Source organism: Diabrotica virgifera, chromosome 5 (assembly GCF_917563875.1).
Source record: "Diabrotica virgifera virgifera chromosome 5, PGI_DIABVI_V3a".
Taxonomy (NCBI): Eukaryota; Metazoa; Arthropoda; class Insecta; order Coleoptera; family Chrysomelidae; genus Diabrotica; species Diabrotica virgifera.
This window is the reverse complement of record NC_065447.1, coordinates 109,085,578-110,239,010: the sequence shown is the minus strand read 5'-3', so window position 1 is coordinate 110,239,010 and position 1,153,433 is coordinate 109,085,578. Positions and strand designations below refer to the sequence as shown.

General features: G+C 33.2%; 3 protein-coding genes, 1 long non-coding RNA gene and 4 other non-coding genes across 8 annotated transcripts; 3 read left to right on the top strand and 5 right to left on the bottom strand.

Moving 5' to 3' along the window:
* The first annotated feature begins 69,025 nt into the window (after window positions 1-69,025).
* Window positions 69,026-344,196, top strand: LOC126885093 (uncharacterized). Its single transcript, XM_050651517.1, has 10 exons — window positions 69,026-71,463; window positions 181,208-181,364; window positions 191,120-191,233; window positions 260,966-261,174; window positions 315,527-315,754; window positions 322,628-322,778; window positions 330,629-330,772; window positions 331,569-331,851; window positions 331,996-332,181; window positions 342,834-344,196. The coding sequence occupies exons 1-10, from the start codon at window positions 69,619-69,621 to the stop codon at window positions 344,020-344,022; spliced, it is 4,506 nt and encodes a 1,501-aa protein (XP_050507474.1). The 5' UTR covers window positions 69,026-69,618; the 3' UTR covers window positions 344,023-344,196.
* Window positions 290,608-290,679, bottom strand: Trnaq-uug (transfer RNA glutamine (anticodon UUG)). Its single transcript has one exon. It is a non-coding gene; the product is annotated as a tRNA-Gln (tRNA).
* Window positions 293,611-293,682, bottom strand: Trnaq-uug (transfer RNA glutamine (anticodon UUG)). Its single transcript has one exon. It is a non-coding gene; the product is annotated as a tRNA-Gln (tRNA).
* Window positions 310,837-310,908, top strand: Trnaq-uug (transfer RNA glutamine (anticodon UUG)). Its single transcript has one exon. It is a non-coding gene; the product is annotated as a tRNA-Gln (tRNA).
* Window positions 311,140-311,211, top strand: Trnaq-uug (transfer RNA glutamine (anticodon UUG)). The gene has a single exon. It is a non-coding gene; the product is annotated as a tRNA-Gln (tRNA).
* Window positions 344,197-373,617: 29,421 nt separating the features above from the next.
* Window positions 373,618-1,017,840, bottom strand: LOC126885092 (uncharacterized). The gene is made up of 6 exons (XM_050651515.1): window positions 1,017,407-1,017,840; window positions 540,999-541,106; window positions 506,847-507,011; window positions 452,311-452,411; window positions 396,322-396,475; window positions 373,618-377,762 (listed from the first exon to the last, which is right to left on the bottom strand). The coding sequence occupies exons 1-6, from the start codon at window positions 1,017,522-1,017,524 to the stop codon at window positions 377,482-377,484; spliced, it is 927 nt and encodes a 308-aa protein (XP_050507472.1). The 5' UTR covers window positions 1,017,525-1,017,840; the 3' UTR covers window positions 373,618-377,481.
* A 33,838-nt stretch (window positions 1,017,841-1,051,678) lies between these two features.
* LOC114332346 (uncharacterized) lies at window positions 1,051,679-1,054,374 on the bottom strand. Its single transcript, XR_007698282.1, has 3 exons — window positions 1,053,596-1,054,374; window positions 1,052,806-1,052,963; window positions 1,051,679-1,051,863 (listed from the first exon to the last, which is right to left on the bottom strand). It is a non-coding gene; the product is annotated as an uncharacterized LOC114332346 (long non-coding RNA).
* Window positions 1,054,375-1,094,651: 40,277 nt separating this feature from the next.
* On the bottom strand, window positions 1,094,652-1,095,737 carry LOC126885435 (uncharacterized protein DDB_G0287625-like). The gene has a single exon (XM_050652005.1). The coding sequence runs from the start codon at window positions 1,095,735-1,095,737 to the stop codon at window positions 1,094,652-1,094,654; it is 1,086 nt and encodes a 361-aa protein (XP_050507962.1).
* Window positions 1,095,738-1,153,433: the final 57,696 nt, after the last annotated feature.

The window sequence follows — 1,153,433 nt, the reverse complement described above, 5'->3', positions numbered from 1 at the left end:
GACAATAAACAGTGTTGCACAGCAGCCTTTCTGGACATCAGCCAAGCATTTGATAAGGTATGGCACCCAGGATTACTTTATAAAATCAAAAAATCCCTACCCAACAAATACTTTGACTTATTAAAATTATATCTAAATCACAGAGAATTTGAAACTAAAGTGGAGGATGAACTATCAAACCGTAACCAAATTCAATCAGGAGTCCCACAAGGTAGTATATTGGGTCCACTTCTTTATGTACTGTACACATCCGATTTACCAACCTCTCCAAAAACCACCATTGGAACTTTCGCTGATGACACAGCAATATTTGCAACAGAAGAGGATCCAAGAGCTGCAGTATTAAAACTTCAAGAACACCTAGACCAAATTGGACAGTGGTTAAAGAAATGGAAGATAAAAGCTAATGAAACTAAGTCAACACATATAACTTTCACACTAAGGAAAGACCAATGCCCAAATATTAGCCTTCATCAAGTCAACATACCACAACAAAATATCGTCAAATACCTGGGGCTTCATCTTGATTCTAAATTAAACTGGAAACAACACATTTTAAATAAGAAGAAAAAAATTGAGTTGAGAGTGAAAGAAATTAATTGGCTTATAGGTAGAAAATCTCGACTCTCAATTGAGAACAAACCTCTAATTTATAAAACAGTCACCAAACCTATATGGACGTACGGTATAGAACTATGGAGTTGTGCCAGCAAATCAAACACAAAAATTATCCAAAGAACTCAATCAAAAATTCTACGCACCAGCGCAAATGCCCCGTGGTACATTTCCAACCAAACCCTTCATACAGGCCTAAACATCCCGTTAGTCAGCACAGTAATTCAAGAAAGAGCCAACAGACACCACGAGAAATTGGAAGGCCACCCCAAATAATTATTAAGATTACCATTACTGCATCCAGAGAACAGAGAAAATCCAAAAAACTGAAAGAATCAAACCGAAGGATAGTGGAAACAGACCCGGCTAAGGAAATGGATAATGATAATAATAAAACAATGTACAAGAAAAAGAGGAATAAAATTAACATGAAAAAAAGAGCTAAACCCATTAAAATTGGATCATGGAATATCCAGACAATGCTAAAAGTAGGGAAAATGCAGGAAATTGCTTTAGAAATGGAAAAATACGAACTAGAAATACTAGCACTACAGGAGATACGATGGAAAAATGAAGGAACAGTTAATAAGAAAAACTTTACTATGTATTACTCAGGAGAAGACAAACAGGAGAAAAATGGAACAGCTTTTATGGTGAGCAAAAGAATGAGAGAAAAAGTTATACATTTCAAAGCTATTAATGGAAGAATCTCCTACATCAGAATCGAAAATAAACAAGCCAATATATCTTTAGTTAACTGCTACGCACCTACCGAGGAAGCAGACCAACAAGATAAAATGGAATTCTATGAACTTTTAGAAGAAACCTGCGAAAATATTCCTAGGAACGATATCTTAATAATACTGGGAGATTTTAACGCGCAAGTGGGAAAAGAGAGCTACAACCAAAATGTAGCAGGTAAAGAAACGATCCACAATGTCACAAACGATAACGGGGCAAAAGTTTGCAATCTGGCAGCAGCAACAAATACCTACATCGTCAGTACGAAATTTATTCATAAAAGGGAACACAAGATAACCTGGATGTTACCAGGGAGATCAGATGGCAACCAAATAGATCATGTTTTGATTTCGAGAAAATGGACAAAGATAATACAAGATGTGAGATCCTTTAGAGGAGCAAACGCTGACACTGACCACATACTCTTAATAGCCAAAATGAAGATGAAAATCATCAAAGCTAATAATAAAGTAGGAAAAAGAAGGAAGTGGAACTTAACCAAATTAAAAGTGCAACAAACAAAACAAGAGTATTCAGAGGAATTAGTACAAAAACTAAAGAGGTACAATGGCACGAACGTAGAAGAGGAATGGAAAAATATAAAAATGAGCATCATAGAGGCTGCGGAGCAAACCATAGGACCTCAAGAAAATAAAAAAACTAAAGAATGGTTTGACGAAGAATGTCGATACCAAAGTCAACTGAAAACGCTGGCACGAAACAAATGGCTTGAAAATAGCGGACAAGAGGAAAGAGAACAATACCAGAAAGAAAAGAGAGAAGCGGCCAAACTTTATAAAAGAAAGAAAGAGACATGGATCTCAGATCAGATGCAAGATCATCATCATCATCGGTGACCGCTGACAGCCCATGGAGGGCCATGGTCGCCCGTTGGGGTTTCTAGGCTCTAAAGTTTTACATGGTGTGGAGGCCAGCCACACGCACAACTCCTCAAAAGTTCTAAACAATATTTATCTAAAATATTACTTTCTTTTTTTTTTTTTTGAGGAGGTCTTTTCGGCGTTATGTGTGTTTTGCTTGTTTGACTATAGCTGCCCATGCTTTTCTTTCCTTTGCTTGTTTTTCCCATTCTCGTATTCCTAGGTCTTTCAAATCCTGGTTAATACCATCAATCCATCTCTTTCTAGGCCTACCTCTCGGTCTCTTCCCATTTAATTCTTTTCTAAGTACTTTTTTTGTATTTCTCTTATCATCCATCCTTTCTACGTGTCCTAACCAACTTAGTCGTTTACTTCGTATTTCTTTTGTGATAGTCGGTCTGTTAAACACTCTATTTATTTCGTGGTTCATTCTTATACGCCATTCTCCATTCTCCTGTATAGGTCCATATATTTTCCTTAAGATTTTTCTTTCCCATCTAAGAAGTTGTTCCTCTTGTTCACTAGTCAAGGTCCATGTTTCTGATGCATACATTACTACAGGTCTCATTATTGTTGTGTATATTTTTACTTTTGAATTAATAGATAGTGATTTTGACTTTATGATATTTTGTAGGCTGTAGAAGCATTTGTTTCCAAGAGAAATTCTTGCTGTTACCTCATCACTGTTTTTATTTCCTTCTGTTATTGTTGATCCTAAATATTTGAAACGGTCCACTCTTTCAAATATTTGCCCGCTCAGAGATATGTTGCTTTTCGTTTGTACTTTTTCCCGAGTTGTTATCATGTACTTTGTCTTTGAGACATTAACTTCTAGACCCATAGTCTGTGCCGCTTCTTTAAAATATGTATAAATTTTTTCTAGGTCTTTTAATGTCCAGCTGATTATGTCTATATCATCTGCGTAGGCAACGACCTGATTGAGCTTTGTAAATATTGTACCATCCCTATCTATAGGAGTTTTCCTGATTACTTGTTCCAACGCAAGGTTAAAAAGTGTTATTGACAGTGCATCCCCTTGTGTTAGACCTTCATTAATGTTAAACTCATCGGACAGTTGATTTTGGATCCTTACTTTTGCTTTGGTGTTGGTTAGGCATAGTTTTACTAATCTGATTAGTTTTTTTGGTACATTTAACTTTTGCATTGCGCTATATAATTCCTTTCTAATTATTGAGTCATACGCTTGTTTGAAATCTACAAATAGATGATGTAGTTCCGTATTCCGCTCGTAGAATTTTTCCAGCGTTTACCTTACTGTAAATATTTGGTCTATAGTTGACCTGCCTTTCCTGAATCCTCCTTGATAATCCCCTGTTGTTTGTTCCATTATATTATTTAGTCTTCCTTCCAATATTTTACTAAATATTTTGTATCCAACATTTAGTAGTGATATTCCCCGGTGATTATTGCAATCTAGCTTATCTCCCTTCTTATGTATAGGGCATATCACTGCAATTTTCCATTGTTCCGGCATTATTTCTGTGGTCCATATTTCTAGTATTAAGTTTGATATTTCACTCTGTATTCTATGTCCTCCATATTTTAACATTTCTACAGTTATTGTGTCGCATCCCGGGGCTTTGTTATTTTTCATTTTTTTTATTACCTCTTTTATTTCTGCTTCTGTTGGTGCATATTGGTCTATTTCAGTCTCTCCTACTAATCTTGGCTCTTCTATTTCGTAACGTTGATTTTGTTTATTCAACAGTTCATTAAAATGTTCTCTCCACCGTTTTAGCACTCCTTTTTCGTCTGCTATTAAGACCCCATTTTTGTCTTTGCATAATTTTGTTCTTGGTTGGAAACCTTTTTTTTCAAGATTTATTTCCTTATAAAATAGTTTTATTTCACGTTTTTGTTCATGTTCTTCTAGCCTTTCAATCTTATCTTTATTGTGTTTCCTCTTTTTAAATCTTAGATGTTTTTTTAATTGTCGTCTTCTTGTAGTATATTCCTCTTTGGTTTCTTCCGTACTGTTGTTCAGCATTTTAAGCCTAGCTTGGTTTTTTTGTTCCATTAGTCTCTGGCAGTCTTTGTCATACCATATTTTTTGGCTAGGTTCTTTGCTTTCCCCCACTACTTCTTTTGCAGCTGCTATCACTGCTTCTTTTAAGACATTCCATTTATCTTCGATATTTCTGACCTGATTTTCATTTACTTGATCATATTGTTCAATTATGTTCTCTATTTTCGTTTCATATCTTGCTCTCTTTTCTTCATTAGAGGCCAATATATCTGAAGCGTATTTGATCTTTTTTTCACCTTTCTCTGTTTCTTTGGCGGTAATTTTTTGTTTATATTTAATTAGCACAAGGTGGTGATCGGAGCTGCTGTTTGCCCCTCTATGACTTCTCACATCTGAAATGTCTGAAGCATGTCTTGCGTCTATTAAGACGTGGTCGATCTGGTTTCTTGTTTTCATGTCGGGAGAAACCCATGTTTCTTTGTGGATATTTTTATGTGGAATTTTGTACTGCTAATCACCATTTTTTTGTCTGTTGCAAAATCTATGATTCTTTGCCCGTTGTCATTACTTATTTCGTGCAGGCTATGTGCACCTATTGTTCCCTGATATAATTCCTCTCTTCCTATTTTTGCGTTTAAATCTCCTAAAAGTATTTTAACGCTATAATTGTTTATATTTGACACTTCTTGGTCTAATCTGGCATAAAAATTTTCTTTTTCTTCTGCTTCTTTGTCCTCTGTAGGTGCGTGCACATTAATGAAATTAATATCAAAGAACTTGCCTTTCATTTTCAGAATAGCTATCCTTTCATTTATATTAGTAAAGCTTTTTACCGCATGTTTGTATCTTTCACTTATTATGAAGCCCATCCCACCTTGTCCACCTCTTGAATTACCATGACATATTAGATATTTTCCATATTCCCAGATATCTTCTGTCTTCCATCTCATTTCCTGCAACGCTAAAATATCTATTTTGTAGGTTTTTATTTGTTCAATAAGGTTTTGTAGTTCTCCTATTTCTCCCAATGTTCTTATATTCCAAGTTCCAATTAAAACTTTTCCCTTTTTCTTATTTTTCTTTTTCCTGTTGTACTTATTCACCTTTTTGTTTGTTTTATCCTGTTTTCTAGTCTCTTCCGTACATTCAATCTCTATGTCGCCATCGTGGCCACTTTTTATTTCAGCCTTACTTGTTGAATTTTGATTTTTTGCCTTAATTTGACTAGAGCTGGGAAAATCCCCCGATGTGCCCCCAGCGGTCACCCGATGATGACGCTCCTGTCCAATACTCTTTGCTCTATTATTGCCCTGACTTTCCCTAACATTACAAGTATGAGGAGTTATATCTTGGTTTATTATTGCAGTTTGCTCGTTTTTCTGACCTACCTTTACAATTCTGTTATCTTTACCCCTATTCTTAAAATTAAAGTCTACATCACTATTAAAAACAAAATCAAAATTATCAAATGTTCTCATAAAAAAATCATCATTTTTCTTATTGTACCTATAACTATTACTATTTTCACCCTCAATGCGGACGCCGTCGCCATAATAATGATTAACCACCTTAACATTACTGTTACTACTATTAAGTACGCTGCAGGCGTCCGCACCGACAGTGAGTATTTCTTTCTCTCTTCGGTTTTCGGTAGTGTCTTTTTCCATTGCTGTTTTCGTCCTATTTTCTTTTTTCTTTGACTCCGTCCAACTTGCTTTAGTTACTTGTTTTTTGCAAGATATTGAAACAAATAATAGAGACAACAAAAAATTGCTTGAATATATAAAACAACAATATAATGGTAACAAAGTGACCAGCAAAATAAGCAAAAAAGATTGGGAAAATCACTTTAAAGATATAAATACAAGCAACCAAGCAATCGAGACAGAAGAAGAAGATATAACAGATAACCGAGATGAAGAAGAAGATGCACCTACCTACCAAGAATTTATAGAAGTAGTAAAACAACTAAAATCTGACAAAACTCCAGGACCAGATGAGATTAACAATGAACTTATTGCAAATGGAGGAGATGACCTTCTAAACCGTATATATAAATTAATGGTCAGTATATGGGAAAAGGAATACATGCCTGAAGAATGGAAGAAAGGACTCATTATACCAGTTTTTAAAAAAGGAGACCCAACGCTTTGCAGCAATTATAGAGCAATTACGCTATTAAATACAACATATAAGATCATGACAACAATTATAAGAAATCGGCTAACCAGATACACAGAAAAAAACTTAGGACCTTATCAACAGGGATTTAGAAAAGGGAGATCAACAATTGATGCAATCCACGTTTTAACGCAAACAATCGAAAAAAGTTACGAACATGGCATAGAATTGCACATATTGTTTATTGATTTCCAGCAGGCTTTCGACAGCATCTACAGAAAACAGCTATTAAAAGAAATGAAAAATATGAATATACCTGCAAAATTAATAAGATTGACCAGAATGACAATGATGGACACAACAGCAAAGGTCAAAACAGTGGATGGTGAAACGAAGAATATCAACATAGAACACGGGGTAAGACAAGGTGACAGCCTATCGACAACGCTCTTTAATATAGCCTTGGAGGGAGTAATTAGAAACACAGGACTAACAAAAAAGACAATAATCCAAAGTTCTACACAAATAATAGGGTATGCAGACGACCTAGGGTTGATAGCCCGTGACAAGAGAAGTCTAGAAGATGCACTGCTAACATTGACAAGAGAGGCAAAAATCAGGGGGTTAATAATTAATCAGAAAAAAACAAAATACTTAATAAGTACGAGAAATCAAGACCAAGTAAATAGAATAAAAGAGATAAGAATAAGTGATAATGTATTCCAAAGGGTTGACTGCTTTAAATACTTAGGAGTGATAGTAGATGGTCAAAACAGAAGAAGCATAGAGATAAATGAAAGAGTTAAAGCAGGGAATAGGGCATTCTGGAAATACCACAAGTTACTTAAAGATAAAAACCTAAGCAAGAAAACAAAGACAAAGATATATAGAGCGGCAATTAGACCAGTCATCACTTATGGAGCAGAAGCAATGTGCCTTACAAAAAAAGATGAAGAAAAACTGAGAATAATAGAAAGAAAAATTATTAGAAGAATACATGGCCCAATCAAAACAGATCAAGGAGAAATACGAATTCTGATGAATCACGAAATAAGAAATCTAATGGAAGGAGAAGATATAGTGAGATTCATTAAAGCACAAAGGTTAAAATGGTTTGGCCACATCCAACGAAGAGAAGCAGATGCACTAATTAGGCAGATAACAAATTGGACGCCAGTAATAAACAGACCTAGAGGAAGACCGAAAATAAGATGGGAAGACCAACTGCAAGAGGATATATCCAATATGGAAATTACAGGCTGGAGAGAAAAAATACAGAATAGGAAAGAATAGAAACAGATTACAGAAAAAGCAAAAAAACACGAAAATCTATAAAGGATAATGAAGAGGAATTATGCGGACCAATCCACCGCATGAAATGGATTAAAAGAGCTCATGAACCTGATCGACCTATACTCTATACTAGAGTGACCGGTCTATATATATATATATATATATATATATATATATATATATATATTACTGCATCCACTAAACAACAGAAAATTGCGAAGATTATGGCCCATAGATCTTCGCTGAAACTGAGGTGAAACCGCTTGGTGATGTACCTCATAACGCCATTTTAGTGTACAATACTACATTGATATAAGTTATTGTACTTGTTATCAAATTAACTTATAGACTATGTAATTCTGATTGTTAATAAATGCTTACAAAAAAAATATCTCAAATTTCTACGAACACTAATGCAATCCAACAACATAGTATGTAATGGTTTACTTTGCATCTACCTTACGAGACTCTAACTCGTTATTGTATCTGCGCCTCCATTAGTTCGTCACGCTGTCTCTGCAAGGTCCATATATCATTCGAAGGATTTTACGTTCCCACACCAGCAATTTATTTACATATCTTTTTGTTAGCGTCCATGTTTCGCTTCCATACGCGACTGCTTATCGTATTATGGTCTTATACAGGGTGTCCCGAAAAGATTGGTCAAAAATTATACCACACATTCTGGGGTCAAAGATAGTTCGATTCAACCTAACTTACCTTAGTACAAATGTGCTCATAAAAAAGTTACAGCCCTCTGAAGTTACGAAATGAAAATCGATTTTTTATAGTTAAGTTTGTCTACCCCGTAAAAATTTTATGGGGGTTTTGTTCCCTTAAACCCCCCCAAACTTTTGTATACGTTCCAAGTAATTCATTATTGTGGTACCATTAGTTAAACACAACGTTTTTAAATCTTTTTCCCCCTTACTATTTTTTTTGATAAGCCAGTTTTTATCGAGATGCGGCTTCATTTTTAATATATTTACATACAAATTTTATGGGTATTTTGTTCCTTTAAACCATCCAAATGTTTGTGTACGTTCTAATTAAACTATTATTGTGGTACCATTAGTTAAACACAGTGTTTTTAAAGCTTTTTGCTTCTTAGTCTTTTTTGACAAGTTACTTTTTATCGAGATGTGGCTTCTTTTTCAAAATATACCTAAAAATGTAAATTATAAATAAATTTTCAGATTATTAACAGGTCTCTATAATCGTAACTTAATCATATACAAATATGTGGTGGATTCGACAAATATTCAAAATATGTCGATCAACACTGGCTTATCGACAAAGTCCTAAGAGGCAAAAAAATATTGTGTGTAACTAATGGTGCCACAACAATAATAATTTGCGGGTGGGGGGGGGGGGGTGAAAGGAACAAAACCCCTAAGAATGACACATGTCCATTTTCAATCAAAAATCTCTAAGAGTTTTCGATATACGAAAAAAATCAAATTTCATTTTGTAATTTCAAAGGGCTGTAACTTTTTTTGTGTGCACTATTGTATAGTGAAAATAGGTCGATATATAGGAAAAATTCCGAAATAGGTCGATTTTTATTTTTAAATTACAATTTTTTGGCATATATATCATACCAGTGACGTCATCCATCTGGGCTTAATAACGTAATTGATAATCTTTTTAAATGAGAATAGGGGTCATGTGATAGCTCATTTGAAAGGGTATTTAATTCTCTATTTATTAATACAAACAATAATATAATTATTTGTACAGGGTGTCCAAAAATAATTTTTTAATTAAATTAATTGAGACAAAAAGAAGAATGTTGTTCTGAAGCTATTTTCTTGTGGCATTTTTATAATCAAGTATATTCAAATGGGAAATAAGCCACAATTTTACCTAAAAATGATTTTATTAACGTTTCGACGCCCAAGTCGGGTGTCGTTGTCAAAATACAACGACACCCGACTTGGGCGTCGAAACGTTAATAAAATCATTTTTAGGTAAAATTGTGGCTTATTTCCCATTTGAATATACTTGATTAAAAAGAAGAATGTATGTAACTTATGTAACTCAAAATTCGTTTTACTTTTGTCAGAAAACGGGAATACATGTATATTTGACAAATAATAAATATTGCTTTTCGCTTAAATTCAATGTGTCCAATATCAAATATTCAGTATTCATATCCGAAATTGGACAGTATCATTTTATCACCCAGTAGATCGAATGAATTTATTTGTTATTAAACACACACACGTAATTAATTAAATTACATACACATTTGGTCAATTATCAATAATATAATTTGGACATCAGCCAAAAGTTGCTGACATAAGATAAACAATTTACCTTAATTAGATACACAAAATCACGCGGGGCCCGTGTTTACATTGACCCACTTTAAACTTATATAAAACTAAGATCTCTTGTCTAGAAATTCAATTATTATTAATTCATTAACGCGAGTGATTGTCTTCAACGCTCATCATTTAAGTCTCTACTCAAAGTACCCCGGGTCAGCATCCATAGTGTAAGTCTCATCAATAAACTCTGCTACTATTATTTGGTGTTTCTATCACAATTTAAAGACTAACTACACTGAGCCAACGAAGGAATTTGTTCATGGTCCTATCGAGAAAAAGAATACTTCAAGGAAGTTTGAGAAAGCCTATACAGTCCACACCAGCAACACCCTCAGAGAGAGACCACTAGACCCGGGAGAACGAGAGCCGATTGCAGAGCTAAGAGCAGTAACAAAGCCGAGAGCCGATTGCAGAGCTAAGAGCAGTACCAAAGCCGAGAGCCGATTGCAGAGCTAAGAGCAGTACCAAAGCCGAGAGCCGATTGCAGAGCTAAGAGCAGTACCAAAGCCGAGAGCCGATTGCAGAGCAAAGAGCAGTACCATAGCCGAGAGCCGATTGCAGAGCTAAGAGCAGTACCAAAGCTGAGAGCCGATTGCAGAGCTAAGAGCAGTACCATAGCCGAGAGCCGATTGCAGAGCTAAGAGCAGTACCAAAGCCGAGAGCCGATTGCAGAGCTAAGAGCAGTACCATAGCCGAGAGCCGATTGCAGAGCTAAGAGCAGTACCAAAGCCGAGAGCCGATTGCAGAGCTAAGAGCAGTACCAAAGCCGAGAGCCGATTGCAGAGCTAAGAGCAGTACCATAGCCGAGAGCCGATTGCAGAGCTAAGAGCAGTACCAAAGCCGAGAGCCGATTGCAGAGCTAAGAGCAGTACCATAGCCGAGAGCCGATTGCAGAGCCTACCAGAAGCGAGGGACCCTAGACGTCTAAGAAAACAAAAAAAAAACCGTAAGTTTTTGAATAATTACAAAATCTTCCAACTGTTACAATCGTACAATTTAACAAGTTTGTATTTTTATTATAATTCAACAATCTAGAACAACAATCTCCACTCTATCAATAGTAAAATAATGTACTTTAGAATGTATACCATATAAATAATAAAGAGACAAAAATATATTTGAAAAATAATTTGAGAAAAAAAAAAGAAACGTTCATAAACATATAGCTTGCTTTAATTTCAATTAAATACTTTATTTCGAAAAAATTAAAATACTACGTAATTTATAGAACGATAAAAGTCCACTCTATATAATAATTTCAGTTAAATTTTCACTATTTTAGAAAATGAAAATATTTTACCTACTTCTGTAAAAATTAATCACATAGATATCTAATTGCCAAATTTGAATAAGATTCCAGTATTAATATTAAATATATCATTTACAGATCTTTTATAAATACAAAGGTTTATTACATTATCCAACCAAAGAATTTCAATTTTAGCGTTAGTGAAATCGTAATACTATTCAGTTTATTTACAAACAGAAATCACTTAGTCAGGCAAGCGACCTACGGTAACGTTGAAAAAATTGCAAACTTGACAAGGGCATACAATTACATTTTTATTTATATACATTCTGGCTTACGAGAGAGCGTGATAGTACAGGTATAGAAAATTAATATAATTGTTAATAAGCAGATATTTTTTTTTGTGTGAATTTGATGGCCTTGGACTAGCCAATTAGCCAGACATTATAGGCATATTTAAGTACATTGCTTAATAAATAAAATACAGTTCATATTGTTTAATATATTTACCGCTGAATTTAAAATTTTATAAAAATAACCATGGAAAGTGTATACGTTAAGCAAGCGGAGATAGGAGCAGAATTAGCGAAACTAGTTTCTAATACTAAAAAGGATTCTCAATCTCGGAGGACTCAACAATACATCCGGGATAGGCAGGAAAAATTAGAAGAATATTGGGCAAAATTTCTGAATAACCACGAAAAGCTGCTAGAAGAAGGTATAACGAAAGAAAAATATTTTGAAACAAAATACCATGATCAGGTATTTAAGACATATATTGAGGGGAAAACCCTGTTGGAAGAATATGGAAGGGTGCTGAAAAGAGGAAAAGCACCGAAAGTAAAGGAGATACAGATAAGGAAGCAAAGAATCGAGGAATTATTACGGCCAGAAAATGAACAAGATTTGCAGGAGGATGAAGAGCTGCAGTCAGAGTTAAGAGAATACATGGAAAAGGTGAATACACTAATAATTGAAGCAGCAGTAAATGAGGAACTAGACGCTATAGATAATGGAGAAGTAGAGAGAATAAATCAACTAAAGAGGAGAGTCAGGGAAACCTTGATGAAAATAAGGCCAGGAATGCAACGGCCAGAAAGCACACAGAGGAGGGACGGTGTGACATTACCGCAGGTAAAAATCCCTGTGTATGAAGGCAGGTATGAAACGTGGAGAACTTTCCACGATCTGTTTACTAAAGTAATACATGAAAACGACCAGTTATCAAACGCAGAAAAAATGCAGTACCTAAAAACTCAACTAAGAGGGGAAGCCAACAGAATGATACAACACTTAAACATATCCGAGGCCAACTACGAAGTGGCCTGGAACATGCTAAAAGATAGATATGAGAATCCAAGGATGATATTGTTTAAATTGATAGACAGGATGCTACTAGCACAGGAAGTAAAGGAATCTTCTGCTAGAGCATTGAAATCACTACATGACACCTTCCACGAAAGTCTGGAAGCCATAGGAGGGTTAGGAACAGACACGGAAGCGTGGAGCCCATTGGTAGCCCGAATTATCATAACGAAATGGGACAATGAAACCAGGAGGCTGTACGAAAACCACGTTGGAGACAGTAGAGAGATACCGACGTACAAATCGACACAAACATTCTTACAGCGAAGATTCCAGACACTGGAACTGCTGGAGTCAGAAAAAAGACAAGAGAAGCAAGGAGGATCTGGGAGGAAACCAAGAACACGTTGCGTGATATGCAACGGATATCACGGAGTACCGAACTGCAGAGAATTTCAGGAACTCAATGTAAGAGACCGAAACAGGATGATAAAAGAAAAAGGATTGTGTGCAAACTGCCTAGCACATAAAAAAGAAAAACAATGTTATGTACAATATAGGTGCAGACACTGTGGCGGAGACCATCACCATATGTTGCATTATGAGAAAGGAACCACAGGCAACAAAAGAAACTCCAATGAAACGAAAGGAGAACAAACACAAGAGAGAAATGGAAGAGATTCGAATAATAGAAGAAACGGGTATCAAGCTAATAGGTACAGAGGAGGAAATAATAATCCATACAACGCCAGAGAACAAAATAACGGAAGGCGAGAAAATACACAAGATACCAATGGGCATAGGAATATCAACGACCACCAAAAAGGGCAGAATTCAGTAAACTGTGCAAGCCATAAGGAAGGTGAAGCATTACTAGCGACAGCTGTTGTACGCATAAGAGATGCGAAAGGAGATTCACACATAATGAGAGCATTAATCGACCAAGGGTCACAATGCGCCTTTATAACGGAACAAGCTGCGACGACGCTAGGAACAACAAGGAAGCCTATACAGGCGACCATATCCGGGATAGGCTCGTCAGGAGAAAAAACAGCCAATTGGAGTATGAAACTTTTAATCGAAACTCATTACGAAAGTGACTTCGAGATGGAAATAGAAGCACTAGTATTACCGAAGATAACAAGGAATTTACCGGAACAGGATATAATTCTACCGGACTATAACGAGAAAAATGCAATACTGGCAGATCCAAGATATTACAAGGTAGGGAAAATAGACTTACTACTAGGAGTAAAAGAATACAGTTACATATTGACAGAAGGGATGCACAGAATAAGTAATGGACTCCTGAGTCAAAACACCAAACTAGGATGGATAGTTTCGGGGATAGCACGAGAGAAGGAGACTACAAAAGCAGAAGTATGCTGTATGATATCCAGACAAGAGATGGACATACAAATAAAGAAATTCTGGGAATTAGAAGAAGTAAATCAGGAAACAAGTTTATCAGTAGAAGAACAAGAATGTGAAGAAATGTATCGACAGACAGTAAAAAGAGATGAAGACGGGAGATACGAAGTGAGAATTCCGTTTAAGGAAGACGTAACAAAGCTAGGAGAATCTAAGCAGCAGGCATTCGCCAGATTGATGCAACTAGAAAGGAAGTTTGCAAAAGACAAACAGTTAGAAGCGAATTACAGACAATTCATGGAAGATTATGAAAACCAAGGTCATATGGTAATAGCAGAAAACCAGGGAGATGGGTACTACCTACCTCATCATCCAGTGAGAAAAGAGGACAGTACTACAACGAAAATAAGAGCCGTGTTTGATGCATCAAGTAAAAGCTCATCGGCAGTAAGCCTGAATGATATTATGCACACAGGGCCGAAATTACAACAAGATTTGACAAATATACTATTACGATGGAGATCCAATAAGATAGCATACTCAGCGGATTTGGAAAAAATGTTTAGACAAATCGGAATGGCAGAAGAAGACCAAAAATATCAAAAAATTTTGTGGAGAAAGGACACAAAGGACCCAATACAAGAATATAACTTAACGACGGTGACATACGGCACGGCAGCAGCACCATTTTTAGCGTTGAGAACAATACAGCAATTACAAGAAGACGAAGGAGCGAGGTTACCGTTGGCATCGAAAATTGTAAAAGAAAACATGTATGTAGACGATATACTAGGAGGAGCGGAGACAGTGCAGGAAGCAGAAATAGCCCAAAAGGAATTAATACAACTGTTCAGAAAAGGAGGTTTCATTCTCAGAAAATGGTTGAGCAACGAAGAAAAAATAATGGAGAACGTACCGGAGGAAATGAGGAACGCAGACTCCAAGGCATTCAAACAAGAAGAAGTACGGAAAACGTTAGGAATACACTGGTCCCCTAAAGAAGATATAATCACATTCAAAATAGGGATAACGACAGCAAAGAAAATAACGAAAAGACACGTACTGTCAGAAGTAGCAAAACTATACGACCCACTAGGGTGGATAGCACCTGTAGTAATTCAGGCGAAAATGTTCATACAGGAATTATGGGAGCAAAAAAAAAAAAAAAAAAAAAACCCTCCCCGGGACTGCAATTTTTCCTCGACGTCGGTGGGAGGGCCGAGTAACTGGTCTTGGTCCTTGAAATTGTGAGGGGAGCACGACCAGTGAAACTAAACGCAGTCCCTAAGCGTCCAGCGCCTGTGCACCGGGTGGCCGCCGGACACCGCCACTGGACGCAAAAAGGCGTGGCAATTGAGGCGAACAGTTGCGGCGCCTTCGCCTTCAGCTTTTAGTTTACCCTTCCAACTTCCCTACGGCTACTCCAAATCACCCTAATCTCAGTCGCCAAGCTCCAAAACCAAGCCGCCGGGAGCGGCGGTGGGGTCCCGCGCATTGGCCGCATCTGTCAGTGCGCGGGCCCCCGCCCTCGCCCCCGACACACTTTTTCGAGTCTTTCTCGACGCACTATCTAGGAGTAGCCGACATGCCTCACCCAACCCAACTTCACCCCCACCCCCCACCCCCCATACCCCACAGGAAGCTCGTAGCTCGGAAATTGTCGGCGGGGCACTGGTGGGATCACTGACGCCAAATAAGGGACTCCGACAAATACCAGTAGAAGAGAAGACCAGCCCAACTGCATATCAGCATGCATCACCGACTAGTCCTTACCCTCAGGGGGGATGAATGGCGAATTCTCGGCGCCACAAAACGGGGACCTTTTGGCTATGGAATGGTAACCCAGACAGAAGAGTCCAGATGGAGAAAATCAGCTTTAAAAAAATCCGCAATCTAAGCTGGAAGACATCGCGGCGAAGGATGAATGGCCATGCGTAGTTGGTCGAGAGCGATTCCTGCGAGGAACCAGGCGACACCTCACAGTAATTAGCCTTACTCCGGCATGCGGGGCTCTGGTGGAGTGGACTGCAATTCCCTAGCTACTCGTGGGAACAATATGGACAAAAATATGGAAACCAATATTCACGAACAACCCGTAGTAGAAAGCCCCGAAGGCACTACTACGCAGATAGCGAAACCGACCACAAGGAAGGCAGTCAGAGTCACCTCCTTAGAGGAGGTGGATCTGATGACAGACGAGGAGGTCCTTCATGCCAGGCTGGCTGGGGCCTCCAAGAAGAAGGTAAAAGATCTGGTGGGAAAAGGCCAGGATTACATTGAAGCCAAACGCTCGGTGATCAAGGCCAATTTTACCAAGGTCTTTGGACGACAGGAGGGCAGTGCCGCTAAGTCTAAAGAGAAGGCGGAGCAAAAGCTGGAAATGGAAATGGCTACGCAAAAGCCTACAAAGAAACGGCAAAGGTCGGACCACAGCACGCCGCCAGCGGAAGTCAAAAAGAGGCCGAGAAAGTCAGAAATGACTTTTACACAAGCCCTTTGCTCGGCAAAGGTGGCGGTAGTATGTGATGGCTTCCCCGAAGTCAAGATGGAACCCACAAAGCTTAAGGCAGTGCAAACATCCATCTTGGAGGCTTTGGAGAGAACGCCAGAAGGAGGGCCGCAAATCAGGCTGCTAAAGAGCACGTTCAAACCCGGTTACCTGGTAATGACGTGCGCGGATAGTGCAAGCGCACAATGGCTCATCGACACTGCTCCCGCTCTAAAGCTTTGGGAAGGTGCAAACCTCCAGGCTAAGGACGAGAGTGAAGTCGAGAGGCCGTGTTCTTGCACTGTCTACATCCCAGACGAGGACGGAAAGAGGTTGGAGGCGGAAAGTGTGCTGACTCGATTAAGGGTCAGCAACCGAAAGCTCAACACTCTTTTATGGACCGTTTTGGGCAAAACACCTGCAGGAAAAGGGCAGGTATGGGTCCTCTCAATGGACAAAGAGTCCTTTGAGGAACTCAAAAAACTTCAAATGTGTCCTTACTTTGGCATAGGAAGAATTAAATTTCGTGTCAAGGATGATGGGCACATTGAGAAGGTTGCAGAGGCCGGACCAAGGGGGTTGCAAGGCGTAACTGCCACAACCTCGGCAGTTAAGTCTAAGCAAAAAAGAAAAGAAGTCAAACCTTCAGAGGCGCAAAGCTCTAAAGTAGCGTCAAAGAAGGTTAAGACTTCGAGCAAAAGCAAGGCTCCCCCTAAGGATGATAAGTCAAGGGAAGGAGCAAAAGAAGGAAAAATCCCGGAAGAAGTCCGCACCGACTTGCAGGGGAGTGCTACAGACCCGCCCAGAAGGCTAGAAGCCACTGAGCGTGTGGTCTCTCCCATGGAAGGGGTAGAGGACACGGGAAAACCCGAAAGATAGCCTTCAATTTAGAGGAAGGCAGAATAAAGATCCTGCAGGTCAACCTACATCATGCCAAATCTGCGTCGGCGGTTTTGTGCAGAAGGTTTGATATGGAAGGCCTGGACTTGGCCCTACTGCAGGAACCATGGCTCCACGGAGGGAGAGTTGCAGGCTTAAAGCCGCAACAAGGTAAGTTACTATACGATGCGAAAGGAGAGACACCTCGAGCATGCATTGTATATGGCAACGAAGTAAACTGTACACTGATTCCGGATCTTTGCTGCGGAGACTTTGTTACAGGTATTCTAACCGCTTCCACCGAGGAAGGTAGTAAAAGATGGTTGGTCTGTTCTGCCTACTTCGCTGGAGAGAAGGTCTTCCGCCCAGGCATAGTAGAGGACGTTATAACCTACAGTCGAAGGGAGAACCTTCATCTAATACTGGGATGTGATGCCAAATCCCACCATCTGGCATGGGGGAGTACGAACATCAATAGTCGAGGTGAGTCTTTACTACAGTTCATCTTAAGCATGGGTTTAGAAATAGCCAATATAGGAAATAAACCTACCTTCGTTACGGCCACGCGCAGAGAAGTCTTAGATGTAACACTTTGCAGTGAAAAAACGTATGATACTATAAAGAATTGGCATGTGTCAGAGGAACCTTCATGTTCCGATCATAGGCACATTCGATTCGATTTAGCTACTTCGATTCGAATGGTGGCAAGATTCAGGAACCCGAGAGAGACGGATTGGGAAGGCTATAGAGGCTCACTCGAGAAGTCTCTCGAGGGAGGAATCGGCACCATAAGAGATAGGGAAGATCTCGAGCTGGCAATTGAAACGGTGAGCGGAGCTGTTCTGGCCTCTTACCAGGAGAATTGTCCAGAGAGAGAAAAGAAAGGAAAGAAAAACACACCCTGGTGGAATGAACACTTACAAAAGCTTAGGGCAGATGTAAGAAGGCTATTCAATAAAGCCAAATTCAACCAGGAGTGGTCCATATATAGAGAAAAACTGACGCAATACAATAAGGAGATCCGAAAAGCCAAAAGAGACTCGTGGCGAAAGTTCTGCGAGGAAGTCGAACAGGCTCCCGCATGCTCCAGAATCCACAAGGTCCTGGCTAAGGATGGTATTGTGAATCAGGTCGGCCTCTTGAAGAAAGAGGACGAAACGTATGTGGAAACCCTGGAGGAAAGCTTAATAATGCTCACCAAGGCACCTTTCCCCGGCTCATCTATTGACAATAATCCTCCGGTAGAGCTAGCTTATCCCAGAAGGCCTACTAAGGCGGACTGGAAATTAGCTACCGACATCACGAGACCGGAAAAAGTCAGGTGGGCGATCAATAAATTCCAGCCATATAAATCACCTGGAATGGACGGGATCTATCCAGCCTTCCTACAGAAGGGACAGGATGTGATTATCCCGCATCTAACAAAGATCTTTAAAGCTAGTTTGGCATGGAGATATATTCCAACTGCATGGCGAAGGGTGAAAGTCACATATATCCCCAAGGTTGGTAGGGTAATGGACCAGACCCCCAAGTCATACAGACCAATAAGTCTATCCTCTTTCCTAGCAAAAACGCTGGAAAGATTGATAGACAGGTATATTAGGGACGATGTGCTGATGGAAAAACCACTTAGCGATCGTCAATATGCATACCAGCCAGGAAAGTCAACTGACTTGGCACTGGATGATCTTAACAGACTGCTCTCAAAGTCGCTAGATGACACAGAGATAGCGGTGGCGACGTTTCTGGACGTGGAGGGAGCATTTAATAACGTCTCCTTCGAGTCTGTAACGGAAGCGCTTAAAAGGAGAGGAGTTCCTGCCTTCATATGCGAGTGGACAAAGACGACCTTAGCAAATAGGATCATGGTGTCCTCGTTAGGTGAAGCCACCATTGAAGCGAAGGCAGTAAGCGGCTGCCCACAAGGAGGAGTTCTATCCCCATTACTGTGGGCAACGCTTATGGACGACCTACTTAACACGCTGTCCAGGGAGGGTTTTTACTGTCTGGGATATGCGGACGACTTGGTAATTGTAGTTCGAGGACGCTTTACCAAAGTAATTTCAGAGAGACTTCAAGTCGCTCTGAGGATGGTGGACAGCTGGTGTGAGAAAGAAGGCCTGAAGGTTAACCCTCAAAAAACATCCGTTGTTCCCTTCACCAGGAAAAGAGCACTGCAAGGCTTACAGCCACTAGCGCTCAAGGGAGTAGAAATCCCATTCACAAGTCAGGCCAAGTACTTAGGTGTAACATTCGACCAGAGGCTGACATGGAATGCACACATTCAAAAAGTCACACAGAAGGCCATTATGGCCCTGAACAGATGTAGACGAATGTGTGGCAAGAATTGGGGGTTAAATCCTAAAATGAACCTCTGGCTATACACAAGGGTTATAAGGCCCATGCTAACTTACGGTTCAGTGGCGTGGTGGAACAAAACGCAACAGTCCGGGGCGATTCGATTGCTCAGTAGCACACAAAGACTTGCATGCTTGAGTGTTACGGGAGCCATGAGAACAGTCCCAACGGACGCGCTAGAAGTTATACTAAACCTACCACCTCTACATATATACATACAGAGTGAAGCCAGATCAACAGTACATCGGTTGATCCAGGGCCAAGCTCCAATAAGTATGATGCAGGGAACTGATAACTTAAGGCTATACCAGGACATAAAGGCAGACCCCGTTCTAGGAATGCCTGTAGACCGAATGGTTACGAGGTATAGCTTTAACAAAAATTTTCAAGTCACAATACCAAAAAGAGAGGACTGGGAAGCTGGTCCGCCGATAACGGCAAACTCAATATGGTATACGGACGGCTCCAAAACCGATATAGGTACAGGGGCTGGAATATATGGCTTAAAACCAAGGACGGAAGTCCGGGTATGTCTAGGGACATATGCGACCGTATTTCAAGCCGAAGTAGCTGCTATACAAAGGTGCGCTATGGAACTAATCAGTCGGAATCTAGATAACGACTCCATCGTTATCTATTCGGATAGTCAAGCGGCTCTGAAGGCTCTCAGTTCGGTACAGGTCGATTCATGGCTGGTATGGAACTGTTTGAGTGTCCTCTCTCAGGTGGGAAGTCGAAACAGATTGACACTTGCCTGGGTGCCGGGACATAAGGGTTATCGTGGCAACGAGAAGGCCGATGAATTGGCCCGAGAAGGCGCATCTACGCCACTGGTTGGTCCGGAACCCGTCTTTGGAATCGCAAATACGATAAAAAGAGCAGCTATACAAAAATGGGCGCAACAGAGGTCTCTTGAATGGTGGAACAACTCCCCAGGACAGAGGCAGGCCAAACAGTTCATCAAAGGACATTCGGCTAAATTTACAACAGACTTACTTTCGCGCAGTCGAAGCACTGTCAGAATGATAGTGGGTCTGCTGACTGGACACTGTAGACTCAATAGACACTTGAGTCTCATAGGCCTGACAGAAGAGGACACCTGTCGGTTCTGTCTGGAAGAAGAGGAAACCGCTCTACACGTTCTGTGTCATTGCGAAGGTCTCGCACGAGTGCGGTTTCTAGAACTCGGTGAGGAAAAACCGGAAGCACCAGGCTACATGAAAAGGCCACTATCAAGGCTGTTAAGTCTCATTAAGAGGACTAAGCTAGATGAAGTGCTTTAAAAGAAAGGGGAAACACAATAGATCTACTAAGGTCGCAGTGTATCAGGCTCTATTGGCCGCCCCATTTTCTACATTCTACATTCTACATTCTATGGGAGCAAAAAACCAGTTGGGATAAAGAATTAACTAGCAACCAACAAAGCAGGTGGAATACATACCAGGCGCAATTAGTAAATCTGGAGAAAATAACATTGCCCAGGTGGAACAACTTAAGCAAGACAAACAGAGTAGAACTACATGGATTTGCAGATGCATCTATGAAAGGATATGGAGCGGTAATCTACTCAAGGGTGTTAGGCCCAGAAATCAAAACGAATCTAATGATAGCAAAATCGAAAGTCGCACCATTGAAAGGAAAAACGACATTACCGAGGCTCGAGTTGTGTGCCGCAGTGCTATTAGCAAATTTAATGAAGAAAACCCTACAAGCATTGAATAGGGAAAACATTGAGGTATATGCATGGTCAGACTCAATGATAACCCTGGCTTGGATAAGGGGATCATCAAAAAGGTGGAAAATGTTCGTCGCCAACAGAGTAGAGGAAATAAGAGGCGTTATAGGACCGAAAAATTGGCATAAGGTAGATACGAAGGAAAACCCAGCGGACATCCTCTCACGTGGAAGTACCGCATCAGAATTATTAGAAGCAGAGCTATGGTGGAAGGGACCAACTTGGCTGACTAGTAACAAAACTTTAACGCAGGAATCAGAAGAAATGCCAGAGACAAATGAGGAGGAAGTCAAAACGAAAATAACGGTGCACACGACAACGATAAAGGAGGACATATGCGAGAGATTCTCAAATTTAGAAAGAATGAGAAGAGTACTTGCATACTGTAGGAGATTTGCAGACAAATGCAGAAAAAAGAAGGACAGTGGACAAAGTCAGCTGACAGTCCAAGAATTAGAGGAAACGCTATTAAAGGTGATAAAGCACTCACAGCACGCCTACTTCAAACAAGAAATAAAGAAGCTGGAGAAGAAACAGCAGTTAGACAAGAAAAATAAATTAGCGTCATTGGTACCATTCCTGGATAGACAAGGAATTCTAAGAGTCACCGGAAGACTGAGACACACGAATCTAAAGTACGGAGAAAAACATCCGATAATTTTGCCAAAGGATAGTGCATTAACAAAGTTACTTATAGCAGATAGTCACGCAAAAAATCTACATAGCGGATTACAACAAACACTACAGTATATAAAAAGGAAATACTGGATAATCAACGGCAGAAGAACCGTGAAAGATCATCTAGCAAAATGCTTAAGGTGCAGGAGGTATAAAAGCCAAGCAGCACAACAATTAATGAGAGATCTACCGAAAGACAGAGTGAACCCGAGTCATCCCTTTACTAACACAGGGATAGATTATGCCGGGCCAATAAAAATAAGTACCACGAGAGGCAGAGGACAGAGGAGCTATAAGGGCTACATCTCAGTATTTGTGTGTCTGTCAACGAAGGCAGTACACCTCGAAGTAGTAAGCGATATGTCTACGGATGCATTCATCGCGGCGTTCAAGAGATTTACGGCACGCAGAGGACAGTGCAACAACGTATACAGCGATAACGGAACCACATTCGTAGGAACAGCAAATTTGTTGAAAAAAGAAAATCAAAAAATAGATGACGAGATAAAACAAGGATTACTGGCACTAGGTACCCAATGGCATGTCATACCTGCATATGCACCACATTTCGGAGGACTATGGGAGAGCGCAGTGCGGATAATGAAATATCACTTGAAAAGAATCATCGGGGAAACAGTTCTAACATATGAAGAATTGAGTACGGTGCTGACACAAATAGAAGCATGTATGAACTCGAGACCATTATGTGGGTCATCAGAAGACCCTGAAGGGAAAATAGCCCTGACACCAGCTCACTTCCTTATAGGGAGAGAAATTATATCACCAAATCGGGAAGAAGAGCTTACGACTTATTTGAAGATGCCGACGAGGTGGAGATTATTGGAGAAAATAAAAAGAGACTTCTGGAAAATTTGGAAACAGGAATACCTGCACCAATTACAACAGAGAAATAGATGGCATAAGGCGCACTCTAACATAAAAGAAGAAGAAATAGTTATAATAAAAGAAGAAGATACACCTCCAGGCAGATGGCCATTAGCGAGGGTAACAGAAACACACCCTGGAGCGGAGGGACTAACCAGAGTCGTAACAGTGAGAAAGGCGAACGGGAAACTGACAAAAAGACCCATACATAAACTAATACGACTGGAAGAAGAGAAACAGGAAAAGCCGAAGAAGGCAGCAGCACTAAGATGGAAGAAAATACTAGTAGCTATAATGTTTTTAACGATGTTAAAACCCATAAAGGCAGAACCATATAAAATATATAATCCGGAACCAGGATTTTTCACAGAAGATCTTGGAGAGGTCGTTATAGACCGGGGAACATTTCGAATAAAGGTGTTACTAGAAAAGGGAAGAATTCGAACAGAGCACCAACTAATAGGAAATATGATACAAGGAGTAAGAGAACTATGTCAGGATATAAAAATCGTGAATTGTAAGGATATAATAGGGAAGTTAGAGGAAGGACAAAGAAAGGCGGAATCAGTAAGCGAGGGGTTGACAGTAGAAATAAAAGCAAGGGAAAGAAGAGGAATATTAGGAACAATATTAACCTCAGTATTTGGAGTCAATGACGAAGCCTACAGTAACATTGAAGCATTAGAAAATAACCAAAAGGAGCTAATAAAGGGATCACAGCATCAAGCGAAGATAATGTTAGAAACAATAACATCAATCAATCACACAGAGAACAGGATAAACGCGCAAATGAACAAGTTTAACAAAGCACTAATCACAGGCCTACAAGAAATATCTAAAGGACTTAACGAAGTAGAAGACAAAGCACAGAGACTAGAAACCGAATATAGCACGTTGCGAATACAAACGATAGCGTTGCAAGTTATGGAATTCATAAACGAATATACTCAATTTTACGAGGGAATATTAAACCTTCACTATAACCACGGACACTTCATTGATATAGTGAAACCGGGTGAGATAACCAAATTGATAGAGAAAGCAGGGCAGATACTGCCACAAGGGGTCGAAATACGACGACAGCCCATTATAGAAACAGAAGTCAGTCATGACGACAGATATATAACAGTCATCGGCTATTTCATAGTGACAGGGAAAATTAAGTACAGCATGCTGAAAGTCACGGCCATACCACTTAACGTTGAGGGGTCGGTGTTGCGCACATTTGTCTCCCCAAGGAATCTACTGGTCGTAGATTATAACACACTGCACTACTTCGAATTGACCGCAGAAGATAGGGAAAGATGTTTACTGTTGACAAAGATGCAGATAGCGTGCTCACCAACGGCTATAAGGAACATGGATAACCAACCAAACTGCATACTTGAAGAAATTTATGAGCGATCTAAGAATAGCACATGTCCAGTGGTAGCCAGGACAATACAGACAGCTCAATGGAGTAAGATGGGTACCCCCAACTTCTGGCTCGTTATCACGCCAGTCACGATACACATATCCATTATTTGCGATGGAAATCGGAGCGAAAGAGTACTGGAACGAGTCACATTCCTGAAACTTTCACCCAAATGTATCGCCAAAACGAAAAATATTACATTACTCCCCACTAGCAGTGGGATGGAGAGAGCGGTAACAAGCTACCTGAAGGCGCCAATCACTCCCGTGGCCCAATTGGTGGCGAGGACACCCCGCAGGTTTAACATGCCTCTAAACACCTACCTGGACATACCAGGAGGAGAGCTACGTCACGCGTTACTTGAGGAGGAAAGTCTAGAACAAGAAATGACGCATACGCAGTGGCAATCGATTCCAGAATCTAATTGGCATTATTTTGTAGCCACCGGGACCATCACTATAATGGTAATTATTGGGATACTCACGTTATGGAAATACCGTCCTGTTGTACGACTATGAACACATACTCAGACTAACGAACAGGAAGTACCTGTATTAAGTAGTAATCGGCATAACAATGTACCGTCGACTTCAAAGGCCGACATCCCACTCTCCACATTTTCATCCAATTGCCCTAATTTTAATCTAGAGATAGAGTCGGACATTGATAGCTAGAGTACGGTTGGAAGATTGTTGATTATTCTTAAACTATTTATTTATTAACATGTTTGAATTTGACTATTTTATGTAATACTTATATGTAAACTTTGAGTATTGACACTTGGGCCAGTTTTTGCCCGATTCCGCAGTATGTCCAATATCAAATATTCAGTATTCATATCCGAAATTGGACAGTATCATTTTATCACCCAGTAGATCGAATGCATTTATTTGTTATTAAACACACACACGTAATTAATTAAATTACATACACATTTGGTCAATTATCAATAATATAATTTGGACATCAGCCAAAAGTTGCTGACATAAGATAAACAATTTACCTTAATTAGATACACAAAATCACGCGGGGCCCGTGTTTACATTGACCCAATTTAAACTTATATAAAACTAAGATCTCTTGTCTAGAAATTCAATTATTATTAATTCATTAACGCGAGTGATTGTCTTCAACGCTCATCATTTAAGTCTCTACTCAAAGTACCCCGGATCAACATCCATAGTGTAAGTCTCATCAATAAACTCTGCTACTATTATTTGGTGTTTCCATCACAACTTAAAGACCATCTACACTGAGCCAACGAAGGGAATTGTTCACAATGTTAGAGCTGCCACCCACTTGCCTCTTGGAAGTTTAACATTACGCGTAAGCTAAAATCAATGTTCATTTTTTAAATAAAACATTTTTATGTTTTCTGGCACCAATAAAATATATTTAGAATTTAACAAATTACATGCATTCATCTTTTTGTACCAATTAATTTAATTTAAAAAAACATTTTTTGGACACCCTGTATAAATAATTATATTGATGTTTATATTATTGAATGGAGAATTACATACCCCTTCATATGAGCTATTACATTACCCCTATTCTTATTTAAAAAAATCATCGATTACGTCATCACGCCCAGATGGATGACGTCACTAGTACGATATGTGTGCCAAAAAATCGTAATTTAAAAATAAAAATCGATCTGTTTCGGGATTTTTCCTTAAAGTCTCCGGTTTACGAAATAATGAATTTATGCGTTACTTTATGGACGCACTGTATAGTCCGTCCGCTATAACTTTTCCCATGCGGTACGATTAATTTTCAATCAAATTAAGTCAAAACAGAAAGTGAATCGTACGCCGATGTGTGTAGTATATAGTATACACATACAGTATACAAAATGTATATACACATCGACGTTCGTTTCAATTTATGTTTTAACTTAATTTGATTGAAAATGAATCGTACCGCATGGGAAAAGTTCTAGCGGACGGACAGGTAAGTAAGGTTCAATCAACCTATTTTTGACCCCAGAATCTGTGGTATAATTTATGACAAATCTTTTCGGGACACCCTGTATATCTGGATTTTATCTGGGTTTTTGCACCTCGTGAAAGAAATTTTGACTTCATTAGATGTTGCATTGCAAAGAAGGATCTGTTTTCTGCCACTTGCTGTTGCGTTTAGTAAATTTCAATTTCCGACTTATCGTCGACTTATTTCGTATGCTTTAAACGCACGGGTAAAGATTCAGGGACTCAACTGTATTTATATATATTTTATGTTATTTCCATTCTAACGGAGTTTATCTGTAAGTGTACCGTATTTTATTAATTTTTACCATATTCTCCGGCTAACCCGGATTTTCGATATCCCGGAACATAGTCGAGAAATACTTGGGCTTGCCCATCAGAGTTGAAAAGTCCACGGTGACCTAGCTGGCGCCTAGACTAAGATCTTGAAAATACGAAAATATTTTTCCTTGAAACCGGTGGGTGTTAATTAAAGGTGTAAGGATTATTTTGTTATCGAGTAAAATATACGAGATGCATTTTTTAGCGAGGTACAAAGTAAACAAGATGTGTTTTAATTCATTGGCTCGCTTCTTGATAACTAGAGAAACTCGAGAATTTTTCTAACACTTGATTTGTTCCTATTAAACCGGTCTTGATTTGTAAAACAAAAATAAAGAAATCATAAATCAGGTCGAAAATTGGTTTTTTATACAGATCGAGGAATTCGCTGTCTAAACATTTGGAATCTTTTATTAATTATTATTAAATATACTAAATTAAAAATAGAAGCATATAAACACATAATGAGCTATTTAGCTAGTACACACTTCTGCAAGTGTGTAACATATTTGTAATATTCCGTGATTTTATGTTTGCGCCAAGTTTCAAGTAATAGTTGAACTGTTTTTATGTAGTTACTCATTGGTGGAATATAAATGTGCAACGGTTAAATTGTTTTACTTCTGAATATTATTAGATTATAGATAGTCAACAAGCATTTGTATATGATCAAATTCTTGAATAAAAGTTAACCAGCAAGATTATTTTTAGAATATTGCTGTTGTTCATATCATAGTAATTATTGATTTTAAAACAACCCATGGTGGGTTTTGATCTGTTCTAGAATCAGCTTCCATTCCTTTCTATCCTTCGCCCTGGTTTTCCATTTTCGTACCTTTAATACTCGTAAGTCCTCTTCTACCTGGTCCGTGCTGTGGGCCTGCTTATTCTCCTCATTCACACCGGTCTTTGGTTATAAATAGGTTTCGACGGATCCGTCTCATTCCTTCTCTCTAGTGACCTAGCCACGCAACCTGTTTATTTTGATAGACCTACCAATACTAGCCTCACTATCAATACTAGCGTCTACCGTGACTATTTACCGCAAGTTACTTTAGCGGTCATAATCCCTTTTCCTGCACGCCTTTATAAAAAATATGTCTTTATAAGGATTTTAGGTTCAAAACAGCCTCACCGTTATTTATCACTTTTTGTTATCGTCCACGTTTCTGACACGTAAATGAGGACGAGCTTATTTAGAGTTCTGTGTATCGATATTATCATTATTTTTGTGACTATGTTAGATGTTAAAAGTTTCTTTAAACCTTTAAATTATGGAGTAAATTCATTTTGTCCAGAATGGGAGATTTTGGAGAGAAATCCCGATACAGGTCGATTTTTTTTTAAATTATATCATACTAGTGACATCATCCATCTGGGCGTAATGACGTAATCGATGATTTTTTAAGTGAGAATAATGGTCGTGTGATAATTCATTTGAAAGGTTATTCAATTCCCTTTTCAGTAATATAAACATTACCGTAATTATTCATACAGGGTGGCCAAAAAATAACTTTTGAATTATATTAATTCAAACAAAAAGAAGAATGTACGAATCTTATTTAATTCAAAATATATTTGACTCCTGTCAGAAAATAGCAAAAACTTTTTATTTGTCAAATAAACCTTGTTTTTCGCTTCAATTCCATGTTAAATCTGCTATCCACCTGCTACTTGACTGTTCGAACCATAGAAGTATATATATTAACATAAAGTCAGCCTACCTTCCGCGCTTCGTGACGACCAGGGGCGCTATTCTTGACCACTCGTAAGTACAAAATATCATTCGCAAGATTGAACGATGCGAACGAAATAGAGTTTTCCGTATTCTTGAGCACTCGCAACATTGCGAACGTTCCAAACTCACTACGAGTGCTTGTAACCATTCGCATCGTCTTCGCAAGTGAAGATTGTAATGTTTTATGTTTATTTTTAAATGGAATTTGGAAATTGTATAATATATTTAATTGTTGCTGTGACTTTTATGTAGAATAATAATTGGTGCGATAAGTTATTATATAATTTTATTCATTCATTAATATCTAATATATTTTATAATTTTCCAGGTAAAGTTAGTTATTTTTAAGAAGAAAAATTCTTTTAAGTAAAGGCATTTGAAAATTTTGCACTTAGCAAATTAGTATTTTTTTCATAAATTCCAGCATTATTTGTTTTTTCTCGTCTGGCATTGGTTGTTTGTTTTGCTAATGGAATTTCCATTTTCAACATACAAATATAAACAATATTTAGACTGTGTAACGTCGTGTAACCAAGTGTAACAAAAACGATAAATAAATAATCGAACCCCATGGTACAATAAATGAAACTTTATTGTACCATGATCGAACCCTAATGAACCCTAACGTTCCCTATTCCGAATTCCTACAGCAGACAGCAGTGAATATAGCTGTTTTGTATATTTACAGTGTTGCTAAATGTATTTAGACGTGAACAATGCAAACGGTCGCATGTTTCTGCGAACGGTGGTCAAGGATACCGTTTTTAGGAAATGTTCGCAAATCTATCCGTTCGCAACCTAAGTCCACTTTACATCAACAATAAATTGGACAAGAAATTGACCAAGTTATTCAAGGCCAAATTTGACGTGTAAAAGCACACTTTGACGTCTAAGTTTGTTCGTTATAAACTTCACGTGAAGAAATTGACGAAAAAGAGAATTGTTCTATTTTTTCATTTTATTTGGCGTGAATTCAGTGTCACAAACCTGTGTCCATTGGGCGGGAAGTGGAAGTAGAACTTTTTGTTTATTATTATTTGTTGAGGTTGAGTCTTTCATGTTCATGACAACCTAAAAATTTTGATTGGAAAATGCATATAAGATAAGGGGGTGGAAAAATGGAAATTAGTGGCTTTTTTTTGCAGTTCTGTCTGTTAGTTTTGCGTTTTGCTCTGGCTGGGTCTCTTTTGTTTAGAATCAGCTGAAAGTGGTCTACAAAAAAACCAGGAAGGAAACGTATTATAGCCTTGTTGTGGCTATGAAAGATACCTATAAAAAGTGTATTGACTAGTTGGAAGAAACTCCACATTGTCGATGCATAATAAGATATTACTTTATAAACAAATATCAAGACCTAGGAATGGAACCTGGATAATATAGTCATCAAGAAGATAGCAGGAAGTCATGAGCAACAACAACTTCATAAGTATGAGAATATTGAGGAAATCCAGCTCCTCATATCTACTACTGGACAAACTAGAAGATTGAAGAGGACAAAGCCTTTTGAACTAGTTTGAGTGATAGGTGATAGTGAAAAGCAGAGCGTAGTGCTTGTGTGCCTGTGTATGTTAGAATAGTGCACGATCTTGTTAGATTAGATAAGAGACGCTATGGGGTAAGCTCTTCATTTTAAGGAACAGTAGTAATTTAGGTTAAATTAACATTGCTCATTGGTCAGTTATGACCAGATTGTAATTCTCTGATGTTTGGCAAAAAGGGCTTAAGTCAGAATTGCACATCAATAATGTTTTGATGATTTCTGGACCATAAAAAAAGTGTTGCAGACTTAAACTGTATGTACCAATAAAAAGAGCCGATTTTTCTGGTCCAGAAATCATCAAAACATTATTGATGTGCAATTCTGACTTAAGCCCTTTTTCCCAAACATCAGAGAATTGCAATGTACAATTCAATACAAATGAATCATCATCGTAGTGATGATTATGGAAAAAAATATATGACAAGATTTTGTGCAATAAAAATGTTTATATTTATCAAGGATGTATTATTTGGTATGGCCACATATACTTCTGGTATATCGTCGGTGATGTGACAATACCTCCTATCTGCTTTTTCATGAATTTTGTAGGAGACGAAAAACCATTTTTAGGGTCATCTCTGTTTTCACATGTAAATTTTGACATGTTTTGTAGTAAATAGATAACTGAATTTACTACAAAACATGTCAAAAAATATCATATGAAAACAGGAGGTGACTGTAAAAAAAGTTTTTAGTCTCTCTTACAAAACGGTTAACAGAGGTGACAGTTAATAGAGAGACAGATAATCAAGGTTCCACTGTATAGTGAAATTTGGACACCCGACACCCCATACAAATTTTATGGGGGTTTTGTTCGTTTAAACCCCCCCAAACTTTTGTGTAAGTTACAATTGAATTATTAATGTGGTACTATTAAACACAATGTTTTTAAAACTTTTTGGCCTCTTAGTACTTTTTTGAAGTCAGTTTTTATCGTGATATTTTGAATATTTGTCAAATCCACCACATATTTGTATATGGTTAAGTACGATTGTAGAGACTAATAATATGAAAATTTATTTATGATTTACATTTTTAGGTATATTTTGAACCATTTTAAAAAGAAGCCATATCTTGATAAAAAGAGCTTTATCGAAAAAATAGAAAGAGGTAAAAAAGTTTTAAAAACACAGTGTTTAACTAATGGTACCGCAGAAATAATTTAATTGGAACGTACCCAAAAGTTTGGGGGGGTTAAAGGGAACAAAACCCCCATAAAATTTTTATGGGGTGCACAAATTTCACTATAATTTTTCTTTAAGATGTTACTGCAATAAGATTGCTTCATGTCCATTTTCAATAAAAAATCTTTAATAGTTTTCGATATATTCGAAAAAATCAATTTTTATTTGGTATCTTCAAAGGGCTGTAACTTTTTTTGTGTGCATATTTGTACTAAGGTAAGTTAGGTTCATTCAAATTATTTTTGGTCCCAGAATATGTGATTTAATTTACGACCAATCTTTTCGGGACACCCTGTACAATAAATGGGATTAGCTGGCTTAAAAATTCATAATCTACGTTCTGTAGAAAATATCCAGTTTTTGGTTTCTTTTTAACTAGATCTTAATATATAACCAAGCATTTTAAGACCTTTTTATTAATTTTTCGATGATATATTCGTGTTTTTAGTTTGTTCAAAATATTCTAGATGATTGTACACTATAATAGATAGCCAACTAAATAAACACAAAAATTTTATTTTTGTTACAGCCTGTATATAAGTTTACCTATATATACAGTGCATTACGCACCACCTTAAAAATTGGGCATTTTTGATGTCTCGAATTTCCTAAACCTGTTGTCCCATCTAAGTGATTTTTTTATAATAATATAGCCTGAGGCTATAGGTTACTGCCTTATGCTTGTCATGCACGGGGAGCTATACTGTAATATATATTATATCACATCGCTCTCTATAGTAATGAGTAATGAGTGAGACTGCACATACGGAACCATTAGTTCCCTGTCTGCAGGCTCACTCATTACTATAGAGAGCGATATGATATAATATACATATATTACAGTATAGCTCCCAGTGCATGACAAGCTTAAGGATGTAACCTATAGCCTAGGCTATATTATAAAAAAATCACTCAGATGGGACAACAGGTTTAGAAAATTCGAGACATCAAAAATGCCCTATTTTTAAGGTGGTGCGTTAATTTCTTGGAGAAGTGTATTGTAATTTAATGTAAATAATGTAATATCCAATAATTGTAATTTAATATAAGATGTAATATAAGTTCCTTAAAAATTTATTTTTTATTTCCCACCATACATTCTCCACAGGTCTAAATATCGATGCTAGACGTCCACCGGAGGTCCTCTCAGGACGTTAGATGGACGTTCGGCAGCAAGACATTGGACCAAACTGGGACGTCCTATGAAGGTCCAATTGACATTCACTGAACGTCCCCTCGGACGTTAGGTGGACGTTTGGCAACGTGGCATTTGGACCAAAATAGGACGTCCTGTTAAGGTCCAAAGTACGTCCCTTCGGACCTTAAGTGGACGTCCAACGGACATTCGGTAGCACGACATTTGGACCAAAATAGGACGTTCCTTGGACGAAAACGGACCTCCCTAAAGTCCGTGAAGGACATCCTTGTGCTATTAGGGATGTATATAGTCTCTTTATTCTATTATATTCTACTCTATTTCAAACCTATTCTATATAAGTATCTACACATTACACCTATTATCATCATCATCATTCTCTTTGCCTTATCCCTATGCAGTGTCGGCTTCCCTAATTGCATTTCTCCACACAATTCTATCTTGAGTCATATCAATGTTAATCCCCTTTACCAACATGTCCTGCCTTATCGTCTTCTTTGGTCTTCCTCTCCTACTCCTTCCAGGAATCTGCACTTCAGCTATTCTTCGTATTGGGTGATTAACGTCTCGATGTTGAACATGACCAAACCATCTTAACCCATGCTCTCTCATTTTGGCATCAATTGGTGCCACACCTAGACTTCCCCTAATATACTCATTTCTAATTTTATCCTTCTTTGTCACTCCACTCATCCATCTAAGCATTCTCATTTCCACCACATGCATTCGTTGTTCCGCTTTCTTTTTCACTGCCCAACATTCAGTTCCGTGCATCATAGCCGGTCTTATGGCTGTTTTATAGAATTTTCCCTTCAGCTTCATTGGAATTTTTCTGTCACACAACACACCACTCGCTTCTTTCCACTTCATCCATCCAGCCCTAATTCTACTGCATGCATATCCATCTATTTCTCCATTACTCTGTAATACCGATAGTAGGTACTTAAAACTATTGCTTTTCACAATCATTTCACCTATTATATTATATTTTACTTTATTCTATACTATATATCTATTCTAATCTATCTATATATTTCATTTAATCTGTTACATTCTACTCTATTCTGTTTTAAATCAAATACTTTATTAGTAAGTATCTACATATATATTACATCTATTCTATTATATTCTACTCTATTCTATTTCAAGTTTATTCTATACTATATATCTATTCTAATCTATCTCTCTATTTTATTAATCTGTTCTATTCTATTCTGTTTCAAATCAAACACTTTACTCAAACAAAGAAACTAATGACATTCAAAAGCTTCTAATAAAAAAATCATTGCATTTAGTCCTGTTGCCAGGGGGGGTACAACGGCCTCGTTAATTCAGATGGACTTACTCAAGTTTTTTTTATGTATTTTGACCCGTAGAACACGAATTTTTTGGGTAACAGTTGATCCGGATGTCGATAAGATTGTTATAGACCAAGAACTTGAGGAATCAAATAACAGCGATTTTTGGCAAAACAAAACAATATTTTGTATTTTTTGGGCCATTTTAAGTAAAAAATATTTCTACAAGTTTTTTCGTAGGATGCACAGTTTTCGAGATAAACGCGGTTGAACTTTAAAAAAATCGAAAAATTGCAATTTCTGAACCCGAATAACTTTTGATTAAAAAATAAAATAGCAAGTCTGCTTACCGCATTTGAAAGTTTAAGTCAAATTATATCGGTTTTGATTATTTGCATTGGTAAAAATTTATTTTTTTATTGTTTAACAAAGCTATAAACACGTAGGGTTTCCCGTGCTTTTACATGCGTTTTACCGCATGTAACGTAGAAATAGTCTTGATTGCACTAGTACCTATTCTACCTACTCGTTCGATTTTAAATGAGAAATCATAGAAACATCACTCACGCACTAGTTGTTTGTAGCTTTGTTTAACAATAACACAATAAATTTTTAGCAATGCAAATAATCAAAACCGACATAATTTGACTTGAACTTTCAAAGGCGCTAAGCAGAATTGCTATTTTATTTTTTAATCAAAATTATTCGGGTTTAAAAATTGCAGTTTTCCGATTTTTTGAAAGTTCAACCGCGTTTATCTCGAAAACTGTGCATCCTACTAAAAAACTTGTAGAAATATTTTTTGCTTAAAATGACCCAAAAAATACAAAATATTGTTTTGTTTTGCCAAAAATCGCTGTTATTTGATTCCTCAAGTTCTTGGTCTATAACAATCTTATCGACATCCGGATCAACTGTTACCCAAAAAATTCGTGTTCTACGGGTCAAAATACATAAAAAAAACTTGGGTAAGTCCATCTGAATTAACGAGGCCGTTGTACCCCCCCCTGGCGACAGGACTAATTGGTACTACTGAAAATATTGACATTTTTACAACATTTATTCCAAGTTCCTTCAATTTTTTTGAGGACAAGAAAATTTTGCTTTCAAGAAATTCACGAATTTATTGACGTCAAGTTAATAACGAACAAATATGGATGTCAAATTGTGCTTTGAGAACACGTCAAATTTGGCCTTGAATAACTTGGTCAATTTATTGTTCAATTTATTGTTGATGTAAAGTGCACTTTACGTATACGCGCTAATTGCGAGTGATGTCGAGAATAGCGAGCCAGATCTCATGGACTGGTTTGCGGCATCTCTTTCTAACATATTGTATCGAGAAACTAAGATGACATAAGTGTGAGTATAGGTACGGAAGGGGAGGACTACTGTCGCAGCTTTACTATGCGTAAGAGTGAAACAGCACTAACCCAAATAAAAAAGATGGTGTGGTCACTTCGTTCTGAATGACACTCTCTCTATGCTAATATATAACCCTATGGTTCGAACATCTAATTTAAGCGAAAAGCAACTTTTATTTGACATATAAATATTTTTTTCTGTTTTCTGACAACAGTAGAATGTATTTGGAATTAAGTAAATTACATACAGAAGATCCCAAACATTTTTTCAGTGCGTCATTAATTTTGACGTCATATTGGGACCGTGCAAGTTCGGCAAAGCGACACCTGGTTTCTACGCTCAGCAACATTATTCGCACTTTTAATTATATTGGCCAATTATATTAGTCCTGGTTACTGGATAATTGTCAAGGCCATAGTCCGAAAAAATAATAAGAAAAAATAAGATTCAGGTTATATTATTAAAACGTAAACGTGTGTAGTAAATAAAATTATAGTTTGTTTTTTAACCAGGAGGAGTAAACTAAAAAGACAGATTTACACCCAAGAAAGTCACTAAAAAATCACCAAATTCATCTTATTTTTTGGTTGATCATATCGGCCTTCAATGGCAATCCATACTTATTATATTATAGTAATACGTCGCCAAAGAGTTCTAAAACAAATGGTTTTTTATTTAAAATTAGACTAAAAATCTAAAAATTAAAGGAATAACGCAAAAAACACAAAAAATCACTGATATAACTTAATTAACCTATAAAATTACATAAGTGTCAAAATTTTTTAAATGTCATTAGTGTCAAAATTTCATAACAGTGGAGTAAACTTGCCTGAGGTTGGACCAATTACAAATGAGCATTACGACGCGGTAAATTTTAATTACTACTCTTGGTTTAAAAACAGACTATAGTTATTACAATTCAGTACTGCAAGCAAAATACAATTAATTAAATGTCCCTTTATATAATAATAGGGAACTTGCATAAAATTTTAAATTCGAAAAAATGGTATAAATCGCAACACAACACAATTTAGAACCTGTATCAAAGATAAAAAAATTTGTTTGTCTTTTGTTTGGCCCCTAAAGATGACTAAAAATTCAACTTATACCAGCCACCCCAATTATATTTTTATATAATATATAATTATATAATATAAATAATTTTTATATAATTATAATTTTTATATAATTATAATTTTTATATAATATATAATTATATAATTTTAAATTAGACATTATAAACGTCAGTAAAAAATACAGATACGTGACGGTAAAAGTGTTTTTGATCGTTTGAACTATTCATAGGAAATTTGTACTTTTACAAAATGGTTTTATTTTCAATAGTAAACCTTCTTTCCTTTCCTTCAAAAACTGTATCAAACTTCAATCTCAACAAACTGGTATATATTATTACAACGACATACGATAAATATTATTAGAATATAAATATTTTTCCTTTATTCCCCGACGACGAGCTGGCCAAATACCTAAGAAGGTGGAGGCCAATAAACTAAAGAAGAAGAAGAAGAAGAATATACGTAAATATAACCATAAACGGAACCACATAGTTAAACTCTGTGACGTCACGGGTCGTTTGAACTATTTTAAGATAAAGAAGTCTTTAAATTTGTACTTTTAAGTTATTATGAGTTTTTGAAGCGTGAAATTTTGAAAATCTCATTTTTATACAAAACTGAACATTATTAAGTAATAAAAAAATGTGCAAGTTCCCTATTGCATATCATATCAATATTGTGGAGCAATATATAAGTTTTCTTCTTCAATGACAGTAGGTATGAAAAATACGTCAATTTGACAATTTCAATTGACAATATGAATTATTTAAGAAAGTTGCAATTTTTCTCCGCTATTCTCGCACGATCGTTTCTTGTATCCCCTCCAAGTACTTGCACACCGCGAATAGGATTTTAAGAATATGGCAAATCATTACATGACATGTTAGTTAAATCTGACAGCTGTCAGAATATTTATATTGATATTTATATAAAAATTAACATTTATACAAATATTTGCCAAAATATTAATATTTAATAGTTATTTTTCTACAACCGTGTTAAAAATGCAATTTTTAGTACTCCATACGAGCGTTAAAAATGCTACTTTAAGGCACTAGTGCTTTAAAAAAATTTTAAGGCTCTGCAGTTCGTATTAACCGTATATGAAATTTTGATGTAATGTCAAAAAAATATAAAGTTGGAATGTCAGTCAAGTTCAAGTAAAAGTTTTTGTAGATATTTTGGAGATCCTGTAATACGTTTGTAGAAAAAATATTGTATGATATGCGTGTTAAAAAGTACATTTTTAAGGCACTCATGTGAATTGCAGAAGTCGCTTTCACTCATTCTGCAAACTTTCACATGCATGCTTTAAACGTGTACTTTTAACACTTATATCATAAATAACTATTATGACATAAGTGTTAAAAGTACACGTTTAAGGCACGCATGTGAAAGTTTGCAGAATGAGCGATAGCGAGTTCTGCAATTCACATGAATGCCTTAAAAATGTAGTTTTTAACACGCATATCACATAATATTTTTTCTACAAACGTAATTACAGGACAATATCTACAAAAAATTTTACTTGAACTTGACTGACATTCCATTTTTATATTTTTTATCCATTATCAAAATTGTCTATACGGTCAATACCAATTGCAGTGCCATAAAAATTTTAAAGCACTAGTGCCTTAAAGTAGCATTTTTAACGCTCGTATGGAGTGCTAAAAATTGCATTTTTAACACGGTTGTAGAAAAAATATTTTAATGTAAAAATAAATAAATATAAAATCAAATTTCACTATACAATGTCCGAATATACCAATGACATAAAATATTTTTTCTACGAGCGTGCAAAAATGTCTACTTTCGCGCACGCATTTAGTTTAGAAAGTTTCACTTTTCCGCACGCGTGTCACTTTTCCGCACGCGTGTTACTTTTCCGCACGCGGTTTTTACTTTTCCGCACGCGTGTTAATTTAGATATGTTAATATGGCCTTAAAGTAATTATAATACATGTAATAAACTAATATTTAGATATTATTTACTAATTTATTTCAAATATAACTTATTGTGTTCCTGTTTTAATGAAATTAACGCGACAATTCGATGAAATAAAATTATTTTGACATAATATTCGAAAGTCAAATAGGTAGACAATAACAGTCGTTTTGAATCATCGTCATGGAAACCAAGGTTGTCGTCATGCTAACTAGTTATATTGAAAATTTGGTTTTGACAACCTTGTCAAAGACTTAATTTGTGTATGTATTTTCATATTAATTAAATTAATTGATTAAGATTTGGTAATTTTTTAAGGACTCTTAGAAAAAATATTGTTCCTAACTCTTGCAGAAAGTCTCTTTTCCGCACTCGACTGCTTGCCGAACTCCCGCTTCGCGTCGTTCGGCAAACTGCAGTCGCGTGCGGAAAATAATGACTTTCTGCACTTGTTAGGAAAATATCTCTCAAAAATATTAACCTAGAAATTACAATTGTCATTCTACAATATGGTACTGTAAAATAATTTCACGAGCGATTACTTGTCTGTCAAATTATCTTTATTCGCATTATTGATGGGTTATCTATTTAGAGTATTGTAATCGCCAGCCAATATAAGTATAACCAATCAACTATCTATAAGTACTTATAAGTCATTTTAAAATGCAAATACCCGTCAAGGAATAGACAATTTTCTAAATTCAATGTGTAATAATCGCAGAGGTACGTTTTTTTCTGTCACTTTTAACTGTAATACGTTAGAGAGAATTCGATAATCTGTGGCGCACTAAAAAAAGTTTTTGGATGATCTGTACATTCTCCTTTTGTGTGAATTAGTTCAATCCAAAAATTATTTTTTTGGTTACCCTGTATAAATAATTATGGTATTGTTTATATTACTGAAAATAGAATTGAATAACCTTTCAAATCAACTATCACATGACTCTATTCTCATTTAAAAAATTTAGCGACTACGTCATCACGCTCAGATGGATGATGTCACTAGTATGATATATATCCCAAAAAATCATAAGTACTTTAACAATAAAAACGACCTGTTTTGAGAGTTCTCTCTGAAATCTCCCATTCTCAAAAAAAAATTATTCCATAATATTGCCCCTCACTATATACGTTTGCTAATTTCTACAGTTACTGTATTGCTGTGGTTGATATTGATTTGTGAGCTTAGATATATGAACTTTCTTATTCCTTCGAAAGTAGGTACCTATATGTTCCAACCGTTAGATCTTCGGGTTTTGTTACTTGATTATCGTTTGTGACCTTCATATACCTACTTAATAGTTTTATTAGTATTAACGTGTAGACATATTCTTTTTGCTGCTGCTCCAATGTCGTTAACGATTGCACCAGGTTCGCCTTTCTTCTTGCTATGGTATCAATGTTGTCTGCATACGCTAGTATTTGTACACTCCTATTACTAATGGTCCCTGTTGTTGTTATACCAGATTTTTTAAGAGCTTTCTCTATGACAATGTTAAATAGAAACCACGATAGGGTATCTCCGTGTCAAAGTTCCGTTTGTGTCTGGAAAATTATTGATAATAGTTCTACACTCTAACCTTACAATCGACTGTTGAGAAGGTTTCGTTCACCGTTTCACCAATTTCACTAAGGGTTAATTTCTCATATCGAGTTCAATTCCAGTTTACCCTGAACTTTTAGTGAACGTCAGTTTAAAGTCAAAATCGTCTTTCTCAATTCACTTTCAACCGATGGCAGTTTAAACTTGAACGATGCTTGAACGGTGGAATTCGACCGTTCAAAGATTTCTGAACCCAGTTCAGATGATTTCATGGATTACGCATGCGTTGTATTAACACGAAACGCTGTCATAATATAAATAAGTATATCTTATTTTATTATATTAAGCCTAACGATAAACGATAACATTATTTTTGTTTTTATAACATTTATTTATAATTATTAAAATTACTATTTGACTATAAATACTTAAATTTAACTTTATTCAAAAACAGCATAAAAACGGTAGTTCAAAATGGCGACAGTTTTTTACCTTTTGCCATCTATTGGCATTTCTCGAAAGCTGTACAACGTGCACTGACATGAACGCGCAATGAGAGTTGCATTCCAAACAAAACGGTAGTTCACCAGTGAACCGGGTTCAACTGAACCATAGATTATCGCAGGTATGAGAAATCGACCCTAAGTGTATTGGGATATTAAATTCAACCATGGCTTTGTATAATTTGTGTCTGTCTACACTATTATAGGCCCATCTAAAGTCCACAAACAAATGGAGAGTATCAATTCCATACTCATATATTTTTTCAAAAGGGTTTTCTCTGCCATGAAAGTCATGTTTCATGATAGAGATTTTAGGTTATTCCTTGTTAGCATGTTTGACTTTGGGATATTTTCATCTAGTATAGCTTCGTTCGTAAGTTGATCTACTGCTTCATTTCCCTTGAATTTTAGATACCTTGGCATCCATCAAAAAGTCATTTCTATATTTTTTGTCAATAGCAGATTGAGTTTATTTTTCATTAGCATTATAATTTCATTTGATAGATATAGTTGCCGGAAAGCTATTAATGCGCTTAAGTGATGATATATTCTAATGTAATGAGGTCTAGATCTTCTTTTACAGATTTTAGTGTCTCTAAAATAGCCAGTACTTCTTCAGTTAATATTAAGTTGAAAGAAAGGTATAGTCCGTCCGCTCTAACTTTTCCCATGCGTTACGACTTATTTTCAAACAAATTAAGTCAAAAACAAAAGTTGTAGGTAGATCTTTGAAACACACTCAGTGATCAAAAGATCCAAAGTTACTGGTTTGGACGACCACTCGTACGAAAACAAACAAATGAAATTGAGAATGCGGAAAAATCCCCTTACGAATAATTCACACATCCACTACTTCGGGCTGGGAAAATTTTTTTGAATATAATCAAAGATCCAAACACCAGTTCTTAGAAATGTGTTTCGCCCTCTTCAAACTCTCTGGGCTCATCAGTGAAGAAGAGAGGTTGAATATCTTCAGACACATTCCAATCAAAAAACAACATTCGAGACCTAGACATAGCAGGAGCGTAAATCTATGCCCAATTAAAACATACATTTTACTTTAAGTAATTAGGGAATTAAAACTTGAGACGGTCATTGTCAGATTGGGCGTAGATTTAAGCTCCTGCTATGTCTAGGTCTCGAATGTTGTTTTTTTTATTGGAATGTGTCTGAAGATATTCAACCTCTCATCTTCACTGATGAGCCCAGAGAGGTTGAAGAGGGCGAAACACATTTCTAAGGACTGGTGTTTGGATCTTTGATTCTATTCAAAAAAATTTTCCCATCCCGAAGTAGTGGATGTGTGTTTAAATTAAGTCAAAACCTAAAGTGAAACGTACGCTGATGTATGTAGTATACAGTATACAACTGTATATTTGTTACGGACAATGACGTAAATCCGGCCAATAACGTTATTGGCCAGCGAATATCGACAATGGCCGGTTGAATTGGCCATTGTCGAAAATGGCCGGATATTAACGCTATTGTCCATAGAAACTGGACATTGTCACGTGTGTATATTTTTTATTGTTTTCGTGCTAAAATTACTCGTAAATTTATTTAATAAGTGTTATCATGGATATCAACGATGTGCGCACTCGTTTTAATAATTATGTATATAAACTTAATAGTCAAGTTAAAACGTGATGACAATAAATCATTTTTAAACTGTGACGAATACAATAGCCGAATAAGTAAAATTAAAGAAGCGAAAAATATTTTGAGAACACCGGATGCTAAAAAAACAACAAAGCACTATAGAATGAAATTCGATGATCAAGCCAGCTCCCGCCAGCCATCTGCCTCTTGGAAGTTTAAACATTAATTAAAGCGAAAAATCATTGTTTATTTGTGAAATAAACATCCCTTTCTGATTCATGATAGCAGTAAAATGTATTTTGAATTAAATAAATTACATACCTACATTCTCCTTTTTTTTGTTAAATAATTTATTTAAAAAATTTTTTTGGACACCCTTTATAATTAATTATGTAAGTGCTTATGTTACTGAATAGAGAATTAAATAACCTACCTAACTGAGGTAGTACACAATCCCTACTGTCATTTAAAAAAATCATAGATTACGCCAGATGGATGACGCCACTAGTATGCCATATATTCCAAAATATCATAATTTAAAAATAAAAATCGACGTGTTTCGGGATTTTTCCTTAAAGTCGCCGGTTTACGAAATAACGAATGTATTCCTTTCATTTGCACCATACTTTATATAAAAATAGGTTGCTACAAAATATCATGCAAGGAAAAATAGCAGGCAAACGCAGTCCAGGACGAAGAAGAACCTCATGGTTGAAGAACTTGCGAGATTAGTATATGGTATCGATACAAGCATGCTATTTAGGGTGGCAGTGAATAAAATTAAGATAGCTATGGTGGTAACCAATGTTCTGAAAGGACATGGTACATGAAGAAGAAGAAGTATATAACAATATTATTATTTCCTTGTTTTAATTTATGAATATATTACCCATGTTATGATAAATTAAGACGTTTTATTTGTTTTTAATAACTACTTCTTATATTTCTGCAACTACTTTCAGAAACATCTTAGTATCTCATTTTAAACACTTGAGGCATCGATTTATCAACATTGGCCATTGGCTTTTGGCCACTGTCGATATTGACCAGTTATTGATGAAAAATCTAATTTTACGTTAAGTTTTTACAACATTGGGCCAATATTTAAGGTTATTGCAGTTAATGGCCGGGCATTGTCGTAAATAACCAAGGAAAATGGACATTCACGACAATGCCAGGCCATTAACGTCAATGTCCAATTTACATCATTGACCGTAACATATACACATCGACTTTGGTTCACTTTAGGTTTTGACTTAATTTGTTTGAAAATAAGTCGTAACGCATGGGAAAAGTTATAGCGGATGGACTATATATGTCATATCTTAAATTTGTCTGCTAATAGTTTCTAGTAATTCGTGCACTTTCAATATGGAATGCTTTCCTTTTGAAATATACAATATTTACATTTCAAGCAATTTATCAATTAAAGCAGTCACTGAAGGTTTTCACCTCCGATTTAGTTGAACCTTCATCGATTTTCAGGAAAATTGGTGAGTTAGTTAGAGGATACCTCAAGGAACTAAGGTGACATGATGTGAACTTGCGCTTTTACCCTGGGGGTGGATGCCACCCCTTCTTGGAGGTGAAAATTATTTTATTAAAATAATACCACAAGTCGATAGAGGGACAAAAATTCTAAGCAAAATTTGTTATATAAACATAACATTTGTTAATAATATATAACATGTTATACAGGGTGTCCCGAAAAGATTGAACATAAATTATACCACACATTCTGGGGTCAAAAATAGTTCGATTGAACCTAACTTACCTTAGTACAAATATGCTCATAAAAAAAGTTACAGCCTTTTGAAGTTACAAAATGAAAATCGATTTTTTTCAATATATCGAAAATTATTAGAGATTTTTTATTAAAAATGAACATGTATCATTATTATGGTAGGAACATCTTAAAACAAAATTATAGTGAAATTTGTCCACCCAATAAAAAATTTATGGGGATTTTGTTCCCTTAAACCCCCCCAAACTTTTGTGTACGTTCCAATTAGTTCATTATTGTGGTACCATTAGTTAAACACCACGTTTTTAAAACTTTTTTGCCTCCTAGTATTTTTTCGATAAGACAGTTTTTTCGAGATGCAGCTTCTTTTTCAATATATTTACGTAAAAATTTTATGGGGGGTTGTTCCTTTAAACCCCTCAAATATTTGTGTACGTTCCAATTAAACTATTATTGTGGTACCATTAGTTAAACACAGTGTTTTAAGACTTTTGCCTCTTGGTCTTTTTTTATAAGTCACCTTTGATCGAGATGTAGCTTTTTTTTTTCAAAATATACCGAAAAATGAAAATTATAAATTAATGAATTTTCAGATTATAAACAGGTCTCTATAACCGTACTTAATCATATACAAATATGTGGTGGATTAGACAAATATTCAAAATATCTCGATAAACACTGACTTATCGAAAAAGTACTAAGAGGCAAAAAAGTTTTATAAATATTGTGTTTAACTAATGGTGCCACAATAGTGATTTAATTGGAACGTACACAAAAGTTTGGTGGGGTTTAAGGGAGCAAAACCCCAATAATTTTTTTATGGGGTGCACAAATTTAACTTTAATTGTTTTTGCCATAGTTGCTGCCATAAAAATGCCACATGTCCATTTTCAATAAAAAATCTCTGAGAGTTTTCGATATATGAAAAAAAATCGATTTTCATTTTGTAACTTCAAAGGGATCTAACTTTTTTTGTGTGCACTATTGTGTATAGGTAAGTGAGGTTCAATCAATCTATTTTTGACCCCAGAATCTGTGGTATAATTTATGACCAATCTTTTCGGGACAACCTGTAAATTATTAACATAAATCAATACTTTTTGAGTTATTAAAGATCAAAATTTTTATTTTTTCGTAAAAAATGCATGTTTTAAATCCTTTTTCTCGTATAACTCAATAACTATAACCTTTTAAAAAAAGTTATAATTACCAAAATTGAAGACAATAAAAAATTTAATACAGTACTCACCTAATAAACTAAACTAATGTTAGTTGGAAGTGAGTTATGGGTAATTGAATGTATGTTTTTTTCGACGAGTACTCAAATCTAAGTATTCAAGCTTAAATAACGGGAAAACGATGCATTTTATAAAATGTACCTGTCAAACACTTGTCAAAGTAATTCGGAGTATCTATCAAATGAGCTTCAGAAGAAGTTAATAGAATCAAAATTAAGCAAGTTTTGATGAAAATAAGAGAACCCCTTCGAATTATTTAGGAAAAAGTGAAAAATAAAACATATGCCATTTCCACAAAAATTAAAATTTATAGATATGTTTACAAAAATATCTGTATATTAGCATAAGTAATCATTTTAACAATTATGACCGGTTTATAATGCATATTTTTGCAAAAAGGATATGATTTACCAAAATCAGAATTTTTAAAATCATGGTCATTTTCATTTGCTTTTGATAATAACTCCATAAATACTCAATATACGTAAAAAATGATATCTGGCCAAATTTTAGCCTTTTCTATACCAAATATTTTACCTGTTTTACTATTTTTGTAGGGTAAAAGATAACCGAGATAGAAACGGTTAAAACTTAAAATTTACTGCGAGAACCATTTAACCGGGGCCATTTAACATTTTATTTTTTTAAAAAGTAACTGGTTTAAAAAATTAAATTTAGCGCGTTTTAATAGCTCTTGAAATTATCTTTCAAATGGTTTTAGATGAATCTAGTGTCGTAAAAGTTAACGGAGTTATTTAAAAAAATAATAATAACATTTTTTGAAAAAATTTTAAATATAAATTTTGAACAATTCTTGGAGCATAAATTTTAATGCTATTGACTCGTTCGGAAGCTTATTTGATAGATGTTGTACTTTGACAAATGTTTAATCAGTTTATGTTATAAAATGCATCATTTTCCCGTTATTTAAGCTTGAATACTTGGATTTGGGTACTCACTGAAAAAAATATACATTCAATTACCTATAACTCACTTTTAGTTAATACTAAAAGGTTTTTTTAGTAAGGAGTTAATTTTATTTTTTATTAGCTCCAATTTGGGTAAAAACAAATTTTTTGTAAAAACTTAAGTTTTTGAGTTATTTGTGAAAAATCGGTTAAAAACATGAATTTTTCTCACGAAAAATTAAAATCTTTGATCTTTAATAACTCAAAATGTTTTGATTTATTTTAATAACTTTATATAACAAATTTTGCTTAGAATTTGTCCCTTTATCGAATTATGGGATTATTCTTAATAAAATAATTTTCATCCCCGAGAAGGGGTGACATCCATCCCAGGTAAAAGCGCAAGTTGGCACCATGTCACCTTTGTTCTTTGAGGTATCTTCTAACGGCTCACTAATTTTCATGCAAATCGATGGAGGTTCAACGAAATCGGAGGTAATAGCTCATATCCACCTTCAGTAACTGAACTAAATATCAAAGTAAATAGGATAATATGGCTGTGATTAAATACATCATGAATTTATTGTTCAAACTTTGTTTTAAACAACATCACTCTCCTGGTCTTTTCCTAGAATAATTATTTTTTTGAACTCAACTTGACAAAACACTCTATCTAATAGCAACGCCACTGGGAACTAAAACTTGACCCAGTTTACATATAATATCAAATAATAAACAAACTGCATCATGTAAATTATATAAAAATATAAATTTTCGAAGTGCATTTCAAGGACCGTTTCTCTATGCAACTATTGGTTTTAGAAGTCAAGTTTCTTTAGTGTATCGTTTAACTCATCAGTTTAAGGTCTCTGAGTACGTGATTGATTCTTCCGCCAAAAATTTTTGAATCCGAGGTCTTGTTAAATTAGTTGTTTGTTTTTGTTGAAAAACATAAACTACCAACATTTTAATGGGTTAATATTTTATAGAAAATTGTAGAAATGTTTTTAATAGAAATCGGTGTTGTTTTGAGCAAAGTAAAGTGTAAACTATGGTTAATAGATGGTTATTTTGTTGCCCTACATTAACAAAAGAATTAATTGAACACTGAGTTTATGTTTAACCCAGTTTAACTTTAGAATGGATAAATAAAGCGTAAAAGTAAATCAAAGCCAGGTGCGATATAATGGAGATCCAGAATTTGCAAATTTGTTTACTTTAAATAGCAAAGGCCCAATCAACATAAATGAATAAAATAGTAAATCGAAGGATATAAAATTATATACTTTTTTTTTATTACTGCGATCTGGTCACAAGCGACCAATTATAAGTTCTTTTCTGACGTAATAGGCTATTGATTATCTTCAAAATAAGAGAGCTAAAAGGAACTACAACGTTAATGGGATTTTATTGTCTCATATGGTCAATGGGCATCTAAGTTTGAAAAAACCGCGGAGTACTACCATTTAAATGGGTGCGTTTTTGCGAAAGGGGTGAATTAGTCCCTAGGCACAGGGCGAATTAGGGTGAGTTCTATTCACTCTTGGTACAAACACTTTTACAGGAAAATTGTTCCAGGTTAAATTTACTATGGAAATATCATATCTTAAAGTCCAAAGTATTTTTTTTACAAAAATATATTCCAAAGAAAAGCAAGAAAAAACACGAAAGAAAGCAATTTTATTTTTTGTCCCATAACTTTTTTCCACGGCAATATAGGTATAGGCATTGCTTCAGCGAATAATAACTACCATCCTTTCTCTTTAAAATAACGTTTGGAAGAAGTCCCTGGGATTTACAGTTTCCGAAATAGGATTTTTCAAAATTTGCCGCTCACATAATTTTTGAGCCATTTTCCCCATTATTTCGCAAACATTGTTCTGTAACTTTTTTCTACGCATTTCTAGGTATATGCAACGGTACATTTAGTAGAAAGAGAAGTCAATTACCTTTAAAATGGTCTATTGTATAAGGCTGTACGCCTATTTTTAAACAAGTTATGCTTTTTCAAGGTTTTATAATTTTAATGATTTTTCATATTGTTTATGATTATTTTTTAAACTTCTCATTATGACTTTTTTCTTGTACATTTAGGTATATACATTGTGGAATAAAAAAAGCTTATTTAAAAGAAAAATTTAAAAAAAAATTATTTTTTCAATTAGAAGAATACAATTGCATATGGTAATATAATTTTTAATTCCAAGTAACTTTTCTTAATAACACTTTTCGATATTGTGAAATATAAAGGTACTTTACTCTTGAGCGAAATTCATATTTTTTAACATACCTCGTACACTATTGATAAAATTTTATATCTGATGATTACATCTTTGGTTTTAGACTATGCAGAGCATTTTATAAATATTAATTTTTTTCATAAAGTTAATAATAAAATGTTTTCCATATGGTTCCAACTTAGTGGGACCAATTGCATGTGTATATGCCAAACTTTGAAAAAGCATACCTTGTTCAAAAATAGACCTAGAATTTTTTACATTACACCATTTTAAAGTAAGAAAATAGGCTTTCTTGTTTATTGGACAATGTATATACCTAAATATACAATAAAAAAAGTTATAATGAGAAATTTAAAAATAATCGTAAAATATATCAAAAATCATTAAAAGTATAAAATTTTGAAAAACCATATCTTGCTTAAAAATAATCATACAGTCTACGATCGACCATTTTAAAGGTAATTGACTTTTCTTCCTACTAAATGTAACATTGCATATACTTAAAGCTGCGTAAAAAATAGTTACAGAACAATGTTTGCGAAGTAACAAGGAAAATGGCACAATACCAAACGTCATTTTAAAGAGGAAGGATGGAAGTTTTTTTCTGTGAAGTAATGCCTATACCTATATCGCCGTGGAAAAAGTTATGGGACAAGAAACAAAAATGCTACCTTAGGTGTTTTTTTCTTGCTTTTCTTTTGGATATATTTTTGTAAAAAAAAATATTTTTGACTTTAAAATGTAATATTTCGATAGTAAATTTAACCTAGAAAATTTTTCCTGTAGACGTGTTTGTACCAAACGTGCATAGAACTCACCCTAATTCGCCCTGTGCCTAGGGACTAATTCATCCCTTTCTCAAAAACGCACCCCACTAAATGGTAGCACTCCGCGATTTTTTCATATCTAGAGGTCCATTGACTATATGAAACAATAAAACCCCGTTAACGTTGTAGTTCCTTTCTAAAATACGTAATCAATAACCTATAAATTACAAAATAACAAATACTTAAATCTAAGGGCTTACCCTATAGCTTACTCTTATTTTATCTATCAACTAATGCACTACAACTAACATACAGTAACATTAAAGCACTATGCTCTGCTTTTTACATTAATCTGTTACACATTTACACTAACTTAAATGGTTTTGTCCTTATGAGTCTTCTCTTTAATTCATTGTTGTCAAGGAGCTGGATTGCCTCCATATTCACATGACTAAGCAGCCTCTGCTCATGACTTGCTGCTATTCATTCTCTTGATTACTTCGGTCACAGTTTCCATATCCAGGTCCTGGTGGAGGTTGATGTTACGGATACTTTTACCAACGGTCGTCATCAATGTTCCCCAGTACTTTTTTTTAAATCTCGATAATGTGTAGATTACTAGTTTCGGTACAACCTCAGAGTTGATACTCATATTATACCCATATTGGTCTCAGTACTTGCTTGTAAATGGATAAAGTTTAATTTCTTCCAGGCAGCCAATACAATTTCTTATGTCTAATATCAAGTTTCCCTATTTTCGTCTCTAGGATGCCTGAATATTTTGCTGATGTTGCATAAAGAGCTTTGGTATCATTTATTCTAACTGAGAAATTTTCAATTTGTTTATTTGTAAAATGAATATGTTCAGATTTAGTCTCATTTAATTTTATTTTTGTCATTTTCTGGTCCATGGATGTATCGTATTTACTGATAGTTGCAACTTATCAGTCGCTCCTTCACTGGTGTCTCCTACCACTAGTATGGCGGTATGATCCGCGAAGGTATCAGTAGTGTTTTGTTCTAGCTCTGGAATGTCACACGTATACAATAGGTACAGGACCGGACCTAATACCCTCCCTTGTGTCACGCCAGCTTTGATCTCCCTTAAATCGGTATACACTTCTTCTTGCTATACTTTGAAATATCATTTCACAATTTATGATTCTAGGATTTCCTAATACTGTTTAGGCAGGAACGTTCTTAGTTTATAGTTTAAACCTTCATGCCAGACTTTTACAAACGTCTCTATTATATTAGTTATTCTGTGAACTGGATTTATAATGGAAGGTTTATTTCTGAAACCAAACTATTAATTCAGTATAAGATTTTCTCTTTCTATTATTGGTTTTAAACTTTTTAATATAAGTTTTTCAAATAATTTTGACATCATCAAGAGGAGTGATAGTGGTCTATGAGAGGTCACTTTATTAGGAGGTTTACCTGGTTTGGCGATCATAATTACTTCAGCTACTTTCCAGAGTCTGGGAACATATCTCAACCTAAAAGCAGCACTTATTAAAGGTGCCAGCTTAACTATGGCTTTTTTTGGTAGATTTTTTAATAGTTTAGTAAGGACCGTTTCTCTATGCAAATATTCGTTTTTGATGTCAAGTTTCTTTAGTGTATCGTTTAACTCATCAATTTGAGGCTTCTGATTTAGTGATTGATTCTTCTGCCAAAAACTTTTGAATCCCAGGTCATGTTAAATGAGTTGTTTGATTTTGTTGAAAAACATAAACTACCAACATTTTAATGGGTTAATATTTTATGGAAAATTGTAGAAATGTTTTTAATAGAAATCTGTGTTATTTTGAGCAAAATAAACTGTAAACTATGGATAATTAATGGTTATTTTGTTGCCCTACATTAACAAAAAAAATCATTTGAACACTGATTTTATGTTTAGCCCAGTTTAACTTTAGAATGAATAAATTAATCGCAAATCCCCAATCAATATAAATGAATAAAATAGTAAATCGAAGGAATAAAATTATATATGAATATAACTACTGAACATCGCAGGTGTTTGGATCCATAGGGGAGTAAAGTTTAAAATATATAAAACCATCATACGACCAATAACAACGTATGGCGCAGAAACATGGGTCATGACTACAAAGAAAATAAACCCTATTAACACTTCTGAAAGAAATATATTAAGGAGGATATTGTGACCCATTTGCGACAATAGTACATGGAGAATTGGAGAATAGGCCGGGCCGAAAAAAATTTTTTTTAATTTTTCTACACGGCTAGTTGCCAAAAGTTGGAACTAGTATTTATATATTTCTATACCAAATTTGGGCCGGTTTAAAAAATATTTAACCGGACCCCCTGGCCCTTAAAATTTTTTTTTTGGTCGAAATTTTTTTTTAAAAATCTTGTACAAGGCTAGTTGCTAAAAGTTGGAACTACTATTTATATAATCCTATACCAAATTTGGGCCGGTTTAAAAAGTAATTAACCGGGCCCCCGGCCCTTAAAACAATTTTATTTTGTTAAAAAAATGCTTGGGGCTATAAAAAAGCTTTTGTTGTCATATTTTATTGTTAAGCGAAAGAAAGATAATACAGTCGACAGGAAAAAATACTTAAGCTTTTAGTACCCTTTCAGACTAAGACACTCAGTCACTGGTGTCTGACACCGGTGTCCGCCACCGTGCAGCAAAGCATTGTTTTAATGAACGACTACAGACGACCCACTTAAAGTGTCTGACTGATTTTAGTAGCTCATGCTTTGCTGCAATTGAAAACCGGTTTGGGACGCCGGTGTCAGACACCATTGTCTTAGTCTGAAAGAGTACTTCTATGCCGTTTTAGAAGATCTAAACTAAATTTTCAAAGATAAACAACGCTGGTCATTGACAAAAAAAATTCGGAGAAGAGTTAAGGAAAACAGACAGAAAATCCAGCATGAGAATAAAAATTTAAAACAAGTCAATTGAAGGGCTATACTTTGATGAAAGGAAAGATCAATCCATGGTCTTCGGAAACGCCAGACGAATTATGAAAACTGAATACCATATAGCTTTAATTGAAGGACCCGGTAGTTTATATTTTGGGTACTTAGCTGTTAACCGTCTCGTGTCATAGATATTGTCGAAGGAATATTATACTAGGTACTTACAAAGTCATAATATAGATCTAAGCAAATTAAGTGGGTTGTGATGGTACAAATGTCAATACGGGCTGGAAGGAGGAATCATTCGATTTATAGAAAGGCGAGTACATAAACCATTACAGTGGAGTGTATGCCCGTTGCACGCAACTGAACTTCCCTTGCGATATTTGCTGCAAAAACTAGATGACCACACAAAAGGTCCCTATTCATATTCTGATTCGATTGGATCCCTTCTTTCTAATTGCGCAAAAATGCCTGTTATTAAATTTAAACACATAGAGACCGTCCTGCCTCTTTTAAATGAAAATGATCTAAGTTCAGATCAACATTATTTGTTCAAACTATATAGTTATATAGTTTTTTCCAATTATTGTAATGATAATAATTGGAGATGGAATATGTTCTCAAAGTTTGGCAGAGAGAAGTCCAGGGAAGATGGCGCAAACACGTTGATTCACGACAGCTAAAATCATTCTTAGAGTTTATGTAGCTACAACTGATCCTTGTGAAATCTTAAAGATTTTAGCTGAGTTTGTATTACAAGTACCTATATTCTCGGATGAGGTTTGAGATAAAAACAGCCAAGATTGGAATATGGTGTTCGGCATCTATGGAAATTAATGCAAACCTCGAGAGATTTTCCGAATAATGTCTCAATTATCAATAAAGTTATTCAAGATAATGCTTAAATTGCGCATCCGGAAATCATTCAAATTTGTATGTTAACCGATTCACGTTAACGTATTAGAGCGGTTGCTGCCAGAAGAATTTTAAAATGTAAGAAGGCTGGTATATAAATTGCGTTTTCATAGTATCCCAAATCTCTAAATCAATTTCGATGCAGAAGATTACATACATCTCACAGTGGGCGGGTGGAAGTCGCCGTGCAGCTACCTCATCATGGTGAGTTTTGAGTTAAATGAATATACAAAATAATGTTAAATATGTGCATAATAGTTCAATGTAAAAACCTTTCGCGCCGAATATTGATTCAAGCAAAGAGGAGCACAGATCACAGTGCAAAAGTAGTAAATAAATATGCATTATTTACCCCTCTTTTATATTTTTAGTCCTGGGGGCGGGTTAAATTTTTTTAGATCATGATAAAATTTTTTTAACGAGATAGTAGCATCGATATTAATATTTTGGACACTAGCCCGCCCCAAACATAAAGCAAAAAAAAAATAATTTTTTTAGGCCCCCCGGGGGCCCGGTCAAAAATAATTTAATTCGGCCTATGTTTGGTACACAGTATAAGGACTACTATACACAACTTTTTTTTACTAGCCCGTTTAAAATTTTCCAAAAAATTTTTTTTTGCCCTTTTTCGGCCAGGTCTAATTGAGAATAAGGTTCAACCACGAGCTATAGGAATATTACCCTCTATAGAAAATTATGCAAAAATACAAAGATTGCGCTGGACAGGCCACCTCGTAAGAATGGACAATGACAGAACACCTCGTAGAACGCTTAGCGGAACTATGGTAAGACGTCGACCAGTAGAAAGACTAACAGACTAACGAAGATGTAGATAGACGAGGTGAGAACCGATGCTAAAGAGATATTGAAAGTGAATAACTGGGGAATGCTGGGGGAGGTTAGGGCCGACTTGCGCTGTAACGTCATAGGAGAGAGACAACTACTAAAAATTTCTTACAACAATAAAATGTAATGACGTTCAGAATAGTTTCAAGTTGACAAGGATCTGGGGACCAACCCTATATTTAATATTAATAAGTCTTCAATAATTATCTAAATTTAGTAAATAATTCAGCTCCGAAAGTGTGGTACAAGAGATATGGCAAACACATTAAAAACTGGGGAGGAACACATTAAAACCTTACTATTTGAAGACGACCTAGGTTATCGCCTGGGGGATATTGCCGATACTATTTACGTTAGATCTCTGTCATTGCCTGTCCCAAACTCGAATGATGATAGTATCCATATCCATGCCAAGTGGATGCTGTCAATAAATGCCAAGTAATGACCAAATCTACAGTTGATTAGATGCCTGTAGATGATTTTTTTGAAAACGATTTCCGAAGTTAAAATCGAAACGGCAAAAACATCAGGTCAAAATGTAATTTTCATTACAATCAATTGTGGCTTAATCAACGCCTTTGTTAATGCTGCAGCAAGAATTAGAAGACTGAAGAGAGAGTGACCGTTAGATTGGGTTATATTATGAATCAAGGTGAATCGGCATATGCCAACAACTACCACCAAGCCAACATCATCAACAATTTTATTTAAAAGTTTCAACGTAATGAGTAGATTGTAAATAAATAGTTTAATACAAAAGTATTGACAATATAATAAGAGCAAAATGACAACAAATCGTCCACGTGGTCACTAGTGGTCAGACCATGAGTAAAAACTGCAGACAGATAAAAATCATTTTGTTATCAAATGATCATCTATCAAAATTTTAAGAACTCGAACGTTGGGTTTTTATATACATATTTGAGAAGTTCCATGACTAAATTTTTGGCTGACAAATTATTCGGAAGATCACGGTTCATCTTTTTGTGTTAAAAATATTAACTGTTTGGGTTTTTTGAGGTCATTTGTTCTACTTAACATGTTGAACAGTTTCATTCAGAGAAATTTTTAGAGACATGTTGGTTTGTCTGTTTGCCAAAATTTCTTAAGTGCGATTTTTATTAAACAAGTTTTCTTATAAAACTAAATTCTAAATTCCCTTATTTCTAATAACTAATAAAATTCTTCTACTAGGTAATTTTCAAATAAATTGTGGTTGAAATTGGTGAGAAATTTGGGATTATCCCCACTTCAGACTTCAAATATAATTTCCTGCAGATTATTTTCTTTGTCTAAATATTGTAGAGTACTTTAGTTTTAAGCTATTTGTGTAGGTAAGCAATTTGGATATATTTATATTATCAGTAGTAATTGCACCAGAGCTCTAAAATTATCGATTTGTTTTCCGAATGACACTTTGACAGTTTTAATTTGTCAAAGTGTCACGAGGGCAACAAGTCGATAATAATTTTAGAGATCGAGTGTAATTCGCTGAGATTATTTCATGAATAAAACTGCTTTTTTTAAATCATTTTAACTAATATTTTATTGGTATCTTCACCTGAATATTTGATAAATATGTTTCTTGGTGTTCTCTGTGACAAGTTGTAAAACATTAATTGTCATTAATATCACTGAATGTTTATTTTTGCGTAGTAACGAAGGGCATCTGACGTAATGCTTGACGACGGGATATTATCAGTAGTAATTGCACAAGAGCTCTAAAATTCTATATTAATTTTAGACATCGAGTGCAATTTGTTGCGATTATTTCATGAATAAAACTGTTCAAAACCAAAATTGTATTGCAATTTATTTATGTAAGTACAAATTAGTACAATTGGATCGTCTAGTATCAAAACCCGACAAACCCACTGAGGTCAAATGTTGGGAAATTCAAAAAAACGGTTTTGGTATGAAAGTTAAGCTTATGGGTATTCATATTTTTTATTAGTTAAAAGATATGTTTCTGAATTAAAAACCATTAATAATTATTCTGGAAATACGTAATTTTAAATAAAATTTAAAAAACAAAAATGGACTTGTCGAGTTTTGATTTTTACTTACGGATTTGTTGGGTTTTGAAACAAACGAGTATGGAATTGTCGGAGTTTGAATTATATCTAGTAAAACACAAAAACAAACATTGTTGTTTAATTATAGAATTGGTTTTATTTTGACAAAAAACATTAAATTAAACTATTAAACTCGGAACTTCATCAACTGATTCACACAAATGGTCATTGTTGGTTATCTCTGGAATCTCGTTTTCTTCAACATTATCATATTTTTTGTAAATATCATCAAAGTATTTTAGAGTTTCAAGTTGTTGCCAATTTTCTCCCCAATGTTTTTCCAATAAGCTCTTTACGTCCTCAAGTTTTTCTTTTTTAGGGCGTACACCACCTGTAACTGTAGATTGGAACATACTTTTAACGGATTTTCCTTTTTTAAATACAGACTTATATTCCCCTAGATCACATTTATAAGACTGTTCCCCTCTAATAGTTACAACTTTGCTTTTTCCACGTCTTAATAGAAATCTTTTGCTCATATTAAATCGAAAGTGCCACTGTGCAGGAGATTTAAGTGCAGTTTGGCAATCCTTTTTCCAATCGTATACAGTCACATCTTGACCCAAGATATAGAGAGTTCCATGGTCTTTAAAAATTTCAGCGAACTCTTCTGGAGAAACGATGGTGTCTTTTTTTTAATAACTTTTTCGATCTTTGCAAATACTCCGTCTGGTTATCATGATAGAATTTTTATTTTGTCCTCCGCACCCATCTGCAACAAGTCGTACAGTGCGTATATCGTCATCGAAGTTTGTATGGCAAAGCTTGTGATAAACGGCACTGGCTATTTCATTTGCTCCTTTTAAATGTTGATCTTCTGTCCATGTATACAAAAACACATTTTCCTTAGTCAACGGCCAATGGAATGAACCTGTTACAGCAGCAAAATTGTACGTATATAACTGCCGGCTATAATAAACAGACTGATCAGGAATCTTCGGCATAGCCTGATTTTTTTGGCAATCAAAGGATATGGTTTTAAGGCCTTGCTTTTCTTCTTGGAGTAAACTAAAAAAAGCTTTTGCTCGTACCTTATGTATGCGTTTTTCGGTTAATAATGTATTTTTAAGTTCATTATTTTTTTCAACCTTTATCTTTTCTGTTAACTGAAGGCACGTAGAACAAAGATCAGTTCTTGTGGAACCAAAGCCAATATTGTAGCAGGTATTAAAAATATGCCGAAAGTAATTTTTTTTACCGCAACACATAAATCACGCTCTACTTCATGGCAATATAGTCGAAACATTTTTGAAATATTTAAATCGGATGATAAATAAGTTCGATTAGTTTTGCCTCTGCAGTAGTGACCTTCAATAGCTTTAAATTTTTCAATAAACTTCATTACACAAGATCGTTTTTTAGCAAACTTTAAAAATTTACGGTCACCGCCTCTGTTTTCACGAGCCATTTATTGTCCATCATGATGTCTCCTTAACACACCGAGTACTTTGTCTTTTTTTACATAATATAGAATATTCAGAAAGGCTTGTTGACAAACAGGTATTTTTTTGTTAGACTTAGAAATGTTAACATAGTATTGTATTGAAAAAATTTTTTTGTATTTTGCATTACCTGTTCGTCCTGACCGTCTTATATTTTTTGTATCGCAAAATTTTATTATATAGTTATCTTGTCCTATTTTATCTACATGTGCATAAAAATTTTGATGAAACTGTTGAACATCTCGCATTAGAAGAGTGGAATATCTGTATGATTTGGTAGCATGTTAACAAGATGGATACGATGGCAGATCATGGGCTTTGTATCTAAAAAAATTTAATATATAGCATTTTTTTTGTTAAAAATAAGAGTGGTTTGTTTACCTTTCATTTTTTTTAGCCGTTCTTTTCCAAGTAGCTGGCTGTGAAACACGTTTTCGACTCCTATCCGGAGTTACTGGTTTTGGACTCTGCCCCATGAAATTTTCCATAACTATTTTTATTTTAAAACGTTTTAACAACTAATTTTAGCTATAAAACAATTTTGATTTTATTCAAACAACACAAATTTTGCAAGGCAAACTTCTATTACAACCAAACATTTTAGCGGTTTTAACAACACTAACAAACATTTTCACTAACGTCCAGTGGCGGCTGGTGACTCAAAAATTTGGTAGTTCTGCAGTATTTTTTGGTTTTTTTTAATTCAATATCTTTTAATCGTTGTATTTTACAACGAGGCTTTTAGTTTGATATTTTACACCATATATTTATTCATTATATATCTATTAAAAAATAATAAAGAACTTACCGATTTTCTTCTTTTCAAATTGAAGATAAATCCAATTATATCAAAAATAGCAATGGTACATTATGGCACACTAGTAATTGTTTTATAGTTTATGTTTTTAGTAGAATTTTATCGATAAATACGCGAAACTAAGGAATGCAAACGAAAAAACACTACAAACAAAATCGCCACAACAATAATTGCATTATAGGGTCTTACGAACTAACTACACACAGAGCCAAATATATTATTTTTTTTATAAATAAGCTCGATTCGTCGATTTTTTTAAAGCAAACTTGTCTATAACTTTTTCATTAAAGTTTGGTATTTCTTTTATAAGTGTTTTTTCTACTGACAACATGGTTAATGCTACAAGTCGGTCTTCAGTCATGGAATTTCTCTACAGTCAAAATTGTAACCTAAGAATTTCTAAACACGGCACAGATGCAACGGTCACGAATAACTGTCGTGAATTGCAGCTCGCAAACACATTTCCGAGGCCGTTAATCAGCCGATTGCCGAAGCACATCGGCTAAGATCGCCGTTTGCCTAATAAATGCATTTTACCGCTGCCAGTGTTTCGGTTGTTAATCGACGCGGCTTCACTGGAGCAGCAAATACGTAAAAAGATTGCTTCACTGGAGCACCAAATACGTAAAAAAATTATACGGTTTCACTAGAGGAGTAAATACGTAAAAAAAATAATATTAATCATCGTTGTTGGTGAATTATTATTAACAGTTGATGTTTAATATGATAATATGGCAGATTTGAAATAAAACTATATTAATTATTCTTTAATAATTAAGATTTGCTATGGTTGTTTGGTAGTTCTGCAGCTCAGCAGCACATAAAGAAAAGCCGCCACTGCTAACGTCACTTTCTTACCTGACTGTGATTGGTTGCCTCGGATTTGCTGGCATTTGATTTTAACATGTGCTTGGATTTGCTGGATTTTGAAACCAACCCAATATTTCAAATGCAAATTTAGATTAAATTAGGAGGGTTTTGCATCGGAAATTTACTATAAACTTGTAGAGGGCAAGATTACAAATCTTTTCACTTTCACGTGTCACACTTTCACTTTCACTTTTTGACAAACATTTAATTAACAATGTCGTAAATTTTTTAGAATATTTTTAATAACTAAAGTAAATAAATTGTAAGTAATTAATAAAAAATAAAAAACTCAAATAAGTAATCGATTACTGACATCGACCACTTACATTCAATCTCGATTAATCGATGCAGGTAAAGTAAAATTCTTCTTTCAGTACAATAAAGTGTTACTTTACTGCCGCAAATGAGAGCAAATGAGTACAATACTGAATGACTTTAGTGACGGTTGGCGATAAATTTTATTTTCATTGTTTTACTATCCAGTTTACCACCGGAATTTCAGAGCATATTATTTAAACATTAGCGATATTGTGTGAATTATTTTAAGATTTTTACTTTTGTCTCAGGAAACAACGTTGGATCGGAAACAATTTTTATTAAATAAATTGGAAAATTTTTCTTTTGTGTAAATTATTTGTACTAGTTTATTTTATTATATTTATGTGGGATTAAACCAAAATTATTGTTATAATGAAAATTACATTTTTAAATGACTAAAGTTTGACGTTTCAATTTACATTCCGAAAATCATTCTCAGAAAAGACTATTTTAAAAAATTTTGAGAAGATGTATAACCAAGTTTTATTAGGTTATGTCTTTTCAAAATTTATATACTTGGACTCTATCTTGTAGGCCACAGCATGTGTATGAGGATAGTGTTACTCTGCTAGGAATATCAAATTATGACTGTTTTGTGTGTTATTTGCTTTATAGTAGTTGCGATTGTGTAAACATAAGTTTTGTAACATAGATTTATGTTTGGATATTGTGTGTTGCATAATATGTATTCTATAAGGTTGCTTATGATTTTTCTGTAACTTCCTTTACTCCGCTATTGTTAGTATTTTCTTCTTGCTGACTTTTTCTTATAGTATTGGTAACCAAAGTCTGCTTCATTCTATATATGAGTTTGCTACCAATACTCTGAGACCTATCATGCCCAAAACCAAACCCAATAATACACAAGAAAGATCCAAAAACTGTATCTATAAAATAACCTGCGAATGCAATAATTTCTAAGTCGAAGGAACTGCAAGAAACTGCACCTAAGCAGTTTAACCAAAAAAAAAAATCACAGAAGCAGTTCCTCATTCTACTTAACGAATAAAAGTGTAGCAAACCTATTTGCAGAATTCAGCAGGTTTTGCTTACGAATACCCAAAGAATAAATTAACAACAAGAATATACCAACAATAGCGGAGTAAAGCGAAAACTCATATACAATATCATACACAAATCATAAGCAACGCAAAATACCCAAACACTGTTACAAAACATACGTTTACACAATAGCCACGACGATACAGATTACACAAACAAAAAACACAAAGTAACACACAAAACAGTCAGAATTTGACATATCTAGGGTAATAACACCACCCTAAGATTTTTTTAACTATACACATGCTGTGGCCTAGAAGACCGAGGCCAAGTACGTCAATTTTGGAAAGGCATAACCTAATAAGACGGTAACGACGGCTCAGTTGGAAGGGGCGCAGTCGATCGACAAGTTTAGTTGATTTGCGATCGACGGTCCGAGCCTCAGCCAGGTCATGAAATTAATAAAAGGCCAACGTCGGTAGTATAAAATTCAATAGAATTTACAAGTTGGTCAGGAATAACTGGTGTCTGATCGGCCTATGGAGGAGCGGTACTGCAAAGGATAAAGGCTTGCGGCTTGGTGATACTCCTCCATAGATCCCTACAGAAGGGCGTTGACAACTAATAACGGTGTATATATACAGTGATGAGCGCACTAATAACCGACAAAATAACGCAAAAGATGGAAAACATATTAAGTTGTGAGATAAAAAGAGATGAACCTAGCGGAGGTGTTAATTTTAGCGATAGTAACTTATAAAATGCCATTATATTGATTGTTTCCCACCTTTAGACGTATCGGACGGGTTTGAGAAATGCCACTGTAATCGTGACAGTTTTAGTTGACATACTCTTCTGATACGTCGAAAGGTGGAAAACGATTAATATAATGTCAATTTATATGTTACTATCGCTAAAATTAAGACCTCTACTAGTATTATTTCTTTTTATCTCACAATTTAATATATTTTCCATCTTTTGCGCTATTTTGCCGGTTATTAGCGCGCTCATCACTGCATACACTGTGCGTCAGAGAAAAGAAGCATCCAAAAAATAGGTAATTTTTTAAGTCTCGTATCTCCTAAACCTGTAGTCCGATTTAAGTCTTTTTTTAAATATTTTGTAGCCTTGTTCTTTTAGTAATATAGCTGTAGTAATATTTTTGCTAGACAGGTACATTTTCATTGTATACCGGGTGTACGAATCACACTGTTTTTTTCTCAAAGTTCGCAACACCCTGTGGAATATTCTAGCATTTCTAAAATACTGATATTAAAACCCAACTATAGCCTCATATTTTCTTAACACTCTGTTTTTTATTCATTCACTTGTGTTGAATAATACAAAAGTTAGGTACTTTAACAACTAGTCATGTTCTTCATCAGTACAAGGTCTTTAAAAATAACGACAGTTTGACTTATGCTTCGTTTCCGAAATAGAGGGTGTTGTCATTTTTCTTACAAACTGACGATTTATTTATTGCTCTAAAACTGGTAGAGATATGCAAATGAAATTTGGTGGGTTTTAAGACGTAGTTATTTTACATTTTTTGACATACAAATAAGAATTTAATATTCACCATTGGCGTGCATACGGGCAATAAGATCGGTCATATTACCCGTATGCGCGCCAATGGTGACTATAAAATTCTTAATTGTATGTTAAAAAATGTGCAATAACTACGTCTTAAAACCTATCCAATTTCATTTGAATATCTCAAACGGTTTTAAAATAATAAATAAATAGTCAGTTTGTAAGAAAAAATTTAACATCCCGTATCTCGGAAACGAAGCATTTGAGGACATACGATTATAAAGCAAACTGTCGTTATTATTAAATTTTTTAATGCAGAATTACCTCTTAAAGTTTGTCGCACTTATTTAGAAACACCTTGCACAGATGAAGAACATGGCTAGTTGTTAAAGTACCTAACTTTTGTATTATCCAACATAAGCCAATGAATCAAAAAACAGAATGTTAAGAAAACCTGAGGCTATAATTGGGTTTGAATTTCAGTATTTTATAAATGCTAGAATATTTCACAGGGTGTTGCCAACTTTGAGAAGAAAAACACAGTTTGATTCTTACACCCGGTATACAATAAAAGTTTACCTGTCTAGCAACAACATTATTACATCGATATTGCTAAAGAATAAGGCTATAACATATTACAAAAATTACCTAAATCGGAAAACAGCCTTAGGAGATACGAGACATTAAAAATTACCTATTTTTTTGTGTGCCCGTTTTCTCTGACGCGCAGTGTATATAACCTAATAAAACTTAGTTAGAAATCTTTCCAGAATTTTCTTAAAATAATATTTTCTGAGAACGATTTCTGCAGTGGAAATCGAAATATCACACATTAGTAAATGTAAACGTGATATTTCGATCTTCTTCTTCCTGTGCCACTCCTATAGCAGATTGAAAATCATCAAGGCTACCCTGACCTTGTTTACAGCTGACCTAAAACGTTCATTAGTGGTGCAGCCATCTCAAATTCCGCAACGATGACATTCTTCTACGGCCTGGATACCGTTTTCCTTCTATTTTTCTTTGCATTATATTTTTTTTGAAGTAATACGATATTTTGATAATTTTTATCAAACCAGTAATTGTGTTTTAATCCCATATATACATAATGTTTAAATTATACATGCCACAAGAAGGTAGTTTCAAAACCATATTTGTACTACTTCTCGCTCTATACCTTTTCTGTATTTCATCTCTTCTCTGACCATTACAATCTTTCTGGAATCCATGAAGACTTCATATTTATTGGATAAAATAGTGTCAAGTACATGGCATAGTCTGTGCTGATTTAATTTTCAGTAGTAATAACCCAAGGACATTGATAATTGTTCGAAAAAATTTTATAACAGATTTCGAAAGCTTGTTGCTTGGAAACAGACCGACGCCGTAGGCGGAGGTCTGTTGCCTGTAAGCAACAAGCTTGAGAAAGTTGTTAAAAAATTTTTGAGCATTTATCAATGTTCGAGGGTTATTCGGATAGAAAATTTTTTACTGTAAACACTATTCTTTGGTATATTTGATTCGATAATTTCATTAATATTCTCATCAGTATTACAACCAAATCGTGACATTTTGAAATATTGAATATTTGAAATGTCAAAATCGAAATGAAACGAAATGTAGGTATCCATAGCTACATGATTGAGTGAAAACAGCCCATGGGATCTGTTTTCAGTATAATGTTGGTTTTATTGGTTGTATTCAATCAGATGACCACAAATTAATTGATTTCATTGGATTTCTAATTGACCAAAAATTTTTCAATAATAATACCACTAGTGATTCAATTTTCGCGATAAGTCTGTCGATTTACTTCTAAACGAAACTGAGTTGCTTGAAAACACCATAGTCCTGTCGCCAGGGGGGTACAACGGCCTCCTTAATTCAGATGGACTTACCTAAGTTTTTTTTATATATTTTGACCCGTAGAATACGAATTTTTTGGGTAACAGTTGATCCGGATGTCGATAAGATTGTTATAGACAAAGAACTTGAGGAATTACATAACAGCGGTTTCTCGCAAAACAAAACATATTTTTGTATTTTTTGGGTCATTTTAAGCAAAAAATATTTCAACAAGTTTTTTCGTAGAATGCATAGATTTCGAGATAACCGCGGCTGAACTTTCAAAAAATTAAAAAATTGCAATTTTTGCACCCGAATAACTTTTGATTAAAAAATAAAGTAGCAATTCTGCTTACAGCATTTGAAAGTTTAAGTCAAACTATATCGGTTTTGATTATTTGCATTGCTAAAAATTAATTTTTTTATTGTTAAACTAATCTATAAACACATAGTGTTTCCAGTGCCTAATACATGCGTTTTAACGCATGCTACGTAGAAATTGCCTCGCTTGCACTCGTAGCTTGTTTAACAATAAAATAATAAATTTTTAGCAATGCAAATAATCAAAACCGATATAATTTGACTTAAACTTTCAAATGCGGTAAGCAGAATTGCTACTTTATTTTTTAATCAAAAGTTATTCGGGTTCAAAAATTACAATTTTTCGATTTTTTGAAAGTTCAACCGCGGTTATCTCGAAAACTATGCATTCTACGAAAAAACTTGTAGGAATATTTTTTGCTTAAAATGACCCAAAAAATACAAAAAGATGTTTTGTTTTGCGAGAAATCGCTGTTATGTAATTCCTCAAGTTCTTTGTCTATAACAATCTTATCGACATCCGGATCAATTGTTACCCAAAAAATTCGTATTCTGCGGGTCAAAATATATAAAAAAAACTTGGGTAAGTCCATCTGAATTAAGGAGGCCGTTGTACCCCCCCTGTCGACAGGACTACCACGAGTCCGTAGGACGAGTGGTGTATTCTTTAAGCAACTCGGTTGAGTTTAGAAATAAAAGACAGACTTATAAGATAAATTAAATCACGAGTGGTATTTTATTAGACTATTTCACGAACAAAGTGATAGGTCAAAAATTCAGTAGAATGAGAGGAAGGAATTTAATAATAATACATTTGATCTAGGTAACCCAAATCTACCCATTTTTTGAATAATTCACAATAAGTCATAATCATGAAATATTTATTATAACTATAAATAATTTGTTATAATTATTTTTTACCTATAACAATAAATAGTTGAAGGCCCAGTCTTTTAGAATGAATGCTAGTCTTTCGTTGTTATTTTTTGCATCTAATTTGTAGTTGCGATCCACAAAGAACATCATAAATTGTCTCCATATATAAGATTTAGATTTTCTTGTGTTACTCGGTATATTTTATTCAATGTTTTGGTTTATAACTTCGTTTGAAGTACCACCGAAACGACTCATTTTGACGTATACAGCTACAATAATTTTTTTGGCAAACGTCAAACTTTGCTTTGCGATCGGTATCCATGGTTACGTCGTTGAAAACACGAAGCTGATAGACCAATCAGAATTGAAAGACAGTTGGTGTTTTCGCGATAACACAAGCTGTCTTTGGTTTGTGATTGGTCAGATTATGTGAACATTTTAAGATGAGTGAAATAGTCACTGAAACTGTAACAAAACAGATAATTTTATTGTGTAAATCAAAACTTTTAATATAAGTATTGGTTATTCAACATAGTTTCAAAAGTTATGCATCACCTAAAATTATGCTCATTTTCATATTTGATTTTTTCATGAACAGATTAATGGATTGCCCTAATTTTTTTTATTATTTTAGATTTTTTAGATTTCTCTTTGTTATTTAAACACTTGGGCAAAGGTTTACTCAAACTTATTTTTTGTACTTATACCGGGTAGAAGCACAGAAATGTTTTTTCTTATGTTAAGTTTGAGACACCCTGTAGGGAGGACAAAGTACAAGTATGAGTATATATCGAAATAATATTGTAGTCTTATGTTTTGAGGACATTTTGTTTTTTTAATATCCCTGATATCTCTAGAAAGAAAGAAAATAGACGATTGTATTCTTTAATATGTGTTTTAACTAAAACAAAAGTTTAAGACACCTTGTAGGGAGGAAATGGTACAAAGGTGGGTATACATTGAAATTATATTATTGTGTCCTATTTTGTGAACATTATCTTTTTTGAGTGTCTCTGATGTCTTTAATAACAAAGAAACTAGACGGTTTTACTCTTTAATATGTGTTTTACCTGACGACATGCGATACATGAGGAGGCGATATCTTATCATACACTAAGATGAAGTTATTTCCTATATATAGTGCAAAAGGAACAACGTGTTCAAAGGAAAGGAAATCTGTGAAATGTACCTCTCGCTATTTAAAGAACCCTCACGTAGACACTAAATCCGTACTAACTCTCAAGGAAATTCTACCCCAAAAAATCACGGAACCTCCATTAAACAATCTCGTCTCCACTTACTGGGTCGACAAAAGGTGTCGACCAGAATTGTTACCGTTATGTGCCTTTCTGTTTTTAAAGTTTTGTTAACTGTTTTTTTACTCTTAATTTAGTTTTGTTTCAGTTAAAACACGTCATGTTAAAGAATAACACCTTCAATTTTCTTTGTTTCTAAAGATATCAGGGACATTTAAAAAACAAAATAATCGCAAAACGTAAAACTAAAATACAATTTAGATGTCACCGCTACAGGTTGTCTCAAACTTAAGATAAAAAAACGTTTCTTGTCTTCCAACAATTTTAAGCAACTGTGTAAGTACAAAAAAAAATTTAAAATAATAAAAAAAATAGCGGAATCGGTTAATCTGTTTAAGAAAAAATCAGCTATGAAAATAAACATAATTTTTCTACGGCCGTGCTAAAAGAGCCACTTTCACGCACGTATATCGTTTCCGAAAGTTGCACTTTCCCGCACGGCATGCGTAAAAGTAAATTTTCCCTCACTGCGTGCGGGAAAGTAAAATACCTTGTAATATGGCATTATAATATATTATAATACAAGCAATAAACTAATATTTAGATATTATTTACTAATCATTCATAGGAGATTCTGACCAATAGAAAGCAACAGAAATAAAAATTAAACTGATAATTTTTTAATGATTTTAACTTCCAATCGTATAGTAAGATATTTGATCACGTGTTTAATTCTGTCCAATCAGATTAAAATTTTACTGAGAATTATCTACTGTAGAAAATTACCCATAGAATTTTTTTAAGTAGATTGTTTCTGTTTAATGGCAACCAGTTTCCTAGTTTTGAAAACTGTCACATTTAAGAAAATACCCATAATATACCTATTAAAAAATAATCTCACGAATACCACACGACAGTAAGAATAAATAAGAAAATAATGCTTCATTTTTACTCAAATTTGTTGTCATTGGGCAATAGCCACTCGAGCCCTGCGGGCTCTCGTGTCTATTGCCACACAACAAATTTTCGAAAAACTGTCGCATTATTTTCAATTTATTCTCACTTTCTTGTGATATTATACCCGATTATTTTTGATAATTTGCCGTCGTCACCTATATTACGTCAGATGCCCTTCGTTGCTACGAAAAAATACATTCAGTGACATTAATGACAATTAATGTTTTAAAAATTATAAAAGTGATGACTTTCAACCGTAAAATATTTATAACAACTGTGTTTTTAATTGTACTAATTTGTACCTGCATAAATAAATGACAATAAAATTTTGGTTTTGAACAGTTTTATTCATGAAATAGTCGCAACAAATTACACTCGATCTCTAAAATTAATATAGAATTTTTTTCCCTCGTGACACTTTGACCTAATTTCACTCCCCTTCGGGTCGTGAAATTAAAACTGTCAAAGTGTCACTTGGGAAAAATTCAATAATTTTAGAGCTCTTGTGCAATTACTACTGATTATTTCATTCATAGGAGATTCTGACCAATAGAAAGCTACGGAAATCTAAATTAAACTGATAATTTTTGATAATTTCCGCCGTCAAGTATATTACGTCAGATGCCCTTCGTTGCTATGAAAAAATACATTCAGTGACATTAATGGCAATTAATGTTTTAAAAATTATAAAAGTGATGACTTTCAACCGTAAAATATTTATAACAACTGTGTGTTTAATTGTACTAATTTGTACCTGCATAAATAAATGACAATAAAATTTTGGTTTTGAACAGTTTTATTCATGAAATAATTTTAACAAATTGCACTCGATCTCTAAAATTAATATATAATTTTAGAGCTCTTGTGCAATTACTACTGATTATTTCATTCATAGAAGATTCTGAACAATAGAAAGCTACATAAATCTGAATTAAATCGATAATTTTTGATAATTGCCCGTCGTTAAGTATATTACGTCAGATGCCCTTCGTTGCTACGAAAAAATACATTCAGTGACATTAATGACAATTAATGTTTTAAAAATTATAAAAGTGATGACTTTCAATCGTCAAATATTTATAAAAACTTTGTGTTTAATTGTACTAATTTGTACTTACATAAATAAATTACAATAAAATTTTGGTTTTGAACAGTTTTATTCATGAAATAATCGCAACAAATTGCACTCGAACTCTAAAATTAATATAGAATTTTAGAGCTCTTGTGCAGTTACTACTGATAATTCGATGAAATAAAATTATTTTGCCACAATATTTAAAAGTCAGATCAGTAGACAATTACAATGGTTTTAAACAGTCGTCATGGAAACCAATATCGTCGTCGTGGTAACCCATTATATTGAAAGTTTGGTTTTGCCAACCTTGTCAAAGAATTAATTTGTGTATTTTCAATTCTAAATAACAATTGATATAACTCTATTTTTTGTGGCTTTTTTTAAAACGTACGGCCGTAGAAAAAATAATGTTCCTAACTCATTCGGAAAGTGTATTCCCCGCACTCGACTGCTTGCCCGAACTCCGCTATCTTGTCTCGTGCTTGAAAGTACCACTTTCCGCACTAGTTAGGAAAATGACTATTTAGGTGATGCATAACTTTTCAAACTATATGTATTTATTATCAATATTATCGTACTACTTAAGGTGATACAGTAGCGATCAACAGGTAGCCAAAACGCGTTCCAAGATTGCGGCTGTAATTTTGAATATTTTTTCGAGACATTTGGCACACGTATTCGTAATATAATAAAGAATGGCGGTACAGAGCCCAATTTGAAAAATATATTAATATGTGGAAATTACTCTGTAATTAAATACAATATTAAAAAACGAGCCTGTACCGCCATTAAGAGGAACAAAAAAATACACTTTCTTCAAATAAACTTTTTTATCCGATGCCTAGATTTTGTGTCATTTTGGAACTACTAATGAAATAAAAAAATTTAGTAGTTCCAAAATGACACAAAATCTAGGCATCGGATAAAAAAGTTTATTTGAAGAAAGTGTATTTTTTTGTTCTTCTTAATGGCGGTACAGGCTCGTTATTTTAAATATTGTATTTAATTACAGAGTAATTTCCACATATTAATATATTTTTCAAATTGGGCTCTGTACCGCCATTCTTTGTTATATTACGAATACGTGTGCCAAATATCTCGAAAAAATATTCAAAATTACAGCCGCAATCTTGGAACGCGTTTTCGCTACCTGTTGATCGCTACTGTTTCCTCTTAATATGCGTGCAAGAGATTAAAAAAAATTAATATACTGTTATTATTTGTGTACCTAATTAAAACAACACAAAATATGTAACGAATTATTAAAAATAGTACATATAACACTTTTAACAAACATACATCCAGGATTTAAAACTATATTATCCTTAATTATTATCAAAAGATACAAAATCTCGTCAAGTGATTTTTCATTTATATGTAAAGTTTATTCTATGATCTAATATTTATCTTTATTTTCTCGTCTAGCTCACTACATATCTGTTGCCAAATGTGATATTTTTATTCAAAGTAATCCGCGCTCTTAAGTCTGTCTCCTCAGTTCTCACCAGTCTCAGTCAGAACGTTCGCGCAATTTTTAAAATTTTAGAATATCGGAAAATGACAGCCGACATACTGTTACCGGTGAAATTTAGTTTTTTTTTCTGCCGGGATGATGACGAAATTAATGTGCGCTCAATTGTTATTACGGCCAATTAACAAAAATACTATATAAAATTATGTGACAGTAAACATTAAATAATAATATTAGTGATATTTGTAAAACCAGTGACCATGTAATTGACGTGACTTAATAACCACCAATACCAGTAGTTTAGCAGGACTTTATAACCAATCAAACAGTATTTTATAAACCTCTCTAATATAATTGTAATAATTTTATAAAATCTACGATTCAAATTTTTAAAAACCTACGCTAATAGATAGTGCCAAGTAGTTTCAATTTTAGACTATTTTATTCAGTGGAGTACATATTGTTGAATATATATTTTAATTGAAGAGGAATACAAGAGAGTTTGAAAAACTGCCAAGGAGATTTTAAATCATGGGATACGTGGTCAGGCAACAGTCCTGCAAATGATTTGTGAACGTAATGTCAAGACTGTAATTAAGCTAATAAAAGATGTCTGAGAAAAGAAATTCAAAATTAAAAGCACTAGGTAGAAGTGCCAGTACAGAATCCACAGAGTATTCCATAACAATGGGAAAGTCAGTAAGAAAAAAGAGTAAAAAGGCAAAACCGAAAGAAAGATGGCTGCTTACAAGAAAAACTTGGCGTTATATGGCCGACGCTGGAAGAAAACTAATACCTGATGGTGCTCAAAATAGAGTGGAAGATATTCCGAAAATAGAAGCGTATTTCCAAGAAGTGTGCAAGAAAGAACCAAGATTTCTGTTATGGCGAAAAAATTCCTATCCTGGAGCTATCGGGTTTCGACAGAAGAAAAAAAGAGTTTCTAGGAAAGGTGGTAGTTGCCGAAATGCTGTATCTGCTGATGAGGTGAGTTTAGGTAAACCTGACAAACCAACAAGACCTACTCATCTTGCCATTGAGCATACTTCTACAGGAAAATTCGACGTAAGAAGATTAAAAGAAGAATTCCTAAGTCGTAATGGTAACCCTTCGGGATATTCCAGCTATGATCAAAAGATGAGCCCCACAGGAGCACCAGAGGAAACAGCAGAAGATAAGCAACTTATAAACATGTTGGAACAATATCTCTCTTTGGGAAAAGAAGAAACGGTGCCCGAAAAAGCAAAAGCAGATTTTAACTATCAAGATCTAGTAGACAAACTACAACGACACTTAACACTATACGGTGGAGATTACTACAGCGCTGGACATTCATCACATTTGCCATCTCAACATACTCAACATGCTCAACATGCTCAACATGCTCAACATACTCAACATGTTCATTTTGAAGGTGATCACATGCAAAGATCCTTGCTTGATACTTTAAGTCGTTACTATGGTCAATCCACAAATAGAGACAAAATAATCAGTGATTTATTGACGGATAGAAGGGCCTTAGAAAAACTATACTTCGAGTTACGAAAAACGAAAGGCTTTAGGGGAAGCCGAGGTGGTACTGGCTATACTACGTCTTTTGCCTATGGACCTCAAAGAAGCAATTATGAAAATACGTCTCTTAAGAGGCTTCTAAAAGAAAAAGAAAGCCCTTCGACCCCAACTCATCCTCCACCATTAATAGAGGTGGAAACGGCTACAGCGGAACCTTCCTTTCACAACTGGGGTACACAAACGTTACCGATACCGGAAGCTGTACTGCAAAAAGTTGAAGAAGATTATAGAAAACTTCAGGAAGAAAGAGGAGACGAAGTACCAACGAAAGACGGTAAATCATTTCGTAGAAGAAGTAGTGTAGATAACGACGACATATCGCAATCAGTAAGTGATACCATAAAACGTTACCTTAGGATGGCCCGTAAAAAAAGTGTAGATGTGGACAAAGTGGACAGATTTAAGAGAGTGAATTACGACAGAAATTTACGCAATATTAAAGCAAAAGGTGAAATTACTAAACCCGGTGATGACGATGGTTTAAATAAAGGTTGTCAAACCAACGAGGAATGGATTTTAACGTATCGCGATTTAAAATTTTCTGACTTGTACGATGTTTCGGACGTGGAGAGCAGATTTTCGAGCTCTAGAAGTAGTATAGATATTGGGGTGGTAGATGAGGGTGCAAAATCTCTGCCTTCATCTCCTCCCTCAGCGAAAAGTGGGCATTCATTTTTAAGTCAATTATTGCATGGTAAACACGACAAGCATGATAAAAGTGATAAATCTTCTTCAGCAGTGACCAGCGGTGCCACCATGCAGAAGAGCAAATCCTCTTCTAGTGTGATGCACCATGGCAGTAGGTTGATGGCGAAGAAAATATTTAAGTCAAGGTCCAAAAGCCAAACTAGGTCAACGCATCCTTGTAGTTGGACTCCGCAGGTGAGTATTTTATATATTTTAGTCTTAAGTAGTAGCCCTTTTGATAATATAGATTGCCTTATATTTCTTTTTATCTATTTTTTTGTACAATTGTGAAATTTAGTTTATAATTTCTTTTAAAAAAAGTTTTCTTCTTCTTCTTCTTCTTCTTCTTTCTTGTATGTATTACACACCTTTTCTTGATCTGACAATACTTCTTTGTGCATTTGGTGACTTATCTCGTGCTATTCGCATTGTCATATCCTCTGCAATTCTACTAATGTGTTCGTTCCACTCCTGTTTCCGTTTTGTCACCCATCCATTTGTCTTCTAATTGCATGTTCTTCTTATGTTTTCGCTTCTCTCCCTATCCAGCAGACTTTTCCCTGATATTCGTCGAAGTATTTTCATCTCTGTTTCTAGCACTCGTCTCGTTTTAGATGTGTCAGGTCTTGTGTCTCCGCCGTATATGTCAATATAGGTCTAATTGCTGCATTATAGATTCTTGCTTTTGTGTCCTGTCTTAGGTGTTTGTTCTTCCAGATTGTGTCATTAGGAGATCCCGACGCTTTACTTGCTTTTAAGCTTTGTTGTCGTACTTCTTCTTTAACATCTCCTTAACTAGTTATATCCATTCCCAGATATCTAAACCTTGCTTCCTGCTTTATTATTTTCCCATCAATTTCGATTTTACATCGTAGTGGGTTTTTAGATGTTGTCATACACTTGGCTTTTTATGCTGATATTATTATATTGTATTTTTTGGCTGTTGTATTGAAGATGTGTATTAATCTTCTGACTCGGCGATTAATGTGGCGTCGTCTGCATAACATAATATTTGGATTTATTTGTTCCCCATTCTGTAACCATGACCTTTACGTACTACTTGTATTATTTCGTCCATTATTATAATAAAGACCAGTGGGCTTAACGAGTCACCTTGTCTGACTCCGCTTTGTACTGGTATAAACTGTGTTAGTTTTCCATTTATCTTTGCCTGTATTTTATTATGGAATGACATTATGTTTTCGATGGTTTGTATAATATTGATTATTATGTTTCTTCTATACTGTAGGTGTAAGAGGTCTTCGACTTGGATGCGATCGAAAGCCTTTGTCAGGCCTATAAAACATAGATATGCTGGTTTATTGTACCTACTCGACGGCCTTTTCTGTGATTTGTCTTAGTACAAACACGGCGTCTTCGCAGGATCTTCCGCAGCTGAATCATTGTTGTTCATCTGATAAAGTTGTTAGTTTATTGATTTTGTTGATAAGGACTTTTTTGGTAAGCTGAAGTGCGGTGTTCAGTAGATTTATACCTCTATAATTAATGAGGTCTTCATTATTGAGTTTAAAAATAATATTGAATCTCTTTAATTCTCTAGGAGTATTTGTACATCACCACTTTCTATTATCAACAATTTATTATCAGAATATATTTTTTGTGTTTGTATCCTAGCTGTTTTGTATAAATACATAATGCTATGCAGTATCTCTTTTTGAGCGCTGATATTTTTAGACTTACTTTGTATCATCTACTTCTACACCTCTACATGTGTATCTAAAAAAATTAAATCTACCCAGTTGTCGACTTCTTGTCTATCTATTTCATTTTGCACTATTCATGCACCGATTTTCCTTCCTTGCAAAATTTGTTACTCCTTAATTTATATAACTTTTTATAGGCGAGCGGCACAGTCCTAATTTGAGGTTTAGAAATCGAAAAAGCGACCGTGATAGGCAAATGGCAAATTTTGGTCATTCTTTATGATTTCGAGGTCGCTGAATCCGAATATGAATTTATTTTTATCTAGAATTTGTGGAATACGTTCAAAAATCAAATTTTATGCAAAAATGCGAAAAATCAATTTTGATGATTTTTCATATTCACCTTGCTGTATCTGTGGTCGCTGTAAATATTTCCTTTTAAAAATTTTACTGGACCATCCTTGAAGAATTTAGATAACAACGAGATTTTTCAGAAATGTATAAACAAATTAAAAGAGAAGCTGTTAGTTTTTAAACATTTGGCCGTCAGATATCGTTAGTTTCATGTTTACTTAAAAAATATGTTTGACAAACTTTTTAGTTTATAATTTTAATTAACACAGTATTAAAACATAAGTCATGAAGAAGTTTTTTGGAAAATTTCAAGTTAAAATATGCAATAGGAAAAAAGATATGTGACTTTATAAACGAGTGGCACTCCCCAAAAATAAACGCTTATTTCTCGATATATTGACCACGGTGTGGTGAATAGCTAATTTTCTTCTTACTTTATGTTCTTGATGGTTCTGAAAACGAAAATGAGGTTTATTTTGAATTTTAGATAGGGGAACATTGTCAAAATTGCAATATTTCCATAAAAATAAAAAAAAAAATTAAATCACGTTTTTCTTAAAATCAAAACTTGCACCATTTTTTTTTTCTATAAAATATTTTGTTCTTTGTACCCTATGTTTCAACATAACCTTTGATTAAAAAGCTAAATTTCAAATTTTGTTACTCAAATTTTGCCATTAAACTGTGCAATTCAGGAATCTGCACTTTTTACTTTAAACAATTCATAACTTTTAATATAATAAGACCGAAAGATTCCAACAGATTCCATTGTCTTCAAAAAGGTTAGAAATATATACAATAAAAATTTCAGAAAAAAGTATTAAAATAGAACAGATTTGTAGCGAGTTAAACGCAAAATAAAATCGTGATTTAATTTTTTTTTTATTTTCAGGATAAAATTGCGATTTTGACTATGTTCCCCCACGTAAATTTCAAAATAAACCTAATTTTCGTTTTCATCACTATCAAAAACATAAAATATGACCAAAATTAGCCATTCACCACACCGTGGTCAATAATTCGAGAAATAAGCGTTTTGTTGGGGTGTGCTGCTCGTCTATAAAATAACATAACTTTTTTTCTATTACATATTTTGAGTTAAAATTTTCGAGAAATCTTCTTCATGAACTATGTATGTTTTATTGCTGTGTTCCTTAAAATTATCAACTAAAAAGTTTGTCACACAACTTTTTTAAGTAAACATGAAACTAACGAAATCAGACGACAGAATGTTTAAAAATTAACAACTCCTCTTTTAATCTGTTTAAAGAAACCACAAAAATTTTTTTGAAATTAGATATTTGATAAAATACAATACCTATTATAATGATTGACGATACACTACGTTATCGGTATTGAATAAATAATTACTATTATTTTATCCACATTTAGCCATACGGCTCACACTCTCCCTAAGGGGAAAACTGACTCATCCCAGATACCTACGGTATCAAAAGAATTGAGCTCTGGTGCGACTATTTATGTGTTATCGAGGTGTATCTCCCAAAAGTTTTCGTACACATCTGGCCGTTCCGAGTAGTACAGCTTTTTGCATGGTCACATAAAGATGTTCATTTAGACCCAGCTTTTTTATGCTTTCGAGGAGGTTCTTCGAAATGACTCCAGTAGTAGACATAATAATATGTATCGTTGGGTACTTTGCATTCTCCATTGTCTTCGTATTTGAATTTCCAGGTCTCTGTATTTGGCGATCTTTTCAGTAAATTTAGTACGTAGATTATTGTTGTTAGGTATCGCCACATTTTTCAACGAAAACTTTTCGTTTATAAATTTGCAAAAGTCTGTGTGTTATTGCGTTGCCGCTCCTGCAATACTTAGAGCAGGTGTATCGATGGATTCTTATGTAGTTTTGCCTTCTGAATCCAAATCTGAAAACGGAATTTCGATATATCTAACCGTCTTCGAGATAGTCGACCTCAAAGTCTAAAATGTGACGTCACAATCCGGTTATTTCCTACAGACGCACTAAACGTCAGCTCAAATGGTTGATTAGGAAGTAGGCTACTTTTGTTTTAAATCTCGATTTGCCAAGCATAGGTTATTTACATTTGAGTTTGACACTTCGTGAATGTCAAACTAAATTTTAAATTAAGTATTAATAAAATATCAATGACATTTGATAGTGAATTTAATTATTATATAAAATAAATAAGATGTCCAAAAATACAATTTAAGTATAAATATTTTAAAAGCAATAATTTATTAACAGTTTTAAAAAGGTTTATACCACTATAAATACGGCCTCCCCTTTATGATAAATGGACTGTTCCATTTGCCATAAAATTAAAATATTATGTATACCTAGTCGTTCCCTAAACTCGATACAACTGGCTAGTGATTGTAAAAGGTAATTTTTTTGTGTTTTGAGAATTTTGCCGAAATTGGCAAAACTACACTAATTATTTAGTAATAATTATTAACAATTTAGAAATTATTTTTTTGTCGAATTGGCAAAATTATTGACTAAAATCACTAGCCAGTATTGTGCCTGTGTACATCCTTCTAATGGAAAAAATATTTGAAGATTTTTCTCAAATTATGGATACCAAGAACATTTTCATTTATAACTCTTTTATTTTTAATTTGACAAATTTTCCAAAGATTTTTCTCAAATTATGGATACCAAGAACATTTTCATTTATAACTCTTTTATTTTTAATTTGACAAATAAAAGTTATTCTTCATAAAAAGCTCTTCATGTTCTAAGATTTATGATGCAACCATCATATATAGGGTTTCCCAAAAGTAGGGGAACGGTCGAATATTTCGCGAAATAAACATCGGATGGAAAAACTGAAAAATACGTGTTCAATCATTTTCAAAAATCTATTGAATGACACCAAACACCAACTCCCACTACACCCCCTGGAGGTGGGGTGGGGGGTAACTTTAAAATCTTAAACAGGAACCCCTAGTTTTTCTTGCAGATTTGCATTCGTTACGTAAAAGTAAGTAACTTTTATCCAAGACATTTTTTCGAACTGTGGATAGATGGCGCTATAATTGGGAAAAACGATTTATCGTGATACCATAGGTAAAATATAGAAACGGTCTAATATCTCGAGAAATACACTTCCAAATAAGAAACTAAAAAACAGGTTTTTAATATTTTTCGAAAACCTATCGACACAGACTAAACATGACCCTCCAACCACCCCCTGGAGGTGGGGTATGGGGTAACTTTAAAATCTTAAATAGCAACCCCCACTTTTTATTGCAGATTCGAATTCGTCATGAAAAGTTAAGCAACATTTATTCGAAACATTTTTTAAAAATGCTGATAGATGGCGCTAATAAATCGTATTTTTCCAATTAAAGCGCAATCTATCAACAATTCTAAAAAATGTTTCGAATAAATGTTGCTTAGTTTTTCATGACAAATCCGAATCTGTAATAAAAAGTGGGGTTGCTATTTAATATTTTAAAGTTACCCCCCACCCCACCTCCAGGGGGTGGGTTGGAGGTTTTCGAAAAGTATTAAAAAATTTGTTTGGTTTCTCATTTGGAAGTGTATTTCTCGAGATATTAGACCGTTTCTGTAATTTACCTATGGTATCAGGATAAATCGTTTTTCCCAATTATAGCGCCATCTATCCACAGTTCGAAAAAATGTCTTGAATAAAAGTTGCTTACTTTTACGTAACGAATCCAAATCTGCAAGAAAATCTAGGGGTTTCCATTTGAGATTTTAAAGTTACCCCCCACCTCACCTCCAGGGGTGTAGTGGAGGTTGGTGTTTGGTGTCATTGGATAGATTTTTTAAAATGATTGAACACGTATTTTTCAGTTTTTCGATCAGATGTTCAGTTCGCGAAATATTCGACCGTTCCACTACTTTTGGGATACCTTGTATAAAATTTTATTAATTTTATACGAGGTATATAAAAAATATGAATTTCGATCAAGAGTAAACTACCTTTATAGTTCATAACATTTAAATTAGAATGATATAATTGCACATTAAAACATAATTATTAATTCTAAACTACTTTTCATAATAGCAATTTTCCATATTGTGAATTAAAATACGTAAATATACAAAGTTTTCGTTGTGACAATTCTCGCATTTTCAGCTTGTTTTTTTATGTAATTATGTTTATTTAAAAATCTACATAATTAAAAGAGTATTAAGTAAATTTGTTCCCTGTTTTTGGGCATGAAGAAGAGACTTCCAATGATGTCTCATCTTATTCTATTTATGTTAAAGTGTTAAAATAGGTCCTGAGGCCAGGTTCTATCTATTCTCCTTGTGACAGGGCCATTATGGAATAATTCCTTTACTAACTCATTGTCATGGTGAATGGTACACTCGTTTTGTGATTCCGAGGCTCGATGGATTTCTTCTCTGATGAAAGGTATATTTAAGTCTTTGGATGATATTCAGTGATGTTGACTTTGCACAGCCCCAGAGGTGTAGTCCGTAGTACCAAATAGGTTTGAGTATTGCTTTGTATAGAAGAATTTTTTTTTTGATGTTGAGTTTTGATCTGTGTCCAAGGAGCCAATACATTTGCCGAAATTTTAAGTCTAGTTGTCTTCTTTTAGTCTGTATATGTTTTTCCAAGTAAGACGTTGGTCAAGATGGAGGCCAAGGTATTTAGCGTCTGTTACTGTTGGTATTCGTACATTTTCCATTCTTACAGGTGGGCATGTGTTGTGGCTATTTGTAAACGTTATTTGAGATGATTTTGTTTTATTTACTTTTGTTCGCTATTTTGTGTACCATTCAATGAGTATGTCCAGATGGTGTTGCAGGTCTTGTGAGGCTTGTATGTGATCTTCATTTACCGCTAGTATTGCTACGTCATCAGCAAAGGAAGCGATCCTAGTATTATGAGACTCTGGTATATCGGATGTGTAGCGGCTGTGTAGAGTGAGAAAATCAGCGGCCCGAGAACACTACCTTGCGGAACTATCGTATCTAAACTAAGGTATCGCCACATCAGTTAGTGTTCTTTGTCTTGTTAATTTATTAACTACATAGTACGACATCTAGTCTATTATGAGCCACTGTTTGATCTGTGAGTACAGTGCGGTCCCAGTATAGCATACTCTCATGGACGTATTGATAATATGGGAGATGGTCCGTTTGGAGTAGTCCCAGCTTGATAGCTATCTCCTGATGAAGGATCTTTCCTACTAAGTTATGCCGTTTCTTGTATTCAGTTGCAGCAAATTCCTGGTAGCCCCCTGTAAGATGTTGGATGGTTTCTTGGGCTTGACATTCATATCGGCGTTTGGCGGTTTGGACCTGATGGTCTTTGACGATATATTTCAGGTAATTTTTGGTTGGTATAACCTGATCCTGAATGACCAGTAACGTTCCTTTAGTTTCGGGGAACATTTTTCCTGATGTCACCAACAGTTCGACGCTGTATTGTTGACATAGTCTTGGCTAACCTCATTGGGATGTCGCCCGTGCAGAGGTTACCCATCCAGGTGCGCATTTTTCCGTCTTTTGTAAGGTGATTTATGCGCATTTCTGGTTTCCTCAGTTTGATCGATGTTGTGTCATCTACTGCGCAGATCGCGCGATGAAGAATAGAGGTCTTAGCTTGCATCTGAAAATAAGTTCTTAAATTTGTTTATCTAATGGCTCACATATATCCATAGGTCCTCTTCCTCCTAGATTCCGTGGTAATGTCGTTCTTTCTACTGTAGTTCAAGGATGGTGTTTTTGTGACTTTGTGAGGTGTGTTCTTAGTTTTTGATAAAGATTCTTGATGTCCGTTTTTTTCCACTTAACAATGCCAAACGAATAGCTAAGCTCAGAACATGCGTAGGTAGGTGTTTAGTGCCTTACACAAATTTCTATTGTTAAGGTGTGAACGAAGCAGCTGTTTTACCCTTCGTATAAACTCCGCGGTTGCTTCAATTTTCATTTGCTTATGGTTTGCGAGTTTCGTATAGAGTACTAATTTCATAATTGATAACACGATTCTTTCTATGATCATTCACAACAAAAAATATATTTAAGTTTATTAATTTTATAACGCAAATAAATTAAGTAGTTTGTCAGTTTGTTTACATATTGAGAACTGTCAAAGCGCATATTTATAATTGACTCGCCATTGGTCACTGCGCGTGTGCCACCTTCATCGCGAATGAAATGTCGCGATTCTATTGGTTAAAAATCTGTATCGTAATGAAAATCTGTATCATAATGAAGTTCATTATGATACAGGTAGTGAAATTATAATTGATATACCGGGTGTCCACTTATATTTTCCCCCATTTTAACTTCTAAACGGCTTAAGATAAAAATATGCGGTTTTCACTGAAATGTTTTATTTTAGTAAAAGTTTGGTCGGAATGAATTGAATTTTTTATATCGGTTTCAAAAATGAAATAAAATATGGCGAATTTTTGAAAAAAACGTTGACTTTTTTTTAATAGAACACCCAGTATATTCTTTTGTAAATTGAAAGAAAGGTCATTCACCTATCTAGCGATATAAATTTTTTCAAAATCGGTTGTCAAATCGCTGAGTAATTAATTTTTAAAATGAGAGGTGCAACGTGGATATCACATACCTACCTAAATAACATAACTAACCAAGTTATGTGATTTCATCTCATTTTAAAAATTAATTGCTCAGTCATTTGACAACCGATATAAAAATTTTTTATATCGCTGGATAGATAAATGACCGTTTTTTCAAGTTTTTAGGTAAGTGACCATTTTTTATATCGCTTTTAAATAAAAATGGCGGATTTTTGAAAAAAAATAACGTTGCTGACTTTTTTATTAAAACACCCAGTATATTTTGATGTATCTTGAAAAAACGGTCATTTACCTATCCAGCGATATAAAATTTTTTAAAATCGGTTGCCAAATGACAGCAATTAGTTTTTAAAATGAGAGATGCAATGTGGAAATCACATAACATAATATCATTTTGCTCAGTTATGTTATTTAGGTATGTGATATCAACGTTGCACCCCTCATTTTAAAAATTAATTACTCAGTGATTTGACAACCCATTTTGAAAACCTTTATATCGCTGGATAGGTGAATGACCTTTTTTTCAATTTACAAAAAAATATACTGGGTGTCCCATTAAAAAAAAGTCAACAACGTTTTTTTCAAAAATCCGCCATTTTTCTTTCGCATTTCAAAGCGATATAAAAAATTCAATACATTCAGAAAAATCTTTTACTAAAATGAAACATTTCAGCGAAAACCGCATATTTCTATCTTGAGCCGTTTAGAAGTTATAGGCAGTTAGAATGGGGCTAAATATAAGTGGACACCCGGTATTATAGTATGAGAATAGAAAAGAATGATTTTTAATAAAAAATATTTAAAATATGGGATCAGAATCAAAGTAATTATATTACTATTGGCCTCTTGGTACTTTCCATGGATGTCATCTAGGCTATTAAGATAAAGAGTTTTAATGTTTAACATGTTCAAAAATCAAATTTTATGCCAAAATGAGAAAAATAAAGTTTGATGATTTTTCAACTTTACCTCATTGTATCTTTGGTCGCTGTAAATATTTCCCTTTGAACATTTTACTGCCTCATCTTTAAAGTATTTAGATAACAATGAGATTTGTTCAAAATGTTTAATTTGTTATAAATCTGTAGATGTTACATTAATATAGAGTTATAAGAGGCCCTTTTGTTTTATTCTAAAATATTTCTCAGATATAAGATTGCGAAAGTTCCGCGTTATCTCGACATAAACTTTGTAAAATAAACATGCCCGTTAAAACTTTATCAAAAGCATACGCTACATACAAAAAGACAGTGGTACTTATAATTAAATGTTTTTTGGTAATATTTGTGTTATGCTTTTATCTTGTGAACTTGGCCAATTTCCTATTTATAAAGTCAAATATTTGAATCATATTATTTTTGTCTGAAATTGTTATGTTTACTCTTTGGTAAGAATCTTCTTGGTCCAAGAGCTGTGAGACATTTTTGATTAGGTATTTTAGGCAACCTGAAAATTTTTCAGGTGACTCTTCCATGATAACTTAATACAAAAATGCCGGTCTGGCTGGAGGATAGCGGTTATTTTCCCCAAAAGTCCCCCCAAAGTTAAACAAAAGGGTAAAAATTGTTATTACAAAAAATATCATTGACCTGACTTTAAAGTAAATTTAAATATTCAAATATAAAGAAAATAAACAGGCCAGGCGATTTGAGGGCCATCTTAACTGTGCAAGATACTTGCATGGGCGCTCCAGGAATATTTTCAGGGGATGTATCTGAACTTCAGAAGATTTCATCTGAATCTGTACATACTATTAACGAGTATAAAATATACAACTATACATGCATAGTGTTAAAACTTAATACATAATTTGTTTAATCCTAAATAAGGTGGCAATGACATATTTGCTGATATTTTGTAAGTTGCCGATTGTCAGAATGACAAGATCCAATAATTCAATTTCATTACGTACACCAACGAATGTATTTTAGACGAAGAATAAATTTAATAAATTGAAGATAAATTCCTTTTATTAGAACCACAAAAATAATACAGTCCACCCAAGATATTTATACATATTTTTTGGTCCTTCGAGCCGGATATTTTGAAAGTCAATTGCAACGATCTATTGAAGAAGAAGCCACAAGCGAAGTCTATAGTAGCAGTCAGTGGCCCAGTCAAGTAGTGAACAATTTTAAAGAAATTATTACACAAAGAGGTGATATTCAATAAAATCAATTGCAACAATCTATTGAAGAAGAAGCCACAAGCGAAGTCTATAGTAGCAGTCAGTGGCCCAGTCAAGTAGTGAACTATTTAGAGAAATTATTACACAAAGAGGTGACATTCAGTCTACAAACGAATTGGTCAACTATAAATTACAGTTCAAGAACGCTATTAAAATTATAACACGAAGATATCCTTTTAAACTATTTTCTGATCATATTACTGTAATTAAGGGTTTGCAGTTTTACATTATTTTGATTACCCCCTTTTTTCAACTTTAAAACGATTATTTTGAAGTCATTTAGAATATCTATTTTTGAATATTTGTCAAATTGACATTTCGATAACAGTTCCAGTTACTTAGAACTTGGAACTGATTTCATTTAACGTTGGTGTACATTTCTAGGTCAATATTGCATTTTTTCCTATTATTTCAAAATTGATACAATTTTCAAGTAAAATACAATTATTTTTGATGAAATAATGTGTCCATTTACCATTGCACAATAATTACACTTGGGATACTATTTCCATAAGTTCAAGTTCAAGTTTCAAGTTCAATATAAGTTCAATTTTAACAGGTCTACTTATACCTGTTTTCAATCAATTGCCAATTTACCATTTCTATATTACGAGGTACGATTATACGAGGATTACGAGGTAGATACAATATTACCTCTATAACAATACAAATACAATTATTGTCAAAGGTCTATTTATACCTTTGTCAAACCATTGCTAGATTACAATTTTAACAGGTCTATTTATACCTGTTTTCGATCAATTGCCAATTTACCATTTCTATATAACGAGGTCGAGGTACGAGGATTACGAGGTATTACGATTTTACTTCTATACGAATACAAATACGAATAAAAATACGAATACAAATAATACAAATACAAATACGAAAAATACAATTATTGTCATAGGTCTATTTATACCTTTGTCAAACCATTGCTAGATTACAATTTTAACAGGTCTATTTATACCTGTTTTCAATCAATTGCCAATTTACCATTTCTATATTACGAGGTACGATTATACGAGGATTACGAGGTAGATACGATATTACCTCTGTTACAATACAAATACAATTATTGTCAAAGGTCTATTTATACCTTTGTCAAACCATTGCTAGATTACAATTTCTATTTAGCCTATATTTCCATTTTGATTATTAATATGTCTATTAAACAATTAATAAGAAACAGAAATTCATTGACTCAAGAACTAGCAATGTTAAATGAATTTGCTACAAGTATAGATACCAATTTGCCTACTATTTCAGATGTAGAATACAGGTTAACTGGTTACAATGATTTATTACAAGAATTTAATCAACTGCAGAGAACTATAGAGGAGAAATGTGATGAAACAGATCTAGAGACTCATTATGAAACACGAAAGCAATTTAAAACATCATTTTTTGATGCTATGGCAATATTAATGAACTATGTGAATAAAAATGCAATTAATGTTACTAATGGTACAACTTTCCCCAATTCAAATCAATCTTTTGACTATATAAAAAATAACTTTTTACCAAAAATAAAATCAAATATAAGCCATACCAAAGATCAGTGTAGACTAGATAATTGTAAAAAATTTTCAAAAAAGCATAGTACATTGCTGCACATTGATTCTCAAATTAAATCAACAATAATTTTAGAGCCATCTACTAGTCAAACAAATTTATTAGTTGAAAATAAGATTCCAGTTACACAAGTTTTGCTGCCTACTGTAACATTTCAAGGTAAGGATAAATACAACAATTTTCATAAAGCTAGAGCAATTTTAGACAGTGGTGCACAATCAAATTTATTCACTGAGCCTTTTTGTCAAAAAATTAATATTCCATTGATCAATAGACATATTCCAATTATCGGTATTAACCAATCTGAAAGCATTACTCATAAAAAAAGCAGCATCAATATAATTTCAAGCAATAAACAGTTTTCTACAATTTTGAACTGTCCAGTAGTACCAAGTATTAGCACTGCTACTCCATCATATGTCTTAAACAATTCTCTGTGGCGCATTCCTGAAAATATTAAATTGTCAGATCCGTCTCATTATGAGCCAGTATGCATAGACATACTAATTGGAGCTAGTGAATTTTGGTTTTTGCTATCAAAAGGCCAAATAAAATTAGGGAAAAACTTACCAATTTTACAAAATACAATGCTATGTTGGACAGTAGCAGGCTTAGCACCAATATCAAAACCCATTTCAAGTCAACACATTTTCAATTTTTCTGTTATTGAAAGTTTAGATGAGCAATTAAAAAGGTTTTGGGAATTAGAAAAAATTCCTGAAAGTAACTTTTTATCACAAGATTATATTGAAAGTAAACAATTATTCTTAAATACTACATCTAAAGCTCCCAATGGACAATTCACTGTTAAATTGCCATTTAAATATCCTCCAGAAATATTAGGCAATTTCTTTGATACTGCGGTAAAACGCTTCTATTTTCTCGAAAAAATACTCACAACCAATCCAAAGTTAAAATACTTATACAAGCAATTTATTGATGGATATCAAGAATTTGGTCAATTATTCAATGTTACAAGGACTATTGATACACAATTTCAAACCTATTACTTTCTTCATCATAGTGTATACAAAGAATCAAGTCTCACTACTAAACTAAAAGTAGTTTTCGATGGAAGCTGTAAAACTACTAGTGGTTTGTCTCTTAAGGATATACAATATGTGGGTCCTAAGATCCAAAGTAATATATTTCCTATTTTAATCAAATTCAAACAATACATTTACGCAGTTTCAGCAGATGTCAGCAAAATATATGGACAAATTCAAATGATCCCTGAACATGAATCACTACAAAGAATTATCTGGAGAGATGATCCAGAGAGAGAACTTCAGGTTTTGCAGTTAAGTACAGTCACATATGGCACTTCAGCTGCTCCATATCTAGCCATACGATGTTTAAATCAGTTAGGTATTGATCATTCAAATAAATACCCACTTTCTTCCAAAACTGTTTTAAAGGACTTCTATGTAAACGATCTATTAACTGGTGCCAAGGAGCTTCAAACACTTAAACTTCTGTGTCAACAAATTTGTTCTATTTTAAATTCGGGCCATTTTCAACTTCGAAAGTGGATTTCTAATTCACAGTCTTTGTTAAATGAACTTGCAGACAACAATGTTTTCAACTCAATTCTCATGTTAGGAGAAAATGAATCATCTAAAACTTTAGGCATTCAGTGGCTTAGTCAACCAGATTTGTTTATTACACCTTCAGACCATGTTACAAAAAGAACAATTATTCTATCTTATATTTCCAAAATTTATGATCGATTAGGATTGCTTAGCTCATGTATTATAATAGCAAGAATTATTATTCAAGAGTTATGGTCTAAAGAATTACTATGGGATGAACATATTCCTAAAAACTTGTGGAAAACTTGGCATGAATTTTATGTTCAATTAAAAAACCTTAACAAACTACAAAAGATTTCTATAAATAAAGGAACTCTTAATGCAAGTAAACTCAATAGTGTTACAATGAAACTTAATAAATCAGCCCAAATTGAGTCATTTTATGATATTATTCACATTCTAAATACCAATAAACAATTACCAAAGCATTATAAAATACGTTCATTGCAACTTTTTATTGATGAGGTTGGTGTCTTGCGTGTAGGAGGCAGGTTACGTTTTACTTTGCTTAACTTTGACATAAAACATCCAAAATTATTATGTTCAAAGCATCCATTATCACACCTCATAATTAAACACAAAAAAATACACTCTTACATGCAGGAACTCAATCACTTTTGTCTTCTATTAGACAAAAATATTGGATAAGAGGAGCAAAAAATCTACTAGCTAAAAGGTTTATAAAAGACTATATGATATGCTTTAAGGAAAAGCCTACTCTCTGTACAGCACTCATGTCTAACTTACTTGACAAACGTGTTTTGCAATCATTTCCCTTTCAGCATAGTGGTATAGATTATGCTGGTCCATTTTCAATTGCAGATAGAAAGGGAAGAGGTAAACTAATTACCAAATGCTATATATGTGTTTTTGTATGTTTTTCAACCAAGTCAATACATCTTGAATTAGTTTCAAATTTAACGAGTGAAAATTTTGTGGCATGTTTACGTAGATTTATTTCAAGACGAGGTATGCCTTCAAATATATACTCAGATAATGGTACTACTTTTATAGGTGCCTACAATGAACTTAAGGAGTTGGGTCAATTTTTACAACAGCATCAAGATGTTGTTTTAGATTTTGCAGCAAATCAGGGTTTCATCTGGCATTTTATACCTCCATACTCTCCCAATTTTGGTGGCCTATGGGAGGCTGCTGTCAAAAGTACAAAATTTCATTTTAAAAGAATTTTGAAAGATGCAATATTGACATATGAAGAGTTTAATACACTATTAATTCAAATTGAAGGAATATTAAATTGCAGACCTTTATTTGCATTATCCAATGATCCTCATGACCTAAATCCTCTAACTCCTTCACACTTTCTTATTGGACGGATCATCACAGACCCTCCTGATGCTGATTTTCAAGAAGTTCCATCTAACCGACTATCTAGACTTCAATTTGTACAACAACTGAAGCAACAATTCTGGAATCGGTTTTCTAAAGACTATGTTACTCAACTACACAAGCAGTATAAATGGAACGAACCTGCATTTCCAATATTGGTGGACAGTCTTGTCCTCATCAAGAATAACCAGTTACCATCTTTCCGATGGAACATTGGACGAGTGTTAAAATTTTTTCCTGGAAAAGACAATATCTCTAGGGTAGCGGAAGTTCGGACGTCCAATGGTGTTTTAAAACGATCTATTAGAGACCTCTGTTTACTACCATTACAGGACTCGCATGTGTAATGTAGTTAATTTTGTTGTGTTTTATATTACATTAATATTATTATTATTTGAAGGTTCCCTTCAAGGTGGGGGCTATGTTAAAACTTAATACATAATTTGTTTAATCCTAAATAAGGTGGCAATGACATATTTGCTGATATTTTGTAAGTTGCCGATTGTCAGAATGACAAGATCCAATAATTCAATTTCATTACGTACACCAACGAATGTATTTTAGACGAAGAATAAATTTAATAAATTGAAGATAAATTCCTTTTATTAGAACCACAAAAATAATACAGTCCACCCAAGATATTTATACACATAGCTATATACATTCCTTCCGGACAGGGAGGTGCAATTGTTATTTTAACAGGGTATTTTTTAATATTGAAAATAAATATTTTAAAAAAGACAGGTTTCTTTTTGGTGAAATTTTCCAACTGATAGACGATCAAACAAATTACGCGTGCATATAAATGAAAAGCGCTATAGGTAAGCAGCAGTGTGAGAAAGAGCGTATACCGACAGCTGTTTGCGTCCTCTGTTGTAGCTGAGCGAGTTCGTTCGCTCAAGAAAAATCACGTGACCTGGCGATACCAGTGTATCAGATACAGTGTGAGAAAGAGCGTATACTGATAGCTGTTTGCGTCCTCTGTTGTAGCTGAGCGAGTTCGTTCGCTCGAGAAAAATCACGTGACCTGGCGATACCCATGTTGTTGTCCTCGAAACGTTAGAGTAATTATTATATATTATAGTTTTTTAAGTAACTTCTTCTTAATTAAAAAAAAATAATACGTACTATACAATAGATTTTGCAAATATGATAGAAAAAGACAAATTTATTATTATAAATATATAGGTAGAAAAGTATAAAACTATAAACTAAATGAATTCTGTGTCCGAATCTTGTACTTTTTCTTCAAACTCCTCATCTGAGCTTAAATATTCATTCTCTTCTTCTTCGTCAGACTCCCCTCGAAACTCAGATTCCTCTTTCTACATGTTCTGTAAATAGTTGTAATGTGTATTTAGAATTAATTAAAAATTAATTAGTGATTAATTAGTTGAGTTGCTACGTATTCTCCGTCCTTTTATACGGAGTCGAAGCCTGGACAATCACGGGCGCATCTGAAGAAAGAATTGCCGTTGTTGAGATGTGGAGTTTGAGATGCCAGAAAAATAAGTTTGACACCCTGTATCTCGGTTATTATAAACTTTGTACTAAGGTAAGTTAGCTTAAATCGGCCTATTTTAACCTCAGGAACCTGAGGTTAAGCTATGGCTCATTCTTTATCAAACACCCTGTATATTTATAATAATAAATTTGTCTTTTTCTATCATATTTGCAAAATCTATTGTATAGTACGTATTATTTTCCTATAATTAAGAAAAATTACTTAAAAAACTATAACATATATAATAATTACTCTAACGTTTCGAGGCACAACAACATGGATATCGCCAGTTCACGTGATTTTCTCGAGCGAACGGACTGACTCAGCTACAACAGAGGACGCAAACATCTATCGGTATACGCTCTTTCTCACACTGCTGCTTACCTATAGCGGTTTTCATTTATATGCACGCGTATTTTGTTTGATTACATGGCAATTGGAAAATTTCACCAAAAAACACCTGTCTTTTTTAGAATATTTATTTTTAAAATTAAAAAATACCCTGTCAAAATAACAATTGCACCTCCCTGTCCGGAAGGAATGTACATAGCTATGCATGTATAGTTGTATATGTTATACTCGTTAATAGTATGTACAGATTCAGATAAAATCTTCTGAAGTTCAGATGCACCCCCTGAAAATAATCCTGGGGCGCACATGCAAGTATCTTGCAGAGTTAAAATCGTCCTCAAATCGCCTGGCCTCTTTATTTTCGTTATATTTGAATATTTAAATTTACTTTCAAGTCATATCAGTGATATTTTTTGTAATTACAATTTTTACCTTTTTTTAACTTTGGGGGGATTTTTGGGGAAAATAACCGCTACCCTCCAGCCAGACCGGCATTTTTGTATTAGGCTATTATAGAAGAGTCACCTGAAAAATTTTCAGGTTGCCTAAAATACCTACTCAAAAATGTCTCACAGCTCTTATACAATGTATTTTCTTAACGTGACCTATCAAGTCCCCTTGACGTTGGCATTTAACATGGCGAAACTGTCTCTGTCTCGAGCTCTTCTAAATTTTCGGACCTCACCACGACATTAACACAAACCAGTATAGGATCAGAACCAACATCGAATTAAAAACACTTTACAATGGCAGCGATATTGTCCAAGAAATTAAATCACAGCGACTAAGATGGGCAGGCCACGTGCACAGACTTCATAACGAAAGACTTATAAAACTGGTATGGGAGGAGATTCCTACAGGCAAAAGACCACTTGGACGTCCCAAAATGAGATGGAGCAGATCTCCGGAAAATGAACATTTCATTTGACCCTAGGTTGATGGAAGACCGAAGAAATTGGAAGAAAGTTGTACAGTCAGCCAGGACCCACCCAGGGTTGTAGCGCTACGTGATGATGTAGATGACTCTTTGAATTATATGACCATCAAATAACCGCGAATCTTGATGCTAAAGACCAGCTACTTCTCTAACTCTTTTAAACCTATTAAACGTATCATGTTTTTCATTCAACTTTTCTAATTCCTTGCATTTATCCTCCATCCGTTTTTCTTTAGCTACCTTTATTTTTTGTTTAATTAGTTTAATTAGTTTAATTAGTTTAATTAGTTTAATTAGTTCAATTAGTTTAATTAGTTTAATTAGTTTAATTAGTTTAATTAGTTTAATTAGCTTAATTAGTTTTGGTTAGAATATGTCAATAATTTCTTCCAGTTCTGTCGATCTTGGGCTTTCTGCAACCAATTCCCAGCAACCTTTTTGACGTCGTCTGTCCATCGTGTAGGTGGTCTACCTCTACTTCTTATGTCTGCTTGTGGTCTCCTTAGATTTTATCTTAGATGAATAAAATTAAGCGAGATATGATAAAAACTACTTAGTTAAGCTTTAGCGTTTCATAGTTTTTTTCAAGGCTTTTTTTCAGTGAAAATTTCTGTCATCATTTCTCAAAGACCATCAACATTTTGTTTCATTTAAATACACTCACATATACAAAACCATATAATTCTCAGAGATTTTATTGTTTGGCTCATGCAATCCTGGCAACTGCCAAATGTTTCTCAACTTACGTGCAATAACTTAAGATATGCTTAACACACAAGGATACGTGAAGACTAAGCGGGCCTGAGAACAACCATTCAAAATTTTTCTGCTTATTTTCTGCTTACTCTGAATATCAGATCGGGTTTCAACAAATCAAAAACAACCAAGCAAACAACATAATTTTAAATCACTTTAGTTTTCACGGTTATTAAACAATCTTAGATTCCAGTCTGTCTAAAATTGTGCCTAGTAAATATTGTGTAATATTACAAAAGGACATCTCCATGACACACTTTAGTGTCAAATTAATAAAAATATTTTCTCTATTTTTACAATATATTTGGCATATGTTTGAAAATAATCTTAAGGTCAATATCACTCTGGTCTCCCTAACTTAACGTAAAAGCACCGTATACCGTCCGGTCTCCCAATTCCGTCCGACAAAGAAATTGCGCTCTATACCTCAGAGTTTCGTCGCAATCAGACGGCCGAGTAGAATTTTTGATAGGTTATATCCCCACTCATTCTACTTTTAGCACGCAGACATTTTACGTTTACTGTTGTCAGTGCGATTCAGTTCATTGCAAGTGCATGTCTTGTTTTAAGCTATACTGATTCCAAAAAAACATAAAGGTAAGGAATACTTATTTTCCATATTTTATAGATACTACGTTTAACAGTTATGTTTTTACTTATTTATTAGAATCTTTCATATTTATTTATTGTAAATATACATATATTTTTGTAATTTTTTTCGAACAATAGATTTTATTACCGAAATTAAAGTGGACGGAATAGGGTAATGCAGAATATCAAGGGGTTCTTGATACCGTCCTAGCGGACGGTATTAGGGATTAACTCCTTCAGTTTCAAACGCTTTGTAAATATAAGTCTTAGTTAAATAATATAATCCGACATATTTTAACCATAATATATATTTTGCTCCGTTTAAAAACCTAAATACGACCTATTATAGGTACAACTCATTTTAAGAAAATTAGTGTCAACTATTAAGTGAATTCGAAAATTCAATTTAAAATTTAACCCAAGAATGATGCATTTATTACCTATTCTAGATTTAATGTGTAAGTTTGGTTTAGTTTTTATTTGTAAAAAATGTTTATGGTAGTTCTTCCTCTCAGTTTGTATTATCAAGTATGATAAAAATGACTATCTAATTAGTAAAACTCATTTAAAGGAATTGGACGGACACAGGAACCTTCTGTCCTATATCCGTCCATGGTGGACGGACAGAGCTACCTCAAACTCCTGTTACCGACCCCATAAAATAAAAACTAATAAAATATTTTTTTTTTCAGTTTTTTATTATCTGCAACTATGGTATACAAAAAGCGGATGAAGTATCCCCGAGAGAATATCCAAAAAGCTATAGAAGATATTAATTTGAAACGTTTAAGTATTCGACAAGCCTCCAAAATATACAATGTGCCTAAAAGTACTTTGTTAGATACTATGAAAGAAAAGTACAAAACTCCGGGCAATATTGGAGGGCCAACAGTTTTGTCCAGTTCCGAAGAAGACTTGATTATAAAATGGATAATCGAAATGGGTAACGTGGGATTCCCGGTAACAAGATCTCAACTTGTTGATTCTGTTTCAAAACTAATTCAAAATTTGAAACGAAAAACCCCATTTAAAAATTACATACCTGGTAAAAAATGGTACAATGGTTTTCTCGCTCGTCATCCAGAAATTTCAAAACGTGTTCCACAATCACTATCTTCTTGTAGAGCCGCAGTTACGGAACAAAATATAAGAAATTGGTTTACCCAAGTTCGGGATTATATGACAAAAATGAATTTTTTACACATTCTTGAAAACCCCAAGAGAATATTCAATTGTGATGAAAGTGGTTTCTATTTATCCCCTCAAGAAAAACAAGTGTTGGTTAGAAAAGGTGCAAAAAAGGTATACAGTCGCATAGCTAATGACGAAAAAGAATGTCTTACAGTTTTGCTAACTGTTGGAGCTGATGGTTCTGTACCTCCGCCATTAGTTTTGTATCCCTACAAACGGTATGTGTCAGCTGCAATAATAACGAACATGCCAAACCAGTGGGGAGTTGGGCACTCTGAATCTGGTTGGATGACAAGTGAGACATTTTATGAATACGTTACAAATGTATTTTTTCCCTGGTTGGAAAAGAACAGTGTTCCACTCCCAGTGATATTGTTTCTGGATGGACACTCTTCCCACATCAATCTGCCTATTACTGAATTCTGCAAAGAAAAAGGTATTATTTTAACAGCATTTTACCCCAACGCAACTCACCGATTACAGCCGTTAGATGTTGGTGTTTTTTATCCCATTAAAAATAACTGGCGAAAAGATGTTCGATCTTGGCGTATGGAGAATAACGGAAGAAAACTTCAACGGGCTGAGTTTGCAAAACTCTTAGACAAAACTTTGAAGGCTACAGTCTGTACATCGATAATAAAAAGTGCATTTGAATCATGTGGACTCTTTCCGTTTAACGAAAATCGCATTGATTATTCAAAATTAATAAAACCAATAGAACAAAAAGATTCTGATGATAAAATAACTGAATCAACATCCACTACAACTGTTAATGTTTATGATTCTAAACTACTTCGAGAGGTAGAGATACGTTTAAAGCCAGAGGTTGTTAACCGTTTTAGGATTGCTGAATCAGCGGCCCAACTAGAAGAAAAATATGTAGCATTGTATGATTTCTGGAAGAGTCTTCATCCACAAAATGTCGATCATGATAAAACTTTGGAAAACAATTTGCCAATTAATGCTGCTAACGAGACCATTGTTGACATACACTTCGATGAAAACTTTTGGTTTTGCAATAATGATACAATTGAAGCTACAGTCAAAGCAGATGGAGCATTGGTCTTAATTCCTTCACAGAATAGCAATTCTAGTTCGCCAAAACCTGGTCCATCAGCATCCAAGAACAATGATTGTGAGAATATAGACTATTATTTAGCAGTAAGTTCACCCCAAGAAAAAACACCACCTAAGAACAAAATAGTAAACACAACTCCTTGTAATAGCCCATTAAAAGATGATTCAATAGGTATAGTTTATTCTGATCAAAAAAGACAAGTACAAAATCAAGAAAAAACCCCACTTAAGCAAATTACAACAACATCAGAGAATAATAGTAAATATCCAACACCTTTCAAAAAAGCACTATTTTGGCCGGAAAGTTCTGCAAAGAAAAAAAATAATAGCACAGAAGACACCAAGGAAAGGAAAAAACCAAAGATTTATCCTACAGTAGCTATAAGTGATGAATTTATGGAACATCAACGAAGACTCAAAAAAGAAAAAGAGGAAAAAGAAAATGAGAAATGTGAACGAATCCGAAAGAGGAAAGCAAAAACAGAGATTCAACAAGCAAAAAAGAAAAAGTGTCCTCCAAAACACACACCAGGCATAGATACTGGTAATAATAATACGGAAAACATAAATAAAAAGAATATAGAAATATATTCAAAGGACGATTTTGTGTTGGTTCAGTACGACAGTGAATATTTCCCTGGTGTAGTTCTGGAACGAAGCAATGATACTTTGAGAGTTAAAAGTATGACTATGAATGGAAAGTACTGGAAATGGCCAGATAGAGATGACATTTTAAATTATGACTTTGATGATGTAGTTTGTAAGATTGCGAGACCTTCACTCATAAATAAACGCGGCGCCTATGAAGTTCCAGAAATTGAAAACCTAAAAAAATGAAGTCTTTTTTTTTTATTATTTAATTCATTTGCAGTCATTAAGTTCGTTTCAAAACTTTGTACTTAAATAAAACTTATTTTTAAATTATTTGTTTTGTTTTTTGGCCATTTTTTTGCAAATTTATTTAAAAATTATTCATAATGGGTTTTTTTTGTCATAACTAAATAAATAGGACGGATAACGGTACTCTTGTGGACGGAATTGGGAAAAAATCATTAATGTGGACGGAAAACGGCTATTTGCGAAATTTTTGCATTTGGTTTCTTAAATAAGCAATTTTGTTGAAATGACTGCTGTTATTATTATAAATTTGGCTCTAGTAAGAATTAATAATGCATAATAGCTTATAGACAGAATTACTTTAAATTTCAATGATTCGGAATTGATCTTTCAAACAATTTTATATATACCACTTATAACCGGTCGGAATTCGGTGCTCTTACGTTATGATGTTTACTGTAGTTTTTGTTGTCTGTTTATGACTAAATTAAATATAGTTTATTAAAAATGGTCATATTTATAATTCTCCATATGTATTAGAATATGATATACCTACTTAATAATAAAAAGACATTTTTTTATAATTGTTTCCAACTAAATAGAAATTCATCTATTTACTATATTTTACCGTTTTTTTGCTAAACAAAAATATAAGTGCGTCCATAAAGTAACGCATAAGTTCATTATTTCGTAAACCAGCGACTTTGAGCGAGAATCCCGAAACAGGTCGATTTTTATTTTTAAATTACGATTTTTTTGGCATAAACATTATACTAGTGACGTCATCCATCTGGGCGTGATGACGTAATCGATGATTTTTTTAAATGAGGATAGTGGTCATGTGATAGCTCATTTGAAAGGGTATTCAATTCTCTATTCAAAAATATAAATATTAACATTATTATTAATTTATACAGGGTATTCAAAAAAATGTTTTTAATTAAATTAATTGAGACAAAAAGAAGAATATATTATGTAATTTATTTAATTCAAAATACGTTTTCTTGTTGTCAGAAAACTGAAAAAATGTTTATTTGACAAATAAATATTCTTTTTATATGGATGCTATACATACAATGTGCAACTTCTCTCACTACTTACATTCAAAACAAACAATTCCTCAAATTCAATGTTAAAGCTGCCACCTGTCTCATGGCAGTTTGAACATATTCGTTTAAGCAAAAATTAATGTTTATATTTCAAATAAATATTTTTTCCAGATTTCTGACAACAGCAAAACTTATTTTGAATTAAATAAATTACATAATATATTCCTCTTTTTGTCACAAATAATTTAATTAAAAAAATATTTTTGAACACCCCGTATAAACAATTCTGTTAGTGTTTATATTTTTGAATAGAGAATTCAATACCCTTTCAAATGACCTCTATTCTCATTTAAAAAATCATTGATTACGTCATCAGGCCCAGATTGATGACGTCACTGGTATGATATATATGCCAAAAAATCCTAATTTAAAAATATAAATCGACCTGTTTCGAGATTTTTCCTCAAAGTCGCTGGTTTACGAAATAATGAATTTATGCGTTACTTTATGGACGCACTGTATAAACCATAACATAAATACGATACCAAGTGATCTGATAAAAAACTGTTTTGCAGTTAAAGCGGAGAACACATCTAAGCGACCACGATCGCGATCGCGTCCACGAACGCGATGGCGATCTCGGTTTCTGTAGACAGCGAACACATCGGTGCGATAGCGACCTGCGATTTCATTAGTATAAAATTATTCAATAATACAGTTGGAAATATATTATAGTACATACAATGTGCCATTTACAAGCAGAAGAAGCATTGCTTGTTGCAGTATTGTTGGATGAAGAAAGGCAATTCAAATATTGAATGGGTTGCATATGTGAGTCCATATTAAATGAAGTAAAGAAACACAGACTTACTCACAATCATTTAAGAATACTTTGTCAAAGTATTATTAAATGATTGTGAGTAAGTCTGTGTTTCTTTACTTCATTTAAATGCAATTCAATTAAATTCGAAGGTATGTAACATAATCAATTCCGAAAAAGAAAGAAATTTAATTAAAGGTATAGGGCTTTTCAACGATTCTCTATTTGAAACGTTGCACCACTTCTGAGTTCTGAACGCTAACTAATTATATCGCCGCGATCGCCGTCAGAACGCTGCACAAATTCCTTTGATCGCCAACAGGTCGCGACAAGTATGTGCGGATCCACTTGATTGTTTGAGACGAGTCGTATCGCGATCGCGATCGTGAACGCCATCGCGTCGAGATCGCGTTGGTATGTTCTCCGCTTAAAACGCTGCGATTTCAAAAAAACAATGGTTCAGGCAATATGGCTATACAAACTTTTTTAGATACACATTCCAAATTTTTGCGCTATACAGATATTGTTGTATTTGTAACAGCTGCATAAAATTGACGTGTTTGGAGAAATGACGCAAATGAAAAAATAATTCTAGGTCTGATTAAACAGTATTATCTAAAAAATTAAGTTGCCGAAGAAACAAACAAAAAACTGGATAACTATACTAATCACAAAAAGTGTTGCATAATTTTTAATTCTTAGCAGAATTTTATAATACTCGTCTATCGTCTTCTTTAGTTACCTACAAACCCATAACATTTCAAGTTGAAGCTTGTTTTTGCAGAATAAAAAACAGTAAACACCACGTTGTTAAGAGAGTATTTATTTTGGACATTTTGTCTTCGAGAATTTGATCTGTGCACTATAGACCGATCAAATAAAATTGCAATACATGTAAATCAAAATGAAATTCCGTATAGGTTGTAATAAATTTTTTATCAAAGTTTAGGTCCAAACAAAAGATATTTTCAAGAAAGTATATGATTCATATGAGGGGATCATTGATTAAATAATTAAAAATGGGTAATTTTTGCACAAAATTTGCTTTTTTAACTGCGGCGGCAATTTGTGTTTCTATTAAGGATTTTACAATTTTTTTCTGGAAAGATGAAGAAACAGTCTTTTATATGAAACTCGCTAAATTAAATTTGACCCTTAATTTATTCAAATAATTGTAAATCAAAAGTAAAAAACAAAATTCCAAAAAAATATTATTTGCAATATAAATAAGTTCTATAAAATAGTTTGTTTTGCAGAAAAAGTTGCGCTATAATATCACTATAAATTGACAGAAAAATTGGTTGATAAATATTGAGTAGTTTATGAGATATTTAATTTGTTTATAAAAAATTACCATTTTTCAATTATAAAAACGCGGTTGTTGCCGATCTATTATACAAGTTTTTAAGGTCTCATTTGTTTTGCTTTTATGTATATTTTCGACAAATGTATTGACAAATGAAAATTTCAATTAGACACCCTTCCAAAATGGCGGCGTTTGAAAATTGGTGTAATTTGTTTAAAATATATTTTTTTAATAACATCGCCGGGATTAAAAATCTTGAAATTATTTTTCGATATTCGTATTATTGGTAATTTTTGATATATTCACAAAAGAATAAAAATTTTCTAGAAGCATTTTTGGCCGAGATAGCTTTTCCCAGTATAAAAATTCATAATTTGTTTACTTATCAGTATTTAATTTAAAAGTATGTACGTGACTACATCTATTAACCTTACTACTTTTATATCTTTTTATGTCATTTATATGAAACTTGCTAAATTAAATTTGACAGGCCCATTTATACATATCAGGGCCGTGTCCGTTCCGTGTTAAGACAGGGCCTGGTCCAAAAAAAGCAATATGTACTCTTATGAGGATATTTATACATTGGCGTTTCCCGGACGGGGCCCGTCCGGGCCCGGTCTGAAATTAATCCCAGCCGATATTTTTGCTGTCGGCACTAGCGATGCACGAAAATGACACGGATCGCAGGGACTTGTATAAACACGATTTTATTGTTTTGTGAATGCGACTGTTGGAAAACAGACAAGCAATAGATATTGTGAGGTGAGATCTTCTATCCAAGTCGAAATATTTTCAACTATCTTTTACACAGAGATATGTAATAACGTTTTCCTCTCTAAAGGCCCATTTATACATACCCGGGCCGTGTCCGTTCAGGGTCAGTGCCGAGTCCGGGTATTTTTAAAGCAATATTTACATACAACCGGGTTGTGGCAGTGTGCGTACCGGGCCGAATAAGAGAGGAAAACGTTATTACATATCTCTGTGTAAAAGATAGTTGAAAATATTTCGGCTTGGATAGAAGATCTCACCTCACAATATCTATTGCTTGTCTGTTTTCCGGCAGTGGCGTTCATAAAACAATAAAATCGTGTTTATACAAGTACCTGCGATCCGTGTCATTTTCGTGCATCGCCAGTGCCGACAGCAAAAATATCGGCTGGGATTATTTTCAGACCGGGCCCGGACGGGCACCGTCCGGGAAACGCCAATGTATAAATATACTCATAAGAGTACATATTGTTTTTTTTTGGACCGGGCCCTGTCTTAACACGGAACGGACACGGCCCTGATATGTATAAATGGGCCTTTATTATTCGGCCCGGTACGCACACTGCCACAACCCGGTTGTATGTGAATATCGCAATAAAAATACCCGGACTCGGCACTGACCCGGAACAGACACGGCCCGGGTATGTATAAATGGGCCTTCATTTATTCAAATAATTCTAAATCAAAATTGAAAAACAAAATTCCACAAAAATATTATTTGCAATATAAATAAGCTCCATAAAATAGTTTGTTTTGCAGAAAAAGTTGCGCTATAATATCACTATAAATTGACAGAGAAATTGGTTGATAAATATTGAGTAGTTTATGAGATATTTAATTTGTTTATAAAAAATTACCATTTTTTCAATTATAAAAAACTCGGTTGTTGCCGATAGATTATACAAGTTTTTAAGGTCTCATTTGTTTTGCTTTTATGTATGTTTTCGACAAATGTATTGACAAATGAAAATTTCAATTAGACACCCTTCCAAAATGGCGGCGTTTGAAAATTGGTGTAATTTGTTTAAAATATATTTTTTTAATAACATCGCCGGGATTAAAAAACTTGAAATTATTTTTCGATATTCGTATTATTGGTAATTTTTGATATATTCACAAAAGAATAAAAATTTTCTAGAAGCATCTACATCTATTAACATCTATTAACCTTACTACTTAACAATGTCATTTATACACATAATTAAAATTGTAGAATACTTTGAAAAATGATGATTTTCGCAGCACCTTAAATGAAAATTTTTGTCTGAAAATTGGCGGAGGAGTAGTTTCCAATATCTCTGTTAATAATGGGCCAATTTCAATGTTTTCTTTTATTTTGGGGTAGCATATAAAAATAATAGCATCTGCATGACCCTTTTTGCCATAAATAATTAGTTATAAATTATAAGCATTTTTTTTCTCTAGTATTGTGATAAACAAAAGTTGGCACCAAAGATAATCACAAAAGAGTATTAACAAATTTTTCATGTAAAAATTTAAACAAAATAGTAAATTTTTGTTAAATAATCATAAAATTTTTTTATTTGTACAAATCATTGGCAAAACCTCGCAAAGATAATGTGAATACAAAATATAATATATTATAAAAAAATGGAGAATATATGTATATAAGTGAATAAAAATTAACAAATATTTATATACACAATTTTTCGTGTATTACCTGTTAAAAAGATTATAAAATTAAATGTAAAATACATATACAGTGAGCACGTAAATGGTGGAATTAATTCATTTTCTCGAGAATGGACAATTTTGGAAAAAAATCCCGAAACAGGTCAATTTTTATTGTTAAATTACGACTTTTTGGGGTATATATCATACTAGTGACTTCACCCATCTGGGCGTGATGACGTCATCGATGATTTTTATAAATGAGAATGGGGGTCGTGTGATAGCTCATTTGAAAAGCAATTCATACATAATTATTTATACAGGGTGTCCAAAACAAATTTGTTTGCAATAAATTTATTGACATAAAAAGAAGAATGTATGTAATTTATTTAATTTAAAATAAATTTTACTGCTCTCAGAAAACAGAAAAAAATGTTTATTTGAAAAATAATCATCGATTTTCGCTTAACCCGCCGTTACACGCGTCTTCAATTGTGACGTGGTTGCACGCGTATGAGCGTCGCCCTCACCTACATAAATTCGACTTATTTCGAGGAAGAATGAATGTCAACATGTATAAATATAAAATGGGTTCTACTCACATATTATAGAAAGTCTCGTAAACCAATTTTTTTTTATTAATTTAACAAAACAAAAGTAAAAATAATATAGATCAAAAGCAAGTTTTCTTAATTTTCAATTTCAGCAAGCCACTGAAGAAATTAACGTTCTTTACGCGAATTCATTTTACTAAAAATACAAATTAAAATTAAAAACTGTTCTGAAGCTATTTCTTTGTGGCATTTATGTAATTAACTATTAATATTTTGTATTTTGATAACGACGTCCGAGGTGGAAATTCGAAACGTCAATAAAATCAATTTTTCAAGTTAAATTGTGGCTTATTTCCCAATTAGAATAGTTAATTTAAAAATGGGTTCTTAACCAGTGGCGCACCTAGAATTTTCCTCTGGGTGGAGGGGGGTTTTCTTGGGCACCGAAAGTTTTTTGTATTATTTGTGAAAGACAAGTTACATTTTCCTACTTTCTTTTATATATATTTCTATATGCTCTGGGTGGGATTTTAACCCCCAAACCCCCCCTCGGTGTGCCACTGTTCCTAACCTAATCCCAACAATAATATTTTAATTAAACCTACCTAAATATTAAATAAAAACCTAAAAGTTTCTTTGAGATAGTAGAAAAGTGATTTCACTGTGATTGCACGCGCAGTGAGGAATTCCCTCACTTGAAGAGGGATGTCTCTTCTTTCAACTATCACACAGCACACTGGCCGCCTGAAATATTCTATAACTTTTTCATACCCTCTCATAAACCATGCTAAAGGCATTCCTGGGTGCTTAAGGTTATCGTATTAGTTTACACAATTTCATTGGTTATAAACAAATATGGTGAGGGATTTCCTCATAGCGCGTGTAATGGCGGGTTAAATTAAATGTTCAAACTGTCAAGAGGCAGGTGCGTGGCTGCATTAATATTGAATTTAAGCAAGAAACCGTATTTATGTGTTCAATAAACCTTTTTTTTTCTGTGTTCTGGGAGCAGTAAAATGTATTTTGAAATAAATAAATTACATAAATCCTCTTTTTATGTCAATAAATTTAATAAAAATTTTTTTTTGGGCACCTTGTATAAATAATTATCTTAATGTTTATACTACTGAATAGAGAATTGAATTGCCTTTCAAATGAGCTATCACACGACACCTATTCTCATTTAAAAAAAATCATCGATGACGCCATCTCGCACAGATTGGTGACGTCACTAGTATGTTATATATGCCAAGAGGTCGTAATTTAAAAATAAAATTTGACCTGTTTCGGGATTTTTTTCCAAAATCGTCCATTCTCGAGAAAATTAATGTATTCCAACTTTTACGTGCTCACTGTATATTTTAATATTGTACAAAGCAAAAAGTCTTTAACAAATTTTTAATGCTAATTCAGTATTATTTTGTAAATTTTGTTATAAAAATCTTTTGTGTCAATTTGTATTTATCACATCTAGAGAAAAAAAATTTGAAAAAAATGTTTACAACAAATTGACGAAAATTTATCGTTAAAAGTGTCATTTGGATGTTACTATTTTTATAAGCTACCATAAAATAAAAAAAACATTGAAATTGGTCCATTATTACCGAAGATATTGCAAAATACTACTGCACCACTATTTATGCAAAAAGTTTTCAGTTAAGGTCGCTACGAAAATCATTATTTTTAAAAATATTCTAAAATTTTAACTTTATGTATAAATGGCATTGTTAAGTAGTAGGGTTGATAGATGTACTCACGAACTTTAAAATGTTAATATTGATAAATAAACAAATTACGAATTTTTAAAATTGGAAAAGCTATCCCGGCAAAAAATGGATCTAGAAATTTGTTGTCTTTTGTAAGTATGTCAAAAACTACCAGGAACACGACTATCGAAAAAAAAAATTTAAATTTTTAATCAAGGTGATGTTATTTAAAAAACAAGTTTTAAACAAATTACGCCAATTTTCAAACGTAATTTTAAAGAAATGATAAATTCAAATTTTAATTTGTCAATACATTTATTGAAAATATACATTAAATAAAAAACATGAGACCTTAAAAACTTGTATACTCTATCGGCAACAACTGCGTTTTTGCAATTGAAAAAATGGTAATTTTTTATAAACAAATTAAATCTCTCATAAACTACTTAACATTTATCAACCAATTTTTTTGTCAATTTATAGTAAAATCATAGCGCAACTTTTTCTGCAAAACAAAATATTTTATAGTGCTTATTTATATTGCAAATAATATTTTTTTGGAAAGTTTTTCAATTTTGATTTAAAATTATATAAGTTAATTACGGGTCAAATTTAATTTAGTAAGTCTCATATAAAAGACTGTTTATTCATCTTTGCAGAAAAAAATTGTAAAATCCTTAATAAAAAAAATAATTGCCGCAGAAGTTCAAAAAGTAAATTTTGCGCAAAAATTACCAATTTTTAATTAGTTAAACAATGATCCCCTCATATGAATCATATACTTTTTTGAAAATATCTTTTGTCTTGACCTAAACTTTAATAAAAAATTTATTCCAACCTGTACGGAATTACATTTTGATTTTATTTAATTTTATTGGGCTACTATATTATGTGCTTTCAATGAGGAGGTGCGTTCTTACAAACATGAGTAATATAACATCCGAACAAGTAGCCCAAATTGTAGATTTAATTGGAGATGGACGATCACAGCAATATCTTGCTGATATCTTGCAGCGTCTCAAGGTGTAGCGAAAGTCGAGAATACACACGGAAACCAGTTCCAGGGTCCAGGACTGTCCAGTTGCACGAACCCAGCAGAAGAATGTTATTTACATCTGCAGACTTTGCGTGCACATCATATTACAGCTAATAACTGGGAAATCTTGCCACACCCGTGACCGGTAATGTTCGGTTCGTAAAGTTCCAATTCGGTTAGAAACGTATTAAGGGAATTTGGAATCAGAGCTAGAATGTCTGCTAATGGGTTTGTAGATACCTAAAGGGGATGAGAGACGAGTATATAACATTCTGCTAAAATTTAAAAATCATTTTTAAACTTTTTTTTCTGTTTATTATGCGATATTATGCGATACTTTTTTGATTAGTATATTACGTGACTAATGATCCTTCAGACTAGGCAGTCAAGTTTTGGTTTCATGAATTTCGTAGTCGTCGTATATACATATAGGTACCTACATTGGATGAAAGTATAAAGAACACAAACGAAGTGATAATATTGATAATTGGGAGACCATCACCTATTTTTCAGATCTTTTGCAGTCGTATTAATCGGGCGGCATAAAGAAGTTGGAAAATCACCCAATTTTTAATATTGAGATAAAAAGAGACTATATTGAATAAACTAAGAGAATTTTCTGGAAAATCGTATTTTTCAGTTTAAAGAATGTTACTTATCAGACAACCAAAAAACGAAAATAAGACGAAAGGACATTTATATACAAGGTTTGATTTCTAAAAAGTTACAATATTTACCATTTCTTTCATGTAATATACATATCCCAGCCTTACGTCCAATAATCCTTTTCCTTGTGGAGATATTTTTTTTTCTTTTTTTTTTCTTACATTACGCATCAACCACGTAGGGTTATTGGCGTGTATGGATTGCGTTACAAAATTATAAATTAAAAATAATAGATTATTAAACATAACAATAGGAAATTATAGAAAGCCCTGAATCTATATAAAGTAAAGTAAAATACTATATCTTTGGTAAGAGGTTGCAGTCTTTGAGGAATGTGAAAACGTGTTTTGTATATTTACTGTCTTTTCCGAGTGCACTATTTAATGTTGGTGGTATGTTGTACTTTTTCCATTGCAGTTTATACTTCGGACACTGCAATTAACAATGTTTCACGGTAAGGGCAGTTTTACACAAGTCACACACATGAATATGTGTCCGTACAGGTGTCGCTTTCTGCTTCGGTATGGAAGTCTGGATCAATTTGTCGGAGAATTTAATTTCTTATTCGGGTGCATCTACTTTTAATTTTTCTGTCAATTAGTTTAGAGTATATTTTTGTCAGTAGATCTGTGACTTCAGAAATTTCATTGGTATACATTTTTTCAATGCTTAGAGGTTTGGATAGCCTTTAAAATTTTCGAAGAAATCTATTAGTTCATAGTTTAAGGGACAACTGGAATTTTGGCCTCTAAATAATTCTTCTGCAGGTTTTAGCATTTCCTCTAACTGTGCGTTTTTGTAATATTAGATCTGTTTCTATTTGGTTAGTTTGGAGTTTTGTGCTTAGTATTTCATTTTGCGCAACTTGATCGTTAAGTCCGTTTTAATTTCGTGGGATGTCACTAGGTAGTTACTTCTTCAGTCACCTGATTGATACTATTTTCAATAGAGTTTTCACCTGCTTCTGTATTGTGAGGAATTGAAGTGACGTCGTCTGATACAAATGCCTTTGATGGGCAGTCTTTTGCTGAATGCTTGGTATTTTTGCATATTTGGCCCAAGACTGGTTGTCTAAAGATAACCGTATAATATATGATGTCTCCTTATAGTGACAATGGTAATGAAAAAATCGGTTAAAGGGGATATGTAGGTTTGTCGCATGAAGCTTAAAATATGCTACAATTCAGGACTTGACGTCCCTACACTCAAAAATGATAAGGGTGACACCAAGTGCTTGCAGTTCGGATTCTAAGATTGACTTTGGGATAGATGTAAATACGTTTGAGAGCACTAGTCGTTGGCTGGGTGTGATTAGTCGACGTGCTTGTAAGAGTTGTTGATTAACATTGATTTTTTTGTGGTTGGTAATAAAATCATCCACTAATTTTTCATTTGCTAAGTAAATGCACATTCTATTGTTGGAAATCTTTGAACAGCCGAAATAATATTTCGGCTTAAACTGTGAAGACAATCTTCAATTTTAGTGTTGTCAATTGCGTCGAATACAATTGCTTGATTTCTTGATGGAAAAACATTAGAGGTTGGTTGTCTGGTTACAGAAGAGTAACTTTTAGGTTGTAGATATTGTTGGTCTGGTGTAGAGCTAGGTTGAGTTGACGTAGATGAGGATGACATGTAGGAATTAATTGGGGCCAGTAAATACTGCCCTATTTATTAAGTTGTATATACGTATTTAAATAAAGTCACCTTACCAATGTTTACAGTTAAAATACAACACACTCACAAAACGCATTTTTAACTTTTGTAAAAAAACCGTAAGCGAATAATTATAATTTAACGTGTTTACTCATTGACTGCAGTAATAGGGATAAGACTCCTGTGGAGATATTTAATTATTTTTACTATCGCTTTAAATCTAAGTTTATAATTATTCTTTAAAAAAATTTAATCTCTTTTTAATGACATTTTTTCATGGAAGTCCACTGTCAGAAGCAGAAGATGCCAAACTATTATTACACGTCTACGACTTGGACACTGTAGGTATACTCACGCTTATCTCTTCTCAAATAGTGAACCTCCAAAATGCGAAGCATGCAATACAGTAGACAGTATAAAGCACTTCTTGATAGACTGTCCTAAATATGTAAATCAAAGACAGTTTTACAATTTGCCAAATAACCTGAAAGCACTCCTCAACAAAAATTTAGTTCCGGACAATTTATTGGGTTACTTAAAATGTATAAATATGTTACACACAATTTAACTTAATTAATTGTTACAAATGTTCAATTGTTCTCAAAGTCTAATTAATTGTTAAAATGATTGATTGTTATAAATGTTAAATTTAATATTATTACAAATGTTACAGCAATGTTGCTAATATCCTTTGGGTGGATGCGACTTTATCTCTTTAAATAAATAAAAAAAAACTATTCTTTAAATATCATTCTAATTGAAGTGTAGAAAATAATGGCAGTTATTCCTTTGCGTAGCTTTGAGTTTACTTCATAATGATCATGTTAAACTGATAGTGTTTAGATAATTAGATAAACTGATACAGTTACCACATAAATTAAGGATCTTTTTTTGAACAAAATAATAGAATAAAATAATAACTTACTACCAACCGATCTTGTATTCTATTTAAACGATAAAGATGTACTGAAAATGCAAACAGGAAAATCTTTCTTGTATCTGAATTAAAAAAATATTAAATATTTTTTCTTCTCTTAAACATTTATCACCACAAATGATAGGAAATATTATATATTAAAAAGAAGGTATGAGCAGAGCAAGCATCTAGTGGAGGAGTCCTGATTAGATCCTACAATGGTAGTCCATTGAATAAATTTGTCAAATATATAAATTTTTGTAAATAAAAATTAATTTTATTTACAATGTATTTTCCTCTTTATTTATGCATAAAAACTGTAATATAGCCATACGCTAAATAAAATAAATAAATATCACCACAAAAATATTATTTTGTAGTACATACTTAAAAACTCGTTAGAAATATTTTCCTTGTAATCAATCAGAAGTATACAAAACATGTAAATATTTTTAGATCTATTTTGCAATGGCAAACACCTCAAACTATATTAATTAAATACCCATTGGTCTAGACCTTGTTTTTTTTTCACAAAGTAAACAAGTTAGTCATGCCTTTAATATTTTACAAATATAACAAAAACAGTTAATTTTTTATATCTTTAAATCATTTTGTGTCCCTCTGTGGTTAAGTGGTAAGAGAGCCTACTTTTGGATTCAGGTGTCGTGAGTTCGAATCCCAGCTGGATAGGAAATTTTTTATTTATTAGGAATTCTTCTTCTTGATGTGCCTATCCGTGATGAATTTTGACCATCATGGCAATCTTCACCTTATCTGCAGCAACGCGGAGCAGCTTCACAGATGTTGTGTTGAACCAGGTTCTGAGGTTCTTTAACCAGGATGCTCTTCTTTTTCCTCGACCTCGCTTTCCAAATATTTTTCCTTGCAGAATGGCTTGTAGGAGGGCATATCTGGATTCGTTTCGCATAATGTGACCAAAGTGTTCCAACTTTCGTGATTTGATGGTGGACAGTACCTCTCGGTTCTTCCCATTCTTCTAAGGACCTCCTCATTTGTGACCCGGTCAGTCCATGGAATTTTAAGAATTGTCCGATATAGCCACATCTCAAATGCTTCCAACTTTCGGCACATATCCTCGTTCAAGGTCCATGATTCAACACCATAAAAAGGACAGAGAAGACGTAACATCTGAACATTCTTACTTTTATACCAAGAGAAAGGTTGTGGCTCTTGAAAAACGCGCCCATACGGCTGAAGATTGATCTAGCTTTTCCGATACGTGCTCTTATCTCTTGGTTGTTGGTCCATTCTTAATTTATTATGGTGCCGATGTAGTTGTAGTGCCTCACTATTTCTACCGGGGTTTGGTTGATATAGAGTTGACCTTCTGTTACCTTTTTTTGCTGACGATCATAAGCTTTGTTTCTTTACGTTTATATTGAGTCCATATTGTTGACTATAATACGTGATTTTGTTCATGAGGACTTGTAGGTCTTCTAGGTTGTCTGCTAGTACTATGGTGTCATCTGCATAACTGATGTTATCTAGCCGGTACCCGTTTAGTAGAATACCTCTTCCAGTTTCGTGCAAAGCTTCGATAAATATTCTTTCAGAGTAAATATTGAAAACTAGGTGGGACAAAATGCTGCCCTGCCTCACTCCACGCATGATTTTCACATATTCGGTGTGTTCACCGTTAACTTTGAGGTTTGCAGTCTGATTCCAGTAAAAGTTTCTAATTATTTTCAGATCTTGTTTGTTAATTCCTGCTTCTTTTAGTATTTGCATAATCTTGGCGTGTTGTACTCGATCAAACGCCTTCTCTTAATCAACCGGACTTGCGTATACGTCGCAATTGACGTCTCTGCATCTCTGGAATAAGACTTGTATTGAAAATAAATCCTCTCTCGTACCAACAGCATTTATGAACCCGAACTGGTTGGGCCAAATTTGACTTTCACATAGCTTTTAAATTCCCGTATGGATTACCTTTAGGAACAATTTTAGGAGATGACTTATCAGGCTTATCGTAATTCGCATTTTTTGGCTCCTGTTTTTTTTTGAAAGTGCAATAAACTCAGACTTCAGCCATTCTGTTGGTATTTCTCCAAAGTTGTATATGTTGTTGAATATCTTTGTGATTTTTTCTATTCATTCGTTGTCCATCAGTTTAAGTAGTTCTGCTTATATATTATCGGGACCTGCTGCTTTGCCATCCTTTAGCTCTGTTATAGCAGAATAAACTTCCTGCTGTAATATTCTTGGTCCATCATTTACCTCTTCTTCTAACTCAAAGGTGTTATCTCTTTGGCTTTCAAATAGTTTTTCTAGATATTCTTTCCACGTTTTAATTTTACTCTGTTTGTCTTAGATGATGTTTCCGTATTAAGAATTAATGAATGAAAATAGTTTATTGTCTTATGGGATCGATACTCACCGGACCGTAGATGTTCGGATGCAATTAGCGTCTCTTTGTAAAGACAATAAAGTTGACTTTTCAAAGTAACAAGACTCAACACACACATTACACACTACACTAGGTATCTTATTGCAAAATCAACTGCACCATGCCAAGGCCATTAGATGTTAAGGTATTAAGCTAAATAAAAAAGTGTATATTTTGTACATTTTATAAATTTACAAAAAAATCTATGTCGCATTATTTCCAAAATCCTGTGTCAAAAACAGGTTAATCACTAATGTGCTTTGTTACAAAATAATGTTAGATTTTGTCTGATTTTGGTCTGGTTTTCTACTCTTGGATATCTTCTTCTTCTCGTTTTTCTTTAACCACTTTCTCTCTAGAAGCGATCTAGAAAACGCCGACGATATCTGCATATTAGCACAAAGGTTCCAAGGTGTGGCTGATCAATTGGAAACACTTTTCACTGAAGCCAATAAAATATATTTGAAAGTTAATATTAGTAAAACTAAGTCCATGAGAATAAATGCAAGGAACGAAACGCTATTTACTATCGCCAACATGCAGATTGAAAATGTGGAAAACTTTACGTGTCTTGGAAGTGTCATAACAGAAAACGGAGGTACAGAAGACGATATTCGTATGCGGATACGATAAGCTCATCAAGCATTCAGCATGCTCAACCCTCTTTGGAGGTCTGGCGAGTATTTTACAAGGACAAAGATCCGAATATTCCAATCAAACGTCATGTCTGTTATACTCTATGGATGTGAAACCTGGAAAGTGACAAAAACCCTTACAAACAAACTGCAGGTGTTTGTAAACAAATGTCTATGAAGAATTGTACGTATTTTCTGGCCAAACACCATCAGAGACGAAGATCTACTACGCCTGACCCAACAAAAGCAGGTAGAAATTAAATAAAGTCCAGAAAGTGGAGTTGGATCGGTCACACACTCCGAAAAAATAGTTCTATTATTGCAAAGACTGCCCTAAAAGACTAAAGACTAAAATGCTTTGTTACAAAATCATGTTAGACTTTGTCTGGTTTTTGTCTGGTTTTCTACTCTTGGATATCTTCTTCTTCTCCTTTTCATTTAGCCACTTTCTCTACACTCCTGAACATAATCTTCTTTTATATTATTTCATGTCATGTCCTGTTCTATTTGAAACCCAGTATTTTCTGCATAATTCTTGATATGATCAAGCCATCTCTTCTGGGTCTCCTGGTATTCTCCTGGGCGTTTTAATTTTTCATTTGATTAAGGTCGACTCTTGGATATAAACTGCTTAACTCAATGGCGACTAAAGGAATAATAATTAAAAAAAGGAGCTAAGTTGAGAACTTCACAGAATTACACTATTCAGGGATGGAATAAATAATATACCTCCTCAAAGGCAATAAATAATTTTCCTATAGAATAGCCTTCTTCAGTTCTGGAAGTAATGGATGCAATAATTTATCTAGAACAAGAGTAGCTGTCCACGTAGAAAGATAATATTTTATTGGATCAAATTTAAGAGCGTTGGCGCAAAATTTCGTGCCAGTGCGTTTTAAATGCATTAATTTTTTTAGAATCCTGAGAAAACTACTAATATTTTTGAAAAATTATAACGAAAAATAAAAGATTACATTATTACCGCGGCAGAAAGTCCCTGAAATCTTCTATAACGTTTATTTTAATAAGTCACAGGGGTGAAAAACAAGAGAAAATTCAGTGCGATTGTTAATTTCAAATATCTCATTAAAAAAATAACTTTTTGTTTATTCTAAGAGACTTTGGGCAATCGGAAATAATGTAATCTTTCATTCTGCGTTTAAATTTTTCAAAAATATTTTTTAGTTTTACCACAATTTGAAAAAATAAATGCATTTAAAAAGCAATGACCCGAAATTTTGCGCCTATGGTCTTAAAATATAAGAGTCTAACATTTAAGAATTATAAGGAAAACTAAAGTGAGGTGTAATGTAGTGTGAAAGTTATATTGGTTTAGCTCTCTTGAAAACAAGCTAATCTCCGATCTAATAAGATTATTCTTGATTAGCATCGAAATTGATTTATATTTTATACCAGGATGGTCTAAAATAGACCGGATCTTTGTGCTTCACCAGTATTACCCAAAAACTAACAAATATATTAATATTTTCCATTCATTTGAAACACAGACGTCGCGTCGTTACGAAAAAGGATATCTAGCAGGTCAGGATTTAAATTGAATTTATATTGCTGCAGAATATCGTAAGAGACATAAAGTTGTACAATTGCAAAACATTTTCATTTCATTCTTTTGTTTGCTTTTCTCAGCCACATTTGACGCGCTCAGAGCAACAGTGGCCTAAGCCACGAATTGAGTATTTTTAGATTAATATATCAATAAAAGCAGCAACATTAAATCTTCGCATTAACAAGGTTCTACACAACCTACCTTTATATGTGGCTAAATGGCGCTACATTATTTGTAGCGCTATCCCATAAGCATAATGGAAATACAAATGCAACCATTGCATTTATCTCAGAACTTTGGTGTTAGATGGTTAGAATGCAAAATCAATTGGTCAAGTCTTTATAAACAATTTAAAAGTTATTTCAATACTCTGTGATGGGTAGTTCTTCTAAGACGACAGAGTAAAACACAGGTTAGGCAAAATAAATATATACAGTCTAATTATTTACAAAATAAATAAAAATAATATATCTCATTCTATTCGTCGCAGCGAAGTCCTCCTCCGGATAGACGTCTGGAAAAGAAGAACAAAATTAACAATGTTATTGAAATATATACATTTATCTGGGGCTCGCTCACTAAGCTTGCCTCCGTTTATTTATGAGCCGCAAATTACTTCACTATTCACTACGGTACACCTTGCGGCTCGAATTGGCCTGCCTAAGCTTGCGAATCACGTCAGTACGGTGCACCTCGCTATTCAGGTCGGCCTGCCTTGCTCACCTCGCTTGGCTGGTTGTGAAGCCCAAAACTGTCGTTTCAGGACTGACGGATCTCTGCTTGTGGCCTCCTTAACTATCCCTCTGTCGGTGTTGTTTCGGAGAGGTGGAACTGAGTGGGGCATCTACGCGATTTGAGAGAATCGCACGGTTCCAAGTGTCGATGCGTGTTCGGCGTATCATTACACCCCCTTCTCTTTGAAAAAAAAAAGAAGTAACATACCTTTTTTTTTGTCTACAGTCGTTTGATCCCATCTATTCCTCGCGGTATTTTTATTACTATTGTTCTTCCATTGTTGCAAGAAATTTTGAACCTCTTGGTTCGCCCCTCGATTAGACGCTTTGGGACGACTTCTAACAGCTCGGAGTATTCCCTAGGTTGAGGCTCTCCTGGAGTGGATAGGGCTTGGGCTTCGGGACCCGTTGGCGTATCTGGGGCCGCCGGTGATTCGAGGGCACTCTGCTTCCTTGGGGTGGGGGGGATGGCGGCGTTCCGAATAGTTCGTTTAACTTCTTCAATATCCGTTCCGCGTCTTTCCCTGGTGTCACGGGTAGTCCGGGTCTCTATGGCGTTCCTAGAGAGGTCATCTGTTCATAAATTTCTAGTATATCTTCCATGGTTGATGTGGACGAACTAAATTCTGACTGCTAGTATTGCTGCTTAACCCGGCACCTGCCACGTGGCTTTGCAAGGCGCCAACTGCCACGTGGGGTGCTCACAGCATCCATTAAAAATTTTCTGTGATCTACTTGTTTAAAAAATAAAATAATGTGTTGAGTAACACAAGAATATAAATAAACATGTTTTATTAACTTATTAGCCACTAATATGTTATAAAAGTTAAAAAGTAAAATGAAAAAGGTGTTATAAGCAAATTAGCAAGTACCAACCCATAATAAATGAAGTCAAGTAAAATATCTAAAAAAATTAAGATTTAGTGAGTATAGAGTCCATATTAATAATTTAAATCAGTTATTTCAATAAAAAATGTAAATTTGACCTGTTTATCAAAAGTACAAAAAAAATTTAAAACTTAAAGTGCCAGATGATGACACCCCAATTCGACTTTAGAGCTGTAAGTTCAGAATGACACTAAATAACCACTTCAAACACTAACACATATATGCTATATAATATTATAGAAAGCTACTATGACGCACAGCTCGGTTACCAAACTTGAAATACCAAATATTTGATAAAAATGTGTTATGGGGTGCTGGTAGCACCCCACGTGGCAGGTGCTGGGTTAAATACCGTTTTCTTTTGTTGGGAATGGGATTTCTGTCGAGACGTCTTCCCCCACCCACGGCTTTAAATCTTTTACATGCGCCGTCATCTGCTTGCGGCTACTGCTGTCAGCAAATTTCAGTTTTACGATTACTGACGATATCACGGATGCTACTATGTATGATCCCGAGTACTTTGGCGCTAGCTTGTTGGTGAACGCTGCGCTAGCCGATGATAGATAGTGTTCCTTTTTCATGACCCGATCTCCTGGATGTGGCCGCCAGTCTTTTCGTCTTAAATCTTAATGTTTCTTTTGGTCCTCGAAAGCGTGTTCCATGTGTACTTTCGCCAATTCCCCTAACGCTTCTAACTTGCTTAAGTTTTCTGCGTACTCCTGTATACCCTGGTCGTTTGTCACATCTGTTGTATCTAATTCTCTTCCAAAATTGAGAAGCGCTGATGAAAATCCTGTCGAATCATGTTTTGACGAATTTATGGCATAGCAGAACTCTGGTATGAATTTGTCCCAGTATTTATGGTTATCCTCCACGTAAGTAGCTATAATTGTTTTCAGTACCTTGTTTGTTCGTTCTACTGGATTGCATTGAGGCGAGTATGGTGGTGTCAGAATGTGACTTATGTTGTAGGACTTCATGAATGCCCTAAAGGTACTACTTGTGAACTGCACGCCGTTGTCCGAGATGATTTTCTTTGGGATACCGAATTGCATAATAATTACTTTTGATCGTAGAAAGTCGATGAGGAAGTTCGTAGACGCTGCTTTTATTGGTTGGGCGACGACCCATTTGGTAAACCGGTCTTGCACGACTATCAGGAAAGCGTTTCCCTTTGTAGATCTTGGAAATGGTCCCACTAAATCAATTGAGACAGTATGAATGCCAAGGCTTTTCTACAGCGGACGGATGCATTCTCCCGGCTGGTTGCATTTGAGACGGTTTATATTGGAGGCACTTCTCGTACAGGTTCTAACGTAGTCTGCAATTTGTTTGAAGACCTTAGGCCAATAGTATTTCTGCTCTATCCGGCAAATTGTTTTTGCAATTCCTAAATGGCCTGCTGTGGTTGAGTCGTGATTTTCTTTCAAAATCTCTTTCCTTTAATAACTTGGTACGCATAATATCCATGGGTTGTTAAATTCTGGGTCGGCTAAATTGCGGCTGCTCCAGACGTGTTTATATAGTTTCTCATTTGATATCTGTAAATCCGGGAAATTGTCTGGGTTTTGGCGTACATTCCTATATAAATTATCGTACCAATTGCATGATTCTAGTTCCGATGCTAACAACTCCAGCTTTGCTTCTTCGTTGGAGGTTTCTTATGGTTGCCGTGATAAAGCATCTGCTACCTTGCTCAGAACTCCCTTTCTATATGTGACCTCTAAATCGTACTGTTGCAGTTCTAAACTCCATCTGGCTAATCGACCTGACGGGTTTTTGAGGTTCTTCAGCCATTTGAGGGACTGGTGATCCGATATGACCTTAATGTGTACCCTTCTATGTATGGCTTCATTTGCTTTATCCCGTACACTATGGATAGACATTCTTTTTCCGTTATGGAATATTTTGTCTCGGCTGGTGTGAGGGTTCGACTTGCATATGCGATTAATTTATCTTGGCCGTAGTATTTCTGTGTTAGCGCAACTCCAAGTCCGCAGTTTGACGTATCTGTTTGTAGGTAGAATGTTTTTGAGAAATCGGGGCACGCTAATACTGGAGCCTTCGTAAGTTTTGCTTTGAGTTATTTAAACGCGTTTTCCTGCTTATCCGTCCACTTCCATCTTATCTTTTTCTTTAGAAACATGTTTAGTGGTCCTGCTATTGTCGAATAGTTCTCTATGATTCGCCGATACCATGAGGTTATTCCTATAAAGCGACGGAGCTGACGTACATTTTTAGGTGCTGCAAGTTCGGTTATAGCGTTGGTTTTCTCCGGGTCAGTTTTTATTCCCTCTGTTCCCAAAACGTGTCCTAAGTATTTGAGTTCTGGCTGGCAAAATGTGCATTTTTCGAAGTTAAGTTGTAATCTGGCCTCTTTCAGTCTTCGGAAGATCTCTTGTAGGTGATTTAAATGCTCTTGGAATGCCTTCGATATTACCACGATTTCATCCAAGTATGCGAATGCGAATTCTACATCGGGCGGTATTACTTTGTCTAGTAGTTGTTGGAAAGTTGTTCCGGCGGAGTGAAGTCCAAACGGGGTGGTTCTGAACTGAAAATGACCTTTTCCGGGTACGCTAAATGTTGTCACTGGGCGGCTTGTTTCTTCCAGGGTTATTTGAAAATATGTATCCCTGTTTCAAATCGAGGGTTGAGATAAAATTTGCTTCCTTAAGTCTATCCAAAATTTCTGACATCCGAGGTAATGGATATGCTCCTTTTCTGATAGTTCGTTGACTTTTCTAAAGTCAATGCAAAATCTGTACGAGTTATCCTTTTTTCTAACTAGTACAATAGGTGAACTTTAACCACTTGCGGAGAGTTCGATGGTTCCTTCTTTCAACATCTTGTCCACCTCCTGGTTGATGATCTACAGCATTGCGGGATTGTGCCGCCAATACTGCTGTTTTACGGGATCGCACCTTTTCTTCAATTTTATTTCGTGTTTTATTAAGTTGGTGGGTCCTGTTCTCGAATTCCCTAAGTTCTTTTCTTAGGAACTTTTCTAGCTCTGTATTTTGAGTGGAGTCTTTTAAAGTGTTACCTGTGTCTTCTTGATGTTGTTCGTACTGCTTGGACGTATCCCTATCGAACTTAAGTTCGATCGAATGTTCCCTGAGGAATTTCACTCCTAGTATTGCATCATCCGTTAACCCTGGCATTACTATAAATGTTTGTCTTGGTTGTAAATTATCGATCTCGCAGTCAATTGTCAACTTCTTGTTAAGCTCCATTGAAGATCCGTTTGCTAGTCTAGTTCTTCCGTTATAGCTACGTAGGGAGTGTTTGAATATCTGCGCTATTCTATCTCCGGCGTAATTTTTAATGGTCCCTGTTTCAATTAATGCTCTGTAGGATCTTTGTCCGATTTTCAGTGATGCGAACAGTCGCATGTCGTTGCTTGTTTGTTGTGTAACGGCGAAAACAAACGGAGTCGAATCTTGCTCCTCAGACTGGGATGACTCCTTATTTCTCCAGTCTGTTATTCGTTTCCCTGACGTCTGGAATAGCAGTCACTGCTGTAAACCCCTTCTTTGCCGCATCGCGAACAAAATTTTTCCATGGGTTTTTACAATTCTTACGGAAGTGACCTGGCATCTTGCATCTAAAACATGTCCTTCTGGCATCGTATTCTGTAGGTTTTGTAATTGTACGTACCCAATTTCCGCGAAAATTTTGATTTTCTCGGGTCCTTTCGTCTTCTAAAGTTTCGTATTCTTGGGCTAAATCTTGCAATTCTGATAAATTTTCGAAGTCCCGGCGGCGAGCATAAAGATATTCTGGCAGCATATTTTTATATATCCTTTCGAGTTCTTGCTTTCTTGAAAAAGATCCTTCTCATCTGATTAATGTTTGAATATCCGTGATATATCTATCCACTGGTTCGATTTTTCTTGGCTTCCTTTTTCTGAGTTGCTCCTCTAGTTGTAGCGAATACTCTCTGGGATAGAAAGCTTCCTTAAAATCTTTGCTGAAGTCCGTCCATGAATCCCAGTTCCTGTTGTTGTTTCGGTACCATAACAATGCATGATCTCCTAACAATTCTGGTAATGCTTTTAGCAGATCTTGCTTATCGACCTCGTAGGCTAGGCTTAACTCGTCTATTCTCTCTATGAAGTCTACCGCATCCGAATGTTTCTTGTCGAATTGTGTGTTCCACCTTTGTACTTGATTTAGCAAATCTGATTGCCTCATTTGTTTTGTCGTTCTTAAGTCTTGTAATTGACTTCTGATTATTATTGAAATTTCCTGGGTCAGTGTGTCTGGTTCGACTTCCTTGGAGGTATTAATTTTTGGGATTGTTCCTGTCGCTTCCCCGCGATCTTGTAAAAGTTTCTGAGTCTTAACCTTAACTCGTCGACGATTCCTTCGGAATCTAATCCGCATCTTTCGGCGTCGAGCTGTAATTCCTCTTTGGAAAGACGATTTATCCATGACGTACCTGTCGTGGCGCCTGTTACTGAGTCTGTGTCTTTATCTATCGGCATTTTTGGTATTTTCCGGGTGTCGAGTGACGACGTTCACCTGCGTATGTTCTAATTTTTTTGCTCGGGCGCCAATTTTGTGATGGGTAGTTCTTCTAAGACGACAGACTCAGTAAAACACAGGTTAAAACAAAATAAATAAAAATAATATATCTCATTCTATTCGTCGCAGCGAAGTCCTCCTCCGAATAGACGTTTGGAAAAGAAGAACAAAATTAACAATGTTATTCAAATATATACATTTGTCGGGGGCTCGCCCACTACGCCTCCGTTTTTTATGAGCCGCAAATTACTTCACTACGGCACACCTTGCGGCTCGTGTTGGCCTGCCTAAGCTTGCCAATCACGTCAGTATGGTGCACCTCGCTACTCAGGTCTGCCTGCCTAGCTCACCTCGCTTGGCTGATTGCGGAGCCCAGAACTGTCGTTTCAGGACTGACTAAGCGTTTAGGCTTTTTCGCCTCTTCACGGAACGGGGATATTCTTTTTTGGGTTTGGGTATATCATAGGAATCGTTTCACTCTGACATCCAAAGGGCAGGCCCAGCCGTGCAGAGCTCCGCCCCCACCGACAAGCTCCTCCTTCTTGTCTTACTGCTGTTTGTTCGGTTGTTGTTTCTTTTCGCTCTCCGGAAGGTACCAAGCCCGAAACGAAACCCAAGCTCGGTGTGGACAAACGGCTCTTTTCAGAATTTTTGGCTTTTTGTTATTTTTTTTTGGTAACGCGTGGAGGTTAGCTGTGGCTAGATCCTCTCCTAGGTATAGGTATCATTGTGCAATGAAGGTAGGAAACCACAGAAAACTACCTTCCCCCTATCCTGTATTGTGTGATTCGACTCTGAAGGAGTGTACGTGAACGCTCATTTCTTCTTAGTATGTATGTACTTATGATTTTGTTGTGTGTTGGTAAAATGTTGTTTTTTGGTTTTTATTTTTATTTGGTTATTGTTATGTATTAGTGGTGCGTTCTAGGAGTGAGTATTGTGGTATATGTATGCATGTGTGTGTTCTGTGTGTAAATGAATGCTTTTTTTTTGTTTTTTTGTGAGTTTTTTTTTATTTTTTTTTTGTATTTTTTCTATTTTTTTTTAATTAATAATAATGGTGTTAGGTGTAATGTGTTAGTGTAATTTAGTTTTGTAGTGATGTGAATGATTGGGTTATTGTGTTGTTGTTTGCTGTGGTGATTACTGTATGTCCGTAGATTTGATTTGTTATTGTATTTATTTAATGTGCTGTTTCGTTTCGTTTATCTGGGAATATGTTGAGGAGGATCATAGATGTAAAGTATATTGCTTGTTTTATATCGTTGGTAAGGTTTTGTTTTGCTGTGTTATTGCTTTGTAGTGGTTCTGCGTTGTGTTTGGGCATTTTGGTGAGAAAGCTGGGTGCTTTCCCCCGCAGTTAGGGCATTTGGGGTTATCTGTCGTAGGGCATGCAGTCGATCGGTGCTGTTGACCGCAGAAGGGCCAGATAATGGCTGGTTGGCGGCACTCTGTGCGGAGGTGATCATTTCTGCAGCATCTTGTGCAGTATTTTAGGAAGCTAGGAATAGTGTTGCTTGCCCTTGGACGCTCGCAACGTAGCCGTTCCCCATCCATTCTAATACCACACCGAAGCGCATCTGCGAACTTGGTTTCTGAGTCTATGAAGACCCTGATGAAGGAGGTAGGTATGTTATTGGATCGGGCGGTTACTCGTACGATTTTGCTGAACGGAAAATTTATGGAGGTTAGAGATTCCTCGATATATTTTTGAGTTAGACTTTTGTCTACTCCGGCAATAACCAATTGATATGTTTGGGATGGTGCAGCTGGGCTTGGCTGCGGTGGAGTATGCTTTGTCCTTTTGGAATACGGACTAAATGTGATGTTAATTGACTTATCGTTGGTTATTTTGTGGATCTTTGCCTGGAATTTGATGAGATTTAATTTTTCGGTCGTACGAATTGAGGCTGCCTTATGGGCGGGTAAGACTTTTATTGAGTCAAAATCTTGTGTTAGGAAGTTGTTGTTTATGATAAATTCATGGAATGATCGCTGCTGACAGATGTCTGCTTGTGTGCTGCTGCTGGGTGAATTTTTTGTGGTGTTTGATTGTGTGTTGTTGGTATCATTTGTTGTGTGGTTTTCTGCTTGGTCCATAGGTGTATGTACCAAGTCGGTAGTTGTGTCCTGAACGCTCACCGCCTGCTGCGAGGTAGCGAGCGCACTGGTTTGTGTATCTGTTTGGGTTTGTATAGGTGTATGTGTGAGTGTACGTGTATGTGTGTTTTCTATGGTTTTTTCATGTTCAGTTGGTTTTGTATGTTGTGGAGATTGCATTGGTCTTTGTTGCATTTGTACTTGTCTGTGCAGTTCGGGGTTGGTCTCCCGAAGAGAGGTGTCGAACGCAGACCTGATGCGCTCCCTCCACTCCTCAGGAGTCCTGGCGCCTCGAGAGGGCTCTAGCCCCCCGAACGTGGTGTAGTAGGTGTATTTGGTGTATGTGTGGGTGATTTTAGTGTATGTGTAGGTGTATTTGGTGTTTGTGTAGGTGTATCTGGTTTTCCTGTGTACTTTTCTGCTTTGTCCCTCATTCTTTTGGAGATTTGGAGTATAACGTTCGGTATTCGTCTATGTATTCAAGTGGCTTGAATGAGGTTATCTGTATGCTTTCGAAGTCTGTGTTTGTGTAAAGTTCGGTTTTGCGGTATTTTAGCTGTGGTATGCGTGATTGTGTTTTGAGTGTGGCTTGTTTGTGTGGCGTAGAGACTCTTAGTGTGTACGGTATATCTTTTGTTATGTGTTCTCTTATGGCTTTGGATAGTCTGCTGTGTTTAGTGTATTTACTCGGAATTTGTATTATGTAGTATGTATATGGATGATCTGTTTCTTGTGATGTAGTAGCGTTTGTGTTCTGTGGTGTACTGGGTGATTCTATATGTGACGTGCTTTCGTATAGTGTATTTATGATTGTTTTTTGTTGTTTTTGGGTATTTTGTTATGTTAGTGGATACCACTTCGGTCAGAGCTTGCATCCACTCCTCCTGAGTCTCTATGTTCCTGCCGTCAATTAGTAGAGAAACCTGTGAGGAGTCAGAGGAGCATGATGCGCCATCATCGAAGTGTGTGTGTGTGTGTGTGTGTGTGTGTGTGTGTGTGTGTGTGTGTGTGTGTGTGTGTGTGTGTGTGTGTGTGTGTGTGTGTGTGTGTGTGTGTGTGTGTGTGTGTGTGTGTGTGTGTGTGTGTGTGTTTGTGTGTGTGTGTGTGTGTGTGTGTGTGTGTGTGTGTGTGTGTGTGTGTGTGTGTGTGTGTGTGTGTGTGTGTGTGTGTGTGTGTGTGTGTGTGTGTGTGTGTGTGTGTGTGTGTGTGTGTGTGTGTGTGTGTGTGTGTGTGTGTGTGTGTGTGTGTGTGTGTGTGTGTGTGTGTGTGTGTGTGTGTGTGTGTGTGTGTGTGTGTGTGTGTGTGTGTGTGTGTGTGTGTGTGTGTGTGTGTGTGTGTGTGTGTGTGTGTGTGTGTGTGTGTGTGTGTGTGTGTGTGTGTGTGTGTGTGTGTGTGTGTGTGTGTGTGTGTGTGTGTGTGTGTGTGTGTGTGTGTGTGTGTGTGTGTGTGTGTGTGTGTGTGTGTGTGTGTGTGTGTGTGTGTGTGTGTGTGTGTGTGTGTGTGTGTGTGTGTGTGTGTGTGTGTGTGTGTGTGTGTGTGTGTGTGTGTGTGTGTGTGTGTGTGTGTGTGTGTGTGTGTGTGTGTGTGTGTGTGTGTGTGTGTGTGTGTGTGTGTGTGTGTGTGTGTGTGTGTGTGTGTGTGTGTGTGTGTGTGTGTGTGTGTGTGTGTGTGTGTGTGTGTGTGTGTGTGTGTGTGTGTGTGTGTGTGTGTGTGTGTGTGTGTGTGTGTGTGTGTGTGTGTGTGTGTGTGTGTGTGTGTGTGTGTGTGTGTGTGTGTGTGTGTGTGTGTGTGTGTGTGTGTGTGTGTGTGTGTGTGTGTGTGTGTGTGTGTGTGTGTGTGTGTGTGTGTGTGTGTGTGTGTGTGTGTGTGTGTGTGTGTGTGTGTGTGTGTGTGTGTGTGTGTGTGTGTGTGTGTGTGTGTGTGTGTGTGTGTGTGTGTGTGTGTGTGTGTGTGTGTGTGTGTGTGTGTGTGTGTGTGTGTGTGTGTGTGTGTGTGTTTGTGTGTGTGTGTGTGTGTGTGTGTGTGTGTGTGTGTGTGTGTGTGTGTGTGTGTGTGTGTGTGTTTTTTGGTTTTTATTTTTATTTGGTTATTGTTATGTATTAGTGGTGCGTTCTAGGAGTGAGTATTGTGGTATATGTATGCATGTGTGTGTTCTGTGTGTAAATGAATGCTTTTTTTTTGTTTTTTTGTGAGTTTTTTTTTATTTTTTTTTTGTATTTTTTCTATTTTTTTTTAATTAATAATAATGGTGTTAGGTGTAATGTGTTAGTGTAATTTAGTTTTGTAGTGATGTGAATGATTGGGTTATTGTGTTGTTGTTTGCTGTGGTGATTACTGTATGTCCGTAGATTTGATTTGTTATTGTATTTATTTAATGTGCTGTTTCGTTTCGTTTATCTGGGAATATGTTGAGGAGGATCATAGATGTAAAGTATATTGCTTGTTTTATATCGTTGGTAAGGTTTTGTTTTGCTGTGTTATTGCTTTGTAGTGGTTCTGCGTTGTGTTTGGGCATTTTGGTGAGAAAGCTGGGTGCTTTCCCCCGCAGTTAGGGCATTTGGGGTTATCTGTCGTAGGGCATGCAGTCGATCGGTGCTGTTGACCGCAGAAGGGCCAGATAATGGCTGGTTGGCGGCACTCTGTGCGGAGGTGATCATTTCTGCAGCATCTTGTGCAGTATTTTAGGAAGCTAGGAATAGTGTTGCTTGCCCTTGGACGCTCGCAACGTAGCCGTTCCCCATCCATTCTAATACCACACCGAAGCGCATCTGCGAACTTGGTTTCTGAGTCTATGAAGACCCTGATGAAGGAGGTAGGTATGTTATTGGATCGGGCGGTTACTCGTACGATTTTGCTGAACGGAAAATTTATGGAGGTTAGAGATTCCTCGATATATTTTTGAGTTAGACTTTTGTCTACTCCGGCAATAACCAATTGATATGTTTGGGATGGTGCAGCTGGGCTTGGCTGCGGTGGAGTATGCTTTGTCCTTTTGGAATACGGACTAAATGTGATGTTAATTGACTTATCGTTGGTTATTTTGTGGATCTTTGCCTGGAATTTGATGAGATTTAATTTTTCGGTCGTACGAATTGAGGCTGCCTTATGGGCGGGTAAGACTTTTATTGAGTCAAAATCTTGTGTTAGGAAGTTGTTGTTTATGATAAATTCATGGAATGATCGCTGCTGACAGATGTCTGCTTGTGTGCTGCTGCTGGGTGAATTTTTTGTGGTGTTTGATTGTGTGTTGTTGGTATCATTTGTTGTGTGGTTTTCTGCTTGGTCCATAGGTGTATGTACCAAGTCGGTAGTTGTGTCCTGAACGCTCACCGCCTGCTGCGAGGTAGCGAGCGCACTGGTTTGTGTATCTGTTTGGGTTTGTATAGGTGTATGTGTGAGTGTACGTGTATGTGTGTTTTCTATGGTTTTTTCATGTTCAGTTGGTTTTGTATGTTGTGGAGATTGCATTGGTCTTTGTTGCATTTGTACTTGTCTGTGCAGTTCGGGGTTGGTCTCCCGAAGAGAGGTGTCGAACGCAGACCTGATGCGCTCCCTCCACTCCTCAGGAGTCCTGGCGCCTCGAGAGGGCTCTAGCCCCCCGAACGTGGTGTAGTAGGTGTATTTGGTGTATGTGTGGGTGATTTTAGTGTATGTGTAGGTGTATTTGGTGTTTGTGTAGGTGTATCTGGTTTTCCTGTGTACTTTTCTGCTTTGTCCCTCATTCTTTTGGAGATTTGGAGTATAACGTTCGGTATTCGTCTATGTATTCAAGTGGCTTGAATGAGGTTATCTGTATGCTTTCGAAGTCTGTGTTTGTGTAAAGTTCGGTTTTGCGGTATTTTAGCTGTGGTATGCGTGATTGTGTTTTGAGTGTGGCTTGTTTGTGTGGCGTAGAGACTCTTAGTGTGTACGGTATATCTTTTGTTATGTGTTCTCTTATGGCTTTGGATAGTCTGCTGTGTTTAGTGTATTTACTCGGAATTTGTATTATGTAGTATGTATATGGATGATCTGTTTCTTGTGATGTAGTAGCGTTTGTGTTCTGTGGTGTACTGGGTGATTCTATATGTGACGTGCTTTCGTATAGTGTATTTATGATTGTTTTTTGTTGTTTTTGGGTATTTTGTTATGTTAGTGGATACCACTTCGGTCAGAGCTTGCATCCACTCCTCCTGAGTCTCTATGTTCCTGCCGTCAATTAGTAGAGAAACCTGTGAGGAGTCAGAGGAGCATGATGCGCCATCATCGAAGTGTGTGTGTGTGTGTGTGTGTGTGTGTGTGTGTGTGTGTGTGTGTGTGTGTGTGTGTGTGTGTGTGTGTGTGTGTGTGTGTGTGTGTGTGTGTGTGTGTGTGTGTGTGTGTGTGTGTGTGTGTGTGTGTGTGTGTGTGTGTGTGTGTGTGTGTGTGTGTGTGTGTGTGTGTGTGTGTGTGTGTGTGTGTGTGTGTGTGTGTGTGTGTGTGTGTGTGTGTGTGTGTGTGTGTGTGTGTGTGTGTGTGTGTGTGTGTGTGTGTGTGTGTGTGTGTGTGTGTGTGTGTGTGTGTGTGTGTGTGTGTGTGTGTGTGTGTGTGTGTGTGTGTGTGTGTGTGTGTGTGTGTGTGTGTGTGTGTGTGTGTGTGTGTGTGTGTGTGTGTGTGTGTGTGTGTGTGTGTGTGTGTGTGTGTGTGTGTGTGTGTGTGTGTGTGTGTGTGTGTGTGTGTGTGTGTGTGTGTGTGTGTGTGTGTGTGTGTGTGTGTGTGTGTGTGTGTGTGTGTGTGTGTGTGTGTGTGTGTGTGTGTGTGTGTGTGTGTGTGTGTGTGTGTGTGTGTGTGTGTGTGTGTGTGTGTGTGTGTGTGTGTGTGTGTGTGTGTGTGTGTGTGTGTGTGTGTGTGTGTGTGTGTGTGTGTGTGTGTGTGTGTGTGTGTGTGTGTGTGTGTGTGTGTGTGTGTGTGTGTGTGTGTGTGTGTGTGTGTGTGTGTGTGTGTGTGTGTGTGTGTGTGTGTGTGTGTGTGTGTGTGTGTGTGTGTGTGTGTGTGTGTGTGTGTGTGTGTGTGTGTGTGTGTGTGTGTGTGTGTGTGTGTGTGTGTGTGTGTGTGTGTGTGTGTGTGTGTGTGTGTGTGTGTGTGTGTGTGTGTGTGTGACTTGGCTTCTTTAGTGAAGCAAGTCAGTGTAGAATAGTATTTGTGTTTGGTTTTGCCTAGCTTGTTCGTGTTTTAGAATTCTATATATACAGTGTCTCCCAGGAACACAAGTATATTAACTTTGCTCCGTTTTGGATCCAAAATATATATATTATTTCTGTGTGTAGTTGGTATGTGCAGACTTGACTTCTTTACGAAGCAAGTCCGTATTGTGTGGTTTTTGAAATCTATATATACAGTAAGTCCCCCAGAAGCATAAGTGTATTAACTTTGCCTCACTGTTTGGACCCTATACATATAGTATCTCTGTTGTTGTGTGTAGTGTGTTTGTGTGTGTTTTGGTGAATGTGTGGTGATTATGATATGAAGTACATACATATACCTGAGAACTGAGACGTATCTCTGCGGGTGGCCTCCTTAAATATCCCTCTGCCGGTGTTGTTTCGGAGAGGTGGAATTGAGTGGGGCATCTGCGCGATTTGAGAGAATCGCACGCTTTCAAGTGTCATGCGTGTTCGGCGTATCAGCGTATCATTATTCGTATTAATTGTTAAAATATTTGAATTTGAATTTGTTGATGTAATAAAAAACTATACATTTTGGTGGCATGGTTAACTTCAAATGTTAAAATTTTAAGGAAAGCACCTTCAAAAATGAGACATATAGAAAATTTATTTAGAAAGTTCATTAAATTTAATTACAATAAAAACACAATTTAGGCATATATTTCCAAATTTTATATCAAAAGTACATTTCGTACCCTCAGTGCAAGACTGCAGTAACTCAAAATTTTATGAAAATGAAGTAATCATGGAATTCGATTGTAAACATGCATATCTATCCCCTGTAAAACTTTACTAACTTTCAAATGCTGAATGGGCTAAATATTACAAAAACAACAGTTTAACTTTTTTGCGTTTTTGAACATAAGTTCCGTGCAAAACTGTTATAACTCTAATGTAACAGAGTTACAACAGTTTTGCACGGAACATTGCAACGGATTCGATAACAAGCAATAACAAGCAATGAAAAAAGTAAGATATTTGTTATTTTAATATCTATATCTGTGGTGTTTAATTTTAATATACAGCGCGTCTCCGTAATCCATTAACTGCTGCGAAAATAAACAAAGATTTTCGAGACCAATCTATTCATGTAAATTTTATGTCCTTTGTGTGATATTATATTTATTTTCCATAAGATGTGTGCGATGTCGTTTGACCATTTATTTGTTAGATTGGATTAAACCCACATAAATTAAGACTAATTATTTACGACCAAAAAGTATTTTTTCTCATGAAAGGAAAAACAGTTATCTTAGAACTTGTGTATTGACAATACTGAGAGGTCAAAAATATCTATTCTCAGAAAACTTGCCAAAAATTCAAATGGCCAAAAAGCAATATTTGGTATACTTATGCCATTCGGGTATGATACCAGAAGCCCACCATAGTTTTTATAAAAAATATTTTGGCACAAGATGATGTACAAGAAGAGGAAAACAACTACTGTAAAACCTGTCAGCAACGGCCACTAAAAATGAAAGAACTATTGGCCGATATAGAAAGGTGGCCGGTATTGCAAGTTTTTGTAGTCTAGTTATACATAATTGGTTTGGGGAGTTTACATAACTGGCCGTTAGTACAGGTGGCCGATGTTAGCAGGTGGCCGGTAACACAGGTTTTACTGTAAAAGTAAATGTGGCTACACTTTTTACAATTTTCTCCGTGCAAAACTGTTGTAACTTTGAAATTCTATTACTAAATGTGTAGTGATTAACAATTTTTTGCGTGCAAAAGTGTTGTAACTTTGAAATTCCTAATTTTTTTGCATTAATATTATTTTATTTAAATTTAAATAAGCATAGAACGCGGCGTAAGACAAGGCGACACACTCTCGCCAAAACTATTCATAACTGTTCTGGAATATGCCTTTAAGATGCTCAACTGGGACAATAAAGGGATCAAAATAGATGGAGAAAAGTTAAATCATCTTCGTTTTGCAGATGACATAGTCCTTATAACTGATGACCTAGGAGAAGTAAAGAAAATGCTAAATGAGTTAGACGCTATCTGCTGGAAAATAGGCCTGAAAATGAACTTTTCTAAAACTAAATTTATGACTAATCTGATTCCTAGCGGACAGCTGATTATACGCGAACAAGAAGTAGAACTAGTGGAAAAGTACATTTACTTGGGTCATGAAATTAGAATTGGCAGAGATAACCAAACATGCGAAATAAAAAGAAGATTAACTCTTGCTTGGGCAGCCTACGGAGCTCTGAGAGACATATTTAGGAGCAGTATACCGATCGGTTTAAAAAGACAAGTGTTTGACCAATGTGTGCTACCGGTAATGACATATGGAGCAGAGACACTGACTCTAACCAAGGCAACAGAAATGGAGAGAAGAATGGAGAAGATAAAATAAGAAATGAAGATCTCAGACAAACAACCGGTATCGCAGATGTTGTAGAACGTATCACCAGGCTCAAATGGAACTGGGCAGGACACGTCGCCAGGCTGAAAGATTCAATATGGGCACGAAGCTGATGGAGTGGAGACCAAGAGAAGATAAACGAAGTAGAGGAAGGCCGCCTACACGGTGGACAGATGATATCAGGCGGATTAGTAAAAACTGGCAAAAATCAGCACAAAACCGTGAAGTGTGGAAACAATTGGGGGAGACCTATGTCCAGCAGTGGACGTAAATTGGTTGGATGATGATGATGATGATTTAAATTTCTATTTTTGGTTAATGTAATATAGGTTGAAAAGCATACAAAATCATAATCAAATGTTAATTTTTCTTAAAACTTATGTCTTATTTCACCGATATTAGCACGAAAATAAACAAAATCGTCTTTATCTCGAAACTTACTTATTTTGACTTACTGCAGTCTTGCACTGAGGGTGCGATTATTTATTCTAAATGTCAAAACTTTGTTTTTGGGGTTACGCCACTCTTGCTCTGAGCGTCTCATTTTATCTACTATATTTTTAGGTCATCATATCATATTGTTATGGGTCCATTTCACCTTTCGGCTTTTATTTTTGAAATGTGTACTGCGTAGTCTTATTTTAACTACATGATTGTTTTTGTTTCCTTTTTTCTTCTGTATTTATGAAGTTGCTTTGTGATATCATTTGCATTTTATGATTCCTCCATTTCATCCTTCGGCTGCTATTTTTGAAATGTGTCATTCGTAGTCGCATTTTAGCTGTGTGATTGTTTATTTCTTCTTGTGTATTTGTGAAGTTGGTTTGCGATAATTTTTATAAGTAATTTATAGATTTGGCCTGTGGTTGTTTAGCAAGGTGTACCTAATCTTTTTATATAAGGTAATTATTATTATATCGCTTTGTCTCATGTCTGCGCTATCGTTCTTATTGTAGTAATTTTCTATGATTGTAAGTAACTCTTCGTTATCATTTCTTTATTCTTAAACTGTTTTATCTTTTAAGGCTAACTTTCTTTTCATTCCCTTTTCCCAAAGAGTTTCATATTTTTATTCTATGGCTTCTTCCATTTGCTCTTGGTATAATGTTTGAATATCTCTTAATATCTCTTCTAATTATTTGTTTAGACTTTACTTTACTTCCAAATATTCGTTTGTATTTGTTTTCACTCTCTTTATAGCGATATTCTTTTTGTTAGTTTTCCCCTGTATGTATGTATCCGCAGTCAGCTTTATGCTGTATGGCTTCTATCCTAACTATAGAGGTTCATGGATTCGTTGAAGGGTTGATCGCCATGATGTATTTTATTATTCGTTTTTCTAAGTTTCTGAGTTACTATTATATCTGTGATTCTTGGAAAAAGCTCACGTTTAATTTATTGTTTCACACGTTGATATTTAAGCGAACGCTTTACATTTTCAACCAATTTCTAAGTTTTATTTATTTAAGTACAGCAGACACACATAATGTTGGCGAAATCTGCCTTATCGACTATTTTAAAACTAGCAATGTATATACAAATTTTTGAAACAAATCAACATATTTTTAACTATGCTTTCCGTATTATAATCGAATTACACGTATGGACGATTGTTTATTTGAAAGCGGCCATGTGCTAAAACGTAAATCTGTATAGATAGTCCATTTACTCACGGTTTTTGCTCTATATTTTAAAGAACCGCTTGGATTGACATTCAATTTAGCATACGCATAGCTACCTTATCAAAGAAAACAAGTGATATTGTGGCAATGTGCGCTTTTGCTCTGGGGGTGAGTTTCACCCCTTCTCGTGGGTGAAAATATACGTTAAAATTAAATTCGGAAGTGGATATACTTGCTAATTCTAAGCAACTTTTGTTGTATAGAGTTTGTTACTCAATCAATCAGTCAATACTTTTCGAGTTATTTTTGAGTCAATGTGTTTATTTTTCAACAAAAAAAAAACACATTTTTAGACGGGTTTTCGCAAATAACTCAAAAAGTAAATATTTTATGGAAAAACAGATTTTTGACAAACATATAGCTCATAAAAAAACGAAAAAAAATTGCTGTATATATTAGGTCTCTTAACACAGTAGAAGCAGTGTTGTAAAATAGGTTCAAATTCCAAATCGAATAATTGAACGTGAAATAACCAAAAAATGAAGCACTTTTTATGGAAAACTCATTACAACGTTTTTAAAAACGTGTTTAAAAAAACCTTTATTTTTATTTTTTAAACAAGTTCCTAATTAACTATTTAGATAGGAAATAAGCCACAATTAAATTGAAAAAAAAAATAATTTTTTTATCGTTTCGGCGCCCAAATCGGGTGTCGTTGTCAAAATACAAAATATGTATTACTAGATTAAACAAAAATGTTGTTGCTTAGTAAAAAATTCTTCTTATAATTTATTGAATCTGACTCATTTATATCGGCAATTCAGACATATATTATGCTTGCCAATATTTATGAGTTGCATTCCTGGGACGACTTTACTGAAAGATAGTTCATTCGATTACATGAAATCAACCCCAGCTTAAGAATATCCGCCACAAAAAAATCATAGCATGTGATCTGTCTTTAAAAAGACAACCAAATGCAACGGTGACAGTAAAATTCTCGCGTTAGAGATTCCATAGTAAATCACGAGGGAAAACCAGGAAAAAAACCTCGTGATACTATGCCGACATTGTTAGTATTTGGTCTTACATTTAGTTTACTCTCAAAACATACCAAATTCTGACTTTAATATACAGGGTGTCCAGAAACTCTACCGACAAACGAAGACAGGAGATTCTTCAGATAATTTTAAGATAATTTAACCCAATTCACTTAGTCCGAAAATGCTTCCTAAGGAAGCTAGAGCTCTTTGAAGATGGCGTTTGTAATTAGTTTTTCTTAAATACCTCCAGAACGCTTCTATTTAGAAAAACAAAAATTGGTACGCGTATTTATCTTCAAGATATAAATCTAATCCATCAATTGCAAATTTCTAGTACCGAGCATAGGCGTCCGTTTTGGGTAGGGCAACGGTTACTTTATTGCATAACTTTTTTATCTTTAACTTTTATGCATTTCTGATACTGGATTCTTAAATTAAGAAGTATTTTAGTACTAAAAAGTACTCTTGTTTTAAATCGATAGGACACACCGTTTTCTAGAAAAATCGATTTGAAAACTTTCCGCTTTTTAAATAAAAAAAAAATTAAAAAAAAAACTGTTTAGAAAGGCGAAAACTGGTACATTTATTTATATTCCATAGATAAATCGATTTCATTAATTGCGAATTTCTAGTACTGGTCATAGGCGTCCGTTTTGGGTAGGTCAACAGTTATTTTATAGCATAACTTTTTTGTCTTGAGTTTTTGAGCATTTTTGACACTAGATTATTAAATTATGAGGTATTCGAGTACTAAAAGTTACTCTTACTTTATGTTGGTAAAATACTTCGTTTTTTGTTGAAAAGTTCTTTCAATTTTTTTTCAAATTCCAAAAACGAAAAACTTTCAAATCGATTTTTCTAGAAAACGGTGTGTCCTACCGACTTAAATCAAGAGCACCTTTTAGTACTAGAATTCCTCACAATTTAATAATCCGGTGTCAAAAATGCATAAAGGTTAAGGACAAAAAGTTATGCGATAAAATACCCGTTGCTCTACCCTAAACGCACGCCTATGACCGGTACTAGAAATTTGCAATGGATGAAATCGATTCATCTCTGAAAAGTAAATATGCATACCAATTTTCGTTTTTCTAAATAGAAGCGTTCTGGAGGTATTTAAGAAGAACTAATTTCATGATGCCATCTTCAAAGAGCTCTAGCTCCCTTAAGAAGCATTTTCGGACTAGGTGATTTGGGTTAAATTGTCTTAAAATTATCTGAGGAATCTCCTGACTTCGTTTGTCGGTAGAGTTTCTGGACACCCTGTATAATATAATATGTTGTTTAAATTATAAATAATATTATTAATTCATAGATATATAAGTAATACTAAAATATAAAATATGTACTAACTCGAAATGTTATTGACTTACTAATCGTGGTATTTTGTTTTTATTGACTTCCTCCTATTATCATCCCAAACGAAATTAATCGTTTCACTTCATAGGTTGCTTTACTCATGTACTATTAATAATATGATCTGTATGTTCCATCAGCTCAAAGTGCTTATTTTTGAAAAAATTGGTTTTAAAGTAAATTTTTAATTTTTTTATTTTGAAAAAAAAAATGCTTTTCTTTAAAACAGCTTAAAAATTTATAAGTAATATCAAAAATTTCAAAGAGTAAAAAACATAGGTTTTGATTTTCTGAATGGATTTGATTTTTTGTATTTCTGTTGATTGAAGTCAAAAATTGGTTAAGGTATGGCTGTTCAAAATTTGCTTAAACTCGTGAATAATGAATCTTTCAAGCCTTTTCAATTACAGCCCTATCAAAAATAAGCACTCTGAACCGACAAAACTTACAGATCATATTCTATAAACAATATATACACGAGTAAAGGAACTTGTGAAAGGGCAACGATTAATTTATTGGGATGATAACTAGGAAGTGATTTTCACGGTTTTTCACAAAAAAAGGAAACCATGTTATTTTGAGCGTAACTTACTTACTTTTGATGCTAGAAACTTTTTAAGAAACAAAAATACAGCCTTTCGAAATGCTTTAAAAAAGTTGCAATGCATTTTCCACAGAGCTTATTTTTTAGATATTTCACGTTGAAATATTCGATTTCGAATTTGACGAATATGAACCTGTTTTTCATTAGCTACAAATCTGCATCTACTGGGTTAGAGACCTTTTCACTTTTTTATTAACTATATGTATTTTTACTCCGAAAATTTTTTCTATATATAACTTTTTGAGTTATTTGTGAAAAACCGTCTCAAAACGTGTTTTTTTGTTGAAAAATTAACATAATCACTCGCAAATAACTCGAAAAACGCTAAAACGTAGACTTCGCGAAAAACGCTATAGAACAAAGGTGGCTTTGAATTAGTGAGTTTATCCATTTCCGAACTTATTTTGAACGTATATTTGTTCACCCTCGAAAAGGGGTGAAAGTCGCCGTCACAGCAAAAGCACACATCGGCACAATATCACTTTTTTTTGACATGTTAGCTATGTGTATGCCAAATTTGATGTCAATGTAAGGTTTTTTTTTAAATTAGGAGCTGTTGCAATATTTTACCGTGAGTCAATGAACTAAAAAATCGGACTGATATTTTTGTATGTAAAAAGGTTTCCTCAAATCCATTTACATAAGTTAGAGTGCTATTTACACATCAGATAAATAAAACTTAAAACTAAATGATATTCCCAACGATTTGTTTTAACACTGTTTACTGATTATTTAAATTTATTAAGTTTTAAATCAAGCAAAATCTTTTCAGACTGCAAACTAAATTATAAGAAAATCGGATTGAAAATAAACACGATTCTCAAAATAACTGAAGATTTGAGAATGTGTACAGTGTTGCGGCAAAGATTTGTTAGGGGGCAGTCTATATATTTTTTTAAAAAATATATCGCTGATTATTCAGGTCAAGGAAAATTCCAGAATAAATTTATTCTATGAGAAAATTTGTTCAACACAATTTGAACAAAACTGTTCAACAAAAAATGTTGAACAAAATTTGTTCTCTCAAGGACACGGGACACTAACTGGAAAGTATTGGTTTGTTATTTTGAGTTTTATCTGGCTCTATCTGTTCATTTCACCTTGTGTTCGTCGTTAGCAAAGGAGCATTGTTTTAACAATTGAACTTTTTTGTTTTTACTACTTCAAACCATTGTAATTATTCTAAAGTCAAAATTAACAAAAAATTTGGCACTGTTAATTGTTGGAAAAGTGATCTTCTTGGATCTTCCATTAGCTTTGCGGTGAATACAAGTTTTTTACATCATTTTTTTTCAAGTAGGTACATGTTTGTTAAACACGTTGTCCTCTTTTGCTATTCAAAGTTGTTTAAATTGAAAATTGTACGTAGTTTTATTACTGATCGAAAAGGGTAGTACCTATGTTTTTTTTAATTCTAGCCTTCATTCATCCAAAAACCTTATCGGGAGGATGAAGAATTTTGGCCGACTACTAGGAAGAGCAACATAACTTTTTTCACAGACCGGCGAAGCATCTTGTGCATGAACTTGCTTAGCATTACTTACAATCACGATATTATTCTTGTTTTGGCCGCCGCACCAATCAGCGGCTACTTTTATTGTGTGCACTCCTGTCAGATCTGTGTTTAGCACACGGTGGGTGGTATTTATAGTGTTGAAGAGATTTGGTTGGAACATTTTTTATACTCGTTTTCTAATCAAAGTTGAAAAAATATTTTTCCTTCGTCTGAGGATCTTTGAGGAGCTCTCACAGATAGTGAAGTTGTAAATGTACAGTTGGCATAATACGAGGCTTGGTGAGGAATCTTGGGCATTATCTGGTTTTTCTGATAATCAAAACTAAAAATAATTTCGCCATCTTTTTGCTCCCTAACAACACGGTAAAAGGTATCTGCCATTTTTTTATGGACAGTGAGTTCTGTCTTTAACGTGTCGTTTTTCTTGTTGATCCCTCCAACGCTTAATCCTATCACGAAGAGACAGACATGTTGAACAGACATCTGTAGCAGGAGAGTTGAAGCCTAAATTATATTTGTTGTCAAAAATGTTTCGAAAATAATCATACTTAACTTTAAGACCTTCGTCATGAGAGGCTTGGTACTGCTCTCAAAGTCCTCTGATGGTTAACTAACTTAGGAGATATTGACGGGTTACACTTTTATCCCGACAGTAATGACTTGAAGTAGTAATGACTTAGTACTTGAAGGGACATTATTAAAGCTTTTACAGCACTTGTTTTTTCTACATATTTCGATGATCTTGTGTCCCCACCACGTTGGTCTTTGGGTAAATCTCCTAATTCAAGGAACTTTTTACACAACATCTGAGTTCTATCTCTTGATACACCTAGGGTGTTTACAAAGAGATTTTTGCACACTGGAACTAGTTCTGGCCCACTACTTGCACCAGTCTGCATAAAACTTTTGATTCGTTCGCCTGACATTCTGTATACTCAATTTGCTACATTGAAAAGCCCCTGTTGCCGAATGAGTACGTCAAGGTGGTGGAGGCAGTCCAGGTGAAGAATTTCTGAAGGAAAAACAAATAAAGCCTATGAATAATTTTCATATTATGACCTAGATATTGTATATTAGGTATTTATTTAGTGTTATGGATGAAGAATAAAGTGTAAGAGTTACCTATTTTTATTCAGTAATAATAAGTATTGGATAAGATAATTTAATCACTAGACCTAAACTTCAGATGATTATATTTCTTACCTTTGTTTATTAGCTTTATTTCTTTTCCATTCCTCTTTATTTGGCCATTTCTTTCTTCCTTTACCCAGTGGAGGTTCCAGAACTTGTAGTTGATTCATAATTTTTATTTCAAATTATTATCAAAAGATGGAAAATTTCTTCATAAATACACTTACACACAAGCTTTGTTACGAGCAATGTTTGCTGAATGACAGCTGTCAAGATTAGACAAAATCATTGCTTGCCCACACGATATAACACAAACCCTATAATGTCTCAGAATTTAATAAAAACAGCATATAGCGAAGAATTGTGTAAGCAGAATTTTAAATTTTATAATGGATATAACGAATTTTGCAACACTTTAACTATTGGTAATCCAGTTTGTTATGACTATGAGACATGAGTTTAGAAACAGTTTTATTATGTTAAGCAAGACGAATTTTGCTGTATTATGAAAATGCACGTAACGTGTTTTGCAGCAATTATTGATCTTCTGAGACGTTTTAAACGGGTTTATAACGACTTTTGCAAGACGACATAAAACCTCAACCAAACTTATATGGTAAACCTGATATTTTTTATTATTTTAAGCGAATTAATTCTAAATTAAATTTTCTTTCATCCCATCTCTCAGGAGCCTAACTACAAGTTATAGAACCAAATCAACATACCTGAGAGCTATTAAGAGCAAACAGTAGCGATCAACAGGTAGCAACAAACGCGTTCCAAGATTGCGACTCTAATTTTGAATATGTTGTCGAGATATTTGGCACACCTATTCGTAATATAATAAATAATGGCGGTACAGAGCCCAATTTCAGAAATATGTTAGTATGTGGAACTTACTCTATAACTAAATAAAATATTGAAAAAGGAGCCTGTACCGCCTGTAACCTGTACAGAAAGACAAAAATCCACTTTCTTCAAACAAACTTTTTTATCCCGTGCCTATATTTTGTATCATATTGGAAATACTAAAAATCGATTTTTTTATAACAAGAAATCGAACGTCATTGACTTGGCAACATTTCGCGCCTATGTGTATAAAAATTATTGTTTTTGATAGTATAAACGTCACTGTCAGTGTCGAATTACCGACGCACTGTTGCCTCACTTTTGAAAGTTCGCAGAACTTTCGCAATCTTGGACCGCGTTTGTTGCTACCTGTTGATGGCTACTGTGTGCTCTTAAAGTTGGTTGGATCGAAATTAAAGAATTTTTTTACCAATCATAATTCCTCCCCAGAATATGACCCTTCCTCTTTTATATTTATGAACAAATCTGGCAGTTTACGTTCTTCCTTGTCTTCCTCACCCTCTAAGTACACGAATTCGTTAATCATTTGATTTGACACATTCTACTTTCGTTTGAAAATAGCACATTTTTTCAATTTCCAATGTTCCAGTTTTGGTGTTGAAGACACCAATTTACGTGATCAATCTTGTGCTGCCTGGTTAACTCGTCAACCCGTAGCCTCCTCGTGCTATATAGTCCTTGGTCACGACAATTATTCTTCTTATAGTTTCAGCTAAAATATTTACTCATGTAACTTCCAAAGGCTGTCGGTTTCAAATACATAGTGATTCCATATAAGTTTGGTTGAGTGTATGTTTTTGAACACAGGAGACAAAACTCTACAAAATGGCGGTCTCATCTCAGTTTTGAAAAAATGGACAGAACAAGTTTTTCAACTGAGCGACTCATATGATAAATTTTATTAATTAGGATCAATTGTACGCTTGACCTGTCTGTCAAGAATTCTTGATTATAATATCTTGGTACATCCGTGAAGAAATGAACTGTTTTCTACAAAGTTGTCTCAGGAGTATTTCTAGTTATATTTGTACGTAATTACAATTTCCTAAAATGTTTTATTTAAAAAGAAATACCAATAAAACAAAATTTTAGTACAAAATACGTCTTTTCCTACTACCTGTTATTCAGATGCTGTTTTGATTTGAAAACACCTCCAAGATATTTCATTAACGTGTTTTTCGTTTATAATTAATTGTATCTATCTTGTGAAATTGCTTTCTTAATAATATATACAGATATTGGAAGTTGCATAAAGTTCTAATATTGCGTATTACATATTTATTTTCTGGAAAAACACTGCTTTTAATTTTAACAAAGTAATTTCACTGGAAAATTCAATTTATCATGAATGGAAAACAATTTGAAAAACGAAATGTTTCAGAGCAGTTTTTCAATCAAAACAGCATCTGAATACGTAGTAGGAAAATACTCGCATTCACAATATTTTTCTACCTGTATGTTTTGATTTTGTTTTCACTACTAAACTATTTAATTGAGATGACTTTCCGCCTTTATAAACATCTCGTGCTATACTCTTCTATGCTTCTGTTTCCACTGGAACTCTCTTTTAAAAACATCTATCATCATTTTTCCTTTCATTTTTTGGACACATGCTACCCATATCATTGTTTGTGTCAACAAAACCGGGAATTTCTACTCTCTATGAGTCGTTAGATTAGTGGTTTGTTCTTTTTCTTCTACCATCCAGCTATAACAACCTTTTATTTATTGTTACCCCATTTTGCTTATTTAAAGTATTAAATTATTTTAGTGTTTTGCTTTTAGTGTTTTGCTATCAGAAACACTTTTTAAGAAATCTTCTGTTTCTTATAAGAAGTCTACCACTTGCCGTTTTTATGACGTATTTTCTGTTTTCTCCTATTTCGATTATTTCACCTATCCTGTTCCATAGTTTATTTCTCTTATTTTGAATCCTTACTTTAGTACCTATTTTAATTGGATCTAAATGTTTAGCATATTGGTTATAATTAGGGAGCGGATTTTATGCTAAATGCATATTGCATGCATATTTCGCATATTTGAGAACTTTACTAAATTTTGCATATTTTTAAAGAATCATGCATATTTTGTGCATATTTAAAAACATTTAAGTCCAAAAAAAAATTATTTTTTAATTCGACACAAAATATTTACCCGCACAAGCTGTCGTATCTATTAATTCGAGAACTACCTGAAGAGAGACGGCTCATTGACTGCCTTTCCATTTTTTCTTAGAAAATACCCGCTCTTAACACAAAGTACTTATAGTGCTTATAGTACGCCGTTATATAATGATTGTAGGATGTTAAAATGATGAAGGATGGTTTATCGGGAAATCCGAATTTTATTTACATTTATTATATTTAGTACAATTTGTATCCCAATTTAGTAGGTACCTATAATTCTGGTGATTCTTTTAAATCCCCTATTGTTAAGAGAATTTACACCTTTGACCATAGTTTTACGATTTTCTAACGGAAACTGAAATATTCATGCTTTAGATCAGAGCCCGTCTTTAAACAGCTTTAAAACTTTGGAGGACATATGCGAAATTTTTAATGGAAATTCTGAAATTGATTTTGGTGCAGAATTTTTGGCTTTAACAAGTTATTTTAAATACGCCCCAATTACTTCTGTTGATGTTGAAAGGAGTTTTTCAAGTTATAAAAATATTTTATCTGATCAAAGAAAATGTTTCCTCGTAGAAAATTTGGGAAAAACACATTGTAGTGATTATTTAAATAGGTAACTATTGGTATCAGTTTTTGTAAAAAATGTGAATAAATTGCATGTATAAAAAATAATGATTTTATTTAAAAGATAATAAATAAGATTGCCGCCCCCCTATAAAAGACCCCTAGAATAGAATATTTGTGGTTTCTCGAAATGCGCATTTTTTGAATTTTTGTGCATATCTTGCGCATATTTCGTAATTTTTTACTGCATATATATGCGCATATTTCATCAAAATTGATCGCATATAAATCCGATCCCTAGTTATAATACACAACTGCTTTTTCTTTTTCCATTTCTCGGTGTTCCATGTCTTTGACTTTCGTGTGCCACTTCTTTGAAAAAGCTTTATAATGAATGGGTACTAAGGATCGTATTGGATGTCCATATAAAATCTCGGCTGGTGAGTGGCCATCAGATTTTGGGGTATTACGCCATTCAAGTAAACCAGAACAGAATTTATGTTCGTCAAGGTTGCCATTTACCATGCATTTTAATATCAAATGCTTCATAGCTTTTAATCCAGCTTCTGCATGACCATTACTCTGAGAATAGTGTGGACTAGACGTGCAATGTAGAACATTCCATTTCTTAAGGAAAGAATTAAATTCGAAAGAATTAAATTGTGGCCCATTGTCCGAGCGTAAGCGTAGGGGTATACCGGTGTCTGCAAAGATTTTCCCTTGATGAGAGTCATGTAGCCTGTCTAGGATCATTTTTCTAGCAGATAGGTGAATGAAAATTTGGCAGCCTATTAAAATTAGTCCATCATCACAACTAAGCTCGTTCCTAATGTTCCAGTAAGGTGTCAGTGAAGGATGAACTTCTTTTTTTTTACCTCAGGAAACCCATTTTTGATTGAATCTTTTAGCATTTGGTATATTTCATCATTTTCTGATACCTTAATTAAGTCAGTTAATAACGAATCTTGCAGATGTGAGTTTTGTACCATCAACTAGAGCAATTTGTTGAATAATGAAGGATTTTAGCTGTGTAGCTGCTTCTTCTCCCTCTAACCCGTCTTCGCATGGAACATCTATTGGTGCTCTTGAGAGTGCGTCTGGGATTCGATGGTCTTTGCCTTTCGTCCACTCAGCTACAAAATTATACCCTGTTAATTTTTCTTTTAGACATTGTAGCCTTAGGTTTTCAATCATGTCCAGGGTGTAACTATTTAATATCGGTAAGAGCGGTGTGTGATCTATTACAATTAAATTCATTCAAACCTAGCAAAGTTAGCCTACACTTCTTGGCTGCCCATACTATAGAAAGAAGTTCTATCTCGATCATAGCATATCGGGTTTCTGTATATGACAGAAATCTTGACCCACACTGTATAAGCTTCCAGTTTTCATCGTATTTTTGCAGAAGCACATAACCAAGGCCATTTGATCGAGAAGCATCTGTATGAAGCGCGGTTGGTAATAATGGATTGAAGTGGGCTAAGATTGGAGGTTTAGTCAAAGCCCCACGAATTTTGTCAAAAGCTTCAGCATGTACTGAACACCAAACAAAATGGTTTTTTGTTTTTAATAAGTATCTTAATGGTGATGCCAGCTTAGATATTTCGCTAGAAAAATTTCCCAGCTGATTTGCCATACTCATAAATGAGCGTAATTCAGTTAAACATGTTGGTGTTGGAAAATTTTGGATGGCACACACTTTTTTGTGATCTGCTTCTATTCCATTTCTTCCTACGATGTATCCGACATATTCAACTTCTTTCTGGGCAAAAACAAACTTATCTGGGTTAAGAGTTATCTTTTTTCTCTACATGTATCAAGAAATTTTATAATTCTATTGCAGTGTTCACGAAATGTTTCATCGTATATTAGAATGTCATCTACGACCTTCTCCAAATTCTTAAAGTCTGCTAAGGCCTCATCACCTCTACTTCAGAATTCATCTCCAGAACTTACAAGACCCATTGGAGCTTTTAAAAACCTATATCGTCCCCAAGGAGTAAGAAATGTAGTGAGCTTTTGGCTTTCCTCATCGAGTAACACTTGCCAATAACCACTAGTAGTATCTAGTGTACTGAAGTACTGTGGATTGCCGGATATGTTCGAAACTGCTTCCCAGGGGTACTTGAAAGGATGGACTGGTCGTTTTACGAAAGAATTGAGCTTAGTAAAATCTACACAGAGTCTTATTTTACCATTTTTCTTCTGTACAATTACCAAGGTACTAACGAAATCTGAAGGTACCTCATCAGCTGGTTTAATGATGTTTTTCTTAACTAGGCTATCGAATTCAGCATTTACATAATCTCTCCAAGCGAATGGAATCCTTCTAGGACAGGTTACATTATACGGGACACTATTTTCTTTCAAATAGATATGCATTGGCGTACTATTCATAGGTTGCAACATGTCGTTTGAGTTAAATATATCTGTGTACATGCCTAAAATTGTATTTCTTATGTCTTCGCAAATTGCTAATGAAGGATTTTCAGGAATTTCATTAACATTGAAAGAAGTAACACTGAAGATTGGCTTTGCATGATTGGCATGGACATTCTGTCGATTAACAGCTCTTTAACTCCACTACAAATGTATACTGTGATGTTAACAGAACAATTTTCATAGATTATTTGACACTGTAAACTTCCAATTACTTTAAGTTTCGATTTGTCTGCGGATTCCAGGGACAAAGTAGAGCGTTGTAAATCAGATCTGGTATATTTAAGCAAACGCATAAGCTCTTCACCTGCCGCAGAGATTTCTGCGCCTGTATCAGGGGTGGCTTTATAAGAAAATGTTATGTTCTGTTTGAAATTGAATTTATTTTTACTTTTATTTGTCGGTTTCTACCTTTATTAGCAGCATAATCGATAGAAGCAATTTTTAAACACCCTATATTGACAGGTCCTTCTATGGGTTCAGTTGCAATATCTACGGAACGGATCTCTTTTGATAAATAGAATTATATATAATGCCCCTTTCTGTTACATTTTTCTTGTAATTATTGTGCCTTGAGAAACCGCACTTTAAGCATTTCTTTTTATTTAAATTGCTACTAGGCTGATTAACTTTGATTTTTGCAATGCTTTGGTTGCATATATTTTCTTCAGTTAAGGCTGCTTCTTCTATTTTGTATGTTTTGGAACTGCGCCGTGATATGTTCGTTAAATATATTTTATTAAATGACACTGACAATCAACAAACTAAAATAACCTAAGTACATAGTATAAATCTAAATATGTATTAACTATAACTATAATATTCGTACACACCTCAGCGTGTTTAAATTCAGCTTTCAAAAACGCGCGTGTTTTAAAGTTACCATGGCAACATCAACAGTTTGAAATATTGATCCCACCTGACGAGAGTACATAGCTTACTATGATTATTGTTTACTATTTTTCCTTTTTACTATATTTTATGCTTAAAATATTACTACCAATGTTTCAAAACCTGTATTCAAATATTTGAAATTCTGAATCTCTTAACCCGCGAGCAGTCACGCCGTTAAAAAAATCTAATATTTTATCCTTTTCGTGATAACTTGATGAAAAATTTTTCAACATTACTTTCCACCCAGAATAATAGCCTGTAAAGATAGGGACGCGACGGCTCTATAATTAGTAACAAAGGACAGATACTAAACAGATAGGCGAACCATTTTTAAGAACTGCTTAGCAGCAATCATGAAGATGGCGAGATTGAGGATCCCATGTTTCAAATGAATGAAGATTATCGGCAACCACTCTTCACCGAAAAAGAAATTAGAGAAGCCATCGTAACACTGAAAAATAATAAAGCCCCCGGTTCGGATAATCTCCCTGCTGAACTTTTCAAAAACGGCGGCGACACTCTCCTGAAACACATGCATAAACTGATAACTGCAATCTTGCAACATAAAGAAACACCCACAGACTGGAAGTTAGGTGTGCTGTGTACATGATGGTGTGCGATAATTATAGAGGCATCACTCTACTCAATATGGCATATAGAGTGTTGTCCAACGTATTGTACAAAAGACTCCTCCCATACGCCGAACAAATAGTGGGAGGATATCAGTGCGGTTTCCGTCCTAATTAATCAACAACGGACCAGATATTTACAGTGAGGCAGATCTTCGAAAAAACCCTAGAGTTCGGCGTCGACACCCACCACATATTCGTTGAATTCAAAGCCGCATACGACTCCGTTCTTAGAAATAAACTTCTACTTGCTATGATAGAATTTTGAATACAGTTTCATCTTGTCCAATTAACTGAACTTACACTGACAGGTGCAGAGAGCATGGTAAAAATCCAAAACGGTCTCTCAAGACCCTTTCATTGCAAAAATATACTAAGACAGGGTGATGGACTAGCGTGTCTCTTATTTAACCTGGCATTAGAAAAAATAATTCGAGAGTCCCAGATTACTACGAATGGTACTATCTTTAACAAATCAGTAAATTGTCGGGTACGCAGATGACATATATATTTATATCATAGGTAAGTTCACAGAATCTCTGACTGAAGCATTTCGGTCGTTAAGAGTATCTGCACAGAGAATGGGACTAAATATAAATGTTCAAAAGTCCAATTATAGGTGTTGTAGGTACTAGGTCAAGCAACCCGACACCTACAAGCATAATAATTTATGAACTAGAACTCGAAGGTGTCGACACCTGCATATAGTTAGGCTCGCTGCTAACTAAATATAACAATGTCAGTGAAGAAATTAAAAGAAGAATAGTGCTCGCCAATAAGTGTTATTATGGCTAAAGAAGACAGATGGCCTCAAAAATGCCTAGAAAAATTAAACTGACTGTATACAAAACACTAATAAGACCAGTGCTAACATATGGTTCAGAAACTTGGTCACTTACACAAAATGACCAAGAACTGCTCAAACGTTCCGAGCGAAAAATACTAAGACGAATATACGGAGGCATAAAAGAGCAAGGTTTGTGGCGCAGGCGTTATAACTTTGAGTTGTATAGAAGTTTTGGAGAACCTGACGTTGTAAAATTCATTAAGGTAGCACGCCTTAGATGGATAGGTCATGTAATCAGACGAGAGGAAGATGCCATAGTCAGAAAAGTTTTTGACCGAAGAGGGCCGATAGAACAACGAACAAGAGGAAGACCGAGGCTTAGGTACCAAGACAACCTAGAAAATGATTTGAAATCTATTGGAATTAGAGCATGGAGAAGAGTTGCCAGAGACAGGGGCGAATGGAGGATTGTTCTGAAGAAGGCTTTGGCTCATAAACAGCTGTAACGCCACTGACGATGATGATGATGATGATGATGATGATAAGTGCCTCGAAGAAGGGTCTAGTAATGCGTAGGTTTATGTTTTTTGAATTTATGGCTTTGGTAAGAAAAAATTAACTTTAATAATTGTTAGAAATTGTTAGAAAAAGATGAGTGAAAAATTAGATTGTATGGATAATAGAGGCATAAGAATAGAACAAAAACTAAATGAAGTGCAAAATGATTTACAGCTCATGAAACTGGAAATCGCAGAATTAAAAGCTGAAAATATAGCATTAAAATCAGAAAATAAAGTACACGAAAAAAGAATAGAAGATCTAGAAAGAGAGGTAAGAAAGAAAAATATTATAGTATACGGTATAACAGAGAAAGAAGGTGAACAAGAAAATGATATGATAAAAAGTATACAAAATATGGCAATTAAAATCCAAGTTCCACTAAATGAACACACAGACATAATAGACATAAAACGCGTTGGTATACAAAGAGATCCCCTAAGACAGTTACCGAGACCTATACTACTGGAACTTAAAAGCGGTTCCAATAGAACTGAAATATTGAACCAATCGAAAAGACTAAAAGGAACAGACATTTACCTAAGTGAAGATTATTCCAAGGAGATACAAGACCAGAGAAAAATACTGAAACAACACTTAAAGGAAGCAAGAGAAAGGGGTCAGAAGGCATCGCTAAATTATAATAAGCTAAAAATAAACGACAAAACATATACTGTGGAAAGCTTAGGATACAAGAGGACACAAAGCGAAATGATGAATACTAAAACACCTCAAGGAAAACCCAGAGGAAGAACATATACGGAAAGATCACCAGGAGATGACGAAAATGAATCAGAAAATATGGCGAAAATAACCAAGACTGCACATAATTCCGGCACAAAGCCAAAAAACTGAGATTGTATGTAAAAGTAGCACATAGTAAAGAACAAACGACTAGTATCACTAAAACATACCGGCAAACGAATATGGAAAACGCATTTATGGAATGTAAAGAGACTATAAAGAAAATGAATGAAAACCTGAAAACGAAACTAGCACGGAAAAAGAACAACGAATCAAACATAAGAAAAAGAGATAGAAAAAGAAAAACCAAGAAGAAAAATAGAGCAAAAGTAGGAACCTGGAACGTTCAAACATTATTGAGACCAGGAAAAATGGAAGAGGTAGCAAGAGAAATGCAAAGATACAGAATAGACATACTAGCACTACAAGAAGTACGATGGAAGGGAGAAGGAAATATCAAAAAGAAAAATATATAGCGATAGAAATAAAGCGATAAATGGACGAATGTCGTATATAAAAGTAGAAAAAAAACAAGCCATTATGACAATCATAAACATATATGCACCCACAGAAAATGCACCAGAAAATGATAAAATTGAATTGTATGAACAACTGGAAGAATTATATGAAAGATTACCCAGAAATGGTATAGTACTAATGGTTGGTGACTTCAATGCAAAAGTAGGCAAAGATACCCACTATAAGGAAGTAGCAGGGAAAGAAACTATTCATGACGAGACAAACGATAACGGAAGAAAATTATGCCAACTAGCAGCAATAACAAACAGTTACATTATAAGTACAAACTTCATGCACAGAAGAGAGCATAAAGTAACATGGTTGATACATGGCACAACAGATGGCAATCAGATAGATCACATACTAATATCCAAAAAATGGAAAGCAATAATGCACGATGTCAGATCATATAGAGGAGCAAACGCGGACACAGACCATTTTCTAGTAATAGGAGAAATCAAAATGAAGATAATTAAAGCAGAGAGAACAAGACAAAACAAAAGAAGATGGAATCTGGAGAAGTTAAAAGTACAGGAACTAAGAGAACAATATGAGACAACCCTAAAGGAAAACCTAACACAAGCAAATAACACAGAGGACATATGGAAAAATATAAAAGAATCCATTTTGAATTCAGCTAAAGAGGTGCTAGGACAGAGGGAAATAAAAAGAAGGAAAGAGTGGTTTGATGCAGAATGCGAAAACAAAATCAAACAGAAAAACCAAGCAAGAGATAAATGGATATCAACTAAAGAAGTGCATCATCGAAACTAATATAAAGAAAAAAAGAAAGCAGCCGATAATTGTTGCAAGAACAAAAAAAAAACTATGGATCGAAGAGCTGTTAAAGGAACTAGAAATGAATAGTAAAGACAGCGCCAAACTATTTGGATACCTAAAAGCTCAACAAAGAAAAGGCAGACCAGTAGTTAAAATTGACAATAGATCATGGAAAATACACTTCACAGAACTATATAGATGCAAAGAAAGCCCGGAAGAGGAGGTAGGCGCAATGGAAGACATTAGAGATAATGAAATAGGGATGCCAACACATGATGAATATTTAGCCATCATTCAAAAAATGAAACAGAAAAGAACACCAGGCCCAGATGAAATTCCCAATGAACTAATTAAAAACGAACAGGAAAAGTTATTAACAAGCATCTATAACCTAATAGTTAGAATATGGGAAGCAGAAGAAATGCCCGAGGATTGGAAAGAAGGCAGAATTATACCAATATTTAAGAAAGGAGAAGTAACAAACTGTAACAATTATAGAGCAATATCTCTACTGAGTACAACATATAAAATTCTAACAGCCCTCATCAAACAAAAACATAATCAATTCACAGAGAAAAAAATTGGGGACTATCAGCAAGGATTCAGAGAAGGCAGATCCACTACAGATGCGATCCACATAGTTACACAAACAATCGAAAAATGCCACGAACACAACATAGAACTCCACATCCTCTTCGTAGACTTCAGACAAGCCTTTGACTGTATTGGAAGAAACAAATTATTTATTGAAATGAAAAATCAAGATATACCAGCAAAATTAATCAGATTAACAAAAATGACCATGGATGGAGCTCGAGCAAGTAACAACAGAAGAAGGTAGCACAAAATCAGTTGCAATAGAAACAGGAGTGCGACAAGGCGACTCCCTATCAACCACATTATTCAACATAGCACTAGAAGGAACAGTCAAGGCCAGGAAAATTAAAGGAACTATAGCCCACTCCTCAACACAAATAGTTGCATATGCAGATGATTTAGTTCTTATGGGAAGAGACAAGGAAAGATTAAAAGCAGCAGTAACAATCCTGGCAAAAGAAGCACGGAAAAGAGGTCTAGAAATTAACGAAGGAAAAACAAAATATCCACTCTGCTCTAGAAGAGAAGATAACAGGATGAGAGAAATCAAAATAGAAAACTACACTTTTGAAAGAGTACAACAATTTAAATATTTGAGAGTAATAGTGAATGGCCAAAACAAGAGAAGTGAAGAAGTAACGGAACGAATACTAACAGGCAACAAAACATACTGGAGATATCATAGGCTTATGAAGGACAAGAACTTATCCAGAAATACAAAACTGAAAATATACAGAGTTGCAATCAGACCAGTAGTTACGTACGCAGCTGAGACAATGTGCCTCACGGAAAAAGATGAAGAAAAATTGAGAATATTCGAAAGGAAAATCCTCAGACGCATTATGGGCCCGATAAGAATGGACAACGGAGAAATGAGAAGAAGAATGAACCATGAACTAAGAGACATAATGAAGGGAGAAGATATAGTTAGATTTATTAAATCACAGAGGCTGAGATGGCTGGGACACATAGAAAGAAGGAAAGACGACCGACTGATTAAGAAGATCACCAAATGTATACCGGCAACTGAAAGACCAAGAGGAAGACCCAGAGTGAGATGGGAGGACCAGGTCATGAGAGATATCAAAATTCTGGAAGTGAGAAACTGGAGGGAACTGTGCACATATCGAAATGAGTGGAAGAAAATAGTAACGAAAGCCAAGTCATATAACAAACTTTGACAACATACAAGTGGAATGCGGAGTGATTCACCGCAATAAGCGAATCTGAGAGCTCTAAGTAAGAGCGGCAAACATTCCACCTGGAATGAAAAGCCCTGATGATGAATTGTTAGAAATAATATTTCTAACATTACAAATAAACAAAAATACTATAACATAAAGATTGGTTGTAAATTCGCGTATAAAGTACGTGACAGAATAGAGCACGACTGTTCCCGGGTTAAATGAATATGAAAAGTACAGTTAATATTGTTTGAAATGTTTATACTTCTGTTTTTTAAATCTGAGAAAATACTGTTCAAATTAATATCACCGACATTCTCGAAAGCCAATGAGGTTGTACTTCCATTAATGGCACTCCCAATAATGATTGGAAACATTCTTATTTCTAATACTCTCTTACTCTCTTCTACTCGTCGTTGGATTTGATCTATTGTCATGCCACTGTTCGCCATAATTGTAGCGGACGTTCGTCGAAACGCATGTCCCTTGTATTTCTCAGAATAGTCCAATTTTAGATAACGTTCAATTTTCAAGGGACATGATCCAAATATATTGTTACCAACTACTTGACCAGTGCACTTCCCTTTATCAAACTATAAGAAACATCTGGATCTGTACTTAGGTTTTTGGGGCACAATAATAAAAAATATTTCTTTACCAAACGCACATAATTAATTGCATTGCTATCAGCAACTGTAAAAAGTCGAGCCATCCCAGTCTCAGATGCTCAGATAGTAATATGCAATACTATTCCTTTTTCCTTGATGTCATGTAACCGAAAATACCACAATTCAAAACACCTTCAAAAATAAATACGTAATGTCCGGTGTGTCTGTGAAAAACTTCCACAAATCGTCTTTCTCGAATACATACGCCTTCTTGACCACGTCATTCTTGCTAATTGCCTTCATGAATGCATACAATTTGACAAATGATTTTAAATTGACCGCTTTGTTGATGCTCAACAGACTTTACAATTTCGAATGGATAGCCCACATAGTCGACGGCTGGTACTATTCCGACATTTTTGAAGGTAAGCAAGAACAACTCGTTCATCTGTATCTGTTACCTTTTGCAGTCAATTTCAATGTATCAATTTAATGAACATGTCGTACTTTTTTATAATCGTCTTCCGATTTTTGAGGTATTAACCGCGATTCTGCTTTATTATTTAAGTAAAGAACTCATTTAAAGCAATACACAACCAGTAACAACAATTAGTCTTATGTGACAGATTGCAAATTAATTTGTGTTTTTCTTATTTCCATAACAACGAAAGGTATACTGATGTACATCACAAATTCAACCATTTTTCATTATTAGCTCTCATTTCAATATTTTATAGTATTAATACATGATTTCAAAGTGTACCAATAAAAAAATAGCGTAAGATATTCATGGATGACTGGTGTTTAAAACACTTGCTCTATTTCGAGTACTCCGGCTGCGCCGCGGTGCTCAAAAAACCGTGCGTGTTTTAAAGACCTCAATATCGTATACTTTAACCTTTAACTACACGCGCTGGCGTATTCTGTACGCCAGATATAAGAATTCTACTGCAAATATATTTAAAAATTTAATTTTTGACCTTGTTTATCTCTCTAACCTATCACTGGAATGTGCTTTGCAATTTGGTTTTAGTTTAGTTATACTCGGCGTTCTGGGAAGATCGTAATTTACAGTTTATTATTTGTTGTTTCCGGTGGTGGACAATATACGTCACGATTATATTAATATAAGTCGTAATATAAGTACATATTTCAATTGTTTTTTAGTCACTATGGCACAAAATATATTTTTCTTTATAAACAATACTTTTTCTCATGTAAAAATCACATTTCAAAAAATTTTGTATTAGTAATTTTATTTATCATGGAATCCAGTTATTCCATGATTCCAGTTATAAATCCCAATTGGCTTACTGAGAGGGAACTCCAAGTATTCACTGATGCCGAATAAGGTTTATAACAAACAACTAAGTGTATTTAAAAAAAATAAACAAATTCGCTGTTTTTAAGTGTATATCCTTGTGGCGTATAAATTACGCCACGCGTGTAGTTATGTTATAACTTGATGCGCGGGTAGTTAAAGGTTAAGGGTATGGGCGCAAATTTTTTATGGCTATACCTATTTTTTCTGCCTTTACACGGCAAATTACGTGTAGTAAAATTCTCACTGGTATGAATATGTAAACACAACTTGACAAATGTCATCATTAACTTTAAAGAGATGACTTTTGAATGTTCTTGGATAACTGTTACTTGTAAAATTGCATCATTAATTCAGTTAATTAATATGATAATTTTTTCACCAACTATGTATTAAGTGATTATAATAATTTATATACTGTACAACAAAACCAAATTAAAAGATTATTTTATAGTTTTTCGATAAAATTAAAGAACTTCAATACAAAAGCGGTCAGCTGATTTGTCCTAGGTGTTGTGCATATTGAAGAGTTTGTCTCGAACGAATTTAATGTGAAAATATGTTGTATTAATTATTATAATTCTCATACTTTTTTACGTTATAGTTATCGTATGTCAAAAACAATGTTCCCACATATTTAAGATATATATATTATATAATAATATTATATCTATAAATATAAAACCAGTGCACTCGCTGAGCATTAAGATTTCTGGACCATGAGGCCAACATATCAAATAAGACGAGAAAAACATTTGGTGTTTTCAGTGAACCGAGTCAGAATATCACACCTGCACTTCGGAGAAACTGTTTTCCTTGATAAATAACGACGTAAATAATGAAAGTCTGTTTTTTCTAATGGTGCAGAGTAACATATGGGAATTATGGTGTAAAAATAAAAAGTATAATTGATATTTTTGCCACGAATCAACTACTTGCGAGAATTTTTTAGCGTTATTTCCGGAGCGATTCATGGCATTTTTCTAAAAAATGGGTAGACGATTTGGAGACTTAAAACAGCTGATTGAATTACATATTTATGTTAATTTTATTGCCTGGATTTATTCAGTTTGGTTCATTGTTGCATATTTATTCATTAAGATCTATCTTGGAAAAGAAAGAAAACCATGAAATTGAAGACAATCAGATTGCAATAGGATTACCCACAGAGCAAGAAGTAGCAAACATAATAAACAGCATGAAAAATAATAAAATCACAGGAATAACAGAAATATCGGCCGAAATGATAAAATCAGGAGGAAAAAGACTACAAAAAGCGATATATGACATGAGAAAAAGAATATGGGAAGTAGAAAAAAATGCCAGAAGAGTGGACCAAAGCAAGGATACGCCCGATACATAAAAAAGGTGATAGAATGCTATGCGAAAACTATAGAGCAGCGGCTCTAAATCTTTTTGAGTCATGAACCACCAAATACTTTTAATTATTTTTGGTACCACCTAACTGAAATACCTATCTAGCTAGGTGATCTAATTAACGATAATAGTGGTACTGATTTTGATTGTTTTTATGTTTTGTGTACCACCTCAAATAATGATATGCACCACCAGTGGTACATGTACCACAGATTGAGAACCGCTGCTATAGAGGCAATGCACTACTAGAAATAGTTTACAAAATTTTGGCATAAAGTATAAGAAAAAGGCTAAATCAATATTAGGAAAAGATATCGGGAAATACCAGGTTTTGGGAGCAATAGATCAACGAATAATTAAATATGTGCCTTAAAAGAAATATATGATAGTACCTTGTTATGAACATAAAACAATATAACAATGTATATGCTTTGTTCATCGACTTTAAGCATGCCTACGACACAGTAAATAGACAGCAGACGTACGAACTGATGAAAAAATTGGGACTTGGGAAAAAATTGTACTTGGGATACCAAGTAAAATTATTGTCAGGACGGTAAAGATGACGATAGAAAACATAATAAATGAAATAGCATGGAAAGGGCATACATTCCAAACAGTTTGAGACCAAGGAAGGATTACGACAAGGAGACCCACTATCCAAAACTGCATTCAGTCTGCCATTGGAAGAAATAATCAGGATGAACATGTAAAAAACGATATAACAACGGCCACCAATGCATAGCTTTTGCAGATGATCTGACACTATTAGTAACAACCAAGAAAGAACTACAAAATTAATGAAAAATATAATTGAAAGAAGCCAAAACATCTAGACTTGAAATAAATGAAAAAAGACAAAATATATGATAATGAGAGAGACCCAAAAAGAAAGAGATAATAACATCATATTACAAACAGAAGGAAAAAAAATCGTTCAAAACAGCCAAAGAAATGAATTACCTGGGAGTCAAAATAGATAAAAATGGTCGTGAGGGGAAGGAGATAAAGGCCGAAATAGCTAAAGGAATTAAAAAGGATGGAGCATTACGAACATTAATGAAATCAAAATAAATCTCCAGAAAACAAAAATCAGAATTTATAAGACAGTTATCAGACCGAGAGTAACGTACCTACGCATGCTAAGCATGGGTGCTGAAAAAGTCAGCAACAAAATTTTTAGAAAGATGGGAGAGGAAAATGCAAAGAGGAATAAATGGAGGTGTGAAAATAGAAGGTTAGTGGAGAAGAAGGACCGATAAAAAATTGGAAGAACTGTAAACTGAAACAATCAAAACACAGAGAATACGATATTTGTGACACATCGAAATAATGGGAAATGAAAGGATGCCAAACATGATACTCTCACGAAGACCAACACAAAAGAGAAAGAAAGACAGGCCAAGAAAAAGATAGACGGACAGTGGGTACGAAGACATGAAAACAATTAACATTGAAAGGTGGAAAGAACTAGCTTTGGACAGAAGCAGATGAAGAGAAGTGGTGAAAGAGAGCAAAAAAAAACTGAAGTGAAATAAAATAAAGTTTAAAAAAATGTTGACGTTTTAGCCCTAGGCCTACAAGGTCTGTTGCGCTTAATAAATAAATATATAACGACGTAAATATTGGAAGTCTGTTTTTTTTCTATTGGTACATATGAGAATTGTGGTTTAAAAATAAAAAGTTTAATTGATATTTTTGCCACGAATCAACTTGCGAGAATTTTTTAGCGTTATTTCCGGAGCGATTCATGGCATTTTTCTAAAAAATGGGTAGACGATTTGGAGACTTAAAACAGCTGATTGAGTTACATATTTATGTTAATTTTATTGCCTGGTTTTATTGAGTTCGGCACATTGTTGCATGTCTATTTTTATTCTTTAAGATTGTAGTAGTCATAATAGAGCGACTAGTGAAAAGTTTTATGTTCAAATAAAAGCAACTGATTACCCAAACTATGCGTCTAATAATATTGAAGGAGGACAGAAATAGATTTTTTGACATTTAAAAGGTAAATCTCTGTAGTTGGCTGTAGAACGTAGAACATAGTTAGAAAAACTTACGATTGAAGCAAAAACTTCGAGTGTAAAATGGTATATATTTTTTTTTTAAAATACATACTATAAATAAAATTCCTCAAAACTTTTTCGGTCCTACCAGACCATCATCAGTCGGAACGTCTATGCGTCACTAGATGAAAGATAGGGCCACATAATTGGGCCAAAAAACCTTTAAATTTGGTTGTCACCTCTCACCCGATTGGTATCTGATTTCGAGTAGAGATGTGTATATCCCCCCACACCGACATAGTTAGTATGTTAATAATTGTTTATAACACTGTAATAATTTAATAATTTAAACACTCAACTCTGTGGATAGTTTACTGACGCGTCTACTGGCGCATAGACGTTCTCACTGAGGATGGTCTGACAGGACCGAAAACGTTCTGAAGCATTTTATAAATCAAATTTATTTAATAGAAATCCATATACCTATTGTTTTGCATTCGGAGTTTTTACTTCAACCTTACGTTTTTACAAAAATAAATGTTGTTCATGTTGCTTCTTCAGTCAACCGTTGAAAGAAGTTGATTAATTTTTAAATGGGTTTAATTCCACCCAACGTTAATATGCAAGTTTTACTTCGTAGTGTAATTCCTAAAAATATAAAGTATTTAACCAAATTACCAATAGTATTATAATTTTTCCCGACAGCCTTAGCACACATGAACATAGGCCATTGGTCAGTTTTTCCAGACATAAAAGCATTGATTTTGTACTTACTGCTGTTTGTAGAATAAGTCAGGCAAAGGAAAGTTCTGTTAATAATCAAAAAATATGATAACCTCGACATGCTCTATAGATTTTAAGTTTTACAAACTTTTTTAAGGTCTTTGTAGAACGTGTTACCTCCAGTAAAAAAACTTTATTCTTTCGTTGTAGTCTTCTTTTTAATCCACAATAATTCATTAATGTCCTCCAATTGATTTTAATCAAAAGCTTTCCATCTCAACAAGTAATAGTTATTAAGGTACCAAGGGTATTATAAGGATAATAACGCTGGAGGTCAATGTTGTATAGACAGAGGGCCTTCGGCCCGAGGTATATACGTTGACCGAAAGCGTTATTATTATAATACCCGTGGTGCCTTCAACGTTTAATGTCCGACTAAATTATTCTTTATATGCAAAAAATTTGAATGAATTTTTAATTAATTAGTTTTCAAATAAGTACATTTACCAGAAATAGTCGTAACGTAATTGTAGTAAGCATAGTTTTACTTAGAGTTTTATTTGTCAACTTGATACTATTTAACTCGTTATTTAAATTTAATAGGCCCTAGGGCGTTATTTTTCAATAACACGCGCTTGTGCGCTATATCGTGCCTAATAGACTTCGAAATAATGTCATTATTTGTCAAATAATAAACCAGTCGGACATTATAGTTATTAAGGTACCAAGGGTATTATAAGAATAAAAACGGTTGAGGTCAATGGTGTGTAGACCGAGGGCCTTCGGCCCGAGGTATATATGTTGACCGAAAGCGTTATTATTATAATACCCGTGGTGCCTTCAACGTTTAATGTCCGACTAAATTATTCTTTATATGCAAAAAATTTGAATGAATTTTGAACTAATTAGTTTTCAAATAAGTACATTTACCAGAAATAGTCGTAACGTAATTGTGGTAATCATAGTTTTACCTAGAGTTTTATTTGTCAACTTGACAGTATTTAACTTGTTATTTAAATTTAATAGGCCCTAGGGTATTATTTTTCAATAGCACGCCCTTGGGCGTTATATCGTACTTAATAGACTTCGAAATAATGTCATTATTGGTCAAATAATAGACCAGTCGGACACTAATACATTATGAATGCTGATGTATTAGTTTCTATGGATTTTTTGTTTTGAATATTTGTCGCATTATAAACAAAGCGTTTGTACATAATCTATCAAATGTAAAACCTTTCTCTTCTTCTTCCAATATCGTGAAAGTATTTATTTTTTTAGTTACTACGTTGACGAGCACTTTTAGAACGGTGTTTAGAATATTTTATGCTTCTCTAACTGAAAAGATTTCCTTTTATTACCCAGGGGGGTAAGGAGAAAGAACTTCTTATTTTCTTTATAGGGCAGTCAATGAGGATATGTGGCTCCGAATTCCATCCTACTATATCGATTTACGTGATGTTTTCACAGTAAGTAGGGAATAGCCAAAGAAACAAAGTCTATCCTATGCCGATGTGTGCTTTTGTCTTGGGGCGGTTCCCACCCCTTCTCGGGGTGGAAATTTTTTTGCTTAAATAACTACGGAAGTTGCTAGAGAACCTAATACTAACCAAAAGTGTTCTATAATTTTTTTTCGAAAACTCAATACTTTTTGAGTTATTCCTGGTTGAAAATTGTACATTTTCATTGACACATAACACCTTTTCAAACGTTTTTTTGCGAATAATTTAAAAACTATGCATCTATCTAAAAAAAACTATATAAAACATTTTTGTAGCTGATAAAATAGCAAAGAGATTTTTTCCTTTATGAATCTTCTAGTTATAACACAAAAACAGATATGGTAAGTGAAAAAAACTTGTTTTCTTGGTGCATGGTCAAATCAGTGTATTTAACTTTAAATAACAGAGAAACGGTGTATAATGCCAACAATAACTTTTGTTGTGCTTGAAAAGACCTTTAAAATAAGCAATATTAAATATCGATTACATTCACACTATGCGAGATAAACTGTAAAAAATTTGATAACTAACGTATTTTAAGAAAAAAAAATGAGAAGTATATTTAACCCCTCACCCACAAGAATTTAATTGCATCGTTTTCCTTCTCCAATACATTTTACTATAGTGTTCTTTTTATGTTCAAAAAGTTAAGCGGGTTTTTGGGATGACTGGTTTTTTGAAAAAATAAAGATCAAATTATTGAGCGCGTTTTTAAATTTTCTTAAAAATCTTCCTATTTCTCCATGTAACTCGAAAATGATAAGAGATGTAAAAAAAGACGCCATACAAAAATATAGGTTTCTTCTAGATAAACATTTTGATTTTATTTTTTTATAACAGTATCTCTTATCATTTTCAAGTTACATGGAGAAAAAGGAAGATTTTTAAGAAAATTTAAATATGCGCTCTATAATTTGATCTTATTTTTTTCAAAAACCATTTATTTTAAACCCGCTCAACTTTTTCAACATAAAAATGACACTGTAGTAAAATGTATTGCAGAAGGAAAACCATGCATTTAAATTCTTGTGGATGAGGGGTTAAATATACTTCTCAACTTTTTTCTTAAAATTCGTTAGTCATCAATTTTTTGCAGCATATCTCGCTTAGTTTGAATGTAATCGACATTTAATATTACTTATTTAAAAGGACTTTTCAAGCACAATAAAAGGTACAGGGTAGCATTATACACCTAAAATCGACCGTTTCTCTGTTATTTCAAGTTAAATACACTGATTTGTACATGCACCAAAAAATAAACTTTTTTACCTACCATATGTCTTTTTGTGTTATAACTAGAAGATTGAAGAAGGAACGAATCTCTTTGTTTTTTTATGAGCTACAAAAATGTTTTATATAATTTTTTTAGTTAGATGCATTGTTTTTAAATTATTCGCAAAAAACCGTTTGAAAAGGTGTTAAATTTCAATGAAAATGGCCAATTTTCAACCACGAATAACTAAAAAGTATTGATTTTTCGAAAAAAAAATATAGAACACTTTTTGCTTAGAATTAGGTTCTCCAGCAACGTCCGTAGTTGTTTAACCAAATAATTTTTCACCCCCGAGAAGGGGTGGGAACCGCCCCCAAGACAAAAGCACACATCGGCATAGGGTAGACTTTGAATAAGGAGATATTTTCAGGTTATTCCTAAAATTTCATTAAAATCCATGCAGTAGGATAGAATTCGGAGGTAGTAACATGTTCTTGCTCACATTGACTGCCCTATTAGTAAACATGGGTTCTACTATACTTACACACCAGCTATTTGGAATAGATCAGATTGTTCAACATAACGAAACAGAAAATGAATTTTACAGAATTTTGAAAGAATTTTAACAGAAAAAGCAGTTAAAAACATGACAACGATCAAAGAAACAGTCCTCACTAACTGAAGAAAGATATGTAGCCTAACCTATCTTATTATCAGAATGCAGCAGCGGACAAGAAAATGTGAAACACAGGTCTCAATCATACACAATTGGTCACAATACACTCATAACACATAATACACACTACACACGTACACATTTTACAATTTACATATTAAAAACTGACAATATACGAACACTCCCAAACACAGAATCGCAACATACATAGAAATAATACATCAACACACAGAATAATAAGAATTTGATACTTACTTTTTACTTTATCGTGTCCAGACATGTTATTCATAGAATTTTGGCCCAGTATCGGGCTACGTCGGTTCCATCTTTGTTAGCGAGCCACAAATCTTCGAGGGTACACCGATGAGGATAGTTTATGGATGTAAGAAGATAATATTCCATATTCTGTATTTCTCCACAGTCACAGTTCACATCATCTTTGTCTATTTTCCCCCATTTGACCATGTTTGATTTTACTGGAGCGACCACGTTGTTATCCTCTTCATAGTTTTCCACGTTTCAAAGTCTAGAGATTGGCTGGTCCATTGAATCTGGGAAAAAGGAAAATACTCAGGCAGTTCATCCTGCACTGTTCCAAGGAATATTTTCCTGGATTTTAGTCGCTTTCGTGGTGTTCGAGCTTTATATAGGGCATGCCGCTCGTCCACGATCTGTTTAATTTTCTGTATATGGTCTGCAACGCTTCTGCGTGTTGAGAATTCTGCAAAATCCGCTGCTTAGATTTAAGAGTGGCGTTGGTTTCATCTACCCCGTTACTATCCTGCTGCATGTCTCATTTAGCGCAGTATCAACTTGTATGGTGTGGGCAGATCAAAATTTGATGTATCATATGTAATAAAACTTCCACCCTCACATCTTTTCAGCTACAGCATGGCTAATGCCTTCAACACCATAGCAAGTACGTTTAAACATCAATAGATCATTCCAAATCACGTGATATAATATGGCCGAAGGAGGACAAAATTGTTATAATATCGCCGGTCTGGAATAAGGATGACGTAACCGCAAAAAGTCAAATTTTTCAGGAGAAAAAAAAACGATTTTTAAATATTTAAAATAAGGATTAAATGAGAAGTAATCGTCCAGGTGCATCGTTATGGCGCACATTCTTACAATGGTGGCTCTTATTTTATCCCTATTGGTTCGAATCCCATTATCTAAATTTAATTCCCCCATTTTCAACCCTTTTGCAGTTACGTCATTCCTCATCTAAAAATTTTTAAATATTTAAGATAGTCATAGAATAAAGAGTAACCGTCCGGAGCATCGGTATGGTTTTTATTCTTACAATGATAGCATTTATTTTCATTTCTATTGGTTCGAATTTCATTATCTTAATTTAATACCCCCATTTTCAACGCTATCTACAGTTCCGTTACTCTTGATCTTAAAATTTTTCTGTGCAAGAAACTATTTTTAAATAATTAGTATGCTGTTTATTCTTACAGCGATGGCTTTTATTTTCATCCCTACTGGTCCGAATTTCATTATCTTAAGTTAGTCCCCCCATTTTCAACTCCATTTAACGTTGCGTCATTTTTCATCTGAAACAAGGTCTAAAATGGTGCTTAGTTCAATAACGACGCAATTACCCTGTAGTGGCTGAGCATACAGTTACAGTGCTGTCGATTTTGTATCATCTTTACACAGTATTTTAGAAGTTACTTACGCAATAAACAGGAATTGACAAAATTTGCATTTACGTCATTCTTATTCCGGACCGACGATATAATGTTTACATCAGTTTTTGTAAAGAATATCCTGTTTGGTTTTGTTTTTTATTGTTAATTGTGCAGCGAAATTGTGATAGCAATTAAATATAAAATAGTTTATCGCCTACAGAATTGAATTATCCCATAGTAGTTATTGACAAAAACTGGTAACTACTATGGTATAATTCAGTTCTGTAGGCGATAAAACACTTTATATTTAATTTGCTATCACAATTTCGCAGATTTCGCTACACAATTAACAAAAAAAAAAAAACAACCAAACAGGATTTCCTTTACAAATTAATGTCGATGTAAACATTAGATACGATATGACATTTGCCCTCCGTCGTCCATTCTGACATATAATTGGAATGCATAATTCTTTAATTTTTGATGAAACATAACCTCAACAACCTGGCGGTTATACATTTTTCAACACGATTTCTTTTCTTAATCTGTTTTAAAAACGATTTTCGGAGTAGAAATCGAAACTTCAAATGTTTTTTAAATGACTGAAAAGTAATTTCGACCACGAATCAAGTAATCTGTTAACCGAGGTACACAGTACCAAGTGGCGCCGCTAGGAGAACACTCCAATAATGCGTCGCAGATTACTTATATGAAACGTGGTCATTTTGTACTCTAATACAGAGTAAGGTATGACAAGAAAGAAAATAATCGTTTCGTTTTGATTCAATTCGAGTCTGTCTTTAGCTAAAAAAAATGTTTTTAGCTAAAAATCTAATTGTCATTAGTATTACAGTCAACTGTGGCTAACCTCATAGTCGACCCATACAAACATAATTTTCAGTAGTAATTGCACGAGAGCTCTGAAATTATCGATTTGTTTCCCGAGTGACATTTTGACAGTTTTAATTATCAAAGTGTCACTAGGGCAACAAGTCGATAATAATTTTAGAGATCAACTGTAATTCGCTGAGATTATTTCATGAATAAAACTGTCTTTTTAAATCATTTTAACTAATATTTTATTGATATCTTTACATGAATATTTGCTTAACCTGTTTCTTGGTGTTCTCTATGACAAGGTGTAAAATAGTAATTGTCATTAATGTCACTGAATGTTCATTTTTGCGTAGTAACGAAAGGCATCTGACGTAATGCTTGACGATGGGATATTATCAAAAATTATCGCTGTAATTTTTATTTTTGTAGCTTTCTATTGGTCAGAATTTCCTATGAATGAAATAGTCATATGTATTTTCATATATATCATATGTTTATTTGCCACCCGTCATTATCTCTAAAATTTAGAGATATTTGAGGTATAAGAGGAAATAAGTCTACGTTACATTTTGGAGTATATTTTTTTGCGAACATTAGTTCAAGTTAACAGAGCGTTAAGTTTATCCACAAACTTGAAGACACTGGCCTAGTTATTTTATACACCTATCACAACTACTAGACCATTAAGAAAACCCGTAAAAAATGTCCTGACATACTTTTGCCACATAATTGCTCACACTTTGAAAGATTGGCAAAATAAAATCGTGGACAGGTGCCAAAACTTTTTATTCACTAAACATTTAAAATCTAGGAATGTACTTTGAGCGGTATTTCGGAACGCCGAAATGATAATACACTGTAGACTCCGAAAACGGGAAAAGTCAAATTGCAACAAAAAAATTTTTATTTCTTTTTTAAGTAAGTGCATTTTTTTATTTCTCCTTTAAGTAACACAAACATTAATGAACTACGTTAACTGTTTTTTTATCATATTCTCTCTTATTTTTGCTATTATTATTCCACATCTTTCTACTTCTTTCCTTCCATCTTCAATTCTGTTAATGTGTTCGGTTTAACCCTTTTTTACAGCCTGGTACTTCTTAAGCCTTACAGCTCCGCTATAATATTTCCAGCCTTAGCTCCGCTGTAACATTTTCAGTCTCAGCCCCTTTGCCGGCAGAAATAATTTTGTTTGATTACATGCTTTCGCTTACGCGTCCAGACACTGATCTATAGTCATACTTGGACGCGCATACGCGTCACCCGAGCTGAAAGGGTTAGTATTTTCCCTCTCTGTCCGTTTAGGAGAATATTTGCAGCAGTTATATGATATAGACAAGATGTAGTTATATTAACTCGTGAAAATGTTACAACCTAATATTGAGAGGGACCATTTGTTGTGTAAAAATAATTATTGCAACTGTAACCCTGTGCTAATTGTCCTTTAACCCTGTGTTAATAACACAGCCCAACAAAAAAAATTTTTGTCTTGCTGCCGAAAAAAATCAACTGATTTTAGTTAATTCATCTGTGCTGATTCCAAAAATACAAACCTTTTCTTTGTATCAGCTCTAGTTTTCGAGATATAACATACTCATCATATACTTAAATATTCTTACATTTCTGTATATTCCACCACTATAAATGCAATATGTTTATAAACAAACTTAACAAATTCTAAGACCAATGGACAAATGGACAAAAGGGCATATAAAGCCTATTTTGGTATTCATTTAGGAGATCAAGATATATCCTGGGCTCCACATGTAGTATACAAAGCTTGTCTTGAAAACTTGCGACAGTGGACGAAATGACAACGAAAATGTTTAAATTTTGGTGTCCAATGGTATGGAGGGAACCAAAAAATAATTTTAATGATTCAGCGAAGACCGTCCTAACCTGGATTCAGCAATAAGACCAATTGCCCATCAGCTTAAGCAGATAGGTACCCATTTCAATATTTAGCAGTCTACCTACGTTACCAGAGGATAATGTCGAAATGTTATCTGATGAACTACAGACTAATAGATTTGAGGAAGACGAGAGTAATTTTGAAGGGGATTCAACACGTCCTGAGCGCTTTACTCAGGAAGAGCTTTTTATATTATCAGAGATTCCGAGATGCTTGCCTCCAGACTAAAAGAAAAGAATATTCTTCACCCAGACACCAAAATTACATACTACCGTAATAGAGAAAAAGATCTTTTGCCTTTTTTTCTCAGCAAGATGATATGTTTTTTTACAACAATATTAAAGGACAGTTAGAAGAAATGGGTGTATCGGAGTATACACTAGATCACTCGCGTCTTTTTAAACGAAGTTTAGAGTGTGTCCTTCTACATAATGGCAACAAATATGGAAGTATACCAATTGGGCATTAGAGTGGAAGAAATGCTCAAAAATTTTAACAAATACGGTTGTCATATGAGCATTAAAATACCTCTACGGCCACTTAGACCGTTTCCCAGAAAATCTTGGTCACCTTAGTGAGGAACAAGGGAAACGCTTCCACCAAGATATCAAAACGATGGAAGAGAGGTATCAGGGGAGATGAAGTAATCACATGATGGCGGATTACTGCTGGAGTCTTCAAAGAGACCGTCCTTTTAAAGCCTTTGCAAGAAAATCATATAAAAGGAAGTTTTTAGGTGAAGCCGAATAACACATTTTTGCTGTGACGCTGGTTAGGTTAGATGAGAAGTTAAGTTTTTTTGGCAGATATGTGTGATGGTTTTTGTTGTACAATAAATATTTTACTTTTTATTCGTGTTTTGTTGATTTCATGGGTAGCAGCACTAAATATATTTATGTAGGTAGTGCTGCGTTAAATTACCCTATATGTGAGACATGTGTCTGTTGTCGTATTTTCTCAAAACGATCTGATGGAGCAAATCTGGTGGCACTTTTGGATTCAGCAGACCCAAATTACCTAGAAACAGTAAAATAATTTCCGGCAGCAAACTGTGTGTTTACCAGTGTAATGTGTATTGCAACCAAATACAAGGTTTTAAATGGGAGTAAAGGTCAAACAATCCATAATTTGGAAAGAGTTTACATTAGTTACACAAATGTTTCTATTATATTTTTTTAATCGATTTATTAGTTACCCACAAATCGCATGTTATAGTTTTAAAATACCATCAAGTACCTAAATCAACAATAATACAAAGTAGAAACTGAAAAATATTCGAAGCAAATATTAAAATAAACCTACCCTTACATTAATTATTGGCGAAGAAAAAAAATTAAATAACTAGTTTCCATTTCGTAACAATAATTGTGCGAAAGCTGCGGCAAGAGTTATTAATGAAAATCATAAAAACACAAATGTAAGCTACCAAAACGCACATAACTTACTTTTTCTATGGATGCTATAAAATGTGCAACTGCTCTTACTACTTGCATACATTCAAAACGAACAATTTCTCACGCAGTGAGAAAAGCCTGCCATTGCAGTGAGACATATTTTTTCTCACGGGTTCTCCGTACATATGATCGCCGTGGTCATGGTAACATGCACAATACAAACACAATTTATTGTTGTTAAACAAAATGTGTTGAAGCAAAATTTACCAGGAATTACCTCTCAAAAATGTTCAAATATAACTGTTAATTATAATTTTAAATAAACAAAGTATATAAATATTAAAAATTTTAGATACTTACATATTATGTGTATTTTATGTATTTTGTTTCAATTTAGGTATAATATAATATATACCTCAAAGCACTTAAATTATTTAATTTTGAAATTTGAACTCTTGACAAAAACGTATCCATATAAAAGTACAGTGTACAACACATGAGAAAATGACATATTTCTCCCTCGCTTGATTTGCGGCACTCGCCTCGTGCCTAGGCTCATGCCATCAAAATTCTGAGCTCCTGAGAGATATGTATTTTTTCCACTTGTTGTACAATATACCTACTTGTTGTACCTACAATTAATATATCAATTATTATTTCACTACCTGTATCATAATGAGCTTCATTATGATCACACGCAAAAAAATCATAGCATGTGATCTGTCTTTAAAAAAACAACCAAATGCAACGGTGACAGTACAATTCTCGTGTTAGAGATTCTATAGTCAATCAAGAGGGAAAATGAGAAACCAGGAAAAAACCTCGTGATACTATCCCGACATCGTAAGTATTTGGTCTTACATTTAGTTTACTCTCAAAATTAATACCAAATTCTGACTTTAATATACAGGGTATCCCGAAAAGATTGGTCATAAATTATACCACAGATTCTGGGGCCAAAAAGAGGATGATTGAACTTAACTTACCTTAGTACAAATGTGCACATAAAAAAGTTACAGCTCTTTGAAATTACAAAATGAAAATCAATTTTTTCCAATATGTCGAAAACTATTAGAGATTTTCAATTGAAAATGGACATGTGACATTCTTATGGCAGGAACATCTTAAAAAAATATATAGTGAAATTTGTGCACCCATAAAGTTTTATGGGGGTTTTGTACCCTTAACCCCCCCTAAACTTTTGTGCATGTTCCTATTAAATTATTATTGTAGTACTATTAGTTAAACAGAATGTTTTTAAAACTTTTTTGCCCCTTAATACTTTCTCGAAAAGCCAGTTGTTATCAAGATATTTTGAATATTTTTCAAATCCACTACATATTTGTATGGTTAAGTACGATTATAGAGACCTGGTAATAATATGAAAATTTATTTATAATTTGCAGTTTTAGGTATACATATTATGAACCATATTAAACAAGAAGCAACACCTCGATAAGAGGTGCCGTATCGAAAAGAACCTGAGGCATTTTTTTTTTAAAACACTGTGTTTAACTAATGGTACCGCAATAATAGTTTAATTGGAACGTACACAAATATTTGTGAGGCTTAAGGGAACGAAACCCCCATGAGATTTTTATGTAAACATATTAAAAAAGAAGCCGCATTTCGATAAAAACTGGCTTATCGAAGAAATACTAAGAGGCAAAAAAGTTTTAGAAATATTGTGTTTAACTAATGGTACCACAATAATAATTTAATTAAAATGTACACAAAAGTTAGGGAGGTTTAAGGGAACAAAACCGCATAACATTTTTATGGGGTGTACAAATTTTACTGTTGTTTTTTTAAGATGTTCCTGCCATTACAATACCATATGTCTATTTTTAATAAAAAATCTCTAATAGTTTTCAATACATGAAAAAAAATCGATTTCCGTTTTGTAACTTAAAACGGCTGTAACTTTTTTTGTGTGCACTATTGTATAGAGCTAAGTGAGGTTCAATCAACCTATTTTTAACCCCAGAATCTGTGGTATAATTTATGACCAATCTTTTGGGGACACCGTAATATATATGTTATTTTAAGTTAAAAATAATATTAATAATACATAGATATATAAAAATTCTTAAATTAAAAAAATGTATTATTTTATATTTTAGTATTATTTATATATCTTTTTCTTCTTCTTTTTATGTAGACATGACTCTGTTTTTCAATGTGCCTCCAGTAAGTTATCATTCCATCTTTTTCGTGGTCTTCCCGCTGATCGTCTTCCTAGTGGGGAACCGTCTCTCGCCGTCCTTACTACTCTATTTGTTGTCATTCGGCTTATATGTTCGTTTCATTCTACTCTTCTGTTTTTCACCCAGTTATTAATGTTGTCCATCTTGCATCTCCGTCGCATATCGGCAATTCTAGCTCTATCTCACACTGTCTTACCATCTATTTTTCGCAGTGTTTTTATTTCTGCTGTTTCTAGCATTATTTTTGTCCTTTCTGTATCAGGTCGTGTTTCTGCCGCGTATGTCATTATTGGTCTGATGACTGTTTTGTATTTCTCCATTTTTATTTCTATATATTGTTTAATTCAACCTGCGGCTCTGTTTGCTTTATTCACCTGATCTTCCACTTCTGCTTCGAGCTTTCCGTAGTTAGATAGTGTGATGCCTAGATATTTAAACTCCATGACTTGTTCTATTATTTGACCCTCCAGCTCTAATTTACACCTTATTAGATCTGCTGTTATAACCATAAATTTAGTAATTTTTGGGGAAATTAACACGTTAAATTTTCTAGCGGTTATATTAACCTTCCGATGACCAACCTTTTTTTGTTACACGGATTACCAAGGGGGGGGGGAATGACCCCAGGTCAAAAATGACAAATAACAAAAAAATAAAGTTTTTTTTTTAATTTTTAATTTTTTTTTGGCATGGACTTTATGTCATTCAGCCAGTCACAAAATGAGTATTAGTGTCATGTGTAGTGTGTATGTTGAGTAAGTGTCTTGTTACTTTGCAAAGTCGACGTCATTAGCGTAAAACTACTTGTAATTACACATAATAGACGCTATTTTACTAAACATCAACTTCAGAATATATTTTTTATTCGTAAAATATAGGGAATTTTTTTTATTTCAAAATATGAGGATATCTAGAATGATATCAAAGTCAAATAAAAAAATAATGAGTTAAAAATTAAAAATACTTTTGAATTTATTAAAGAACAACATACGCTGGGGTCACAATTTCCCCCGCTTGGTCATCCGAAGGTTAAATTCGTGTAGCATACGTTGTAAATCATCTTCACTTTGAGAGATTAGTTATTGCGTCGTCTGCATAGCAGAATATTTTAATTTGTTTGTCTCCCATTTAGTATCCTTTTTTTGTTCTTATTTTTTTTTTTCGTCCATGATCAGGTTGAAAATTAGAGGACTCAGGGAATCTCCCTGTCTTATCCCATTGCCAGCTTCGATTGGGTCAGTTAGTTCTTCATCTACTTTTACTTTTATTGTGTTGTTTTGGTAGATATTTTCGATTGTTTTAATTATTCCTAGAGGTACCTCCCTTGCGTAGAATAAATGGATAACGTTCTTTAATTTGACCGTGTCAAATGCCTTCTTAAGGTCCACGAAACATAAGTATGCCGGTTTGTTTTATTCTAACGATTTTTCTTGAACCTGCCTCATTATAAATATAGCGTCGGTGCATGATCTTCCCGACCTAAAACCTTGTTGTTCTTCTGCTAATGTTATAATTTTATTCAGTTGGTTTGTTATCACTTTGGTCGTTAATTTTAATGTTATTTTAAATAAATTAATTCCTCTGTAATTCTCCGGGTCCGATTTTTCTCCTTTTTTGAAGGGAGGTATTAGGATAGTTGATCTCCATTCTTGTGGTATTCTGTTTTGCTCTATTATTTTTTGGATTAGTCTTAATAGTTGTTTGGTCTGATCTTGTCATCCATACTTTAGGAGTTCATTCGATATTCTGTCCTCTCCTGGTGATTTTCTGTTTTTAAATTTCCTTAATGCTTCGGTTACCTCTGCTTCTTCAATATTTATTTTTTCGTTTGTTGTCACTTCAGGTATTGATGGTTCGTTATCGTTATCTTTAGCAAAGAGAGATCGAAAATAGGCTGCCCAAGTTTCCTTCTGAATGTGTTTCGTTTTTATTAGTTCGTTCATCTCTTTTCTTTGTCCTCTGATAATTCTCCATATTTCCTTTTGTGTTTCGTAGAAGTCGTGTTCCATATGTTTTGAGAAGCTCTCCCAGTGTTCCCTATAAATAGTGCAGTCACTGAAGGTTTTCACCTCCGATTTCGTTGAACCTTCATCGATTTTCATGAAAATTGGTGAGTAATTAGAGGATACCTCAAGGAACAAAGGTGACATGATGCCAACTTGCGCGTTTACCCTGGGGGGGAATGCCACCCCTTCTCGGGGGTGAAAATGATTTTATTAAAAATAATACCATAAGTCTATAGAGAGATAAATTATAAGCAAAATTTGTTATATAAAGTTATCAAAATATATCAACACTTTTTGAGTTATTAAAGACCAAAGATTTTATTTTTTCGTAAAAAAATGCATGTTTTAAATCGGTTTTTCACGTATAAATAAAAAACTATAAGCTTGTACAAAAAAATTATAATTTGTGAAATTGAAGATAATAAAAAATTGAATACATTCCTTACATAAAGAACTAAACTAATGTTAGTTCAAAGCGAGTTATTGGCAATTGAATGTGTATTTTTTTCGACGAGTATTCAAATCTAAGTATTCAAACTTAAATAACGGGAAAACGATGCAATGTGTAAAATATTCCTGCTAAACATTTGTCAAAGTACTTCGGAATACCTATCAGATGAGCTTCAGAACAAGGTAATAGCGTCAAAATTAAGCAAGTTATAATGAAAATAAAAGAACCGTTTCGAATTTTTTAGGAAAAAGTGAAAAATAAAACATACGCCATTTCCACAAAAATTAAAATTTATAGTAATACTTAAAAGAACTACTTTATATTAGGATAAGTAATGTTTTCGATGATCATTTTGACCGGTTTAGAATGCATATTTTTGAAAAAAAGATATAATTTAAAAAAATCATAATTTTTAAAATTATTGTAATTCTCATATTCTTTTGATAATAACTCCAAAAATACTCAATATACATAAAAAATTTTAAATAACCAAATTTTAGTTTTTCCGTGCCAAATATTTTACCTCGTTTACTATTTCTATAGGATAAAAAATAACCGAGATAGAACCGTTTAAATCTTAAATTTTGCTGTGGGAGCCGTGCAACCGGGGTCATTTAACCTTTTATTTTTTAAAAAAGTAAAGGGTTTAGAAGATTAGGTTCAACGTACTTAAATAGCACTTAGAATTAGCTTTCAAACAGCTTTTAGATGAACCTGATATCGTAAACATGAACGGAGTTATTAAAAAAAAACAATAAGGTTTTTTGGAAAAATTTTTAAAAGATAAATTTTGAAAAAATTTTTGGGCATAACTTTTAACGCTATCAACATGTTCGGGTGCTCATTTGACAGATATACAGGGTGTAACGAAAATATAGGTCATAAATTAAATCACATATTCTGAGACCAAAAATAGTTTGAATGAACCTAATTTACCTTAGTACAAATATGCACAAAAAAAAAATTAAAGTCCTTTGAAGTTACAAAATGAAAATTGATTTTTTTCGAAAATATCGAAAACTTTTGGAGATTTTTTATTGAAAATGAACATGTGGCATTCTTATGGTACGAGCATCTTAAAAAAGAATTACAGTGAAATTTGTGCTCCCCATAAAAATTTTATGGGGGTTTTGTTCCCTTAAACCCCCCAAACTTTTGTGTACGTTCTAATTAAATTATTATTGTGGTACCATTAGTTAAATTCAATATTTCTAAAACTTTTTTGCCTCTTAATATTTTTTCGTTAAGGCAGTTTTTATCGAGTTGCTGCTTCTTTTTTAAAATGTTTACATAAAAATTTTATGGGGGTTTTGTTCCTTTAAATCCCCAAATGTTTGTGTATGTTCCAATTAAACTTTTACTGCGGTACCATTAATTAAACACAGTGTTTTTAAAACTTTTTTGCCTCTTTGTATTTTTTCGAGAAGACACTTTTTATCGAGATATTACTTCTTTTTTAATATGGTTCAAAATATACCTAAAAATTTAAATCATAAATAAATTTTCATATTATTACCAAGTCTCCAGAATCGTACCCATATACAAATATGTGGTGATTTTAACAAATATTCAAAATATCTCGATAAAAACAGACTTTTCGAAAAAGTACTAGGAGGCAAAAAAGCTTTTAAAATATTGTGTTTAACTAATGTACCACAATAATAATTAAATTGGAACGTACACTAAAGTTTGGGGGGATTAAAGGAACAAAACCCCCTTTGGGTGTCCAAATTTCACTATAATTTTTTCTTGAGATACTACTACAATAAGAATGCCACATGTCTATTTTCAATACAAGATCTCTAATAGTTTTCGATATATTGGAAAAAATCGATTTTCATTTTGCAAATTCAAAGGGCTGTAACTTTTTTTATGTGCACATTTGTACTAATAGTCTGGGCTGATTATCGGAGAATAGGCCATTTTTGGGAAAAGTTGTTTACCAGCAATTTTATTTCGAATTATAAGATCCTATATATTAATAATATAGGTATGCAAAGTCCTCAGATAGTGTGCTAATTTTTTTATAAACAAAAGGGCGCACGAAAATCGTGTTTTTTTCAATTATTGCTCTATAACTCCGAAGATTTTAACTTTACAACAAAAACACTCAAATAAAAATTCACCGTGATCAAATTTTGCATAGAGACGCGTTTTTCCCGATCTGCTCCGACGAAAATTTTCCTCGAAAAATGCGGGTTTTCCCAACAAAATCTTTAATTTTCAAATAAAGTTTTAGATAAGTAATTATCTACCAATAATTAAATAATTTGGTGACTTAAAAGCCTTTTTGGTTTAGATTATAGTTCCAGAAGATGATGAAAATTAAACGAATATTTTAGCAACAATTCAATTGTTAATTAATAATTTACGGTCGCAATAATAACCAAAATAATTATGATACACTGATCAAGCTTTGAAATCTTATAAAGATGAGATGTCTATTTAACATTTTGTCGACAAAATATGAATTTTTATTTTTTTGCATAATCTTTAAATGTTTTTAAAAAAATAGTTAGGTATAAACAAATTAACGTTTCTCAGAAAGTTTTTATTATATTATAATTTTAAAAAATAGTTAAAATGTGCATTTCAAATATATTGAAAATGAATGCTTTAAAACTTTTTTGCAGCCATTTGTAAAAAAGTTATGAAACAGCAAAATTAACATACGATTACTACTGTGTTTATAATTTTTTTAAATTATTTCAAAGCGTAGAAGTGAGTTTAAGGTACAGGCTAATTACTTACAAAAAAATATCGATTATAAGTTTAATGGTTATATTTTAATTAAAGATTATAAATATATTTTTTTGTAATTTACACGCGCGAAAGTAGGGTAACACAGTACTGTAGCTAAAATTTTCACTCGGAGCGACGACCGGCCGCGTGATGTACACTTTTAATAAATAATGTACGCTGCGTGTCAGTCGCTTCGAGTGAACATTTTAGCTCCGACTCTGTATCAGGCCTACGTTTGCGCTAAAAATTACAAAACAAAGTATTTTTAATCTTTGATTAAAATATAACCATTGCACTAATTTTTGACATTGTTTGTGAGTAATTAGGTTGTACCATAGACTCACTTTTAAGCTTTGAAACAATTAAAACAAATTATAAACAACGGAGAATTCTTATATTTACTTTGCTGTTTCATAACTTTTTTGCAAATGGTTGGAAAATTTTTTTAAAGCATTCATTTTCAAGACCGATGAAATACGCATTTTAAGTATTTTTTAAAATTAGAATATAATAAACAATTTCCGAGAAATGTTAATTTGTTTATAACAATTTTTTTAAACATTTAAAGATTATGCCAAAAAATAAAAAATTTATATTTTGTCGACAAAATATTAAACAGGCATCACACCTTTATAATCTTTCTAAGTTTGATCAATGTCTCATGATTATTTTGGTTGTTATTGCGACTGTAAATTGTTAATTAACAATTGAATTGTTGCTAAAATATTCGTTTCATTTTTACCGGGTTCTGAATTTATAATTTATAACAAGAAAGCTTCTATTTCACCAAGCTATATAATTATTAATAAATAATTACTGGCCCAAAAAATTTATTTGAAAATTCGAGATTTTGTTGGGAAAACCCACATTTTCCGAGGAAAATTTTCGTCGGAGCAAATCGAAAAAAACATGCCTCTATGCAGAATCAAATTGGGGTGAATTTTTATTTGAATCTTTTTGGTGTAAAGTTAATATCTTCGGAGTTATAGAGCAATAATTGAAAAAAATACGATTTGTCGGCGCCATTTTGTTTATAAAAAAAGTAGCACACTATATGCGGACTTTGCATACCTATATTAATAATATATAGGACCTTATAATTCGATTCCAGCAATAAAATTGCTGATAAATAACCTTTCTTTGTACTTTACTAATTAGACCAGCGTATTATAACTATTTTTTTTTTCAAAATTTAAAGATTATGCCAAAAAAAGAAAAATTTATATTTGGTCGATAAAATATTAAATAAGCATCTCATCTTTATAATCTTTATAAGTTTGATCAATGTATCATGATTATTTTTGTTATTATTGCTATCGTAATTTGTTGATTAACAATTGAATTGTTGCTAAAATATTCGTTTAATTTTCACCGGCTTCTGAAATTACAATCTATACCAAGAAAGCTTTGATGTCACTAAGTTATTTAATTATTGATTAATACTTACCTACCTAAAACTTTATTTGAAAATTAGAGTTTTTTTAGGAAAACCCGCATTTTCCGAGGAAAATTTTTGTCGGAGCAAATCGTGAAAAACATATCTCTATGCAGAATTTAATTGCGGTGAATTTTTATTCGAGTGTTTTTGTTGTAAAGTTAAAATCTTCGGAGTTATAGAGCAATAGTTGAAAAAAATACGATTTGTCGGCGCCATTTTTTTTATAAAAAAAGTAGCACACTATCTGCGGACTTTGCATACCTATATTATTAATATATAGGATCTTATAATTCGATTCCAGCAATAAAATTGCTGGTAAATAACTTTTCCATGAATTTTGCTAATTAGCCCAGAGTATAAGGTAAGTTAGGTTCAGTCGAACTATTTTTAGTCCCAGAATATGCGATTAAATTTATGACCTGTATTTTTGTTACACCTGTATTTAGGTACTTTGACAAAAATGTTTATGTTATAAAATGCATCCATTTCCCGTTATTTCAGCTTGAATACTTAGAGTTTTTTACTCGCCGAAAAAAATATATATTCAATCACCTTTAACTCATTTTTAGTTAACATTAAAAGGTTTTTCTAGTAAGGGATTTATTTGGTTTTTTATTAGCTTCAATTTTGATAATAATAACTTTTTTGTAAAAACTTAAACTTTTTGAGTTATTGATGAAAAATTGGTTAAAAACATGCATTTTTCTCAAGAAAAATTAAAATTTTTGATGTTTAATAACTCAAAAAGTTTTGATTTATTTTAATAACTTTATATAACAAATTTAGCTTGAAATTTGTCCCTCTATCGAATTATGGGGATATTTTTAATAAAATAATTTTCACCCCCGAGAAGGGGTGGCATCCACCCCCAGGGTAATAGCGCAAGTTGGCACCATGTCACCTTTGTTCCTTGAGATATTCTCTAACCACTTACCGATTTTCATGCAAATCGATGGAGGTTCAACGAAATCGGAGGTAATAGCTCATATCCACCTTCAGTGACTCCACTAAAAGTGTTTGTTTCGTTTCTAATTCGTTTATAGTGGTTGTATGCCTGTTGTGTTTGGTGTGTTCTGTATTGTAAAAAGTCTCTCCTCTTTTCTTCACATTTTATCTTCACTTCCTCTCGAAACCATAGGGTTTTCTTTTTTGATATATTGGTATTCGTCACTTTCCTCTCTCCAAGTGATTCTGTTGCTGCGTTAATTATGTTACTTTAGAGTTACTTTAGAGACGACTCTCGTCGTCTTTAAACTCTTTTAACATATTTACCTAATTAATTGTTACCTAGTAACCCACTTAACACGTGTGGGAGTCATATTATGTTGTCCTAAGGCCATATCCATAGGATTTATATACCCATCCTGTGGATTTTACGATGTTAACACATATATAAGACTTTTAGCCTATTTTTAAAAGGTTTTTACCTTTGTATTTTTGGGTGGCTCACCATGTTCTTGTAACACCGATGATGCTCTGGTTACAGAGCGAAAACGTTTTGTTTCTATGTTTGTAGCTCTATAGGGGCTTTTTAAACTAAGGTACCATTTACCAAGAAATTTTTTTTATTAAATTTTAATGTATATTTGTGTTGGTCTTTGTGGTCAAAAAAGGTGTTGTTCATTCGAAGTTCGTTATTCGTGCAGAAGTTTATCATCAGTTCTCCATTTTCGTTTTTGACACTCATTATGTTTTTGTTTAATTCCGGGTATTACTTGGTTACCTATTCGAGCGTTAAAAAAACCCAGTATTATCAACTTTCCTCTAACTTGATCTACTACTTGTTGCAATTGATCATAGAATATTTCGCTTGTTGTTTGGGACTTACTATTTTCTGGGCCGTATACTCCAATGATGTTCAGGTATTCCTTGTCCAATCTTATTTTTGCTGCGACAATCCTATCTGGTACATATTCACACTCTTTGATGTTATTTTGGTATCTTTGGTGTATTAGTAAGGCTACACCCTCTTTGGCCCTGTTTTCCTTTGCTTCTCCACTGTAGATTAATATACAGAGTGGGCCAAATAAAAGGAGCCACCCCGATATTTGGCAGTATTTATTAGATTTTAAGAAAATAAAAAAACAGGTCAATTTTTGATCTAAGGGGGACACATTTTTACGATACAAACATCTGTCATTTGTCAACTCCCTCCCTTCCACTTCCCCCACCCCTTATTTTTAAATAGGGAATAGGGGTCGTGTGCTAGCTCATTTGAAAGGTTATTCAATTCTCTATTCAGTAATATCAACATCGACTTAAAAATGTATACAGGGTGTCAAAGAAAAATTATTTTGAATTAAATTAATTGGCACAAAAAGAAGAATGTATGTAATTTATTTAACTCAGAACACATTCTACTGCTGACAGAAAGCAGAAAAAAATGATTTTTGATAAATAGACACTGATTTTTGCTTAATTTTAATGTTCAAGCTTCCACCCATCTGCCTCTTGGTAGGTTGAATATTGAATTTAAACAACAAACAGTATTTATTTATCAAATAAACATTGTTTTCTGTTTTTTATCAGCAGTAGAATGTATTCTGAGTTAAATAAATTACATACATTCTTCTTTTTGTGTCAATTAATTTAATTTAAAATAATTTTTTTTGGACACCCTGTATAAATTTTTATGTCAATGTTAATATTACTGAATAGAGAATTGAATAACCTTTCAAATGAGCTAGCACACGCCCTCTATTCCCTATTTAAAAATAAGGGATGGGGGAAGTGGAAGGGAGGGAGTTGACAAATGACAGATATATGTACCGTAAAAATGTGTCCCCCTTAGATCAAAAATTGACCTGTTTTTTTATTTTCTTAAAATCCAATAAATACTGCCAAATATCGGGGTGGCTCCTTTTATTTGGCCCACTCTGTATATTCGCCTAATTTTGACTGGTCTTTTCCTTTCTTTTCTCCTCTAGAGCGCATATATCTACTTATTTTCTCTTTTAGCTCTTGGGTTATTTCTTGATCTTTAGTGCTGAGCGATCTTATGTTCCAAGTAGTTATTCTCATCTGGGTTTTGGAGGTTTTTTTCGTGTCCTTATTTTTTTGCCGTGGTCGTCTTCATATCATCAATCCGGTTTCGAAGCTTCACATTGTTTCTTTGAGCAATATTCGTTTTTACGATTGGTAGGTTGCTAACCTTGCCAGTCACCCTCCAGCTTTTATCCGGGTTTGGGACCGGCTTTGGTAACCACAGACCTACTCGATCTACCCAGCAATTACTCAGGCAGTTGTTATTTATACCTATATCTATGTATTATTATTATTATTTTTAATTTAAAATAACATATATATCTATATTAAAGTCAGAATTTGGTATTATTTTTGACAGTAAACTAAATGTAAGACCAAACACTTACTATGTCGAAATAGTATCACGAGTTTTTTTCCTGGTTTTCCCTCGTGATGACTATGTAATCTCTAACACGAGAATTTTACTGTCACCGTTGCATTTGGTTGTCTTTTTAAAGACAGATCACATGCTATGATTTTTTTGTGACGGATATTCTTGAGTTGGGGTTGATCTCATGTAATCGAATGAACCATCTTTCAGTAAAGTCGTCCCAGGGACGCAACTCATAAATATTGGCAATATCATTCTAAAGTCTTCTACGTTAAAATGTATAGGTAATATATGTCTGAATTGCCGATAAAAATGAGTCAGATTAAATAAATTATTAGAAGAATTTTTTACTAAGCAACAACATTTTTGTTTAATTTAGTAATATTTTATATTTTGACAAATACCGACATCCGATTTGGGCGTTGATAAAAATAAACGTTAATAAAATCATTTTTTTAGTTAAATTGTAGCTTATTTCTCATTTAGAATATTTGATTACAAAAATGCCACAAGGAAATAGTTTCAGAACAGAATAAATCAAAGGTTTTTTTTGTTATATTATAGTTTGAGGTAAGTCCTTTAGGATATCTAAAAAGGGAGAAACACGAGAAACCCCTAAAAAAGACTGCAAGAACCCACCACGATTTTGGGAGGTTTGGACGTATTTCTCCCATTTTTGAATATCCTAAAATTCTCAGTTATTTCAAATTAAACATAATCTATAACTGTGTCGCACATTGCGAAAAACTGTGAAAAAAATTAGAAATGTAGTTTTTGATAAAATGCACAAAATAAAAAATAGACTTGTTGCCATCTCCAAAAAATACGTAGGTTTCAAAAAAATGCATTTTGAGGTTATGTTCACTCAACCTACGGTCTATACCATAGATATATAATACTCTAGATTGCGCCTTACGATCTTAAAATGGGTGACGGTTGCGACAGAGATAAATGAGCCTATTTGGTCGGTAGTCTCTTTCTAATTCAAGGGGAGTATCGACGACGTCACTATCCTACTCTGTCGTCGAGTATTTTAGATGGTTTGACAGTTCGAGCGGATGGCGACGAGAACTGGTCGTTTGTCTTCGGACGTGGATAATCCTGGTTCGAATCCCATACCAATCTTTACTTTTTTTATTTTTTATTTAATCAATATTGCGTTTATTAGATATAGTCCGGTCGGCAGGTTGTGGAAAAGGGGCGTCACGACGAAAAATTCCGAAGTTAATGAAATTTTAGGATGTTGTTTGTACATGTTTACTAATGTCAAATCCAAGTTTTCGACCTCGAGGAGGTTGTGGAAAATTTTTGACGGCCGAAAAACCTCGAAATTTTCAGACTTGTTTCAGTTTGTCGCTCTTAACTCTAAAACGGCCAATCCTACGTGAAAAGCTATCATATAGTAATTTAAAGACGGCACAATTTCTCGTCGATCAAAAAAAAAAGTCCGGAATCGGTCCAATAGATAAAGTTTTACGGGCGATCAAAAAATGACAATTTTTTCTAATTTTGTTAACATCTGGCATAACCTCATTTTCAAAGTGCTGTAGCTTTACAGCATCACTCCCAATTGCCTACCCCCCTCCCTAAAAGTTGTAGAGCATCAACAAGAGAGTTCAAAAACCACAAAAATTTTAAAATTGGCCTAATTTTTGAAATTTTAGAACCTGTTTTTTTAAAATTGGCGTTTCTCGAAAGTAGCTCCCACCTGGTTTTATGCTCTTTCCTGGGGCTTATTCAACCCTATAACCCACAATCGTCTCTGATACCATTCCGTATCGACCTAGGGACGTAATAAGAATTTACCTATGTATGTAGGATTATTGAAGATATATGTATTTAAATCTACCGTATCCATATTATCAGGATATTTCATCGGTCAGGATTTATTATCCTTTAGTAGAAAATATCTGTAGGTATAGGCCAGTGCAAATAGCGTAAAAAAATGGGTCAACTAAGAAATAATCCCGTTGTTCCAATTTTTAATGTTTTTTGAACTGGTTCCCTAATGTAAAATCTTTTATTCTATCAAACTTACGGTAAAAGATAGAAGGTTATGAATATGCAACATATCTTGCTTTGAGCGAAAAATGCGCCTCTAAAGCTGAAAGAAGGCTGAAAATTTCTTAAATACTTTTTCTTCAATTCTTAATGAAACAAAAACGAATGTAATGATATATAAATAAATACTGATAGAACATATTTAAGTTGAATTTGTATTTGATACACAAAGTGATTAAAAAAATACGGTTGCACCTACATTTTGCGGTTTATTGATAGAATTGATAATATATACAAATATAAATAAACGTAAATATTATACCGCAGAGTTAACACATTCAGTGCAGGACCCTAAAACCCGATTCATATTTTCAAGTTAATTTAAAACTTCAAACTCCTTACTTTTATTGCATTTATTTAATAAATTCATGTATATTTTATAACGGTTGTCAATATTATTTAATAAATACTACTAAAATCTGACTGTTATGACGAAAAGCAAAATAAAATTAAAATAAAATAGTTCTAAAAGTTAGTGTTGTTTTGAATAAGAGGAAAAATATCCAAAATGTATATGTGAAAAAAAAACTAATTTGATTGGAAATTTTCATTTTATTTGCCAGAAAATAAAAACACTTGAATCAATGGCTATTGTTTATAAAAATTGAACACATTTTAAAGGAATTCCCTGACTAAAAGTTCACTTATCTTTTACAGGTATAAGTTGAAACTGTTTTCTATGCAACAATAGGTTAATCCTTTCAGTAGGCAAATGACCTTTTACTGAATAGTTTTAAGGTGAAAGCAATAAAAGCTAACGGGAAATACGTCAAAAGTATGATTTGGTTGGGTCAATCCTCCCTTCTTTCTCCCTTCACCCTTCCTTTTCCCTCCTCCCTTTCGACCTCGTCCCTTCAGAAGTAAAAACAAATATAAATATTTAGCCAGTTGTGTAGAAGCCTCCCAAAGTATCGGGTCGTATTTATCGTGCGAAGTTTTCTACTTTTACTTGATATCCTTGCAAAACGTTCGTTACTATATAGTTATTATTATAGTATATTATAGTAGTGTGTGTACAGTAGTATATAGTTGTTAGTAGTGTAGTGAAGAAAACATGGCCTCAACTTCGTCAACACCTACGAGAGAGGAGTGTTTCATATGCAGATCATCGTTGACAGAGGGTGTTGAATCGTCATGAATTGTCATTTTTTGATCGCCCGTAAAAGTTTATCTATTGGACCGATTCCGGACTTTTTTTTTTGATCGATGGGAAATTGTGCCTTCTTTAAATTACTATATAATAGCTTTTCACGTAGGATTGACCGTTTTAGAGTTATGAGCAACAAACTGAAACAAGTCCGAAAATTTCGAGGTTTTTCGGCCGCCAAAAATTTTCCACAACCTCCTCGAGGTCGAAAACTTGGATTTGGCATCACTAAACATGTACAAACAACACCCTAAAATTTCATTAACTTCGGAATTTTTCGTCGCTAAAAGTACTTGCCGACTGGACTAATATTATTACATCTCTAAAGTAAATCTATGTAAAGAAATATATAAAAAATAAGAAAAACTGTGTAGGTACCTATAGATTCTTAAAAATATAAAAGCCAATGTTATTTTTTTAATAAGTTAATTGTAGAATAGTATAAAGTAATTGTTAAAAATATTCGTAAAAAATTACCAATAATTAATATCAACATAATGTACCATCGATTTATTAATTGAATCGGTCATTTCAAAAACAACATGAGTCACATATTCCTAATTTTACAGAAGAGCAAAGAAAACATAACTATATAGTCGAAAGATGGATGAAATGAATGACATCAAAATTCAGAGTTATATTGTAGTTTTGTTCCTAATGTTTTTACTGGACTGGTGTCGTTTTTGCACACAACGTTTATCTTAAAGGAGTCTATTCCTCTCAAAAAGTTAGTTTCTGAAAATTGTGGACTTTGCTGTTTTTGAAATGACCGATTCAATTATAAGTAATTAGACATTATTTTTATTTATGAAATTATTGTTACAATTTTTAAAAAAAGTAGAAGCAAAACAAACATTCACATCATTCGAATAAGGACGAATTTATAACGAATGACTTTTATTTTACTATGCAGTTCACAAATTATGTATTCCAATATTAACTTACTATACATACATTTATTATCTGCTAGATTTACTTAGGTCCATTTTTCAGATGTAAAAATATCTAATAAACGCAATATTGATTAAATAAAAATAAAAAAAGTAAAGTTGGTATGGGATTCGAACCACGATTATCCACGTCCGAAGACCAAAGACCATTTCCCGTCACCATCCGCTATAACTGTCAACACATATTACTCGATAAAGTGGGATATTCACGTCGTCGATATTCCCCTTAAATTAAAAAGAGACTACCGACCAAATAGGCTCATTTATCTCTGTCTCAACCGTCACCCATTTTAAGATCGCACGGCACAATCAAGAGTATTATATATCTATGGTCTATACCAGCGGTTCTCAATCTGTGGTACATGTACCACTGGTGGTACATTTCATTTTTTGAGGTGGTACACAAAACGCAAAAACAGCCAAAATCAGCACCACTATTATAGTTAATTAGATCACCTAGTTAGATATGTATTTCAGTTAGGTGGTACCAAAAATAATAAAAAATATTTGGTGGTACATGACACAAAAAGATTGAGAACCGCTGGTCTATACTATAGGAAATAGACATGTTTTGTAAAAGCTTCAAGTTAAAGTGCCAATGTTATGAAATTTTTAAATTGATTGGAATAGTGCACAGGAAATACGACAAATCACTTATTATTGAATGCCTGAGAATAAATTCCAAGGTCTTGAAAAATGTAAGATATGGGCGTGGGTGTGAATCAAGATTGTGTTTATGAATAAAAGTAATGAAATTATGGGTCATAATTTTTGTACAAAAATTGGTTCCCCTCGAATTAAAAATTCGACCTACTTTTACTTTTTGTCAAAATATTTATTTTGTCTGGTTTTAGATGGATACAAATTTTCATTGGAAGACCCTGTACACTGATTAGTGGCGGATCTACGGGGAGGGCAATTGGGATATTTCCCCCCCTAACAAGGTCCAAAATTGTTCAAAAGTAAAAATATATTAGCCGAGATGAAATTTAAACCACAGAGAGACAAATTCAAACCAATAAAACCGCTATTTAGGAAAATAATGCGTATAAGTTATAATGTATGTTTTTTTATGTAGTTTAGGTTTATCTTTTTCATGTTTTTTGGTTAATGTTTCGATGGAAGTCCCCCCTAACGCACATTTCCCCTTCCATGGTAAATGCGATCTGCCACTGACATTGTTGGTTTTATTAATATTCTGGCTTTTGACGTTTATGCTATATTTTTGCAATACAGGCCACAATAAGTCTAATTGTTTTACAGATTTTTCATTGTAGTGTCCCTACTAATGGTTTTGTTTCACCAAATTGTTATTTTGTTCAGGCATTCCGCAGTTTTGCCTGCACTTGTTGTTTGTTCTCGTACTTCCTCCACATTATCGCCAATACTTGATAATTCTATACTAGACCAGGGCCCATTTGTAAAAATATTAGTACATTTGGACGTTGAGAGGTGACTCAAATTTTTTTGCAGAAATTGCTTGAAAATAAATCAATAATAATATTTGAGTTATCCTCCCTCTCAAGAAGGTCCGGAACATTGCTTAAATAATCAAAATGTCAAAAATTGAAGGAAAAATTCGATTTTTTTCTTCGTTTTTTGATTATAACTTTAAAAGTATTCATTTCCGAGAAAAGTTGTACTAACATAAAAGTTGTGTAATTAAATTTTCTACAATATAAAATTGGTTAAAAATTTAAAAAATAGTCACCCTAGTTGCAAAATAGCAATACTTGCGAAAAAAACATACAAAAACAAGTATTCGCATTTTACGTTTTTCAACCATTCATGCTACACTTAGGACCTTCATATTTCACCCAGAAAAACTTTATGATACAGTAAAACAATGCTGTAAATTTCATTAAGATCAGTTCAATAGATTTTGCAAAATAAATTTTGCAATCCGGCTTTCGTAAAAAAAATTCATTTTTTCAAAATGTTACAGGACCAAAAATGAAGCAGATAGCAAGTTGAAAATTTTTTTACATATAGAAGTGTACTGTACCTTTCATTTGCAATTTTTAAAAATTAAAATCCATTAACACCACGGCGTCAGGAATTTTTTTAAATAAACATTAATTATTGGTGCTACGCGCAGGACAGCGGATAGTTTGCTCTGATTGGGCATTCCAATGACCTTTGATAATGATTGATACATTTTATTTTTTATTACATTTCGAAATAAATAAATAAATTTGTTTATTGCAAAATAAAAACACCTACTCTATCCTTTGAAATAACACTTTTATTAGCAAAAACTTTCTTTGTTAATATATTTTAACTTAAATAATACAAGTTTATTATTTTTAAACATATGCAATTGTTTAAACAATATTTCACAAACAATTATAAAATTAGTTTGATTTTTGTGGAATTAAAATATTAAAATACAACAAAATATAGAGTAAGAAAATAATATATTATATAAAGATTGGAAGAAATTTTGGTGGAAATCAACTTGTGTGAATCGAACACCGCTGTCCTGCGCGTAGCACCAAAAATTATTGTTTATTTCAAAAATTTTCTGACGCCGTGGTAATTAATCGATTTTAATTATGAAAATTGCAAATGAAAGGTACAGTAAACTTCTATAAGCAAAAAAAAATTCAACTTGCTATCTGCTTTATTTTCAGTCCTGTAACATTTTGAAAAAATGAATTTTTTTTGCGAAAGCTGGATTGCAAAATTTATTTTGCAAAATCTATTAAACCGATCTTAAAGAAATTTACAGTATTGTTTTACTGTATCATAAAGTTTTTCTGGGTGAAATATGAAGGTCCTAAGTGTAGCATAAATGGTTGAAAAACGTAAAATGCGAATACTTGTTTTTGTATAGTTTTTTCGCAATTATGGCTATTTTGCAACTAGGGTGACTATTTTTTAAAGTTTTAACTAATTTTATATTATAGGAAATTTAATTACGCAACTTTTATTTTGGTACAACTTTTCTCGGGAATGAATACTTTTAAAGTTATAATCAAAAAACGAAGAAACAAATCGAATTTTTCCTTTAATTTTTGACATTTTGATTATTTAAACAATGTTCCGGACCTTTTTGAGAGGGAGGATAAGTCAAATATTATTATTTGATTTATTTTCAAGCAATTTCTGCAAAAAAATTTGAGTCACCTCTCAACGTCCATCTCAAAACAGATGCGCCCTGGACTATACGTAAATATTGAAATTTTATTTTTTTTTACTTTACATGTTTCTGTTTCTTTTTACTTTATTTTTTATTCATTATCTATTTTTTAAAGGACGACTTTCGATCTGTTAAATTTTTATAATTTTTTAAATGAAAACAAATTTTATATTTTAATTACAATTTATATTTACTAATGTTTCATTACTACATGTAGCCTATCTTTTTTAGGGTAGCTGCGTGTGGTCAAACATAACAGGGAGGCAAGTGATATTAGGTGATACTTCTTTACTAAATTTGACTGACATAGAAAGAAAGGTATTACAGAAAGTAGCTATAGCAAAATTACAAGCGTTAAATTTGGGCGTCAATATCAAAGTACCAACTGGTAAGTAGCATTTTATATTATTCTAACAGACTAGACACTTCAGATTTGTAGTGGAAATACAAAAGTTGATCATTGAGTATTTCGAATATTCATTATTTATATATTTTAGTTCATTAACCAATAAAACTGAGGACTGGTGTCATTTTGTAAAATAATTCGAAATGGATCTCATTCAGTAATTCCCTAGATTTTGGTACTTCTTCTTCTTTGAGTAACGTGCCCAAATTGTAGGCCTGGATAGTTTCCATGATAATTTGCCGATATTGTTTTCGATCTTGCGCGACATATAGCAATTCATCTGCTTATAAACCGTCCATTGGCGAAGGTTTTGGAGCCATGAATATTTCTTTCTACCAATTTCGCTTATTCCTTCGATCTTTTCAGTAACTGTTAACTGCAGTATCCAGTATCCAGTACCTGCTACCTCACATTATAATATGCTCCAGATATTCAAGTTTTCTGTTTTTTATCATCTTCGCCTTGACCTATTCTGTTAAAGACTCCTATGTTTGAAATACAGTGATTTCATGATATTTTGAGCATTGAAAACCACTCACGATGTAACCAAATCTTCTTCTCCTTGATGTTTCTATCCGTGACGAATGTTGGCGATGATCATGGCAATCTTAAGTTTATCTGTAGCAACGCGGAAAAGCTGCACATATGTTGTATTGAACCAGGTTCTGAGGTTCTTTAACCAGGATTTTCTTCTTCTTCCTGGACCTGGCTTTCCAAATATTTTTCCTTGTAGGATGGCTTGTAGGAGGGCATAACTGGATTCATTTCGTATAATGTGTCCAAAGTATTCAACTTTCGAGATTTTATGGTGGTTAGTACTTCTCGGTTCTTCTCCACTCTTCTATGGATCTCCTCATTTGTGACCCGATCGGTCCATGGGATTTTAAGAATTCTCCGATATAGCCACATCTCAAATGCTTCCAATTTTTGGCACATATCTTCGTTCAAGGTCCATGATTCAACACCATAAAAAAGGACAGAGAAGACGTAGCATCTCAACATTCTTACTTTTATACCAAGAGAAAGGTTGTGACTCTTGAAAAAGGCCCTCATACGGTTGAAGATTGATCTAGCTTTTCCGATACGCGCTCTTATCTCTTGGTTGTTGGACCATTCTTCATTTATTATGGTGCCGAGGTAGTTGTAGTGCCTCACTCTTTCTACAGAGGTTTGGTTGATAAAGAGTTGACCTTCTGTTATTACATCTTGATGGCTTCTAATTTGTTTATCATATTAACCATAATGATCCAGGTTTCACATCAATAAAATAGAATACACATAACATTTTCGGAACTTGATTCTTATTTGTAAGTTCAGTTGAGAATTGCAGAGTATAGATCTAAGTTTCATAAAAATGTCCCTCTTGCAATTTTTATACTAGTTTTAATTTTTTTATCAGAGTTTAGTGTCTCGGTTACCTAAAAATGCTAGGTATTTAAAATGGTTAACTTTTGTAATCGCCTCATTGTTAAAAATTAGTTACATAGAGCCAACTTCTTGTTTAGTAACCAGAAGTAACTATGTCATCAATTTATTTATGCCAAGTCTGTTATTGGTGAGTCTGTTATTAGTGTATATCTTCGATATTTTCAGCCAAGACAGCTGTGTCATCTGTATATCTGATATTGTTAATAATTTCTCCCTCAATTGTAACTCCACACTGCCCTTCCAAGGTTTTGTTAAAATATTGTTTTTAAGTAAACATTAAACAAAGTTGGGAATAATACACAACCTTGACTGGCACCTCGCTGAATGAAAATTTTGTCTGTTCTTTTGCCGCCTACCAGGATAGAAGACTCTTGATTCCAATATAAGTAGATGTTGTAAAAGTGTGATTTTGGTACTAATACTCTTTATAATTTGATAGTCAGCATCTTCCTTGGAAAACGCTCGAATAAATCATTTAATTTCCTTACTTTTTTGTCATTATTTATTTATTAAGATCTTTTAAAAATATTACGCGTATAGTATATACCAAAGAGATCCGCTGTTTCATCTAAGAAGTAATTTTCAATTATTAGCCCCACCCAACTTTTTCCAGTTCTATCAGTATTGAACTTCCTGCACACAGTTCCCAGTCATTTTTTGACGCCGCCTATCCATCATTGTGCAGATAGTCAACATATTATACTTCTTCTTTTTGATCTTGGCCTTCACACTGCAGTTTTGTGGGTCCGTCCATCATTCATTTTATCTGTCATCAGAACTAAGTCATTCGCAAATCGAAGGTGGGAGAGCATTTCGTCACTGACATAAATTCCTTTTGCGTCCCACTTAAATTGTTTGTAAATAGTTTCCAGAACTGTATGTAGTAAAGAGTCTGGAAGATAACGTGTCTTCTTGTCAGATTTCTCTTTTGATTTTTATACATTTTGTGTCTTTGGGCCATGATTGCATTATTGTATATTTTCCATCAGTTTGTAGTTAGTAGGACGACTTTAGTCACACGCTTTGATTACGCTGTTAATTTACATCGTATCGAAAACTTTGTGAAAGTCTACGAACACCAGGGCCAATGATCGGTTGTATTCGATGGAATTTTCCCTTGTCTCTTTTTCTCTTTTGTGCAGGGGAGATGATTTTTTCTAAAACGTACCTGTTCGCTAGGTTAGTAAAAACTTAATTTTATTTCCAGCATGTTTGTTACTATTCTTGTGAATAAGTAGTAGAGGTGGTTTAACAGGCGCATGAGTAGGCAATTCTCGAGGTCTGTTGGGTCGTTCTTTTTGTTTAATAAAATGTTAAGTGCACTGTGTCATCTTGTAGGCATATATAAATAAGTTTAACAATGACTTTATATTTACTAACTCTGTCTCCTATCTTTGCGGCGTTTATAACGATATTAAATATCTTATACCGTAGCTTTATTCTGCCCGTTGATTTATCTGGTATCAATTCTGATCCTTGAGTGACGAATCTTTTTCCTGACTGTTTTAACTTTTCTGTTAGCTGCTCGACATTGATTTGTTGACTTCTATATAATTCTGTTAAGAAAACCTTATACTACCCTTATTAATTCATCTCTGTGATGATATTTCAATCTCTATCTTTATTTTTGTCGTTTTTTTGTCCTTTTTTTTTTCTTCCTAGAAATTTGAAGCTCGTATTATATTCGATCGTTTATTGTTTATATATGTTTTCGGTTGTCCGTTTTTAGATTTTTGTATTCTTTCATTTATCTCTCTAAGTTTATGGAGTTCATTTGTTTTGCAGTACAACTTGCGCATCTCATTTTATAGTCCAAGTAATGAAGTTTAAAATAGGACAAAACCTCGCAATTTTTACAGAATAGATCGATTTGATTAAAAATTTGAGAATAAGTAGTGGATAGTCCAAGGACCAGAATTTATAATATGATGCCGAAAGGCGATTTTACCATGGGGATGGTTGCCACCCCATCAAAAGTTGCAAAAAACATTCATTCTAAGCAAAAAACGTTTTATACATTTTTTTTATAAAATTAATAGTTTTCGATTTATTCGCTATCGAAAGTGTTAGTTTTATATCGAAAAAATCAATGTTTTTAATCAGTTTTCTGCTAATAACTCAAAAAGTTTTCGTTTTATCAAAACAACTTTGCCTGACAAAAATGAACCTTTTGAAAAAATAAACAAAACAGTTTTTTATTTTCTTTAATACCAATAGTAATCGAGTTATACTTTATTATATCTTAGCTCTTCTTCGTCAAATGCTAAATATTGTAGTTTCAAACTCAAAAGACGGGAGAACTGTGCATTTTCGAAGATAACTTAATCAAACTAATTTAAAGTATTTAAAAATATCTATCTACAGAAATAAAAAAAGTCTCGAGCTCAAAAATTAAGTGACATTATGAAAATAATGTCAGTCCCTATTTTTTTCAGCGAAAAAGTGATCGGAAACTTTCACCTACTTACCACTCTAATTAAAATTAGTCATTGACCTTATTTGGTCTTCTATATTTATGTATTATTAAGAGGTTCTAGAGGTTTGACCGGCTTAGAGTGATTAGTTTTTTAACAAATGGAGTTAAAAGCGAATAACGAATTTTTGTAGTTTAGTAAAAAACGCATTTTTCTTCGGAATAGAAATATTAACATCAGAGATACGAAAAAATATTTACAACTAAAATTGTAGCTTATTTAATTTCCAAGAACGGGGTTAGCAAAAAATTTTTTATGGCAAAAATTGACTGAAATATTGACAAATAAAACTTATAATAACATGCAAAAACCACCTTTATCAACCCTTTTACAGTCATATCTTTTTGCGGCTGAGGATTTTAAAAGGATTTAATATTAATAGCCTTATAGATCTAGAAACCTACAAAATTCTTTTTTACCAAACTTTCTAGGATAAAAAATAAAAAGTTACTGTTAAAAAATCGATATATTTTTTTGAAAAAAAAAAGGAGAAATCCAATTATAAGCATTATTCATACTTCTTTATTTATGTATTAATAATAGATTCCAGAAGTTTGACTGGCTTAGAATTATTAGTTTTTAAAAAACTGGAGTTAAAAGCAAATAACGATTTTTTTTAATTTGGTAAAAAATGCCATTTTCTTTAGAATAGAAAGATTAGCTCTAGGAAAATATGTTTAAATATGAAATTGTAGGTTATTTAATTCACAAGAACTTTGATTGAAAAAAATTTTTCTACGGCAATATTTAAGTGAATGGTAAATGAGTATAATATCCAACAACATTGATTTTTTCGATATAAAGCTACCACTTTTCATAGCGAATAAATCCAAAAATATTAAGTTTATCAAAAAATGTATAGATAATTTTTTGCTTAAAATGAATATTTTTATTAACTTTTGCGGTCAAAATATAATAAAAAATTTTCACCCCCAAGATAGGGTGGCAACCACCCCCATGGTAAAGGCGCCGTTCGGTATCACATATATTTTGATCCTTGGACTATCCACTACTTATTCTCAAATTTTCAAGCAAATCGATCCATTCTGTAAAAAAGACGAGGTGAAAAGCTTCGGTTCCTGGACTATTAGATATAATATTTATTTTGAATTGGCAGTGGTGTAGGCGTGTCCTCTATATCTACTCTAAGAATATTTGCTGCGAAACGTCGATGTTTCGTGGGTACATTAGGTTGTAAAGTTGAATCACCGTGATCCACTACGTAATTATTTCCAATTTGACAATATCAATAAAACTGTTCACTTTTAGTATGCAGTCTTTATATGAAACACTGACTGACCAGAGAATAGCTGGACAGACAGCTCCCCCACTATCAAACTTAAATAAGCAAGGGGTATATAAACTATTGCTGGGTTACGTGGACGCTGTCGATAGAAGTTACGGGTAAAAAGAAAAACGACTAGGTATAGTAATTCTTGGAACAATGATCAACTCCACAAATGATTATTTCTAGAAAATTAAAATTAGAATAAAAAAGGCTAGAGCGAATTTTAACAAAATGAGAAAAGTGCTCTGCACAAGAGATCTGAAGTTACTGCTAAGAGTAAGGTTGGATAGGTGCTATGATTTCCCGACTTTTCTAAGGAATCGAAGCTTGGACCTTGATTGCGGCATCAATGAAAAAACTGGAAACATTTGAATTGTGGGTGTATGGAAGAGTTCTGAAAATATCATGGACAGAACACGTCACAAAACAAAAAGGTTCTGTGAAAGGTGAATAGAGAAATGGAAATCTTAAATACAATCAAAACCAGAAAATTGAAATATCTCGGATATATTACACGAGAAGCTCGAATATATTATACAACTTGCTTTAACTGATTATGTGGGGAAATATTCAAGGAGAAAAAGCATAGAGAGACGCAGAATATCGTGGCTGCGTAACCTCAGAGAATGGTACGGATGTACATCAAATGAACTTTTCAGAGCAGCCGTCTCCAAAGTCCGAATAGCTATGATAATTGACAACCCCCGTCGCGGAGAAGGCACTTAAAGAAGAAGATATTAATTATAGTTTTTCAAAAATACCTATAAACCATCTAAAACTATTTTCTACAGTTTTTGATAATGTGTTGAATTTAGTTGCTAATTAAAAAAATCACCTTGCAAAATGTAAAATAGCAAGATAATTATGGATGCTTAAAATAACAATTGAAATAAAAATAGTACAAACTCAAACAAACAGTTTTAATTCTGGTCGTTAGTAAATCGTAAATTGTTGAACTCATTTTGGTTAGATATTACGAGCTTTTTATAAGTCAGACAGGTTGTATTATGGGTGTGTAAACTGTGATTTTCTTGTTATTTTTAGAAAATCGGTCACATCTTTCATTATTGGAGATTTTAGTTTTGTTGAATTGAAACTCGAAAAGTGCTTCAGTTATTTAAACTACAAACATATATCTGATTTGTCGACTACTGGAAGGCATTTGAGTTAGTGACATAGTAAAATTGTAAAATTTTTTAAAATAGAGAAAACAGAATCCATTTATTTGATTTAAGGGGGTAGGCGCAAAATATTGGGCTAACGCTTTTTAAATGCATACATTTCGAATCCTGAGAAAACTAATAAGCATTTTTAAAAAATTTAAACGCAGAATGAAACATTACATTATTACTGCGGGCCGAAAATCCCTGAAATATTTCATAATGTTTATTTTAATAAGTTACAGAGTAAAAAAAAAATAAAATTGAGTGTGATATTTAATTTCATTCAAAAGAAACTTTTTGTTTATTCTAAGGGACTTTTGTCTCTAGGTAATAATGTAATCTTTCATTCCGCGTTTAAACTTTTCAAAAATATTTATTATTTTTCTCAGTAGTCGAAAAAAAATAAAAGCATTTAAATAGAATTGGACCCATATTTTGCGCCTGCCGCCTTTTCGAATACTAAAGGTCTTACAATAAGTCAGTCACAGTCAATATACAATTTAATTATACATTATTGCATAATTGATACAATTATGCAATAATTGATGATTGATGATTTAATTATACATTATTGCATAATTGATACAAAGACTAAAATTCGGGCTTCACTAAATATGTAGGTACTACATAACCAATCTCCTTACGTATACAGTACTGGAAGTCATCAATAGCTTATACAATAAGAGGTGAAAAATATTAAAACTGGAAACAACACTTAAGGGGGTAGGCGCAAAATATTGGTCCAATGCTATTTAAATGCATTCATTATTTTTCATTTACTGTGAATACTAATAAAAATTTTTGAAAAATTTTAACTCAGAATGAAAGAGAACATTATTACCTATGGCCGAAAGTCCCCTAGAATAAACAAAATATTTCTTTTGAATGCAATATTCGAAATTAAAAATCACAATAAAGTTTCTCTTTTTTTACTCATGTAAATTATTAAAATAAACATTATAGAAGTTTTCAGGGACTTTCGAACCTGGGTAATAATGTAATCTTTTATTCTGCGATTAAATTTTTCAAAAATACTTAAGTATTGGTTTTCTCAGGATTCAAAAAAATTAATGCATTTATGTAAATAGCATTGGATCAAGATTTTGTGCCGATCCCCTTAAATACTAATATGTAACGGTATGAATAATTTAAGTAACCACTCGTATGAGTTCCCAACGAATAAATTAAATGAAAAAGAAAGAAACAAAAAGAAATCACCAGTATTCCCATATACAAAATAGGTTCTCCGACAGATTGCAGTAATTACCGTACAGTAGCGTTGATATCTCACGCGAGCAAAGTACTTCTAACAATAATCAATGAAAGATTAAAATCCATTCTCTTACCGCAAATTCCACAAGAACAATGCGGATTCGTCCCAGGTAGGGGAACAAGAGAACACATTCTTAATATTCGTCAAATTATCGAAAAATCTCGAGAGTTTAACATAGAAACATATTTGTGCTTTTTGACTACTCCAAGGCGTTCGATAACGTAAAATGGGATAAAATGTGGCATATACTTAGAGAAATGGGTAGTACGCCAGAACATCTAATCTGTCTATTACAAGCACTTTATATAAATAACACCGCTAATGTAAGAGTTATTAATGTGGTTTCGAAAAACGTCAAATTAAAATCTGGAGTGCGACAGGGATGTTTAATATCCCCATTCTATTCAATATATATATATAGTAAACACATTATGCGTCAAGTTTTTGAGGAATGGCAAACAATACAAAAATAGGAAATATAATAGGAAAAATACAAAACCTACGTTATGCTGATGACACTGTTATATTGGCTTCTTCACCAGAAGAACTAGAAGAAATTATGAATAGGCTAGTAATGGCGAGTACAGAATATGGTTTGATAATAATTATACAGAAAACTAAAGTAATGATCATCGATAGAATCAGAAACAACCAACCGGAGATAAGAGACTTGGCAGGTTACGAAGTGGTCAGACAATTTAATTACTTAGGCTCCGTTATAACAGCAGCCAAACTCACAAAAATATGGAAGAATACTGACATTACAAAAAATACAAAATTACGACTTGTTCGAGCGTTAATATTTCCTATTCCTATCGCCACCTACGCTTGAGAGACTTGGACCATCAAAAAGGTAGATTCAAAACGTATAATGTACATATAATATAACTTAACATAAAAACTAGACTCAGCACAACTATTAACCAAAATATACTGAGATATTTTGGACATATAACTCGAAGAAGGGAAGGCATGTAACGAATGATAGTTGAAGGCAACGTAGAGGGCAGAAGATCCAGAGGAAGATCTCCATTACGATGGTCGGACCAAATAAGAGACATGACTGGTTACTCGTTCTCCGAAGCAAAACAACACGCACAGGAGAGAGAGGATTGGATAGAAATAGTCAAACGACTTACATGACGCCACTACATCCTTACGACGGAGAACAGATAGAGGAGGAGGATATAAATAATACCAAAATATAAACTATATAATATCCTCGATATTTTATTGACTTTGGTATTTTTTTCTATTGACTTCCTATTTTAGTATGGGTAACTACATCCTACTGCATTCTACAGAGGAATTTGAGACACAATTAGTTTCAAGAGCCGCTCCTTTGATTTTTTTATTTATACTTTTTCTGTTTCTTTCATGACTATACTTAAATCTTTCCACTAAAATCTGTGCTCATTGTCCCATGTGTGTTGACATATTTGAAATCTATTTAATTTTCTATTTTTAACATAAGATTGACTTTCACTTATTCTAACATCTAATGGCCTGAATGTTATACCTAAATAAAATTGTTCGCATTCACAATGTATTTTTTAAATACAATTCTTTGTTCTTTCTTGTTCATTGATAGGTTTAGATTTAGATAAAAATAGATTTCAATGTGTTTGTTTTTTTAATATTTTTGAAATGTTGAGGTTATTTCCTATTGTTTTAAGTTTCTCAGATGGTCCTTTTATATATTTGGCATTGATATTTTCCTCGTATTATTTCTTGTGATTGTCAAAGGATCCCGTTTTAAGTTGTTGTGTTCTATTCGATCCAATCTTGACAATTCCTTATGTAACCGACAAAGGATGATCATGTTTAATAAAACATATGTTAACAATTGTTTTAGTTCTGTGGCTTAGTTCTCAATTAGAATAGTAAATTACATAAATGTCACATGGAAATAGCTTCAGAACAACCTTTAATATAAGGTACATATTGAAAAATATCGAGAAATCAGATACATATTTCTGTGCAGTAAATACCTTAGCAATTTACTGATAGAACTATGAATGTATAATTAAATCAGGTATAATAAAATCTATTTTTATATAAATGTTAATGTAATGGAGATTATACTATAGGATAACTAATTTTTTATATAGAAGCTGCAGCTGGTGTTTCATCAAAACCAAAAAGAAGGCCATATTTGCTCAAGAGGAAGGCTTTAACAACGGGCATTTTTGATGCCAGTCGAAAAGAGGCAGAAAAAGATAAGGGTAAGTAGCATTAGATTTATTTATTTAGTCCAATCATTTGGTAGTTTTACCTGCAAAGCTTTCCGGATATTTTGAAAATTGGTAATTTTATGGATTTCGGTATTCTCTTTTCGAATTTGAACCTCTTTGCTACCTGGTATTTCCGCCGATCGCGCCACTATATTGAAAAAATGGCGCCTAATAACATTTTTTTTTGGAAGCATCTACTTTCCGACGTATTTTACGGAAAAACATTTATGTATCAAATTATATAATATTATTAATATTAAATATATAAATAAATATAAATATACATAAATTATATTATGACTATTAAAACTAGAAAAAAATTCCTACAATTTATGTATTTATAATATTTTTCATAAATTCAATGGTTTTTCATAAAATCAAAGTATTTTTCAATAGAAGTTTTGAAATAGTTATTTTTCTAGGGCCGTGCTAAAAGAGCCACTTTCACGCACGCATTTCGTTTCCGAAAGTTGCACTTTCCCGCACGGCGTGCGTGAGAGTAAAATACCTTGTAATATGGCATTATAATATCTGTAATACATGCAATAAACTAAATTTAGATATTATTTACTAATTTACTTCAAATTTATCTTACTGTGTTCATGTTTTAATGAAATTAGCGCGATTATTTCATTCATAGGAGATTCTGACCAATAGAAAGCTACAGAAATCTAAATTAAACTGATAATTTTTGATAATTTCCCGTCGTCAAGTATATTACGTCAGATGCCCTTCGTTGCTATGAAAAAATACATTCAGTGACATTAATGACAATTAATGTTTTAAAAATTATAAAAGTGATGACTATCAACCGTAAAATATTTATAACAACTGTCTGTTTACTTGTACTAATTTGTACTTACATAAATAAATTACAATAAAATTTTGGTTTTGAACAGTTTTATTCATGAAATAATCGCAACAAATTGCACTCGATCTCTAAAATGAATATAGAATTTTTGCCCTTCTGACACTTTGGCATAATTTCACTCGCTTTCGGCTCGTGAAATTAAAACTGTCAAAGTGTCACTCGGGAAAAATTCAATAATTTTAGAGCTATTGTGCAATTACTACTGATAATTCGATGAAATAAAATTAATTTGACATAATATTTAAAAGTCAGATCAGTAGACAATTACAATGGTTTTGAATCGTCGTCATGGAAATCAATATCGTCGTCGTGGTAACCCATTATATTGAAAGTTTGGTTTTGACAACCTTGTCAAAGAATTAATTTGTGTATTTTCACTTCTAAATAAAAATTGATATAACTCTATTTTTTGTGGCTTTTGCGGAAAGTGTCTTCGCTATCGCGTCGTTTGGGTCAACGGCAGTCTCGTGCGTGAAAGTATCACGTGCGAAAAGTAGTGCGGAAAGTGATACTTTCACGCACGAGACTGCCGTTGACCCGAACGACGCGATAGTTAGGAACATAACTATTTCCACCTACCTCTACCGAAAGTATACTTTTCCAGACCTGATTGTAGGGAGCAAAGTTGTACTTTTCCTCCCTAGGGAGGAAAAGTAAAAGTGAGGTCATGGTATTTCATTCATGAAATATAACTTATTGACGCCCTGTAAAATATCTCTTTTCTATTACGTAAGTATCTATACATTTTAACGTTTATTTATAAAACACCCTGTATTTTGCAGAATGGTAAAAAACAGTAAATTGTTATTTTGATTTAACAATGATTAAGTTAATAATTTGACTTATATTTGACAGTTGACAGTTATATCGTACCTACTTTTTAGTTTTAGTTCTAATAAATTTTGTTGGTTAGTTACATAAATAAATTAAGTAAAAATGAAAAAATTACTTGTTATTTGAGGAAGGTGGAAAAACCATATGTAGAACATGGGTGTAAAGTGCCTTTTCCTCCCTTGAATGATTACTGCCCTCCGCTACGCGTCGGGCAGTAAACTTCATTCTCGGGAGGAAAAGTAGCACTTTCCTCCTTTGTTATACAAATAGCTATTTCCTAACTAGTGCGGAAAGTGATACTTTCACGCATGAGACTGCCGTTGACCCGAACGACGCGATAGCGGAGTTCGGGCAAGCAGTCGAGTGCGGGAAGACACTTTCCGCATGAGTTAGGAACAATATTTTTTCTAGGACCGTACGTTTGGAAAAAAGTCCCAAAAAATAGACTTTTAAAATAGAATGTCAATTTTTATTTAGAAGTGAAAATACACAAATTAATTCTTTGACAGGGTTGTCAAAACCAAACTTTCACTATAATGGGTTACCACGACAACGATATTGGTTTCCATGACGACGATTCAAAACCATTGTAATTTATAGGTTTGTTAACTCGATACAAAACCGTTCTTGAACGGTTACGAGTATGCGCAGTAACGAAAAATGTGTTACTGCGCATAATTATTAGGTATTGCGCATGCGCGTAACGATTCAAAAACGGTTTTGTATCGAGTTGGAACAAACCTATTGTCTACTGATCTGACTTTTAAATATTATGTCAAAATAATATTATGTCATCTAATTATCAGTAGTAATTGCACCAGAGCTCTAAAATTCTATAATAATTTTAGAGATCGAGTGCAATTTGTTGCGATTATTTCATGAATGAAACTATTCAAAACCAAAATTTTATTGTAAATTATTTATGTAAGTACAAATTAATACTGTTAAACACACAGTTGATATAACATATTTTACGGTTGAAAGTCATCACTTTTATAACTTTTAAAATATTAATTGTCATTAATGTCACTGAATGTATTTTTGCGTAGCAACGAAGGGCATCTGACGTAATATACTTGTCGACGGGATATTATCAAAAATTATCACATTAATTTGCATTTCTGTAGTTTTCTATTGGTCAGAATCTCCTATGAATGAAATAATCGCGCTAATTTCATTAGAAGATGAACACAATAAGATAAATTAGTAAATAATATCTAAATGCGAATAACCCACGTCGCATAGGATTAGCCTGGGCAGCGTTTGGTAAACTGAACTATATAGGGTGAAGCAGATAAAGGGCCCATTAGAAATATCTCGAGAACTCAAGGTAAGAAAATTATGAAAATTGAAATACAGGGGTTTGAGGTGTGAACTATTTAATGAAAATATTTTGGTCTCTTTGCTACTTCCGGTTATACCGGAATTTGGTTGTAACTTCGTTTTTTTTTTAAATGGGACACCCTGTATATTTTTACATTTTTGTATTCTCCTTGATTTTTTTCTTTCTTAAATATAAGTTTTTGTAATATTATACAGGGTAGGTTAAAAGATAATTACGTTTTTTTATTAATTTCGTAGCACAATTCACACCCTGTAGAATTGTAGTAGTTTGACATAATAAACTCTATTTATGTTCAAATGATTTTTAATATAGTCTACTATGTTAAGAATTATTGGTATAGTTAAATTTTTCCTTTTTTGTATACAGGGTTGGTCGAAACTCAGAATGAGCATTTTCTGAGTTTTCTTAAATGAAACACCCTATATTTTAGTATTGTAATGAAATGTTATTTTAGGATACTTTTTAATTTCTTAAGCAATCCCTATACCTAACTGCTTCAATTTGTGAGTTATTGGTGATTCAAGCCAAACATTAATTGCAACACAAAATACCTGAAATTTTATTAGGTTGGCCGTAAGAATATTCAATCACAAATAATTTTTCGGAAATAAATACATACTAATCGAGACTGATTCTTAAAATTGCCAATAATGGTTGAGCTATCAAAATATCTACGTACCTAGTAAAGATTGTTGGTGCGATTAACAATTTTAAGCACAAATTAAAGCAGTTGGGTATAGGGAATGCTTAAGAAATTAAAAAGTACCATAAAATACCATTTCATTACAATACTAATATATAGTGTGTTCTATTTAAGAAAACTCAGAAAATACACATTCCGAGTTTCGACCCACCCTGTATACTAAAATTCAAAATTTAGCTATACTAATAATTGGTAACAATAGTAGACCATATTAAAAATCATTTGAACATATAAAGGGATTTTGATGTAAAACTACTACAATTCTACAGGGTGTGAATTTTGCTACAAAATTAATAAAAAAAACGTAATTATCTTTTAATCTACCCTGTATAATATTACAAAACCTTATATTTTAAGAAATTAGAAATCGAGGAAAATCCAAAAACGTAAAAATATATAGGGTGTCCCATTAAAAAAACGAAGTTACAATCAACTTCCGGTATAACCGGAAGTAACAAAGAGACCAAAATATTTTCGTTAAATAGTTCACACCTCAAAACCCCTATATTCCAATCTTCATAATTTTCTTTATTTTAGTTCTCGAGATATTTCTAATAGGCCCTTTATCTGCCTCACCATATATTTAAACGGACTTGCCCATGTGCCTCAAATGGAAAATCTTTGACCAGTGTGTGTTGCCTGTACTCACTTATGGAGCCGAAACGTTAACACTAACAAAAAAGGTAGTGCACAAAATTCGCGTAACTCAGAGGGCTATGGAGCGCCAGATGTTGCGTGATTCCCTGAGAGCCCGGATCCCAAACGAAGAAATACGCTGTAGAACAAAAACAACAGACGCTGTCGAAAAAATCGCGTCGCTTAAGTGAAATTGGGCAGGACACGTCGCCAGATTGCCAAACAACCGATGGACAAAACCTATTGTCAAGTGGAGGCCGCGAGAAGAAGCAACTTAAAGGTTTAAACTCACTAAGGTACTTTTTAAAAAGACCCTTTATTAACTTTTACAAATATACTTCACTTTTAATTGATCGAAAATAACTGAAATTAATTACAATGATATTACTTTTATATAAAATCAAAATGCTGAATATAAAAGGTAAAACTGCTGATTGCGATCGCTGACCTCTGGGGTTATTGCACCATAATTTCTCCATCCCCTTGAGAAGTTTTTTGAGGGATGAACAAAACTGAAGGCGTTGGTTCCGGATCGGCTGCATCCTCTTCTTCTTCGTCTTCTTCCATTTTCTTCTTTTTCCATAACTCTCGTAATTTGTAAACCAGGAGAATGATAAGGGCAATTACCAAGAAATATATTGGTGGTGTCCACAGATGAGAATGGTCCATTGTTGTTAGGGACACGGGTTGGAGTCTTTCTTCTTCGGTTGAGAGTTTATGCAGTTCATCTAACTGGATTCTGTCTAACTTTAGAGGCTTCACTGTTGGATCTTCGTCTTGGAATTTAATTTTGATCTTTGGCAGGGTTAAAGGTTCTTCTTTTACTGCTGCTTTGGAGTTGATGTAAACTTCGTTGTTGGTTCTGAACTCGCATCCTGGGGGTAGTTCTATCAGGAATGTTCCTTCTAGTACTTCAATTTTGGAAATAGAACAGTGGGTGGAAATTTTAGTAGCTTTTGGAAAAACAGCAATATAGTGGGCTTCAGATAATTTTTGGATAATTGTTGTGCTAATTGTGATCTGCACGTTTTGACATTGAGCGGCGTCGTTGGATAATTTTAGGATTTGATTTATGCAGTCATCGGTTTCTGTATTTTCTTGTGGGAACTTCTCTGGACAGATGAATTTCTTCGGTTCGCTTTTTCTGCATGGTAGGTCCATGTATTGGAAAAGTTCCGAATTAGAAACTAAATATGGCCCAGGTGGGATAATTATTGTATTGTTGATGGTGGGAAGTGAATATAAATGAAAATATGTAAATACTTTGGAATGAAGAATGGGGAAATGTAAGATAAAGACTAGAGAATGGTTGGAATAGTAACCATCTACTTCTACTATCTCGTAGTATTTCATCAGATCTTCTTCTTGGAGGTATGGTAGCTGAGAAGCTGGGTGATGTTCTAGCATCTTCTGGATGGTCCATCTGATTTCGTCTGGTTTTATAAGTCCATTGTGAAGAGTTTTGATTTTTGCAAACGTAATTGCTGTCTGTAAGTCATCTAATATTTGTATGATAGTTTGTAAGGCTAAATTCATCTGGTCTAGAACGTTTCGAACTTGCATGTAGTGGTTGAAATCAAAGACGAATTGGTTTAAATCCGTTCTGATTCTGTTGGTTTCTGCTGCTATTATCTCTTGATTGTGGGTTAGCAACGTTACTGTCTCATTATAGTTGTTCATTATTTTCTTATTAAGGCTTAATTGGTTGTTGATGTTGTTAATAATATTCTGTTGATTAAGTTCAAGTGTCTGAATTGCAGCATCATATCTTACTGCATCTTCTTGATCTAAGTTTCCTGATATGGATTTTATAATACTTCTTAAGCCATTGATAAGACCTCTTTTATTTCTGGTTGCTGGATAGATTGAGTCGAGTTTCTCTTGGGCTGTTTTGAGGAGATATTGCAATGTTTGGTCGAAGTTCTGTAGACTGTCGAAGTACGGTTGGCTGAGTCCATTTTCTATAGCTATGGTTGTAGTTTGATATTGAGATTCTAATGTTTCGATTTCTTGTGCTATTGGTTCTAATTGGAAATAGTGGATAAAATCGTGAGTGCTAGTTTGGATTCTGGCTTCTCCGATCTTAACAGGAAGGATCCCTGGATTGTCTCGAAGGTCCTGGATCTTCACTTCTTGGGCTGTTACTGAGATACATCTGTAAAGTATTTTTGGGGTTAGTTTTCATTGGTGGTTGATGTTTAATGTTCTTCTTGTGCACCGTAGTATCTTGGGTATCAATAGTAACAGGAATTTTTGACTAGTTTAGATGAAAATCTGGGGAGCAATTTGTTTCGTTTTACTGTTTTTCGAGTGTAGATTTTCGTGCTTGGTTTATATGTTATAGGTGAGTGTCGTTTTTCGTTCAATTTTTCAATATTTTTCTGTTTGCTCTCTTGCAATTCCTTATTTATTTCTTTATACATCTCTTTTGTTTTCAATCTGTGCTCCTGTGTGTAATTATTTATAAGTGTTCTGTTAATGTCAATGTCGAATGGATCTTGGGCATCTATGTGACCATTGAGAACGTTGATGGGCTTCTGTTTGGTAGCTGAGTGGATAGAGTTGTTGTATGCCATAATGGCGTAAAGCATCTGGTCTTTTATGTTAAGTGTTTTCTTTTTTTCTTTTAATATTCGAAGATGCTCTATGATTGTGGAGTGAAAGCGCTCGACCATTCCATTGGATTGCGGATTATCAGGTGTTGTGTAGTGGATTAGAATCTTGTGAGTGTCCACGAATTCTTGAACGAGTCCATTTTTAAATTCGGTTCCACTGTCCGAAATTATCATATGTGGTAATCCATGATGTGTGATGAATAACAGGAATGCGTTTAAAATGTTGATAGCGTTTGATCCTTCTATTGGGTATGCTTGTCCGTATTTTGAAAATGCGTCGATGATGGTAAGGAATTTTTGTCCTGCTGCTTGGAATGTGTCTACGTGAACAATTTCCAGTGGTTTCGTTGGTGTTGGGGTTAACATAAACTTCGGTTTTTCGGGATTTCTGTCGTATTTGTTTGTTTGACAAGTATCGCAGAGATTAATATATTCTTCAATGTCCTTTTTCAACGTTGGCCAATAATAGTGTTTTCTGATTTGAATTTCTGTTTCGTTAATTCCTCTATGGTTTGTTTTTCCTTGATGATAGTCTTGTACGCTGGTTTTCTGTCTCTCTGTACTGTTTATATCTTCTAAGAGGTTGTTGCATTTGACAAGATCAAATGCAGAATTCTTGAATGTTTCACGAAGTATGTTGCAGACAGTCTGGTAGAGTTCATCAGTTTCGAATAGGATGGCGTATTTCTTTTTTGTGTCAACGTAATTTTTGAAGAAGTTGAAAATATCATTTTTCAGGTCGCTTTTGTCGAGTTGGACGTGCATTCTTTTCTTTGTTACGAAGCACTGTTCTGTTATGGGTTTTGCAGGATTGTAGTTTACCAATTTGAATATGATTTGATTGTTGTAACAGTTCAATGGTCTTTCGCTGATTGGAATTCCGAGTATTGGGTTTTCTTCTGTAGAATGCTGGGTACCATCTGTATTGTTGCCTTGTTGATATAGAGAACTTGTTGGCTGACTTTCAATTTTTTGATTTTGTTCCTGAAGAATTTCATCTATTACTTTCATTTCTTCTGCAGTTAGGCCGGATGTTTGTTTTTCTTTAATAATTTCTTCTAAGTCATCCATAGGAATTACTTCGTCTGGATCGCATACTGAACTTGGGTGGTTGACCATGGATATGTCGTCATCTTCTTTTCTGGATAATAGGCTGATTATTTCTTCCATGTGCTCATCAACTGTGTTCATTTCTTTAGTGTGGATTTCAATACGGGATAATGCATGCGTTGGTGTTTAATTTTCCTTTTTTGTATATGACTTCGTAGTCAAATTCTTCAAGTTTTAACCTCCATCTAACAAGTTTTGAGTTCGGATCTTTTAGAGAAAATAGCCATTGAAGTGGTCGATGATCGGAGAGGATTTTGAACTTTCTTCCAAATAAATAAGGTCGAAAATATTTAGTAGCCCATACGATTGCAAGCATTTCTTTTTCAATAGTGGAATATTTGAGCTCTGTTTCGTTCAGTGTTCGTGATGCATATGCGATGGGTTTATCTTGTCCTACAGGACCCTGTGACAGGATAGCACCTATAGCAAAGTTGCTTGCATCTGTGGTGAGGTTGAAAGGCTGCGTAAAATCCGGGTATTGTAAAAGTGGTTCGTTGGTTAGAAGGTTCTTGCAGATTTTGATACAGTTGAGGAAGTGTTCAGTGTGTTCTATCTTGGCATCTTTCTTCAAACATGAGGTGAGAGGCTTTGTTATTTTTGCGAAATCCTTGATGAACTTCCTGTAATAGCCAAGTAGTCCGAGAAATCCTCTAATCTCTTTTGCTGTCCGTGGTATGGGATAGTCTATGATGGCTTTAATTTTACTTGGATTTGGCTTTATTCCTTCAGGAGTTACGACATGACCCAAAAATTCGACTTCCTTTTTCAGAAATTCGCATTTATCTATCTGTATCTTGAACTTTGTTTCTCGTAGTCTCTCGAAGATTTTCTTAAGGTTGACCATGTGTTCCTGGAGTGAGGTTGAGTATACGATAATGTCATCCATGTATACTAAGCAGATGTCTCCTACAAATCCTTTAAGCACGTTGTCCATTATCCTCTGGAATGTAGCTGGTGCATTCTTCAATCCAAAAGGCATTCTGAGATATTCGTAGTGGCCATTTTCAACGTTAAATGCTGTTTTCTGTATATCTTCCTCTGCCATTTCTATCTGGTGAAATCCACTGGCTAGATTAAGCGTGGAAAAATATTGACAGCGTCCTAGTTTATCGAGGATGTCCGTGATATTCGGGATTGGGTATCTATCGTCTATAGTTTTCTCATTCAACTTCCTGTAATCGACTACGATTCTCCATTTGATTTTTCCTGAGGCGTCTGGTTTCTTCGCCACGACCCAGACTGGCGACGACCAGGGCGACTGACTTGGTCTGATGATGCCTTGGTCCAGCATTGACGTTATCTGCTTGTTAACTTCTTCTCGATGAACATGTGGATATCGATATGATTTTGTGAAAACTGGGACTTCATCTGTTGTTCTTATATGGTGTTTTATTTGATTTGTAAATGTTAAAGTCTCATCAGGATTATGAAGTATGTCTGCAAATTTTCTGCATAAACGTCTGATATGCATCTCCTCTTCTGGATTTAGATGATCTGTTCTGATGAGGGGATCAATGTCTATTAGTGTTTCTGTTTCCATAGGAATGATGTCCGAAGTGTACAGATGATATTCATGAAGATCTATTGGATTGCTTTTAACAGGATCGGTGAGTGCTACTTGAATAGGTTCATCGGTGTTGTTGATCATTTCGGTCCAGGCTAGTTGATTGCAGGCTTCGCTGAGAGTTTCTCTTAAAATCGCCCCCTGTATTTCTTGTTTCGGTATAAGTATGGTGCCTTTTGTTTGTTTCACTGGAAGTCGTACTTGTGTGATTGTTCTGGGTTCTAATTGAATTGTATAAAACTGTGTCTTATTGGTTTCATAATAAAAGATAGGGAGAACTGAATGTGCCGTAGTTAGTGTGGATGCTGGGAAATTAAGATGTGCTTGTAGAAGTTTTAAGTTATCAAGGCCTATAAGACCATCAAATGTTTTATGAAATTTAAAAAGGTAAAATTTTAGATTAATATTAGAATTAAATTCAGGGAAGATGGGAATTTCGGCACAATATTCTTGTGAATGGTTTTGAAATATTGAACTGACTACAAACGGTTCGTGCTTGATGAAATTTTTATAAAATTTGGAAGCAATTTCGGGGTTAAGAAATGATTTGGTTGCCCCTGTATCAAGAAGAAGTTTGAGTGGGGGATTTTGGATTTTGATATACGGAAGTTCTTTTTTGTCTGAATAAGAATTGAGTTCGACTACGTTTCTTCGTTTTCCTCTTGGGGTTTTGGAAAATTTACATCTTCTTCCTCCTCGTATTGGGTATTCTGGTAGTCTTCTACGTGGTAGTCCTCCGAATATGTGTCCTGATTTGGGTAGTAATATGCCTGTTCTCCATAGTAGGCATTGGTGTCGTTTTCGTCTTGCTGTTCAATATTAAACAGCTCTTCTACGATGATATTTGGAGCGTATTGTTGCTGTGGCTGTGGTCTAAAATTTCTGAAGCTTTGTCCTCTGTTAAATCCTGTTTGGCGTGTGCTTACAGACATCGGTGTTGGCTTGTATTGTTGCGGTGGTTTGCTTGCCCATGGGTTAGGTCTTGGAGGTTGTGTATTTGTTATGGTTTGTTGTTTCTGTGGTTGGAATCGAGAGGGTTGTATTGGCCATCTTGGATTAAATGTAGACTGTTGTGGTCGTGACGGTCCTGGATTATTTCCAAAAAATGGTTGATGTAACTGGGGCCTGGGCATGGGTTGCCATTGTGGTGCTGTTACGAACTGCGGCTGTCTCTGGGGTTGTATGTGAGTAGTTTTATTTGGCAATGAGAAATTGGTTCTTTGTAAGTATCCGATATTGTTCTCTTCTTGGATAAATCGGAGAGCGACAGCGAGGCTTGTAGGCCTCATTGATCGTATGGTTGATCCTATTGGTTCCCTTAATCCTGCTAGGAACGTAGTTAGGGCTTGTTGTTGAAAGAATGTCTTTTTGCTTGCTTTTACAGCTTCATTATCGTTATGGAGTTCGATATGATTTGAAATTGTGTTTAAGAGTGTCATTACTTTTTCATGAAATTGTTGGGGAGACTCATTGGGCCCTTGCTTCAAGTTTACCATATCTCGTGTGAGCGAATTTTCATTGCGTTGGTCGGCAAAATTTTGTATTAGCGTGGTCCTTATTGTGTTCCAGTCTTTACACCCATATACAGAAATGACTTCTCGAGCACGTCCTTTAATTTTATTCATTACGCCTCGAGTCAACATGTGATTTTGAAAGCTTTCGGGATTAGCACGATCCCAGAAATGATCAAGAACCATTGTAGTAACTTCAATGAAGTTATGCAGTTCGTTAGGGTTTCCATCGTAATCAGGTACGACAGATAGATGTTTATTGACATCAAAAATAAGAGCGGGAGCGGGTGCCACGGCCATAATATCTAATTAACTAGCGGGAGCAGGAGTAATAATTATAGACGGTATATCTAAGCTTATTTGAGTATTATTTGAAGAATTATCGTTAGCTTTTAAACTAAATTGAGCAACTGAGTTATTTTGCGAAATAGAAGCAGCACCAGGTTCGACAATCGATTCACTGATAGTTGCAAGAGAATTACTAATTTTAAGCGATGAAATTTGTGAAGCAATTAAATTAGGATTAGAAAAAATATTAAATTTGCTTACAGATAGAAGATTATGCTTTGGTGCATTTCTTCTCGAAGGAACTGGCTTCTTTTCTGCTTTCTTCTTATCGTCTTTCGGCATATAAATGGATTTTTACACTTTGACACTGGTCTTCCGTAGACTTCTGGGGTTGAACGGCTGTGGTTTTCCCTGGAAGTTGGTTCGTAGCGGATAAACGTTTAAAAACGACGAGGATCACTAAAGGACTCTCCCACTTATCTTACTGCACTGTGCCACTTAAAGGTTTAAACTCACTAAGGTACTTTTTAAAAAGACCCTTTATTAACTTTTACAAATATACTTCACTTTTAATTGATCGAAAATAACTGAAATTAATTACAATGATATTACTTTTATATAAAATCAAAATGCTGAATATAAAAGGTAAAACTGCTGATTGCGATCGCTGACCTCTGGGGTTATTGCACCATAATTAGCACTACGGAGCAGAGGACACCCACTAACCAGATGGGCCGAGGATTTGAAGCATGTTATCGGTAACTGGATGCAAGCCGCACAAAATAGAGATAAATGGAAAGAACTGAGGGAGACCTTTGTCTAGCAGTGGACGCGCACGGGTCTTTGATGATGATGATGATGAATATCTAAATATTAGTTTATTGCACGTATTATAATACATTATAATGCCATATTACAAGGTATTTTACTTTCCCAATGGTGCCACTTTCGGAAACGAAATGCGTGCGTGAAAGTGGGTCTTTTAGCACGGCCGTAGAAAAAAAATTTTGCACCCCACCTGGAGGTAGAGTAAGCAGCACGTTTTTTATTGTGTTTTCCGCTGTAGGCCTAATCCACATATGAAACATTTATTAATCTACAAATTTAGCGCAATCTCCTTCGTTTTACTGTTCCTGATGAACCAGGTGATATTACTCCACCCTGAGCATCGATCGGGACATCGCCGACTAAAATTTCGTCTGCATCATCTGCGATGTGACTATCAGACTCATCACACGCCTCTTCGTTTTCGCCGGTCGCCGTTTCTTCCTCTTCATCGTAATTATATGATGAGATTGGCGAATCTGACGTATCTGACTATATTTTCTGTTTTTAATTCTTCGCTAATTTCGGCATTTGTTTTCATTCGTATTTTTCCATTTCTTATTATGGTAGGGGAGCAAAGTATGCTAAATTTGCAATCACTCGAGCGTTATGGGGACCTATTGGGTTGTGATTATTAGGCCCTAAAACCAAAAAAAGTTAAGTAACATTTTCCACTTTAGTGGGGCTTTCCATTTTTTAATTTAGTTTTCTATTTCCAACAATCGTTTTTTGCGATTATAGCGCCATCTATCCCTAATTCGAAAAAATGTCTCGAGTAAAAGTTGCTTATTTTTACGTAAAGAATCCAAATCTGTAATAAAAATTTGGGGGTCCCATTTAAGATTTTAAAGTAACCCCCACACCACCCCCAAGGGGTCGTGTTTGGTACAGTTCGATAGATTTTTCAAAAACAGTTTGAAAGTGTATTTTGCAGTTTTTCGAAATGATGTTCATTTTGCGAAATATCGCGAGGTTTGTATTTAAAATTTTAAATTTACCCCCAACCCCTATCCGTAGGGGTCATGTTTAGTATCATAGATTTTTGAAAAATATCGAAGACGTATTTTTAAGTTTTTCGATCTGACGTTCGTTCCGCGAAATATTCGCTTTTTTTTGTGAAATTTTTGACTTACCCATTTCCTTACGCCCCGCTCAAATCGTCAGATTTTTGAAATATACACTCTTTTGCATGTTCTAAACTTACCTTATCTTAATCTGACAATTTCAAGTATTTTTAAAGATAGATTTTTTTCGGGCCCCCCTTAACGAACTTCCCTGTTTTAAGAGCCAATATATGGTACAGGTACATCTGCAGGGTACCAGGTTTCTCCCCATTATGATAATCTGACGCGCTCGAGTAAATTCAAAAATCCCCGCTTGGCTTCCCCTACCATTACATTTTTGGCCAGTATTGTTCTCATTATTTTTCTTTTAAATTGAAGAAAGGTATCTTCCTCTATCTTCTTAATCGTCGTTGTTTTCATCCCATATGAAACAACAGGTCTTATTAAGGTCTTCATCTTCATATAAATTCATCTTTGTTCTCTTACTTAGAGTCTTGCTTCTCAGCAGATTTCTATTCATTCCATCTATTTTTTTGCCTTTTAGAATATTTTCATCTGTTCTCTCTTTTTTGGTTTTCCTTATTGTTACTCCCAAGCAGTTGAAGGTGGAAACCGTTTCAAATTTAAGGTTCTGTGTGATTAGACATTTATGAGTTGTTGTGTCATCCTTCCCTATCGTCATGTATTTTGTTTTGGGTTGGTTTATCTCTAGCTCTATTCGCTTCGCTTCCTTATCTAATTTTTTAATTTCTTTTATAAGTGTCATCTTTGTTTTCGTTATGATCACTAGATCATCTGCATATGCTAGTAGGTGAAGTTGATCTGTAATAATATTTTTGTTTGCAAAGTTTGTCCTTCTTATTATTACTTCCAACATCAGGTTGAATAGTGTCGGTAAGATAGAGTCACCTTGCTTCGGGCCTTGTTTACATTGATCTCCTTAGAAGTTTTTCCGTTGAAACTGATCTTTGCTGTTGTGATCTTTAGGCTCACTCTTAGTATATCCTAATTTTTCTGTGATTCCAAAATTCTCTAGCTCCTACATCATTTTCGTCCGGTTGATTATGTCAAAAGCGCTTTTGAAATCTATAAATATCAGTGGCGGAACAAGGTCCAAAGTTAAAGAAAAAAATTGTTGAAATATAAAAATATATTAGCTGACATGAAACTTAAACCACAGACAGACAAATTCAACCCAATAAACACACTAGTTAGAAAAATTAAGAAAACTTAATACATACAAGTTATTATTTATGTCTTTTAGTTACTTTGGATATGTCTCTTTTATGCCTTTTGGTTGGTGTTTCATTGAAAGTTCCCCCTTAATACAAATTTCCCCTTCCAAGGCAAATTTTTAGATCCGCCACTGATGAATATTAGTTGCATTTCTCTGTTATATTTGCTCCACTGTATGTATGGAATTAATTGTCATACATCCCGGACTGAACCCGTGCTGGTATTCTCCTAATATTCGTTCAGCGCATAACTAAAGTCTCATGTTTAGTATGTTTGCTAGAATTTTATACTATATGTGTTGTTTAATTAAGTTATTGCTCTGTTATTGTCGCACTCCTCCCGATCTCCTTTTTTATATATAGGTACTTACTACGAGTATTATACCTCAGTTCCAATCGTCTGGTACCTAGTCTGTTTTGAGTCCATAATTTATTGTATTTATGGTTTATTTCTTTATGTAATTCCCTTCCTCCGTATTTTATTCATCTTCTCCTGCTACTTTTCCGTTTCGGAGGTTTATAATTTCTTTTTGTACTTCTTCTTCTTTCGGAATTTCTACTTCGTCGTTATCTTGTACTGTTGGTCTTACTTCTTCATCTCTGTTTGTTTCCTCCGTAGTGAATAGCATTTTTTCATAATATTCTTCTCATATTCTGCTGAAAAACATACTAAAAATAAATTTGGAACAACCATTTATATGAAAAATGTAAACATATAATTGAATTTATTTTTAAGTTATATTATTCCGTTTCATTTGATTTGTGTAAGAGATAATCTTGTTTTCGTTTTGGCCAAGGTATTGTCACAAAATTCAAATTGACACCACAAACAATTTTGGCGAGGTAACTGAAATTATTGGATGCCGTGGATTTCATCGGCTCGGCGCCACATTCGTCTACAGGGTGACTACGTCCATTCCAAAATATTTATTAATTCTATAATTAACTAAAACCTGTTTGTTATTATTAGGGGAGTGCAATTAGAACGAAAAATTGAATTGTTTCGGAAAAATTCAAACAAGCTTATATTTTTCTAAAACAGTTTTTGGTAGTTTATATACATGTTAAAGTAAAAAGTTCTACTCGCAGATTTGGCCGCTAATTGTTTATTAATTGTTTAAACAATAACAATTTTTTGTATAAATAATTTTAAAAATGTCGCTAAATTCATCATTTTACTTTGATCAAATATGTTTCTATTTGGTTTTGATTATGCTGAATCTGAATATGGCGTTGCAATTTGAAAATTCTTATACATAAGCTCTTATACAGTGTGTCTGCGTAGCTAGGAACCACATGGAAAACTTATTTATTATCAATTTTACGAAAAAAGTTATTCTTAATAAAATGCTCTGGATAGTCAAAAATCTAAAACTCAACCATCAGATATCAAATTTTATCAATTTTATACGAGTTATGTCAAAAATATTAATTTCGTTAAAGAGTAAAGTACAGTGGAACCTCGATAACTCGGATTAATCGGGACCGCGGCCGATCCGGGTTATCGAAAATCCGGGTTAGCCGGAGAATATGGTAAAGATTAATAAAATACGGTATACTTACAGATAAACTCCATTATAATTACAAAAACATGAAACACCTATGCACAGTACACATCTAAATTACGTATAGTTGTATAGAGTGTAGATTATTGTTCATTTCTTGGTAAAAAACTCAGTCGTACTGTAGATTTGTAGATGTACCGAGATCATATGATGCTGCAATAAATTGATCTTAAAGATTCGCCTTTATCGATCCTACCTAATGAACGGTTTCTTTTCCATTGTCACTACAACATTTTTACGTTTTGTTGCCATTGCCTAGACAAAAAACACACAAACACTAACTGAAGCACGATTACAGAACGGAAGTGAACAATACGACTGTACTTACTACATACAATAGGGTCACAAGGAACAATGTTATGTTACTTAAGAACAGACTAAGATCATTGTTTTAAAAAAGAATTTTTTAAATAGTCTTTTAGTCTATATTAAACAATGCTAAGACAGTTTGAAATAAATAAAGAAATACAGACAGGTGCCTGTTGCTTCCGATAAGCCGAGACGGTAGCTCTGCCGCCGCCGTGTGCCATGAATCATTTTTACTATCGTATAGTCCAAATTACACAAATACACATTATCTCTCAAATATTATTTTACCTACATACATTTTTATTTGATAAAATTGTTAAATTGTTTATTTGTTAAAATGTTTGTCTGATGAAAATCGGTCCGGGTTAACCGGACTTCCGGGTTATCGGGGGCCGACTTATCGGGGTTCCACTGTACCTTTATATTCCAGATTATCAAAAAATGCTATTATGAAAAGTTATTTGAAATTAGAAACTATGTCTAAATATACAAATTCTAATCGAAAAATTTTTTTTCAATTTTTTCTCAAATTACGGATACTCATCATCATTTTATTTCAATTATGATAACTATTTTATTATCACTTTTACGAAGAAAAGTTATTCTTCATAAAATGTTCTCCCTGGTCTAAAATCTAAGATACAACCATCAGATATCAAAGTTTTTTAATTTTATACCAGATAATATGTAACAATATGAATTTTTCTTAAGAGTTAAGTGCCTTTATTATTCACAATATTTTAATTAGAAGGATGTAATTGAACCCTAAAACAAATGTTTTAATTACAAACAACTTTCCTTAATACAATTCTCGATATTGTGAAATGTAAAGGTATTTTACTCTTGAATGAAATTCATGACATACCTCGTATAACAATAATTAAATTTGATATTTGATGATTGCATCTTAGATTATATACGATGCAGAGTATTTTATAAAGAATAGCTTTTTTTCGTAAAACTGATAATAAAAAAGTTATCAAAAGGTTCCATATTACGCAGACATACTGTATAAGAGCTACAAAAAAATTTTTTGCTGAACATTTATTATTGTTGAAGCTTATTATTATATGTATTTTAGGTAAGTTTTACAGAAAAAAGTTTTGATCACTTTGTATAAACATTTTTTTAGCTGGTAATTTTCGGTTTTTGTATTACATTTTTGTTATCTTTCTTAATTCTCTTAAAAAGAAATAGTTTATTTCATTTCTAAAGTAAAATAGTTTAGTGCGTTTCAAATATTGTATCCTAAGCTTTAAAAATGCACTTATAAAACTGTAATAGATCTGTTCAAACTTGAGTAATACCGTCTTAAACTGGTGGTAATTCTATAAAACTACGAAGATTTCAAAAATTACAGTTTTTGAGACGTCATATCATTGGAATTAAATTTTTGAGATTTTTTTTAATGAAACATCATTTAGTAAAATGCTTGAAAGGTGTTTTGCAAAACCAAGAGTTTTATAAGAAAAATTATATTAGTTACACATTTTTAAATCATTTTTAAACAAAATTCATGTAAGGCTCACTTTCCACCTACACCGTACTTATGCCGATACATTTTATTTCTTTCTATTATAACCATAAAATAGCTTAAGTATTCTTCTTTCACGTTCAATTTGTAATATTTCATTTGATCCATTAGCTAAAGAATTACATCAAAATAACTCAACCGTGCACTTCGCCGTACGTTAGTTTACAGTGCGGCAATGTTTTTGAGAAGGGTGACTTTAGCGTAATAAATAAAAAATTATAGAAGATACAGATCTAATTTTAAAAAATTCTTTATATAAGGTTTTTTTTTGTAGAATTTTCTGAATTTTTCAATGGTCAAGTCCGTTTTTTTCTAAAACTTATATTTTCGGATTTATTGAAAAAAAAACATGTAATTTCGTAGTTCATTTGTTAAATAAAAAATGAAACACCCACTTCTCGAGTAGAACTTTTTGATGTGTTGTTTATTAAAGATTTCTAACGAAATTACAAAAAGTTGTATCTTGTTTGATTTTTTCCGAAGTGAAAATCTATATGCACTCCCCAATATGGAAAATAAGTTAATCGACTTTTAAAATGTTTTGTTTTGTTTTAATAGTTCAAAAGCAGTAGGTCGACGAAAAATACAAGGTAGGTAATGAGTTAATTTAAGACCAACACGTTTTAGGATACAAATACGTCTGTAGATAATATCTCGGCAAAAAGAAAACACTGAAAAAGTAGTATACGCTGTGAGCTCGTACGTAGAGGGGATGTTTACAAATTCGCGAGCGCCAGTAGTGACAAGTCTGTAAACCTTTACCGGAAATTTGACATAAATGTCAAAGTGATTAATTTAAAATTAAAATTAAAAACATTAATTATATAAAATATTAGTTGGTGAAAGCTGTGGTATATATTTTTACCTCAAATTTACGTTTTAAATACCGAATTTAAGTTTTTTTAACTGTTCCGTAATATATAATTATAAATTATTCTAATAATCTTAGCGCCATCTACACGATAATTGTGAAAGTATCCGAAGTAAGAAATTCATATTTTATCAATAGAACGTCAAAATGATTAGCAAAATCTTAAAAAAATCGATTACAATTTAATTACTTTTTTGCGTTGTAAATATTAAGCGATAACAATTAAATAATAAATTTAAAAATTACCGGTGAAAGTTGAATTAGTAATCCGCTAGGAGCGCCACCAGCGAAGCTCAGAGCGTATACTACCGGGAAGAAAGGCAGACGAGACCGAAACATCACTGGCAAAATTTATTTTGGGAAACAGGAACGAGCGCGGTGAAACCTTAACCTTACTTAGTTTCCTGCTGGAAAAAATCTATTTGAAATTAACTTCTACAAGCTTCTACAAAAAAAATACATCAGAGATGGACGTGGCAGAGCTCGAGTGAAAAACTAGGTACTAGATCGATTTTATAACTGACAATAAGCCAATTTTAAAGGTGTTACAGTCCTAAACAGTTTTCAATAGATAATGGCCACAGAATGGTTCAAGCCTCGATGGAAATGGACTATGGGAAATAGAGATACCACATGGATTAAAATAAATATACACTTACCTGAACAAATCCCGATAATATAAATGCATCTGAAGAACACATCATCAGCATTCTCGAAAGCAACAATAGGGATTAACACCTTGAATTGCATTATAGTAGAAGCTATAAAAAAAACGCCAGAACGTACGCTGCCAAAAGAGATCACATAACAAAAGAATAAGTCCCCAAACACAATCATTAATGGAAGAGAGGAAATAAACAACATCCATATAAACTTAGAGAGATAAGTAAAAGATATTATAAATCTGTTAGAACGGACCACCGAAAGTGTAAAACTGAAAAATTCCAACAACCGATTAGAGAAAACAAGATGCCTTAAAATTTTAGAGAGAAAACTTACAAATGACAAAAAAGAAAAAAATGAAATTAAAGGATAAAAGTGGAAATATCGTCACCAACAGAGATAAATTACTAGGGGTAGTAGAAAGCTTCCATAGAGAATTATACAAAAGTAAAAAAAAACATGATGAACAACTAGCACAAAAGTGTAAAAGATTCAGGAAAAATATTAGTCAACCACGGATAGGAATTGTTACCTGATATATCAACAGACGAAATAAGAAATTCAATAAATAATATGAAAAGAACTAAAGCTCCAGGAGAAGACAATATCGTTATAAAAGATGTAAAGATTGGAGAAGACAGACTTTTAGAGAATATAAAGGAACTGTTCAGCATACACCATTATCTGTGACAAAGAGAAAGATGACACCTTCAAGATGGCACAGTGCACTTACCCTTTTATTACACAAAAAGCGCGATCTGACAGACCTCGGGAATTACCGACCCATAAGCCTGTTAAACTACCTCTACAAGCTATTCACAAGAATAATAACAAATATGCGGGAAACAAAATTAGATTTTTACCAACCGAGAGAACAGGCAGATTTTAGGAAAAACTTTGGCACTAACGACAGTAACGACCACCAACGGCATTATAGAAAAATCTATCGAATACAACCAACCAATGGTCCTGGCTTTTATACATTTTGAAGAGCATTCGATACGATAGAAATTAAAAGCGGATTGAGATCGTTGGTGGAAAGTCGTATACATCACCGATACTTCAAACTGATCGGAAATACATATTATACAATACAACGATGACTGTAAGACTGCACAGTACGGTATTACAGTATCTCCCAAACGCTTTACGGTAGTTCTGCAACATGCTTTCAAATAAATGGAGTAGGATGCCAAAGGAATCAATGTCAACGGTGAAAGGTTCTCCCACATACGATTCGCGGAAAACATAGTTCTGATAACTGAATATTCTGACAACTTTAAAGAGATTAAAAATAAGCTTACTGAGTTAAACGCTTTAAGAAAATTGATTTGAACAAAAATGTTGGAAAGGCACAATAAATGGCAAATCTGATACCAGCGAAAATACAAAAGTCAACGGCAACGAAATAGCATTGGTTTATAAACATAAATACTTGTCATAAAATCCAAATTGTCAGACGAACTGCCGGACTGCAAAAAAGAATCACTTTAGCATGGGCCGCACATTGAGCTCTATCAGATATCTTCAAGAGCAATATTCCAAATTATTCGAAAAAGAAAAAGTTCGACCAATGTGTGCTTCCAGTCATGACTTATGGGACCGAAACCGTTTCGTTAACCCAGGCCACAGCAACTACGCTCAGAAAGGCTCAAAGGAGAATGGAACGTTCGTTACTTGAACTGACTATCAGAGATAGGGTTTGAATGGAGAAAATAAGAAGAGGAACAGCCGTCATAGATGTCATAGAGCGCATAGCATGGCTAAAATGGAATTGGACGTGCCACGTGGCCTGAATCAGTGTCAGGCGGTGGACCCAAAAAATTACAGTGTGGAGACCATGAGCAGGCAGAAAGTGCAGAGGTAGACCACCTACCTACACGATGGACAGACGACGTTAGAAGGGTCGCGAAGTAAGCTTATAATTTTCAACTTTCTACGTAGAAGGCTGGATGATGTTGATAATGATGATGCTCTTACTTGAATTTTTTCTCTTGTCCACTTTGTCTTACTGTCGACTAGTTTTACATTTATCATTTGCCTTTCCATAGATTCTCATGTTTTCTTTGTTTTATTAGCATTTTCCTACCCTGTTATTTTACAATGAATAAACATTTGTTTTCAAGTACAGTTTTTGCGTTTAAGGATATAAAATAATTTATTGCCAACCGTCACTAAAGTAATGAATTATTGTACTCATTTTCCCTCATATGCGGCAATAAATAATACCTTATTGTACTGAAAGAATAATTTTACTTTATCTGCCGCGATTATTAATCATATTAACCGAGGTTGAATGTAAGTGGTCGATGGCAGTAACCGATTATATATTTGAGTGAACTTAACATTTATTTACTTTAATTATTAAAAATATTGTACTAAATTTACAACATTGTTCATATCAAATATATGCATGTCAAATAAATCAAAACTTTACCGAAAGCGGCCATCTCGCAAAAGTCATCTTTAACCTTCCGCCGGTAACGTGAATTCTTGTAACATAGTTGGTAACGTCGGTCTACGACACCAACTTTTTTAATACTGAATATCTTAGGTTTTGATGTTCTGTTAATATTTTGATGTGACTAAATGTTTAACATAACTGTATTTAAATAACAATATAGCAAGAGATTATCAATATTTATTTATATTCGGGAAAAAAATGCACATTAAAAAAATTGCCTTCTTTTAGATACTAACATAATTGACAAACAATTTACAAAAACATGTCAAGTTTTTGAATACAAAATATCAACAAACATATCGACAAGGGTTGAAATGTCACAAAAAAAAAATAAAATTATTCAACAAATGTCCAAAACAAACTGAAATTATTGTCCTTTTGTTTCCTCATTTTTTTATACACTCCACTGCACCGCACTGTACGGTTCTGGTTCGGAATCAGCAACAATTTCGTAAAAAAGCTGTTGCAACCTGATTTGTTCTCTTTCATAATCAATATTCACATACAACCCCTAAAATTAATATCTATTATTTAAACTGACTATGGACCAAAAACAACAAAAACTTACCGTTAAGTATAACATAAATGGTAACCTCGGTCTCTCACACCGTCAGGTCAAATACATATGAACTATCCACACTTGGCCACAGATTTTTCAAGACTAAATAGTGTGATGAGAATTTGAAAGCTACCTGGCGGCGCGGACAAAAAAATATGCGCATTTGAGTTTTACCGCGAAAAATCCATTACGTCGGTGTCATGGACCGTACGTTACCACTCGAAGGGTAATCACTATCATGAAATTTTTATTACGTCTAAAATTTAAAAAGTTCTTGAATTGTAAATTGCAAGTAACTGTTAAAAACAATATCAAATTATGTTGGCGATAAAATTTTGTATGCACCACGTCAGTAAAGACTCTTTATCGAACTCGCCTGTTACTCGCCCCGCTCGCTAAGCTCGCTCTGCTCGTAATATCAGACTCGTTCGATAAAAAGTCACTTTACTGACATAAATAACTATTTCCAACCTCCATCCAAGGAAACGTTGTTGGGCTGTGTATTTTTTTAGTCTGATTTTACTTATATACGAAACTTTAGTATTATATAAATACTACCGTGGATAAACTAGAAAGAACTAATAGGAAAAATAAATAATCATTTTGTTGTAAAACGAAACAAGAGACCTTATATTTCAATTCGTTCAGAGAGCGCCATAAGCACCTTAACCAGTTTCGAACCTTGTTAGGTTCTCATCAGAAAGTGCGTATATGACTATCTCTGAACAAACTGAAACAAATCGGACTGCTAGTACCAATAGGGAACTTGCACATTTTTGTTTATTACATAATAATGTTCAGTTTTGTTTAAAAATGAGATTTCCAAAATTTCATGCTTCAAAAACTCGTAATAACTTAGAAATACATATTTAACGTCTTCTGCGGTATAAAATAGTTCAAACGACCCGTGACGTCACATAGTTTTACATTAGTTATTATTATGGTTATATTTCGCTCTGTCTAGGTACACGCTAACGTGTACGCAAAAAAAGTTAGGTAAGTACACGCGAATTAAACTTCATCAAGCCAGTGACGTCATTATTTAGCTTGCGCAGTGACTGTATATTTTGGTACAAGCTATTTTGATATGTTTAGTGTTTGTTTGATAGAAAAATATTTGTTAAGGGAAGGGAAGCAGAACTATTCAGGTTTCAGATGTTTCAAACTTAATTGTAATAATTCAATGTATATATAAAAGTATATGGTTAGGTTAGCAAAATAAATATATGTATTTAGTTGGCATGTCACGTACAAAATATTGTTAAAATAATTTTTATACGTAAGTTAATTATTATAATCAACTATTCTAAATGGGAAATAAGCCACAATTTAACTAAAAAAATGATTTCGGTTGTCATTGTCAAAATACAAAAATAAGTCAGATTAAATAAATTATTAGAAAAAATTTTTTACTAAGCAACAACATTTTTGTTTAATTTAATAATATTTTGTATTTTGACAACGACGTCCGATTTAGACGTAGAAACGTTAATAAAATCATTTGTTTAGTTAAATTGTGGCTTAGTTAACAACAGAACAAGTTAATTATTATTGTGAAAGCTTTAGGTCTTCCTTTTATTTTAATTTTGGGCGGTAATACTATTTCACTTATAACTAAAAAAATATATATTAATTTATATTCTCTTAACTTTTTCATACTGTTTTAAAATGTTGTTAAACTCATTAAAACAACTAAATAATTGTACACACTGCATAGTTAATTTAAAAACAAACAATAAACAAATAAAAAATATGAAATCTCTTTGCTAATCAATATTAAAATTAAAATGTAAACACAACGCGATTAAACAAATCCCAACACTCTAATTTTTTAATTTCCGTACACGTTAGCGTGTACCTAGACACAGCGTTATATTTAGGTATATTCTTCTTCTCCTTCTTTAGTTTATTGGCCTCCACTTACTTGGGTATTTGGCCAGCTCGTAGTCGGAGAATAAAGGAAAAATATTTATATTCTAATGACATTTATCGTATGTCGTTGTAATAATATATACCAGTTTGTTGAGATTGGAGTTTGATACCGTTTTGAAGGAAAGGAAAGAAGGTTTACTATTGAAAATAAAACCATTTTGTAAAAGTACAAATTTCCTATGAATAGTTCAAACGATCAAAAACACATTTAACGTCACATAACTGTATTTTTTACTGACGTTTATAATCTCTAATTTAAAATTATATATAGAATTGATGTAGAATGTAAACATACAACCCTGTGACGGCACGACGCGTTTTGGGGTGGGGTATAAGTTGAATTTTTAGTCGTCTTTAGGGGCCAAACGAAAGAAAAACAAAACTTTTTTATCTTTGATACAGGTTCTAAATTATGTTCTGTTGTGATTTATAACATTTTTTTCGAATTTAAAATTTTATGCAAGTTCCCTATTACAACAAAACAACGTGATATGGGTGTCGTGGCGAAATCTGCTTAAAACAAGCGAAACTTTTACTTTCATGAAATTAAAATACTGTCAAAAATAAAACTTTACTGGGGGCCAAGTTTTCTAATAGCACCTTCGTGGTTTCTAAAATTGGCAAACAAACGAATGTTGGAGAAAAGAAGGCTGATGGAGATCTAAAAGTTGCACCTCACTTCTCGCCTGTCCAACGCGGTAAAATAAATTCTCATGAAAATGAAATTAAAAATAAATAATAATAAGAAACAATTGAAAATAAATATCTCTTTTGTTATAATAGTAATCATATTTTACATTTTTCATGAATAACAAAGCCACCCTGTAGGCAAAAGAAATTTTAGACGAACTGTAAGTTTCGCGAAAAATAGTTGTGTGAGCCAACATTCCTACAATTTTTAAGTATCTGGTAAATCTGGTTAAATTTATTTTACTAAAGGTTTTTTATTGCCACTTTGTAGTCATTCGTACACAACATGCACAAAGTTAATCGAGCGGGATTTTATCTACACCGTTTAAATATTTTGTAGAACGTGTCATTTATAAATTAATTTCCGGATTGGAAAATTAACACTGACACTTATTTTTATTTTTTGTATTTCTGAATTATTCGCTATAAATGTGTAGTTGTGTTATGTCTGAAATATTAAATTAAAAAACACACACAAATAATAGCGACGCACAATTGTTTTAAATGCTGAAAACGTGGTCTTGAGGTAAAATAAGAAGTCCCAATTTAGGGATTTTTATATTTACAGTAGTTTTCTCATACTATCGTAGAGTTGTAATACGCAGGTATATGGATCAGATCGGATCTATTCTTATTCATAACTCCAGGACAAGTGAGCCATGTACGAACTTAATTTGGCAGGCAGTAATTTGAAAGTAAAAAAGAACGCGTATATTGAAAACGCTGTCAAACGTTTTGTTGTTTATCAATTTTATTGCTGTAAATGAGATTCTTCTTTTTTAAGTATGTATTAATGTAGGGTAAAAGTTGACTAAAGATTTGATGACAATAAATGCATAAAATTTGTTAATGCATAAACAGTAAAAAAATACTTGAAATAATCAACATTGTGTGTGTGTTTATGTTTTATTGGCACTGGTTTAAGCAACCAACTGGCCAGTCAATGTGTTTTGAATTCTCTCTTTTACAAAATATATGCTTAGTATCTAAATTTAAAACTATTAGTACCGTAAAGCGGGGTTACTTTGCACCATTTATTATTATTTTTTTTTCTTAGAGTGGATATAAAGTTACTTGAAAGAAGATCTGAAGTTTTTATTATATACATCTATTGAACAGGTCGTAATATAGCTTTTATTTTAGCTATTTTTTAGGTATATTGCATAATTAAAAGAAAAACCTAGTTTCATTAGTGGTGCAAAGTATACCCTAGAAGAGTCATACTTTGCACCATTCGATATTTTAATAATATTTGGCTACAAGATGCTTGCTGGTGCATAGTAATCCTACAGGGTTTTAAACTTTGCACCAATTAAATGCAAAAAAATGTTTATTGGCCAATTTTTTGAATTTAAACCTACCTAAATTTATAAAAGAGACATAAAAGGAAAAACATTGCTACATTTTAAATGAATAACCTTTATTATAACGACAATAGTGAAAATACAAAGTTTGAAACTAATCCCACCACAATTTGTCGCATTCTGGAACAATATGTACAATCCTCGTCTAGAAACTTTTTGGGAGGTTTAATGGCACCAATCACATTGTCCCACGAATACCATATTTCGTCGCGCCTTTCTGGCCATTTCCAAGACTTTAACGATTTTGCCATGGCATTGATCATCGCTCCATCATTTCCTATTGCTGTTATTACGCCGGGGTAAACATGATCTTCATAGAAAAATAAAACGTACTCACCAATATTTTTTTTAACAACATGTAATTCAGAGTTATTAACTTTTTTAGCAATATTCCTTCCAAGAGAACCAGAGGCGAGTTTTTCATTAAATTCGCTTTCTTCTTCCATCTCTTGCATCTCATTTATTTCATCATCTGATAAATCCCTGCCTAGTGGAAAGTGGTCGTCCAAAACATTGTCCTCCTCTGAATAATCTATGATTTCTGGCTCAACAGCTTTATGAGGTGTGGAAGTAGATGCTTCAGTTAGATCTTTTACAGTAATTTCAGAATGGGCAATACTTTGTCCTGCCGGAACAGTTATTTTCTTTTTCTTCCCACGTGTCTTAAACTTTGTGGCTTCCTTTCTTTTATCTTCTAAATACTGAATGAAAGTGTTTTCGATATCCGACGAACTTGATTTATTATTTGTTGAATCACTATCAGTTATCACATTAGATCGCTTAGTTGTTTTTAACCGCTCCAAGAGCGTTGTTACATCACAAGGAACGATACCACATTTCTTAAATCCGGACTTTAATATCTGATCGCCATTCTTTTGTATTTTTTCGATTAATGACCGTAAAAGCGTTGGAAAATGCTGTTTCTCAAGTACATTTGATCTACTGCCTACACGAGTTTCCTTATATTGAGATAAAATTTCCCTCCAGGCCTTTTTCATTGGAGCAAAGAATGCAACATCTAACGGTTGTGTAACGGGGGTGCTATTCGGAGGCAAACATATAAAATGAATGTCGTGTTTTCGACACAAATCCAGGACTTCAACATTAATATGAGAAGACAAATTGTCTCCTAAAACGACCTTCTTTCCCTGAATTTTTTTAAGCCTGGGCAATAGAATAGTGTTAAACCAATTTGCAAATGTCTGTGATTCGAACCAACCAGAGGCAGTATTTGCATAACGTGTACCAGGGGGGCCATTTTCAGTCCAGGTGTCCCACCAATTCTTGGATTTGTACACCACATAAGGAGGTAGTAGCTCACCAGCTGCATTTCCACACATCATAAGAGAAATGCTACTTTTTGAAGAGAGTTACAAATTCGTTCAGGATATTTCTAGGGTGCTCGGTAAAAGAAGTATAAGTCAATTTAGTCAACTTTTCAGGAGAAGCAAAAAACGAAAAATAATTTTGTTCTGAAGCTAATTAATTGTCATATCTCCTAAATCGTAGTATACAGAATTGTTATATTTACCTATTTTACTTTGTAAACATTAATCTTGAAGATGGTCTATCTTTTTTTTTAATAAATGGAAATTACTAAAAAAAATGTGACTTATATTATTTGGACCACACGTACCATATGACTTATACTAATTTTTTCAGCCCAAAAAAGCTGTTGTTTATTAAAAAATAAATAAACAAAAACATATTTATGCAATATTTATTAAAAAAACAATACAAAAACATAGAAATAATGGTAATGGAGAAAAGTATTACTCTGCGTCAGATGAATCTTCATCATCTGGAATCACATCAGCAGCATAAGTTGTCTTTAAATTTTTATAAAGGTCGTGAAATACTGGACTTATCAGAGGAAAAAGATTAAAAATATCCTTTTTCTTCTGCACTGCTATAGCAAGAGTGCTTTTATACAAATTGCTGGGCACCAACCTAGCATTTCTCTTTTTCATCAAGTGATGTTTTATAAACAATAATTCCATTTTCTCTTGTATAACGAAATTATTTCACATCAAACCAGTTGAAAGGATTTCATCTTATATCTTTTTTACGCATGAGACAGCTACTTTTCAGGAGATCTGAAAATTTTAAGAAATCACCATGGTAAAGTTCTACAACATTGAATTTCTTCTTTTTTCCTGTAGTTCTCACAAGCTGATACCAGTCGTGAGGATGGCTTATTGGAACACTTAACCGTTTTTTTGCTTTTCGATCAATCCATGATCAATATCACACTCCATATGACTGTGCCCACTCACCGTGAATTTATGGTCAATAACTTCTAAATTAGTGATATTTTGCATTGCTACTAAAAATATCATAGCAACATGTGAATTTTTGTTCTGACCACCGCATGTATCCGAGTACAGGGTTACTTTGGAAACATGTGGTGTTAGTGATATTAATTCTTTAAATACATGTAGCTATATTGTTACCTCCCCGGCCTCCTTCACCTTCGTGCAACATGTAACATGCCACACTTCCTTCTCCATTCTCATGAATATGTAGGTAGGTTGTATGTCCATAACTGTCTTTTGTAAAAGGTAACAGAGGAATTTACATATGGAGTTGGGAGACAAGTTTGCAAGTCAAAAGTGAGGCATCTAAAAGTAATACCACATTTTGCTTTTTCTGTGTCGTTGCTCTTCATAACATATGCATTGTCTGCAGCAGTGTGATGAATACTTATCTCATCTTTTATTTTAGTTTTATCATCTTCGCTTTCAGTAACTTTGAGTTTATTACTCAGCACATCACATTTATGGCACGTATCTACTTTAGGTTTTTTAAATGAAATGTTCATTTTATGGAACTCTCTTTCATAGATAGGTCTACAGACAGGTGATTCATTTTCTTCACAGTATAATTTGTACATTATCTTAAGATTAAGATGGCATGGCAAATACAATCTACTACTTTCTCGTCGAATATAATGAGATTCATATAGGGGAAAAGAATTTATGTGGGACTTCACTGCATTATTTTTTTCTGCATTGTGCTTGTAGCAGAAGGATCACGACCACGTTGGTCATCAGTTATTTTCCCTGAAATATTTGAATCCCTATTTGCAAGAGCCAGTGTAATAAACATATTTGTCTCGTCAAATGTGTTCATAAAACATTTTTTACAAACTTGAATTCTAGCGCCATTCACCTTTAAATGAAAAACAATAGCCACTTTGCGAACTTTTTCTTTATCCGGATCCAAGGTCCTTTTTCTAGTGATTTTAGGTGGTTCGGAGTCTATAAGGCTAACAATATATGCAACACGTTTGTTACGATCACACATATTGCACAGTGGTCCAGGAAATAAACCACTTACTCATCTATTTTAATCAAATTAAACCTACGTAAGAAGTTAGTATTACTTATTCTCGCTGTACCTATTAAGTGTAATCTTTAATTGGTAAAATTCCCACGGTTTAGTTATCAGCCAAACGCGAATAGTTATCAGCTGTTTCTTGAAAATCTCGTACAAAAAAGAGTAATATTAGCTTAGTAAGCTTGACACACGTATCTGAAAGCGATCGTCTTAGTATAAGTCGACCGCCTTATTTGGATATTATTCAGTATCAATGGTCAAAACATTACATAATATGTTGACATGTACTATTAGAGCCAAGAATAGTTCACAAACTCGAAGTGTATAAACAGTATAAGTTGACATAAACTGTTTTTACCAAATTAAAGTTCATTTAAGTAGTTGTACTAAAAAGACCAATTAATTTTATTTAATTTATATTAGCATATTGACTTGTTCTATTGATACCAAGGTAAAGATATAGTCCTTTATAATCTTATTCTGCAAAAATAATATTTTGACCATTTTTGACTTATACTCTTTTTACCGAGCACCCTAGATTTAACCCCACGTTCAGTTAATACCTTTTTTCCGGGATCATCTGTTAAGTTAGTCTCATCATAATTAAAAATAGCATGTGGCTCCACACCAGTTATGGTTTGTCTTAAATTTTCAATGTATTCAGTCATTTGGTCTGCATTGAGCGCAGCTCTGCGTCGTTTAATGTTTGAGGCTATCCTTGCAGTAAGGCCCTTATGACTTAAAAATGATTTGACCCAATCGATACCTGGAGTATTATCCTTAAAGCGAGTAATATTTTTTCCTTGACGATTTAAATAGCTCTTTATTATTTGCCGCAATTCCATCCCAGTAACAGGAAAACCAGCATCACTAAGGCTCTGAATACATTGTACGAAGCACCTTTCCTCTTCGTACGAGAATATTGTTGGGTATCCTGGTTTTCCAGCGTGTACTCCTTTTAATTTATAAAATATAGGTCTCCTTGTGATTTTAATGGTTTCAGCTGCAACTCTTGTGCTCATGCCATCTTTTATGGCTGACAAACATGCCTTCAGATCTTCTTCTGTGTAGTCTGCATATTTGCGAGATCCCAGTTTCCTTTTATAATGTCTGGGCATTTCCTGAAACAATCTTTATATTTAACTTTTACTCCTGGGAATACTTTGCACCACTTGCAAGTTGGCGGTGCAAAGTATACCCAATTTCACGTCTAAGTGCACATGTCAACAATGTTTTTTTTTGTTAGTGCTATCCTGGTTTAAAACCGTTATTTTAACAACTAAAAATCGCAATCGGTTATGGTATATATCATTAGATGTGTACTTACCAACTTTTGACCGCTGTGACTGTCTGTACTGTATGATTTTGCAAAGCCAGAAAATAATAAATTTTTAAGGTTGATATTCGAATCGTTGCTGATGAATAACTGACGACCGCAGGGACAATCGCGCTCGTCTTACTGATGTACTGCAATGTTGCCTATGTGTTCTAAAGGTAGTACAAATATCTAAAGAAAATTGAGCGTAGATTTACACAAAATATACTTTTACACGTTCGGTGCAAAGTTACCCTGCTCAGTGCAATGTAACCCCGTTTTACGGTACTACTGTTTTTTTTACTCTGTTTTTTTTATTATTTTTTTTATTATATTTTTTAACATTTTTTTTTATTACATTTTTTATTTTATTTTTTTTAGTTTTTTTTTTTTTTTTTTTTTGTATATTTTTTTATCGCGCTAAGACCTAAACCCGATTCAACCTCGCGGAGGTTTAGATCTTAGTATCTTTTTATTTTATTTAATTATTTTTTTTTTTTTTTATTTTTTTTTTCTTTTTTTCTCAGAGCTTTAATTTTAAACAATTAACATGGTTGTACAAAATTTTATAAACATCTAGATTGTTTGATTGTAAAAGGTATATAAGATTAAAAGGAAATTGTACATTAACTTGAACTAGATTGGCAAAAAAGTTTGATATTTCAATAAAATGTAAAGGACATTCTAATAGCATATGTTGTAGATCAGCTAGCTCTCCACATAAACATTCATCATTATCTACAAGTCCTATTTCTCTTTTGTAGACTGGAGTCAGACAGTGATTACTTCTTATTCGACAAATAGTTTTGATAAAGCCTTTGTTGGAAACTTGATTAAACCATGTCTTGATGGGAAGTGTAGGCTGGATTTTTTTGTAATAATTTCCTTTGTCTGAATTATTGTATTGTTCCTGCCATTTCGTCCGTTTGATAGATCTCATAATAGAAATTATGTCTCCCATAGGAAGTTGATAAGTATGCAGAGTGGATTCCTTCGTTGTTGCTTTTTTAGCCAGATCATCTACTATTTCGTTGTTTTTTATACCAATGTGTGCTTTTATCCAACACAATATTATATTTTTGCCCGATTTCAAAGCTTCACTGTTCATTGCTATGATGTCACTGATGATATAATTTTCTGCAAAATTATGTACATTATATTTCAATGTCTTTACAATGCTTTGGCAGTCTGTAAATATAACATAATTGAGTTCTTTTTGATTAATACATATTTTGTATGCTTCTTTGATTGCAATGAGTTCAGCTGTGAAAATTGTCATTTTATCAGGTAATCTGTTGTTTATTTTTATACTTTTTTGTGGGTAATATATAGCATATCCAACTTTTCCTTCCATTTTTGAACCATCCGTATATAATTTCTGATAACTCCCCCAGTTTTTTTGTACACACTGAAGGTGGTCTATTTTAGTAAGGAAGTCTGTCGCACGAATATTACTTAAATGACAGTTAACTGGAGATAAATAATCTTCATAATTTAGCTTTCGAGACGAGCTTTGTTCAATTTGGTGTATGTCGCCAATGGAATTAGAAACGTTGAGGAAGCTTTCCACAACTAAAAGCAGTTTCTTTTTTTCCCAGTAATAATGAGTTAGGTATGAGGTGGTTAAATGAACAATTTTATTTAATAGCAGTTTATCGTTTACCGCTGTTTTAACTATAAATTTCTCACTTAGGTATTCCCTGCGTAAGGAAAGTGGAGGTTCATTAAGCTCACATTCCATATAATCAACATTAATTTGGTAAAAATGCAGTCAGTAAGTACATAATTCTGCATAATTCTGTGATTAATGTTTATTGGTCACAAAATGTACAATTAGAAGATAAATAATCACATTGGTTTAGCTTCTTTTAACTGCCTTGGCATTGCTGGCAGTTGTTTGAATACAAAAGTGTGAAATGACGCATATTACATGATTCTGATGATTTTTGCGTATGTATGGGCGTTTGTACATAAGTAATAACTATTAAGTCTTTAGAAGGAAAGTAGATTTAGTATTAGGTAACTCTCTACGATTTTTTTCAAAAAGTTATAGTCTTCGACATTTGACCTCTCGGGATAAACAATTTATAATATCTAAGCAACGAGTTCACCAATAGGGTTTTACAATTTTTTTTATGTTTGGAATTGAAAGGTCTTTATTTTAGAGCCTTAAAATATAGGAATTTATACAATAAATAATGCAATTGCAAAAACGGCCATTTTGGACTTCAACGTGCCATAGCTTAAATTGTAGGTTTTTTAATATACTACAACCTTCTATTTAAAAGTTTTTTCTCAAATGAATATCCCAAGCTGCAAAATTAAAAATCTTTAAAAATAGCTTATTTAACAAATAAAAAAAGGTCATAAATAAAAAAAGCGCATAAACCTTTTGGTTACATTTTAGTAGAAGTTATTCCTGCCATCGTTCTTTACAACACTTGATAGGTTTCAAAAATTCCTGAATTATATCACGTTTTTTACCCACAGCCTGCGATATTAAAGACAAAAATATAAATAAATAAAAAACAATTAAACAAAGTATTAAGAGCTGTTTTAATTGTATGTCTCAGAGATCCCAAGTTAGTAACAACGCGACGTGACCATTTGTCCACGTCTGTCCTTATGGGTTAAGTAAAACTTTTCCGTTGCTTTTTAGTTAATTGATGTTACCATTCCTTCTTTTTCGCGGACGTCCAATACCTACTTGTTCGTTCTGTCACAGATACCCAAACAGGATTTTCTTAATTAATGTGCTCGGTTGCTAAGGCCACTTGTTACAATAAATAATATGTTACAAAATACAAAATGTACAATGAAATTATATTTTATAATACAACTGTATAATAATCTGTAAAATTATAACATTATCAGAAGAACAACAAGGTTTTAGATGTTGGGATGATCATGAACCGACGCTATATTTATAATGGGGCAGGTTCAAGAGAGATCATTATTCTTTCTTCTATACGTGCCATCTCCGCGACGATAATTGGCAATCATCACTGCTATTCTCACTTTTGATACTACAGCCCGAAAGAGTTCAGTTGAGCTGCATCCAAACCATTCTCTGAGATTTCTCAGCCAGGACATTTTTCTCCTACCTATGCTGCTCATTCCTTGAATATTTCCCTGCATAATTAATTTTAGGAATTCATATCTGTCACCACCTGTTATATGACCCAAGTATTGCAGTTTTCTTATTTTGATGGAATCCAGTATCTTCCTGCTGTTCTGTATTCTCTTTAGTACTTCCTCATTGGTTATTCTGTCTGTCCAGGAGATTCTCAGCATTCTTCGATACGTCCACATCTCAAATGCTTCCAATCTCTTGAGGCATTTTTATTGAGAGTCCATGTCTCCACACCACACAAAAGAACAGAAAATACATAACATTTTAGTACTCGCTTTGTAAGATTTAGGCTGAGGCCTCTACTACATAATATGTGTTTCATATTAGTGAATACACTTCTAGCCTTTTCTATTCTAATTCGGATTTGTTTGAAAGAGAAATCATTAGAATACAACAAACCGGTATATTTCTGTTTTGTGTACCTTAAGAAGGCATTTGACAGGGTCTAATTAAAGGACGGTATCCATTTATTGTACGCAATAGATGTGCTTTTAGGAATAATTAAAACGATCTAAAATAACAACACAATAAAAGTACAAGTAGATGAAGAACTAACTGGCCTAATTAAAGCTAGCAATGAGATAAGACAGGGGACTCCCTGAGTCATCTATTGTTTAATCTGATCATGGATGAAATAATAAAAAAACTAAGAACTAAACAAGGATACCAATATACCAAATGGGAGAAAAACAACTTGAAATAATCTGCCCTGCAGACGACGCACTACTAATCTCTCAAAGTGAAGATGATTTACAACGTATTCGGTACCAATTTAATATAACCGCTAGAAAATTAAACATGTTAATTTCCCCAAAAAAGACCAAATACATTTTTATAACATCAAATCTAATAAGATGTAAATAAGAGTTGGAGGGTAAGATAATAGAACAAGCCATGGAATTTAAATAACTAGGCATCACACCATCTAACTAGGGAACGCTCGAAACAACTGGAAGATCAAGTGCATAAAGCAAACAGAGCCGCAGATTGCCAGAATAAAACAATATGGAGAAATAAAAATATGGCGAAAGAAGAGACAGGCAGAACTACTAAAACCCTCATCAGACCAATAATGACATACGCAGCAGAAACACGACCTGATACATAAAGGACAAAAAGAATGCTAGAAAGAGCAGAGATGAACTGGTGTCGAATGACGGTTAATCCTGGTACGATCGCCATGTCGAGTTTCAAGGTTGTCATGTCGAGTTGTCGTGTTGTATCTTCAATGGAACGGAAGGGTAGGCACCTATCGGAACTTAGAAAAACACTGCCTCTAACTTATAACTTTATTTAAAGTTTACAACATCCATACACGTAAAGTTACGAATATGTTGTTTCGCGGGGTAGTCTTTCAGACACCTATCTTGCACGACTGCTAACTAGCATAGTAACGATCTTAATCTTAATATGAACATTAATGCTTCTATTTTACCCCTCTGCGGGCTTTTTATATCTTCCTATAATTTGTACTTTAAAAGTAAACGGTACGTGAGTATCCAAGCGGTACGCGAGGTTATCCAAACAAGTTCCGTCAATTAACCTTCGCTTTGTTTGTGATTGTAGAAACAACATCTTCTGTAACGACCTAATTATGCTTAAATTATCTACATTTTTAGATATATATTATATTATATTATACAGTAAGGGTTTTTTCCATTACTGTACACTGGTAAGACACTATTGGATAGAGCTAGAATGATATATGACGGAGGTGCAAGGCAGACAACATTAATAACTGGGTAAAAAACTGAAGAGTAAAATAGAACGACCACATAAGCAGAATGACAACATAATATAGAGTAGTCAAGACTGCGATTCCTCAATAGGAAGACGATCAGTGGGAAGTCCAAGAAAACGATGGAATGACAACGTATTGGAGACACATTAAAAAACAGAGAGAGTCATCTTTACACAAAAAGAAGAAGAAGAAGAAGAAGAAAATAACTGCATATCTTTAATGAATTTTAGAGCGGAGTTTATTTTAACCACACTACTTTTAGGATATCTCGTATATTCGGTTTTAGGCGATAAAATACTATTTTGGCAGAATATTGATGCATTTAGTTATAGGCCTGGATCCCGCGTACCAAAAAGAGTTGATTAGTAGCAAGCTGAAAATTTGTGTCTAGTTGGACCAACTTTGATGTATGAGAACACTGGAACAGGGGAAGTTTTAATTGTGGAACGTGATTTTAATTGTGGAACGTGTCATCCTGACAAGTTTATGATTGTGGAAACTATCTGGTTGTTTTTAAGTTTATTCGATAGCAAACTTTATATAATATATTATATAAAAAAATGTTTGTCCGACTGATATGTTGGGCATTTTAATAAGTCCGACACGTAGAACATGTAAAATGACAGGAATTATGTTAATAGTAAATAGCAGTCTGATTTTTGTATGAGAGTTTAATGAAAGGGTAACAAATCAATTGGAAGCTCTGTCCGACAAAATACATGGGATGTTTTCGTAGTCTAATGTTCGAAACCTGTAACCTGTTCCACAATTAAAACTTTCCCTGTTCCAGTGTTCCCGTACATTAAAGTTTGTCCGACTAGATACCGTTAAGCTATTAACAAATTTTCAGCTTGCTATTAATCAGTTTTTTTGGTACGCGGGATCCAGGCATATTAGTATTATATAAATAACTTTCAGTTTTGATTGACAGCTTAGACAAGTTGGTCGGTTGCTGGAGAACCTCAGGTAACCATGTGTTAATATCTGGTCAAACTTGTAGGGCCAAAAATAAGAGGAATGTTGAATTTGATGTTAAGCTGAGCAGTTGGTGTCCCAGTGCTGTTGCCGTAGTGTTCTTGTTCTTATTTTATTAATGTAAGATTTTTTAATCCTTACGAATTTGGACAGTGGGTTCAGGTAGGGTTGAGGCAAGTTTTGCGTGGTGGTCTTCAACTTCATTGCCTATTATAGCAATAGGGCATGGTAACCAAATTAAAGTAACTGATATTTTGCGAAAGATAAGTTAGTGAAAGTCATGGATCTTGGATGATACGATGATCAGTGACTACATTTTGGATAGATTGGATTGAAGCTAGAGAGTCTATGCATACAGCAACGTGCTTGTTTGGAAATGAAATATATTTGATAGATTGAAGTATAATGAATAATTCGATAGTATTAACGTTTCAAAAAGATGGTATAAGTACATATTATCAGAACATAATAATCTGTGGTGTAAAGGATCACGCGATAGGAGTATGTAACCTTGTAACAGAATAGCCTATTCCTTCACAACAGGATTACAGTGAGAATGTTATTTGGCTCATTTGTTTCTCATAAAAGCATATTCTAATGAAGCGAAAGAGTATCTAGGGTGGACTCATAATCTATACAGAACTTCACTGAAGACATACTCAGGGCGACCTATTCAGTCAACCACATTGATGTAGCATAATAACACGTTTACACGTTTCATTAATAACATATATTATGACATTTTAATATGAATTCTTTTAGTTATTAGATTTTGTTCAGAATAAGGTTGCTGAAGTCTTAAAACTGTCCAATCAGCCAGAAAATATTAATTCCTGTGCTTTTTCCTTTCTTTAATATATATGACGTGGACGCACCTTATATGCATAATATAATTGGGCTCTTTTATAATTATGGCAATCAAGGCATATTGCTAAAAATTTACAGGACAAACCTGGTATATAAAACTAATCTTTGTACTTTCTGAAATGCCAATCGATTTTAGTTAAGCTGTTCTGAAATTCCCAATTTGTCATAATTCTAATTTTTGTCTTTAATTCCATAATAAAAATGTAAGACTGTAATTTCCGTCCAATTTTAACTTCTCACAGGTACGTGGATTTTAAAAATTGGCTGATCGATTTTGCAAAATGAAGATATAAGACTTATAAAGAAACAATTTCTATGGCTTTAACGATGTTAAAAGAAACAACGCTTCAAGAAATTATTACTTTCAGAGAATGGAATAAGAATTTTATTCGTTAATCGCATAGTAGCTTGAGAAAGTGTAATTTGCTTTAGTATAAAGCTTATGGGTGTTATATTGTTATTCAACTATAAAATAGAAAAAGTAAAAATTAAAAAGAGGGAAAGAAGGAAAACTGGATATAGACCTGTCGCCAGGGAGGGTACAACGGCCTCCTTTATTCAGATGGACTTACCCAAGTTTTTTTTATGTATTTTGACCCATAGAACATGAATTTTTTGGGTAACAGTTGATTCGGATGTCGATAAGATTGTTATAAACAAAGAACTTGAGGAATTACATAAAAGCGATTTCTCGCAAAACAGAATATTTTTTATATTTTTTGGGTCATTATAAGCAAAAAATGATCTTACAAATTTTTCCGTAGGGTGCATAGTTTTTGAGATAAACGCGGTTGAACTTTCAACAAATCGAAAAATTGCAATTTTTAACCCCCAATAACTTTTGATTAAAAAATAAAATAGCAATTCTGCTTACCGCATTTGAAAGTTCAAGTCAAATGTTATCGGTTTTGATTATTTGCATTGCTAAAAATTTATTTTTTTATTGTTAAACAAAGCTTTAAACACATAGTGCTTGAGTGATGTTTTCAATGATCTCCCATTTAAAATCGAACGAGTATGTAGAGTAGGTACAAGTGCAAGCGAGGCTATTTCTACGTAGAATGCATTAAAACGCATGTATTAGGCACGGGAAACACTATGTGTTTATAGCTCTGTTTAACAATAAAAAAATAAATTTTTAGCAATGCAAATAATCAAAACCGATAAAATTTGACTTGAACTTTCAAATGCGGTAAGCAGACTGGCTATTTTATTTTTTAGGCAAAAGTTATTCGGGTTTAAAAATTGCAATTTTTCGATTTTTTGAAAGTTCAACCGCGTTTATCTCGAATACTATGCATCCTACGAAAAAACTTTTAAAAACATTTTTTGCTTATAATGACCCAAAAAATACAAAAAAATTTTTGTTTTGCGAGAAATTGCTGCTATGTAATTTCTCAAGTTCTTTGTTTATAACAACCTTATCGACATCCAGATCAACTGTTACCCAAAAAATTCGTGTTCTACGGGTCAAAATACATAAAAAAACTTGGGTAAGTCCATCTGAATAAAAGAGGCCGTTGTACCCCCCTGGCGACAGGACTAATACTTTACGCTTCAATAAAATAGCATTAAAATAAGCAAACACATTTTTGTGTGTGATCATTACAATCACATACAATCCGTACAATATAGATACCGTTGTACGTCATCCGCGTCATAGCACTTGACGCCACATGATACCAACACGAAATATTTAAGTCGTAGGTGTGTTCCTTTTTAGAATAGTTTAGCTGAGCACACTGGAATTAGAGCCACTAGACATATTTTATTATATACGCGTAGAAATACTATTGGAAGATTTCTATTAACCCTTATCCGGGCAACACATTTTACATACGTAACCGAGCAACTCGGGCCCGTTGGGCCCACCACTGTTCTTGAATATACTATTCATATTTACCCATATATTTCTAACATTCTTTTCTGATTTTTTATTAAAGTTAAATTTAAATTGTCTAGATTAAAAAAAAATATATCTTCATTATAGATATTGGCACTAAGGTGCCCTGCAGTTAGTAGTAGTCCAATAAAGGCATATAGATCTGTAGAGTCGCAATATTTCCAGTTATCTATCCCCAGGACTTTTTCAGCTTCTTTATTTGTACACTTCACTATTTCTTTCACAATTTTTTCGTTCACAAACAAACAAAAGGAATCAACAGGATCATCTACACTTTTACCAGGGGCTGACATTACTTTGTGCACTTTGCTTTTTATTATGTCACAGGATCGCATACCTCCTGTCGGTTGTGGTTGAGTCTTCCAGTTAATTTCATTCTAAGTTTCAAAAATTACACACTTTGAAATCTGAGAACTTGTAGCTACACATTCTTCTTCATTATTACTCAATACTACTTGCTGATCATCCTCTTCACTTGCTTCTGAAAGATGATCTTCAATTTCAGAGTTCCTTTCAATGCCACCTACTTGAGGAGATTCTTCATCATCGGAATCCCACAAATTATTAGCAATATCTTGCAGTCCTGTAGCTGATAATGGTTTTCGGGACCTTTTATTCGCACTATTTACTTTCATTGTAATTTAATATAATTTTAGGAGCTTAGTTGTCGACACTAACATCGATATCAAACGACTGATAGAAGATGCATTATTTATTTCAAAATATGTAAAGGTACCTACCTTAAAATATTATTGCACACCAACAATGATTATCAGTTTTTAAAATTCATTTAGAATAGGTATAACACCTATTGTAAGCATCTGTTTGATGTTTACATCAAAGAGATGTTTACATTATTTGTTACAACGTTTAGACTTTAGTATTGGATTTCCGGAATCATAAAAGTCGTTTAGGTAATCCACAAAAACTTTACCCGACTGCCAGATTAACTTCTGTAACAAAGATTTAGACTTTAGGTATAAATACAAATAGGGTCCGACGGCCCGAGTTGCCCATTCACGTGACAAAATTCTTTTGACGCAGTAAGTTCAAAAATGATAATAAATATTTTGAATAGCTCATGACTATGTTGCAGGAAACATACTTCTAAACAAATTCAGGGATGCATAAAATTCAATAACATTTTTTTTATCAGTTTATGATAAAACAATTGGCGTCTCGGGCCCGTTGGACCCACCTTGCCGGATAAGGGTTAATGTAAATTTAAAGAAACATACCCTAACTTGTTTCATTTAATTTGTATAAGTGGAACATAAAGTGTTTCTACAAAGCACACTTGTTCGGATTACACTCTTACTGCGATCGAAGAAAGGTGACATTTTGGCATACTTTGGTAACATTTTGAAGAATTCAAGAATTTTTTGTTATTCGGCAACAATGTCAACTTAGATCTCTGACGTAGATAATGACGTGCAACGGTATCTATATTATAGGGACTGTAGGTATGGACTTAATATGTGAGTTTTAGTTCCAAAGTGTATAATCTCCATTCTTACTGTCAACAGATATGTCAGGATACGGTAAATATTTTTGGAGAAGAATTATTGCCAGTTATCCTAGCGACTACTGGAGAATTTTCTTGTCAGAATTGACAACAATAACCATTAAATACGCTGCTTGAACTATTTATTATGTAAACTTCTTCGTCCTCATTCCCCGAGTATCTCTGTTGATCCTGAGCCAGATGTAGGTTTCCCTTCATGTAGGTTCCCTTTCATGTAGGTTTCCCACCGCATTCTTGATTTGGTCTTTGGCCTTTTACGTTTCGTTCTACTACAAATAGTTCCACGATGTACTTTTTTAATAGTCCTTTATATGAAGCTCTTCCAGAATTGACAGGTTGACTATATGTTCTGTTCAGGACACGCGTAAAATTCCTCTGTAGATCAATATTTCGAAGTCTTCAATTTTACTTCTCTCGATTTCTTTGAGAGCGTACATTTATTTCAGCTGCTTATGAATGAGAATGCGTAACCGTGGGAAAAATAAGGGCACTGACCAACCTGAGCTTAGTATTCCTTGTTACTGTTCGATCTTTTCACATTTTAATTAATTTAACTTTTACTGCTCGGGACATTGTTAGTCTCTGCTTGATTTCTGAAGAGCAATCACCATTGTTGCTTATGAGGGACCCCAAGATATAACTGCCTACTACTTCGAAATTCACCATTTGGTATGTGCGATAGATTTTAATATTTGCCCTGTCTAAGATCATTATTTTTCAACCCTTTTTAATCATTATTTTTGTTTTTTCTAAACTTAGACAGAACTAAATATCCTAAACATAATTTTTAAGGTATACCTTTATAGCTAGTAGAGGGGATGATTTTGGAATTATTTACGCCACAAAATTAATCAAGTTTAGGTTATAATTTAGTTTACTATCAATGGTTAATGATAAGCCGAGATAGTACTAGTCTGAAAGAGATAGTACTAGTCTGAAAGATATAGAAATACGACATGGAAAACAAGCCACGAAAACATTTCATTTAGTGACATGGAACAACACTCTTCTTCTTCTTTGGGTGCCGTCTTCTGCAAAGTATTTTTCTATTTAGGGCTTTTCTTATTAGACTTTGAAAGTCTAATCCTGTCCATTCTGTGATGTTGCGCAGCCAGGTCATTTGTCGTCTACCCGGGTCGCGTCTACCTTCTATTTTGACTTCCATAATAAGTTGAAGGAAGTTATACCTAGCGTGTCTAAATATGTGTCCAAGATAAGATGTTTTACGTTTATTGACAATATCTGTGAGTTCACGTTCTCTATTCATACGCCTTAACACTTCTTCATTTCTAACGCGGTCGGTCCATGGAATTTTCAGCATACGACGAATTGATGTTTACAAATCACCAGAGAAGGAAGATTAAGAACAGATGAAGTATGGAAAGCAATGGACGTAGAACACTCAATTACAAAAGACTTGGAAAATAAAGCCCTGCAGTGGTAAAGACATATACAAAAAATGCCAGAGCACAGGCGATCAAAAAGAAAATTGGACTGGGGCCTGCAGGGAAGAAGACGGAGACGCAGACTTGCTATGAGAGGGAAAAGTACATAGGAAATGCTGTAATAGATAAAGATGTCACAAAAACAAGAAGGTTATCATTCTTCCTACATAACTAATATAGAGGCTTTATTATTGAACATAATTTAGCTATCATATTTTATTAGTGCTTTAAAATGTATACGGTACTAAAAATTGTGCAACAATTTTGAACAAAATTATGAATAAAATTAATATATTCCACAACATAATGCCATCTTTAATGCAAAATTATTTTTTATTTTTAGTAATTTCGTAAAATTGTGTCAAAAATATATTTCCGGATAATATCCTAGATTATCGTTAGTTCTTATGAAATGTTTTCGTTTCTGTTTTTACTTCTGACAAGATAAAAAATCTTTAAGATCATAGATTTACACATGAGGTCCACGTGGCGAGAATGGTCTTTTATCAGCAATGTGATCCGTCACTGTTGAGAAGAGATTTCTGAAATTAATCGCACTCTGCCACTTTTGCGTCATTGAATTAATCATCGAAATCTTTCTAATACTTTATTTTTGTCCAGAACAATATTTTTACAGCGGTCACAACAAATTAATGATTTTGCAAAATGATGAATACGGTGCAGTGGCGTATATCACAGACCAGGGTAAATTTAGGAACAAATAAATCGATTTTACCTAGTAGTTCTGGATACCGAATAAAAGAATCCACAAGGAAAAAGTTTTCCTGTAGTTGGCTGTATACCATGTAATACAAAAAATAGTAAATCTTTTATAAAAGGTATATATTTAAATATATTATATAAAATATATTAAATTTAAATATATACCTTTTATAAAGGATTTACTATTTTTTTTTTTTTAAATAAAAGAATATTAATAGCAAGCTGAAAATTTATTCATAGTGTCGACTCGGACAAGCTTTGATGTAAGTGAACACTGAACAGGAGAATTATTGTGGAACATGATAAACGTGTCATCCGTGTCCAAATTTGTGATTGTGAAACCTAGCAGGCTCTTTTTAAGTTTATTCAATAGCCAACGTTATATTATAATAATTATATGAAAAAATGTTTGCCCGACAAAAATGTTGGGCATTTTAACCAATCCGACACGTAGAACATGTCAAATGACAGGAATTATGTTAGTGAAAAGGATAGGTAATTATGAAAAGATGAAAGATCAATTGGAAGTCTCTCTGACAAAATTCATGGGAAGTTTTCGTAGTCCGACGTTCCAGACCTATATTATGATATAGACAGTTTCGAACGTCGGACTACGAAAACTTCTCATCAATTTTGTCGGAGAGGACTTTCAATTGATTTTTTACTCTTTCGTTAAACTCTTATGCAAGAATAAGACTCCTACTTATCTACAACGTAATTCCTGTCATTAGATATGTTCTACCTGTTAGATTACTCTTATGTAGTAGAGACGTCAGCCTAAATCTTAGAAAGCGATTACTAAAATGTTATGTATTTTCTGTTATTTTGTATGGTGTGGAGACATGGACTCAGTAAACAATGCCACAATAGATTGGAAGCATTTGAGATATAGACGTATCGAAGAATGCTGAGAATCTCCTGGAGAGACAGAATAACCAATGAGGAAGTACTAAAGAGAATACAGAACAGCATGGAGATACTGGATTCCATCAAAATAAGAAAACTTCAATACTTAAGTCATATAACACGTGGTGACAGATATGAACCCCTAAAATTAATTATGCAGGAAAAGATTCAAGGAAGGCGCAGCATAGGTAGGAGAAAAATGTCCTGGCTGAGAAATCTCAGAGAATGGTTTGGATGCTCAGCTCAACTGAACTCTTTCGGGCTGTAGTGTCAAAAGTGAGAATAGCAATGATGATTTCCAACCTTCGTCGCGGAGATGGCACGTAAAGGAGAAGACCTATTAGATTGGTTAAAATGCCCAACATTTTTGTCAGACAAACATTTTTTCATATATTATATAACGTTGGCTATTGAATAAACTTAAAAACAGCCTACTAGTTTTCACAATCATAAACTTATCAGGATGACACCTTTATCATGTTCCACAATTAAAAATTCCCCTGTTCCAGTATTCCCATACATAAAAGTTTGTACGACTCGACACCGTTAAGCTAGGAACAAATTTTCAGCTTGCTATTAATCAACTTTTTTTGGTACGCGGGATCCAGGACTATATCGACTTGCAAATTTGTTCATTGTGTTCGTGATGACGTCAAGAAAAATCTAAAATAGAAAAATGGGTGGAAATGCATAATTGCATTTAAAGTGCATAAAATTCATCCAAAAGTGCATGCAATATTTAGAGTAATATCGAATTTTATGAAAACATGTCAAAATGAGTACATAAAGACTCAGGATTTGAATACTGTTTGTGGGGTCAACGACCCGCGGAGCACCCGGTGCTCAGGGTTATTTAAGGCACGTCATCTTCTGGATAATCTAGGGTTTTGGGCACTAAATTCATGCAAACAGATTATTCAGGAGCATTTAGGGTTGCTGAATAAGAAAGTAATATCAGAGATAACCCCCGGAGTAGCTGGTGCTCATGGTACAGCTAAAGCACGTCAGTTTCTGGAGTTTCGAGGGTTTTCAGTATTAAATTCATGTAAACAGTTTACTCGGGAGTTCTTGGGATTGCTACATACGAATATGACATCAAAACCGACCTTCGGAGAACCTAGTACCGAGCGTGACTCTTACGCAAATCATTGAGGCAAATATATCTGGAGTGTCTGTAACACCAGAACGAACAATACCAGAACTTTGGTATTGTTCGACATTACCATCGACTCCAAGAGAAACCTATAAGTGCCAAGACTCTAACGATAGACAGTGAGGCGGAGTCTGAAAAACAAAAAGATTTCAAGAAAGACATATCAGGTCCTTAATAAATGTTACACCTGGCATCTAAAGATGCAGTACTTGTCAACAACTGTACTAGTGTTCAATAAGTTTTGCCGTTCGATAAGAAAAACACAATTTTATGGTTTAAAATACACTTTGTTATTCATTACACACTTTCTTCACATTAATACACTTGTTTCAACGAGATTTCAATTTATAAATATCATCCCTTAAGTGAGGATCTGGAAGGGTCTGGAAGGGCTGTAAAATACGGTTCCATGGCTGTTATGACCTCATCATTTTATAAGAAACGCTTTCCACGTATGAATTTTTTTAAGTATTAAAAAGGATGGAAGTCGCTAGGGACCAAATCTGATAGAATAGAATAATATAATAGAAATATGCTTTATTGTCATGAAAAATTTAACAATTTTATAGACAAAGCTTTTACTAAAATTATACAAATCGTCAATAAGTGAAATAAAAATCAGTAACAGAATAGAATAGAATAGAAATAGAAATATGCTTTATTGTCATGAAAAATTGTACAATTTTATCGACAAAGCTTATAAAAAGTCATGAAAACAAAACAATAACAATCCAATTTAGTAAAATTACATAAATCGTCAATATATTTACAATAATAACAAGAATAATGAAGTTAAACAGAAGTAATCAATTGCAAAATTTAAGTAAATTGCAAATGCATAGTCTACCTAGTAATTAATAATTCTAAAAGTTAAGCTGCTGCATATGACACCCAAATATAGAAAAAAAAATGATAATAAAAATACTGCTTGTGCAAAGGGTACTGTAATTTCTTAGTTATTGATTAAGAAAATCTTCTACTGAATAATATGGTCTTTCAGATAGGTAGGCTTTTGTCAGTTTACGGAATTTGGGGAAAGATGCTGCAGATTTAAGTTGTAGAGGGAGATATTTGTAAAGTTTTTTTGCGGAATATAATATAGATTTCTTTACTAACTCAGAGGACGGGGTCGGCATATAGACGTCAAACGTAGAATTTCTCGTGAAGTAGTCATGATTAAGTCTTGGTGGAAAGACATGTAGATGTTTACGAATTAAGCAAACAGTTTCTAAAATATACAAAGATGGAAGGGTTAAAATTCTGTGATCTTTGAAGTAACTTCTGCAATGTGTTGTTCTTCTGAGGCCAAAGAGATATCTAATTGCTCTTTTTTGTAATTTGAAAATAACATCGAATTGGGCAGCTGTACCAGAACCCCAAAAAGGAAGACCATAACGAAGATGTGACTCGAACAAAGAAAAATATGTTATTTTGAAAGATGCTAAATTAAGCTCATTCGAAACAGATCTTATAGCATAGTTTCTTCCTTAACAAATCGATATGGTGAGACCATTTGAGGTTGCTGTCTAAAAAAATACCAAGAAATTTTACAGAATCAACGGTACTGATCTGGCTGTTATTAAGAGGTAAGGGTTGAAGGACTGCTTTATAAGACAATGCTACTGTTTTATCTACGTTAAACGAGAGTAAATTAGAGTCAGACCAGGTTTTTATTGTAAGTAGATCAGAAGTTATAGTAGCATGAAGAGTTGCAATATTTGAGTTGCTCCAAGTGATACTGGTATCATCAGCAAAAAGAAAGATTTTTCCATCGATTTTTAAACTAGTGATGTCATTAATAAAGATAAGGAAAAGTAGAGGACCCAATACTGAACCTTGAGGTACCCCGCATACAATGTTTTTGAGACTAGAGTCTGTATCATTTGCTCTAACCAGTTGTTTCCTATCATCCAAGTAAGATTGGAACCAGTCTAAAGAAATACCTCGAATTCCGTAGAAATTTAGTTTTCTTATCAAAATGTTATGATTTACACAATCAAAAGCTTTGGCGTAGTCACAAAAAACGGTGGCAGTGTGAAGATTATTGTTCAGTGCTTGATAAACCTCATGTAGTACAGAAAAGATGGCATCAGTGGTGCATTTATTATTTAAAAAGCCGAATTGATTTTGTGATAAAATCTTGTTTTCAACTAGAAAGGACATAAGTCGGGCTTTTATGAGTCTCTCAATAATTTTGGAGAGTACCGGTAGTAGTGCAATAGGTCTATAATTGCAGGTATTAGATATTTCACCACCCTTATGAAGAGAAATAATGATGGCTGTCTTCAGGCACTCTGGAAATTTACCTTTCTCAAAGGAATCATTAATTAGTGAGATGAGGACTTCTAACACATTTTCTGGGAGATTACAAAAAAATTTTATCGATAGATCTACATACGATCGATAGATCGATATTGATAGATCGATAGATCTACGTACTACAAGAGGATTTGCTTTTGATGCTATTTATTGTTTGGATTAGTTCAGATTTATCGACTAGTTTTATAAAGAATGAATTCGAGACCTTTCTTGAATTAGGGAGATAGGCAATGGGACCTTGTTGTGGCAAAATAGTTGATGTAATATTTTTACTCACATTAACAAAGTATTCATTTAGATTTTCAGGGTCTGGAAGGGAATTGTTTGATGAATACGGTAAGTGCTCCAACAAATCTAATTCTAATTCATGGATTTTAGCCGTTTCTAAAATGCTCATATGACACGGTACATTTTTCAAAAGGAATTTTCGTTTGCGAACCGGGTATTTTTGTTATTTTAGAATTTATAGTTTTACCAGTTTGCAAGTAATCCACAAACTAAATTCCTCCCGAATCCCAGAAAACTTATCTTAACACCTTCTTGGCCGATTTCTGGACACGAACTCGATTCGATCCGAAGAAGTTGGTTCACACCACTCCTTAGCCTCTTGTTTTGATCCGGGATCATAATGATAGATCCAAGTATCATACATAGTGATGAATCGATGCACAAAATCTACTACTTCATCTCGAAAACACTTTAGATTGTGCTGAGAAAGTCGCATTCGAATGTGTTTTGTTTCTTTGTTAGAAAATACAACATCCATTTTGAACACAGCTTTCTGAAACCAAATACTTTAGTCAAAATATTGCTTGGACTACTCAATACGATGCCAAGAGTTTGTACTAAATATCTTTCAGTCACGCGACGATTTTTCAATACCAATTCCTGAATTTACTACGATTTCTGGTGTTGCTATTTTTGGATGTTTTTGACATGGATCACCTTCCAGTCTTGGACGATCACGTTCAAATTTAGTAAGCCATCTTTCTACTGCCTTTATTGAAGACGAAGAGTTATTATGCACTTTTAGCATTCGGTCGTGAATTTTCTTTGATTCTAAACATCCCAAAAATAAAAATTTAATCACTGCACGATACTTGATTGTAAAAAAATACTGTGACACATCGATACTAAATGGCTTGTAAAGAAAAAATGTATTGACAGATTAAAATGAAACTTTCAACACGTTCGTATAAAGAGTGTACCAATACAACAAAATAAAATTAGGATAATAGCAATGCCGTCTCTTATCGAACCGCAAACTTTAGTGGAGTGCAATTAGAACGAAAACATGCATTGTTTCGGAATAATTCAAACAAGCTTATATTTTTCTAAAACTTTTTTTGTTAGTTTATATACATGTTAAAGTAAAAAGCTCTACTCACAGATTTGGCCGCTAATTGTTTATTAATTGTTTAAACAATAACAATTGTTTTGTATAAATAATTTTAAAAATATGGCTGAATTCATCATTTTACTCTGATCAAATATGTTTCTAATTTGTTTTTGATTATACTGAATCCGAATATTGTATTACAATTTAAACATTCTTATACAGAAGCTCGTATACAGTATGTTTGCGTAGCTAGGGACCACATGGAAAACTTTTTTATTATCAATTTCTCGAAAAAAAAAAATTTTTCTTCATAAAATGCTCTGGATAGTCAAAAATCTAAAACTCAGCCATCAGATATCCAATTTTATCAATTTTATACGAGTTATGTCAAAAATATGAATTCCGTTAAAGAGTAAAGTAATTTTATATTCCAGAATATCAAAAAATGTTGTTAGTAAAAGTTGTTTGAAATTAAAAACTGTGTTTTAATATACAATTACATCATTCCATCAAAAAAAATTAAATTTTTTCTTAAATTACGGATACCAATCATCATTTTATTACAAGTGTAAAAGTGTAAAAAAAGTTATTCTTCATAAAATGCTCTACCTGGTCTAAAATCTAAGATAGGACCATCAGATATCAAACTTTTTCAATTTTATACGAGGTATGTAAAAAATATGAATTTTTCTTAAGATTCAAGTGCCTTTATTATTCACAATATTTTAATTCGACGGATGTAATTGAACACTGTAACATATTTTTTAATTAGACACAACTTTTCTTAATAACAATTTTTGATATTGTGAAATATAAAGGTACTTTACACTTGAGCGAAATTCATATTTTTTGACATACCTCGTATAAAATTAATAAAATTTGATATTCGATAGTTCCATCTTAGATTATATACGTTGCAGAGTAATTATGGCATTTATCGGACTACTACTTCTTGCAGGAACTAAAAAGCAAAACCATACACATTTTCTTGAATTGTGGACTAAAGACGGAACCGGCTCAGAAATATTTAGAGCGTGCATGAGTGCTGATCGATTTTTATTTTTGCTTGCTGCTCTAAGATTTTATGACAAAAATGGTAGAGGGATACGCAAGGAAACTGATAAGCTTGCTGCTATTCGAGTTACACTGGATTGTTTTGTGGAGAACTGCAACAATAACTACTGTTTAGGATAAGAAGTAACAATTGACGAAATGTTAATACCTTTCAGAGGTAGATGCAGTTTTATTCAATATACCTATCCCGTCCAAGCCTGCAAAGTATGGGTTAAAAGTATTTGTATTGTGTGATGCCCAGACATTTTATGTTACAAATTTAGAGGTGTATTGTGGTAATCAGCCACAAGGACCTTACAACAAATCAAATAAACCTGCTGATGTTGTACATCGTTTTTACTTCAAGACTGGAAAGGGAAAAACCGGAACTTGACATGTGATAATTGGTAAACAAGTTACTCATTGGCCAATGATCTTTTGAAAGATAAAGTTGGCACTTTATCTTTCAAACAAATTTGACAAAATAAGCAATGGTTGGCACACTAAAGAAAAATAAACGGGAGCTGCCGTTGGAGTTCCTACCACATAAAGAAAGAGAAGTTGGATCGTCCCTTTTCGGATTTCAAAAAGAGGTAACTATAGTGTCATAAAATATGTCCCTGCAAAAAAATAAAGCTATACCTTTGATATCAACCATGCATAATGATTCTGCAGTAGATCCGGAGAAAAAAAGCCAAATATAATTTTAGATTATAATTCTCACAAAGGAGGTGTCGACACAGTAGATAAAATGTGCGGTACATACTCGGTATCAAGGAGAACGCAAAGATGGCCGATGGTTATATTTTTCAGCTCCTAAACATCGCAGGAATTAACAGCCAAATCCTGTATAATGCTGCAAATATAAACAATCCTCAAAAATATAGAAGGATATTTTTAAATGAATTATCTTTTTCTTTGTTGAGACCACACCTTTCAGAACGAGCTGAAATACAGAGTTTGCCCTTAGATTTAAAACTATTCCTGAAGAAATATAAAGCTACTGTAGTGGAACAAGAAGAAGAAGAACCACCAGCAAAAATACAAGGAAGGTGCTATTGCTGCGAAAGGCGTAAAAATAGAGTGACAACCATTTCGTGTCAGACATGCAGGAGAATGGTTTGCAAAGAACATTCCACCATTATTTGTCCTGAGTGTATTAACTCAAATAACCAGGAAGAAGACGAAAGTGAATAAAGACTCGTATGTGTTTATTTTTCTACCTAGTTAAAAATTTAAAAATTTTCGCATATATTTTTAGGTTGGTGTTTCAATATGTAATAAACTACTGTTTTCTTTTTTTCTCACTGGTTTACCATTTTGAATTATTTTTTAGTTTTATTTTTTATTATATAATAACTAATTATTCATTAAACACAAGTTGTGCAATTTAATATAGTTCTAATTATTAGAGAAATTTTGTTTCTCTAGCTATTTGTAACTGGTGTATAGTATGGTGTATAATTGTAATAAATCTGTTCAATCTTGAGTAATACCATCTTAAAGTGGTGGTAATTATGTAAAACTACGAAGTTTTCAAAAATTACATTTTTTGAGACGTCATATCATGTGAATTTAATTTTTGAGATTTTTTTTAATGAAACATCGTTTAGTAAGATATTTGAAAGGTAAGTTTTGCAAAATTGAGAGTTTTATAAGAAAAATTGTATTAGTTACACATTTTTAAATCATTTTTAAACAAAATTCACGTAAGTCTCACTTTCCGCCCACACCGTACTTATGCCCATATATTTTATTTCTTTTAATTATAACCATAAGATAGCTTAATTATTTTTCTTTCATGTCCAGTTTGTAAAATATCATTTGAGCCATTAGTTAAAGAATTACATTAAAATAACTCAACCGTGCACTTCACAGAACGCTAGTTTACAGTGCGCCAATGTTTGTGAGAAGGGTGACTTTGGCGTTATAAATAAAAAATTATAGAAGCTACAGATTTAATTTTAGAAAAATCTTTATCTAAGGTTTTTCTTGTAAAATTTTCTGAATTTTTGAATGGTCAAATCAGTTTTTTTCTATAGTTTATATTTTCGGAGTTACTTAAAAAAACATCTAATTTCGCAGTTCCTTTGTTTAATAAAAAATGAAGCACCCACTTCTCGAGTAGAACTTTTTGATATATTGTTTATTAAATATTTCTTAATCAAATTACACAAAGTTCTATCTTGTTTAATTTTTGCCGAAGTGAAAATCTATATGCACTCCCCTATTATTGAATAGCTGTATATTATTTGACTTAAACCCTTATTAGACATTCGGTATTAGCTTTCGTTCCATTCAAGAATTCTGTTGGCTCCTTCGATACCCCTTTGCATGGATATATTTCAATTAAAATTGAATTTGAATATCTATTAATATTAATTATGTTATAATAAATTGGTTCCTTTTGATATTTTATATTAGGATATAAACAATAAAAATGTATAAACATTTTCAATTTCGTTGCAACTCGAAAATGCAGCAGCATTATATTCTAGTTGAATCAGAGAGTGCAGCAAGAGTCTATACCGGTTTCGGGGCTTTTTTGCCCTTTATCAGTAGACTCTTCTCTCTGACTCAACTAGGATACTACGACGCTTGCCGTCCCGGATTGCAACGAATGAAACGGCTGGGGTTTTGTAGCGACATCTGCTAAGAAACAAACTAAGCTTTCAATCTAATAATGCATAAAACGACAATAAATATCATTTTAAATACAATTTAAAACATTGGGAACCTTCTCTGGTAACAACCTCCGAGGCTTTTAAAAATTATAAGCCATGCGGGTGCCAAGACTATCAGAAGATGAGGAAATTTTAAAATTTGTAATTCACGTCCCATCTGCTCAGCATGGTAAAGCTCCAACGAGAAGGTTTTCTACCTACTCCAGAAAGAGTAAATAAATTGAATATTAAAAATGTAGAAATATTTTCAATTCCGCTGCAACCCGAAAATGCAACAGCATTATATTCTAGTTCAATCAGGGAGTGCAGCAAGGGTCTATACGGGTTTCGGGGCTATTTTGCCCTTCATCAGTAGACACATATGCTCATCTCTCTGACTGAACTAGGATACTCCGACGCGTGTTATCCCGGACTGCAACGAACGAAAAGGCTGGTGTGCCGTAGCGACATCTACTAAGAAACAAACTATGTCTTTAATCTTATAATACATAAAACGACAATAAATATCATTCTACACACCACCAGATTAAAAAAAAATGTAATTCACGTCCCATCTGCTCAGCCTGGTAAAGCTCCAACGAGAAGGTTTCCTAAGTACCTACTCCAAAACGAGTAAATAAATTAAACATTAAAAATGTATTAACACTTTCAATTTCATATTAGGATATATTTGTCTTCCTCCACCACTGCCTCAAGTTGTATTTGTTTACATCTTCCGCTTTTATTCGACCGCAGTAGGTGTCGACAGATACTGCTGTTAAAAATAGAAATCGAGTGAAAAGTTTCGAGGTTCTCCAAAATTAATCTGACACCAAGATAATATTCTAGGTTAATCACAGAGGTAATTATGAATTAAAATGAGTCATCCAAGAGACGGCCTAATTGCAGGCGCAGATTGATACGGAGCTCCAATTGCGCGTTTTGGCTTTAACTTGTTAGGACTGTGCTGTCAAATTACATGACGCAATTACATGACACTTGCATAAAATTTTAAATTCGAAAAAAAGATGCTATAAATCACAACAAGACATAATTTAAAATACGTACCTATCAAAGAAACAAAAAGTTGTTTCGTCTTTAGTTTTGCCCCTAATGACGATCAAAATCGAGGGACAATTTTATTGAAGTTATTGTCATCTTAAGTCGACTTTACACTACATGATTTATCATGTGATTTGTCATATGATTTTTCCCATGACGAGCCGCATGACAATGCTTATGACAAAACGAGCCGTATAAACAATGCAAAATCATATGACAAATCACACAGTGTAAACATGTAAATTTCACTCCATGACCAAATCATATGACAAATCACATGATAAATCATGTAATGTAAAGTCGACTTTAGACTTAGGCAAATATGCAGATTGCATATCATGCATATTATGCATAAAAAAGGCAAAAATATCAAATTCTGCATATTTTTATAAAAGTGTGCATAAAATGCATATGTTTGAAATTTTGGTAGTAACTATATCTATATTTTTATACTCAAACTTACAAATAGCTTGTAAACCCAATATTTAATTTTGTTCTATAAGTATAATCCCTTAATATTTAAATTTTTGGTATCGGAGTGTACCTAACTAATAAAAGAGAGCGGTATATTTTTGTCACCTTTTTGCTTGAATAGAAGGGTTCCAAATGCAGTTTCTACAGTAGGTAAAAATTTTTATTTTAAGGGTCAATTTCGCTCTTGTAAAATGAAAGCCTCTAAGACGTTTTTTTGTAATTTGTGAATAATTATTGTACTTTGGAAAGGCCGAAAATAAACTGCGTTTCAACTTGGATAAAATCTTCTGTCAAAGAGCTAACTGTGGATATGGATAAAGAGTTTATTGCTCATTTTGTGACAAAAAATAAATACATGTTATGTATCTACGTATTATTTGTTTTTTTATTTTAAATATTTACACGGTGGTACAAACAAAGATTTTAAAAATTGGAAATATATTTTGATAAAATTTCCACTAGGAAATTAGTATGGTATAGTTAGACCCAAACCCAGACATCCAATGTGAAAGTTATCCTCCTACACCAAATTGTTCTATATGGTCCACATAATGTTCAGAAAAAAGTCACACCATTTTGAGCGTCGGGTTTGGGGGGGAGAGGGGGGAGAAATCTGCAAATTCGTAGTTTTTTACGTTTTTCGTCAGTATTTCTAAAACTAAGCGGTTTAGCATGAACAATCCTCTATACAAAATTGTTCTACATTAAATTTGAAATAAAAAAGGCCCTATGCATAACCCTTCTAAAATGAACGGTTCCAAAGTTACGGAGGTAGTATAGTATAATTGGTCCAAAAAAAGGCCTAACCCAGACATCCAAAGTAAAAGTTTTCCTTCAACACCAAATTGTTCTATATGGTCCACATATTGTTCAGTAAAAAGTTACACCATTTTGACCGTCCGGTGGGGGGGAGGGGAGATGGGGGAGAAGTCGGTAAATTAGTAGTTTTTTTACGTTTTTCGTCAATATTTCTAAAACTATACTTTAGCGCAAGGAATGTTCTATAGAAAAATGTTCTACATAAAATTTAAAACAAAAAAGGTTCTATACATAATTGTTATAAAATCAACGGTTCCAGAGTTACGGAGGGTGAAAAGTTGAGGTTTTCGTTACTTTTTATATTTACCGATTTCTCCCTCCTCTCTCCCCCCCAAACCCGACGCTCAAAATGGTGTGACTTTTTCCTGGACATTGTGTGGACCATATAGAACAATTTGGTGTTGTAGGACAACTTTCACTTTGGATGTCTGGGTTATGCCATCTTTTGGATCAACTATACTATACTAAATGAAATTCTTGTAGCTGGCGGTATACCATGAATCACAAAAAATGGTTAAATTTGTTTGTAAAAGGTATATAGATACTTATAAAATCCCTAAAAAGGGCTACATCAAAATAAACGTTTTCGGAATTACAATTCCATCATCAGGTTTTATTTCAGGTGAGCATGCCTGAGCCACCAAGATATTAGAGATAAACCCCTTTAAATGTTTTAAGTTTATAAAAAAATGTACATAATGTAAATTAATAGGATAGGTATTTAAAACTTTTCTGGATTTAACTTTAGGCAACATATAACTTTGCCCCATGTGGGTTGCAGTGTCTAGAGAATAGAACCTCTATTGACGGACTTTGAGTGGCAACACTTGCCGCTGTTTTATTTTACTATTACACTATTTTATCCAAACTTGATACATGTTACATGTATAGCGTATGGAATAAATAGAGTTGCAGAGGAAACAAGAAAAACTTTTTGACTAGTTAACAATGTGATAACAAGCATCAAAAAGGTATTCCTGAAATCGCCCGTAAGAATACAATACTATAGATATATGCTTCCTGTTGTTCCACTGCCACCGCAACCCATTTTATCACGATGGGAAACATGGTTGGAAGTTGGATGCAGCTAATTTCTATGCTGATCATTTATTTATTTAAAAAAATTAATTAACTTTTTAACGGATGATAGTTGCCAATCTATATTGGAAGCTAAGCAAGCATCCCAAAATAACATTCTTTAACAGCAACTGCCATTCATAAAATCAAACTATAATTTTGTTCAGAAAACGACTAGAATTCTCCACAAATATCATTGTTAGATAGTACATTTTTAATAAAAGAATTAGTGTCAAGAAATAGTGTGTCAAAACGTTAAAAGGTAATATTGGAATGGATATTTTCCAATAGCATTTGAGAATTTATTTTTAACACAATTCGAAATAATATTATTTATTTGTTAAATTACTTAAATATTTAATTACATAAACTTAGTTTGTAACATACATACATCCATGATAATTAATATAACATGTGAAGATATAAATATTTTTGTAAATAAAAAAATATTGTCAGTATTTTTTATGACATGCATATTTTCAAGATAAATATGCATATTTTTACGTAAGTTACTGCATATTTATGCGCATATTTTTTACCTTTTTATTTGCATATTTGCCTAAGTCAAATCATTATCATCATTCAACCTGGATCTATCCACTTCTGGATATAGGTCTCCCTCAGTCTTCTTCATGTAGGTATTTCTGTTTTGTGCTGTTTGCATATCGATCCGCTTTTTTATTTTTGTCGATCCGTTTTATATCATTAGAACATCTATTGTCTTGGTCTTCAGTGTATTATTCGTTGTTTCAATTTCTATGTCATGAAAGAAGTTTGTAATCGATTTTTAACTCATGTAAATCAAAGACAATGTTTTACACACATTTGAAAATATATGGAAAACAAAATATTTCAAAAAATTGCGTGCTCAAGGATGGTGGCTATATTTCTTACCTTACCTGTTTCTGCTCCTGAACACTACACTTTCACTGATCACTTTTATACTGCGCCTTCTCACACAATAACAAATAAGCGAGGCAATTCTAAATATTCATTAGCGGTTACACATGAATCGAAAATTTTACATGACATATTAATAAAACTAGCAGCGCCATATTTTGGGAAAAGTGAGAACTAATTTTACCATATAAAATTTAAAATGGCTTAAAATTACAAATAAAACTCAATGCATCCATGTAAAAGTTGCTGAATATTGCACTGTCAAAGAGTTCTGAGCTATTCTGAAAATTTTAGATTTTTAGCTAGTCGGAAAGTATGTTTAAAATCGATTAGCTACAAGATTTTCCCGGAGAAAGCCATAAAGTGACAAAGATAGAGACGAAGTACAGGCGAAGTATATAAAAGCATGGTAAAATAACACACTTAAAAATAACAAAAAATAATACCTTTTTACTGCAGTGTATTACCGAAAAATATCCAGAACAAGCGTCTACAAAACTACATAATTCGTTAATTTTTATATTTTAAAAGACAAACTTTTTGCATCTGGTAACTCCAGTTTATATTTTTTTATTTTTACCATTTCCATATTACTTAACAAATAGTACCACATCTATGTTAAGGAATTTCTAGCATTAATATTTTATGTTTAGTAAAATAGTTTGAATTTCCTGAACTTTTTTTAATATTATGTATATTTCACAAAAATAAGTTAAAAACCCTTAATAAAATACACCGTACAAATCCTTGGATTTCCTGCATTAGCTAGGCTTAAAAGTTGAGCTTAACTCGACTCGTAACTTTTAATCCAAAGTATATTTATTCACCCCTTCGTATTTGACATCGTAAGCTATAATACCCGTCACTGAAATTATCCAATGAGCACTACAATACCAACCCTTTTCCCAAAATTAGATTTCAGCAAACTAGCAAATTTAATAATACTGTGCCTGATAATATATTAAACAAAGTATAATACCTGGTTGCATTTGTCGACTTTTTATTTTTTTTTTCATAATTTTTACACATGCTTATTATGCATAATATCATATAAAATAGTGAGAAAACACCTTCTAAACATTAAAAATACTGCGGCAGTATTAAGAGCACACAGTAGCGATCAACAGGTAGCAACAAACGCGTTCCAAGATTGCGGCTGTAATTTTGAATATTTTGTCGAGATATTTGGCACACATAGAGAACCCAACTTCAGAAAAATGTTAGTATGTGGAAATTACTCTATAACTAAATAAAATATTACAAAAAGGAGCCTGTACCGCCATTAAGAAAGACAAAAAAATAAACTTTCTTCAAATACACTTTTTTATCCTGTGCCTAGATTTTGTGTGACATTGGAACTACTAAAAATCGATTTTTTTATAACAAGAAATCGAACGTCACTGATGTGGCAACATTTCGCGCCTATATGTATAAAATAGTTATTTATGAAACAGTTTCGTGAAGTATCGTGAGCACGAGCGACAACGGAGTGAGTGCTATAAATCGCGTAAGTTCGCAAAAAGTACTTCACGCACAGTTTCATACAATATTTTATCTACGATAAACAAATAAAAAAAGCTGTAACTCTTCGTCACTGGAATTCATTTCTATTTTACAATTTTTAGAACTTTGACATTTAAAAATTCTAACTACTTTCAAACGACAAAACTGTCAAAACTTTTGTTTTAATTCATTGCTCATATTGTCATCACCATGACAACGCAAAAGTTAAGGATTGTCACCATGACAACTCGAAAGTTACAAACAGTGCGAAAAAGTAAATCCCATTTAAAATACATTGTTACTTCACGCACACTTTAAATCCTTCACGCACTGCTATATAATAGACAGTTTTCACAAACTAAAAACTTATACATAATATGACATAGAGTAGATAAATTATTTGATCTACTCTATGTCATATTATGTATAAATTTTTAGTTTGTGAAAACTGCCATTATAGATAGCAGTGCGTGAAGGGTTTAAAGTGTGCGTGAAGTAACAATGTATTTTAAAAGTAACAATGTATTTTAAATGGGATTTATTTTTCGCACTGTTTTTGACACACTTTCATATAATCAAATATTCTTAACGTTCGCGTTGTCATAGTGATGGCATAATGAGCAATAAATTACAACAAAAATTTTGACAGTTTTGTGGTGTAAAAAAAATTATAATTTTTAAATGTCAAAGTTCTAAAAATTCGTCTAAAAAATCGTCCATTGACGAAGAGTTACAGTTTTTTTATTTGTTTATTATAGATAAAACATTGTATGAAACTGTGCATGAAGTAATTTTTGCGAACTTACGCGATGTATAGCACCCCCTCCGTTGTCGCTCGTGCTCTAAACATCGCGTGCGTTCGCACAAAGCATACTTCACGAACGGTTTCATAAACAACTAGTTTCTTATAGTATAAACGTCACTGTCAGTGTCGAATTACCGACGAACTGTTGCCTCACTTTTGAAAGTTCGCAGAAATTTTGCAATCTTGGACCGCGTTTGTTGCTATTTGTTGATCGCTACTGTTTGCTCCTAAATCGTCACCCTGATCAGTTCCCATTAGGTGCATTTGAGTGTAATTTTAAGTAATGTGACTTAAAAATGACGTTTGTTATTAGCAATCCGTCCAAATAATCAGCGTGTGGCCATAGGGCTTTTCAGCGATTCTCATTTGCTTCGAGCTTCGAGATAATATTATTATACATGGATTATACGACATACGACAGAAGCTAGAAGCAAATGAGAATCGTTGAAAAGCCCTATTCAATTTTAGTGTAATGAAGGTTTGCAATCTTTGCTAATTTATACGCGAATGCAAATATTGTAAGGAATCGCATGTTTTTTTTGTATCCAACTGTCAAGGAATGCTGTCGAAAATTTAAGAATGGAAAACAGACAGGAATGTGGTATGTTTGAAAGACTTGATTAGAGAAACACGTCGAATTTCAATGAGATCATTTTTCAGAAAATATACCGAATTTACACTCAGTCCTGTTGGACAGGGAATTGGGCAGGGAAGTGGGCAGCTCACTCGCGCTTCCGCTGCTCATGCTACTGCCATTGCACGGCGCTCCCCAAAAAGTCGGTTTTGAGACGGAAGTCAAAGGAGAGGCAACGCGAAAGCGAGTGAGTATTAGTCATGAGGACATTACCGATATTTTTGAGGACTGGTGTGAACACTTCACCCGCATCGGTATCGTATTTCGGACAATATTTCCGACAGCGGCATTAGCAGTGGCAAAGGCTGAGTATAAATCCGGCATAGTTTGAGTATCCGCTGAGCTCGTAGGTAGAGGGGATAAGTTCGCTAGCGTCAGTAGTGACAAATCAGTTTACTTAAAGTGAAACATACTTTCGTTTTAAACACTGATATTTGTTTTTTAACATTATTAGTATAATTATTCCAATAATCTCACAGCCATATACACGATTATTGTGAAAGTATCGGACGCAAGAAAGAAGGAAACTAATATTTCATCAATAAGACGTCAAAATGATAAGCAAAATCTTAAAAATATAATCATAATAAATCATAAATTTTGTACTTACTGATATTAACCATCGAAAACAATTTAATTACTTCATCGCGGTGTAAATATTTCACGATAAAAATTAAATAATAAGTTTTAAAATTTCCAGCAGAAGATGCATTAGTAATCCGCTAGTTGGCGATTCCAGCGAAGCTCAGCGAATATAATGTATCTGTTAGATTTCAAGTATGTAGAGGACCAATTTGCGGCAGTGACCACTATCTCCTACGTTCAGATATTTCATTTCCACCGAAAATAGAAAAAGAAACGCAGCAAGGTAATAATTCAAATGAACAGCTCCAAGAAGTACGATACAATTTGAATAGTTTACACCAAGAAAGTGTTAAAAACCTATATAAACGTAGACTGGAAGAAAATCTAATTGAAACGGAAGAGAATACCAGAAATGTGAATCAGTCATACGAAAACATCAAAGAATGTATACACGCCGCTGCCTTAGAAGCACTAGGGCGATATGAAAAAACCGTACATCGAAAACCGTATTGGTGGGATCAAGATATTTCGCAGGAAATAACAAAGAAAAGAGAATCGTATCAAAAATATCTGAACAGAAAAAACGTGGAAGACAGAATACATTATAAAAGAATACAAGCGAGGGTCAGGAGAAAAATATGTCAAAAGAAAAACGAACTCTGGACAAAAAAGTGTACCATGCTAAATACATACATAGGTGGAAGCCAAAGTTCAGAAAGTTGGAAACTATTAAAAAATTTAAGAAACGACAGAAAAAAAGACATTATTCAGTCCATATCACCACAAACTTGGGAAAGATACTTTGAAGATTTACTAACAGAGACAAGAGAGCCCTTCAAACAGATACAATCCAACGATATACAAAGCGTCAGGTTGATAGGATCACCAATCAGAGTAAATGAGAGAGAAGTCGAAACCATATGTAAACAGTTGAAGAATGGGAAATCACCTTGGCACAATAAGCCCATGAGGCTGCAGTGCCATCGGAGACATATGTCAGACGACCTCCAAAAAAAAAAAAAATGGGAAATCACCGGGCCCAGGAAATATAGCTCCGGAACTCATCAAATATGGACCTAAAGTTTTAATTAAGCGGCTAAGACAACTTTTCCGGCAATGCTTGAATAACCATGAAATACCTAAAGAATGGAAAGAGTCACATCTGAGCACTATCCACAAAAAGGGAGATAAATCAAAACCTGAAAACTATAGAGGAATTGCAGTCACTAGTAGTATCAGCAGAATATATGGAAAACTTATTAAAAATCGAATAGAAGAAGAATACCAAAATATGGAAGCCGAAGAACAGGCTGGTTTTCGCGCAGGTCGATCTACAATAGATCATGTTTTCTCCATTACTCAGATAATTGAAAAGAAAGTTGCTCATGGCCAAGAAGTCCATCTGATGTTTGTAGACCTTAGAAAAGCGTATGATAGTGTCCCGCTGGTTAAATTATGGGAGGCACTGGAGAAAACAAATGTAAATATAGAATTGGTTGAAGCCGTAAAAACGTTGTACTACCAACAAACAACAAGAATTAAAACGGGAAATCTCATAACACCTGGATTCACAGTAACTAAAGGACTAAGGCAAGGATGCTGTATCTCACCAACACTATTCAAAATATACCTCGAAGCAGCACTCAACAAATGGAAGAAAAAATGTACGAATATGGGCATACCACTAACGGACTCAACTTTGTACACGCTGTGCTTTGCGGATGACCAGGTGATCATCGCACAGGACTCTGAAGATCTTAGTTACATGATGCGAAAACTATTAGAAGAGTTTACAGAGTGGGGCCTAGAAGTGAATATGGAAAAAACTGAATACATGAGTATCGGAGGAGATCAACATAGCCTCCGAGTAGAGGAAAATCAAGAAATAAAATTATGTGAAGACTAAAAATACCTGGGAGTAAAGATCACTCAAGACGGAAAATTAGATGCAGCTATTAAGGAACGAAATATACAGGGTAGGAAAGGCATATCCTTACTAAACAGCGTACTGTGGGATAAAAATATTTCTAAGAAGAATAAAAAAAGAATATATAACACTATAATAAAAAGCATCACAACATATGGAGGCGAAGTGTGGCCCATAAAAGACAGAACAGAGAAAATGCTTAGAGTAACAGAAATGGACTTCTGGCGCCGTTCAGCGGGAATATCTAGACGTGACAGAATAACAAACGAGAGAGTCCGAGAAATCATGGGGGTGACACATACTATTGTTGACGACATCAGGACGAAACAACTCAGCTGGTACGGACACGTAAGGAGAATGCCGGAGAATAGAATACCAAGACAAATCCTCGAATGGCAACCAAGAGGAAGGCGCAGACCAGGAAGACCTAGAAGAAGTTGGAGAGAAGGAGTTGATAGAGAAATCAGGGACAGAGAACTCGAGGACGATCTATGGAATGACAGAACGAGATGGAGATTGGAAATCGGAAGACGTCGAAGAACGTTGTAAACCGATATTATATATATATAGATTTTAAGTTGATTATCCAGTTGGAGTTGACTATTCCTAGTTCGAGTCAACTCAAACGGCTGGTTTCAGTAAATGTTGATTATAAATATAAAACGAAGATTTTTATTCAACATATACTAGTAAAAGTAGACTCCAACTAGTTAAAGTATACTATTCCCAATGCCATTTAGTAAAATTTGATTCACACAAACAACCGATTCTAGAAATTAAATGTTACTGGATATTAGGCCAGGAAATGAAGCATTTTGGCTCGAAATTTTTCGTCAAACATGGATCCACTTGAAATTTTCACAAAAGGGAGTGAATAGCCCAAGGATCATTTTATAAATCATGCCGCTCTACGCTAAAACCTTAGGGGTGGTTGCCACCCCATCTCTTGGTCGGGAATTTTTCATTACATACATTGAAAATCGATGGAAAATGTAATTCTGACAAAAACATGTTTCTTACGTTTTCTTCGTAAAACTAATATTTTTCGAGTTATTCTCGGTTGAAAGTAACAGTTTTTTGACGAAAAAATCGACTTTTTTAGAGGGTTTTTCGAGAGTAACTCAGAACATATACATTTAATAAAAAAACTGTAGGTTTAAAAGTTGTATCTTTTAGAAACACGAACAAAATCCTTTTTTTATAATTTTTCTACAACCAATAGAAACTGAGATACATCATGTTACAAGTTAGCTTTTTACGTCAAATGCATAATTTGAAATATTCAAAGCCAAATAACAGAAAAACTTTGCATTTTTCGAGGAAAAGAATATTTTTTCAAGTATATAATTAGACCTTTCAAAAAAAAAAGGTTCTAGCATAAAAATTGAGCGACTTACGATCAAAATACGGTCAGCACCTAGTTTTTTCTACGAAAAAATCAGTGAAAACAACCCCCTAACTACCCACCTAATTGATCTTCGGCCTTCCGTAATTATTTTTAAACAGTGCGCTGGAATAAGTGTTACCCCCCTTAATAACTTATTTATTTCTAGAACATAAGCAAAACGCTCGGACAGGTCGATTTTTAAAATAATCAATGTATATTATAACATCAATGATTCGAACTTTACGCGATTCCTCTTCAGGTGACAGGCAAAACTTTGATTTTTTTAAATGGGAAAGTAGATCATGTGATAGCTCATTGAAAAGCGTTTGAAATACTGATTACAAAAATGTATAATACTTTAATCCTTTTTAAGAGCGTAGGCGCAAAATTTCGATCGAATTGTTTTTAAATGCATTTATTTTTTTCTAATCCTGAGAAAACTAATAAGTATTTTTAAAAAATTTAAACGCATAATAAAAGATTACATTATTATCGAGGGCCGAAAGTCCCTTAAAATAAACAAAAATTTCTTTTGAATGATATATTTGAAATTAAAATTCCGATTAAATTTTATTTTTTTTTGCCCCTGTGAGTTATTAAAATAATCATTATAGAAGTTCTAAGGACTTTTGACCCTCGATAATACTGTAATATTTCATTCTTCGTTTAAATTTTTCAAAAATACTTATTAGTTTTCTCAGGATTCGAAAAAAATAAATACATTTCAAAATAATTCGACCGAAATTTTGCGCCTACGGCCATACGGTATCAAAAAGGATTAAAGTATTATACATTTTTGTAATCAGTCTTTCAAAAGCTTTTAAACGAGGTATCAGATGATGACTTTCCTATTTAAAAAAAATTAAAGTTATCACTGTCACCTGAAGAGGGACCGCGTAAAAATCGAAACAATGATGCTGTAATATACTATGAATATTTTAAAAAATAAGTTAGTAAGGGGGGGGGGTAACACTTATTCCAGCGCACTGTATATGTATAATCAATACACCCAAGAAGTTTGACCTATTTAAAATTTAGAAATATTGGAGTTTAAAGATAAAATTATATACATATAGCTCTAACAAGGGTGGTTTTAAGAGTTGAAATATTATGATTTTATATCCTAAAACATAAAACAATAATTATTATTTAACTAATAAAAACCAAATGTTGACCATATTAAAGTTTAAAGTACTATTTTATACTTTTTCTACAATTAGAGGTAGTTATCACCCTTAAAAAATCAAAAGCGTACAACGGATCAATATAAAAAATGAACTAGAGGGTGAAATGAGCCTAATCCCAAAATTTTTCTACAAATCGATGCTGGACGAAAAAATTGCGAGGTTTTGCCATTTTTCAGCTTTATTTACTGGCCTATATTTGCAAATCATGATAAGTAGTTGAAACGGTCAAAACAAAGAGACGTAGTCATCAAAAAAGCACGTGAGATTATACTCGTATAATCAACATTTACTGAATCGATCCAGGAATAGTCAACTCCAACTAGTAAAAGTTGAATTAAATTTTTCAAATCAACTTTTACTGCTCATTATAGTTGGAGTTGACTCGAACTAGGAATAGTCAACTGTAACTGAGAATCAACTTGAACTGTAACATATCCATAGTATTGTAATCAAACTGTGTTACACACAAACTGGGTTAGAGCCAATTTTCTGCGGAATGGGTTTCTCGCATTTTGTCAGAGGATCAGAAAAGTTTGCGTATGGGTTTTTTTTTCGCTTATCTTTGTTTATATTAAATAACATTTCACGAAATATAAGAAAATCAGTAATGAATTTCTTTTGTCAATAATTGCTAGTGAAGAATCTAGGTGTCTATATTATCTTATGTCAGTTTGCCATCAAGCAATAAGACGAGAACGTCTAGATAAGCTTTCACATGGCGTCATTCTGGGAGACAGAGATGAAGGATATTAAAGTATTCATATTATATTCCTGATTTATCGCCTTGTGATTTTTACATCCTCTTAATATGTTATAATCATTACATGTCCAATCCTTTTTAATATTTGCAACCTAGACCAGGGCGCATCTGTAAAAATATTAGTACATTTGGATGTTGAGAGGTGATTCATATTTTTTTGCAGAAATTGCTTGAAAATAACTCATATAATAATATTTGAGTTATCCTCCCACTCAAAAAGGTCCGGAACATTGTTTAAATAATCAAAATGTCAAAAAATGAAGAAAAAATTCGATTTTTTTCTTGGTTTTTTGATTATAACTTTAAAAGTATTTGTTTTCGAGAAAATTTGCACCAACATAAAAGTTGCGTAATTAAATTTCCTACAATATAGGATTAACTGAAAATTTTAAAAATTGTCAACCTTGTTGCAAAATAGCAATAATTTCGAAAAAACCATAAAACAAAAAGTATTCGCATTTTACGTTTTTCAACCATTTAACATTAATTTTTGGTGCTACGCGCAGGACAGCGGATACGTTCGCTCTGATTGGGTATTCCAATGACCTTTGATAATGATTGATAAATTTTAATTTTTAATACATTTCGAAATAAATAAATAAATAAATTTGTTTATTGTAAAATAAAAACAAATACTCTGTCCTTTGAAATAACACTTTTTTTAGCAAAAACTTTCTTTGTTCATATTTAACTTAGAAAATAAAAGTGTATTATTTTTAAATATATGCAATTCTTTAAACAAATTTTCACAAATAATAATCAAATTAGTTTGATTTTTGTAGAATTAAAATATGAACATACAACAAAATATAGAGTAAGAAAATAATATAATAGATAAATATTGGAAGAAATTTTGGTGGAAATCAACTTGCGTGAATCGAACACCGCTGTCCTGCGCGTAGCACCAAAAATTAATGTTTATTTAAAAAAAAAAATCCTGGCGCCGTGGTAGTTAACCGATTTTAATTTTGCAAATTGCAAATGAAAGGTACAGTATCCTTCTATATGCAAAAAAAAATTAACTTGCTATCTGCTTTATTTTCAGTCATGCAACATTTCGAAAAAACGAAAGCTGAATTGCAAAATTTATTTTGCAAAATCTATTGAACCAATCTTAACTTTACAATCTTGTTTTATCATATCATAGTGTTTTTCTGGGTGAAATATGAAGGTCCTAGGGGTAGCAGAAATGGTTGAAAAATGTAAAATGCAAATACTTGTTTTTTTATGTTTTTTTTCGCAATTATTGCTATTTTGCAACAAGGGTAACAATTAAAAAAAAATTATCCAATCTTATATTGTAGGAACTTTATTTACGTATTTACGCAACTTTTATTTTTGTTCAACTTTTCTCGGAAGTGAATACTTTTAAAGTTATAATCAAAAAACGAAGAAAAAAATCGAATTTTTCCTTTATTTTTTGACATTTTGATTATTTAAACAATCTTCCGGATGTTTTTGAGTGGGAGGATAACTCAATTATTATTATATAGGTTAATTTAAAGCAGTTTCTGCAAAAAAATTAGATCACCTCTCAACGTCCATCTCAAAACCTGGACTAACCGTATGAAAGCGGCTGATACTTGATTTATTAGCCTTTTACTTGTTCGTCGTACCGAACCTTGTTTTTGCCTAAAAATTGTCATATAATAGGCTTTCTAATTCCAAACGTGTCAAATGTAATTGCATTACTGATACTCTAAAACTTTTAAAATTAATGAGTTGTCTGTTCATGATATATTTGGAGCAAATCCACTTTGAACTTCCATAACTTTATGAACTATAGCACATTACTCGTGTCGTCAGACTATTACGTGTTCGTTTGAAATAGGAACTTACTGGATACGAACTCACTTGTTAGTGGGCATAATAAGTTAGTGTTTAATTATAAAATTATAAAATTAATCTTACCTATAACATTTGAAACGTTTACTATTATACATATTTGGACATAGGCCTCCCCAATACTTTTTCATTCTTGTCTGTCTGTCGCTACAATTATTCACCCAGAACCCACGTGTTTCTTGATATCATCTGCTTATCCCATTTATAGTCTTCCTCTGCCTCGTTTATATTCCCAGTCCCACGGTCTCCAATTTATAAGAATTTTGTTACATCGGTCTTCTTTTTGTCTTATATTGTGTCCGGAAAATCTAGAAGTTGCAAAATCCCTAGAAGTTGCAAACCTAAATATAGAGATTTGCCGTACACAATGCATACATACATATTATCTAGAACCCACCTCCATCTATATCTGCCCAACTTCTAAAAATTTCAGATGCACATAATTATGGTGATGCCAAATAACATACTCAAATTAAAAAAGAGCATTCTTGGTATCTGCGTTCCGATTTTGAGCAGTGCATTCATCAAAATAAAAGATACAAAATCGTCAACACGCGAGATATGACATTTTGCATGCTCACCGTAGATATATTTTAGATTTAGAGCTAATTGCCCGAAATGAATAATAGTTCACATTGCAGATTGAACTAAACCAGGTACTTTGTACATTTTACTTAAAAACTTCAAAAACTGGATTTTTTTTACTCATTTGTTCGTCAAATACACGTACCTGTGAACGTATCAAAAATCGATGTATGAATATAAAATACTATCGAAATGATACAGGATATAACAAAAAGATAGGTAATAAAAATGAAATCACATTCTGGGACCAAAAATAGTTCGATTGAACCTAATTTATCTTAGTACAAACGTGCAAACAAAAAAAAATAGTTACAGCTCTTTGAAGTTACAAAATGAAAATTGATTTTTTCCAATATATTGAAAACTATTGGAGATTTTTTATTGAAAATGAACATGTGGCATAATTATGGTGCGAATATTTAAAAAAAAATAATAGTGAAATTTAGGGACCGCATAAAAATAATTATTATTTTGGTACCATTAGTTAGACACAGTGGTTTTAAAACTTATTTCCCTCTTAGTATTTTTTTGATAGGTCAGTTTTTATCGATATATTTTAGACATTTGTAAAACCCACCACATATTTGTAAATATTGTTAAATAACAGTATAGTGACCTAGTACTAATATAAAAATTTATTTATAATTTAATAATATCGAAAAAAAGAATAAGAGGACAAAAATTTTCAAAACTTTAAATATTGGAGGTTTAAGGGAACAAAACCGTTTAAAATTTTTTGGTCCACAAATTTTACTACTTAATATTATTTTAAGATGTTCCTGCCCATATGAAAGCCACATGTCCATTTTCAATATAAAATCTCTGGCAGTTTTCGATATAGGTATTGGAAAAAATCAATTTTCATTTTTTAACTTCAAAAGGCTGTAACTTATTTTATGTGCACATTTGTACTAAGGTAAGTTAGGATCAATGGAACTATTTTTGGTCCCAAAATATGTGATTTAATTTATGACTTACCTTTCTGTTACACCCTGTAGGTATATATAGATGCTTTTTTGTATATTAAGGATAAAAATTAAATGTTTTTACCGTTTTATATCACTTTGTACATGGCGAATAAAGTTCAATAAAGTTTTAGCTAATAATTTACATGGTCTCATTGCATCATATCCTCTAATCATGCTACATGTGGGATTATCAATCTTTTCAATCTGCTTATCCTTTTGTCCAATTTAATTAACACGACCATCACTATTTCCAGAAAACAGCGGATCACAGGGCGGCTTAGTATTTGGCATCTCATTGGCGCAATGTGTGGAAAACGACAGATTGACGAGGGCAGCCGCTGGAACAAGTCCCTTCCGTAGTAGAGGAGAACTTTCTGGTTCCGGTGACGAGCCTTCTAAAATTGGAAGACACGGATCTCGATCAAGCTTTAGCTCGTTAATTGATTCACCACGAAATGATGAAGTAAGTTGATTATTAATTAATAATTAAGATAAATGAAGTTGTAAATAAAATACACGAGGAAAATAAACTTCTTGTAGCTGGCTGTATACCATAAATCACAAAAATTTTTTGTGTAAAAGGTATATATTAAAATACCCTAAATAAGAGTCACAATACAAAACGTTTTCGGATTAAGGAATCCATCATCAGTGTTTAAAAGCCCAAAAATTAAGTATAACCTAATTAATTTAGAGAAAAGTTAAAAATTGACAGAGGTTTTAAAAAAACAATAGGCCATACTTACAAAAATTGCATGCCTGAGCCACCAAAATGTATTGGGTAAAAACCCTTTAATTGTAAATAATATGGTTGTTTTACATATTTATATAAAGATGCCTGGATGTTACCCAGGGCAACACAGGAATCTTCCCACGTGGCTGGAATTTTTTTTTGAGAAAACCTCACATATTGGATTTCAATGGCCAACTGACAACTGAATTTAAAAGCAAACCAAAATGACATTAAGAACTGTCAATGTAACCTAGTTGTATTATTACTTCAGCCACAAGGTTTAAAGGTTATTTTGAATGTTTAAGATAAAAAACAGTATCCAATTTACATATATTAGAATTAAAGATGTTCGAAAAAAAATGGAAAAATTTTTTTCCTTAGAAATAATCCATTAATTAAATATTCAAATAGGAAAATAAAAATAAAATGTTTGCGTTACCAGAAGTTATGCAGTCAACAATACCAATAGGTGTTGTATTAGTGGTGTGAAATTATCAATACAATTAGACAAATAATGGGAAAGGCCTTATACGTGTGGACGTCTAGCAACACAAAATAGTATGTAATGTGTACACATGTGTACGATTCTAAGAGTATTAATTAAAGGATCATTGTGTGATGAATGATAACTTGCTTAAAAGTCGACCCAAATAAATTGGATAATGATGGAAAAAGTGATAATTATGATTATTTCATTCACAGGAGATTCTGACCAATAGAAAGCTACAGAAATCTGAATTAAATCGATAATTTTTGATAATTGCCCGTCGTTAAGTATGTTACGTCAGATGCCCTTCGTTGCTACGAAAAATACATTCAGTGACATTAATAACAATTAATGTTTTAAAAATTATAAAAGTGATGACTTTCAATCGTCAAATATTTATGAAAACTTTGTGTTTAATTGTACTAATTTGTGCTTACATAAATAAATTACAGTAAAATTTTGGTTTTGAACAGTTTGATTCATGAAATAATCGCAACAAATTGCACTCGAACTCTAGAATTAATATATAATTTTTGCCCCTCGTGACACTTTGATATAATTTCACTCGCCTTTGGCTCGTGAAATTAAAACTGTCAAAGTGTCACTCGGGAAAAATTCAATAATTTTAGAGCTCTTGTGCAATTACTACTGATAATTATAGAAATACTGTTTTGTTTTTTATCTGACTGAAAATGAGACTAGAGTAACTTGATCAAACTAAGTCCTCCCATCAAATTGGTTGTAAATGAAGTGATCGTAAAATACGGGGGGGGGGGGGGAGTTGGAAGGTATGAAAAGTCTGACAGAGTACGTTGTGATATTGGACTATGGAAGATGTGTAGTGTGTTGTTATGATAGGAGAGCTATCTAATCGATAAGCTATGAGATAAGACTAAGAAGAAGAGGTTGGCTGGAGCTATTTTTTTTTGGAAAAGTAACGCTGGTGTGAAATAATGAGAATGTGGGAGGATGAAGTACAAATGAATATTATTCAATGAACAATATTCATTTGTACTTCATCCTCCCACATTCTCATTATTTCACCCCATCTTTACTTTTCCAAAAAAAATTTTAACTCCTACATCACATATACCACCACATTGATCAGATTGAGTCTCATTCCAGCCAACCTCTTCTTCTTAGTCTTATCTCATAGCTTATTGATTAGATAACTCTCCTATCATAACAACAGACTACACATCTTCCATGGTCCAATATCACAACATACTCTGTTAGATTTTTCATACCTTCCAACTCCCCCATATTTTACGATCACTCCATTTACAACCAATTTGATGTCAGGTCTCTCGAGAACTTAGTTTCATCAAGTTACTCTAGTCTCATTTTCACTCAGATAAAAAACAAAACAGTATTTCTATAATTATCATATCACTTTTTCCATCATTATCCAATTTATGTTGGGTCGACTTCTAAGCAAGTTATCAGTCATCAAACAATTATCCTTTAATTAATACTCTATCGTACACATATGTACACATTACATATTTTTTGTGTTCCTAGACGTCCACACGCATAAGACCTTTCCCATTATTTGTCTAATTGTATTGATAATTTCACACCACTAATACAACACCTATTGGTATTGTTGACTGCATAACTTCTGGTAGCGTAAACATTTTATTTTTATTTTTCTATTTTAGTATAGTATAGTAGTTGATCCAAAAGATGGCATAACCCAGACATCCAAAGTGAAAGTTATCCTTCAACACCAAATTGTTCTATATGTTCCACATAATGTCCAGAAAAAAGTCACACCATTTTGAGCATCAGGTTTGGGGGGGAGAGGGGGGAGAAACCGGTAAATTCGTAGTTTTTTAAGTTTTTCCCCTCTATACAAAATTGTTCTACATTAAATTTGAAATAAAAAAGGCCCTATTTAGTCCTGTCGCCAGGGGGGTACAACGGCCTCCTTAATTCAGATGGACTTACCCAAGTTTTTTTTATATATTTTGACCCGCAGAATACGAATTTTTTGGGTAACAGTTGATCCGGATGTCGATAACATTGTTATAGACAAAGAACTTGAGGAATTACATAACAGCGATTTCTCGCAAAACAAAACATCTTTTTGTATTTTTTGGGTCATTTTAAGCAAAAAATATTCCTACAAGTTTTTTCGTAGGATGCATAGTTTTCGAGATAACCGCGGTTGAACTTTCAAAAAATCGAAAAATTGCACTTTTTGAACCCGAATAACTTTTGATTAAAAAATAAAGTAGCAATTCTGCTTACCGCATTTGAAAGTTTAAGTCAAATTATGTCGGTTTTGATTATTTGCGTTGCTAAAAATTAATTTTTTTATTGTTAAACTAATCTATAAACACATAGTGTTTCCCGTGCCTAATACATGCGTTTTAAATTGCCTCTACGTAGAAATTGCCTCGCTTGCACTTGTAGCTACTCTACCTACTCGTTCGATTTTAAATGAGAAATCATAGAAAACATCACTCACATACTAGGTGTTTATAGCTTTGTTTACCAATAAAATAATAAATTTTTAGCAATGCAAATAATCAAAACCGATATAATTTGACTTAAACTTTCAAATGCGGTAAGCAGAATTGCTACTTTATTTTTTAATCAAAAGTTATTCGAGTTCAAAAATTACAATTTTTCGATTTTTTGAAAGTTCAACCGCGGTTATCTCGAAAACTATGCATTCTACGAAAAAACTTGTAGGAATATTTTTTGCTTAAAATGACCCAAAAAATACAAAAAGATGTTTTGTTTTGCGAGAAATCGCTGTTATGTAGTTCCTCAAGTTCTTTGTCTATAAGAATGTTATCGACATCCGGATCAACTGTTACCCAAAAAATTCGTATTCTGCGGGTCAAAGTATATAAAAAAAACTTGGGTAAGTCCATCTGAATTAAGGAGGCCGTTGTACCCCCCCTGGCGACAGGACTAATTAGTCCATGTGGTGAGACAGCTCCCGTCTGGAAAAATTTCTGATTCGGTTTCTTTGTGGATTCCCATTCAAAAATGTCGCCTTTAAACAAATCTGAAGGGTGCCGGGCGGAATTTTTGGGCAGAAATTGTTTAAACAATTTTTTTAAACAAATACAAAATATCACGTTGTTTTGATTCAGAACATATATTTTTGAGTTTTTTCGGTCATTCTGAACAAGAAAGGTATCTTGTAAATTTTCTCAAAAATTGATAGTTTTCGAGTTATAGGCGATTTAAAATCTGAAAAATGCGAAAATACGCATTTTCGAGGCTTAAAAACTCATATTCAAATTAGTATTTTTGAGGTTGCCAGATACTTAAATTGAAGACTACATATTATTTAGCTTCCAGATTCTGAAGAGTGATCGCGTCTAACTTTAATTTATACTGTTGTTTTTTAATTGTTAAATATGCGTGTTTATCCGATTTTTTTGCCGGTGCGGCGCGCTCCGTGTCAAAAATCTCACATTTTCCTCCGAAAAATATTTTTTTCTAGATTCTTTGGGACATTCTAAATAAAATAAGTTTCTTGACATTTTTCTCCAAAAGTTAATAATTTTAAAGTTGTAAGCGATTTAAAATACGAAAATGCGTTTTTTTGTCATTTTTCGGATTTTAAATCGCTTATAACTTACAAACTATTAACTTTTGAGAAAAATGTTAAGAAACTTATTTCATTTAGAATGTCCCAAAGAATCTAGAAAAAATATTTTTCGAATGAAAATAGGAGATTTTTGAAATGGAGCGCGCCGCACTGGCAAAAAAATCGGATAAACACGCATATTTAACAATTAAAAAACAACGCTATAAATTAAAGTTAGACGAGATCACTCTTCAGAATCTTGAAGCTGAATCTTCAGTCTTCAGTCTAAGTGTCTGTCAACCTCAAAAATACTAATTTAAATATTAGTTTTTAAGTCTTTAAAATGCGTATTTTCGCACTTTTCAGATTTTAAATCGCCTATAACTCCAAAACTATCAATTTCTGAGAAAAATTACAAGATACCTTTCTTGTTTAGATTGAAACATAAAATCTAAAAATATATGTTCCAGAGCAAAGAAACATGATATTTTGTATTTGTTTAAAAAAATTGTTTAAACAATTTCTGCCCAAAAATTCCGCCCGGCACCCTTCAGATTTCTTTAAAGGGGATATTTTTGAATAGGAATTCACAAAGAAACCGAATCAGAAATTTTTTTCAGACGGGAGCGGTCTCACCACATGGACTATATGCATAATCTTTCTAAAATGAATGGTTCCAAAGTTACGGAGGTAGTATAGTATAACTGGTCCAAAAAAAGGCCTAACCCAAACATCCAAAGTAAAAGCTTTCCTGCAACACCAAAATGTTCTATATGGTCCACATATTGTTCAGTAAAAAGTTACACCATATTGAGCGTCCGGTTTGGGAGGGAGATGGGAGAGAAGCCGGTAAATTAGTAGTTTTTTTACGTTTTTCGTCAATATTTCTAAAACTATGCTTTAGCGTAAACAATGTTATATACAAGAATGTTCTACATGAAATTTAAAACAAAAAATGTTCTATACATAATTGTCATAAAATCAAGGGTTCCAGAGTTACGGAGGGTGAAATGTCGAGGTTTTCGATACTTTTTATATTTTTTTGTCAATATTTATGATATAACCATACCAAAATCCCAGACATCCAAAGTGAAAGTTATCCTCCAACACCAAATTGTTCTATATGGTCCACATAATGTTCAGAAAAAAGTCACACCATTTTGAGCGTCGGGTTTGGGGGGGAGAGGGGGAGAAATCGGTAAATATAAAAAGTATCAAAAACCTCCACTTTTCGCCCTCTGTAACTCTGGAACCGTTGATTTTATAACAATTATGTATAAACCTTTTGTGTTTTAAATTTTATGTACAACATTTTTCTATAGAATATTTTTTACGCTATAGCATAGTTTTAGAAATATTGACGAAAAACTTAAAAAAAACTACTAATCTACTGATTTCTCCCCCATCTCCCCCCAAAACCGGATGCTCAAAATGGTATAACTTTTTACTGAACAATATGTGGACCATATAGAACAATTTGGTGTTGAAGGAAAACTTTTACTTTGGATGTCTGGGTTAGGCCTTTTTTTGGACCAATTATACTATACTACCTCCGTAACTTTGGAACCGTTCATTTTAGAAGGGTTATGCGTAGGACCTTTCTTATTTCAAATTTAATGTTGAACAATTTTGTGTAGAAGGTTGTTCATGCTAAACCGCTTAGTTTTAGAAATATTGACGAAAAACGTAAAAAACTACGAATTTGCAGATTTCTCCCCCCCCCCCCCCAAACCCGACGCTCAAAATGGTGTGACTTTTTTCTGAACATTATGTGGACCATATAGAACAGTTTGGTGTTGGAGGATAACTTTCACTTTGGATGTCTGGGTTTAACTATACCATACTATTTGAATACTTAATTAATGGATTATTTCTAAGGAAAAAGAAATTTTCCATCTTTTTTCGAAAATCTTTAATTCTAATATATGTAAATTGGATACTGTTTTTTATCTTAAATATTCAAAATAATCTTTAAACGTTGTGGCTGAAATAATAATACAACTAGGTTACATTGACAGTTCTTAATGTCATTTTTATTTGTTTTTGAATTCAGTTGTTAGTTGGCGATTGAAATCCAATATGTGAGGATTTCTCAAAAAAAAAAAATTCCAACCACGTGGGAAGAGTCCTGTGTTGCCCTGGGTAACATCCAGGCATATCTTAAACATCAGATGATCTTTATATAAATATGTAAAACAACCATATTATTTACATTTAAAGGGTTTTAACCCAATATATTTTGGTGGCTCAGGCATGCAATTTTTGTAAGTATGGCCTATTGTTTTTTTAAAACCTCTGGCAATTTTTAACGTTTCTCCAAATTAATTAGGTTATACTTAACTTTAGGGCTTTTAAACACTGATGATGGATTCCTTAACTCGAAAACGTTTTGTATTGTGACCCTTATTTAGGGTATTTTAATATATACCTTTTACAAAAAACTTGGTATTTTTTAAGTTGTAAATACTTCTTTAAAACCCAAAAAACTATAAATATATTATAACTTGCAAATATATTATAAATTAACAAAAGTGTAATATAACTTGTTTCTATACCAACCACTATAAATACATTTTTTAATTTCTATACAATCTAGTCAACAAGAATAAAACATCAGCTTTCTCAAAAGAATGATGTACAATTTATACTATGTCTGTGTATTAAACTGCGTATACATTAGGGCCGTTAAGACTTTTTAAAACCATTTTTATAAAATTCAACCATAAGATTAAGTAATTACAATCATTAAAAAACTTAATTTTAAATATCTTCAAAATACTTAAGTGCCCTGAAGGACCTGATGAACAATATTATTTTTCCATTCAATTCTGTTTTGTGCTTTTCATTACCAGTCCTTCACCTTCACGTGTTTAAGGTCTTCCTCAACTTTGTTAATCCGCCTCGTTCTGGGTCTACCTCTTATTTTGGACCGATTAGTTTTCTGGTTATAACTGGTTTAGGTAATCTTTTCACTGCCATTCTTTCTTTATGTCCCAACCATCTGATCCTTTTCGGCTTGATGAAGCCGGTGATAGTAGGTTCTTGGTAAAAAGCAATTAATTCGTTGTTGGTTCTTCTATAATACTCGTCTTCTGTCTTCTTTCCTCCGACTACGCGTCTCAATATTTTTCTTTCCCATGTTTCCAGGATTATCTCTTCCTTCATATTTATTGTTTATGCCTCGCAGACATATTTATGTTACTGTGGGTCAAATTACTGTTTTATTTATTCGGGTCATACCTTACCTAGAAACGTATTTTGTATTCGTTAGGGTTCTTAAACTTACTTATTTACTTACTCCGTAAGGGCGGAGTACAACTTGTAAGGGTGGCGTTACAACCCTTCGTGGGTTTTAGCCGACTCGACATTTTTATTTTTTTTATTTATTTATTATTTATACATATGACCTGGCCTCTAGTGACTAATCCAGGTCGTTTTTTCCTGATGGGATTACAGATATTTTTTTTTATATTTTTACATTTTTTACTCAACTATTAAATCTATTTTTACAATAACAATTTGCCATAATCTCTTAATTACGTATAACAAACAAATTTAAATAAACAATTTAAAATATTTTTGGTACTATCAACTCCCTTATAAGTTATAAAGACAGTTCCTTCTAATTTCAGAAGAGAGTTTTTTTTTTTTTTATGAATTATGTATTGAATTATTATTTTTATTTATTTATTTTATATTGAATTATTATTATTATAATTGTAAATATCTATTTTTGAAATTATATTTTATTTTATTTATTTTAACTTTATCTTACTCAACTTCATCAGGGTTGGATTATTGGTTGTCTTCTTCTATTATTATAGATTTCTTGTTGTTTTTTAGATATTATTTGTGTGAGATTGTTTAATATTTCAAAATATTCTTCATTTTGTAATATATCTCTTATTTCAATTCTTTCTAATCTTCTTCTCATTTCTCTGTGTTCTTCATTTTCTATAGTATTTTCACAATGTAACACTATATGTTCTGGTGTACCTAGTTCTCCACATTTACAATATGCACCCTCTTTTAAGTTAAATCTTTCCAAATATGTTGGGTACGGTCCATGTCCTGTTAAAAAGTGTATTAAACCTTGTTTTGGATTAAAATAATTTGGAATGTTTTCTAATATTGGTATAAAATTGTATAAACGTCTAGATTTTGTTGAATTTTCCCATTCATTTTGTCTTTTTCTATTTATTATTTCTTTTAATTCTCTTTTATTTCTTATATCTAATCCTATTATTTGTATTATTTTTTCATATTTTTCTTTTTTTAGCCAATAATTACATGCTCTTTTTTGTGTTTCTAAATGCATTGGCATTACTCCAGTTAAAACTGTGAGTGCCTGTGTTGCAGTTGTTCCAAATGCTCCCGTCATTCTTACAAGAAATCCTCTCTGAGCTCTATTTAATTTTTCTGCGTTTTTTTTATTTATTAATCTATGTGCCCATACACTTGAACCGTACCCTACAATTGATGCAAGTATTGTACTTAGGTATATTCTCATCTGTCGGAACGAAATTCTATATTCCTTCTGTGCTAGACTAGCAATGCTATGCATGATCTTTGTTGCCTTTTCACAGACACAATTCATGTGTTTTGTAAATAATTTTTGTTCGTCTATTATAATACCTAAATATCTTGTTTCCATTTTTCTTTTTATTGTTTTCCCTCTAATTTTTATAATTGGATCTCTTTCTAAATTTCCTTTTATTAAACTATATGTTGTTTTTGAATCTGATATTGTTAATTTTACTTTATTCATCCAATCATTTACTCTTATTAATACTTCATTTGATTTATTTTCTAATTCTCTTCTTGAGTTTGCATCTATGATCAACAACAAATCATCTGCATATGCTATGCATCCAAGCACTTCAGGATCTATAGTCAATTGTTCCAACAGTTCCTCTAGCATTACATCCCAGAACATAGGTCCACAAACTGATCCTTGTGGACATCCTTTTGTGATATGTTTTGTCTTTTTTCCTGTTGGACAGCTTAGGCTTGAATATCGGTCTTGACAGTAGTTTCTGAGACTTCCGTACAGATTCTTTGGACATCTCATTCTTCGAAGTCTTTCAAAGAATGACGGCCACCAAAGATTGTCAAAAGCCCCAGACACGTCTATAAAGATCATTAAAACATACTTTTTTATGCTTTCGTTTACTATTTCAAATACTTTATTTATTGCATCTTCTGTTGATCTACCTTTCCTAAAACCATACTGACCAGGATGTAATCCAATTTCTGTTCTTATTTGATTTAATTTTTTACATAGTAATTTTTCTTGTAATTTTCCCATTGTATTCAATAAACATACCGGTCTATGTGATTTCGGTAAGGCAGGATCTTTATCTTCCCCTTTATGTATTATTATAACTTCTGCTTGTTTAAAATTATTGGGAAACCTTCTTTGTCTAAGCTCGACAACATGCCTCCACTGTTTTCTGTCTTTAGCAACCTCCATCCAATTCTCCACGCCCATAGTGCTTAAATCTCCTGTCATATTATCTCGCCACCGGAGTCGAGGGCGTACGCGTGGTCTCCTTCCAGTTGGGAAGGGGACCCACACCAGTCTTACTGTTCTTTGGTCCGAATGTCTTCTGAGGTTTCCTGCCCATTGGAGTCTTCTGGACTTTATTTCTTTTATGATGTTGGCGTCTGGGTAAAGTTCTTCGAGCTCTTTATTTGTTCTTGTACTATATTGTCCTAATGTTTCATCCAGCACAAGACCAAAGATCTTCCTTAGGATTTTTCTTTCCCAAACAAGTAGTCTCTCTTCGTTTGCCTTTGTTATCGTCGACGTTTTGCTTTCATACATCACAACGGGTCGTATAATTGTTTTATATACTTGTATCTTCGTACTTCTTGTTAGTGGTTTTTAAACTGCCTAATGTTTTATTCCCTTTTTGCTGTTCTGGCATCAAGCTCCCATCTCCGTTTTTCATTCTTATCGAATACTACAACTAAACTAAGTATAAAAATTGTCCAGCGATTTAAAATTGTAGCTTTTACCACTTACAGACCTAACACTAAAATCTCCTTTTTTTTCTTGTGTCGCTCCCATGATCATATATTTGAATTTATCTTCATGTAGCTCCAATCCAAATTTCTCTGCTTGTTCGCCACTCTTCCTAATTCTTTCGCGGTTCTTGCTAAGATCATTAGATTATCAACCAATGTCATGCACTGGTGTCCATTTTTCATGTTTGTTTCTTCCATTTTCATACTGCATTTGCTGATTACAGCTTCTAACACCAAGTATAATGTGGTGGATAAAGGATCTCCTTGTCTCAAGCCTATTGCAACAATAAATTAACCTGGAATGTTACCATGCCAAACATGTTCACAGGTAGAGTGTAAAATTGTAATATAGAAGTTATATTTTATATTATTTATATTACAACAAAATTCTTACTGACTACCTTCCATGACTCAGTTATTTACGTTGTTGGATATTTAACAGAAATGAACTTATATTTATATTTCTTGTCCTTCTACCTAAATAATTCTTTGTAATTCTGAACTTGGGTTTTTAATTATCTCCATCTTAATTTATCCAAATAATTTTTGTTTCTGTTGGTACATAAAGAGATTGTCGTGTATGTCCTTTTATGAGACTTTTCTATGTATATTATGTTATCATTATATATCAAATATCATCATATTTCGAATAAATATGCTACACAGTCGTGAAAATCTAGGATTTGCTCTATCTGAGCTTCATTTTGTTAGTCCATTTTGCAAAAAAGTTATGCATATTAGTGACTATATTTTGTCCATTTTCCGTAAATTGTAGTAATATATAATATGTATCTATCTATGGTAAAGTCAGTTTCATTAAAACTGTTGCTCATAGAATATTTCCAAATAAGTTATTTGAAATGGTGGATGTTAAGAGATGGGGAAGAAAGTTTATTGAGATATTAAATTAATCATGAATAATAAAAAAGAAAACAATGTATATTGTGGCACGCAAATACGATGGACATAGATCTTTAAAACCATAAAGCAGGCCGCGCGCTGAATCGGAATAGATCGATCGGCTCGGCTAAGAACAATCGGCAGATTTTGCTATACATGGAAATAAATGAGCCACCGCGCACCGCCTAAGAACGTTCAATGCCGATTCAGTACGTGGCCTGCTTAAGACACTAAAAAGGAAGCGAAACTAATAGTAGCAGAAGCTAAAGCAAGTTCGTTATGTACGTTCAGTTCCACACCAAGGAGGGCAAAACGAAGATGTATAAATTAATTAGAGCAAAGAAAAAAATTACCCAGGTTGGATGTGTCCGAGACAAAGCAATAAAATACTAGTTTATTAATACGACTAGGATATTACAAAGCGGATAAAAATATATTGACAGTTAACTAAATGAATAATTTACCAGCTGCCCCTTAATCTAACATGGGCAGTAACAGAAATGGTCAAGCAATTACAACTTTCCTAGAAAAGAGTGGAGAGTTTTATAAGAAACAAGAACAAGTTGGCCCAGAGGTTTGTTTAATTGAATTATGGAAGAAAGGCAAATATTGCCAAACAAGTGTAGAACCAATATAGTAAGTTGTTTATATAAACAAAGGAGAAATTTAACAGTATACAAACTACGAGAACATAAAACTACTTCGTCACGCGAAAATAGAAGAGAGTAATATTGACAGACGGATATAAATATAAGATATGTGTTGCGTGTGAGAAAGATTGAAATGTAACTGAAAGGAAAATTCTATAAAACTGATATAACACCAGGTATGATGTACCAAACTTAATGTTGGACAATTAAAAAGAAAAGCAGTAGTGAATGCATGTGGCGATAATGAGAATTCTTATTAGAGAGACGATGTAAAGAAAATGATGATGACAATTTTTTTAGATTATCGTGTTTTAGTTCTTCAGGATTATTGATATATTTAGGTGTAATAAATGATAAGAGTAAATACAAATACTAATAAAAAATACAGTCTTAACCAAGAACTAATAATTTTAAAATTGTTTCACAGATTACTTACGTACCTACTATTTTTGTAAAAAATAATAAATCATTACATCAAATTTTGTGTAGAGGAAATTAAAAATTGTATTCTGGGCAACAACTAAAACACTATTTGCTGTCAATGCAGATTATGGATGTGACTTGCATAATAATTATGCAAGTCACATGCATAATCTGCATGTGACTTAACTGCATGTGACTTAAGGTAGCGGCCAATTAACCTATATTTTTATTGTTACTAAAACATCGTTTATAAAAGTTGTTTTTATTTAAAACACTTTCGGACTAAATCACAGAAAGTTTTCGGAATAAATATGCCGTCTTCAGTGCTGCTACTAGGTATACCTACCTGTTTAACACTCGCAGGACCAACCGTTTAGTAGAAACAGGGAGGAACAAGGAGGGTCAATAAATGTCCACACATAAATTAATCAAAAACGTGCTTCTTTATTTAAACTAATTTAAAAATAACACCTTTATATTATTCCTAGACGTTAATGGAACAGTTAAAAGATAAGAATTTATAATTTACCCGGAGTCTTCGGCTTTAGTGGAATTGGCATCATCTTAGGATACAGAAACATTTTTGGCTTCTTGCTGTGCTTACCACATACATCCTTGCATTTTGAACAAATTATGGTTGCTTTTGCCCACTTATTTTCTTTTTTCTTTTAGATTTTGCTAATTTGACACATGAATGATATCGCCCCTTTCCATTTTGGGATGGTTTTGAAGGTATTCAAGGGGATTATTTATAGTCCACTGTCAAGTTTTTATAAAAGTATGAGGAAATGAATTAAATTATAGAAATGGTAATTATACCATCTAATAGGGCAGTAGTACGCCGACAACTACTAATTATTTGAGATTTTTAGGAACAAAGATATTTAGAAAATCAGATGTAATGCAATGTTGTGGATACTTTTTAAACCTCCTTGGCCCTTCTAGAGTTAAAGCCACTAAAAAATAGATGAAAAACTCTTTAAATGTTATTTAGTTGATTTTAAATTACATGGTTGATGATAGTTGTATAGACTGTTAAAATTTTAAGTAGAATAATTTCATGGTAACGTAACCTCAACTAGGGTTACCGGGCTGGAGGTATAGTCTCAAAACGGACCTTAACAACTAAATTTACTTACTATCTAAGGCCCATTTAGAGACTACGTCTCCAAATCACTAATCCTAGTTGGGAGTTTGCGCTGCCATAAAGTGAACAGCCAGACTTAAAATTTTAAAATCCTATTATCAACAATTAATACATAATCGAATACCAACTTAAAGGGTTTTCACCCATGTATATTATAGTGGCTTTAAACATGTAGGTATATCTATAGTCAAAGTATAGTAATGATGCTTTAAATACGACAAAACCTCACAATTTTTACAGAATGGATCGATTTGCTCGAAAATTTGGGAATAAGTAGTGGATAGTCCAAAGATCAAAATCTATATGATGCCGAAAAGCGCTTTTACCATGGGGGTGGTTGCCACCCTATGTCGGGGGTGGAAATTTTTTATTATATTTTGACCATAAAAGTTGGTAAAACATTCATTCTAAGCAAAAAACATTCCACATATTTTTTTGATAAAACTAATAGTTTTCGATTTATTCGCTAACGAAAATGTTAGTTTTCTATCCAAAAAATCAATGTTTTTAATCAGTTTTCTGCAAATATTTTAAAAAGTTTTCGTTTTATCAAAACAACTTTGCTTAACAAAAACGTACCTCGTGAAAAAATCAACAAATCCGTTTTTTTAAGTTTTCTTTAAGACCAAAATAGTAATCGAGCTATACTTTATTATATGTTAGCTGTTCTTCGTAAAATGCTAAATATTGTAGTCTCAAAGTCAAAAGACGGGAAAACCATGCATTTTTCGAGGATAAAATGTTTAAACTAATTTGAAGTATTTAAAAATATCTATCTCCAGAAATAAAAAACAAGTCTTTAGCTCAAAAATTAAGTGGCTTATAATGAAAAGAATGTCAATACCTATTTTTTCAGCGCAAAAGTGATCGGAAGCAAACCCCTAATCACCACCCTAATTAAAATTAGTTATTGACCTTATTTGTTCTTCTTTATTTATGTATTATTAATAGGTTATTGAAGTCTAACCGGCTTAGAATAATTAGCCTAAAAAAATAAGTCAAAAGCGAATAACGAATTTTTGGAGTTGGAAAAAAAATTCGTTTTTCTTCAAAATAAAAAGATTAGCATCAGAGATACGAAAAATATTTAAATATGAAATCGTAGCTTATTTGATTCCCAAGAACTGTTTTGAAATAATTTTTTCTAAAGTAAAAATTAAGTGAGCTATTGACATTTAAAACTGGTAATAACATGCAAAAACCACCTGTACCAACCCTTTCAAAGTCACCACTTTTTACGACTGAGGACTTTAAAAAAATTTAATATTAATAGCCTTATAGAGCTTGTAAAAACTTACAAAATTATTTTTTAACAAACTTTCTAAGATAAAAATTAAAAGGTTACGGTTAGAAAATCAATATATTTTTGTGAAAAAAAAAGGGAAATCCAATTGGAAGCATAATAATGTAAGTTAGCGGTGTTTTTAGTCAGTGGCCTTATTTATTCTTCTTTATTTATGTATTATTAATGTATTCTAGAAGTTTGACTGGCTTAGAATGATTAGTTTTTGAAAAAAATGGAGTTAAATGCGAATAACGACTTATTGTAGTTTGGTAAGAAATGCCATTTTCTTCAGAATAGAATCATAGATTAGCGTCAGATATACGAAAAAATGTTTTAATATGAAACTGTAGGTTATTTAATTCCCAAGAATTTGGTTTCAAAAAATTTTTTTTAACGGCAAATATTGAGTGAATGGTAAATGAGTATATACAGGGTGTCTGCGTAACTTGGAACCATATGGGAAACTTTTTTAATATCAATTTTACGAAAAAAAGTCATTCTTTATAAAGTGCTCTGCATAGTCTAAAACCTAAGATACAATCGTGAGATATCAAATTTTGTCAACGGTATACGAGGTATATCAAAAAATATGAATTTCGCTCAAGAGCAAACTACCTTTATATTTCAAAATATCAAAAAATTTTATTATGAAAAGTTATTTGTAATTAAAAACCGTATTCAAATATGCAATAACAGCCTTCTACTTGAAAAAAAAATTCTGAAATTTTCCCAAATTACCGATTCCGAACATCATTTTTATTTATTAGACCTGTAATAGCTCTTTTATTAATAATTTTAGGAAAAAAAGTTATTCTCCATAAAAATATGTGCATGGTCTAAGCATCAAGATGCAATCATCAGTTATCCAAGTTTGTTAATTTTATACGAGGTGTGTCAATGTGTGTTGTCAATTCTAGAATTCTTTCTAAATTCATATTATTTGACACACCTCGTATAAAACTAACCAGCTTGGATAACCGATGGTTGCATCTTGAGGTTTAGACCATGCACAGATTTTTATGAAGAATAACTTTTTTTCCTAAAATTATTAATAAAAGAGTTATTACATGTCTAATAAATAAAAATGATGTTCGGAATCGGTAATTTAGGAAAATTTCAGAAATTGTTTTTTCCAATAGAAGGCTGTTATTGCATATTTGAATATGGTTTTTAATTACAAATAACTTTTCATAATAAAATTTTTTGATATTTTAAAATATAAAGGTAGTTTGCTCTTGAGCGAAATTAATATTTTTTGACAAACCTCGTATACTGTTGAAAAAATTTGATATCTGATGATTGCATCTTAGGTTTTAGACTATGCAGAGCACTTTATAAAAAATGACTTTCTTTCGTAAAATTGATATTAAAAAAGTTTCCCATATGGTTCCAAGTTACGCAGACACCCTGTATCGAAAAACATTGATTTTTCGATATAGCGAAAACTAACACTTTCGATAGCGAATAAATCGAAAAGTATTAATTTCATCAAAAAAATGTATAGAACATTGTTTGCTTAGAATGAATGTTTTATCAACTTTTGCAGTCAAAATATAATAAAAAATTTCCACCCCGACGTGGGGTGGCAACCACCCCCCTGTAAAAGCGCCTTTCGGCATCATATAGATTTTGATCCTTGAACTATCCACTACTTATTCTCAAATTTTCAAGCAAGTCGATCTATTCTGTAAAAATTTCGAGGTGAAAAGCTTCGGTTCCTGGAATACTAGTAGCAGCACTAAATATGGAATATTGATCCCAAAAACGTTCTGTGATTTAGCCCAAAAGGGTTGTTTTAAATAAATATACATTTTATGAACGATTCTTTAATAAAAATTTTGTGCTAAATGGTAAACAGTTGACCGCAACAAAATTAATTTTTTACTTACGAAAATTATTTTCTTCTTTCAACTTTTTAAAGTGTGACCATTTGAAATTTGAGTATGAAAAAATATGAAAACTTTTATTGACGTGAACGTACTAATGAGAGTATTTTAATATAAAATAAATATCATTTGATTTTGGTTCCATATAAAACTACACGATCCTTTGATGTTTCCAACTTTTTAAATCAACTTCAATTGTATAATATAAAATCTTATTCGTTTTTCTTAGAACAAAAATAACCCTTATGGCGTCCCTGGCATTACGCCCAACTTCCCACTTAGGGTTAATTTAAAAGAAATAAAACTTTCGACTTTTATTATTTGCAAGTAGATTTATTAAAGCAGCATTCGTTTCTTTATACTTTGAAGTTGGTGGATTTTAACAAATGTTTCTTGGTGTGTTAACTGATCAAACTTAATACGAAGCTTCGGTTGGATTTCACTGAAATAAATAAGTAATCCATGTAGATTAACGAATACAAACAAATATACACTTTTAAATTTTAAGCAAAATAAAATCCCATCAAAAGTTTATAATATATTTTGAGTATTGTGGTATGATTCAGATTATTATTTAAATTCACGTAACTTAAGAAGTTCTAGAACTTCTGAGGTTCGACCGGAGAACTTAAACTTACGGCCTGCAATTATCTAGAGCAGCGTTTCCCAACCGGTGGGTCGCATATATATACTCAATGTGGGTTTTCGTGAAAGATTTTTTATGCTTTATTGAAATGATTACATTGAGTGGTCCCCGTTTAGGATTTTGTACTCTTCAGGGTTTGTGGTGAATGTGACATTAATGGCCGTAAAAAGCAAAAACAGTCCGAAAGAGCACTGGGGCAGTGGTGTCCCTGGTGTTCTTGGGTTGGGCCGGCGGTGGTGGTTTAGTCGACTATCAGAAAACAGAGAAGAAAGTTTGATGGAGTTAGTGTTGGTTCCATTGACGTATGTGTGTACTGTCCGTGCTTTGCCCTCGACCAAGCTCCCTAGAAACCATTATACGCCAACTGGCAAGCCAGCGGCCCTCGTCGGCGGTCAGGAGGTGGTTTTTGGGCGCAGCGTGGACAGTGAGCGTTCGAGTGTAGAAAATAGTTGCGGCTATTTTCTTGGGGGGAACAGGTATAATTGTGCAATGAAGTTGGGAAACCGCAAAAAACCAACTTCTCCCTGTTCGGGGTAGGGAAGAGGAGTAGTTAAAGGTGGGTACGATAGGCTAGCGGGGTAGCCTCAAGGATTTCTTCGTATTCTACTGGGAGTTCGTCAATGCATGTTTGCATTAGAGCGGACGGTGGGTAAATCTTTTTCCGTTTGGGCTGTCGGTAGTAGAATACGTGGCCTGAAGAAGAACAGGAACATTTAAGAAATTGTTGTGTGTCGGAGAGGGGACCGTTGATTACTTTAGATGTGAAGTTCCTGTTCAGAGAGTTGATTCTCTCGATGATTGTGGGGATGTTCGAAAGGTTATGGATTTCATTTGAGAGATATCTCCAGTGCTCGTAGTGACACCTGCGTAAGATTCTTCGTTCCACTCGCAACAACTTCTCTTTTTGTAGTCTACCGAAAAGACAGTAGAGACCTGCTTTATACTCAATGACGGGTCGAATATAGGTCTTGTAAGTGTGTATGAGACTTTTCTTGTGTGTCTTGCCGATTCTCCCTTAGAGAGGATTGAGAAATCTGGCTCTGTTCCTCACCCTATCTAAAGTTGCCTTTAGATCTGCGTCCCAGTTGAGGGTCCTGGTGAACAGAACTCCCAAGTAGGTCGCAGTCGGGCTGAGTACGAGCCTTTCTCCCATCAATCTCAGTGGGTATCGGTCTTCTTCATTTTTAATGATCCTTTGTGACACAGAAGGGGCGCGAAACACAATTGTTGTTGTTTTGATCGCGTTCAGCGTGGTGGGTCGCAACCCACTAATGGATTTTACATTAGCTCAGTAGCGTACAGACCTTTTTTCTCCCATGCGCTAGTCCGACCGGTTTTATCCCACTTCGGACCAAAACACTCGGTTCTTGTTCTCAGTCTGGCTCTGGTATTTGCCCGAGTAACATACGACAGTTACTTGATACCCTTTTTATCATTATTTTGGTGTTAAAAAGGTAGTGAAATTTTCCCTACTTTTTATACTATTTAACGATGGAAAACTGGCTGAAAAGTGGGTATTGTGTTAATAGAAAACTTCAATCTACTGTCGAAGGTGATTTTATTCGTCCATCCTTAAGCAATGACGGTAAAATACCTCCAGTATTTTCAAATGTTAAGACAGGGAAGAAAAGGTTACGAAAATATTGTTCTAAATACCTTAAATGCATATGTAGGTTCCGAAGAAGAACCTATACCAAAATGCACCCCTATGTTTCGAAACCTTTGCTAAACCTTTCGAAAGTATAAAGCCTTCAAAACTTCATTTCAACCACATTTCAACTAAACATCTAGAAACCTTAAATAAACTTTTTATGTTTTTTCAAAGAACTAATTTTGACTCTGTCGAATATGGAGAATGTAGCATAATGACAAGGCAATAAATAAAATTACCATGGCCTCTTACCAGCTCTCTTTACTAATAAAAAAAAATGTGGCAGAAAATTTTGTCACTTCTGTTTGACGAAAAAGCAGATCAACAGATATGTATAATACCCCTATCCAACACTACAGTGAAACGTCAAATCAAAGAAATATCTGTTAACGTAAAGAAGAGTTTGATATCTTCTATGAAAGAAAATGACTTTTATTTTTTACACTTAGACGAAAGTACAGATATTGCTGACAAAGTTAATGTGTTATGCTTAGTAAGGTTTGGTTTAAATGCATCAGTTGAAGAAGAAATGTTATTTTGCCACACACTAAACACCACTACAACTGACCAAGACATTTTCGATTCCTTGGATAGTTTTATTCAAGAAAATGGAACTAATTGGTCCAAATGCGCCGGGCTTACACCGACGGAGGTGAGGGATGGGTCGCAAATATAAAAAACATCAGAACGCGGGTCGCAAGACATAAAAGCTTGGGAACCACTGATCTAGAGCAAAAATTACGCAAAGAAGAATCAAAAATGGATAGCGACGGTGATTACACCTCAGAAGATAGTAAGAAAAGTCTAAACGAAAGTCAGAAGACGAAGACGAAAAAATAAAAAACGAAAGATGAAAACAAAATAGATCAACATAAAATGATGCAAAACTTAAGCTCTAATAATCATAGTCATAATTTACATTTAACCAGCTGCCAATGTATTAAAATAATTTACACATTTTATCTCCTCTCCATGAAGAGAAAGCAGACCTTGATCCTTGATCTATATTAATATTTTTAACTGTCATCCACTTTGTATTTGAAATGTTGAAATCAGGCTCTCCGATAACTTGCTGCACTAACTAGATATACTAATGTTAATGATTTTATTTATTTCCTCCTAATTTAGTGGTTTGTATTATAAAATCCACAGAGAAGTCCTGGCAGGCTCCTAACACAATTTATAGTTTGTTTGAAATATTTTAAATAACATCAGTCGAATCTTCTATAAATACACAGAATTTTTTGTGGCAAGGCAAACACCTTGACTGCTATTTTTCAGTATTATGCGATATCTTAACGCCTCATTTATCCCGCTGATAATGTCACCCACTTGTTCACTGTTTGTAACTTAAAATAAAGGTACGCCAGAATACTAGAGTTAATTTTATTTTCAATTAAACGTGGACAGACTCATTTATTTTTTACCTGCAGAATTAAGAATGCCAGAAATAATTTTAAATGCTTTTTCATAAACATAACCAGTTCACCAGTACTAAAAATATAATATAGGTTATATAAATAAATTTACTAAAATAATAAAGTAACATGTGATTGGCGATGTTTTGATCAGCTATAGTAGATGTGCAGATATTTTCAAGATTATAGAAAAAAACAAAAATAATTATTGAAGTACATATATTTAATTGTTAAAGATGTGACGTTTACGAAACAACGAGGCAAAGTTTGTGCAGGTAAAATTGACAAATCGCAAGAGACACTGTCCTCCGTTATCCGTAAACGGTCAATAACTTTCACAGAAAGACTATATGCTATACTTATGAATGTATTTGGATCGCAGGCTAATATGCAGAAACCTCATCTTTATCAAGCGAAATAAGCTAGGCCTCAAACTCAGCAAACTCTATTGCTTCATATGCCGGAAGTCAAAACTTTCAACTTACATCAAAATTTTGGCATATAAAGTCATTCTAAAACCCATTTGGAATGATGGAATTCAGCTATGGTTAACAGCAGCTAGATCAAGTATCGACATTCTTGAAACATTCGAGTCAACATACGATCGAGTCGTAAGACGTTATAGAATAGAATAGAAATATGCTTTATTGTCACTGAAAATTATACAAATTTTATGGACAAAGCTTAACATAGAGTCAGAAAAAAAAATAATAACAATAACAAATACAATTTTCTCAAATCTGATAAATCGTCAATATAAAAAAATACAAGTTAATAAAGTAAAGGAAAAACAAAATCAATATGTTTAATGCAAAATTAATATAAATTGCAAAGTGAACATACAACAAAATAAAATACAGACATAAGAACTAATAAGTTTAGGCTGCTCCATATGGCACCCAAATATAGATAAATTTAGTTATTTGTATATTACTGTAATTTCTTAGTTAGTCATTAAAAAGCTCTTCTACTGAATAATATGGTCTTTTAGGTAGATGGGCTTTTGTCATTTTACGGAACTTGGGAAAAGATGTTGCAGATTTGAGTTGTAAAGGGAGATGGTTGTATGGTATTTCTGCGGAATATAATATATATTTCTTTACTAATTCCGAGGACGGGATCGGTAAATAGACATCAAAAGTTGAATTTCTGGTGGAGTAGTCATGATGAGGCCTTGCTTGAAGGACATGCATATGTCTACGAATTAAGCAAACAGTTTCTAAAATATATAAAGATGGAAGGGTTAAAATTCCGTGATTTTTGAAGTAACTTCTGCAATGTGTTGTACTACTGAGGCCAAACAGATACCTTTTTGCTCTTTTTTTTAATTTAAAAATAACATCCAATTGGGCAGCTGTACTAGAACCCCAAAGAGGAAAACCATATCAAGATGAGACCCGAACAAGGAAAAATATGTTAGTTTAGAAGATGCTAAATCGAGTTCTTTCGAAACAGATCTTATAGCATAGCAAGCTGAGGCAAGTTTCTTACTTAACAAATCGATGTGAAGGGACCATTTGAGGTTGCTGTCTAAAAAAATACCAAGAAATTTTACAGAATCAACGGTAGAGATCTGGCTGTTATTAACCAGCAGGGGTTGAAGAGTTCTTTTATAGGATAATGCTACTGTCTTATCCACGTTAAAAGAGAGTAAATTAGAGTCAAACCAGGTTTTTATCGTTCGCACAAGACTTCAAAATGACAACTGCCAACGGAGAAGTCACTAAAATCTGCCAACTATATGAACAAAGACTAACAGACTACCCCAATAGTCTAACTTCACACAGCCGATCGGACGAAGGCTCAACCGAAAGATCCCAACTGACCTGCTCTATAAACTAGGCGCAGAATCTCGAATAGAATTTAAAGCAGAAGTTCAACCAAACCCTAAGATATAAACGTAGCACTATTTCAGTGGAGTGCCAAGAATGAATGAATATACAGAATATTGTCAATGGGCAATTGGCAACAAGAAAAGTTTTTAAAAAATATTGTTAAAATATTGTACAGACAATTTATTGATTGTAATTATATTACAGATTGCAAATATATTGGAATGGCAAATAAAAAATATATAAAAGGTAAAGATTTCAACCTAACAGAAACATTAATAATATTGAAAAATATTAAAAATATTACTGAAAGATTTTTAATTGAAAACTTATTGGTCCATTTCCCTGGTAACACCTCCATGGCTTCTAAAAATTGCAAGCCAGATGGATGCTGAAGCGAAGAAGAAAAGAGGGAATTCAAAAAATTACAATTCACGACCCCGTCTGTTCAGCTGGTAAATTCCAACGGAAAATGGGCCTAGTTACTCAAAGGAGTAAAGACCAATATAGAAATAAAATAAAAATTCCATTTTTATTCAGTTGCAATGCGAAGGCAAAACCGTCTTATTTTTCACTTAGAACAGGGAGCGCAAACCAGCACTCTAAATCGACGATTTTCGACTCTATTTGAAGTCATCATCAGAGAGGTGTAGGTTTGCTGCTCTCTGCCCCAAGTGACAAAACTACGAAAGCTTATTCCCGCATTGCAACTGACGTTTATGGAGTAGGTCACTAGCGTCATCTGGCAACTGAAAGGCAAAGTTTTTAACCTAATAAACATTAATAATATTGAAAAATATTAAAAATATTACTAAAAGATTTTTAATTAATTTTAAAAGATTTTTGTCCATAGGTCCATTTCACTGGTAACACCTCCATGGCTCCTAAAACCTCCACTCCAAATAGAGTCAAAAATCGTCGATTTAGAGTGCTGGTTTACGCTCCCTGTTCTAAGTGAAAAATAAGCCGGATTTTCCTTCGCATTGTAACTGAATAAAAATGGAATTTTTATTAAAAAAAATATACACAATACCTCTTTTACATTGTAGATTGTATACCTATTTCAAACGGATCTTTTTGCCTCATAGATCTTTATACACTGATATTAAATATTTTTTGTATACAGTGCTAGTCAAAAGTCGGTACCCCCCTCGTATCTTTTGAACGGTTATACCTATAATAGTGAAATTTGGAGGGAGGAAGTAAACGGACGTAAGTTTCTTAACTAGTCATGACAGGTGAAGTTATAGTGACAGATGACGTTACAGAGCCACTGTGACCGATAATTTTAAATGGGACCTTATGGCAAGTGGTACCTCGTTTGAAAGTTATTCAAAATACCTATTCAGTCATACTAATTTTTTAGGTTTACTTGATTTTGATTTTGGTGAATAAATTAAATAAAATATAGTATTGTAATTTCGCATTTAATTAATAAAAATTCAAATGCCAGCCTATGGTTTTTTTGTCAAAAAAGTTGATGTTTTTCAATTCTCTAGTAGCTTTTACGTCAACGTCAACCTTTTTGACAAGTAATAATATGCGGAATTTTGAATTTTTATTAATTAAATGCGAAACTACAATTTTATATTTATTTCATTTATTCATTAACCCGCCAGTGGTCGCTATATGAGATTTTCTCTCACGGTTTCAGAAAATTGCGCACAACTTTTTTTCTGGGAAATTATACGCGCTGTAGTTCCTTCTAGTCTCCTAACTATCCTCCCTCGGCAATCTAATAGACTCGTCCGCTCAGATAGTGACTCAGTTTACTTAGTATCACCATATTGTTGAGTCAGTGCGCTTCATGTGAGAGATTCTCTCATCAAGCGACCACCCGCGTCACCAACTGTGTATAAAAATTAATTTTATTTTTCCCCTTAAAACCTAAAATAATATCCTTTTATGATGTAATAAAAGGCGCCGTGGATGTGTTCGATGATATGAAAATCCTATATTCTGTTTCACAGGTTAGTTGTAGATGGTCACTTACCATATATTGTTCAATGTTAAATATTGGCGGCATCAATAGTCACGTTTTATATAAAGATAATAATAATAAAACAGAAAAACGTCGTGTCTTTTTAAAGCAAATGGCTTTATCGTTGATGAAACCTCAGCTTTTTTGTAAAATTTTGTAAGGAAAGGCAAAAGTTGGATATGTGAGAGAAAATCTCACGCGCGACCACTCGCGTAACAACCTACTTAGCGACCAATGCCGGGTTAAAATTAGATTAAACTCAAACAAAATTAGTATGACTGAATAGGTATTTTCAATACCTTTCAAACGAAGTATCACTTGCCATAAGGTCCCATTTAAAATTATCTGTCACAGTGAAATCATTTGTCATAATTACGTCACCTGTCATGACTAGTTAAGAAACTGACGTCCGTTTATTTTCTCCCTCCAAATTTCACTATTATAGGTAATACCGTTCAAAAGATACGAGGGGGGTACGGACTTTTAACTAGCACTGTATAATATATTTTATTTGATTCCAAAAGATCGAGCCTTTCGAGTTTATTGCGTATTAGCCTAAGAGCTGTGAGACATTTTTGAGTAGGTATTTTAGGCAACCTGAATTTTTTTTAGGTGACTCTTCCATGATAGCCTAATACAAAAATGCCAGTCTGGCTGGAGGGTAGGGGTTATTTTCCCCAAAAATCCTCCCCAAAGTTAAAAAAAGGGTACACATTGTTATTACAAAAAATATCATTAACGAGACTTTACAGTTAATTTAAATTTTCAAATATAAAGAAAATAAACAGGTCAGGCGATTTGAGGGCGATTTTAACTATGCAAGATACTTGCATGGGCGCCCCAGGATTATTTTGAGGGGTGCATCTGAACTTCAGAAGATTTCATCTGAATCGTTACATACTATTAACGAGTATAAAATATACAACTATAAATGCATAGCTATGTACATTCCTTCCGGACAGGGAGGTGCAATTGTTATTTTGACAGGGTATTTTTTAATATTAAAAATAAATATTCTAAAAAAGACAGGTTTTTTTTGGTGAAATTTCCAACTGCCAGGTGATTAAACAAATTATGCGTGCATGTAAATGAAAAACGCTATAAGTAAGCAGCAGTGTGAGAAAGAGCGTATACCGATAGCTGTTTGCGTCCTCTGTTGTAGCTGAACGAGTCCGTTCGCTCGAGAAAAATCACGTGACCTGGCGATACCCATGTTGTTGTACCTCGAAACGTTAGAGTAATTATTATATATTATAGTTTCTTAAGTAACTTTTTATTAATTAAAGGAAAATAATACGTACTATACAATAGATTTTGCAAATATGATAGAAAAAGACAAATTTATTATTATAAATATATAGGTGGAAAAGTATAAAACTATAAACTAAATTAATTATGTGTCCGAATCTTGTACTTCTTCTTCAAACTGCTCATCTAAACTTAAATATTCATTCTCTTCTTCATCGTCAGACTCCCCTCGAGACATTCTCTTCTACATGATCTGTAAATAGTTGCAATACATATTTAAAATTAATTAAAAATTAATTAGTGATTAATTAATTGAGTTGCTACGTATTCTCGGAGTCGAAACCTGGACAATCACGGGTGCATCTGAAAAAAGACTTGCCATTGTTGAGATGTGGTGTTATCGACTAATGTAAAAAATATCATGGACACAACACGTAACAAACACGGAAACATTAAGAAAGATGAAAAAGGAAAAATAAATACTCAACACTATGAAGGAAAGAAAAATGAGCTACTTTGGTCTTATACTAAGAAATAAAAACCGTGATGTGATTGGTTATATAAGGAAAAGTGCAAGAAAAAAGAGAACCGGGAAGACGATGCATATCCTGGTTCAAAAATTTAAAGTAGTGGAGTGTTAAAAACAACAATAGAAATCTTCAGAATCGCTGCAGACAGAATAAAATGGGCCGTGATGATCGTCATTGTCATGAAAGGATGAGGCACACAAAGAAGCAGAAAATGGAGTTAACTAAAAAAAAATTTCAGTTATAAAAAGAACATGTATGTAAGCTTGCCTTCAGCAATATATGTATCTGAAATTCTTTCTGGTTCGCTGATGAACTATAGCATCATAAACTGATTGAGGCAAGCAATCTCCTTAAACCAATTAAAATCTAATTTATCCATATTTAGTATCCATCCATTTCCGTTAGGTGTTAAAGAACTGGGGACTTGCAAATATGCGATTCGCCAAATTCTCGTGATATACTGAGTTCTTAGCAGGATGTTGCCTCAATTCGGCTTGCACGGAGGCAAAGTAGATGGATCACACTTTTTCAATACTTTCTTAAAAGGCTAATTTTTCTTATTAGACTTATAATTTTGACAGAATGTTTGAAATCGTGCTTTGTTGATATTTGATAAATTTTTTGTACCATAAATTTCGCACAGAAATTCTTTCAAAGTTTTAAAAATTTCATCGTGAGTACCGGTAACGTGGGTAACTCCAAGATCCGTTAATGTTTTCTGATAAATTAATTTTTTTTAATATTTAAAACGGTCTTATCTTGCACTTTTGGAAAAAAGACGAATTATAATCACATCCGGTTAATGCGTGGAAAGCAGTACAAGCAAACTCGTGGCTCTAATTCTGTATGTAGCTTCGTTATATTTATTTACCTTTTAGAATTTCCAGTACCATACTCCATAAAAATCTCCAGATCGTAACTTTTTAGATGATCTATGTTTCCAAGCATAATTATTAAAATATCTGTATCGAAGTTTTAATAAGACCATTGGTCTTTGCTAATGTATTAAGCTTACATACGTGATGAACTATCTTCGTGTCGGCTTCTTCGTGATTTTCGCATGTCATGTTATCGTCGATCGACATTTCTATACCATCGTTATTTACAACATACGAATAACATAAATCATAATTTAAATTTATTAATAAATTACCAATAAAAGGCACCATCTCATCTGTAGACCAATGTTCAACTAAAATTTTTACAAAACTCTGCTTAAATTTAATATTTTTTAATTCCTTGGCACAATCTGTTAGTATCCATCCATTTCCATTAGGTGTTGAAGAATTACCTTTTCATTCACATGCACGCGTAATTTGTTTAATCACCTGGCAGTTGGAAAATTTCACAAAAAAAACCTGCCTTTTTTAGAATATTTATTTTTAATATTAAAAAATACCCTGTCAAAATAACAATTGCACCTCCCTGTCCGGAAGGAATGTACGTAGCTATGCATGTATAGTTGTATATTTTATACTCGTTAATAGTATGTACAGATTCAAATGAAATCTTGTGAAGTTCAGATGCACCCCTTGAAAATAATCCTGGGGCGCTCATGCAAGTATCTTGCAGAGTTAAAATCGCCCTCAAATCGCCTGGCCTGTTTATTTTCTTTATATTTGAATATTTAAATTTAGTTTAAAATCACGCCAATGATATTTTTTGTAATAACAATATTTACCCTATTTTTAACTTTGGGGGGGATTTTTGGGGAAAATAACCGCTACCCTCCAGCCAGACCGGCATTTTTGTATTAGGCTATCACGGAAGAACCACCTGAAAAAATTTCAGGTTGCCTAAAATACCTACTCAAAAATGTCTCACAGCTCTCGGACCATATGTATTCTGTTGTCCTGCTGCTGCGGCCAATTTTATTCAGCTATTTGCTCTGCATTTTCTAAGAATCTTTATACTGATTGGTCCACTTTGGTCCTTTTACAATTACTTACAATATTACAAGGAGAGATTAAATAACTGCATCTATAACATATCTTGTACGTGCAATAGTTTTTATGTGAGAGAGACTTCAATACCAGTAAATGTTTGGATAAACCAACATAAAAAATTCATCAAAAACAGAGACTTTGACAGATCCCAGGTATAGAAAAATACCTGGGACAATGAGCACATAATACAATGGAAACTTGCATCAACGGTCATGACAGAAACAGACTACAAAACAAGAAAAACCAGCTACCCTTATCTTACTTGAATAAAGAAAAATGTACCAACATAAACATATTAATAGAAGAGACGGGCGATACGAATCTGGTCACATCAGTCAGGTAATGAGGATTTTGATGTACGAAACTGGTCACACTGGCCAAAAAAGAGGGCTACGAATCTGGTCACATCATTCAGGTAATAAAAATTGTAAGGAAACTGGAAACATTTTTTTTTAATTTATAGAAATTTATTTATATCGTAGTAGGTACAAGTATAATATTAAAATACAAAAAATATATCTTATTTTATTGTAGCAAAATATATGTGAGAAACACTTTTTACAAAATGCATGTTGTAATTTGATTGTCCTTAAGATCTTGTAAAAGATTCTCCAAAAAGCGCTTTCTTCGTAAAGTATGCGAATTTATACTGTTACATTTGATATACCTCATTTTGAAACTTAGTCAAAACTGTCATGAAATCAAAAATTGATGGCGAACAGTAATGAAATGAATTGTTAAAGTGTGAATGGAAAGATTCACAGGCGTTTGTTGTTTGATTAATTCGGCACTAGCATCCGCCCAAATGTTTGGGGGAAATTTAGATTCTTCGGAAATATAATGATCAGTTAGATAGTCCGCAAACTGTATAACTCGCGTATCATTTGGCATCACTTCCATCATCTCAAATACAAAGAAGTCACTAACAATATTTTTATCTAGGAGAACCATACCAAAACACAAACGCAACCAATTTCCGATATCAGAACTTTTGTCTTTATATTCACAAGCTATATTTATTCGCTAACAAAATTTTTTCACTTGTTTGCACTTCAACCTCTATATTGGAACTGATGGATCGCCCGAAAATATTAAATAAAGTTATTAAATATGTACGAAAGTCATTAAATTTAGATTAAAAGGTACTTAGTGCCTACCTAATTAGGGTCGTAGTACCTGCGCTTGTTGTGACCACTTTCTTACATATTTATTTGTTACCTGCACTTACCGGAGGGTAAAAGTATTTAAATGTGACCAGATTCATTACGCCCGAAGAGACACACCACCTACAATTAACTAAATAAACAAACACAAATCAGAATTTGATATCGATTCGAGAATAAAACATCATCTTCAGATTTTTACCTGCTATCGTCTATTTAGTCAATGGATATCTTATAATGTTCTTACTATATTATCAGAGAAATAAGTCTATTGGTTCAGCTCTATTGTAAAATGCTAAATATTACACGGCAAAAACGGTGATGCTAATTTTTTGAGATTATATTTTTCAAAAGGTTCGTCTAGATTTTCAATAAAAAATACTATCAAGGTCCCACCGAGATTTGAACTCGGATCGCTGGATTCAAAGTCCAGAGTGCTAACCATTACACCATGGAACCGATAGAGTTCCATACCCTTTGGTATCAAACAGGATCAGGAATATGTCAACGTTTGAAACGAAAATATTTCCGATATCTTACCGATATTAAATATGCAATTTCTGGATTCAAAGTAAAGGGTTCAAACTGCAAAAGAAGTCCAGAGTTCAAACCGTTACACAAATTAGTCACCATTATTTTCATTATATTTTTCAATAACTACATCTAGGTTTTCACAAAGTAAATAGTTTTCTTGAATCCTTACCGATATTTGAATTAAAATTTTTGAATAAAGAGCCCAGTACATTAACCAATACACCAGGAACCGGTGATGTTAAGCTTTTAAATGATTTTTTTGTTCAAGAAATGCGTCTAGTTTCAAAAAAAATTTAAGCACTCATGGGAGTGCCAACAGAAGTGAAAACTTCTTATAGTACATATATAAATTACGAGCTCAATGCTTTTCCCCATCCAAAAAGAAGTGCTATACCTATATTATAATATACGCGTTGAGCACGTTCTATGCTATTTATGTATACATAGACATAATATATATACGTATGTACAAAATTTAGTTCGGCAAAGTGATGATGGTCGCAAATTCAATACTTTTTTCCTATCTAAAAGTGCACAACGTCCCTAAATAAGTTTTCACTTTAAAAATTTATTTCGTCAAACAATGACGGTCGCTAATTTAATACAATCTAGAAAGTGCACAACGTCCCTAAAGAAGTTTTCACTTCAAAAATTTATTTCGTCGAAGAAATAACGGTCGCTAATTCAATACTTCTTCCCCATCCAACACGTGCAAAACGTCCCTAAAGAAGTTTTCATTTCAAAAATTTATTTCGCCGAAGTGATGACGGTCGCTAATTCAACACTTTTCCCCATCTAAAAAGTGTATAACGACCCTAAAAAAGTTTTCGCTTCAAAAATTTATTTCGTCGAAGCAATGACGGTCGCTAATTTATTACTTTTTTCCCATCGAAAAAGTTCAAAACGTCCCTAAAGAAGTTTGCAGTTCAAAAATTTATTTCAAATCCACAAGGAAGAACTTCCTGTAGTTGGCTGTATACCATTAATTACAAGTGAAATTTAATAAAAAATTTTCTTCTTGGTAAAAGGTATATTAGTTTAAAAAGCCCTTAAGGGCTACAAACATATGAATAAAACGTTTTCGCTCTGTAACAAAAGCATCATCAGTGTTACAAGAACATGGTGAGCGAACCAAAAAAGAGTTGCCTGCTACCTCTTATAACAGAATGACCTAGTTACCTTTTGACCCACTTACAACGTGTGGGAGTCATATGTTGCGCTAGGTCCGTATCATTAGGAATTTTATCCATCCTTTGAATTTTTCAATGTTTTCATTTATATAAGACTTTTGTGTGTTTTTTAAAAGGCTTTGACCTTTGTATTTTTTGGTTGGCTCACCATGTTCTTGTAACACTGATGATGTTCTTGTTACAGAGCGAAAATGTTTTGTTCATATGTTTGTAGCCCTTTAGGGCTTTTTAAACTAATATACCTTTTACTAAAAAAAAAATTTTTATTAAATTTCACTTAAAAATTTATTTCGTCGAACCAATAACGGTCGCTAATTTAATAATTTTTTCGCATCTAAATAGTGCATAACGTCCCTAAAGAACTTTTCATTTCAAAAATTTATTTCGCCGAAGTGATGACGGTCGCTAATTCAATACTTTTTTCCCATCTAAAAAGTGCACAACGTCGTTAAAGAAGTGTTCACTCCAAAAATGTATTTCGTCGAAGCAATGACGGTCGCTAATTCAATACTTTTTTCCCATTTAAAAAAGGTAAAATGTCCCTAAAGAAGTTTTCACTTCAAAAATTTATTTCGCCGAAGTGATCAAGGTCGCTAATTCAATACTTTTTCCCCATCTAAAAAGTGCACAACGTTTTTAAAGAAGTGTTTACTTCAAAAATTTATTTCGCCGAAGCAATGATGGTCGCGATGACAGTCGCTAATTCAATACTTTTTCCCCATCTAAAAAGTGCACAACGTCCCTAAAGAAGTTTTCATTTCAAAAATTTATTTCACCGAAGCAATGACGGTCTGGATGACGGTCACTAGTTCAATACTTTTTCCCCATCTAAAAAGTGCACAACGTCCCTAAAGAACTATTCAAATTAAAAATTTATTTCGCCGAAGCGATGACGGTCGCTAATTCAATATTTTTCTTCATCTAAAAAGTGCACAACGTCCCTAAAGAAGTTTTCACTTCAATAATATTAGTAGTATTATACGTACATTATAATAATATATGGACAAAATTTACTTCGTCGAAGCGATGACGGTCGCGATGACGGTCGTGAAATCAATCTTTTTTCCCCATCCCAAAATAGATTTTACATTTATTTTAAATTTAAATACTTTTATACAATTTATGTATACATACACATAATATAGATACGTACAAAATTTATTTCGTCGAAGAGATGACGGTCGCGATAACGGTCGCGATAACGGTCGCGAAATAAATCCTTTTTCCCCATCCTAAAATAGGTTTTACATTTATTTTAAATGTAAATACCTCTGCACAATTTATATATACATACACATAATATATAGCATAAGCAATGACGGTCGCCAATTCAATGCTTTTCCCCTATCCAGAAATCGCACAAAGTCCGTAAAGAAGTTTTCACTTCAATTATTTTCGAGGTCAATAGACTCAATGTCTAGAGTACTAAATATTATCCAACAGAACCCATCGGGATAATTATGTTTAAGGGTTATGATTTTTGAACTCGAATTGAGGGATTTACAGTCCAGAACGCGAATATTTAAACTATGAAATTATTGACTAAGGTTGATGATTATTAAGGTTTAGGCATATTTATTTTTAAAGGGCCACCTGAGGTTTTCAAACAAACTTCTTTCGGGGTCAACGTGATCAACGCCCAGGTTTTTAAAAGAAAATATTTTGTAGGTCCCACCGAGATTTGAACTCGGATCGCTGGATTCAAAGTCCAGAGTGCTAACCATTACACCATGGAACCGATATTTATATTTATATAGAATTTGTAATAATTTATAGATAAACAGTTACAGGTATTAATATGCAAATTATCTTAATTTTCAAATAATTTGTTAGATAAATTTTATTTACATATTTAGGAATTCTCTCGTGATATTGAATAATTTGCAAATCTAAAAATATTTTTAATCAACCAGATAATTTCGTTACCTTGTTATCTTGAATAATTTTTCAATTATTTAAATGTAAATCATTACTTATATAAATTCTTCTTGAATAAACTTGATCATACTCATCATGGAATTTTCAGTCATGGAACTACAACGGATTTAATTTAGTTTCTGTTTCTGCATATCATTTCCTGGCATGTATCACCAAGTTAACCAATGACCTCAATGATGTCTCCTCCAATCTCATATTGTGTCTTACTCTTGGTCTACCTATCACGGATCTTCATTCGGCGATTTATTAATTAAGAACTAATTCTGGACTTTCTTTTTCTAGATGCCCCAGCCGTCGTTTCTCTATAAAAACTGGCTTATCGAAAAAATACTCAGAGGCAAAAAGTTTTAGAAACATTATTTGTGTTTAACTAATGGTACCACACTAATAATTTAATTGGAACGTACACAAAAGTTTGGGGGGTTAAAGGAAACAAAACCCCATAAAATTTTTGGGGGGTGCACAAATTTCACTGTTATGATTTTTTAAAATGTCCCTGCTATTAGAATGCCATATTTTCAATGAAAAATCTCGAATAGTTTTCGATATATGTATAGAAAAAATATATTTTCATTTTGTAACTTCAAAGCGCTGTAACTTTTTTTATTTGTACATTTGTACTAAGGTAAGTTAGGATCAATCGATATATTTTTGGTCCCAGAATATTTGATTTAATTTACGACCTGAATTTATGTTACACCCTGTATAAATGGACCATTGTGTAGTCTATCTTCAGCTCGGATGCTTGTTAGATTGGTATTTGTAATCATTGATGCAGTTCTAATCTAATTGTTAATTCGTGCGTTAAATGCAGGCAGCAGCTTATTTATTATTTAATCCCATATCTGGTAGGGGTAAGTCTTTGTTAAAATTACCTTAGTTTAGTGTTTAAACAATTACATGACAAAATGTGCGATGCTGATATTACATTTGATATTACTACACTGATGTTGAAATAAATAAAAACTTATATACTTTTCCCAAAAAATTTACTCACCACCTTAAAAATGGGCCATACTTGATGCCTCGAATTTCCTAAACCTGTTATCCGATTTAAGATGTTTTTTTTTAAATCTCTTATAGCCTTACCCTCGAAATATAAAGCTGATATAATAATGATGGTAGGCAGGTAAATTGTCATTTATACCGGGGTACCAATCAAAGTTTTTTTTTTTAATAAAAATGTATACCTTTTTGGTTTTTTTTCTCTTAACCCGGCATTGGTTGCTATGTAGGTTGTTACGCGAGTGGTCGCGCGTGAGATTTTCTCTCACATATCCAACTTTTGCCTTTCTTTACAAAATTCTACAAAAAAGATGAGGTTTCATCAGCGACAAAGCCATTTGCTTTAAAAAGACACGACGTTTTTTTGTTTTATTATTATTATCTTTATATAAAAAGGGACTATTGATGCCGCCAATATTTAACATTGAAAAATATATGGTAAGTAACCACCTACAACTAACCCGTGAAACAATATAGGATTTTCATATCATCGACCACATCCACGGCGCCTTTTATTACATGATAAAAGGATATTATTTTAGGTTTTAAGGGGAAAAATAAAATTAATTTTTATACACAGTTGGTGACGCCGGTGGTCGCTTGATGAGAGAATATCTCACATAGAGCGCACTGACTCAACAATCTGGTGATACTAAGTAAACTGAGTCATTAATATCTGAGCGGACGAGTCTATTAGATTGTCGAGGGTGGATAGTTAGGAGACTAGAAGGAACTACAGCGCTTATAATTTCCCAGAAAAAAAATGTGTGCGTAATTTTCTGAAACCGTGAGAGAAAATCTCATATAGCGACCACTGGCGGGTTAAAGTTGGTAACATTTTGTGCAATATTCTAGCATTTATAAAATACCGAAATTAAAATCCAGCTATAGTTTCAGGTTTTGGAACATTTTGTAATATTCTGTTTTTTAATTAACAATTTGATAAATAATATTAAATTGTTAAGAGTCAAAAAGTTTTTATGTTGTTGAGAAAGTTAGTAGATATTATTTAAAGTTTCAATTAAGTTTGTAATTTTTGCTTGTTGTTTGGTGGAAATGGAACGCGCTACAAGGAATTTGACCCACGAATAATTGGCCACCGTATAGTCCAGATGTTAACCCAATCGAAAATTGGTGGGACATACATAATTGGCAGAAGACTAGAACAGCGTTTGCCACCTCCAAAAATCTTACAGCAGGTAAAAAGAGGAGCTCTCGAGATCGAGATTTGGAATGATATTGATCAAGACCAAATAGCATACCTCATTTGTAACATAAAAGTACATATTTATTTTTTATCGAACATAAGCGAATGAATCAAAAGCCAAAGAGTTAGGCTAAGGCTAAAATACTGAACTCCTTAATCTAATATAGGTATCAGACTGCCACTGTGCCCAGACAATTGACCATTCCAGGTCACGTGACTTTCGACACCGTTGCTAAGGGGCAACAATTGTGTTTTTGGTGTTATTTTTGCTATTTTCTCGTTTTAATATAAAAAATCTGTGGTTTTAACTACAAAACTTTCAAATATTGGATATAGGACACCCTCGTAGGGGATGCAAAAACCCGGTATAATCAGAAAATCAGTTTTCTTGGCCCATATCGTCGTTCGGTTTACAGTGTATTGTGATTATATTGATTTAAAATATTTTGGTCTTTAAATGCGGCTGGTATTATAAAAAAACTTACTTTATCTCTTTTACCTTTACTGGAACACTTTCAAACTGAACAAAACGCTGGTATTTTAATCATATTCTTAAATTAAACAATGGTTTTCTACACATAACCTAGTTTGTTTATAATATTTTGCCCATCAGTCGCTGTCAAATGACGTCACCCTGGAATGGTCTATGGCTGCAATCGACCTTTGTAGAAATTCCCAAAAAGTCAAGTGCAACCACCTGCTAAGGTAATAGAACAACAGCTTTGATGAGTCACACACTTAAAACATTTTTGAAAATAATACAAAGCAGAATTGTTAAAACTCTTAAATCTGAAATAAGTGACAAACAATTTTTCTTTAGAAATGGTATGAACACAAGAGACGCTTTGTTCGGCTTGAATGTGCTGGCCCGAAGATGCATGGACATGAATCAGGATAAATTATGCACTTATGTTTTGTAGTAGAAAGGCAGGCTTTTTTGTAGAAAGGCATTTGATAAGGTTTAACGTAAAAAGCTTGTAGATATATTAAGAAGCAAAAATATTGATAGACGCTATACAAAAATTATATCTAATCTATATTGGAATCAAACTGCCAAGGTAAGAGTTGACAACCAGAATATCCAAAACATCAAAATACAGAAAGCTCTCTGGATTGCGTGCTGTCCCCACTACTTTTCAATGTCTACAGTGAAGAGGTATTTCAAGAAGCATTCTTAGATTCAATAAAAGGTATATCTATCAATGGATCAGTTTTGAATAACTTGAGTAATAATGGCCGATAGTAACAATGGTATACAGAACGAATAGCAACGCCTTAATGAACGCTGTCATGAGTACGGACTGAAGATGAATTTAAAGAAAAGTAAATGCATTAAGGTGGGTGAGCCAAAGGTGGCCCATGCTCCTAAGGTGGCCACTTTTAATTTTGTCCTAGTAGTTGACCTAATAACCGCCAGGTACCAGCACATACTTGAAGATATATGCCATCTAGCGCTGTTATCAGTACATGATGACACAGAGACCAACGGCGGTCATTTCGTGCCTTATAATATGTCGTTACGTTTGAGGTTAGAGGGACGCTATTATATTCCGGTAAGTAAACTTTTCTTCATTATTACAATTAATTAGGCGTAATCTACAAGTAACATATATGGATGTTACATACATTTCATCACCTTTCATAATATGCATGTAGTTTTTCATCTGACGTTACGTTTCAAGAGTAGTTATGAAAAAAACAAAACAAACACGGTTTTGGTAGTGGTTCCCAACATGGCCATGGTGGGCCACCTAAGGAACACTATATGTTTAAACTCTTTTATTCGCTTATAAGGATGTTATAACTCCCATTATTGTTTGTTTTACTTTTAAAATGTATTATAATACTTTCTACACCTAAGTTTTTTTGTTTATTGGTTTCAGATAAAGATGGCTCGACAACTTGGGAGGTCATGGACGGAAGAAGACCTAGCAAACGCGATGAATTCTGTTCTCAATGACAACATGGCTGTTAGAAAAGCTGCCGAGATGTTTGGTATTCCAAGAAGAACTCTTCGGAACCATCTAACTTCAGGTAGTTTTAAGAAAATAACAGGTCGTCAGTCTATTTTGACCTTTGAACAAGAGCTGGAATTGTGTGGGAGAATTAATCGTTTAGCTGACGTTGGAATGCCCATCACACCAAAATTAGTGAAACGGACTGTTTACACTTTTTGTCAAATCAACAAAATAAAAAATCCATTCAATGATGAATTAGGCTCTGCAGGGAGAAAGTGGTTTAAATTGTTTATGCAGAGACACCCTGACATCAGCAAAAGAAAATCTCAAAATCTCAACCCAGCCAGAGCTCAAAAACTTAACAGATTCATTGTGAGTGACTATTTTGATAAGCTGAGATGTCATGATCGAAATGAACGTCATGCAAAAACCTCAATCGATTTACAACGTTGATGAGAAAGGTAATCGTTTGTGTTTGCATAAAGCTCCGACAGTTTTACCTCGCAAAGGGTCCAAACGTGTGCATAACATTGCTTCTGAACACGGCGAGAATGTTACAATTGTTTCTTGTGGAAATGCTCTTGGCCAAGTTATTCCTCCAGTCATTCTCTTTAAAGCAGAAAGGTTGCGTCTAGAATGGGCTGAAGATTTACCACCTGGTAGCAGTGTTTTTATGACACCCAAGGGTTCCATGAATACCCAGACATTTATCAAGTGTATTGATCACTTTGCCAAATACAAAACACCAAGACCGGTTCTTCTTATCTTTTACGGCGTTTCTTCCCATTTGGATGCTAACATTGTAGAGGCTGCAGATGCTCATGAAATAACGTTGTTTTGATTACCAAGCAATACCACTCATGAGCTGCAGCCAATGGACAAAAGCGTGTTTCGTGCTTATGAAGCTTATTGGGATGATGAAGTGATGCTACTTTGAACTCAGCATGCTCAAAAAGGTGATTCTGTCGTAGAAGTTAGCGCTGGTCGCGTCATGACAAAGAGCAAGTTTGGGAAAGTTTTTTCACGGGCTTGGGTCAAAGCTGCATCTCCTTCCAATGTTATTTCCGGTTTTAGGGCGACTGGAATTTTTCCTTTCGACCCTACTGCAATCAAAGATGAAGCTTTTGCTCCTAGTGACCTTACAAACAGAGTAATTCCAACCGAAGAGAATAATGTACTTTCACCTGAAAAGCCAGCCTGTTCTGACTCAAGGAAACGAAACCCTAAATCAAAGAAGAAAAAAGCTCCTTTGAAAACCAGTAAGAGTACAAAGAAAAGACCAGTGGAAGCAAGCGAATCCTCCTTATCTGACAGTGACTACTCAGTGCACAATTCATCTGCAAGTGATATAAATTGTGAATTTGACTCGGAAATGCTTGAGAACGAACCAAAAGAAAGATCTTTCAATGAAATTTTGAAAACCCCGGAAGCTCCAGCCAAGAAATGTTTAAAGCCCAGGAAGAAAGCACTCAACTATCGTGCTCAAAAGATTGTGGTTAATTTATTTTAAACAAAAGAAGAAGATCAAGCAAAAATACCCATCAAAAACAAAACATTTTAATGAACCAAAATGCACTGGAGATAAAAAAGACAAGAGTAAATTTAAAAGTGAAGAAGATGCTCAAACTGGAACTAGCGGAACAAACAAATTCATTAACAGCAACAGAGTAGAAAGCTGGTATTGTCACCTTTGCAATACTGATCGTGTAACGGACATGAGGCTTTGTAATCATTGTTACCATTATGTACACGAAGAATGTGAAGGGCTCACAAAGCAGGAGAAAATTCCCTTTTTCCAGTGTTCGTCTTGTTTGGACTTGTAAATGTAAAGACGTTGTTCGTGGGTTTCCAAAAGTTAAATACAACTTCATAAAATTATTTCTACCTTTTATAATGTAAGTTTACAATTTTTACAATGTTGGTGACTGTATTAAATTTCATAATTTTGTAAAATATTAATTCTGTGTTTCCTTTTAATGTGTTTATCTATGAGTACCTCACTAGGCCCTCTAAAAAGGCATAACTTATGCGTGGGCCACCTTAGGCTCTACTCATGGGCCAGTTTTGGAACACTCTGTTCCTAAGAAGGCCCACATGCAACTACTTAGTTTTTTAATTATTTTATGATCATACAAATTAAAAAACGAGCTTAAGTACGGATATTATTTTGGCTAACAGTACTGCCAACTTATTACCAAAGCAGCAAAATAAAAAAAAATTGTTTACATATTTTAATAGTTACTTTTCACTTAACTATGGCCACCTTTGGTGCACCTACCTTATCATGACGAAATCAGCACATGCAAACGTCCAATTGACTATTGAAGATACTGTAATAGAGAGTGTGGATAACTAGAAATATTTAGGAACATGGACAACATTAAATGTAGACCAAATCAACAAAATTAAGACACGTATTGAAATACCACGTGCGGCATTCATGAAACTTAAAATGCTTCTTTGTTGTCGGGATATAAGGTTCGAAATACGCTTAAGGTGTTACGTGTTCTCTACTCTTCTCTCTACTGGAACACAAGTCCATCTGAATAAATTGGCCACCTTTGAATTTTGGTGTTAGAGAAAAATCCTACGAATGTCATGGATTCAAAAATTTCAAACGTCGAAGTAACTAGAAGGATAGGAAATGAAGCGGAAATAATATTAACTACCAAAGGACGAAAACTTGAGTACTTAGGACATGTGAGGAGAGGGCAAGAATACTCATTATTATAACTTATTATGCTTGTCAAATTCCGAGGAAAGCGAAATGTGGGAAGACGAACAATATCCTGGCTTAAGAACTTGAGGGACTGGTTTGAATGAAGTAGTGCAGAACTATTTAGAGTGGCAGTCAACAGAGTCCGCATAGCCATGATGATTTCCAACTTTCGATAGAAGATGGAACTTCAAGAAGAAGAAAGGCTACAATATTGAGTTTTAATTTCAATATTTTATAAATGCTAGGATGTTCCACAATTTGTGCCTAACTGTGAGAAGAAAACACAGCATGAGTATTACATCCGGTATACATACCTACAATGACATCTATTTGTCTAGCAACATTACTACAGCGAGATTTTTAAAGAACCAGGCTATATAACATGTTATTAAAACTCACTCAAATCGGACGACAGGTTGAGAAAATTCGAGATATCAAAAATATTCCAATTTTAAGATGATGCGTTGATTTCCTAGAGTCGTGTAGCATGTCTCGTATCTACAAATATATTCTTTTGTTATTTTCATTATATTGCTAATTTCTCTTAATTTTAAAAAATATTAATAAAACCGTTTTGCTCCTGTTGCAGTTTTAATAAAAAAAGTTATTCCGGTTCTGTTTAAACTTAAAAATCTCTATATTCAAAACATTGCGAATGGTGTTTTGATTTTAAACTTTGAGGAATGTTTTGTTATGGCATTTCATTTATTCTTTTGTCACGCAATAACAAGAAAACCATGGACCCAGCGTGCCCGCGCACTCTAAAATAGTTTCTGACGTCAATGAAATGTTGCAATGTAGCCACGCTTATGACGTAGAACACCAAAAACTTTGGCGGTTTACTTTCTTAAAAAAGCAAGCGTACAAAGTTTGGTATATGTTACGGGTAAAGTAAGGTAAACGGGTAATTCTAGGATTACTGGGGTAAAGTCCGAGGTACTCGCCAGGTTTTGGTAAAATAAATGCCACTGTAAATCTGCTGGAAATGCCTTTCACCTCTCTCAGTGTGATGACCTAATTATTACCTAGCAACCCACGTACCACGTGGGAGTCATATGTTGCCCTAAGGCCTTATCCATAGGGATAATATCCATCCTTTGGGTTCCATAATATATTTAATTATAGTGATGTTGTCAACTTTCAAGGGTTTTAACCTTTGTATTTTTGTGTCGCTCAACATGTTAGGCTTGTAACACTGATGATGCTCTTTTTAGAGAGCAAAAACGTTTTTTTGTGATATTTGTGGACCTTTTAAGGGCTTTTAAATAAATATACCTTTTACCAAGAAAAATTTTTCATTAAATTTACGAATAAATGTGATTCCAAAATGTTATTTATCATGTTGTGATTTTTTTATTGAATACAAGAAAAATGAAGATAAGAAACTTGTTTTTTTTGTGTTTTATTTATAAAAACTATATACATGTCACTCGGTGGTCGTACATAAACACATGCCCAAAAGTTTGGAATACGTACAAATAATATATCTACGCCTATGGTGGTTTTAAAACTGTTGTTGATATTCATTTTAGAGCGTTTTTACATGAAAATGATAAAAACTTTGAATCGTTTTTGTATCATTTTGGTCACATTCAACTGATTAGCGTATTTACACATTATTTCAGTCTGTGTTTAAATTTGAATTGAGCCGTTAAAAATGCCTAGAAACGTGATATTTCACTTTGACAGATCTAGAGTAATTGCATTGTTACAACAGGGCTTTAGTCAAAGTGATATCGCTAATATTATTGATGTTACTCAGAGTGCTGTATCTAAAATTAAAAAAAAAATCCAAGATACAAATGACGTCAAGGATCGTCCCAGAAGTGGTAGAAATCGATGTACAACAGCAGCACAAGAGCGGCAGATAACATTGATAGCTCGAAGAAATCGTCTGGAATCCACAAGTGGTATATCCAGAGAAATTTCTAGGCTGCAAGGACTGAATATTTCACGACAAACAATAACACGCCGACTAAATGCGGTAAATTTGTATCGTAGAAGACCCTTACATGTTCCTAAACTAATCTACCAACACAAAATGGTAAGGTTGCAATGGGCTGGAGAAATGGTGCAACATGGTCCTAACTGGAATAACGTGATGTTCTCTGATGAGTCAAAAATTGGCTTGGTATCTGATTGACAAAGAACACTGGTTTGGAGGGCCCCAGAACGACAAGCCCGACTAGAAACAGCCAAACCGCGTGTCCCGTTTGAAGGTGGCAGTATTATGGTTTGGGGTGGTATTATGAGTGGTACACGGACGCCACTGCTGGTTCTGGAGAGAAGTGTCACTGGTGCTGTGTACATTGAGGAAGTTTTAAATCCTGTCGTACGTCTATTCCGAGGGGCAGTAGGTGATGAATTTGTGTTTATGCATGACAACGCACCTCCTCATCGAACAGCAGCAGTACAAACTTTTATGGAAGAAGAAGGAATATCTACATTACAGCTGTGGCCTTCGAATTCCCCCGATATGAACGTTATTGAATATGCTTGGGACATTCTCAAAACACGCATCAAAAAGCGAAACAATCCCCCTATTACACTTCGTGAACTAAAAGGTGCTGCTCGTAAAGAATGGGAAAGAATTCCGCAAGCCCAGCTCGACCAGTTAATCGGCAGCATGCCAAATCGCCTACATGCATGCATACAGTCCAATGAAGAAAATACTAATTATTAGTTTTATTGAAAATTATTTTTTTCTTTACTAATTTATTTTTAAATGTAAGTTCTACTTTTTAAGTTTTACTCCAAGAGAATAAATAATTTTTTTGTATATCGTTTATCTGGTTTTGAAATTTATTTAGTATTGTTAAGAATTGAAACAAAATGATGTTTAAGAAAAGTTTATATGTAAAATCAATAAAAAGACGAAATATTCCAATATTCCAAACTTTTGGACATATGTGTATTCCTACCTTATGCAAGAAACAATTTACATTAAATTAACACTACGATACAATTTTCGATCTTGTGAACTATAAAGGTACAAGAGATAAGGAATGTTAAATTCTACAATTTTTTAATATCCCGCACTTACAAAATAGTTTTAGATGCCGAATAAAAAGCACGCCTGGCCAAAAAGTGCCTTATGAAAAATGCATCTATTATTATCATTAGGTATTTTTCATTTTTGGATGGACACCAAATAGAAAATCACAAGTAACGTTTTTGGCTGGACAAAATAAAATGAATTTCCCTTGTGATAAAAAGTATTCAAATTAGTTATACTCTAAGTTGAAGACGAAATCTATTTTACGAGAAGAATGAAAGACAATAATTATTATTTCAGATGGTATGAATACGTAAATAGTTGAACTTAATAGTAGTATACAACTAACTTAAGGAAAAGTTGTTATTATGGTAATCACTAAAACTCATAAATCGATTATCGATTAGAAAATATCTTAGATATAACTAATTTTAAGCTATCTCTATTCGAAGTATACAGGGTGTCCAGAAACTCTCCTGGCAAACGAAGACCGAAGATTCCTCAGATATAATTTAAGAAAAGTTAATCAAATTCAACTAGTCCGTAAATGCTTCCTAGAGCTCTTGAACCCGGGAGCAGTCGCGTGTTACTGCATTATTAAATAGTGAGTTATTCTAGTACTATAAAGGTACTCTTGCTTTAAGTCGGTAGGATGCACCGTTTTCTAGAAAAATAAATTTGAAAAATTTTGGTTTTTTTAATTTGAAAGAAATTTTCAAAAAAAAAGTGGGGCACTAAAACTTTAAGCAAGAACACCTTTTAGTTTAATAATTCCGGACATAAAAACGGACGCCTAGCGGTACTAAAAATTCGTAATTTCTCTTCAACTCTGGAAGAAAATAGGTGTACCAGTTTTCGTTTTTCGAAATAGACACGTTCTGGAGATATTTAAAAAATATTTACAAAATGCTCTCTTTAAAGAGCTCTAGTTCCCATACGAAGCATTTTCGGACTAGGTGAAGTGGGTTAAATTGTCTTAACATGATCTAAGGAATCTCCTGTCTTGAGTTTAGTTCGAACCTTCGATGTGTAAACATCGCTCCGCTTTGTTGAAGTAAATGTTAATCAATAAGTAATAATACTAATTACATAAATAGTAAAATAAAGTGAATCAGCATTCTTATCAATTTAAACATTTCAAGTAAGTGACTAGAATTAATTAGCAAAATATAAAAAGTAACAAAAAGAAGAAAACAAGAAGTCATATTGAATCAATCTGAATTTCTAATATTAATTATGTCTACTACAAATAATTGCCATGCGTGTCAAAAATTAATACCACCGAAGGAAGCAAACGACTCCAGTACCGTAAATTGTTCAGTATGTCTAGCGCATTGGCACGGTGTCTGTGCTAGTCCCCAACCTACGGATCTCGAACCAAATACGCTACGAGCTTGGATATGTGAAAATTGTCTTAACACAAAATTGACAAGCGCACATGAAGATGTTGAATCCATTAGATTTAACGCTATTATGGCTCAGCTTAACACAATGCAAGCTACCTTTAGAACAAAAATTGAAGATTTATCTGCGCTGGTCACAGCCCAAAATGCAGAAGTTATTGCCTGCAACAAAAATATAACTGCACTACAATCAGAAAACCAACAACTTAATAGACGAGTTGAAGTCTTAGAAAAAAAGTTTCTGGACCATGAAGAAATGCACATAGAGGTAATGGAAAGGATTAAACGACAACAGAATGTCATCGTTATGGGACTCTCTGAAACGCCTAATGATTTTGAAGAAGCCAAGAACCTAATTAATCATATATTACCCTCTAAAAATGTTCCCATTGCTTCAACCTCTCGAGTAGGAAAAATCAGAACAGATGGAAAACCTCGACCCCTTAAAATTGTTGTCGATTCTCGTGAAACTACAATCGATATCATGAAACGGAAAACAAATATTTCAAAAACTGTCCATCCCACCGTATACTTAAAATCAGATTTGACTCCAAATCAATCTAAACACTTGACAGAGCTAAGACAACAACTCCAGCAACGTAGCAATGACGGCGAAAAAAACTTAACAATAAAATACGTCAAAAACATACCCAAGATTGTTGAGTTGCCCTCTTCAAAAAGATATCGAGAAGAAGAGGGTTCACCACGCTCTTCATCTGAAATAAAAATCTCCAAAGCAGACACTAGAAATAATATATAGCAACCATTAATTTTGTTGTTTGGGAACTGTCAAGGGTTCACTAATCTAAAAGACTTTGTCGAAGAAAATAAAGATGTTCTATTTTATGTGTATGTGAAACGTGGTTATCAGATAAAATTCAAATTACTCCTGCTTTTTTAAAAAATTATAATATTCTAAGCTCACCTCCTGTAAAGGAAAAGTCGACCGGCAGAGCCAGTGGCGGTATCTGTATACTCTATAAAAATTCATTTAAACTAAAGCTATTAGATGCCTCCCCTTGGTGGATAATCTGCGAGTTGACTCTTTCTCTCCATGAAAAAATCATACTATGCTCAGTGTATTTTAAACCCTCATTAGATCTTTCACACGTGTTGGATATTTTTCAAACATGTTTATTAGATATTATAGATAATCTTCAAAACACGCCTGTAGTTATAGGGAGCGACTTTAACTGTAGAGTAGCTGAACTTAATTTAGTACCACCTGAGATTTTAGAGGATACAAATGTCTTTGACCAGAGAACATCTAATGATAAAGTACTTAACACCAGACGGCGTAATATTATCGATTTTATGTCAGAAAACTCTTTTTGTTTATTAAACGGTCGTACAATTTCAGACTCACCGGCTCAGTTTACGTATGTTAGTTCTATAGGTAAAAGTGTAATTAACTTTGCTTGGATATCCAACTCATCGCTATCACTTGTTCAGGACTTTTATGTTTTAAATGAATATAGCTCATCTGATCACTTTGCCATAGCTCTCTCTTTAAACTTAAATATATTTGACGGAAATAACTGTACTAATGGTTCCTCCAGTAATACTTCACATACTATATATAAATGGAATGAAGAACTAACATTCACCTACAAGATATTAATGGCAAACTCTCCCCGAATTCAATATAATTCTCAGTTGCACAATTCATACAATAATCTATATACTGCAATAACAGAAACAGCCACAAATTTAAATATGATCAAAAAATAGGATCATTTCATACCAAAATATTCTCATCCCCTTGGTTCGATTATGAATCTCTTTGTTTAAAAAAGCGGGTTAAACATGAATTAAAAATATGTAAAGTAAATAATTTCTCAGAAAGCACCAAACTAAAATATGTACAGATAAAGAAAGAATACAAGACAACACTAAAATTCAAAAAACAAATCTATTTTAATAACATAATAACTGATTTAAGTAACAGCCGAAAACCTAAAACTTTTTGGTCAACCTTAAAAAATTTCGTAGTTATTCGCCTTCATCAAATTTACCCATGAATGTATGGCAAACTTTTTACAGAGATATATACCCTCCTAAAATAATTTCGTTTATTACATATTACGATGTTAGACATCAATTTCTGGACAAATCCATAACACCTGATGAGATTTATTTAGTTTTAAACAATTGCAACAAAAGTCCAGGAAATGATAAAATATCCTATGAGTTTTATAAATATCTACCAAATAATTGGATATTGTAGGTACATGACTTGTTTGTTCAATAACATATTTAATACAGCTACAATACCTAGAACTTGGACTGAAGTAATATTAAAAATGATACACAAAAAGGGGCCTATCGACAATCCTTCTAACTACAGAGGAATTGCTCTAATGTCTAGCTTAGAAAAAATATTCACACAAGTATTACTCAACAGACTTAATGAGTGGACAGATAATAACAACATTATTCCTGAAATTCAATCTGGATTTCGAAAACATCGAAGCTGCATTGACAATGTATTTGTCCTTAACTCGATCATACAGTCACGATTAAGGTTAAAAAAACGCAAAGTATTCGTTGCATTTGTGGACTACAAGAGGGCTTTCGATTCTGTTAGCCACAACTTGCTATGGCAAAAACTGTACAATATAGGGGTTAGTGGTCGCATAATTTTACTTTTAAGAAATATATACAATGAAGCATCAATGCAAGTAGCTGCCTCAGATGGATTCACCTCTCAACTTGATATAAGTGCCGGAGTTCTACAGGGTGAATCATTAAGCCCGATTCTATTCTCATTATTTCTCGCAGACATAGGAACATTTTTCTCGATAGCGGGGTTACTGGCATAAACATCGGAAATAAACGAGACATCGTATTATTACTTTATGCTGACGATTTATTCATCGTAGCAGAGTCTGAAGTGGAATTAGGTAAGAGTCTACGAGCATTGGAAAGATATAGTTACCAAAATTATCTTGAAGTTCACACTAGCAAAACCAAAATAGTTGTTTTTTCTAGAGGAGGCAGTATCCCAAAAGCCTGTACTTTCAGTTATAAGAACAAACCTATCGATATTGTCTCTAAATTTACATATTTGGGCATTACTTTTTCGCCTTCTTCGCTTTTTAGAGAAATGGCATATGATACCGTTCAAAAGGCCAAACATGCCATCGGAGCAACAATACCGCTCATGACAAAAACCAAGATGGATAGTTGGACATCCCGAATACATCTGCTAAATTCCTTAATTCTCAGCATAGTAACTAACTGCATTGCCATTTGGGGGTTACGATACGCCGACATACTAGAACGGGTACAACTAACATTTTTAAAACGTATCCTTTTGGTTCCTATCAATACGCCAGATTTTGCTGTTCGACTTGAAACAAGTACAGCTAAATTTTCACTTGTGATATTTAAACACATGCTAAACTGGCTCATTAAACTTTATGAGATGGAAGAAAATCGACTACATAAAATGTGCTTTCTACGTCAACTGGAAATCACAAGGATAGAGAATAAATATAATTGGGCATCGCAAGTTAAAAATCTGTTAGAATTTGCAAACTGTCAAAGATCATGGAGAGATATCAATGTAGCGTTCCTAAAAGCAAAAAAAAATGACTTAGTAGACACATTTAAACAAAAGGTAAACCAAAATGATTTGCGACAACTGAATGACTCATCATTTCTCACTTTTTATAGGGCTTTAGACCTGAGCGATCAACCACAACAGTATCTTCATATTCGAATGCCTCTACAATTCACCAGAACAATAGCACAACTTAGACTGTCGAATGAGTTTTGTATTCGGTTCACTTTTAAAGGACTAACATATAAGATTGATCCAAAACAGTTAGGTACAATATGCAACAAACGTGAGCTGGAAACTCTGCGTCACCTTCTGTTCGAATGTCCTATTTACACAGCAATGAGACCACAGAATATTACCAATCTGTTAAATCCAGAACATTTAGCAAACACCCTGAATAATATTGCGCCCTCTACCGCGAAAACAATTTCAAATCATATATGGAATATTCTGAAGCTACGAGCTTTAGTAATTAAAGAATAAAAAAAAATTAATAACGCAAGCTCTAATTTCTCAATGTATTATTAGCGTACCTTAAAAGATTATTAGTAGCACTTACAAAAAAAGTATCCGAATAACTCACAAGTTTGTTTCTTTTTTATTTATTTATTTATTTTAAAATTTATAATGTAAGTAATATTGCAGTTACGTGTTCCCTTAATCTCATTATATATTTATCTTGTTCTTCCTAGATATGTAATTATTTATATGTATGTGTATGCGAGTAGGTGGGTAAAGGTGTGTATGTTTATATAATATTTAATATAGGTATGTCTATATATGTATAAGTTTGTATTCTAGAACTTACTTGCATTTTTATACTTTTTTAATGCTATTTATATCTAAGTTATTTATGTACATGTAGCGAACTAAATTTCTTGTTATGAAACTGTAAAGTTTTTATAAACAATAAAATTCTATCTATCTATCTATCTAGGAATCTCCTGTCTTTGTTTGCCAGGAGAGTTTTTGGACATCCTGTATATTTTTTTGTAGCTATAAAAAATAATTGACTCGAAGGAAAATATCCAGTGATATTCTCCTATTCATATACTGATAATGTTGGCAATAATTAGGTATATTGGGCACTTAGGTACTACTTAAGAAACTGTTTGTTTTTGATTATTGTTGATAGATTTTCCTTCTGTGATTATTGCCAGGTATAGTTTTTAGATACACCTATTCTCGTTCTGTAAATTTTATATATTTGGTCTTTTCTTAGTTTATGTATATCCCTTTCTTCATCACTCTCGGCCCTAGTCTTTTGGGTATTTTTTCTTTTAATTCTTATTTATTTCTGGCTATCAATACTATGTCATCAGCGAATGCCAAGTATTGGTGTTTTTATTGATATACAAGTCCTGTCCTGTTAATTTTGGCTTCTCTCATGAAAATTTGCCCTGCGCTTACCTTAAACTTATCTGTTTCTTTTAATTTATTTTAAACCCAATCTCGGTTTCTCTGAGTGTCACTTTTATCATTTTTTTATTAATTTTTTACTAATTCTAATTTTACATAGTATATTTCTTTCGTTTGACTGTGTCAAAATTTTGTTTAAAGTCAATGAATACAGGAAAACTGTAGATTTCCCGTTTGTATATCACGCAGCAGGAAAATTTTATCCACGTTGATATTCTCCTATCTCGTTATCTATTTTTTGTTTTATCTTGTCTTTTATGTATAAATATACCTACTATACTTCAAGTATTGTCTAGTATATTGTATATGCTACGTTTAGTAGCAGCTTTATTACCGATATTATACTTATAAGATGCTACACGAATACGAATATAGGTACTTATATTTTACTGTATAATATATCAATGTCAGGACAGGACACTATTTATTACTAAAAAAATAATTTTATTACGTATTAAAAACAATGTTATCATTAAAATTTGTCTTAATCTGTAAACTGCAATATATTTTGCATAATCTTTTTACAAAAGTTTTGAAGTATCTTACGAATTTTTGCGATCGAGAATTTTGAAACATAATACGTATTAAATAATCTTATAAAGATGTCAAAGGTCAAGCACCTTCATCTAAACTCTCACGTTTATCACGAATACTTAAATGAAGAAGTATTAATTCTTAATATAGGTTCCATGGTGTAATGGTTAGCACTCTGGACTTTGAATCCAGCGATCCGAGTTCAAATCTCGGTGGGACCTCAAAAATTTTACTTTTTCGATGTCCTGCACAATGATTTTGAGTCTACGTATAAGAATAATTAATGAGCATTTTAAGAACATTTTGTAAATAAATGTATCGTAGAATAATATACATATCGTAAGTTCATGAATTGGGATGCGAATATATAAAAAAAATACCGAAAATCAATTTTTTATTGACATCTTGATGACCAAATAAATCGAAAATTCTAGAAATATATTTTTTCCATCGGTTCCATGGTGTAATGGTTAGCACTCTGGACTTTGAATCCAGCGATCCGAGTTCAAATCTCGGTGGGACCTAAAATAATTTTCGTTTTGAATACTTATACTAGGGTATAATAAGATTAATTTCAAAAATTTGAAAACTGGAGCACCTGTATTCTGCTCCTATATTGTGGAGTATGCAAATTTTATTTAGCAGGGTAAGAAAAGAACTGATTAAATAAAATAACAGAAGGTAACTACATTGACCACTAAAAAACTACTAGTGGATTCTAAAAATGGTACATTATACAACGTGTAACAGACAGTTACGTCATAAATTAAATCACGTATACTGGGACCAAAAATAATCTGACTGAACCTAACTTACCTTAATACAAATGGGCACATAAAAATTATAGCCCTTTGAAGTTACAAAATGAAAACCGATTTTTTCCAATACATCGAAAAGTGTTTTAAGATTTTATATTGAAAAAGGACATGTATGTCTTTCTTTTGACAGAAACATCTTTAAATAAAATAAAAGTGAAATTTGTGCACGCCATAAAAATTTTATGGGGGTTTTGTTCGCTTAAACTTTGCCTTAAACTTCCCCAAACATTTGTAAGATGCGGCTTTTTTTAAATATGTTTTAAAATTTCTGAGTACAGTTGATCTCAAACCCTGTTTTCAGTGCGTCATTAATTTTGGCGTCATATAGGGAATGTCGCAAATCATTACATGCCATTTTAGTTAAATCTGACAGTTGTCTTATTTTTATATAAACATCAACATTTATACAATTATTTGCCAGAATATTAGTATTTAAAATATTCAAACTTCATTATACAGTGTCCGCATAATATACCAATAACATTAAAATATTTATATTTACGTCGCTGAAAAATATTAACCTAGAAATTACAATTGTCATTTTACCATGCGATGTTGTGAAAACACTGTCACGATAGATTACTTTTGTGTCAAATTATCTTCATTCTCATCATTGATTGGTTATCCATTTAAAATATTTTAATCGCTTACCAATTGTATATCTATTAAGTACAAGTCGTTTTAGTATGCAAATACCCGTCGAGGAGTACATAATTTTCTAAGTTCAATGTATATTAATCACAGAGGTACGTTTTTTTCTGTCACTTCCAACTGTAATGCGGTAGGTATAATTCGAATTCGATAATCTGTGCCGCACTGAAAATATAGGGATGGTTTGTAGGTACTTAACAAAATGTAAATTTTAATATTAAAATTTACATTTTTTTAAAGTAAAATTTTATCACCAGGTCTCTACACCGAGAGAAAAAATTCTTGACGTAAAGAAACTTTATTAATATTTAAGAAAGATCGACTTGGCATATTGCCTAAGAAATATATCTTTGTATGTAAGATATAATTTTCTAAAATATTTCAAATAAATTTTAATATACCCAAAGAAATATATCTTAAACATGATTGAACTATCACTTTCTTGCAAACTGCAAACCCATTTGTCAGAAAGAAATTATACTTGCCATAAAAATATATTTTCTTGGCATTACAAAACCCTTCTTTCTGAGCAATAGTATTTCTTAGTAAGGAATATTGTTGTTACCATTAATAATTAATATATTTAATGTTACGAAATATATTTCGCAGATATAATTGTATATTTAGAATTAAGTTACATTTCTTAAAAATAAAGTGATATTACATACGGCGAAATAAATCATTATGTTAAGGTAAAATTATTCTTTATTAGATAATAAAAACAGGATATAAAACGTTAGATATTAATACATACAAATAATTTCTCCACTCTTAAACCACTGGCTTTTATACAATAATAAAAGGATGGTGAGGATGAATATATAAACTATAAAGGATGAATCCAACTTCCTTAATATTTCCTTGTTAACATGTTTTCCTGTTGTAACAGTTATGTAGAAAGAGTAAACTTATTTAAAAAAAAATTATAAGGATATAAGTACATACGTATTTTGACAAAAGGAAATACAAAAAAAAACAAATACACGGGCCACACATAAAAACTATTAATTTTTTGGTATAAGAACGGTAGGCATCAATAAAACAGTCTACAATCCAAAAACATTTCTTGGCATTTCAACAAATAATAATCAATCATATTTAGTTCAAACATGGCTTTATTTATTTATCCTACCATCTTTGTCAATTTCTTTCTTTCTTTATATGAAATATTAATTATTTATCTGTATAATATTAATTCACACAATAGACATTGTTTAGCTAAAACAAGAAGAAAAATACAACCAAGGTAAAACATTGAAGCAGATATATATTGTAATTTTATTTATTTATATAATCCAAAACATACAGCAAACCTAATCATTAAGAAATTTTATTACGGGAAAGTATTATTAGTTTACATCTTAACGCATTTAATACATATTAACTAATTCGCGGTTTTCGGTATTAAATTTCTTAACCGTTAAGATGTTTCTTTTAGACTAACTAATATTTCTTTATGACAAATAAAGCACACGCCATGTTTGATATAACGTTGAATTGTAGGATTGTTTATAGAAGACTATACATTCAAGAAACATATAGTTTATACATATGTATACACATTTTTATATATAAAGGAACTTACCTGTATACAGTTCTACCATTTATGGAAGCCTCTAGGTGGTTAATAGCTCCTTTCAATATTGTTGTGAAACTTTATATTATATTGTTCTCTCCGAGGTGGAAGTCGAAACGTCAATAAAATCATTTTTTAAGTTAAATTGTGGCTTATTTCCCAGTTAGAATAAGATCCTTTCTTTCAGAGTTGTCCATCATTATAGATATCTAAAATGCATATAAAGATACTATTATATAGATATCTACGACTGATACATAATATATGTATTATACTTGTGGTGTTTGCAATATAATGCCATATAATAATCCCTTAGGGATTAATAATGCGGGATTAATAGCTATTAATCCCTCTGGCACAACAATCACAAAATTCACCACGGAAACAAAATAATCAACCTCAAAAAGTGTCACTTTCAAACGAATAGTATATTTGACAGTTTTTGTTGAGAGCGTCATGGGGGCTGGAAGTCAACACAGGTAGCTGAAGGATACATTGATCAGTTTATGAGAAACAAGGCAACTACAGCAGATACTATCGCTAAAGAGATAAACAGTAATGTACCATCTTCTTGTTCTACAGCAATCGAGATCCCAAATATTTGTATTAAAAACTCTACTAAAGTTAATGATGATTCTCAACCAATTCAGTTTATTAATTGTACTATTACTAATTTTAATGTTTTTAACAAATAAAGTTGTTCATTAAAAATCTTAAATTAATTAATTTGTCGTAGATAAAGTAGAGTATACTACTCGCAATAATGGCTCTCATTCCCTCGGAATGTTACTCCCTCGCCGCTAACGCGGCTCGGTTCGTAAATATTCCTCGGGAATAATAGCCATCATTATTGACCCGTGGTATAATCTACTATTATGTTTCTTTTAGAACTACATATTCGGATATGTAACAATATTATTATTACATCTTAAATTAATCAATTTACTTTTATATACTTATGTACGTACCTTCAAACTATCCCTTGGATTTAAAAGGAAACCATCAAATCCAAAATCCATCTATGAAAATGAACTAATGCGATGCACGCCGTCTTGCCAAACACTGAGATTAAATCACAAATAGTGAATAATGGTTACTGCGCAATTCTTTTGTGGAAGAAAATCTCTTTGCAAGTAGCATTTCGGCATTAATGATAAAGTTTTTATTTAATAACCACGGTTACTACAGAGGGTATTTCTGAAGAATTATTTCTTGTGGTTTAAAATATTTATTTGATTGATAGAAAATTTCTTGTTCACAAATATAAATATGGATTAACTTAACATATATTTCTTATACTGCAAAATATTTGTAGTTTTCAATTTAAGAAACAAAAACTTTAGGATAAGAAAATTAAAATGTAACCATTAATGCATTTCTTAGTATTGAAGAAATTATCCGTAAGAAATTATTGAGTTGGGTTTAAAAAACTCGTTTCTTTATGTAAAATTAACTATAAGTTAATATGATATGGTAAATTTTAAGAAAGATAGCTCAAAGAAATCAGTGTTTTAGGAGAAAAGAAATTGTTCTCTCGGTGTATAATCTTACTTAACCATTCACAAATAGCTGGTGGATATTAAAAATAATTTTCAAAATATCTCAATATTTTGTTCCCATCAGATGACCAATTGTTCCTATAAGAAAACATAAAGTTAGTAGGAAAACATTAAGATCATAAACTAATTTATTTGCTAATGATATTATGAAATAAAATATTTTAATTCTCATTAAATTAATATTCAGTGGAAACTAATATTATACCAGGATATAATGTATAATATTTAATTTCAGAAAGGCTCGTGTGAAAACCTCGTCCTGCACAAAAGAATGATCGGCAGCGTGCCAGGACTACTTGACTCTATATCCTGCAGCTCGAACGCCGATATTCCTGCCGCCGTCATGGAGGAGGAGGCAGCCGTTCCAAATATCCTAACGGAATGTTTTAGGCATTTGGAGAGGCACGGATTACATACCTTAGGTCTATTCAGGGTTAGCACGTCGAAGAAACGAATTCGGCAGGTAATTAAGCAATTTTCGAGTTATTGGCTATATCCTTAGATAGTTCACATAACTGTGGGTAAAATAAATATTTGCAGAAAATAGTATACATTGTATTTAAAGATTACAATATTTTCATAACTTTGTCTTTTCTGTGTAGTATCTGAAATAATTAAGAAATCCATATGAATATAGTTGAGGAAATGAAGCTGAAAAAATGGCAAAACCTCGAAATTTTTTCGTCCAGCATCGATTTGTACAAAAATTTGGGATTAGGCTTATTTCACCCTCTAGTTCATTTTCTATATTGAGCCGTTGTACGCTTTTGATTTTTTTAAGGGTGAAAACTACCCCTAATTGTAAATAATTATAAAATAACATTTTAAACTTCAATATTGTCAAAATTTGGTTCTTATTAGTTACATAATGATTGTTTTATGCTTTAAGATATAATATCATAATATTTCAATGCTTACAACCACCCTTGTTGGAGCTATATATAAAAAATTGACATCCTAAAAGAATAATTTCGGCTTTCATCGATTTACATAAAAATTTGAGATTAGGATCATCTCACCCTGTACTTTATATTCTATATCATGCTCAAGGGCGTTGATTATTTTTAGGGGTGTAAACTACCCCTTATTGTGAAAAATTATATACAAACATTGTAAATTTTAATATGAGTAAAATTTGGTTTTGATTGGTTAAATAATGATTGTTTTATGCTAAAGGATATAATATTATATTTCAACCCTTAAAAAGCACCCTTAATAACATTGCAATTTTTATAAGTAGATAATTGATTAGATCTATACAGAGAAAAAAGTAGAATTAAAGAATTACAAAAACATTTATTTACACAAAAATACGAATTTACAAATATGTACACATACAAATACAAATAGTTTTTTAGTCACCTTCCAGTATGCGAACTAGTTCTGTGGTATTAAAGTCGGGTCCATAGATATTTCGCCCGTCGGCAAATTCAAACAGATAACATTTGTATTGTTATGAAATTCGAGTAAACCGATGTCCCTTTGTGATAAGGCACACGCCGGTATTTTTACAACCGGGTTACTTATTGTAAATCAATCAGTGTAACACTTGAAAATGTATACTTGGGCATTAGTACAGTTAAAATTGTTAGACGATTATATTTAGATGAAATATTAAGCAATCGAATTGAAACTTTTTTCTACTTTTAAGGACAAAAAAGCAAGTTCATTAGCGGAACGTGATTCAAAATTATTCTGCAGATTATATTTGAAGCAATATTTGATTAAAACATCTCATTTTTGGTGGTAAAAATATATTAAATACATATATTAATTTGTCTGGACTAAAGGTTGTAAAACATGGTCTGGAGTTATATTTTTGTTTGAATTGGCCGACGGGCGATAGATAGATGGTGTCAACTTTACCTATATACATTGAAAATGCTCTATAAGCGGACTATTCGAATTTGTCGAAAAATAAAATTGGTTTTATAGACATAGCTCCTTTATTTTTGGCGATAAAAAGTTTTTTCAAAAATAATTTTGTAGGATTTTTGAAGAGCTATAAGATTATGTAAATTAAATTCCGTAAGATCCCTTAGTTTTTAATTGGGGTGGGTTTAAAGGGTTCGATACGAAGGTGTTTGCTCGTAACAGCTATATCTCGCTAACTATTCACTGTAATGAAAATCTGTGCACAATAAAATGTCAGTTATGAAAAAAGCTACAATTTAGTAGTTTATGATTTTTTTCGTACCTCTAGTATTTTCGGAGGAATTTTGAAGAAAATGGTGAAAAATACGAAATTGCAAAAAATCATTTTTTACTGTAAACTCCGATTTTTCTAACACTAGGCCTTTTAAATGGGTCATACTTCTTGGGTGTATTGATAATACAAATATAAAAGGAATTACAGAAATAACCCGGTCTATATAGACATTTCAAATAACAAAAATTGCCGGAGAGCCAAATTTTGGTGGACAGCTAGGGTATACCATAACAAATAAAGTTTAAAAAGTCCCCATCGATCCCATGTGTGCGTCAAAAGTTATTCGGGTTCAAAGGTCAAAATTTTAGATTTTTTGGATTTTTTTCGAAAACGGTAAGTTTTATCAAAAAAGAACCTTAAACCAAAGTTGTAGATCTTAAAATTCTCTACAAAAATAAACCTTACTATTTTTTTCCTAAGAGTTGCCATTCCTGAGATATCGCGATTCAAAGAGTCACATTATACATGATATGCACACGTTTCCACACCACCTGTGAGGTAGTGTACTCGGCGCGTTTTTTTTACCGTGGTTTCCCCTGTAGGCCTACTCCACTAACTGTTTTGACAATTTTAGGATAATTTAAGGAAACAATACCGGTCAAGTTTTAGATATTACCTTATTATTGATATTGCTATTGATTATTAGGTTAACTATTGTTTTGATTTCTTTAGATATTTTCATCAGATTCATATTCTTGAAAGTCTACTTCAACAGTCAAGTCTTCTTCGATTTCATCTTCTTCCTCTTCCTCTTGCTGGATGTTCAAAAATTGTTCAAATGTGACTGAGTCATTGGTCTCTTCATTAAAATCACAGGAGTCTTCCTCTGTTGTACTAAACTGGACATTTGAGCAAGACTGACCTTGGCAGTTGGTACACACTAGAGAACACAGCAACCCGACTTTTTTACATCCACATTTGGCACTACAACCTTTTTTGCAATTGCAAAAAATAGTGTTAAGGAGTTTTTCTGGAGCAGGTGGGAGTAAGGTTTTAATCGGTTCTAGAGTATTATCTTTTAATTTCCAACCCCAGTCTTCTGGATTCAGTTCATTGCCTAGCCATGTTTGAACTTGATAATATACTCGATACAAATGTTGAAAAGCAGATGCTGATGTTGGAGGAAGACATGATAGTTGTACTTGTTTCTTGTTTCGCGTATTTTTTACAAAAGTTAAGTATCGGTATTTATCAAGACAAATAATTTTGGAGCTCCATAAACCGCAAGAAGAAAGCGAATTCCTTCCGTAATTATTGTTTGCGGTGTAGAATCAAGTTCTGTAAAAAGTTTACAGCAATCAGTCAAATCTTTTTTTTCGAATAATTTAAGTACTGACGTTTTGCCCCTTCTGTACATTGCTGACGTAGTGTCGCAGCCGGTTATCGCATGTAAAAATAAAATGTACTTTTGGCATTTGGGATAAGCCGATAAACTATTCGAAGAATATATCTCTGTTCGCTGTTGAGCCCTTCCAGGTTTCAGAAAATAGATAACTTTATCTACTGGAGTCCTTGCAGTAATCAGTACCAACAAATCAACATCTTCACCAACTACAATTATTGTGTTTGTTGCCTTATAAATTATTGTTTCACTTCAATATTCAATATGTAAAAGTTTATTGCAAATTAAGCAAAACTGAGACATTTTTAAAACTATAAAATTGTACAAATAACGGTAACGGTACTAAATGGTAGACGCTTGTAATAAGTACTTATATTCACTTGAACTGAACCTTTAGCACTAAAAGAAACAGATAATATTATGAACCAGACCTATGGACAATACTGTAGCCATTGCCTATAATAGACAATCTGTTCTTTTTTAAACAATGGTATAGCCAAATGTTTTTCAAGGCCACGTGGACAGAGGAAATTCAGTTTGGGACTGATTACCTTTTGAAGAAATATTTTCAGAATAATATAATATACTATATAAAAGAGACACAAATAGGCATTTATACTTGTCTTAAGGGCCACATATGTATATACGTGGCTTATATGTGCATATAATGTATAAAGTAACTTCTAAAATCGCGATATCTCAGGAATGGTAACTCTTAGGAAAAAAATTGTAAGGACAATTTTTGTAGAGAATGTTAAGATCTACAACTTTAGTTTGAGGTTTTTTTTGATAAAACTTACCGTTTTCGAAAAAAATCCAAAAAATCTCAAATTTTGACCTTTGACCCCAAATAACTTTTGACGCACACATGGGATCGATGGGAACTTTTTAAACTTTATTTGTTATGGTATACCCTAGCTCTCCACCAAAATTTGGCTCTCCGGCAATTTTTGTTATTTGCCAAGCATTTTGATGTCTAAGTTGACCGGATTAAAAGGTGAAGACCAATTTTTAATTACGATGGTAGTTAGAGGGTTGTTTTCACTGATTTTTTCATAAAGAAAAGCAGGTACCGACCTTTTTTTGATCATAAGTCACTCAATTTTAATGCTAGAAACTTTTTTTTTTCTTTTGAAAGGTCTAAGTGTATCCTTTAAAATTAGTATATCGTACAACAAGTGAGAAAAAGACGTATTTCTCACGAGCGCAGAAGTTTGTTGGCACGAGCCGAGGTACGAGGCGAGGGCCGCAAATCAAGCGATTTTTCTGTGGATGCGGTTTTCTCAAGAATTCAAACTTCAAAATTAAATCATTTAGGTGCTTTTATGTATATTATATGCATAAATTTGAAATAAAATACATATTATACATGTATTTAATATTCTTAAAATGTATATACTTTATTGTTTTATGTTCTAATTAACAGTTATTTTTGAACAGTTTTGAAAGGTAATTCCTCGTAAGTTTTGCTTTAACACATTTTTTTTGACAATATTAATTGTGTTTGTATTGTGCATGTTACCATGGAAACGACGATGATATATGGAAAACCGTAGGACACCCGTGAGAAAAAATATTTCTCACTGCAATGGCCGACGTTTCTCACTGCATGAGGAATTTTTCGTTTTGAATGTATGTAAGTAGTGAGAGAAGTTGCACATTGTATAGCATCCATAGAAAATAGTTATTTTCCTAACAAGTGCAGAAAGTCATACTTTTCGGCACGAGACTCCAGTTTGCCGAACAACGCGAAGCGGGAGTCTTTAAACGAGCGGTCTTTCTACGAGTCTTTAAAAAATGACCAAATCTTACTCAATTAATTTAATTAATATGAAAATACATACACAAATTAATTCTTTGACAAGGTTGTCAAAACCAAACTTTCAATGCCGATGATTCAAAACGACTGTTATTGTCTACCGATTTGACTTTCGAAGATTATGTCAAAATAATTTTATTTCATCGAATTGTTGCGTTAATTTCATTAAAACAGGAACACAATAAGATACATTTGAAATAAAATAGTAAATAATATCTAAATATTAGTTTATTGCATGTATTATAATTATTTTCAGGCCATATTAAAATATTTAAACGCGTGCGGAAAAGTAAAACGCGTGCGGAAAAATAAAACTTTCTAAACTAAAACGCGTGCTCGAAAGTATACATTTTTGCACGCTCGTAGAAAAAAGATTTTTCAAGTTTTCCTCGAAAAATGTAAAGTTTTCCCGTTATTTGGCGTATTTCAAATTATACATTTGACGAAAAAAGCTAAAATTTAACATGCCTTATCTCGGTTTGTATTGGTGGTAAAAATATTATAGAAATAGAATTTGGTTTGTGTTATTAAAAGACACAATTTCGGTAGCCACAGTTTCTTTGATTAAATGCATATTTTTCGAGTTATTTTCAAAAAACTCTCTAAAAAAGTGGATTTTTCGTCGAAAAACTGTTACTTTCAACCGCGAATAACTCGAAAAATATTAGTTTTACGAAAAAAATTTTAAAAAACATTTCTTAGAATTACGTTGTGTATCGATTTACTAGTTAAAATTTAATAAAAAAATCCCACCCCCGAGATGGGGTGGCAACTACCCCCAAGGTTTTAGCGTACAGCGGCATGATATAGAAAATGATCCCTGGACTATTCCCTACCTTCTGTGAAAATTTCAAGTAAATCCATGCTGGATGAACAAATTGCGAACCAAAATGCTTCAGTTCCTCGACTAATATTTAATATCTGAAAATCTAGGCTCAGTGGTTTTTCGATGTGCCCAAAAAATACTTTTCCCTGATATTCGTCGAAGTATATTCATCTCTGTTGTTTCTATTAGTCGTCTCGTTTTAGATGTGTCAGGTCTTGTCTCCGCCATGTATGTCAATATAGGTCTAATTGCTGCTTTATAGATTTTTGCTTTTGTGTCTTGTCTTAGGCGTTTGTTCTTCCAGATTGTGTCATTAAGAGATCCCGCCGCTTTACTTGCTTTTAAGCTTTGTTGTCGTACTTCTTCTCCAACATCTCCGTAACTAGTTATATCTATTCCTAGAGAACTATACCTTGCTTCTTTATTTATTACTTTTCCATCAGCTTCGATTTTAATCTTTGGAGATCGTCTTCTTTCTCAACGATTAATGCGGCGTCGTCTGCATAACATAATATTTGGGTTTTTTTTGTTATCCATTCTGTAACCATGACCTTTACGTACTGTTTGTATTATTTCATCCATTTTTATATTAAAGAGCAGTAGGCTTAACGAGTCACCATGTCACCATGTCTGCTTTGTACTGGTATACACTGTGTTCGTTTTCTATCTATCTTTGCCTGTATTCGGTTATGGAAGTAGATGTTTTCGACGGTTTGTATAATATTGATTGGTATGCGATCGAAAGTCTTTGTCAGGTCTATTAAACGTAGATATGCTGGTTTGTTGTACTCGATGGCCATTTCTGTGATTTGTCTTAGTACAAATACGGCGTCTACGCAGGATGTTCCGGATCTAAATCCTTGTTGTTCATCTGATAAAGTTGCTATTTATTGATTTTGTTAGTTAAGATATTTGTGGTAAGCTTAAGTGCGGTGTTCAGTAGATTTATACCTCTATAATTATTGTTGGGGTATTATTTGTCTCCTTTCTTGAATATTGGTATAATTATGCTCTTTCTCCATGCATTGCTTTCAATAGCACAATTCAATATTTATTGAAATATTTAGCTTTAAATGTATAGTTAAATGTTTGTATTACTTACATATATGTTGGTTTTAATTATTTTCTTTTTTTTTATAGCTACGAGAAGACTTTGACTGTGGCAAAGAATCCTCGCTAGAGGATGAACAATGTCCGCATGATGTAGCTACCCTCTTGAAGGAGTATCTTAGGGATCTACCTGATCCTCTACTTTGCAGGGACTTATATCACGCGTTTGTTCAAACACAAAGTAAGCAAATATTAAAATAGAGTTTCCAAATATAAAATATATATGTTACAGTTCAAGTTGATTATCCAGTTGGAGTTGACTCCAACTAGTTGGAGTCAACTCTAACGGCTGGTTTCAGTAAAAGTTGATTATGAATATAAAATAAAGATTTATATTCAACATTTACTAGTAAAAGTAGACTCCAACTAGGAAAAGTATACTCTTCCCAATGCCATTTAGTAAAAGTTGATTCTGATTCACACAAACAGCCGATTCTAGAAATTAATGTTACTGAATATGTTTAAATTAGTCTAGGCTGTATCGTCGCCCCCGTTAGGTAAATTACTCCGATTCGAATTTTTTGCACAAACTTACTCAAAAAGAGGTCCTTATAACAAATCTACTGGGTGCCAGGCAGTACCCTGATCGATAAATTGTTTAAACAATTCTTTTTAGACAAATTCACAAAAATAATTTTTTCACTTCGAACATTTTTTTAGATCGTTTGGGTTATTCTGAGCAAAAAAAGGTATTTTGTGATTTTTCTCTAAAATTGATTGTTGTCGAGTTATACGCGATTTAAAATTTGAAAAATGCGAAAATAGCCATTTTCAAGGCTTAATAACTCGGTTAAAATTCATTATTATCAAAGTCAGAAAGTGACCAAATCAAAGTTTATAGCCCCCTCTACAAGATCCAGCAGAAATTTTTGTCACTATTTTATTACTAAGCTTTATCTTTAATTATTAACAATGAGTGCTAAGTGCGTATTAGGCGGCCGTCAATGGTGAGTGCTAAAGAGATGCACCATTCCAGCCGTCCAATGGCGGATCTCACTCGCACTCACATTGACGGCCGCCCTCAATACACGGTTAGCGCTCATTGTTGATAATTAAAAATAATATCTTATTAATGAAATAATGACAAAAATTTCTTCAGGATCTTATAGAGGTAGCTTTAATCTTTGATTTTTTTTAGTTTCTGACTTTCATAATAATAATATCGTATCGCATTTTTGCCTTTCGGACAGTTCCGGCGCCAATTACATCTTTAACCCTGTTTCAAGTAACTAGTGTCGATGTACACTAGCCCAGGGAGACCGACGGCTTAACGTGCTCTCCGAGGCACGGTGAGACGGCTCGTGTCATTATTGGAAATGAAAATGGTTTGTCTTTAGCAGGGCTCGAACCCACGTGCACTGGCGTATGAGGCCAGCGATTATGCCGTTACTCCACGGCCGCTAGCTCAACTTTCACAATAATTATCTTTAACCGAGTTATTTAACCTCGAAAATGGTTATTTTGGCGTTTTTCAAATTTTAAGTAGCTAATAACTCGACAACAGTTAATTTTAGAGAAAAAAAGGCCCAACGGATCTAAAAAAAATTGTACGAAGTGAAAAAATTACACACACCGGCAAAATTAGCCGAACACCTTAAAAATGGGATATGTTTGATGTCTCGAATTTCCTAAACCTGTTGTCCGATTTAAGTGATTCTTTTAGTAAGTTATAGCCTTATCAGTTAAGAATATCGGTGTAATAATATTGTTGCTAGACAGGCACATGTCATTTTATACCGGCTGTTACAATCATACTGTCTTTTTTTTCTTAAATTTCGGAACACCCTGTGGAATATTCTAGTATATATATAATATTTTAAAATTAGAACTCGATTGTAGGCTTTCTTAACATTTTCTTTTTTGATTCATTTGCTTATGTTGGAAAATAAAAAAGTTATGTGCTTTAACAACTAGCCATGTTTTTTATCAATAAATCCTCATAGTAGGGGAGGAAAGTATGCTAAATTTGCAGTTTGTACAGATGTCTCCTATTTAAGATTTTAAAGTAACCCCCCAGCTCACCTCCGTCGGGATCGTGTTTGGTGCCATTCGGTAGATTTTTGAAAAATATTGAATAGGTGTATTTTGCAGTTTTACGATCTGATGTTCATTTCGCGAAATATCGCAGGGTTCGTATTTAAAATTTTTAATTTACCCCCTCCCCTCTCCGTGGGGTGTAACGAACCCCCACGGAGGTGGGGTGGGGGATTTAATTTAAAATCCCAAATAGGAACCCCAATTTTTATTGCAGATTTGGATTCTTCACGTAAAAATAAGCAACTTTTATTCGACACATTTTTTCTAATTATGGATAGATAGCGCTATAATCGGAGAAAAATAATTGTTTCAAAGGGAAAATTAAATTAAAAAATGAAAACTCCCTCACTTTATGGAAAATTTAACTTAACCTTTTTCTGATTTTAGCACATACCCTTCACAATTCAATAGGTTCCCATAAAGCTCGAGTAACTGCAAATTTAGTATACTTTCCTCCCCTACTATGAGGATTTATTGATGAAAAACATGGATAGTTGTTAACGCACATAAATTTTTTATTATCACACATAAGTAAATGAATCAAAAAGAAAAATGTTAAGAAAGCCTAAATCTACAATTGAGTGTTAATTTTAATATTTTACATGTGCTAGAATATTCCACAGGGTGTTCCAAACTTTAAGAAAAACACAGCATGATTTGTACACCCGGTATAAAATGATATTTACCTGTCTAGCAACAATATTATTACAACGATATTCTTAAATAATAAGGCTATAACATACTAAAAGAATCATCCAAATCGGATCAGTGGTTTAGGAAACCCGAGACATCAAACATGTCCCATTTTTAAGGTGTTCGGCTAATTTTGCCGGTGTGTGTATTTTTGCGAATTTGTTTAAAATCTTTGTTTATCGCCAAACGTCACTAAAATCATTCATTATTGTACTCATTTGCCCTTATTTTCGACAGTAAAGTAACACTTTGTTGTATTGAAAGAAGAATGTTACTTTACCTGCCGCGATAATTAATCAAATTAACCGAGATTGAATGTAAGTGGTCAATGGCAGCAATCGATCTATTTATTTGAGTGAAATTAAAATTTATTTACTTTAATTATTAAAAATATTGTAGAAAATTTATCTAATTATTGATAAAATTTATGTCAAAAAGTAAAATTCTGTAGTGTTTCGCAATTATATTTATACAAAATAAATCAAAACTTTACAGATTTAGTAATTAGGTAGGTATACAATATTGCTAAACCTATCGATTAAACATCAAAACCGGCCATCATGCAAAAGTCATCTGTGATTACTGTCATACGAATTTTTTATTTCGTCTAAAATTAAAAAAATTTCCTCAAAGTTGTAAGTAAGTGTTATTGTTTTTTATGATTGACGATACAATTTTGTACGCACCACCTCAATACTCTTTATCGAACGCGTCTGTTCCTCTGCTCGTAATATCAGACTCGTTCGATAAAGTGTCACTTTACTGACTGACTTTACTGAAATTGGTTAAACAATTTTTCGACCGCGGTACCGCGCGACACCCTGTGTATTTGTTATAAGGATTGTTATACGGATGTATTTCTTTGAGTAAGTTTGTGCAAAAAATCGAATCAGAATAATTTACCTAACGGGGGCGACGTTACAGACTATACTAATAAGTAGTTGAAACGCTCAAAACAAAGAAACGTACACTCATTAAAAATACACTTGAGATTCTCGTATAATCAACATTTACTGAATCGATCCAGGAAGAGTCAACTCCAACTAGTAAAAGTTGATTTAAATTTTTAAAATCAACTTTTACTGTTCGTTTCAGTTGGAGTTGACTCCAACTAGTTGGAGTCAACTCTAACTGAGAATCAACTTGAACTGTAACATATACACTAAAATGCCAAACTTGACTAATCTTCTTTTTTAAAATATATTTAAAAATCTTAGCGTATTAGGTATGTAACAATAAAACATAGTCTAAGAGCTAGTGAACCCTCCGAGTAACGGACGTCCTGTAAGGCTATAAATGTGTCTAGTGATAATTCATAGCACACCAAGGCTAAAAACCATGACCTGCCAGGCATCAGCCGTGCACGTGTATCTACCAGGTGAATCGAAAAGTGCAAATTTAGGGGGTAAAATAAACTTTCTTCTGTAAAGTTTAAATTTAAGTATGTGTTTGAGCAAGTCATTTAGAAGAAATGTGTACAATGACAGGCGATTCTGAAGAGCATAAGACGTTGCCAGGCGAGGGGAAAGATTAGGGGCTTTTCCTAAAATTATCTTTTTTGCATCGAACAAAGTTTTTCTAGGTTTTTTGAATCATTTCAAACAGAAAAGGTCTTTAGTGATTTTTTTCTTATGTTAATAGTTTTTGTTATACAGTATGTCCCTGTAAGTTGTATCCATATGGAAAACTTTTTTATTATTAATTTTACGAAAAAAGTTAGTGTTTATTAAAAGCTCTGCATGGTCCAAAACCTAAGATTTCCCCATAAAATATCAAATTTTTTATATATTATACGAGGTATGTCAAAAAGTTTGAATTTCACTCAAGAGTAAAGTAGCTTTATTTTTTACAATATTGAAAATTGCTATTATAAAAAGTGGTTTGGAATTAAAAACTGTATTCCAGTATGCAAGTACATCTTTCTAATTGAAATTTTTTTTTTTGGAGAATTACGGATAACTAACATTATTTTCAGTTATTTTAATTCAGATAACTTTTATTATTAATTTTACGAAAAGAAGTGATCCTTAATAAAAAATTCCGCATGGTCTAAAATCTAAAATACAACCATCTTTTGTCAAATTTTATCAATTTTATACGAGGTATGTCAAAAAAATATGAATTTCGCTCAAGAGTAAAATACGTTTATTTTTCCAATGTCAAAAATTGTTATTATGAAAAGTTATTTAGAATTAAAAACTATGTTTCAGTATGTAATTACATCCTTCTATTTGAAATATTCTGAACTATAAAGGTACTTTACTTTTGATCTAAATTTATCTTTTTTGACATACCTCGTACAAAATTGACAAAATAAGATGGTTGTATTTTAAGTTGCAGACCATCCAGAACTTGTTATTAAGAATCACTTGTTTTCGTAAAATTAATAATAAAAGAGTTATCAAAATTGAAATAACTGAAAAAATAATGATAGTTATCCATAATTTCCCCAAAAAAATTTTTTTCAATTAGGACGATGTAATTGCATATTAGAATACAGTTTTTAATTCCAAACAACTTTTCATAATAGCAATTTCCGATATTACGAAAAATAAAGCTACTTTACTCTTGAGCGAAATTCAAACTTTTTGACATACCTCGTATAATATTCAAAAATTTGATAATTGATGGTTAAATCTTAGGTTTTGGACCATGCAGAGCTTTTTATAAGGAATAATTTTTTTCGTAAAATTAATAATAAAAAAGTTTTCCATATGGATACAACTTAAAGGGACATACGGTATAAGCGATAAAAAATTTTGAAAATTGCGAAATCCGCCATTTTTAACCCTAAATTTTTAAGTAAAAATTTCAATGTTGCCAAGGTAGGTCGATATTCTTTAAACATTTATTGATGAAATCCCGAAGAGTTTTTTGCAATACAATATTGAAAACTCCTTTGTTTTTTAATTGCTAATCAAGCGGGCGCAACAGTGTAGTATAAATGAGGACGTTTGAGTTTGCATAAATTCATTACCTCGAGAATGGGCAAATTTGAGGAGAAATCCTCCGATTTTTATTTTTAAATTAGGACTATTTGGCATATATATAATACTAGTGACGTCATCCATCTGGGCGTGGTGACTTAATTGATGATTTTTTAAAATAAGAGTAGGGGTTGTGTGATTGCTCATTTGAAAGGTTATTTAATTCTGTATTCAGTAATATAAACCCTAACATAATTATTTATACATATGTGTACACACAATTTGTTTTTTCCTTTTGTCTAAGTTAATTTAATAAAAAAAAATTTTTTGTACACCCTGTATAAATAATTATGTTAATGTCTATATTATTGAATAGAAAATTAAATAACCTTTCAAATGAGCTATCAAACAACCCCTACTCTCAGTTAAAAAAATTATCGTTTACGTGATCACGCCTAGACGGGTAAGCTCACTAGTATTATATATATGCCAAAAAGTCCAAATTTAAGAATAAAAATCGACCTGTCTGTGGATTTCTCTTTAAATTTGCCCTTTCTCGAGATATTAAATTTATGCAAACTCAAACGTGCTCACTTCTACTACAGTGTCGCGCCCGCTTGATTAGCAATTAAAAAACAAAGGGGTTTTCGATATTGTATTGCAAAAAACTCTTTGGGATTTCATCAATCAATGTTTAAAGAATATCTACCTACCTTGGCAACATTGAAATTTTTAGTTAAATGTCTGATTTAGGGTTAAAAATTGCCGATTTCGCCATTTTCAAAATTTTTAATCGCTTTGTATAACAAAAACTACTTACGAGTATATACTCAAACACATCTCTCTCTCTCTCTCTCTCTCTCTCTCTCTCTCTCTCTCTCTCTCTCTCTCTCCTGTCGTTTCCCCATTACTGAGGATCGTGATTTCTTCCAATATTCCTAACAATGTTTCTCCATTGGTCTCTATCTTCAGCTGCTCTAAGAGCTTCACAGAATGAGTTTCCAGCTGAATGCTTTATTTGGTCAGACCATCTAGTTGGTAATCGTCCTCTTGATCTTCTCCCCGGAACGTTTCCAGAAACAATTAATGTCTCCAAACTGTCGTCATCTCTGCGAACCACGTGACCAAAGAATTGCAGAATTCGTTGCAGACATATTGTGGACAGCCTTTTTTTAATATTGAGTTGGTTTAGAATGGAAACGTTTGTCCTATGAGCTGTCCAAGGTATGCGCAGCATTCTTCTCCAGCACCACATCTCAAAGGCATCAATTTTTTGGCGCTCGCATGCGCGAAGAGTCCAAGTCTCTGCTCCGTATAGAAATATTGAGAATACAAGGGCATACAAGGACTCAAACACATACTTAAATTTAATCTTTACAGAAGAAACTTTATTTTACCCCCTAAATTTGGACTTTTCGATTTACCTGGTAGATACACGTGCACGACTGATGCCTGCCAGGTCATGGTTTTTAGCCTTGGTGTGCTATGAGTTATCACTAGACAAATTTCTAGCCTTACAGGACAACCGTTAGTAGGAGGGTTCACTAGCTCTTAAACTAACACTAAAACATTTTACTATTCGAAATAAAACGAAATAAATGTCGACACCAATCAAGTTTTCTGGTAACCCAGATACGAAAATATCGAAAGGCGCCGCTAGGAAAATAGTCCAACATGCGATCTCAGAGAACCCATATGAAACGAGTGTTTTGTACTCTAATAAGGCTATACAAGAAGACAAATCTAGATCAAAACTACCGATCTCTTTATTTATTATACCATACTCTGTATTAGATTACAGAAGACTCGTTTCATATGGGTTCTCTGAGATCGCATGTTGGAATATTTTCCTAGCGGCGCCTTTTGATATTTTCTTATCTGGTTTAACAGAAAACTTGATTCGTGTCGACATTTACTTCGTTGTACTTCACTTATGCCCCGTTAGAGGTCGTTCTAACCTTGCTAAGGTCTAAAAATTTTATTTTATGCCGAAGAGATCGGTAGGTTTAATTTAGACTTGTCTTCTTGCATAGCCTTCTTGACAACGGGTAGAGCTAGAAACAGCTATCGAAGGATGGCAGGAGACAGATTTACATCAAAACGAAACCGTCTATTTCCATTTTACTATGTGCTTGCACATTAAGGTCTTTAACTGACTATGCCGAGGAGTGGGGAGCTGTTTGTCTGAAGTTATTCATTCAGCAGTCATTCATACATCGGTCAAACTGGCAGAACCTTTACCACGCGTATATCAGAACACAAAAACTTTAAAATAAAGACCTTAAGCTATCTTTATTTTCTATTTTCTATTTTATTTACTATTTTCGCAACCTAGGCAAATACGTTTATCTATATTTAGATTTCTTGATTTTAGGGATACGTAATAGAAGACTGCAATTAGAGGCTCTCCAACATCTAGTACAACTCCTACCTAGTGCTAACAGGGATACTCTCTACGCTTTACTTAGTTTTTTAGCTGTTGTTGCCAAGTACGCTGATGATTCCCAAAATGATTCAGGTAAGAATAAAACTAATTTTATTAACAAATATATTTTGCACAAATACATGTTACACTATACCATGCAAAAGATCAACTACTAACCATCGCTTATAAAAAATACTTTATAAAAATCTGTTTAAATGCCAAACCAATTTTTACTTGTATATGGAATGATTGATAATAAATACAGGGACAATACAGGAGGAGATAAATTGTAGATGTTATCTAGAAAAGATTGCTACAGTGAAGATAATCAATACAATACATAGTAAGACACCCAAGACATTAACCCTAAACATGAGATCATGAAACTGTTTAATATTTTCAATAATATATTGGTACGGTCTTGAATAATAAATCAATTGGAAAGTAGAATGCTAAACGCCACTTAAATTTTTTGTTACAAAGAATTTTACGAATTGCGTGGACCATAGAACAAATAATTTAGTTATAAGAGGACTAAAGTTCACTAATAGGCTCTACAACCTATTGTACAGACGAATTAAAATGTATCGAACGTGTTATAAGATCAAGCAGAGAAAATAGGAAGAGACTATAATGATTCAAAGAAAGGTGAAAGGCAGAGGTCCACATGGATGGATCAACAACAAGATTATGGATCAATCAAATCCCAAGACTCTGCAAAAGTCCAATGCATAAAATTAAAGAAATTTCCAGAGACAGTGACTGTCAGAACTACTACAACCACCCGAAAGTCAGGATTGAAGAGGTGATATACAATTATACAAACCATTTTTTATACCTGTGTGCTTATATTATTTTTTTTGTAAAATATAAATAAAATTATTTTTAGGTGAAGCTGTTTCCGGAAATAAAATGGACACCAGTAACCTTGCAACTGTTTTTGCGCCAAATATTTTACATTGTATAAAACCTGGCGCTAAAGACATATCCGATAGACCTGAGGATAGAATAGATATCATTAATGTTGTTAGGACTCTTATAGACCACTATAAGAGCATCTTTACTATTTCCGCAGAGTTATTAGATGAGGTTTATCTTCATATGATGGACACCAATGCAGAGGAATTGGAAGTGCTTTTAAATAAGAAGGATGGAAGTGCTGCAGCTGATGAGTGAGTATTGTTTTTAAACGATTATTTTTATGTTGAAGTATATAATATATAGTTACTTTAGTAGAATATCTTAGAAATAAGAATACTTCATATATATAATACAAACTTTATTTGTATCTAAACTTATGTTTTTTTATTTGGTAGATCTGTAGACGAATTAGATAGCGAAAGCAATTCTGCGCCATGGACTCCCGTAACGCTGGCCCATGATCCTCCACTTGACAGTATCTTTGATAGCAAATTGGCAGAGCAGAAGAAAACATATTCAAGAGAGGAGTTTCTGCATGAAGCTGCAGCTACCGGTGGACCTAATGTGGGAATGAGAATTAGGTAAGTTGCAAAAATATTAGGTTTTTGTAAGGAAAATAATACCGCCTGAGATTGTTCAGACCACAGAACTACAGCATTGATGAGCCACACATTGAGAGTATTTTTAAAAATAATCGCAAAAGAATATTTAATAAATTTAAAGAATCAATTTGAAGAGGACATAAGAGCCACACAGTTTGGATTCAGAAGTGGACTGGGAACACGGGAAGCTTTGTTTGCTCTGAGTGTGTTAATGCAGAGACGTTTGGATGTAAACCAAGATCTCTATGTAGGTTTCATAGATTTTGAGAAGGCCTTCGACAAATTCAGACACAAAAAACTGTATGCAATTATAAGAAACAAAAACATCGACAGTCGCGAAATTAACATCATATCCAGATTCTACTGGGAGCAAAAATCAAGGTTCATAATAAGTCAACCGAAGAAATTGAGATTCGTCGAGGTGTGCGTCAGAGTTGTCTGCTTTCTTCTATACTATTTAATATATATAATAGCGAAACAATATGTCAGGAAGCACTCTTAGAGCAAAACATCGGTGTGAACATTAACAGAGAGTTTATTAACAATATACAATACGCTGATGACACGCTAATAGTAACAGATAACCTAGCTTTACAGTATTTGCTGGAAAACATAAACACTCATACCAACAAGTATGGTCTAAAACTGAAAATAAAAAAGACTAAATTTATGATTGTAATAAAGAAGCTATACACAAATGTGAATTTAACCATAAATAATAAGCAAGTTGAAAGACTTACGTTCTACAAATATTTAGGGGTTTGGTTCACAGATACTAATGATCAGACAAGAGAAATTAAGAAGCGAATAGAAATAGTGAGACAATCATTTATCAAAATGAAAATGTTCCCATACTGCAGGGACATAAATCTAAACTTAACAAGGAGAATGTTAAGGTGCTATGTTTTCTCCGTTCTGCTGTACGGTATGGAAACTTGGACACTGAAAAATATAAACATCAAAAACATTGAGGCATTTGAGATGTGGTGTAACAAATCAAGATATTTTGCTTAATATGGTGAAGAAATGCGAAGTCATAAAAACCATACAAACAAGAAATCTGGAATATCTAGGCCACATAATGAGAAGGGAGAAGTACTCCCTGCTAAGGCTCATAATCCAAGGAAAAATCTCGAGAAAGAGAAATGTGGGACGTAGGAGGATTTCCTGGTTGCGAAATTTAAGAGAGTGGTACGGGTGCAGTTCAATACAATTGTTTATTGCTGAAGACCACAAAGTTAAGATTACTGTGATGGTAGCCAACCTCCGATATGAGACGGTACTACAAGAAGAAGAAGGAAAAGAGAAACGTATTCAACAGATTCAGATGAGTTAACATTATTTACACTAATCTATAAGTGATAACGAGAAAAACGTAGACGATGAAAGTAGTATCGCCCGAACGAAAAATTAGGATGTAAATTTAGAAAGACAGCTACACAACATGTAGATGCTAGCTTTAATGCAGGAACAGAACATCCATTGAAAATAATTTTGGAAGATGTACATTGATTTTATAGATTTTGCGTTTTAAAAACAATATAATAAGAAATAGGAAAAATGGTTTTATGTTAGAAAAACCCCATAAACGTGTATAAATACAAAAAAGGCAAACCGAATTTTAAATTCACGTACAAACGGCCCAATTCCACTTTAGCCATAATATGCACAAATGAAGAAGAGAGAGCATGGAAACAAAGACAGAAAAGATTTTCTCGCCACTGATGAGTCAGTGCATTATAGCACGGGAGGTAACGTTGTGTCTTCGTAGGAATTTTATACCGAATAAAATTTATTTGTAGCAGTTGAATAGTGTTCGATAGTCAGCAAAATAGGAGTCAGTCGGCAACACTGCTGTGGAGTTAGGAGTGACAGCCTCTGAGACTGGTATAAAAATTTTTGTTTAGTCGATATTATTAGAAATATCGTGGAAGGGGATGGGGGAAGCATACATATTGAATTATCTCGTTTATTATTAACTTTCATCATTGCATCTACACTCCTAGTGGAATCATTGCCGCCCACTTTGGGCTTTCCGATTTATTTGTCGCCGGGAATAAGTCCGCATTAACATTCTGATTTTACAATTGATTGTGTTACTTGGCATCTTCTTTAATTTTTCTCCATTGGTTCCTGTTTTTGCTCATGGTTTCCCATTCTCATCTCTCATCTTTTTAACAGGGCCGTAACTACGATGTTGGGGGCCCCGGGGCAAATGTGATCTGGGAGCCCCCTACCGGGAGGTCTGAGGAATTTACTCCCAGCGCAAGGAGGGTCCGGAAAATTGTTTGATATTTAACCCGTTGAAAGTGCATTTTCCCTCCTATGTGAACACCACACTCTATTCTTTCTTTTTTCTGCATGTCCTGCAATAACTATAAAATTAGCAGCTCTAATGATTACAGGTTCATCTATATCTGACATTGCGAACGAATTATCAACGAATGCGTTCGTTCGCTACAATGTAAATGGTTTTACTTTGTACCGAACGAATAAACAAGCCAACAACAACGAATTCGTTCCTTCGTTTGTGTTCACTTTGATTTAAAAGCACCTTAAGGTGCCTTAAGCTACTGCAGTGTGAGCCAAGCACACTCAGTGAAGCTGGTCAGTGTACTGGTGGGACTGATCCTAATGTGCTCATTTTATCTTATGTATACATTTCTTTTCAATATGTGGTTCCTTTCACGTACCAAGATGTGGTCTGGGGTAAATTGATTAAGAAAAAGTAGCTCGGACCTGGGGCCCCTATTCCGGTTGCATTTTAGTTTTTATTTCGCTAAAATAACTAAATTCCTCAGTCATAATTTATATGTTTACGAAAGGTCTCGGGGCCCCAGCTTAGCCGCTTATGCCTCTTCCAATCGCATTTTAGGTTTTATTACGCCGAAGTAACTAATTTCTTAAGCAATAATTTAAATTTTTATGTTAAGGTCTCGGGAGCCCCAGTTTAGCTGAGGCCTCTGGGGCCCTGTTCTGTTCCAATTGCATTTTTATCTAAAAGACTAATTTCCCCAATGAAAAATTAAAACTATGTTGCGGTCTTTTTTAAAATGTGTCATTCGAAAATATTTTGTTGAGATCGGCTTTTAAAATACATATTTTTATTTTTTTCGTTAAAATCTATGCACGGGGCCCCCCTTAGGCAGCACTGCCCCTGTTGCCCCAATGGTAGTTACGGCCCTGCTTTTTAAGTTTCTGGACTATCTGGTTCTCCCATCTGGTTTTGGGTCTTCTCGTGGTCTGCCTGATAGAGGCCTCCATTCGGTAATTTTCTCTATAACTGCTTCTGGACTTCTTCTTTTAATACATATGTTCGATCCATCTGAGTCGTGATGCCTTAATAAATCTGATGATGTCTTCTTCTTTCAAAAGTTGTCTTACTTCGTGGTTTCTTTCTATCAGTTTTCTAAATTCATTATTACCTAAGTTTTCTCTCTAGGATCCTCAATCTTTCTTCATCTTTCTGTGTCAGACACATTACTCAAGTGCCATATGTGATTATTGGTCTAATTTCTGCTCTATAAATTTTAAGTTTAGTATTCAGAGTAAGCTTCTTATCTTTGAGGAAGTTCTTTCACTGATTACTATGCCTCCATTATTAGTTTCGTTAACTTAAACTCCAAGATAGTTGACCATTTCAAACTCATATTGACCAATATTTAAACTTGTCACATTAACTGAAATTTGTCTTGAGCATATTAGGTATTTTGTTTTGTTTTGATTTATTGCTAAACCCCTTTTGAATGCGTCCGTGCACATCTTCGCAAATTTTTGCTTTAAACTGTTTAGGTTTCTGTTAATCAATGCTATATCGTCAGTATAGATACGCCACAAGTAGTGAAGTCGATGTTATAATACCTTTATTTCTGTAGCACTTATTGTTCCTTCTATAGCGATATTAAATAGTAATCTGTCGACCCTTCTATTACCATTTTCGTAAGCTTCATAAGTTTTGTTGGAATATCTAGGTTTTTTATGCCTTCTATTATGTCGGGTCTTGTTAGGCTGTCAAAGACGTGAATAGGGTGAGTGAGTCGATATCATGTCTATAATACTTCGCAATTTACTGTCGCATTCAAAATCAAATTTGCAACAAATTCAATCGTTACTGTTTTTGTCAAAAAGCTGAAAATTGCGGCGATTTTGAGCAAAAACTTTAAATTCTACTCAAGATGGCGGCTAACGCAAGGCCGGTATTCAATCGCGATTTTTAATTTACACTACCATTAACCCTTCTCACGGTTAGAATAACAAAGCCTTGTCAAATGCCATCCCGATTGGACTACTAAGGCAATATTTTTTTTTATATGACAATCAGATGGTGACGTACATTTTTTTGACTATGGGACACTATTCAATATTCAACTGCTAGGAATAAAATTTATTCAGTAGAAAACTCCTACGAAAACACAAAGCTACTACCCGTACTATTAGCAGTGTTACATAGAATCGTAGTCGGTGCAGGAATTTTATGCTTTTTGAAATAAATGAATGAAATACTTAATTGGTAACAAAACACGTTTGTTTTATGAGGGGTATTTGGTTGTGAAATTATAAGGGTATACCATGATAAAAAATAACCATGCAACCGTTAGTAAACATTTTTGTTATCCCCAACATAAAAAATAAATATAAAAAATTTGCACAAAAATTTCCCTTTGTTGCCATTCGTTATTATCCGACAAATGCCAGGCAAAAGGAGAAGTACCTATATTAGTACCTGTTTACAAAACAATATAACCAATAATCAGTTTGGTTTTCTGCTAGACAGGTCAACAAACTAATACGCAATTTTTATTATAATGCCGTTGATAAAAAAAATATATGTCGTTACATACATAGTTACATATAGTTCGTCGAGAGATTTTGCGGTAGGTACTCTATAAGAAAAGAGTCCTCGTTGATTATGTAAATATTGTGAGATACATGTATGAGGGAGTAACATCAGTTACAGTTAGTTTTACGCCAAATAACAACGAAACTACAGGGGCCCTGTATGCTGGTGTCGTATTAGTAAATTAAAGGCGACTTCTGGAACTGGAACTGTGGAGACGCGCTTTTGAGGAAAATGGTTTAAAACTTAAAGCAGTCGAATTAGAGTTAAATAGAAAAAGTTGAAAGAACCGAGTGGTGTTTTGTGTGACAGAAATATTCCAATGAAGCTAAGGGAAAAATTCAATAAAACAGGTATAAAACCAGCTATGATCTAGTAACCGAATGCTGAGCAGTTAAAAAAAAGAGGAACAACGAATGCATGTGGCGGAAAGTATAATCCTTAGATGGATAAGTAGAGTGACAAAAAAGGATAAAATTAAGAATGAGTATATTATGACTCAGTCTAGGTGGGTGACTAGTTGATGCCAAAATGAGAGAGCATAGGCAACGATGGTTTGGTCATGTTCAACGTCGACATAATATTAATCACCCAGTGTGAAGAATTTGCCATCTCCGGGTTCCTGAAATGAGTAGGAGAGAAATACCAACGAAGATATGACGGAGACGCTTATTAGGCAGACATGTTAATAAAGGGAATTGATATTGATATTACCCAAGATTAATATTTCCAGATGCTGATTCCAGCAGCTTTTGTTATCATTTTTTGTACTTTAAATATAGGCATAACTAACACAGGAAAATTTGTTGCTTTATCTATACTTCGGATATACACTGACACACGTTAGAAACAAAACTGAGCATCTAGACTACACAGGATAACTGAAGTAATCGGAGTATATGCAAAAAAACAAACAAAAAAATTGCTACGGTGAAAGCATATTGGACCCAAGAGTCGTAATGAGGCCAGGGCAGTAAATATTCGATATACGGTATAGGTGATGGGTGATAACATAAACCATTACTTGATTTAATATAGAGATAAAAGTATATGTAAAAATATAACAGATGTGCAATCTTGTTGCTGGATAATATGGCCAAAAATTAGAGAAAAGAAGAAAACCATGTTAAGATGCGCATTTAATACTTGAAGTTTTCACGTTTTATGAAAGTAGAAGTGATATGAATGATAACTTTATATTTTATTTAACTTAAGCTTACATTAACCTTCCGCAACTAACATAGGTTTTCTGAACATTAAAGCTATCATCCTTCTCAGAGCCCGAAATAAAAAACATGTTTCCATTGACATACTTTCAAGTGTACGGTTTTGTTTACTTCTTGAAGGAGTGAAATTAAACAAGATTGATACCTATTTTTAATTTATTGAGCTTCTTAAACATTAGCAAAATACCATAGAAAATAAAAACAATTATAAAACATCTCATTTGTCACAAACAAGCTCAATTTTCCACTGCCGTTATTTTGCACCCAGCTTCACCTTTTACTTCTGGCAATTGGTTACTAAATTACCAGCACTTGTTCGCATGATGTTCCGTTAATATAAATATTTTTTTCATCGAATATGTCACGTCCAACATCGGTCTCTAACAACGGCGGATCGAGGACCGATTTTCGGGAGGGGCCATGAACTTTTTTTGGAGGGGAGTACCAGGGGGTCTGGGGATAATTTTTAAAAATTAGGGTTACGATGACGAGTTTTAAGGCACTTTTGAGGGTCATAAAGATATTCAAAACTAAACGATATTAAAGTATTATTAAAGTCAGTACCGATTCCTACACATTTCTTCGGATCCAAGTGCAGTTCTTTCAATAAGTTTAATACTATTTTTTCCAATGCTTCACCTGCCAGGCCTTCTTTTTCCCCCTTTCTTGATTTTCACTAATTATTTTTATGTTCTCATAAGCATCAATGAACTTGACAAAGTCTTCACGAATGTTATTATTGTGTATTTACCTCAAATGTAGAGAATGCTGTTCCATATGTGATAGGTACGTCGGTTGTTTCGTCAAATATGGCAGAGTAATAATTTGCACTTTGAACCTGATTCATTATTTGTTTAATGATTTTTTCACAATTTGTTATCAATTGATTTTGAATGGTGCTACTAATGTATGTTGCTCGGGAAGACGCTGTGGATAGGTGTTGTTTAAGAGTCTTATCTCCTAATGCGATTTTAAACCTTAACAATTTCCCTCATTTCTAGGTCCAGCATCTTCGTCCAGAAGCAGAAGGCCATTATCACTATGGCCTCTTACAGAGAGGAATATTTTGTCACCTAAGAACCCTATAGACTCTACTATTGGTCATAGTCTTTCTCAATTTTCTTGTTTCTCTTTAGACCTCTGAGAGTCTATCTGGTTAATGACTGACTTTTGCGGGTTGCGGTAACTTTGTAGAAAATCCAGCTAAACCTGAACGAACTCCTTGTCGTATGATGTTTTTTCATGAGTTTGTATGCCTCCGTCTTTGCCCATGAGTTTGACGAAAGATGTTAAAGGTTTAGTGACAAGGCTTTAGGCTGCCATCCTTTTATTGTGACCACATTTTTATCATTAGAAAAATAAAAAGCAATACTTGCGAAAGTACCAACCAACTCATTTTTCGCTTCATTTCTTTTTATTCTGTATGTGTACCGAATGTGGAAATTGATACGATTTTAATGGCTGCCAAGTAAATATCGTTCTAACAATCGGTGCTCTGTAACATTATCAACATTTTGATTTACAAAACATCCTACGTCATTCTTCTGAAGCTTCCGTTACTGCTTTTGTTCAATTCTAGTCTAGAAGACATATTTATCCTCTGTTTTATACATATACAGGGTGTTTGGTAAAGAATAGGCCATAGCTTAACCTCAGGTTCCTGAGGTTAAAATAGGCCGATTTAAGGTTACTTACCTTAGTACACAGTTTATAATAACCGAGATACAGGGTGTCAAAGTTAAACTTTATTTTATTTATTATTGAATATTTCCTGACTTGTATGCGATAACAACATGAAATTTGGTAGGTATGGGTCTTTTGGGTCGAGAAAACTAAATTCCCAACCAAAAATTATGTGTGGCCTAGAGGGCGCCACATACGCCTATCAGCACTCATTTATTACCTTCATTTTTTTTATCCCTCGCTATGTATAATTTTAACATTAAAATTTTTATTCTTCTATTAGTTTTACTTAAAAAAGTTATACTTCTTTCATCTCCCTAAACTCAACCGTTTTCGAGATAAATGCATTTTAAATATGCGATACACCATCATTTTTAGCATAATATCATTTTAGTTACACCCGAAAAATAACTTAGAACTATAATAATTGTGCCAGTTCTCAAATTTATGTACTTGCATCGCAAATTCCATTTGAAGAAATTTGCAATACATTTTTGGATAATTTTATGGTTTTATTTTAAGTTTTTTTTCTGGTGTTACTACAATGATATTATGCTAAAAATTATGTTGCACCGCAGATTTAAAATGCGTTTATCTCGAAAACGGTTGAGTTTAGGGAGATGAAAGAAGTATACCTTTTTTAAGTAAAACTAATAGGGGAATAAAAATTTTAATGTCAAAATTATACGGAGTGACGGATAAAAAAAATTGAACTTATTAAATGAGTGCTGAAAGGCGTATGTGGCGCCCTCTGGGAAACACATAATTTTTGGTAGGGAATTTAGTTTTCTCGACCCAAAAAACCCCCACATACCAAATTTCGTGTTGATATCTTATGCCTGTAAGGAAATATTCAATAATAAATAAAAAAAAGTTTAACTTTGAAACCCTGTATCTCGGTTATTATAAACTTTGTACTAAGGTAAGTTAGCTTAAATCGGCCTATTTTAACCTCAGCTACCTGAGGTTAAGCTATGGCCCATTCTTTACCGAATACCCTGTATGTGTGTTTGAAACTAAAAACATTTGAACTGCAAATATTTAAATTTATATTGTTTTAATTTCTCGGAGGGGCCCCCTCCCTGGATCCGCCCTTGGTCTCTGAGAAAAATTTTTATTTAAAATTACCGATAATTGCAAAATCACTTGACACTAAAGACTCAAACTTCAACACTAAAAACAGGCACCTGAATCAGGCAGCTACTGATGGAGGCGAAGATACGTGACGAACAATTTGAATATAATCGTAAAATCTCGAAGTGGTCCGTCTCACAGACCCAATGTCAGTCGCGGAAGGTTAATTACACCTGACAGCTAGAGCTTTAGTGAAGTTAAAGGTACATTCCATGGCAAATCCCTCAGGCAAAAGTTTTGGATCTCCGATTTTTCTGAAACTTGGTGTATACTAGCTTCTGCAGAACGTAAAAATAAGATATTTAAGGTCAAAAAATCTTGTTCTTTTTTTCTCAAAATGTTATTTTATGCGATTTTACAGTGATTTGGTGTTTATTTAAACTTTGCATTTTCTATCGTAAAGTATCAATGGAAACAATAATATTTTAATAGAAGGGACTCAAAAATGTCATTATATTGCATTATAATAAGTTATTTTAATTCAAAACAAGTTTTTGATCAAATTTAATAGTGTAGAAAACGTTAAAATACCGTTTTTTTTACATTTTCCTCCATTCCCAAAATGCATCATACTCGATTTGGCTGAAAATTTGCCCACAGATAGTCAAAACGTAAGACTTTAAGTGGTTAGAAGGATTTGAATTATGTTACAATACCAAAAAAGTTACATGAAATAATATCAGACTCAAAAGTATATTAGTCCAGTCGGGATAGCATTTTTGACCTTGCATGCCGAGCTGTCCAAAATTTTATTTTATAAATCTTTAGGGGAGTCAATAGTAGCTTAAATTTAAAAGCTCGAATGAATTCCTCTGTTACGTTAGTCGCCATCTTGACTTTAAAGGAGAACCTGTTTTGCTCAATATCTCCGCCATTTTTAACGTTTCGACAAAAATGATAGGAACTGAAATTGTTCCAAATAAATCGTATTTACAATTATTACAATTTCTTTTTAACAATTTTTGTCGTGAGGTCGATATTTTCCGAGTTAATTGTACTTACAGTAGACGCCTATTTTTTTGACTATGATATTTCTTGTAACTTTTTTGGTATTGTAATATAATTCAAATCCTTTTAACCACTTAAAGTTATATATTTTGGTTATTTGTGGGCAAATTTTCAGCCAAATCTATTATGATGTATTTTGGGAATGGGGGAAAATGTAAAAAAATTGTATAACGTTTTCTACACCATAAAATTTGATCAATAACTTGTTTCGAATTAAGACAACTTGTTTTAATGTCTTATGATGACATTTTTGAGGCCCTTCTATTAAAATATTATGTTTTCCATTGATAGTTTACGATAAAAAAATGCAAATTTGTTTAAATAAACACCAAATCACTGTAAAATCGCATAAAATAACATTTTGAGAAAAAAAGAAAAAAACATTTTTTGACCTAAAATATGTTATTTTTACGTCCCGCAGAAGCTATATACCAATTTTCAGACAAATCGGAGGTCCAAAATTTTTTTTGATCCAAAATTTAGTGATTTGAGATGGAATCACCCTAAAATTAGAATAGTTATTGAAATGATGGCTTGTTCGAGAGAGATAGCCAATTTTTTAAGGAAAATCACTGTCAAGTTAGCATCGCAAGACATCACACAATGCAGCCCTATGTTTCCTTTTCAAATAAAATCCTTAAAAAACATTACACAAGTATACAATTCATTCATAAACCTGGCGCTAATTTTATTATAAACAAAAATATGAGAATATTAAAAAATAATACTAATTTTTTTTTTAGGCACAAGGACCGCATTCGCGAAAAGAGTTACCGAAGACGACGAGAAAAAACAGAAGATGGTAAAGAAGGCAGTCTCACTTCATCCGCTCTAACTATCATCTCTCGACTACGGGGTCAAAAAGATGACGACGGTTTTAAAAATAGATCTTCCTCCATAGAATCCACCAGCTCCACCCATACAGATGATATGGCCAGAATGATGAAATCCAGTGATAACCTTTACGAGCGACGAAAGTCATCCCCTTACGTATTGGACAATAGTGGAGTAATCACTGCCAGTCTAACAATACCTGTTCACACACAAAACCAGTCCTTATCCTACAATGTTGACGACGACATTCCTTTTATAGAAGACGGAGAGAACGGTCGACAACAAATGACGATAGGTCTTATAAGGACGCCATCTGTGCCTCCTAGAAGACGAAACCACTCCTTAGATAGTGATTCATCAGTGACCTCTAGCGTTCAACCAATAACAGGATCCATATCAGTAGTACCGGGATACGACTCTGCTATTGGATCGACCACAACGTACTCCAGTCCCATTCAAAACACTCCCACATCAGTTTCAAGCAGCATTGCCGATGCTGGAGTATACAGTTCAGCTGCTTCGTGGACATCTAGTCCCCCTACTTCTCCAGATAGTACCAGAACATCAGTGAATTATATCCCCGATGATCCTCAGGCTTCAAAATCTGTAATTAAAATCTTAAAGAGTAATATCGTACGAGAAACTGCACCGACTCTTCAAAAAGTATCATTTTCGTCAACACAAGAAATTCAACAAGTAAAAGATGGTAAAGATCCATCAAAAATATATCAACGAGAAGTTTCTTTTAACAAGCAAAAATATAGTACTCCATCAGCTGATGTACAACGGGAACCAAAATTTACGCCTAGTATAAACAGCATTGGAAACGCAGTGTTAAGGTCTAAAACTGCAGATTTTGAAAGAATTATGAAAGAGACTAAAACAAAAACGGCACAATCCACAACAGTAGACAGAGAAAAGAAAAAATATACCAAGAGGCGATACACCGATTCAAGACATCAAACAAGGCATATACCAGATGCTGAGACGTTAGAATCGACCTCAGCTCAAAGCAAACGTGATGATAAAGCTGGAAACTCTCAAAGTGGACCTGTATATAAAAGAAGGGAACTAATTTCTAGTGTTCCGTCTAAATAGTTTAAGATTAAAAAATAATAAATGTGTTCAAAACTTATGTATATATTGAAAGTGATAAGTGTATTAGCTCTAGTCTTATATAGTGTTTACTGTCCCAGATATTGTTATTTATTTTTTAAGAAATTCTGTCAAAATGTTGAAGATGTAGAAAATTAAATTATTGATCAACATAAAGTGTTTAATTAAGAAATATTTTTAATCTTTATTTAAACAAAAAACTGAGGATTAATGGTTATATTACTTATAGTCTGGGCTGATTATCGGAGAATAGGCCATTTTTGGGAAAAGTTATTTACCAGCAATTTTATTGCTGGAATCGAATCTTATGATGGTATATATTAATAATATAGGTATGCAAAGTCCGCAGATAATGTGCTAATTTTTTTATAACCAAAATGGCGCCCGAAAATCGTGTTTTTTTCAATTTTTGCTCTATAACTCCAAAGATTTTAATTTTACACCAAAAACACAAATAAAAATTCACCGCAATTAAATTCTGCATAGAGACGTGTTTTTCCCGATTCACTTCGACGAAAACTTTCCCCGGAAAAAGCGGGTTTTTCCAACAAAATCTTTAATTTTCAACTAAAATTTTAGATAAGTAATTGTTAATCAATAATTAAATACCTTGGTAATGTAAAAGCCCTTTTTGTATAGATTATAATTCCAGAAGCCGATGGAAATTCAATGAACCGTTTAGCAACAATTGAATTGTTAATTCAAAATTTACGGTCGCTATAATAACGACAATAATTATGGTGCATAAGAATAACTATGATTTTTTCATAAAAAGGCACTATACATATCTAATGTACTTTACATAATTGAAATTGGACTATTTAAGCGGCCTCAGGAATATTTTAAAATTATAAAGAATTTTTTGGCTTAAAAACAAATAGAATATCTCGGGAAATATTAAACTAAATTAAATTGTAAAAACGGTATTCGAAAAACAACGGCAGGACACTTCTTCTAAAAGAAAAAACGTTTAATTATGATGAGTAGTTCCTGAGATACAACCGGTCAAAGTTGACCGGAATTTACGACACAGATATAAACAATAGGACGATAATTTTCGAACCTTCACCTTTTTATTTTTGTCCTCTTTCTCCACACCAATTTTCATATCCTTAAAATACTCATAACATACATTATTATAATAAAAACTATCGATAATACGTGTGAAAATTGCCAAAAATAGCAAAATTTCAATCAAAAATTAGGTTGGAGAAAATGTAACACTTAAAGTTCAAAATCGGTATACGTTAAAAAAATGCATTTTCTCGGCTTCCCATGGAGCAATTTCCTTCATTCTTTTTTTGTTCCCAAGTAACTCGGGTAGAGCTATCGAACTAACGCATTATTAAATGTCAAACTTGCTTTTGTTTTGTTATAATAAATTAATTTATTTATTATAACACAAAATTTTAATTTGTTTAAATAAAAATTGTTTAAATAATTATACAGCTTTCAAATGAGAATATTTATGTTTTTAACTTTAAAAGGTACACTTGTAGTAAGTTTATCTAAAAAAAGCCTACAACTGGAAAAAATATGTAGTTTTCTGTTCTTATAAATAAATTAATCTACTATAACAAAACAAAAGCAAGTTTGACATTTAATAATGCGTTAGTTCGATGGCTCTACTCGAGTTATTAGGGAACAAAAAAAGAATGAAGGAAATTGCTCCATGAAGAGCCGAGAAAATGCATTTTTTTAACGTATACCCCTGATGAGGTGCATGGTGAAATTTTGAAGCTATTAGAGACACACCAAATTACAGCTCTTACGAAGTTATTCAACAACATATATGAGACTGGTTACTTACCAAAAGACTGGCTACTATCAATATTCATTCCACTTCCCAAAAAAACCAGCGCTAGAAAAAATGTGAAGAATATAGAATAATTAGTTTGATGAGCCATGTACTTAAAGTACTTCTTACTATCATTCACTCGCGCATATACACCAAATTAGAAGAACTGCTAAGTGAAGTTCAACTTGGATTCAGAGCAGGACTCGGAACGAGGAAAGCACTTTTCAGCTTGCAAGTTCTAATACAGAGAGCCAGGGATGTCAACTGCGATGTATATGCATGTTTCATAGATTTCGAGAAGGCATTTGATAAAGTCCCACATGGAAAACTAATCGATATCCTAAAAACATCAGGACACCATGGTAAGGATATAAGACTCGTCTCAAACTTATATCTCCAACAAAAAGCAACAGTTCGATTCGAAAATGAACTATCCGAAATCTTCACAGTCGAAAAAGGAGTTAGACAGGGTTACATACTGTCACCAGTATTGTTTAACATATTTATACTCTGAAAACATCTTTAGAGAGGCCTTGGACGAATCAGAATATGGTATTGGAGCAAATGGACAACTTATAAATAATATTAGATATGCAGACGATACAGTATTGCTGGCAGATAGTGCGCAGGGGCTTCAAAGGATCATGCATAATGTTGTAGAAGCATGTAACAAATAAGGCCTAAAACTAAACTGTAAGAAGACAAAAATAATGATCATTAGTAAAAACACCAACATAAACGCCCAAATTACCGTAAACAATACACCCCTAGAGAGAGTACAGAAAATATGCTACCTCGGCTGCAATATTAAGGATACTTGGGATCATAGCTATGAAATAAAAACTCGTATTGAAAAAGCCAGAAGCTTTTTGTGACAGTCTTAGGAAAATTCTGTGCAACTTGTCTTTAAGTATCAATATACGCATAAGAATTCTTAGATGTTACGTCTTTAGTGTCCTCCTCTACGGAGTTGAAAGCTGGAGCCTGACAGAAGTTGCCAAAAGACAGTTAGAGGCGTTCGAAATGTGGTGCTACCGACGTATGTTGAGGGTCTCATACATACACCACACAACTAATATAACTATGCTAAAGAGGCTAAGAAAAGACAAAGAAATAATTAACACCGTAAAGAACAGAAAATTGGCTTACTTCGGCCACATTATGCGCAAAGAAAAATACCGACTGCTACAGTTGATTCTACAAGGCAAGATTGAGGGCAGGAGAGACCCTGGACGTAGACGTATATCCTGGCTGGCCAATCTTAGAAAGTGGACTAGTCTAACGTCAACTGATCTATTTTGAGCTGCCGTAAATAGAATAAGATGGGTCAGTGTGGTCGCCAACATTTCCAGAAGATAGGCACTTTTAGAAGAAGGTACCTTGTGTTTGTGATTAATGATCCCAGATATAAGTATGAGCTCACAACCTCAAACCGGTCAATGGAGGTTATGTGTGGATGATTGTTATGTAGTCTATCCACTATCATGATCTTTGTCTTTGATATGTTTTATATAAGAGGGTATATCTGGGTTAATTTCGCATAATGTGTCCGAAGTATTTTAACTTTCGAGATTTGATGGTGGTCAGTACCTCTCAGTTCTTTTTCATTCTTCTGAAGACGTCCCCATTTGTGACTTGTTCAGTCCACGGGATTTTAAGTATTCTCCGATATAGCCACATCTCAAATGCTTTTAATTTTCTGCACATATCTTCGTTGAAGGTCCACGATTCAACACCATAAAAAAGGACAGAGAAGACTTAGCATCGCATCATTCTTACTTTTATACCAAGCTAGAGGTTGTGGCTCTTAATGGAAGCTCACATCCGGTTGAAGTTGGATCTAGCTTTTTCGATGCGCGCTCTTATCTTTGGGTTGTTGGTCCATTCTTCATTTATTATATTCCCAAGATAGATGTAATGTTTCACTCTTTTTACAGGGGTTTGGTTGACGTCTGTTAACTTTTTCTTGCTAATGATCATAAGCTTTGTCTTCTTTACGTTTATATTGAGAATCCATATATTTAACAGTAATACGTGATTTTGTTCATAAGGACTTGTAAGGTCTTCTAGGTTGTCCGCAAATGCTATGTTGTTATCTGAATATCCGATGTTGTTTAGTCGGCACTCATTTAGGGGTTATATACCCAAAATTAATTATAAATGAGTGTAACAATATATTATACAGGGTGTCCCGAAAAGATTGGTCATAAATTATATCGCAGATTCTGGGGTCAAAAATAGGTTGATGAACCTCACTTACCTATATACAATAGTGCAAAAAAAAGGTTACAGTCCTTTGAAGTTACAAAATGAAAATCGATTTTTTTTCATATATCGAAAACTCTCAGAGATTACTGTGGCACCATTAGTTAAACACATCGTTTCTAAAACTTTTTTGCCTCCTAGTACTTTTTCGATAAGTCAGTGTTTATCGAGATATTTTGAATATTTTTCGAATCCACCACACATTTGTAGGTATATGGTCAAGTATGGTTATAGAGACCTGTTAATAATCTGAAAATTTATTTATAATTTACATTTTTAGGTATATTTTGAAAAAGAAGCTTCATCTCGATAAAAGGTGACTTATAAAAAAAAGACTAAGAGACAAAAGTCTTAAAAACACTGTGTTTAACTAATGGTACCACAATAATAGTTTAATTGGAACGTACACAAACATTAGGGGGGTTTAAAGGAACAAAACCCCCATAAAATTTTAACGTAAATATATTGAAAAAGAAGCCGCATTTCGATAAAAACTGGCTTATCGAAAAAATACTAGGAGGCAAAAAAGTTTTAAAAACGTTGTGTTGAACTAATGGTACCAAAATAATGAATTAATTGGAACGTACACAAAAGTTTGGGGGGGGGGGGGGTTTAAGGGAACAAGTAAGTAAGTAAGTAAGTAAGTAAGGTATGCTTTATTGTCATACAATTTTACCAATTTGTGGACAAAGCTTATACAAAATAAAAAAATATAATGAAATATAATAAAAAACAAAAAATAATAAAAAACTACAGACAAAACAAAAACAGAAACAGACACCAAGTAAATGGCGTGAGTTATACTACTTAATATAATTTTACAGTTATTAAGTACACATTAAAAAATTACAAATTTTGCAAACAATATGTATACAACGTCAGAGCAAAAAGAAGGCGAACAAGGAAAAGGGGAAAAGGAAAGTAAATTAAAAGTTCTATGCCGCTGCAAATATGTACAAAAGTACTCGAAAGTAATAATCTTGCAAGTCAATTTGCTGAATTCAAATCGTTTATAAAAAAGTCATTCACTGTATAAAAAGCTATCTCTAGCAAATAAGCTTTCAAGGCCTTGCGAAAAGCGGGAAATGCTGTAATAGATTTGATGTTAGATGGCAGGTGATTGTGCATTTTTCTCGAATTGTATAGTATAGAGCACTTAACCAGCTCAGACCGTGGGGTTGGCAGATAAAGATTATGCTCCACGTTTCTAAGAGGATAGTTGTGAGTGGGTCTCTCTGGACCTTCTGATGCATGTTTGCGGATTAAACAAACGGATTCAAAAACAAACAAAGAAGGAAGAGTTAATATTTTAAATTTTTTAAAAAATTCTTGGCAATGAACTCTGCTCTTGAGTCTCAGGGAGTAACGAAGAGCTCTCTTAAAATCCCCATAAATTTTTTATGGGGTGGATATATTTCACTATAATTTTGTTTTAAGATGTTCCTGCCATAAGAATAATACGTGTCCATTTTCAATAAAAAATCTCTAATAGTTTTCGATATATTGAAAACAATCGATTTTCATTTTGTAACTTCAAAGGGCTGTAACTTTTTTTATAAGCACATTTGTAATAAGGTAAGTTAGGTTCAATCGAACTATTTTTGAGCCCAGAATGTGTGGTATAATTTATGACCACTCTGTTCGGGACACCCTGTATAATTGATTATCGCAGATTAATTTAATGACTCAGGCTAACAATGAAGTCAACATTTAAGTTTTTATTTTTTTTTACAAATTTAAGCTTTCGCTTAAAACTTAACAACTCCCAAGGCGGTTATTAAAAAACATTAATGAGAATGATACATTTATTACAAATTAGGTATCACAAAATAAACAATAAAATAAAGCCTCATGTCATAGCTTAGCTCTTAAAAACCAAGAAAAAAGATTTGTGTCTGGTATAATAATTAAACTATTTAAAAAAGTATACAATAATTACAACCTCCGTACCTACAATATATCTCATAATGCAAAATATACAATTCAAAAGTATACCCCTTCAATTATAGCTAAATATCTCATCTCAGAAGTCAAATCTATTTGAATGAAGAAGATTGATCTACAAAAGTTTAATTGGCGTATAATAGTTTTCATTTAAAACTCAGTATGTACGGATCAAATATTTTAATTTTACAATGCACTGATAGCTCTGTATTATTCTTGTATGGTCTTTAATCCTTATTAATCTGTAAACGTTTGCATTTTTTGTACAAGAATTCTTCTTCTTGTGTCTTCTAACGAAGGTTGGCGAACATTTTTTTAAACGGGTCTGTATCTTTTGCAACGAGAAATATCTGTTCAACACTGAGGTTAGTCCAATCTCTGATATTCCTCAGCCAAGATTTTTTCTTTCTTCCCAAACCTTTTTCCTCTCTACTCTGCCTTGCGTGATGACGTGTAGCAGAGAGTATTTATCGTTTCGAAGTATGTGGACCAGATGCGATATTTTTCTAATTTTAATTGTGTTCATAAGCTTTCTGCCATGTCCAATTCGTCTTAACATTTCTTTGTTTGAGACTTTTGCAGTCCAAGGAATTTTCAGAATACGCCTATGGAGCCACATTTGAAATGCCTCCAATTTTATTAATAATTGGGCTTTTAGAGTTCAAGCTTTTACCCCATATAGTAGTTGCGACCAAACATAACATTCAACAGTCCTCAATCTGATGTCCATACTCAATTTCTTATTTGTAAACATTGACTCGTATTTTATAAATCCTTTTCGAGCTATTTCTATTCTAATCTTGATCTAATTGTGAGTTTAAAATTGCTTCTAGGTATTTATACTTGTCGACCCTCTCTAGCGGTTTACCTCTATGTAATGTCATATGTATATGCGGTTAACAGGGTTTTTTGACATCACCACGTACCTATTTGGTTTTATTTATATTCATTGTTAGTACCATCTTTTTGCATTCTCTGTTAATGATTTCCAGGAGAGTTTGTAAATCGTCTATATTCTCTGCCATGATTGCGGTAACGTCTGCAAATCTTACGTTATAATGATACTCCCTTAAATCCTTACACCTTCAGTTCTTTCCCATGACCTGAAATATTAGTTGGGGTACACATTAAATAATTATGGCCACAGCACGCATCCCTGTTTGACTCCTCTTTGAATTTCCACTTGGTTTGTCTTATTATCTTCCATCCGTACGACCGCTGTTTGATTGTAGTATAGATTTCTGATTAAATTAATATCCTTGGGATCTAGGTGTATCATCAATGATCAAGAATTCTTAAGTAAGAGGAATAAAAATATATTTTAAACAGCTCGTCTAATTTATTACCTGATTCTGACCTATTTAAAATAAGCCACATGAAAACCCAGATAGCAGTTGATCATAACTGAAAGAAAAACAGCAGGGCAAACACTTAGTTATATTGTAAAATTTTTTGAGTCGAGAAGAAAAAGCATTTACTACTTCCACTCTGGCACAACAGCACAATGTAGGCCAAGGTTACATCTCCTATCCGTCTCCAAGTAGATCGATCCTTAGTTCGTCATCTTATAACTCACAGCTTCCTTAAATTTCCTTCTCTACCGTTGATACAGTGAAGACGGATCTTTGTCGAATTTATTTGTCTCCTAGGGCTGTTTCTGGAGAAGTTACTTTACTGATTATTTTTATTATAAGATTCTGTGTGCCAGTGCCTGGTTGAATTTCTTGATACCAACTCATTGTTACTTCTTATATGCCCATTCCTTTATTAAAATTTCTTTTTCTTATCTACCTAGCTTATCCTCATTGCTCTTTTTGAGCTCCAAGTTGCTTCCAATACATCATTACACGTATTACTAAAACTTTAGAATAAAAAGCATCAGCAATGAAAAGTGAAAAAAAGTGTACATATCTATCAGTCATGCTTAACTGTCACATAAAAGTGTGTAAATTTGTAGACTTTGTGGGCATTATAATGCTATTTAGTGAACTAGACACTATGTTTATATTTATAAATTTCAAACACTTTTAACAAAAAAAAAACCCTTATTTAGGTGTTATCTGTGAGCCAATAAAAATTATATAAGAAAATCCTAACATGGCTGTTAGTATTCAGTTTAAAATAAGAAACAAGACCAGATATTTAGCTAAAAAATTATTTTATTGCCAAATTCCCATTCCCAATCCTCAATATTGTTTTCCCTTGAAATTTTATAAACCATCTTATAATAACGGTAAGAGAACACAGTAAAAATTTTAAAACAAAGATTAAACTATTGCTAACTCTGCCCTTTTTAAAACAGTATTGTAAAAGATGTGAGATTACTCTAAAAAATAACAATTCCACAGGTTACACAATAAAAAATTATTATAGATAAAAATAAAATTGAATAAAAATAATTTTGGGTTTTGCATATCATTAGAGCTGTATAAATTAATAAATTTTTTACATTGGTAACAGTATAATAATAATATAAATAGTTTCCGTACAACAACCATTAAGAATAACCACATAAAATAGGTTTAATATGTTAGAAATAAATATTAAAACTAACGAAAAATTTATTTTTATGAAAAACGAACATAAAATAAAAACAAAAGCTTAAGTTTTTGCATAAGGCCATAAATTCACTTTTTTAACCTAATATTTTTTATGGTTACACGTAAGAGGAACAACTATATCATCTAAGATTAATACAATATTGGAATGTTCATTCGTTTTCCCCTTTCTTCTCAAATATCCTGCTCGATTCTTGAGCCCCTTTCTTGGCGTTGTGACCCTCTATATATTACTGTCTTGGTGTTTCCATTGGACAGCTTCATGGGGAGATTTTCACATCAGAGGATTCAATTGGTCGGTCCATTGTGCTTTGAGATCCTCCTCTTCTTGGTCTTCGTCATGTTTCCTTCTACTACCAACAGTTTCATGGTCCCGTTCTTCTGACTATGTTCTTCTTCTTGATGTGCCTATTCGTGATGAATATTGGCGATCATCATGGCAATATTAATCTTATCTGCAGAAGCGCGGCTGCGTAGATGTGTTGAACCAGGTTCTCAGATACTTCAACCAGGATGTTCTTCTTCTTCCTGGACCGAGCTTTCCAAATACTTTTCCTTGCAGGATGATTTGTAGGAGGGAAGATCTGACTATGTGTCAGAAGTTGAATGAACTAACTGACCTAATTGAAGCCGGCAATGCGAGAAGACAGGGGTTCCTTGAGTCCTTTATTGTTCAACCTGATCATGGACGAAATAATAAAAAATTAGAACTAAAAAAGGTTACCAAATGGGAGACAGACAACTTAAAATAATCTGCTATGCAGACGACGCAATACTAATTTGTTAAAGTGAAGATAATTTACAACGTATGCTGCACCAATTTAACATACCCGCCGGAAAATTGAACATTTTAATTTCCCCAAAAAAGACAAAATGGACGGTTATAACAGCAGATCCAATAAGATGTAAATTGGAGCTGGAAGATCAGATAATAGAACAAGTGATGGAGTTTAAATACCTAGGCATCACACTATCTAGCTACGGAAGGCTCGAAACAGAAGTGGAAGATCAAGTCAATAGAGCAAACAGAGCCGCATGTTGCCTGAATGACACAATATGGAGAAATAAAAATATCGAAAAAGAAATGAAAGGCAGAATTTACAAAACAGTCGTCAGACCAATGATGACATACGCGTCAGAAACACGACCCGATACATAGAGGACAAAAAGACTGCTCGAAACAGCGGAGATGAAAACCCTTCGAAAAATCGATGGTAAGACTCTATGGGACAGAGCTATAAGTGCAGATATAAGACGGAGATGCCAGGTGGATAACATTAATAACTGGGCAAGAAACAGAAGAATAGAATGGAATGACAACATAAACCGAATGACAACACAATAGGAAGACGATCAGTGGGAAGACCACGAAAACGATGGAACGTCAACTTACTAGGGGTACATTGAAAAAACAGACAGAGTCATGTCTATGCAAAAAGAAGAAGAAGAAGAAGGGTCAGAAGAAATATAGTTATGCTCGGTTTCCTTTTTTCAGTACTTTTTTTTATGTGAAGCTCTTCCACAATTAACAGGTTTGGTTCTGAGTTGTGTCCAGGACACGCGTATGTTTCTTCTGTATACCCACATTTCGAAGGCATCGATCTTATTTCGATTTAGTTTTTTGAGAGTCCATGCTTCAGCTGTGTATAAGGCAATGGAAAAAATAAGAGCATTTACTGATCTTAGCCCTTTTTATTGTTCGGTGTTTCCATAATATCTTAATTAATCTAGCTATTCCGGTTCCGGCCAATATAAATCTACACTTGATTTTTATGGATCGTTCAAAAACGTACTTAAAATGATAACACTACATTAAAATTTACCATATATGATATAATAATGTTAATAAGGTTTCAACTTCTTAAATCTAAAGGGAATTATCTGAATTTTTCTCTTTTGTCACAATTAATCCGTTTATTATTTTATACAGCTTGGTAAAATTACATACTTTCGTTATTTTCTATGTACAACGTAAAAATAATTTGTGCAACCCTACTAGAGTATCTGGGCGAAACGGTTAATTTAATATAATAACAATAACATGATCTACATAATAATAAACCCGCCATTCTAGGAATGGTATCAATAAAATATATAGATGTGTTAAACACAAAAAATAGCAACATTTCTTAATATTACATGGACGGACTGACTGTTTTAGAGTCAAACAAATAAATATACAGGCTTCGCCTAAACTAGAGAAATAACCAAAATACATTACAGAGTATGTCTGAAACTTTATGTTTTTAATACACTTTTTGTTCGTAATTTATAATAATATTCAATTGTTTCCTAGCTTTAGATATAAAAAGTACGCATATTTGGTAAGAATATTGATATAACAAAAACTTTCCGTTGTAGCCTTAAAAATGTAATCTAATTTGGTCATAAATTTTCTAGTACGCAAACATTAAACTCTGTGTCACTATAAACATAACAGACTATTCAAAATTTAAAGGGTATCCCCCTTAAGATAGGCAAATTACTCCCCAAATCCTTCCAGAATTCATTTTTTTTTTAATTCTATGTTACTAAAAAATAAGACTTAATGCAATTTTAACCCTCCACCCCTTCCCCTCCCCAACACCAAAAAACGTAAGGTTTTCGTTATTATTTTTTTTTAGGTGGGATCCAATAACTTAAAAATTTCAAAAAATTTACACGCATGGTTACATATATAATAACAACTTATAAAACATATCTATTTTTTATAGACCCGTAGGTTGAATAACGTCAACATGATTTTTTTTTCGAAAAAGGCGTATAACTTGTTTTGGAGATGGCTGTAGGTAAAATTTTTTGCCCTAAAATACCAGTTTTTCAGGTTTTTAAAAGTAGTACCTTACGGAAAAATCTAAAAAAAAAAATAGAAATATAGTTTTTTATAAAATACACACAATTAAAAAAATGGACCTGCAGCAATCTCCAAAAAAGTTATACGCTTTAAAAAAATGCTGGCCCATCCACACCGCGATAGTTAAATTTTTTTTATTTTTATTTTTGTAAAAAAATGTTATAATTTATTTTTCAATGTTATAATCAACTACTATTTACAGATCTACATATAATTATTTATTCGTTTTGGGGGGCAATCAGTATATGTATACGACTCGGCTACTAATTCAGTGAGGTTTAAATTATTCATTTTTATCTTTTCGAATTGACTACCAGGCGGTCATACGACGACTGTATGCCACAGCGGTCGAATACTGCAATAATTCCGCTTCTTTACAGAACCCCTGGCAAAACAGGAACTATATCACAGACGGTATCAAATCGGTCGTATACGACCGCCGTGGCATGAAGTACTTATTGAACTGTTGGTCGTATACGACCGCCTGGTAGTCAATTCGAAACGATAAAAATGAATAATTTAAACCTCACTGAATTAGTAGCCGAGTCGTATACTGATTGCCCCCCATAACGAATAAATAATTATATGTAGATCTGTAAATAGTAGTTGATTATATATAATATTATCAGTTTTCATTTTGGCAGAATAGGGGAGACTGAAATGATATCGAAATTTGACATGTCTTTTTTTTTTGGGTAAAAAATAGAAAAAATATTCATTCCAAACTAAATAACGTACAAAAGTTAAATAGGAACATGAAAGAAATTAAAAATTATCAGCTATTTGGAATGTTTGTCGAAACAATCTAAACAAAGGTGAGGTTGACCTTCACATGTGTCTCAGTAAGGGCGATGCCGCGCGTTGGGCCGATGACACATTATGCGTTTTGATCGGATACGGTGACAGCGCATCCGTTTCCAACGCAACCGGACTGACCAGTCACACTATGCGTTTAGTCTGGTGCAGTTTGTAAGCGCATACCGATGACTCAAAACGCATCCGTATCCAACGCAACCGGACCGATTTGTCACACTATGCGTTTTCACCGGATGCGGCGGAAACGCATCCAGTCAAAACGCATAATGTGGCATCGGCCTATGCGTTTTGATCGGATGCGTTTCCACCGCATCCAGTGAAAACGCATAGTGTGACAGGTCGGTCCGGTTGCGTTGGAAACGGATGCGTTTTGAGACACCATTACGCGCTTATAAGCTGCATAAGGCAATGCATAGGCAGTCCGTATCCATCAGCCTGGCTTTGGTGATCTTCATTTCCCTGTATCCCTAAAAATTAAACGAGCACGTTGTCTTACTAACAACATAACCTTTACTGATGAAATATTAGTCAAAGCAACCACTCGGCGGAATAATACACGACAAATCTCATCATGAACAGAACGACCGCCCGAACGACCGCTTTTCACCACTGGAATAAGTATGTCTCCTACGCCCCGGCGGTCGTATTCGACCGCTGACATATTTTTTAAAAAATTTGGACTAATAAATAAAATTGATGAAACATTAGTATTGCAAGTATTTCAGTTGGTTGTCAGATGCACTTTTTTCAACTTGGCACCATGGACTTTTTTAAACATTTTTTTGTGGCAGTCAACCTGTTAAAGCTCAATGAGTTAGGAGTTTGGTTTACTAACATTTTAAATGCATTTAGAGGTTATGTACACTCAACGTACTCTAAAAAGAGATATGTTTTGTTAAAGAAATAATTGAGGGGACTAGATGCTAAAGGATACAATTAGTGACAAAATAATATGGTAAATTGAGTTAAGTGCAGAAAATAATACTAGATAGTACTAAAAATTTAGTGGCAAAGAGATACAGCTGAATTAAACTACTGGTGGCAACTTATCGCAAGTTCTAGTTTAACTACTAACGAAATATTTAGAAAGAGTTTGCAGCAAACAGGTGTAACTACAGTTGTATCCCTTTGCCTGTAATGTGTTGGATATTATTTTTAGTAAGTCGATCAGCATCTGTGCAAATCAAGCTCTTAAAAATTATTCAAACTAAATGAAATAATAACACTAAATATACCAAGTAATTTTTCATAATTAAAAACGCTTAATTTTAAATTTCTACATAATTTTTCTTTTATCATATTAAGAAATTCGTAAGGTACTTAAGTGGCAAAAGAAACAAGTTCAAAATTTGAAGCAGGGGGGTATAAATGCGAACGTTTTTTCAAAATTTCAAATATTTTGATTGAAAATAAATACTAATTTTACAAAAGTTTTTACAATTAGATAAATACAATGTATATCATTAATTAAAAATAAATCCGTAAGTGATTAATTCTCAGTAGAATTTACTATGTAAATTTAACTTTTGACTTCGTTTTTCTCAACTTAATCATTTTATTACTTGTACTCCTTAGCATCGAATCCCCTCAATAATTATAAGTGTTGATTTTTCGAAATTGTTATATTGATCGCATCCCACCTAAAAAACATTTGTGGTTGTGTGGGAAGGGGAAAGGGGCGGAAGGTTAAAATTGCGTTTATTCTTATTTTTTAATCAAAAAGAATATAAAAAAAATTAAAAAAGTGAATTCTCGGAGTGAGGACATTTTGTTTATCTTAAGGGGGTTTATCTTTTATATTAATACTTACTTCATGTGATAAGTAGTATAACTTTGCTAGTAACTTTATTTTTGTGATGTTTTAAGGATATGACATTGGTTGTTTACTCTATTATTTGATTTATTCGTTATTTTTGCATACGAATTATATAGAATAGAGGTATGTTCCATTGGAGAAAAATTTGGAGAAAAATACATAAAAACAATGATCGAAACACAACAAATAACGAATAAAACAAAAATAAAAAGTTATTCTTACAAGCAAGCTTTTATTTGAATCGGTCTAATGTTTGAGGTGACCTAGTACAGTAAAATAAACATATTTTTAATAAAACCCAAATGTATATAATTGTATCAAAAGCTTAATATAGTATTTTAAGGAAATAAATCTAAAAACACATTACTTAATCTCAATCGTTTGAAGCTGTCCTAAGCATAATATAATAAAAGATTGGTCGGCATAAATAATATTTTAGATTTTATGTGCTAAAATTTTTGACCTATAAAAGTAAGTTTCAATGAAATATGGATCGAGAGTTTAGTCTGTAAGGGTGGATTCATTCATCTTTCATATTGGGTCGTGAACAGTAGATTAATATTCGTAAATGTCACTCGTCAAGGTAATGAGGCAGATATAATTCAGCAATTTATCAGATCATTTAACAGTAAGCTTATCTTAGTTTCGGTTGCTTTTTGTTCTTGGTTATTAGGTACATTTTAAATAGGGTCAGACACATTTAAATTTAAATTTGCTTTGACAAAAATGTGTAAATATACATAGTAGGTACATATATATTATTCAACGAGCATGTAATGATGGCTATTTCTCACTATGATGAATTTTGCGACACAAGCCGAAGGAGAGTGTGGTAATTCATCAAAGTGAGTAATAGCCATTACATGTGAGTAGAATACTATACTTTTTCTAGGACCTATTTTTATTTTTTATTATAAAAAAATATAATTATCAACTACTCGAGATTAAAATTACAATTAAAAAATATATGCTGTTTACCAATAAAACCTGGCTGAATAATTAGTTGCCTACTATTAGCAAATGCTGTCTTATGTATTGTAAACCTACAAAAAGAAATAGTCAATTTAAGTTTTATTCGTTTCCGAAAAATTATAAGCACAAATTTGTACCTGCTTTTCAATTTAATAAATTGGAAATTGCTATTATCGGTGGACGTATTTTATAAAGTTATATTTTATATTTATATTTAAATAACTATATATAATACAATAATATAATTATTTACATATAATATGTTATAATACAGTAATAAACGCGCTAATAACCTTTAGACTAGAGTTTCACGATATTCGATAAAAATATCGATATATTGTATTGTATCGTATTTAAAATCAATACGATACCGATATAATACACACCTTAGTAATATTAATGTCGATACGATACTCATTATCTGAAATCAATACAATAATCTTGTATTGTTGATACGCTTGCCTCGATATTATTGAAAATATCGATATCGAGAAAAAAAATAAAACGCCACAGTTGTTTAATTATATTTCGTGGAATTGGCATTTAGATAAGTGATCTGCAACCCAAGCATCAGCTGTTACAATATTTTACACTTGAGTGCTTGAAATTTAAGCTCTTGGGGGTGACTAAATGACTGTTATGATTACACTGTTTATATCATGTGGCATTTGTGGCAATATTATGGAAGTAAATGATGATGACGCAAAAATAATGAATTGCGATTTATTCCGAATCTCCGGGATTTTGCTATCTTTTCAAAAGTAGTTTTTAAACAATGGATACAGAATTAGTAAATATTGGTCGTTTCAAAGAAGCATTCAGCCATATTCAATTTTTATAAGAATCTGTAATTACATATAAGAAATATTTGTAATATTTTTAGAATAATGCTTATTTTCCAAGCATGCAAAAGTGGGCATAAAGAGCCTACACAGCTCAGATGTATAATTATTCTTTTTATGTCGATATTTTATCGAGTATTGTAGCGATCTCGTATCGAAATCAATATCAATACGATATTTTTATAAGAAAGTATTGCCGATATCGATGCTCGATACGATACTTCATTGGCATAACCAATACAATATTCAATACTTAAAAAGTTTCGATATTGTATCGTATCGTGAAGCTCTACTTTAGACACATCAGAGTGTGCACTTTGGATATGCCCTAAAACTGCTCCACGGGGTGTTGGAGAATATTTTGTATATTGTATTCAAAAGAGTTATAACTCTATATTCTTTACACATGGAATGTAACAAACCGAACCCTAGTCTAATCTCATGTTACAACCTTAAAAGGCGTTCAGATGCTGGACTTCTACCTACCAACCACAAGTAAGTACTATGGAAAGGAATTGAGTAATAAATGGGTATTTCCCAAAACACCAATTAAATTTGGTTTTGTATTTCCCCGGTCAAATCTCTATAAATATTCTAATTAGGATTAAAGGATGATCCACAATGTACTAACGCCATATTTGATCAATTACATAATTATATTGGTTTTGATTAAGAGCACTAGTGTATGCACTACGTGTATGCACTCCTCCATCCAGACGTATTCATTAAATGCGACTATATATAAATGAAAACATACAACACCTTTCTGTGTTCCAATTAGTGCGTTATAATAAGACTAATACCCTTACAGACAAAATCATCATTCCGTATTACTATTAATTAGCTTAACGACCAAGGGACTATAATCTGTTGTTTGAACAAGTTATAAATTATTAATAACCAACAGATGCGTAGGTCCAACAGTATAATTACAATTTGTACTATGTAAATTGCATGAAGGCATATTCTCGATATACATTTAAGTAAAATTTCAGTAAGTACGCATAAAATGATATACACTTTGTGATATCAATACATATAGAAATAATTTTAATATTTTTTTGTTTATTTAACATGCTTTAAAATAGAAATGTTCGTGTAAGTTGATCATTTTCTTAAAATTCGGTAAATGTGTTGGTAAAAAGTCAAATAACTAAAAGTGTACCGTTTTAAAATCATAGGTCATTAAAAATACTTGAAATTTGCAGAACATACTGTCTTACAATAAAGGTGGATTTTGAGATATTTACACATATTATACTAATTTAAAATAGCATTTACGCATTTACTAATTTACAGCACTTACATTTTAAAAATCTTTTAAAAAGAATTTACGTTATAAAAATTTTTTCTTCGCTTTAATTTTTAATGACAGTATTATCAGTAATAAAATTATCGGCATTGGTATAATATTCAAACACACAGATATGCTTAACATATTTGGCTTCTTTAAAGTGAGCTAGCATGAGCAACAAAAATTTCTTTTGAATAAAGTAAGTCGATTATTTTACTAATCCGACGACCAATGCGAGAGAAACAATTCGTGCATTAACAAATATAAATATACAGGGTGTAACAAAAATACAGGTCATAAATTAAATGACATATTCTGGGACCAAAAATAATTTGAATGAACCTAACTTACCTTAGTAAAAATATGCACATAAAAAAAGTTACAGCCTTTTGAAGTTACAAAATGAAGATCGATTTTTTCGAATAGATCGAAAACTATTAGAGATGCTTTATTGAAAATGGACATGTGGCATTCTTATGGCAGGAGCAGCTTAAAGAAAAATCATAGCGAAATTTGTGCACCCCATAAAAATTGTATGGGTGTTTTGTTCCCTTAAACCCCCCCCCCCCCCCCAAATTTTTGTGTAAGCTCCAATTAAATTATTTTTGTGGTGCCATTAGTTGAACCAAAGATTTTTAAAACTTTTTGCTTCCTATTATTTTTTCGATAAGGCAGTTTTTATCGAGTTGCAGCTTCTTTTTTAATATGTTTACATAAAAATTTTATGGGGTTTTTGTTCCTTTAAACCCCCCAAATGTTTGTGTACGTTCCAATTAAACTATTACTGCGATACCATTAGTTAAACACAGTGTTTTTAAAACTTTTTTGTTTCTTTGTATTTTTTCGATAAGGCATCTTTTATCGAGATGTGGCTTCTTTTTTAATATGGTTCAAAACATATCTAAAAATGTAAATCATAAATAAATGTTCATATTATTACCAAATCTCCATAATCGTACTTAACCATATACAAATATGTGGTGGATTTGACAAATATTCAAAATATCTCGATATAAACTGATTTTTCGAAAAAGTACTGAGAGGCAAAAAAGTTTTTAAAACATTGTGTTTAACTAATGGTACTACAATAATAATTAAATTGGAACGTACACAAAAGTTTGGGGGGGTTTAAAGGAACAAAACCCCCACAAAATTTTTATGGGGTGTCCAAATTTCACTATATTTTTTTTTAAGATACTACTGCCATAAGAAAACCACATGTCCATTTTCAATAAAAAATCTCTAATAGTTTTCGATATATTGGAAAAAATCGATTGTCATTTTGTAACTTCAAAGGGCTGTAACTTTTTTTATGTGCACATTTGTACTAAGGTAAGTTAAGTTCAATCGAACTATTTTTGGTCCCAGAATATGTGATTAAATTTATGACCTGTATTTTTGTTACACCCTGTATAATAAGCGAGTCTTCTACAGCTGACGCCGCTTCTCGCATCCTAATTTCCAGCGTTTTCTGTCGAAGCAATCTTCAGTTTTTAGATCTCTGGCGGCCATTGCATCTTCGACATCTTCTCTCCAGGATCGTCTTGGTCTACCTCGTTTTCTTCTTGTGGGTGGAGTCCATTTTTCTATTTTTTTTTGGCCATCTACTTTCAGGCATTCTCTGAAGGTGTCCATACCAGTTGAGTATTTTGGCTTCGATTGTGTCTATTATATCTAGATCGATTTCCATTTCTCTCCTAATATCTTCATTTCTCACCCTATTAAATCTAGTGAACAGGAACATCGTCTCCAATATTTTATTTCCATGGCTTTAATTTTTGATTTATTTCTTTGGTTTATTTTCCAGAGTTCGGCGCCGTACAAACCAATACTTTCTATTATTGTTTTATATATTCTTCTTTTATTTTCTTTTGTTATTTTATTATTCCATAATAACCCGTGTAGCTGTCTGGTGGCTGATCTTGCTTGGCCAATACTGGAATGTGTTTTGTCGTTACTCCCTGCTTTTGAAGTTATTGTTATTTGGATTCCTCAGTATTTATAAGTTTCGGTTGGTTTTATAGTTCCCATTTCAATTTGTAGGCTTTCTGGTGTTTCTCCTACAATTAAGTATTCGGTTTTTTCTATATTCATTGTAAGGCCCCACTTAGTGTATTCCTCTTCCAGTTTTCTGAGCATATAGTCTATATCACTCTCGTCTTCAGCTAGAATAGCTTGGTCGTCAGCGAAGTGTATTGTGTACAATCTATCGTCATCGATTGGGATGCCCATATTGCAGCACTTTCTTCTCCACAGTGAGAGTGCCTCATTTAAATATATTTTAAAGAGTGTAGGTGCTATGCAGCAGCCTTGCTTTAGACCCTTACTAATTGGAATTTCTCTCGTTAATTTGTTTCCAGTTTTAATGTTTACCGTCATATTTTTGTAAGCTGTTGTACTGCTTGTATATATTTTTTTGCTTATCCCTTATTTTTCCATTGCTACCCAGAGCATTGAAAGTGGTACACTATCGTATGCCTTTGTCAGATCTATAAAGACTACATGGGTGGAAAGGTTGTGGGCTAATGTTTTCTCAATAACCTGCTTTAGAGAAAATATGCTGTCCATACAGGATCTGCCTGCACGAAAGCCATTTTGTTCTTCTACATCTGTCATCTCCTTTTCAATTTTATTTTTTATTATTTTTCCATAAAGTCGTGAGAGTGAGTTTATGACACTAAGTCCCCTATAGTTTGAACAATTTTTTCTATCTCCTTTTTTGTATAAGTTGTTAATATGTGCTTTTGTCCACTCCGGTGATAAGTCCTGGCCTTTATAGAATAATGTGAAAACTTACGCCAGTAATTCTCGTAATACTTATGGGCTGTGTTTTAGTAATTCGTTCGGCATTCCTTGTGGTCCGCATGACTTTCGATTTTTTAGGGTTCTTATTGCATTATTGACTTCCTGTACTGTTATTTCATCATCTTCGTCGTATTCTACTTCATATGATGTTATGCTGATGTTCGTGAATTGCGGTCTTGTTTCAGTCAATAGTTGTGATTAATGTTCGATCCAAGATCTTTCTTCGATTAAATCTATTCTGCTAGTTTTTTTTTCTGTTTGATCTCATATTTTTTACCGTTTTCCATGCTTCTCTTGATCTTCTTGACCCTATGTATTTGTTGAGCTCTTCGCATTTATTTAATTGTTGCAATAACAAAATTTGTTTTAATATTTCGATTACTGGCTACTTGAGATTTATAAAAAGTTTAATGTATCTGTATACAATTCCTGATAAAAGTAAGTTGCATTTAGACCGGGCAGTATCGTCGCCCCCGCTAGCGAAATTATTCCGATTCGATTTTTTTGCACAAACTTACTAAAAAAGAGATCCTTATAACATATCCACAGGGTGCCGGGCGGTGCCGTGGTCGAAAAATTGTTTAAATAATTTTTTTTAAACAAATTCACAAAAATAATTTTATGATTTCGAACAAAAATTTTCTAGATAAATTGGCTTATTCTGAGTAGAAAAGGTCTCTTGTCATTTTCTTCTAAAATTGATTGGTGTCGAGTTATATGCGATTAAAAATGTGAAAAATGCGAAAATGGCTATTTTCAAGGCTTAATAACTCAATTAAACATTATTATTATGAAATTCAAAAAGTCACCAAATCAAGGTTCAAATCCCTTCTTCAAGGTTCTGAAGAGATTTTTGTCATTATTTTATTAGAAAGCTGTTACCTTTAATTATTAACAATTAGCGCTATAGTCCAGGATTTATCGTCGCCCCCGTTAGTGAAATTATTCCGATTCAATTTTTTTGCAGAAACTTACTCAAAACGAGGTCCTTATAACATATCCACAGGGTGCCGGGTGGTGACGTGGTCTAAAAATTGTTTAAACAATTTTTTTTAAACAAATTCACAAAAATAATTTTTTCACTTCGAACAATTTTTTTTTAGATAATTTGGGACATTCTGAGCAAAAAATATCTCTTTTGATTTTTTTCTAAAATTGATTTTTGTCGAATTATACGCGACTTATAATTTGAAAAATGCGAAAATGGCCATATAACTCGACAACAATCAATTTTAGAGAAAAATCACAAGAGACCTTTTTTGCTCAGAATAACCCAAATTATCTAAAAAAAATCGTTCGCAATAAAAAAAATATTTTTGTGAATTTGTTTAAAAAAAATTGTTTAAACAATTTTTCGACCACGGCACCACCCGGCACCCTGTGGATATGTTATAAGGACCTCGTTTTGAGTAAGTTTCTGCAAAAAAATGGAATCGGAATAATTTCACTAACAGGGGCGACGGATTAATCCTGGACTATAGCGCTAATTGTTAATAATTAAAAATAACAGCTTTGTAATAAAATATTCACAAAGATCTCTTCAGGACCTTGAAGAAAGGGTTTGAAACTTGATTTGGTCACTTTTTGAATTTCATAATAATAATGTTTACTCGAGTTATTAAGCCTTGAAAATGGCCATTTTCGCATTTTTCAAATTTTTAATCGCATATAACTCGACAACAATGAATTTTAGAAAAAAATGACAAGAGACCTTTTTTGCTTATAATAAGCCAATTTATCTAAAAAAATTTTGTTCGAAATTAAAAAATTGTTTTTGCGAATTTGCTTAAAAAAAATTGTTTAAACAATTTTTCGACCACGGCACCGGCCGGCACCCTGTGGATATGTTATAAGGACCTCTTTTTGAGTAAGTTTGTGCAAAAAAATCGAATCGCAATAATTTCGCTAGCGGGGGGACGATACTACCCGGTCTAATTTTATAGTTGCATTTCACTATTTATCTCATCCCAGAAACTGTTTGTGAGTCTATAAAGGTTTCTGCCTCTGGTTGCTTCTTTGTTTCTCCTACAATTTCTTTAGTTCTGTTTCTGAAATATGTGCGAAAATTTTAACTGTTTTATCGTGAGATATCTCATACTCCAACCCAATAGTCCATTCATCTTTTTCAGCAAGCGATCTTTAACCCTCGTAAGACATTACCTAGATTCTTAAGCAAACAACGGTGCGGGATGCATTTGCACCCCATCCGCATATTAATTTTTTTATCTGTAAACGCCAAGGAAATTGATTTGAAAGATAATTAAAAGTTATTTGTTATGGTGTGAAACATGATTCTAAAAACAAAATACTCATTTCTTAAAAAATAAATTAATTATCGTTGCAAGACAAATAAATGAAATTTCGTTGCAAGACAGACAAATGAAATTTTTCACAGAGTGAGAAATTCAAACAAAGTTTTTACAATACAGTAATGCCGGGACTTCTGGCTTTTTTCCCTTGCATACGTAACACCGACCTAGTCAACCTTGTTACGTAGGTAGCTCTGTTAGCTGCAGGTGCAACATCAGAAACGTCAAAATCAGGATATGCAATTTTCATCTTTTGACATAACTGAGAGTGCATATTTTTTTTGATATCTCTAGATAACAGTTTCTTTCACCAGTTCCCGTCATAGGTCTAGTAAAAAACTTCGTCTTACATCCAAGTGATTCCCATCGTAATTTAGATTTTTTATTTTCCAAATTTTGAAAGAGTTTATGGCGGAAATATCTAATAGGTGTTAAAACATTACCATGGACTACCTGCGGGTTTAGCGCTGTGTTGTGTATTATTGTGCCATTTTGTCTACTACGTCAACAACTCCTTTTATTTTGTTATAATTAAGTATTTTTTCAGGTTTATAGGAGTTCGTCAGATTCATTCTCGTGAAGCAATTCTCTATCACCCTCCTCGTTACTCTTTTCTTGGTTTGACACTTTTTGGTCAAATTTCGGATTATTTTTGTCCATTAGAAGTCTTAGTTATTTTTCGGTACAAAATCGAGAATCCTGAAATTTGGATAAACAAGCCATCTCTTATCAATAAAAAATTCGAAGTGTCACTTGCACAAATTTACTACACTCAACAAGACTTGGGAAGAAACTGAAAAATTAAAGTGAATCCACCCAAACAAATAACTCTTATATGTGTATTGGCGGATTCGATTGTGATAGTTGTTACTGATAAAGGCTTCCGAGTGTGAAAAATCCTCCTACACAAGAAGACGCACCCACGACTCTTGTAAAAGTTTGCCGATTGTATTACTGACTGACCCTACTATTTCAAACAAAAGAAACGTCAAATTGTAACATAATTCTCTGGTATAATATCACAAGAGAGTGAGAACAAATTGACAATAATGCGACATAATGTAACAGTAATAATAATGTAACAGTTGTAACGTAATGTAATGTAATAATAATGTAACAATTTTTCGAAAATTTGTTGTCTAGCAATACACACGAGAGCCCGCAGGGCTCGAGTGGCTATTGCCCAATGACAACAAATTTGAGAAAAAACGAAGCATTATTTTCTTATTTATTCTTACTCTCGTGTGACATTTGTAACATTATTTTTAAATACTTAAATATAAAATTCAAGTCTTTGTATAAAAACAGTCAGTGACTTTTTCCCAATTAATGTGACACACATTTTTCAACTTGTCAAAGTGAAAAGCACAGTTTGGCAAATATTTAGATGAAGATATTAATAAAATATTAGTTAATTTATTTATAAATATAGTTTTATTCATAAAATAATCTTACCGAATTAAATCAAGCGCTTAAATATGCCTATTTATGTTCTCCTCGTGACAATGTGATATTAGATGCAGAACTAAAAGTATATTATGGATATTTTCTTAAATGTGACAGTTATCAAAACTAGGAAACTAGTTGCAATTAAACAAAATTGGTGCCGAAAACTAGTTTTTTTTTCTGTTTTAACCATGTATTAGCACATGTAAGCTTATTAAATGCAAACGATTAGAAAGAGACTGGCTCCCGCGGGACATGGTAGATAGCTCAGTTAGTTAGAGCTTAGGCACGGATCGCTTAGATCGTGGGTTCAAACCCCACCCGGTGTCAGTTGTTTAGACATTTATTAATTTGGTTAGTCTTTACTATTTCTACTATTTCTATTTTAATTCAAGCTTAAAATGTACCTACTCTGTTACGTTGTTTTAACCCGGCACCTGCCACGTGGGGTGCTACCAGCACCCCATAACACATTTTTATCAAATTTTTGGTATTTCAAGTTTGGTAACCGTGCTGTGCGTCATAGTAGCTTTCTATAATATTATATAGCATAGATGTGTTAGCGTTTGAAGTGGTTATTAAAGTGTCATTCTGAACTTGTAGCTCTAAAGTCGAATTGGGGTGTCATCATCTGGCACTTTAAGTTTTAATTTTTTTTTATATATTTGATGAACAGGTCAAATTTACATTTTTATTGAAATAACTGATTTCAGTTATTAATATAGACTCTATACTCACTAAATCTTAATTTTTTTTAGATATTTTACTTGACTTCATTTATTATGGCTTGATACTTGCTAATTTGCTTATAACACCTTTTTCATTTTGTTTTTTAACTTTTATAACATATTATGGGCTAATAAGTTAATAAAACATGTTTTGTTATATTCTTGTGTTACTCAACACATTATTTTGTTTTTTAAACAAGCAGATCGGAGAAAATTTTTAAGGGGTGCTGTGAGCACCCCACGTGGCAGTTGACGCCTTGCAAAGCCACGTGGTGCCGGGTTAAGAACTAAAGTAACGTTTAATGAATAGTAATAGGCTAATGGGTAACTGCGGACTTGCTGCAAGACCAAGACCGGATGCGCAATACCAAGACCAAGACCAGGTGTATTTGCGCAAGGCCAATACTGTCTAAGTCTTGTTCTTGCATTTGGGCAACACTACTCCTATATAACGGAAAATGGGACAGTACATCGAGAAATGGTCTACAGGATACAAACGGGTTTGAATGGAAGCGAATAAGCGAGGTAATACGCTGTGATCGAATAATCGACGAAGCGCTGAAAGAAAAGATAATATGTAATAGTGTGGTGTGGTCTGCGTTGGTGAATGGCGGTGAAATGTGGCCTATAAATAAGGTCCAGAAAAATAAGATGGAGGGAGCCGAAACGAAGATGTTACAGTGATGTTAGGTGAGATCATAGGGGACAAGATGAGGAAGGACCTGATTAGGGAAAGAGACACTACAGTCTTGAAAAAGATTCAAGAACAAAGTCTGTAGTGGTTTGTTTACGGCAGACATAGAAATGAGGGTCATGCGGGACGTAGGACAGAACTGCTAGAAGTTGAGGAAAAGAGAGGTAGAGAACAACTGAGAAGATGCAACGACTGCATCGTAAAAGATTTGGGAGAAAAATGTTTAATTGAAGAAAATACGATGGACAGACATAAGTGGCGGAAAATAGTAAAAACAGTGACCCCTAAATCAGAAAATGCTAAGGAAGAAGAAGAAGAAAAAAAAATCATCTAAGATGTTGTAAGTGTGACTATAGTGTGAGTAAGGTATATGCAACTAATTTATTGAAATAAATTAAAGTTATTTTAAGTAACAGAAAAGTTCTTCGTATGAAGTAGTAACCATCGAAAATAAGCTTACCTATCCCAAATGTTGCCAAATTTGAGCAACATTATTGCCGATTTTAAAATACTTATTTTTACTACTAAAGAAATATGGCTTTGATAATTAGTTTATGATAAAATTAATCAAATAACGTACTCAGAAATGTCAAATTAGGTTAATTTAAAAATAAATATGACTTATTCTTAATCTTCTTCTTCTTCTTCTTGTAATAGGACTATGTCCTGTTTCTTCTGTTACAGTCTTTGCTGCGATCCGGAGCTCCAACTCTCGTACCATCGTTTTTTGGGTCTTCCTATGGGTCGCTTGCTGTTGGGCTTCTGTGTTTTCGCCCAATGCGCCATACGTTCAGGGTCCATCCGATCTACGTGGTCCCTCCACATGCGTCGTCGCGCTCTTGTCCATCTCACTACGTCCTGAACGCCTAGCTCTTTCAATGTGTCTTCGTTTCGTACTCTATCTCTGAGTGTGATACCTCTTATGGATCTTAGGGTTTTCATCTCTGTTGTTCTCATTATCTGTTTGGTCTTTGTTGTCTCGGCCCTTGTCTCAGCTGCGTATGTCAGTACGGGTCTAACACATGTCTTATAAATGCGGACTTTGCTTTCGGTGCTCATATATTTATTCCGCCAGATTATATCCCTCAGGAAACCAGATATTCTCGCTGCTTTCATTGCCTGCTGTTTTGATTCTTGCCACAGATGCCTGTCGCTAGATATTTCCACACCTAAGTATCTGCAATCCATTACCTGTTCGATTATATGGTCGTCGACTACTAACTTACATCTAATTGGGTTCCTGGATATTACCATCGATTGGGTTTTCTCTTTGAATAGTGTCAGGTTATACTTTTCGGCGGTTATTTTGAATTTTTGTAGTAGGCGTTTCAAGTCATTTTCGTTTTCGGCTATTAAGATTGCATCATCTGCGTGGCAAAGTATTCTCATGGTTCGGTTACCCATTTTGTATCCCTGATTCATTATGTTAACACTACCTATAACTTCATCCATTATTAAATTAAATAGGTATGGACTGAGGCTGTCCGCTTGTCCAATGCCGGCATTGATTTTGATTTCTTCCGTGAGCCCGTGTGTGGTTTTAATTCGTGTTTTGTTGGATCTATTAAGCTCTTTGATTATGTTTCTATACCTCTGACCTATGTTTTTCTTTTCAAGGATACTGAGCACGTCCTTTGATCGTACTCTGTCGAATGCTTGTTTCAGATCTACAAAGCATGTGAACATGGGCTTGTCGAATTATATTGATTTCTCAACTAATTGTCGCATTATGAAAATAGCGTCTATTGTAGATCTGTTTGGGCGAAAACCCTGTTGTTCTTCCGATACACCGGCTTTCTTATATATTTTTTGGGATAGAATTTTTGTCAATAGTTTTGATGTAGAATTGAGTAGTGTAATTCCTCGGTAGTTCGTAGGATCTGTCTTTACGCCTTTCTTGTAGATGGGTGTTATTATACTCTCTCTCCATTCCTCTGGTACTGTCATGTTGTTTACAATTTTTTGGAATAATGTTGTTATCTCTTCTATTATTTTTGTACCTCCGTATTTAATTAATTCATTTGGTATATTATCCGGACCTGGTGATTTTCTATTTTTTGATCTTTTGATTGCTGCGTTTACTTCTTCTTGGGTGATGTTGTCATTCTCTGTTTCTTCTTGGTGAATGTTTTGTAGGTCATTTCTTTGTACTTCATTATTACCGTCGTTATCGTCTTTGTATAGATTCTCGAAATGAGTCACCCATTCTTCTGGTTTTATTGCGTTAATTTGTAATTCTTCGGTAACCGGCTTCTTCCTGTTCCTCAACATGTTCCATACCTTCCTTTGACCTCCTCGTAAATCATGTTCCATGTCATTTGAGAATTTTTCCCAATATATTTGTTTTAGATCTTTGATTCTGTTAGTTGTTCTATTTCTTTCTGATTTATACCTTTGATACTCTTCTGGGGTCCTATTGTTAATATATCTTACGTATGCATCTTTCTTCTCTTTTGCTAAATCTTTGACTTCCTGTGTGAACCATGATTTTTGGTTTCTGCCGCCGTTTAAGTCAATTGTTCTTTCTCCAATGGCTTCTTTTGCACTACTAGTTATATGATTTTTTATTTTTTCCCATGCTTCGTTTATATTGTCTGTGATTTCAATAGGGCTAAGATTGATCTTTTCCTCAAGTCTTTTCTGGTACAGATCCTTAGTACTTTCGTCTTGTAGGGATTCTATGTTGAACTTGGTGATGTAGTTAGGTGGTTTCTTTCTCTCTATTATGTACGCGTGACGGTACTTACATATAACCATTCCGTGTTGCGTTCCCACATTCGCAGACGTCATTGTGCGTACGTCAAGTACTTCCCGTGGGTGAACTTTTCTGTCGGTTATCACATAGTCAATCATCGATCTGTGGCCCCTTGTGTTAGTGAATGTATATTTATGTTGTTCTTTGTGGTCAAAGTATGTATTGTTGATACGCAACTCGTTGTGTGCACATATCTCTATTAGTGAATCTCCGTTATCATTTGTTGGTGCTCCGTTGAACTTGTGCATTATTCCTTGGATGGGTGTATTTCCTATTCTTGATTTGAAATCTCCCAACAAGAATATTTTTTCTGTTTGTGGCAATCTATCTAGGGTCTCTTGAAGTTTTTCGAAAAATTCGTCTCTCTCGTTCTTTGGTTTGTTTACATCTGGTGCATGAATGCTAACAATATGGATTTTTTCATTAGCTAACTTCATTGAAATATCCATTATATGCTGGTTGGTGTAATTAACCTCTTCGATGTTATTTTCAAATTTTCTGTTTACTAATATGCCAACACCTGCTTGTGCTCTGATGTTCTTGTCTACTCCGCAGTAGAAGAATATATGATTTCTGTATACTGTGTTACCTTTGCCCTTTTTCTTTGTCTCTGAGACTGTACATATGTCTATTTGTGCTTTTCTACTTCTAATATAATTTCTTGGTCTTTAGCGTTCCACGATATAGTGTTCCAGCATGCGAATCGTAGAATATTTCTCTTCAGGTTTTAGTTTCAGGAACTTATTCTTAATGAGATATTTAATTATTTTTTAGTAGGTAAATCACTTTAACATTAAAAGTACAACGTATATTTTTTCAGTCTAAATTAACAATCGAAATAAAGCAAAATATTATAAAATAAATCCTTCCAAGAATTTGAAATAAAATTCGAAACAAAGAAAAGTTCTTCGTTAAATGGTTGTTTCTGGAATAAACTGAGCTTAATATATTTCAGATGTTTTCTCAAAATCAACTCAACATAAATATATTTAGAATGAAAACTTTTGATTGAAAGATTACATTGTTTTCCTTGCTGAAGTTTCTCTTAGATGCTTGTTACGGCTGTGATTAGCTTTTAGACAACTTTTAGAGTATTTTCAAGGTAAGTCACTAATGTAATTATGTTGATATCCGTATTACTTCCGGAGTAATTTCCGTTTGAAAGAAAATGACACAAATTTAAAACAAAATTCAATATGCGAAAAAAACCGCGTTTTCAAAATAGGTATACGTTACTGTGAAAGGCCGAAATCCGCTGAATGTCGACATTCACCAGTGAATGTCAACATTCACCAAGTCGCTTGGTGTATGTCCGAATTATTGGTTAAATATCATATTTTCTAACATTCACCGGTGAATGTCGACATTCATCATACATTTTTGGTGTTGTTAGAAATATATATTTTTTATCAAATAAAAATAAAAAAATAGTTGGCTGTGTTTTTCATTGTGGAAAATTATTTTAATAAACAAAAGATTAAAACAAACAGCACAAATGTCAATTGTTAAATAAAATATTATCAACAGAGCAAATATTTTTTTTTAATTTTGATATCTCATATGAAAAAAAGCAAAATTATAAATATTATAAAAAAGAATAAATAAAATTAATGAATAAATAAAAAATTATAGATATTATAAAAATGAAAATAGCAAAATTAAATCACACGAAAAATGTATTATAATAAGTATAAACTTATTTATTGTAACAACTTAAGCTACCATGACACTTCGAATTGCACAAAATCCCCTTGCCTTTACAACTATATTTAGCCATGGAACACTTTCTTTTGCAGTTACAACGTGTATAGCCTTGTCCTTCACTTTTCGAATTAGCACAAGCTGCTTCTTTTAGCGACATACCACTAAACTAACCACTAACCACTAACCACACCACCCTAAACAATCAAAAACTAGTACGACCGCTTATTTCCCACATTCGCCGAAACTCTTTTGCGATTGTTGACATACACCGGTGATTGTAACAAACTATAGCAAAATTTATAAATATTCGGTCTTTCACCAAGGCATTTGGTGTATGTCGACATTCACTGGTGAATGTCGACATACACCAATTTCGGACTTTCACCGTAACATAATACATGTTATAGCTGTAGGAATAGGAGATACATACATCATATTTATGTGGTATTTACTTGATATTGCAACATAATAGCACACCTTTGTTACTTCCCGTTGTCAGCTGCATACAGTATCAGTAAATACCTTATACAGTGATGAGTAACGGGCCGAATAAAGCAAAAGAAAAAAAACATAATACGTTGTGGAATAAAAAGAGATAAAACTAGTAGAGGTGAAAATTATCGATATAAACGTATAAATTAACATTCCATTAGATAGTTTCCCACCTTTAGACGTCTGTAACAAGAGTATTTTATAAAATTCTCCACTCACATTGACAGCTGTCATGTTCCTCCGAAACGTCTGAAGGTGGGAAACTGTCTAATGTAATGTTAATTTATACGTTTATATCGATAATTTCCAGTTCTACTAGCTTCATCTCGTTTATTTCACATTGTATTAAATTTTCTATCTTTTGCGTTATTTTGCCGGTTATTAGCGCGCTCATCATTATATTATGCAGTGGTGAGCTCTCTAAAAACCGGCAAAATAACGCAAAACATGCAAAAAATAATACGTTGTGAAATAAAAGAAGATGAATAAAGTAGAGGTGGGAAATTATCGGTATAAACCTATAATTTACATTAAACTACCTACATTACCACTATGAATAGTTTCCACCTTTAGACGTTAACTAGTTGACTTCAGTCATAATTGTGCGTATGACGTTCTTTCTAACCTAGTTTTATTAGGTTATGTAGGTCTTTTTCTTCTTTGGTTTATTGGCCTCCATCTAGTTGGATATTTGGCCAGCTCATCGTCCAGGAATAAAGAAAAAATCCCTTCTCCTACAATTTGAAGTTGATATGGGACAACTACAGCAAAGGTAAATACGATAGGCCTAATAGTCTCCAATAATTACGAGAAAATATATCTTATTCAAGGAGCGGTATTAGTCTGCAAACGTTATCTAATGTTAGATATAATTTTACAATAGGTTGGGTTATTGTTTCGCTGCTTGTGGAGGCTTATTCAAACCTTTTTTGTAAATACATTTATATAAAATCTTATTTTTTATTTTTGTAGAATTTTTACGTCATTTTCGGAAGTATGACATTGCTTTTTCAATAAGATTTTCATGTTTTACTTTAAACCCAATTAAGAAAGACTGATATAAATTGTTGGTGATTCAAAGCGAAAGATATCTGCATAATTTCAAATTTTAATAAGTATTTAATTATTGCAAAAAAAGCCGCATGTGGGAATGGAAACAACCTTCAGTAATTATTTAGCGACAGGAGTGCATGCGACGGCGACGTCTAAAATCATAATAAGAAATTATTCCTGATCAATAATTTAATATTGGAATAAAAAATTACCAACAACTAAACTGTTTCTATTTACATTTGCTGTACTTTATGCGAAATTAAAAAAATGTTCAGATCATGTTAGCGGTTTACGTAGTTATGAGAAAGGCAAAATATTGGAAACTAATGGATAACATAATAAATAATTTGAACATTATATCAAAAATTTCATACTCTTAGATAATTCAAATCTAGTTAAAATAACACTACAATCTTTTGTATAAATATTTTGTAATCACCTGGGCACTACACCTATGAGAGGGAACATAATGAGACTTTGTAATGGTTGGCAGCTGCCCTTGAACAAGAAAAGTTTTTACCATTGTTGTATTTGTCCCATATCAACTTTAAATTGTAAGTGAATCAATGATTTTTCCTTTATGCCCATACAATGAGCTGGCCCCAAATATACAAGTAGGTGGAGGCCAAAAAACCAAAGACGAAGAAGACATACATTACCTAATAAAACTAGGTTATATAGTTCTAAAACCCAAAATCAACAATTTTAACAAAACGCTTTTCTTACATATCCCTTATTTAAATATTTTCAGATGCAGAATGGTTCAAGCAATCAATACTCTACCATTTTTCCTACGACGACTTTTGCTAGATCATATATCTACGCTTTATATATTTCTTCCTGTAGTTACCCTTTGTTTGTAAGCAAAGATTCCAAGTGAACGTATGAGGTCACCACTTCAAACCGGTCAATTGTATTTATATCTGGATGGTTGTTATGGAGTCTATCCATTGCGATGATCTTATTTGTTTTTGATACGCTTAACTGCCGATTAAATGTTTGACTGTCGTTTTCAACTAGTCGTATGAAATCAATTAACTCTTCTTGACTATTTGCAAGATGGGCTGTGCCATAATATAAAACGCAGGTTGTTTGTTGTTTATTTTTCGGCCATATATTAAGATGCCCCTTTCCCATGCTTAAAGCGCTTTTCTCATTCTTGTCGCTGTATAGTGGGATATTGAATTCCCTAGATTTTTTTATTATATGATATATATGTTCAGAAGGTGCTTTTGAGTTCCTCTACCTTTGGTAAATCCAGTTTGATAATGCGGTATTTCTCCTCGTAGGAAACTTTTCAGTCTCTCATTTATCCAAAACCAATACCAATTAGAAGAAGAGGGATCTGAAAATAAGATACCTACTCAGGCAGGCCTTTGTGCATACACCGGTATTGAAACTGACAAATAAAAAACGACCACATTCGCTATGAACTCAAATTATATACAGCCATAAAAACTTTTAATTAGAGTAGAGTGTGAAATAAAGTGGTTTGGTTTTTCGCTACCCTGCCCAATACATACATAATTTTGTTCTTTAGAAATTTCTTTAAGATTCGACAAAAACAGTTTCAGGCTAATATGATATTATGAGCTCCGTATCAAAAACTAAAATTTTGCGAAAAAAAAACTAAATAGACTCTCGAAAGGGTTTTTTTTAAATGGTTTTACGCCACGACTCTGTATTCCCTCTAATTTGATAAAATTCCAAAAATTTTAAAATACGGTCACTTTTAGTTATCAACTTTTTTAAAAACTCGTCTGTTTTTTATAATATAAACATCTCTAAATCTAAATGAACACCCGATAGGTGGAGTGGTACCTATTACCATAAAAACGACTATAATGTCAATGTAATGAAAAAACTTGATATGTATTTGATACATATAATACCTATTTTAATATTAAAGCGTCAGGTTTATATTAAAATCTGCAGAAAATACACAGTTCAACAAGTCGAATACAACAAAGCAACTGTTATTAACTATAAATATTAGAATATTTACATATTTTTGAATTCTCTCATTTTTTTACTTTTTGTAAATGAGTCGAATTGTTTTTTGCTTGTCATATCCGCTACTGTATCCATTGCATGACATACGATTTTACATAAATGTATATCTTTGAAGTTTTCAAAAACTTTCTTGCCTAATAACTCTTTTGGGAGAGTTGCAGCTCCTTGTCTTTTAACGACCCGGAAGATATATCTATCAGACAGTACTTTCAGCAGCTTTCTCTAAAAACCTGCGCCTTAAAAAAATAGAGAGTAATAGCGGTAATATATAATTACCAACCATTTAAACTTCAGTGCTATGCGTCTGTATCCTTACTTTTTTTTGGCTACCGTTCCTTGTCATGGTTGGCGACGTTCCAGAGAAACCTGGATTCTGAATACCAAGCCCTTCTTTAGGCTTTGGTTTCTTAAGACTAGACCGCAAAGGCGATCTGGTGATGGACGACCCTATGGTTGATCCGTTCGTCGAGCCAACAGTTGTGGAAGTCGTGTTCATGGAAGCCATGCTGCCATTCGAGACGTAAGGTCTGCCACTGGCGTCTGTCATAGATATGCCACTATTACCTGCAACATAAATCAAAAAATTAGTTTTAAATGGTTGACAAAGTGTGACTATACCATACTATAAACAACAGTAATTTATCTAACAATAAAACCTTGACAACTTTTGCTTTCAATAAATCCACAAAATTTATTATAAGTTAATGTCGCTACAGCTCTCTCGGCAGCGCCGGATAAAGGGGCGGGCGAGCCGGGCGACCGCCCGCCAATTTTGAGGGGCGCCAAATTTTGAAGGACGCCGGTATAAAAATATATTTTTTTCATTCATTTTTTTTACTTTACATATTAACTTTGAACATTTTTCCTGTGACATTTTTTGAATAATTCCAATATTATTTATAAGAAAAATATTTCTATCTGTAGTAAGAATTCATAACTCAAAAAAAGATTAATAGACTAAAACCAAAGCTTACTAATAAATATAATGCAACTTAAGAAATGTTATGGTTTTTATCACTTATACAAAATTAGTGCAGACAAATTCTTCTTACGATATAAAAAGGTTGTTCATTTTTTTGGGTCATTTGTCACGTAGGAATCACGTATGTGATTCCTACGTGACAAATGACCCAAAAAAATGAACAACCTTTTTATATCGTAAATCTACTTTAAAAATGAACGAAGATCAAATTTTAAATTATCAAAAAAATTATGAATCGGCAGTGATACTATATACTTACTGGTGCTTATGTCGTAAAACTCTTTGGTTAAATAATTTTGTCTTTCTGTAAATTTGAATTAACACAGGCGCGTCTGCTTTAAAGTGGAATAAAAAAAGTTTTGTAAAATATTGGTTGTGGAATTAATAAATTTTTATTATTTTTCCATTGCATAAATTTCGGTAAGTAGCTATCCACATAACAAAAATAAATAAATATTTAAATTGCACAGGGGGTCATGAGGTAAACGACGAGAATTGTGAACATTTGAAGTGATTTTTTAAAATTATTATTCTCATCGATTTTTGTAATTAAATTTACCGATTCTTTATTGTAAAGTAATTTATTTCTTCATTTAAAATTTTTTTCTACCAATTAAATATGTATCAATTAGGAATGACAAGTTCTTCTTCATATGAATGTATAGAAACCTATTTCGAATACTTTGTAAGCGTTAAGATGTTTTATTTTTTGCATCAAAAACGGCGCATCGTATGAAAAAAGGGTAAATTTTTTGTCACAAATTGAACGAGGAATTCCAAAATGATTTTCTATTTGAAACATCATTAAATCGTCAGTTTGTTAGAAAAATTACAACACCTCGTTTCTCGTAAACAAAACATTTGCGGACATACGTTTTTAGAACAAACTGTCATCATTTTTTCATGTAGAATTATCCCTCAAAGTTTGTCGCAATTATTTTGAAACACCCTGTATCCTTTCTAATTTCCGCAGTTTTCAGTGTATTCCTTCACCCAACTGTTCTCTCCAGTTCTTTCTGTTTTACCAGTCCCCTTTCTGCAGATTTCTTCTTTCCATTGCTTCGTCCACTTCACCTCGGAAAGCGCTTCGGGTCTGCCTTTCTTTCTTCTTCCTATCGGGCTCTACTCTGTTATTCTGTTGATCCAACGTCTTTTGTGTGCTTTTCTTCTTGTCCGTACGAGGTTAATTCCTTCTGTTCTATGTAGTCTATTATATCTGAGTTCATTTCCATTCTTTTCTTAACCTCTTTGTTATTTATTCTATCTCTTTTTGTTGCTCTTAGCTTTAGCTGTTACTCACAGCTTTTCCTTAGGAATTCCATCATTGTTGCTCTTATTTTCTTTTTTGGTTTTCTTATTTATTATACAATTTTCACACCCATAAGTCAAGATACTTCTTGCCATGGTGTGCTATATTCTTCTTTTTGTTTTTATACTGATGTTCTTGTCCAACAATACCGGATTAATTTTCAAAACTTTCATATGCAGTCTCTTGTTTGTCCCAGTCTATGTTTTATATTATCTTCTTCAGTTGTTGCTTTGTTTGATATTATGAAACCTAAATACTTGTACTAGTCTGTTCCTTTGATTTCTTTACCTTCGTCTATTTCCAGCCTATTCTTTTGTTACTGGTATACCCATTCCTTCGCATTTTCTTCTCCATGGTTTCAGGGTTTTTTCCAGGAATATTTAAAATAGGATAGGGAATACGGAACAGCCTTCTAGCAGTCCATTTTTCGTCTTAAATTTATTTATTTATTTATAAAAATCCAAACAGGTCCTAAAACCTTTTTACATGGACAGTTATAATCATAAACTTTATATAACAAATATAACTAATATATACAGTCATTAGCACAACTATTGATAGGCAGATATAGAAGACTTTAACACAAAAACAGCTAGACTAATGATATCTATTATCCATCTACTAGTTTAAAGTGCTCTTGCACTATACGTCTATAGCAACCAACTGACATTGTAAAATCAATGTTTTTTACTAAATTTATATTGTTCGCTAGTTTCAACATGGCCTCTAGAGGAGAGCAAACAGATGTTCTTATTTTTCCAAACAACAACTGATATCTCGTTGCTTTTCGAGGAACATTAAATGGTATCCGCATTCGTAAATCAATTGTACCTGAAATATTATTAATTATTTTATACAAAATCATTGCCATTACAAATTTGCGCCTACTAGTCAAAGACAAAACTTCAAATTCTTCCCTTAGCATGGTTGATCTTATGGTTCCATAATCAGGCCATCGATGATGTTTTTTGAAATACAAATAACGAAGAAACTTATTCTGAACTTTTTCTAGTGCCTCTAAATGTACTTGAGGTTGTTGTCCCCAAATAATGGAACCAAATTCTAATATTGGTCTAACTAAAGTATTATATAATATTTTTATACCCTTAATACTAGTAAAATCGCAAGTTTGTCGACATATAAAACCCAGCATACGGTTCGCTCATTTTGCAGCTTTACCAATATGTGTAGCAAATTACAGTTGATTATTATAAATCAAACCCAAATCCTTGACCTCACTGGTCCTTTTTAAAACATTCAGTCCTATTAAATAATCAAATACTATTGGTTCTCTTTTACGGGTAATAGACATAACATAGCACTTATTTATATTGAATTTGATCTTATTTTTGTCACCCCATAATAAAATGTTCTCAATATCCCTTTGAATCATTACGAAATCCCTAACAGTTTGAATTATTTTGAATAACTTAAAATCATCTGCAAGTAATAAGTAATCTGAATACTGGATGACGTTTGCTAAATCATTTATAAACCTTAAGAAAAAAAGTGGTCCAAGATTAGACCCTTGTGGTACTCCCAAGTTAGCCTTAAATTTACCAGAAGTATTTCCATTGTGTTTTACAACAAAACTCCTATTCTGCAAATAACTTTTAAATAACTTTATTAGATTATCAGATAAGCCAAAATTACATAACTTTCTTAAAAGAACATCGTGTTTTATTTTATCAAAGGCTTTTTCGAAATCCGTATACACTACATCCAATTGCAATTGTTTTTCTAACGCATTGTTTGCAGACTCGGTGAATGAAATAAAACTTGTGTTTATCGAGCGACCCGACATAAAACCATGTTGATGATCATTAATACTATTTTTGACGTGATTATATACATGAGCATGCAATATTTGTTCGAAAATTTTTGATGGAGCACACATAATAGCGACACCTCTATAATTTTCAATATCTCTTTTGTTACCCGCCTTAAATATTGGAGTAATTGAAGATAGTTTCCATTTTTCTGGAAATTTTGAATAAGTTATTATTAGATTAAAAATATGTAATAATGGTAACTTTAACCACTCTTGGCATACCTTTAAAATATACGGGGGGATGCCATCTATACCGGCAGCTTTCTTTGGTTTCAGGTTTTTGACTGCATTATCATAATCTACGCTTGTTATTGATGGTAAATTCAAAACATTGTTATTACTAATAATATTTGTAAAATTAGTGTTATAGCTGGAAATGTCGGTAGAATAAACAGATTCAAAATATTTCGCAAACTCATTAGCAGTATCACTCTGATTTATTTCTTTACTCCCAAAATAAAATATTTCTGTTTGATTAGACTTAGAATTCTATTTCTTAATGAAATTCCAGAAATTGTTAAACTCATTTTCTATATTTTCCTCAATTTGCCGTATATATTTCCTGTGCTCTATGTTAATTAATGATTTCAGTTTTTTTCGGGTCTCTATAAATTGATTGTTAAAATAAATTGAAACATGTCTTAACTTTCTAAAATTATTTTTTTGTTTGAGCAACTTTTTGATATCAGGCGTAAACCATTTCGGAAAATTAGAATAATTCTTGTAAATATTATATTGTGGTACAGATCCTTCAAATATATTAAGTACTTTTGAGTAAAAGATATCTAGAGCTTTATCTACCTCTATTTCCTCTGTTACAGCTTCCCACGTCATATTTCTCATCAAATCACACATCAAATCAAAATTTGCTTTTTTAAAATTAAATATATTACCAACTAACTTATCTGTTTGTCTAAAACTTTACTGTAAATGAAAGTTGAATTTCCAGAGATGGATGTAATCTATCTTCCTTTACTAACGGTAACTGCTCTTGACATACCTTACAACTATTTATCTTATCTGCAGATGCTACTACTTGATCTAAAGTTTTGCCCTGCCAGTTTTTTACATTGTTATAAAGCAAAAATGAATTAAAATTTAAAAACTCAATCATACTTTTAAACTTAGCACTTCCATTAGTAAAATCTAGATTTTCGGTTCCTTTAATTTCTGCAATATTGAAGTCGCCAAAAATAAACGTGTTATTAATATCAGTCATATGTGTTTGTAACAATTCGAAGCAATTCGCATAGTCATGTAATTTACAATCTGGTGGAATATACACTCCAATTAATTTTATACTTAATTTGTTATTAATTTTTAAATCCGCAACCAAAATTTCAAAAGATGAACAATGTTGTGTTACTTTTAAAATCTTATGCTCCTTTTTTATTACCATTAATACTCCTCCTCCCTGAGTTTTGCCAGAAATCTCCTGGTTTCTGTCAGATCTCAATAAGTTAAATACATTTATATCAATTAGTTCTCCATCAACCATATCCTCCCGAAGCCATGTTTCTACAGCCACTACTACATCATAATTACCTTCCAAGCAATTTTTATAGAATTCCGCAGTTTTCGTGTTCAGTCCCCTAAAATTCTGAAAGTTTATGTGAATCCCTGTCATGAATTGAGTTGTCCCCTGATATCGAATCCTAATCATATTATATTTATTATTTAATATATATATTTTTTACACCTATTTTATTTCTACTATACCGTAGTAAATTCTTTTCATAAATTTTTGACAAACCAAATAGCTTAAAACAATATTTGAAATAATTTAAAACATCCAGTTTTTCTATAAGTAACTCATTAACAACATCAATATTTTTATCCTCTTATACAATACAAACCAAAATCAACGAATTTAAGTTCCAAATTAATATATCTAAATTACTATCAACAAAAACTTATCAGTCACTAATATACACATTACAGAAACTTTGAGTATAAAGTAGCCCACACACGTTAATTGTCAAGATCCGATTTGCAAGTAATCACTTTAATTTCATCATTCTTCTTTATAAATACTAACCATCGTAACTCCATGCCTCAGTCTTCCCGAACTTACTCCTTGCCTTCTTCAATAATGAATACCTATGTTTCGTTAGATCTTCATTCACAAATATTTTTGTTTCTCTTAATTGTCTTCTAGCACTTAGAATTTCCTTTTTCTTCGAATAAGAACTAAAGTCTACCACCACTGTTCTCGATTTATTAGTTTGCAAGTTTAATTTACCTTGTCTGTATAAATTAGAAATTTCGCTGGAATTGCATTTTATTTTCAATGTGTTGTTTATAATATTTATGACAACGGACATCAAATTTTCATTATTAGTTTCATTAATGCCATCAAAACGCAGGGTCCTTTTCTTTTGAAGTGCCTCTATGTCATCAATTGTTTTTGCTATGTTGCTAATTTCTGTTGTGTGTGTTTCTATGTTTGTTTTCATATTTAATATTTGTTGTGATACATCATTAAGTGTATCCTGAACTGCATCAAATTTTTTCTCCAAATCATCAAATTTTTTCTCCAAATTATCTAAAATCTGGTCCAGTTTTGTCATAAACTTTTGACATACTTTTGATATTATGACTTCTAAACTGTTTTCGTCCAAAGAAGCACCACTTGATAATTGATTAAAGATTAAGATTAAATGGACTGCATATTCTATTGCCCGTTTTTGATAGCTACTTTGTTCTTCTTATATAGTGTTATACTGCTTTTATTAATATTCGTGGAAGTTCGAGGTCTTCCATTGATTCCCATAGTCTTAGTTTTAGGTATCAAGGCATATGCCTACTCATTATATGTATAATAAAACAGTGAATGATTATCAATTGAATTTAGGTGATTGTAGAGGCCAAGGATATGACAACGGCTCTAACATGAAGGGAAGAAATTAAGGTGTACAAGCTCGTGTTTGCAAAGAATGTCCTCCTTAATTTTTATGCTATGTGGATCCCACTCCCTCAATTTAGTCATTGGGGATGCAGATTGTGCGCTTGCAGTGCGCACGATCAACATCTTTTTTTGGTATTGTAAAAGTACAAGGTTATACATTTTTTTTGTTTGTTGGCAATGTGCATTTATCTTTATCTTTTTTCTCGCTCCTTCGTTGCTTGAATTTCAAATGCGCTCGTTATGCTTCGCCATAATATGTTGCATCAGCTATAAATAATATCTGACTATTTTACTATTTTTTGATTAAATAATATTTAATTATTAATATATTATATTGCTACATATAGTTCTTTATAATGATATTTTGATTTTTTGCCTTTTTTACAATTTTTTTAAATTTGCAGTATATAATATTTCGTATGAAAGGGCGCCAAATTTTGTTTTGCCCGGGGCGCTCAAAACCCTAGAACCGGTCCTGTCTTTCGGCAGAGTTCCTTTCTCAAATATGTACTTTACTATGTATCTGAATAAGTTGAAAAGTGGGTAGCTATTCAAGTATGCTATTCAGAATTATATCTGTATTTTACTGATGTCCATAGATTATAATAAAGATGGATTAGTGCTTTTATTTTGAATATAAAGAATGTGAAACTGTACATTAAAAGATTGATTATGATCTAGAAGGTGAAGTGCTTACGTAGAAACTGTTTTTCTGTTATTGAAAGCCCTTTTGTGTTCTGTTATACGTTCCTCAAAGGTTCTGTCAGTTTGACCGATGTAAGTTTTTGGACAGTCAACCATGTCAGTTTATATACACCACTCGGTAATTAGTTCTTCTTTTGGGTTTTATTGATCTTAATACATTTGTTTAATTTGTTGTTTGTTATGAAAGCTGGTGTTATTTTTTCTTCTTTATGTGTTTGTTTATTGTTGTTGATATCTTGATATGTAAAGCAGAAAGACTGGGTTTTTTCTGTGGTGCTGGGAAGACTAATTTCGGGGCTTTCTTATGCAGTTTTTGGCCAAGAAATTACAGACGTAGTGACTATCAAAACTTACATCGGCAAAACTGGCAGAATCTTTGACAAATGTATATGTATATCAGAGCACAAAAGGGCTTTCAATAATAGAAAAACAGATTCTACGTATGCACTTCACCTTAACTATTTTAAAATTATCAAGGAAATTGGAGTAATAGAGGACAATAGCGTAGTAATTAAGCAATCATAGGCAAATGAAAACCAAAAACTTAACAGAGTACAACCAAGCAGCCTACCTATATTCGGTAGACTTAAAAATGGTCTTCGATAGAATGTGACTATCAGGCAAATACCATTATTGTAACAAAACTGATAAATGACATATAATTATGTGAGAAATTAAACTAAATTTAAATTGCAGATATAAAAAACTAAACTTATTGTAACAACAATTATTAAGTGTAGATAGGAGGACTTCTTACGCCCAATAATATTCAATTTAATATTGAACAAGGGGAAAAACAAGAAGAAAAATAAAAAGAAAAAGTTACGCCAAAATGGATCTCGTTATATGGATACTTGGATACCATCTGAAGCAGGAATGTTTTTCTTATTTATATACAGGGTGATTGATTAATGTGAGGAAGCTCAGTAGCTCTGTTATAGTAAAAATTACAAAAAAAAGTTATAAACAAAAATTGTAGGCACCTTCAAACTCCACATTTTAAAATTAGTTACAATCTTACAGGGTGTTCCATAAGATGGTGGCAGACGAAATTGATGTTTTTTTAAATGGAACACCCTGTATCTTATTTGAAATTTGAAATCTGCTTTACTTCCACATCACAACAATGTAAAGTTTTATTATGGTATACTGGGTATTTAAAAAGTTATAACCAATATTACCTGAAAATCGTATCGAGTTTAACGCCCTGTAAAAAAATAATCAATAAGATTTCTTTATTAGTTCTTGGCAAGCAGAAAATAAAGAACATATTTACTTTAGTAAGGATAATAAACATATATTATTTCAGCATTCACCCTAAATTTCTCAGGATAATTCCTCATTTCACTCTTGATTATATTAGAGCACAATAAATGTCAGTATTGACTTGTTTAAAAAGGACTGTCAAAGTTGATATACTTATATCAGAGTTTTTCGTTTCGTTGAGAGAGCGAAAAGTAGTATAGCAATTTTTTGTGTCACGTAGCTGCAAGAACTATATTAGGAAGTTAATTCAGAGAGGACAAAAATAACTGATAATTTGGAATTTAAAATTTGATTGATTTTTTGAAAAGTTGTGGTGTCAGAATTTGAATTGCGGTTAACGGCTTTTGAAAGTCAGGTATATTAATATAATCCTTAATAAATTATAATTTTTAATAGCTTAAATTAAAATACTTTAATAGAATAATTAAAAAATTTAAATAAATAAAACAAAGTAGTTTTAAAAAATGGGGGACACGTCTGGGGGTGATAAGCGTCTGGGGGTGATAAGCCCCCAGATTTAAATCTAGTTGAAAAAAATGATAACTTTGATGTTCCAATGATTTCAAATACAAGTTATATAGGCAATCTAAGTATGATAATTTAATAAATAACAAAAAACAAATAATTTTGAATGATAAAAAAGAAAGTAAAAAGGTAAATAACATCCCATATAGATATGATATTTATAATAAAGGTCCGTTTGAAGTCTATATAGAATCCAAAACTGAAAATTTAAATATCGGGAAATATAACTATTTGGCCATAGCTAGAGAAACCTTTGATCTAAAATTAAATGACATCTTTAAAACTCATAAAAAATGGATAAATAGAATCAGTGTGGAATTTAAAAATAGAAAAGCAGCAAATGATTTTTTGGACTCAAATACATTAAAAGACAAAAGATATGACTTTTTCATCTCTACTAAGAATGTAACCTGTAAACTTATTGTGAAATTCATCAATAGGGACTTCACAGAGGACACCCTGTTGAAATACTCAGAACCCAACACAAAAAATTGTAAAATTATTCATGTCAAACGCTTTAATAGAAGAATTAAGCGAAAATGGGTGAGATATCTCAACAGGGCAGCCAAAGTGAAGAGGTGGTTACACTTCTCCCAACCGGAACTGTTTGTTATACCTTTACAGGGGCTACTTTACCGAGGGGAGTATTGATTTGTGGTATAGAACATAGAGTCTTGCCATATATAATGCTAGTTATACAGTGTTCTCTTCTTCTTGCAGTACCGTCTCCTATCGGAGGTTGGCTACCATCACAGCAATCTTAACTTTGTTGGCTCCAGCTCTGAACAACTGTATTGAACTGCACCCATACCACTCCCTTAAATTTCGCAACCAGGAAATCCTCCTACGTCCCACATTTCTCTTTCCCGAGATTTTTCCTTGGATTATGAGTCTTAACAGAGAGTACTTTTCTTCTCTCATTATGTGGCCTAGATACTCCAGTTTTTTTATTTGTATGGTTTTTATGACTTCGCATTCTTTCCCCATCTTCAGCAAAACATCTTGATTTGTTACTTTTTCTGTCCATGGTATTTTCCACATTCTCCTGTAACACCACATCTCGAATGCCTCAATGTTTTTGATGTTTATCTTTTTCAGTGTCCAAGCTTCCATGCCGTACAGCAGAACGGAGAAAACATAGCATTTGACAAACGACTGTCTCGCTATCTCAATTCGCCTCTTGATTTCTCTTGTCTGGTCATTAGTATCAGTGAAGCAAACCCCTAAATATTTGTAGGACGTAACTCTTTCAACTGGTTGATTATTTATGGTTAAATTCACATTCACATTGGTGTATAGCTTCTTTGTTACGTATACAGTGCCTCTATACAGTGTTGTAACTGCTTAAATTACGGGCACACCAAAAATCTGTACAAAACAAAAAATAATAAACGCATTAACTGTACTAAAATACGTGAACCAAATGAAACGTGTGTTATAAAGCACAGGCTCACATACGTTTGACACAGGCTATTTAGATATTAACTCATCATCCCAATCATTTTATGGATCAAAATAAAAATCAAAAATCCCAAAGGCAAGGCTGTCTCACTCTCATGCAGTGGAACATTAGAAGTATTAAACCAAGTTATAATAATCTAAAAATCTTTATTAAAGAACTTAAACCAGATGTAATCTTATTAAATGAAACATGGACAAATAACACGTATATATTTAACATAAAAAACTATTTTATATACAGGGAAGATAGATATGATGGATATGGTGGAATTATGATCCTAATCAAAGATGGTGTCCGAACACACTAGTATACGAGTGAGCAACTCTGACAGAACATCAAATATGCAAGGGATAGGTATAAACTTACCAAAATTTAACCTAAATATAATTAACATGTACAACCCTTCAGGTCAGCAAATAAAACAATCAACATGGAATAATATTAAAAAAGATTTTCATAAACCTTACATAATCATGGGAGACTTAAATGCGCACGATCAGGTATGGGGATGTGCTGATAACAACCATAATAGGAAAATAATAATGAAATTCGTTGACGAAGAACAATTAGTTATAATAATGAATGATGGTTCCTCCACCCGAACGGTACAATTAGGACAGAATTCATCAGCAGTTGATCTTACCATAGTAACTCAAGATTTAGCATCTAAGTGTCATTGGTGGGTACACCCAGATACTGGACATAGTGACCATTTCCCAACTATTTGTAAAATTAACCAAACACAATCCTCAGATGAAGGCAGAACATTAGGTACCAGACGAAATTTCAAAAAAGAAAATTGGCCAAAATACATGGGCACTATAGAAACTAAGCTGCCTGTTCGACATGACGTGGATTATAATGAATAACATATTGGTTAGATACAAAACTAAGGGGGCACCGTGGTGGGACAATTAATGCGATGAGTTAATAGAAAATAGACGAAAAGCAATCAAGACCTTTATAGATAACCAAACCGTGGAGAATTACATAAACTGTAATTGAATTAAAGCTTTCGTTAAGAAACAGATACAAATTAAAGAAAAATCTAGTTATAGAAGATTTTGTGGATCACTTACGAGGGAAACTCCAATTAAAAAAATTTGGAACACAATTAAAAAATTTAAAACTCATTTTTCTAATAGCCATGTAATTTTCCCCAATAATGAAACCTCAATAAAAATTCTAAATAATTTAACTTCATGCAATGTAGATCCCTAGTTTAACCTTCCGAGCACTAGCAATGAAACTGTTGATCTAATAACGTACACTGACTACGCTAATATAATAAACTCAAAAAAAGATAAGGCCACTGGTATGGATAAGGTATCTTATTCGATGTTAAAAAACATACCCGCAATAGCAGAATTCCATTTGATAAAAATTTTCAATAATATATTAAAAACAAGTAAAATCCCTTGGCAGTGGAAACAAACACTAATATTACCTTTCCTAAACCTACTAAATGTCCGAACAGTCCAGAGAGTTACCGACCAATTGCCTTAACGTCATGTGTAGGTAAAATTCTAGAAAACATAATTAAAAATAGAATAGAATGGTTCGTAGAGCATAATAGTATTTTACCCAGCTACCAACTGGGCTTTCGCAAAAAAAGTGGATGTAATAATGCACATGTAGCGCTTTCCCAAATAATACTCAATGCTTTTACTGAGAGGAAAGCGGTTTTAACGGTCTTCCTTAATCTAAAAACTGCTTAGGATAATATTGATATATACTTTCTATATAGGAAAATGGCAGATTTAAAAATACCATATACATATAGTAACCTAATTTTTGAACTCTTAAACAACAGAAACAATTATATCCGAGATAGGGAACACGAAATAATTGGACCCAACATCACTGATAAAGGGATCGCCCCTGAGCCCACTATTACTCAACATATATAAAAAAGCGCTGCACGACATTATACCATCTAATTTCAAGCTAATTCAATATGCAGATGATCTAGCCCTCATAACAGTTGGTGAAGATATAAATAATCATATCAGCCTAACTAATAAATGTCTTACTCATATAAGTCAATGGTTAACAGAAAATAAACTACCCTTGTCCCATGGTAAATCCTCTGCAGTAATCTTTAACAAAAAGAAAAACATCACCAATAATATTCCGTTAACAATAGAGGGAGAGACAATTTCTATTAGAGACTCAATTAAATATTTAGGGACAATATTCAATAACCGTCTTAACTGGATTGAAAACGTTAAACGTATTGAAACACAAGCTCAAAAAGGTTTGAATATAATGAGAGCAATATGTGGAACCTGGTGGGGAGCAAACCCCCATACACTCTCATTCATTTATAAAGCAATCGTAAGACCTTATTTGGATTATTCATGTGCAATATTAAAACCCTGTAGTAAGTCCACACTCTTAATATTAGATAAAATCCAGTTTAAAGCTTTACGAATCATCACGGGCTGTATGAGATCAACCCCCACTAATGCTTTGTTAGCAGAAAGTGGAGAAATTTCATTAGATGCAAGAAGAAAAATACTTTGCGCAAAATTCTATCTGAAAACCCTAGCTGATCTGAGAAATCCACTGAACGACATCCTGTCAGAGTTGGGAACCAAAGTAAATTATGAAATAGGATTTTGGAAATCACAAGAGCCACCATATCTAATTGAAACCAAAAATAATTTTGACAAATATCTCACTAACCTATATAAAGAGAATATTGAATCCTGCTTTCAGATTGAACTGAAGTATCTCACGGGAACAGTAATTCAGACAACTTTCTCAACATACAAAAAAATTGAAACGTATAGTCATCAGGAATTTCTTAACGAATTTTCAGCTACATATGGAAATTGTACATGGGTATTTACAGATGGTTCTTTAGATCCCGAGTCAAAGTCAGTAGGTTTTGGGGTACACATACCTTCAATCAATTATAAATATGCATCCAGATTACACTAGCACACTCAAATATGCACTGCAGAAATTACTGCAATTAACAAGGCTGTATCTGTTTGTATTGAAAAAAATATAAAAGGAGCAATAATTTTTTCAGATGCTAAATGTGCTATCCAAAAACTACATAACACCACCTGGGGGACAAACAATCATATTGTAAACCTAACTAAAAGACTCATTATTGTGTCAATGGAAGCAGGATTTAATATAACCTTAGCTTGGATTCCAGGCCATACTGGAGTAAAGGGGAATACAGAAGCTGATAAATTGGCAAATATAGGCAAGACTCTAAATGTTCCTGCAGACAGTAAAATAGATAAATTTGACTTTTTACCTTTAATTAAACAAAAAATTGTAAATGAATTTAAAGTTGAATGTACAAAACAGTTTAAAACTAAAGGGAAATGGTATCAATAATGTCAAAGTGATTTTTCTACAAACCCTTGGTTCCACAAATTCACATTTGTGGATCGAAGGCACTTGACATCTCTTATTAGGATGCGAACGGGTCATTGCCTCACACCAGACCATTTGTTTAAAATTAATTGTAGTGATACTCCATTTTGTGAATGCGGACAAATAGGAAGTATAACCCATATATTACTTGAATGCCCAATTAACAAAACAAATCAATTTGACCTGTATCAGGAACTTGTTAATATAGGAAGTCCAACCCACATTTCAATACAAAATCTCCTATTTAATATTAATGTCCAAACCTTAAGAAAGATCCACCAATTTTTAACAATATTTCAAATTAAAATATAAAATAGTTATTTGACGACAATCATATTACAATGTATTTAACGAAGGGAATATGGAAAAATCCAGAATCCAGACCCTTTGAAAAGAGGATTCCTTTCACATTGCAGCCTAAGTACGAGAACTGGCCAAGTACCTAAGAGATGGAGGCCAAGAAACTAAAGGAAGAAGAAGAAGAAGAAGAAGACTTGTTTAAAACTAAATCGTAGTCGCTTTCCATCTCACTTACAATATATAAAATTAGAATACTTCATTTTCCTGTCTGCATTTGTGACATCGCATACATTTGTAATCTAAGTAATATGTTCCTAGAATATTTTCTTAACTCTCAATCCTCTTCAATTTTGTATGAAGAACTAATTCATAATGAGTTTAAATTGCCTTTAAATATTACAGCTCTCCTATTTTTCTTAGAAAAATCGATAAATATTGATTCCTTTATTAATTTTATCAGAAATGAGAAAAGAGTGATATAATTTAAAGAAATAGACAACATGAAAACGTTTCAAATAACTAATAATACACAGGTTTTTTGAAAAATATATTTTGTCTAATGCCACGATCTCACAATAAACATTTGAATATCCTTCTACGGAGAAAATTTCTCTAGAAATTAAATACAAATTAGAGTATCATCGTGCCATGTACAGATAGGTTCAAATTTATTGAATAAATTATTTTTTTCGGGAATAGACTACCTTGGAGCCACGTCGACTTTTATTATAAAATTATAATTTTATGGCTTATTATATCAAACTAGTGACGTTATCCATCTGGGCTTAACGACGTAATCAATTTTTTTTAAATAAGAATAGGGGTCCTGTGCTAGCTCATTTGAAGGGTTATCCAATTATCTATTCAGTAGTATAAATATTAACATAGTTACTTATACAGGGTCCACAATTTTTTTAAATTAAATTATTTGACACAAAAACTGTAGTCTATGTAATTTGTAAACAAAATAAGTTATCAATCGAAGTAGCACAGAAAACGACAAGAAATATCGTTCCCATACCACCAGATTGACAACTATAAATTATATGACAATTATAAATCATACAGGATGCCGAGGAAATTAAGATGAGAGAATTTAAAATAATTCACAACCTATCTGCTCAGCGTGGTAAAAGTTCCAACAAGAAAGATTCCTTAGTACTGAACAAAAGAGTAAATGAATTAAAATGTATAAACATTTTCAATTTCTTTGCAACACGAAAATGCAGCAGCTGCAAAATACTCTGGTTAAATCGGAGAGTACAGAAAGAGTCTATAACGGTTTCGGAGGTTTTTTCCTCCTCACCAGTAGTCCCATATCCTCTTCTGTCCGATTTCCCCAGGTATCATACTTTGGGCCTTTCCGAATTGCAAAGAAAGAAATGCCGCGGATGAACTAGAGCCACCTACCGAAAAACAAAATAAGTAATCAATCGAACCAGCACAGAAAACGACAATAAATATCTTTCCGGTACCACCAGATTGACAACAGGTGAAATAATTTCTGTGGTTACAACCTCCCGAGATGTTAATCTGGTGGTATGGGAAGGATATTTATTGTCGTTTTCTGTGCTACTTCGCTTGATAACTTATTTAGTTTTTCGGTAGATGTCTCTAGTTCATCCGCGGCATTTCGTTCTTTGCAATTCGGAAAGGTCCAAAGTATGATATCTGGGAAAATCCGAGACAAGAGGATATGGGACTACTAATGAGGAGGAAAAAACCTACAAAACCGGTATAGACTCTTCCTGTACTCACCGATTTAACCAGAGTATTATGTAGCTGCTGCATTTTCGTGTTGCAAAGAAATTGAAAATGTTTATACATTTTAATTCAATTACTCTTTTGTTGAGTAATAAGGAATATTTCTTGTTTGAACTTTTACCGCGCTGAGAATATGGGTTGTGAATTATTTAAAATTCTCTCATCTTGATTTCTTAATTTCCTCGGCATCCTGTATGATTTATAATTTTTGAAAATCTCAGGAGGTTGTAACCAAAGAAAGTATTCCACCTGTTGTCAATCTGGTAAGATGGGAACGTTATTTATTATCGTTTTCTGTGCTACTTTGATTGATAACTTATTTTGTTTTTCTGTAGATGGCTCTAGTTCATCCGCTGCATTTCGTTCTTTGCAATTCGGAAAGACTTAAAGTATGATACCTGGGGAAATCGGAGAGAAGAGTATATGGGACTACTGATAAGGAGAAAAAAACCTCCGAAACCGGTATAGACTCTTCCTGCACTCTCCGATTTAACCAGAGTATTATGAAGCTGCTGCATTTTCGTGTTGCAAAGAAATTGAAAATGTTTATACATTTTTATGTAATTTGTATTTAATTCAAAATATATTTTACTGCTGACAGAAAAATTTGACAAATACACATTTTCGCTTAAATTAAATATTTGGACCTTAAGAAGATAGGAATAAGAAAATGGACAATCATCAGAACAAACAGGAACGAATGGAGAAACATTGTAGAATACACTAAGTCTCACAACCAATATTTGTAAAACCAAAATGTTAATGCAGACTGATTCCCCACGACCAATAGATCGAAAGATCTCAAAGAGGCTGGCAATCAGTATGCTACGAGTGTAGATGCCATGACTATGATGTCAAAAATTCATAACTTAAAAATAAAAATCGACCTGCCCGGGAATATTTTCCAAAGTGGCCTATTCTCGAAAAAATGAATTTGTTATAATTTTTAACCTCTCTGTATATTTTATATAGTCAAAAGCATCTGTGAATTTTTGTGATTTTTTATTATCTATGTATTATCTATGTATTATCTACGTATTATCTATGTCGACACCAAAATTTATACTCATTTTCATTTGCATTTCATTGCAAGTACAAAATTTAAAAACTCTGCCTAAATATTCTAGACTAAATATTGCGAAATTTACAGACCAGCAATTAGACCAATAATCACATATGGTGCTGAAGTAATGTGTCTGACACAGAAAGAGGAAGAAAGCAGGACTACTAAACTTAGGTAATAATGAATTTAGAAAACTCATGAACCACGAAGTAAGAGAACTTCTGAAAGGAGAAGACATCGTCAGATTTATCAAGACACAGATACTCAGATGGATAGGACATATAGAAAGGAGGTATCCAGAAGCCGTTATCAAGAAAATTTCCAAATGGAGACCTGTATCAGGCAGACCACGAGGAAGACCCAAAACTAGATGGGAGAACCAGATAGTCGAGGATTTTAAGAAGATGGGAGTCAGAGAATAGGTAACCATAAGCAAAAACAGGAACGAATGGAGGAAAATTGTAAAATATGCCAAGTCACACAACCAATGGTAAAACCAAAATGTTTATGCGGATTGATTCACCGCGACAAACGAATCGGAAGGGCTCAAAGAGGGCGGCAATCACTCCGCTAGGAGTATAGATACCATGATGATAATGAATGTATGCATATGTATAATTAACATCTAATACATCGCATTGTGGAAGAAATTTCGTTCAAGAGATGTCTTTCATGAAAATTGAAAATGGAACTTAAAAACGGAGCTCGCTTAAAAAACTGCAAAATCTCTGCTTCTACGTAACGTAGAACCTTCTTTTTTATTTGTGATAGTCCGTCTACATAATAAGTTAATACATTCTGATATATTTTCACTCCTATAAAATCAGCGCCAACCCCTAAAAATTTAGTGTTTTATTCTTTTTTTTTTATTTTTTTTAATATTTTCGTTTTTTAGCTCAATTCATTTTTATTAAAATTAAATTTTCGTTATAATTTTGAAAGAACACAATATTTGCAACCTCTTTAAAAAACAAATTTTATTTATAAAAAAAATTCTGTATAATATAAAACAATTTTTTGCTCTTATTTTTCTGTTGATTATTTACATTGCTTTAAAAAAATGTACTCCCATAAACATATATTTCAAATATTCATATTCATCAAAGAAGTGTTATAAAATAAGCAAACTACAAATTTTTGCCGCTCTTGTCAAATATATAAATCTTCTCTGTTAAAAATTAATATTATTATAATAAATATGTGGTAATTTCATAGTACCTACCAAATAAAAGAGTGCAATTCATTTGAAAAATATTTTGAGTTTGTATTAATTATAAATATTTGTATATTATATTTTTAAAGCACATTAATTTAATAATAAATCTAAATTATGTATAAGGATTTAAAATTTTAAATTATTACAAAGTTAATAAAAATAATATGAATAATATGTATAGTTTTATCAAAGATTTAAAAGTGATTAAAATTTATTTAAAAATGTTAAAATTTACCATTTGTTTCTTTTTGTATAAGGGATAATTTTTTATAACATAGTATATGATTATTTTTTATTTCATACTACTCTTTTAATTTTCTATTAATAATGTATTTTTACAGTAATAATTACAGTAATACTTTTAATAAAAACAATAATTCAAATAACACATACCATTTGTTCTTGGTTCCCTAAAACCAGGATTCCCGTATGTTGTTGCTTCGGCAGGTACTGAAACTGTAGTAGGATCTCCTCCCTCCCTTCTGGCAAAAAACATGTCATAGAGAGCCATCACAAATAATGTAGCGTTTAAAAAAATTAACAGGATCTGCAACAACAAATTTGTATGTGTACATTCAAAGAGTTTGTTAATTATACTAAAATCGTGGGTCTTTGGAAATGAGAAAAGTACGAGTATAGAACTAACGAATTATTAACGCTATATTGATTTCATGGTAAATTTGGGAGAAGTTCGTGTATCAACAAAACACGCTTTAATTATTCTTAAGTAAAATGTATAAAAATAGACTTACAATTGCCGCCTAAAACTAATATATGTATACTCTCTGATTTGCTAGCAACCAAAATAAAATCTCGTTTTGTGTCAATACCTGAAACTAGTCATATTTTACACGACATAATACAAATTAATCCAGGAACTGAAGCTTTTCACCTCGCAATTTTTACAGAATGGATCAATTTGCTTAAAAATTTGAGAATAAGTAGTGGATAGTCCAAGTATCAAAATATATATGATGCCGAAAGGCGCTTTTACCATGGGGGTGGTTGCCACCCCATCTCGGGGGTGGCAATTTTTTCATTATATTTTGACTGCAAAAGTTTATAAAAACATTCATTCTAAGCAAAAAATGTTGTATATGTTACAGTTCAAGTTGATTATCTAGTTGGAGTTGACTCCAACTAGTTGGAGTCAACTCTAACGGCTGGTTTCAGTAAAAGTTGATTATAAATATAAAACGAAGATTTATATTCAACATTTACTAGTAAAAGTAGACTCCAACTAGGAAAAGTATAGTAATGCCCAATGCCATTTAGTAAAAGTTGATTCTGATTCATACAAACAGCCGATTCTAGAAATTAAATGTTACTGAAAATGTTCAAAATTAGTCTAGGCTGTATCGTCGCCCCCGTTAGGTAAATTACTCCGATTCGAATTTTTTGCACAAACTTACTCAAAAAGAGGTCCTTATAACAAATCTACTGGGTGCCAGGCAGTACCTTGATCGATAAATTGTTTAAACAATTTTTTTTAGACAAATTCAAAAAAATAATTTTTTCACTTCGAACAATATTTTTTTAGATCATTTGGGTTATTCTGAGCAAAAAAAGGTATTTTGTGATTTTTCTCTAAAATTGATTGTTGTCGAGTTATACGCGATCTAAATTTGAAAAATGCGAAAATAGCCATTTTCAAGGCTTAATAACTCGGTTAAAATCCATTATTATGAAAGTCAGAAAGTGACCAAACCAAAGTTTATAGCTCCCTCTACAAGATCCAGCAGAAATTTTTGTCACTATTTTATTACTAAGCTTTATCTTTAATTATTAACAATGAGTGCTAAGTGCGTATTAGGCGGCCGTCAATGGTGAGTGCTAAAGAGATGCACCATTCCGGCCGTCCAATGGTGAATCTCACTCGCACTCACATTGACGGCCGCCCCAATACACGCTTAGCGCTCATTGTTGATAATTAAAAATAATATCTTATTAATGAAATAATGACAAAATTTCTTCAGGATCTTATAGAGGTAGCTTTAATCTTTGATTTCTTTTAGTTTCTGACTTTCATAATATATAATATCGTATGGCATTTTTGCCTTCGGACAGTTCCGGCGCCAATTACATCTTTAACCCTGTTTCAAGTAACTAGTGTCGATGTACACTAGCCCAGGGGGACGGACGGCTTAACGTGCTCTCCGAGGCACGGTGAGACGGCTCGTGTTATTATTGGAAATGAAAATAAATCAAAACTTTACAGATTTAGTAATTAGGTAGGTATACAATATGCAAAAGTCGTCTGTCATTACTGTCATTACTGTCATACGAATTTTAACGACCCCCGTACAAGATACTGAAGAAATTTTTGTTATTATTTTATTACTAAACGGTTATTTTTAAGTATTAACAATGAGTGCTAGGAGCGTATTAACGCAGCTATCAATGTGAGTGCGAGTGAGATGCACCATTGCACCATTTTGGCATTTAAAAATTCAAACTTCTGTCAAACCACAAAACTGTCAAAACTTTTTTGTAATTTATTGCTCACATGTCATCACCATGACAAGGCGAAAGTTCTTCTTCTTGTGGTGCTTTCTCCTTTAGTGTAGGTTAGCGACTACACTGGCAAATCTGTCTCTGTCCAATGCGGCTCTAAACAAAGATGTTGAATCAAGGCCGGTCCAGTCTCTGATATTTGTAAGCCATGAAATCTGGCGCCTACCGGGACCCCGTTTTCCTTCAGTCTTACTCTGGATGATCAGTTGCGTGAGGCGGTATTTTTGTTTTTCATTATGTGTCCCAGGTAGCTAACTTTTCTGAATTTAATGATTTTTAGCAGTTCCCTATCTGTACCTATTCTCCTCAGAACATATTCGTTGGTGGTGTGGCTTGTCCAAGGTAGTTTCAAGTCTCTTCTATAAAGCCAGAGTTCAAAGGCGTCCAACTTGTTCATCAGTGTTGTGTTGTGTCCAGACCTCCGTTCCATACAAAAGTATTGACCACACATAGCAATGCAGAAAACGACATCTAAGGCTGATATTAATGCTACTGTTACAAAATAAGCTTTTCATTTTGATAAACCCCTGTCGGGCTACCTCTATTCTTGCTCTTGACTTCTTGTTTATAATCAGGTTGATTGTTGAACCAGCAACCAAGATATTTGTACTGGCTTACGTATTCAAGCTGTTGGTGTTTCACATATTTATTGGAAGAGGTAAATTTTTGTTCCTTGATATTCTTATAACTTTGGTTTTCGCAGTATTAGTCTTCATCCCAATTTTTTCACAACTCTCAGTAACCCTATCCAACAGTATCTGCAGACTATGGCCCGAATCACTCATTAATACTGTGTCATCTGCATACAGGATGTTATTTACTCTCTGCCCGTTTATCCTGATTCCTTCTGAAGAATGCGATAAAGAGTTCGCAAATATTACCTCAGAGTAGACGTAAAAAGTATGGGTGATAGCGTGTCTAACACCTCGTTGTATTTCAATTGGCCTTGACGTATTACCATTGGTCTTTATGATTGCTGTCTGATTCCAATAAATAGCCTCTATAATTTTAGAATCTCTTTTGTCGACTGCGATGTCGTTCAATCTTTCTATCAAAGTCTTGTGCTTCACCCTATCGAACGCTTTCTCAAAATCTATGAAACAGATAAAAAGGTCTGCTTGCTGATCTTTGTATCTTTGTGCCAGAGTTTGAAGAGAGAATATTGCTTCTCGTGTCCCCATACCTTTCCTGAAGCCAAATTGTTCTTGACCCGTGACCTCATCACATTTTTTATAATATATTCTGTTCTGTATGATACGCAAGAAAAGCTTCAGGATGTTATTTAATAGACTTATAAGGCGGAAGTCCTGGCATAATTTGGCATTCTTCTTTTTAGGCAGTGGTATGAAGACTGATTCAAGCCATATTTTAGGGATAGCCCCTGTATTGTAAACATTATTAAACAGTCCAAGAAGAAAGTCTAAATTTTCCTCGTTGATTAACTTCAATAGCTCAGCTGGTATTTCATCTTTTCCTACAGATTTGTTGTTTTTTAGTTGACGTCCATTAAATCCAATATTTCCTCTGTCATTCATCTTTGCTTCCGTGGTCGCTGTTTTGTGAGCATTTCAGTTGCCGTTGCAAGGGCGTGTCTGATTTCCTCCCGAAGGCAAAAGTTAAGGATGTTTAATTATATGAAAGTGTGCTAAAAAACAGTGCGAAAAAGTAAAACCGATTTAAAATACATTGTTACTTCAGACACACTTTAAACTTTTCATGTACTGCTATCTATATTTACAATTTTCACACAATAAAACCTTTACATTACATAATATGAGATAGAGTAGATAAAAATTATTTTTGTGAATTTGGTTAACAAAAATTGGTTAAACAATTTTTCGACCGCGGTACCGCGTGACACCCTGTGTATTTGTTATAAGGATTGTTATGCAGATGTATTTCTTTGAGTAAGTTTGTGCAAAAAATCGAATCAGATTAATTTACCTAACGGGGGCGACGTTACAGACTATACTAATAAGTAGTTGAAACGGTCAAAACAAAGAAACGCACACTCATCAAAAATGCACTTGAGATTCTCGTATAATCAACATTTACTGAATCGATCCAGGAAGAGTCAACTCCAACTAGTAAAAGTTGATTTAAATTTTTAAAATCAACTTTTACTGCTCGTTTCAGTTGGAGTTGACTCCAACTAGTTGGAGTCAACTCTAACTGAGAATCAACTTGAACTGTAACATATATATTTTTTTGATAAAACTAATAGTTTTCGATTTATTCGCTATCGAAAGTATTTTCAATATACTCATTTATGATTCACTCAATTTTTGCCGTCGAAAAAATTTTTTCAAACCAAGTTCTTGGGAATTAAATAACCTACAATTTTATATTTAAACATTTTTTGGTATCTCTTATGCTAATCTTTTTATTCTGAAGAAAATGGCATTTTTTACCAAACTACAAAAATTCGTTATTCGCTTTTAACTCCGGTTTTTAAAAAACTAATCATTCTAAGCCAGTCAAACTTCTAGAATCTATTAATAATACATAAATAAAGAAGAATGAATAAGTCAAATAACTAAAATCACCGCTAACTTACATTATTATGCTTCCAACTGGATTTCTTCTTTTTTTATATATATTGATTTTTTAACCGTAACTTTCTTATTTTTTATCCTAGAAAGTTTATTTAAAAAGGATTTTGTAGGTTTTTACAAGATCTATAAGCCTATTAATATTAAATCTTTTTAAAATGCTTAATAGAAAAAAGAGGTGACTTTGGTAAAGGTGGTTTTTGCATTTTATTACAAGATTTAATTGTCAATACCTCACTCAATCTTTACCGTAGAACAAATCTTTGCAAACGAGTTTCTTGGGAATTAAATAAGCTACAATTTCATATTTAAACATTTTTTCGTATCTATGATGATAATCGTTCTATTCTGAAGAAAATGCCTTTTTTTCCAAACTACAAAAATTCGTTATTCGCTTTAACTCCATTTTTTTAAAAACTTATCATTCAAAGCCAGTCAGACTTCTAGAACCTATTAGAACCTATTACAGTATACATACGGGCGGAGGTAAATTCCTCACCAACCATTAAAAACATATAATCCGACAGGTATTTTCCTCACCTTTAAGGGTTCCTATTAATCCGGTAGGTATTTTCCTCACCAACTCACTCAGGTAATAAAATAAAAATATAGATTTAATTTAGGAATGTATATTATGAAAGCATCCGAAATCCGAATACAAGACATTAATTTCCTTACATTATAATAATAATTTATAATATAGATAATATTATGCAAGACGTATAAATTATTATTTAATATTTACTATAATAAGACAGACAATTTAAAAAATCCATTCTAGTCATTTGTTTAGACTGATATCTTATTAATAAATTTTCTACATTTTTCAATTTCAGCTTAGTTTGTTTATCTTGTCAAAATTCCAATTGTGACTAATAATATAATATAATTAATTAATTGTTTAAGTATTACTACCTACTGTCATTTAAAAGTAGATAAATAATTCAATTGAATGCCTTTTAGTAAAATCTACCTGAAATAACTGAAATAACCATTTCGGTCTTGGTGAGGAAAATACCTGTCTGATTACGACATACCCTTCTAAACGCAGGCAAAAGATTATTTTGGTGAGGAAATTACACCCGCCGATACATACAGTACCTGGACATATTATTAGACGCACTATAAGATTTTATAAGAAAAAGTAAATTATGAGGTGATACTAAATAGGTTTTTTGTATGTACCAGACACAACGTATATCTATTATTTTGTTGTCCATTTAATTGTCTAGTTTTTATCACAAACTAATCATCATTATTAATTAACAAATGTGTATTTATTGACTCTTGAAAAAAAATAACGACAATTAAATGTTAAATATTTTGTTGAGCCACCTTTAGCCACTATTAGAGCTTTAATTATGCGCGGCATACTATCACTGCAAACCTGTACTACGATACCTGTAGAATTAAAGCTCTAATAGTGGCTAAAGGAGGCTCAACAAAATACATACGCAATATGAGTATAATAGATAAAGTTATAGGATTGTGCAAAAAAATTTTTTTCAGATTTCACTTTTTTTCGACGTTTTGAGTCCCCCTGAGTCTAAAAAGCAAATAGAAAAAACATGTCGGAAGTATGTACTTATGTACGTACGTATGTCGCCACCGCCCAGCAAAAACTACTGGACCGATTTCGATGAAATTCGGTATGAGTAAATTTAAGAGAATTTTGTCGAAAAACTAAGCTTTTAAAAAAAACCTCTCAAAGGGGGGCCGAAATAGGGGGGTTATTTGGGGCCCATTTTTGCAAATTTTGACCGAAACGAATGAAATTTAACTTAAAGTTAGCTCATCGATAGGTAAATAGAAATACGGAATTTGACATTTCCAATTCCAAAATGGCGGTCAGCATGGCCGACCGCCCACCCGATACATTTCCCTACCAATCTAAAAACTTGTTTAAGATAAATTTAATTTGAAAAATCATTTATATAGCCTAAAGATGGGGCTATAACAAGAATATTATCGTTTTTCAGAAAAAGTTATGGGTTGCCTATATTTAAGGGGTCAAAATTTGACATAAATTTGAACTAAATTTTCTCAAAAATGACTCCAAGGAATTTGTTTATTTTCCAATATATTTTTGATATCCTATTTGTAAATTGAATAACATTGGTCAGATTTCTTAACTCCTCATAGGAGGGGAGTTAGGAATTTTTTATAAAAAATATTCGAGTGCCCGTAACTACCTCTGTAATAGAAACTAAAATTTGAAATTTGGCAGACATATATGTATAGTACTTTGTTATCTATTAGCACAATATATTTTACCACAATATGGCTTCCGGTTTAACCGGAAATGAAAAGAAATCTAAAATTTTTACATACGCCCTGTATATTTTTACATATTTTGAAAGAATGTAAAATTATCTTTCCAATGACATAAAACTCGTTGCTGTAACTCAAAAACTCGAAAAGTTACAGAAAATTGAAATTTTGCTAGAATCTTGTGTGTGTCCCCTCTCACGCGATCATAGCAGAGCATTATTATAGGGCAGTCAATGAGGGTGTTTGGCTCCGAATTCCATCCTACTACATCGATGTACTTGATATTTTCACAGTAAGTAGGGAATAGCTCAAGAAACAAAATCTACCCTATATATTATGGCGCTTTTATCTTGGGGCAATTCCCACCCCTTCAAGGGGGTGGAAAATTTATTAGTCAAAATAAGCATGGAAGTGGCTAGAGAACCTATTTTTAAGCAAAAACTGATCTATACTTTTTTTTGAGAACTCAATACTTTTTGAGTTATGCGTAGTTGAAAATTGGCCATTTTCATTTAAAAATGACACGTTTTCGGACGGTTTTTTGTGAATACGTTATAAATTATGCATCAAACTAAAAACACTATATAATTTTTTTTAATTATAAATAACAAAGAGATTCGTTCCTTCGTAAATTTTCTATTTATAATACAAAAAGGGATATGGTAGGTAAAAAGAGTTTGTTTTTTGGTGCATGCTCAAAGTGCTCATGATTTTGTAGTGTTTGAAAAGGCCTTTAAAACGAACACCGTTAAATGTCGGTTACATTCAAACTAAGCGAGATATGGTGCAAAAAAAATATATAACTAATGTTCTTTGCAATGCATTGTTTTTCTTTTGCAATACCTCTTAATATAGTGTTATTTCTACTTTCAAAAAGTTGGACGGGTGAAAAAAATAAGATCAAATTATAGAGCGCATTTTTAAATTTTCTTAAAATTCTTCCTTTTGCTCCATGCAATTGGAAAATAAAAATGTTCTATCCCCGAGAAGTGGTGAGAACAGCCCCCATGATAAAAGCGCCATAGTATATAGAATAGACTTTGAATTAGGAGATTGGGCTTTGGGCTACTCACAAAATTTTATTACAATCCATGCAGTAAAATGCAAATATTGTAAACTATTAATTTCTCATAAAAATGGACTAATTTGAAATGAAAGTATGACTAATATTCTATTGATTTGTGCAATAATCTATAGTGTGTCTCCGAACATTTTCTCAAATGCGGGAATTAATGATGCGTAGAACCATAAAATATTTTCAAGTATACAATGTGTTTCTAAAATATCAAAATAACGAGTAACTTTGTTATTTTTATAGAATGCCAGTATCTAGTACGATAACGATAATAGATCGGTACGATAAAGTTCTCGGGCGGCCCTTCCGTCCAGCGTTTTTTAATATTGTATTTAATTACAGAGTAATTTTCACATATTAATATATTTTTCAAGTTGGGCTCTGTACCGCCATTCTTAATTATATTACGAATACGTGTGCCAAATATCTCGAAAAAATATTTAAAATTACAGCCGCAATCTTGGACGCATTTTTGCTACCTGTTGATCGCTACTGTTTCCTCTTAATAATTACTTGGACTAAATCTGTAGAAAAAATTTATTATTTTAAAAACAGATCAGTCTAAAAAAATAATTTTAATTTTTAAAATACTATCAATCGCTACATATGTGTCTCATGCTACATAATAGGTATATGTAATCGACGATTTTTTTAAATACCGAGGTCACGGTAGATCTCATTTGAAAGGTCCCCTAATCGCTTTTGAAATGCTGTGTCATTCGAATATTTACAGGATGAACCAAAGTTATGTACTTATTTACGTAAAATGGAATTAAAATACCTACATACTCAGCCACTTAACTTAACTACAGTGAGGATCACCACTCTGAATAAAACAAAGTTATTTTGTGAAAAAAAAATATAATGATTGATAACAATGCTATATTCTAGTCTGAAGTTATTTATTGTAGTATCAGTCAAGTATTCAATGTTATTTTTACAAATTATTTAAAGCAGTGTTGTTATTGACTGTGAATCTTCCATTAATCTGTTAGTTAATAGACGCCAAATTTTTACAGTTTAAGTTTTTTAATGAAATTAATAATAAAAGTAAATAAAAAATTTCAGAAACCCGAAAGAAATCGTATAGAAGGAAAAAAATATCTAAATATTACAATCAGACCTATTATAATATATGCGGCAGAAACAAGGCCAGAAACAAATAGAACGTTACAAATGATGAGAACAGTTAAAATGAGAACACTAAGAGGTATAGAGGGAAAAACTCTACGGGATAGAATTAGAAGTGAATAATACATCGGGCAAAACTGTGGAATACAGGACATAGGAAGGTGGGTCAGACAGAGACGAAGATATTGGAACAAACATATAAACAGAATGGATGAATGGAGGAGAGCTGGAGGATAGCAGACTCGTTAAAAGCGCAAAAATGAATAAACCAGTAGGTAAAAGAGAACAGGGTAGACCACCAAAACGATATCGAGTATGCTGGACCTCATCGTCGCTAGAGTTTAAAAAAAAATTCCCATTCCAGTTCGAGGCAAGTCACACTAGATAATAATATCTACCAATCGACTGTTGTTTGATTGCGAAAAAATAACAAGTGGCGACCGTACAAAGTGTCCAGTCCAAGAGCTGTTAGAAGATGATTTGAAAGAAGAATCGAATTCGGCGCAACCATTATGGAATAATGAAACACAGATCAAAGTTTCATAGAAAAAGTACTTTTTTCAGATGATACTCTTATGACATAATATAATCAGTTCATAAATTTTCTGGATTTAAAAATTACCAGACTGCAAAGCAAACATGAGTTTTACATATATCTCTTAAATCTACCCATACTGACACAACTGTGTAAAATGAACAAACAATTAACAAAAACTGCAAATGAAAGCCCTGGAATTATTTCTCCCATCACCTCAAAAGAAGCCAATACTTGCTGCTCTATCTCGTATACAGACAAAAACAAGAAATCAACAAATATAGCCAAACACATAAAAAGACAGGATTAACACCAGCTTTCAGAAAAACGCCAACGTAAGCAAATACATTAAGACCAAAAATAGCCAAAAGAAAAAGCAATTACCGCAGAAATTTTGACAAACGCTTAGCAGAACACAAAAGGGATCTACTACAATTCAATGCTTTGTTTTACAATAAGAATATATTCGTTGTAATTAATAAAATGGAATTTGCAGCTGTTTCCGGTGTAATATCGATACGTTTTTAAACATTCAGCTAAGGAATTTGCACACATCCGGTGATCTAATCTACTACAATTCGATGCATTGTTTTGAGAATATTTGTTATAATTAATAAAATATAAACTGCAAAATTTCCGTTTTAATTATATGAATCTTTGGCTTGAATCGAGAGATACGTCGTAACTACATCCCCTGCGTTCCCCCATCTATCATATTTTGCTACCAAATAACGCCGCCCCCTCGTCTCTTCATCACAGACTTCTACATATTTTGCTACTTTCCGGCCCCCAGAGGCTACTTCTACATCTTTTGCTACCCTCCGTCACTTTTTCACACTTCAGAGGCTACTTCTACGATCGCCACCTCGCCATCCAACTGACCATCTTTGCTACCCTCCGGCCCCCAGGGGCTATCATCTTTTGCTACTCCCACCTCACTTCTTCACACTTCTTGTATATCCAGAGGCTAATTCTTGTACATCCAGAGGCTACTTCTACAGCCCCAACGCCACCTGACCATCCAACTGTCCTCCATCTTGGATCTCAGATTCCCATGTACTCACTACTTCAATAATAGAAAAACAGATTCTACATACGAACTTCACCTTCTAGATCTAGATCATAATCGTTCTTTTAATGAGCAGTTGCATATCCTTCATATTCAAAATAAGCAACACATCTCTTGTGAAAGATACTCTGCCGAAACAGGAGTCCTGACATTAACTTGTAATAAATATTGTGGAAGTATTAGTCCAAGAAATGAAGCTTCAAATAGGACAAAATCTCGCAATTTTTGCAGAATGGATCGATTTGCTTGAAAACTTAAGAATAACTAGCGAATAGTCCAAGGATCAAAATCTATATGATGCCGGAAGGCGCTTTTATCATGGGGGTGGTTGCCACCCCATCTCGTGGGTGGAAATTTTTTATGATATTTTGACTGCAAAAGTTCGTAACAACGTTCAATCTAAGCAAAAAACGCTCTATATATTTTTTTGATAAAATTAATAGTTTTCGAATTATTCGCTATCGAAAGTGTTAGTTTTATATCGAAAAAATCAAAGGTTTTTAAAAGGTTTCCCATAATAACTCCAATAGTTTTCGTTTTATGAAAACAACTTTACTTAACAAAAATGTACCTTTTGAAAAAATAATCCAAACCGTTTTTTAAAATTTTCTTTAAGATTAATAGTAATCGAGCGATACTTTATTATATGTTAGCTCTTTTTCGTCAAATGCTAAATATTGTAGTTTCGAAGTCAAAAGACGGGAAAACTATCTCCAGAAATAAAAAAAGTCTCTGGCTCAAAAATTAAGTGACTTATAATGAAAAGAATGTGCCCCCATTTTTTTCAACGAAAAAGTGATTGGAAGCAACCCCCTAATCACCACCCTAATTAAAATTAGCCATTGGCCTTATTTGGTATTCTTTATTTATGTATTATTAATAGGTTCTAGAAGTTTGACCGGCTTTGAATGATTAGTTTAAAAAAAAATGAGTTAAAACTAATAACGTTTTTTTGTAGTTTGGAAAAAATGTAATTTTCTTCAGAATAGAAAGATTACCGTCAGAGATACGAAAAAATGTTTCAAGACAAAATTATAACTTATATAATTACCAAGACCTTCGTGTGCAAAAATTTTTCCTGCGGCAAAAATTGAGTGAGCTATTGACAATCAAAGCTTGTAATAACATGCAAAACCACCTTTACAAACCCTTTCAAATTCGCCTCTTTTTGCGACTGAGGAATTTAAAAGGATTTAATATTAATAATCTTATAAATCTTGTAAAAGCATATATAAAACTCTCTCTTTAACAAACGTTTTGAGATAAAAAATAAAAAAGGTACGGTAAAAAATGAACATATTAAAAAAAAAGGAGAAATCCAATAACATTGTAAGTTAGAGGTGTTTCTAGTCATTGGCTTTATTCATTCTTCTTTATGTATGTATTATTAATAGATTCTAGAAGTTTTTTTTATTTTTATTTATCCGCATTAACCACTCGGGTTATTAGCGGTACATTGATAATACAAAATAGATAGAGCAAAAGATACATTTTTAAAATATTATGAATGACAAAAATATGGAAATTATTTACAGTTTACATAGAAAAAAAATGAATCATAATTTGTTATATAGTTTACAATGATTTAAAAAAGATATAACTTCATTGAATTTTGTGACCAGTGCTTCTTTCAGGCTGTTGGGTATCTTGAATATCATTTTCGCTGAAGTGTACTCTGGACATTCTATTATTATATGGTTAACTGTGAGAGGTGTTTGGCATCTTTGGCACATTGGTGGCGGTTCCTTGGAGATTACGTAGCAGTGGGTAAGTCGTGTGTGTCCAAGCCGGAGTCTGCTGATAATTACCTGGTCTTTTCTTTTTGGTGGCATAGGAAGATATGTCTGGTTTAATGGTTTTCAGATTTGTGTTTGTTTGATCCCATATTTCTTGCCAGATTTTGTTTATATGAGTCTTGAATAAAGGTTTAGTGTCAGAGATTGGCATGCCTGCTGTAGTCTGCATGTTCACATTGTATATCGCTTCGAACGCTGTTTTGTCTGCTAACTCATTACCAGTTATTCCTACATGGGATGGGACCCACATAAATAAGTTGGTTTTCCCAGAAAATTGGAGCTGATGCAACGCGTCTTTAATTAGAAATAGATTGATGTGGGTAGGATAAACATGTTTGATGACCTGTAAAGAACTTAGTAAATCTGATAATTTTAGTATTTGATTTTAATTTGTATTTTTACAATGATTTATTGAGTTAAGTATTCCTTGAAGTTCTGCGGTAAAAATACTGCAACCATCAGATAATCTAGTGACGGAAATTACATTTTCTGATACAGTAGCAGCAGCTATTCCGTTGCAACTTTTGGAGGCATCGGTAAAGAAAAGTTTGTAAGAAGAACATTTGAGTAAATTTGTATGATATTGCAGCCTGATCTTAGCAGAGATGTGTGAATGTTTGTTAGAATTATGTAAGGAGAGGTCTACTGTTGGTAAAGGAACTGTCCAGGGGGATGTCTGATATTTTTTTATGGATACTAAGGTGTTTTGATTGATGTTATACGGTAATCGTTTAATGCGTTCGTAAAATGGTATTGCCTTGGTGGTGTAATTTCTGTATTGTTCTGGTGGTTCTTCCGATACTAAAATTGCGAGAAAGGTATTTTCTTTTGCGCTTAGAATTTTTGAATTGTAGCATAGTGATAGGTATTGTCTTCTGAGGTATTTCTCCTGCTAGAACTTGAAGGCTTCTTATTGGAGTAGTTCTAAAGGCTCCAAAGATTAGTCGTAGAGATGTGGTTTGAATGATATCCAGTTTTTTTAGTTGATTTTTGTTTGCTGTTTCATAACACATGCATCCGTAGTCGAGCTTGCTTCTTATTAATATTTGATATAGCTTTAGGAGAATTCTAGTATCTGAACCCCATTTATGATTGGATAACACTCTTAGTAAATTTATTCGTTGTTGACAGGATTGAATTAAATTGTTGATATGTGAAGTCCATGTGAGTTGTGAGTCAAATACTTATTATATACCTAAAAATTTGATTTCACGGACTTGTTTCAGAGAATATCCATTTAGACACAGGTTTAAGTTGTATTCCTCTCTTCTTTTCTCAAAGATTATTACTTTAGTCTTCTCAGTTGAAAATGTTATACCAGTCTCTAAAGACCACTATTCCAGGCTGTTTAATGTTCTTTGGAGAATTTGCCTAGCTAAATTTGTATTTTTACTTTTAACATATACTTATTACTAGATCATCAGCATAAATATTAGCTTCTACAGGAAGCTCTATGTCGCTTGTTATATTATTAATTGCAATTAAAAATAATATATATAGGGTTTAAGTCCGATCCTTGAGGAATTCCATTATGGAGTGTTTTTCTGAAGCTATTTTCTTGTGGCATTTTTATAATCAAGTATATTCAAATGGGAAATAAGCCACAATTTTACCTAAAAATGATTTTATTAACGTTTCGACGCCCAAGTCGGGTGTCGTTGTCAAAATACAAAATAATACTAAATAAACAAAAATGTTGTTGCTTAGTAAAAAATTCTTCTAATAATTTATTTAATCTGAATTGCCGATATACATGAGTCAGACTAATAAATTATTAGAAGAATTTTTTACTAAGCAACAACATTTTTGTTTATTTAGTATTATTTTGTATTTTGACAACGACACCCGACTTGGGCGTCGAAACGTTAATAAAATCATTTTTATGTAAAATTGTGGCTTATTTCCCATTTGAATATACTTCATTATGGAGTGATTTCGATGTTGATATTGTGGCCGGTTTGCGGGATGCAAAGTAGTCGGGGCACACTTTAAACTATTTTATTGGTTTATTTACAACAAACTACCTAATAAAATAAGTAAGAAAAATTATGACAGTTGTATTCTAAGTTTCTAAAATCTTCTGACAGACGTCCGTCAATCCGTCTCCTCTTCTTTCCCCAGCCGGTCAACACATATGTGGTCGTAGGCTAACTGTCAATCTGCCACAGGGCTCCCCTCCAGTGAAGAACCTACTGGTTTCGAACGGCAATGTTGACCGTGTTACTCATCAGACGGTTGGCATATACATGTTCTTCCTGCACCTGTTGGGCCGCTGGAATATATGCTGGCTTGAGTCGGTCCATGGAAATTCTCTGAGGAACATTTTTGACATCTACAGTTAGAAACTTGTCACTTCGTTCCAACACTCTGAACGGGCCGGTATAGTGAGGTGTAAGCGGAGGCTTTACTTTATCAGTCCGCACAAACACATGACTCGTAGTCTGCAGATCCGGATGGACAAAGGCAGTGCGGACTGAGTGGTTGCTCGTCGGTATAGGCCGCAATGCTCCCATGGTCTGACGTAGTCGTTGGACAAAACTATGCTCGTCGGGTGTAGCAGCACTAGGGACAAGCAGCTGTCCAGGGAGACATATTGGTTTACCATACACTAACTCGGAGGCTGTACACGCAATGTCCTGTTTGAAAGTGTTTCGAAGGCTTAGCATGACCAGAGGGAGGGCGTCAACCCACGATACTGTGTCCGCGGCGATGAGAGCAGCCTTAAGGGTTCGGTGGAAACGTTCAATACATCCATTTGACTGTGGGTGGTAGGCAGTGGTTTTAATATGTTGTACACCTAGCAATCTATTGAGCTGGCGAAATAAGTGGCTCTCAAATTGCCTACCTCGATCCGTTGTTATGGTTGCTGGCACACCAAACCGAGATATCCATCCCTCAAGGAGCTTCTGCGCAACAACTTCGGCTGTAATTTCCGAGATAGGTATGGCCTCGGGCCATCTTGTGAAACGATCGATGATTGTGAGCAGGTATCGAAAGTTCTGATTTGTTGGAAGTGGGCCCACAATGTCGACATGTATGTGTGCGAATCGATCGTCTGGCATTCCTATAGGTGTCACAGGTGTAACAGTGTGACGTCCAATTTTGGCACGTTGACATTGGATGCACTCTCGTGACCACTGCTTGACTTGGCGATTCATGTTATGCCACACAAAGCGTTCGGCAATCATTCGTAATGTAGCAGCATGTCCTGGGTGGGACTGCGTGTGGAACTTCAGGAAAACGTCTCTCTGGAACACAGCTGGCACATAAACTCGTATACGACCATCTTGGACTGAACAATAAATAGGTCGTTGGCTATCTGGTAGAACTATTCGCTGAAGTTGTAAGGAGCTAGCAGGATCGTTCAGAGTTTGTTGGAGAGTCTCATCTGTAGTCTGAGCTTCGGATAGCCGGTTATAGTCAATCGTAATGGGTGTTGTGACAGCGTCTACTTCGGGTCGTGAGAGACAATCGGCAACGATATTGGCTGCACCCTGAATATGTCGAATGTCGGTCGAGAATTGTCCAATAAATTCTAGTTGGCGTATCTGTCGTGGGGACTGCCGCTCATGTCGCTGTTGGAAGGCAAACGTTAAAGGCTTGTGGTCAGTATAAATGGTAAACGGCATGCCCTCAAGAAAATGGCGGAAGTGATGTATGCCACTGAATATGGCCAGCAGCTCTCGGTCATAAGTGCTATAGTTTCGCTCCGTCTTAGAAAGCTTTCTAGAGAAGAAAGCGATGGGTTGTAGATGTTCACCTATAAGCTGTTGCAAAACACCGCCGATGGCAACATCTGAGGCATCAACTGACATGTTCAATTGGGCATTCGGTGCTGGGAAAACCAATTCAGTCGACGCGGCCAAGAGTTCTTTGACTTTGAAGAAAGCTGCTGCAGCTGCTGGTGTTAATGTCAGTTCTTGCTTCTTTTTCTTTTGCTGAGACAGTAAGTCGGTTAATGGCATTAGTTCATTCGCAGCATTTGGTAACCAACGTCTGTAGAAATTGAGCATACCCATAAACCTTCGTAGCTGTCGATAGGTCGTAGGTTGTGGAAAGTTGCGAATTGCGCCTACTTTAGCCGGCAATGGACGAACGCCAGTTGGGGAGACCGTGGCACCCAGGAAGTTTACTTCACTTTCACGGAATTTTGATTTATCCTTATTGATTTGAAGTCCATTTGCTTCCAGAATCCGAAGTACTGATGCCAGGTGTTTCTCATGCTCGGTATCAGTCTCCGAGGCAACCAAAATATCGTCGATGTATACATACACATATGGGCATTCTCGAAAAAGGTGATCGAGGTACCTCTGGAACGTCTGGGCAGCATTTCGCAAACCGAATGGCATTCGGAGAAACTCGTAAAGTCCAAAGGGGGTTATTACAGCCGTCTTTTGTACATCCTTCGGGTGGACTGGAATTTGGTAAAAAGCACGTACCAAATCAATACAAGAGAAAATTCTCTTTCCATGTAGCTGGTTAGCAAAATCCTGGATGTGCGGTATTGGGTAGCGATCTGGTTTGGTCATGGCATTTAGACGGCGAAAATCTCCACAGGCTCGCCATCGTCCATTGAACACTGCTCGTCAGATGATGACTTGGCACTCTTGACCATTTGAATCTGTTGCCGTTCTTCAGCTACAGCTAATCTGTTGGATAAAGCGCTCACTTGGTCATTCAATGCAGCCACTGCTTTGTCTAAGATAGGGCTTTCGGTAACAGCCATGACTGGAAAATTGGAACATCGGAGGTACTTATCGGCTTTCTTAGCAAGCTCTTCTAGATCTCCATCAAGAACAGATATAACACTTCGAACCGAAGGTGGTAGGCGGTCCAACCAAAAATTTTTTAGAACTTGTGTACTAATGCTATCCGTGGCCAGAGCTTGCATTCTGTGGAGTAGTTGAGTGGGTTTTAAGTCACCCAGAGTGAGCTCCATTAATCTGTGGATCCTGTCATCTGAGCTAATGCCATACCTTTCGAGAAGGCGAGCTTTCAGTTGTGTATAGGCATTGCCAGCAGTTGGATTCTTTACAATATCCGCCACTTCTATTAGTATGTCACTGTTTAAACTAGCAACAGTATGATCGAATTTGCAGTTGTCAGATGTTATTTTGGCTTGTCGGAACTGCGCCTCCAGCCGAAGAAACCATAGTTCTGGTTCATTGCGCCAAAACTCTGGAGCTTTTATGCCTACCCGTGCAATTATTGGGTGATCATTGCCTTCGTATGGTGTAGCATTATCGTTTGGCATTGTTTGGTCGTTATCTGTCATAATGTCGTCTTTAAATCCTTGTACTTACAGTCTTTTTCTCGGGGTCACCAATGTGGCCGGTTTGCGGGATGCAAAGTAGTCGGGGCACACTTTAAACTATTTTATTGGTTTATTTACAACAAACTACCTAATAAAATAAGTAAGAAAAATTATGACAGTTGTATTCTAAGTTTCTAAAATCTTCTGACAGACGTCCGTCAATCCGTCTCCTCTTCTTTCCCCAGCCGGTCAACACATATGTGGTCGTAGGCTAACTGTCAATCTGCCACAATATGAATCCATTGGTTTTTACTTGTATGGACCTGTTTTGAAGAAAATTTTTGGTAAAAGCAAGAAACTTGCCATCTATTTCCAGTTTTTCATCATTTTGAGAATATAATGCGTCCATGTCGTGTCGAAAGCTTTTTTAATGTGAAAAAATATTTCGATTACTTTTTGTTGTTTTGTAAATGCTTTATGAATTTCGGATTCTAGTGCGACAATGTTATCAGTTGTCGATCTGTCTGAACGGTATCCGCTTTATATTGGAGTAAAAAGGTTTTTGTTTTCCAAGTGCCATTTCAGTCTTTTACTTAATATTCTTTCCATTGCTTTGCATATATTACTGGTGAGCGATATTTGACGATATGAGGATGGTAAGATTTTTGGCTTATTCATTTTTAAAAATAGGAATTATAATTGCTTGACGCCATACTGAAGGGAACTTTTTATTTGTGTAAATATTATTAAAGACGTCGACTAAAATTTTCTTTGCCGATTCCGGTAATTTCTCGACAAATATAGTTGGAATATCATCAGGTCCTGGAGAAGTTTTTTAGCATTACTTAGGCTTTCGTTAAGCTCGTCTAGTGAAATAGGCATATTGAGAGGGCATAAAATATCTTCTACTTCGATTTGTGACAATTCGAAATTTTCTTTGTGTTTTAAGAAAATAATAGAGTTATATTGGTCATTGCTCGAATGTAATTGCTAGTGATCCGCTAAGATTTCTACAATTTCTATAGTCCAGAAAGCCACTGCGCATCCGCTAGGAAAAATATTCTAATTCGGATTCTTTGCACAATCTTACTCAAAAAGGATTCCTTTTAAAAAATTTGCATGTTGCCAGGACCAAAAAGTGGTCAAAAATTTTTTAAACGTTTTTTTTTGTTTTTTCCTAAACTTATTTTTTTTGCACGGAAAAAAGTTTTTTTTAGGTTTTTGGATCATTCCAAAGAGAAAAGGTCTTTAGTGACTTTTCTCTAAAAATGATAGTTTTTGACATATAAGCGATTAAAAATTAAAAAATTGCGAAATCGGCCATTTTTAACCCTCAAAAACTATGTGAAAAGCTGAAAATTTGAATGTTGCCAAGGTAGGTAGATATTCTTTAAACATCGATTGATGAAATCCCGAAGAGTTTTTTGCAATACAATATTCAAAATTTCTTTGTTTTTTAATTGCTAATCAAGCGTGCACGACACTATTTTCCACCGACAGTATGGTGCAAATGAAAGGAATAAATTCGTTATTTCGTAAATCGGCGACTTTAAGGAAAAATCCCGAAACAGGTCGATTTTTATTTTTAAGTTATGATATTGTGGCATATATGGTATACTAGTGACGTCATCCATCTGGACGTGATAACGTAATCGATGATTTTTTTTAATGAGAATAGGGGTCGTGTGCTAGCTCATTTGAAAGGTTCTTTAATTCTCTATTCATTAATATAAACATTTACATAATTAAGAGACTAAGTTTTCACTCTAATGGCATATAACATATCCCACCAGAATGAAAACAATGGGAACCTTCTCTGGTTACACCTCCGAGGCTTCTACAATTTGCAAGCCATACGGATGCTGAGACTAAGGAAGATGAGGGAATTCTACAATTTACAATTCACGTCACATCTGCTCAGCGCGGTAAAGTTCCAACGAGACTGGTTCCCTTCATACTCCACACAGAGTAAATGTAAATCAAAAATGAATAACCATTTTCAATTTCGTTGCAAAACGAAAATACAGCCGAACCATATTCCAGTCCAATCAGAGAGTGCTGCAAGCACCTCTACCGGTTTCGAAACTTATTAGTCTCTCATCAGGAGGCACATATGCTGCTCTCCCTGATCCAACCAAAACAAACCCCAGCGTGCAGTCCCGAATTGCAACGAACGAAATGGCATAGATGCCCTAGCGGCAACTGCTAGCAAAAGACTAAGTTTTCACTCTAATGGCATATAACATATCCCACCAGAATGAAAACAATGGGAACCTTACCTCTGGTGGGATATGTTATATGCCATTAGAGTGAAAACTTAGTCTTTTGCTAGCAGTTGCCGCTAGGGCATCTATGCCATTTCGTTCGTTGCAATTCGGGACTGCACGCTGGGGTTTGTTTTGGTTGGATCAGGGAGAGCAGCATATGTGCCTCCTGATGAGAGACTAATAAGTTTCGAAACCGGTAGAGGTGCTTGCAGCACTCTCTGATTGGACTGGAATATGGTTCGGCTGTATTTTCGTTTTGCAACGAAATTGAAAATGGTTATTCATTTTTGATTTACATTTACTCTGTGTGGAGTATGAAGGGAACCAGTCTCGTTGGAACTTTACCGCGCTGAGCAGATGTGACGTGAATTGTAAATTGTAGAATTCCCTCATCTTCCTTAGTCTCAGCATCCGTATGGCTTGCAAATTGTAGAAGCCTCGGAGGTGTAACCAGAGAAGGTTCCCATTGTTTTCATTCTGGTGGGATATGTTATATGCCATTAGAGTGAAAACTTAGTCTTTTGCTAGCAGTTGCCGCTAGGGCATCTATGCCATTTCGTTCGTTGCAATTCGGGACTGCACGCTGGGGTTTGTTTTGGTTGGATCAGGGAGAGCAGCATATGTGCCTCCTGATGAGAGACTAATAAGTTTCGAAACCGGTAGAGGTGCTTGCAGCACTCTCTGATTGGACTGGAATATGGTTCGGCTGTATTTTCGTTTTGCAACGAAATTGAAAATGGTTATTCATTTTTGATTTACATTTACTCTGTGTGGAGTATGAAGGGAACCAGTCTCGTTGGAACTTTACCGCGCTGAGCAGATGTGACGTGAATTGTAAATTGTAGAATTCCCTCATCTTCCTTAGTCTCAGCATCCGTATGGCTTGCAAATTGTAGAAGCCTCGGAGGTGTAACCAGAGAAGGTTCCCATTGTTTTCATTCTGGTGGGATATGTTATATGCCATTAGAGTGAAAACTTAGTCTTTTGCTAGCAGTTGCCGCTAGGGCATCTATGCCATTTCGTTCGTTGCAATTCGGGACTGCACGCTGGGGTTTGTTTTGGTTGGATCAGGGAGAGCAGCATATGTGCCTCCTGATGAGAGACTAATAAGTTTCGAAACCGGTAGAGGTGCTAGCAGCACTCTCTGATTGGACTGGAATATGGTTCGGCTGTATTTTCGTTTTGCAACGAAATTGAAAATGGTTATTCATTTTTGATTTACATTTACTCTGTGTGGAGTATGAAGGGAACCAGTCTCGTTGGAACTTTACCGCGCTGAGCAGATGTGACGTGAATTGTAAATTGTAGAATTCCCTCATCTTCCTTAGTCTCAGCATCCGTATGGCTTGCAAATTGTAGAAGCCTCGGAGGTGTAACCAGAGAAGGTTCCCATTGTTTTCATTCTGGTGGGATATGTTATATGCCATTAGAGTGAAAACTTAGTCTTTTGCTAGCAGTTGCCGCTAGGGCATCTATGCCATTTCGTTCGTTGCAATTCGGGACTGCACGCTGGGGTTTGTTTTGGTTGGATCAGGGAGAGCAGCATATGTGCCTCCTGATGAGAGACTAATAAGTTTCGAAACCGGTAGAGGTGCTTGCAGCACTCTCTGATTGGACTGGAATATGGTTCGGCTGTATTTTCGTTTTGCAACGAAATTGAAAATGGTTATTCATTTTTGATTTACATAATTATTTATACAGGGTGTCCAAAAAATTTTTATTAAATTAAATTATTTGACAAAAAAAGAAGTAGAAGGACACCCTGTATAAAAAATTATGTAAATGTTTACATTACTTGATGGAGAATTGAAGAACCTTTCAAACGAGCTACCACACGACCCCTATTCTCATTTAAAAAAATCATCGATTATGTCATCACGCCCAGACGGATGACGTCACTAGTATACCATATATGCCACAATATCATAACTTAAAAATAAAAATCGACCTGTTTCGGGATTTTTCCTTAAAGTCGCCGATTTTCGAAATAACGAATTTATTCCTTTCATTTGCACCATACTGTCGGTGGAAAATAGTGTTGCGCACGCTTGATTCGCAATTAAAAAACAAAGAAATTTTGAATATTGTATTGCAAAAAACTCTTCGGGATCTCATCAATCGATGTTTAAAGAATATCTACCTACCTTGGCAACATCCAAATTTTCAGTTTTTCACATAGTCTTTGAGCGTTAAAAATGGCCGATTTCGCAATTTGTCAATTTTTAATCGCTTATATGTCAAAAACTATAATTTTTAGAAAAAAGTCACTAAAGACCTTTTCTGTTTGGAATGATCCAAAAAACCTAAGAAAACTTTTTTCCATGCAATAAAAATAATTTTAGGAAAAAAACAAAAAAAAAACGTTTAAAAAATTTTTGACCACCTTTTGGTCCTGGCAACATGGAAATTTGTTAAAAGGAGTCTTTTTGAGTAAGATTGTGCAAAAAATCCGAATTAGAATATTTTCCTAGCGGATGCGCAGTGGCTTTCTGGACTACTAGTTTATTTGAAGTAATTAAGTTATCTGTAGTAATGGTGTCGATATGATTAACTTTGGTTGAGCCTTTTATTTTCCTTATTTTCTGCCATATATCACTTATTGGTGTAGATGAATTTATTGACGAGACATAATTTACCCAGCTTTCTTTCTTAGATTTTTTGATTAGAAATCTGGATCTGGCTCTTAAGGCTCTAAATCTAGCTAAGTTGGCTTCGGAATTGTGTTTTTTCATTATATTAAATTAGTGTTTTGTTTGTTTCAAAGAAGTCTCTATTTCGATATTCCACCAAAGTATGAGTGTTTTAGTGGTAGCTTTAGTTTTTCCAATCGCTTCTCTTGCTGAATCAACTACATTATTAACTACATTACAACATTATTAAAATTTGTTATTGTTGTGTCTACATCTTCTAATATTTTGAAGTCTTCCATTCGTGCAGGTATTAACTAATGTACTTTTCCCAATCTGCTGACTTTAATTTCCATGTTTCATGTGGTTTTGTATTAATGTTTACGTCTTTAATATGAGTGATTAAAATTGGTAGATTGTCGCTGTCATGTAAGTGTGAAAGCGTATTCCACTCAAGTAGTGTTGCTAAAGTTGAATCGCTGAGGGATAAATCAATGGTTGAAAACGTGGCATTGTATGCATTGAAACGGGTAGTCATTCCCGTATTTAATAGTACTAGTTTGAGGTTGTTAATTATTTCCAATAGAGTTTTGCCATTTTTGTCAGGTTATTCAGATCCCCAAGATTCGTTATGACAGTTTGTGTCAGCCAGAATTAATTTAGGAGATGGAATTTTTTCTATCACTTTTTGTAGTTCTAGGAGTATGGATTCGTCTGGATGTGGTAGATATATACTGCAAATGTTGATTTTGAAATGATGAAGTACTGAGACTGCAACCGCTTCTAAATTTTTGTTTATCGGAATTTCTTTGGACTCGACAGTAGATTTCACAAAGATGGTCTAGCTATCTGCTGCACCGGTCTACATTTAGTGTAAGATGTGTGTATAGTTTTTTAAATTTCTTTATTATTAGAAAGTCGCGTTTCTTGTAAACATATTACTAAAGGTGAAAATTCATTGATTAGTATTTTTAAGTTTTCGATATGGCTGTGGAAGCCATTTAAATTCCATTGAACTATGAATTTGTTATTGAATAGGGTTACAGTCGCTTTCTTCCTCAGTAACAGAAGAGTAGTCTGTTCCGTTTATCTTTTTTAAAATCCTTGAAATGTTTTTAAGGCGTCGGCCGTTTGCGTTTGCGTGCACCATTTGCAATTCAGCGCTAAGTCCTTCTAGGGCATTAGTATAATCCTTTGCTATTTTTTCAGGCAGTTTTGAGCCTATAGCATTTGTAAGATAGTCACATAGTTCTTTATATTTTAGTGGGTAAGGAGTAGTGGCTGACGATAAAATGGCTTCTATAGGTTTCATTGAGGTTTCGATGTTAAATGCTTTTTTTATTCTTTTAGGTTAGGTTGATTGTCTGACTCTATTATTTCAAGAGATATTGAATGTTGTCTTTTGATAGAAGTATGTGCTACTGTGTTGGTAGTATTAGTTGATGATTCAGATAGGTTTTGTGAGTTGGAGGGGGTACTTGGTGGTGGGCTGGTTATAGAAGTAGGAGGAGTACTGGATTGATGAGTAGTTGGAGACTCTGATGTAATGGATTTTTGATTTATTGGATAATTTTCTGTTTCAGAAATATTAACATTCATAGGTTGAGATACCTGGTAAAGATTTGGTTCATTAATTGGTTCAGTAGTGCAGTTTTCATCTTTATGCCCTGTGGTATTACATTTAGAGCAATTTAGACCATCTAAGGAAAGATAAATTCTGTAAGGGGTATTGTTGTGAGATAGAAGTGAATTTGGGATAGAATTATTAATTGTTGGAGCAATTAGCCTAAAGCTCAATATATGACTGTATTCAGATTCAGCCATGCCAACTTTTAAAAATGTTATTGTAGACATTGCAGTAAGCTCCAATTTTTTGAGCTCTTCTTCGATTAGAGTATTTGGAATACTGGGACAGACACCTGATATCACTAGTCGGCTTGCAGGAGTAATTAATCTTCTGATCTCTATGTCGTTTCCTTGTATTGAAACGGATTTCTGATTATGTAGTAAATTTTCTACAATTGTGGTGTTACTAAGATACTAGCATACTCGGTTGTTAGAGATTCTGGAGGCGAAAATGATATTTTTTGGTTGTACTAAAGTTCCTATCGCTGTTATGTATTCATGTATTTTTATGTCTGGTACAGATGACAAAACGACTGCTTGTTGCTTGGAGGGGAAGTTAAAGTTCGTTACGGCGTTGGAATAAGTTTTTGTTGAAGATGTTGAAGAGGTAGTTGGTGTTAATAGTGGTTTGGTGCTTGCTGTATGAGTTAAATTATTGCTATCCATTTATAATTTTTGCTTTCTTCATTTGAAGAAAATTTTCTAGAGCCGCTCCTGACTTAATGTAATTAAGCCGGTTATTCGGCGTTTTTATTTTAAATAAAAATGGATTTTCTGTTGGTTAGGTCTCAGCAATATTCTTTAAGGAATGGTTTGATATGGTCGAAATGAAAATTGTACTTACAATTTTTCTTCTCGGTACTTAGAAACCACTTTAAACTTCACTCTTATTACAAACTTGTTTTCTAATTGATTCTGGAAGTTTGACTGGCTAAGAATGATTAATTTAAAAAAAACTGGAGTTAAAATCGAATAACGAATTTTTGTAGTTTAGTAAAAATTTCCATTTCCTTCAGAAAAGAAAGATTAGCATCGGAGATACGAAAAAATGTTTCGATATGAAATCGTAGGTTATTTAATTCCCAAGAACATGGTTTGAAAAAATTTTTCTCTACGGCAAAAATTGAGTGAATCGTAAATGAATATATCGAAAAACATTGATTTTTCGATATAAAATTAACAATTTCGATAGCGAATAAATCGAAAACTATTAACTTTATCAAAAAAATGTATAAAACATTTTTTGCTTAGAATTAATGTTTTTATCAACTTTTTCAGTCAAAATATAATAAGAAATTTCCACCCCCGAGATGGGGTGGCAACCACCCCCATGGTAAATCGTCTTTCGGCATCATATAGATTTTCATCTTTGGACTATCCACTACTTATTCTCAAATTTTCAAGCAAATCGATCCATTATGTAAAAATTGCGAGGTGAAAAGCTTCGGTTCCTGGACTATATTGAAAACAAAAGTTTTCAGTGGTTTACTGTTACATAAATTATTTTAGTAATAAAATATAATATCGTTTTTCTACAACCGTGTTAAAAATGCAATTTTTAGCACTCCACGCGTGCGTTAAAAATGCTACTTTAAGGCACTAGTGCTTTAAAATATTTTTAAGGCACTGCAGTTCGTATTGACCGTATAGACAATTATTTTGATGTAATGTCAGAAAAATATAAAAATGGAATGTCAGTCACGTTCAAGTAAAAGTTTTTGTAGATATTGTCCTGTAATTACGTTTGTAGAAAAAATATTGTGTATTTGCGTGTTAAAAAGTACATTTTTAAGGCACTCATGTGAATTGCAGAACTCGCTATCGCTCATTCTGCAAACTTTCACACGCGTGCCTTAAACGTGTACTCTTAACACTTATATCATCAATAACTATTCTTATACTAAACTAAGGTATAATTAACTGTGTAAACGTGCATTACAAAACTATGAGCTCGAGGTTATTAAAGTGACGTGCATCTGCATCATACGTGCTTATCTCCTCATCTAAGATGAGTGCATTGGACAGGTATAAGTAACGCATATAGTTGGTGACATCGATTGTTCTCTATAATATTAATAGCGGCTTTCCGCTAGAGAGCCATTAGTTACGTCTGAAACTGTATCGATTGTGAATAAAAAGTGTAGATAATGTTTGGTGTATAGCCAGAGGCGTAGAAAGGAAGAAGATAAAAAGTAAATATTTTTACTAGTTAGGTACTTATCGCCAATGAGTACGTATTGCAACGATCTAAAATTCCTACCCTAAATGTTGTCATGAATTGAATAACTTCAATAACATTTGTCTTCATCGCATAAATTGTTTTAGTGTTCATCTTCTTTTTCTTTAAGTGCCATCTCCGCGACGAATGTTGGCAATCATCATGGCTATTTTTGCCTTCGAGGCAGCTGCTCTGAACAGTTGCCTTGGCCTGCAACCAAACCATTCTCTCAGGTTCTTCAACCAGGAACGAGTCTCCTTCCTACGATTCCCCAACCCTATACGTTTCCTTGAATTATGAGTCTCAAGATTTTATATCTTCCGCCACTCATCACATGTCCCAGCTATTGTAATTTCCTTTATTTTATTGTGTTTCCAATTTCCCTGTCTTTGCCTATTCTCCTTAACACTTCTATATTCGTGACTCTCTCTATCCATGAAATCCTTAACAGTCTTCTAAATGTCCACATTTCAACGCGTTTTATTCATTTAACGCGTACATAATATTTAATTTAGTGTTATTCTGAGGGCCACTGTCAAATCTTTGCTGCATAAAATCTTTTTCATTTTCACGAAGTTGGCAATTAGTCCTGTCGCCAGGGGGGTACAACGGCCTCCTTAATTCAGATGGACTCACCCAGGTTTTTCATGTAATTTCACCCGTAGAACACGAATTTTTTGGGTAACAGTTGATCCGGATATCGATAAGATTGTTATAAACAAAGAACTTGCGGAATTACATAGCAGCGATTTTTCGCAAAACGAAATATTTTTTTGTATTTTTTGGATGATTCTCAGCAAAAAATGGTCGTACAAGTTTTTTCGTAGGATGCATAGTTTTCGAGATAAACGCGGTTAAACTTTCAAAAAATCGAAAAAGTGAAATTTTTTAACCCGGATAACTTTTGATTAACCCTGGAAGTTCATACCTATTTTTTTTTTAAATAAACCGCACACATGGGTATCAGATACCTAATGATTTTTTGTGAAGAAATAAAAAAAAAATAAATATTTTATGATTTCCAGAGACTCTCTAATCACTATTGAATACCTACATAATAAGAATAATTAAATCAAACATTTTATTTTCTCTCTCTTAATTTTAGTAACACAAAAGAAAAAATATTAAAAATACCTAAAAATAATTAAAAAACATTTTATAAAAAACCGGAAACATAATTAAAAATATTTTAATTCACTTTAACAACAAAATGGTCTTTCTAACTAAAATATAACACCTTTTGATTACAGAACTCATATTCATTCTTAGCCAGGAATTTCAGTTTCACTGATTTTAGTGAGTACATTCATAAGACAGTGTGGCTCTATGCTCCATGCATTATGCTTTTTAGTTTATAGCAAGCCGAGCATGCACGCTTTGCTTTTCCATCTTTGCCTTTTTTGGCAAATTTTGTGGGATGTTGTGTTGTTAGGTCATTAACTTGAAAGCACACTTGACCGCAAACCTCACACATGGGTGCTACATACCCTAGCCTGTATTCAATAAATTTTCGTGATTGGAAATATTGCTCAAATGAGACCGCAACTACACACCAGTCCTTGGCAGACTACAGACTGAATTTACATAAAGCAGCATTACCATTGAAATGCAGCTGCGCAAGCTACATGCAGTTAAGTGTCGCGATGAGTATCTCACACCCAAGTGTGAGCTTCCAGGGTTAAAAAATAAAATAGCAATTCTGCTTACTGCATTTGAAAGTTAAAGTCAAATTCTATCGCTTTTTATTATTTGCATTGCTAAAAATTAAGTTCTTATTTGTTAAACAAAGCTATAAACACATACCGTTTCTCGTGCTCAATGCATGCGTTTTAATGTAGTAAGTAATCTACGTAGAAATTGTGCGCCTACTCGTTCGATTTCAAATGAGAAATGCATTTAAAACATCATTCAATCACTATGTGTTTATAGCTTTGTTTAACCATAAAAAAATTAATTTTTAGCAGTGAAAATAATCAAAACATATAGAATTTGACTTGAACTTTCAAATGCGGTAATCAGAATTGCTATTTTATTGTTCAATCAAAAGTAATTCGGGTTCAAAAATTGAAATTTTTCGATCTTTTGAAAGTTCAACTGCGTTTATGTCGAAAACTTTGCATCCTACGAAAAAACTTGTAAAAACATTTTTTGCTTAGAATGACCAAAAAATACACAAAAAAATGTTTTGTTTTGCGAAAAATCGCTGTTATGTGATTCCTCAAGTTCTTTGTGCATATCAATCTTATCGACATCCGGATCGACTGTTGCCCAAAACATTCGTGTTCTACGGGTCAAAATACATAAAAAAAACTTGGGTAAGTCCATCTGAATTAAGGAGGCCGTTGTACCCCCACTGGCGACCGGACTAAATTGCTTTTTGAATTTTCACTATTATTTTTGCAGTATAATCATTATTTTCTGTGATTACCGTTCCCAAGTAAGTATATTTTTTACTCTCTTAATCTGGATACATTTTTACATTTTTGTATTTATTCAGTATCAAAGTATTCAGTATCAAAGTATCAGTTAATAACATAAAAGAAAAGAGGAGGACCCATTCCCTAGACCTCTACTTCCAGAATCCTGAAAAGGGTACCATATTTAAGTAAATAAAAGATTAACAATAACCCAATTCATACAGGGGAAATTTTACTAAGAATGCTCACTTTTGAACAAGTGACCGAGACCGTTCGTGCCCCCTTTGGTCGCTTATTTTGTCGTTTGCTTCCAAAATGTATTTATAAAAGTAATAATTTCATAATATTACTTAGAACTAAAAAACACATTTAAAAATGAATTTGGTATATTTTTAATAACTAATAAAATTACCAATGACCAAAATAAAATTAAACTGTACGTAGACTAAAGAAGGGGCGAAATAGTTAAAAATTAATGAATGAAAAACATGCTACTTACAACGAAAAGCACTCAAATAACTCCCCTAATTTAGTATTCTGGGAAAACAGGTATACAGAAACAACTCAATATTGCTTAGTGTGAAAAATAAAACGTCACAATACGAATGTAAAATAAAAAAATACGAATCTTTTCCAAAAATTAATTTCTGTGGTGCTTGAGAATTAGCCGTACGATCTCATCATGAAACTGAAAATTTTAATGATCCAAATGTTCTATGGGAACTTGAGATTGACTTGTTAGGAGGAGGTTAACGGTAGTTAACGCTAGACCTCAACATTAGTCACAAGATCAACCCGAGACTGAAAGAAGGAACAGAGTACAATATGCCAGAAATGCTTTTTTAGAACTTCATAAATTTCTGACTGTACTTCCTGACTATGTATTTTTTACATTATTGTACGCAGTAGAGGCCTGCATATTTTCTGAAGCTTCTTTTATAAGACTCGAAGTCTTCAAAACGTATTATAAACATATTTGAATATCTATTTGAATATGTAATTTAAGAATGTCATGGGTGGATCGTGTGACTAACGTTGAGGAACTACGGAGAATCGGCAAATTGGAATATCTTGGCAATATTATGAGAAATAAACAGAGGTATGACGTGTTTCAACTCATTATTCTTGGCGAGGTATTTGGAAAGAGAGATCCAGGGATAAGAAGAGTATTTTGGCTTCAAAACCTGAGAAAGTTCCTAATAGCTGCAAACAAAGCTACGATACTCATGCTGATGCTGATCGAAAAAATTCGGAATGGATAGGCACCGTCGTAAGAAGTAGCCCATTGTTAATAAAAGGCTCAAATATATTTGTATGTTCACTGATAAGATTTTATCTACAAAGATTGCTAAGATTATTTATTTAGCTTCGTATTAATTTTTTTATGTTTGTACTCCCCACGGGCCGTCTAGAGACTAAATGTGTTACTAATAATATTGTATCAAATGATCACTGCTAGATAACTGGGGGCTTTTTGTATAACTATTGGTGTAGTAACGTTTTAATAAAAAAAAATTCTGTTTATGACTAAATTTACACTACAAAAATTATAATATACCCTGAAAATTGTAACATTATATTTTACATTTTGTTTAGAACAGGATTCTTGTTAACCCTTAAGTACTGACGTGGATGTTTCCTTCTCTACCACTACTCTAATACAAAAACACTGATCAAAGTAACAAAAGTAGTAACAAAAATACTGATCCAAATAAAATAAATTTTATTTTTTCTAGAAAATTATGAGATCATGCTTAATATTAAAAAAATTATGAACGTTCTTCAAAAAATTTTATAAACTGAATTACAAAAAAACGAGTCCTCTAAAAAGGGCGTTGGGCAGTGGGTTAACACCCTCTCACATAAAAAAATTTACGTTACGGAAAACTGCTATCTGACAACACAAAGAAACACCCACAGACTGGAAGTTGGGTGTACTGTGTCCTCTGAACAAAAAGGGAGACAAGATGGTGTGTGATAAGAGGCATCACTCGATTCAATATGGCATATAAGTGTTGTCCAACGTATTGTACAAACGACTCCCACCCTACGCCGAAAAATAGTGGGAGCATATTTGTGCGGTTTTCGTCTTAATAAGTCAAAAACGGACCATATTTTTACAGTGAGGCAAATCCCTGAAAAAACCCTAGAGTTCGTCGCCGACACCCACCACATATTCGTGGACTTCAAAGCCGCATACGACTCAGTTAATAGAGGTTAATTTCTACTTGCTATGGTAAAACTTCAAACAACGCCTCATCTTGTCCAATTAACCAAACTGACACTTTCAGAAGTAGAGAGCATGGTAAAAATCCAAAACGATTTCTCAAGAAACTTCCATTGCAAAAATGGACTAAGACAGTATGACTGACTATCGTGGATATGGATTGTCGGATACTAAATGGCACTAAATTTAAATGGTCAATAGAACAAATATATCTGTTACACTCTAGTAACAGATCACTAAGTCAAGCAACCCGACATCTACAAGAATTATAATTGACGACCTAGAACTGGAAGGTGTCGACACCTTCATATACTTACGCTCGTCAGTGAAAAAATTAAGAGAAGAATAGTGCTCGCCAATAAGTGTTACTATGGCCCAAAAAGACAGATGGCCTTAAAAATACCTAGAAATATTAAATTGACTGTCCACAAAATACTAATAAGACCAGTGCTAACATATGGTTCAGAAACTTGGTCACTTAATGCCCAAGGACTGCTTAAACGATCTTAGCGAAAAATCCTAAGATGAATATATGGAGGCATAAAAGAACAGTGTTGTTCTGAAGCTATTTCCTTGTGGCATTTTTATAATTAAATATTTTCTATGGGAAATAAGCCAGAATTTTACTAAAATATGAATTTATTAACGTTTCGAAGCCCAAATGGGGTTTCGTTGTCAAAATTTAAAATACTGTTAAAATAAACAAAAATGTTGTTGCTAAGTAAAAAAATTCTTAAGATTAAAAAGGGTTCAAGGCAGGTTTTGTTTATATTCGATTCAGAGATGGACTACCATCTCCATATAGCAACTATTTCAGCATCCTTATGCATCATCAGTGAAGATTATGCAGTCACAACTCTGAAGGGAATATAAACATTCTGCCTCTTTTAAGGCAAAACATCGCGAGGCAATGAACCCACCTTTTGAGACGCAAATCAGCGACATCTCTCGTATTACGAGGAAAACAACGAAAAGCCCCAGATACAAAGTTTACTACTTTTTAAACAATTAAAATAATTGAAATAAAAATATAATAAACAATATTTTAAATCTAAGACTTTTCGTTAATAAACTGCTTTCTGGCTGCATCTCATATCTCCGGATTTTACAATATATAATCACGTAGAGACGACGAAAATAGGAGAAAGCAAATAGAGGACACTTAGGCCACGCATTTACCTTCTCTTCGTCTAGGAAAAGGACCGAAAGACAGTTTCTAAATACTCAAAAACTGAGTAAAATGAAAAAGATTAAAAAGGGTTCAAGGCAGGTTTTGTTTATATTCGATTCAGAGTTGGACTACCATCTCCATATAGCAACTATTTCAGCATCCTTATGCATCATCAGTGAAGATTATGCAGTCAAAACTCTGAAGGGAATATAAACATTCTGCCTTTTTTAAGGCAAAACATCGCGAGGCAATGAACCCACCTTTTGAGACGCAAATCAGCGACATCTCTCGTATTACGAGGAAAACAACGAAAAGCCCCAGATACAAAGTTTACTACTTTTTAAACAATTAGAATAATTGAAATAAAAATATAATAAACAATATTTTAAATCTAAGACTTTTCGTTAATAAACTGCTTTCTGGCTGCATCCCATATCTCCGGATTTTACAATATATAATCGCGTAGAGACGACGAAAATAGGAGAAAGCAAATAGAGGACACTTAGGCCACGCATTTACCTTCTCTTCGTCTAGGAAAAGAGGAGCGAAAGACAGTTTCTAAATACTCAAAAACTGAGTAAAATGAAAAAGATTAAAAAGGGTTCAAGGCAGGTTTTGTTTATATTCGATTCAGAGTTGGACTACCATCTCCATATAGCAACTATTTCAGCATCCTTATACATCATCAGTGAAGATTATGCAGTCACAACTCTGAAGGGAATATAAACATTCTGCCTCTTTTAAGGCAAAACATCGCGAGGCAATGAACCCACCTTTTGAGACGCAAATCAGCGACATCTCTCTAAAAAAAATTCTTCTAATAATTTATTTAATCTGACTCATTTATATTGGCAATTCCGACGAATATTATACATTTTTAAGTATAAGACTTTAAAATGATATCGCCAATATTTATGAGTTGCGTGCCTGGGACGACTTTAATAAAAGATAGTTCATTCGATTACATGAAATCAATCCCAACTCAAGAATATCCGTCGCAAAAAAATCATAGCATGTGACCTGTCTTTAAAAAGACAACCAAATGCAACGATGAAAGTAAAATTCTCGCGTTAGAGATTCCATAGTAAATCACGAGGGAAAACCAGGAAAAAACCTCGTGATACTATCCCGACATCGTAAGTATTTGGTCATAAATTTAATTTATCTTTAAAAAACGAATACCAAATTCTGACTTTAATATGTTTAAATTATAAATAATATTAATAATACAACTAAAATATAAAATTTGTACTAACTCGATATGCTATTGACTTACTAATCGTGGTATTTTCTTTCTATTGACTTCCTCTTTCTATTAACTTTTGTGGTTACCCATACTGAGAGAGGAAGTCAATAGAAAGAAAATTCCACGATTAGTAAGTCAATAACATATCGAGTTATTACAAATTTTATATTTTAGTATTACTTATTGTATATCTATGTATTATTAATATTATTTATAATTTAAACATATTAAAGTCAGAATTTGGTATTAGTTTTTTAAAGATAAATTAAATGTATGACCAAATACTTACGATGTCGGGATAGTATCACGAGGTTTTTTCCTGGTTTTCCCTCGTGATTTACTATGGAATCTCTAACGCGAGAATTTTACTGTCATCGTTGCATTTGGTTGTCTTTTTAAAGACAGATCACATGCTATGATTTTTCTGCGACGGATATTCTTGAGTTGGGATTGATTTCATGTAATCGAATGAACTATCTTTTATTAAAGTCGTCCAATTTACGTCTGAATTGCCAATATAAATGAGTCAGATTAAATAAATTATTAGAAGAAGTTTTTTACTTAGCAGCAACATTTTTGTTTATTTTAATAGTATTTTGTATTTTGACAACGAAACCCGATTTGGGCTTCGAAACGTTAATAAATTCATTTTTTAATAAATTTGTGGCTTATTTCCCATAGAAAATACTTAATTATAAAAGAACAAGGTTTGTGGCGCAGGCGTAACAACTTGGAGTTGTATAGAAGTTTTGGAGAACCTGACGTTGTAAAATTTATTAAGGTAGCACACCTTAGATGGATAGGTCATGTAATCAGGCGAGAGGAAGATGCTATAGTCAGAAAAGTTTTTCATCGAAGAGGGCCGATAGGACAACGAGCAAGAGGAAGACCGGGACTTAGGTACCAAGACAACTTAGAAAATGATGTAAAATCTATTGGAATTAGAGCAAGGAGAAAAGTTGCCAGAGACAGGGGTGAATGGACGATTGTTTTGAAGAAGGGATTGGCTCATAAAGAGCTGTAACGCCAGTGATGATGATGATGACAAAAACCGAGTATTGTTAACCAAAAAATAGTAACACAATGTTGAAATTACTTAAAACTAGAGCAACTGGATGAAATTGCTGCCATTCTACTAGTAAAAGAATACTGAATGGACTGCTTTAAACTGTAGAAGCGTAAACGCTGACATGCAGTACGTAATACCGCCAGCTAACTTTACGTCAACGTAGCTGAAAGACTAAACCAGTGGTCGGCAAACTTATTAGCCAAAGAGCCAAATATGAACATTATAACAATTTAAGAAAAATTGGGAGCTAAATCTGCTTGTTCAGTCAACTTTTATTAAACGAAATAAAATAAAACTATAGAGTCTAGCCGGTTAAATATACGACCAAAAAATAAATTAGAGCCCTAGCCGTACACATAACCCCCCAAAAAATTAAAAAGTGTTTTTTCGATTTTTGGCGATATCTTCGTTTCGAATCATCGTAGAAACTTCTATTTTATTTTGTAGGGTTTCTATTTCCTTCGAGAATGTATTTTTTTTACAAAATTTTTATCGCACAACTTAATTTTTTTGAAATTGTGATATGTAAAACCGAAAAGGGAAAGAAGACAAAGGCAAGCTTCAAGAGTGCAAAATGATTATGTCTTCCATTTCTAAGATCACACTTTTTTCTTCTCTAATATTTCCAACTCAACACAAAAATTTTCGAATTAGAGCGCCATAGTTCATTGTTTTTTTTTTAATCCTGCAATTATTGTATTTCAAAGCAACCAATGTCAATAATACTGACATTGGTAGCGTCAGTGGCGTAGCTAGCATGGGTGACACCCGGGGCGGTAATCTATGGTGTCACCCCAAATCCTAAAAATAGAGATTGTTAAAATCAACGAAAATCTGATACACGTATGTTTTGAATAATGAAAAAATAAGAATTAAGTATATAATATAATAAACCGAGGTTATTTAGCCTTGTTTGCGCCATTGTTGCTCGAGAGTATGTAATTCTTGATTAATTTTAGCTTACTAAAACTTCTCTCACACGAAGCAACCGATAAGCAAATGGTTTATAAGTATATAATTCTAATGCGACCATTAAGTTTGGGAGAGATTCGATGAAATTCCATTCCACAATGAATTTTAAAATCTACAACTAACCATATTATATAGGCTGTAATATTGGCCGCTTGTAAATGTCTTCTGAGCCTTGGTATTTCTAGCAAGAAGTCTGCTTCTGATACCTCTTCATGGTAAAGTCACAAAATGTTGAAACAGCTACTTTCAACTCTTCACTGAATGCACCCACATCATGAATGGACCTTGATTTGGTTTCGAGTTCAAAAATGAATAGGTCAAAACAGTCCTTCTTCTTAAAGTGCCCTCTCCTCAATGAAGGTTGGCTACTACAATTATTGAAAACTCTTCTCGGTTTTCAACTGTTCGTATTAGCTGTTCAAAATTTAGCCCTGTCCATTCTTGGATGATTTTGAGTCACGATAGTGTTTTTCTTCCTTTTTCTTCTTCGTCTAGTCATTCACGTCCACATCTGAACATAAGCCTCTTCAAGTCTTCCTTTCTATTGTTTTTTTGTTGTACGCTACTTGTAGCCAATTTTTCCCGGCAGTCCGTTTCAGATCATCTGTCCATCTCATAGGAGGTCTGCCTCTGGGTCTTTTGTGTTGGTATGGTCCCCAGGTTAGAATTGTTTTGTGCCATTTGTTTAGATCGCTCCTAGCTACATGTCCAGCGTATTCCCATTTCAATTTTAATGATTTTTGTACCACTGTTTGTTTTTCTTCCTAGTTCTCTCTATCCCACGATATTTCCTTTTACTGTAAGTTGAGCATATTGGTACATTTTATTTCTCAGTATGTGGCCTAGGTATGATATTTTTCTAAATTTCACTGTGTGGAAAAGTTCTCTTTCCTTGTTTATTGTATGCAGCAAAACAGTCCAATATATCCTTTTGAATTTCGGCTCGAAGCAGTGTGAGTTCTGTGTCGGTAGCTAAGTCACTATCCATTCGTTTTTGACGTCGAATTCGTTTTTTGGTGGGAATGTCGTCGTATTCTTATTTTTTTCATGGCAAAATCTATTAGTTCATATAATATGACCAAGTTCTTCTTCAATATAAAGTGCAGCTATTTTGATCCCTGATTGATCAACGGTTATGCCTTTACTTTCCAATTCAATCTGACAAAAATTTATTTCTCTTAGAATATCATTCCCAAATAAAATATAACAAAGAAATGTCAAATTACACACAGCGCGCATTTGTTATTTGGACACCTCTGGTGTCGGTCGTGACGCTGATAATTTCACTCCAAAACTGTAATTTACTGAGCTATTGGTGTATTCATTCATTGTTCATGACGACTTACATTTGTCATCTTTATTGGTATAGAGTAAAATAGAACGAAAATTACTAAAGGATTACATTAGTACATAGTATTATTCTATGAGATGAACAACTTTCTTCGTGCACTATCTACTATCAGCGAATATATCTACAATTTTATTAATTCGGATAGGCAAGACAAATTCATTTTCAATACTGCACTGATTAAAAAACGTATGTATGCAAATAATATAACAACACATTTTTACATAATATATTAGACTACAAGATGGGACCCTTGACATATTGGGGCCCCCCGTAAGCTTCATGCTGCGGGGGCCTCTGTTACGCCTCTGGATAATCGTATCGAAATACTAAACGCAGGTAAAGATTAAAGAGAAAACCCATTTCTAGATTTAGAAATATTCACTATTCAAATAGTCACCATTAAAAGTTCGTGAGACCGGAAAGGATTAATTTCTAGATATGAGATGATTCACTTGCCGAATACGCCTATTTAGAAATTTACGTTTTTAAATTTAAACACTCAAAGTAAAATCATATACCTATAACAGAATTTTACATAATATCAGACGGCAAGTTGGGGCCCCTGATCGATTGGGGCCCCCGCAATCTTCACGCTGCGGGGGCCTCTGTTACGCCCCTGGGCCACATAAATTAGTTAAATGATCAATACATCTAACGAAAATGGGCTTTTTGTTTTTTTGCTTTAAGTGCGTAGGCGCAAAATTTCACGCCAATGTGTTTTAAATGCATTCATTTTTTTTTGGAATCCTGAGAAAACTAATAGGTAATTTTAATAAAAAACGCAGAATGAAATATTACATTATTACCTACCGAGGGCCGAAAGTCCCTCAGACTAACCAAACAGTTTATTTTGAGTGAGATATTTAAAATTTAAAATCAAACTTCTGCTCTTTTTTTTACCCCTGTAACTTATTCAGATAAATATATAGAAGATTTCAAGGACTTTCGGCCCTCGGTAATAATACAATCTTTCATTCTGCGTGTAAATTTTCCAAAAATACTGTATTCCTCTATGTATGCCGCTTATAAGAGCTGCATTATCGTATCCCTGTGAAAGGCGCTTCATAATAATCTAAATCATCAATTTCAACATTCTTGAGAATTTCGTTACTTAGATCAAGTGCTTTTTTCCTTTTAACGGGTAAAATCCAAGAAATGCCTCTTTAACCTCGACTTTTCTCGGCTTCGTGTGTTCACAAAATAAGTTCGAATTGTATTTTGATTGTAAAGTGGGTAAAGTTACAAATTAACGATTTATTTTTTTGTGATCGGGTCTCTCGGGTGTCAGTCACCCCCGAGCGGGTGACACCCGGGGCGGACCGCCCCCTCCGCCCCACCCTAGCTACGCCACTGGGTAGCGTAGCATCACGAGGATTTTAGCAAAATAAGATGTAATGGTTTTCCTACTAAGTTTTTGGTTAATGAAAATATTATTGTGCTTCCGTGGATATATGTGCCAGATCCGCACTTAAGGAGCCAAAGAGCCACATGAGGCTCCGGAGCCGCACTTTGCCGACCACTGGACTAAACCATACTAAATCTGCAGCAGTTGGGATGAGGTACAATTACACATTACACACCACTTGAAAGTACACAGGTGGTGTTCGAAGGAATCATTTATAAAACAAGTTTTACAACAAAATATAATTTCGCCGAGGTATGACATACGGCATACCCCATGTCAGTCATTAAGAGTTAATTTACTATTTTCTGAGAATAAAATGTAAAGTAGCCATGGCTATTATATCAGTTCATAAATAGAGTATTAATTTGTGAATATTTGCAAAGACCACTCATCAGCGGTAAAAAACTGTAAAACCGTGGAATTCTGAGAATCAACACCGATTTTAATGAAAATTTGGAGTTAAGCTCGGTTGACCCTCTTCTTCAAAATCTACCCTATGCCGAACCGCCCTTTTGTCCTAGGGGTGAAAACAACCCCATCTAAGGGATGAAAATTGTTCAATCAAAATAATTATAGAAATTGATAGAGTGACCAATTCCGAGTAAATTTTGTTCCATAAAATTTGTTTGCAAAATTGATACTTTCCAAGTTGTTAGCGATCGAAACGATGCATTTTTCATTGAAAAACTCACGTTTAAAAACGTTTTTCGTGAATATCTTAAAAGAATTTAGTTTTCAAGAAAAAATTGTTAATAACAAAATTGTGGATAATAAAAAAACAAAGAGAATCGCGTTGGAAAGACCTAGGTAACCCACTAACGACCGAGTTATTGCTCTTTAAAGGATGGTTATTTTCGAAGAACTTCGAAATGGAGAACTTTCAATCTCAAATCACTCGAATTTGGTACAATTTTTTGGGAAAACTGAGGAGATTAAACAACCTTTCAAATAACCTTTGACAAAAGTTATTTTTATAAGATCTGACTGACTTATAACGAAAATAAAGTGGCTCTCTCCTTTCTTCTTTTTGAAATGTAAAAAATTATACCTTAGTCAATACAATGCTAATAGAAATGAATAGCTTTTCACTTGAAATTCAATTTATTTAGATATAATTGATACGATCCATGTGATTTGGCAGGTTTGGAATGCTTAGTTTAGAAAAAATAGTTGATTAAATCGAAAATTACATTTTTTTAATTAAAAAAAAGTGCATTTTTCTTAAATAATTCTAAAAACATTCATGATACAAAAACAAAAAAAATCATAATTTTCAGTAAAAGAGACCCTACAATTAATATTTGAAACATTTTTTTATTCTATGAATATTTTTAGATTTATTTCAGAAAAATATACTTCTTTTTTTAATTATAAAATGTAATTTTCTATTTACTCAACTATTTTTTCTAAACTAAGCATTCTAAACAGATCAGATTGCATGGATCGTATCAAGTATACCTAAATAAAGTTAATTTCAAGTGGGAAGCTATTCACTTCGATTCAGAGCCTATTTTACTTCAAATCAGGCCCGAGGCACTACACAATTTTCGGGCCCCTAACAAAAATTTAATAGTAATAATAATAGTAACTTTTTTAAATGTATTAATTATTTAATAGAAATAAAGTTGCACCAGAAATTTAAATTTTATTAACAAAAAATAAAATTTATATTTAAATAATTAAACAATGTCTAATAGTTTAAAGTGCAAAAACTACCGTGGAATTTCTCTACTATGTACAGCATACTCGTATACAGGGTGTAACCAAAAAAATAGGTCATAAATTAAATCACATATTCTGAGACCAAAAATAGTTCGAATGAACCTAATTTACCTTAGTACAAATATGCACATAAAAAAAGTTACAGCCCTTTGAATTTACAAAATTAAAATCGATTTTTTCGAATATATCGAGAACTCTTAGAAATTTTTTATTGAAAATGGACATGTGGCATTCTTATGGCAGGAAAATCTTAAAAATAGAATTATAGTGAAATTTGTGCACCCCATACAAATTTTATGGGGGTTTTGTTCCCTTAAACCCCCCCAAACTTTTGTGGACGTTCCAATTAAATTATTATTGTAGTACCATTATTTAAATTCAATATTTCTAAAACTTTTTTGCCTCTTAGTATTTTTTCGATAAGGCAGTTTTTATCGAGTTGCGGCTTCATTTTTAATATGTTTACATAAAAATTTTATGGGGGTTTTGTTCTTTAAACCCCCCAAATGTTTGTCTATGTTCCAATTAAACTTTTACTGCGGTACCATTAGTTAAACACAGTGTTTTTAAAATTTTTTGCCTCTTTGTATTTTTTCGAGAAGGCACTTTTTATCGAGATGTGACTTCTTATTTAATATGTTTCAAAATATACCTAAAAATGTAAATTATAAATAAATTTTCATATTATTACCAAGTCTTCATAATCGTACTTAGCCATATACAAGTATGTGGTGGATTTGACAAATATTCAAAATATCTCGATAAAAACTGTCTTTTCAAAAAAGTACTAAGAGGCAAAAAAGTTTTTAAAATAGTGTACATATTTAATTAATGGTACTACAATAATAATTAAATTGGAACGTACACAAAAGTTTTGGGGGGTTTAAAGGAACAAAACCCCCATAAAATTTTTATGGGGTGTCTTAATTTCACTATAATTTTTTCTTAAGACACTACTACCATAAGAATGCCACATGTCTATTTCCAATAAAAGATCTCTGATAGTTTTCGATATATTGGAAAAAATCGATTTTCATTTTGTAACTTCAAAGGGCTGTAACTTTTTTTATGTGCACATTTGTACTAAGGTAAGTTAGGTTCAATCGAACTATTTTTGATCCCAGAATATGTGACTAAATTTATGACCTGTATTTTTGTTACACCCTGTATAATATGTACCTATGTATAAAGTCCTCACGTAAGTATTTTATAAACCAGCGGCTCCAATCACTAGCAGAAAATATTATTGGAGACTATTGGAGAGTATCAGACCGGCTTCAGACGGGGAAGATCGACAATGGACCAACTATTTACAGTCAAGCAGGTCTTGAGCAAATCATGGGAATACGACATTGATGTTCACAACGTGTTTGTAGGCTTCAAACAGGCATACGATTGAGTCAAAAGGAAGAGACTATACTATACATATATTGGCTGAATTTGGTAATACTATACAAGCTAATTAGACTCATTAAACCCACAATGGATGAAACTCAGGCATGTCTACGGGTACAAAACCACCGGAGAGACTTTTTCACAATTTTGCAGTGACTGAAGCAGGGAGATGGACTGGCCCCAACATTGTTTAACCTGGCACTTTAATATCTCTCTCTTCAATCCTGACCCCCCGGAGGGAGTGTAGTGGTCGACGGATGTCGTGTATTGTCCGTCTCCAAAGATCTCTGTCTCTGGTCATTTCTTTTAACTCACGCATAGGTCTTTTACATATTCTTGTAATTTGATCGATCCATCTTGTTGGGGATCTTCCTCGTGATCTTTGGCCTTCCACCTTTCCTTGTATAATGAGTCTTTCCATGTTTTCTGTGTTGGCTCTCATAACATGTCCAAAGTATTTTAATTGTTGGAGATGGACTTTACTGGAGAGCCGTTGGCTAACTTTTAGCTCTCTTAAAATCGAATTATTTGTTCTATGGTCGGTCCAAGGAATTCGTAGCATTCGTCTCCAACAGAACATTTCAGTGGCGTCTATCTTTCTTCTTTCCGAATTTTTTAGGGTCCAAGATTTACATCCGTAAGTCAGTATTGGGAATATTAAGCAGTTGATCAACCTCATCTTTAACGCTCTTGAAATTTGACAGTCCTTCCATATTGTGGTCATTTTTGCTGTGGCGATTTTTGCTAGATCACAACTACGTTTTATTTCTTCCTGTAGTGACCCTGTGTTTGTGATTAATGATCCCAGATATAAGTATGAGCTCACAACCTCAAACCGATCAATTGTGGTTATATGTGGATGATTGTTATGTAGTCTATCCACTATTATGATCTTTGTCTTTGATATGTTTAATTGCAGAACAAATATTTGATTTTCGTTTTCAACCAGTTGTATAAGATCAATCAGCTGGAGTATGCGGTTAGGCAAATGCAAACTGGACGAGTAAACCTACTGATCAACAGAACCGTTCAACTGACCGCCTATGCCGATTATATTAATATTATGAGTAAAACATCAACAGGAGCACAGAATACACACACAGAGTTAAAAGCGCAACCAAAAAGGCTAGGTCTGGAAATTAACACAGAAAAAAACAAAAACAATGATACAAACGAGAAGAAATATAGTCCCACAAAACATTATACATAAAGATGACATTGAAATGGTTGGAAAGTTTACATACCTTGGAGTAGAAATACAGGGTGTCCAGAAACTTTACCGACAAACGAAGACAGGAGATTCCTCAGATAATTTTAAGACAATTTAACCCAATTCACCTAGTCCGAAAATGCTTCTTAAGGGAGCTAGAGCTCTTTGAATATGGCGTCATGAAATTAGTTTTTCTTAAATACCTCCAGAACGCTTAGATTTAGAAAAACGAAAATTGGTATGCGTATTTAGTTTTCAGAGATGAATCGATTTCATTTATCGTAAGATTCTAGTACCGGTCATGGGCGTCAGTTTTGGGTAGAGCAACGGGTATTTTAACGCATAACTTTTTTGTTCTTAACTTTTATGCATTTTTGACACCGTATTATTAAATTGTGAGGTATTCTAGTACTAAAAGGTACTCTTGCTTTAAGTCGGTAGGACACACCGTTTTCTAGAAAAATCGATTTGAAATTTTTCATTTTTGGAATTTGAAAAAAAAATGAAAAGAACTTTTCAACAAAAAACGAAGTATTTTACCAACATAAAGTAAGAGTAACTTTTAGTACTCGAATACCTCATAATTTAATAATCTAGTGTCAAAAATGCTCAAAAATTCAAGATAAAAAAGTTATGCTATAAAATAACTGTTGACCTACCCAAAACGGACGCCTATGACCAGTACTAGAAATTCGCAATTAATGAAATCGATTTATCTCTGAAATATAAATAAATGTACCAGTTTTGGTCTTTCGAAACAGTTTTTTTTTTGAAAAAAATTTTTTTTATTCAAAGAGCGAAAAATTTTCAAATCGATTTTTCTAGAAAACGGTGTGTCCTACGGATTTAAAACAAGAGTACCTTTTAGTACTAGAATACTCCATAATTTAATAATCCAATGTCAGAAATGCATAAAAGATAAAGATAAAAAAGGTATGTGATCAAATAACAGTTGCCCTACCCAAAACGGACGCCTATGATCGGTACTAGAAATTTGTAATGGATGGATTATATTTGTATCTTGAAGATAAATACGCGTACCAACTTTTGTTTTTCTAAATGGAAGCGTTCTGGAGGTATTTAGGAAAAACTAATTACAAGACGCCATCTTCAAAGAGCTCTAGCTCCCTTAGGAAGCATTTTCGGACTAAGTGAATTGGGTTAAATTAACTTAAAATTATCTGAAGGATCTCCTGTCTTCGTTTGTGGGTAGAGTTTCTGGACACCCTGTATATGCCGACGTATCAGAAGATGGAGAAAAAATACGGAAGAAAATAACGTAGGTAAACAGCTTATTTTGCCCTCTCCCATATATTTCCGTCTAAAAGTGTCCACCGAAATACAAAAATGAGAATCTATAAAATATTAATTCGACCAATATGGGTGGATGGCAGTGAAGCATGGGTCCTGAAAGAAACATCAAAAAACAAACTCGACATATTCGAAAGGAAAGTACTGAGAAGAATACTAGGACCTGTGAGGGAAAACGGAATCTTCAGAATATTCGATGCAACAACGAGCTTCATCAACTTTATAAGGAAACACTCCTGTCAGACTTCATTAGAATACAAAGATTGCAATTGTCCGGCCATGTGATAAGAATGGGAAAGGATACGCCACCAAAAATAGCAATGAACGCTACGATGCAGGGAAAGAGACCGGTTGGAAAGCCAAGAAAGTGAGGGAAGACACAGTAAGCAGTGATGCACAAGCATTTCTAATAGTCCATGTATGGAGAAGAGCAGCCACAGATAAACAAGGGTGAAGGCCAAAAATAAAAGAGACCAAGGCTCAATTTGGGCTGTAGTAAATTAGAAGAAGCAGAAGAACAGGATGTGAGGACGAACTTCCTCTTTGTGCATTGTTTTGAGATGTAAAATGTGATAATATGGCATCTTTTGGGGCCTGCTGTTCCTGTTCTTTTAATTTCGCTGCCACTTAAATGTTTCTAACTCATGATAATAATGAAACGATTACTCAGTTAAGAATAATGAGTGTTTAAAGGAATTTAATAAAACGACTAATGATTAATGAATAGATTAGCTGAACTTTCAATTAACTTAAAAAGCACAGGACTGAAAACTAATATGTACAAGCAAGTAATATCTTATCTTTGCAAGAACAAGAAAACGTCATCAATCATCAAACTAAATAATTAATTTAAAAGTGCATTTTGAATAAATATTATGACGATACGTGACGATACCTCTTGTTAATCCTACCTCTTGGTAATCCTTCGGAGTGGTGTCTAAATTTTGCTTATTGTTATGCCGACAAGGCAATCTACCTACTCTTATTGCAGTTTTATGATAAGAATGGTTTATGTTGGTTTATGGTTTTTAAATATCACTCTACCCCAATTTGTTATCATTTATCATTTCCTGTTCGTAAAATGAAATAATTTTGAAAATTTATTTTTGTTTTTTTAATAAAAATTTTCTTTCAGTGTTATTTTCGGGCCCCATTAAAATGCGGGCCCTAGGCAGGAGCCTCATGGGCCTAGTGGTAAAATAGGCCCTGCTTCGATTAGGTTTGTAATGACGAGGGTTTAATTTTTTACATTTCAAAAAGAAAATAGCACAGAGCGACTGTATTTTCGTCATAAAATAAGTCAGTTCTTATGCAAAAAGCTTTTGTTAGAGCTCATTTGAAGCTTGCTAATGGGCTTTAACCCGCGAGCAGTCGCGCCGTTAGAAAAATCTAACATTTGATCCTTTTTCGTGATAATTTGATGAACAATTTTGCAACATCACTTTCCACTCGTAAGTGCCTCGAGGAAGGGTGTAGTAATGCGTAGGTTTATTATTTTTTTCTTTTTTTTTATGGCTTTGGTGAGAATCAATTAGCTTTAATAATTGTTAGAAATAATATTTCTAACATTAAAATTAAATAAAAATACTATAACATAAAGATTTGTTGTAAATTCGCGTTCAAATTCGTATTGTTAGGCAAAATCTAACGCGCGACCAATTCCGTGACAGAATAGAGGACGACTGTTCCCGGGTTAAAATATATTTTCTAAGTTTTTCCAAAAAATTGCACCACATTCGAGTTATTTGAGATTGAAGGTTCTCAATTACGATGTTCTTCGAAAATAACCATCCTTTAAAGAGCAATAACTCAATCTTTATTGGGTTTACAAACGTCTATCCGACGCAGGTCTCTTTATTTTTTTATTAGCTACAATTTTATTCTTAATAACTTCTATAAAATTTAATTTTTTTAAGTTGCTCATGAAAAACGGTTATAAAACGTGAGTTTTCAATGAAAAATGCATAGTTTCAATCGCCAATAGCTTATAAACTATCAACTTTGCAAAAAAAACTTACCTATAGAATCAAATTTACTCAGAATTGGTCAGTCTATCGACTTCCATTGATATTTTGATTGAAAAATTTTTAAACCCCTAGATGGGTTGTTTTCACCCCCAGGGCATAAGCGCGGTTCGGCATAGGGTAGATTTTGACAAACGTTATCATTACAACCTAAATCCAAATTTTCAAGGAAATCGACCCTGGTTCTCAAAGTTCCACGAAAAAATGGCTGTTGATTGGACTATTAGCAAGCATCCAAATTTTAAGTTAACCTATGTATTTCTAACTTTGTAATTCCTATATACAGTCGAACCCGCTTATTAGAATACCGCTTATAGGAATATCCCGGTTTAAGGAATAAAAATTTGTGACCCCGATACCTTTTTACTAGCCACTAACGATCGGTTATTAGAATATCTTGGTTATAGGAATAATTTTGCTTGTCACGAAGGCTATTCCAATAAGCGGGTTCGACTTATACATAATGTTTTTATGACATTGCAGACACAGTTATTTAAAGAAACTCTAAATTCATTACTATTTCTAACTTTGTAATTCCTATATATACATAATGTTTTTATGACATTGCAGACACAGTTATTTAAAGAAACTCTAAATTCATTATCTAAGTAATCTTTTATTCGAAAATGGTTAATACAAATTTTCTATTCTATTCTTATCATTGTATACCTATGCTTTGTCTCAAAGTACAATTTTCAACGAAAACTTTTCGTTTATAAATTTGCAAAAATCTCTGTGCTATTGCGTTGCCGCTCCTGGAATACTTAGAGCAGGTGTATCAATGGATTCTTATGTAGTTTTGCCTTCTGAATCCAAATCTGAAAACGGCATTTCGATATCTCTAACCGTCTTCGAGATAATCGACCTCAAAGTCTAAAATGTGACGTCACAATCCGGTTATTTCCTACCGACGACGCACTAAACGTCAGCTCAAATGGTTGATTAGGAAGTAGGCTACTTTTCAAAAAGCTAAACATAAAACTCAATAAGTTACGAGTAGACTAGTAATAATTATCTAGTAGTTTTACAAATGTTTGACATTTCTCTTCCAGAATTGAACAAGCGCTGTCGTATTTTTGTGTGACTATAAAAAAATTAATTTATTTAATCTCAATATGTTCAGCAAAGCATAGTTTATTTACATTTGAATTTGACACTTCGTGAATGTCAAACTAAATTTTAAATTAAGTATTAATAAAACATCAATGACATTTGATAGTGAATTTAATTATTATATAAAACAAATAAGATGTTCAAAAATACAATTTGAGTATATTTTAAAAGCAATAATTTATTAAGTAGGTATATATTTACGAGTATAAAGTTTATGATAAATGACGAGTTTATGATAAATGGACTGTTCCATTTGTCATGAAATTAAAATACAGGGTGTTCAGAAACTCTACCGACGAAAACGAAGTTCCTCAGAGAATTTTAAGACAATTTAACCCAATTCATCTAGTCCGAAAATGCTTCCTAAAGGAGCCAGAGCTATTTGAAGATGGCGTCTGGTAATTAGTTTATCTTAAATATCTCCAGAACGCTTCCATTTAGAAGAACGAAAATTGGTACACGTATTTATCTTCCAGGGATAAATCGATTTCAATAATTGCAAATTTCTAGTACCGGTCATAGGCGTCCGTTTGGGTAGGGCATCAGTTTTATTATCGCATAACTTTTTTGTTTTCAATTTTTAAGCACTTTTGAGTCTGGATTATTAAAATGAAAGGTATTATAGTACTAAAAGGTACTCTTACTTTAAGTCGATAGGATACACCGTTTTCTAGAAAAATCGATTTGAAAATTTTTCGTTGTTTGAATATCAAAAAAAATTTCAATAAAAAAAAACTATTTAGAAAAACCAACATTGGTACATTTATTTATATTCCAGAGATGAATCGATTTTATTAATTGTGAATTTCTAGTACCGGTCATATGCGTCCGTTTTGGGTAGATCGACGGTTATTTTATAGCATACCTTTTTTGTCTTTAATTTTTAAGGATTTTTGACACTAAATTATTAACCCGGGAGTAGTCGCGCTCACTTCTGTAACGTCGATAGTCGCGTGTGAGATTTTATCTCAAATTACGAATTTAAAACAAATTTTTATTTTGTACTATTTTATCTACTTTTTATATTGAAAATAAATATTTCTAACAATTTTATTAAAAAAACCTGTGTTAACGGCCACCTACCAACATCGGCCACCTGTCCTAACGGCCAGTTTAAAAATTTCCAAACCAATTATATCGCACTCCTAGATGTAAACTGCGTTAACTCACAATTTGACCATTTCGACTTAACAAAATTTTCAAATTCTTGACCTGAAGATCTATACGTAAATAAAACCCACGTAACAATACCTTGAATAGTTTCCGAGAGATGACGCTAAACGTCACTTTAGTTGAAAGATTTTAAACCGGGCGGTTCGAGTATTACTACGCCATTTTCAGTTATCCTCCAGTCACCGTAAGTGGATGTCGATAGTAAACTCGCTGAATTTGAGTTACAACACTTTACGTGAAAAATATGTGGTAAGTAACATTTTCTATTTCAAGTTAATGTAGTTTACATGAACATTTCTTTGGCGATTTAAATAGTGATTTAGAATAGAAATATGCTTTATTGCCATGAAAAATTTTACAATTTTATCGACAAAGCTTATAAATAGTAAAAAAAAACAAAACAGTAACAATCCAATTTACTAAAATTACATAAATCGTCAATAAGTTAAATAAAATAAATAAATAAATCGAAGTTAAAACAGAAATAATCAATTGCAAAAATTTAAATAAATTGCAAATCCATAGTCTACCTAATAATTAATAAAAAAAGGTTTAAAAGTTAAAAAGTTAAGCTGCTGAATATGACACCCAAATATAGATAAAAAAATAATAAAAATACTACTTGTGCAAAGGGTACTGTAATTTCTTAGTTATTGACTAAAATAATCTTCTACTGAATAATATGGTCTTTCAGACAGGTAGGCTTTTGTCAGTTTACGGAATTTGGGAAAAGATGGTGCAGATTTTAGTTGTAGGGGGAGATGGTTGTACATTTTTTTTGCGGAATATAATATCGATTTCTTTACTAACTCCGAGGACGGGGTCGGCAAATAGACGTCAAACGTAGAATTTCTCGTGAAGTAGTGATGATTAGGTCTTGGTGGAAAGACATGTAGATGTTTACGAATTAAGCAAACAGTTTCTAAAATATACAAAGATGGAAGGGTTAAAATTCCGTGATCTTTGAAGTAACTTCTGCAGTGTGTTGTTCTTCTGAGGCCAAACAGATATCTTATAGCTCTTTTTTGTAATTTGAAAATAACATCAAATTGGGCAGCTGTACCAGAACCCCAAAAAGGAAGACCATAACGAAGATGTGACTCGAACAAAGAAAAATATGTTATTTTGGAAGATGCTAAATTGAGTTCATTCGAAACAGATCTTATAGCATAGCAGGCTGAAGAGAGTTTCTTCCGTAACAAATCGATATGGAGGGACCGTTTAAGGTTGCTGTCTAAAAAAATGCCAAGAAATTTTACAGAATCAACGGTACTGATCTGGCTGTTATTAAGAGGTAAGGGTTGAAGAGCTCCTTTATAAGACAATGCTACTGTTTTATCTACGTTAAACGAGAGTAAATTTGAGTCAGACCAGGTTTTTATTGTAAGTAGATCAGAAGTTATTGTAGCATGAAGAGTTGCAATATTTGAGTTGCTCCAAGTGATACTGGTATCATCAGCAAAAAGAAAGATGTTTCCATCGATTTTTAAATTAGTGATGTCATTAGTAAAGATAAGGAAAAGTAGAGGACCCAATACTGAACCTTGAGGTACCCCACATACAATATTTTTGAGACTAGAGTCTTTATCATTTGCTCTAACCAGTTGTTTCCTATCTTCCAAGTAAGATTGGAACCAGTTCAAAGAAATACCTCGAATTCCATAGAAATCTAGTTTTTTTATCAAAATGTTGTGATTTACACAATCAAAAGCTTTGGCATAGTCACAAAAAACGGTGGCAGTGCAAAGATTATTGTTCAGTGCTTGATATACCTCATGTAGTACAGAAAACATGGCCTCAGTGGTGCATTTATTATTTAAAAAGCCGAACTGATTTTGTGATAAAATGTTGTTTTCAACTAGAAAGGACATAAGTCGGGCTTTTATGAGTCTCTCAATAATTTTGGAGAGTACCGGTAGTAGTGCAATAGGTCTATAATTGCAGGTATTAGATATTTCACCACCCTTATGAAGAGGAATAATGATGGCTGTCTTCAGGCACTCTGGAAATTTACCTTTCTCAAAAGAATCATTAATTAGTGAGATGAGGACTTCTAACACATTTTCTGGAAGATTAGAAAAAATTTTGATCGATAGACCATCAGTACTACAGGAAGATTTGCTTTTGATACTATTAATTGTTTGGATTAGTTCAGATTTAACGACTGGTTTTATAAAGAATGAATTCGAGACCTTTCTTGAATTAGGGAGATATGAAATGGGATCTTGTTGTGGCAAAATAGTTGATGTAATATTTTTACTCACATTAACAAAGTATTCATTTAGATTTTCAGGGTCTGGAACGGAAAATGTTTGAGCAGTGTGGGTTTTATTTCGAAGATCGTTTATTATGGACCAAGTTTCTTTTGCAACACTTTTGGGGCTTTCCCAGGCATTTGATATTATTTTAAGTTGTACTGATTTTGGTGAAAATATATGATAAATTTTTTTGAGATATTTCAAATTACTTTACTTATCGTGAAAAAATTATTGCTTTCAGAGTTACAGTAGTTTAGATGAATAAAATTTTTCCTTTATTTATTCAGTTAGTCTTTTGAAGTATGTCAATTTTCGCAATCCAAAGAAATTAATTGTGACATTTTGAACTATAGCTTTGACCCTACGAAAGATGCATAAATAACTTTGTGACAAAATAATGTTTTTTGAGTTGCACTACTTTACATGAATATTTTGGTAATATCAATCAACTTTTCTGTTTTTTAGGAAAATGACAGGCCGTGGAAGCAAAATATTAGAAATTTTGAAAAAAGAAGCAGAACAACAGCGTGCATCTGTTCTGCATATACCAGTAAGCAGCCAAGTCAACAATGAAGAGAATATAAATCCAATGTTAACTGATGCTGACCCTCCGGTCATAACTGAATCTGTATTTTCTGTTCCTGGTATGTATAGAATTGATTTACCTACTCAATGTATTTCAACTGACGTACAGGATGTGACAAACTCTTCAAAAAAAGCTAACGATGTGTCTCCGATTATTAGCGAGTCTTCCCCTGTTCCTGTTTTGGATACAATGGTACTGCCTATTCACAATCCAACTAGCAATATTCATGTGACAAACGCTATAAAAAAATTCCAAAGCATTACTATGTCTCACCGATCCATAGTAACGAAAGTGATGTAGACGACTCAGACGCTGATCCGAACTACAATTATCGTGAAGCTGATTTACCTCAATTACAAACAACGCGATCTCGTAGCTGTTCCTCTTCATCGAGTTTGACTACTTCTTCCAGCTTTAGTAGTAGCTCTTCTTCTGATAGTGATGATAATACTACTAGTCACATACTACAAGATGCAACCAATATCTGCGATGGTCCGACGTTAAGAGCAATTCAAGATTTGGCACATGACCAGGAAGAGAAGAAAGGAAAGAAGAGGTTAAGAAAACCAGAAGGGTGGAAAATTAATTACACAAAGAGCCTTAGAAATTCGGGAAAAGCTTACCAATCTAGATCTAAATCTAAGAAACAAGTTCCTGCACGACAAATTCGCCCGCCTTGTGGAGAAAAATGCAGATGGAATTGCAGTACCAAACTCGAAATCACAGATCGCCAAAAATTGTTTGATGCATTTTGGAGACTTGGGGACCTTCAGCGACAGAGAGAGTTTATAGTGAGACATTCACAAGAAATAAAGCCCAAGTATAGGTACGTAAGTACGATTAAGTACCGGGCTCTAAACTCAGCATTTTGTAGTGAACAACTCGCGAATTCGTGTCTGTAAAACCTTTTTTAAGGCCACACTTGACTTAAGTGATCAAGCAATTAAAACAGCACTTACCAAAAAGACAGAATGTGGGTTTATAGAAGGAGAACAAAGAGGAAAGCACGGAAATCAACCCACCATAGACCCTGTAATTACTGAAAGTGTTGTTCAATTTATCAACACTATTCCAAGGATTGAATCGCATTATCTCCGTGCTCAAACTTCACGGGAATACATTCAGTGCGACAGATCTTTATCAGATATTTACCGCGATTATAAAGAACTTCGCCAAGCAAGTAACATGCCATTCGCTACAAGCTTGACATTTCAGCGCATATTTAATTTTCAATTCAACATTGGCTTCTATCGACCGAAAAAAGATTTGTGCGACTTATGCGAAAACTACAAAAATGCAGATGAAGAAAGTAAACTCAAAATTTCGGAAGCCTATAAAAATCATTTAACAGAAAAGGAACTGGCCCGAATTGAAAAAGAGAATGGCATAAAGCAGACTGATGCTATTGTGGTGGTTTATGATCTCCAAGCAGTAATGCAAATTCCTAAAGGGCAAGTATCCCTATTCTTTTACAAGTCTAGAATTAATTGTTTCAATTTCACTATAAGTGATTTACAGGCAAAGAATGTGGACTGTTATTTTTGGGATGAAACGGAAGGGAAACGTGGAGCGGTTGAAATCGGTAGTTGTGTATTGGCTTTTATTCAATCACAGTTAGATCAGCATTCCGATGAAGATATAGATCTGATATTTTACTCAGATAACTGCTGTGGGCAGCAAAAGAACAAGTATTTATTGACTGCTTATGCCAACGCACAAATTTTTAATACGGGGTCATTCGCAAAATGAAGGGGACAACGTTCACAGTGTGATCGAGAAGCAAGTAAAAAGGCAACTTAAGTCAGGTCCTATTTACATCCCACAGCAGTATACGACTTTGATTAGGGCTGCCAAAAAACTGGCCCTGCATACAAAGTGCATGAATTGACACATGACCAGTTTTATGATTTGAAATCGCTGCAGGAAAGTTGGGGAAATAATTTCAATTTGGATGAAGAAAACAATCAAGTTAGGTGGCATGACATTAAAGTTCTTAAAATGGAACAGGAAAGTCCTAACACTTTCTATTATAAAACATCATTTGCGGAAACAAACTTTAAAAAATGTTTTGTACACAAAAAAAAATCCACTAGACAAATGGCGGAAACTAATGTTGACTTTTCCAGTGGACTGATAAAGGCATATACTGTAAAAAATACTTTGTCAGATGCAAAAAAGAAGGATATCAAAGAACTTGTGGAAAAAAATCTTATACCCAGATCTTACTACGAGTGTTATTATAAAAATATCTTGTAAAACAAAAAAAAATCCATTATAAAAGTAAAATAAATAATAACTATAAAATAATTTTACAGTATGTAGTAGTTAAGATTATTAATAGGCTAATGTATTTGTGTTAACTTTTGTAATAAGACAAAATTATAACTTTTGATTTAAACTAACCACCTATGTTTTCATTCCATCACTAGGGCATAAATAAGTATCAGTGTACTTCAGATTATTCGGTAAGTATAATTACAAGAAAGACCAACTGAAAATACTCAAAATACTAAGAAATTTGAAGATTTTGTTAGAGTAAAAAGTAATGTTACTCTTTTTTGTTCAAGTAAAGTAAACTAACTTGAGATACTGTGCAAAAATAGTGCGTACTTCTAGTATAAAACTGGAGTAACTAAAAATCTCCATATTATTTAAATTTGAACACATTAATTAAAAAATGAGTACCTTAAGTACGGACTAAAAACCATTATCTTTATAATACTATCAATTTTTTTTTATATCTACCTTACATTAGCTAAAATCAGTTTTTGTCAATTTCTGAAAAATAAGGTATTTTGAGTTACAGTAGTTTACATCTAGGTGTGCGATATGTAGACTACAAAAACTGGCAATACCGTCCACCTTTCTATATCGGCCAATAGTTCTTTCATTTTTAGTGGCCGTTACTGACAAATTTTACTGTACAGTAAAACCCGTGTTAAAGGCTACCTGCCAACATCGGCCACCTGTCCTAACGGCCAGTTTAAAAATTTCCCAAACCAATTATATGTAGACTACAAAAACTGGCAATAGCGGCCACCTTTCTATATCGGCCAATAGTTCTTTCATTTTTAGTGGCCGCTACTGACAGGTTTTACTGTATTACGAAAAAAGATGAAATGTGAGATTCTATCTAACGGCGCGACTACTCGCGGGTTAAAGCTAATTGGCTCTCCCCAAAGCCACAAAATTCCACAAAAAGAAGAAGAAAAAAAATTCTACGCATTACTACACCCTTCCTCGAGGCACTTACGAAATTTTTTCAAAATGCAAAATTTTTCATCAAGTTATCGCGAAAAAGGATAAAAATTGAGATTCTATCTCACCGCGCGACTACTCGCGGGTTAAATTATGAAGTATTCTAGTATTAAAAGTTACTCTTGCTTGAAGTTGGTAAAATACACCGTTTTTTTTTTCATTTTCAAAATTTTTTTCAAATTCAGGAAACGAAAAATTTTTAAATCGATTTTTCTAGAAAACTGTGTGTCCTACCGACCTAAAGCAAGAGTACCTTTTAATACTAGAATACCTCACAATTTAATAATCCAGTATCAAAAGGGCTTAAAAGTTAAAGACAAAAAAGTTATGCGATAAAATAACCGTTGCCCCACCCAAAACCACCACTCAAAGTCACCATAGATGGAATCGATTTATCTCTGGAAGATAAATATGTGTACCAATTTTCGTTTTTTCTAACTAAAAGCGTTCTGGAGGTATTGAAGAAAAACTAATTACAAGACGCCATCTTCAAAGATTTCTAGCTCCCTTAGGAAGCATTTTCGGACTAGGTGAATGTGGTTAAATTCTCTTAAAATTATCTGAGGAATGTCCTGTCTTGGTTTGTGTGTCTTGGTTTGTGGGTAGAGTTTCTGGACACCCTGTATAGTCGGTTCGCTAAACTCGACACAACTGGCTAGTGAATTTAGTAGGTAATGTTTTTGTTTTTTTGCGAATTTTGCCAAGATTGGCAAAATTAATAATTATTTAGTAATTATTTTTTTTGCCGAATTGGCAAAATTATTGACTAAAATCACTTGCTAGTTGTGTCTGAGTTTAGCGAACCGACAGTATATGAAATAATATTGTTTGGTATAAAAAATTATGGCCTGATATGTGTAATTCTAATGGAAAAAATATTTGAAGATTTTTCTCAAATTATGGATACAAACATTTTCATTTATAACTCTTTTATTTTTAATTTGACGAAGAAAAGTAATTCTTCATAGAAAGCTATTCATGTTCTAAGATTTATGATGCAACCAACATATTATATGTATAAAGTTTTATTAATTTTATACGAGGTATATAAAAATATAAATTTAGATCAAGAGTAAACTACCTTTATAGTTCATAACATTTAAATTAGAATGATATAATTGCACATTAAAACATAATTATTAATTCTAAACTACTTTCCATAATAGCAATTTTTCCATATTACGAATTAAAATACGTAAATAAACAAAGTTTTCGTTATGATAATGCTCGCATTTTCAGCTTGTTAGTACTCATGTTTACAAAAATATCCCTATCGTAAAATATTCTGTTACATAGGGTTATATCACCAGTATATTTTTATATTAGTAGTATTGTACATTGTACCTAGAGTTTGCTCATTTCCCATTTCCAATGCAAACACATTCCCCTTACTTGAGAAACACGAGATAAAACAGAAATCTAATTCTCTTTAGAGTAAAAGCAAACAGATTTGTCTGGAGTAGTAAGTAAAGATTTTAAGGAGTATTGCTCTCCTCTGAGAGGAAGATCAGAATATTGAGTCAGTATTTGCCAACCAACCTGAATGTAAAAGGCAGGACCTCGGGTGATTTCGAATCCATTGTGTTCCCTGTCGTCGGTTTGTAAGGCAAAGAGGCCCGCAGCGGCTATCGCCAATAACGCTAAAAAATAAAATATTCATGAGTTTGCTAGGAAGTTTATTATGTTTTTATTAAAGTATATGTTAAAAGCGAAGGTACATGCCAGTCAATAGTGAAAAAACCTGAAAAAATGTTATACAGGTAACTTAAGGCTTTATTTGGGTAGTACATGATGACATAATAATATGCGATTTAGCGTGAACAATAATCTATATAAAAATGTTCTACATTAAATTTTAAACAAAAATGGTCGAAGGAATAATCGTTCTAAAATCAATTGTTCCGGAATTACGGATGGTGTAAAGTGGAGGTTTTCCATATTTTTATTGTTAGGGCAAATTATAATAATATGTATTATTACTGAGGAAATTAATTTTTTTAACAGGATTGTATTTTCTACACATCATTTTCTATTTCAGTTGCCGGTGGTATGTTACTAATAAGCCCTTGAAGGAACTTCAACCACAACACCTTCAAGAGGCTTCTACAGGCCTAGGCCATATAAATCTGTGGTACGTAGAAACCCACTCTGAACTTTTTCTATGGACAATGCATCATGAATATCTTGCCAACAGTAAATTCCAACAAAATGATTTTAAATACCCAAAATATTTCTTGTATAATAGTGATGATTATAATGCAATGAGTTTCAAGTAAACTTATTCATCAGTTTCAGTCCTCTTAAAATACAACATTTTTGTCTTGTACATTTTCGTCTATGACGGTTGTGTCCTTAATATTAAATCCTAGGCCTAAGCAATTTCTACATATGCTTGAACAGTTTAGACGACCCTTCTTTCGACGCTCATAGTCACGCATGCATTCGTCTTTGCATGTACAAACTATGAGGGAAAGTTATTCCTCGGGAGCTGCAGCACGTACTGTTGTAATTGGTGTCAGGTGTTCGTTATTCTTCTTCCAATCTCACACGAGCAGATTCTCCTTCTTATTTAGCCACTGCTGTACTTGGTGGTAGGTCCTTAACTAATGCTGGCTGCAAGCTCCTGAAGTGGGGAATAGTGCAGCTAACTTGAGCAGAGAATGTATAGGCTGCTTTGCAATAGCCTTCAAGTAAGACTGGTAGCGAAAATAATCTAGATCTTCCATGTTCCTGGCATCAAACATCTCAAAAAGGAAATGCTTTCCGGCGTAAGCTACTGCACTTGGGTCAGCTTTGGGGTCATTGAAGACTAGAAGTTTTCTATGATGAGAGTCGTTAGCTTGCGCTTTTCTATACGGTGTAATTTTCTCCGTCTTGTAGATAGCTAATACCGCGTCACATCCTGTAAAGGCATTATTGCAAGTATTATATCGTTCACACGCCCAATACCTCGCTAAATGTGAGCGATAGTGTAAACTTTTCCGACTGAATTAATAAGAGGAACACAGGTTTTCTCAGCTTCATCAATAGCTGCTAAGCTATTAATAAGTCAGCGCCACCCGATGCTTGATGAACTATAGCCCAATAAAATGAAATAAAATCAAAATGTAATTCCGTACAGGTTGGAATAATTTTTTTATCAAAGTTTGGGTCCAAACAAAAGATATTTTCAGTAGTAATTGCACAAGAGCTCTAAAATTCTATATTAATTTTAGAGTTCGAGTGCAATTTGTTGCGATTATTTCATGAATAAAACTGTTCAAAACCGAAATTTTATTTTAATTTATTTATGTAAGTACAAGTTAGTACAATTATAAACAAAGTTTTTTTATAAATATTTGACGAATGAAAGTCATCACTTTTATAATTATTTTTAAAACATTAATTGTCATTAATGTCACTGAATGTATTCTTTCGTAGGAACGAAGGGCATCTGACGTAATATACTTAACGACGGGCAATTATCAAAAATTATCGATTTAATTCAGATTTCTGTAGCTTCCTATTGGTCTGACTCTCCTATGAATAAATAATCAAGAAAGTATATGATTCATATGAGGGGATCATTGTTTAAATAATTATAAATGGGTAGTTTTTGCTCAAAATTTACTTTTTTAAGTGCTGCGCTAATTCATGTTCATATTAAGGTTTCTACAATTTTTTCGTGAAAAGTTGAAGAAACAATCTATTATATTAGACTTACCAAATTAAATTTGACCCTTAATTTATTTAAATAATTTTAAATCAAAATTGAAAAACAAGTTTCCAAAAAAATATTATTTCCATTATAAATAAGGACTATCAAACATTTTGTTTTGCATAAAAAGTTGCGCTATCGTATCAGTATAAACTGAAAAAAAAATGGTTGATAAATATTGAGTAGTTTATGAGATATATAATTTGTTTACAAAAAATTACCATTTTTTGATCTGCGAAAACGCGGTTGTTGCCAATAGAGTATACAGTATACAGTCGAACCCGCTTATTGGAATAGCCTTCATGCCAACGAAAAATATTCTTATAACCGGGATATTCTAATAACCGATCTTTGGTGGCTAGCCGAAATAAATGTACCGAATATACCTACGTAATGATAGTATTAAATACTGTGTTAACATGTATGTATATGTATATGGTTTTAGGTCGTTCTATGTCAATAATACAGTAGTGTAACTATTAGTATCTACTTATTTATTAAAAACCAAATTGCATTATATAATATGGATGCATAGAGGAATTAATATGAAATGTAGGTATACAATATATAGATGTGTAAATATTTTCTTATACTATATCTAAAATACATATAAAAGAGTTACTTGTTTTGTCTTGAAAAATAATAGGTAATTGTACTTGTTTTTTTTTGTTACATAAACTACTAATCAGTTGTTGCTCTAAATTATAACAATTAGAAAAATTTGCATTGTATTGACCCTCCAGAAAACTTCTTACCTACGAGCGGTTAGGATAGCCGATTAGCTGTTTCTAAAAATTTTTTATAACAGGCAAATGGGTGGCAATACGTAAATAAATTTGCAGACAAATGAATTATTTTATGGCCTGTGTCGGCGAAAGATTGAATTCGTACTCATAACAAAGTAATAAAGTAATAAAGTGTATTACTTCACAAACCCTAAAAATATATTAAACAGCACTACAGGCCTTCGAGGCCTTTGTCGACAATCCATAATACCAGACATAATTTAAATTTTTAGGAAATTGTAGGTAAAAATTTATTCGTTGATATGAAGAATATTCTATAAAGCGGTACTATCTTACTAAATCATATTCCAATAAACGAATAAATTTATTAAGGAGTCAATGGAAACGTTTCGGGACCTCGAATTTTTATTCCATAAACCGGGATATTCCTATAAGCGTTTTTCCTATAACCGACTGTACAAGTTTTTAAGGTCTCATTTTTTTGCTTTTATGTATATTTTCGACAGAGGTATTGACAAATCAAAATTTCAATTAAATACCCCTCCAAAATGATATTTGAAAATTGGTGTAATTTGTTTAAAATTTGTTTTTTTAATAACATCGCCCTGGTTAAAAATTTTGAAATAATTTTTCAATAATCGTGTTCCTGGTATTTTTCGACACACTTGCAAAAGAAAAAAAATTTCTAGATCCATTTTTTGCCGAGATAGCTTTCCAAGTTTAAAAATTGATATTTTGTTTATTTATCAATATTAACATTTTAAAGTGCGTGAGTACATCTATCAACCCTACTACTCAACAATGTAATTTATACATAGTTTTAAAATTTTAGAGTATTCTAAAAAAAATAATGATTTTCGTAGCGACCTTAAATGAAAACTTTTTACATGAAGAGTGGTGCAGTAGTACTTTGCAATATCTTTGTTAATAATGGACCAATTTCAATGTTTTTTTAGTTTAGGGTAGCATATAAAAATAATAACATCTAAATGACACTTTTTACAACAAATATTCGTCAATTTGTTATAAACAATTTGTTTTCAATTTTTTTTTTCCTACGTGTGATAAATAAAAATTGACACAAAAAATTTTCTATAAAAAAAATTACCAGATAATACTGAATTAGCATTAAAAGTTTGTTAAAGACTTTTTTCTTTGTACAATATTAAAAAATATATTATTATTTATTTTACATTTAATTTTACAATCTTTATAACATGTAGTACACTAAAAATTGTGTATGTATTTGTTAATTTTTATTTTACTATTAATTATATTATACATAATAGATACTATACATAATAGATTTATAATATATCCTCCATTTTTTTTATATATTTTCTTTTGTATTCACATTAACTTTGCGAGATTTAGCCTATGATTTGTACAAAGAAAAAATTTTTTATGTTTCTTTAACAAAATTTTACATTTGGTTAGATATTTAAAATAAAAATTTGTTATAATACTGTTTTGTGGTTATCTTTGGTGCAAATTTAATTTATAACAATATTAGAGAAAAAAAAATTCTTGAAAAAAATATTGTTTATAACAAATTATAAATATTTATTGGAAAAAATATCATCCCGATGCCATTATTTTTATATGCTACCCCAAATTAAAAAAATATATATTGAAATTGTCCCATTATTAACGAAGATATTGCAAACTACTCCTCCGCCAATTTTCAGCCAAAAAGTTTTCATTTAAAGTGCTATGAAAATCATTATTTTTCAAAATAGCCTAGAATTTTTATTATCTGTATAAATGACAATGTTAAGTAGTAGGGTTAATAGATGTAGTGACGCACTTTTAAATGTTAATATTGATAAATAAACAAATTATGAATTTTTAAACTTGGAAAAGCTTTCTCGGCAAAAAATGGTTCTAGAATTTTTTTTCCTTTGTTAATGTATCAAAAACTACCAGAAACACGAATATCAAAAAATAATTTCAAATTTTTTAATTCCGCCGATTTTGTTAAAAAAATAAGTTTTAAACAAATTACACCAATTGCGAATCGCCATTTTTGAGGAGTGTTTAATTGAAATTGTGATTTGTCAATACATTTATCGAAAATATACATAAAAGCAAAAAAATGAGACCTTAAAAACTTGTATACTCTATCGGTATAACAACCGCGTTTTTACAGATGAAAAAATGGTAATTTTTTTTCAATTTATACCGATACGATAGCGCAACTTTCTATGCAAAAGAAAATGTTTGATAGTGCTTATTTATAATGGAAATAATATTTTTTGGATACTTGTTTTTCAATTTTGATTTACAATTATTTAAATATATTAAGGGTCAAATTTAATTTCGTAAGTCTAATAAACAAAAATTGTTTCTTCAGCTTTGCACGACAAAATCGTAAAAACCTTAATATTATGAACATGAATAAGCGCAGCACTTAAAAAAGTAAATTTTGAGCAAAAATTACCCATTTTTAATTATTGAAACAATGATATCTTCATATGAATCGTATACTTTCTTGAAAATATCTTTTGTTTTTACCTAAACTTTGATAAAAAATTTATTCCAACCTGTACGGAATTACATTTTGATTTACATGTATTTTAATTTTATTTAATCCGTCTACTATGCAACCACATATTTCCAAGTGCACTGTAACAAATGAAATAAAGCCCATTTTGTTGTTAGCGTTAGCTAGGCATTCACTTTGGTTAATATTTAAATGGATTGAGGCTTCAGCTTCTACTTCAGCACTAAAACATGCCCTCTTTAGGTGTTTTTCATCTTTTGTATTTCCTTGCTGATATCCATCAAATACAACAGTCGCTTTTCCGTAATGAGTAATTACATAGTCTCTGTTTGAAGATAAGTGGGGGTCGCCAGAAAACACGATATTGGAGGTGACCTCCATAAATGATGTATATATGCTATTTTTGACATGAAGATTTGCTTCTTTTTCTCATCATAGCAGACTCGTCAAACAAAGATGGAGGATACATCACTCCTTACTGTACACACTATCCGATGTATGTAATAGAATGTTTGGGTTTAAACATACCGTGGTGGTTGGTGGTGTTAATGGTGTTAATTGTCATCCACCTAGTTATAGAGGCTAGCTGTGGACGGCGACCACAGCTTGTCTGACAGCAGCGCTGGTCTCAATACTTCAAATACGCTGCTAACAATCTGTTGTACATCTTATCCTCTATTGGACAAAATATTATTGCACAATATGGATGTTTAATAAAATCCATTAGTTATTTCTGTTCCGGTTTATTTTATTGAAAAAGCTAAACATTACAGTAATGTCTACATGCACACCTTCTGTTGAACACCTTCTGTAACTTCTGTAGAGTGTTTTTTAAGTTGACGTACGTACACTGACAAGTATGTGTCAAAGTTGACGTAAAGTGGAAAGTATATCTAAATTAATAATAGACGTGCACTGTATAGCTATCTCTGTCGTTCAAAACCACCTATGGTGACAATAATTTTGGATCACACGTTAGTTATGTTATGTAGATGAAATGTAGAATAAAATAATGTGTTGATATTTTATGTATTTGTATTTAAACAACTAACAACTCAATAAACGTGATTACATAATTCTACATCGAAGAGGAAAATAATGAATTGACATTTTTCATTCTTACAAAAACCGTTGACAATTGACATAACATAAGCAGTGCTGCCAATCATAGAGCACCAAACGGAACCAAGACAGGTTTGTTCGTTATTCTAGAGTAATTATTTAACACCCTCCCTCAAACCTGTCAATATACAAAACTAAAAATTAAACCCTTAAGCCTAACTTATTTACGAAATAATTAAATTTCTCATAGCACAGAGACTTTGTAAATACATCTCCAAGTTGCTCATTAGAACAAATATATTCAACCTTCATAATAGCCTGTGCTATCAGATCCAAAACAAAATGTAATTTCACCTCAATGTGTTTACACCTTTTATTATTTTCAAAGTTTTGTAGTAATTTGATAGTACTTTGATTATCTTCAAATATTGTGATTGGTAATGAAAATTTAATTTCCAAATCTAAAAGTATGTTTTTTATATAAAGTAATTCACATGATGCTGCACAGACTGCTATAAACTCCGATTCTGTACTCGATAGAGTTACCAAACTTTGTTTTTTAGAAGACCATGAAACTAGATTATTAAAAAGTTTAAAACAATATCCACTAATGGATTTTCTATCAGTTATGTCATTAGCCCAATCAGCATCAGTGTAACCAACTAACTCAAAACTAGAAATATCTTCTAAATGATAAAAATACAACTTAAAATTAATACTAGATTTCAAATATTTCAGTACTCATAATAAATGTTTAAAATGTTCATTAGTAGCACTATCTTGAAATCTCCCAAAATAACTAATGCTGAAACAAATATCAGGTCTAGTACCCATCATAATGTACATGAGACTACCTAACAGTTCTTTGTATGGTAAATTAGTATTAAGATTACAATCAGAATTTCTCACTAGGTTCAAATTCTTTTCAATTGGTGTTTTAAACCTTTTACTGTCTTCGACATTATATCGCTTAACAAGATTTCCAATTGCATGTATTTGGTCAAGAGTTATGATCCTATTCCCAAAATCCCTGTTAATTCTTATTCCCAAAAGGTTAAATTGATTGCTTATTTTGTTCATTTTAAAAGACTCACACAATTTTGTTTTCAAATGATTCAAAAATATATTATTATTACAAGCCACCAAAATATCATCTACATAAAGAAGTAAATAACACATTATATCTTTATTAATAAAACTATACAGACAGCAGTCTGTTTTTGAACGTTTAAAATTTAACATTAGCATAAATTCATTAAATTTTTCGTTCCATGCTTTTGGGGATTGCTTGAGATCATAGATTGCCCTATTCAATAAGCACACTTTATTTTGATCCTTATTTGAAACTTTAAGACCTTCAGGTATTTTCATAAAGGTTTTTTCTTTCAAAGAACTATTCAGGAAAGCATTTTTCACATCTAATTGTAACAATAGTAAATTGTAATGATTACAGATAGACAATATTATTCTTAATGTAGATAACTTTGCTACAGGAGCATGTATTTGTGAAAAATCATTAAAATTAATTTGTTCAAAGCCCCGTGCAACTAATCGGGCTTTATACACAGGCTGACCAACACAATTTTCCTTTAATCGAAAAATCCACCTATGACTAATTACCTTTTGATTATATTTCTTCTCAACTAATTCCCAAGTATTATTATGTTGCAGTGCATCCAACTCATCATCAATTGCCTGTTGCCATGAACTCCATTCTCAACTCTCTTTTGCTTCTGAGTAGGACTTCGGTGCATTTGTTAGTTCAGTAAGTAGTGCCAAACAGCTTATATCTAATTCTTCATCACACTTTGCTGCATCTAATTCATAAATGTCATATTTTCCAGGTAATTTTCTTACTCTTTGTGGCCTGGCATTTTGCGTACTTCCAGAAGACAATCCTTCATTATCCTTTTTGTTATCTTCGTCTTTGTCTACTTCACTATCAGACTTCCTTTCTTCATCTCCAATATCATTTCGTATTTCTCTTTCGTCGACTTTATTTTCTTGTATATCATAATTTTCTTCATCTTCTTTTTCTCTGTTTCTTCTCATATCTTCTTCTTTTTTATTCATAAAATTATTTTCATCGAATACTACATTTCTACTGTGAATTAACTTGTTTTCTTCTTCTTGCCATAACTTGTAACCATTCTCAGTATAACCAATAAGTCTGCACATTACTCCTTTATCGTCAAGTTTCTTCCTCAAAGCATCTGGTATTCTGGCATATGCTATGCAACCAAAAATTCGCATATTAGAGACATTTGGCTTTCTACCAAGCCATAATTCAAAGGACTTTTATCCTGTATTGAGCAAGATTGGGTTCTGTTGTTTATATATGCTGCCATGAGAACTGCATCTTCCCAAAAACATTTGTTTATTCCTGCCTCTTTTATCATACATCTTGCTCTATCCATTAATGTTTGATTCATACGTTCTGCAACTCCATTCATTTGAGGAGTGTAGGGTGGAGTGTATGATATTTGAATTCCCTTTTCTGAGCAAAACTTTAAAATTGCATTAGAACAATACTCACCTCCATTGTCACATTTTAACTTTGAAATAGGTTTATTGCAAAATAATGATGTCACTTTTGCTGTATAATCTTTAAAACAATTGTAAACTTCGTCCTTACCTTTTACAGTATATACCATGACAAACCTAGAAAAATCATCAACAAACGTTATAAAATACTTATAACCATTACGTGATGTCGGTGCAATCGGGCGGCATACATCCGTATGAACTAATTCAAGAACTCTAGCACTTCTAGATGTTTTTGAATTATATGGAAAACATTTTTGTTTCGATTGTACACAAACATCACAAATTTTATCAAACTTTGATTTGGTAAACTCTAAACCGTTAACTATATTTAAATTTTTAATTTTTGAAATAGAACCATAATTCAAATGACCATACCGTTTATGCCAAATATCTATATTTAAGGCTAAATTTGCAGATTCAGCATTGATTTTAAATATAATTTTGTATAAGTTACTAAGACGTTTACCTTCTACAAAAACATTATTATCCTTTTTAATAAAGATCTTACCATCATTACATACAACTTCAAATCCTGCCTTTTCAATGGTAGGTATAGACAACAAATTTGCTCTTAGTTTTGGCACACAAAACACATCTTTCAAAGTAATTTTTACATTTTTATTTTGCACCACACTTATCACCTGTAAATCACCTATACATGTTGCCTCCATACTTTTTCCTTTTTCTGCCAGTTGTATTTCTCTTCTCTCTGCAAATCTTTTCTTGTTGATAAGCACCTCTTCATTGTTTATATAATGGTGTGTAGCCCCCGAATCTGCATACCACTCACTTAAATCCTCTACACTTTCAGATGTTGCACAGAAAGCAACAGCATTATCCTCTTCTCTGTTACATTCATTCATAGCATAATTTGCCCTGTTTCCATTTTTTTTTGTTTATCACTCACATTCTTCTTTTTGACGAAACATTGACTCGCTCTGTGTCCCATCTTACCACAAGTGAAACATTTAATGCCACATACGCTCTTAACGTGCCCAATTATTCCACACTTAAAACATTTTACTTGCTTTTCTGTTGCACTAAAAGATAAAGGCAAAACTTTTGCGTTTCTTGAATTTTTATTGGAATGAAACTGTAACAACCTACTTTTCACAAATTCTATTTTTAAAGCGTCTTCTGATAAAGTTCTTATCGCTGTTACTATATTTTCAAATTCTTGTGGCATTGACAATAGCAAGAAACAAGACATGTCAGATTCATCAAAACTACTACCTAGATTTTTTATTTCTCTAAATAGTCGATCACATTTTGCGAAATGGTCATGAATATCCATGTCATTATTGTACTTTAAGGTTGTTAGTTCTTTTAACAAATAAAACTTGGAACACGTACCTTTCTTATCAAATATTCTTTCCAGTTTTTGTATCATGTCATGAGCTACTTCCACTTCTTTTATATATTCCAAATGTGAATCAGCAATACTTTGGATGATTACCATACAAGCCTTATTGTTCCTTTTATGCCATTCCTCCCCTCTATCAATCACGGGTACCGGCTTCAAAGCTTCACTACATTCAAGGGCCTTTAGAACTGAGAACAACCTAAACTTCCAGTTATCGAAACTGTTTCCATTAAAAGGTATTATGCCATATTTGTTTTCAGTTGACTTCTCCATTATTTAAACTTTTGCTTGCTTTTACAAACACGTGCCTTTACTAGCCTTTCTTTTCACGTTTTTACCTCTTCTTTCTCAACACATTCTTTGTTCAGCTGGGCCCATAACCATTGTTATGTAGATGAAATGTAGAATAAAAGAATGTGTTGATATTTTATGTATTTGTATTTAAACAACTAACAACTCAATAAACGTGATTACATAATTCTACATCGAAGAGGAAAATAATGAATTGACATTTTTCATTCTTACAAAAACCGTTGACAATTGACATAACATAAGCAGTGCTGCCAATCATAGAGCACCAAACGGAACCAAGACAGGTTTGTTCGTTATTCTAGAGTAATTATTTAACAAGTTAAACCCGAAAAATAAATTTGAAACCATAATAATTGTGCAAGTTCTCATGTTTATGCCATTGCATCGCAAATTCCATTTGAAGGAATTTGCAATATATTTTTGGAAATTATTAGGGTTCTAGTTTATTTTTCTATAACCGTGTTAAAAATGCAATTTTTAGCACTTCATACGAGCGTTAAAAATGCTACTTTAAGGCACTAGTGCTTTAAAAAAAATTTAAGGCACTGCAGTTCTTATTGACCCTATAGGCAATTTTGATGTCATGTTAAAAAAATATAAAAATGGAATGTCAGTCAAGTTCAAGTAAAAGTTTTTGTAGATATTTTCCTGTAATTACGTTTGTAGAAAAAATATTGTATGATATGCGTGTTAAAAAGTACATTTTTAAGGCACTCATGTAAATTGCAGAACTCGCTTCCGCTCATTCTGCAAACTTTCACATGCGTGCCTTAAACGTGTACTTTTAACACTTATATCATAAATAACTCTTTTCGGGTGTAACTACAATGATATTATGCAAAAAATTATGTTCCATTGCAGATGTAATATGCGTTTATCTAGAAAACGGTTGAGTTTAGCGAGATGAATGCAGTTTAATTAAAAATATTAAGAGAATAATTTGATTCAAAAAGTGTATATATAAAGTGTATTTTGTTAAGGCATTTTTTTAAATAACCAAAGAGGGTTTTTTAAAGGCGAGTACACTTACCTTTTATAAATATCACACTCTCAGTGCAAGACTGCAGTAAGTCAAAATAAGTAAGTTTCGAGATAAAAACGATTTTGTTTATTTTCGTGCTAATATCGGTGAAATAAGACACAAGTTTTAAGAAAAATTAACATTTAATTATGATTTTGCATGATTTTCAGCCTATATTACATTAGCCAAAAATAGAAATTTAAATAAAATAATATTAATGCTAAAAAAATTAGGAATTTCGAAGTTACAACACTTTTGCACGGAGAAAATTGTTAATCAGTACACATATTAGAATTTCAAAGTTACAACACTCTTGCACGGACAAAATTGTAAAAAGTGTAGACACATTTATGGTAGGGAAGTCCAAGCGGGGATTTTTGCAGTAACTCGAGCGCGTCAGATTATTATGTGGGGAGAAACCTGGTAACCTGTAGATGTACCTCTACCATATATTGGCTCTAAAAACAGGGGAGTTCGTTGAGGTGGGGCCGAAAAAAAAATCTATCCTTAGAAAAACTCGAAATCGTCAAATTAACACAAGGTAAGTTAAGTATATGCAAAACAGTTTATATTTCAAAAATCTGACGATTTGGGCGAGGCGAAAGGAAATGGGAGTCACAAACTTTCATAAGAAAAAAGCGAATGTTTCGCGAAATTAACGATAGATGTAAAAACTAAAAAGTAAGTGCTCAATATTTGTCATAAATCTGTGGAATGATACCAAACACGACTCCCCACGGAGACCCACGGAGAAGGGGTGGGGGTAAATTTTAAAATTTAAATACGAATCCCGCGATATTTAGCGAAATGAACATCACATCTAAAAACTGAAAAATACACTTATTCAATATGTTTGAAAAATCTATCGAATGGCACCAAACACGACCCCCATGGAGGTGGGGTGGGGGTTACTTTAAAATTTTAAATAGGAGCCTCCATTTTTTATTACAGATTCGAATTCCTTACGTAAAAATAAGTAAATTTTATTTTGAAACATGTTTTCGAATTATGGATAAATGACACTATAATCGGAAAAACGACTGTTAGAAATGGAAAATTAAATTAAAAATGGAAAGTCCATACTAAAATGGAAAACTTTACTTAACTTTTTTTGGTTTTAGATCCTACTCTTCACAACCCAATCGGTCCCCAAAGAGCTCGAATGACTGCACATTTAGCATACTTTCCTCCCCTACTATTATTACTGTTAGTTGTTGCCCTCGTCTCGTACATCATCTTGTGCCAAAATATTTTTATAAAAACTATGGTGGGCTTCTGGTATCATACCCGAATGGCATAAAAGTATACCAAATCTTTCTTTTTGGCCATTTAAATTTTTGGCTGTCCTTTGGCAAATTTTCTGAGAATAGATATTTTTGACCTGTCAGTATTGTTAATACACAAGTTTTAAGATAACTGTTTGTCCTTTCATGAGAAAAAATATTTTTGGTCGTAAATAATTAGTCTTAATTTATGTTTTTAATCCAATCTAACAAGTCAATGGTCAAACGACATCACACACATCTTATGGAAAATATAATGTCACACAAAGGACATAAAATTTACATGAATAGATTGGTCTCGTAAATCTTTGTTTATTGTCTCTGCCGTTAATGTATTACGTAGACACGCTGTATATTAAAATTAAACGCTACAGATATAGATATTAAAATAACAAATATCTTACTTTTTTCGTGCCTTTCATTGCTTTTTATCGAAGCTATTGCAATGTTCCGTGAAAAACTGTTGTAACTGTTACATTAGAATTACAACAGTTTTGCACGGAACTTATGTTCAAAAACGGAAAATAGTTAAACTGTTGTTGTTGTAATATTTAGTCAGTTAAGCATTTGAAAGTTACTAAAGTTTTACAGGGGATAGATATGCATGTTTAAAATAGAATTCCATGATTACTTCATTTTCAAACAATTTTTGAGTTACTGCAGTCTTGCACTGAGGGTGCGATATGTTTATGGTAACACAGTTTTCAAAACAGTAAAATGTTACGAAAACTTTTTGCTGTTGCTAAAATTTACTTCAGCAAAAATACCACATAATATTGTGAGTTTGGTATGTTAATTAATAGCAAGTATTTAATGTATGGGACCACTGGAACAGGGGAAGTTTTAGTTGTGGAACAAGTTAAAAATTTGGAACGTCAGACTACGAAAACGTCCCATGTATTTTGTCGGACATAACTTCCAATTTATTTGTTAATACCATTTCTCTAAACTCTCATGCAAAAATCAGACTGGTGTTTATCATCAACGTAATTTCTGTTATTTGATATGTTCTACGTGTCAAACTTATTAAAATGCCCAGTTAATGATAAATAGCAGTCTGATTTTTGCGAGAGAGTTTAATGAAAGGGTAACAAATCAATTGGAAGTTGTGTGCGACAAAATACATGGGACGTTCTCGTAGTCTAACGTTCCAAATTTTTAACCTGTTTCACAATTAAAACTTCCCCTGTCACTGTTCCCATACATCAAAGTTTGTCCGACTAGACACCCTGAAGCTATTAGCAAATTTTCAGCTCTCTACTAATCAACTTTTTTGGTACGAGGGATTCAGACCTCATAAAATTTATCACACAGTCCGATAGCAGTTTATAATTTGAGTTACAAAATTGTAGAATAACTGCATCAAAACTTTTAGTCTAGGGCGCATCTGTTTTGAGATGGACGTTGAGAGGTGACTCAAATTTTTTTGCAGAAATTGCTTGAAAATAACTCCAATAATAATATTTGAGTTATCCTCCCACTCAGAATGGTCCGGAACATTGTTTAACTGATCAAAATATCAAAATGTGGAGGAAAAATGCGATTTTATTATTGGTTTTTTGATTATAACTTTAAAACTGTTCACTATTGAGAAAAGTTGTACTAACATAAAAGTTGCGTAATTAAATTTCCTATAAAATAGAATTGGTTACAAATTTAAAAAGTAGTCACCCTTGTTGCAAAATAGCAATAATTGCGAAAAAAACATACAAAAACAAGTATGGGCATTTTACGTTTCTCAACCATTTATCCTAAACTTAGGACCTTCATATTTTACCCAGAAAAACTATATGATATAGTAAAACAACACTTTAAATTTCATTAAGATGTCATTAAGATGATCATTAAGATTTCATTCAATAAATTTTAAAATCCAGCTTTCGCAAAAAAAATTCATTTTTTTTTTAATTTTTCAGGACTGAAAATAGAGCAGATAGCAAGTTGAATTTTTTTTGCCTATAGAAGTGTTTTGTACCTTTCATTTGCAATTTGCAAAATTAAAATCGATTAATCACCACGGCGTCAGGAAATTTTTTAAATAAACAGTAATTTTTGGTGCGACGCGCAGGACAGCGGTGTTCGTTTCACACAAGTTGATTTCCACCAAAATTTCTTCCAATCTTTACCTAATTTATTATTTTCTTACTCTATATTTTGTTGTACTTTAATATTTTAATTCCACAAAAATCAAACTACTTTTATTATTGTTTGTGAAATATTGTTTAAACAGTTGAATATGTTTAAAAATAATAAACTTTTATTTTCTAAGTTAAAATATATGAACCAAGAAATTTTTTTGTTAAAAAAAGTGTTATTTCAAAGGATAGAGTATGTGTTTTTATTTTGCAATAAACAAATTTATTTATTTATATCGAAATGTAATAAAAATTAAAATGTATCAATAATTATCAAAGGTTATTGTAATGCCCAATCAGAGCAAACTATCCGCTGTCCCGCCCGTAGCACCAATAATTAATGTCTATTTAAAAAAATTTCTGACGCCGTGGTAGTTAATCGATTTAAATTTTTCAAATTGAAAATGAAAGGTACAGTACACTTCTATATGCAAAAAAAATTTCAATTTGCTATCTGCTTTATTTTCAATTCTCTAAAATTTTGAAAAAATGATTATTTTTTGCGAAACCTGTATTGCAAAATTTATTTTGCAAAATCTATTAAACCGACCTTAATGAAATTTACAGTATTATTTAACTGTATCATAAAGTTTTTTTAGGTGAAATATAAAGGTCCTAAGTGTAGCATAAATGGTTGCAAAAAGGTAAAATGCGAATACTTGTTTTTGTATGGTTTTTTAGCAATTATTTTTATTTTGCAGCAAGGGTGACAATTTTTTAATTTTTAACCAATTCTATATTGTAGAAAATTTATTTACGCAACTTTTATGTCAGTACAACTTTTCTCGAAAATGAATACTTTTAAAGTTATAATAAAAAAACGAAGAAGGAAATCGAATTTTTCCTTCATTTTTTGACATTTTGATTATTTAAACAATGTTCCGGACCTTTTTGAGAGGGAGGATAACTCAAATATTATTATTTGAGTTATTTTCAAGTAATTTCTGCAAAACAATTTGACTCACTTCTCAACGTTCAAATGTACTAATATTTTTACAGATGCGTCCTGGTCTATTTAGGATGCAACTCACTGTACAAAAATCGATGTGACATTGTTGGAAGAAAGTATGGTGAAATATGTGGAATAATTATTTAAAATAAAATTAAACCGTACTGGCTTATAGTTCAATCCCAAATTTTTAATTTTGGCGCTTCACCTTTTGCCATAAGTGAGAAATACGGCGGATATCAGATGGCGGACACCAGTGTCTTAGTCCGAAATGTATTTAGCTACCGTGCTATCTATCGGAGCTTGGGAGTTCCACATATTTTTCATACATCAATTTTCCGTATTGTTGAACGACTACAGCAGACATCCCGGACAAGGTAGACCTCGAGTTACGATTCACCACATCAAGGAATCTTTAACGGAACTTAGTGTGGTTCATAATGTCCAACCCAGCGTTAATACCCTGAGGACACGTCTTGTAGAACATGACCTAGACGTATTCACGTGACCGTATTCGAAGACCAGCTACAAGTCCAGCATTAACTGCATACCACCGCAGAGCTAGATTGCAATTTGCTAGGCTAGAGCACACGTAAACTGGTATTATGTCGACTGGGAAACCGTTCTGCTTATAGATTAATCCAGATTTTGCCTCTATAATAATTATTAATCTATCATAGCCTACTTTACGCTTATTTATTTAACTTAACATATAATGAGGATTTATTGCATGATGATGAAAAACATGTCTAGTTGTTAACGTACCTAACTTTTTTTATCCTACATAAGCGGATGAATAAAAAACGAAATATTAAGAAAGACTAAGGCTATAATGGAGTTTTAATTTCAATATTTTATATAGGTTAGATATGTATTTTATGTATTACACAGGGTGTTCCGAATTTTGGGGAAAAACACAGTATGGTTTTTACACCCGGTATACAATAACATTTACCTGTCTAGCCACAATATTATTACATCGATATTCTTAAGGAATAAGGCTACAACATACTAAAAGGTTAATAAAATCGGACAACTGGTTTAGGAAATTCGAGACATTAAAATGTTGCCATTTTTATAGTCGGTTCGCTAAACTCAGACGCAATTGGCAGGATATTTTAGTCGATATTTTTTTTGTTTTTTGCCAATTTTGCAAAAATTTGCAAAATTACTAACTATTTAGTGATTATTAACTATTTAGTAATTATTTTTTGCCAATTTTACTAAAATTGGCAAAATTACCGACTAAAATATCTAGAAAGTTGCGTCTGAGTTTAGCGAACAGACTATAAGGTGGTGCGCGTTAATTTTTTTGCTCAGTGTATATTGTAAAATTAAAAATAAAAGCAGACTAAAGATTTCAGCAGATTACATCTGCTGAAAATCTTTTTTGCCCGTTTATTAAAATCTTTAGAAACAGATCACTATGAGATCATTTTTATATTACTATGAGACTTGTCATTACAGAATATAACTTTGTGACGTCACAAGTGTTCGCGCGCTTTTTCGATCATTTGGAATGATTTAACACAGAATATTTTAATGTTGGATTGCTAAGTTACTTTTGACGCGTGAAATTTTAGAAATCTTATTTTAGAACGAACCTGAACATTATTATGTAGTAAAACAAAAACGTGCAAGTTCCCTGCTCTACACGGGCATGAAAATCTCCGTGTAGCAATATTGCTACAAGAAGATTTTCCTTGTTGCTTGTTTTCATTTGTTTAAAACTAAAGAGCTGCTCCCCATTGACACTTGAAAATTAATTTTATTAAGGACTTTAAAACAATAACCCGTAAGCTCTGACGATCCGCTTAACAGGAATACCGCGAAGCAAAAAGGAGATAACACAATAAACAGGAATGATTGAAATATTATGTATCGGTCGTGAATACAAACGTTACCAATAGCAACGTTCAGTAATCAACGTGCGTCAAACACTACTGAAAAGGCCATTTCAATATCAAGGATTTAAAGTATTTATCTTTAGAACAAAGTTGATGTAATTAAAACCAAAAGCGAACTAGCATACACAATTAAAAATAAACTTAAAATCAGCCTAAGGTCAAAGTTGAATAATGAGAATCATAAAAAGTATTACTTGAAATAGGCGAGCGGCACACCCCTAATTTGAGGCTTAGAAATCTAAAAAGCGACCATGATAGGTGAATGGCAAATTTTGGTCATTCTTGATATCTTCAAGGTGGCTGAATCCGAATATGAAGTTTATTTTTATCTAGAGTTGGTGGAACATGTTCAAAAATCAAATTTTATGCAAAAATGTGAAAAATCAATTTTGATGATTTTTCATATTTACCTCGCCGTATCTTTGGTCGCCGTAAATATTTCGTTTTGAAAATTCTACTGCCATCCTTAAAGTATTTAGATAACAACGAGCTTTGTCCAAAATGTTTAGACAAGTTAAAAGAGTTGTTAATTTTTAAACTTTTTGTCGTCACAAAAAGTTCAAAAGTTTAACATTTCGTTAGTTTCATGTTTACTTAAAAAAGTTGAGTGACAAACTTTTTAGTTTATAATTTTTACCAACCCAGGAATGAAATATAATTCATGAAGAAGTTTTGTGGCAAATTTAAAGTCAAAATATGCAATCGGAAAAAAGTTATGTGACTTAATAGACCAGTGGCACTCCCCCAAAAAAAAAACGCTTATTTCTCGCGATACTGACTACGGTATTGTGAATGGCTCATTTTGCTCTTACTTAATGTTTTTGATGGGGCTGAAAACGAAAATGAGCTTTTATTTTAAATGTCAGGTAGGGGTACATTGTCAAAATCGCAAATTTGCCCTAAAAATAAAAAAAAAACAAAATTAGGTTTTTCTTAAAATTAAAAGTTGCGCCATTATTTTTTCTATAAAACATTTTATTTTTGTACCCTATATTTTAACATAAACTTGATTAAAAAGCTAACTTTCAAATTTTGTCGCTCAACTTTTGCGATTACACTTTGCAATTCAGGAATCAACACCTTTTATTTTAAGCAATTCATAACTTTTATTATAATAAGACAGAAAGATTTAAACAGCTAGCATTATCTTCAGAAAGGTAAGAAATATATAATGTACTAATTTCAGAAACAAATATTAGAATGGAACAGAGTTGTAGCGAGTTAAACGCAAAAAATGTGATTTCATGTTTTTTTTTTATTTTTAGTGTAACATTGCGATTTTGCCAATGTTCCCCCACGTAGAATTCAAAATAAACCCAATCTTCGTTTTTAGCACCATCAAAAACATACATTATCACCAGAATTCGCTTTTCACTATATCGTGGTCATCACACCACACATTATCTCGAGAAATAAGCATTTTTTGGGGTGTGCCGGTCGTATATAAAGTCACGTAACCTTTATTGTATTGTATATTTTGACAAATTTTCCAGAAATCTGAAAGATACACAAGAAGAATTTGTGTTGATTAAAATTATGACCTAAAAAATTAGTCACTTAACTTTTTTAAGTAAACATGAATCTAACGAAATATAACTACAAAATGTTTAAAAATTAACAACTCCTCTTTTAATTTGTTTAAACATTTTGGACAAAGCTCGTTGTTACCCAAATACTTTAGAGATGACACAGTAAAATTTTAAAATGGAAATACATATTTACAGCGACCAAAGATAGAGCAAGGTAAAGTTAAAAAATAATCAAAATTGATTTTTCGCATTTTTGCGTAAAAATTTGATTTTTGAACATGTCCCACCAATTTTAGACAAAAGTAAACTTCATATTTAGATTCAGCGACCTCGAAAACATAAACAATCACCAAAATTGGTCATTCACTTTAAAATTGATTTTCGTGGACGGTATAACGTAATTTTGGGGGTTGCTGCCGGTCGCTTATAAGTAGAGTCCGGATTTCTAAGCATACTGCTTATGGTAAATAATACAAGCAGGACTATTTTCTTTTTAAATATGAACGAAATATTCAAAAATAAGTCATTTTGACAGCCCTTTTTTATCCTTTTTTTGCTTTTTTTAAATTATTATGCCTTTTTTGAATTTTTGTGCTTATTTGGTTCTTTTTTATCTAATTTTATCATTTTTTTTCTTCATTTGAGAACAACAGAAATTTAATTTTGATCTATGTAGTGCAATTGTGGACTCTGATCTCCCATTAAATAAATTGCAAAATGAAAGTTTTACATCATTTTTGGAAAAGTACCTACTATCGAAGACATGTGCCGGATGAAAGTACTCTGCGAAAAAATATGTTAATTGCATTTACAATAAAATCAGAAGAAAAGTAAAAACACTAGTGGGAAACAATTACATCTGGTTTGCTGTGGACGAAACTACGTACCTATATTTTTGGAAGATACGTCGCTAATTTAATCATAGGCGTACTTCACGAAGAAATCTTGACGAATGGTTATGTAGTGTGATCAAAAGAACTAGAAGCAACAAATAACAATACAGTTCCAAGATTCGTAAATGACGCTTTAACAAATTTTTATCTTCCCGAGGCTGTGCTCACCAACAAAATAGTATTAATGCTTTTCGACGCTGTACCATATATGATCAAAACAGCATCAAATCTCAAAGTGTTTAATCCAAATCTAATTCACTGTACGTGTCTAGCACACGGCCTAAATCGCGTTGCTGAGTCTATACGGCTGCAATTTCCACTTGTTAATGAGTCGCTAAAAAATGGAAAAACAATTCATTAAAGCTCCTTTAAGGGCGCAACTTTATAGAACATATTCCCTAACACTCCATTGCCACCGGAACCAGTGTTAACTCGGTGGTGTAAGATGGTTAGATGCAGCTTTATACTACGCCGAATATTTCGAAAATTTTAAAAGCTTCGTATTAGAACTATGGAGACTGGCTACACTGGAGACGGCTAGCAAATCGATAAAATATTGTCAGGATTTTTTAGGTGAAACAGAATTACAAAACAATCTTGCTTTTACCAAAAGCAACTTTTGTTCTGTGAGTGAAACAATAAAATATTTGGAGAAACAGCAAATGTCATCAGTTGAGTCGATCCAAGAAATAAACAGCTTTGAAAAAAAGATGGAAGGTATCCCTGGAAAAGTTGGTCAGATAGTATTAACAAAATTCAAAGATGTATTAACAAAAAACGAAGTATTTCAAAAGATGAAGAAACTATTTTCAGTTTTAAATTGAGAACACGTTGAAGATATAAATATGGATTCGGCACTAGTGGCATAAAGTATAAGTATGCACCGATAACCAGTGTGGACGTTAAAAGAAGCTTTTAGATATACAAAAATGTTTTGAGTAATAGGTGCCGTAACTTCACGATGGAACATTTGAATGAGCAGGGGAGAGTTGGAGAAAACGGGATAGTCGGATAAAACGGGATACCTAGCCTAGAGACCCAACCAGTGCTGCTATCAATCGGACAACGTGAAAACTTGTTCTCAGTCGTCATTTTAACATTCTCAGTTCGTTTTACCTCGATGCCAATATTTGATGAAAAGTTGTTGTGTTTCGAATTGTTTAACTCTATTTTTTTGGTAGGTACTTTGTACTTTTAAGTGCGTTGTTTTCTACATTATATTGCCTACATATCTAAACATATAATTCCGGTGATTATTACATTTAATTAAGCACTCATTGGCGAATATTCTCATGTGTAGTCTATCTAATTTTACTTTCAGGTTTAGGTAGGAGCCATTTTTGTTTTGTAAAATGTTTGAGTTGGACAAAACGGGACACTTATAAGTTGGATAAAATGGGATACAGTTTTTTATGTCCCGTTTTATCCACCTATTTATTTGTTGACCTATTAATTTTTTAAATAGCGATAAAGCGTGTTATCATACAGCAGAAAAGAACAACATATTTTTATGTGACTTTTGTTCTGATATACGTACCTAGTCCTAAATAAAAGATCTTATTTCCCATTTTGCAATAAAACATAAAAAGGCCTATGTTTAAGTTTCTGACTACTGAAGATATTGTTTTTTCAAAAGGTAAATTTTGCTTTGCAGTCTTATATCTACTTAAATATACTTTTTAGATAATTTTATCCAAAAAAATTCAATATTGTGAACCTATCCCGTTTTATCCAACCGTGGTATGCTAAAACGGGATGTGCAGGACTTTAATAAATATATTTTTTTACTATTTTCCAGTTATTAAAAATAGCTAAAAATATGTTTTTTGTGTGCTTCAATAAATGTTATACCTATAAAAATAATAATATGTTAATTTCTTTAACATTTTTTCCGTAATAAAATAAACAAAAGTGGTGTCCCGTTTTGTTCAACTCTCCCCTAATTAGTTATTTCATGCTTTAAACAAAAATGATATATTTTCCTTCATCTAAAGCGTGTCGATAAAAATTAGGTTAAAGCATTTTTGTTTCAGTTATCTATTTTTTTTTGTTTATTCTATTTTATTATTAAATTTATAATAGGTCCTTACTATGCTTATTTGTCAAAATTTATATGCTTATTTTCATGCTTTTTTTCGTAAAATTGTTATGATTTTTAAGCGCTTTTTTGCGTTTGTTTATGCTTTTAAATCCGAACTCTACTTATATATAGTATATGGCTTAACACCTAAAGTGAAGTTTCGCCGGTTTCGCTTTCTAGATCCACTTTTACGGGGTGGGATCAGTCCCCATGATCATCGTATTTGTTCACTAATATGTCTCCATTTCTTCCGGTCTATTGCCTTCCATTTTGTAATCACTGCCCCTCTTAGGTTCTCCTCTATTTCAGTTAACCATTTCGATCAGGGTCGACCACGTCACCTTTTTCCTCCTGGTTGCCATAATATCATAGCTTTTGATATTGATTCTGGTCCTTGTCTACATTATATGACCCAGCCATTTGGATCTTTTTACTTTTATTTTCTTTACAATATCTTCTTTATTTAACTCTTCTAAAATTTTTTTATTCGTTCTTTTTCCATACTCTTGTTCTTTGATTTCCCCGGGGGGGGGGGGGCTAGAAAGATTCATACAAAGATCAGTTTTCTCCCAAAAGAAAAAAAAAATAAAGCTGAGTATCGAAAGAAACACGATCTCAGCAAAATATCTGATCACAGCGTGGCATTATTAAAAATAAAAAGAAACAGAAAGAATTCTGTCAATAAAATATTATAATAGTAATATATTATATACCAGAGAAAAAGAAGCCTGTACTGAAGCCTGTATTATCTCATTAGTTTTGTTTTCTTTTCATTCATTCTTAGTCCCATCTTCTTTCCCTCCTATTCAACTTCCAATAATAACTTTTTCATGATTTTTCTTGTTTTTGTTACTATCGCTATATCATCTGCATAGGCGATTAGTTGGTAACCTAATGCTCTTAGGTTTCCCTTGTAGATCTTTCTTAACACAAGATCTACTTCCAGGTTAAATAATAGTGTTGCTGAGAGTGAGTCACCTTGTCTCACTCCTTTATTTATTTCCAATTTTTCTGTTTCCCCTTTTTGTATCAGAATACTGACTTTTGATTTGCTCATTGACATTTTTATTAGATTTCATAGCTTTTTACTTACTCCTTGATGTAGAGCTTTCATTATTTCATTTCTCTTTACTGAGTCAAAGGCTTGTTTAAAGTCTACAAATAATATTTCCATTTCATGTTGATATTCGTGTGCTTTTTCCATGATTTGTCAAATGGTATGTACACTTCGGGTCATATAAAACTGGTACACTTTTTTCCCCAATGTAAACCTGTGTTCAGACTGACAATTATTGTCCGTGAATCACTTCGTTGTTGCCATCACAGATAACGGAATTGCACTAAATCTAAATACAAAAAAATTAAGTTTAGAATGTATATTTCGAATTGTAATACATATATTTAAATTCCACACTTGTTCACTGTAAAAGTTATTAATTTTGTATTAATTTGAAATTAAATTTTTAATTTTTCCAGTGTGTGAAAAATTGATAAAACATTTTCATATACCGCCTTAGTTGGCTGAAGCCCTTTATAATTTTTATTCCTGCAGAAAGATATATCTAAGAACTAATAATAATAAACTGATAGGCCCTAGATATAATAATTTAGGACTACCACAGGGATCAGTATTGAGTCCCCTTTTGTTTAATATGTATACTGCGGATTTGCACAAAGCCCTACTGACATTTTTAAATTTCAAATAATACAATATGCTGATGATTTTCTCCTGTATTCACAGGCCAAAACTTATGATAACTCGGTTCAAACCTTAGGACGAATTCAATGTTGTGTTAATTTATGGTTCAATCAAAACGGATTCGAAATAGCTCAAAATAAATCTACTGTCTCTATTTTCACTCGACATAATATACCAAAAATAGACAATTTAAAACTTAATGGCTACGACTACGCATTTGCTTTTTCCATTAAGTATTTGGGAATGATTTTGGATCGTAAATTGACTTGGAAATTACATATTGACTTTATGATAAATCGATGTTATAAGGGTCTAAATTTTCTTAAATCAGTTTCAAGGATTTGGTGGGGAGCTGATGTTGAAACTTCCTTGCTTTTCTATCGATCATATATTAGATCTATAATTGATTATGGTAGTATTCTATATGGCTCAGCTTCTAAACATATTTTAAACAAAGTAGACGTTGTACAGAACTTAAGACTCCGTATCTGTTTGGGAGCTATGAAATCAACTCCAAATAAAGCTTTACATGTAGAAGCTTTAGAAATTCCACTCAATTATAGAAGGAAATATCTCAGCCAGAAATTTTTAATGAAAATTCGTTACCTAAATATCGGTCTTTACCAAAATATTAACAAGCTGAATGTAGCGGATTTAACTAATAAATACTGGAAGCTAAAGAACTCTCCTCCACTTTGCGAGGCTTTTCTAGATCTGTTAAATTTTGACTGTGATTTTAACATGATTGATAATTTTGGACTTGAAGATTTTCATTCTTTTTTACATACAGTTAAATTAGTAAAACCAAGTTACCATGAAAACAGTAATATTAGCTCTAACATCTTAAGAACTTTCTTAGATAATTGGCCAGATTCTATAAATATATACGTTGGCAACATGGCGGAGATCGAGGAAGTTAAGAAAGAATTGAACAAATTGAATAAAAGTGATCTAATAAGGATAATAATTGAAAAGAAAGTGCCTTTGGACATAAAATCAAGTGATAAAGTGGTTAAGTATGTGGAAAGTGATGAAAATACCAAGTTTCCTGATGTAACTACTGAAATATCTGATAATAGTTCAACTGACCACGCCCATGCGGTAAGTTACTTAACATTAAAATATGACCTCAAAGTCGCAAACATCCAACTAGAAGCTTCAACACGTATTAGCAAAGAACTGGAACGAACGATTAGTAATCAAGATTATATTATAAATTTGCTACAAAACCCAGCAAATTTGCAGGTTAACCATGTGCCAAATACAAACAAACAAAGCGGTGTTGCCGGTCATCCTCCAAATTCCGTCGCTAAAGCTGAAGGAAAGAAAACCAAGGGCATACACGAGACACGTGAGAATATAACAATTACAAACCAGCAATTCTCAAGCGCCCTAACGCAGGCTCAACAAAGTTTGAAAATGAATGATATCCACAGTCTTGGCCAAAACCAAAACAAAACTCGGTCCGATGCAAAAGTTGTGGGCAATAACAGCGAGAGTGAGGAGCTTGCAACAAAAGACAAGGTGTAGATTTATGCAGCAAAGTACAAACAATCTTATAGTACACAAAAATTGGAAACATACCTACAAACAAAGTTTCCCGGGCATGAGTTCTCGTGCACTTTATACGAGAATAAGGTAAATGGATCCAATTCTTTCAGGATTACGGCAGATGCAGAATTGAAGGATATTCTTTTTCAACCACAGACATGGCCAAAGGGAATAGAGGTGAGTGAATATTTTTTTCGCAGAAAATATTCCGTCAATAAACCTCCTAACCAAGGTAGATACTTTAACAGGAAAAGACAACAGTGAAAGTGTTATTTTAAAAAACTCTGTACCATTTTATAATAAACAAAATTCGTTAGCAAACTCTGACCAAGTTAGTCTAGTTAGTATTTTTCATGTAAACACCCAAAGTTTAATAAAAAAAATAGATCAGCTTAATGTTTTTTTGAAAAATAAAAGATACAATATATTATGTTTCTCTGAACATTGGCTCAGAGAAAACGAATTAACAACATTGAAGTTTGATGGGTACTTTTTGTCAACTTTTTTCTGTCGGAAGGTAAGAGAACATGGAGGTGTTGCAATTTTTAGCGATAATAAATTTTCTACACGACCAGTTTGTTTGAATGATATATCATGTGAATATGAGGGTGAATTTTGTGCATTAGAAATTACAGATATTAAAACTATTCTAGTAACAGTGTATAGAACCGGAAATGGGAATTTTAAAATATTTCTAGACCTTTTTGAAAAGTTATTGGTGTTTTGCTCTGCTAATTTTTTGGAAATAATAATAATTGGGGATTTCAACATTGATTTTAAAAAATCTTCTAATGAACTCAGAATTTTCCGTGATCTAATTTCTACTTTTGGCTTAACAATAAATATTAATGAATATACTAGAATAACAACTAGATCAGCAACTTGTTTAGATAACATCTTAACAAACATAAACAGTGGGATAGTTGGTTGTGGAATTGTGGACCCATGTATCTCTGATCATCTTGCTCAATTTATTAACTTAAAAATAAAATCTGAAAAAAATCATAGTGCAAATACATACACAAGACGTATAACGAGTAATGGCATACTGAAGTTGAAACATTCGTTAAATAACGTTGATTGGTCTTTAGCTATTTCCCTCAAAACAGCAACAGAATTAGCTCAATTTATTACTGAAATGTATCAAAAGTTAACTGAAATCAATTTTCCATTAAAAAAATTGCGAAGTCAGAATAAAGCTCCAATTTCTTGGTTTGATGATGAATTAAAACTTATGCGAGAAAATCTTTCCACAGTCAAGGTAATTGCTGACGTTACAAAAAATTATAGTGAATATAATAAGTTTAAGAAGCATTATAGATCAACAATATCATTAAAGAAAAAACTAGCTTATGGGTATTTCTTTTCAAATTCTGAAAATATATCTCGTGACAGTTGGAAAGTTATAAACTATCACAGAAGTAAAGGTCAAAATAAAAAAGTTAGTCCTAGTACGATCTCATCAAACGATTTCAATAATTACTTTACTTCAGTAGCTAAAAATATTAGAGGTCCTTTCAGTTCTACAAATGAAAATGTAGCTATAGATATTTTGAAAGATGTACACTCTCCTTGCCACTCTTTATTTTTACTACCTGTTACTGATATTGAAATCAGAAATGTTTTGCGTGGCTTGAAAAATTCACATTGTACAGATTTTTATTTTTTAAACAAAAAAATAATTGTCGAAACTATTGATATTGTTATTGACAAATTAGTTTTACTTTATAATAATTGCCTTACTGAGGGGATTTTCCCTGATATACTAAAAGTAACAAAAGTGTTGCCACTATTCAAAAAAGGGTCTTTAGATGAAATTGGAAATTACCGTCCCATCTCTATCATTCCCATTTTCGGTAAAATTTTTGAAAGCATTCTTAATACTCATTTGATAGAATATCTAGATAAACACAAAATACTTCACTGTAACCAATATGGCTTTAGAAAAAAGTGCAGCACTACACAAGCTATACAGAAAATTGTGAGAGATATAGTCGACGGCATGGAGAAAGGTCATTTCGTGTCTTTGACATTGTGTGATTTATCCAAAGCTTTTGACTGTGTTTCGCATAAATTAATGTTGGAAAAAATGCATAAATATGGTATAAGGGGAACCACTCTCAATCTATTTAGATCTTATTTAACAAATAGAAAACAGGCAGTTTTTCTTAATAATAGCTATTCTGATTTGAACACGGTCGAATACGGGGTTCCTCAAGGTTCAATACTAGGACCCACTTTGTTTCTTATTTATCTGAACCAACTATTTCACTACACTTTTCCCATAAAATGTGTGTGCTTTGCAGATGATACCACTCTCATAAATACTGATATTAATCATCATAATTTGAAAATTAAAATAGATAGTGATACTCAGAAAGCAAAAAACTGATTTTTGCATAATGATCTGAAGCTAAATGAAGACAAAAATCAAAATTTGATGTTTAGTTCTGACCGGAAGTATGTCTTAGGAAATAGTGTTAAACTCTTAGGAATTTTCCTAGATGATAATTTGGACTGGAGTGCTCATACAAACTACTTAAGTTCTAAACTTGCTACAACTATATTTTTGATACGCAACTTAGTTTTTATGATCCCTAAAAGTACCCTTAAAATGATCTACGTTGCACTGTTCCATAGCCATTTAAAGTACGGAATAACTGTTTGGGGTGGCTCTTGTCACGCAGACAGAATTTTTAAGTTACAAAAGAAAGTAGTGAGGATACTTGCAGGAGCAGAGTATAGGGAACACTGTAAACCTTTGTTTCAGAAGTTAGGTATTATGTCACTACCTTCACTCTATATATATGAGACGCTGATTGAAATTCATTCCAACAAAAGTAGGTTTAACATAAACTCCAACTTCCATGATCACCATACAAGATCGAGCGATGCTATTAGAGCACAACGTTTTAGGTTGACGAAAAGTATAAAAAACTCAACTGATGTTAGTTTGTACAATTTTTTGCCAGAGGAAGTAAAAAATCTTCATTTACAGTCGTTTAAAAATAAAATAAAATCACACTTTTTAAAACATTGTTTTTACACAAAGACAGAGTACTTAGGTACCGCTTATAATACATTATAATAAGTACACTAGTTTGGTCAGGGTTTTTTTGCCGATTATGACGATATTTCATGTTTTTAAGTTTATTTCATGTCTTTACGTTTTTACATAGTGTGTTAAATTGTTTAAATTTGTTAGTACCTGTTTGTATATCTGTTCATTATAATTTATAATATTTATCTTTTAAATTTTGTCAAAATTTTATAATGTAGGTACGTACTCTCTTGACTTGTCAAAAACAAAAGAAATTTTGTATATTTGATGAAATAAATTCTATTCTATTCTATTCTATATACAGATGCATCTAAGACGTTAGTTGGCACTGGATGTGCCTTTTTCATACCTGCTACTAAAACAGAAAAAATATTTAAGTTAGGCCATGATTTTTCTATCTTCAGTGCTGAAGCCATAGCAATTTATGAGGCCCTGCAATATTTTAAAGAATCAGAAGATATATCTGCAACAATTATTTCCGATTCACTCTCTGTTCTTCTTGCTATTCAAACTATAGATTTTCCCAATAACAATTCAAATATTTATATCCTACTAATTAAGAAAATCCTTTTTGAAATTCATAAAAATAAAAGAAGAGTGAACTTTTTATGGGTTAAGGCTCATATAGGACTAACGCATAATGAATATGTTGATAGTTTGGCTAAAAAAGCTATTGAATATGGTACTTCACATAATCGTAAGTTTTGCATATCTGACTTAGTTAACACTATTAAGCATCGAGTTAAAAATCAGTGGAGTCAATCATGGCGAGATCTTTGTAAACAATCCAAATCTCAGTATTCACTGATTCAACCTTCTGTTCCAAATATATATTGGTTTAAAAATTATGTAGTACCTCGAAGATATATAACAACATTAATTAGAATGAAGTTTGGACATGCATGTTTCCCTCTACATCTAACAAGAATTAAAGTTTTTGATTCAAATTTTTGTACAGAATGTCAGAAGGTTGGTGACTTAAATCATACTTTCTTTGAGTGCGCAAAATATATTCCATGCACATATAATTTAATCCAAGATTTAATAAAATGTAATGTTTTTCCACCTTTCAATGTATCCTATCTATTGTCTCTGAACAGCAAGAACATATATGATTGTTTAATGAAATTTATCTGTGAAACTAAAATTAACCTCTAAACTTATTAATCCTGATAATTTGGTATATTATGTACATATGAAAAAAGAAGAAGAAGATACATAATGGAAAATGTAGTGAGCAACTTGGACAGTCCATAGCGGCCAGCTTTTGAACTGAGTAGAGAGCTGTAGAAGAGTTTGCTATGGAACTCTAAGGACCTCATTGCCTTCCTTATGTATGAACAGAAAACAAAAACAGTTGTGACTGGCTAAATGACACCCAAGTCTATGCCATAAAAAAAAAAAAAAGATTTACTATCTATCATTATTTTTGAATTGAAATATTTTCATAAATTATAATAAAACACGAATCAATGTATGGATACTTAATTGAGATGACGCAAAATTACAATTGTTTTAGTTTTTAGTATATTAAAAAATGCAGTCTGTCGCACAGACCCGTTTTTACCTAGTTTGATATAATATTTTCGTTGAACACGCAACGTTGCCCTAGAAACTAGAATGAAACTTGTGACAAGATCAACTTACACAACTTGAAAAACACGATTTTCGGTTATAAGAGTTGTACCAGTTTTTTTTTGACGCGAAGTGTACCTATTGCATCTGTTGTCGATCTGCCTTTTATATAACCGCATTGGTATTGTCATATGATATTTTTTGTTTCATCCGTTAATCTTTTTTGTATTATTGACGAAAATATTTTAGAGGCAATGTTTAACAGTGTAATACCATAAGTGTTCTCTTACACTCATGCTGGTCTCCGTTTGTGTGGATCGCTATAATCTGTCCAATTTCCCACTCGTTCGGCATTGTCTCCTCTTTCTATATTTTTTAATTAACTTATGTATTTTTTCATGCAATATATCCCCTCCGTATTTTATTAGTTCAAGATTTGTTTTGTCATTCCCAAGTGCCTTTCCATTATTCCCCTTTATTATAGTGTCTTTTACTTCTTCTAATGACGGTTCCTGTGTGATCGTTTCTTCTTCGTCCTCTTCTTCTATTTCATCATTTATAACTGGTTTAATTAGTAGTTCTTTAAAGGGATTTGTCCATAATTCTTTATATTCTTTCTCTTCCTCTACAATTTTTCCTTGTTTGTTCAGGCGTAACGTCAAAGTTGAATAAATGAGAATCCTAAAAAGTATGACCTAGAAGTAGACAGAGAAAACAAAGAATAACCAAAAATTATAACATTTGGTATTTCTGCGTGTAGATTAAATAAGAGGAAGAACTTATATTCACATATCGCACCCCGCCTTTAATAGTTCCATAACCCTAAAAAATGGAAAACCTATTTTTTGATCAACTATTATACTGAATTCGCTCTATCGAGATTCACTTCGAGATACAAAATTTTATGAGATTAGTAGACACTCCCACTATTTCTAAAATTCTTCTTTTTTTAATGAAAGATTAAGTTGATTTTAGCATGATTTTAGCAGTTAATAGTGTGAGGTAGGAATTTTTGTGTTGTATGTTTCCTATTCCGAATGTATCAAAGTGAATCTCGGTAGAGCGAATTCAGTATACCTTCAATTTCGGTGAACCTTCATCGATTTTCACGAAAATTGGTGAGTGGTTACAGGATACCTCAAGAAAAAAGGTGCCATGGTGCCACCTTGCGCTTTACCCTGAGGGTGGATACCACCCGTTCTCGGTGGTGAGAATTATTTTATTAAAAATAACTATACAAATCGATATAAGGACAACTTATAAGCAAAAGTTGTTATATCAAGTTATTAAAATAAATCAATACTTTTTGAGTTATTAAAGATAATAAAGTTAGTTAAGAAAAAAATGGATGTTTTAGAGCGGTTTTTGACACTGCCGTTAGTAATTTCTTTTTTGGAAAGTTCAGTTGTCAGAATTGACTGGAAATTACTACACAACCAACGCACCTGCTCATAGCCAATATTATTAATAGTAAACAGACATAAAAATAATCTAAACCTTACGCCAATCAATAATTATTTATTTACTCCATTATAGTGTATTGATAACAAATGACAAAATTATTTATTGTACAAAATAAAAATATTTTGTAGAAATAAGCTCCACAAAATTTTATGAGATTAGTAGACACTCCCACTATTTCTAATATTTCTTCTTTTTTTAATGAAAGATTAAGTTGATTTTAGCATGATTTTAGCAGTTAATAGTGTGAGGTAGGAATTTTTGTGTTGTATGTTTCCTATTCCGAATGTGTCAAAGTGAATCTCGGTAGAGCGAATTCAGTATACCTTTAGTTTCGGTAAACCTTCATCGATTTTCACGAAAATTGGTGAGTGGTTACAGGATACCTCGAGAAAGAAAGGTGCCATGGTGCCACCTTGCGCCTTTACCCTGAGGGTAAAGGCGCAAGGTGCATTGGGATACACTGCATCTCAGTAATCTCATTAAATGTCTTTGGTAAAACAAATACGTTTGTTTATAATAAATACGATTGACCTACATTACCACATCAATGCATGCGGTTTGCATTGGTCAGTTTGAAATAATAATTAGTATACGTTATTTATAATCTAGTGGATTCAGCAGTTTTAGTATCACTCTCACTTTTTGTTTATATAAAAACAATAAACACGGCAATCCACTTTTAGTTATACTTTCACGGAGAAAAGGTTAGTCAATTGGTATTTGAGATCCCAGCGGGCAACATCACATCTATTAAATATTATACCACCAGCTCCTTACCGTTATTACTCCAACGTACAAATAAATGTATTCATAGTGAGTATTGTTACTTCATCAACCCTTATGGTAGGGGGCAACCACCCCTTAATTATCTGAGGTGGCTCAGAAGCTGGCGATCTAAGACCAGGGAAGAACACAGGACTGGTAAACGGGACGAGTATGGAGAAAAACGTCAATGTTCTGGCACCTCGACCACCCTAGATAACAGTGGGGTACCTATATAAAAAGAATGGAGACATCAGGCCGACGCGGAGCTGAGGATGGAATGGTATGGAGAAATGGTATGGGACGTGCAGCGAGGACTCTTGGTGATACGAACACAGACGTGTAAAAGTGGTAAGCCCATATTATCTGTTCTTATGGTATTTCCACGATATTAGTCCTGATTCGTATAATCATATAATAAAGTAATATAATCATAATTTAATATGCACATAATCTTTTAAGTTTTACCTATTTTTATCTACCTATTCTATTTTAATAACCTTATTGGTATTATAGGGAATTTTTTTTCACAAATATTATGGTTATTTATAGGACGCAATGATACATTTTTATATGATTTTTCTATACATATTTACTAGCATATATTTTTACCTTTACCGACTTTTTATCCAATTATTATTTTACCTACTGATTTTTATTACATTTTGATTGGTCTACTGATTTTTATGGTGATTTATGTTGATTGATATAATGATTTTTTATTGCAATTTACTATATTTTTACTATTTTTGACATAATATTTTATATATATTTATTATACCTCGTAAGACTGTCAAATTTATGCGTTCGTTACCTAATTTACGAAGCGGCCAAAAAGAAGTTAGAACTATAGACAAACATTGCTAACCAGATACAGGGCCGGCTTAATAATTAATAATAATAAATTAACAATTAATAAATAAACAAATGTGTTTTTCCATGTTTTAGTATTTTGGCATTTCTTCTCTTCATTTAATTAGGTATTTTACTAGTACATGAAGAGGAGTAGGAACGAGCATAACTCGTCACAAGAAGAGCAGGAATTTCTCAGAGAAAGCAAATTAGTAGCCAGATCACCTCAACATAAAGAAAAGGTAAAACAGCCAGAAACCAGCATGGATGAAATCAAACAAATGCTGCGCGATCTTAAAAAAGACTTACATGAGGATATGGCACAAATAAAGAGAGAAATTCAAAATGACATCAGGGAAATGAGAGAGGACATAAAGGACACCAAAAAAGAGCTGCAGAAGAACCGAGAGGAAATGAAAAGCATGGCGAAGGAAATCGCCCAAATGAAGGAAGAATGGACGAGAGAAAAAGAAGAACTACATAACAAAATAAAGGAAGTGGAGGACAAGATGGAAAGGATGGAAAAACCAAAAATTCGAAACAACTTAACAATAACTGGACTTCCAACGAATACCGATAATGAAGATACACTCGAAGAAGCTTTGGAAAAAATGTTTCAGACAGAACTCCTTTTGAAAACAAAGATACGTAAAGCGCAGAAGATAGGACAAGATAGATGCATAGTCGAAATGGTAGAATGGAATGACAAAATAAAGATACTCCAAGGAAAAGCAAAGCTAAAGGGAAAAGACATTTTCATAGACTCGGAACTTACAAGAAATGAACAAAAAATCCAGAAAAATATAAGAGATATAGCCAGAGAAGAAAAGAAAAAAGGTGCTATCGTAAAAGTGGGTTATCAGAAATTAGAAGCGAACGGGAAGAAAATGAAGTGGGATCATAGGTCCCAGAAATTCACAGAGGCAAACAAGTTAAAAAACTAGAGGCCGAAACGAAACCCAGAACTATGATGACGATTAGGCAAAGAAATTGGAAAAACGAGGAAGAAAATGAATTATCAGATATAATGCAAAAAACATACAAAAATAAAACAGATTATTGGCAAAATGAAGAGGACAATCAGGAAACAGAAGAAGAAACGGACTCTCGGGTGCAGAGAGCTGATTACTCACTCACCTTAAACTCTAAAATCAATGAAACTGAAGCAAAGCAAAACAAACCCAATAATACCTTTTATCTCAAAAAACGTTACAGAATCGGAGCTTGGAAAGTCAGGACCATGTATGAAGCGTCAAGACTAGCGCAAGTAGTAAAAGAAATGGAAGAATTAAGGATACACATTATGGGGCTATCTGAAATAAGATGGCCTGGGCAAGGAGAGACAACAATATCAAACGGAGGAGTGCTGTTACACTCAGGAAACGATATAAAAGAAGACAGGAGGAATGGAGTTGGGATCCTTCTAAGTAGAGAGGCAAAAAGAGGGCTAATAAAATGGCATCCTTTATCAGACAGACTAATAGTAGCAAAATTCAATTCTCAAATAAGAAAGATAACCATTATTCAATGTTACGCACCGACAGAGGTAAGCGCAGAAGATGAGAAAGAAAATTTCTACCAACAATTAACAGATACTATCGGAAAGGTGAACAAAGGAGATATACTAGTAGTCATGGGAGATCTGAACGCGAAAGTTGGCAAAGACAACAAGGGAGTGGAAACATGCATGGGAACACATGGACTAGGGAATAGAAACAACAATGGAGAGAAACTCATAGAACTTAGCCTAGAAAACAAACTTGTCATTGGAGGAACGATTTTTCCACACAAAGACTGCCACAAAATAACCTGGATATCACCAGATAATAAAACGCAAAATCAAATAGACCACATTTGGATTAATAAAAAATGGAGAAGTAGCCTTCTAGATGTACGAAATAAAAGATCAGCAGATGTAGGAAGTGATCACCACCTACTAATAGCAGAAATAAAAGTAAAAATTAAAGCAAAACGCGGGAGTAAACAATATAACAAACGAAGAAGATACAATATACAACGACTGAAAGACAGTGAAACCCAAAAAATGTGGAGTAACAAAATAAAGTTGAACACAGAAACTGTAAACAACACACAGACAAATATAGCAAACAAATGGGAGATGATCAAAGAGGCTGTACACCAAACCGCACAAGAAGTGTTGGGCTACAACGAAGAAAAGAAATCAGACTGGCTAAGTGATAACACATGGCAACTGATAAAAAAGAGGAAAGACTTAAAAGCCGAACTAAATAGAATACAAAAATTAGAAGATAGAATCAGAATAACCCAAGATTAGGCAGATACAAATAAACAAGTAAAAAAGAGCGCTAGAAATGACAAAAGAAAATGGACAGAGAAGATGGCGCGCTTAGCAGAAGAGGCAGCTGAAACAAATAATCAGAGAGAGCTATATAGAACCACTAAACGTCTTGCAAACAAGAACTTCAACAGTGACAAACCACTAAAAGACAAACAAGGACAACTGCTTACAACAACTGAAGAGCAAACACGAAGATGGCATGAGTACTATAGCGAGCTTATGACAGAAGAAGAAAATGAGCCGCCGTTCCAAGAGGGTAACGACGTAGAGCCAAATGAAAATTATCTAAGGATAAACGAGGAAATTCCAACGAAAAAAGAAATAGCTGAAGCAATCCGGCACCTGAGGAACAACAAAGCAGCGGTAATGGACGATATCCCAGCAGAGCTGTGGAAAGCGGACACTGAGAGAACCGTGGATCTAATAGCACCATTACTAGCAGATGTATGGACTGAAGAAATCCTACCTAAGGAATGGAATAATGGAATTATAGTCAAGCTTCTAAAAAAAGGGGACGTACAGCTATGCGAAAACTGGAGAAGAATAACGCTGTTATGTTCCATAAATAAAATATTAGCATTTATTGTTCATCAAAGAATCAACAATATAATAGACAAAACTCTCAGAAAAGAACAAGCGGGTTTCAGAAGGGGAAGATCCTGTATAGACCAAATCTCGACGGCAAGAATCATCATAGACGAAACTATAGAGAAGAACGCAGCCTTGATAATGGCCTTTATAGACTTTGCTAAAGCCTTCGACAGCATAAAACATACAGCCCTGTGGAAAATCTTAAGACTAAATAGATTACCTCCAAAGATCATTGGAATAATCAAAATGATGTATCAGCAAACAACATGTCAGGTATTGCATAAAGGGCAAATGACAGTTAAAATACCAATTGAAGTAGGTTTAAAACAAGGTTGCATACTGTCACCTTTGCTCTTCACTATATGTCTTAATCATATACTGGAAAAAACAATTGAAAGAAAAAATGGGATCCCTTGGAACTACCTTCAGAACAAGAAACTAGCAGATATGGAATACGCAGATGATATCTGTTTCGTAGCGAACACAATAGATGATATGAAGAACATGTTAGGGAAGCTAGAGGTGAAATCGGCAGAAGTGGGTCTTAAAATCAACACGAACAAGACAGTAGAGATGAGAATAGGAGTAACTAACTGTGACAAACTATACATCAACCAACAAGAAATAAAACAGGTTCAAGAATTTTGCTACCTAGGCAGTATAATCAGTGCAAAAGCTGGAGCTCAAGCAGATATTAAACAGAGAATACGAAAAGCACAAAAGCTTTTGGAACCCTCGCAAATATATGGAGATCAACACAGATCAGCCAAAATACTAAAATAAGGCTATTTAATAGTAACGTGAAAACTGTGCTACTTTATGGGAGTGAAACATGGGCAATAACTGACGGAAATGTAAATAAAATCCAAGGTTTTGTAAATAGATATCTACGTAAAATTCTAAAGGTATACTGGCCCAATATCATAACAAATGTAGCACTATGGAAAAAAACCAAACAAAAACCCATCAGAACAACAATAAAGATGAAAAGATGGAACTGGCTGGGACACACACTGAGGAAAGAAAATGCAGACATAACAAAACAGGCACTCAAATGGAATGCAGTAGGACGAAGAAGCAGAGGACGCCCGACTAAAACATGGAGGAGTACCGTTGAAGAAGACCACAAAAGTATGAAGAAAACCTGGGGATAAATAGCAACCATGGCCAGAAATAGAGGAGAATGGAGAAGCTTCGTGGATGCCCTATGCTCCTTCACGGAGTAACAGGATTGGATATATATATATATATATATATATATATATATATATATATATATATATATATATATATATATATATATATGTTTCCTATTCCGAATGTGTCAAAGTGAGTCTCGGTAGAGCGAATTCAGTATACCTTTAATTTCGGTAAACCTTCATCGATTTTCACGAAAATTGGTGAGTGGTTACAGGATACCTCAAGAAAGAAAGGTGCCATGGTGCCACCTTGCGCCTTTACCCTCAGGGGATACACTGCATCTCAGTAATCATCTTATTAAGACAAATTATTTAATAATTAAATGTCTTTGGTAAAACAAATACGTTTGTTTATAATAAATACGATTGACCTACATTACCACATCAATGCATGCGGTTTGCATTGGTCAGTTTGAAATAATAATTAGTATACGTTATTTATAATCTAGTGGATTCAGCAGTTTTAGTATCACTTTCACTTTCTGTTTATATAAAACCAATAAACACGGCAATCCAATTTTAGTTATAATTTCACGGAGAAAAGATTAGTCAATTGGTATTTGAGATCCCAGCGGGCAACATCACATCTATTAAATATTATACCACCAGCTCCTTACCGTTATTACTCCAACGTACAAATAAATGTATTCACAGTGAGTATTGTTACTTCATCAACCCTTATGGTAGGGGGTAACCACCCCTTAATTATCTGAGGTGGCTCAGAAGCTGGCGATCTAAGACCAGGGAAGAGCACAGGACTGGTAAACGGGACGAGTATGGAGAAAAACGTCAATGTTCTGGCACCTCGACCACCCTAGATAACAGTGGGGTACCTATATAAAAAGAATGGAGACATCAGGCAGACGCGGAGCTGAGGATGGAATGGTATGGAGATGGAACTTCGTGTGGGCAATGGAAAATGGACAATGGTATGGGACGTGCAGCGAGGACTCTTGGTGATACGAACACAGACGTGTAAAAGTGGTAAGCCCATATTATCTGTTCTTATGGTATTTCCACGATATTAGTCCTGATTCGTATAATCATATAATAAAGTAATATAATCATAATTTAATATGCACATAATCTTTTAAGTTTTACCTATTTTTATCTACCTATTCTATTTTAATAACCTTATTGGTATTATAGGGAATTTTTTTTTCACAAATATTATGGTTATTTATAGGACGCAATGATACATTTTTATATGATTTTTCTATACATATTTACTAACATATATTTTTATCTTTACCCACTTTTTATCCAATTATTATTTTACCTATTGATTTTTATTACATTTTGATTGGACTACTGATTTTTATGGTGATTTATATTGATTTATATAATGATTTTTTATTGCAATTTACTATATTTTTACTATTTTTGACATAATATTTTATATATATTTATTATACCTCGTAAGACTGTCAAATTTATGCGTTTGTTACGAGTACAGGAATAAGGATATAAAAATTATGAATAAATGAGTAGCAACAAAGTTACTTGGGAAGACTTCGTCAAAATAGTTGAGGAGATTACGCAAGAAATAACAAGACAAAGTAGAAGGGTCTTGAAGAAGAAAGTACCTAAATCTAAGGATATACAAGAACAAGTAACGACACAGTTAATTAAATTGTATAACAAATTCACACACTTAACGAAGAAAAATTGGGAAGCTCTATCGAAAAGACAAAGAGAAGCGTGCAACAAATATTTCGGAAGAATAAGAGACAAAGTTATACGCTCATTTCAAGCTGTAAACTTAAGAACAGTAGTTCCAATTTCAATACATCAGCCAATCGACAAGGAAGTAGAGGAAGAATAAAGTGGCGAAGAAGTAGAAGAGGAAAAAAGTGACGAAGAGATAGAGGAAAAAATTAACGAGGAAATAGAAGAGGGAAAAGGCGACGTAAAACAAGATATAAAAATATTAAACATGGCTCTGACAATTAACGAATTTTTGAATATTGCATGCAAGGTATTGCCGAACGAGTTTGATGGAACCGCAGGTAAACTACAACCATTTTTAGACGCATTAGAACTACTAGGAAAAATAGCAGAAGGACATGAAAAAACAGCGATAACATTAATAAAAACAAGATTGACCAATAAGGCTAGAAACCTGATAACTACAGAGGATACGATCCCACTTATAGCCGCGGCACTGAAGAAAGAATTAAGAGGCGACAATCCGAAAACGATAATAGACAAGTTTGCAAAGAAAAGGCAAGGAAACGAAGATGCAGCAGTGTACGCATCTGAAGTAGAGGAACTAGCGGAACAGTTGAAGGCAACATACATAGCAGAAGGAATGCCATTGAAATTAGCGAAAAAATACACAACGGAAATAGTTGTAGCAACAATGAAACGAAACGTTAATACGGATAGAGCTAAGTTAATGCTGGAGGCAGGTAACTTCACAACACCGCAGGAAGTAGTATCTAAATTTTTATCGATTGATACGACAGAGGAGAACACACAGGGAAGAGTGTTCAATTATAGGACGAATTATGAAAATAGGAGAGGACAACAGCAATACCGAAGAGGATACCATAACAAATACGATAAAGGAAGAAGAAATAAATTCGGACAACGGAATGAGGGAGAAGCAACAGAAAACCAACGGAGTTATTCGAACAGAGGATATAGACAATTTAACAACCAAACGTACAGAGGGAACCAGAGAGGAGGACGTAACAGAAACGTAAGGCTACTTGAGTTAGAGGATAGCCAAGAGGAACCAGAAAACCAGCAGTTGGGGTTTTGAATGAACGAAACAAGGACAGTACACAGTCAGAAGTGGAATATAATATTTACAACTTCGACTTAAACCTAACGAATTTTGTACGAATGAAAACACGAATCCTAGAAAACACAAATAGCTTTATCATAGACACAGGAGCTGATATTTCAATACTGAAATGTTCACAAGATTTTATGAAGGAACATGTGAAACCAAACACAAAGACGAAAATAAAAGGAGTAACTAAAGGAGAATTACAAACAATGGGAGAAGTTGAAACAACACTAGAAGTAAAAGGATCTCGATTTGAGCATATCTTTCAATTAGTTGAACCTAGTAGTCCATTCTTTAACGGTAAAATATTGCAAAACCTCTAAATTTTAAAGAACCGCTTGGATCAACATGAAATTTGGCATACACATAGCTAACAAGTCAAAGAAGAAAAGTGATATTGTGCCGATATGTGCTTTTGCCCTGGGGGTGGTTTTCACCCCCTCTTGGGGGTGAAAAAATATTTTTCCAAAGTAAGTCGAGAAATGGATAAACTGGCTAATTTTAAGTAACTTTTGTTCCATAGAGTTTTTTCACTAAGTCAATACTTTTGGAGTTATTTGGCAGTGAATATGTTCATTTTTTCAACAAAATAACCTCGCTTTTAGACGATTTTTCGCAAATAACTCAAATAGTAAGTATTTTGTCGAAAAAATATTCTTAGCAAAATATAGCCTGTAAAAAATTTAAAAAAATGGTGTATATATCACGTCTCCATACCGAGTAGAAGCAGAGTTATAGCTAATGAAAAATAGGTTCATATTCGTCAAATTCCAAATGGAATATTTTAACGTGAAATAACCAAAAATGAATCACATTTGGGGGAAACTCATTACAACTTATTTAAAGTGTTTAAAAAAAGCTTCATTTTTGTTTTATAAGAAAAATTTTTAGCATCAAAAGTAAACAAGTTACGCTCAAAATAAAGTTAGTCCCTTTCGGTTTTGGTAAAAAAATCGAGAAAATCGCCCCCTAATTAGTATCTTAAATGAACTTAATCGTTACGACTTCACAAGTTTCTTGACACGTGTATGTATTTTTTATATAATCTGTATGTTTCATGGGTTCAAAGTCCTTATTTTTGAAAGGGCTGTAGTTAAAAGGGGTTTAACGAGTCACTGATCACGAATGTATGCAAATTTGGAAACACCAAATCTTAATCAATTTTTGTCTAACAAAAAAACAAAAAAATACATGATATTCAGAAAAGCAATGCTGACTTTTTTTGTTTTTCGAGATTTTTGGTATCTCTAACAATTCATAAGTTATTTTGAAAAAAAGCATATTTTTCAAAATTAAAATTTTTAAAAATTTTATTTTGAAACTAAATTTTTTTAAAAATAAGCACTTTGAATCGATAAAACTTACAGATCATATAAACACAACATAAAAGGAAAATAATTTGTGGAGCGGTAATTATTAATTTGATTTAAGTTGCTAATTAGAGGGTGGTCAAAACAAAAGGGACCAACTTTGTTTTGAGCGTAACTCGCTTAAATTTAATGCTAGAAACTTTTTGTAAAAACATAAATAAATATTTTTTTAAACACTTTAAAAAAGTTACAATGGGTTTTCCCCAAAAAGTGCTTAATTTTTTGGATATTTCACGTCGAAATATTCTATTTGAAATTTGGTGAATATGAATCTATTTTTTATTGACTATAACTCTGGTTCTACGAGTTCCAGAGACCTAACGCGTACACTATTTTTTGTAATTTTATATAGGCTATATTTTTGGTAAAAACGATTTTTTCGGCAAAATACTTACTTTTTGAGTTATTTGCGAAAAACCGTCTAAAAATGTGGTTATTTTGTTGAAAAATGAACATATTCACTAGCAAATAACTCTAAAAGTGTTGGCTTGGCGAAAAGGCTCTGTAGAACAAAAGTTACTTAAAATTAGTCAGTTTACCCATTTCCGGACTTAATTAGGACATATATTTTTTCAAACCGGCAAACAGGTGTATGTTCTCAAAGAAATTGGAAGTGTGTAAAAAAATTTTTAATAATCAGCTAAGTACTTTCAACACATAACGTGCCATCATCAGAGCTTCCTAAAAGGACATTTAAGATAAGAGATTTTTTATAAACAAAAGATTGAAAAAACTTACGTCCTCTTATAAATCCTTCATAGAAGAGTAATTGTTAAAATTCACATGATAAATCATGGATACTGGGCAAAAGCCACAGATATCGGGTATAAAACCCTTAAAATTAAAAGTTTATCACATCTAAATTCTTTTTTAGTTTAAAATTACAACATGGCTGCGTCAAACCATTGTGAGTTCACGTGAACATAGGGATTACGAACACTCGATACGAATCGTATCCGCCATGTTTTCCCATAGCGCCTTACGGGAAAACATAGCGGATACGATTCGTATCGAGTGTTCGTAATCCCACCCCAGCTGAGCGCTGTCATTCGTTCAAATGATAAAGAAGGAACCGCTAATTTATGCGCCCTCTATATTGGTATGTAAATAAAAATTAATTAAATTGAAAATGGCTAAAAAGCCATGTGTTGGTTAAATTAATTCTAAGTGAAGATACTAAATTTTTTAAAGTTAAATTTTCAAAATTACAAAAATTAATATTGAAGTGAAATGTTAACGTGTATGTAAGTTATCAAAATTCTTTTAAAAAACAAACCATTATGGTTTGACCAAGTGTGGAAGAAGTTAGATGAAAACAAACCAAGGAGAAGTCTCATTTGTCAAGTTCAGAGTTCGAAAGCTGTTATTTTATAAAATTATCAAATTTACCAATAGATTAAGTCAAATCTCAAATATTCTACTTATATGTAATCAATGAAAGAAAACTCAAGAATACCGAAAAGTAATGTTCAAAATACCTACAGCAATTGTTGGGTATACTGTATAATAAACCAAAATTATTAAAGAAATTTCTTAAAGATAGGATCAAATTTACAATTTAATTGAATCTGAGTGTTAACACAGTTTTGAGGATTTCTTTTCATTTCTCTACTTATTTCTAGATCTTCTAGTAGATTCATTTTAGTATAGTTATTATTTGGTATGCTATGTAGGATCCTACTATCTCTTTGGGGACTAAAGCTGTGTTTCGATGCATGCAAATGATGACCAAAACTAGATTTATCGATCTTTGAAAGATGTTCTTTAATACGTGTATCCAACGGTCGCATCGTTCTACCCACGTAGGTCACAGGACAGTCACCACATGACAATTTATATATGCCACTTTTAGAAGTTTTTTTAATTCTGTCTTTAGTATGAGAAAAAATAGACCTGATGTTTTCTTTACATTTAAATGAGAGTTTTAAGTTAGGAATGTTATTTAAGATTTTGGCTATATTGTCTGAAGGATAACCTATGTATGATATAGATCTATACATAACTTCTGAATTGGAATTGTCAGGAGTAGCATTATAAGCTAGAGATCTGTTCCTTTTATTCCTTAATTTGTTGAGTATGTTGTCAACCAAAGTAGGGGAGTAACCATTACTATATGCAAGTTGTTTAATAATATCTAATTCAGAAGTAAAATTTGTGTCTGATAATGGTAAGCTAAGTAAACAGTGGATATAGCAATAAAAAGATGCCATCTTCTGTTGAAAAGGATGACTAGAAGATCTAGGGATAGTGTGGTCAGTCTGAGTTGGTTTTCTAAAGACTGAAAAACTTAATTTATTCTCTATTCTAGTCAATGTTAGGTCTAGGAAATTAATAGAATTGTTAGACACTGTTTCTAAAGTGAATGTTATGGCTGGATGTAGATTATTGAGTGAAACTAGAATATTTTCTGCATCAGAGGAATTTCCATCTATAATAGCTAACACATCATCCACATATCTGAACCAATACAAAATTTTTTGTAGAGGATTATGATCTGAATAATGATTGTCAAAGATATTACACTCAAGGTTATTTAGGAACAAATCTGCTAGTAAGGGTGACAAGGGATTTTCCATTGCAAGGCCTTGTGCCTGTCTATAAATAATATTGTTAAAAGAAAAGAAATCTTGTGACAAACATAATTTAAGTAAACCCAATATGTGGGAAATTGTACCTCTACTAGTGTTACTGTTAATAAGTAAATTCTCCACTATAGGAATGGTTCCATCTCTTGGTACGTTCGTAAACAAATTACTTACATCGAAAGAAACTAGAAAGAAGTCTCTAGGTAAATTTAAAACTGACAATTTATTTACTAGATCAGTAGAATTTTTAACAGAATAATTAGGTTGCAAAGATATTGACTGACCACACTATCCCTAGATCTTCTAATCATCCTTTTCAACAGAAGATGGCATCTTTTTATTGCTATATCCACCGTTTACTTAGCTTACCATTATCAGACACAAATTTTACTTCTGAATTAGATATTATTAAACAACTTGCATATAGTAATGGATACTCCCCTACTTTGGTTGACAACATACTCAACAAATTAAGGAATAAAAGGAACAGATCTCTAGCTTATAATGCTACTCCTGACAATTCCAATTCAGAAGTTATGTATAGATCTATATCATACATAGGTTATCCTTCAGACAATATAGCCAAAATCTTAAATAACATTCCTAACTTAAAACCCTCATTTAAATGTAAAGAAAACATCAGGTCTATTTTTTCTCATACTAAAGACAGAATTAAAAAAACTTCTAAAAGTGGCATATATAAATTGTCATGTGGTGACTGCCCTGTGACCTACGTGGGTAGAACGATGCGACAGTTGGATACACGTATTAAAGAACATCTTTCAAAGATCGATAAATCTAGTTTTGGTCATCATTTGCATGCATCGAAACACAGCTTTAGTCCCCAAAGGGATAGTAGGATCCTACATAGCATACCAAATAATAACTATACTAAAATGAATCTACTAGATGATCTAGAAATAAGTAGAGAAATGAAAAGAAATCCTCAAAACTGTGTTAACACTCAGATTCAATTAAATTGTAAATTTGATCCTATCTTTAAGAAATTTCTTTAATAATTTTGGTTTATTATACAGTATACCCAACAATTGCTGTAGGTATTTTGAACATTACTTTTCGGTATTCTTGAGTTTTCGTTCATTGATTACATATAAGTAGAATATTTGAGATTTGACTTAATCTATTGGTAAATTTGTTAATTTTATAAAATAACAGCTTTCGAACTCTGAACTTGACAAATGAGATTTCTCCTTGGTTTGTTTTCATCTAACTTCTTCCACACTTGGTCAAACCATAACGGTTTGTTTTTTAAAAGAATTTTGATAACTTACATATGGTTCATTCCACCAACATACGCCTGTTTTGGATTATCGCGACAACGAATATCTCAGTGTGCAACTTAAGAAGTACGAAAGTAAATGGCTCTAATAATTATTACAATAAACAGCAATGTAATTTGCAATTTATGTTCGTTCTTCATATTTTGCACAATAAAATATTCGTTGTCGAAATGATCCAACACAGGCGTATATTCGTGGAATAGGGTATACACGTTAACATTTCACTTCAATATTAATTTTTGTAATTTTGAAAATTTAACTTTAAAAAATTTAGTATCTTCACTTAGAATTAATTTAACCAACACATGGCCTTTTAGCCATTTTCAATTTAATTAATTTTTAATTTTTATTTACATACCAATATAGAGGGCGCATAAATTAGTGGTTCCTTCTTTATCATTTGAATGAATGACAGCGCTCAGCTGTTCACGTGAACTCACAATGGTTTGACGCAGCCATGTTGTAATTTTAAAATAAAAAAGAATTTAGATGTGATAAACTTTTAATTTTAAGGGTTTTATACCCGATATCTGTGGCTTTTGCCCAGTATCCATGATTTATCATGTGAATTTTAACAATTACTCTTCTATGAAGGATTTATAAGAGGACGTAAGTTTTTTCAATCTTTTGTTAATAAAAAATCTCTTATCTTAAATGTCCTTTTAGGAAGCTCTGATGATGGCACGTTATGTGTTGAAAGTACTTAGCTGATTATTAAAAAATTTTTTACACACTTTCAATTTCTTTGAGAACATACACCTGTTTGCCGGTTTGACCTTTTTTAGAAGTGTGTACAAGTCATACAGTCTGTTTCAATATATTTTTTCACCCCCAAGAGGGGGTCAAAGTCAGCCCCAGGGCAAAAGCACACATCGGCACAATATCACTTTTTTTCTTTGACATGCAAGCTATACGTATGCCAAATTTCATGTCAATCCAAGCGGTTCTTTAAAATTTAGAGCAATTACCGTGAAAGAATGGACTACAGCTTTCCTATTCCAACTGACGGAATCATTGGGAAAGACTTTATTTCAAACTTTCAATGCATACTAGACTACGCTAACCTTAAAATGCACATTAAAGAGGACAACGATTGTTACATTAGTACGAACATTTTGGATAATATAGAGAATGACACGATAATAATACCACCCAGATGTGAAATTTACAGAGTCGTAAAAATTTTTCAAACGCTGAAGAATAACAGGATAGTGGAACAACAGGAAATACAACCAGGAATATTCATAGAGAGAGCAATTATTTCAAGTAATAATCCGTACATCAAAATTTTTAACACAACCTACGAAACAGTAAAAGTAGAGACAAACGCAATCAAAACATTAGACATTAAATTATTCAACATATTATATAGACTAACCAACGACAGCAAGGACAGGAAAAGGAATTACGGGAATCATTGAAGTTAGACATTCCAGAATACATACGCGATAAATTAGTATCTTTATGCGAAGATTATTCAGATATATTCGCCCTAAGGCATGACATGCTAATATGTAACAACTTCTACGAGCAGAAACTGAGAGTTAAAGACCAAACTCCGGTATATATTAAAAACTATAGGACACCTCATGCACAAACAGAGGAATTAAACCGACAAGTACAAAAACTGAGAGACCAAGGAATAATAGAACCGTCCACATCAGAATACCACAGCCCAGTAGTGCTGGTACCGAAAAAAGCGATAGATGGAAATAAAGCATGGAGATTATGCATAGATTTTAGACAACTGAACAAGAAAATAGTCACAGACAAATATCCTTTACCAAGGATATACTCGATATTAGATCAACTAGGAAGAGCAAAATGGTTTTCAGTTATAGACTTAATGTCAGGTTTTCACCAGATACCATTAGAAAAATCATCTAGAAAATACACATCGTTTAGCACGGAAAATGGAGCATTTCAATTTACCAGATAATCTTTTGGATTAAATGTAAGCCCAAATAGCTTTTCAAGGATGATGTCAATAGCATTTTCAGGATTAACACCGGACAAAACATTTCTTTACATGGACGATATAGTAGTAATAGGAATATCTGAAAAACATCACCTAGACAACCTGAAAAAGACATTCTAGACATGTCGAAAATTCAATCTGAAACTTAACCCAGGAAAATGTCAATTTTTTAGAAGAGAAGTAACATATTTAGGTCATGATCTTTCCCAGGAAGGAGTATCACCAGACAAAGCGAAATATGCAACGATTGAACAATACCCGGACACCTAAGACAGCGGAAGAAACAAAAAGATTCGTAGCATTTTGTAACTATTATAGACGTTTTATTCAAAATTTTGCTGAAATATGCAGACCACTCAACAGATTATCAAGAAAAGGAGTAGAATTTTTTTGGTCAGAAGAATGTGAAAAAGCATTCAATAAGCTTAAATCATCTCTGATGAAGTCACCGATCCTAAAATATCCAGATTTCAATAAACAATTCATCCTAACAACAAACGCATCCAACGAGAGTTGTTCAGCAATTTTAAGTCAAGATTATAACGAAATAGGCCTACCAATAGCATATGCATCAAGAAGTTTCAATAAAGGAGAATGTAATAAACCTATAATCGTTAAGGAATTACTAGCGATTCATTGGGGAATTAATCATTTCAAATGTCATTTATATGAAGCACCAACATTTTTAGTCAAAACGGATCATAAACCACTAACACATTTATTCGCAATGAAAGAACCAACTTCGAAACTTACAAGAATCAGATTAGATTTAGAGGAATACGATTTCGAAATAGAGTATATAACGGGGAAAAATAACTATGCAGACAGTCTTTCAAGAATAACATTATATCAACTAAAGAACCTATACAGAGACAATACCCATATATTAGCTATAACACGAGCTCAAGCAAGAGAAAAGAAGGAGGAAGCAAGGCAAACGAAGGCAGAGAGTGAACCCGCACTACAGCCAGAAGCCCCCAAACAGACAGTAAGGAAGGTACTAAATAATTTAGAGGCGCATAGACTACCAATTTTGTCTTTTGGAGCAGAACTAATCTCACCAAGACTGAGCATTAGGGTCAAAAACAAAATAAAGTGCAGCAAGAGCATAGCCACAGGATTCAATCATTTTGATTTAAACCAAATGTTGGCACAGCTTGATAAGCTGGCGGTAGAGAATGCAGTACGTAAAGTAAAAATATACGTAAACGATATTATTTTTAAAGTGTGCACAATTGAGGAATTTATTAAACAAGGAAACGAAATATTGAAGAATGTAGAAATATACATATGTGAAGTACCAGAAACAATAGAAGATGACAAAGAAAAACACAGGTTATTAGAAGAATATCATAATCATCCGATATTTGGAGGACACGTAGGAAATAACAGACTAATAAAGAAGCTAAAAGCAAGATTTAGATGGAAAAATTTTGAAAAAGACGTAAGAAAATACGTTAAACAATGTCATAAATGTCAAATTAACAAACCGAAAAGAACACATGTCGAAGAATTCGTGATATCGGACACTTCTTCTAAACCATGGGACATAGTATACATAGACACGATAGGTCCATTCACTAAAAGTAACGAAGGTAATAGATACTGTATAACAATGTTATGTGAACTTACTAAATACGCGGTCAGTATACCCGTGTGCAATAAAGAAGCAGAGACAATAGCCCGAGGAATTTTTGATCATTTTATACCAACATACGGACTCATGAAGCAAATAAGAACAGACCAAGGCACAGAATATAAAAATGAAGTAATGCAGGAACTAACAAAGCTACTAAAAATAGAGCACAACTTCTCAACGGCATATCATCCACAGTCCATTGGAAGTTGCGAAAAACTGCACAGAACATTAAACGAGTACATAAGAGCATTCATAGACGAAGATAGAGAAAATTGGGATGTGTGTTGCAGGATGTTCACATACTGCTACAATACAACCCCTAACGCGTATCATGGGTACACACCGTTTGAACTGTTATATGGCAGGAAGGTTAACCTACCAGAAGACCTTACACAGGAGATTCAACCATGTTACAATATAGATGCTTACTACAATGAGTTACGCTACAAACTACAAAGCGCACACGAGAGAGCTAGAACCTTCTTACTAAAACACAAAAAAGAGCGACAAGAAAATAACAAGCTCAAAGCAACACCACAACACTTTAAAATAGGAGACCTAGTCCTGGTAAAAAGGGAAGAGAATGGTAAGTTTGATAGTCTTTATATAGGCCCCTTCACAATAACAGAGGTAAATAATGTTAATTGTAAGATCAGATTGGAAAACAATAAAATCAGGGAAATACATAAGAATAGATTATATGCTTACAATCCGAGAACACAGTGAGTGAAAAGTGGAACGGGAACAATGTTGATAACGAACATTTTTATTTTTTTTATTTAATTATTATTTATAGGAAATAAAAAATGTATATATTGTATTTATTAATACGCAGTAAGCAGTTGGTGGTACTATTAGAAAATTTTCTTCCTTTTCCGTAGTCAGAAAATTTTCGGAAGGAAAGGAAGATGTATTGGGATACACTGCATCTCAGTAATCATCTTATTAAGACAAATTCTTTAATAATTAAATGTCTTTGGTAAAACAAATACGTTTGTTTAAAATAAATACGATTGACCTACATTACCACATCAATGCATGCGGTTTGGATACAAGGTCAGTTTGAAATAATAATTAGTATACGTTATTTATAATCTAGTCGATTCAGCAGTTTTAGTATCACTCTCACTTTTTGTTTATATAAAAACAATAAACACGGCAATACACTTTTAGTTATACTTTCACGAAGAAAAGATTAGTCAATTGGTATTTGAGATCCCAGCGGGCAACATCACATCTATTAAATATTATACCACCAGCTCCTTACCGTTATTACTCCAACGTACAAATAAATGTATTCACAGTGAGTATTGTTACTTCATCAATCCTTATGGTAGTTGGTAACCACCCCTTAATTATCTGAGGTGGCTCAGAAGCTAGGAGCCACCATAGTGGATACCACCCGTTCTCGGGGGTGAAAATTATTTTATTAAAAATAACTACACAAATCGATATAAGGACAAATTATAAGCAAAATTTGTTATATCAAGTTATTAAAATAAATCAATACTTTTTGAGTTATTAAAGATAAGATAGTTAGTTAAGAAAAAAATGCATGTTTTAGAGCGGTTCTTCGTCAATCACTCAAAAACTGTTTTTACAAAAAGTAATGGTTACCAAAATTGCAGCTTTGAAAAACTTTTTTTTATTAAGTTTGTTCTAGCATCAGTTTCAAACGGTTTGAAACTATCAGCGAATAGTGGACCAGCGCGAGTAGAGGGGAGAGCACTGGTGACTGTATTATGTTCTCTCACTCACCAACTATTTGCTGACGGTTTCTAACTAGTTTGACTGTTTGCTAGAACAAGCCTATTAATTCAAAGTGAGTTATAGGTAAAGAAATGTATTTTTTTCGGCGAGTACTCATATCTAATTATTCAAGTACCTATACTTAACGGGATAACGATGCATTTTATAAAATATATTTATCTACTCTATGTCATATTATGTATCAGTTTCTAGTTTGTGAAAACTGTCATTATAGATAGCAGTGCATGACGAGTTTAAAGTGTGCGTGAAGTAACAATGTATTTTAAATGGAATTTACTTTTTCGCACACTTTCAATGGGTTTTTTGGCACACTTTCATATAATCAAATATCCTTAACTTTTGCGTTGTCATGGTGATGACAATATGAGCAATGACTTACAACACAATTTTTGACAGTTTTGTGGTTTGAAAGTAGTTACAGTTTTTCTATTTGTTTATCGAAGAGTAGGTAAAATATTGTATGAAACTGTGCGTGAAGTACTTTTTGCGAACTTACGCGATGTATATCACTCGCTCCGTTGTCGCTCGTGCTCTAAATATCGCGTGCGTTCGAAAAAAGCATTCTTCACGAACTGTTTCATAAATAACTATTTTATACGCTTGTCAATGTAGGTACTCGGCAATACTTAATTATCTCACAATAAAACACTGAAAAACGTTTGTTTTTCTATACTTCCACAAAATTTATTACAACTATGTTATTACTACAGCTGTTTCGGCAAAGTGCCTTTCTCAAGTGATATATTTTACAATGTGTTTGCCTTTCTAAGTCTTTAACTGAAGAGGTTGAGGAGTGGGGAGCTGTTTGTCTCGAGTTGGTCATTCAGAATTATATCTGTATTTTTCAATTTATTAATTTCCATTGATTCTAAAAGTGATAGCTTAAGGCCTTTATTTTGAATATGTAGAATTTGAAACTCTTCATTGAACGAATGATTATGATCTAGAAGGTGAAGTGCGTATGTAGAAGTGTCTGTTTTTCTATTGTTGAAAGCCATTTTGTGTTCTGCTATCCGTTTGTCAAAAGTTCTGCCAGTTTGACCGATGTAAGTTTTCGGACAGTCACCACAAGTTAGTTTGTACACACCACTCTGTAGTTGCTTTCTCTTTGGGCTTTTATTGTTTTTAATATGTTTGCTTAAGTTGTTGTTAGTTCTGAAAGCTGGTGTTATTCCTTTCTTTTTTTATGTATCTGGCTATTTTTGTTGTTATTTTGCCAGTATATGTGAGAGAGCAGAAGGTACTGGGTTCTTTCTGTGGTGGTGGATACACTAATTTCAAGGCTTTCTTATGGAGTTTTTGGTTTAAAATGTTGTTAACTGTTTGTTCGTTATAGCCATTGTTTACTGCTATTTGTCTAATGATATTTAGTTCTGTCTCGAAGTTATTTTTTGTCATAGGAATTTCTGTCAGTCTATGTATCATGCTATGGTAGGCTGCTAATTTGTGTTGTGTAGGATGGGACGATGAATTGTGTAATGAAAATAAGACGACACTTTAGAATGTTTTAGGAAAAAATGAAAAATAAAACGTACGACATTTTTACAAAAATTAAAATCTTTAGTAATCCCTATAAGACTTTCTTTACTTTAGCATTAGTAATGACTTTAAACATTTTAGCCGATTTAGAATGCATATTTAAAAAAATATGTATACGATTTAAAAAAATCAACATGTTTAAAATTTTCGTAAATTATTATCTTTTGATAATAACTCCAACAATACTCGAGACACGTAATTTCAGTTTTTTTATTAGGAAAGATTTTACCTGTCTTTTTATTTCCGTATGAATCAAAATAACCAAGATAGAAACGTTTAAGCCTAAATTTTACTGCAAGAACAATATAATTCATTCCCTTTAACCTATTATCCTAAAAAAAAATAAGTATTTGAAAGATTAAAAATGTAATACAGTTTTAAAGCTCTTGGCATTACCTTTCACATAGTTGGATGTGCCTGATATCATAAAAATTAACAGAGTTATTTAAAAAAAAAACAATAACATTTTTTTGCAAAAAAGTTTTGGAGTATAAATTTTGATGTTATCAACTTCTTCTGGAGCTCATTTGATAGATATTGCTAAGTACTTTAACAAGAAGTATTTAGTAAGTATATATTATAAAATACATTTCGATGTCATGCAAATGCATGATCTTTAGATCTGAGTACTCGCAGAAAAAAATATATGCATTCATTTACCTATAACTTACTTTTAATTAAAAGGTTTTTCAAGTAAGGAATTTATTGTATTTTTTATTAGCATAAATTTTGGCAATGAAAACTTTTTTGTAAAAACTTACAGTTTTTGAGCTATTTAAGAAAAATCGCTTTAAAACATGCATTTTTTTCACGAAAATTAAAATATTTGTTCTTTAATAACTCAAAAAGTATTGATTTATTTTAATAACTTTATATACCAAATTTTGCTTAGAACTTGTCCCTCTATCGATTTGTGGGGTTATTTCTAATAAAGTAATTTTCACCCCCGAGAATGGGTGACATCTACCCCAGGCTAAAAGCACAAGTTGACGCCATCTCACTTTTGTTTCTTGAGGTATTACAGGAATTATTGAGCTTGAAAACCGTTTTTCCCATAGATAATATATTTGATCATACTTATGAAGCTTATAACTTAAAAATTCGAGTATTACCGGATATGAGGTACACACTGTTAGATTCATATAGAGTCCTTCTACAAAGGCTCAGTTATTGGCGCAATTCGTAGGTTAAAATTTTGAGTAATTGTCGAAAAACCAAAATTTTCAAAGTTAGATTTTTCAGTTTTTCGGCTATACTGAGCCGTATGCATGTCTGATCCTGACACATTATACACCATTGGAAAGCTTAACTCAACACTATTGATTTGGTGTATTTGAGGTTCTACTGTCTAGTTTTTAACCAAAGATATATACCCCAAAATATATGCCGTTTTGTACCTACCAAGTCCTATAGCTGGCCTATAGGTGGTCAAAAGTCACAAACTACACCGGTTCTGAATCGGCCCCCTCTTCAAACACAGAAAAAAATTCAGATCAGTTTAACTTTTCCACACACATACATACATACATACATATTTTACATATCCACAAATATTTTCCCTTTTTTAATTAGATATTGAGACATATTTTTGAGCTCGGTAAGTTTTGAATGGTGTAACCGATTTTCAAAATTAGACATGCGTTGGAATGGTAGGTAATGATTAGTACTATTAGAAGCCGCAAAGTTCGGAATTAGATTTTCGAAGTTTTTGGGAATTTTGGAGACGAGAACAAAAAACAGATCCTAAATAGGAAGGGCCGTAAAATCCACACCCTCAGACCAAAATGGATGGTTGACATATGAATGAGTGAGTATTTCCCTGAACTTTAAGATGGGAGTTGGCTTAATTTTCAATTCAGTCAGATTTTTAAAATCGAAAATTTCGTGTATATTATAGTGTCGCGTGTAGGGTGGTGTGGGTGTGCGCCACTGGCGAGAACTACCGTTCTCTGGTAATAATTTATATAAATAATTTTGTAGTTTGGTTTCACTTACCGGATAATAATCCCAGTCCAACTTTGGTTATAACAACTATACTATATTTCATAACTACTTGGTCCCTTGAATTTAACATGGCTAACTGAAGGACACTTAAAATGCAGAAGACTCCAAGAATGGCCACTCCTACTGATGCTACTAGACCAGCTATCCATACAACAACTAAAAAAACAATATAAATGCAGTAATTACTATATTTTTACTTTTTCCAGTTTTCTAATATATATATATGTTACAGTTCAAGTTGATTATTCAGTTGGAGTTGACTCCAACTAGTTGGAGTCAACTCTAACGGCTGGTTTCAGTAAAAGTTGATTATAAATATAAAATGAAGATTTATATTCAACATTTACTAGTAAAAGTAGAACTAGGAAAAGCATACTCTTCCCAATGCCATTTAGTAAAAGTTGATTCTGATTCACACAAACAGCCGATTCTAGAAATTAAATGTTACTGAATATGTTCAAATTAGTCTAGGCTGTATCGTCGCCCCCGTTAGGTAAATTACTCCGATTCGAATTACTCCGACACAAACTTACTCAAAAAGAGGTCCTTATAACAAATCTACTGGGTGCCAGGCAGTACCTTGATCGATAAATTGTTTAAACAATTTTTTTTAGACAAATTCACACAAATAATTTTTTCTACGAGCGTGCAAAAATGTCTACTTTCGCGCACGCATTTTAGTTTAGAAAGTTTTACTTTTCCGCACGCGTGTTATTTTCCGCACGCGGTTTACTTTTTGCACGCGGTTTTTACTTTTCCGCACGCGTATCCACCGTCATGGAAACCAAGATCGTCGTCATGCTAACTAATTATATTGAAAGTTTGGTTTTGACAACATTGTCAAAGAATTAAGTCAACTTTTTAACAATTTTATTATTATCAAATACAAAATATGTAATTTTAATTGTATTTATTTATTATTTACAATGTTTATTTGAACGTACAACTGAATCCTACGCTTTTTTCTTCAAATATGCTGTTTACTTAAAATAATCGCCTATATTGACATTTTTTTCAATTTTTAATACTGACTTGAGCATGGAATAGCGGGACCACAAAGTATTTGGTTTGCAGATTTTGGATAGACTAATAAAATAAGCCAAAAACACTTCTTTTTTAAGCTATTTACACTTTTTTCTTTACACCAACTCATAAAAATATTGTATTCTTTCTTGTACCTGTTTGCTGATTTTTCCGGTAACAAATTAAGATAATTGACAACGTCGAGGATAGATGGAGGTAGTTCTTCGTCACTTGATGCCATCTAAATCACTGAATTATTTTTTAATTCGTAAGTAAAGATAAATTTTAAAGTGTGTGACGTGCTTCTTGACAATAATTGCTTTGTTTGACATCGTTGCTATGCCTTTAAAATATTAAAACCTGAACATAACAGGTATTTAGGCACCGCATTGAATATAATTCGGTGTTATTAGATCGTCGTCACGGGCACGAAGGCTGATGGAGTGGAGACCAAGAGAAGATAAACGAAGTAGAGGAAGGCCGCCTACACGATGGACAGATGATATCTGGCGGATTAGTAAAAACTGGCAAAAATCAGCACAAAACCGTGAAGTGTGGAAACAATTGGGGGAGACCTATGTCCAGCAGTGGACGTAAATTGGTTGGATGATGATGATGATGAGATCGTCGTCATGCTAACCAATTATATAGAAAATTTGGTTTTGACAACCTTGTCAAAGATTTAATTTGTGTATGTATTTTTATATTAATTCAATTAATTGATTAAGATTTGGTCATTTTTAAATGCTCGTAGAAAAAATATTGTTCCTAACTCTTGCAGAAAGTCTCTTTTCCGCACTCGACTGCTTGCCGAACTCCGCTTCGCTTCGTTCGGCAAAGTGCGGAATCCAAATCGCGTGCGGAAAAGTATGACTTTCTGCACTTGTTAGGAAAATAACTATTTTCACTTCACAAAATAATTTTCCTAACAAGTGCAGAAAGTCATACTTTTCCGCACGCGACTGCAGTTTGCCGAACGACGCGGGAGTTCGGCAAGCAGTCGAGTGCGGAAAAGAGACTTTCTACAAGCGTTAGGAACAATATTTTTTCTACGAGTCTTTAAAAAATGACCAAATCTTAATCAATTAATTTCATTAATATGAAAATACATACACAAATTAATTCTTTGACAAGGTTGTCAAAACCAGACTTTCAGCATAATTGGTTAGCATGACGACGATCTTGGTTTCCATGACAACGATTCAAAACCACTGTTATTGTCTACTGATTTGACTTTCGAATATTATGTCAAAGTTATTTTATTTCATCGAATTCTCGCGTTAATTTCATTAAAACATGAACACAGTAAGATATATTTGAAATAAATTAGTAAATAATATCTAAATATTAGTTTATTGTATGTATTATAATTACTTTAAAGCCATATTAACATATCTAAATTAACACGCGTGCGGAAAAGTAAAACGCATGCGGAAAAGTAAAACGCGTGCGGAAAAGTAACACGCGTGCGGAAAAGTAAAACTTTCTAAACTAAAACGCGTTCGCGAAAGTAGACATTTTTGCACGCTCGTAGAAAAAAGTTATTTTGTGATTTTTCTCTAAAATTGATTGTTGTCGAGTTATACGCGATTTGAAATTTGAAAAATGCGAAAATAGCCATTTTCAAGGCTTAATAACTCGGTTAAAATCCATTATTATGAAAGTCAGAAAGTGACCAAGTTTATAGCCCCCTCTACAAGATCCAGCAGAAATTTTTGTCATTATTTTATTACTAAGCTTTATCTTTAATTATTAACAATGAGCGCTAAGTGCGTACTAGGCGGCCGTCAATGGTGAGTGCTAAAGAGATGCACCATTCCAGCCGTCCAATGGTGAATCTCACTCGCACTCACATTGACGGCCGCCTCAATACACGGTTAGCGCTCATTGTTGATAATTAAAAATAATATCTTATTAATGAAATAATGACAAAAATTTCTTCAGGATCTTATAGAGGTAGCTTTAATCTTTGATTTTTGTTTAGTTTCTGACTTTCATAATATATAATATATTATCGTATGGCATTTTTGCATTTCGGACAGTTCCGGCGCCAATTACACCTTTAACCCTGTTTCAAGTAACTAGTGTCGATGTACACTAGCCCAGGGGGACCTACGGCTTAACGTGCTCTCCGAGGCACGGTGAGACGGCTCGTGTCATTATTGGAAATGAAAATGGTTTGTCTTTGGCAGGGCTCGAACCCACGTGCACTGGCGTATGAGGCCAGCGATTATGCCGTTACTCCACGGCCGCTCGCTCGACTTTCACAATAATTATCTTTAACATAGTTATTAAATATTGAAAATGGTTATTTTGGCGATTTTCAAATTTTAAGTCCCTAATAACTCGACAACAGTCAATTTTAGAGAAAAAAAGGCCCAAAGGATCTAAAAAAAATTTGTACGAAGTGAAAAAATTATTTTTGCGAATTTGTTTAAAATCATTGTTTATCGCCAAACGTCACTAAAATCATTCATTATTGTACTCATTTGCCCTCATTTTCTGCAGTAAAGTATCACTTTGTTGTATTAAAAGAAGAATGTTACTTTATCTGCCGCGATTATTAATCAAATTAACCGAGATTGAATATGTAAGTGATCAATGGCAGCAATCGATTATTTATTTGAGTGAAATTAAAATTTATTTACTTTAATTATTAAAAATATTGTACAAAATTTATCTTATTATTAATAAAATTTATGTCAAAAAGTAAAATTCTGTAGTGTTTCGCAATTATATTCATACAAAATAAATCAAAACTTTACAGATTTAGTAATTAGGTAGGTATACAATATTGATAACTATCGATTAAACATCAAAACCGGCCATCGTGCAAAAGTCATCTGTCATTACTGTCATTACTGTCATACGAATTTTTTATTTCGTCTAAAATTAAAAAAAATTCCTCAAATTTGTAAGTAAGTGTTAATGTTTTTTATGATTGACGATACAATTTTGTACGCACCACCTCAATACTCTTTATCGAACGCGTCTGTTGCTCGCTTCGCTTCCTCTGCTCGTAATATCAGACTCGTTCGATAAAGAGCCACTTTACTGACTTGGTACATAAAAAACTATTAAACAATTTTTCGACCACGGTACTGCCTAGTACCATCTGTCCGACAGCGAGTATAACTCCTCGTTAATTATAACAGGTAGAATGACAAATGAGGTGTCAAAGGAAAGATTAATATCCAAGGATGGTACTAAAGGTGACAAATTTAACCTAGGCTGTCTATCCGTCCGTCCGCGAATATAACTCCTCCGTCATTATAACAGGTAGAATGACAAATCTTCTTCTTCTTCTTTTTGTATAGACATTACTTTGTCTGTTTTTTCAATGTGCCTCTAGTAAGTTGTCGTTCCATCGTTTTCTTGGTCTTCCCACTGAACGTCCTCCTATTAGGGAACCGTCTCTCGCTGTCCTGACTACATTCTATTCTATTATTCTGTTTCTTACCCAGTTATTAATGTTATCCACCTTGCATCTCCGTCGTATATCTGTACTTCTAGCTCTGTGCCATAGAGTCTTACTATCGATTTTTCGAAGGGTTTTCATCTCGGCTGTTTCGAGCAATCTTTTTGTCCTCCCTGTGTCGGGTTGTGTTTCTGCCGCGTATGTCATTATTGGTCTGATGACTGATTTGTAAATTCTGCCTTTCATTTCTTTTCCGATATGACAAATGATGTGTCAAATGAAAGCTTATAATCCAAGGATGGTAATATTCATTTTCTTCTTTAATCCATTAAATCCAATATTTCCTCTGTCATCCATCTTTGCTTCCGTGGTCGCTGTTTTGTGAGCATTTCAGTTGCCGTTTGCAAGGGCGTGTCTGAGTTCCTCCCGAAGGCGAAAGTTAAGGATGTTTAATTATATGACAGTGTGCTAAAAAACAGTGCGAAAAAGTAAAACCCATTTAACATACATTGTTACTTCAGACACACTTTAAACCCTTCATGTACTGCTATCTATATTTACAATTTTCACACAATAAAACCTTTACATCAGCGGTTCTTAATCTTTATGAGTCATGTACCATCTAAAGTTTATTTTATTGTATTTCTATATTTTTAGATTGTATAAGAGACCGGGCAGTATCGTCGCCCCCGCTAGCGCAATTATTCCGATTCGATTTTTTTGCACAAACTTACTCAAAAAGAGGTCCTTATAACATAGCCACAGGGTGCCGGGCGGTGCCGTGGTCGAAAAATTTTTTAAACAATTTTTTTAAACAAATTCACAAAAATAATTTTTTTATTTCCAACAATTTCTTTTAGATAACTTGGGTCATTCTGAGCAAAAAAGGTCTCCTGTCATTTTTCTCTAAAATTGACTGTTGTCGAGTTATACGCGATTAAAAATTTGAAAAATGCGAAAATGGCCATTTTTAACGCTTCATAACTCGATTAAAAATGACTATTATGAAATTCAAAAAGTGACAAAATCAAGATTCAAATACCTTCTTCAACGTCCTGAAGAGATTTTTGTCACTATTTTATTACAAAGCTGTTATTTTTAGTTATTAACAATTAGCGGTATAGTCCAACTGTATCGTCGCCCCCGTTAGCGGAACTATTTCGATCCGATTTTTTTGCACAAACTTACTCAAAAAGAGGTCTTTATAACATATCCACAGGGTGCCGGGCGGTGCCGTGGTCGAAAAATTTTTTAAACATTTTTTTTTAAACAAATACACAAAAATAATTTTTTCATTTCCCACAATTTTTTTTAGATTACTTGGATCATTGTGAGTAAAAAGGTCTTTGGTCATTTTTTTCTAAACTTGACTGTTGTCGAGTTATACACGATTAAAAATTTCAAAAATGCGAAAATGGCCATTTTCAAGGCTTCATAACTCGAATAAAAATGATTATTATGACATTCAAAAAGTGACAAAATCAAGATTCAAATACCTTCTTCAACGTCCTGAAGAGATTTTTGTCACTATTTTATTACAAAGCTGTTATTTTTAGTTATTAACGATTAGCGCTATAGTCCAACTGTATCGTCACCCCCGTTAGCGGAACTATTTCGATTAGATTTGTTTTGCACACTTACTCAAAAAGAGGTCCTTATAATATATCCACAGGGTGCCGGCCGGTGCCGTGGTCTAAAAATTGTTTAAACAATTTTTCGACCACCGGCCGGCACTGTGGATATGTTATAAGGACCTATTTTTGAGTAAATTTGTGCAAAAAAATCTAATCGAAATAGTTCCGCTAACGGGGGCGACGATAGAGTTGGACTATACCGCTAATTGTTAATAACTAAAAATAACAGCTTTGTAATAAAATAATGACAAAAATCTCTTCAGGACGCTGAAGAAGGTATTTCAATGTTGATTTTATCACTTTTTGAATTTCATAATAATCATTTTTAATCGAGTTATGAAGCCTTGAATTGGCCATTTTCGCATTTTTCAAATTTTTAAACGCATATAACTCGACAACAATCAATTTTAGAGAAAAATTACAAGAGACCTTTTTTGCTAAGAATGACCCAAGTTATCTAAAAAAATTGTTGGAAATGAACAAATTATTTTTGTGAATTTATTTAAAAAAAATTGTTTAAAAAATTTTTCGACCACGACACCGCAAGACACCCTGTGGATATGTTATGAGGACCCCTTTTTGAGTAAGTTTGTGCAAAAAAATCTGATCGAAATTGTTCCGCTAACGGGGGCGACGATACAGTTAGACTATAGCGCTAATTGTTAATAACTAAAAATAACAGCTTTGTAATAAATTAATGACAAAAATCTCTTCAGAACGCCGAAGAAGGTATTTGAATCTTGATTTTGTCACTTTTTGAATTTCATAATAATCATTTTTGATCGAGTTATGAAGCCTTGAAAATGGCCATTTTTGCATTTTTCAAATTTTTAATCGCGTGTAACTCGACAACAGTCAATTTTAGAGAAAAATGACAAGATACCTTTTTTGCTCAGAATGATCCAAATTATCTAAAAAAATTTTTGGAAATAAAAAAATTATTTTTGTGAATTTGTTTAAAAAAAGTTGTTTAAAAATTTTTTCGACCACGGCACCGCCCGGCACCCTGTGGATATGTTATAAGGACCTCTTTTTGAGTAAGTTTGTGCAAAAAAATCTAATCGAAATAGTTCCGTTAACGGGGGCGACGATACAGTTGGACTATAGCGCTAATTGTTAATAACTAAAAATAACAGCTTTGTAACAAATTAATGACAAAAATCTCTTCAGAACGCTGAAGAAGGTATTTGAATCTTGATTTTGTCACTTTTTGAATTTCATAATAATCATTTTTGAATGAGTTATGAAGCCTTGAAAATGGCCATTTTCGCATTTCTCAAATTTTTAATCGCGTATAACTCGACAACAGTCAATTTTAGAGAAAAATGACAAGAGACCTTTTTTGCTCAGAATAACCCAAATTACCTAAAAAAAATTGTTGGAAATAAAAAATTATTTTTGTGAATATGTTTAAAAAAAAATTGTTTAAAAAATTTTTCGACCACGGCACCGCCCGGCACCCTGTGGATATGTTATATGGACCTCTTTTTGAGTAAGTTTGTGCAAAAAATCGAATCGGAATAATTGCGCTAGCGGGGGCGACGATACTGCCCAGTCTATAATCAAGATTTACTATGTACTACTATTTTAAGTTTTTGTGTGTTTTGTGTACCACCGCAAATAATTATATGTACCACCAGTGGTACATGTACCACAGATTGAGAACCGCTGCTTTACATAATATGAGATAGAGTAGATTAAATTATTTTTGTGAATTTGGTTAACAAAAATTGGTTAAACAATTTTTCGACCGCGGTACCGCGTGACATCCTGTGTATTCGTTATAAGGGTTGTTATACGGATGTACATATTTCTTTGAGTAAGTTTGTACAAAAAATCGAATCAGAATAATTTACCTAACGGGGGCGACGTTACAGACTATACTAATAAGTAGTTGAAACGGTCAAAACAAAGAAACGCACACTCGTCAAAAATGCACTTGAGATTCTCGTATAATCAACATTTACTGAATCGATCCAGGAAGAGTCAACTCCAACTAGTAAAAGTTGATTTAAATTTTTAAAATCAACTTTTACTGCTCGTTTCAGTTGGAGTTGACTCCAACTAGTTGGAGTCAACTCTAACTGAGAATCAACTTGAACTGTAACATATATAGACCAGGGCGCATCTGTAAAAATATTAGTACATTTGGACGTTGAGAGGTGACTCAAATTTTTTTGCAGAAATTGCTTGAAAATAAATCAAATAATAATATTTGAGTTATCCTCCCTCTCAAAAAGGTCCGGAACATTGTTTAAATAATCAAAATGTCAAAAAATTAAGGAAAAATTCGATTTTCTTCTTGGATTTTTGATTATAACTTTAAATTCATTTTCGAGAAAAGTTGTACTGACATAAAAGTTGCGTAATTAAATTTCCTACAATACAGAATTGGTTAAAAATTTAAAAAATAGTCACCCTTGTTGCAAAATAACAATAATTGTGAAAAAAACATACAAAAACAAGTATTCGCATTATACGTTGTTCAACCATTTATGCTACACTTAGGACCTTCATATTTCACCCTGAAAAACTATATGATACAGTAAAACAATACTGTATATTAGGGTGGGTCACTTTTGTATGGAAAAAAAATAAAATTGTCCAATAAGTTTTGTAATAGTAAAAAAAACGTGACCCACATCCATTCATGAAAAACAATGAAAAAAGATTTTTTCTAGTTTAACTTCTTCTACCCGCGCATTGAGTTTGAAAAACTGAAATTTTTGTTTTTTTGTGAATTGTTTGAAAATTGATTTATCGTGGCTCATAGGAATAACAACAACGTAAACTAATAAAATAAAGTGCTTTTGGACTAAATTTTATTATAAAGAAAGAAAAATAAACAAATAATATGACAAAATAAAAAATCTTCAAATCACGTTAAAATCTTTCTTACTTTCGAACTTAGGCATAAGTTTTCGTGAAATAATTTTATTCATAATTAAAGCTTCTCTTGCTGTTTTGTGGCAAAGCTGCATAGATGCCTCTGTTACTGTTTTACAGCCCGCTCCACAGCTTGAGTATGACATGGTAGCCTCAGAAAAAGGACTTCATCATCACCACCTGACTCAACTAGGGAATGAAGAGTCTCATCCAGAACATTGATCAATATAGGTGGTTGCGAGTAAGATTGCTGCCAGTCTATCAAATCGATGTAAGACGAAGCGTTTAAATCTATCTTAGGCACTTCAAAGTCTCGAAGCTGAAGGGATTCAGATGGTTTCCTTGCCTTTATAATGCGTCTAGTGGCAAGTTCTCTCACATGTTTTTGTTCGTCAGATAACATAGATAAGAGCAAGTTCTCTGGGTGCGCAAAGTAAGCATTTCGCTTTATTACAGGATCAACGACACTCTTCAATTCTTGCGGAAGATATCAAGAATAAAATACCAACTTCCAAAAGTGCCTTGCTCCATCTTTACATGTCGGATTTAATTTGATTTCGAACCAAATAGGAGCATATACTTTAACTACAAAAGTAGCGAGTTGTTTGAGTTCGTTTGTAGGTATCTCAGTGGAAACATATAAGCGCAAAATCCTGTTGGCCTTTGTTAGCCACCTCGCATGCGACATTTTTCCCGGAGAGCGATTAGACAAATCAGAAGGGCACTTACCACTTATGACGGCAGATGTGATATGATAAAGGTAACGTTGATCAGAACTGAGGTCTTTTATATTTGAAATGTTTGGTAACATACCTTCTATATTTTCAAACACGACAACAGAGCGCTTCTCGCAATCATCTAATAACTTTCCGATAGCACCTGAATAAGTATTAGGTCCTGTTGTGGTGCCATCAAGTTTTGCAAATAAATGTCTTAAGGGCAGTTCATTTAAGTGTAAAAGGCATATGATCCATTGAAGTGGTCGGTGTAAACGCTTTTCTAAGAGCCGTATGACTCCGCCGTATTTGCCCGTATTAGTACCGTCCCATCACAACCTATGGCAAGAGTATCCTCTAGAGACATATTCAGTTGACCTGTTACTGTTTGAAAGATAGCAGACTCCAATCCTTTTGCAGTTCCATGGCTTGGAACGGCATATCCGACAAAAACTGATCCTGGTTCTTTAATTATTGAAATATGTTCTTCCACAGATGTTGAGCGGTATTTTTCCCCCTTTCATAACAATTTTCAGGGTCTTATCTTTTCGTCCATCAAAAAAGTAAGGCAGGAATAGTATCTAGTTGGCTTTGAGATAAGGTTTCTTTTCGTAATTTTTGTCTCGCTCGTCGCAATTTCGATTTATCGATTACTTCGTTGTTGATTTTCACATCTTGCAAAACAGCAGAAGCGATAGCAGCAGCTGCTCTATCGGATATCCCGTATGGGTCACAGATAGTTGATAAATTCTTGAGAGATGTTATTTCACGTTTTTTTGATGCTGGTTTTAATGAACTTGAGGGCAAAGTTTGTTCTTCATCGCTACTTCCAGACGTTATTGAGGTATTAGGATTTTCGTGAGAAAGGCCTGATTCACAAACGCTAGAATCGTAATAGGATTTAAGCTTAATTTTTCTATCACTCAGTTTTCTTTTCCTCTTACTTGTCAATAAATCAACAGTTCCCATAATCATTTTTCTCTCTATTCTCTGATCTATTAAAAAAGCTCGTTCTTCCTTAGGAATCTTTTGGTCTTTGGAACATTTGCATAACTCTACATCTTTACACTTACATGAACTCAAATCAAACAGTTTTTCCGAATTTCTATGAAAATCTTGAATTTTTTCTTCTGATAAACGCTTCAAAGATTTTATTAAATTTTTTCACTTCGCGTGGTAACTTTTTATCAATTGCATCACACGATTATGAGACACAGTAGGAATAGACGCTTTTCTCCATAAATATTCAACTTTAGATGACACTATTTCAGATACTTCATTAATGGATGGCTCTTTTTTTGAATTGTTCTCAAGTTTAAGCTGATGTCTTACTAAATTGTAATATTTTATAACTTATTTGTAAGTGGGTAGTTGATTTTCGTTAATTTCTTCCGGAGCACCAAATATGGGACAACTTGTGGATTTTCGGGTATTATTTGAAATCTCCATGATGCACAAAGTCACAAAACTAACAAAAACTACTTAAAATCGCGAAAACATTAGATAAATGCGCGCGACCTTTCGCCCGGAACTCGTTAGGTGCACTGAGACAAAGACGCGTGATCGACAGTTTACGCCCTCTTTCCCCACTCCTTCCTCCGCAGTATGCGCACGATTATTCTCATATTTTGGATTGATTATTATTTGTATTACGTGTATCTCTGAATATAAGAATGTAATATCATTTTATGCCATGTAATTTATACAATAAACTCTGATAAAATAAATGTAATTTTAACAATTTTTCCGAATTTTCAAACGTCATGCGCGGGTAATTAATGTTAATATAAATAAAAAATAAATATGCACGTTTTTAAGTCTCTACCCAGGTCATGTTTTCCGCACTATTACAAATCTAAATTCGCAAAACAATATTTTCGACCCACCCTACTGTATATTTAATTAAGATCGGCTCAATAGATTTTGCAAAATAAATTTTACAATCCAGCTTTCGTAAAAAAAAATCATTTTTTCAAAATGTTACAGAACTGAAAATAAAGCAGATAGCAAGTTGAAATTTTTTTTTTGCGTATAGAAGTGTACTGTACCTTTCATTTGCAATTTTGCAAAATTAAAATCGATTAACACCACGGCGTCAGGAATTTTTTTAAAATAAACATTAATTATTGGTGCTACGTGCAGGACAGCAGATAGTTTGTTTTGATTGGGCATTCCAATGACCTTTGATAATGATTGATACATTTTAATTTTTATTACATTTCGATATAAATCAATAAATTGTTTATTGCAAAATAATAACACATACTCTATCCTTTGAAATAACACTTTTATTAGCAAGAACTTTCTTTGTTAATATATTTTAACTTAAATAATAAAAGTTTGTTATTTTTAAACATATGCAATTGTTTAAACAATATTTCACAAACAATAATAAAATTAGTATGATTTTTGTAGAATTAAAATATTAAAATACAACAAAATATAAAGTAAGAACATAATATATTAGATAAAGATTGGAAGATATGTTAGTGGGAATCAACTTGTGTGAATCGAACACCGCTGTCCTGCGCGTAGCACCAAAAATTATTGTTTATTTCAAAAATTTTCTGACGCCGTGGTAATTAATCGATTTTAATTTTGAAAATTGCAAATGAAAGGTACAGTAAACTTCCATAAGGAAAAAAAATTCAACTTGCTATCTGCTTTATTTTCAGTCCTGTAACATTTTGAAAAAATTAATTTTTTTTGCGAAAGCTGGATTGCAAAATTTATTTTGCAAAATCTATTGAACCCATGTTAATCAAATTTACAGTATTGTTTTACTGTATCATAAAGTTTTTCTGGGTGAAATGTGAAGGTCCTAAGTGTAGCATAAATGGTTGAAAAACGTAAAATGCGAATACTTGTTTTTGTATGTTTTTTTCGCAATTATTGCTATTTTGCAACTAGAGTGACTAGTTTTTAAATTTTTAATCAATTCTATATTATAGGAAATTTAATTACGCAACTTTTATGTCAGTAGAACTTTTCTCGAAAATGAATACTTTTAAAGTTATAATCAAAAAACCAAGAAAAAAATCGAATTTTTCCTTCAATTTTTGACATTTTGATTATTTAAACAATGTTTCGGACCTTTTTGAGAGGGAGGATAACTCAAATAATATTATTTAATTTATTTTCAAGCAATTTCAGCAAAAAAATTTGAGTCACCTCTCAACGTCCGTCTCAAAACAGATGCGCCCTGGACTAATACATTTACTTATTTGCCACTATGTACTCATATAATATTTGCATAAGGCTAAATTCTCATATAATTAATGGTTGTTTTGTGATGTGCAATATCTTAGTTAATTAATAAATATGTCTAATAAAAGATCATAAAATATATAAGTTTGGGAGTAAAGAGAACCGAACTAACTCTCACAACCTCTCATGCTCAAACGTTATCATCAGTCTTTCGTGGGACTGCGTGTAAGATAAAATAAACGAGGCACTAACGATCTATTAGTGTAATATACGATAATTTATAGAACGATCTATAAATGAAAAAAAAAAATACAGGATCCTTTGTAAAAGGTATATTTAAAAGACCCCAATAAGGGTTACATCACAAAACACAACGTTTTCTGATGAACAAGTAATCCATCATCAGTGTTAACCCATTTATGCCCAACGGGTCGTTAACGAACCAACTAACAAAAATATGTTCCAAGTAAATATGTCGAATTTACCAGTCACCGTTGGTTTACTCTTTCATTCTTGACTATGCAAGTAAACAATTTATTTAGGGCAAACCATTTATTTCGCTCGTAGTGTTCGTAGAGTGTACATCAAAATAGAACTTGAATAAGGTTTACAGCATGGCTTTATTCAAACATGTGTAAGTACATTTAAATAAATCATTTTATTATTTAAATTTATTTTATATAGTTAAACATAAGTTGTATTAACACATTATAATATTACTAGTATCAAAATAATTTGATATTATGTCATAAATATAATATTATATTTTCATGGGTCGTTAACGACCCGTTGGGCACATGACATATCGTAATGAGAAAGTGTTTTTTTAGTAAGACACCATTATCTACTGCAGAAATTCTGGAGGAAATAGAAAAAATTGAAAATAGTGAGACTATACCGGATGACAGGTATATCTCTGATGTTTGGGATAAATGGCTTGAGTCAAAATTTCACAACAATCATGTTTTGATGCCTTCTGGACCTAAAAAATCGAATACTTTTATTGGTACATACGGTTTAAGAGGAAACAGTAGCGATCAACAGGTAGCAAATTTTTTTTAGCAATATTTTTTCGAGATATTTGGCACAAGTATTCGTAATATAATAAAGAATGGCAATACAGAGCCCAATTTGAAAAATATATTAATATGTGGAAATCAATCTGTAATTAAATACAATATAAAAAAAACGAGCCTGTACCGCCATTAAGAAGAACAAAAAAATACACTTTCTTCAAATAAACTTTTTTATCCGATGCCTAGATTTTGTGTCATTTTGGAACTACTAAAATTTTTTATTTCATTAGTAGTTCCAAAATGACACAAAATCTAGGCATCGGATAAAAAAGTTTATTTGAAGAAAGTATATTTTTTTGTTCTTCTTAATGGCGGTACAGGCTCGTTTTTTTAATATTGTATTTAATTACAGAGTCATTTCCATACATTAATATATTTTTAAAATTTTGCTCTGTACCGCCATTCTTTATTATATTACAAATACGTGTGCCAAATATCTCGAAAAAATATTCAAAATTACAGCCGCAATCTTGGAACGCGTTTTCGCTACCTCTTGATCGCTCCTGTTTCACCTTACTACAACTGCAGCATAAACATGTTATCTAATGAGCATGGAAATGAGCCAATCCAAAAAGCAAGCGGATATTCACCAAAAGAAAAACTAAAAATTCAAATAGATCAACCATCCGTAATTTCGCAATACAACAAATTTATGGGCGGAGTCGACTTAATGGACAACATTTCGAACTACAGTATAAAAATGCCTGGAAAAAATGGTACTTTCCAATATGGATATGGGTGCTGGATGTTTGTGTAACTAATGCTTGGACACTAGCACGACAGTTTGGATATAAAAATTACAACTTTAATGACAAAAGAATTTAGAAGACATATTATATAGTTCGTATATTATTATCTAACTATGGAAAGTTGTTCTGTACGTTCTATACTACTGGACTTCAAAATATTGCAATAATTCCTGCTCCGTCCCCATCAACACAGCATCTAATTGCTACTGGTGCTCAAAGAAGATTTCGTGTATGTTCAAATAAAACTACAAAAGCATGCGATAAATGTGAAATTCCACTCCACGATAAATCCGTCAAAGATTAGCATACAAACTATTTTAAGCCTTAAGTAATATAATTAATCTATGCCTGCTTCTTTGTTTTAAAAATACAGTAAAATAAATTGTAATTGCATAAAAGTTATTATTTTTATTTTGTACCCCTATGTGCCCAACGGGTCGTTAACGACCCAGCATTTTTTTCAAAAATCAGTTTTTGAAAAATTTTTTTAGTAATTTTTCAAAGCATTTTAGAGTATTTTATTACACTCTTGAGAAAATCATTGATATATTTGACAAAAATAGTTGTGGGCATAAATGGGTTATAGCATGCATGCGTGAGCCACCAAAAAGTTATGTGTAAAAACCCTTTAAAAGTTATAAGATCTTATATGATACTACATATTATGATTAAAATAGGTGGATGTTGCAAATATTCCTGGATATTACCTAGGGCAACACAGGACTCTAACCCACGTGGATATGATATGAGAGGGATGAACATATTGAAAATTGAGTGTCAACTCATTCTCCATCATTGGAGAAACATTATCTTCCTTTAGTAAAACTCGTTTATTTACTTGCAGGTTAGAATATTCTTCAGCCCATTTAGGCGGGTTTTCAAGGCGATTTAAGTAATCAACCGACCAACGTTTCCAAAAAACTTGTTGAATTTTAGAAATCTGCTGGAAGGTGGAAAGTCTATGTTCGTTTAAATGTGAAAGTTCCTTTTCGGGATAAGCGGTGAGAGGAGACCCTGTCAGGAAATGTCCCGGCGTAAGTCAGGTTAAATCTGTAGTGTCATTAGAAACTGGACCTAAGGGGCGAGAATTAAGTATTGAATCGATTTAACAAAGAATAGTGTTAAACTCTTCTGAAGTGAACAGCATTACCCACCAATCTCTTGATATGAAATTTTACGCTTTTGATGGCCGATTTCCAGATTCCACCCCAGTGCGGAGATTGAGGTGGAATGAATTTCCGCTTAGTCTCATTTTGTGAAAGAAAGTCACAGATATTATTTACATCCAGATTTAGCCATACAGCTCACACTCCCTCTAAGGGGAAAATTGACTCATCCCAGATACCTACGGTATCAAAAGGATTGAGCTCTGGTGGGACTCTTTCCGTGTTATCGAGCCCTAGGTGACTTGGTATGCTGGAGTTTCTCCCAGAAATTTTCGTACACATCTGGCCGTCGCGAGTAGTACAGCTTTCTGCATGGTCTTATATAGGTGTTCATTTAGACCCAGCTTTTTTTTGTTTTGGAGGAGGTTCTTCGGAATGACTCCAGTAGTAGACATAATAATAGGTCTGGGTACTTTGCATTCTCCATTGTCTTCGTATTTGAATTTCCAGATCTCTGTACTTGGCGATTTTTTCAGTAAATTTACTACGTAGATTATTGTTGTTAGGTATCGCCACATCAATCAGTGTTGTTTGTCTTGTTAATTTATTAACTAGTACGAGATTTGGTCTATTATGTGCCACTGTTTGGTCTGTGAGCACAGTACGGTCCCAGTATAGCTTGTAGTTGCCATCCTCAAGCATACTCTCAGGGACGTATTGATAATATGGGAGATGGTTCGTTTGGAGAAGTCCCAGCTTGATAGCTATCTCTTGATGAAGGATTTTTCCCACTGCGTCATGCCGTTCCTTGTATTCAGTTGCAGCAAATGCCTGGCAGCCCCCTGTAAGATGTTGGATGGTTTCTTGGGTTCGGCATCCATATCGGCATTTGTCGTTCTGGATCTGAGGGTCTTTGACGATGTGTTTCAGGTAATTTTTAGTTGGTATAACCTGATCCTGAATGGCTATTATTGAACCTTCTGTTTCAGGGAACATCTTACCCGATGTCAACCAATAGTTCGACGCTGTATTGTCGACATAGTCTTGCCTGACCTCATTGGGATGTCGCCCGTGCAGGTGTTTGCCCATCCAGGTGCGCAGTTTTTCGTCCTTAGTAAGGTGGTTTATGCGCATTTCTGGTTCCCTCAGTTTGATCGGTGTTGTGTCATCTACTGGGCACATAGCGCGGTGTAGAGTAGATGTCTCAGCATGCATCTGAAAATAAGTCCTTAAATTAGCAATCTGTTTATCTAGTTGCTCACCTATATCCATAAGTCCTCTTCCTCCTAAATACCGGGGTAATGTCGTTCGTTCTATTGCACTTTTAGGGTGGTGTTTTTGTGCCTTTGTGAGGTGTATTCGTACTTTTCGCTGAAGATGTTCTATATCCGTTTTTGTCCACTTAACAATACCAAATGAATGGCTAGGCGCGGAACAAGCGTAGGTGTTTAGTGCCTTAAACAAATGTTTACTGTTAAGCTGTGAACGAAGCAGCTGTTTTACCCTTCGTATAAACTCAGTAGTTATCTCAGTTTTCATTTGCTTATGGTCAATTTTCCGCACCTGCTTTACCCCAAGATATTTGTACATATCGTTTTCGCCCATGGCCTCGATGTTCTGGCCATTTTGCATATCGATTCCACCGGGCTGTACCTTTCCTCTGACTATATTCAAAACACAGCACTTGTCTAGTCCGAAGTGCATGCTAATATCATTAGAGAATGTTTCTACAGTTTTTAGCATCTGTTCTAGGTGTTCTCGAGTGGAAGCCATTAATTTCAAATCATCCATATACAACAGATGATTGAGCTTCGCTACCACAGTATTGTTGTTTCTAATGCTAAAACCTGAGTCAGTGGAGTTTAATAGCTGGGAAAGAGGGTTCAAAGCTAAGCAGAACCACAATGGACTCAACGAGTCTCCTTGAAACAGGCCCCGGTTGATTGCGATATTTTCGGTTTCGATATTGTTTTCACCGGGTATTTGGAGGTGAATTTTAGTCTTCCAATCTATCATTAAAAAAAAGGTCACTATGTTATCATCGACTTTGTATATTCTTAATATATCTATAAGCCATTCATGCGGCACTGAATCAAAGGCCTTCTTATAGTCAATAAAAGCAGTAAAAAGGTTCCTTTTTTTTGTGAATGCCTGGTTAGAAATGACTAAGTCGATGATAAGTTTTTCTTTACAACCCATGGAACCCTTAGCGCATCCTTTCTGTTGAGGCTCTATGATATTGTTTAGAGCATAGTGTTGGTAGATACGCCGGGTTACACAGGATGTGACCAATTTATACAAAGTTGGAAGACAAGTAATTGGGCGGTACTTGGATGGATCTTGGGTGTTATTTTGATCCTTTGGCATTAAATAAGTAGTTCTTTGAGTTATAAATGATGGTATTTCCTGCGGATTAGAAATAACATGATTAATTAATGTTGATAAACAATCATGAATACACCAAAACTTTTTAAGCCAGAAGTTCTGAACTCCGTCTGGTCCAGGGGATTTCCAGTTATGAAGCTCTTTGATGACATTTGAGACCTCTTCAGTCGTGAATGGTTCGTAGTTAGCAGTAACGTAGTGGTGATAGTTGTGCGTCGTATCTTCTATCCATCCAGCATTGTTGTTAAAAGCAGTTGGTGTGGAAAGTTGATTTCCCCAAAACTCATGAATTTCTTCTTGGCGTGGGTAAGACTTGTCGGCACTTTCTACGGTGGAATTGAGTTTTCGGTAGAATGCCTTCTCGGAATTTTCAAAAAGTTCATTGTCACTTTTTCGGTTGTTACTAACTTTGTACCTCCTTAGTCGCCCTGAATAAACGGAGAGTTTTTGCTTTAATGCATCCAGACACTGTTGGGCTGTGTTATTGTCTGGATCGTATCTAGAGGGTCTTGCAGTGTTCCGCATTATTTCTTCAGCTCTCCTAATAACTTTTCTACTTGGTACTCCTCGTAAATATTCTGTGACTTGGCCAATATCCCTACGCAGTAATTCAATCTTTCCTTGCAGTTTTTTTTCCCAGGGTGCAATTCTGTTACCAGTTCTTCCGTTATTAGTACCCCGTCGTGTTCTGATCTTAATGCCCATTACATTAGCAATTGCTGTTGCTGCACAGTAGATGAGCATATGCAAATATTATAATGTGTGAGCTTCTACGACGTAATTGGGTAGGACTTCAGTGTTCACAATTTGTAACAGCGCACCTAGTTTCTTACAAGAGTTAATTCTTGGTAGCGGTGGTGTGCTAAGTGGGTTTGTTCCATTAAACTATTGTACGGCGCGAGCCATTTCGTTTACTAGGCTATCACGTAACTCGTTGTTTTCCTGTGGTGTATTATCCGGTTGAGTTTCTGGTATGGGAAGCTCAGGAATCTGCTCATCAGGGATTTCATTAGGGACTTGATCTAAAATTAGCCCTTGATTGTTATTCTCCCGGTCGACTTCGCTTTTGATAATATCGCGTCTAGCCTCTGGGATAAGATTATTTCTAATGATTACCCGGTATTGATCTGATACTCGTTGCTCCGATACTTGAATATCTGGGTACTCTCTGCAAAATTCGGCATACAGCTGTTGTCGGTAGCCGATCGTTTCTTGACCGAGGTTTGTCACCTTGTAGTAGAAGCGCAAAATGTTTTCATTAATGGACGCAGTCCATTTCATGCGCTGCCTCGGTCGTCCCGCTTGAGTGAGCGCCGGCTGAGGTTCCAGCGCAGCACCTTCGTCGGGTGGAGCTCTTGCTGTTGTTTGTTGGTGGACCCTGCCTCCGACGTCCCGCATGCTGTCACGTCCAGCGCCGGCTCCAGACGTGCCCTGGCGATCCCCAGGCAGCGATCCTAAACATAAATTATAATTCTCCATATTAATGGGTTTGCATTTTATACCTACTGCCAGGTGTCAGTTTTTTTCCACGGCAAGTATCCCTGCTACTCTCTGGGTACTGGCGCTACGAATACCCAGAAAGCATCCCCCATTCGCAGGAGGCCGCGCCTGATAGAAGAGCTGACAAAAAACTCCCACAGGTTATTTACATTATTATTATATTTGAAAAATTAATACAACTCATGTAGGACAATTTTGCCCCTAAAAAATTGGTGGCGTTGTCACTATATATCACTGACGGATTTTCTTTTCTCGGGACAAAACGTTTTAAAGCGTTGATAAAGGAGTCAGTAGACAGCCCAAGGACTAGCTCTATGTGAACTGCCTTGGTGACCATGCAAACAAAAACCGCAATTTATGATTTTATGACTGGAGATTTACGAAGCCTTGAGCATTTTATTTGAAAGAATCCTCCGAAATATTGCTCCGAAGTATTGCTCAGAACGATTTGAGCACCAGCATGCCCGTGCCGTTTATGCTCTAACTCTAGTATGAGGGAGGTCGTATCATTATGAGGTGGTAAAAAAGGGATGTTTCTGTTGGTAGGAAATGGAGGCGTTACAAAGCCGTCCGCCAATCCTCAGTATTGAGAATTCATCGAGAAATGGATTTAAAGATAAATTGTTCATTTGATAGTTGCTGTTTTGCAGAAAGTTCTTTAGAAAATTTCTTTAGAAAAATTGGTAAGCTGAACTTGCCGAACTATAAAATATAGAGCTTGGTCCAATTCTTCAACAGTGAGGGGCTCAGATTTTTTGTTACCTTTTAAATGACTGACAAATCTGAGTACATATGCGATGGTACGACGTAATCAAGAAAAAGAAGAAAATTTTTGAAATAATTTTTTCCAAAGAGATTTTGAGTTGACGTTTGTGAGTATATTGAAACGAGTTTTTCTGTGCTCTGTAATTAGATGATCAGCTATTGGGGTTTCGTCAGAAAATTTTATAGAATGATTAAGAAGAAAAGCAGGACCGGATCAATACAATTTGTTGTCCAGAATTTCTTGGGCTGATAACCCACGTGATAAAATATCAGCACTGTTTTAAGCTGACTTAACGTATCGCCACTGACAATTTTTCGTCGGCTCTTGAATTTGAGCAACTCTATGTGATACAAACACCGACCATTTACTAGGGTGTGCCTTGAACCAACATAAAGCAACCTGAGAATCAGTCCACTTTCAACATTTTCCAGAATTACTGCATGTTTTTCTAAGAGTTTTAAGAAACGATTTAAAGTAGGTATTTCATCGTGAGTCCTCTCAGATTCATAAGCTCTAGCCGATTGAAAATCTAACTTATTTTTTATAATGAATATAAGAGTTAAGTCAAATAAATTTTCTTAAGTTAAATTCAAATTTTTTAGTGGTAAAATATTCTTTTGAATTGTAGTGATTAATTCTCTTAATTTGTCTGAGTTACATTTAGAAATATTATTACACTCAAAAATAGCTTGCAAATAAGAATTTATTATGGCGAATTTGTTTTCGTATCTCTTCTTTAAAATATTTAACGCGATTACAAAATTTTCATTAATTATCGGTAACGAATCTATAAGTTGAAAACTTTCTTCAAGAACACAAGTTTTTGGACATCTGTTAATGTCTCATTTTTCACATCGAATAGTTCAATGAACGATTGAGTTTCTAATATGACCGGATAATGGTGAAATTTTTATGTCGGGAAGACGTGCTGCTATTAGAGCACTATAAGAAACCTCACTGGAGGAACTAAATTTTATCTGAGAAGGTATAGCTTTTAATTTATTTACATAAGGCGGTCAAGTCGCTTACAAGTTACAAATATTTATTTTATGTGAGCTGTCTACCTTTTTTTTTGTCTGTATCTGTTACAAGGAATTCGATTTCATTTTGTGCTCTTTCATAATCATGAAATATTTTACTCTACTTAATTGCGTTTCTAACTGGGTAACATCTAACTCTACGTCTTTGTTGGCTATAAACCAGTTATACATACGAGTAAGAGAAGACTTAGCAATTTTTCTGTACTTTTTAAACTGCTCCATTTTTATTAAAGATATTAAAACTCAAAAATGTGTTTGAATCACAGAAGTTAATAATTTTAATGTCTTTGAATAACTGATGGCCAAATAAAATTATGAAATAAAGGGTATATAAATGGAATTATCTCACCCAGTATATCATTTTGCTGTTGTGTCGGCGAATAATCTTGAAGTACTTTCTATAGGCTTTATGCTGGTCAATAATCCGGTTCGATTTAGGCCAAAAGAAGAAATACCGCTTTGGTTTTGATTCCCAAACCGTTTCTCCTTCTCTTGGTTGAAGAAAAAAATGATTTCTTTTATCCTAATTGGCTTTATTAAAAAAAACTCAGTTGATGCTATGTTTAGCTTTTATACCAGTCACAGCGAGAATTAATCTGCACAACAAAAAAGTCCCAAATATTAATTGGGACTTTATATGAACTATTATAATGAACTATTATAATGAAAACTGTTCGTTTTTAAATATCTACCGATGACAAATATTTTTTCGGAATAATATCACTGTCATTTTTTACGATTAATTTTTTTAAAAGGCCTAAAGCGTGTATTTTTTAATGTGATATAATTTTAGGGGCATATGAAAGCAAAGATTAGATTTAGATTATTTAATGAAGTTTTAACAACCATCAGTCAGTTTTAATAATTCGATGGGCACATCATCTGGAACAGCACCTTTACCCTCTTTTCTGTTTTTAATGGCATATATGACTTCTTCTCTTCATATTGGTGGTCCGGTATCCTCTGTGATTTCTAATGACAGTTCTCCTCTTTCATCAATAAATAGTTGTTGGATGTAATTGGTTTAGTGACATAATCTCTCGTTCACATCAGTAATAATATCTCTTTTGTCATTTTTAAGGGTATTCGTTCTTGTGCTTTTTCTGGAACCTGTCATTTCTTTGTAACAGATGACAGATGGCATCAATTAGCAATTACCAGAAATCGGTAATATTAAAAATATAAGCCAACTATTGCCATTTAGGGATAGTTTTTTATTATTAGTACAAAATATGACTAACAAAATATACCCCAAGGTAACTAGAACTCACCTAGGACCTAAAATGTAAATGTTACAAATTTGTTATATTGTCAAAAAAGGGTTAAAACGTAACAAAACCCATGCGGATCTTTTTCACGTGAAGCTAAAAGATTACCGCTTGAGGGTACAAGCCAATTATTTAGGTTTAAAGTAGCTCATTCTCGAGTAAATTAATTTATTCCAACCTAAACGTCCTCAGTGTATGTATATGTACCGCTCACAGTGATGTGCTATAATTTATTGTATTTCAACTTAGAGTTGCATTTAATTTACAGTCTAGCTGAAGTACGAAACTCAGAAATAAAACCTTATAATATATCGCGTACTTACACATTCAATATCTATTATGAAGATAATTTAGATTAGGTTATATTATGAAATTTATGCATATGACCAAAGGTTCATTGTATTATTTAAATTACATTAATTGCAGTATATTGGGATATTCTTTTACTGATCTTTATATAGGTATAAATAAGTTCTACAATTTAGGTTTACCGCATTCCTCACAGAAAACCGGCAAAAAGAATAAGTTGATTTTCAACGTAATAGTCGCCTTTGCGTCAGAATGGAGCAAATATGAATACCCCAGGGAAATTAGTGGTAACGTGATCGCTACGTTGAGAAACATATATCTTCGCGATTTTCAATTATAGTGTATTGGTGGGTAGGAGCTAAAATCTATCATTCGTTTCATTAGGTACTTCGACATGGTTAAAGCAGGCTTAAGATTATGGCAAGAAGGCCAATTCCTAATGAGAAATAAATTGATTCTGATTGTACAGTATTTAGAGAAAAGTTACCTAATGTATATGACACTGCGAGGCATTTAGGGAGATAGAAAATTATGCTCATTTTCATAGTTGATTTTTTCGTGAACAGATTAACGGATTCCGCTGTTTTCTTTTTTATTATTTTAGATATTTCTGTAGTACTTACACAGTTGTGCAAAGGTTTACTTTCTTTTTTGTACTTTTACCGGGTGGAAGAAAAGAAATGTTTTTTTTTGTTGTAAGTTTGAGACACTCTGTAGGTAGGACGAGGTACAACTGTGAGTATACATCGGAATCGTATTATTATCTTATGTTTTGTGAACAGTTTGTTTTTGATTTTCTCTGGTGCCTTTAGAAACAAAGAAAATAAACGGTCATGAATTTTAACATACGATTTAACGGTAACAAAAGATTAAAACATCCTGTAGGGACGAAAAGGAAAATAACTAAGAAAACACAAAAAATGAGAGATATAACTTAAAACGGAAGAATTTTAAATGTCAATAGGGTCAAAATTTTATAAATGTCAATAGCCTCGAAATTTCATAATTTTATTGGCGTAAATTGCCTGCGGTTGGAGCAGGCAAAAGGCATTACAAACAAGCATTATAAAGTGGTAAAAAAATTATATTTATTTATTAAGCGCAACAGGCCTTGTATGCCTACCGCTAAAATGTTTACATTTCTGATTACATAAATAATATTATAAATAACTTAATATAACTTACATAACTTATAAAACTTATAAATTTTATTTAATTACACTTCAATCTTTTTATACACTCCTTCACCACCTCCCTCCATCTCCTTCTGTCCAATGCTAGTTCTTTCCATCTCTCAATGTTACTTTTCTTCCAGTCTTCATACACACTGTTCTTTCATCTTTTCCTTGGCCTACCTTTCCTCCTCTTTTGTATTGGTCTTCGTGAGAGTACCATTTTTGGCATTCGTTTACTTCCCAATCTAACGATGTGCCCCAAGTATTGTATTCTCTGTGCTTTGATCGTCGTCGTGATCGTTGGCTCTTGATATAGTTCTTCCAATTCTTTATTGGTTTTTTTTCTCCACTGACCTTCTATTTTCACACCACCATATATTGCTCTTTGCATTTTTCTCTCCCATCTTTCTAAAAGGTCCGTTTCTGACTTTTTGAGCACCCATGTTTCGCATGCGTATGTTACTGTAGGTCTGATAACAGTCTTATAAATTCTTATTTTTGTTTTTCTTGATACGTATTTGGATTTCAATAATGTGCCTAATGCTCCATATTTTTTATTTCCTTTAGTTATTCTTGCCTTTATCTACCCTTCTTCATGACCACTTTCATCTATTTTGGCTACCGGGTAAATAATTTCTTTGGCTCTTTTGAACGAGTATGTGTTTTCTCCATATATTTGTACTATGATGTTATTCTCTTTTTTTTATTTCTCCCATTATCATATACTTTGTCTTTTCTTCATTTATTTTAAGTCCGAATTTTCTGGCTTCTGTTATTATGTTCTTCATTAACTTTTGTATTTCTTTTTTGCTTGTTGCTAATAGCGTCAGATCATCTACAAATGATATGCATTGGTGGCCGTTTTTAAATATCGTCTCTTGAATATTTATTCTGCTTTTCCTGATTATTCCTTTCAATGTTAGATTGAATGCCGTTGTTGATATTGGGGCTCCTTGTCGTAATCCTTCCTTGGTTTCAAACTTTTTGGATGTATACCCTTTCCAAGCTATTTCGTTTGTTCTGTTTTCCATCGTCATCTTTACCATCCTGACAATTTAACTTATTATCCCCAATTCTTTCATCAGTGCGTACATCTGCTGTCTATTAACTGTGTCATAAGCCTACTTAAAATCAATGAACAAAGCATATAGTACTGTTTTATATTCGTAACAGGTAGTCTGTATTTCTTTTAAGGCAAATATTTGGTCAGTCGTTGATCTGTTGTTTCTAAAACCTGCCTGGTATTCTCCCAGTATTTTTTCCGAATATTTACTTTTTCTTATACGTTGTGCCAAGATTTTGTAAACTATTTCTAATAGTGCGATGCCTCTGTAGTTTTCGCATAGCATTCTATCACTTTTTTTATTTATAGGGCATATCCTTGCTATAGTCCACTCTTGTGGCATTTTTTCAACATCTCATATTCTTTCTATCAGGTCATATATCTCTTTCTGTAGTCCTTTCCCTCCTGATTTTACCATTTTGGCCGATATTTTTGTTATTCCTGGGCTTTGGTTATTTTTCAAGCTCTTAAAAAAATTACCCCTCCAAATTTAAAAACGAGTATATATTTTTCCCTTTCCCTTTTTTTAAACAGACCAATGATGCAAATACCACCCATAAAAAAGAAGACGGCACATGGGCTAGAAGCAGCGAACAAAAAGCAGAATGCATTGCTACACATCTAGAGAAAATTTTTCAACCGCATCTCAACAACAAGAAGAATGAGCATTACAGAGCAACCCTTTGCAAGAAGAAGGGAACATAATGCCAGTAACTGTAGAAGAATTAATAAAAGAAATCAAGTATAATTTAAACCCGAGAAGAGCTCCTGGCTTTGATTTAATAACAGGACAAATCTTAAAACAGCTCCCAAGAAAAGCAATTGTCAAGTTGACCTATTTAATTGTTGCTGCGATTAGACTAAAATATGCTCCTTCATTGTGGAAAGTGGCGGAAATAGCAATGATACCAAAACCAGGCAAACCACCACATATAACCTCCTCCTATTTATAGACCAATATCACTGCTACCCACAATGTCTAAATTATTTGAAAAATTCTCCTCAGAAAATTGCAACTAATTACAGTAAACAAAACATTAATTCCAAATCACCAGTTTGGCTTTAGGCAGAAACCCTCAACTATAAACCAACTCCACAGAGTCACCGATATTATAGAAAATGCACTCGAGGGAAGAAAAGTTTGTTCAGCTTTATTCTTAGATGTTACCCAGGCATTTGACGTTTGTCATGAAGGACTATTTCATAAATTAGAGACTATTCTCCCAAAATCATACACAGACATAATTAAATCGTAATATATTTCAGAATAAAGCAAGATGATGCTTATTATAAACTTAAAGAAATAAAAGCCGTAGTCCCCCAGGGTAGCGTATTGGGCCCGGTCCTAAATCTCCTTTATCGGTGCCGCCCAATATCCCGACAGCCAAAATCCCGACAGCCAATATCCCGACGGCCAAAATACCGACACGACAGAATCTCGACACGCCAGAATCCCGACAGGCCAAAATCCCGACATGCAACAATCCTTGCATAAGCAAAAATCCCGACCACTACATTTTGAATATTTATTGTTTCCTTTTCAAATGCAATACCAAATCATATTAGAGTATTAAAATTGAAAAATTAATTACTTACTATTAAGTACGAGTAGTAATTATTATCTATTTTAAAAGAAAACATCATTAAACACTTCATTTTATAATATAAAAGCTATACTTACTGAAATGGAAGGTTGTAAGTGACATGATAATAATATCTATTATATGAAAGTAAACATGAATTCAGAATTTGATTATAGATATATTATTGGACTATACAGGGTGTCCCAGACTAATTTACCCACGCAATATCTCTTAAACGAATAGAGATAATGTGACAAAAAGTGGTATATTCTACTTGTAATACACGTTAATATGGCGTAGAAAAAAATCATCCCCTAAATATTCATCCCTTAGTTAAAACCCCTAACTTTAATTTTTTTTAATAGCACCCTGTATATTTTTTTATAGTTTTGGATGTGGTCTTCTATCGTCTATTCAACACATTTTTTTTAAATAAAATGGGTTCGTAAATAACCAAGAAAATATCAGTTTAGTTTTGTTAATTATGTGTCCCAGACTAATTTACCCAGGCTATATTTCTTAAACGAATAGAGATTTTCGAATGGGACAAAAACTGATCTATTACATTTGTAATACACTTTAATATGGCATAGAAAAAAATTATCAGCTAAATATTCATCCCTTAGTTACAACCCTAACTTAATTTTTTTTTAATAGCACCTTGTAAGTTAGGTGAATATTTAGGGCATGAAGTTTTTCTAAACCATATGAAAGCGTACTACAAATGCAATAGATCAGTTTTTGTCCCATTCGAAAATCTCTATTCGTTTAAGAAATATAGCCTGGGTAATTTAGTCTGGGACACATAATTAACAAAACTAAACTGATATTTTCTTGGTTATTTACGAACCGATTTTATTTTCAAAAATGTGTTGAATAGACGATAGAAGACCACATTCAAAACTATACAAAAATATACAGGGTGCTAGTAAAAAAATTAAAGTTAGGGGTTGTAACTAAGGGATGAATATTTAGGGAATGATTTCTACGCCATATTAAAGTGTATTACAAGTAGCATATTTACGCCACTTTTTGTCCCATTCGAAAATTTCTATTCGTTTAAGAGATATAGCGTGGGTAAATTAATCTGGGACACCCTTGGCAAAAAAATTATTTAATTCATATACTCATGTTAGACATTTTATTTAGAAAATTAGTTCATATTAAATGGTAAATACTTTTGTTTAGTAACAAAAAATAAAAAACAGATGGCCATAAACCAAAAACCAGAAATAAATGTAATTATATTATTAAACCGGTCAGGATTCTGGCGTGTCGGGACTTTGGCCTGTCGGGATTCTGGCGTGTCGGTATTTTGGGGTAGACCCCTCCTTTACACATGTGATCTACCAGAATTCGATAACTACTGTTTAGCTACCTTTGTCGACGACACCCATATTAGCAGTAGGTAAAGTTAACGTAGAAACAGCCAATAAAATACAAAATGCGATAAGCAAATTCCAAAAGTGGACTAAGACGTGGAAGATTATATTGAATGAAACCAAATAAGTACATGCTGATTTCACTAATAAAAAAATAAAATTCTACGCACCAATAAAAATTAATGGACACGACATTCCTTATGCCAACACAGCCAAATACTTGGGCTTAACCCTAGACACGAAGCTTCGCTGGAAAGCACATGTAAAGAAAAAGAAAGAAGAATTATATATCAAATATAAAAAATTATATTGGCTTCTGGGAAGATACTCATGGTTGTCAACGTATAACAAGATGCTAATCTACAAACAAGTTATAAAACCTGTATGGAAGTAAGGTATCCAACTATTAGACCGGTCTAGTTAGACTCAAAAATAGGAGTGAGGCTACAATAATTACCATTAAGCTGAAAATTGGTAGGATTGTTTAAAATACCATGATAAATTAAATCTAAAAAGTCCTCATAAATCCGACCCGTGCTAAAAAATTTACGCGGGGTCAAAGGTCACCAAATATGGTTTTTAGCGTTTTTCAACGAAACGGTAAGTTTTATCGTAAAATTAGCTCTAACAGAAAATGTAGGTTAGATAAATATCTATAAAAAATATCTTAATAGTTTTTTTCCTAAGAGCCACTGTTTTTGAAATGCAACGATTCAAAGAGGTGAAAGACTTCTAATCGTCATAATATAATATTTGTATTAGTACACCGCGGTGTGCAAGTACTTGGAAGGGAAACGAGAAACGACCGTGCGCGAGTCGCGGAGAAATATTGCGACTATCTTAGATAATTCGTATTGTCAATTGAAATTGTCAAATTGACGTATATTTCATACCTTCTGTCATTGAAGCAGAAAAATGATATATTCCTCCACAATATTGATATGATATGCAATTATTATATAAAGGTAAATTTAATTAATTGTATTTTGAGTGCAGTACTGCATTTTAATAACTAATTTTATTTACTACATACAATTGTTCACATTTTCATAACATAACCTGAATCTTATTTTTTCTTCTTACTATTTTTTTGGAATATGGCCTTGACAATTATCCAGTAACCAGGACTAATATAATTGGCCAATATAATTAAAAGTGCGAATAAAAGTACAGAGCGTAGAAATAGGGGTCGCTTTGCCGAACTTGCAATCTGAACTTGCATCACTGAAGCTGTAATACAAGTAAACATAATATTTTATCGGTCAACTTAACTTATATTACACATAAAATATAAGATTATAGATATGATAATGTTTCTACTATACAGCTTGCGGTCTACCGAGGGATGCAATGTATAAGCTGTATTATATTACAGTGCCAACAAAAAAATCTTTACAAAGTTAATTTAACGCAAAAATAATAAGAATTATTTGAATTTTACGGCTTAATCCCAACAAAAATAGTAAATTGAAATGTACGGCGTCATTTTGGTCCCAGAGTTACTGTAGTATTTGATGGCTATAATGATTTTACGAGAAGTATTAAAGCTGCAGAACAACGTCGTAGAATTTCAGCAATATCTTCCTCTTCTAATATTTTATTTGATCAGTCTATGACAGTATCTACCACTAAACAGAAATTTCTTGCAAATACTCGCAACAAATCTCGGTTCATTTCAATGCTGAAAGATAAGTTTAGTGCTGAAAATATATCGGTAAAAATAAGCTAATAATGATGCTGACGTAATGATAATTGAAACAGCCATAGATCAATTCAATTTAACAAATATAACTATTGTTGTAGGTGAAGATGTAGACTTGCTCGTATTACTCACTGGTAGCACTCCAATCGAAAAAACTACCTTTTTTTTAAAACTTGGAAAAGCTCAACACCAATCGGAAATATATTCATCGAAAAGTTTATCTACTTTTGCAAAATGTCAAAATCATATACTATTTAAACACGCAATAACTGGCTGTGATACGACATCTGCATTTTTCAGGAGGGGTAAAACGACTGTTTTTAAAATGTTTGAAAAACAAGATTTACTTGAATGTGCTGAAGCTTTTAAAAAAACTAATTCAACTCCACAAGAAGTTATTTCTAACGGAAATAGCTTTCTTCTCTCTATGTATGGAGCGCCTAAGAAAACTACGTGCTTAGATAAGTTCGATATGCATGTTTTTTTAAAAGTACTCGAAACAAAAAACAAGTGCAGTTATCTTGTCTTCTTCCAACCTCAGCGGCTGCTCATCAACATCTTTTTCGGGTATATTACCAAGTTCAAGTGTGGCTTGCTTATCAGCTAGATCCAAAAGACTGGGGATGGAAATTAGTCGACAGTTCATTAGAACCAATTCCACATTTACTCTCCCCTGCGCCGGAAAAACTCCTGAACACAATTTTTTGCAACTGTAAAAAGGGATGTAGCGCTAAATGTGGTTGCAAAAAAGTTGGACTGTTTTGTTCGGTAGCATGCACTAATTGTCAAAACCGGTCGTGCTCCAATGTTGAATCACCAACAATTGAGGATTCATTTGAGTCTATCGAGGAGCCATGAGGTATGTCATTATTGGGACAATTTACTTGCACCCAGGATGAATAAGAAGAAGAAGAACTAGAAGATGAAGAAGAGGAGGAAGAACGATGAGAAGAAGAACAAGGGAAGCAGAAGTATTAGAAAATTACGAACCAGTTTGATAAATTTCCCCTTTTTTTTAATTTATACCGCTTTATATAACTTTTATCACTTTTAACCCTTACCAATATCAATTATTAAATAGCTTTAAATTAAACAGAATCATAACAGATCCGTAGAATAGGCCTACTGGGGAAACCACGTTAAAAAACGCGCTAAGTACACTACCTCAAAGGTGGTGTGGAAACGTGTGCGCATATTATGACGATTACCACTTTTTGAATCGTTATATCTCAAAAACGGTGGCTCTCAGGAAAAAAAGTAATAAGGCATTTTTTACAGATAATTATCTAATCTACATTTTTTGGTAGAACTAATTTTACGATAAAACTTACCGTTTCGCTGAAAATCGCTAAAAACCATATTTGGTGATCTTTGACCCCGCGTAAAATTTTTAGCAGGGGTTGGATTTATGAGGACTTTTTAGATTTCATTTATGATGGTATTTTGAACAATCGTGCCAATTTTCAGCTTGATGGTAATTTTTGTAGCCTCGGATGCGTAAGTTGACCGGAGTATATGGGGATGAACAAAAAAACAAACTTGAAAATAATACAAACTTTTCAAAACAAACTATTAACGGGCACAGTTAACGCACCCTTGTATATCCGTAATGACGACCTCCACAAGGATCTACGAATGGAGCCCGTCGACAAAGAAATCCGAAAACACGCAAAAAGTCATGAAAAAAGACTTCTTCTCCAAGAAAATATTGAGGTCATCCAGCTCCTGGACAACTCAAACCAGAAAAGAAGACTGAAGAGGACCAAACCTCACGAGTTGGTGTACTGTGGGACAAAGCTAATAGACGAGCATTGCGCGACTAGTGTGCAAGCAACGTGTTGGTTTAGTGCGTGATAAAGTGAAAAGCAGCGCTTTGTGTGATAGTGCGCAAGCAAAAAGTGCTCCAGTAATAATAAAGACAACTAAGAAGACATCAAAGGGTGACTCTTAGATATTAAGTAGTTAGTAAGATAGGATAGATAAAAAGTTACTATTGGTCAAAGACTAGATTGTAGCACTTAGCACATAAAAAAAAAGATTTTTCCCTTTCAGTTTCCATTGGTGTTGAAAAGATAAATTGTGATGAATTTTTAGAAGCCCAATTCTTAATACTAATTTTTGAATTTGTTTAAAAAAATGTTATTTAATGTTGTTTAATGTAAATTAATTTTCGACCGCGGTACCTCCTGGCAACCTGTGGATTTGTTATATGGACCTCTTTTAGAGTAAGTTTAGTCCAGAAATCCCCTGCGCATCCGCTAGGAAAAATATTCTAATTCGGATTTTTTTGCACAATCTTACTCAAAAAGGACTCCTTTTATCAAATTCGCATGTTGCCAGGACCAAAAGGTGGTCAAAAATTTTTTAAACGTTTTTTTTTGTTTTTTTTTTCCTAAAATTATTTTTTTTGCATGGAAAAAAGTTTTTTTAGGTTTCTTGGATCATTCCAAACAGAAAAGGTCTTTAGTGACTTTTCTCTAAAAATGATAGTTTTTGACATATAAGCGATTAAAAAATTGAAAAATTGCGAAATCGGCCATTTTTAACCCTCAAAAACTATGTGGAAAACTGAAAATTTCAATGTTGCCAAGTTAGGTAGATATTCTTTAAACATCGATTGATGAAATCTTGAAGAGTTTTTTGCAATACAATATTCAAAACTCCTTTGTTTTTTAATTGCTAATCAAGCGTGCGCGACACTATTTTCCACCGACAGTATCGTGCAAATGAAAGGAATAAATTCGTTATTTCATAAACCGGCGACTTTAAGAAAAAATCCCGAAACTGGTCGATTTTTATTTTTAAGTTATGATATTGTGGCATATATGGTATACTAGTGACGTCATCCATCTGGGCGTGATGACGTAATCGATGATTTTTTTAAATGAGAATAGGGGTCGTGTGCTAGCTCATTTGAAAGGCTCTCAATTATCTATTCAGTAAGATATAATATAAACATTTACATAATTATTTATACACGGTGTCCAAAAAATTTTTATTAAATTAAATTATTTGACAAAAAAAGAAGTAGAAGGACACCCTGTAAAAATAATTATGTAAATGTTTACATTACTAAATAAAGAATTGAAGAATCTTTCAAATGAGCTACAACACGACCCCTATTCTCATTTAAAAAAATCATCGATTACGTCATCACGCCCAGACGGATGACGTCACTAGTATACCATATATGCCACAATATCATAACTTAAAAATAAAAATCGACCTGTTTCGGGATTTTTTCTTAAAGTCGCCCGTTTACGAAATAACGAATTTATTCCTTTCATTTGCATCATACTGTCGATGTCGGTGGAAAATAGTGTCGCGCACGCTTGATTAGCAATTAAAAAACAAAGAATTTGAATATTGTATTGCAAAAAACTCTTCGGGATTTCATCAATCGATGTTTAAAAAATATCTACCTACCTTGGCAACATTAAAGTTTTAAGTTTTTCACATAGTTTTTGAGGGTTAAAACTAACCGATTTCGCGATTTTTCAATTTTTAATCGCTTATATGTCAAAAACTATCATTTTTAGAAAAAAGTCACTAAAAACCTTTTCTGTTTGGAATGATCCAAAAAACCTAAAAAACTTTTTTTTCATGCAAAAAAATAATTTTAGGAAAAAAAAACAAAAAAAAAAACGTTTAAAAATTTTTTGACCACCTTTTGGTCCTGGCAACATGCAAATTTGTTAAAAGGAGTCCTTTTTGAGTAAGATTGTGCAAAAAATCCGAATTAGAATATTTTTCCTAGCGGATGCGCAGTGGCTTTCTAGACTAGTTTGTGCAAAATATTTTACTAAATTGAAATATGTGCAATTTACTAAAACTATTTTACTTGCAATATTTTTTTGTGTACAACAATAATATATTTTTAAATATTATCAAAAAGAAAATAATTATTATTCCTACAAGTAAAAAATTTTGTCCTCAATATTTATCCTAGCTAGTATTAGCTGCATTGTTGAATGTTTACGTTCTAGAGTAGTTAAATAGAATAATTTTTATCTTACATTTGTTCATGTTATGTATGTATGTATGTTCTGTCCCAGTTAAATATTTTAGTACATTTTTTCCTGAATATTTTGTTAAATGTCAAAAAAAATTGTTAAAAAAAACACAAGGGTTTTAAGAAAAACAATGGATATTTACCTGAGGGCCTAAACCTTGAGTCATTATTTCCACATCGTTCCCTATTGTATAACAAATATTTACAGGTTTTCCATGGTCCAAAATATCCTTCTTCATCGTTGTATCCCCCTAAAACAAAAAAAGAATAGTTCAGTCTTAAATTAAACAAAACTTTATACAAAATATATGAAATTTTTGCTGTTTATAATCAACTAGCAAATTTCTATTAAAATCTCTACAATATCTTCACGGAAATTTTGCTACAACAGCAGTTTATTAAAAAATCTAATTAAACAGATTTTAAATGGTTCAATATTTTATGCGCTAACGTTATCCAGGTATAGTCATAAAGATAATCCCAAGTTATTATAAAAATGGCATAAAGGTTAATAAAACATAAAATCCACGTCAGAGGTATACATTATTATATCTTCTTTTATAAGTCCTGCAAAATATAAGCTGAGCACATTGGAAAAGGAACATTTATATAGTATATAGACTTTTGCATAATATACCTACTAAAATACATGTGATACGGTTTATCGCTTAGTAAAAATTAAAAACAAGCTGTCCAAAATTTATACAGTGACATGAAATCTGCAGTAAAATTGGGAAACAAAATTACAGATTTGTTTACAGTCAAAAAAAGTCTACGACAAGGGTGTTGCATATCACCGAGTCTGTTTAAGATATATGTCGCCAAAACTCTTACAATATGGAAAAGAAAATGCAGTGGAATGGGCATCCAAATCGACGACAACAAATGCCTGTACCACCTACACCCTTCAGTTTGCAGACGATCAGATAATATGTGCAAACGATAAAGAAGATTTGGAATATATGACTCGCAAATTGAAGGAAGAATACGAAAAATGGGGACTGCAGATGAATGTAGAAAAAACACAATATTTATGCCTAGGTGAGGATTCAACTGATATGGTATTGCACAATAATCAGAAAATAACTAGCTGTGAAAAATATAAGTATTTGGGAATTACTTTCAACAAGGAAAGTACTGACGATGCAGAAATTAAGAGCAGGATAAATAAAGCAAGAACGATAATTAAATCATTGAACGGAGTTTTGTGGAGTACCGAGATAGGGAAACAAAAAAAATGAAAACATACAACACCATGATTAAGAGCACATTGGTATACGGATCCGAAACATGGATAATAAAGGAACACCAAAAAAAGAAAAATATAAGCTACTGAGATGGACGCCCTAAGAAGGGCAAGTAGAACATCGAGATTGGACCGGGTTAGTAATGAGGAAGTAAAGCGAAGAATGAATTTACAGGAAACGGTTGTAGAATACATTGAGAAGAAACAATTAACGTGGTACGGACATGTTCAGAGGATGGGGGAGGAGGGACTGCCAAAGAAAATTTTGAAATGGATACCTACAGAAAACAGGAAAAGAGGAAGGCCAAGAACGACATGGATACAAGGAGTAAGACGATCAATGAGTTTACGAGGATTAGAAGATGAAAACTGCAATGATAGAAGATAATATGGGCAACAAGGCGTCGGACAACGTCGGAGGACATTTTGAACCCGAATTTATATATATTAAAATTAAAAACAACGTCAATATTTTTAATTGAATGAGAATCTCGTAATATGTAGTAGTAATGTATTATAATACTGCAATAACTGTACAATAATCATTTATTGTTATTTTACATTATCGTAGTGGTTTAAAAGCTAGCAACGTTTTCGAGAAACTATTTTAAGACAGCTGATTCTTTCATATATTGTTTCCTATGCTTCCTTGAACACCGTACCGGCCATCTGGCTACTGATACAAGTTGCGTTCATTACTGCGCAGCACACCTGTACAGGTAAATACAAAATCAGGGTGATTGATTAGTGTGATAAAGCTTAGTAGATCCGCTATAGTAAAGATAGCAATAAAAGTTAATAACAAAACTTGTAGCCAAATTTGAGCTTCACATTACAAAATAAGTTAGAATGTTACAGGGTGTTCGATATCATAGTGGCAGACCAAACTTATGTTTTTTTTAATTGAACACACATATAGTTTATTATATATAATAATTATTATATTTTATTTCATATCCGAAATCCCGCTAACTCCTCCATCACAAAAATATAAAGGTTTGTTATGTTATACAGGGTATTTACAAAGTTATTACCAATTTTTTATGAAAAACGTAACAAGTTTAAATCACTGTATAAATAAAAATAAGCACAACAGCAATGGTTTATTGGTGCCATATGTTTTTGTTGATTGTCAAAATTTATAAAAATGGTTGATATTGCTAATTTTCTTTATATCGAATACAGGATGAGTCAAAACGCAAGTACATTATTTTCTCAGTAATTTTAAATAGAACACCTTAATTAATAACTTGCTCTGAAAAATGAAAATATCTCGAAAACTAAAAAATTTAGGCATAGGGAATATTATACAAAAATTAAAGTACCGTAATGATACTTTTCGATGGAGATATAAAATGCAGGGTGTTCCATTTAAAAATTCTGAAAAATTTGTTATACCTAACTTTGTAAAAGCCCTATATAACAAAACAAACCTTTAAACTTTTGTGATGGGAAAGTTAAGAGAATTTCGAGTATAAAATAAAATGTAGGGTGTTCCATTTAAAAAAATAACATAAGTTTGGTTTGCTACTATGTTATCGAACACCCTGTAACATTCTAACTAATTTCGTAATGTAAAGCTGAAAGTTGGCTACAATTTTTGTTATTAACTTTTATCGCTATCTATTACTATAGCGGATCTACTGAGCTTTATCACACTCATCAATCACCCTGTATATTGAATTTAAATTATTTTAGGACGAAACATTTTTTTGTCATTATTTTTTAAACCACAAAAATGTCTGGCAATTATAGATCATATTTCCAATAATGTTTAAAAAGTAATGACAAAATAATTTTTCGTCTTACAATAATTTTAAATTCGGTATGTTTACCTGTACAAATCGAGGGTTTAGTGTCAAACAACGTTATCTACATTTTTTGTGAAATTGAGATATATCTATAATCGAGTTCACCGTTTTCGACTTCATTTAGTAACAAAAACCTGTATCTCTATCTGCAGCAGATTACAAAATACATTAAACGTTAACTACCAATTGTGAAAAAATTGTTCATGTCAAAAACATCTAAGAGGTGATAACGTTATTTCACAGTGAATTTCGTGATACATCAAAAACAGTTATCGACTGTTAACGTTTATTGACACTAATATTTTAAGCTGTATTTAAATACATTAATGTAAATTCATTAATTTGTTTATTTCCAATATTGTTCGATTCTACCATCTGATTACTCATTACATGATTACATGATTACAATAATCTGATTACTCATTATATTTTTTAGTTTTGCCGAAGTTAAAAAACATATATGTTATTTTCTTATTGCTGGTTACGTATATATTTGTCGTAATTATTTAATATTTTGATTTTGTCAGTGTTTAACAGAAAAATGTCCAGTCGTAGCACAAAACTTTGTATGACACGCACGAAGCACTAGCGGGTCGTGGATCTTCTGAGGTAGCCTCTTGCCTTACAAATACAATGAAAAGTGAAGTTACTGGGAAAGACTTCGCTTTTATGTCTGAAAGTTGTTGGGGCCAAAATGTTTCTGTTTGCTGTTGTAACACTAACTATTTCAAAAATCGACCAGTTATTTTTTGAGCCCGGATATTCCCAAATGGAACGTGATATGGTCCATGCCCATATCGAAAACGCAAGTAAAGGCTTGGAAATTTATGATCCATCGGGATGGTATATGTACAGTGATTAAAATGGCTTTAAAGAAATCAAAATACGAAGTAGTTGAAATAGATCAGCAAGACATTTTGAATTTTAAAGAACTTCAGATTCAAATGATTAAAAATAAAAAAACTGACATTGAAGGAAATGTTGTCAAATGGTTGAACATAGTTTGGCTACAATATATATATTATAAAAGAAGACACTGCACAGAGTTATTTCAAATATAATTTTAATTCAGAAAACTATACGAAATTAAAAATACAGAGAAGGCAACTTCGAACATATTCAATTAACAAACTTGTGCCAAGAAGAAAATATGACAAACCGTTAACGATTAATAATAAAAAGTTAAAAGGTTTAGTAGAACTCTGTGAGCAAAAATTAAAGACCAATATCACTTCTTTTACTAGAATCTTCAAGGGAGGGGTGATGATCATAATGAAAATGCTTCAGAAGATGAAGACGTTTAAAGATGGTACCTATAAGTATTTAGACATCTCATAAGTTTAATATTTGTATGTTATTAGAAAAATAAAGTTTTTTATTTAAATACACTTATAACATTTTTTATAATACAGGGTTAGTGTTGCATTGGATATCCTGAAAATTTTGAAAATATCAGCGAATTTAAGTTAAAGGATATCCTGAAAAAAAGGGGAAATATCAATGAAATTTTCTCAACATTATAGGGAAATTACATTTTTACATTTTCACCCAGCAGTGCTAACCCTGTAGTAAAACTATTATTATCAGGTGCGACGTTAACGGTTACAAAAAATATATATCGGTAATATCAAAAAGCGTTAACAGGCCATTATTAGAAAAAAATTCTATTTTTTTCTCTGTAGAATAACAATAACCTGTAATAATTTTTACCATATGTCAAAGAAACCATAATAATACTATATAAATTTACATATTTCTATTGTAATGTATTTTGTCTCCGTAATCACAAATTTGTTGGCCGATATTACGTTTCAAAACAGTTTTTCGCATTTTCTGCCACTTTATGTTTTTGTAGTTAACGTTGTTTGATACTAAACCCTCGAAATGTGCTGCGCAGTAATGAACGCAACCTGTATCAGCAGACAGATGGCCGGTACGGTGTTGGAGGAAGCATAGGGAATAATATATTAAAGAACCAGTTGTCTTCAAATATTTTTTTTCCGACGTTGCTAGCTCTTGGTCCATAAAGACGATTAGATCAAAGTAAATTTATACTCTGGACAAATTATTAGAATAAAATAAGGAAAAGTTATTTACTAGCAATTTTATTGCTGGGATCGAATCCTATGATTTATATATTAATAGTATTGGTATGCAAAGTCTGCAGATAGTTTGCTATTTAATTCTGCATAGAGATATTTTCCTGATTTGCATCGACGAAAATTTTCCTCGGAAAATCCGGGGTTTCCCAACAACATATTTTATGGTACAACTAAAACTTTACGTAGGTAATTTATTATCAATAATTATTGCCTGGTTGCACCAAGAGATTAAGCTCCGTTTATCGAAAACGTACGTCTTGCATCATTGTTAATCTCAATTCCCTATTATTATCAGCTTAAGTTACTGTCTGAATTTAAGACATAGTTCTATACACTCATAATCTATTAGCTGAGCTGGGCTAAGCTGGAACTTAAGATCAGTTGGTGCAACAAGGCATAAAAAACTTAGTGACAGAAAACCTTTTTTTATCGATTTATATTTCCAGAAGCCGGTGGAAATTGATCCAATAGTTTAGCAACAATTAAATTGTTAATTAACAATTTACGATCGCAATAATACCCATAATAATTTTGATTTATCAGAATAACTCATTTTCGCATAAAGATACACTATACCTATTTAACGTACTTAACATAATTTAAACAAGCATACATTTGGGAAATGTACCGAGAGAAAGGGTTGATAAATACAAATACCTAGGAACCTGGATTTCAGAGAAAAATGATCAAACAACAGAAATAAGGACCAGGATAGAAATAGCAAGAAATGCGTTTCTAAAAATGAAAACAGTTCTCTGCAACAAAGACCTTAGCTTAGAACTGAGAGCAAGAGCTTTGAGATGCTACGTGTTCTCGATACTACAATATGGACTTGAAAGCTGGACATTACAGCAAGAACACATAAATAAGCTACAGTCATTTGAAATGTGGTGTTACAGAAGAATGCTTAGAATAGCATGGACACAGAGGAAAACGAACACGGAAGTACTGCGAGAAGTGGGTAAAGAACGCGAAATAATAAACACAATAAAAATAAGAAAGTTACAATATCTGGGACACGTAATGAGGGGACCGCGATATGAAATGCTAAGACTGATAATACAGGGAAAGATAAGAGGCGGAAGGAGTATAGGAAGAAGGAGAGTGTCATGGTTAAAGAATTTAAGGGACTGGTTTAGATGCAGTTCTATCTAGAGCAGCGGTGGATAGAGTAAAGATAGTGATGATGATATCCAACCTCCGATTAGGAGACGGCACTTGAAGAAGAAGAACAAGAACATAATTGAAATTGGGCTATTTAGGCGGCCTCAGAAATAATTTAAAATATTAAAATTTTTTTGGCTTATAAACAAATAGAATATCTCGACAAATATTAGACTAAATTAAGTTAAAATAAACAGTATAGAAAAGGACGCAGTAGGACGCTTCATTTAAAGAGTATCATCATCACTATCGTCCAGCCTTCTGCATCCAAAGTTAAACATAGGCCTCCCCTAATTTCTTCCAGTTTTGTCGATCTTGAGCTTTCTGCAACCAATTCCCAGCAATCCTTTTGACGTCGTCTGTCCATCGTGTAGGTGGTCTACCTCTACTTTTTCTGTCTTCTCTTGGTCCCCACACTGTTATTTTTTGGGTCCATCTCCCGTCCTTCATTCTGGCTACATGGCCCGCCCAATTGCACTTCAGCCATGCTACTCGCTCTACTACATCTGTGACGCTTGTCCTTCTTCTGATTTCTTCGTTTCTGACCCTGTCTCTTGGAGTCAGTCCAAGTAGTGACCGTTTCATTCTTCTTTGGGCCACTATTAGTTTCGTTGCTGTGGCCTGGGTTAACGATAATATTTCGGCGCCGTAAGTCATGATTGGAAGCACACATTGGTTGAACGTCTTCCTTTTTAAATAATTTGGCAAGTTGCTCTTGAAGATGTCTGATAGAGCTCCATATGCGTCCTATGCTAAGGTGATCCTTCTCTGAAATTCGGCAGTTTGATTGTCTCTGGTAATTTGGATTTCATGCTTTAACTATTTATATTTATTATTTATAAAGAGTAAAAGAGTATAACAAAGTTTAATTGCGATAAGTGGTTCCTGAGAGACAACCGGTCAAAGTTGACCGGCATGTGCGACAAAGTTATAAACAATAGGAGGGTAATTTTCGAACCATTACCTTTTTATTTCAGTCCTCTTTTTACATATAAATTTTCATATATTCAGGAGACTCATAACATAAAATAATAAAAGCGATAAATATTACTCGTGAAAAATACCAAAAATACCAAAATCCCAATCAAAAATTAGAAGAAAATATAATCTCAAAGTAAAAAATCGGTACCTACATGTTAAAAAATATATTTTCTCCGTTTCCCATGGAGCAATTTTCATAATTTTTTTTGTTTCCAAATAACTCGAGTAGAGACACCTAACTAACGCACTAGTAAATGCGAAAGATCCTTTGGTCTGTTTATACTAAATTAATTTATAACAAAATTTTTTAATTTGTTTAACAAAGATTATTTAAATAATTAGTATACAGCTTCCAAGTGAGAATATTCGATTTTGAACGTTAAACGGTATAGTATAGTACAGTTGATCCAAAAGATAGCATAACCCAGACATCCAAAGTGAAAGTTATCCTTCAACACCAGTTTTAGAAATATTGACGGAAAACTTAAAAAAAAACTACTAATTTACCGACTTCTCCCCCATCTCCCACCCAAACCGGACGCTCAAAATGTTGTAACTTTTACACCGTTGAAGGAAAACTTTTACTTTGGATGTCTGGGTTAGGCCTTTTTTGGACCAATTATACAATACTACGTCCGTAACTTTGGAACCGTTCATTTTAGAAGGGTTATGCATAGAGCCTTTTTTATTTCAAATTTAATGTAGAACAATTTTGTGTAGAAGGTTGTTCATGCTAAACCGCTTAGTTTTAGAAATATTGACGAAAAACGTAAAAAACTACGAATTTGCAGATTTCTCCCCCTCTCCCCCCCCCCCAAACCCGACTCAAAATGGTGTGACTTTTTTCTGAACATTATGTGGACCATATACAACAATTTGGTGTTGGAGGATAACTTTCACTTTGGATGTCTGGGTTTGGGTCTAACTATACCATACTAGTATACGTGTGGTGAGTTTTTCTAAACAAAAGTCTAAAATTAGGCAAAATATGTAGTTTTATTTTGTCACAAATTATTGAATTAATTTATTATAACAAAACTACAGGACCTTTGGCATTTAATAACGCATTAGTTAGGTGGCTCTACTCGAGTTACTTGGAAATAAAAAAAAAATAAAAAAATTGCTCCATGGGAAACCGAGAATATACATTTTCTTACGTACACCGATTTTGAAATTTAAGATTCTATTTTCTTACCTAATTTTTGAATGGGTTTGTGATATTTTTCACGAGTAATACCAAAATAAAAAGGTAATGGTCTAAAAATTACCATCCTATTGTTTATAACTTCATCTCACATGCCCCCCGTCAACTTTGAGCGGTAGTATCTCACGAGCCAATCATCGCAATTAAACTATTTTTCTTTAAAAAAATCGTCCTGCCACGTCGTTTCCAATAATGTTTTCTTAATATAATTTAATTAATAGTTATCGAGATATTCTTTGTTTATAAGCTAAAAAATGGTTTTATGTATCAAATTTTGAAACATTTCTGAGGTCGATTAAATAGTTCAATTTCGATTATGTAAAGTAAGTTAGATATAGTCAGTTCACTAAACTCAGACACAACTGGCTACACCGAGAGGACAATTTCTTTTCTCCTAAAACACCGATTTCTTTGAGCAATATTTCTTAAAAATTAACATATCCTATTAACTTAAACATACCGGTTCACATATGAAGAAACGAGTTTTTTAAACACAACTCAATAATTTCTTTCAGATAATTTCTTCAATACTAAGAAATGCATTAATGGTTACATTTAATTTTCTTATCCTAAAGTTTTTATTTCTTAAATTGAAAACTACAAATATTTTGTAGTATAAGAAATATAATGTTAAGTTAATCCATATTTATATTTGTGAACAAGAAATTTTCTTGCAGTCAAATAAATATTTTAAACCACAAGAAATAATTCTTCAGAAATACCCTCTGTAGTAACTGTGGTTATAAAATAAAAACTTTGTCATTAATGCCGAAATGTTACTTGCAAAGAGATTTTCTTCCACAAAAAAATTGCGCAGATTAACTATTTATGATTTAGTCGTCAGTGTTTGTCAAGATGGCGTGATATGTTCATGTTCATATAGATGGATTTTTGATTTATTGGTGTTCTTTAAAAATTAACGGATATTTTGAAGGTACGTACATATATAGGTATTAAATAAAAGTAAATTGAGTAATTTAAGATGTAATAATAATATTGTTGCGTATCCGAATGGTTAAAAAAGAAACATAATAGTATCTTTATATGCTTTTTAGGTATAATGATGGACGACTCTGAAATAAAGGAGCTTATTATTCTAACTGGGAAATATGCCACAATTTAAAGCTGGGACAGAATGATATAATATATAGCTTCAGAACAATATTAAGAAAGGAGTTATTAACCAACTGCGGGGCCTTCCAAAAATGGTAGAACTTCATACATGTAAGTACCTTTTTAAAAATGTGTATACTTATGTATCAACTATAATAGGTTTCTTGAATGTATCGTCTATAAAAATATACAATACAACGCTATATTAAACATGGCGGGTGCAACGCTGAGGATGTTTTCTGTTAATTTATTTGAGATAAAGAAATCAGTTAGTCTAAAAGAAATATATGTTTATGGTTAAGAAATGTTATTGCCGAAAACTGTGAATTAGTTAATATGTATTAAATGACTTAGATGTAAACTAATAATACTCTCCCGTAATAAAATTTCTTAATGATTAGGTATGCTGTCTCTTTAAGATTATAAAAATTAAGAAAATTACATAAATATTATTATGTCTGGTTCAATGTTTTACATTGTTTGTATTTTCCCTCTTGTTTTAGCTAAACAATGTTTATTGTGTGACTTAATATTATACAGGTAAATAATTTATACTTCATTAACAAAAAGTAAAAAATAAACAAAGATGTGTAGGTTAAATAATGCCATGTTTGAACTAAATATGATTGATTATTATTAGTATTAATAGTTCTTATATGGGGCCGTGTATTTGTTTTTTTATTTCCTAAATTTGTTAAAATAAATATCTATGTCTTTATAAAAAAAATTTATTAAAGTAAGTTTACTCTTTCTACATAACGATTTTGTTTTAGTGAATTGCTGATATACAAAGTGCTATTAACAAAAGAAGGAAAATTTGAGGAAGTTGGATTTGCCTCTCCATCCTTTTATTGTTGTGTAGAAGCCAGTGGTTTAAGAGTGGAGAAAATATTTGTATGTAATAATAACGTTTTATATCTTGTTTTATTAATAAATAATGATTTTACCTTAACACAATGATTTATTTTGCCGTATGTAATATCACTTTATTTTCAAGAAATATTAACTTAACTCTAAATATACGTTTATCTCTGCGAAATATATTTCTTAACATTAAATACATTAATTATTAATAGTAAAATAATAATATTCCTTACTAAGAAATATTATTGCTCAGAAAGAATAGTTTTGTTATGTGTAGAAAATATATTTTCCGCAAATCGCCAGGAAATTTTGACATTCCTGTCAAAATTTCTTGAAGAAAAATTCAGGACTTCCTTACTGTAAGGAAATGTCATTTCCTTACTGTAAGGAAATGATATTTCCGTACAGTTGTTAGTGTTCTACATAAATGATAATACATATTTTTACTCATGCGATAATCCATAAAACGTCTGTATGCATTTTCGTACTTTTCTCTTGATTTCTTTGGCAATAATTCTAATGAAGCAGTATTCACTGCCTCAACCAGCTCTGGAGGAGTCCCAGGAATGGAAATTTCATCATCACTTATCATTTTACTTTCGAGAACACCAGCAATTAAATTTATAAGCGTCAAGTTTGACAATTCAACCTCAATACGTTTCCATAGTAACCCAAGTAATTTTATTAGGAATTTCAAAGCACCATTTATTTGGGAATAAAATTATCGCGGTTTTTTTTAAATCAATCAATATCTGTCGAATTTTAAACGATTTGCGGAAAAATAGTATGTTTACCTCGTAGGAAAAGCCACATTCCTGGACTCTGTGTTGCTAAGTCTCGGCTTGCGCCTCGACTTAGCAATCTTCACAGTCGTCCAGGAATGTTAAGCTTTTCCTACCCGGTAAACAATGTACTATTTTATGACTAATAAAATTAATTAACATCAAGTCTAATTTCTTTCTGATAAATGGGTTTGAAGTTTGCCAGAAAGTGATAGTTCAATCATGTTTTAAGGTATATTTCTTAGGCTATAGTAGAATTTATTTGAAATATTTTAGAAAATTATATCTTACATACAAATATATATTTCTTAGGCAATATGCCAAGTCGATCTTTCTTAAATATTAATAAACTTTCTTTATGTCAAGAATTTTTTTCTCTCGGTGTAGTGATTTTAGTAGGTAATTTTTTTTGTTTTTTGAATTAACTTTTCATACTTATATTAATATACATTCATAGGATTAGATTCCAGCAATACAATTGCTGGTAAATAACTTGTCCCAAAAATGACCTATTTTCCGGTAATCTGCCCAGACTATTGTAGGTATTGTATTTGCCCAGAATAATTATTATACGCGAACGAATCTTTTTAGGTAGAAATGATCTAGTCTGAATAAAAGCTTGCTTTTTCGGCATGCACATTATTGTATTATATGAATGCACTTATGACAATGGTAATTGGCAATTTGTAAACCAGAGTGTGATTATCGTTTCATACTGTGGCCTTCGAAAGTATCCCGCATAAAGTACGTGCCTCCTAGTGGCGGGATACGGGCAACAATACATTGGCTTATAGGGCACTCCTTACAGTAGGGATCCTGGCCTATACAGAAAAATGCAGGCGGGTGTGGGGTAATATTGCACTTTGGTTGCATTGGTGGTGTATTGGCTAAACGTGCAGGGCAGGGTATGGTGCTGATAGAAAAGGGATTCAGGCATCAAATATCCAAAAAATCTTTTCAGTAGGGTGGGCTGAAAAAAATAAATGTTTTTTTTTTCAAGTGCTATACCGCGAAAAACTTGCATATATACTTCATAAATAAAATGCAACTGAGAAAAAAATTATTTTTTCAATATCACGGTAGCGCAATGCAATTAAAATAGTTCGTTTTTTGAAAAAAACTTGGATTTTTAAAATTTTTTTCTCCGGTGTAAAAACTTTAAATAATCAATCGCTATAGTGAAAAAACTGTATAATTTGACTTAGAAAACAGAAATACACAATGAACCAGTTTAAAAAACAATGTTTACGGTAGCGCAAACAGCTTTAAATAACGGATAATTACGCTAAAAGGCGCAGTTTACAACACTGCCGTCCCGCGCGGAATGATTCGTTTTGTATGTGACTGTACCGTTTCCCCCACCACTCGTACCCAACCCACAATTCCTTGTGTTGTGTACGCTTGCTTCGCCATTTTGTGAGCTCGCGTCAGTGACTCGGCAGTGTTTGTCAGTGTCAAAGCTTTTGTTGTGTTACTTTTACTGTTACGTTGAGTGTGTGTTGAGTGTCATGGCTTTGTCCAAGAAAATTACGCGTAGTGAGTTTGATTGTCCAATATTCGGTTACCCAAAGGAACTACCTGTAAGTAAACTGCCTTCCTATGAAAACGTTTTAAAGTGCTTCTTTCTTGAACATTACAATTTAGCTGTGGAAACCAACAACAAATTGTTGAACAACAACAGTTTTTCACAAATTTCTAATATTGTTGCACCGAAAGTTAAGCAATTATTTGATAAAGCCTCAATACCAACAGTCTCCCTTTACAGAATTGTTCAAATGATCAATGCCTACAATAACAGTTACAGAGGTCTTATGAAGTGCTACAAACGAGATAAGGAAAAAGACTCGTTCAAAAAAAAAGTTGAAGATTTCAAGCAAAAGTCCTTGCGACTGTTTGATATCTCCGCATGCAAATGCACAATAACATTAGATTGCAATTGCCGAAAGGCCGTTGACTTGTGTGAGTGTCCGGTATCGATTGTTTGTACATGTGAGAAGTCAAAAAAAGTACCAGTCATTGAACTTAAGTTTTTGTACCTTCAAAGAAAACATAGTTTAGGCAAAATTGGTAACGTAGATGTGAAGGAGTCAAAAAAAATTATTCAAAGACAAAAAAGAAAAAACACTGAGTCTGAGTACAGCAGATGTCAGTCGAACGTTGACTCATTGTCACAGCCATCGTGCTCAAAAACTATGGAACCTACACAAATAGAAGACTTTGACTCAACTGAAATAAATAGAAATGAGGATAGTAGCGATGAAGAAGAGTTTGAACCTGTTGTAAAGTCACCATGGCAGATGCGAATTAAATTGACTAATACTGCGCTAACAAGTGATCGTTTTGGAGTTTCTGATAGAGCAACAGCTGCTATTGCTTCTAGCCTTTTGCAAGATTTTGGTATTATAACTGAAACTGAACATTCTAATGTTATTGATAAAAATAAAATCCGAAGGGGGAAAAAGGTTATCCGCACAGAACTGCAGGTGCAGAATAAGGCTGAGCTCAACACATTTCAAGGATTGTATTTTGATGGAAGGAAAGATGACACCATTGTGATTGAGAAGGTAAATTCAAAGCATTTTCGGAGAGTGATTAAGGAAGAACATTATTCTATCATTCAAGAACCTGGATCTGTATATGTTGGTCATGTTACACCTTGTTCTGGATCTGCTCAAAACATTGCCGACAGTATAATTACTTATATGAAAAAAACTGGACTTTCCCTTGATGATTTAGACGTCATTGGATGTGACGGCACCGTTACAAATACAGGGTGGAAAGGGGGCGTAATTCGAACAATTGAAGAAAAATTGAAAAGGCCAATGCAGTGGGCAGTTTGTCTCTTGCACTTCAACGAATTACCACTCCGACACCTGTTCCAGTTTTTGGATGGAGACACTACAGGGCCTACAACATTTAAAGGACCTATCGGAACAGAGATCAATAACTGCGAAAAACTCCCCTTGGTGAAATTTGCTAGTGTGGAGTGTGAAATTCCAGATATTGACCGAAGCATATTGAGCAAGGACCAACAGTATTTACTGGACATAAGTTCTGCTGTACAATCAGGAATCTGTCCCATAGATTTATCTCACCGTGAACCTGGCCCACTCTCTCACGCAAGATGGCTAACAATGGCTAACAGGATTCTAAGATTGTATGTGAGTGTTGAATATCCATCAGACGAACATAAAATCGTAGTTCATTTTATTCTGAAGTCATACATGCCTGTTTGGTTCAATATCAAAAAAAGCAAGTACTTAACTGATGGACCAGAACACATATTTCAAACTGTAAAATCCTCAAGATTCCTGCCTGAAAATCTGCTTCAAGTAATAGACCCCGTTATTGAAAGGAACGCTTACTTTGCCCACCCAGAAAACTTGATGTTGAGTATGATAGTAGATAAAAGAACTCACATAAGAGAATTGGGATTGAGACGAATCATAAAGGCCAGGACATCAGCACCCAAAAGAAAGTCAATTAGAGCTTTCCATCCACCCAAATTAAATTTTCAAGCCACAGAGTACAGTGAACTGATTGACTGGACTGCCACCACATTGTCACCACCACCATTACTAAGAAGAATCAGCGACGAAGAAATTCGTGCAAAAATCTTCACTGGGGACACCGCAGCTGAATGGAGATTCGACAAATTTCCTTGTCATACGCAAGCGGTTGAACGATGCATCAAACTTGTAACCAGCGCTTCACAAAAAGTAGTTGGTTTTGAAGCAAGAGATGGGCTCATCCGAACTACACTACAGTCAAGAGCAGCTATGCCATGCTTTGAAAGCAAATCAGCCTTCAAACTTCCTAAACAAGAATGATTATGGACTTAGTGATGAAATATATTCTACTAATCAAAATTCCTTTTTGAATTTTCAATAACAATTTTCATGAAAGATTTGTAATGCTATGATTTAAGTTGATGCTAATAAACTATGTTAAAAGGAATTTGAATTATTAATTTGCAGTCCCCACACTTTAAACAACAAATAAATTAAAAGAAATCTTTTTATTAAAAGGCATTGTGAGTAAACTGTCGCAGGACGGCAGTGTTGTAAACTGCGCCTTTTAGCGTAATTATCCGTTATTTAAAGCTGTTTGCGCTACCGTAAACATTGTTTTTTAAACTGGTTCATTGTGTATTTCTGTTTTCTAAGTCAAATTATACAGTTTTTTCACTATAGCGATTGATTATTTAAAGTTTTTACACCGGAGAAAAAATTTTAAAAATCCAAGTTTTTTTCAAAAAACGAACTATTTTAATTGCATTGCGCTACCGTGATATTGAAAAAATAATTTTTTTCTCAGTTGCATTTTATTTATGAAGTATATATGCAAGTTTTTCGCGGTATAGCACTTGAAAAAAAAAACATTTATTTTTTTCAGCCCACCCTACTTTTCAGGCCATAATAATGAAAAGACCTTCTCCAAACGCAATAAAAACTTATACTGAAATGATGGCATCTTCTGAGGTAAAATGTTCCGGAAGCAAAATGAGCCTCCGTTCGGATCTCTGGGTGAGGACTATCTCAGGGGGAACACCATAACAGGTTAGAAAAATCAGGATAGGGTCTTGGAATCTTGGTAGTCTTACAGGTAAGAGTCTGGAGTTAGTGGATGCGCTCAAACGAAGAAGAGTTCAAATTGCTTGTATTCAAGAAACTAGGTGGAAAGGACAAAGGGCGAAAGAACTAGGCGATGGATATAAATTGTGGTATGTAGGGAGTAGTAACACTAGAAATGGAGTTGGTATAATTGCTGATGGTGAAATGAAAGATAACGTAGTAGAAGTTGTAAGAACGAGTGATAGAATGATGTCAGTGAAATTTGTAATTGATAAAGAGGTACTGAATATTGTGTGTGTGTATGCTCCTCAAACAGGCCTGGGTGAGAATGAAAGAAGAGCTTTCTATGACCAATTAGGAGACGTACTGAGTGATATTCCAGCAGAGGAGAAAGTTATAATAGGAGGTGATTTCAATGCACATGTGGGCCAAGCCAAGACAGGATATGAAACAATACATGGGGGATTAGGCTTTGGAACTAGAAATGAAGCTGGAGATGACATGCTAGAATTAGCAACAGCATTGGATATGGCGATTGTTAACACATTCTTTAAAAAGAGAGAAACTCAACTTATTACCTACAAAAGTAGACAACATCAATCCCAAATAGACTACTTCATGATAAGGAAAGAAGACATACGTGAATGCAAGGACTGCAAGGTAATAGCTAGTGAGACAGTAAGCCAACAACATAAGCTGCTTGTTCTGGATATCGAAGTAAAAAGCGAAACTAAACAAAAATATCGGAGAGGACCACAAAAAATCAAGTGGTGGATGTTAAAAGATGAGAAGGAAGGTCTATTCAGGAAAAGAATAGTAGAAAAAATATGTTGGAACACGAAAGGAAGCCCTAACACAATTTGGAGAAAAATGGCCAATATTATTAGAGAGACGGCTATTGAAATACTTGAGAAAACGCCAGGAAAGAAGTTTGAGGATAAAAAGACTTGGTGGTGGTCAAATGAAGTATAAGGAAAAATAAAAGAGAAGGGAAAAATATATAAAAAGTGGCAAGAAACCAGATCGGATAGAGATCTTCAAAACTATATGGTCGCCAAAAAGGAAGCGAAAGTAGTAGTAGCAAAAGCTAAAGCAGAAGCATACTCAAACCTATACGATCAACTTGATACCAGGGAAGGCGAAGCAAAGATATATAAAATAGCCAAACAGAGAGCAAAGAAAGCAAGAGATTTTAATCAGATTAGATGTATCCGAGATGAAAATAATAAAATACTAATTCACGAAAAGGATGTCAAAAAGAGATGGAGAAAGTATTTTGACAGTTTATTAAATGAAGAATTTGATAGACAGCCTGTCGAGTTAACGAAGACAGTAACAGCAATGGTTACCAGAATAACAAACGAGGAATTGGCTCAAGCGCTTCAAAAAATAAAGAAAGGAAAAGCAGTAGGACCAGATGACATTCCTGGGGAAGTATGGAGAGCATTGGGAGAGACAGGAATAAGTTGGCTAGCAGGTCTATTTAACAGAATTATGGAAGTTGGACAAATGCCAGACGAATGAAGAAGCAGTATATTAGTACCTGTCTACAAAAACAAGGGAGACATACAACAATGCACAAACTACAGGGCTATAAAACTACTTAGCCACACCATGAAAATATGGGAGAGAGTAATTGATAGACGGATACGTGAAGAAACCGAAATATCCGATAATCAATTTGGCTTTATGCAGGGCAGATCAACAACAGATGCAATTTTCATTGTAAGGCAGCTGATGGAAAAATACAGGAATAAAGAGACAAACGCTCATATGGTATTCATTGATCTTGAGAAAGCATACGATAGAGTTCCTCGAGAGATTCTGTGGTGGGCTCTCAATAAGAAAGGAGTTCCTGGCGAATATGTAAAGATTGTGAGAGATATGTATGAGGGAGTAACGACTAGTGTTAGGACAGGTGTGGGAGAGACTGATAAATTTCAGGTGAAAGTGGGATTGCACTAAGGCTCGGTGCTTAGTCCTTATTTATTCTCATTAGTTTTGGACCAGATAATATCGAAACTACAGGGTAGTATTCCATGGTGCCTAATGTATGCTGATGATGTAGTGTTAATAGGAAATAGTGAAAGAGACCTAGAACAAAAACTGGAACAGTGGAGACAAGCTCTGGAGGAAAAAGGTTTAAAACTTAGTAGGACAAAAACAGAGTATTTGGAATGTTCATTTAAAGATGGAGTTACTACAAGTAAAGTGGTATCTTTGGATGGTGAAATGATTGTGAAAAGCAATAGTTTTAAGTACCTAGGATCGGTATTACAGAGTAATGGAGAAATAGATGGAGATGCATGCAGTAGAATTAGGGTTGGATGGATGAAGTGGAAAGAAGCGAGTGGTGTGTTGTGTGACAGAAAAATTCCAATGAAGTTGAAGGGAAAATTCTATAAAACAGCCATAAGACCGGCTATGATGCACGGAACTGAATGTTGGGCAGTGAAAAAGAAAGAGGAACAACGAATGCATCTGGCGGAAATGAGAATGCTTAGATGGATGAGTGGAGTGACAAAGAAGGATAAAATTAGAAATGAGTATATTAGGGGAAGTCTAGGTGTGGCACCAATTGATGCCAAAATGAGAGAGCATAGGTTAAGATGGTTTGGTCATGTTCAACGTCGAGATGTTAATCACCCAATGCGAAGAATAGCTGAAGTGCAGATTCCTGGAAGGAGTAGGAGAGGAAGACCAAAGAAGACCTGGGGGAGACGATAAGGCAGGACATGTTGGTAAAGGGGATTAACATTGATATGACCCAAGATAGAATTGTGTGGAGAAATGCAATTAGGGAAGCCGACCCCGCATAGGGATAAGGCAAAGAGAATGATGACTGTGGCCTTCGAAAATAAAAGATAATAAGTAATGGATTTCGAATTTTGTCAACCAAGCACAAGGATGCAAATTTACCTATGCCGTTTTTTACAAAAAAATACTTAAAATGATAATAGGAGAATACATAACTAATAATTTTATTAATTATACATCGTAGATGGGTTCCTAAATTATTCCAGGAAAGTGCTAGAACAAGTAACTCAATACAAGTACTTGGTTTAACAAACTCTATTCTGAACAAGGGATAAAAGACAGAATTTCTACAGAAGGGGGAAGTGTTACTGACATGAGGAAGTTTCTTTTGGGTTTGCATTTTTAACTGTATCTAAGCCTAAAAATTTTAGCGCGTTCTATATGGTTACTACTTTTTTATGATTATGGTTACTATTTATTATTATCCTGTATTCTAAATTTAATTACGTAGAGTCTAATAAAAGGAATTCTCAGCACTGAAAGAAGAAACCTTCCCCGATTTGGGAAACAATACACAATAAGCCTTGAAGAAATCATACAATCAGCAGAAAATAAAAAAATTCCAGAATAGTCCTTAACATCCAAATGGAGATAGAACTAAGAAAGAAGAGATTTTCCTTTCAAGAGAAATCTTTCTTGGCGTTATTATTTTAATATTATGAAATTACTTTAGTGTGATTTACAGGTTTGTAAAACTATTTCCAATAGTTTTAAATATACGCCAGTCAATGAGGGCAAGAACAGGATATTACCTCCGAATTCTATCCTGCTGCATGGGTTTTAATGAAATTTTGAGAATAGCATCTACTTATCTCCTAATTAAAAGTCTACCCTATGCCGACGTGCGCTTTTACCTTGGGAGCGGTTTCCTCCCCCTTTTTTGGTTTAAATAAGCACGGAAGTCATTGAAGAACTTAATCTAATCTAAAACTGTTCTATATTTTTTTTAAACCCAATACTTTTTGAGTTATTCGTGATTGAAAATTGGTCATTTTCATTGAAACATTCGGAAACACCTTTTCGAACGGTTTTTTGAGAATAACATGAAAATTATGCATCTAACTAAAAAACAATATAAAACATTTTTGTAGCTCAAAAAGAAACAAAGAGATTCGTTCCTTCATAAATTTCCTAGTTTTAATAAAAAAGGAGATATGATAGGTGAAAGAGATTGTTTTTCTGGTGAATGCTCAAATCGGTCTTGAAATAACAGAGAAACGGTCGATTTTAGGTGTATAATGCTCCAGATACCTTTTATAGTGCTTGAAAAGACCTTTAAAATGAGCAATATTAAATGCCCATTACATTCAAACTAAGCAAGATATGCTTCAAGAAAAATGGACGACTAATGAATTTTAAGAAAAAATGAGAATTATATTATTTAACTCCATATCCACCAGAATTTAAATGCATAGATTTCCTTCTACAGTACCATTTATTATAGTGTTATTTCTATGTTCAAAAATTGGACCGGTTTAAGATGAATAGATTTTGAAAAAAAAAATAAGATCAAATTATAGAGCGCATTTTTAAATATTCTTAAAAATCTTCCTTTTGTTACATGTAACTTGAAAATGATAAGAGGTATAGTAATGAAAAAGTGTAAAATTTTTAGATAAAAGAACCTTACATACGTGCGTACGGTACCTTTTCTTCGTACCTCTTATCATTTTCGAGTTACATGGAGAAAAAGGAAGACTTAAGAAAATTTAAAAATGTGCTCTATGATTTGATCTTATTTTTTTCAAAAACCATTCATTAACCCGTCCAACTTTTTGAACATAGAAATAACACTATAGTAAAAGGTATTGTAAAAGAAAAACGATACATTTAAATACTGGTGGATGAGGGGTTAGATATACATCTCATTTTTCTTAAAATACATTAGTCATCAATTTTTTGCAGCATATCTCGCTTAGTTTGAACGTAATCAACATTTTTAATATTGCTTATTTTAAAGGAATTTTAAGCAGTACAAAAGGTAATCGTAGCATTATGCACCTAAAATCGACCATTTCTCTGTTATTTTAATTTGAATAAGTACACCGATTTGAGCATGCACCAAAAAAACAAACTATTTTCACCTAGCATATCTCTTTTTGTATTATAATTAGAAGATTTATTAAGTAACGAATCTCTTTGTCTTTTTATAAGCTACAAAAATGTTTTGTATAGTTTTTTCGTTAGATGCATATTTTTTAAGGCATTCGCAAAAAAACGTCCGAAAGTTGTCATTTTTCAATGAAAATATTCAATTTTCAACCACGAATAACTTCAAAAGTATTGAGTTAAAAAAAATATATATAAAACAGTTTTTGCTTAGAATTACGTTCTCTAGCCATTTCCGGGGTTATTTTGACCAAAAAATTTTCCACCCCGGAGAACGGGTGGGAACCGCCCCCAAGATAAAAGCGCCATAGTGTATAGGATAGATTTTATTTCTTGAGCTATTCACTACTTACTGTGAAAATATCAAGTAATTCGATGTAGTGGGATGGAATTCGGAGCCAAATATCCTCATTGACTGCCCTAATAGATTAGGATATATTTTAAATTATATTTTAGATAATGTTAGAATTAAATTGCAAAATCGGTAAGGTATACATCCCATTGTTTTACCAATTGGTGTATATCCACCTTAAAGAATTCTTGTATGTTGATTGAAGAATTCTGTTACGGCATATTGTAATTCGTGTTCGACTGAAAACGATTAACTTTTAACGCTTTTTTCAGTAACCCAAATAATATGTAAAAACTAAAAGGCGATGAAGCAGGACAATTTGGTGGACAGTATAATATCCTCCATTTCTTCCATTGTAAATTTTCTTTCACCAATTAGGCAGCATGAAGTCGTGCGTCGTTGTGCAGATGAATGACCCCAAACGAGAACTTCATGGGATGTTCAGAATTAGGACCGAAATTAATTTAATTAATGCTGACACTCTTAATATTCTGCAAGAGTTCAACATCGTCTTGCATATTGTCAAGAGGAAAATGGTTTGCAATTTGAGCATTTAATTTTATCTTTGTTTATTTGTTTGTTAATAGGTTTATTTATTCCTGTTTATATTTTTATAAACCATGTTTGGGATAAGAGTAAAATATATTTTATTTCTCGAACATACGCGGTTATGTGACATAAGCAACATACGAAAAATATGAGATTCTCATAAAAAAGGTTTCAAAATAAATAAAAAATGAGTCTTTTCGATAATAGTGTCAAAACAAGGTATTCCTATTAAAAAAATGTAATGACGTCAAAACTCGAAAAGGGATGAGCCCCACAGTGTAACTCACCTACCTCTTGGCAGTTTGAACATTTATTTTAAGCGAAAAGCAATCTTTATTTGTCAAATAAATATTTTTTTCTCTTTTCTGATAGCAGTTAAATGTATTTTTATTCATATAAATTACGTACACATATACTTCTTTTTGCGTCGATTAATTTAATTAAAAATTATCTTTGTGGCCACCCTGTATAAATAACTATGTATAAGTTAATACCATTGAATAAAAAAAAGGCATCCTATATCAGACAGACTAATAGTAGCACAATTCAATTCTCAAATAAGAAAGATAATCATTATTCAATGTTACGCACCGACAGAGGTAAGCGCAGAAGATGAGAAAGAAAATTCCTACCAACAATTATTAACAGATACTATCGGACAGGTGAACAAAGGAGATATACTAGTAGTCATGGGAGATCTGAACGCGAAATTTGGCAAAGACAACAAGGGAGTGGAAACATGCATGGGAACACATGGACTAGGGAATAGAAACAACAATGGAGAGAAACTCATAGAACTTAGCCTAGAAAACAATCTTGTCATTGGAGGAACGATTTTCCCACAAAAAGACTGCCACAAAATAACCTGGATATCACCAGATAATACAACGCAAAATCAAATAGACCACATTTTGATTAATAAAAAATGGAGAAGTAGCCTTCTAGATGTGCGAAATAAAAGATCAGCAGATGTAGGAAGTGATCACCACCAACTAATAGCAGAAATTAAAGTAAAAATTAAGGCAAAACGAGGGAGTAAACAATATAACAAACGAAGAAGATACAATATACAACGACTGAAAGACAGTGAAACCCAAAAATGTGGAGTAACAAAATAAAGTTGAACACAGAAACTGTAAACAACACACAGACAAATATAGCAAACAAATGGGAGATGATCAATGAGGCTGTACACCAAACCGCACAAGAAGTGTTGGGCTACAGCGAAGAAAAGAAATCAGAGTGGCTAAGTGATAACACATGGCAACTGATAAAAAAGAGGAAAGACTTAAAAGCCGAACTAAATAGAATACAAAAATTAGAAGATAGAATCAGAATAACCCAAGAGTATGCAGATACAAATAAACAAGTAAAAAAGAGCGCTAGAAATGACAAAAGAAAATGGACAGAGGAGATGGCGCGCTTAGCAGAAGAGGCAGCCGAAACAAATAATCAGAGAGAGCTATATAGAACCACTAAACGTCTTGCAAATAAGAACTTCAACAGTGACAAACCACTAAAAAACCAACAAGGACAACTGCTTACAACAACTGAAGTGCAAACACGAAAATGGCATGAGTACTATAGCGAACTTATGACAGAAGAAGAAAATGAGCCGCCGTTCCGAGAGGGTAACGACGTAGAGCCAAATGACAATTATCTAAGGATAAACGACGAAATTTCCACGAAAAAAGAAATAGCTGAAGCAATCCGGCACCTGAGGAACAACAAAGCAGCGGGAATGGACGATATCCCAGCAGAACTGTGGAAAGCGGACACTGAGAGAACCGTGGACCTAATAGCACCATTACTAGCAGATGTATGGACTGAAGAAATCCTACCTAAGGAATGGAATAATGGAATTATAGTCAAGCTTCCAAAAAAAAAGGGGACGCACAGCTATGTGAAAACTGGAGAGGAATAACGCTGTTATGTTCAATAAATTAAATATTAGCATTTATTGTTCATCAAAGAATCAACAATATAATAGACAAAACTCTCAGAAAAGAACAAGCGGGTTTCAGAAGGGGAGGATCCTGTATAGACCAAATTTCGACGGCAAAAATCATCATAGACGAAACTATAGAGAAGAACGCAGCCTTGATAATGGCCTTTAACCTTTAACTACACGCGCTGGCGTATTTTGTACGCCAGATATAAGAATTCTACTTTACTTTAGCCCGTTCTGAAATAATATTAAAAATAATTATTCATCAATTATTTGACGGCTATAATATTTATCTTATTTAACATTATTTATCCGACATTATGCCATCCACAAAATAACACCCGCCTATACGAACCAAGCAATCCCGTTTCTTGTTATAGGGGAGTGCAATTAGAACGAAAAGATACAATGTTTCGGAAAAAATCAAACAAGGTTATATTTTTCTAAAACTTTTTTTGTTAGTTTATAAATATGTTAAAGTAAAAAGTTCTACTCACAAATTTCGCCGCTAATTGTTTATTAATTGTTTAAACAATAACAATTATTGTTTTGTATAAATAATTTTAAAAATATCGTTGAATTCATCATTTTACATTGATAAACAATGTTTTTATTTTAGTTTTGATTATACTGAACCCGAATCTGACATTACAATTTGCAAATTCAAAATGGCGTATTCAAAATGGCGGATTTTTTTCTAAAAATCCTTAAAAAGCAGCTGTAAAATCCGAATTTTTTTTATAAAACTTGTTTGTTTACATATATGTGGATATTTTTGAGAGGTTGCTGAACCAGAATCAAATTTTGATAATTTAAATTATAAAATGGCAGATCCAAAATGGCGGATAACTTAAAAAATAGTTGTAAAATCATAATTTATTTACAAAATGTATTTATTTCTACATATATTTATTTTTGAGAGCTTTGATAAAACTAACTTAAATGTTAACATTATAAACTATAAAATGGCGGATCCAAAATGCGGATTTTCTAAAAAGAACATAAAAAATAACATTTTTCTAAAACATTTATTGTCTTTATTTTTAACAGGTTGTTGAATCTGAATTAAAGATTAAAAATTTAAATTTCAAAATGGCGGATCCAAAATGGCGGATGTTTAAATGAAAAACAAGTAGAATCCAATCAAACAAATATGAAATTTCATTCTTAAAAAAAAAAGATAAACAAATAATTTTCACAATAATATTAAAAATTAAAATCTATTAGAAAGAATATTTAAAAAAAAACAAATTTTCGATTAGAAGGGTATGATTACATATTTTAACATAGTTTTTAATTCCAAACAACTTTCCTTTATAAAAATTTTCGATATTATGAAATATAAAGGTACTTTACTCTTGAGTGAAATTCATATTTTTTTACATATCTCGTACAAAATTAACAAAATTTGATATTTGATGGTTGCATCTTATGTTATATATGATGCAGAGTATTTTATAAAGAACAACTTTTTTTCGTAAAACTGATATTAAAAAAGTTATCAATAGGTTCCAAGTTACGCAGACATACTGTATGAGCTAAAAAAAAAATTCCTATTGAGCATTTATTATTGTTGAAGCTTATTATTAAATTTATTTTAGGTAAGTTTTACAGAAAAAAGTTTTGATCACTCTGTATATACATTTTTTCAGCTGGTAATTTTCGGTTTTTGTATTACATTTTTGTTATCTTTCTTAGTTTTCTCAAAAAGAAATTGTTTATTTCATTTTTAAACTAAAATAAATCAGTAATTTTTAAAGATTACATCCCAAGCTTAAAAAAAATAGCAAAAAAATTGTATTAGATTTATTCAAACTTGAGTACTACCGTCTTAAATTGGTGGGAATTCTGTAAAACTACGAAGTTTTCAAAAATTACATTTTTTGAGACCTCGTATTATTTGAATTAAATTTTTGAGATTTTTTTTGAATAAAACATCGTTTAGTAAGATGATTGAGAGGTAAGTTGTGCAAATTTGAGAGTTTTATAAGTAAAATTGTATTAGTTACACATTTTTAAATCATTTTTAAACAAAATTCATGTAAGGCCCACTTTCCGCCCACACCGTACCTACTTATGTCCATAGATTTTATTTCTTTATATTACAACCATAAGATAGCTTATTTCATCTTCTTTCATGTCCAATTTGTAAAATTTCTTTTGTTCCCTTAGTTAAAGATTTACATTAAAAAAACTCAACCGTGCAATTCTTCCAACGCTAGTTTACAGTGCGCCAATGTGTGTGAGGAGGGTAACTTTAGCGTTATAAATAAAAAATTACAGAAGCTAGAGATTTAATTTTAGAAAAATCTTTATATAAGGTTTTTTTTGTAAAATTTTCTGAATTTTTCAATGGTCAAGTCAGTTTTTTTCTAAACATTATATTTTTGTAGTTATTTAAAAAAACATCTAACTTCGCTGTTCATTTGTTTAATAAAAAATGAAGCACCCACTTCTCGAGTAGAACTTTTTGATATGTTGTTTATTAAACATTTCTTAATGAAATTACAAAAAGTTTTATCTTGTTTGATTTTTTCCGAAGTGAAAATCTAAATGCACTCCCCTATTAAAAGTTATTCGGCCAAACGTATACTTGTGGCGATATTCTGGGATAACTTATTTCCTTTTCACGGCTGAATTCACATCAAATATACGTCTTTATGGAGCATTATTTTCTGGTCCTTTATTATAGTTTTTTGTTGTGGAACGATAAGAAATTAAGGTCTGTACAGCTGCAAACTTTGAACAAATGCTTTACAGAGGTTAGGAAATTCGATTTTGATCAAATATTGTGTAGAAAGTATAGGCGACAAAAAATATAAATGTAATAATAATAAAAAAATATTAATAAATCTTGTATATAAGGTATATTTAAAAAACCCTCAAAAGGGCCACATCAAATTCACATAACTAGTTTTCGACTGGTTTACCAGTCATCATCAGTGCTTACCTAAAATGAATATAACCTGATAAAAAAGGCAAAGATGTTGAAATTTTGACTAGGGTTAAAAAAATATGAGGTTATACTCACGTGCAATGTACATGCTTAACCACCAAGTTAGTATTAGACAAACATATGTGGGTCAAAGCCCAGTAAAAGTAGTCCGTTAAGGAAACATTGGTATAAAATGCTACCTTAAGCCTGGATGTTTAAAATATTATCTAATTTGCCCTAGGTAACATCTGAGAGCTCGGTATGACTTGTTCACATGTTGGAAGTGAGACGGCAAGTGAAAATGAAATGGTTGGGAACCTCGGAACGATGACAAGACAAACGACAGGTCCACAGGTAGTTTAAAATAACCTGTCATATTTAAGAGTAAGGTATGCAGATTGTTAAAATTAGAAATGATGTAACAACACACCCAATGTGAAAATTATCATTTAAAATTCATTAAACTAGTTGTTATTGTAAAATGGATTCTCGCTAACTGTAAGTGGAACTAGTTAGGCAAACCACATTACACAGGGGTTTAGTGTTCGACAACTGAATACCGTATAAAATCTTATTATCAAGAGATCAAAGATTTAAAAAAGCAATTTTGTGGTGATTTAGAGTTATCGAATTTATTTAACTTATTAGTAGCTGTTGGAATTTGTGTAAGTGTGTAAGAAATCACAATGGGGGTGTCTAAGGTGTAAAAATGTCTTAAATAATCTAGGAGATGTACCATAATGGAAGCACAAACTCAGACTGAGGCGACTATTTCTTAAAGGCAATGCAGGCTGCCCGGATCTCTAAGGGTCCAAAAACCAAAACCGTAATATGATGATGACAGTAGGGGCTGGGTGGGGGTGGGGGGATATGAGATGTCTGTGAGGAAATTAGTGAAAGGAACAAGAACGAGAACCAGAAAGAAAAAATTAAACTGTTGATTTGGTTTAGCTAGAGATGAGTATTCGTTGTTGGTGATGACAGATGAAGTAGCTACGGTGATAATAGTCATATGTAGAAATATAGTGGTGGGTTGTATGCAGATGAAAATTTGTTTAAAATGGATGTTTGCAGATGATGATATCAGTAATTTATATGTATGTTATAAATAGATAAAATTGGTGAGATGGCTGAAGATGACAAAAGGATTATTGTGACTAGTAATAGATGAAATATTAAAAGTGTGACTGAGAATGAAGCAGATGAAGTGAGGTGAAAAGAAATATTGTAAATGTATTAAGAAAAAAGTTGTCGATGTAGTGGTTGGAAGTCCCGATTGAACGAAAAATGGCGGTTGACACAATTCGGACTTTTTTGTTTTTTTTTATTATTTCTAGGTCCTCGTACAAGTCTAATTTTAAGAAGTCTTTCTGTGGGATGTTGTGAAGTAGAGCAACATCATCTGGGATATTCAACGTATGGTTTTTTTGTTTAAGATGTTGTGAAAAGGTAGAGGTGTTCTCTCTTTTGGTGTGTTCAAGAAAGCGAGAAGCAAGTGATCTACAAGTTCTTCCTATGTACTACGACACTACGATTCATGTAATTGATGCTATCTTTGGAATTAGATAGAGATTGTCCTAAGTTGTTGGATACTTTAAAGGAAATTTGGATGTTGTCTACCGATCTTTTGATAATGTTCGAAATATCCCCAGATAGCCTATCTTGGTGAAAGGGTATGGAAGCAAAAGTAGGTTTGGTTGTCGAATCCCTAGGGAACGCAGCATGTCGTAAGACTTTAAGCTGTCTTTTATGAATGAGTTTGTCTATGATGTGTGGATCATACCCGTTATTAAAAGCTATTTGACGAAGTATGTTTAATTCTTTATTGTAATTAGATTGTGACAGGGGAATGGTTTCAAGGCGGTGTATGTAACTGTGAAAGGAGGCAAGTTTGTGCGACATAGGGTGGTTAGAAGATAGAGGTATGACATGGTCAGTCTGTGTCGGCTTTCTAAAGATACTGAAATCGAAGTGGTCATTTAATCTGGTAATAGTGAGGTCAAGAAAGTTAATTGATTGGGATGACTCTAATTCCATGGTGAATTTAATATTGGGATGGATTTGATTAATTTTAGAAAGTAATAAGTCAGCTGTATTTGAGTTACCTGAGATGATCAATAAACAATCGTCAAAATAACGATACCAATGCAGAATTTCAGGATTTTTCATGATATGTATGGATTCTAAATGTTCCATAAAAATATCAGCTAAAAGAGGAGGTAGGCAACTACCCATGGCTAAACCATCAGGTTTTCTGTAATATTTATTGTTGAATACAAAGAAGTCTTGAGCTAGACAAAATTGTAATAATTGAATAATTGAATCAGTGGTGGAAATGGTAATGGAATTGGCTTTTAGAAGAGAGTGAACCAGATTAATAGTTTCTTGTTTTGGGACTGAAGTAAAAAGATTGCTAACATCAAATGAAAGCATGGTAATGTTAGGGCGAAGTTGGATTTGTTGGAGATTGTTGACAAGATGACTTGTGTTTTTGACAGAGAAACGAGGGGTGAAGTTCGTCAAGTTGTTAATAAGATTAATTATGAATTTTGAAAGAATGGAAACAGGAGTGTTTATGAAGCTAACAAATGGACGAATGGGGATTCCCTCTTTATGTATCTTAGGTAAGCCATAAAGTCTTGGTGTTAAAGGATTACTGGGTATTTTATAGTAAGGTGCAAATTGGTTAAAGAAAAATTTGGTAAATGATTTGAGGTTATCTTTGAGTTTGTTAATGAATTTTTTGGAAGGATCTTCTGGGAGTGACACGAAGTTATTATCAGAGAGAAAAGTGGTGACTTTGTCAATATAGAGATTTTAGATTTAAATAATATAGAGATATAATTTTTATAAATGCAATAATCGTAGAATTTTATTTTAAGTACATTTTTTTTTGTAAACATTAAATCATTTTCGAGGAAGACGAAAAGCCCCAGATGCAAAGGTTACTACTTTTATACAATTAAAATAATTGTACTAAAAATAATAAACAATAAATTAAATCCAAGACTTTTCGTTAAGAAACTGCTTTCTGGCTGCATCCCGTATCTCCGGCTTTTACAATATATAAGCACAAGAGACGACGAATATAAAAGAAGGCAAATAAAACCACACTTAGGCCACATATCTACCTTCTTTTCGTCTAGGAAACGGACCGAAAGACAGTTTCAGGTACTCAAATCCGAGTAAAGATGAAAAAGATAAAGGCAGTTTTTGTTTTCATTTGATTCAGAGTGGGACCACCATCTCCATATAGCTATTTCAGCATCTATGCATCCTCAGTGGAGCTATGCAGTCACAACTCTAAAACAAAATCAACAAACCCTGCCCTGCCCGTTCAAGGGAAAACATCGCGATGCAATGAATCCACCTTTTGAGACGCAAAACAGCGATATCTCTCGTAATACGAGGAAGACGAAAAGCCCCAGATGCAAAGGTTACTTTTATACAATTAAAAAAGTATTGGATTTAAATTATTGTTTATTATTTAGATTTCAATTATTTTAATTGTATAAAAGTAGTAACCTTTGCATCTGGGGCTTTTCGTCTTCTTCGTATTACGAGAGATGTCGCTGTTTTGCGTCTCAAAAGGTGGATTCATTGCATCGCGATGTTTTCCCTTACATAGGCAGGTTTTCTTGATTTTGTTTTAGAGTTGTCAGTGCATAACTGCACTGAGGATGCATAGATGCTGAAATATCTATATGGAGATGGTGGTCCAACTCTGAATCAAATAAAAAGAAAAACTACCTTTATCTAAATCATTTTCATTATCTATGCAACTCCAGTCTTTTTCTTACACCGACTACAATATTTATGATTGACAAAGCAAGTGCTAAATTTACAATAATAAAAAAGCTTGTTTGTGTTGAAATAACTAGCCCTAAAATTATAATTAAATAACTGAGATCTCAGGGATAGATCACTTTGCTAACGTTGTTTTAAGTAATAAAACTGCACTATATCATAGTATATGTGTAATTTTCATAAAAACAAATACTACATTTACGCTTTATGCTCTCTCTTATGACGCTATAGCTTAAGTTAGGTCCTGTCCTCCCCCAATATCCGACTCCAAGTATCTCTTTCCTTGAATGCTCTTCTCCAGTTATCCACCTCAATATCCCTTTACCGTTGGTTTTCACTTTGTCTATCCATCTCTTCCGTAATCTTCTACTGGCCGACGTCTTCCTATAGTTCCACTAAGCATTCTACTAGGTTTTCTTTTATTATCCATTTTTATAAGGGGACCCAGCGGTTGCTGAGTCAACAAAAGTTGCCCAGCATAACCTTTGTATTTTTGCATCATTTGAAGATGACGCGACGGTATGATCAGGCTCAAAACAATTCCTTAGAACAGTTGCTTGTAAATTTAGAATCTCATTATGCTTATTAACTTTCGTAGTGCAGATAGAACTTGAATAATTATAGCAGAATCATCATTTAAACCAATGAATGTAATAGATTATATGTATATAATATGTATACGAAAATGTACGCAGAGTTGCCATACTTATAACAGTAATACCGAACCAGAAAGCAAAGTATTCAAAAACAGAATTTAAACCCGAGTAGTGCCGTAGTCATGAAATAGTAGCAAATAAGATACATAGTTTCCCTAACTGAAGACAAAATTAGACAGGCCTTTATAATTATATCATCGTTGTTCTCTTTGTGTTTATTCCATCTCCAGTTTTTATAAGTTATTATTTTAGACCAAAACAATATCAGTCCCATGCACTGACACGTCGTAGTTCGTCTCCCCAGGTCTTCTTTGGTCTCTTCTAATTCTCCCAGGAACTTAAAAATTTTTTTGTTGAATAAAAGACGTCTCAATCTTAACCTATACTCTCTCACTCTGGAGAGCGTAGGCCATTAAAATGAGAGTGATTCGTTATTTTCTGTTAGAGTTATGAGAGTATTTTTTGTTAGAGTTATTATGTTTTGTCACCCCATCCATGTATCAAAGCATTTTAGAAGTTATACTTCTTTACGATCGAGGGTGAAATTTTATACTTGCCTGGCGCATGCGCAGACAGACAGTATGTAGTTCGTTGCTAATCTTTTAAATTATATATGTAGCAGCGCAAATAAGTCATTAAAAGAAAATATTAGTGTTTTTAATACATGTATTATTTATTATAATTTTTGTGTCTTTGGATTTGTCTTCCTCGGGAATAAAATATTTTATAATAATAGTAAAAGTATATTTACTTTAAATTTTAAAGTATTTTTATACCTATTTGGTCTATTGAATTTGTCAGTATGTATGAGAAATCTTGTAAGTTGTCAAAGCAAAGGGAGTTTGACTCGGTGGTAGCGCCTTCGACCGGAGATCGAGAGGTCCCTGGTTCAATTCCGTGTGTTATCTAACTTTTTTTTATTTTTAGTATCGTTTTAGTAAAAATTTTTGGAAAGTAGTAAGTAAAAATTAGTTTATTCTTTAAATACAAATAACTTGTTGAAGGTATATTTATTCGGTTGAAATGATATAAGAGAAGTATAAATTCTTACGTGCGTGCGAAGTACACACACATTCTTTTTTTTAATGAAAACTAATCGTGCGGAATGGTGAAAATATTTCAATTCTTTTTTCAGTGTAGCAACTGTTTTAACGCTTGTGCTACGTCTATGAAAATTACATTCAATCATTATTACATCACTAAATGATGTAATATGTACTGCCCTTATTATAGTGACCAAAGTAGCTAACCGATCTGGTTATAGCAATATTTATCATCATCATCATCAATGGCGTTACAACTCTTCGTGAGTCTTTGCCGCGTTTACTATTGCCTTCCATGTTTGTCGGTTCTGTGCCACTAATTCCCATTGTCGTACTCCCATTTTCTCTAGATCTTCTTTGACTGCAGCTCTCCACCTTTCTCTACGCCGCCCTACAGACCTTCTTCCCTCTGGTATAACAATATTCAAGAGTTCTCTATCTTAAGCGCACCTAAATTATATACGATAGTATCTAACTTTTACAACAATTTTTAAACCTGTATAACAATTTTTAAATTGTGTCTCAACCAACTAATCAAACCGAAGGCATCATATCTACTAGCTCTGTTGTTTTATAATAAAACAATTGATTTTCAGCTTTGTCAGTTGCAAGGAATTTCTCTGCTTTAGTTCACTTTATTAAAGAGTGTTAAAAGGATTAATGAAAACAAATACCTAGGAACCTGAATTTCAGGGAAAAATGATCAAACAACAGAAGTAAGTACCAGGATAGAAATAGCAAGAAATGCGTTTGTAAAAATGAAAATAATTCTCTGCAACATAGACCTTAGCTTAGAACTGAAAGTAAGAGCTTTGAGATGCTACGTATTCTCGATAATGAAATATGGACTTGAAACCTGGACATTGAAGCAAGAACAAGCTACAGTCATTTGAAATGTTCCAGAAGGATGCTTCGAATAGCATGGACACAAAAGAAAAAGAACACGAAACTATTGCAAGGAATAGGTAAAGAATGCGAAATAATAAACAGAATAAAAATAAGAAAGTTACAATATCTGGGATATGTAATGAGGGGATAGCGATATGAAATGCTAAGACTGATAGTAAAGGGAGTGCTAAGAGGCGGAAGGAGTATAGGAAGAAGCAGAGTGTCATGGTTGAAAAATTAAAGGGACTGGTTTAAATGCAGTTTTATAGAACTCTTCAGAGCAGCGGTAGATAGAGTAAAAATAGTGTTGATGATATCCAACCTCCGATTAGGAGACGGTACTTAAAGAAGAAGAAGATTTAAGAGTGTAATTGAACAGATTGATGTATTACTTCGACCGGGATATCAATTGGTTCGGGAAGTTTTTCTTGCCCTTCTGTATGGCTTTTTGAACTTCTGATTTTAGAATACTTGAACCACGTTCTGCCTTAAAACTCTGATGCCTTACGATTATTGCTGTCGGTCAACTTTTGAATGTAGGTATGGTTGCCACTCATTAGATTGTTCCTCGTTTGTTAAAAATGTTTTTTTTTCGTTATATAATTTCATGAAAGCAATGGACATGACAGGTGAAAGAAAAAGAAAACAAGTGAGAGAACTCAAATAAGCAGCCCTCATCCTACTTCAAAGAAAGATGTATAGCAAACCAACCAGCAAAATTCAAGAGGCTTTGGTTACCAATACTAAAAGAAGAAGTCAATAACATAAAAGAAGTCAAAGAACAAATCATCGAAAATTTTATACTAAATACATATTCAACGCACAATACACGGACACATAACCATGAACAAAAATTTAAAATTAAATTACAACAATCGCATACTACAAAAACAAATTAAAACAAAATAACAAGTGAAAGACTGAAAATTTCAATGTTGCTAAGGTAGGTAGACATTCTTTAAACAACGAATGATGAAATCCCGAAGAGTTTTTTGCAATGCAATATCGAAAACCCCCTTGTTTTTAATTGCTAATCAAGCGGACGCGACCCTATTTTCAACCGTTTCTTGTATATGTAATAAGCGTAAATACACAAAATCACCATGTACTTCAAAGCAATTTATTTCTTTCGAAAAAACTTGTTATTGTTGTGACGAATAAAGGTTTTTATTGAAAACAAACCAATCGACAAGAAAATCAGATAGTGCAGCTCGGTACGGTATAGGTTATTTGCTTGAGTTGCAAATTGAACGAAAATAAATTAACTAACTTTTGCGTCCAAAAACGAAAATATGTCTCATGTGGGGTTATACAACTTACAATGGGGAAATATTGTTGATCTTATGGAGCTGTTATCAGAGGGACACAGCTTCAGAGCTAGGCGTAACACAGGGCGTTCTGTTCAAAACCTATGCTAGGTAACAGGAACTAGGAAACTCAAAAATAAAGCAAGGGAAAGTCGCCAAAAGTAATAATGGCTCGCCACAATCGTTTAATTGTCCAATCGGCTAGAAGACACTGAACCATTTCTAACCTGCAGCTCATTTCTCCGAAAAGCAGCTTTTGGAAGCTACAGGTGTAACGGTTTCAGTTGAAACGATAAGAAAAAGAGTTCATGCTAAGAAGTATACAACAGGAGACAGTTATGGTTTCCCAAATTATCCAGGCAGCAAAAGAATGTTCGCCTAAATTGGTGTCTTCACCACCAAAACTGGAACATTGGGAATGGACAAAATGTGCTATTTTCAGAAATAGTCAGGATTTGTGTAAAATCAGTTGACCCACGAAATCGTGTACTTAGAGGTGGAGGAAGACAAGCAAGAACAAAAACTGTCAGATCTGTTCACAAATATAAAAGGGGAAGTGTAATGTTCTGGAGAGGAATTGTGATCCGTAAACAAACTTCCTTAATTTTCATCCAATCAACTTTAACTGCTCACAGGTATGTTGATAACCTGTATATAAGCTTTGGAGAGGTGCAATAGGAGAAAATTTAATTTTCATGCATGATAATGGACCTCCACATACCATTAGAGTGACTAGATACATCATTGAAGCAGAAGGCGTCCCTTGTTTGGCGTGGTCTGCTTGCTTAGCTCACCCGAGCTTAACCCTATAGAGCAGGGGTGGCCAAACTGTGGCTCGCGAGCCACATGTGGCTCTTTTAAGGATTATTTGTAGCTCTCAATAAATATAGCTGAATTACTTTTAATGTTTGTGTTAAATGTATTAAATTATTGACAAAACATGTAAAAGACTAGGTGTAACATTAGGACTTAAACAAGGAGACCCCGTATTACCGTTCCTATTCAATTTGGTATTAGAATAATATGTAATAGTAATGTATCATCTGAGCTGACAGGAGGATTTCCGAATCAAGGATCAAAACTATTGTTGGCGTTTGCTGATGATTTAGAGCTGCTGCGCATTCTACAAGAGACATGAGAGAGGTATTTTTACAACTCAAGGAAGAAGCAGGTAGTCTGGGCCTTCGAATAATTAAAGAGAAGACGAAATACATACTACAAAATCGAAGACCAAGAGATAGGCAGAACGTAACTATTAATGACCACAACTTCGAAGTAGTAAAAGTCTCAATTTGGATGTGCGTGCCAGTTATTTGCATATTATTACATACAGAAGTGAAACATGGATTCTATCTAGGTACATCAGGAGGAAATAAATATGCTTCTGGTTTTTGAAAGTAAAGGTCTCAGAATGATATTTGGCCAATTATTACATACAGAAGTGAAACATGGAGTCTATCTACATCAGGAGGAAATAAATATGTTGCTGGTTTTTGAAAGTAAAGGTCTCAGAAAAATATTTGGCCCTCAAAGTGATGAATTGACAGGAGATAGAGAAGGTGCCTCACAACTGAATTGGTTACTGAAAACATCGTCAGACATATAAAAGATAACCGGATAAGATAGGCAGGTCATGTGGTAAAGTTAGAGGCAAAAAAAGTGTAAAAAACAGGGTTTTTTGATAGACCAGACGGTAGAAGATCAGTAGGCCGTCTCAGATAAAGATGGAAATATAATGAAGAATCTAGGTATCCTGAAATAGTAAAGGCTGCTTTTAGAAATATTTGCATATTTGAAACAGCGATGTAAACCATTTTATTTCATTTTAAAATTGGTGAAATCCAAACACCGAGAAAAAAAATTTCTCACTGAGGAAATAATACCATTTTTACACTTTTTAAATAATTGTTTGTTCGCGGCTCACGAAAAATTACAAATTTTGAAAAATGGCTCGGCTTCTCAAGTAACTTGGCCACCCCTGCTATAGAGTATTTGTGGAATATGCTTAAAAGAAAAATTACAGCTCGCTGGGATAATCTTCAAAACACCACACGGCTAGTACAAGCTGCTCTTGAAGAATGGAGCAACCTACCATAACAAAATGTTGATAATTTGATTAGGAGTGTGCCCACGCAAACTGAACCTTGCATAAGGACTAGAGGTGATAACACTGACTACCAAAAAAACACAAAAAATAAATCAAAAAAATTTAAATATTATTCATTTTACATTGAAATTTTTTTTGCTATTGTAGCCTAATAAAATAAAAAAAAGTCAAAACGTAAATTCGTACAGGTTAAAACAAACTCTATATCAAAGTTTAGGTGAGTACAAAATATATTTTCAAGAAAGTATCCAAATCATGCAAGGGGATCATTGTTTAAATAATTAAAAAGGGGTCATTTTAGCAAAAAAAATACTTTTTTAACTGCTGAGATAATTCACTTATCGATGAAGGTCTATGGGATTTTTTTCTGCAAAGTTGAAGAGAAAATCTTTCACATAAGACTTACTAAATTAAATTTTACCCCCTATTTATTTAAATAATTGTATATAAAACTTTAAAAACAAATTTGCAAAAAAATATTTTTAGCGTTTTAAATAAGCACTATAAAATATCTTTTTTTACAGACTAAGTTGCACTATTTACCAGTATTAAGCAAAAAAAATTGGTCAAAAAATATTTAATATTTTTTGAGATATTGAATTTGTTTATTAAATGTTACTATATTTTCAATTGCAAAAACGTGGTTGTTGCCAAAGAAATATTCACCTGCTTAAGATCTCATTATTTTTATTTTTATGTATATTTTCGATAAATGTATTGATAAATTCAAATTTCAATTAAACTCCCCACTAAAATGGCATTTGAAAATTATTCAAATTTGTTTATAATTTTTTTTTTAATAACGTCGCGGGGATTAAGTATTTTGAAATGCCGTTTCGATAATTGGGTTCCTGGGAATTTTTTACTAATTAACAATATTTTTTTGTCGTTTTTTCTTCTTCTTTTTTTTTTCTTGGAGTTATATTACTACGGGCCCATTTAGGGTTAAATTTTATTAAGAATATCTAATCTCTGAGTTGTAGATTCTAGACCTAAAAATATTAAGATTTAACTAAAATCTCTTAAATAAAATGTGGCTACTTACTGAGTTACAGGGTGTTTTATTTAAAAATTTAAAAAATATTTTTCCCAAGTACTTTAAAACTACTTGACGTATCCTTATCTTACTTGGCAGAAAGTGTAGCTATTATACACCCTACTAAATTGTGATTAATAAACGTTTCTAGCTAGTGCCAGAGGCGTACGGCAGGGGATAGTGAATGATTGACCCTTCCCAAATTCTACGCCACTGAGTGAATTACTATTTTAGCGAAATTTTTCGATTCTCCAATACTTTGGATGTAAATAACTTTATTGGTATCGATAAAGTCATCAGTTTGAGAGATATTGGGAGTTTAAAATGAATGAATGAATGAATCAAAATAATTATGCCGTTTCATTTTTAACGTCCAATATCTCGAAAACTAATGACTTAATCGTTACCAGTAAAGAGTATATTATTTACATAGAAAGTATTAGAGAATCGAAAAATTTCGCTAAAATAATAATTCCCTCAGTGGCGTAGAATTTGGGAAGGGTCAACCATTAACTATCCCCTGTCGTACGCCTCTGGTAGTAGCTAGAAACTTTTGTTTATCACAATTTCGTAGACTGTATAGTACCCACACCGTCTGCCAAGTATGATAAGCATACGTCAAATAGTTTGAAATTACTTGGTAAAAATAATTTTTAAATTTTTAAGTAAAACACCCTGTAACTCAGTAAGTAGCCACATTTTATTTAAGTGATTTTAGACCAATCTTAATATTTTTAGGTCTAAAATCTACAACTTAGAGATTCGACATCCTTAATGAAACTTAACCCTAAAAGGGCCCGTAGTAATAAAACTCCAAGAAAAAAAAAGAAGTGGAAAAAAAGACAAAAAAAAATTGTTAATTAGTGAAAAATTCCCAGGAATCCAATTATTGAAACAGTATTTCAAAATGTTTAATCCCCGCGACGTTATTAAAAAAATAAATTATAAACAAATTTGAATAATTTTCAAATGCCATTTTAGGCGGAAGTTTAATTGAAATTTGAATTTATCAATACATTTATCGAAAACATACAAAAAAATAAAAATAATAAGATTTAATACAGGTGAATACTTCTTTGGAAACAACCGCGTTTTTGCAATTGAAAATAGAGTAACATTTAATAATCAAATTCAATACCTCAAAAAATATTAAATATTTTTGGACCAATTTTTTTAGTTAATACTAATAACATAGCGCAACTTCTTCTGTAAAATAAGATATTTTATAGTGCTTATTTAAAACGCTAAAAATAATTTTTTACAAATTTGTTTTTAAAGATTTATGTATAATTATTTAAATAAATAGGGGGTCAAATTTAATTTTGTAAGTCTTATTGTGAAAAATTTACCCTTCAACTTTGCAGAAAACAATCCTATACACCTTCATTAGTAATTGAATGACCTCAGCAGTTAAAAAAGTAAGTTTTTTGCAAAAATGACCCCTTTTTAATTATTTAAACAGTGATCCCCTTGTATAATTTGGATACTTTGTTGAAAATATTTTTTGTACCCACCTAAACTTTGATATAAAATTTGTTTCAACCTGTACGAATTTACATTTTGGTTTACATGTAGTGTAATTTTATTTTACTAGACTATTGACTTAAAAAAAACTTTAAAACAAATTTCAATTTGTTTTTTAAATCTTTTATTGTTTTATTTATTTGTTATGTATTTGTTATTAAATTGCTTTAAAATAAATATTGTTTGACTTCGTGTGTTCGATTTTTTAAATTCGCACGAAATAATAAGGAATATCAGATGATTCCATGTAAGTTTGGTTGTGTGTATATGTGCGTAAAAATATTATGATTAAATTTTTTTTGACCATCTTGCTTGAAAACCTTCCCTATCAACAAATTTGCATGTTTCCAAGGTCAAAAATGGGTAAAAAAGGTTTAAACAATTTTTAACTTAAAATGTTTTCCGATTGTATATACCAGGGGTGGCCAAGCTCCTTGATAGTCCGAGCCATTTTTCAAAATTTGAAATTTCTCGCGAGTCGCAATTAAACAATTATCTAAAAAGTGTATAAAAGGTATTAAATTTTTCTCTAACCGTTTAGATTTCACGAATTTTAAAGTGAAATAAAATGGTTCAAATCGTTGTTTCAAATATGCAAATAATTCTACGAACAACCTTTACTAATTCAGGATACTTCGATTCTTCATCATCCTTCCATTTTTTCTGGGATGGCCTATTGAGCTTCTATCGCCTCTCAAAAAACACCGTCTTTAACACTCTGTCTTCCTCTGATCTAACACATGACCTGCCCATCTTATCTTAGCTTTTGTATGTCTGAGGATGTTTTTCAGTATCACTCTCCTGTCTATTTATCTCTTTGAGTACCAAATATCATTCTGAGGACTTTGCTTTCAAATACCAGCAGCTTATTTATTTTTCAGTGGCTTATTTATTTAATTTGTGACAACATAGCCGACCTTCAACAACTTGTCACTATAATCGGAGAATACAGTAAGGGGATGAGATTAGAGATTAATACCAAAAAGGTCTTAAGGTTAATTAATTAAAAATTAATTAATTAGTTTTTAATTTTTAATTATTATTTACGAATATAGAGGTCGCATAAGATTGTGGTTCCTTCTTTATCATTTTAATGAATGACAGTCTTCCTCAGCTGTTCACGTGGGGTCAAAATGGTTTGACTCGCCATGTTGTCTTTTTAAAATAAAAAAGAATTTAGATGTGAATTTATTCATTTTAAGGGGTTGTTATACCCGATATCTGTGGCTTTTGCCCAGTATCCATGTTTTTTATTGTGTCGTTTAGCAATTGCTCTTCTATGAAGGTTTTATAAGAGGACGTAAATTTTTCAATCTTTTTTTTTATAAAAAAATCTTATCTTAAATGTCCTTTTAGGAAGCTATGATGATGGCACGCTATGTGTTGAAACTACTTAGCTGATAATAAAACTTTTTTTACACACTATCAAAATTTTTTGAGAACATACACCTGTTTGCCGTTTTGACCTACTTAGAAGTGTGTACAAGTTTTACAGTCTTTTCCAAATCTTTTCCAATTTAATAGCAAAAAGACCAAATTCATGATCATCTCCAAAAAAATGGATGCACTTTAAAACTCCACCATAACACTGAATACCAAGTCCATTAAAAAAGTGAGCAAATTTAAATACCTGGCAACGTGGCTTTTTGAAGACTGGGCATCGGACAGGGATGTAAAAGGTCGCATTGAGCAAGCTCGACAAGCTTTCGTAAAATTCAGGAAGGTACTGACTTATTCAAAGTTCGATATTCAACTGAGACTAAGGTTTACTAAGTGCTACGTATGGTCGGTGCTGCTATATGGCGTAGAGGGCTGGACACTCAAAACGAGGGATATAAACAGATTAGAAGCTTTCGAAATGTGGCTTTATCGCCATATCCTAAAGATACCATGGATAGCGAAAGTCACAAATGTAGATGTCCTTAAAATAATCAACCAAGAACGCCAACTTTTCGAAACCATCAAGAAAAGGAAAACTGTGTATCAAGGTCGCAATGCGAAATGAAAAATACCATTTCCTCCAACCTATAATCGAAGGTAAAATTTAAGGCAAGAGAGGAATGGGACGCAAGAAAATGTCCTGGCTCCGAAACATAAGGCAATGGACAGGGATTAACGACAATCAATCTCTGATACATTTTTCAAGAAGTAGAGAGTTAATGAAAAATGCGATCGCTAACATCCATTAGTGGATTTGCATCTGAAGAAGATTTATTTCCCACTGATGTAGAGTCCAAGTTTCACTTCCATATTTAACAATTGGGCGAATAATTAGCTGTATAGTCTTAATTTAGATTTTTTTTTAGCAGCTTAGATCTTAGTAATGATGATAGGGAGTATAATGCTCTATTCCACGCAGTTAACCTTGCTAAGACCTCCTTTTATAATGTGATTGTCATCTGTGATTACCGTTCCTAGATATTTAAACTCTTTTACTACTTCGAAGTTGAGGTCATTAATAGTAATGTTCTGCCTAACACTTGATCTTAGATTTTTGGTTACTAGCATGTATTTCGTGTTCTCTTCATTTATTCGAATGCCCAGACTACCTTCTTTTTTCCTCGAAATATGAACACACCTCTGTCACGTCTCTTGTAGAATAATCGACCGCACCTATATTATCAGCAAAGGCCAACAATAGTTTTGATCCTTGATTCGCCAATCCTCCTGTCAGCTCAGATGATATTTTACTTATTAGATATTCTAAGGTCAAACTGAATAGCAACAGTGATAAGGGGTCTCCTTGGCCAAGTCCTGATATTACGCTTAGTCTTTTATATTTGTTGCCACATTTTGAAACAAAAATTAAAAGTAATTCAGGGACATTTATCGAGAGCCACAAATAATCCTTCAAAGAGCCACATGTGGCTCGCGAGCCACAGTTTGGCCACCCCTGATATATACCTACATGCAACGGTTGAAAATAGTGTAACGCCGGCTTTATTAAAATTTAAAAAACTAAGGGCTTTTCGATATTGTATTTCAAAAAGCTCTTCGGGATTTCATCAATCGATGTTCATAGAATATCTACGTATATTGGTAACATTGAAATTTTGGGTTTTTCACATAGTTTTTGAGGGTTAAAAATGGCCGCATTTGCAATTTTTAAATTTTCAATTGCTTATATCTCGAAACTATCAGATTTAGAGAAAAGTCACTTAAATTTGGAATGATCCAAAAAACCTAAAAAAATTGTCTGATGCAAAAAATTAGTTTTATAAAAAACAAAAAAAAAACGTTTAAAAAAATTTTTGATTGCTTTTTTTCTCTCAAAATGCAAATTTGTTAAAAGGAGACCATTTCAAACAAGATGGTAAAAAAATTTAATCAGAATATTTTTCCGCACATACTATTTACGCATATTAAGGTACGTATAGATATGCGCACCGAACACATCGCGTCGTGTGTGCGGTACGCGTTCGTGGTGAATTCGTTAGATTAGTACGCATTAGTACGTGTATTCAAGTGGCACACAAACGGTGCGCACACGATCCAACTTCTGTCGGCGCCAAGAACGTACGGCGTACACACGGCGCGAAGTGCGCAGCATATCTATACATATCTTAACATATGCATGCAACGGTTGAAAATAGTGTCGCGCCCGCTTTGTTAGCAATTAACAAACAAAGCAGTTTTCGATAATCTATTGCAAATACCTCTTTGGGATTTCATCAAACGATGCCGATGTTTAGAGAATATCTATCTACCTTGACAACATGGAAATTTTCAGATTTTCACATAGTTTGTGAGGGCTAAAAATGGCCGATTTCGCAATTTTTAAATGTTTAATCGCTTATATGTAAAAAAACTATCAACTTTGGAGAAAAGTCACTGAAGACCTTTTCTGTGTGGAATGATCCAAAAAACCTAATAAAACTTTGTTCGGTGCATAAAAAATAATTTTAGCAAAAGGAAAACAAAAAAAAAACGTTTAAAAAATTTTTGACCCACTTTTGGACCTGGGAACATGCAAATTTGTTAAAAGGGGTTCTTTTTGAGTAAGATTTTGCAAAAACTCCGAATCAGAATATTTTTCCTAGCGGATGCGCAGTGGCTTTCTGGACTAATAAGATTTAGGCCAAATTATGTCATTGTTTGTAAAGAGATACATAATACAAGAAAAAAATCAGGTAAAAGCTTTTCCAGAATTTTTTAGAATAATTTCTATTTTTTAAGAACGATTTCCGGAGTGTATATTAAGACTTTAAACATTAGTTATTTTCATTACACAAATAATTCTGGCTCAATCATACAATAATACCACAAAAGTGCCACGAGAAAACGTTTTTAGAACTTTGCATTACATAAATCGAATTAAAAACCGGAAGTTACATCGATATATGAAAGACAAAAATTGGAATGTGAGAGTACAAAATTATTAATAGATCTCCAAAAGTAAACCAAAGAAATATCGACTAATTCTAGGCCTTAGAAGAACAAAATACATGAGAAACTTATATTTTATATAAAGACAGCTGTTTATCTGTACCAAAAGTAAACTGTTTGTATTCAAGAACTAAACACAATAATCATAACGAACTAATGATATCTAATTCCTAATAGGAGCGAAACATGAAGAAGGAGACGAAGTTGTAGATGTATTTTTTTGCATACAGATGAGGTAATTTAAATAAACGTTTCCCGAAGTTAGTTTAAATTGGTTTTTACGCCAGTCAATGGGAGCAAGAATAGGTTATTACCTCCGAATTCTATCCTACAGCATGGATTTTAATGAAGTTTTGGGAATAGCCTCTACTTATCTCACAATTCAAAGTCTACCCTATGCCGATGTGTGCTTTTATCTTGGGGGTGGTTCCCACCCCTTCTCAATGGTAGAGAATTTTTGGTTGAAATAACTACGGAATTCGCTAGAGAACCTAATTCTAAGCAAAAACTGTTCTACAATTTTTTTTGAAAACTCAACACTTTTTGAGTTATTCGTGGTTGAAAATTGGCCGTTTCCATTGAAACATAACACCTTTTCGAACGGTTTTTTGCGAAGACCTTAAAAACTGTGCATCTAACTAAGAAAATAAAAGAGAAACGGTCGATTTTATGTGTATAATGCAACCAATACCTTTTATATTGCTTGAAAAGACCTTTAAAATGAGCAGTATAAAAGGTACATTACATTAAAACTAAGCGAGATATGCTGCAAACAAAATTGATAACTAATGTACTTTAAGAAAAAATGAGAAGTAATTTTAACCCTTATCCATCCGAATGTAAATGCATCGTTTTACTTCTACAATACCTTTTATTATAGTGTTATTTCAATGTTCGAAAAGTTGGACGGGATTAAAATAAATGGTTTTTGAAACAAAAATAAGATCAAATTAGAGAACCCATTTTGAAATTTTCTTAAAAATCTTCTTTTTCTGATCTACTCAGAATAAAATCCTGGTCCGATTCTAATTTACTCTCTTAGATAAAACAGTAGCATTATCCTATAAAGGAGGAATTATTCAACCCTTACCCCTTCATAACAGCCAGATCAGTATCGTTGATTCTGTAAAGTTTTTTGGTATTTTTTTAGATAGCAACCTTAAATGGTCCCTTCATATCGATGTGTTAAGCAAGAAACTATCCTCAGCTTGCTTTGCAATAAGATCTGTTTCGATGGAAATGAATTTAGCCTCTTCCAAAATAACATATTTTTCTTTGTTCGAGTCTTAAATCTGCAACACCTTTCCCCAAGTTCCGTAACATGACAAACGCCTATTTATCTGAAAGACCATATTATTCAATAGCTTCTTATCCATATAAACTATATATAGTTTCTTAACCAATAACTAAGAAATTACAGTATTCTTATGTATAAGTAGAATCTTAATATTTATTTAAGTGTCATATGCAGTAGCTTACCTTATTAACTTATTTAATTTCTTAAGGTAGATTACGCAATTTGCATTTTTTTTAAATTTTGCAATAGATTGTTACTGATTTTTATTTCACTTTGTTATGTTTTATTGATATTGACGAATTGTATAATTTTAGTAAATTGTGTTTGTTTTGTTCTTATTTATGTTTCTTGTAAGCTTTGTCTATAAAATTGTTAAGTTTTTCATGACAATAAAGCATATTTCTAATTCTAATTCTCCATGTAACTTGAAAATAATAAGAGATATAGTAGTGAAAAAACGAAAACTAAATTTTTATCTAAAAAGACCCTACATTTTTGTGGGATATCTTTTTTCGTATCTCTTATCTTTTTCGAGTTACATGGAGAAAAAGGAAAATTTTTAAGAAGATTTAAAAATGCACTCTATAATTTGATCTTATTTTTCTTAAAAACCACTCGTTTTAAACCAGTCCAACTTTTTGAACATAAAAATAACACTATAATAAAAGGTATTTTAGAAGGAAAACGATGTATTTAAATTCTGATGGATGAGGGTTTAAATACACTTCTCATTTCTTTTTGAGAATACATTAGTTATAAATTTTGTTGCAGCATATCTCGCTTAGTTTAAATGTAGTCAACATTTAATATTGCTCATTTTAAAGGTCTTCTCAAGCACTACAATAGTTATTAGTGTCAATATACACCTAAAATCCACCGTTCCTATGTTATTTCAAGTTGAATACACCGATTTGAGCATGCACCAAAAAAAAAACAAACTCTTCTCACCAATCATGTCCCCTTTTGTATTATAACTAGAAGATTTGTGAAGGAACGAATCTGTTTTTTTTTGTAAGCTACAAAAATATTTTATGTAGTTTATTTTGTTAGTTGCATAGTTTTTAATGTATGCGCAAAAATCCGTCCGAAGAGGTGCCATTTTTCAATGAAAATGGCCCTATTTCAACTACGAATAACTCAAAAAGTATTGAGTTTTCGAAAAATAATTATATAACAGGTAAGATAAAGGCAGATTTTGTTTATATTCGATTCAGAATTGGACCACCATCTCCATATAGCTATTTCAGCATCCTCATGCCTCCTCAGTGAAGCTATGCAGTCAAAACTCTGAGAGGAATATAAACAATCTGCCTATTTAAGGGAAACCATCGCTATACAATGATTCCACCTTTTGAGACGCAATCTAGCGACATCTCTTTTATTACGAGGAAAAGAACGAAAAGCCCTGGATACAAAGTTTAATACTTTTTAAACAATTAGAATAATTTAAATAAAAATATAATAAACATTATTTTAAATCCAAGACTTTTCGTTAATAAACTGCTTTCTGGCTGCATCCCGTATCTCCGGATTTTACAATATATAATCACAGAGACGACGAAAGTAGGAGAAAGCAAACATACGACTCTTAGGCCACGCATTTACCTAGGCCATGCAAAGGCAGGTTTTGTTTTTATTCGATTCAGAGTTGGACCACCATCTCCATATAGCTATTTCAGCATCCCCATGCCTCCTCAGTGAAGCTATGCAGTCACAACTCTGAGAGGAATATAAACAATCTGCGTATTTAAGGGAAACCATCGCTATATAATGATTCCACCTTTTGAGACGCAATCTAGCGACTCTCTCGTATTACGAGGAAAACAACGAAAAGCCCTAGATACAAAGTTTATAATTATATTAAGTTTATAATTATAGAACAGTTTTTGCCTAGAATTCGGTTCTCTAGCCTCTTCCGTGGCTATTTTAACCAAAAAAATGTTCACCCCCGAGAAGGGGTGGGAAACACTCCCAAGAAAATAGCACATATTGGCATAGGGTAGACTTTGTTTCTTAAGCTATTCCCTACTGACTGTGAAAATATCAAGTAAATCGATGTAGTAGGATGGAATTCGGAGCCAAATACTCTCATTGACTGCCCTATTTTAATAGTTTCTGATACGATGAAGGACAAATCTGACTTAAAAGTACTTAAAAATAAAAAATAGTAACAGAAAGTTTTTCAAAAGAAGTGTATTATGTGCTATTTGTGAAAAATTATTGTACCTATCTTATTAAACTTGTTCATATAATTGTAATATAAAAATTTACAGTTAAGATGTTTAGAAACAAAACCAAAAAATTAATTGTTAATACATTGGTAAGATAAATTTTATCTCATTATAAAAAGTACTGGTCTATTTAAAAATATAAAGAATTCATTTTTCTAAAGTATTTTAAATATAAATTTATTTGCATAATGCCATGTTACTAAGTTTTCATCTTACATCTTCTGTACCTAATTTGGAATTCTGTTGCTGTGCAATCACATATACTTCCCAGATCCATCTATTATATCACAAACATAAATTAACGAGTGACTATTTACGAGATGTCGACAGCACCTTAAAATTTAATTAAAAATAGTGCCTGCACAAGCCTAATTGATTTTCCAATCCTGCATCTTCGCGAAAATATAATTATTACACTTCCTTATTTGTAATTTGATTTAGGAAGCATGTATTTGCAATTTAACCACTGAATTATTGACTGCTTAAGGCAGTAGTAAATTGGCTTTTAATGATACATTTTGCGGACATTATGTGGGATACAAATCAATTGACACGAAAATTAGATATTGAAATTGGCTAGGGTTGAGGAGTTGATAGAGGTTTGCATATGGTAAAAAGCTATTTCTGTTATATTCAGAGTAATTACGAAAGAAAGAATACAAGTCAAAATCTGAAATGCTGACGAAGATCACCTGTAGCCATTCACAAGCATAACAATTTAGTCTAGATGCGCCACTAATAAATAATTTTAAATTTGATTCTTCAAGGAGGAAAAATATCTGCACCGAGAGAACAATTTCTTTTCTCCTAAAACACTGATTTCTTTGAGCTATCTTTCTTAAAAGTTTCCATATCATATTAACCTGAACATTCCGTTTCACATAATATAAAGAAACGAGTTTTTTACACAAAACTCAATAATTTACAGATAATTTCTTCAATACTAAGAAATGCATTAATGGTTACATTTTAATTTTCTTATCCTAAAGTTTTTTGTTTCTTAAATTGAAAACTACAAATATTTTGCAGTATAAGAAATATATGTTAATTTAATCCATATTTATATTTGTGAACAAGAAATTTTCTTGCAATCAAATAAATATTTTAAACCACAAGAAATAATTCTTCAGAAATACCCTCTGTAGTAACTGTGGTTATTAAATAAAAACTTTATCATTAATGCCGAAATGTTACTTGCAAAGAGATTTTCTTCCACAAAACAATTGCGCAGTAACCATTATTCACTATGTGTGATTTAATCTCAGTGTTTGACAAGATGGGATGGCATTAGGTCATATTCATAGATGGGTTTTGGATTTGTTGGTATTCTCTAAAATCTAAGGGATAGTTTTAAGGTACGTACATGTACATAGGTATTAAATAAAAGTAAATTAATCGATTTAAGATGTAATAATAATATTGTTGCATATCCGAATATGTAGTTCTGAAAGAAACATAACAGTATGTTTATATGCATTTTAGATATCTATATTCATGGACAACTCTGAAAGTAAAGATCTTATTCTAACTGGAAAATAAGCCACAATTATCTTAAAAAATGATTTTATTGACGTTTCCACTTCCACCTAGAGAATAATATATCTAATATAAAGCTTCAGAACAATATTGAAAGGAGCTATTAACCAACTAGGGGCTTCCATAAATGGTAGAACTTTATACAGGTAAGTTCCTTTATAAAAATGTGTATACTTATGTATAAACTATAATATGTTTCTTGAATGTATCGTCTTCTACATACAATCCTACAATTCGACGTTATATCAAATATGGCGTGTGCTTTATTTGTCATAAAGAAATATTAGTTAGTCTAAAAGAAACATCTTAACGATTAAAAACTTTTTTCTAAGACCGTGTTAAAAATGCAATTTTTAGCACTCCATACGAGCTTTAAAAATGCTACTTTAAGGCACTAGTGCTTTAAAATATTTTTAAGCCACTGCAGTTCGTATTGACCGTATAGACAATTTTGATTTAATATCAAAAAAATATAAAAATGGAATGTCAGTCAAGTTCAAGTAAAAGTTTTTGTATATATTGTCCTGTAATTACGTTTGTAGAAAAAATATTGTATGATATGCGTGTTAAAAAGTACATTTTTGAGGCACTCATGTGAATTGCAGAACTCGCTATCGCTCATTCTGCAAACTTTCACATGCGTGCCTTAAACGTGTACGTTTAACACTTATATCATAAATAACTATTATTGCCGAAAACTGAATAAGTTAATAGGTATAAAATAACTTAAGATGTAAACTAATAATACTTTCCTGTAATAAAATTTCTTAATGATAAGGTTTGATGTCTCTTTTAGATTATATAAATAAATAAAATTACAATATATGTCTGCTTCACTGTTTTACGTTGGTTGTATTTTTCTTCTTATTTTAGCTAAACAATGTCCATTGTGTGATATTATACAGATAAATAATTAATATTTCATATACAAAAAGAAAAAATTACTTAAAAATAAAGCCATGTTTGAACTAAATATGATTGATTATTATTTGTTGAAATGCCAAGAAATATTTTTTAATTGTAGACTGTTTTACTGATACCTACCGTTCTAATAACAAAAAATTAATAGTTTTTTTCTACAACCGTGTTAAAAATGCAATTTTTAGCACTCCATACGAGCGTTAAAAATGCTACTTTAAGGCACTAGTGCTTTAAAAAAAATTTAAGGCACTGCAGTTTGTATTGACCGTATATGCAATTTTGATGTAATGTCAAAAAAATATAAAATTTGAATGTCAGTCAAGTTCAAGTAAAAGTTTTTGTAGATGTTGTCCTGTAATTACCTTTGTAAAAAAATATTGTATGATATGCGTGTTAAAAAGTACATTTTTAAGGCACCCATGTGAATTGCAGAACTCGGTTTCGCTCATTCTGCAAACTTTCACATGCGTGCCTTAAACGTGTACTTTTAACACTTATATCATAAATAACTAATATGTGGGCCCGTGTATTTGTTTTTTTTTTTGTTGTATTTCCTTTTGTCAAATTAAGTATTATGTACTTATATCCTTATAAATATGTTTTTATTAAGATAAGTTTACTCTTTCTCCATAACGGTTTTATTTTAGGTAATTGCTGATATACAAAGTGCTATTAACAAAAAGAATGAAAAATTAAGGAAATTGGATTTACCTCTCCATAATTTTATTATTGTATAGAAGCCAGTGGTTTAAAAGTGAAGAAATTATTTGTATGTATTAATATCTAACGTTTTATATCCTGTGTTTATTATCTAATAAAGAATGATTTTACCTGAACAGAATGATTTATTTCGCCGTATGTAATATCACTTGATTTTTAAGAGATGTAACTTAATTCTAAATACAGTCGGAAAAATGAAAGAATACCCATGAATAAACATATAAAACACGCTGTATTTTCCTGTCACCGTGTCACAAAGAAAATTGTCCAGTGTAAGTACATGTAACAATAATTATTACATGTACTTGCGCTGGACAATTTTTTGTGTGACACGGTGACAGGAAAATACAGCGTGTTGTATATGTTCGTTCATGGGTATTCTTTCATTTTTCCTACTGTATACAATTATATCTGCGAAATATATTTCTAAACATTAAATGCATTAATTAATAATTGTAAGATAACAATATTCCCTACTAAGAAATATTATTGCTCAGAAAGAAGAGTTTTGTAATGCCAAGAAAATATATTCTTTGACAAATATAATTTCTTTCTGAAAAATTGGTTTGCAGTTTGCAAAAAGTGATAGTTCAATCATGCTTAAGATATATTTCTTTGGGTACATTAAAATTTATTTGAAATATTTTAGAAAATTATATCTTACATACAAAGATATATTTCATAGGCAATATGCCAAGTCGATCTTTCTTAAATATTATTAAAGTTTCTTTATGTCAAGAATTTTTTTCTCTCGGTGTGGGAGTAATCTTGGATCAATGATTTGGAAGAGTAGAATTGAAAAATATTACCAAAATACTTATACTGGTCAGCCTGATATGCTGGCTGATTTTTGAAAATATTAATAATACAAGCCTTACGTGATATTTCAATCTTTGTTATTATCTCCTGATCACACTCAATTTTTACATTTACAAAGATACCAAGATATTTCAAATGGTTTACACGTTCTATATCCTCCCACTTGAGAGAAAGCAGACCTTGATTATATTGTCTGATTATATTATTTGTTTTACTAGTGTCTGGAAATCTTGTAAATTTTTTCCACGAATGGCTATACAGTCAGCGTATCTGATATTAGGTTTGTTCTAGCAAACAGTCAAACTAGTCAAAAACCGTCAGAAAACAATTGGTCAGTGAGAGAACCTAATACAGTCACCAGTGCTATCCCCTCTACTCGCGGTGGTCGACTATGCGCTGATGTATTTTTATACCCGTGTTGAGCTGGCCCCCCCCACTTGCAAAAATTAAAAAACAAATACCCCTGATTTATGAGCTATTTATGAGCTCTCATATTCCGCAAACTAAAAATTTTGAGCTCGTTCCACTGAGCAGGAATTTAATACCCTAGTGGGGGGGGGGGTTGAGTCAGCCCCCCCCACTACTTAAAAATAGGAATATTGAATCGGTTTTTGCGGCAGAATTACGAGCTATTTATGAGCTCTTGAAATTATATAGTTTCGATTTTTGAGCTCATCCCCTTCACCCCCAAACAACCCTTTAATTGATTTAACTTAAGAGAAAGATGCTGAGAAAACTTAAAATTTATCGTATTGCGGATATAATTCCTATAGCTTATATACTCCAAGAATAAACTATTAAATCAAGGGCATTTAGATTATTGAGCTACAACCCCTTCGCAAGAAAACCACCCTATCTTCCCGGCTTAAGAGAAAGTTGTACTTAAAATGCGTTAAACTAATTATTTGGCGACTACATATCATTTAATAATTTATAAGCTTCCAAATTACGCGCATTTAGATCAGTAAATTGCAATTTATTTTGTATAGTGCAGTCACTGAAGGTAAAAATCAACGATTACCTTCAATTTCGGTGAACCTTCATCGATTTTCACGAAAATTGGTCAGTGGTTAGAGGATACGTCAAGAAACAAAGGTGACATGGTACCACCTTGTGCCTTTACCCTGAGGGTGGAACCGCCCCTTCTCGGGGGTGAAAATTATTTTATAAAAAATAACTGCACAAATCAATAAAAGAACAAATTAAAAGCAAAATTTATTATACAAAGTTAATAAAATAAGTCAATACTTTTTAAGTTATTAAAGATCAAAGATTTTAATTATTTGTGAAAAAATGCATGTTTTGAAGAGGTTTTTTGTAAATCACTGAAAAACTGTAAGTTTTTACAAAAAAGTTAATAGTAGTTTAATTCGTATAGCTTATATTCTAAGAATAAACTCTAAAATCACGCGCCTTTCGATTATTGAACTGCAACCCCTTCGCAAGAAAACCATCCCTTATTCCCGGCTTAAGAGAGGGTTGTACTTAAAATAATTTAAATTAATTATTTGTCGACTATATATTGTTTAATAATTTATGAGCTCGCAAAATATACGCATCTCAATTATTGAATTGCCATTTTCTTTCTATAGTTCAGTCACTGAAGGTAAAAATCAACTATGACCTTCGATTTCGGTAAATCTCCATTCATTTTCACGAAAATTGGTGAGCGGATTTTGATACTATCAACTTTTTCTGGATCTTATTTTTGATGGGTATTTCTAAGTACTTTGACAAGTATTTAGTTTCTAAGTGTTATAAAATTTATTTATTTATTTATTTATTTAGTACCCAAATAACAGTACTGGACCAATTACAATCTGGGTTAGTGTATTAAGCGTATTAGTAAATTTACCGTTTACAGATCATAAACATAACAACAAAACAGTATAAAATACATAGACTACATAAACGCCGTTTATATGTAAGTGTGTGAAAAAACTCAAAATGAGAAAAACACACTCACCTACGAACAACGACGAACAAAAACTTATAAAGTAATTAAAGAAAAACAGAAAATACATAGTATGTAAAACAATTAAATACAAAAATACAGAATAAATATATAATATAACAGCAAGATGCTAAAAAGTGACTGGTTGCAACCTAATATCGTTAGCAGTATTCTTAATGATGCGTAAATTAGAATTGAAGATGTCAAAGAGATCAGAGTTCGCATTGTAGTGAGCTTGCATTTGTACTAGAGGTGACTGCACCAAAATATTTGATCTGGCTCTGTTAACATAAAACGTTTGTGAAGTACGAGAAGCAACACGTGGTACGTGGAGATTAAGAAGTTGCAATAACTCAGGAGTATTTACTTGATTGTTAATAATTTTAAATAAAAAGCATAAAGATTGAGTTATTTTACGACGGTGAAGACTTTGCATCTTAAATTTATCGAGAAGAGCTCTTCAGAAAATCCCCTAGCAGGATAAATGCCAGTGGATTTAAAGTGCATACTTTTTAAAAACCGCCTCTGTACTGATTCCAAAACAGTTGTGTGATTTTGATAAATTGGAGACCAAACTATCGATGCAAAATCGAGTTTGGGGAGAACAAGAGATGAATATAAAAATTTGCAAGTGTCAATATCGGTAAGTTCTTTCGCATTTCGTAAAATGAAACCTAGAGTACTAAACGCACCCGCAACGATATTAGTGATGTGTGGAACAAATGATAGTCTGCAGTCAAATATGACCCCCAGGTCCTTAACAGAGCTGGGGCGACAAATGGAAGTATTATGTATATGATAATCGTAGTGTGTTGGAGAAGGGCTTCTAGAAAAAGACATAACATTACATTTAGACGCATTTAGCTGCAAACAATTAGTGTCACACCATATACTGAGTTTATTTAAATTTTCTTGAAGTCTAATGCAATCGGAGGGTGACTTAATTTCAAAAAATAATTTTAAATCGTCCGCATAAATTAGTGAATGAACATCTAGGTCATCAACAATATCATTAACGAATATCACAAACAGTAGCGGCCCTACAATTGAACCTTGAGGTACTCCAGATAACTGAGGAAAAGGGGTTGATTTAAAACCTCTAATTTGTGTATATTGCCATCGATCTGTAAAATAAGAGTTAAATAATTGTAACAGCGTAGGTGTGATTGAAATAGAACTGAGCTTATTCAGTAGAATTTTATGACTTAAGCGGTCAAAAGCTTTGGAAAAGTCAGTGTATATGACGTCGACTTGAGCATTTCTGTCTAATGCTTCACACAGGAATTGAGTGATATTAACAAGATTTGTTAAAGTAGATTTACCACTGATAAATCCGTGATGTTGGGGAACTATGAATGGTGAAATGTGGGTGTAAAGGTGTTTATTTATACATATCTCGAAAATTTTACTAAAGTTGGATATGATAGCAATAGGCCTATAGTTTTGGATAGAAGTTCGATTTTCTTTCTTAAACACAGGGACAATTTTAGAAACTTTCCATTGTGTGGGAAAGACCGAACTGGATAATATGCAGTTAAATAAAGTACACAGAGGAGTTGAAAATACGTGGGCACAATCTTTTATGAGAAATGCAGGAATATTAAATGCAGGCTTAATCTTCCTTATGGCCTGTTCAATTTCAGATTTTGTAAAAGCGGGAATGTGCAATTGTTCGGCAATATATGTATTTAATTTGGGAGTGATATGGTCGGGAGGAGAAATATCGGTGTATGACTTTGAGAAGAAATCGGCAAATGATGAGGCAATATCCTGTGAAGTCTCTAGCTTTATATTATTATACGACATAGTTTCAGGAATAGAACAATTTGTTTTCTTGGAGTTTATGAACGACCAAAAGCTACGAGGATCTTGTTTAAGATTAAGTTCTAGTTGAGACACATAACGCTTGTATATTATTTTAAAGTATTTGAATTCTGAACGAATTCTCTTGAATTCAGTGTAATTTTGAATATTACGAGATTTTTTGTACGCGTTCCAAGCTCTATTTTTAGTATTCAGAAGATTAATCAGATCACCATTGAACCAAAACGGATAACGTTTAGTTTGCTTCTTTTTAAGAGGAATATGTTTAGAGAAGATGCTGTGAATATACTGATAAAAGGCATTTAGGTTGCTGTTGATATCAAGATCAGTGGAAAGAAAAGACCAGTCAGATAAATAGAGTTCATTATAAAGTTCTATAAAGTTGGCTCTCTTAAAGTTAAAATTCTGCTTATTGTCGATTTTGATTTCATTAAATTCTTTTTTAATACTAAAATCAATGATGAGCGGTGGATGATGGTTATCCATGGGAACAACATAGTCAATTGCCTGATATACGTTACAAAATATATTAGAAAATACCAAATCTAGGATTCGTTCATTATGATTAACTACATGATTATATTGCGATAGATTAAAGAAATTTGCAACATTCTGCACGGCCACTGATTTACCGGTAGTAATGCCTTGAGTATATTCCGGTATATTAAAATCACCCAAGACTAATACTGTTTCGTTAAAAAGGCATTCAACTGTTTCTAAACACTCTAGGAATAATTCTAGTTCAGCTAGAGGTGTTTGCGGAGGTATATATACTAACACGAGATAAAAAACTATTTTCTTTGATACAACTTTGCTTATGACTACATCAATTAATTTGACTTCAGCAATAGCAGCACATATAGAGTAGACATCAATAGGAATAACATTTAATGCTTTATTAACTGCTAATAGTACACCTCCACCTCTAGTTGTCCCAGTGGCTAAAAAGTCCCGATCTGAACGAATCACAGTAAACAATTCAGGATCAAAAAGTTCCGAATCATACACACTAGAATTTAACCAAGTTTCAGTGAACGCAAAAAATTTTATGGATACCAGGAACGGAGCCGTGGAAAGGAACTTACCTGTATAAAGTTCTACCATTTATGGAAGCCCCTAGTTGGTTAATAGCTCCTTTCAATATTGTTCTGAAGCTTTATATTAGATATATTATTCTCTAGGTGGAAGTCGAAACGTCAAAAAAATAATTTTTTTAGTTAAATTGTGACTTATTTTCCAGTTAGAATAGGATCTTTACTTTCAGAGTTGTCCATCAATATAGATATCTAAAATGCATATAAACATACTGTTATGTTTCTTTCAGAACTACATATTCGGATATGCAACAATATTATTATTACATCTTAAATTGATTAATTTACTTTTATTTAATACCTTAGTACGTACCTTAAAACTATCCCTTAGATTTTAGAGAATACCAACAAATCCAAAACCCATCTATGAATATGACCTAATGCCATCCCATCTTGTCAAACACTGAGATTAAATCACAAATAGTGAATAATGGTTACTGCGCAATTCTTTTGTGGAAGAAAATCTCTTTGCAAGTAACATTTCGGCATTAATGATAAAGTTTTTATTTAATAACCACAGTTACTACAGAGGGTATTTCTGAAGAATTATTTCTTGTGGCTTAATATATTTATTTGATTGCAAGAAAATTTCTTGTTCACAAATATAAATATGGATTAATAGACCAGGGCGGATCTGTAAAAATATTAGTACATTTGGACGTTGAGAGGTGACTCAAATTTTTTGGCAGAAATTGCTTTAAAATAACTCAAATAATAATATTTAAGTTATCCTCCCTCTCAAAAAAGTCCGGAACATTTTTTAAATAATCAAAATGTCAAAAAATGAAGGAAAAATTCGATTTTTTTCTTCGTTTTTTGATTATAACTTTAAAAGTATTCATTTCCGAGAAAAGTTTTACTGACCTAAAAGTTGCATAATTAAATTTCCTACATTATAGAGCTAGTTAAATATTTAAAAAATAGTCACCCTTGTTGCAAAATAGCAATAATTGCGAAAAAATTATACAAAAACAAGTAATCGCATTTTACGTTTTTTCAACCATTTATGCTGCACTTAGGACCTTAATATTTCATCCAGAAAAACTTTATGATACATTAAAATAATACTGTAAATTTCATTAAGATCGGTTCAATAGATTTTGCAAAATAAATTTTGCAATCCAGCATTCGCAAAAAAATTCGTTTTTTAAATTGTTACAGGACTGAATATAAAGCAGATAGCACGTTGAAATTTTTTTTGCGTATAGAATTGCACTGTACCTTTTATTTGCAATTTGCAAAATTAAAATCGATTAGCTGCCACGGCGTCAGAAATTTTTTTAAATAAACATTAATTATTGGTGCTACGCGCAGGACAGCGGATAGTTTGCTCTGATTGGGCATTTCAATGACCTTTGATAATGATTGATGCATTTTAATTTTTATTACATTTCGATATAAATAAATAAATTTGTTTATTGCAAAATAAAAACACATACTCTATCTTTTGAAATAACAGTTTTTTAGCAAAAACTTTCTTTGTTCATATATTTTAACTTAGAGAATAAAAGTTTATTAATTATAAACATATGCAATTGTTTAAACAATATTTCACAAACAATAATGAAATTAGTTTGATTTTTGTGGAATTAAAATATTAAAATACAACAAAATATAGAGTAAGAAAATAATATATTAAATAAAGATTAGAAGAAATTTTGATGGAAATCAACTTGTGTGAATCGAACACCGCTGTCCTGCACGCAGCACCAAAAATTAATGTTTATTTTAAAAATTTCCTGACGCCGTGGTAATTATTCGATTTTAATTTTGCAAATTGCAAATAAAAGGTACAGTACACTTCTATAAGCAAAAAAAAATTCAACTTACCATCTGCTTTATTTTCAGTCCTGCAACATTTTTAAAAAATGAATTTTTTTTGCGAAAGCTGGATTTCAAAATTTATTTTGCAAAATTTATTAAACCGATCTTAATGAAATGTACAGTGTTGTTTTACTATATCATAAAGTTTTTCTGGGTAAAATATGAAGGTCCTAAGTTTAGCATAAATGGATGAAAAACGTAAAATGCAAATAATTGTTTTGTATGGTTTTTTCGCAAGAATTGCTATTTTGCAACAAGGGTGACTAATTTTTATATTTTTAGCCAATACTGTATTATAGTAAATTTAATTACGCAACTTTTATGTCAGTACAACTTTTCTCAGAAATGAACAGTTTTAAGGTTATATTCAAAAAACCAATAAAAAAATCGAATTTTTCCTTCATATTTTGACATTTTGATTATTTAAACAATGTTCCGGACCATTTTGTGTGGGAGGATAACTCAAATATTATTATTTGAGTTATTTTTAAGCAATATCTGCAAAAAAAATTGAGTCACTTCTCAACGTCCATCTCAAAACAGATTATCCCTGGACTATAAATTAACATATATTTCTTATACTGCAAAATATTTGTAGTTTTCAATTTAAGAAACAAAAAACTTTAGGATAAGAAAATTAAAATTTTACCATTAATGCATTTCTTAGTATTGAAGAAATTATCTGTAAGAGATTATTGAGTTTTGTGTAAAAAACTCGTTTCTTTATATTATGTGAAACGGTATGTTCAGGTTAATATGATATGGAAATTTTAAGAAAGATAGCTCAAAGGAATCAGTGTTTTAGGAGAAAAGAAATTGTTCTCTCGGTGCAGATATTTTTCCTCCTTGAAGAATCAAATTTAAAATTATTTATTAGTGGCGCACAGTGGCGGCTCGTACCCCTTTAAGAAGGTAGTGCCACAACTCGGGCAGCCGCCAAAAGTTTTAGTGACGGATTCACGATATTGTCAAAAAAAAGGTATATTGACAACAAAAACTAAAAAAAATATGCGCGAATACTTTTATCTTATGTACATATCTTAAGTTTATTGATCTGAGGTGCCAAGCAATTGTCCAACATTGATCAAAACAGTTCCGTAAATTAATTAATAATAAAAACCTCTTAACCTACCACCAGCATTTACTGCTGATAGTGCTTGAAAACTGTTATTACGATTTAGTCTCTATTTACCAATATATATAGTTTATAAAAATTATACTACAGTAGAACCCCGCAAATCCGAACCCCGCAAATCCGAACTTTCGGCAAATCCGAACCAACGGAAAGTGAAAAAATTTTAAAAATTCAAAATAAAAATTTAAAAACATGTTTATTATGTGAGAAAATAATTACGTAAGATGCTACAGTAATAAACACTGCAACACTAATGGGTGAATAAAAGTGTCGAGTTAGACTAAACACAATCAATAAAGGAATGTACATAATACACATTTCCTATGGTATACTATGAACGAAAACATTGAAAAAGATAAGAAACATGAGAAACATAGTGTAATCAATATCCAGATTACAAATTAAATGAATCATTTACATGGTCGAATTCCCATGTCCCGTGACGAAACAAAACTACTGGCGTTAGCGATTTAATATTTCAGTAATCTAAATATTTTTCAGCTTTAGAATATTGGAGGCATAAACGTGCGGATAAAGTTTCATAAAGGGATCGGTGGCAGTCCAAATCTTTTAAAAATCATCTTCGTTAGCTTCTTAGGCTAACTTTCGGATAATCCGGACTTTTCGGAATCCGAACAGGCTGTCCCCCCAATTAGTTCGGATTTGCGGGGTTCTACTGTATTTCATTATTCACACACATGCACAAATTTTTGTAATGTCACTTTTAAAATTTACGATATATGAAGTTCATTCTTCTATTTTTTGGTTGCAAAGTTTTCAATGACTTTATAACTAAAATTATCAATACAATTTACAAAATGCTTTTCTGTAGATAGCATACCTAAAGCACTAGGTTTCGATGTAAACATCGAAAAACAGCGTTCTGCTTCAGATGTTGAATAGGAATGGTAACTAAAATACTTAAAAGTTTAATAGTTTCTTCAAATGTGCTTTTTAAACCTTCCCTCTACAATAAAACCGATAGCGAAACAGCCCCAGAGGTAGTACTTAATTCGTCTCGCTAATACAGTACCTACTTCTAATTCAGTTTTAAACCGAGTTTTGCTTAAAAATTAAAATTGTCTCCATGGTTCATTAAGAAATGATTCGGAGAACTGATGCTTATAAGCAGAAAACTTCTCCGACATAAATAAATTAGAAGCAACTAAATGTCCGGAGAAGGTAGACCTTTGAAAGATCTGGTACTTTGAATAATATGAACCTTTAATTCGTTGTCTAATTCGGCGCTAAAATTGACCAGCTCCTTAAATATGCCTCTATTTACTGAATTTTCTTTTTCGTCGTGACCTCTTAAAGCTAACTCGAAAGCTCCACAACACCTTATAACATTTGTAGTTTTTTTTTCTAGCGAAAAACCACCAAAAAAATTTTTAAAATACTAATCTTTATTGTCAATTAATAAATTAAACTTAAGAAATAATCAAAATATTATCAAAATACCCACGATCATGATGCACTAAAAGTTTAATTATAAATACAAAAACTTTTTAACAGAAAATATACATAATAAAAGCGACAAACCAGCACGTAAAGAAACTCAAAATAAATAGACCTGGCTTCATACCCTCGTGCCTGGCACAGAGATTCTAATGTTAAGGTATACTAATAGTCCAATATAGCTCTTTCTCTGTCACTTACATATAATGCTCGTAAAATCTTTCTCTCTTTACTCGTGCCAGTACTGACTTCGGCGCGAAGGAGATTCTCCTGTCGAATACTCTCCGCTGTCGGCAGGGATTGTATTGCGCCCATAGTTGCCATATTTTATATAATTTATGAAGATCAAAAGAAATACACACACAAAAGTTAATAGGAATTAAAAAGTTTTGAAGATAAAAAATATGTTTATGGATAGTTAGCAAGGTAGTGCCATGGCTCTATGGCACTACCTCACGGGCCGCCACTGGTGGCGCATCTAGACTAAATTGTTATGCTTGTGAATGGCTACAGGTGATCTTCGTCAGCATTTCAGATTTTGACTTGTATTCTTTCTTTCGTAATTACTCTGAATATAACAGAAATAGCTTTCTACCATATGCAAACCTCTATCAACTCCTCAACCCTAGCCAATTTCAATATCTAATTTTCGTGTCAATTGATTTGTATCCCACATAATGTCCGCAAAATGTATCATTAAAAGCCAATTTACTACTGCCTTAAGCAGTCAATAATTCAGTGTTTAAATTGCAAATACATGCTTCCATAATCAAATTACAAATAAGGAAGTGTAATAATTATATTTTCGCGAAGATGCAGGATTGGAAAATCAATTAGGCTTGTGCAGGCACTATTTTTAATTAAATTTTAAGGTGCTCTCGACATCTCGTAAATAGTCACTCGTTAATTTATGTTTGTGATATAATAGATGGATCTGGGAAGTATACGTGACTGCACAGCAACAGAATTCCAAATTAGGTACAGAAGATGTAAGATGAAAACTTAGTCACATGGCATTATGCAAATAAATTTATATTTAAAAGACTTTAGAAAAATGAATTCATTATATTTTTAAATAGACCAGTAGTTTTTATAATGAGATAAAATTTATCTTACCAATGTATTACAATTAATTTTTTGGTTTTGTTTCTAAACATCTTAACTTTAAAATTTTTATATTACAATTATATGAACAAGTTTAATAAGATAGGTACAATAATTTTTCACAAATAGCACATAATACACTTCTTTTGAAAAAGTTTCTGTTACTTTTTTTATTTTTAAGTACTTTTAGGTCAGATTTGTCCTTCATCGTATCAGAAACTATTAAAATAGGGCAGTCAATGGGAGTATTTGGCAACATGCTATTATCTTGGGAGTAGTTCCCACCCCTTCTCGGGGGTGAACATTTTTTTGGTTAAAATAGCCACGGAAGAGGCTAGAGAACCGAATTCTAGGCAAAAACTGTTCTATAATTATAAACTTAATATAATTATAAACTTTGTATCTAGGGCTTTTCGTTGTTTTCCTCGTAATACGAGAGATGTCGCTAGATTGCGTCTCAAAAGGTGGAATCATTATATAGCGATGGTTTCCCTTAAATAGGCAGATTGTTTATATTCCTCTCAGAGTTGTGACTGCATAGCTTCACTGAGGAGGCATGGGGATGCTGAAATAGCTATATGGAGATGGCGGTCCAACTCTGAATCGAATATAAACAAAACCAGCCTTTAACTTTTCCATTTTTACTCAGTTTTGAGTATTTAGAAACTGTATTTCGGTCCTTTTCCTAGACGAGGAGAAGGTAAATGTGTGGCCTAAGTGTCCTCTATTTGCTTTCTTCTACTTTCGTCGTCTCTGTGATTATATATTGTAAAATCCGGAGATACGGGATGCAGCCAGAAAGCAGTTTATTAACGAAAAGTCTTGGATTTAAAATAATGTTTATTATATTTTTATTTCAATTATTCTAATTGTTTAAAAAGTATTAAACTTTGTATCTAGGGCTTTTCGTTCTTTTCCTCGTAATACAAGAGATGTCGCTAGATTGCGTCTCAAAAGGTGGAATCATTGTGTAGCGATGGTTTCCCTTAAATAGGCAGATTGTTTATATTCCTCTCAGAGTTTTGACTGCATAGCTTCACTGAGGAGGCATGAGGATGCTGAAATAGCTATATGGAGATGGTGGTCCAACTCTGAATCGAATATAAACAAAACCTGCCTTTATCTTACCTGTTCTATAATTATTTTTCGAAAACTCAATACTTTTTGAGTTATTCGTAGTTGAAATAGGGCCATTTTCATTGAAAAATGGCACCTCTTCGGACGGATTTTTGAGAATACATTAAACACTATGCAACTAACAAAATAAACTACATAAAATATTTTTGTAGCTTACAAAAAAAAAAGATTCGTTCCTTCATAAATCTTCTAGTTATAATACAAAAGGGGACATGATAGGTGAGAAGAGTTTGTTTTTTTTTGGTGCATGCTCAAATCGGTGTATTCAACTTGAAATAACAGAGAAACGGTGGATTTTAGGTGTATATTGACACTAATAACTATTGTAGTGCTTGAGAAGGCCTTTAAAATGAGCAATATTAAATGTCGACTACATTTAAACTAAGCGAGATATGCTGCAACAAAATTTATGACTAATGTATTCTCAAAAAGAAATGGGAAGTTTATTTAAACCCTCATCCATCAGAATTTAAATACATCGTTTTCCTTCTAAAATACCTTTTATTGTAGTGTTATTTTTATGTTCAAAAAGTTGGACTGGTTTAAAACGAGTGGTTTTTGAAAAAAAAATAAGATCAAATTATAGAGTGCATTTTTAAATCTTCTTAAAAATTTTCCTTTTTCTCCATGTAACTCGAAAAAGATAAGAGATACGAAAAAAAGATATCCCACAAAAATTTAGGGTCTTTTTAGATAAAAATTTAGTTTTCGTTTTTTCACTACTATATCTCTTATTATTTTCAAGTTACATGGAGAATTAGAATTAGAAATATGCTTTATTGTCATGAAAAATTTAACAATTTTATAGACAAAGATTACAAGAAACATAAATAAGAACAAATCAAACACAATTTACTAAAATTATACAATTCTTCAATATCAATAAAACATAACAAAGTGAAATAAAAATCAGTAACAATCTATTGCAAAATTAAAAAAAAAAATGCAAATTGCGTAATCTACCTTAAGAAATTAAATAAGTTAATAAGGTAAGCTACTGCATATGACACTCAAATAAATATTAAGATTCTACTTATACATAAGAATACTGTAATTTCTTAGTTATTGGTTAAAAAACTATATATAGTTTATATGGATAAGAAGCTATTGAATAATATGGTCTTTCAGATAAATAGGCGTTTGTCATGTTACGGAACTTGGGGAAAGGTGTTGCAGATTTAAGACTCGAACAAAGAAAAATATGTTATTTTGGAAGAGGCTAAATTCATTTCCATCGAAACAGATCTTATTGCAAAGCAAGCTGAGGATAGTTTCTTGCTTAACACATCGATATGAAGGGACCATTTAAGGTTGCTATCTAAAAAAATACCAAGGAACTTTACAGAATCAACGATACTGATCTGGCTGTTATGAAGGGGTAAGGGTTGAATAATTCCTCCTTTATAGGATAATGCTACTGTTTTATCTACGTTAAAAGAGAGTAAATTAGAATCGTACCAGGATTTTATTGTGAGTAGATCAGAAAAAGAAGATTTTTAAGAAATTTTAAAAATGCGCTCTATAATTTGATCTTATTTTTGTTTCAAAAACCATTTATTTTAATCCCTCCCAACTTTTCGAACATTGAAATAACACTATAATAAAAGGTATTGTAGAAGTAAAACGATGCATTTACATTCGGATGGATAAGGGTTAAAATTACTTCTCCTTTTTTCTTAAAGTACATTAGTTATCAATTTTTTTTGCAGCGTATCTCGCTTAGTTTTAATGTAATGTACCTTTTATACTGCTCATTTTAAAGGTCTTTTCAAGCAATATAAAAGGTATTGGTTGCATTATACACATAAAATCGACCGTTTCTCTTTTTAACCAATGGCCTTTTTAACTTTAAAAAATCGGCATTTTGAAGACTTTTCAATGTTCTAAAAAACTCATTTTTGTAATTTTATGTCAACTATTTAGCTTTTGAATGGAGCGCAAAAAATCGAAAAAATCGTGATTTTTGCACTAAATTGTTAATAATTAAAAAACGGACGCAGAAAACTCTAGGCAGGAAACAGGTAGGTTTTCTTCCTATAGGTCTTCAATAACTAAAAAGGTAGTCAGCTACCTGGATCTTTGAGTGTCCTGAGAAAATCCTTATTACTCTGGACTATTAATACTTGCCAGAACGGTTATTACCTATTAGTGAACCTTATTTAAGGTTTGTTTTAAACTTTTTTTTTCTTACTAGACCTGGATCCCACGTACCAAAAAAGAGTTGGTTAGTAGCAAGCTGAAAATTATTTGTTAATAGTTTAACGGTGTCTAGTCGGACAAACTTTGATGTATGGGAACACTGGAACAGGGGAAGTATTAATTGTTGAACGTGATTTTAATTGTGGAACGTGTTATACTGACAAGTTTATGATTGTGAAAACAAGCAGGTTCTTCTTAAGTTTATTCAATAGCAAACTAGAACATTTAAAATGACAGGAATTATATTGGTGGTAAATAGCAGTCTGATTTTTGCATGAGATTTTAAATGAAAGGGTACCAAATCAATAGGGCTTTTCATTCACAGCCATTTGTTTCGAGCTGCTGTCATATGTCATATAATCCGTGTAGTAATAATCCGTGTACTAATATTATACACAGATTATACAACATATGACAGAAGCTCGAAACAAATAATGACAATCGATGAAAAGCCCTATTGGAAGTTCTGTCCGACAAAATACATGGGACGCAGGCCCGCCGCAAGGGGGGTCAGGGAGGGTCCGCCGACCCCCCCTGGATAATTGCAGCTTAAGATAAAACAAGGTTATTGATACATTTGGTCAAGATCGAAGGAGATTAAAGTTTTTAAATGTTGAATGGGTTGATTGTGAGATTTTAAATGAAGTAAAAGACAGACGTACTCTCAATCATTTATTGTAACTTCCTACGACCGGTTTCGCTCTCTAAAGTATGCAGAGCATCTTCAGTTCAACGGTTATAAGTCACTAATGCCCGGTTGCAACAGATCAACAGATCTTAAGCTTAAGTCGAGCATATCATAAGAATTAATACAATATAATTATAATATAATATTACAATAAGAATACCATAATATAATAATATATATAATATATAGATAATAAGGTAAGAATCTAAAATTATGGTGCAACGTAAGTGATACACAAGAAGGCCCTATCTATAAGTCTAGCTTAGCTAAGCTGGAGCTTAAGATCTGTTGGTGCAACCAGGCATAAATGCTACAAATAAAAAACCAGAGTTAGAACAATGTCTGGATGTAAAAGATGCTAAAGATCCATAAGATCAAGCCAATGTTGAAAAACATACATAAAAGTAGTGAAAATAGCAGACAAATACATATGCAGGTAAAAACGAGGGCGTTAACAAACGTCCCCCAAGTTTACAAACACATGCAGATGTATGCCCTCTATAATCATGCAATTATAACGTGTCGTACTTACATTCGGATACAAGGAGCTACTACCTCAGTATTTATTAACATGATGTTTTTGCTTAAGTTATGCTAACAGGATATGGTGGAATAGACGGAGATTGTTGCAAAGGTAAACAAGTTTATGGGATTTGGGAATTCTTGAGGGTGAAGAGATATTTGTTGAAAGACAACCAACAAATCTGTTCCTGTTATTATGTTTGTGAAGTAAACTACATTTCTATTTCTATTTATTAAAAGACTTCTATTTATTAGTGTATGTGTATCAACAACTATCTCTTTACCCTCAAGAATTCCCAAGTCCCATAAACTTGTTTACCTTTGCAACATTCTCCGTCTACTCCACCATATCCCGTTAGCATAACTTAAGCAAAAATATCATGTTAGTGAATACTGAGGTAGTAGTCTTGAGTAGTGACCTTGTATCCGAATGTAAGTACGACACGTTATAATTGCATTATTATAGACGGCATACATCTGCATGTGTTTGTAAACTTGTTACTTAAGAAACCTTCAGTTTTTCTGAACTGGTCAGATATAATATTTTTACTTATCACACGGTTTTTGGTGTCTCTGTATATTGATTTAGTTACACGTACAAGTTTCTCTGGTATGTTTCTGTTCTTCAGACTTTTCCATACTTTTGATCTAGGTAGTTTATCGAATGCTTTTTCCATATCAAGGAAACTGAGGGAAGTTAGCTTAAATCGACCTATTTTAAGCTCAGGAATCTAAGGTTAAACTATGGTCCATTCGTTACCTAACACCCTGTATATTTTTTATGGCATTGACATTAATCATTGAGACAGTCGAAATCAGATTAAAGTATAATGTAGAGTGTGTTTTGAGAAAATGTATTGTTACTTAGTAAAGTCGACTTCATTGTCTTTACAAAGAGACGTTTATTGTCTCAACGTCAGTGGTCCCTCAGGTGATTACCGATCCCACAAAGATAGAAATTATTTTAATTTATTAAATTTTTATAAATGTAATGATACTGTAATAATTTTAGTTCAAAGCATTAAGAAGCATCAATGTAATTAGAGTTTGGTTTCAACTCGTGACATCCAATATTGCCTATGAAATATTAACCATAGAACAAAAATACTCGTGGGAAATTAACCTGTGTGAAATTAAAGAAGGTCAGAGCACAAGTAAAATAAAAAATATACTTATATTTACTGCGATGACATCCTACCTATTAATTATATCCTTAATTCAAACGCATTCTAAGGATTACTCTGTGTTTCAGAAATAGCTTTTCCTCGTGAGAATATTTTTTAAAATTTTTATGGTTAACTTATACAGGGTGTAACAAAAATTCAGATCATAAATTAAATCACATATTATTCTGAGACCAAAAATAGTTCGACTGAACCTAACTTATCTTAGTACAAATGTGTACATAAAAAAGTGACAGCACTATGAAGTTACAAAATGAAAATCGATTTTTTATTGAAATGAACATGTGGTATTTTTATGTCAGGAACATCTTAAAAAATAGGAGTTAAATTTCTATACACCATAAAAATTGGTTTGGTTCCCTTAACCCCTCCCCAAGAACTTTTGTGTACGTTCCAATTAAATTATTATGGTGGTACCATTAGATAAACATAATGTTTTAAAAGCTGTTAAAAATATGTTTAGGTTCCTGCATAAAAATTTTGTGGGGTTTTCGTTCCTTTAAATCCCCAAAATTTTTGTGTACGTTCCACTTAAACTATTATTGTGGTACCATTAGTTAAACACAGTGTTTTTAAATTTTTTTGCCTCCTAGTATTTTTTCGATAAGTCACCTTTTATCGAGACGTCGCTTCTTTTTTAATATATTTTAAAATATACCTACCTAAAAATGTAAATTATAAATAAATTTTCAGATTGTCTCTATTATAATCGTACTTAACAATATACAAATATGTGGTGGATTCGAAAATTATTCAAAATATCTCGATAAGCACTGGCTTATCGAAAAAGTACTAAGAAGCCAAAACTACACAAAAGTGTGGGGGGCTTTAATGGAACAAACCCCATCAAATTTTTATGGTGTGCACAATTTTCATTATAATTTTTTAAAGATGTTCCTGCCGTAAATATGCCACATGTCCATTTTCAATAAAAAAACTATACTTAATAGTTTTCGATATACTGAAAATAATCGATTTTCATTTAGTAACTTAAAAGGGCTGTAACTTTTTTATGTGCACATTTGTACTAAGGTAAGTTAGGTTCAGTCGAACTATTTTTGGTCCCAGAATATGCGATTTAAATTATGACCGCATTTTTGTTACACCCTGTATTGATAGAAAATGCAAACTTCCGATACAAAATTTGTTATCGTTTTAAATATTGTATACCCCTGCTGCTTTACATAGTTTTTAAATAAGATTGGAGCTAAGTTTGGTTGATTTGAACAAATTTTGAAAATTTATATATTAACGATATAAGTACCTATTTATCGAAAGATGATTGTATCGAAAAGGAAATGAAAAACTTTATTTGGAAATATGTCCTCTCACAAGCGAAGTCTGGCAAAGGGTAGAATTGCCGAAACAGTGATATGGAAGCCATAATCAGAAACAAAGAATTAATTAACAGACTGACGTGTAAGAGACAATAGTAAAAGAGATAAGATGAAAAAGTGTATAATGAAAAATATAATAGTATATGCATGGTCTTGTATTGTCCGTCCACTCTAACTTTTCCCATGTGTCACGATTAATTTTCAAACAAATTAAGCCAAACACAAAGTGAAACGAACGTCGATGTGTATACACGGTGATTGATAAATGGGGCTCAATAGATCCGCTATAGTAATAGATTGGAATAAAAGTTAATAACAAAAATTTTAGCCCCCTTTATGCTTCACATTAAAAAATTAGTTGGAACGTTACAGGGTGTTCTATAACACAGTGGCAGACGAAACTTTTGTTTTTTTTTAAATGGAACACCCTATATTTCATTTTAAATTAGAAATTCTGTTAACTTCTCCATCACAAAAATATAAAGGTTTGTTATGTTATACAGGGTACTTACAAAGTTATAACCAATTTTATATGAAAATCGTAAGTTCAACTCCCTATATAAATAAAAATAAGCAAAACAACTATGGTTTATTAATGCCATATTTTTTACGTATTGTCACAATTTTCAAGTTTGATTGATATTGCTAATTTTCTTTATATCAAATACAAAGTGAGTCAAAACGCAAGTAAATTATTTTCTCAGTAATTTTAAATGGAACACCCTGTATTTTTTATCACTATTGAAAAGTACCATTACCGTACTTTAATTTTTAAAAAAGGTTCCCTATGTCTAAATTTGTTAGTTTTCGAGTATTTTCATTTTTCAATGGACCAGTAGCGTGGCCACCCAAATCACCAGAATTTAATAAACGGGACTGATTTTTTTGGGGTTACGTTAATAATGAAGTTTATAAAATACCTCCAACAGTAAGAGATGAGATAAAAAATAGAATACAAAGTGTATTTCGATGTGTTAATTTACAAATGCTTCGTAGAGTAAGTAGCTCATTCAATGATCGTTTTTAGGTGTGCATAAATGTATTAGGAGGTAATTTTGAACACCTTATGTAATTAAATATTAAAAATATTTTACTAAAACTCGCTTGTAATTTTTTCAAACGCTTTTTTTGCGAAATGTATTACTGATAAATTATTTTTCGTTCTTTATTTGTTACATTGTTACATTTACATACAAAAGTACATAGTATTTAATTGCCTTCATGAAATATTGTATTTTGTGTTTGTATGTTTTTTGTAAAATTTATTACTAATTTTCTTTCTTTATTTGTTACATTTACATAAAAAAGTTGTTTTTAATTGTTTCAAAAATGTTGCATGTTGGAGTTGTGTTTTTTTTGTAAAATGTATTACTAATAAATTATTTTTATTTCTTTATTTGCTACACTGTTACATTGATTACCGGTTTGATAATCAGTAATCGTCAATTGTCAATTCAGTCATGGATTACTTAAAATTTAGATAAATTTAGAAACCTAAAATAATTTGCTCTTAAAAATGAAAATATCTTGAAAACTAATAAATTTGAACATAGGGAATGTTATATAAAAATTAAAGTACGGTAATATTACTTTTCAATAATGATATAAAATACAGGGTGTTACATTTAACATTACTGAGAAAATAATGTACTTGCGTTTTGATTCACCCCGTATTTGATATAAAGAAAATTAGCAATGTCAATAATTCTTGAAAATTTGGCCAATAAAAAAAATATGGCATTAATAGACCATTGCTGTTGTGCTTATTTTTATTTATACAGGGAGTTGAACTTGTTACGATCTTCATACAAAATTGGTTATAACTTTGTAAATACCCTGTATAACATAACAAACCTTTATGTTTTTGTGATGGAGAAGTTAACAGGATTTTGAATATAAAATAAAATATAGGGTGTTCTATTTAAAAAAACATAAGTTTGATCTGCCACTGTGTTATGGAACAACCTGTAACATTCTAACTAATTTTGTAATGTGAAGCTCAAAGTTAGCTACAATTTTCGTTATTGACTTTTACTGGTATCTATTACTATAGCGGATCTATTGAGCTTTACCCCACTAACCAATCACCCTGTAAACATTTTGTATACTGTATACTATATACTATACACATCGGCGTACGTTTCACTTTATGTTTTGATTTAATTTGTTTAAAAATGGATCGTGCCCCATGGGCAAAGATAAAATGGAACTACTATAGGATAGGAATACTACTATAGAAAGGGACCAAGATAAACGCGAAAATATAGAGACCAGAAAAAGGTGACTATAATAATTATGATCTCCGCATTCCTCACTATCACAGGAGATTAAAGAATTGGCAAAATACATGTGAAAGATACGTCGACGTAGAACAAATTGAGTGAAACATATGCCTAGGAAAATTAGAAAATAGCTGGTTAAAGACATTGCAGAAACAGCTGCATAGCACTCATTTAATATCAATGTTTTTTGTGCTGTTTTAACACATTGTCTTTACATCATTTTTAATGTATTTTACTTTTTAATGTATGTTCTATGATATTATCATAAGTAATTGCTGGCAGTGCGAAAAAATCAAATATGTCCAGTTTTTTTTCCGTATACATATTCATTTTACCTGCAACGCAAGGCAATATCATTTTAGGAACGCCTGTGTAAAGCCCAATGGGTTAGCACCCTAGCATGCATTTGTGCCGACAGGTGTGTCCTCGACAATGTAACAGCCGTTTGGTCAATAACCCCTGGTGAATATATGCCAGGCACATCTCTACACCTGACTCATAGGAACACATAACTATGCAGGTCTATATTGATAAAAGCGCTATATAAATAGTTTTCAAGGTCATTGCCTAGCAGACAAGGGCGTGGGGTGGGTGAAATAATAATGAACGGTTCGCGGTGCAGGAATATAAAGGTCAATAAAAGTGATTTTAACGTTAGTTACACCTTTTATGCTTAATCCCACTTTATTGTTGGGTAACGAAATTTTGTTTATTTGTTCTGGTTATAGGTAAATGACAAATTGTAATAATAATGAGACCATATTATAACATAATACTTAATAACTAAACGATATTGACATCAATAGAAAGGGATATTTTCTGATTATATCTTCCTCTTGATGTGACTATCCGTGACTGTATGTTTACTAGCAGGTATTGAACGAAACAAGTAATAAAATCAAAAACAAGCAATAAACACTAATTACAACACCTGCTTCTAAAATTTATCCCTTCTGATAGCTAATATTGAGAGAAAAGTGGAATTTCTCCATAAGGGCAATACATACCTACACAAATTCAAATTGAATTGGTTGGTAAATATTTCAAACGAAAACAAAGGAGATATATAGGTAATAACAAATAAAAGGTAAAAACTTACAATCAGGACATCAACGATGAAGTCAACACTGTTTCGCGTGTGTACACATTCGAGTTCTGAAGGCATCTCATCCTTATCTCGTAGGGGAAGAATTTTTGGATTTCAAGTGGTCCGACCATCTTCTTCGCGACACATGTGAATTTCGATAACATGATCGCCAGGAACAACACCGGCGTCGACAAGGAAAAAAAGAGATATGACTTCGAACTACTTAAACAACCAGATCAATTTTATGGGATTTCCAACAGTGACTAATATCATCATCATGGCAATTTTTTTACAACAGCGGTTTTGTTACAGCAGGTTCTAGGATTCTTTAACCAGGATGTTCTTCTTCTTCCCGGGCCTCGCTTTCCAAATTATTTTCCTTACACGATGGCTTGTAGAAGTTCATATCTGAATTCATTTGGCATAATGTGTTCGAAGTATTGTTACTTTCGTGATTTGATGGTCGGCAGTACATTTGGTTCTTCTTCGTTCTGCTGAGGACTTCCTCATTTGTGACCTAGTCAGTCCACGGGATTTTAAGTATGCTTATATATAAGTATGCTATATTCAACACAAGGGCGGATCCAGGACCGATTTTCGGGAGGGGATATGAACTTTCTTTGGGGTGGCGAACCGGGGGACCAGGGGTAATTTTTAAAAATTACGGTAAAAATGGTGAGTTAGAAGGCACTTTTTACACACTTTTGAGTTCTATAAAGACATTCATAAGTTATCGTTATTAAAGAATTATTAAATTTGTTACCGATTCATCCACATTTCTTCGGATCCAAGTGCAGTTCTTTCAACAAGTTTAATATATACTATTTTTTCCAATGCTTCTCCTGTCACTCTGTGAGGCCTTGTTCTTCTCCTATTTCTTGATTTGCACTAATAATTCTTTTTATATTCTCATACGCGTCAATTAACTTGACAAAGTTTTCACGAATGTTGTTATTGTGTATGTATTTCAAATTTAGATAAAGCTGTTCTACGTGGGATACGTCGGTTATTTTGTCAAATATGACAGAGTAATAATTTGCACTTTGGACCTGATTCATGTTTTGTTCAATGATTTCTTCACCACAACATGTTATTAATAATTGATTTTGACTGGTGTTACTAATGTATGTTGCTGTGGATAGGTGTCGTTAAATAGTCTTATCTTCTGATGGGATTTTAAATCTTAACAATTCCCCTCATTGCTAGGTCCAGCATCTTCGTCCAAAAGCAGAAGGCCATCATTACGACAGCCTCTTAGAAGAATATTTTGTCGACCTAAGAACACTATAGACTCTACTATTGGTCGTAGTCTTTCTTTATTTTCTTGTATCTGTTTAGACCTTTGAGAGTCTTTCTGGTTTGACTGACTTTTGCGGGTTGTGATAACTTTGTAGAAAATCCACCTAAACCCCAACGCACTCCTTGTGATATGATGTTTTTTCATGGATTTGTATGGCGAATGAGTTAGGCCCATGAGTTAGGCGAAAGATGTTAAAGGTTTCATGACAAGCCGTTCGGCTGTCATCCCTTTATTATGACCATATTTTTCATTAGAAAAATAAAATTCAATACTTGTAAAGCAATCCTTTTTGACTGTTCAAAAATATCAACCAACTCCTTTGTTGTAAGTTCTGGTTATCCAAGTAACGCTTCATTTCTTTTTATTCTTTGTGTGCATAGAATATGGAAATTGATAGGATTTTGATGGCTGCCAAGATCGTTCTAACAATTGGCACTTGTCTATATTTTGATTTATAAAACATCCTATGTCATTCTTGAAGCTTCTGTTACTGCTTTTGTTCAATTCTAGTCCAGAAAACATATTTATCCCCTGTTTTATACATATTATATGTGTTTGAAACTAAGAACATTTGAACTGCCAATATTTAAATTTACATTTTTTTTAATTCTCGGAGGGGGCCATGGTCCCCATGGCACCCTCCCTGGATCCGCCCTTGATTCAACACCATAAAAAAGAGCAGAGAAGACGTGCAGCTCCCGGAAAGAACCACGGCAGGTGAAAGAAATTCTGTCTGCGTAAAGTTTAGATGACAGCGTTTGTCATCGGCCATGGTTCGCTCCGGGAGCTGTAGCATTCTTAACTCTCCGTTAGTCGCTAGGATAAACGGATCATCAAGAGTCGCTACGGTGTCAGAGACCGACAATTTAAAAAAAATAGTTATTGCTATAAAATTCGTACAAATATTTTATATTGTGAATAGGAATGACTGAAAAATATTTTTGAAAATGTTTTATTGAAAAACAACTGATATGAAATGAAAAACCGCTTTCACTTTCACTTCCCTCATCGTCAAAATAATTTTCGTCGTCGCTAGGAACCATTTCCCATAATTCCATTCCAACGTTTTTGTTCGGCTTCAAAGCACATCTATAAATAAGACTTGACCAAAACTTACCGATAAAATGCAATAATAAGATGCTAAATCAATACCTGAATTGCAAGTTATGCCAATAAAGTAATAACCACACCGTTAGTCGCTACGGAGTCTTGCACCGAAAATAGCTATAAAACTCGCACAACTGTACCCAAGTAGGTAAGAATGTACACTAACACGAGGTTAGTTGATAGGAAGAGGTACAGAAAGTGGCGATAGAAAAAACAGTAATTTGTAAATCCCGAATGAATAATTCTGTCGTCGGTGTGTGACACTGATAGCGACTAACGGAGGGTTAATGAATTGTAATGTTCTTTATTGAAAATCTACAATTTACCATTAAATATATTATATTTTTATAACCATAACCTAAAACCAGCTAAAACTTTGCAGCCAGCTACTGTCACTAAAACCATGGCGAATTTAGATATAGTTTATTGTGAAAATGGTTGTAGGCTATTGATTAGGTTCAAAATAGGAGAGCTAAAAGGAACTACAACGTTAACGAGATTTTATTGTCTCATATGGTCAATGGATCTCTATATTTGATAAAACCGCGGAGTGCTACCATTTAAAGGGGTGCGTTTTTGAGAAAGAGGTGAATTAGTCCCTAGGCACAGGGTGAATCATGGTGAGTTCTATGCACTTTTGGTGCAAACACGTCTACAGGAGAATTGTTGCTGGTTAAATTTACTGTCGAAATATCACATTTTAAAGTCAAATATATTTTTTTTACAAAAATATATTCAAAAGAAAAGCAAGAAAAAAACACGAAAGAAAGCAGTTTTGTTTTTTGTCCCATAACGTTTTTTCAAAGGGATATAGGTATAGGCATTGCCCCAGCTAAAAATAACTTCCATCCTTTCTCTTTAAAACAATGTTTGGTTGAAGTTCTAGGATTTATAGTTTCTGAAATAGAATATTTCAAAATTCGCCGCTCACGGCATTTTTGGGCCAATTTTCTTATTATTTCGCAAACATTGTTCTGTAACTTTTTACTACGGATTTTTAGGTATAGGCAATGGTACATTTATTAAAAATAGAAGTCAATTACCTTTAAAATGGTCGATTGTATGAGACTGTACGACTATTTTTAAGCAAGTTATGCTTTTTCAAGATTTTATACTTTTAATGATTTTTGATATTTTTTATGATTATTTTTTACCTCTCTCATTATGACTTTTTTTCTTGTACATTTAGGTGTATACATTGTGGAATAAAAGAAGCTTATTTTCATTACTTTAAAATGGTGTATTGCAAAAAATTCTAGGACTATTCTTAAAAAAGATATCCGTAGGATATCCAAAGGTATCCGTAATTTGAGAAAAATTTTAAATTTTTTTATTTTTTTCCATTATTAGAACATAATTGCATATTATAACATTATTTTTAATTCCAAATTACTTTTCTTAATAACACTTTTCGATATTGTGAAATATAAAGGTACTTTACTCTTGAGCGAAATTCATATTTTTTAACATACCTCGTACACTATTGATAAAATTTTATATCTGATGATTGCATCTTAGGTTTTAGACTATGTTTTATAAAAAATGTTTATAAAGTTAATGATAAAAAAGTTCCATGTGGTTCCAACTTAGTGGGACCTATTGCATGTTTATATGTCACACTTTAAAAAAGCATAATATATTGTTTAAAAATAGCCGTAGTATTTTTTACAATACACCTTTTTAAAGTAAAGAAAATAAGCTTCCTTTTTTATTGCACAATGTATATACATAAATATAGGCTATTGATTATGTACTATAGAAAGGAACTACAACGTTAACGGGGTTTTATTATTTCATATGGTCAATGAATCTCTATACATGAAAAAACCGAGGAGTGCTACCATTTAAAGGGGTGCGTTTTTGAGAAATGGGTGAATTAGTCCCTGGGCACAGGTTACATTAGGGTAAGTTCTATGCACCTTTGGTACAAACACGTCTACATAAAAATTGTTCCTGGTTAAATTTCCTATCTAAATATAACTTTTTAAAGTCAAAGATACTTTTTTTTGCAAAAATATATTCAAAAGAAAAAGCACGAAGAAACCCAAAAAAAAGAAATTTTGTTTTTGTCCCATAACTTTTGTCTACGGGGATATAGGTATAGGCATTGCTCCACAGAAAAAAATCTTACATATTTTCTCTTTAAAATGATGTTTAGTAGAGGTCATTAGGATTTACAATTTTCGAAATATGATTTTTCAAAGTTCGCCACTCACAGCAATTTTGGTCAATTTTCCTTGTTATTTCGCAAATAGTGTTCTGTAACTGTTTTATACGCAAATTTAGGCATACGCAATTGTACACGTAAGAGGAATAGAAATCAATTACCTTTAACACGTTCTACTGTATAATGTTGTACGACTTCTTTTAAAGAGGTTATCTTTTTCAAGATTTTATACTTTTAACGAGTTTTTATATTTTTTACGATTATTTTTTAAATTTCCCATTATAACTTTTTTTTTCTACATTTAGGTATATATTGTAATAATAAAGAAGAAAGCTTATTCTGTTTACTTTAAAATGGTGTATTATAAAAAATTCTAGGATTATTTTTGAATAAGATATGCTTTTTCAAAATGTAATAAGTACTTGTAACGGTTTTTGATTTTAGGATTATTTTTTAAATTTCTCATTATAACTTTTTTATGTGATCGTTCGTGTGTTATGATTGAATCTTATTTTTTATAGGTAATACTTTGGATCCACTTGACTCGGCTGGGCAAACTTCAAAATATGGATTAATTCCAATATTTTCTGTCAAAGCTTCTGCACCACAAGCTTTGCTTGAAAAAATAGCATGTAAATGTACCAAGGGATGTACAAAAAGCTACGGTTGTAGAGAGATCGGAATTAGTTGTTCAATATTATGCAAAGGTGCATGTGCATGGGTACTAATTGTGGGAACTCTAAGATAACAGGTGTCAGAGGAAGATATTGAAGCTAATGCTAACGAAGAGATGGACTTTGATTTTGAAAATTTTTTAAATGTCAACGTTTAAATAATTTTAACTAAAGTGATGTTTTCTAAGACTAATGTTTATACAATTTTTGTAAAAGAAATAATTTTAAATAATACAGGTAAAAAAATATCAAAGAATCACTTGGTTTCCATTATTAAATATAGATTATACACCATTTTAAAGAACAGAAAGTAAGCTCTCTTTATTAAGCAATATATAGTATATTCATTTACAAGAAAAAAAAGTTATAATGAGAAATTTAAAAAATAATCCTAAAATCAAAAATCGTTGCAAGTACTTATTACATTTTGAAAAATAATATCTGTAGTTTATTATATTTTTGAATTTTTTGAAATACACCATTAAAGTAAAAAAAAATAAGCTTTATATGGGAGTAGAAGAAAAATTCTAAGGAGTAGAAGAGTTCTAAATGTAGAAGAAAAAAAGTTATATTGAGAAATTTCAAAAATAATCGTCAAAAATGATATTTTTTATATTAGGTATTATATAATATATAATATAATATTATATAATATATAATATATTATATAATAATATTATTTTATTTTTATATTATATTATAAAATAAAAGTATAAAATCTTGAAAAACCATAATCTCTTTAAAAGAAAGTCGTACAACGTTATACAGTAGGTAGACCATTTTAAAGGTAATTTAAAAAGGTACAGAACAATATTTGCAAAATAACAATTTCCCGTGGGAAAAAGTTATGGGGAAAAAACAAAATTGCTATCTTTCGTGTTTTTTTTGCTTTTCTTTTGAATATATTTTTGTAAAAAAAATATATTTTACTTTAAGATGTGATATTTCGATAGTAAATTTAACCTGGAACAATTTTCCTGTAGACGTGTTTGTACCAAAGGTGTATAGAACTCACCCTAATTCGCCCAGTGCCTAGGGACTAATTCACCCCTTTCCCAAAAACGCACCCCTTTAAATGGTAGCACTCCGCGGTTTTTTCATATTTAGAGGTCCATTGACTATATGAAACAATAAAACCCCGTTAACGTTGTAGTACCTTTCTAAAATACATAATCAATAGCCTATTGCAAGGACGAAAAATGTTGTGAAAATGGAAACAGTGTAAATTGTTTGGCAGGTTTCCCAAGACTTTATACAATCAATTAATTATCTTTTCAACATTAAGTAGTTGTGTTATAAAAATTAAACCACATTTGATACAAATAATTAAAAAATACAAAAATAGTGGAATTAGGAACCTATGTGTTTATAAGACGATAACGTGTATGTATATGTACAGTGGAACCTCGATAAGTCGGATTAATCGGGACCGCGGCCGATCTGGGTTATCGAAAATCCGGGTTAGCCGGAGAATATGGTAAAAATTAATAAAATACATATAAATAATAAACAAATACACATTACAATTGCAAAAACATGAAATACATGTGCACAGTAGCACAGTACATCTAAATTACGTACAGTTGTATACAGTATTTTTTATTTCTTAGTAAAAAACTCAGTAAAAGTGAAAAATGTTTGTTTTGTCTAATGAAAATCGGTCCGGGTTATCGGAGGCCGACTTATCGGGGTTCCACTGTATATGAATTATATAAACAAAAACAAAAAAGGAACATCAAAAATAGTAAAAACAAATAATGAATCATTGTTACAATTCTGAATTGGATGTATTATTGTCCTAAATATTTTTGCAAATTTGTTGTATTTCCGAAAAAAAAATCACTTTTTACACTAGATAGATACACAAAACTGTTTTATTTTTTTCATTTTTTAAGTGATTCCACATTCCAAAAACTTATTTGTGTCGGTATAGCATTTATTATAATACAATCATGACTGTAGAGAATATAATAAATCAAGAATTATTGATGAATTTAAGCAAACAATATTTTTTCTCCAAATTCATTATTTTTTCGGAGGTAATTTTTATCCGGTTTTTCACCAGTTATTACCTTAAAAAGAAAAAAGCGGTTATAACCAGGAAAAAAAAACAACCGGTAAAACCGGTTATTGCGAAGTAAAAAAACCGGTTTCAGGTTATAACCGGTAGGTTTTCCTACCGGTTTCACCAACAACAGATAAATCAATAATTTGTTATTCGTTAAATTAAACTTATATTAGGGGAGGAAAGTATACTAAAAAATGTGCAGTTACTCGAGCTTTATGGGGACCTATTGGGTTGTGAATATTAGGTCCTAAAACCAAAAAAAGTTAAATAAAGTTTTCCATTTAAGTAGTTACGTTCTATTTTCTAATTTAATTTTCCATTTCCAACCATAGTTTTTCCGATTATAATGCCATCTATCCATATATTTAAAAATGTTTTAGATAAAAGTTACTTACTTTTACGTAAGGAATCCAAATCTGCAATAAAAAACGGGGGCTCCTATTTAATATTTTAAAGTAACCCCCCTCCTCACCTCCGTTGGGGTCGTGTTAGGTGTCATTCGATAGGTTTTTCAAAAATATTGAATACGAATATTGTGCAGTTTTTCGATCCTATGTTTATTTCGCGAATTATCGCGGGGTTTCTATTTAAAATTTTAAATTTACCCCCACCATTCTCCGTGGGGGGTCGTATTTAGTGCCATTCGATAGATTTTTAAAAAATATATATAATACTTATTTTTTAGTTTTTCGATATGACGCTTATTTCTCGAAATATTTGGTTTTTCCTTGTGAAACTTTGGGACTCACCCATTTCCTTGCCCCGCTCAAACCGTCAAATTTTTGAAATATACACTGTTCTGCATACTTAACTTACCTTATCTTAATCATACGATTTCGAGTTTTTCTAATGATAATTTTTTTTCCGAGCCCCCTTAATGAACAAACCTGTCATCCAATATAAATATGATAGGGGTACATTTACAGGGTTCAAGGTTTCTCCCCATGTCATAATCTGACGCGCTCGAGTATCTGCAAAAATCCCCGCTTGGGCCCCCCTACCATTATTAGTCGATTTTGTTTTTATTGTGTTTCAATACAATTTTGATAATTTAAATTTAAACTGACGAATTTGTTTTATTATAGATATTTAAAGCGAGATTAACCTGTCAATTTTTTCAAAGAGTAAATATTTATATATTTGATAAATAAATAAAATAAGTATTATTGGACGTTAATGAAACGTAGATTTGTTAGTTTTATTGGTTGAATAACTTTATTCATCGAATAAACTACTAGGTATTCGTCGTTGGTGAAACGGGCCAATAGAAATCTAAATATTCATTCCCGTCATACTATAACAGAAATATAAATCAAAAACTTCAAAATTGATCGGGTGTACATTTGTTTCTGTACTTTGTCTCCATTATTTTCAATGTCTAAGATTACAATACTTCTGTCAGGTACGAATTGTGTATATGGATTACAATAAGGTCTCGTTTTATGCGGTGGATACGTTCTTCAGAAAACCGCATATATAAAAATCGCATAAAAAAAGACTTCACTTGCATTGAAAAAGTAGGGACACGTTCCGTGATTTTCTAAAATAACATAAAATAGTGGACGTTTGTCCACCAAATATTGTGTCTTTGATGTTTTTTTTTAATTGGGCCAAATAAAATCTTAAAGAAGAAATTAAAAACGCAGACTAACGATATTGAGATTGCAAAAGCCTCTTCTAATGGAACATAAAACTTTACGACACTTAATTAAATGTTTCACTCCAGAAATCAAAATGTGCTGATTATTATACTGCAACTTGAAATCAGCAACATTTAAATTTAATTTCAAAACAATTACAGGTTATATAGGTCTGGATACCGAGTATGAAAAAAAAGTTGATTAATAGCAAGGTTAAAATTTGTTAACACCTTAAGGGTGTCTAGTCGCACAAACTTTGATATATGGAAACACTGAAACAGGGGAAGTTTTAATTGTGGAACAGCTTAAAAATTTGGAACGGTCAGATCACGAAAACGTCACATGCATTTTGTCCGGCAGAACTTCCAATTGATTTGCTACCCTTTCATTAAACTCTCATGCAAAAATCAGACTGCTATTTATCACCTGTCATAATTCCTGTCATTTGACATGTTCTACGTGTTCCACTTAAAATGCCCATTTGGTGATAAATTTTCGAGAACTGTACGAAACGGATTGGAATTTTCTGGATACTACAAGTGACGTTACCGTAATTTTTATGATAAAATGTTTTCTTTGTTTAATACGTATATTCAAGTTTATAAAAATTTTAGTCATAAATATCCACCCTGGTTTGATGCTGACATCATTCAAAACATCAAATTAAAAGCAAAGTTTCGAAAAAAATTTAAAAGATTCAAAAATCATTGTGATTTGCTTGAGTTTCAACGGTTAAGACACCTTGTCAAATCAAAAATCAGTTTGGCATACAATGTGTATGTCGATAACATTCAAATATCTCTATCCATCAATCCCAAGAAGTTTTGGTCGTATGTTAATGCGAAAAATAATAGTTCAAGGATTCCTGGTGTAATGAAATATAATGGCATTACTACCTCCGAACCACAAAATATTGTGAATGTTTTTGCAGAATTTTTCAATAGTGTTTTTCTGTCATCTGATATTAATTTTAAAGCTAACTCTTCATCAGTTAACGCAGATTACTTAAATTTTTATCCTATTGTAGAATCTGAGATAATTTCTGCTAGTAAGAAATTGAAAGACAAAATGACGTGTGGACCTGATAATATACCATCTTTTCTGGTTAAGGATTGCATAGGTGCCTTAACTGTGCCACTATTAAAAATTTTTAATTTATGTCTTCTGAATAAAGAATATCCAAGTCTCTGGAAGAAGTCAAAAGTGTGCCCAGTATTCAAAACTGGTGAAAGGGATCAGGTAGAAAACTATAGACCAATTTCCATAATTTGCAATCTGTCGAAGGTTTTTGAAATAATTTTGTATAATCTTATTTATTCAAGAACTCGTAATCAGCTGTCTCAATACCAACATGGTTTTGTCTCCAGTCGGTCCACTGTAACAAACTTATTAGTGGTCACACAATATATTTCAGAGACCCTAGATAATAGAAGTCAAGTTGACGTCGTCTATACCGATTTCTCGAAGGCGTTCGATAGAATTCACCACGGAGTATTGCTTTCTAAATTATACCACTTTGGTCTTTCTGAGGATGCTGTTACTTTTATGAGGTCTTAGGCCTTTCGCACACACAGCTACTAAAAAGAAACTAAACTAGTTGGTAATCAGAGTTATCAACGGGTTATCAACTTTGGCTCGCACATTACGCTACCGAAAATTAATAAAACGAGTCACTTCTTGACTGTACTTTGTACTGAGTAGCTTTGTTAGGCGGTGTTTAAGTTTATATATTATGTTGTCCTGAATCTATTTTCTTGTGAAATTTTTGTAATTAACTAGTTTTTGATGGGAAAGAAGCCACAATTTTACTAAAAAATAATTTTATTAATATTTCGACGTCCAAATGGGATGCCGTGGTCAAAGTACAAAAAATGTTAATGAATTAAACAAAAATGTTGTTGCTTAGTAAAAAATTCTTCAAATAATTTATTTAATCTGACTCATTTATATCGGAAATTTAGACATATATTATACATTTTAACGTAGAAGATTTTAAAATCATATTGTTGTTATTATTTATTGTCACCGTTGCATGTAGTTGTATTTTTAAAAACAGATCACATGTCATGATTTTTTGTGACGGATGTTCTTGAGTTGGGGTTGATTTCATGTAATCGAATAAACTATCTTTCAGTAGAGTCGTCCCAGAAACGCAATTCATAAATATTAGCAATATCACTTTAAAGTCTTCTACTTTAAAATGTATAATATATGTCTGAATTGTCGATATAAATGAGTCAGATTAAAAAAAAATACATAGAAGAATTTTTTACTAAGCAACAACATTTTTGTTTAATTCATTAATATTTTTTGTATTTTGACAACGGCATCCGATTTGGACTACGAAACGTTAATAAAATCATTTTTTTTTTAGTAAAATTGTGGATTATTTCCCATCAATAGGTACTAGTTAATTAAGTTTATATAGGCACGGATGTTTTCCACTTCTTGCACTAATTTTATATTAAACGATTCCGCTGATTTTGCGTGTTAAACTTTAACAAAATATGACACTTTTTTCTCTGAGATAGGTAATAAGGTTTACTGCAAATAAGAAATTATATCGTTAAGAGCCTTTATAATTTTACTGTATAAGAGCAATAATTCACACAAAATAATTTGGCTTAGCTTAATTTACTGCAACATACTAGCTTTGAAATATCTACTAATAAAAAAATTTTACACGCATAATCCAAACAAACCATGTTCATATCTTAAGCTTATTTAAGATATCAAAAATAACCATCTTTTATTTTTAATGTAAACAACAATAGAACATGTAAACCAATTCCCACTATTTCTTTACCTATATCCGTAATAAATACCTACCTCTCGCTGAGCACCAAAGTTCGACCCATTCAATCCTTTATTCATTTTCCAAATGTTTACGAACTAGTCCCCCAGCGACCTGCATGTCCAGTCCGCTGTCGACTGATCATTCTCGCATTATAGACCGGCTGCTAACTAGTAGTGCTGTGTGAGGACGCTCATTAAAATACATGGACAGTGACTACTAAGTAACTGATTGGTAACTAAAATTACCAACTGGTTTCTTTTTAGCAGCTGTGTGTGCGAATGGCCTTACTTGTCAAATAGAACGCAGTTTGTTTCTTACAATGGTTACAAATCGGCAAAGTACCTTGCTTCTTCAGAGGTTCCACAAGGTTCTAATCTAGGTCCATTATTGTTCTTGTTATTTATTAACGATCTGTGTGAATCTATTTCTGCACCATGTTTATGTTATGCTGATGACTTAAAGATTTATTCATTGATAAGCGACCTTAACGATTGTAATTTTCTGCAGAGTGAACTGAATCTCGTACATGAATGGTGTAAGGAAAATCATCTGAATCTTAATGCCAATAAGTGCAAGGTGGTTAGTTATTCCAGGAAACAGTCTACTATATACCATCCTTATATTATGGATGGCAATGAACTGGAACGTTTGACTAAAATTAAAGACCTTGGAGTTATATTTGATCACAAACTCACTTTTGTTGAACATGTTAATATAAAGGTTAGAGAAGCACTTAAATCTTATGAATTTATAATTAGAAGTAGTCGAAATCTCACTAATACTAAGGCCATTAAATTACTGTTTTACACTTTTGTACGCTGTAAACTGGAATATACCTCTATCATTTGGTCACCGTTTTATGATGTACACATCCAAATTATAGAACGGGTTCAGCGTAATTTTTTAAAATTTTTGTCTTATAAAATTAATGGTATATATCCTACGAGGGGTATCAGCAATAATGAGTTATGTAGCGGTTTGGACGTAGTTTCATTAGAATCTAGACGAATTAATGCCTCCCTGGTATTCCTGTACAAGCTACTACATAATCGCATTAACAGCCCTGATATCCTTCGACAAATAAATTTTAACGTTCCGCCTTATCCAGTAAGAAATTCGATTACGTTCAGAAATACACAAGCTAGAACTAACCTTATGTTAAATTCTCCTCTATTCGTCATGTGCAGCTATTATAATGCCTTAAGTATTTACTGCGATATATTTAACTGCAGTTTAAAGCAACTGATTTCTATGGCCAAGATCTACCTAGGTGATTAGTAATTTATTTCTTTAGGTTCAAATTTAGTTTTGTAAAATTTTTGTTATATTATCGGTACCTATGAATTACTAATATTTTATTTAATTTTTTATTTGTGTAATATTTTGTCCTGTAAATGGATTCTGTTGGACAATAAACGCTATTATTATTATTATTATTATTATTATTATTGTTATAACTAGCAGTCTAATTTTTGCATTTGAGTTTAATGAAAGAGTAAAAAATCAATTGGAAATTCTTCGAACAAAATACATGTGACGTTTTCGTGGTATGACCGACCCAAATTTTTAACCTGTTCCACAATTAAATCTTCCCCTGTTCCAGTGTTCTCATATATCAAAGTTTGTCCGACTAGACACCCTTAAGCTACTAAATTTTCAGCTTGCTATTAATAAACTTTTTTTATAAGTGTGATCCGGACCTAATACCTTTCAATGCGAAATTCAGATTGATATAATAGCTGCATGGTGCATCATGTAACAAGGGGAATACCCGAATTGCAAACTCTCAGACTACTGAGTTAATAATAATTAATATATAATAGTTAATATTAATTATACGAATTGTTAATAATAGACATTTTTGAATGAAATACAAACCGCATAACTTCAAAATCGCATAAAAATAATCCGTATAAAAAGAGACCTTACTGTATTGCAACATTTTCATGTTTCGTTTTTATTTTTTACGTTTTATAGCCCCAACACTATTCAATTTACAAAATGAAGGTTATTTTAAACAAAGAAAATGAAATTCCTTTGTAATTTCATTTTCAGCGTATGAGATTAAATTACTCCTACCCTAAAGATCTCCTTTTACATAATCAATTTTTACATTTCATCTGCTGTACATTCTCCAAAGATGCTTTAGCTGTCTGATAACTCACAAAGATACTTCCCCATCATTGTAGAAAGCATTAGGACGTCACCCTGACAAGTAAGAGATTTTATGGGATTCTCAAGGAAGAAAAATGGTCCGAAAATAGTCATTTATAAGTAGGGTGGGCAAAAAGAGTACGTGGCATAAGAAGTGAAATTTGCAACAAATAAGACGTAACGCAATATACTCTGGGCTAATTAGCAAAATTCATGGAAAAGTTATTTAACAGCAATTTTATTGCTGGAATCGAATTATAAGATCCTATATATTAATAATATAGGTATGCAAAGTCCGCAGATAGTGTGCTACTTTTTTTATAAACAAAATGGCGCCGACAAATCGTATTTTTTTCAATTATTGCTCTATAACTCCGAAGATTTTAACTTTACAACAAAAATACCCAAATAAAAATTCACCGCAATTAAATTCTGCATAGAGATAGGTTTTTCACGATTTGCTCTGACGAAAATTTTCCTCGGAAAATGCGGGTTTTCCTAACAAAAACTCTAATTTTCAAATAAAGTTTTCGGTAAGTAATTATTAATCAATAATTAAATAAGTTAGTGACATCAAAGCTTTCTTGGTATAGATTGTAATTCCAGAAGCTGGTGAAAATTAAACGAATATTTTAGCAACAATTCAATTGTTAATTAACAATTTACGATCGCAATAATAACCAAAATAATCATGATACGCTGATCAAACTTATAAAGATTATAAAGATGAGATGCCTATTTAATATTTTATCGACAAAATATAAATTTTTCTTTTTTTTGCATAATCTTTAAATTTTGAAAAAAAAATAGTTATAATACGCTGGTCTAATTAGTAAAGTACAAAGAAAGGTTATTTACCCGCAATTTTATTGCTGGAATCGAATTATAAGATCCTATGTATTATTAATATAGGTATGCAAAGTCCGCAGATAGTGTGCTACTTTTTTTATAAACAAAATGGCGCCGACAAATCGTATTTTTTTCAATTATTGCTCTATAACTCCGAAGATTTTAACTTTACACCAAAAACATTCAAATAAAAATCCACCCCAATTTAATTCTACATAGAAGCATGTTTTTTCCGATTTGCTCCGACGAAAATTTTCCTCGGAAAATGTGGGTTTTCCCAACAAAATCTCGAATTGTCAAATACATTTTTTGGGCCAGCAATTATTTATCAATAATTATATAGCTTGGTGAAATAAAAGCTTTCTTGGTGTAGATTATAAATTCAAAAGCCAGTGAACATGAAACGAATATTTTAGCAACAATTCAATTGTTAATTAACAATTTACAGTCGCAATAACAACCAAAATAATCATAAAACATTGATCAAACTTAGAAAGGTTATAAAGGTGTGATGCCTATTTAATATTTTGTTGACAAAATATAAATTTTTCATTTTTTTGCATAATCTTTAAATATTTAAAAAAAAATGTGATAAAAAAATTTACATTTCTCAGAAATTGTTTATTATATTCTAATTTTATAAAATACTTAAAATGCGTATTTCATGGGTCTTGAAAATGAATGCTTTAAAAAAATTTTCCAACCATTTGCAAAAAAGTTATGAAACAGCAAAATAAATATACGATTTCTCCGTTATTTATAATTTGTTTTAATTGTTTCAAAGCTTAAAAGTGAGTCTATGGTACAATCTAATTACTCACAAAGTATGTAAAAAATTAGTGCAATGGTTATATTTTAATCAAAGATTAAAAATACTTTTTTTTGTAATTTTTAGCGCAAAAGTAGGCCTGATACAGAGTCGGAGCTAAAATGTTCACTCGAAGCGACTGAAACGCAGCATATATTATTTATAAAAGTGTACGTCTCGCGCGGCCGGTCGTCGCTCCGAGTGAAAATTTTAGGTACATTACTGTATTATTCTACTTTCGCGCGTGTAAATTGCAAAAAAATATATTTATAATCTTTAATTAAAATAGAACCATGAAACTGATAATCGATATTTTTTTGTAAATAATTAGCTTTTACTTTAAACTCACTTCTACGCTTTGAAAGAATTAAAAAAAATTATAAACACCCTAGTAATCGTATGTTTATTTTGCTGTTTCATAACTTTTTTGTAAATGGTTGCAAAAAAGTTCTAAAGCATTCATTTTCAAGAAATTTGAAATGCGAATTTTAGCTATTTTTTAAAATTACAATATAATAAAAACTTTCTGAGTAACGTTAATTTGTTTATAACTATTTTTTTTAACATTTAAAGATTATGCAAAAAAACAAAAAATTTATATTTTGTCGACAAAATGTTAAATAAGCATCTCATATTTATAAGATTTCAAAGTTTGATCGGTGTATCATAATTATTTTGGTTATTATTGCGACCGTAAATTATTAATTAACAATTGAATTGTTGCTAAAATATTCGTTTAATTTTTATCAGCTTGTGGAACTATGATCTAAACCAAGAAGGCTTTTAAGTCACCAGATTATTTAATTATTGGTAAATAATTACTTATTTAAAACTTTATTTGAAAATTAAAGATTTTGTAAAGAAAACCCGCATTTTCCGAGGAAAATGTTCATCGAAGCAGATTGGGAAAAACACGTCTCTATGCAGAATTTAATCACGGTGAATTTTTATTTGAGTGTTTTTGTTGTAAAATTAAAATCTTCGGAATTATAGAGCAATAATTGGAAAAAACACGATTTTCGGGCGCCATTTTGTTTATAAAAAAAGTAGCACACTATCTGAGGACTTTGCATACCTATATTATTAATATATAGGATCTTATAATTCGATTCCAGCAATAAAATTGCTGGTAAATAACTTTTCCCAAAAATGGCCTATTCTCCGATAATCAGCCCAGACTAATATACCCTTTGAGCTTTATATAGATTTAATATTATATGTATAGATATGGTTAATTTAGTGTTTAACTCAATAACCGAATAATTTCGTATATTTCGTTGCATTATACATACATTATAATACACTCAAGGACACAAAATTCCGCCAATAAAAATATTTGAGTTTGACAATAATTTATAAATTTATTATTTGTACACCGATTTTCAAGATTTTTGCATCAGTTTGTAAGTACATGTATTGAAATCGTTTGGTATTATTCTGGTAACAACAATTGTTTGATTAGATGATGATGATACGGAGGTGGCGTTTTATTTTCTCCTAATTGTAAAAAACTCTGTAAAAAATTGAAGGGCTCATTTTGTTTCATATTCCTTTTATGTCGCAAGCATCCCTACGATTTTGTTGTTTTAATTATCCGAATATCCCTTTTCTTGTAAAAGCTGTAAATAAAAACACTGCTTTGAAGGTTTATTTAAATGAAAATATCAAACAAGCCAAATATAAAATTAACAAACCAAAATAAAATTAACAACAAAACAAAACAACTCATATAGCGGGTATGTACACCTCTCGCAATAATTACTGCTCGCGTCTGTTTGGCATCGAATGAATAAGATTTTTGTTATCCTTGCCTGGGCAATAGCCCGATATTCCTGTGCCAACCTTAACTGTACCAAATTTTGTGGAGGCCATTCCCATCTTATCAATCCATCCTTTTTTTAAGATATTTATGTTTATGTGTCAATAAATAATAATAATAATAATAATATTTATTGAAGTGTCGTATTTTAAATATAGTCAGAGGAAAAGTACAGCCCGGAGGATTCGATATGCAAAATGGCCAGAACATCGAGGCCATGGGTGAAAACGATATGTATAAATATCTTGGAGTAAAGCAAGCGAGGAAAATTGACCATAAACAAATGAAAACAGAGATAACTACTGAGTTTATACGAAGGGTAAAACAGCTGTTTAGCTCACACCTTAACAGTAGAAATTTGTTTAAGGCACTAAACACCTACGCATGTTCCGCGCTTAGCTACTCATTTGGTATTATTAAGTGGACAAAACAGATATAGAGGCTCTTCAACGAAAAGTACTAACACACCTCACAAAGGCACAAAAACACCATCCTAAAAGTGCAGTAGAAAGAACAACATTACCACGGAATCTAGGAGGAAGAGGACTTATGGATATAGGTGAGCAATTAGATAAACAAATTGCTAATTTAAGAACTTATTTTCAGATGCAGGCTGAGACATCTACTCTACATCGCGCTATCTGCGCAGTAGATGACACAACACCGATCAAACTGAGGGAACCAGAAATGCGCATAAACCACCTTACTAAGGACGAAAAAGTGCGCGCCTGGATGGGTAAACCTCTGCACGGGCGACATCCCAATGAGGTCAGCCAAGATTATGTCGACAATATAGCGTCGAACTACTGGTTGACATCAGGAAAGATGTTCCCTGAGACGGAGGGTTCATTACTGGCCATTCAGGATCAGGTTATACCAACCAGAAATTACCTGAAATATATCATCAAAGACCCTCAGATTCAAAACGACAGATGCCGATATGGATGTCAAGCCCAAGAAACCATCCAACATCTTACAGGGGGCTGCCAGGCATTTGCTGCAACTGAATACAAGGAACGGCATGACGCAGTGGGAAAAATCCTTCATCAAGAGATAGCTATCAAGCTGGGACTTCTCCAAACAGACCATCTCCCGTATTATCAATACGTCCCTGAGAGTATGCTTGAGGATGGCAACTACAAGCTATACTGGGACCGCACTGTGCTCACAGACCAAACAGTGGCACATAATAGACCAGATCTCGTACTAGTTAATAAATTAACAAGACAAACAACACTAATTGATGTGGCGATACCTAACAACAATAATCTACGTAGTAAATTTACTGAAAAGATCGCCAAGTACAGAGATCTAGAAATTCAAATACGAAGGCAATGGAGAATGCAAAGTACCCAGACGATACCGATTATTATGTCTACTACTGGAGTCATTCCGAAGACCTTCCTCGAAAGCATAAAAAAGCTGGGTCTGAATGAACATCTTTATAAGACCATGCAGAAAGCTGTACTACTCGCGACGGCCAGATGCGTACGAAAATTTCTGGGAGATACACCTGCATTCCAAGTCACCTAGGGCTCGATAACACGGAAAGAGTCCCACCAGAGCTCAATCCTTTTGATACCGTAGGTATCTGGGATGAGTCAATTTTCCCCTTAGAGGGAGTGTGAGCCGTATGGCTAAATCTGGATATTTATTGCTTCTTGGAATACAATAAGTCCATACCAAGAGGTTTGTTCGACAATACAATAATAAAAATTTTTGAAGAAATACGTATAGTGACATGCAGAGATAGTATAACAAAATAAATAGGTATTAAATGAGTAATACACACATGACAAAATTACATTACAAAGAGACGAATAATAGTGATACAAAAATTACAAACAAAAAAAAAATGTAAACATATATATAAATAAACGGTAAATATAGAATTGCACAATGGAACTTATATGAGAAAAATTATTCATTCAAGATAAACGCTCTGAGTTTTAAAATGTTCCTTATGTACCCCGCAATGATTTTAGCGTTGTTGGGAGTGAGATTATCAAGAGCATTTAATAGTGAATCCATGCTTTGAAAACAAATAACTACTGGTTTCATAGTGCTATAGATAGGACAGTTAAATAGAAGGTGATCAATAGTTTCGAGTTGTCTTATGTTACAGGCAGTGCAAATATTATCTGGATCGATAGAATAGTAACATCCCTTATAGGTGAATGAAATTCGAAATTTATTACACAGTCTCAGTTGGGTTATAGTCCGCGTGACCTGTATTGGCAGTTTAAGTAATAGGTAAGGAAATATTGAATGGGTTGCATATGTGAGTCCATATTAAATATAGTAATGAAACACAGACTTACTCACAATCATTAAATGAGTAATCATAATTTAATGATTGTGAGTAAGTCTGTGTTTCATTACTATATTTAATAGGTAAGGGTTTGGGGTGCTATATACTTTAAATGTAGGGTAGAAAGACAGAAAAGAAGACCTCTGAGATAAAGTTATGTCCATTTCATGCAATTTGTTATAAAATTTTAGCAGTAACATTTTCTTATTTTTGTTAAGTGAAGTAAGACTGAGATTAATCCATATATCTGTACAATCAATGAAATCAAACAGACCTTTAACCTGTGCTGCCCAATTATATGCTTCATCTGCTAAACCTACTAATCGTAGTTGTTGATTGTAACAAATTTTGGGATAGCGTTTATCGTCCATAAGCAGAATTTTTTGTAACCAACTCAAAGTCATTTTAAAAAGATTATACGAATATTTTACACGTCCCGTTTCTAACCGCGTTGCATAGTCAGGGGTGTTTTTTGGGAGTAACAGAATTCGTTTTAAATAAGTAGTTTGTACTTTTTCGAGAGCTTCAGTGTATCTAAGTGCCCAAACGGGAGCGCCGTTTGACATCACACTCAATGCCAGTGACTCAAAGAGTTTGATTCTTTTTTTTTTTTGTATGTGTCAATCAGTGTTCTTAGTTACATAAAATTGTGCAGCTCTTACAAGAAAGGAGATATTCGGATAATTCAAAAAACAAAATCTTAGGAATGCCTCGGGTATAATACGAAAGGAATATGAAATAAAATCAGTTCTTCAATTTTTGCACAGAATTCTTTAAAATTAGGAGAATATATAGTGCTTATGTTCACCCCGTATAATGTCATCTGATCAAAAAAATTTTATCGCCAACCCTCACTAATGTCATTCATTATTGTACTCATTTGCCCTCATTTGCGGCAGTAAAGTAACACTTTCTTGTACTGAAAGAAGAATTTTACTTTACCTGCCGCGATTAATCAAATTAACCGAGATTGAATGTAAGTGGTCGATGACCGTAATCGAATGGCGAATATTTGGGTGGACTTAAAATTTATTTACTTTAATTATTAAAAATATTGTACGCAATTTGCGATATTAACAATTAAATTTATGTCAAAAAGTGAAATTCTGTAGTATTTTTTAATTATATTCATCAAAAATAAACTAAAATTTTACCGATTTAGTAATTATTCAATATTGGGTAAACTACCCATTAGTTGGCACCCTTAAGAATCTGCCATTACAAATTCGTTTGCAAAAACTCTAAAAATATTTTTATCTAATTGTGTCTGGGAGTGAGATACGCACAGTATATCAGGTTTTGAAAAAATTAATTAATTTACTTACGTATCAACTATAAGCTTTGTTAATATTAAAGTAAATTCAAAAAAACTAATTTTCTAATTGTTGGCACCCTAAACCCAATGATGAGCACCCCATTTGTTGGCATGGGTCTAAATGTTGGCACCTCATTTGTTGGCACTTGTCTAGTTTTTGGCATCCATTTATGGAATTCATTTTTCTTGTGTGTACCGTTAAGAATAATAAAAATTAACAAAAAAAAAAGGAACAAAGTCAATATAGTGAAATCAGAAAAAATACAAAAATACTCAAACTAAATACATAGGTACAATTATTCTTGTTTAAACAAACTCTGTTTCTCTAAACATTTTATGTGGTAAACATTCGTAAATTTGTTCATTACATATAAAACATAGTCTATAATACTGAACAATATTCTTTCTTGGGATGTCTGTAAAAAAGTCACCATCGCCTAATGCCTGATTTAAATTTCTAACATGTTTTTCTTTCATTGTTGATGTTTTAGGTTTTTGATTATTTTTTTGTTTTCATTATACCGTTTTTTACTAAGGTTTTATTTTTTATTTTTGATTTTGCGTTGTTTTTCCTTCCTTTCGGCAACTTTCAATAGTCTTTTCTGTCTATTTTCTCTTTCTTTTATTTTTCGTCTTTTTCTTTTTGTTTTCCTTCGGCGTTGGTTTTGTAGTCAGAAAAATTAGTACAAATATGTTTTACAGTACTATTAAATTTAACTGCATTGGTACATATTTATTTGGTGGTTTCTGGTTGGTTAATTTCATGTAATCTTTCGTCCTCTAAAAATATTATATCAATGTTAAAGTTTAAGTTACTTAAATCTATATTTTGACTTTTGTCGATAATAACAGACATATATATTTTCAATGTCATCATTAAATTTGAAATCACCATTGCTTCAATATTTCTGAAATAAGTTAAGGACCATGACACCTTAATTTCCTTATAAACTTTTTTAAGATGTGAAAATATTTACAGTTGTGAGATAAACATCCACTTGTATCAGAATTAATTTCGTCTATTAAGTCGGCATCAAAAAATTTATTATGTTTGATTTATCTGATTTTATACACATTTTTTTGCCTTTCGGAGCCACATAAATACGTTTAGGATACTCAACTATAGAAAAAGTTGTTTCTTTTTTGGATAGGTTTCAATAGATATGTTTGTACCAACTTCTCATATCGTTTTCGTAAACAGCGGATAACGCATTTGTTACTCCTTCTGGTGTTCTTTCTAACAACTCCGGATGGCGTTAAATAAATAATTTGTACCGACGTTCGCCAGGCACGTTGTTTTTAAACAGATCTGATCTATGTTCTACGTCTAAAAATGATTTAACAGCCATTTGTAAATCAATTTTGCGTCTCGGAAACCCTTTTCGATCATTTTCAATAATCTAATTGACCAGTTTTAGTTCCTCATTTTCTGACAGAAACGTATTCCTGCCTTTTTTAACTTTCGTGAACTTATTCCCTCACCTATATTAAATTGTAGCTCTAGGTATTGAATATTTCAGAGCAACTCTTTTCTTAGATACACCTTGTCTAACTTCCTCAAGAGCTTTCTGCAGCAGTTCTTCATTATATATATTTTTTGTATCTAAAAAAATAGACACTGTTATCAGAATGACTTTATGACAATTTTTATATTCTAATAAAAATTTAGTTTTAGTAAGCCGACTTCGTTTAAGCAGTTGATAGTTACAAGTTTATTTGATTTCTCTATTTTTGAAAAAAAAGGTATACGTGATTAAAATGGCATATACCTAGTGAATATTGTGTCCTCAATTTTGGGTACGGCGGGTTAAAAAGTTTCATTTCAATAAAATAATTACATTTTTGTACCATACTGAACATTTAGGAAAAACATCCGAAGTTCTTCTAAATGTTGGCACTCTCATAATTTTTACGGAAAGTGTCTTTTTGACAAATTCTAACTTAAACTTAAGACTAACAGATATACTTTTTTAGCTTATGTGTAATACATATTTTTTCTATTGTTAAATATCTGAAATTTATTGGTTATTGACTGGAACCATACATGTTTACCTAACAAAAGTCGTAAGTTTAATCAACCTTATTTTTCATCTCACCTTTCGTTTATGAACTCCTGATCTTATTTTCTTGTTTTTACTAGAAGCATTTAGATCCAATTTTATGGTGTTTTCTCTTAAATTAAAGAAATTTTGTTAATTATTATCGGTGCCAATAATTAGCTAAAATAATATACTATTAACGTAAAATTGGCATGCAAAATTAGAATCGCCCTAATGATATCCAATCTCCGATAGGAGAGGCACTCAAAGAAGAAGAAGAAGGCATGCATGAGCCAATCATCATCATCAATGGTGCTGCAGCCCTATAAAAGAGCCTCGACCTTCCCAAGTCTATTACGCCAGTCAGTCCTATCCATTGCCAACCGTTGCCAGTTTGCTGCGCCTATTTTTCTCCCATCCTCATCTACACCATCTTTCCATCTAAGATTTGGCCTACCCCTATTTCTACTTCCCACAGGTTGTGACATAAGGATTCTTCTAGGAGGGTTTTTATGCTGTGATCTTGCTAGATGTCCTGCATATCTTAGTCGTCCTATTCTTATAAGAGATACTACGTCTTTTCCACCAAATATATGTTTATATCTGTGGTATACCTCGTAGTTGTACCTCCTCCTCCAAATACCATTTTCACAGATGCCACCGAATATGCCTCTCAGGATCCTTCGTTCAAATATAAGCAGAAGGTTTTCATCTGCCTTGAAGATGGTCCATGTCTCCGATCCATATGTCAACACTGGTTGTATAAGGGTTTTGTATATGGTTATTTTTGTTTTTTGGCTTAAGTTTCTGCTTCTCATATGTCTACTCAGTCCAAAATAGCATTTGTTCGCTAGGATTATCCTTCGCTTGATTTCTTCTGTCATGACGTTTTCCTTGGTGATTAGGGAGCCTAAGTATGTGAATTTGTCCACCACTTCAAAGGTAGAGTTATCAACAGAGAATTGGTGACCGATGTTTCTGGCTCTATTGTTGGGTGTTGATGCCACCATCTTAGTTTTATGCATGAGCCAATATTTGAAAAAAAAAAAAAATTTTTTTTTTTTTTTTCAAATGCATGAGCCAATATTTGAAAAAATTATCATAATGCATTCCAAATATTGGCACCCATGTTTTTCACAATATTTTTTATGTTGTAACGTTTTTTTTATTTTAGAGCATGAATTATACACTTTTATATAATAACTACTATCATCGAAAACAACGTTTTCAATCTAAAAATGAAACTAAATCGATTTTTAAAATTCCTACTCTGTTAAGGATCGAGACAAATTTCTTACCTTGTTAATGGAGACAGACAATCACAGACCTATTTCACAGATCAAACTGAACTCATACTATAAATACGTGCCGTTTTGTATTACCAAAAATGTTGCCAAATTACTAAACATAACAATTTCTCTAAATAACGCTATATTTTTACAAAAACTGAAAAAATTCAACTAAGGTGCCAACTAATGACTCAGTGCCAATATTTAGGAGTTTTACCCTTGATAACTATCGATTAAAAATCGAAAGCGGTCATCTTGCAAGTTATCTGTCATCACTGACATGGAATTATTATGACGTCTAAAATTTAAAAAGTTCTTAAATTGTAAATTTCAAGTAAGTGTTAAAACCAATTTTAAATTATGTTGGCAAATATTATTTTATATCAATAAAACATATCTTAACCGATTGTCAAATATACCAGCAAACGAGAAGTAAACTCAACCTTCCCAGGGACATATCTGAGCTTTTGAGAGACAATACAAATATCAACAATATCATACGGTTTTTAACGGAAATAGGAATAAAAGACATTTAATTGTATCACAAATTTTTCAGGTATACTTTTTGTTAGTACATATGTATCTACTTAATATTATAATCTCTTTTTATTTTTAATATGTATTTTCCATTGTTGTCGTTTATAACCCCAGTGGTTCGGACGACATTAAATTTAAAAAAATTATGTTGGCGATAAAATTTTGTATGCACCACGTCAGTAAAGACACCTTATCGAACTCGTCTGTTATTCGCCTCGCTCGCTACGCTCGCTCTTCTCGTAATATCAGACTCATTCGATAACGAGTCACTTTACTGACTTGGTACATAAATAACTATTACCAGAATAATCACAAAATGATATCAATACATGTACCTACAAACTGATGCATTAATCTTGAAAATCGGAGTACTAGGCTATTGATTATATTCAAAATAAGAGAGCTAAAAGGAACTACAACGTTAACAGGATTTTATTGTCTCATATTGTCAAAGGATGTCTAAATTTGAAAAAACCGCGGAGTGCTACCATTTAAATTGGTGCGTTTTTGAGAAAGGGGTGAATTAGTCCCTAGGCACAGGGTGAATTAGGGAGAGTTCTATGCACTTATGGTACAAACACGTCTACAGTAAAATTGTTCTAGGTTAAATTTCCTATTGAAATATTACATTTTAAAGTCAAAAATATTTTTTTTTACAAAAATATGTTCAAAAGAAAAGCAAGAAAAAAACACGAAAGAAAGCAATTTTGTTTTTGCCCCATAACTTTTTTCCACAGGAATATAGGTATAGGCATTGCTTTAGCAAATAATAACTTCCATCCTTCCTCTTTAAAATAAAGTTCGGTAACAGTCTCTAGGATTTACAGTTTCCGAAATAGAATTTTCCAAAGTTCGTTACTCACAGCATTTTTGAGCCATTTCCCCCATTATTTCGCAAACATTGTTCTGTAACTTTTTTCTACGCATTTCTAGGTATATGCAATGTACATTTAGTAGAAAGAGAAGTCAATTACCTTTAAAATGGTCTATTGTATAAGTTTACACAACTCTTTTTAAGCAAGTTATGCTTTTTCAAGGTTTTATACTTTTAATGATTTTTGATATTTGTAATGATTATTTTTTAAATATCTTATTCTGACTTTTTTTCTTGTACATTTGGATATATACATTGTGAAATAAAAAAAGCTTATTTTCTTTACTTTAAAATGGCGTATTACAAAAAAATTCTAGGACTATTTTTAAACAAGATATCCGTAGGATATCCAAGAGGGTATCCGTAATTTGAAAAAAATTTTAAATTTTTTTATTTTTTTCAAATAGGAGAATATAATTGCATATTATAACATAATCTTTAATTCCAAATAACTTTTCTTAATAACACTTTGCGATATTGTGAAACTAAAAGGTACTTTACTCTTGAGTGAAATTCATATTTTTTAACATACCTCGTACACTATTGATAAAATTTTATATCTGGTGATTGCATCTTAGGTTTTAGACTATGCATAGCATTTTATAAAGAATAATTTTTTTTCATAAAGTTAATAATAAAAAAGTTTTCCATATGGTTCCAACTTAGTGGGACCTATTGCATGTGTATTATATGTCACATTTTAAAAAAGCATATTTTGTTTAAAAATAGTCCGAGAACTTTTTACATTATACCATTTTAAAGTAAAGAAAATAAGCTTTCTTTTTTATTGTACAATGTATATACCTAAATATACAAGAAATAAAGTTATAATGGGAAATTTAAAAATAATCGAAAATATATCAAAAATCATTAAAAGTATAAAAGTTTGAGGAACCATATCTTGCTTAAAAATAGTCATACAGCCTTCTACAATAGACCGTTTTAAAGTTAATTGACTTTTCTTCATATTAAATGTAACATTGCATCTACCTAAATCTACGAAGAAAAAAGTTACAGAGCAATGTTTGAGAAGTAACAAGGAAATGGGCCAAAATCACTGTGAGTGGCGAACTTTGAAAAATCATATTTTGGAAACAGTAAATCATAGAGACTTCTACAAGTCGTCATTTTTAAGAAGAAGGATGGAAGTTTTTTTTCTGTGAAGCAATGTCTATACCTATCATCATCATCATCATTGGCTCGACAGCCCTTTCTGGGTCTTGGCCTGTTCCAGGATTCTTCTCCACTCTGATCTGTTTCGTGCTTTTTTTCTCCAGTTTTTTATTTTTGAGGTTTTTATATCATTTTCTATTTGTTCTAAATATCTCAGCTTCGGTCTTCCTCTTGTTCTTTTTCCTACTGGCATCTGTTTGAATATTTTGTTTGGTATTTCGCCTTCTTCCATTCTTTCTACATGTCCCATCCAACGCAGCCGTCCTATTTTAATGAATGTTATGATATCTGGATCCTGGTATATTTCGTATAGTTCAAAGTTGTACCTTCTTCGCCAAATTCCATTTTCTTTTGTGCCCTTATATATGTGTCGCAAGATTTTTCTTTCAAAGGTGGCTAGCAATGTTTCCTCTCTTTTAGTGAGTGTCCAGGTTTCTGAGCCGTATGTGAGTACCGGTCTTATTAGGGTTTTGTATATTTGGCATTTTGTTTTCCTTGCGACGTTGTCTGATCTTAGTTGCCGAATTAAGCCATGATAACTTTTATTGGCAATAAATATTCGCCTCTTCACTTCCTCTGCTACGTTATTATCAGATGTGACTAGGGATCCCAAGTATGTAAAGTTTTTTACCCCCTCAATGTTGTATTCTCCTATTGTTATATTTTGTGGCTGCCTTATTTCTGTGTTTTTACTTACCTGCATATATTTTGTTTTGTTCTGGTTGATTTTCAGGCCACTATTTTGTGCAGCTCGTTCTATTTGATTGAAAGCCTCTATCATTTCTCTTCTTGATCTTGCGATTATGTCAACATCATCTGCAAATGCTAGTATTTGCACGCTTTTATTAATTATTGTTCCTCGAGTATTGACTGTTGTGTCCCTCATTATTTTCTCGAGTACAATGTTGAACAAGATGCATGATAGTGCGTCTCCCTGGCGTAGTCCCTTTTTCACATCTATTGTTTCCGTTAGTTCGTTTTGTATCCGGATTTTACTTTCTACTTTTAGAGATTCTTTTATCAGTTCTATTAGTTGTGTTGGTATATTAAATTCTTTCATTGCTTTTATTAAGAATTCTCGGTTTATATTGTCATATGCGCTTTCGAAGTCTATGAAGAGATGATGTGTGTCGATGTTATGTTCACTTGTTTTTTCAAGGATCTGTCGCAGAACAAATATCTGGTCTATTGTTGACTTCTGTCTACAGAAGCCACTTTGGTACCTGCCAACTATTTTTTCAGCGTGTGGTCTAAGTCTTTCATAAATGACGTTGGACATTATTTTGTATGCTGCATTCAGCAGCGTGATTCCACGGTAGTTTCCACATTCTAACTGATTCCCTTTTTTATGTAATGGTACAATAATACCACTATTCCACTCCGCTGGTAGCTGTTTATTTGACCATATCTTTGTTATCAATACATGTATTGTTTTCTGTAGTGCGTCTCCTCCTTCCTTCAGTAATTCCGATGCTACTTGATCCGATCCCGGTGATTTATTGTTCTTTAATTTGTCTACTGCTGTTCTAATCTCGTATAATGTCTATACCTATATCCCCGTGAAAAAAAGTTATGGGGCAAACAACAAAATTGTTATTTTTCGTGTTTTTTCTTGCTTTTCTTTTTAACATTATTTTTGTAAAAAAAATATTTTTGACTTTAAAATGTGATGATTCAATAGTAATTTTAACCTGTAATAATTTTCCTGTAGACATGTTTCTACCAAAAGTGCATAGAACTCACCCTAATTCACCCTGTGCCTAGGGACTAATTCGCCCCTTTCTCAAAAACGCACCCATGTAAATGGTAGCACTCCGCGGTTTCTTCAAATTTAGACGTCCATTGACCATATGAGACAATAAAATCCCGTTAACGTTGTAGTTCCTTTCTACAATACATAATCAATAGCCTATACCTATACCTATACAAATAATAAACATTGTTCTGAAGCTATTTCTTTCTGGCATTTAAGTAACTTACTATTCTAACTTTGAAATAAGCAACAATTTAACTTAAAATAATTACACTTTTATAAAAAAGATCTTTTTTATAATAAAACGTTTTTATTATTTATAGGAGGGAATATAAAATAATTTGACGATATAAAATGCTTAAAATTCCAAAAATTACACTATAATAAAAAAGTACTTTTTATAATAACACGGTTTTGTTATATATAGGATACAACATGTTTCGAAAGAATAAAATATGAATTTTTAGTAGGTGTATTAACTGTTAAAATTATTCCAAAAATTACACTAGTATAAAAAAGTACTTTTATAATACCACGGTTGTTTAAAATGGTATATATAATATTTATATATCATAATTAACTTATGAAATACGAATTTTAAGTATATCAACTTTTAATTATTTATTAAAAAAATTAAAGGGAGGTACGCAATAGCCGTGTCCGAACTAAGGAACCCTCGGTCTGCAGTCTAATGCCACTGACTCACCATCAATTTGTAGATATCGATTTATTAACGTACTTTAAAATATCATTGCATTAGCCATATTTTTAAAATAGTTTGAAATAAAAAAATAATCGATTTATCCATTAGGGTGATTGATTAGTGGGGAAAAGCTCCGTAGATCCGTTATAGTAATAGATAGCAATAAAAGTTAATAACAAAAATTGTAGCCAAATTTGATTACAAATTGATAATCAGTAATCGTAAATTGTCAGTTTTAGACAATTCAGTTATGGCTTACCTAAAATTTGGAAAGATTTAGACCCGTAATTAATAATTTGCTCTGAAAAATGAAAATATGTATCTCAAAAACTAATAAATTTAGACATAGGGAATGTTATATATAAATTAAAGTACGGTAATAGTACTTTTCGATAGTGATATAAAATACAGGGTATTTTATTTAAAATTACTGAGAAAATAATGTACTTGCGTTTTGACTCACCCTGTATTCAATATAAAGAAAATCAGGAATATCAGTCATTTATGAAAATTTTGACAATAAGTTAAAAAATATGGCATCAATAAACCATTGCCGTTGTGCTTATTTTTATTTATACGGGTAATTGAACTTGTTACGATTTTCATATAAAATTTGTTATAACTTTGTAAATACCGTGTATAACATACCAAACCTTTATATTTTTGTAATGTAGAAGTTAAGAAGATTTCGAATATAAAATAAAATATACGGTGTTCCATTTAAAAAAACATAAGTTTGATCTGCCACTATGTTATCGAACACCCTGTAAAATCCTAACTAATTTTGTAATGTGAAATTCAAAGTTTGCTACAATTTTTGTTATTAACTTTTATCGCTATCCATTACTATAACGGATCTACGGAGCTTTACCCTACTAATCAATCACCCTGTATAATAGCAGTTAATTATTGCATTGTTAGCTAGTTCAAAGCTATTCTGAAAATTTCAGGTACCTACGTAGCCCAGAACTATTTTTAAAATGGATTACAAAATTTTACGGAGTCGGTGACACCAACCAACCCAAGTATATAAAAACGTTTTAAAAATGATATTATTGACGTTTCGACTTCCACCTCGGACGTCGTTATCAAAATACAAAACATATTCAACATTTCAACAACATTCAAGACCACAAACACATTGAGATCTATTTTATCTAAAACTAAACTAAGCAATGAATAAAAAATAACAAAGAATTGTATTTATAAAATACCTTTTGGATGCGAACAATTTTATTGAAGTGAAACATCAAGAGTTTTAAACGTTAGAATAAGTGAACATAAGTCTTATATTAAAAATAGAGAATTTGATAGATCTCAAATATGTCAACACGCATGGGACAATGAACATAGAGTTCAGTGGAAAGATTGAAGTATAGTCCTGAAAGAAACAGATACAAAAAATAGAAAAATCAAAGAAGTGGCTCTAATTATGATAAATGAAACCAATTGTGTCGCAAATTCCTCGGTAGAATGCAGTAGGATGTAGTTACCCATACTAAAAGAGGAAGTCAATAGAAAAAAATACCACGATTGGTAAGTCAATAACATATCGAGGATAGTACATAATTTATATTTTAGTATTATTTATAAATCTATGTATTATTAATATTATTTATAATTTAAAATAACATACATATAAAATCAGAGTTTGGTGTTAGTTTTGAGAGTAAACTGAATGTAAGACCAAATACTTACAATGTTGGGATAATATCATGATACTATCACGATGTTAATAGATAAGTCAAGATATGGGCCATTCCACGAATAGACCAGGGCAGATCTGTAAAAATATTAGTACATTTGGACGTTGAGAGGTGACTCAAATTTTTTTGCAGAAATTGCTTGAAAATAAATCAAATATTAATATTTGAGTTATCCTCCCTCTCAAAAAGGTCCGGAACATTGTTTAAATAAACAAAATGTCAAAAAATTAAGGAAAAATTCGATTTTTTTCTTGGTTTTTTGATTATAACTTTAAAAGTATTCATTTCCGAGAAAAGTTTTTTTTTTTTTTTTTTTTATTAACTCCCAGTATATTTACAATCTGTCACATATATAATATTGAAGGACAATAAGTAAATGGTCGGATATTTACATTGGACATGTAGGAAATATTTCCAGTGAATTATTTCCTTTACATAATTAACCTATTTATTTAAAACCGTTATTTGTTTGTTATTCTGAGTACACTTAGTTAAACCTGCTTATCAGGTCCGTTGGTTTAAATTTTTTTAAGCGGCGCACCTCACCTACTGTGTTAAATAGATCACTCGCGAGGGGGTTCACATGCGTATTTGCTCTATCCCGATATTTTTCACTATGTCGTTTTATTTCACTTTTGATGGTGGGGATTTCCAAGTCTCTTTCTATTGCTGTATTTGGCACGTACCAAGGGGCATTGACTATTATTCTTAAAACCTTATTTTGGAACCTTTGAAGTATTTCTAAGTTTGAATTTGACGCTGTGCCCCATAGCTGGATTCCATATGTCCAGATTGGTTTTAGAATTGATTTATATACAAGTATTTTGTTTTGAATGGTCAGTTTTGATTTCCTGCCGATAATCCAGTATAGTTGCTGCAGTCTAAGTCCTAGTTGTTTTCGCTTGTTGAATATATGTGTTCGCCATGTGAGGCGTTTGTCTAGGTGCATGCCTAAGTATTTCACACTATCAGCTTGTGCTAATTGGCTGTTATTTAGTTTCACTGGTGGACACTGATCTCTTTTCATCGTGAAAGTAACGTGAATTGATTTGGATCCATTCGCTTTTATTTTCCACTTTTTTAGCCATACTCCTATTTTGTTCAAGTTTGTTTGTAGGTTTCTTGTAGCTCCTGCAGGATTGTGATGGGAGGCTAGTATTGCTGTATCATCAGCAAATGTTGATACTGTTGTTTGTTCTGTAGTGGGAATGTCTGCCGTGTACAATAAATATAATATTGGGCCCAAGGTACTACCCTGTGGTACTCCAGATTCTATGTGGTAGATGTTAGTATATTCAGACTGCTGTTTTACTAAGAAAAATCTGTTAGTTAGGTATGATTTTAATAATGGATAGAAGTTGTGAGGTAAACCTTTTTTTATTTTATACAATAGTCCAGGATGCCACACCTTATCAAAAGCTTGGCTAATATCTATGAATGCGGCTGAACAATACCTTTTCTTTTCTAAGTCATTGCTAATTTGTTTAACGACTCTGTGGACTTGTTCTATTGTGCCATGTTTTGCTCTAAAGCCGAACTGATGATCTGGCATGAGCTTTTTTTCCGTTAATATTGGCTGCATTCGCTTGAGTAGAAGTTTCTCAAATATTTTTGATAAGATTGGCAAGAGACTGATGGGTCTGTACGAGCATATTTCGTTAGGGTTTTTACCTGGTTTGGGAAGCATTATTATTTCTGCTACTTTCCACTGATTTGGAAAGTAGCTCAGCCTTAGCATTGCGTTAAAAATTTGTAGTAATGCTGTGATTCCTTTTCTACTGAGTTTTTGCACTATAATGCCGGTTATTAGGTCATAGCCCGGTGCTTTTTTTGGTTTAATTTGGTGTACAATTACATCTCTTATTTCCTTGTATTTAAAGTTGCTTATGGGCTGTTCCATTTGGAGAGGTGACTCCAGGTAGTTTTGTATGTCGTCCATGTCTTCTTGTGTACTCTCTACTTCATTTGGTTTAAACACATTTGATAGGTGAAGTGCAAATGCATGGGCCTTTTCTTTGTCGTTTCTGGCCCATTTCCCCTGTTGATCTTTTATAGGGGGAATATGTTGTTGTGGCCTGTTCAATTTTCTTGTTGCTCTCCAGAGTGAGTAGTCTGTTGCTTCCGTTGGCGTTAGGTTTTCAAGATATGCCTGAACCGAGTCATTTTTCATCGTTAACAGAAGTTTTTTTAGGTCCTTACTTGCTTTATTGAGGTTTTTCTTATTTGCTGCTGTCCTTGTTTGCTGCCATTTCTTGCGTAGTCTTCTTTTTTCAGCAATTTGGTCTTTTATTATGATTGGGTTTTCGTCGATTTTATCACTGTCTTTTTGTATCGGGGTTGCAACCCAACCCGCAGTTTGAATGGAAGTTGTTAGCTTTTTTAATGCTACTTCTATATCCTCGGTTGTTTTAAGAGGAATTTTAAGATCTATACATGCATCCACCCGTTCCTGAAAGGTGTCCCAATTTGTTTTATGATTGCATACTATAGGTTTTTTTGGTCGCTCTACTATTCCCTCAAACATGGTTAAGAGTATTGGTGAATGATCAGATGACAGATCAAAGCTGGACTGTATTTTGAGTTGTTTAGTATTAATGCCTTTTGTTACGAAAAAATCTATGGCATCTGGTGTTTTCTGTGGATCACTGGGCCAGTATGTAGGTTCTCCTGTGGCGAAGTGCTTTAAGTTACTGTGATTTATAGTTTGAAGTAATTCTCTACCTTTCGTAGTTATTAGTCTGGAGCCCCAGGCTTTGTGTTTGGCATTATAGTCTCCTCCTGCTATGAATCTGTTTCCAAGCGTTTCGAAGAATTTAGAGTATTCTTGTTTTTTATTGTTATGTTTTGGAGGACAATAGACTGCAGAAACTTTTAGAATACCGCTTCCAGTATTTAGAGCAACTGTTGTTGCTTGCAGGTGATCTTTCGCATAGTTTGTTTCTTCGTTGTGGTTTATATTGCCGAGAAAAGTTGTACTGACATAAAAGTTGCGTAATTAAATTTCCTATAATATAGAATTAGTTAAAAATTTAAGAAATACTCACAATTGTTGCAAAATAGCAATAATTTTGAAAAAAACATACAAAAACAAGTATTCGCATTTTACGTTTTTCAACCATTTATGCTACACTTAGGACCTTCATATTTCACCTTGAAAAATTTTATGATACAGTAAAACAATACTGTAAATTTCATTAAGATCGGTTTAATAGATTTTGCAAAATAAATTTTGCAATCCAGCTTTCGTAAAAAAAATTCATTTTTTCAAAATGTTACAGGATTGAAAATAAAGCAGATAGCAAGTTGAAAATTTTTTTGCACATAGAAGTGTACTGTACCATTCATTTGCAATTTTGCAAAATTAAAATCGCTTAACACCACGGCGTCAGGAATTTTTTTAAATAAGCATTAAATATTGGTGCTACGCGCAGGACAGCGGATAGGTTGCTCTGATTGGGCATTTCACTGACCTTTTATAATGATTGATACATTTTAATTTTTATGACATTTTGATATAAATAAATAAATTTGTTTATTGCAAAATAAAAACACATACACATCCTTTGAAATAACACTTTTATTAGCAAAAACTTTCTTTGTTCATATATTTTAACTTAAATAATAAAAGTTTATTATTTTTAAACATATTCAATTGTTTAAACAATATTTCACAAACAATAATAAAATTAGTTTGATTTTTGTGGAATTAAAATATTAAAATACAACAAAATATAGAGTAAGAAAGTAATATATTAGATAAAGATTAGAAGAAATGTTGGTGGAAATCAACCTGTGTGAATCGAACACAGCTGTCCTGCGCGTAGCACCAAAAATTATTGTTTATTTCAAAAATTTTCTGACGCCGTGGTAATTAATCGATTTTAATTTTGAAAATTGCAAATGAAAGGTAGAGACTATTTCTATAAGCAAAAAAAAATTCAACTTGCTATCTGCTTTACTTTCAGTCCTGTAACATTTTGAAAAAATGAATTTTTTTTGCGAAAGCTGTATTTCAAAATTTATTTTGCAAAATCTATTGAACTGATCTTAATGAAATTTACAGTATTATTTTACTGTATCATAAAGTTTTTCAGGGAGAAGTATGAAGCTCCTAAGTGTAGCATAAATGGTTGAAAAACGTAAAATGCGAATACTTGTTTTTGTATGGTTTTTTCGCAATTATTGCTATTTTGCAACTAGGGTTACTATTTTTTAAATTTTTAAACAATTCTATATTGTAGTAAATTGAATTTAACAACTTTTATGTCAGTACAACTTTTCTCGGAAATGAATAATTTTAAAGTTATAATCAAAAAACAAAGAAAAAAATCGAATTTTTCCTTCAATTTTTGACACTTTGATTATTTAAACAATGTTCCGGACCTTTTTGAGAGGGAGGATAACTCAAATATTATTATTTGATTTATTTTCAAGCAATTTCTGCAAAAAAATTTGAGTCACCTCTCAACGTCCATCTCAAAACAGATCCGCCCTGCACTAGAACATACGCCGGTTTTGGATTACTTCGACAACGAATATTTTACTGTGCAACATAAGAAGTACGAAAGTAAATGGCGCTAATAAATATTCCAATAAACAACAATGTAATTTGCAATTTACTTTCGTTCTTCTTATCTTGCACAGTAAAATATTCGTTGTCGAAGTAATCCAAAACAGGCGTATGTTCGTGGAATAAGGTATAGATAGGTTTTTTCCTAGATTTTCCTCGTGATTTACTATAGAATCACTAACACGAGAATTATACTGTCACCATAGCATATGGTTGCAAATGGTTTTTAAAGACAAATCACAGGCTATGATTTTTTTTGTGACTGGCATTTTTGAGCTAAAGTTGATTTTATGTAATCGAATGAACTATCTTTCACTAAAGTAGTACCAGATTAAATTAAATTATTAGAAGAATTTTTTACTAAACCACAACATTTTTGTTTAATTTATTAATATTTTGTACGTTGATAACGACGCCTGAGGTGGGAGTCGAAATATCAATAAAATCATTATTTAAGTTAAATTGTGGCTTATTACCCAGTTAGAAGAGTAAATTACAAATAATAAACTGACAAATAATTGTCAAACTTCATCAAAAATATTTAGTGGTGGAATTTTGTGACAGGGAGTGCATTAAAATAAGCAAAAGAAAAATTTAACATTAAGAGCGCCAGGTATATTGTTTATAACCGTTATTCGGTGTTTACAGTAAAATGAACCTCATAAAATATTTAATAAGTGCGTTCGCAGAGCCCTCACAACTTGTCCCTGACAACTCCACCCCTACTAAATTGCACCCCCACTATCGCGAATAAAGTTCGGACTAGGCAAAAAATGTTGTGCTATTTACGTGCTAATTAGTTGCTCTAATCCGAATTTTGTTGCTCAAACCGTTGACCAGGAAATCGCGTTGAAAATGGGGAGGTCCAGCTTAAAGGCAAGCTAGACCCCCATCCCCCAACGAAAGAAGTTTAAATTTTGTGATTTGTTTGGTGACAAATTGATGTACTTCTATTTATGTGCTAATGAGTTGCTCTAATCCGAATTTTGTTGCTCAAAACGTTGATCAGAAAATCGCGTTGAAAATGGGGGGTCCAGCTTAATGGCAAGCTGGACCCCCCACAACGAAAAAGTTCAAATTTTTTGATTTGTTGGGTTAAAAATTTACTTTATGTGCTAATTAGTTGCTCTATTTCGTATTTTGTTGCTCTAAGCGTTAAGCAGGGAATCCATTTGAAAGTGGGGCGGGGCCAGCTTCTCATTAGACGTACAACGAAAGACTCGTATATTCACTAAAACAATGAGCAATATAATCATATACCGGTATATCTCGATGGTACGTGTTCCCTAAATTAGTTTAGTACCAAATATGTGGAGAAACTAATTTATTTAACATAGAACAGAGACACATATACCGCGGAGCAAGGTCGAGTGGGATAAAGTAATGTATTTGCAAGTTCTACTATTAGCAACAAAATCGGATACCAATATATTTCGATAGTATGTGTTCTTTAGAATATTTTAATACTAAATATAAAGCGCGGTGCAATGTTGGGAGGGATGAAGTAATAAATTTTTTAAGTTCTACGGTTAGCAACAAAATCGGGTACCGGTATATTTCGTTAATGCGTGTCCCCTAGAATATTTTAGTACCAAACATGTGAGATGAACTAATTTATTTTACACGAGACAGAGAAATATAAAGCGCGGTGCAAGGTTGGGCGGGATGAACTAATAAATTTTTAAGTTCTACGGTTAGCAACAAAATCGGATACAGGCATATTTTGATAGTGATAGTACGTTTTCTCTAAAATATTTAGTACCAAATATGCGAGAGCAACTAATTTATTTTACACGAGACAGAAAAATATAAAGCGCGGTGCAAGGATGGGTGGGATGAACTAATAAATTTTAAAGTTCTACAGTTAGCAACAAACAATATCGGCACGCATACGGGTCATATTACCCGTATATGGTGAATATAACATTCTTAATTGTAGGTCAGAAAATGCGCAACTACCTCTTAAAACCCACAAAATTTCGTTTGCATATCCCAACCAGTTTAGAGCAATAAATAAATCGTCAGTTTGTAGGAAAAATTTCAAACGAAACATTTGCGGGCATACGTTTATAAAACAAACTGTCATTTCTTTTTCATGCAGAATTACCCTTTAAATTTTGTCCCACATCCTGTATTCATGAAGAACATGGGTAGTTGTTTAAGTACCTTGCTTTATTATTATCAAACATAAGTGAATGAATTAAAAAGCAGAATGTTAAGAAAACCTGAGCCTATCGTTAGGTTTTATTTCCGTATTTTTTAAATGCTAGAGTATCCCACAGGCTGTGGTGAACTTTGAGAAAAAATACAGTTTGATTGGTGTACTCCATATACAATGACAATTTACCTGGTTAGCAAGAATATTATTCCAGCGATATTGTGAAAGAATAAGATTATAAGATATTAAAAATTTACTTAAATCGGACAACACGTTTAGAAAATTCGACACATGAAAATAGCCCATTTTTAAGGTGGTGCGTTAAGTTCTTGGAGTAGTGTAGGTATAATATTAGAAGATTGCAAAATAGTACAATGATAGTACTGTCAATATTTTTCAGACTAGATAAATCTAATAGGTATCTACCATGAAATAAAAAATATACTTTGGAGTACACGAAAATTAAATAATTGTAATAAATGTGTGATGCATAAATTTAAAAGCATTGTCATGCCAAATCTATATAAATTCCACATTTCCTGTATTAGCGTGATATATGATCAGCTTATGTAATTTAGTTTACACGACTCTAAACAAAATATATGAATTCTGAATATAGATTATAAAGTTCTATTAACTGATTACCAATTACCAATAGTGGAAGTATGAACTTTTCATTCAAGGCTTCATTAATGCTTTAACATATTTTCATAATTTGCGCCAATTATCATGGCAACTACCTAGCGATAGATGTATCTTAATCGACATACGTACAAACACCACAAACTGACAAACTATAAAAATACGAGTGATTTTTCCGTTGCCGTGCGATGGGGATATCCTCCAATTGACTCCTAAAGTCACTGCACACCATTTGTTTTACTTCCTATTTTATCGTATCTTCTTCCAATTTTTTATGACTTCCTCCATTTTTTCTGACCTCTCCTACTTTTTTTCTAGCTTCTTCCTATTTTTCCATCACCCTCCAATTTCTTCTGAGACCCTCCAATTTTTTCTGATTCCCTCAATTTTTTTCTAACTCCCTCGAATTTTTTTGTGACACCTTCTAATTTTTACTGACAACTATAATTAATTTTTATTATACATAATAATATATAGATATAGATTTCAAAAACGAAAGTCAATAAAGAACGGCACTTCCGACAGAGATGACTACTTCTTATAGATCGTTATTTATTACTGAAATTTTATGTCTACTTATCACTAAAGTATCGTCATGCTATCATGCTGTATTCAACAAAACCGGCTTCTTACTTCCTTTCATTAGATATAGCAAATCAGTTTCGCTGATTTTGGTTGCAGACATTACGTTTGAGGAATACCTTTTGTGGGACTGGACATATGACATTTACCAAGCATTAAATCACATTCATGGTAAATAGTTGGTATATAGGGATATTAAACTGTCTAATTTTATGGTAGGTGCCTGGTAAGCATTTCGAGTTAGCCGATTTTGTTACCTTGTTTGATCTAATGTGTTCAATATATAAATTAGATTGTATTCATTATTTACATTTTCATTATTATCTCATATTTATGTTTAATTACTTAATTTTGATTAATATATTTTAAAAATAAAACTACTGGTTTGTGATGAATAAAAAAAAGAATGAAAACCGCTAAACGCCGTAAAAATGAGTGGCGCATACAATATTCCAGATTCCAGCTAAAAAAGAGCAAATATGAATATTACGTGGCGGAAACATGTATTTTCAGTTTCATGGAAAGTAAAATTTTGGTTTTATTTTAAAAGATGTTTTCATAATATTTGCTAAATTTCAAGTAAAACGCGCCACAAAAGAGTAACTTTGATAGAGTTTGTATTTTGAAGCTCTTTTGTGGCGCGTTTTACTATGGAAACATCTTTTAAAATAAAACTAGAATTTTATTTTCCAACAAAATGAAAATACATTTTTGCGCCACGTAATATTAATATCAGCTCTTTTATAGCTAAATATAAAAATATTGTATGCGCCACTCATTTTTACGGCGTTTAGCGGTTTTTTATTCTTGCATCAGGAGTTTTTCAAAGTTATTTATAAATTAAATGTATAAAATTGAATGTAATGTTTTTCGATTCCACGTTAAGCATTATAAATGGTCGCCTTTCTAGCATTATTTCTCAGATAATCTAGTGCCCATCGAATGTACACTAGATTTTTTTCTATTCGAAATAGATTGAAAAAATATTGGGATGGCCGGTAAATGAACTCGGATGTTCCTATCAAATTTAGCGTCATAGCCACTACAACTACATAAACTATTTTGGCGATAATGGTCAAATGGATTATACTTTGGAGCTTTGATAACTTCGAAACGCCTTAACCGATTTTAATCACTAAACATGAGTTTGAAACGTATTGACAAGTAGTATCTGATGCAGTCAAGGTCAGGTATGATAACTGAAGGTATTACAGGAATTATTAAGCTTGAAAAACGGTTTTTCCCATAGGAAATAGATTTGATCACAATTACGAAGCATATAACTTAAAAATTCGAATTTTTCCAGATATGAGGTATACACCGTTAGACGCGTCTAGAGTCCTCCTACAAACGTTCAGTTATTGGCACAATTCGTAGGTTGAAATTTTGAGTTAATGTCGAAAAACCAAAATTTTCAAAGTTTAGTTTTCAGTTTTTTGGCTATACTGAGCCGTGTCTAATCCTAACCGCTTAGGCAACATTTGAAAGCTTAACTCAACGTTATTGATTTGTTGTATTTGCGGTTTTCCTGCCTCTCCTAGAACCGAAGATATATACCCCAAAATAATATGCCGTTTTGTACCTACAAAGTCCTATAGCTGGCTTATGGGTGGTCGAAAGTCACAAACTACACCGGTTCTGAATCGGCCTTAACCCCCTTTTGAAACATTGAAAAAAGTAAGATCGGTGAAACTTTTCCACAAACATACACACATACATACATACAAACATTTCCCCTTTTTAAGTAGAAATTGAAAAAAATTTCTTAGCTCGGTAACTTTTGGATGGTATAATTGATTTTCAAAATTAAACATGCGTTGGAAAGGTAATGATCAGTACTATCAGAAGCCGAAAAGGTTGAACTTAAATTTTGAACAGACCCTAAATAGGAGGGCCGTAAAATCCACACCCTTGGACCAAAATGGATGGTTGTCATATGGATGGACGAGTCTTTTCATATAAATTAGGATGGGATTTGGTCTAATTTTCAATTCAGTCAGATTTAGAAAATCAAAAATTTCGTGTATATATAGTGTCACATGTACGGGGGTTGTGCGCCACTGACGAGAACTGTCGTTCTCTGGGGTATTGCCTATTTTATTTTATTTTATTTCATTTTTCATCATTTTCTGTTTATTCATTATCATTATTATCTTGAGTAGAGATAAGAAATATTCGCTTTAAAAATTACAGGCTATGTTAAATATGAAGTAAATGTAGAAGACATACACTGGTTACTAATTTCATTTTAATTTAATTGATTTTTTAATCATATGTAAGATTTAAATAATAAAAAATAAAAAATTAGGAATTTAAAAAATAAAAAAATGTTCTCACTTGTAGGGATTTGAATTCATTGGCGGTAAACGTAAAAATGAAACAGACGCGAAGCGCGAAGGTAGCTGCAGTTTTTTGTGGTGCCAATCTAAAGGAATTTATTCTAACTGTAAAATATAAAAACAAAATTGTCGGTTTTATTATTATCTTTACAAATTCATCACATTTTCTCACGCTTTAAACCTTCCTTGGATTTCTGCAAACGTTTTAAAATCTAAATTATCTCAACCGGTTCAGTTATAGTCCTGTCGCCAGGGGGGGTACAACGGCCTCGTTAATTCAGATGGACTTACTCAAGTTTTTTTTATGTATTTTGACCCGAAGAACACGAATTTTTTGGGTAACAGTTGATCCGGATGTCGATAAGATTGTTATAGACCAAGAACTTGAGGAATCAAATAACAGCGATTTTTGGCAAAACAAAACAATATTTTGTATTTTTTGGGCCATTTTAAGTAAAAAATATTTCTACAAGTTTTTTCGTAGGATGCACAGTTTTCGAGATAAACGCGGTTGAACTTTAAAAAAATCGAAAAATTGCAATTTTTGAACCCGAATAACTTTTGATTAAAAAATAAAATAGCAAGTCTGCTTACCGCATTTGAAAGTTTAAGTCAAATTATATCGGTTTTGATTATTTGCATTGGTAAAAATTTATTTTTTTATTGTTTAACAAAGCTATAAACACGTAGGGTTTCCCGTGCTTTTACATGCGTTTTAACGCATGTAACATAGAAATAGTCTTGATTGCACTAGTACCTATTCTACCTACTCGTTCGATTTTAAATGAGAAATCATAGAAACATCACTCACGCACTAGTTGTTTGTAGCTTTGTTTAACAATAACACAATAAATTTTTAGCAATGCAAATAATCAAAACCGACATAATTTGACTTGAACTTTCAAAGGCGCTAAGCAGAATTGCTATTTTATTTTTTAATCAAAAGTTATTCGGGTTTAAAAATTGCAGTTTTTCGATTTTTTGAAAGTTCAACCGCGTTTATCTCGAAAACTGTGCATCCTACTAAAAAACTTGTAGAAATATTTTTTGCTTAAAATGACCCAAAAAATACAAAATATTGTTTTGTTTTGCCAAAAATCGCTGTTATTTGATTCCTCAAGTTCTTGGTCTATAACAATCTTATCGACATCCGGATCAACTGTTACCCAAAAAATTCGTGTTCTACGGGTCAAAATACATAAAAAAAACTTGGGTAAGTCCATCTGAATTAACGAGGCCGTTGTACCCCCCCTGGCGACAGGACTATTATTCTGAAGCTGTTATTAAAAATATATCAAAAATAAAGCGACGTTTATCAAACGTCATTTAATGTTTACATATCGACAAATGTCCGTGACAGACAGCGTGACTTGTCGAAGTAGTCTTTTATAAGATTAAATTTTATATTGTAGCTACAGGGGATTTTAGCAACAAGATTTACGTATGTATGTAAACTTACGTTGTATTTTCAACAATATTAAGATTGATATTATTTTTCACCAGTAAGTTCAAGCCTATAGCAAAATAAATTAATATTCTGTGGATTGTGAATTTGTGAATGATATGTGTAAGCACTGTTGGTAATGCATCTGATACTGTTGGTAATGGAACCCTAACCACAGATCTCAGACCACCGGTTCCGCGTCAGAATACTACATAGGCGGTGCATTTTCAAGACGTATTTAAAAATTTTTCATAAGTGTACCTTAACCAGTATTAATAAAAATCACACAGCGCCAAAATTAACGTAATACCTTATATGAAGTCCAGAAAACCATAGTCCAGAAAGCCACTGCGCATCCGCTAGGAAAAATATTCTAATTCGGATTTTTTGCACAATCTTACTCAAAAAGGACCCCTTTTAACAAATTTGCATGTTGCCAGGAACAAAAGTTGGTCAAAAATGTTTTAAACGTTTTTTTTTGTTTTTTTCCTAAAATTATTTTTTTTAGGTTTTTTGGATCATTCCAAACAGAAAATGTCTTCGTTGACTTTTCTCTAAAGTTCATAGTTTTTGACATATAAGCGATTAAAAATTGAAAAATTGCGAAATCGGCCATTTTTAACCCTCAAGAACTATGTGAAAAACTGAAAATTTAAATGTTGCCAAGGTAGGTAGATATTCTTTAAACATCGATTGATAAAATCCCGAAGAGTTTTTTGCAATACAATATTCAAAACTCCTTTGTTTTTTAATTGCTAATCAAGCGTGCGCGACACTTTTTTCCACCGTTGCATGTGTATGCAGTATGGTGCAAATGAAAGGAATAAATTCGTTATGTCGTAAACCGGAGACTGTAAGGAAAAATCCCGAAATAAGTCGATTTTTATTTTTAAGCTATGATATTGTGGCATACATAGTATACTAGTGACGTCATCCATCTGGGCGTGATGACGTAATCGATGATTTTTTTAAATGAGAATACGGGTTGTGTGCTGGCTCATTTGAAAGGTTCTTCAATTCTCTATTCAATAATATAAACATGTACATAATTATTTATACAGGGTGTCCAAAACATTTTTATTAAATTAAATCATTTGGCAATTGGACACCCTGTATAAATAATTATGTAAATGTTTATATTACTGAATAGAGAATTGAAGAACCTTTTAAATGTGCTAGCACACGACCCCTATTCTCATTTAAAAAAATCATCGATTACGTCATCACACCCAGATGGATGACGTCACTAGTATACCATATATGCCACAATATCATAACTTAAAAATAAAAATCGACCTATTTCGGGAGTTTTCCTTAAAGTCGCCGGCTTACGAAATATCGAATTTATTCCTTTCATTTGCACCATACTGTCGGTGGAAAATAGTGTCGCGCACGCTTGATTAGCAATTAAAAAACAAAGGAGTTTTGAATATTGTATTGCAAAAAACTCTTCAAGATTTCATCAATCGATGTTTAAAGAATATCTACCTACCTTGGCAACATTCAAATTTTCAGTTTTTCACATAGTTTTTGAGGGTTAAACATGGCCGATTTCGCAATTTTTCAATTTTTCAATTTAATCGCTTATATGTCAAAAACTATCAACTTTAGAGAAAAGTCATTAAAGACATTTTCTGTTTGGAATGATCCAAAAAACCTAAAAAATTTTGTTCCATGCAAAAAAAATAATTTTAGGAAAAAACAAAAAAAAAACGTTTAAAAAATTTTTGACCAACTTTTGGTCCTGGCAACATGCAAATTTGTTAAAAGTGGTCCTTTTTGAGTAAGATTGTGCAAAAAATCCGAATTAGAATATTTTTCATAGCAGATGCGCAGTCTTTCTGGACTATTAAAAATGGGGCCTTATAATTTAAGAAAATCAATGTAATGATATTGTTGCTAGTCAGGTAAGTGTCAATTTATTTCAGGTGTAACAATCATACTGTCTTTTTTCCTTAGTTCGGAAAACCCTGTGGAATATTCTAGCATATACAAAATATTAAAATTAAAACTCAATTGTAGCCTTACGCTTTCTTAATATTTTGTTTTTTAACTCATTCGCTTATGTTCGATAATAAAAGAGATATTGTACTTTTATGTTACAAATGAGATATGCTATTTGGTATTGATTAATGTCATTTCAAATCTCGAGAGCTACTGCTTCTACCTCTTGTAAGGTTCCAGAAGGTGACAACTCTGTCGTAGTCTTCTGCCAATTATGTCACATAAATGTTCGATCGGGTTAAAATCTGAACTGTACGATGGCCTATTCAAAGTCCGAAGATTTACCCGTTGTAAATATTCGGGTTCGATTACATTTTGTGAACGTGAGGTCTTGCATTATTGGGCATTAGCAAAAAATAGTGTTACCAATATAAGGAGCCGGAGCCGATAGCATGGTAGCTAACTCCTTCGTTATGTAAGATAACTGCTTGAACACACTCATCTATCAACTAATTTTCACAACAAACTAGACACGTTTTGACTGCCATCTAGACAGGTTTGACTGTCATCTAGACTAGACTAGACTAGACACAACAATTTGACATCTATTAAATAATTGATACTATTATATTTATATAAATATTTCTCATAACCTACTTTAGGCTTGTATATCAAACTAAGCAGAAAATGAGGATTTATTGATGAAAAAATGGCTAGATATTAACGTACTAACTTTTTTATTAGCCAGCATAAGCAAATGAATCATAAAGGAAAATGTTAAAAAACCTAGAACTACAATTTAGTTTTAATTTCAATATTTTAAATTTGCTGTAATATTCCACAGGGTGTTCCGAACTTTAAGGAAAAAAAACAGTATGATTGTTACATCCGGTAAAAAATGACATGTGCCTGTTTAGCAAAAATATTATTTATTTCATTGACTTTCCTAACTAATAACTCTATGACATAATAAAAAATCACTAAAATCGGACAACAGGTTTAGGAAATTCAAAATATTTAACATGTCCTATTTTTAAGGTGTTGAATAACCAAACTTAACAATGTCCAAGTATGAACGAAAACATACAGCCTTTTAGGCCTTCCTTTAAAAAATCATTAACAAAAATATATTTCTGGAATTAGAAGTATTTTTAACAACATAATTAAAAAACTATTGATAAACTAGATACTATATGGTATTCTAAGTAAAATCTCCCTCTCGGTGTCCAAATGACAGACTTTTCTTTCAATATCTGCCTAGTCGCGTAGTGGAAAAGGCTCTACAATATTGGAAAAGAAGCTCAAAACATATTTTTCCATAGGTATTCTTAAGGGGGGCATAGGCATTGAAATCAACATTTCAAGCACATTTTTGTGAATTTTTTTGAAAGTCTGGTAGAATTACTTTATATAAGCGTATTAAGTACAATGCATATAATATTCAAAAGAAAATTCAAGGAAAAATATGGAAAAATTAGCCAACGGTTGTAAATTTTTAAAGACAACCCAAAAAGAATGGATTTTGCGGTGGACATAAGAACACATTATTGGATCATAAGAACTCATCACTGGATCATGAGAAACCAAAAATTCAGAAAGATTTTATTAGCTTTTAAATTTCTCGATGTAATGGTGTCGGACTTTTTCAGTTTTACCGATTTTTGCGTTTTGGTATAACTCAAAAGTCAAACCAACGAAAATTTTTGGCAAAAAATGGTGAAAATCAACATATTTATCATTGCTTAACAAAAAATAATCACAAAACATATTATAATATCTCGACAGCGTTACCTCACGAAATGTCTAAAGAAAATAATACAACAGGTAGATCTGTCAAGTAGTTTATGAGTTACAATATACACCGCCATTGAAAAAGCAGTTTTGAGGAAAACTCGTTAAAGTATTTTCAACTTTTATTTTCAAGTGACTAAATGGTTGCAGGTGTGCATATGCGTAACCAGGGGAGGTTAGGGGTTATAACCCCCATATAAGCTACTAAAATCTTTTTGAATTTTTTGTTTTACATGATCCAAGGATCAGTTTTGCTGTCCAACGCAAATCCATTCTTTTGAGGTGTATTAAAAAATTTGTCATTGTTGGCTTATTTTTCAATATTTTTCCTTGATTTTTTTTTAACCCGGGAGTAGTCGCGCTCACTTCTGTAACGTCAATAGTCGCGTGTTAGATTACATCTCACAATACGAATTTACAACAAAATTTTTATTTTATAGTATTTTTATTTACTTGCTATGTTAGAAATATTATTTCTAACAATTATTAATGCTAATTGGCTCTCCCCAAAGCCATAAATTCCACAAAAAGAAGAAGAAGAAAAAAAAATACCTACGCATTACTACACCCTTCCTCGAGGCACTTACGAAATTTTTTCAAAATTGCAAAATTTTTCATCAAGTTTCGCGAAAAAGGATTAAAAGTGTAAGATTCTATCTAACGGCGCGACTACTCGCGGGTTAATACGTTGTGAATTGTACTGGAATAAGCTTATTTTATTTAAAAATAATATAATTGTACTATAGACACTTTAATAAAAAATTACAAAAATGTTCCTGAAATGATTTCATATTCTACGTCCCCTCCTTAAATATGACCATATATGACAAGGATAGATATGACCATATTTTGAAAGGCAACTCATGCAAGTCGTATTTGTCTATGTATGAAATTTAATAAAAAAAGTTATTCATCCGTTAAACAGATGGGTGACTCTCGAGTCTCGACCTAGATTCGGATCCCATATACTATTTTAAATAGTCAACAATCAACAAAAAAACAATATATTAAAATATACGCAATTAAATATGTACATGTACATATAAATATGCATATTTAAGTGCATATTTGTAAGCTTTTTAATGCATATGTCATTGAACATTTTACCATTTTCAAATGAATAATTATCGGAATCCTAGTAATACTATATTTTTACTTTATAAAAATATAAACAAAATATTTTCCACCAGTTACAAATACCTACTTTCATCATAAAAACAAATACGAATCAGATTGTTTAAACCTTGAATTAAAACTTTTTATCGCATAACTCAGAATCCGTAAAATTGGGGTAAATGTATTATTTACTTTTGAGGTTAATATTTTGAGGGCTTTTTTTTTTTTTTTTTTTTTTTTTTTTTTTTTTCGTCTTTAAAGAGGGGGGGTCTGGAATCTTCAAAAGACACCTCAGTCCAGAACGCCGCCTGACTGACCTTAGTGCAGGATTCATTCTTCGTAGTACCAGCGATAGTTCCCGAGGTGCTTTAAAACGCTCTCTCGTCGCCGAGGCTACGCCGAATGCCTACCTGCTAAACCAGACCCTCCTCTGTCATCCAGCGCTCCGAAAACGGAATGGCCGCTGCAAGGTCGACATCGCTTCCGAAGCACTTTACCTTCATTTATCCACAGACTGTAAGCAAGGAGGCCCTTCATTTTCCCCGTTCCCCCTTTTTTTGGTCCCAAGATTGGGTTTTTTTTTTTTTGAGCTTCTTTCCCACAGTCTGTCTCATACAATATATCTCACTTATTCGCCTCTCGTCAAAACTTATTCCCTCTGCCTTCTACTCGCCATATATTTCACCCCTATCGTTGGTACAGCTGTTTTTCCTCCTCTTCTTTCTTCTTGATCACTACACGGATATAGTTGTGTATGCTAGTCCAACCAGTTTTATTTTCAATCATTCTCTCAATCATTTCTCGCACTGTCAAAAAATTCACACCTGTCTCTCTTTCCATTCTATTTCTTTCTACTATCCATCTGTTGCACTCTAGCATGGTATGTGTAACAGTGTCCGGGTGTCTGCAGTATAGACATTCGTCAGTGTCAGCCTTTCCAAACCTAGAGAGGTAGGCTCTAAAACACCCGTGTCCTGTGAGCACCTGCGTCAGGAAATAGTCCAGTCGCCTGTGACCACAGTCCATCCAATCCTTTAAGTTAGGAAGCAGCATCTTTGTCCACTGTGCCACATGCTCCATGTTGTTCCATTCTTGCTGCCATCTTTCAATTGACCTTTCTCTTTCCTGTCTTCTCTCGGCCATAGTAAGCTCAAGGTCTCTTCTCTCATACAGTTCTTTTCTTTCTACTACCAACACATGCAGCGGAACACATCCAGTGATGGCCCACAAGGCTGCGGCAGACACAGTCCTGTAGGCGCATGCCACTCGCAGCAGACTTGTTCTGTCCACTCGTGTAATGAGCCCCCTGTAGGCCCGTATCCCTACCGCCTCACTCCAGACTGGGGCTGCATAGAGGACGATCGACTGAACAACACCGTGCAAGGCCCTCCTCCTTTCGGATTTGGGTCCTCCAATGTTGGGCATCACCCTCCCCAACGCAGCCGCACTGTTTGCAGCCTTCCGGGTCACCACCTGCACGTGCTCCCCCCATTTTCCATTCTGGTGCATCGTCACTCCTAGGTACTTTACGTGTTTCTTGGGTGTTAGACACGCTCCTGCACATTGTAGCTCCACACTTTGCCTGTTCCTTTTCCCCTTCAGAATGATGGCCTCGGTCTTCTCTGCCGCGAGTTTCAGTCCATGCTGTGTCATCCATTTCTTCACGACGCCGCCTGCTTTCCGTACCCGGTATTTAAGATCTGGCTCGTCCCGCGCCACTACCAGCACAGCGAGATCGTCTGCAAATGCGAAGGGAGACGTACCCTCTCCATATTCACAGTTCAGAATCCCGTCATATGCTAGATTCCATAGCGTCGGGCCCAAGACAGATCCCTGGGGAACACCTGCCGTCACATCCACGATCGTGCCTTTCTCCACCATAATTCTTCTCTCAGACAGATATTCCGCTACCACGTTCATCAGGTATCCAGGACACTCTCTCTTCTCCATTGCCTTCATTACCTCGTTCCACTGCAGCGTATTGAATGCATTCCTAACATCGAACAACAACAGGGCCGCCCAACGGTGTTCATCCCCTCTATTGCGCAATGCGTCGAATACACTCACGATTGCATCAATCGTGCTTCTCCCTTTACAGAAACCAAACTGCCTCGGGGACAAGCCTCCCGATCTCTCAATCATGCCATCGATACGTCCCCGCAGCATTCTTTCATACAGCTTACCGACGCACGGAAGAAGGCAGATGGGTCGATACTTTTCCCCAGCTTTGGGAAGCAGTACCAACTTCGATGTCTTCCAAGGCTCAGGAAAGGTCTGTGCTTCCAGCAGTGCATTCATGTGCTCCAGAAGCCACGCGGGCTCCGCCCGTCCTAGACACCTCACCGCCTCAGGTGATATCTGATCCAAACCGGGGGACCTGCGCGTCTTAAGTGCGCCCAATGCCTCGACAAGTTCATCCATGGTAAAGGGTACAGCCCGCTCAGCTTCCTCGTCTCTCCGTACACCATGCCACCTGCCCGCGGGAAAGAGCTCTCGTGTTACCTCGAGCTTCTTATCCATAGGCATTTCATACGAGGGGTACGCATGGAACTTTTTCATGGCGATCCTGTATCCTTGACCCCAGACGTCCTCATCCAGTTTTTCACACAGTTCTCTCCAGTGCCTTCTCTTTTCTGCACGAATTTCCCTGTAGAGTTCCCTCTTCCGTAGGCGGTACTCCTCCTCGATCTCCTCGATGACATCAGGATCGACTCCTGCTCTGCCCCTTGCTCTCGTTAGCCTTCTTCTCATGACTATACATTCATTTCTTTGTGTCTCGATGTCCGCGTTCCACCAGTAGGGCATCTTGTTTATATCTCGGCGACCCCTCCTGCTTCCCTCCATCGCTTCTTTAATTACCCTCTCCAGGTTTTCGACTGTCGGTAATTGACCCTGCATCATGCTAACTCTCCATTTGATCAGCTCCTCGTATACTTTCCAGTCATTTCCATCGCCGCATCCGCCTCCCGACGTACCAGACGCGCGGACTGCGTTAGTAGTTCCCGTCCCGACTATCGAGAATCCGATGTACTGATGCTCCGTTCCGGTGTAGTCTGGTAAAACCTTCCAGCCTCTTGCTTTCGCCGCTATTCCTTGTGTCGCCATAGTCACGTCGATGTACGTACCTGTACCTCTCCTAACAAACGTAGGCGCCAGACCTGTGTTCAGTACTACTAGATCCAGAGTACCCACCCAGTCGGTCAGTATCCTGCCGCGAGTGTCGGTGATAGGAGATCCCCACTCCGCTGCTTTTGCATTAAAGTCTCCCAGCACTACGCATTCTCCTCCTGTGTTCCCCACTTCCTGCATGATCTCGTCCATCTTCCTCTCATACTCACCCACTGTTATGTTCGGAGAAACATAACAGCAGACCAGCTGCATCTTCTCCATCCGGACGATCACGTATCCTTCCTTCGATTTAATTTCATACACTCGCAGCTTTCTGTTGTAGATTCGTACAGCGGCCCTTCCAGTCGTATCCACAAACCATCCTCTTTTCTTAGCCGCTGTTGGGTTTGGCTCCGCCGTCACCAGCACGTCGATATTCTTTTCTACGGCGGCAGCCTCGGCGAGATCATGTGCTAATCTCGCCGTTCCCACGTTCGTTTGTAGTACTCTCAGCTCTCGGATCTTATTTCCTGTGTTCGCCATTTCTTAGACTCGGACTTCTTTCACGCTCTCTTTCATACTGTTTCCACTCGCGCGCTCTTCCTGGGACTAGTCCTTAGTGGTCCCTACTTTCAACCAGTCGGTTGAACTTTGGACATCTTCTTGAATTCGCCACATGCCCGGTCACATCGCAGTTGAGACATCTGATTGTTTCTGTCTTGCATTCCGACGCTATGTGACCCTCTTTGCCGCATCGGAAGCAACATCCTCTTCTGTTCTGCCCTTTACAGTTCCATTGCTTGTGTCCAAAGGCTAGGCATCTCAAGCATCTTGGTATTTCTGTCCTTGCTTCTATGACCCGACAGGAGGTATACTCTACCCTAATTCTTCTCATTCTTAGGATCTTTTCGGCCGCGTCTTCGTCGACATCCATCACTGCACTCATCATCCCTCTTTCTCCACCCCGTGTCTCGGTCCAGGTTTTTACTATGTCACATGCCCGCTCTTTACCTGCTGCTTCCTCTGTGGCCTTTTGGATCACATCCTCCGTTGTGTTGGGTGGGATTTCTTGCATCAAGATTCTTCTCTTTACGACGCCCCCTTTTGCCACTGCTCTCGACACACATGTGCTACCAGAGAGGAGTTTCTTCACTTCCTCCGCCATTTCCCTTCCTCCTCCCAGTTCCAGTGATATTCCTTGGTTTCTGGTCTGTCTGATCCTTTTTATGTCGATGGATTTTCTTCCTGTGAGGTTACTTTTCACTTCTGTCATAAGGTCCGCAAATGATTTTTCCTTGTTTTTGCTGATAAGTACTACTCCACATTGTTCTCTGGGCTTGGTGTTAATGTTTGCCCACCCTCTTCTGGATTTTTTGCCTAGGAGCGTGATCGTCACACCCCTTCCTCTTGCTGCCCACTCCAGGATTCTCCTCGATGTCTCGACTCCTAGTGATGTTGGCGTGTGGATTCCTACTCTTTCTCTTCCTAGCTCCTCCATCTTCTGTACCAGTTTCCTGCATGTCTTGAGGAACTTCACCGACTCGAGTTCTTCCTTCTTGTTTGGGAGAAGTTTGAATCCATATTTCTCCTTGTCAATCCACGTTCCATCTACATGAGCAGACATCGTGACTCTCACAGTTCCCAGGCCTCCATCCTCATCTACCTCCGCTGGAACACCTGGTAGGTCAGGAAACATACCTTTCACCGTTTCCATGGCTTTTTTGTCCTCGTCGTTGTTGGTAACAAATACTGCCACGTCAGCTGCTATATCAGAGATGTCCCCCTCTTTCACTTCAGTTCTTTGGAAAACTTCCTCCGGCCAGTCCTCATTTAAGAACTCTGTTATTTCCTCGTACTCGCATATTGCCATTTTTTCCGTGATGGCGTCCACCCTCCTTTTAATGGCTTCTGGGTTCTCTAGGTCCACTTGAACACCCATTGTTGCCATTTTCTTGACTTTCAAGGGCTCCATGTTCGTCTGCACACCTCTGGATGTCGTGCAAACAGACTTCCTTGGAACCTCTTCTTTCTTCTTGCTTTCCTCTAGTTCCTCGGTATAATCGAACAACCGGTTTCTCAGGATGTCGACCTCCTGCTTTATGGCAACCCTTGTATTTGGCACCTCAACCATGAGTTTTTCAAGGGCCGCTACACTATCCTGGAGGCGTTCCAACTTTGTTCTTGCATTACAGTTGGGTGTTTGCTCCTCTTCCTCCGATTCATCATCGGAACTGCTGTCAGAGCTGCTCGATTCCCCTTCTTCCCTTGCGTTTTCTTTCCTTTGACTCTTCGCTTTATTTTTTTCGTCCTTCTGTCTGTTCTCTTCTCCCTCTTTTTCTCTTCCTATTCTCTTTCTTTCTTCTTCTCTCTTGGTTTGCAGTTCCTCTCTTACTTCCCTTGTTTCCCTCTTACCTTCTCTTTCTTTTCCCTTGCTTCTGTTTGCGCTGGTTCTAGATCCGGGGTCTTCCTTTTCTTCCACTTCTCTTCTCCATCTTTTCTCCCCTTGATTCTCGTCCCTTTCTTTTTCCCCGCCTCTTCTGTTTTCTTTTTCGCCCCCGCTGCTCTCTCTTCCGCCTTTTTTGTTTTTCTTTTTTTGTCCCATCTTCCTTCCCACGAGTTGGGTCGTGTTGATCTGTCCAGTGGGGCAGTGCGCCCTTGCCCCGCCAAGGCTGTTTTCCCCTCGGGTTCGCCATCTCCCTTAGGCATCGCTTGTAGCCCACTACGTTACCCCTGGGCCATGCACCCCTTCGGCACGATGGTGTTACACCTTGAGGTTGGGGTGGCGGTATACTAGGATGGTGCATAGCCGCAATCCCTATGCATATCCGTTTGTTTTCAGTGGTTTCCTCCACTGGTTTTTTGAGGGCTGTTTTAATATATGTCGTGTGACATGTAATTTAATGACGTCACGTAAAGGGATGTATCTATACATATTGTATCTACACATATGGTAATAGCCTTAACGATAGTAATTCGACACAACGAAATTTTGGGATATATTTAACAGTTTAATGGCAAGCATTGAAATATAGATAAACATTTGTAAATGACCTCTCCCAGTATTGGCCGATAAGCTTATTCTAAAGCGCTTTGTTTATTACCATCCAACGCATATCGAATGCAAAATCGGTCCACAGAAATTTGGTGCATTTTATATGGATGCGAAAGGCGCATTAGTTGAGGACATGATTAATGAATTTCAATTAATTGTGCATAATCGATCAGGCAAACCACTGAAATTCCAGAATAGGGCAAGTGGTGCGAGTAACATTGATGTCAGTAAAGTTGTTGTTTTATGTTATTTAAGACATGCTTATGTATGACGTATGTCGCTTATCGGCGACATTCAGTTTCCCCCTCCACTGCGGATGCCGCCAATAAGCGACACGTGTTTACTTACAATAACATTACAAAAAGTAGTTCAGGTTCTGGGAGTACTTAACACGTTGACGGACAGAACGTCTATAGACGTCTAACTTCCATTAATGTAATGTGACACAACGTCTATAGACGTTGAAATTTTCCCCTATTCTACTTTGCAAAATATATATCGTGTCACAACACTTGCTTATACTTTTGACACACTGCCCGTCAACGTGTTAACAAAATGTACGCAGCGAACATGTTAATCATTTTTAAATTAACGAGCAAAATAGTACGTGATTAGTGTTGCCCAAATGCAAGACCAAGACGAGACTTAGACAGTCTTGGTCTTGGTCTTGCGCCAGTACACCTGGTCTTGGTCTTGGTATTGCGCTCCCGGTCTTGGTCTTGGTCTTGGTCTTGCAGCAAGAGTCTTGCAAGTCTCGCAGTTGCCCATTAATAATTGCATATCTTAGAACAACGTAACAAAGAGGTACATTTTAAGCTTGAATATCATAGCCATAGTAAAGACTAGCCAAATTAATATATATATCGAAACAATTGACACCGGGTGGGGTTTGAACTCACGATCTAAGTGATTCCTGCCTATGTTCTAACTAACTAAAGTTAAAACTACCTCTTAAAATCCACAAAATTTCATTTGCATATCTCAACCGGTTTTAGAGCAATAAATAAATCGTCAGTTTGTAAGACAAATTTCAACCCCCCCTATTTGGTAAACAAAGCATTTATAAAGTAAACGTTTATGAAGCAAACTGTCATTACTTTTTCGTGCAGAATTACCCATTAAATTTTGCCATACTTATTTAAAAACATTCTGTATTGATGAAGAACATGGCTAGTTAAAAAAGAAAAAAAGTACCTAACTTTTGTATTATCCAATATAAGTGAATTAATAAAAAACCATAATGTTAAGAAAATATGAGGCTATAGTTGGGCTTTAATTTCAGTATGCTATTGCATGCTAGAATAATAAGTTAGCATGATGCTACAATATTCCACAGAGTGAGAAAAACACAGTTTAATTGGTACACCCGGTATACACTGACAATAATTAATTGACCTGTCTAGCAACAATATCTATTATGTATTACTGCAATATTTATAAAGAATAAAACAAAATATTAAGAGGAAACAGTAGCGTTCAACAGGTAGCGAAAACGCGTTCCAAGATTGCGGCTGTAAGTTTGAATATTTTTTCGAGATATTTGGCACACGTATTCGTAATATAATAAAGAATGGCGGTACAGAGCCCAATTTGAAAAATATATTAATATGTGGAAATTACTCTGTAATTAAATACATTATTAAAAAAACGAGCCTGTACCGCCATTAAGATGAACAAAAAAATACACTTTCTTCAAATAAACTTTTTTATCCGATGCCTAGATTTTGTGTCATTTTGGAACTAATAAAAATTTTTATTTCATTAGTAGTTCCAAAATGACACAAAATTTAGGCATCGGATAAAAAAGTTTATTTGAAGAAAGTGTATTTTTTTGTTCTTCTTAATGGCGGTACAGGCTCGCTTTTTTAATATTGTATTTAATTACAGAGTAATTTCCACATATTAATATATTTTTCAAATTGGGCTCTGTACCGCCATTCTTTATTATATTACGAATACGTGTGCCAAATATCTCGAAAAAATATTCAAAATTATAGCCGCAATCTTGGAACGCGTTTTGGCTACCTGTTGATCGCTACTGTATCACCTTAAAAAAAATCACTTAAATTGGACCACAGGTTTAGAAAATTTGAGCCATTAAAATTGACCTGTTTTTTAAGGTGGTGCGTTATCTATACTTTTGTCTGGTTATGATACTTACAAATAATAGCCGCGCTGTTTCAGCAAAAAATTTGTTTAGCCGAGTGACCTCATAACACGGGACACATCAGTATACATTATTATAGTAAGACCATTATGTATTGTTTCTGCTGACTGTGCAGCAGAAACAATACATAATAGTCTTACTATAATAATGTATACTGATAAAATTTCTGGTTAGATTCCTAGAAAACTAATAATGAAAAAAATTATTTATGTAAATTTATATAAGTGCTAAGGTGACATATTTTTAAAAAATTTGGATACGATATTCGATATTACTAGGTCTGGATCCCGCGTATGAAAAAAAAGTTGATTAATAGCAAGTTGAAAATTTGTTAATAGCTTAAGAGTGTCTAGTCGGACAAACTTTGATATATGGGAACACTGGAACAGGGGAAGTTTTAATTGTGGAACAGGTTAAAAATTTGGAACGGTCAGACCACGAAAACGTCACATGTATTTTGTCCGACAGAACTTCCAATTGATTTGTTACCCTTTCATTAAACTCTCATGCAAAAATGAGACTGCTATTTATCACCTGTCATAATTCCTGTCATTTGACATATTCTACTTGTTCCACTCATTATAATTCCCATTTGGTGATAAATAGCAGCCTGATTTTTGCATGAGAGTTTAATGAAAGGGTAAAAAATCAATTGGAAGTTCTGTCGGACAAAATGCATGTGACGTTTTCGTGGTCTGACCGTTCCAAATTTTTAACCTGTTCCACAATTAAAACTTCCCCTGTTCCAGTGTTCCTATATATCAAAGTTTGTCCAACTAGACACCCTTAAGCTATTAACAAATTTTCAGCTTGCTATTAATCAACTTTTTTTTCATACGCGGGATCCAGACCTAGTAGGCGTCGCAACGCAGGAATGTTGTGTTATATGAATATGATTAGAACACGACTATTCTCAAGACCAGAACATTAATTTCAGAGCAAAGAAGTCGGCTGCTGAGAAAGTGTACTATTTTTTTTTTTAATGACTTCTGAGTACATGTCAAATGTGTCGAGTGTTCTTTTTAATAGATATTTTTATTCGCTATGTTTGTTTATGGTATTGTTTGTAAAGTCCAATTTTCAAAATTGTTGTTACAATTTTTTTTGTTTCTCATAGAGTATCTAAGAATATAGCCGAACTTATATACTCCCTAAAACGACCCTCAGTTCTAACTGCAAGACGCAAGAGTCTCGCAGACTTAGTCTTGTTCTTGCTCAAGTCTTGCACGATCAGTCTTGGTCTTGGTCTTGCTAAAATAAAGCGGTCTTGGTCTTGGTCTTGGTCTTGCGAAAACGCAAGAACAAGACCAAGACTGCAAGACCAAGACCGATTTTGGGCAACACTATACGTGATGCTAATATGTCATCGAGGAACTGCATACTACATTATAGGAAAACGCAGTTCGGAATTTTGAGTTCTGGCGTTGTTAACGTTGTTTAACTTCATAAAACTGTAAAAGCAGTTACAAGAGCAACAATGAGAGCGATAATTATAGCGACACCAAAAATAGCATCGAATAAAATAGTGTAGAACACGAAAAGCATAACGAGATTAATAAACAGAGCTAGATACGCGCAAAAGCGATATCAGCTATATGAAATAAATCTTAAAAGGCAAAGACTTCCCATTCAGAGGAGGTCTTCTGATGATTTAGAAAATGAAACTGAGGAGCCGACCAAAAAAAGGAGGGAAATAATACGTTAACAACATATACCAAACAACATGAAAGGCTTTCACGAAAGCTTAAGATAAGGAAAGTTTTCCAACAACTTTAACCCTACGTTAGGCGCGCAGTTATTGCTGACGAGCTTAGTCGCGCGGTCCACTATTGTAGACCAATAGTTTTTTGTCGTATAATACCGGATTTTGACAAAATTAACAAATTAATGTCATGATTTTTTGGCTCTTTAGGCTCTTCTGGCAAACTCAATTTAGTAAAAATCACAAATATTTTTTATCTTTGAACTTATGGAATGACCAATAGGGATGAATAATAAAGAATAGAATTAAAAATTAAAAAAAAAACAAAACTATTAAATGGTAAAAGTGGCACAATTTTAGTCCGTAAAACATTCAGTGCAAATATCCCTGAGATGATCCTTGCATGCAAATTTGTCACATCTTTGGCATGTTGTTCTTGTTGACATATTGCAAATTCGTGCAGAAAAACAACATCATCCCACGTAATTTGTTGGAATATTAGGGAGGGGTGTACGACTTCTTGAACTCCGAGCAGTACGCGAGCTCGTCGTCCAAGTTCTCGTAGCAGGGAAGGTATAGTTAATCCATATTTAATTTGCGGTTTGATTAGTTCCCATGCTAAGTTTTCAATGAAGTCGCTTCTTGAAACTTTTTCATTTATGTTTTAGCTTTATATAGACAGCAGGCTACATATTAGCTTTATATATACAACTAAAAACTGGAAAGCGCTTAGTCGCGCGGTCTACGGTTGTAGACCAGTGCTCTTTGAATGATAGTAAAAAATAATGCAAACAGATCGGCAGCGTTTAGCAAACTGAAGAGTAAGTTGGAAGTATTAGTGACAGCTACTAAGCAAGAGGGGGCGTAAGTGCAGTTTTCTGCAATTGGCGACCACTTAAAGGAGAGTGGTCTACGATTGTAGACCGCGCGACTAACGGAGGGTTAAAGATACTGATGTAATAATGATATACAAACAAGAAAACAAAGATCAAACGCAACAAAAATCAGAGTCAGAAAATTACAAGAGACATTGTTGTTCTGTAAAAAACTGAACGAAGGGTGATCACTGGTTGGAAAACCACCATAAGAACACTGAACAAACACCATAAGAACACCATTGAACTACTTATCAAAACAGATACATGGATAAACTATGTATGGCATGTAAAAAAAAATATTATTACACTTTACTAGCATTAAAATCGGTGGTTCTAAACACAAATGATGACTCAGTTACTGAATACACCGATAGTGATAATGTTTCGTAATGTAAATATTTTGATGGAGTTGATTTACTAAAATGCCAACTATTTTAATCATATTTATTATGATTATTTGTACATTCCATTTAATGATATAAAGCTTCCGCGGCGTTTCATTTTCAGCATTTATTGATATTGTTTCAGGAGCCTTTTAAGCAGGATCTCAAGAGAGATGACAGATAGCCAGTTTCTTAAGTGAGGTTTTTCTAAAAATTTAATACAAACTTAATAGTCCAGGGCTCATCTGTTTTGAGATGGACGTTGAGAGGTGACTCAAATTTTTTTGCAGAAATTGCTTGAAAATAAATCAAATAATAATATTTGAGTTATCCTCCCTCTCAAAAAGGTCCGAAACATTGTTTAAATAATCAAAATGTCAAAAATTGAAGGAAAAATTCGATTTTTTTCTTGGTTTTTTGATTATAACTTTAAAAGTATTCATTTACGAGAAAAGTTGTATTGACATAAAAGTTGCATAATTAAATTTACTACAATATAGAATTGGTGAGTATTTTAAAAAATAGTCACCCTAGTTATAATTGCGAATAAACCAAATATCATCATCAACCCGTACGCGTCCACTGCTGGACATAGGTCTCCCTCAGCTCTTTCCATTCATCTCTATTTTGTGCGGCTTGCATCCAGTTACCGACAACATGTTTCAAATCATCGGCCCATCTGGTTAGTGGGCGTCCTCTGCTCCGTAGTGCTTCTTCTCGCGGCCTCCACTCGACAATACGTTTTGTCCATCGGTTGTCTGGCAATCTGGCGACGTGTCCTGCCCAATTCCACTTAAGCGACGCGATTTTTTCGACAGCGTCTGTTGTTTTTGTTCTACGGCGTATTTCTTCGTTTGGGATTCGGTCTCTCAGGGAGACACCCAACATCTGGCGCTCCATAGCCCTCTGAGTTACGCGAATCTTGTTCACTACCTTTTTTGTTAGTGTTAATGTTTCGGCTCCATAAGTGAGTACAGGCAACACACATTGGTCAAAGATTTTCCTTTTGAGGCATATGGGCAAGTCCGATTTAAATACATAGTTAAGTTTACCAAACGCTGCACAGGCTAATCCTATGCGACGTGGGAGTTCGCACGTCTGGTTATCTCGTCCCAACCGAATTTCATGTCCTAAGTACTTATAAGATGCAGTCTGCTCAATATCCATTCCATCAACAACAATATTACGATTTAGCACCAGATTAGTCATTATTTGCGTCTTGTTGATATTAATCTTTAGTCCGACCTCTAAGGAAGCGTAATATAATTTGTTCAACATTATTATTGCATCATCCATACGATCGGCTATAAGGACAATGTCATCTGCGAATCTCAAATGACTGAGCTTCTCTCCATTTATATTGATACCATATTCGTTTAGATCTGCCTTCTTAAATGTGTGTTCTAAAAGGGTTGTGAACAGCTTTGGTGAGATGGTGTCTCCCTGCCGTACTCCTCGCTGTATACAGAATGTATTTGTTTGTTGTTCAGACAGTCTTACGCTAGCCGTTGCCGTTTGGTAGATATATTTGATCATGTTAATGTAGCGATGGTCTATTCGGCATTCTGTCAATGCTTTTAACATTTTCTGCTGGCTTATGGTATCAAATGCTTTCTCGTAGTCCACGAATATCAGTGCCAATGGTTTGTTGTATTCCGCAGACTTCTCTATTAGATTTTTTATTACCAGTAAGTGGTCGTTAGTGCTATATCCAGATCTAAATCCAGCTTGTCCTCTAGGTTGATAGAAGTCTAACTTAGCCTCCAGTCTTTTTTTGATAATTTTTGTGAAAAGTTTATATATGTGTGATAGCAAACTGATAGGACGGTAGTTTTTCAGATCTGTTATGTCACCCTTTTTGTGTAATAAAACAATGACTGCATTGTTCCATTGAGAAGGAGTTTTTCCTTGGTAAATGCATTGGGTGAAAAGTTTGGCCAAAGCCTGGATAATTTTATTTCCACCTTGTTTGATTGCTTCGATTACTATTCCGTCATCGCCAGGGGATTTATTATTTTTCAGTTCTGAAAGTGCCTTTTTAACTTCATGTGGTGTTACTTCTGGCATTAATTCTGATCCCTGGTTTGTGATTTTGGGCAGGGGCTGATCTTGCCTTTCATTGGTGCTCTCATACATTTCGCGATAAAACGATTCGACAACCTTGAGGATTTCGGCTTTATCCGTGGCAATGTTGCCATCTTTGTTTCTGATTTTGTACATATTTTTGTTACCAATGTTATTCGTATTACGCCTCAAAACTTTTAAACCTTTGTTTTCTTGAATTATGTGAGTTATTTCTCTTGTGTTGTTTTCTCTTATGTCTTTTCGGATTGATCGGTGGATATCTTTATTTAATTTCTTCAGTGTTGTGTAGTTGGAGTCGTATTTTTCCGTCAATTGTCTTCTTTTACTTATTAACTCTTTGGTATTTTGGCTTAAATTTTCTTTATGGGTCACGACAGTCGGGCAGCACTCCCTTTCTGTTTCTTTTAGTGCTTTCGTTATGACATTATTTGCTTGTTCAATGTCTTCTATGTCGTTTTCAAGGTCTTGTATACGTCTGGTTAGTACATCTTCATAGAGGTTGTTGTTTCCTGGGGGAATCCATTTCGTCTTTCGTGTTTTGAAGATTATCTTGGTTCTTTCGCAATTGACATTTAATCGTATCTTTGCTCGGATTAATCTGTGGTCGCTTCCTACCGAAAATTTGTTAAGTATTTCAATGTCTTTAATGATTTCTTTTCTGTTTGTTATGATAAAATCTATCTCATTTTTGACACTGCCATCTGGGCTTATCCATGTCCATTTACGCTGAGGCTTTTTATCGAAAAAAGAGTTCATCATGGATAAATTTTCCTGGTGTAAGAAATTAAGCAGTCTTTGTCCTCGTTCATTTCTGTCGCCATACCCATACTTGCCCATTGCTACTTCTGCATCATCTTGTTTGAAGCCAATTTTCGCATTAAAGTCGCCCATAATTATTGTATAATATGCTGGTGTAGTATGTAATGCTGTTTCTAGGTCATCATAAAATTTTTCAATTTCTTCATCGGAGTGGCTTGTCGTTGGAGCATATGCCTGGATTATCTTAAGGTTATATCTTGCATTTAGTTTGAAGATGAGGTATACAATCCTGGGACTTATGCTGTTAATTTTAGTTATATTTTGGGTGTGTTTTCTATGTATAATAAATCCTACTCCACCGTGTGAAGTGTCTTCTTCTCCTCTAAAATGAAATAAATGTCCCGATTTAAGAGTAATTTGGGCTAAACCAAATAATTGCGAAAAAACCATACAAAAACAAGTATTCGCATTTTAAGTTTTTCAACCATTTATGCTACATTTAGGACCTTCATATTTCACCCAGAAAAACGTTATGATACAGTAAAACAATTCTGTAAATTTCATTAAGATTGGTTCAATAGATTTTGCAAAATAAATTTTGCAATCCAGCTTTCGCAAAAAAAAATCATTTTTTCAAAATATTACAGGACTGAAAATAAAGCAGATAGCAAGTTGAAATTTTTTTTGCTTGTAGAAGTGTACTGTACTTTTCATTTGCAATTTTCAAAATTAAAATCGATTAATTACCACAGCGTCAGAAAATTTTTGAAATAAACAATAATTTTTGGTGCTACGCGCAAGACAGGGGTGTTCGATTCACACAAGTTGATTTCCACCAAAATTTCTTCCAATCTATATCTAAGATATTATTTTCTTAGTCAATATTTTGTTGTATTTTAACATTTTAATTCCACAAAAATCAAACTAATTTTATTATTGTTTGTGAAATATTGTTTAAACAATTGCATATGTTTAAGAATAATAAACTTTTATTATTTAAGTTAAAATATATGAAACAAAGGAAGTTTTTGCTAATAAAAGTATTATTTCAAAGGATAGAGTATGTGTTTTTATTTTGCATTAAACAAATTTATTTATTTATATCGAAATGTAATAAAAATTAAAATGTATCAATCATTATCAAAGGTCATTGGAATGCCCAATCAGAGCAAACTATCCGCTGTCCTGCGCGTAGCACCAATAATTGATGTTTATTTAAAAAAATTCCTGACGCCGTGGTGTTAATCGATTTTAATTTTGCAAAATTGCAAAACAGTAACAATACAGTAACTTCTATACGCAAAAAAATTTTCAACATGCTATCTGCTTTATTTTCAGTCCTGTAACATTTTGAAAAAATGAATTTTTTTTACGAAAGCTGGATTGCAAAATTTATTTTGGAAAATCTATTGAACCGATCTTAACGAAATTTACAGTAATATTTTACTGTATCATAAATCTTTTCATGGTGAAACATGAAGGTCCTAAGTGTAGCATAAATGGCTGAAAAACGTAAAATGCGAAAACTTGTATTATTTTTTCAAAATTATTGCTATTGTGCAACAATGGTGACTATTTTTTAAATTTTTAAGCAATTGTATATTGTAGAAAATTTAATTACGCAACTTTTATGTTAGTACAACTTTTCTCGGAAATGAATACTTTTAAAGTTATAATCAAAAAACCAAGAAATAATTCGAATTTTTCCTTAATTTTTTGACATTTTGATTATTTAAACAATGTTCCGGATCTTTTTGAGAGGGAGGATAACTCAAATATTATTATTTGATTTATTTTCAAGCAATTTCTGCAAAAAAAATTTGAGTCACCTCTCAACGTCCAAAAGTACTAATATTTTTACAGATGCGTCCTGGTCTATAATTAATTCGCTTCAATAGCCATGTCCAAAAACAGGTAATCGACCGCAAAATTTTTTGCACCACCAAAAATTATGCTAATTTTAAAGTTGATATTCTCGTGAACCAATTAATGATTTAGCTTATACCAGATGGAAGAAAAGAAATGTTTTTCTTATGTTAAATTTGAGACACCCACTAGGGACGGCAAGGTACAAGAATGGATATAATATGTCAAAACCTTATTGTAGTCATATGTTTTGTGAACATTCTGGGTTTTGAATTGTAATGATATCTTTGACAACAAAGAAAATAGACGGTTTTATTCGTTAACATGTGTTTGAATTGAAATAGTATTAAATTGACAACAAAAAATAACAACAGTTGACAAAACTTAAAAAAATATATAATGATAATATAATTATACAGTGTGTCCCGAAAAGATTGGTCATAAATTAAACTACACATTCTGGAGTCAAAAATAATTCGATTGGACCATATTACCTTAGTACAAATGTGCTCATAAGAAAGTTACAGCCCTTTGAAGTTACAAAATGAAAATCGATTTTTTTCAATATATCGAAAACTATTAAAGATTTTTTATTGAAAATGAACTGTATCATTCTTATGGCAGGATCATCTTAAAACAAAATAATAGTGAGATTTGTCCTCCCCAAAATAATTTTATGGGAGTTTTGATCACTTAAACCCCAAACTTTTGTGTACGTTCCAAGTAATTTATTATTGTGGTACCATTCGTTAACATTACGTTTTTAAACCTTTTTTTCATCTTAGCATTTTTTCGATAAGCGAGTTTTTATCGAGATGCGGCTTCTTTTTTAATATATTTACATAAAAATTTTGGGCGGGCATGTTTTCGACGCTAAAGTACCTGAGGGTCTTAAAAGTACCCGTGTTTTGGACGCTGCCAGAAAGTAAAGTTAGGACCGAAGGGTTGGGTCTTCCTCCTTTGGGTCTTTTAAATTTAGCGTCCAAATCATGCACATCCAACGGATTGTATAAATTCCACTGATGTAGAGTAAGAGGTAGAATAGGATTTATTCGGTGAGACATTCTGTATAGTAACATCTGATGCCATATTGATAATTTATTTACGGTACTACCGAAACTAATTACTTTCGTTTCCCGCAAAAAACAAACTGGTAATTTGTTTGTAATCCATAAACCTGTGTCTATTTACAATAACTCATGTACTAGACAGGAATATAAACTAATAGTGAATATGGAAATTTCAACGTTAGTAAGCAATCGTGGTAAAATTTTGCTCAAAGTGAACAGTTTTACTTTTTCTCAAGATAAAGTACTAAAATCGGGAGAAACGTATTGGAGGTGCGCAAAACGGTCTAGGTCTGGATCCAGCGTATGAAAAAAAAGTTGATTAATAGGAAGCTGAAAATTTGTTAATAGCTTAAGGGTGTCTAGTCGTATAAACTTCTATATATGGGAACACTGGAACAGGGGCAGTTTTAATTCTGGAAGAGGTTAAGAATTTGGAACGGTCACACCACGAAAACGGCACATTTATTTTGTCCGACAAAACAGACTTAAACTCTTCGAACAGAGATTAAACTCTCATGCAAAAATCAGACGGCTATTTATCACCTGTCATAATTCCTGACATTTGACATATTCTACATGTTCCACTCACTAAAACGCCCATTTGGTGATAAATAGCAGTCTGATTTTTGCATGAGAGTTTAATGTCTGTTCGAAGAGTTTAATTCTGTTCTGTCGGACAAAATACATGTGCCGTTTTCGTGGTCTGACCGTTCCAAATTTTTAACCTGTTCCACAATTAAAACTTCCCCTGTTCCAGTGTTCCCATATATCAAAGTTTGTCCGACTAGACACCCTTAAGCTATTAAAAAATTTTCAGCTTGCTATTAATCAACTTTTTTTTCATACGCGGGATCCAGACCTAGTCGTGTAAAGCGAAGATATTCACGAAAGAGCCAGAAAAGTTAGTGATCCGAAGTAATCTAGAACATAATCACGAGTGTGATATCAAGACGCAGAATAGACAGATTGTGCGTAGCAGTGCCAAAAGGAAGGCTAAGGATAATTTGACCGAAAGGCCGTCCAAAATCATACATAGTGCGTTGAAAGAAAATGTAGATTGCTTGAGCCACATGACTGTTAAAGACGTTATTTTAATACGAAATCAAATATACAGTGAACGGCGAATGGCTCAACCGAAACTGCCCAAAAGTAAAGAAGAAACTATTGCTGCGGTAAATATTATGAATATCAAAACACTTAAAGACGAGAATTTTATATTTGCGGTTGAACCAAGTTCTAACATTATCATCTTCTCGTGTAACACTAACATGCGTTTTCTGTGCGGCAGTGAAACGATTTATATGGACGGTACATTTAGTTACTGTGCTCAATATTTCAAGCAAGTTTTTACCATACATGTATTTATCAACGGACATTATATACCATTGTGTTATTGTTTACTTCCCGACAAATCGGAACAAACCTATATAAAACTATTTAATGTTTTAAAAAGCAAATGTGAAGTAATTGGTCTGAAATTCAATCCAAAAATCATTTTCTCCGATTTTGAAATTGCTATCCACAATGCTCCGCGTTTTGAATTTCCAAATGTGCACATTAAAGGGTGCCGTTTTCATCTTATGCAAGCTTGGTATCGTAATATCAGCAGTTGTGGCTTAATTCGGGAATATAATTTGGCAGACAGTGAAATATCTAAATGGCTGAAATATATTTTTGGGCTGCCATTTTTACCTCCCTCGGAAGTCGAAGAATCTTTCATTAGTAGTTAGAAGTAGAAAAAAAATTATGTTCGTAAGGCAGGCCGCACATCAAAGAAACATGAAACGTAAATTACGTTTCATGGAAATAAACCACTGCTAAACAAATATATGTCCGGCCATTAATGAAACTCTCCGAAAATAAAAATGTGTCATGAGCATGAATCACACTCGTTTCATTGGTAGGCGGACTTTGAGATTTGTTTAGCAGTGTTTTCTTTTCATGAAACATGTTTTTCGTTTCATGTTTCATGTTTTTCGTTTCATGTTTCTTTGGTGTGCGGCTTGGCTTAGAGATAGGATACATGAGTATCAAACTAACTGTATCGATCGATACTATTTCGTAAAATGTATGTCGTATTTATTTCAAAGTGACAAATAAACCTTATCAAGCTTAATCTCTAGAATTTTATTACCTGACTTTCCATTTACATTTCAATTAGACCCAGCGTCAAAATCATGTATGCAGAAACAGGTAATTTTATTTTTCAGCGTCGAATTTTATATTTAGCGTCCAAATCATGCACGCCCAAAATTTTATGGGAGTTTTGTTCTTTTAAACCCTCCAAATGTTTGTGTACGTTCCAGTTAAACTATTATTGTGGTACCATTAGTCAAACACAGTGTTTTTAAAACTTTTTTGCCTCTTAGTCTTTTTTGATAAGTCACGTTTTGTTGAGATGTGGCTTATTTTTCAAAATATATCTAAAAATGTAAATTATAAATACATTTTAAGATTATTAACTCTATAGTTCTCTATAATCGTACATAACCATATACAAATGTGTGGTGGATTCGATAAATATTCAAAATATCTCGATAAACACTGGCTTATAGAAAAAGTCATGAGAGGCAAAAATGTTTTAAAAACAGTGTGTTTAACTAATGGTGCCACACTATTAATTAAATTGGAACGTACACAAAAGTTTGGGGGAGTTTAAGGGAACAAAACCCCCATAAATTATTTACGGGGTTCACAAATTTCACTTTAATTTTTATTTAAGATTCTGCTGCCATAAGAATGCCACATGTCTATTTTCAAAGAAAAATCTCTAAGAGTTTTCGATATATGAAAAAAAAATTGATTTTCATTTTGTAATTCCAAAGGGCTGCAACTTTTTTATGTGCACTATTGTATATAGGTAAGTGAGATTGAATCAACCTATTTTTGACCGCAGAATCTGTGTAATTTATGACCAATCCTTTCGGGACACCCTGTATAATAATAACATAATTTCTGATTAACAGCAAGAAAGGATCTGGTATCAGTACTCAATAAGTGAGGTAAATATTCAGATATGTAATAAACTCCTTCGCAGTCCCGAAATGAATAGCAGTGATTACTTATGGGATATTGCCGGTAGATAAGACTTCGTCAGGTCATTTCTGCTTCCCTGCAAAATAGAGAAACTATGGTTACTGCTATCTGAAACTCCATAGACCGAAATCAAATAGCCTGCAATATCTAGCATGGCTAGGCGATGTAAAGCTGTCATTAGAATTAGAGGGAGAACACGCGATAATAGTTTACGATATTATATTTCTTGATATTTTTAATGTTTTCTTAATTGTTGTAATTTTTTTTGTTAATTAAGTACTGTTTCAGTCAAAACACATGTTAAAAAATAAAACCTTTTACTTTATTTGATTCTAATGATATCAAGGAAATTAAAAAAAAAACAAGTTCACAACACGATTTTAATGTATACCCACCCTTGTACTTTGTCCTTCCTACAGGGTCTCAAATTTAGCATAAGAAAAATATTTCTTTTCCTCCACCCGGTGTAAGCTTAAAAAGGAATTTGGGTAAACATTTTCCCATCCCTGTAAATAAAAAATAAAAATATACGATAATATCAAAAATTAGGGAAATTGTTAATCCATTCACGAGAAAATAAACTAAGTCCAGAGAAATAAGATTTTTCTCGTGACACATCCCCTCCAGGCCGAAAAAATTTTTTTTGAATAGTATGGACATCTATATTAATAACCTATATATTTCCTGCAGCCGATTTTGATGAAATACATAGTTATAAACAAATGAAGATCAAAAAACGCTAAATTTTAGCTTTTTTCGTCTATTACTAAAAAGGAAAGCATTTTAAACAAATTTGAGAGTTAGAAACTGATAAAATATATAAAAAACTTTAACATGGCGTTCACTGCATATCTCTATCCTTATTTGTTGCTTAGAAAATTGCAAAATAAATCATAAATTTTGGGATTTTATTAATGTTCATAACTTATGTAAAAATTAAGTTAGAACTTTCTTATCACACGGAATGCTGAAACATCTTGTTCTTAAGTTATTTTCTAAATTTCAGAGCAACTGGTCAAATAGTTTAAAAGTTATTTAATTTGTTTATCCCAAATTAATTTTTTGCAACACTATAAGTTAGAAAACGATGAGGTTACAGTAATACTTTGGACAGTTTATGAAAGAAGAGGATTTTTGCTATTAAATTAATTTAAAAAAAAAATGACAAAAAATAATTTTAAATAGTGTAAAATTCTTTTGAAAAACATGTCGATTTTTTGCTTATAAACAATTAGAATAACTTTTTAACCGTTACCCGTAGAAAAATTCTTTTTCCATATTTAGAAAGACTGAATTTTTATACACATTTAGAAAGAAAAACAATTGTCCTAGGACAATTAGGAACAAAGTTAACCCCCTTCAATTTTTAATTCACAGCAGCTTTGTTTATAACAATTAAGAAATAAAATTAGCTGTATTTGAAAGAAAATACTCCAAAGTTTTAATGTACTAAGTATACAAAAAAATTCCTTTCAAAGAAATCGTCTACAAAGCTTAAAAATATGGCACTTAAAATCGGCCGGTGTTGAAAGTTGGGATAGCGATGAGAGTGGGGAAGGAGCTGTTAACTGTATCTCTGGTTCTCGATTATTTATTTCGTTGTTTCTTTTTTTAATTTGTACACACACCGGCAAAATTAGCCGAACACGTTAAAAATGGGACATGTTTGATGTCTCGTATTTCATAAACCAGTGGTCCGATTTGAGTGATTCTTTTAGTATGTTATAGCCTTATTATTTAAGAATATCGGTGTAATAATATTGTTGCTAGACAGGTAAATGTCATTTTATACCGGGTGTAACAAGCATACTGTGTTTTTTTCTTAAAGTTCGGAACACCCTGTGGAATATTCCACCATATATAAAATATTAAAATTAAAAGTCGATTGTAGAATTTGCTTCCTTAACATTTTCTTTTTTAATTCATTTGCTTATGTTGAAAAGTAAAAAAGTTATGTGCTTTAACAACTAGCCATGTTTTTTATCAATAAATCCTCATAGTAGGGGAGAAAAGTATGCTAAATTTGCAATTACTTGAGCGTTCTTGTGACCTGGAGTGGATTGTGAAGAGTGGGTGCTACAACCAAAAAAAGTTAAGTTAAGTTTTCCATAAAGTATGGGACTCTCCATTTTTCAATTTAATTTTCCATTTCCACCAATCGTTTCTTCCGATTATAGCGCTATTTATCCATAATAGGAAAAAAGGTTGCGAATAAAAGTTGCTTATTTTTACGTCAAGGATCCAAATCTGCAATAAAAATTGGGGGCTCCTATTTAATATTTTAATGTAACCCCCCACCACACCTCCGTGGGCGGTCGTGTTTGATGCCATTCGGTAGATTTTTGAAAAATATTGAATAGGTGTATTTTGCAGTTTTACGATCTGATGTTCATTTCGCAAAATATCGCAGGGTTCGTATTTATAATTTTTAATTTACCCCCACCCCTCTCCCTCGGGTGTCACGAACCCCTACGGAGGTAGGGTGGGGGATTTAATTTAAAATCTTAAATAGGAGCCCCCAATTTTTATTGCAGATTTGGATTCTTTACGTAAAAATAAGCAACTTTTATTCGACATATTTTTTCGAATTATGGATAGATAGCGCTGTAATCGGAGAAAAATGATTGTTTCAAATGGAAAATTAAATTAAAAAATGAAAAGTCCCCCACTTTATGGAAAATTTAACTTAACCTTTTTCTGATTTTAGCACATACTCTTTACAATCCAATAGGTTCCCATAACGCTCGATTAGTATACTTTCCTCCCCTACTATGAGAATTTATTGATGAAAAACATGGATAGTTGTTAACGCACATAACTTTTTTATTATCTTACATAAGTAAATTAATCGAAAAGGAAAATGTTAATCAAGCCTAAATCTACAATCGAGTATTAATTCTAATATTTTACATATGCTAGAATATTCCACAGGGTGTTCCAAACTTTAAGAAATAAACACAGTATGATTGATACACCCGGTATAAAATGGAATTTACCTGTCTAGCAACCATATTATTACAACGATATTCCTAAATAATAAGGCTATAACATACTAAAAAGATCACTCAAATCGGACCACTGGTTTATGAAATACGAGACATCAAACATGTCCCATTTTTAACGTGTTCGGCTAATTTTGCCGGTGTGTGTATGTACTTTTTACGTACATTACGAATATGCGTTATTTAAATAAACTAATTGTTATATACGTTACAGTTCAAGTTGATTATCCAGTTGGAGTTGACTCCAACTAGTTGAAGTCGACTCTAACGGCTGGTTTCAGTAAAAGTTGATTATAAATATAAAATGAAGATTTATATTCAACATTTACTAGTAAAAGTAGACTCCAACTAGGAAAAGTATACTCTTCCCAATGCCATTTAGTAAAAGTTGATTCTGATTCACACAAACAGCCGATTCTAGAAATTAAATGTTACTGAATATGTTCAAATTAGTCTAGGCTGTATCGTCGCCCCCGTTAGGTAAATTATTCCAGTTATTTTTTTTTTGCACAAACTTACTAAAAAAGAGGTCTTCTTCGACCAAATAATGAATCCACAGGGTGTCAGATGGTACTGTGGTCGAAAAATTGTTTAAACAATTTTTTTAAACAAACTCACAAAAAAAATGATTTAGGACAATTTTCTTTACATCATTTGGGTCATTTTCAAAATACGGAAATGACCATTTTCAAGGCTTAATAACTCAGTTAAAAATTATTATTATGAAAGTCCAAAAGTCACCAAATAAAATTTTAACGACCCCCCTACAAGATACTGAAGAAATTTTTGTTATTATTTTATTACTAAGCGGCTATTTTTAATTATTAACAATGAGCGCTAGGAGCGTATTGACGCAGCTATCAATGTGAGTGCGAGTGAGATGCACCATTGCACCATTTTGACATTTAAAAATTCAAACTTCTGTCAAACCACAAAACTGTCAAAACTTTTTTTGTAATTTATAGCTCACATGTCTTCACTATGACAAGTCGAAAGTTCTTCTTTTTGTGGTGCTTTCTCCTTTAGTGGAGGTTAGCGACTACACTGGCAAATCTGTCTCTGTCCAATGCGGCTCTAAACAAAGATGTTGAATCAAGGCCGGTCCAGTTCCTGATATTTCTAAACCATGAAATCTGGCGCCTACCGGGACACCGTTTTCCTTCACTCTTACCCTGGATGATCAGTGCGTGAGGCGGTACTTTTCGTTTCTCATTATGTGTCCCAGGTAGCTAACTTTTCTGACTTTAATGATTTTTAGCAGTTCCCTATCTGTACCTATTCTCCTCAGAACATATTCGTTGGTGGTGTGGGTTGTCCAAGGTATTTTCAAGTCTCTTCTATAAAGCCAGAGTTCAAAGGCGTCCAACTTGTTCATCAGTGTTGTGTTGTGTCCAGGCCTCCGTTCCATACAAAAGTATTGACCACACATAGCAATGCAGAAAATGACATCTAAGGCTGATATTAATGCTACTGTTACAAAATAAGCTTTTCATTTTGATAAACCCCTGTCGGGCTACCTCTATTCTCGCTCTTGACTTCTTGTTTTTAATCAAGTTGGTTGTTGAACCAGCAACCAAGATATTTGTACTGGCTTAAGTCTTCAAGCTGTTGGTGTTTCACATATTTATTGGAAGAGGTAAATTTGTGTTCCTTGATATTCTTATAACTTTGGTTTTCGCAGTATTGATCTTCATCCCCATTTTTTCATAACTCTCAGTAACTCTATCCAACAGTATCTGCAGACTATGGTCCGAATCAGTCATTAATACTGTGTCATCTGCATAGCGGATGTTATTTACTCTCTGACCTTTTATCCTGATTCCTTCTGAAGGGTGCGATAAAGAGTTCGCAAATATTACCTCAGAGTAGACGTTAAAAGTATGGGTGATAGCACACAACCCTGTCTAACATCTCGTTGTATTTCAATTGGCCTTGACGTATTACCATTGGTCTTTATGATTGCTGTCTGATTCCAATAAATAGCCTCTATTATTTTAGAATTTCTTTTGTCGACTCCGATGTCATTCAATCTTTCTATCAAGGTCTTGTGCTTCACCCTATCGAACGCTTTCTCAAAATCTATGAAACATAAAAAGGTCTGCTTGCTGATCTTTGTATCTTTGTGCCAGAGTTTGAAGACAGAATATTACTTCTCGTGTTCCCATACCTTTTCTGAAGCCAAATTGTTCTTGACCGGTGACCTCATCACATTTTTTATAATATATTCTGTTCTGTATGATACGCAAGAAAAGCTTCAGAATGTTATTAAATAGACTTATAAGGCGGAAGTCCTGGCATAATTTGGCGTTCTTCTTTTTAGGCAGTGGTATGAAGACTGATTCAAGCCATATTTTAGGGATAATCCCTGTATTGTAAACATTATTAAATAGTCCAAGAAGAAGGTCTAAGTTTTCCTCGTTGATTAACTTCAATAGCTCAGCTGGTATTTCATCTTTTCCTACAGATTTGGTGTTTTTTAGTTGACGTAGAGCATATTCCAGTTCGGACTTTAGTATTGGAAGACCTTCGTCGTTTTCGGTATTTAATGTAGGAGGTTCTCTGATGTCATAGAAGAGTTCCTTTATATAGTCTTCCCATATGTTTATTTGTTCTTCAGGGCTTGAAATCAGTTTGCCTTCTGCGTTGATTAGATTATTTGGTCCTTGTGAGTATGTAGTGCCTGTGAATTCCTTGAGTTTCTTATACAGATGGAAGTCATCATGTTTTTTATATAAGTTTTCGATTTCTTCACATTGTTCTGTTATCTATTTTTGTTTTGCAATTTATATTTTTTGTTTAATGGTTCTATTTAATGGTTTGTACATTGCTTTGTGCTGTTTGCATTTTCTTCTTTCATCCATTAAATCCAATATTTCCTCTGTCATCCATCTTTGCTTCCGTGGTCGCTGTTTTGTGAGCATTTCAGTTGCCGTTGTAAGGGCGTGTCTGATTTCCTCCCGAAGGCGAAAGTTAAGGATGTTTAATTATATGAAAGTGTGCTAAAAAACAGTGCGAAAAAGTAAAACCCATTTAAAATACATTGTTACTTCAGACACACTTTAAACTCTTCATGTACTGCTATCTATATTTACAATTTTCACACAATAAAACCTTTACATTTTTACATAATATGAGATAGAGTAGATAAAAATTATTTTTGTGAATTTGGTTAACAAAAATTGGTTAAACAATTTTTCGACCGCGGTACCGCGTGACACCCTGTGTATTTGTTATAAGGATTGTTATACGGATATATTTCTTTGAGTAAGTTTGTGCAAAAAATCGAATCAGAATAATTTACCTAACGGGGGCGACGTTACAGACTATACTAATAAGTAGTTGAAACGGTCAAAACAAACAAACGCAAACTCATCAAAAATGCACTTGAGATTCTCGTATAATCAACATTTACTGAATCGATCCAGGAAGAGTCAACTCCAACTAGTAAAAGTTGATTTAAATTTTTAAAATCAACTTTTACTGCTCGTTTCAGTTGGAGTTGACTCCAACTAGTTGGAGTCAACTCTAACTGAGAATCAACTTGAACTGTAACATATACACCATCAAATTTGTTTAAACAATTTTTTTTAATTTTATAAATAATATTTGATGTAACTTTTACTGTAAAACGTACATATTAGTTATACAGGGCGTAACAAAAATACAGGTCATTAATTAAATCACATATTCTGGGACCAAAAATAGATCGATTGGACCTAACTTACCTTAATACAAATGTGCACATAAAAAAGTTACAGCCCTTTGAAGTTACAAAATGAAAAACGATTTTTTCCAATACATCGAAAACTATTAGAGATTTTTTATTGAAAATGGACATGTATCATTTTTATGACAGGAACATCTTAAAGAAAAATTATAGTGAAATTTGTGCATCCCATAAAAATTTTATAGGGGTTTTGTTCCCTTAAACCCCCCAAACTTTTGTGTACGTTCCAATTAAATTATTATTGTGGTACCATTAGTTAAACTCACTGTTTTTAAAACTTTTTTGCCTCTTAGTATTTTTTCGATAAGGCAGTTTTTATCAAGTTGCGGCTTCTTTTTTTTTAATATGTTTACATAAAAATTTTATGGGGGTTTTGTTCCTTTACGTCCCCCAAATGTTTGTGTACGTTCCAATTAAACTTTTACTGCGGTGCCATTAGTTAAACACAATGTTTCTAAAACTTTTTTGTCTCTTAGTATTTTTTCGATAAGGCACCTTTTATCAAGATGTGGCTTCTTTTTAATATGGTTCAAAATATACCTAAAAATGTAAATTATAAATAAATTTTCATACGATTACCAAGTCTCCATAATCGTCCTTAACCATATACAAATATGTGATGGATTTGACTAATATTCAAAATATCTCAATAAAAACTGACTTTTCGAAAAAGTACAGCGAGGCAAAAAGTTTAAAAATATTGTGTTTAACTAATGGTACCAGAATAATAATTTAATTGGAACGTACACAAAAGTTTTTGGGGGATTAAAGGAACAAAACCCCCATAAAATTTTTATGAGGTGTCAAAATTTTACTACATTTTTCTTGTAAGTTGCTCCTGCCATAAAAATACCACATGTCTATTTTCAATAAAAAATCTCTAGAAATTTTCGATATATTGGACAAAATCAATTTTCATTTTGTAACTTCAAAGGGCTGTAACTTTTTTTATGTGCATATTTATACTAAGGTAAGTTAGGTTCAATCGAACTATTTTTGGTCCCAGAATATGCGATTAAATTTATGACCTGTATTTTTGTTACACCCTGTATTTATTATATACTATTCCTATTCAATTATTCCTAAATCTAAAATTGGCTTATATGTAATATTGAATTGAAAATAAAAAATCTCAAATAAACTAGGTTTTATTTCTTGATAAACATGCTACTAGATAAACGAAAAATGAAATGTAACAAAATTAGAGAGAGGACAAAAAGAGCAAAATTATTTTCAGAAATTTTCTACAATATTGTAATAATTGTAGCTTACAACATTAAAAGTTATAATTTTAAGATTGCAAAAAAACAAAAATTAAGATATTTCATACATTTTGGTATGATAACAAGACTATTAAAATAAAATTAAAGGAGATTTATCTAGGAATACTTGTATTTTTATGAAAATAGTAACAATTATCAGTTACCTATTTATTATAAGTTATTGTAGAGTCAAGTGCATATGATCCACTCCTATGATTGCCAACAAAGTTATCCTAACAATATCGTAAAAGAATTTCCAAAAATTGTTTACACAATTTACATAGTTAATTAAATAACCAATTTATTAACAAAAAACATATCCGTAACGTACGCAAAGAGTACATACAGATTAAAAAAAGAAACTCCAAAAAAGATAATAGAGAAAGATTGAGGTTTTGGTTATGGAAGTCCATAAACTATTTATATCTCTGTACTAACAAGTACTCGGTGCAACCAGTTTTGCAAGATCAGATAGTTTATTTTTGTTTATATTTATGTTATATGTTTATATTTATGTTTATATTTATGTTTTGTAATTAAAATTACTTCAATTATTAAAAAAAATGAAAAAAAATTGTTTAAACAAATTTGATGGTGTATATAACAAATCATTTAATGCATACTCGTACTGTGCCAAAAAGTGCATACGAATTAAAAAAAAGAAACGTCGAAATCCATAGGCGAGAACAAGAGATACAGCTAAGAGTTCCTTCTAACTTCTCATCGATCTCCCAAGTTTCAAGGCCGGCCGATTTTAAGGGTCACATTTTGAAGCTTTGTGGACGATTTGTTTAAAAGTATATATTTTTTATATTAGGTATATTAAAACTCTGAAGTATGTTCTATCAAATGTGACTGATTTGATTTCGTAATTGTTATAAAGCAAGCTGCTGTGAATTAAAAAAAGGGGGGCAACTTCGTCCCTAATTGTCCTAGGACAATTTTTTCTTTTTTTAATTTGTATAAAAATTCAGTCTTTCTAAATATGAAAAAATAATTTTTTTACGGGTAATAGTTAAAAAGTTATTCTAATTGTTTATAAGCAAAAAATCGACATGCTCTTGCAAAATAATTTTGCGGTACTTAGAATTATTTTTTGTAATTTTTTTTTAATTAAGGTATTAGTATAAATCTTCTTCTTTCATAAACTATCCACAGTGTTACTGTAATTTCATCATTTTCTGACTTATAGCCTTGCAAAAAAAATGAATTTGGGATAAACAAATTAAATAACTTTTAAACTATTCGACCAATTGTTATGAAATTTAGTGTATAATTTAAGCACCAGAAGTCCTAGTATACCCTGTAATAAGAAGGTTCAAGTTGATTTTTACATAAGTTATGAATATTTATAAAAACTCAAAATTGATGAATTCTTTTGCAATTTTCTAAGCAACCAATAAGGAAAGACATATTTAGCGGAAGCGATATTAAAGTTTTTTATATGATATATGAGTTTCTTATTTCCAAATTTGTTTAAAATGCTTAGTCTTTTGGCAATAGACGAAAATAGCGAAAATTTAGCGTTTTTTGATTTTCATTTGTTTATAACTATGTATATCATCAAAATCGGCTGCAGGAAACATATAGGTTATTATAATAGATGTCCATACTACTCAAAAAATTTGATTTCGGCCTGGAGGGGGTTCTGTCACCAACATGATATTTTTTTCCTTATTTCTCTGAACTATATGATAATGAGCAGAATTTTTGGCAGTGCAAAACTTATTATCGCGGTTAGTTTATTTAACCTTACAGAAAGGAAGGCTTTATAATGTTATGTAGATTCATAACAGAAAATAATTCACGAAAATCACAAATGTTCAACGGTTTTAAATTTCTATGTATAATTTTTAATATATTTAGTTTAGTTTGCACTTCTTCTTTTAACCATGTTTAAGAAATGTTAAAATACAAAAGATTTTTTAAATCTAAGAGCTAGTGAACCCTCCGACTATCGGTCATCCTGTAAGGCTAGAAATTTTTCTAGTGATAATTCATAGCACACCAAAGCTAAAAACCACAAGTTTTTATCGAGCAGGGAACCATGTTGCCCTTTGAGCACTCCTAACACATTTAACCTTATCATCGACTTGGAGTCGCTCTAAATATTATATAGTTATCATGTAAACCATATTTCTCGATGTAACCTATTCTATAAGGTTGCTGGTTTCATCTACTAAGCAGAACGCACTGAAGATGATCTGATCTAGATCGAAAGAAAACGTTTTGCGAATCCTTTTGGATGACTTTTAATGGTTTTTAATAAACTTTTTCTATACCATTTTACAAACGAAGTTTTTACTTCTGTATGATAATTATTCTTTTCTGAATTGTAACCTAAATTTACACACATCAAAATGGTCTAGGAGACAAAAGTGATCAAAGAATAATTTAATGATAATTTGACGCTGGATGCTGCTTAACGATAAATTGTGAATAAAACCACAACCGGTCGTGTATAAAGAGGGTTTAAAATTTTTTTAAAAATATTTAATTAAAAATTCTCAACTAAAATTTAAAAATAAAAAAATACGAAAAAAATACTGAAACGCTTTTCTTTAGTTACGAATGACTAAAATTAAAAATATTATAAAAAAAATAACTAAAAAGCAAAAAATTAAAAAAAATCAAACTCGAAGGATTATTCGAAAAAAAATCTGTTAGTCAGATTACATAAACAAAAATCTCACATATTCGTTAAAACATTAAAAAAATCTAAGGGCTTTTTCATATAAGAGCGGTTTGCCAACGTCGACAGGTTGCATAATATAATATCTGCCATTTCCAACTGTCAAATGTGAAAAGTTGTACTTTTCAGAAGAGCAAAATAACTCTTATTTAGGGACTCCTAAGGCTACGGCTCCACGGGCGGGAAATTGACGCTAGCAGTAGCAGTAAAATGAACTTAAGGTTCCGCGGAACGGAATGGGAATAGCCGAACTGAACCGACTACGCACAAGTCCTGTAGGCGGTACAGTTCGGCTATCCCTATTCCGTTCCGCGGAACCTTAAATTCATTTTACTGCTACTGCTAGCGTCAATTTCCCGCCCGTGGAACCGTAGCCTAAATTAGCGCATTGACAATTTGGAAAATTTTTATATCTTTTGTATGTATTATTTATTCCTTGTTAGATTGATAATAAATTTGAACTGCTTATTATTTTTTTCTTTCAAAAAAATCACATTCGTTACTTCGCTTTTTGTCAAAATAAAAGATTTGTTTTGGTCCAATGTTTCAAAGTAGCGAATGTATAATAGCGAATAACTGTATAATCAAATAATGAAAATCCGTTAAAATGAAATCATAAACTGCCTCACAAGAATTTCTTCGAAGCGATACTGAAACAAAATTCACACAAATTGTAAACACGTGCATTTTGCTCTTCTCAGTAGTTTAGCATTTTCAACAGTATAGGTACAGATTATAATTTTGAATAACTGTTAGATATAAATTACAAACCAAACTAACACATTCGACATCAAGTGTTTTACAAATATACCTTTAGTTATATTTATACCAAACAAAAGTATCTAATATACCATTTTCATCAGTTTGCAGGCAACCAAATGGAAAAATGTTCATATACGATAGTTTAAACAGCATATTTCCTGCGCTCCTAATCATAATCAAGCTACAATAACGAGAATTTTCCACAAGATGTATCACGTATAATGCGAGGACAAGGTATCGAATATGAAAAACCCGATTTTTCACATTCGATAGTTGGAAATTGTAGGGACGATTGAGCGGTTGCATTTGTTTCTCTGTTAACTTGAACCGCGGCGGTTGGGTTTTTCAGGAAAACCGCGACGTCAACGTTGGCAAACCGCCCTTATATGTACGAGGCCTAACACATTCGTTAAAGAAAAGCGTGAGGCGAAAACCATTTATTCGATGAAGACGCGCCCACGCTTTTCTTTAACGGATGTGTTAGATTTTTAAACTGTTTAATGAATGTGTGGGATTTTTGTATATTTAATCTGTCTTAACAGTTTTTTTCGAATAATTCTGAGTTGGAATTTTTTTTATTTTTTGCTTTTTAGTTAATTTTGTTATAATATTTTTAATTTTAGTCAGTCGTAACTAAAAAAAGCGGTACTTAAAAATTTTTTTCTTATTTTTTACTTTTTAGCCTTACACTTTTCAAACATTAAAATACATCGTCATGTTTATTGAAATATATGTATAAAACCTAATATGATGAACAAACATGAAAAGTAGTCGGAATCGGCCAAAAATTTGAAATTTTATTGTTTATTTATGAATCATAACGTAAACAATTATTGTAAAAAGTGAAATTAGGTATAGTTCATATAATTAGCTACAATCTGTAACAGTTTCAAGTTTCTTCATTGTAAAAAACAAAAAAATTTAAGCATTTTCAATTAAAATTGTTTTTGTTTATTTAAACAATTAATAAACATAAAAAACAAATTTTTATTTACTATTTGTGTATTGTTCCTGTGAATGCAGATGTATGCAAATTTTCATTAATTTGCATTGAAGAAAAGGCAGTCAATTAACGTCTAAAATTTTGACCCAAACGATTGAACTAAAGAAAAGCGTTTAATAAAACTGCAGGCTCTTGTTAGTAGAGCGTATGACCAACTCTCTTATTATTGACAGATCGACATCGATCTGGCATATTAGTTATCAAGTTGTCAATATCGTCTGACTCAATTTGTTGCCATTGATCTTGCATATCGTTTAGCAGCTCTTCCCTTGTCTGGGACACTAAGTCTTGCTGTTGTACACATATTTTTCTCCTTCTTCTTCATGTGCCATCTCCTCTAAGAAGGTCGTCAACCATCATGGCAATTCGCACTTTCGATACCGCTACTCTAAAGAGATCAGCAGAAGTGCAGTTAAACCAAGCTCTCAAATTGTTTAACCAGGAGATGCGTCTTCTTCCACGACCTCTTGTACCCTGTATTCGTCCTTCTATTATTAACTACAACAAGTTATAACGCACGCCCCTCATGACATCTCCCATATATTGCAGTATTCTAACTTGAATTGTATTTAAAACCTCTTCCTCTTTTCCCATTCTTCTTAACACCACGACATTCGTGACTCTATCCACCCATCTTATTCTTAATATCCTTTTGTAGGCCCATAACTCGAATGCTTCTAATATGTCCCAAACATCTTTTTTATTGTCCAAGCCTCCAACCCATAAAATAATACGGAGAACACGTATCATCTCAGAATTCTTATTTAAAAAATGGTAATATCCCTGCTACAGAACAGTTTATTCAGTTTGATAAAAGCATTTCATGCCTGTCCTATTCTTGCTTTAATCTCTTCTGCGTATTCATTATTTCCATTAATGGTTTTTGTAGCCAGATATTTATATAACAATAAAAAACTGAAAAAGTTTGTTTTCTATACTTCCACAAAATTTATTATATCTAAGTGACTACAGCTGTTTCGGCGGAGTGCCTTTCTCAAGTAATATAGTTTACAATGTGTTTGCCTTTTTGATCTTCAACTGAAGAGGTTGAGGAGTGGGGAGCTGTTTGTCTCGAGTTGGTCATTCAGAATTACATCTGTATTTTTCAGTTTATTAATTTCCATAGATTCTAAAAAAGATAGCTTAAGGCCTTTATTTTGAATATGTAGAATTTTAAACTCTTCATTGAAAGAATGATTATGATCTAGAAGGTGAAGTGCTTCTAGATCATAATCATTCTTTCAATGAAGAGTTTAAAATTCTACATATTCAAAATAAAGGCCTTAAGCTATCTTTTTTAGAATCTATGGAAATTAATAAACTGAAAAATACAGATGTAATTCTGAATGACCAACTCGAGACAAACAGCTCCCCACTCCTCAACCTCTTCAGTTGAAGATCAAAAAGGCAAACACATTGTAAACTATATTACTTGAGAAAGGCACTCCGCCGAAACAGCTGTAGTCACTTAGATATAATAAATTTTGTGGAAGTATAGAAAACAAACGTTTTCAGTTTTTTATTGTTAGATAAAATGAACTTCCATCAAGTAACGGTCGAATCCATCAATTAGATATTTATATTTTTACACGTCTTTTTAGCACATCCCAAACGTGCTCGATGGGATTAAAATCAGGGGATTGAGCAGGTCAGGGCAATACCTGAATATTGTTCTGCTCTAAAAAATTTCTCACGATTCTTGCAACATACGGACGTACATTGTCGTGCATCCACACATCGTTTTCTCCAAATTGTACAGCATACGGACGAACACAATTTTCATTCTAATCTCCTTTTGAGATAACCACGGGATACTAATGGAACGCTAATGGGACATCTAGCGTGAAGACCGTCCTCACATAACCTATTCCTGGCAGTTTGAGCACAGACATTACTGCCATGAATGTTTTGGAGCTCACTTCTTAACTGGCCAGCAGTAACGTTCCGGTTCCTTAATACCTGAAGGCGAACAAACCTGTCATGTACTGGTTATGTTGCAGTATCAGTGTGTCTTTTTCTTACATCACCAATTTCTTTAAAACGCTGCCATAACCGTCCCACCGTACTTCAGGTAGAATACACAGCTTCTGCTACGTTGCGGATGTTCATACCACCCTGTATCATATCAATATCTCGTAGCTGTGCGTCACGATCAAGATGATTTCTTTGCAAAAATACTTAGTTAAAACTACAATAACAATAAATTCTAACTACATCATCATCATCATTCTCTTTGCCTTATCCCTATGCGGGGTCGCCTTCCTTAATTGCATTTCTCTACACAATTCTATCTTGGGTCATATCAATATTTATTAATCCCCTTTGCCAACATGTCCTGCCTAATAGTCTCCCCCACGTCTTCTTTTGTCTTCCCCTCCTACTACTTCCAGGAATCTGCACTTCAGCAATTCTTTATATAGGGTGATTAACCTCTCGACGTTGAATATGACCAAACCATCTCAACCTATGCTTTCTCATTTTGACATCAATTGGTGCCACACCTAGACTTCGCCTAATATACTCATTTCTAATTTTATCCTTTTTTGTCTTTCCACTCATCCATCTAAGCATTCTCAGTTCCGTACATCATAGCCGGTCTTATAGCTGTTTTATAGAATTTTCCCTTCAACTCCATTGGAATTTTTCTGTCACACAACACATTACTCGCTTCCTTTCACTTCATCCATGCAGTCCTAATTCTACTGCATGCATCTCCATCTATTTCTCCATTACTCTGTAATACCGATCCCAGGTACTTAAAACTATTGCTTTTCACAATCAGTCCACCATCCAAAGATACCATTTTATTTGTAGTAGCTCCATCTTTAAATGAACATTCCAAATACTCTGTTTTTGCCCTACTAAGTTTTAAACCTTTTTCCTCCAGAGTTTCTCTCCACTTTTTCAGATTTTGATCTAAGTATCTTTTACTGTTTCCTACTAACACGACATCATCAGCATACATTAACACGTTAATCGCCCAAATGAAGCGAAAAATATCCCACTCCCAGGCCCAACCTAGTTTTTCTAGTAAATCATTAGGTTTTTACACTAGATCTGATATATTGACTGTTATAAAGTGCTAGGTTAAAAAAATTCTCTAAAAATGTATTTTGAAAATGACACCCTACTTATGGGTTTCAGATCCTCTGACGACCGAGCGCCGCGAGACCCGAATATCGGTTATCATTTTTTTCGAGTTCTAACAAGTCTGTGTGTGCTAAAATTGTAGATGTTTTGTTTAGTCTACAATCCATTCGTTGAAACTTGTTAGTACTTTAAGGAAAAGTAGAAAAAACAATCCAAAGGATGTAGAGGACCAAAAATTAAATAAAGGACACATTTACGCAAAGGAAAGTAATACAGGAGTAGGTGTTTTAAAATGGCAGGATAAAGGTGATAATCTTTGTCTAAGCACTATTCATACTGACAGAACCACTAAATATACAAGAAGAGGAACAGACCTAGAAAATTCATCTCTTACAGTTAGCTATAAATATTAATGTAAGTCATTCATAGATCTATCCGATCAGTTGAAATCATATTCTTCCCCTTTGCGTAAAGGGATTAAGTGGTATAGAAAACTTACATTTGAAATATTACTTGGCTCGGCATTAGTAAACGCTTTTATAATATACAAAACGGTGACAAAGGCAAAAATATCAATTACGGATTTTAGACAGAGCACTGCTCTAAGTATGTTACAAATCGATGAAGTAGATGTCCGGAAAGTGCCGGAAAATGATAACAGAAAGCATATTTCACATAAAGTTGCTTCAAAAGATCGTCGAAAATGTGTAGCATATTACGCGAAAATAAGCACTGAAGAAGGCAGAAAAACCGCTCAGAAGAAGGGACCAAAATCAAAATTTTAATGTGATGCATGGAATAGGTTTTATTGTTTATGTTTTTTTGATGTTCGCCTTTATTCTGTATAATTAATAGAAACTGTTTGTATTATTTAAGTAAAATTAAAATATTTTTTCACAAATCCTTATAACTTTTTTGAAAAAATTTTAATCATAGCAAACACATAAAAAGTTCCGAGCTTATTCACTAGTATTACCTACCAGGCCCTTCTGTAAAAACTTTCATATAGATAAATGTGTTTCAAAACAATGCAGTTGGGTTACAGGCTTTGATGTTACCGCTAGTAGTGAAGGTTGCCCTATAGGTGTCGGGGCGTATACGACCACAGGATTTGAAACCCCAATGTCGGGTGTCATGGCGATTAACGTGTTAAGCACCATAGAATGTTACACCATGAAACTGTAACTACATGTGCAGCAAAAATTTATCTACTGAACATACTTTTGAGTTGAATAGATAAACTTCAAAAATTTAATTTTTTTTTAATATCAACAAAATCACCAAACGATATAGTAAATTGTGATAAGATATGTCCAACCAATAATAAACAAATTTTAGTTTAACAGAAAAATATTGCTTCTTGAAAGTAAACGACTTTCATTTTTTTGTCCCCTAGACGCCCCTAGTCTACTTAATATTGTCCTATAGACCATTTTGATGTGTGTAGTTAAATCAAAATGCCTGTGTAAGATATATTGATGCAAAAAAATCTCTCAGATGGAGATGTCAAGTGAAGATTTGTCGCCATTTTGATCATTTCAAGAAGGCACCTTTATCCAGTGAAATCGTTTTGTAATATGTAAAGCCTATTAAAAGAGTAAAATTGCCTCTTAACGTGGCTTTTAATTAATCCGCAAAAGGCTTGCTAGCCTTGGACGGGTGAGTTTTCTGTATAATTTGAAAACGTCACAGTATTAATTGTATCTAATTGTCTGGCAACGTGTATATTCAAAACCCTATAATTGGTACACAACAACTTTTTTAAGTACTTTTACAATAAACTTTCACGATGTTCAGAAAGGAATAAAATTTAGCACCTATAACTGGTAGATCTAGACATAACATGTTTCTAACAACAAGCACTTAAAAAATATACAAATACAATATTGTGTCGTAATATGTGCTGTAATTTACCTCCTCTACGATTACTCTTATATTATGTGTAGAGTATTTTCTTATATGGCTTAACACAAGACTATAACTTTTTTATTTTTTTTTTATTTAGTTTAATGTCTCAATATCTAATGACCATTGGCATGGTACAGTGGATTTTTCGAATTAAGGTATCTAGTGTAATGGAAGGGGAGCCCAACCGGGGATTTTTGCAGTTACTCGAGCGCATCAGATTATCATATGGGGAGAAACCTGGTGCCCTGCGGATGTACCTCTGCCATATATTGGCTCTTAACACAGAGGAGTTCGTTAAGGGGGGACCGAAAAAAAATCTATCCTAAAAACTACTCGAAATTGTCAGATTAAGAGTAAGTTAAGTACAAGCAAAAGAGTGTATATTTCAAAAATCTGACGATTTTAGCGGTGCGTAAGGAAATGGGTGAGTTAAAAACTTTCACAAAAAAAAGCGAATAATTCGCGAAATGAACATTAGATTGGAAAACTAAAAAATACGTGTTCAATATTTTTCAAAAATCTATCGAATTATACCAAACATGACCCACACGGAGAGGGGTGGGGGGTAAATTTAAAATTTTAAATTCAAATCCCTCGATGTTTCGCAAAATAAACATTATATCGAAAAACGGCAAAATACACTTAATCAATATTTTTGAAAAATCTATCGAATGGTACTAAACACGACCCCCACGGAGGTGGGGTGGGGGTTACTTTAAAATCCTAAATAGGAGCCCCAAATTTTTATTCCAGATTTAGATTTTTTACGTAAAAATAATCAACTTTTATTCGAAACATTTTTTCGAATTATGGATAGATATAGATGGTGCTATAATCGGAAAAAACGATTGTTGAAAATGGAAAATTATATTAAAAAATGGCAAGCGTCCACTAAAATGGAAAACTTTACTACTTAACTTTTTTTGGTTTTAGGACCTACTCTTCACAACTCAATAGGTCCCCAAAGCGCTCGAGTAACTGCACATTTAGCATACTTTGCTCCCCTGAGTAAGTGTCCTGACTTTGAGTAAGTGTCCTGTTACTTAGCAAATTCGACGTCATTGTCTTTGCAAAGAGACGCTAATTGTATCCGAAAGTCTGCGGTCTGTCGGGTGAGTATTAATGTGATGTACCGATTTCACAAGGATAGAAACGATTGTCGTTCATTAATTTTTAATAAACGAAAAATTCTCAACTCAGGTAAGATTTGAACTCATGTCATTTAGGCCCAAAGGTAGGCGCTCTTACCACAGCGTCACAGAGGGAGAATATAATAGAGGATAGAGATAGAGGATAGAGGAAGAGAGGATAGAGGATAGGAGAACCGTTATAAATATAATAAGTTAATGATGTCATGTTTAGTTTGTCCCTTCCCAGACTCATTGTTCATTTTTTCAATTAAGATAAGGCAAACTTACACCTGAGTGACAGCTAAAGGAAGCCTTAACCAATTGTCTTTCATAGTTAGTTAAAGTTTTATTGTTACAAAATAAATTTCAACTTATTATAATATAGGCTTGGATCCCGCGTACCCAAAAAAAGGGGATTAATAGCAAGGTGAAAATTTGTTAATAGCTTAAAGGTGTCTAGTCGGACAAACTTTGATGTATGGGAACACTGGAACAGGGGAAGTTGTAATTGTGAAACAGTTTAAAAATTTGGAACGTCAGATTACGAAAACGTCCTATGTATTTTGTCGGACAGAACATCCAATTGATTTGTTACCCTTTCATTAAAGTCTCATGCAAAAATCAGACTGCTATTACTAACCAACACGATTCCTGTTATTTGATATGTTCTTCGTATTCCACTCATTAAAATGCCCAGTTGGTGATAAACACCAATCTGATTTTTGCATGAGAGTTTAATTAAATGGCAACAAATCAATTGGAAGTTCTGTCCGACAAAATACATGGAACGTTTTCGTAGCCTGACGTTCCAAATTTTTAACCTGTTCCACAATGAAAACTTCCCCTGTTCCAGTGTTCTCATACATCAAAGTTTGTCCGACTAGACACGGTTAAGCTATTAACAAATTTTCAGCTTGCTATTAATCAACTTTTTTTTGGTACGTGGGATCCAGATCTAATAGTCCGAATGTTACAATCGTTAAATCATCTACTCTAGGAGAAACTGAAATTATATTTATTTTTCTGTGATTTTAGTGTTAAAAAAACCTAGGATGGTAGATGGTAGAAACAAGCACCTTATATTTCATGTAAGTGTAAGAAAATCAATAACAGAATTCTTTTGCCCACATAGTTTCTTATTTTACAAGAAAACATACATTGAATCAGTGTACTGTAAGTTCCGTAATAAGTTTTCTTATCGAGTGACATTTCTCTGGACAATAAGTCTTGAAACGCTAGGGGAATTAAGTTAAAATACGGCAGCTCTGAGCGAGAACTTCGTTTTCTTTAACCATTTAAAACCCATTCGTGTGACCCTAATTTTTCACAGTAAGCGGGTAAATATAATAAAAGGCCACAGACTTTTTATACCTTATCAATTATATGTTACTTATGAAAGCTATTTCTGTATAAATAGTTTTATTCTATGTCGGAATTACACTGTTGGTCAAAAAAGTAGGGATATTTTGTATACTTTTTTTTAATTCTATAGGTGTTAAGTGGTTTATATGGCGGGAAAGTCAACATGAATAACAGAAATAGTTTATTTAAAACACTAAAAAATAATAATAGGTAAAAGAGTAGCCCAAAAAAGTAAGAAATAACGACAGAAAATTAACATTATTGGAAGAATTAAACAAAAAAAAAAACATGACATTTTAATTGACTACAGCCTGGCTGTTCTTTAGGTGTAATATCAGATATTGTCTCCACTAAATCTGCGAATGACTTCAATATGCTAGGCATACTTTCAATAAGTGTCGAAGCTGTTTTTGCGGTACAGCACGACCAGATTCACTTTGTATCTGAGATTTGGATGCGCACTGTTGTTGACTTTCGGTTTCTTCATATTTTCTGAATTTTATTTTGGTACCGTGCAGGTCTTTTATTTCGTCAGACGATACCAAAATAAAATTTAAAAAATTTGCAAAAACTTCACGTCAACACCAGTTCGCGTCCAAATTTCAAATACAAAGTGAAACTGGTTTTTCTGCATATGTTCCCATTCTCCATTCAATGCTAATGTCAGCTCTTAAATTGTTTCTGGCAATAGTTGCCTCTTTTTAACCTTTTCCCCTATAATTTTCATAAATGTTTTAATGGATTCATGTTAGGACTACAAACGGGCCAATCCAAAATTCGTGCATTATGTGAACGCGCATTATCCTGCATAAATCATCCCCAACGAAAAGAGTAGTGTTAAAAAAATATATCTATCTGTCTGCTGTTAAAGTTCCATGATCGATGAAAATTAATTCGCTGCATCCGTTAAAAGAAACATCCGCCCATACCATAACATCTTCGCCAGCAAACGGTGTTCTGGGTGAAATACAGCATTCATCTGGAGATCGTAAGCAAAAAACGAAAATCATCAGAAAACATTAGAGCACTCCATTGCTGAACAGTTCACTCTCTGTGATCATTCGTAAATTGCATGCTGTTAGCTCGCTCAGCTGCTGTTAATTAAGATTTAGGGCATGTTACTGGCTGATGAGAACATAAAGGACTTTAATGCATGAATCTTTTTACAGTTCGTTCAGAAACTTGAGCTATTCAAGCTTATATCAAACGACTAGAGAGAACATTTGCGATTCCGTAATGGGTAAATCTTAAAAAAAAGCGTTCGTTACGCTGATCTCTGCCTCTTTCTCTGCCTGACTCTGGTCTTCTAGTGTATTCTCCAGTCTGACGATATTTCAAAATAGCATCCTGGACGGTACTTTTGGTAATATTTAAATGATTTGCAATAAAACGTATACTGAGACCATCTTCATGTAATGCCACAACTTTTGCATTATTTTATGGAGTCATACTGACACGATTTGAAAACTCTAATGAAGAGTTTTATGAATGTATCATAATAAACGTGAAACTTATCGTACATGCAATAAAAAATGCAAGACATCTATTGCTAGTCAACAAAAATAAGTATCTATGACGTTTTGCCAAATGTCAAAATTTTGTTTCTATGGTGACCTGAACATATTAATAGTTATCAAGGTACCAGCGGTATTATAAGGATAATAACGCTTGAGGTCAATGGTCAGTGGTATGTATTCCGAGGACCTTTGGCCCGAGAGATATACGTTGACTGAAAGCGTTATTATCCATAACATCCGTGGTGCCTTCAACGTTTAATGTCCGACTAAATATTCTTTATACTTATGCAAAAAAGTTGAAAGAATTTTGAATTAATTAGTTTTCAAATATAGTTATTAACGTACCAAGAGTATTATAAAAAGATAATAACGCTTGAGGTCAGTGGTGTATATACCGAGGGCCTTTGTCCCGAGTGATATACGTTGACCTCAAGCGTTATTATCCATAATATCCGTGGCGCCTTCAACGTTTAATGTCCGACTAAATATTCTATGCAAAAAATTCGAATGAATTTTGAATTAATTAGTTTTCAAATAAGTACATTTACCAGAAATAGTTCCAACGTAATTGTGGTAACCATAATTTAACTTAGGTTGTTATTTGTCAACTTACATTTTTTAACTAGTTATTTAAATTTAATAGCCTAGGGCGTTATTTTTCAAAATAACGCCCTAGAGAAATATATCATACTTAACTGACTTCGAAATCACGTCATTATTTGTCAATCAATATGCCAGTCGGATATTAAGTACATTTACCATCACTGGTCGTAACGTAATTGTGGTAACCATAGTTTCACTTATGTTGCTATTTGTCAACATTACAGTATTTAACTAGATATTTAAATTTAATAGGCCCTAGGTTGTTATTTTTAAAAATAACACCTTAGGGAAATATATCATATTTAACTGACTTTAAAATCACACAATGATTTATCAAATAATATACCAGTCGGACATTAAAACATTTGAAAAACTGATTTTATTGATAATATGAACGAATGTTTTTTATTATTAATGTTTACTTCCTGCCCATTAAAACCACTGACAACAGAAAACATGCAAAATGAAACCGGATTTTTTTGACCAAAGTGTATTTTAAGTACCTGCTCAGAAGACAAAGGCTTCATCTAAAAATACGGTACTCGTTATTCTTAACTTCGGAGATTTGTGACCCATTGAACTCCCTTTCTGAGAGTTCTGAATTTTTAAACATTTGAATCGGCGAGAAGAGAAACCGGACACGTCCATAAAGCCAAGCGTCCACAGACCCGCATCGTACGCAACGGATTTTAGTTTGCCTTACAATTATTGCCGATAATGCGATCCGCACGATGCGGATCAGTAGATGCGGTTACATAAGTTTCTGTACAAGGCAAACTAAAATCCATTGCGTACGATGCGTCCGATGCGTACGATGCGGGTCTGTGAACGCTTGCCTTAAATAGGCATTTTTGACATTTTGACAGAAATCCATGAACAGTATGAAGACTCACCGTTTTGTAGAGAAACCGGACATATATCTTCGTACTAATAAATAATTGTTTTATAGTGAAGTAAAAAACTTCAAGTGTAAAATTGTATATTATAAAAGCGTATTAAAAAATGAAATTATCCGTATGGATTAAAATTTCATCAGTAAAAACATAGTTATAGATTGAAAATCTAGTCATCGTAGTCCATCATCAGTAAAAACGTAGTTATAGATTGAAAAGGTGAAATAACCCTTGGATTACATATTATTAAATAATGTATTCAAAATTAAATTTATGTAAATACCAGCGAAGTCAAACAAGTTCGCTAATATGTTCCCTAGGACATAGGTGTTTCGAGTAGGGTTTAGTATAATCACGGTCATCATCAATCAGTCTCTCGCGTTCACTGCTGGACATATGCCTCCCGTTTATTCCAATGTTCTCTATACTGGGTCGCCAATCTTCCGCTACTTTTTTATGTCGTCGATCCATCTAGTCGGTGGTTGTCCTTGGCTTCTTTATAGTTTCTGGGCCTCCATTTTATGATTCGTCTTGTCCACCGTCCATCTTCTGTGCCAGCTAAGTGCCCTGTCCAGTTCCACTTAAGAGTCGTGATTATTTCGATGACGTCTTCAATCCCTGATCATTGCCTGATTTGTTGCTTTTTTATGTGTTCTCAAAGGCTCACGTTCAGCATTGCGCGTTTCAGGATTGCGTACAAACTCTAGTTTATTCGCGGATTTTTGAGTCAATGCTAAAGTCAGGGCTTAGTATGTTCCCTTAAAATGAAATCTTTTTTAGTGGCTAGTTTTAATTATTATTGCTAACCACTGATGATGATCTGATGAGATAAAAATGTTCTGAAATTTTATTAAAGTTTATTATTAAAGCTATTTCTGCATAAATATTTCAATTCTATTTGGGAATTATTTTAGGTACCTGCTGAGAAGACAAAATAGTACGAAATCCGAATCTAGGTCGACCTTCGCCCATCTGTTTACCGGATGGAACATTTTTTTTCTTAAATTTCATACATAGACCAATACGACCTGGATGGGTTACCTATTAAGAGACTACATTAGCGCCCGGAAAACGCATTCCAAGATTGCAGGTTTAATTTTAAATATTTTGTCGTGTTATTAGGCACACATATTCGTAATGGGTCTACCCAAAAACCCCGACAACCAAAATCCCGACAACCAAAATCCCGACAACCAAAATCCCGACAGGCCAGAATCCCGACAGGTTTGATAAGTTTCTTTTTAACATATAACTACATTTATTTCTTGTTTTTTGTTTATGGCCATCTGTTTTTTATTTGTTATTACTAAACAAAAGTATTTACCATTTAATGTGAACTAATTTTCTAAATAAAATTTCTGACATTGGTATATGAATTTATATAAATAATAATATAAATAATAATTAGTATGTACCAGTACTTATTAGTAAGTAATAATTTTTCAATTTCAATACTCTATAATATGATTTGGTATTGCATTTGAAAAGGAAAAAATAAATATTCAAAATGTAGTGGTCGGAATTTTTACTTATGATTTTGGCCTGTCGGGATTCTGGCGTGTCGGTGTTTTGTCCGTCGGGATGTTTTCTGTCGAGATTTAGGCTGTCGGGATTTTGGGCGCCATCGATTCGTAATATAGTAAAGAATGGCGGTACAGAGCCCAAGAGAAATATGTTAGTATGTCGAAACTACTCAATAATTAAATAAAATATTACAAAAACGAGTATGTACCACCAATAAGAAGAACAAAAATCTTTTTTATTCCTTGCCTAGATTTTTTGTCACATTGGAATTACTAATATCGAACTGACTGACTTGGCAACACTTCGCGCGCCTACGAGTATAATAATTATTACTATCACAATATTATTGTGCCTTCCTTTTTGATACAAAGTGACGTTTATAGTGTCACGTACTGCCGACACACTATTGTCGCACTGTTGAAAGTTCGCAGATGTTTCGAACAAAAAAATATTGATTACGCGCCTCTTAAAATATGGTCATAGCTATCCTTAAGGGGGGGCGTAGGGTTGGAAATTAATATTTCAAGCACATTTTTATTTTTTTAATATGGTAGAATTACTCTATTTTTAAATAAGGATATTCAGTACAACTCATAGAATATTAAAAAAAAAAATTAAAGAAATATATTGAAAAATAAGCCAATGGTGGCAAGTTCTTAACCACATCTCAAAATCTCAAAAAACAATGGATTTTGACGTGGATTTCAGAATTGTCTTGGTCCGTTTATTTCTAGTATATCTTTATTTTGATTTTAGTATAGACACCGTTTATCAGCGAAAACCTTCTGCTTTTAAAAGGGTAGGAAACTGCTTTCTTGTGTTAAATATTATGCTTATATTGGACTAAACCACAATTGGACCCCGTTATGCAACAAGGAACCAACTAACACATTTTTTCGAAAATGGAGTTATTGGTTCCTATAATATAGACTGTAAATAATAATGATTCATGTTCTGCAATAACGAACCAAATATTCTGGCACCTCAGCACCATCTAGTCGACGATAGAACCATATTTCAGATTAATAGATTCAGTTTTTCAATTTCCAACCAAGTAACTTTGGTTCCTTGTTGCAGGGTATCACTGTGTAACATGCGACAGTTGGTTCCATGTTGTTGATTTATTTCAGTCAAATTTCAGTAGGTTTTAGATTTTCATTGTCAATTAATAATTTGTGAAAATATTACCTAACCAAAATAAATTTCCCAAAGAGTGCAAAAATTTAGAGAAATGTAACGTTGATGAATGAATGAATGAATGAATGAATGAATTTATTTAACTACATTACACAATTACAAGGTTTGTAGCAAGTCAGACTTCAAAGATTAAAATAAACAAGTAAAACCTATCTATACATAAAATTAGAATATACATACCTAAAATACACAAAAAATATCTAAAATATACAAATAATAATTTCACACACAAATATATCACAAAAATTTCAATTTTAAATAGTATAAAATTATGTAAGTACCGTAACTGTCGTCAACTTCCACTGAAGCTTATACTGGCAATGTGCGAGAGGAATGTGTATTGTTAACATATGAAGGGCACAGGGGGAAAACCCCGTCAGCAAAAAAAAAAGTAAATTTCGAGAAAACAGCCATTTGTTTTTTTAATTCTGGAGGCTAAAAAAATAAACAATAAACGTAGAGAAAACATTTTAATTAATTTATTGAAAATTTTGTTAATATTTTTGCAGTAAAAAACCAGAGTTAAACCTAAAACTATTAAAAAAACGGTCTGAAGTCAATTCTCGTCAAAAATAAACAATAAACGTATAGAAAAAATTTTAATTAATTAATTGACAATTTTGTTAATATTGTTGCAGTAAAAATAAACAACAAACGTATAGAAAACATTTTAATTAATTTATTGACAATTTTGTTAATATTTTTGCAGTAAAAAACCAGAGTAAAACCTAACAAACAATTAAAAAGACGGTCTGAAGTCAATTCTCGTCAAAAATAAACCGTAAACGTATAGAAAAAATTTTAATTAATTAATTGACAATTTTGTTAATATTGTTGCAGTAAAAATAAACAACAAACGTATAGAAAACCTTTTAATTAATTTATTGACAATTTTGTTAATATTGTAGCGGAAGAGAAATCTTGGCCGATCCCCGTATAACAGTAAACACCTCGAGAATGACGTAATCGGATGTGCTAGGCCTCGCCGGAGAATTCTGGAAGGTACGTCACGTAGGCGGAACAAGCCGATAGCTCGAGATGGGAGTCGATTGTTCCAGAATAACAACTGGGTATAAATACGGGCATATTTTGTGAATAAGTTGAGTGTATAAGATAAATTCGTCTGTAACTTATATAAATAAAGTCGTATATAAATTACGAACCGCTAGTTTTATTGTAATTAGAAGTAATTACACTAATCACGCTACAGTTGGTGTCGGTGTTCGGTAAACTTAGTGCGATATAAATAAGTGAATTACAGAGAGACTTTAAAAGACTTTTGAACTATATTCGTCGGGAATAACCGGAGTGCGTTAATTGTTCGGTATTCGGAAAGACTTTAAAAGACTTTTGGACTTTATTCGTCGGGAATAGTTAAAGTGCGTTGATTGTTCGGTATTCGGAAAGACTTTTAAAAGACATTTTGGAAAGTACGTGTGTGCCTACCAAAGATGTTGCTACGAGAACTTACAGTAAAACAGCTCCGTGAACAGCTAGAGGAACGGGATCTGGACAGCAGTGGGCTCAAGATAGTCCTACAAGAACGACTCGAGGAAGTCCTAACGAAGAACGGAGATGATCCAGAGACGTTCCACTTCCAGTCAGCAGAACAAGCAATCTTATCGAAATTAAAAACTGTTTCTGAAACGATTGATGATACTTCTAAGATAAGCAACGAGAAATTTGAAAGTGTTTCTCAAAAGATCGATGAAACTTCTAGACAGAACAACGAGAAACTTGAAGAAGTTAGTAGAAAAAGCGACGAGAAATTCGAAAATGTTGCTAAAAGATTCGATGAGACTTCTCAAATAATTAAAGAGGTCTGTAGGCAAAACAACGAAAAACTAGAAGAAGTTTGTAAACAGAACAATGAGAAATTTGAAGAAGTTTCTAGAACATTCGATAAGATGCAGAAAAGTGTAGAGACCGTAGAAGAAAAGATCAAACAGCTGGAGAGCAGGATAACCGATACAAAAGTACAACCATCAGTTAATGCAGCAGCGTTAGATCCTTTAGTGAAAGATGAACTACCGAGAGACGAAACGTCGCATAATATGAGATTCAAATTACCACCATTTGATGGAAAGTCCTCTTGGTCCATATATCTTAGACAGTTTGAAGCTATTGCGACCGCCAATCATTGGACCGAACAAGAAAAGGCTGTTTCCTTGACTGCTGCTTTACGAGGTGATGCTGCAGATATATTAAGGTCAATTCCTAAGGGTCAAGAAAATTGTTACCAGACCTTGTTCACTCGTCTAGAAAAACGCTATGGAGATGCCCATCTACAACAAGTATACAAAGCACAACTGCGAAGTAGAAGTCAACGAGCAAGTGAGAATCTGCAAGAATTTGAAGCAGATGTGGCTCGTGTGGTGCGGTTGGCTTATCCAGAGGTGCCAGACAGCGTTTTAGAAGAAATTGCAGTAGATACCTTCGTCAATGGGCTGAAAGATAATGAACTACAGAAAGCTTTACGACTAGCAAGACCGAAAGTTTTAGATGAAGCACTTGCTATTGCATTGGAACACGAAACGGCTAGTCAAACTTCACGAGGCCATAGAGTAAGAACCATTGAAGAAAGTGACGAACACAACGATGAACGTCTGGAGGAAATGATACGGAGAGTATTAAGTAATCAGATGCCAAAGAGACGCGAGCCTAGATGTTGGAATTGTGGAGACGTAGGCCACATTCGTCGTAATTGTAAGAAGATCGTACAGCCGTCGGAAAACTAGAGCGGGTCGACACCAAGGGGCAACTGCCGACCTCGAGAACTAGAGCCCCCATAGTAACTGTCAACCTTACGTCCTCCGGTGGAATCCACAACTTATACATCGAAGGTCGTATCAGTAATAGATGTAGATCATTTTTGGTGGATACAGGTGCAACGAGAACTATCGCACGTCCAGATGTAGTACGAGACCATAATAAATTATCACCTGCAACAGTAAAGCTTAGAACAGCGACTGGTGAGCTAATTAATACATATGGCGAGGCTAATATGTCAGTATCCATTGGCCAGACCACAGTTGAACATCAAGTATTAATTGCCGAGATCTCCGACGAGTTCATATTGGGGATGGACGTACTACGAAAAGTGGGGGCAATATTGGATGATCAAAATGGAGTTCTCAGGATCAACGGTGAAGAGTTGCCCTTTCACGACGACAAAGAAGATGTCATCCGCTTACTAACTACATGCGACGTAACCATACCCGGTAATAGTGAGAAAATTCTGATGACCATGCTTGATGGACACTGCCGAGAGGGAAGTTTAAGGATGGTCGAAGATGTAGAAAATGTCGAGTTCCTAACGGCGAAAACTTTGGTAAAAGTTCGAGATGTCATCCCTGTAAGAGTTATGAATTTAAGGGAAACTGCTATTAAGTTAAGTAGAAGAGCTTTGATCGGACAGTGTGTTCCCGTGGCTTCAATTTGCTCTATGAATACCAATGAGAAATCATCAAAGTCAAAGTATCCAAAAGACCTTGTCGAGATGAACATTGAAAGATGCCAAGACCTTGACTATGAACGAACGGAAAAAGTAAGGTCTATGCTGATAGAGTATCAAGATGTTTTTGCTATTGATAAGAAGGATAAGGGCAAAACAAGCATATTAACGCATAAAATAAATACCGGAGACGCTCAGCCAATCAGACAACGGCCTAGACGACTTCCATTTGCGAAAAGAGATGAAGCCGAAGAGATTATCAAGGATATGGACAAACAAGGGGTAATTTAACCATCGAACAGTCCATGGATATCACCAGTAGTTCTGGTAAAGAAGAAAGATGGTTCAACGCGTTTTTGTATCGACTACCGCCAGCTCAATGCGGTAACAAAAAAAGATAGTTATCCTTTGCCCAGAATAGACGATACATTGGATACTCTCTCCGGTTCTCGTTGGTTTTCCACACTCGATTTAAAAAGTGGATATTGGCAAGTAGACATGGAGCCAGCCGATCGGGAGAAAACCGCATTTTCGATAGGATCAGGGCTTTGGCAGTTTACGGCTATGCCGTTTGGTTTATGTAATGCCCCTGCCACATTTGAAAGATTAATGGAGGCAGTTTTAAGAGGTCTAACATGGAAAACATGCCTGGTTTACTTGGATGATGTAATTGTGGTTGGAAGGTCCTTTGATGAACATGCCAAGAATCTAATAGAAGTCTTTCAACGATTGAGGGCAGCGAACTTGAAGTTAAGTCCGAAGAAATGTCACATGTTTCGACGAGAAGTTAAGTATTTGGGACATATTGTATCGAGTAATGGTGTAACAGCTGATCCTGAAAAGATTGAAGCAATTAAAGATTGGCCAGTACCAAAAGATAAACATGAAATTAGAAGTTTCCTTGGCCTATGTACATATTACCGACGATTTGTCAAAGGATTTGCCAATATCTCCAAGCCCCTAACAAAGTTGACGGAGGAGGGCAAAGAATATACATGGAGTGAAGAGTGCCAAAAAGCTTTCGAACAACTACAAATGGCTCTGATCAGTGCACCGATATTAAGCTACCCGGGACAGGCAGGAAAATTTGTTTTGGATACCGATGCTAGCAACAGTGCTATAGGAGCTGTTATCTCCCAAATCCAGGACGGACAGGAAAAAGTCATCGCTTATTTCAGCAAAGTCCTGTCGAAACCGGAAAGAAACTATTGCGTTACCAGAAGAGAACTGCTGGGTGTAGTGAAGGCTTGCGAACATTTCCATAAATACTTGTATGGCAGAAAGTTCCTTCTTCGCACCGATCACGCTGCTCTAAAATGGCTCATACAATTCCGTAATCCAGAGGGCCAGATGGCAAGATGGTTAGAACGATTACAAGAATATGATTACGAGATAGAACACAGGGCCGGAAGAGTTCACTCAAATGCTGATGCCCTTTCGAGACGACCATGCAGTGCGAATTGTAATCACTGTGCCAAATTAGAGGAACGATTTTGCCCCGTGAGACGAACCACCGTAATTAATGAGCAATGGCAGCCCCAACAGTTACAAGACGCCCAAGAAGATGATCCATGTATAAAAAGAGTATTGGATTGGATGCGGCAAGGTGAGAGACCTAGTTGGCAGAACATTAGTGCATGTAGTCCAGAAGTCAAGGCCTACTGGAGCCAATGGAATTGCCTGGTACTAAAAGATGATCTTCTGTACAGAACCTTTGAGAACGATGATGGTACAGAATCTAAGCTTCAGTTAATTGTACCTAAAAGTAAAGTGTCAGAAGTATTGCGTCAGTTGCATGACGGTACATCAGGTGGACACTTTGGTATTACGAAGACTCTGCAAAAGGTTCGAGAACGGTTCTATTGGGTGAACTGTAAAGATGATGTAAGAAGATGGTGCCGAAAATGTGAACCGTGTGCATCCGGTAATGGTCCGGTTGGTAAAAAGAGAGCACCCATGAGACAGTACAATGTTGGAAGTCCTATGGAAAGAGTAGCTATCGACATTGCAGGTCCATTTCCAGAAACCGATGCTGGAAATAAATACATCCTGGTAGCCATGGATTATTTTACAAAATGGACTGAGGCCTATGCATTACCAAATCAAGAAGCTGCTACCGTTGCAGAGGTACTTGTTAAAGAATTCTTTAGCCGATTTGGTGTTCCCTTGGAGATCCACTCCGACCAAGGGCGAAACTTTGAGTCAGCTCTTTTCCAAAACGTTTGTAAATTGATTGGTGCCAATAAGACCAGAACAACACCCCTGCATCCTCAATCAGATGGGATGGTCGAGAGGATGAACCGAACGATGGGTAAACACTTGTCCAAAGTTGTATCTGAACATCAGCGAGATTGGGACCAACACATTCATTTATTCCTGATGGCCTACCGCTCGGCCGTAAATGAAACTACAGGTCAAACACCAACCTGCCTGATGTTGGGTCGTGAAGTTCGGTTGCCCTGCGACCTAGAGTTTGGCCGCGGACCTTCCGAGGAACATGTTGCAGGCGAAGACTACGTTGACCGCCTGAAATTACGAATGAACAACATTCATGAACTTGCCCGACAACACATCCAGATAGCCAGTGACAGAATGAAAGATCAATATGATTCTCGATGCAAGAATGAAAGCTTCGAAGTAGGTGATCTTGTCTGGCTTTATAATCCGCAACGTCGTCGAGGCTTGTGTCCTAAACTGCAAAGACAATGGGAAGGTCCGTATGAAGTTAAGAAGAAAATAAATGACGTAATATATAGAATTAAGAAGTTGCCAAACGGTAAACCAAAAGTTATTCACATAAATCGTCTTGCACCATATGCTGGCTCAAATGAAACAGAAGAAGCACGAGTCCTCCAACAGGAGATGAAAGATGTCGCACAGCCAAATTTTAATCAATTTATGTCAAATTACGCAGCGAGAAAGAGTGCTAGATTCGGCGTGACCACAGAAGTTCAGCAAGATCTGTTTGGTGTTCCAGAAAACGTCTCTCTGGCCCACTGTGTTGCCCAAGACCTCGAGATGACTAAAGGAATATCGTCCGTATTCAATAGAAAGTTCGGCCGCCTGGACGAGTTAAGAAATCAGCAGCCTAAAATTGGAAGAGTACTGCGATTGGAAGATGGTCCTCGATCTTTGCTGTATATGGTGACCAGAAAGTCTTATACGGACACGCCAAGCTACGAGAACATATGGCGTGCTCTAACTAATTTGAAGAAAATCGTGTGTAATTATGACATCAAAAATTTGGCTTTACCAAAAATAGGCCATGCAGTAGAAAATCTGGATTGGAAGATTGTGAGAAGCATGCTTGAAGTGGTCTTCAGAGGAACTGGTGTACAAATCACTGTGTGTTGCATGAACCCGAAGATGTCGTACCCTTCAAAGACAGTAGACTGTTATTTCTTCTTGAAGGGTGTATGCAGAGCTGGAGAGTCGTGTAGATTCCGCCATCCTGGGCCTTCATTTAGAGTTGCTGATCGAGACGCTCAGATCTTAAGAGGGGAGCAGTGTAGCGGAAGAGAAATCTTGGCCGATCCCCGTATAACAGTAAACACCTCGAGAATGACGTAATCGGATGTGCTAGGCCTCGCCGGAGAATTCTGGAAGGTACGTCACGTAGGCGGAACAAGCCGATAGCTCGAGATGGGAGTCGATTGTTCCAGAATAACAACTGGGTATAAATACGGGCATATTTTGTGAATAAGTTGAGTGTATAAGATAAATTCGTCTGTAACTTATATAAATAAAGTCGTATATAAATTACGAACCGCTAGTTTTATTGTAATTAGAAGTAATTACACTAATCACGCTACAATATTTTTGCAGTAAAGAACCAGAGTAAAACCTAACAAACTATTAAAAAGACGGTCTGAAGTCAACTCGTCAAAAATAAACAATAAACGTACAGAAAAAATTTTAATTAATTTATTGACAATTTTGTTAATATTTGCAGTAAAAAACCAGAGTAAAACCTAACAAATTATTAAAAAGACGGTCTGAAGTCAACTCGTCAAAAATAAACAATAAACGTATAGAAAAAATTTTAGTTTATTTATTGACAATTTTGTTAATATTTTTGCAGTAAAAAACCAGAGTAAAACCTAACAAACTATTAAAAAAAAACGGTCTGAAATCAATTCTCGTCATCATCAATTTAGGGGGTCATCAGCGTATTCGTAACGGATTACTACAATATTATTTGACTCACGGAGTTCTTCCATACACGCGCCATGACTGACGGGACTTTTCCCCAGTACCTCATATTTTCTAACGTGGATTTTTAGTAGATTGACGGTGTTTTGTACAAAAGCTAATAAATGTTTAAAAACTATTCGTTTGAAACCACTCGATAGCGTCATCAGCATATTTCATGAAAAAATTGACTAACGGGGTTTTTCGCCTGTGCCCTTCATATATTGTATGTGAGAGGTAAGCAAAAAAAATCTACTTTTCATTTATGGCTCGAAGGACAGGCAGGCCGTGGAGCTCAAGAAGTGGGGTCTTTTCCAAGAAAATAACTATATTATCAGTACTGTTAGCGATAAAGTTGAGCACATTATTCTGTGGATCGACTCTTGCGGGGGTCAAAACAGGAATAATAAAATCGTACTTCTACTAAAATGTCTTCTAGAGGAATCACAGCATTTAAAGACAATTATTCTGAGATTTTTAGTTCCAGGTCACACGTTTCTTTCAAATGATAGTGATTTTGGAGATGTTGAACGTGCTCTTAAAAAGCAACAAAATATATTTTCATCTGACGAATATTCCAGTATAATGAAAAGTTGTAGGCAAAAACGACCAATTAATGTAAATATCCTAACACAGGAAGATTTTTTGAGTACCGCAAAACTAAAAAAGAAAATTACCAACAAAAAAAAGTAAAACCAACCAACCAATAAGTTGGTTACAAACCAAAAAAATTAAATTATGTAAAGATAAGCCTTTTAGCATATTTTTTAAAACGACGTATCAAGACAATGACGATTATACAGAAATAACCATAAAAAAAGGAACAGGAAGAGAACATTCAACTGGGTCACAGTTGTCCACATATTTAGAACCATTGTGGCCTAAAGGAAAGCCAGTTTCGGAAGCAAAACTGGAAGATATACAAAGTTATCGTCATTTAATACCCTAGCGGAAATCCAGATTTCGAACCAGATGCAGATTGTTAATGTTATATTTAACAACAAAGAACCACGTGATTTTTTTCTACCTTAGGAGTTAATTTTTTTTAGTTGTTAATTCGATTATAGCATTAATATCCATAAGTTATAATAAACGTGTTTACTTTTGTGTCGTTTCTTATTATTTTTATATCCAAATAATTTCCTCGAACAAATAAAAGGTTTTTCTTGATTTTCTCAAAACTAAGTTAATGTCAGTTGGTTTCTTGTTGCATAACGGGGTCCAATTGATCCTAACGAAAATTACAATTATTTTAACCAATGGAGGATGTTTCGTTTTCCACTCTGGATTTCGTTTAAAAAAAAATTTAAAAATCCTTCGAAAATGTATAGCCAAAAAGTTTTTATTAGTAGCATTATGTGTTTCAAAATTGATGGTTGGCTTAGATCTTGTAGGCAACAGCATGCTTATGTTTTAAAAACTCTAAGCCGCGTTCTCACTAGTAAAAATTTGTGACGCACCAGCTGTTCGTCGCAAATATTTGCGTGTTCGAGGTAAATTGTGCTACTGCAGACGATGCATAAATCGCACGCGAGAATTTTCGACGAACACAATGCATACGTTTTCGGTTTTTAAGCCGCGTCCTCACTGGTAAATTTTTCGTGCGTATTGAACTAATGGTTCGTCGCGACATAAGGTTTAACTTGGTATATAAAATTCTGACTGTTTGGTGTGTTTTAATAGTATTATACACACACCGGCAAAATTAGCGGAACACCTTAAAGGTTTAATGTCTCTGATTTCCTACACCAGTTTTCCGATTTGAGTGATTTTTTTAGTGTGTTATAGCCTTATTATTTAAGAATATCGGTGTGATCATACTTTTACTAGACAGGTAAATGTCATATTATACCGGGTGTTACAATCATACTGTATTTTTCCCTTAAATTTCGGAACACTCTGTGAAATATTCTAGCCTATATATAAAATATTGAATGCAAAACTCAATTCTAGCACTAGTATTTTTTAACATTTTCGTTTTTGGTTCATTTGCTTATGTTGGATAATAGAAAAGTTAGGTATTTTGACAACTAGCCATGTTCTTCATCAATACAAAGTGTTACTAAATAAGTGCGACAAACTTTAATGGGTAATTCTACATAAAAAGTAATGACCGTTTGTTTGATAAACATATGTCCGTAATTGCTTCGTTTCCGAGATACGGGATGTTGATTTTTTTATTACAAACTGACGATTTATGTATTGCTCTAAAACCGGTTGAGATATGCAAATGAAATTTGGTAGGTTTTAAGAGGTAGTTATTGCGCATTTTTTGACACACAATTAAGAATTTTATATTCACCATTGACGTGCATACGGGTATAAACATTTTAGATATATCCCGTATGCACGCCAATGGTGAATATAAAATTCTTAATTGTATGGCAAACAATGCGCAATAACTATCTCTTAAAACCAACCAAATTGCATTTGCATATATTAACCGGCTTTAAAGCAATAAATAAATCGTCAGTCTGTAAGAAAAAATTCAACATCCCGTATTTTGGAAACGAAGCATTTGCGGACATATGTTTATGAAGCAAACGGTCACTAATTTTTTATGCAGAATTACTCCTTACAGTTTGTCGCACTCATTTAGAAACACCCTGTATTGATGAAGGACATGTCTAGTTGTTAAAGTAACTAACTTTTTATTATCCAACAAAAGCAAATGAGCCAAAAAGGAAAATATTAAGAAAGCCTAAGGCTACGATTGAGTTTTAATTTTAATATTTTATATAGGCTAGAATATTCCACAGAACTCCGCCTGTGGTGACAAATGGGTGAATCGAGTAGCTCAGGAGTCACCACTGCCGGTCCTAAGCCCGGATAAAGGAGGAAGGTTGGGCAGTGGGCTGACAACCCACTCCCGGAAAAAACACACTGTTACGAAACCTGAACATTTGCCTCGGAATACAGGACGGAACTTTCGGAAACGACTCAAGCTACGAAACATGGACTATGCATTTGGAAACTGGAATGTGAGGACGCTAAATAGACCAGGAGCTCAAACCGCACTTCTGCAAGAACTAAAAAGATATAAGATCATGATTACTGCTCTTCAAGAGACGAGATGGCTGGGGAAAGGTGTCAGGGACACTAAAACGCACACAATTCTATATAGTGGGAAGGAACAAGGAAGCAAAGAATGTGGAGTCGCATTTGTGGTGGATAATGATTTTAAGTCAAAAATCATCGACTTCCAGGCAGTCAGTGAAAGGATATGTAAGTTGAGAATTCGCACCCACTTCTTCAACCTAACAATGATAAACATTCACTGTCCAACAGAAGATCAAGAGCAACATACAAAGGAAAGCTTTTACCAACAGCTGGAGATAGTATATGATAATGCGCCAAAAAATGACATCAAGATTATAATGGGTGATATGAATGCTAAAATAGGCAAGGAACCGCAGTTCTATGGCACAATAGGAAAACACTCTCTGCGCAATGAAACAAGCGAGAATGGGGAGTTTTTGATAAATTTTGCCACCAGTAAAAACATGGTTATAAGTTCCACATGCTTCCCACATAAAGGCATACACAAAATGACATGGATTTCACCAGATGGAACCACAACCAATCAAATTGACCATGTGCTGATAGACAAAAGGGCAGCCAGTAGTATCTCCGATGTGAGAACACGACGAGGAGCATGCTGTGGATCAGACCATCTTTTAGTACAAACCAAATTTAGATGCAGAGTTAACAGCAAAAGAAACGAAAGACAACAAAGAACAAACAAACTGGACCTGGAAAAACTGAAGATTCAGGAATGTAAAGAGAAGTTCGAACAAGAAGTCGCAAATGAGTTAAGGACGCTAGAACTGCACTCCATAGAGGGCAAATGGACTAATATCAAAACAGCAGTACTGACAGCAGCAGCGTCCACCCTGGGAAACAAGAAAAAGGAGAGAAGAGCAGCATGGTTTGATGACGAGTGCAGACAAGCAATCGAGGAAAGAAATGAAGCACACAAAATGTACATAACAAGAAGAACACGGGAAAGACGAACATTATTTGAAGTCGCAAGACGGAAAGCAGACAAGACATGTAGAAATAAAAAGAGAGCCTATGAAAATGGACAAATAGAAAAAATGGAAGAACATTTCAAAAATAACGAAATTAGAGGGGCTTACGAATACCTAAAAAAGATAAAAAGTGGGTATAAACCTCAAACAAGTCTATGTAAAGATGAAAGTGGGCAAATAATCAGTGACCAACAGAAAGTCACAGAAACCTGGAAGCATTATTTTCAGACACTACTTGGAACTCAAGTAGACATGGAAGATGAAATGGGTATGATCTACGTAGAAGAGAATGGAGTAGAAGCTCCAACCATAGAGGAAGTTTTCGAAGCCATTAAGGCCCAGAAAAACAATAAAGCTCCGGGAGTTGATGAAATACCAGCAGAACTATATAAGGTAGGTGGCGACCACCTAGCAAGTCACATCCACGCGCTCATCAGAGACGTATGGCAAGAAGAGAAAATACCCGACGACTGGAAGAAAAGTATAGTATGCCCGATCTATAAAAAAGGAGACAAACTCCAGTGCAAAAACTACCGTGGAATCTCTCTACTATGTACAGCATATAAAGTCCTCACGTATATTATAAACCAGCGGCTCCAACCACTAGCAGAAAATATTATTGGAGAGTATCAGACGGGCTTCCGACGGGGAAGATCGACACTGGATCAAATATTCACAGTAAAACAGATCTTGAGCAAAGCATGGGAACACGATATTGATGTTCACAACGTGTTTGTAGACTTCAAACAGGCATACGACTCAGTCAAAAGGAACAAACTATACTATATATTGGCTGAATTGGCAATACCACACAAGTTAATAAGACTCATTAAAGCCACAATGGATGAAACTCAGGCATGTGTACGAATACAAAACCACCGGACAGACTTTTTTAACATTTCGCAGGGACTAAAACAGGGAGATGGGCTGGCCCCAACATTGTTTAACCTGGCACTGGAGTATGCGGTTAGGCAAATGCAAACTGGACGAGGAAATCTACTGATCAACCGAACGGTTCAACTGGCCGCTTATGCTGATGATATTAATATTATGAGTAGAACATCAACAGGAGCACAGGAAACATATGCAGAGTTAAAAACACAAACAAAAATGCTAGGTCTGGAAATTAACACAGAAAAAACAAAAATAATGACTCAGACGAGAAGAAATATAGTCCCAGAAAACATTATACATGAAGATGACATTGAAACGGTTGAAAAGTTTACATACCTGGGAGTAGAAATATATGCCGACGGATCAGAAGATGGAGAAATAAGGAAGAGAATAACGCAGGCAAACAGAGCTTATTTTGCCCTCTCCCATATATTTCGGTCAAAAAGTGTCCACCGAAATACAAAGATGAGAATCTATAAAACCTTAATTCGACCAATAACATGCTATGGCAGTGAAGTCTGGGTGCTGAAAGAAACATCCAAAAACAAACTCGACACATTCGAAAGGAAAGTACTTAGGAGAATACTAGGACCTGTGAGGGAAAACGGAATCTTCAGAAGTCGATACAACAACGAGCTTTATCAACTTTATAAGGAAACGCCCCTGTCAGACTTCATTAGATTACAAAGATTGCAATGGGCCGGACATGTGATAAGAATGGGAGAGGATAGGCTACCAAAACGAGCACTGAATGCTAGAATGCAAGGAAAGAGACCGGTTGGGAAGCCACGAAAGCGCTGGGAAGACACAGTAAACAGCGACGCACAAGCCCTTTTAGGAGTCCGTGTATGGAGAAGAGCAGCCACAGACAGGCAAGGGTGGAGGCAAAAAATAAAGGAGGCCAAGGCTCAATTTGGGCTGTAGTGCCGTAGAAGAAGAAGAAGAAGAAGAATATTCCACAGAGTTTTCCGAACTTTAAGGAAAAAACACAGTCTGATTGTAACACCCGGTATAAAATGACATTTACCTGTCTAGTAACAATATTACTACACCGATATTATTAAGTGATAAAGCTATACCATTATTAAAAAAAATCATTCAAATCGGACAACTAGTTTAGGAAATCCGAAACATCAAACATGTCCCATTTTTAAGGTGTTCCGCTAATTTTGCCGGTGTGTGTATATTTGTGTTATGTATGCTAACCTCAGTGGCGGCTCGTGATTTTTACAATAGGGGAGGCTATACCTAACTGTAAAATATCTAGACAAATTTGCACTAGCAAAAAAATGCGCCAAAAAATGTAATTTAAGGCCCCATCTTTTGACCATTTTTATTTACATTTCATAATATCATCCTAATTCATAATTTCATGATATCATCATTTTAAAAATAGTTATAGTCTAATAGTAAAAGTTTAATACCAAAGTTTGTGTCGTTTATTTGTTAACAATTCCATCTATTTGTAAATAGATACCTATGCATATCAAAATAAATACAGATTTGAAGTCTTGCAGTCCATACATAATGAAGCTTTAAATTTTTAAGATACTCAACTGAATTTTTTTAATTCTAAACGCGGCCTACTGCGAATTCAAAAACACGATAAATTACCGATATTTTGCTTTGAGTTAGAGATATCGGAAAAAGTTATTTGAGCAAGTTGTTCCAAATATTATTATAACCCCACATACCAAATTTCATAACAAAATTCGCACTTTTAGATTTTTCATTATATTTAGTCAGGACCCTAAAATTCGTTGTCCCGAGACGCACCCAACCACCCAACGGAGCTGAGAAGCTACACTGCCTCCCTTGGTATATCTCCGGGCAACGTGTGATGGCGCCGTAGATGCCACTGTTAGGAGACCGGGTCTCCTTAAACGCCTGCTGCGCTGCACGGAGCATTAGCAACGGAGAAAGCTGGGCTTCTCGGCTCCGTTCGTGCATCTCGGGATAACCCAGGGTCCTGCCTACAATAATATGTAATAAAACTGAGACGCGATCATGCGTTCTAATGCTAATGCTCCGTATGTATGGATAATTAGTGATAATATGGAATTTACACGTTGTATAATAGTGAGAGTAATTGTTGTTTTCGCGATTCATGATAAACAAAACAGTATAGAGTGTGTAAAAAATTTATGGGGAGGCTGAGCCTCCCTTGCCTCCTCTGACGAGCCGCCACTGGCTAACCTAGAATGTATGTTGTGTATTGTGTGTTGCATATTTATGTATTGTGTATAAATTGTAGATGATAATCAGCCCTGTGATGTAACAAACACGTTATAAATAACGTGTACACGTTATGTTAACATAACGTTTGATTATAACAGCCTGTATAACGTGTTGGCCAAAATTAGATGTGATGTATCATATTTTTAACGTGCACGTTGTTCAGCATGTTATTTTCAAAACGTTAAAGTATCGTCTTGTGCGACAAGAATGACAGTATACAGAAATTGAATAAGTTAGAGGAAGACAGACATAAACATGCAGCGTACAGCGAAGTATTATAGGCATTATTATACGCATGTTTTCATCGCACTCGCACATCTGGTCTGGCTGGCACTGGCACCAAAACCAAGATGTTATTTGAAATTCCCGGCTCTCGGTTCCGTCCGCGAGGTGTTCTTTCTATTGTGTAGTTTATTTCATTTTTGCTTGTCGTGTTGTTATGTTATAAAATGGCTCAACAAGGATTGAAATAATTTAAACTACAAAACGAACATTCAAATGGATTTACCCAATCTGGCCAAACTGGTCTCTATAGTCTGTATGTTTTCTTCATTTATATGAATAAAATGTTTTTGTTTACAAATAACATAACCTCAAAAAATAATACACTATTTCTAAAAAATAACTTTAACAAACCTTCTAATAGCATCATCTAATTATTTTAATAACCCGACGTTTACAATCTGACGAAATTCTGAACTAAATTGTCCATTTTTATATTTATTTATTCTTTATATTACACGTTATTTTATAACAAGAGGTTAAATAGGTCCCGTTAAAATGAACCTGTTATGTTACCAGATAACGTTTTTGAGAAACGCTATTTGTTATACATCACATCACTTTGTAGAATTTAACGTAAATGCAGGATAACGTGCACGTTATTTATAACGTGTTTGATACATCACAGGGGTGAATATCGCCGGTCCGGAATAAGAATGACGCAACTGCAAATTTGGTCAATTCCTATTTATTGCGTAATTAACGTCTAAAATACTGTATACAGATGATACAAAAGCGACAGACCTGTAACTATATGCTGAGCCACCAAATGGTAGTTGCGTCGTTATTGAAATATGCAATATTTTAGACCTTGTTTCAGATGAAGAATGACGCAACTGTAAACAGGGTTGAATATGGGGACTATAAACTACGATAATAATATTTGGACTAATAGGAATGAAAGTAAGAGCCATCGCTGTAAGAATAAACGGCATAATAAATATTTAAAAATAGTTTTTTTGTATAGAAAAGTTTTCAGATTAAGAGTGAGTGACGCAACTGTAACTGGGGTTGAAAATGGGAGGATTAAGTTTTAATAATGAAATTCAAACCAATGGGGATGAAACTAAAAGCCATCGTTGTAAGAATAAACGCCATTCCGATGGTCAAAATGGTTACTCTTTATTTAATCACTATATTTAAAAATTTTTAGATGAAGAATGACTTAACTGTAGAAATGCTTGAAATGGGGGGATTAAATTAGGATAAAAAAATTCGAACCATTAGGGCTAAAAATAAAAGCCATCATTGTAACAATAAACGCCATAACGAGGATCAAGGACGATTATTCCTCATTTCGTCCCTATTTTAAATATTTAAAGATATTTTGCCCTCCTGAGAAATTTGGCTTTTTGTAGTTACGTCATTATTATTCCGGACCGGCGATATGTCTCAGACTTCCTATTAATCCGCTATTGTTGTTGTATTATTGTTGTTAACTTCTTCTTTTAGTATTTTCAACCAAAGCCTGCTACATTGTGCTAATGGATTTGCTACACCTTTTCTAGAATGGGAGCTGTTTCTTTGATCTTTCTCTTTTTTATATCTGTTTCTTTTAAAACGATTGACGTATCTTTCCATTGTACCTTGTGCTCTTTGTCCCAGGCATGTTTGCGTATCTGCGATTTGTCGAATTCTCTGTTTATAAAATATTATGTTTCATGCTGCTACTGTATAATGACTGTGGTTTTGTGATTTCTCCCACGTAGAAATTTTTGCATTTGCAGGGTATTGTGGTATTTTATAGTAGTAGTCTGGGCTGATTATCGGAGAATAGGCCATTTTTGGGAAAAGTTATTTACCAGCAATTTTATTGCTGGAATCAGATTATAAGATCCTATATATTAATAATATAGGTGTGCAAAGTCCTCAGATAGTGTGCTACTTTTTTTATAAACAAAATGGCGCACGAAAATCGTGTTTTTTTCAATTATTGCTCTATAACTCCGAAGATTTTAACTTTACAACAAAAACACCTAAATAAAAATTCTCCGTGATTAAATTCTGCATAGTGACGCGTTTCTCCCGATCTGCTCTGACGAAAATTTTCCTCGGAAAATGCGGGTTTTCCCAACAAAATCTTTAATTTTCAAATAAAGTTTTAGATAAGTAATTATCTACCAATAATTAAATAATTTGGTGACTTAAAAGCCTTTTTGGTTTAGATTATAGTTACAGAAGCTGATGAAAATTAAACGAATATTTTAGCAACAATGCAATTGTTAATTAATAAATTACGGTCGCAATAATAACCAAAATAATTATGATACACTGATCAAGCTTTGAAATCTTATAAAGATGAGATGCCTATTTAATATTTTGTCGACAAAATATGAATTTTTTATTTTTTTGCATAATCTTTAATGTTTAAAAAAAATAGTTATAAACAAAACTATGCATCCTACGAAAAAACGTAGGAACATTTTTTGCTTAGAATTACTCAAGAAATACAAAAAAATGTTTTGTTTTACGAAAAATCGCCGTTATGTAATTTCTCAAGTTCTTTGTTTATAACAAACTTTTCAACATCCGGATCAACTGTTACCCAAAAAATTCGTGTTCTACGGATATTATGGTGGCTCCTAGCTTCTGAGCTACCACAGAAAATTAAGGGGTGGTTACCCCCCACCATAAGGGTTGATGAAGTAACAATACTCACTGTGAATACATTTATTTGTGCGTTGGACTAATAACGGTAAGGAGCTGGTGGTATAATATTTAATAGATGTGATGTTGCCCGCTGGGATCTCAAATACTAATTGACTAATCTTTTCTCCGTGAAAGTATAACTAAAAGTGGATTGCCGTGTTTATTGTTTTTATATAAAAAAAAAGTGAGAGTGATACTAAAACTGCTGAATCGACTAGATTATAAATAACGTATACTAATTATTATTTCAAACTGACCTTGTATCCAAACCGCATGCATTGATGTGGTAATGTAGGTCAATCGTATTTATTATAAACAAACGTATTTGTTTTACCAAAGACATTTAATTATTAAAGAATTTGTTTTAATAATATGATTACTGAGATGCAGTGTATCCCAATACAATATAAATACATAAAAAGGGTTTGGGTCAGTCCATCTAAATAAAGCAGGCCGTTGCACCCCCCTGGCGACAAAACTAATTTGTTTATAAGCCAAAAAATTGTTTATAAATTTGAAACATTGGTGAGGTTGCTTAAATAATCCGATTTTCATTCTGAAAGGTGTATTAGATATATAGAGCGCATGTTTATATGCTAAAAAATTAGCAACCTTTTAAATGGTCTACATTTTATTCAGAAAATTTTTTAAAAATTAAAATTAAAAAAAAAAATTTGGATTGCTAAATTATTATAAAAAATATATTAGGTCGATTTTAATGAAACTTGGTGGACGATTTAAGTATATAATAAGAATTTTTTATGCTAATTACGAAGGTTCTAAGTGCAACCAAAGTGGTTAAAAATCATTGAAAAAAGAGGCTTATTTTGCCCCCTTATTTTGTATTTATTGCTATTTTGCAGAAATGGTAATATTTTAAGACATTTTTAAACAGTCGTATATCATATAAAATTTAATTATCTTTATTTTATTTCTATACGACTTTGTTCCAAAATAAATCGTTTTAAAGGTATAAGCAAAGAAAATAGAAATAATTCGATGTTTTTCAAAATTTTTAAATATTTAAATTTTTTTATTAATGTTCCGGGCATATTTGAGAAGGAGCATAAATCAAATTATTATTATTAAAGTTGTCACCTAACTTTATCTGCAAAATCCGAATGCCACCTCTTACATCCACCTCAAAACAGATCGCCCTGGCCTATATGTGATTAAGCCACAAATGAGGGTAATTAAAATCCCATTTAAATTAACTAATAATAGATAACTGAAAGTTATCCTCCAACACCAAATTGTTCTATATAGTCCACATAATGTTCAGAAAAAAGTCACACCATTTTGAGCGTCGGGTTTGGGGGGAGAGGGGGGAGAAATCGGTAAATTCGTAGTTTTTTATGTTTTTCGTCAATATTTCTAAAACTAAGCGGTTTAGCATGAACAACCTTCTATACAAAATTGTTCTACATTAAATTTTTAATAAAAAAGGCCCTATGCATAACCCTTCTAAAATGAACGGTTCCGAAGTTACGGAGGTAGTATAATATAATTGGTCAAAAAAAAGGCCTAACCCAGACATTAAAAGTAAAAGTTTTCCTTCAACACCAAATTGTTCTATATGGTCCACATATTGTCCAGAAAAAGTTACACCATTTTGAGCGTCCGATTCGGGGGGGAGATGGGGGAGAAGTCGGTAAATTAGTAGTTTTTTTAGGTTTTTCGTCAATAATTCTAAAACTATGCTGTGGCGTAAAAAATGTTCAATAAAAAAATGTTTTACATAAAATTTAAAACAAAAAAGGTTATATACATAATTGTTATAAAATCAACGGTTCCAGAGTTACGGAGGGTGAAAAGTGGAGGTTTTCGATACTTTTTATATTCACCGATTTCTCCCCCCTCTCCCACCCAAACCCAACGCTCAAAATGGTGTGACTTTTTTCTGAACATTATGTGGACCATGTAGAACAATTTGGTGTTGGAGGATAACTTTCACTTTGGATGTCTGGGTTTTTGGTATAGTTATATCATAAATATTGCCCAAAAAATATAAAAAGTATTGAAAACCTCGAATTTTACCCTCCGTAACTCTGGAACCGTTGATTTTATAACAATTATGTATAAAACATTTTTTGTTTTAAATTACATGTAGAACATTTTTGTATATAACATTGTTTACGCTAAAGCATAATTTTAGAAATATTGACGAAAAACTTAAAAAAACTACTAATTTACCGGCTTCTCTCCCATCTCTCTCCCAAACCGGACGCTCAAAATGGTGTAACTTTTTACTGAACAATATGTGGACCATATAGAACATTTTGGTGTTGGAGGAAAACTTTTACTTGAAATGTTTGGGTTAGGCCTTTTTTTGGACCAGTTATATTATACTACCTCCGTAACTTTGGAACCAGTCATTTTAGAAAGATTATGCATAGGACCTTTTTTATTCCAAATTTAATGTAGAACAATTTTGTATAAAGGGTTGTTCATGCTAAACCGCATAGTTTTAGAAATATTGGCGAAAAACTTAAACAACTACGAATTTACCGATTTCTCCCCCTCCCCCCCCCCCCTTCCCAAACCCGACGCTCAAAATAGTGTGACTTTTTTCTGGACATTGTGTGGACCATATAGAACAATTTGGTGTTGAAGGATAACTTTCACTTTGAATGTCTGGGTTATGCCATCTTTTGGATCAACTATACTATACTAATAAAGGACATCGCACACATCTTATGGAAAATATAATGTCACTCAAAATCAATAAAGTTTATACCAATAGATTCGTTTTAAATTAACGATCAAATCTTATCATTGCGCCAACTCTCTATTTTCAAAAATAAGAGCAGGAATTGATATAAATAAATCTGAAATCAAATGGGTAGGTACATAAGTTAGAGAGAGAAAAAATATTTAAAATACCCAGATTTTCGGTACTCCATAAATCAGCGGATTAGTTTCACTAATCCGCTTAGGCCCAGCGGGATTTAAGCTGTTATGAATAGCACTCAGAGCAATAATGATTGTAAACTAACATTTTATGGACTCCAAAAATGTGATTTCGATAAACTTTAATTGCAATTTGCGCCGTAATTAATCATAATTAAGAGTTGGCGCCATGATAAGAATTGATCGTTATATTAAAACGAATCTAATCGTATAAATTTTATTGAATTTGAGTGACATTATATTTTCCATAAGATGTGTGCGATGTCCTTTTTGCACTAAGTTCGAAATCGCAACAATTATCTAGTGTTGCCAAGCCACAATGTAGCTTAGTAACTGTCAACTCCGATAAATAATTTGCGAATTGTCATTTTTTCGACAATGTTAAGCGTTCACTAAAGAATTTATCTTGCGATAAATTTCATTATTAAAATTATTGGATTAATAGGTATTTAATTATTGAATAATTTTATGTTTCACGAAGAACGACAAAGTCTAGCTTCATAATCCAAAGAAGCGAAAGGGTTGATCTCCCAAGTTATTATTGATACAATTTCAAACTTAGTTCAAAAAATTTATACGGATTTACATAAAATTGGCTACAAAATTTAGCAGGATTTAAAAAACTCGAATTTTATTTCGTTTTATGGGGTTTTAGAACAAGCAAAACTTTTTATAAAGAATGGCATTTTTCGCTAAAATTGAAAATAAAAAGTTTTTCCTCTTGGGCACCCCATCCGTGGACACACTGTATTATGTTATGTTTTTAAAACATAACCTGGTGTTTTTACTCTAGGAATATTGAATTCTGACTGTTTTTTGTGCTTTTTGTAGTATATGTGCGAAACGTGTGTTAACCTAGATTATATGTGTATGCATTGTGTGCTGCATATTTATTGTGTATAAATTATTTATGATATGTCATATGTCTCCAACTTCGTATTAAATTGACAAGATAGAACTATACTTTGGGCTAATTAGCAAAATTCATGGAAAAGTTATTTACCAGCAATTTTATTGCTGGAATCGAATTATAAGATCCTATATATTAATAATATAGGTATGCATAGTCTGCAGATAGTGTGCTACTTTTTTTATAAACAAAATGGCGCCGACAAATCGTATTTTTTTCAATTATTGCTCTATAACTCCGAAGATTATAACTTCACAACCAAAACACTTTAATAAAATTCACCGCAATTAAATTCCGCATAGAGATATCATTTTTACGATTTGCTCCGACGAAAATTTTCCTCGGAAAATGCGGGTTTTCCTAACAAAAACTCTCATTTTCAAATAAAGTGTTAGGTAAGTAATTATTAATCAATAATTAAATAACTTAGTAACATCAAAGCTTTCTTGGTATAGATTGTAATTCCAGAAGCCGGTGAAAATTAAACGAATATTTTAGCAACAATTCAATTGTAAATTAACAAATTACGATCGCAATAATAACCAAAATAATCATGATACATTGATCAAACTTATAAAGATTATAAAGATGAGATGCTTATTTAATATTTTATTGACAAAATATAAATTTTTCTCTTTTTTGCATAATCTTTCAATTTTGAAAAAAAAATAGTTATAATACGCTGGTCTAATTAGTAAAGTACAAAGAAAGGTTATTTACCAGCAATTTTATTGCTGGAATCGAATTATAAGATCCTATATATTATTAATATAGGTATGCAAAGTCCGCATATAGTGTGCTACTTTTTTTATAAACAAAATGGCGCCGACAAATCGTATTTTTTTCAATTATTGCCCTATAACTCCGAAGATTTTAACTTTACACCAAAAACATTCAAATAAAAATTCACTCCAATTTAATTCTGCATAGAGTCATGTTTTTCCCGATTTGCTCCGATGAAAATTATCCTCGGAAAACGTGGGTTTTCCCAACAAAATCTCGAATTTTCAAATAAATTTTTTGGGCCAGTAATTATTTATCAATAATTATATAACTTGGTGAAATAAAAGCTTTCTTGTTATAAATTATAAATTCAGAAGCCGGTGAAAATAAAACGAATATTTTAGCAACAATTCAATTGTTAATTAATAAATTACGGTCGCAATAATAACCAAAATAATTATGATACACTGATCAAGCTTTGAAATCTTATAAAGATGAGATGCCTATTTAATATTTTGTCGACAAAATATGAATTTTTTATTTTTTTGCATAATCTTTAATGTTTAAAAAAAATAGTTATAAGCAAATTAACGTTTCTCAGAAAGTTTTATTATATTATAATTTAAAAAAACAGCTAAAATGCGCATTTTAATATCTTTAAAATAAATGCTTTAAAACTTTTTTGCAACCATTCGTAAAAAAGTTATGAAACAGCAAAGTAAACATGCGATTACTACTGTGTTTATAACATTTTTTAATTCTTTCAAAGCGTAGAAGTGAGTTTAAAGTACAAGCTAATTATTTACAAAAAAATATCGATTATCAATTTAATAGTTATATTTTAATTAAAGATTAAAAATATATTTTTTTGTAATTTACAGGCGCGAAAGTAGAGTAACACAGTACTGTAGCTAAAATTTTCACTCGGAGCGACGACCGGCCGCGTGATGTACACTTTTAATAAATAATGTATGCTGCGTGTCAGTCGCTTCGAGTGAACATTTTAGCTCCGACTCTGTATCAGGCCTACGTTTGCGCTAAAAATTACAAAAAAAAGTATTTTTAATCTTTGATTAAAATATAACCATTAGACTAATTTTCGACATTCTTTGTGAGTAATTAGGTTGTACCATAGACTAACTTTTAAGCTTTGAAACAATTAAAACAAATTATAAACAACAATTCAATTATAATTGAAAAAAATACGATTTGTCGGCGCCATTTTGTTTATAAAAAAAAGTAGCACACTATATGCGGACTTTGCATACCTATATTAATAATATATAGGATCTTATAATTCGATTCCAGCAATAAAATTGCTGGTAAATAACCTTTCTTTGTACTTTACTAATTAGACCAGCGTATTATAACTATTTTTTTTTTCAAAATTGAAAGATTATGCAAAAAAGAGAAAAATTTATATTTTGTCAATAAAATATTAAATAAGCATCTCATCTTTATAATCTTTATAAGTTTGATCAATGTATCATGATTATTTTGGTTATTATTGCGATCGTAATTTGTTAATTTACAATTGAATTGTTGCTAAAATATTCGTTTAATTTTCACCGGCTTCTGGAATTACAATCTATACCAAGAAAGCTTTGATGTTACTAAGTTATTTAATTATTGATTAATAATTACTTACCTAACACTTTATTTGAAAATGAGAGTTTTTGTTAGGAAAACCCGCATTTTCCGAGGAAAATTTTCGTCGGAGCAAATCGTAAAAATGATATCTCTATGCGGAATTTAATTGCGGTGAATTTTATTAAAGTGTTTTGGTTGTAAAGTTATAATCTTCGGAGTTATAGAGCAATAATTGAAAAAGATACGATTTGTCGGCGCCATTTTGTTTATAAAAAAAGTAGCACACTATCTGCAGACTATGCATACCTATATTATTAATATATAGGATCTTATAATTCGATTCCAGCAATAAAATTGCTGGTAAATAACTTTTCCATGAATTTTGCTAATTAGCCCAAAGTATAGTTCTATCTTGTCAATTTAATACGAAGTTGGAGACATATGACACATCATAAATAATTTATACACAATAAATATGCAGCACACAATGCATACACATATAATCTAGGTTAACACACGTTTCGCACATATACTACAAAAAGCACAAAAAACAGTCAGAATTCAATATTCCTAGAGTAAAAACACCAGGTTATGTTTTAAAAACATAACATAATACAGTGTGTCCACGGATGGGGTGCCCAAGAGGAAAAACTTTTTATTTTCAATTTTAGCGAAAAATGCCATTCTTTATAAAAAGTTTTGCTTGTTCTAAAACCCCATAAAACGAAATAAAATTCGAGTTTTTTAAATCCTGCTAAATTTTGTAGCCAATTTTATGTAAATCCGTATAAATTTTTTGAACTAAGTTTGAAATTGTATCAATAATAACTTGGGAGATCAACCCTTTCGCTTCTTTGGATTATGAAGCTAGACTTTGTCATTCTTCGTGAAACATAAAATTATTCAATAATTAAATAACTATTAATCCAATAATTTTAATAATGAAATTTATCGCAAGATAAATTCTTTAGTGAACGCTTAACATTGTCGAAAAAATGACAATTCGCAAATTATTTATCGGAGTTGACAGTTACTAAGCTACATTGTGGCTTGGCAACACTAGATAATTGTTGCGATTTCGAACTTAGTGCAAAAAGGACATCGCACACATCTTATGGAAAATATAATGTCACTCAAATTCAATAAAATTTATACGATTAGATTCGTTTTAATATAACGATCAATTCTTATCATGGCGCCAACTCTTAATTATGATTAATTACAGCGCAAATTGCAATTAAAGTTTATCGAAATCAAATTTTTGGAGTCCATAAAATGTTAGTTTACAATCATTATTGCTCTGAGTGCTATTCATAACAGCTTAAATCCCGCTGGGCCTAAGCGGATTAGTGAAACTAATCCGCTGATTTATGGAGTACCGAAAATCTGGGTATTTTAAAATATTTTTTCTCTCTCTAACTTATGTACCTACCCATTTGATTTCAGATTTATTTATATCAATTTCTGCTCTTATTTTTGAAAATAGAGAGTTGGCGCAATGATAAGATTTGATCGTTAATTTAAAACGAATCTATTGGTATAAACTTTATTGATTTTGAGTGACATTATATTTTCCATAAGATGTGTGCGATGTCCTTTATTAGTATAGTATAGTTGATCCAAAAGATGGCATAACCCAGACATTCAAAGTGAAAGTTATCCTTCAACACCAAATTGTTCTATATGGTCCACACAATGTCCAGAAAAAAGTCACACTATTTTGAACGTCGGGTTTGTGGGGGGGGGGGGAGAAATCGGTAAATTCGTAGTTGTTTAAGTTTTTCGCCAATATTTCTAAAACTATGCGGTTTAGCATGAACAACCCTTTATACAAAATTGTTCTACATTAAATTTGGAATAAAAAAGGTCCTATGCATAATCTTTCTAAAATGACTGGTTCCAAAGTTACGGAGGTAGTATAGTATAACTGGTCCAAAAAAAGGCCTAACCCAAACATTTCAAGTAAAAGTTTTCCTCCAACACCAAAATGTTCTATATGGTCCACATATTGTTCAGTAAAAAGTTACACCATTTTGAGCGTCCGGTTTGGGAGAGAGATGGGAGAGAAGCCGGTAAATTAGTAGTTTTTTTAAGTTTTTCGTCAATATTTCTAAAATTATGCTTTAGCGTAAACAATGTTATATACAAAAATGTTCTACATGTAATTTAAAACAAAAAATGTTTTATACATAATTGTTATAAAATCAACGGTTCCAGAGTTACGGAGGGTAAAATTCGAGGTTTTCGATACTTTTTATATTTTTTGGGCAATATTTATGATATAACTATACCAAAAACCCAGACATCCAAAGTGAAAGTTATCCTCCAACACCAAATTGTTCTACATGGTCCACATAATGTTCAGAAAAAAGTCACACCATTTTGAGCGTTGGGTTTGGGTGGGAGAGGGGGGAGAAATCGGTGAATATAAAAAGTATCGAAAACCTCCACTTTTCACCCTCCGTAACTCTGGAACCGTTGATTTTATAACAATTATGTATAGAACCTTTTTTGTTTTAAATTTTATGTAAAACATTTTTTTATTGAACATTTTTTACGCCACAGCATAGTTTTAGACTTATTGACGAAAAACTTAAAAAAACTACTAATTTACCGACTTCTCCCCCATCTCCCCCCCGAATCGGACGCTCAAAATGGTGTAACTTTTTACTGAACAATATGTGGACCATATAGAACAATTTGGTGTTGAAGGAAAACTTTTACTTTTAATGTCTGGGTTAGGCCTTTTTTTTGACCAATTATACTATACTACCTCCGTAACTTCGGAACCGTTCATTTTAGAAGGGTTATGCATAGGGCCTTTTTTATTAAAAATTTAATGTAGAACAATTTTGTATAGAAGGTTGTTCATGCTAAACCGCTTAGTTTTAGAAATATTGACGAAAAACGTAAAAAACTACGAATTTACCGATTTCTCCCCCCTCTCCCCCCAAACCCGACGCTCAAAATGGTGTGACTTTTTTCTGAACATTATGTGGACTATATAGAACAATTTGGTGTTGGAGGATAACTTTCACTTTGGATGTCTGGGTTTGGGTCTAACTATACCATACTATATAGGGATTTACATAAAATTGCCTACAAAATTAAGCAGGATTTGAAAAACTTAAATTTTATTTCGTTTTATGGGGTTTTTGAACAAGCAAAACTTTTTATCAAGAATGAAATTTTTCGCTAAAATTAAAAATAAAAAAGATTTTCCTCTTGGGCACCCCATCCGTGGACACACTGTATAACACCAATTTGTTGCTTATATATTTTCGCAGATTTTTTAAAATAACTTGTTTCGAAAACGATTTCTGGAGTGAAAATTGAAACGTCAATGATTAGTTAATTTAAATGGGATTTTAATTACCCTCATTTGTGGCTTAATCACATATAGGCCAGGGCGATCTGTTTTGAGGTGGATGTAAGAGGTGGCATTCGGATTTTTGCAGATAAAGTTAGGTGACAACTTTAATAATAATAATTTGATTTATGCTCCTTCTCAAATATGCCCGGAAAATTAATAAAAAAATTTAAATATTTAAAAATTTTGAAAAACATCGAATTATTTCTATTTTCTTTGCTTATACCTTTAAAACGATTTATTTTGGAACAAAGTCGTATAGAAATAAAATAAAGATAATTAAATTTTATATGATATACGACTGTTTAAAAATGTCTTAAAATATTACCATTTCTGCAAAATAGCAATAAATACAAAATAAGGGGGCAAAATAAGCCTCTTTTTTCAATGATTTTCAACCACTTTGGTTGCACTTAGAACCTTCGTAATTAGCATAAAAAATTCTTATGATATACTTAAATCGTCCACCAAGTTTCATTAAAATCGACCTAATATATTTTTCATAATAATTTAGCAATCCAAATTTTTTTTTTAATTTTAATTTTTAAAAAATTTTCTGAATAAAATGTAGACCATTTAAAAGGTTGCTAATTTTTTAGCATATAAACATGCGCTCTATATATCTAATACACCTTTCAGAATGAAAATCGGATTATTTAAGCAACCTCACCAATGTTTCAAATTTATAAACAATTTTTTGGCTTATAAACAAATTAGTTTTGTCGCCAGGGGGGTGCAACGGCCTGCTTTATTTAGATGGACTGACCCAAACCCTTTTTATGTATTTATATTGTATTGGGATACACTGCATCTCAGTAATCATATTATTAAAACAAATTCTTTAATAATTAAATGTCTTTGGTAAAACAAATACGTTTGTTTATAATAAATACGATTGACCTACATTACCACATCAATGCATGCGGTTTGGATACAAGGTCAGTTTGAAATAATAATTAGTATACGTTATTTATAATCTAGTCGATTCAGCAGTTTTAGTATCACTCTCACTTTTTTTTATATAAAAACAATAAACACGGCAATCCACTTTTAGTTATACTTTCACGGAGAAAAGATTAGTCAATTAGTATTTGAGATCCCAGCGGGCAACATCACATCTATTAAATATTATACCACCAGCTCCTTACCGTTATTAGTCCAACGCACAAATAAATGTATTCACAGTGAGTATTGTTACTTCATCAACCCTTATGGTAGGGGGTAACCACCCCTTAATTTTCTGTGGTAGCTCAGAAGCTAGGAGCCACCATAATATCCGTAGAACACGAATTTTTTGGGTAACAGTTGATCCGGATGTTGAAAAGTTTGTTATAAACAAAGAACTTGAGAAATTACATAACGGCGATTTTTCGTAAAACAAAACATTTTTTTGTATTTCTTGAGTAATTCTAAGCAAAAAATGTTCCTACGTTTTTTCGTAGGATGCATAGTTTTCGAGATAAACGCGGTTGAACTTTTAAAAAATCGAAAAATTGCAATTTTTGAACCCAAATAACCTTTGAATAAAAAACAAAAAAACAGCAATTCTGCTTACAGCAATTGAAAGTTTAAGTCGAGTTATACCGGTTTTGATTTTATGCATTAATAAAAATTAATTTTTTTATAGTTAAACAAAGCTATTTGTTTGTAAGCCAAAAAACTGTTTTTTAATTTTTTGCACGATTGATCAATTTTGACTGTTTACCGTGACAGATGTTACGTCAGTAGGTGGCATTTACTAGCAACTCGACGGTAAGTAATCCAACTCAACGGTAAGTACTCCAACTCGACGGTAAGTAATTTACTTACCGTCGAGTTAAAAAATCTCTTAATTTTAATTTATTTTTGAAAGAATAAAGAAAACTAACGAATCATTAATATTAAAACTTATGGTACAATTTGTTAAATTATTTAATGAAATCCCACTTGTTTGGGCTGTGGTTTCGCTTCTAATAGAAACTCCTGCAGAATCGGATACATTAGTAGTATTACTAGTATTGCACAATATTTTTTCGGCAAAATCTATTTTATTTTGAAGAGAATCTTCTACATAGCTTTCTGCCACTGTCGATGAACGCCAACCTCCATGACGCTTTAATCCGAGGACATCAACACCTTTATTAGCCAAAAGCGTTGCTGATGTCCTCCTGAACGAATGGCCAGTATAGTTCTCGGGATTAGGCAAATTTAAGAATTTGGCAATTTGAGAAGGCCAGCCCCCGATTGTCCCTTTCCCTATTACTTGAGCACAACATTTTCCTTTGGCGTATCTTAAGAACAAATGATTTGATTTTACTTGTAATGGACGAAGTTTTATATACTTTTGCATAATTTCTAAATATGGAATTTTATCGTCTGGTTTATTAACGACTGTAAAAGTACGCTGGATGTTCGTTTTTGTATTGGGTACTTTTACAATCATTAAACCATCGGTTTGTTGGATGTCATTCATAGTAATTATATAATTCTTCTCTTCTACAGGCACCAGATATTCCCAATATCATTGCGACCTACAAATTATGAAAAAATCTTCATTAGAGTATTTCTTTTACCTAAACTAGCTTATATTACCTTGTGAACTAGAAATTCTTCTTCCGGTGCTTCCATCAGAAATTTTTCAAATTGCTCCCGTGTAAAAATGCTCGCTTTCTTAGTCCTATAGCCAACATTTTTTCTCTTCAAATACGCGATCAAAGTTGAAAACTTGGAAATATCAATGCCATCATAAAGAAAAACGGTGGATTTAATCATTGAATATTCTGCCCAGAGGCTTCCAGGAGCTTTCAACTGCATATGTCTTTAAACGAAATATGCCAATAGAGTCTTTTCTTCGATTCTTAAATTCTTGCCTTCGCACCATTTTTTAAAACTTTGGTAGGTATTTTGATAACGGATTTTGGATTTTTCGGGAATAATTGCGGAACACCCTTCTTCCCAAGCCCGTTCAATTTCTTCAAATTCACTTTCGCTCATATTTTAATTTATAATAATCAAAATTGTACTTAAAATTATTGACAACTAAATAAAAACTCAATTCTCCATTGTTGTTATGCACTCTAGTTACTACCTAACAACCAAAGTATCTATCTTGATAAAATTAATGAAACTAGTCAATATGACGAAAATGTTTAATTTTATAATTTATAATGGTATCAATCGTGCAAATAACGTTATAAGCATGTCGAACGTTAAGGGTAACCGATCTCAGACAATAATTGGAGTCGTCGCTCCGCTCCTCCTCCAAACAATTGTCTTCGATTGGTATAAAACCCTTACCGTTCTCCATACTTAATATACTATTAAGACATTGCCGGCCGCTTAAATAATCTGATTTTAATTCTGTAAAGTGTATTAGATAGGTAAGGCCGTCTCTTTATAATAAGTAAAAAAATTAATAAACTTCTAAATGGTCTACTTTTTTTCAGGATGTTTTTAAAAACTGTGAACTTTTTTAAAAAAATTTAGATTGCAAATTTATTATGCAAAATCTATTATGTCGATTTTAATGAAATTTGGTAGACGGCTTAAGTATACTATAACAATTTTATAAGCGAATTACTAAGGTTCTAAGTGCCACCGAAGTGCTTAAAAAACTTTGAATAACAACAGGCTTATTTTGCCCCTTATTTTGTATTTATTGCTATATTGCAAAAAGGGTAATATTTTAAGACATTTTTAAGCAGTCGCATTATAGTATACAAAATTCAATTGTCTTTATTTTATTTCTGTACGACTTTGTTCCAAAACGAATCGTTTTAAGGTTATAAGAAAAAAAAGTAGAAAAGGATCGATGTTTTTCGAAATTTTTAAATATTTAAATTTTTTTATTAATGTTCCGGGCATATTTGAGAAGGAGCATAAGTCAAATTATTATTATTAAAGTTGTCACCTAACTTTATCTGCAAAAATCCCAATGCCGCCTCTCACATTCAAAAGAAAAATAGACGTTTTTTCACAGGTCAGCCCTGGTCTAATACTTATAAACATAATATTTATCTTCTACATTTATATGTTTAACAAAATTTTCCTTAAATATTTTAAATACTTTTCGTTAATAATTAGAAATTGTGATAGTCATCTGATTCTAGTCCACTTTACTAGAAATGATTAAATTCCTTAAACTCGAATATACAAACAGAATATTCCTTGACTATTTTAAAGTATCAACCTAAAGAGGATTAAACTTTACAGCAATTTCGCAGAGAGTGGGAATTGAATCAGCCGGAAATAGAAGCCATAAGTGTTTAAGCGGAAACGAGCCGAAAAAGACTTCGCTCACCTAATTCCAACTTTATGTCAAGCACAAAATTAAAAAAGAAAAACAAAGCCATATTTCCTGTTCATGAGATAGTTGTTTTTTACGAGAGATGAACCCCCACAGCCACCATGATTAGTCTCGACATAAAAAGATATTACATAGTGGTAAATAAATTGGATTTTTATCATAGTTATTTAGTTAGAACACGAGTACATTTTAACAGTTTTTACTGTTTATTTTTCTATAACAGACTTCAAAACAAAAAGAGATTACTGGGAAAGATTCACAAAAGGAATAGAGAAGGATTTCTACGGATAACAGAAACTTCATAAGATAACAATGAAGCAAAATGAAAAAAATCTAGTTGAAATAGAACCCATAAGAGAGGGGAGAGTTCTTCCTGGCAGAAATATTTAAAAACGAAAACGAAGAATCTTTCCCAGAAACGCCAAATATAATAACTAATTGAAAATCTCCCAAAAATATGTAAAACAAGGAATAAACAAATTAAAAAATAGAATGTCATTAAGGGAAGATCAAATACTAAATGAACTCTTAAAATATGAGGTGATTACCTTGTATAAAAATTGCAACTTCTTATTCATAAAATAATCACCACGATCAGGATATCAGATGAATGGAGGAGAGCGATCAGGCTGATGTTCTTCAAGAAAGGAGACAAGAAAAACCCCAAATAAATCTTGTATTTACAACACTCAAATTGACAACAAGAATTATAGCGATAAAATAAACGAACGAATAACTCTGCAAGAGGAACAGCAAGGATTTCGGACAGGAAGATCATGCCAGGATACAGTTTTTGTCCTCTTCTTCTTCCTGATTCCTTAATAGGCTTGTGCCTGTTCCATCTTCGGATTTCTCGTCATCAGATATTCAAGTTGTCACTTCATCTCTTCCTTGACCTTCCTTTACTCCTTCGGCCATTTGGTGATCTATCTCGTGCTATCTTTACGAGTCTTCCTTATCCCATTCTGCTTATATGGCTATACCATTCTTTTCTTCTTTTCAGTGTCCAATCATTTATATTCTCTATATTACAGCTTTGCGTGACGTCTGTGCTACGTTGTCTATTCTTCTTCTTCTTGATGTGCCTATCTGTGACGAATGTTGGCGATCATCATTGCAATCTTCACCTTATCTGCAGCAACGCGGAAAAGCTGCACAGATGTTGTGTTGAACCAGGTTCTAAGGTTCTTTAACCAGGATGTTCTTCTTCTTACTGGACCTCGCTTTCCAAATATTTTTTCTTACAGGATGGCTTGTAGGAGGGCATATCTGGATTAATTTCGCATAATGTATCCAAAGTATTCCAGCTTTCGAGGTTTGATGGAGGTCAATACCTCTCAGTTCTTCCCGATTCTTCTAAGGACCTCCTCATTTGTGACCCGATCAGTCCATGGGATTTTAAGAATTCTCCGATATAGCCACATCTCAAATGCTACCAACTTTCGGCACATATCCTCGTTCAAGGGCCATGATTTAACACCATAAAAAAGGACAGAGAAGACGTAACATCTCAACATTCTTACTTTTATACCAAGAGAAAGGTTCTGGCTCTTGAAAAACGCGCCCATATGGTTGAAGGTTGATCTAGCTTTTCCGTTGTCTATCCCAAAATGATTTTCCTGTGATGTCTCGGATTATTTTCATTTCAGACGTTCCTATCGGTATTTTTGTCCTTGTGGTGTCAGGTCTTGTTTCCGCAGTGTAAGTCATAATTGGCCTAACTACTGTCCTATAGATCTTGGCCTTTGTTTCTCTCCGTAGATGTGTGTTGCGCCAAATAGTGTGTTTAAGACATCCTGCTATTCTGTTGGCTTTGCTTACTTGTTCGGCAACTTCCTTTTCTGTGTCTCCATAACTGTGCATTAGCATTTCCAGATAGCTGATACTTCTTTCTTGCTGGAATATTTTGCTGTCCACTTCCAGCTTGTAATTAATTGAATCTTTGGAGATTACCATACTTTTTGTTTTATTTGGTGATATTATCATGTTGAACTTTCTTGCTGTTATATTAAATTGATATACAATTCTCTGAAGATCATCTTCACTCTCTGCAATAAGTATAGCATGGCATCATCGGCATAGCATAGTACAGAGATAATTTCTTCACCCATTCTGTACCCTATACTAAGGTTTTTGACTTTATAAATAATTTCATCCATGATGACGTTAAACAGCAGCGGCTTCAGTGAGTCTCCTTGACGTATGCCTCTTTCCACTGGTATCGGCTCTGTTAGTTTGTTTTTAATTCTGGCCTGTATGTTACTCCTGCTGTATATGTTTTCGATATTCTTGATAATATTTGACGGTATGTTTCGTTTATATAACAGGTAAATTACGTCGTTCAGCTCGACACGGTCGAATGCATATTGCAGATCTATGAAGCAACAGTAAGCCGGAACGTTGTATTCTAGTGATTTTTCCGTGACTTGCTTGACGACAAAAACTGCATCGTTACAGGATTGTCCGGATCTAAAGCCTTGTTGTTCATCTGCTAGATCTATTTCATTGGTGATTTCGGTGCTTATGACTTTTGTGGTCAATTTAAGAGCGGTACTAAGCAGGTTTATTCCTCTGTAATTTTCGGGTGCCGTTTTATCACCCTTTTTAAACATTAAGATGGTTGTGTTAGTACGCCAGCTGTTAAGTATTGTATTTCCCGAAAGAATTTTTGTACAAGTATCTTTAGTTGTTCAGATAATGTGTTTCCACCGTATTTCAGTATTTCGTTTGGAATCTTGTCCGGTCCTGGAGATTTACTGTTTTTCTGTTTTTCTAATGCTTTAGTAATTTTCTCCGTTGTGACGATTACATTTTCGGTTGTTATTTCTGGAGTTTCTGGTAAGAACAGAACATTTCTGGTTTCTTCGCCTGTCTTATAAAATTGAGTGAGATAAGGGGTCCAGGTATCGACATATATATTTTAAAATGATGAAAGGGTTGCCCATGTGAGTCCATTATACAATTGGATATAGGAATTGAGTCAATACTCGCAATCTTAAGTTTGTATTTTATTAGTTGTTACATAATCATGGGGCAACCGGTTTCGAGTCTTACAATTTATGACTCATCTTCAGGCCTAGTACAAAAAGTCTTCACGATAGAAGACTTTTCTTTTTTTTTTGTATTGTGAAGGCTCTTTGTACTGGACCTGAAGATGAGTCATAAATTGTAAGACTCGAAACTGGTTGCCCCATGATTATGTAACAACTAATAAAATACAAACTTAAAATTGCGAGTATTGACTCAATTCCTTTATCCAATTGACATATATTTTGTTGGTTTCTGTTAATTTGCTTATTTCTTTTCTCTGCGTTCTAAGAAATCTCCATATTTGCCTTTGCAGTCCGTAGTAGTTGGCTTCAATTCTTGATGAGAAAACCCGCCAGTATTGGTCTTTGGTCTTCTTTACGAATGATTTAGTCTCGTTTCTTATTCTTTTGTAGTTATTGTAAGCTTCTGGTGATTGTTGTGACCTGTACTTTAAGTGGGCTTCTCTTTGTTTTGATCTCTTGTCCAAACCAGGGCGTTTTGTTAGGTTTCGTGAAGTTTATGTTTACTGTTCTGGTTCCCAACGCTTCACATGCTGCCGAATTTAGATTATTTTCTAGTTTTTTCCATGCGGTGTCTATGTTATCTTCCTCCAAGATTTTATTTGCTTCTATTTTGAAGTTAGTCTCTTCTGATATAGATATCTGCTTGATGGTTGCCACATGCTTTCGATGTTTACTCTTTGTGTTTTCTCAACTGTTTGGATCTTCTTGTTTTCCATAGGATCCCATTCGTATTTTGCAGATTAGCAGACTATGGTCATTTCACTCATTCGCTGAGTTCGAGGTTACCACATCTAATATTTGGGAAGGATGTATGTTCTTATTTGTTGTTATGTAGTCTATAGTTGATTTCTGAGCCCTCGTATTGTGAAATGTGTATTTATGTTGTGTCTTGTGAGGAAAGTAGGTGTTATTGATGCGCAATTCATTGTACGTGCAAAAATTGATCATTGACTCCCCATTATAATTTAACACGTTTTCATTAGATATCTGTTTAATGCCTGGTATGATGTTCTTCTTCAAAGAGAAGATCAGCCAAAATACCAGGCAACTAATGCAAAAAAGAAGAGAAATGAGAAGCGACACGGAAACTAAAGCTAACGAACTACAAAAATTAAAAATCCACAAGGAAAAAGTTTTCCTGTAGTTGGCTGTATACCATGTAATACAAAAAATAGTAAATCCTTTATAAAAGGTATATATTTAAAATCCCTAAAAAGGGCTACATCACAATCACATAACTAGTTTTCGACTGGTTCACCAGTCATCATCAATGCTGACCTAAAATGAATATAACCTGATAAAATATTGCAAAGATTGAAATTTTGACTAAGGTTAAAAAGCTGTCGGCTATACTCACGTGAAGTTTACATGCTAACCACCAAGATATATTTTAACAAAAATATGTGGGTCAAAGCCCTGTATAAGTGGTCCGTTAAGGAAACATCAGTTAAAAATGCCAATTAGAGCATGGATGTTTAAACTATTTTAAAATAATGCCCCAGGTAACATCTGAGCTGTAATGTGACTAGATTACATGGTGAAACATGGTATCACCATGTAATCTAGTCACACCACAGCTCAGATGTTACCTGGAGCATTATTTTAAAATAGTTAATCATCTATGCTCTAATTGGCATTTTTAACTGATGTTTCCTTAACGGTCCACTTATACAGGGCTTTGACCCACATATTTTTGTTAAACTATATCTTGGTGGTTAGCATGTAAACTTCACGTGAGTATAACCGACAGCTTTTTTAACCTTAGTCAAAATTTCAATCTTTTCATTGTTTTATCAGGTTATATTCATTTTAGGTAAGCACTGATGATGACTGGTAAACCAATCGAAAACTAGTTATGTGATTGTGATGTAGCCCTTTTTAGGGATTTTAGTATATACCTTTTATAAAGGATTTACTATTTTTTTACAAAAATTAAGTAAAGAAATATCCAAAGCGATTAGACAAAACACTCGAAAATACAACCAAGAACAAATCGAACATACCATTGAGAACAATAGACGTATGAAAGTATTAAGAAGAAGACTAAGAACGGGTACAAGGCAGATAATAAAGATTAAAGATAGAAATGGTCATCTTACAACCAACAGAGAGGAAACCCTTAAAACAGTTGAAGACTTCTACAAATTGTGTACACAAACCAACACAAAGTAAATAGCAAATACGATCAAGTACCAGAAATATTAACAAGGAAAAAGGGCATTGTCAACCAAGGATCCGAACTGCTACCGAAAATCACAATAGACGAAATAAAACTAGCCCTAAGAAAAGCTAAGAATAACAAATCTCCACGCGAGGATTGTGTAGTTACTGATGCAATCAAAATCGGAGGCACTTGTCTTCTTAAGAAAATAAAACACCTTTTTAACCTGTGCCTTTTATATAGTAATGTACCCGACAAATGGCACAATGCTGAAGTAATTCTATTGTACAAAAAAGGAGATCCCCAGGAATTATAAAATTAGAGACCTATAAGCCTTCTTAGTCACTTATACAAACTCCTTACAAGAATAATAATATCGAATCGAATTGAGAAAAAACTTTATTTCTACCAACCAATGGAGCAAGCGGGATTTCTTACCGGATTTGGAACAAATGATCACCTACAGAGCATTAAAACGGTAATAGAAAAGACTATCGAATACAATCGACCACTCGTTTTCTCTTTTGTAGATTTCCATAAAGCCTTTGACACACTAGAATTTGAAAAAATTCTGGAAGCACTACAAGCATGCCGCATTGACTACCGATGCACAAGGTTAATTTACAATACATACAAGAACGCAACTATGTCAGTGAAACTACATAAAATTACGGACCATATCCCAATAGTCAGAGGAGTCCGACAGGGTGACACCTTATCGCCTAAACTGTTTACCGCAGTACTAGAATATGCTTGTAAAAAATTTTAACTGGGAAGAGCGAGACCTGAATATTGACGGTAGAAAATTAACAAATTTGAAATTCGCAGACGACATAGTTTTATTCTCTGACAACCTTAAGGAGATATGTACAATGCTACATGAACTTCAGTTAGTGTGTGTGAACAAAATTTGTGACAAGCCTAGTACAGGAATTACCGATGTAATTTCCCGAATTGCCACCCTGAAATGGAACTGGGCCGGACACGTGTCCGGCTCCCCCGACCCCCGAATCAGTGATGGGAGATGGACGAAGAGATTACTTGAGTGGAGACCGAGATTCGACAAAAGAAGTAGAGGAAGACCACCTATTTGTTGGACTGACGATCTCAAGAAAATGTCGAAAAATTGGATGCAAAGTGCTCAAAATAGAGCACAATGGACAAAAATAAGGGAGGCCTATGTCCAGCAGTGGACGCAAAGGGCTGGTGGAGGAGGAGGAGGATGATGATGATGATGATGATGTTCTTCCCAATTCGGGCATTAAAATCTCCCATCAACAAGAGGCTGTCATTTTTTGGAATGTTGTCTAAAATTTCTTGCAGTTTCTCATAGAATCCTTCTTTTTCCGCCTTTACTTACAGTCTTTTGGGCTATCTACTGATATTATTAAAAATATATGGGTAGGTATGTGCTCTTTACATCCACACCTCTGAGTGCATTAATATGTTATAGTAAATAACATTAATGCATTATGAAAATCCATAATCATTAACAGATAATTATTTACTCTGTATGTTTCTTAAAATATAAATTATTCTATTTTGATAATAATTTAATTTTATCTGCCTCATATTTAAAATTCAGACAAACATTATACATAATTATATATATAGATTTTAAAGTAGTTGATTTTGAAATAACGACAATATTTGTGAGGTGCGATCCTGGTTCGTGGTACCACTTTATTGGAGAATGGTTCATTCGATTACACGAAATCAACATTATTTTGAGAATATCCGTAAAAAATCATGGTATGTATTGTCTTTAATATGACAATGCAACCCAACTATAACAATAAAATTCACCAGTTAGTAATTACATTGTGAATCATGAGGAAAACCCAGGAAAAAATGCATAATACTATCACGACATGCAGTAGCCTTGCATTTAGTTTACTTTCAGTATTAACATCAAACTCTAATTGTATGTATGTATTAACTATATAACATAAATTATGTTTCCTCGATACATTATTAACTTAATAATAGTAGTATTTGGTAAAAGGTCATGGTTTCTTTGAATATCAGTGATCAAGATAATTTCACTAGCATGCTCAGCAAACGTTGTAAAAAAAGGCAAAATTAACAAATATAAGAAAATGGACGAGGCAAAGAAAAGGCAGGAAGTGGCTTAGCAGAAGCCTAAAATGAAGCGGTCAAGGTCTGAAAATAGTGCTCCGCCCGCCGATGTCAGGAAGAGTCCTTCCTTCTTGGAGACCTTGTCATTGAGAAAATTTGAGGTAGTGTTGGAGAGTCTCTCGAAGTTATAACAGAACGGGCAAAGATTAATGCTATGGAAACTTTCCTTTTGGCGAATCTAGAAAGAGCAGACTTATAAAAATAAGGCTCACAAAGAATGGGGTGATAAGGCTTACAAGAACGAAGTCAACTCCCCAGGTCATACGCTTGCATGGTTTGTGTTGTTGAATATAAGTTGAGGTAAGAGGCTGCCCGTATACTAAGCCGTCAAAGTTGGAAGGTTGGTGTTGGTGAAACAAGAACATCAGGATATCAGGCTGTTCGACCACATCTTTGACGTTGTGACAAACAACGTTCTTTGTTGCATTTGACAAACTAATAAAGTAGAGATGATCAAAGTTCAAAGTTCTAAGCTCTCGGGAAAATTAAAACAATAACTAAAAAGACGTTCCCTGAAGGAACTGAAGAAACCTAAGAAGAGTGCAGGTCTTCTGAACAAGAGCCTCTATCGTGAGAATTAAAGATAGTCGGCTCAAAAAGCCAGAGGTCACTGAGAGGGTAGCCATTGCTGTAAAAGAGTAAATGTACAGGGTGATTCACGAAAGTCTAGCATAGACTTTTTATAATGAAACATCCTATCTATGCTTTATGTTTTTAGAAGGTACTGAACAACCTCATCTCTAAATGTGTATTATGTGGTCTATGGTCTATTAATAATAACACAAGGTGAAATGGACCCCGCACAAACCTTATGGAAAATAGGTCACAGTGGATTTCGTTCATACTTTAAGAAAATACACTTTGAAGCATCCTGATAATTATAAGATTTACGGGGTATTCCAATTCCGTGAGTTACTGGTTATTTGGCAACATGTAGAAGTTTGGATGAAGGAAAAGTACTAGTAGTCTAGGATTTTTTCCTGGACATGCAATGGCGACCTTTACTTTGACCTTGACCTTCAACGGACGTCATCTTCTAGAGTTTCGAGGGTTTTAGGCATAATAATAATAATAATAATAATAAGACGTTTATTGTTCCAAAAAAAAAATATATAAATTTACAAAAAAAAAACATAGATTTGAAATGTGGTAGGAACAATGCGTTTTGATATCAGCATCTGTACTTTACCAGAAAATACAGGGCTGTTGAACGCCAACTATCTAAATAAAAAAAATTGTTACTTTATAATAATAATTAACCTAATAACCTAACCTAAACAAAAAGAAAAAATCTAATTCTAAATTCACATAGAAGGAAGAAGAAGAAAAAAAGGAAAGGAAAAGTACAAGAAAAGAAAAGATGAGAAAGAGAAAAATAAACGAGAAGAAGAAAGAAAAGAGCTGTTTACACATTTTTTACTGATAATTTAATAGTAGAGCTTTAATTTTCTTTTTGAAAGTAATAGGAGATAAATTATAATTAAAAATTTTATATTTATTAATAAGTGATGGAGCGATATAAGAAAATATTTTCTTAAAGATTTGCTTATTATGCTGGGGAGTTCTAAGTAAGGTTGTAGGTCTCAAGTTTCTTCGGTGCATTTCATTACTGAAGTTTAATTTATTGTACAGATACTTGGGTGTTTTTGTTTTAATGATCTTGTATGTAAAGTTTAGCGAGTGCAAATTTCGCCTGTTGAACATGTTTAACCAGCCAAGATCAAGAAGTTTGTGAGAAACCCTCTGACTTCTGCGTATTCCAAAAATATATCTAAGACAAGAATTTTGTACTTTTTGTACCCTTTTTTTATTAACAACACTTAAAAATGGTCCACATATATGATCATAGCGATTAAAATGAGAAAGAATCAACGATTCACAAAGCATTGCCTTTGTTTTAATATTAAGAAAATGCCTGTGGGGGTATAAAGCCTTTAACATGGAGTAAGCCTTTTTTAAACACAAATTAATGTGATTGTTAAAATTTAATTTAGTGTCCATAGTAAGTCCTAAATTTTTGGCAGATGCTTGAAAAATAATAGTGTTGTTATCTATACAAGGTACAATATTCGTTGACAGATGCTCACGTTGATTTTCAGAACAGAACAACATGGCTACCGATTTAGAGGGATTTATTTTAAGTAGATGTTTGTTAGAGCTAGTTAAAATTTCCTGAAGGTCAGAATTAATTCTTGCATTGGCTAACTGCGCCTCATGAGGAGCGAAGGAATATTTTAGTTGTGTATCATCGCAGTATTGATGATAGTCACAATGTTTTAAGGACTTTATAATATTAAAAGTATAAATTTTAAATAACAAAGGTCCTACGATACTTCCCTGAGGAACCCCTGACAGAATATTACATATATTTGATCGCTTTTCGTCAATTACCACAGTTTGAGTGCGAAGAGTTAAATACGATGTTACTAAATTCAATGAAGCTTCATCGAAGCCTATATGTTTTAAAATTGATATTAAAATTTCATGATTGATCATATCAAAGGCTTTCGAATAGTCCAAGAGAATTAAAACTGTTGCATACTTTCTATCATCTGCGGATACTATATTGTCAATTATATCGGAAATCGCTGTCTCACAACTATAACCTGTCCTAAATCCTGATTGCTTAGCAGGAATAATATTATTTTTTTCCAAAAAATTGCTCATTTGCTTTTCCATAATTTTTTCGATTATTTTCGAGAACGTGGGTAGGATAGATATACATCGCAGGTGATTAAATTCAGTTGGATTCTTTATTTTAGGTAAAGGAATAATTTTTGCTCTTTTCCAAGATGCGGGAAAGTAAAACTCAATGATACAGCTATTATCAATATGCGTAATAAAAGGCACGATAAAGGGGCAACAAAGTTGCATTAAATTGATATAAACAGATTACTTATGGCTTTTTGGGACAGCAAAACACGAATATGCCATCACAATTGACCTCCTGATGACGTGGTGGCCAGGGCCACTGCAAGGGACATCATCTTCTAGAGTTTCGATGGTTTTCGGCATTTAATTGATGCAAATGAATTACTGGAGGGTATTTTGAGGTCGCTAAACACGAATATGCCACCAGAACCGACTCCCGGAGCACCTGGTATCCAAGGTCAATGATAGGGGCTCCTGGAGTTTCGAGGGTCTTTGGTACTACATTGATGCAAACGGATTACTCATAGGTTTTTGGAGTTACTGAACACGAATACCTCATCAGAACAGACATCGGAGTACCTGGTGCCAAAGGCACGTCATGCTTTGGGGATTCAAGAGCTTTCGATACTAAATTAATGTAAACTGATTACTCACAGGTTTTTGGGGCTGCTAAACGTGAATTCGATATCATATCCGATTCACGGATCACCTGGTGCCTAAGGCAGGTCTTCTTCTGGAGTTTCGACAGGTTTCGGCATTAAATTGATGAAGATGGGTAATGGTTATTACTCATTAGTTTTTGGGGCTGCTAAACACAAATACGCCATCATAACAGACACCGAGGTACCTGGTGTCTAAGGCACGTCATCTTTTGGGGTTTAGAGAGTTTTCGGTACTAAATTAATGCAAGCGGATTACTCTTGTGTTTTTGGGGTTGCTGAACACGAATATGAATTAGATAAAAGAATCTGGAGTATCTAGTGGCCACGATGAACACCACTATCAAAATATAATCTGATGGCGTATAATCAAACGCTTGGGTCGAATCTGATGGCGTATTGGCGTAAGCGACTTCAAAAAGCCATGAGTAATCCGTTTTTATCAATTTAATGACGAAAACCCTCGAAACTCCAGAAGATGACATGCCATAGTGCATGTTCGGCAGTATGCATGTTCAGCAACCCCAAAAACCTAAGAGTAATCCATTTGATTCCTCCATTTGCTCCATTTGTCTCCAAGTGCTCCTGTGTCTATCAACCCCAAAAACCTATAACTAATCCGTTTGCATTAATGTAGGACTAAAGACCCTCGAAACTCCAGGAGCCCCTTTCATTGACCTTGGAAACCAGGTGCTCCGGAAGTCGGTTCTGGTGGCATATTCGTGTTTAGCGACCTCAAAAAACCCTCCAGTAATTCATTTGCACCAATTAAATGCCGAAAACCATCAAAACTCTAGAATATGGCATCCCTTGCAGAGGTCCTGGCCACCACGTCATCCGGAGAGCAATTCTGATGGCATATTCGTGTTTAGCGATCCCTAAAACCTATGAGTAAACTGTTTATATCAATTGAATGCCGAAAACCCTCGAAACTCTAGAAGATGACGTCCGTTGAAGGTCAAGGTTAAAGTAAAGTTCGCCATTGGATAGCCAGGAAAAAATCCTAGACTACTAGTACTTTTCCTTGATCCAAACTTCTACATGATGCCAAAGAACCAGTAACTCACGGAATTGGAATACCCCGTAAATCTTATAATTTTCCGAGTTTGGGCCTCTACATCTTGAAAATCCTTCATACGATTGAGTTGTGCCCATGAGAACTTTTTATCAGGATGCTTCAGAGAGTATTTTCCCAAAGTATGAACGAAATCCACTGTGACCTATTTTCCATAAGGTTTGTGCGGGGCCCTTTTGAAATTATGTCTAATTTTCGCCAAAACTATGAAATTTTGAAATTACTAATAAATAATTTATCACACTTTAAATAATGGTAGCTTTTATAAATTAGCTAAAAACAGAGATAAGTTTTCTAAACTAAGTATTAACACATTCGGTTTGAATTTAAGTTCTTAACGAAAATTATATATAATTTCAAAATTTTAACTATCAGATTGTTAATAAGCTTTTAAAAAAAATATACAGGACATTCCATTAAAAATAAAGATTATGGACTATGCTCTATGCATGCGTGAATCACCCTGTACGTTTAAATTTATGTTTAAAAAGCGTACATTTATTAAAAGTCGACGTGCAGAAATTCTACCAGCGATTTTTATAATTTTTATCTGCAGTTTTTTTCATTTCAAAATTTCACTCTGTAATATTCATAACTATTTCAGGAGCAGAAATGCTGTAGCAAATGAAGGGTACAGGGTAAAAACAGTCAAAGTCACATTTTTTCAAAATTGAGTTTTTCGCGCCATTCCGTAATAAACCATCAGAAGTCACTATTCTAGTTGTACCCCTGCAAATTGTAGCCTTAGTCCACAGTTATTATTAACATTTGAACATATACTATACCGTACAAGGAGATGCCGTTTTTAAAGTTAAAAATTAGATTTACTCCAAACAACAGATTTGTGACTTTGGCTGTTTTTCACCTGTACCTACCCTTCAAATTTTACCTTAAGTTGGCAGGATTATAGAAAATCAATGTAAATGCGGCACGAAATTTGTACCACTGCTTATTTCAGTCAATTTTTTGTGGTACATTGTGGGTACCGTGGCCCCTGAATGAAATAATATCATCATCATCATCATCCCGTACTCGTCCACTGCTGGACATAGGTCTCCCTCAGCTCTTTCCATCTTTCTCTGTTTTGTGCGGCTTGCATCCAGTTGCCGACAATACGCTTCAGATCGTCAGCCCATCTGGTTGGTGGTCGTCCTCTGCTCCGTAGTGCTTCTTCTCGTGGCCTCCTCTCGGCAATACGTTTTGTCCATCGGTTGTCTGACAATCTGGCGACGTGTCCTGCCCAATTCCACTTGAGCGACGCGATTCTTTCGATGGCGTCCGTTGTTCTTGTTCTACGACGTATTTCTTCGTTTGGAATTCGGTCCCTCAAGGACACCCAACATCTGGCGCTCCATAGCCCTCTGAGTTATGCGAATCTTGTTCACTACATTTTTTGTGAGTGTTAATGTTTCCGCTCCATAAGTGAGTACAGGCAATACACACTGGTCAAAGATTTTCGTTTTTAGGCATATGGGTAAGTCCGATTTAAATACATAGCTCAGTTTACCAAACGATACCCAGGCTAATCCTATGCGACGTGAGAGCTCGCACGTCTGGTTATCTCTTCCCAACCGAATTTCATGCCCCAAGTACTTATAAAATGCAGTCTGCTCAATATCCATATCAATACCCATCAACTAAAATATTACGATTTAGCACCAGATTAGTCATTAGTTGCGTCTTGCTGATATTAATCTTTAGTCCGACCTCTAAGGAAGCGTGATATAACTTGTTAAACATTATTATTGCATCATCCATACGATCGGCTATAAGGACGATGTCATCTGCGAATCTCAAATGACTGAGCTTCTCTCCATTTATATTGATACCATAATCGTTCAGATCTGCCTTCTTAAAAGTGTGTTCTAAAAGAGTTGTGAACAGCTTTGATGAGATGGTGTCTCCTTGCCGTACTCCTCGCTGCATACAGAATTTATTAGTTTGTTGATCAGAGAGCCTTACGCTAGCCGTTGCATTGTGGTAGATATATTTTTAGTCCAGGGCGCATCTGTTTTGAGATGGACGTTGAGAGGTGACTCAAATTTTTTTGCAGAAATTGCTTGAAAATAAATCAAATAATAATATTTGAGTTATCCTCCCTCTCAAAAAGGTCCGGAACATTGTTTAAATAATCAAAATGTCAAAAATTGAAGGAAAAATTCGATTTTTTTCTTCGTTTTTTGATTATAACTTTAAAAGTATTCATTTCCGAGAAAAGTTGTACTAACATAAAAGTTGGGTAATTAAATTTCCTACAATATAGAATTGGTTAAAAATTTTAACCAATAGTCACCCTAGTTGCAAAATAGCAATAATTGCGAAAAAAACCATACAAAAACAAGTATTTGCATTTTACGTTTTTCAACCATTTATGCTACACTTAGAACCTTCATGTCTCACCCAGAAAAACTTTATGATACAGTAAAACAATACTGTAAATTTCTTTAAGATCGGTTTAATAGATTTTGCAAAATAAATTTTGCAATCCAGCTTTCGCAAAAAAAATTCATTTCTTCAAAATGTTACAGGACTGAAAATAAAGCAGATAGCAAGTTGAATTTTTTTTTGTTTATAGAAGTTTACTGTACCTTTCATTTGCAGTTTTCATAATTAAAATCGATTAATTACCACGGCGTCAGAAAATTTTTGAAATAAACAATAATTTTTGGTGCTACGCGCAGGACAGCGGTGTTCGATTCACAGAAGTTGATCTCCACCAAAATTTCTTTCAATCTTTATATAATATATTATTTTCTTACTCTATATTTTGTTGTATTTTAATATTTTAATTCCACAAAAATCAAACTAATTTTATTATTGTTTGTGAAATATTGTTTAAACAATTGCATATGTTTAAAAATAATAAACTTTTATTATTTAAGTTAAAATATATGAACAAAGAAAATTTTTGCTAATAAAAGTGTTATTTCAAAGGATAGAGTAGGGGTTTTTATTTTACAATAAACAAATTTATTTATTTATATCGAAATGTAATAAAAATTAAAATGTATCAATCATTATCAAAGGTCATTGGAATGCCCAATCAGAGCAAACTATCCGCTGTCCTGCGCGTAGCACCAATAATTAATGTTTACTTTAAAAAAATTCCTGACGCCGTGGTGTTAATCGATCTTAATATTTCAAAATTGCAAATGAAAGGTACAGTACACTTCTATTCGGAAAAAAATTTTCAACTTGCTATCTGCTTTATTTTCGGTCCTGTAACATTTTGAAAAAATGAATTTTTTTTACAAAAGCCGGATTGCAAAATTTATTTTGCAAAATCTATTGAACTGATCTTAATGAAGTTTACAGTATTGTTTTACTGTATCATAAAGTTTTTCTGGGTGAAATATGAAGGTCCTAAGTGTAGCATAAATGGTTGAAAAACGTAAAATGCGAATACTTGTTTTTGTATGGTTTTTTCGCAATTATTGCTATTTTGCAACTAGGGTGACTATTTTTTAAATTTTTAACAAATTCTATATTGTAGGAAATTTAATTACGCAACTTTTATGTTAGTACAACTTTTCTCGGAAATGAATACTTTTAAAGTTACAATAAAAAAACGAAGAAAAAAATCGAATTTCTCCTTAAATTTTTGACATTTTGATTATTTAAACAATGTTCCGGACCTTTTTGAGAGGGAGGATAACTCAAATATGATTATTTGATTCATTTTCAAGCAATTTCTGCAAAAAAAATTTGAGTCACCTCTCAACGTCCAAATGTACTAATATTTTTACAGATGGGCCCTGGTCTATTTATCATGTTAGTGTAGCGATGGTCTACTCGGCATTCTGATAGAATGCCGAAAGAAATAATATACCCTACATGAAATGGTTTGTAGAGCTCGGGTTTTAAGGAGCTTTTTTAAGTATAAAAATCTACATGGTGTTTCCTTAAAAATAAAGCTTATGAACTATGCTAAACTTGCGTGATTCACCCTGTACTTTTAAATTTATGTTTAAAAAGTGTACCTTTATCACCTAGATACCTTCCGGTGTAAGAGGAACATCGATTATGTAAGTATGTATGTAAGTGCAACTGTATAATATTCGTAACTAATACTGTAACCGTATAACATTCGCATTATACCCTGTATAATACGAACATAGCATTCGACACAAGTAATTGTTTTTATAATATAAAATAGAATGAAATAACGCTCAATCCATTAGATTTAAATATCCACTTTACTCGGTATCGCTGTTTAAAGTACTGCAATAAATCAATGTACAATACCTATTCAATTTCACCCGGATGAAAATTGGTTAAAAATCTATTCCGTTAAAAAAACGGTTAACAAATTCAAATGGCTGTGCAGTATGTTTGCCATTACTCACTAGTAGCAGGAAACAAGTTTCTTCACAAAAGCTACATTAACGGATCCGAGGCGATTTAAGGGGACTTTAAAACAGTTTTAAAGCTTTTAATTTTTTTTAAATGATATACTTTTCTTTGTTATTATTGCAATTAATTTGAAATAAATTTTAAAGAAATGTTAAGACTTGTTGAAAAGGTGTGTACAACCGCCAATTGTTGTTATTAATGAGGTTATAATATTATGTAAGGTGCCAGTCAACAAGTATTGTACTTTGCCTATGATTGTACTTCGCCTGTTGCCTAAGGCCTAAACCATCATAAGGCAAAGTACAATATTTGTTGTTTGGGATATGACATAACCTCAACAATAACAACAATTGGCGGTTGTAGTCATAGATATATAATACTCTAGATTGCGCCCTGCGATCTTAAAATGGGTGACGGTTGCGACAGAGATAAATGAGCCTAATTGGTCGGTAGTCTCTTTTTAATTTAAGGGGAATATCGACGACGTGAATATCCCACTTTATCGAGTAATATGTGTTGACAGTTGGAGCGGGTGGTGACGGGAAATGGTCTTTGGTCTTCGGACGTGGATAATCGTGGTTCGAATCCCATACCAACTTTACTTTTTTTATTTTTATTTAATCAATATTGCGTTTATTAGATATTTTTACATCTGAAAAATGGACCTAAGTAAATCTAGCAGATAATAAATGTATGTATAGTAAGTTAATATTGGAATACATAATTTGTGAACTGCATAGTAAAATAAAAGTCATTCGTTATTAATATAAATTCGTCCTTATTCGAATGATGTAAATGTTTGTTTTGCTTCTACTTTTTTAAAAAATTGTAACAATAGTTTCATAAATAAAAATAATGTCTAATTACTTATAATTGAATCGGTCATTTCAAAAAAAGACAAAGTCCACAATTTTCAGAAACTAACTTTTTGAGAGGAATAGACTCCTTTAAGATAAACGTTGTGTGCAAAATAAAAACATTAGGAACAAAACTACAATATAACTCTGAATTTTGATGTCATCCATTTCATCCATCTTTCGACTATATAGTTAGTTTTCTTTGCTCTTCTGTAAAATTAGGAATATGTGACTCATGTTGTTTTTGAAATGACCGATTCAATTAATAAATCGATGGTACATTATGTTGATATTAATTATTGGTAATTTTTTACGAATATTTTTAACAATTACTTTATACTATTCTACAATTAACTTATTAAAAAAATAACATTGGCTTTTATATTTTTAAAAATCTATAGGTACCTACACAGTTTTTCTTATTTGTTATATATTTCTTTGCATAGATTTACTTTAGAGATGTAATAATATCTAATAAACGCAATATTGATTAAATAAAAAATAAAAAAAGTAAAGATGGTATGGGATTCGAACCAGGATTATCCACGTCCGAAGACAAACGACCAGTTCTCGTCGCCATCCGCTCGAACTGTCAAACCATCTAAAATACTCGACGACAGAGTAGGATAGTGACGTCGTCGATACTCCCCTTGAATTAGAAAGAGACTACCGACCAAATAGGCTCATTTATCTCTGTCGCAACCGTCACCCATTTTAAGATCGTAAGGCGCAATCTAGAGTATTATAAATCTATGGTTGTAGTGTACACACCTTTTCAACGAATTGCTCTTAATTTTGTTTAACTTTCGGATGACCAAGGGGCAAGGGGGGTAAATTTTGACCCCAGTGTATGTTTTTGTTTAATAAATGCAGAAATATTTTTAATTTTAAACTCATTATTTTTTATTTATCTTTAATATCATTCTAGATATCCTCATATTTTTTAATAAAAAAAATTCCCTATATTTTACGAAATTTTTTTTTTAGTTTGGGGTCAAAGACGAACTCCCTTGGCCTTCCATGTTCCAATTTTATATTAAGTAAATACCGTCTATTATGTGGAATTGTTTGTAAGAAGCATTTCAATATTGAACAAAAGTTGTTTATTAAACCTGTGGCGACATAAATTAGTGTCTATTTTAAAATTTCTTTAGTTCTATATTCAGAATGAGGATTCCTGTTTTGGTTCAGTTGTGAATAAAATATGTTTTACTAATGTTTATTTATCATTTATTGATACAATACTAATACTATCTAATATTATAATTACGAATACAATATTTTATTTCTTAAAACAACTTAATTCTTTTGTAAATAGTAATTTTTGACTTGGGGTCATTTTTGGCCACCGTTGGTCATCCGTGTAACAAAAAAAGGTTGGTCATCGGATGGTTAACGTAAAATTTTTAGCTAAAATATGTAAATTGTCACTACAACCTAACCGTTGTTAATCCCATATAAAGATAACATTTAATTAACCTTACTTGAGCATTAACAAGAAAATTAGAATACGATTGTCTGTTGCAATGAAACTTGTATATTTCGGAATTTTTAGAAATTAGAAGTCATAGAAATTTAGTATTACTCTTAAGTATAGAAGGCAATAGAAATATAATATTTAAACAAATCTACTTATTTGTGCGCGTTATTACGTCAAAAATTGTAACAATAAAGTTACGAGTCCAGGATCTTGTTCGTATATTTTTGCTTAATTATAGAATACGGGGGGCAGTAATTTGGTGATGAAGGGCAGATTGGGCGTATCAGAATGACTAATAACGTATTTATAAACGTCTAAACCATATAATGTAAATTTATAGGCTTCTATTCACAATTTCCCACCTCTACTAGTTTCATCTCATTTTGTGAAATAAAAAGAGATGGAACTATGTCTTATTATTTCATAACTTATTATGTCTTCCGTCCTTTCCGTTATTATTCCTGGTTATTAGCGCACTCATCACTGTATTAATATGTATTTTGTACAAGAATATGAGTTTAACACTTATTATAATTGGTTAAATGTTAAAAATAAGAGTAACTTTACAGAAAAATTTAGTTCGTGAAATTATTTTTTTTTAATTATTTTTTATCTTCTATGAAAAGAAATGGTCTTTATGTTTCATGTTACAAAAATAATTATTGTATCTTTAATATATTATGTGGTAAATAATTTGAATATTTTTACACTAACTGATGTCTCAAGCTGAGCATTTATGGGTTAGTTAAGCATTATAAGATTCCTCTTTGAGAGCAATCACAAAAGTGAAAGTTTCTTATTAATTACAAAAGTTATAAATAATTCGAGTTTGCTTCAATTTGTTGTTTTTGGAGCAACGAATTAATTTTATAAAAATTATAATACGCAATTTTAAAGGTTTATCTATCCCTTAACAGATAAACTGTTTTAATAATTAAAAAATCAAAAAATCATTCTCACTAAATTATTTATAATTAAAAAACCAAGACGAAATTTCTGCAGAAAATTATGTTTGCATACTATAGATATGTCGGTATTTGTATTAAAGGAAAAAGTAAGAAACCCCCAAGCTATTCAGATGTCCAAAATCCTCTTAAATTTTGCTTATTTTCCTGGAGTATAAAACCAGTTTTATGACCGACCATTTTGCTGCTTAAAAGTATTAGGTAAGCATTTTTAGTTCCAGCAAGCAGATTTGTTGATTAAAAATAAGTGTCCCTATTAAGTTGTGGCTAATTAACAGTTTTAAGAGTAGATGTATATTATAAAAAGAAACGGTGTGTTAGTTTATTCATCGGTGATATTTTTTAGTTTATTATTATTTAATATACAGGGATGAGCGCGCTAATAATCGGCAAATAACACAAAAGATGGAAAGAATTATGCGTTGTGAAATAAAAAGAGATGAAGGTAGTAGATGTGGGAAATTATCGTTATAAACCTATAAAACCTGACCACTTACAATAGATTCCCACCTTTACCTATACGTTAGCTTTTTTTCGTTTCGACTGAAAAGTAAACGTCAAACTATATTTTTATTTTTTGAGGGAATGGGGAAAATGTGTGTGTTTAAAACACTTTGACTCATATGTGTGTCATATATAATACACAGCAGGTACTCGCCCTGAGCCTATGCTTCTAAATTTGATACACAAGAGTAGAACTTATCCAAGCCACAAAAAGTGGTCAGGCTGTAACAACGTATGAGGGTAAATAGGTCCAGGAGTTAAGTGTTAATTTTTAAATTAGTTTTTAAATAAAAATATTTTAAAAACTAGAGTAAAATTATTATCTCAATAATCATAATCTTTGTCTTTGATTTTTTATGGTTTTATTGCACCCATATAATATCATTCTACTGTATGTTATTCTACAGTCAGTGATATTATGACGAATACGAACATTCAATGCGAAGCCATGTTTTGATCATTAGTATTTATTTCCACCCGTGTTGAGCTGCCCCCCCCCCCCCACTTGCAAAAATTAAAAAACAAATAGCCCTGATTTATGAGCTATTTATGAGCTCTCATATTCCGCAAACTAAAAATTTTGAGCTCGTTACACTGAGCAGGAATTTAATACCCTAGTGGGGGGGGGGGGGGCTGAGTCAGCCCCCCCCCACTACTTAAAAATAGGAATATTGAATCGGTTTTTGCGGCAGAATTACGAGCTATTTATGAGCTCTTGAAATTATATAGTTTCGATTTTTGAGCTCATCCCCTTCACCCCCAAACAACCCTTTAATTGATTTAACTTAAGAGAAAGATGCTGAGAAAACTTAAAATATATCGTATTGCGAATATAATTCCTATAGCTTATATACTCTAAGAATAAACTATTAAATCAAGAGCATTTCGATTATTGAGCTACAACCCCTTCGCCAGAAAACCACCCTATCTTCCCGGCTTAAGAGAAAGTTGTATTTAAAATGCGTTAAACTAATTATTTGGCGACTACATATCATTTAATAATTTATAAGCTTCCAAATTACGCGCATTTAGATCAGTAAATTGCAATTTATTTTGTATAGTGCAGTCACTGAAGGTAAAAATCAACGATTACCTTCAATTTCGGTGAACCTTCATCGATTTTCACGAAAATTGGTCAGTGGTTAGAGGATACGTCAAGAAACAAAGGTGACATGGTACCACCTTGCGCCTTTACCCTGAGGGTGGATACCGCCCCTTCTCGGGGGTGAAAATTATTTTATAAAAAATAAATGCACAAATCAATAAAAGAACAAATTAAAAGCAAAATTTATCATATAAAGTTAATAAAATAAGTCAATACTTTTTAAGTTATTAAAGATCAAAGATTTTAATTATTTGTGAAAAAAATGCATGTTTTGAAAAGTTTTTTGTAAATCACTGAAAAACTTAAAGTTTTTACAAAAAAGTTAATAGTAGTTTAATTCGTATAGCTTATATTCTAAGAATAAACTCTTAAATCACGCGTCTTTCGATTATAGAGCTACAACCCCTTCGCAAGAAAACGACCCCATATTCCCGGCTTAAGAGAGAGTTGTTCTTAAAAAAATTTAAATTAATTATTTGGCGACTACATATCGTTTAATAATTTATGAGCTTGCAAAATATACGCATCTCAATTATTGAATTGCCATTTTCTTTCTATAGTGCAGTCACTGAAGGTAAAAATCAACTAGTACCTTCGATTTCGGTAAATCTCCATTCATTTTCACGAAAATTGGTGAGCGGATTTTGATACTATCAACTTTTTCTGCATCTTATTTTGCATAGGTATTTCTAAGTACTTTGACAAGTATTTAGTACCTAAGTGTTATAAAATGCATCTCTTTCCCGTTATTTAAGCTTGAACCCTTAGATTTTAACAGTCGCGGAAAAAAATATACATTTAATTACCAATAACTTACTTTAAATTAACATTAAAGTGTTTTTCAAGTAATCAATTTATTATATTTTTTATTAGCTTCAATTTTAGTGATGAAAACTTTTTTGTAAAAACTTACAGTTTTTGAGTCATTTATGAAAAATCGCTTAAAGCATGCATTTTCTTTCCAAAAATTAAAATATTTGATCTTTAATAACTCAAAAAGTATTGATTTATTTTAATCACATTATATAACAAATTTTGCTTACAATTTGTCCCTCTCTCGATTTGTGGGGTTATTTTTAATAAAGTAATTTTCACTCCCGAGAAGGGGTGACATATACCCCAGGCTAAAACCCCAAGTTGTTATTGTCAATTCGTGAAAATAAATGGAGATTTACCGAAATCGAAGGTACTAGTTGATTTTTACCTTCAGTGACTGCACTACAGAAAGAAAATGGCAATTCAATAATTGAGATGCGTATATTTTGCAAGCTCATAAATTATTAAACGATATGTAGTCGCCAAATAATTAATTTAAATTATTTTAAGAACAACTCTCACTTAAGCCGGGAATATGAGGTCGCTTTCTTGAGAAGGGGTTGTAGCTCTATAATCGAAAGACGCGTGATTTAAGAATTTATTCTTAGAATATAAGCTATACGAATTAAACTACTATTAACTTTTTTGTAAAAACTTAAAGTTTTTCAGTGATTTACAAAAAACCTTTTCAAAACATGCATTTTTTTCACAAATAATTAAAATCTTTGATCTTTAATAACTTAAAAAGTATTGACTTATTTTATTAACTTTATATAATAAATTTTGCTTTTAATTTGTTCTTTTATTAATTTGTGCATTTATTTTTTATAAAATAATTTTCACCCCCGAGAAGGGGCGGTATCCACCCTCAGGGTAAAGGCGCAAGGTGGTACCATGTCACCTTTGTTTCTTGACGTATCCTCTAACTACTGACCAATTTTCGTGAAAATCGATGAAGGTTCACCGAAATTGAAGGTAATCGTTGATTTTTACCTTCAGTGACTGCACTATACAAAATAAATTGCAATTTACTGATCTAAATGCGCGTAATTTGGAAGCTTATAAATTATTAAATGATATGTAGTTGCCAAATAATTAGTTTAATGCATTTTAAGTACAACTTTCTCTTAAGCCGGGAAGATAGGGTGGTTTTCTTGCGAAGGGGTTGTAGCTGAATAATCGAAATGCTCTTGATTTAATAGTTTATTCTTAGAGTATATAAGCTATATGAATTATATCCGCAAAACGATATATTTTAAGTTTTCTCAGCATCTTTCTCTTAAGTTAAATCAATTAAAGGGTTGTTTGGGGGTGAAGGGGATGAGCTCAAAAATCGAAACTATATAATTTCAAGAGCTCATAAATAGCTCGTAATTCTGCCGCAAAAACCGATTCAATATTCCTATTTTTAAGTAGTGGGGGGGGCTGACTCAGCCCCCCCCACTAGGGTATTAAATTCCTGCTCAGTGGAACGAGCTCAAAATTTTTAGTTTGCGGAATATGAGAGCTCATAAATAGCTCATAAATCAGGGCTATTTGTTTTTTAATTTTTGCAAGTGGGGGGGGGGCCAGCTCAACACGGGTTTTATTTCCATGTTTATTTGCATACCTACTGCATTACGAAATTATTGGAATAGGTATTTTATCAAATATCTTATTAATTAGTAGGATTACAAATTGTTCAATCACGATAATGAACATAAACGTAAATGCCTCAAGCTTACGCACTAACAGCGTAAAACAAGATTTGAATAATACAACTACGCGGATCTAAGAAGGTCCATCAGAAATTTTCTAAAAATTATCAAGATTTAAAGCATCAAAATGGGCAATATTGTGAGGAGAATATATAGTCATGACTAGACTTAGGCAAATATGCACATTGCATATTTTGCATATTATGCATAAAATATGCAAAAATGTCAAATTTTGCATATTTCTATAAAAGTATGCATAAAGTGCATATAACTTGAAATTTCATCAGGTGTATAGATATATTCATGAAATAAAATCAACGAAGAGATTGGAAATCCGAATATATTTTGTTTCAATATTTCTAGATATTTATTGTAATTTTGTCCTTGAATATGGGTTCCAAAATCTGCTAGTTTATACCTCTAGGTAAAAATTTTTATTGGGATGGTCAGTTTTAGAAATCAATTATTATGTTGTAAAATTGATACCGGTAACACCTGTCCTTGTAATATTAATGTGTTTAATGTTTATTTTGCAATCTGTTACATCATACAATAACAATAAGCATACATGTTGATTGGTACAATGTCGTGAGAGAGAGTTTGTCCAATGATCCACTCTCTGTATGCACTTTTACATTCTTACATTTATGTTAAAAACAATAAAAATTTGTAACTTTACATTATTACATTGATATTAAAAAATAAAATAAAACTATCACAATTTAAAATTAATTTCATATGTACAATTATTGCTGTTGGAATGGTAGATCCAAGGGTGTTCTTATTTTCAGCCTTCGGGTTTCTTCGCTGTTGTCAAGCAGATTAATTGCCAGTGTGTTTGGATGTTGCTCTAAGCGTCTTAGGTAGTTTGTGCTAAGCTGTTTAGTCACTGCAGTAACTGTTGGCATCTCTAGATCATTATAAATGTCTCGGTTTGTTACGAACCAAGGAGCATCTACTATACTGCGCAGGGCTTTTGACTGGAATCTCTCGATGATAGCAATGTTCGATTTAGATGCTGTTCCCCATAACTGGATTCCATAGGTCCATACTGGTTTGAGAACGGTATTGTACGCTAGTAATTTGTTCCGCAATGATAATTGTGATTTTCTGCCAAGGAGCCAGTACAGCTTTTTCCATTTAGTATCCAGCTGCTTTCTTTTTTTCCATATGTGGGTACGCCAGGTTAGATGTTTGTCCAGGTGTATCCCCAAATATTTTACGCTGTCTGTTTTAGGTATTCGTTCATTGTTGAATGTAATGCTTGGCGTTTCACCATGGCATTTTGTGAATGTTATGTGTGCAGATTTACTTTCATTTATTGTAATTCGCCATTTCCTTGCCCACATTGCTATATTGTTGAGACTGGTTTGTAGCGTTGTCGCTGCTACTTCAGGATTTCTGTTTACTGCTAATATAGCTGTGTCATCAGCAAACGTAGAGGTGACTGTGTCATCAGTACATGGCAGATCAGCTGTGAAGAGTAGGTATAAGACTGGGCCTAAGACACTCCCTTGTGGGACTCCTGATTTGATGATGCGTAGTTTAGTTACTTCATTTTCGTATCTGACTCTGAAGTATCGTTCTTCTAAGTAGGATTTTAGAATCAAATATATTGTTGTTGGTAGCTGCTTTTTTAATTTGTAAAGGAGTCCCTCATGCCACACCTTGTCAAAGGCTTTGCTCACATCCAAAAAAGCTGATTCACAGTAACTTTTATCTTCGAATGCTTTGATGATTGTGTTAACAACACGATGCACTTGTTCTACTGTCGAGTGTTTCTGACGAAACCCAAATTGGTAGTCTGGGATTAAGCTTTTTGCTGCGACAGTTTCCATCAGTCTCTTCATCAGTAACTTTTCCATTATTTTTGACAAGACTGGTAGTAAACTGATTGGTCGATAGGAGCTAGGTTCATTTGGCTGTTTTCCCTGTTTATGAATTAATATGATTTCTGCTACCTTCCATTGTGCAGGGAAGTACTTCAGTCTTAGAACTGCGTTGAAGAGTTGCGTCAACATAACGACTGCTTTTCTAGGAAGTTCTTTTAATATTTGGCCGGTAAGCAGGTCATAGCCAGGTGCCTTCTTGGGGTCTAGGTGATTTTTTATAACGTCGTAAGTTTCTTGTATTGTGAAGTTTTTAATAGGCTCCATTTGTTGCTCGTTTTCATCAAGGAATGCATATATTTCGTCGTCATTAATTCCGTTTGCAGGTGGTAACGGTTGAAATACTTCCTCCAAATATCTACCGAAAACTTCTACCTTTTCTCCATCTGTTTTGGCCCAGGTACCATCAGATTTTCTAATTGGTGGGATTTGATCTCGTGGCTGTTTTAGGTGTTTTGTGGCTTTCCAGAGACTATAGTTAGTATCGGCTGAGGGTGATAAGTTCTGTAGATATTCTGTAAATGATTTATTTTTGAGTCTTCTAAGTGTTTCTTTTAGTTGCCTTGCAGCTCGATTGTATCTTCGTCTATCATCTGGGTGCCTTGTTCTTTGCCAGATGTTTCTTAGTCTTCTCTTTTCGTTAATCATCTCTCTGACATTTAAGGGGCAGTTTAGTTGTTTTTGCTTTGGTGTTGTGGTAGGGGTTGATTCCCATGCAGCCCCTTGGACCAGTGTTGTGAAGTACTCCACCGCATCTTCGAGTTCTTTTGCATTCTTTAAGGATATAGCTAGGTTTAGCTTTTCTTCAATTTTATCCCGGAATAGATCCCAATCAGTTTTGTTATTGCATAAGGTTATCGGTTTTTCTTTTAATACTACCGAAGAGTTAATTGTAGCAATTACTGGTGTATGATCAGAGGCAATATCAAAATTTGACTGTATGTCTAGGTATCCTTGTGCAAAACCTTTTGTAATGAAGAAGTCTAGGCAGTCAGGTATTTTTCGATGATCTGTTGGCCAGTAGGTTGGTCGATATGTAGATAGATGGTCTAGTTTTAATTCCTGTTTTACTTGATGGAGTATTCTGCCTCTACCGGGTGCTGTAAGCCGAGATCCCCAGCTGGTATGTTTAGCATTGTAGTCACCCCCTGCTAGGAATCTATTGCCAAGACTTTTGAAGAGGTTGGTGAATGCTTCTTTGTTAGGTGGATAATTAGGAGGACAGTAGACAGCTGAAACCGCTATTGGCCCTATCCAATCCTCTATGACTAAGCTGACTGCTTGGAGGTATGTTTCTTCTACTTTGTCAGCCAAATGGTGTTTAATGCCATCCTTTATTAGGACCATGGCTCCTGCTCTTGCTAGTCTAACGGCATCAGGGTGAGCTGCATTATAACTGGTATATCCATATATCTTGAAATTAGTGTTAGAAGTTAGGTGGGATTCTGAGATTAGCATTATATCTATTTTATGAGACTCTAAAAATATCTGCAATTCATTTTTATGGTTCAATACACCATTAGCATTCCAAAGAGCAATTTTGAATAACTGTGCCATCTATACTCTAGTTTCCCTGTCTTGTTTTACCTCCAATCTTAGTTTTTTAACCTCTAGTATTAAGTCGTTGATTGAAGCTTGTTGTTTTTCAATTGTTAGCTGCAGTTGTCTGTTTTGTTGCTGGAGGTAATTGTTTTGGTGTTGTAGAAATGCTATTACTTGAAAATCATTTGCTGAGGCATTTGGTTGCGCGTTTGTATTTGTTGGTAACACTACATGTTCTGCCGCAGCTTCTGCATACGTCATAGCTATTGACCTTTCTTCATTTGTGTTACTATGTTTTGTTATTTTGGCTGGTTGGGGTGTGTTTATTTTGCCAGGCGCACTTCTGTTTTGAGGAAATCTACGATTTATGATATCAAGATATACCTGGCACCCTTTGTAGTTTGATGGATGCGCTCCTCCGCAAAGAGAACATTTGGGTGGCTTACCATCCTCTTTTTTCTTTGTGCACTGTCTATAATCGTGTAGTCCTGCACATTTAACACATCGAAATTGCTGTGTACATTGATTTCTAGTGTGTCCATAATTCTGACATCTCTTGCACTGGACTATTTCTTGCTTTTTATATGGCATTTCGAATCTAACCACTGCATGCAGTAATATTTTGATGTCATAGATTTCTTTATTTTTTTCGTTTCGTTGGAGGTCTATAAAGAATAAGTTTTTTGGCTCCTTGGTTCGTTTGTCTCTAACATTCAATATTTGATGAACCATGTGACCTTTTTCTTTTAGCGCTGTTATTATTTCATTGGTGTCTGTACTGTGGTGGAGGTTTCTCAAAACTACTCGAAAAAGTTTTTCTTCTGGTAATTTGTATGTATGTCTTACAATCTTATTTTCATCCAGTAGTGTTTTAATTTTTTTATAATTTTCAACACTATTGGCTTGTATTTTCATTTTGTTATCGTAAAGTAAGCGATATGTAAAATCAGTTGTTACTGTTTCAATTAGCTTTAGCAGGTTTGGGGCATTTTTATTCACCCCGTATAGTATAAATGGTGGAATGCTTACTTTCTTTGTGGTACTTTTGTTGTCGTTTGTGGTTTCGTTTTGATCTCCCTCAGTATCTTGTAGTATATCAAAACGATTGCTCAGTTCAACTTTTGTTACTTATGGTCATAGTTTTTGCTGATTTCGAGTTATTCTGTGGGCTGTCTCTGCTTCGTTTGCGTTTGCTCCGTGATTTTATTGTTTGGAATTGGTTTGGTTCGTAGAGCTCTTCTACTTCTGGTTCATTTTCTTTTGGTTCCTCAGAGAGTTTGATTTCATCATTTCGCTTAGAGACATGGCATGCTTTATTGATGGGAGTGTTTTGCGTTGGCAAATCCGGATATCTCGATGTTGATGGAAAAGACATCTGTTGTGGGACGTAGTTACCTGTAGTAGGTTGTTGGTATGCTAACTGTGTGGGTGGTTGTGTGTAATTTGCAGCAGTTGCCATTTGATCAACCAACATATTTGTTGTCTGTGCTTGAGATTGACCATATGCAATTTGTGGGTAATGTTGTTGAAAAAATAAAGCTTGTGGTTGGTGTGATTGTAGCTGGCTTTGGCCCTGCCATTGATTTTGGAGCGGAATGTTGTATGGATATTGTGGTATAAAATAATTTACATTATTGTTACCTTGAAAATTATGTGGATCCCCTGCAGACGGGCCGTCACTGGTTCCTTGCATCTCGTGAAAGTTGTTCAATTAAACATATACCATTTTTCTATTTAAAATTCCACACAATTAAATGATAAAAATTGTATATTTATCAGTTGTTTTATTTTTAACTGATAACGATAATGGCAATCAACAAAAACTGGATCTAATTTTCGAAGCAATCGCCGCTAACGATGTTGATACTACGAAAGCCAAAGCTGAACTAATATTAATGTGAATTACAATTTGAAACTGCCGAAAATAAACGCTGTGTTTTCTCGTACAATAGCCTTTAGTTACGTGCTTCTAATTTAGGCTCATTGTATTTTTTCTTAGATAAAGAAAAAACACAAGAATCTCCTGTAAATATTTGGGGGATCTTCCTGCTTTCATAATCATATTATCTTGATATTTTCAAGATTCTTGATTTTAATTGTTATCCAAATAGTTACCAGGTCCTTTCTGAAGTACGTAGTTCAAGTACTAGGTGGGACATTTTTAGGAACCATTTAATTTGAAAGCGAAGATTACCGTATAGGTATTTGAAAAATGCCCCAGTTACATCAGTTGATGTGGAAAGAAGTTTTTTCATGTACAAATATATTGTACCTACTCAGAAACCATAAGTTTTTGTTAGAAAAATTTAAACAGCCGTTAATCATTTAGTGTTAGCACAATTCAAAGTAATATCATTAATTTATTAAAATAGTTAAATACCTAAGCTTAGTTTGTAAAATAAATAAATGTTAATTCCTGTAAGATTCCCATTTCAGAAGCCAACGAGTAAAGTACTCCTCGCTTATCGTCTCTGCTAATAGTGTATCATATAAAAACTGGTTAGTTAATGTGCTGTGTTTACCAACAAAAATACTGGTAAGGCGATTTTTAATTAACAGCAAATATCGACAACCAAAAAATTAGGCCAGTTCTTACTGGCCATACATATTTAATATTTTGGCATCCAGAATATTAAAATCAAATTATGGCATCAACATCATCTCAAACATCATCACAAACAGTACAACCCAGCTTCGCCGCAGTAACAAAAATCACACCAAAAAAACCTACAACAGCAATATCATGTCCCAGTAGAAGTTTCGCCATCGTTATGAACGCTCTTCCTGACGTCGTGCTATTTGAATACATCAAGGCAATCGGCGAAATTGTTACCCCTAAAGAAATAACCTTTGCTTCACGAATTTCTAACCAGCGTATATGCATATATCTTTCTTCCTTATCCGTAGTGGATAATCTTCTGCAAAATTATCCGACCATTACTGTTAGAAATCAAACAGTATCTATTCGCAGACTTATTACACCTGCAAAGAGGCTACTACTGCCCAACGTGAGCCCTTCGATCCCGAATTCACTCATAGAGCAAGCACTTAAAGAAGAACTTCGATTACAACTTGCTTCTCCTATCTCTTTTATCCGATGCGGCTCACCTGAGGACGAATACGCTCACATTTTCAGTTTTCGACGCTCTATCTATATTATACCGGATAAAGAAAACTTTGAATTAAATACCTCAATTTTAATATCGCATGAAAATAACAATAATAGAATCTTTATCACTTCGGATAAACTTGAATGTTTCTTATGTAAACAATCTGGACACACTGCAGACTCCTGTTCTAACCCTCAAGAAATATCTACCAATCTTTCTCAAAATACAACTTCTAGCCTAATCCCATTTGAAACTCCTTCTACTATGTCTCGTCCTTCCTCCTCCTCAAAAGAAGAAATCAATCCAACTAATAACGACTTAATAATTCCAAATGAACAGTCTCTAATGTCAGTGTCCTTACCTTCAAATCCTTGCATCAAAAGAACTTATTCTACCGACACAAGTCTCGAATCACCCACTTTATCGGTTACTGATAACCCCCCAGACTTAAACCCTATAAATGATAAATCTCCCACAGCCTTTGCAACTCCTAAAACAGCTCCTAAAAAGAAATTAAAAACTGATGACAAAGAACTTGGTAAAATTACTCCCTCTTCTCAATCAACTATTGAACAATTAATTAGTGCTAACCCAGAGAGATTTTCTTTGACAGCATTACAGCTTATTGCCTTCCTGGAAAATTCCTTTGGTAGCAGTGATCCTCTCAAAGAAGCTCATAACTTTACCACCAACATTAAGTCGCTTTTAGAAGACCTTACGGAAATATATCAAGCTGTATCTGATAGATCGCTTAAAAATCGAATTACAAGATTATCTAAAAAGCTTAAGATCACATTAAATCCCGTAGACGCTGACGAAGTTGCAAGCCTTTCATCCAATAATTCATGTACCTCCAACACCAATGATACCGATCTTTTCTAAAAATAATACAAAAGTCACTTTATTATGGGTACCATCCCATGTTGGCATTAGTGGTAACGAAAAAGCCGATTGCCTTGCCAAAAAAGCTGCATCATCGATGGATACCATACTTAATGTACAAATCTGTAATGATCTAAAAGCCAGACTGAAGAAGCACACTCTATCCACCTGGCAAATTCACTGGAATAAAATTACTTCAGTGCTGCATAAAATTAAGCCCTCAGTGAACCTATTTACCTGCCCTAGTTTATCTCGGAAAAACATGGCAACCTTACGAAGACTGCGTATAGGACATACCCGTTACGCCAACAGCTTGGTATTAGTCCTAACTTCAAAGATGTCCTCAACAGTACAGACCAAATCAACAAGGTTATCAAATTCCTCGAGAAGAATCAGCTGTTAAACAAAATATAATTATTGTTAACTGATCTTTTTTACTTATGTTAACTACTACTAATGTTAACTATATATTTATAATTTGTAATTTATAATATTACCATGTAAACTGTAACTCGTGCTAATGGCCATAGATGTCACATGCACGTTAATTTAAATAAAAAAAAAAAAAGGAAAAAAAAAATTCCTGTAAATTATGATATAATTAAGATATTTTAAATATTTTTGTAAATAAAACGGATACTACTTTCTGAGTTATTTAGATACACAGTAAAACCTGTCAGTATCGGCCACTAAAAATGAAAGAATAATTGGCCGATATAGAAAGGTGGCCGATATTGCCAGTTTTTGTAGTCTACATATAATTGGTTTGGGGAATTTTTAAACTGGCCATTAGTACAGGTGGCCGGTAACACAGGTTTTACTGTAGGTACTTCTTTTTTTTTTATTTTTATATGCATATTTTCTAGATAAACATGCATGTTTTTGTGTAAAATGCTGCATATTTATGCGCATATTTCATATGTTTTTATTTGCATATTTGCCTAAGTATAGTCATGACGAAAAATAATTTGTTGGAAGATCACGCAACGTTAATGATTGGAAAATTTAGCGTTATGAAACTTATGGTATAATAAATAAAAAAAGGTATAATTTATTTAAACGTTTGTGCTTCGATAAAAATGATAAAAATCTTGAAAAAAACGAGGTACTTGCATATTCCGAAAAAAGGTGAACGACATTAATAGTCAAAAGTATTGAACAGAGCACTACTATACAATGTATAATTAATATAGTTATTTTATAATCTAAGCGAAGATTTTTAGCTGCTTGTTGTAGGGCGCTGTAATATTTAGCATGGCACAGGCAATAAAACCCTTATTTTTTTTCTCTAAATATTAAAAGCAAATAGTAAATAACTCAAGATAATAGTGATCTGACAGGTCCAGAGATAAGATCAATAATGACCAGTCTTTTAGAGTATTTTTTTTTAATATCAATAAATACCCTGTCAAAATAGCAACTTGCCTTAACTAGGTTTTTATTCTTGCCGAGCTAAAAAACTTTTCAATATATTTTTAATTTAATTTAAATGTTTTCTTTTATTTTTGAATATTTATATTTTCTCAAAAAATATAAGTTGCCTCAAATATATTTTTTGTATTAAAATTTTTTATGGCAAAGGCAAAGTTTTTCAATCCTAATAGCGACATTAATAATATTGAAAAATATTAAAAATATTACTAAAAGATTTTTAAATTGAAATCTTATTGGTCCATTTCCATGGTAACACCTCCAAGGCTTCTACTGTATGCAAGCCTGATGGATGCTGAAGTGAAGACAAAAGGGAAGGAATTCTACATTATGCAATTCACAACCCCCGTCTGCAGCTTGGTAAAGTTCCAACGGAAAATGTCCCTAGTTACTCTATAGGAGTAATACTAATATAAAAATAAAAATGTATACCATTTTTATTCAGTTGCAATGCGAAGGCAAAACAATCTTATTTTTCACTTAGAATACGGAGCGCAGTCCAGCACTCCGAATCGACGATTTTCGACTCTTATTGTAGTCTCATCGGAGAGATGTAGGCCTGCTGCTCCATACTCTAAGTGACCAACATCGAGAGTTAATCCCCACACCGCAACTGACGTGAATGGATTAGGTGACTAGCGTCATCTGGCAATTGTAGGGCAAAGTTTTTCAATCCTAATAGCGACATTAATAATATTGAAAAATAATAAAAATGTTTCTAAAAGATTTTTGAATTGAAAACTTATTGGTCCATTTCCCTGGTGACACCTCCAAGGCTTCTACAATATGCAAGCCAGATGGATGCTGCAGTGAAGACAAAAAGGGAAGGAATTCTACACTATGCAATTCACAACCCCCGTCTGCAGCTTGGTAAAGTTCCAACAGAAAATGGACCTAGTTACTCTATATAGGAGTAATACTAATATAAAAATAAAAATGTATACCATTTTTATTCAGTTGCAATGCGAAGGCAAAACAATCTTATTTTTCACTTAGAATACGGAGCGCAATTCAGCACTCTGCGGTGTGGGGGATGAACTCTCGATGTTGGTCACTTAGAGTTTGGAGCAGCAGGCCTACGTCTCTCCGATGAGACTCCAATAAGAGTCGAAAATCGTCGATTCAGAGTTGTGGACTGCGCTCCGTATTCTAAGTGAAAAATAAGATTGTTTTGCCTTCGCATTGCAACTGAATAAAAATGGTATAAATTTTTATTTTTTTAAATTCTTTATATTTTTTAATTTAGAATGTTAGTTTTTATTTACTGACTAGAGGATAATTTACCCTCCTGTCAGCTCTGTATTTTTATATTAGGATAATATTATGGAAGAGTTATCTATACGAATTTCAAAATTACTCAAATCTGTCTCTTTAGTAATGACCCCCCGGAAGAAGTGTAGTTGTCGACATGATGTCGTGTATTGTCCGTGTCCAAAGATCTCTGTCTCTGGCCATTTATTTATAATTTCTTTTAACTCATGTATAGGTCTTTTGCATATTCCTATAACTTCATCGATCCATCTTTTTGGGGTCTTCCTCGTGATATTCAGCTTTCCACCATTCCTTGTACAATGAACCTTTCCATGTTTTCTGTGTTTGCTCTCATAACAAGTCCAAAGTATTTTAATTGTTGAAGAAGGGCTTTACTGGAGGGCCGTTGACTAACTTCGCTCTCTTGAATTGAGAATTTGTCCTACGATCAGTCCAAGGGATTGGTAACATTTGTGTCAACAGAACATTTTAGTTAGGTGTCGGCCGGTATGCGCTCGACCGTTTTGCGCCCTTACCTGAAATCGGCCGGTTTGCGCTCTAACACTTTCTTAATGGAGATGTATAGCTAATTATTTTCTTATATCAACCGTTTTGCGCTCTCTTGTAATCGACATTTAATTTTATTCTACCATAACGATCAGGTAAAAGTTAGGCTAGTAAAATTAGTTTTAAAGAATCATAAAACTATAAAAAAAAATGGATATAGTCTAGATGATGTGCACAGCAATTGGAAGGTGGAAACACAAAAAAATCTTATGTATGTCTTTGTACTCACTTTATAATGCAAAAAAATCACGGCTTTTAGATTTCAATGCCTATTTTTTTATAATTCTCATTATATAAACACATATAGAAACATGGATAATTTTGTTTTAATTACTTGCTTGTAGCCTGTAGATATAGTAAAAATTGCGACAAGCTTTTATTTTAACATTTAAATTTAATTTAATATCTCACTGAAGTATGTGGTTCTTGATAATATTACGAAAATTAATGTCTAAAGATGGAAATACCCGAAAGTTAAGTTAGGACCGAAGGGTTGGGTCTTCCTCCTTCCCCACAGATTTTGAGTCAGGTAGGTTCACCAGACTATTATTGTAGAATGAAATTAAAATTATATTGCAAGAGAGCGCTAGATATTTCTATTATGAAAATTGCAAAGCGCAAACCGGTCGATTTCAGGTAAGGGCGCAAAACGGTCGAGCGCAAACCGGCCGTATTCTTTTAGTAATGTCTATCTTTCTTCTTTACGATTGTCTCAGGGTACAAGATTCACATCCGTAGGTCAGTATTGGCAATATTAAGCAGTCGATCAACCTCAACTTTAACGCCCTTGAAATTTGACAGTCCTTTCATATTTTGGTCACTTTTGCTGTGATAATTTTTGCTACATCACGTCTCCCTTTAATCTCTTCCTGTAAAGACCCAGATCCTCTAGGTTTAATGTCTTAAATATCTTCCCAAAAATGTCTACCAGCTCTCGGACTATTATAAGTTAACATGCATGTATTACATCAAAAGGGCTAATATTTTGGGTTAGACAATAAGACCTACCAGTATGCTTAAATATCCATGAACTTACCTGAAACAAAAAAAAATACATATTAATAAATAATCAAGCTTCATTCAGATAGAAATAGGAATACGAGTATAATACAGTCAAACAATGAATTATAATAGTAATTTGTAGAGAACGGAATATATGCAAAGTGCATATAGATGCATATATTGCATATTTTCAGACAACAAACACAACATTGCATATTTAAGCTAAACACGATTTATTTTGCATATTTTAAAAATAAATTATATAAAAGTTTAAAATTCTCCTCTCTTAGTTGGAATTTTATAACTTCGATATGAACGAGCTCGGTATTTATCTATCTATCGCTCATTATTATCTATCTGGACTTTCCCATTACTACCTGAATTTAACAATTATGGGTGTTCCCAGAAAAATATTATTTTATTAGCGTAGCAAGTCGTAGGTACCTACCTGCTTTTAAGGGTCTAATATTTATTTTGTCAGTTTCCAGCCAACATTTGTTTAAAGTAAACGTTGTATCGTATTTAGTGTTTTTGAAGTGATTGGTATATATTAAATTTAAATATGTCTACCATTCAAAAAAGTGCTTGGATAAAGTGTTTTCCCGAGTTAAAGCTAAGTGGAGAAAAAGTATTTTGCAAGGCCTGTTCCAAAATCGTAAGTTACATTCATTTTCACATTTCATTTTTTTAAATGAGGAACTGACAAGCAAAAGCATCATGTCCCACAAAAGAAATTTTTCTGGAAAGAGTGTTTTTTTTTGACACACAAAGCTTGTTTTTAATTATAAAAACAAGTTTTGTGTGTCATTTCATTTGTTTTTATGTGAAAAATAAATATGTATTAAACATAAATGTAGGCTGAATTTTTTAAACATAAATGTTTATATTTAATATATTGTTTTATTTTTGAGTATTTTTAATATGCATTTGCATATTAAGACAAATTTAGAAAAAATACCTGCATATTTGTAGTAAAAGTAATGCATATATATGCGCATATTTTGGTAATGTTGTGTTGCATATATTCCGCTCTCTAGTAATTTGTAATAATAGAGGAATTGAAATTAAGATGACGGACCGCGGCAGCGATGCTTATATATCAGAGGATGGTAAAAGGAAAGGTAACGAATTTGATAATATCTTTAGTAAGAGTAGAAAAGTGTATCGATCTCCCGATAAAAAGAATGCTGGAGATAGAGAGAATGAAATTGTGGAAATGATGAAAACGTTAATAACTGATAATAAAAAGAAAGATAAGGAACTAGAGGATATAAAAACATGGTAGGTGAGTTGGTAGGAGAAATAAAAGAACTCAGAAAAGAGAATAGCGAGTACAAAGAAAAGCTTAAACAAATAATTCAAGAAAATGAAAATTTAAAAAAGGAAATGGTGAGTATGAAACAAAAAATGGATAAATTAGAGCTAACTTTAGAAATCTGTCGGAAAGAAAGAATGAACTATAATTTATTAATGAAGGGTTTGCCAATAAGTACGTCTGATATGGAACAGCTTAAGAATGAAATAGGAAACTTTTTAAATAAAGAGCTACGAAAATGGCAGAGTTAAATAAGGTACAAAAGATCAACGACAATATGTGTATTATTGAGTTTAGTAAGTTTGAATACAAACTAAGAATACTAAAAGCCAAAAGTAAACTTAGAAGTTATAAACAACACCGCGTATATATTGAATGCGATTTAACACTTAAAGAAATTGATATGCAGAAAAATCTTAGACATATAGCAGCAAAAGAAAAGGCAAATGGCAAAAGAATAAAAATGGGTTATGGTTTTATCGTTATTGAAGACACCAAATGGAGATGGAACCATAGTACGAAGGATATAGAAATAGTCAGGGATAATGCAGCAGCAACTGGTTCAAAAACTACTAGTTAATGCAAATCCGAGGATGGATATGGATACGAACGTGGCACAGATTATGGACATAAAAGAATATAACAAAATCAATACGAGTCTTGACAAAAATATGCAAAAACTAAACCGTAACAATGAAAGAACTATGAATGAAAAAAATGAAAAACAAAATAAGTATTGGAAAATTGGATTGTGGAATATACGAAGTCTAAATGTTAAAGAAGAGGAACTCATTGATGAGTTTGAAACCACAAATATGGATTTTTTAGCATTAACTGAAACAAAGAGAAAAGGAAGTGGATGTATTAAAATGAGAAATGAGCACTACATGATTTTTGGAGGTGTTAATGAGTCAGAACGTGCGAGGGCAGGAGTTACCCTAATGGTTCACAGAAATGAGCATAAAAATATTACCACATGGAAAAATATTTCGGAGAGACTCCTTAGAATAGATATTAGTAAAAACGAGAAGACAACAATTATTGTTGGGTATGGACCATCGGAAAATGAAGCTAAGGAACTCAAAGATAGCTTCTGGGAACAATTACAGGATGAACAAATAAATCATAAGGTCATAATAGTAGGCGATTTTAATGAGCGAGTAGGGTCAAGCAATGAATATGACTACCCTATAGGATCATATGGAGAAATAGTCAGGAATAATATTGGACAAAGGGTCATCGAGTTTTGCATCATGAATGACATGCAAGTTAGTAACACATTTTTTCAATACAAGGAGATTCATAAATACACACGAGTGATGGATTCGCGGAACGAAAAATCCGTTATTGACCTAGTATTAATACAGAACAGATATAAAAATGAAATAGCGGACGTTCGTGTAAAAAGAGGTTATGAGATTAGCTCGGATCATTTTCTCGTTGAAGCTAAAATAAAGACAAGAAGAGAACAGACATTTAATATTAAAAATGAAGCAAATCGCTACGAACAACCAAGTATTAAAGTATACAAACTTCAGTCTGAAAATATTAGGAAAGAATACTGTCGTAAATTAAATGAACAAATACAAAAAACAAATTGGAAAAATGAGGAGGATATAGAAATATTATGGAATATTTTTAAGGAGTTGGTATATGCAACTGGGAGTAAAGTATGTGGTGTAACGAAATTAAGATATCTGAAAGGTGAAGCTTGGTGGAATAATGACATAAAATTGGAAGTATCGAAGAAGAAAAAATTGTGGAAAAAGTATATAAGCAATAAAAGTGAAAGTAATTATCAAGAATATAGGGAACAGAGAATACTGGTTAAAAATAAAATTAAAGAAGCTAAGAATCCTCAATGGGAAGAATTTGGAAATAAAATGGAAAGTGATAGTAAGGGAAATGCGAAGTTGCTCTATAGGACCCTAAAAATTCTAAGACAAAAGAAATCAAATGGAGTTACAGTTTTAGGGGACAAAGATGGTAACATATTATTAAAAAATGAAGAGATTACCGAAAGATGGCGGGAACATTTTATGGAATTATTAATGGGAGACAACAACGAAATAGAGAATGAGAGGGAGGAGTACAATTTAAATGAACAACAAGATGATGATGACATAAAATACGAAGAATACAGGGAAGCAATTTTAAAATTAAAAAATATCAAGGCTGCAAGACACGATAATATTAAGGCTGAACTAATTAAATATATGGAAGGGGAAGGATTCCAATTACTATGAAAGATCATAAGGAGCTGTTGGCGTACTGAATGCATACCTAGAGATTGGACTCTTGCAATTATTCTACCATTACACAAAAAAGGTGATAAACATAAGTGTTCTAACTACAGGGGAATATCATTGTTGGTAGTTGCTAGTAAAATCTACAAAATAATACTAGAGAAAAAGCTGCGAGGAAATATCGAGGCCACACTGGATGACAGCCAATGCGGCTTTAGGCCAGGGCGAGGTACAACCGATCTCATATTCACGGTGAGACAGTTATCAGAAAAAGCCCTAGAGCATAACAGTAAGTTGTTTCTCTGTTTTGTGGACTTGGAAAAAGCATTTGATCGGGCGCCACGTAACAAGATCTGGGAAATATTAAATTGTAGAAATGTGAAACCGAAGTTAATCCAAGCAATAAAGAGTATATATAAATGTACACGTAATAATGTAAGAGCGAATAATCACTCAACTCTAGAATTCTACACAAGGACAGGTGTAAGACAGGGAGGTGTTCTGAGTCCTTTGTTGGAAACTCAAGAAAATATAAATGTAAAGCTGAATAATGAGACCATTACACAAGTAGAGGACTTCAAGTATCTATGATCAACAATGAATGGGCAAGGAAATATAGAACCAGAAATAAACAGCAGGGTAATGAGTGCAGCAAAATTATACTATGCACTAAATAAAAGTTTTATTAGGAAGAAAGAAGTAAGCCTGAAAACAAAAATAAAAGTATTTCAAACTGTATACGAGCCGGTGCTACTCTACGGTAGTGAAACGTGGACAGTGAACGATAACATCCGTAGTAAAATTCAAGCATGCGAAATGCGATATTTACGTGCGGTATCTGGGGTGACCAGACGTGATCTTATAAGAAATGAAGACATACGTGAAAGGTGCGGTGTTGGAAGGACCTTAGACACACTTGAAACAAAACAGTTATCGTGGTTCGGACATATGGCGAGAATGAGTGAAGGTAGAACTGTAAAGAGGGTATGGAAAGCAGCATCTGACAACAAACGACGAAGAGGCAGGCCAGCAAGAAAGTGGAAGGCAAATATTGGAAAGGCTTGCGTAAAAAGAAATATTGGGTGGAGAGAGGCAGAAAGACTAGCTACTGACCGAAAGGCATGGAGACGTCTGATTTCTCCACTTACCTCGACACGGTAAGGTACAAGAGGACGGCTTAAGTAAGTAAGTAAATAATCAAGCTAATGCACATTTAATATACAGGGTATCCCAAAAGTAGCGGGATGGTCGACTAATTCGCGAAATGACCATCCGATCGAAAAACTGAAAAATATGCGTTCAATGTTTTTCAAAAACCTATCAAAAATATCAAACACGACCAGTCCATCCCCTGAAGGTGGCGTGGGATGTAACTTTAAAATCTTAAATAGGAATCCCCATTTTTCTATTGCAGAGCTGGATTCCCTAAGCAATAATAAGTAACTTTTATTAGAAAGATTTTTCGAATTGGGGACAGACGGCGCTATAATCGTAAAAAATAATTTATTTACTTTATTCAAATGAAAAACCAAACAATACGTTTTTAATATTTTGCAAAAACCTATTAAATAACACTAATTACGACCCCCCACTCCATCCCATGGACGTTGGGTGGGGGTAAGTTTAAAATCTTAAATAGTAATCCCCCTTGTTTATTGCAGTTTGGGATTCCTCATGAGAAAATACGGAATACTTATTCGAGACATTTGTTATATTTGTTGATAGATGGCGCTGTAATTGGAAAAATACGGTTTATTAGCGCCATCTATCAACAAATCTTAAAACTTTCTCCAATAAATGTTACTTAATTTTTAATTAGGTATTTAAATCTGCAATAAAAAATGGGGGTCCTTTTTATTTTAAAGGTAGGCCCCAACCCACCTCCAGGGTGTGGAGGAGGTGTCAAATTTGGTATCATTCGATAGATTTTTGAAAAATATTGAAAACGTACTTTTCAGTTTTTTGATCCGATGTACATTTCGCTTGATATTCGGCCGTCCCGCTACTTTTGGGACACCCTATAGATTCTACAGTTTAATCATCGGTATTGTATCAATATTTATACAATTTTATTAGATATTTGATTTATCATTTTTTTGTTGTTTTCTCTAATGCACTTTATGACATGAAATATTATTTTTTGTTTTATACTTATAATTGAAATTACTTGAAATAATTTATAAAATTGTTACCGTTCTAAACATTAATTATATTCGTTTTGCTTATCACAATGTAAAACTGAGTAATGAAATTTTATAATTAAAAAAATGTTTTTATTGGTCTATAAAATTACATTAAAAGTGGGCCATCGATAATCATTAACAATAAACAATTATTGTGAATGTAATATCAATAACTAATATTTTGTAATTGTGGAGATTATCATCTGGCATCTCGGATCTAAAATAACAAACTCATGTTTAATATATTATTATTAAATGCTGTCTAGTAGGACTTTAAAATTACTCGGCTGCCACAAGTAGAAACACTGTAGGTATATCCATTTTTTTTTTAAATCACTTTTATGACATTTTTGAATTTAGGGTGTTGTTATCTACCAATTACGAAGGAAGAAAAAAATAAAAATTTAGTAGAACCACAATTTAACATTGCTATGAAACACATTATATCACATTCCATCTTCACTTCACCAATTTAAAACACATTATATCCATATCCCCAAGTATAAACACTGTAAATAAGGGATATACAGTGTTTTTATTTGGTTTTTGGGATTTACAGTGATTTACCGTGGGAATCGCATGATTTACATTTTACATTCGCCAAGACCATTGATATTTCCAAGGCAATGTTTAGTTGTTTGTTAGTTATTGATGGTCATTGTGACAAGTGCAGTAGAAATTTGTCGTGTATAAAATATTTAAGTTTATTGTATTAATTATTTAAAATATATTTTTAAAATTAAACTGGGTGTTACCTATTAATTATCAAATATGAATAAAAATCGAATAATATTTTGACCTGCTGAATTCGAATTTATAACTTTCTTTTGCGCCGGAAGTGACGAGAATTTATTATAAACAATTTAATTGTTTAAGTTATTATAACTCGTAAACTAACAAATATAAATAGTCTTTACAAAATGAATTTTGTTCTTAAAAAAATCTACAAAATAATGTTTGGTAAACCTTGACCAATAATTAGAAACACAGACGCTGCAAATATAAATATAAAATGCTGCAAATAAAAAACATTGCAAAATTACAGAATTTAGTCAATTTTTCACTTGCAAGTCGGCTGAATTTTCAGTAAGATAACTTTATAATAGCCCAAATTAATAAAAAAAAACTACAAGCTGTAAAACTAAACCTTAATATAAATATTATATATACAAAGTTATAACAATTAACGAAAATTTTTTATTAAAAACTGCATAATATAATTTGTTTATATAGAGAATTTAACAAATTTGTATAAATATGTACCTATACAGAAATAATACAGAAACTTATTTCTTTAATGCCTGAAAACGGATAATCGTTTTGGCGTAATTGGTCAGTCTCAGAGACACTAGTGGACAAGCTTTTCCATTACTCTGGATGACAGCAATTACATGATCCAGACACTGACCATTCAATTGTTGCAATTTGTTATATATTTGTTAAAGGAACTTGAATAAAGTATCATTTGTGGTACTTAATGTCTTTGAAAAGTGGAAAATTTTATAGTATATTTTCAGGTTTCCCAAATAAAAACACTGTATGTGTTCAAAACCTAGTCAGGAAATAAAATTCAAACTTAAAAATATTTACTGAAAAACAGGAGTATTTTTTACTAAATTAATGTGTGTTCACTTTTATTTCAAACAAAATAGAAATTTGAAAAGTTGAGTCCTTTACGTTTTCTACTCTGGTGAACATTTTTCGAATTGGCGCTTACAGTGTTTCTACTTGGGACAGCCGTACTGTATAAATATATATATGGTATATAATTTCTTTCTGCTATATTCGTAATTATTCTGAACAGTTTTTTAACTTGCAGTATACATATTATGGAGTTCCTACATTAATATTTTTGCTTAATTTCACTTTCCAACATTCTATTCCAGGCTTTTCAGCGTTATTTCTACAGAACTTATACAATAAATTTTCATAAATTAAATATCAAAATCAGCAGTACAAGTACAATCAATGCGTGTGTAGATATTTTGTAAGGATGTTATCCCAATGAAAAACCGTAAAATTTTAATTATGTCTCAGAATAACAGAAGATCATACTTTAACTCGGATGACAGCATAAAGTATGTTGGTTGTTATTAAGTTATTGCAAAAACTGGCCATCGTGATTTTTATAATAATACTTGATTATGTATATCAAAATCTAGAGCTTTTTCGAAGCAATATTCTTCCTAAATTTAAACATGATTTCATTTCGAGATAATAGGACTGGATCCCGCGTATCAAAAAAATTAATAGCAAACTGAACATTTGTTAATAGCTTAATGGTGTCTAGTCGGACAAACTTTGATGTATGGGAATATTGGAACAGGGGAAGTTTTAATTGTGGAACGTGATTTTAATTGTTGAACGTGTCATCCTGTTTCTGATTGTGAAAATTGTCAGGTTGATTTAAAGTTTATTCAAGAGCATACAAAAAAATGTTTGTGTGACAAATATGGAGTTCTCAATAAAATTGGTGTAACCAACAGCACCTATAACGCCTTTCGTCTTGGTCGACTAGCGGATAAAACAAGACCTCTTAAAGTCGCATTCAATGATTCAGCCCTTGTTATCTCTTGTTTAAAACAGCGCAGAGCCTTATTGGGTTCAAATCTGCGAATTGGAGCTGATCTTACCCTATTGCAACGTGAGAAAGTGAAGGCAGTTTATCAGGAATTGGAACACAGGAAAACACAGGGTGAAGAGGACTTGAGGATCAAGTACTTTAATGGGGTACCCAGAATCGTCAAGAAATTCAATAATTTAAAAAACGATCATTGAGATTATATTTTCAGAATGCTGGGGGTATGTGCACCAAATTTCAAAATTTCAGACATGGTGTGGTTCTTTCTAGTTATGATATATTATTATTATCATTGAAACATGGCTTACCTCTAAAATCTTAGATGATGAATTGGGATTGAGTGACTTTAATGTGTATAGGCACGACAGAGACACTCAAACTAGTTCGAAGACTCGTGGTGGTGGTGTCATTATTGCTATCCATAAGCGCCTTCATTCAATGATGGTTAAGCCTATCGATTCCTCTGTGAAACATGTATTTGCACAGGTCATGTGTGCTATTAGAAAGTTAATCATTGGTGCTGTGTACTTTCCTCCACTGTCATCTGGGTCATTATATGAGGAGCATTCTACCTGTATGTTGGACTTAGAAGATAGATTCAGTGTCTGTGAGTCCTGTATTGATGGTGACTACAATCTACCTGAGGCATCCTGGTATAATCTTAGTGATGGTGTAACAGTTGAGTGTCCGCAACACTATCCAGCAAATATTATTTGTACTTGCTACAATTTTCTTAATATGTCACAAGTAAATACTTTGCCTAACCTTAATAATACATTTTTAGATCTAGTTTTTTGTACGCAGAGGGATGCAGTTGTGTCGATTTCTACTGATATTCTATTGAATACTTCTCAACATCATTCAGCTTATACTATATTGTTACCTGCAGTTAATTTAAATTTGTTTCTTAAATGTGATGTCTAGGGAGCGGATTTTATGCTAAATGCATATTGCATGCATATTTCGCATATTTGAGAACTTTACTAAATTTTGCATATTTTTAAAGAAACATGCATATTTTGTGCCTATTTAAAAAAGTCTTAAAAACAATTTAATTTTTTAATTCGACACAAAATATTTCCCCGCACAGGATGTTCTATTAATTCGAGAACTACCTGAAGAAAGACAGTTCATTCACTGCCTTTCCATTTTTACTTAGAAAATACCCGATATTTACACAAAGTTCTTATAGTACGCCGTTATAAAATGATTGTAGGATGTTAAAATGATGAAGGATGGTTTACTGGGAAATTCGAATTTTATTTACTTTTATTATTTGTACAATTTTATTATTTAGTCAAATTTGTATCCCAATTTAGTAGGTACCTATAATTCTGGCGATTCTTTTAAATCCCCTATTGTTAAGAGAATTTACACCATAGTTTTACGATTTTCTAACGGAAATTGATATATTCATGCTTTAGATCAGATCCCGTCTTTAAACGGCTTTAAAACTTTGGAGCACATATGCGAAATTTTTAATGGAAACTTTGAAATTGATTTTGGTGCAGAATTTTCGGCTTTAACAAGTTATTTTAAATACGCTCCAATTACTTTTGTTGATGTTGGAAGGAGTTTTTCAAGTTATAAAAATATTTAATCTGATCAAAGAAAGTGTTTCCTCGTAAAAAATTTGGAAAAACACATTGTAGTGAGTTATAATCGAAGATATATATTATAGTGATATTGTTGTTTTATTTTAAATAGGTAACTATTGGTATCAGTTTTTGTAAAAAAATGTAATTATCAGGTTTTAAATGAACATTTAGCATCAATTCCTTTGAACGAGGTATTAGATGTATCAGATACTAATTGCTACATAGAAAATTTTTACCATATTTTATACGACGCCATCAGTATGTTTGTTCCTGTCAATCGGTTTAAATCGTTGAACTATCCAGTTTGGTTTTCACGAGAATTGATTGAACTTGTCATAGAGAAAAAATAGCTCACCGTAATTTTAAAGCATCAGGCAACTCATATAAGGAATTTTCAGTGTCAAGGGAAAGATGTAAATCATTACAAGCAGTATGTTATAAAAACTATTTAGAGAATATTCAAGCAAATCTTTCAAGCAATCCCCGCTCTTTTTGGTGACATGTTAATGCTACACGTGGGTCTAACGCTTATTCTAATGTAATGCCTAATGAAGGTGGGGATGTAATAGCTCAGTGTGGTGAGGAAATAGTCAATCTATTTGCCAATTATTTTTCGGGTACATATAATGATAGTGAGTATAATTTACCTAACTTTGAATTAGAGTACAGTGTAGATATCCAAACTCTGGAATTTAGTCTGACAGATGTTTTTGAGGAAATTATGAGTTTAAAAACTACATATTCTTCAGGGCCTGATGGTATACCTGCAGCACTTATTAAGAACTGTATGTTTTCCCTTTGTAAACCTTTACAACAAATTTTCAATGTATCATTGTCATCATCTATATTTCCACATTATTGGAAAAATAGTTTTCTTTCACCTATCTATAAATCTGGCAATCGTGAGTGTGTAAATAATTATAGAGGTATAACTATTCAATCAGCAATCCCAAAACTTCTAGATAAATTGGTATCGATAAATCTTACCTGGGCCCGCCGAAAAATAATTATTGATAAGCAACATGGTTTTTCTAACGGAAAGTCAACTGTAACAAACCTTGTCAACTACCAACAATACTTGTTGGGTTGATTTGAGAATAAGCTTCAGGTCGACAGCATTTATACTGATTTCTCAAAGGAATTTGACAGGGTTAATCATAACCTGTTGGTTCATAAACTTCATGCCTCTGGCTTTGGTGAACCCATTGTTAATTGGATTAAAAGCTTTTTGACGGGACGTACACAACAAGTTCGTATCAACAATTATGTTTCTAAAGAATTCCATTGTTGTTCTGGTGTCCCACAAGGGTCTCATTGTGGTCCCTTGCTCTTTAAGATATTGGTAAGGCTATCAAAAACTCATACTTTCTACTATTTGCTGATGATCTTAAGTTATTTCGTTACATACATGATATATCAGATAGAGATCTTCCGCAAGATGATGTTAATAATATATGTTTATAGTCGAAACAAAATGGTTGAAGCCTAAATCCGACTAAATGTTTATGTATTTTATTTGGTCGTATAAATAATCTAACAGCTAATAGATATGTTCTTAATGATGTACTCTTGGATTCAGTTGCTGAGATTAAAGATTTGGGTGTATTATTGGACTGTGCATGTGTGCATTGACATTTAGAAGCCATTATCTTAAAATTAAGGAAACAGGATTTCGCAATCTTGGTTTTATTTATCGGAACAGTCATGATCTCTCACCTACTGTATTCAAATTACTGTACTGCTATCTAGTTCGCTCAGGGCTTGAATACTGCTCTGTTGTTTGGTCTACATTTCATCAAGTTTACGTTGATGGATTGGAGAGCGTTCAGCGGAAGTTTCTAAGATCCTTAGCTTATAAAGCACATACTAATATAAGAAATACTGAAAATTTCGTCATACATTATTCTGGAATAATGTCTCAATTTAATGTTGCTACACTGAAGAACCGCAAGTTGAGAGCGGATATGTTGTTTCTATTTAAAATTCTAAACAATACTATTAACTGTCCCTCGTTATTGGATAATGTGTACTTAAACACAATACATAGAACTCGACACACTGCACTCTTTTATATTCCTTTTCATAGGACTGAGTATGCTCGCCATTTTCCCTTGTCGAGAATGCTCAGCTTATGCAATGACATGCTACTTGATCCATTCTGTCCAAGCATTAATTTCTTCAAAAGGCAGCTTGGGAGTTTAATGATTTAAATATGTGATATTTTTCATCTTCTGTAATTGGATATACTGTGTTATTTTATAAATTTTATTGTTTAATTTTATTTTATTCGTTGATTTTTGATGTTTTTTGTACATGATTTTTACTTTTACTATTTTTATTTTTTTTGTATTCGTTTATAAATGGTTCTACCGTCGAAATAAATATATAAAAATTAAAATATGTTGGGCATTTTAATAAGTCCGATACGTAAAATGTTAAATGACAGAAATTATGTTGGTGGTAAATTAATAGCAGACGATTTTTGAATGAGAGTTTAATGAAAGGGTATCAAATCAATTGGAAGTTCTGTCCGACAAAATACATGGGACCTTTTCGTAGTCTGGCGTTCAAAACCTGTAACCTGTTCCACAATTAAAACTTCCCCTGTTTCAGTGTTCCCGTAGATCAAAGTTTGTCCGACTAGACACCGTTAAGGTATTAACAAATTTTCAGCTCTTAATAAACTTTTTTTGGTACGAGGGATCCAGGCCTATGAAGTACGTAGTAAATCTCTACACCGTTTTAGATTAGATATAGGATATAGATAAGATGCTAGATCAGAGTAAGAGGATGAATCCTAAAAATTTTATTTTGATATGAAGGGGAAGGAATCGAAGAAAGAATAGATTTTGAATATAATGCTTATCAGTACTAAAGTTATTTGGAAAAGTAACAACTGAGGTGGTCGTGATCTAATAAAATGCATTATAGTATAAGAGCTGTGAGACATTTTTGAGTAGGTATTTTAGGCAACCTGAAAAATTGTCAGGTGATTCTTTTATGATAGCCGAATACAAAAATGCCGGTCTGGCTGGAGGATAGCGGTTATTTTCCCCAAAAATCCCCCCCAAATTTAAAAAAAGGGTACACATTTTTATTACAAAAAATATCATTGACGTAACTTTAAGTAAATTTAAATATTCAAATATAAAGGAAATTAACAGGCCAGGCGATTTGAGGGCGATTTTAACTCTGCAAGATCCTTGCATGGGCGCCCCAGGATTATTTTCAGGGGTGCATCTGAACTTCAGAAGATTTCATCTGAATCTGTACATACTGTTAACGAGTATAAAATATACAACTATACATGCATAGCTATGTACATTCCTTCCCGACAGGGAGGTGCAATTGTTATTTTGACAGGGTATTTTTAATATTAAAAATAAATATTCTAAAAAAGACAGGAATTTTTGGTGAAATCTTCCAACTGCCAGCTGATCAAACAAATTACACGTGCATGTAAATGAAAAGCGTTATAGGTAAGCAGCAGTGTGAGAAAGAGCGTATACCGATAGCTGTTTGCGTTCTCTGTTGTAGCTGAGCGAGTCCGTTCGCTCGAGAAAAATAACGTGACCTGGCGATTCCCATGTTGTTGTGCCTCGAAAGGTTAGAGTAATTATTATATATTATAGTTTTTTAAATGACTTTTTATTAATTTTGCACATATAATAGAAAAAGACAAATTTATTATTATAAATATACGTACAGGTAGAAAAGTATAAATCTAATAAAACTATAAACTAAATTAATTCTGTGTCCGAATATGGTATTTCTTCTTCAAACTCCTCATCTGAGCTTAAAAATTCATTCTCTTCTTCTTCGTCAGACTCCCCTCGAGACCCAGATTCCTCTTCTACACGATGTGTAAATAGTTGTAAGATGTATTTAGAATTAATTAAAAATTAATTAATGATTAATTAATTGAGTTAATACGTATATTCTCTCCTTTTATACGGAGTCGAAGCCTGGACAATCACGGGCGCATCTGAAAAAATCTTGCCATTGTTGAGATGTGGTGTTATCGAATAATGTAAAAAATATAATGGACACAAAACGTAACAAACACGGAAATATTAGGAAAGATGAAAAAGGCAAAAGAACTGCACTATGAAGGAAAGAAAAATGAGCTACTTTGGTCATATACTAAGAAATAAAAAAGGTGATGTGATTGGTTATATAAGGAAAAGTGCAAGAAAAAAGAGAACAGGGAAGACGATGCCTATCCTAGTTGAAAAATTTAAAGTAGTGGAGTGTAATCTAAATACAAAAAAAAATTAACTCAGTATATCACGAGCTGAGTATATCCATGATATTTTTTACATTACTCGATAACACCACATCTCAACAATGGCAAGATTTTTTTAGATGCGCCGGTGATTGTCCAGGCTTCGACTCCGTATAAAAGGAGAGAGAATACGTAGCAACTCAATTGATTAATCACTAATTAATTTTTAATTAATTCTAAATACATATTACAACTATTTACAGATCATGTAGAAGAGGAATCTGGGTCTCGAGGGGAGTCTGAAGAAGAAGAAAATAATGAATATTTGAGCTCAGATGAGGAGTTTGAAGAAGAAATAAAAGATTCGGACACAGAATTAATTTAGTTTATAGTTTTATACTTTTCTACCTGTACCTACCTCTATTTATAATAATAAATTTGTCTTTTTCTATTATATTTGCAAAATTAATAAAAAGTTATTTAAAAAACTATAATATATAATTATTACTCTAACCTTTCGAGGCCCAACAACATGGGAATCGCCAGATCACGTTATTTTTCTCGAGCGAACGGACTCGTTTAGCTACAACAGAGAACGCAAACAGCTATCGGTATACGCTCTTTCCCACACTGCTGCTTACCTATAATGCTTTTCATTTACATGCACGTGTAATTTGTTTGATCAGCTGGCAGTTGGAAGATGTCACCAAAAAAATCCTGTCTTTTTTAGAATATTTATTTTTAATATTAAAAAATACCCTGTCAAAATAACAATTGCACCTCCCTGTCGGGAAGGAATGTAGATAGCTATGCATGTATAGTTGTATATTTTATACTCGTTAACAGTATGTACAGATTCAGATGAAATCACAGCTCAGGAAGTTCAGATGCGCCCCTTGAAAATAATCCTGTGGCGCCCATGCAAGTATCTTGCAGAGTTAAAATCTCCCTCAAATCGCCTAACCTGTTTATTTCCTTTATATTTGAATATTTAAATTTACTTAAAGTCACGTCAATGATATTTTTTTGTAATAACAATTTGTACGCTTTTTTTAACTTTGGGGGGGATTTTTGGGGAAAATAACCGCTACGCTCCAGCCAGACCGGCATTTTTGTATTAGGCTATCATGGAAGAGTCACCTGTAAAATTTTCAGGTTGCCTAAAATACCTACTCAAAAATGTCTCACAGCTCTTGGACCATTAGTAGGAGAGTTGAAAAATAGGGTGGATCTAAAAACGGGTTTTTTCTGTTATACAATTCTAATACCACGGAAAACTTGCGCATAGACGTCATTATAAAGGGAAGAATAAAATTTTTTTTTTCAAATTTGAAATCGCGCAGAAGGCCTAAAGTTACAATAAAAGACAAAATACCGGTAATTTTCAAAAACACGTAAAATTACAAAAAAAAAAGTCTGTTTTCGTTCTAATAGTGAAAAAATGTTGTCAAGAGTGTCCTTAATGAATACAAAAAATAATTAGACCTGTTCCCGTTTAACTGAATTCGCGCAAAAAGCCTAAAGTTGCGGGTTGTTTCGTAAAATAACGATATTGCATTATTTTTGACGATTTTTAGACATATTCCAAAACCATACCATTTGTATTTTTAATTTGTAATAGTGTGAAAACCATTCAAATTTTTTTCCTAATCCATAAAAAATACTTTCAGACCTGATATTCCTTAACTGTATTCGCGCAAAAGAATAACGCTTACTCCCCTTCGCCGGCACCGAGTGGACTCGCCCACGCGTAGTTGAACTCGTACACGTTACTACTTTGCTAGTGCAATCAACCAGTGTTGTATCAACAGTGTGACAAAGTGAAAGTGTATTTCGTAGTTTTGAAATGGCGTCTCCAAAAACTTCGCGTGTTACAAGACAGTCTATTGCGTGCCCTATCATCGGCGTACCCAAAGAACTAAGTGGATTCTCGTTGCCCACATACGAGGATATGCTGCTCTGTTGCTTATATGAGAAGTATAAACGTTCTTTGTTATTTAGCCCTAAGAATAAGAAAGAGTTAGGATTTGTAGCTGTGGCCGAGTCCGTAGGAACTCAAATAGTTGAGATTTATAATAAGGCCACAATCCCAACAGTCACACATACTCGTGTAGTCCAAATGATCCAGTCTTACTACAACTCGTATGTTTCGTTAAAAAAATCTTTTAATCGAGACTGTGAAAAAGATTTTTATAAGAAAAAGATAAGAAGTTTTCGTACAGAACGCAAAAAGTAAACTTTTCGATATTGCTGCCTGTAAATGCAATATAACTTTGTCTTGCACATGTGAGACTGTCTGTAAGGGTGGTACCTGTCCTTTGATTGTAGTTGGTCAATGTGAAAAAGTAAAAAAGATTCCAGACATAGAGTTGAAATTTATACGCGATCGAAGAACAGCCAGTAAGATGATTATTGGTAGTATAGATGCACAGGAAACTAGTAAATTAAAAAAGAGAGAAGGAAGAAGAGAACAGCTGTTGTCTCGAAAGAATCGCTTACTGCGTTTGAGTCTAGTATTCCCAGCACAAGCGAAAGTGCCATAAGTGGTTGCAGTAATGAAAAAAACAGAAACCAGGAAACTTCCTCAGTTGCTGACTGTGATGTAGGTTTTTTGCTGCCTTCTTCTCCTGCGCAAATGCGTTCGACGTTGACAACAACATCCTTGTTAAGTGACAGGTTCGGGGTGTCTGACAGAGCCACCGCTGCAATAGCTACCGGTGTTTTACACGATTTGGGACTGTTATCTGAAGAAAACATGGCAAAAGTCATAGACAGAAACAAAATAAGAAGAGCAAAAGTGAAAACTCGGAAAGCAATAACGGAAGAAGACCACCAGATGAAAGAAGTCAACGCAATTTACTTCGACGGGGAAAATATACTACTATAACTCAAGAAAAGATTAAAGCTAAAATGTACCACAGAACTATAAAAGAAAAACATATTAGCGTGATCAGTGAGCCAGGTGGTAAATACATTGGTCATGTCACACCAAAGAAAGGGACCGCCAATGAAATTGCAGACAGTATTTACGAACACTTAGAAAGGAAGGAATTTGATATAAGTGCAGTAGAGGCCATCGGATGTGATGGAACAGTCACAAACACTGGATGGAAAAGCGGTGTTGTACATAACATTGAAGTTAAGTGTCGCCGTCCTTTACAATGGTTTATCTGCTTGCTACATTTCAACGAGTTACCTTATAGACATTTGTTTGATCACTTGGATGGAACGACAACAAGACCAGTTTCATTCAGGGGTCCAATTGGAAAACAACTCCCTGGCTGTGAGAAACTCCCTGTTGTAGGTTTTGAGCCGATCCAATCAGAAGAAGTCATTGATATCACTAAAACCAATCTGAGTAAAGATCAGCAGTATCTCCTAGACATTGTCGGAGCGGTCAACACAGGAATCTGTAATCCAGAATTGGCTGCTAAGAGTCCTGGACACATCAGTCACTCTCGTTGGCTAACCTGTGCTAACCGGGTTTTAAGATGTATGTCTCCCAAACTACTCCAACAATTGAGTTACAGACTGTTGCAAATTACATAGTGAAGACATATGCACCTGTTTGGTTTAATATAAAGAAAAACTACACTGTGAAAGATGGACCGAGGCATATTTTGAAGGTAGTTAATACAACCAGACATCTACCGGACAATATCAAGAAAATCCTTGATCCAGTAGTTCAAAGGAACGCATTTTTCTGCCACCCTGAAAATATGATGTTGGCTATGATAATGGATGAAAGACCACACATTAGGGAACTTGGCTACAGGAGGATCCTAAAATCCAGAAACGAGCCATCAGTTGAAGGATACGTTAGGGACTTTAAAATACCTTCAATAAATTTTAGTGCAAATGACTATACCGAACTTATTGATTGGTCAATCTGTAAGTTAACACCACCGCCACTACTGTCCAAGATACCAACTGCACATATTACCTCTTTATTGAAAGACAAAACTTCACCAGAATTTAAATACCTCAAATTCCCATGCCACACCCAGTCAGTTGAGAGGTGTGTAAAACTGGTTACAGAGGCAGCAGAAAAATTGTGCGGGCATGAAAATCGAGATGGTTATATTCAAGCTACTTTAAAATCAAGGCAGCTGATGCCCATATTTAATTCAAAGTCAGAATTTAAAAGGGCTTCTATGTAAATAACCTTTTGCCTACAACAAATACATACATAGTACAGAGTAAATAATTACTGTAAATATTGTAAACAACATTCACCCTGGTTGGTTGGTTGGGTAGGGTGGGGGTGGGACTCGCCTTGCAGCCACGTCCTCGTTGTGAGTCCTGGGTCATTTCAGCACACAGATTAAATGTTGAAATGAGCTGAGAGCTGCAATATGATGTGTTGGCTAATAAATTTGTTTGTAAATCACTTGTTACAGTCTTATTACAAACCTTAATGTGTTAAAAAACACTCATCAGATATGGAAAACCGCGTTTTTACGGGACTGTACAACTTACGTGTACTACAATTTAGACCTATTGCGCGAATACAGTTAAGGAATAACAGGTTAAACACATGTTTAAAAATCGTCGAAAATAATGAAATATCGTTATTTTACGAAACAACCTGCAACTTTATGCATTTTGCGCGAATTCAGTTAAACGGGAATGGGTATAATTATCTTTTGTATGCATTAAGGACAATCCTATTAACACTTTTTTCACTATTAGAACGCAAACAGTTTTTTTTTGTAATTTTTGCCAGTTTTTGAAAATTACCGATATTTTGATATTATTTGTAACTTTAGGCCTTCTGCGCGATTTCAAATTTTGAAATTTTTTTATTATTTTGTTTTTCCTTTTATAATGACGTCTATGCGCAAGTTTTCCGCGCTATTAGAATTGTATAACAGAGAAAACGCATTTTTCGATCCACCCTATTGCACAATCAATTAGAATCGAACATTTTGGAGTAGCAACATCTAAATATCATAGAAAATTGTTCAAAATATAAAATCAGAGGGTGTTTAAGGTGAACTAGATGAAGAGAGGAAGGATTTATCGATGATACAAGAATAGGAACCCAATACTCCCTAACATCAAATGTTTCATAATAACAGATATAATGTGCACGTGCAGCGCTATGCGGATGATCTGGTCAATTTAGCATACAAGCTCTAAACGTAGCTACAGAATGGACTTCAAATCAAAAGTGTAATATGAGCCTTTAAAACTCCCTGTAACTAACGTGGTCAAATTAAACATCGTTAATTAAGTTCCACTGACCGCTATATTTAACTGGTCTCTTTTGCAAAAAATGTGTCATCCATCATAAGTTATTAGCAATTCCATAAGATACGTTGTAAGATATTATGATAGATATTGTGTACAGATTAAAGATAGACTCTTAGATTCTGGTTAGCACTGTTTGTATGCGACGTTCCTGGGCATCAAGGTGTTATGATGTTAAATCACACGTTTTAGCCTCTAATACTAAAATATTAGTTCTTTTGTTACTGTATACCAGGAGATTGATTCCTCTGTTTAATTAGTTATTTCCCAAAAATAAACTAAATTTAAATATTTTATGGAATTTAAATGCACGTTTAAAGTGATAATTAAAATTAATAACAATAAAATCTGAAATCATTTTGAAATTTATTTTTTTATTCATAAATATATAATGTCCAAAATTATGTAAAACTCCATGTCCAAAAGTAGTAGTAAGAATGTAGAAAATTTATAATTTATTTTGATCTAAAATTATCAAAATCGATACAATCATTTCGCATTTTAACAGTCCTAATTTTTTTAAATTTATTGTTTTATTTATAAATAAAAAATGTCCACAATTATGTATAATTCCATGTCCAAATGTCGTGGTGTCCATTATTTTTATCTAGAATTGTCTCTTATTTAAAAATATTGATTAAAAAAATCAATATAATCAATTCACACTTCAACACTTATGAAAGAGTTTTCAAATTTATTTTTTATTTATAAATATTTAATGTCCAAAAATTTATAATTTATATTTTGTCCAGAAGTTTCTTTTTTATTTAAAAATATTGATTTAAAGAAAGTTTTAAACAGGATGCATATAATGAGAAATGGATAAACTCACAATTTGAAAGGTTTTGGAGAACAGAACGCATTTTCTAAGTAGGTATATAAATACGAGAGAATTCTGCTATCTACTCCCTAAAATGATACAAATAAAAGTTATGACTTTTTCCAACCCATAAATTTATTACTCCTGTGAGAATATCCTTAAGTTACACGACCTTTTTATTTGTACATTTATGCAGAAGTCAATAAAAAAAGCAGTTATATAAAAAATATATCATTTACCAGAAGAATAAAACAGTCGTTATTTGTTATATTATATCTGTGTATAAGGTTTATATTATATTTAGTATCTTAGGTACATACATACTTTTATAACATGATAAACAAATATGCATTCGTGCATATTTGTTCATTTTTTTATATGAATTCACTTATTTCCTGATTCTAAGTATATCTTGATTATCCTCTTTACCTTCGTTTTTTGGATACATATTACTTTAAACTCTTTATATTGTTCGATCCTGTTTCTAGTTTTCTCCATTCTTCACACTAATTATTATTTCTTTTTACTAAGTTTCTTAATCAATAAAATATTAGCCTCCATTATGGAATCCCTGATCAGAAGTGAAATGAATTTCTGGTTATACAGGAACGAAATGAAATTCTGATGTAAGTAAAACCACCAAACACAATATAGACCGTTTTATTGGCACTCCCGGTTTAAATAACTTGAAGCGATAGGACCTCTGGGCCTCGATTTTTGACCCTTCGCTTCGTTATCTAACGTATTCGCTTCGTATCTGTTTAGTATACGTAGCGCATACGTTCGATAACGAAGCGAAGGGTCAAAAATCGAGGCCCTGGCTCGTTTTATAGCGACTACCATCGGCACCCGTACCCATGACTAGCTTTTCAGGTGCTTTAAGAGAATCGGTACGTATTTTCGGCTGCAATGCTATTCAAATGGGGATTAATTTTTTTCGAATCCTGAGAAAACTAATAAGTATTTTTGATAAATTTAAACGCAGAATGAAAGATTACGTTATTAGCGAGGGCCGAAAGTCCTGAGAACTTCTGTAATGTTTATTTTAATAAGTTACAGGGGTGAAGAACTAAGAGAAAATTTAGTGTGATTTTTAATTTAAAATATATCATTCAAAATAAACTTTTTATTTATTCTAAGGGACTTTCGGCCCTCGGTAATAATTTAGTCTTTCATTCTGCGTTTAAATTTTTCAAAAATATTTATTGTTTTTTTTCAGGATTCGAAAAAAATTAACACAAGGCCGTGGTAATATTTTCCGAATCTATCTTTGTCTTACAACGCACTCAGCCAAATATAATATTGTCAGCATATATTGTCAGTCAGACACTGACAATCAGTGACAATTTTAAATATTTGACATTGCATCGGGAATATGTTGAGTTATTCATTAAATATTATTGATATATAGTGTATTTGATAAAAATTGATTTAAGACGTGAACTTAATAAAAAGTTATTTATTGTGTATTATTTGTGGAAGATCCAAGCAGAGAATACATCAGGATAAAATATATTCTGTGATCCAAGTATTTTGTTGTTAAAGATGTTCAAAATTGTAAGCGTTCCATAACAATATATTACTAAAAAATCACTTTAACACTTTTCCTCTTTTCTCGATTGAGTATTAGTCTTTGTTGTACAAATAAATTATTACAATCACTGAATATATAGTTAGTGAAAAAATTATCACATTTATTAACTGAATTAATAATTTGCAATTATAAAAATAACAGTTATCCAAGAACATTCAAAACCCATCTCTTTAAATTAATGATGACATTTTCAAGTAGAATGACATTCTAGTAATGTTTACATATCCATACCAGTGTGAATTTTACTACACGTAATTTGCCATGTAAAGACAGAAAAAGTAGGGATACACGTAAAATATTTGCGAATTATGTACCCATAGCCTTAAACTATTTATGATTATCCGAAGTATACAAAATATAATGTGCAACCCCCCCTACCGACTACCCTCACTCTGATCTGTAATGTGCCTTCATAAATAAATTACGACATCCACGCTTCAAGCTATTGGGACCGTGCAAGTTCGCCAAAGCGACCTCTATTTCTACGCTCTGTACTTTTATTCCCACTTTTAATTATATTGGCCAATTATATTAGTCCTGGTTGCTGGATAATTGTCAAGGCCATAGTCCAAAAAAATAATAAGAAGAAAAAATAAGATGCAGGTTATGTTATGCAAACGTAAACAATTGTATGTAGTAAATAAAATTAGTTATTAAAATGCAGTACTGCAAGCAAAATACAATTAATTAAATTTACCTTTACATAATAATTGCATGTCATATCAATATTGTGGAGCAATATATAATTTTTCGGCTTCAATGACAGAAGGTATGAAATATACGTCAATTTGACAATATGAATTATTTAAGATAGTTGCAATATTTCTCCGCGACTCGCGCACGGTCGTTTCTCGTTTCCCTTCCAAGTACTTGCACACCGCGAATATTTACAAAATATGATTAAACAAATAATTGTTACAGCTTAAGCGAAAGACCACACGGACGAAAATTGACGGCGCCGTAAGAGCAGTAAACCTGACGAGGCATTGGTTGACTAACTATTTCATCTACAATTGGTTAGTCAACAAATACCTCGTCAGGTCTACTGCTCTTACGGCGCCGTAAATTATTGGCCGTGTGGCAAGCAAATAAATGTTGTCTGTGTAGGCTAGGAGAAAATAAAATCCATTGTTTAGTAAATTATATTAAACACCTTGCTTTTGCGAAGAACAAACTAGAATATATTAAAAATGGAGATAATAATGTCATAAAATATAAATGCAATATAAACATAATATAGTATAGTCCAGGGCGCATCTGTTTTGAGATGGACGTTGAGAGGTGACTCAAATTTTTTTGCAGAAATTGCTTGAAAATAAATCAAATAATAATATAATAAAAAAAAACTAAAAAAGAAAAAATAAAAATGTGTACCATTTTTATTCGGTTGCAATGCGAAGGCAAACCAATCTTACTTTTTAATTAGAATACGGAGTGCAGTCCAGTTCCTTTAACCGCGATTTTCTGCTCTTATTGGAGCTTCATCAGAAGAAACGTAGGCACTGTTCTCCATACTCCAACTAAATTGCATCGAGAGGTTTTCCCACACATCGCAACCAAAGTGATGATAATAGGTGGCAAGCGCCATCTGGCAATTGAAAGACGAAGCAAGTTTTCAATCCTAATAGTAAATTAATAATATTGAAAATTATTAAAAATCACTAAAAGATTTTTAAATTGAAAACTTATTGGTACATTTTCATGGTAACACCTCCAAGACTTTTATAATTTGCAAGTCATATGGATGCTGCAGTGAAGACGAAAGGGAAGGAATTCTACACCTTGCAATTCACATCCCCCGTCTGCAGCCGGCAAAGTTCCAACTGAAAAATGCACCTGGTTACTCTACGGAGTAATACGAAAATAAAATGAAAATGTGTACCATTTTTATTCGGTTGCAATGCGAAGGAAAACCAATCTTACTTTTTAATTAGAATACGGAGTGCAGTCCAGTTCCTTTAACCGCGATTTTCTGCTCTTATTGGAGCTTCATCAGAAGAAACGTAGGCACTGTTCTCCATACTCCAACTAAATTGCATCGAGAGGTTTTCCCACACATCGCAACCAAAGTGATGATAATAGGTGGCAAGTGCCATCTGGCAATTGAAAGACGAAGCAAATTTTCAATCCTAATAGTAAATTAATAATATTGAAAAATATTAAAAATCACTAAAAGATTTTTAAATTGAAAACTTATTGGTACATTTTCATGGTAACACCTCCAAGACTTCTATAATTTGCAAGTCATATGGATGCTGCAGTGAAGACGAAAGGGAAGGAATTCTACACCTTGCAATTCACATCCCCCGTCTGCAGCCGGCAAAGTTCCAACTGAAAAATGTGCCTACGTTTCTTCTGATGAAGCTCCAATAAGAGCAGAAAATCGCGGTTAAAGGAACTGGACTGCACTCCGTATTCTAATTAAAAATTAAGATTGGTTTGCCTTCGCATTGCAACCGAATAAAAATGGTACACATTTTTATTTTATTTTCGTATTACTCCGTAGAGTAACCAGGTGCATTTTTCAGTTGAAACTTTGCCGGCTGCAGACGGGGGATGTGAATTGCAAGGTGTAGAATTCCTTCCCTTTCGTCTCCACTGCAGCATCCATATGACTTGCAGATTATAGAAGTCTTGGAGGTGTTACCATGAAAATGTACCAATAAGTTTTCAATTTAAAAATCTTTTAGTGATTTTTAATATTTTTCAATATTATTAATTTACTATTAGGATTGAAAACTTGCTTCGTCTTTCAAATAATAATATTTAAGTTATCCTACCACTCAAAATGGTCCGGAATATTGTTTAAATAATCAAAATGTCAAAATATGAAGGAAAAATTCGATTTTTTTATTGGTTTTTTGATTATAACTTTAAAAATATCCATTTCTGGGTAAAGTTGTACTGACATAAAAGTTGCGTAATTAAATATTCTACAATATAAAATTGGTTAAAGATTTAAAAAATAGTCACCCTTGTTGCAAAATAACAATAATTGCGAAAAAACCCATACAAAAACAAGTATTCGCATTTTACATTTCTCAACCATTTATGCTACACTTAGGACCTTAATATTTTACCCAGAAAAAATCTTTATAATATAGTTAAACAAAACTGTAAATTTCATTAAGATCGGTTTAATAGATTTTGCAAAATTAATTTTGCAATCCAGCTTTGGCAAAAAAAATTCATTTTTTTAAAATGTTTCAGGTCTGAAAATAAAGCAGATAGCAAGTTTAATTTTTTTTTTTTGAATATAGAAGTGTCCTGTAATTTTTATTTGCAATTTGCAAAATTAAAATCGATTAATTACCACGGCGTCAGGAAATTTTTTAATTAAACATTAATTTTTGGTGCTACGCGCACGACAGCGGTGTTCTATTCACACAAGTTGATTTCCATCAAAATTTCTTCCAATCTTTATCTAATATATTATTTTCTTAGTCTATATTTTGTTGTATTTTAATATTTTAATTCCACAAGAATCAAACTAATTTTATTATTGTTTGTGAAATATTGTTTAAACAATTGCATATGTTTAAAAATAATAAACTTTTATTCTCTAAGTTAAAATATATGAACAAAGAAAGTTTTTGCTAAAAAACTGTTATTTCAAAGGATAGATTATGTGTTTTTATTTTGCAATAAACAAATTTATTTATTTATATCGAAATGTAATAAAAATTAAAATGTATCAATCATTATCAAAGGTCATTGGAATGCCCAATCGGAGCAAACTATCCGCTGTCCTGCGCGTAGCACCAATATTTAATGTTTATTTAAAAAAAATTCCTGACGCCGGGGTCTTAATCGATTTAAATTTTGCAAAATTGAAAATGAAAGGTACAGTACACTTCTATACGCAAAAAAAATTTCAACTTGCTATCTGCTTTATTTTCAGTCCTGTAACATTTTGAAAAAATGAATTTTTTTTGCGAAAGCTGGATTGCAAAATTTATTTTGCAAAATCTATTGAACCGATCTTAATGAAATTTACCGAAGTTTTTTACTGTATCATAAAGTTTTTCTGAGTGAAATATGAAGGTCCTAAGTTTAGCATAAATGGTTGAAAAACGTAAAATGCAAATACTTGTTTTTGTATGGTTTTTTCGCAATTATTGCTATTTGGCAACAAGTGTGACTATTTTTTAAATCTTTAGCTAATTCTATATTACGCTTTAGCTAATTACGCAACTTTTATGTTAGTACAACTTTTCTCGGAAATGAATACTTTTAAAGTTATAATCAAAAAACCAAGAAAAAAATCGAATTTTTCCTTCATTTTTTGACATTTTGATTATTTAAACAATGTTCCGGACCTTTTTGACAGGGAGGATAACTCAAATATTATTATTTGATTTATTTTCAAGCAATTTCTGTAAGAAAATTTGAGTCACCTCTCAGCGTCCAAATGTACTAATATTTTTACAGATCCGCCCTGGTCTATACTAAATAGAATGACAATAGACTTTGAATTGATCATCCCCTCTAACAGTGCAAATATTTATGGGTCAACATCAGATTCTGATTCAAAAAATCAAATTAAGGTTGGTTGGTGAAAAAGGTAGACGTTTCAGTGTTAGTTTATTATTGTTCTAGTTAAATTTTTATTGAATGCGCATTTTATCATCAATTATCATTTATTGTTCGCCTGTTCATTTATTATTTTTTATTGAACGCCCAGGCTTTAACTCCGAAGATTATAATATAGTCCTCTGTAGATGTCTTAATATTTTTTTATCTCGTTTACTGTATTATCAGTAGTAATTGCACAAGAGCTCTAAAATTATTGAATTTTTCCCGAGTGTCACTTTGGCAGTTTTAATTTCACGAGCCGAAGGCGAGTGAAATTATATCAAAGTGTCACGAGGGCAAAAATTCTATATTAATTTTAGAGCTCGAGTGCAATTTGTCACGATTATTTCATGAATAAACCTGTTCAAAACCAAAATTTTATTGTAATTTATATATGTAAGTACCAATTAGTGAAATTAAACACACAGTTGTTATAAATATGTATTTGACGGTTGAAAGTCATCACTTTTATAATTTTTAAAACATTTGTCATTAATGTCACTGAATGTATTTTTTCGTAGCAACGAAGGGCATCTGACGTAATATGCTTAACGACGGGAGATTATCAAAAATTATCACCTTAATTTGCATGTCTGTAGCTTTTTATTGGTCAGAATCTCCTATGAATGAAATAATCACACAAATACCACGGCATTTAGCACTATAAACACCCTAATAAATCGATTTTTAAGTAAGTCTATCTGAATAAAGGAGGTCGTTGTACCCCTCCCCCTGGTGACAGGACTATTTAGACACTCATATTATATTTCCCATTTTTTTTTCGAAAATTTAAATAATTATAATTTCCTATGCATGATACATTATGTCAGTTATCATTTATTGAGAAAACATTTAAGAAGCTGGCTTTAGATTCTATTTTTATTCTAATAAGTTTAATCAAAAATTTCCTTTATAAAAGGTATATTTTTGTTTAAATACTCTTATAGTCCAAGAGCTAGTGAACCCTCCGACTAACGGTCGTCCTGTAAGGCTAGAAATTTTTCCAGTGATAATTCATAGCACACCAGGGCTAAAAACCATGACCTGGCAGGCCTCATCGGTGCACGTGTATCTACCAGGTGAATCGAAAAGTGCAAATTTAGAGGGTAAAATAAACTTTCTCCTGTAAGGTTTAAATTTAAGTATGTGTTTGAGTAAGTCATTTAGAAGAAATGTGTACAATGACAGGCGATTCTGAAGAGCATAAGACCTTGCCAGGCGAAGGGAAAGATTAGGGGTTTTTCCTAAATTTATTTTTTTTGCATCGAACAAATTTTTTTAAGTTTTTTGAATAATTCCAAACAGAAAAGGTCTTCAGTGATTTTTCTTTTAAGTTAATATTTTTTGTTATATAAGCGATTGAAAATATTGAAAATTGCGAGATCGACCATTTTTAACCCTAAATCGGACATTTATCTAAAAATTTCAAAGTTGCCAAGGTAGGTAGATATTCTTTAAACATTGATTGATGAAATCCCAAAGAGTTTTTTGCAATACAGTATCGAAACCATTTTGTTTTTTAATTGCTACTCAAGCGGGCGCGACACTGTTGTGTAAGTGAGGACGTTTGAGTTGGCATAAATTCATTATCTCGAGAATGGGCAAATTTCAAGAGAAATCCTCAGACAGGTCGATTTTTATTTTTAAATTAGGACTTTTTGGCATATATATAATTTGAAGGGTTATTTAATTCTCTATTCACTAATATAAACATTAACATAATTATTTATACAGGGTGTACAAAAAAAATTTTTTATTAAATTAACTTTGATTAAATTTGACAAATAGAAGAAATTTTTTTTTGTACACCCTGTATAAATAATTATGTTATTGTTTATATTAATGAATAGAGAATTAAATAACCTTTCAAATGAGCTATCACACAACCCCTACTCTTATTTAAAAAAATCATCGATTACGTCATCACGCCCAGATGGATGACGTCACTAGTATTATATATATACCAAAAAGTCCTAATTCAAAAATAAAAATCGACCGGTCTGAGGATTTCTCTTGAAATTGGCCCATTCTCGAGAAAATGAATTTATGCAAACTCAAACGTCCTCACTTATAGTACAGTGTCGCGCCCGCTTGATTAGCAATTAAAAAAACAAAGGGGTTTTCGATATTTGATTGCAAAAATCTCTTCGGGATTTCATCAATTAATGTTTAAAGAATATCTACATATCTTGGCAACATTGAAATTTTTAGATCAATGTCCGATTTAGGGTTAAAATGGCCGATTTCGCAATTTTCAAAATTTTCAATCGCTTATATAACAAAAACTGTTAACTTAAGAGAAAAATCACTGAAGAGCTTTTCTGTTTGTAATGATTCAAAAAACCTAAAAAAATTTGTTCGATGCAAAAAGAATAATTTTAGGAAAAACCCCTAATTTTCCCCTCGCCTGGCAAGGTCTTATGCTCTTCAGAATCGCCTGTCATTTTACACATTTCTTCTAAATGACTTACTCAAACACATACTTAAATTTAAACCTTACAGGAGAAAGTTTATTTTAGCCCCTAAATTTGCACTTCTCGATTCACCTTGTAGATACACGTGCACCGCTGATGCCAGCCAAGTCATGGATTTTAGCCTTGGTGTGCTATGAATTATCACTAGAAAAATTTCTAGCCTTACAGGACGACCATTAGTCGGAGGGTTCACTAGCTCTTAGACTATTAAAAGGGCTACAATTATCACATAACGATATCGATTTCTAAAAAAGCAGCATCAGTATTCTTACAGGTTTGACATGATGAGCCACCAAAAATATATAGATTGAAACCTTTTAAATGTTGAATAAATGTCATACATTGGAAAAATAATTGAGAAATCCAAAGGATGGACATAAAACCTAAGGATATGGCCCTGGGGCATTATATGACTCCCACTAGGCATATGGGTTGCTAAGTGAAAATACTATGTCTTCTCTTTGAGAACAGTGAATGGCAACTCAACCCACAGGAAATTCTTCCTTGTGGATTTCTATTAATTTATTCTCTCTATTTCTGCCTCAACTTCTTCCAGATGGTTGGACCTTCTAGTTTGTATCCTTACCATGAACAACACTTTTTAATAAGTATGTTTTTTTTGTGAAGTCTCTCATGTGTTGTTTGTTACATATTTTTTAAATTTTTTTTAAGTTCTGTAAAATAATTTCTAATTTTTTACCAATAGGATCCCTCATTTGTAGTGGTATGTATCTACTTTTAAACTTTGATGTAAGTTAAATTTAATTATTTAAACATTTATGACATTTAAAAACATTTAAATTTAAATAACCTTTAATACAATTTGTAGAACAGGCATCATACCAAAGAAATGGCTCTCCTCTACTTTTGTCACCATCCCGAAGACGAATAACGCCAGAGTGTTCAGACCACAGAACTATAGCATTGATGAGCCACACACTAAAAGTATTTTTTTAAATAATTCATAAAAGAATATTTAATAAATTAGAAGAGGAAATAAGCGCCACACAGTTTGGATTCAGAGGTGGACTGGGAACACGGGAAGCTTTGTTTGGTCTGAGTGTGTTAATCCAAAGGTGTTTGGATATAAACCGAGACCTCTATGTAGGTTTCATAGATTTTGAGAAGGCCTTCGATAAAGTCAGACACCAAAAGCTGTATGAAACCCTAAGAAGCAGAAACATCGACAATCGCGACATTAACATCATATCCAGGTTGTATTGGGGACAAACGGCAAAAATCAAGGTTGATAATGGTGTGCGTCAAGGTTGTGTGCTTTCTCCACTACTATTTAATTTATATAGCGAAACAATATATCAGAAATCCTAGAGCAAAACTTTGATAGGAACATTAACGGAGAGTTAATTAACAATAAACTATACGCCGATGACACGCTAATAGTAACAGATATCCCATCAAATTTACAGTATTTGATGGAAAACATAAACACTCATACCAATAAGTGTGGTCTAAAACCGAACAGCAAAAAGAATAAATTCATGATTGTAACAAAAAAGCTATACACCAATGTGAATTTAACCATAAATAATCAGCCAGTTGAAAGAGTTACGTCCTACAAATATTTAGGAGCTTGGTTCACTGATACTAATGACCAAACAAGATGAATACAGATAGCGAGAAAATCATTTGTCAAAATGAAAAAGTTCCTATGCAGGCGGAACATAAATATAAACTTAAGAACGAGAATGTTAAGGTGCTATGTTTTCTCCATTCTGCTGTACAGCATGGAAGCTTGGACACTGAAAAAGATAAACATCAAAATGTGGTGCTACAAGAGAATGTGGAAAATACCATGGACAGAGAGAGTAAAAAATGAAGATATTTTGCTGAAGATGGGGAAGGAATGCGAAGTCATCAAAACCATACAAACGAAAAAACTAGAATATCTAGGCCACATATGTAATGAGAGGAGAGACTCATAATCCAAGGAAAAATCTCGGGAAAGAGAAATGTGGGACGTAGGAGGATTTCCTGGTTGCGAAATTTAAGGGAGTGGTATGGGTGCAGTTCAATGCAGTTGTTCAGAGCTTCAGCCAACAATGTTAAGATTGCTGTGATGGTAGCCAACCTCCGATAGGAGACGGTACTGCAAGAAGAAGAACATTTAAATTTAGTTATTCATATTAGGTTATTTCTATTATATTATAGCGTAGCTCAGAAGATTGCTTTTAAGCCGAAAGCGCTCAGCTAGGAATTAAATATTTTACATACTTTTAAAATATTTTTCTTTTCCCATTCATTAATTAATAATTACTGTTTGAGTTTGGCGAACTAGTAGGGGTGAACTAGCTTACTGCATTGTCGGATTAAACTCATGTCCAATGTTTATTGAATACCAGAGAGCCGGTCATGGGTTTCGCTATTCAATCGCGTAAAACGGGTATTCAGAATCGTCGATGTGTCAGTATTTAGCATATTAACTATTCAATTAGGTTATTGTGTAAACGTGTTTTTATATTGACCCAGAGGATCAATATAATCCAACATCAACATTACATAATATGCGATATGTACGGTTTATGACTGAGTGATTTTTAATTAACATGCAAAACAAAACTAAAACAAATTATGTGGCTATTATGGTATTAAATATATCAAAAAATAAAGCGAAAAGAAGCACGAGCGAATAAAAAACTCTTCAGAAATGTAACCAGACTGATAAAAACTAATTATAGACGCACATTCTCATAAAAATGCAAAATTGTATTATAATTTTATGTCGAGGGTAAGTTAACAATATTAATGTATTTGAATTTTTAACAGAAGCCCACTAAGTTACACCTCTGTATCTGTATCTGTAGAGTATGGAGGATGAGTCAAGTCCCACAGCACTTAGGCCACAATTGACCCATTGCGACTCCTTTCAGGTGTTTTGGTCCCTAGCTCATTGTCCATCCTTCCATTTCCATGAAGGTGGACAAATCTCTAGTGGACATATCTCCTGTGTCGGCAGGTTTAGACCAATACTCGCCGAACGCGTACTCTCGTATTAACGATAACTTCAGACATTCACATAGGTCATGCTCACTCGACAATTTCGTCATCTCGTTCACACTTCCAGCATAGAGGTGTGTCTATTAGCCCCAGTGTGTGTAGATGTTTGCTTAGTTGACAATGGCCAGTTAAGAAACCAACTATCAAGTCTAGGTTTTTCCTGGTAATTCTCAATTACTTATTTGATGCTGGAATTCCATGGTTCCATAGTGTTACTTTGGCAATTCACATCCTGGCCCTTCTTCACATCTTTTCACGGTTTGCGTGTGGGAATGACATTTGGCAATTTCCGAGATTGTTTCAGTTGGCCAGCCAAAAAGATCACCAGGTCCTAAGATTCTTGGGCCTGCTGCCTTCCTAGTTAGCTGGTCAGAAATGCGGTTGCCTTTATTTCCGTTGTATCCTTGAACCCATCTCAGAATGATGTTGTAACCATCCGAAGCTTGGACTTGGGACTTGGACTAGTATCGCTTGTCTGCTGTCTCTGCAGATTATTATGGTTTTATCAGCTAACCTTTCCGGGTAATTTCTTTTGCGGCTGTGGAGATACCAGCCAGTTAAATTTGAATTACGCTGATATTTTGCCCTTATCCTATTTTATACTAAGGTTTAGTGACCTGGAGTATATCCCGCATCCTGAGCCTTCTTCCATTTTGGAAACAACGGTGTAGATGCAATATGCCTTTGCCACGTTTTACCTCCTCTGTTCTCTTGTTTAGATTTTGTAGGATTTGCCGAAGACAAACGTTTAATTGAGTCGTATCCATGGCCGCATGTAGCTGGGGCAATGCCTCTAGCTCACCCCACCAGAAACGATATCTCCATTGTTCCATTCCTACATCAAGGTTTGCACCCGCTGAGCGTAATCTCATCATCGTCATTAGCGTATGTGTCCACAGGGGTGATGTCAATGAGCAACCCCATTGGAGCAGTTTGTGATGTTTTCATGGCACCTGTTACATTTAGGTAATCCATCCGCTTATGGTTTAGTTTGTTAATCGCTGTTGCCTTTAGCACTCTTGGTACCCAAGCAATAGCTCCGTAAGTTAGCATTGACCTAGTGACAGTAGTGTAGATCCAGGCGACCACCCTGGGACAAAACTAAAGCAAGTTATGTGGCTACGGATGGTATTATGGTATTATCTGTAGCAAAAATAAAAGCGAAAAGAAGCACGAGTGAATAAAACAAGTCTTGAGAAATAATAAAAATAGTAACCAAACTAATAAAAACCAATTATAGACGTACGTACAGTCTCATAAAAATACAAAATTTTATTATAATTTTATGTCTAGTGTAAGTTAACAATGTTAGTGTATTAGAATTTTTAACACAAGCCCACTAAGTTACACCTATTTTCTAGTTCTTAGACTTTGGCAGACAGTGTTTTATTATGTAGAATTTATGACAAAAATGTTACACATAAGCTATATATGGATTAAATCAATTGATCCTGGTCTTTTCTTGGCTTCATATTACGGTACACAACTAGTAGAAAGTCCACAGGGTTCAACAAATCCTTTTGTGGGCATTGTGGATCTCAGAAAAGCGTGTGATAGACACGAGGACGACTGCGACGACGCAATCGTTGATCATGCCAATAACGTTTATATAAAACGAGTACTAAGAAGATCTCTGAAAAGGAGGTGTGATAGAAAAAGAAGAAGCTTTATCTCGGAATTTGTATGCCTCTAAAATATTGGATTAATAAAAAAAAAGGAATGTGTGTGTACTTTGTACGCACGTAAGAAATTATACTTCTACTAGATATATGATTTCAACGGAATCAATATACTTTAAACAGTTTAGTAGTATTTTATTTATCTATTAAACTAATTTTAATACTTACTACTTTCCAAAATGTTAATTAAAACAATAGAAAAAATTAAAAAAATTAAAAGAATAAAACAAACACACACATTGAAAAATGCCACAGAAATTATTTGTGAACAATAATAATTGTTGGCAAAAATTTTAACAAAATATATATTTTCTGAAAAAAAAATTATATAATAAATATATTTACAATCATCAAATATATAAAAATGGAAAAATCAAAATTTGCATTGGTGATCGAACCCGCGTATATTAGGGTTGTTAGGTTTGAAATCAAGGCACGTTAGAATTTAGCCACTTAAACACACCAGTGATGTAAGAAGATACACTAACTGAACGTTTTAAACTTTTTGACAATTGCTTATTCTCTGAATTTAATTAAGTTAGTTTGATTTTTGAGATTAAAATATTAAAATACAGCAAAATATAGAGTAAGAAAACAATATATTAGATGAAGGTTGGTAGAAATTTTGTTGGTAATCAAATTATGTATATCAAAGCAGAAGCTACTAGGTAGGTACATTTTACATTTTCCAAATAGGTATCTACGTAATTTTTTATTACAATATTGAAACATTTATAATTACGTACCTGTTGCTTTTAAAAACTATTAAAAATGTCACTATAATTATAAACTTGCTTTTATATATGTCCTCACACAATATTTGTTTACCCATAACCACAACATATTAACCAACTATGGACAGGTCATTGTAATACCTAATCAGAGCACGTAGAAAGTGTCAGCTGCGCGCAGCACCAAGACTTTAGATGAACCAAACGCGCCTAAAGAAGTATAACCTAAAAAAAAAATGATATTGATATAAGAGGTAACATCTATTGGGTTATATATAAAGTGTGGGAAAACATATTGGAACTGTTTGAATTAAAAATAATTTAAATGTATCGCATATACAGGTTATCCAGGAACTCTACCGACAAATGAAGACAGCAGATTCCTCAGAAAATCTTAAAACAATTTAACCAATTTATCTAGTCCGAAAATGCTTCCTAAGGGAGCTAGATCTATTTGAAGATGGCGTCTGGTAATTGGTTTTGCTTAAATACATATCTCCAAAACGCTTTAATTTAGAAAACCGAAAATTAAAACGCCTAGGTATTTATCTTCCAGAAATAAATCGATTCCATTCATTGCGAATTTTTAGTACTGATCATAGGCGTTCCTTTTGGGTAGGGCAACGGGTATTTTATTGCATAAGTTTTTTGTCTTTAATTTTGAAGCAGTTTTGACACTAGATTATTAAGTTATGAAGTATTCTAGTACTAAAGTTACTCTTGCCTTAAGTCAGTAGATAAACCGTTTTCTAGAAAAATCGATTTGAAAATATTTCATTTTTCGCATTTGAAAAGTTTTTTCCAAAAAACGGTGTAATTTGCCGACTTAAAGCAAGAACTTACACTTAAGTAACTTTTAGTTAGAAATAGCATTTATTTGTTATAATTCAATAATCCAGTATCAAAAATGCTTAAATTTTGTTCAATTTTTTTCAAACTCAAAAAACGAAAAATTTTCCAATCGATTTTTCTAGAAAACGGTGTGTCCTAGCGACTTAAAGCAACAGTACCTTTTAGTACAAGAATACCTCACAATTTAAGAATCTAAAAGTCAAAATGTCAAAAATGCTTCAAAGTTAAAAACTAAAAGTTATGCGAAAAAATAATAACCGTTGCCCTGTTCGAAAAGGACGCCTACGACCGGTACTAGAAATTCGCAATGAATGGACTCAATTTATCCCTGGAAGATAAACACGCATACCAATTTTCGTTTTTCTAATTAGAAGAATTCTGGAGAAATTTAAGAAACACTAATTACATGACGCCATCTTCAAAGAGCTCTAGCTTCCTTGGGAAGCATTTTCGGACGATGTGGATTTGGTTAAATTGTCTTAAAATTATCTGAGGAATCTCTTGTCTTCGTTGGTAGGTAGAGTTTCTCGACATACTGTATAATGTGTATAATAGTTTTCTGTTTTTTTTGTAATATTTTCTTTTTAAACAACAATTGCTTATAAATAACTTATAATGACCCAAGTCACGATTATTATTTTTAAATACGTCACTTTTCCCACAAGAACCTCTCAGAGCTTTCTTCTTCCCCTCGTTTTTTGCGATTTATTTACCTATTTACTTACAAACAATTAACAATAGCTCTAATGACTTGAGCTTCTGGGAAACAAAAATGTTGTTAAAAAACATTAATAGACAACAAGCAACAAGAATACTTCGCGATGCAACGAGCGCCGACTTAAAACAAGGTCACTAGGTTTCGAGTGAATAAACTTTAATCTAATTTGCTAATGTATTTTCCAGTTGTTATGAAAACCATCCGCCAAATGAAAATACAACTAGGTAGTAATATGAGAAGTCAGGGCGTGGGAATAATAGTAGAATGGAGATTAATTCGTTTAACGAGATATAATATATTGTTATAAATTGGTTTGAATTTCAACATGTTTTGTTATAGAATACATCCTCAAATTAATATTACATGACGGAAAAATGATTTAAATTTTCCTTTAAAAACCTTGCCTATAGTGCAGTCACTGAAGGTGATCATAAGCTATTACCTCCGATTTCGTTGAACCTCCATCGATTTGCATGAAAATTGGTTAGTTAGAGGATACCGCAAGAAAAAAAATGACATAGTGCCAACTTGCGTTTTTACTTTGGATTCCTCCCCTTCTCGTGGGTGAAAATTATTTTATTAAAAATTATCCTATAAATCGATAGGGGGCAAATTCTAAGCAAAATTTGTTATATCAAGTTATCAAAATAAATCAATATTTTTAGGTTCTTACAGTTCAAATATTTTAATTTTTCATAAAAAGGCATGTTTTAAAGCATTTTTCATAAATAACTAAAAAACTATAAGCTTTTGCAAAAAGTTATTATTACCAAAATTAAAGCAAATAAAAAATTTAATAAACTCCTTACTCGAAAAACCGTTAGATATTAGTTCAAAGTGAGTTATTGGCTGTGAGTTTCGACGGTAGCGCTATCTTGCGGTTTGAAACTTATACTTTTCTGATAAAATTTGCGTATGGGAAATATACAAAACGAGAAAAATAGATATTTATCTAGATCAGCGGTTCTCAATCTCTGGTACATGTACCACTGGTGGTACATTTCATTATTTGAGGTGGTACGCAAAACTCAAAACAGCCAAAATCAGCACCACCATTGGCCCAATTATAGTTAATTAGATCACCTAGCTAGACAGGTATTTTAGTTAGGTGGTACCAAAAATAATAAAAAGTATTTGGTGGTACCTGACTCAAGAAGATTGAGAACCTCTGATCTAGATAGACACAAATTATGAACTGAAATCTTATTGTAACCCACTACTGAAAGAATACACAGAATTAATAGTAAAATTAATTATCTTTTTTTATTTTATTCATTATAATTTTAATATTTAATATACAAGTTCGTGCGACTGGATGACTACTTACGCAAGAGACCATTGAGGAAAAGAAGAAGTTTATATGAATTATTAAATTATTTAAATGAAAAGTTACCTGTGTTTGTATATTATTTTTGTGTGCTTACTCATTTTTACAATTTGTAATTTGTATGAATTGTAATTTGTTTGAATTGTTTTTTTTTTGTAATTTGTTTGAATTCCATCAAAATGGATATTAAATATTATACTGGATTCAAGTGTATTTCCCATGATATCCAATTTCAACCAGCAACACCAAAAAAAAAGGAAAAGATTTAGTTGATGCAGGACACTTTGCAATCACTGTTATTTCCAGTGTTTTTACATGAATCAATACAACAGATGCAATATCTTGTTTTCTTTTTTGAAAAATCCTTATTATCCGCCATTTCAGTTTATCAGATAAATGCACAAAACACAAAACTACCACTAACAGCACTGGCGAAAGCTGTCAAATCCCCTCTTCTCTACCCATGGCGCGCCATTTAAATTTATCACATAAATGCACAAAACTGCCACTAGCAGCGCTGGCGAAAACTGTCAAATCCCCTCTACCCATCGGCTCATGGCCAATAGGTAATTTTATGTACCTATGTATATTTTTCTACGACCGTTTAGTACTTACTTTTACTTAGTCCTAAGCCTTTCTACCTTTAGGTGTAAGGCTGGTGGAGTTGAGTTTGGCATTGTAGTCTCCATGCTTTCAGATCTTGCGTTAGGTTTCTTGCACTTTCCAATGTCAATCCCTTCTTCTCGATTTCTTTCCTGATTTCATCTACCCACATAACTCTTGGTCTCCCTCTTTTGTTTTCCCCTGCACTCTCGTTTCGAACACTCGTTTTGTTAGCCTCTCATTCGACATTCTACACACGTGCCCGAACCATCTAAGTTGTCCTTCTACTATTTTTTCATTGATTGGTTCTAGTTTTAGGTTTTGTCTAATTGTTTCATTTCATATTTTGTCTGTCATCTTTCTGTTTGCTATTTTCCTCAGGAACCTCATTTCCATAGCATTGACTCTGGATTTTTGTCTCCCCGTCAATGTCCATGTCTCGCTGCTATACATGATTGTTGGTCTAACTACTGATTTAACGACTGCCGTTTTTACTTTTTCCGGTATCTCTTTTTTCCCAAAAAATGTTGTTTTCATAGTGTTAAATAAGCTTCCTGTTCGTCCCATTCTCTCGTTTATTTCCATGTCTTGTTTACCATTTGATTCGATTATTACTCCTAGGTATTTAAAATATTCCACTTGCTCTAGTTGTTTCCCGTCTAATTCTATTGCGTGTGTCTTCCTCGTATTTTAAATTATCATTGTTTTTGTTTTCTCTGTATTAATTTTCATATTTATGTTTGATAGTTTTTCTTCTAGGATTTCAAGATTGTTCTGTAAGTCTTCTCTGTTTTCTGCTATCAGTACCATGTCGTCTGCAAATAGTAGCTCCGATAGTTGAGTCTGTTTCATTTGCCAGTATCCTAATGTTAGTTTTCTCATTTTTCTCTTGGCTTTCTTTATCGCTTCATCCAGTACCACTTAGAATAGCAGTGGACTCAGCACGCATCCTTGTTTGACGCCTTGACTTGTAGTAAATTCTGTGGATTCCTCGTTATTGGTTCTTACTGTATTTGTATTATTTTTGTACACATCCTTTATTACTTCTATTATGTGTTTGTCGACTCCCCTTTCTTTTAGTGTCTTCCAAACGTCCTTCCTTCGGATTCTGTCAAACGCCTTTTCCAGGTCAATGAAGCACATATTTATCTCTCTATTCTTCTTGATTACCTTCTCACTTACTTGTCTTAATGTGAATATTAGGTCTTGCGTGCTTCTGTCCTTCCTGAATATACACTGTGTGTCTTCCATAGTTGTTTCCATTTGGGTTTTTATACTTGTCTCTATTATTCTTGCGAATACCTTCCCAGGGATACTTGATATGGTGATACCTCGGTAATTATTACAGTTTCTCTTGTCTCCCTTTTTGTGTATTGGTAATATACTGTCTTTCTTCCAGTCCTTTGGTAATTCTGCTCTATTTATGACATAATTCATTAGTTCTTTCATGCTATCCATTCCCTCTGTCCTCATGAATTTAATCATTTCCGGGGTGATATGATCCTGGCCTGGTGCTTTGCCCATTTTTACTCTTTCTATTGCTTTATCTAATTCCTCTCTTGTTATGGATTCCACTTGTTGTTCTACATTCCTTTCTTGTATCTCCCCCATGTTGTCCTTGTCTACATGAGTTAGCTCTTTGAAATGTTATCTCCATCTTTCCATTATTTATTTTTCTTCTGTGAGTACGTTTCCATTCTTGACTTTTATATTCGGCATAATGTGCTCTTTCTTTTGTCTGAGTTGTTTTAATGCACCGTAGAAGAGTTTTTGGTTTTCCTTATAATTTTTTGTCATTTTTTGTCCAAATCTCTCCCATGACATTTCCTTTCCTGCTTTCACCGCTATTTTAACTTCTTTCCTTTTTTCTTTATATGCTTCGTAATCTTCCGGGTGTTTTGTGCTTAGGTATCTCTTCCATTTTTCTTTTTTGTTCTTTATTTCCTCTCGTATTTCTTCCGCCCACCATTCTGTTCTCCTCATGTTAGTATTTGCTATTTTTGCTTTCCCGCAAGTTTCCTCAGCTGCTTTTTTTATGCTGGTTTTTAGATATTCCCATTTTTTTCTATACTTGTATTTTTTGCCCTACCTTTCAAAGTAGTATCTAATTTTTCTTGGAATTGCTTCTTATATCTTTCCTCTTTTAATTTGGAACTTTTTATTTTTTCGTTTACTACCTTTCTTCTCTTTTCTTCTTTTTCCTCTGTTGTTCTCATTCTCATTATTACTAGATGGTGGTCACTGCCAATCTCTGAGCCTCTTTTCACTTTCGTATCCTGTACTCTTTTCCATTTGTTGCTGCTTACCAAAAAGTAATCTATGATTGATTTTTCGTTTCTGCTGTCTTGTACTCTCGTGTATTTGTGTACTTCTTTATGTTTAAATTTTGTATTTGTTATAACTAATGTGTTCTCCATACATATTTCTATTATTCTTTCACCATTTCTGTTTAGCTCTTCTCCTTCTTTTCCCATGAACTCCTCTATTCCGCTGTTGTTGTTTCCGACTCTACCGTTTAGATCTCCCATTACAATTATGTTTTCTTCTCCATTATCAATTTTCATTTGGAGCTCCTCGAAAAATTTATCTTTCTCTCTCTTTCTTGCATCTTCGTTCAGTCCGTACGCTGTTATTATTGTCCATATTTCTTCGTCCATCAGTTTCATTTTCACCGACGCCGATCACCGTTAAGTAACATGCTCATTATTCACTATATTTGAATATATAATAATACTCATTACTTTACCCGTATTCACCCGTGATTACTCACTGGTCATTATTCCAGAGTTGAAGTTAGGTTCATATGGTGCATGCCACTTTTAATATAGTCATATTCGCTCCGTGCACGACTGACGCGACACCTAGCGTACTCTCCTGAAATTTTTGGCGAACACAATTTGACGTTAAACATATGATACACATATGACATATTTAACGGTAATGTAATATTTATTTAGCATTTTTAATAAAATTTATTATACAAATACATTCGAGTCTCAAATAAACGTCAAATTAAAAAACGGATAGGTATTTGGGAATTCACTGAAGAAAATATGAATTTGAATGGTTTTTCTTCACTTTTTCGTTACAGTTTAGTTGTCGGTGTTATGTAACATTAATTAAGTGTACATCGAAAGCAATTAGGCAGTGTGAATTATTATTACCAGATTTTAACATTAGCTGGGTCTATTGAACTATTATTTTGTGGTGTGTGAATAACACAAAATGGAAATAGATGATGATAGGAGTATACCACCAGATCGGGGAAGGAAAGAAAGTCAGTATGAAAATATAAAAATAAATAATAAAAATTAAAACGGCAATAATAAGATAAGCGTAATATCGAAAAAAATTATTATTCAATCATTTTTCGCCAAAGTTGTCATATTTCGTCGCTACGGGCGCTGGCATAGTTTCGTGTATCCCCACCATAGTCACGCTCGGAGCCCATATAAAGTGCAATTAAAATTACTTAAACTTGTTTATTTATTACGATAATAATTATTGTAATTTATATCAACATTTAACTTCGAAAAAAACATTTTGTAACTATAACCATGGGTCAGTGTATTTTTGACGTTTAAATTTCATCATTTGGACATTTAAGATTAAGGTTATTAAAACGTAAACATAAATATACAATATATTTTTATTGGGGACAAACGTTATTTTTTATGTAATTACCATTTAAAATATGTCTTATTTTTAAAAGCTACCCCCATTATCCGCCTCTATATACCAAGAAACAACAAAAAATGACACTAACGACAACTGTTTCATCAGCTCAAGAAGGGTAATTCTAACAGTGCTGCCATAGCTATATAAAATATGTTTTCTTATTTTTTTTTTGTACAGACTTTTGCCATTCAGCCAGTCACAACTTTTTAAGTCCTTCCTAAAGCAAAGAAAAGAGAGTAATTATCACAATACCTATTTGATGATCAGTAAGGAATAAACATGGTTACTCGCTTCTCCTCTAGGGTCCCATCAAGACATTAAATTAATACACAAACTAAACTGGGTCACGGAAAGAAGGTGTGTTTTCTTATGAAAACTAAAATCTTTCGATTTTTTAAATATGTTATAGTAGTTGATAATTATATTTTACTACAAATGAAAATAAAAAAAGGTCGGAGAAAAAGTATACTGTTCTACTCGCATATAGTGACTATTACTCACTCTGATAAAATACGACACTCGCCTTCGACTCGTGTCGCAAACTTTATCATCGTGTGTAATATCCATCATTACATGCTCGTTGAATAATATTTAGTACTAATATTTCGGCGGGTACTCAAATCTAATTAAATCTAATTTAATCTTATTCAGTTTTAAATAATGGAAAAACGATGCATTTTATAACATATATTATACTTACTAAACACCTGTCAAAGTACTCAGAGGTACCTATCAAATTAGCTCCAGAAGTAGTTAGTAGCATCAAAATTTATGCTCCAAAATTTTTCACAATTTATGCTTCAAAAGATTTCGCAAAAAAATGTTTTTTTTACACAATTTTATTTTTTAGAATAACTCCGTTAATTTTTTTATCAGGTTTGTCCAAATACCATTTGAAAGGTAATTTCAAGGCCTATAAAATCGTATTAAACTTAATCTTTTAACTCTTTTATTTATTAAAGATAAAAGGTTAATGGGCCCAGGTTACATGGTCCTCGCAGTAAAATTTTGGCTTTAAACGTTTCTACCTCGGTTATTTGTTATTTTACAAAATAAAAAAAAAGAGCATGTAAACTCTTTTGTAGCAACAAAATTCAAATTTCGTCCTCCTTAATTTTTTACGTATATCGAGCATCTTTGGAGTTATTATCCAAAGAGAATTAAATTTACGAAAATTTGTAAAATTCAGATTTTTTAAATCATATTTTTTTCAAAAATATGCTTTCTAAACCATTCAAAATATTTGACATTATTAATTATGCCAAAGTAAAGAAAGTTTTATAAAGATTCCTATAAATTTTAATTTTTGTGAAAATGGCGTATGTTGTATTTTTCATTTTTTCCTAAAAAATTCGACAGGGTCCTCTTTTAGAATACTTCGCCGATGCAACGAGCGCTGATTTAAAACAAGGTCACTAGGTTTCGAGTGAAAAAACTTTAGTCTAATTTGCTAATCTACATATGGAGGGCTGAGAAACATAGTGGTGTAAGTCACTTATTTGCAGTTTTAAGATATCCCGTTGCCTGGCATCTAAAATAAGCAATCTGTTACGGCGCACCGTGGCGTAAGTCAAACTTAAACTTTTAGCTACTAGATAGCAGCATCTCCTTAGCGCACTTATTAAAATATCAAATACCTTGAGCATCATAGTGAAGTAAGTCTCACTTACACCACTATGTGCCTAAGCTTCTGTCAAAAATCAGATAAGCTACATAGTAGTAACATGGATTGCAGCAGTGATAAAATGTTTAATATTATTTCTAATAGTGATGATAGCGACGCCGATAAGGACTAGAAGATACTTGAGCCCAGATCTTAATATTGCAAAGATGTACAATCTTTATACACAGTGGTGTGTCGAAACTGAAATTAATCCCGTGAAAGAGTATTACTACCGATCTACTTTCAACTCAAAATTTAATTTACAGTTTCACTTGCCTAGAAAAGATACATGTACACACTGCGATAGGTACAAGAAAATGGTAGATATGGAGCAAAATCCAGAAACGAGAGCAGAGCTGGAAAGGGAACATAAGCTCCACTTGACAAGAGCTGAAAAAGCACGTGCTACTTTGAAGACAGATAGCATATTGGCAAAAGAAAATGAAGATTTATGCCCCTTAACTACTGATTTGCAGAAAGCCCTCCCGTTTCCAAAACTAACAGTGTCTGAGGCGTACTACCGGAGAAACATGTACTGTTACAACCTGGGGGTACATGATATGGGGAAAAATTTAGGGTACATGTAGGTACGTATGGGATGAGACGATGGCAAGCAGGGGATCACAAGAAATTTCTGCGTGTTTTACCAAGCACATAAAACACAATCCCTGAAAACACATAATAATTTCCAGTGACACTTGTGGCGGACAAAACCGGAATATTAACGCAGCTTTAACTTTAATGAAACTGACACAAGAAATAAAAAATTTAGACGTCATTGATCTAAAGTTCATGGTTTCAGGACACTCGTATCTACCTAATAGCCCGATCAAAGACAAATCTGACCTCAAAAAAAATAAAGGAAGGATGAAAATTTGGGAACAGGTAGTTGAAATTGTCTATTATTTTATAAAAAAAAGTTTACAAATCTACACCCCCTCCATTTTACAAAAATAGGGAAATAAGGGTTGGTTTTTCATTTAAAGTGCTGTATTTCGGAAAATAAGGCAATAATAACAAAAAAATTTATTTAAAAATCATCAAGGTACTTTTATCCTAACATTTTGACTAAAAACTTTGTTTGCATTTTGATTCGTTTCTAACCTATAGCCCTTTTTAAAGTACTTAACAGGGGCGCTTATTTGAATTGCGCGCGCAACAAAAATGCCACATTTTAAAATTAACTAACTTTTAAATCGATAATTTGGGGCATTTATCAAACATTAAAATGTACGAAAAACACACTATACCTTTAAAAAAATATCAATTTTAACGTGAATATATTTTCATTGTGAATTACAAATTATTTAATTCAGAAAAATATGTTTTAAAATATACTAATACAAGTTTTAAGAGCAACACATATTTTTTGCAATAAAAATTTACATAATCATCTAAATTAAAATTCCTTTTAGACATACGTTTTAAGATGGCTAATTAACATTTAGATTTAAAATTGCACAACGTTACTTTAAAGGATAAAAATTTGTATGGCGATAAAAAATCGATATTTTTTTGATTTTTATCTTAAGTCAATTTTCAAGATTTCAATCAATAATATCTTTGTTGAAAATTCATAAAAAACTTTAAAAATATGCTTGTAGGTACTTGAAAATGTACTCTTTCGAAAGCGGTATCTATTTTTCTTATGCATAGAATACTTTTTAAATAAGGCTCACTTATTATAAACAACTACAAAAAAATGTCATGTTTTAATAAAATCGATGCCATTCTTTTCTGAAAGCCTTTTTTTAAATGAAAATATGGGAACATATTAAAACAGGCTTGAATAACATATTACATATATATACAATAGGCCTATTTCAAAGGTAAAAATATATGGGGCACGTAAACACAGGTGAAAAAGTTGCTTAAAAGAGAACGGCTCGCTTCCTAAACACAGTAGACGAACATAACCTAAAAAATTGGAGCAATGTTCACGCTGCAATGTTTTGTTATCGTTTTCGGCTGTCAAAGTTTTTGAATTTAGAACTTATTATCAATAAAAGTGATCTGTTTGTTATAAAATAATTGTGTAAATATTTACAATGAGTGCGAACAGTGAAACAAATAATAATAATTCTTGTTTTATTTGTGAAAAACATTTAGAATGTGATAACGAAAAAATTGTAATTGTCAAACGTGGAACTGAAACATTAAAAAGTGTAAGTTTAGAAAGAAAAGATCATAGACACAAAAAATGCTTTTGGACTGTGATGAAATTAGAATGTAGACAAAAATATGTATTAAAAAGAGGAGAAACGTTTTCATGCTGCATGCGGAAGTTGTCAAACTGGTAATTGTACAAATCATAAAAAGGAAGACGTATATTAGTTTCTGATGATTAAGATAATAATAGTTTAGATGGTAGCTGCCAAGAGACCCAAAATTATGATTTTACAGTTGATTCTATTATAAATGAAGTTGATTCAGACACAAATTTTACTTCAGACGAAGATGAAAATGAACTTTGAATAATTTAGATTAATTAATTAAATGTAAACAGTGACGATCCAGTTCGATATACAATAAACGATTTTTCATTGCACCTTTTATCATTTTAGTACTTCATACTCAGTTGATCCTTTATAACTTAGGAGGCAACATCAGCGCGCGAAAAACGCGTTCCAAGATTGCAACTTTAATTTTGAATATTCTGCAGAGATATATGGCAGAGCCCAATTTAAGAAACATGTTAGTATGTAGAAATTACTCTAAAATTAAATTAGATATAAAAAACGAGTCTGTGCCGCTTTAAGAAGAACAAAAAAATACAGTTTCTTCAAATAAACTTTTTTATCCCATGTCTAGATTTTGTGTCACAATGGAATTACTAAAAAACGATTATCTATAACAAGAAATCGAACTTGACTGACATGGCAACATTTAGCGGGCCTATGAGTATAATAATTATTGTTATCACATTACTGTGCCTTTGTTTCTGATAGTGTCACTGACACTGTAGTACTGCCGACACACTGTTGCCGCACTGCTGAAAGTTCGGAGAACTATCGAAAAAAGATATTTATGACGCGCTGATGTAGCCTCTTAATAGAGTACATTTATTTTTAATTAAGTTGATTTAATTTTTAAATGAACTTTAGAAAACCTAATAAATATTTAGTAAAAGAAATATTTTTTTGAGAAATTTTGATATATTTTCATTTTATATGTTTATATTGAAATAATTAACTTAAAAATACAAGTATGTACTTTAAAATTATAGTTTTTCAAATTATTAACTTAATTCAAAAAGAAAATAATATAGGATACGTGCACGCGCATGTAATTCGTTCAGGTAAGTACATACTTACAAGAAAAACCAAAGTTTTCAGTTCTTTTTCCAAAAATAAAAAAAAAATTCAAAATTTTTTCACTGGCCGTAAATTATTTTTTGAAAATTTTTGGAAAATCTTAACCTCAAGCCCTTAATAGATCTGTAAAGAATGTGTTCACCAATTTTCAGATTAATTGATACAAAACTAACCGAATAAGACCGTTTTAAAAATTTTTGGTTTTCAACCCTTATTAAAAATAGGCTATATCTCATAAAATAATCGAGATCTAAAAAAAATTTAAGACCAATCTTTAAGGTTAAAGCACTCTGATGACTATTTTATTTTTCACTGTTACATTTTTTTTATTATTTCATTATTTTTAAAATACAGCACTTTTAATGAAAAACCAACTCTTATTTCCCTATTTTTGTAAAATGGAGACGGTTTAGAATTGTAAACTTTTTCTTATATAATAATAGACAATTTCAACTACCTATTCCCAAATTTTCATCCTTCCTTTAATTTTTTTGAGGTTTTTGTAAAGTTTTGTGTTCCTTGATCGGGCTATAATGGTGGTAGATACATGTAGATAGCATGTATTTGTTAAAATACATTCCCCCTGTGAATCACGCTTTTTTTTAGAAACATAAGGAGTAATAAGAAGAAGAAATTTAAACCTTAGTTATATACTAGTAACAATATTTTATGTATGTTTTATTAAATTAAATAATATTTTAAAAATAATATTTTTACTTTAATACCCAAAACTTATTATGGTGTAAGTCACTTATTGGTATGCATTGTGGTGTAAGTCTGTACTGTCATAATAAAATACATAAAAAAATACAAACATTGCAAAAAAATTATGTTACTGAGTTTAACAAGTAAATTTAATATGTTGACTAGTAAAAATTTTTAATTCAGTTTCTCTGAATGGTTCACTGATTTTTTTAAAGTGTCATACGCAAAACCTTCGTAATTGAAAAAGTAGTTAATTTGACTTACACCACTATGTTTCTCAGCCCTTCATATTTTCCAGTTGTTATGAAGACCATCCGCCAAATGAAAATACAACTAGTAATATGAGAAGTCGGGGCGCGGCGTGGGGAATAATAGTAGAATGGAGATTAATTCGTTTAACGAGATATATTGTTATAAATTGATTTGAATTTCAACATGTTTTATAATATACAGTGCGGTGGAATAAGTGTTGCCCCCCCCCCTGTTAACTTGTTTATTTTAAGAATATAAGCAAAACGCTCGGATAGGTCGATTTTCAAACTAATCATAGTATATCATAGCATCAACGTTTCGAACTTTACGCGATCCCTCTTCAGGTGACAGGCATAACTTTGATTTTTTTAAATGGTAAAGTACATCATGTGACACCTCATTTAACAGCTTTTAAAATACTGATTTCAAAAATGTATAATACTTTAATCGCTTTTGAGATCGCAGGCCCAAAATTTCGGTCGAACTGTTTTTAAACGCATTTATTTTTTTCGAATTCTGAGGAAACTAATAAGTATTTTTGAAAAATTTAAACGCAGAATGAAAGATTAGATTATTACCGAGGGCTAACAGTCCCTTAGAATAAACAGGAAGTTTCTTTTGAATGATATATCTGAAATTAAAAATCACACTAAATTTTCTCTTTTTTCCACCACTGTGACTTATTAAAATAAACATTATAGGAGTTCTCAGGGACTTTGGACCATCGAGAATACTGTAATATTTCATTCTGAGTTTAAATTTTTCAAAAATAATTATTAGTTTTCTCAGGATTCGAAAAAAATTATTGCATTTAGAAAGAATTCGACCGAAATTTTGCACCTACGCTCTCAAACAGGATTAAAGTATTATACATTTTTGAACTCAGTATCTTAAGAGCTTTTAAATGAGGTGTCACATGATGTACTTTCCCATTAAAAAAAAATCAAAGTTATGGCTGTCACCTGAAGAGGGATCGCGTAAAGTTCGAAACGTTGATGCTATAATATACTACGGTTAGTTTAAAAATCGCCCTGTCCGAGCGGTTTGCTTATATTCTTAAAATATCACACCATGAAAACAGAAAACAATTTACCATCACATGAGCATGATACAAGAGGCAAACACCTTTATATGATTCCGAAAATGACAAAGTCCTTCTGTCAAAGAAGTTTTCTATTTCTAGCCCCAAAAATATATAATCATATCCCCAGTGATATCAAAAATACTAAGAATGTTCTTCTATTTAAAAAGAAATTAAAATCATTTCTGATGAAACAAACAAGAAATTTTTGTGACATCATTATAGTAGCTTAAATTTACATACATTAAAAACAAAAAAAAATAAATGAAACTCTAGAGTCACTACCAATTTTTATACCTATATTTCAAATTTTATATTGTTTTAAGCTGATTTATTTTGCTTATTATTTTTATCATATTTAATAAAACATGCGTATATACACCATTCTTCAAAAATATTACTAACTAATTGAGCCATACATAATTGTTTAAAAAAAAATTAATTATTCGTGCTTTATTATTAAACTAAGTATTTATTTTATTGTTTTCATTATATTATTTATTCTACGTATCATATTTACTAAAACATAACTGTGTATTTACAATTTAAAAAAACGTACCTATCTATTTATTGTATTATATTATATTGTATTACGTTGCTATTTATGTTATTTATGTTAGTTACGTTAATATGTTATTATTTATTATTTTATATCATATTTACCGAAACAGGTGTATCCACACCTCTCGGAGACCTTCGGGTTAATTTATTCACTTTACCTGTAAATATCTAAAAAGATTGTACCTATTATTGTTGAATAAATTATTATTATTATTATTCTTAAAATAAACAAGTTAACAGGGGGGCAGCACTTATTCCACCGCACTGTATGTAGTATAGGGTGTATTGTGTGTCTTGACAATAATATTATGACGGAAAAACGATTCAAATCTTCAATTTAAAAACCTGACCTACGCACTGTGGTTCCAAATGCCGAAAACGTGGTTATGAACCTGTAAAACGTATATTGTTGTGCTGGAAGAAGCCACATGGACTTATTCCCAACTAAAATTGTAAATTGATCTAAAGTATAATACAGTATCCGCCAAAATAAACAGTACCAACCGACATTAAGAGGGCTGTGAAATTGCGCACGCAAGTTGCATTTATCATACTCGGTATACTTGTCATTAGCTGTCAACTTGGCATTGCGTTACCGTTAAAATCTTTGTCATTATGGTTCTTTCTACCAAAGTTTTTTTAGTGGAATATTATTTCCGATCATATGGAGTTGGGCGGATTAATGGCCCATGTTTAAAACAAAATGTTTAATAAGGCGTCCCCTAGTAAAGCTGTAAAGCCAGCAGTTGTTGAAATTTCATCAAAAATTTCGTCGCACTGGAAGTGTATTATGTCAACGCAAAGGCTCTTCTGAATGAATGGCGCATGTTATACCAAATCATCCACTCTCGGCAAAGAAGTCTTGTACGAACAGCACGTAAACTGAATATGCATAAGTGAAATATCTACACTCTACACGTCGGCGTCGAATGTTCAAATCTATTGGCGGCTTTCCATATGGAATTCAAATAGGACAACGGCTAAATGTTGCGAATAACCGTAAAAGAGAACTTTACTGTGGACGCGTACTGAGCTGAGTCGTGTATGAAAATCCCGATTTTTTAAGAAGCATAATATGGTTTTCTGACGTCAACGGGTGACAAATGGTGAAAGTAAGTCTCACCTCAACGGTTACATCAACCGACAAACAAATCGATTCCTTTGGTTTGTACGCGCTGATGCCATTGCATAAAAGCTTTTCCACAGTGCTCGAGCAACCATTTGGGTTGCTGTGTCTGGTCATGGGATAATTGGTCTTTATTTTATTGAAGACGAGAATGAGCAACCAGTTAATGTCAATCAAGAACGATACATACATAATATTGTGACACGTTTTGTCAGACGTTTAAAGACCTTTTGTCGTGCGCGTAATTTAAGAATTCGTAAGCAATGGTTTTGACAGAATGGCGAAACAAGTCATACAGCCGTACGCTCCATAAATGTGCTCAGTGAACATTTTGGTAACAGAATTCGGGTATCTACCTCATTCACTGGATTTAACACCACCTGATGCCTACATTTGGGGTATGATGAAGATTGCCATATTTCGCTCTGAAAATCCGCCAGTAACTGTTGGAGAACTCCGGCAAAGAAGAATAACTTATTTTCAACATTTTTTGCGGCAACCACTTTTCTTAAATATGTTTAATGATATTCAGAAAGGTTATCAAGCTTGTTTGCAACGCCATGGTGCACATTTTGAACATATGTATTATAAAAATTAGTTCATAAAATATATTTTTTTTCTATATTCGGTACTGTTTGTTTTGGCGGATACTACATATAAGTCTTCTGATCTATGTGTTTTATTACTTTGTAAATATTTTTTTGCCGGCACTCTAATAGATTAGGTGCATAACAGGTTACGCATTGCATCCCTCGGTAGATCGCAAGCTATAGCAGAAACACGACGGTAGACTGCCTAATATAGTAGCACCCTGTAAGTTTACCTATATCGTAAAATACAATGTACGTCTAGTACGTCATAATATGAAAAACTAACAGTTGAAATAACTACCACGGATATTCAAACATAAAGCAACAGTAGAGTTACATATAATAACAAGAAAAGAAATACATCAAGCAGCCAAAAAAGCCTTAGGTACAAGAAAAAACAAACCCAGAAAGACAAATAATTGGTGGAATGATGAACTACAGGAAATGAAAGAAAAAAAGCAAAAATTAATTTATAGATGGCTGGAAACAAAGTATCAATATAGAAAAATGGTAATTAAATTTAAATCCACGACAGTACAGTCAAAAAAATCAAAGCTGGCAAAGAAAATGTCATGAATTAGATATGTATATCGGCTGCCGCAAATCAAGAGAATCCTGGAGGTTTATAAAAAACATAACATCCAAAAAACAAAACAAATAGCCAGACACTTCATAGAATCTGAAAAATGGGAAAAACACTATAAAATATTGTTAGTAGAAGAAAGACCCGAATAAAAAACATAAAACAACATGAAGTCCTAATTCAAGGGGAGCCATCAACAATTAACATCGAATAAATTAAAAAAGTTATATTTATTTAAAAAATATATTTTTGACTTTAAAAGGTGATATTTTGATAGCAAATTTAACCTGGAACAATTTTTTTGTAGACGTGTTTGTACCAAAAGTGCATAGAACTCACCCTAATGGACCCTGTGCCTAAAGACTAATTCACAAACATTTTCTAACTCTAATTTTCGATGTGAATAGGTTTTCATAAAACATTGTCTAGTTTTTCAGAACAAGGAGACCATTTTGTTGCGCCACGTGTAGTAAGTATCTTATGTTTTCGATGTTTTTTTTTTAAGTTTATACTGGATTAACGACTATTCTAATTGTAAAATAAGCCACAATTTAAGTTTAATTTTCCAACTAGAATAGTTAATTATAAAAATGCCAAAAAGAAATAGCTTCAGAACAATATTTATATTGGATATTTTGTTTTACTATAAGATATTATATAATTATAACATAATCAATAGGGCAAAGGAAAATCATTGGGAAAAAGAAAATCATTGGCAAAAGCTCGCAATGTGAATGTGAATAGAAAACTAAAATATAAAAAAGATGGAATGCATTCGTAGACAGGTGTTTCTGACTAATTAGTCGTCATCAAAAAATAAAAAGAAAAAAAAAAGAAGCAATTTAACTTAAGAAAGTTAGAAGACCCTACCTTTCACAGCGACGACCAACACAGGCATGGAAGTAAAACTACCTGAGGAAAGAAAAGCAAAAGGTTATGAAATAAAGGGTGTTGACGAAGCGAGTACAACAACTATAAATATAGAAAAGAACAATCATTGGCAAAAACTCGCAATGTGAATATGAGAATATGAATACAAAACTAAAATACCTATATAAAAATATGCAATGCATCCGTAGACATGTGCTTCTGACTCATTAGTCGTCATCAGTAAGTTTTAGCTGAGTTATAAAAAGGAGCAATTCAACTTACACGCAATACAGGAGCAATGTTACTATTTGTCACAACAATGTCAGAAGACCCTGCTTTTCAGGGCAACGACCAACACAGTCACGGAAGTAAAGTTACGTGAGAAAGAAAGTTTTTGCGAGTTTTTGAATACCTTCTTGAGTACCTCCTTGGCTTTTCTTTCCTTAGGTAGCTTTACTTCTGTGACTGTGTTGGTCGTAGCACTGAAAGGCAGGCTCTTCTAACATTCTTGTCACAAATAGTAACATTGCCTCTGTAGTGATCTTTTCACAATTTAAATTGCTCATTTTTCGAACTTGACTATACCATAATTCTTCTTCTGAATGGGCCGAGACCGCTTTTTGATCGTTGGCTCTCATGTAGCCAAGCATATTATCAATCATTGTTTTATTTACAGCCGCACGAAATAGTTCAATGCTAGTTTTCCAAAACCATTGGCGTAGGTTTTTCAGCCAAGGAGTTGTACGGCGGCCCACACTTCTTTTTTCCATTATTTTACCTCTCGCGACAAGGTGAAGTATGTAATATTTTTCTGGGTGATGCATATCTGACCAAGTATTCCAATTTACGCCTTTTAACAGTTAAAACAGTTTAACAGTTGTTACAACTGTGTTCACTACTTCACAACTTTTATTCAAACATTGGAAAACCCTTTCGTTTGTGAGTCTTTCTACCCAACTGATCTTCAGAATAGGGTGGTAGACCCACATCTCAAATACTTGTAAGTTTTTTAAAAGCGATTCTGTCAGGGTCCATGCTTCAACTCCGTAAAGTTGAACTGAGAATATACTACCGTACTGATGACGACTAATTAGTCAGAAACACGTGCCTACGGTTGCATTCAATATTTTTTATATAAATATTTTAGTTTTGTATTCGCTTTCACACTGCGAGATTTTGCACACGATTTTCCTTTTCTATCAAGTTTATATTATATAATACAAATATTATTTTATAACATTTTGGAATTCAAATACAAACAATATTTCTTTATTGTTATCTATTAAGTTTTTATTGATACGTAATTTGATGCGTCTGGTCTAAACTCCTAGACTCTAACTTATGAACTATTTTATTAATCAACTTAGTAGGAATCCAATGATCAAAAGTTTAGAATATACCTAATTAAGTATCTACTATGTATATTGTAAACCAATTTTCACCTGCCTAATACTTGCGTCGCCGAACCTATCTAATAATATCTATTCTTCACCTATAACTTTCTGGAAAGTTGTTAATTGAAGAAGTTGACATTCTAAGATTCGATAGTTGCCAAATGTAATAATACAACTCGCACTTCTCGCACAACAACTTAGTAACATTCCTATATGTGTTTAGGGAAAGTTGGAGGGAAATTTGAAGCCTTTTACTTTAACCTCAAGTGATTTTCCAACAATATGCAAAGTTCTCTAGGTAACTGCCTGTAATTTGGGAGGGATGTAGGTTTACTGAGTGCAGTGGCGTTAATACATTTAAATGGGGTAAAACGCCCAAGTCGTATAATATATTCGTTTTGAGGTAATATGTAACATTATTCGAGTATTCGTTCAACCTAAAGGCGGGTACACGTATGCGCTCTGCTCGGTGTGCGATCCGTTCGCGCGCAGCATGTTCGTCAGATCAGTACGTGTTTTCAAGTAGCGCACAAACGGCACACACACGGCGTACCACAATCTAACTTCTGTCGGTTTTTCAACAAACGCTTTGATGGTTCGCAATACGTATTTGGACGGGTTTGCGAGTGGTTTGTTGGTTTTGGCGCGCCTGAGTTGAATATTTGTTAGTAATAGAGTGGCAACCTTTTCGTGTTTCTGATCTCCTGATGTAAAATCGTAAAAATTCTCGAATTTTAAGCGAAAGGCCATACGGGCGATAATTTACGGCGCCGTAAGAGCAGTAAACCTGACGAGGCATTGGTTGACTAACCAATTGTAGATGAAATAGTCAACCAATGCCTCGTCAGGTTTACTGCTCTTACGGCGCCGTAAATTATCGCCCGTATGGCCTTTCGCTTAAAATTCGAGAATTTTTACGATTTTACATCAGGAGATCAGAAACACGAAAAGGTTGACTTTATTGGAAGATGATAAGTTCATTCGATTACATGAAATCAACTTTAACTTCAGAATTTTCGAAAATCAGAAGAAAGAAAATCAGAGAACATCAGAAATATCATAAATGATTACAGTGAAATCATCTGTTAGTGACCCCATAGTAAATAACGAGGAAAAAACCTCATGACTTGATCCCCACAAGGTAAACATTTGGTTTTACATTTAGTTTACTCTCAAAATCAACACGAAACGTTTGAAATATTTTATTAGATATTTTTGTCTGTTTATTTGGAACGTCAAATAAACTTTATTCAAACTCAAACTGTGGCTTATTCCACATAAAATATTAAATTGCATAAGATGCCACAAGAAAATAGTTTCAGAACAATACCAAAATAAGATGTAGTAGAAGTACAGGACAGAGACATGATTATCTATAATTACTAAACGTTCGTCAGTTTCCTCTGGATAACAGAAGGTTCGTCAAAATGACAAATTTTAACGAACAATAACCGCGCCACGAACTCGCGGCGTTCACACGGCGCGGAGTTCGCGGCGCGGATATCTGTCTCCGCCTTAAAGAGGTATATTTTCTAGAGAGCGTTACTTGTTTTAGGAAATACAGTTTTAGTAAATAGGTTTTTAAAATTATTATCATAATCAAAAAAGGACACCGCACACTTCAAGTTTACATGAATAGATTGGTCTCGAAATTACAATCATGTCATATCATCGCGTCAACTCTGAATTTTGATTAATAACGGCATAAATTATAATTAAAGTTTATGGAAATCACATTTTTGAAGTCCATAAAACTGTCATTCGTAAACAGAATTAGTCTAGTGGCTATTAAAAACAGCTTAACCCATCGTGAACGACGCCGATTAGAGGTACTATATACTAAGTATATTATACTTTTGTTCGACTGATCAAATTATACGTGCTTTATTATCTATAAGATAAGAATAGGTAAGCATCTGCCCTAATTCCTGAACAAAGATTTATAAACTAACGATTCAAAAAATTTATCTTTTCTCTTTTAAACACACTCAACTTTAATTCACGCCGTTTTTTTTTAAGTATTTTGCAATCTGTTGAGTGTCAACAATAAACAAAAGTAATGACATTGACTAAGGACAAGAAGGATTTTACCCACTGGTAAAATCAAAGCACAATTTTTATAAAGTTGTGTAGAAAATAATTATATTTTATAACTACTAACTAATTAGTTTAAAAGTTTACTCTAAATGGTAAGTCCAGTGGTTTGAACCTCTTTAACCTACACTGTTTTTGGGAATTATCTAGGAGGTTAAGTGCAAACTGGTTGTCATGATCCTCCAACTTGGTAATGTATGCAGCGCTACGTTTTGTGATGACTTTTTGTACCATATCCATTTTAAGGTCCCGATTATTAATTCTGTTGTTGATGTACCAAGGTGCATTAGTGATGGCTCTGAGGGTTTTTGATTGGAAGCGTTGGATGATTTCGATGTTGGAGTGACTGGCTGTTCCTCATAGTTCCAATCCATTTATCCAGATTGGCATAAGTATTGCCTTATAGAGTAGCAATTTATTATCCAGAGATAGTCTTGATGAAGGGCCCATCAACCAATACATATTCCTAAAATGGAGACCTAGTTGCTTTCTCTTGGTCCAGATATGTTTCCTCCATGTGAGACTTATGTCCAAATGAATACCAAGATATTTTACCTCGTTGGCTGATGGTAATTGGTGATTGTTTAAAGTTACAGGAGGACAAGTTCCTCTTCGTGTTATAAATGTAATATGAATAGATTTTCCTTCATTGACTTTAATTTTCCATTCCAAAAACAAATCTTGAATTCTGTCTAGATACGCTTGAAGGAGTTGCGAGGCATAAATAGGGTCAGTGTGTGAGGCTAGGATTGAAGTATCGTCAGCAAATGTTCCTAGCATCATTTCTTCTGTAGGTGCTCTCTCCTCTAGTGGTTCCTGAAGAGTTGGAGGTATATCTGCGGTAAACAAGAGATACAAGGTAGGTCCCAGCACGCTACCCTGTAAAGTAACCTAAGTTTAATATGGCATTGAATATAAACGTTATAAGTTTTATGCATTTGAGAGGTAATTTTTTCAACACTTTTCCACTGATCAAAGTAGTGCGCTGGAGATTTTCTATCGTTTAAATTATTAATAGCTAAGATGACTTCGGACGATTTATATTTCGAAATAGGCAAACTCATTTGATATCGACTTTGAAGAAATGAGAATACGTCTACTTTCACAGGTGAATCCATTCGATTGGGAGTAAATATTTCGGAGAAATACTTTGCAAAACAACTTGCTTCCTCTTGTGCACTACGAGCCCATTCTCTGTCCGATTTTCTGATTGGCGGTTCCTGGGGTTGTTTAAGTTTTCTCGTGGCTTTCCATAGCGAATAATCGCTACCTCTAGTGGAATCTAAGTTTTCCAAGTAGTACTGAAGTGATTGGTTTTTGAGGTCTTCGAACAGATGTTTAATTCTTTTGATGCACTATTGCATCTACGCTTATCAGCAGGATCTCTGGTCTATTGCCATCTTTTCCTCAATCTTCTCTTACGCCGTTATTAATCAAAATTCAGAGTTGGCGCAGTGATATGAAATTAATGTAATTTTGAGATGAATCTATTCATTTAAATTTTATTGAATTTGAGTGATATTATATTTTCCATAATATGTGTGCGGTCTCCTTTATTTCTCACTATACAGAGTAATATTCCATAACTTTACTTCAAAAGATTTTATTTGATTCATGTCTTCACTTCGCAAACATGTCGTTACTAAACATATACCAGCAGGGCTTCTTTGGTTTGGTCCTTGTTTCTGAACGTGTTATGAAGATTGTAAATCATATAAGAATAAACTATTCAACTCATAACTTCTTTTTAATTTACTTTTGACATCCTAAAAAGTGTAATATTAAATACAGTCGAACCCGCTTATTAGAATAGCCTTCGTGCCAAGCAAAAGTATTCCTATAACCGGGATATTCTAATAACCGATCATTTGTTACTGGTTTAAACGTTTGGGGACCTCAAATTTCTATTTTTTAAACCGGGATATTCCTTTAACCGGTATTCTAATAAGCGGGTTCGACTGTATAAGCGCTTTTATATTTTTACTCACTCTGTATATTAGTTTGACTTAATGTTATCAAAAAGTATATATTTCAGATTAAAAATCGAACAATTTCAGTAATAAATGTTTTGACACATAAGTTTGGAAAAAAAATGAAATGTCTTTTATTTTGAGAAACATTTTTGGGTTCCACCAATGCAGAGTTGGGTCGGATACTGAAAAAAAGTATTGAATGTATCCAGATACTTTTTAAAAAAGTACGAATACTTTCATTTACAAATGTATTCGGATACAAGTATCCGGATATTTTTTTTGGATACTTCCTGGGATACTTTGAAGGATACTTTTTTTAAGAAGGACATAAATTTTTAGTATTAGAACTATTGATGTGCATGTATTTTTAATGTAATATGTATATAATAATAAAAATACATTAAATGATGGAGAAAGAAATCAGAAAGTACTAAAAAATTGTTTATTGCTTATGAATAATAAAACTAGAGCATAAACTGATAAGGAAACATTAAATTAAAATAAAAACGTACTAATACAGAAAGTATTCCAATTGCTGACGAAGCCTTTGAATTTGCCTTTGTAAGTACCAATACCTCAAAGTGTTCATCGCTTAAAGCTTTTCTTTTAGGCGTGTCAATCATAGTTGCAAAAGAAAAAAGTCTTTCAACTGGTGCTGACGAAGGTAAGCATGTATTGTACTTTATTGACACCCTTTTTAAGATTGGGTATTCATTTAAGGTGTTCAAATTGGTTCTTTTGTCCTCCAAATATCTTAGCAATTCCAACTGTACTTTTGAAGTTTTATTATTGATGCTGGAACCCTGTTCATTCTGTGTATAATTAATAGTACAGCTGTTGTCCACTTACTGGTCTAGAAAATTGCTAAAATCAAAAAAGTCATCCAAATTTTGATCTCCACTTTCATCTGATTCATTGCAACTTTCCAATTCCATTTTTGTTTTGGCGACAGTTATAACGCATTTTTTCATATCTTCTATAGTTTTTTTGGGATTTTTTACGACATTTTACCAATTAAGCTTAAATTTAGGAAGAAGAACTGCAGCTATAATTGGATCTTCTAATTCCAAATTTAAAATGTTTGCAAAACGAGTATTTAAGCTTTTAATGCACATTTTTGCTAGATGTTCTCCTCCATATTTTAATTTCGTTTGGGCCAGAAGTTTCTCATATTTATTAATTACACTGGTCAACATGGAAAAATGAACAGACACTCTGATGGGTGTTCTTAACTAATTTTGGGTCGCTGAACTCGAATATGACCTCCGTTTTTTTCCATCACCCTCCGTTTTTCCGCTCCCCCCTATTCTTGCCAAAATAGTGGTGAAATAGGTAAATTTCGTTTAATTTGCTCATTTCGCCGCGATAAATGCCAACTTATAGATTAAAATTTCAGTAAAATAATGATTAAGATTATGCCCAACGATAAACATAACTGGGGATCCGAGGGGGCGAAAAAAGGGGAAGAAAGGGGTATTTTTCTGAAAAAAACGTAAAAAATCAGCATTTTTCAGTATTTTTTTTTGGAAAAAAAGCGACATTACAGGCCTTTTGCCATTTTTTACACCTTCACACTACCCCTTTGCACCATCCTATCTCTCTTTTTCACCCCCCCCCTTCTCTCTTTTACACTACTTGAATTCGCAAGCAAGCACCTGTCAGTTGCAGTGAGCGTGTTGTTCGAGACAGACTGTCTCGAAGTTTTTAAAAGTGAGGTGTTTGCGTTTATCACACGTGTTTTTTTTTTGTGCTTCAAGTACATTTCTTTGTAAAGTTTTTGGAGTTACAATGCCGCGTTTTTGTAAGAATGATGTGAATTCTTTCTGTTATATTTGTGGAGAAGTAACTTTTAAGAATCAAAGGAGACCTTTAAATAAGATGGTTCGAAAAGCTTATGAGCATTATTTCGGTTGCAAAGTCGGGGATCAAGACAAGCCATGGGCCCCAAAATTATGTTGCAATAGTTGTTACACTAATTTAAGTTCGTGGTTACGTGGGAAATCACGTCCGATGTCCTTCGCTGTATCAATGGTCTGGCGTGAGCCCACTTCTCATGCCGAGGACTGTTATTTTTGTATGACGAAAATATCTGGATTTTCGCGAAAATCGAAACGTACCATCACTTATCCGAATATCCCTTCGGCAATTAGACCCGTGGAACATAGTAATATGCTGCCTGTTCCCATACCACCCGTAAACTACACCCTAGATAATGAAGAATCAGCAACTGAACAGAATGCGTCACCACTGGAAGAGGAGACCTCACATGGGAGCCAAGATGGAGACTACACGCCTAACGGTTCGAACGAAACACAACTTTTTACTCAGCAGGAATTGAACGACTTAGTTCGCGATTTAGACCTGCCTAAAATAAAAGCTGAGCTTCTTGGTTCACGACTTCAGCAGAAAAATCTCCTGCAGAAAGATGTCAATATTACGTTTTTCAGAAAAAGAAATTCCGCCTTCATTTCCTTTTTCTCGCGAGATGATGATGATGAAGATTTAATTAGCTGTAACAACATTGCAGGACTAATGACTGAGCTAAAAATACCATACGTATCTGAAAACTGGAGACTTTTCATTGATTCCTCAAAAACTAGTTTAAAAGCGGTTTTACTTAATAATGGAAATGATCTACTATCGGTCCCTGTTGCCTATGCAACCAGTATGAAGGAAACATATGACAATCTAAGAAAAATTTTGGAAAAAATTAGTTACGATCATCATCAATGGAATGTTTGTGCTGACCTCAAAGTAGTGGCAATATTAACTGGATTGCAAGCTGGATACACTAAATTTTGTTGCTTTCTTTGTGAATGGGACAGCCGTGCTAAAGATCAACATTATGTGCGAAAAGACTGGCCCTTGCGAGTGAATGATATTCCCGGTTGTAAAAACATCGCTTTTGGTGCCTTAGTAGACAAAAAAAAAATCATTATACCTCCACTTCACATTAAGCTGGGCCTTTTTAAACAATTCGTTAAGGCTCTAAATAGGGATGGTAAAGGATTCTTATACCTGAAGCAAAAATTTCCGCATATAAGTGATGCCAAAATCAAAGAAGGCGTATTTGTGGTACCCCAGATTAAACAGTTATTTGATGACGATGCTTTCTCCAACAGTTTGTCAAGAAAAGAGAAAAGAGCCTGGGAATCTTTTGTTTTTATTTGTCGCAATTTTCTTGGAAACAAAAGGTCAGATGACTATCAACAACGAATTGATGAGTTACTTAAATCTTACAAGGCTTTAGGTTGCAATATGTCATTGAAAGTCCATTTTCTCCACTCCCACCTGAGTTTTTTCCCGGAAAATTGTGGAGCCGTTTCGGACGAGCATGGTGAAAGATTTCATCAGCAGATTGCCCAAATGGAGAAGAGATACGCTGGAAAATGGAACCCTACTATGTTGACGGACTACTGTTGGACTCAAATTCGAGAAACACCGGAGGACGCTTACAAAAGGAGAAAAATTTCCAAGTAGATGCAGGTATGTTTTTTTTCAGACTTTTTGATTGCTTAGCCTTATGATTAATTTCAATACTTTTTCTCCCCCTCCACCTTGTCTAATCATATTTTTGTCATAATTCTCAGATACAATCAAAACCACATAAGAGTTTGTTTCAAATAAATAGGTAACTTCTTTTTTTTTGTACATCCATATTTATGTTTTTTTTTTCTTGTTAAGAACGAGGGGGCTTTAAGGGGGGGAGGGTGAAAAAGAGAGATATGATGATGCAAGGCGGTTCAAGGGGGGTATTGGGAAGGTGTAAAAAATGGCAAAAGGCCTGTAATGTCGCTTTTTTTCCAAAAAAAATACTGAAAAATGCTGATTTTTTACGTTTTTTTTCAGAAGAATACCCCTTTCTTCCCCTTTTTTCGCCCCTCGGATCCCCAATTATGTTTATCGTTGGGCATAATCTTAATCATTATTTTACTGTAATTTTAATCTATAAGTTGGCATTTATCGCGGCGAAATGAGCAAATTAAGCGAAATTTACCTATTTCACCACTATTTTGGCAAGAATAGGGGGCAGCGGAAAAATGGAGGGTGATGGAAAAAAACGGAGGTCATATTCGAGTTCAGCGACCCAAAATTAGTAAAGAACACCCATCAGAGTGTCTGTTCATTTTTTTTTCAATTTTTTTTGTTGGCCAGTGTTATTCGACACCTCCATCGAACAAGGTTGTAACTCATTTTTAGCGATTTTACCGGAGAGGCAAAAAACGACAACAAGAATTTTTAAAAATTTGTAGCGAAATGATTAGACCCGTTTACACTAATGTGATATGGTATTTATAACATAATAAGGGATTACTGTGAGATGTATGCTTTGTAATTTTATTATCTATTGAGAATCTTGAGTTTGATTGAGATACAACCTTGAGATTAAACATGAGTATTCGTAGAAAAAGGTTATAACTCGCCTAACAACCATTTTGCACTCTCCGTGTTAATTACTTTTCCCGTTTAACTATAAAAAGGTTGTATATTTTGAGTTATTTGCAATATAGCTAGGAGGAAATTAGTTTTTATGGTATATTTAAACAAAATATCAACTCACAATTTACATAATTTCAATTGGAAATTATCATTTTTACAATAACAATAATATTCTATCATTATGAAAAAACCATGGTATAAAATATCTCAAATTTTTCGCATTTTTATTGCGTATCTGTAAATATTTAATTCTAAACTATTTTACTTTATTATTTTACTATTTTACTATTAATATCCACTTCAAAATTAACATGTGTGTCCTTAAATGGGTTAAAATTTAGAATTTGCTTTTGATTTATTTCATTTACAGATTTGGGCTTGCCTGAGGCTTTGGCATATCATGTCATGGTTATCCATTGGTGTGGAGCATATACGACTCAATGTTTTTTCCGTCTTTCTATAAGGGCATGCATTGAATCACCCTCGTTTTGTGAATGTGCTATTTCTAAAAATACATGTGTAATGTTAATATTAAACTTTTTCAGTACATAGAAGTACGTAGCAAACACTATTCGATACTTATTTTTTCCACCGTAACTACCAAAATGGAAAAAACTCCGTAAATCCGTTTTTACTTTTATTTCGATAATTTGACTTATGAGATGCACCATATGTTTGAATACGTTATAAATTAAACATACGTGCAACAAAGTTGTAACTCATTTAAAAACCTTGTTAATCGTCAAGTATAAAGAAAGTAAAAATTTTACATAGGGAGTATCCAGTGCCCTCTTCACGCTAAAATGGTGTAAAATGGCATACGTAACTTAAAATACCACTTCTTATTAGCCAAACTATTGAGAATTAAACTATGTCGTTTATATTGACGTGTGCGCAATTTTTTGCTGAATTCGCCTGTGTTGAAATCTAAAAAAAGATGTAACTTGAGTTACAACCTTGTTCGATGGGGGTGTCAAATTGATGAATTTAAACTGGGTAACAAATATCCAAAAGATACATTGTCTTCACCTTGTAACAAATCTAACGTTGAGGCCAAAGGTTTCATAACTAAACAGTATTCCTCTAGGTAGAACAGTTCAGTTTCCTTAAAAGTTTCTAACGTTAAATTTTGTTGCAAAATTGGAAGTTTTTCTTTTGCTTTAAGAATCTGCGAAACGGCATCAAAAGTGGAGTTCCATCTAGTGGCCCCTGAAGAACTTAAAGCATGCCCTAAAAGTTTAATTATAATTTCATTACTTTTTGGTTTATTTGATTTTTTTCATAATTGAGCACATTTACTAAATTTTTTCTTTTCTCTTGTTCGTATCGATGGAATTTTTGTTATAGTATTTTTATAATCGGTTGTGGCTATTAAATTTAAAGTATGTGGGGCACATCGCATATGTTTGTGTCCTCATCTTTTGTCTGTCTCAACTCTCAACTAAAACACAAATCATAAATGAGCTAACAAAAAACTTTTTCTTCTGTACTCGGTAGACAAGAATTTGCAGGATTTTTCCTGTAAAAATCAAACGTGTTACTGCCTGAGCTTTTGATATTGAATTTGGCCAGCGTCGGACCAGCCGAGTTTTCAAATTTTAAACTTTTTAGGGGGTGTACTTTATTTGTACTTGTAGGTACACTAAAATAAAATTATAAATATTAAGATGTACTTTATTATAATCCGAAAAATAATTTCTTTTAATTATACAGGGTACAAAAAGGGGTTCTTGAAAAGAGAGGTATAGAAAATATAAAAAATAAATGTAAGTAATTAATTAAACAACGTACTTACGAAGATTTATAACTGATTAGGTAAAAACAAAGCTCCATTAGCTATATAATAATATATTATAACGGCGACGAGTACGAAAAATGGGATTTAACATATTAGACACATCTGGATTGAAGGAATGGCAGTGTTGTGCCTACATTAGGAGCATTACCCGCGAGCGATAAATATCTAAAAGTATCCGAATATCAAAAAAAGTATCCGGATGCCGGATACTTTAAAATTTGATCACGGATACGGATACCGGATACAAAATTTAAAAAGTATCCGGATGCAGCTTTTGGATACATAAAAAGTATCCGGATATTGTATCCGGATACAGAAGTATCCGGATACTACCCAGCTCTGCACCAATGTCACCTTGTGGTTCTAGGGTTAAATTTTATAATACTGACATAAACAATTCTACATAGATATAATACTACCATTGCTACCATTACTACCAGTGCTAAACGTAAGTTTTTCTACGCCCTCCAAGTTTCTCCACGTCTCCCTGTCTTGAGCTACCATCATCCATTTCCCGGCAGTTCTGTTTACATCCTCACTCCAGCGCATTGGTGGTCGACCTCTGCTTCGTTTGTCCACCCGTAGTTGCCATTCCAATAATCTTCTAGTTCACTTGTCATTCGTTGTTCTTGCCACATTACCTGCCAACCTCCATTGATTAAATTTTTAGCTACATGTTCGCCTATGTCTTTGATTTTTGTTCTTTGCCTGATGATACTATTTGATATTCCGTCTCTCCTTGCGATTCCTAGCATGGCTCTCGACATGACTCTCTCATTTACATTACATTACAAAAATTATTCCAGATTCTGGGAGAAGTAATTAAAAAATGTAGACAGCGAACGTGTTGACTAAAGGAGCAGACATGGGAGTTAACTAAATGCAACACCAAATACTTAGATATCATGTTGGATAGTACCTATTATGAGGTTTTTTTCTTGGTTTTTTTCTTACGATTTACTACAAGATCACCAACAGAAGATTTTTACCGTCATCAGTCCATGTTGTTGTCTTTAAAGACAAATCACATGCTATGAGTTTTCTGTCTTTCAAGACTATATTTCAAGATAAAGTCGTCTCAGAAACGCAACTAATAAATACTGGCAATATAATTTTCAAGTCATCGACTTTAAAATATGTAAGATATACAGCGTGTCTACTTAAGTTGGAAACATATGGGAAACTTTTTTGATATGCATTTTACGAAAAAAGTTATTCTTTATAAAGAGTTCTGCATGCTCTGAAACCTAAGATTCAGTCATCAGATATCAAATTTTGTCAATATTATACGAGGTATGTCAAAATATATGAACTTCGTTCAAGAGTAAAGTACCTTTATTTCTCTCAATATCGAAAATTATTATTATGAAAAGTTGTTTGGAAATATAAACTAAGATCAAATATGCAATTACATGCCTTTAATTGGAAAAAAATATTTTCCAAATTTTTCTCAAATTTATTGGTACTAACTTCGTTTTTATTTATTACACATACGATAACTCTTTTATTATTACTTTTACGAAAAAAAGGTATTCTTTATAAAAAGCTCTGCATGTCCCAAGGCCGAAGATGCAACCATCAGATATCACATTTTATTAATTTTATACGAGGTATGTCAAAAAATGTGAATTTCACTTAAGAGTAAAGTACCTTTATTTTTCACAATATTGAAAACGGTTATTAAAAAAGTTGTTTAGAATTAAAAACTATGTTTCAATATGAAATAACATCCTTCTAATTGAAATATTGTGAAATATAAAGGTACTATAATCTTGAACTAATTTCATATTTTTTGACACACCTCGTATAAAATTGATAAAAGTTGATATTTCATGGTTGTGTCTTAGATTTTAGACCATGCAAAGCTTTTTATGAAGAATAACTTTTTTTCATAAATGAATAATAAACGAATTATCATATTTGTAATAATTAAAAACGATGTTGGGTATCCCTAAATTTGAGAATTCTTTTTTCCAATTAGAAGCATGTAGTTGCATATTTAATCTTAGTTTTTAATTGCAAACAACTTTTTATCATAAGAATTTTCGATATTGAGAGAAATAAAGGTACTTTATCCTTGACCGAAATTCATATTTTTTGACATACCTCGTATAATATTGAGAAAATTTGATATCTGATGACTGAATCTTAGGTTTTGGGGCATGCAGAACTTTTTATAAAGAATAACTTTTTTTCGTAAAATTAATAATAAAAAAGTTTCCCATTAAGTAGGCACGCTGTATGTATGTCTGAATTTTCAATATGAATGAGTCAGATAAAATTAAATTATTAGAACGATTTTTTAACAAACAACAACAAAATGTGGTTAATTTATTAGTGTGTTTGCTAAAAAATGTGTTTTGTATTTTGTTTTTGTAAGAAAATAGTTTTAGAAAAATATTTTAAGTAGTGAGTAAATCTCGTAAATGTTTTTTGTTTTTTAGGCTCATTAAATTATTTGTCACGGAATTTAAATATGATATTGAAATAAATAATCATTTCGTTGCAAAACCACACCAAAAGCCATTTTATATTTCCCTTAGCCGCGTTAATAAAACTTCATTGGGACCATTTTTCTTAAACACCTTCGTGGCTTCTAAAAATTTTCAAGCCAAACTAATGAGCAAACGGCAAAGCCATCACGGAGCAAAGAAGTTTGAGGGGAATCTAATAATTGCATTTCACTTCCCGCATGTCCAGCGTGGAAAAAATCCAACGAAAAATGCTCCCCCATACTCAGGAGTAAAAATAATAGAAATAAATAATCATTTCGTTGCAAAACGAGATTAAAAACCGTATATTTCAGTTCGTTCAGAGAGCGTCATAAACACTCTAACCGGTTTCAAAACTAATTAGTTTATCATCAGATAATGTATATATGACTTTCTCTGAACCAACTAAAGCATATCGGGCAGTTAAGATCAGATCGTAACGAAATAACGTGGCACATGGGTGTCGTAACGACATCTGCTAAAAGCAAGCGAAAGTTTTACTTTAATAAAATATACAATACCATCAAAATAAAACTTTTTTGTCACCATTGTTCTGGTAAAACCTCCGTGACTTCTAAAAATTTGCAAGTGAAACGAATGCCGGAGCAAAGAGGGCTAAGGGAAATCTACTAATTTAATTTCCCTTCTCGCCTGTCCAGCGCGAAAAAAAATCTAACAAAAAATGGTCCCCCATACTCAGTTAGGCGTAAAAATAATAGTAGGAAAACAATCATTTCGTTGCAAAACGACACCAAAAGCCGTCGTATATTCCAGTTCGTAAGAGAACGTCATAAACACTCTAACCGGTTTTAAACCTTCTTAGGTTATCATCACAGAATGTGTATATTAGGGATGGCGGTTTTTGACAAAACACCGGTTTTCGGTTATACCGGTTTTTTTTGCTTACGGTTTAACCTGGCGGTAATAACCGGTGGAAAAACCGGTTTTCAGTTTTTTTAATCCAATAGGTTACAAAGTTACATTTACAATACACTTTAGTTTGCGATACTCCATTCGACTCGATATCAATATGATCAAAATTAGTACTATCGAAAGAACATGTATTACTTTTAACGTTTGTATATTTGTAGAATAGGTACATTTTTACTCATTTAATACTTCCTGTATGAGTGTATTGTTTTGAAAACGTAGCGAAATTCTTGGAGATTCATATTCGTAATCAGTAATTCGATATTCATAGTCAGAGCATTATTTTTGGTAATCAGGAAAAGTCATTCACCCACTTTCAATGTCAAGAGTTAAGTGTGAAAAAATGATGTTTGCGTCTAATTCAACCAGATCACTCCTTATGTAAATATTATGGTTACAAATAACTTTTCAAGGAAATACAGGGTGTCCAGAAACTCTACCGACAAACGAAGACAGGAGATTCTTCAGATAATTTTAAGATAATTTAACCCAATTCACTTAGTCCGAAAATGCTTTCTAAGGGAGCTAGAGCTCTTTGAAGATGGCGTCTTGTAATTTGTTTTTCTTAAATACCTCCAGAAAGCTTCGATTTAGAAAAACAAAAATTGGTACGCGTATTTATCTTCAAGATATAAATCTAATCCATCCATTGCAAATTTCTAGTACCGATCATGGGCGTCCGTTTTGGGTAGGGCAACGGTTATTTTATCGCATAACTTTTTATCTTTAACTTTTATACATTTCTAACACTGGATTATTAAACTGTGAAGTATTCTAGTACTAAAAGGTACTCTTGTTTTAAATCGGTAGGATACACCGTTTTCTAGAAAAATCGATTTGAAAATTTTCCGCTTTTTGAATAAAGAAAAAAATAAAAAAAAACTGTTTAGAAAGACGAAAACTGGTACATTTATTTATATTACAGAGATAAATCGATTTCATTAATTTCGAATTTCTAGTACTGGTCATAGGCGTCCGTTTTGGGTAGATCAACAGTTATTTTATAGTATAAATCTTTTGTCTTCAATTTTTGAGCATTTTTGACACTAGATTATTAAATTATGAGGTATTCGGGTACTAAGAGTTACCCTTACTATATGTTGGTAAAATACTTCGTTTTTTGTTGACAAGTTCTTTCAATTTTTTTTCAAATTCCAAAAACGAAAAATGTTCAAATCGATTTTTCTAGAAAACGGTGTGTCCTACCGACTTAAAGCAAGAGTAACTTTTAGCACTAGAATACCTCACAATTTAATAATCCGGTATCAAAAATACATAAAAGTTAAGGACAAAAAAGTTATGCGATAAAATACCCGTTGCTCTACCCAAAACGGACGCCTATGACCGGTGTCAGAAATTTGCAATGGATGGAATCGATTGATCTCTGAAAAGAAAATAAGCATACCAATTTTCGTTTTTCTAAATAGAAGCGTTCTGTAGGTATTTAAGAAAAACTAATTTCATGACGCCATTTTCAAAGAGATCTAGCTCCCTTAAGAAGCATTTTCTGACTAGGTGAATTGGGTTAAATTGTCTTAAAATTATCTGAGGGATCTCCTGTCTTTGTTTGTCGGTGGAGTTTCTGGACACCCTGTATAATAAAACTTAATAATTTTTTCAGGCTGATGGGAGATTGCACTTTCAGTTTGCTTCTGTATTTTATAAAATAAAATAAAATCTGAATTATGGTTTTGTTTGGAATAATTACTTGAGAATAATAATTATGATTGGGATCCAAAATAATACCTAACCTAATCCTAATCACCGTAAAAACCTAATAACCGGTTTTTACTTTAAAAATAAAAAAGCGGTTATAACCGGGACAAAAAAACAACCGGCAAAACCGGTTATTGCGAAGTAACAAAAACCGGTTTTAGGTTTAAACTGGTAGGTTTTTCCCATCCCTAGTGTATATGACTTCCTCTGAACCAACTAAAGCATATAGTACTGTCTGTATCGAATCGCAACGAAATAACGTGGCATGGTTGTCGTAGCGACATCTGCTAAAAGCAAGCGAAAGTTTTACTTCAATAAAATATAAAATGTTATCAAAATAAAACTTTATTAGGACCACATTTCTGGTAACACCTTCGTGGCTTCTAAAAAATTGCAAGCCAAACAAATGCCGGAGCAAAGAAGGATGAGCTTTATTTCGTTTAGTTTTACCCCTAACTGAGTATGGGAGACCATTTTTCGTTGGAATTATTTCCGCGCTGGACAGACGAGAACTGAAATGCAATTATTAGATTTCTACTAATGGATTAGATTTCTACGTTGGAACTTTACCGCGCTGAGCAGATGGGACGTGAATTGTAAATTGTAGAATTCCCTCATCTTCCTTAGTCTCAGCATCCGTATGGCTTGCAAATTGTAGAAGCGTCGGAGGTGTAACCAGAGAAGGTTCCCATTGTTTTAATTCTGGTGGGATGTAGAATAGCATTATGTTGTTTTATATGCCATTAGAGTGAAAATTTAGTCTTTTTATTAGATTTCTCTTAGCCTTCTTTGCTCCGGCATTCGTTTCACTTGCAAATTTTTAGAAGCCACGGAGGTTTTACGGAAAAATGGTCCCAATAAAGTTTTATTTTGATATTATTTTATATTTTATTAAAGTAAAACTTTCACTTGATAATATTGAAACTAGTCCATTACCCCGTTAAGACTTCCATCAAATACGCCTCTGGTTAATCGACTAGCAACTGTTTTAAACAACTATTTTAGAAAAAATCAGTAACTGAAAACAGTTGATTCATATTACTTGCAGTGGTTTCTTATTGGTGACAAGCAGCCATTCATGAATAACCTTTAATGAAGGCCGGTGTATAAATCACAGACCGTTTTCCACACATGTTGCCATTTCATTATGTGTAATTTTGTTAGTTACGTGGATAATTTGATCTTTTTCAGATGGAGGTCAAACGACAGACTGTACAGGATAGTAGCCTAATTTACTCTAATAAGAATCGAGAGAATATCTGTTGGGCTCTACTGAATAGAAGCTGATTTTTGATTGCAAAAACAGTACAAAAATAGGATTATGAATACAAAATATTTCACTTCTAACCAGTACAATGATTTGTATTTTTTTGGAATAGCCACTATTAAAAAAAAACATTTGCAGATAATTATTTTAATTAAAATTAACTTAAATTAATATTTTATTTCGTATATTAGTAGAATTTTTAAAATATAACAAAACTCAAACATTATTTTATAATTTCCTTTATTTAGAATATTGCAATCTCTTATCAATATGACAACAAAGAGTATATTTTAAGTGGATCGGTACAAAGTTTCGACTCCAATGCTATTTAAATGGGATTAATTTTTTTCGAATCATGAGAAAACGAATATGTAAGTATTTTTGAAAAATTGAAACGCAGAATGAAAGATGACGTTCTTACCGATGGCCGAAAGTCCCTGAAAACTTCTATGTTTATTTTAATAAGTTACAGGGGTGAAAAACTAAGAGAAAATGTAGTGTGGTTTTTAATTTCAAATATCTCATTCAAAAGAAACTTTTTATTTATTCTAAGGGACTTTCGGCCCTTGGTAATAATTTAGTTTTTCATTCTGCGTTTAAATTTTTTTAAATATATTTATTAGTTTTTTTCAGGATTCGAAACAATTGGAAAAATGTCCGTGGTAATATTTTCCAAATCGAACATTCGCTATCTTTGTCATACAACGCAGTGAGTCGAATAGAATATGGTGACAAGACAGTGACAATTTTAAATATTTGAGATGGCATCGGGAATATTTTGAGTTGTTGATTAAATAATATTGATACTGTGTTTGATAAATAATTGATTTAAGACGTGAACTTAGTAACAACTTATTTATTGTTTATTATTTATGGGAGATCCAAGCAGAGCATACCCCAGGATGTATTATGTGATGTAAGTATTTTGTTGTTAAAGATGTTCAAAGTTGTAAGCGTTCCTTAGTAACAATATATTAATAAAAAATTACTTTACCACTTTTCCTCTCGATTGAATATTAGTTTTTGTTGTACAGTAAATTATTATTACATTACATTAGTACATTAATTATTACAATCACTGAATACACAGTTAGTGAAGAAATGATCATATTAATTAACTGAATTAATAATTAAGGCAATTATACAAGTAACAGTCCAAAAACATTCAAAAGCCATCTCTTTATAGTTATTAAGGTAGGTACCAAGGGTATTATAAGGATAATAGAGCTTGAGGTCAATGATGTACCTATTTACCGAGAGCCTTCGGCCCGAGAGATATACGTTGACCGAAAGCGTTATTATTATAATTTCCGTGGTGCCTTCAACGTTTAATGTCAGACTAAATTATTGTTTATATGCGAAAAATTTGAATGAATTTTGAACATTTATCAGTAACAGTAGTAACGTAATTGTGGTAACCATAGTTTTACTTAGGTTGATATTTGTCAGCTTCACAGTATCCAAGTCGTTATTTAAATTTATTGCCCAAGGGCGTTATTTTTCAAAATAGTGTGCCAAAATAGTAAAAGTGCCTTATATCGTACTTAACAGACTTTGAAATAATGTCATTATTTGTCAAATAATATACCAGTCGGATATTAAATTTAATAATGATATTGTCAAATAATGTTTACATATCCATACCAATGAGAATTTTACTTCACGTAATTTTCCGGGTAACGACAGAAAAAATAGGGATAGCCGTAAAATATTTGTGCCTACATTCTTAAAGATATAGAAAAAATGACACAGTTGAAGCTGCACCCAGTACCCAGTGGTAAACACCCCTTCCTATATTTAGTATACATTACCAAATTTATGACTTACATAAAATGAGTAACTACTGTCTAGTTCCTAGCAGTGGACAGATCTAACGGATCCTAAATTTTTAAGTCTTCTAAGCAGTGGTGCGGTTCGGAAATCGTTGTTGAAGATTTGGATGCGATGCTAGTCTCTTGAAGTAGTTTGTACACTTAGTGAGGGTTGCATTTTAACAGTTTTAACATTTAGATTATGATTAATAACATAGTTTGGGACATACCATAAGGTATTACAGACACCATGAAGACCCTTGGAGCGCAATTTTGTAATCTATGCATATATTTGCATTACTGGCAGTTTTACAGTTTCGTTCCAGGATTGCTTTATATACTCGTAGAGAAGTTTGTTCTGGACAGTTAAACCTAAGTTACGATTCGTACAGTACATTTTCTTGTAAAACGTGCCCAGTTGTAGGTTTCTTATTCTTGTGGTGCCTGTCCGTTACGAACGTTGGCATTAATTCTGGCAATGATAATCTTATTAGCTGCTGCCTTGAAAAGCCTTGTAGTGGATGTCGCAAACTAGGTTCTCAAGTTCCTAGACAAGATATTTTTCTGTTTCCGACACCTCTTTTACCATTCACTTTTCCCTGCAAAATGCATTATCTGCATAGTACATTTTGTTTCATTTTTTGTGATGTGGCCAAAATATTCTAATTTTCTTCTTTTCACTGGGCACATTATTTCCTTCTCTTTGTTAAGTTTTTGGAGTATTGCGGCATTTGACATTTTGTCCGTCCATTATATCTTAAAAATTGTGCTATATGCCCACATTTCAAACGCTTCCAGTCTCTTCGTTATTGTGTGTTTCTGTTCCAGATTTTACTTCTTGGGAGTGGTCCCACTGCTCATTTAATGTAATGCCAAGGTACGTTTATTTCGGCACACCTTCTACTACTTTTTGGTTGATGGTAAACTGTACCCTCTCAATTCTTTCTTTGTTGATTATCATGACTGTAGTTTTAGAGGTTTTAATAGTTCATATTATTAGTCCTTCTTATACAGAGTTGTAGGCATGTGGACCATATAATATGTTTTCCCCAAATTTATGTGATTATCTATGTGGATATCCAGATATTTGACACCTTTCTTAGCAGGTAATAATTTTTAGTTTTAAATCAGAGGGCAGTTGTGTCTTTTTAAGGCCATCGCTACATAATTCGCAAATATTTTACGGCTATTCCTACTTTTTCTGTCTTTACACGGCAAATTACGTGTAGTAAAATTCACACTGGTATGGATATGTAAATATTACTAGAATGTCATTCTACTTGAAAATGTCATGATTAACTTAAAGAGATCGCTTTTGAATGTTCTTGGATAACTGTTATTTGTATAATTGCAAATTATTAATTCAGTTAATAAATGTGATTATTTCATTCATAGGTGATTCTGACCAATAGAAAGCTACAGAAATGCAAATTAAGGTGATAATTTTTTATAATATCCCGTCGTCAAGTATATTACGTTAGATGCCCTTCGTTGCTACGAAAAAATACATTCAGTGACATTAATGACAATTAATATTTTAAAAGTTAAAAAAGTGATGACTTTCAATCGTAAAATATTTTATATCAACTGTGTGTTTAACAGTACTGATTTGTACTTACATAAATAAATTACAATAAAATTTTGGTTTTGAACAGTTTTATTCATGAAATAATTGCAACAAATTGCACTCGATCTCTAAAATTAATATAGAATTTTTGCCCTCGTGACACTTTGACATAATTTCACTCGCCTTTGGCTCGTGAAATTAAAACTGTCAAAGTGTCACTCGGGAAAAATTCAATAATTTTAGAGCTCTTGTGCAATTACTACTGATAATTTTTTCACTAACTATGTATTCAGTGGTTGTAATAATTTATATGTAAAACAAAAATTAATACTCCAACGAGAAAAGAGGAAAAGTGTTAAAGTGAATTTTTTAATAAAATATTGTTACTATGGAATGCTTACAATTTTCAACATCTTCAACAACAAAATACTTGGATCACAGAATATATTATCCTGATGTATTCTCTTCTTGGATCTTCCACAAACAATACACAATAAATAACTTTTTATTAAGTTAACGTCTTAAATTAATTATTTATCAAATACTCTATAATATATCAATATTATTTAATGAACAACTCAAAATATTCCCGATGCCATGTCAAATATAGATCTTTTCCTTCACAGTCATTTGTTTCGAGCTTCTGTCATGGGCCAGATAATATTACTATATCTACGTCATACGTTATTGGTATATACTACGAGTATATACCAATGATACAAATCAAAGACGTAAGACGGAGATATATTAATATTATGTCAGACATGACAGAAGCTCGAAACAATTGACAGTCGATGAAAAGCCCTATTTAAAATTGTCACTGATTGTAACTGTCTGACTGACAATATGCTGACAATATTCTATTCGACTGAGTGCATTGTAAGACAAAGATAGATTTGGAAAATATTACCACGGACCATAGGCGTAACTAAGGGGTGGTTTTGGGGGTTATAGCCCCCTTTTGGATGTACTTTGAGCTCTATACGCTTAACACCATTATTACCATGATTACCCCCCAGAGACTTTAACCCCCCTTAGGATCATCCTGGTTAAACCTCTGCCACGGACATTGTGTTCATTTTTTTCGATTCCTGAAAAAATCAATAAATATGTTTGAAAAATTTAAACGCAGAATGAAAGACTAAATTATTACCAAGGGCCGAAAGTCCCTTAGAATAAATAAAAAGTTTATTTTGAATGAGATATTTGAAATTAAAAATCACACTAAATTTTCTCTTAGATTTTTACCCCTGTAACTTATTAAAATCAACATTATAGAAGTTTTCAGGGACTTTCGGCATTCGCTAATAACGTATTCTTTCATTCTGCGTTTAAATTTTTCAAAAATACTTATTAGTTTTCTCATGATTCGAAAAAAATTAATCCCTATTTGAATAGCATTGCAGCCGAAAATACGTACCCATCCCCTTAAAGTGAACGTGATATGAGTTGATTTAGTATTATTTACTTTGACACGCCATAATTTTAAACAATTTTATAATAATTTATCGGAATCAAAGGCAGATATCCAGCACCTAGTTTAATTAAATCTGACCCAAGTACACTTTCGCTAACTTAATATCATCAGGACTATTTCGTCAAAACAGAAAGATATCCCAGCAAAATGCAACATTTGTTGCCCCTAATGATGCTAATTAGCGAAAGTGTGCTTTGGCAAGAGTTAATTAAACTAGGTGCTCCATATCTGCCTTTTATTACTATAGATTCCATATATTCGAGCATTCAACCTATTTCTATTTTACTTACTTACTTAGTCCTAAGCCTTTCTACCTTTAGGTGTAAGGCTGGTGGAGTTGAGTTTGGCATTGTAGTCTCCATGCTTTCCGATCTTGCGCTAGGTTTCTTGCACTTTCCAATGTCAATCCCTTCTTCTCGACTTCTTTCCTGATTTCATCTACCCACATAACTCTTGGTCTCCCTCTTTTGTTTTTCCCCTGCACTCTCGTTTCGAACACTCGTTTTGTTAGCCTCTCGTTCGACATTCTACACACGTGCCCGAACCATCTAAGTTGTCCTTCTACTATTTTTTCATTGATTGGTTCTAGTTTTAGGTTTTGTCTAATTGTTTCATTTCATATTTTGTCTGTCATCTTTCTGTTTGCTATTTTCCTCAGGAACCTCATTTCCATAGCATTGACTCTGGATTTTTGTCTCCCCGTCAATGTCCATGTCTCGCTGCTATACATGATTGTTGGTCTAACTACTGATTTAACGACTGCCGTTTTTACTTTTTCCGGTATCCCTTTTTTCCCAAAAAATGTTGTTTTCATAGTGTTAAATAAGCTTCCTGTTCGTCCCATTCTCTCGTTTATTTCCATGTCTTGTTTACCATTTGATTCGATTATTACTCCTAGGTATTTAAAATATTCCACTTGCTCTAGTTGTTTCCCGTCTAATTCTATTGCGTGTGTCTTCCTCGTATTTGAAATTATCATTGTTTTTGTTTTCTCTGTATTAATTTTCATATTTATGTTTGATAGTTCTTCTTCTAGGATTTCAAGATTGTTCTGTAAGTCTTCTCTGTTTTCTGCTATCAATACCATGTCGTCTGCAAATAGTAGCTCCGATAGTTGAGTCTGTTTCATTTGCCAGTATCCTAATGTTAGTTTTCTCATTCTTCTCTTGGCTTTCTTTATCGCTTCATCCAGTACCACTGAGAATAGCAGTGGACTCAGCACGCATCCCTGTTTGACGCCTTGACTTGTAGAAAATTCTCTGGATTCCTCGTTATTGGTTCTTACTGTATTTGTATTATTTTTGTACATATCCTTTATTACTTCTATTATGTGTCTGTCGACTCCCCTTTCTGTTAGTGTCTTCCAAACGTCCTTTCTTCGGATTCTGTCAAACGCCTTTTCCAGGTCAATGAAGCACATATGTATCTCTCTATTTTTCTTGATTACCTTCTCACTTACTTGTCTTAATGTGAATATTAGGTCTTGCGTGCTTCTGTCCTTCCTGAATCCACACTGTGTGTCTTCCATAGTTGTTTCTATTTGTGTTTTTATTCTTGTCTCTAGTATTCTTGCTAATACCTTCCCAGGGATACTTGATATGGTGATACCTCGGTAATTATTACAGTTTCTCTTGTCTCCCTTTTTGTGTATTGGTAATATAATGTCTTTCTTCCAGTCCTTTGGTAATTCTGCTCTATTTATGATATCATTCATTAGTTCTTTCATGCTATCCATTCCCTCTGTCCCCATGAATTTTATCATTTCCGGGGTGATATGATCCTTGCCTGGTGCTTTGCCCAGTTTTACTCTTTCTATTGCTTTCTCTAATTCCTCTCTTGTTATGGATTCCACTTGTTGTTCTTCATTCCTTTCTTGTATCTCCCCTATGTTGTCCTTGTCTACATGAGTTAGCTCTTTGAAATGTTCTCTCCATCTTTCCATTATTTGTTTTTCTTCTGTTAGTACGTTTCCATTCTTGTCTTTTATATTCGGCATCGTGTGCTCTTTCTTTTGTCTGAGTTGTTTTAATGCGCCGTAGAAGAGTTTTTGGTTTTCCCTATAATTTTTTGTCATTTTTTGTCCAAATATCTCCCATGACCTTTCCTTTCCTGCTTTCACCGCTATTTTAACCTCTTTCCTTTTTTCTTTATATGCTTCGTAATCTTCCGGGTGTTTTGTGCTTAGGTATCTTTTCCATTTGTCTTTTTTGTTCTTTATTTTCTCTCGTATTTCTTCCGTCCACCATTCTGTTCTCCTCATGTTAGTGTTTGCTATTTTTGCTTTCCCGCAAGTTTCCTCAGCTGCTTTGATTATGCTGGTTTTTAGATATTCCCATTTTTTTTCTATATTTGTATTTTTTGCCCTACCTTTCAAAGTATTATCTAATTTTTCTTGGAATTTCTTCTTATATATTTCCTCTTTTAATTTGTAACTTTTTATTTTTTCATTTACTACCTTTCTTCTCTTTTCTTCTTTTTCCTCTGTTGTTCTCATTCTCATTATTACTAGATGGTGGTCACTGCCAATCTCCGAGCCTCTTTTCACTTTCGTATCCTGTACTCTTTTCCATTTGTTGCTGCTTACCAAAAAGTAATCTATGATTGATTTTTCGTTTCTGCTGTCTTGTACTCTCGTGTATTTGTGTACTTCTTTATGTTTAAATTTTGTATTTGTTATAACTAGTTTATTCTCCATACATATTTCTATTATTCTTTCACCATTTCTGTTTAGCATTTCTTCTCCTTCTTTTCCCATGCACTCCTCTATTCCGCTGTTGTTGTTTCCGACTCTACCGTTTAGATCTCCCATTACAATTATGTTTTCTTCCCCATTATCAATTTGCATTTGGAGCTCCTCGAAAAATTTATCTTTCTCTTCCTTTCTTGCATCTTCATTTACTCCGTAGGCTGTTATTATTGTCCATATTTCTTCGTCCATCAGTTTAATTTTCACCGATAATATTCTCTGGTTAACATATGTTTCTTCTATAACGTGTTGTAGTCTATTCGGTGCAATTATTATCCCGACTCCTTCTTTTGCTCTCTCTTTTGTATCCGCTCCTACCCAAAGTAACCAATATCCTTTGTGTATTTTCTTAAGACCTTTTCCTTTCATCTTCGTTTCTGTTATTCCTAGTATTTCTATTTTTTGTCTTATCATATCTTCTACCAGTTCTTCCTCTTTTCCATTGATGCTTCTCACATTCCATGCTCCCATTTTTATCTCTCCTTTTTTCTGCAATCTAGCTTTCCCCTTTTTCCTATTTTCATCCTTGTTTACCTTTGCATCATCTTTTTCCCTATCGCTTTTCCCATTCATTGCCTTGGTTGTCATTGTTGTGGGTCCGGTCTCATTATTTTCTTTTAGTTTTTTGAAGTCCCTTCCCCGATATTTCTGTGAGTTAGTATAAGTTTCTCTTTATTATGGTCCCATTTCCACTCCTTTCCATTAATCTCCAGTTTCATATATCCTATCTTCGTAGTATTACCTTTGTCTTTTTCTTCTTTTACCATTTTCCTAATTTTTGCTTGTATTTCCCTTTCCTTTCTTGTTAAATCTGATTCTATATACACCTTTTGTCCCTGTAGATTTTTCAGTTTTCCTTTGTTTTTTAGTACACTCATCTTATCCGTTAGGTTTTCCATTTCTGCTACAAAGATTTGGTCGCCGATCTTCACCGCTCCTCTCAGTCTGACCTCTAATTTCAGATTTCTTCCTATGAAGTGTTCTACTGACTCCTTTACAGGCTTTCCGTCGGTAGCATCTAGTGTTAGGCCTTTTAATACTATATTATTTCTCCGTCTATCTTTTTCCAATTGTTCTATTCTATTGTTTGCCATTTTTAAACCTTCTTCCAATTTTTCGTTTTTTTCTTTCAGCTCCTTAATATATTCCATCGTTTCTTTTTGGTCTTTCCGTATGGTTCTTATTTCTGCCATCATTTCATCATTTTTCCACATAACTTCCCGCATCATTTTTATCATCTCTTCATTTGTGTCGTTGCTTTTATTCGGTGTTCGTCTCGTCAGGTTACTCTTTTCAAAATATAATTTATCTTCTTTATATTTTTTCTTCTTAGATTCTTCGTCGCCACTATCAGATAGTTCTTCATTCTTTCTATAGGTTTCCTTTCGGATTGTTCCTGTTCCGCCACTGGCCATTTTAAATTAAATGTTAACCTCAGCACTAATATAAATATTATTATTATACACTTAGAAGTTTATTTTTATTTCGCACAAGAACGCTTTTTAAGTTTAACGATTATCGATCACGATAGGTCTTTTAAAAAACCGGTGTTTTTATTGTGATAGGTTTCGAATTCGAATTCGAAATTACCTTATCGCCAATACACCTGCCACACGACCTCTCGCCTCGCTTGCCAAACTCGAACTCTTTATATTTAATTTTATTATAATTGGTTTTACCGGTTTTGCAAATTTCTGGATGCTAAACTTGGAATCAGGTCCGTGAACTTAGCCCGAAAAAGTCGGGAAAAAAAATGCGATTGATGCCATTCGTTTGTCCATCGATTGTCCACGTTTGTCCACCATTTTATTTCGTTAGTCCACCCATCAATTCTTTTTTATAAACAAAAATTTTTTTCGGGCTAACTTCACAAATCCAAAAATTTTCGAAAATTTAAAAAACCTCTTTCTATATTGTTTGTCCATCGTTTGTCCATGTTTGTCCACTACATAATTTTTTTTGTCCACCCTCTGAAACAACCCCCTGTTAATTGGAATTATTTTTTTATTTCTTAATTCGGGCTAACTTCACGTTCTCATATATGGGCATTTAAACGTTAATTCGGGTGCAGAATCACAACTAAGCGTTTGTCCACCCCTTTGCAGCATTTGTCCAACCCCTTAAAGTGCGAAACAACCCCCCCGTTAATTGTAATTATTTTTTTATTTCTTAATTCGGGCTAGCTTCACGTTCCCTTAAATGGGCATTTAAACGTTAATTTGGGTGCAGAATCACAACTAACCGTTTGTCCACACCTTCGCAGCGTTTGTCCAACCCCTTAAAGTGCGAAACAACGCCCCTGTTAATTGCAATTATTTTTTTATTTCTTAATTCGGGCTAGCTTCACGTTCCCTTAAATGGGCATTTAAACGTTAATTCGGGTGCAGAATCACAACTACCCGTTTGTCCACACCTTCGCAGCGTTTGTCCAACCCCTTAAAGTGCGAAACAACCCCCTCGTTAATTGTAATTATTTTTTTATTTCTTTATTCGGGCTAACTTCACGTTCTCTTAAATGGGCATTTAAACGTTAATTCGGGTGCAGAATCACAACTACCCGTTTGTCCACCCCTTCGCAGCGTTTGTCCAACCCCTTAAAGTGCGAAACAACCCCCTGTTAATTGCAATAATTTTTTTATTTCTTAATTCGGGCTAGCTTCACGTTCCCTTAAATGGGCATTTAAACGTTAATTCGGGTGCAGAATCACAACTACCCGTTTGTCCACCCCTTCGCAGCGTTTGTCCAACCCCTTAAAGTGCGAAACAACCCCCCTGTTAATTGTAATTATTTTTTTATTTCTTAATTCGGGCTAGCTTCACGTTCCCTTAAATGGGCATTTAAAAGCTAGCACGAATTAAGAAATAAAAAAATAATTACAATTAACAGGGGGATTGTTTCGCACTTTAAGGGGTTGGACAAACGCTGCGAAGGGGTGGACAAACGGGTAGTTGTGGTTCTGCACCCGAATTAACGTTTAAATGCCCATTTAAGGGAACGTAAAGCTAGCACGAATTAAGAAATAAAAAACTAATTACAATTAACAGGGGGGTTCTTTCGCACTTTAAGGGGTTGGACAAACGCTGCGAAGGGGTGGACAAACGGGTAGCTGTGATTCTGCACCGGAATTAACGTTTAAATGCCCATTTAAGGGAACCTAAAGCTAGCCCGAATTAAGAAATAAAAAAATAATTACAATTAACAGGGGGGTTCTTTCGCACTTTAAGGGGTTGGACTAACGCTGCGAAGGGGTGGACAAACGGGTAGTTGTGGTTCTTCACCCGAATTAACGTTTAAATGCCCATTTAAGGGAACGTAAAGCTAGCCCGAATTAAGAAATAAAAAAATAATTACAATTAACAGGGGGGTTCTTTCGCACTTTAAGGGGTTGGACTAACGCTGCGAAGGGGTGGACAAACGGGTAGTAGTGATTCTGCACCCGAATTAACCTTTAAATGCCCATTTAAGAGAACGTGAAGTTAGCCCGAATAAAGAAATAAAAAAAAATTACAATTAACGAGGGGGTTGTTTCGCACTTTAAGGGGTTGGACAAACGCTGCGAAGGTGTGGACAAACGGTTAGTTGTGATTCGGCACCCGAATTAACGTTTAAATGCCCATTTAAGGGAACGTGAAGCTAGCCCAATTAAGAAATAAAAAAATAATTGCAATTAACAGGGGGGTTGTTTCGCACTTTAAGGGGTTGGACAAACGCTGCGAAGGGGTGGACAAACGGGTAGTTGTGATTCTGCACCCGAATTAACGTTTAAATGCCCATTTAAGAGAACGAGAAGCTAGCCCGAATTAAGAAATAAAAAAATAATTACAATTAACAGGGGGGTTGTTTCGCACTTTAATGGGTTGGACAAACACTGCGAAGGGGTGGACAAATGGGTAGTTGTGATTCTGCATCCGAATTAACGTTTAAATGCCCATTTAAGGGAACGTGAAGCTAGCCCGAATAAAGAAATAAAAAAATAATTACAATTAACGAGGGGGTTGTTTCGCACCTTAAAGGGGCTGGACAAACGCTGCGAAGGGGTGGACAAACGGGTAGTTGTGATTCTTCACCCGATTTAACTTTAAAATACACGTTTAAACGGACGTGAAGTAAGCCCGAATTAAGAAATAAAAAAATAATTACAATTAACAGGGGGGTTGTTTTGCACTTTTTTAGGGGTTGGACAAATGCTGCAAAGTGGTGGACAAACGCTTAGTTGTGATTCGGCACCCGAATTAACGTTTAAATGCCCATTTAAGAGAACGTGAAGTTAGCCCGAATTAAGAAATAAAAAAATAATTACAATTAACAGGGGGTTGTTTCAGAGGGTGGACAAAAAAAATATGTGGTGGACAAACATGGACAAACGATGGACAAACTATATAGCAAGAGGTTTTTTAAAGTTTCGAAAATTTGTGCATTTGTGAAGTTAGCCCGAAAAAAAATTTTTGTTTATAAAAAAGAATTGATGGGTGGACTAACGAAATAAAATGGTGGACAAACGTGGACAATCAATGGACAAACTAATGGCATCAATCGCATTTTTTTCCCGACTTTTTCGGGCTAACTTCACGGAGCTCTTGGAATCACATGAGTGGCCAATATAAAAGCATCATATGCATGCTTTTTACTATTTACGATACACTATTTGATCATTCACGAATCATAACGTGTGATCCAAAATTATTGTAACCATAGGTGGCTCTGAACGACAGAGATAGCTATACAGTGCATGCCTATTATTAATTCAGATATACTTTCCAGTTTACGTCAACTTTGACAGATACTTTTCAGTGTACGTACGTCAACTTAAAAAACACTATAATTGAACATAAAAAGTAGCAGAGGAAGTAGAATTTTAACTTTATACAAATTAAAAGGTCTTGAGATTGGGTATCTTTTCAACGTGTTATCAATATTTCTTCTTTGTTTGGAAAAGTGACCATAACAACACTGACTATAGCCGCATTGGCCGTGGCGTCACACTCCGGCGGTCTTTCAGATTAAAACAAGACATACGTAATTTTTTGCACGGATAGCTTTGATCCCAATAATTTCGGATCGCTCGTTATTATATAGTGTGGATAAGAGCCTGTTTTTTCTTTATCGGAGCTTTATGGAGTAGCAGCCCAGGCAGCTTTTTGGATGGAAGTAGTTAGTTGTTGTATTGCATTGTCAAAGTCCTTTGTGGATTTAAACGTTGGTTGACTCAGAGACCAATTCGGCAATTTATCGGATATGCTCCAGTTTATCATTCTGCTGGTTAATGTTGTTAGTAGTTAATGTTAATCTCAAACACGAATTAGCAAAATACTTAGTTAAACTTAAAAACATTGGGAATGTATGATTAAACGGTTAAAAATATAAAGGTAAAAAAGGAACAATAAGAGAAATTGTCCAGGAGAAACCAAAAGCCGAATGGTGGTCAAAACCGACAAAGCAAAAAGTTGCCCAAAAAAGCAAACACACAGCATAATATGGTTAAAGTCAAATTATTATACCAATCATATAAAAGTATACGATAAATAGAATAAAAACAGAGACAACAAATTAATATTGGATGAATATCGTGAAGAAAACCAATATTGGGCGGAATAATATTAATATTGCAGACAGTAAACATTTTTAGACCTTTTTTAACAATTTTCAACTACCAATGAAAGGTATACTGCCGTGCTGGGCCCAAAGGCGGTAACTAACATTTGAAAAAATGTTGGCAAAATCGATTTCAAAATTGAATGCTACAATTTTGGCCCGTTAGGGTTTTATGGACTAGCTAATAGATTTAATGTATGGATATATGCCCCAGTTTATTAAGGGAACCATTAATTATATTTTAAAACAAAGTTTTATATAAAAAGAGGTAGATAACCGCTAAAACGTTTTATCAAAACTTACTATAATACTAAGCCTTTTAGCGGTATGTGGTTTACTGTTGTGATTGATATGAAATAAAAAGCTTTTCTGTGTATTAAAGTTTATTATATTGAAAGAATTAAAGTACTATTAAATGTTATTATTTTGTTGAGCCACGATATGACAACAACAAATTGACAATATTTAGTTGTCGTTATATCTGTTTTCTTTCAAGAGTCAATAAATACATATTGGTTCATTAATAATAATGTTCCATTTGTGATTCAATATAGACAATTAAATAGACAACCGAACAACATACCTTTTGTCTGGTACATACCGAAAAACCTATTTAGTATTACAATGGTATTACCTCATAATTAACATTTTTTATAAAATCTTTTATAGTGCGTCTAATAATTTAGGCGAAACTGTACTTATACTAGGAAAAAACAGAATCCCTTCAGATTGTTATCTGCTGATGTTAAGCGTTTTAAAGAATTCTTGAACTCTGAATGTGATTGTAAACCATACTTTTCACTTTCTATTTTCAGCCATTATATTCTTAGCGACAAAGGTTCGCTATTTATTTACGACATGTTATTATAGAGCTTTAACATTTTTATGATAGCCGACACCTACCCTAATATTATTATGCATTGTTATATTATTGGGTATTTCACAATATCATATTGGGTATTAAAATACCATTACTTAATGTAATTAGGGCAAATTTTAACATTTTATTAGTTGTATTGTACAAATTAGTTATATGTTATGATTAAAATATGATCACATTGTCTTTTACCTATTTATATTAGCATTGTATAACTAGACTACTAGATATTGTCTAGTTAATCAATGATAATAGCTTGTATTTAAACAAAAAAAAAAATGCAATCAATGTGACTGCTAATCCCATGTACGACCAACAAAGGGTTAATTACAGAAAACTTTAAGTATGAAACAAACCTTGCGCCTGTACAGGCTGAACATAATTTTTTTTCACCTCTTGTAATTACTTTACAATAAATTTTCCTCTTTCTATAATATTGTCTACAGTGGTTTCACAACTCTTATTCGACTCTACTTGATTTTCTAAAAAAAAAAAAAATATTTTAAGTCTCTTTTTCTAAAAATGCTTGTGGAAAGCGTGTGGACATATTATTAGGTTTTTAAAACCTAATTAAAAAAAAAGGAATATTTTTAAATGTGAAAATCTCCTACTGCCTAATTCAAGATATAAATCATCCACTTGGAGCAGAGTCATAATGTTTATGACAACATAATTGGTTAATCCTTGAAACAGTATAAACAAAAATAAAAATACATTTCAATAGATATAATAATCTCGAAAAGTTCTCATCATCCTCGCTAATTATTCCTTTTACTAACAAAACTGTCTTAACTGACACAATAATTTAACCTTGTAAAGTTAGGCCGAATTTACTTCGTAATACTAAGGCGATTTGGCGGTTTCTAAATGTAGGCGTAGCATTCTTTAAAGTATATTAGCGGTAAGTGCAATATTCTAAGCTATATGGACGGCAACTGTAGCAGATACCGTCAAAACGCCATAGTATTTAACATTTACCACCAAATGGCTTAGTATTTTAACTAAAAAGTGTAGATACCGCTAACAAAATTGCAATTTTATTTAAAATATAATGCTTTTACGACTCCAAAGACTTTATAAATATATACTAAATACCCTATTCTACCTAAAAATACAAAAATCTCATTTTCGATAAAAAATCAGTTACCGCCTTTGGGCTTAGCACGGCAGTATAACTATTTAAAAATCAAGCTAAGGACCTTATAATACTAAATTCAACCCGGGAGCAGTCGCGCCGTGAGAAAAAATATCAAGTTATATACTTTTCCGTGATAATTTGATGAACATTTTTTCAACATTGCTTTCCACTCGTAAGTGCCTCGAGAAAGATCGTAGTAATGCGTAGAATTTTTTTTATTTATTTTTTTGTGGAATTTATGGCTTTGGTGAGAACTAATTAGCTTTAAAATTGTTAGAAATAGATATTTTTAACACAAAAAGTAAATAAAAATATTATAAAATAGAAATTTGTTTTAAATTCGTATTTAAATCTATATTGTGAGATTTTTTCTCTACACGCGACTACTTACGGTACAAAAGTAAGTAGGCCAATCAAGTTAGGTTTTTACTAGACATAACGGAAAAGACGCGGTTTGACAGTTGAAATGTGTAGTATGAGATATTACAAAAAGTCTACCATCTTTGGATTCATCAATTTTTTAGTGGAACATTTTTTAAATAAACAATCAAAACGTCAAACTTAGTTTTTTACTCATAACTTAAAAACTTGTTTATTTAGAAATTTGACGTCCACAGGTAACTTTCTCAGAAATAAAAGATACATCGAATGAGATGCGCTAAATAAAAATCGGTTAATAAACAAAAAAGTTATTGCAAAACGGATGACAAAATCACTGTTTTTGAATATAGTTAATAACAATTTTATTGTTTGTTAAAATACGTTTTAATATACCCAAAATTGAGGGCACTATGGTGTTTGAATGGTGTGCAAAAAATGGTCCAGATCTGTTAAATAGTTTTCGTAAAATTGAATTTGTTTATAAAATTTTTTGAAAAACGAGCTAATTTCTGAGGCTGGTCCAGTTAATATGGCTGAATGTATCTCAATAATCCGGGGCTCATTTCCTTCGTTAAGATGTATACTAACAGCTTATGAAAAAAAAAGTAAAAAAAAAATACATATATGTACACAAAATTATTTGTTTATTAAGTAGCAGTTTTTAAGCTTATAAACAATTACAATAATTTCGTAGAAATTAGATCAAATTAAATGGCAATAAAAAATACGGAAAGCTGGTTAAACTACAAAACTTTCAAAAAAAATTTTTAGGTCCTACGACCCTTGGTGTCTGAGATAGCCCCTTTTTTTTTGAAAAAATCACTGTTACGTTAATTAACAACACTAAGAGCTGAAATTAACCAATCTTTTATAAGAAAAGTCAAAGTTTTTAACAAAGTTTTTAGTAAGAAAAAATGTTAAAAATTGTTTAAATAGGAGTGTTATAAACACAGAGTATTTTGTGTTCCGATTAAAGTAAAAAATAGCGGGCGTAGTCGACTGACTGAATAGTGGGCACGTTTGGCGACCGGCATACGGCAGCAACTATTAAAATTACGTTATCCCGACCACAAAAATCCACTTTAAGCTGAATGACACATTTTTTTTCTAGAATTAGTGGAACATGTTCAAAAATCAAATTTTATGCAAAAATGCGAAAAATCAATTTTGATGATTTTTCAATTTTAACTCACTGTATTTTTGGTCGCTGTAAATATTTCCTTTTGAAAATTTTACTGTGTTATTTTTGAAGCATTTAGATAACAATGAGATTTGTCCAAAATGACTCAACACGTTAAAAGAGAAGTTGTTAATTTTTAAACATTTTGTCGTCAGATTTCGTTAGTTTCATGTTTACTTAAAAAAGTTGAGTGACAAACTTTTTAGTTTATAATTTTAATTAACACAGAAATAAAATATAATTTATGAAGAAGTTTTCCAAAAAAATTTAATTTAAAATATGCAATAGGAAAAATGTTATGTGACTTTATATACGAGCGGCACACCCCAAAAAAGCTTATTTCTCGAGATACTGATACTAATTTTGGTCATACTTTATATTTTTGATGGTGCTGAAAAGTAAAATTAGGGTTGTTTTGAATTTTACGTGGGGGAACATTATCAAAATCGCAACTTTACCCTAAAAATTAAAAAAAGTCAAGTTTTTTTGAGTTTAATTTGCTACAACTCTGCTCCATTGTAATATTTTTTTCTGATATTTTTATAGTATATATTTCTCACCTTTCTGAAGACAATGGGACCTGCTTCAATATTTCTGTCTTGCCATAAAGAAAGTTATAAATTGTTTGAAGTAAAAGGTGCAGATTCTTGAATTGCAAAGTTTAATCGCAAAAGTTGAGTAACAAAATTTGAAATTTAGTTGTTTAAATAATTTTAAGTTAAAATCTAGAGTACAGAGAACATAATGTTTTATAGAAAAAAAGTGGTGTGACTTTTAATTTTAAGAAAAACGTAATTTCATTTTTTTTATTTTTAGTGTAAAATTGCGATTTTGACAATGTTTCCCCCTCTAAAATTCAAAATAAAACTCATTTTCGTTTTCAGCACCATAAAAAGTATAAAGTAAGACCAAAATTAGCCATTCACCACACCGTGGTTGATATCTCGAGAAATGAGCGTTTTTTGGGGGGGGGGGGGAGTACCACGTACCACTCGTCTATAAGGTCGCGTAACTTTTTTTCTGTTGCATATTTTGACTTTGTGGCCTTTTTATTGTTATTTTTTAAATTTATTTATTTAAAATATAATTTTACTAAATAAATGTGCAACACACTAATATTCATAAAATTCAAGTTTCTACCAAAATATATAAATATAATATTAAGCTTCAAATCCGGTATACTGTCAATGTTAAAAATGGGCTGCAACGGTCTAGCGCTAGCGAATGCTAGTCCGCGAATTTATTCTCATTCGGCTGCGCCCATCATTTTTTTTTTACTTTAGTCGGAACGTAAAATACCCTTTCTTTATAACAATACTGTTTAAACAATTTTTAACATTTTTTCTTGCAAAAAACTTTGTTAAAAACTTTGACTTTTCTTATAAAAGATTGAGTAATTTCAGATCTTAGTGTTGTTAATTAACGTAACAGTGATTTTTTCAACAAAAAGGGGCTATCTCAGACCCCAAGGGTCGTAGGACCTAAAAATTTGTTTTAGAAGTTGTGTATTTTAACCAGCTTTCAGTATTTTTTATTGCCATTTAATTTGATCTAATTTCTACGAAATCATTGTAATTGTTTATAAGCTTAAAAACTGCTATTTATTAACAAATTATTTTGTGTACGTACATGTAATTTTTTTTACTTTTTTTTTCATAGGGTATTAGTATACATCTTAACGAAGGAAATGAGTCCCTGATTATTGAGATACATTCAACCATATTAACTGGACCAGCCTCAGAACTTAGCTCGTTTTTCAAAAAATGTTATAAACAAATTAAATTTTGCAAAATCTATTTAACAGATCTGGACCATTTTTTGCACACCATTCAAACACTATAATGCCCTTAAGTTTAGGTATATTTAAACATATTTTAATAAACAATAAAATTGTTATTAACAATATTCAAAAACAGTTATTTTGTCGTCCGTTTTGCAATAACTTTTTTGTTTATTAACCGATTTTAATTTGGTGTATCTCATTCGATGTATCTTTTTTTTTATCAAAAATTACCTGTGGACGTCAAATTTCTAAATAAACAAGTTTTTAAGTTATGAGCAAAAAACTAAGTTTGACGTTTTGATTGTTTATTTAAAAAATGTTCCACTAAAAAATTGATGAATCCCAAGATGGTAGCCTTTTTGTAATATCTCATACTACACATTTCAACTGTCAAACCTCGTCTTTTCAATTATGTCGAAAAACGGCTTATTTTTTACTAACTTGATTGGTCTAAAGCGCGACTGCTCCCGGGTTAAATAGTTATTTTCCTAACTAGTGCGGAAAGTGACACTTTCACGCACGAGACTGCCGTTGACCCGAACGACGCGATAGCGGATTTCGGGCAAGCAGTCGAGTGCGGGGAAGACACTTTCCGCATGAGTTAGGAACAATATTTTTTCTAGGGTCGTACGATTGGAAAAAAGCCACAAGAGATAGAGTTATATCAATTTTTATTTAGAAGTGAAAATATACAAATTAGTTCTTTGACAAGGTTGTCAAAACCAAACTTTCAATATAATGGGTTACCACGACGACAATATTGGTTTCCATGACGACGATTCAAAACCATTGTAATTGTCTACTGATCTGACTTTTAAATATTATGTCCAAATAATTTTATTTCATCGAATTATCAGTAGTAATTGCACAAGAGCTCAAAAATTATTGAATTTTTCCCCAGTGACACTTCGAAAGTTTTAATTTCACGAGGGCAAAAATTCTATATTAATTTTAGAGATCGAGTGCAATTTGTTGCGATGATTTCATGAATAAAACTGTTCAAAACCAAAATTTTATTGTAATTTATTTATGTAAATACAAATTAGTACAATTAAACACACAGTTGTTATAAATATTTGACGGTTGAAAGTCATCACTTTTATAATTTTTAAAGCATTAATTGTCATTAATGTCACTGAATGTATTTTTTCATAGCAACGAAGGGCATCTGACGTAATATACTTGACGGCGGGAAATTAGCAAAAATTATCAGTTTAATTTTTATTTCTGTAGCTTTCTATTGGTCAGAATCTCCTATGAATGAAATAATCGCGCTAATTTCGTTAAAACATGAACACAATAAGACACATTTGAAATAAATTAGTAAATAATATCTTACTATTAGTTTATTGCATGTATTATAATATATTATAATGCCATATTACAAGGTATTTTACTTTCCCGCACGACGTGCGGGAAAATTTACTTTCACCCACGCCGTGTTTTGAGATTTTGATATTTTTATCAATTTGAACTCAATACGGTACTGCCCAGCACTGGAGAAGTCACCTGGGGCTCTAACCTAACATAATTTCTGATTCTATCACATGTGATTTTGTATAGAGGCAACTGTATTGTATACAATTTTATTGTTTGTTTACATTTTATTCATTACCCATTTCCTTCGTGTCGAATCCCAACTTCGTTGACTACTCTATACCCAATAATTGTGTTCGCAGAAAAACTCATCAAGTACAAAGTGTAGTTAGTGACTTTTACCTCTAATAGGATATCAATATTTAATAATTGTATTCATGAAAAAACTCACAAAAATTGATCTAATATTAATTATATCATAATTTCTGTGACGAATCATGGCTTAAAATCTCTGTTTTTATTTATTTTTTAAGTTGCTTTAAAAAACTGAAATATTCAAGTTACGTGAATTTAAAAAACAATGATTTGCACCTTTAAATCGATTTTTCTCCACTTTCTGAAAGTATACTTAGTGAGTTTTAAGTTTTACCTTTATTAGTTTTACCTCTAGTAATTAACCTCTAATAAATGTACCCTTTTGTATTATAATATAAACCATTATTTCTATGAAAAAATGTGTATACGTGTTTACTGATGTTGATGAGTCGTCCGACAATTCCAATAAAACTCTACTCATTCTTATAACTTCCAGAATGCTGCGTATTCTTGTACACAATTCCAGCGCAAATTGGAAAATCTGATTTATCTGAGAAGATAAATAAATATCGAATTGGAGAGGATGACAAGAATTCCTAGCGATGTAGTGGCACGACTCGTTCCTAAAAGGACACCGAAGGAATCCTGGAGTTGCTGTGTCTTTTAAGAATTTGTATTCTTCTTGTTTATTGCCTCCGACCATCTCAAGGTTTTGTAGGATTGGACAAGGGCGAAGAGATTAGGGTAATACACGAAAATTGCTGAATATTTTGTTGTAGGTTGGATGTTCGCAGAAATATTAAAATTCGTAGCTGCTTTTTTTTATACAGAGGTGAATAAAAGAGTATGTTATTTTTAAATGGGTTTAAATTTTATTTAGTAATATGTATACGGAAAAAGAAAATATCTGAAAATAATTCTAAATTTTTAATAAATGAAAATAGGTTGGTACGGTAACAGTCAACTATAACCATTGTAGTCTGCGTACATTGTCGAAAAAAAAGGTAATTTTAGGGAAAAAGTTGTTTATCAACTATACTGCTGGAATCGAGCATAATATATTGGTAGCATATATAAGTATGCAAAGTTTTATGATGAACTTAGATATGATGACACCAGAACGAATCTTCACTGAGAAGATTAACACAATTATACCATCTAGAGAACAAAAAGTCCCAAACGTTAATGGAGACTTAATATGGTTCACTGATGGATCTAAAACTGCCCATGGTACTGGATCAGGAGTCTTTGGGCAAATATGTAACTATAATAAATCTTACAGCCTAGGTCAACATACAACGGTGTTTCAGGCTGAAGTTTTTGCTTTGGTGGCCTGCATTGATGAAATTATTGATGAGGACCCTAAAGCTAAGAGAATCAACATTTACACAGATAGCCAATCGGCTATTCTGGCTGTAAAGAACCCTCTCACCAAATCAAAACTGGTGAGAAACTGCAAAGATCTCCTCAATAACCTGGCAAAAGACAATAAAGTGTCTTTAATATGGGTGCCGGGTCATGAAGGGGTGCATGGGAACGAACGAGCAGATATGTTAGCGAAGCAAGGCTCGAAAAAACTTTTGAAGGCCCAGAACCTTTCTGTGGCATCACTAAAGATGCTATGAAAAACGAGGTTCAGAAATGGCTGATAAAGAATCATCAAAATAAATGGACAACCACTCAAGGGCAAATCCAGACTAAAAAAATAATCAAGAATATTGATAAAAAACTCTCGAACAGTTTGATGAACCTCAATAAACGAGAGATCAAAACGGTCACTGAAATGATGACTGGACATTGCCGTTTAAGAAATCACGTATACAAACTAGGTAAGGTGAATGAACCATGGTGCAGAAAGTGCGAAATGGAAGAAGCTGCCATACACATACTATGCCATTGCAGTGTGCTAGGTGACGTAAGGCAGAACTTCACTGGTCAAATGAGGTTTGAACCAGAAGAGATCCTAAAACTACCAATAAGGAAACTGTTGGCCTTCGTTGAGGCCACAGGACTTATTAAAGTTTAAGGAGAAGAACAGGGTTTGGTACAAAGGTTTTATGACCAAGTGCCAGAGACTAACGAGTCTCGCCTGAGTTAAGAAGAAAAAGAAGAAGTATGCAAAGTCAGCAGGAAGTGTGCTAGTTTGTTTATATATAGGTACATTAGGGATCCGAAATCTTCTGTTTTTCAATTATTGCCCTGTAACTCTGAAGATTTGAACTTTAAATCAAAAACACCAAAATAAAAATTCACCATACCTACTTAATTTAATTCTGAACGGGCATATTTTTTTCCGATTTCCTGCGAAAATGTTCCTCGGAAAATCCGAATTTTCCCAACAAAATCCTTATAATCCTAAAAAAGTGAATTTTAGGGTATTTTTCAAGTAATAATTATTATATTTTTAAAGTAATTATTTACTAAAAATTAACTAGCTTGGTGGCATAAAAAGCTTTTTTGTACCAGATTATTTTTCCGGAAACAGCAGCCGGCGACAATGTACGAAATAGTTTAGCAACAATGAAATTGTTAATTAGAAATTTACGGTCGCAATAATACCCAGAATAATTATGACACATCAGAGTAACTATGATTTTCGTATAAAAAGGCACTACACCTAGTTACGCACTTGCGATAGGATGCTTCTTTAAAAGAAAAAAAGTTGAATTGCAAGGAGTGGTTCCTTAGATACAACCGCTCAAAGTTGACCGGAATTGGCGACATTAATTTTGGACAGTTATAGACAACACGATGGTAATCTTCGAACCGTTACTTTTTTTTTAGGTCCTTTTTTACGTACAAATTTTCATATCTTCAGGAGAATCATACATATTTATATTATAATATTAAAAACGATCGGTATTACGCGTGAAAACTACCAAAATCCCAATCCCAATCAAAAACAAGGTTAAAGAAATAAAATTTCAAATTTCAGAATTGGTAAGTTTAAAAAAATATAAAAATAAAATAAAAATTCCATTTTAATTCAGTTCCAATGCGAAGGAAAAACAATCTTATGTTTCACTTAAAATACAGAGCGCAGTCCAACACTCTGAATTGACGATTTTTGACTCTTGTTGGAGTCTCATCGGAGAGAACGTAAGCCTGCTACTCCATACTTCAAGTAATCGACACCGAGAGTTTATCCCCCACACCGCAACTGACGTGAATGGACTAGGTGACTAGCGTCATCTGGCAATTGAAAGAGGAAGTAGTTTTCAATCGTAATAGCAATATTAATAATATTATAAATATTAAAATATTACTAAAAGATTTTTAAATTGAAAACTTATTGGTCCATTTCCTTGGTAACACCTCCATGGCTTCCAAAATTTGCAAGCCAGATGGATGCTGAAGCGAAGAAGACAAGAGGGAATTCAAAAAACTTACAATTCACGACCCCGTCTGTTCAGCTGTTAAGTCCAACAGAAAATGGACCTCGTTACTCAAAGAAGAAACGAACAATATAAAAATAAAATAAAAATTCCATTTTTATTCAGCTGCAATGCGAAGGCAAAACAATCTTATTTTTCACTTAAAATACGGAGCGCAGTCCAGCACCCTGAATCGACGATTTTCGACTCTTGTTGGAGTCTCATCGGAGAGAACGTAGGCTATTCTTATATTATTATATTCTTATATTCTTATACTCGGCTACTCCATACTTCAAGTGATCAACACCGACAGTTTATCCCCACACCGCAACTGACGTGAATGGACTAGGTGACTAGCGTCATCTGACAATTGAAAGATGAAGTAGTTTTCAATCTTAACAGGAATATTATTATTTTTCAATTTAAAATTCTTTTAGTAATATTTTAATATTTTTAAATATTATTAATATTGCTATTAGGATTAAAAACTACTCCGTCTTAAAAAAATATATATTCTCAGCTTCCCATACAGCAATGTTCTTTATTTTTTTAATCCAAATTAACACGAGTAGAGCCACCTAACTAATGCATTACTAGATGCCAAATGTGCTTTAGTTTTGATATAATAAATTAATTTAATGTTTTATTATTTGTTTATTGATTATTATATAATTTATTAATTGATAATATAAAAGATAATTCATTTTTAATTTAATTTAATTAATTTGTTAGATTGCCGCCGGCTTCCGGAAATATAACTTACTACAAAAAAGCTTTTATATCACCATACTATTTAATTATTAATAAATAATCCCTTCCCGGAAATTTTAGTTGAAAATAAAATATTTTGTTGGGAAAACCCAGATTTTCCGAGGAAAATTTTTGTCGAAAAGAATCCGAAAAAATATCTAGGTATTTGCAGAATTAAATAACGGTGAATTTTTATTAAGGAATTTTTAGTTTAAAGTTCAAATCTTCGTAGTTACAGAGCAGTACATAATTGAAAAATAAGATTTCGGAACGCTAATTTGTTTAACAAAATAGGACATTCTCTATTTTTGGGAATTTTGCATACTTATAATAATATATGCAATCTTAAGCGATCCTTGTTTTTTTCTAATTTGTCCAGAGTATTGCTACTTTGCGAAAATTAGTGACATTTCGTTGTTCAAATATTAAAAATGTTGGAGCAATTCTTGACATACTTTAAATATTATTTAAAAAATTTACACTACGTAGCTTTTATTAATTTAGAATTTAGACCAGATTAAACAAGAAAGTATCAAGATCGATAAAAAATTCAAGAGGTTCAGTTGAGAGTAGAAATTTGAAATTGCAGGTGTATTTTGTGAAGGCGTGTATTTCAAAGTTTCCTACACCACCGACCCCGTGGTATTTCAATTTAGGCTTCGTATTTGAAGCTTTGATTGTGACTCTGTTAATATACAGTATTTTTAGAACTTTGACACAATACTTTAATTCTTTTTCTCTAAAATATCTTTAATTGCGTTTCTTAATTGTTGCTGAGATTTTTTTAAGGAAATATTAGGTTTGTTCCAACTCGACACAAAACCGTTCTTGAACGGTTGCGAGTATGCGCAGTAACGAAAAATGTGTTAGTGTGCATAATTATTCGTTATTGCGCATGCACGTAACGATTCAAGAATGGTTTTGTACAGGGCCGTAACTACGACGTTGAGGGCTCCGGGGCAAACGTGATCTGGGGTCCCCTACCGTGGGGTCTGGGGTTTATCCTCCAGCGGAATGGGGGGTCCGGAAAGATGCTTGATATTTAACCCCTTGAAAACTCATTTTAATGCATTTCATGACTGAAGTTTCTTGTACCTACATATTGCTATTTTAGTTGGCCAACACAAAAAATTTTGAAATCAACTTATTTTAAGGTAAAATGATTTTGCAAGTACCATCTTATCTGTTTTATGCAAGTACATTGTTCGGCTACAATGTGGTTCCTTTCACGTACCAATATGTGGCCTGGGGTAAATTGGTTAAGACAATATAGCTGGAACGGGGGCCCATATTCCGGTTGCATTTTAGTTTTTATTTCGCCAAAATGACTAATTTTCTCAGTAACAATTTATATCTTTACGAAAGTTCTCTGGGGCCCCAGCTTAGCCCGGGCCTCCTCTTCCAATGGTATTTTAGGTTTTATTACGCCAAAATAACTAATTTCCTAGGTAATAATTTAAATTTTTATGTTATGGTCTCGTGGGCCACAGCTTAGCCCCCTCAACTTTATGTTGAGATCTAGAGTGCATCTGTAAGGTCTTTTTAAAATTGTGACATTTGAAACTATTTAGTTGCGATCGGCTTTTAAAATACATATTTTTATTTTCTTCGTAAAAATCTATGCACGGCCAACGAAACGAGGGCCCCGGGGCACTGCCCCGGTTGCCCCAATGGTAGTTAAGGCCCTGGTTTTGTATCGAGTTAAAACAAACTTATTACAGGCATCATATGCCCCCACTTTTAACGCAGTAGCGTGATTTTTATACAATAAAAATTTTTCAATTAAAAATTTTAGTGGTACTTTTAAACTATTGACCATAGCTCTGAAGATGGCTTTGTAGGCCAAAAGTGCTCAGCTGGGATTTAATTAATTTTACACATTTCAAAAATACTATTCTTTTCCTTTTAAGTAACTTCCTATGTTTACATTGTCGTAATGTTTTATTTCGAATCTAATATTATATAATATCAGATTATCGGGGAGAAACCTGTTACCCTGCAGATGTACCTCTAACATAATAAATTGGCTCTTAACACAGGCGAGTTCGTTCAGGGGAGAGGGGGGGCGCAATAAAATATATATCCTTAAAAATAGTCGAAATTGTCAGATTAAGATAAGGTAAGTTAAGTATGTACATGCAAAAGAGTGTATACTGCAAAAATCTGACGATTTGAGTGGTGCGTACGGAAATGGGTGAGTCAAAAAGTTTCACAAGAAAAAAGCGAATATTTCGCAAAACGAACGTCATATCGAAAAACTAAAAACTATGTGTTCAATATTTTTCAAAAATCTATCGAAAGATACCAACCATGACCAACCACGGAGAGGGGTGGAGGGTACATTTAAAATTTTAAATACAAATCCAGGGATATTTCGCAAAATAAACATCAGATCGAAAAACTGCAAAATACACTTATTCAATATTTTTGATTAATACACAATAAATTACTTTTTATTAAGTTCACGTCTTAAATCAATTATTTATCAAATACACTATAATATCAATTTAATCAATAACTCAAAATATTCCCGATGCAATGTCAAATATTTAAAATTGTCACTGATTGTCAGTGTCTGACTGACAATATATGCTGACAATATTATATTCGGCTGAGTGCGTTGTAAGACAAAGATAGATTTGGAAAATATTACCACGGCATTGTGTTCATTTTTTTCGAATCCTGAAAAAACCAATAAATATTTTTTTGAAAAATTTAAACGTAGAATGAAAGAGTAAATTATTACCGAGGGCCGAAATTCCCTTAGAATAAATAAAAAGTTTATTTTGAATGAGATATTTGAAATTAAAATCATACTAAATTTTCTCTTAGTTTTTCACCCCTGTAACTTACTAAAATAAATATTATAGAAGTTCTCAGGGACTTTCGGCCCTCGCTAATAACGTAATCTTTCACTCTGCGTTTAAATTTTTCAAATATACTTATTAGTTTTCTCAGAATTCGAAAAAAATAAATCCCCATTTGAATAGCATTGCAGCCGAAAATACGTACCGATCCTCTTAAATCATAATTGATATAATGGCATTTTTAATAATACCTTATTAATATAATTCCCAAAATGTAACTTTATTAGCAAACATAGTGCTTTAAAAAGATAATATTTCTTTATTCAAGAAGGTTATATCTAAGTTTTTTTTCTAAACCTGATATCTTAAAAAATAAAATTCTTGTCAGAGCAATAAAAAGATAAGAAATCTAACATACTCAATCATTAGATCCTATAATATCAATAAACACTGCACAAAATAAATGAAATAAACTAATATGAATCTTAAATCGTTTCTACTGAAAAAGTGAAAATTCTTAGTTATAACCCTCTTCCTCCAAATTAACGCAAGACGGCTTTGTCTTCGTATTGCAATGAGATAAAAATGGTTATTCATTTTTATTAAAATTTTAGAATTTATTATAAACAGCTTTTTAATTTATTTATTGATTAATATAATTAATTATTGCCAATGTGATAAATAAATATGCCAGTCATTAGTGCGACAGAGACTTGCCATATAGTGCGACCCACAGCGGCGCCAGTTTGATAGAGCTAATGGAGCCTATCCATAACGCGCATAGTGGACGCGTATAATTAACTAATAAAAAACAACGGTCTATATTGAAATAAGCTTCGAATACATGTTCGAATATTGAAACTGAATACTTAAACTTCAGTTTAGGCACTTGGTAACCTCAAAAATAATAATTTAGATATGAGTTTCCAAGCAAAAAAATGCGTATTTTTGCATTTTTCAGATTTTTAAACTCGAAATAAACTTATCGCTTATAACTCGAAAACTATTAACTTTTGAGAAAAATGATAAGAAACCCTTTTTCGCTAAATGGCCAAAAAACTAAAAAATATTTTCCACGCCAAAAAAGGTGATTCTTTTAAATGTGTAAAAAAAATTTGCCCAAAAATTTCACTCTTCCGATTTGTTAAAGCTGACATTTTTTACAGGAATCTGCAAAGAAACCGAATCCGAAATTTTTTCATATGAGACCGGCCTCACAACATGAGCTAAATGTCCAAGGTAAGTATACAGAAAATTTTTTGCTCAATTAGAAATCCAATGAAATCAATTAATTTGTGGTCATCTGATTGAATACAACCAATAAAACCAACATTGTACTGAAAACAGATCCCATGGGCTGTTTTCACTCAATCATGTAGCTATGGATACCTACATTTTGTTTCATTTCGATTTTGACATTTCAAATATTCAATATTTCAAAATGTCACGATTTGGTTGTAATACTGATGAGAATATTAATGAAATTATCGAATCAAATATACCACAGAATACTGTTTACAGTAAAAAATTTGTATGGAAAGCGTTTATGGACTTTTGCAATGATAGAAAATATGAATTAGATGGAAATCGGACGGTGGAAGAATTGTTAATTGCACATTTAAATAAATTGTTTCTGCTCTGTATTTTTTTTTCATAACCAGCAAAAAATTTTCTATCCGAATAACCCTCGAACATTGATAAATGCTCAAAAATTTTTTAACAACTTTCTCAAGCTTGTTGCTTACAGGCAACAGACCTCCGCCTACGGCGTCGGTCTGTTTCCAAGCAACAAGCTTTCGAAATCTGTTATAAAATTTTTTCGAACAATTATCAATGTCCTTGGGTTATTACTACTGAAAATAAATTGGATTAAAAAAATAATAATAAACACTTTTGTATACTCTGTTTTACCCTAGGGAAGTATATGCTACTTTTATTTTTTTACTGTGAGACTTGTTTAGATAACAAATACAGACATAATCTAGTATGTATATGCTTTAAACAATGCAATGCCAGAGATACCACCTTGAAGATAAACCAAATTATGTCATTTCCGTAGAGAGATTAAAAGTAATGTTCAGAATCCAACTGTTTTTTCAGTTTTGCATTTCAATGCTAGTGTGACATTGTATATAATTCGAGAATAACCCTGAATACTCAATATTATAGAAAATGCAACGTTTTTAACGTTTTCCCATGTTTAGTTATTTAAAACTGTAAAAAAATAAATTCCCGTAATTAACAGATATAATATATGCTCAAGGGCGTAATGTATATTATTTCCGATAACCTTTTATCCATTTTTATAGTGTCAAAATGTTTTCCTTAAGGGGGTAGGAGTAAAATGCTATTTAAATGAATTAGTTTTTTTCGAATCATGAGAAAACTAATAACTATTTTTGAAAAATTTAAACACAGAGTAAACGTTTACATTATTACCGAGAGCCGAAAAATTCCATTAGATTACACAAAAAATTTATTTTAAATAAAATTTGAAGTTGAAAATTTCCTCGTTTTTTTACACCTGTAACTTATTAACCCGGTATCCGACAGGTGGGGTGTCGTACACCCCAACAATGCTGAAGCGTCTGAAACATAAGGAAATTTTGCATGTAGTTGCCAAAGGGGCTAGGTAGCTTTCTATTGTATATTCATCTATGCGATGACACATAGTTTTTAGTTGTCTGTTTATGTAGTTTCAGCAAGTACATTTGGATTGAAAGTGGTCACGCCTCACGTTTCTGATTTTGTACTTTCTGCAGAATTGTCTTTATTTTATTTAACTCCTATAAATGAGTAAGTATAGGTAACGGAATAATACTTATTACACATTTTAACATATTTTTTATTACTATAAGCTAAAATTAATTACGATCGAGAATAAACACAACTTCAGGTCTTATGGGATGAAGCAGACAGTAACGAATGTATTGACAAGAGTAATTCGGAAGTAAGTGAAGAAATAGACAATGTTAGTGTAAATAGCGACTATCCTGACCAGCTTTAAGATGTTGACGTTCCAGACATCACAGAAAACTAAACGTAAAGAGATTTTTTGAGAATCTTTAACTCTTTCAATTGCTGGTGTTTGTCATACCCCACCTGTCTGTTAGGGTCAAAAAAGTTCACCTGTCGGATGCCAGGTTAATAAGATTAAATTAAAGAGGTTGATGAACTGAATGAAGGGTATGATATTGTAAGATTTTTGAAAAGTCATAGACTATCATGGCTGGGACATGTTCAGCGACAAGAAGACACGAAAACGACAAAGAAGATGTTACAGTGGAAGCCGGTAGGAAGGCGGAAAAAAGGAAGGCCCAGGACGAGATGGTCATGGTTGGATGACGCTGAAGATGACCTGAAAACCGTCAATATAAGACAATGGAGAAGAAGGATTCAAGAGAGATCTGAATGGAAGGACATAGCCAGACAGGCAAAGACCCATCCATGGTCATGATGCCAAAATAAGAAGAAGAACTTATTAAAAAACATCGTAGAAATTTTTAGGAACTTTCGGCCTTCGGTAATAATGTAAACTTTCATTCTGCGTTTAAATTTTTGCAAAAGCTATTTATATAACAAGGGAGGAAAGTGCTACTTTTCCTCCCGAGAACGAAGATTACTGCCCGACGCGTATCGGAGGGCAGTACTCATTCAAGGGACGAAAAGGCACTTTACTCCCATGTTATACACTCTGGTGCAAAAAAATCGATCCACTGAAAATTTGGTCCTTTTGATGTCTCGAATTTCCTAAACCTGTTGTCCGATTTAAGTGATTTTTTTACCATGTTATAGCCTTATTCATTAACAATATAGTTGTAATAACATTTTTTCCACCGACTTCTACCGAAAGTATAATTTTCCGGACATGATTGTAGGGAGCAAAGTTGTACTTTTCCTAACTTGGGAGGAAAATATTTTTCCTCCCTAGGGAGGAAAAGTAAAGGTGACGTCATAGTATTTCATTCATGAAATATAACTTATTGACGCCCTGTACGATATCTATTTTCTATTACGTAAGTATCAACGTTCATTTATAAAACACCCTGTATTTTGCAGAATGGTAAAAAATGGCAAATTGTGATTTTGATTTAACAATGTTTACTTACATGAATAATTTGACTTATATTTGACAGTTATATTGTACCTACTTGTTAGTTTTAGTTCTAATAAATTTTGTTGGTTAGTTACATAAATAAATTAAGTAAAAATGATAAAATGACTTGTTATTTGAGGAAGGTGTAAAAATGATATGTATAACATGGGAGTGAAGTGCCTTGTCCTCCCTTGAATGATTACTGCCCTCCGCTACGCGTCGGGCAGTAAACTTCATTCTCGGGAGGAAAAGTAGCACTTTTTGTCCCTTGTTATACAAATAGCTACTTCCACCTACTTCTACCGAAAGTATACTTTTCCGGACCTGATTGTAGGGAGCAAAGTTGTACTTTTCCTCCCTAGGGAGGAAAAGTAAAAGTGACGCCATGGTATTTCATTCATGAAATATACAGTCGGAAAAATAAAAGACTACCCATGAACGAACATATAAAACTCCCTGTATTTTCCTGTCACCGTATCACAAAGAAAATTGCCCAGCGCAATACATGTAATAATAATTATTACATGTACTTGCGCTGGCCAATTTTTTGTATGACACGGTGACAGGAAAATACAGCGTGTTTTATATATTTGTTCATGTGTATTCTTTCATTTTTCCTACTGTAGTTTATTGACGCCCTATACAATATCTATTTTCTATTACGTAAGTATCTATACATTTTAACGTTTATTTATAAAACACCCTGTATTTTGCAGAATGATAAAAAAAAGTAAATTGTTATTTTGATTTAACAATGTTTACATCAATAATTTGACTTATATTTGACAGTTGACAGTTATATTGTACCTACTTGTTAGTTTTAGTTCCAATAAATTGTGTTGGTTAGTTACATAAATAAATTAAGTAAAAATGAAAAAATGACTTGTTATTTGAGGAAGGTGGAAAAAACATATATGTATAACATGGGAGTAAAGTGCCTTTTCCTCCCTTGAATGATTACTGAATGAAACTTCATTCTCGGGAGCAAAAGTAGCACTTTCCTCCCTTGTTATACAAAGAGCTATTGCTAGACAGGTAAACTGTCATCGTATGCCGGGTGTATGAATCAAACTGTGTTTTTTTCTCAAAGTTCGCATCACCATGTAAACTATTCTAGCCTTTATAAAATACTGAAATTAAAAACCAAGTATAGCCTCAGGTTTTCTTAACATTCTGTTTTTAGATTCATTCGCTTATGTTGGATAATAGGTACTTTAGTAAGACTGCCCATGTTCGTCATCAATACAGGGTGTTTCGAAATAAGTGCGAAAAACTTTAGGGGTTAATTTTACACATGAGAATAATGACAGTTTGATTTATAATCATATATCCGCAAACGCTTCGTTTCCGAGATACGGATGTTAATTTTTTTTTAAACTGACGATTTATTTATTGGTTTAGAACCAGTTGAGAGATGCAAATTAAATTTGGTGGGTGATAAGACGTAGCTATTGCACATTTTTTGACATAAAATTAAGAATTTAACATTCATCATTAGCGCGCAAACGGGTATTATGACCGACCATATTACCCGTATGCACGCCAATGGTAAATATAAAATTCTGAATTGTATGTCAAAAAATGTGCAATAACTACGTCTTAAAACCTACCAAATTTGATTTGCATATCTTAACTGGTTTTAAAACAATAAATAAATCGTCAGTTTGTAAAGAAAATTGAACATCCCGTATCTCGCAAAAGAAGCGTTTGCGGACATATGATTATAAAGCAAACTGTCATTATTTCCTCATGTAAAATTACCTCTTAAAGTTTGTTGCACTTATTTAGAAACACCCTGTACTGATGACGAACATGCCCAGCAAACGGTCACTAATTTTTTATGCAGAATTACTCCTTACAGTTTGTCGCACTCATTTAGAAACACCCTGTACTGATGAAGAACATGGCTAGTTGTTAAAGTACCTAAATTTTTTACTATCCAACATAAACGAATGAACCTAAAAATAGAATGTTAAGAAAACCTGAGGCTATAGTTGGGTTTTAATTTCAGTATTTTATAAATACTAGAATAGTCTACAGGATGATGCGAACTTTGAGAAAAAACCACATTTTAATTTGTACACCCGGTACCCGGTATACAGTGACAGTTTACCTGTCTAGCAACAATATTATTACAGCGATATTATTAACGAATAAGGCTAAAACATGGTAAAAAATGTCACTTAAATCGTACAACGTCGGACTTAAATTTTCTATGGATCGATTTTTTTGCACCTGAGTGATATATGATTTTGCCACCTTTCTCAAATAACAAGTCATTTTTTCATTTTTGAATAATTTATTTATGTAAATAACAAAATTTATTAGAGAACTAAAACTAACAAGTAAGTACAGTAGAACCATGTAGAACTGTCAACTGTCAAGTATACGTCAAATTATTAATCTAAACATTGTTAAACCGAATTAACAATTTACAGTTATTTTCCATTCTGCAAAATACAGGGTGTTCTAAAAATAAACGTTAAAATGTATAGATGCTTACGTAATAGATAATAGAATATTATAATATAGGGCATCAATAAGTTATTTCATCAATGACATACGATGACGTCACTTTTACTTTTACTCCCTAGGGAGAAAAAGTACGACTTTGCTCCCTACATTCAGGTCAGGAAAAGTATACTTTCGGTAGAGGAAGGTGGAAAAATAATTTCTATATATTTTCTATATTATATTTAAAAATTTCTATATAATTTCTATATATTTCAAAAATAACAGATGGAAAAAGCAATATATGACTATTCCACGAAGCATGTGGGTGGTTGAGTCGATTTCTCTTTGTGAAGACAGAGCTAATAACCGGCAAAATACCGCAAAAGTTGGAAAACATACTATCTAAGTTGTGAGATAAAAAGAAATAAAACTAGTAGAGTTGGGAAATTTAGCGATAAAAACCTATAAATTTACATTCTATTTATTGTTTCCCACCTTTAGACGTATCCAACTAGTTTGGCAACTTTCATTATGACAGTGAAAATTTTAGTTGACATACACCTCTACTCCTCTGATATGTCTAAAGGTGAGAAAAAATAAATAAAATGTAAATTATTAGGGTTATCTCTAAATTTCACACCTCTGCTAATTTTAGTTCTTTTTATCTCAAAACTTAATAAGTTTTCCATCTTTTGCGTTATTTTTCCGGTTATTAGCACGCTCATCACTGTATAGGTAAATACGTACACATGTACAAAAATGCATGGTATTAACAAATAAAAACCAAAAAAAAAAAATAAAAAAAAGGAAGTGGAAACATTAAACTGACCAACTCCAGTTTCCAGCCCCAGTTTCCATTCAGGGCCATAAAAAAACTTATAATGTAGTTCCGTTTCTCTATCCACATCTTTATTTAAATTGAAACATAAAAATAATATCATGTCGATCTTTAAAAATATAATTTTTGAATGCTCAATAAATTTTACAGCTAACGAAATGATTAATTTCCTTACGAACTTAAATAATTCTATTGAGTAAGTCGAGTAAATTGTATCAAATGATTGAGCGTTTAATTTTAAGGCATGACATTTTTGCTTCATGTTTAACTTGATTATTAAAATGATCATTAATTAAAATTTCTAAGAGAGCATCATAAATTTCTCCCAATTGATATCGTAAATGTCAAATAGCATTTACTCTATGTCGATTAATTCATTTTACGTGTCTTTACCTAAGGAGTGGCTTCAGTGTTTTTAGTACGTACTCCATCAATGTGTCTCCATAATCGGGTCAAATTCAAACAATTCGACTAGGTTTAAAAATTGCCATTATTTTATCTTGTAATTTATCCGATGATCCATGAAAAGCCAAATTTCGATCCATAAAATTTTTATTATTTATTCTTGTTAACACATTTATTTCACGTTTCTTCGTCATATCGCTATAATTTCTTCTTCTTCTTCTCGAAGCACTACAACTCGGGGTGGGTCCCTTAGCTGAATGCACAACTCGCTTCCATCTCGAGCGATCGTCCATAAAGGCGGGTTGACATTACTAGTGAATAACTTGTTGGGTCAGTGCGAAGCCCCATTGTTCTTAAATCTGCCATATGTTAAACCGGCCATTCACGTTCTGATTTGTAGTACCTCTAGTGGTACGACAAGAGAGAGAGATACTACTTTGTGGTACCTCTAGTGGTACTACCAGACCATTCACGCCCCAACATTTTATCTTTCTAGCCGCCAACAAAGGTCTTACCTTTCAGCCACCTGTTTTCACGGTGGTGTACACTAAAAAATGTATCGAGTAAAGTCTATGCAAAATATAATTCGGAGGATTTGTGTTTTTAAAAATTGGGTACATGAGTTGAGGTTTCATAATTAAGCATGCCATAAGTTTCGTTTCTCTATCATTTGTCTAGGGCTGATATGAACTAATTAATTTTTACGACTCTTGTAATTTTTACGACTTTTTAAGATGTAGGGTAGACGTATTTAAATTGCCAGGTCTACTTTTATAAAAATGAAAAAATTATTTTGTAATCGTGATATTAGTATTCATCTACGAACTAGAATGTTAAAATGATATGTATTCAGTACCTTGCTCTACGGTGTTTAGGTGTAGGTTTAGGTGTAGGAGCCATGGACTCTTAAACAGAGGAATATTGAAAATCTTGAAAGCTTTGAGATGTGGTCCTACCACCGTATACTAAGAATAAGTTGGGTGGATAAAATTACAAATGAAGAAGTAATACGCAGAATAAATAACGAGCCAGAAGTTCTACTGAATATAAAAAAGAGAAAACTTGAATACTCAGGCCACCTGATGAGGGGACAAAAGTACACATTCCTACAAAATATAATGCAAGAAAAAATCCAAGGTCGAAGAAATCCAGGCCGTAGAAGAATATCCTGGATGAGAAATTTGAGAGAGTGGTTTGGCTGTACCACTAACGAATTGTTCAAAACAGCAGTAAATAAAATTAGAATCGCCCTAATGATATCCAATTTTCGATAGGAGAGGCACTCAAAGAAGAGAAGAAGATGTAGGGTAGTTATATTCTATTTTAGTAAACTAAACTGGAGCTGGGGTTTGCATTTAAAAATGGATAGTAAATTTGCATAAGATGCCAAAAGAAAATAGTTTTAGATTAATAAGAAGCTGGTCTTTATTTACAGAAAGGAAAATGATTGGTCCCAACAAAAAGTAGATAATAAATCATCGTGTATTTTAATAGGGGTAATTTTTGTGACAGTTTATTTTCTATTAAATATTTGCAAACTAGGAATATTTGCGTAAAGAAACTTGTAGATTGTAGACATCCCATACGTAATATACTGCGAGGCATAAGTTAGGGATATAGAAAATTTAGGGCGGAGGTAAATTCCTCACCAACCAGTAAAAACATATAATCCGACAGGTATTTTCCTCACCAAATTTAAAGGTTCCTATTAATCCGGTAGGTATTTTCCTCACCAACTCACTCAGGTAATAAAAAAAAATATAGGTTTAATTTAAGAATGTCTAAGAAAGCATCCGAAATCCGAACACAAGACATTAATTTCCTTACATTATAATAATAGTTTATAATATATATAATATGCAAGACGTATAAATTATTATTTAATATTTACTATAATAAGACAGACACTTTACAAAATCCATTCTAGTCATTTGATTAGACTGATATCTTATTAATAAATTTATTACATTTTTCAATTTCAGTTTAACTTGTTTATTTTTGATAGGTTTTGCAATATGCAAACTTTAAATTTTAACATACGTATTGTAACAAAATAATTATTGACCTACCCTCGTATACCAGCTCCCGTCTTAGCACAGACAGAACACTATCGATGTTTCGAGATACGCCGATGCAGCGCCGATGACGTGCAAGCGGTCACATGGACATAGCTGGAGATATTCTGGAATATCTGTATCGCATATATAAATAGGACATATTTGTAAATAGAGTTAGTCTTAAGCTAAAGTTTGTAAAGTAAACTTGTATAAATAAATAATAAAGTCGTATATAAATTACGAACCGCTAGTTTGATTGTAATTAGAAGTAATTACACTAAATAACCGCTACAGTGGTGTTAACGGTGTGGAGTGTAAATAAATGAAAAGTGAAAAAAAAAGACTTTTGAACTTTATTCGTCGGGAATAATCGGAGTGCGTTAATTGTTCGGTATTCGGAAAGACTTTTGAACTTTATTCGTCGGGAATAATTGAAGTGCGTTGATTGTTCGGTATTCGGAAAGACTTAGACATTTTGAAAAGTACGTGTGTGCCGACCAAAGATGTTGCTACAAGAACTGACCATAAAACAGCTCCGTGAACAATTAGAAGAGTACGAATTAGACAGCAGTGGGTGCAAGATAGTCCTACAAGCACGACTCAAGGAAGTCCTAACGAAGAACGGAGATGATCCAGAGACGTTCCACTTCCAGTCAGCAGAACAAGTAATCTTATCGAAATTAAAAACTGTTTCTGAAACGATCGATGAAACTTCTAGAAGAAGCGACGAGAAACTTGAAGAAGTTAGTAGACAGAACAACGAGAAATTTGAAAGTGTTTCTCAAAAGATCGATGAAACTTCTAGACAGAACAACGAGAAATTTGAAAGTGTTTCTCAAAAGATCGATGAAACTTCTAGACAGAACAACGAGAAATTTGAAAGTGTTTCTCAAAAGATCGATGAAACTTCTAGAAAAAGCGATGAGAAATTTGAAAGTGTTTCTCAAGTAATAAAAGACGTTTGTAGACAGACCGACGAGAAATTTGAAGAAGTTTCCAGAACATTCGATAAGATACAGAAAAGTGTAGACGACAATAAAGAAATGCTAGAAGAGAAGATCAAACAACTAGAGAGCATGATAACTGATACAAAAGTACAACCATCAGTTAATGCAGTAGCTTTAGATCTTGTAGTGAAGGATGAAACACCGAGAGACGAAACATCGCATCATATGAGATTTAAATTACCACCATTCGATGGGAAGTCCTCTTGGTCCATATACCTTAGACAATTCGAAGCTATTGCGACCGCCAACCATTGGACCGAACAAGAAAAGGCTGTTTCCTTGACTGCTGCTTTGCGAGGTGATGCTGCAGATATATTAAGATCAATTCCTAAGGGTCAAGAAAAATGTTACCAGACCTTGTTCACTCGTCTAGAAAAACGCTATGGAGATGCCCATCTACAACAAGTATACAAAGCACAACTGAGAAATAGAAGTCAACGAGCAAGTGAGAATCTGCAAGAATTTGAAGCAGATGTGGCTCGTGTGGTGCGGTTGGCTTATCCGGAGGTGCCAGACAGCGTTTTAGAAGAAATTGCGGTAGATACCTTTGTCAATGGGCTGAAAGATAGTGAACTACAGAAAGCTTTACGACTAGCAAGACCGAAAGTTTTAGATGAAGCACTTGCTATTGCATTGGAACACGAAACGGCTAGTCAAACTTCACGAAGCCATAGAGTAAGAACCATTGAAGAAAGTGACGAACACAACGATGAACGTCTGGAGGAAATGATACGGAGAGTATTGAGTAATCAGATGCCAAAGAGACGCGAGCCTAGATGTTGGAACTGCGGAGACGTAGGCCACATTCGACGTAATTGTAAGAAGATCGTACAGCCGTCGGAAAACTAGAGCGGGTCGACACCAAGGGGCAACTGCCGACCTCGAGAACTAGAGCCCCCATAGTAACTGTCAACCTTACGTCCTCCGGTGGAATCCACAACTTATACATCGAAGGTCGTATCAATAATAGATGTAGATCATTTTTGGTGGATACAGGTGCAACGAGAACTATCGCACGTCCAGATGTAGTACGAGACCATAATAAATTATCACCTGCAACAGTAAAGCTTAGAACAGCAACTGGTGAGCTAATTAATACATATGGCGAGGCTAATATGTCAGTATCCATTGGCCAGACCACAGTTGAACATCAAGTATTAATTGCCGAGATCTCCGACGAGTTCATATTGGGGATGGACGTACTACGAAAAGTGGGGGCAATATTGGATGTTCAAAATGGAGTTCTCAGGATCAACGGTGAAGAGTTGCCCTTTCACGACGACAAAGAAGATGTCATCCGCTTACTAACTACATGCGACGTAACCATACCCGGTAATAGTGAGAAAATTCTGATGACCATGCTTGATGGACACTGCCGAGAGGGAAGTTTAAGGATGGTCGAAGATGTAGAAAATGTCGAGTTCCTAACGGCGAAAACTTTGGTAAAAGTTCGAGATGTCATCCCTGTAAGAGTTATGAATTTAAGGGAAACTGCTATTAAGTTAAGTAGAGGAGCTTTGATCGGACAGTGTGTTCCCGTGGCTTCAATTTGCTCTATGAATACCAATGAGAAATCATTAAAGTCAAAGTATCCAAAAGACCTTGTCGAGATGATCATTGAAAGATGCCAAGACCTTGACTATGAACGAACGGAAAAAGTAAGGTCTATGCTGATAGAGTATCAAGATGTTTTTGCTATTGATAAGAAGGATAAGGGCAAAACAAGCATAGTAACGCATAAAATAAATACCGGAGACGCTCAGCCAATCAGACAACGGCCTAGACGACTTCCATTTGCGAAAAGAGATGAGGCCGAAGAGATTATCAAGGATATGGACAAACAAGGAGTAATTGAACCATCGAACAGTCCATGGACATCACCAGTAGTTCTGGTAAAGAAGAAAGATGGTTCAACGCGTTTTTGTATCGACTACCGCCAGCTCAATGCGGTAACAAAAAAAGATAGTTATCCTTTGCCCAGAATAGACGATACATTGGATACTCTCTCCGGTTCTCGTTGGTTTTCCACACTCGATTTAAAAAGTGGATATTGGCAAGTAGACATGGAGCCAGCCGATCGGGAGAAAACCGCATTTTCGATAGGATCAGGGCTTTGGCAGTTCACGGCTATGCCGTTTGGTTTATGTAATGCCCCTGCCACATTTGAAAGATTAATGGAGGCCGTTTTAAGAGGTCTAACATGGAAAACATGCCTGGTTTACTTGGATGATGTAATTGTGGTTGGAAGGTCCTTTGATGAACATGCCAAGAATCTAATAGACGTCTTTCAGCGATTGAGGGCAGCGAACTTGAAGTTAAGTCCGAAGAAATGTCACATGTTTCGACGAGAAGTTAAGTACTTAGGACATATTGTATCGAGTAATGGTGTAACAGCTGATCCTGAAAAGATTGATGCAATTAAAGATTGGCCAGTACCAAAAGATAAACATGAAATTAGAAGTTTCCTTGGCCTATGTACATATTACCGACGATTTGTCAAAGGATTTGCCAATATCTCCAAGCCCCTAACAAAGTTGACGGAGGAGGGCAAAGAATATACATGGAGTGAAGAGTGCCAAAAAGCTTTCGAACAACTACAAATGGCTCTGATCAGTGCACCGATATTAAGCTACCCGGGACAGGCAGGAAAATTTGTTTTGGATACCGATGCTAGCAACAGTGCTATAGGAGCTGTTCTCTCCCAAATCCAGGACGGACAGGAAAAAGTCATCGCTTATTTCAGCAAAGTCCTGTCGAAACCGGAAAGAAACTATTGCGTTACCAGAAGAGAACTGCTGGGTGTAGTGAAGGCTTGCGAACATTTCCATAAATACTTGTATGGCAGAAAGTTCCTTCTTCGCACCGATCACGCTGCTCTAAAATGGCTCATACAATTCCGTAATCCAGAGGGCCAGATGGCAAGATGGTTAGAACGATTACAAGAATATGATTACGAGATAGAACATAGGGCCGGAAGAGTTCACTCAAATGCTGATGCCCTTTCGAGACGACCATGCAGTGCGAATTGTAATCACTGTGCCAAATTAGAGGAACGATTTTGCCCCGTGAGACGAACCACCGTAATTAATGAGCAATGGCAGCCCCAACAGTTACAAGACGCCCAAGAAGATGATCCATGTATAAAAAGAGTATTGGATTGGATGCGGCAAGGTGAGAGACCTAGTTGGCAGAACATTAGTGCATGTAGTCCAGAAGTCAAGGCCTACTGGAGCCAATGGAATTGCCTGGTACTAAAAGATGATCTTCTGTACAGAACCTTTGAGAACGATGATGGTACAGAATCTAAGCTTCAGTTAATTGTACCTAAAAGTAAAGTGTCAGAAGTATTGCGTCAGTTGCATGACGGTACATCAGGTGGACACTTTGGTATTACGAAGACTCTGCAAAAGGTTCGAGAACGGTTCTATTGGGTGAACTGTAAAGATGATGTAAGAAGATGGTGCCGAAAATGTGAACTGTGTGCATCCGGTAATGGTCCGGTTGGTAAAAAGAGAGCACCCATGAGACAGTACAATGTTGGAAGTCCTATGGAAAGAGTAGCTATCGACATTGCAGGTCCATTTCCAGAAACCGATGCTGGAAATAAATACATCCTGGTAGCCATGGATTATTTTACAAAATGGACTGAGGCCTATGCATTACCAAATCAAGAAGCTGTTACCGTTGCAGAGGTACTTGTTAAAGAATTCTTTAGCCGATTTGGTGTTCCCTTGGAGATCCACTCCGACCAAGGGCGAAACTTTGAGTCAGCTCTTTTCCAAAACGTTTGTAAATTGATTGGTGCCAATAAGACCAGAACAACACCCCTGCATCCTCAATCAGATGGGATGGTCGAGAGGATGAACCGAACGATGGGTAAACACTTGTCCAAAGTTGTATCTGAACATCAGCGAGATTGGGACCAACACATTCATTTATTCCTGATGGCCTACCGCTCGGCCGTGAATGAAACTACAGGTCAAACACCAACCTGCCTGATGTTGGGTCGTGAAGTTCGTTTGCCCTGCGACCTAGAGTTTGGCTGCAGACCTTCCGAGGAATATGTTGCAGGCGAAGAATACGTAGACCGCCTGAAGTTACGAATGAACAACATTCATGAACTTGCCCGACAACACATCCAGATAGCCAGTGACAGAATGAAAGATCAATATGATTCTCGCTGCAAGAATGAAAGCTTCGAAGTAGGTGATCTTGTCTGGCTTTATAATCCACAACGTCGTCGAGGCCTGTGTCCTAAACTGCAAAGACAATGGGAAGGTCCGTATGAAGTTAAGAAGAAAATAAATGACGTAATATACAGAATTAAGAAGTTACCAAACGCTAAACCAACAGTTATTCACATAAATCGTCTTGCACCATATGCTGGCTCAAATGAAACAGAGGAAGCCCGAGTCCTCCAACAGGAGATGAAAGATGCACCACAGCCAAGTTTTAAGGAATTTATGTCAAATTACGCAGAAAGAAAGAGTGCTAGATTCGGCGTGACCACAGAAGTTCATCAAGATCTGTTTGGTGTTCCAGAAAACGTCTCTCTAGCCCACTGTGTTGCACAAGACCTCGAGATGACTAAAGGAATCTCGTCCGTATTCAATAGAAAGTTCGGCCGCCTGGACGAGTTAAGGAATCAACAACCTAAAATTGGAAGAGTATTGCGATTGGAAGATGGTCCTCGATCTTTGCTGTATATAGTGACCAGGAAGTCTTATACGGACACGCCAAGCTACGAGAACATATGGCGTGCTCTAACTAATTTGAAGAAAATGGTCTGTAATTATGACATCAAAGATTTGGCTTTACCAAAAATTGGCCATGCAGTAGAAAATCTGGATTGGAAGATTGTGAGAAGCATGCTGGAAGTGATCTTCAGAGAAACTGGCGTACGGATTACTGTGTGTTGCATGAACCCGAAGATGTCATACCCTTCAAAGACAGTAGACTGTTACTTCTTTTCTAGGGGTGTATGCAGAGCTGGAGAATCCTGTAGATTCCGCCATCTTGGGCCATCTAGAGTTGCTGATCGGGACGCTCAGATCTTAAGAGGGGAGCAGTGTAACAAAATAATTATTGACCTACCCTCGTATACCAGCTCCCGTCTTAGCACAGACAGAACACTATCGATGTTTCGAGATACGCCGATGCAGCGCCGATGACGTGCAAGCGGTCACATGGACATAGCTGGAGATATATAGATATTTCTGGAATATCTGTATCGCATATATAAATAGGACATATTTGTAAATAGAGTTAGTCTTAAGCTAAAGTTTGTAAAGTAAACTTGTATAAATAAATAATAAAGTCGTATATAAATTACGAACCGCTAGTTTGATTGTAATTAGAAGTAATTACACTAAATAACCGCTACAGTATCTACCTGAAATTATTTAATTTTTTCAAAGAAAATATATATGGATGGATGCGTATTACAAAACGATAAATTAAAATGCGAATGAAAAGATTCGCAAGCATTCGTAATACGAATAGCAGAAGAATTTGCCTCTGTCCACAAATATGGGGAGAAAATGGCATTTTCGTCTATATAAGTTTCAACTAAATAATCAACATATCTATCTTAAATTTCATTTTCTGGTTTGCATGACGTTAAATCAAACACAAAAGCCGATACGTCTTCTGGTTTTATATGTAAGGCCAAAAGTATGTTTGAGCCACTTGCCTCCTACAGAATAATTTTTATATTCTGATTCAGGAAACCAATACATTTTTATACCAACCTTGGTGTAGGTGAAATTTACAACCATGTATTTCAGTGTTCGGACACATTTCAATGATTGCATTATGTATAGCCTTTTCAAAATCTTCAAAAATTTTACTAGCATTAAACTCAATTTTGAGATCTTTAAAAATTTCTGATTTTAACGAATAAAAAATATTGTAAATTTCTGTTTTTTTGTTTGGCAGTAAACAGTATAATAAAGAAATATAATGCCCATTAATTAGCCCATGAATAGTGAATAATTGCAAATAATATGTGGTACAGTAAGAAAATGTGCCATCCATATAATAAAATTCAATGTGGCTAAAAAAGTCTTATATTTGTTTCACAACTAAATACAATTATCCTACTTTTGACAGAGTTTATAAAGAGGAAATTTTCCCTCTTGGTCTTGGTTATTTTTTGAGCACACCTCTTCACAAATTCTTGAACTTCATCAATATTGGAAGTAAGTCGACCAGGCATCATTTTTCGCCGATAATTATATATGTTTTCTTATGTAACTGACAACAATCGTATTATTTGTTTCAGACAAATTAGCTGCAAGCGCTTGGCGTATAATTTTTGCTGGTTTTTCAATAATCTCTTTGGCTTTACGTTTACAAAGGTTAGAAATAATTTTTCGATCTAACTTCTGACAATCTGGTTCATGATTATGTTGTAGGCTACTTCAAGATATTGTAAAAGTTGCACCAATAGTAAAAAATTTCGCAGTACAAGTTGTTTTATCCTCCAGAACACTTCTGCACTTTTTAAAACTTTCACTTTATAAAAAATAAAATTTTCAAATACCAATACCGAATAAGGTTTACCGCGATCACTTTCTATTAAACATGCCATTTTTGTCAAAATTCCAATTGTGACTAAAAATGATATAATATAATTAATTAATTAATTGTTATAGGTACCTACTGTAATTTAATAGTAGATAAATAATTCAATCGAATGCCTTTTAGTAAAATCTACCTGAAATAACCATTTCGGTCTTGGTGAGGAAAATACCTGTGGGATTAAGACATACCCTTCTAAACGCAGGTAAAAGATTATTTTGGTGAGGAAATTACACCCGCCGGCTATGGCAGTGAAGCATAGGGCCTGAAAGAAACTTCCAAAAACAAACTCGACACATTCGAAAGGAAACTACTGAGGACAATACTTGGACGTGTGACGAAAAACGGAATTTTCAGAAGTCGATACAACAACGAACTTTATCAACTTTATAAGGAAACATTCCTGTCAGACTTCATTAGAATACAAAGATTGCAATGGGCCGAAAACGTGATCAGAATTGGAGAGGATAGGCTACCAAAAAGAGCACTGGACGCTAGAATGTAGGGAAATAGACCGGTTAAAAAGCCAAGAAAGCGCTGGGAAGACAACGTAAACAACGACGCACAAGTCCTTTTAGGAGTCCGTGTATGGAGAAGAACAGACACAGACAAACAAGAGTAGAGGTAAAAAATTAGGGAGGCCAAGGCTCAATTGGGGCTGTAGTGCCGTAGAAGAAGAATAAGAAGATTCTTTTCATTGATTTACATTCTCCACTGCTGAGTGGTAACATCTGCTTTATTTATTAAGATCCGTAACTTCTTGCAAGAGAAAATTTTGTCTCTCATTTTAATAGAGCATAAAAATTATTCTATCTGCTCTATGTCATTATTATGTATAAGTTTTTAGTTTGTGAAAACTGTCATTATAGATAGCAGTGCGTGAAGGGTTTAAAGTGTGCGTGAAGTAATAATGTATTTTAAATGGGATTTACTTTTTCGCACTGTTTTTGACATACTTTCATATAATCAAATATCCCTAACGTTCGCGTTGTCATGGCGATGACATAATGAGCAATAAATTACAACAACAATTTTGACAGTTTTGTGGTTTGAAAGAAATTAGAATTTTTAAATGTCAAAGTTCTAAAAATTGCAGAATAGAAATGAATTCCAGTGACGAAGAGTTACAGTTTTTTTTATTTATTTATCGTAGATAAAATATTGTATGAAACTGTGCGTGAAGTAATTTTTGCGAACTTACGCGGTCTATAGCACTCGCTCCGTTCTCGCTCGTGCTCTAAACATCGCGTGCGTTCGCAAAAAGCATACTTCAAGAACTGTTTCATAAATAACTATGTAAAACATTATATAGCCTAATAATTTTCAAATAGTAATTAGCATAGAGTAGATATTTGTATTTCTGGTTTTGTATTAAAAAATAGCATAAAAAAAATATATCTGTACGCACTATTTCAATAAATTGATTTATCACAAAATTTAAATAATTTTAATATCTAGTGTGCATTAAAACGGAAACTGGTTTCCGGAAATCCACGACAGAGATAAAAACGCAATTACGTTCCACTCACTGCGTTTGGTTTTATTAGCCGCTATTAGTGTAATTATTCATTTGTAGGAACCTGGATTCGAATAGAAATAAAAATGAAACTAGGATCGATAACTAAGTGTGGGAACCTCTTATGGAATACAATAAGTTTTGGAGTTATTTTAAAATTATAATAAACGCTGGGACATGTCCACTTTTGAACGTTCTCTGAACAAATTATATATCTACAGGGTGATTCACGTATGAGTGATGAGTGTATGTACAGCGGCGTGTCCATTTCGCGAAACTGCTGCATACGTAGTGTGTAACATCCGGGACATTTGAATGAAAATCGGGCCATTTTTTTAAACACAAGTTTAATATCATCTTTTAATTGATTATTTAACATTTTTATGTTGACAATGATATTTTGATGGGATTATGCCGATTAGCCAAAATTGGTTGTAATGATAATTATATTTTTGTTAGTTTTTGACGTTTCGACTTCCAATCCGAAAATTCAATTTGATGTCAATTTTTAAAAAAATAACGTATTCAAAATTTCAAAAGAGAATTTTGCCAAAACGTTGAAAATTCGGATGGCTCGCAAGCATTGTCCGGGACGCCAGGACACGACTTCGTAATTCGGGCAATGTCCCGGATTTTTCGGGCTAGTGGTCACACTATGCATACGGCATGTTTGTTGTATTGTTGTCGTTACCGCGGAAAGTGGAATACCACACGAGCCAAATTTTGTCGGTCTCTGAAGATAATGACAATTGCCGTGCGTTAATTCAACTTTGTGAAAGTAAAAAGTTGCTAATTTTATGTTTTTTGATTTTTAAACTTCGTGAATTAGACTAACTACGGTGCTACTTGTACGGTTGTACGAGATGGCTCGAAGTGCCGTGCGCGGCACAAGTTGATATAAAATAAAATCATGGGGGTACACCGCGCGAGGCAAATTCCAAGTTTGCCTCGTGATCCAGGCTGCGGCTACCTTGCCAAATGGATACTAAGGAAAGAAAAGGTTCATGGACCTTTTTCATAGAACATCCATAATTTTTATGTTTTTAAATATTTGCTATTAAATCATTCAAATGATCCTTCATAGATTTCTTATCGAAGAAAAAAGAGGACCTAGCAATATTTCCATAGTTAAATTACTAATTGTTTCGCGTATACTTAAAAAAGGGCGTATCCACATTTTCTGTTTTTTATTTTTCTTTTTTATGTATGGTCATAGCACGATTAAGGTCGCAGCTACTTGTAGAATGCCTTTTATTTTTGACTTAGTCTCGTCAATACTTCTGGGGTATTTTTTCGTCTAAAACAAAAATACAATGCAACAATCATGGCTGGAAATAATGCAGTAAATATTTTTTATTATTGTTGATAGGCCATACGTATATATTTGTTGTCACAAATATCTCTGCGCAATATTTCTACTAAATATTGCCGAAAATATGCAATTATAGTGGCCCGTCTAAATGCACCTTAAGGGTAAATACTTTTTGTGTATGACCTACATACTTCATGTGAAGATACGGCCATCCTATTTGTGTGAAATACTTTCTTGCGAATACGTCTAAAATTCTGCTGCCAATAATATAGTATTACAGAAAAACTCCGAAAAACAGTTAATTTTTGAAATTCTAACTTATTCGTAGTCAGTAAATACTCGCTTTTTCTTGTATCACTATTTGTATATTTAGCACTATGTTGGGCGGTGTATTTAACACTCTTTTATAAACTTTTATATCTGAAACAATAATTTTATTAACTGTGTGTAAAATCTGCCTGTGTAAAAGATATTAATTTGTTCCAAAGTCTTATTACACAATATTCTATAGTAAGTATAATCTAGAAACCTATAATAGTGGACTTTTATCACTTATACATAGTCTTCAAATTCCAATATAACAAGTTCATTTAATCCAATCAAATAAAGATTTTCATATCCGTCTACTTCTTTCCTGTATACCATAAAACTTCAATAAAAGGAAACTTTAATAAGAGAATAAAACCATTACCTAGGTATACACAACTTTCTTTATACTTCAGTATAATGGAGGAATCTAACAAACTTCACAGACAAATAAAAAACCCAAAGAGACGGAGAGAATAATCGTGGCAAATTAATATTCACCGGTACTTTGGTAATATTGCAGATACAATGGCAGTAACATAATTTTGTAAAAGGGGTGAATTTGTCAGTTTGTTTAGAATTATTTCGACCTAATTGGCTTCAGGAAAACTGAATTGAAATTGGTTTCTATTATATTTTATGAAAAAAATTTCATAAAAAATCCTTTATAAAATACATAAGTATTTATTTAAAGACCTTTCAAAAAGCCGCATCTATCACAGAACATTTTAGATCTACATAGATCATCGTCAGTGCTGTTAGAGGCATTGCTGAGCCACCAAAAATATATGGGTAAATAACATTTAAATGTTAAGAAAATATGTTATAGTTAGATACATTACACAGGCCTACGGTGTTTTTGGTGCCAAAGTGTTAAGAGCTGATTTTAGGTATATTTGGGGTGCTGATTCCGAATATGGGTATAGTTTTGCCCTATCAGCTCTAGTTTTCAAGATAACGTAGGTCATGGCAGCTTTTATACAATAAAATATGAATATGCTGATATGGATATAATAAATAGGAATAAAAATCACACAATTAAAAAAAAGTATATTTTAAGGCATTTAACAACAATAAAACCGAATCAGAAAATTTGTCATTTTTTACAAAATTATCAGTGAGAAAAATGACATTTTTTATTATGTACAACCTGTCTGAAGACTGAAGTGAGTTTGGTGCAACTGATTCTCATTGGGGAGTGGAGATATTCATCTGTTAGCTGAGATCTGCACCGATTTTTAATAAAGTTTATTCTTGATAAAGCGGCTTCGCACACATACATAAGTTGAGTCAAACATAATATACAATTTCATGGCTAAACATTTTCAAAATTGCCAAACGCTATATTCTGAATTTAATGACGGTCCGCACAAAAGTAGCTCACGGTCCGAATGCGGGCCGCGGTTTGCTAATTGGTGACCCCTGTTGTATACTATATTAAATCTACAACGTCATTAGAATAATTCGATTACTGACTACGACAAAGTTAGAACTTCGGAAAATAATTCGTTCCGATGATCAATTTGGCTTTATGCAGGACAGATCAAAAACAGATGCAATTTTCATTGTAATCACTGATGGAAAAATACAGAAATAAAGAGACCACCGCTCATATGGTATTCATTGATCTTGAGAAGGCATTTATGATAGAGTTCCTCGAGAGTTTCTGTGGTGGGCACTCAATAAGAACGGAGTCCCTGGCGAATACGTAAATATTGTGAGAGATATGTATGAGGGAGTAACGACTAGTATTAGGACAATTGTGGGAGCTACTTATAAATTTCAGGTGAAATTAGGATTGCACCAAGGCTCGGTGCTTAGTCCTTATTTATTCTCATTAGTTTTGGACCAGATAACAGCGAAACTACTGGGCAGCATTCCATGGTGCCTAATGTATGCTGATGATGTAGTGTTAATAAGAAATAGTGAAAGAGACTTAGAACAAAAACTGTAATAATGGAGACAAGCTCTGGAGGAAAAAGTTTAAAACTTAGTAGGGCAAAAACAGAGTATTTGGAATGTTCATTTAAAGATGGAGTTACTACAAATAAAATAGTATTTTTGGATGGTGAAATGATTGTGAAAAGCAATAGTTTTAAGTACCTAGGATCGGTATTACAGAGTAATGGAGAAATAGATGAAGATGCATGCAGTAGAATTACGGCTTGATGGATGAAGTGGAAAGAAGCGAGTGGTGTGTTGTGTGACAGAAAAATTCCAATGACGCTGAAGGGAGAACTCTATAAAATAGCCATAAGACTGGCTATGATATTCGGAACTGAATGTTGGGCAGTGAAAAAGAAAGAGGAACAAGGAATGCATGTGGCGGAAATGAAAATGCTTAGATGGATGAGTGGAGTGACAAAGAAGGATAAAATTAGAAATGAGTATATTAGGGGAAGTCTAGGTGTGGCACCAATTGATGCCAAAAGGAGAGAGCATAGGTTAGGATGAGAGAGCATAGGTCATGTTCAACGTCGAGACGTTAATCACCCAATACGAAGAATAGCTGAAGTGCAGATTCCTGGAAGGAGTAGGAAAGAAAGACCAAAGAAGACCTGGGGGTGACGATAAGGCAGGACATGTTGGTAAACGGTATTAACATTGATATGACCCAAGATAGAATTGTGTGGAAAAATGCAATTAGGGAATCTGACCCCGCATAGGGATAAGGCAAAGAGAATGATGATAAACGTCATTAGAAAAATTCTAATAGACGCATCAAATAATTCTAACAATAAAATACCAAAAACTATTTTTTTCAATTTTTCCACAAAATTTATTATAAATTAATGTCATAAGAGTTATTTCGACAGAGTGGCTTTCTCAAATGATGAGGTCTTACTATGTGTCTACACCTAAAGGCTCTAACTGAATAGGTTGAGGAGTGGGGAGCTGTTTGTTTTAAGTTGGTCATCCAGAATTATATCTGTACTTTATAATTTATTAATTTCCATAGATTCAATAAAGATAGCTTAAGAGGATCGGTACGTATTTTCGGCTGCAATGCAATTCAAATGGGGATTTATTTTTTTCGAATCCTGAGAAAACTCATAAGCATTTTTGAAAAATTTAAAGGCAGAATGAAAGATCACGTTATTAGCGAGGGCCGAAAGTCCCTGAGAACTTCTATAATGTTTATTTTAATAAGTTACAGGGGTGAAAAACTAAGAGAAAATTTAGCGTGATTTTTAATTTCAAATATATCATTCAAAATAAACTTTTTATTTATTCTAAGGGACTTTTGGCCCTCGGTAATAATTTAGTCTTTCATTCTGCGTTTAAATTTTTCAAAAATATTTATTGGTTTTTTCAGTATTCGAAAAAAATAAACACAATGCCGTGGTAATATTTTCCAAATATATCTTTGTCTTACAACGCACTCAGCCGAATATAATATTGTCAGCATATATTGTCAGTCAGACACTGACAATCAGTGACAATTTTAAATATTTGACATTGCATCGGGAATATGTTGAGTTATTGATTAAATATTATTGAAATATAGTGTATTTGATAAATAATTGATTTAAGACCTGAACTTAATAAAAAGTTATTTATTGTGTATTATTTGTGGAAGATCCAAGCAGAGAATAAATCAGGATAATATATTCTGTGATCCAAGTATTTTGTTGTTAAAGATGTTCAAAATTGTAAGCGTTCCATAACAATATATTATTAAAAAATCACTTTAACACTTTTCCTCTTTTCTCGATTGAGTATTAGTCTTTGTTGTACAAATAAATTATTACAATCACTGAATACGTAGTTAGTGAAAAAATTATCACATTTATTAACTGAATTAATAATCTCCAATTATAAAAATAACAGTTATCCAAGAACATTCAAAACCCATCTCTTGAAATTAATGATGACAAAATTAATGAAGATAATGATTTTATTTTGAATACGAAGAATTTGATACTCTTCGTAAAAAGAATGATTATAATCTAGAAGGTGAAGTGCGTACATATAATCTGTTTTTCTATTATTGAAAGCATTTTGTTTTCTGCTATGCATTTGTCAAAGATTCGCCAGTTTGACTGATGTGATTTTTTGGATGGTCACCACATGTCACTTTTAATACACCACTCTGTAATTGTTTTTTTTTTTCTTTTGGCTCTTATTCTCCTTAATGTATTGGCCTCAGTTGTGGTTAGATTTGAAATCTGGTATTATTACTTTCTTTTCTATGTACCTTTTTGGCTATTTTTGTTGACATCTTGACGGTATATGTGATGAAGCAGAAGGTACTGGATTTCTTCTGTGGTAATGGGAAGACTAATTTCAGAACTTTCTTATCCAGTTTTTGGTTTAGAATTTTCTTATTTGTTTGTTCGTTTTAACAATTGTTTACTGTTATTTGTCTAATGAGGTTTAATTCTATTTAGAAATTATTTTTCTTCTTCTTCTTCTTTCTGTATAGACATGACTCTGTCTGTTTTTCCAATATGCCTCTAGTAAGTTGTCGTTTCATCGTTTTCGTGGTCTTCCCACTGATCGTATTCCTATTGGGGAACCGTCTCTTGCTGTCCTGACTACCCTATTTGTTGTCATTCGGCTTATGTGGTCATTCCATTCTATTCTGCTGTTTCTAACCCAGTTATTAATGTTATCCACCTTCCATCTTCGTCGTATATCTGTACTTCTAGCTCTGTCCCATGCAGTCATACAATCGATTTTTCGAAGGGTTTTCATCTCCGCTCTTTAGAGCAATCTTTTGGTCTTCTCTATGCCGGGTCGTGTTTCTGCCGCGTTTGTCATTATTGGTCTGACGATTGTTTTGTAAATTATGCCTTTCATCTCTTTTCCGATATTTCTGTAGAAAGTAGATGTTTTCGATGGTTTGTATAATATTGATTGGTATGTTTCTTCTATACAGTAAATGTAAGACGTCTTAGAATTGGATGCGATCGAAAGCCTTTGTCAGGTCTATAAAACATAGATATGCTGGTTTATTGTACTCAATGGCCTTTTCTGCAATTTGTCTTAGTACAAATACGGCGTCTACGCAGAATATTCCGGATCTGAATCCTTGTTGTTTATCTGATAAAGTTGTAAGTTTATTGATTTTGTTGGTTAGAACTTTTGTAGTTAGCTTAAGTATTGTGTTCAGTAGATTTATAGGTCTATGCCTCTATACCTCTAGATTTATACCGCTAGACAATTTCAAATGACATATTTAGCATTGAAAACTATATAAACGATTGAAAACGATATATTATCTAATATATTCGTGGCAACATGCCCCTTTTTGCAAAGAACTCTCGACCATTTCTTTGTGAACGATGCCAGCGCGAACTAATTTTGTTGTTTTTGGCTTGCCTTAAAACACCCACAGCGTTGAATACCTAATTTTTAGCTTTACACTCACAGAAATAAATGCATGTTTCTTTAGTAGTTATAATGTTTCATAGTCCATCTTAATTTAATCTAAAGTAAGTTACTTAAATAGAGCTAGACAAATCATAATTAACACCAAAATTCAATTTAAAAACGATTCAGTTTTAAAGCTCCTCAAATAAATTTTTTCAATAATTACGCTCATGGACATGGATAAAATATCTAATATATTTAAATTATCATGTTAAGTGATTTTTTTTGTGCTGCAATCTTTAGCCCTCCCAGTTCATAGGAATATAATATTTTACCGACATGAGCAAGTGCGTTATCGTTTATTAGCACTAATCTGTCCTATCCAACATGGATAGCAAATGGCAAAACATGATTTTTTTAAATATTTTCAATGTACATGTCAGCTATCATTTGCCCAATTATCTCGACAAGTTCGGTATGTCCTTTCCAAGCAATACCGCTCCATATTAATATGCCATCACCACTAAAACTAACGTCCTGTATGAGGTTACAACTGCTTTACATTTCGTCAACTCTTCTTTTTTAGACGAAACTTCGTCAATCTCGCTGACATATTATGACGAACGGTATGCTAGTTGTAACCTCATGCAGAGCGTTAGGTTTTGTGGTGGTGACATAGTGCTATGGACGGGTATTGCTTGGACAAGACATACCAAACTTGTGGGGGTGATTGGGCGAATGGAAGTTGACATGTACATTAAACATATTTTAGATCATGTTTTGCCATTTGCCAGCCATATTGGATATAACAGAATAGTGCTAATGCACGACAACACATATGTCCTCGAGTTGATAGAGTAGGAAATATTTACCCTCATGAGATTCAACTTAAAATATTATTTTGGTCACCATACAGCCCATATCGGGTTTAAATCCGATTGTACTATTTATATGACATTTTAAAACATCGCATTAGGAAAAAAATCCTATTCCTATGAGACTGGGAAGGCTAAGGATTGCAGCACAAAAAAATCCTTTTACATGATAATATCAAAATATTCGAAAACAGCTGAAAAATTAAAAACACGCAAAAATATAATACAGAAACTTTGCGGCACTACATGGGGGTCCACAGCATCAACATTAAGATCCTCTGCTCTTGGCCTGATATATCCGGTGGCAGAATACTGTGCTCCAGTGTGGCTAAATAGCAGGCATACCCACCTGGTCGACACCCAACTAACCCGAGCTTTGCGTATAATAACAGGCACAATTAAGCCCACCCCTACAATGTGGCTACCTACCCTTAGTAATATAGCACCACCCAACCTACGCCGCGAACATGCATTGGTTAAAGAATATAACAAAATAATGGACAGTCGCCAGCTTCTAGTCCACAACGACATCCCCGATATTCTTGGAAACCGTCTCCGATCCAGGTTACCCCCTCTACAATCTCCTCAAGCGCTGCAGCAATCCAACTTTGACTTAAATACCCGATGGAGAGAAGATTGGGAAAGTAGGACAGATCCGCATTACCATAGTCTACCGGACATCATAGGGAAACCTGACGAATTTGAACGTCCCCGTAAGATTTGGGTAGCCCTTAATCGAATTCGAGCAAACTGTGGAAGATGCACCGACTCCCTCTACAGATGGGGTAAACTCCCCTCGCCTTCTTGTGACTGCGGCGCTGCAGCTGCAAGACAGACGATCAGTCACATTGTTCAGGACTGCCCACGCAGAGCATACACTGGCGACCCTGTAGACTTTGTAATGGCAACCGAAGGGTCAATCGTATATATAAAAAAATTGGACATCTCTTTGTGATGCATTGCATAATGCATAAATCTAAATATATTCTGTGATGTACTTAAGCCATACGCTAAATAAAATAAATCAAAATATTTGATATTTTTGTCCATGAGTGTATTTTAACAGAATATAATAAGCTTTTGGATATAGCTCGATAATGTTTAATAATTTATTTTTTGATCACTCATTAAAGGTAAGTGATATGTCATCATGTCCACAGCTTAGATAAAACTGATATATAAACTCCAATGCATCTTAAATAGTAATATCATAAATTATTATTAAACCAGTCGACTACTGTTTTCCGAGTTTATAGACAAATGATCTAATTAATGTAACGTAAATTGAATTAGCCCGTTATAGCCCAGTACATGACTCTTTTGGAGTGTAATTTTCCTAGTGACCACGGATTTTCTTGAAAATTTGGATTTAAGTTTCTCTTGCGCTCTAGCACAGAGTTGCTTATACTTGGAGGGTCAAAGCCATCCCTTCTTGTTGATGAAAAAAACATACGTTCAAGATAAGTTCGGAACTGGATAAATTGATTAATTTAAAAAATTTTTTTTTATAGAGGTTTTTCTTGAATACTTTTTAAGTTATTTGCAAGTAAAAATGTTTGTTTTCAACAAAAAATCCTCTTGTTCGGACGGTTTTTTGAAAACAACTCAACAAGTAAGTATTTTATCAAAAAAACATAGTGTTAGCAAAAATATAGCAAAAATATAGCCTAAGAAAAAGGAAAAATGGTATACTCATGAATCTATAGATCCAATAGAAGCAAAGTTTTAGCTCATGACAAATTATTTCTTATGCGTCAAATTTCAAATTAAATATCTCAACGTGAACTAACCAAAAAATAAGCACATTTCAATAATTTGTTCAAGATGTTTAAGAAAAAGTTTATTTTTATTTTTTACATATAAAAGTTTCTAGCATTAAAGCTAAGTGAGTTACGCTCAAAATTAAGATAATCCTTTTTTTTGGTAAAAAAAATCGTAAAAATCTCCTACTAGTTAGCACTAACAATAAACTGCGGTATTGCCTTTTAATTTACTTTATAGATGTATTGTTTATATTATCTGTAAGTTTGACTGGTCCGCAGTGCTTATTTAAAAAAAAATTAACAAATGCTTTTTTTTAAATGGAAAATAATCAATTTTATTTTGAAATAACAATTATTTTTTTAGCAATAGATGGTACTATTTCAAAACCTTAGAACTATTGCATCTGCTTCTGGAAACACTACACGTTTAATAAGTAATTCTAAGCATCGAATAAAGCATGAACCTTATGACTTTTGGTTTATTTCACACAAAATATTTAATAACAGCTGATATTTAAGTGAAGTGCAGAATAAGTATACTTTTTATTTCCCATATAACTGACTGTGACTACGACGCCACTGACCATCGTTGCGGCCCGTTTATATTTAATAACGTTTGTCATTAATATCGGCTAAAACTTCTATCGCTTAACTAAAAGAAATACGACATTTTTACCGATTTCGTACTTTGTCTGTTTACGTAATAAAATTCGAATGGCATTTCCATCTTCAAATTAACTATACCACCTGGTTTTATTACAATTATTTTTAAACAAAAAGTACACACAATTAAAGCATCACAAATATAGTTAAAATAAAATACGCATTTAAATAAATAAAACACAAAATACAAAATACAAAATAAATTACATTTAAACAAACTCCTTTTTTCTATTCCTTATTGTTGCAAAATGTTGTATTACTATTTTCCTGTCAAGTCGGTCAGCTTCCTCTGAGTTGATTACCAATAATCCAAGGCCACTTAATCCCTACTGACACATAGCATTCTTTAATATCTTTCAATACGCTTTAATAATGGAGATGATCTTTCAGCCGATGCAACCGAAACAGGCAATGGTACAACCGAAACCGATGGCAAAACTAATAGACCAGGGCGCATCTGTAAAAATATTAGTACATTTGGACGTTGAGAGGTGATTCAAATTTTTTTGCAGAAATTGCTTGAAAATAAATCTAATAATAATATTTGAGTTATCCTCCCTCCCAAAAAAGTCCGGAACATTGTTTAAATAATCAAAATGTCAAAAAATTAAGGAAAAATTCGATTTTTTTCTTGGTTTTTTGATTATAACTTTAAAAGTATTCATTTCCGAGAAAAGTTGTACTAACATAAAAGTTGCGTAATTAGCTAAAGCGTAATATAGAATTAGCTAAAGATTTAAAAAATAGTCACACTTGTTGCCAAATAGCAATAATTGCGAAAAAACCATACAAAAACAAGTATTTGCATTTTACGTTTTTCAACCATTTATGCTAAACTTAGGACCTTCATATTTCACTCAGAAAAACTTTATGATACAGTAAAAAACTTCGGTAAATTTCATTAAGATCGGTTCAATAGATTTTGCAAAATAAATTTTGCAATCCAGCTTTCGCAAAAAAAATTCATTTTTTCAAAATGTTACAGGACTGAAAATAAAGCAGATAGCAAGTTGAAAATTTTTTTGTTCATATGAGTGTACTGTACCTTTCATTTGCAATTTTGCAAAATTAAAATCGATTAACACCACGGCGTCAGGATTTTTTTTAAATAAACATTAATTATTGGTGCTACGCGCAGGACAGAGGATAGTGTGCTCTGATTGGGCATTCCAATGACCTTTGATAATATTGATACATTTTAATTTTTATTACATTTCGATATAAATAAATAAATTTGTTTATTGCAAAATAAAAACACATACTCTATCCTTTGAAATAACACTTTTATTAGCAAAAACTTTCTTTGTTCATATATTTTAACTTAAATAATAAAAGTTTATTATTTTTAAACATATGCAATTGTTTAAACAATATTTCACAAACAATAATAAAATTAGTTTGATTTTTGTGGAATTAAAATATTAAAATACAACAAAATATAGAGTAAGAAAATAATATATTAGATAAAGATTGGAACAAATTTTTGTGGAAACCAACTTGTGTGAATAGAACACCGCTGTCCTGCGCGTAGCACCAAAAATTATTGTTTATTTCAAAAATTTTCTGACGCCGTGGTAATTAATCGATTTTAATTTTGAAAATTGCAAATGAAAGGTACAGTACACTTCTATAAGCAAACAAAAATTTCAACTTGCTATCTGCTTTATTTTCAGTCCTGTAACATTTTGAAGAAATGAATTTTTTTTGCGAAAGCTGGATTGCAAAATTTATTTTGCAAAATCTGTTGAACCGATCTTAATGAAATTAACAGTATTGTTTTACTGTATCACAAAGTTTTTCTGGGTGAAACATGAAGGTCCTAAGTTTAGCATAAATGGTTGAAAAACGTAAAATGCGAATACTTGTTTTTGTATGTTTTTTCGCAATTATTGCTATTTTGCAACAAGGGTGACTATCTTTTAAATTTTTAACCAATTTTGTGTTGTTGGAAATTTAATTACGCAACTTTTATATTAGTACAACTTTTCTCGGAAATGAACACTTTTAAAGTTATAACCAAAAAACGAAGAAAAAAATCGAATTTTTGCTTCAATTTTTGACATTTTGATTATTTAAACAATGTTCCGGACCTTTTTGAGAGGGAGGATAACTCAAATATTATTATTTGATTTATTTTCAAGCAATTTCTGCAAAAAATTTGAGTCACCTCTCAACGTCCATCTCAAAACAGATGCGCCCTGGACTATAACAGTATTTCATGATAACTTGAGGAGAGTGTGACGAACTAATCAACTGATTAATCAGTAGGCAGGCCATTTCATATACCGTTTTAGGGTTATTATTTCAGTTTTCAACCCTTCCTGAAGAGAAATTAATTACAATGGCCGAGAAGAACCAATGTTATTTTCATACTTCTTTTGAAGCTTTTCTGTTCTTTGTATAATTTCATCCTCTGTCAGTTTTACAAGCACAGTAGGAAATATGCATGATAATGTATCAATTAGGCGCTGCAGATAATTGATCTGCTGTGCAATCTTACCATTTACTTCTTCTTAAAGGGCATAGAATACCTTGACCTTAAAAGAGATCTCTTCATCATAAAATATAATATGGTCTTCTGCTAATTTGTCAAAATCCCTTTTTACTTTGCTCTGTCGGGTACTAAAAAAAAATTTGTATACCTGCCATTTGGAAGCAAAATTAGTAGCTTCTTTTCTTATAGCTGGGTAGTCTTCTCTAATGTTCTGTAAACCGTCTTTACTAATTTTTAGAGTCTGCACACTTTTCCAGATCTGTTTCTTTAAGTTGAAATATTTTAGAAGACGTATTCAACTGAATCCTCAAAACTCTTCACCTTAGCTCTGGAAGACGTCTTTAAAGAACTGGAATGGGAAGACATGGGTATCAACATAAACGGAAGAATCTCAATCACCTCAGATATTGCGATGATGTTGTCCTTATTAGAACCAACCAAGAAGAACTAGCCACAATGCTGACTCAACTAGCACACGCATCGGAGAAGATAGGATTAAAAATGAACATGAGTAAAACCAAAATCATGACAAATACAAACGACAGAATAAATGTAAATATAAATAATGTCAATATTGAGATTGTTGACGAATATATATACCTGGGTCAAATAATCAAAGCTAATAAAGAGAACCAAACAATTGAAGTACAGAGAAGAATGCGATTGGCATGGGCAGCATTTGGAAAGTTAAGATAGATACTAAAAAGCACAAAAATACAACAGTACCTAAAAACCCGTGTAATTGACCAGTGCATCCTTCCTGTTCTGACGTATGGCTCAGAAACATGGACATTAACAAAGGCCAACATAAACAAAATTGAAATAACTCAGAGAAAAATGGAAAGATCCATGTTGGGAATAAAACTACAAAACAGAAAATCAAACAAATGAATAAGAGAGAAAACAAAAGTAAAAAATGTAACTGAACATATTATAACAGGGTTAAAATGGAGATCTGCGGGCCACAATGTGAGACAGGAAGTTAAAAGATGGAATGCTGAAATACAAAACTGGAGACCGTGGAGAGGAAGAAGAGGAAGAGGAAGACTGCAGGTGCGATGGAAAGACGATATTGTAAAAGCTGCAGGAACTAACTGGAAAAACGCAGCCAAGGACAGACGGAAATGGAAAGATTTGGGGAAGGCCTATGTCCAAAGTTGGATAGAATTGGGATAAAAGAAAAAAAATAAGAATTTAACTGAATGAATATCTTAGAAAGAATAACAGTCATAATACCTAATCAATTTAAAACTGTCAATTGCTTTTACAAGCCCGTTTGCTTCTGCAACTTCGTCCGGTCTTTTGGGTTCTGCAAACTCGTGCTTAGTGCTTTCACAACCTCTGGAAATCTAAGTTTTATTACAAAAAGAGATTAATATCTTGAATCCTATCTTGTTGGATTCAAATTATTAAAAATTACATCTGATTAACATGTCAATGAAGCCAATATGTCCCATCTATTGATACTGTGGCCAAATAAAATATAAAAAAATTTACTTGGTAAAAGGGCGAAATAGTTCGCGACGTGCATTCCTGACACCTCCAACTGTATCATTGATAACTAAATTTAAGTTGTGACCCTGTGGGAAGAGTCCTGTGTTGCCCTGGGTAATATCCAGGTGTATTTGCAACATCATTAAATATTTTTATTAAAATGTAGTATAACATAACAACTGTCAACATTTAAAGAGTTTTTGCCCAAAACCACTTGGTGGCTCAGGCATGCTATTTTTGCCTTTCAGTAACACTGATGATGAATTTTTTAATCCGAAAACGTTCTGTGATTTAACGTAACCCTTATTTAGGAAATTTTACATATTATACCTTTTACAAGGGATCTCGTATTGTTATGATTTATGGTATACAGCCAGCTACAAGAATTTTATTTTCCTCGTAGATTTACGCCAGTCAATGGGAGCAAGAATAAGATATTACATCCGAATTCTATCCTACTGCACAGATTTTAATGAAATTTTGGGTCTAGCCTCTACTTATCTCCTAATTCAAATTCTACCCCATGCCGATGGTGCTTTTATCTTTGGGGTGGTTCCCACCCCAAATATGTTGGTTCTACATCATCTGGACCATCTCAAAGTGGTTGGGGTAGTTACCCCCTACGATAGGGGTTGATGAAGTAAACACTACTCACAGTATATTCATTTATTCAACTCGGAGTACGACTGTAAAGAGTTGGTGTGCTAATGTACGTTCACCCTCTGGTGTATCTCAATTATCAATGATGATTGATCACGCAATGAAATTAGAATGCCTGCCGATGTTTTCTGTGTATATAAATAAAAGAGAAAGTGTTGATATTATTTATGCTGAGTCGGCTTTGGCCATGAATTAGGAATATGTAATATTTAATCGCTGACACAGCAGGATTGACAACTGGTACACTTGTGTGGAGTAATCTGGATCACGTAATGTGTATAATAAACAAACGTGTGTTTGTTTACCAAGGACATTTAAATTTTAAAAGAATGTGTCTTGCTCCTAATTGGATGTTTAATAATGGATGCTGTGAATCCCAATAAAAAGGGGTGGAAAATTTTTTGGTTAAAATTACCACGGAATTTGCTAGAGAACCTAATTCTGAGCAAAAACTGTTCTATACTTTTTTTTTTGAAAACTCAATACTTTTTGAGATATTCGTGGTTGAAAATTGGCCATTTTCATTGAAACATAATACCATTTAGAACAGTTTTTGCAAATACCTTAAAAGCTATGCATCTAACTAAAAAAACTATATTAAACATTTTTGTAGGTTATAAAAAAATTAAGAGACACTTGCCTTCATAAATCTTCTAGTTATAATACAAAAAGAGATATGGTAGGTGAAAATAGTGTGTTTTTTGGTACATTCTCAAATTGGTGTATTCAACTTAAAATAACAGAGAAACGGTCGATTTTGGGTGTATAATGCTACTAATACCTTTTGTAGTGCTTGAAAAGACCTTTCAAATGAGCTACATTAAATATCCACTACATTAAAACTAAGCGAGATATAGTGCAAACAAAATTGATAAATAATGTATTTTACGAAAAAATGAGAAGTAATTGTAACCCCCATCCACCAAAATGTAAATGCATCATTTTCCTTCAACAATACCTTTTATTATAGTGTTATTTCTATGTTCAAAAAGTTGGACGGGTTTAAAATGAATGGTTTTTGAAAAAAAAAAGATCAAATTATATAGCGCATTTTAAAATTTTTTTAAAAATCTTATTTTTCTCCATGTAATTTGAAAATGATAATAGATACAGTAATGAAAAATAAACAGGAATTTTTTATCTGAAAAAGCCTTACATTTTTGTGTGGTATCTTTTTTCGTATCTCTTATATTTTTCGAGTTACATGGAGGAAAAGGAAGATTTTTAAGAAAATTTAAAAATGCAAATCTATAATTTGATCTTATTTTTTTCAAAAACCATTCATTTTAATCTAGTCAAACTTTTTGAACATAGAAATAACACTATAATAAAAAGTATTGTAGAAGGAAAACGATGTATTTAAATTCTGATGGATGAGGGGTTAAATACACTTCTCATTTCTTCTTAAAATACATTAGTCATAAATTTTTTTCAGAATATCTCCCTTAGTTTGAATGAAATTGACATTTAGTATTACTCATTTTAAAGGTCTTTTCAAGCACTACAAAAGTTATTAGTATCATTATACACCTAAAATCGACAGTTTCTCTGTTATTTCAATTTGAATGCACCGATTTGAGCATGCAGCAAAAAACAAACTATTCTTACCTGCCATATCCCTCTTTGTATTTTAACTAGAAGATTTATGAAGGAACGAATCGTTTTCCGGAAAAATCCGTCCGAAAAGGTATCATTTTTCAATGAAAATGGTCAATTTTCAACCACAAATAACTCAAAAATATTGAGTTTTCAAAAAATAATTATAGAACAGTTTCTGCTTAAAATTATGTTCTCTAGCCTCTTCCGTGGCTATTTTAACCAATACATTTTTCACACCCGAGGAGGGGTGGGAACCACCCCAAGATAAATGCGCACATCGGCATAGGGTAGACTTTGTTTCTTGAGCTATTCCCTACTTACTCTGAAAATATCAAGTAAATCTATGCAGTAGGATGGAATTCGGAGCCAAATACCCTCATTGACTGCCCTAATTTTGTTTTATTTTTATTTAATAATCCTTCCTAAATGTCTCTAACCCCAACAGATGCTGCAAGAGCGGTGGCTTTAATTTAAGATGGTCGTAGCCAATATTATGCAGCTGGAATGTTAGGCGTTAGTCGAACTGCGGTTCAAAGAGCAGTTCGGCGTTTTAATGACACCGTTAACTTCACAACAAGACCTGGACGAGGTCGTAGAAGGGCAAAATCTGAACAAGATGAGCGATTTATCAGGTCCGTGAACTTAGCCCGAAAAAGTCGGGAAAAAAAATGTGATCGATGGCATTCGATTGTCCATTGATTGTCCACGTTTGTCCACCATTTTATTTCGTTAGTCCACCCATCAATTTTTTTTATAAACAAAAATTTTTTTTCGGGCTAACTTCACAAATCCACAAATTTTCGAATATTTAAAAAAACTCTTGCTATATTGTTTGTTCATCGTTTATCCATGTTTGTCCATCACATAATTTTTTTTGTCCACCCTCTGATATTTTTAAAATAATTTTTTTTTATATATAATATATTGCTTACAGATAATAGGACAGTACCGCCGAAAAAGTACTTCAGACATTAGAATGAATGTTTATGCGGGAGCAGAATCTTAACTACCCATTTCTCCACACCCTCGCAGCGTTTGTCTAACCCCTTAATGTGCAAAACAAACCCCTTGAAGACTTAATTTATTTTTTTTAATTCTCAAACCGGGCCAAATTTACGTCCGCTTAAAAACGCCTTTAAACGTTATTTCAGGTTCAGAATCACAACTACCCGTTTGTCCACTCCTTCGCAGCGTTTGTCCAACCCCTTAAAGTGCGAAACCAAACCCCTGTTATTTGTAATTATTTTTTTTATTTTTTAATTCGGGCTAACTTGACGTTCTCTTAAATGGGTATTTAAACGTTAATTTGGGGGCAGAATCCCAACTACACGTTTGTCCACCCCTTCACAGCGTTTGTCCAACCCCTTAAAGTGCGAAACGACCCCCATGGAGATTGTAAATATTTTTTTATTTCTTAATTCGGGCTAACTTCACGTTCTCTTAAATGGGTATTTTTACATTAATTCGGGTGCAGAATGACAACTACCCGTTTGTCCACCCCTTCGATGCGTTTGTCCAACCCCTTAAAGTGCGAAACAACCCCCCTGTTAATTGTAATTATTTTTTTATTTCTCAATTTGGGCTAATTTCACGTTCTTTCAAATGGGTATTTAAACGTTAATTTGGGGCAGAATCCCAACTACACGTTTGTCCACTCCTTCACAGCGTTTGTCCAACCCCTTAAAGTGCGAAACAACCCCCATGGAAATTGTAAATATTTTTTTTATTTCTTTATTCGGGCTAACTTCACGTCCGTTTAAACGGGTATTTTAACATTAACTCGGTTGCAGAATCACAACTACCCGTTTGTCCACCCCTTCGCAGTGTTTGTCCAACCCCTTAAAGTTCGAAACAACCCCCCTGTTAATTGTAGTTATTTTTTTATTTCTTAATTCGGGCTAACTTCAGGTTCTCTTAAATGGGAATTTAAAAGTTAATTTGGGGGCAGAATCTCAACTACACGTTTGTCCACCCCTTCACAGCTTTTGTCCAACCCCCTAAAATGCGAAACGACCCCCATGGAGATTGTAAATGTTTTTTTAATTATTTATTCGGGCTAACTTCACGTCCGTTTAAACGGGTATTTTAACATTAATTCGGGTGCAGAATCACAACTACCCGTTTGTCCACCCCTTCGCAGCGTTTGTCCAACCCCTTAAAATGCGGAACAACCCCCCTGTTAATTGTAATTATTTTTTTATTTCTTAATTCGGGCTAACTTCACGTTCTCTTAAATGGGTATTTAAACGTTAATTCGGGGGCAGGATCTCAACTACACGTTTGTCCACCCCTTCACAGCGTTTGTCCAACCCCTTAAAGTGCGAAACAACCCCCCTGTTAATTGTAATTATTTTTTTATTTCTTAATTCGGGCTAACTTCACGTTCTCTTAAATGGGTATTTAAACGTTAATTTGGGGGAAGAATCCCAACTACACGTTTGTCCACCCCTTCATAGCGTTTGTCCACCCCTTCATACCGTTTGTCCAACCCCTTAAAGTGCAAAACGACCCTCATGCAGATTGTAAATATTTTTTTTCTTTATTCGGGCTAACTTCACGAGCGTTTAAACGGGAATTTTAACATTAATTCGGGTGCAGAATCACAACTATCCGTTTGTCCACCCCTTCGCAGCGTTTGTCCAACCCCCTAAAATGCGAAACGACCCCCATGGAGATTGTAAATATTTTTTTAATTCTTTATTCGGGCTAACTTTACGTTCGTTTAAACGGGTATTTTAACATTAATTCGGGTGCAGAATCACAACTACCCGTTTGTCCACCCCTTCGCAGCGTTTGTCCAACCCCTCAAAATGCGAAACAACCCCCCTGTTAATTGTAATTATTTTTTTATTTCTTAATTCGGGCTAATTTTACTTTCGTTTAAACGCGTATTTTAACATTAATTCGGGTGCAGAATCACAACTACCCGTTTGTCCACCCCTTCACAGCGTTTCTCCAACCCCTTAAAGTGCGAGACGAACCCCATGGAGATTGTAATATATTTTTATTTCTTAATTCGGTCTAACTTCACGTCCGTTTAAACGGGTATTTTAACATTAAATTCGGGTGCAGAATCACAACTACCCGTTTGCCCACCCTTTCGCAGCGTTTGTTCAACCCCTTTAAGTGCGATAAAGTAGTTGTGATTATGCACCCGAATTAATGTTAAAATACCCGTTTAAACGGACGTGAAGTTAGCCCGAATAAAGAAATAAAAAAATATTTACAATCTCCATGGGGGTCGTTTCGCACTTTAAGGGGTTGGACAATCGCTGTGAAGGGGTGGACAAACGTGTAGTTGGGATTCTGCCCCCAAATTGATGTTTAAATACCCATTTATGCGAACGAGAAGTTAGCCCGAATTAAGAAATAAAAAAATAATTACAATTAACAGGGGGGTTGTTTCGCACTTGGAGGGGTTGGACAAACGCTGCGAGGGGGTGGACAAACGGATAGTTGTGATTCTGCACCCGAATTAATGTTAAAATACCCGTTTAAACGGACGTGAAGTTAGCCCGAATAAAGAAATAAAAAATATTTACAATATCCATGGGGGTCGTTTCGCATTTTAAGGGGTTGGACAAACGCTGTGAAGGGGTGGACAAACGTGTAGTTGGGATTCTGCCCCCAAATTAACGTTTAAATACCCATTTAAGAGAACGTGAAGTTAGCCCGAATTAAGAAATAAAAAAATAATTAAAATTAACAGTGGGGTTGTTTCGCACTTTAAGGGGTTGGACAAACGCTGCGAAGGGGTGGACAAACGGATAGTTGTGATTCTGCACCCGAATTCATGTTAAAACTCCCGTTTTAACGGACGTGAAGTTAGCCCGAATAAAGAAATAAAAAAAATATTTACAATCTCCATGGGGGTCGTTTCGCACTTTAAGGGGTTGGACAAACGATGAGAAGGGGTGGACAAACGGATAGTTGTGATTCTGCACCCGAATTAATGTTAAAATTCCCGTTTTAACGGACGTGAAGTTAGCCCGAATAAAGAAATAAAAAAAATATTTTATAATAGCCCGAATAAAAAATATTAATAATTACAATTAACAGGGGGGTTGTTTCGCACTTTAAGGGGTTGGACAAACGCTGTGAAGGGGTGGACAAACGTGTAGTTGAGATTCTGCCCCAGAATTAACGTTTAAACACGCATTTAAGCGGACGTGAAGTTAGCCCGAATTAAAAAATAAAAAAAAATTACAAATAACAGGGGGTTGGTTTCGCACTTTAAGGGGTTGGATAAACGCTGCGAAGGAGTGGACGAACGGGTAGTTGTGATTCTGAACCTGAAATAACGTTTAAATGCGTTTTTAAGCGGACGTGAATTTGGCCCGGGTTGAGAAATAAAAAAAAAAATAAAAGTCTTCAAGGGGGTTGTTTTGCACATTACGGGGTTGGACAAACGCTGCGAGGGTGTAGACAAATGGGTAGTTAAGATTCTGCTCCCGCATAAACATTCATTCTAATGTCTGAAGTACTTTTTCGGCGGTACTGTCCTATTAACCGTAAGCAATATATTATATATAAAAAAAATTTATTTTTAAAATATCAGAGGGTGCACAAAAAAAAATTATGTGTTGGACAAACATGGACAAACAATGGACAAACAATATAGCAAGAGTTTTTTTAAATATTCGAAAATTTGTGGATTTGTGAAGTTAGCCCGAAAAAAAATTTTTGTTTATAAAAAAGAATTGATGGGTGCACTAACGAAATAAAATGGTGGACAAACGTGGACAATCAATGGACAATCGAATGCCATCGATCACATTTTTTTTCCCGACTTTTTCGGGCTAAGTTCACGGACCTCGATTTATCGTCTCATCATGTTTGAGAAATCGGCATCTAACTTCAGTTGAACTGGCAAATCGTCTGACCGAAATAAGAAATGCGGATGTAAGCAGATGAACAGTTCGTCGACGACTTGACGAGGGTAATTTATAATCCAGAAGGTCAGCATTATCTCCAGTACTATCCACAGAACATCACAGAGCTCGCCTTGAACTCGCCTGAACATGAAATCTGGAGTGATGCAGATCGGAGCAATGTATTGTTCTCAGATGAGTCCAGATTTTGTCTGAGGTCACCAGGTGGCCGAGAAAGGATTTGTAGAAGAAAAGGGAAGCGATATTTTCAATGCAATATGGCGGATAGATTAAGTTATCGGGGGGCTCTGTGATGGTTTGGGCTGGTATAAGTTTAGAGGCGCATACTTATTTAGTTTATTTAGTTGTTGTGGATAGAGGTTCTATGACGGCTGCAAGATACATAACAATTACTTTAGATCAGTATGTGGTATATTTTGCTCCTTTCATTGAACCTAATTTTATTTTTGTGGACGACAACGCGCGTGTACAGTATCCTAATCGTCAATCAATATTTAGAAAATGTGAAAATTGTCCACATGAACTGGCCAGCTGGCAGTCACGATCTCAATCCCATAGAACATCTATGGGATATGATGGGAAGACGTCTTCGAGCACTAGTACCGTATCCAAAGAACTTCCCTGAAGTTGGAGCGGCTTTTCAGGAAATATGGGACTAAGTGGATCAATTTGACATCCAAAGGTTAATAACGTCAATGCGGACAGGTCTACAGGCTGTTATAAAGTTCGAGAGGGAAACACGAGCTTTATTACCAATTTTTTTTAAGAGACAGAGTAAGAAGTGAGGAAATACTAGCGAGATATGGTATAGAAGAAATAAACATGTGGACCAAAAGAAGAAAAATAGAATGGAAGCAACACACAGAAAGAATGACAGAACATAGAATAGTAAGGATAGCGAGAGACAAATCGCCAAATGGAAGAAGATCATTGGGACGACCGAGGAAAAATGGTCGGACAATGTCAACTAAGGCTAAAAACCGAAGTAAAACAGGCATTTAGCCTATTTATGAAGTAGGAAGGAGAAGAAGTTTTTTTTTAAGTTCAGAAAGTTTTGAATATTTTTCCTTTTTCGAGTTTTTACGTATGTCTATAAAAAAATGGTTTTTTAGATAATCTGTAAAAATATTTTACTCACAATCGGTTAGTAATTTATGGATTTCTAACTTTTGAAGTAATCAGGAAGCGACTTATTACTTACTTTACTTTCCCAGCTAGCCGGGAAAGTACTTTCCCGGCTAGCATCTGTCACTTTTCTACCTGCAAATGTCAATGTCATTTTTGATTAAAAGATGGTTTAGAAACAATAGAATCCACTCAACATTTATTTAATTAAGAAACAACAACAATAATAACAAAAAGAAAACTATTTGTTAAGTAAGACTATTTGTTATAACGGTTAAAGTAAGACCGTGTTGCTCAAAATTATGAGTTCTGGTGGCGTACATTCAAATTCGCTAACAGACATTTTTGTAAAATAAACAAAATTTGATTATATGTACAATTAATGGCGTCGTGTATCGCCTAAATGTCAGATTCAACAAACTTGTTTTGTTACCTAGCAACGATCTCACAGGTTACTTAAAATAATTCATCTTATCACATAATGAAAATGGATACAGATATTTGAAACGAAAATAGTATACAAACCTCGCGGGAACTCATTCTAGCCTCGCGTCTGTAGTTTACTAAACTGCCTTGCCGCTCGGCTGAAATAGAGTACTTTCCCGCTAGGTATGTAATATACTATTAATTTAAGGCTATGGGTACATAATTTGCAAATATTTTACGGCTATCCCTACCTTTTCTGTTTTTACATGGCAAATTATGTGTAGTAAAATTCACACTGGTATGAGTGGTATGGATATGTAAATATTACTAGAATGTCATTCTATTTGACAATGCCATAACTAACTTAAAGAGATGGCTTTTGAATGTTCTTGGATAACTGTTATTTTTTGTATAATTGCAAATTATTAATTCAGTTAATAAATGTGATAATTTTTTCACTAACTATGTATTCAGTGATTGTAATAATTTATATGTACCTACAACAAAAACTAATACTCAATCGAGAAAAAGTATTCAGTGATTGTAATAATTTATATGTACCTACAACAAAAACTAATACTCAATCGAGAAAAGAGGAAAAGTGTTAAAGTGATTTTTTAATAATATATTGTTACTATGGAACGCTTACAATTTTGAACATATTTAACAACAAAATACTTGGATCACAGCATAGAAAAAAGTGTTGTGTGATTGGGTAGAATGCGATCTTACCCTTCAAAAAATATGTCACGTATTTCAGCACTGGTTAATTGGAAGGATACTACAAATCTGGCCTCTACATAAGTGGTCTGTAGCTTCGACATGATAGGTGTGAAATTTTAAACGTTCTTGTTGTTGATTGGATAGGAAGGGTGCCATAATCTAGCTTCTATGCTAGGTACATAGCCTCCATACGGTAATTCCAATATTTAATATTTTATTCAACTGAACAATTAAGGTAAAACACAAACAACTTTTGTTTCTTACTTATTTATTTATACAATAATGTGACATTTTACATAGAAATATGAGTATTTAATTTGGATTAAATAAATGTATAGTTGTTGAATTTTTCCACCGTCTGCACACAACAGGTGAACGGAGCCATTAGACCTAACAACAAAACGCGAAATAAAGTGTGTATTTTAAAACTATTGGATAAACAGTACCTACAACCAGAAAATCTCTACCTTACAATCAGAAAAACTGACCTTTAAAAAGGTACTCGATTAAAAAATAACAAGAATATCAAAAAACACGACTGAATATCAGCTTTTTATGGTGACACAAACACATCCCATAACCAACCATAAAAAATAACTGAACGACAACGAACGAACGAACACGAACACTGAACACAGATTCACAGATAGCGCATGATTTGTCAAAAGACATGTTCCACCAATCACAATGCCGACATCAGCGCCTCTGACAAAATGGAAGGAAAATAAATACGATTACAGGTTTTTTATTAGAGTGCGCGGGGCATGGATCTCAGAATGTATCTTGATGTATTCTCTGCTTCTATCTTCCATAAATAATACACAATAAAAAGTAACTTTTCATAAATTTCACGTCTTAAATCAGTTATTTATCAAATACACTATATATCAATAATATTTTATCAACAACTCAAAATATTCCCGATTCATGCCAAATATTTAAAATTGTCACTGATTGTCAGTGTCTGACTGACATTATCCTGAAAATATTCTATTCGACTGAGTGCGTTGTATGACAAAGATAGATTTGGAAAATATTACCACGAACATTGTGTTCATTTTTTCGAATCCTGAAAAACCAATAAATATTTTTGAAAAATCTAAACGCAGAATGAAAGACTAAATTATTACCGAGGGCCGAAAGTCCCTTAGAGTAAATAAAAAGTTTATTTTGAATTAGATATTTGAAATTAAAAATAACACTAAATTTTCTCTTAGTTTTTCACCCCTGTAACTTATTAAAATAAACATTATAGAAATTCTCAGGGACTTTCAGCCCTCGCTAATAACGTAATCTTTCATTCTGCGTTTAAATTTTTCAAAAATATTTATTAGTTTTCTCAGAATTCGAAAAAAAATAATCCCCATTTGAATAACATTGCAGCCGAAAATACGCACCCATCCTCTAACATATACATACTTTTGAATCTATATCTGATTTAAAAGTTAAACCTTCAAACGTTTTCATTATTCATCAAAAAATACCCATGGATCGATTTTTTGCACCTGAGTGTTGTAGGTCTTAGTTTCACATTTTTTTCTTGCGTCTGGTCCATACGATATTTTTACCGATTCCGTAAGTACTTTCTCGGTTCTTTTTCTTGATTTTGTTTATAAAATTTTAACGGCATTTCCATCTTCAAACATTTCCATCTTCAAATTACATATTATTATGCCTAATTACACCTAATTTTATTACAAGTTATTTAAAACGAAAGAAAGAATATTATTTGCTTGAAGTGTCCACTTTATTAATCTCTATTATCGGTGCTGGTATGCGAAGTGGGTGTAAATAAATTAAATGCCACCAGGTTAGTCAACTCTCGACAATTTTAGCATACTATTATCTTATTGTATGATTCAAGCAAGACCCAGAGAAAACAGAGATATTATTTTGAATAAATTTGCATGTTTATTAGATGGAATACTAATAAGAAACGTTGGTTTATACCTTGATAGAATTATTTAAATAAAAAAGAAGCGTGTTGGAAACGTATTAATACTTTAAAACTGACTATTCCACTATACTATTTTTAACTGATAAAACGTTATAGCAACGCCAAATTTCCTACTGACGGAACTCCTTCCTGCCCGTGATTTTTCAGCGACAAAATTGTGACAGATCCGTCACGAAGGTGTCTGGTAATAGGGCTTTTCATCGAATGTCATTTGTTTTGAGCTTCTCTCATATGTTGTATAATCTGTGTATAGTATTAATATACACGGATTATATGATATATGACAGAATCTCGAAACAAATAACTGTGAATGAAAAGCCCTATTTTTGTCAGTTTGACAAACGTCATTGAGGCGTAATCAATTTTGGACAGATATAATGAACCCAGACGAAAAATCAAGATCTGGATGCCAGTCAGGTGAAGAAATAAAAATATTGGTTTCGGAAAATATCCCATTGAACACGCAGAGGTCCACAATCTCTATTTAGACCCACTTTTTGGAGTTCCTACGGGTGAGAAATTTTACGCTTGAAAGATCTACTGTATAATATACCATAACGGAACTAGAAAAAATTATCGAAGATTATGCCTTAATCATGAAAAAGGCAATGGCGAAGACTATAAAGAGTCGACTGTAAAACCAATGTGGAATACTACAGCAAAAATGATACAAGAAAAATGTTTTACGGAGTACGGCATAAAAATCAACCCTTTCACAGATATATCCATCAAGTGTGCAAGATTGGCCAGAGATACCAAGCGGAGGCAGCTTCAAAGTGTTCCAGAAAAAAGAAAAATCAGTTAAAAAGCATTATCCACCGAAAAACTATTAAAAATCATCCAAAGCTACGACGAGGAAATTTCCGGTGGAGCACAAAATAAGTTTTTTCACCTTTCCTCATTTGAACTTGCTTGGAGAGGCAATGAGGCCGTAAACTGCAAAATTCACTTTTTCCAGAAGGAATTTGATGTTATTGGAGAATCTACAGGCCGAATTTTTATACACCAGCAATGTTTCCAAAACAAATCAAGGCGGTTCGAAAAGTTTGGCAAGCAGCAAATGGCTGGTGAGGAATTCATCAAACGAAAATTTATGCCCAGTTAGATTAGTTTTAAAATACAGTAGAGCGTCGATTATCCGAACGTCGATCAACCGAACGATCGGTTATCCGAACTCCCGAATCCCACGCCCCGCACTCGAGTACCGAGCAAGCGTTATTAATTAACGCTTAAAATATCTTAAATTTTCTTCAATATTGTATCTAAAAATATGTTGTTGCAAAGCCTACACGTTTTTGTTTAATTGATATTTGTCATTAAAGATATAAACAAATATATATGTATATAAATATGAATGGCATTCATTCACTTGTGGTTAGATATGTTTGACTATATCAATAGATTTCGATTATCCGAACAAATCGGTTTTCCGAACACCCATGTCCCTCAATTAGTTTGGATAATCGACGCTTTACTGTAAATGGAAAAAATTGGACCAAAGATTTTATCAGACGCCCTCTTTCTTACCGTTCACCCCAACTGGAAGGATGGATATTGGTTCAAAAACTATCCACTTGGAATCAACACCGTATTTAAGTGGACAAAAATGTCAGCTGAAAAAATGGAAATAGACAGAAAAACATAAAATAAACCATTTTCATAGATCTTCAGCTGTGTAGGCCTTGATCAAACAAGGTGTTTCTGAACAGGAGTTAATTAAATTAACGGGTCATTCAAATGCAAGCTCTCTAAAACCATATATGCGATTTAGTTTTAAAGCATGTGAATGAAAAGCGTTAAAGGTATGCAGCAGTGTGAGAAAGAGCGTATACCGACAGCTGTTTGCGTACTCTATCGCAACGAGTAAGTTCTCTCCAGCAAAATTACGTGACCTGGCGATACCCATGTTATTGTGCCTAAAAATGTTGAAGTAATTATTATGTATTTTAGATTTTTAAGTAACTTTTTATTAATTAAAGAAAAATAATACTTCTATACAATAATACATTTTGCAAATACGATAGAAAAATATGTTCTAGCAGATGTTTCAATTCGTGCTTTGCACGGAGGCAAAGTACACGAATCACACTTTTTCAATATATTTTTTAAAAGGCTCATTTTTCTTAATATACTTGTGATTTCGGCAGAGAGTTTAAAATCGTGCGGTGTTAATATTTGATAAGTTCCTTGTACCATAATTTTCGAACACAAATTCTTCCAAAGTTTCGAAAATTTTATCGCGCGAACCGGTAACGTGAGCCACTCCGAGATCCAAGATGAAGCAGAAGGAAATGAATATTTTAGATAGATGAAGAATTTGAAGAAGATTCGGGCACAAAATTAATTTAGTTTAAATTTTTACACTTTTCTCTTATATTTATAATAATATATTTACCGTTTTTATTCATATTTGCAAAATTGGTTATTATAAATGAAATTATGAAATTAATATTAATAAAAAGTTACTTAAAAATCTAAAATATATAATAATTACTCCAACATTTTGAGGCACAACAACATGGACCTGGAACGAACATGGAACGGACTCGCTGCGATAGAGGACCCAAACAGCTATCTGTATACGCCCTTTCGCACACTGTTGCTTACCTATAGCGGTTTTTATGCACATGCACGCGTTTGATCACCGAGCAGTTAGAAAATTTCACAAAAAAACCTGTCTTGTTTTAGAATATATATTTTTAATATTAAAAAATACCCTGTCAAAATAACAATTGCACCCCCTGTCCGAAAAGAAAGTACATAGCTATGCATGTATAGTTGTGTATTTTATACTGGTTAACAGTACGTACATATTCAGATGCAATCTTCTCATCAGATGCACCCCTTGAAAATAATCCTGGGGCGCCCATGCAAGCATCTTGCGAGTTAAAATTTCTCGCAAATCGCCTGGGCTGTTTATTTTCCTTTTGAATATTTAAAATTACTTTATCTACTCTATGTCATATGTATAAGTTTTTAGTTTGTGAAAACTGTCATTATAGATAGCAGTGCGTGAAGGATTTAAAGTGTGCGTGAAGTAACAATGTATTTTAAACGGGATTTACTTTTTCGCACTGTTTGTAACTTTCGAGTTGTCATGGTGACAATCCTTAAGTTTCGCGTGGTCATGGTGACGACAATATGAGCAATGAATTACAACAAAAGTTTTGACAGTTTTGTGGTTTGAAAGTAGTTAGAATTTTTAAATGTCAAAGTTCTAAAAATTGTAGAAGAGGAATGAATTCCAGTGATGAAGAGTTACAGCTTTTTTTATTTGTTTATCGTAGATAAAATATTGTATGAAACTCTGCGTGAAGCACTTTTTGCGAACTTACGCGATTTATAGCACTCGCGCCGTTGTCGCTCGTGCTCTAAAAATCGCGTGCGTTCGCAAAAAGCATACTTCACGAACTATTTCATAAATAACTATTAAAGTCACGGCAATGATATTTTTTGTAATAAAAATTTTTACCCTTTTTTATGTTTGGGGGGATTTTTGGCGAAAATAACCTCTACCCTCCAGCCAGACCGGCATTTTTGTATATTATTATGGAAGAGTCACCTGAAAAATTTTCAGATTGACTAAAATAACTACTCAAAATGGCTAACAGCTCTCGGACCAATAATACATTCTGATAATACTAAAATGGTACTTCTCTTGACTTGTGTTTAAGTAGTATGTATATAATAATTAACTAATTTTCAAAATTATTCACTTTAACTAATGGACAAATCAATGTTGCCGGTGACGTACGAGTAATTGTTTATTCGCGGTGTGAAAGTACTTGGAGGGGATACGAGAAACGATCTTTCATACGAACTTTCTGAAATAATTCATATTGTCAATTGAAATTGTCAAATTGACATATTATGTTTTATACCTACTGTCATTGAAGAAGAAAAATTATATGTTGCTTCACAATATTGATATGATATGTAAATATTATATAAAATTAAATTTAATTAATTGTCTTTTGCTTGCAGTACTGCATTAATCATTAATTTTATTTACTAAATACAATTGTTTACCTTTTGATAACATAACCTCAGTCTTAATTTTTCTTCCAATTACTTTTTTGGGCTGTGGCCTTGACAATTATCTAGCAACCAGGACTAATGGAATTGGCCAATACAATTAAAAGTGCGAAAAAAGATTCTGAACTATGAAACCAGGTGTCGCTTTTCCGAACATGCACGGTCCCAATAGGGAAAGTTTTATGAGAAATAATGTAATGTTTGACAGATCAGGTACTTAACAAGTTACTAGTGAAGAACCAACTATAATACCAGTATTAATATGATAGGCAACTGAAGATATATTATGAGACTCACGACGTGAAGAAAACGACAAAAGTGAAATTATCACAGGAAATAGATCATCCTAACCCTTATTATTCTTCTTCGGCTTTTTCCCATACTTCCGCTGCATATAGGGTAATATTCACCACTATACTCTGAAAGATCCTTTTTTGTTTTCTTTAGTTAGACTGTTATTCCATGTCACTCCATGGAGTGTTTTCATGGCTTGTTTTCCGCGTGCTGTTTCCTTTCCATAAGTTTCATACAAGTACCTAAGTCCAAATTTGTACCTCCGATCCAATATACAAGTATTCTTCTTCTTTTTATTCTTCTTTAGGTACCGTATCCGTATTCAGAACAAGAAGAAATAGAACAAGAGATTAAAAATAAAAGAGAGAAGTATAAAAAATTTCTGAACACAAGGACCGACGCCGATAAGGTAGAATACAAGAGGGTCCAAGCTAAAATGCGAAAAATGATATTCCAAAAGAAGAATAAGGCTTGGGAGCAAAAGTGTAACATGATTAACACACATTTAGGAGGACGGAGAAGTACAGAAAGTTATAGTGTAATACAACTGTTTGAAATAATGTTTTGTGTTAATAGGAATATTTTTTTTTCATTGTTAATATTAACTTCTGAATATATTGTAAACCCACTTATCCTAGGGTTGGTAAGACTAACTGACCTTGCATCAGAGAAAAGTAATTAAATCACCCTCAAGACCCATGACCCACTCAAAAAAAATTTCTAGATCCGCCACTGGTGCCGGCCATGGCAAAACTTAAATCCAGACCTCATTAGGGTACTTACGGGTGAATCTTGCGGTATGACAACGTTATTATCATGCATTAAGTTTTTACCAATGAACAGTGCGAAAGGCATGACATAGACTTGAAGAACTTCTTTCACATGTCTTTGAGCATTCACACTACCTCTATCGAGCTTAATAAGATCCGTACGAGCTTCGTAAGAAATACCTTCCCAAATCCCTATTGTTCCTCCATGGTAAGCTATTGTTTCAGTTATAGTGCATAAAGCAAACCTTTTATTTTGACTGCAGACAAGCTGACATCAATTTGGACCTCTTCTGCTTTAATCTGAAAACCGTATGTTCTTCTATTTCGCCACAGTCCAGTTAGCCTATTTATATCCACACCAACTTGTGGGGCGTGGGCTGGACGGAAAGCCCTTAAATTTCTTTTTGTCAATCTTCTTCTAATGGTACGTTCACTCACACTAAAATTTCTCACCTCAAAAAGACACGTACGAGCTTCAGGAGCAGTGCAAAAGCGGTTTCTCAACACGGTGCTGACAATGAAGCGGTCATTTCGAATTGTAGTTCATCGATGTCGACCTTGGGATAGCTTACGGGCATATGAACCTGTCTTCCGAAATCGTATGATAGCATTTCGTACCATATTTCAGCTCCTACATTAGGGTGGATCGATTATCGCAATATTTTAAAAAAATTAACACATTGATTTGGAATACCCACCAAAAGTTTCCTTTAGTAACGACAATAAAAAAGTGTTATTACAACTTTTTAATAAAATTACATCTTCTGCCCTCTACCGGCCTTTGAAAAACGAAAAAAAAAATGGAGTAATAATCACAAAATAAAAAAAAAATTGACAAATTGAATTGGAATACCCACCAAAATTTACCTTTAGTAACGACAGTAAGAAAGTATTATTACTACTTTTGGATACAATTACATCTTCTGCCCTCTACAGGCTTTTGAAAAACGAAAAAAAAAACAATTTTTTGGCATTATTAATAGAAGCCCGGTCCTGGCGGCCCTGGTTTGTTTAGTATATTGGTCCCATCTTCGGGGTGCGGGGGTGCTGCGACTTTGGACTTTCAAGAAAAAAACAGAAGAGCAAGAGATCAATCAAGAAAAGGTTTTATGCAAAACTCTTCCGAAACTTTGAAGGCCATATATTTTGACGGAAGGAAAGATAAAACCTTCGTTATCGAAAATATTGAAGGCAAGCCACACACACAGAAGAACCGCACTTAAAGAGCACGTTAGTTCAAGAGCCAGGCTCCATATTTTTAGGTCACACAGTACCCCTTTCTGGGTCTGCTCTAAGCATTTATCAAATTGTGAACTATTTATAGAGTTATGGGTAAAATCAATAAGAACTAGTGGTAGTAGGATATGACGGAACTCTAGTAAATACGTGAAGAAAAAATGGTATAATTTCTCTAATGTAGAGTTAAAATTAGGCCGCCCTTTACAAAGATTTATCTGTCAGCTTCACGCTAATGAATTGCTTTTACGGCATCTTTTCCAAAAGCTTGACGGTCAAACTCAAAGTCCAAGAGCTTTTGCAGGAACTATATGAAATCAAATAGTGAAAAATGCATTGTGAAAATATGCCGGACTGTGAGTTACCAGAAGTAGATTTAATTGACTTAAGTGCCGATCAAAATATTTGTTTCAAATTTGTGTCGCAATTTCTACAGGGGAATGTTCTGTGGATTTATTAAACAAAAGCCCTGGAAAGTTAAGTCGTTCTCGATAGCTAACGTTGGCGAATCGCATATATCGCAATACGTCATTATGTTAGCACTGAAAATCCAACATTAGAATTAAAGGAACTGGCCAAATTTATTGCCACGGTTTATGCTCCTTTATGGTTTCAGATCAAATGCAATTCATCATGTGTCATGTGTGAATGGTGCAAAGCATGTTTTACAAACAATTAAGCGTAGTTGATACTTAGAGCAAAATTTTAAAAGTTATAAGTATAGACCCTATAATTCAAAGAAATGCCTATTTTGTACATCCGGAAAATCTTCTGCTATGCAGGCTGCATGACACTCGCCCGCATATAAGAGAGCTTGCACTTCGTCGCATTCTAAATGCAAAAACTAAGACCAATAATAATTCATCTAACATCCGACCTTTTATTATTCCACAAATTAATTTTGAAGCAGAAGACTATATTGATTTTATTGATTGACAAAACAATAAAATAACTTGCCGTCCATTGCTTCAAAGTTTGAAAGTAGAGGATTTGAAAAATATTATTTCCGGATCTCCTGAGAAAATCATTGACATCGCTACATTTCCCTGTCACACCCAATCTGTAGAGAGAATCATGAAGATCGTAACTGAAGCATCTTCGTCGTTTATTGGGTCACAAAAAAGAGACAATTTTATCAAGGCAAAAATTGATTCGCGCAAAGATATGCCAAAATTTGAGTTCAAAAGAGACTACAAACAATAGATAATCAAAGTTAAGGGGGAGGGTAAGGAGTGGGTAGAAGAATAAATATGACATATTTCAAAAATATTACAATTGGATATCATTTTTATAATAATAACAGTACTTATTACTTAATTTTTCAATTAAAATTAAGTTCGTATTTTTTATTTTTTTTATTTTTTTAACCCCGGTAGAGGGCAGAAGATGAAATTTTTTTGAAAAATCGCAAATAAAGATTAGGTTTGTAACATTAATTGGAAACTTTTGCGCACTATTCCAAAACAGTTTTCGAAACTTCGATTTTTCGATCCACCCTATCCTACATCCTTCGCAAAGCCCAAGACCGCAGAACTAGAGGAGTGCCACAATACCACCAATCTGATATCCAGTATATCATAAATGGATTGCCAAATCGGCTCCAAGAAGTCCTAAGGGACAGAGGCGGCAACATTCATTATTAATACTCATAATTTTTTGAATTAGACAATGATTTTCAAAATTATGTGTCCTTGGCTTTTCTTCGAAGATTTTTAAACATTGAATTTTTGCTAAGCATCCCTTGATTTTTGATAAATGACTTTTTTCAAAAATTTTACTATTTGGTTTTCCTCAAAAGATGTTTTTAAGTATCTTTCATAAAAGGTGATCAAAGATTGATAATTTTTGCAAATTGAAAGAAATACAAAGTGGGCGATTAATTTTGCCGGTGAGTGTATTTTAGTTATTTTCGAAGGAAATACAAACCATTACGTTATTGTAAAACCGCGAGAAAAGAAGAAACTGTACCCACAACACAAACTGCTTCCTATGTGCTTCTATTTTTCACCATCTTGTTTTCTAATTAGCTACCAACGCCTTTTACCATTCAAGTTATTTAATCGCTGTGAAAAAGCAAACAATTGATCCTTAACCTTTGATAAAGGTATTTATCTATTAATTAATTGGTCTCTCGCAAGTTTTGACCCAGTTATTATGCTGAAGCTTGACATTAGTCACTTCTATTTCTTATTAATCTAAGGAATTTAAACTATTGTTTTTCACATGACGCATAGTGCTGATTCAGAAAAAATCCATTGCAAAAACATTTTGTTGATGGTAGAATACAAATATTTTTCTAGAGAACTAAAGAAAATTTGCAATGTAATAATGCATTTTATATATTTAAAAACTTGTTAGCGTAGAAAACTGATACTTAACTACACCGCACAAATTATGGAAAATATCATATGTATAAGTTGTGGTTTGGTGATTCAGGACAATTCCATTTTTACAGAATTATTCTTTTATGCTTTAAAAGCAGCTGCTAACTTCCATGGGAAAGTTCTAAGAGAACAACAATAACTAAAATTGATATAAGAATTATTACTATTATTAAGTATTTTCGATGGGAAATAAGCCACCATTTTACCAAAAAATGAATTTATTAACGTTTCGACGCCCAAGTCGGGTGTCGTTGTCAAAATACAAAATAATACTAAATTACTAAATAAACAAAAATGTTGTTGCTTAGTAAGAAATTCTTCTAATAATTTATTTATTCTGACTCATTTATGTCGGCAATTCAGTCATGTATTATACATTTTAAAGTAGAAGACTTTAAAATGATATTGCCAATATTGATGAGTTGCGTTCCTGGGATGACTTTATTTACTATGGAATCTCTAGCGCCAGAATTTTACTGCCATCGTTGCATTTGGTTGTCTTTTTAAAGACAGATCACATGCTATGATTTTTGTGGCGGATATTCTTGTGTTGGGGTTGATTTCTGTAATCGAATGAACTATATTTTAGTAAAGTCGTCCCAGGAACGCAACTTATCAATATTGGCAATATCATTTTAAAGTCTTCTACTTTAAAATATATAATACATGCCTGAATTGCCGATATATAAATAAGTCAGATTAAATAAATTATTAGAAGAATTTTTTACTAAGGAGCAACATTTTTGTTTATTTAGTATTATTTTGTATTTTGACAACGACGCCCAACTTGGGCGTCGAAACGTTAATAAATTAATTTTTTTGGTAAATTTGTGGCTTATTTCCCATCGAAAATACTTAATTATAAAAATGCCACAAGGAAATAACTTCAGAACAACATTACTATTCTTTTAGATGTTATTGTTACTTATTACTTCTTGTGTTTTTTCGGTATAAGCACTTACATTAATTCAAAAAAATACACGATAAGTGATCTAGGTATAGAGTAGGGCATTTAAAAAAAAATAAATCGATTTTTAAATATCGACTTGCAATTTTTTGCATTGTGTTCGGGATGTCGTCAGAAAAAAACACCTATAGTAGAAAAATGGATGAAAATGCAGAAGTGCATCTACAGTGCATAAAACGCATACAAAAATGCGTAAACATGTAAAAATCAGTATATTAAGGGCCAGATTTTGATACTCGGGAGTTCATAATATAGCCCGATCAGGGAACACAAAAGTTTACGAAAACTTCCAAAAAAATAAAGGATGGATGAAAATTTGGGAATAGGTAGTTGAAATTGTCTATCATTATATAAGAAAAAGTTTACAATTATTCTACATCCCTCCATTTTACAAAAATTGGGAAATACGGGGTGAAAAATATTTTCTTGGGAGTGGAAAAATATACGTTCAAAATAGACCCGGAATTGGATAAAATGACAAATTCTAAGCAACTTTTGTTCTATAGAGTTTCTTCACTAAGTCAATACTTTTCGAGTTATTTGCGAGTTAGTGTGTTCAATTTTAACAAAAAAAAAAACATGTTTTTGGACGGTTTTTCGCAGATAACTCAAAAAGTAAGTATTCTAGCGAAAAAAATATTCTGGGTAAAAATATAGCTTATAAAAAATTGAAAAAAAATGGTGTACACGTGAGGTCTGCAGATCCAGTAGAAGCAGACTTGTAGCTAATGAAAAGTAGGTTCTTCTTCGTCAAATTCCAAATCGAACATTTCAATGTGAAATAACCCAAAAACAGGGCACTTTTCGGGGGAACTTCATTACAACTTTTTTAAAGTGTTTAAAAAAAGGTTTATTGTTGTTTTTTAAAAAAACTTTTAACATTAAAAATAAGTGAGTTACGCTCAAAATATTGATCGTCCCTTTTATTTTTTGGTACAAAAATCGCGAAAATCACCCCCTAATTAGCTTCCCAAATAAAATTAATCATTACCGCTTTACAAGTTACTTTACTTATGTATTGTTTATATTATCTATAAGTTTAATTTGTTCAAAGTGCTCATTCTTGGAAAAAATTGGGTTTAAAATAAAACATTTTTTTTAATTTTGAGAAAAAATGGAATTGTTCACGGAATTAACTTAAAAATTATTAGTAATACCAAAAATCTTAAAGAGTAAAAAATGTAGGTTTTGCTTTTCTAAATATTTTTGCTTTTTTTCTTGTTAGATAAAAATTGGTTAAGCTATGGCTGTTCAAAATTTGCCTAAACTCGTGATTAGTTACTCGTTCAAGCCATTTTAACTACAGCTTTTCAAAAATAAGCACTTTAAACCGATGAAACTTACAGATCATATAAATAATACATAAACAAAGTAACTTGTGCAGTGGAAATAATAAATGGATTTTTTGCAATTTTTTTACCAAAAAATTAAGGGACCAACAATATTTTGAGCGTAACTAACTTATTTTTAATGTTACAAGTTTTAAAAAAAAACAAAAATAAACCTTTTTTTAAACACTTTAAAAAAGTTGAACTGAATTTTCCCCGAAAAGTGCTTCGTTTTTGGGTTATTTCACATTGAATTATTCGATTTGGAATTTGATGAAGAAGAACCTACTTTTCATTAGCTACAACTCTGCTTCTTCTGAGTCTATAGACCTCGGGCCTACACCATTTTTTTAAGTTTTTTATAAGCTATATTTTTGCTAAGAATATTTTTTCGCTGAAATACTTACTTTTTGAGTTGTCTCCGAAAAACCGTCCAAAAACATGTTTTTTTCTGTTAAAAATCAACATATTCACTTGCAAATAACTCGAAAAGTATTCACTTAGGGAAAAACTCTATAGAACAAAAGTTGCTTAGAATTAGTCATTTTATCCAATTCCGGACTTATTTTGAATGTATATTTTTTCACCACCGAGAAGGGGTATTACCCTCCATTTTTGAAAAAGGGAGGAGATGTAGAATTGTAAACTTTTTCTTATATAATACTAGACAATTTCAACTACCCATACCCAAATTTCCATCCTTCCTTTATTTTTTTGGGGTCAGATTGTTCTTTGATCGGGCTGATAGGGTCGTTAAACAAAAATTCGCCATCAGATTCAAATTCGCATTACTAGGTGGTTTTTGGGTTCACTGAACACGAACACATCATCAGAACCGACCACTGAAACACCTGGTACCCAGGGTAACTGCTGAGGTACGTCATCTTTTGGAGTTTCGTGGGTTTTTGGCACTAAATTGTTGCAAACTAATTACTCATCAGTTCTGATGGCGTATTCGTGTTCAGCAACCTCAGAATCACCGAATAATGTCTGTGAATTAATTTAGTGACGAAAACTCTCGATACCCCAGAAGATGATATGATTTAGCAGTTAATCTAAGCACCAGGTTCTCCGGGAGTCCGTTACGATGGCGTATTTATATTCAGCAACCCGAAAACCCCCCAATAGTTTGTTTGCATCAATTTTAGATCCGGAAACCTTCGAAACTACGGATGAAGTGCCTTAGCAGTAACTGCAGGCACCAAGTACTCCGGGGGGTCGGTTCTGATGACGTATTCGTGTTCAGCGATACCAAAAACCCCTAGTAATCTGTTTGCATCAATTTACAGCCGAAGACCCTGGAAACTCCATGTCCATGAACCTAGCAGAGCAAGGTTACCAGAATGGAATCAGACCAAGTGCATAACTAGGTGCTAATTAGGTGCTAATTAAGTACCCCAATCGCGAATTTAGTGCTCCTTTTTTTTAATTATGACGTGTTCTGCCAGGTACATATGAACTCAGCAGAGCACAACCATAAAAAACATCAAATCGAAAAGTGACCAAGCTTATAATTAAGTACTAATTAGGTGCTAATTTAGTACCCCAATCGCGAATTTAGTGCTCCTTTATTTTTTAAGTTATGACATGTTCTGCCAGGTACATATGAAGTCATTAGAGTACTACCTTAAAAAATCAAAAAAATCCAAACATACCTATCTTAAATTTAGGTGCTAATTAGGTGCTAATTAAGTGCCCTAATAACGAATTTCATGCTCAGTTTTTTTCCAAATTTTGACGCGTACTGCATTCAAGTTCATGCGAGGTCAGTACAAAGTCAAGCCGTTGAAAACATCATCAATAGAGTTGCTGGCCTATCTCATATTTGAGTGCTAATTAGGTGCTTATGTAGTACCCCAATCGCGAATTTAGTGCTCCTTTATTTTTTAAGTTATGACATGTTCTGCCAGGTACATATGAACTCAGCAGAGCACAACTATAAAAAACATCAAATCGAAAAGTGACCAAGCCTATAATTTAGCACTAATTAGGTGCTAATTTAGTACCCCAATCGCGAATTTAGTGCTTCTTTTTTTTTAAATTATGACGCGTTCTGCCAGGTACATAATATGTACTCAGTAGAGTACAACTTTAATAAACGTCAAATCGAAAAATGACCAAGCTTATAATTAAGTACTAATTAGGTGCTAATTTAGTACCCCAATCGCGAATTAAATGCTTCATTTTTTCTTTCCTTTAAACCATGTTCTGCCGGGTACATATCCAGTCATTAGAGTACTACCTCAAAAAATCAAAAAAGTCCAAACATACCTATCTTAAATTTAGGTGCTAATTTAGGGTACTAAATTAGCACCTAATTAGTACTTAATTATAAACTTGGTCACTTTTCGATTTGATGTTTTTTATGGTTGTGCTCTGCTGAGTTCATATGTACCTGGCAGAACACGTCATAATTTAAAAAAAGGAGCACTAAATTCGCGATTGGGGTACTAAATTAGCACCTAATTAGTACTTAATTATAAGCTTGGTCACTTTTCGATTTGATGTTTTTTATGGTTGTGCTCTGCTGAGTTCATTTATGTACCTGGCAGAACACGTCATAATTTAAAAAAAAGGAGCACTAAATTCACGTTTGGGGTACTAAATTAGCACCTAATTAGTACTTTTAATTATAAGCTTGGTCACTCTTCGATTTGATGTTTTTTATGGTTGTGCTCTGCTGAGTTCATATGTACCTGGCAGAACACGTCATAATTTAAAAAAAAAGGAGCACTAAATTCGCGATTGGGGTACTAAATTAGCACCTAATTAGTACTTAATTATAAGCTTGGTCACTTTTCGATTTGATGTTTTTTATGGTTGTGCTCTGCTGAGTTCATATGTACCTGGCAGAACACGTCATAATTTAAAAAAAAGGAGCACTAAATTCGCGATTGGGGTACTAAATTAGCACCTAATTAGTACTTAATTATAAGCTTGGTCACTTTTCGATTTGATGTTTTTTATGGTTGTGCTCTGCTGAGTTCATATGTACCTGGCAGAACACGTCATAATTTAAAAAAAGGAGCACTAAATTCGCGATTGGGGTACTAAATTAGCACCTAATTAGTACTTTTAATTATAAGCTTGGTCACTTTTCGATTTGATGTTTTTTATGGTTGTGCTCTGCTGAGTTTATATGTACCTGGCACAACACGTCATAATTTAAAAAAAAAGGAGCACTAAATTCGCGATTGGGGTACTAAATTAGCACCTAATTAGTACTTAATTATAAGCCTGGTCACTTTTCGATTTGATGTTTTTTATGGTTGTGCTCTGCTGAGTTCATATGTACCTGGCAGAACACGTCATAATTTAAAAAAAAAAGGAGCACTAAATTCGCGATTGGGGTACTTAATTAGCACCTAATTAGCACCTAATTATGCACTTGGTCTGATTGCATTCTGCTAACCTTGCTCTGCTAGGTTCATGGACATGAAACTCCAGATGACCTGCCGTAGCAGTAACCCTGGGCACCAAGTGCTTCGGGGGTCGGTTTTGAATTCTGATTACGTATTCTTGTTCAGCGACACTAAAAACCACCAACGGCCCTTATTCTGATTTTGACATGTGTAAGCACTTTTGTATGCATTTTATGCACTATAAATGCAATTATGCATTTACACCAATTTTTCTTCTTCCTCTTTAAGTTCCATCTTCAATCGAAGGTTGGAAATCATCATTGCAATGCGGACCCTGTTGACTTCCGCTCTAAATAGCTCTGCACTGCCGCATTCGAGCCATTCCCAATTTTTCTATTATACATATACTTATTCCTGACAAAATTTCGAATATGCAAAAATGTTGTCAATAGGTGCTGTATTAAAAAAATAGGGTTATTCAGGTGTTTTTAGTTCTAAATGTCCTGGCCTAGTAGGTAAACAATGAATGGGCGCATATGAAATGCCTCCCGAAGAAGGGTTTCTTACCTGTCGCTAAAATGGTCACATACGAATTGCCTCACAAGCTCTAAATAAATTACATGCTTCTAATCTTTATGTGAAGGTGAGACGTTGCCACATCTTCGTCCCTTTGTAAATTTTTGGCAAAATTGGTATTTTGTTATTTAATTTATTTTATTTTCATTAAAAAAACGTAATAAATATTTTATATATTTATTAAAAATAACATCACAAAAAACTTATTTGGAACATATTACAAAATGTGTGTAGAAATATAAAATTACAAAATATTTTTCCTAAATTTATATGATACTACTTTGACAAATTCTAATCTACTTATTTTAAATTCTCTTAATTCTAAAATTTTTTTCATTCATAAGAAAATTTATTTTTGCTGTACTTTCCGTAACAATTTTTTTTGGTGTCGAAACAGACATTTTAATGTAAATATTTATTTGAAATTCTAAAATTATATCAATAAAATTATTAATGTTAGGATGAGGGCAGTAGAAAGAAGAATTATACTTGGAGTGAAAACTTTCCATGAGTTTGTGGTTCTTTGTACGGATGAAAAGTGCTCGTGCTCAGCCCAATGTCGGGTAACAACTTCCTTTTCTAAAAAGAAATATGTCGTACTGTGAAATATTAATGTTAATTTATTTTATGTAGGTACACTGCATTAAGAATTAAAAAAATAAAAATAGATAGATAGTACCTATTTAAATTATGATTTGAGATTAAATAGACAAAATATCAGCCTAAATGATTAACGAAACGGAGGCATTTCGATTGTACCTGGGAGATATTTTATTACCTGAAAAAGTGGGAGGCATTTCGATAAAGCCGTAATGAATTGTACTGAGCTATGTACACGAAATAAAACAAAGAATTCGCTTGGTAATTATTATAAGTAGAGGATAACTATTATTGGAATGGAGTAAAATGAAAATTATTCAAATTATTTTCTATTTTCTATTGTACTTAAGATAAAACTGTTATTTTCAACCGCGAATATCTCGAAAAATATTAGTTTTACGTAAAAAATGTAAAATAATTTTTTTCCTAGAATTACGTTTTACACCGATTTGCATGGTTAAAATTTAATAAAAACTTCCCACCCCGAGATGGGGTGGTAACTATTCGCTACTTTCTGTGAAAATTTCAAGTAAATCCATGCTGGACGACAAAATTGCGACAAAATGCTTCATTTCCTCGAGTAAACTCTTTTATTATTAATGTTACAAAAAAGGTATTCTTTATAAAATGGTCTAAAACCGACGATGCCATCATGAAATAAAATTTTATTAGTTTTATACGAGATATGTAAAATAATATTAATTTCACTCAATAGTAGTAAGAACCTTTATTTTTCAAAATATTGAAAACAGATTTTAAAAAATTATTTAAAATTAAAAATTATGTTTCAATATGCAATAATTATATCCTTCTAATTGAAATATTGTGAACTATAAAGGTACTTTACGATTGAGCGAAATTCATATCTTTTGACATACCTCCTATAAAATTGATCAAATTTGATATAACCATAGTGGTTACATTTTAGACCACGCAGAGCTTTTTATAATAAGTAACTTTTTTCGTAAAATTAATAATAAAAGTAATTGCATATTAGTATTGAATGTAATTGCATATGATAACATAGTTTTTAATTCCAAACAACTTTTCCCAATAACAATTTTCGATATTATGAAATATAAAAATATTTTACTCTTGAACGAAATTCATATTTTCTGACATACCTCATATTTAATATTGATTTGATAACTGATGGTTGAATCTTGGAGCACGGACCATGACAGAATCGTTTTTAAAAAACCTAGAAGCATTTGAGACGTGGGTCTACCGCCATATTCTGAAGATCATTTGTATAGAAAGAGTCACAAACGAAAGGGTTTTGCAACGTTTGAATAAAAGTTGTGAAGTAGTGAACATGGCTAAAAGGCGTAAATTGGAATACTTTGGTCACATAATGCGTCACCCAGAAAAATATGACAGATTTCACCTTGTAATGCAAGGTAAAATAATCGGAAAAAGAAGTGGGCCGCCGTACAACTTCTTGGCTTCAAAACCTACGCAATATACAATATAATATACCAATTACAGAGAAGTAACACTGTTAATCAGCTGCTGCAAAATATTGACATCATTAATGAGACAAAACTCTTAACATTGAAACTAAAGTAGGAGACTACCAACAGGGATTTAGAGAGAGAACATCAACAATAGACGCGATACATTTAATCACACAATCAATTGAGAATTGTTACGAACATGATATCGACGTACACATCCTTTTCAAAGATTTCAAACAAGCATTTGACAGCCAAATAAAGCTTACAAAAATGACAGTGGAAGGAGCGACGGCAGCAATAATAAGTAACGGCATCACCAAAAATAAAAAAATAATGTGTGTGTAATTTGTACGCACGTAAGAAGTTATACTTATAATATATGATTTCTTAAAAATAAATATACTTTAAACAGTTTGTTTTATTTTTTTTTAAACACCAAACTAATTTTGTGCTTACCGCTTTCAAAAAAATAAAAAATAAAATATAGGATTGCTCCGGATTCGAACTCAAGACCTTTCGATCTCTGGCCGAATGCTATACCAAATACGCTACGAGGATTGTGTCTGTATCGGTTCGGACGTACCTAATGACAATTCACGGTAACAAACAGGCAAGGTGAAGTATAATAAATATACAATAAAATGTTTTAATAATACTAATCTTACTCCCGAGGAAGACAAATCCGAAGACACAAAAATTATAATATATATATTTACTAAAAACACATATATTCTTTTCACACCTTGTCTTGCACTGATATATTTATATATAACTTAAAAGATAGCAACTAAACGCCATACTGTCTGTGTGCGCATGCGCGCAGTATTATGAAATTTTACTCTTAATCGCGCCTAAAGAAGTATAACTTCAAAAATAGTGAGTACGACAACTAAAGAAGGAACAATAAGAGCTTCCGAAATAAAAAGTACAATGGTTTGGGAAAGCCAGCACTGAACTATTTCGTCCGGCTGTAAATAAGACAATGATTATTAATATGCTGGGCAACATTATAGCCAACGATCGCCAAGAGGTCTCGGAACCTTAACCCGTCACCTGCCACGTGGCTTTTCAAGACATCAACAGCCACGTGGGGTGCTCACAGCACCCCTTAAAAATTTTCTGTGATCTACTTGTTTATAAACAAAATAATGTGTCCAGTTACACAAGAATATCAAATAACATGTTTTATTAACTTATTAGCTACTAATATATTATAAAAGGTAAAATATAAAATTAAAAAGGTGTTATAAGCAAACTTTTCTGTGATCTACTTGTTTATAAACAAAATAATGTGTCGAGTTACACAAGAATATCAAATAACATGTTTAATTAACTTATTAGCTACTAATATATTATAAAAGGTAAAATATAAAATTAAAAAGGTGTAAGCAAATTAGCAGGTACCAAACCATAATAAATGAAATGAAGTAAAATATCTAATAAAATTAAGATTTATTGAGTATAAAAAAAAATGTAAATCTGACCTGTTTATCAAAAACACAAAAAAATTTAAAACTTAAACTACCAGATGATGACACCCCAATTCGACTTTACAGCAAAGAATGACACTAAATAACCCCTTCAAACGCAAACATATTTATGCTATATACTGTATATACTATTATAGAAAGGTTATGCCGGGTTAAGAAGAAGAAGGTTGAATCTTAGGTTTTACACCACGCAGAATTGTTTATAGATAATAACTTTTTTCGTAAAGTTAATAATAAACATGTGTCCAACTTACGGAGACACGCACATCGCATATACCTTTTAATAAATTTAAACAAAAACTACTTCATTTTTACGATGTTTATTTTATGGATATGAATCAGTATTTTTTATACGGAATAATTTAAAGAACGCACAAATGTAAATGACCTACTAACGAACTAATTTCACTAACTTTACTAGAGTCAATGCCATTGCCATTGTTAAATTTCCTTCGAGAGCACGTTGTTCAAGAAGAGTAGCTTACGGTAAAAATAGTCAATTATAAAAACCGTTAAATTAAGACGGTAAAGAGGAATAAAACTGATCTTACATTTGATATATAGGTACAATGAAAGTCAAAATTATGGAATAAATTCATTTTTCAAATAGGCGACGTAAATATCATAGTAGTGACGTCATCCATTTTTTTATTGTGAATAGGGTTCGTGCGCTAGACCATTTGAAAAGTTATTCACTTTTATATCCAGTGATATGCACATAAAGGTGCATAGCTGTTTATAAAAGGTGGCAAAAAATATTAAAATTTTGAATTAAATGCATTTACATAGATTTAACACGAATAATCTGTGTAATTTATTTAATAAAAATACATTTTACTGCTGACAAAATAACAAACATAGATATTTTCCTAACTAGTGCGGAAAGTTATACTTTCACGCACGAGACCTCCGTTGACCCGAACGACGCGATAGCGGAGTTCGGGCAAGCAGTCGAGTGTGGGGAAGACACTTTCCGCATGAGTTAGGAACAATATTTTTTCCAGGGCCGTACGATTGGAACAAAACCACAACAAATAGAGTTATATCAATTTTTAGTTAGGAGTGAAAATACACAAATTAATTCGTTGACAAGGTTGTCAAAGAATTAATTTGTCACTTAATGACACTTTCCGCATGAGCTAGGAACAATATTTTTTCTAGGGCCGTACGATTGGAACAAAACCACAACAAATAGAGTTATATCAATTTTTATTTAGGAGTGAAAATACACAAATTAATTCTTTGACATGGTTGTCAAAACCAAACTTGTCAAAACAAATATAATTGGTTACCATGACGACGATATTGGTTTCTGTGACGACGATTCAAAACCATTGTTATTAGGTTTGTTCTAGCATCAATTTCAAACGGTTTGAAACCATCAGCGAATAGTGGACCAGCGCGAATAGAGGGAATAGCATTGGTGACTGTATTATGTTCTCTCACTGACCAACTATTTGCTGACAGTTTCTGACTAGTTTGACTGTTTGCTAGAACAAACCTATTGTCTACTAATTTGACTTTTTAATAGTACTTATGTCAAAATAATTCTATTTTAACGAATTATCTCGTTAATTTCATTAAAATATGAATAAAATGGCTGAAAGACTTTGGTCGATGGCCCTTTGGTACATTGTATCAATAAAGTATGTATCTCTCTCTATGAATAAAATAAGATAAATTTGAAATAAATTAGTAAATAATATATAACTATTAGTTTATTACAAGTATTATAATAATATATTATAATGCCATATTACAAGGTATTATACTTTCTTGCACGCCGTGCGGGAAAATTAACTTTCCCGCACGCCGTGCGGAAAAGTGCAACGTTCGGAAACGAAATGCGTACAGGAAAGTGGCTGTTTTAGCACGGCCGTAGAAAAAAAATAATATTTAATGAATAAAAACTGTTTTTCGTTTAATACATATTCAAATTGTCACTAAAATGCCTCTTGGCAATAATTGAACCGACGACGGCCATTTTCGTAAACATTGTAAATGATTTCTGCAGAGAAGATTACGAATTTTCAATCAAATTATATTTTTAAATTTTTTGGTTAAACATAAAGTAAAAAAAAAGATAATTTTTTTTTTCAATCAATGTAATCTTACAAACAACATACAAAGAAATAAAATCTTATAAAAACATACTAACACAAAAAAGAAGCGGAGCTAGGAAAGAACGTAAATTAGTAACGGTAGAAGCACTTAAAGAAATAGATATTAAAATGAGTCCTGATTTTTCCATTGTTGAACATAGGTCTTTTCCAGATATGTCCATCCTGTTCTGTTCTGGGCCTCTGTTATCCAATTGGTCACAATTCTTTTGAGCTCGTCGGTCCATGCGTTGGGAGTTTTCCTCGGGTTCGCTTGTCTGCCCGTGTTCTCCATTCAAGCAATTTTTTTGTCCATCTGTCGTCTTTTATTCTTGCAACATGTCCCGCCTGTCTCCATTTTTGCTTGCCTTGTAATGCGTTCGATAATATCTTCCACACCAGTTCGTCTACAAACTTGTGTTTCTTACTGACTTACTCTATTTCTGAAGCTTTTTCCAAGCATTGGTCTCTCCATCTTTCGTTGTGTCCTTATCAATTTCTCAGCTGATGTTTTTGTGAGAGTTAAGGTATAAAGGAATAAATGTTGATTTACTTTGGTATGGGGTTAATTAATACTGGATGCAACTTATTTTTTCAATCTGATTTATTGGTTACTAAATACATTGATTAATATTGGATAGTAGTCAGTTGTCGATGGAACCTATTGTATTCTACTCGAAGTGGCAACCAACAATTATACTGAATCCCTTATCTATTCGCGTTTCCTTTATTTATCGGATAAAATATGTTTGTGTACCTTTACTTCCGTATCTATTTGTGTAAAGTTTATATATGATTATAGGTAATATACAATAATAAAAAGGTTTGCAGAAATGCATGTGTGAGTTGTTTACTATACCTTACGTGTTCTACTTAGGAAATTAAACTTATGCTTGATGTTTATTGATTTATAATTAAATATAATTACACAAGGCGAAAACGGCGGGTACGTTGGAAAAATATTCCCATGAGAACTTTTGCATAATCACATTCGTGAGACATCCCAGAATAAGGTTCAAGAAGTCGCCCACGCGAAAAGTGGTCCAAATTTTTTTAAACAATTTTTTTAATCAAATTGCAAAAATCAATATTTTTGGCCCGGACAATTTTTTTAGGTTTCTTGGACCAATCTGGACAAAAAAAGGTCCAAAGCCAAAAGGAAATTGAAGAACCATCCACATAAGAGAATATACATTGACCACGACCTCACTAAAAAATAACTAGAAACGCAATCTATAATAAAAAGGAGGGCATCAGAGGAAAGAGAGAAAGGAAAAAGAGTGAGAATTGGATATAAAAAATTATGGGTTGATAACATACAATTCGATTGGATTGAAAATGAAAACAGATTAGAAAAACACTCATCTACGGACAAACAAAAATTTGGGTAAAAAAACTGATGATAACAGACGAAGAAATGGACGGACAAATGGCAACGAAAAAGTAAACTAATAATGATATGACCTTAACAGACAAAACAACGAGCAACACAAAAATGAAAATACTGAAAATGGCAACGTTGAACGTCAGAAGTATCAACGACAAAGAACGAGAACTCATACAGGAATTTGAAAGTTACAAACTAGACATCCTAGCAGTAACAGAATTAAAAAAGAAAGGACACGGAACCATAGAACAAGAAGGGGGGTATTTACTGTTATACAGTGGAGTAAAACCAGAGCTACGAGCAGCCGCAGGGGTTGGTTGCATTATAGCAAAAGAACATATAAAGCACATGAAAAGATGGAAATTTATATCTGAGAAAATATTAAAAATTGAAATGAATATGAATGAAACTAGTAACACAATAATAATAATTGTATATGGACCAGGTGAAGATGAAGCTGCAAGTAAAAAAAGATGACTTCTGGAAGGAGCTGACAGATATAGTGGAAAACGTAAATGGCAGACTAATCATCATGGGAGATTTTAACAGTAGAGTAGGAAAAGGAAACGACACAATAGATGTAATCGGAATACATGGAGAGGAGACCAGAAATAATAATGGAAATAGATTGATCAATTTTTGCATGGAAAACAACTTGATAGTAACGAATACGTTTTACATGCACAAAGATATACACAAATATACCAGAGAAGTTAGAAGCAGAAATGAAAGATCAATAATAGATTATGTACTAATCAACCAACAGACAAAACCACTACTTATATTAGTAGCTAAGTGGAAAAGTGAGTATGATAACCATCAAGAAATAACAAAAATAACAAGTCAGAACAAGAATAGGAACGAAGCAATCAGATCCTATAATTTACAAGACAGAAAGTTTGCCGAACAATAAAAAAGACTACAGAAAGATACATCGAAAATAGAAGACAAATATGGCGAAGTCTGAATCTAGAAGAACTATGGCTAGTATTTAAGTATACCATCCTGAAAGCAGCAAAACAAACATGTGGTACAATAGTAGTGACTAAAAATCTAAAACAGACAAGGTGGTGGAACGAAGAAATTAAAGATCAAGTGAAAAGAAAGAAAAGTTTATGGAAACAATACCTCGGAGACAGAACAGACAATAATTACACGCTATATAAAGAAAAACGTACTTATGTCAAAGAACTAGTAACCCGAGCCAAACAGAGATCCTGGGAAGAATTTGAAACAAAATTAGAAGAAAATAGCCAAGGAAATCAGAAGCTATTCTACAGAGTTTTGAAGAACCTACGAAAGAACAAACAACCAAACATACGACAGATCAAATCAAAAGATAATGTACTACTGACAGATGAAGATGAAATTATGAAAAGATGGAAGGAGCATTTCCAAGAGCTACTAAATGAAACAACCACCAATAATGACTCACATGAACAAACGACCACCCCCAACGTAGAACACGACGACGAAGACGAAAATATCGATAAGAATGAAGTACTGGAAGCAATCTCGCCTCTAAACGTAGTAAAATCAGCAGGCCATGATAAGATCACACCAGAAATGCTGAAAAATCTAGGGGTGTCAGAGTTAGAGATGTTAACAGAAACTCTCAACAAAGCCTGGCACTTGGGTACTGTACCAGAAGATTGGAAAACTGGAATTATATTGCCCATTTTTAAGAAAGGGGGCACAAGACATTCAACTACAGAGGTGTTACGTTATTAAGTGTGGTGTCAAAATCGTACGAACACATATTAAACAAAAAACTTAGTTCAATAGTGGAACACAACCTAGCAGAACCGCAAAGTGGGTTCAGAAAAGGCCGGATTACCCAAGACCACAATCTTGACGATCAAGCAAGTAACAGAAAAAAACGAGAACTGTCAAAAATGGAGGATATGCAGCATTTATAGATTTAGAAAAAGCATTCGATAAAGTTTCACAATGCAAAGTTTGGGAAAGTCTCGAACGAAGAAATATTGAACTCAAACTGAGGCAGGCTATACAAAGCTTATAACAAATGCTACATCAGAAAAAATAATACCCATTCTGAAACTTTTGAGATAAATGATGGACTGAAGCAGGGAGGAGTACTGAGCCCCACACTATTCATCGTACTCATGGATGACATCATAAAAATAATGGGAACAAAGACACGCAAATTACACATTGGTTACCACAGACTGATGTTATTCGATAGGTTCTTGAAAAATATGTAATACGTATTTTTTGGTATTTTATTTGGAAGTGTATTTCTCGAGCTAGTAGACCGTTTCTATAATTTACTTATGGTATCACGAAAAATCGTTTTTTCCGATTATAGCGCCATCTATCCACAATTCGAAAAAAATTCTCGAATAAAAGTTGCTTATTTTTACGTAAGCAATCCAAATCTGTAATAACAAATGGGCGTTTCCGTTTAAGATTTTAAAGTTACCCCCACTTCACCTCCAAGGGATGGAGTGGGGGGTCGTCTTTAGTGTCATTCGATAGATTTTTGAAAAACATTAAAAGCGTATTTTTCAATTTTTCGATCCAATATTCATTTCGCAAATTATTCGATCGTACCAGGCGACGAGCTCCACCCTGGGCACCAGGTATCTCAGAGACTATCGCCGTCATGAAATGTGTGTTCACTGACCTCCAAAGCCCCCAAATATAAAAATTGAACTCATTTCCGTCAATATTTCCTGAGTCCTAAATTTTTCATTTCCCATCTCTTCGAGATGCCCTTTGAAAATGCATTTTCTCATGCACAAAATTTTTTGCCGGAGATCAATTTAGGTCACAAAATTGCCTGACACTCTCTCGAATTGAATGCAAAAAGTTGCATGACGATTCATCTTACTGCACAAAATTCCTAGGTTTTGGGCTTTTTAGTGCTTCGTTGCTTCGTCTATACAGGGTGTTTGGTAAAGAATGCCTCAGGTTCCTGAGGTTAAAATAGGCCGATTTAAGCTAACTTACTTTAGTACAAAGTTTATAATAACCGAGATACAGGGTGTCAAAGTTAACCTTTTTTTTTTATTTATTATTGAATATTTCCTGACAGGTATTAGATAACAACATGAAATTTGGTATGTGGGGGTTTTTTGGGTCGAGAAAACTAAATTCACTACCAAAAATGATGTATTTCCAGAGGGCGCCACATGCGCCTTTCAGCACTCATTTATTACGTTCAATTTTTTTTATCCCTCACTCTGTATAATTTTGAAATAAAAATTTTTATTTTCCTACTAGTTTTACTTAAAAAAGGTATACTTTTTCATCTCCCTAAACTCAGCCGTTTTCGAGATAAACGCATTTTAAATCTGCGATATACCATCATTTTTAGCATAATATCATTGTAGTTCCACCCGTAAAATAACTTAAAACCATAATAATTGTGCCAGTTCTCAAATTTATGTCATTGCATCGCAAATTCGATTTGAAGAAATTTGCGATACATTTTTGGATAATTTTATGGTTTTAAGTTATTTTTCCGGTGTAACTACAATGATATTATGCTAAAAATAATGGTGTATCGCAGAATTAAAATGCGTTTATCTCGAAAACGGTTGAGTTTAGGGAGATGAAATGAGTATACTTTTTTAAGTAAAACTAATAGGTGAATAAAAATTTTAATGTCAAAATTATACAGAGTGAGGAATAAAAAAAATTGAACGTAATAAATGAAGGCTGAAAGGTGTATGTGGCGCCCTCTGGGCAATACATAATTTTTGGTAGGGAATTTAGTTTTCTCGACCCAAAAAACCCCCACATACCAAATTTCATGTTGTTATCTCATACCTGTCAGAAAATATTCAATAATAAATAAAAAAAAAGTTTAACTTTGACACCCTGTATCTCGGTTATTATAAACCCTGTACTAAGGTAAGTTAGCTTAAATCGGCCTATTTTAACCTCAGCAACCTGACGTTAAGCTATGGCCCATTCTTTACCAAACACCCTGTATACTTGACTACAATGTCGAGCATATTTGCATTCAGGCAATTCCCAGACACAACTGAGCGATCCTCTAAGTTAAAGGTAACCCACTAAAGGATTAGTTTATTAAATCGTTATAAAATATTTTTTGTGCATAGTAATAAAACTAATTTTTAACCTATGTATTTACAAATCCAAAACTGCGGTAAAATTATTATTGTGATGAAAATAATTTTATTTATAGAATCAATTTTAAACATTATGCCTTTCATTGCTATTCACGAAGACTGAAGGTTTCTGAAGTCATTAAGAAGTCAGCGGTTGGGAAAATATATTGCTGATTAGTAATACACTTGCTAACACACCTATAAAATATGTTATTATGTAAACAAAGTGAATCACTAAACAAACTTGTCAATAATGTATGTCATGTAATTATAGACAAAAATGTATGAAAAGTTTATCATTACTTATTTAAACCAAACTATATAAATATATATGTCTCCCCTTCAGACCATATTACCAGTATATTATAACAAAAAATGAAAATAAACAAAATGGAGAATAACTCGAAAAACAGATAGGCTAAGAACAAAATTGTTGCTTCCAATGGGTATAAAATAAATACATTATCACCTTCATGCTCTTTGCCTTTTAGGTCTGGATCCCGCGTATCAAAAAAAAAGTTGATTAATAGCAAGCTGAAAATTTGTTAATAGCTTAAGGGTGACTAGTCGGACAAACTTTGGTATATGGGAACACTGGAACAGGGGAAGTTTTCATTGTGGAACAGGTTAAAAATTTGGAACGGTCACACCACGAAAACGGCACATGTATTTTGTCCGACAGAACAGACTTAAACTCTCCGATCAGAGATTAAACTCTCATGCAAAAATCAGACTGCTATTTATCACCAAATGGGAGTTTTAATGAGTGGAACATGTAGAATATGTCAAATGACAGGAATTATGACAGGTAATAAATTAATAGCAGTGTGATTTTTGCATGAGATTTTAATCTCTGTTTGGAGAGTTTAAATCTGTTCTGTCGGACAAAATAAATGTGCCGTTTTCGTGGTCTGACCGTTCCAAATTTTTAATCTGTTCCACAACTAAATCTGCCCCTGTTCCAGTGTTCCCATATATCAAAGTTTATCCGAGTAGACACCCTTAAGCTATTAACAAAGTTTCAGCTTGTTATTAATCAACTTTTTTTTCATAGGCGGGATCCAGACCTATCTATGCGGGATCGGATTCTTAATTACATTTCTCTCCCTAAAATTTCTATCTGTCTTACCAATATCATTCTCTTTTTCCAACGTTCTACTTAAGTATCTGACACTTAAGTAGAACTTATTTGCTATTCCTCTTCCTTTCAATGGTATAAAATAAATATTACCATCTTCATTCTCCTTGCCACTATGCGGTGCCGGATTCTTAATTACATCTATCTTTCTAAAATTTCTATCTTAGTCTTATCAATATCATTCTTTTTTTCCGACGTTCTGCTTAAGTGTCTGACACGAGGTCTTATTTGGTTTTCCTTGCCCACTCGTTCAAGGAACTTACAAATCAGCTTTTATTCATATTGGTGATTAGCATTTCGACGTTGAATATGGCCGAAAGCTGCGTTGACATTAGTCAACTGACTTGATCAAATCAAATCACTTTGGAACGTCTAAACCCCCAATATTCATCTGAGTTGATTCATTTCACTTCAAAGAACCGTCAGTTGAACACGCTTCAACTTTTTCGTTCACGTCGACAAATTCAATATGGTTGGAACTGGTAGGTCGGAGAGGAAATATCGTTGAAATTTGCTGTAGCTAATGAAAAATATCCATATTTCATCATCATTCTCTTTGCCTTATCCCTATGCGGGGTCGGCATCCCTAATTTCATTTCTCCACACAATTCTATCTTGGGTCATATCAATGTTAATTCCCTTGCCTTTACCAACATGTCCTGCCTTATAGTCTCCCCCCAGGTATTTTTGGTCTTCCTCTCCTACTCCTTCCAGGAATCTGCACTTCAGCTATTATTCTTATTGGGTAATTAACGTCTCGACGTTGAACATGACCAAACCATCTTAGCATATGCTCTCTCATTTTGGTATCAATTGGTGCCACCCTTAGAGTTCCCCTAATATACTCATTTCTAATTTTATCCTTCTTTATCACTCCACTCATCCATCTAAGCATTCTCATTTCCGCCACATGCATTCGTTGTTCCTCTTTCTTTTTCACTGCCCAACATTCAGTTCCGTACATCATAGCCGGTCTTATGGCTGTTTTATAGAATTTTCCCTTCAGCTTCATTGGAATTTTTCTGTCACACAACACACCACTCGCTTCTTTCCACTTCATCCATCCAGCCCTAATTCTACTGCATGCATCTCCATCTATTTCTCCATTATAGATCAATCAAGTTAGTAAAAAATAAGCCGTTTTTCGACATAATTAAAAAGACGAGGTTTGACAGTTGAAATGTGTAGTGTGAGATATTACAAAAAGGTTACCATCTTGGGATTCATCAATTTTTTAGTGGAACAATTTTTAAATAAGCAATCAAAACGTCAAACTTAGTTTTGTGCTTATAACTTAAAAACTTGTTTATTTAGAGATTTGACGTTCACAGTTAACTTTTGCAGAACAAAAAGATACATTGAATGAGATAAGCTAAGTGAAAATCGGTTAATAAACAAAAAAGTTATTGCAAAACGGACGACAAAATCACTGTTTTTGAATATTGTTAATAACAATTTTATTGTTTATTAAAATATGTTTAAGTATACTGGTTCGTCCACATAAGTAGGAATAACAATTTTTAATTTTCTTGTTTTTGTAAAGAATATTTTAATTCATTTTCTTTTCAATATTATGGGACACCCCGTATATACGAGTAGGCCAATACCTAATTCAGTGAGTATGTATTAATTTTTATCATTATTTTCAAGTAAAAACCTTAAAGTTTTTTGTATGTAATTACCTGCCTACTCGCCTCATTTTAAAAAGACAATTCGCCAACCAACTCTCTTGGTTAACAGTCACTTACAATCATTCCGAAAAGTGTATAGAAACTCAATATAGTCCTCGCGAGTGATTTATACTTTATACTACTCAGCAATAGCAGTACGAAAAATAGCAGGCCTGCTCCAGCTTGTGCAACGAGAAATGACAAGGTAGGAAATATTTTTATTACAATTTACTTTAAGGTCTGGTTTTTTTACTGTTATTTTTTTTATTCTATTTTAAATTCACCCTATGCTAAACAGTCCACTAATAAAGCTCACTGAGTTAGTAATCTCCTCCAAGATGATTTATTGATCCGTTACGAGCCTGATAGATCCATTTTCTATATTTTTTTCTTGCATTTTTCATTTTTCTAAGAGGGTAATATAGTCGGGGAAAGTTTCTTTTAAACCTGAATTGTTTGATTTTATTGTCATACTTTGCTAATTTACAAAGATCAGAATCAAATTCAGGTTATTTAACCGCATTTCCTTTGACTTTATTTTTTGTTATTCTTTAACATAAGGCGATAAAATATTCTTTACAAAATTAAAATCACGTATCAATTAGTACATTGGTTTTTTGTTTGTGCCGATCGTTAGTGGTACCTATACCTCAGTTAATGTTGTTTTTTAAGTAAAAAAGGAACACATTAATGTAAAAGTAATTATTATTAAATTGTCAACGTCGGCCAATAGACAAATTTTGTTATAATAATTATTATACAGGTTGACTCTATTATAGATGAAACTGTGTGTTTATTTTACACAGTAATTTTTATTTAAAGGGTTTATGTTTTATAATTATTTTTTGTCTATAAATATTCAAATAGCAGAGGACATAGTTTTCTATTTTATTAGCACAAAGTTCGGTTGTATTTTATTAATTTTCGTGTGGTGAACCTATTTTATTTCCTAACGCTAATTTCATATTTTTCTAAATTTATTAATTCTACATTTAAATTTACAAAATGGCAGATAAAATTAAAAAATATCAATCTTTAAGACAAGTTGAAGTGCAACAAATGACTGAAATTCATGCTGTTGCTTTAAAGGTAGCTGCTGACGATAAGAATTTTTACCCGGTTTTGGAAGTTATGTATGAAGGATTGGAAAAAATTCGTGACAATTTTTATGATCTTCATAATAAAATAATTATGTTAGTTTCTGAGCAAGATAATGAGGACGCGCTATTTAAAGTCGAAGATGATTGCCGTAGTAATTTTGACAAATTATATTATAAAATTAAATTAACATACGTGCAAGCCTTTAGAAAATCTTCAACATCAAGTCAGCAAACTACATCAACTTCACAGTCTCAAAATCCTTTACCTATAAATTATTTTAATTTACCAAAACCGGAATTGCCATCTTTCAGTGGAAAAATAACTGAATTTAGAAGTTTTATAGATCAGTTTGATGCTCGCGTTCATACTCTTACTTACTTACAACCAATTGACAAATTTAATTTGTTACTATCGTGTTTAAAGGGTGCAGCGCGCGATGCTGTGGATCATATTGACATCACAGCAAACAATTATCCAATTGCCTATGATCTGCTTTGTGAAAGGTTTAATAATGTTAGGGTAATCGCTGCCAATTTATGGAATAACCTTGAAAGTTCACCACAACTGACTTCAGAAGATCCAAAAGAACTACGCAAGTTGTTAGATACATTTTCGAAAAATGTGGCATCTCTAAATAAGCTAGGACTACCCACAGTACATTGGGATTTTATACTTGTTCAAATGATTTTAAAACGATTAACTGTTTCTTTAGTAACACGTTTTGAGCTTTTTCATAATAATTCAACCATCCCAAGCTATAAAAAACTGATTGATTTTTTAAATCAAAGTTGTCTCGCTTTAGATAATATTGATTTTCACACTAAACCAAAATCTAACTTTTCTAAAAAACCTAATTCTTCCAAATCTACATCATTGCTTGCTCAAACAGAACCTGAACCAAAATGTTCTATCTGTAAAACTAATGATACCCATGCCATTTATAAATGCTCCGTTTTTTTGGCAAAATCTCCTGTAGATCGATTTCAATTAATAAAAAAGAACAAGATGTGTATTAACTGTCTTGGATCACATCGTTCTAGCCTATGCAAATCTACATGGACTTGTCACTCGTGCCATAAAAAACATCATACACTCCTTTGCTTCTCCTCTTCTAAGAAAGAAGAGAATGTTCAAGATTCGGCGGCATCCACTTTAAATTCAACGACTGGATCATCCGTTTCTGTGTGTTTTTCTTCCGCTGATAAAAGTACTTTGCTTTCCACTGCATGTATTGAGGTGCTTGATTGTCACGGTAACTACCAACCTGTTAGGTGTCTGTTAGATTCGGGAAGCATGACGTCCTTCATCTGTCAAAAGACCCTTAGGCGTTTAGGTTTACGTCCCATGAAAACTTCAGCTAACATCCAAGGATTAGGTTCTATGCAGTCGACCACTAATTTAGGTGGGGTTACCATTTCTTTTAAACCAGTACGTAAATCTTCTCCTATTTTGACAACCGATGCGTTAGTCTTGACAAAAATATGTGAGGATCAGCCTTTATGTAATTTAGAAGTTAATACTTGGCCCCATATTGCTAATTTAAAGTTAGCAGATGATAACTTCTTTCGTAGAGGATCCATCGACATTCTTTTAGGAGCTGATGTATTCTCTACAATTCTTTTGGATGGACGTATTTACGGCAATCAAGATCAACCTGATGCAATTAATACTATATTTGGCTATGTGCTTATGGGAAAAGTAAATATTTCAAAGGCACCTACTCTTACTTCTTTATTTTGCCAAGTTGAAGATACGGTTTCTTTGGATCAGCAAATAAAGAAATTCTGGGAATTAGAAGCAGTCCCTGAAGTTTTTTGCTTAGCTCCTGATGACGCTAAAGTGGAAAATATGTTTATGAATACTTATAAGCGTGAACAATCAGGACGCTTTGTAGTAGATCTACCTTTTAAGGAAGAAAATCCTGTCTTTCCTAATATTAGATCACTTGCTCTTAGTAGGTTTTATTCATTAGAAAGAAGGCTTCAAAAATCTCCTGAACTTTATGACCAATACCGCACCTTTATGAAGGAATTTGTTGAGCTCGGTCACATGGAACCTGTCCCATTGAATAACTTCGATTCACCTTATGTTTACTATTTATCGCATCATTGTGTTTTAAGACCTGAAAGTCTAACAAGTAAATTAAGGGTCGTTTTTAATGGTTCCGGGCATCTTCCAAATCAACCCTCACTCAATGACAAATTATTCACTGGTCCTAAGCTTCAGACTGACATCTGTACAATTTTGATTAATTTTCGATTGCATGGTTATGTAATTACGGCCGATATTTCTAAAATGTATAGGCAAATTTTAATTAATCCTACTCAAACAGATTATCAAAGAGTACTTTGGCGTTCTAATAATTCTGAACCTGTTCGAGATCTTCGTATCAACAGAGTTGTTTATGGTCTCTCTTGTTCTCCTTATCTTGCTATTAGATGTCTACATCAGTTGGCTAATGATGACGGGGATTCGTTTCCTCTAGCAGCCGAGGCACTTAAAACTGGAACCTACGTTGATGATATCATTTCTTCCTGTCCTAGTTTCGAAAATGCCTTAGCACTAAGAGACGAACTTATTGCCTTACTTGCCAAAGGAGGTTTTGAGTTGAAAAAATGGTCCAGTAATGTACCCGATTTATTGAAAGGATTAGCTGTATCAGATTTAGCAATAAAACCTCTTACATTTAATGATGATATTTCGTCCAAAACACTTAAAGTATTAGGGTTGGAATGGGACGCTTCTTCGGATACATTTGCTTTTAAAGTTCAAGTTTTAGACTCTTCTTGTACAAAACGTCATCTTTTGTCCAATTTAGCAAAAATATTTGATCCTCTTGGATTTTTATCTCCAATAACATTTCTAATTAAACACCTTATTCAAAGAATATGGACTCAAAAGATTGGTTGGGATGATGCTCCATCAAAAGAAATTATCCGTTTGTGGAAAAAATACATTGATGATGTAGCATATTTGAGTAAATTAAATTTACCTCGTCGTTTATTAATTGACGATATTTTACGCTTAGAAGTTCACTGTTTTGGTGACGCTAGCGAGAAAGGTTACTGCGCTGTCTTGTACTTTCGATGCTTATCACCTTCAGGCCAACCTTTTGTTTCTTTTGTTATAGCTAAATCTAAGGTCGCACCCATTAATAAGGGACTTACTATTCCCAGATTAGAATTGTCTGCTGCGGTTTTAGTGGCTCGACTAGTCTCCTTTGTTTCTTCTGTTATTAAAGATAAAGTAGAAATCAAGGAAATATACTGTTATTCTGATTCTGATGTTACATTACGTTGGTTACAATCTTCCCCTCATCAGTGGAAAACTTTTGTGAGCAATAGAGTAGCTTATGTGCAGGAACGAGTAACTTCTTCATGTTGGCACTATGTTCCTTCTGAAGAAAATCCTGCTGACATTGGTTCAAGGGGTTGCTTACCCTCTGAGTTAATTAACTGTTCCAAATGGTGGGCGGGGCCAACCTTCTTACAATCTGATCCGCTAACGTTCTTTGAACTTAATTCAAAGGAGTCTACTAATGTAAATTTGGAAGTGCGGACTGTCGCATTGATTGCTGAAATTCCCAATAATTTTTTAGATATTTTATTGGATCGTCATTCGTCTTTAAATAGGTGTGTTCGATGTTTGTGTTACATTATTCGTTTTTTCCATTATGTAACCAAAAACCGATATGGTAATCTGGAAATAGGTTGTTTAAGTTTATTGGAGCAACATAACTCCTTACTGGTTTTTGTTAAACGAACACAGCAGATCTTTTTTAATACTTTAATAAATTTTATCCAAGATAAACAGCTGCTTCCAAAAAATTTAAGAAAGCTTTCACCTTTTATCGATGCAAAGGGAATTCTACGTGTAGGTAGTCGCCTAGCTAATGCGCCCATTTCGTATGATCGCAAATTTCCGGCATTACTTCCTAACAGTTGTAAATTAACTGATATGATTATTGAATCTACTCATCTGCAATATCTACACGCCGGGCTTCAAACTGTTCAATACCTAATTTCTCAGCGTTTTTGGATTATATCTTCCAAACGAGCCATTCGTAGAGTACTGTCTAAATGTGTTAAATGTTTTAAGGTGAATCCTTTGTCCCCAGTTCCGTTAATGGGAAATCTACCGCTAGCTCGAATATCTCAACTAAAACCTTTCAGTAATGTTGGAGTTGATTTTGCGGGCCCTTTTCCTATAAGAGCTTCCAAACTTCGAAAGTCTCAAACTCTTAAAGCGTATTTGTCGCTTTTTATTTGTTTCTCAACAAAAGCTCTTCATTTAGAGCTCGTATCTGATTTATCCACTGACGCGTTTTTAGCTGCGTTTAAGCGATTTGTCAGTCGTAGAGGCCGATGTCAACATGTTTATAGTGACAATGGCACTAACTTTGTTGGAGCCAGAGCAGAACTTAACAGATTGGCATCACAAGCTGCTTCTCATGAATCTATTCAATGGCATCTCATTCCCCCTTCTTCTCCACACTTTGGAGGTTTATGGGAATCTAATATTAAGACGGTAAAGGGTCATTTAATTCGCACAATTGGAGAACAAGTACTAACTTTTGAAGAGTTATATACTATTTTTTCTCAAATTGAGGCCATCATGAATTCGAGGCCAATATGCCCGTTAAGTTCAGACCCAAACGATCTTAGTGCGTTAACTCCAGGACATTTTTTGACCATGGAGCCTTTGAGTGCTCCGCCCGAAGAAACGTTGCTCGATGTTCCGCACAATCGGTTGAATCGTTGGCAATTATTAAATAAGTTGCACCAACAGATTTGGGAACGGTGGTCTAAGGAGTACCTCCAAACTCTTCATCAAAGGGCTAAATGGAATTCTCCGTCTCCAAACGTCCAACTAGGTACCTTAGTGGTAATCCGCCAAAATAATATTCCCCCGCTACAATGGCCTTTGGGCCGTATAATTGAGGTTCATCCTGGATCTGATGGTATAGTTAGAGTGGCCACAGTGAAAACTAATAGTGGTATATATAAACGCTCTATAGTAAAATTATGTCCTTTGCCTTTTGAGCCGTAACAATACTGCGTATTGTGGTGGGCGGTTGTGGTTCGTCCACATAAGTAGGAATAACAATTTTTAATTTTCTTGTTTTTGTAAAGAATATTTTAATTCATTTTCTTTTCAATATTATGGGACACCCCGTATATACGAGTAGGCCAATACCTAATTCAGTGAGTATGTATTAATTTTTATCATTATTTTCAAGTAAAAACCTTAAAGTTTTTTGTATGTAATTACCTGCCTACTCGCCTCATTTTAAAAAGACAATTCGCCAACCAACTCTCTTGGTTAACAGTCACTTACAATCATTCCGAAAAGTGTATAGAAACTCAATATAGTCCTCGCGAGTGATTTATACTTTATACTACTCAGCAATAGCAGTACGAAAAATAGCAGGCCTGCTCCAGCTTGTGCAACGAGAAATGACAAGGTAGGAAATATTTTTATTACAATTTACTTTAAGGTCTGGTTTTTTTACTGTTATTTTTTTTATTCTATTTTAAATTCACCCTATGCTAAACAGTCCACTAATAAAGCTCACTGAGTTAGTAATCTCCTCCAAGATGATTTATATACTTATACTTGAGGGCATTATGGTGTTTAAACGGTGTGCAAAAAATGGTCCAGATCTGTTAAATAGTTTTCGCAAAATTGAATTTGTTTTTTAAATTTTTTGAAAAACGAGCTAATTTCTGAGGCTGGTCCAGTTAATATGGCTGAATGTATCTCAATAATCTGGGGCTCTCTTCCTTCGTTAAGATGTATACTAATAGTCTATGAAAAAAAAAATAAAAAAAAAATTAAATGTACGTATACAAAATTATTTGTTAATAAATAGCAGTTTTTAAGCTTATAAACAATTACAATAATATCGTAGAAATTAGATCAAATGAAATGGCAAAAAAAAATGTGGAAAGTTGGCTAAAATACACAACTTCTAAAAAAAAATTATGTCCTTCGTCCCTTGGGGTCTGAGATAGCCCCTTTTATTGAAAAAGTCACTGTTACGTTAATTAACAACACTAAGATCTGAAATTAACCAATCTTTTATAAGAAAAGTCAAAGTTTTTAACAAAGTTTTTAGCAAGAAAAAATGTTAAAAAATGTTTAAATAGTAGTGTTATAAACGAAGAGTATTTTGCGTTGCGATTAAAGTAAAAAAAATAATGGGCGTAGCCGAATGAGAATAAATTCGCGGACTACCTTTCGCTAGCGCTAGACCGTTGCAGTCCATTTTTAACATTGACAGTATGCCGGATTTGAAGCTTAATATTATATTTATATATTTTGGTAGAAACTTGAATTTTATGAATATTATTATGTTGCACATTTATTTAGTAAAATTGTATTTTAAATAAATAAATTAGCTGCTTTGTTTTGGATAATTTTGCAATGAAAATAAGATAAATGTTATTATTTTAATGTGGTACCATAGATAAAAAAATAGTGAACTTCGTACAGTAGAACCCGATTGGTAGGTATAGGCCATTTTTTCTTCTCTATTTGGAATCCGTGTGTAGTCCAGGCCGTATCGTCAACCCCGTTAGGTAAATTATTCCGATCCGTATTTTTTGCACAAACTTACAAAAAAAAGTTCCTTATAACAAATCCAAAGGGTACCAAGAGCTACCGCGGCCGGAAAATTGTTTAAACAATTCTTTCATTAGTTTTATGTTTACTTATAAAAGTTGGGTGACAAACTGTTTAGTTTATAATTCTAATCAACGCAGCATTAAAACATAGGTCCTGAAGAAGTTTTCTGGAAAATTTCAAATCAAAATGTGCAACAGAAAAAAAGTTACGCGACCTTATAGACGAGTGATACCCCCAAAAAAAAACGCTCAATTCTCGAGATATCAACCACGGTGTGGTAAATAGCTAATTTTGGTCTTACTTTATGTTTTTGATGGTGCTGAAAATGAAAATGAGTTTTATTTTGAATTTTAGATGAGGAAACATTGTCAAAATCGCAATTTTACCCTAAAAATTAAAAAAAAAGAAATCAGGTTTTTCTTAAAATTAAAAGTTACACCACTTTTTTTCTATAAAACATTTTGTTCTCTGTACTCTAGATTTGAAACATAAATTAATTAAACAGCTAAATTTCAAATTTTGTCACTCAACTTTTGCGATTAAATTTTGCAATTCAAGAATCTGCACCTTTTACTTCAAACAATTTATAACTTTCTTTATAGCAAGACAGAAATATTGAAGCAGGTCCCATTGTCTTCAGAAAGGTGAGAAATATATACTATAAAAATTTCAGAAAAAAATATTACAATAGAACAGAGGTGTAGCAAGTTAAACGCAAAAAATGTGATTTTTTTTATTTTTAGGGTAAAGTTGCGATTTTGATAATGTTCCCCCACGTAAAATTCAAAACAACCCTAATTTTCGTCTTCAGCACCATCAATAACATAAAGTATGACCAAAATTAGTATCAGAATATCGAGAAATAAGCTTTTTTTGGGTGTGCCGCTCGTCTACAAGGTCACATAATATTTTTCCTATTGCATATTTTTTAATTAAATTTTTTTGGAAAACTTCTTCATCAATTATATTTTATTTCTGTGTTAGTTAAAATTATAAACTAAAAAGTTTGTCACTCAACTTTTTTAAGTAAGCATAAAACTAACGAAATCTGACGACAAATATTTTAAAAATTAACAACTTCTCTTTTAATGTGTTTAATCATTTTGGACAAATCTCACTGTTATCTAAATGCTTCAAAGATAACACAGAAAAATTTTCAAAAGGAAATATGTACAGCGACCAAAAATACTGTGAGTTAAAACTGAAAAATCATCAAAATTGATTTTTCGCACTTTTGCATAAAATTTGTTCCACTAATTCTAGAAAAAAATAAACTCCATATTCGGATTCAGAAACCCCGAAAATATAAGGAATGACGAAAATTTGTCATTCACCTTAAAGTTATTTTTGTGGTCGGTATAACGTAATTTTAGGAGTTGCTGCCGGTCGCCAACCGCGCCCACTATTCAGTCAGTCGACTACGCCCGCTATTTTTTACTTAAGTCGGAACGCAAAATACTCTTTGTTTAAAACACTCCTGTTTAAATAATTTTTAACATTTTTTCTTGCTAAAAACTTTGTTAAAAACTTTGACTTTTCTTTTAAAAGATTGGTTAATTTCAGCTCTTAGTGTTGTTAATTAACGTAACAGTGATTTTTTCAAAAAAAGGGGCCATCTCAGACCCCAAGAGTCGTTGGACCTAAAATTTTTTTTAGAAGTTGTGTATTTTTACCAGCTTTCCGTATTTTTTATTGCCATTTAATTTGATGTAATTTCTACGAAATTATTGTAATTGTTTATAAGCTTAAAAACTGCTATTTATTAACAAATAATTTTGTGTACGTACATGTAATTTTTTTTTTACTTTTTTTTCATAGGCTAGTATACATCTTAACGAAGGAAATAAGTCCCGGATTATTGAGATAAATTCAGCCATATTAACTGGACCAGCCTCAGAAATTAGCTCGTTTTTCAAAAAATTTTATAAACAAATTCAATTTTGCGAAAAGTATTTAACGGATCTGGACCATTTTTTGCACACCATTCAAGCATTATAATGCCCCCAATTTTAGGTATATTAAAACATATTTTAGTAAACAATAAAATTGTTATTAACAATATTCAAAAACAGTGATTTTCTCATCCGTTTTGCAATAACTTCTTTGTTTATTAACCGGTTTTCATTTAGCTTATCTCATTCGATGTATCTTTTTTTTCTGAAAAAGTTACCTGTGGACGTCAAATTTCTCAATAAACAAGTTTTTAAGTTATGAGCAAAAAACTAAGTTTGACGTTATGATTGTTTATTTAAAACATGTTCCACTAAAAAATTGATGAATCCCAGGATGTTAGTCTTTTTGTAATATCTCATACTACACATTTCAACTGTCAAACCTTGTCTTTCCCGTTATGTCTAGTAAATACCTAACTTGATTGGCCTATTACTCTGTAATACCGATCCCAGGTACTTAAAACTATTGCTTTTTACAATCAGTTCACCATCCAAAGGTACCATCTTATTTGTAGTAACTCCATCTTTAAATAAACATTCCAAATACTCTGTTTTTGTCCTACTAAGTTTTAAACCTTTACCTCCAGAGCTTGCCTCCACTGTTCCAGTTTTTGTTCTAAGTCTCTTTCACTATTTCCTACTAACACGACATCATCAGCATACATTAAGCACCATGGAATGTTACCCTGTAGTTTCGCTGTTATCTGGTCCAAAACTAATGAGAATAAATACAGACTAAGCACAGAGCCTTGGTGCAATCCTACTTTCACATGAAATTTATCAGTCTCTCCCACACCTGTCCTAACACTAGTCGTTACTCCCTCATACATATCCCTCACAATCTTTACATATTCACCAGGGACTCCTGTCTTATTGAGTGCCCACCACAGAATCTCTCGAGGAACTCAATCATATGCTTTCTCAAGAACAATGAATACCATATGAGCGTTTGTTTCCTTACTCCTGTATTTTTTCATCAACTGCCTTCTAATAAAAATTGCATCTGTTTTTGATCTGCCCTGCATAAAGCCAAATTGACTCTCGGATATTTCGGTCTCTTCACGTATCCGTCTATCAATTACTCCTTCCCATATTTTCATGGTGTGGCTAAGCAGTTTTATAGCCCTGTAATTTGTACATTGTTGTATATCTCCCTTGTTTTTGTAAACAGGTAACAGCATACTGCTTCTCCATTCGTCTGGCATTTGTCCAACTTCCATAATTCTATTAAATAGGCCTCTAGACACCTTGTTCCTGTCTCTCCCAATGCTCTCCATACTTCCCCAGGAATATCATCTGGTCCTACCGCTTTTCCTTTCTTTATTTTTTCAAGCGCTTGAGCCACTTCCTCGTTGTTATTTTGGTGACCATTACTGCTACTGTCTCCGTTGACTCTACAGGCTGTCTGTCAAATTCTTCATTTAATAAGCTGTCAAAGTACTTTCTCCATCTCTTTTTGACATCCCTTTCTTGAACTAGTATTCTATTATTTTCATCTCGGGTACACCTAATCTGATTAAAATCTTTTGCTTTCTTTGCTCTCTGTTTGGCTATTTTATATATCTTCGTTTCGCCTTCCCTGGTATCAAGTTGGTAGTATAGGTTTTAATACGCTTCTGCTTTGGCTTTTGCTACTGCTACTTTCGCTTCCTTTTTCGACACCATATTATAGTTTTGAAGATCTGTGTCGGATCTGGTTTCTTGCCACTTTTTATATAATTTTCTCTTCTCTTTTATTTTTCCTTGTACTTCGTTTGACGGAATGGGACGTGTCGATGCCGCCGGTTCATCGCCGGCCGTTTCGATGCCGCAGGTTCATCGCCAGTCCATTTCATCGCCGTCATATCTCGCATTTCCTAGAATTCCTAATTAATACTAAAAATAACTAATAATTATAACTGTCGAAAATTCGGAAATATATCAGATAGCGATTAATTGATTGGCGATGAATCGGCTGGCATCGGCATCGAACTGTCGGCATCGAAACGGCGGCGATGAAACGTCCTAGACCCTTCTTTTGACCATCACCAAGTTTATTTATCCTCAAACTTTTTTCCTGACGTTTTCCCAAGTATTTCAATAGCAGTCTCTCTAATACTGCTGGCCATTTTTCTCCAAATTGTATTGTATCCTTTCATGTTCCAACATATTTTTTCTACTATTCTTCTCCTGAATAGACCTTCTTTCTCATCTTTTAGCATCCGCCACTTGAGTTTTTGTGGTCCTCTCCGACATTTTTGTTTAGTTTCGCTTTTTACTTCGATGTCCAGAACAAACATGTTGTTGCCTTACTGTCTCACTAACTATTACTTTGCAGTCCTTGCATTCACGTATGTCTTCTTTCCTTATCATTATCATGAAGTAGTCTATTTGGGATTGATGTTGTCCACTTTTGTAGGTAATAAGGTGAGTTTCTCTCTTTTTAAAGAATGTGTTAACAATCGCCATATCCAATGATGTTGCTAATTCAAGCATGTCATCTCCAGCTTCATTTCTATTTCCAAAGCCTAACCCCCCATGTATTGCTTTGTATCCTGCCTTGGCTTGGCCCACATGTGCATTGAAATCACCTTCTATTATAATTTTCTCCTCTGACAGAATATCACTCAGGACGTCTCCTAATTGGTCATAGAAAGCTCTTCTTTCATTCTCACCCAGACCTGTTTGAGGAGCATACACACACAATATTCAATACCTCTTTATCAATTAAAAATTTCACTGACGTCATTCTATCACTCGTTCTTACAACTTCCACTACGTTGTCTTTAATTTCACTATCAGCAATTATACCAACTCCATTTCTAGTGTTACTACTCCCTGCATACCACAATTTTTAACCTTCACCTAGTTCTTTCGCCCTTTGACCTTTCCACCTAGTTTATTGAATGCAAGCAATTTGAACTCTCCTTCTTTTGAGCGCATCAACTAACTCCAGACTCTTACCTGTAAGACTATCAAGATTCCACGACCCTATCCTGATTTTTCTAACCTGCAATGGTGTTCCCCCTGAGCTAATCCTCACCCGGAGATCCGAACGGAGGCTCATCTTCTTCCGGTATATTTTACCTCAGGAGATGCAATCATTTCAGTATAAGTTTTTGTATCTTTGGAGAAGGTCTTTTCATTTTTATGGCCTGAAAAGATTCTCTTTGGATATTAATTTGATGCCCGAATGCCTTTTCTATCAGCACCATACCCTGCCCTGCACGTTTAACCAATACACCATCAATGCAACCAAAGTGCAGTATTACCCCACACCCGCCTGCATTTTTCTGTATAGGCCAGGATCCCTACTGTAAGGACTGCCCTATAAGCCAATGTATTGTTGCCCGTATCCCGCCACTAGGAGGCACGTACTTTATTCGGGATACAAATTCGGGATACGATTTCGGGATACGTATTCGGGAAAAATATCCATGTTTGTGGAATATAAAAAGTTTAGAATATAGAAATCGAGATTTGCGGACAAATGCTCTCATGAAAATTAGTGACGAAATGCTTGAAAACGGAATTTCCATGACTATGTTGGATGTTAAAAATCGAATAAAATGCATCAGAAATTGCTTCTAGTGTATCAAGAATAAAACTGGATATTGTGCTATTTGGTACCTACTCTATAAAGAAATTACAAACTTTTGAAAGAGTCATTATTTGCTAAGTAACGAAGTGTTCTTTCTAATTTTAATTTAGGAGAAATCGCTTGTCGCATAAAAGTGCGTTGCTATTACTTTTTCCAATAAAAAGTTCAACTGTTCCTCAGTCATTCTTAGAAAATTTTTATAATCTTCTCTACGCCACCTTCTTTTGCACCGCAGAGTTTTACTTTTAGCAATATTTTCTTTCAATTCAGTAGCAATACATAGAATGGCATTTAAAATACCGCGATAAATTTCTGTTGGTGCCGTTTTTTACTGAAATGCCTTCAAGTCAATTGAAACGTAAACTTCTTTAAGCTTTCAACTCCCTTGAATTCAAGTGAGTTGATCAATTCACTTGACCCAGGTTAACGCAGCTTAAACATCTTCCCGGCATCCGACAGGTGGGGTGTTGTGCACCCCAACAATGGTAAAGCGCCTAAAACATAAGGAAATTTTACATGTAGTGGCCACAGCGGCTAGATAGCTTTCTATTGTATATTCAACTATGCGATGACACATAGTTTTTAGTCGTCTGTTTAGTTTCAGCAAGTAATATTTGGATTGAAAATGATCACACCACAACTTCTACTTTCTGCAGAATTGCCTTTTTATAAATAAGTAAGTATAGTTACGTGAATAATACATAATATAAATGTTAACATATTTTTTAATTAGTCTAAGCTAAAATGAATTAAGAACGAGAATAATCACGACTTCAAATCTTATGGGATTAAGCAGACATTGACGAATGTATTGACAAGAGTAATTTGGAAGTAAGTGAAGAAATAGACAATACTAGTATAAATAGTGACTATCCTGACCAGCTTCAGATGTTGACGTTCCACATATCACAGACAACTAAACGTAAAAATATTTTTTGAGATACTATAGCTCTTTCAATTACTGGGGTTTGTCACACCCCACCTGTCTGTTAGTGACAAAAAAGTTCACCTGTCGGATGCTGGGTTAACCTCTGCCCTCCTATTTGCGCATTAATTGGTGCTACTGCTAGAATTCTCCTAATATACCTATTCCTTATTTTATCATATTTGTTCAATCCACTCATCCACCCAAGCATTGTCATTGTCAATTTCTTGACATTTTCTTGAGATCGTCAGTCAAACGAGTAGGTGGTCCTCCTCTACTTCTTTTGTGTAATCTCGGCCTCCACTCAAGTAATCTCTTCGTCCACGTCCCATCACTGATTCGGGCGACGTGTCCGACCCAGTTCCATGTCAGGGTGGCAACTCGGAAAATTACATAGGTAACTCCTGTTCTTCATCATAAGTCATCATTTCTAACTCGGTCACGAAGCGATGTACTCAGCATTTACCTTTCCATTTTCCTCTGGGCTACTTGCAGCATTTTAGAAGTTGTAGCTGTCAATGTCAAAGTTTCGGCAGCATGAGTCATCACAGACAACACACATTGGTCAAATGCTTTATGTTTTAAAGAAATTGGTATATCGCTTTTAAAGATGTCTTTGAGTTTCCATAGGCTGCCTATGCTAGGTTTACTCCTCTTCGTAATTCGCAGGTTGTCTCTTGTGATCTTTATTTCGTGTCCAAGGTATATGTATTTTTCCACTAGCTCTACTTCATTGTCTCCAATATTGTAAATAATAGCTGCTCATAAATATGGCAGTTTTATATAATTTTCTTTTAGATTTCATAAAAAGATTTTCTCTCTCTCTCTCTCCTTCTATCTTACAGCTCTCCACACTTTATCAGGGATGTCATTTGGTTCAATAGCTTATCCTTTCTATATTTTTGACGTTCTTGAGAAATTTTTTCGTGTGCCATTTGGGTGTTTGTCTCGATTTGTGTATTTGGTGACGACATCAGTTTATACATCAGTACTATACCTCATAGCAATTTTTAATACATCTGTTTCCCCTTTTTGGTATTAAGTTATTTTTTGTACGCGATTCTACTTTAGCTATTGTTGCTGCTATTTTCACTTGCTTCTTGGAGTTTTGAAGATCTGTGTCGTATGTATTTTCTTGTTATTCTTTATATTATATAGTTTTTCCTTCTCTTTGGTTTTCTTGAAGCTTGTTTAGCCACCAGTCTTTATTCTCAGATTGTTCCTTTCAATAATATCAATAGCAGTACCCGTAACAGTACTGCTCATATTCCTCTAAATTTTATTAGGATTTTCTTTAATACTCCAGCTCATTTTCTCTAATAATTTTGCCATGAGTAAACATTATTTCTAATTACATATTTAACATCCAATAAATATTTTGCGGTCCTTTCGATATTTTGGTTTTATTTATCTTCTTATCAATAGCACCAATTGAAAGAGGAAGAATAATAATAAGTCAACCTAAAAACAGATGGAATGGAGATATTTTAATAGAACAAGAGGCAATGTTGTAGAAAACAGACAATATTCGTAAAGTAAAGGAAGATGAGCAAGAGGTACTTATGCACTCTATTATAATAATAGAGTGCATCTATTATAATAATAATCAATAATAATTTTTGCACTAGCACTTCATGCATACTTTTATTAATAACTTTATATCTAAAGAACGTGTTCGTGATTTTCAATTTGTTTTCGGTAGCAAAATGTTGGGCACGTTCGGAAAGTTAAGATGGATACTAAATAGCACAAAGATACAACGGTACCTAAAAACCCGTGTATTTGATCAGTTTATCCTTCTTGTTCTGACGTATGGCTCAGAAATATGGACATTAACAAAGGCCAACATAAACAAAATATAAATAACTCAAAGAAAAATGGAAAGATCCATGTTGGGAACAAAACTGGAAGACAGAAAAACAAACAAATGAATAAGAGAGAAAACAAAAGTAAAAAATATAACAGAACATGTAACAGGGTTAAAGTGGAGATTCGGGCAACAATGCGAGACAGGAATATATTAGATGGCATGCAGAAAAACAGAACTGGAGACCGTAGACAGGAAGAAGAAGAAGAAGAGGAAGACCTCAGATGCGACAGAGGGACGATATTGTAAAAGCTGCAGGAACTCACTGGAAAAGCGCAGCTAAGGACAGACAGATATGGAAAGATATAAGGAAGGCCTATGTTGAAGGTTGGATAGAATTGGGTTAAGAAGAAGAAGCAAAATGTTCCAATCCATGCCTTTGTCACTTAAGTGGTGTTCTCCGTTGCTTCCCACGATTTGTGAAATGGATGTGAGTCCGATTCTAGGATTTAAATTCTTCTATAATCACATGGAACGCTGTATTACATTCGCTAAATATTTTTTGAAGAGATTTGTGTAGAACTATTTATTGCTTTTTTATTTTTATCTTTTATCAGAGCGTCATCAACATTATTTCTGATATGACTTATATCAAATTTTAAACTTTGAGTGAGCATCAATGACTCCGACTGCCTCCAAGATCCATTAGTAACAAAGAAATTTCCATTACATAAAAATATTAATGGGAAAAAAAGTATCTGATTGACAGACAATCCATCTTTACTTCATTCAAACAAAAATAAAAGCGTGGATCTAAAAAACCACTTTAATGAATAGAAAAACAAAAAGGCTCTATCGATCTTGTATAAAAAGGACGTCAGTCAAATAATAAGTTTATTGTTGTCTATGCAAAATACCCAGCAGAATTTTAATATTTAATGGAATATTTATTGCTTCAAAAATTTACTACAATTTCGAACCATCAGTTGTTTTAATAATTCAGTTTTAATGTATTGATATTGATTCAATGTGCATCAACATAGAATACAAACTTATTTCGTTATTAATGCGGTCGCGACAGATTTTTGGGACAGAGCCAAAATCACCTATGTTTAAATAAGGCTTTCGTTCACCACCGAAAAGCTGCCAACTAAATTTAAAATCACGTTTTCCGTTCGGCCAGATATTGATGTTGTTGATATTAACAAATACACTGCTGATCTCAATAAACATGGAAAGTTGATGGATATAATCTTAATTTATGTATTTTTTTTTATTTTATGGCTTTAGCACTTAGCTATCCAGCCAGATACTAGTTTATGTATGTCAAGTTATACATGGAAACAATTAATTGCAATCATATTTTTTGTGCTTTTTAAGTTTTTATTACCAAATTGGGGAATCGTTTTAAAAAATTCCTGAAATCTTAGTATCAATAAATGATATAAACTGTAAATATTATTTTCATTTGACGATGGATTTACAGGTATAATAGTCCATTAACCTAAGCTTTTCACCTCGCAATTTTACAGAATGGATCGATTTGCTTGAAAATTTGAGAATAAGTATTGGATAAGCCAAGGATCAAAATCTATATGGTGCCGAAAGCGCTTTTACCATGGGGGTGGTTGTCACCTCATCTCGGAGGTGGAAATTTTTTAATAATATTTTGACCGCAAAAGTTTCTAAAAACATTCATTCTAAGCAAAAAATGTTCTATGCATTTTTTTTATAAAATTAATGGTTTTCGATTTATTCGCTATCGAAAGTGTTTCTAAGTTTTCTATAGAAAAATCAATGCTTTTCGATATATGTATATTCATTTACGATTCATTCAATTTTAGCCGTGGAAAAATTTTTTAAAACCAAGCTCTTGGGAAATAAATAACCTACAATTTCATATTTAAACATTTTCCGTATCTGTGATGCTAATCTTTATATTCTTAAGAAAATAGCATTTTTTACCAAACTACAAAAATTCGTTATTCGTTTTAACTCCAGTTTTTTAAAAACTTATCATTCTAAGCCAGTCAAACTTCTAGAAACTATTAATAATACATAAATAAAGAAGAATGAATAAGGCCAATGACTAAAAACATCGCTAACTTACATTACTGCTTTCAATTATCAATTGCTATTATGCTTCCAATTGGATTTCTCCTTTTTTTTTTCAAAAAAAAAATATATTGATTTTTTAACCGTAACTTTTTTTTATTTTTTATCTTAGAAAGTTTGGTAAAAAAGAATATTGTAGGTGTTTACAAGATCTATAAGAACTATTAATATTAAATCTTTTTAAAATCCTCAGTCGCAGAAAGAGGTGACTTTGAAAGGAATGGCAAAGGTGATTTTTGCATGTTATTACAAGATTTAGTTGTCAACAGCTCACTTAATTTTTGCCTCAGAAAAAAGTTTTGTAAACCAGATTCTTGGGAATTAAATAAGCTATACTTTCACATTTAAACATTTTTTCGTATCTCTGATGCTAATCTTCCTATTCTGAATAAAAGGCCTTTTTTTCTTAACTAAAATAATTCGTTATTCGCTTTTAACTCTATTTTTTTAAAAACTAATCATTCTAAGCCGGTCAAACTTTTCTAGAACCTATTAATAATACATAAATAAAGAAGACCAACTAAGGTCAATGACTAATTTTAATTAGCATGGTGATTAGGAGGTTGCTTCCGATCACTTTTTCGCTGAAAAAAAGGGACTGGCATTCTTTTCATTATAAGTCACTTAATTTTTGAGCCAGAGACTTTTTGTATGTCTGGAGCTATATAGTTTTAAATACTTTAAATTAGTTTGAACAAGCTATCATCGAAAAATGCATATTTTTCCCGTCTTTTGTCTTTGAAACTAGAATATTTAGCATATTACCAAGTAGAACTGACATAATAATATAATAAAGTATAGCTTGATTACAATTGGTCTTAAAGAAAATTAAAATGCACGGTATTGTTTATTTTTTCAAATAGTCCGTTTTTTTTTTAGGTGAAGTTGTTTTGATAATACGATAACTTGATTTTTTCGATATAAAACTAACAGTTTCGACAGCGAATAAATTGAAAACTAATTGATGGATTCGACCGTTACTTGATGGAAGTTCATTTTATCTCACAATAAAACACTGAAAAACGTTTGTTTTCTATACTTCCACAAAATTTATTACAACTATGTTATTACTACAGCTGTTTCGGCAAAGTGCCTTTCTCAAGTGATATATTTTACAATGGGTTTGCCTTTTTAAGTCTTTAACTGAAGAGATTGAGGAGTGGGGAGCTGTTTGTCTCGAGTTGGTCATTCAGAATTATACCTGTATTTTTCAATTTATTAATTTCCATTGATTCTAAAAGTGATAGCTTAAGGCCTTTATTTTGAATATGTAGAATTTGAAACTCTTCATTGAAAGAATGATTATGATCTAGAAGGTGAAGTGCGTATGTAGAAGTGTCTGTTTTTCTATTGTTGAAAGCCCTTTTGTGTTCTGCTATCCGTTTGTCAAAAGTTCTGCCAGTTTGACCTATGTAAGTTTTCGGACAGTCACCACAAGTTAGTTTGCACACACCACTCTGTAGTTGCTTTTTCTTTCGGCTTTTAAATGTATATTACGTCAGATGCCCTTCGTTGCTACGATAAAATACATTCAGTGACATTAATGACAATTAATGTTTTAAAAATTATAAAAGGGATGACTTTCAACCGTCAAATACATATTTATAACAACTGTGTGTTTAATTGTACTAATTTGTACTTACATAAATAAATTCTTCTTCTTAACGTGCCCTATCAAGTCCCCTTGACGTTGGCGATTAACATGGCGAAACTGTCTCTGTCTCGAGCTATTCTAAATAGGTGTTCTGCTTTCTTTATTCCTGTCCACTCCCGGATATTCTTCAACCAAGAGGCCTGCTTTCTACCAATTCCTCTGCGTCCTTCGATTTTACCCATCATAATAAGTTGAAGAATATTATACCGGTCTCCCCTTACTACGTGTCCAAAATAGGCCATCTTTCTATATTTGATGTTATCAAGCAGCTCACGGGTAGCATTTGCTCTCTTAAGGACTGCCACATTTGTCAGCATAGCCGTCCATGGTATTTTTAGAATACGTCTGTGCAGCCACATTTCAAAGGCCTCCAAACGGTTAATGGTGGATATTTTTAATGTCCATGCTTCGACACCATACAAGAGGACTGACCAAATGTAGCATTTAATCATGCGCTTTCGAAGTTGAAGTTGCAAGGTATCATTACAGAAGAATGACCTCATTTTTAAAAATGTCGTGCGGGCTATCTCGATTCTACATTTTATCTCTTTATCTGGATCTAGTTGTTCAGTAATATGGCAACCAAGATATTTAAAACTGGGTACTCTTTGAATCATATGACCATCAACATATAACCGTGAATCTTGATGGGCCAAACGGCTAAATACCATGTACTTTGTTTTTGAACAGTTTATATTTAGGCCAAACTCTCTTCCCACTCAAATCCCACTCAATCAAATAAATTACAATAAAATTTTGGTTTTGAACAGTTTTATTCATGAAATAATCGCAACAAATTGCACTCGATCTCTAAAATTAATATAGAATTTTAGAGCTCTTGTGCAATTTTACTACTGAAAATTCGACGAAATAAAATTATTTTGACATAATATTTAAAAGTCAGATTAGTAGACAATTACAAGAGTTTTTAATCGTCGCCATGGAAACCAGTATCCTTGTCGTGGTAACCCATTATATTGAAAGTTTGGTTTTAACAACCTTGTCAAAGAATTATTTTGTGTATTTTCACTTCTAAATAAAAATTAATATAACTCAATTTTTTGTGGTTTTTCCAAACGTACTGCTCTAGAAAAAATATTGTTCCTACCTCATGCGGAAAGTGTCTTCCACGCACTTGACTGTTTGCCCGAACTCCGCTATCGCGTCGTTCGGGTCAACGGCAGTCTCGTGCGTGAAAGTATCACTTTCCGCACTAGTTAGGAAAATAACTATTTCAGCGTGGAACTAACATTCAAAATCTCAGGTCGTTTCAAAGGTTGTTCCTGAGAGAACAGTTTATTCTATACAAAAAGTACACATAGTACTAATCATTTTTTGTCAAGCTATCAGTCAAGCTATCTCAGGTTTCTTATTTCAAACATGTTTTTCTACGGCGGCAGCGCATACAGATCCTTGATAACCCTTTGGGGCCTAGCGGCTCCACCGTGGAACCACCTTTAAATAAATTTTATCGCCAACCGTCACTAAAGTAATTCATTATTGTACTCATTTGCCCTCATTTGCGGCAGTAAAGTAACACTTTATTGTACTGAAAGGAGAATTTTACTTTACCTGCCGCGATTAATCAAATTAACCCAGATTGAATGTAAGTAGTCGATGACAGTAAACAAATGGCGAGAATTTGAGTGAACTTAAAATTTATTTACTTAAAATTATTAAAAATATTGTACACCTTTTGCGTTATTATCAATTAAATTTATGTCAAAAACTGAAGTTCTGTAGTATTTTGTAAATATATTCATATAAAAAAAAATTAATACTTGACCGATTTAGTAATTCTTCAATATTGATAACTATCGATTAAAAATCGAAAGCAGCCATCTTGCAAGATTATCTGTCATCACTGTCATGAAGCTATTATGACGTTTAAAATTTAAAAAGTTCTTAAATTGTAAATTGCAAGTAGGTAAGTGTTAAAACCAATATAGAATTTTTGTAGAAAGTGAAATTGTAGATAAAATATATTTTGGCGTTATCCAAGCTGTCAGGCTTTCAGTACATACTTCATTTTCCAGTTTTTCATTCAGGGATTGTTAAAATTAAAGACGATTAATTTTATAAAATAATGAACATAATCAAGTTAAAAAAAATGTAGTGTTATAATGAGATTTTAAAGAAGTTAAATAAACGACAGATTTTTATTCAATTTATTTTATAAATTTTATATTATTTTTAAATAATTACAGAGCCCAAACTCGTACGTAGACAACTTTAAGGTGTGAATCATCGGAATGCAAATTCCAAGTTGATTTCCCATCAAATTATGTTGGCGATAAAACTTTGTATGCACCACGTCAGTAAAGACTCATCGAACTCGTTTGTTACTCGTCTCGCTCGCTACGCTCGCTCTTCTCGTAATATCAAGACTCGTTCGATAAAGAGTCACTTTACTGACTTATTACATACATAACTATTTTCTTACTGCCCGAGTAATCGTACACTGGGATCACCAGACGGAATGCAATGTGTACGTCTTGTATTTCACCGATCACGCGATTACAAAATTCTAGGAGCAATTATGCATAGTGTGCATCATACATTTGGCACGCTAACAAGTGGATGACAGCGAGTTTTATTGCTGTAAATAAACAAACATTTTGCTACTGATAAAAGATATTTATTATGTTAATTTGTTGATAAATAGATGTATTTATATATTACCGTATTGAGACTTTATGAACTGCGAAGATAACTTAGTGAATTTTAATATTTTGTTTGGTGGTTCCAATAGGCCATCGGTAACTAGTAGGTATGTTTTGTTATAGAATTCCAAAATGAAAAGACGTCTTGATTTGAGTAAAATAACAAGTAATGACGCTTACGATTTACTAAGAGATATCCCATCGGGTGGATCTGACGCTAAAAAAAGTTTCATTCCATTACACGTTAAATAATTTTTTCGTTTGTGGCCTAGTGGTTCCACATGGTACCACTTTTTTTATAATAATTACAAAAATATATTATAAAAAACTTTTATTTTGTCTATTTTTTGCCCTAATATGTCCTAAAAAAATTACTCACCATCTATTATAAACAAAAAGTCCGTCCATAAAGGGATAAATTGACGTTCTCCCTTTCGAGGGGGGTTTTACGGGGAAGCCCGGTGGTAGGAGTGGCAAAATTTTTAGCATATTTTTGGGGCCCCAAAATTAACATTTTCGACAAAATTCAGCTTTTTTTTTAGAGGTCAAATCTCTGACGATTGGACTAAAATACTCCGAAAAATGTATTATACCTTTGCAAAATTTTGGAATGTGTTTATAGTCACTCGCCAAATTATTAGACGCACTATAAAAGATTCTATAAAAAATGTTAATTATGAAGTAACACTCAAAAGGTTTTTTTGTATGTGACAGACACAATGTGTGTTGTTTGATTGTCCATTTACTTTATATTTTATCACAAGTAAAACATTATGAACCAATATGTATTTATTGACTCTTGAAAGAAAAAAAAAATAACGACAGTTAAATGTTAATATTTTTTTAGCCACATTTAGCCGCTATTAGAGCTTTAATTCGGCGCGGCATATTATCAATACAAACTCCTACTGCCTCCTGTAGAGAATTAAAGCTCTAATAGCGGCTAAAGGTGACTCAACAAAATAAGTCGCTCAGAGCAACAGTGGCCTAAGCTACAACTTGATTTTAGAACTAGATTTTATAGATAACAATAAAAGCAGCAACATGAAATCCTCGGATTAATAAGGATCTACACAACCTACCTCTATATGTTGCTAAATGGGACTACATAATTTGTAGCGCCGTATCTGTATCTCAAAACTTCGTTTTTGGAGTTAGGACACTGTTCCTCTGAGCGCCTCAAATATTAACATTTAATTGTCATTATCTCCGTTTTCTATCAAAAGTCACTAAATACATATTTGTTCATTAACAATTATATTTTATTTTTGAAAAAATGTAGACAATTAAATGTACAATCAAGCAACGTACATTGTGTCTAGTACATACTAAAAACCTACTATTTAGTGTCACCTCATAATTAATTTTTATTTAAAATCTCATAGTGCGTCTAATAATTTAGCTAGGGACTGTAATTCAGGGTTTCTCTAAATTTGATATAAAATAATTAGGGAAGCATTAGAAACTCGATAGTTTAAAATTTCCCATTGAGTTTACTAATGGCCTCCATTTGACAATCCACTACCCAGTATCATTAAGGCTGTCAATATGAGGCTTTCCGTGATGTTTTGTCTCTAATATGTTTGATATTTCCTGTATATGGTTTGTAAACATATACAAACTCATACATCTACCTACACTTTTGCATACTAATTACACGCGCTGCTAGGTTTAGTTAAATAATATATTTAATTTTTATTGCTTTAGTTTTACAAAATATAACTTAGTGAAAAATACCAACTAAACGTGGGAGGGTTACAATAGTATGCATATAAATAATAAAAAAAAAGATATGACAAAATTTTTAAATATTACAGGTTATACTAGTTAATAAACCACACTCAGAATATAAGACTTGTGTATAATAAATGATTATTAATTTGTACGCTTCAAAGAATTATGACAACATTGGTACGACATGATATATACATGATATGAATAAATTGTATACTACTTATATCGCAGGAGAATATACACACACCCAAACTTATATGGAATCATCTGACATTTCTTACTATTTCGTGCGAATTTAAAAAAAAAGAACACACGAATTCAAACAACATTTATTTTAAAGCAATTTAATAACAAATACATAACAATTAAATAAAACAATAAAGTATTTAACAAACAAATTGAAAGTAGTTGTTCTAAAGCCAATTGAATACACAATTTTCAATGTAAAACGAATAATGTTTAAATTGTTTTTATTTATTTTTTTTTGTATTTTGTGGTAGTAGTGTTATCACCTCTAGTCCTTATGCAAGCTTCAGTTTGCGTGTGCACGCTCCTAATCAAATTATCAACATTTTGTTGTGGTAGGTTGCTCCATCCTTTAAAAGCAGCTTGTACTAGCCGTACGGTGTTTTGTGGATTATCCAGGCGAGTTCTAATTTTTCTTTTAAGAATATCCCACAAATAATCTATAGGATTAAGCTCGGGTGAGCAAGCAGGCCACTCCAAAAAAGGGATACCTTCTGCTTTAATGATGTCTGTAGTCACTCTAATGGTATGTAGAGATCCACAATCATGCAATAAAATTAAATTTTCTCCTGTTACACCTCTCCAGAGCCTGACTACAGGTTATCAACATACCTGTGAGTAGTTAAAGTTGATTGGATGAAAATTAAAGGAGTTTTTTACGGATCACAATTCCTATCCATAACCTTACACTTCCCCTTGTATATTTGTGAACAGATCTGGCAGTTTTCGTTCTGGCTTGTCTTCTTCGATATCCAAGTACACGATTTCGTGGGTCACCTGATTTTACACAAATCCTGACTTTTTTTGAAAATAGCACATTTTGTCAATTCCCAATGTTCCAATTTTGGTGGCGAAGACACCAATTTCGGCGAAGGCATCAATCTTGTGCTGCCTGGATAACTCGGGAACCCACAACTGTCTCCTGCTATATACTTCTTGGTACGAACTCTTCTTCTTATCGTTTCAACTGAAACAGTTACACTTGTAGCTTCCAAAAGCTGCCTTTGGTGCTGCAGGTGAGAAATGGTTGGGTGTCTTCCAGATGATTGGACAAATAAACGATTGAGGAGAGCCTTTATTATTTTTGGCGACTTTCCCTTGCTTTATTTTTGAGCTTCCCTAGTGCCTGTTACCTAGCATAGGTTTTGGAGAGAACGCCCTGTATTACGCCTAGCTCTACAGCTATGTCCTTCTGAGAACATCACTTTCTCCACAAGACCAATAATCTTTCCTCGTTGTAAGTTCTATAACCCCACATGAGGCATATTTTCGTTTTTGGACGCAAAAGTTAGTTTATTTATTTTCGTTCAGTTTGCAACTCAAGCAAATAACCTATACCGTACCGAGCTGTACTATCCGATTGTCTTATATATTTGTTTATTTTCAATACAAACCTTTATTCTTCCCAACAATAACAAGTTTTTTCAAAAGAAATAAATATTACTTTGAAATACATGGTGATTCCATAAAGTTTGGGTGTGTGTATTTATATACCTTTTAATACAATGAAAGGTTTGATTACAGGGAGTTATACCGAAGTGTGATAGTATTTTGTGTACACTACAAGCTGTTATTGGTTATTTTTATTATGCAGTAAAAAGAAGGTCTTTTCAGAACGATGCCGTTACAAAACGAGCATTTTAATATTTTGTCAATCACTTGTCAATCACCAACTCAAGACTAGAGATCTTATTATTCTGATGGGTGACCTTAATGCAAAGATAGGAAAAGGCAAACAAAGTAACATTATTGGATGTTATCGACTGGGCGATAGAAATGAAAGGGGAGACTATTTCGCAGATTTTTGCAAAGAATATAATCTATGTATAATGAATACCTTTTTCAAACTACCTAAACGGAGATTATATACGTGGAAATCTCCAGCAGATACCCCCCATAATATCGTAAGAAACCGAATTCACTACATAACCATCAGTGAGCGTTACAGAAATGCAGTAAAATCTGTAAAAATAAAATTAAAACTTAAACGGATAAAACAACAACGATCATCTAACAAACGGGATACTGATTTTATTAGAAACAACGGTCAGGGAATTGCAAACAATCTAGAGAGCAATTTTGAGAATAGCGAACAACAAGAATCCATCGAGGATCTTTGGAACCAAATCAAAACGATTATAAGAAACTCAACTGCAAACTTCAAAGAGAAAAATCAGAAGAAGGAACAGTGGATGAACGATGAGATTTTGAATTTGATTGAAATAAAAAAATATGAAAAAAAAATTTTAAATAACGCTTTTCTTTAGTTACGAATGACTAAAATTAAAAATATTATAAAAAAATCAACCAAAAAGCGAAAACTAAAAAAAATTTAAAAAATCTAAGCAGATCTAACACATTCGTCAAAGAAAAGCCTGGCGCGTCTTCATCGAATAAACGGTTTTCGCCCCACGCTTTTCTTTAACGAATGTGTCAGATTTTTTCAATTTTTTTTATTTTTCGCTTTTTAGCTCATTTTTTTATAATAGTTTTAATTTTAGTCATTCGTAACTAAAGAAAAGCGTTTCTTAAAAAAATTTTTTTCATATTTTTTTATTTTTTACTTTTTAGTCTTACAATTTTCAAACATTAAAATATATCGTCATGTTTATTAAACTATGTATAAAACATATATGATGTACAAATATGAAAAGTAGTCGGAATCGGCAAACAATTTGAAACTCTATTGTTTATTTTATTTATTATGTTTAGTTCATATCATTAGCTACAATCCGTAAAAGTTTCTACATTGTAAAAAAACAAGAGAATTTAAGCATTTTCCATTAAAATGGTTTTTTTATTTAAACAATAAATAAACACAAAAAAAATTATTGACTATTCGTGTATTCTTCACGCGAATGCATATGTCTGCAAATTTTTATTCGTTTGCATTGAAGAAAAGGCAGTCAAGTTAACGTCTAAAGATTTGACGCAAACTATTGAACTAAAGAAAAGCGTTTAAAAAAGACGCAAATTTAAGGAACGGAATCATCGAAATATATAAACGCATTAATAAAGCAATAAGGAATAAAATACGAGCGGCAAAAAAATCATACTTTGAAAACAAATGTTTAAAAATTGAAGAGTTGCAGAGAAAACATGATTCATTTAATATGTATAAGAAAATAAAAGAAATCACAGGTCAAAACAAAAAAAAATGCAAATAACATCGTTGATAGAGACGGAACAATGATTATCACTGATTTGGATAAAATAGACAATAGACAGATGGAAAAACTACATTGAGAAACTGTGTAATGATGAAAGACCCGAGCTTGAAATTGACGAAGTAGTTACAGGACCTGACATAACTGTGGACGAAATTGAACAAGCAATAAGATTAGGAAAGACCAGAAAAGCTACGGGACCAGATGAATAAATACCGAGTGAAATAATACAGCTCTTTGAAAGTTCAGGTAAAAGATGTCTCTTTCATATTTTTAATAAAGTTTATCAAACTGGCTATATACCAACGGATTGGCTGCTGTCGACTTTTGTGACGATACCCAAAATTGCAAACGCGAAAAATGTAGTAACTACTGAACAATTAGCTTGATGAGTCATTTTTTGAATATATTTCTACGAATTCTGCACTCTAGGATGTACCAAAAAATAGAAGACCAGCTTGGTGATACATAGTTTGGATTCCGCAATAACCTTGGGACCAGAGAAGCACTGTTTAGTATTCAGGTTATGCTAGAGAGATGCAGAGATGTCGGACATCTGGTTTAATAAACACATATAATATATGTGTTTCATTGACTTTGAGAAGGCCTTTGATCGAGTAAAACATACGGAAATGATTTTCATTCTTCAGAAAGTGGGTATTGAGGATAAAGAGCTACGCATTATTAAAAATATTTACTGGCACCAACGTGAAAACATCAGGATTGGCTGGGACACGTTTGAAGGACTTCAAATAGGAAGAGGAGTAAGTCAGGGCTGCATTTTGTCCCCACTAATATTTAACATCTATTCTAAGTTTGTTTTCAATAAAGCAGTGGATAATGCTCAATGTGGTATCAAAATGAATGGCGTCAATATTAATAATTTGAGATAGAGATACGCGGATGACATACGGTGTTAATTGCAATCAGTTATGAAGATCTTCAGCATCTGATTAATAGGATTACTACAACGTGTGATGAATATGGACTCAAGCTAAACACCGCAAAGACCAAGTAAGACACCAATGCAACCGCAAGTAGTAACAGCTTATGGTGAAAAATTAGAGAGAACTAACAGTATCACCTATCTTGGTTGTAATCTAAATGAGAACTGGAACATGAGCAAAAAATTAGAATACGTATAGAGAAGGCCAAACAACATTACTTTGAATCTGAAAATTAGATTAGTGAGATGTTATATATTCTCTACTCTTTTGTACGGTGTCGAAGGTTGGACTTCTCAAGAAATTGGAAGGCTTTGAAATCTGGGTATATTGGAGAAACCTAGGAATAAGTTGGGTAGATAGAGTTGGTAACAAAGTTGTTTTGCACCGGATGGGAAAAGTCACGGAAGTCATCAGAACAGTTAAAAATCGAAAACTTGAATATTTTGGCCATGTTACTATATACAAAATTACTATAGCCAATTTGATAGCTAACGCTCGATAATCGAGCGAGGCACATGAAAAAGAAGTCAATCACTTCTTCTTCAAGTTCCATTTTCTATTTTCAAGGTTGGAAATCATTATGGCTATGCGGACCCTGTTGACTACCGCTCGAAATAATTCTGCACTACTTCATTCAAACCAGTCCCTCAATTTCTTAAGCCAGGATACTCTTCGTCTTCACACACTTCGCTTTCCTCGAATTGTGTCTTGCATGATAAGTTGTAATAATGATTAATTTTGCCCCTTTTATCAGCTTCATTCCTGTTCTTGCAGTTACTTCCACATTTGATATTATTTGAGTCCCTGATAATCGTAGTAGTATTCGGCTGTAAGATCAAAATTCAAAGGCAGCCAACTTATTCAGATGCACTTTAGGTCCACGCTTACCGACCATATAAGTAACTGAAGGTTTTAAAAGGTATTTGAGGGCAACTTGTTATAATTTCGTAAAGACGTAAAGCTATTTTTGCTAAATTTATAAGAAAAAGCTGAAAATGCGAGCATTATCATAACGAAAACTTTGTTTATTTATGTATTAATATATTACGTATTATTATTAATATATTAATTACGTATTCACAATATGGAAAATTGCTATTATGAAAAGTAGTTTAGAATTAATAATTATGTTTTAATGTGCAATTATATCATTCTAATTTAAATGTTATGAAATGTAAAGGTAGTTTACTCTTGATCGAAATTCATATTTTTTATATACCTCGTATAAAATTAATAAAATTTTATGTATGACGGTTGCATCATAAATATTAGAACATGAAGAGTTTTTATGAAGAATAACTTTTCTTCGTCAACTTAAAAATAAAAGAGTTATAAATGAAAATGTTGTTGGTATCCATAATTTGAGAAAAATCTTCAAATATTTTTTTCCATTAGAAGGATGTAATTGCACATATCAGACCATCATTTTTTATACCAAACAATATTGTTTCATATACTGTCGGTTCGCTAAACTCAGACACAACTGGCTAGTGATTTTAGTCAGTAATTTTGCCAATTTGGCAAAAAAAAATGATTACTAATTAGTTAATAATTACTAAATAATTAGTAATTTTGCCAATTTTGGCAAAATTCGCAAAAAACAAAAAAATTACCTACTAAAATCACTAGCCAGTTGTGTCGAGTTTAGCGAACCGTCTATATTTTAATTTCATAGCAAATGGAACAGTCCATTTATCATAAAGGGGAGGTCGTATACTCGTATAAACCTTTTTAAAGCTGTTAATAAATTATAGCTTTTAAAATATACTCAATTTTGTATTTTTGAGCATCTTATTTATTTTATATAATAATTAAATTCACTATCAAATGTCATTGATGTTTTATTAATACTTAATTTAAAATTTAGTTTGAAATTCACGAAGTGTCAAACTCAAATGTAAATATAATAACCTATGCTTTGCTTAACAAATCGAGATTAAAGAACTAGCCTACTTTATAGCAACGATTTCAGCTGGACGTGTAATGTGTCGGCAGAAAAATAAAACGATTGTGACGTCACATTTTAAATTTTGAGGTCGATTATCTCGAAGACGGTTAAAAATATCGAAATGCCGTTTTCAGATTTGGATTCAGAAGAAAAAACTACATGAGGCTCCATCGATAAATCTGATCTGAGTATTGCAGGAGGGGCAACGCAATAACACACACACTTTTGCGAATTTATAAACGAAATGTTTTCGTTGAAAACGTTTCATACTCAAAAATAACATTTCGTATAAATTTCATGACAATGATCATAAAAAGTTCTTTAATTTTAAGAGTTTAAAAATTAAAATGTAGGTATCAATAATTGTTAATATCGTAAATCATTATCGTTATAAATGTTAATGTCCGACTGGTCTATTATTTGAGAAATAATGACATAATTTCGAAGTCTATTAAGTACGATACAACGCCTAAGTAAGGGCATGTTATTGAAAAATAACACATTAAATTTAAATAATGAGTTAAATACTGTCAAGTTGACAAATTAAACTCTAAGTAAAACTATGGTTACCACGATTACTTTATGACTATTTCTGGTAAATGTACTTATTTGAAAATTAATTAATTCAAAATTCATTCAAATTTTTTGCATAAAAAGAATAATTTAGTCGGACATTAAACGTTGAAGGCACCACGGGTATTATAATAATAACGCTTTCGGTCAACGTATATACCTCGGGCCAAAGGCCCTCGGTCTATACACCATTGACCTCAAGCGTTATTATCCTTATAATACCCTTGGTACCTTAATACCTTGGTTTTTTGAGTAATAAAAAATGTAATATGACTTACTCGAGAGAAAGACAAGTGAGTTATTAAAGTGTGCTAAATGTAAACAGATCGACGAAATAGTTTAATAGTAATTCAATTTGTTTATCCCCGAGAGCGATTATTTAAGCAAACGTACTTGCCCAGACACTCTAGAGATTTTTTTTGTAGATCGCAATAAGGCTTCATTTTTAAGGTGTATTAAAAAACTTTTTATTAAATTGTAAAAAACAGCTCGAAAAAGGGCTGACTTCTTAGTTTACATACATTTATGATTATTTCATTCATAGGAGATTCTGAACAATAGAAAGCTACATAAATCTAAATTAAATCCATAATTTTTGATAATTTTCCGTCGTCAAGTATATTACGTCAGATGCCCTTCGTTGCTACGAAAAAATACATTCAGTGACATTAATGAAAATTAATGTTTTAAAAATTATAAAAGTGATGATCTTCAACCGTCAAATTAATATTTATAACAACTGTGTGTTTAATTGTACTAATTTGTACTTACATAAATAAATTACAATAAAATTTTGGTGTTGAACAGTTTTATTCATGAAATAAGCGCAACAAATTACACTCGATCTCTAAATTTAATATAGAATTTTTGCCCTCGTGACACTTTGACATAATTTTACTCGCCTTCGGCTCGGGAAATTAAAACTGTCAAAGTGTCACTCGGTAAAAATTCAATAATTTTGGAGCTCTTGTGGAATTACTACTGATTATTTCATTCAGAGGAGATTCTGACCAATAGAAAGCTACAGAAATCTGAATTAAATCGATAATTTTTGATAATCTCCCGTCGTTAAGTATATTACGTCAGATGCCCTTCGTTGCTACGAAAAAATACATTCAGTGACATTAATGACAATTAATGTTTTAAAAATTATAAAAGTGATGACTTTCAATTGTCAAATATTTATAAAAACTGTGTGTTTAATGGTACTTACATAAATAAATTACAATAAAATTTTGGTTTTGAACAGTTTTATTCATGAAATAATCGCAACAACTCGCACTCGACCTCTGAAATTAATATAGAATTTTTGCTCTCGTGACACTTTGACATAATTTCACTCGCCTTCGGCTAGTGAAATTAAAACTGTCAAAGTGTCACTCGGGAAAAATTCAATAATTTCAGAGCTCTTGTGCAATTACTACTGATAACTTTTAGCTGGTGAAGAAATAAACTTTTCAGAAATAAATAGAATCAGCAATAGTCGTAACGTAATTGTGGTAACCATAGTTTTACTTAGGTTGTTATTTGTCAACTTGACAGTATTTAACTAGTTATTTAAATTTAATGCCCTAGGGCAGGGCATTATTTTTAATGCATTTAAATGCGTTATTTTCAAAAATAACGCCCTAGGGCATTATATCATCCTTAACTGACTTCGAAATCATGTCATTATTTGTCAAAAAATATACCAGTCGGAATTAACGTATTTTATCAGTTTCGTTCAAATGCAATATCCACTTCCATTCTCGACAGTGACAGGTACTCTTATCATTGATTACCATAACAACGTTTAAAACAAAGTAATCAATAATTAAAACTGCAATATCTCAAGGTTATATAATGTAGTTTTGTAAGTGTGTAAACAATAATAATAATTATTTATTCTCGTGGAATCAGTTTCGACGTGACTTTAATTCCAAACAAAGGTACTATATTTTGAAAAAATAAAATACATATCCTTGGACTCTTGAATATTGGCTTATGGACAACACTATAAAACCACTTTAATTGCAGTTTTATTATAACTTACATAGAAAACAATAATCACTTAAAGTAAGTAAATGGGAACATGATCGCTTTAAAATGGTTACACGGGTCCGATTCTCGTAGCTAACAATAAAACATGGTAGTAAAAAATAATTTTCAATAAAGACTTCAAATATACCTTAAAAATACCTATACATACATGGACAAGTACGTATATACAGCGTGTTTGGTAAAGAATGGGCCATAACTTCACCTTAGATTTCTGAGGTCGATTTATGCTAACTTACCTTATTACGAAAATTGATAATAACCGAAATACAGGGTGTTAAAATTAAACTTTTATTTTATTTATTCTTGAATATTTACTAACAGGCATGCCATAATAAAACGGAATTTGGCAAGCGGGGCTTTTTTGGGACGAGAAATCTAAATTCGCCACTCAAAATTATGTATTATACAGATGGCGCCACATACGCCTTTCATCGCTCATTTAATAGGTTAAGTTTTTTTTATTACCCACTCTACATACTTTTTGAATCAAAACTTTTATTCTCTTAATATTTTTACTTACATATAATTTTTTTTACCTACACTACATCTATCTCACTAAATTCAACCGTTTTCGAAATAAACGCAATTAGAATCTGCGAGGCTACATCATTTTTTGCATATCATTGTAGTTACACCCGAAATAGTTATTTTCCTAAAAAGTGCGGAAAGTCATACTTTTTCGCACGCGATCGCAGTTTGGGGAACGACGCGAAGCGGAGTTCGGCAAGCAGTCGAGTGCGGAAAAGAGACTTTCCGCATGAGTGAGGAACAATATTTTTTCTACGAGCGTTTAAAAAATGACCAAATCCTAATCAATTAATTGAATTAATTTGAAAATATATACACAAATTAATTCTTTGACAAGGTTGTCAAAACCAAACTTTCAATGTAATTGGTTAGCATGACGACGATCTAGATTTCCATGACGACGATTCAAAACCACTGTGACTAGGTTTGTTCCAACTCGATACAAAACCGTTCTCAAACGGTTACGAGTATGCGCAGTAACTAAAAATGTGTTACTGCGCATAACTATTCGTTATTGCGCATGCGCATAACGATTCAAGAACAGTTTTGTATCGAGTTGGAACAAACCTATTGTCTACTGATTTGAATTTCGAATATTATGTCAAAATAATTTTATTTCATCGAATTGTCAGTAGTAATTGCACAAGAGCTCTGAAATTATTGAATTTTTCCCGAGTGTCACTTTGACAGTTTTAATTTCACGAGCCGAAGGCGAGTGAAATTATGTCAAAGTGTCACGAGAGCAAAAATTCTATATTAATTTCAGAGGTCGAGTGCAATTTGTTGCGATTATTTCATGAATAAAACTGTTCAAAACCAAAATTTTATTGTAATTTATTTATGTAAGTACCATTAAACACACAGTTTTTATAAATATTTGACGATTGAAAGTCATCACTTTTATAATTTTTAAAACATTAATTGTCATTAATGTCACTGAATGTATTTTTTCGTAGCAACGAAGGGCATCTGACGTAATATACTTAACGACGGGAGATTATCAAAAATTATCGATTTAATTCAGATTTCTGTAGCTTTCTATTGGTCAGAATCTCCTATGAATGAAATAATCGCGTTAATTTCATTAAAATATGAACACAATAAGATACATTTGAAATAAATTAGTAAATAATATCTAAATATTAGTGTAGTGCATGTATTGTAATTATTTTAAGGCCATATTAAAATATCTAAATTCAGTGCGGAAAAGTAATGCGGAAATGAAAACTTTCCAAACTAAAACGCGTGCGGAAAAGTAGACTTTTTTGCACGCTCGTAGAAAAAATAACTTAAATCCATAAAAATTTACAAAAATGTATCGAAAATTTTTTCAAATTGAATTTGCGATGCGACGACATAAATATGAGAACTGGCACAGTTATTATGGTTTTAAGTTTATTTTTCAGGTCTAAGTAAAATTATATTATTATGTAAATTATTATGTGGTATCGCAGATTTAAAATGCGTTTATCTAGAAAACAGTTGAGTTTAGCCAGATGAATGTAGTATACCTTTTTTAAGTAAACATTTCAAGCGAATAAAAATTGTGATTCAAAAAGTATGTAGAGTAGGGGATAAAAAAATTTGACGTATTACATAAGAGTTGAAAGACGTATGTATCCTGGATAGTACATAATTTTTGGTGAAAAATTTAGATTTCTCGTCCCAAAAAAACCCCGCTTACCAAATTTCGTGTTGCTATCTCATGCCTGCCAGGAAATATTTAAGAATAAATAAAATAAAAGTTTAACTTTGACGCCCTCTATTTCGTTTATTATCAACTTTCGTACTAAGATATGTTAGCTTAAATCGACCTATTTTAAGTTCAGGAATTAAAGGTTAAGCTATGGCCCATTCTTTACCAAGGCTACGTATAGGGTGGACGCGATTTTTATTTAGGTATTTACGGACTTTATTATTAATAAAATGCCCTGTATATTTTTATATTTTTAAAAGCTCATTAACAGTATGATCATAACAAACTTTACTATGTAGGATCTCTAATGAATCATACAAGGAGAAATTTTGAAATTATTTATAATTTTTGCCAAGTTAAATACAAAACTAAATAATATAGTAATACCAACATACACACACTCAAAAATGTTTTGCATATTATCTGTAACGCCACTGGACGTTTCTCATTTGAAATTTTTTGCACTGATTTTTTTTTGTCTACTAGAATAATGTATTTCATTGCTTGTTTTTTGTTTCTTAATCGTCGCAAAGATTCTCAGTATTCATATTGCGTTCATCAGTTTTCTAAAACCGATATTTGTAAAAATTGGTTTGCGTTTTATTCACTTTGTAGTGAACAATATGAATAGACAAGTTATATCTGAGTTCAACAGAGTTAGAAGCGTTACTTTGATTGAGGAAGGCCACACACAAGTCGACGTTGCTGTCCGGGTTGGAGTTAATCAGAGTGATGTGTCTCGGATTGTGAAAAAATATCGAGAGACGAATTCTGTTAGTGATCGTCCAAAAAGCGGAAGACCCAGAATTGCTACCAATGTCCAAGAACGCTTTTTAACGTTAACTGCCCGGAGAAACCCCTCTATGACTGCCCCAGCTATTAGAAGAGAGCTCCAGCAAGCTCATATTATTGTAATTTGCGATCAGACTATTAGAAACAGGTTATATTTGGAGAATTTATTTACAAGAAGACCATTGTTTGTACCAAAGCTTACGTTAGAGCAGAAAAGGACTCGACTGGAATGGGCCAATGAACATTTACAATGGTATGACAACAGATGGGGAAACGTGTTATTTTCTGATGAAACCAAAATTAGCCTTTTGTCGGATAATCGCCGAATTAGGATTTGGAGGAACCCAAATCGACAGGATAGACTTAACCAAGCTGTCCAAAGAGTCCCATATCAAGGTGGCTTCATAATGTTTTAGGGTGGCATCATGCTAAATAATAAAACTCCTTTAATTCCTATTGTTGGTAACATGGATGGACAAATTTATATTGATACCATTCTTAGGCCTGTTGTACGCTTGTGGCGAGGAGCTGTTGGTCGAGAATTTATTTTTATGGACGACAATGCGCCTCCCCATCGTACGAGACATGTGGCAGATTTTTTAGAGACAGAAGATATCATCAGATTGCAACGGCCACCTTGCTCACCTGACCTCAATCCCATTGAGCACGGATGGGATATGCTCAAAACAAAAATTCAGTCCCTGCAGCCACCCCAAGGATACTACAAGACCTTAGAATAGCAGCGATTGAAGAATGGGGCACCATGGACCAGAACTACATTAATACACTTATAAGAAGCATGAGACATCGCATTCAGTCTTGCATTGATGCAAGAGGTGGAAATACGGCATATTAAGTATTAGTTCCTATATCTGTACAAATTTAACCAATATATTTAAAATACATATTATAAATAATAATAATAAATTGTTAATCCTTTAAATTTTGTTTATTGTTTTTATCAAAACATACAATTTTATATATATAATAAAGTATTTTGTTAAAAAAAATAGATTTCACCAGATTTGGTGGATAATTTTGAAAATATTACATTATGCAAAACATTTTTGAGTGTGTGTATTATGTAGTTTAGAAAATTGATATTTCTACATATTTAGCTAACTACTTTAAATAGGTATCTGGATGCTATAGTAACTAGGGAAGATCTGGGAAAACAGAAATAGAGCAAAGCAGAAAAGTAATAGGATGCTTTAATTCCATTTAGTGGAAAAGAATCACCAAAAAAACATAAATTCGAATAGGAAAGGTCTTCGTGAAGTCAGTTCTCATGTAGGGGAGGGAGGTGTGGACGTTAAAAGCAGAGTCCAGAATATGAATCAATGCAGTAAAAATGGACTATGGGCGCGGAAGTGCTGGAATTTGGAGGCAGAAGAGAGTGCATAACGAGGAAATCCGAAGACGAATGCACGCCCAAGACACTGCAGTAGACAAAATAGAGCGAAAGAGCTTGAAGTGGTTTGGTCACGTGGTTTTGATGGATGAGCAGGTTGGCCAAAAAAATTATTAAAGCGGAAACCCCCAGGTAAGAGGACCATCCAATTCAACAATCTCTATCTAATAGTATCTGCAGATCCTTCATACGATATATAGTTTGTCTCATTCTCATTAGTTTAAAATTTGTTTCAAATTCCAACGAAATCAATGGATTCAATATAAATTAGTATCTAGTACAATATTTCTTTCTACGAGCATGCAAAAATGTCTACTTTCGCGCACGCATTTTAGTTTAGAAAATTTCACTTTTCCGCACGCGTGTTACTTTTCCGCACGCGTGTTACTTTTCCGCACGCGGTTTTTACTTTTCCGCACGCGTGTTAATTTAGATATGTTAATATGGCATTAAAGTAATTATAATACATGCAATAAACTAATATTTAGATATTATTTACTAATTTATTTCAAATATATCTTATTGTGTTCCTGTTTTAATGAAATTAACGCGACAATTCGGTGAAATAAAATTATTTTGACATAATATTCGAAAGTCAAATCGGTAGACAATAACAGTCGTTTTGAATCATCGTCATGGAAACCAAGATCGTTGTCATGCTAATTAATTATATTGAAAGTTTGGTTTTGACAAACTTGTCAAAGAATTAATTTGTGTATGTATTTTCATATTAATTAAATTAATTGATTAAGATTTGGTAATTTTTTAAAGACTCTTAGAAAAAATATTGTTCCTAACTCTTGCAGAAAGTCTCTTTTCCGCACTCGACTGCTTACCAAACTCCCGCTTCGCGTCGTTCGGCAAACTGCAGTCGCGTGCGGAAAAGAATGACTTTCTGCACTTGTTAGGAAAATAACTATTTTGTACAGTTCCATTTTTTTATTCACAGACGACCATGCCATCAAAAGCCCTTCCATAAGTTTAGCTTGAATTTTTAAGTAGCCATAATTAACATCACATTGCCATTTAAACCATGATAAATTGAAAAAATTTTAAAAATAATTTTTGGTTATAAGCAATGAGTTGCTGAAACTTTTATATGTAACCATTAACCATGGTCCATCCAATTCAACAATCTCTATCTAATAGTATCTGCAGATCCTTCCTAAGATACATAGTTTTTCTCATTCTCATTAGTTTAAGATTTGTTTCAAATTCCAACGAAATCAATGAACTCAATATAAATTAGTATCTAGTAGAATATTTTTTTGTGCAGTTCCATTTTTTTCCGAATATTCACAGACGACCATGCTAGGTCTGGATCCCGCGTATGAAAAAAAAGTTGATTAATAGCAAGCTGAAAATTTGTTAATAGCTTAAGGGTGTCTAGTCGGATAAACTTTGATATATGCGAACACTGAAACAGGGGAAGTTTTAACTGTGGAACAGGTTAAAAATTTGGAACGGACACACCACGAAAATGGCACATGTATTTTGTCCGACAGAACAGACTTAAACTCTCCGAACAGAGATTAAACTCTCATGCAAAAATCAGAATGCTATTTATCACCAAATGGGCGTTTTAATGAGTGGAACATGTAGACTATTTCAAATGACAGGAATTATGACAGGTGATAAATAGCAGTCTGATTTTTGCATGAGAGTTTAATCTCTGTTCGGAGAGTTTAAGTCTGTTCTGTCGGACAAAATAAATGTGCCGTTTTCGTGATGTCACCGTTCCAAATTGTTAACCTGTTCCACAGTTAAAACTGCCCCTGTTCTAGTGTTGGCATATATCAAAGTTTATCCGACTAGACACCCTTAAGCTATTAACAAATTTTCAGCTTGCTATTAATCAACTTTTTTTTCATACGCGGGATCCAGACCTATGCCGTCAAAAGCCCTTCCATAAGTTTAGCATGAATTTTTAAGCAGCCATAATTAACATCACATTAACATTTAAACCATGATAAACTGGAAATAATTTAAAAAAACATTTTTGGTTATAATAAGCAATGAGTTCCTGAAACTTTTATAGGCAACTCATTAATACCTGAATATTAACTTATTTTAACAGCATAGGCGCAACATTTGCTTGCAATGCATTTTAAATGCATTAATTTGTTTAGAATCCCGAAAAAACTAATAAATATTTTTGAAAAATTTAAACGCAGATTGAAAGATTAGATACATTATTACCGAGAACCGAAAGTCCCTTGTAATAAACAAAAGGTTTCTTTTGAATAAGATATTTGAAATTAAAAATTGCACTCAATTTTTTATTTTTTTACCCCTATAACTTATTCAAATAAACATAGAAGTTTTCAGGGACTTTCAACCCTCGGTAATAATGTAGTCTTACATTCTGCGTTTAAATTTTTCAAAAATACTAATTAATTTTCTCAGGATTCGAAAAAAATTAATGCATTTAAAAAGCATTGCAAGCAAATTTTGCGCCTACTCACTTAAGTGATAAAATATCTGAGAAATTTCCCTTTCAATGTTTTTTATGAAATCGATACCCAGGGTGATTCATTAAGAATGTCTAATCTCGGAGTTGCAGTTTCTAGACCGCAAAATATTAGGATCTAACCCAAATCACTTAAATAAAATGTGGTTACTTAGTGAGTTACAGGGTGTTTTATTTAAAATTTTAAAAACTCTTATTTGTACCCATTACCTATTTTAAAATTGTTTGACATATCCTTGTCATACTTGGCAGAAAATGTACACCCTACTAAATTATGATAAATAAACGTTTCTGGCTACTACTAGAGGCGTACGACAGGGAACAGTGAATGGTTGACCCTTCCCAAATTCTACGCAACTGGCATAGTTCCTATTTTATCGCAATTTTTCGATATTCCAATACTTTATATTTAAATAATATACTCTTCGTTCGTAACGATAAAGTTATTAGTTTTACAGATAATATTTAAGTTAAAAATGAAATAGCAGTTATTTTTATTAATGTTGCATCTACCCTTTCATTTTCTAACTTTAAATATCTCGAAAACTAATTAATTTGGAAGGTATATTATTTCTATAAGGAGGGTATATAATTACTAATGGAGAGTATATTATTTTCATAATAAGTATTGGAGAACCCACAAATTATGCTAAAATATCAATTCCGTCAGTGGCGTAGATATTGGGAAGGATCAGCCATTCTCTTTTCCCTGTTGTACGCTTCTGGTAGTAGCCAGGACAGTTTCTTTATCATAATTTAATAGGGTGTACAGTACCTACCTTTTCTGCCAAGCATGACAAAGATATATCAAATAGTTTTAAAATAATGGGTACAAATAATTCTCACTTTTTTTTTTAATATAACACCCTTTAACTAAGTCATGAGCCACATTTTATATAAGTGATTTGGGCTAAATAATAAAACTTTACGCTGTACAAATCAGAGATTGGACATTATTATGCATTTTTCAAGGAACACAATCTGCAGTATGGGGAACGAATGGTACGTCACGTTGATTTAACAGTGAGATGGGAGTTAGACAAAGCTGCATTCTTAGTCCGCTGCTATTTGCACTATTTATTAATGACTTACATGATTTTCTAGGAGGAAGCGTTGATTTAAACGGATTTATCATTAGAATATTGCTATATGCTGATGAATATTGCTATATGATCAATAAATTAGGGGAATATTGCAGGCTATGGAATTTGAAGATCAACATGGACAAGTCAAAAATTATGGTGTTGAGACAAGGAGGTGGAAAAATTAAAGAAAAGTGGAAAATAATTGGAAAAGTGGTGGAAGTTGTTAATAATTATGGTTATTTTAGCACCGCCTCTATCTTCTACTAGCACCGCCTCTATCTTTTAGTTCCCACTTTATCGAAAAACGACGAGCGGCTAGAATAGCTATAAACATGGCTTGGCGACAGGTCTTAGCTAATGCGAATCTTCCACTATCATCTAAGGTGCGTATATATGAAGGGACAGTTCGATCTATTCTGACTTAAGGTGCTCAAGTTTGGGTATTAGCGGAATTTAAGGAAGTTGAGGTAAGAAGGTTTTTTATAAAAAAAAATGTTGAATATTATACATGTTGGATTTAGAAACCCACATTGAGTTTGTATATCTATTTACGATGAAGATGCATAAAAAATATGTCAAGAGAGTGTTAGAGTATGAGGAAGGACGTCTGCCTAAATTTCTGCTTTAGAAAGTGATAAGAGCTAACTGCTGTTGGAGAAGAGATTGGGAAAACTTGGGAAAGAAATCGGGAGTGGAATTTAACACAGAATGGGAAAATAGGAATTTTTGGGAGGATAAGTTGGAACAGGTGATAGGAGCCATTCGTGTTGGGATAAAGGAAAGAGCATTGGAGAGTGCAACTAGATCAAATTTCTGCAATCATTTTAGAGAGTTAATGGGACTCGGCGATGACATGGGTTATATGAAGGATGAGGTGAGTTTTAATGATATAAGGAGGATATTCAAGATAAGATGTGGAGTATTGTATCTCAATGATAGACCTGGTAGGGCTGAATATAGGAAAAAGTGTGCTTTGTGCATATAGAACACGGAAGTATAGAATAAAGTGGTTCAGAAAAAGTAGATTAGATAGGGAAGAATTGTTGGAACTTATGAGAGGTTTGGGCTGGAGGGAACTGGTTGGATATGCAAGGGATGCATGGAAGTATAGATACAATCTAGTGTTGGAATATAACTATTAGACTCATGACATTATATTCTTCTTTTTCGTGTATTGTGCCTCTTCACCAGTTCTTAGCCGATTTTGAGCTTGTATTCACGACATTCTAATAGGTAAAATTTAATCTATACTTATCAATTAATGAGTGACCTTTAATTCTTTATCAAAATCCTAATTAATATTTAATTGAATTATGTTTATATGATTATTTTAGTAAATAATACTAAAATTTCATTATATATTCTGATCCCTGGTGTAAGCTTATCCCAGCTAAGGAATTTCACTGGAAATTATGATAGTTATCATTTTTTTATATTCATTAGTTATATTTTTTTATTAATTATTGTTAATTTTATTGTTATTTATAAAAAAAAATGTTGATTTATATTTTGGCCAACCCCCCAGACGACCAATGGCCTTGGGGGAAAATATTTATTAGGAGAGCTATTACTTTAAATATTACTGTATTTAAAAGCAATAATTTCTCAACCTGAACCTGAATCTGATTTGGGCTAAATAATAAAACTTTACGCTGTGCAAATCAGAGATCGGACATTATTAATGAATCGCCCTGTGCGAGATACAGGGTGATATATTAAAAATGTACAAGCTCTGAGTTGTAGATCCTACACCTCAAAATATTAAAATGGAACCCAATTCACTTACATAAAATGTGTCTCGTTACTGAGTTACAAGGTGTATACAGTTGAAAAAATGAAAGAATGCCCATGAACGATCACATTAATAATATATTTTGTATTTGCTGTCTTTTTCTATAACAAACGTTTAATATTTATAGAAAAACACAGCAAATACAAAATAAGTGATTGATGTGATCATTCATGGGTATTCTTTCATTTTCCCGACTATAAAATTTTAAAACTATTGTTTTATTTGACATTTTCTTGTCATACTTGACAGAAGGCATAGGTGCTGTACACTGTACACTCTACTAAATTGTGTTTAATTAATCATTTCTGGCTACTATCAGAGGCATACGACAGGGGAAAGTGAATGTTTGACCCTTCCAAAATTTTATGCCACTGACGGAATTAACATTTTATTGCCAGTTTTAGATTATCCAATACATACTTTCTATGTAAATAACTTACTCTTTTTCGTATCGACATAGTGATTATTTATCGAGATATTTGAAGTTAAAATCAGCACAATTATGTCGATTAATGTATGGTACCGCTTCATTTTAACTTCAAATATCTCGAAAACTGGTGATTTTATCGTTACGAGTGAGGATTATATTATTTACATAGAAAGTATTGTAGAATCGAAAAATTGTGCTAAAATATTAATTCTGCCAGTGGCGTCAAATATGGAAATGGTCAACCATTCACTTTCCCGTGTCGTACGCCTCTGGTAGTAACCAGAAACGTTTATTTAACATACATAATTTAGTATAGTGTACAGCATCTACACTTTTTAAGGTGCTCCTTCTCTAAAGCTTCTTCTCTAAAGGTCATCAGTTAAATCTTAATATTTTGAGCTAGAGAATCTACAACTCAGAGATTGGACATTTTTAATGAATCACCCTATATACGAAGGCCATAAAATAATATGTCATAATAAAGTAAAACATAATAAAACTACTATTTATATTTATAAGTAAATATGTATTTAATAATTTATTGTAAATTGGGTTAGATGTGCTAAGTTGCCATAGGGAAAACTTTGTTGAACGATCCTGTAGGTAGGTTATATCAATACCCTATCGTGCTACTAATAAATACAGCTGCACTAACTGTGAAAATACGTTCTCTAATATTGATCCTAATAGCTTACTAGGTTCTCTACTTCTAGTCTAAGAGCTAGAGCCGAAAAATCATCGTCATAAGTAATATGGAGTTTGGCATGTGAAATGTGTCTATTGTATATTGATAATTATGAACCCTTTCAGGCTGACACCTCAGGGGATACAGAAAGTAGCAATAAGGGATGAAAGGGGAAAGTTAGTGTAGTTTTTAAAGGTTTTCACCTCCTATTTTGTTAAACCTCCATCGATTTGCATGAAAATTGGTGACTAGTTAGAGCATACCCCAAGAAATAAAAATGATTTAGTGCCAACTTGCATTTTACCCTGGGGGTGGATACCACCCCTTCTCGGGGGTGAAAACTATTTTATTGAAAATAACCCCACAAATCGAGAGAGGGATAAATTATAATAAAATTTGTTATATCATGTTATTAAAATAAATCAATACTTTTTAACTTCATCATTAGATATACAGTGAGCACGTAAAGGATGGAATAAATTAATTTTCTCGAGAATGAACGATTTTGGAAAACAATCCCGAAACAGGTCAATTTTTATTTTTAAATTACGACTTTTTGGGGTATATATCATACTAGTGACGTCATCCATCTGGGCGTGATGACGTCATCGATGATTTTTTTAAATGGGAATAGGGGTCGTGTGATAGCTCATTTGAAAGGTAATTTAATTCTAAATTCACTAATATAAACATTTACATAATTATTTATACAAGGTGTCCAAAAGAATTTTTTTAAATTAAATTTATTAACATAAAAAGAAGAATGCATGTAATTTTTTAGTGAAAAATACATTTTAATGCACTCAGAAAACAGAAAAAATGTTTATTTAAAAAATAATTATTGCTTTTCGCTTAAAGAAAATGTTCAAACTGTCAAGAGGAAGGTGGGTGGCTGCTTTAATATTGAATTTAGGCAAAAAACAATATTTATTTGTCAAATAAACATTATTTCCTGTTTTCTGATAGCAGTAAAATGTATTTTGAGTTAGGTAAATTATACACATTCTTCTTTTTATGTTAATAAATTTAATTAAAAAACATTTTTTTGGAGACCCTGTATAAATAATTATATTAATGTTTATATTATTGAATAGAGAATTTAATTACCTTTCAAATAAGCTGTGACACGACCCCTGTTCTCATTTAAAAAAATCATCGATTACGTCATCACGCCCAGATGGGTGACGTCACTAGTATGATGCATATGCCAAAAAGTCGCAATTTAAAAATAAAAATTGACCTATTTCGGGATTTTTTTCCAAAATCGCCCGTTCTCGAAAAAATGAATTTATTCCAACCTTTACGTGCTCACTGTATAACATAACATTAGATCAAAGATTTGTCTGTTTAAGAGCACATGCGTGAATTTACGGATGATAAAAAGAACATATTAATTAACTGTAGGTTAATAAAATATTATTTTTATATTACTTCGATATTATAAATTTAGCAAAAGTGTATTCGAATATGTCAAATGCATCCATTATTTTACACCCACACTTTCTTGACATATTCAGTTTATTATATTGATAGAAAAAATTCAGTTAACTATCGAAATAATATAAAAATAATATTTTACTAACATACAATTCATTAATATTATGTTCTTTTTATCATCCGTAACTTCACGCATATGCTCTTAAATAGACAAATCTTTGATCTTTAATAACTCAAAAAGTATTGATTTATTTTAATAACATGATATAACAAATTTTACTTAAAATTTGTCCCTCTATCGATTTGTGGGGTTATTTTTAATAAAATTGTTTTCACCCGCGGGAAGGGGTGGTACTCACCACCAGGGTAAAAGGGCAAGTTGGCACCGAATCAGTTTTATTTCTTGAGGCATGCTCTAACTAGTCACCAATTTTCATGCAAATCGATGGAGGTTTAACAAAATAGGAGGTAAAAACCTTAAATGACTGCACTAACTTTCCCCTTTCATCCCTTATTGCTACTTCCTGTATCCACTGAGGTGTCAACCTGAAAGGGGTCATAATAATTGTCAATATACAATGGACACATTTCACAGGAAAAACTCCATATTACTTATGACGATGATTTTTCGGCTCTATAGCTCTCCGTCTATTTCCCATCTACCCAGTGCCTACTTACTGTAAATCCTGCTATACTCAAAGGAACAGTCTTGCAAAAAAGAATAATAGGTCATTGAAGATAGAGACTTTAGTGGTTATGTTACTAAGTCTACAGGTTATATTGTTTGTTTTTTATTATCGATGTCATTCAACTTTCCGGTCACGCCTGGAATGTAAATGCGACTTTAAAGGCGAGGCCTACTTCGATATGTTGTCTAATATTATAATAACTATCGGAGTTAGCCTGAACCTATTATGATAGGCACATAAGAATAATATACAATACGACTCATCAAATAATATAGTCCAAGTAATGAAGCTTAAAATAGGACAAAACCTCGAAATTTTTACAGAATGGATCGATTTTCTTGAAAATTTGAGAATAAGTAAATAGGGAATATTCCAAGGATCAAAATCTATATGATGCCGAAAGGCGCTTTTACCATGGGGGTTGTTGCCACCTTATCTCTGGGGTATAAATTTTTTATTATATTTTGACCGCAAAAGTTGGTAAAAATTTCATTATAAGCAAAAAATCGTTCTATACACTTTTTTGATTAAATTAATAGTTTTCGATTTATTCGCAATCGAAAGTATTAGATTTATATGGAAAAAAATAAATGTTTTAATCAGTTTTCTGCTAATAACGATAAAAGTTTTCGTTTTATCAAAACAACTTTACTTGGCAAACTGTACCTTTTAAAAAAAATAAACAAAACCATTTTTTTTTTAATTTTCTTTAAGACCAATAGTAATCAAGCTATACCTACTTTATTATATGTATGTTAGCTATTCTTTGTCAAATGCTAAATATTATAGTTTCAAAGTCAAAAGACGGGAAAACTATGCATTTCTCGAGAATAACTTATTGAAATTAATTAAAATTATTTAAAAATATATATCTCCACAAATAAACAAAGTTTTTAGCTAAAAAATTAAGTGACTGAGTATAACGAAAAGAATGTCAGTCCCTATTTTTTTCAGCGAAAAAGTGGTCGGAAGCAACCTCCTAATCAGTACCCTAATTAAAATTAGTCATTGACCTTATTTGGTCTTCTTTATTTATGTATAATTAATATGTTCTAGAAGTTTGGCCGGCTTAGAATGAATAGGTTTTAAAAATATGGAGCTAAAAGCGAATAACGAATTTTTGTAGTTTGGAAGAAATGGTTTTTCTTCAGAATAGATAGATTATCATCAGAGATACGAAAAAATGTTTAAATATGAAATTATAGCCTATTTAATTCCCAAGAATCTGATTGGCAAAAAATTTTTCTACGGCAAAAATTGAGCTATTGACAATTAAAGCTTGCATTAACATGCAAAAACCACCTTTACCAACCCTTTCAAAGTGACCTCTTTTTGCTACTGAGGATTTTAAAAATATGTAATATTAATAGGCTTATAGATCTTATAAAATGCTACAAAATTCTGTTTTACGAAACTTTCTAAGATACAAAATAAAAAAGGTATGGTTAAAAAATCAATATATTTTTTTGAAAAAAAAAGGAGAAACTAAATTTTAAGCATAATAATGTAAGTTAGTGGTGTTTTTAGTCATTGACTTTATTTATTCTTCTTTATTTATGTATTGTTAATAGATTATAGAAGTTTGACTGGCTTAGAATGATTAGTTTTTAAAAAACTGGAGTTCAAAGCAAATAACGAATTTTTGTAGCTGGGTAAAAATTTCCCTTTCCTTCAGTATAGAAAGATTAGCATCAGAGATACGAAAAAATGTTTAAATATGAAATTGTAGTTTATGTAATTCCCAAGAACTTGGTTTGAAAAAATTTTTTCTACGGCAAAATTGAGTGAATCGTAAATGAGTATTATCGAAAAATATTGATTTTTTTTATATGAAACTAACACTTTCGATAGCGATAAAATCGAAAACTATTAATTTTAGTTCATCAAAATTATCTTTTTTTTTTGATAAAACCTTAATTTTATCAAAAAATGTGTAGAACATTTTTATTTAGCTAAGAATGAATATTTTTATCAACTTTTGAAGTCAAAATATAAAAAGTTTCCACTCACGAGATGGGGTGGCAACCACCCCCATGGTAAAAGCGTATTTCGGCATCATATAGATTTTGATCCTTGGACTATCCACTACTTATTCTCAAATTTTCAAGCAAATCTATCCATTCTGTAAAAATTGCGAAGTGAAAAGCTTCGGTTCCTGGACTAATAGTAGTTATTTTAATTCCCTTTAAAGGGAAAAAATTTATTAAGAATTAAACGACCATGGATAAAATTATTCAATTTCTCCAAAATGTCAAAAATCCGGGTTACGATAACTTTATTGATGCAAATGAAAGGAATACATTCGTTATTTAGTAAGCCGGTAACTCTAAAAAAAAATCCTTATGCACGTCATAGTTGAAATTTAAAAAAAGGTTTTTTGACTGTCGTGACGTCATCCATCTGAGCGTGATGACCTCATCGATGATTTTTTTAAACGAGAATAGGGTCGTGTGCTAGCTCATTTAAAAGGATATTCAATTCTCCATTCAGTAATATAAACATTAACATAATTATTTATACAGGATGTCCAAACCATTTATTTTTTGAATTAAATTATAATAACATATTATAATAGTTTCCCGTTTAATACCGCTGACGCGACTTTGGGATTATACCAGGGTAGTCTGCTATATCTGGGGCCTACGGTATACAAGGAAGGTAACAGGGTCAGTGCTATGCTTCTTCCGCCTATTATTACCCTTGGTTTTACCCAAGGTACTCATTTTTATTCAGTCTGAGTCATCCTGGGGCCTATATACATTTAAAAAATGTCTAGATGTTCTCGCCGGCTCTGGGTTTCGAACCCCGGCCTACCAGCATGCGAGTCAGACATTCTACCGCTTGAGCTACGTCGGCCCTTTGAATTAAATTAATTGCCAGAAAAAGAATGTATGTATTTTATTTATAAAATAAATACATTTTTTATTTTATTAATTAAAAATATATTTTAGTGCTGTCGGAAGATAGAAAAAAATTTGTTTTCGCATAAATGCAATGTTCAAGCTTCCACACACCTGTCTCTTGGCAGTTTGAACATTGAATTAAAGCGAAAGCAATGTTTGCTTTTCAAATAACATTTTTTCGGTTTTCTTACAGCAATAAAATGTATTTTGCATTAAACAAATAACAATCATCCTTCTTTATATGTCAATTAGCTTAATTAAAAAAAATTGGGCACCATTATATATAATTGTAACATTATTTATACTACTGAATAGAGAATTTAATAACATTTCAAGTGAGTAATCATCAACATCAATCGTCATCACTCCCTGATGGATGACGTTACTAGTGTGATATATTTGTCAAAAATCATAATTTAAAAAGAAAAATCGACTTGTTTCGGGATTATTTTTAAAGTAGCTGGATTACAAAAAAAAATATACTCCTTTCATTTGCACCGTACTGTGTAACAGCATTAACTGTATTATAATAACTTTAGTAATCCAGAGAAATACAGGTATAGTCGGTTCGCTAAACTCAACTGGCTAGTGATTTTAGTAGGTATTTTTTTTTTGGTGCCAATTTTGCCAAAATTGGCAAAATTACTAACTATTTAATGTTTATTAACTATTTAGTAATTATTTTTTTTGCCAATTTCACCAAGTTGGCAAAATTACTTACAAAAATCACTAGCCAGTTGTGCCTGAGTTTAGATAACCGACTATATAAGCAAATTTATAGTATTGCATAAGTGTAAAACAGCTCTTATGACATTGATTGATCTTGAGAAAGCATATGATATAGTTCTTCAAGATATTTTTATTGTGGCTGCTTAATAAAAAACGAATTCCTGGTGAATAAATAAAAAAAAAAAAGAATGTGTGTACTTTGGACGCACGTAAGAATTTATTCTTCTATTATATGATTTCAACGAAATAAATATACTTAAGAGGTTATTTGTATTTCATTTAAATATTAAACTAACTTTCTTATCTACCACTTTCAAAAATTTTTTATTAAAACAGCCAAAAATTAAAAAAAAATGTGAATCGTCCAGGATCGGAACCCGCGACCTTCCGTGTGCTTCCGTTCTCTGACCCACCGCTCTACCAATTACGCCAGCGAGCCACTTGAATTGACACGTAAGTTTCGGATATAATTACACAAGACGGTGACAAATAGACATATTTATAAAAATATTATACCTACATACTATTTTATTATCTTAATACACAGAGAAAGACAAATCCAAAAATTATAATAAATAATACATTTACTAAAAACACTAATATTCTTTTAATTACTTAGTTGCGCTGATACATAATATACATACATACCTATCTTGAAAGATTAGCAGCTAAACGCCATACTGTCTGTGTGCGCATGTGCGCAGATTTATGAAATTTTACTCTCAACCGCGCCAAAAAAAGAATAACTTCAAAAATTGAGAAATATGTATGACGGAGTAATAACCAGTGTTAAGAAACTGTGGGAGACACTGATAAATTTCACGCATATAAATATATATTATGATATTATAATGCATTGGGTGGGATGGAATGAAGGTAGTGGTGTGTTATGCGATATAAGGAATCTTATGAAACTCAATGAAAAATATGTATATAAAACTGATATAAGATCTTCTTTAATGTATGTAACTGAATGTTGGCAATTAAAAAGAAAGAGGAACAACGAATGCATGTAGCGAACATGAGAATTGTGACATGGATGAGTGTAGTGGCAGAAAAGGGTAAAACTCAGCGTTGGCATAGTAGCTGAAGTTTAGAAGGGGCACCATTTGATGCAAAAAGGAGAAAACCTTCAACCCTTCAACATCAACAGGTACGTAAATCACCTAAAGAAGAATTATTTATTTGCAAGTTCCTGGGAGGACTAGAAGGGTAAGACCTAATAACACGTGGGGGAAACGCTTAGGCAAAACATGACGGTAAAAGGTAATTAACAATATTAATGTACTTAAGGGGATGGGTACGTATTTTCAGCTGCAATGCTATTCAAATGGGGATTAATTTTTTTTCGAATCTTGAAAAAACTAATAAGTATTTTTAAAAAATTTAAACGCAGAATGAAAGATTACGTTCTTACTGAAGGCCGAAAGTCCTTGAAAACTTCTATAATATTTATTTTAATAAATTACAGGAGTGCAAATCTAAGATAAAATGTAGTGTGATTTTTATTTCAAATATCTAATTCAAAATAAACTTTTTTGCGCGATTGATCAATTTTGACTGTTAACCGTGACAGATTTTACGTAAGTAGGTGACATTTACTAGCAACTCGACGGTAAGTAATCCAACTCGACGGTAAGTACTCCAACTCGACGGTAAGTAATTCACTTACCGTCGAGTTAAAAAATCTCTTAATTTTAATTTAATTTTTGAAAGAATAAAGAAAACTAACGAATTATTTATTAATATTGAAACTTATGGTACAATTTGTTAAATTATTTAATGAAATCCCACTTGTTTGGGCTGTGGTTTCACTTCTAACAGAAACTCCTGCAGAATCTCATACATTAATAGTATCCAACATTTTTTCTCTTCAAATACGCAATCAAAGTTGAAAACTTGGAAATATCAATGCCATCATAAAGAAAAACGGTGGATTTAATCATTGAATATTCTGCCCAGAGGCTTCCTGGAGCTTTCAACTGCATATGTCTTTGAACGAAATATGCCAATATTTGCCAATAGAGTCTTTTCTTCGATTCTTAAATTCTTGCCTTCTCACCATTTTTTAAAACTTTGGTAGGTATTTTGATAACGGATTTTGGATTTTTAGGGAATAATTGCGGAACACCCTTCTTCCCAAGCCCGTTTAATTTCTTCAAATTCACTTTCGCTCATATTTTAATTTATAATAATCAAAATTGTACTTAAAATTATTGACAACTAAATAAAAACTCAATTCGCCATTGTTGTTATGCCCCCTAGTTACTACCTAACAACCAAAGTATCTATGTATATGAATGAAACTAGTCAATATGACGAAAATGTTAAATTTTATAATTTATAATGGTATTAATCGTGCAAAAAACGTTATAAGCATGTCGAACGTTAAGGGTAACCGATCTCAGACAATAATTGGAGTCGACGCTCCGCTCCTCTTCCAAACAATTGTCTTCGATCAGTATAAAACTCTTACCGTTCTCCATACTTAATATACTATTTATTTATTCTAAGGGACTTTCGGCACTCGATAATAATTTATTCTTTCATTCTGCGTTTAAATTTTTTAAAAATATCTATTAGTTTTTTCAGGGTTCGAAAAAAATGGACACCATGTTCGTGGCGATATTTTCCAAATCCAACATTCGTTATTTTTGTCATACAACGCACTGAGTCAAATAGAGTATGATGACAAGACACAGTGACAGTTTTAAATATTTGTCATGGCATCGGGAATATTTTGAGTTGCTGATTAAATAATACAAGAGTAAAAAACCGATATACGCCATAAAAATGAGTGGCGCACACAATATTCCAGCTACAAAAGAGCTGATATGAATATTATGTGGCGCGATAATGTATTTTCATTTTGATTGAAAATAAAATTCTAGTTTTATTTTAAAAGATTTTTCCAGAATATTTGCTAAATTTGAAGTAAAACCTGCCACAAAACTATAACTTTGACACAATGTGCATTTGAAGCTCTTTTGTGGCGCGTTTTACTTCAAATTTAGCAAATATTATGGAAAAAACTTTTAAAATAAAACTAGAATTTTATTTCCCATCAAAATGAAAATACATTATCGCGCCACGTAATATTCATATCAGCTCTTTTGTAGCTGGAATATTGTGTGCGCCACTCATTTTTACGGCGTATAGCGGTTTTTTTACTCTTGTATCAGGAGTTTTTCAAAGTTATTTATAAATTAAATGTATGAAGTTGAATGAAATGTTTATCGAATACACGTTAAGCTTTATAAATATTGTCGCATGTAGGGATATTATGCGCCACTACTGGCGAGAACTGCCGTTCTCTGGTAATAAGTTTTTAACGTACACCATACAAGAAAATACCGCTAACTTACATTATTATGCTTCCAATTATATCTTTCCATTTTTTTTTCAAAAAAATTTATTGGTTTTTTAACCCTAACTTTTTTACTTTATCGTACTACATACGCAGTATGAGTATAATAGATAAAGTTATAGGATCGTGCAAAAAAAATTTTTTCAGATTTCACTTTTTTTCGACGTTTTGAGTCCTCCTGAGTCTAAAAATCAAATAAAAAACATGTCGGAAGTATGTACGTATGTACGTACGTATGTACGTACGTATGTCGCCACCGCCCAGCAAAAACTACTGGACCGATTTCGATGAAATTCGGTATAAGTAAGTTTAAGAGAATTTTGTCGAGAAACTAAGCTTTTGAAAAAAACCTCTCAAAGGGGGGCCGAAATAGGGGGGTTATTTGGGGCCCATTTTTGCAAATTTTGACCGAAACGAATGAAATTTAACTTAAAGTTAGCTCATCGATAGATAAATAGAAATACGGAATTTGACATTTCCAAATTCAAAATGGCGGCCAGCATGGCCAACCGCCCACCCGATACATTTCCCTACCAATCTAAAAACTTGTTTAAGATAAATTTAATTTGAAAAAACATTTATATAGCCTAGAGATGGGGCTATAACAAGAATATTATCGTTTTTCGGAAAAGTTATGGGTTGCCTATATTTAAGGGGTCAAAATTTGACATAAATTTGAACTAAATTTTCTCAAAAATGACTCCAAGGAATTTGTTTATTTTTTGATATATTTTTGATGTCCTATCAGTAAATTGAATAACATTGGCTAGATTTCTTAACTCCTCATAGGAGGGGAGTTATGAATTTTTTATAAAAAAATATTCGAGTGCCCGTAACTACCTCTGTAACAGAAATTAAAATTTTAAATTTGGCACACATATGTAGTACTTTTTTATCTATTAGCACAATAAATTTTACCCACAATATGGCTTCCGGTTTAACCGAAAATGAAAAAAAAATCTTAATTTTTTACATAATATGCCCTGTATATTTTTACATATTTTGAAAGAATGTAAAATTATTTTTCCAATGACATAAAACTCGTTGCTGTAACTCAAAAACTCGAAAAGTTACAGAAAATTGAAATTTTGCTAGAACCTTGTGTGTGTCCCCTCTCACGCGATCATAGCAGAGCATTATTATAGGGCAGTCAATGAGGGTATTTGGCTCCGAATTCCATGCTACTACATCTATGTACTTGATATTTTCACAGTAAGTAGGGAATAGCTCAAGAAACAAAATCTACCCTATATACTATGGCGCTTTTATCTTGGGGCAATTCCTACCCCTTCAAGGGGGTGGAAAATTTATTGGTCAAAATAAGCATGGAAGTGGCTAGAGAACCTATTTTTAAGCAAAAACTGATCTATACTTTTTTTGAGAACTCAATACTTTTTGAGTTATGCGTAGTTGAAAATTGGCCATTTTCATTTAAAAATGACACGTTTTCGGACGGTTTTTTGTGAATACCTTAATCAAACTAAAAACACTATATAAAATTTTTTTTAATTATAAATAACAAAGAGATTCGTTCCTTCGTAAATTTTCTATTTATAATACAAAAAGAGATATGGTAGGTAAAAACAATGTGTTTTTTGGTGCATGCCCAAAGTGCTCATGCTTTTGTAGTGTTTGAAAAGGCCTTTAAAACGAGCACCGTTAGATGTCGGTTACATTCAAACTAAGCGAGATATGGTGCAAAAAATATATGACTAATGTACTTTAAGGAAAAATGAGAAGTACATACATTTAACCCCTCATTCACCAGAATTTAAATGCATTGTTTTTCTTTTGCAATACCTCTTAATATAGTGTTGTTTCTACTTTCAAAAAGTTGGACAGGTGAAAAAAATAGGGGAAGGGTGGGCAAGTCGACATACTCGAAGGTAAAATCGATTTATTTTGAAAAATGTAAAAGGTAACATGAATTAAAAAGCGCCATAATACAAACAAAACATTCTTTTTTAATATTTATCAAGTGAAAAACAAAATCAGAACTCCATTTTAAAACTGTAAATGTAAAACAAAAAAGAGACAAATTGTCATCTTGCCCTACCCTAGAGGGCAAGACGGCATATACGTGGATTTATACATAAAGTGATCAATTATCAAAACATAATTCGCAAATAAAGTTCTTAGCCTTCATTGATAGTCCTGCACACTCTGCATGAGCCCACATTTTACACATTTGGCAACGTAACCAGCCTTCTTGACATTTGGATAGGCTATATAACTCATTGCAATAGAGGCATGCGCAATCATCGTCGTCGTCCTCATTAAAGGGCTCTTCATAGTCTGATTTATTTTCATAGATTTTAACTGCCGCACTTCGTTCACTTTTTCTTAATTTTCCGGTTCTCTTATCTCGACAATCTTTTTGAGTGTCTTTATCTCCACATTCTAAGGTACCATCAAACACATTTTTCTTTACTGAGTTTTGCTTATTCCCTCCTACCTCTCTCGATTTCTTAATATTCTGTTGTTCGCGAAGACTCTGGAGGTATGGACTCGTGGTAAGAACATCTTGGTAACTATTGGCCTTTCTTCTTCTGGACTTTCTTGCATTTCCCTGAGGAAGAGGTGAAATTTGCAACAAAACGTTTGTGACGTTATTAGCTGAAGACTCTACACGTTCATGTGGCTTTGTATTTACTGTTGTAGATGACTGCGGATCTTCTTCATTCAAATGTTCTGCTGCAGCGAAACATGCACCCGGATTAAGGGATTCAGTGTTTGCATTATCGGCCTCAAGTGGTACGTCAGTTACTGTGCTGGGCAAATACATGTGTTCTGGAAATATATCCGGGTTGAAAGGTGAGATCCCTGTTGCTTTGAATCCGCTTAAAGCTATCGTTGGTATTGCGGTTTTATTGTAGGCGGAAGAAAAAAGCGAGGCGACCTGATAAAGAGTGATGACACGACTCGGATTTTCCTTCAACCATTGAGTTGCTGCTGCATCGTAGTAGTTACTTAGTGGCCCGAAAAAGCACACATCGAGAGGTTGGAGACGATGTGTGCAATGTGAAGGCAAGCAAAATAGCACCACTGAATTGTTTTTTGCAAGTTCCAATGCTTCTAAATTTTTATGGCTGACATGCCCGTCTAAAATTAGCAGGGCTTAATATGTTTAATATGTTTAACATCTAATAACATGTTTAATAAAGTGTTCCATCCACTTTAAAAATAGTGCCCCGGTCATGTAACCTGATTCATTGTACAAACATAAAGTCCCAAGGGGCGCTCCGTCGTATAATGTTGGATTGAATTTCTTCCGAGGAAAAATTATAGCAGGTGGAATATAAGTTCCCCCTGAACTCATGCACGCTACTACAGTTGAATGTACTCCCCTTTCCCCGCTGGTGATAGCACCCACTTGTTTCTTTCCTTTTAGCGCAAACATTTTAGAAGTATTTTGTACAGTTGTCAACCCTGACTCGTCCATGTTAAAAATCATACTTTTGTCGATGTCTTCATTATTTATTACGTTACGTAGATTTTTAAAAAAGGTCTTTACTTGTGGTTTGTTAAAACTTTCAGCGCGTGCCATTGATGTTGCCTCTGGCTGACGTAAAGATATATTCGGATGCCTTAGTCGAAAAGAGCGTAGCCAACCTTTGCCTGCAATTTTTTTCGTGTTATTGAATTGATGTTTTAACTTCATTCTCACTGCAAATTCATATGCCAAAATGCGGACATCTACGGTCGTTAAGCCAAAAAATCTGGCTTCCAGTGCTAGCATATGCTCCACTAGAGCCTCTTCTAGTTCTCGATTTAAGGTTGTTTCATGTCTGCCAAGATGCTTTCTTGTACCAACTGCTATTTTATTTCGATTCATGGCACGGCGGCGAAGTGTTGCCTGGGGCACTTGGTAATGCCTGCTAGCCTTTAACCAACCCATGCGCTTTACCGCTACAGCCTGCAACGCTCGCTCCATGTTCTTCTCATTCCATGTCCCTCTATTGGTTTTTCTTTTATAATTAGAAACCATCTGTAAATAAAAACAGCAGTTGCAAATTTTAGGTCATAAAGGCCAAGGGCGGATCTATGGTGGGACGGGGGAGGAGCAATGGGGATAATTATTCCCCCAGACAGGTCCCACCATAATTTAAATGAATGGAAAAAACTGGATATAAATACTATAGGTAAGAGCTTAAAAATATACTAAAAAATATATAGGTACCCATGTTTTTACTTCTATATTAATAGCAAGTGCCCAAAACATTAGTTGAGCATTTTATTTTAAAGGAGTTTTGGATAAAAGTTGGGCCCAGAGTTTTTTTACCCTCCCCCAGAAATATTTCATAGATCCGTCCTTTAGAGGGCAAGATGACACAGCTATATTTCAACTTGCCCGCTAGCTCGGTGATCATAACATGAAAGCATGGTCGGATAAAATATAACCCTAAGAGCAGTTACAATATCCTAAGGTAAAGATTAGGAACGCCCTTTTTATCTCCAAAATAAATCACGACAAGAAATGCTACGATGGCATAAATATATAACGAAACATATGGTACTTACATTGGACCAAGATACAACAATGACACAAAAACGTAAATATTTTTTTAAACGTACGGAGCATCCGCACCCAAAGACTATCAAACGATTACTGTGAAGGAGTAGATTCTAACGAGCGTACGGTCTGAACGAATAATGGACTAGTTTTCGTAGTGGGGGCAGTGTGTCGTCTTGTCCGGCTATGTCAACTTGCCCACCCTTCCCCTAAGATCAAATTATAGAGCCCATTTTTAAATTTTCTTAAAATTATTCCTTTTGCTCCATGCAATTCGAAAATAAAAATGTTCTATCCCCGAGAAGTGGTGAGAACCGCCCCCATGATAAAAGCGCCATAGGTAGTATAATATAGGATAGACTTTGAATTAGGAGATTGGGCTTTGGGCTACTCCCAAAATTTCATTACAATCCATGCAGTAAAATGCAAATATTGTAAACTATTAATTTCTCAGAAAAATGGACTAATTTGAAATGAAAGTATGACTAATATTCTATTGATTTATGTATGCAATAATCTATAGTGTGTCCCCGAACATTTTCTCAAATGCGGGAATTAATGATGCGTAGAACCATAAAATATTTTCAAGTATACAAGGTGTTTCTAAAATATCAAAATAACGAGTAACTTTGTTATTTTTATAGAATGCCAGTATTTAGTACGATAACGAAAATAGATCGGTACGATAAAGTTCTCGGGCGGCCCTTCCGTCCAGCGTTTTATTCATTATATTAGAAAGTTTGTTATAAAAATTTTTTGTAGGTTTCTATAAGATCTATTAGACTATTAATATTAAATCCTTTTAAAATTCTCTGTCGCAAAAAGAGGTGACTTTGAAAGGGTTGGTAAAGGTTGTTTTTGCACGTTATTACAAGTTCTAATTGTCTGTAGCTCACTCAATTTTTATCGTAGAAAACATTATCTTTAACCAAGTTCTTAAAAAATAAACAAGCTACATTTTCATATGTAAACACTTTTTCGCATCTCTGATGCTAATCTTTCTATTCTGAAGAAAAAGGCATGTTTTACCAAACTACAAAAATTCGTTATTCGCTTTTGCCTCCAGTTTTTTAAAAACTAATTGTTTTAAGCCGGTCAAACTTCTTGTAAAAACACATAAATAAAAAATACGGAATAAGGTCGATGACTAATTTTAATTAGGGTGGTAATTAAGGGGTTGTTTCCGATAACTTTTTGACTGAAAAAATAGGGACTGATATTCTTTTCATTATAAGTCACTTAATTTTAAGCTACATACTTTATTTTTTATTTTTGAAGTTAGATCTTTTTAAACATTTAAAATTAGTTATCCTCGAAAAATGCATAGTTTCTCCGTCTTTTGACTTTGAAACTATTTAGTATTTGACGAAGAAACGCTAACATATTATAATAAAGTACAGCTCGATTACTATTGGTCTTACAAAATTAAAAAAAAAACACTTTGTTTCTTTTTTAAAAGGTATATATTTTTAAGTAAAGTTGTTTTGATAAAACAAAAACTTTTTGAGTTATTAGCGGAAAACTGATTAATAACATTGATTTTTTGATATAAAACTAACACTTTCGATAACCAATAAATCGAAAACTATTAATTTTATCAAAAAAATGTATAAAACATTTTTTGCTTACAATTAATGTTTTTACCAAGATTTGCGGTCAAAATATAATAAAAAATTTCCACCCCGACATGGGGTGGCAACCACCCCATGGTAAAAGCGTCTTTCGGCATCATATATATTTTGATCCTTGGACTATCCACTACTTATTGTCAAATTTTCAAGCAAATCGGTCCATTCTGTAAAAATTGCAAAGTGAAAAGTTTCAGTTCCTGGACTAATTATAAATTTGGAGCTCTATAACTTCTGAACGGCTTAACTGATTTTGATCAATAAACATGAGTTTGAAACGTACTGACAAGTAGTATCTGATACATCCAAGATCAAGTATGATAACTGAACGTATTACAGGAATTATTGAGCTTGAAAAACCGTTTTTCCCATAAGAAATAGATTTGATCATATTTGTGAAGCCTATAACTTAAAAATTCGAATTTTCTTAGATATGAGGTATACACCGTTAGACTCGACTAGAGACCTCCTACAAACGCTTAATTATTGGCGCAATTAGTATGTTGAAATTTCGAGTAATTATTATCGAAAAACCAAAATCTTCAAAGTTGAATTTTTCAGTTTTTCGGCTATGTTGAGCAGTGTATATGTCTCAGCTTGATAGCTTAAGCACTATTTAAAAGTTTAACTCAACCCTATTGATTAGGTGAACTTGCGGTTTTTAAAATTAGACATCCGTTGGAAAGGTAATGATCAGTACTATCAGAAGACGTAAAGGTCGGACTTAAATTTTTGAAATTTTTGGGAGTTTTGGGGACGAGAAAGAAAAACAGACTCTAAAGGGAAGGGCCGTAAAATCCACACCCTTGGACCAAAATGTAGAGTTGACATATGGATGGGTGAGTCTTTTCCTAAACTTTAAAATTGAATTTGGTCCAATTGTAAATTCAGTCAGATTTAGAAAATCGAAAATTTCGTGTAATATAATAGTGCCGCTTGTAGGGGTATTGTTGTTGGGGTTGTGCGCCACTGACGAGAACTGCCGTTCTCTGGTAATTGATAGTGTATTTGATAAAAAATTGATTTAAGACGTGAACTTAATAAAAAGTTATTTATTGTTTATTATTTACGGAAGATCCAAGCAGAGAATACATCAGGATATATTCTGTGATCCAAGTATTTTGTTGTTAAAGATGTTTAAAATTTTAAGCGTTCCATAGTAACAATATATTATTAAAAAATCACTTTAACACTTTTCCTCTTTTCTCGGTTGACTATTAGTTTTTGTTGTACATATAAATTATTTTACAATCACTGAATACATAGTTAGTGAAAAAGTAATCACATTTATTAACTGAATTAATAATTTGCAATTATACAAATAACAGTTATCCAAGAATATCCAAAAGCCATATCTTTAAAGTTAATGATGACATTGTCAAGTAGAATGACATTCTAGTAATGTTTACATATCCATATCAGTGTGAATTTTACTACACCTAATTTGCCGTGTAAAGACTGAAAAATTAGGGATAGCCGTATAATATTTGCGAATTATGTACTACCAATGGCCTTAATTATTATTTTTGTTACAAATAAATAACACGTTAAAATAATTAATATTAGGAATAATCCATAAGTGGTGAATGTTAAATTTTATATTGCGTTTACACATTCATTTCATATTAGTTTGTAATATATTTTTAATGAAGCATTGTGATAATTTATTTAATAATGATGCATATTAAGGATGAAGATAAATATTTCAGCGCATTTCGATTTTTAATACACTAATAAAAATACATAAAAATAAAAAAATAAAAAACTGCAAAAATTAAACAGTATTAGCATTGTATTAGTCCTTCCATATTATTTACACAGGATCATAATGTAGTTATAGTTTTGGAAATACACAGGCGAACGGGTTTTCGCCTTCGTTACTTCGTTATATTTCGTTACTTCGTGTATTCATACTATAGCAACAAAAACCTATTTTGCGTTTTGTAACACTAAATTAAATTTCCTTAGTTTTTTAAGACTTCGAGCGATAAATCTCAAAGCTCAGAAGGGAAGCGTGAATTTTGTAAACGGCTTTTCGATATTGCGTAAAATGTCGATCCATTTTTATTTTAGTATCAAATAACTGGATCTGCAACGCATCTCCTAAATCACAAATATGGTCGACTTCATATTTATTTTTTTTTATTTTTGTCTGCAGTACCCACTGCACATATATAGCATAAATTAGTAGGACTTAAAAAGAGTTCCTTCGTCTTCAACAATTAATCAGAAAACAATTCTAGCTATCTATCTAATTAGATTTCTTCGGTCCATATTTGGAAATAGGCCTCCACAGTCCTTTCCATTCTTCTCTGTCTGTCGCTACAGTCGTCCACCTAGAGCCCACATGCTTCTTGGTACATATCATCTGCCCATCTCATTTTGAAAACTCCTCTGCTTCATTTATATTTCAGTTTTCTCCAATTTATAAGAATTTTGTTCCATAAGTGTTCTTCCTGTCTCGTATTATGCCCGGCAAATCTCCATTTCAATTTTGCAACTTCTTGTCTAACATCTCTTTTTGTCTAAAATCCCTGAATTTTGTTTTCTATCTTATCCACTCGTTTCTCGTTTTATCCATTAGCCTTATATGCAACATTTGTCTCTCCATTACTCTTTGCGTTTTTATGATGTTGTCCATGTTTGCTTTTGTAAACGTTCATGTTTGAGAAACAAATGAGAACAGTGAGTGCGCATTAAGTATGTAACTTGGTCTTACGATTTTGTGGATTTCTTTTGTTTTTAAGGATGTAGCTTAGCCAAATACCGCCCATGCCAGTCTAACTCGTCTTTTGACAGAGACAGAAAACAATCACTAATGTCTTTTATTTTAAGCTTACAGAATTTGACAATATCATTATTATTTTGAATCTTCAGTGTTGTTTTTAATATGGAGTATGTTATGAAAAGAGTGAAAGTTCTGATTTTTCTTGAACACATACAAGTTGGTAGCAAATTCTATGATACGGATTTCACCTCGTTATTCCGATTCTAGGTTTGTATAGTTTATGTGGGCTGGTTCCTCTTTAATATTGATTAATCTAGCAATAATATCTAATACGTTTTAGTTGAAATCAGAATACGCACTTTGGGGAACTAGGCCAGTTAATGGTACTTTCTTCAGAACCTACATTAAATAAAAAACTCACAAAGTTCCACAATAATTAAATGTAGTTTTACAACAGACAGTTGTGAAATTTATCTTCTTCTTCTTCTTCTTCTTGTAATAGGACTATGTCCTGTTTCTTCTGTTATAGTCTTTGCTGCGATCCGGAGCTCCAACTCTCGTACCATCGTTTTTTGGGTCTTCCTATGGGTCGCTTGGTGTTAGGCTTCAGTGTTTTCGCCCAATGCGCCATACGTTCAGGGTCCATCCGATCTACGTGGTCCCTCCAAGGCTAGCGACCTACCCTTCAGGGTTGTTTTGTTTTAAACATTTTGTTTTAATCAACTGTTTTAAACATGTTTTAAACGTTTGCTTATGTTTAAAACAGTTTTTGTTTAAAACACTTAAATTAAACAAGTGCTTTTTTTTTCATTTTCTTTATTAATATAACATCAAAAAAATTCTCAAATACATTATATAAACTTTTTAACATATATATTATTTATTTATTAATAATCTGAACACAAAAAAAATTGGAAATCTGAAAATATTTTGCAAAAGAGTTAATCAATCTCTCAAAACTGTTTCAGACTCATAGTAATCTTGTAATTTAAATCAGTCACGTTATCACTGATGGAATTAAGCTCTTTAAAAATTGAAGCCAACTTAGCAGCTTTGACATTGCCTAGCCGATTACGTAGTTTGGAATGGTAAACCTTATGATGAGAAGAGTCTTTCTATGTTGGCTGACGATGCAACAGCTGTCTGAAGCTGTTGAGCAAGTTTCAGTGCTGTAGTATACCCATTTATTTTTTTCTTAGAACGCCACCATGCCAATGGTTTTACATTCTCAATATAGGTGTTTAGAAAACATATGGAGTAAAGGGTACAACACTTTGCCTGGTAATAATAATAATCTAAAATGCTTCTGGATGATAATTTATAATGGATGGATGATAAGTTTATTTTCAATAAAGCGATGATCGAGCAAATTTGCCAAAAAATGAGCTGGGGTCACCAAATCATTTGCATGTTAAAAAAAACACTAAGCACCACCAGAAACAGCACAAAATAACTGACAATGGACGTTATTGCAATAGACAACTTGTAATGCGGATTTATAAATAGTAAATAGTCTGGGGTTCCCCAGGCAATAGCTCCTAATTTTGCAATTGGTTTTCTTATCTATTATTGAGTAGAATAACAATAATAGACCAAACACTTTCAATTAATATTATGTTTAGGGAAATATGATTTAAACAATGTTTTCTTCTAAGTTTTATTTGTTTAAAATATAAAATTAAAAAAAAAAACATTTTTAAAGCAAAAAAACGTTTAAAAAAACATGTTTAAAACAAAAAAAAACGTTTAAAACAAAAAAAACGTTTGTTTTGTTTAAAATTAAAAAAACATGTTTTTTGCAACCCTGCTACCCTTCGTAAAAAAAACAATGCTCAAAGAACTGGAACAGTGAAATTTATCAAAATATGAAAATTAGCCTAATCAAATTGGTAGCATAAATAAATTCCACCTAGAAGTAGAAAAACGGCTAAACGATCATCTCTTCTGTGTGGGTTGGTGAAATCCAAAACATTAAATAAATAAATTAGGAATGCCCAAGTGACCACAAGAAGGCAGTTCCTTGACTACTGGATTGCAATGCCAGAGTGGATAAATTATATAAATAATGGCGATGTTTGTAAATTGAACTAAATGCCTGTTTTAAATAAAGCAAAAATCTTAGTTTCTAATATTTTCGATGAACAAATAGTCAATATTTTCATAATGTTAGTAAAACACCGAAGTGAAAATTAGAAATTACAGAAATAATTTTAACTTATGACAGTAGTTGCAAAATTTCGGGCCAATGATTTTTAAATGCATCGGCCCGAAATTTTTGGCATTTTTTTCGAATCCTGAATAAACGAATAAATATTTTTTAAAAACTTAAACGGAGAATGACAGAATACCTTATTACCGAAGGCCGAAAGTCCCTTAGAATAAACAAAAAGTTTCGTTTGAATTAGATATCTCAAATTAAAAATCACACTCAATTTTCTCCGTTTTTCATTCCTGTAACATATTAAAATATACATTATAGAAGTTTAACAATAAAACACTGAAAACGTTTGTTTTCTATACTTCCACAAAATGTATTACAACTAAATGACTACAGCTGTTTCGGCAGAGTGCCTTTCTCAAGTGATATAGTTTACAATGTGTTTGCCTTTTTAAGTTTTTAACTGAAGAGATTGAGGAGTGGGGAGCTGTTTGTCTCGAGTTGGTCATTCAGGATTATATCTGTATTTTTCAATTTATTAATTTCCATAGATTCTAAAAAAGATAGCTAAAGGCCTTTATTTTGGATAGGCAGAATTTGAAACTCTTCATTGAAAGAATGATTATGATCTAGAAGGTGAAGTGCGTATGTAGAAGTGTCTGTTTTTCTATTGTTGAAAGCCCTTTTGTATTCTGCTATCCGTTTGTCAAAGGTTCTGCCAGTTTGACCGATGTAAGTTTTCGGACAGTCACCACAAGTTAGTTTGTACACACCACTCTGTAGTTGCTTTCTCTTTCGGCTTTTATTGTTCTTAATATATTTACTTAAGTTGTTGTTAGTTCTGAAGGCCGGTGTTATTCCTTTTTTTTATGTATCTGGCTATTTTTGTTGTTATCTTGCCAGTATATGTGAGAGAGCAGAAGGTACTGAGTTCTTTCTGTGGTGGTGGATACATTAATTTCAGGGCTTTCTTAAGGAGTTTTTGGTTTAAAATTTTGTTAACTGTTTGTTCGTTATAGCCATTGTTTACTGCTATTTGTTTAATGATGTTTAGTTCTATCTCGAAGTTATATTTTGTCATGAGAATTTCTGTTAGAATGACAGAATTTCTGTCTTGTGGTGACTGTCCGAAAACTTACATCGGTCAAACTGGCAGAACCTTTGACAAACGGATAGCAGAACACAAAAGGGCTTTCAACAAGAAATTCCCATGACAAAAAATAACTTCGAGATAGAACTAAATATCATGAAACAAATAGCAGTAAACAATGGCTATAACGAACAAACAGTTAACAAAATTTTAAACCAAAAACTCCATAAGAAAGCCCTGAAATTAATGTATCCACCACCACAGAAAAAACTCAGTACCTTCTGCTCTCTCACATATACTGGCAAGATAACAACAAAAATAGCCAGATACATAAAAAAAGGAATAACACCGGCCTTCAGAACTAACAGCAACTTAAGTAAATATATTAAGAACAATAAAAGCCGAAAGAGAAAGCAACTACAGAGTGGTGTGTACAAACTAACTTGTGGTGACTGTCCGAAAACTTACATGGGTCAAACTGGCAGAACCTTTGACAAACGGATAGCAGAATACAAAAGGGCTTTCAACAATAGAAAAACAGACACTTCTACATACGCACTTCACCTTCTAGATCATAATCATTCTTTCAATGAAGAGTTTCAAGTTCTGCATATCCAAAATAAAAGCCTTAAGCTATCTTTTTTAGAATCTATGGAAATTAATAAATTGAAAAATACAGATATAATTCTGAATGATTAACTCGAGACAAACAGCTCCCCACTCCTCAACCTCTTCTGTTAAAGACTTACGGCTCTTCTGAAAAAAAGGCAAACACATTGTAAACTATATCACTTGAGAAAGGCACTCTGCCGAAACACCTGTAGTCACTTAGTTGTAATAAATTTTGTGGAAGTACAGAAAACAAACGTTTTCAGTGTTTTATTGTTGGATAAAATGAACTTCCATCAAGTAACGGTCGAATCCATCAATTATTATAAAAGTTTTCAGGGAATTTCAGCCCTCGCTAATAATGTACTTTTTCATTCTGCGTTTAAATTTTTTAAACATACTTATTACTTAGTTTTCTCAGAATTCGAGAAAAAAATAATGCATTTAAACAGCATTGATCCAAAATTTTGCGCCCAAACTCTTAATTATTCAGTAGAATTTAATTTCGTATAAGTAATGAATATCATCTAATACATTTTTAACACATATTTTTCTTCTTTCTTAAACTATCCTGAAAGAATTTTGTATCATCACACCTTATTGGACATGGATAGTCCAGACATGTCTGTACTTTAAACTATTCAACCGCACAATGAGAATCCTGCCATCCTACATAGTATTCTGAAACTAAATAAGGACATTTTTAGTTTTAAATCGTATGAGGCAACATTTTTTGTAGACCAACAGATGAGTGAATTTTATAAGTATAAAAAATATCCGACGAGTAGTAAGTACTTCAATATTTATTTCTTGATTTTTTGCAGAAATATCAACAGTATTATACTGTGTAAAAACTCGAAGAGTTACTTACATATAAATTTTTTACTTTTTTCTTGTTTATTTGTATGTTCCACCGCCCCAGTCCTGCAAATTGTTATTGCCAACATTTTGGTACCAGTATCTACCCGGTTGCACACAAGTTATAGGTCACGGTCACCTTTCTGGGGGTTTCCGCTCGCCTACATATATATTATAGGCAAAAATAGGTATTTTAAGACTTTTAATATCTACAAAAAGTTTACATGACAGAGTTAGTAGTAGGTATATAAATAATAACATATTTCTAAATAATCTATTTATAAATAATGACAAGTATTTTTTATAAAAATAATATAATAAAATAGTTGGTGGTAGTATTACATAGTGGCCTGCGTTACTAGATAATACTCTGTTAGGCGGTGGTTCAGAGATAATATTATTTGATCCCTTAGACCTTAGATTGTACTATGCGATAGTAGTAAGTTTTTTAACTAGTCGGTCGTGACTACCCTTCTGCTTTGTTTTAATATCTAAAATAGGTATCGTTTTTCAAATACAAAAATTTAATCCATTTAATGGGTTGGAACAAAAAAATTGTTGACGATGATGGTAAACTCACAACCTTTTAGCATTATTTGCGGCAAATCAATAGTCTGCCACTAAAAGTTATGGCCAATATATATGCAAAAAAATTCCAAGGACAAATGCAAAAAATTGTTTATCAAATTACTTTTTTCTGGTTAGATTTTATTTCTTTAATAATTCAAAACAATTGTACCTATGATATTTTAAAATATATTCTTCAACTCGAATCCCAATTAAAAAAATATATTTAATAGTGAGGTTGGGCAAATTAGGCAAAACTTAGCGGATCAAAAGATGATTTGAAGGTACCGGTTTCATTCTATATAACCATGTTTGTGTTAAAGATGCTGTGTGTATTATCTGCTTTGACACAGAAATAAAAAATTCAAACTCACCAACAGGCCTGCTGAAATATCCCCACATAGGTATTCCAACTTCAGTAGCGTCACCACAAAGCAGATAAATCCTAAAACGGGCTAAACACTATCGGCGAAGTTACTTCGCCAAAGTTGACCGAAGTCCTAAGTAACCTCTCTACACACTCATTCGAAGTGCGGTACCGACAAAGAGCGGTGCGATACCGACAAAGATCCCTTTGACCAGACCGATAGAGAATGGAAGTAGAACGAAGTCAGGCAAAGTTACACAAGGTGGCCGTCTACACTCTCGTACTTGTTGAACCTCGATCGACTTCGACGAGAGTGAAGTGCGGGCTTAAGACAGCAACACATGTCGAACACAGACAGCAAAACTGGTTTCTGGACACGTAGCAATGTTTACTTATACGATGTTTTAATCCAAACTAAACTTAGATTGAAGGTGGTGGTTGGTAAGTTGGGGTTATGGTGTGAGGTGTTATCGTTTATGGTTTAAAGTCACCTTTAATCTTCGCCAGAGGAATCATGAGAACTTAGCTAAACGTAACACATTCTGGAACCTTATCTATACCCTACCTTCAGACGTTCAACATCAAATTTTTCAGCAAGATAAGACAAGGTCACACATTGCGAGAATGATGCGGTCACACATTGCGAGGATGATGAACTTCTTTGAACAGATTGGAGTCTGTTAATTCTGAAGTCTACATGAGTGGTATATGTATAAATAATAAAATATTTCTTCTAAAACTTGTTTCTTCTTTCTACTGTAGCTATTTAAATAAATCTTAGGTAGAATTTTTATTACAGCAACCAAAGACGTGCAACTGTTGGCATTGAGTTCAGGGTGATGTCAGGAAAAAAGTGTACAATAGAAAAATTATTTGAAATGCATAAGTAATTTTAAAGTGTTTACTATGCATTTAAAACTGCATAAGCATGTCAAAATCAGTATATTTAGGGCAAAATTTTGAAACACTGGGGATGTTGGGATCACTGAACATGAATATCACGTCATCTGGAGTTTCGAGGATTTTCGGCACAAAAAAATGATGCAAACAGATTACTCTAGTTTTTTCGGATAAATGAACAAAAATATGTCGTCAGAAATTACTTCCAGAACACCTGATGCCCTGGCTCACTGCTGAGTCTGAGGTACGTCACCTTCTGATGTTTCGGAGGATTTTGACACTAAATTGATACAAACAGATTACTCGAAGTTTTTTTGGGGGTTACTGAACAAGAATATGATATCAAAACCGATCCCCGGAGTACCTAGTGCCAAGGATAACTGATATGAACGTCATCGTATGGAGTTTCTAGGGCTTTCGGTTTTCTTACGTCGGCGTCGGCTCTAATGGTGTATTCGTATTCAGCAACCCTAAAACCCTCAGAGTCATCTACTCGCATCAATTTAATGTTGGAAAGCCTCGAAATTTCAGAATAATACATGCCTATCAGTCACTCTGGCACTAGGTAGGTACTCAGAGGGTCTGTTTTAATTTCATATTCATATTCAGCACTCCCAAAAACTCCGACTAATCTGTTTGTATCAATTTAGGGCAGAAAACCCTCGACTACAGAAGATGACGTGCCTCAGCAGTTACCCTGGGCACCAGAAGCTCTGGGAATCGGTTCTGATGATGTATTCGCATTTAGTGGCCCCAAAAACCCATCGAATGCCATAATCTGACCTTTAATACCTTAATATACTGATTTTGGGGCACCAGAAGTTCTGAAGGTTGATTTAGTTGGCCCCAAAATGGCGTTGAATAACATAATCTGACCGTTATAATCTTTATGGTGACCCTAATTGTGGACTTTTTCCTTACGTCATCCTTAATGCAACGCAAAAAGTTGCACGTCTCTATGTGCTGTATTTATCAATTTATTTTTTCCTAAATTCTCTAGCATGGTCAAGCAGAATTGTTAGAATATTGTCTAGCAAAGTGACTGGTCTAGTAGAATAGTTCTACTATCTATCTAAGAAGCTCATTAATATTTAGCTCAGCGGGGTGCAACCGTTCGAAGTGTGTAGTTGCATATAAACAAGGGACATATTTTGCTCTTAGAACTGGTCCCTTGTTTATGAAATTTCACACCTCGTACAAGATCAGCCTCCTGAACGGAATATTAATGAGTCTCTTGAAAGAAGGTAGTAATTTATCACATAGTGATCTGCGTATCTAAAGAAATGTTTGATATGCGGTATTTTAAAGATAATATTATTTAATCCCTTAATCGGTGGTGACTACCCTTCTACTTGGTTTTAATCGCTTTTATATCGTTTTTCAAATACAGAAATTTAATCGATTTTATCGGTTGTAATAAAATAATAGTCGACGATGCTGGTAACGTTAGGACTTTTGGCATCATCAGTACAAATCAATATTCTGGGACTAAAAGTTAACGCCAAAATATATGCAAATACAAATTCCAAGGACAAATGCATAGACGAAATATGCAAAACATGTTAAAAATAATTATTTTTCAAGTCATTTTTTTTTCTGATTAACTTTTATTTGTTTAATACTTGAAAACAATTATATGATATTTTAAAACACATTTTTCCAATTTAAGAAATATGTATAATAGTTTATAGAATTATGAATTTTTTTATAGCATTGGTATCATGGGTATACCTTTTAAGTCATATTAATTAGTCAACATTAGCGGATTAAAGAATGAGTTAAAGGTACCAGCTTCATTTTTTATAATCATGGTTGTGAAGATGCTATTTGTACTATCTGCTTTGACACAGAAACAAAAAGTTCACCAACACACATGCTGAAATATCCCCACATAGGTATTCCAACTGCAGTAGCGCCAACCACAAAGCAGATAAGTCCAAAGACAGCAACACATGTCGAATACAGGGATTTATTTCCGCCATATCACATAAACAACATGATTTTCAATAACACAATCACAAATCACAACAAACAAAAACAACAACAACACAACTGTAGCGCATAACCCGAGGCATAACCCTACTGGCACATGTCACAAATGAATAAAACTTTTGTTTACTAAAAAAGACATGTTCTGAACGAAGAAAACTGTTTTTGGGATTATTATTACATCTTCCTGTTAATCCTTCTGATCGAATTCGTAAACCGTCGACCGTTGGTGGTTGGATATACTTTTTTCATACAAAACTGGTTTTGTGGAAATGTAGCAATGTTTATTCGATGTTTTTATGCAAACTAAACTCATACCAAAGTTGAAACTACCTTCCTAAGATGTGCTGTAAGTAGGGGTTATGGTATGAGGTGCTATCGTTTATGGTTCAAAGTCACATTTAATATTCGCCAAAGGGATCATGGAAGCTCAGTTAAACATAGAACACATTCTGGAAGCTTATTTATGCCCTACCTTCAGATGCTCAATATCCAATTTTTCAGCAGGATAATACAAGGTCACATATTGCGAGACTGATCATGGACTTTTTTGAAAAGACTGGAGTCAATATTTTGCATTCTTTTTAGAGCGTATTCCTCAAACTCTGGTAGGAGTAACTTAAGGCAAGAAACGACATACCGCAGTAGGATATTGACCACCTAATTAGATCCCAGGTGCATCCGAGTAGTTAGGCTACCTAAGTGCATCAACACAGTAATAATTGATTTACCTCTGTAGTTGGTGTCAATCATATTATGAAATAATGATTTGTGTATTTTGATATTGTTTAAAGGGTGTTTAAAAAATTTGTAACAAAAATTTTTAATCAGAAAAAATACGCGAGGAGTACTTAGTACCTTAGTACTTTTCGGTATTTTCGGTATTTTCAAAAAATCGCCATTTTCTTAATTTTAAATTAGTAGTTCGCAAATATTTAATTTTTGTCAAAAACGTCAAAAGTATATATGCGTATTGCGTCAAAACTAGAAGAGGTCAGTATAACATTTTATTCAATTTTTAATATTTTCTTGTTTATTTGCGAATATCTTGGCACTTAAATTTGCCCGGTTGCAAACGAGGAATATGTCACGGGTCACGGGCATCTGCTTGTAGGTCCTCGCTTGCCGTATATTGGTATATGAGAATGCTAATAAAAATATACAATATTTACAAAAAGTTGGTAACACCACAGAGTTAATGGTATTTGTATAAATAATAAAATATTTCTTCTAAGACTAAGACCTTTTTCTTCTTTCTATTATAGATGTTAACACAAAGCAGAAGCGTAGTTGCAACCGACTAATAAAAAAATAAAATTCGGTGGTATAGATCAAGGAATTTAGTACTAAAAACAACGGAATAAATCGATTTTTAAATGTAGCACCCAGAGAGGTGCAACCTTTTTGCATTGGGTTCAGGATGACGCCAGGAACAAAGTCTGCAATCAAAATGTGGGTGGTAATGCATAATTGCATTTTAAAGTGCATAATATTCATCCAAATGTTCATCAACATGTCAAAGTCAGTATATTATGGGACAAATTTTGTTACCCTGGGGTTGTTGCGGTCGCTGAAAACTAATATGCAATCAGAACCGACCCCCGAAGCACCTGGTGCCCAGAGTAACTGCTAAGGCACGTCATCTGGAGTTTCGAGGGTTTTCGGCTCTAACCTAATGTAAACAGAATACTCGTGGGTTTTTGGGATCGTTGAACATGAATACGTCGTCAGAACTGACCCCTGGAGCACCTGGTGCACAGGTTCACTGTTGTACGTCAACTTCTCGAGTTTAGGGGGTTTCCGCACTAAATTGATCAAACAGATTACTAGGAGGTTTGTTGGGGTTGCTGAAGACGAATATGACATCAAATCCGACTTCCGGTGCACCTAGTCCCAAGATGATTGAATTGCACGTCACCGTCTGTAGTTTCAAGGGCTTTCAGTTTTCAGAGGTCGGTTCTGACGGCTTATTCGTGTTCAGCAACCCCAAAAACCCCCCCGAGTAATCTATTTGCATCAATTTAATGTTAAAAAGGCTCGAAATTTCAGAATAATACATGCATATCAGTCACCCTGAGCACTAGGTGCTCCAAGGGTCAGTTCTGATTGTATTTGTGTTCGGTACCCCCAAAACCCCCCGAGTAATATGTTTGTATCAATTTAGGGCAGGAATTCCTCAACTTCAGAAGATGACGTGCCTCAACAGTGACCCTGGGCACCAAGAGTTCCGGGGGTAGGTTCTGATGACGTGTTCGTGTTTACTGGCCCCATAAATCCGCCAGACTATATAATCTAGCCCTTATTACCTTAATGTACTGATTTTGAAATGTTTATGCATTCTTGGATGCATTTTATGCACTTTAAAATGCAATTATGCATTCCCACCCATTTTTCGATGATAAACTTTTTTCCTGATGTCATCCTGAACACAATGCAATAAGTTGCACGTACGTCTCTAGGTGCTATATTTAAAAATCAATTTATTTTTTCCCAAATGCCCTATTCTAATAGTAATACCTATTTATTCTACTATCTATCTACGAGGCTCATTAATATTTACCTACTTCAACGGGGTGCCACTGTTTGAGGTGCGTAATTCCATAAAGAAGGGACCTATTTATTATATGAACTGGTCCCTTGTTTATGAAATTTCACACCTCGAACAAGAGCATCTTGCTGAGCTGAATATTATTGGGCCCTTTAAAAAGATGGTAGTAATTTATCACATAGTAATATGCGTAACTAAAAATATTCTGTTATGCGGTGATTTAAAGATAATATGTATTTAATCCCTTGATCAGTGGTAACTACCCATCTACTTTGTTTTAACATCTACGATAGATATCGTTTTCAAATACAGAAATTTAATCGATTTAATTGGTTGTAACAAAAGAATTGTCGACGGCTGGTAACCTCAGGACTTTTAGCATCATCAGTGGTAAATCAATATTCTGGGACTAAAAGTTATCGCCAAAATATATGCAAATAAAAATTCCAAGGACAAATGCATAAACGAATATGCAAAACATGTTAAAAATTGTTTTTCCTGTCACTTTTTTTTATTAGCTTTTATTAGTTCAATAATTGGAAACAATATATTTTAAAACATATTCCTCCAATTTAAAAAAATAGTTATTTATGTATTATATTATAGCTTTATGATTTTTTTTATAGCATTGGTATCATGAGTGTACCTTTTAAGTCATATTAATTAGTCAACATTAGCAGATTAACAAATGATTTAAAGGTACCGGCTTCATTTTTTTATAACCATGGTTGTGTTAAAGATGCTGTGTGTATTAACATTATCTGCTTTGACACAAAAACAAAAAATTCAAACTCACCAACAGGCGTGCTGAAATATCCCCACATAGGTATTCCAACTGCAGTAGCGCCAACCACAAAGCAGATAAATCCTAAGACAGCAACACATGTCGAATACAGGGGCTTTATTTCCGCCATATCACATAAACAACATGATTTTCAACAACTATCACAAATCACAACAAACAAAAACAACAACAACACAACTGCAGCGCATGACCCTACTGACACATGTCACAAATCAATAAAACTTTTGTTTACTAAAAAAGACACGTTCTGAACGAAGAAAACGGTTTTCAGGAATATTATTACATCTTCCTGTTAATCCTGCTGACCGAATTCGTAAACGGTCGACCGTTGGCGGTTGGATTCACTTTTTTCATACAAAACTGGTTTCGTGGACACGTAGCAATGTTTATTCGATGTTTTAATCCAAACTAAACTCATACCAAAGTTGAAACTACCTTGCTGAGGTGTGCCGCAAGTTGGCGTGTATAATGGGAAGGGGGCTCACAGTGGCGTAACTATGTAGCTGTGTCGTCGGTTTTTGTGTTGGTGATTTACGTTCATTTTTACTGTAGCGTTTGGATTTACCGTAAGGACTGTTAGTACGCTGGATATAGAACGACATTTAATGATCCGTAAAACTGTTCATGTATGAGAGGAGATACTTACTATTAACCAAGCTAGTTTGACAATTATTTCTTTAAATAAAACTAGTTATTTAATTGCAATAGTTTGTACATTTCGTCATCAGTCGCTTAACTGAGATTTGAGATATTAAAGTATAAAATAAACATATGAAAATTATTACTCATCTTTTGCAATGGAGAAAGCACTGACTTAAAGGTGAAGATACAATTTTATTGTATTTGATTCTAAGCCACTCATTTACATGATATAAGATGAATACAACGTGAGAATGAAGTGAAGACTAATGTTGCATATTTATATAATTTTATTAAAATTTTTAAAAATTATCCAAATGCATTATCACAAAACGTTTTCGGTCAGAACTGACCATCCTCAGTGTGAAACGTCCAGTGTACTAACAGTTCAGTTGAAACTAGCTACGTTGAAAGGTCTGAAAACCTTTTAGTTACATTGTTAAAATTTTTAACATCAAAAATAATGCGACAATAAGTCAATAGATTTATAATAAGAGACTAAATGTGGATGTAATTTATCCTTGCTCAAAAGTTACGTGATGCTTTGTTGAAAGGTAACGACCAATAATTGTAAATTATATCTGAATCTAAATAGGTACGGGTGTAGTTTTTTCGAGAATGTGTAACATAATATTGATATACCACCTTATTTTATACTTCATTCATTTAATCGCATTACAACCCAAGTCGGCCCTTGGTCTCCTTCTCCAAAGATCTCGATCTACTGCTGTGCTTTTCCAACGTGTTTTTAGGAGGTTTTGGCATCTACATATTATTAAATATTTATGTTTGTGTTGTCATGCATCCTAATTAGTCAGTTATTTTCACTGATTGAGTTCAGTACCATCCGTATTATTTTTCTCTCGAAGAAGTCTAATGCATTGGCAGATTTTTTTGTTATGACATGTTTCATACCTAAAATTTACTGTGGACTTGATTATTTTTTTTATAGAATCTGGTATTTGTTTTCCGATGTATACCTCAACATGTGACCAGGTCAATTTCTAATACGTGAACCTGTGCACGTAGGTGTCCTATAGCATCTGCTGTTGGTGCACTTATCTATTTGATCTGGTTTGCAGACGTAATTTGGACTTATTTGTATTTACTACTAGCCTTTATAACTTCTGCAGTTTGTTTCGATTTACCCTAAGTTTTTCTGCCGCATCTTTTGTTCTTCTCATCATGTTGATATCATCTACATACAATTACCAATTGGGTGTATTTGTTTGTAAATACGTTATTTCTGCTCACTGTCAAATGTATGGTTACCTATTCTAAACCAATACTGAAAATTATTGGAACTAGTTGGTCGTCTTATTTCAATCATCTGCCCTTGATTGTGTTTTTGTTTCTCTTATTCTCTTTTTCACTAGTTTTATAAATTTTGCATATATGACGATTTCTTTCAATGTATCAGTCTCTCCTTATTTCTTGTAGTAGCTGGTAGATCAGTTTTGCCAAATTGTGTCATTCGTGGTTGTAAAGCTCTGCAGGTATTTTATTTATTTCCGGCGCTTTATTGCTTTTTTTTTATGCGGATTACCCAGATTTTATTCTATATCTCTGTACCTGTATATCTTTAATCTAACCACAAGTTGTATCGTATGTTGAATTATGACACATGTTTCACCTCAGATAATATCCTAATATGTACCTATGCTATTTATAGGTAGATTAATAATTTTAAATTTTCATTGAAAATTATACACAGTATGGTGCAAATGAAAGGAATACATTCGTTATTTCATAAACCGACGATTTTAAGGAAAAATCCCGAAAGAGTTCAATTTTTATTTTTAAATTATGATATTTTGGCATATATATCATACGAGTGACATTATCCATTTGGGCGTGATGACGTAATCAATGATTTTTTAAATGAGAATAAAGGTCGTGTGCTAGCTCATTTGAAAGGCTGTTTAATTCTCTATTCAGTAATATAAACATTAACATACATATTTGTACAGGGTGTCCAAAAAAAAATTTGAATTAAATTAGCGGGCAAAAAAGAAGAATGTATGTAAATTATTTCATTCACAATACATTTTACTGTTACCAGAAAACAGAAAAAAATGTTTATTCGCAAATAAATATTGCTTTTCGCTTAAATTCAATGTTAAAATGAAATAAACAATAGCTTGTTTAATAAACAAAATTTTCTGATTTCTGACAGCGGTAAACTGTATTTTGAATTAAATAAATTACATACATTCTTCCTTTTTTGTCGATTCATTTAATTCAAAAATAATGTTTTGGCCACCCTCTATAAATAAATAATCATGTTAGTGTTTATATTACTGAATACAAAATTGAATTACCTTTCCAATGAGCTAGCACACGACCCCTATTCTCATTTAAAAAAAATTACCGCTTACGTCATCACGTCCAGATGGATGACGTCACTCGTATAATATATATGAAAAAAAATATCGTAATTTAAAAATAAAAATTAACCTGTGTCGGGATTTCTCCTTAAAATCACCGGTTTACGAAATATCGAATTAATTCCTTTCATTTGCACCATACTGTATACAGGTAGTTGTTTTTATAGACTTAGTGGGATTCAGTGGGACAAATGAAAGATGATAAATTAACAAATGTTGTTTATTATGCATAAATGAATTTAATATTAAGAGAAAAGAAGCAAGTCCTTCCTAAGGCTTTACAAAAATTTGAAAATAACACTTGTGGCATTATTATTGCATCTATTGTTAGCTTCGTGTACTTGAATAACTTGTTGAATATACTTAGTGTCGTTGTTGGCTTCAGATGCATTTTTGAATTTAGGCTGAATAATATGTGGATGTATGTAATTTCAGGCATTAGTTGAGTTCTTCATAGTAGCATCCATGCTACTGCAGTTTATTCTCTGTGGTACCACATGGTTCGGGAACTCTTACCCAAAAAGGTGGACAAAAATTTTAAATAAAGCCAAAAAACTTGAAATTAGATTTAGAGATATAAAAGGAATTTTGGGACTAAAACACACTTTAAATGCACGGAAATGTACATGAAAATGTATTCCCACTTCAATTGAAGCGAAACTTGACATGCCAGTCAAAGTTGCAATCTGACAAATATTTCGTATGGAAAAGACTTAATTTTGATTCTAATGGCATATAAAACAACGTAATGTTACTCTATATCCCACCAGACTGAAAACAATGGGAACCTGCTCTGGTTACACCTCCGAGGCTTCTACAATTTGCAAGCCATACGGATGCTGAGACTAAGGAAGATGAGAAAATTTTACAATTTATAGTTCACGTTCCATCTGCTCAGCGCGGTAAAGTTCCAACGAGAATGGTTCCCTTCGTACACCAATCAGAGTAAACATGTAAATCAAAAATTATCAACCATTTTCAATTTAGCTGCAAAACGAAAATACAGCCGCATCATATTCTAATCCAATCAGAGAGTCCAGCAAGCACCTCTACCGGTTTCGTAACTTATTAGTCTCTCATCAAGAGATATATGCTCCTCTCTCTGATCCAACCAAAACAAACCCCGGCATGCAGTCGCGGATTGCAACGAACGAAATGGCATAGATGCCCTAGCGGCAACTGCTAGCAAAAGACTAAGTTTTCACTCTAATGGCATATAAAACAACGTAATGGTACTCTATATCCCACTAGACTAAAAACAATGGGAAGCTTTTCTTGTTACACCTCCGAGGCTTCTACAATTTGCAAGCCATACGGATGCTGAGCCTAAGGAATATGAGAGAATTTTACAATTTATAATTCACGTCCCATCTGCTCAGCGCGGTAAAGTTCCAAAAGGGAACCATTCTCGTTGGAACTTTACCGCGCTGAGCAGATGGGACGTGAAGTATAAATTGTAAAATTCCCTCATCTTCCTTAGTCATCTTCCTTAGTCTCAGCATCCGTATGGCTTGCAAAGTGTAGAAGCCTCGGGGGTGTAACCAGAGAAGGTTCCCATTGTTTTCAGTCTGGTGTGATATAGAGTAACATTACGTTGTTTTTTATGCCATCTATATATAAGTGCCATATATGCCATTTATATGCCAGCTAGCAGTTGCCGCTAGGGCATCTATACCATTTCGTTCGTTGTAATCCGTGACTGCACGCCGGGGTTTGTCCTGGTTGGGTCAGAGAGAGCAGCATAATATGTGCCTCTTGATGAGAGACTAATAAGTTTCGAAAACGGTAGAAGTGCTTGCTGCATTCTCTGATTTGACTAAAATATGATGCGGCTGTATTTTCGTATTTCAGCGAAATTGAAAATGGTTATTAATTTTTGATTTCGTATGCAATTGGAATAGGAATAGATGTTTTATATAATATGTCTATGAAGTAGATAGGAGGTCTGAACACGGGGAATAGACGAAGAGTAGATGGAAATAAAAACGAAATAAATGGAAACTAAAACTGAAGAATAAAGATTAAACAGAATATGTTGACCGTCAGCTATTTGTGGAAGCAAAATAGAAAAACAAAACAGAACTTTAACAAAGGAATACAATTAATAGAAATTGAAATATAATAATTATTTAAAGAAAAATAATAAGCACGTTCCCATATTCCTTAAACAATGAATCTTACCAATGTGTGTTACCTGTAATCATTTATGGAGCAGAAACATCAACACTCAAAGAAAAGGTAGTGAACAAGATTCTTGTAACTCCCCAAGTGTAATCCCTGAGAGACCGACTCCCAAATATTAGACGCTGTCGAAAGAATGGCGTCGCTATCAGTAACTGTATGCAAGCCGCACAAGACAGAGACAGATGGAAAGAGCTGAGGGATACCTACTTCCCGCAGTGGACGCAAACAGGTTGATGATGATAAACCAACATGTGACGCACGGTACACGTACAGACGGTATGCAGAGGCGCATCTCTCTCGCTGTTGTAACGTCACGCGCGAGGAGAATGATTTGTAAATGCATATAGTTTTTAGGAGATACGTTCCAGTTTTATCGAATTTAAAATGATAATGAGAAAATAGTTTTATGTACTTTTAATTATTCCTAGGGATTTAAAATTTGTCCACCTATACTTTGTTAATTAAAAATGTATTTGAAAATTATTTTCGAGGAAATAATAATTCAAGAATACTATAAATACCTTTTGCAGTATTGTCTTAATAACCTGATGAAATGTTTGCTCTTTTAAATTGCCAGGTTATTAAAAAATATTTTCAAGAAAAGAAAACATTGATGTTATAAATAATACTATTAGTTATATCGTCCTACCAAAAAAAGGAAAGAAAAAATGCAGACATTTTATAGAATAGAGTGAAACCCCGATAAGTGGACCTCTGATAACCCAGAAGTCCGGCTGTCCGGCTAACCCTGACCGATTTTCATCAGGCAAAACAAACACTTTTTCACTTTGACTGAATTTTTACCAAGAAATAAACAATACTGTATACAACTGTACGTAATTTAGATGTACTGTGCAGATGTATTTCATATTTTGCAATAATAATGGAGTTTATCAGTAAGTATACAGTGTTTTATTAATTTTTACTATATTCTCCGGCTAACCCGGATTTTAGATAACCCGGAACGGCCACGGTCCCAAATAATCCGATTTATCGAAGTTTAACTGTAATTTATTGCAAAAGAACAAAAAAAAATAAAATACTATTATATTCTAAAATTGGTTAATTTTGACATTTTCTTCTCTAGGCTCCTTTGAGCATTTTTAAACTAATTTTTCTATTTAACTCTCGTAGCCTAATATAACTTCGAGTTTTAGAGAAGTAAAGGAAAACTTCGTAAGGCACTGATGTAGTTGTTATTTGTGACATTGTTATATCAGCTAATTTGTGAAAAATGTTCTCCTCTTTAGATAAAGAGTTACCATGCATCTTATGGAACTCCGTCTCCAGTTTCAGAGCCTCTTCCCACAAATCATCATTTGGATGTAAAATAGAACCTCTAGAGACAGCTTGTATCCAGTCAGGGGCTCTATTCATGTCTCTATTAATGTTGAAATTAATTGTTCATCACATGTTGGAAGCTGTAACTCCTCAGTAATCGTCTCTATGTTCTTTTTATGTGCTAATGTACAACTTGAAATAGTGTTTGATGATTTTATAATATTTCCACCTCTTCTCTACGTCTTCTTTTTGTGATTCTCAGTGTTCTTCCGTCAGATTTTCGCTTTAGGTCAGTATTTGGTGAGCCTCCAGGTAAGTTTCGAGTAGGTACTGAACGCTGTAGAGATTCATCAGCCTTTAAATGACGAGCATTCGTTGGAGAGTAATTCAAAAGCCTTTGTTTCAGAGGAATTTCATAATGTTTTTCTTCAAAATGTATTGAGCAAATCGTTACTGAAAAAAGTTAAAGTTACTTATAGGTACCTAAAATATATTATTATAGATATAAATATTTATTTAATACAGCTATTTTTTGATATATTTTTTTACTTTTTTTAATATTATATCGATTTCTTATAAATATGCATTTTAGAATTAATTCCAAACTTAACATTTTTTATTAAATTAATTTTATCTTCTCTGCGACAAGCCGTTATCCATTGTTTCGACAAATTATCTGTCTTTGGAATGCTTAAGTATTTTATTTTTGTACCATTTCTACTTTGATTACAGTTTTTGCAATTATATACGGCACAATTCGGCATTGTAAATTTATGCTAGACCCACACGATACCAGAAGCAATACAAATAATAAATTGAATATTAATACGTTCAATAATGTCTAATAATTAAAAGTAACAGAATATATTCTCCGCTCCGTAAAACTATCAGGTGTAAAGAATTTCACAAATGCATGTAAAAATGTATCTGCAAGTAAAGTGGCAAGTGTGTGGGTTCCTCGAAGCTGACGTCGTGCGCGAAACGGACGGAATTAGGCGCCAAAATCGGCATACCGTCTGTACGTGTACCGTGATGTGACGTTTATAACGTTACACACTCCTAGCACCTATCAGAAAAATTTCGAAACACTCTTGAGAATTGCTTCTCAAAAAACAATAACACAATATTCTACACAACAACTATGGTACATGCATGTAGTACATACTAATCTGTATAAAAAAGATAAATACCCAATGTAATTATAAGATTAAGTGTATAATTAAAAAAATGTCTAGGGTATAACTTAGGGGAAAATAAAACACACTACCGAATGAAGTATAGTATTCATCACACTAAAATTATAAAATTATTAAATTATCGTCAATAAACAATATAAATGACATCAGAGAATTATTCTGGAAAAAAATTACTAAATAAATCTTAGTATTCATTAAACTAAAATTAACTAAGGTACTATTATTATACAGGGTGTCCATAAACTCTCCTGACAAACGAAGAACGGTGATTCCCAAATACCGAAGAAGCCAATTCACAGTCGAACCCGTTTATAAGAGTACAGCTTATAGGAATATCCCGGATTAAGGAATATAATTTTGGGGTACCCAAAAGTTTTCATTTACTACTTAACAAATTTAACCGCTTATAGGAATACGTTTTAGTAAAATAGTACCGCTTAATATAATATTTTTCAACTAACCAAAAACTTTTTATGTACAATTTCCTACAAATTTAAACGATTTCTGGTTTATAGGACCTATTGATAATAAATACTTTATTACTTACTTTATTATTGGCACCAGTTCAACATTTACCGATCATAAAGTAGGTACTTTTTCATTTGTGTAAATATATTCTTATTGCTCACCCACCACCGACGTCATTGTCTGTTTAGATTATTAGAAACAGTTAATTTAGAAGTCATAACCGCTTGTATATAATAACCGCTTTATAATACGTATTACATATAATAAGTTTTCTGGAGGGTAAAACCAATGCCAATTTTTTAATTATTATATTTTAGAGCAACAATTTACTAATATTTTATGTAACAAAAACAATTAGTCTCACATTGCCGATTATTTTTCCAGAAAAAAAAAGTCTGTTGTATGTACATATGCTAATAAGAAAATATGTATACCTATATCTAAATATTGCATACATTTCGTACTTATTTCGTTGGTCTGGAAGAACACTGTCACAAGTCGAAAAGTTCTAATTTTCAGGAGCGACGTTTTAAAATTTTAATGTGCTAGTTTTCATTATAATTTTGGCAAGGTAAAAAATAAGAGGTAAAATCTTTTACAATATTAAAGAGCCCATTATTATCATTTAAATATAAATAGAAAGGCCTTTCTTGTTCTCACCTTTCTACCTGTAATTAACATGTTGAACAGTTTTTCCCAAAATTTGTTCGAAATGTTACTGTATTGCTCATAATAATTCTAAGTATATAATCTCACATACCTTATAAGAAATACTTACCTAAGACGAAATGTAACTGTCTTGCATTAAATATTAAACACAAAATCCAAAAAAAAATACGTTCCTTTTTTAACTTGTAACACTGAGCTTCAAAAAATACGTTGTAACTTCCACAACAACTGAAACACAACTATATTGCGCCGCTTTTCCATAAAATGTAGTGCATGGGTTTGACAAAGTCAAACTGTCATAAGTTGCCATCTAGCGGAAATTATATGAGTGCAACTTCTGACAATTTTTCCCATAATAAAGTTTAATATTTAGAGTTGGTTAGAGGGTAAACCTCAAAAATGACAATTTTTGAGTTGTGACATTCTTCTTCCAAACCAACGATTTGTGTATGCATGCACAGATAATTTAGTTTGGTGTTTTAATAAAATAAGTAGTAGTTACACTATACTAAATTTACAATCAAGATGCAGTAGAAATAAATAAACCAAGACACGTTAAATGCTACGAGGAGCTATAAACTTTGGAAATCATGATTTGGAATTTACAATGTATATACATTGTAAATTATGATTCGGAAGTGCTCCTAGTAGCATTTAGCGTGTCTTGGTTTGTTTATTTTTACTTCATCTTGATTGTAAATTTAGCATACAAATTTAGCATGTACAAAGTGTGTTGTATTATCATGACGTATATTCGGTACATTTATTTCTACTAGCCACCACTGATCGGTTATTAGAATATGCCGGTTATAGGAATATTTTTACTTGACACGAAGGCTATTTCAAAAAGCGGGTTCGACTGTAGTTCGAAAATGCTTCCTACGGGAGCTCTAGCTCTTTGAAAATGGCGTTTTGTAATTAGTTTTTTAAATACATACCTCCAGAACGCCTCTATTCAGAAAACCAAAAACTGGTACGCGTAGTTATCCTCCAGAGATTCCAGAGAATCGATTCCATAAATTGCGAATTTCTAGTACCAGCCATGGGCGTCCATTTTGGGTAAGACACAGTTATTTTATCGCGTAACTATTGTGTCTTTAACTTTAAGCATGTTTGACACTGAATTATTAAATTGTGAGGTATTCTAGTAACAATACTATAAACCAAAACTTTAGCTAATGGTATAATAATTTAATTGGAACATACACAAAGGTCTTTTATTCATAAAAATGCTCTATGTCCATTTTCAATAAAAAAAATCTCTTATAGTTTTCGATATATTGGAAAAAATCGATTGTACTTTAATAAGTCGGAAGGATATTCCGTTGTCTAGAAAAATCGATTTGAAAATTTTTCTTTTTCTGACACTAATAAAAAATTTGAACAAAAAAAAATTAAAAATATTGTATTTAAGCAAGAGTAACATTTAGTACTATAATAGTACTAAATGTTACTCTTGCTTAAATACACTAATACAACAAACAATGTTGATTTATCAAATAAACATTTTTTTCTCTTTTCTGTCGGCAGTAGAATGTATTTTGAGTTAAATAAATTACATACATTCTTCTTTTTGTGTCAATTAATTTAATTCAAAATAATTTTTCTTAATTTTTCTTTCGTATACATAATTATGTCAATGTTAACATTGCTGAATAGAAAATTGAAAAATATTTCAAATGAGCTAGCACACGACCCCTATTCCCTATTTAAAAATAAGTGGTGGAAGAAGTGGAAGGGAGGGGGTCGACAAATGACAGATGTATGTACCCAACGATGTACCTTAAAAATATGTCCCTCTTAGATCAAAAATCGACCTGTTTCTTCATTTCCTTTAAATCTAATAAATTCTGCCAAATATCGAGGTGGACTCTTTTCTTTGGCCTACGCTGTATACTACCACGTACATATTTCTTCACCTATTAGTATAGGGTAGTAATAGGCGAGGATATAAAGCCCTAAAATTACCTAAACCTCTTCTTCTTCTTCTTCTTCTTCTTCTTCTTCTTCTTCTTCTTATTCTTCTTCTTCTTTAAGTACCGTGTCCGTTGCGAACGTTGGCTATTAACATAGCAATTTTGATCTTGTTTACGGCACTTCTGAATAGTTCGACTGATGTGAGCCTTTTTTTTTTGGGGGTGAGAATCTTCAAAAGACCATCTGGGAAGGTGTCCTAGGTGCGTCGAATTCAGTCCGGCACGCTTCACCGCTTGCCGAGGCTGCCTACCGACTAAACTAACTCCCTCTTTCTCCAGCCGACAAGTCTGGAACCGCACTTAGCGTGCATCTCTGACCTGCCGACCTTACTCTTAACTCCCCTCCGGCACTCACTGCGTGCATTCCACGGGTTGGGCGGCCACCCAGCCCCCCTCCCGCACGGAGCATCGCACCAGACCGGTCGGTAAAGCGACCGTCCGGCGCAATCCACGTGAGGGCGAGACGACCGGGGTGCCCCTCCCCCACGATGGAACTAGCAAAACATAACCAGTTGGCAATTACGAGCAACGCCAATCATTCCTACTCTTATCAATTCATACACACTCAGTTCATACTCTCGTACCCACTTAGTTTAAGTTAAAAGAAAGACAAAAGAAAAAGAAAAAAAGAAAGAAAGAAAAAGGAAAAAAAGAAAAAAGTAAAAGGAAAAGGAAAAGGGGGCAGTTGGCGAGGTTGGATGTAAAAGGTCCTCCCCGCCAACTGCCTTAAAACGTAGCGAACAAAGTATTTACAAAAAAAAAACACAAATATAACATAACGAAGACAGGTAAAATAAATTTAAATAACTAAGTAGGCGATAAATTAGATTGCCAAATAAAATAATTTAAATTAGACTAAAAATAAACAATAAATTAAAAATAAAATAAAATAAAAATAAAATTAAAAAGGCAGTCAGCGTGGTTTGGATGTAAAAGGTCCTCCCCTCGCTGACTGCCCACCACAGCCGAACATATGAATAAATAAAATAAATAAATAGAGACGGTCATCCCGCCTATCCTTTTCCTGCTTATGCTTTATTGTCTTTGTGACAAAAGCAATGATCAGATCGAAGTCTCGCTTGCTGTCGATAGCTCTATCGATTAGCTCACGAGGCTTGCCCAGAGGAGCTCCCAGACCCAGCTGCAGCTCGGTACGCCCCGCGTGGTATGCGGGGCATACGAACACGACATGCCGCGCGTCATCCACAACCCCACACTCGGGACATAGATCGTCCTCTGATTTACCAATACGGTGGGTATATTTCCTGAACGATCCGTGCTCCGTCAAGAATTGTGTGAAATAGTAATTGACGCGCCGATGCCGACTCCCGTACCACCTCACTACATCCGGAAACAGGGATCTCGTCCAGGTCGCCTTTCCGACTTCGGCTTCCCATTCCCTCTGCCACATCTCTAGACTTCTGACTCTTTCCTGTGGTCCTGAACCTATCGCTCCGTTGCCCCTCCTGTACATCCGGACCCTTTCCCCGGCCAGGGTGTGCACCGGTACAGAACCAGCCACCACCTGTAAGGAAATGGTAGATACAGTCCTGTAGGCACTTCACACCCTGATCAGGGTGTTTTCTTTGGGCCCTAAGAAGCATGTCCTTATACTTCTTCATCCGGAGTACCTCATACCACACTGGGGCCCCGTATAGTAGAATGGACATTATTGATTTTAGCATAACCCTCTTTTGCGATCCGGGCCCCCCGATATTTGGAATTAGCTTATTTAGTGTTGAGGTCCTCCCCTCCGCCTTCCGACATGCTTCTTGTACGTGTTGTCCGAAGCTAAGTCTATCGTCAAAGGTAATTCCTAGATACCTGACTGTCCTTTGGGGTCTTATTTCGGAGCCTTGATATTCGAATATAATGTCCTCTCTTTTTCTTGGTCCCCTCAAGATAATTATTTCTGTCTTCTCTACTGCTAATTTTAAACCATTTTTCTCAATCCACGCCGCGGTCGTCCTGATTGCTCTATTTACTTTGTCTTTTATACCCAAGTTCATATCATCTTCGACCAGTAAGGCTAGGTCGTCCGTGTATGCAATCGCTTGCGGCATCGACAGTCGATCTACCTTTTCTAAAACCGTATTGTTGATTAGACAGAACTCTCTCATCTTCCAACATGCCTTCCAGTCTCCGCTTGATAAGTCTTTCATAAAACTTACCAAGGCAGTCCAAGAGGCATATTGACCGATAAGAAGTTGGTGAATCTGGGGGTTTCCCAGGCTTTAGGAGTAAAACCAAGTTCGCTTCCTTAAAGTCCCTGGGAAACTCTTGCCTGTGCAGTAGATCATTACATATTCTTCTGATTAAATCTGGTTTCTCTGTCGCTATAATCTTTATCGCCTCTGGTGGCAGCCCGTCAGGGCCGGGAGCTTTCCCTGTCTTCATTTCCTGACCAGCGGTTTTTATTTCTTCTTCTGTGAACTCCTCGACCATCGTTGGAAATATCTTGGTGAAATTTTGAATTTCCTTGGTGGGGAAGAGGAGTTCAGCTGATTTCATTCGCTGGTCTTCATCCAATCTATATGGAGCGAGTATCTTCAACGCCTTCATTGTGATCTCATACGCATCGCCCCATATATCTTCATCTAGTGCTTTTATAAGGGTCTGCCACTTTTCTTTTTTCTCTTGATTTATTTTCTTATTCAGTGTTCTCTTCAAGTCTTTGTATATTTCTTTGAGCTCAAGGTTGCCCTGGCTTCTGGTGTAATTCCTTCGAACTCTGAGGCATTTCTCCCGAAGACCTTCTATCTTATCCGTCCACCAGTAGGGGGATTTTTTATTATTCTTCTTTTTCACGGTGGCCAAACTTGCCTCGTTTTGGAGAGCTCTTCTCAATTGTCCAAGGTCAGGAATCTCTTCTTCGTTTATTTTCCTCACCTCCGATAGGTACTTGTTTTTGTTAAAGTATGATTCTGTATGGCTATCGGCCGCTTTATTCCCCCTTTTGTTTTTATTTCATACTGTATGTAGCGGTGGTAGGTAAATAACTGATCGTCGAGGATATCCCACCCCTGTACTTTCCTGGATAGCCCTTCGCTTGCGAAAGTAACGTCGATGTGTGATTGGCTGACCCCCCGTATAAATGTTGGTTTATCATTATTTAGTACTTGGAGGCCAGCCTGGGCTATCCGTTCGTTCCAGAGTTCCCCCTTTTTGTCGTTTATAGAAGAACCCCATAATCTTGATTTCGCGTTGATATCCCCGGCGATCAATATCTCTTTTTATTTATGGCGGCACTCATTATTTCGTCAACGATAGCTTCCTATCTCATCATAGGGATGTTCGGAGATACATAGCATGCCAGGAGGCTGAAATCCCTCAGCTTAATGAGGATATGATTTCCCCCCCTGACAATTCCCTGCACTCCCACACCCCTATTTCTAATGAGTACCGCCACGTTCTTTCCATTATCTTGGACCCATACACCGCCTGTCGTAATCTTAATATTTGGTTCGGGGACGATGAGCAGGTCCGTTTCTAGCTTGCAGGCTTTTGCGTGAACAAGATCGTGCGCTCGGCGCGCTCTGCCCACGTTCACCTGCAATATCCTTATACCAGGTTGATCCTTGGGGTACACTTAGGTTCAGTTCCCTTAGGTCGTGTCTGCAGCGGATTCGCGTCTATCTGCTATGTTAAAATTCCTACAAACTAAGATAAATAAATAAATAAGTATATATAAAATAGATAATATTAATAAAAATAGAATTATTTAATAAATAAAATATATAAGTAGAGAGATAAAATGAATAAAACGACATAAATAAAATATATACAATAAATAAATAGAATATATAAATAAAATTTTTATAAATAAAATACTTTGGTGCTTGATTTCTGGTATAACTTAGTTTCCATGAAACTCTTTGAGACCTGGCCTCCTGTTTCACCGGTGGGCTGTATAGGGGCCCACTAACGTTCTCCAGGAGGCCACCTCTCATCATTTCACTGTTATTTTTCTTCTTATACACCCTTTTCGGGTTCCCTTTCCCCTCCCCTGCCTACACTCCCCTGCACGGTAGGCTGGGCATTGCATCCGGTCCATCCGGTGCCCCTCCTCCTTACAAGTAAGACAGTACGCAGTGTTGTTACACTGTACCGCTGTATGACCTGTCTTTAAGCAGTTGTAACAACAAGCTACCCTGCTCTACCCTTTCACTCATAGGTACACTGATGTAAGCCTGAACAAAATTCGTTATGAAAATAATTGAAATTTATTATGTCAGCGTTTTCGAGGTAGCTGAACACGAATATTGCGTCGAAGATGCTTTACGATGTACTCTAGTGCCAGGTATCTACGTCATCTCCTGGAGTTTTTTGAAAATTACCACTTACCAGTTACCTCGTACAGCATCGTCTAAGCAAAATTCGTTTTCAGTGACCTCAAAACCCTCAGGATAACAATTTTCAATGATTTTCATCATGAATTTTCAAAAAACTCCAGTAGATGACGTAAATACCGGACACCAAGTACCTTGTACAACACCTTCGATGCAATATTTGTAATCAGAGACCTCAAAATCTCCAGATATAAAATTTCAACTATTTTCAAACAATTTTTCATGAAACTCTAGGAGACGATGTAGATACCGGGAACCATGTACCTCCTACAACTTTGCTGATCTGATATTCGTGTTCAGCGACCTCAAAAACCTCAGGATAACCAGTTTCAATGATTTTCATAACGAGTGTTTATAAAACTCCACGAGATCACGTAGATACCGGGCACCAGGTAACTCGTGCAGCATCTTCAGTGCAATATTTTGGTTCAGCGGCCTCAAAATCCCCGATATAACAAATTTCATCTATTTTCATAACGAATTTCCACAAAACTCCAGCAGACGACGTAGATACCGGACACCAGCTCCGCCGACACGATATTCCTGTTCTTCTTCTTCTTAAGGTGCAAAGACCGCTTGTCGATCGTTGGCTCCCATGTTGCCCAGCATATTAACAATCATTGCCTCATTTACAGCCGCACAAAATAGTTCAGTGCTAGTTTTCCCAAACCATTGGCGTAGGTTTTTAAGCCAAGAACTTGTACGGCAGCCCACACTTCTTTTTCCCATTATTTAACCTTGGATGACAATGTGAAATAGGTCATATTCTTCTGGGTGACGCATTATATGACCAAAGTATTCCAATTTGCGCCTTTTAACCGTGTTCACTACTTCGCAACTTTTATTCAAACGTTGCAGAACACTTTCGTTTGTGACTCTTTCTACCCAACTGATCTTCAGAATACGGCGGTAGACTCATATCTCAAATGCTTCTAGGTTTTTTAAAAGCGCACCTGTCAGGGTCCATACTTCCACCCCGTAAAGTAGTACTGGAAATATATAACACCGAACCATTCTTATGCGAAGTTCCAAATTTCGATCATGACTGCACAGGATTTTCTTATATTTCATAAAACTTGTTCTTGCTTTGGTAATCCTACTTTTTACTTCTGTACTAGGGTTCCAGCTTTAATTAGTATGAGTACCCAGATATACAAGATTACTTACTGGCTCAATTGAGTCATTACCGATTGTTACGTCATATTTATTATCATTTACGGTTGCCTGTTTACTAATAACCATAAACTTCGTTTTTCTTGCATTGAGTTTGAGTCCATATATCGCGCAGAACGCCACCATTCGGTTCAATAACGCTTGAAGATGTTCAATTGATCCTGTCACTAACAAGGTGTCATCTGCGTATCTGATATTGTTCATAACCATACCATTAATGAGTATGCTCTCTTTTGCGTTTTTCAACAATTCATTTAAGATTTTTTCAGCCTTGTCGAACTCCACGCTTGATTTTTACTTCTTCAGAGCACTGATTCCCAACCCTAACACATGCAGCTTGGCCCCAATACAAATTTGCCATTATTCTAATGTCCCTACCGTCCAGACCGGTAGTCTTGAGAATATGTAACATTTTTTCATGGCGAACTTTATTAAAGGCCTTTTTTAAATCAATCGCGCACATGAAAACGTCATGATTTACATCTCTGCATCTGTAAATTAGAACTTGGGTTGCAAATAGTGCATCACGCGTTCCAAGGCCACAGCGAAAACCGAATTGAGTACTTGAGATTATTTTCTCAATTTTTCTATATTAAGTTTGTTTGATGAACTATTCTGAGAAAAGTTTTCAATACATAACTCATTAGGCTGATGGTGCAATAGTCGCTGCATTTTGTGGCTCTGTGTTTTTTGGCAGTACAAATGAGGATTTAAGGCAATCTTTAGGAATTTTTTCGCTTTCGTAGATTAAGTTAAATAATTTCGTAAGTATCTTAATGCCCTCGGCACCTAAAAGCTTTAGCGTTTCTACGTAAATTCCATCTGGTCCGATCGCCTTGCCATTTTTTGCGTTGTTTATAGCGTATTGTACTTCTTCCTTAGTTATTTGCTTAGGTATTTGCTTATGTCATTTAGCGTTTCTAGTTCGCTTCTTTCATTATAGAATAATTCCTTTATTGTCTATTCAGCCCATCGTATTAGTTGACCTTATATCGATTATAATTTTTCCATTTTTATCTTCGATTAGTGGAGGTTTACATTTATTATTCAGTCCTGCAACTTCTTTCAGTTTTTTGTGCATATTGAATGCGTCGTAGATACGTTCCTAGTTATATTCCTGTTCAGCGACTTCAAAAATCCCCTTGTATGAAAATGAACTTATTTCCATGATTATTTTCTGAGTTGTGAATTTTTATTTTTTAAACATTTTGATATGCGCTTTGAAAAATGCATTTCAATAAGTCAACTTTTTCCCTGACTCTCTCCAGAATCGAATGCAAATGGTTCCCTAACGATACGTCTTACTTTAAAAAACTTTGAGGTGTAATGCTTTATTTCCTCGCCTATAGTATCAGATACAATAATTTAAAATAATGTTGGCAAATATGTGAGAATTTTCATTAAATTTGGCCTCAGTTTCACACACAAGAGATTAAAGCCTTTTGAAATGCTAGGTTTTTAATAAAATTAATTTGAAATTCCAGCGGGAAACTAACACATTATCGTGGCTATGATGGTGTGATCTGATTCTCACAGGATGTGAATGCGCATTGTTGTATTTGGAGTCGTGTAATAAAACGGTTTATAAAAGTACGAAACTTTTGTTACAATTAATTCAATAGTCATGGATCACTGATTATCTGTTTCGCCTAACTTTGTTTCTGCTATATTGAAAGTTTTGGAATATCCAATAAACCGAATCAAGAGTGTTTAACGTTGTTCTAGTGTAACTAAAAACTGAACACTGGAATTCGTTTTGTTAGTTTGGTATGTATGTGTTAAAGCAAGCCTCTCACGTAGATGTTTCACATAGAAAATACAGAATACAAAAAAAGTTTTAATATTTATACAGTGATAAGTGCACAAATAACCGGCAAAATAACGCAAATAACGGCAAAAAAACGTTTGGTTCCATATGGAACATTGGGCCTCTAGAGTTCCTCTTCATTCTCCTCCTCTATTTGCTCCTCTATTTCTGGCCAGGGCCTTCACCTCTTTCCATGTTAACCCGTCGTCTTCTAGCTCTCTGGTAATACTTCTTTTCCAGGATGTCATTGGTATGCTTGTTTTCTTTTTCTAGTTGGTTGAGGGTTGGTTCCAGGGATTGTTTGGCTATATTATCTTCATTTTTCCTTAATGTGTGTCCAATGAACTTTTATTTGAGCTATTTATCGTTTTGGCTATCGACTGCTGATTAGTTTTTCTCCAAAGTTCCTTGTTGCTTATCCGATTTGGCCAATATATTTTCAATATTCGTCTGAGGTATCTATTTACAAATGTTTGAACCTTTTGTATAATCTGTTTCTCTAATTTCCAAGTATCTGCTGCATATACCAAAATGCTCTTTACATTTTGTATTAAATATCCTGGATTTTGGTTTTGATGGTTAAATTATTGTACTCCCATGTTGTCTTCAGCATGTAGAACGCATTCTCGGATATAGTTATCCTTCCATTAATTTTTTGTTCTATTCCACCCCTAGCGTCAATTATGCTTCCCAGATAGCAAAACTTCTACACATTTTCTAATTCTTGTCCTTCAATTAATATCCTCACTTCTCTTTCCGTATTTATCTTCATAAGTTTGGTTTTTCTTGTGTGAATCTCGAATCCTATTTTTCTTGCTTCTTGTGTCATTTATTATATTCTAATTACTACACAGAAATTATAGCCGGATTATATTCTAATGCGGCTGTAGTTTTGTGTTTCAACGAAATTGAAAATAGTTATTCATTTTTGATTTACATGTTTACTCTGATTGGAGTACGAAGGGGACCATTATCGTTGGAACTTTACCGCGCTGAGCAGATGGGACGTGAGTTATAAATTGTAAAATTCCCTCATCTTCTTTAGTCTCAGCATCCGTTATGGTTTGAAAATTCTAGAATCCTCGGAGGTGTAACCAGAGATGGTTCCCATTGTTTTCAATTTGGTGGGATGTAGAGTAAAATTTTTAATGTTATTTTATGTGCTATTAGATTGAAAACTTAGTCTTTTACTAGCAGTTGCCGCTAGAGCATCCCTGCCATTTCGTTCGTTGCAATCCGTAACTGCACGGCGGGGTTTGTCCTGGTTGGGTCAGAGAGAGCAGCACGTACCTCATGATGAGAGACTAATAAGTTGCGAAACCGGTAGAGGTGCTTGCTGCACTCTCTGATTGGGCTAAAATATAATGCGATTGTAGTCTCGTGTTGCAACGAAATTGAAAATGGTTATTCATTTTTGATGAATCGGTATTATTTGTTTAAATAATCTGTTTTGAAAACGGTTTTCGGAGTGGAAATCTAAACGTGAGAAACAACGGAAAATGTATATAATTTTTATTAAAATCAATAATTATTGTCATACTCCACATAAATACACGAGTTAACTATATACAGAACGTCCATAAAGTAACGCATACATTCATTATTTCGTAAACCGACGGCTTTGAGGAAAAATGTCGAAATAGGTCGAATTTATTTTTAAATTACGATTTTTTGGCATATATATCATACTAGTGACGTCATCATTCTGGGCGTGATGACGTAATCGATGATTTTTTTAAATGAGAATATGAGTTATGTGACAGCTCATTTAAAAGGGTATTTAATTCTTTACACTACTCTAGATAAATCTACTGGAAGTATTGCAGGAGCAGCGACGCAATAACACACAGACTTTGCGAATTTATAAACGAAAAGTTTTCGTTGAAAAAAAAAACAATTTTCGAGCTAGAAGTCTAAAGATAAAAACATATTTCTAATTTATGATTTGGTAATTCAATGAAGATAATATGGTAATTAAAACGTAAAATGTCACAAACAAATAGCTTTAGAACTGTATTTAAAAGTTGTCAAAGAATTTTCCAAGCATTCTAAATATCACAAATTATCATATCAGTATTATTTTAAACCCTTGGTATAATTACGAACAAAACTATCCCACAATGGCTTCAAACATTATCGTTAACGTACTGGTGCTAATTGGCATCGTTACGCATGCAAGTGCATACCTTAGATATATATTGGTGTTGAAAACACCTGGAGTAAATCGTCGAATTGTCATATTAACTTGGATTTTTTGACCGCGACTCTATCTGTTATTAATTATTTAAACATGGTTTGTTAATTATAAGCCAAAGTTGTTTCTAGGCGGATAGCAGTGTTGCCGTTAATAAATTAATAAAAGAGTTTTAAGTTTAAATTGATAACAAACAAAATCGTAATATATTATCAAGTTTTTCAAAATATATAATTATAAGACCTAAATCGAATTAACTGTGTTAAAAATATTTATTCAATTTTCTTCTTCTTCTCTTTACGTAGTCTTTCCACTAATCGTCGTCCTCTTGGGAACCATCTCTCTCCGTCTTTAATACTCTATTTATTATTGTTGTCATTCGGCTTATGTGGTTGTTCCATTTTACTCTTCTGTTTCTTACCCAATTGTTATGGTTCTCCACTTGGTATCTTCGTCACCCCTATTAAGCTGCACCCCTACTCGGATTAGTTGCTCTAACCCGAATTTTGTTGCTCAAACCGTTGACCAGTACATCGCGTTTAAAATGGGGGGTCCAGCATAATGTCAAGCAGGGCCCCCCACACCGAAAAAAGGTTCAAACTTCTTGATTTATTTGATAAATACTTTACTTCTATTTATGTGCTAATTGGTTGCTCTATTTCGGATTTTGTTGCTCTAAGCGTTAAGTAGGAAATCGAGTTGAAATTGGGGCGGGGCCAGCTTCTAATTAGACGTACAAAGAAAGACTTGTATATTCACTAAAACAATGAGCAATACAATCAGATACCGATATGTTTCGATGGTACGTATTTCCTAAATTGTTTTAGTACCAAATATGTACGATCCTCTAATTTATTTAACATATCACAGAGACATATATAGCGCGGATCAAGATCGAGTGAGATAAACTAATGCATTTGCAAGTTCTACGGTTAGCAATAACATCGGATACCAATATATTTCGATAGTACGTGTTCCCTGGAATATTTTATGACTAAAGATGTGCGAGCAACTAATTTATTTTACACGCGGTACAAGGATGGGTAGGAAGAACTAATCAATCTCTAAGGCTATAACATACTAAAAAAATCACTTAAATCGGACAAATGGTTTAGGAAATACGAAGCATCAAAAATTACCAATTTTTAAGGTGGGCGGTTAATTTTGGCCCAGAGTGTATTATATTTTGTGGGTTAACTATTGGTCCACTCTGTAAGATATAGTCTTGAATTTTGAAACCATCTATTGATGTAAAAACTCTGGCTTGATCTCTATTTGGTAGTAGAGTGGAGTTTTGAGCTAACGCCGCTGAGAGTGATTTAACAGGGTTGTTGACGTTCTATGACATGTTAAATATTATGATGTAGGTAAATTAAACTTCTGTGGACATTTCTGTTTATTAGCTAAGATTTGTGGCTTAAAAAAATATTTTGTATTCATGAAAGCTAATAAACATTATCCAGATTTAGCCATACGGCTCACACTCCCTCTAAGGGGACAATTGACTCATCCCAGGTATCTACGGTATCAAAAGAATTGAGCTCTGGTGGGACTCTTTCCGTGTTATCAAGCCCTAGGTGACTTGGTATGCTGGAGTTTCTCCCAGAAATTTTCGTACGCATCTGGCCGTCGCGAGTAATACAGCTTTCTGCATAGTCTAATAAAGGTGTTCATTTAGACCCAGCTTTTTTATGCTTTCGAGCAGGGTCTTTGGAATGACTCCAGTAGTAGACATAATAATCGGTATCGTCTGGGTACTTTGCATTCTCCATTGCCTTCGTATTTGAATTTCCAGATCTCTGTACTTGGCGATCTTTTCAGTAAATTTACTACGTAGATTATTGTTGTTAGGTATCGCCACATCAATTAGTGTTGTCTGTCTTGTTAATTTATTAACTAGTACGAGATCTGGTCTATTATGTGCCACTGTTTGATCTGTGAGCACAGTGCGGTCCCAGTATAGCTTGTAGTTGCCATCCTCAAGCATACTCTCAGGGACGTATTGATAATACGGGAGATGGTCCGTTTGGAGAAGTCCCAGCTTGATAGCTATCTCTTGATGAAGGATTTTTCACACTGCGTCACGCCGTTCCTTGCATTCAGTTGCAGCAAATGCCTGGCAGCCCCCTGTAAGATGTTGGATGGTTTCTTGGGCTTGACATCCATATCGGCATCTGTCGTTTTGAACCTGAGTGTCTTTGATGATATATTTCAGGTAATTTCTGGTTGATATAACCTGATCCTAAATGGCCAGTAACGAGCCCTCCGTTTCAGGGAACACCTTTCCTGATGTCAACCAATAGTTCGACGCTGCATTGTCGACATAGTCTTGGCTGACCTTATTGGGATGTCGCCCGTGCAGTGGTTTACCCATCCAGGTGCGCATTTTTTCGTCTTTAGTGAGGTGATTTATGCGCATTTCTGGTTCCCTCAGTTTGATCGGTGTTGTGTCATCTAATGCGCAAATAGCGCGATATAGAGTAGATGTCTCAGCTTGCATTTGAAAATAAGTTCTTAAATTAGCAATTTGTTTATCTAATTGCTCACCTATATCCATAAGTCCTCTTCCTCCTAGATTCCGTGGTAATGTCGTTCTTTCTACTGCACTTATAGGATGGTGTTTTTGTGCCTTTGTGAGGTGTGTTCGTACTTTTCGCTGAACATTTTCTATATCTGTTTTTGTCCACTTAACAATACCAAATGAATAGCTAAGTGCGGAACAAGCGTAGGTGTTTAGTGCATTAAACAAATTTTTGCTGTTAAGCTGTGAACGAAGCAGCTGTTTTATCCTTCGTATAAACTCAGTTGTTATTTCAGTTTTCATTTGCTTATGGTCAATTTTCCGCGCCTGCTTTACTCCAAGATATTTATATATATCGTTTTCATCAATGGCCTCGATGTTCTGGCCATTTTTCATATCGAATCCACCGGGCTGTACCTTTCCTTTGACTATATTCAAAACACGGCACTTGTCTAGGCCGAACTGCATACTAATATCATTAGAGAATGTTTCTACTGTTTTTAGCATCTGTTCTAGATTAATTATTTATATGGGAAATAAGCCACAATTAAAATGAAAAAAATAATTTTATTAACGTTTCGACGCCCAAATGGTAGAATGCAGTAGGATGTGGTCACCCATACTGAAAGAGGAAGTCAATAGAAAGAAAATACCAAGATTAGTAAGTCAATAATATCGAGCTAGTACATATTTTATATTTTAGTATTACTTATATATCTAGTATTATTAATATTATTTATAATTTAAACATGTTACAAGTCAGAATTTGGTATTATTTTTTGAGTGTAAATTAATGTAAGACCAAATACTTACGATGTCGGGATAGTATCACAGGGTTTTTCCTGGTTTTCCCTTGTGATTTACTATGAAGTCTCTAACGCGAGAATTTTACTGTCGTTGCATTTGGTTGTCTTTTTAAAGACATATCACATGCTATAATTTTTTATGACGGATATTCTTGAGTTGGGGTTAATTTCATGTAATCGAATGAACTATCTTTCAGTAAGTCGTCCCAGGAACGCAACTCATAAATATTGGCAATATCATTTTAAAGTCTTCTACTTTAAAATGTATAATATATGTCTGAATTGCCAATATAAATGAGTGAGATTAAATAAATTATTAGAAGAATTTTTTTGCTTAGCAACAACACTTTAGTTTATTTTAGTAATATTTTGTATTTTGACAACGGCACCCGATTTGGGCGTCGAAACGTTAATAAAATTATTTTTTTCATTTTAATTGTGGCTTATTTCCCATATAAATAATTAATCATAAAAATGCCACAAGGAAATAGCTTCAGAACTGTTCTAGATTGTCTCGAGTAAAAGCCATTAATTTCAAATCATCCATATACAACAGATGATTAAGCTTCGCTACTACAGTATTGTTGTTTTTAATGCTAAAACCTCAGTCAGTGATATTTAATAGCTGTGGCTGTGATAGAGGGTTCATAGCCAAACAGAACCACAATGGACTCAGCGAGTCTTCTTGAAACATGCCCCGGTTGATTGCGATAATTTCCGTTTCGGTATTGTTTTCACCAGGTATTTGAAAGTGAATTTTGGTCTTCCAACTTGTCATTATATGCCTTAAAAAAGTCACTATGTTATCATCGACTTTGTATATTCTTAACATATCTATAAGCCATTAATGCGGCAGTGAATCAAAGGCTTTTTTTGTAGTCAATAAAGGCAGTAAAGCGGTTCCTTTTTTTGGTGAATGCCTAGTTAGAAATGACTGAGTCGATGATAAGTTGTTCTTTACAACCCATAGAACCCTTAGCGCATCCTTTCTGTTGAGGCTCTGTGATATTGTTTAGAGCACAGTGTTGGAAGACAAGTAATTGGGCGGTACTTGGCTGGATCTTGAGTGTTATTTTGATTCTTCGGTATTAAATAAGTGGTTCCCTGAGTTAGAACTAAAGGTATTGCCTGCGGGTTAGAAATAACATGAATAATTAATGTTGATAAGCACTCATGAATACTCCAAAACTTCTTAAGCCAGAATTTCTGAACTCCGTCTGGTCCAGGAGATTTCCAGTTATGAAGCTCTTTGATGATATTTGAGACCGCTTCAGTAGTGAATGGTACGTAGTTAGCTGTGACGTAGTGGTGACAGTTGTGAGTCGTATCTTCTATCCAGCCAGCATTGTTGTTAAGAGCAGCTGGAGTGGAAAGTTGATTTCCCCAAAACTCATGAATCTCTTCTTGGCTTGGGTAAGACTAGTCGACACTTTCTACGGTGGAGTTGAGTTTTCGGTAGAACGCCTTCTCAGAGTTCTCAAAAAGTGCATTGTCACATTTTCGGTTGTTACTAACTTTATACCCTCTTAATCGTCCTGAATAGACGGAAAGATTTTGTTTTGATGTATCCAGACACTGTTGGGCTGTGTTATTTTCTGGATCATACCTCGAGAGTCTTGCAGTGCTCCGCATTATTTCTACAGCTCTCTTAATGACTCTTATAAACATTATCCAGATTTAGCCATACGGCTCACACTCCCTCTAAGGAGAAAATTGACTCATCCCAGATACCTACGGTATCAAAAGGATTGAGTTCTGGTGGGACTCTTTCCGTGTTATCGAGCCCTAGGTGACTTGGAATGCAGGTGTGTCTCCCAAAAATTTTCGTACACTTCTGGCCGTCGCGACTAGTACAGCTTTCTGCATGGTCTTTTAAAGATGTTCATTCAGACCCAGCTTTTTGTTGCTTTCGAGGAGGGTCTTCGGAATGACTCCAGTAGTAGATATAATATTCGGTATCGTCTGGGTACTTTGCTTTCTCCATTGCCTTCGTATTTGAATTTCCAGATTTCTGTACTTGGCGATCTTTTCAGTAAATTTACTACGTAGATTATTGTTGTTAGGTATCGGCACATCAATTAGTGTTGTCTGTCTTGTTAATTTTTTAACTAGTACGAGATCTGGTCTATTATGTGCCACTGTTTGATCTGTGAGCACAGTGCGGTCCCAGTATAGCTTGTAGTGGCCATCCTCAATCATACTCTCAGGGACGTATTGATAATACGGGAGATGGTCCGTTTGGAGAAGTCCCAGCTTGATAGCTATCTCTTGATGAAGGATTTTTCACACTGCGCCATGCCGTTCCTTGTATTCAGTTGCAGCAAATGCCTGGCAGCCCCCTGTAGGATATTGGATGGTTTCTTGGGCTTGACATCCATATCGGCATCTGTCGTTTTGAACCTGAGGGTCTTTGATGATATATTTCAGGTAATTTCTGGTTGATATAACCTGATTCTAAATGGCCAGTAACGAGCCCTCCGTTTCAGGGAACATCTTTCCTGATGTCAACCAATAGTTCGACGCTGCATTGTCGACATAGTCTTGGCTGACCTTATTGGGATGTTGCCCGTGCAGAGGTTTTCCCATCCAGGTGCGCATTTTTTCGTCTTTAGTGAGGTGGTTTATGCGCATTTCTGGTTCCCTCAGTTTGATCGGTGTTGTGTCATCTACTGCGCAAATAGCGCGATGTAGAGTAGATGACTCAGCTTGCACCTGAAAATAAGTTCTTAAATTAGCAATTTGTTTATTTAATTGCTCACCTATATCCATAAGTCCTCTTCCTCCTAGATTCCGTGGTAATGTTGTTCTTTCTACTGCACGTATAGGATGGTGTTTTTGTGCTTTTTGTGAGGTGTGTTCTTACTTTTCGCTGAAGATCCTCTATGTCCGTTTTTGTCCACTTAACAATGCCAAACGAATATCTAAGCGCGGAACATGCGTAGGTGTTTAGTGCCTTAAACAAATTTCTACTGTTAAGGTGTGAACGAAGCAGCTATTTTACCCTTCGTATAAACTCCGCAGTTATCTCAGTTTTCATTTGCTTATGGTCAATTTTCCGCGCTTGCTTTACTCCAAGATATTTATACATATCGTTTTCACCCATGGCCTCGATGTTCTGGCCATTTTGAATATCGTATCCTCCGGGCTGTACTTTTCCTCTGACTATATTTAAAACACGGCACTTGTCTAGTCCGAAGTGCATACTAATGTCATTTGAAAAGGATTCTACAGTTCTTAGCATCTCATCTATTTGGTTTCGACTGGGAGCCATTAATTTCAAATCATCTATATACAACAGATGATTAAGCTTCGCCACCACATTGTTGTTATTTTTGATGCTAAAACCTGCGTCAGTCGAGTTCAATAGCTGAGATAGTGGGTTCCTAGCTAGACAGAATCACAGTGGAGTTAACGAGTCTCCTTGGAAAAGGCCCCGGCTGATTGCGATAGTTTCATTTTCGATGTTATTTTCACCAAGTATTTGAAGGTGAATTCTAGTCTTCCACTCTGTCATTATATGCTGTGAAAAGGTCACTATATTATCATCGACTTTATATATTCTCAATATATCTATAAGCCATTCATGCGGCACTGAATCAAAGGCCTTCTTGTAATCAATGAAGGCAGTAAATAGGTTCCCCTTTTTGGAATATGCTTGATTAGAAATGACTGAGTCGATGATAATTTGTTCTTTGCAACCCATGGAACCCTTAGCGCAATCTTTCTGTTGAGGCTCTATGATATTGTTCATTGCACAGTGTTGGTAGATACGCCGGGCTACACAGGATGTGACCAATTTATACAAATTTGGAAGACAAGTAATTGGGCGGTAGTTGGCTGGATCTTGTGTGTTACTTTGATCCTTCAGAATTAAATAAGTGGTTCTCTGAGTTAGGAATGATGGCATATCCTGCGGATGAGAAATAACATGATTAATTAGTATTGATAAGCATTCATGAACACTCCAAAACTTCTTGAGCCAAAAGTTTTGAACTCCGTCTGGTCCAGGAGATTTCCAGTTATGAAGCTCTTTTATGGTATTTGAGACTTCTTCAGTAGTGAAGGGTTCGTAAAGGGTGGTAATGTAGTGTTGGCAGTTCTGTGTCGTATGTTCTATCCATCCAGCATTGTTGTTTAGAGCAGCTGGCGTGAAAAGTTGATTTCTCCAAAACTCATGAATTTCTTCTTGGCGTGGGTAAGTCTTATCGACACGTTCTAGAGTGGAATTGAGTTTTCGATAGAACGCCTTTTCAGAACTTTTAAAAATAGCATTGTCGCTTTTGCGGTTGTTACTAACTTTGTACCTCCTTAGTCGTCCTGAATAAACGGAGAGCTTTTGTTTTAATGTATCCAGACACTGATGGGCTGTGTTGTTTTGTGGATCATATTTTGAGTATCTTGCGGTAGTCAGCATTATTTCTTCAGCTCTTCTGATGACTTTTCTACTTGTTACACCTTGTATGTATTCTGTGACTGTACCAATATCCCTACGTAATAATTCGATCTTTCCGAGCAGTCTTTTTCCCTGGGTGCAACTCTGCTACCAGTTCTTTTGTTATTAGTAACCCGTCGTGTTCTGATCTTAATGCCCATTACATTAGCAATTGCTGTTGCTGCACAGTAGATTAGCATATGCAAATATTCCAACGTGTGAGCTTCTACGACATAGTTGGGTTGGACTTCAGTGTTCACAATTTGTAACAGCGCACCTAGTTTCTTACAAGAGTTTATTCGTGGTAGCGGTGGTCTGCTAAGTGTGTTTGTTCCATTAAACTCTTGTACGGCACGAGCCATTTCATTTGCTAGACTATCGCGCAACTCGTTGTTTTTCTGCTGTGTATTATCAGGTTGAGTTTCTGGCATGGGAATCTCAGGAGTCTGCTCATCGAGGATTTCATTAGGGACTTGATCTAAAACTTGTACTTGGTTATTAATCTCCCGTTCGACCTCGCTTTTGACCGAATTGCGTCTAGTATCTGGGATAAGGTTGTTCCTTATGATTACCCGGCATTGATCTGATACTCTTTGCTCCGATACTTGAATATCTGTGTACGTCCTGCAAAATTCGCCATTCAGCTGTTGTCGGTAGCCGATTGTTTCTTGACCGAGGTTTGTCACCTTGTAATTGAAGCGAAAAATGTTTTCATTAATGGACACAGTCCATTTCATGCGCTGCCTCGGTCGTCCCGCTTGAGTGAGCGCCGGCTGATGATCCAGCGCAGCACCTTCGGCGGGTGGAGCTCTTGTTGTTGTTTGGCTCGCTTGTGGTTGTGGTTACGGTTGGGCTGTAGCTGATTGTATGACAGGGGCCCGTCTCCTCAACACCCTGCCACCGACGTCCCGCATGCTGTCACGTCCATCGCCGGCTCCAGACGTGCCCTGGCGATCCCCAGGCAGCGATCCTAAACATAATTTATTTATCTCCATTCTCATGGGTGTGCATTTTATACCTACTGCCAGGTGTCAGTTTTTGTTCCACGGCAAGTATCCCTGCTACTCTCTGGGTATTGGCGCTACGAATACCCAGAAAGCATCCCCCATTCGCAGGGGGCCGCGCCTGATAGAAGAACTGACAAAAAACTCCCACAGGTTATTATTATATTATTAATTAAAAAGGTAGTCACAAATGATAATAGATGTGTATAAATATTCTCATTTTCGGTAGATGGCCCTAGTTCATCCGTGACATTTCTTTCTTTGCAATTCGGAAGACTGAAAGTGTGGTACGTGGAAGAATCTGACAGAGGAGGATATGGGACTACTGATGAGGGGGAAACAACCCCCGAAACCGGTATAGACTCTTCCTGCACTCTCGGATTTGACCATAGTATTATACAGCTGCTGTATTTTCGTGTTGAAAAGAAATTAAGAATGCTTATACATTTTTAATTCATTTAATCTTTTGTTTGAATATTAAAAAATCTTTCTTGTTGGAGCTTTCACCACGCTGAGCAGATGAGTTGTGAATTATTTATAATTTTCTTATCTTAATTTCCTCGGCATCCTGTATGATTTATAAATTTTGAAAATCTCAGGAAGTGTAACCAAAGAAAATATTCTATCTGTTGTCAATCTGGTGGTATGGAGACGATATTTATTGTCGTTTTCTGTGCTACTTCGATTGATAACTTACCTTGTTTTACTTTGATAATAGATGTGTTGTTTTTCAGTTCACTACTGTGAATGTTAAAAATCAATTGTAAACTAATGGCTATTTATGATAACGTCTTTACTGTCCGAACGTTCGAACGAGACTCCTTTATTTAAATTTGTACATTGGTCGTGTCTAACGTTACATGATTTTACGTACAAACTTTATTAAAATTTATATGTTTTACTAAATTTTGTAAAAATATTAGGTTATTTCTGAGATCAGGTCGCCGCTTCCTCAGGCATTTTGCCAGTCTTGAAACCTTATAGTTACGCTACTGGAGCCGGTATAACTAAACACCACATCAACATGCAAACATAAATTTATGTGCCAGATACAAAAAACGAAAGTCCTGGATGATATTAAACGAAAAAATTTAAAAATAAAGAAGTAAGTAAAAGGAAACATACACAGACACAGTACATAAAACAGAAGTCTGAAAAACAAGGGTGTACATGTGTACAAGAATAATATACAGACAAAAAAATAAATGTACAATATAGATTTAAAAAATTTAAAAATAAAATATGACAAACAAGTGACAAAAAAGTAACTTGCTTTGTAAATAATATATTATTTTACGAAGTAGAATCGTAAAGATTTAAAGATTATGATAAAATTATAACAGAGCAGTTACAAATTTTCGTCAATGGATTTTGTAACGGTCACGTTACGAAAGTAGCTCTTTAATAATTATTATTATTATTTTCCCTCGGTCTCTCATTTAAATTCTCGTATAGGACCACTGAGGTGACGTCATACCTCGGTGATGGAACGTACTCCACCTATCGAGAATTATTCGGGTTCTGAGAGAATTTGACGTTTACCTTGGCGGAGAAACGCCTCTCGTTCTTGACTTGACTGTGAGCTGTGGTGTCGAATAGATATACCATATAGAATGGCGGATGATTTCCTCCAACTTATTTTATCACATAAGAAATTTAAAATAAAGTAAAAAGTTACCAGCAAGGGTTGTCGAGTTAGGGAGACATGTGTGTGACAACTCCTGTTGGAGCCTAATAGGAATCATTCGGTGAGATTTATTTTTTTTGTAATAATTTTTAATTAGCCATTGTCATGTGTTTTTTTTGTTGTGGAATATTTAAAATATTAGGTTCATTGTTAAATTTCTTAGTCAACTCATTATTTGGATTTTATGTAGATTATTTCGATTATTGAATATTCATTCAAGGAAAATTATATATTAATATATTTTTTGGTTAGACATAACCAAACATATGCAATTCTCAATTAATATTAGAAATAATTATCATTTCTCTGTAGGTTTTAAATTTATTGAACCTCCAATATTTCTATAAATTCAATATATTTTTACAGATATTTCCTCAAATAAATCATTTCAATGTCATTTGTCCATGTATTCACACTCAAAACAGTTCAAGGTTACCTGAGATTGGTTTTTGTTCCAGTTTTAATGGTCGGTTTTTCTATACTATTGCTTCTAAAAAGTTCCTCAATTATTTCTTCTTCCCTTTACTTTTTGCTCATGTTTAAAATGAGAAATAAAACTGGGAATGTTTTTTAGCCATTTGGGAGAAACCCTACCATGAAGTCATAGACCTTATTTGACCACCTAGGGAAACCACTACAGCCACAGTCAAGTCATCATGGGAGTATGTCTAATTGGGAGCAAGCTATGGGAGCGTTCCAGCTCAGTTTTCGTCTTGGCACCTGGGCCTACAGGAGTCATGGGGTCGCACCATCCTGGTGCATCATTTTCTAGGATGCAACCGCAACCTCGTTTGGGAACATTTAGTGAGGTGTTTTAGTAACTATTGGTTTTTTTATATTTCAGACTATCTGTTAAATACACTATGTTTTTTTTTCCAGATTTAGGTTACCTCTGGTTTTTTTTGACATATTTGTATATTAGATTATTTGGTTCCCAAACTTTGTATCTACGGTAACTTCTTGTGCACAGGAATAAGCCTAGAGAAAATTAGGTTTTTAATACTTTATTATTGCTTTGATATTGGTTTATGTAATTCGGGTAAATTTATATTTTAATATTACTAGCTTGTTTCCCAAATATTTTACTGTTATTTGCTTTATTCCATTTGTTCGGTTAATTTATGTCATCGTCGGTATTTATCTCAACTTCATTTCTATTTCATTCCTTGTATATTTAACTTGCATACTTCATTATTGTATTTTCCCTTAGTGAGGCTTGGGCCTATTTATTTGTAGTATTTTCATCTTTGTCAGTTTCCTTTAGTTGGTAGTGTTAAACATTACAATGATAAATTGTATAGTTAAGTAGTTCCATTATCCATCTCAGCTTCTAGTTTTGTTAATTTTGAGAATAATATATCAACATGGGTACTATATACCGCTTATATAAATCAGACAGATACTTTAGGTTGAGATTTTAATATAAATTCTTTATTAGTTAGAAACATTGATACTATTTTTCTATTAAGTTCAGAAGAAGATTACCTTAACAGTGGTGTTCAAGCTAATCTCTTCTTCTGTTTGTCTTTAGCTTAGCTCAATCTTTAGTATGGTTAGAAACTTTAGTCTAATTTTTTTTACCATCTGATAATGCAGGTACCTACATACATTGCTTGATTTCATCTTTGGCTTTGTTGTTGATGACTTTTAATTTATTACTTATTAATTTAATTATTATGTAGTACTTTATGTATGAATTTAATTTTTTTTTGGTATTAGGCATGGTGCATTGTAATTATTATTATGAGTCAATGTTATTAATTGCTAATCCTGTCAGTAGGATTATACAATTAATCAGAACTTCACTTGTATTTTTGTTTAGTTTTTGCACACCTAACCCCTTAAGTTAGAAGGGTTGTTGAATTATTATATATTTATATACTTATTTGGACAGGTAAGCTCATACAAGTACTCTTGTTTAATATGGATATTATTATGGAACTGTATGTTATGCACTACTTATCTCAGGTTATGTGTTATATTATTTGGAATATTTGATTACTTACTAATTTTTTTTTTATCATATTTATATCTTATTATTGAATTTGCCATATTGGAAAGATGTGGTTTTTAATTTGTTATTGGGTTACTCTATTAACATTATTTGTCTCCAATATCTTAAACACTTTATAATAATTTATATCCTTCTATCCTACACAGTATGATTCTGGAATTAGTTTGGAATTTTGATGTAAGTATGTATGAATTCTTGAGTCTTTCATATTTCTTCTTAGAAACTACTTAGTCTGTTGATGCTCAAAGTTGGTGAATACGTGGGTTCGAAATTCAGCAACTGATCACTGCTGTCCGGTTTCGTAATCTATGTCCTCATGGGAGAGTAGGCAGATGTCTTTTCATCATTACATTTCCTAAACATTTTTCTGTAATCAGTTTACTTATTTCAGTTTTTTTACAATTTAATAGGGAAGTATTTAGTTCATATTAGGCCTTTTGCTTCATAGTATGTTTGTACTTTGAGTTGATGAGTAAACATGGATAAATATCTTGCGCACTTGTTTATAAATCAATGCTTAGGCCATCCCTATACATAGTAGGTTCGTTAAGTCAGTATTTGGAGTGTTTAGACAGATGAGTTGTTCATTTGAGTATATTCCCACTTCTTTTCGTAGGCATTAGTTTTGTTATTCAGATTCTGGAATATTTCCTGAATAATTCTATGTACGTATGTGAGAACGCATGAATTTGCAGTTTTATTTAAAATTGTGCTCGTTCTCGTCAATTTTTTTCCCTATCACTTATCATATTTTTTTTTCTTCCTATTATTTATCATAGTGCCATAGACCTTGTAAGTTCACCATTCATTCTGTTTTCTTCCTTACTTATTCTTATATTCCCTAATAACACAAAACATTCCATGAATGTTCCTAGAATGTACACACAGGACATTGAAAACATTCCTGGAATGTCCCCAAATGCACACGAATGTCCCTGGAAAGTACCAGGAAAGTGCTGTGTCAGCATTTTAAATATTCTTAGAATGTTCTGCTGGAACATTCCATGAATGTCTACGAATGTTCTTTGGACATTCACAGTCTATTTTTTAGACTGAATGTCTTGTTGGAACATTCCATGAATGTTCTTTGGACATTCACAGTATATTTTTAGACTGAATGTCTTGTTAGAACATTCCATGAATGTCTACGAACATTCTTTGAACATTCACAGTATATTTTTTAGACATTCACTGAAATATATCGTCAGTAATGTGACAATACCTCCTATATGTTTTTTCATGAGGTTTGCAGGAGACGAAAAACATTTTTTAAGGTCACTTTCTGGTTTCGTACGTATTCTGACTTTTTTGTAGTAAATAGATAGTTGAATTTACTGCAAAACAAGTCAAAAAATATATGAAAACAGGAGGTGGCCGAAACAAGTTTTTAGTCTATCTTACAAATCTCTTGAAAAAAACAGATAGGAGGTACTGTCACATCACTGACGATATATGGCCATACCAAATAATACATCCTTGATAAATATAAACATTTTTATTGCAAAAAATCTTTACATACATTTTTTAATATAATTTGCTGACATTCCTAAATATTATAAAAAAATGTGTCACATTTGCTTTGTAAACCTTTCTTTTGCTTTTCGTAGCCACATATTCCGTTTCCTTTCTGGTTTTTTGTAGACCACTTCTCTCAGCTGATTCTAAAAGAAAATAAAATAAAAGGTAATTTTTCTATCCTTTACAATTAACAATCAGAAGAAATATTATTTACAGGTAATAATATGCATAAATAATAATAATAAAAAAATAAATATTAAATAATATTTAAATAAATAATAAATAATATTTAATAAATAAAATAATAATAATGAACATTTTGTATTTTGACAACAACATCCGATGTGGAAGTAGAAACCTTAATAAAATTATTTTTTCAAGTAAATTGTGGCTTATTTCTCCATTAGAATAATTAATTACAAAAAAGCCACAAAGAAATAGATTTTTCACAAACAAATAAGTATTTAGTATTCATTATATTTATTGTTTTTATTATTTACTTTAATGTCCTACTGGTACACTATTTGACAAATAATGACATTTCGAAGTCTGTTAAGTACGATATAACGCCCTTGGGCATTAAATTTAAATAACGACTTAGATACTGTCAAGTTGACAAATATCAACCTAAGTAAAACTATGGTTACCACAATTACGTTACTACTGTTACTGGTAAATGTACTTATTTAAAAACTAATCAATTCAAAATTCATTCAAATTTTTCGCATATAAAGAATAATTTAGTCGGGCATTAAACGTTGAAGGCACCACAGGTATTATAATAATAACGCTTTCGGTCAACGTATATCCCTATAATACCCTTGGTACCTTAATAACTGTAACATAAGATTATACCTTAATTCTTGTTTTCGATTTCTGATGTTTTTATTTATTTACATTGAATATTAATCTGTTTTGTTGTATAATCTACTTCGCAATAATTATGTGATATATTTGACTTAAAATGAATTCAAAAATTTTTTGTAGTTGGGCAACAATGTCAACTTAGATCTCCGATGTAGATAATGAATTACAACAGTATCTATATTGTACGGACTGTATTATTAATTAGGTTATGCATATACCTGTGTGACATAAGCTATTGGAACAGCACAGTCTCTCAAACGAACAGATGAAAGTGAAGTTCTGTCAATATCTTTTTCTAAAAAGTGTTTTGAACATACTCCTCTATTAACAAATCTGATCTATACTTCATGTCTTCTTCGCAGGATCTTCTGGAAAGCTAAAAATACAAAATATATGCATTACTAAGCATTATTAACAAATTTTAGTTTTAAATAAAAAATATGATTAATGAACTCACAAAATTATTATAAAACAGCTTAGAAATTGTTTATTAGTACAGTCGGTTCCCCAAACTCAGACACAACTGGCTAGTGATTTTAGTAGGTAATTTTTTTTGTTTTTGGCCAATTTTGCCAAAATTACAGTAATTAGTACTGAGACTGAGTTTAGCAAATCGACTATAATATTCTGTGTATTCATTAGTTGGTACTGCATATTATAGTGTGTGGTCTACCATCCTATTTATAAACGCATACACTAGCAAAAACGCAAAAAGAATTATTTTAGTTTTACAAATCCTTTTGTTATTACCTATCTCTATTTACTATTTTAGTTAGGAATAAGCGAAGTTTGTGGCTTATTCACAATTATTATTAAAATAATAAATGGATATGACCAATTATTAACTTATAAAATAAAATAATAATTCTTCTGATTTATGCCTTTTATTCACTTTGTTATATCTACGTTACTAAGATTTTTTATGAATAGTATTATTAGGGTATTAATAGTATTAATTTATTTTCTGAAATACAGGGCATGCTTTCGTTTACATATTTGCATACTAACCTTTTAATAGGGCTTTTCATTCACAGTCATTTGTTTTGAGCTTCTGTCATAATTGAAACGTTATTCCTGCAGATTTTTTTATCTACATTTGTTTCTGCTACTCCAACTGCGTTAAAAACAGGACACCATTTTATGCACTATGTTAATAATACTATTAAAGCTATTATAAAAGTATCCGAATTAAAAAAATATTCTTAAAAAGCACAAATAATACAAACAACTAAAAACAATCCACGGCAAGGCAAGGTCGCCAAGATGAAGATGCCAAGATGGCCGAAGCGAGGTCGTTGGTTGGTCGTTTTTAGTCACGTGATGCCCTCTCAAGCGCCATGCACAAAAATATATGCACGGCGAATTTGAAAATGAACGCAAAAGAAATAAATATAAATGCCTCTCTTGGGTTTTGCATAAGTATTTTTTTTATTAACAAAATCGCATTCCAAATTGAATATTCGCGAACAATAATTTTTATTACATTTGTATGTTTATAATCTTGGGAAACTCTTTAAATTTGACATATTATTGCACTGTAGGCCTAAAATGTCACTTAGTTTGTCTGGTATGTTATAAGTAATGTTGTATCTCTTACACGTATGTATTATTTCGCAACTTAAAATATAGGAACATTGGTAGTATGTTCACAGAATGTCTTATGGTAACATTCCAGGAATAATTTAAACAGATGTTCACCGAATGTTCCCTAAATGTCCAGGACATTCAAATATTGATAGAACTTTGGTAGTACATTCCTGGAATGTTGTGTGTTGTTAGGGTTAGTACCTTATCTAAGTCTGGTTATTCTCATACATCTGTTGTAGCAACATGCTATAGTTCGCGAATACCAGCACGAATTAGTTTATGTAGTTTCTATAATATTTTAGTCAATACACATTAGGTATTTATCTTACCTTTGATTTAGTTAGGTTACATCTCTGTTACTTAGTCTGTTAGCAATATTTATTCTGACTTATTTTGATTATTTAGTTTGGATAGGTTCATATTACCGGATGAGGGTGTATGTAGACCTAATTTATTTATTTTGTTCAGTATTAGTTACCATTGGATCCAATAATTTAGTTTATTTAGTATTAGTAAGAATTGGTCCATAAATTTGCCTGATCGTTCTTCTTTGGATATACTCTTATATAAATCTGGTGTCCATTGATAGTCCGATTCTGGATAAGTGTCCGATTCTTCATTTATTTTGTGTATTTGGTTGGATAGGTTCGTATCACCGGATGTGGGTGTACGTAGACCTGATCTGTTTATGTGGTTTAGTATTGGTGTGAATTGGTCCATAAATTTGCCTGGTCTTTCTTCTTTGGATATGCCTTTTATGAATCTGGTGTCCACTGATAGTTAGACTTTGGATTAAGTGTCCGATTCCACATCTATTTTGGTTATTGAGTTTTGGATTCCTTTGGTATGTTTATTATTGCTATTATTTGGCATTAGTGAGAGTTGTTCCATAAATCTTCCTGATTGTTCTTCTCTGGATATACTATTATGAATCTGGTGTCCATTGTTAGTTCAATTTTGGATTAAGTGTTTACTTATTTTAGTTACTGATTTTTTTATTCACTTTGGTACATTTACTTTTGATATGGTTCGAATTGGCTCACACCTTTCCTGGTTGTTCCGTCCTTGGATATATCCTTTATAAATCTGATGTCCATGGATAGCTCAATTTTGGTTTTAGTGCCCAATTCGACACTTAGTTATTATTATGAACTTTAGTACAATATTTAGTTTGTTTGGTTTTTGAAGCAATATTAATATTGGTAACAGAGAGTAACATAGTAACATTTTAGTATGAATTTAAGTCATATATTTATTTTTACTTGATCATTAGTTTATATTTAGAAGTAATCTTGCGAATCAACGTGGATTGTTAGACTATGTATTGCAAAGTTAGTTGTTATTATTTTGAAGTTTAGAAGAAAAAAAATTTTATGGATAAATTTTTTTTTTCCCAAGTAGAAGGGGATTGTAACGGTCACGTTACGAAAGTAGCTCTTTAATAATTATTATTATTATTATTTTCCCTCGGTCTCTCATTTAAATTCTCGTATAGGACCACTGAGGTGACGTCATACCTCGGTGATGGAACGTACTCCACCTATCGGGAATTATTCGGGTTCTGAGAGAATTTGACGTTTACCTTGGCGGAGAAACGCCTCTCGTTCTTGACTTGACTGTGAGCTGTGGTGTCGAATAGATATACCATATAGAATGGCGGATGATTTCCTCCAACTTATTTTATCACATAAGAAATTTAAAATAAAGTAAAAAGTTACCAGCAAGGGTTGTCGAGTTAGGGAGACATGTGTGTGACAACTCCTGTTGGAGCCTAATAGGAATCATTCGGTGAGATTTATTTTTTTTGTAATAATTTTTAATTAGCCATTGTCATGTGTTTTTTTTGTTGTGGAATATTTAAAATATTAGGTTCATTGTTAAATTTCTTAGTCAACTCATTATTTGGATTTTATGTAGATTATTTCGATTATTGAATATTCATTCAAGGAAAATTATATATTAATATATTTTTTGGTTAGACATAACCAAACATATGCAATTCTCAATTAATATTAGAAATAATTATCATTTCTCTGTAGGTTTTAAATTTATTGAACCTCCAATATTTCTATAAATTCAATATATTTTTACAGATATTTCCTCAAATAAATCATTTCAATGTCATTTGTCCATGTATTCACACTCAAAACAGTTCAAGGTTACCTGAGATTGGTTTTTGTTCCAGTTTTAATGGTCGGTTTTTCTATACTATTGCTTCTAAAAAGTTCCTCAATTATTTCTTCTTCCCTTTACTTTTTGCTCATGTTTAAAATGAGAAATAAAACTGGGAATGTTTTTTAGCCATTTGGGAGAAACCCTACCATGAAGTCATAGACCTTATTTGACCACCTAGGGAAACCACTACAGCCACAGTCAAGTCATCATGGGAGTATGTCTAATTGGGAGCAAGCTATGGGACTTCTTCTCACGAAATAACCAAATGTCCTCCATCTTACTTAATGTTTGGTCGTCATGTTCCTCTTTCTGGTGATTATTTTGGTAAAATCTCAGAAAATGCCACTAATTTTCCTGCAATATCAGATAAGTTACACCGCTTAGAAGATATTCAGCATCTTCCTGACATATATACGGATGTTCGCAAACGTTTGAAAGCATCTTATGACAGAAATAAGTGCCGTTATGACCTGAGAAAGCGAGCCTTATCGTTCAGAGTCGGAGATTCCGTTCTGAAGAAAAATTTTGTCAAGTCAGATAAAGTGAATTTCCAATCTGCCAAGTTGTGTCAAAAATACATACCTTGCACTGTTATTAAGGTTATCTCCCCTTTGATTTATGAGTTGAAGGAAACGTCCACCGGCAGGAAACTAGGAAGGTTTCATGTCAAAGATTTACTTGAGGATAAGACTGTAGGTCCACATAACTTGTCTGACAATTCAGATGGTTCATCTTCAGATGAAGATTAAATTGTGAGGGCCAGTTTGTTATTTATGATCTATTTATCTATTCTGTTTACCTGGTTAACATCTGTTGTTATGCCTTTTATCTTATTTTATCTTATATTATCTTATCTTAATGTTGGTTAATATCTTAGTTTATGGACTTGTTCATTTTGCTGTTGGTTGTCTCTGAAAGTCCAAACTATATATCATAGGAGTGCAGGATGGATAATGGGAATTTTCCCCATCTTGAATTCTGGGTTAGATAGATATTTATAGGGATAGTTAGGAAACCGTTTCTATAATATTTTCTTTGATTGACGGTTGCATGAGCTCGTGGACCATGGCCATAAAGCTTATGCATTCACTTACTTACTGTGTCAGGGTTTAGCGTGGGTTCAGGACTGATCACCCTGGACTTGGGCATTTCACTTGGCTCAAAAATATATTAATATCTATAAGTTGTTCCTAGAGTATCTCTTAGGTTGAAATTAGAATGTGTCATGTAGAATTGGATCGTTCTGATATTCAGCAGTAAGTCAGTCTGTTTAACTTGGTTGTCATCTCCTATGCTGTTATCTTTTAAATGATTTGAGTTTTAACATATCTTATTACCGTAAGTTTGGTTACCTGTCTCTACCACTTGCTTGGATTAGTGGCTGTGAGTATGTGAGTTACCTTATTTGTCTCCCTACTGAGCATTATGTTGGTAGATGTTCTTCTGCCTTAAATATGAAAAGGTAGATGCGAGTTTATCTTTACCTTTACCTGAAGTGAGTTTATCTTTACCTTTAGTTTGAGTTTATCTCGTACCTTTACCTTGATGAGTTTATCTCTTATCTATATCTTGATTGAATGTATATCTTATCTTTATCTTGATTATTATAAAGTCCTAAGAATTTGTCCTTCTCTGTGCTTGTCGTGAGTAAAGAATTGGACCACGTCAATAGTACAGTTTAGGTATTACAGTTAGGATTTTTATTACCTTTTACCTTTTGTGCATACCCTCTACCACGAGTAGATGCGGGCTTGCCAGTATCTTTACCTTTTAGCATACCCTATACTATGCGTATAGTGCGCTTGCTAGTATCTTTACCTAGATTGTGTCTTCCTATCGCTACGAAAGCAAGTAGACGTTATGAATTATCTTTTACCTTGAGTTTTAGATGTTGATATCCGGAACCATATCATATATGTTTAGGTTTGTAGTAATGTAGTTTTAACTGGTCCTAATGAATTAGTCCCTCATTGAATTCTGGGGTGATTAATAGAATTTGTTCGCTCTAGTGTCAATGTTGGGTAAAGTTAATAGGATGCGTTTAGGTTAATTGTTGTTTATGGGTCAATTGGAGGGTTCAATTGGCTTCTAATAAGTTCTAATAAATATTCTGAAGATATAATATATCTCTTAGTAGAATAGCCAATACAGAACTATGAGAAAGAATAAGTTAGGTCAACATATCTCATACATACTTCTTCTTAGCCTTCTATCGTCCACGTTTGGACATAGGCCTCTCCCAACTCTTCCATCGGTCTCTATCCTGAGCAACATTTCCAATTTGTTCCGGCTACTCTTTTAATATCATCAACCCACCTCATATTATGTGATCTTCCTCTCGGTCAGTGGCGGCCCGTGAGGTAGTGCCATAGAGCCATGGCACTACCTTGCTAACTATGCAGAAACATATTTTTTATCTTAAAAACATTTTAATGCCTGTTTAATTTTTTGTGAATATTTCTCTTTATTTTTATAAATTATATCAAATCTGGCAACTGTGTAGCGCAATGCAAATCTACCGACTCTGGCCACCCACAGCTGACCGGATAAAGGATGAAAATCATAAAAATCCCAGTGCCGAACGGCATAGTGGCTCGTGAGAAAAGAGAAAGATTGTATGAGCATCCTGTGTAAGTGACAGAGAGAGAGCGGTATTGCACTTTTAACATACGTTTAAATTGGAGTCTCCGTGCCAGGTTCGAAGTCTCGAAAAGGAAGTTAGTGGAAGTTAGTGGATACAATGTTTTAGATCTACATATTTCTAGTTTCTTTACGCGTTCGCTTGACGCTATTGTGTTTATTGTCTACTACTGTATTGTATATTTGTGTTTATACTCTACTATATTTTTTAATTTGTAATTATTAGTTAGTGCGTTGTGATCGTGGGTGTCGTATTTAATTTAATGAATCAAATTAGTATATTAAAAAACTCTTTTGGTGGTTTTTCGTTAGAAAAAAAAACTACAAATTAAAGAACTCGGTCGGCCTTTACCCGATTTAAAAATTGAAAAACAAAGTGGAAATGGACAAAAACTTCGCTGTCGTAAGTTTAATAAAATTATTTATGATAAAAATAGCTGGTTGTGTGGTTGCGAACAAACTAATAAACTCTTCTGTTTTGTATGCGTTTTGTTTGGAGGTGACGAGACTTGGTCAAACAAAGGCACCGATGATCTTGTACATATATGGGAGAAATTGAAATCCCATGAAAAATCTAAAGTGCACATGAATAACGTTTTTAGCTTTTCAATGCTTGGTAAGTTAAATATAAAAACCCAATTAAATTCAGCTTATCGTGATACTCTATTTATATTTTATATCCTTTTTGACCATATCGTAAAACCGCCACAAAAAATTTAGGCAGCTGCCCGGATTCTGGCACTACCTTCCTAAAGTTATACGAGCCGCCACTACTCTCGGTCGTTTACTTTGCTAAGGTATCCAATGTTGTATTGCTGCATTCCAACGTTGGTCTTTTTGCCTAGCAGTGTAGCCTGCGAAGCTCCATTTAAATTTGGCAACTTTTGTTTTTATATCCTCGACTTTTGTTTTTGATCTTACCCAGTCGTTCCTCTTTTTATCTGACAGTCGTATACCTAACATGGCTCTTTTCGTTGCTCTTTCTGTTGTGGCTAGTTTATTCATGTGTTCCTTGGTTAGGGTCCAGGTTTTACATCCATATGTCATGATAGGAAGGATGCACTGGTTGAACACTTTGCTCCTCAAGTATTGGGGTTTTTGCGGTTCATAAGTATCCAACTAAGTTTTTCAAATACTGCCCATGCTAGTTTTGCTCTCCCAGTAATTTCCGCACTTTGGTTCTATTTGTCAAGTTTCAGGATTTGGCCTAGGTAGATATATTCGTGAACTTTTTCTATATCACTGCCATTTATACGTCTGGGGTCATCTACAGTAGGAAAAATGAAAGAATACCCATGAACGAACATATAAAACACGCTGTATTTTCCTGTCGCCGTGTCACAAAGAAAATTTCTCAGCGGAAGTACATGTAAAAATAATAATTATTACATGTACTTGCGCTGGCCAATTTTTTGCGTGACACGGTGACAGGAAAATACAGCGTGTTTTATATGTTCGTTCATGGGTATTCTTTCATTTTTCCTACTGTATGTTTGTCATTATTTTTTTTCTCACGTTCATTTTCAGGCCGACCGACGTATTCGATGCTGTCTGCGAGTTCCTCCATTATAAATTGTAGTTCCTCGAATGAGCTCCCTATAATCATGAGCTGATACATAGGTACTTAAGGGGGTCGAATCCTGAGAAAAATAGTAAGTATTTTTGAAAAATTTAAACGCAGAATGAAAGACGTAATTATTACTGAGGGCCGAAAGTCCCTTAGAATAAAATTTAAAATCACACTAAATTTTCTCTTTCTTTTAATCCCTGTAAAATAAACGGACTTCATTAAATTGGATGGTCCGAGAAGTTAGCCACATTAGATTTTCATAGAACGTTGAATTGAAGTTTGACAGTGTTGCCATGTGATTATAATGTATATAATGTATAGTATGTTGCACGCTTCAAATATACAGAGAAAGCTTTGAAAACTATCTTTTTTACATTATTTTGTGGATTTTGCTATTTTTTAATGTATGTAAAATACGAACGAATACATATTTGTTGTTTGTTTTGATATTAATTGCAGTTAATTATTAGAAATTGTTTTGTGGCAATTGTCCTGATAGGTTACTGAGTAGATTTGGCAATAGAGTGAGAACGTTTAAATTTGCGTTTGCCAGATTGCACAGATGTTCCGCAGATATGCATTTTATGACTTTCTTTTTATTATATTATATTTCTTTTTATTATTTGAAATGAATGTACCTGAAATGCTTTTAGTTACTGAAAAGTGTTTACTTCGTCAGTACGTTATTTTTGTGTTCATTTTGTATTTTTTAAAATATTAAAATGCCTACAACTATTGTAGCACGTGAAAGACTTTGGAACATATCGCAAATGCGGGAAGAGCGATTCACTTTAGATTCACATATATTTCTTTTAATTAATTATTAATGTTCTGACAGTTTTATGTAAATTATTTATACTTATGGTAGGGGAGCCCAAGCGGGGATTTTTGCAGTTACTCGAGCGCGTCAGATTAACATATGGGGAGAAACCTGGTACCCTGTACATGTACCTCTACCATAAATTGGCTCTTAACACAGGGGAGCTCGTTAAGGGGGGCCCGAAAAAAAAATCTATCCTTAAAAAAACTCGAAATTGTCAGATTAAAATAAGGTAAGTTAACTACATGCAAAAGAGTGTATATTTCAAAAATCTGACGATTTGAGCCGGGGGTAAGGTAATGGGGGAGTCCCAAAGTTTCACAAGAAAAAAGCGAATATTTCGCGAAATGATTGACAGATCGAAAAACTAAAAAATATGTGCTCAATATTTTTTAAAAATCTATCGAATGATACCAAACACGACTTCCCACGGAGAGGGGTGGGGGGTAAATTTAATATTTTAAATACGAATCCCACGATATTTCGCGAAATGAACATCAGATCGAAAACTGTAAAATACACTTATTCAATATTTTTGAAAAATCTATCGAATGGCGCCAAACACGACCCCCCACGGAGGTGGGGTGGGGGGTTACTTTAAAATCTTAAATGGGAACCCTCATTTTTTATTTCAGATTTCGATTCCTTACGTAAAAATAAGTAACTTTTATTCGAAACATTTTTTCGAATTATGGATAGATGGCGTTATAATCGGAAAAAACGATTGATGGAAATGGAAAATTAAATTAAAAAATGGCAAGCGCCCACTAAAATGGAAAACTTTACTTAACTTTTTTTGGTTTTAGGACTTACTCTTCACAACCCAATAGGTCCCCAAAGCGCTCGAGTGACTGCACATTTAGCATACTTTGCTCCCCTACCATTATTACAAATAGCAATTTTTTTAATTTCTGCGTTTGTCGGTTTGATAAATAAAACACATTATTATCGCGATATTTGTCATTTCAAATAAGTACTTTAATTAATAATAATAAACATTACATTATAATACACAACACTAATTTACATTTGTTACCAGGTTGACGTTTTGTTATGGAATTATAATACATATTATATATTTATACAAAAAAAATATATACCTACCCTTTACCCATATAAATAGTTACCACTTCCATTTTAGACAAATTATATATTTTTCCTATAATAGTACTGTGGACTTGTATGTTGTATATCTGTATTTTTAGTTGCATATAGTCTGAAGCCTGTATCACAGCTTTATTATTTCTGTGGACTTGTATATCTGTATTTTCAGTTGCATATATTCTGGAGTCTCTTATTATCACAGCTTTTTAATATTTTTGTCTTTAATGAATGTTAGAGTTTTTTCGATTGCTATAAGTTCAACTGAAAAGATGCTATGTAATAATATTACTAGATAATCTGTAATTATTGTATTGGCGAATGTATTATTTACACAAATCTTATTTTTATATAGATAATAAATAAAGTATATAGTAAAATCTTAAAACAGCAGAATTTTACTTACTTTGCACTTTATTTTACAAATTTCATTTTCATATAGATTATAATAAACAAAAAATATATAGTAAAATCTTGAAGCAGCAGAATTTTACTTATTTTACACTTTTTAACTTTATTATTGATACTAAAATCTTGGTATTTCGAGATAATTAGAGAACATTAAAAATTTTAAAAATTTTGTCGTTATTTTATCTACATAGTTAATGTTTTACATTTATTGTCAATAAATAAATTAATAAAAACATATCACATGCTCTTTCCCGATTTATTCTAAGAACACATGGCAACACTGTTAGGCCTTCATTTCCTTGTATCTGTAGCTAACTTCTCGGACCCCGCAATTTAATGAAGTCCAAATAAACATTATAAAAGTTTTCCGGGACTTTAGGCCCTCGGTAATAACGTAATCTTTCATTCTGCTTTTAAATTTTTCAAAAATACTTATGTTTTCTCAGCATTTGAAAAAAATGAATCCAATTTAAATACCATTAGAGCCGAAAGTTTGCGCCTATTCCCTTAAATATAATAAAGTAGTTGTTCTTTGTCAAGTGTTATTAGCCATTTTTTTTTCATTTGAAATATCTCTCTTTATAATGTTTTTTCATTTTTTAAATAAGTTAAAGAATTGCTTATAACGAGTATCATACCTAAACGTTAAATTTCATTTCAATGTTATAAAATATGTTATAAATAACAAAGATAGCTTACAGAGTACGTGGCAACAGTGGCGGTTGATGACCTAATAGTGAAAATACCGGCAGAAATACTGTTACTTCGTTCATGGATGATTTCGATTAGATTTGTGATTATGTAGTAGACCTGCATGAAAAATTGTTTCTTATTTAAATATCTTACCACAATTTCGTTTAGTTTAAATTAAAAGTAACCTTTTAAAATAGCTTATTAATTTCTTTAAACGCGTTGATGTTTATTGGTTGTTGGTTTTATATTACATACATCTATTGGTTAATAGGAAAGACCATAATAATGGTCATAATATAAACATAAAACTGAATTTTTACTTTTAGCTTCCGGTTTAAGGTTTAGGATTTCGTTAAAAATTTAATAATTATTTAGTATCCAACGGAATACGGAATTGTCAATATTTATATAATGTAATGAAACATACCAAAAATATTGATTTTCCTTTAATCCTCCAAAATGTTCTATCATGTCATATGCATCTATAAAAATAGTTATAGTCTAAGATCCGAATATAGGTCGATCTGTACCCATCTGCTTGCCGGATGAAACATTGTTTTTATTAAATTTCATACGTAAACAAATAGTTCTAGCATGGGTTGCTTATCAAAATCGTGTCATAGCTATCCTTAAGGGAGGCCGTAGGGGATGAAATCAATATTTCAAGCACATTTTTTTTGTCCTTGGAATATTGATTTCAACCCTTACAGCTCCCCCTTAAGGATAGCTATGACACGATTTTGATAGGCAACCCATGCTAGAAATATTTGTCTATGTATGAAATTTAATAAAAACAATGTTTGATCCGGCAAGCAGATGGGTACAGATCGACCTATATTCGGATCCCGTACTATTAGTGACTGAATGTTTTCGTAATATTTTATAGAATGAGTAGGTACTGGCGAGATGCCAGATGCGTCTCGAGATACCCGGCGAGTATCCCGGCGAGATGCCTGGCAAGATGCGGGGCTTCACTATATTTGTATGCTAAGAATGAAAATCTCGGCGTTGCTATAAGAAGGAGAGATTTCAGAAATATTTTTAATATCCGTAGTAGAGTTGACAAATAAATTATATATCTTTCAAATGATCTATAGATATTTACTTCTATTCATTTATACTTGTTTTGTCTAATTATGTATTTACTTTTTAGGCAATTAGAATGGAGGAGTCGGTGAAATGTTTCCATGAAGGATATTCGTAATGAGTAACAAAAGTCCCTTAATATTAGCATAGTCTCATTAGGAAAGAAATCGTAACGACTAATATGTACATAACTGCAACTGTAGTTCCTCATCCTCCTAAATGCCTTCTCTATTGAGCTTGGCGATCAATATGGCTTTCTCTCTGTTTTGGGCTTGATGAATAAGGTCATTCCCTGTTGTGTGGATCCAATCTCTGATGTTTCGGAGCCAGGATTTCCTCTTTCTTCCTACACCCCTTTTACTTTCGATTTTGCTTCTAATATTACCTGACCTGCTCAAATTACCTTGGGCGCTTTATGTGTCCTAAATATGACGTCTTTCATATTGATTAGATGAGGACTTGTGTTCATTATTCTCAGTACTTCTTCATTCGTAGTTCTGCTGGTCCAGCTTATTCTTAGCATTCGGTGGTACATCCACATTTAGAATGAATTCAGTTTGTTGGCGTCATACTGTTTTACTGTCCAGGTCTCACAGCCATATAGTAATAGAGACCACACTGAACATTTTAGTCCTCTCAATCTTATTGTGACCGATAGCTTGAGATTCATGTTCAGATGTTCATGAAATCAGATCTTGCTATTTCAATGCGTCTTGTAATTTCTTTTGAGTGGTCTGGCTGACTATTTAGCTCTCTGTCCAGGTATATAAGGCTTTGGGAACTCAGAAGGGTGATACCATTTATTTGTATATTGTTCATGGGGGTTCTTTTGGAATACCATGATTTTGGTTTTGGAAAAAATAATGTCCAAGTCCAGCCTGTGAATTTCTTCTGATAATATGTTCATCAATATTTTTAGTTGGTCTTGCGAGTGGCACTTTGACAGTTTTAATTTCCTGACCCGAAGGGGAGTGAAATTATATCAAAGTGCCACGAGGGCAACACAAATCGGTAATTTTAAAAGCATGAAACGAAATAAGCGATGGACTACCCAGCTAATTGAAATAATATTCGAAAATATTACCCCAATCCACTAAGATAGCCATCGTTACACCCTTAGCTTAGCTCAGTCACTCAGGTGTGTGTTCGTCTTGTCCTAACCTTAGATATGAACTATAAAAATTTAGAATCGTAGCAAACAAAACAACAATATTTTTAACTAATCATGTTTATTGTTCATAAAGATATAATAAAAATATGACTTGGTAAATTGCATTAACAAATGTATTCAAATTCTTGCCAAAAACTAACAATTCTGGATTATACTTATGGCTTTTGGTAGCTGATGGTATCTTCTTGATGTTGAATGGTACTGCTGCTGGTTATGCAACTGGCTCTGGAGACGTGGATGTTCTAGGCCACCAGGCCTACAGGTGTTGGTTCGTTGCAGTCAAGATGGAATGTGGTTGCAGTCTAGATGACATGTCCCTCGTTGTTATATCGCCGGCGATTGAGGATTCCTGAAACTCCCGGAGGGAGGACGTTGATTTTTATCCCAAAAACTAGAAGAGTAAAACACATATCAACGATCAAGAAGTTAATAACCAAAGTGTGCCAGTCTACCATTCTTCAAGATATAATCATAAAGAGTAGCAGATGACAAGAACAAATTACTTAAATGAAATTAAGATGAGGAGAATAGTTAAAATTTGATTCACACGTGCATATTAATAGATGAAAAAAAATATAAAAACCAAACACATGAGAGAACATTTGAAGGTTAGATATAAAAAATGTTATAAGAAGGAATGGAATGGATGGAATATAATGACTGTAAGAAATTATTAAAAAAAACTATATGTAACTCACCCCAAGAGGAAGATTTGTTGAAATAGAAATGATTTATTTTTGAAGCTGCTCTGCCTTTTAAAACATTACCCTCCATTTTAAGAATGAGATATGGGGGTTATCACTGTCATTAAAATGACATAACAACGTACCTTGGACCGAAATTTGAAATAACGAACATGGAACACAAGGGATGATACAATGTAAATAGGGTTGCCTATTATAGAACGGACGCCAACCAATTTTTAAAGGGGAAATGGGTAAACCAAATAGAAGAAGATAATTATTAATGAAATATTAAAGAAAATAAGGTAAAATAGTTATTTAAAAATAAAGTATCAAAGATGTGACGTTTGCAACGTTGCAAGCATGAGTGTAATTCGTAAGCTTATTTCATAAATAAAACTATATTTCCAAATCATTTCACTAATATTGTATTGATAAACTGACCGTCAAAAGTTAGGGATGTCGAAAATTATGCTAATTTTCATAGTTGATTTTTCCGTGAGCAGATTAAAGGATTCCGCTAATTTTCTATTATTTTGGATTTTTCTTTAGTATTTACATTGTTGTGCAAAGGTCTACTCAATCTTCTTTTTTTGTACTTATACCGGGAGAAAGAAAGGATTGTTTTTCTTATGTTAAGTTTGTGACACCCTGTAGGGAGGACGAGGTACAAATTTTAGTATACATTGGAATTGTATTGTAGTGTTATGTTTTGTGAACATTTTTTTTTGAATTTCTCTGATATCTTTAGAAACAAAGAAGATAATTGGTTTTACTTTTTAACATGTGCTTTAACTGAACCAAAACTAAATTAACAAAAAAAATAACAGTTAACAAAACTTATACAGTTAACACCTATAAGAGATATTTGTTGACCAGGTAAGCGGTGTGCACAGGCAACATAAGAGAGGCGAGATTGTTTAATGGAGGCTCTGTAATCTTTTGGGGTGTAATTTTCGTGAGAATAAGTACAGATTTGGTATCTACATGGAGGCTCTTTAAATAGCGAGAGGTATATTACACAGATTTTTTCTTTAAACACTCTGTTCCTTTCGCACTATGTGTAGAAATTCAGCTTAGTAGTATGATAAGACATGATAAGATAAAACACATATTATAGAGTAAAACCGTCTAGTTTGTTTGCTATTAAAGATATCAGAGAAATTATAAATATAAACTATTCGCAAAATATTAGACTACAACATAATAAGTGACTTTTCCTTCCTACAAAGTGTCTCAAACATTTGTTTCGTTAAAAACACATGTTAAACCACAAAACCGTATATTGTCTTTGTTTTTAAAGATGTCAGGGACATTCAAAAAACAAAATGTTCACAAAATATAATACTACAATAAGGATCTGATGTATACTCACATTTGTACCTAGTTCTCCCTCAAACTTACATAAGAAAAACGTTTCTTTTCTTCCACCCGGTATAAGTACAAAAAATAAGTTTGAGTGAACATGTGCACAACTGTATAAATATTAAAGAAAAATCTAAAACAATAAAAAAAAAGTAGCGCAATGAGCATAATTTTTTATATCCCTAACTTTTGACGAGTAGTTTATCTTCATCTGAAGCTAAACCTGCTCATGGTGTTCACTTTGACAAGTTATATAACATTAATAGTGGTTAAAATCACTGAATGTTTATTTAATTGTTTTGCATAACAACGAAGGGCATGTAACGTACTACTACTACACGGAAAGTTTTCAAAAAAAATTATCGCTTTTTTTTATTTTTATAGGTTTCTATTGGTCAGAATCTCTATGAAAGAAAAAATGGCTGAAATTTTTAGTTTTGTAGGTTTCTATTGGTCAAAATCTCTATGAATAAAATAATGATTTTTATTTTCGCACATTTGGAGTTTTGCGTGATTGATTTATTTTTCATTGGATAAATAAAACAGTATATTCCGACAAAACATGAAAATTAGCTTTATTCACTTTTGCTGTTCAATCTTTTATGTAAAAAATGACCATTGATGATACCCGTAATTACAGTTGACCCTGAATATATTTATTTATAAAGCTTGTAGGTAGTCCCGTTATTTCGAAAATTCGCTGAATAAGGATACATTTATTAGTTGCAACCTTGCAAGGTAGAGTTTGGTTATAAACGTATATTTTTAAAAAATTTTTGCAGAAAATGAAGTAAACATTGTACTTAACATAAAAAAAGCATATTAAAACTAAATAGTGGGTCGGAGTATTGATTTGTAGAATGCAAAAATGTATTTGTAAATAATAATTAGCATTTGACTAAATAATATGCAATAAATGGAGAAATTGTGTGCAATTAAAGATATTGTCAAGTAGACAAATTCTTTATAGTTTTGTTTAGATCATACAGGTTAAGTAAAAATTTTTAAGTGTACCATTGTCTAAGTGTGTAGCCGATAATGGTAAATATCATAATATGGTTTGGTAAGTACCATTTTTAAAGGCACGCGAATTGCTGCATAATATCGTATATAGGGTGAGGCAGATGCCTATTAGAAATATCTCGAGAACTAAAGGTGAGAGAATCATGAAAATTGCAGTGCAGGAGTTCTGAGGTATGAAATATTTAATGAAAATATTTTGGTCTCTTTGCTACTTTGTTTTTTTTTTTAAATAAGACACCCTGTATATTTTTACATTTTTGGATTCTGTTCGATGTCTTCTTTCTTAAAATATGAGGTTTTGTAATATTATACAGGGTAGTTTAAAAGATAATTACGGTTTTGTTTTAATTTTGTAGCAAACTTCACACCTGTAGAATTGTACTGATTTGATATCAAAAACTCCATTTATGTTTAAATAATTTTTAATATAGTCTATTATTATTAATATTCATTAATATAGTGAAATTTTTAATTTTAATATACAGGTTTGGTCGAAACTCGGAATAAGTATTCTCTGAGTTTTCTTAAATAGAACACCCTGTATTTTAGTATAGTAATGAAATGATATATTATAGTAATTTTTATTTCTTAAGCATTCCCTATACCTAACTGCTTTAATTTGTAAGTTATTCGTAGTTCTTTAAGCCAAACTTTAATTGCAACAAAAATTACGTGAAATTTTATTAGGTTTGCCGTGAAAATATTCAACCATAAATAATTTTTTGAAAATAAATACATGTTAATCTAGAATGATCCTTAATTTATTAATAATGGATGAGATACCAAAATGCCTACGTTGTTAAGATTGTTGGTCCATAAAATATTAATAAAGCAAACCATATTCTACCTAGTTGGCTATGGCTTTGACACTGAACTTGATTAAACATTAGACATTATATTATCTTTATAGTTCCAGTTGCTTTTTTACCATTACTAATATAAGTTTTTGTAATGGGGGACTGATTAGTAAAGTTTTTGTTCTAGGAGTGTATAACAAAAATGTACTATTGGCAATAAGAATTTATCATCTGCAACTCTCTGATAGACGACAAACAAGAAGAGAACCTTTTCAAAGTTTATTAGAATAGTTTCGACGTACTAGACACTTAGATTTAGATTACGAGAAAGTTCATACTAATATACAGATTCTTAGTTACACTAACATTTAATTCATTTTAATCATTTACAATAGTTTTTGTTCGATCAGATTTGCAGTAATCTAAATGTTCAGTTCGTTGAAACCACTCTAGTAAATTTTGAAAAGTTTCTCTTTTTGGTTGTCATCTATCATGGAATTGCTGATAATAAATTCTTATTGCTAGTGGCACATTTTTATTTGTTATACTTACTCTCCTAGAACAAAAAACATCTGGACCAGTTCCTCATTAGAAAAATTCTTATTATTAATGGTAGCAAACAGAGCAACTGAAACTTTAAAAATAGTAGAATGTTTAAGCAAAGCAAATGTTTAAGCATATTTAGTGTCAAATTCATAGCCAACTAGATAGAATATTGTATGTTTTTATTAATATTAATCACACCAACAATTTGTTATATCAACCAGTATTAATAAATTAAGGGTAAGTCGATAATAATATATGTGTTTATTTTCGAAAAATTATTTATGATTGAATATTTTTCCGGCAAACCTAATAAAATTTCACGTAATTTTTTGTTGCAGTTAATGTTTGGCTTAAAGAACTACGAACAACTTACAAATTAAAGCAGTTAGGTATAGGAAATGTTTAAGAAATAAAAAAGTACTCTATCATTTCATTACAGTACTAAAATACAGGGTGTTTCATTTAAGAAAACTCAGAAAATACTCATTCCGAGTTTCGACCAACCCTGCATACTAGAATTCAACATTTAGGATACATAATTACACATTCAACATAACTAAGATTTTTGATGTCAAACTACTACAATTCTACAGGGTGTGAAATTTGCTACGGAATTAATAAAACAACGTAATTATCTTTTAAACTACCCTATATAACATTAAAAAACCTCATATTTTAAGGAAGAAGACATCGAGCAGAATCCAAAAATATAAAAATACACGGGGTGCCCCATTAAAAAAAGAAGCTACAGTCAACTTCCGGTATAACCGGAAGTAGCAAAGAGAAAAAAAATTTATTAAATAGTTCATACCTCAAAACCTGTGTATTCCAATTTTCATGATTCTCTCACCTTTAGTTCTCGAGATATTTCTAATAGGTCCTTTATCTGACTCACTCTGTATATTTAGAGTTTTTAAACATGTCATTTAAGCCTAGAGCTCATTCATTTCTTTCCATTTATTTCTGTTGAGTGGTATGGTTCTCCAATTCTGGACATTCTTTTCTTTCAAATTCGCTATAACCGCTTGTCGCCATAGTCTTCTAGGTCTCCCTTTGTTTTTCTTATAGCATGGTGTCTTCAATGCTATTGACTTTATACTTCCTTCTGGCATTGCCTCAATATCACCCAGTCACTGCAATCTTCTTTTTATGATCATATCTGTGGTTGGTTCTGTGTAAATCTCATAAATCTTTATTTATTCGCCTAATATAAAGCCTATTGTCTTGTTTTATATCTTCTGTTTCCTTTCCTCCGAGTATTCTCCCCAAAATGTTGCGTTCGCATTTTAAAAATTGTTTCTTTATACTTTTGGTCTAAGACCGATGTCTCGCAACCATGTATTGCTGTTGGTCTTACCGTAGTTTTATATAGACGATGTTTTGCGTTTAGTGACAAATATTTCGCTCTTAGGAGGTGATTCGTAACTCCTGCAGTCTTATTTGCTTTTATAAATTTTGCGTCAATTTCTTTGTCTTCCTCGCATTTTTCAGTTCTCCTACCTCCTAAATATACAAATTTTTCTACTTTCTCTATTTGTATTTTCCCCGTAAACTGTTTAGTTCGAACTGCAAGGTTTGTCGTGTTCCTCCTACACTCAAAACTTTGTATTTCTTTTAATTTAGCTTCAGACCCATTTTAAAGGCTTTTTCCACCTTTTTACTCATTATGTCCTGTAGTTTTTTTTTTCACTGGTTGCTATGACTGCTAGATCATCCGCACAGGCCATAATTGAATGTCCTTTATACATTATATCACCTTTACGGTTCATATTACTGCTCCTCACTATTTTCTCAAGCACTATATTTAATATTAAAGTTGATATGGTGTCTCCTTGTCTTAATCCGGATTTGATGGTAAAGTCTTCAGATACCTGGTCTTTAACTCTCACATTACTCGTTGCTCCTGTCATTTTCACCTTTACTAGGTTAATTAATTTTCTTGAGATATTATATTCTTCTAAAATATTATCAGCTTATCTCTTTTTAAGGAGTCGTATGCTTTGCTGAAATTAATGAATATAATAGTAGTTGGAATATTATGCATATTCATAACAGGTCGTTAAGGTTTATTTTATTGTGAAGATTTGGTCTGTTGTTCCTCTACCCTTTCTGAAACATGCCTGGTGTTCTCCAAATTATGGTTTAACTATGTTCTCTATTATTATTTATTTTGCTCAACAGGCCATGTAGGCCCTGGGCTGATATACTCTTTTTTATTAGAGAAGCTATAACTTTGTATGTTACGTCTAATAAAGAAATTCCTTGATAACTATTGCATTCCGCCAATCTTTAAAATTGAAACTGTCGTTGCATTTTCCAATCTTTTTGGAATTTGATCTTCGTGCCAAATTTCAAGTTTATTCTGTATATTTTATTTATTAGCTCTTATCCTCCGTATTCTAAGCTCTCAGTAGTTATTGCTTCCTGGTCTTTTATAATCTTTTAAATTGTTGATAATTTTTTCTCATTCTTCTTTTCCCGGCTGTTCTGTTTGTCTAACATTTTCGTCTCTTAATTCGGAGTCTTCCATTTCCATTTCAATTGCATCATTTATCATGCCTGAAAAATACTCGTTCCACTTTTTTTAATTCTTTCTTATTCTTCAATCCAATATACTTCTTTTCTTCTGTAATAATCTTTAGTCTCTGTATCCTTTTCTTCATATTGTGTTCTTTTCGTTTGTCGATTTATTTTCTTTACTTTTGCATCCAATTTCTTGACATTTTCTTGAGATCATCAGTCCAACGAGTAGGGGGGCTTCCTCTAATTCTTTTGTCTAATCTCGGCCTCCACTTAAGTAGTCTCTTCGTCCATCTCCTATCACTGATTCAGGCGACGTGTCCGGCCCAGTTCCATTCCACCTTGAAATGTAACTTTTTCTTTTAACTCTTGTTTAATTAGGAAACCCACTCCAGACCTCCTTGTTTTTCTACCACTTGTAAATAATACATAATTTTTTAATTATGTTATTTAAGTACTCTTTAAATATGTTTCTTGTAGAGAAACTATATTCATTTTACATTTTTCTGCTTATTCTTTAAATTTTATAATGCCCCTTCTTCGTATACACCTCTTAAGTGTCGTTCCTATTCTCAACATTTCTTTTTCTTTGAGGTCGCGATCATTTTGTATGTCCATTGTCTTTGCCATATTGCAGGTTATTTTTCTCTGTGTTGATATTTTAATGTTTTTCTGTCCCTTTTACTCATATCCTCTTCATTAGCCCTATTCGTCAACTTTCCTTTGCTATCTTTGTTTTAGTTTTTTTGTTAGCTTTTCTTTAGACATTTTTCGTTGACTAATCCACCTGTGGACTTCTTCCTCTGCTGTAAGTTTCTTATAATCCCGTTTAACCTCTTTAGCCTTCATTGTTCAGTTCTGTATATTTTTCTCCAATTTCCTTCTGGATCTCTCGTTCAAGCAATGTTAGTTCATCATTAATGAAAATCCTTTCATCTTTTATATATCTTAGTTTGCCTTTATTTTTCATTATTCTGCTCAATATCATATTTCATTTAAAAATCAACTTGAAGATGAGCACTTAAAAATGGGTATTACTATTACCAATCATGGCCAGGTAACAGGTAGCAGTCTTTTGCCATCCCAGTAGAAGACAGGCCACTGTAACGATTAGTTATTACCATCGTTACTAAAATATTTATTCCAATAGGAACTAGGTATGCAACCAACTATACAGACAATTGTATTGAAAGTTGCAGTTGATCGACGACAAAATTGGTAACTTTTGGGGAATTCGGAACCTAGAAGTTGGTTTGTGTGTCGATACGGCTTCCGGCTGACGTGATTGTCATTGCAGAAGGGGCTATTCGTCACTTCAATCTCGGCTGTTGTTGAAAGCACAACCATCGCACCAGTGACCATTACAAAGAATATAAAATTTTAGTTGAAATGTTTGAATAGAATATAAGTTTACGTGAAAAGGAGTTGTTTTGTTCTTGGTTGTTAAGTGTTTTGGGAAAGAAGAGTTTTTGTTTTCCAATACCTTTTTTTTGAAGAGTAATGGGTATATATTAAAGAAATTATGTTTTTCCTTAAATAAAAAAAATATCCCTGTTATTCGTTCTCAATATCTTAATATATTATCTTTAAATGAATTGTTATTCTTCAATCATCAGATTTGCAATATTTCAATACAATCGCACTTATTTTTCTACAGAGTAAAGAATTCTTTCTAACTATATATTTCCAGTTCAAAATTAGTTTGGAATCAATGACCATTCTCATTCTCTCCTTTATATAACTCCTTAAAGTAATCTTGATTACCAGATTCATATTTACTTGTTCAAATACTTCCTTATATTCCTTTAAAAAGGCTCTTTCCAGTCAAGGATAATCAAGGTCAATGACATTTCAAGCAAGTACATCAAACTTCATTTTTTTCTTAGATTTTTTCTCTGTCAAGTTCTGATAAGGTGCTACACATTTTTGCAGAGGCCCTGTTTCTTTTGTGGTCAAGGCAATCAGCTGATCAAGTTTTTGTTTTTAGCCACTGGTGGAGACAAAGATTAAGTCATTTTTTTTGGATATGGAATAGACAATCATTTTGGGTTCTTTTGGCATTGGATGGATTTTAGCTTTTTTGTTTTTTGGAGATAGATAGTTTTCCCGGTTCTAGGAAGTACCTCCTTGTCGCACCTCATCGTCGTACCTTCTGGTTGGTGAGAAATACTCCCCCTAAGGTAGGGAAAACCGGAAGATACCTTACTTGGCTCTCCCGCACCAACTTCACCGGAGTTTGGAGAAGCCACAGGCCTACTTTTTGTAGAAACGACAGGTTTTTATTATTAAAATTTACATCTTCAATTCTTTTACATAATTCTTTTCAACTTTAACATAATTTAATAACATAAATAACCTTAATAATCATATAAATTCATTTTTCTAAAATCAATTCACTTTATCATATTCAATATTTTTCTTTTCAACAAATTTTATGTCATTTTCATTATTGTATCTTGTATTTAAAATAGTCCAGAGATCATAACCTATCTGGTAAGATAATGTGCACACTATCTAGGGTTATTACATTACCTCTTTAATAATATTTATTGCATAAGTATTGTCCAGTTCGTCATTCCGATCAGATGCGGGATTGTCAACCAATGTTGTAATACTCCTTAATAATAAGTTTCTGTACATACATATTTAGATCAATTAACTGTCTTGGTATAATAAATTCAATACCTTTCCTTCTTATACTGTAATATCTGTGTAATAGACAGGGGCGTACTAGCCTAGTACGTCCGGTGGTTAGCTAGTTTGTATAAAATTGTATATAGGGGTTATAGGTTTTTTTTCATTAAATTTGTTGGTTGTACATACTTATATGTTTTATTATCCTACCATTTTAATAGTATTAGTTAGGTACAGCAATACAGGTCACGTGGGGAAGAATATATTCAATTCTTCCCTGGCGCCCTTATACATTCTCAGTAATATCTTCTCGGTCAGTAGTTCCTTTTCATTTCTTTCCTTATTTTAATTTAGTTTCTAACACTCCAGTACTTCATTAGGTACCGTCTTATATCGGGCGTTCAAATACGGCCTGATCCTCCCCTGAGCCCTACTGTTTAGTCTCTTCAATTTCCAGCTAGCCTAGTTTGAGGAAACTTCCATAACTAAGTAACTACCCTTTGAAGCTATATCTATTCTGCCACATCACATAACCTTTTGTTACACCACTACAGGTATTGTTGATCCTGGCTTATGCTAGCTGCTGGTCCTCCCTCTTTCCTTGGTCTGTTCCTTTAAAATATCCTAGTTTCATCCTACGCTTTACCAACCAACTCGCACAGATACATGTGTTTAACTGAAAATAAATAGACCATCAATAAGATTTTCAAATCATAATATTGTTTTAATAATCCAAATTTGTGCTACTATAGTATGCGGTCTACCGCCGCGTTAATAAGTGCATAAATTAGGGGAATTATTATTTTAATTTTACAAATAATCCTTTGTTATATCTATATATATATATATATATATATATATATATATATATATATATATATATATATATATATATATCAAATAGATGAAATAGAGAATGTGGAAAAATCCCCTTACGAACAATTCACACATCCACCATTTCGGGCTGGGAAAAATTTTTCGAATAGAATCAAAGATCCAAACACCAGTTCTTAGAAATGTGTTTCGCCCTCTTCAACCTCTCTGGGCTCGTCGGTAAAGACAAGAGGTTGAATATCTTTAGACACATTCTAATAAAAAAACAACATTCGAGACCCAGACATAGAAGGTGCGTAAGTCTACGGCAAATCCGACAATGACAGTCTCAAGTTTTAATTCCCTAATTACTTAAAGTAAGTAAAATATATGTTTAAAAACATATATTTTAAAATATATATATATATGTTTAAAAACATATATATATATATATATATATATATATATATATATATATATCTATATATATATATATATATCTATATATATATATGTAAAGAAAAAAGAAGTACTTTGTTGACTTGTTTATAAAAAACACTTTTGAGTTTCGGTGGGTTGGAGTCAATAAAAAGGGGCTGTTAGAATACTATTTTTTATTACTCGAGCTTTCGAATGTGTTTACATTCATTTTTAAGAGCTAAAAAGTAACTGATAAAGTGGAAACAAAGATCATGTAAAAATATAACTCACCAGATAAATCTAGATTGGTTATTAAAACTTGCTAACATTAATACATATAAATAAGAGGAAAACTATTAATATCCATAAAATGAATTCTTCCCATAATTATTAAAACTTGCTAACATTAATACATATAAATAAGAGGAAAACTATTAATATCCATAAAATCCATAAAATAATAAATTATTAATGTTAGCAAGTTTTAATAACCAATCTAGATTTATCTGGTGAGTTATATTTTTACATGATCTTTGTTTCCACTTTATCAGTTACTTTTTAGCTCTTGAAAATGAATGTAAACACATTCGAAAGCTCGAGTAATAAAAAATAGTATTCTAACAGCCCCTTTTTATTGACTCCAACCCACCGAAACTCAAAAGTGTTTTTATATATATATATATATATATATATATATATATATATATATATATATATATATATATATATATATATATATATATATATATATATATATATATATATATATTTACTCCCAGCGTATGAAGTGAGCCACATATCAAAAGAAACTGCGGTTGAAGTGAGGTCCTGTACAAAGTGAGGTCCAGTATACGGACCTCACTTAGTCAATCAATGTAAGACTTTTTCGTAGACATGTACTGATAGCAAACACTGTTTTTTTACAAAAAAAAGTGGGACCTCACTTTGTATGGTCCACATCAATTTTTAGTTCAGAGATTTTCCGCATAGAGGCGCTGACTTTGGCGTATATTTTCTAACCATGTATATTCTATGCCCTGTTGAATAACTTACGATACACATAGTGAGGACCATACAACTGGCAACATCTGTTCAACCAATCTTTAAAACAGTGGATCGTCAATCGTCGCATAAATTCAAACAGTACAAAAATGTTTAATACTTTAATCCTTTTTGAGAGCGTAGGCGCAAAATTTCGGTCGAGTTCTTTTTAAACGCATTTATTTTTTTCGAATCCTGAGATAACTAATAGGTATTTTTAAAATATTTAAACGCAAAATAGAAGACTACATTATTCCCGAGGGCAGAAAGTCCCTTATAATGAACAAAAAGTTTCTTTTGTAATATATATTTAAAATTAAAAATCAGACTATTTTTTTCACCCCTGTGACTTATTAAAATAAATATTATAGAAGTTCTCAAGGACTTTCGACCATGGATAATACAGTAATATTTCTTTCTGCGTTTAAATTTTTTAAAAATACTTAAGGTTTTCTCAGTATTCGAAAAAAATGAACGCATTTAAAAATAATTCGAGCGAAATTTTTGCGCATATGCTCTCAGAAAGGCTTAAAATACTATAAATTTTTGTAATCAGTATTTCAATAGTTATTTATGATATAAGTGTTAAAAGTACACGTTTAAGGCACGCATGTGAAAGTTTGCAGAATGAGCGACAGCGAGTTCTGCAATTCACATGAGTGCCTTAAAAATGCACTTTTTAACACTCATATCATGCAATATTTTTTCTACAAACGTAATTACAGGACAATATCTACAAAAACTTTTACTTGAACTTGACTGACATTCCATTTTTATATTTTTTTGACATTACATCAAAATTGCCTATACGATCAATACGAATTGCAGTGCCATAAAAATTTTAAAGCACTAGTGCCTTAAAGCAGCGCCGGATAAAGGGGCGGGCGAGCCGGGCGACCGCCCGGGGCGCCAGAATTTGGGGGCGCCAAATTTTGAGAGACGCTGATATACAAATATAATATTTACCCCCCCTCCGTGGCTCAGTGGTAAGAGCGCCTGCCTTTGGATCGAAAAAATCCGAAAGGTTGTGGGTTCGAATCTCACCAGGGTCGGAAATTTATCATTTATTATAAATTAATAAATGAATATAGTTTCTGTCCTCGTGGGATCGGTTCTCACCGGAGGGACCGCAGACGTTCGGATACAATTAGCGTCTCTTTGCAAAGACAATGACGTCGACATTGCAAAGTAACAAGCCACTTACTCAACACCCACACTACTTACACATGACACTAGGTACCTAACTGTTCAAAATTACCGTACCTACCATGCCAATGGCCATTAGTTGTCGAGGCATTAGCTAAACAAAAAAAAAAATATAATATTTTTTACATTCACTATTTTTTTGGACTTTATAGATTATCTTTGGGCTAAGATTACTCCTAAGACAATTAATATTAAATAATTGTAACAATAAGAAAACTATTTCTAGCTCACAAAAATTCTCTAATAAAAATAATGCAACCTAAAAACTGTTATGGCTTTTAAAGGTCATTTTAGTCAGGTAATACCTATCACTTTTATGGTATTACAATGTTATACATACATACTTAAAATACACGAAGATCAGATTTACGAAGTATCAACAAATTTATGAATAGTCAGTGATATTATTATACTGCTACTTGTCATTATAGCCTCAATGGTTAGATAGTTTTGTCTTCCTGTTCTGTAAACTTTGCTTTATCAACATTGTCGTGTGTCCGTGGGTGTGTAATTTGAAATAAAAAAAAAACAAACCAGGTATATCTATATGAATTAGAATTGACAAGTTCTTTTTCATAATATGAATATATAGAAATTTATTTCGAATACTTTGTACGCGTTAAGATGTTTCACTTTTTGCATAAAAACGGCACGAACGACGTATGAAAAAAAGGAATAATAGATTTTTGTATATATCATAAATTGAACGAGTAATTCCAAAATAATTTGTTATTTGAAATATCTTAGTGGCGTACTATGTTTTTCTTTAAAAAAATTCACACCATTTCAACAGTAGATATAAAATTATTAATTTTATGTCAAAAAATGCGCAATAATTACCTCTTAAAACACATCAAATTTCATTTGCATATCTGAACCGGTTTTAGAACAATAAAGAAATCGTCAGTTTGTAAGAAAAATGTCAACACCCCATATCTCGGAAACGAAGTATTTGCTGACATACGCTTATAGAGCAAACTGTCATTATTTTTTCATATAGAATTACCCTTTAAAGTTTATTGCATTTATTTAGAAACATCCTGTTTTTTCTTGACCACCCTGGATTTCCATAGTTTTTCCTGTATTATTTCACTTGACCGTTATTTTCAGTTCTTTCTGTTTTTCCAGTCCTGCAGGTTTCTTTTCTAATATTGCTTCGTCCATTTTATCTCTAAAAGATTTTCGGGGTCTGTCTCTCTTCCTTCTTCCTATCGGGCTCCAATCTGTTATTCTGTTTATCAACGATTTTGGTCTGCTCTTCTGCCATGTCCGTACCAGGTTAATCTCTTTTGTTCTATGTTGTCTATTATCCCTTGAATTCATTACCATTATTTTCTTAATCTCTATGTTATTTATTCTATCCCTTCTACAGCTTCTACTTAGGTATTCGATCTCTGTTGCTCTTATTTTGCATTTGGTTTTCGTATTTTTTATTCAATTTTCACACCCATTATTCAGAATACTTTTTGTCATGGTGTTATATTATATTCTTCTTTTTGTTTTTATACTGATGTTCTTATCCCACAGTACCGGGTTTAATTTTAGTATGCAGCATATTGTTTGTCCTAGTACCTCGATACCTAAAACCATAGCTTGGTTCTATAGGTATCGAGTCATAGAGATAATAAAAAGCTCATGAGATAATAAAAAAAATAATGAATGATTTTATTTGAATTTGCATAGATGATTGTAAGGCCAAGGATATCACAACGGCTCTAAAAGGAAGAGAAAAAATAAAGATGTACAAGCTCGCGTTTGCAAAGAATATCCGCATGTTATTTTATGCTAAGTGGATGCCACTCCCTCAATTTAGTTATTGGGGATGCAGCTATATCTTGCGCACAATCAACATGTTTTTTGGTCTTGTAGAAGATTTATACACACTAAATGATATAAATGAGTCAGATTAAATAAATTATTAGACGAATTTTTTACTAAGCAACAACATTTTTGTTTAATTTAGTAGTATTTTGACAACGACACCCGATTTGGGCGTCGAAACGATAATAAAATTATTTTTTTCAATTTAATTGTGGCTTATTTTCCATCTAAATAGTTATTTATACACATTTTTTACTGGTTGTTGATAATGTGCATTTATCTTTTACCTCGCTTCTTCGTCGCTTGAACTTAAAATGCGCTCGCTATGCTATGCCCTATGTTGGATAAGTTGTAAGTAATAACTATCCTACTATTTTTTAAATAAATATATTTTTACATAGTTCTTTATGGTAAAATTTTGATTTTTTCCTATTTTTTTTATATTTGCAGTAAATTTGTATATTCTTATATGAAGGGGCGCCAAATTTTATTTTGCCAGGGGCGCTCAGAACCCTAAAACCGGCCCTGCCTTAAAGTAGCATTTTTAACGCACGTATGGAGTTCTAAAAATTGCATTTTTAACACGGTTGTAGAAAAAAGCCTTTAAATGAGGTGTCACATGATGTACTTACTTTCCTATTTAAAAAAATCAAAGTTGTGCCTGTCACCTGAAGAAGAGGGATCGCGTAAAGTTCGAAACATTTACGCTATAATATACTATGATTGTTTTAAAAATCGACCTATCCGAGCGTTTTTCTTATGTGCTAAAAATAAATAAGTTAATAAGGGGGGTCCAGCGAACTGTATTTGTAACAACCAAGGTAGGGATGGCGGTTGTTGAACAAAAAACCGGTTTTCGGTTATACCGGTTTTTTACTTACGGTTTAACTTGGCGGTTATAACTGGTCAAAAAAAGCGGTTGTTCCAAAAACCATTTTTCGGTTTTTTTAATCAGAAGCAAATACTCGATAGGTTATAATGTTAATATAATGTTATGTGTTACATAATATTGTGTTTTCAATTTTATCAATCAAAGGCAAAATAAAAATTAAATTAATTTTTTTTTAATAACGCGGGCACATAAATTTGATACACCCTGTATATTGATCTGTAAATATTTATTAGAATTTAGTTTGGATGTAAGTGGATTTCTTTTTTTAATGAGCTTTCCGATTAACCATTAAAGAATTTTGTGAATAATTAAAGTGAAAATAACGATGTATTTTGATTTAAAATGGAAAAAGATTGTTTAGGGTAGAGGTAATTATCAATTTCTAGAAAAGTGGTTTTAGGAGAAAGTTTGGAATTTTAGTATCTTTGTTTCAACACGAGTAAATGTTGTATAGTTCTCAGAAGGTAATTAGGATGGTCGGAATGGTTTTGAGGGTGACTGTTTTGTTTGTCGAATGGAAAAGTCGATGTTTCAGATTCTTGGCAACGTGGAAGGGGAAAAGTAGTTTGAATGATTAAGAGAGTTTGAAGGGGAAGTCATTATGTTTTTGGCATCGCTGAGGACCGGTTCGACGTTTTAGTGGATAGATAGTTAGCAGATACCAGTGGCTGTTTGATAGTGGAGAATAGTGTTGAAAAGTGGAACGAGAGACAGATCAAATTGAGACGAAATACCTCTTTGATTCTGTATTATTGTGAGAAGGAGAGCAGAGAATTTTTGGAGTTTTGTTTGAATCGAGTACGTGTCAAAAGAGGCCCGGCTTGTTGGAGAATTGGTGCTGGTATGCTGATAGTTTTGAAGCTGGAGAACGGAGAGGGCTTTGATGAGTAGCCTTTAACATAGTCAACGAGGGAGAGCTGTTTTGGGTCACGAGAAGACATCAGAGTGAGTGAAGCAAAAGGTCAGTCAACTTATGTGAAAGATATTTTTATGTACGGAAACTAAAATTTTGAGTAAAAGGCATATGAATTAAAATTCCAATATTTCTAAAAGTAAATAGGAAGTATAGCTAATCTTGCGAATACATAAATTTGTTTTGTTTAGTTTGTTTTACCAAAGTCATCGGGAACAAACCGATAAATTGTTTTTTTTTAACTATAATAAATTTAAGTGGTAAAGATTTCATTCAGACATTTGTGTCCACAGGTTTTAGATTTGATAGAGTTTAGAGTATTGATTTTGACAAATAAAAGACAATTCTGTATGTTTATTTTAATATTTTGCTTTATTTCTTTTCCCTATTTTATCCCGATTAGGATCAACTAAGAGATACTGAACCCACGAGAGAAGATAAGTATAACGTGAGATAATTTAGATTTTTTTTATAGTATAAAAAGGCACCCTGAGATTTTTTATTCATTTTTATGTATGATTTGCGACAATTAAATAATTAATCAGATAAATAATAATTAATATATAATTAATAAAAAGCAGATCATAACAATACATTTATATTGCAATTCAGTTTGCTCAATTTTCCTCCCGAAAAATTCCCCAACCAATTCAACCTATAAAAATTTTCCCATGTGCTTTCAAATTACCCTAAAAATGGGCGAAAGTACCCCAATCTGGCATCTCTGATTCGTCGCTCGTTGTAGACGGCGTCGGTGTATATTGCGTTGTCAATTGGGATATTCCCAAAACTCCCAAAAGTGATGATCCTACCGATCTACCGACATTTCCCTAGGATCTATCGAGTTTAAAAAAATATCCAAATGACATATTTTACTTAAGAGGAAACAGTAGCGATCAACAGGTAGCGAAAACGCGTTCCAAGATTGCGGCTGTAATTTTGAATATTTTTTCGAGATATGTGGCACACGTATTCGTAATATAATAAAGAATGGCGGTACAAAGCCCAATTTAAAAAATATATTAATATGTAGAAATTACTCTGTAATTAAATACAATATTTAAAAAACGAGCCTGTACCGCCACTAAGAAGAACAAAAAAATACATTTTCTTCAAATAAACTTTTTTATCCGATGCCTAGATTTTGTGTCATTTTGGAACTACTAAAATTTTTTATTTCATTAGTAGTTCCAAAATGACACAAAATCTAGGCATCTGATAAAAAAGTTTATTTGAAGAAAGTGTATTTTTTTGTTCTTCTTAATGGCGGTACAGACTCGTTTTTTTAATATTGTATTTATTTACAGAGTAATTTCCACATATTAATATATTTTTCAAATTGGGCTCTCTACCGCCATTCTTTATTATATTACAAATACGTGTGCCAAATATCTCGAAAAAATATTCAAAATTACAGCCTCAATCTTGGAACGCGTTTTGGCTACCTGTTGATCGCTACTGTATCACCTTAAAAATAAATTCGATAAACCAATTCATCATTTATTGCCATCAAAAAATTTCAGTAGGTAGTATTTTTTAACACATTTGTATAATACCTTTCATTTCCTAAGAATTATGTATTATTTAAAAATTACATAATGGAGATTCCTAATCGTATTTCGGTATTCACATTTCATACAAGAGTCTCAAAGTACTCAAGTATAAACAATTTTTAGATGATTTTGGGAATATCGATTTCAAGCAGATCACTTACCTTTTTATGTAAATATTCATGTGTTTCATAAAAGCTGATGTGACACTTTCGTCCAGTTCTTTATTAGTAAATAAAAGTTGAATTATGGTTGTTTGGGTTAATAATTACTTCGCATATTATTTATAATACATATATAGTAGGGGAGCAAAGTATGCTAAATGTGCAGTCACTCGAGCGCTTTGGGGACCTATTGGGTTGTGATTATTAGGTTCTAAAACCAAAAAAGTTAAGTAAAATTTTCCATTTTAGTGGGGACTTTCCATATATTATCCGATTATAGCGCCACCTATCCGTAATTAGAAAAAACGTTTCGAATAAAAGTTGCTTATTTTTACGCAAAGAATCCAAATCTGAAATAAAAAAAGGAGTTCCTATTTAAGATTTTAAAGTAACAAAATTTTAAATAAACAAGTTTTAAAACACAGTGTTGTATAACATTTTTCTGGTTATATAGCATGTTTTATGTTATCCAACAGATGTCGGTAAACATCAAAGAAAGTTATAAAACCGCACCGCGACTGATCTACACCTAAAAACATGTTATTGAAACATTTCTCTGGCATAGTACCTACGCGAGCAGCAACCGTTGGAGTCATATCGCCTTGTTCATTCTGGAGTGATTGTGCTAGATTTTTCTTTGCTCTGTTCACGTAGGGTTATTTACGCGATATGAAATTGTCGAAAGAACTGACTACTCATTTAATTGAGCTATTTCGTAAGTAACGAGTATTATGGGATTGCTATGGGATGAGCTACATTTATTGATTTAAAAAACAAATAAAAAACACGATGAATAGACTGAAATAGAAGTGAAAATAGATACAGAAACTGTAGTTAAAACTAATGCAATGCACGTACGCCTATAACTCAAGCCAACAAAAGAAAAGCAGTACGCGGAACCTTAACAGCAAATCGGTGCAAATCAACTCTAAATTTGACATAAATACTATTCTCTACAGAGCAGAGTGTTCAGACATAAAACCTGTAACATTCACTTCATTCGCTACACAGATGCAGACTGCTTCATCAGCTACTCAAACAGGCACTCAATCATACAATATATCTGAGCCTTTCTATTCCGTCCACTACACCTACATCCGCTACTTCTCCAGCTACACCAATTCAAACAGACAGTGACACTCAATCATGAACAGGTGAAGACGATAATACTGAGGAATTAAATTCTACAGAAATGTTATACTTCCTCTCTGAAACAATGAGTAAAAAGTTTAAAAAATATGAGGCGTTCTTTGCAAAAACCCCATATGTCACTTTTTACAACATCGGAGATATTTAAAAAAAAAGTTATTTAATTGAACCCTATTAAGTTTACGGAAATTCTCAAATTAGTGATTTATTATTTTGATGATTACACACAGTTTACAATATAAATAACATTATTTTTTCCTTTTGTTTATTTATGAAGGACATTTATTCATTTGACATATGGGGTTTTTGCAGGAATTTTTCATTAATTTATAGGAAAAACGATATTTATAGTAATAAACCAAAATAAAAAATGAACGAAAAATGGTGTTTACTTATAATATCACGCAACACAACTATTCGAAGGATATTTAACCTATAAAAACCTACTGACAGGCCACGGTTCTGACAGCCAAGCGATAAAGTTTCCCGCAAAAACACCAATAACAACTATGGTTTTGAAGGGAATTGCGCTTGACATATGGGGTTTAGGCGGAATCGCCTATATTTTTGTCGCTTATATTTTGAACTACTGTAATTTTAATGCAAGTTTCTTACGCAAGGAACGTAGGTAATTAGTCCTTCAATCCATAGAAGCCATAAGTCCATTTCCGAAAAAAAAGGACAACTGGGGTTTTTGCAAAGAACGCCTCATATACTTTGCTAATAATATAACTGTTAATCTTTCTCTTACTGGAATTGCATCTCGAAATGTCTTTCCTGCCTATTTTATGGCCGATTTCATTTATAAGAAATTCAAAATCAGAACTTTCTATTCTTAAGAAGTTTTTAAAACTGCCATCACATTTAATGTCTCCTGTCGAGGGGTATATGTTATCTCTTTCCAGATCAGCTAAAAGAGCTGTACCACTACCTATATTTTGCTCGAGCTGCTAATGAAGGACACATCCAAAATATTAATTTAACACGCCGGTGTCGCCTCCACAATATTACACAAGCTGCTGTTGCTATGAAGAGATCCTCCATACTTATATGACGCAATTTTATATACTACCTAACCCACCAGCTATCCATCTAAAATGCTGCAAACTTTATGCTCATGTTGTTGTTTTGTTTTTTGTTATATAGTCTGGATACTCATGCTATTAACAAGTTACATAACAAAGTTGTACAACAAATTTGTTGTACAACTTTGTTATTAGCATGTTTTGTTACATAGTCTAGACCCGGCTTTAAAAGTTCCCCGTTTCAGGAAAAAATATTCTCTAAGAGCGATAGCCTAGTGACCTAGTGGGTAGACCTCGGATCTCGGATTCGTAAAGCAGAGGTTTCGATTTCAAATCCGGGGTGTGGATCTCCGATTTTTTTATTTATTGTTACTGCATTCATGTCTGTAGACAATGTTGCAATCTATTATGAGCACAATAAAAAAATATAGTAATAAAATAATAAATAAATATTTCAAAAAAAAAAACAAGAAAAAAAATACAATCACTGGAAGCGAAACTAAACAATACGGAAGAAATATAACCACTGGATTCGGAACTGGATATGGAACTGGATAATATTAGAAAACTGATATTATAATATGTAAGCACTACGAGCCTAGTAGGCCCATGGCTTGATGTACTATTCTTTTCCACTCCCTTTTGTCAGTCGCTTTTGTTTCCCAGTTCCTTAAGTTAATTCTTCTCATATCTTCTCTAACTCCATTACTCCATCGTGACCTCGGTCTTCCTCTTCGTCTTTTCCCTGCCAATGCACTAGATAGTACCATTCTGGGAATTCTAGATGGAATCATCCTCTGCACATGGCCCAACCATCTAAGTCTTTGCGCCTTAATTACTGCTAGTATGTTAGGATCTTGATAGAGCTCAGTTAGTTCCTTATTTGTTCTTCTTACCCATTGTCCATTTAAGTTTTTCCCACCGAAGATTTTGCGCAGCATTTTCCTCTCCCAAACTAATAACAACTCTTGATGTTTTTTGTTGTGACCCATGTTTCAGAAGCATACGTTACTATCGGCCTTATTACGGTCTTGTAAGTTCTTAGTTTTGCTCTTCGTGATATATGTTTACTTCTTAACAACCCATTAAAAGCAAATATAGCGCGGTTGTCCGACATAATTCTCTTTTGTATTTTTTCTTCACAGTTAGGATCTCTTGTGAAGACAGTTCTTAAGTACTCAAATCTCTCAACTTCTTCGAATTTATACTGTGTTCCCTTCGCTGTTGTCATTGTTATGTATTGCCCCCGAACGAATTGCTTATTTGTCCATTCCATATACTTTGTTTTTGCTTCATTTATATACAATCCTTTGGTTGCTGCCCTCTCCTCGAGTTTCATGAGTGTTTCTATAAGTTCTATTTTGCTCCTAGCCAAGATTACCAAATCGTCTGCGAATGCCAAGCACTGATGTTTTTTGTGGTAGATCAGACCTGTTCTATTAATGTTTGATTCCTGTATAACCTTTTCTAGTAATATGCTAAACATTATAGGCGATAATGGATCACCCTGTCGCAGTCCTTGTTTGACCTCAAAGCTTTCTGTTATAGTATTGTTTATTTTGACTTTATCATACTGATATATCATACTGATATTGTTTAAAAACACTAATAATATTAATATAAAATGTTAATCAATTTTATTTATTGTTATAAGAATCAAAGGTAAATATGATTAGGCGAATGAAGCCTTAGGTTTCGCAGTCAATATCCCAACCACGCACACATGTTGCAATCTATTTCAATACGGTTTATAGTACAAAATATACATTTAATATCAAAATAGTGGGATATATTTTTTTAGTTGAGGACACTTGGTCACATTGCATTGTTTCAGGATAAGGTGAAATATCTTCAATAAATGGAAAAAAGCATGTATGTCATATATTATAATACTTTCTATACTCTTAATATGTAGTCTCGTATAAATTTGTAGTGACATGATTTTAAGTATAAGAACAAGAAGCTTGCAACAATTTTCAGAGAAAATAGAAAACTAAAACTATTTTAAAATGATTATTCGAAATAAAACATATGCAAATATTCACTGTATTTGCCATCTAGTGGAATAACTGTAAAATTAAGTCAGTAAAAAAGGTACATTAAGTTTAATTAAATTAAGTAAATCATCTTGTATACTAAAATTAAGGTTCTAAAATTTTCATTTCAAAATGAAAATCGACAGGGGCAACAGTACCTATACTAAAATACACTCTGTATAGATAATTATGTCAATGTTAATAATACTGGATAGAGAATTGAATATCCTTTCAAATGAGCTAGCACACGCCCCTCTTCCCTATTTAAAAATAAGGGGTGGGGGAAATGGAAGGGAGGGGGTTGACAAATGACAGATATGTATGTACCGTAAAAACTGTGTTCCCCTTAGATCAAAAGTCGGGCTTTTATATTTATATGTTAAGTTCAATATAAATTTCACATAACTGAACTATCACTGTGTCCTCCATTTTGATTATTATTGTTCTCAACTAACGCTATTTTCAAAATTCTTGCTTTCCTATCCATCTTTAACGTAAATTATTAAAAAATATAAAACTATTTCTTTATTAACGCTAGTCTCCGATAAGGCTACCGTGATTTAATGCTGAGGTACTAAAATGTTATAAAATTAACAAACAGTACGAGCAATAACAAAGAGTCCACATCTTCTTATAACTACAAGTGACTGAAACATCGAAACAATAATAATTCTTACTGTGTTATACAGAAAAAGGCAGTAGAAACGATTAATCTCATATTTATCGACAACACTGTATGGTCCTCACTTGATGAGCTGTAAAGAAATATACACGTAAAGTTGTCCTCACTTTGTGCGCATAACGAAAAAGTATATACAGTCTCACTTTAATAGCTGCGTATAATGGCCTCACTTGGGTGGCAATATACTTGAACAATACGGGGCACATATACGTAATTTTTTTTGTGTATACTCGTCATTTTTTAATTGCTATTTACTTGTCAAGGTCACTATGAAGAGTTGAAACGATTATGTCTACGTTTTCTACCGGTCCTCACTAAGTGCGCGTAATGTCAGGACCTCACTTTGATATCTGTGCATAAATATATATATATATATATATATATATATATATATATATATATATATATATATATTGTAATGATATATTATTTTTGATATTTATAATGGATATTATTGTGAAATAGGGTTTTTGTCGCGGTTCTGAAAGAATTAGTTTGTTAAATAGTTTTTTAAATGTTTTTATTATAATCTAAATTGAACATAAAATTGAATGTTTAAATGTGATAACAAAAAAAAATAGAAATCTAAGTTTGAAAAACAATAACTTTAACTTGAAAAACTTCCTACAATTAAATGAAACAAATTCCAGTACCTTATAATTACTGTCACTGAATGCCTTCTTATTAATATTTTATAAAATTTGAATTGTTGGATGGCTGAAAAATTAATGGATGTAAGACCAGGTCAATTGTCCATGTCAAAACTGTCAAATAAAATATTTCTTTTCTTCTCAATTTTAATTCAACTTTCAACTCCAGGATCAGGAAACAGGATACTATTATTAATATATTGTTTCAAAAATTATTAATATTTACAATTATGGATACTTCACAAATTCTTCTTTATATTTCTAATAAATTATCCACACTATGCTGGTTCAAATTCAGGATACATAGTATTTTTATATATTAAAGGATACTTTACCAAATTATAAGTAAGTTTTCTTCAAATATTTATCTAATTTCTTTTCGATTATACCAAATTTATCATGTTTATGCTAAATTATTATATTTTCTGTTAATTTTCAAATCTTTTTCTCTATCAAATTTATAGCTTCATTTCTAATTTCTTGACTGCCTCTTCTTGTCATTGTGACACCTCTTTCTAGCAAATTTTTATTCCAGAACATTCCAAACGAAAAACAAAAAACATTATGACAAATAGAAAACTTCAATTCCTTCTTTTTTTAACATGCTATGTCAAATTAATATGTCATCCACCAACCTATAGAGTTATTTTTGTTTTATTATTTATTTTAATTGATTTTAAGGCATTTCAGATCAGAATTATTACTTCTGTATAAAATTAACATCTTAAATGTTAAATATTATTATTTTAACCTATAATTATTGTTTGAAATGTCCATTTATCTATTTACATTATCTCAATTATTAAAAAAAAAATATAAGTCCCTACATAAGGTTTTAATAAATTTCTTATGCTAATTTTGAATGTCCTCATATAAATGATATGATCTTTAATAATTTTTATACTATTCTATGGTATATTTTCTATAAATTACATCTATAATCGCCATTTCAGTCCATTTTGGTTTCTAAACACTTTAATCGGATACTACGTTTTCTGATCTTCGACATACTCTGTTTTAGGACATGTCATATCGTTACAATTACCCCAAAATAATGTTAAAAAAAATTGAATGTAATTAAAATTTTTTCAAACATTAATTTTCCTTTATTCTATGCAAATTTTTAAATCTAATATTAATCTCATAAAATAACTCAAAAAAAATTCATAAACAAACTAATACATTCATCCCATTCATCTGCTATCATCTAATACTCTTTTATGTAAAAAAATGCCTCATGACGTAACACAAATAACCTGACTACTAACTGTCACTCATGGAACATACTGAACATACCTTAAATTTATCTATGTCAAAATTGTCAATGTCAATTCAGATGCCATTTTGTGTTTAGTGTTTACATGTTTACATTTACATTTTGTATGCATTTACATCTTCTAATGCTTCTAACTACTGTATTTTTATATTTATATCAATGCAAAAATGTGATATTTTAAAACCTATACCATTCTGTGTTTTTTTTAAACGCTAGACTGTGTCGTTCTTAGCAGTTGGAATTACAAATTTTATACAGAAAATCTCTGGCAAACAATGTGATTTATAGTAAGTATTACATACTTTTAAAAGTTATTCAGTCTCATCATGATAATATTTGAAAATATCATTAATGTGGAATATGCCTCTAATTTTATTATCTGCATCCATCAACACATAACTATTTATTGCATTCTGATTTTGTTATGATATAAGGACCTTCAAATAAGGGTTGAAATTTTTTACATAGATTTTCTCTCAAATTTCCTCTTCTGAGATTTCTGACTAGTACTTGTTCTCCTCTTTGAAATGTTATTGGTTTCTTTATTTTTCGATTATGTTTTCTCACATATTTTTCAGCTTTCCTCATGATTCTTTGATTTACTTTTTGTAACACTGCTTCATACTTATCTTTATTATATTCACTAATCCATTTTCTGTTTCCTATATGTCCAAACATTAAATATTCTGGTATTTCTTCTGTATTTAAATTATGGGTATTATTTAAAAAATATTCTACTTCATGTACATGCTGCTCCCAAGTTAGATGATTTTCATAACATACAATCCTTAAATATTTAATTACTTCTTTAATATATCTTTCTGCTGGGTTTGCCTGTGGATGCCTTATACTTGTAAAATGCATCTTGATACCCTTTTTCTCACAAAATGTTCGAAGATTTTGGTTGTTAAAATAGGTAGCGTTATCAATGATACAATTTCTATTTCTTCAGAAAATTGATTAATATATATCTTTAATGTTTTAACATTTGTTCTTGAGCATGGATATAGCTTAATAAATTTTGTATATAAATCAACTATCACTAGTATATGCTTTTTTCCTGTTGGACTGGGAAATAAATTTGAAATAAAATCCATGGAAACTGTGTTTAGTTTTTCATATGAAACATTAGACTTATATGTGTTTTTATTTTTGAAATTCTTTTCTTTATTTATTTGACATACATGACACTGTGTAGTGATTTCTTTTGCTATGCTCAGATCATTCTTTGTAAAATAATTATCCCTAAAGAGCATCCAAAGCTTTCTTGATCCTATATGCATGTAATTGTTATGTAAATCTTTCATTATTTCCTTGGTCAAACTTCTACTGATTACATATACTTCTATTCCATTGATTATTTTATAGTACACCCCATCTTTACTAAGTTGCTTTTCCTTTTCCTCAAGATTGATTTGATCTCTCATTATCTGTTCTTTAGAGTATAACCCTGTGCTTTCTACTAATTGATTTATTCCAACTTTTAGTGTTCTTTGTCCATTTTGTGGTATATTTTCTAACCTTGACAAAGCATCTGCCACTATGTTTGATTTTCCTGAAATGTATTTGATTTCAAAACTATATTCACTTAGTAGTAGGCTCCAACGGTGGACTCGACTGTTTCCATATTTGTTTTTTAATATAGATGTTAATGCTTGATGATCTGTTTCGATGGTAAAATCATTACCCAATAAATAAAATCTTAATTTTGTGACACAGTGTATGATACTTGATAATTCTAATTCTGATACTGAGTACCCCTTTTCGTGTGGCTTTGTAATTCTTGAAATAAATTGTATCGGGTAATCTACCCCATTATATGTTTGTAATAATACCCCCGATAATCTCTCAATTGATGCATCTGTTCTTAACGTGAATGGTTTTGTATAGTCAGGATGGTATACTTCTAAATTTGTCAGAAAAATATTTTTTATTTCTTGGAATGCTAGTTCTCTCCTCTCGTTCCATTTCCATCGTACATCTTTTCTTAATAGTTCAAGTAATGGAATTTCTTTTTTACTTAGGTCTGGTATCATCCTTTTATAATAATTAACTATACCAATAAATCCTCTTAAAGTTCTTAAATTGTGTGGTGTTTTATATTCTTGAATAACCTGTATTCGTTCTGGATCCATCTCTATTCCTTTAGTGTTAAGTTTATATCCTAGATATATTACTTCTTTTTGAAAAAATTTACATTTTTCTTGATTTATTTTTAGTCCAACTTCATCTAATCTGTCAATTATAATTTTTAGGTGTTTTTCGTGATCCTCAGCCGTTTTATAAAAAATTAATATATCATCAATGTAGTGAATTACAAAATGTTCATATTGATCCAAGATATCATGAAGACATCTACATAAAGCACTGCAAGATGATTGAAGTCCAAATGGTACTACTTTGAACTGATAGACAACTCCATCTATCTGAAATCCTGTATACTGTCTACTTTTTCTTTCTAGGGGAATTAACCAGAAACTATGCCGCAAATCGATTTTTGTGAAAAAAGACATTCCTGTAATTCTTCCTAATATTCCATCTATACTCATTGGTGCTTCAAATTGCTTTTCGGTGATATTGTTAATATTCCTTGCATCTAGACATAATCTGATTTCACCTGATGTTTTACGTACCACTACTATTGGGTTTATAAAACATGTATCTGCCTTTTCAATGATGCCATCTTTTAGCATGTTCTTAATTTCTCTGTTTACTTCTTCTCTATATTTATATGGTATTGAGTATGATTTTATTTTAAAGTCTTTTTCTTCCTTAACCTTTATACTATGGGTATAATTTTGTGCAATTCTATTTTCTTTATTGATAAGCCCCTTGTGTTGCCGCAATATGGAAACGACTATTAATTTATATTGTTCAGGGCAACTTAAACTTTCTATAACTTTTTCTTCTTTACAAATAAAATTATTTTTCATTATAAAATCATTAGTCCTTCCTTCCAATTTTACGCACTCCGCTCCGTAGGCATCCTTCTGCTCAAATTTACCATTCCTTAAATATTCATTATAATTATTATTCTTTTTAATATTATTGGACATTTCCCTATCATAATACATTTTCTCTTCATCAACATAATTATTTTCTTGTAATATTCTACCATCAACTCTTATTCCTTGTTCCACCTCTTCTCTCTCCATAAACCCTATTTTTTTTCCTTCCAAAGTTACCATTTTTTCTTCAAAATCTATCTTTACTTTATTCTTTTCCAGTTCGTCATTTCCCATTAAAATGTCAACACATAAGTCCTTGACAATAAATCCTTGCATACTAATTTGTTTATTAAGAATATCAATTTTAAAATTAACCAGTTTATTAATTTCTCCCAGCTTCTTATTATTTGCACCTATTATTTTAATTTTTGGAATCTTGATTATATCTGTTAATTTTAATGTATTAAAAATAAAATTTTCCGAGACTAGAGTACTTTCTGAACCAGTATCAATCATGACCTTAATCATGTTATTTTGGGCCATAGCATTTATATAAATTAAATTAATAGATTCAAAATTTTTATATTCATCTAAAGAAATAAATTCCGAAGGTTTTTCATAATGACAATGGCCCAACTTGAAATTCAGAAAGTCCTCTACATAAAATTTGGATTATTAGGATTGTCAGATTGTGTCTGATCATTTGGATCTAATTCTCGATGTCTTTCACTGATTTCACTTCTACTATTCATATTTTCTTGCCATGTACTATTCCGTTGACTGTCTTCGCAGCTCTGACCCCTTACATAATTTACCTGTCTGTTGTAATTATATCTTTGTGCATTTCTCCTGGTGTTAAAATCTTGCCTATTATAATTATTATTATTATTAAAATTCTCTCTATTACCTTGTCTCTCTTGTCTATTATCATTAGTATTATTATTAAAATTCTCTCTATTACCTTGTCTCTCATAACTAGTATTATTGTTGTTATTAAAATTTTGAGAATTACTACCATACCTATTATTGTTATATGATTGTCTATTTTTACTATTATTACTTGTAATATAACCTCTTTGTACTCTTTGAATAAAGTTAATAAAACTGTCTACTGTTTGAATGTTTTGTACTGTGACTGTTTGCACAACGTCCGCATCAAAGTGTCTAGAAACGTTTAAAACTGTTTCGTCTTCTCTAAGTGGTGGTTCTAAATATTTTGCAACAGTTATTAATTTTAAAGCATAATCTACCGTATTTAAACTTAAATTGCGATTATACTTTCCAAAATATAAAACTTCCCTAAATCTGGCTTGTTCTAATTCACCCCAATAATAATTTAAGAATTTATTTTCAAATGTTTGCAGATTATCTAAATCGTTTTCAATGCTGGCAAACCAGGTTGCTGCATTGTCACTTAATGTCATTCTAATATAATCTTTTATATCATTAATATTATTCACTGATCTTAATTTATGTTTTAAACTATTTATGTATACTCTAGGATGTAAATTTTTTATGTTACCAGAGAATTTTATACCTGTCTCATTTGTTAAATTCAAGTAAGGTCTCCCTATGTCTCTTATTTGTGAAATGTCTTCTATTCTCTGTTCTACATTCCTTATTTGATGGTTGTTTGTTTGGATATTTTGTAGCATATCATCTAATTTTTCTTCAGTTTTTCTCCTTTCTTCGTAAATTTTTGCTTCTAAGTTATATTTTTGGATTTCTATGTTCCGTTCCATATCTATATTATTATCTTTAATAATCATATTTATTTCTTTCTTTTCATTTTCTATTATTTTCTTGTAGTCATTACGTATATCTTTTATTTCACTTGCTAATTTTTTTTCTAAAGCATCAAATTTTTCATCCATCTGTTTTTCTAATCGTTTCACAATTTTAGCATTATTTTCTTTCATTTTTCTGGAATTCTCTTCCAATTTTTGTTCCATTTTTCTCATATCTTCTTTGATTTCTTTAGAATTTTCTTCCAGTTTTTTGTTGATCTGCATCATTAAAGACATCAATGCTGTCATATTGACATTTTCCTCTTGTTCTTGTGTTATTCCTGTTGTCTCTTGTAGAACTGGAGCTACATTCTGCTCTTGTTCCGCCTGCTGAGTTTCTCCGTCCACTTCCACATTTTCTTCCACTTCCACATCTTCTTCGTTCTTTTTGTTTCTTAAACCTTTCCTTCCTTGAGACATTTTTGAGATCTTACTTGTTAAAATCCAATTTAAAATAAAATATAAAATTGATTCTAATCAAAATTATTTCAATTATATGAGAGCATTTATTTTAACAAACTAATTCTTTTAATTAGGAGGTCCTACGTTGTGACGCCAAATTTGGTAATGATATATTATTTTTGATATTTATAATGGATATTATTGTGAAATAGGGTTTTTGTCGCGGTTCTGAAAGAATTAGTTTGTTAAATAGTTTTTTAAATGTTTTTATTATAATCTAAATTGAACATAAAATTGAATGTTTAAATGTGATAACAAAAAAAAATAGAAATCTAAGTTTGAAAAACAATAACTTTAACTTGAAAAACTTCCTACAATTAAATGAAACAAATTCCAGTACCTTATAATTACTGTCACTGAATGCCTTCTTATTAATATTTTATAAAATTTGAATTGTTGGATGGCTGAAAAATTAATGGATGTAAGACCAGGTCAATTGTCCATGTCAAAACTGTCAAATAAAATATTTCTTTTCTTCTCAATTTTAATTCAACTTTCAACTCCAGGATCAGGAAACAGGATACTATTATTAATATATTGTTTCAAAAATTATTAATATTTACAATTATGGATACTTCACAAATTCTTCTTTATATTTCTAATAAATTATCCACACTATGCTGGTTCAAATTCAGGATACATAGTATTTTTATATATTAAAGGATACTTTACCAAATTATAAGTAAGTTTTCTTCAAATATTTATCTAATTTCTTTTCGATTATACCAAATTTATCATGTTTATGCTAAATTATTATATTTTCTGTTAATTTTCAAATCTTTTTCTCTATCAAATTTATAGCTTCATTTCTAATTTCTTGACTGCCTCTTCTTGTCATTGTGACACCTCTTTCTAGCAAATTTTTATTCCAGAACATTCCAAACGAAAAACAAAAAACATTATGACAAATAGAAAACTTCAATTCCTTCTTTTTTTAACATGCTATGTCAAATTAATATGTCATCCACCAACCTATAGAGTTATTTTTGTTTTATTATTTATTTTAATTGATTTTAAGGCATTTCAGATCAGAATTATTACTTCTGTATAAAATTAACATCTTAAATGTTAAATATTATTATTTTAACCTATAATTATTGTTTGAAATGTCCATTTATCTATTTACATTATCTCAATTATTAAAAAAAAATATAAGTCCCTACATAAGGTTTTAATAAATTTCTTATGCTAATTTTGAATGTCCTCATATAAATGATATCTTTAATAATTTTTATACTATTCTATGGTATATTTTCTATAAATTACATCTATAATCGCCATTTCAGTCCATTTTGGTTTCTAAACACTTTAATCGGATACTACGTTCTCTGATCTTCGACATACTCTGTTTTAGGACATGTCATATCGTTACAATATATATATATATATATATATATATATATATATATATATATATATATATATATATATATATATATATATATATATATATATATATATATATATATATATATATATAGTCTTTTAAGTCCCTTTTACTTTTCAGTGTCGGGACTAATGTCTATTCACGTGTGCACAAACTTTGACCATTGTTTTCTATCCTGCGCCAGTCTGCTTGCTTCTGCTACGGTTTTCCCTTTCTTTTGGATAATCTTCGCAATGGTTGTATTCCAGTTTTCTGATGGTCTTCCTCTGTTTCTTTTTTTCTGAATTCTTGCTTCCCATACTTTCCTTACTGGTATGTTTCTTCTCATTCTTTTCATGTGGCCCCACCAACTCAGCTGTTTTTCTTCGATGTATTCTAGGAGTGGTTTAGTTTTGAGCTCCGCTCGTATATCTATATTTCTTAGTCTGTCTCTTTTTGATACTCCTTTTACTCGTCTTAGGTATTTCATTTCCAGTGCCTGGATCTTACTCTTCATACTTCTTGTTAATACCCAAGACTCGCACCCGTATGTAAGTACTGGTCTGTATATCGTGTTGAAGACAGTTATTTTGGTTTTTCTGGATATTTCTTTTTTGTTTAAAAATTTGTTGTTAGTTGCGTGGAATATTTTAGACGTTTTGTTAATCCTTTCTTCTATATCTTTGTGTTGTTTTCCGTTGTTTTCCACTGTTACTCCCAGGTATTGAAAGTAGTTTACCTGTTCTATTGTTTCTCCATTGATTTGTATGTTTAATACGGGTTGTTCTTGTGCTACTACCATAATCTTTGTTTTGCGTGTGTTTATTTATCCCATGCCTATTTAATACCTCATTCCATGTTTGTAGATTATTTCTTAGATCTTCCTCTTTATCTGCCATGACAATTACATCATCAGCAAATGCACATTCTGATATTCCTATTCTTTCTAGGTTTCGGTAACCTACATGTGTTTACATTTACCAACCAACTCGCACAGATACATGTGTTTAACTGAAAATAAATAGACCATCAATAAGATTTTCAAATCATAATATTGTTTTAATAATCCAAATTTGTGCTACTATAGTATGCGGTCTACCGCCGCGTTAATAAGTGCATAGATTAGGGGAATTATTATTTTAATTTTACAAATAATCCTTTGTTATATCTCTATTTAATATTTTATTTGGGAAAAAACCAATTTTCTGACTTATTATCAACTAAAATTAAAAATTGATATGACAAAGTACTAATTTGTAAAATTAAAATATTAATTCTTTTAATTTATGCGTTTTATTCACTTGGTAAAGATTTCTATGATTGTGTGCAAACTATTATAGTCATATATCATAGGCAGAATCTCTATGAATGAAATAATCTTAAAAATCTTCCATTTTCTCCATGTAATTGGAAAATGATAAAGAGATACAGTAATGAAAGACAAAACAAAATTGTTACCTGAAAAAACCCTACATGTTTGTATTCTATCTTTTTGACGTATCTTTTCACATTTTTGAGTTACATGAAGAAAAAGGAAGATTTTTAAGGAAAATTAAAAATGCGCTCTATAATGTACCTTATTTTTGTTTCAAAAAGCATGCATTTTAAACCCGTCCAACTTTTTGAACGTAGAAACAACAGTATAATAAAAAGTATTGTAGAAGGAAAACGACGCATCTAAATTCTGGTGGTTAAGAGGTTAAATATACTTCTCATTTTTCCTTAAATACATTAGTCATCAGTCGACAGTAAACAATGCTCTTTTTAAAGGCCTTTTCAATCACTACAAAAGGTATTTAAAGCTTAGCCTTAATATTATACCCCTAAGATTGACCGTTTATCAAATGTACTGTTTCTCATTTTCAATGCATTTTAAATGTACTCATTTTTTTTTTCGAATCCTGAGAAAACTATTAAGTATTTTTGAAAAATGTAAACGCGGAATAAAATTTTACTTTATTACTGAGGGCCGAAAGTCACTGGATACTTCTATAATATTTATTTTAATAAGTTACAGGGTGAAAAGGAAAGAGAGAATTAGGTGTGATTTTTAACTGCAAATATGTCATTCAAAAGAAACTTTTTATTTACTCTAAGGGACTTTCGGCCCTCGGTAATAACGTAATTTTTCATTCTGCGTTTAAATTTTTCAAAAATACTTATTAGTTTTCTCAGTATTCGAAAAATGAATACATTTAAAACGCATTGAAAATTTTGACAGCTATTTCCCCAAGGAACCACCCCCTAGATAAAAGCGCCATAGGATATAGGGTAAAGTTTTTTCCTTGAGCCATTCCCTACTTACAGTGAAAATATCAAGTAAATTGATGCAGTAGGATGTAATTCGCAGCCAAATACCATCACTGACTGCACTATTACCGCTTAAAAATATACCAAACCAGCAAATATCGTGTGAATGGCCTTTTTTCTTTTTTTTTTAATAACTGTACAGTGTAGACTATAAAAGTAATCAAAAGAACCTAAACGTGTTTTAAATTATCTTATATTAAAATGTTGAATGGGTTGCATATGCGAGTTCATTTTAAATAAAGTAAAAGACAGACGCACTTGCAATCATTTATTGTTAACTCCCGACGACCGGTTTCGCTCTCTATAACATGTAGAGCATCTTCAGGTCAACGGTTACAAGTAACTAAATGATGCCGCTACAGTAATCCTTCTATATGCCGCTCCTTCTATAGTCTTTAATAACATGATTTATTGCTCAAACAGGTATAAGTACGGACAAGTTCTTGAAGGTAGGGAGAAAAGTGGAGAGACAGCCAACAAATATATGTTTGTTATTTTGTTTGTGAAATAGATTAAAAATGGATGTCATATATTTAATTTTAATATGTAACGGTTTTAAAGTTTTATTTATATTTATTAAACGATTTCTATTTATTTATGTGTTGGTGAGTGCAAGGCTGACAACGTTTGGATCAAAAAGAGTTAATATCTGAGAGATATTTTTTACCCAATTTCACAACTAACCTTTTGGTTCTTTCTTTTCTTTCCCTTCTGTTTGAATTTTCAGTTTCAGGTACCTACATTCATGTTAACCAAATCACATTTTATCATATGACTGCTCACACAATCATTTAGTTACATTTCTGGCTGTTTCTACCTGTGTACGACAACTGCTCCTGACATTGGAACATCTAGGATCAACGACCTTAACAATTGGTTTACAATTTCATAACCAATTTACTCTTAACCTTTTGTAATATCCCTAAAAATACAAACGCTAAAGATTGCAGTGAATACAGAAAAATATCATTAATAAGTCATATTCTCAAATTATTCTTGAAAATAATACATGGTCGTTTAAATAAAAAACTAGAAGAAGGAATAGATGATAGTCAGTTTGGGTTCAGAAACGGACTAGGAACCAGAGATACGCTATTTGCTTTTAATGTGTTAGCTCAAAGATGCATGGACATGAATGTGGATGTGCATGTTTGTTGCGTTGATTTTGAGAAAGCTTTTGACTAAGTACGACATGAAAAATTAGTCCAAATTCTAAAGTCAAAAAAACATAGACAAAAGGGACTTACGAATAATAACAAACCTTTACCGGAGTCAAAGAGCACAAATTATAATAGATAACGAACCCAGTCCAGAAATTGAAATCAGGAGAGGAGTTAGGCAGGGATGTATTATGTCTCCATTACTCTTTAATTCATATAGTGAAACCATTTTTTAAGAAGCATTGATATCTCAAAGTGAAGGAATATTAATTAACGGAAGATCTATAAACAACATAAGATATGCAGATGACTCCGTGATTATGGCAAGCTCTGCTGAACAACTCCACCTACTACCAGTGGTGTCATGGTGTGGGAACGCGTGGGAACGCCGTTCCCACACTGGTTAAGAAAAGAAAAAAAATAATAGAGAATTTAGGTTTTGTAAACAAAAATTAGCAATGCGTTCCGGCACTGCGTTCCCGCACTGCTAATTTTGCCATGACACCACTGCCTACTACTAAACAAAACAAACAATTTCTGTGAATAATGTGGACTAAAAATAAATATAAAAATAACAAATACATGATAATAACTAAGAAAACAAAAATACAAACAAGCATACATTTTGGAAATGTACTGATAAAAAGGGTTGATAAATACAAATACCTAGGAACATGGATTTCAGAGAAAAATGATCAAACAACAGAAATAAGGACCAGGATAGAAATAGCAAGAAATGCGTTTCTAAAAATGAAAACAGTTCTCTGCAACAAAGACCTTAGCTTAGAACTGAGAGTAAGAGCTTTGAGATGCTACGTGTTCTCGACACTACAATATGGATTTGAAAGCTGGACATTAAAGCAATAACACATAAATAAGCTACAGTCATTTGAAATGTAGTGATACAGAAGGATGCTTAGAATAGCATGGACACAGAAGAAAATGAACACGGAAATATTGCGGGAAATGGGTAAAGAATGCGAAATAATAAACACACTAAAAATAAGAAAGTTACAATATCTGGGACACGTAATGAAGGGACCGCGATATGAAATGCTAAGACTGATAATACAGGGAAAGGTAAGAGACGGAAGGAGTATAGGAAGACGGAGAGTGTCATGGTTGAAGAATTGAAGGGACTAGTTTAAATGCAGTTATATAGAACTCTTTAGAGCAGCGGTAGATAGAGTAAAGATAGTGATGATGATATCCAACTTCCGATTAGGAGACGGCACTTGAAGAAGAAGAACCAGAGTTAACACCAATCTCAGATATTAACTCTTTTTGATCCAAACGTTGTCAGCCTTACACTGACCAACATATAAATAAATTGAAATCTTATAATAAATACAAAAAAAAACTTTAAAACCGTTACTACTAAAATTAAATATATGGCATCCATTTTTAATCTATTTCACAAACAAAATAACAAACATGGATTTGTTGGCTGTCTCTCGCCACTTTTCTCCCTACCTTCAACAACTTGTCCATATACTTGTGAATACAACATTTTCCGTCTATTTCATCATATCCCCATTAGCATAATTTGAGCAATAAATCATAAACCTGAATATGCTCTGCATATAGAGAACGAAACCGGTCGTCGGGAGTTAACAATAAATAATTGCGAGTACGTCTGTCTTTTACTTCATATCTTATATTATTTAGAAGTTCATTTTAAATATAGCAGAAAAGTGTCAAGTGTAAACAGCAACTAGTGGGCAACTTACTGACCGAAAAAGTTTCATTCAACAGCTACCACTAGTTAAATCTATTTTTCGATGGATCGAAATTATATGTAGGTAAGTTCTTTCATACTTTTTTCATTATATTATGATAATGACCACAAATATGTCATAAATAAGCCTCTAGTATTCAAAGTTTTAACTGAACTTTTAAAATATAATTTAAATTTTTACAACTATAATCTTATTTTTAGGGTGCCTGTCCATTCCAAACGTTGGCGATCATTCTCGCTATAACGACTTTGTTGGTTGCTAGACGGAATAGTTGTGTTGAGGTTTTTCTTTACCATGCTCTCAGTTTAGCAAGCCAGGATGTTCTCCTTCGTCCTGTGGAACTTTTTTCTTCAATTTTAGCTTGTAAAATGCATTGGTGTAGCTCGTTTCTGCCTTGATTTTCATTATATGTCCCAAGTGCTGCAGATTACGTCCTTTCACGATGTTGACTAAATCTGCGGTTGTGTCATCCTTCGTAGTACTTCTTTATTGGCGATTTTGTCTGTCGATAGTATTTTCAGGATCCTTCTGTACAACCATAGCTCAAAAGCCTGAAGTTTCGATAGAGTTTCTGCCTTCAATGTCCACGTTTCTACTCCGTATGGAAGCACTGAGTAGCCGTAACATTTATGGAACCTAATTTTTTTTAGGGTGAGATCATGACCCTTGAACACAGAGCTCACAGTCAAGAATGCATTTTTGCATTTTTGCCTTTCTGATGCGACATCTAATCTCTTGAGTATTGTCTTACGACTCATTGATTATAGTTCCCAAGTAGTTGTATTGTGAGACACGTTCAATTCTCATTTGGTTCATATACAGATTTGCTCCAGTTATGTTTTGCTTGCTGATGATCATTAGCTTGATTTTGCTGGTGTATTTTTTTTCACTAAGTTTTGTAGCCCTTCTATGGTATTGGAAAACACTATTGTGTCATTGTATACCGCAGATTACTGAGCTTACTCCATTTATTGAGATGCCTTTATCAATATCTTTCAGAGCCTCTTCAAAAATGTGCTCTGAGTACAGATTGAATATCAGCGGTGAAATTATGCATCGCTGTCTCACTCCTCTTAGGATTTTGACCTTATATGTACGTTCTCCATCTACTCGGAGCGCTGCTGATTGATTTCAATACAGGTTAGCTATTATTTTCAGGTCTCTTCCGTCAATCCCTGTCGTCTTCAGCACTTTCATCACTTATTCATGCCTGACTATATCGAAATCCTTCTTGTAGTCAATCAGGCCTGCAAAAACATCACAGCTGATATCTCCACATTTCTAAAACGACACCTGCACGCTAAATAAAGCCTCCCTTGTACCAACGGCCTTAACAAATACAAACTGATTGGGCGCAATTTGTTCTTCGCATTTTCGGTAAATTCTATTGTGGATGACTTTCAAAAACAGCTTGAGCAGATGGCTCATTAGGCTTATGGTTCTATGGTTTTCAAAAACTTCTGCTCTTAGTTTTTTGGGTAACGGTACGAACTCAGATTTGTACCACTCTGTCGGTATTTTTCCTGCCTTGTATAGGTCATTAAATATTTCAGCTAGTATTTTTATTTGTTCTGCATCTAATAGCTTCAGCAGTTCTTCAGGAATTTCATCAAGTTCCGGTGCCTTTCCATCCTTCATTTGTCTGATGGCTGCCGTTACGTCTTCTGGTACGATTTCGGGACCTGAATTCTCTTCAATGGTGGGTTCTTGCCCTGTTCTAAGGTCGTGGAAAAGTTTCCCCAAGTATTCTTCCCATACTTTCTTTTTATCTTCAACTATCATAAAACAATGATATTTACAAAATATTCGTTTTCTTTTGATGTCTATTCGTTTCGAATATTTGCAATCATTCTGGCTATAATTATTTTGTTAACTGATGCTTTAAATAGATTAGTTGTTGTTGAGGAGAACCATTTCCTCAGGTTCTTTACCATGATATTCTTCTTCTCCCTATACCTCGCTTTCCAAATACTTTACCTTGAAGGATTATGTTCAGTAATCTACAAAATATTACGTGAAAGTAAATTCGTGGAATAGATCCTTAGTGGATTTATGGTTTTAATATATTTTTTCTAAAACTTCTCAGCTTTAAAAAAACCAGATGTTATACGCCCTTGTATGGGAAATTACCTTATCAGACCCTAGGCCCATTAATTAGTTTAAAAACCACAAACTAATGTTTTTAGTTCAGCGGAGTCGTTTTCACCAGTCTCGGTCGATTTCGCATCCCGGCAAGTGGTCTGACACTCTTACGAGATCTATAAGCAAAACACCTTTTTTTACCAAAATAAATAAGTATATTATTGACAGTTGTTTGCGTTTTAATTAATATTACATTACAAAACGGAACATTACATGATTATCCGTAATTTGAGAAAAAATTGAATTTTTTTTATTAGAATGATGTAATTGTATATTTCGACATAGTTTCTAATTTCAAACAGGTTTTCATAATGGCATTCTTTGATATTCTGGAATATAAAGGTACTTTACTCTTAACCAAATTCATATGTTTGACATAACTCGTATAAAATTGATAAAATTTGATATCTGATTGTTGAGTTTTAGATTTTTGACTATCCAGAGCATTTTTATTGAGAATAACTTTTTTCGTAAAATTGATCATAAAAAAGTTTTCCATGTGGTTCCCAGCTACGCAGACACACTGTATAAGAGCTTCTTTATAAGAATTTTCAAATTGCAATGCCATATTCGGATTCAGCATTATCAAAAATAAAATAGAAACATATTTGATCAAAGTAAAATGATGAATTTAACGGTATTTTTAAAATTATTTATACAAAACACTTATTATTGTTTAAACAATTAATAAACAATTAGCGGCTAAATGTGCGCTTAGAACTTTTTACTTTAACATGTACATAAACTAACAAAAAAAGTTTTAGAAAAATATAAGCTTGTTTGAATTTTTCCGAAACAATGCATTTTTTCGTTCTAATTGCACTCCCCTAACGTTTTAATTTATGTTTTGATTTAACTTGTTTGAAAGTGAATCATGGCGCATGGCCTAACATAAAATAATGGAACAACTATTATATTTAAAAATACGTTAACTCTACCTACACCCCTGTCTGCGGTGATCGTGTCCGTTTTCGAATTTGATTGCAGTTATTCCATAAAGATTTTCGGTCTCTAAAACCACATTCTGCATGATAATAGCATAGCGTTAGCTCTGCTGACCTGGAGACAATTTAGCATTTCTCGTTGTTAAATTAAAATAATTGTTCATGAAATGGCTGTATCACGTTTTGAAATTAGTGAGTGGTGTATGGTGCAGTCTCAGCGTTGAGGTATAATTGAATAAGTTTACTGTAATGATGATTTGTGTTCTGGTGGAGATTGATAATAGTACAAACGTCATTAAAAGGAACTTACTTCGCATAATAATTATTGTACGGTGAAAAATATATAAGAAGAAAGTTTACTGATTTTTTTTCCCTGAGTTCGAAAAAGAGAGTTAGTATTAAAACTGTTGGTTTATGATCGTTGTAAATATTAGTATTTTCAATATTTCTTTAGTTAAATGTAGACAATATTACATCTACATAAGAGCATCTTATCAAAGAAAATATAAACGACGAAAAAATCGTCCAATCATCTTCTCTGGAAGAAGTAAAAAATAAAATAAACTATTTAAAAAATTGTAAGAGTCTCCTGGACTGCACTAAATCCAGAAAATTACATGAGAAAGTAGCAACACTGCTCAAAATATAGGGAAATGGCCTTGCTGGATACGGTATACGAAATATTAGCAAATAGTATTCAACCAAAATTGGAAAAGTCTACGCAACAATTAATAGGAGAGTGTCAATGCCGCTTTCAAAAAAGCCGATTAGTCACAGATTATATTTTTACTTTGCATAATATCCCTATCCGCTGTCTTTATCGATTTCATACAAGAATATGATTCAGTAAACCAACAAAAATGAATCTTTAGTCTCATCATCCGTTATGGCTTGCAAATTTTAGCAGCCTCGGAGGTATCACCAGAGATGGTTCCCATTGGTTTCAATCTGTTAGGATGTAAAGCAACATTTTAGTGTTGTTTATGTGTTATTAGATTGAAAACTTAGTCTTTTGCTAGCAGTTGCCGCTAGAGCATCCTTGCTATTTCGTTCGTTGCAATCCGTGACTGCACGCCGGGGTTTGTTCTAGTGGACACGCGCCAACTCGTAACTTTTAATGACAACAATTTTCAAATCAAAATGTACACTGGCCAATTCGTAACTTTTTTTTACCTGACCTGCCAACCCGAAACTTTCTTCAAGTGAATTCGAAACCATTGATTACATCTAATACCTTAAATCTAAACCGAATGTTTCTTGGTTTGCTTAAAAACATTATATTTGTACTATATATACCTATAAAAAATAGCAAAAATTGAAATATCTTAATAAAATAATTGAAACAAAATTATAGTGTTTCATTAACACGTGTTAAAATATTATTTCCATCAAGTATAGCTCTACACGAGCTTGGTTTTTATCAAGTAATTGTAAATTTAATATTTTTTAGATGTTTAGCAATGATAAATTATTTAAATCCATCTGATAATTTAAAAGCAAAGAGATTTTCCATATGTTTATTTCAAGTCTAAAAGATTATACCTTTATTTAGTTACGAATTCACCGGTAGTTGATCGGTTACCGAAAAATTACCTGAGAGGGCCAGAGTTACCAATTGGCCTGTAATTAGGATGGGGGATTAAAATAGTTACGAATTCACCGGGACCCGTACTAGTTGGGTCAGAGAGAGCAGCATATGTGCCTCCTGGTGAGAGACTAATAAGTTTCGAAACCAGTAGAGGTGCTTGCTGAAGAGGTGATTGAACCAGAATATGATGCGGCTGTAGTTTCGTGTTACAACGAAATTGAAAATGGTTATTCATTTTTGATTTACATGTTTACTCTGATTGGAGTACGAAGGGAACCATTCTCGTTGGAACTTTACCGCGTTGAACAGATGGGACGTGAATTATAAATTGTAAAATTCCCTCATCTTCTTTGGTCTCACCATCTGTTATGGGTTGCAAATTTTAGAAGCCTCGGGGGTGTCACGAGAGAAGGTTTCCATTGTTTTCAATCTGGTAGGATGTAGAGCAACATTTTAGTGTTGTTTTATGTGTTATTAGATTGAAAACTTCGTCTTTTTTTTAATTAATGAGTTTATTTAAAGATTTAAAAACACCGAGCCAATTAATTAAATTTTCAGACAGTTTTGACACCAAACAAGGTTTAAAGCAGGAGTCCCCTCTGTCTACAACCCTGGATAATCTGTGTCTAGAATGGGTGCTTAAAAATAGCAATTTAAACAGAACACGAACTTTAAGAACAAAGAGCAGATATTTATCTTATGCATTCTGGATAGATCTGCAGTGGTATTGAGGGACCTATGCAGTGTATTGCAAACCTGAGCAGAAAAACTCAACCTAGTCGTAGCAAATGAAAATCTAGAATACGCCGTAGAATTAAAACAAGTTGAGAATTTTATTTAGCTTGAAACTAATATACAATTGAGTGGAAAAAATAACTGTGAGCTGAAAGCAAGGGTACATACAGAAAATTTTAAGGCAGAAGTTTTACACAGAATATTTACATCTAAAAATGTGTCGATACGAGCCAATACAGTCCTCCATTCAATCAAAATATAGGTTCTAAAAAACTAAATGTATGGTAAAGGAAAATATTGAGGAGAATTTTTGGAGGTGTTAAAGAGAGAGAACCAATGCCGCAATCATGAATCGTCTTAAAGAGCCTGCCATATCAAAAGTTGTAAAAGCATCAATATTGAGATGGTTGGAACATTTATAAAGAATGAAAAATGAAAGAGTACCTAGCATATTAGTAAATAGAGAGATGGGTAACAAGAGAAGAATACGTCGACTAAAAAGGAGATTGTTAGATGAAGCAGAAAAGAACCTTAATGAAAAAGGTCTTACAAATTGGACAGGAAAAATAAGGCTCGTAACGAATACAAAACAATCATGGTCTGAATGTGTATTTCTATATTTTCTGTTTTCACATCTTTTGTTTAATTTAATTATTTTTGTGTTTCTGTTTCAAGGCTATGCATTGATATCTTTTAACATACAGTGATGCATTAACATACATTAACAGCCGGTAAATTAACGCAAAAGCTGAAAAACATAAAACATTGTCAAATAAAAAGAGATAAAACTTCTAGAGGTGGCAATTATCGATATAAACGTATAAATTAACATTATATTATGTATATATTTTTTCATCTTTAGACGGAGTGACAGGAGTATTTTATAAAATTCCCCCCTTAAAGTGACAGTTGTCATACTCCACCAAGCGTCTAAAGGTGGGAAACTGTGTAATGTAATGTTAATTTATACGTTTGTATCGATACTTTCCACCGCTAACTATGGTTTATTTTTAAACCAAGAGGAACAATTCAAATTTACCGCGCTGTAGTGCTTGTTTGTAATTGGTCCAACCAAAGGCAAGTTTACTCCATTGTTATAAAGTTTTGACACTAATGACATTTATCAAATTTTGACACTAGTGGCATTTCATAGGGTAATTAAATTATATCAGCGATTTTTTGTATTTTCTGTGTTATTCCTTTAATTTTTAGATTGTTATTCTGCTTTTATATAAAAAGCAGTTGTCTTTAGAATTCTTTACCGACGTATTAATAATATAATATTTATGGATTAGGTACCGTTTAGGGCGGACATGCTCAACCAAAAAGAAGATATATTTGGTTATTATTCTAGTGACTTTCTTGGGTGTGAATCTGTCTTTTTAGTTTACTTCTCCTGGTTAAAAAATAAACTAGTGTAGGAAACAAAGTTTGAACCTTGCAAAATGGACACAAGTCCGGTTTTATTTTTTTCTGGTATATCAAGGGGTGCTTATTATAAGACTAACTTATTCTGGAAAAATTTCGCCCCGAACCCCCTTTTTCACCCCTTGAAAGGGGGTAATTTGTGGTTTTTGCGGAACGTAGCCCTTCCTGTACCTTTTACAAAAAATTTCTTGTATAGAAATATGAAGAGGACTATATTTTCTACGATTTATTTCCCGACAGCATCTGTCTATATCCACCGTTTAGCGGGGGTGGCGCCCCAAATTTGACAAGTTTTTAAAAAAGATGTTTTTAAAAAATATATATTTTTCCCTAACTGTAACGGAAATTAAAAAGAAATCCCACGGCAATTATTCACAAATAATTGATTGATTTTTTGGTATAGTTTCACTTAAGGGTAATTGCCCTTTTTTTAATTACAGGGTGTTACATTTTAAAAAACCCCTTTTTATACCATCTGAACCGTTTATGCTAGAGTAAAAAGACTTTCAGCGATTACCCATGTACTGGTGCTATTTACATATTTGTATAATGCACCCCCATTTTTTCCCCGGAACCACCCAAAAAAAAGAAGAATTAGTAAATAAAGTGATTTTCTAGGAATCCTTCACACACAATACCCTTTATTAATATGCTTCATATATCATTTTGTGCACGTTATTATTACCCATGCATGGACACCAAAAGCGATTTCCTGTGCAACCCCTGTAGCAAAAAAAAAAATTAATAAAATTGGGGGTTGAAATTTTTTTTTGTTTTTTGCTTTTTGATCCATATGAACATATGCTTCATCAATAGTGCTTTTCAAAAATATATATGGTTATTGCAACATCCCTGCGGAAACCACCCCTATCCTTGAAAATATACTGCAGAAACTACCTCTATCCCTTGGCGAGCATATTTTTACGATTTTCTCATTACCTATGCATTCTTTTTAAACAAAACTTATACAAGGTTAAAGACCACTATTTACTCAAAAAAATTAGGTTATATTCATTTTTTTCGTATAAGCAACCGTTAGGGCACAGTGGCGCCGTAAACCTCGTATATGCTTTGGCGGGCTCCAGTTTTTGTTTTTTTTTTCGTCATCTGTTCGTTTTATTGATAAAGTACTTATGTAAAATAAAACAACACAGTGTAACCTACAAATTATGACTTATGCACATTTTACAATCTTTGCGCCCCAAAGCCACAGTGGTGGCCCAAAATCAATTTTTGCATATTTTCGCCACCTACACGCATTTTATTGCATTAATGCTACCTTAATAGCACATTATTTACCCTTGGGTGGTCGCTAAGCAGTGGCGGATCCAGGGAGGGGTGATGGGGGTGAGCACCTCCCCCCTCTCAAGCCAAGTGATATTATATTCAAAGATTATAAAAATATTCATTGATTTTTATAGAAATTTAGCCAATTGGCACCCCCCTCTTAACGATGCTGGATCCGCCACTGTCGCTAAAGCATAAAAAGTACGCCATTCTTATAAGAATAATAATATAATATAAGTATTTCTATAAAAATAAATGAATATTTTTAGAATCGTTAAATATAATATAACTTGGTTTGAGAGGGGGGGGTGATCGCCCCATCACCTCTCCGTGGACCCGCCACTGCTTAGCGACCACTTAAGGGTGAATATTGTGCTATTAAGGTAGCATTAATGCAATAAAATGAGTGTAGGTGGCGAGAATATGCAAAAATTGATTTTGGGCCACCACTGTGGCTTTGGGGCGCAAAGAATGTAAAAATGTGCATAAGTCATAATTTGTAGGTTACACTGTGTTGTTTTATTTTACATAAGTACTTTATCAATAAAACGAACAGATGACGAAAAAAAAACAAAAACTGGATCCCGCCAAATCATATATGAGGTTTACGGCGCCACTGTGCCGTAACGGTTGCTTATACGAAGAAAATGAATAGGACCTAATTTTTAGAGTAAATAGTGGTCTTTAACCATGTATAGGTTTTTTTTTAAATAATACATAGGTAATGAGAAAATCGTAAAAACATCCTCGCCAAGGGATAGGGGTAGTTTCTGCAGTATATTTTCAAGGATAGGGGTGGTTTCCGCAGGGATGTTGCAATAACCATATATATTTTTTAAAAGCACTATTGATGAAGCATATGCCCATATGGATTAAAAAGCAAAAAACAAAAAAAAAATCAACCCCCCATTTTTTTTATTGTTTCTTTGACTACAAGGGTTGCACTAGGAAATCGCTTTTGATGTCCATGCATGGGTAGTAATAATGTGCACAAAATGATATATGAAGCATATTAATAAAGGGCATTGTGTGTGAAGGATTCCAAGAAAATCAGTTTATTTATTAATTCTTCTTTTTTTGGGGTGGTTCCGGGAAAAAAATGGGGGTGCATTATACAAATTTGTAAATAGCACCAGTACATGGGTAATCGCTGAAAGTCTTTTTACTCTAGCATAAACGGTTCAGAGACTATAAAAAGGGGTTTTTTGAAATGTAACACCCTGTAATTAAAAATAGGGCAATTACCCTTAGGTGAAGCCTATACCAAAAAATCAGTCACTTATTTGTGAATAATTTTCGCAGGATTACTTCTTAATTTCCGTTACAGTTAGAGAAACATATATATTTTTTTAAAAACATCTTTTTTAAAAACTTGTCAATTTTGGGGCGCCACCCCCGCTAAACGGTGGATGATAGACGACATATGCTGTCGGGAAATAAACCGTAGAAAATATAGTCCCCTTCATATTTCTATAAAAAAAATTTTTTCTAAAAGGTACAGGAAGGGCTACGTTCCGCAAAAACCACAAATTATCCCCTTTAAATGGGTGAAAAAGGGGGTTCCGGGGCGAAATTTTTTCAGAAAAAGTTAGTCTGATAATAAGTACCCCTTGATGTAACAGAAAAAAAAATAAAACCGGACTTGTGTCCATTTTGCAAGGTTCAACCTCCGTTTCCTACACTATAGAGTTTCATGTACACTTCGCGTCATATAAAACTGGTACACTTTTTTTCCCAATGTAAACCTGTGTTCAGACTGACAATTATTATTGTTCGTGAATCACTTCGTTGTTGCCATCACAGACAACGGAATTGCACTAAATCTAAATCTACATACAGAAAAATAACGTTTAAAATGTATATTTCGAATTGTAATACATATATTTAAATTCCACACATGTTCACTGTAAAAGTTATTCATTTTGTATTAATTTCAAATTAAATTTTTAATTTTTCCAGTGTGTTTTATTTATTCTACACAACTTAATGCAGTTTTATCCTACAATTTACGAGAAACCAATCACACCTCTCGATTTGACATTAAACATAATAATTTAAAGTCATGTCAAGATTTATTATAGTCTGTTCGCTAAACTCAGACGCAACTTTCTAGATATTTTAGTCGGTAATTTTGCCAGTTTTAGTAAAATTGGCAAAAAATAATTACTAAACAGAATAATCACTAAATAGTTAGTAATTTTGCCAATTTTTGCAAAATTGGCAAAAAACAAAAAAATTATCGACTAAAATATCTAGCCAGTTGCGTCTGAGTTTAGCGAACCGACCATATCTATCATTATTTTTGAATTAAAATATTTTCATGAATTATAATAAAACACGAATCAATGTATGAATACTTAATTGAGATGACGGAAAATTAAAATTGTTTTAGTTTTTAGTATATTAAAAAATGCGGTCTGTCGCACATCCCTGTTTTTACCTAGTTTGATATATTTTCGTTGAACTGGCAACGTTGCCCTAGAAATTAGAATGACACTTGTGACAAGATCAACTTACACAACTTGAAAAATACGATTTTCGGTTATAAGAGTTGTACCCGTGAGTTGTACCAGTTTTTTTTGACGCGAAGTGTACCTACATATCATACATTACACAATGTATTAGACGTTCGGAGGAGCATGACAACTGTCATGACAACTCCTGTCCTGCATGACAACTGTAACAGGAGAATTTTATAAAATACTCCTGTCACAGACGTCTAAAGATGGGAAAATATAATATACAGGGTGTCCCGAAAAGATTGGTCATAAATTATACCACAGATTCTGGGGTCAAAAATATGTTGATTTAACCTAACTTACCTTAGTACAAATGTGCACATAAGAAAGTTATAGCCCTTTGGATTTACAAAACGAAAATCAATTTTTTTCAATATTTCGAAAACTATTAGAGATTTTTTATTGAAAATAGACATGTGGCATTCTTATGACAGGAACATCTTAACAGAAAATAATAATAGTGAAATTTGTGCACCCCATACAAATTTTATGGGGATCTTGTTCCCTTTAACTCCCCTAAACTTTTGTGTATGTTCGTATTAAATTATTGTTAAAGTATTATTAGTTAAACACAGAGTTTTTAAAACTTTTTTGCCTCTTAGTACTTTCTCGAAAAGCCAGTTTTTATCGAGATATTTTGAATATTTGTCAAATCCACCACCTATTTGTATATGGTTAAATACGATTATAGAGACCTGGTAATAATATGAAAAATCTATAATTTACATTTTTGTAATATGAAAATATACTAAGTTTTAAAAACACTGTGTTTAACTAATGGTACCGCAATAAAAGTCTAATTGGAACATACACAAACATTTGGGGGGTTTAAAGGAACGAAATCCCACACAATTTTTATGTACACATATTAAAAAAGAAGGCATCTCGATAAAAACTGGTCTATCGAAAAAAGATTAAGAGGCAAAAAAGTTTTAAAAATATTGTGTCTAACTATTGGTACCACAATAATAATAATTTAATTGAAACGTACACAAAAGTTTGGGAGGGGTTTAAGGGAACAAAACCCCATAACATTTTTATGGGGTGCACACATTTCACTATAATTTTTTATTAAGATTCTCCTTCCATAAGAATGCCACATGCCTATTTTGAATAAAAAATCTCTAAAAGTTTTCAAAATATTGGAAAAAATTGATTTTCATTTTGTAACTTTAAAGGGCTGTAACTTTTTTATATGCACACTTGTACTAAGGTAAGTTAGGTTCAATCAACATATTTGTGACCCCAGAATCTATGGTATAATTTATGACCAATATTTTTGGGACACCCTGTATAGTATAATATACTTGTTTTATTTAATATACTCTTTTTACTTCATAATGTATTATGTTTTCCATCTTTTGTGCTATTTTGCCGGTTGCAGATGCCAACGCAAAAAGATGGAAAACATAAAGTTGTTAAGATCTCTATTAGTTTTATCCCTTTTTACTTCATAATGAATTCATGTTTTCCATCTTTGGCGTTATTTTGCCGGTTGCGGTTGCCAACGCAAACGATGGAAAACATATTAAGTTGTGAGATAAAAATAAAGAAAACTAGTTTCGGGTGGGAAATTTAGCGATAAAAACCTAAAAATATACATTATATTTATTGTTTCCCATCTTTAGATGCATTAGAGGAGTATGTCAACTAAAACTATCACTGCGACAGTGACAGTTGCCAAACTCGTCCGACACGTCTAAAGGTGGGAAACAATAAATAAAATGTATATTCTTAGGTTCTTATCGCTAAATTTACCACCTCGACTAGTTTTATTTCGTGATCGTCAGACTAACATATGGATGCGAGACGTGGACCATGACCAAACCAAACGAAGAAAAGCTCAGACGTTTGGAACGAAAAATACTTAGGAAAATTTTCGAACCACACAACGACATCAACACAAACCAGTATAGGATCAGAACCAACATCGAGTTAAAAGCACTCTACAATGACACCGACATTCTTCAAGAAATTAAATCACAGCGACTAAGATGGGCAGGCCACGTGCACAGACTTCATAACGAGAGACATTTAAAACTGGTATGAGAGGAGATTCCTACAGGCAAAAGACCACTCGGACGTCCCAGAATGCGATGGAGAGATAACATCCAAGCAGATCTCCAAAAAATGAACATTCCATTTGACCCTAGGTTGATGGAAGACCGAACAAATTGGAAGAAAGTTGTACAGTTTGCCAGGACCCACCCAGGGTTGGAGCGCTACGTGATGATGATAATGACTAGTTTTATTTTTTTTTTGTCTCACAACTAAATATATTTTCCATATTTTGCGTTATTTTGCCTTTTATTAGCGTGCTCACCACTGTATATAGGCACATATCAAATATAACTAATAATAAATTTCATAAAAATGAAATTCTTAACGAATATATTTAGTTATTCTAGAAATGTAGTTTTTTTCGGTAATTTATTTAAGACCTCTCCAAAAAAAATTGTGTTTTGTAATTAAAATGTGATTGCCAGATCACCTTGTGATTGCTTGATTTATTATCAATCCAAAATTTATTAAAATATGAAACAATTTATTAAACAGGAAAGTGAAATAAATTATATAGTGCAGTCACTGAAGGTTTTCACCTCCGATTTCGTTGAACCTCCATCGATTTTCATGAAAAGTGGTGAGCAGTTAGAGGATACCTCAAGGAACATAGGTGACATGATGCCAACTTGCGCTTTTACCCTGGGGGTGGATGCCACCCCTTTTCTGGGGTGAAAATTATTTTATTAAAAATAATACCATAAATCGATAGAGGGACAAATTCTAAGCAACATCTGTTATATTAAGTTATTAACATAAATCAATACTTTTGGAGTTATTAAAGATCACAGATTTTATTTTTTCGTAAAAGAATGCATCTTTTAAAGCTGTTTTTCACGTATAACCCAAAAACTATTAGCTTTTACAAAAAAGTTATTCTTACCAAAATTGAACACAATAAAAAATTGAATACAATATTCACTCAAAATACTAAACTAATGTTAATTCAAAGTGAGTTATAGGTAATTGAATGTATATTTTTTTCGATGAGTACTCAAATCTAAGTATTCAAGCTTCAATAACGTGAAAACTATGCATTTTATAAAATATACCTATTCAACATTTATCAAAGTACTTTAGCACACCTAACAAATGAGCTTCAGGAGAAGTTCATAGCATCAAAATTAAGCAAGTTATGATGAAACTAAGCGAACCCTTTCGAATTTTTTAGGAAAAAGTGAAAAATAAAACATACGCCTTTTCCACAAAAAATAAAATTTCTAGTAATCCTTAGAAAAATTTCTTTGTATTAGCATAAGAAATGATTTTAAAAATTTTCACCGGTTTAGAATGCAAATTTTTGAAAAAAAGGTATAATTTAAAAAAATCAGAATTTTTAAAATTATCGTCATGTTTATTTTCTTTTGATAATAACTACAAAAATACTCAATATACGTAAAAAATTATGAATAACCAAATTTTAGTATTTTCTATATCAAATATTATACCTCTCTTACTATTTCTGTAGGGTGAAAAATAACCGAGATAGAAACGTTTAAAGCTTAAATTTTGCTGCGAGAACCATGTAACCGTGGCCATTTAATCTTTGATTTTTAAAAAAGTAAGGGGTTTGAAAGATTATGTTTAACGCGCTTTAATAGCCCTTAGAATTACCTTGCAAACCGTTTTTAGGTCAACCTAATATCTTAAGAATTAACGGAGTTATTAAAAAAAATCCATAACATTTTTTGGAAAATGTTTTAAAAGATAAAGTTTGAAAAATGTTTGGAGCATAAATTTTAATGCTATTAACTTGATGAGTACCTCATTTGATAGATATTTCTAAGTACTTTCACAAATGTTTAATAAGTTTATATTATAATATGCATCATTTTCCCGTAATTTAAGCTTAAATGCTTAGATTTGGGTACTCGCCGAAAGAAATATACATTCAATTACCTGTAACTCACTTTTAGTTAAAACTAAAAGGTTTTTGTAGTAAGGGGTTTATTTCATTTTTTATTAGATTCAATTTTGATAATAATAACTTTTTTGAAAAAACTTACACTTTTTGAGTTATTGATGAAAAATTGGTTAAAAACATGCATTTTTCTCAAGAAAATTTAAAATCTTTGATCTTTCATAACTCAAAAAGTTTTGATTTATTTTAATAACTTTATATAACAAATTTTGCTTGAAATTTGTCGCTCTATCGAATTGTGGGGTTATTTTTTATAAAATAATTTTCACCCCCGAGGAGGGGTGGCATCCACCCCCAGGGTAAAAGCGCAAGTTGGCAGCATGTCACCTTTGTTTCTTGAGATATCCTCTAACCACTCACCAATTTTCATGCAATTCGATGGAGGTTCAACGAAATCTGAGCTAATAGCTAATATCCACCTTCAGTGACTCCACTAATAGGCATGTTGCCACAATTGATCTCAGAAACACTTTAAATATTTTCATTGTGATAGAGAAAACACCAAAGTTTTCTACCGACTACTGATACTATTAGTTTGAACTGCGTAATCAAAACCACGATGAATAACAGAGAAACATCTTTGTGAAAGAGAAAATTGGAAGGACCTGGGAATCTATAGGAATGCCTTACTGAACACATTAAAAATATAATAAGAGCGAAAAGAAATGGAACGGCCATTTGGTAGGAATATACAACAAAGCAGAGCTTTCCCTTTGGAAATGTCAAAGAATAGGTAGTAAAACGTGGAAAATAAAATAGAAAGAGATATAATGGCTACATGTAACTGTAGTTACACCTATGGTTACGTATGGTATACTAATATGGTAGTCTAGATGGCAACAAAAGACCACCAAAGAGAATGCGAATAAGCTTCAACGACAAGCATGCTCAATTGCTTCCATGGAGGTCATGCTCCTACCTCCATTACCTATACGGATGCAGAAGGAAGAGAAGCTAAGAGGATACTTACGGTGGAAAAGACACAAGAGATAAATACATTTCCGAGTCTGAAATGGTACCAGATGCAATGCAACCTAAATATAATTTCGAAAAACCGTTTACCTTCCTTTTTAAGATAGAAACAAATGGGAGTCGAATAAAACGAATCTCGAGACAATAATAGCACGTCAGTGCTGATATTCAGATTGCTCTAAAACCGAAGAAGGAGTTGGAACTGGGATATAGGGAGGACAAGAAATGCTAAGTCTTAGTAAAAGCCTAGGTAATGGCTCTAATATTTTACAAGCAGAAAATGCTATAGAAATATGACGGGAAAGATATACGAAAGTATATAGATCTATTCGTTATATCTTATTAGAAAGATCTACTACGACAAAATGGATTTATAACACAAACAATATAGACAAGTATTACAGACAAAATGAATTTAATAAAATGGTTTCATTCTGTTTTCATTTCTCGGGTCATCGGTGAAGTAGAATGTAAAATATTACCGGAATTTGCCTTAGGTGTAACTTCTTCTGTAAGCCCCGGCGCAAATTGAACCTAAGCGAGTCACAACCTGCGCCGGCGGGACGGGTGACCTGTGCAGTTATTTTGCTAGCGCACCGCATATTGAACACAAGCCAATAGTCTAGTAAAATAAAATTTCACTACATGTAAAACAAAATGTAAATTCGTACAGGTTGAAACAAATTTTATATCAAAGTTTAGGTGGGTACAAAAGATATTTTCAAGAAAGTATCCAAATCACACAAGGGGATCATTCTTTAAATAATTAAAAAGGGGTCATTTTTGCAAAAAAAATTACTTTTTTAACTGCTGAGGCCATTCAATTACTAATGAAGGTCTATAGGATTATTTTCTGCATAGTTGAAGGGTTAATCTTTCACATATAACTTACTATATTAAATTTGACCCCCTATTTATTTAAATAATTATACATGAAACTTTAAAAACAAATTTGCAAAAAATTATTTTTAGCGTTTTAAATAAGCACTATAAAATATCTTATTTTACAAGAGAAGTTGCACTATGTTATCAGTATTAATAAAAAAAAAATAGTCCAAAAATATTTAATATTTTTTGAGATATTGAATTTGTTTATTAAATGTTACTCTATTTTCAATTGCAAAAACGCGGTTGTTGCCAAAGAAATATTCACCTGTATTAAATCTTATTAGTTTTATTTTTATGTATATTTTCGATAAATGTATTGATAAATTCAAATTTCAATTAAACTTCCCCCTAAAATGACATTTGAAAATTATTCAAATTTGTTTTTTAATAACGTCGCGGGGATTAAATATTTTGAAATGCCGTTTCAATAATTGGATTTCTGGGAATTTTTCACTAATTAACAAATTTTTTTGTCTTTTTCTCCTCTTCCTTTTTTTTCTTGGAATTGTATTACTACGGGCCCTTTTAGGGTTAAGTTTCATTAAGACTGTCGAATCTCTAAGTTATAGATTCTAGACCTAAAAATATTAAGATTGGTCTAAAATCACTTAAATAAAATGTGGCTGGTTACTGAGTTACAGGGTGTTTAATTTAAAAATTAAAAATTATTTTTACCAAGTACTTTCAAACTATTTGACGCATCCTTATCATACTTGTCAGAAAGTGTGGGTACTATACAGTCTACTAAATTGTGACAAATAAAAGTTTCTAGCTGCTACCAGAGGCGTACGACAGGGGATAGTTAATGGTTGACCCTTTCCAAATTCTACGCCACTGAGGGAATTACTATTTTAGCGAAATTTTTCGATTCTCCAATACTTTGTATGTAAATAATATACTCTTTACTGGTAACGATTAAGTCATTAGTTTTCGAGATATTGGACGTTAAAAATGAAACGGCATAGTTATTTTGATTCATTCATTCATTCATTTTAAACTTCCAATATCTCTCAAACTGATGACTTTATCGATACCAATAACGTTATTTACATACAAAGTATTGGAGAATCGAAAAATTTCGTTAAAATAGTAATTCACTCAGTGGCGTAGAATTTGGGAAGGGTCAATCATTCACTATCCCCTGTCGTACGCCTCTGGCACTAGCTAGAAACGTTTATTAATCACAATTTAGTAGGGTGTATAATAGGCACACTTTCTGCCAAGTATGTTAAGGATACGTTAAATAGTTTTAAAGTACTTGGTAACAATAATTTTTAAATTTTTAAATAAAACACCCCGTAACTCAGTAAGTAGCCACATTTTATTTAAGAGATTTTAGTTAAATCTTAATATTTTTAGGTCTACAATCTAGATCTCATAGAAAAAAAGAAGAAGAAAAAACGACAAAAAAATTGTGTTAATTAGTAAAAAATTCCCAGGAACCCAATTATCGAAACGACATTTTAAAATATTTAATCCCCGCGACGTTATTAAAAAAACAAATTATAAACAAATTTGTATGATTTTCAAATGCCATTTTAGGGGGGAGTTTAATTGAAATTTGAATGTATCCACACAATTATCGACAATATACATAAAAATAAAAATAATTAGATCTTAAGCAGGTGAATATTTCTTTGGCAACAACCGCGTTTTTGCAATTAAAAATATAGTAACATTTAATAAACAACTTCAATATCTCAAAAAATATTAAATATTTTTTGACCAATTTTTTTTGCTTAATACTGGTAACATAGTGCAATTTAGTCTGTAAAATAAGATATTTTATAGTGCTTATTTAAAACGCTAAAAATAATTATTTGCGAATTTGTTTTTTAAGTTTTATATACAATTATTTAAATAAATAGGGGGTCAAATTTAATTTAGTAAGTCTTATGTGAAAGATTTACCCTTCAGCTTTGTCGAAAAAAATCCCATTGACCTTCATTGATAAGTAAATTACCTCAGCAGTTAAAAAAGTATTTTTTTTTGCAAAAATGACCCCTTTTTAATTATTTAAACAATGATCCCCTTGTATGATTTGGATACTTTCTTGAAAATATCTTTTGTACCCACCTAAACTTTGATATAAAATTTGTTTTAACCTGTACGAATTTACATTTTGACTTTTTTTTTATTTTATTAGGCTACAACCCGACCGTCAGCTGTCGCCGTAACGAATAGAGACGGACAAAATCAGTGCGGACGTGTAACCGTTACTTCTGATACCGGTTCTCAGTGGTACTGAGTACAAATACTGATGTATCTGATCCTTGTACTGAATTGAGTAGGTAACTAAAAACGGTAAATCCGTGCTTGTAACTAGTAACGTTTTAAAAATATCTTACACGTCCCTAGTAGTCGTAGCGGTATGACTTTCGAAAACATCGAATTTGATCATAAGCAGGTGCATAAAAAAAGATCTTACACTGAGTATTTTATTTCTACATACCTTTATAATAACAAGCATAAGTTAAACACTGTATTGATTGTGATTGCACAAACGGTTCTCATGTTTTAAATGGAATTTTTGCTGATTATGTATTTTGCTAAAATATTAAATAACACAAAAAATATCATTCACAACCATCATTTAATTTTTAACGATAAACAAAAGTCTAATATGATGACAAGTTTGAAATTGATCGACTTAGTCGATAACAGTGTCATTAACAGATATTTTTAAATACCATGAATCATTTTCCAATGATTGTGTGGATTTAAGAAATACATACTAAACAATGTTTTTACCTGTATAAAGGAGATTATAATTTAAGACACATTATGGTACTCCTTATTTTTCAAATAATATGCTCTTGTAAACGCATAACTTTGATTTATTGGCTAGACCTATATTAGATACGTTACAAGAAATTAAAAATAATTAACATGTAATAAATTCACTGTTTAGTCCAGAAAGCCACTGCGCATCCGCTAGGAAAAATATTCTAATTCAGATTTTTTGCACAATCTTACTCAAAAAGGACTCCTTTTAACAAATTTGCATGTTGCCAGGACCAAAAGGTGGTCAAACATTTTTTAAACGTTTTTTTTTTGTTTTTTTCCTAAAATTATGTTTTTTTGCATGGAAAAAGTTTTTTTTTAGGTTTTTTGGATCATTCCAAACAGAAAAGGTCTTTAGTGACTTTTCTCTAAAAATGATAGTTTTTGACAAATAAGCGATTAAAAATTGAAAAATTGCGAAATCGGCCATTTTTAACCCTCAAAAACTATGTGAAACAGTGAAAATTTGAATGTTGCCAAGGTAGGTAGATATTCTTTAAACATCGGTTGATAAAATCCCGAAGAGTTTTTTGCAATACAATATTCAAAACTCCTATTTTTTTTAATTGCTAATCAAGCGTGCTCGACACTATTTTCCACCGACAGTATGGTGCAAATGAAAGGAATAAATTCGTTATTTTGTAAACCGGCGACTTTAAGGAAAAATCCCGAAACAGGTCGATTTTTATTTTTAAGTTATGATATTGTGGTATATATGGCATACTAGTGACGTCATCCGTCTGGGCGTGATGACGTAATCGATGATTTTTTTAAATGAGAATAGGGATCGTGTGGTAGCTCATTTGAAAGGTTCTTCAATTCTCTATTCAGTAATTTAAACATTTACATAATTATTTATACACGGTGTCCATCTACTTCTTTTTTTGTCAAATAATTTAATTTAATAAAATTTTTTTGGACACCCTGTATAAATAATTATGTAAATGTTTACATTACTGAATAGAGAATTGAAGAACCTTTCAAATGAGCTAGCACACAACCCCTATTCTCATTTAAAAAAATCATCGATTACGTCATCACGTCCAGATGGATGACGTCACTAGTATATCATATATGCCACAATATCATAACTTAAAAATAAAAATCGACCTGTTTCGGGATTTTTCCTTAAAGTCGCCGGTTTACGAAATAACGAATTTATTCCTTTCATTTGCACCATACTGTCGGTGGAAAATAGTGTCGCGCACGCTTGATTAGCAAATAAAAAACAAAGAAGTTTTGAATATTGTATTGCAAAAAACTCTTAGGGATTTCATCAATCGTGGTTTAAAGAATATCCACCTACCTTGGCAACATTCAAGTTTTCAGTTTTTCACATAGTTTTTGAGGACTAAAAATGGCCGATTTCGCAATTTTTCAATTTTTATTCGCTTATATGTCAAAAACTATCATTTTTAGAGAAAAGTCACTAAAGACCTTTTCTGTTTGGAATGATCCAAAAAACCTAAAAAAACTTTTTTCCATGCAAAAAAAAATAATTTTAGGAAAAAAAACAAAAAAATAAACGTTTAAAAAATTATTGACCACCTTTTGGTCCTGGTACCATGCAAATTTGTTATAAGGAGTCCTTTTTGAGTAAGATTGTGCAAAAAATACGAATTAGAATATTTTCCCTAGCGGATGCGCAGTGGCTTTCTGGACTAGTTTTAATCATATATATTATATTCCCTACTATTGCAATAAAATATTAAAACGAATAAACGAAAACTTGTTGAGTAGTGCTGATTGATACAACAGAGCAATAAAATGTTATTCATAAAAATAGTGTAAAATATATCGCCGCTTATCTGGTCCACTGGTAATAAAGTTATCAACATTTAATTGCAAAGCGGTCTCTTAGCTGGAAAATACTTGTAAATACCATCCGTATTCATTTCAGATACTTCCATCTCGCAAACAAAAACACGTAAAAATTAACATCTATCGTCCCAAGCACAACAAAACTGTACGCTGATGACAAACCTTCCCAGGCGAGACCTACGAACGCATGAACTGGTAGTAGGATGCGCAGAACGGTCTACGCAGTCCGCCGACGCAGGTTGTGTCTGGCTTAGGATCAATTTGCGCCGGGGCTAAGTGCCCTCTCCTAATCGGAGGTTGGATTGTTGAATATCATCACTATCACTATCTTTATTCTATCTACCGCTTGTTTGAAGAGTTTCATAGAACTGCATTTAACCCTGCTGTCCCGTTCGAGTCAACTACACAAATGTACTGTTCGGGTCAATATGACCCAACTATGGTTTATGCTTCTTAATCGAAATAAAATAAGCTAATGGTGATAAATAAAACTTTACTAACAAAAGATTATGGTTAACTAAACAAAAATTATGTTGTTAATGTAGATTAAACATTATTAACAAAACTAAAAGGTATTTTTTTCTTTCATTAACAAAAAAATCCTAGTAACAAAATATCAACAAAAATTTAATTCAGTTTACAGCTGGGACAGTAATACAACGAATGGGTTTTACAAAATATGTTTATGATCTATTATACAACATCAAAATTAGTCATGATATCATTTTTAGAGCAAGATAACATCGTGCTCGTTTAGTAGGCGGAGTTAGATTGTCCATAGATGGTTCACTAGCATTTCCATCTTGTCTACTCGTTACTGCTCGTGTCCTTTTTACCATTTCTTATGAGCCTTTAGTTATTGGTATATTTTTTCTAGAAATGCTGACTGGTTCCACCAGTCTTTTTCCCAATTCCTCAAGAAAAATTCGCCGTTTTGCCAGTTTATTGGTATTCCACTGGAGATTTATTGATGTCCATAAAACGAACGCGTTGTATGCAGAAATGTACAGCAGATTATAAAAAATATTCATTGGCCAGCCATTTGTCCTCTTCTTACATTTATATGTACCAACAAGCTAATCTAGAGTATCCACTGCTCCCTTATTGGAATTGTAATGTTAAATCATTTGTGGCTTTTTTAATTTGATGAAAGTGATGCATGATGCATTGATTCATCATGCAGAGTACCCAAAAGAACAACATTTTTATTATTTTGAGGAATATTGTCAACAACAGTGGTATCTTACGTGAAGCAAAAAGACGAACTATGAACTTCTTTATTCGCGATTTTTGCTGGAAGCTCCGGTTTATTTTTCTTATAGTCCCCGACATTGTACTTTTTTTTAGAAGAAATTTTCCTAAATTTTATGATGTAAAAAAGTTATCACAAGTAATATTGTTGCCTTTCAAATCTACTACTCAAGTCACACACCACGCATTCCATGATTTCGTTTTGGCTCGGCCACTGCTTTACTGTATAGATCTGTAATTTTAGAGCATAGAAGTTTTACTGTTCATAAGTACATAAACCCAAATTTTTGTGCCATATTTCGCTGGCTTGCTTGGAATGTACTTGAAGGGATAGTGGCCTCTAAAGGCAACTAGTTGCCCATCGACGGTAAGATTTTCATCAGAAGTAAAAAATGTTGGTACATTTTCTACCCATTTTTCCCAAATTTCAGTTATTGCAGTAAGTTTATCAGAACGTCTCCTATACTGTCTAGTAGTTTTGTTATCAAATCGCATTACTTACTTGCGAACTTTTTGTAAATACCTCATGGAACGTTGTTGATCGAAATATTATACTACGACCCGTTTCTTCATTCCACAAACTTTCAGTTGATTCACCATGGGACTTAAAAACTCAAGCTAAAAATAAAAGACCAGAGTATGCTTGGAAACTAATTTTATCCAAGTCTTTCTAGTTGGTTCCAAAAACACGCTGTCCTTCCACGTTGGTCATATTTATAATTTGGATTGCAACTATGTTTGCAAAATCGTCCAACTATACTACATTTTGTTACAAGTTCTAGCTTGCAGTAACCTATTTTTATTTATAGATGTACCCGACTGACAAACACTGTAAGAAAATATAAAATACTGCCAACTAAACATACACAGTGTGTATGTTTAAAAATTATCTGTGTATTACACAGGTAATTTTTAACGGTTTAAATACGCGGGTCATATTGACCCGAACGTACCCTAGGTAACAATTAATTTTTATCAAAAAAATCAGGAAGTTGATTGTTTATCTCATATACATTTAAAAGACCTCATACTAGGTAATAAAGTCACGAAACATCAAATCGTTACGCCGCGTAATAATTTGTAAAATAAGAAATAAGTTTCTTTTTGGGTCAAATAAACCCGAACAGGACAGCAGGGTTAAACCAGTCCCTTAAATTTTTCAACCATGACACTCTCCTTTTTCCTATACTCCTTCCGCCTCTTATCTTTCCCTGTATTATCGCTGTCCCCTCATTACGTGTCCTAGATATTGTAACTATCTTATTTTTTGTGTGTTTATTATTTTGTATTATTTGCCTATTTCTCGCAATACTTTCGTGCGTTTTCTTCTGTATTTCGTCTTTCGTGTCCATGCTATTGTAAGCATCCCTCTGTAACACCATATTTCACGTGATTATAGCTTATTTATGTGTGCTTGCTTCAATGTCCAGTTTTCAAGACCATATTGCAGTATCGATAACACGTAGCATCTCAAAGCTCTTACTCTCAGTTCTAATCTAAGGTCTTTCTTGTAGAGTATGTAGATAATTGATTTCATTTTTACAGACGCATTTCTTGATATTTCTATCCTGGCCCTAATTTCTTTTTTTTTATTTAAAGTCAGCCGCATCAACCATATTGGTTATTATCGGATGGATTTAGTGTTTACAATAATGACTATAAATAACATAATTATATGTGGCACACTATGTTACAGTCTCTTAAAAATTTAACAATATTTTCACTGGTACAGACACTAAAAATCTCCGTTATAACTGATGGGATGTTATAAGTTAGTCTTTCAGCACTATATTTGGGACACTGTTAATAGTTAATACGTGTTTCACTGTTAACGGCACATCACAACTCGTACATTTTGGTTGAGGTTTCTTCTTCATTAGATATTCATGTGTAAGTTTGCTGTGTCCTAATCGAAGCCTGGTTAATACTAGCTGAAAGAAACGGCTAGGGGAGTTGTTATTCCATCGTCCAAAATTTGGTTTTATTTCTTTCAACTTTGAAGATTTTTCTTCCCAACATTTAGTCCAATTACATATACACCTTTGTTTAAAATACGGTTTGAGATCTTCTGCTAGTGGTTTCATTATCGGTCTGATATTTGGAGAATTTGCTATTTCTCGAGCATTTTTATCAGCTAGTTCGTTTCCTTTAATGCCTATATGTGACGGTACCCACACGAAGACTAATGTTTTGTTCTTCAGCTGCTGTATCTTGTTATTAATTAATTTAGCAATCGGGTTACAGGTGTACATTTTTGATAGTATATGGAGGGAATTGATGGAGTCAGTAATAATAAGGAATTTATCTGATTCGACTGTTTGTATATGATTTAGAGCTCTGTATATTGCATACATTTCTCCAGTTGTCACAGAGGATTCTGTGGGCAATTTGAAGCTTTTTATTATGTCTCTTATAACAAATGACGAAACTGCACCAGAAGTTGTTTTAGATGCATCTGTGTAAACTTGGATATATTCAGGGAAAGAAGAAAGTATCCTATTATAATGGCTTATAAATATTTGTGGATTGGTTTCAGATTTATAGTATGATAATAGTTGAAATTTAAAGTAGGCAAAGGTATTAACCAGGGAGGTGCCGTGTTTACGTTTGCTGAATGTGTTGAGGGGAAGTTAAAAATTTCAATAAAGTTTAAAACGCTTTTGATCCTTAATTAAAATGGTAAATGTGTCCTTATGTTGATATTAGATAACGATGACTGAATAAGAAAAGGGTTGTCAGGTTGTAGTGGTGATTGTCTTGAAAGGAAAGATAGACTAAATAATTTTCGTCGTTCATGTAATGATGGCTCTCCAAGTTCCAACTCGAGGCTTGCAACAGGAGTTGTTCTATAAGCTCCAGGTATTATGCGTAATGCATTGTTGTGTATAATGTCTAAGATTTTTAAATTTGACTTTGACGCTGAAGAATATGCAATACATCCGTAGTCCAATTTTGATCGGATTAGGCTTCTATACAACAGTAGTAATGCATCTTCATCAGCACCCCATTGTTTGTTGGCTAAACATTTTAGAAGATTTATACCATTTTGACATGATATCGACAATTGCTTGATATGTGATTTCCAACTTAAAGTCTTGTCGAATGTTAAACCTAAATATTTTATTTCTGTACATCGTTTCAAAAACTTTGTGCCGAGTTTTAAGACAGGTATGTTAGTGTGAATAGGCTTTTTGGAAAAAATAATATATTGTATCTTGTCAGCTGAATAATTGAATCCACTCGTATTAGACCAACTTTCGATTTTGTTTAGTTCTTCTTGTAAAAATTTGACCATCGAATTAATATTTTTTCCTTTGATGAACATTATCATATCATCAGCATATAATCTAGCCTGTGCAGGTCTCTTGAGATTTTTTATAACATCATCCATTCCAATTAAAAAAGTGTAGGGCTAATTACAGATCCTTGTGGTGTTCCATTGTCTTGAGATTTAATATTAGAATGTTCTCCATTACTTCGTACTGAAAATTTGCGTTTATTTAGAAAGTTATTCAAAAATGCCAACATGTTTCCTTGAATTCCCCAAGTCTGTAGCTTTGTTAATATTCTGTATCGCCATGCCAAATCAAATGCTTTGTGGATGTCAAAGTAAACAGCTATGCATTTCTGTTTGTTACAGAAGGCTTCATTAATTTGACTTTCTAAATGTAAAACATTATCTGTAGTGGATCTTAATGGATGATGTTGGAAAAAATAGTTATTGTTAATATGTAAACTGTAAGTTTAAGCATAGTTTTTAGTTCATGTACACTGTGTGTCTGACAGTAGTTAGTTAATTATATATTAATTTGTCATGTAGCAGTTTTTCATTAAAAAAAGCACCATTTATGATTTTATTCTAGATATTAAAATAAAATCCTAATAGGTTATGGGCCCAGTTTGCGCTACATATATTTCCACTGTGCTACAAAAGCGAAGAAAACAAAGATTGTTGAAAACTCTTCACGTGGTGCGTATATTTTGTGGTGTCTAAGATAGACGTGTTTGCTGCTGTTGTATTGAATTATTTTACTCGACGAAATGTCTGAAGAAAAAGTTGAAATGAGAACCATTAATAATGTTTTGGTTAGCCCTGGTGCCCCAAATATCGAAAAATTAGATGGAAGACGAAACTACGAAATCTGGCAGTTTCAATTGAAAAGGTTTTTGATAGATTATGGTCTATGGAATTTTATCACTGGAAATGATAAAGATCTAGACAAAGACCAAAGAGCGTTAGCCAAACTAAGTTTATCGGTAAAACCAACTTGCTTAGCTCATCTAAAAAAAGCAACTACCTCGAAAGAAGGTTGGGATAACTTAAAAAAAGGCGTATCAAAGTGCCGGTTTAACTAGGCAAATGTTTCTAAACAGAAAGTTATATCATGCAAAGTTAGAAGATTTTGCTTGCATTAGTGATTATATATCTGGAATACTTGATATGGTTCAGGAACTTGCAGAATTGAATATAGTGATTGATGATAGTGAAGTTGGGACATTGATGTTATGTGGACTTCCTGATACTGAAGAACAGGTTGTTAATGGATATTGTGCAACACATTCAGTTACTAAAAGTGAAGAAGTCATAACCTTGTTGAATGATATTACTGATCGTGAGAAGTTGAGAGAAAATGGTGAGGATAAAGCTTTGTTTACAAAAAATAATTTTATCAAGAAGAATTCTCTTCTTCATTCCACTACCGAATTCATCCCCACTTGTCACGGCTGCGGAGTCAAAGGTCATATCCGGCCTAAATGTCCCAAGAGGAATTCCAAAAATTGGAAACCTAATTCCAAACCACCAACTGGTAAGGACCAATCAAAGGAGAATCATGATGAAACTAATAACCTTTTATTTGCACATACTGATATGTTTGTAAGTTCTCCAAATTGTAAAGATTTTTATCTTGATAGTTGTGCTAGTAGACATGTGTCTAATAATAGAGATTGGATGGTAGATTTTGATCCAATTAAAAATTCGAAATTTTGTACAGCTGATAAGGGCACGTTATTGCCCACCGGAGTTGGAAAAGTTCCAATTGATTTAGTTAATTCACACAATAATTGTATTAGTTCTGGTACAATAATTAATGTTATGTATGCACCCAATGCAGCTGCAAATTTATTATCAGTAAGTCAATTAGCATCTAAAGGTCATATAATTATGTTTAGTCAAAAAGGTTTGGATGTGTATCACCAGGACAAAGTTAGTATTAAGGGTACTGTAAAATTTACAGGTTCTGAATTTGGGGGAATTTATAAGTTGGACACTATTTCTGATACAGAAAAGTCTGAAAATGAGAATTTCCCTAGTGCATCTAAAGAAACAGTTAATATTGTAACAATATTGTTGAAGACAATTTAATGTCTGCTAGTAATAAGAGTATTAATAATGTTTCCCTGTGACATAAGCGCTTAGCACACTTGTGCACAAAGAGTTTGAGTTTGTTAACTAGTATGGCTAGTGGTATTGATTACCAAAATACTGAAATGCATCCCTGTACTACATGTATAGAAGCAAAGCAGACCAGAAAGAGTTTTCCAAAGGGTCAAGCTAGACGTGCTACCTCCAAGCTAGAGTTTGTGCATGGAGACTTGGTAGGTCCCATGTCAGAAAAAAGCTGGGGAGGGGCAAGATTTGTTTTTATGTTGACTGATGATTATACTCGTAAAACTTTTGGATATTTACTCAAGTCTAAGAGTGAAACTTTTTCCAAGTTTCAAGAATTTAAAAGACCCGTTAAAAATCAAACGGGACTTAAAATAAAACGCTATAGGAGCGATAATGGTTTAGAATTTTTTAATGCTCAGTTTAGAGCTCTATTTAAGGATTCAGGAATAATACATGAAATTACAGTGCCAATCGCACGATCGTAGAAACAGCTAAGGCTTTGCTCATTGATTCTGGTTTACCTAAAGCTTATTGGGGAGAAGCAGTAGCTACTGCAATATGTATTTAAAAAATCGTAGCCCTACTACAGCTGTTAATGGTGCACTTCCTGAAGAATTATGGACTGGTTCCAAAGTTGATTTAAGTCACTTAAGAGTATTTGGATGTAAAGCTTATGCTCATATACCTAAGAATTTTAGAGGTAAATTTGATGTTCAATCCTAACCCATAATTATGGTAGTGTATTGCGAACATACTAAAGGCTATAGATTAGCTGACCCCAATTGTAGAGGAAAAGTAGAAAAATGCAGAGATGTTGTATTTTTTTAACACGTAATGTATGGAAAAAATTCTGTTTCAACTCAACCTGAGGTTAAAATAGAATCAACACCTTTAATTGATGAATTTAATCAAAATGTTGGTGATGAGGCTGTAATTGATGAATCATTTACTATCAATCATGATTATCCAATTGATACTGAAAATCAGGAGTCAATTGATGTTACACCTTTCTCTGATTCGGATGTAGATTTTACTCATGAATCGGAAGATAGGAAAAGGCCAGTCAGGGAGAGACGTTCACCCGATTGTTTAACAGATTATGTTACCTAGCAGTTAGTTAGTTCTGATGAGGAACATGTTTTCTTTATCATCATGTAATTCATCAGAAACTAAAGATTTTTTTAGTAATATTTTTTATATATTGGAAAATATGGATTTAATGTGTATGTATTTAGTTCAATTGTTTATATTCAATTCAATATGTTTAATTTCTTAATGTTCTCACTTTACAGTTTAAGGGAGAGTGTTGGAAAAAATAGTTATTGTTAATATGTAAACTGTAAGTTTAAGCATAGTTTTAAGTTCATGTACACTGTGTGTCTGACAGTAGTTAGTTAATTATATATTAATTTGTCATGTAGAAGTTTTTCATTAAAAACTTAAAAAGCACCATTTATGATTTTATTCTATATAAAATCCTAATAGATGAAATAATAAAATAAAATCCTAATATATGAAATCCAGCTTGTTCCGGTATGAGTAAATTGTGATGTTCCAAATGCAACATAAGCCTATTATTTATTATTTTCTCTAGCAGTTTGCAAGTAGAACATGTAAGTGATATTGGCCTATATGATTCTGCTGCTGTTGCCGGCTTGTTAGGTTTTAGAATAGGGATGAAAATATCTTGTCTCCATAAGTCGGAAATTTTTGTTTACACCAGATTATGTTAAAAAGGTTTAATAGGAAGTCTACAGCTTCGTTAGGTAACTGTTATAAGAATATTGCGGCTATGTCATCTGGGCTTGGTGATGTGTTTTTTAACATTTTCACAGCTTCTAACAGTTCTGTTTTATTATTTGGAGTATTTATATCATCGTTACAGGCTACAATTTCTATTGGATTTGCTTCTTCTTCTTCCCGATAACGTAAAAAAGTTTTGCTGTAATTTTCATTTGTGGACTTATGTTTCTATGTTTCAGCTATTTCTTCTACAATTTTTTGGTTTTCAATAATTAGGTATCCATTTCGTGCTAGGTATTTTATTCCATTTGGTGTATTGACGCCAACTATTTTCTTTACTTTTTTCCATGCGGATGACATGTTAGTATTCCTGTTAATAATTTAAACGTATTTTTTCCAAGACTCTTTTTAGATCTGGTAGTAATTAATTTTTACTTGGCTTTATTGCCAATTCACACTCTTCATTCCACCAGGGAACACATTTGTTTTTTGCTATCTACTTTGTTTTTCCCATTGCAATTGTGGCGACTTCAGAGGTTAAGTTATTAAACAATTTTAAAGTTAAGTTTATGTCTTCTTCAGTTATAGGGATATTTGGTATTTCTTCGGTAACTTTTGTTTTAAAGATGTTCCAGTTGGCTTGCTTAATTTTCCACTTTTGAAAAGGATTGGTTTTTGTTGTGGGGTTGGAAATTTTTGTAACTATTATTGGATAATGAACACTTCCATATAAATCGTCTACGGTTTGCCATGTGTGATTTAGTTACGTCGATGGGTCAGAAATAGACAAGTCAATTGCTGAAAAATTTGCAGAAGCTGCGTCGAAACGAGTTTTAGCTCCATCGTTTATTATTGTTAAATTCAGGCCATTGATTATGTTTGCTAATAACTTTCCATTGTTCCATTTTTAGTAGTTTTTCGGAACCCCATAGAAGATTATGGCTGTTAAAGTCACCAAGAATTAATTTTGGTGATGGAATTTGCATAATTAAGTCGGAAAGTTCATTTCCTTGGATATTATGGTTCGGGGGAATATAAATATTACATATGTTCATTTTTTGATTAGTACCTGTTGTTACTGTTACTGCTATTGCTGGCCCTCATCTAAATTCATGCTATTGATTATGTTTGCTAATAACTTTCCATTTTTAGTAGTTTTTTCGGAACCCCATAGAAGATTATGGCTGTTAAAGTCACCAAGAATTAATTTTGGTGATGGAATTTGCATAATTAAGTCGGAAAGTTCATTTCCTTGGATATTATGGTTCGGGGGAATATAAATATTACATATGTTCATTTTTTTATTAGTACCTGTTGTTGCTGTTACTGCTATTGCTGGCCCTTATTTCTGTTTGATCATAATTTTGTGTGAACAGTGTCACAAGTCAAAAAACATCATTTTTCAGGAGAGACAAAAATAGATTTTTTAGATCTTAATTTAACTGTCAGTTTTAAACGGTAATTGATAAAATTTTCAAAATCAAAAACGAAGAATATGGATAAGTGAATGTTTCTAATTGTGTCAGAAGCAAAACCAAAGAAAAATATGATATCTGATTTAACAAAGAAAGATGAAAATTTTGACTCATGTCACTTTTCTTTAAAAATGTTGGTCACTTTTTTAAAAATTAATGAAAGTATTAACTTGAGAAATGAAATTTTACTAGTATAAAACATATTATTAAACATATAAAAGAAAATAAACATTTTATTTTTAACACTTGACAAAACGAAAATACTTGAATATAACAGGTACATAAATAGTAATCTACAAAGACTCATAAAATGGCAAATAGGACTTGGGGATACAATTTTTTTGAAAAAATGACATCAGTCCTTTCTTCATTTTTTCTGATATCCCTACTTTATTTTTGTAAACCTTTTTCAATTTTAGTTTGATATTTCCATTTCTTTGATCCAATAGCAACACACTATCAAAATGTTCTAGCTGGTAATAGGTTTTATAAAACAATATACCAGGGAATTCTTTTTTGATTTTTAAAACTTTTATATCAGAAATTTTTACGGGTTCGCCATTAGTATTCGTGGAAAAAGAGATTAAACTCATATCAGCTGCTAATTGCTTCAGATCATAAATGTCTTGATGACAAATTTCATCAACTTTGTATGGTTCTGCAGATTATTTAGCACTGCGTACAAGCGTCACATACTGATCAGGGATATATACATACAGGTCCTGACCTTTTTGATCTTTTAATTTGGCGGCGTTCAATAACTTTTTTTTTCATCTTTAAAGAGGGGGGTCTATAATCTTCAAAAGTCATCTCAGTCCAGAACGCCGCCTGACTGACCTTAGTGCAGGATTCATTCTTCGTAGCCCCAGCGATAGTTCCCGAGGCACTTTAAAAACGCTCTCTCGTCGCCCAGGCTACGCCGAATGCCTACCTGCTAAACCAGACCCTCCTCTGTTATCCAGCGCTCCGAAAGCGGAATAGCCGCTGCAAGGTCGACATCGCTTCCGAAGCACTTTACCTTCATTTATCCACAGACTGTAAGCAAGGATGCCCTTCCTTTTCCCCGTTTCCCCCTTTTTTTGGTCCCAAAATTGGGTTTTTTTTTTGTATGGGCTTCTTTACCACAGTCTGTCTCATACAATCTAACTCACCTATTCGCCTCTCATCAAAACTTATTCCCTCTACCTTCTACTTACAATATATTTCCCTCTCACCCCTATCGTTGGTACAGCTGTTTTTCCTCCTCTTCGTTCTTCTTGATCACTACACGGATATAGTGTTGTATACTAGTCCAACCAGATTTATTTTCAGTCATTCTCTCAATCATTTCTCGCACTGTCACAAAATTCACACCTGTCTCTCTTTCCATTCTGTTCCTTTCTATTATCCATCTGTTGCACTCTAGCATCGTATGTGCAACGGTGTCTTGGTGTCCGCAGTCCACATTCATCAGTGTCAGCCTTTAATAACAGAATGATCACTATCTCCCTCATTCTGACTGTGTCCTGTAATCAAAAACTTATGTGTTATGCTCTGTAGCTCATCGATAATCAAAATAGCGTATACGTATGCATCTGCTATTAGGGATGGGAAAAACCTACCGGTTTAAACCTAAAACCGGTTTTTTTCTTCGCAATAACCGGTTTTACCGGTTGTTTTCTGTCCCGGTTATAACCGGTTTTTTCTTTTTAAAGTAAAAACCGGTTATTAGGTTTTTACGGTGATTAGGATTAGGTTAGGTATTATTTCGGATCCCAGTCATAATTATTATTCTCAAGTAATTATTCCAAACAAAACCATAACTCAAATTTTATTTTATTTTATAAAATGCAGAAGCAAACTGAAAGTGCAATCTCACATCAGCCAGAAACAATTATTAAGCTTTATTATAATATTTCCTTGAAAAGGTGTTTGTAATCATAATATTTAGAGAAGAAGTGCTCTGGTTGAATTAGACGCAAACATCATCATCTATTTTTCACACTTAACTCTTGACATTGAAAGTGGGTGAATGACTTTTTCTGATTACCAAAAACAATGCTCTGACTATGAATATCGAATTACTGATTACGAATACGAATCTCCAAGAATTTCGCTACGTTTTCAAAACGATACACTCATACAGGAAGTATTAAATGAGTTAAAATGTATTTACCTATTCTACAAATATACAAACGTGTTAAAAGGAATACATGTTCTTTCGATAGTACTAATTTTGATCATATTGATATCGAGTCGAATGGAGTATCGCAAACTAAAGTGTATTGTAAATGTAACATTGTAACTTATTGGATTAAAAAAACCGAAAACCGGTTTTTCCAAAAACCGGTTTTTTTGGCCGGTTATAACCGCCAGGTTAAACCGTAAGCAAAAAAACCGGTATAACCGAAAACCGGTGTTTTGTCAAAAACCGCCATCCCTAGCTGCTATCATAAAATGGTTTTTCTGTTGGCCTGCACAGTTATCAGAAAAAAATATAATACACCTATTTTTCTCTTTTTCTAAACTATTGAGGTATTTTAGTATACATGAACCTATTTCATTTACTCCTCTTAGAGCCTCTCCTTAATGCGACTTTGACATTTTGAACATTTTTAGTTTGAATGTTGCAGATAGTTAGATTATAAACGTTCACGACTGCAGTTATTAACTGCTACTAATATTATTATTGATTTTTAAATAGATTTCCCCATTCAAAAAAGAAATCATGCTTATTCTCAAGAACTCAAGATCATCAAAACGACCAATTCTGTAAACATATTTCAGTGAATGTAAGAGTCACTAACGAATATAAACATTAAACAAATCAGGAATAATTTATAAATTTAAAACAGTATTTTATTAAACGCTTTTCTTTAGTTCAATAGTTTGCGTCAAATTTTTAGACGTTAATTTGACTGCCTTTTCTTCAATGCAAATGAACGAACATTTGCAGACATATGCATTCGCGGGAACAATACACGAATAGTCAGTAAAAAATTTTTTGATGTTTATTAATTGCTTAAAAAAAACGATTTTAATGGAAAATGCTTAAATTTTCTTGTTTTTTACAATGTAGAAACTTTTACGGATTGTAGCTAATGATATGAACTATAGATAATTTAACTTTTTACGTTAATTGTTTATGTTATGCTTCATAAATAAACAATAAAGTTTCAAATTTTTGCCGGTTCCGACTACTTTTCATGTTTGTAAATCATATATGTTGTATACATATTTTAATAAACATGACGACATATTTTAATGTTTGAAAAGTGTAAGACTAAAAAGTAAGAAACAAAAAATATGAAAAAATATTTTTAAGAAACGCTTTTCTTTAGTTACGAGTGACTAAAATTAAACATATAAAAAAATCAACTAAAAAGCAAAAAATAAAAAAAAAATTGAAAAAATCTAACACATTCGTTAAAGAAAAGCGTGGGGAGAAAACCGTTTATTCCATGATGACGCACCACACTTTTCTTTGACAAATGTGTTAGATTTTTACAATTTTTTTTTATTTTTTGCTTTTTAGTTGATTTTTTATAATATGTTTAATTTTAGTCACTCGTAACTAAAGAAAAGCGTTTCTTAAAAATATGTTTTTCATATTTTTTATTTTTTAAATCAACTTATAAGTAGGTATTTGATTCTGTCCATCAGTAATTATTGAAATGTTCATTTATTTACAAAAAACTATTTTCTCTAAATATTTCAACAGTGACGATAAATAGTAAACCTATTTTTTCAAGAATAATGTCACATGTGGAAAAAAAGACAAAAACGTAAAATTTATTTTATCAAATACTTCATGAATAATTACATAACTCAAAATATGACTATATTTTATTAAAAATGTAATAAGAAACCTACTCCCTTTTCAAGAAAAAAGGCACTAATCTAAATATCTTAGTTTTCGGTCGAAACGCCGAAAAATACTGGGACACTTCTCAAAATGTAACGGTTTTCTTGATAAAAATCGATACCTTCACTTCGAACGTCAAAGCCCAACTGAAAATTGTCATTCTTCCGGAATAAAAGTATTCATTTTACCACCAAAGGAATAATGACACTACCGCCATCTTTCTAAATTTGTACTAGATATCTATGTGACATTTTTCCTGGTAAAAGTATAGGATATTTTGAGTCGATTTAACAAGATCACTCGATTTATGCATTGTTGAGTTGTGTCACTTTTCTTCTGGATGAGCGATTACCGTTAATTTTTATTCCTTCACTTTGAAACAGTAATGCTTCTTCAAAAATGGCTTCACTATATACATTAAATAGTAATGGAGATTCTCCTGATTTCAATTTCTGGACAGGGTTCGTAACCTATTACAATTTACGCTCTTGGATTCCAGTAATAGTATAAGAGCTGTGAGACATTTTTGAGTAGGTATTTTAGGCAACCTGAAAATTTTTCAGGTGACTCTTCTATGATAGCCTAATACAAAAATGCCGGTCTGGCTGGAGGGTAGCGGTTATTTTCCCCAAAAATCCCCCCCCCCCCCAAAGTTAAAAAAAGGGTAAAAATTGGTATTACAAAAAATATCATTGATATGACTTAAAAGTAAATTTAAATATTCAAATATAAAGAAAATAAACAGGCCAGGCGATTTGAGGGCGATTTTAACTCCGCAAGATACTTGCATGGGCGTCCCAGGATTATTTTCAGGGGGTGCATCTGAACTTCAGAAGATTTCATCTGAATCTGTACATACTAATAACAAGTATAAAATATACAACTATACATGTACTAATGCATAGCTATGTACATTCCTTCCGGACAGGGAGGTGCAATTGTTATTTTCACAGGGTATTTTTTAATTAAAAAAATATTCTAAAAAAGACAGGTTCTTTTTGGTGAAATTTTTCAATTGCCATGTGATCAAACAAATTACGCGTGCATATAAATGAAAAGCGCTATAGGTAAGCACCAGTGTGTGAAAAAGCGTATACCGATAGCTGTTTGCGTCCTCTGTTGTAGCTGAGCAAGTCCGTTCGCTCGAGAAAATCACGTGACCTGGCGATATCCATGTTGTTGTGCCTCGAAACGTTACAGTAATTATTATATATATTATAGTTTTTTAAGTAATTTTTCTTAATTAAAGGAAAATAATACGTACTATACAATATATTTTGCAAATATGATAGAAGAAGACAAATTTATTATTATATATAGGTAGAAAAGTATAAAACTATAAACTAAATTATTTCTGTGTCCGAATCTTGTACTTCTTTTTCAAACTCCTCACCTGAGCTTAAATGTTCATTCTCTTCTTCTTTGTCAGACTCCCATCGAGACTCCGATTCCTCTTCTACATGATCTGTAAACAGTTGTAATACGTATTTAGAATTAATTAAAAATTAATCAGTGATTAATTAATTGAGTTGCCACGTATTTTCTGTCCTTTTATACGGAGTCAAAGCCTGGACAATCATGGGCGCATCTGAAGAAAGACTTGCCATTGTTGAGATGTGGTGTTATCGAATAATGTAAAAAATATCATGGACACAACACTTAACAAACAGGAAAACATTAAGAAAGATGAAAAAGGCAAAAGAAATACTCAACCCTATGAAGGAAAGAAAAATGAGCTAAAATAAATATACATTCTCTTCTTCTTCGTCAGACTCCCCTAGAGACTCATATTCTTCTACCTGATCTGTAAATAGTTGTAATATGTATTTAGAATTAATGAAAAATTAATTAGTGCTTAATTGATTGAGTTGCTACGTATTCTTACTTATATAACCAATCACTAATACTTTTCCTTATATAATCAATCATATCACGTTTTTTATTTCTTAGTATATGACCAAAGTAGCTTTCTTTCCTTCACATTGTTGAGTATTTCTTTTGCCTTTTTCATCTTTCTTAATGTTTCCGCGTTTGTTACGTGTGTCCATGATATATTTAACATTATTCGATAACTCCATATCTCAACAACGGCAAGTCTTTCTTCAGGACGGAGAATACGTAGCAACCCAACTAGTTAATCACTAATTAATTTTTAATTAATTCTATATACATATTACAACTATTTGCAGATCATGTAGAATAGGAATATGGGCCTCGAGGGGAGGCTGACGAAAAATAAGAGAATAAATATTTAAGCTCAGATGAGGAGTTTGAAGAAGAAGTACAAGATTCGGACAGAATTAATTTAGTTTATAGTTTTATACTTTTCTACCTATATATTTATAATAATAAATTTGTCTTTTTCTATCATATTTGCAAAATCTATTGTATAGTACGTATTATTTTTCTTTAATTAAGAAAAGTTACTTAAAAAACTATAATAACTATAATGATAATTACTCTAATGTTTCGAGGAACAACAACATGGATATCGCCAGGTCACGTGATTTTCTCGAGCGAACGGACTCGCTCAGCTACAACAGAGGACGCAAACAGCTATCGGTATACGATCTTTCTCACACTGCTGCTTACCTATAGCGCTTTTTATTTACATGCACGCGTAATTTGTTTGATCACCTGGCAGTTGGAAAATTTCACCAAAAAACCTGTCTTTTTTGAATATTTATTTTTGATATTAAAAAATACCCTGTCAAAATAACAATTGCACCTCCCTGTCCGGAAGGAATGTACATGGCTATTCATGTATAGTTGTATATTTTATACTCATTAATAGTATGTACAGATTCAGATAGAATCTTCTGAAGTTCAGATGCATCCCCTGAAAATATTCCTGGGGCGCCCATGCAAGTACCTTGCAGAGTTAATATCGCCCTCAAATCGCCTGGCCTGTTTATTTTCTTTATATTTGAATATTTATATTTACTTTAAAGTCACGTCAATCATATTTTTTGTAATAACAATTTTTACCCTTTTGTTTAACTTTGGGGGGATTTTTGGGGAAAATAAGCGCTATCCTCCAGCCAGACCGGCATTTTTGTATTAGCCTATCATGGAAGAGTCACCTGAAAAATTTTTAGGTTGCCTAAAATACCTACTCAAAAATGTCTCACAGCTCTTGGACCATAAAGGTTTGTTATTATTCGTAAGTCTCTTTTGTCTATATTTTGTGTCTTTAGAATTTGTACTAATTTTTCATGTCTTATTTTGTCAAATGCTTTTTCAAAATCAACGTAACAAATATGCACATCCAAATTCATATCCATGCACCTTTGAGTTATCATATTAAAAACAAATAACGCCTCTCTGGTTCCTAGTCGGTTTATGAACCCAAACTGGCTATTATCTATTCCTTCTTCTAGTGTTCTACACTTTACTCTGGGCTAATTAGCAAAATTCATGGAAAAGTTATTTACCAGCAATTTTATTGCTGGAATCGAATTATAAGATCCTATATATTGTTGTGATCTGCTTCTTATTAATTTTATATTGATTATTTTTTATTTCATTAATCATTTAATTGTCGCAAATCATATATCAAAATTGAATAAAAAATCTCAGGGTGTCTTTTAATATATAAAAAAACCAAATTATCTTACGTTATATTTATCTTCTCTCGTGGGTTCAGTATCTCTGAGTTGATCCTAATCGGGATAAAATAGGGAAAGGAAATAAAGCAAACTATTAAAATAAAAATACAGAATTGTCTTTTATTTATCAAATTAATACTCTGAAATCTATCGAATCTAAAAACCTGTGGACACAGATGTCCGAATGAAATTTATACCACTTAAATTTATTATCTTTACAAAAAAAAACAATTTATCGGTTTGTTCCCGATGACTTTGGTAAAACAAACTAAACCAAACAAATTTATGTCTTCGCAAGATTACCTATATTTACTATTTATATTTTGAAATATTGGAATTCTAATTCATATGCTTTTTACTCAAAAATTTATTTCCCGAACATAAAAATCTCTTTCACATAAATTGACTGACCTTTTGCTTCCCTCACTCGGATGTCTTCTCGTAACCCCAAACAGCTCTCCCTCGTTGATTATGTTAAAGGCTACTCATCAAAGCCTCTCTCCGTTCTCCAGCTTCAAAACTATCAGTATACCAGCACTAATTCTCCAACAAACCGTGTCTCCTTGACACGTTCTCGATTCAAACAAAACTCCAAAAATTCTCTGCTCTCCTTCTCACAATAATACAGAATCAAAGAGGTATTTCGTCTCGATTTGATCTGTCTCTCGTTCCACTTTTCAACACTATTCTCCACTATCAACCAGCCACTGATATATGCTAACTATCTCTGCACTTAACACGTCGAAAACCGCTTCTTCTCGCTGCCAACAACATAATGAATTATTTTTCACTCTCTCTCAATCATCCAATCCATCTTTTCCCCTTCCACATTCCAAGAATCAGAACATCGACTTTTCCATTTGACAAACAACAGTCACCCTCAAATTTGTTCCGACAATCCTAATTACTTTCGGAGAAACTCTCTCACATATACTCGTATTGAAATGAAGATATTAAAATTCCAACTTTCTTTTCAATTATCACTTTCGAGAAATTATACAGTAAACAATTTTTTTCCATTTTAAATCTAAATACATAGTTCTTTTCACTTTAATTATTCACAAAAGTCTTTAATGGTTCCGCGGAAAGCTCGTTAAAAGAGAAATCTATTTACATCCTAACTAAATTCTAATAACTTTTAAAACAGCTCAATATACAGGGTGTATCAAATTTATGTGCCCGCGTTATTTAAAAAAAATTAATTTAATTTTCATTTTGCTTTTGATTGATAAAATGCAAACACAATAACATCCCCGCCTTGTTTTGAAATAAAATCAGTATTATTAAGTGCAACAAAAAAATTTGATTTTCTCTCGACAACAACACTTTTCTCTTGTTATCATATTATCCTAACCTAATTCTCTTATCCTACCTTATATTTTATGCATTTGTCTTTATTCGTGGTATTTGTACACATCATGGATATTGTAAACTCCTCGTATCTTTTCTGAATCCACATGCCTCAGGACATAACTGTTTATTCCATTTTCATTGTGCACGATGTATGGACCCTCGAAAATAGGCATCAGTTTTGCGCAAACGTCCCCAGTGAGATTTGATACTCGTAATGCTCTTACCAGCACCTATTCTCCCTTCTGAAAAGTCACTGGGCGTCGTCTCCTATTATGATTTTGTCTTTGGAGATATTTTTCATTACTGCGCTGCAGCCTCCTTTGCACAATTTCCAAGACTTGTTGGTATTCCCTCTGCTCAGGTTCTTCCCATGGCCGTAATGGCATAACACCCTTCATGATATATTCCGGAGTCTCTTTTGTCACCGTACTTGGAATCGTGTTTAAGTAGTTTTCTATTTCTGCCACTTTCCTGTCCCATCGTCTATGTTGTCCATTTGCAGCAATGCGAAGGAATTTCGTAGTCTCCTGTATAAAACGCTCTGAAGGATTACTTTGAGGATGTCGGATACTGACGAAATTTGTCCCTATTCCCCTGTCTTGAAGCTGTCCCTTGAAACGCTCACTCCGGAAATACGTCGCATTGTCTAACAGAATTCTTCTTGGTGTTCCTACGGTGGCTATAAAATTGTCAATCTTTCTCATTATTTCTTCCCCCTTTGTTGTACGGCAACTGTATAACTTTACGTATTTTGAAAATATATCAACCATCACCAAAATATGCTTGTTCCTTTGCGTGGTCATTATCAGATCACTTAATATATCTATTGCCACAATATCCAATTTTTGACGGGATACAATATTTTTAGCAATATTTTCATTTCTGAAATTTCTGCTTTTATATTTTTGACATATTTCGCATTTTTGGGTCACTTCTTTGGCAATCCGGTAATCCTTTCGACAGATATAGTTTTCTCGAAAAACCAGCCATACCTTCCTGCTACCGATATGCCCATTGTCATTGTGTAATTTTTGTATGATCCTCTCTGCCAATGTCTGTGTTACCAAATATAGTTCCTTTCCATCGATTCTTTTGAAGAATATGTCATTTTCTCTCTCCGCTCTTCTTTTTTCCTTTTCCTCCAGTTCTTCTTGATTTATTCTTATTTCGTTTAACGAAAATAAACCTTCCGCTTGTGTCAAGATATTTAGTCCCACCTGAAAAACAATTCCTTCCTTTTTTCCAGTGTCTTCATCACATGTGAGGGCGTCGGCTATTATGTTGTCTTTTCCTTTTATGTATCGAAACTCAAAATCATACTCCTGCAGCAACAAAATTCCTCGATGTATACGATTGTTAACCAGTCGATTTTTCATGATATGCACTAAAGCTGCGTGATCTGTTTCAATTGTAAATTTTGCTCCCAATAGATACAACCTTAACTTATTTACACAAAAAAGTACGCTAGCAAACTCTAATTCAGTCACACTGTATTTTCTTTCGTGTGTTTTTGTCACCCGGGAAATAAAACAAATTGGCACTTCTTGATTGTTCTGTATCTGCGACAAAACTCCCGCGAATTTTTGGATGGACGCATCAGTTCGTAATATGAAAGGTAAATTGTACATGGGATGATATATTTTAGTTCCTTTCGAGAATTCTTCTTTTAATATTTGGAAAGCTTTCTCTTGTTCTTCTTTCCAATTCCATTTAACACCTTTTTTTCAGTAATTTTATCAATGGAATCTCCTTCTGGCTTAAATCAGGAATTAGTTTTTTGAAATAGTTGATCGTACCAAGAAAACCTCTCAATGTTTTTAAATTCGTTGGCCTTGGGTATTCATCTATGAGTTTTATCCGGTCCTCGGCTAAACTAACTGTTTTTGTTTCCAATTTAAAACCCAAATATGTCACTTCTTTTTGAAAAAATTGACATTTTTCAATATTCAATTTTAATCCGGCCTTGTCCAGCTATTCTAATATAATTTTTATGTGTTTTAAATGACTCGATTTATCTGGTGAAAAGATTAGTAAGTCGTCAATGTAGTGTACTATAAAATCTTCATACCTGTTTAATATTGTATGCAGAGCTCTTACCAGTGCTGCACAAGCACTTTGTAACCCAAAAGGCACTACTTTAAATCGGTACACAATACCATCGATCGAAAAAGCGGTGTAGTTTCTACATTTTTCTGCTAAAGGTATCAACCAAAAACTATGTTTTAAGTCAATTTTAGAAAAAATATGTGATCCTGTAATTCTCCCAAAAATAGCCTCGATGTTGAGAGGTGATTCATATTGAGATACCGTGTGTTGATTTATATTCCGGGCATCCAAACATAGTCTCAAATCTCCACTGCTTTTTTGAACAATCACGATTGGGTTGATATACGGAGAGTCACATCTCTCTATGATTTGATTTTCTAACATTTCATTGATTTCTCCTTTCACCTCCTGTCGGTACTTATATGGGATGGGGTAAGTTTTCTATTGAAAATTTCCTAAGTCTTTCACCTCAAATGAATGTTCATACTTTTTGGCTACTCTGTTTTCTTCATTTATTAAATTTTCATACTCCCTCAATATTTCACGCAGTTCCTTCTCCTTTTCTTCTCCACATATCAATTTTATTTCTTTCTCCTCCGATTCTTTACACATGTTTATTGTGTACTCTGCATCCTCCATTTTGCATACTTCTTCGTCAAATACCACAGTTTCCATGATATCTTTTTCGTTCTCTTTTTCTAATCTGATCTCTTTTCCTTCTGGGCTCATCTCTTTTTTCGAGGAATCCCAATCTTCATTTTCATTTGTCAATATTTTTTCTTCTTTTTCTTCTTCTGGGCTCATCTCTTTTTTCGAGGAATCCCGAGCTTCATTGTTTTTACTTATCTTCTCCTTCTTTCTTTTCTTCTTTTTCTGTCCTTGCTTAATTGCCAAATTCATTTCCACCGTTTGTTTTTTGTCTGCATTATCCTTTTTCCGTTTCTCATGTTCCTTGTCCATGTCCAGAATGTTAGGTTCTTCTTCTTTTCCATCTGTGATTTTCATCGTGTTATTTTTGAAATCTATCACCACATGTTTTTCTGACAATTCATCCACTCCTACGATCATATCATGCATCATGTTTGGCATTATAACACATTGTAGTGCATAAAATTTCTTCCCCAATCGAACCTTTATTCGTATTCCTTCATTTATTGTCGCCAAAGTCCATTTATTTGCGCCCACTAAATTTACCCTGGGAATTTTGTAAATCAAATTCGTCAAATCAACCTCTTCTATTACTTTCCTGTTAATCAAAGTAATTTCTGAACCAGTATCAATCATAATTTTAATCGGTTTCTCATTTATAAAACCATCTACCAATTTTAAATTAGATCCACTTCCTTTATCATTATTTCCTGCTAATTTAATAAATTCCTTCGGGTGACAAAAAATTCCTGTTTGCGCTTTTGTTTTTAGTGAGCGCTTTCGTGAAAAAACGCTTGCTGTTCTTCTTCGCTTCTTCTTCCGTCGCTTTGTCTCTCATCCTCATATTCATATATTTGCGTGTTGTTTACCGCTCTTCTGTTTTCTCTTTGTCTGTCGGACCCGTATCGGTTTCCACGATTTTCCTGTTGATTCCTTCTATTATAATTTGTGTCCTCTTGATTTGTGCGGGTGTTATTTCTATTCTGGTTTTCTCGATATCTGTCTTCGTTCCATTGCCGATTTCTTTGTTCATAGTTTCCTCTTCCATTGTCTCTATTTTCGTTTTCTCTTCTTGTATAATCTCTCCTAAAGTTCTGTCTTCTATCTCTATAGTCTCGATTTTCGCGTTGTCTATAATTATCTTGTGATCTTCTTATTTCTCTTTCTCTCATTTTTGCTTCTCGTATTTGTAAGAATTGGCACAAACTGTCGATATCTTTGTAGTTTTGTAAAGTTATGTGATCTTCTAAGGTATCTTCAAAATGTCTGGCTATGAGTTCTACTAGCTGTTCGGAAGAATAATTGTACTGTAGATGTTTTGCATTATTATATAATTGTAGTGCATATGTTTTCTCTGAAATACCCATCCTATCATGGTACCTCCCATTTTGCAATTCCTTGTTTATTTCTAGCTCTTGTATTTTTCCCCAGAAATAACTCAGGAACTTTTGTTCAAATTTATGCCAATTGTCCAATTCTTCTTCTTTGCTGTCGAACCATAAACTTGCCTCATCTTTAAGATGGTTCCTTATCGTTTCTTTGGCTGTCTCGAAGTTACCGATGTGTCGTATTTTCTTTTTCAAATTGTTTATGAAAATTACTGGGTGTAATTTTTTTACATCCCCGCCAAATCTTATTTTCACATCCTCTGTACTATGGATAATCGTTTCCCTTCTTTCTCCGAAATTTTGTTGTTTTCTGATATCATCAATTAGTTTTTCATTATTTCGGCATCTTTCTTCTATTTCTTTCTTGTCTTCTTGTAAAGCATTTTCAAATTTGTTTTCCAACTTATTCTCCAAATTTTCTAGTTCCTTTTTCTGGCAATTTGTCAACTCCTCCATTTTATCTTGAATTTTCATTTCTTGTTCTTTCATGTGATCCTTCATTCTCATTTCATATTTTCCTATGCGTTCCTCCATTTTCTTGTTGTTCTCTTCTATTGCTTGTTTCATTTTTTGTTGTGTTTCATCCATTTTTTGATCCAATTTTTGTTGTGTTTCATCAATTTTTTGTTGTGTTTCATCCATTTTTTGTTGTGTTTCATCCATTTTTTGTTGTGTTTCATCCATTTTTTGTTGTGTTTCATCCATTTTTTGATCCACTTTATCCATTTTCTTTGATGTTTCTTCCTGATTTTTATCCATTGCTTGTTTTGTTTCCTCCTGATTTTTATCCATTGTCCTTTTTGCTTCATCCATTGCTTGTTTTGTTTCCTCCTGATTTTTATCCATTGTCCTTTTTGCTTCATCCAGTTTTTGTGACTGGAGTTGCATCAGTTGTAATAGTTTATCTATTCCTGATAATTCCTGTTGTTCTGATGCCATGATTGTTGTTTCGAAAATGTCTTCTTGTTCTATAAGTTCTTCTTGTTCCAAATGTTCTTCTTGTTTTTTGTTTTCTTTGCTTTTGCTTCTGGTTGTTATCGACATGTAGTTAAAATTTATCCCCGCCTAATATGAAATTCGAAAATACCTTTTATGCTGTCGAGACGAAAATTTTTCTCTCCCCAAATATAATCAATTTATCCCACAAATTTTTAAATATTTCGAAATTCAAATCAATCAAAAATAAAATAAATATGTAAAATTGTACCTAGATAAGAAAAAATTACGTCACACAAATATTTCAAAAATTTTAAATATATCAACTTTTTCCGACGGGCAAATAAATTTTCCTTCACCTGTTTTTCCGTTTCCTATTCCCTTCAAATTCACAACCAGAGATACTTTAATGCCCTAACGTTGGCTCGCCATGTTGTTGTGATCTGCTTCTTATTAATTTTATATTGATTATTTTTTATTTAATTAATCATTTAATTGTCGCAAATCATATATCAAAATTGAATAAAAAATCTCAGGGTGTCTTTTAATATATAAAAAAAAACAAATTATCTTACGTTATATTTATCTTCTCTCGTGGGTTCAGTATCTCTGAGTTGATCCTAATCGGGATAAAATAGGGAAAAGAAATAAAGCAAACTATTAAAATAAAAATACAGAATTGTCTTTTATTTATCAAATTAATACTCTGAAATCTATCGAATCTAAAAACCTGTGGACACAGATGTCCGAATGAAATTTATACCACTTAAATTTATTATCTTTACAAAAAAAACAATTTATCGGTTTGTTCCCGATGACTTTGGTAAAACAAACTAAACCAAACAAATTTATGTCTTCGCAAGATTACCTATATTTACTATTTATATTTTGAAATATTGGAATTCTAATTCATATGCTTTTTACTCAAAAATTTATTTCCCGAACATAAAAATCTCCTTCACATAAATTGACTGACCTTTTACTTCCCTCACTCGGATGTCTTCTCGTGACCCCAAACAGCTCTCCCTCGTTGATTATATTAAACGCTACTCATCAAAGCCTCTCTCCGTTGTCCAGCTTCAAAACTATCAGCATACCAGCACTAATTCTCCAACAAACCGTGTCTCCTTGACACGTTCTCGATTCAAACAAAACTCCAAAAATTCTCTGCTCTCCTTCTCACAATAATACAGAATCAAAGAGGTATTTCGTCTCGATTTGATCTGTCTCTCGTTCCACTTTTCAACACTATTCTCCACTATCAACCAGCCACTGATATATGCTAACTATCTCTGCACTTAACACGTCGAAAACCGCTTCTTCTCGCTGCCAACAACATAATGAATTATTTTTCACTCTCTCTCAATCATCCAATCCATCTTTTCCCCTTCCACATTCCAAGAATCAGAACATTGACTTTTCCATTTGACAAACAACAGTCACCCTCAAATTTGTTCCGACAATCCTAATTACTTTCGGAGAAACTCTCCCACATATACTCGTATTGAAATGAAGATATTAAAATTCCAACTTTCTTTTCAATTATCACTTTCGAGAAATTATACAGTAAACAATTTTTTTCCATTTTAAATCTAAATACATAGTTCTTTTCACTTTAATTATTCACAAAAGTCTTTAATGGTTCCGCGGAAAGCTCGTTAAAAGAGAAATCTATTTACATCCTAACTAAATTCTAATAACTTTTAAAACAGCTCAATATACAGGGTGTATCAAATTTATGTGCCCGCGTTATTTAAAAAAATTTAATTTAATTTTCATTTTGCTTTTGATTGATAAAATGCAAACACAGTAATATATATTAATAATATAGGTATGCAAAGTCCGCAGATAGTGTGCTACTTTTTTTATAACAAAACGGCGCCCGAAAATCGTGTTTTTTTCAATTTTTGCTCTATTACTCCGAAGATTTTAACATTACAACAAAAATACCCAAATAAAAATTCATCAGAATTAAATTCTGCATAGAGATTTGTTTTTTACGATTTGCTCTGACGAAAATTTTCCTCGGAAAATGCGGGTTTTCCCAACAAAATCTCTAATTTTCAAATAAAGCTTTAGGTAAGTAATTATTAATTAATAATTAAATAACTTAGTGACATCAAAGATTTCTTGGTATAGATTGTAATTCCAGAAGCCGGTGAACATTAAACGAATATTTTAGCAACAATTCAATTGTTAATTAACAATTTACGATCGCAATAATAACCAAAATAATCATGATACATTGATCAAATTTATTAAGATTATAAAGATGAGATGCTTATTTAACATTTTATCGACAAAACATAAATTTTTCTTTTTTTTGCATAATCTTTAAATTTTGAAGAAAAAAATAGTTATAATACGCTGGTCTAATTAGTAAAGTACAAAGAAAGGTTATTTACAGCAATTTTATTACTGGAATCGAATATTATGATCCTATAGATTAATAATAGAGGTATGCAAGGTCCGCAGATAGTGTGCTACTTTTTTTATTAACACAATGGCGCCCCAATTCGTGTTTTTTCAACCATTGGTCTATAACTCCGAAGATTTTAACTTTACATCAAAACAACTCAAATAAAAATTCACCCCAATTTAATTCTACCTAGAGGCATGTTTTTCCCGATTTACTCCGACGATAATTTTCCTCGAAAAATGTTGGTTTTCCCAACAAAATCTCGAATTTTCAAATAAATTTTTTGGGCAAGTAATTATCTATAAATAATTAAATTACTTGGTGAAATAAAAGCTTTCTTGGTATAGATTATAACTGCAGAAGCCGGTGAAAATTAAACGAATATTTTAGCAACAATTCAATTGTTAATTAACAATTTACAGTCGCAATAACAACCAAAATAATCATGAGACATTGATCAAACTTAGAAAGATTATAAAGATGTGATGCCTATTTAATATTTTGTCGACAAAATATAAATTTTTCATTTTTTTGCATAATCTTTAAATGTTTAAAAACATAGTTATAAACAAATTAACATTTCTCAGAAATTGTTTATTATATTATAATTTTAAAAAATATTTAATATGCCTATTTCAAAGGTCTTGAAAATGAATGATTTAAAAATTTTTTCCAACCATTTGCAAAAAGTTATGAAACAGCAAAGTAAACATACGATTAGTCCGTTGTTTAAAATTTGGTTTAATTGTTTCAAAGCTTAAAAGTACCAAAAATTACCAAACATTAGTTCAATGGTTATATTTTAATCACAGATTAAAAATGTTTTTTTTGTAACTTTTAGCGAGAAAGTAGGCTTGATAAAGAGCCGTGGACGGGTTATAATACATAATTTTGTTTATTAACTAGTGCACGTCGCGCGGTGGTCGTCGTTTCGAGTGAAAATTTTAGCTACGGTACTGTATTAGTCTACTTTCGCGCGTGTAAATTACAAAAAAAAATATTTATTATCTTTAATTAAAATATAAATATTAAACTAATAATCGATATTTTTTTAAGTAATTAGCTTGTACATTAAACTCACTTTTACACTTTGAAAGAATTAAAAAACGTTATAAACAACGTAGGAATCGTATGTTAATTTTGCTGTTTCATAACTTTTTTGCAAATAGTTGCAAGAAATTGTTAGAACATTCATTTTCAGGATCTTTGAAATACGCATTTGACCCATTTGTTAAAATTAGAATATCATAAAAACTTTCTGAGAAACGTTAATTTGTTTATAACCTTTTTTTTAACATTTAAAGATTATTCAAAAAAATTAAAAATTTATATTTTTTTGACAAAATATTAAATAGGCATCTCATCTTTATAAGATTTCAAAATTTGATCAGTGTATCATAATTATTTTGGTTATTTTTGCGACCGTTAATTATTAATTAACAATTGAATTGTTGCTAAAATATTCATTTAATTTTTACTGGATTCTGTAACTATAATCTAAACCAAGAAATCTTTTATGTCACCGAGTTATTTAATTATTGGTAGATAATTACTTATCTAAAACTTTATTTGAAATTTAAAGATTTTGTTGGGAGAACCCGCATTTTCCGAGGAAAATTTTCGTCGGAGCAGATCGGGAACAACATGTCTTTATGCAGAATTTAATTTTGGTGAATTTTTATGAGGTTGTTTTTAATGTAAAGTTCAAATGTTCGTAGTTATGGAGCAAAAATTGAAAAAAACACGATTTGGGGGCGCCATTTTGTTAGTAAAAAAAGTAGCACACTATCTGCGGACTTTGCATACCTATATTATTAATATATATAATCATAAGCTTCGATTCCAGAAATAAAATTGCTGGTAAATAACTTTTCCCAAAAATAGCCTATTCTCCGGTAATCAGCCCAGACTACTTATATAGTTCAGAGAAACAAGGAAAAAAATGCTGTTGGTGACACAACCCCCTCCAGGCCGAAACCAAATTTTTTGAGTAGTATGGACATCTATATGTTTCTATATGTTTCCTGCACCCGATTTTGATGATATACATAGTTATAAACAAATGAAGGTCAAAAAACGGTAAATTTTCGCTTTCTTCGTCTATAACCAAAAAGTTAAGTATTTCAAACAAACTTGAGATTGAGAAACTCATAAATCGTATAAAAAACTTCAATATGGCGTTCGGTAAATATGTCTATCCTTATTGTTTGCTTAGAAAATTGCAAAATAAATTATAAATTTTGAGTTTATATAAATATTCATAACTTATGTAAAAATTAACTTGGAACGTTCTTATTACATGGAATGCTGATGCTGAGACTTCTGATGCTTAAATCATACCCTAAATTTCAAAGCAATTGGTCAAATAGTTTAAAAGGTATTTAATTTTTTTGCAACGCTGTAAGTCAGAATTAGCGTTACAGTAATATAAGTAAGCGTTACAGTAATACTTTGGATAGTTTATGAAAGAATAAGGTTTATACTATTAATTTAATTAAAAAAAAATGGCAAAAAATAATTCTAAATACTGCAAAATTATTTTGCAAGGACATGTGAATTAAAAAAAGGGGGGCTAACTTCGTCCCTAATTGTCCTAGGCCAATTGTTTTTCTTTCTAAATGTGTATAAAAATTCAGTCTTTCCAAATATGAAAAAATAATTTTTCTACGGGTAACGGTTAAAAAGTTAATCTAATTGTTTATAAGTAAGCAAAAAATCGACGTGTTCTTGCAAAATAATTTTACATTGCTTAAAATTACTTTTTGTCATTTTTTTAATTAAGTCAATAGTATAAATGTTCTTCTTCCATAAACTGTCAGAAGTCGTACTGTAACCTCATAATTTTCTGACTTATAGTGTTGCAAAAAAATGAATTTGGGATAAACAAATTAAATAACTTTTAAACTATTTGACCAATTGCTTTGAAATTTAAAATATAATTTAAGCACCAGAAGTCTCAGCAATTCGTGTAATAAGAAGGTTCTAAGTTAATTTTTACATAAGTTATGGATATTTATAAAAACTCAACATTTATGATTTACAATAAGATTAAGTTACAATAGATTAAGACAATTTAAAAATAAATTATTACATACATCAACTCTGTCATCCATGTTTCAGAGAAATCTAAACAATATACCAAACATACAACCAACCTACATGAGAGATTACTCGAAATTTCCAGTTTAGTTAAGGAATGCCATGTTTAATGTGGATATAGAAACTTTATTTCCGGAACATTACCAAATTTATACCGATGCCTCAAAAATGAATTCGACGGTGGCCGCTGCCGTGTGGGACCCTAGGACAAGGTATAAAGAGGGTATACGACTTAATGAAAATTTTACAACATTTTCAGCAGAACTTATTTCAATACTGAGAGCATTGCAGTATATTAGCAGTATAAACAATAACGAAGAGA

What these genes read in the sequence shown, in the direction of transcription:
- LOC126885093 (XM_050651517.1), top strand. Translation starts at nt 69,619, where the DNA reads ATGTCTGAGAAAAGAAATTCAAAATTAAAAGCACTAGGTAGAAGTGCC. An exon ending in CGAAGAAACGAATTCGGCAG is followed by an intron (nt 315,755 to 322,627) that starts GTAATTAAGCAA and finishes TTTTTTTTATAG; the next exon opens with CTACGAGAAGACTTTGACTG. An exon ending in AATGTGGGAATGAGAATTAG is followed by an intron (nt 332,182 to 342,833) that starts GTAAGTTGCAAA and finishes TTTTTTTTTTAG; the next exon opens with GCACAAGGACCGCATTCGCG.
- LOC126885092 (XM_050651515.1), bottom strand. Translation starts at nt 1,017,524, where the DNA reads ATGGCGGAAATAAAGCCCCTGTATTCGACATGTGTTGCTGTCTTAGGA. An exon ending in CTCAAGGTTTAGGCCCTCAG is followed by an intron (nt 507,012 to 540,998) that starts GTAAATATCCAT and finishes TTGTTTTTTTAG; the next exon opens with TTGTTGTATGGATAGCTGGT. An exon ending in GTCCTGCCTTTTACATTCAG is followed by an intron (nt 396,476 to 452,310) that starts GTTGGTTGGCAA and finishes TTGTTGTTGCAG; the next exon opens with ATCCTGTTAATTTTTTTAAA.
- LOC126885435 (XM_050652005.1), bottom strand. Translation starts at nt 1,095,737, where the DNA reads ATGGAACGGAACATAGAAATCCAAAAATATAACTTAGAAGCAAAAATT.